This window comes from Pleurodeles waltl, chromosome 6 (assembly GCF_031143425.1).
Source record: "Pleurodeles waltl isolate 20211129_DDA chromosome 6, aPleWal1.hap1.20221129, whole genome shotgun sequence".
Taxonomy (NCBI): Eukaryota; Metazoa; Chordata; class Amphibia; order Caudata; family Salamandridae; genus Pleurodeles; species Pleurodeles waltl.
In genome coordinates, this window is record NC_090445.1 from 1,538,179,476 (window position 1) to 1,539,332,908 (window position 1,153,433).

General features: G+C 45.0%; 2 protein-coding genes and 1 long non-coding RNA gene across 22 annotated transcripts; all 3 read right to left on the minus strand.

The window, feature by feature from the left end:
- Nucleotides 1–42,257: 42,257 nt before the first annotated feature.
- Nucleotides 42,258–840,789, minus strand: RERE (arginine-glutamic acid dipeptide repeats). Of its 18 annotated transcripts, XM_069241133.1 has the most exons (25): nucleotides 839,778–840,777; nucleotides 838,358–838,423; nucleotides 676,451–676,905; nucleotides 598,982–599,052; nucleotides 563,045–563,140; nucleotides 502,232–502,337; nucleotides 501,658–501,754; nucleotides 449,689–449,793; nucleotides 369,091–369,142; nucleotides 366,170–366,294; nucleotides 364,504–364,603; nucleotides 352,298–352,396; nucleotides 247,420–247,500; nucleotides 203,916–204,078; nucleotides 203,142–203,234; nucleotides 194,762–194,961; nucleotides 193,705–193,866; nucleotides 172,027–172,143; nucleotides 169,860–171,292; nucleotides 168,431–168,653; nucleotides 138,708–139,431; nucleotides 112,456–112,527; nucleotides 103,284–103,427; nucleotides 102,807–102,987; nucleotides 42,258–44,370 (listed from the first exon to the last, which is right to left on the minus strand). In XM_069241133.1, exons 3-25 carry the CDS (start codon nucleotides 676,758–676,760, stop codon nucleotides 44,337–44,339), a joined length of 4,788 nt encoding a protein of 1,595 aa, XP_069097234.1. In that variant the 5' UTR covers nucleotides 676,761–676,905; nucleotides 838,358–838,423; nucleotides 839,778–840,777; the 3' UTR covers nucleotides 42,258–44,336. The 18 variants fall into 18 exon arrangements, with proteins under 18 accessions (XP_069097234.1, XP_069097238.1, XP_069097235.1 ...); XM_069241137.1 differs by lacking the exon at nucleotides 838,358–838,423 and having other exon boundaries at nucleotides 169,860–171,289; nucleotides 369,094–369,142; nucleotides 839,778–840,789; XM_069241134.1 differs by lacking the exon at nucleotides 838,358–838,423 and having other exon boundaries at nucleotides 369,094–369,142; nucleotides 839,778–840,789.
- Nucleotides 840,790–850,868: 10,079 nt separating this feature from the next.
- Nucleotides 850,869–965,040, minus strand: LOC138302160 (uncharacterized). Its single transcript, XR_011205316.1, has 3 exons — nucleotides 964,727–965,040; nucleotides 860,509–860,787; nucleotides 850,869–851,588 (listed from the first exon to the last, which is right to left on the minus strand). It is a non-coding gene; the product is annotated as an uncharacterized lncRNA (long non-coding RNA).
- Nucleotides 965,041–1,115,325: 150,285 nt separating this feature from the next.
- ENO1 (enolase 1) lies at nucleotides 1,115,326–1,150,704 on the minus strand. 3 transcript variants are annotated; one of them, XM_069241149.1, is made up of 12 exons: nucleotides 1,150,570–1,150,704; nucleotides 1,145,475–1,145,568; nucleotides 1,140,267–1,140,362; nucleotides 1,139,209–1,139,267; nucleotides 1,133,852–1,133,921; nucleotides 1,131,212–1,131,345; nucleotides 1,129,996–1,130,218; nucleotides 1,128,356–1,128,553; nucleotides 1,120,452–1,120,653; nucleotides 1,119,418–1,119,526; nucleotides 1,116,972–1,117,030; nucleotides 1,115,326–1,115,764 (listed from the first exon to the last, which is right to left on the minus strand). In XM_069241149.1, the coding sequence occupies exons 2-12, from the start codon at nucleotides 1,145,557–1,145,559 to the stop codon at nucleotides 1,115,695–1,115,697; spliced, it is 1,305 nt and encodes a 434-aa protein (XP_069097250.1). In that variant the 5' UTR covers nucleotides 1,145,560–1,145,568; nucleotides 1,150,570–1,150,704; the 3' UTR covers nucleotides 1,115,326–1,115,694. The 3 variants fall into 3 exon arrangements, with proteins under 3 accessions (XP_069097250.1, XP_069097253.1, XP_069097252.1); XM_069241152.1 differs by lacking the exon at nucleotides 1,139,209–1,139,267 and adding an exon at nucleotides 1,139,544–1,139,602; XM_069241151.1 differs by lacking the exon at nucleotides 1,150,570–1,150,704 and adding an exon at nucleotides 1,146,871–1,147,155.
- Nucleotides 1,150,705–1,153,433: the final 2,729 nt, after the last annotated feature.

A 1,153,433-nucleotide genomic window follows, 5' to 3' on the forward strand; every position in this document is an offset into this window, starting at 1 on the left:
GTAAGATGAGGAGTTCTCGCAATGTTTAAAGGCCGACTAAATACAGGGATTTTTATGTTCACTGAATACATATTTTACTTTTGTTTAATTTATAAGGGGTAAGACGATGTAGTGTTCTAAATAATATTTATTAGTTCTTTCTCATTGTTTACATACATTTCAGTTATTGTTACCGTGGCACATTCTTTGCCTCACACAATTTTTAGACCTTTGCAAATGTTAAATGAATTGACTCCTGCCCAGTGCTCATTCTCCTGCTCAGTGCTCATTCTCCATGGTACCCAGTTGTAGCTAATACAGTTACAGCTGGGATTACGTGGAGGCAGGACATGCAGGATGTGGGATACTGTGTTTTAAATTAATTAACTCACTTCAACTACAACAAGAGTTTCTTGCTGTGTGATTTTCATCACTAAAATGAGTGCGGGCGAAATACGTTTCTACTCCTTGCCACATTCCTCCTTCTTGGTTAGAGGCAAATGCAGCATCTCCCACTATGTGGACACGTAGCCTATCATGGCCCCATCATAGAGGGCATCAGTAGGAAGTTGGTCGGTCAGGTGCAGAGGTCAAAAGAGGTGCCCAAAACACATAGGCGCCTATGGGGAACAGGGGTGCTCCAGTTCCAGTCTGCCGGCAGGTAAGTACTTGCGTCCTCGGGGGGAAGACCAGGGTTTGTAGGGCACTGAGGGGGGGGTTGTGTGTGAACACACACAAAGTACACCCTCAGCGGTACAGGGGCGGCCGGGTGCAGTGAGCAAAGCAGGCATCGGGTTTTACATTGAAAACAATGGAGGGACCCGGGGGTCACTTCAGCAGTGCAGGCAGGCTCAGGGGGGGGCTCCTTAGGGCAACCACCACCTAGGCTAGGCAGAGGGTCGCCATTGCACTGAAGTTCAGTTCCTTCAGGACCTGGGGGCAGCAGGTGCAGTGTTGGTTCCAGGCATCGGGTGCCTTGTTACAGGTACTCGCGGTCAGGGGGAGCCTCTGGATTCTCTCTGCAGGCGTCGCTGTGGGGATCCAGGGGGGTCGTCTCTGGTTACTCACGGGCTCACAGTCACCGGGGAGTACCCCCTGAGGTGTTGGTTTTTTGCAGGTCGAGCCAGGGGCGTCGGGTGCAGTGTGTGAAGTCTCATGCTTTCGGCAGGAAACGTGAAGTCTTTGGAAATTACTTCTTTGTTGCAAAGAAGTTGCAGGTTTTGAACAGGGCCGCTGTTCATGGGAGTTTCTTGGTCCTGTAGTCCAGGGCAGTCCTCTGAGGCTTAAGAGGTCGCTGGTCCCTGTCGGATGCGTTGCGGGAGCAGGTTTTCAAAGTTGGAGACAGGCCGGTAGGGCTGGGGCCAAATCAGTTGTCGTCTTCCTCCTTCTCTGCAGGCTTGTAGGTCAGCAGTCCTTTCTTCAGGTTGCAGGAATCTGATTTCCTGGGATCTGGGGAGCCCCTAAATACTGAACTTAGAAGTGTGTTTAGGTCTGGGAGGGCAGTAGCCAATGGCTACTGTTCTTTAGGGAGGTTACACCCTCTTTGTGCCTCCTCCCTGTGGGGAGGGGGACACATCCCTAATCCTATTGGGGGAATCCTCTAAACTCAAGATGGAGGATTTCTCAAGGCAGGGGTCACCTCAGCTCAGGACACCTTAGGGGCTGTCCTGACTGGTGGGTGACTCCTCCTTGTTTTTCTCATTATCTCCTCCAGTCTCGCCGCCAAAAGTGGGGGCAGTGGCCAGAGGGGCGGGCATCTCCACTAGCTGGGATGCCCTGGGGCGCTGTAACAAAAGTCATGAGCCTTTGAGGCTCACCGCCAGGTGTTACAGTTCCTGCAGGGGGAGGTGAGAAGCACCTCCACCCAGTACAGGCTTTGTTCCTGGCCACAGAGTGACAAAGGCACTCCCCCCATGTGGCCAGCAACATGTCTGGTGTGTGGCAGGCTGGCAGGGTCTGGTCAGCCTACACTAGAAGTCGGGTATGTTTTCAGGGGACATCTCTAAGATGCCCTCTGGGTGTATTTTACAATAAATTGCACACTGGCATCAGTGTGCATTTATTGTGCTGAGAAGTTTGATACCAAACTTCCCAGTTTTCAGTGTAGCCATAATGGAACTGTGGAGTTTGTGTTTGACAAACTCCCAGACCATATACTCTTATGGCTACCCTGCACTTACAATGTGTAAGGTTTTGCTTAGACACTGTAGGGGCATAGTGCTCATGCACATATGACCTCACATGTGGTATAGTGCACCCTGCCTTAGGGCTGTAAGGCCTGCAAGAGGGGTGACTTACCTATGCCACAGGCAGTGTGAGGTTGGCATGGCACTCTGAGGGGAGTGCCATGTCAACTTAGTCATTTTTCTCCCCACCAGCACACACAAGCTGCGAAGCAGTGTGCATGTGCTGAGTGAGGGGTCCCTAGGGTGGCTAAAGACATGCTGCAGCCCTTAGAGACCTTCCCTGGCATCAGGGCCCTTGGTACCAGAGGTACTAGTTACACGGGACTTACCTGAGTGCCAGGGTTGTGCCAATTGTGGAGACAAAGGTACAGTTTAGGGAAAGAACACTGGTGCTGGGGCCTGGTTAGCAGGGTCCCAGCACACTTTCAAATCATAACTTAGCATCAGCAAAGGCAAACAGTTAGGGGGTAACCATGACAAGGAGACATTTCCTTACATAAACGCCCCCCCCCCCCCCCCCCCCAAACGAAAGAGGATGATACTAACCTTTCCCAAGAGAGTTGTCATTTTTTAAGTGGAAGAACCTGGAAAGGCCATCTGCATTGGCATGGGCAGTCCCAGGTCTGTGATCCACTGTAAAGTCCATTACCTGTAGGGATATGGACCACCTCAACAGTTTAGGGTTTTCTCCTTTGATTTGCAGGATCCATCTGAGAGGTCGGTGGTCAGTTTGAACTATGAAGTGAGCACCAAAAAGGTATGGTCTCAACTTCTTCAGGGACCAGACCACAGCAAAGGCCTCCCTCTCAATGGCACTCCAACGCTGCTCTCTGGGGAGTAACCTCCTGCTAATAAAAGCAACAGGCTGGTCAAGGCCATCATCATTTGTTTGGGACAGGACTACTCCTATCCCATGTTCAGAGGCATCTGTCTGCACTATGAACTGCTTAGAGTAGTCAAAACTGGTGCTGTGCACATTGCTTGCTTCAGGGTGTCAAAGACCTTTTGACAGTCCAAGGTCCAGTTAACTTTCCTGGAGGTAAGTTCTGTGAGGGGGGTCACTATAGATCCATAATCCTTCACAAACCTCCTTTAGTAACCAGTCAAGCCAAGGAATGCCCTGACTTGAGTCTGGGTTTTTGGAGCTACCCAGTCCAGAATATTCTGGATCTTGGGTTGGAGTGGCTGAACTTGGCCTCCACCTACAAGGTGTCCCAAGTAAACCACAATACCCTGCCCTATCTGACATTTAGATGCCTTGATAGAGAGGCCTGCTGTTTGCAGGGCCTGCAAAACCATCTTCAGGTGGACCAGGTGATCCTGCCAGCTGGAGCTAAAGACAGCAATATCATCAAGATAAGCTACACTAAAGGACTCCAAGGCAGCAAGGTCTTGATTCACCAACCTTTGGCAAGGGGCATTCTTTAAGCCAAAGGGCATCACAATAAACTGGTAGTGCCCATCAGGTGTATCAAATTCTGTTTTCTCTTTTGCTCCTGGTGCCATTCTTATTTGCCAGTACCCTGCTGTCAAAGGTATTTGGCAGCACCCAATTTATCAATCAGCTCATCTGCCCTTGGAATGGGGTGAGACTCTGTCTTGGTGACAGAATTAAGCCCTCTGTAGTCCACACAGAACCTCATCTCTCTCTTGCCATCTTTTGTTGGAGGTTTGGGGACCAAGACCACTGGGCTAGACCAGGGACTATCAGAGTGCTCAATCACTCCCAACTCCAGCATCTTGTGGACTTCCACTTTGATGCTTTCCTTAACTTGGTTAGACTGTATAAAATTTTTGTTCATCATGGGTACACAGGTGTGTCTGACCAGGGGATAGGGAAAAGAGCTCAGCAATGTGCTGGAGGACTTGCCTGCAGTCAACTTGCTGTTGGCCAGAGAGGGTGTCTGAGTAGATCGCTCCATCTACTGTGCCATCTTTAGGGTCAGTGGAGAGGAGATCAGGGAGAGGTTCACTCTCTGCTTCCTGGTCCTCATCTGTAACCATTAACATGTTTACATCTGCCCCGTTATGGAAGAGTTTTAGGTGGTTAACATGGATCACCCTCTTGGGGGTCCTGCTAGTGCCTAGGTCCACCAGGTAGGTGACCTTACTCTTTTTCTCTAGCACTGGGTAAGGGCCACTCCATTTGTCCTGACGTGCCCTGGGAGCCACGGGCTCCAGAACCCAGACTTTATGCCCTGGCTGAAACTCAACCATAGCAGCCTTTTGGTCATACCACATCTTCTGGAGTTGTTTTCTGGCCTCAAGGTTTTTACTTGCCTTTTCCATGTACTCTGCCATCCTGGAATGTAGGCCTAGTACATAGTCCACTATATCTTGCTCAGGCTCCTGGAGAGGTCTCTCCCAGCCTTCTTTCACAAGAGCTAGTGGTCCCCTAACAGGATGGCCAAACAGAAGTTCAAAGGGGGAAAACCCTACTCCCTTCTGAGGCACCTCTCTGTAGGCGAAAAGCAGGCATGGCAAGAGAACATTTGAGTTTTTCAGGGAGCCCCATGATCATTCCCTTCAATGTCTTGTTAAATCTCTCAACAAGACCATTGGTTGGTGGATGGTATGGTGTGGTGAATTTGTAAGTCACCCCAAACTCATTCCACGTGTTTTAGGTAAGCTGACATGAAGCTAGTACCAATGTCAGAAACCACCTCCTTAGGAAATCCCACTCTGGTAAAGATACCAATGGGTGCTTTGGCTACTGCAGGGGCAGTAGTGGACCTAAGGGGAACTGCTTCAGGGTACCTAGTAGCATGATCCACTACTACTAGGATATACTGATTCCCTGAGGCTGTGGGAGGTTCAAGTGGACCCACTACTGTATATCCACTCCCACTCTTTCAAAGGGGACCCCACCCCTGGAAGTGGAATGAGGGGGGCATTTGGATGGCCACCTGTCTTACCACTGGCTTGACAGGTGGCACAGGAGGCACAAAACTCCTTCCCTTTCTGGGACATATTGGGCCAATAGAAATGGTTGACTAACCTCTTCCATGTCTTGGTTTGTCCCAAATGCCCAGCAAGGGGAATGCCATGGGCTAAGGTCAGAAGGAACTCCCTAAACTCCTGAGGCACTACCACACTCCTAGTGGCACCAGATTTGGGATCTCTGGCCTCAGTGTAAAGGAGTCCATCTTCCCAATAGACCCTGTGTGTTGCACTGACATTTCCTTTTTCTTGGTCAGCAGCTTGCTGCCTTAGGCCTTCAAGAGAGGGACAAGTTTCTTGCCCCTTGCACAGCTGTTCCCTTGAGGGTTCCCCTGGGCCCAAGAGCTCAACCTGATAAGGTTCTAACTCTATAGCCTCAGTTCCCTCAGGGGATAGAACTTCTTCCTGAGAAGAAAGGTTATTTTTCTTTTTCTGTGCTGAAGCTGGTTCCCCAGTCTTCTTTCCTTTTCTCTTGGAGGGTTGGGCCATTATTCCAGACTCCAACACCTCTTTTTCACCCTGAGCTGTGCACTGTGCCCTAGCCTTGACACACACCAGTTCAGGGATACCCAGCATGGCTGCATGGGTTTTGAGTTCTACCTCAGCCCATGCTGAGGACTCCAGGTCATTTCCAAGCTGACATTCAACTGGTATAGCAGAGGAGACTACCACCTGTTTCAGGCCAGTGACCCCTCCCCATTCTAAAGTTACCATAACCATGGGATGTAAGTCTGATTGTTAGCATTGGTGACTGGATAAGTTTGTCCAGTCAGGTATTGTCTCAGGAAACCAGTTTGTCTGTCATCATAGTGACACTGGCACCTGTATCCCCCAGGGCCTCCAATCTAGTCCCATTAATAAAGAGCTGCTGCCTGTATTGTTGCATGTTAGGCACCTAGTGTGGCTAAGTCCACCCCACCCTCAGAGACTAATGTAGCTTCAGTGTGAACCCTGATTTGCTCTGGGCACACTGTTGATCCCACCTGGAGACTGGCTATTGCAGTGCTAACTGGAGTAGTAGTTGAAGTGGAACCTTTCTTGTTACAGGCCTTGTCTCCAGTTTGGTGTCCATGCTGACTACAGCTGCAACACCAGGCCTTTTTGGGATCAAAGTGTTTACCCTTGTACCCAAATGAGGATTGTGAAGAGGCTTTGGACCTACCCTCCTGTGCAGGTTTTTGAGTCCCTGTAGAAGACTCTTTACTTTTTCCCTTGGATGTCTCAACACTCTTCCACCGGGGAGGCTTTGTGACCCCTTTCTTTTGGTCACCCCCTGTGGAAGTCTTGGTCACCCCTTGTCTTGACCCAGTGGTCTGCCTTCTTTCCCAATTTTTGGGGACAAATTGGACCTAGGTCTACCAGATGCTGATGCAGTTTATCATTGAAACAATTACTTAAAAGATGTTCCTTCATAAACAAATTATACAGCCCTTCATAATCATTTACACCACTGCCATTAATCCAACCATCTAGCGTTTTGACTGAGAAGTCAACAAAATCAACCCAGGTCTGGCTCGAGGATCTTGTACTCCTCAGTGGAGAATCCAAAGCCCTCAATCAGGGTAGCCTTCATGAGGTCATAGGATTCTGCATCTTTTCTAGAGAGTGTGAGGAGTCTATCCCTACACTTTCCAGTGAACATTTCCCAAAGGAGAGCACCCCAGTGAGATCTGTTTACTTTTCTGGTTGCACAAGCCCTCTCAAAAGCTGTGAACCATTTTGTGATGTCATCATCATCTTCATATTTTGTTACAATCCCTTTGGGGATTTTTAGCATGTCAGTATTCGCTCTGACCCCATTTAAGTTGCTGCCACCATTGATGGGAGCTAAAACCCATCTCTTGTCTTTCCCTCTCTATGGCTAGGAGCTGTCTCTCCAAAGCCAATCTTTTGGCCATCCTGGCTAACAGGAGGTCATCTTCATTGAGGCTGCCCTCAATGCTTCCAGAGTTGCTGGACTCCCCTGTGGGAGAAGCAGCATCTCTGACTATCACTTGTGGAGTCAGGGTTTGAGGGCCCCTGGTCACCCTAACTAGGACGGGAGGGAGGGAGTTATCCTCCAGGTCACTAATTTGCCCCTCTGTAAGGTTGTCTTCAGAGGGGTGGTCTCTAGCAAACTCTGCCAGAAACTCCTGGAGATGTACTTTGGTAGGGTTTGATCCAGTTTTTATATTTTTTATTTTACAGAGAGTCCTTAACTCTGACATCCTAAGATGCAGGTAAGGGGTGAGGTTCCACCACCATCTCTTCTGTGCTAGACATTATTTCTCTAACAGTTGGGATACTTTTTAAGAATCTAAAACTATCTCTAAAACTTAATCCAAACTTTTATAAAACTTTTAAACTCTAAAAGAAATGCTAACAGGGACTAACACAAGACCCTAGCAGGACTTTTAAAAATTTAGAAAAACAGCTCAAATTTCACAAATCGGTTTCTAATGACAATTTTTTGGAATTTAATTGTGTGATCAGGTATTGGCTGAGTAGTCCAGCAAATGCAAAGTCTTGGACCCCACCACTGATCCACCAATGTAGGAAGTTGGTTCTGTATATACTACTTCAAAGTAAGAAATAGTGTGCACAGAATACAAGGGTTCCCCTTAGAGGTAAGATAGTGCAAAAGTAGATAATTCTAATGCTCTATTTTGTGGTAGTGTGGTCGAGCAGTAGGCTTATCAGAGGGTAGTGTTAAGCATTTCTTGTACACACACAGGCAATAATTGAGGAGCACACACTCAAAGACTTACTCCAGGCCAACAGGTTTTTATATTGAAAAATATATTTTCTTAGTTTATTTTAAGAACCAAAGGCTCAAGATTTACAGTTAATACTTTAAATGTAAGGTACTTCACTTAGATACTTTAGGAACTTTGAATGAAAACAATATCATGTACAGTATTTGTAAAAATTGCAATAAGCTATTTTCAAAGTGGACACTGCAAAAATCAAAAGTTCCTGGGGGAGATAAGTAAAGGTTAGTTTTGAAGGTAAGTAAAACACTTACAAGTCTCAAGTTTGGGGCATAGGCAGCCAACCGTTGGGGGTTCAAGGCAACCCCAAAGTTACCACACCAGCAGCTCAGGGCCGGCCAGGTGCAGAGGTCAAAAGAGGTGCCCAAAACACATAGGCGTCTAAGGGGATCAGGGGTGCTCTGGTTCCAGTCTGCCGGCAGGTAAGTACTTGTGTCTTCGGGGGGGGGGGGGGGGGGGGACACACGAGAAGGCACACAAAGTACACTCTCAGCGGCACAGGGGCAGCCGGGTGCAGTGAGCAAAGCAGGCGTCGGATTTTAGATTAAAAACAATGGAGGGACCCGGGGGTCACTTCAGCGGTGCAGGCAGGCACGGGGGGGGGGTCCTTGGGGCAGCCACCACCTGGGCTAGGCAGAGGGCCGGCCTTGCACTGAAGTTCAGTTCCTTCAGGACCTGGGGGCTGCGGGTGCAGTGTTGATTCCAGGTGTCGGGTCCCTTGTTACAGGCAGTCGCGGTCAGTGGGAGCCTCTGGATTCTCTCTGCAGGTGTCGCTGTGTTGGTTTTCTGCAGGTCGAGCCGGGGGCGTCGGGTGCAGAGTGTGAAGTCTCACGCTTCCGGCTGGAAACGTGAAGTCTTTGGAAGTTGCTTCTTTGTTGCAAAGAAGTTGCAGGTTTTGAACAGGGTCGCTGTTCACTGGAGTTTCTTGGTCCTGTAGTCCAGGACAGTCCTCTGAGGCTTCAGAGGTCGCTGGGCCCTGTCAGATGCGTTGCTGGAGCAGTGTTTGGTAAACGTGTGCAGAGATGCCCATGTTGCCGCCTGGCAGATATCATGGACTGTAACTCTTCATGATAATGCAGTGGTCTCAGTTTTAGTTCAGGTAGACTGAGTCATGCAAATCCTCAGGGGGCTGCTTCTTGGCCAGTGCGTAACAGATCTTAATACAGAGAATAAACCATCTGGAGACGGTCCTCTTCCGCACTGCCCAACCTTCGTTCACACCCACATAACCCATAGTTGATCATTTATCCAGATCTATTTTCTACGATCAAGGTAGAACACCAATGCTCTTTTTTGTTCCAGACAGTGGAGTCTTTTCTCTTCCTTAGAAGGATGTGGGGGAATATAAAAAGTAGGCAAGTGATGGATTGACCTACATGAAAGGGCGTAACCACTTTTGGTAGAAAGGAGGGCACTTTGTCAGGATAAATGGAAAGGTAGGGCGGCTAGCTTTGAAAGATACTAATACTAGATAACTGTAGTTACAGGTAAGTAACTTGTTTTCTTATCCAGTATTGGATCTTTCATAAATTTACATGCTTGAATCTGAATAGCCAGCAGTACTCTTAATAAACATTTTGCCCGCCGTGGATGGTGGGGTGCGAGCATAGAAATCCTCCAACACATTACCTAATAACAAGCTTATAAATCTTGTATTATGAGCATAAAACATAGCATATATAAATAACTATATATCAAATCATATTGTATAGCAACTATAGACTATTGCATAGAGGATTGTGTCTACATATTAAAGGAAAGATCCCACCTTAGTGAAAGATGACATAAGACACCCCGTCCAATGAGAGAATCAGTTCTTTGTGACGATTCCAAACAGTAGTGCTGCGTAAAGGAGTGTGTAGTCTTCCACGTCGCAGCCTGACATATTTTATCCAGAGTAATGACCTGGAACAGAGCAGCCGATGTGGAGACTGCTCTTGTGGAGTGCGCTCTCGGCGCTTACTCAACGGTTTTCCTGCTTTTGTGTGGCAAAACTGAATTGTAGATGCAATCCACCGGGCTATGGTGGCCTTAGTGACCCCTGCCCCATGCCGTCCATGAGCATAAGATACCAACAGCTGATATGTCTTTCTAAGCTCCTTGGTATTTTGAAGGTAAAATTTCAGCCATCTCTTGATGTCCAAGGAATGCAGTCTCTTTCCTGCGACTGTCGATGGATTTGGGGAAAAAGGTTCTTAGTATTACTGGCTCATTCAGGTGAAATGATGAGGGTACTTTAGGAATGTACCTGGGGTTAGTCCTAAGAAGGTCAAAGTCATCTGAAAAAAACAGAAAAGTTTCCTTAATAGTAAAGGCCTGTATATTGCGGACTCTTCTGGTGGAAGTAAGAGCAAGCAGAGTTGCCACCTTATATGTGATGTATTTGAGTTCCGCTCTGTGAATGGGTTTGAAAGGAGCTTTCATTATCTGGGACAGGACTACATTCAGATGCCACTCTGGCGGAGGTGGACGCACCGAAGGAAAAGTGCAGAAAAGGCCTTTCATGAACTGTTTAATAATGCTGGATGAGCCAAGTGAGGGCATATCAGCTGAGCGTCTATAGGAAGCTATAGCTGCCAAATGGATCTTAACAGATGGGTGACATAGCCGAGCCTTTGACAGGGTGAGGAAATATGATAGAATTTGCTCCGGCTCAATCTTTAACGGATGAAACTTGTTCTGCAAACACCAGACACAAAATCTCTTCCATTTGAGTTTGTACGTCTTATTTGTACTGTCCGCTCATGCCCTAGATAAGATCAGTCTGCATTCTTCCTCAATGTTCATACCCTAGAACTCACGGAACTCAGGAGCCAAGCGTGCAATTGCAGAGATGCTGGATCCGGATGAAGAATTGTCCTTGAGACTTTGTGAGAAAGTCGTGGTTGCAGGGAAGGCGCATGGGATTGGCCACTGACAAGAGTAGAAGCTCTGTGTACCAATACTGCTTGGCCACCTGGGCGCTATGAATATCATCTTGCAGCCCTCCGACTTCATCTTCCTCAAGAGTCTGGGGATCAATGGGATGGGGGAAAGCGTACGCAAAGCTCCCGGACCATCTCATTGAAAGAGCATTTCCCCAAGACCACAGGAGTGGGTATTGACTGGCGTAGAATTGGCATTTGGTGTTCTGATTGGTAGCAAACAAATAGAGGGTCGGTCGTCCCCAGCATTGGAAGACTTCTGGTCGAGTTCCCATTCGTGGCAGTTGTTGTCCGTCCTGCTGAGAGAGTCTGCCAGTACGTTGTTGACACCTGGCAGGTGCTCCACGCTGAGGCAAATGTTGTGCAGCGTGAGCCAGTCCCAAAGAGATTGAGCTTCCATTGAGAAGGATCTTGTTCCTCCCTGTTTGTTGATATAGAACATGCTTGTTGTGTTGTCCATCAAGACCAACACAGATGACCCTGCAATGCGTGGAAGGAACGCTTTTAGCGTGAGACAAATTGCTTTTAATTCCAACAGATTTATGTGCATTCCTCTCTGCAAATCTGACCATCTTCCCTGAATGCATACGTCCTGTAAATGACCTCCCCAACCTTCCAATGAAGCCTCTGTTGTGATGATGAAGTCTGTCATTGGCATGAGAAAGGTGAGCCCTTGAGAGAGATGGTTGACCTGAGACCACCATCGCAAAGCCCCCACTATCCTTGGTGTAACACTTATCAAATCCTCAAAGGATCCTTGTGACTGCGTCCATTGGAGCTGTTAGTCCTCCTGCAAAGGTCTCATTCCCAACCTTGCTAGACAAACCAGGACGATGGATGAGAAAATCATGCCTAGGAGAGACTTGAACAGTCGTACTGAAACGAACCTTCTTCTTGAGATGCTGTGAGCTAAGTTGGCTAGTTTCTGCTGCCGTGCCTGAGTGAGGTAAGCCTTCTTTTCGATGGTGTCGAGTTCTACACCCAAAAACACTATCCTGCGTGTGACTGACTTCTGCAAATTCACTGTTAGACCCAAACTGTGAAATAATTCTAGGCAGGCGTTTGTAGCATTGGACGCTAGTTGTGATGAAGGTGCCTGATAAAAATCATTGTTTGAGGTTGATCCCGGGTTTGGCAACACTGTTTTCTCCTTCCTCCCTGTCTGGCGTATGAGGCGGTGGATGGTTGCCTATACTGTTGCTGATAGGCTGGTCTATATTGAGGCTGTTGATACTGTCTGTGGTAGGAACCTCGAAATGTCGTAAATCCCCTTCCTCTTGCACCCCGAAAGGGCTGCTTCCGGTACTGCAAAGTACCCAGGGACCGAGCAGTGTCTGTGTCGGCCTGCAATGCATCGTCTACGTGCTTGCCGAAGAGAGATTCTCGGTCGTACGGCATGTCGAGAATTCTGGACTGTACCTCTGGACTGAAAGAAGTGGCTTTCAACCAACCCTGGCAGCGTAATACTGCAGCTCCCGCCAACTGGCGAAAGCCGGTGGAGGCTATATCCTGGGCGCAGTCAATTATCTCTTCAGACGTACGCTCTTCTTCTTGAAGGATCTTTCGTGCCTCTGCTTGTTTGCTCTCCGGAATGAGGTCCATGATAGCTTGCATATCCGACCACATTTGTCGATCATATCGACCCAAAATCGCAAGGGAATTTGCTGCCCGAACAGTTATGGCCAACATGAACCTTTTGCCCACATTATCTAATCTCCTTCCTTCTCTATCAGGAGGAGTATATATATAGGCGCTGATAAGGTTCTTAGAATGCCTTTGAGCAGCTTGAGAGATGGCAGTCTGGTTTTGGATGACCAGTCAAACATGCCGGAGAGTCCTCAGTTGCCTTATATTTCTTGTTGAGCTTCTGTGGCACTGGTGGAACTGTTGCCGGGTGCTGCATGATCTTGATCCCCTCACTCCATATGAAGTCAATGATAGGGATGGCCCTCACAGACTTCCTTGCTTGTTCCTTAAAGTCATGGAGGAAGCATTCAGACTGTGAGACCGATGTTGGCAAGTTGAAACGTGTGGCCACCCTATCCATTAGAATGTGAAAACCACCTATATCCTCCGGTGGAGAATCTGGAGGAGGTGGTGGAGAAGGAGTAGGGGCTAGATAATCGTCCCATTCCTCACTAGGATGCTGTGGTGTTGATATTTCACCTTCTTCTTCTTCTTCCCCAGATGTCGAAACCTCATCTCTAGGGGGAGCGGCTAACACAGATTTGGAGTCATCTTAGGAGTAGCTGGAGGTGGAGGTACACTCCTTGGTGTAACAGGAGAAGGTGGAAGAGGCGGTTGTTCCTCCGCTGCAGCTGGGAACCTATAATCCTGCAACATTGACTGCAAGTCCTGAATCAGGAGGCAGGCATCTGGGACAGTGTCTCTTGGTTGAGGCGGAGGTTCATAATAGCGTCCCAGATTAGAGTAATAAGGCTGATATTGATCATACTCATCATCATCATCCTATTCCTGATATTTGATGTGTAACTGGGATGGGCTGTGTGCATCCCCAAATGGAGCCTCATCTGACACCTCCCAGTCCAGCAGATGACTAGGCAGCAAAGATGTAACCTTACTTGGTTATGTATCTCGAGCATGCAGATCTGGACATTGCTGTGATTTTAACTGTGGCGCGAAGATCAGGAGACCCAGAAGAACTAGGAATAAAATCCATTTGACTCTCAGCCACCATTGGCATCGTCAATGGTGTAGACGACGATGGTCCCGTCGACGGCACTGATATCGTGGACGATTTTTCTATCAATGACTGTCTTGTCGATGGTGGTGTCGTCGATGGTGGTCTCATCGACGGTGGTGTGGTAGACGATGGCCTCGTCGACGGTGTCCAAATCAACGGTGATGTAGCCGACGGAGCTCTCGTCGGTGGTGTTGCAGCAGTCGACGGGACTTTCATAGACGATGTCGTCAACGATGATGTTCTCGTCGACGATGGCGTCAACGTTGTCTTGAGCAACAAAGTCTTTTCTCGAGGCTTCGTTGACAGTGGTTTAATGGAAGTAATAGGAGCCTTTACCACGGATGGCAACGTAATCGACGACGGTCTTGTCGACGAGTTGGTGGAGACGGTAGATGTGAACAGTCGTCGTCACTGTCGTGGACGGTGGTGTCATCGTCAACTTGATTTTGATAAATACCTTTCTAGAGGTAGAAGGCTCAGATGAAGGAGAAAGGTGAGATGACTCCTTTCGTCGAGGAGAGGATGGCTCAGATGAAATTGAGCCCTGTACGCCTTTTGCACCTTCCTTATGATGCATTTTTTTACGCTTTCTGGATCTTTCAGCCTAACCCAGATCCTGAGATCTGGACCTTTTATGTGGCCTTTCTGACTCACTCTCCTCACCTGAAGTACAGGATTTTGCCTGTAGTCATGTTAAAAGTCTACCCTCACGGTCCCGGAGGGTTTTTGCAGAGAAAGTGGGCATATCTTGCAGTCTTTCACCTGGTGTTCTGGATACATGCAGTATAAGCAGTTTTTATGTGGATCATCCACATGGAGCCTTTTCTTGCCACAGGTCTTACAAGGGCGGAAAAGGCCTTTTCTAGAAGAATCTGACATCTTTTAGAGGTTTTCTGAGAGAAAATCTTCTGTAGAAGTAGAAAAACTGAGCAGAGCTCAGGGAGACTCCCTTAACACGACGTGCAGTAGAAAATCTGAGGGAAAGAGCCTCTCTGGAGAGTATTCTAGAGGGTGCTGGTGCCTGATTGACCAACAGCCAGGTTTGGGTCCTTTTCACAAAAGGACTGAGATAGGCTATAAGAGTGATTTGGGTTACCATTATAGCCTATGGGAAATTTGTTTGGTGCTTATTGCTTTTCATGTACCGTGGGACTCCCCCTTCGACGATGGGGATGATTCAAGCATGTGAATTTATGAAAGATCAAATACTGGATAACAATAGTACCTCAGAGAAAGGGGCAAACAGGGTGTCAACAGACTTGGTGGAGAGATGCCTGGCTACCAAGATTACGTTACAGACTTCAGGTGGAAGGTCAAAAGCAGTCAACTGTTGCCACTCAATCTCCATGCAAGAAGGCGGAGACTAGACAGGTTTGGTGGAGAACCCTCCCCTACTGCTGTGACGGAAGGTCCTACCGAAGGGACAGTCTGATCTGTAGATTGAGGGCCATGCTCAGTAGCTCATGGTACCAGACTCTTTGTGCCCAATCCAGAGCCACAAGGATTAATTGGGCCTAGTCGTTATTGATCTTCTTCAGAACTCTGGTAGAAGTGGTATGGGCAGAAAGGCATACAGGAAGCCCGAGTTCCACTCCAGACGATAAGCGTCGCCAAGCGATTGCTGCCTTGGAAACTCCAATGCAAAATACTGCTGACATTGCACGTTCTCTGTGGAGGTGAACAGATCTAACACCAAGGCTCTCGCCACTGCTGAAATATACTCCTGAAGCAGATGCCATTGTGATCGACTAAGCATTGTCGGCTGACTTTGCCTGCTCTGGCGTACAGAAAGCCCACCAGATGTTGAACCACCAGGAAAACGCCCTGATATTGCAGCCACATCCAGAGGTGCAGAGCCTCCGGATAAAGGGTCCACAACCCCACCCTGTCCTTGTTGCAATACCACATGGCAGTGGTGTTGTCAGTGAACATCTGTACTACCTGTCCCTTGATAGAGAGAAGAAATGCTTTCAATGCTAGTCTGACCTTCAGCGTTCCAACAGGTTGATGTGGAGACCAAACTCCACTGGAGACCAGATGCCTCAGATCTTCACCTCTCCCAGATGGCCCCCGCTTCCCAAGAGTGATGCATCTGTCACTACTGTCTGATCTGGTTGGGGAAGGGAGATGGATCTACCTGGCTCAATCCCGGTTCGTTAACCACCACTGCAGATCTCACCTCACACAGTTCCCTTCGAGGTTTGGACCATGTCAGAGACATTCCCCTGATGATGTGCTCAATCAGTCAAAAAATTTATTAAGCGCGCTACTCACTTGGAACGGTCTCAAGGTGCTGTGTGGGGCAGAGGAAGAGGGACTGGCGTTTTACTGCTCAAAAAGCCATGTCTTTAGGTGCTTTCTGAAAGTCAGGAGGTCCGGGGTCTTGCGTAGGTTGTTGGGGAGGAAGTTCCAGGTCTTGGGGGCAAGTTAGGAGAATGATCTGCCTCCGGAGGTGGTGCGTTGGATGCGGGGGGGACTCTGGCGAGTGCGAGGTGAGCAGAGCGGAGGAGTCGAGTGGGTGCGTGGAAGTTCACTCGTTCGTTGAGGTAGGCTGGTCCAGTGTTGTGGAGGGATTTGTGGAAGTGGATGAGGATTTTGAACACAATCCTTTTTCTGATGGGCAGCCAGTGAAGGGTTCTGAGGTGAGCGGAGATGTGTTTGTGACGTGGGAGGTTGAGGATGAGGCGTGAGCTGTGTTATGGATACGCTGGAGTTTCTGCTTAAGCTTGGCTGTAGTACCAGCGTAGAGGGCATTTCCGTAGTCTAATCTGCTGCTGATGAGTGCATGGGTGACGGTTTTACTGGTTTCTACGGGAATCCATTTGAAGGTCTTCCGTAGCATGCGCAGGGTGTTGAAACAGGAGGATGATATGGTGTTGATTTGCTGTGCCATGGAGAGAGATGAGTCTAAGATGATGCCGAGGTTGCGTGCGTGCGTGGGTGGAGGGTGTTGGGGGTGGTCCGAGGGCGATGGGCCACCAGGAGTCGTCCCATACTGTCTTGTTGGGGCCGAAGATGATGATTTCTGTTTTGTTGGAGTTGAGTTTGAGGTGGCTTGCAGTCATCCATTTGGTGGTGTTGAGGAGTCCGGCGTGGAGGTTTGTCTTGGCGGTGGAAGAGTTTCTGGTGAGGGAGATGACGAGCTGGGTGTCGTCTGCATACAAGATGATGGTGATTCCGTGGGGGCGGAGGATGTTGGCGAGCGGGTCATGCAAATGTGGAACAGGGTAGGGCTGAGGGAGGACCTTTGGGGGACCCTGCAGGTGATCTTGGTTGCTGGGGACTGGAAGGGAGGGAGGCGGACTTTCTGGGTTCTTTCGGCGAGGAAGGAGGTGAGCCAGTCTAGGGCCTTGTGCCAGATTCCTGCGTCAAAAAGGCGTGCGCGGAGGGTTTGGTGGCAAACAGTGTCGAAGGCTGAGGAGAGGTCAAGGAGGATGAGTGCGACGGTCTCGCCCTTGTCAACTCTGGTCCTGATGTCATCAGTGCAGGCGGTGAGGGCAGTCTCAGCGCCGTGGTTCTTGCGAAATCCAGACTGGGAGGCGTCAAGTGCGTTGTTTTCCTCTAGGAAGTGAGACAGTTGGGCGTTCACTATCTTCTCTGCGACCTTGGCGGGGAAGAGGAGAAGAGAGATTGGGTGGTAGTTGGTGAGGTCTTCCAGGTCTGCTTTGGGTTTTTTGAGGAGTGCAGTGACTTTGTCGTGTTTCCAGGTGTCTGGGAAGGTAGCAGAGTCAAAAGAGCTGTTGATTACGGCGCGGAGCTGGGGAGCGATGATTGGGCTGGCCTTGTTGAAGATGTGGTGGGGGGCAGGGGTCTGTGTGTGAGCCTGAGTGGATGGAGTTCATGTTTTTTTCAGTTTCTTCATCGTTGATAGGGGTCCAGGTGTGAAGTTGGTTGGGGTAGGGGGTGGTGTTGCTCATGTTGGTGGTGTCAGTGGTGGTGGGTGCGGGTGGTGTGAAACTTGTGTATGTCTAAGATTTTGAGGTGGAAGTATTTGGAGATGGAGTTGCAGAAGTTTTGTGTGTGTGGGGGGGGGGGGCGGTCGATGGCGCAGGATTTGGGTTTGGTGAGCTCTTTGATGATGGTGAAGAGTTCCTTGCTGTTATGTGAGTTACTATCTATGCGTTCTTTGTAGTAAGTCAGTTTGGTGGTCCAGATGAGTTGGTGGTGGTTGCATATGGTAGTTTTGAGGGTTGAGAAGTTGGTTATGGAGGGTTCTTGGCGCCATGCTTTCTCAGTTTTGCGGTATTCACGCTTGAAGGCTTGCAGTTCTGTGGTGAACCAGGGGGCAGTCTTGATGTTGCGGGTGTTGTTGTTACTTTTCAGTGGGGCGGTGCAGTCTGCGCAGGTAGTTAGCCAGTGCGTGAGGTTGTGAGCAGCGATGTTGGGGTCTTTGGTGAAGGGGGTGAAGCTTGTGTGAGCTTGGCGTTCAGGTGTACTATGGGGATCTTGTCCCACATTCAGTAGGGTGTGGTGTGTTGTCGGTGGGGGGTTTCGTGAAGGAGAAGTGGACGCAGTGGTGGTCGGTCCAGTGGAGTTCGGTGGTGTGTGTGAATGGGATGTGGTTGCTGGAGGTGAAGATTCCATCCTGCGTGTGTCCTGCTGAGTAAGTGGGTGCGGTGACCAGTTGTTTGAGTCCTAGGTTCGTGAGGTTGTCTAGCAGGGTTGTGGAGTTGTGGTCGTGGGTGTTTTCCAGGTGAAAGTTGAGGTCTCCAAGGAGAATATAGTCTGTGGAGGTGAGGGTGTGGGAGCTGATGGTGTCAGCGATGGCGTCACAGAATGGGGGTGCGGGGGCCTGGTGGGTGGTAAATGAGGGTTCCTCGGAGGGTGGTGTTGGCATTTATGTGACTTAGGAAGTGTAGGTGTTCTGCGTTGTCTAGGGTGTCAAGGGTGCTGGTGGTGATCTTGATGGTGCTTTTGTGTATGATGGCGATGCCTCCTCCTGGTTTGTTTATGAGGTCTCTTCGAGAGATTTTGTAGCCTACTGGGACAGCTATGGCTATGTCGGGTTTGATGAGGGGTTCATCCAAGTTTCCGTGAGGAAGGCGATGTCAGGGGAGTGTGTTGTGATCAAGTCCCAGAGCTCAATGGCGTGTTTGTGGACGGAGCGATTGTTTAGGAGTATGCAGTTAAGGTGGTTGCGGGGGCTGTTTTAGTTGTGGTGTGTGTTGGTGGTGGTGTGGTGTGTGTTAGTGTTGTTGTGGTGCGTGTTAGTGTTGTTGTGGTGCGTGTTAGTGTTGTTGTGGTGCGTGTTGGTGTTGTTGTGGTGCATGTTGGTGTTGTTGTGGTGCATGTTGGTGTTGTTGTGGTGCATGTTGGTGTTGTTGTGGTGCATGTTGGTGTTGTTGTGGTGCGTGTTGGTGCTGTTGGTGTTTGCGTGAGTGCAGGAAAAACAGCATGAGTGGCATGTGAAAGGTCCGTGTGTGTGCTTGGGGTTGGCCTGTGTGCAGGCGGGGTGCTGGCCTGGGTTGAGGGCATGGAGTTCAGTGGAGGAGTAGTGCTGCTTTGGTGGGGTCGGAGAGGTGTGGACCACGGGGACGGGCGCTGAGCGCAGTCCAGGCGCAGACGGGCTCGCCTCTGGTGCGCCTCCGACGCACCCACAGCGCATCCGCTTCGAGGCTGCGCAGCGGCCGCCATTAAGAAGGGGAGGTGGGAGGGAGGAGCAGAAGGGAGGTGGATGCCAATGGGGGCGCAAGAGGGGCGGGGCCACTGCAGAAGGGACAGGGAAAACCGCCAAGAGCCAGAAAGAGAACTGGGCAGCAAACAGCAGCAAAAATGAAGTGGGGCACAAAAAGGGTGCAAATACAGTTAAAAACACAGCAGAGAACGAAATTCAATATGAAAAAAAAACACAAAATACAATACAATTGTAGAACACGCTAGATACTCCTACCACTGGCACCGGGGATGAGGCGGCAAGGGCAGCAAAGGTGGGGTCAGAGACACGAGGGCTGAATGGGGGATCTGCCCGTCGTGAAGAGTCGAGCCTGGCCTAAGGACAGGTCAGGGGTCACTTTTCGAGCCGCGCAGCGGCCGCCATTAAGAAGGGGAGGAGGGATGGAGGAGCCGGGAGGTGGTGGCTGTAATTTCAGGTCCCACAGCAGAGCCTGCATATGCCATCTGCTATGAGCGACCAGAATTCAGGTGGCCATGAGGCTCAGCAGCCTCAGAGTCACTCTTATCGAAATCCAGGATAGAGGCTGAAACATCAATATCATTGCCTGAATATCATGGACTCGTCACTCAGGAGGATAAGGCCGAAACTGCACTGTGTCCAGAACAGCTCCGATGAAAGGGAGTAGCTCAAAGGGAGCCAGGTGTGACTTCGGCACATTTATAGTGTACCCTAGCAAATGCAGGAAGTACATTGTAGTCTGGAGGTGGGAGACAGCCTGTGGTGAGCTGGCCTTCAACAGCTAGACGTCAAGTATAGGGAGCTGGCTTCTGACTGCACTGTCCCCCACATTTTGCCTGGTTTTTAGATGCAACTCCGACCCTTAGCCTTTAGCCCCCTATGAGCCCAAGGGCATGGGTACTGAAAAGGGCCCCTCAGTGCTGCAGCACAACTTGTGCCACTCTGAGGGACCCAACACCAACCTTATGCAGACTGCCATTGCAGGCTGTGTGACAAGGTGCTCCCAAAGTTGAACACAACATGGCACACAGCCTGTGTGCCATATCCCTAACACTGCATGCAATATATTTAAGTCACCCCTCTAGCAGGCCTTACAGCCTTACGGCAGGGTGTATTATATTACATGTGAAGGCATACATGCATGAGAAGATATGCCCCTGCTATGCCTCTGTCGATTCTGAGACATAGTAAGTGCACAGAGAAGCCATTTAAAAATACATGTGCTGAACACTGGTCATTATGAGTTCGGCAGCTTCATGATGGCTTCACTAAAGATAGGGATATTTGGTATCAAACATCTTGTATTAATAAAGCCTCACTGAATCCAGCGATGGATTTATTAGTACATGCACTCAAAAGGCACCTTAGAGGTGCCCCCCTGAAAACCTACCAACTCCTAGGGTGGACAGTGACTGGTCCAAACCAGTGCAGCCACCTTAGACAGATATCTGGGCCCACTGAGGAGAGACCCAATGTTCTCGAGGGCTCAGAACAAAGGCCTGCTCTGGGAAGGTGTGTGACCTCCTCTCCCAGGCAGGATGGACATTCCAGGGCGGGAAGCTTCAAAGGCCTTGCAGCCTTTGTAATGCCACTCAGGTCTCTCCAGATGGTGAAGATGACCAACCGCCCTGTACTGGCTCCAGTTTTGTCAACAGCATAGGTGGAAAAATTTGTTAAATTAGGAGGAGTACCCACTTCATGCCAGTCTCACCCCTAAGGTGGATGAACTGCAGTTCACACTACTTTTTAAATTCCTCCATCTTGTTTGGAAGGAATTAGGCAACTATGGTTATGGCCACTTCCCAACGGGTGTGGTCAGAAAGAGGGTGTAGTCACCCTAAAGGTGAGTAGCCATTGGCTATTATCTGGTAACATCCCTAAACTCAGTATTTAGGTGGCACACCCCTGAACCCGAGAACTCAGAATCCTGGTGATCTAAGAGCTGGACGTTACAGAGTTGCACCACCAGAGAAGACTACAGACACCAACTGACTTGGCCCAAACACTATTGGCCTGTCTGCAGCCCTTGACGATCCTGCACCAAAAGAAGATCTGTCCTGCAGTCCAGCGACCTCCAAAGCTTTGGAGGACTGCTTGCTGTAAAGCCTGCAAACCTGGATATGCTCCAGTAAAGAACTCTTAAGCCAATCATGCACCTTTGCAGGGACCAATGTTTGGGGTAACCCCATAAGAATGTTTTACAGATACCAATGCTTGTTCACAAAGACCAATGCTTGTTGGAACCAATGCTTGTTTAGGACATGTGTTGCTCAAGCCTCCAGCATCCCTATGACTCAGACTGGCTGTGGCTGGATGCAGCAGGTATTTAAACCACACCTGGCCTGAGTGAATTGCTTGCTGTACAGTTCACTGGCTGCAGAGAAGGATTCTCTGCATCTCCAGGTTTGATCTTCGTGTTCAATCCAGTATCCTGGATGCCGCTTCTGGGGAAAGTCGGATGTTTCAGAGTTAGATGTGCCTAAGGTGGCACATCATTGGCGTTTAAGTTCACTGGGATGCTTGTCGCTAGTCGCGTAATAATACTTATCGTTGTTGATTGTTATGTATCGCAGAAAGGAAATTGCTTCATGCAATTATTATAAAAATGATGCAATGTGAATAAGTTTGTTATCGCCAAGTTTAATATGACATTTGCATAACTGGTGCAGGTTACTGAACATTCTGTGAATGGCCTGAAAGTTTCATTGCTATGTTCAACTTACGCTGATATGTAACAATGATAAAAACTAAGTGATAAAACCGATTGCTTGTGTTATTGATATTAACCCTATGTTCCCAGAGCGTTACCAACATTGTACTGTGATCTTGTGATATTAACCCTCTGTTCCCAGAGTGGTGCAAATATTGCACTGTGATCTTTTGATATTAACCCTATGTTTCTAGATTGATGCAAACTTTGCACCGTAATCTTTCAATAGTAACACTATTTTTTCAGTGTCATCAAAAGACACCAAATATGTGTTCCTTGGAATTCTAAGTGCAGTGCGTAAATTAACCCATGAATGTCTGCAAACCCTATTACCTGAGAATTTGTTGTCATTATTTGTTACCTATTTAAATGTCTATGGAGTCGAGTTGAATCAGCATGTTAGGAAATCTCAGGAAGGTGATCAAACAAGATATCCATGGAACTTCAAGTACATTAAGGTATGCATTGACTAAGGTGACTTGGGATCAATCTGGGGGTCACAGTGGGAGTAGCCATAGATATTATAAGAGGTTCAAGGTTCTTATTTAAGAACCGTTAATCCACATCGCTTCCCAAAAATTCCTAGAGAGAGGGAGAGCCATCTAAAGCGGGAAAGGGTAACCTAATAGGTACACCTAGCTTGCACACATTAGTCAGAGAGTAGTATGTACATGATTACGAGTTAAGAGCTGCCCTGGGGAACCGTGAACACAAACCCGCTTCCAGACCAACCTCTGCACTTGACACCCATGGCCTTAGCCCAAGGGGCCCACTGGTCCTGTGAAGGTTCGCCAGTGATTCAGGGTCCGAGTCCACCATGGGCCTACCCCTGCCAGACTCTGGCTCAAAGCCTGCAGCCTCAAACTGAAGACTCCACCTAACTGCGACCGGCCTGGTAAGCGGTTCCAGATGCCAAAGGACACCTATGCACCTAGAACCCATTGCCCTTGGGAGGTGGACCATCAGTGTCCCTACCTCCCCCCTAGCATCAGATCGTACCGGTGGAGGTGTGGGTTTTCTTCCTTCAGCCTCCTGTCCTGAGCCTGCAGCCTTTTTCCAAAATTATCTCCCTCATTGACTTGCACTGGGCACCCAACACTGTGTTGGCATTCTGCATCCAGCAGCCCCTTTGCCACTGAGGGAGTAAGTTTGGTGTTGCCTTGTGGCCCCCCCCTGTGCTTACCTCAACCCCAGGAGATTGACTCCTGACACCGCTTTACCTACCTGTGAGCAGCACATTTTTGGTTAGCCCCAGTCTCCATTGGTTGGATTGGGCCCCAACCGATGTGCCGGCCCTCTGCATCCAGCTGCCACTGTGCCACTGAGGGTGCATGTTTAGAGCTGCCATGTGGCCCCACTTGTGCTTACCGCAACCCCAGGAGATCCAGACATAGCTTCACTCACCTGTCAGCAGCGCATGTTTGGTTACCCCCAGTCACCTCTGGTTAACATTTGGTGCTCAACGCTGTGTTGGCACTCTACACTCGGGCGCACCTGTGCCACTGAGGATGTACGTTTGGTGCTGCCTTGTGCCCCCCCCCTGTACTTACCTCAATCCCAGGAGATCGACTCCTGACACCGCTTTACTCACCTGTGAGCCACACATCTTTGTTCACCCCCAGACTCCATTGGTTAACATTGGGCACCAGACTCTGAATTTGACCTCTGAACCCGGCCGCCTCTGTACAGCTGTGGGTGCAGTCTTGGTAACGATCTGAACCTTACCTGGCGATGACCTAAAACCCCGTAGACTGAATTTATAAGTCAAATACTTACCTGCAAAACTGCATTCTTATTTTCCTCCCATAGGTTTACATTGCTGAACTGAAAAATTTAATTGTGTTGATTTTTAAAATTGCAAAGTATATAGGATTGAAAATCTACTGACCTGATTACGAAGTTCTTGGGTTTGAAACATATATAAAAAGAAATGCTACTTTTTAAATTGATCTAGGTTTCATTTTTCGAGTGAATGTCTAATTTATTGCCTCTGTGATTACAACAAATGCTTAGCACTACAGTCTTATATGCCTAACTGCTCACTCACACTACCACAAACAGAGCATTAGTCCTATGTACTTTTGCCTCTGCCATACCAATTGGGGATCCACTGGACTCTCTGCACAGTGTACTTCATTTTTTGTGCACTACATAGAGCAGTGCTCCCCAACCTTTTGGCATCTGTGGACCCCCACTTTATTATTACTGGAGCTCGGGGACCCCCCACTGAATCATTATTGGAATCTGGGGACCCCCTACTGAGTCGTTACTGAAAGCTGGGGACCTAATCTGTTAATATTATTTAATTTTCCAAGCAGTCGAGGACCCCCTGAGAAGGCTTCACTGACCCCCAGGGGTCCCCAGACCACAGGTTGGTAACCACTGATATAGAGCCAGCTTTCTACATCAAGATAGGGAAGGTTGAAACCTTCTCTGCAGATGAGCTGCAACCACCGCGATCACACCTTGGTGAAAACCAGAGGGGCGCTGGTAAGGCCAAAAGGAAGCATGGTGAGCTGAAAGTGCTCATGGGTTACCTTGAACCGCAAGTAACATCTGTGGGCAGGCAGGCAGGACAGGAATATGGAAATAAGCATCCTGCAAATACAACACTACTATCCAGTCTCCTGGGTCTAGTGCAGAAAGAATCTGAGCTAGAGTGAGCATTTTTAACTTTTCCTTCTTGAAGGAGGGACCTAAGATTTAGGATAAGGAGGAGGCGGGAATAGCAACCAAGACCTACTTCTGGCACAGGAACACTCTTCTATGGCTCCCTTGGTCAAGAGAGCCGTAACTTCCTTTTGGAGAAGTGCCAAGTGATCCTCAGTCCTTCGATCGTAGGATGTTGACATGGATGGAGAGGCAGTCTCGAAGGGGAGTAAGAGCCCCTTCGGATTATCTGCAAAACACACCTGTCTGATGTGATGGATTGCCAGCGGAGCAGGTGATGGCTGATCTGGCGTCTGACTGGCCCCTGCTGGGGAGAGTCAGACTGGAAAGGTTTGGAGGCAGCTGTAGGGGCTGGGGGCGGTGGACTGGCCCGTCCGATGGCTCCCTGAGCCACCAGGACAGTGGATCCCAGAAGCTGGGCAACATGCGCGGCACTGTGGCTGGTCAGAAACGGACGTGGATGGACACCTCTTCAGTAGCCATGAAAGGGGCAAAAAGTGGGATGAGGGGCTGCTGCGAGGCCAAATGACCTGGCCGTAGCATGAGAATCCTTGAAGTGCTCAAGCGCAGTGTTTTTTCTCTGAAAAGAAGGTTGCTATCAAAGGGCATGTCCATAAGGTTGGCTTGGACATCACCTGAAAATCCAGACGTCCTCAAATGTGCGTGGCTCCAGTGTCAATGCAACCCCTATGCCCAGGGAGTCGGTTGTGTCAAAGATTGTGAGCTTTGCTTTCTCTCCCAACAGCAACTGCTTGGGAAAGTACAGCCCAGGTCACCTCCAGGATATGTGGCAGCACTTGTGCAACTGTATCCCACAGCTTATGAGAATAACAGTCCGTAAGACATGCAGTGTTCACAGACCACAATGCCAGGTGGTGGAAGAAAACGTCTTCTTCCCAAGTGTGTCCAGCATCTTGGATTCTCTATCTGGGGATGCAGAAGAGAAGGTGCCATGGGAGGTAGAGGCTCAGAATACCTCTAATAAGCTCTAAGGGGTGGGGTGTTGTGTAAGGAAACTTGGGTTACCCAGAGTAGGGTGATGGCAGCGGGTAATTGTTCTGTTCACAGGAACCCCTGTGCTGGGTTTGGCCAAGGTGCCCAGTAGGACATCTGCAAGGACTTCATTGACTGGGAGCAGGGATTTGGAGGATGGAGCGCCAGGTTGAAGCACCTCTGTGAGGAGGTTAGTCCTGACTGCCACCGAAGGCAACTCAAAGTCCAGGACCTTGGCCACTCTTCTCACCACCACAGAATATGATGCTCCCTCGTCCACAGCCACAGTACAGGGAGAAAGCATGCCAGTATCTGGGGAGGAATCCAGACCACTGGCTTCACCCAAGTCCTTAGGCCAGTCCATAGATTCTTGGAGCTGGTATTCCAAAGGGTCCAGCGACACCTCCTATTCCTTACCGTAACCCAGCCCATAGAAAGGCTCAGGATCCGACAAGGGGGCAAAGCCCCTGTCGGCGTCAGTCAGCATTGCACAACACCCATCCGGCTCCATGTTGGAGTCTGCAATAAAGATGAGGACGGTGCTGGGAGCGTCTGCATCGGGACTGTTGGTCAGTAAGGTTGAAGTGGTACAACCGATGCCTTTCTTGATCGAAGCATGGACCCATGAGTGCCCCTCGGAGCTGAGGCCGAAGCCATTGGCATGGAATCCGAAGGGGGCCCTTCTGACTCGGTGGGGCTCAAAGATGTACCAGCGGTGTCGTACTGCCCAAAGATAATGCACATAGCCTCCTAGAACTCTAAGTTTCGCAGGGGTCACTCCGGCTTCCAGAAACTTGGGAAGGCACAAAGTTGGCCCAGACGCAGGCTCCGCAGAGGGAGGTCAAAATCGACGATGTGCCTGCCCCTTTGTCTGTTGACGGACGAGATGAGGTTGAAGGTTTCGCCTTCTTCTTATGCCTAGACTTACCCAATCGTCACATAAGGTGCAGATCCATCACAGACATCACCCAATGGTAGGACCAGCAGGGCTTGAAACTGGTCTTCTTCTAAAACATCCCTCTAAGCAACAGGACTTAAACAACTCAAAAAAACGACAGCGGGTAGCTTTCTTCGGGTCAGCACTGGCTGGGGCTGCAATTAAAGAACTTACGTCAGCACGCCTGGGTAGCACCAATATAGGAACCACAACATTATATCCAGTGACGATGATGCAGAAAATGGACCCGCAGCCGATCGACGCCACCTAACGGCACACATGGGTACTGCTTAAGAAAAAACCTCCAGATCCAGATTGATGCCTGGGGAAAGTTCTAAGGTAAGGAATCTGCAGCTAGATGTCTCTTATCAGATAGTTGCCTTACAGATGTAATTGGGTTATTACCCAGAAAGGCCAATGAGGCTGCTTTTTTATGGGTAGAACCTAGCCTTAGGGGAGCATGGAGAAGCCTTTTGGCCTGGACAAAGCTGGTTTGAATACACTTGGCTAGCCAGCAAGCTATCCTTGCCTTGGAAATGGCAGTGCCTTTATGTGGTTTAGTATAGTCCCATAAAAGTTGTTGAGTATTACGAAAAACGTTTGTCCTATCCATATAGTGCTTAAGGTCTCTCTTTACGTTTGGTGTGTGTAGGGCCCTCCGCTACTGCAAGCTGAGGTGCACCCTGCCTTCCTGAGCTAGAGTGGTGGGAAGAGCTGACACTTACATCTGAATAGGACTGTTTAAAAAAAAAACAAAAGCAGTCTCCAACCCCTTGGAGTGAATCTTGGTCCAGGGAAGGGTCTTGTGCACTACAGATACAGCTCTTTGAAGTCTGCCTACTTCAGATAAAGAAATGGGTGTTCGTACTGGACCTCTGACCCCAAAAAGTTAGAATCCTTCTGGGCTGAGAACATTCTGCCTGAATACTGAAGGAGGGGCTGCCACTCTGCCTGCTGCTTTGTTATGTTGGCCTGCTGCTTGTTGCTTCTGTCCTGGGAGTGAAAAGGCTGGATCTTGCTTTCTACATCCTGCTTGCAAAGGTTCTCCAAGGGGTTGGTTGGACTGAGCTTGCCTCCTGTTAAGAAGTCTCAGGGACATCAGGGTCACCTGCCAGAGCCTGGGCTCTCTTGCTGACAGTACTGTCTTGCAAAGTGGTGCCAAAACCAGTTCCTGGGCCTTTGGGAGTGAGTTCTGGGGCAACCAAGAAGAAAACAAGCACATCGACTCCAGAACCGGTGCAGCTGTCCAACTCCACGTTGCTAGGAGCACCAGAGCATTGTAGTCCCTGCCAAGTGCAATAACCGCAACTGACGCCGCAGTCCTGAGACTGCCACAGCTCCTATGAAGTCTGGAAACAGCGTGAGTCTTGAGGGCAGTGTCATTAACGCCCGTGGCACCAGGTTCCGACCCAGCACCTTTGGCCCCGTGGTATGATAGTGGCACCACCAAGTCGACACCTCTCATCTTGACCCGCTCGATTCATCGACCCTGCCGGTAATACAGGACAGATGCCACATCACCTCCCTGGCAAACGAAAGGACAGACACCTCACGTCCCGTCTAGCAGTAAGGAACCAACACCGCACCGGGTATAGAGACGCCTCACCTCCCCAACTCCATGCAACATCCTTGTTCCTTATTGCTTTCCAAAGTACTGTATCTGGGGTCTGTGCGACTCTGTGACAGGGGCGCACTCCCTTGTGAGTGGCATTGGACTGTTGGGAATTACTCCGTAAAGGTGCCGGAGTTGGGCTTTTTTAGGAGCTTCACTAACATTTAATCTTTTCTAATGTGTATCTTTACTTGTGTATGTTGGATTTTTGTTATTTTGGTCTTGTTATATTCAGATAAATATTGGTGATTATTCAAACTAGTACGGGGTCCTTTTGTAGTGTTTTCACTGTGTTACTGTGTGTGTGTACAAATACCTTACACATTGCCTCTGAGATAAGCCTGAGTGCTCATGCCAAGCTACCAAGGGAATAAGCAGGGGTTATCTTAGCTGTGTGACTCTCTTACCCTGACTAGAGTGAGGGTCCCTACTTGGGCAGGGTGCAATGCACTGCCAACTAGAGACCTCATTTCTAACACCCGTTAATGGGTGGTGTGTGCAACCAATGAGTTTGGTGGGAGACCCCTGATGTAGGGCTTTTTTTTTTATGTTAACCCTTGAGGACTTTATCCTACCCTTGACTGGGTATTTGAATGCATCCGACATAGGCTTAAGCATCCCTTTGAACGTGGGCAAAAACTTGTGTAGAATACTGGGTATATGAGAGTTACTATAAGGAAGTCATGCTCCTCTGCAATTGTGTGCTGCCCTGTGAATGACACTGTGGTAACAGGTGGTAGTGTCTGGAAGGGAAGGCTAGGCAGGGATAAGGTCTGGGTTGTCACCAAACAGAACAACCCCATAACCATCCCAGGCATCATCCCACGGCTGTAGGTCATATGGGGGAAATCAGAAGGGTCAATGTGTTGAGGAATCTGTCCCAAGGATGAATGAGTTGAGCCCTTCATGGAAGGAGGCGGGGGAGGCCCATGTGGTGGTGGTAGAGGAGGAGGAGGGAGTAAAGCATGTTGAGGGTGCAACAGATTGGTGCCCCTATCTTGATGCCTCTTCAGCTTGGGTGGTGCAGGAGCGCAAATGTCAGCTGCTCCTTAAACTTAAGCTCCTGCTTGCAAGGAAGGGTCTCCAGCACCTTCGCTGGTCTTTTAATTAGTGTCCAACTCCTCTTGGAGAAGTTGTAGAATTTGCATTTCTGATCGTTGGAGTCTGCCGTGGATGGTTGACTGGGCACAATTGGCTTCAAGACTTGGGGCGATGGCAGCCATAGTTGGGCTGCAGTGGAAGATCAGAAGGCTTTGTCGCTGAATGCGGATTGACGCCAGCCCCCTGTAGGGGTGATGAGTGACCTAGTGATGGGAGCTACTACTCACTGTTGCCGTTTTCTGACACTGGTCTGGAGTAGGCTATGGGTCTGATACCTCGTGGTCTAAAGGTGAAAACTGGTTCCGGAATCCAGGCTGTGGCCAGGTTCGACCTCCGCCTCATCTTCAACGCCCTCCCCGAAAATGTTGGGAGTATCCCCATCCTGTTGTTTAATGGCACGTCAAGAAAGCTGGTGATCTCGACTGTTCCGTATGGTCTTTTCAGACCAGAGGCTCATTATGGTCTGGAGATAACCAGAGATTGCAAAATGCGTGTCGATTTGCTCACAAGTACTTAGAGTGGCTCTGCGGACAGTTGCGGAAATGTGTCTCATCTTGGTGTTCATACAGCCCCAGAACCAGACAGAACAGGCCTGAGGCCACAACAGGGCACTGATGAACCGCAAGACGCAGATGCGAGTGAAGGACCATGACAGAGACAAAAAGAAAACGCAATGCTGAAACAATTGTCTGAAGCTACCAGGAGCGGAGCATTCGAGAGGCCTCATCAAAGAGTGCTATGTGGCGTTGACTCAAGCCCCATTGATCCATGTCTGACCATGACGGAGGAAGAAAAAAACAATGGAGCCGATGTCCAAGAGCATTACCAGTCACAGGAGGAGTCACCGTACTTGTTGACACGAAAGACTTCTTTGAAGATAACCAAGTTGTACACGTCTGAGCCCAACACTAAATGGCAAGAGTATGCAGAGCAAGTGTATCTACAGCTACACATGCCACGCACTGAAGATTTTCAAGAACAAATCACCTATCTGCACATCTAACATAAAATCACAATTAAACACCAACAGGGCAATTAATGTGCAATAGTCCTGCATTTAGACTGATCATCATTCATTTCAGAAACACTTTCTAAAATATTTATAAGCTAGATATTTGAGGCTGGGTGTAGGAGAGTTATTTTGAGGTACAAGATGATCTTTTACAGGGGTGTCGTCAGTTTTAAGGTTTTTTTAATGCTTCCCTTTAAATGGGAAGTGAAGAGAGAAGCTGGGCTAATATCTTGTCTAATATTTCCTAAGTTAGGAATCTGAAGGACATCTAACAATAAGGAGCAACTTTCAAATGAAAGCCAGAGCGGCTTTGGATAGTCCGTTCTGATAATTTTGCTCTTGTCCAAGGGATTGCCTTTAAGCAAAGGATTTCTCTCAATAATGGGTCCATAATCTTGGAAAAGAGGAGGAAACTACACTAAAGGTGTCACAATGTCACTTTTCCGGGGGATGGGTTTAGTGAAGGTGTTTAGAGAACAGGTATAAATGAGGTTCCACATATTAGTATGATCAAAGTCAGACAACTGGGGCAGCTCCTTAACGTAAAACAGCAGCAAACATAAAAGGCTTAATACATGAGCTTCGGCGAAATATAGAATCTAGGCCACTTTGTCCTTCCTTTTAGAACCCAGTATGTGAAAACAGCATTATAGGCTCAACGTGGCTGGTGAACTTTGAAGATGTTTCTTTTGTTATTCGATTCAGAGAACAGTTTTCTAGCATAGAAAAATAAGTTACTTACCTTCTGTGATGCTTTTGCTGGTATAGGATAGCTAGCCACAGATCCCTCACCTTAGAATATTCCACAGGAGTCAGACTGGATCTTTAAGCTGGTAGGTGGAGTAGTCCAGCTCCACATTGGAAGCATCTGTGTTGGAAGTGATGATGCAATGCCTATACTGGTGCCACTGGCAGTTTTTTTCATGACTAGTTCTGGGTCAAAAACATGGTGCTACGTAAAAACTAATTTTACTTTTTGACCAGAGTGCAGTGCCTAATGGCATTTTTTGGGTAAAGAGCCCAGTTCCCAGATCAGGGAGGGTCAGTGAAGAATCTCTGATTAGATAGTCTACCAGAATGAAAATGTCACTTACCCAGTGTACATCTGTTCGTGGCATCAGTCGCAGTAGATTCGCATGTTCTGCAATAGCTCGCCATCTGGTGTTGGGCCGGAGTGTTACAAGTTGTTTTTCTTCGAAGAAGTCTTTCGAGTCACGGGACCGAGTGACTCCTCCTTTTGTCTCCATTGCGCATGGGCGTCGACTCCATCCTCGATTGTTTTTCCCCGCAGAGGGTGAGGTAGGAGTTGAATTGTAGTAATAGTGCCCATGCAATGGAGTGACTAAGTATGCACTTATTTAAGGTGGAGATGATACATATATAAATAATTGAAGGTAACTTCCAAACTGCTACAGGCTCCCGGGGAGGCGGGTGGGCACATGCGAATCTACTGCGACTGATGCCACGAACAGATGTACACTGGGTAAGTGACATTTTCAGTTCGATGGCATCTGTCGCTGTAGATACGCATGTTCTGCAATAGACTAGTAAGCAGTTATTTCCCCAAAAGCGGTGGATCAGCCTGTAGGAGTGGAAGTAGTCTGAAATAATGTCCTTAATACAGCTTGACCTACTGTGGCTTGTTGTGCGGATAACACGTCTACACAGTAGTGCTTGGTGAATGTGTGAGGCGTAGACCATGTGGCTGCCTTACATATTTCTTGCATTGGGATGTTTCCTAGAAAGGCCATGGTAGCACCTTTCTTTCTGGTTGAGTGTGCCCTTGGTGTAATGGGCAGCTGTCGTTTAGCTTTAAGGTAGCAGATTTGGATGCATTTAACTATCCATCTGGCTATACCTTGTTTTGAAATTGGGTTTCCTGCATGAGGTTTTTGAAATGCAATAAAGAGTTGTTTAGTCTTTCTGATGTTCTTTGTTCTGTCGATGTAATACATTAATGCTCTTTTGACATCTAATGTATGTAGTGCCCTTTCAGCTACGGTATCTGGCTGTGGAAAGAACACCGGAAGTTCCACTGTTTGATTTAGATGGAACGGTGAAATAACCTTTGGCAAAAATTTAGGATTGGTCCTTAGGACGACTTTATTTTTGTGTAGTTGTATAAAAGGTTCCTGTATAGTAAACGCCTGAATCTCGCTTACTCTTCTCAGGGAAGTAATGGCGATGAGAAATGCCACCTTCCAGGTTAGGAACTGTATGTCGCAGGAGTGCATGGGTTCAAAAGGTGGACCCATAAGTCTAGTTAGGACAACATTTAGGTTCCATGAAGGAACAGGTAGTGTTCTTGGTGGTATAATTCTCCTAAGGCCCTCCATGAATGCTTTAATGACTGGTATTTTATATAGGGAAGTTGAATAGGTAGTCTGCAGGTATGCAGATATTGCTGCAAGGTGAATCTTAATGGAAGAGAAAGCTAGGTTAGATTTTTGTAAGTGAAGCAAGTAACCCACTACATGTTCTGGAGTTGTGTGTAATGGTTGTATTTGATTAATATGGCAGTAGCAAACAAACCTCTTCCATTTACTTGCATAGCAGTGCCTGGTGGATGGCCTTCTTGCTTGTTTTATGACTTCCATACATTCTTGGGTAAGTTGTAAGTGCCCGAATTCTAGGATTTCAGGAGCCAGATTGCTAGATTCAGCGATGCTGGATCTGGGTGTCTGATCTTTTGGTTGTGCTGTGTCAACAGATCTGGCCTGTTGGGCAATTTGATGCAGGGTACCACTGATAGGTCTAGCAGCGTTGTGTACCAGGGTTGCCTTGCCCAAGTTGGTGCTATCAATATGAGTTTGAGTTTGCTTTGACTGAGTTTGTTTACCAGGTAAGGAAGGAGAGGGAGAGGAGGAAAAGCGTAAGCAAATATCCCTGACCAGTTCATCCATAGGGCATTGCCTTGGGATTGCTTGTGTGGGTATCTGGATGCGAAGTTTTGGCATTTTGCGTTCTCCCTTGTCGCAAACAAGTCTATCTGAGGTGTTCCCCAGAGTTTGAAATAAGTGTTCAGTATTTGGGGGTGAATTTCCCATTCGTGGACCTGTTGGTGATCTCGAGAGAGATTGTCTGCGAGTTGATTTTGTATCCCTGGTATAAACTGTGCAATTAGGCGAATTTGGTTGTGAATTGCCCAATGCCAAATTTTTTGTGCTAACAGGCTTAACTGCGTGGAGTGCGTCCCTCCCTGCTTGTTTAGATAATACATTGTTGTCATGTTGTCTGTTTTGACGAGAATGTATTTGTGAACTATTATTGGTTGGAAAGCTTTTAGTGCTTGAAAAACTGCAAGAAGTTCTAGGTGATTGATATGCAGTTTTGTTTGATGTACGTTCCATTGTCCTTGTATGCTGTGTTGATCGAGGTGTGCTCCCCACCCTGTCATGGAAGCATCTGTTGTTATTACGTATTGTGGCACTGGGTCTTGGAAAGGCCGCCCCTTGTTTAAATTTATGTTGTTCCACCACAGAAGCGAGAGGTAAGTTTGGCGGTCTATTAACACCAGATCTAGAAGGTGACCCTGTGCTTGAGACCACTGTGATGCTAGGCATTGTTGTAAGGGCCTCATGTGCAGTCTTGCGTTTGGGACAATGGCTATGCATGATGACATCATGCCTAGGAGTTGTAATACCATCTTTGCTTGTATCTTTTGTGTTGGATACATGCGTTGTATGATGGTGTTGAAATTTTGAATTCTTTGTGGACTTGGAGTGGCTACTCCTTTTGATGTGTCTATTATGGCTCCCAGGTATTGTTGTACCTTGCGTGGCCGAATTTTGGATTTTGTGAAATTGACGGTGAACCCTAGTTTGAAGAGGGTTTGTATGATATGATTTGTGTGATTTGAGCACTCTATTAACGAATGGGCCTTGATTAGCCAGTCGTCTAGATATGGGAACACATGTATTTGCTGCCTTCTGATGTGTGCAGCGACTACCGCTAGACATTTGGTAAAGACTCTTGGTGCGGTTGTTAATCCGAAAGGCAGTACCTTGAATTGGTAATGTATTCCTTTGAATACAAACCTTAGGTATTTCCTGTGCGATGGGTGAATTGGTATATGGAAATAAGCATCCTTGAGGTCTAAAGTTGCCATGTAGTCGTGCAGCTTTAGCAATGGCAATACTTCTTGTAGTGTGACCATGTGGAAGTGGTCTGATTTGATGAAAGTGTTGACTACTCTGAGGTCTAGGATTGGTCTCAGTGTTTTGTCCTTCTTTGGTATCAGAAAGTACAGTGAGTAAACTCCTGTGTTTATTTGTGTGTTTGGCACTAATTCGATTGCATTCTTTTGCAATAGTGCCTGCACTTCTATCTCTAGGAGATTGGAATGGTGTGTTGTTAAATTTTGTGCTTTTGGTGGTATGTTTGGAGGGAACTGTAGAAATTCTATGCAGTAACCATGTTGGATAATTGCTAGAACCCAAGTGTCTGTAGTGATTTTCTCCCATGCTCTGTAATAATGACCTATTCGTCCCCCCACTGGTGTTGTGTGGAGGGGGTGAGTGACATGTGAGTCACTGTTTAGTAGTAGGGGTTTTGGGGCTTTGGAATCTTCCTCTATTTCTAGGGAATTGCCCTCCTCTATATTGTCCCCGAAAACCTCCTCTATACTGTCCTTGGTAACTGGACGGTGTGGCTTGTGAGGTGCTGGCTTGTGTGCTTTGACCCCGAAACCCCCCTCGAAAGGGCGTTTTACGGAATGAGCTGTAATTCCCTCTGCTCTGCGGGGAGTAGAGTGCGCCCATGGCTTTGGCAGTGTCCGTATCTTTTTTGAGTTTCTCAATCGCTGTGTCCACTTCTGGACCGAACAGTTCTTTTTCATTAAAAGGCATATTGAGAACTGCTTGTTGAATCTCTGGTTTAAATCCAGACGTTCGGAGCCATGCATGCCTTCTGATAGTTACAGATGTATTAATTGTCCGTGCAGCTGTATCTGCAGCGTCCATGGAGGAGCGGATCTGGTTGTTGGAGATGGCTTGTCCCTCCTCAACCACTTGTTTTGCCCTATTTTGGAAGTCTTTGGGCAGATGTTCGATGAGATGTTGCATCTCGTCCCAGTGGGCTCTGTCATAGCGCGCAAGTAGTGCCTGGGAGTTCGCGATGCGCCACTGGTTTGCAGCTTGTGCTGCGACTCTCTTACCAGCTGCATCAAACTTGCGGCTTTCTTTATCTGGGGGTGGTGCATCTCCAGATGTGTGAGAGTTGGCCCTTTTCCTAGCTGCTCCTACAACAACAGAGTCTGGTGGCAGCTGTGTTGTGATGAAAGCTGGGTCCGTAGGAGGCGCCTTGTACTTTTTTTCCACCCTTGGTGTGATTGCCCTACTTTTGACCGGGTCCTTAAATATGTCTTTTGCGTGCCGGAGCATACCAGGGAGCATAGGCAGGCTTTGGTAGGAGCTGTGGGTGGAGGAGAGTGTGTTGAACAAGAAATCATCCTCGACCTGTTCTGAGTGGAGGCTTACGTTGTGAAATTGTGCTGCTCTAGCCACCACCTGAGAGTACGCGGTGCTGTCTTCTGGTGGAGATGGTTTTGTAGGGTATGCCTCTGGGCTGTTATCTGACACTGGGGCGTCGTATAGGTCCCATGCGTCCTGGTCTTGGTCACCCTGGCTCATGGTGGTGTGAGCTGGGGAGTGTGATGGCGTTTGTGCTGGTGAAACGTTAATCACGGGCGGAGGAGAGGGTGGTGGTGTAACTCTTTTCACCACTTTTGGTTGTGGTGCTTGTTCCGTCTGGAACTCCAACCTTCTCTTTCTCCTAATGGGGGGAAGGGTGCTTATTTTTCCTGTCCCCTGCTGAATGAAAATACGTTTTTGCGTATGGTCCGCATCAGTTGCTTGTAGCTCTTCCTCAAACCTATGCTTCTGCATTTGGGAGGTTAGCGAGTGCTCTTCTGTATAAGAGCCTGAAGCTGGGTCGCTTGCAGTTTGTTTCGGCATCGAAACTTTGTCTGCGTGTTTTTTCGGCTCCGAGGTGACTTTTTTCCTTTTCGGGGCCGAAACCTCTCGGCGTCGATCTGTTTCGGTGCCGCTGTCTCGGCGTCGAGCCGTGTCCACACCGGCATCTCGGTGTCGAGGCTTGTCTCCAGCACTTTCTCGGTCCCGAGAAGGCTGCGTGCCGGTGTCTCGACCGGAGTCGGACGATCTCGGCACTGTTTGGGCCTTTTTCGGTGCCGACGGTCGGTCACCGATTTTATGGGTTGAGCCATGGCCTGGTGGCAGTGGCGTCCCCTGGGCCTTGTAAATGTTTCTTTGTGTGGTTTTCGACGTCTTACTCACGGTTTGTGTATCGTCGAATCCTTCGGAGTCTGAGTCTTGGATCGAGAAGGTACCTTCCTCTTCCTGTTCCTCGAACTCCCGTCGGGCTGTCGGTGCGGACGCCATTTGAAGTCTTCTGGCTCGACGGTCTCGGAGTGTTTTTCGGGACCGGAACGCACGACAGGCCTCGCAGGTGTCTTCGCTGTGCTCAGGTGACAGGCACAGGTTGCAGACCAAGTGTTGGTCTGTGTAGGGGTATTTATTGTGGCATTTGGGGCAGAAACGGAACGGGGTCCGTTCCATCGGCGTTCTTCAGCACGCGGTCGGGCCGACCAGGCCCCGACGGAGGATCGAAAAACTACCCCGAAGGGCACCGGAGCTCTTCGATCTTCGATGCGGTGTTGAATCTAAGTATGCCGATCCCGAACGCAACAATACCGACGAAAATCTTCCGAAATTAACTATTTTTTCTGTTCCGAAACTCGGAGCGACAGGAACACGTCCGAACCCGATGGCGGAAAAAAAACAATCGAGGATGGAGTCGACGCCCATGCGCAATGGAGACAAAAGGAGGAGTCACTCGGTCCCGTGACTCGAAAGACTTCTTCGAAGAAAAACAACTTGTAACACTCCGGCCCAACACCAGATGGCGAGCTATTGCAGAACATGCGTATCTACAGCGACAGATGCCATCGAACAAAGCGTTACTGAAGGTAAGTAACTTCTTTTTTCTGACAAGAAACTTCTAACCACAGACTCCCTGGAGGAGAGCCAGCGAAATGACTTAGTCTAAGAAGTCCCTGAGGACCGAATGGGCAAAATGCACATCACAACAAACCTGTTTGTCTGAGCAGTAGTACCTTGTGAATGTATAAAGGGATGGCCACGTTGCAGCTTGGCAGATAGCTAGGACAGGTACCCTGCGAGTTAATGCAGTAGTAGTGTCTTTGGCACTGGTGGAGTGAACCAGCAGACCCCCAGTGGAATGCTTTTTCACCAGTCTGTAGTAGATGTTTATGCAGTTACTATCCACCTGGAGATGGCTTGTTTCTGCACAGCCTTGCCCTCATTCGCCCCAGTCAACCCAATGAAGAGCTGATCATCCACCCAATGAACTTTGGAGCAATCAATATAGAATCACAGAGCTCTTTAGGGTCCAAGCGCTGGAGCCCCTCCTCCCCTTCCGATGGATGAGGTGGCATATAGCACAGTAATGCTCTGGCCAGTGTGAAAAGAGGGGCACCACCTTCAGGATTCAAGAGGCAAGTGTCTGAGGGATCAGTCTGTCAAGGAAGAAGTTGGTTTATGGAGGTTAGACCGACAGAGCCTGAAGCGCACTGACCCTCCTAGCCAATGTAATGGCCACCAGGAACACTGCTTTCAAAGTCAAGAGCTGCAAGGAGCAGTTAAGCAGGGGCTCAAGGAGAAGACACATGAAAGGTAAGTACTAAATTGAGGTCCCACTAAGGCATAAACTGGGTACCTGGGAACAAAAGTTGTTAATATTTTAAGAACTGAGTCACAATGGGTGACTTAAAAGGGAGAGTTTGTCTGGCAGCTGCAAGATAGCTGCAATGGCTGACAACCTTTAACAGTGCCCACGGCAGGAAATTACTAGGCTAAAGAAAGAGCTTACAGAACCTCTGCAGGAGATGCAGAAATGGGGTTCACATACAGTGATGAACACCAAGCCACAAAGATATCCCAATGAAGGCATAGACAGACGCCTGGCTACCAAGATGACATCACAAACATTGGGCGAGAGATCCAAAAACCCTCAAATATCGCTGCTCAATCTCCATGCATGAAGGTGGAGTGCACTGGTTCGGGTGCGGACACTCCTGAAGGGGCAGCCTGACCGCAGGACAGAGACTCATGCTGGGGTGTTTTGGCTGTCGTACTCTCCATGCCCAATCTGTAGGCCCTCAGATGACTTGGGCCAGGTCTGTCCTGATCTTCATGAGAACTTGCAGCAACTGTGGTATCGGTGCAAAGGTGTACAAGAGCCCTGAATTCCACGTAAGCCAAAATGCATCCCTGAGCGAGAACCGCTTTGGAAATGTCAGGGTACAAAAATGCCGACATTGTGTGTTTTCGGTAGAGGGGAACAAATCTAACCAAGGTTCTCCCCTGACGCAGAAAATACCTTGTGACTCCTCCCAATGTAGTTGCCATTGGTGATCTGCAAGGCATTGACAGATACGTTTGATTGTCTTGGCATCTAGTGAGCCTGCCAGGTGCTGCATAACCAGGAAGATGTCCTGACACTCCAGCCAAGTCCAGAGGCAAAGAGCATTTTGGCACAGGGTCCACTCCACCTTGTTTGTTGCAATACCACATGGCAGTGGTGTTGTCCGTTAATACCTTAACCAGCCTTCCTTTGATGGATGGAAGGAAGGGTTTCAATGCCAAACATATGTCTTAACTCCAACAAGTTGATGCGGGGCTGAGACTCTGCCAGAGACAAAAGTCCTGTGATCTTCACCTCTCACAGATGGCCTCCCCAACACATGGGATGATGCCATGGGATGACACATTTGTCACCACTATGAGCTTTGCATGGGGAAGTGAGAGGGGCTTGCCACTGACACAATTGTGGTTTATAAGTCACCACTACACATCTTGTGGAGTTCCCTCTGATATCTAGAGCAGGTCAGAAATAATGCCATGACGTTGTGCCCACTGGCACTTCAGATCGTACTGCACAGCCTGCATATGCCAAAGGGTGCGATGTACCAGGAGGATGCAGAAGACTCTGAGAACCAATCGCCTCAGTGCCACCCTCACCGAAAACCAGGATAGATGCTGAAACATAAATATAGCCTGAATATTCCAGACTTGCCACTCCAGATGATTTTCGCAGAACTGTGCTGTGTCCATAACGGCTCATATGAAAGGCAGCACCTGAGAGGGAGTTGTGTGTGACATCGTTATGCTAGTAGTGAACACCAGCAAATGCAGATGGTTCAAAGTAGTCTGGGCGATAGATGCCCGGGGCGAGCCAGCCTTCAGCAGCCACTCATCTAGGTGGGAGAAAAATGGAACCCCTAACCTCCGCAGATGTGCTGCAATCATTGCCAACACTTTTGTGAACCCTAGAGTGGCACTGGTGAGGTCAAAGGAGAGCACACTGGAAATCCTTGTGAACTGCAGGTAACGCCAGTGTGTTGGCAGGATGGGGATGTGGTAATACACATCCGGCACGTCCAGCACTACAATCCAGTCTCCAGGGTAGACAGCACTTGAACCAATTTGAGCATCTTGAATTTCTCTTTTTTCAGGAAGGCAGATCTAGTACAGGTTGGAGCTCAGTCCTTTTCTGACCCCAGAAAGTAGCAAGATCAGCCACCATGCCCTACTTCTGGTGCAGGCACCTTCTCGGTGTCTCTTCTGGTCAAGAGTCCGCATTTCCTGATGGAACAAGGAGAGGTGGTCCTCCGTCAACCATTCTGGAGATGGTAGGAGAGGCTGAGGAGTTTCAACAAATGGTAGGGCATATCCCGTCTACACTATCTGAAGAACCCATTTTCTGATCCAATCGTCGACCATTGGGAAAGGTTGTGCCTGATCTTGCCACCAACAAGATGCCTGTGCTAGACAGAGGCCATGCTAAAAGGGTTACAGGCTGCAGCAGCTGGAGTAGCAGGGGCCTGGGTAGCACACTGCATCCTTTTTGAGCTCCACTGCCACCTCCTCAAAAGGGATGAACAGGCTGCTGTGCTGGGTATGGCTGATATGGTGGACATCAAAAGATGCCCCTTGCACATCCGTGGTAGGGGTGAAAGTACTGCTGTTATGGTCGGGTCAAAAGGAAAAGGCCATTGGATCTGGTAGGCCATGTCGCCAAATAGGTGGGAGCCATCGAAGGGCAGGACAATCAGTGAAGGCCGAACATTCCCAAGAAGCGTAGGAGCCATGGCTCTACCCAGGGAGTCTGTGCTGTCCAGTCCACACTGATGCCAAACTTCGCTGCATTCCTGCCAGCCGCCAAAACCTGGTTGATAATGGCACGGCCTTCCTCAGGCATCATGGGAAGCAACCATGCAACCGAGTCTCACAATGCAAGGGAATATGAGCACAAGAGGCATTTGGTGTTTACTGACCGCAGGGAAATGCTGGTAGAAGAAAAGATGTGCTTTCCAAACGTGTCCAAGAGTCTTGGGTTCCATGTCCGGTGATATTGTAAGAAATATGGTTTGGGTAATCTTCGCTGTTAAGGCCTGACCACAAGAGGAAGGCTGGGTCCCAGGGGTGGGATGGTCCTGATGGACAGTCAGTGCACCTTCAATGCCTTCTGGTCTTGGCAGTAGCATCAGGGCCAGTCCCCCAAGGAGGACGTGAATGAGGGCTTTGTTAAAAGGAATTATGGGTTCACAGGAGCCTGCCCCAGGTTGAAACACTTTTGTCAAAACATTGGTCTTAACCTCAATGGTTGGCCCTGGATATGAAGTACCTCTACCACCCTGTGCATCATGGTGGCAAAAGATGTGCCTCTCCCAAACCTGGCTAGGAGGGGAAATCATGCAGGAGTCTAGGGAGGTATTCAGGCCACTGGTGTCACCTAGCTCCTCATACAAGTTATCATCTGGGTCCTCCAGGGGACCCTACACCTCCTCCTCATCTGGCCCTTCAAGAGGGTAGGGCCTAGCAAGGGGTGGAAAGTCCAGGGAATGTGGAGGTCTGGACGCCGCCAGCACCAACGCCAGTGTCAGGAATGATAATAGGCTCAGATGCAGGGTTGGCGCTGGAAGGGACGAAGCCAAGATGGGAGGAGGAACTCATGGCAGCATTGGTCTGGATCCGGATGTGGATCTAGAGGGCCCATCTGGCATTGATGTTGAACCTGCCAATGGTAACCCAGCAGGGGCATCTTTTGGCTCTGTGGGCCCGAATGTGCTCCAGGGGGAGATGGAGGCCCAAAGATGACATGTATTGTGTTATAAAATTATTTTCAATTGGGTGAGCGTCGCTCTGGAGCCAGAAAACTCAAGGTAGCGCGGACTGGACCTTGATGTCTGCTCAGCAGTCGGAGCGGAGAGCAGGGCCTGGAAGTACAGTGCATAGAAGAAAGCCAAAGAAGACTTCAATTTGTTGTGTTTCCTGGACTTACCTGGCTGACAAGAATGTCTTAAAGCGTGAAGATGAGCGAACGAGACTGGGACAGGGAGCAGTGCAGAGCCACCTTACCCTGTGCCACAAGAAGCTTCATCGCTCGCTAGAACTGCCTACAGGTGCACTGACTTACACTTGATGCCGGCGTTGGGGTCTTGCCTGACCTCCCAAGCACCAGAGAGAAACCAATTGGCGATCTGACAGACGTCTGCCAGTGGAGGTCCCTGCAAGACTTGACTCCGAGGGTTATGCAGGGACGTGATGTCCTAGCACACTGGGAGCAAGCTCAAAAAGGTCAACAAAAAGTTAAAAAAAAAAAAAAAAAAAAAAGAAGTTGATCAAACATGACGAGGTATGTCTCCGGATCCACGCTGCTGGAGCAGGTTGAAAGGAACTTATGTCAGCACACTAAGGTGGCACCTACATCACATACAACGCTGATGCGGAGCTGATCAACCTCGACTACTTGTGCCCAGAGATACTGCTCAAGATTTTCCAGATCCAGTCTGATGCCCAAGGAATATTCTAAGGTGAGAATCTGCTGTTATAAGTCTCTAGCAGAAACACTGCATTACACCTTAAGCAACTATGCCTTACAATGGTGGTTGAAAGCATTTACTAAAATTAAAATGAATGAAAACGCAGTAGCATCCTCTTGCATATTCGCAAAATAGCAATGTTGGAATTAAGACAACACACAAATGAGAGATACTGGAAGAAAAGTCTTAAATAATGACATTTAATAATACAAGAAAACAAAAAGAAAATCCAGACGCTGTACACAGACTGGGATTGGAACTTCCTGATACAGGTTTTACCCCAAATATCAAAGCCTTGCCAATATCCGCCCTCAAGAAACGACGGCGTTCACCAGCAGTCACTTCGTTTTTGGCCCAGATCGGCACACAGGAGGCTCACATGCGCAAATAGCGGCGCCACCTCCCGGAATGATTAACTACAATCTTTATCCATATTGTGAACCAGAACAGTCGCAAGACATGGACCACCATGTATAACAGTCTAGAACAGTGGGGCATGTGCATCCCATGAACTGGGTCGGGAGGGTGGTAATGATGGATTAGCAGGAAACCTGCTCGTAGATCTCAACTGAACGTATCTCTTTCCTTTGTAAATACAATGTTTCTGGTGAAGACCATCTGCAGTATGAGATCCAATCTAGATGTAAGGGGTGGTGGGTGAGGGGCTGAGGCTAGGACCCTTACTTTGTAGTACAGTGTGGAGACGAGAAGGTTACATGAAAGAACCAGCAATTCTGAATTTGCTTAAGTGCTGCCATTGACAGACGAGTGCTGCCCTACTATGAGCTCTTTGAGCATTGGAGAACCAATGGATGCTCGTCAGCTCACTAGAGATATGTATTAAAGGGGATTACATCTCACCCAATATAAGGGCACTTGAGCTTCAACACAGCAACGGTCACAATGATGTTGTGGCTCTTGGCTGGACCTGTTCTGTGCTCAAATACACTGCAGACATGGTCAAGGCAGCACTCTCCTTCAATAAAAGAGGCTATGGAGAGATGAAAATAGATCTCTGCCAAAACCCAGGCCATGCTTCTAAGCCAACTTTAAATAAAATCTGTATAAAATCTTCAGTAGTACAAATCGTTAGTATCCCTTTACATTACAAAACTAACACAGATTGTTTTTTAACTTAAATAAAATATACAAGTTCTATATCCTGCCCAAAACCATGCCATTCTAACAGGATGTTCATTGGCAGTTTATAACTTGAAACCTATAGAGTTTATCTTTTAAATATAAAATATACTCTTGAAATTTCATAGGTACCAATCACAAATGGAAAAATGGTTTGACAATAGGTTAAAAGCACAGCTTTTTTGGGAAGGTGCTATGGGGAAGAGAAAGAGTGAACAACACAACATAAAACATAATACGTTAAAGAGGGCTGACATTAAAGGACCTGGACAGAAGAGATAGGCAGAAATTGGCAGATCAGCCCAGGGAGGTACACAGGAGATGATCACTGGTAGGAAATGATAGGGGTAATCTATGGTAAGGCCGGCAATGAACAGGATGGAGGAAGGAATCAGTCTGTCAAGTAGATGGTCAGTAATCGGATTATAAGAGGTCCATTAGAGATCAGTATTGCAAGACAGCTTAATTTAGGAGTCTGGAAAATGCCAGAAAAATAAAAAAGTGACCTTTGCCACAATACAGGTAACTGGAACGCTTTAAAATCAGGCTTCAATAGATTCCCACAGACACAATACCACTCTCCCGACATCTTATGTAACCGTTATGTAAAAAAACAATTATATGTGTTCAGCAGTTCAACTGGAGTTGTCCGTACCAGGAAAATGGATGAATTAGGAGTTGGGAGCACATTTTTGTGTCTTTTCCAGATTCTGATAGAACTGTTACCAAGAGCGCTTGTTACAGTATCTTCATTCACCAGCACGGTTTATCATCGCTGCTCATGGTACAGCCTTGGGGTTCAGGTTTGTTTCAAACTGACTTCCTCTTCACTGGCCTCCGCCTGTTGCCCAGTCTGGATTCTTGCACCCACAAAAGGTGGTAAGTGCAGGGAGGTGTGGATCCACCAGACCTTGCAGGAGGCTTCATGCAGGGGGGGGGGTTACCAGTCCTTATGGAACCTTCTCTAACTAAGGAAATGTTTTTGTGGTTTTCTTTGCGCGTGAAAGTACAAAGAGGCAGATGGTCTGTGAGAGTTTCCTTGTCCATGCCACACAGGGTAATTCAGCAAAACTGTCCACGCCTCCCCAGGATAAGATTCTGTCTTCAGTGCTTCCCATCAAAACTACAACTGCTTATCTCCTTCTTTCTTTAGCCGACTGAAAGAGTAAAGTAGAGATTATGAAGACACTCGTAAAACTAAGGAACGTCACACAGCAAACACTTTACAACAGACAGGGTGCCCTCGCTTAGGAGTTGTATTTCTAATGTCTATTTAGGGCAATTAAGTGACATTTCACAAGAAATTGCACTTTTTCAAAAAATGAATGAACACTGAGAGTTAAACAATATCAAATGCAAACTTTTTACACAGTTAAAGTAGTATTACATAGAGCATACAAAGCTGCAGATTACATAAAAAAGCGACATCTCTCGAAATTGCCTCTATCGATTGAAAGTTATATTTTAATTCAAACAGTTGCTAAATGTGTCCACATTATAGAAGGGCACAAAGGCAAAACACACGAATGGTTCTTATGTGTAACAACTGTCCAGAATTAGATTAGCAAGTGTCATGGCCTCAAAGGCTCAAATATTTCCCCTCACTGGGTAGCAAAACCACTGTACATTATTAACACCGTGGTATATAAATGGCATCACCATAGTAGCCTCTCAACATCACTATAGCTCAGTTACTCATTCTATTAGAGGACTGCTCTTATGCTCTGCCACTGGCAGTCACATTACATTCTTATATAAGGAGTAGGTTTCATACTGAAAAAGCTCACCTGAGATAGTTGCAGTGTTTAACAGAATACACTTCTCTTGATCACCTGTTCTACTTGCTTCACTGAGTTGGTATTATTTCTAAGCAAATAGGCTCTACAAACCTCACAGTGTTCCCTTCGATAGGGGTTTGCAGATTTATTGAAGTGTGGTATTGCCATGCAAAACTAAAGTGTTCTCTGCTTCTTGTGCAGCCTGCTGCAATTCAGTCTGGCAGCAGTGTCTTGTCTCTAAAGTAACACAACCTTATGCAGATAATTAGCCATCTAGCATAGCTTTGTTTTTAATAATGCTTGATTTTAGCTGAACAATTGTATGGGAAAGATGACTGGATAAAAGCATTATATTAATTGATTCTCACCAAGAAATACTGAAGAGCCAATTTGACATCCACGATATGAAAGAATATCTAACCTGCGGTTGACAACCTCTTAAGGAACACAAGTAATGAAACAGCAGTAAGTAACTCCAAAGGATCTTTAGTGACAAACCTAAGATCAGTTCAGACCAAAATTCCATCACTTAACATGGGAGGCCCTTTGTGTGCTATGGGACCCCAAAGTCATTGTTTGATATACTTGATGAAAAGTAATGGCTCTGCTAGTAGTTTTTAACAGTGTGTAAACAATGACAAAGGGTCTGAACAATAACGGCTCCAAACTGTTTGCAAGTTCTAACAAGTAAGTAAGTAAGTATCTGATGTGGCACAACGTACAGAGAATATAACTCACTAGACAAGGACTAATTACCACCTCTTGGCAGAAGAGGTATTTGCAGGAAAAGCTGCGGCCTGCTGGAGGACTTTCATGTAATTCAAGGGGATATCCAGATAGCCATAGTTTGGAAAACAATAAGTCAAATTACTAACGTCTGACAGCATGGGCACTTATTAATATTCTTAGTGTAGGCCCATCAACAACAATTGTCTGGCTCTCTTGGGGACTGTTTGATTAATCTTTGAAAGATAAGACTTAGCAAACTCTGCTGAGTACCGAGTTATTCGAATTGGAGGCGCCATCTAGCGGACCAGGGAATCGAACATGTTTCCCTTACAGACTGATTACGGTAATGCCTGGGAGAAACATTTTGGCATTTTTATTGATCATTCATCACAACCAGTCCATTTCTACCATTCTCCTTAGGAAGAAGCACGATAGGAAAGCTAACAAGAAGAGCATTATTCCCTTTGTCTTGAGGTCCAGTGAAGCTGGGTGCACAGAATATTTAGATGCATTTTCTTCAGTGGCAAGTAGGGTAACACCTGGAGGTCCCCATGTTGTAAAAATGTTATATATCACCTCACTGATTCGTAAACAATTATGCTCTATTAGCAGATGGCGTTCAAGCTCTTAGATTTAAAGTTTCTAGCCTAGGAAGGCGCACCACCGTGGTGTGAATGCCTCTTCTGAGAGGATATTGCGGGGCTGCCTACATTTACAAGGTTGAGATAGGGAGAACTGTTGAACCAGGCATGCCGTGTTACTACAGTGGTTTTGTCAATGTGTTACAGTGCAGAGGACATCAAAGTAAGGTTATCGGGGCACATGAAGTGCAATCAGTTGCATCATGTTTCACAGAGAGAAGTCTTACAGCAAAAGTCATATGCAGGCAAGCCTTTAACATGTCTAGAGCACTACTTATATGTTCCATACTAACTGCTCTGAAATCATCCTTATTTTGAGGAGAGGCTCCTCATAAATTGCTGCATTCACTCCCAACATATGCAGCTGTAGAAGCGTAGGACAGTAGATGGACCAGCAACACGATGAGAGTGGCAGACATTTTGCAAACTTAATGTTTCAATGGGAGGCCATCTCATTACCTGCTTGATCACAATGGGTCGGAAGATGTGGAACCCAAAACTTCACACCTCTTTTTGATCCTGTGACCATTAAAGGAATCGAAACAGAGATGTCACCCATGAATATGAAATCATATTCAGGTGCTTTATATCTTACTATTTCTTATCAGTGTTGTAGAAAAATGAGGTAAGGAACTAATCTAAGTTTTCAGAAGCCCTCTGACCAAACCAACGAGTCTTGCCAGGAGTTTCAGTGATCATTAAAAACACACAAATTAAGCAAGGATCGTTATAACTTCAATACTGACTATTTTCCTTCACCATATGTAACCTGGTGAAATCCAGAAGGGTACAGCATAGAGTCAGTGGGTCAAATCTGCTTCTCTTCACACCCAGCAACAAACATGGACCGGTGGCCTGGATAAACTGATTTGGTAGAAGGGTGATGAGCTGCCAAAATGACAAGGACTAGGATTGATCCTGGACCACTGACTCTGGAACTTCTTCCTCAGAACTAAAAAAGGAGATATTCAAAATGATGATGCTCGCTGAACAAGTTACTTACAGTTAGTAGCACCTTATCTGGTAAAGCCTACGTAGCTGGAGATTCCGTACATTTGAATTCTCCTCAGGCATCAGACTGGATCTGGATTATTTTTTGTGAGCAGTACCCCTGTGCTCTGGAAGGTGGCGCCGATCAGCTTCGCATCCATCAACGTACGCTCAACGTCCGCTCAGGTGCGCCTACATCAGTCTCTTTTCAAAACATTTCACGCTATAAGCCCAGAGCCATGAATAACATTAATCACTGATGTGTGAAACTAGGGCTCTGAAAGAGGTATCCCTGTCCCTAGAAATCATGTGTGTAGAGAAGTAGATCGGTAGAGAGCCTGCAGCTAGATTAGTCTCTACCAGATAAGGTGTAATTGAAGTTAAGTAACTTGTTCATTTGACGGAGACTTCTAGCTGCAGATTTCTGATCTTTGAATAGATACCCAAGCAATACCATCCCCAGAGGTGGGTCAGCGAACCAATTTCAAACGAGGAAGGCCTGCAGGACCGAATGGGCAAAGTGCCCTTCCCTACTGACCTGACTGTCCAGGCAGTAATGTTTAGTAAATATGTGCAGAGAGACCGACGCTGCTGCCTGGCGGATGTCCAGGACCAGAACTCCGCATGTTAACACAGTGATTTCTGCTTTAGCTCTAGAAGAATGAGCTTGCAAGCCTTCAGGAGTTTGTGTTTTAGCCAGTGCAACAGAGTACGACCCAACAAGAGATTGTTCGCTTCTGCACCACTTGACTTTTCTTATGACCCACATACCCCACAAAGTGCTGGTTGTTTACCCGGAACGCAGAGGTACGATCAAGATAGAACGTCAAAGCTCCTTATGGGTCCAGTTGGTGGAGCCTCTCTCCTTAGCAGGATCTGGCTGTGTGCAAAAAGTTGGCCGCTCGATGGCTTCTTTGTGGAAGAGATCCATAATTTCCTCGTGAAGAACGGACAAGTGGTTGTCTGTTAAGTGAATGTAGGATGGTGGCATGGATAGAGGGGTAGTCTCAAAGGGGAGGGAGTAGCCCCTTCAGACTATCAGCAAAACCCACCTGTCTAACATGATGGATTGCCAGCGGAGCAGGTGATGGCGAATCTTGTCATCAACTGGCCCATTGTGGGGGATAGTCACACTAGGAAGGTTTAAAGACTGCTGCAGAAGACTGACCACTTGATCCACGAGGTTGGTGGATTCCCATGGGCACAGTAGCTGGCCAGGAACAAATGTGGTTGGTAGCCCTTTTTGAGCCACAAAAGAGGCGAAAAGCGGAGTGGGGGAGATGGAGGCCACAGCCCAAGAATCCTTTAAGCGCTTGAGTGCCCAGAGTCTACCTTGTCTCCAAAGAGATGAGTGCCATCAAATGGCAAGTCCCTCAGGGAAGCTTGGACATTCCCTGAAAAGCCAGATGTCCTCAGCCAGGTGTGGCGCCTCAGGGACACTGTTGATGAAACTGCTCTGCCCATAGAGTTGCTTGTGTCCAGTCTGTAACGGATTGTGAACTTCACTGCGTCTGGCTGGGTGGCGCAGGTTGGCTGGGTAGCGCTCTGCTCTAGCTGCGGGGCGGTGGGCACCACAGCCTCTACTGTGAAACTGCAGAGTTCCCTGTGGCGGTTGACAATAGGATGCCTTGGCCAAAGCGCTGAAAGGAACAGTGGAACAAGCTGTAGCCCATCGCTCCTTAAAGGACTGGTCATCACTAGAGAACCCAGTCGATCACAGTCAAGCATGGTAACCAAATAGCAATGCCCCTATCCATGGTCTGTCTGATGTAATCAGTGGTGTACAAGCCACAAATTGTGAACTTGGCCACATCACAACCATCTTGGATTACCTGATATAGTACAGGACTAGAGTCACCGAATCTTAAAGGGCATGTGATGGCAACAGATCGGAGGGGCAAGCTGGAAGAAGAAAATAAGTTTGCCAAATGTTTCTACCTGCTTAGATTACCTACTGGGGGAGTTGTGAAAGGTGTTGGAATAAGAGTGGCAAGTACTTCAGTTGCCCTATGCATCACCAGGATGTAGGTTGCAAATTATTCCATTGATGGTCTTGCTGGAGAAAGAAAGAAAGGAAAAAAAAAAAAAAAAAAGACAGTCTCTGGGGAGATATTGAGGCCACTAGATTCTTGTAAGTTCTAGTACCAGTAAACATCTTGGTTTCGGATGAGCGAACTCATCTCCAGGGTCACAGCCATTATCCAAATCAGTCTCAAAAAGGGAATACAAAGAGTGTTTTTGAGCCTGTGGTAATTCAAGTGGAGGAAGTGGCGTCTCAGTGATTTAGGACATGACACTGATCAAGGTCTAACCTGCATCTGAGAAAACAATTAGGGCCACTTCTTCAGATGCTGAGGTCTGCATTGGCGTCCCTAGGGCCTGTGTGGGTCATGGTGCCAGCAGTGTAGTCTGAGGCAAAACATGTGGAGGGTCTAGCTGGCACAAAGGGGGACCCTGTCAGCGTTATCCCAGACAGAAGGACTCTTGGCTCCTTGGGGTCTAAAGACACAACAGATGGAGTCGACAGGGATCCAAAGAGCAGGAGCAGGTTGTCTAACTCTTCGATCTTATGGGGCATGGCTGAAGGCCACGGAAACCACTTGAACCAGCTGAGGGATCGGCTCCAGAGTCAGCCAACTTCATGTGAGGGACTAAGAAGGGTGGCGACACAAGGGTTGCTCCCGTGAATGTAAAGGGGGGGTACGGGAGCAGAATCCCATTTTGATTTCTTGTATTTTTTATGCTTGCCTGAGGACTTCGAGTGTGACAAAGACTGACCTTTAAGCAGTTCAGTCAACACTGGGAAAGATACTGAAAGTGGGTCTTGGATACGGATTGGGACTTGGAATGGTTCCTGTGCGGAGTCTTCTTATGCTTGGTGATGTAGTTTCGCCTCAGGTTCATCAACACACAGTCGTCACAGGGCTTGATGTAGTGGATCAACCCTAAGCACCTTAGGCACACCTAATGGGGGATCTGTCTCAGACATTTGTTTGTGACAGTGCCTATAGCATTTGAAATATGTAGTTTTATGGGGTTACATCCCTTGTACACCAAGAAATTTCATGAAACTAGAGTTAGGTGCCTCAGAGACAAGAGAGGGCTCCAGATCCACACCTGGTGGCATGGAAAGGAAGAAACTGGCATCAACACATGGGAGTTGGGCCTATATGAGCCCCACAGGTCATTTCCGGAGCGGAACATCAGTGCGCAGTCACAAGATGTCACCTTCCGGCATGCAGATACACTGCTGAAAGACTTCCGGATCCAGTTTGACGCCTGGTAAATATTCAAAAGGCGAGGAATCTCCTGCTAAAAGTCTGTATCAGAACTTAGGGCCTCTTCTGAGCACTACTATGTCCTTGTGAACTTGGATGAAGGGCTCTTGCGTTGTGGGGGCTTGCAGCTCACTAATGTCCTGCAAAGACATTATTGTGAATAGGAAGGGTACCTTTCCAGATAAATACTGGAGGGGGCAAGAGAGTATCCTTAAGTCAGTTAAAGAAAATATTAAGAGGGAGGAATGTTTCGTTTTGCATGTTTGCAGCAATGGCTGCTAGATGGAGCTGTATGTAGGTATAGGCTAGGCCTGCCTTTTGAAGATGGAGCACGTAGCCAATAATATCTTGGACTGAAAGCTTTAGGGGAGTCTATCCTGTTAGCAATGCAGTAGTGGACAATCCTCCACTTTTCTCAAAAGCATGCACATGTGGTAGGTCTGAAGGACTTTAGTAGGATGTTTATTAATTCCTGAGGGAGACCTAGGTAACCGAATTCTAAGATCTGAGGTGTTATATCACTCGATAGAGTTGTTTGGAATCTGGGTGGTTAAGGAAATGCCTCTTTTTGTATGGTCACCCTCATGTTTTTGGACTGATGCTGCCAGTTTTTTGACTCAAAAGTACTCTAAGGCCTGCTAACCAGACCTCAGTGCCAGTGTCCTAACCCCAAAACATGTGATCAATTGGCTATACCCAATTAGCATTGACTAACTTACATGTAAGTCCCTAGTATGTGGTACTCAGGTCCTATATGTTAGAGGGTAACCCCAGCGATTGCAGCATTGGTTATGCCACCCTGGGCATGACAAAGGTGAACACAAGTCTTCTAGTCCGCTACTACAGAGTGAAAGAGCAGTTTTGAACTGCTAGCCTGACTTTGGCATTTAAAGCCAATCAATCAATCAAAAAAGTTATAGAGTGCGCTACTCACCCGTAAGGGTCTCAAGGCGCTTGGGGGGAGGGGGGGTGGTTGGGGGGTGATTTACTGTTCGAAAAGCCATGTCTTGAGCTATTTTCTGAAGAGCAGGAGGTTCTGAGTCTTGCAGAGGTTGGTGGGGAAGGAATTACAGGTTTTGGAGGCGAGGTAGGAGAAGGATCTGCCTCTGGTGGTGGCTTGTTGGATTCGGGGGACTGTGGCGAGTGCGAGGTCGGCAGAGCAGAGGAGGCGAGTGGGAGTGTGGAAGTTCACTCATTCGTTGAGGTAGGTTGGTCCAGTGTTGTGGAGGGATTTGTGTGCGTGGATGAGGATTTTGAAGGTGATCCTCTTGTCGATCGGAAGCCAGTGAAGGGATCTGAGGTGTGAGATGTGTTCATGGCGTGGAAGGTCCAGGATGAGGCGGCGGCTGCGTTCTGCATCCGCTTGAGTTTTCGCTTGAGCTTGACTGTGGTGCCGGCGTAGAGGGCGTTTCCGTAGTCTAGCCTGCTGCTGATGAGTGCATGGGTGACAGTCTTTCTGGTCTCTGTGGGAATCCTTTCGAAGGTTTTTTGCAGCATGCGGAGAGTGTTGAAGCAGGAGGAGGTGATGGTGTTGATTTGCTGGGTCATGGAGAGGGAAGAGTCCAAGATGATGCCGAGGTTGCGTGCGTGCTTTGCGGGCATTGGTGGGGATCCTAGGTCGGTGGGCCACCAGGAGTCGTCCCATATAGTTTTGTTGGGGCCGAAGATAATGATTTCGGTTTTGTTGGACTTTAGCTTGAGGTGGTTTGCTGTCATCCATTTGGAGGTTGGTTTTGGTGGTGGTAGGGTTTCGGGTGAGGGAGATGACGAGCCATGGCAAAGTCAAATGTCCATCTGAAACATGTGTAAGTGTAAGTTACTCCTATTGCAGGCTTACTAAGCCCTCAGGCATGCTGCAGCATATTTCATGGGAAGAACATGTATTTTATGTGTTTTGGCAGTATAAAACTGAAGAACAAGTTACTTACCTTCGGTAACGCCTTATCGGGTACAGATATCATCTAGCTACAGATTCCTTACCTTTGAACTTCCCAGGAATCAGACTGGATCCATAAGGTTTTCGTGAGCAGTATCCCTGCATGCCACCAGGTGGCGTCGATCAGCTCTACATACATCGTCAGTGTAGTTGGCGCCGGAAGTGACGCTTCGGTACCTACCCAGGTGCCTCCCAGGCGTGCCGACTTCAGTTACTTATCAGGACTTTCCATGCCAGAAGTGCAGAGCCATGAAGTGCACAGACAACTAGTGTGAAACACTAGGGGGCTCTAAAAGGGAGAGGATTGGTGGGTCGGTAAGGAATCAGCAGCTGGATTTAGTCTCTACCAGATAAGGTGTTACAGAAGGTAACTTGTTCTTCTGATGGAGACTTTCTTACATTTGAATAGATACCCAAACAATATCTCACCAGATACCCAAACCAGTAAGTCCTGCAGGTCTTGTCTAGGTAGTAGTGGTGTGTAAGGAAGGGCAAGGATGTCCCCCACATTGCTGCCTGGCAGATGTCCAGCGCAGGAACTCTGCATGCTAACACAGTGGTCGCAACATTAGTGCTGGTGAAATGAGCTTGCAAGCCATCAGTAGGTTGCTTCTTGGCCAATGCGCAATGGATTTTAATGCAAAGCATGACCCACCTAGAGATATTCTGCACCACTTGACCTTTCTTCGCACCAACATACCCCACAAAGAGTTGATCGTCCACCTGGAACTCTTGTGCTGTCAAAGTAGAACATCACTCTTCTTGGGTCCAGACAATAGTCGCTCCTCTTCTTTACAGGGATGTGAAGGAGTGAAAAAGGTAGGCAGTGAGATTGTGACTGATTGACCTACATCAAACTTACACTTAATGACGAAAAATCGGAAGTAATGATAGTTGGAAACCATGCTGTCCTTAAGTCTCCAGCCTTGGCATCGGAAGATCTTAAAAAATCTCCCTACTCCCAAAGAAAATATAAATAGCTTAGGCTTCTGGTTAGATTCCCGTCCCATGATGGACTACCCAGCTAAAAAGCTGGCTGCATCCCGTTTCGGCTTACTAAATCATGAGGAAAATGTTCAAAATCTTACCTTTTTCGGCCAGAAGACTCATCATTCAGGCCCTGATACTGTCCCGCTTAGACTATGGCAACTCTCTTTTTTCTTAGCTCTCCGGGCTGTCATAAAGAGATTGCTTGTTGTGAAAAACGCTGCCGCACATTTGCTTATGAACACACCCAGACATTTGCCTGCTAAACCTGCATTGGCCTCACTTCATTGGCTTCTTAAAAAACAACAGATCTACTTCAAAACCATTTGCATGGCACATAAAGCCCTCCATAATAAGGGTCCGCAGTTTCTCAGGCAATGTATTTCCTCTTATGTCCATCAGAGGACACTTAGGTCCTCCATTGCCTCGTTAGTCAACATACCCAGTTTCAGGAAAGCAACATGGGGAGGCCGCTCTTTTTCAGTTAAAGCTGCATACCTCTGAAACTCGCTTCCATTGGAACTTCGACAAGAACAGGTGGAATCCCACTTTTGTAAGAAATTGAAGACATTTTTATTCTCAGCATAGGCCCCGCTGAATTTATGATCTACCTTCAGCGCTGGGAAGCCCCTGGGTAGCCATACGCTCTAAAAATTCATTAAACTAAACTAAATATCAAATGGGTTGACAACTTTCAGCAGAAAGGAGACCCTTGCGTGAAGTACCACTTTATCGTATAAGTTACTTCAGCAACAATATATTTGGTAGACACATTCTAGTTGCAGATTCCTTACCTTTGAATTTCCCCAGGCGTCGGACTTGATCCAGAGCCACCCCGGCACACTGACATCAGTTTATTTTCATGGCTTTCCACGCCAGTAGCGCAGAGCCATGAAGAACACTGAGAATGATGCGCCAAAACTAGGACCCTTAGAGGGAAGTACTTGTCCATAGGAATCAGTTAGCAGTGCTGGGAGGACAGGCGGGTCGGTAAGGAATCTGCAACTAGAATATGTCTCTACCAGATATATTTTTACCAAAGGTAAGTTAACTTGTACATCTGATAGAGACTCCTAGCTGCAGATTCCTTACCTCTGAATAGATATCCGAGCAAAACCATCCCTGTTGGTGGGCTGCGAACTAAGATCACACAAAAAAATCCTGCAGGACTGAACGGCCAAAATAACCGTCCCTGCAGCCCTGACTGTCTAGGCAATAGTGCTTGGTGAACGTATGTAAGGACGCCCACGTTGTGACCTGACAGATATCCAGGACTGGAACTCCGGGTGCTAACTCTGTGGTAGCAGCAGTTTTTCTGGTAGAATGAGCGCGCAAACCCTCAGGTGGTTGCTTTTTCACCAAAGCGTAACACATCTTGATGCAGAGGACTATCTATCGTGAGATGGTCCTCTTCTGCACCGCCTTCCCTTTCTTCAGACTCACATCTCCCACAAAGAGTGGATTGTCCACCTGGAAATCTTTGGTACGATCTAGATAGAACGCCAATGCACTTTTTGGATCCAGAGAGTGGAGTCTCTCCTCCTCATGTGAGGGATGTGGGGGTGCATAAAAAGTAGGCAAAGTGATAGATTGGCCTACGTGAAAAGGCGTGATCACTTTTGGGACAAAAGGAAGCCCTGGTACAAAGCACCACTTTGTCAGGATGCAATGCTAGGAATGGTGGCTTCGAAGAAAGAGCGTGAAGCTCACTTACTCTGCGAGCAGAGGTAATGGCAATCAAGAAAGCTGTTTTAAGTGTTAAGAGCCGTAAAGGACAATTGTGGAGCGTCTCGAAAGGGCGCACATGAGGTATGTAAGGACAAAGTTTAAATCCCACTCGGGCACGATGAATGGAGCGGGAGGGAACATATGAGTGAGGCCTTTAAGAAACCTCCCAACAGTGGGAGATTTGAAAAGAGAAGGTTGGTCTGGTAGCCTTAAGAAGGCAGAGATGGCAGACAAATATCCCTTGGGGTGCCCAGAGTAGAGCCCTGCTGGACAAGAGAGAAAACAAAGCGGAGGACCTCTGAGAGAGGTGCAGAGAGGGGGGATCAACAGATTTGTTGATACACCATGCCACAAATTTCTTCCAACGACAGGCTTATACCGTTTTGGTGGAGGGATGCCTGGCTGCCAAGATGACATTACAGACTTGAGGTGGAAGGTCAAAAGACGTCAACTGTCGCTGCTCAATCTCCACGCAAGGAGGCAGAGACTGGGCAGGTTTGGGTGGATAATCGTCCCCTGCTGCTGCAACAGAAGATCCCCAGAAGGGGCAGTCTGGTCAGAGGATCGATGGCCATGCTCAAGAGCTCGGGATACCATACTCTCCGTACCCAGTTCTGAGCTACCAAGATTACTTGGGCCTGGTCTTGCCTGATCTTCTTCAGAACTCTGGGCAGAAGTGGTATTGGCGGGAAGACGTACAGGAGGCCTGAGTTCCACTCGTGATGAAAAGCATCACAGAGTGAGTGCTGCCTTGGAAACTCCAACACGCAAAACAGCTGACATTGCGCGTTCTCTGCGTAAGTGAACAGATTTAACCAGGGCTCTCCCCAATGCTGAGAGACTGTGTGCCACCTTGGGATGGAGACGCCATTTGTGATCGACTATGCATCGACGGCTGAGTTCATCTGCTCTGGCATTCAGAGAGCCTGCCAGATGTTGAACCACCAGGGAAATACCCTGGCATTCCAGAAGCGAAGAGCATCTTGATAAAGGGTCCACAATCCCACTGCGCCCTGTCTGTTGCAATACCACATGGCGGTAGTGTTGTCGGTGAACACCTGCACCACTTTCTCTTCGAGACAGGGAAGGAATGCTTTCAATGCAAGTCGGATCACGCAGAGCTCCAAAAGGTTGATGTGGAGCCCGGACTCCGCCGGAGACCAGAGGCCTCAGATCCCCCATGTGGCCGTCCCATCCCAGGGGTTATGCATCTGCCACTACTCCGAGATCTGGTTGGGGAAGGGAAAGTGATCTGCCCTTGACCCAATCTGAATTTGACAAACACCAGTGCAGGTCTTTCACAGTTCCCTCAGAGATCTGAACCATGTCAGAGAGATTCGCCTTATGCCGCGCCTACTGGAACTTCATTTCCCACTGCAGAGCCCGCATATACCTACTGGCATGTTGGACAAGCAGGAGGCCAAGAGGCCCAGCAGCCTCAGAGTCATTCTCACGGAAATCCAGGCTAGTGGCTGAAACATCTGTATCATAGCCCGAATATCATGGACTTGCTTTTCAGGAGGATAAGCCCAAAACTACACTGTGTCCATAACCGCTCCGATGAAAGAGAGCATCTGAGAGGGAATCGGGTGTGACTTCAGCACGTTGATAGTGAACCCCAGCGAACGCAGGAGGTTCGCCATAGTCTGGAGCTGGGAGACTACTTTCTGGGGCTTGTCCACCTTCAACAGCCAGTCGTCGAGGTAGGGAAAGACTGGGACCCCTAACCTGCGCAGATGAGCTGCAACCACTATCATCACTTTCGTGAACACCTGAGGGGCACTAGTAAGGCCAATGGGAAGAATGGTGAACTCAAAGTGCTCGTGACCTACCACAAATCGTAGGTAACGTCTGTGGGCCAGCAGGACAGGAATATGGAAATAGGCATCCTTTAAGTCCAACGCAACAATCCAGTCTCCCGGGTCCCGGGCAGAAAGGATCCAAGCCAGGGTTAACGTCTTGAACTTCTTCTTGAGGAAGAGATTGAGGAACTGGAGGTCTAGTATAGAGCGAAGACCCTTGTCCTTTTTGGGGCACCAGAAAGTAGTGGTGATAACAACCGTGACCTACTGCTGACCCTCTCTATGGCTCCCTTGGCCAGGAGAGCCTTGACTTCCTCGAGGAGAAGTGCCAAATGATCCTCCGACAGGTGATCAATTGATGGTTGCATGGCTGGAGAAGTCTCGGAGGGGAGGGAGTAGCCCCTTCGGATGAACTGTAGAACCCACTTGTACGTGGTAATGGATTCCCAGTGGAGCAGATGATGGTGAATTCTGGTCCCAGATGTCCGAACGGACTAGGAAGGTTTTGAGGCAGAGGAGGTGGCGGGGGTGGACTGGGCGACCGGCTGATTCCCTGATCCAGGAGGTCGGTGGATCCCGCGTCCGCGCAGGGGCTGTACAGCATGTGCGGGTCGGTGGCTCAGTCGAAATGGACTGTGTTAGGTGCCCCTTCCGTTGCGACGAAAGGAGGTAAAGGTGGACTGAGGGGGGGCAAGGAGCAGCTGCGAGGCCAAGGCACTGAGCCACAGCCAGGGAATCCTTAAAGTTCTCAAGCTTTGAGTCCGCCTTGTCTCTGAAGAGACGAGTGCTATCAAAGGGCATGTCCAGCAAAGATTACTGGATATGCCCCAAAAAGCCAGATGTCCTCAACCAGGCGCGGCGTCTCAGTGTCATTGCTGAGGCAACCGATCTGCCTAGTGAGTCGGTCATATCCAGTCCAAAACGATTCATGAACTTGGCTGCGTCTCTCCCATCTGTCATGGCTTGGGAGAAAACATACCGGGCCTCTTCTGGAACTTGGGGCAGCACTTGTGCAACCGTATCCCAGAGAATATGGGAATAGCGGCCCAAATGGCATGCTGTGTTCATAGACAGCAGCGCTACTCTGTCAGAAGAAAACATCTTCTTCCCTAAGTTGTCCAGTCTTTTTGATTCCCTGTCCGGGGAGCAGTAGGGAATGCGCCAGAGGATGAAGAAGCCTGGATGACAAGGCTCTCAGGCGTAGGGTGTTGGGTGAGGAAATTTAGGTCATTTGGCACAGGCCAATGGCGGTGGGCAATCGTCCTATTCACAGGAGCCACTGTGCTGGGTTTGGACCAGGTCCCCAGTAGGACATCTAAGTGCTTTGTTGAAGGGAAGAAGGGGTTTATAGTTGGAAGCCCCAGGTTGATTCACTTTAGTCAGGAGGTCAGGCCTGACCTCCACAGAAGGAAGCTCGATGTTCAAAACCTCAGCCGCCCTTCTCACCACCATAGAATAAGACACTCCCTCCTCCATATCCATGGTACAAGGAGAGAACATGCCAGTGTCAGGGGAGGTATCCAACACACTGGCATCACCCAAATCCTGTACCCAGTCGAGTTCAGGTTCAAACTGGTCTTCTAAAGTGTCCAGTGACGCCTCTACCCTATCACCATATCCATACCCAAAGTAATAGGGTTCAGGATCAACCCTGGGCACAGCAGAGCCCATGGAAAACTGTATCAGCGTTGAGCGATGACGTTCGAGCTCTCGGTCATTGGGAACGAGTATGGGATAGTCGTCGATTGTGGGCCCAATTGGTGCCAGGAGCGTCAACGTCTGACCTGAAGCCGGGGAAGGTCGCGTTGGCACGACTGGCGTCGGGACAGATCCAGAAGCGGATCCTGAGGTTCCCTCTGGAGTCGGGACCGAAGTCGCAGAGGATGGGTGGGGCTTACCAAATATGAGGTGCATGGCCTCATAGAACTCCTTTAGTTGGGCAGGGATAACACTGGCTCTCTGAATTTCGGGGAGGCGCGGAGTGGACCCAGGTGAGGGTCTGACGATAGAGGCATAGAGAGTTGACACTTCCCGCGTCGCGTTGTGCGAGCAATGTGGTGAAGTCGAAGAAGGTTTTGCCTTCTTCGACTTCTTCTTACCCGAACGTCCAGATGACTTGAACAAAGAAGAATGGTGGTGACTCTGTGACCGGTCTCCTGACCTTCCTCTCGAACGGGACTGGGAATGACAGGCCGGACATGAGCTTCAGGGACCACTCCCTCAAAGCTTTCGGGTTCATGGCCCTACATTCGGAGCAAGACTTCGGGTCGTGGTTGTGCTCAAAACATCAGAGGCACATGAGGAGCGGATCCGTCACCGACATCATGCAGTGACAGTGGTTGCAGGGCTTGAATCCGGTCTTACGGGACATCCCTCGACGCATCAAAACTCGTCAAAAATGAATTCGACAAAATGCCGCAGTTAGTCAAAAAATTACTGCGGTAGCTCCTTTCCAGATCTGTGCGTAGGTTGGTATGGAAAGAAAAGGACCGACGTAAACATGCCACCTATATACGACCGCAACGCCATCACCACGGTCGCGGAGTCGACCCACACCACCTAGCAGCGCGCAGGGCTACTGCTCAAAGAAAAAAATCTCTGGATCCAGTTTGACACCTGGGGAAATTCAAAGGTCAGTAATCTACAACTTGAATTGTCTATCAGAGAGTAGCCAGAGAAGTAAGGCTGCTTAGATGATGAGGCCTACAGCTCGCTCACTCACTCACTCTAGAGGCAGATGTAACTGCTGCAAGGAATTCTGTTTTCAGTTTAAGAAGCTTGAGAGGACAATTGTGGAGGGGCTCATAGAGAGCACACATTGAGAATGTTAAGACCAAATTGAGATCCACTGAGACATTATTAACAACGAAGGAGGGAGAAGCTCACCAACTTGAACAAGCAGAGTTAGTCAGGCAGCTGCACAAAGGCAGAAAGGGTAGGGAGATAGCCCTTCACAGTGCCCAGAGCACAGCCCTATTGGTCAAGGGAAAGAATAGAGAAAGACTTCAGAAGGAGGGCAGAAAGAGGATCCACATGGGTCTCTGCACCCCACGCCACAAATTTCCTTCAACAGCAGGCGTATACAGTCTTGGTGGAGGGACACCTGGCTGCCAGAATAACTTGACAAACTCTGGTAAAGGACCCTCCCCTGCAGCTGTGACAGAAATCCTCCCGAAAGGGCAGCCTGGTCGTTGGATCGATGGTCATGCTCAGTCGCTTGGGAATACCAGACTGTGCCTAGTCTGGAGCCACAAGAATGACTTGGGCCCGGTCATATCTGATCTTCTTGAGAAATCTGGGAAGGAGTGGTATGGGCAGAGAGGTGTACTCAGGAGGTCTGAACTCCACTTGAGACGAAAAGCGCCTCAGACCGTAAGCTGCTGTGGAAAACTCCAGTGCGCATAACCTCTGACATTGCGCATTTTCAGCAGTGGCGAACAGAACTAACCAAGGCTCTCTCCACTGCTTGAAGAGACCTTGTGCCACCTCTGGATGCAGATGTCATTCATGATCCGCTAGGCATCTACAGCTGAGTTAGTCTGCCCTGGTGTTCAGAGAACCTGCCAGGTGTTGAACCAACAGGGAAATGCCCTGTTATTCCAGCCAAGTCCAGAGACTGGGCCTCTTGACAAAGAGTCCACAACCTCACCCCGTCCTGTTTGTTGCAGTACCAGATGGCGGTGATGTTGTCCATGAACACCTGCACTAGCCTTCCCTTGAAGGAGGGGAGAAAGGCTTTCAATGCTAATTGGCTCACTCAGAGCTCCAGCATGCTGATATGGAGTCCTGCTTCCTCCGGAGACCAGAGTCCTCTGATTTCTACCTTGCCCCAATGGCAGACGCATCACAGGAGTGATCCATTTGTCACTACTGTGGGATGTGGTTGGGGAGGGCAGAGGGGTCTGCCTCTTACCCAATCGTGGTTCATTAGCCACCACTGCAGGTCGTATACAGTTCCCTACGAGATTCCCCTGATCCTGTGCCCACTGGAACTTCAGATCCCATATGCCAGCGGGCATGCGTCACTAGCAGGATGCCATGAGGCCCAGCAGCCTCAGTCAGTCTCACTGAAATCCAGAATAGAGGCTAAAACTTTGGTATCATAGCCTGAATATCCTGGACCTGCCCTTCGGGAGGATATGCCAGAAACTGCACCTTGTCCAGAACAGCTCCAATGAAAGGGAATGTCTGAGAAGAAATCAGGTGTGACTTTGGCATGTTGATAGTTAAGGTCCGCCGTAGGCTGAAGTGGGATACATCAACCTGGGGCAAGCTCGCCTTCAACAACCAGTTGTCAAGATAAGTTAAGGCTGGAATCCCTGATCTCTGCAGATGAGTAGCAACCACCACCATCACCTAGGTGAACACCCAAGGGGCACTGGTAAAGCCAAAGGAAAGCATAGTGAACTGTAAGTGCTCATGGCCTACCCTAAACCGCAGGTAATGTCTGTAGGGAGGCAGGGCAGTAAAGTGGAAACATGCATCCTGCAAGTCCAAAGCTACCATCCAGTCTCTTGAATCCAGGGCAGACAAGACCTGAGCCAACTCAGCTGCGGGGGTGAACTGACCAGACTGCTGCCTACCTGACCCACAAGGCTTGAGGGACTAAGCCTGCTCTTTACTACTGGAGTCATCGTCTCTGTAGCCCAGCTGAAGCAAAGTGACTTCAAGGGACAGGTGGCTGACCTTTTGTTCACGGCATAGGGCCAGAACAACTGAAGTCTACTGGGGTAAGTTGATAGCCCAGAATTTTCAGACTGCCGCCAACTGCTAGCGTGCAGCACCAGAGACCAGAACCTGAAGCGCAAAGTTGCACCTGAGGTCATTGAGCCTGGGAGAGTCACCACAGTGCAGCTTTGCCATTCAGAAGCAGTGCTATAAGCACAGGGAAGGATCCACTGTGACCGCAATACCGGGTGACTGGTAGCCCAGTGGTGACTGGACTTCTACCAGAACTGAGAGGACTTTGACCCTGTGACCAGGAGGGGATCAAAGAATAGCTGCAAGAAGACCCCCACTGTGTGTATCGCACCCAGAGGATCTTTGCGCATCTTCAGCATTCTTCATTCCTTGCATCAGGACCACTTCCACAGGAATCCATTGAAAAGGGGATAAAAGTGGCAGGAACACCGGGAGACTGCTTCATCTGTAGAGATAACGGATTTTGAGGACCTTGCTGGTCTCCCTGACAGGATCCCTACTGGAGCTGATCGCCTAAATTGACTAAATACAATTAGCCCAACATTTTGGTGACTTTTTAAGTCTCAATTTTGTTTAATTAGTCAATGCTTGTTTGTGGTTGAGTGAAATGCTTTAATTAACCTGCAAATTAAAGCATTTAATTTACTAGTTCACTAGTAAATTGCATATCTCTGGAACCCTACAGTGGATCTTTTTCGTTTTAGTGTCTAAAAATACAAATACAGTCCAATTTGATAAACTGGTGTCAGATTTATTTGTCTTGTTGATTTCTTCTTCAATTGTTGTGGTGCAGTTTAAATGCTTTACATTTGTTCCTTTGCGTAATCCTTGCTTCTCAGAGCCATAGCTACCCAGGGATGAGTTGAAGGTATGATAAAAAAAACCTACTGGTCCTAAAGGGGTTAGTGAGGTCGTACAACCACAGCTTTCTGTGTAAGCTGACTGACATCTCAAACAGCACAGAATACAAAATTTGCCTGGCCGAATTGAGGGCTGCTAAAATGGGGGTCTGTGATGTTTACAGCATTTTCTGCACCACAAATGGGAAGGAACAAGAGAAGCAGAAAAATGAAAGCAAAGATTTGTGCCTAGCTGATCCATAGTGCATTGCTATTGGACTGCGGATGTTATCGGAGGCAAAGTTTGGGTATTTTGAAATTTCGGTGTGGTGAGAGATCTACATCTGGAGTGCCCCAACACCAGATGTACTGATGCAGGACCTGTGAGTGGAATCCCCACTCCAGGGTTTGTTGATGTGTCATGCTTAGTAGGTCCGCTAGATTGTTTTACACCCCCAAGAGGTACTCTGCAATCGGGTGCATGTGATGGTGGAGTGCCCAGTGCCAGATTGCCTAAGCTAGCAGGGAAAGGGAGTGTGAATGCCCAATCCCTGCTTCTGTTAGTAGGGCATAGCAGACATTTAGGGCCAGAGGTAGCAAAGGTTTTTGCCCATTCTGTGTCTATGGGAAAAAGTGTTCGTACATATGGCCCAATGTCTGGCTTACAAGAACTATTATGCCTTGGATAAGTGGTAAGAAAATCTTCACGTAGAGATGTCCTGTCAGAAGCTTCAGGTAGTTGATGTGGTCACTTTGTTGCTAAGGGGGCCATGACCCTGAAACTTGATTTGAATGAGATGAGTTCTCCATCCACTTAAGAGGCATCCATGATGATGTTGACTTGTGAAATGGGGCCTAGGAAAAGCCAGCCTGCAACAAGTTGTTGCTGTTCCATCCCTGCAGAGCGCGATGGACACTGGCCTTAACAAATATTAGACCCTTCATCTAACCTTCAGCTTGTGATCATACTGCTGAAATGTATTGCTGGAACAGATGCATGTGTAGGCAGACTCTGGGTATGATTGCAGTGTATAAGACCATCATGAGCAGCAAGTACATTACAGTTCTGACTGAGAGGCACTGCTGTGGCTGAAAAGAGATACAAGCTGACCGAAGGCCTCAACTCTTTGGGAGCTTGGGTAGACTTTTTACCAGTAATACATTTCAATTCTGCCCCGAGGAAGGGTTGGATCTGGAGGGACTGTAGATGGAGTTTGGCCAAATTTATGGTAAACCTAAGGCTCTTAGTCAGCACTCTTAATCAGCCAGTGGTTGAGATTGCTGAAGAATGTATTCATAAATCCTCGTGTCCCCTCTACAGTGACATTGTGCTGCTCGGTGTCAGAACCATCCCACCGTGGATCAGATGTTACATAGCCACTGACTCTGCATGCTGATATTAGTTTCTTTCAGATTCATGTCTGCTCCGTCAAGCACAGAGCCTTTAAAATCAGACTGAGTCAGAAAGCAGATCTCCAGACTGGAATTATATTATTATGGACTAGGTGAGTCCAGTCAACAGAATGGGGAGAAAGGTAGGTCGGTGTGGAATCTGTGGTTAGGTATCAACCAGATAAAGTGCTACCCAAGGTATGTAACCTTTTCTTCTGATAAATACTACTAACCTCAGACTCCTCACCTTGTGAACAGATACCAAAGCAGAGCCCCTTCAGGGGCTTTGGAATGGCTCTCAGACCAGAAACTCCTGCAAGACAGAGATGGCAGAATGCCCCTCACACTGTACTCGATTAATCATGCAGCAGTTGTAGGAAAATGGCTCCTTGGTGCAGATACCCCCCCCAATTTTTGCCTGATATTGATGCTGACTTGACTGAAGTGTGCTGGGATCCTGCTAACCAGGCCCCAGCACCTGTGTTCTTTCACTTAAAAATGTAGCATTGTTTCCACAATTGGCACACAGATAAGTCCCTTGTAAAAGGTAACAGTGGTATCAAAGGCCCTGTGACCAGGGGAGGTTCCTAAGGGCTGCAGCATGTGTTGTGCCACCCTAAGGGACCCCTCACGTAACACATGCACACCGCCATTGCAGATTGTGTGTGTTGGTAGGGAGAAAAAGGCAAAGTCAACATGGCATACCCCTCAGGATGCCATGCACTCAAAATATTGCCTGTAGCATGGGTAAGTCACCCCTCTAGCAGGCCTTAAAGCCCTAAGGCAGGGTGCACTATACCACAGGTGAGGGCATAGCTGCATGAGCAATATGCCCCAACAGTGTCTAAGTTCATTCTTACATTGTAAGTAAAGTGTGGCCATATTAAGTATATGGTCTGGGAGTTTGTCAAAACAAACTCCACAGTTCCATAATGGCTACACTGAATACTGGGAAGTTTGGGAATTCAACTTCTCAGAATAATAAACCCACAGTTATGCCAGTGTTGGATTTATTTAGAAAATGCACACAGAGGGCATCTTAGAGATGCTCCCTGTATTTTACCCAATCCTTCAGTGCAGGACTGACTAGTTTCTGCCAGCCTGACACTGATGCTTCACACCACCCCCATGCAGGAACTGTAACCCCTAGCAGTGAGCCTCAAAAGCTCAGGCTTCGTGTTACAATGCCCCAGGGCACTCCAGCTAATGGAGAGGCCTGCCCCCGGACACAGCTCCCATTTTTGGCGTCAAGTCTAGAGAGATAATGGGAAAAACAAGAAGGAGTCACCCCCTCATCCAAGTCCACCCCTAAGGTGACCAGAGCTGAGATAACCCCCTCCTTGGAAAATCCTCCATCTTGTTTTGGAGGATTTATGCCAATAGGAATAGGGACGTGCCCCCCTCCCCAAAGTGAGGAGGTACAAGGAGGGTGTAGCCACCCTCAGGGACAGTAGCCATTGGCTACTGCCCTCCAGCCCTAACACACCCCTAAATTTAGTATTTAGGGGCGACCCTGAACCCAGGAAATCAGATTTCCTGACGACCTAAAGAAGGAGGACTGCTGACGTGAAAGCCCTGCAGAGATGACTGAGACAACAACTGACGTGGCCCCAGCCCTACCGGTATATGTCTCCAGACTCAAAGAACCTGCAAAAGCGACGCATCCAGCGGGACCAGAGACCTCTGCTGACTCAGAGGACTGCCCTGCAACCCAAAGGTCCAAGAAACTCCAGTGGACAGCGGCTCTGTCCAAGCAACAAAGAAGAAACCAACTTTAAAGGGACTCCAGCCTCAGTCGGGTGCAGAGTGTTGGGGACTCACGCTTCCGGACGCCCCTGGCTCGTGTCTAGAGAAACCAACACTGCAGCGAGGACCCCCAGGCAACTCCCATGACGTGGACACTCAGACAACCTCCCTGCACCCCCACGGCGACACCTGCAGAATGAATCCAGAGGCACCCCCTGACTGCGACGGCCCGGAAACAAAGAACCCAACGCCAGGAAGAAGCAATGCACCCGCAGCCGGCCCTCATCGTTGCCCAGTCGGTGGATGGCCGGAGAAGACCTCGTGCCCTGCATGCATCGCCAGAGTGACCCGCCGGGTCCCTCCATTGATTTCAATACTAAACCTGACACCTACTTTGCACACTGCACCCGGCCGCCCTTGTGCCGCTGAGGGTGTGTTTTGAGTGCTTGTTTGTGACCCCCCCCACCTCCCCAATGCTCTTCAAAATCCCCCTGGTCTGCTCCCCGAGAACGCAGGTACTTAACTGCTAGCAGACTGGGACCGGAGCACCCCTTGTCTCCATAAGTGCCTATGTTATTTGGGCCCTGCTTTGACCTCTGCACCTGACCAGCTGTGTTGCTGGTGCAGGGTGTTTGGGGTTGACTTGAACGCCTAACGGTGGGCTGCCTATGCCCCGGAGACTGAACTTGTAAGTGTTTTACTTATCTGCTAATCTAACTTGTACTTACCTCCCACAGGAACTGTTGATTTTTGCACTGTGTACAATTTTAGAATAGTTTGCCATTTTTGACAAAACTGTGTACCTTATTGTTTTACTTCGAAGTTCCATACTTACCTATGTCAAGTACCTTAAAATGTATGTATTTACTTGAATTCTGAATCTTGTGGTTCTAAAGTAAATTAGGCAAATAATATTTTTCTATATAAAAACCTATTAGCCCGGAGTTAAGTCTTTGAGTGTGTGTTCTCATTTATTGCCTGTGTGTGTACATCAAATGCTTAACACTATCCTCTGATAAGCCTACTGCTCGACCACACTACCATAAATAGAGCATTAGTATTATCTTTTTATTGCCACTATCAACCTTTAAGGGGAACCTTTGGACTCTATGCACACTATCTCTCACTTTGAGATAGCATATACAGAGCCAGATTCCTACAGTAGTGTTTCGTGAATGTGTGGGACTGATGTCCATGTTTCGGGCTTACAGATGACCAACATTGACACTGCGCACCAGCAGCACATTCTTGTAGATGTGTGTGTAGTCACTCCAGAGGCTGTTTCTCAGTCAGCTCAAAACAGATCTTGATGCACGAAACAATCTGTAAGGAGTTTTTTCTTTTCTATAGTGCATTCTCATTTTTCATCCCAGAGAAACCCACAAAGAGCTGATGTCTGGTGAGAATCCATGCAGCGTCTCCGGGCTCTCTTGGGATCAAGATGATAGAGCCTTTCTTCCTCTTTGGATGAAAGAGAAGGGGAGAATAAAACGGGCAGACTGACAGATTGTCTTGGTGGACGGGCATGACAACCTTCCAGAAGGAAAGCATCTTTTGTTTAAGTGCTAGCTTGACCAGAAACATGTATATGGCTGCTTGAAAGACAGAGCTTACAATTAGTTCAGGCAAGCTTAGGAAGGAGAGGTGGGAAGGTCCCAAAATCAAATCAAATTGAGAGGTAGCTCTGACTGGAAGAACTCTGACATGCAACAACTTGACACTGCAGATTCTCTACGATAGCAAACAGATCAAGCCAGGGTTCTTCCCATTGCTGGAAGACACCCTATGCCACCTCTAAGCATAATCTCCATTTGTGATCCACTAGGAAACTTTGAGTTTGTTCACCATTGTTTTTAAAGATTCTGCCAGATGCTGTGCGGTCAGAAAGATGCCCTCATGATTTAACCACTTCCAGAGAAGAGCTTCTTGGTATAGGACTCACACTGCACTCTGTCCCATTTGTTGCAGTACCATATGGTGGTGGTGTTTGTTGAATGCCTGCACCTGTTTCCCCTTGATGGATGGAAGAAATGCTTTTTTAGTGGGCAAGTGAATTGCCCACAACTCCAACAAGTTGATGTGGAGACAAGCGTCTGCCGGAGACTAAAGTCCTCTGATCGCCAACTTCTGCCAGGTGACCCACCTAACCCAGTAACGATGCATTCATCTCAACCATTAACTCTAGGTGGGATAGGGAGAAGGATCTGCCACCGATCCAATTGTAGTCTAGCAGTCATCACTGCAGACCTTTTGCAGTCTCCTCAGACACCTGGATGGAACCCAACAGATTCCCTTGATGCTGAGCCCAATGAGACCCCAGATCCCACTGCAGAGCCTGCATGTGTACATGGTGTGGTCCACTAGCAGGATGCCTGAGGCCAAGAGCCCTCAGAGCCCTTCTCACAGATCCATGTCAAGGGTTAAAACATCAGACACTTTTAGGCGAAAGGAAGGCACAGAAGAGCACTGTTTCCATGGCGGTTCCAATGAAGGAGTCAGGTGTGACTTTAGCATGTTCATGGATAAACACAACAATGTCAACAGTCTGGCAGCTTTCTGGAGGTGGTTTACAACTGTTTGAGGCGAGTCTCCCTTCAACAACCAGTCATCGCAATATGGAAAGACTGATATACCACCCTCCACAAGTGGGCCCGACCACCACCACCATTACTTTCGTGAACACCCTAAGTGCACTGGTAGGGCTGACTAGAAGCAATGAGAACTGATAGTGCTCGTGGTCTACCTGAGACCGTAGATAGCACCATGGGAAAGAGGAAATAGGTGCCTGCAGATCCAACACCACCATCCAATCTCGAGGGCAGACAAAACTTGGGCCTGGGAGAGCATTTTGAACACGTACTTCCAGAGGAAAGTGTTCAGAGTGTGAAAATAGGGCAGAGGCATCCATTCTCTATTGGCACCACAAAATAATGGGTATAGCAACCAGTTCCAGATGCTAAGTCAGGCACCCTTTTTCTATGAATCTTGGCCAAGAGAGCCTGAATTGAAGGGGCAAGAGTAACCATCCTGAACAATTTGAAGCAACCATCAATCCGATATGATGATCCGCCAGCTGGTAAGGTAAAACTTGATATGAGCTCCCAGTGGGCAATCACGCATCACTGACGGTAACTTAAAGTCTCTATGGAGGCTGGTAATAGAATTGAAAATGTTACTTACAAGGTAAGCATCTGTTCATGGCATGCAGTGCTGTAGATTCACATGCTCTGCATGCTCCTGCCATCTAGTGCTGGGTTCGAAGTGCTGCAAGTTGTTTTTCTTGTAAGAAGCATTATCAAGCCACAGGATCGAGTGACTCCTCTGTGATACTGGCCAGGGCATCAACTCCTTTGTTAGATTGTTTTCCCGCACAAGGGTGAGAAAAGGAGTGTAGAGGAAGCATGAAGAAAGATGTCCATACATTTGCACAACTATATATAAATAAAAAGCAACTGAAACGGCAACAGGCATCTGGGGAGGAGGAAGGGCGCACGTGAATCTACAGCACTACATGCCACGAACAGATGGTTACTGGGTAAGTAAAATTTTCCGTCCGATGGCATGTGCAGCTGTAGATACACTTGGTCTGCACAGACTGTAAAGCAGTCCCTTCATGAAAATGTCAGCTAACCTGTGGGAGTTGCAGTTGATTGAAAAAGTGTTCTCAGTACTGCTTGGCCTACACTAGCTTGTTGATGTGCAAATACATTTACACAATAATGCTTTATAAATGTATGTGGTGTAGACCATGTAGCTGCTTTACAAATGTCAGCTATGGGTATGTGTAAGAAGCTGGCTATGTATATACTATATCAACATGAGATATAGCGTGCACAGAGTCCAGGGGTTCCCCAGAGGCTTAAAAATAGATAATCCTAATGCTCTGTTTTGTGGTAGCGTAGTTGAGCAGTTAGACTCATCAGAGGGTAGTGGAAAGCATTTGTGGTGCACACACACACACACACAATCAATAAATGAGACACACTGAATGACTAACTCCAGGCCAACCTATTTGTATTGGAAAAATATAATTTTGTTACTTTACTTCTAGAACAAAAAGGATCTTGTTGCAGTAAGTACATTTGCAAGTATCAAGCATATGTATCAAGGACACTTTGTTTAGATTTTGCAAATAAAACGGTTTACAAGTAAGTAACACTTTTCACTTTTAAAGGTTGACAGTGCAATTTTCACAACAGTCCTGGGGAGGAAAATGTTAGTGCAGTTTTGAGGTAAGTACACAACTTACAGGTCCAGTCTCCGGGGTTTTAGGGGAGGTTTGATAAAATACAGAGGGCATCTATAAGATGCCCTCTGGGTGCAATCTACAATAAATCCAACACTGGCATCAGTGTGGGTTTATTGTGCTGAGGAGTTTGGTACCAAACGTGCCTGTCTTCAGTGAAGCCACCATGGAGCTGTGGAATTTGTAGTGACAAACACCCAGCCCGTGTACTTAATATAGTCCCACTGCACTTACAATGTCTAAGAATTGACTTAGACAATGTAGGGACATATTGCTCATGCAGCTATGCCCTCACCTGTGGTTTAGTTCACCCTGCCTTTGGGCTGTAAGGACTGCTAGAGGGGTGACTTAACTATGTCACAGGCCAGTAGTTGGTGGGCATGACACCTTGAGAGGGATGCCATGACAATTTTAAAATGTTCTCCCCACCAGCACACACAACCTGAAATAGCAGTGTGCATGTGCTTGGTGAGCAGTCCCTTAGGGTGGCCCAGGACACGCTGCAGCCTTTAGGGACCTTCCTGGTCACAGAGCTCTTGGTACCACTGGTACATTTTACAAGGGACTTAGTTGTGTGACAACTGTGTGAACAATGGTACAGTTTTGGGGAAAGAACACTGGTGCTGGGGTCTGGTTAGCAGTGTCCCAGCACACTCAGTCAAGTCAGCATCAATTTCAGGCATAAAGTGGAAGGGGGAGGAACCATGCCAAAAGAGGAACTTTCCTACAATACGTTTCCAAGAAAAGCCATAGTGGCTCCCTTCGTGCTGGTAGAGTTGCCCTGAGAGTGACAGGAAGTTGTCGTTTTGCTTTAGCATAACAAGTCTGAATATATTTAACTATCCACCTAGCTAAGCTAAGCTGCCTTTCGATACTGGATTGTCTGTATGAGGTAATGAAAAGCTATAAATAGTTTGGTGTTTCTGAACTCTTTGTTCTATTAATGTAGAACGTTAATGCAGGTTTAACGTCTAAAGTGTGAAGAGCTCTTTCAGCAACTGCAGAAGGAAGACTGGTAACTCAATGGATTGATTAATATGGAATTGAGAGAACACCTTAGTAAGGAACTTCAGATTGGTGTGAAGAAACACCTAGTCTTAATGAATCTGAAAGAATGGTTCTTCTAAGGTTAGCGCCTGGAGCTTATTAACATGCCTGAGAGATGTGATGGCAACTAAAAAGGGCCCCTTTCTATGAGATGTACGCATGAGTGAAGTGGCTCGAAAAGGATGACCTATGAGCCTAGTGAGGACAATATTAAGGTTCCATGATGGTGCAGGCGTTTTTGTTGGAACAACCCGTTTACAACCTTCCATGAACGCTTTAATTACTGGAATCCTAAAGAGGGATTTGTGTTGTCTGTTTTGTAAGTATGCATTACAGCTGTGAAGTGTAAGGGAATGGAGGTGTAAGCTAAATTAGCTTTTTGTAAATGAAGCAAGTAACAGACAATGTCTTGGACGTAGCTTTGATGGGATTAATATGTTTGGGTTGACAGTAGCAAACAAAGCGTTTCCACTTTGCAGCATAACATGCTCTGCTAGTGGGTTTACGAGCTTTCTAATAATGTCCATGCACTCTGCAAACAGATTTAAATAACCAAACTCTATGACCTCAGGAGCCACATCACAAGGTTGAGAGATTTGGGGCCCGAGTGTCTGACCAGACCTTGGTTTTGAGTGAGAAGGTCTAGCCTGTTGGGAATCTTCTTGTGGGATACTGCTGAGCGATCCATGAGTGCGGTGAACCAGGACTGGTGTGCCCACGTTGGAGCTACAAGAATCATCTTGAGAGATATTTGCCTGATCCGTCTAACTAGAATGGAATGAGAGAGAGGAGGAAAAGTGTAGGCAAATTTCCCTGACCACTTCATCCATAGAGCATTGCCTTTGGATTGAGTGTTTGGGTACATGGAGGTGAAGTTTAGGCATTTTGTGTATTGTGCTGTGGTGGCAAGATCTACCTGAGGTGTTCCCCACTTTCAAAAGTAGTTTTGAAGGACTTGTGGGTGGAGTTTCCATATGTGGACTTGTTGCTGCATTCTATTGAGCAGGTCTACTAAAGTGCTGTCCATTCCTGGGAGGCACTCCGCCACAATATGAATGTGATGGCGGAGAGCCCATTTCCATATTGTCTGAGAGCGTTGTAGGTAATGGAGCAACCCTGTCCCCCTCCCTTCCTGGGGGGGAGGGGGGCGAGTGCGATGATGTGCCATGTACCCTCCTGATGTGGAGGCAGCGCTAATGTGCGTCCATAACCTCTAAAATGGATTAGACTGGAGATGTAGTGGCCTAAGACGGACTACAGTCTATTGGTTCTGACGAAATTGAGTCCGTTGTTTTCAGCACCGAAGTTTTTGATCTGTGCCCTTTCGTGGGTACTGAAGCGGAGGTGGTGGTTGTTCGGTTCAGTGCTGAAGCAATCGGTGGTGAGGTTCGAGGGGGAAGGGGTCCTCTGTCTTGGACCGAAGATGTCAATACTGACGCTGAAGACCTAGTCTTGGCGATTTTCGGTGCTGAGCCAGAAAGTGGGGCATCCAAGCCATTTTTTCAGATCCGGCCATGGCCTAAAGGCAGAGCCAGTCCGGAGACCTCTGTAAAGGGTCTTTTGGAAGTCTTAGAGGTGACGGGAGGGGCAACGGTACTCACAGGTTGTGCTGGCATAACTCTTTGACTTGCGATGTCTGACAGGACATCAGAGTCCTGTATGGAGAAGGTATGCTCCTCCCGGAAGATGTCCTAAGTGTCTTCCGGAGTCTTGTGCGCCATCTCTAGTCATCAAGCCCTCCGGCCCTGAAATCTTTTTTTTTTTCGACCAGAGGGAACTGCAGACACTGCATCTTGATGATCAGGGGAGGGGCACAGGTGACACACCAGATGTTGGTCAGTGTGAGACAAGTACGATAATAGAGAAGTGTGATCAAAGACTATACCATCGATTTAAGGAACGAAGGAAGAAAGATTCTGAAACCAGAGCTAAGGAGAACAGAGCGAAGTGACACGTCCGAACCAAACGGCAGAGAGAAAACAATATAACAAATGAGTCAATGCCCAAGCGCAGTATCACTTAGAAGGAGGAGTCACTTGATCCTGTGACTTAAAAATGCTTCTTCGAAGAAAAACAACTTGCAACACTTCAAACCCAACACTGGCAGGAGCATGCAGAGCATGTATATCTACTGTCCCATATGCCATCAAACACATTTTTACTGTGGCACACTATCAAAATAACTGTGGCGGAATGGATTCTCACACACTTAAATTCTGGCATCTCAATGTATTAAACTTACACTTAGGCCTAATAGATAGCAGTTGGCACTATACAGCTAAACATACAAGTTACTTACCTTCGGTAACGAAATATCTGGTAGAGACATATTCTAGTTGCAGATTTCCTTACCTCAGAATTTTTCCCCAGGCGTCAGACTGGATCCGGAGATTTTTTCTTCGAGCAATACCCTTGCCCGTCGGTAGGTGGCGTCGGTCGACTCCGCAGGCGTCGTGGTCGCCGTCGGGAGTGGTACATAGACGCCGCCCTCGCGCAGTGACGTCAGTTTCTTTTAACGACTTTCCACGCCAGAGCGCAGAGCCGCTAAGAATATTGATATTTGTGCGCCAGAGCTAAGGATCTGAAAGGGGGAATCCCTGTCCCTAGAGATCAGTTCGCAAGCGGGGAGGATGGGTGGGCGGTAAGGAATCTGCAACTGGACACATAATGCACACAAGTGTGAGCCTGGGTAGCTGGTCACGTTTTGTACAAATCTGCCTTCAGCAGTAAAGGAAAAGCTTTGCCTTGGGATTTGACAGCATAAATCTTTCGGAAAAAAATATCAAGTACATATGATAAGCTGCGCTCAAACATATGTGAAGTAACCTGCATTTTGGAAAGCAAAATGATAAACAGCCCCTAACAGATAAAAACAAGCAGCCTGCGGGTCATCAATTAAGTTACTGTGTTAAAGGAGTTGACAAGTGCAGAAGTGAGAGACATTTTTACTCCCGACATTATAAGTTCGGAAACTACAAAATAACTTTTAATTCCCCCTAAAATTATGCCCAAGACTGCTATCTGTATTTATAAGGCACATCAAGGTACGTTCACAAGATGAGCAACAGTGTCCGAAAGCATGCCTTCTCTAAAACACTGGTGGCCTAAATCAGTGTTTCCCAACCTTTTGACTCCTGAGGACCCCCACTGAATCACTACCGGAAGCCGGGGAACCCCCAAGCAATTTGTACGATTTAACTTTCAAACATTAAAACAGTAATTCCCCAAAAATACACAAACAAGTGATCAAATTACTAAAGATAAACTTATTTTATATTGAAAACATATGCAAAAATCTAAATATTTTACGGAAGTTTGGTGCATCTCACTACCCACTAGTGCTATCTTGACAAACAAGGAGCACCAATGGCAGCTTTTCACAGTACGCCTAATAACGCCAGCTGCTGCACATCAGTGGCAATTTCTGAAATTTTTTGCAAACACACGCTTCTCACACTACACCAGTGTACAAAAAAACTGAACCAGTGCTGCTAATGCATTTTAAGTTCCACTATCAATTACTTCTTGGCAACCAGGGGTTAACTGATTTGCTTTCTTTTAACAAAAGCTTATCCATATTTCTCTCTGAATCTAGCACTCCCCCCATTTTCTTAAACATCTTTCTCTCTCCCAAAGCCACCTTCTCTTATTATCCATTGCGTCCACCCATGTACTGTAATAGTCATTGGCACTATTTTCCATCATCTTCCTGTCCCCCCCCCCTCTGTCTTTCCATCATGTGCATTCTTGTTTTCCTCCTTTTCCCCCCATCGTCTCTACTGCTCTTTAACCAGACCCCCACCTTCTTCATCTTCTGTTGATTTAGTAGTTGATTTAGTAGAATCTCCCGGTTTTGATTCCTATTGTGGTCTTGCTCATACCTGTGGCAGGGCTATCTGTGCTGCTTTTTACCATTTGAAGCAACAGCCAGTACAAGGGGTATGGTGACTTGGCATCAGAAGACCCTGGCACAGTCTCCTGTACCCCTAGCCCCTATAACTGACAAAGTCAATCTTAGGAGGAACAACAGGCAATCTATGTGTGTGTCATTCGACGGGAATGCACTCCGGAGGGTAGGTCCCCTGCAGAGGACCGCGCTCAGACAATATCTATGCAGTCCTTGGGTTTGCGCTTCCTATGGAGACATCTCCCCTAACTGGGGTCGGGCGACCTTTTTAGATGTCACTTGACAAATGATTAAATGTAAGTGATTTCTTTTCTAATGCAAATTGGAGAAGCGTTATTCTGAACCTGAAGAAGTGTCAGCGGACCCATCCGGACCAACAGACGCGAAACATATCGACCTTTTGGTAGAGGCACCACACTTTTTGGGATCCTCTATGTCTGTTTTGAAAGCCGTTGAGCATTATACTTAATTTTTGCTTTCCTCTTGCATTTTTAATCTTGGTCGTCACTTCTCGGTTCCGATTAAAATTATGATGGCGGTTGGAAGTGATTAACTAATTTTAACCTATTCCTTTTTTTGCTCTCCTGTTTTTTAGTCTGGTGGTTAGCTCCTTCCACTAGTCTTCACACTAACAAATTACGGCTGACAGCTCTCGTCTCGGGAGTGCGTCAGGCATTGCAGTGCCGGCCTGACGTGGAGCAATTCCCGATGATGCCTGTCATCCAATGTGATGCATGAGGGCTTTGCTCCTGAACATCCAGGTTCCCTAGACCTTCTTTGGTCTTTAGGAACAGTGTACTCTGTATGTGTTTGTATGGTGACTTGGGATCAGAAGACCCTGGCACAGTCTCCTGTACCCCTAGCCCATATAACAGACAAAGTCAATCTTAGGAGGAACAACAGGCAATCCCTCTGTGCGCAATCCCCCCGATGATCCTCTTTCAGCATCTAGCCTTAATTGTGTAACAATGTATTTGTTCATCTAGCAAGATAGATGCATTCTAATATAATGTTTGAGCTGTACTAACAATGATCTCACAACTGTCACAGATTGAAGCTAAAGACCGTAATTACTTTAGTTTTTGTAAAAACTCCATCGGCCCAGTCAACCCAGAGCAATAACTAATACTTTTCACTACACGAAAAACCAAAAGGAATGTCTTGATCAATCTCTATGTTTTGGTATTTAGACAGACCTATGTTTTTTAATCATCATACAGTTTCACAAAGTAAAGAAAATTAAACGGTGTGGAAAATGTATTTCAATTAAAAATGTTTTTAAAGAAAAACAAAATCCTAAAAGTAATGAGGTGTCAAAAACAGTAAAAGGAGAAACAATCTACAACTCTGAAATGTATTGAGGCTTGAGGGGTGAGCTTCTGTGACTAGATCATTCTGACACAAGAGAAAAATCATAGAAAAGGGAAATTGCCTCCGGAAGGTAACTGAAAAACAGCTTACAGGATTCAGGTGGTGTAGACCTTTGAAGGGAGATTTCAGATGTGTACAAAGAAAATTAGTTACTTACCTGTAACTGCATGTAAGGAAATGGCTCCTTGGCATGGTTGCCCCCTGACTTTTTGCCTTTGCTGATGCTATGTTTACAATTGAAAGTGTGCTGAGGCCTGCTAACCAGGCCCCAGCACCAGTGTTCTTTCCCTAACCTGTACTTTTGTATCCACAATTGGCAGACCCTGGCATCCAGATAAGTCCCTTGTAACTGGTACTTCTAGTACCAAGGGCCCTGATGCCAAGGAAGGTCTCTAAGGGCTGCAGCATGTCTTATGCCACCCTGGAGACCTCTCACTCAGCACAGACACCCTGCTTGCCAGCTTGTGTGTGCTAGTGAGGACAAAACGAGTAAGTCGACATGGCACTCCCCTCAGGGTGCCATGCCAGCCTCTCACTGCCTATGCAGTATAGGTAAGACACCCCTCTAGCAGGCCTTACAGCCCTAAGGCAGGGTGCACTATACCATAGGTGAGGGTACCAGTGCATGAGCATGGTACCCCTACAGTGTCTAAACAAAACCTTAGACATTGTAAGTGCAGGGTAGCCATAAGAGTATATGGTCTGGGAGTTTGTCAAACACGAACTCCACAGCACCATAATGGCTACACTGAAAACTGGGAAGTTTGGTATCAAACTTCTCAGCACAATAAATGCACACTGATGCCAGTGTACATTTTATTGTCAAATACACCCCAGAGGGCACCTTAGAGGTGCCCCCTGAAACTTAACCGACTATCTGTGTAGGCTGACTAGTTTTAGCAGCCTGCCACAAACCGAGACATGTTGCTGGCCCCATGGGGAGAGTGCCTTTGTCACTCTGAGGCCAGTAACAAAGCCTGCACTGGGTGGAGATGCTAACACCTCCCCCAGGCAGGAATTGTCACACCTGGCGGTGAGCCTCAAAGGCTCACCTCCTTTGTGCCAACCCAGCAGGACACTCCAGCTAGTGGAGTTGCCCGCCCCCTCCGGCCAGGCCCCACTTTTGGCGGCAAGGCCGGAGAAAATAATGAGAAAAACAAGGAGGAGTCACTGGCCAGTCAGGACAGCCCCTAAGGTGTCCTGAGCTGAAGTGACTCTAACTTTTAGAAATCCTCCATCTTGCAGATGGAGGATTCCCCCAATAGGGTTAGGATCGTGACCCCCTCCCCTTGGGAGGAGGCACAAAGAGGGTGTACCCACCCTCAGGGCTAGTAGCCATTGGCTACTAACCCCCCAGACCTAAACACGCCCTTAAATTTAGTATTTAAGGGCTACCCTGAACCCTAGAAAATCAGATTCCTGCAACTACAAGAAGAAGGACTGCCTAGCTGAAAACCCCTGCAGAGGAAGACCAGAAGACGACAACTGCCTTGGCTCCAGAAACTCACCGGCCTGTCTCCTGCCTTCCAAAGATCCTGCTCCAGCGACGCCTTCCGAAGGGACCAGCGACCTCGACATCCTCGGAGGACTGCCCCTGCTTCGAAAAGACAAGAAACTCCCGAGGACAGCGGACCTGCTCCAAGAAAAGCTGCAACTTTGTTTCCAGCAGCTTTAAAGAACCCTGCAAGCTCCCTGCAAGAAGCGTGAGACTTGCAACACTGCACCCGGCGACCCCGACTCGGCTGGTGGCGATCCAACACCTCAGGACTACTCTGATACTGTGAGTACCAAAACCTGTCCCCCCTGAGTTCCCACAGCGCCGCCTGCAGAGGGAATCCCGAGGCTTCCCCTGACCGCGACTCTTTGAATCCAAAGTCCCGACGCCTGGGAGAGACCCTGCACCCGCAGCCCCCAGGACCTGAAGGACCGGACTTTCACTGGAGAAGTGACCCCCAGGAGTCCCTCTCCCTTGCCCAAGTGGAGGTTTCCCCGAGGAACCCCCCCCTTGCCTGCCTGCAGCGCTGCAGAGATCCCGAGATCTCCCATTAACTTCCATTACGAACCCGACGCTGGTTTCTACACTGCACCCGGCCGCCCCCGCGCTGCTGAGGGTGAAATTTCTGTGTGGGCTTGTGTCCCCCCCGGTGCCCTACAAAACCCCCCTGGTCTGCCCTCCGAAGACGCGGGTACTTACCTGCAAGCAGACCGGAACCGGGGCACCCCCTTCTCTCCATTCTAGCCTATGTGTTTTGGGCACCACTTTGAACTCTGCACCTGACCGGCCCTGAGCTGCTGGTGTGGTGACTTTGGGGTTGCTCTGAACCCCCAACGGTGGGCTACCTTGGACCAAGAACTAAGCCCTGTAAGTGTCTTACTTACCTGGTTAACCTAACAAATACTTACCTCCCCTAGGAACTGTGAAAATTGCACTAAGTGTCCACTTTTAAAACAGCTAATTGTGAATAACTTGAAAAGTATACATGCAATTTTGATGATTTGAAGTTCCTAAAGTACTTACCTGCAATACCTTTCGAATGAGATATTACATGTAGAATTTGAACCTGTGGTTCTTAAAATAAACTAAGAAAAGATATTTTTCTATAACAAAACCTATTGGCTGGATTTGTCTCTGAGTGTGTGTACCTCATTTATTGCCTATGTGTATGTACAACAAATGCTTAACACTACTCCTTGGATAAGCCTACTGCTCGACCACACTACCACAAAATAGAGCATTAGTATTATCTCTTTTTGCCACTATCTTACCTCTAAGGGGAACCCTTGGACTCTGTGCATGCTATTCCTTACTTTGAAATAGCACATACAGAGCCAACGTCCTACATTGGTGGATCAGCGGTGGGGTACAAGACTTTGCATTTGCTGGACTACTCAGCCAATACCTGATCACACGACAAATTCCAAAATTGTCATTAGAAATTCATTTTTGCAATTTGAAATTTTTCAAAACTCTTAAAAGTCCTGCTAGGGCCTTGTGTGTTAAGTCCCTGTTTAGCATTGTCTTTTAGAGTTTAAAAGTTTGTTAAAAGTTTGAAATTAGATTCTAGAAACAGTTTTAGATTCTTTAAAAAGTATTTCAACTCTTAGCAGAATAATGTCTGATACAGAGATGCAGGTGGTGGAACTCGACACCACACCTTACCTCCATCTTAAGATGAGGGAGCTAAGGTCTCTCTGTAATATCAAAAAAATAACCATTGGCTCCAGACCTACCAAAATTCAGCTCCAGGAGCTGTTGGCAGAGTTTGAAAAAGCCAACCCCTCTGATGATGACCTCACAGAGGAAGAAATTAGTGACTTGGAGGCCAATGTCCCTCCTCCAGTCCTAAATAGGGAGAACAGGACCCCTCAAGTCCTGTCTCCAACTGTGTTAGTCAGAAATAGTGAGTCCCTCACAGGAGGGTCCCACATTTCTGAAATCACTGAGGATGCTCTCAGTGAAGATGACCTCCTGTTAGCCAGGATGGCCAAAAGATTGGCTTTAGAGAGACAGCTCCTAGCCATAGAAAGGGAAAGACAAGAGATGGGCCTAGGACCCATCAATGGTGGCAGCAATATAAATAGGGTCAGAGATTCTCCTGACATGTTAAAAATCCCCAAAGGGATTGTGACAAAATATGAAGATGGTGATGACATCACCAAATGGTTCACAGCTTTTGAGAGGGCTTGTGTAACCAGAAAAGTGAACAGATCTCACTGGGGTGCTCTCCTTTGGGAAATGTTCACTGGAAAGTGTAGGGATAGACTCCTCACACTCTCTGGAAAAGATGCAGAATCTTATGACCTCATGAAGGGTACCCTGATTGAGGGCTTTGGATTCTCCACTGAGGAGTACAGGATTAGGTTCAGGGGGGCTCAAAAATCCTCGAGCCAGACCTGGGTTGACTTTGTTGACTACTCAGTGAAAACACTAGATGGTTGGATTCAAGGCAGTGGTGTAAGTAATTATGATGGGCTGTACAATTTATTTGTGAAAGAACACCTGTTAAGTAATTGTTTCAATGATAAACTGCATCAGCATCTGGTAGACCTAGGACCAATTTCTCCCCAAGAATTGGGAAAGAAGGCGGACCATTGGGTCAAGACAAGGGTGTCCAAGACTTCAACAGGGGGTGACCAAAAGAAAGGGGTCACAAAGACTCCCCAGGGGAAGGGTGATGAGACAACCAAAACTAAAAATAGTAAAGAGTCTTCTACAGGCCCCCAAAAACCTGCACAGGAGGGTGGGCCCAGAGCCTCTTCACAAAACAATGGGTACAAGGGTAAAAACTTTGATCCCAAAAAGGCCTGGTGTCATAGCTGTAAACAGCATGGACACCAAACTGGAGACAAGGCCTGTCCCAAGAAAGGTTCCACTCCAAACTCCCATCCAGGTAACACTGGTATGGCTAGTCTCCAAGTGGGATCAACAGTGTGCCCAGAGCAAATCAGGGTCCACACTGAAGCTACTCTAGTTTCTGAGGGTGGGGTGGATTTAGCCACACTAGCTGTCTGGCCGCCTAACATGCAAAAATACAGACAGCAACTCTTAATTAATGGGACTAGAATAGAGGGCCTGAGGGATACAGGTGCCAGTGTCACCATGGTGACAGAGAAACTGGTTTCCCCTGGCCAATACCTGACTGGAAAAACTTACACAGTCACCAACGCTGACAATCAGAGAAAAGTACATCCCATGGCAATGGTTACTTTAGAATGGGGAGGGGTCAATGGCCTGAAACAGGTGGTGGTCTCCTCAAATATCCCAGTGGACTGTCTGCTTGGAAATGACCTGGAGTCCTCAGCATGGGCTGAGGTAGAACTAAAAACCCATGCAGCAATGCTGGGTATCCCTGAACTGGTGTGTGTGAAAACAAGAGCACAGTGCAAGGCACAGGGTGAACAAGTAGAGCTGGAGTCTGGAAGAATGGCCCAGCCTACCAAGAGAACAGGAAAGTCAGCTGGGAAACCAACTGCAACACAGCAAAAGAAAGGGAACCTCTCTTCTCAGGAAGAAGTTCTGCCCTCTGAGGGAACTGAGCCTTTGGAGCTTGAACCTTATCAGGTTGAGCTCTTAGGCCCAGGGGGACCCTCAAGGGAGGAGCTGTGTAAGGGACAAGAAACCTGTCCCTCTCTTGAAGGCCTTAGGCAGCAAGCTGCTGAAGAGTCCAAAGGCAAGAAAAATGGAACGCATAGGGTCTATTGGGAAGATGGACTCCTGTACACTGAGGCCAGAGACCCCAAACCTGGTGCCACTAGGAGAGTGGTAGTGCCTCAGCTGTTCAGGAAGTTCATCCTAACATTGGCCCATGACATTCCCCTTGCTGGACATTTGGGACAAACCAAGACGTGGGAGAGGTTAGTCAACCACTTCTACTGGCCCAATATGTCCAACATGGTTAAGGAGTTTTGCCTCTCCTGCCCCACCTGTCAAGCCAGTGGTAAAACAGGTGGGCATCCAAAGGCCCCCCTCATTCCACTTCCAGTGGTGGGGGTTCCCTTTGAAAGAGTGGGTGTGGACATAGTTGGTCCACTAGAACCTCCCACAGCCTCAGGAAATATGTATATCCTGGTAGTAGTGGATCATGCTACCAGGTATCCTGAAGCTATTCCCCTTAGGTCGACTACTGCCCCTGCAGTAGCCAAGGCCCTCATTGGTATCTTTACCAGAGTGGGTTTCCCTAAGGAGGTGGTGTCTGACAGAGGTACCAACTTCATGTCAGCATACCTAAAGCACATGTGGAATGAGTGTGGAGTGACTTATAAATTCACTACACCATACCATCCACAAACTAATGGCTTGGTTGAGAGATTCAACAAGACATTAAAAGGCATGATCATGGGGCTCCCAGAAAAGCTCAAAAGGAGATGGGATGTCCTCTTGCCATGTCTGCTTTTCGCTTACAGAGAGGTGCCACAGAAGGGAGTAGGATTCTCACCCTTTGAACTTCTGTTTGGTCATCCTGTAAGGGGACCACTTGCCCTTGTTAAAGAAGGCTGGGAGAGACCTCTCCATGAGCCTAAACAGGACATAGTGGACTATGTACTTGGCCTTCGCTCTAGAATGGCAGAGTACATGGAAAAGGCAACCAAAAACCTTGAGGCCAGCCAACAGCTCCAGAAGTTTTGGTATGACCAAAAGGCTGCACTGGTTGAGTTCCAACCAGGGCAGAAAGTCTGGGTTCTGGAGCCTGTGGCTCCCAGGGCACTCCAGGACAAATGGAGTGGCCCTTACCCAGTACTAGAAAGGAAGAGTCAGGTCACCTACCTGGTGGACCTGGGCACAAGCAGGAGCCCCAAGAGGGTGATCCATGTAAACCGCCTTAAGCTCTTCCACGACAGGGCTGATGTCAATCTGTTGATGGTAACAGATGAGGATCAGGAGGCAGAGAGTGAACCTCTCCCTGATCTTCTGTCATCAGACCCAAAAGATGGCACAGTAGATGGAGTGATCTACTCAGACACCCTCTCTGGCCAACAGCAAGCTGATTGTAGGAGAGTCCTACAACAGTTTCCTGAACTCTTCTCCTTAACCCCTGGTCAGACACACCTGTGTACCCATGATGTGGACACAGGAGACAGCATGCCTGTCAAAAACAAAATCTTTAGACAATCTGACCATGTTAAGGAAAGCATCAAGGTGGAAGTCCACAAGATGCTGGAATTGGGAGTAATTGAGCGCTCTGACAGCCCCTGGGCTAGCCCAGTGGTCTTAGTCCCCAAACCTCACACCAAAGATGGAAAGAAAGAGATGAGGTTTTGTGTGGACTACAGAGGGCTCAATTCTGTCACCAAGACAGATGCTCATCCAATTCCAAGAGCTGATGAGCTCATAGACAAATTAGGTGCTGCCAAATTCTTAAGTACCTTTGACTTGACAGCAGGGTACTGGCAAATAAAAATGGCACCTGGAGCAAAAGAGAAAACAGCATTCTCCACACCTGATGGGCATCATCAGTTTACTGTTATGCCCTTTGGTTTAAAGAATGCCCCTGCCACCTTCCAAAGGTTGGTGAATCAAGTCCTTGCTGGCTTGGAGTCCTTTAGCACAGCTTATCTTGATGATATTGCTGTCTTTAGCTCCACCTGGCAGGATCACCTGGTCCACCTGAAGAAGGTTTTGAAGGCTCTGCAATCTGCAGGCCTCTCTATCAAGGCATCCAAATGCCAGATAGGGCAGGGAACTGTGGTTTACTTGGGACACCTTGTAGGTGGAGGCCAAGTTCAGCCACTCCAACCCAAGATCCAGACTATTCTGGACTGGGTAGCTCCAAAAACCCAGACTCAGGTCAGGGCATTCCTTGGCTTGACTGGGTATTACAGGAGGTTTGTGAAGGGATATGGATCCATTGTGACAGCCCTCACTGAACTCACCTCCAAGAAAATGCCCAAGAAAGTGAACTGGACTGTAGAATGCCAACAGGCCTTTGACACCCTGAAACAAGCAATGTGCTCAGCACCAGTTCTAAAAGCTCCGGATTATTCTAAGCAGTTCATTGTGCAGACTGATGCCTCTGAACATGGGATAGGGGCAGTTTTGTCCCAAACAAATGATGATGGCCTTGACCAGCCTGTTGCTTTCATTAGCAGGAGGTTACTCCCCAGGGAGCAGCGTTGGAGTGCCATTGAGAGGGAGGCCTTTGCTGTGGTTTGGTCCCTGAAGAAGCTGAGACCATACCTCTTTGGGACTCACTTCCTAGTACAAACTGACCACAGACCTCTCAAATGGCTGATGCAAATGAAAGGTGAAAATCCTAAACTGTTGAGGTGGTCCATCTCCCTACAGGGAATGGACTTTATAGTGGAACACAGACCTGGGACTGCCCATGCCAATGCAGATGGCCTTTCCAGGTTCTTCCACTTAGAAAATGAAGACTCTCTTGGGAAAGGTTAGTCTCATCCTCTTTCGTTTGGGGGGGGGGGTTGTGTAAGGAAATGCCTCCTTGGCATGGTTGCCCCCTGACTTTTTGCCTTTGCTGATGCTATGTTTACAATTGAAAGTGTGCTGAGGCCTGCTAACCAGGCCCCAGCACCAGTGTTCTTTCCCTAACCTGTACTTTTGTATCCACAATTGGCAGACCCTGGCATCCAGATAAGTCCCTTGTAACTGGTACTTCTAGTACCAAGGGCCCTGATGCCAAGGAAGGTCTCTAAGGGCTGCAGCATGTCTTATGCCACCCTGGAGACCTCTCACTCAGCACAGACACCCTGCTTGCCAGCTTGTGTGTGCTAGTGAGGACAAAACGAGTAAGTCGACATGGCACTCCCCTCAGGGTGCCATGCCAGCCTCTCACTGCCTATGCAGTATAGGTAAGACACCCCTCTAGCAGGCCTTACAGCCCTAAGGCAGGGTGCACTATACCATAGGTGAGGGTACCAGTGCATGAGCATGGTACCCCTACAGTGTCTAAACAAAACCTTAGACATTGTAAGTGCAGGGTAGCCATAAGAGTATATGGTCTGGGAGTTTGTCAAACACGAACTCCACAGCACCATAATGGCTACACTGAAAACTGGGAAGTTTGGTATCAAACTTCTCAGCACAATAAATGCACACTGATGCCAGTGTACATTTTATTGTCAAATACACCCCAGAGGGCACCTTAGAGGTGCCCCCTGAAACTTAACCGACTATCTGTGTAGGCTGACTAGTTTTAGCAGCCTGCCACAAACCGAGACATGTTGCTGGCCCCATGGGGAGAGTGCCTTTGTCACTCTGAGGCCAGTAACAAAGCCTGCACTGGGTGGAGATGCTAACACCTCCCCCAGGCAGGAATTGTCACACCTGGCGGTGAGCCTCAAAGGCTCACCTCCTTTGTGCCAACCCAGCAGGACACTCCAGCTAGTGGAGTTGCCCGCCCCCTCCGGCCAGGCCCCACTTTTGGCGGCAAGGCCGGAGAAAATAATGAGAAAAACAAGGAGGAGTCACTGGCCAGTCAGGACAGCCCCTAAGGTGTCCTGAGCTGAAGTGACTAACTTTTAGAAATCCTCCATCTTGCAGATGGAGGATTCCCCCAATAGGGTTAGGATCGTGACCCCCACCCCTTGGGAGGAGGCACAAAGAGGGTGTACCCACCCTCAGGGCTAGTAGCCATTGGCTACTAACCCCCCAGACCTAAACACGCCCTTAAATTTAGTATTTAAGGGCTACCCTGAACCCTAGAAAATCAGATTCCTGCAACTACAAGAAGAAGGACTGCCTAGCTGAAAACCCCTGCAGAGGAAGACCAGAAGACGACAACTGCCTTGGCTCCAGAAACTCACCGGCCTGTCTCCTGCCTTCCAAAGATCCTGCTCCAGCGACGCCTTCCGAAGGGACCAGCGACCTCGACATCCTCTGAGGACTGCCCCTGCTTCGAAAAGACAAGAAACTCCCGAGGACAGCGGACCTGCTCCAAGAAAAGCTGCAACTTTGTTTCCAGCAGCTTTAAAGAACCCTGCAAGCTCCCCGCAAGAAGCGTGAGACTTGCAACACTGCACCCGGCGACCCCGACTCGGCTGGTGGCGATCCAACACCTCAGGAGGGACCCCAGGACTACTCTGATACTGTGAGTACCAAAACCTGTCCCCCCTGAGTTCCCACAGCGCCGCCTGCAGAGGGAATCCCGAGGCTTCCCCTGACCGCGACTCTTTGAATCCAAAGTCCCGACGCCTGGGAGAGACCCTGCACCCGCAGCCCCCAGGACCTGAAGGACCGGACTTTCACTGGAGAAGTGACCCCCAGGAGTCCCTCTCCCTTGCCCAAGTGGAGGTTTCCCCGAGGAACCCCCCCCTTGCCTGCCTGCAGCGCTGAAGAGATCCCGAGATCTCCCATTAACTTCCATTACGAACCCGACGCTTGTTTCTACACTGCACCCGGCCGCCCCCGCGCTGCTGAGGGTGAAATTTCTGTGTGGGCTTGTGTCCCCCCCGGTGCCCTACAAAACCCCCCTGGTCTGCCCTCCGAAGACGCGGGTACTTACCTGCAAGCAGACCGGAACCGGGGCACCCCCTTCTCTCCATTCTAGCCTATGTGTTTTGGGCACCACTTTGAACTCTGCACCTGACCGGCCCTGAGCTGCTGGTGTGGTGACTTTGGGGTTGCTCTGAACCCCCAACGGTGGGCTACCTTGGACCAAGAACTAAGCCCTGTAAGTGTCTTACTTACCTGGTTAACCTAACAAATACTTACCTCCCCTAGGAACTGTGAAAATTGCACTAAGTGTCCACTTTTAAAACAGCTAATTGTGAATAACTTGAAAAGTATACATGCAATTTTGATGATTTGAAGTTCCTAAAGTACTTACCTGCAATACCTTTCGAATGAGATATTACATGTAGAATTTGAACCTGTGGTTCTTAAAATAAACTAAGAAAATATATTTTTCTATAACAAAACCTATTGGCTGGATTTGTCTCTGAGTGTGTGTACCTCATTTATTGCCTATGTGTATGTACAACAAATGCTTAACACTACTCCTTGGATAAGCCTACTGCTCGACCACACTACCACAAAATAGAGCATTAGTATTATCTCTTTTTGCCACTATCTTACCTCTAAGGGGAACCCTTGGACTCTGTGCATGCTATTCCTTACTTTGAAATAGCACATACAGAGCCAACGTCCTACACTGCAGTTCTCCAGTATTGGTATCTTTCATAGATTCACATGCTTGAATCATCCCCGTCGTCGAGGTGGGAGCCTCACGGTAAACTTAAATACATAAAGCAGTAAGTCAGTAAAAGTAAAACCAGTAGGCCCTAGTAGGCCTCATAGGGTATTTTACAGTCTATCCACTTTGTTTTGTGAAAAAGACCCAAACTTCAGTATCAACCAATCAGGATTCAGCCCCTCCCAAACACTCCCAACAGAGGCTGAATTCCCTCAGATTCTCTAGTAGGAGTGTGAAGTTTAATATCTGTATAATAGGGGAGCCTCTGAGGGGAGGAGGGTAGGTCGCATGTGAATCTATGAACGATACCAATACTGGAGAACTGCAGTTACAGGTAAGTAACTAATTTTCTTCTCCAGTATTGGATCTTTCATAGATTCACATGCTTGAATCAGAATAACAAGCAGATCCCGCCATCTGGTGTTGGGCTCGGAGTGTTACAAGTTGTTTTTCTTCGAAGAAGTCTTTTTTCGAGTCACGAGACCGAGGGACTCCTCCCATTTCGACTCCATTGCGCATGGGCGTCGACTCCATCTTAGATTGTTTTCCCCACAGAGGGTGAGGTAGGAGTTGTGTATGCTAGTAATAGTGCCCATGCAATGGAGTGAATAAGTATGTACATAATGAAGTTTAAAGTAATATATTTACAAATTTACAAATGTTCAAGATCAACTTCTAAACGGCTACAGGCTCCCGGGGAGGCGGGTGGGCGCATGTGAATCTGCAGCGACTAATGCCACAAACAGATGTACACTGGGTAAGTGACATTTTCCGTTCGATGGCATGTGTAGCAGCAGATACACATGCTGTGCATAGACTAGTAAGCAGTTATCTTGCCAAAAGCAGTGGTTCAGCCTGTAGGAGTTGAAGTTGTTTGAAATAATGTTTGTAGTACAGCTTGACCTACTGTGGCTTGTTGTGCCGTTAACACACCCACACAGTAGTGTTTGGTAAATGTATGAGGTGTAGACCATGTTGCTGCCTTACATATTTCGTTCATTGGAATATTTCCTAGAAAGGCCATGGTAGCACCTTTTTTTCTGGTTGAGTGTGCCTTTGGTGTAATAGGCAGCTCTCTCTTTGCTTTAAGATAGCAGGTTTGAATACACTAAACTATCCATCTAGCAATGCCTTGTTTAGAAATTGGATTCCCTGTATGAGGTTTTTGGAAAGCAATAAATAGTTGTTTTGTTTTTCGAATTAGTTTTGTTCTGTCAATGTAGTACATTAGTGCTCTTTTGATGTCTAATGTATGCAGTGCTCTTTCAGCTACAGAATCTGGCTGCGGGAAGAACACTGGTAATTCTACCGTTTGATTCAAGTGGAACGGTGAGATCACTTTTGGTAAAAAATTTGGGTTTGTCCGTAGAACTACTTTATGCTTGTGTATTTGAATAAATGGTTCTTGTATGGTAAATGCTTGAATTTCACTCACTCTTCTTAGAGATGTGATGGCAATCAAAAAAATGCAACTTTCCATGTCAAATATTGCATTTCACAAGAGTGCATGGGCTCAAAAGGTGGACCCATGTGTCGTGTTAAGACAATGTTGAGGTTCCATGAAGGAACTGGTGGTGTTCGTGGTGGTATAATTCTCTCTAGGCCTTCCATAAATGCTTTTATGACTGGTATCCTAAATAATGAAGTTGAGTGCGTAATTTGCAGGTAGGCTGAAATTGCGGTCAGATGTATCTTTATTGAAGAGAAAGCTGGCTTTGACTTTTGCAATTGTAGTAAGTATCCTACTATATCTTTGGCAGATGCGTGTAAGGGTTGAATTTGATTATTATGGCAGTAATAAACATATCTTTTCCACTTATTTGCATAGCAGTGTCTAGTGGTAGGTTTCCTAGCTTGTCTTATGACCTCCATACATTCTTGTGTGAGGTCTAAGTGTCCGAATTCTAGGATTTCAGGAGCCAAATTGCTAGATTCAGCGATGCTGGATTTGGATGTCTGATCTGTTGTTTGTGTTGTGTTAACAGATCTGGTCTGTTTGGTAGTTTGACATGAGGTACTACTGAGAGGTCTAGTAGTGTTGTGTACCAAGGTTGTCTTGCCCATGTCGGTGCTATTAGTATGAGTTTGAGTTTGTTTTGACTCAATTTGTTTACTAGATATGGAAGGAGTGGGAGAGGGGGAAAAGCGTAAGCAAAAATCCCTGACCAGCTCATCCATAACGCATTGCCCTGAGACTGATCTTGTGGGTACCTGGATGCGAAGTTTTGGCATTTTGAGTTTTCTTTTGTTGCAAATAGATCTATTTGTGGTGTTCCCCACATTTGGAAGTAAGTGTTTAGTATTTGGGGGTGAATCTCCCATTCGTGGATCTGTTGGTGATCCCGAGAGAGATTGTCTGCTAACTGGTTCTGAATTCCTGGAATAAATTGTGCTATTAGGCGAATGTGGTTGTGAATCGCCCAATGCCATATTTTCTGTGTTAGGAGACACAACTGTGTCGAGTGTGTGCCTCCCTGTTTGTTTAGGTAATACATTGTTGTCATGTTGTCTGTTTTGACAAGAATGTGTTTGTGTCATATTATGGGTTGAAAAGCTTTGAGCGCTAGAAATACCGCTAACAGTTCTAAGTGATTTATGTGAAACTGTTTTTGCTGTATGTCCCATTGTCCTTGGATGCTGTGTTGATTGAGGTGTGCTCCCCACCCTATCATGGAAGCATCTGTTGTTATTGTGTATTGAGGCACTGGGTCTTGGAAAGGCCGCCCTTGGTTTAAATTTATACTGTTCCACCATTAAAGCGAGATGTATGTTTGGCGGTCTATCAACACCAGATCTAGAAGCTGACCCTGTGCTTGTGACCATTGTGACGCTAGGCACTGTTGTAAGGGCCGCATGTGCAACCTTGCGTTTGGGACAATGGCTATGCATGAAGACATCATGCCTAGTAGTTTCATCACCAGTTTGACTTGTATCTTTTGATTTGGATACATGGTCTGTATCACATTGTGAAATGTGTGAACTCTTTGTGGACTTGGAGTGGCAATCCCTTTTGCTGTGTTGATTGTTGCTCCTAAGTATTGCTGTGTTTGACACGGCAGAAGGTGTGACTTTGTGTAATTGATTGAGAAACCTAGTTTGTGGAGGATTTCTATAACATTTTGTGTGTTGTGAACACCGTCTTAGCGTGTTGGTTTTGATTAACCAATCGTCTAGGTACGGGAACACATGTATTTGCTGCCTTCTGATATGTGCAGCTACTACTGCTAGGCATTTTGTAAAAACTCTTGGTGCAGTTGTTATTCCGAATGGTAACACTTTGAATTGGTAATGTATCCCTTGGAATACAAACCTTAGGTACTTTCTGTGTGAAGGATGTATTGGTATATGGAAATATGCATCCTTTAGGTCTAGTGTTGTCATGTAGTCTTGTTGTTTGAGCAGTGGGATTACGTCTTGTAATGTAACCATGTGAAAGTGATCTGATTTGATGTAGGTATTTAATGTTCTGAGATCTAGTATAGGTCTCAGACTCTTGTCTTTCTTGGGTATCAGAAAGTACAGGGAGTAAACTCCTGTGTTTATTTGTTGTTTTGGTACTAACTCTATTGCTTCTTTTTGTAGCAATGCCTGAACTTCTAGTCCTAGAAGATCTATATGTTGTTTTGACATATTGTGTGTTTTCGGTGGGATGTTTGGAGGGAATTTGAGAAATTCTATGCAATAACCATGCTGGATAATTGCTAAGACCCAAGTGTCTGTTGTTATTTCCTCCCAATGTTTGTAAAACTTGGTTAGTCTCCCCCCCCACAGGTGTTATGTGTTGGGGATTTATGACATTGAAGTCACTGCTTGTTTGGAGGAGTTTTGGGACTTTGGAACTTTCCTCTATTCCTTTGAAATTGTCCCCCTCTATATTGTCCCCGAAAACCTCCCCGCTGATACTGGCTCTGGTAAGTGGGCTTTGTTTGTGAGGTTGTGGCTTCTGTGGTTTGCCCTCGAAACCCCCCTCGAAATTGTGTCTTTCGAAATGTACCTCTGATCTGTGGGGAGTAGAGTGCGCCCATGGCTTTGGCCGTGTCAGTGTCTTTCTTAAGTTTTTCGATCGCAGTGTCCACCTCCGGCCCAAACAACTGCTGTCCGTTGAATGGCATATTCAGCACAGCTTGCTGTATCTCTGGTTTAAATCCTGATGTACGCAGCCATGCATGTCTCCTTATTGTTACAGCTGTGTCTGCAGCATCCACTGCTGACCGTATCTGATTATTAGAGATACCCTGTCCTTCTTCTACTACTTGCTGCGCTCTTTTTTGGAACTCCTTGGGTAAATGTTCAATAAGGTGTTGCATCTCATCCCAATGGGCCCTATCATATCTGGCTAGCAAAGCTTGCGAATTTGCAATACGCCACTGGTTTTACTGCCTGTGCCGCCACCCTTTTGCCTGCAGCATCAAATTTTCAACTTTCTTTATCTGGAGGTGGTGCATCTCCTGAAGTATGAGAGTAGGCTCTTTTGCGCGCTGCTCCCACTACAACAGAGTCTGGTGTTAGCTGTTGTGTAATGTACACTGGGTCTGTTGGTGGCGGTTTACATTTTTTATCTACTCTTGGAGTAATGGCTCTCCCTTTAACAAGCTCCTCAAACACTTGTTTGGAGTGTTTTAGCATTCCGGGTAGCATAGGAAGACTCTGATATTGGCTGTGTGTGGACGACAGTGTATTAAAAAGAAAGTCGTCTTCAATGGGCTCTGAATGAAGGCTGACATTATGAAATGCAGCTGCTCTTGACACCACCTGTGCGTAGCCTGTACTATCCTCTGGTGGCGATGGTTTAGCTGGATAGCATTCTGGACTATTATCTGACACTGGTGCGTCATAAAGGTCCCATGCGTCAGGGTCATCTTGACTCATTCCTGTATGAGTTGGGGATTGCATCATTGGTGGAGTGGCTACCGGTGATGGTTGCGGAGAGTGATGTGGGGATGGTGGCGGTGTTACTTGTTTAGCCACCTTTGCGTGTGGCTGTTTGTCTTTGTCTTGGAAGGCAAGCTTGCGTTTCATTTTGACTGGAGGAAGAATGCTGATCTTCCCTGTATCTTTTTGAATAAAGAGCCGTCTTTGTGTGTGATCTGGCTCTATTGCCTGTAATTCCTGTCCAAATCTATGTGTCTTCATTTGTGTGGACAGTCCTTGTTCCTCAGTGTAGGAACTTGTTTTCGGTTCCGAGGCCGGATATTTCGGTACCGAAACCTTTTTGGCGGCTTTTTTCGGCTCCGACGAAACCTTTTTTACTTTCGGCGTCGTGCTCTCTCGGTGCCGACCCGTTTCGGTGCCGCTGTCTCGGTGCCGAATCTTCTCTGAGCCACTATCTCGGGCCCGAGATTGCTGTGTGCCGGTATCTCGACCGGAGTCGGATGACTTCGACACCAGCTCGCCCTTTTTCGGTGCCGATGAACGGTCACCTACTTTTCGGGTTAAGCCATGGCCTGTTGGCGGCCCCTGGGCTTTAGCGCTTTTCTCGTGAGTTCTTGGTTTCGACGTCTTACTCACGGTTTTCGGCGTTTCCTCTGGATCGATCTCCTCAGAGTCCGACTCCTGGGTGGAGAATGTTTCTTCCTCCTCCTCGAAACGCTCTTGTCCTGTCGGCGCCGATGCCATTTGCAGTCTTCTTGCTCTTCGGTCCCTGAGTGTCTTCCTGGACCGAAACGCTCGACAGGCCTCACAAGTATCCTCCTTGTGTTCTGGTGACAAACACAAGTTACAGACCAGATTTTGATCTGTATATGGATACTTGTTATGGCATTTTGGACAGAAGCGGAATGGGGTCCGTTCCATCAGCCTTGAAGAGACACGTGGCCGGGCCGACCAGGCCCCGACGGGGATGGAAGAAAACCCCGAAGGGCCACTGGAGCTCTTCTTAATTCGGTGTCGATCTGTTGTAACTAACCCGATACCGAACGCAAACAATACTGACGATTTTTCCGAGATTCTAACTAACTTTTCGACCCGAAACACGGAGCGAAAAGGAACACGTCCGAACCCGATGGCGGAAAAAAAACAATCTAAGATGGAGTCGACGCCCATGCGCAATGGAGTCGAAATGGGAGGAGTCCCTCGGTCTCGTGTCTCTAAAAAAGACTTCTTCGAAGAAAAACAACTTGTAACACTCCGAGCCCAACACCAGATGGCGGGATGTGCACAGCATGTGTATCTGCAGCTACACATGCCATCGAACATATATATCCATAGACATCCGAATAGAAGAGCAATAAAAGCTGTGTGGCAGAAATTCCTGACACAATTGGTTTTATTATTATGAAGTCTACTACAAGTTAACGCAGTATAACAAAGTGAACAATCCGAAGCACAAAATTAGAGTAAAACACACCGTAGCTACTAATGAGACTAAGAACCAATAACGAACATACCTCGATTGTGGTGGTGGGATGTGTAAGAGGCTCACCTTAACGAAATAGATGCCTCAGCACTGCCTGTCCCACTGCTGTATCAACGTTGTTAGTTTCCTCGAGACAGTAATGCCTCGTAAATGTGTGCTGGCTGGACCATGTTGCTGCTCTACAGATGCTATGTAGTGGTACACCTGCAAAGAGTGTAGCTGAAGTGGCTACCGATCTTGTAGAGTGGGCTCTCACCTTGGTGTGGAGCGGTTTTCCTGCTTTTGAATGGCAGAATTGAATTGCCAGGACAATCCATCTTGCTACAAATAATTGATCAGATTGGCGGATGGCTTGAGTTTTCTGTAGATAAAACTTTAAACATCTTTTAATATCAAGAGAATGTAACGTCTTCTCTGCTATTGTTTGCGGATTTGGAAAGGTTTTTAAGATGACTGGTTCATTCAAGTGAAACGTTGAAGGAACTTTCGGGATGAATTTAGGATTTGTTCGCAGGATGACACCTGAATTTGTGAATTGGAGGAAAGGCTGTTTGACAGTGAAAGCCTGAATGTCGCTGACTCTTTTTGCTGAAGTAAGAGCTAGCAGTAATGCTGTTTTCCATGAAATGAATTTTAGATCAGCCTTGTGGATCGGCTCAAAAGGAGCTTTCATGAGCTGCATCAAGACAACATTTAGGGACCATAATGGTGGAGGCTTCCTAACTGGCGGGAAGGCTCGAAAAAGGCCCTTCATGAATTGTTTGACAATTCTTGTAGAACACAATGAGACTGTCTGGAGATCTGCGGTATCTGGAGATTGCAGCCAGATGTACCCAAATGGAAGAATATGCAAGTCCTGATTTTGCCAGGAGCAGGAGATATGGAAGTATCTGTTCCGGAGTAGAGGACAAAGGATGTATATCTTCTGCTGCGCACCATATACAAAAACGCTTCCATTTCAGTTTATAGGTTTTGTTGGTGGTGTCAGCTCTAGCTTTTGCCAAGATGTCTCTACACTCCTGGGAAATGTTGAGATTCAAGTATTCATTGTATTCAGGAGCCAAGCCGACAAATGAAGAGACAACAGATCCGGGTGTCTGACTTGTCCCTGGTGCATTGTTAAGAGTCGGACTCCGTCTGAGTCGTAGATGTGGTCATTCGGAGAGCATGAGGAGCTCTGTATACCAGACTTGTCTGGGCTATCTGGGAGCTATGAGGAGAAGGCGACACCCCTCCACCTTCAGTTTGTTGATGACTCTCGGAATGAGTGGGATCGGAGGAAAAGCGTAGGCATAAACTCCGGACCATCTCATCGAAAACGCATTCCCCCACTAATCTTTTTGGGGAAGCCAACTTGCGTAGAACTGGCATTTCTTGTTCTCGAGAGTGGCAAATAGGTCTAGGTTTGGTTTGCCCCATAATAGAAAAAGACTGTTGAGAGTTTTTTGGTCTAGTTCCCACTCGTGATAAGGAATCACTGTCCTGCTCAGGGTGTCTGCTAGAACATTGGTTTGTCCTGGCACATGCTCCGCTTTGAGTGAAATATTGTGCTTGATGGCCCATGTCCAAATTTGCTGTGCTAGCTGCGAGAGTTGTAGGGATCTCGTGCCTCCTTGCTTGTTTAGATAAAACATGCTGGTTGTGTTGTCTGTCCTGATTAAGACGCTTGAATTTTGTATTTTTGGCAAGAAAGCTTTTAGAGCTAAGTGTATTGCCTTGAGTTCTAGATAATTGATGTGGAGCTGAGTGTCTTTCACATTCCAGATTCCGCTGATTTGCAGGTCCTGGCAGTGTGCCCCCCATCCTTCGAGAGAGGAATCCGTTGTTACTATGTAACTTGGTGTTTGAAGAAGAAATGAGAGTCCGTTTGACAAATTGGTTAGAGTCGCCCACCACCTCATGGTGTTCTTCATTAGAGGCGTTATGCGGATCTTGTCTTCGAAGGAACCGTTGACCTGGGTCCATTGTATGTCTAATTGCTCTTGCAGGGGTTGCATAAGGAGCCTGCATTCTGGGACTAGCGGAATGCATGATGATATCATCCCGAGCAATGACTTGTAGATGCGGACTGAAACGAACCTTTTTCTGGAGAGGCTGTCTGCCAAGGAGGTTAATTTTTGTTTCCTCTCGTGAGATGGGTACGCTTTGTTGCGGACTGTGTCTAGAATTGCTCCCAAGAAACTTAATACCTGTTTGGGGTGGAGCTGAGATTTCTGGTAGTTGATTACAAACCCCAGGCTGTGTAACAATTGAAGGCAATAGGAGATATGACTTGTCACTTGCGATTTTGAGGGTGCCTTTATAAGCCAGTCGTCCAGGTAAGGGAAGACCTGGATACCTGACTGACGGAGATGTGCTGCTACCGGAGCCAACATTTTAGTGAAGATTCTGGGGGCTGATTTGAGACCGAATGGGAGAACCCGGAATTGGAGGTGCATACTTCCCACTCTGAACCTTAGGAATTTGCGATGGTTGCGATATATGGGGATATGAAAATAAGCATCCTGGAGGTCTAGGGATGCCATCCGATCCCCGGTATTTAACAGATGCAGGACATCCTGCAGTGTTACCATCCTGAACGACTGTTTCTTTAGAAACTTGTTTAGTGCTCTCAAGTCGAGGATGGGACGCGAGTCTCCAGAGGGTTTCTTTACAAGGAAAAAACAGGAGTAGAATCCTCTGTTCTTTTGAGATAAAGGGACTGGTTCTACTGCTCCTTTTCTCAACATTACTCTTACTTCCCTGAGGAGTTGGTTCAACCTCGGAGGCGGTGGACCCGATGGAGGAACAATTGGTGGTGTTTGTGTGAATTCCAGAGTATGACCTCTGGCCACTACATCGAGTACCCATCTGTCCGATGTTATAGTCTTCCACATGGGGAAATAGGAAGTGATGCCACCTCCGACCCTCGATGTTGGTTGGTGGGGAAGCGCTGGGATGATAGGCGGGTCATTGCTTTCTGCCTGTATCTCTTCCTCAGGCAGCTCCTCTTCCTCTAGCTGGATGTTTGTAAGCTGCGGCCGGTGGTAATCTATAATGCTGCTGTTGCTGATGGTACTGATGTCGTGATCCTGTGGAGGAAGACTGATATTGTGATCTGTATTGTTGGTATCCACCTCGAAAGGAGTAATTACCTCTACCCCTTGCTCCACGAAAGGGTTGTTTTTTATATTGCAGGGTACCAAGGGATTTTGCCGTATCAGTATCCGTCTTGATAGCCTGCAACATGTCGTCGACATGTTTACCAAACAGACTCTCTCCATCGAAAGGCATGTCGAGAACACGACTCTGGACTTCTGGTCTGAATGAAGTAGCTTTAAGCCATCCTTGTCTGCGCAGGACTGCTGCGCCAGCTAATTGCCTAAAGCCAGTGAGAGAAATGTCTATTGCGCTGTCTATAATCTCCGCGGAGACCCTTTCTCCCTCCTGCAAGACCTTTTTTGCTTCCACCTTGACGTCTTCTGGCAGTAAATCTAAAAAGGCAGACATGTCTGCCCACATCTGGCGATCGTACCTTCCCAGGATGGCGAGGGAGTTAGCCGCCTTAACTGTGACTGCAGCAACAGAGGAGAATTTTTTGCCGATATTGTCTAATCTCCTTCCTTCCTTGTCTGGGGGAGACGCAATAGGTGTGGAGGGGTTTTTGGAATGCTGCTGAGCCGCCTGTGATATAACAGAGTCAGGTTTCGGCTGTGAGACTAGACAGGCCGGAGAATCATCTGGGGCCTTGTACTTCTTCTCTAGTCTTGGCATTTGAGAAGGCACTGTTGCCGGGTTTTTCATTGCCTTCAAACCCTCCTGCCGTAAGAAATCTACAATGGGTATGGCTCTTACAGATCTCTTTGATAGTTCTTTAAAGTCGTACAAAAAACATTCGGTTTCATGAGAAACAATTGCAAGTCCAAAACGTTTCGCCGCCCTCTCTATTAAATTATGGAAACCTCCTATGTCCTCTGGAGGAGAATCTACTGGACCTGCTGGCGGTGGAGATGGTGTGGGGACGAGATAATCATCCCATTTACTAGCCCCCGAATCTCTTAACTCACCCTCTTCCCTTTCGTCGTCTGACGAGGGGCAAGCTTCCCGAGTTTGGCTAGTTATCGGTATACTAGCCTGTGGCGTTTCCGAAAAATTAGAAGTGGGAGTCTGACGAGGTGTCTGGTAGCTCTCAGGTCTAGGTGGCGTGGACTGAGTTGATGGTGGAAACCTTTTATAGTAGTCCTTCAACATATACTGTAGATCTGCTACCAGTGTGCTAGGTATAGCGAGGGGCGATGGTTGTTCTGCCTGTGGATAAGATGTTGAGGCGTAACTAGGCTGGTAATGCTGATCCTCCTCATCATCAAACTCTTGGCATTTGACATTGAGTTGGGACGGGCTACTAGCTGCCCCAAACATTCCATCGTCTTGAGAGTATGCATCATCGTCCTCATCCTCAAAAAGATGTTGTGATGGATATGGCAACACTTTACTTGGCGAGGTATGCATTGGCAGAATATTGGATGCCTTGTCACCCATATCAATAAGTGAAAGGGGTAAGAATCTGGTAGAGTCGTCCTGATGGTATGAGGAATGGTGTGGCGAAGTATCCAGGTAGGTGGATGGCTTGTACACTGTTAGTTGTGTTGACGATATAATCGTCGACGCTTCCTCCGTCGACGGTCCCCTCGTCGACGGTTCCCTCGTCGACGGTTCAGACATTGACGGCGTCTTTGCCAACAGGTCTTTTGTCGACGGATCCTTCATCGATCCTTTTTCGCTTCAGTAGAGACTTGTTTTGTCTTTTTGGGCACCTTCCTAGGTGGTTCATCAGACCCTCTACTTCTCTCACCTGTTCTTTTATGAGGGCGAGAAGTATGTGATGACGGTTCGCTGTCATCTGAGGAAGGATGTTCCATGGCTTTTTGCTTTTGCAGCCATAAGAGAAGTCTACCCTCACGGTCTTTAAGGGTTTTTTGACTAAAGGTGAGACAGATTTTGCAGTCTCTCACCTTGTGGTCTGGATGGAGGCAGTAGATACACTTCTTGTGGGTGTCATCAACATGCAGTCTCTTCTTCCCACAATTGTCACAGTCTCTGAACAGACCCTTCTTTGTCTTTTCAGACATAGTGAAGCTGTGGCTAGTTTCCTGAGAGAAAAAACAATCTTCAGTCAGAAATAAGGAAAAAACTGAGCAGAGCTCAGGGAGACTCCCTTCACACGACGTGCGGTAGAAAATCTGTGGGAATTCAGCCTCTGTTGGGAGTGTTTGGGAGGGGCTGAATCCTGATTGGTTGATACTGAAGTTTGGGTCTTTTTCACAAAACAAAGTGGATAGACTGTAAAATACCCTATGAGGCCTACTAGGGCCTACTGGTTTTACTTTTACTGACTTACTGCTTTATGTATTTAAGTTTACCGTGAGGCTCCCACCTCGACGACGGGGATGATTCAAGCATGTGAATCTATGAAAGATCCAATACTGGAGAATCCTCTCTCCCCCATTTCACCATCACCCAGACAAACATTTTCCTTATCTGTTTCCTCATCATACGCCTTAATACGCTGGAATGGATCCTACACATCGAGTCTTTACATGTCTACACAGTTTATGTTCTACGTCAGTGTCCCTCTTAAAAAATTCCTACACTGAAGGCTGCCACATGAAGAAATATGCACTTGCCTTTAAATGTAGTTCTCTGCCATTGATTTAATCCAGTGGCTAATTTTCAATATGATATAAGATCAGGCTGAGAATCTTTCGAAAATGTGTTCGCTCTGTTTGCCACTGGCATTTACCTGCATCATCATTACAACTGTATTCATGCAGCCAACCTCATGAATTTCAGGTCTACTAGCCAGTTAATAAGAACCCATCTACTCCATCTCAACACCTATACGCAAATTTAGATTTTAACATATGAGCATTTAACAATGAAAACTGGTCAGTTCAGGGTTGATTTAAGAGCAGAATGAGAGTATACGAAAAAGACTAAAATCAGAATACATAGGCCTGTAGGCAAGTAATTATTTCTACAATTGATCTTTCATAGAAGCACAAGCGCATCTGCATACATTATGAAACAGTATATAGTATTTAAAATAGTTGGGAATGTGGGGCTGAATCAGTCTTCATATTCTACAGGTTTCAAGAACTGATGGCCAATTGTGCATTATTGAGTATATCCTGAAGGTGTGGACGTTCCTCAACATTGCCCTTCTCAAGATTTGATGTTGTTATACGTGCCAGCACGGTTACCGTGGGTGTCTTCACTATGGTGACCTTTAGGTCAATATGTAACAAAGCTTTTTTCCCCTGTTCACATCCCTCTGGGAACCCATCGTTACAATACTGGGTGGCTTTTGCTGTTGTTTCCACAAGTACAAAAAGCTGGTTTGTAAGACGAGATCCATTTGGTATTTTCAAGAATTGGTTAAGAACTCTTTTCGTGTCTGTGTGAATAAGTATATTGTTAATGTTTGGGAAAATGTTGGTTGACTATAAGGTGTGGCAGAACCTGTCAGAGGAGCTCAAAATAACAATCTGTTTTGCCCATTTTGTCAATGGACTTAGCACCACAAATGCCATCTTCCCAGAGAGGAGCTTTCATATCACTGGAATGTAATGGCTTCATACACAAGCTCAGTATGTTTCTTCAGCACCACAAGGTGATGTTGAATATATATCAAAATGAGATATAGTATGCATAGAGTCCAGGAGTTCCCAACAGGCTTGACAGCGGCAATAATAGATAATAGTAATGCTCTACATATGGTAGTGTGGTCAAGCAGTCAGGCTTATCAGAGGGTAGTGTTAAGCATTTGTTGGACACACACAAGCAATAGAAGAAACAGACTCAATGACTTAACTCCAGACCAATAGGATTTTATATATAAAAAAATATATTTGTTATTTATTACTACAACCACAAGATTCGGTTCAGAAGTAAATACTGTTGCAGGTAAGTACTTAGTATAGACATCAATGTAACTTTGTTTCACTTTAGTCAAGTAAACAGTTTTTAAGAAAACAAAGAATATCTATTTTAAAAGTGGGAACAGTGCATTTTCTGAACAGTTCTGGGGGAAGAAAATAAAGTACAGTTTTAGTAAGTACACGACTTACAGTTCCAGTCTCTGGGTTTTAGGTAGTCTGTTGTTGGGGGTTCAAGTTAACCCCAGACACCCACCACCAGCAACACTGGGCCAGTCAGGCGCAGAGGTCAAAGTTGAGCAATTTTAACTTGGGCTCCTATGGAGACAGGGTGTACTAAGAATTCGGTCTACCAGCAGGTAAGTACCCGCGACTCAGAGGGCAGACCAGGGGGGTTCAAGAGAGCACGGGAGGGGCCCCAAGTAGGCACCAATCCCACGCCCTCAGCGGCACTGGGGCAGCCGGGTCAGGGTGCAAAGAGGGCATCGGGTTTCCAATGAAACTATGAGGGGACCCCGGGGTCACTCAGGCGCTGCAGGCGCGGTCCAGTGGGGTGTCTCGGGCACACCACCGTTCAGACAGGGAAGAGGGCCACCTGTTGATCGTTGTTGCACTGGGTGTCGATTTCTCCAAGGCCTGGGGGCTGTGGGTACAGTGGGTCTTTTGCCGTTGGTTATCTTTGTCCAGGGCAGTTGCGGTCAGGGGTGTCCTCGGAAATTCCCTCTACAGGCGTCGTCGTGAAGGGGTGGAGAGGTCAACCCAGTGTGGGCACTTGGTCACTGTCGTCTGGGGGTCCCCTCTGGTCTATTGGGCCACCTGGACTCGGGCCATGGGCTTCGGATGCAGAGTGGTTAGGACTCTCGCTTCTGGAGTGAGGTGGGAGTCCTTTAGAAGCAGTTTCTTCTTCTTTTCTTTTAGACAGGGCCGCTTGCCCACAAGAGTTTCTTGATCCTCGGTGATGCAGGCTATCCTCTGGAGGTTCTTCAGGGGTCGCTGGACCTGCAGGACACGTCGCTTTTCTCTTGCAGGTTCTTTGAAGCAGAGACGGGCCGGTAGGGCTGGGGCAGAGTCAGTTGTTGTCTCCTTTCCTTCTCTGCAGGTTTTTCAGCTCAGCAGTCCTTCTTGTGAGGTCATCAGGAATCTGGTGAGTTGGTATCAGGGAATCCCTTAAATACAAGATTAAGGGGTGTGTGTTAGAGTCAGGGGGCAGTTGCCAATGGCTACTGTCCCTGAGAGTGGCTACACTCTCCTTGTGTCCACTCCCTTTGGAGAGGGGGGCACATTCCTATCCTTAATGGTCCCTGTCCTCCAAACCAAGATGGACGATTTTGCAGGGAGGTGGTCACTTCAGCTCTGGACACCTTAGGGGTGGTCGCAGCTGAAGTGGTCACTGCGCCTTGTTTTTCACAAGTTTCCCGCTGAACTGGCAGCCCAAAATGGGGGCTTGTATGGGGGTAGACATCTTCACTAGCTGGAGTGCCCTGGGGCACTGTAACACGAGGCTCACCGCAAAGTGTTACAGTTTCTGCATGGGGGAAGTGTGATGCACCTCCACCCAGAGCAGGCTTTGTTTCTGGCCTTAGAGGGCACAAAGGCAGTCACCCCAGGGGGGTCAGAAACTCGTCTGCTAGTGGCAGGATGGCTCAGACCAGTCAGTCCTACACTACAGGACGGGGTAAAATACAGGGGACTTCTCTAAGATGTCCTCTGTGTCATTTTTAAATAAATCCCACACTTGCATCCGTGGGGGTTTATTGTGCTGAGAAGTTCGATACCAAACTTCCCAGTATTCAGTGTAGCCATTATGGAACTGTGGAGTTTGTTTTGACAAACTCCCAGACCATATACGTAATATGGCCACACTGCACTTACAAGGTCTAAGAATGGACTTAGACACTGTAGGGGAATAGTGCTCATGAAGCTATGCCCTCACCTGTGCTATAGTGCACTCTGCCTTAGGGCGGTAAGGCCTGCTGGAGGGGTGACTTACCTATACCACAGGCCGTGTGATGTGGGCATGGCACCCTGAGGGGGATGCCATGTTGACTGCCTTCCCCCCCCCCATCAACACACACAATCAGTACTGGCAGTGTGCATGTGTCAGGTGACAGGTGGCACAACACATGCTGCAGCCCTTAGGGATCCACCTCTGGTATCTTTTACAAGGGACTTATCTGTGTGCCAGAGATGTGGCAATTGTGGAAACAATTGGACATTTTTAGGGCAAAAACACTGGTGCTGGGGCCTAGTTAGCTGGATCCCACCACACTCTCAGTCAAGTCAGCATCAATATCAGGCAAAAAGTGGGGGCTGGGGGTAACTGCAACAAGTGCCAGTTTCCTACACTGCTGATATGCAATGGCCAGAAGAGCCTAACACAGGGGTATATTAAACCTATGAGAGAGCCAATGGTTAAGTACTCTGACATTTGCTTACCATATACAGTGCATCTATTCATACTTTCCACATCTGCCCTTTCTCTGAAAGATCTGGTTGCACGGTAACCATTAGACAGTGGCCTGCTTTGTCGATGCTGAAGTATGCAGAGTATACTAACCTGTAATAATCTTCCTGACTTGGTAGATGACCCCCATGCATCTGGTGGTGACCATGCAACCACTGCTGTTCCATGGCTAGCCTTTGCAGTTCTGCAGACTGGGCATGCATCGCCTGCAGCTGGTGTGCTGCAGACATGGGGGGTGGGAGTCCTCCCTGAAGGTCTCTGGGATATGGGGTACCTACACACACAAAGAAAAAGAGAGAACATTCAAATCAATTCAGGAAGAAAGGACATCATAGTGGTACCATTTACAAATCCCATGCCTTTATTCTAATTCATGTAAATGATTACCCACCACATACTGATCAAGGCCAGGATAGGCTCATCTGTGACTGATAACCAAATATCTAAGTGACCGGTAATGTGTTACCTAGTGGCACAAGGAAATCAGTAGATTTCTCTCCTTCCCTATCATTGCTACTATTCTTCACGGTGCATGCATCCAGGCCGCAAAATACTTCACAGTTAACTCACCAAACACAGGGTGTCTCAGCATTTCGTGCTCGTGAGGTGGCTGACTTAGCAATGGGTTGGGAATGGCACCAGGGGGGTAAGGAAATCGTGCCAGATGTGGACCAGCTGCTAGTGAATCCAAAGGATGCATGGGTCCAGCTGAACCTAGGAAGAAAAACAATTATTTAACAATGACCTGCGGAAAGCCTATACAATGTCCATCTGACAGGAATAAGTAATGCTAAAAATGTTGCCGGTCAGAAAGCAACAAATACAAGCGCAAATGTTCTAAAGCGGAAAAAAAACTTTCCCATATGCAAACTTAGACTAGGGACTTAGTTTCTGCAGGTATAGTCTGAACAGAAATACAGCAGAGCTTGAAAAATCATGCTGTGATACGCTCACAGCTTGAAAAATCAGGCTGAGCAAGTGTTCAAATCAAACCCAAGACACACATTTACTCTAACCCGCTTTATCACCTCGGAGTTGGAGCAGTTATGTGACTGCTGTTGACAGCAAACATTTGGCCTTGTTATTGTTTGGGCCAGTCAGAGTGCACGCCATCTTTTGAGCTCTCATCCTTGATTCATGAAATGAACAGTGAATGTAGAACCATTCAGTTAAAAGAAGACTGGCTTGCTAGACTACGAATACCTGCAAAGGTTTGTCTTGTTGGATTGAGATGCCCTTACTTTTATCTCCTTGTGGCAGCTAACTTTAGACCTCTACAAAGCAGTATTTATGTCTACTTCAAATTGGATCCATACAAATTGTGGGTGAACCACAAAATACTAGAAAGGTAAGCTCAAGTGCATGTTCCAATTTAACACACAGAGTAATTAAATGCCCAGGTGCTTGGACTAAGACTGTAAAACATGTGGCAGATCAGTACCTAAAAGAACATTTCCTTCCTCAAAAGAAAGCATTCAATTCACAAGGGATTCAGAATAATCACCAATTATTCAAGGTTTACACTTGTACTGTGCTGCCACTTCTTGAAATTTAATTAAAAACAACTTCCAACTACCCTGCAATGCCATTACACCTTAGTCTTGAAAAACTGAACGATTCAAGTTACCCCGATGCAAGAGCAGTTATAACTTTTTTTTTGTTGTTGTTTAACTTCTCACTCGTTCTAGGTAGCCTCGTAGTCTGGGGCAGTGCTCAGACTGTGATAGCCTAAAGAGAACACAGACAGGAAACACAGTGATCTGTCATATTGAATGAGAAACTACTTACAAGGTGCAATGACACTTGCTTCTTCTCATATCGACAGCATCTTCGATTTTATGCAGCATCAAACCACAGCACCTAAGTGCAGGTTAACAGGCAAGCCCCAGTGTCATTTTAATGACTGGCACCATAGCATGCACACTCATCATTTAAAAGCGATGCCACCTGTCTTCAGAAACAGTGGTTAAGACTTGATTCTATGCAAACGAAAACCAAGATGTTGTAAAAATGACAAGAGCAGTCAAGACGCTTTCGACTTGCGGTTCACAACAGAAGCCAAGAAAATGAGATTGAAAACTTAGGACAGTAGACCAATTTTTGCAGTCTTCCACATATACTGTTTTAGTCCTGTAGATTTGATCATGTCCTCCCAGGGTCACTTATATATCTTTTCATAAGACCAGCACTCCGGACTCAAACCTTAACACACGAAGAAAACGAAGGGATTTACTACACTTTACTTGAGTTTCAATATTCCTTAGTATTTGTGCACAGAGCAGGATGCTCCAACGACTATACCTCAGCACCTTTGGCATGATGTTACTGTGGTTAGGTGGATGCATCCTATGAATACCATGCACTTAGCTTTCCGGAGTGGCTCAATCATTCACGTGTCAGGACAATCCCCTATTTAAATAAGTGTAGCTTTTAAGAGCGGTCTTAAGTACTCTGTCTTGCTCTAGACCCAAGCTTCAATGTACAATTTCATATCCAAACTTGCCTAAGCAAGAGGAAAAAATGCCTTCTTTACCAGTCTCATTTTCAGAGCTGCATAGTTTTTGTTTCAAACTCTGCCTGCAGCTGTGGGCACATGGTCTGTTTTTGCCAGGCTGCAAAGTTGCTCTGATGACTTTGTGCTTTCTCCATTAATGTAGAGAAAGAGTAAGAGTCTCTCTCAAAGGCATCAAAAGCAACTATATAGCTCTGAAGCTATCACCTAAAGGTCATGGAGAGTAGGCTTCACTTGAACGCCACCCAAGACGTTATAGAGATATAACTCCAACATAATACCGAGATTTGAGGCAGTTGTGGGGGGTGAAATGTTAAAAAGGGAGGCTAGTTGCAAGAAGGTGGCTAGAAGTCAGAAAGAAGCAAATTCTCATTTTCACCTCTACTCTAGGGGAGTAAGCCTACAGGGGAGTGAACATAGTGTGACTGTTGTCCAACTTCTAGAAATAGTAGGCAAACCCTTCATGCAGTATCAGAGGAAGGGAAAGAGAGAATCTCACAATCTCCCTTTTTGGAGACAGGGTCTTTGCTACAGTGCCCAACCGGTGACAAGATGCCAGTAAAAGCAGCACAAAGAAATAACTGGAAATATTCAGACCAGGGAGACCACAGCACCAAAAAAAGGGTAACGCTGGAGACGCTGGCATAGACATCTTTGGGGTCGAAAGACAAGGCAACAGTTCTTTCCTTCTACTTAGCCTAAAAGATATCTGACAAAACTAATTACATGACCTCAAGTAACAGTTACCAAGAGCTTGGGAACTCAAATGGGCCAGCTCCTATGCAGACACTGGTAGGGCTCCTCAGAAAGGCAAAAGGGTGAAAAAGAGTGTCCACTAAGGATGGGTGAGACGAGTGTCCGACATCTCAGAGCACTTCAGGAGGAAGCACATTTTCCTCCAATTCAGAAGAGTTTGTGCAGAGGTAAAGAGGCCACAGTAAAGGCTATGAACAAAACCAGTTGGTCGTGAACCATCAATTGGTGAAATTCAAGAGATGTGCACCTATATGCTAGTCGTGAAAGAAGTCAATAGAGGGGCAAACATAGCACGCACAGGACTGCGCCTCCGCAGTTGGCGCAAGCAAGCACGTAAAGACTAACGGACATAGGGCGATCATGGTCTGGCTAAAGCAGGCACCTCCTGCCAAAGACCGATACATCAGACGGAGTGACAGACAAGACAATTTTGGGCAAATAACCCGTGGTACAATTTATAAAAGGCACTTTAAGAAGCACCTAATTCCTCTGGACGCTGATACAGGACAGGAGGTGAGCAAATATTCCTTGCTTGGAAAGCAGCAGAAAGAAGAAGCTGGACTCCTAAAACAATCAGAGGAAATCACTTACAGACCTGGCTGGTATAAGAATCTCTTAATCAAAAAATAATAATGATTAAAAAAAAAAAGAGGCCCACCGGTTTTTGGGAAGCTGTTTTATACCAGATTTCTCAGTCACCTAACTTAGTTAAGCTCCAATGACCTTAGTAAAACAAGTCACAACTCTTTGGGTTCACTGTGCCCTGCAAAAAAAAAAAGAATAACATTAAAAATAAAAATTCCAAAGAACCTCTAGGGAAACACCACTGTAAGACCCCAGCTCAAAGGCAATGAAGGAAACTGTGTCAAAACCCTTGGGTCCAGGGACCCTTGTAGAACGGCCTGAATACTCCTGGAGAAAATGATAGTTGGCCCTATCAGCACCTCAGAGCCAAAGGTGTGGTGAAAGAAGGTGCAGAGTGCCAACTCACTTACCTGCACCACAGAAAATCTAATGTCATAGAAGGAATCGATATAAGTGATAAACACATAGCAATGCAAGAAATCAATAAGGAAGACCAAAGAAACTAAGCACAGTAAGGGCTATTTTTAACCAATACTTCAGTTGGCACAAATGATCTTGTATTCTGTAGTGAGGGGGGCTGGATGACTCAGCAGTGCAGATTTAAGTGGGCCCTTGTACACTTTAAATCCGGCTTGTCTGGGTCTGTATGAAGTTCAGAGTCTGCTAAAGAATTAACAGAAGCTTCCACTAATATGTCCAGAAATGCAACCACAGACTAAAAACAGTTTAGTTACTAGGGAAATTCTGAGGAAGCAAATTCTCTACCAAAGACAACCTGTGCTCTTTAGCTTTTCCTTCAGCACTTAAATCAGAATGGGGTGCTCTGGGACTCACTGGTGAGAAATAACCCAGACCTTGGATGATAGTCTTCCTGTTCACCCTTCTCACTTTTACACACTTAGCAAATGTGCAAGCACGATTTTGCTTTGCAATGCACACAAATTTGCCAGACTACCTTGACGGTGATGGCTCATTTCAGCAGAAAGGAGTAGATTTACTAGTAAACTGCATGATCTAAGCAGGTTCACAACTTCAATGAATACCAAAATGTGATTATGTTCCTCTAGAACTAGCAAATCATTTCAAGAATAAATGAACAGAAGACAAGTTACTTACCTTTGGTAACGCTTTTCTGGTATCCACAAATTCCTTACCTTTAGAATTGCCCCCAGGCATCAGACTAGAGCCCAAAACTCTTCAGCAGTACCTCTGCATGTCGGAAGACAGCACACTGACACCTTTTCGCTCCAGAAATGACGTACAGGTCCTATATAGGTGCCACTCCAGCATGTTGTCAGTTGCTTTTGAGACTGTCTGCGCCCCCAGACACAGAGGTCTAAAAGCAAACTGTTGGACAGTGTGCTGATTCCTAGACTTGGGATGGTATTAATAGAGTAAAAGGGGAAGATTTATTTTGGGAGGGGGTGGAGGGAGTTTGGATAAGGACGGTGAGGAACCTGCTGCTAGATAAAATCTCTACCAGTAGGAGTGTTACCAAAGGCAATTAACTACTACAGACTTCTAGCTGCATACTCCTCACCTATATAGATACAAAGCAAAACTTCTTTGGAGGCAGGTCTGTGGATGGGGTGTTGGACTGAGCAGGCAGAATGCTGGTCTTGGCAAACCTGACTGTCCAGCCAATAATGCTTTGTAAAGGTATGGAGGGATGCCTCTGTAGCGGCCTGATAAATGTTTAGGACAGGGACTCTGCATGCCAGTGATAGCAGCTTTGACCTGGGAAGAATGAGCACACAATTATTCTGAAGGCGGCTTCTCTGCCAATGTGTAGTAGATTTTAATGTAAAGCACGACCTAGGGGGATATTGTTCCCTACTGCACTGCCTTGCCTATTTTCATGCCAGCGAATCCCATAAAGATCTAATCGTTCACCTGGTCTTTTGTATGATTTATTTAGAAGGTGAGTGCTCTCTTTGGGTCCACGTGAAAAAGTCTCTCCTCCTCCTTAGAGAACCTGCCCTGTTTCGGTGACAAAAGGACCTCCCAGAGGGGCAGCTTTATTAGAGAACACATCATCAAGCCAAGGTGTTCTGGATACCTTACTCTCCATGCACAATCTGGAAGAACTGGGATAACTTGGGCCGAGTCTGTCCTGGTCCTCTTAAGAACTCGGGCAGCAGTGGTATTGAAGGAAAAGAATACAGAAGTCCAGAGTTCCACTTTAGGCATTGTGTGTCTCTGAGCAAGATGCCTTGGAAACTCCCACATTCATAAGAGCTGATGCTTCACATTTTTGGAGGTGGGGAACAGACTGATCCAAGGTTCTCCGCATTCGCAGAAGAGGCCTTATGCCACCTCCAGGTGTAGCTGACATATGTGATCCGTCAGGGGTCGATGGCTCAGCTTGTCTGCCCTGGTTGTCTACAATCCGGTCAGGTGGTTCAACACCAGGAAAATTCCTTCACGATCCAGCCATTTCCAAAGACACAGGACCTCCTGGTGACCTCAAACTCGCCAACGTTTTTTGCAGTACCACATGGAGGTAACCATTAGCACCTGGACCAGCCTCCCCTTGATGGACGTCAGGTAGACTTTCAATGCCTAGCAGGTGGCCCGCAGTTCCAGAAGGTCGAAGTGGAGCCTGGACTCCACTAGAGACCACAGACCTCTGATCTCCAACTCTCCTAGGTGACCACACCAACTCAGAAGCGATACATTGGTCACCAAAGGGAGAGGGGGTCCTCCAATGACCCATATGAAGTCAAGTAACCACCACTGGAGATCTTTCACAGTCTCCTCTGAAATCTTAACATGGTCGAAGAGGTCCTCTTGATGTTGGACCAACTTGGACTTCAGATCCACTCTAAGGCTCGCATATGCCACCTGACGTGCTTGACCAGCAGGATGTAGGAGGCCATCATTCCCAGCAGTCTCACAGTCAACCTCACTGAAATGAAGGACCGAGGCTGAAAGATCAGGATCGTAGCCTGAATGTCCTGGACTCTTTCCCAGGGGGAGGGGAGGGGAAGGATGGGGGAGGCATGAAGCCAAAACATGTCCAGAATGGCTCTAAAGAAGGGGAATCTTTTGAGAAGCACGCTTTGGCCCAAGCCCCAATAAGTTATCCGTCGGTTTAGTGTCCTGTTAAAAGGAAGACGCAGCTCTAAAAATGTTTGCCCCAGTTGGAGGTCTTTTATTAAAACATTAGTTTTCACTTCCAAGGTGAGGAGCTGGAGGTCAACTGCTTCTGCCACCTTAGCATTACCATGGCGTAGGAGGTGGAATCCTGCGTTTGGACCAGAACCGAATCCTGAAAAGTATCATGGCCACTGGCCTACTGTCAGTCGTCGTACCAACTGTCATCTTGGTAGGGCTGAGCGAACTCCTCACTGGGTTCATAATCATTATCAGAGTCTGTATCAAAGAGAGAATGGAGAGGATGTCATCTAGGCTGTACATCAAGTGGGGAAAGCAGCACTACAGGCGGATTCCGGTACAATGTCAGCTGAGGTCAGACCAGCTTCTGAAAGGACAATCAGGGCGACATGTTCACACAGCAAAGTTGACATCAACATGCCCAGTGCGGGTTGTGGCGCCTCTAGCAGAATTGGAATAAGAGCCCAAGAGGAAAGGAAGAGCAGAAGGTCCAGCTGGTGCTGAGAGCTAAGGTGCTAGCAGCATCCCAGGTTGAAGGCCTCTCGGCTACCTGGGGCCCAAAGGCATGCCACAGGGAGTCAGCAGAGATATAAAGAGTCGAACCGTGGCTCTGTGGAACTCTTCAATCTGACACAGGATGGCTTAAGGGGCACGGAAACTCAAGTTTTGCCGGAACCAGCTGAAGAATCAGCTCCAAAGTCGTCTGACTTTGGGAGCGAGATCAAGAAGGGTGCTGCTGCTCCTGCGCCTGTTCAGACAAATGCAAATGGTGCGAGGGAGAAGATTCCTGGTTTGACTTCTTGTGTTTATGAATAGCAGAGTACGTGAAGCGTGCCAAAGACTAACTTGTGGCAAGGGATCCAGAGTGAAGATTGGATGCAGAGAGGAACCTCGAATGGCCCACTCGCTGAGTCTTCATATGCTTGGTGACAGTTTTGTCTTGCATCCATGATGGCCTTCAGGTCATCGATATGCTGTCTCTGCAGGATTTGGAGTTGTGGCTCAACCCCAGGCACACCAGTTGGGGTCAGTCACATATGTGTGCACAAGTCCCTAGAGAGCTTAAAACCTGTTGCTTTAGGGGGGTGCCATCAGTTGCACACTGTAGATTATTTTTTGGGAGGTTAATTTCCTTATATGATCTAGTTAGGATCATGTGGTCTTGACTAATGGTATCTGCATATTTTACTCTGCAGTCTTTAATGTTTTTTCATGTCTGTTCCTTTAAAAAAAAAAAAAATCGAAGTAAATGTTTCTGAAATGGGAAAGAGCTCCAGATCAGTGTCTTGGGGCCAAGAAAGAAAGGGAAGGACGTCAGAGCACAGGAGTGGCAACTATATAGGCCCACATGTCATTTCTGGAGAGAAGGGGCATCAGTCCAGAACAGCAAGGCACTACCTTCTGGCTCGCAGAGGTACTACTGAAAGGTTTCTGGATCTATTCTGATGCCAGGAGAAAATTCAAAATGTGAGCAATCTGCAGCTAGAAGTGTCTATCAGAAGATAACAGATGCACTTTATGTAGTCAGCCGAGAATGTATTACACTGCACTAGGCTAGATTATCTGTGCTTCAGCAGCTTCCATATGTTCTTGTGTCTAAATTGCTTGGTGGATGAGCAATTTCCACGATGCCCTTCCTTAGCCATCTATGCCAAAACGTTAGCAGAAGAAAAATCCTGTCTCAGAAATATTCCCTTCAAACACAAACTTGGCTTCTTTATTTCTGTTTAGCAGTACAAACTATGGCAAGTCTCTGTGGCTGAGAAGCAGAATTTATGTCCCCTCAAGGACGTGAAGTGCTATACTCCAAATGCCATCAGGTGTCATGCCGTTCTTCTTGATGTGGGGGCATATTTCCCCATGGCCTCTGTAAGTGCTGTAATGAAATTAGATGCAAAATGACACTGTTGCACATGCTGGATGATTCCAAACAATTATAATGGAAAATGAAGCATAAAAGCCACCAACTTTATGCCTACATTGAATCTGTTGCCTACATAGACTGCACATTAACCACTGTCATAAACCCACAGATGTATTTAAGGGTTTTAAGAAAAAAAATATATTGACTGAACAGCTCTTTCATCAATGCAAGTATCGAAACACACTCAGTAGGGTAGATTCTGAAAAAGAAGATGTATCTGCCTCTGAAGTGCATCTCGGTGTGGAAGCTACCTTTTAATCCTTGGAATCAACTATTGGGTGAACCTCAAAGATAGTCACTGGCTTCGATAAGTAAGCAGTCAAGGGAGAGTTTTCTATCTTGATAAACATAAGATTATTTTACCCTGGCAAATTTGTTAAGGATTTTCTCCATCGATGATTTTGCTTTTCTTTCAAGGAAGAAAACAATTTAGAGGGAGCACTTAAGATTAAATCTTCGGTGGGAATGTACTCTTATTCTCAGATTTAATCTATGACACAACATTTCAATTCCTTAAGAATGGCCAATACAATTGTCAAGGCGTGCACAAGCCCTGGCTTTTTGTACAACCCACATCATGTGTGGAGGGCTTAGTACAAATGAACATTCAGTGCAGCTGATCAAGGGCACTGCCGCTAAGTAAAAAGGAGCAGACAGCACACTGACCAGGTGACCCGATGTAACACAACAATAACTGCTCGATCCACCTTATTGTTTGCTGGCAACAGACTACTGGGTTTATGGAGCTGATGCAACTGAACCGGCAAACACTGCCTACGGTCTGCTTTGCCCCAGCCAAAACCCTGCTTCCCCCCGTCCCTTCATAGCATGTAAATTCATTTATTTACCAGGAAAGTGGACTGGAACACATGTCCCGTTTTCAGCCACGCCCGGCCAGGACTTAGAGTTACAGCAACAGTCTATTGAAAACACACAGTATCAGAAAACGTCTCCAACGTTGACAACTGTACACAGATGTATTAACAGACAATGTTTGAAATTCCCTTCTCAAAACTTGCTTCATACATTATCTAATCTGCCTCTACAAAATTAAACAGGTGACCAACTACCGAAAGACCTGTGTTTCCTACCGAAAGGCAGGCACACGGGTACTGCAGACATTCGATTCCAAGGCACAAACAAGTGACAGAGCCCTCTCCTTCCTGTGTACATATGTACATTTAGACATGTAATGGACGATGTTCTCAAGTGCTCTTTATACGAGTAGAAAGGTGACAAATTCCTAAAGCTTCCTGTGTACCTCCAAGACATGTACAGGATCTATTCTGTAATTTGTATCAATAGGCAAGCTATTGAAGACCTTTGGATATCTGCTTCTGTCTGGTGCAGGTGACCGGAACTCTGGTCCCCTAATCCTTAAATTAGTTTAGAACGGCGACCATTTCATTGGCTATGTGCAATACCAGGCAGAAACGTGACAAGTTATTGAGAAGTTTTGTTTAGTCATGTACAGCATACATCTAATGAGTAGTTCGGTGACAGCCTACTAGGCCATATGTTTCCTGCAGTGAGACAGAGGACGGGATAAAGGGCCATGTGTTTCCTATGTAAATCAAATGTGAATTCATATACTACTCTGTACTTGTGTAGTCATGCAGGTGACAGTATGTACGGCGCAGAACTGGATGTGCAGAAAGGTCTATGGTCCAAGGCTACTTGTGTATTAGAACAGCAAGTTCAATAACAGCATAATACTCTCTCCATTTGATGATGCTGCCATAGTGTTGCAGGACTAGACAGAAAGGCAGTGGCGCACATCCCTCAGCTGTGCAAATTGGTGAATTATCTTAAGTGGCTGTCTAACAAAAGCCAGAAAAGGAGCCACAATTGGAGGAATCGGGAGGGAACAAATGGTAAATGTACGATCATCAGAAAAGGTGTAGATAACAAAATGACTATTAGTAAATATGTAACTACTACTCACACTTATATCAGACTCTCCCCTACAGCTAACCATGGGAAACAGAATACAGCAGACTGAAGTTGTGGAGACGGAAGATCATGTTAGTCAAACTGCCATCACCAGAACAGGTCAAGTGGTTAAATTCCTGCAGCAGAACAGTACATTTCTTCAAACTGGTCATGTTTTTTTGGAGAGGAACAGCTGGAATGAAGCAGAGGGGCATCTGAATGCTACAACACTACATACTCGAAGTATTCCAAGAAAGCAATGAGGAAGCTGGATTTTTTAACAAGTAATTTGTATCGGAGGTGACAGCCTAAGAAAAAGCTCATATGCATTGTCCTCTTGAGGTGGAGGTCAAGGGCTCAATTACTCTAGAAACCGAGGAGACCTCCGCTGCATAGGGGTAACATTTAAGAAATAACAGTAAGAATGATCGGGGTTTAGGTGAACTTTTCAGGAAATTAATCAACTGTTAGTGCACAGAGCAAGCCTGCCAATAAATAAATATATACAGTTTAGAACCAAAAGGGATTTAGTACTAACAGATGCTTCTAGCATATGTAAATGGCAGCCGAGAATGACTTGTGCAAGAAAAAGATAGGCCTGCATTGTGTATTAACAATAATGACGAGACAATAAGTTGAAACTTTAAGGATCTGGGATTGTTTTTTTAATGAGATCAGCCGTATGGAAAAATATCCTCTTATTGCAACAACTGTGCATAATCCAAAAGATGCAGTCTCAATCTGCACTTCTGACAAATATATAGCACATCACATTCTCCCGTTCAGCAACAAATCAGGGCTGTGTCGAGTCCAGATTCTCTTTCGGGGCAAGAAATCTTGCTTCAGAACATGGTTTATGATCCTGGTCTTTGCCCCTGAATCAATGAGATGTTACTTTGTCAAATTACTGCAGGAGTTTTCACAACTGTGCTTCTGGGAGTTGATATAACATGAATACAAACTTACCAACTAGTTTGTAATAAAGCTATCACCAGGGAGCCTAAGCCATGCTCGCTAGAGGAGAAAAGTGAGGACACCTGAGCAGTAGTTGGAGAGAAAAAGAAAATCTCTTTCAGGAATGCGGGACTAGAGTTGGAAAAAAAAAAAAAAGGGGAAGAGGGGAAACAAGTTCCCGTTCCTAGATACCTCTATTCCGAACATAGTGGTGGCCTAAATGAATTACAAATTGTGACAAGGCTACTGGATCAACTTACCTCTGCTTAGTCAATCTCACACTGCAGAAGATGCTCAGGCCTGAGTGAAAGCTAAGTAGGGTCTGACCAATTGTGGGGGTCGGATCAGCTATACCCCGAAATATTACAGGTGAATACTAATGAAATGCAGTTGGGTAGTTACTACAAGGATTATGGCAAACAGACTCCGAGTTGCATGCGGACCCAAAAGGTGATTGTATACTAGTTGAACAGGCCCTATCATAACAAACAAGCTATTGCCATCACAGACCCCTCACAACAAATAGGATGCTTGTTTAGGTCATCCAGTAGATTCAGCCTTCCAGGCCAATCCTAGTCAAACAATATTAACTAATAAGACTCCTATACTTCATTAATGACAGCATATGCAAATTACTAGAGACCAAACTAAAGAGCCTGAAACAGAGGTACTAACACTGAGAAAAACACCAACTGTGTGTATCATCATTTATAATATATGGCTGAAGAAATTGAATTACAAAACAAAATCATTATCAACTCAAAAATCAAAACGTTTCATCACTGGGTAGTAAAATTGATCTATTTCAGGCCTCTTCTTATAGGCAATAACCCTCCTGAATCACATTGGCTGGAAAAGTATTAATTTGCTGTTCATCGTAAAAGTGTGAGGAGAGTGTTAAGAGTTTGTCCCAAAGTAAACTTTCTGTAATCTGTCTAATGCAGAAGAGTACGTTCCACCAGATGACTTAAAAGCGTTATCATACTACTCTAGATGTTCCAGACCTTGTAAGGGTAGTAAGGGTATCGTGAACTGGACTGCCAAGTGATATATCATCTTACCATTGGTGGCCTTACTGTGTGCATCTTTTTGGATGTACGAGGACATAGTATTCTTTCCTCTTGTAATGCATCTTTTCAATACAGGGACAGTGTATGCTTCTCAGATGGAGGCCTCTTTATGGGAATTATGTAGAAAAGCACATTTTTAAAAATCTGCATTGGTGAATGCTCAGCCAAACTTGATACCTAGTGAAATGATCATACCAGAAAAGCACTAACTTGAATTTCTAGATGAACTGCTTCAGACATCAGTGCCAGGAAATGCCACAAACCGAGCTTATTTGAGTTATTTTCCAATGGAGACTTTATGCGATCTGACGGCGCGGACGCAGAGTCCGTTTTGCGCTTGGCTTTTCTTTTATCACTGATCAATCAACAGCAGACATGTTGGTGGCCCCAAGACATTATCTACCTCGCAGGCAAATTCCATCTTAATCTTTTAAAATCCTGCTGGATATTTCTCACAAATATAACATTTCATCACTGTGAACATTTGGAGAGATGCATAGTACATAACAATCCTTCATTCATCTCTTATTGCCATAGTTCACGAAAAAATAAAAACAGCAGAATGCCTCAACACTTAATTCCACTGGCCTAACTCGAATGTCCTTATGTTTTTTTTTTTAAAGACTAATGTGTAAAGGGATCTTCTCTAAGGAAAGCAGAAAAATAAATTGCCAGTAACCTGCCAGTGTGGTGATGTTTAAATCTGGGTATTTTGATGCTAGGAGGACTACGGGTTTGGCATCCCCCAACACAGCACAATACTATCAAGCAGCCCAGTTGCGAATCCTGTTAGAATAGTCCCTTAGAGACGCATTAGATTCATACTGACAAACACTGGTTTCATATGGCGGGTGCCCCTTTTGGGTAGAGCCCCATGGGATGTTATGTGGCTCCCCAGAGGGAATAGGACACAGTTGGGATACATCTCAGACATCGTCAATTCAACGTTAATGACCTGATGCAAGTCACGAAAATCTATGAGCTCACTTATTTTTCTTCAACGTTTATAAACCCCGATTTCGCCCTAGGACAAAAACGGGTCAAGTTCACTCAACAGCACAGGGAGTTCCACTTAGACTAATATGAACTCATGCGTTATTTCCAACTAAGACACTAGTTCCTTTCCCTACGAGATAAAAGAGCTGGTACATTGGAGCTTAACTCTCATTTCAACCGCTAGCAAAAGTTGCTAACCACTTACACTGACACAAATGGCTTGAAATCTAAAATCTACTTGGCCATCTTTGAAATCAACCCCAATACCTAATGGTCTTAAATGAGAAATTGCAATGGCTTTTTCTGAGGGGTTAGCCTAGGTAATGATCATGGAAATGTGGCCCTTTCCAAACCCACAGGTTTCAGGTTGTTTAAAATCTATTGTAACAAACTGACATACAAGTTACTTACCTCCAGTAACACATTATCTGGTAGAGACAATATCTTGCTGCAGATTCCTTACCTTTGAATTTCCCAGGCTGGATCCAGAAACCTTTGTCTGAGCAGCACCCTTGCGCGCCATCACGTGGCTTTGTTCGGTTCTGCACGTCGTCATCGTTGCCACTAAAAGTGACACTGCAGTCATCTATATAGGCACCACCAAGGCGCCCTGACGTGAGTTACTCTTCACACCTTTCCACGCCAGAAGCGCAGAGCCAAGAAGTGAACTGACTGATGTGTGTCAAAGCTAGAGCCCTGAAAGGGGAACAACCATAGCCCTAGAAATCTGTCCACAGAGCGGGGAGGCATGGGTGGGCCTGTAAAGAATCTGCAGCTAGATATTGTCTCTACCAGATCATGTGTTACTGAAGGTAAGTAACTTGTTCATCTGACAGACCTCTAGCTGCAGATTCCTTACTTTTGAATAGATACCCAAGCAATATCCTCCTAGAGGTGGACTTCAGACACATTTTCTAAACTAGGAAGTCTTGCAGGACGATAGGGCAAAATGTCCATCCTTACAGAGGAACTCCATGAGCTAACACGGTGGTTGCAGCTTTTCCTCTGGTGGAATGGGTCCAAAAGCCCTCAGGAGGCTGCTTTTTTAGCCAGGGTGTAACAGATCTTGATACAGAGAACGATCCAGTGCACAATTATTCTGTTCTGTACCGCCTGACCTTTTTTCACTCCAACATACCCCACAAAGAGTTGGTTGTCCACCTGGAACTTGTTTGTGCAGTCAAGGCAGAATGACAATGCTCTTTTTGGATCCAGACGGTTTAGTCTTTCCTCTTCCTTAGAGGGATGAAGAGGAGCATAAAAGATGGGCAGGGTGACAGATTGCCCAAATGGAATGGGGTCTTCACCTTAGGTAGGAAAGGGGCATGTGGGCGAAGCCCTACCTCGTCCAGGAAAATCGTAAGATAGGGAGGTTTGGATGACAAAGCCTGCAGCTCACTCACCCACTGGGCAGATATTATTGCCACTAGAAGGGCTGTCTTGATGGTAAGCAGCAGAGGAGGACAATTGTGTAGTGGCTCAAAAGGGACCACATGAGGTACATGAGAACCAGGTTCAGGTCCCACTGAGGCACAATGAAGGGGGAAACATATGTACAAGCCCTTTCATAAACCTATGCATAATAGGGGACTTACATAAAGAGGGCAGCCACAGGTAGGCGGACAGAGTAGAGATAACCCTTGAGAGTAACCAGAGCAGAGCCCTGCTGGGCAAGGTAAGAATGATGAGAAGACTATCAGAAAGAGAGGCAGAAAGAGTGCCAATAGACTTTTCTGTACAATATTTTACACATTTTTGACATTCAGGCATACACCATTTTGTTGGAGGGCACCCTGCCCACTAAGATCGTTTTACAGACTTAAGAAGGAAGGTCAAAAGCTATCAACTGTCCCCACTCAATCTCCAATCAAGGAGGCAGAGAATAGGTTCGGGTGGAGGACCCTGCCCTGCTGCTGTGACAAAAGATCCTCCCGAAGCGGCAGCCTGATCGTAGGATAGATGCTAATTTTTAAGATCTCAGGATACCAGACTCTCCATGCCCAGTCTGGTGCCACAAGAATGACTTTGGGCAGAAGTGGTATGGACAGAAAGCAGTACAGGAGGCCTGAGCTCCACTTGAGACAAAAAGTGTTTCCGAGCGAAAGCCACCTTGGAAATGCCAACATGCGATCCTGATGATATTGCACATTCTCTTCGGAGGCGAACAGATCTAACCAAGGTTCTCCCCACTGCTGAAAGAGTCCTTGTGCCACCTCCGAATGGAAACGCCACTAGTGATCCACTAGCCATCGGGAGGTGAGTTTGTCCGCCCTGGCGTTCACAGAATCAGCCAGTTGTTGACCCACAAGGGTAATGCACTGCTGTTCAAGCCATGTCCAGAGACGCATGGCCTTTTGACAAAGAGTGCATGACCCCACTCCGCCCCCTTTTTGCAGTACGGCATTGCGGTGAACACCTGCATTAACTTCCCCTTTACAGAGGGAAGAAATGCTTTCAAGCTAGCCTGATTGCACAGAGCTCCAGCTTGTTGATGTGGAGTTTGGATTTACGCCAGAGACCTCCACCTTTCCCAGATGGACGTCCCATCCTAGGAGTGACGCATCTGTCACTACGGTCAGATCTGGGATGGGTAAGGGAGAGGTTCTGCCTTCGACCCAATCACAATTCGTAAGTCACCACGGCAGGTTCTTTGCATTCCCCTCCAAGATCTGGACCATGTCAGAGAGAGTCCCTTGATGCTGCACCCACTGGAACTTCAGGTCCCACTGCAGAGCCTGCATATGCCATCTGGCATGATTCACTAGCAGGATGCAGGAGGCCATGAGGCTCAGCATCCGCAGAGTCATTCTCACTGAAATCTAAGACAGAGGCTGAAACATTGCTATCATCACCTGAAAATCCTGGACTCGCTGCTTAGGAGGATAAGCCTGAAATTGCCCAGATCAGCTTTGATAAAAGGGAGCATCTGAGACGGAGTCAGGTGTGACTTCTGCACATTTATAGTGAACCCCAGCGAATGCAGCAGTTTTGCCGTAGTCTGAAGGTGGGGGGATGACAGCCTGGGGCAAGCCCGCCTTCAGCAGCCAGTCATCGAGGTAGGGGAAGATTGAAACTCCATAACCTGCGCAGATGAACTGCAATCACCGCCATCACCTAGGTAAACACCCGAGAGGCACTGAGCACTGTGAACTGAAAGTGGTTGTGACCTACCTTGAACTGCAGGCAATGCCTGTGGGCAGGCAAGATAGGGATGTGAAAATATATGCACACCGCAAGTCCAAAGCTGCAAGCCAGTCTCCTTGGTCTAGGGCAGACGAGATCTGAGCCAAAGTGAGCATTTTGAATTTCTCCTTTAAGAGGAAGAGATTTACGGTTTGCAGATTTAGCATTGGACAAAACCTTTGTTCATTATAGGTATCAGAAAGTAGTGGTAATAACAACCACTGCCTACTTCTGATGTCTGAACCCTTTCTATAGCCCCATTGGCCAGGAGAGCTGTAACTTACTCTTGAGGCAAGGTCATATGATCCTCCACCAGCTGTTCTCGCGTTGGCGGTATAGAGGGAGGAAAAGATTGAAAAAGGGAGGTAGCAGCCATTCGGAATGATCTGCAAGACCCATTTGTCCGATGTCATGGACTGTCAGTGGAGGAGTTGATGTTGGATTCTCCCTCCAACTGGCACCCATGGTCTTCCAGAACCAGACGAGAAGGGCTTAAAGGCTGCAGCTGCTAGGGGAGTGGTGGCAGATGACTTCTGGCTACCAGACCATTGGGGTCGGAATGCACTGAGTCCACTTCCTAGCAAAGCTTGGGGAGCTTGTGCAGGACAGTGGCTGGCATAGCTCTGGGACATCCTTCAGTAGCCACAAAAGTGGCGAAGGACAGACTGGGGGTAAGGTGTCTGAGAGGCCCAAGTACTTGGCTGTAGCCTGCGAGTCCTTGAAGCGCTCCAGCGCCAAGCCTGCCTTCTTTCCGAAGAGACAAGTCCCATCGAAGGGCATGTCCATGAGGTTGGTCTGGACATCCCCCAAAAAGCCAGAGGTTTTCAGCCAGATGTGGCGCTGTAAGCTCACCACTGACAAAACTGCTCCACCCATCGAGTCAGTCGTGTCCACAACACCTAATAGTGAACTTTGCTGCACCTCTCTGGTCCTTCACTGCTTGGGAGAGGATGGCCCGGGCCTCCTACAAGACCTGTGGCAGCACTTGCACAATCGTATCCCACAAGGTATGGGAATAACGGCCCAACAGGTACGCAGTGTTCACTGACTGCAATGCTAGGCTGGTGGAAAAAAACATTTTCTTGCGTAAGCTATCCAGCCTCTTGGATTCCCTGTCCGGGGGAGCAGCAAGGAACATGCCAGGTGAAGCTGAGGCTTGGACTACCAAGCTCTCTGGGGTGGTGAGTTGAGTGAGGAAACTAGGATAACCTGGGGCAGTGTAATGTCGGGGGGCAATTGTCCTTTTCACAGGAGTACCTGTCCTGGGCTTGGACCAACTTCCCAGCAGGACATCAGTCAGCACTTCATTATAGGGCAATAGGGATTCAGATGAGGAAGCCCCAAGCTGAAGCACTTCCGTAAAGAGGCTAGTCTTGACCGCCACTGAGTAAATGCTTAAGTTCAAGGACCCCTGGCACCCTCTTTATCACCATTGCGTAAGATGATCCCGCCTCCATAGCCACAGTAGGTGGAGAGGGCAAGCCAGTATCTGGTGAGGCATACAATCCACTGTCATCTCCTAGTTCCTCATACCGATCCAATGAAGTTGGGGTCTCTGTTATTTTAAAGGGTCCAGTGATCCTTCCCATTCTTCCCCCATGCTTGGATGTTCCAAAAAACGTTCAGACAATGATCTAGTACCACTTGGCCCTGTCGGCTCCGGAATCGGAGCCGATCAATGCCGTTCCAACTCAGAGTCGTCGGGAATGAGAATGAGGCTGGTGCTACTGAGAGCATTGTCATTGAGACTGGGGCCAGATACCGACGCCAATTCGGATCTGAAATAGGATTCGTGAGACCCCCATCTCAGCAGTGGCCGAAGCTGCAGCACAGAACTTGATGAGGCTTCCTCCAATCCCGCAGGGGCTGAAGGGGCTCCGAAGGGTTCAGTCAACTCAAAAATGAGGTGCACGGCCTCATATAAGTCTTTCAACTGAGCGGGGTTGCTTCGGCTTCCAGAAATTGGGGGAACTACCAAGTCGGACTTGACAACGGCTCCGCAGAACCGTGCCAATGTTCCTCACTTGTGGTGTTGGCTGACGGATGAGGCTAAGTCAAAGTCCATTTGGACTACTACTACTTCTTGTGCCTCTTCCCCAAGTTTCCCAAGGACCTTGAGTGCAATGAAGAGGACTTTGGGCTCCTGTAGCAGTTCGGCGCCCTTCTCCTAGATCAGGACCAAGACCTCCTAGAAGTCATGCTTGCTTGCATTGACCACCAGGCTGCAAGCAGCTTTAAGGAGCGCTCCCTCAAAGTTTTCGGCGCCATGGCCCGGCAGTTGTCACACTTGAGACACCATAAACAGACCAGATGGGGGTCCATAACCGACATGGTGCTGTGACATGGGCCACATGGCTTAAAACCTGTCTTCCTCGAAGACATCCTCAACACTTCAAAAAATATTTGACAAAAAGTCGATGAAACCTGTCAAAGAGAGACAGGGGGTAGCTCTTCTCCGGATAAGCGCTGTTGTGGAAAAAAACATAACTGACGTCCTCTCACCCGGGTGGCGCCTATATAGGAGACCGCGACTTCACTTCCGGCGCCAAAGATGCCACGCAGAACTGAACAAAGCCACCCGATGGTGCGCTTGAGTACTGCTAGTACTGTTTCCGGATCCAATCTGAGGCCAGCGAAATTCAATGGTAATGAATGTGCAGCGTGAAGTCTCAATTAGATTTACTTGATTAGCAGCTGCTCTACAAGTTAACTAAATGGGCAGAAGCATAAGGCTTTATTGAGCAGAGCACAAATGCAGTAGAAAACAATTTGGTGAAATCTCTAGAGGCCAAGGCCTAGACTCTACCTAAAACTACTTGACCTGCAAGAGAAATCAAAGAAAGGGTGCATAACTATTTCTAAGGAAAGGAACTGGCCATAGCTTCTAAGCAGAGCACAGACAGCTTTAAGTGATACAGCACTCATGGTACATAACTTCCACGTCTTCAAACCCATGTTATGTGCTGTCATGCTCTCGTTTTTGAGGCACAGGAATTATAGAAGAGCTCAATGGAGTTATCTAAGGGCCTTGACATACAAGCCATTTACTTTCAGTAAGACACTTTCCGGTGGATACTCTTACTGCAGATTCTGCACTTAGTAAATTTCCCTCGGTGCCAGACTAGATCTGGAAAACTCAAAAACAATGCTTGTGCGAGCTGGTAGGTGGTGATGTGCAACTCTGCATCAATAACATTCTGCTATGGAAACGGCAAACTGAGCAGCATACAAGTACCAACCTTGTGCTGTTTTTACTGAACTCTTCTCCACCCCCTAAGACACGAAGCCCATCAGCAGATTCAACAAACAAGTGTATAGATTCCTAGATTAGGATCTCTTTTAGATAAAAGCGCTCATACCACAGAAAGGGAATGTGGGAGTGCGGTAACAAATCTGCAGTTTGAGAAGAGTATCCACCAGAAAGAGCATTATCAGAGGTAACAGACTTGTTCCTCTGTTGGATACTTCTAACTACAGATTCCTCACCTAGTGGATAGATAACAAAACAGTACTTTCCAGCGGGGTGGGTCAATGGAAAGGCAAAATAAATAGTCCTGAAGGAAAGCGGGCAAAAAAATGCCCATCTCGATGGATCTGACAGTTGAGGCAGAAGTGCTTTGTGATCATGTGCACTGATGCCCATATAGCTGCCTGACAAATATTCAGGACAGGTACTCCATGCAGCAATAACGTGGTAACAGCCTTGGTGAAGTGGGGCATTAGGCCAGCAGACCTTAACTATCCATTAACAGATGGCCCGTTTTTGCACCGCTTTGCCCGCAAAAGTTCCCTACAAAGAGCTGATAACCCACTCTATGTTCTCTGGTGCAATCGAACAAAAAAACAGAGTAATCTTGTGTGATCTCTTTTCCTCTGTAGAGGGATGAGGTGGAGAAAAAAAAAGTTAAGAGAGCGATGGCTTGTCCAACAAGAAAAAGAACCACAATATTTGGTAGGAACGTAGCTCAAGACCTTTACACAAGTATGTCTGCAGAAAATAGTGGCATAGCGAGGCAGGACCGAAAGGGCCCGTACTTCACTCATCCATCATGCAACCAGGAAGACTGTTTTAAGGGTGAATAGGCACAATGGGCAACTGTGCATTGGTGTTAAAAGGGGTACACATTAGTTATCGGAGAACTAGATTTAAGTACTAACGTGGAACCACAAAGTGGTTAGGTGGAAACATGTTGTAAACTTTATAGAAAAAGCATCACAACCAGTGATTTGAATAAGGACAGTTGGTCGAGAAAATGTAAAAAAACAAAAAAACAAAAAAAAGCAGATAGATAACCTTAACCTGTGCCTAGAGAAAGTCCTTGACGGCCTAAATACAGAGTAAACAATAATCCAACAGTTTTGCCTGCAATGGGTCTAACTGACTGGCACCGCCACAAGACATGAACTCGTCTCAGCATCCATCATACATAGATTTTTTTTTTTACAGGAAGTCTGGCTGCCAAGAGGACATTAACATTAACTCGGGATGAACATTAATAGCGATAAACTGTTGCTGGTCCATCTCCATGCATGGAGGTCGAGATTGCACACACGTGGGTGCAGGACCCTGCCCTGCTGTCACAATAGTGGGTCCTACAGAAGTGACAGCCTGATCAGAGGATGGTTGTTCACCCTCAGAAATTCTGGGTGCACACTCTCCTGGCCCAATTCGCAGTCATTCTTGATCTTCTCTGCATGAGAGGCAGTGGTGGGAAGGCATACAGGAGTCCAGTTCTCAAAGCTAGTCAGAATGCATTACAGAGATAGAGCCTTCTCAGGAACTCAAGTGTACAAAAAATGCTGATGTTTCGCTTTCTCAGCAGTGGCAAAGAGATTTGGCCAGGGCTCTCCCTACTGCAGGAATTACTGCTGCACCACTTTCAAGTGCAACTGTCATTCATGAACTGCTAGCTGTCACAGGCTGAGCTCATATGCCTTGGGGTGCCAGTTTCTGGGGTCGTGCGCTCTTCACTGCCTGTACACGAAGAGTTAAAAGGGGGAAACTGCTGGGGTTGCTGCATAGCAGGCATTGAGAGACCGCATAGTGGCTCTGCCTTCTTAAAAGTGCACAAGGGTGGAACTGGCTTTCCTGACAAAAGAGTAAAATTGGTAAAAAAGGATACCCATGAGGGACGACTGAATGTCACTGAGGACCTATGTACCTCACCTATGTATGGTGCCGGAGAAGTAAGAGACTCCTGACTGCTCTGACTAAACTGTCAGCCGTGACTAGTCCTTTTGACATTTTAGCCCGTATCCTGGCAGTTCTGAATAGTTTTTTCCAGGTTGGCACAAAATTACACCAGGACAGGTGGCAAGAGCTCTACAACCATATTCCATTGAGCAACACAGTACCTCCCCAGCAAGCAGTTGGTGGTTGACTGATCGAACGGCGGGGCTAACAGAGAAGAACATCCTTTTCCCAAATGTCTCAATTCTTGGTGGGTAATAGGGAATGAGTTGAGATTAATCCTAAAAGGTTAAGCTTAAATGAGCAGGTTCTGAGAACAAGGGTGTTCAAGAAAGCAATACCTCCCAGAGCAGGTCTGTGCAATCATTCTACCAGGCTATTCACAAGTGGACAGAAGCAAGGTTTATCCGAGGTGCCCATGAGGGTGTCAGTAAGGGCTTCATTAAATCACAGTAAGGGGTCAGCAAGGTCTGCCCAGACTTCAATGAGGGCATTATTATTTATCTCAACAGATGAAAACTGTAAGTCCAGGACTACAGCTGCTGGTCTGATGACTAAAGCAAACAAGGCTGTCTCTTCTGTTGGAGGACTGGGGGAGAACCTAGCCCTCTGTCAGGGGAAGTTTCCAATTAACTGACATCTTGTAGGCCAAACTAGAAATTATCATATTGTGGGGGTATAATTCATCTTGATCAGCTACATCAACACCAAATGCGTTTTTTTTTTTTTTTGTCAGAGTCCAATCCAAAAGTTGCTGTGAGCACTGGCGGGCAGCTCCTAGGCAAAGGTGCTATTTTTTCTGAATCAGAGTCAACTGGTGCCTTTGGGGTTGGAACTGCTACAGAATGCAACCTTGGTCAAGGTCACAACTTGGTTCAGAGAAAAGTAATGACAATAGGATATGTGTTGTTCTCAGTTGGTCGGACGAGCATCGAAGTGACGGGAAAATACATGGATTATGGTGCTGGCCTTGGTGTAGGGTTCAGGAGGCATAGATGGCACAGAGGATGTACCCTCTAGTGGTAATCCTGACTGGAGGCCTCCATGGAACCGTGGTGCTTGAAGTCACAACAGTGAGAGCTGTAGCAAGGTGCCAAAGATTCACAAGATGGCTTTTTTGAAAGGTTCAATCTGTTGCAACATTGCAGAGCGCCCTTGAAATTCAGGATGCATCAGGTTCACAAGTGGGTTTGGCAACTTGGAGTGGGCCTGCAAGCGAATCACAGGCACCTTGATGCAATCTTGACTTCTCAGAGGGAAAGCGGAGAGAACGTGAGGAGTCCCTCATGGCCTTCTTACACTTCTTCTTGGAAGTCAACTTACCAGAACACTTGGACTGTGAGAGCCCTTGAGTGACGTCCTGTTGTGCTATGTGACATTACTTGGTTTTGTTATCTAGGATCACCCTATGATACATAAGGCCACATTCCTCGCAAGACAAGAAGTTTTAGCCCAAACTCAAACACCAGAGACATAGCTCATGGGGATCTGTGTCAGACCTCTGCTTGCAACAGTCTTTAAAGGTTTAAACTCTGTAGTTTTAGGAGAAAACATGTTGACTTGAATGCTGGAAAAATAACCTGTCCACTGAATAGCAGGGAGCTAGCTCTGGGTCTGCGTACAAAGGAGGGAAAGAAAAGAACTGATGTCAATGAACCTAGGTTGGGTTTATATATGCGGCTCCTGCCATCCCTTCCGTGTGACTACCTACTGGAGTGGAGCAGCTACAGAGATAACTCTTCCGATCTTGTCTGGCACCCAGGGAAATTCTAAAGCTGAGAAATCTGTGGATATAAGTATCCACCAGAACTATGGTTCTGTGGTTCTCATGACCAACCAGGGAAGTGACACAATCTATGGACCTGTGTTTCCTGTGAGCAACCAAGGTGTAATAGACAGTTATTTTTTCCTGTATCAAGTAGACATGTGGGTGTGCTGTGCCCCTGAGCTTTGAGTTCAGGCAAGCATGTATTTATGAACAATTATTTGTGGCACAATGCTCCCTGTTCACAAAAGAGGAGTGTGTTTTAATTATCAAATTACAGAGTGACGTTTAACAATATTGCAGTTGTGCTTTCTACCTTGAGGCAGAACGATTATGTTACTAACCCTGCAAGCATCTGTTCATGAAATGTAGTACTGAAGATTCGCATCCTACCCTTAGCCTGTAGGAGTTGCAGTTGACTGAAAAAGTGTTTGTAGCACAGCCTGGACTACGTTGGCTTATTGGCGTCCTAGTGCATCCACACAGTAGTATTTTGGGATTGTGTGTAGTGTGGACATGTAGCTGCTTTACAAATGTCAACTATAGTGATGTTTCCAAGTAAGACAATAGTAACACCTTTTCCCTGGTCAAATGTGCTCTAGGGGTAAAGGGTAATGGTCTCTTGGCTTTTGCGTAACAAGTTTGTATACATTCAACTATCCATCTGGCTATGCCAGATTTGGATACTGGATGGCCTTTATGAGGTGGTGAAAAAGCCACAAAGAGCTGTTTAGTTTTCCAAAACTCTTTTGTTCTCTCAATGTAAAACACGAGTGCTCTTCTAACACCAAGAGCGTCATGGGCTCTTTCTGCAACAGAATCAGGTTGCAGAAAAATAGTTCAATGGACTAGTTTAAGTGAAACTCGGAAACCACTTTAGGTAGGAACTTAACGTTAGTACGAAGGACTACCTTATCCCTGTGAATCTGCAAGAAAGGTTCTTCCAAGGTAAGTGCCGGGAGCTCACTGACATACCTGAGTGATGTGATGGCAATTAACAGAAAGGTATTGAAGTGGACATGAATGGAGTGGTTCAATGAGTCTTGTGAGCACAATGTTCAGGTTCCACAATGATGCAGGTGGAACCCTAGGTGGAAGGACGCGTTTAAGGCCTTCCACGAAACCCTTAATGACTGGAAATTGCGAACAAGGAAATATGTTGCCTGCTCTGTAGATATGCAGCTATAGCTGAAAGATGTAGGCAAATGGGAGTGTAGGCTAGGTTTGCTTTTTGTAAATGGAGCAACTAAACGATCTCTTGAACAGTAGCTTTCATGGGGTCAATACATTTGGGTTGACAGTAGCAAACAAAACATTTCCATTTTGAAGCATAACAGGCTCTAGTTGTGGGTCTCAGGCTTCCCTGAGAATGTCCATACATTCCATAGGCAAACCTAAATAACCAAACTCTATGACTTTAGGAGCCATATAGCAAGGTTGCGCTATTTGCGATCTGGATGTCTGATTTGCCATTGGTTTTGAGTGAGAAGGTCCACCTCTGTTTTGATAAGTAATGAAAATGTCACTTACCCAGTGTACATCTGTTCGTGGCATCAGTCGCAGTAGATTCGCATGTTCTGCAATAGCTCGCCATCTGGTGTTGGGCCGGAGTGTTACAAGTTGTTTTTCTTCGAAGAAGTCTTTCGAGTCACGGGACCGAGTGACTCCTCCTTTTGTCTCCATTGCGCATGGGCGTCGACTCCATCTTCGATTGTTTTTCCCCGCAGAGGGTGAGGTAGGAGTTGAATTGTAGTAATAGTGCCCATGCAATGGAGTGACTAAGTATGCACCTATTTAAGGTTGAGATGATACATATATAAATAATTGAAGGTAACTTCCAAACTGCTACAGGCTCCCGGGGAGGCGGGTGGGCACATGCGAATCTACTGCGACTGATGCCACGAACAGATGTACACTGGGTAAGTGACATTTTCAGTTCGATGGCATCTGTCGCTGTAGATACGCATGTTCTGCATAGACTAGTAAGCAGTTATTTCCCCAAAAAGCGGTGGATCAGCCTGTAGGAGTGGAAGTAGTCTGAAATAATGTTGTTAATACGGCTTGACCTACTGTGGCTTGTTGTGCGGATAACACGTCTACACAGTAGTGCTTGGTGAATGTGTGAGGCGTAGACCATGTGGCTGCCTTACATATTTCTTGCATTGGGATGTTTCCTAGAAAGGCCATGGTAGCACCTTTCTTTCTGGTTGAGTGTGCCCTTGGTGTAATGGGCAGCTGTCGTTTAGCTTTAAGGTAGCAGATTTGGATGCATTTAACTATCCATCTGGCTATACCTTGTTTTGAAATTGGGTTTCCTGCATGAGGTTTTTGAAATGCAATAAAGAGTTGTTTAGTCTTTCTGATGTTTTTTGTTCTGTCAATGTAATACATCAATGCTCTTTTGACATCTAATGTATGTAGTGCCCTTTCAGCTACGGTATCTGGCTGTGGAAAGAACACTGGAAGTTCCACTGTTTGATTTAGATGGAACGGTGAAATAACCTTTGGCAAAAATTTAGGATTGGTCCTTAGGACGACTTTATTTTTGTGTAGTTGTATAAAAGGTTCCTGTATTGTAAACGCCTGAATCTCGCTTACTCTTCTTAGGGAAGTAATGGCGATGAGAAATGCCACCTTCCAGGTTAGGAACTGTATGTCGCAGGAGTGCATGGGTTCGAAAGGTGGACCCATAAGTCTAGTTAGGACAACATTTAGGTTCCATGAAGGAACAGGTGGTGTTCTTGGTGGTATAATTCTCCTAAGGCCCTCCATGAATGCTTTAATGACTGGTATCTTATATAGGGAAGTTGAATAGGTAGTCTGCAGGTATGCAGATATTGCTGCAAGGTGTATTTTAATGGAAGAGAAAGCTAGGTTAGATTTTTGTAAGTGAAGCAAGTAACCCACTACATGTTCTGGAGTTGTGTGTAATGGTTGTATTTGATTAATATGGCAGTAGCAAACAAACCTCTTCCATTTACTTGCATAGCAGTGCCTGGTGGATGGCCTTCTGGCTTGTTTTATGACTTCCATACATTCTTGGGTAAGTTGTAAGTGCCCGAATTCTAGGATTTCAGGAGCCAGATTGCTAGATTCAGCGATGCTGGATCTGGGTGTCTGATCTTTTGGTTGTGCTGTGTCAACAGATCTGGCCTGTTGGGCAATTTGATGCAGGGTACCACTGATAGGTCTAGCAGCGTTGTGTACCAGGGTTGCCTTGCCCAAGTTGGTGCTATCAATATGAGTTTGAGTTTGCTTTGACTGAGTTTGTTTACCAGGTAAGGAAGGAGAGGGAGAGGAGGAAAAGCGTAAGCAAATATCCCTGACCAGTTCATCCATAGGGCATTGCCTTGGGATTGTTCGTGTGGGTATCTGGATGCGAAGTTTTGGCATTTTGCGTTCTCCCTTGTGGCAAACAAGTCTATCTGAGGTGTTCCCCAGAGTTTGAAATAAGTGTTCAGAATTTGGGGGTGAATTTCCCATTCGTGGACCTGTTGGTGATCTCGAGAGAGATTGTCTGCGAGTTGATTTTGGATCCCTGGTATAAATTGTGCTATTAGGCGAATTTGGTTGTGAATTGCCCAATGCCAAATCTTTTGTGCTAGCAGGCTTAACTGCGTGGAGTGCGTCCCCCCCTGCTTGTTTAGATAATACATTGTTGTCATGTTGTCTGTTTTGACGAGAATGTATTTGTGAACTATTATTGGTTGGAAAGCTTTTAGTGCTTGAAAAACTGCTAGAAGTTCTAGGTGATTGATATGCAGTTTTGTTTGATATACGTTCCATTGTCCTTGTATGCTGTGTTGATCGAGGTGTGCTCCCCACCCTGTCATGGAAGCATCTGTTGTTATTACGTATTGTGGCACTGGGTCTTGGAAAGGCCGCCCCTTGTTTAAATTTATGTTGTTCCACCACAGAAGCGAGAGGTAAGTTTGGCGGTCTATTAACACCAGATCTAGAAGGTGACCCTGTGCTTGAGACCACTGTGATGCTAGGCATTGTTGTAAGGGCCTCATGTGCAGTCTTGCGTTTGGGACAATGGCAATGCATGAAGACATCATGCCTAGGAGTTGTAATACCATCTTTGCCTGTATCTTTTGTGTTGGATACATGCGTTGTATGATGGTGTTGAAATTTAGAATTCTTTGTGGACTTGGAGTGGCTACTCCCTTTGATGTGTGTATTATGGCTCCTAGGTATTGTTGTACCTTGCGCGGCAGAATGTTGGATTTTGTAAAGTTGACGGTGAACCCGAGTTTGAAGAGGGTTTGTATGATCTGATTTGTGCGATTTGAGCACTCTATTAACGAATGGGCCTTGATTAGCCAGTCGTCCAAATATGGGAACACATGTATTTGCTGCCTTCTTATGTGTGCAGCGACTACCGCTAGACATTTGGTAAAGACTCTTGGTGCGGTTGTTAATCCGAAAGGCAGTACCTTGAATTGGTAATGTATTCCTTTGAATACAAACCTTAGGTATTTCCTGTGCGATGGGTGTATTGGTATATGGAAATAAGCATCCTTGAGGTCTAAAGTTGCCATGTAGTCGTGTAGTTTTAGCAATGGCAATACTTCTTGTAGTGTGACCATGTGGAAGTGGTCTGATTTGATGAAAGTGTTCACTACTCTGAGGTCTAGGATTGGTCTCAGCGTTTTGTCCTTCTTTGGTATCAGAAAGTACAGTGAGTAAACTCCTGTGTTTATTTGTGTGTTTGGCACTAATTCGATTGCATTCTTTTGCAATAGTGCCTGCACTTCTATCTCCAGGAGATTGGAATGGTGTGTTGTTAAATTTTGTGCTTTTGGTGGTATGTTTGGAGGGAATTGTAGAAATTCTATGCAATAACCATGTTGGATAATTGCTAGAACCCAAGTGTCTGTAGTGATTTCCTCCCATGCTTTGTAATAATGACCTATTCTTCCCCCCACTGGTGTTGTGTGGAGGGGGTGAGTGACATGTGAGTCACTGTTTAGTAGTAGGGGTTTTGGGGCTTTGAAATCTTCCTCTATTTCTAGGGAATTGCCCTCCTCTATATTGTCCCCGAAAACCTCCTCTATACTGTCCCTGGTAACTGGACGGTGTGGCTTGTGTGCTTTGACCCCGAAACCCCCCTCGAAAGGGCGTTTTACGGAATGTGCTGTAATTCCCTCTGCTCTGCGGGGAGTAGAGTGCGCCCATGGCTTTGGCAGTGTCCGTATCTTTTTTGAGTTTCTCAATCGCTGTGTCCACTTCTGGACCGAACAGTTCTTTTTCATTAAAAGGCATATTGAGAACTGCTTGTTGAATCTCTGGTTTAAATCCAGACGTTCGGAGCCATGCATGCCTTCTGATAGTTACAGATGTATTAATTGTCCGTGCAGCTGTATCTGCAGCGTCCATGGAGGAGCGGATCTGGTTGTTGGAAATGGTCTGTCCCTCCTCAACCACTTGTTTTGCCCTATTTTGTAAGTCCTTGGGCAGATGTTCAATGAGATGTTGCATCTCGTCCCAGTGGGCTCTGTCATAGCGCGCAAGTAGTGCCTGGGAGTTCGCAATGCGCCACTGGTTTGCAGTTTGTGCTGCGACTCTTTTACCAGCTGCATCGAACTTGCGGCTTTCTTTATCTGGGGGTGGTGCATCTCCAGATGTGTGAGAGTTGGCCCTTTTCCTAGCTGCTCCTACAACGACAGAGTCTGGTGGCAGCTGTGTAGTGATGAAAACCGGGTCTGTAGGAGGCGCCTTATACTTTTTTTCCACCCTTGGTGTGATTGCCCTACTTTTGACCGGCTCCTTAAAGATGTCTTTTGCGTGCCGGAGCATACCAGGGAGCATAGGCAGGCTTTGGTATGAGCTGTGGGTGGAGGAGAGTGTGTTGAATAAAAAATCATCCTCGACCTGTTCTGAGTGGAGGCTTACGTTGTGAAATTGTGCTGCTCTAGCCACCACTTGAGAATACGCGGTGCTGTCTTCTGGTGGAGATGGCTTCGTAGGGTATGCCTCCGGACTGTTATCTGACACTGGGGCGTCGTATAGGTCCCATGCGTCCTGATCTTGGTCACCCTGGCTCATGGTGGTGTGAGCTGGGGAGTGTGATGGAGTTTGTGCTGGTGAGACGTTAATCACGGGCGGAGGAGAGGGTGGTGGGGTAACTCTTTTCACCACTTTTGGTTGTGGTGTCTGTTCAGTCTGGAACTCCAACCTTCTCTTTCTCCTAATGGGGGGAAGGGTGCTTATTTTTCCTGTCCCCTGCTGTATGAAGATACGCTTTTGCGTATGGTCCACATCAGTTGCTTGTAGCTCTTCCTCAAACCTATGCTTCTGCATTTGGGAGGTTAGCGAGTGCTCTTCTGTATAAGAGCCTGAAGCTGGGTCGCTTGCAGTTTGTTTCGGCATCGAAACCCTGTCTGCGTGTTTTTTCGGCTCCGAGGTGACTTTTTTCTTTTTCGGGGCCGAAACCTCTCGGCGTCGATCCGTGTCCACACCGGCATCTCGGTGTCGAGGCTTGTCTCCAGCACTTTCTCGGTCCCGAGAAGGCTGCGTGCCGGTGTCTCGACCGGAGTCGGACGATCTCGGCACTGTTTGGGCCTTTTTCGGTGCAGACGGTCGGTCACCGAATTTATGGGTGGAGCCATGGCCGGATGGCAGTGGCGTCCCCTGGGCCTTGTAAATGTTTCTCTGTGTGGTTTTCGACGTCTTACTCACGGTTTGTGTATCGTCGAATCCTTCGGAGTCTGAGTCTTGGATCGAGAAGGTACCTTCCTCTTCCTGTTCCTCGAACTCCCGTTGGGCTGTCGGTGCGGACGCCATCTGAAGTCTTCTGGCTCGACGGTCTCGGAGTGTTTTTCGGGACCGGAACGCGCGACAGGCCTCGCAGGTGTCTTCGCTGTGCTCAGGTGACAGGCACAGGTTGCAGACCAAGTGTTGGTCTGTGTAGGGGTATTTATTGTGGCATTTGGGGCAGAAACGGAACGGGGTCCGTTCCATCGGCGTTCTTCAGCACGCGGTCGGGCCGACCAGGCCCCGACGGAGGATCGAAAAACTACCCCGAAGGGCACCGGAGCTCTTCGATCTTCGATGCGGTGTGGAATCTAAGTACGCCGATCCCGAACGCAACAATACCGACGAAAATCTTCCGAAATTAGCTAATTTTCCGTTCCGAAACTCGGAGCGACAGGAACACGTCCGAACCCGATGGCGGAAAAAAAACAATCGAAGATGGAGTCGACGCCCATGCGCAATGGAGACAAAAGGAGGAGTCACTCGGTCCCGTGACTCGAAAGACTTCTTCGAAGAAAAACAACTTGTAACACTCCGGCCCAACACCAGATGGCGAGCTATTGCAGAACATGCGTATCTACAGCGACAGATGCCATCGAACTATATGGTTTTCATGTTGTCTGTGCTGACTAAGACAATCTTGTGAGACAAGTGAGGAAGAAATGCTTTCAGGTTTAGAAACTCTGCTTGAAGCTCGAGATAATGTGTAGGGACCAGAGATTGTGATTCCCAGAGGCCCTGTACTGTGAGGTTTTAAAGGGGAGCACCCCAACCTGTGAGTAATGAATCTGTTGTTAATATGACCTGAGGCACAGGGTCTAGAAATGGCTGCCCTTTCAGGAGGTTGATGGTATTCCACCATTGCAGAGAGTGGCGAGACATTGCTGCAAGGGAAGCATGTGAAATCTGGCATGGGGATACAAGACCCCATCATTCCCAACAGACATATAATGTTCCTGACTGCGTAAGTAGAGTTCTCCTTTAAATTGAGGGAGTAGAGTCTGAAAGTTCTGGACACAAGTCGGGTTAAGGTATGCTAACCCTAGCTCCGCATTCAAGATGGCCCCTAAATAAGGTTGTACCTGAAGAGGCTGAAGATGAGATCTGACAATGTTAAAAGTGAAACCTAGGTTGTGAACGTCTACTGTCAACTACGTGCGCTGTGGACACTGGTGTAACGTGCTGGCTTTGATGAGTCAGTCGTCGAGGTAGGGGAACACATGAATGTTTTGTCTTCTCTAGTGTGCGGCAACTACTGATAAGCACTTTTGAAGACTCAGAGTGGCAGTGATTCCGAGTGGAAGGACCTTGAGCTGGTAGTGTTTGATTGCAATGACAAATCAAAGTATTTTCAATGTGCAGGGTGAATTGGAATATGAAAGTAGGCATCCTTTAGATCTAGCACTGTCAAAGTCGCCTTGCTGTAGAAGAGGAATAACATCCTAAAAGAAGACCATGTGGAAGTGTTCTGACAGAATTTATTTGTTTAATGGTCCGAGAGAGACGTCCTTTTTGGGAATGAGAAAGTATAGGGAGTACACTCATGTCCCTTGTTCTTGTAGTGGAACCGGCTCTACAGCCCCTTTGAGAAGGATATTTGACTTCTTGTGTGAGAAGGGTCAGGTGCTCCTGAGACAGCCTGTGAGTAAGAAGGGGAATATTGGGAGAAGTGGTAGAAAGCACCAGCTTATAACCATGTTGGATAATGGAAAGGACCCATTGGTCTGTGGTAATTTTGTCCCACTGAAAGTAAAAATGTTGGGAGTCTTCGCCTGACAGGGGTAGGGTCAGGAGGTGGAAGTTGGAGGGAGCCACTGCTTGGAAGTGGAGGAGGAACTGCATGAGGTGGTGCTCTTTCCTCTTCTCTTATTTCCGATACCTCTATAACAACCTCTGTAAAAACCTCTCGAAAAGGCGGATTGAGACTTCCTAGGATGGGAGATGGACACCTCAGAGGTGGAGGGTTAGTAGGAACTTTTGAACCCAGGGTGACGAAAAGTACCTCTTTGTGTAGGGGACTGAAGGGCACTCATAGCCTTAGCAGTGTCTGTATCTTTTTTAAGTTTCTCAAGTTTGGTGTCTACCTGAGGCCCAAATAGATGCTACTATCAAAAGGGCAAATTAAGGACTGCCTGGTGGACCTCAGGTTTGAAACCGGGGCAATACAGCCAAGCATGCCTCCAGAGAAGGACACAGGTATTAATGCTGCAACCTACTGGGTCTGCGGCATCCAGGGCACCTCAAATTGAGTTGGGAGAAATCAACTACCCTTCTGCAAATATCTGCTGCCCCCCTTTTACGCTGCTCATTTGGTAACAAAGTGGAGGTGCTCCTCCATTTAATCCAAGTGAGCACGGTGGTACCGGACTAACAAGGCTTGGGAGTTGGCGATATGCCAATGATTTTCTGAGTGTGGTGCGACTCTCGCCAGCAGCATTGATCTTTTTACTGTCCTGCTCAGAGGGAAGAGAGTCCCTAGTGGCCTGAATACTGGCTAGCTTACAATCTGTGGTAGCTACAACAGAGTCAGGTGGAACCTGAGACCTAATGTAGAGAGGGTCAGAAGGAGCTGACATATTTCTTATCCATCTTTGGCATGATAACTACAGAGCAGACAGCCTCTTAAAAGATCTCAGCTGCCTAGCAAACTATGCCAGGGAGCATAATGTATGTCCCTGTGAGTGGTGGTCAGTGTATCGAACAGGAAAGCGTGCTTGATGGGGTCCTTATGCAGCTCCATGTTCTGGAACACGGCTGCCTTAGCTACCACCTGCTGGCATGAGGTAGTGTCTTTCAGGTGGTGAGGGGCATGTGCGGTAGAGGTCGCGGTCATTAGAGGGAATAGAGTCAGGATCATAAGCATCCCAAAGGGTGTCATCTTGGGGCTTTCCTAAACCCCCACTGGAAAACTAAGGGGAACCCTGAGGTGTGCATCTCCGGGTGAGGGTGGAGTGGGAGAATGGGGAGGGGATGGGGGGGTGAGGTGAAGGAGAAGAGGGAGGTGGTGGAGGAATGGTAGCCTTGTCCTTGGGTCCTCTTTTTGGCTGGTAGAGTAACATCCAAAGCCTCCTGGAAAGAGTTTATGCTTGAGGAGAACAGGGGAGGAAGGCATGGCAATGGTCCGGCTTGTACCCTACTGTATTTGGAGGGGCGTGCGGTCTGGTCGGCCCCAAAGTGGAGGCTGATGATTGTAGGCTCGGTGCAGATGCTAGAACAGAAATAGACAATCTTTTGGTCCGAGGAGAATGAAGTTAATGCCAAGGATGGAGCCTTGGACTTCACAGGGGGTTTTGGTGCCGAGCCAGAGGGCGGGGTATCCAAAGTAGCCTTTTGGTATCGCCCAGGGCCTCGTGGAAGTGGTAGACCAATGACCTTAATAGGGAGTTGAAGAGTATTGTTTACAGCCTTATGCTGGGTGGGAGGGGCCACAGTACTCATGCGCAGGGCTGTGGTGATTTTGTGGCTTTCAATGTCCAACTGGAAGTCTGAGCTGTGCTGAATGCTCCTCCTGCACAGGCTCCTTCTGTGTGTGTGCTCCTCTCCAAAGATGTCCAGGGAGTCGCCAGGTTGTCTTGGAGGCCATTCCCAACCGATGTGTTCTTCGGTCCCAAAGAGCCTTCCTAAAGCAGAAGGACTTATTGGTGTCACAGTCAGCCTCTCAATGATGCAGGAAGAGGCGGATGTTGCATATAAGATGCTGGTCAGTGTGCAGAACTTTGACATGGCACCAAGAACAGAAGCGGAATGGAGTCTGTTCCTCAGGGAAGCATTTCCCTCTGTGCAGCTTTAAGGAAGGCCCGAAGTGGGCGTTGGGCCCCGAAGGGCGAGTGGTCGGTGCCCAACCCGATGAACCGAGTGAGCAATAAGATGAGAAAAGTACTGTCAAAATAGGTAAAGGCTGAAGGAAAATTGAAGGAAGTGAGTCGAAAGACTGAGCCAAGACACACACATCTGAACCCTATGGCAGAAAGAAAACAATCTAAAAAACAGAAGTCGATGCCCATGCGCAATATCGGCAAGAGGAGGAGTCACTTGATCTTGTGACTCAGAACACTTCATAGAAGAAAAATAACTTTCACCACTCTGGACCCAACACTAGATGGCAGAAGTATGCAGAGCATGTGAATCTACAGCCACACATGCCATCAAACAGAACATTTACGGTCCTTCTCCCTTCTGGAAATATTTCAACAGGGAGGTTGAACAGGTATTTGGGTGAGAAGGAATACATGCTGCTACTTTGGTAAAATGAATATCCGATCGCAATTGGCTTGAAATCCAAGTCACTGCAAAGACAGGTCTCAAGACACATTTCATCCCACACTAATTCCATCAAAGCTCCTTCTCAGACAGTTCAACAGAGGACATATGCAATTAATGCTGTGCTCAGACTGGCTTTTCTAAAGAAGGAATCAAATGGTTCTAAAAATGTCTTCACCTGGGCTACAACACAGCAGTTTCTCCACGATCATACTCTACTTCCATGCTGCTGTCAATTCTTCCATCATACTACAGGACCAACCTCGAGAGCTACAAATGTCAGAAGATCAATCATGTTACTTTGAAATTATTTCAGAAGTGCACTGCGAGAGAAGAGTGAAGGACACAAGATACATAGGAATTCACTCCCAAGTTTGGCATAAACATAGGGAGCAGAAGAAACATTTTCAAGTCACTTGAATGGACATGTGCTCAAGCAGTTGTCCTCACTGCAGAGAAATCGGCTTTGTTCCGACAGAATCTTAAAGCAACCTCACATATTAACCAGTTATAAAACCACTTTCATGCCCCCCCAGGACATTAAGAATATGCATTAAAACAACTTCCTGTCACCAGGCAGCCCTTATTGAGCGTACATGCTCACCTGTATCAGAGGAGTAAAACATCATAATCAAACATGCCACATTGCCCAACGATCCCCATAAATGCATTATTTTATGAAACATTATATACAATGTGCAGGTGAAACCCATTACCAAGCATGTGGCTTAGGTGGGATATTTTGAGGGCCAAAGTCACCAACTGAATCTCAAAGGCACTAACAGACGGACATTTGGTTGAGCGGACCATACATGAAGAGTGATGCGAGCCCTCAAATCAAGCCTCCTGCCATGCAAATGGCACTGCCAAGCCTGGGCAGTGCAGGCACCATACCACAAAGGTGCTGCCCATGGCCTGAACAATGGCTGACTTGACCACCCCTTCCAACCGCCCTCCGCAAACAGCTGAGATGAGCGGTTGAGAGCTCACCTTGGTGTAGTGGGTCCTGCTGATGCAGGTGTAGGTGTGAGTGTATGTGCGAGTGCTGGTGATGATGAGGAGTGACGTTGAACATCTGTAGCCGCGCCAACGGATCGTTGGACAGCGACGCCATCCGCTCGGCATGGATCCGCTCAGCCGCCAGTCTCTCGGGATAGCTCATGTCAGGCCGCAGCTGAGGGCCTGCTAGTGTGAGTCTCTCCCGTTCCAAGTGGTTCAGACCCGGATGGAAGGAAGCAAAGGGATGATGACCTGGAGATGGGGCCATGGCGAGCGCTCCATGTCGGGCGAAGTGTTCCATGGGGTTGGCAGCAGGATGGAGCTGGTCCAACTCTGGGGGTTTCACCTCGAAGCCGGGCTTCATCCTCTCTCGTAACTCTCTTTCCCGAAGCTCTCGTTCTCTCAGCTCACGTTCCCTCAGCTCCCTCTCGCGCATATTGGGGTCCATGTTGTAGAGACCTGGCATGTGATAAGCCAGAAGCGGATCATTGGGGTTCAGAGAAACGAAAAAAGGGTGGTTGCGGTTAGTAGGCGACATGACGTGGGGGCGGGCATACTCGCTCAGCGTCCGTAGGGCAGGGGTATCTGGTCCAATATAGGGTGGGACAGCGGCAATGGTCGTCGGTGGTGGCTCAAAGGAAGGCCTGATATGAGCTGGTGTGCCATGCTGCCCTTCACCAAGGCGTCCTTCATGAGAAGAGCTGGACGCTTTCTGCTGTGAAGAAAATAAAGGTGCATGAGTGCGGAAGGTTGATGCAAGTTTAACTGATGTCAGAAGGAAAAAGTACACAAACATATGCACATGGAAATATAAATTTAGATTAAGGCATTGCATAGTGCTCTTTGTGAAAAGGCATAGTGACCAGTGAACCCAGAAATATCAATGCAACTTCTTCCAAGTAACCAATTTATCTGTGTATAAAGGATACTTAAAAAAACAATGACTGAACAACCGGTTGCTAACATATCCAGGACAACATGATCCAAACCATATTATCAAAATATCTAGATAAACTAACTCTGTGTACAATTAACCTGAACTGGTCTACCCATTTAAATAATAATAACAGTAATCCTTAAAGCCTGGTTGAACAACTCTCATTAAAACAAGGGTTTAAAGCATCTCCACAATACTTCACCAAATGGCTAATTAGTGTCAGACTACATATCACTGAAGCGTGATGAGCAATAGAATGTCTTGTTAAATACACTCATTGAAAATTACACATAGGTATGCAAGCTATAAAGAGCAGACGGAAGATGTATATTAACAGGAAAGCAGCCCGCGCCGAAGATGGTGTCTGAGTGAGGAGCAAAGCTCCAAGGGCAGCGTGAGGACTTCTGTATTGGCAAGAATCCTGTCTGCACAAGCGTGGATAAACTCCTTCATGTGCAGATAAAAGCACACCAATTTGGTGGTCTGCAAGTAGGCTGACCAATTCGAACCCAATACCTGTGGGTGCCTCTAGCCATGGGAGCCTGCCAGCAGTAAAGTCTGCTTGATCAACCTGGGCTCCTGCAAGCGGCATTATCTGGTACTGAGGGCATAGAGGAAGAGTGGCACTTCAAAAGGAGACAGATGCACAGAGGGATAAATCAACCCCTACCTCGGGTCATGCTCGCTCCTTGAAGCTCCCAGGCGGCTGTTGGTGCTGGAGCCAGCCCAAGAGGACAAGAGTTTGGAAGGGAAGGCCAGATGCCAGGGCAAACCATGCGAAAAAACCATGTTGAGCTGTCAATATTCAAAATGGGAAAGTATATCTGCTATCCCAAGTACGGTGGTGTTGTTGACCATTCCTTCCAAACAGAGCAAGGAGCATGTTAAAGCGGGCAGAGCTTAAAGAATCAGAGGGGAAAATCCTTACATGTGGCATTAGGATAGAGGTATGTTGAACAGACATAAATGGAGGGGGCCGGCGGGGTGGGTGGGCTGGGTCTGCATTGAAACATTTTACAGATATTGTTGAGTGGCAAGGATAGGCTGCAGGAGGCCTTGACACCGAAGGCTGCTCACTTATTAGTCCCAGTTACTGCTAATAAAGTAACTGATTTACATTGTGGAGCTGGAGGGTGTACGTACACTGAGTGGCGCGAAGGCTTTACTCTGCAGCTGACTGCCCTCAAAGGTCAAAGGGTTGTTATGAGGCCTAACGGCACACTGCTTTCGCACGAGGGGCATGTATTTTAATTGTATACATAACGCTGTGTTGAACAGATCAAGTCCTCCACTTCCTGGCACTGTGCTGATAAGAATGACAACTTCCAAAAATGAACTGAAAATAGACACCTAAATGATGTATGCGGGTCATGCAACCAGACACTACCATAAGCCTCTTAAAATGGTGATAAAGAAGGGTAGGAGCAGGGCCTGGACCCAATCCAGAGGCACTGTACGGAAGCATTGTATTGTGCCCTGTTCAAAGGGATCATTGGTGACTTATTATGCACTACTTCACAGAGAATGAGGAGTTAGCCACAGACATATCCACAGAATGCAGTGTCTAAAGCGGTCATTTGTTGCCATTGTATTTAAACATCCTGGTGCATTAAGACTAAGCTACACAAGGAAATTTTGGTTGTAGAACTTGACATTTATGAAGCAGAAACTCTAGTGGTTACACAATCCACTGCAGTACAACTTCACACCTGAGGTGGAAAAATTTACTGGGCAAATTGGGGATAGTAGACTACAGGGGATATGTAGCGAAATAGCAGAAAAAGGGCGGCGCAGCAGGCAGACTCCTGGCTTGTTAGATGAATACCGCTATTTCTAGGCCCCTGCTTGGTGCTATCAGGGATTCACAAAAAGGTATTAATTAGGCCTTCACTTAGTACTATAGGTCTTTTATGATGTTCCTCAAGGAGTAAAGCGATCTTCTCTATGCACCTACGTAGACAAAATTCCTGTTCCTCAGATCGACCCAATGCAGCACCACACACTGGAAGAACTATTACAAATAAAGTACGTACAACCTGTTATGGCACAAACAAGATGGCAGTAGTAGGTAGATGAAGATGAGTTTTAAGACCCATATAAAGCCAAACTTGCTCCAAAATTACAGTATTCCAGACAGACTGGAATACTGATGAGTCTATGAGAAAGACAGTAACTGTGGGTCCTCCCTGAGCACAATCCCTTGGATGTGTGACCCCCTACAGACCACCGCCCTTACTGAATCTGGACTACGAGGTTCTAAGTCGTATATTGACTAATACAATTTCAAGACAATAGTGCAGTCAGACCAAACATGGTTCTTCCCTGGAAGAAATAATTTGTGTAACCTTGGATACCGGTTATCTCTGATTAATGGGGCCTCCGGAAAAGGAGAGTTGCAACTATGGGTCTTTGCCTATACAGAAAGCTTTCGACACAGTGGTTTGGCCTTATTTTATGTTAATCCTTAAAAATACGGGAATTGGCCAAGAATTTCTGTGGTGGTCCAACTGTAATAAATGAATCAGACAGCAAGAGCAAGTACTGGCTTGACCAGACTGGAACAGACAGAAGTTTACAGAGGCACCAGGCAAGGGTGTTCTTGTCACTGTAGGAAGTTGGCTCTGTGTATACTATTTCAAAATGAGAGATAGTGTGCACAGAGTCCAAGGGTTCCCCTTAGAGGTTAATATTGGCAAAATTAGATAATACTAATGCTCTATTTTGTGGTAGTGTGGTTGAGCAGTAGGCTTATCAGAGGGTAGTGTTAAGCATTTGATGTACACACAAAGGCAATAAATGAGAACACACACTCAATGACTTAACTCCAGGCCAATAGGTTTCTATATAGAAAAATATTTTCTAAATTTATTTTAGAACCACAAGATTCAGAATTTAGGTAAGTACATAAATTGTAAGCTACTTCACACAGGTAAGTATGGAGCTTTGAATTAAAACAGTAATGTACACCGTTTTGGCAAAAAAAGGCAATAAGCTATTTTAAAGGTGGACACTGCAAAAAATCAACAGTTCCTGGGGGAGGTAAGTATTGGTTAGTTTCTCAGGTAAGTAAAGCACTTACAAGTTCAGTCTCCTGGGCATAGGCAGCCCACCGTTTGGGGTTATTGTCAACCCCAAACACCCAGCAGCACATGGCCGGTCAGGTGCAGAGGTCAAAGTAGGGTCCAAATAACCTAGGCGCCTATGGAGAACAGGGGTGCTCCGGTTCCAGTCTTCTAGCAGGTAAGTACCTGCGTTCTCAGGGAGCAGACCAGGGGTGTTTTGTAGAGCACTGGGTGGGAGGGGGGGTCCCAAGCAGGCACACAAAATACATCTTCAGCGGCCCAGGGGCGGCCGGGTGCAGTGTGTGAACAAAGCGTCGGGTTTTGTGTTGATATCAATGGAGGGATCCGGGGGGTCACTCTAGCGAAGCAGGCAGGGCACAGGGGGGCTTCTCCGGCCAGCCGCCAACTGGGCTAGGATGAGGGCCGCCTGCTGGTCACTCCTGCATCAGTGGTTGGTTCCTCTCGGTCCTGGGGGCTGCGGGTGCAGTGCTTCTTCCAGGCATCGGGTTCCTTTGTTACCGGGCAGTCGCGGTCAGGGGGAGCCTCTGGATCCTCTCTGCAGTTGTCGCTGTGGGGGTGCAGGGAGGTCGACTCAGTGTGTCCATGTCGTTGGAATCACCTGGGGTCCTCTATGCGGTGTTAGCTCTTCTAGAGTGAGGCTGGAGTCGTCTTTAAAGATGGTTTCTTTTTTGCAGTTTTGGACAGAGCCGCTTTCCTTGGGAGTTTCTAGGTCCTTTAGGTGCAGGTCAGTCCTCGGAGTCCTCAGAGGTCGCTGGTCCAGCTGGATGCATCGCTGTGCAGGTTCTCGGGGTCTGGAGACAGGCCGGTAGGGATAGGGCCAAATCAGCTGTCGTCTCAGTCGTCTCTGCGGGGATTTCAGGTCAGCAGTCCTCCTTGTTTCAGGTTGTAGGAATCCGATTTCCTGGGTTCAGGGTCAACCCTAAATACTCAATTTAGGGGGGTGTTTAGGTCTGGGGGGCAGTAGCCAATGGCTGCTGCCTGAAGGGTGGCTACGCCCTCGTTGTGTCTCCTCCCTTTTGGGAGGGGGGGCACATCCCTAATCCTATTGGGGGAATCCTCCAAAACAAGATGGAGGATTTCTTAAGGCAAGGGTTCACCTCAGCTCAGGACACCTTAGGGGCTGTCCTGACTGGTGGGTGACTCCTTGACTTACCGCCAAAAGTCGGGGCTGTGTCCGGGTGGGCGGGCATCTCCACTAGCTAGAGTGCCCTGGGGCGGTGTACCACCAGGATTGAACCTTTGAGGCTCACCAAGTGTTACAGTTCCTGCAGAGAGAGGTGAAAAGCACCTCCACCCTGTGCAGGCTTTTTTTTGGGCCAGAGTGACAAAGGCACTCACCCCCATGTGGCCAGAAACCCGTCTGGATGTGTCAGGCTGGCAGAAACTGGTCAGCCCAACACTAGTAGTTGGACTGGTATACAGGGGGCATCTCTAAGATGCCCTGTGTGTGCATTTTTCAATAAATTCCATACTGGCACAGTGTGGATTTATTGTGCAGAGAAGTTTGATACCAAACTTCGCAGAATTCAGTGTAGCCATTATGGAACTGTGGAGTTCATATTTGACAGACTCCAAGACCATATACTCTTTATGGCTACCCTGCACTTAAAATGTCTACGGTTTGGCTTAGACACTGTTGGGGCATAGTGCGGTATAGTGCACCCTGCCTTAGGGCTGTAAGGCCTGCTAGAGATATAGACTTACCTATGCCACAGGGAGAGGTTGTGGGCATGGCACTCTGAGGGGAGTGCCATGTTGACTTAGTAATTTTCTCCCCACCAGCACACACAAGCTGTGAGGCAGTGTGCATGGGCTGAGTGAGGGGTCCCCAGGGTGGCTTAATACATGCTGCAGCCCTTAGAGATCTTCACTGGCCACAGGGCACTTGGTACCAGGGGTACCATTTACAAGGGTCTTATCTGTGTGCCAGGGCTGTGCCAATTGTGGAGACAAAGGTACAGTTTAGGGAAAGAACACTGGTGTTGGAGCATGGTTAGCAGGGTCCCAGCACACTTTCAATCATATCTAGCATCAAAAAAAGGCAAAATGTTAGGGAGTAACCATGCCATGAGAGGCATTTTCCTACAGTCACCCACTATCTTTGCTTTGGCCATAGAACCACTAGAGTGATTGAGACAACGAGGCTCTGAATATGGAATTAAATTAGTGGACAGGTGAAAGATTGTATCGCTGTACGTTGATGACACAGGCTTTGAGAAACTTTGCCAGCTTTAACGGCTGTACTGGATGAATCCAAGAGCATGTCCAGCCCTTAAACTAAACAGGGCTAAATCATGTTTGTTTCTACTTAGGGTTCTAATAACCACAGTGAACTATTCCCATCCACATATTTGGAGTGGAGGCCAAATATGTTTAAATACTTGGGGGTAAACACATCATCATACACATGATCTCATCAGTGGTAATTTAGGGCAGGGCCTTGTGGCCATGCATCAATCTTTACTCTTTTGGATGCTTCTTCAGCTTCCGTCTCTTGGCCAAGAGGCAATTCCTAAGTACTGCAGAGGCTGTTAACCTTGCTCTCACCTCTTGCCAGTGGTCCTCAAAAAGCCATTTTTAATGGAACTGCAGAGTGTTTTGCCTGATTTGATTTGGTAGGAAAAGAGTGATGTTACCCAATATACAACTCCCATTAGTGGAAGGTGGGCAGGGAGTCCCAAATTATGAGCTGTACTATGCAGAGGCTCAATAGCAGTGGTCGATGTGGAGGTCAGAAAATATGGACATGCCAGAAAGGCCTAACTTTCTTAGTGCCTTACAAAGGGGGGCTATTCTAGATTGGGTAATGTTCCCTTTGCATTTATCTCCTACATTAAATAAGCTTGCAAAAGTGGGAAAGGCCTATTAGCACAACTATGTAATAACTAAGAGTCTGCCCCCATCATACACACCACAGATACCATTGTAATCACTGCCGAAATCTAAGATGGTTGCCGAAAATCATGATAAATGGCAATGGACAGAAGCAGGAGTGACTTCGTGAGCTGACATATGTGAACATGACCGGCTACATACAGTTCAAAATATTGTGGAAATACATGGGGTGAGTACAGGCCAATTCCTAACGCAAAATACTCTGGAACACAAACTCATTCTGATATGGGGTCAGGATTGAGCTGAACCTGAAGATTCAACGAAATTGCTTAGTTTACTTTGTCAGAGGGCGGTAGAAGGGATGTAGTTACAACTCTATATCCTATATCTCACAGAAATACTATATATACAACAAACACCAGGGGTACATGGAGAAACTACATGGGATTGCTATATCAGACAAGCAACGGGTAGCCACACTGGAATTAGTAAAGAAGGTTTTGAGAAATCCTAAACCAAAGTATGCCCATATCAATTTTCTACATCATACTTATCTTACACAACAACATATGATTACAGGACAGTCTTATAAGTCCCCCAAATGTGGACAGGTAGATGCACATTGTTATCACATGGTTTGGCACTGTCAAGTGATATTTAAAGGTTGGTCAAGCGGTTTCAGAACTTGTCGGAAGAGACTTAAATCCCAAACCCTAGTTGTGAAACTGATGCCCACAACAAAAAAGAATGAGACGGCAGGTTCATAGATCTGGTGTTTGTGTTGTTTAAGTGGTGAATTAACATGGCTGAGAAGTCGTCCGAGGCCCCAGATATAAAGTACTGACTTCTGGATTTGAAGCCACGCAAGGGCAGAAGCTCTTGATATGCAAGAAACGGGGAAAGGTTTAGCTGTTGCAGTCAGTTTGGAATACTAACCTAGCAAAGATGGAAGACAGATTTGATGGTAGACCAATCTGAGGATTCTGAACATTTATGCTGTATAGGTATGTCGTAATGAGTGATAGCATCTGTTATTACTGATGCAGTGCCAATACGCCAATGGTGTGGGTGTTCCTGGCAGGGATGGTTGGAAGTGATACATTGTTTATGTATCAATCCTGTTTATTAAATACACCACAAGTCTTAATCGTACACAGCTGGTTGCCTACAACCCAGGAGGTCAGCAACGTCATATGAAAGTCACATTGCTAGTTGAACACAGCTGTTAGCCTCAACCCTGGGGCCGGCAGCCTTGTCAGGGGAACCGGATTAACTGTTCGATTAACTGTAAACATAACAGCGACATAAGCAAACCAACAGCGCCTCCATGAAGCATAAATAGTTTGGGGATTTTGATAAGCTCAATAGGCTCCAGGCCCGCCGAAGAAGTGGGTGGTTAGGCGCTACATGTAAGTGTGGGTGTTGGTCAGATGGGAGTGGGGGGAGGGGAGAAAAAGATCAAGTGAAATATTTTGAGATATACAGGTTAGTTCTCTGAACTTGGACAACAAAACGAATATGAAGGGGGCTCCAATCTGAGGAGTATCTATCTGGTTGTTGGTCCAGGGCCATCGATAGCCATTCCATGGCCAATATCTGCCACAGTTTGTGCAGCCAAGAGTTATGCTGGAAAGGTTCTAACGGTGCCCCAGAGGGCAAGTGTCACCTGGTGTGCAGCTCTCAGGGCTAGGGCCATTTGCTTGCTCCTACGGGTGCGTAGAGGGAACATCAGAGGGTTGGGTAACCCCAAGACTGTGTAGGCCAGGAACCAAGGAATGGAGGTGTCAAAGGCAGTGTCAATGTCGTCCAGCATGTGAATCCAAAAGCGTGTTAGTTTGGGGCAGTGCAAAAGCAAGTGAAGTGACCGTAGCACCACAACCTCGCCAGCACTCTGTGGGGCATTCAGAATTCCAGGCACCCAGTCGGGCCGGGGTTAAGTACCAATACAATAGTATCTTATACGCAGTCTCAGAGCTGGAGGTGTGTGGCTGATTGCCAGTGCTCGATGACAGACATCGGACCAGTCTGAGTCGGATAATGCCCAGCCTAGTTCTGTCTCCCAATGTTTCTGTCAAGGGGTGCAGGAGTGAACTTTGGTGTTTGACAGGAGAGTGAATAGCTCCGAGATGAAGCATCTGTCTGACCTCTTCTGGATTAGCCATTTCTCAAAGGGTGTTAGTGCTCTCTCCGCGAGGGGTCTCATGGAAGGGTGGAGCACCCAGTGGCGAACCTGGATGAACTGAATTAGTTCAGTTTCTCCCAAGCCATAGTCTTTCTTGAATTACTCAAAGGGAAATATTCCAGGGAGGTCGAACAGGCAACTGATGCACTTGCAACCTCCCTCCCACCACTTTGCAAATCTATCCACCTCAAGTCACAGAGTAAAGTCTGAGTTAACGAGGATTGGAGTTACTGGGTAGGGGAAGGTCATTAGACCCGCCTTCCCGACATTGCGTCCCACACCTGGAAGATATCACTTGTGACTGGGGAGGAGTAAAGTCCCCATGCTCTAAGCTTTTTGGGAAGCCAAGGCTCCTTCCAAATATGTGAGCCGGCCACTGCCTGGTCCATGAAGCACCAGTGTTTCTCTGTGAAGGGCCTGTTCCATTCAACTAGGAACCGAAGTTGAGAGGCCGGATAGTACTGATGTAAGAAAGTTACAGCTAGACCTCCCTGACACGTGGAGCAGTAGAAAACAGACTGTTGCAGGCGTGGCTTATCACCCCAAATAAATCAGCTGATAACAGCTTGCTGGGATTGAAGAGCCCTCCTGGGTGGGTACACTGGTATGGCTTGGAAGAGGTAGAGAATACGCAGCAGCGTGGTCATCTTGAGGGCCACGATCTGGCCAAACCAGGAGAACCTGAGATGCTCTCAGGAGTCTACGTCTACCTTGACTTGCTGAGCCAGGGCTCTGTAGTTGAGAGAAACGGTGGCGAGGAGAGAGCTGGCCAACTGAATCCCCAGGCAGGGTATGTGTGATGGGGCCCAATCGAACAGGAAGACAGACTGTATGGCTGCCTTGGTCTGGGTGGGCACGGAGAGGTTAAAAATAAGCAATTTTCACAAATTGACCTTAAAGCCTGAATATGTGCCAAATGTTATCAGTTCAGAGTCCACAGCAGGGAGATAGGTTAGTGGGTTTGAAGGAGCTAAAAGAACATCACTGGTAAAAAGGCTAATTGTTTGCTGTTCGCCTCCAAACAGAATACCCGTGATGAGATGGTGCGAGTGGATGCGCTGGACCATGTGTTCACTATAAAGGGCGAAAAGAAGATAGGAAAAGGGGCACTGCCAATGGGGAGGGGCAGAGAAGTGAACCAGTTTATCCTCACGGTGGCTCTAGGGGAGCTGTACATGCTACATATCCAGCCACAGAACCCGGAGCCAAAGCTGAAGAGCTCGAGGGTCTGGTGCAAGCAGGGCCAGTGGACCCTAATGAAGGCCTTCTCCCTCTAAGTCTATAGAAAGGAGAAGGGCCTCTTTCGGGGACTGTGATATGTTACCCATCAGGTGGAGGATCCATCTAGTGTTGTCCCCACATTGGCTTCCGTGTATGAAGCCAGCCTGGTCGTCAACATTGGATATTGGTCTATAGCAGTGGTTCCCAACCTGTTGTCCGCAGACCTCCAGGCGTCAGTGACATTCCCAGGGGGTCCACAGGCTTGGGGAGGAAGGCACTTCTCCAGCTGTGGCCTCTGACAAACGTGCATGTTTTCATATTTATTACTTCCTTTGTGCAGCAATTTTAAAAACACTTAAATGTTCCTTGTACATCCAGCAGCTTTAAAAAAAGCGTCAAGATAACTGGTGATTTATGTACCTGCTGGAGAGACGTGGGAGTTTTGTATAGTGGCAGGTTTGACTCGAAGGGAGCGCAGATGGTTAACGTCTGCTGCAAAGAATGTGCATAATGCAAACAGTATTTTATGTACATAGCATGGGTTACTGCTTTTGTCACGGAGATTAATTTGTTACTTTGCAGTTCATAAGTTCCAATCGTAATCTAGCACAGTGAGCTATGAACTGCCATAAAAGAGCTGCATGAAAATTGTATGGTCCAGGTGAGAAAGTTCAGTTTTTTTCTCCAGTCTTTCATTTTCCTTATGCTGCTAAATAAGTTTTGATTGCCTAGAAGTACATTCTTAGTAAAGTCAACGCTAACCAATGTCTTTTGTTCTGAATCCAGAGTTTGTGCTTCTCCAGACCAAGCACTCTTAGAAAATGCCTAACAGTGTGGATGACATGTGAATCCTATGCCTTGTAGTCCCATGTAAAGTGATCCAACACCCTACACTGGTATGAGAGGTGCTATAAAACAAAATAAATTACATTTGAGAGAGACTAGGGCAAGATGAGAGGCCCTTATGGTTTTACTTCCTTTCCCCACTACATATTTATGTGGAAAATCTTTCTCAGATCTTAGGTACCTAAAAAAGGAAAACAGAAATCACTTGGGAAATGTAGAATTTGACCTGAGAATTCAACTTTCCTAAATAAAACTAAATATTGAAACGTTATGTGCCGAGATGCAACGCCAACCTTCCAAATACAATCTTTTTATTTTTCCATATTTTTTCAATACAATAATTAAATCTATAGTAATTTGAGTATTTGTTTGGTGTGTACTTGTTTGTGTATTGTTTGCAAATTACTGTTTTAATGTTTGAAATTTAAACTGTACAAATTGCTTGGGGGTCCCAGGCTTCCAGTAGTGATTCAATGGGAGTCCACAGGAGTCAAAAGGTTGGGAACCATTGGTCTATAGGATCCACAGAATTTCGGACCCTTGGCAAGCTTATGGATGATCGAAATTGAAGCATCGAGCATGGAGTCTGTGAGGGTTCTGCATGTCGCAAAAGAGTTGAAGAGGCTAATTTGTGGCAGAATGTCTTACCGAATGAGGGGGAGCACCCATTAGGGCCTGAGAATTTCAAGGGCTTGAGACGGGCAATTGCAGAAATGACTACTTCGATGCGGATGGGGGAGTCAAGGGAATCTGCACAATGTGGTAGAAGGGGGGTAATGTAGTCCGACAAATCGGCCGTTGCTCCAGAAGTCTCGGAGTAGAGAGATCTATAGAACTTTTGAAAAGCTTCGGCTATGTGCGCGTCGGAGTGTACCTCCGTGTGGGGAGTGGGCCGTACAGGACGGATGGTCAGCAAATGAATGTTGGTCTGCAGGCAGTGAGCTAGCAATTTACCGCTGCGATTACTTCTCAGATAGTACTTGTGTTTACGGCACACAAGGGCATATACTGCCCTAAATGCTTAAGGAGGGCTCAGGTACATTCAAGCTCTCTCCATATGCAGGGGGCCCAGGTGCATTTGTGAATCACCTTGAGCAACTTTCTGTTTGAGCTCCATTTCCTTTCCCTTCCGGAGTTGGTTCTCGTGAGCTGAGAGTGAGATGAAAGCTCCTCTGACCACCAGTTACATAGCCTCCCAAAAGGATGTCAAGGTAACCTGCCCAGAATCATTGATTTCCAGGAAGTCAGTTTTCCAAATGGTGGCTGCTGTTGCGGGGTGCTGAAGCAGAAAGTCTGAGTCGCCAGGTGGAAGGTGTGGTGTGTGCGAATTTTAACTGTAGGGTAAGACTAAGGGGGGCATGGTCCGAGAGTGATCTAGGCTCGATGGTGGAATCACTAGTGAGTTGGTGGAATGCAAGGGTTGAGCAGAAATAATCAATGTGGGCGTATGTTTTATGGGCCGCCGAGTAGTGTGTGAAATCCCTTGTGGTGGGTACGCCAGACATCCGCAAGGCCACAGTCAGAAAGCCAGCGTAACCCTTGAGGGGATAGAACACCTATTTGATCTGAGCACTGGGAGAAACGGTCAAGATTGTTATCCATCACTAAGTTTAGGTCCCTAACTATTAGAATGGCCGCATCTGGTGTCTGGGGGAGATGCACAAGCACCCTAAGGATGATGGGCTCTTGTTTTTGGTTTGGAGGGCAGATGCTTGCCGTTGTGAAGTGGAAAGGTCCTATTTAAAGGCGGTAGGCTTGGAGTCATCCTTTGAAGTCAGCATGTTTAGAAATTATGTTGCCCCTGAAGCAAGAAGAGAGTAGAATGCCAACCCCCACTTTCTTAGAGGGACCTGAAGACCACAGCTGCCTGGGGAACCAGGAGGAGTGCATGTGAGGAGTGTCCCTAGCAAATAGACACGTCTCCTGAAGAAGGCAGATGTCACTTTCGGAGCCCTCTAGCAGGGATAGCATGGCCCAGGGTTTCACTGGGCTGTTAAGGCCTCTAACGTTGAGGCTTAGGATTTTAAGATGTGTGGTCATGTCTCACTAGCAGTGATGAAAGCTTACCGCGGTCTACCCTAGGAAAGTTTATGCCTAGAATGTCGGGCCTTTGGGGGCTGCCTTTTCTTCTGTGGACTCTGCCTTGCTGAGGGCCCCCTTTGGACTCCTCCGGTGGTCCCCGACAGCCCCACTTTTGCTTCACCGCAACTTCTACCTTTGCCAAGGGTTGTGGGTGGCTTTTCCATGCCACTGAGACTCCAATCATCCATCCGGCATAGGACGGCAACTGCATCCTCCGGTAACTCTTCACCGACTCCAGGGCTGCATTGTTGCCGGCGTCCTACTGTTGACCAACTTCTGCAACCACAGCTGGGTGGGTAGTAGCTCCTGCCCCCACTGGACTCGTCTTTGACTTCTGGACTTGGTCCCCTTCTTCCGCAGGTCTTCCTCTTCAGGAATCCACCAATGGGTTCTTGCAGTCTTGTCTGGGTGTTGGATTATCCTCTTTTTCTTCCCTTTGGGAGGTTTGGAGGAAAATCCAGTAACTTACTCCTTTCTTCCTAATTGCTGGGGGTCACTGTGGTACTTACCTTTGGGCTTTCATAGTTTCCCCAGCTCCCTTCTAAACATTCTACTTACCTAGGTGGGGGTCCTGCATTTGCATTCCATTTCTTTTAGTATATGGTTTGGACTCCCCCAAAGGACACTATTGCCTACTTGCTAATGCACTGTTTTCTATCACTTTTTATGCCTATTACTGATTACTAGTGAACATATTTGGTATGGTGATTTACCTCCTATTGAAGTATTGCCTATCTAGTGTTTTAACAGTGCTACTGTAATAAAGTGCTTTATTTTCGTAACACGGAGTGCTTTCTTTCATGTGTCTACGTGCTGTGTGACTATAGTGGTACTGCATGAGCTTTGCATGTCTCCTAGATAAGCCTTGGCTGCGCATCCACAGCTACCTCTAGAGCGCCTGGCTTCTAGACACTGCCTACACTACACTAAGGGAGGATACCTGGACCTGGTATAAGGTATAAGTACCTCAGGTACCCACCACACACCAGGCCAGCTTCCTACAGACCGGGAAAGGGATCCTCCTCTAGTGAAGCTCCCCATCAGTCAGTGTCTGCTGCCAGGGTTTGGAGCAGTGATTGGCATTCCTTAGCTATTGTTGCAGGATCTGGATTGTTACTGGCTCAGGTCCCCTCAACCTTGTGTCAGCGCATGGGCTTATGTTTCTTCTGGGCTGTTGACCTCCTGCTCAGTGTCTGTTTCCCTCCCCTGAGCAGCTCCACCTGTTGCTGCTGCCTCTCCCGAACTGAGAACCTGCTTGACTCAGTTTGATGCCCACATCCACCTTATCCCTGGTGGCCTAGTGGCCATCTGCAAGTATCTTCTGTCTCTCTCTACTCCTACCTTTTACTTCTGTTTTTATTTCCTGTCTTTTATTCCCTTTTCCTCCCCTTGTGTCTTTTCTCTCCCTTTTATGTCCTTCGTCTCTCCCTCTCCCCTAACCCGGCACGGCTGCTGCCACGCTGCCCTCTGCGAAGCGCATTTCCTGCCCTCCCAGCTGACCAGACACCCCCACGCCTTTACTCTTGGACTGCGCCCATCACCACCAACCCTGGTTCTCACCCCATCCGCCACTTCGATGCCAGCACTCAACGCACCCTCAACCCGGGAAGATCCTCAGCCTGCCACCAAGCTGAACACAGGAACACTCATGGACCTTTTTCTTGCCACACCTGCTCCAGCACCCTCCAAGGACCACCTCACCATCCCGCACCAAGCAAGGATGGCTACCTCAAGTGCATACTCCCCAACACAAGCTCCCTCATCAAGCATGCAGTAGAAGTCTGGGACCTCCGCGACTCAACAGCCCCAGACGTCGCCTTCTTTATGGAGACATGGATCACTCCCACCACCATCCCAGACATTGCCACGGCCAACCCGGACAACTACAGAATCATCCATAAGGATGGAGCCAACCAGCCTGGAAGAGGCATTGCCATAGTCTACAAGAACAAACTTCGCCTGACAACCAGCAACTAGTTTCAGTCTCAGTCAACCCACGAGCACCTACACTTCGAGATTCAGGCCAACCCAAACACCTCCCTCCGGGGCACCCTCATCTACAGGCCACCCAAACCCGAACCCCAGTTCTGCAAAGACATCACAGACCTCATTGCCCCCTAAGTGCTCACCTCCTCCGACAACATCTTACTCGGCGACCTCACATTGATACCCACAGTGACCTCAACACCACAAACCTCCTGGACAACCTCACAACTTTCAGCATCAAACAACTTGTCAACGTCCCCACCTACAGAGCCGGACACATTCTCGACCCCGTTTTCTCAGCAGGGGACAACATCACCATCTCTCACACCTCCAAACATCAATGGACCGTCGCCTTTGTTTGTAAGAGAAGTTTTGTGAGAAGGTCGTGGTTGCAGGGAAGGCGCATAGGATTGTCCACGGACCGGAGAAGAAGCTCCGTGTAGCAGTACGGCCTGGGCCATCTGGGCGCTATGAGAATGATCCTGCAGCACTCCGAGTATCTTCCTGAGGAGCCTGGGGATCAACGGGATGGGGGGAAAAGCGTAGGCAAAGATCCTGGACCATCTTATCGAAAGTGCATTTCCCCACGACCCCGGGAGTGGGTATCAAATGGCATAGAATTGCCATTCACTAAACGCCCGGCTAAATGGAACACCCTCCTCACTACCCACCTCCACCCCTCCAAGACTACTAATATCCCTCACGGTTGCAAACTCTCTATCTCCAGATCCCCGGCTTTCCAGGGAAATGTCATCATCTCCATCTTCAGAAATGGAACCATCATGATTCAAGCTAACAACTCCAACCTCCGTGCCTTTGAATCCTTATTCCCCTCCCTTAAGTCTGCACTCCCTCCCCCCCATCCACCCTCAGCCCATTGACACCCCACCCCCATTATCCCCCCATCACCACCCCTGACCCCCCCCCCCCCCCAGTTCCCAGTGTCGACAACCCCACCCTGGCTGACCCACTAATCCCCATTTTCCCCTCTCACCCTAACCATGCCCCTTACTTCCTTAACCTCAATACCCCCGTCACTACTCCTACTCCTCTTACCAAACTCCCTTGATCTTCCCCCATAACACCTCTCCTTTCTCCGAACCCCCCTTCGACTCCCCCTCCTCCATCGCCCCTCACACCCCCCTCCTCCCCCGGCTCTCCTATAGACCTAACTTGTTGACCTGTAGAGATACTCATATCAAGCCTGCCCCCCCTTTCACCCCTAACCCTTACTCGGACTCTAACCCCTCCCACCCCTCGACAGCCTCCTTTAACCTTTTGCCCAGTGATCCTATATCCCATCTGAATCAATCACCACAGCCCCAACCTAAGAAGAACTTTATCTCCCACTCCTTCACCCCTAATTCCTCTCCCTTCACAAATATCAATGAACGGCTCTCCAACCTTGAATCCCAACTAGAACTCATCATTCAAGGCATAAACAATTTAGTGAGAAGCCTCGACTCACTGTTTCTCCCAGTGCCGACCCAGACACTCACGCTTCCGTCGGTCAACAACTCTTCACAGAGTATCCACTGGCCCTCTAGACCCTTTCTTCGTAACACCTCGAGACCAAGAAGAACAATCCCTCCTTTATCCCACAAGGAAGCCACCATACTCGCTCTCTCCTATAACCCGTCCCTCCCCACCCCGACTCCCCCTTCGAACATACAAGTCATCACTGGCTTCAGGAGACAACATATACAACCTCCCTCTCTCAGACCCCCTGCCCACCTCGTTAATATCCCCCCTCTCCCTTCCAAACCTGAACCTAAGATCCATCCTCGCACCAACTGCATGCTCTTAAACTGTAGATCAGCAGTCAAACACGCTACGGATCTTGCTGACGCTATCCTCAACCATAACACTGACATTGCCTTCATCACAGAGACCTGGCTAACCGAACTCTCGCAACCAATCTTGGACACCCTTGTCCCTCCCGGCTACTCTATCTACAACAAAGAGAGAAAGAACCGACCGGGGGGAGGTATTGCCATCATCCACAAAAATACAATAGAAATAGATTTCAAAGAAGCTCTCATTTTCAATTCCTGTGAACACTTGAACGCCTCCTTTCAGACCAGCGACAACTCTAAGGTGACCTTCTACCTTCTCTACCACCCCCTTGGTAATACCCAACCTTTTGCGGATCACCTAGCTGACCTCATAACTCACTGCTCCCTCTCTGACCCCAACTTTATCATCTTGGGCTATCTCAACCTTCGCTGGAATGATGAGAACAATGCACTCATCCAATCCCTAAATGACCTCCTTCACAGCAACAACCTTTCCCAACACTGCAAGTGCCAAACCCACAGCAAAGGCGCTACACTAGATGCGATTATAGCACATAAAGATTCCCTCAAGGTCGACGATATCCTTCCTGTCGACTGGTCAGATCATCATATCATTCTCTTCCATCTCAACTATATCCCCCAACTCACTCCCCATCCCCAAAAATCCTTTAGTTGGAAAAGAAATGTCAGCCAAATCCCCCTATCTACCCTTGAAGAAAAAATCACCTCTCTTCTTCCCCTCCCCCCCCCCCCTCTTCGACCATCCTCTCCACGACGGATTTAACCACCCACTACAACTCGACTATAACTACCATACTTGATCAGCTTGCCCCTCTAAAACTGAAAAGACTGCGAAACATCCCATCTAGAGCTTGGTTCAACAATGACCTCAACTCAGAGAGAAGATAACTCAGAGCCACTGAAAGACTTTGGAGATCTGACCCCTCCTCTACCCACTTAGATCAGCTCAGAAGTGCACGGAGAAGTTACAAAAAACACATATATAATGAAAAAAGATCCTTCTTCCAGAATACCCTTGACAGAGCCATAAACCGCCCAAAAGAGCTCTTTAACATCATTAAACAACAAAGGACCAAACCTGCTCCCAACCCCTTACCCACTACCGAGGCCACCTGCGTTAACTTTGCCAATTTCTTCAATGATAAAATCACGGAGATTGAACGTTCCTTAGCAAGGGACTCCCACCCCCCCCCCCCCAACATTGTGCCCCGCCTCCCATCCACTATCAATCTTATCCCTGCTCTATACCTCTCCAACAACCCGTCCCCCTTAACTGAAATCACTTTCCCCATCCGGACGCAGCTGCCGGCCCCCGCTAACTGGAGTTCTTTCCAACCCCTCCTGGTATCGGACATCTCCAAACTCATGCCCTCCTCCAAAACCTCCTCCCACCTAGCTGACCTCCTCCCTTCCTCCTTGGCAAAAAAACTCCACCAGTCCCTCTCCCCTACTTGGACAATGATCATCAATAGCTCCCTCCAGACGGGCGTATTCCCAGACTGCCTAAAACTAGGCCAAATCACGCCAATTTTAGAGAAACCAGGAGCAGACCCGAACAACCTCCACAACTACAGACCTGTCTCCAACCTTCCCTTCCTGGCCAAAGTTCTTGAAAAATGTGCTCTCCAACAATTAACCCAACATATTGATTCCAACAGCCTCCTAAACCCTCTTCAATCTGGCTTCTGGAAAGGCTGCAGCACTGAATCAGCCATCCTTAACATTGTAGATGATCTCCTCATCTTTCTTGACTCTGACAGACCCTGCCTACTCATTCTCCTTGATCTTACAGCAGCTTTTGACACTGTCGACCACAAACTCCTTCTCGACTCCCTCCAAAAGAGAGTAGGCATTGAAGGTACTGTCCTCCGCTGGTTTTCCTCCTTCTTACAAAACCGAACACAACTAGTAAAACTTCTTAACTCGACCTCACCCACCTCCCTTATCACCAGAGGGGTCCCCCAGGGTTCTGTCCTCTCTCCAACTCTCTTCAACATCTACATGGACCCTCTTACCACTATCCTCACTCAAGCCAATATCCCCTTCCACCTCTATGCTGATGACACGCAACTCTATATTGAACTATCTACCTTAGACGACATCCACCGTCTGAACAATACCCTTAAAGAAGCCCTATGCTGGCTCTCACATAACCACCTCAAACTCAATCACAACAAGACAGAAATACTCCTCCTCTCGAAATCTAACCAGCTTCCTCAACTGCAAGAATGGCTAAAATCTATTGACGCCCTCAAATGCACTCTCTCCCCATCTACCACAGTCAAATCCCTGGGAATCTCTCTGGACTCCAACCTGACCATGCAGGACCACATCAAGTCAAACGCTAATAATGCCTTCCTCAGCCTTAAACTTCTTCACAAAATCAAATCCTTCATTCCCCAAGATGACCTCAAACAGGCCACTCAAGCACTGGCACTCTCAAGACTAGACTATGGGATTCTCTATCCTCGCTGGCACGGCCAAATCCCGATTCGCCCCTATGAGGTCCACTCTTCATGCAGCTGCTAGACTAGTGACGGGAACTAAAAAATTTGACCACATCTCCCCAGCCTTGAAGAGTCTGAAATGGCTCTCGATTGAGGCCCGTTGCCTGTTCCGCACTGCCTGCCTGACACACAAAGCCCTTCACACTGGGAAACCTGAATACCTCGCTAACAAGCTAGTGAAAGCTGGTCAAACCAGATCTTTGAGAAGCACAAACTCTCTTCTCCTCCTCCTCCTCCCGAAACCTAACAAGCAAAAAACTCGATCTTGCTCCTTCTCAAACAACGCTCCGAGAATATGGAACTCCTTATCCATCCACATCAGATCTAACCCCTCCCACATGACCTTCAAGAAACTACTGAAAGAATGCCTCCTAAACCAACCCTCACATCAATAAGGGTCTCTCTCTCACCACCCCTCCTTCCTCGAATTGCCACCCTTCTATTCATGAGCACCCCTATGTATCCTCATTCTACAAAGTGACTCTTGACTCGTGTGTTTCTTATGTTTATTTCCTGTTCTGTTGTAAAGCGCTCTGTTACCCTCTCGGTCTTGCTAGCGCTATAAAAAACTCTTAAAATAAAATAAAATAAATAAAAATATCCGACAACTTGATCATCTGAAAGGATTGTTTCCAAAGGAACTTGTTGAGCTTCCTGCGATCTAGTATCGGTCTCAATTCCCCTGACTACTTCTTTATCAAAAAGAACCGGGAATAGAACCCAAGACCTTTTTGCTGAACCGGAACCTTTTCTATCGCTCCCTTGGCAAGCATCAGGAATACTTCCTGCTGAAGCAGGTGAAGATGGAACGATCTGGATGTTCCTGGTGGGTGATGCTGTGGTTTTTGTATGAATTCCAAGGTATGACCTCTTGTCACTATATCTAGCACCCATTTTCTAAAGTTATGTTTTTCCACTCCTGGATGTAATTGGAGATGTTCGCTCCTACTTGTTGAGTCTGTAAATATTGGGGAAAAATAGCCGGTGACTGGTGATGATCATTGTTTTCTGGGTTGATCCCGGTTTTGGGAACCCTGTCTTCTCTTTCCTCCCTGTCTGGCGTATGAGGCAGTGGATGGTTGTCTATACTGCTGCTAACAGGATGGTCTATATTGGGGCTGCTGATACTGCCTGTGAAAGGAACCTTGAAATGAGGTAAATCGTCTTCCTCTTGCACCCCGAAAGGGCTGTTTCCGGTACTGCAAGGTACCTAGGGACTTAGCAGTATCTGTGTCGGTCTTGATGACCTGCAGTGCGTCGTCTACATGCTTGCCGAAGAGAGATTCTCTGTCGTAAGGCATGCCAAGAATTCTGGACTGCACTTCCGGTCTGAAAGATGTGGCCTTCAGCCAACCCTGTCGGCCTAATACTGCAGCACCAGCCAGCTGACGAAAACCGGGGGAGGCTATATCTAGAGTGCAGTCAATTATCTCTTCAGACATACACTCACCTTCTTGGAGGATCTTCCGTGCCTCTGCTTGTTTGCTTTCAGGGAGGAGGTCCATAAAAGCCTGCATATCAGACCACATTTGTCGATCATAACGACCCAAAATCGCTAAGGAATTTGCTGCTCTAACAGTAATTGCTGGCATGGAGGAAAACCTTTTGCCTACGTTATCTAATCTCCTTCCTTCTCTATCTGGAGGAGTAGAGATAGGCCCCGACGGGTTCTTAGGCGCCTTTGAGCCGCTTGAGAAATAACAGAGTCTGGCTTTGGGTGACCAGTTAGACATGCCGGAGAGTCATGAGTTGCCTTGTATTTTTTGTCAGGCTTTTGTAGCACTGGTGGAACTGTTGCCGGGCTGCGCATGATCTTGATACCCTCGCTCCATATAAAGTCAATAATAGGAATGGCCCTTACAGACTTCCTTGCTTGTTCTTTAAAATCATGGAGGAAGCATTCAGACTGCGAGACAGATGTTGGCAGGTGGAAGCGTGCAGCCACCCTATCCATTAAATTGTGAAAGCCACCTATATCCTCCGGTGGAGAATCTGAAGAGCGAGGAGGCAGTGGAGAAGGAGTGGGGGCTAAGTAGTTATCCCATTCCTCAGTAGGATGTTGTGGCATCGATATCTCCCCTTCTTCCTCTTCTTCCCCTGATGTTGAAACTTCATCTCCAGGGGAAGGAGCTAACACGGAATGAGGAGTCATCCTGTGAGTAGCGTGAGGTGGAGGTACGCTCCTTGGTGTAACAGGAGAAGGTGGTGGCGGTGGTTGATCTTCTGCTGTAACTGGGAACCTCCTCCTATAATCCTGCAATATTGACTAAGTCCTGGATCAAGGAGGCAGGCATCTGGACAGAGTCTCTTGGTTGAGGCAGTTGATAACAGCACTCTTGATGAGAGTAATAAGGTTGATATTGATCATACTCCTCTTCGTCATCCTCTTCCTGGTATTTAACATGCAATTGGGATGGGCTGTGTGCATCTCCAAATGGACCCTCATCCGATTCCTCCCAGTCCAGCAAATGACTAGGTAATAGGGTTGACACCTTACTTGGTGAAGTGTCTGTAGGATAGATCGCCGATCTGGGAAAAGCTGTGATCTTAACCATGGCTCAAAGATCAGGAGACCTGGAAGAGGTAGGAATGGCCTCTTAACTGGCTCACCGGCACCATTGGCATTGTCGATGGTGTCAACGACGATGGTCCCGTCGATGGCACTGTTATAACAGATGATCCTTCCATCAACAACGGTCTTGTTGGTGATGGTGTCGACGACAGTGGTCTCATCGACGGTGTCCTCGTCAATGGTGATACAGCAGACGAAGCTCTCGTCGGTGGTGTTGTAGTCGACAGGGCTTTCATCGACGATGGCATCAATGACGATATTGTCGTCGACGAAGGCGTCGACGTTGTCAGCAATGCAATTTTTTCTGGAATCTTCGCCGATGGAGGTTTAATAGAAGAAATAGGAGCCTTTACCGCCGACGTCAAGGTAGTCGTCGCCGACAATGCTCTCGTCGACGAGGTGGTGGAGACGGTAGATGTGAACACCGTCGTCGTCACGGTCGTCGACGGTGGTGTCGTCGACTTAATTTTTATGGATACCTTTCTAGAGGTAGAAGGCTCAGAGGAAGGAGAACAGCGGGACGACTCCTTTTGACGAGGAGAGGATGGCTCAGAAGAAGTTGAGCCTTGTAAGCCTCTGGCACCTTCTCTATGATGTAATTTCTGCTGATTGCTGGATCTTTCCGCCTGGCCAAGGTCCTCAGATTTGGACCTTTTGTGTGGCCTTTCTGACCCACTCTCCTGAAGTACAGGATTTTGCCTGTAACCATGTCAGAAGTCTACCCTCACAGTCTCTGAGGATCTTTGTGGAGAAAGTACGGCATATCTTGCAGTCCTTCACCTGGTGTTGTGGGTAGAGGCAGTATAAGCAGTCTTTATGTGGATCATCCACAAGGAGCCTTTTCTTGCCACAGGTCTTGCAAGGGCGGAAAATGCCTTTTCTAGAAGAATCTGACATCCTTAGTGTTTTCTGGAGTAGAAAAATACTTCTGAAGAAGCAGAAAACTGAGCAGAGCTCAGGGAGACTCCCTTCACACGATGTGTGGTAGAAAATCTGAGGGCAGGAGCTTCTCTGGAGAGTGTTCTAGAGGGTGCTGGTACCCGATTGGCCGGCAGCCAGGTTTGGGTCCTTTTCACAAAAGGACTTAGACAGGCTATCTGAGTGACTGGTGTTGCCATTATAGCCTATAGAAAAATATATATATTTAATAATTAGTGCTTTTTATGTACCGTGGGACTCCCACTTCGACGACGGGGATGATTCAAGCATGTGAATTTATGAAAGATCCAATACTGGATAACCTAGATGTTGCCTGAGGTGGGGGCATGGATCTTGGTGTAGCCGGAGAAGGAGGTGGTTGTTGTGGTCGATCCGGAGCTGAATCTGGAAACCTCTTCCTGTAGACCTGGAGCATGGACTGCAGGTTCTGAATGACAGAAACAGGCATTTGTAACGTACTACGTGACTGCTGAGGTTGCAGTGGTTCACAATAATGCCTATGTTGTGTATAACAGGGTTCATATTACTGCTGTTTGTAATTGTCATCATCCTGAGCATTATTGAAATGGACATGGTGTGTCACCAAATGGTCCCTCGTCGTTAGACTCTTCCCCGTCCAGAAGATGACTAGGTAATAAGGTCAATACCTTGCTAGGGGATGTATCTACAGGGTGCAAGGAAGGCCTAAAAAGTGTAGCAATCCTGACTGTTGAATGGAGTTCAGGCAAAACAGCAGAGGTGGAAACCACAGTTCGTAGTGGCACCTTAACCTTTAGGGGTGGCAAATGTTAGTGCCATAGTTGTCGGTGGAGTTGTCAATGACAGTACTGTTGTTGATGGTGTCGACGATAATGGTCTAATCGCCAGGGTTACAGTCGACGGTGTCTTCGTCGTCGATGTTGTTGTCACCTCTGCCGATGACTTTGTTGGTGAGGGTCTCTCTGACGATGGCTTCAGTGACAAGTGGATTGCCAATGATGCAGGAGACTTCATAGACGAGTCCGAAGTTGCAGATAGTGGAAGTTTCTTTTTGACTGAAGTCAAGTTCACCATCTCACTCACCCTTACCGAGGGAACTGACGTTTTTAAAACCGTAGTCGACGATGTCAATGTCAACGAGACAGTCGCAATGGTGGCTGTTGTGGTCGACAGGATCGCAAGGGTAGCGAAGTCGTTGATTTAAGCTTAAGTGGTGTCTCCCTAGATGTTGACGGCTCTGAAGAAGAACGTTAATGAGTTTCCTTTTTGCGATGTGGAGAGGATGTCTGGGAGGAGGCTAACACTGTTACAGGATTTTGCTTGTAATCAGATTAAACGTCTTCCTTCCCTGTACCTCAAAGTTTTAGCGGGAACAGGTGCAACAAATCTTGCAGTCCTTCACCTGATGCTTGGGATACAGGCAGTACAAGCAGTCCGTGTGTGGATCATCCACTTGCAGCCTTTTCTTGCCACAGCTTTTACAAAGGCAAAAAAAACGCCTTTTTTTTAGGTATCAGATATTTTCTCAAGTATAAATTGTTCTGAGAGGAAAAAACTGAGCAGAGCTCAGGGAGTCTCCCTTCACACGGTGTGTAGTACAAAATCTGAGGGAAGGAGCCTCGCGGGGAGTGTTCTAGAAGGTGCTGGCATTTGATTGGTCATAGACTAAGTTTCGTTCTTTTTTCAAAAGGACATGGATAGGTTAGATGTTTAATTTTACTAGCATTGTTGCCTATGGTTATTCTGACTTACTGCTTTTTCTAATGTATTGTGGGTGATTCAAGCATGTGAATCTATACTGGATAAAATACAATTTTATTTTATTCACACTTGCTATGGGGATATTTTTTCAAGTTTCTGCCTCCTTAAGTTTATACAGGGGTGTGCTGCAGGACCTGTGAGCGGCCATGTGTGGTGTGGTGCTGGACTTACTTCAAGGCTGATTTACTTTTTTTGGGGACTTTTTGGCTGCAGTAACTTTACAAGCGTAGTTTGTGAATCAGCTTACTGTAGTGGGTGGGCCGTTTCTCCCTCCCTAATCCCCTCTTTATCTCTCCCTGAAAAAGTCCTTTGTAGGACACTCTACGCACTATTAAGTGCACTTGGTGCATAAGCTCCATTGTCTTGATCCAAGACTTATGTGTCTCCTGAATAATTATCCTCAATATATATGCAAGGAATTCTAATAAGCTTTAAATTACAAGTGGCTGGAAAGATGGCAGTGAAAGAGATGTTTCTTGCCTCTCATATTTGAGTTTGGAATTTCTGAATGGTCTTACTACTCTTCAGCAAACAATCATGCAAATAATGATATACGTGAATTCATTGATGGTGTAGATGTGCTGCCCCAACTGCTAGCCCTGCAATCAGTCATTGAAATAATGATATACGTGAATTCATTGATGGTGTAGATGTGCTCCCACAGCTGCTACCCCTTTGGTAAATACTCACTGCAGACTTAATGCTTAAAGGAAGGACTTTAATGTGGCAACGCCTGTTACTTATCACAAAATATAGCTGATGGCAAAGTGCTAAATGCTTTGTGATGTGAAATATAAATGTTTCAAGTCTGATGTCATGCAGTCTTTTCATAAAAGCCAGATAGCTCCATGTAATCTTGGCATCTTGGAAAGTATGATCAGCTCATATCTGTTCAATCAACTCTGATCTAGTATCACTCAGTCACACTCTTGATGTCAGAATATAGAGTAGCCTAGTTTAAAGGAGGTACTTCCATGATTGCCCCCATGACCTGTAAAGATTCCACCTCTTTTAGAGAGTGAGATAATCCTTGCTAATTCTGTCTCTGATCAGTGATGAAATGTAACAGTTCAAATTCAAAACAGATACCATTGAAGCTTGTTAAGAGTACTAATCGATCCAAGGTTATTCCGCCCCCTCCAGCGTGCAAAACAACCTCAGGCATTATCAAATGGGTGTTTGTGGACAAGAAGGGAAAGCTAATTTAAGTCATCTCTTGGAGGCAGAGGAGATTCTACCCTTTTGAACTCTGAATCTGGTTCTGCCTCAAAATGTAACAATGGATATATATTTGAGATTGTTGAACTTGCTGTGTTTGCCTATTGCCTTTAAGTATTGAGAGACTGATACTGTTATTGCTGGCAGGAAGCTAGCTAGCATGTATAAGTAGTTTTATAGTGAGCTTGATGTTATAATGAGCCCACTGACTTTCCAGATTGTGGTTTTCTTTATTTTATCCAGCATCTCATCCTTGTAGGCCGAAACAAAGTTTCCTATTGCTGGGGTATGCCTCCAGTGCAGCCTTGAATTGTCTCAACTCCCAGAGTAACTCATTTAATTTTGAAAGAATTTGTGAAATAATCTCTGTAGGTGATTTTGATACTGTTTTCATCAGAGGAAGATGCTGATTAGTGTTTTCTGGCACAGATGTAATTAACAGGAAATGCACTTCTACCTCCATGGGGACACTAATGGAAGGTTGCCCTCAGACAAACTGCATGGTTGGAAGCTGTTTTGTCTTGAGGAGATAAATTAATGAGACATGTACTGCACTACACGACTTATTTGTGATTTCACTAGATATTTACTTCTAGCTTCATCTTTTCATTTTCAGTTCAATCCTTTTGCTCAACTTCGTTCTTTACTCCTGAATCTGTATGATAATGATGGCATATGAGGCATTTAAATTACAGGTGGCTGCTCTGTCACTAATTTCCTCGGTCTCTCAAACTGGATAATGGGCAAGCTCATTTCAAAAGGTATCCTCAAAACTAATTTAATTCCTTTTCTGCTCACCTTGATTGGAGATTTTGTCAATATCGACCCAAGGATCTAGGGAAATTCTCTGTCTCACATCTTGTCTTTCTGCATCTTCAAGTATTTTATGACTCAGACGCTTTCCACTACCTTGTTTTCGGTTTCAAACCTCTTTTTGGAGTCAATCAGAATAAGGACTCTTTGTATTTTTCTGTAGTTATTCTCTGTCTTGAGGATTGTCTAAAACTCCTATTAGTTTTCAAAGTCCAAGATGCTCTACAAGCTGCAACACTTTTCAAGTTTAAACTTTGGCATGGAGTAAATATTCTTTTTGAGGCTGATAACTGACGTTTCCTTCTTTTCAAGGTCAGCTTTGACATGGAGTCAGTATTCATTTTAAGGCAGATCAGCACCAAAGCATTTAAGGCTAATCATCTTCATTAGGATTGTCATTGTCTGATGCATGTGTTGAAGACTTGAAAATAGCCTAACTTGAATATAACTTTGGTGTGGTCTCTTACCCATGCTCATCTGTGCTTCCATGTTGGAAGTAAACTTTTCCCCCTCCCCGAGTGCCTGACTGTATGGGTATCTGGTATCCGGCCTTTTTTGGGGGGGCATGCTGTCACGCTACTCTATCCTCTACGTAGGGCCAAGCCCAAGGTTTGACTACAAGAGCTTCAGGACCTGTTTTGTGATCTGGAGGGGCACATTGTGTGTACCTTCAGTAATAGACAGTGGACTAGTGTCCCCATCCACGGCACATCACACAAAAGCTTTGGTAGCAGCATACCATGATTTGAGATCAATGGTGCATGGGACGAGACCTTTCAGTCTTTGAGTGTGAGGTCCAGTGGCCCTCTCTTGTAATTTTCTGCTAAGTGAATGGCTAGAAACCTGTACTGACACCCAACGTGCGTGTACGTGTGTTACACAGCACTTGCCATTAGACCAAGACAAATGATGCTCTAAGCTTAGATACTCTCATAGCAAATATGTCAAATAGTTTTACATAATCAATAAACAAAATACTGTAGAGCATATCACAGGCCAGTTGGTTTAGATTAGTGAACTTTTACAAATCCTCTTGCATTGTGTAATGGTAGCCACTACAAAAAGCTAATCAGTCTGATCACAAGGATCTGTAGATTTGATTGAGCAGACAGGAAAAATTGCTTGATTGACCTGTCAGATGAACTCAGTTTAAAAATGTCACCCTTCGATCATCAAAACAACAAATTAGCTCTTGTAATGTTGTTTCTGAGGCTATGAGAGTCTCTGCAGGTTCCCAGGATGGGACTCTCTGTGGCACCAGACTGAAAAATATTTCAGTTACATCCGGTCACCGGTGCCAGGAGGTGCACAAAAGAGTTGCAGAGCAGTCTTACACAACTCTTATAGAAGTGACAAACAGGTGGAAAAAATAGTACTTGAGTGCTGGCAACAGCAATTTCATTCAAGATTTTCTGAATTCCCCATAGAGGCTAAGGCCAAAGATGACACAGCTAAAGAAAATAATTCAACAGAAAATAAACAAAATACCTTTAAGCGGTAGTAGGAAGGGCTATAAGCAATACCGAAAAAGAAAACAGCAGTCACCTGAATATGAGCAGTAGAAGGCTACAACTTATACAATCAGAAACAATGCTTCGAAGAATGGATAAACAGACTAATTTAGTAACGCCACTGAATAAGAAAAAAAGCAAATAAGGAGGACAAGAAACCCCACCAAACAAGTGCGATGGCGGGACGCACAGCCACTTCTAAACACTAGAATAAGACACAATAGGTCTTAAAAAGCAAACCTCCCCGCTCCCACCCCCCCCCCCCAAAAAAAAAACCTAGCCACTTGTAGAAATATCTCTAAATTTCTTACAGGATGTGCAAAGAAAAACACTACTTTTTGTGCCTAGTTACCCCTTTCACTTTGCCGTTATGACGAACTACAGGAAACCTAGCATAAGTAATGATTGTGTACTGAATTCCATGGACATATATGAACCTGCATCCAAATTTTTGCAAATCAAAGAAAGCCCTTTAACGTTAACTGCAAATATATATTAGAGTCAGAACTGTCCATTTGTGGCGGAGTGGTGAGAAAGGAAGAAGGCAGGAGAGAAAGATAGCAGGAGAATGCAAAAAGATGCCTGCTGTAGGCTTTCAGTTCAAAATGAATTCCACAATCAAATATCTAAAAAGCAAAAATGTGGATAACACACGGGCGTAGATACTCAACTACTAATAATTAATGATATCACATCTTAGGTTAGTGTAATTGTTTGTTATTTTTAATTTAATTTTGGACTTATCTAGATCACTGGTGCACAGCATTATATCTAAACGTTTCCAAGATAGTGCAAGCTAAGCAAAACATTGCCAACAGCCAAATGAAGAGAAAAAGCACAACTACAAGAGAATCTGTGCATCGGATTAACTGGCCTGTGTTTGCTTGCAATGAGTATTCAACGTTTAGAATAACAAATGTCTGGGAAATTCGTCACTATCGATTTTGAGCATGTATTTTGGTTTTCAAGAATACATGTTCTGTCATAAGGAACAGCTGCTCTTATTTTAAAGAGATACTAGTCACTGTCTTCAGACCAGGGTAAATGTCTGTTATAAGTGAAGATCTACTCATAACAACAGATGTGCTTGCCTCATTTAGGACAATGTAAGTAGGCACAAATAAAGGATTCACAGACTACATTGCCTGGGATGTAATTCTGGATTGATACCTCATTGGGGAATCCATTATGAAGAAATGAGGCTCAAGTGACAGGACTACTCTTATCACCAATGCAATGCCCCTGACCCCTATACTAAACTGAGTAGTTTACAGCTTCACAAGACTTGTGGCGTCTGAGAAATATGCATCTGAATGAGCGAGGCAGCAGGAGGTACTATTGCCACTACACTTTTTCTACATGCTTGCCCATATCAGGTATACACACAAAGTAAATGCTTATCTTGACTCTTGCAATGGCTCGTACCGATGCTCGCTCCACTTCTTTCTCTCTTTCCCGCTCCCTCTCTTTTTCCTTCTCCTTTTCCTTCTCTCGCTCCCGGTCATCACGGGCCTTCTGCTCTGCTTCCCTCTTGGCTTTCTCAATAGCTTCCTCCCTCTTCTTTGCCAACTTTGATCCAGCTAGTGGCATGAAGTACAGATCAGTCCTGGCACATGAGTTGTAGCCGCGATCCAGATGCTTGTAGAACCTGCAACAGAAACCAAAATGCAAAACAGTTTACCTGGGGGAAAAAGGTGTCTAAAAACTGAAGGACGACAAACACTCAAGAAACTTGCTATTTACTTTTCAATACCTACACACTATGCGCTTCCATAAAATTTAACTGCCACAATGTACCCCTGAAATTCACTTGAGGGCAAGAGATGACAGCGCGGGCACAATTGCCGATTTCAACATTTCCACCATCATTCCAAGAAGCCAAAGAGAGCTGCAAACGTAAGTATTTATATTTGACTACAAATAAAAAAAACAACTGATTCTACCACTGTCAGTGAAAATAAATGACCCATGTCTACACTGGGGGCCCTTGCTGCAAAACAGTGGACTCAGTACTGTGCTTAATGACTGATAAAAACGGAATAAGATAATTTCAGTATTGTATGTGACTATCTCCAATAAGGCATTCACACCAGCTTAATGTTGTCCTGTTGTGAATGGAAAACATCTTACATTAGCATAGGATTCTAGTACTAATTTCTCTGATTTATCAGACATTAATAACTTTTGTCAGAGTAAATACTCTCACACTGAACGCCTTTGAGGTACTTCCAAAACACTGACAATTTTGCACCAACAATTAAATGATTTTGTGGAGTTGCCTTTAAATAGGAAACTCCCACTACCTAAAACATGCCAAGGCTGACATGCAGGCTTGAAAATGAAAATGTCACTTACCCAGTGTACATCTGTTCGTGGCATCAGTCGCTGAGATTCACATGGTATGCATGAGCTGGCGAGCTCATGCATACCATGTGTATCTACAGCGACAGATGCCATCGAACTGAAAATGTCACTTACCCAGTGTACATCTGTTCGTGGCATCAGTCGCTGAGATTCACATGGTATGCATGAGCTCGCGAGCTCATGCATACCATGTGTATCTACAGCGACAGATGCCATCGAACTGTTTAAATAAAAAAAAAACCTGAGTTGGTCAATCAACATAACATAAGTCTGTTTTTCCATCATGTTGCCTCTGCTTTCAAAACTCTTTTGAATCCATTCGGTCAACTTTTCCAAGGCCTTTTTGAACTTTACCAACCTTCAGTGGTTTATATTCTGTACTGGATATGCATATTGAAAACAAATCCTAATTTTCCAGCTTAAAAAGAACCAGCCCAAAACACATCCTGACTAACATCAACTCAGATTGGTCTGGAGTAGTACTTCTTACCTGGCTGACTGACTGGCGTGACTTGGAGTGTCCACCACAGTGGGCTCTGGAGATGGACCTCGAGGTGAATGTGGGGGGCTCTCTGGTTCCTCCATTTCATCTGGTGCCTCCTCTTTGATTGTGATGGGGGGCAGTGTGCAGGGAATAGAAGCGGAGCCAGGGGAAGTTACAATTGGAAGAGTCCCACTGGGGGCAGATGCTACCACCGACAAGTGCACAGGCGAAGGAGCTGAAACAGGAGTCATGGAAGAAGGAGCTGAGGCAGAGGAGCAGGATGGAGGAGTGACGCATGTTGGTCCTCCGGGAATGAAGGGATGCTGAGGCATGGGGTTCTGTGGTGGGAATGGATGGTGACCAGTGTGAGAGTGGTTTGTGGTGGGTGGCAGGCTTTGGCTCTGAGTAAGAACAGGAGGCTGAACTGGTGATGGTTGGAGCTGTTGACTTTGTGGCATGAGCTGAAGTGGAGGTGGGTGGGCAGAAGGAGGGTGATGAGCAGGAAGGGAGCTCAAGGGTTTCAATGCTGGTGGTGGGGGAAGGTTGGAATTAATGGAAAATGGAGATGGCCCTGAGAGATGTGGAGGATGTTTGTGTGACTGTGGAGTGGGCATCTGTGGTATTGGTGTCGTGGGAGGTGGTTTAATATGAGGCATGGCCATGGGAGCAGGAGGCAGAGGCTGTTCCCGAGGGGGCTGGGTTGACTGTTGTAAAGACTGCATCTGTAGAGCTGGCTGCTGAACTACTTGCTGTGCTGGAGGTGTACAGTGTGCCTGAGACTGGAGCTGTGGGGAGATCGGAGGTAGGCATGACTGAGAGGTAACAGGGAATGGCTGTGGGGGCCCAGGGTGCTGCAGGTGTGGCTGAGTCTGTACATTATGTGGAAGAGGGGGAAGCTGGCCATGCAGAGGTTGCTGCCCATGGAGAGCTGGCTGTGATTGGGATGGAGGAGAAGCCTGTGACTGAGACCCTGACAAAGGCTGAATGGCAGGATAAGGTGATGGCAGCCTTTGTGGGTGAAGAATTGGGGTGTGCTGGATATGGGAGTGTGTGGACGTTGCAGCAGAGGGCTGAACCACTGATGAAACCTGCGAGGGTATAGCTGGAATGCTCTGTGCCGAAGAAACAGCTGGCAGCACCTGCACAGATACTGGTGACACAGCTGGTGTAGGCTGCAAGCATGCCATACTCTGAACTGGCAGTGTTTCAGTTGGGAGCTGTGATTGCAGAACCTGCTGCTGAGCAGAGGAGTCAGAGTCACTTTCATTGTCCTGGGGACTGGGGATGCTTGGTGAGCTACTCCGATTATCCTGGTCAATGTCTTTGGGATCACTGCTTCCCTCATCGTTGACGCTGTGGCTGTCTGAACTCTCCCCTTCACCCTCGCCTTCTACATCACCTTCTCCCTCAGATGGTGAATTTGGACGACTAATGTCCTGCTGAACAGAAAAACAAGTACAAAACAAGACATTAGAACTGTCAAGCACAGATAACCGGTGAACAAAGTGCACTTCTACAAAGGGAAGGTGGGAAGAAGCAAAGCAGTGGACCCAGATCATGCTACAGGGAAATCACAAACTTGAGCGGACTGAGGTAACGTTTTGAGGAAAGTCAATGTCAGGGCTCAGCAACTGTAAGCTCACAGCAGAGCACAGCTAGATTTTCAGATACAATAACCATTTGGTGATGTTTTGGGTACACTAAAAAGTCCTGTGGAGCACAATCTTCAATTAAATTATTTTCATGATAACGAAAGCTCACAAGCAGGCAAATCAAAGACAATTTGACCCTTGTCCCACCAACCTCGAGTAGCTGAGCCAAAGACAATTCTGTATGCAAATCAGTTGTTTGTAAAATCGGTGGGAAATAAGAAACATGTCCACGTGTCTACCTGGCAAACTCACTCAATACGTAATAAATCAGTATATGTGGTATGCAGTAGATAAGTGAACACCCACACTAAAGGTAGAGTGAGGATTGTGATCCCATACATGAACACAGACTGCAACAACTATTAATGTCCCTAAAGGGATGTAAGTGGTTTGCTGCTCCTATAATCGGGCCTACTGTCAGTCAGATACACTCTTGAAGCTTCCAGAAAATAATTCAAGTCAAAGGTGCAGTTTCACTCAGGACTGATGACCAGTCCAGCCAGGTCCCTCACTGAACTCACTTCCTGGGGTTTCAATTTCTTCACGCCTGTCCTGTCTGGTTCCTCTGTGTCCGACAACCCAGGTTTTTCTCGCTGCCGTTTAATGCTCTTTAGCGGTGAAGACATCTCCTCCATCTTCTGAAAAACAAATATATATAATCTATGTATATATATATATATATATATATATATCTATGAGTGAAACTGGGTGCAACTACTTCGATCCCCATTCACTCATTTAATTGATCACTCACCATCTAAAACATATTTCCTCATAGCATACACACTTAAGAAAAACATGTCACTCCCGTTCAACTTTTTCCCCAGACCTGCAAAGTAGTAGGGACCAACTAGAAGATATCAAAAGTGAGATTGCATATTCTTTCTATTGCACTGAAGGCAGGATACTAGGTCCAAGACTGCTGGCTTCTAAACTCCCTCTGAGAGATGTTGAAAAATGTCTTCCATTTCATCCCAGTGTGTCCTATCATATCCTGAAAGCAGTGCCTCTGCATCAAGCTTTTTGCTTTCTTTCTCTGGAGGAGGGGAATCTCCGGTAGCTTGGCTATGTGCATGCTTTCTAGCTGTGGTAGTGACAACTGAATCCGGTAGAACTTTTGTTCACATATAAGGGGGGGGGGGGGGGGCTTGGGGGTCAGAAGGTGCTGCCTTATACATCTTGTCTACCCATAGCTTCATTATGCTTGATCTCACAGGTTCCTTGAAAATGTCCTTAACATGTCTTACCACACCTGGCTACATGGGTAAATATATGTCCCTATGTGTTGCAGTGGGAGTATCAAATGGGTAATCCTATTCTATTGGATACTTGTGCGATTGCACATTATGGTAGGTTGCCCCTGTAGAGTCCTCTGGAGGGGAGGGGAGGGCCGAGCAGGGTAAAGATCTGTGTTTGTACCAATAATTGGATCCATCTCATATGAATCTCAGGGGTCTGCTTTTTTTGTGGCGTTTCCCCTAGGTCCACCTCCCCATATACAGGTGAATCCTGTGTAGTGTAATCACCTCTAGTATGAAGAGTAGGTGACTGAGGAGGGAATGGAGGAGGTGCTGATGAACACGGTGGTGGTGGAAGAGAAGGTGCTGCATCAGACATAGAAGCTTTTTCTTTATGTGGCTTCTTATGAGGAAGTGAAGTATTTAAAGTTTCCTAAAACGTGAGCTTGTTTTTTTGCTGGAATTGTTGGAGAAGCCACAACTCTTCCTGTGCCAGACTCAAAATGAATTTTGCATTGTTTAGCGTCAAACGTTTCCATAATTGGTTCAATCGGAGAAACTGAGCTCGAAGACTGGGCAGAGTCTATTCTAGCTTTCAATGACTTTGCTTGAACCGAAGCCATGGAGGTCGAATGGGAAGACGTAGCCACAGTCTTTCCAACTTTCGATGCCAAGCTGATAGGCGGGGAAGCCGAATCGTGCTTCAGTGATCGACCATAGTTCAAGTGCATTAGTGAACTGGTGACCCTTTTTTATTGGTCTTTTGACAGTCTTTGTAGGAGGAGGATGAGGGGTAACTTTTCTCACAGGTTGCGCTGCAGGTATGTCCTGTTACTCGAGGTCAGTCAGGTCTGATTCCGATTCTGCGATAGAAAATACCTCCTCTTTTTCTGGTTACTCCTGCTCCTCCTCAAAATGTCCGGAGTATGGTTCCAGTGTAGTGTGTGCCATTTCGAACATTTGAGCTCGTCAGTCTCCAAGTGTTTTCTTTGGGCAAAACGCTCGACACGCGTTGCATGTGGCCTCGTTAGGGTCCAACGAAAGACAAAGATTACACAACTGATTGTGATCTGTGTGTGGAAATTTGGCGTAGCACCAAGGGCAGAATCTAAATGGCATCAGTTCCATTAGGAAATGATGGTCTTCCATGCAATGTGGAGATAAGTCCACGGCCGGGCAGTGCCTGTCCTGAAGTTTAAAACATTCGAAACTCGACCTGAGTTGATCGAGGAGATTGAGACTGAGGTTCGAAAATGCGATAGAATCACAATACCGTCGCTCTGAAGAAAAGAAGGAAAGAGTCTTGACCTGAAACAAGTGAGTACAGAGCGAGCAGAAACTCGTCCGAACCCGATGGCAGAGAAAAAAAACAATTTAACAATGCGCAGTATCACCGAGAAGGAAGAGCCCCTCGATCCTGTGATTCGAAGGACTTCTCGAAGAAAATCAACTTACAACACTCCAAGCCCAACAGTAGATGGCAGGATAATGCAAAGCATGTGTATCTACAGCCGCACATGCCATCGAACATTGTTTTTTTTCTAGCCTACAGTGACAACCAGTCTAGCTATCTCAGCACTGGGGTTAGTCAATGTAATTTGTTCATCTAAGTCTAGTGGGCTAATGAAGGATGACTTTCACAGGTACCAGAGGTATTTGTTTGTAGCCCTGTCACACCTGTGCTTCCATAATCAATTTGAGATACAACTACTGCGTGAACCACTAGTCAAAGTCCAGAATTCGAAGCAGAGGTTTTACTTTTATCAAAGAGAAAAGAAGAAATATGTTTCATTTTACAGTTTACCCAGTGTGGGCATTGATTCACTGCAGTATAGAATCCTGAAGGGCACTCTTCTGATCTATGATGAGGGAGATGATTTGAAACTCTGGGTGCTTTATAGTTTCTGGGGGGAGTCCGCACACAAGAAAGGTCAGCGTCAGGGACGGTCTGCAGAGCCTCAGGAGGGCATTAGGCACAGGAATCAATGAAGCTCTGAGCCTCAAAGCTTACTAAAGAGCTAATATCTACACAAAGCTTACAGGTAAACAGCGAACATTATCTGCTTCTCAGAGACAATGATGAAACTGCAAAACTGAAGCTCTTCCATTCCCTGATTCCCTGCCTGTGAGGCCCTGCTCTTCTCTCTTTCACTCACATCTAAGTTTGCCTTGTTCTGGGCCTTGATCTATAGGGTGCCTGGCTATGCTGGGGATTGGTGTGCCACGCTTTCTGACCAGTTAGCCCATTATGTTTTTAAATTTTATGATGCTGGGTGATCTTACTATCCATTTAGCTGACCCCAAATGCTGTTTGGGGTGTTGCCTTATTGAAGTCTCGGGTGTATTAAATTTGGCCCTTTGCAATTCAGCTCCTACCCATTAAGCTGGACACCTCTTGGACCCCATGTTTGGTAATAGGAAGGACCTGTCCACAGATCCACTCATTCCCCTACTCTGGTCAGACCATCAAGCAGCTCCCTTTTATTTTCAACATTTCAACGGTTCCGTCCTTAGGGCGGTCTAAACCTGTAACTAAGAACAGGAATAGGTCAAAACTGGATGCTGTAGCTCTGAACCAACAACTTCTGATCACTAAACTGAGTACAGAATGCTATGAATGCGTCTTTACCGACTGCTTCTAGACACTCGGCTAGAACTGTCCAGCCAGTTCCCTGGTTTAATGATACATTGTGGCTTGAGAAAAACATTGTAAGGTCTTAGAAAGGCTTTGGAGAAGGTCTTATGACAAGGCATCCAAAGCCTCCCAACAGGAAAGCTATAAAAACTATCATGGGCTCTTTATTTTACTCTGACAAAATTAACGGAGCCCAAAACTGTCATAAGACGCTTTTCAATGTGGCGAAAAAAACTTTCAGATCCTAGTCAAATGTCTTCAGCACCTTTGCAGATTCAGGAGTCGGCCCTGTTTATAACTAAGAAGGTAGTTAATATTCACTTGTAGTTGGCTAAGGACCTGAACGATGAAGTAACTGTGTCGGATCCGGACGCTCACGACTGTGGCTTCAATTCTACTTACAATGATCTTAACAGTAGCATGCTCTTGTTAAATCTCTATTCTAAACTGAAGTTGTGGCCCCCGTTGGATATCTCCACCTTCTCGTCATTTTAAAGTCCATTAAATCTGGCTCGCGGCTAGATTCCTTACCACTTCTAAGCTTGGTGCTATGGACCTGAACTACTTCAGGTAGTGGTGAATCTTAATTCCTCTGTGAGGGTTTTGTTGAAACGAGTTGGAAGCACACTATGGGGTCTGCCACTCGTAAAGAAACTGAACCTGGAACGAACATCTGGTCGAATTTCTGTCCTATTTCTTTTTTGCCCTGTCTCACACCAAGGTTTTGAAGAAACATGTGCATGTGTTGCTTACATCTATTGTGGAGACTCAAAACTATGTACTTCACAGTCGGGTTTCATGGCTGGGCATAGTGCAGAGTCCACTCTCTTAGGAGTTACTAACCACCTTAAAAGGCTCCTCGATGGAGGTGGAACAGCTCCTCTTATTCCACTTGATCTTAGTGTGGCGCTCAATACCGTCTCCTATTCTATCCTGACTGAGAGATTGGTAGCGTTGGGACTTAAAAGAACAGTGTTGGCCTAGCTAAATTCATTGTTAAACCATTCGACATTTCATGTTTTTTCGGCCAATGCAGTGTCAGAAATACAACTCTTAATATCTGGAGTCCCGCAGGGCTCAGTGCTTAGTCCAACGTTGTTTAGCATCTATGTCCACCCATTAGCAGAAGTATCAGTAAATTAAATTCTTTATTTTGGAGAAATAATTTCTTATGGATATATCAAATTAAACAGAAGTTGACACAAATACCATAAGATAATACATAACACTTAATTACATCTAAACACCAACACTTTATCAACCTGAAGTAAATACAACAGTATAAAATTGAATTTCTTCACATTAAAACTCAGTCAAAAATCGTGGCACATTATTACATACCTATTAAAAACATTTATTTAAGATATAATTAACTACTCAAGACATACAACTCAACTGGCCACACAGAACATTATAAAGTGCAATGTGCAAGGCTGTGCTATCTCAATTCTCAAGGTCTTGTTACGTAAAATTCCAGGCAAGCACAAACCTATCACATAAGAACAAACCTTAGTTAAGTTTCACAGCACAATGTCATACAATGTCAGACCTATTATTAGCTTTTAGAGAGATGTTAAATTCCCATGACATACAACTCGTTTTGCCAGATAAGAATATTAAAGTGCAAAGAACAGGTCAAACTATTTTAAGTCTGGGGGTTCCATAGTCTACTTCCCACACTGGTCAATACCCGCCCATTTAGAAGATACAAGGCTCAGTAGACTGTTACAGCCCATTGTCACATACCTAGTAGAGCCAGTTTGGGGGGAGGTTTACAGGGGGGGAAGGGGGCAATAACATACCCAAGGCAAGCAGCTCATTTAGCCTACTAAGGGAAAATAAAGTGCAGCGTGTCAACCACCCCATTATAACATATACCTAACTGGAGGAGAGTAGATTATTTGGGGCAAAGATCTCACTTTACCAACCAACGATATATAGTGCAGTGTGCAGGACAGCCATCGCACCACCGGTATCCCATTCAATCAACGGCCTGACATGGTCAGGATCGGTCTATTTGTTAAAAATAAATCACTGACAACCTTGGAGGACAAATCTTATCCCCTATCTAGATCACTTAACAAGAGAGTGCCTGGCAATAGAAGTTGCAATTCTCTGCAAGAGTTGAGCAGTGGCATTGGCTACACCTTGGAACCTGAGACCACAACAGATTCAGGCCCTCATCTTGTGACCAAATCCTGGCATCCACTATCTAGGGTCAATGCCAATCCTCAACTGCAGGATTTCATATCTCAGAAACATATCAGGGATTATACATAAGAACTGGAAAAAATCCACACACTCCTGTGAAAGGAGGAAGGCGGTACAGAGCTCTTATTCTTAAGGTAATGTATATCTTCCCTTTGGCTAGTTTCAACAGCAAATTGTCTAGGGTTGCACTTTGACTGATTTGTGGTACTTCAACTTCCTCCACCAGCACCCCCCCCTTGCATTTGCTCCAACATTACTGACACTGGTTCCTCTGGAGGGAGAAGGTTGACATTGCCTTAGGTGGTTAGAGCCCATAGCTTTACAATGGGAACTTCGCTTTTAATCGCAAATATATAAGCGCAGGGCTCTTGCATCTGCTAAGGTACCCTAGGAAAGTGTCCTTAGCTCCTTCCTTACAGCTTGAATGATTGCTCCTTGACCTACCCAAAAGTGAAATTTCAGGATGCACCCTTCTAGGCTTTCCCAAGAGACTCGCCTATCCATTGCTAATACCTCAGCCCCATAAATAGCCTGGGAATGAGTTTGCCCTGGATCACCTTACGTAATAGCTCAAAGGTATAACTGCCAAATCTATGATCAAACCTTTTCAGGGCCTTCACTTCAGCTGATATTACAAGTTTCCTAGAGGCAATATGTTTATCCCAGTGCAGATCACCTGCAAAAGTCATGCCTAAATACTTGTATTTTTGGACCTGCTCCAACTGAACATTCCCTAGGAACCAAGGAAAGGTCCCTTTTTTTTAAAGCAAAGAACAATGTCTTTGTTTTATCAACATTAATAGTTATTATATTTTCTAGATAAGAGGAGTTGCGAGCATTGGGTTTTCTTTGAAGCCCAATAGGTGTAAGATCACCACAAGATCATCAGCATCCAAGAGGCAGCTAGTATGCCTGCCCCTGATCTTCGGTGAAAAACTACAAGTAGCACTTAACGTCTTGGGAAGGTCCGCTATGAACAGACTAAATAGCAAGGGGGCTAATACGCACCCCTGGCACAGACCATTCTCTACTGGGATTTTCCTTGACAAACTGCCTAACTCATCAAGGTCGACCTGAACCCAGTTATCACTGTGGAGCTTCATCAGCATACCTAACAAAACCACAGAGATTTTCCACTGAAGGAGTTTGCGCCAAAGCGAAATTCGGTCCACTCTGTCGAAGGTCGCTTGGAAGTCAACAAAGCAGGGGCACATGCCACCTGCCAGCTCCACTGACCTTCCTGCAACTCTGGACATGATGAAATAGTCATCCATTGTGGAGTATTTTGGTCTATAACGCCCTTGCTCTACAGAGATCAGCCCAGAGTCAAAAGGCAAAGCAGCTAAATGATTCAACAAGTTTTGAGCAAACAATTTAGAAGTAATATCTAACAGGCTAATCAAGCGATAATTAGCAGGCTGCGCCAATCTGCCTTTTCTATGAATGAAATTCACTATGGCTCATTTCCACGAATCTGGGAGGCAGCCTGAATATGTTACTCACTTAAAAAACACACTCAGAATTAGATCCCCATTTCCTAGGAACTTTCTTAAAAATTAGGGATGACAAGCCATTAAGGCCACATGCCCTAGAGGCCTTCATATTGCTAATAATTTCAGACAGAATTACTGGCGTCTGGGCATTTGTAATTGTCTCTGTGTCAGCTTGGGAACAAGTCAGGATCGTCACCCAGTTCTCAGAGTCTCCGCCACTATTAAGTGAGTGAATAAAGTGTACCAGTTTGCCTCACTATTCTGTGCCTCAAGAGAAGAAGGTGATGACAGGGTTATAGAATTTACCAGCTTCCAAAACTTCCTACAATTTTTGTCCACAGTAGCAACCATCATAAATTCCAAATTCAACTTCTAAAACTCCCTCTTTTTGAGGGCACAGATTTCGATAAGACGGTTATAGAGGCTACAACAGCTTCTCTTAGGCTGATATTGTTTGGGTCTAAATTCAAACACTGATGATTCCTATTCACCACTCTTCTACCCTCCCGACAGTCATTTTCAAATCAGCTATTCCCCTTCTCTCTGGTCCCATTACATTTATGAGGACCCCCGTTGCCAGCTTGAAAAGGGATAGCAGTTGCTTTGTTAATCTACAGTACCAACCCATCAAATACTTTTTTCCAAATCTAAGGGCTCGAAATCCATACATACACAAGAAGTTTGAAGCTTGGTTACTTTCCTCCCAAAATGGACGGAGGCCAATAATACCAACTCGCCCTTACTGAGGTCTTAGCATTATGAACTACCACAGCAAACCCTCAACTGCTGGGCACTCCCAACAGTCACGTCTCCTGGAGTAACAACACTGGGTAATTGGTCAAGACCTCTCTGTAATTATCTGCTTCCGCAAATGATTTAAAACCGTGTACATGCTATACCAAGACACGGCCTGTACGTGGAAGCGCTGCCTCCTATCAATTGCTCCAGGCCCAGAAATGGCAACCTTGCACATCTTTAAGGAGGTGCCACTCCCCTCCTTTGGGACTATATTCCTGCCGCACATAACCATCATGGCTCCTAAACGCATCAAACTCTACTGGGTGTGATGACTTTCAATTTCTCACTTTTTGCGCTATCATTTTGGAACATGAGTAACTATTTTTTCTTGTGACCCATCCCATTCCCACCAGCCCATGTTCTCTGACCTCCACCCCGGAACCTGGAATAGGTCGTATGATTATGTTTTAATCCTCCACGTTCACAGAGAAAATTAGTTATCTGATGAGAACTACTCTCCCCTGGTTTTCCCAAGAACTCCCAGCTTACCTCAATTCATTTACAAAGGCAGATTCCACTTGCTGCCAAAGAAGGTACAGAGTTTTCCACTAGGTTCTTTATCTCCTCAGAGGCAAACAGTGCCCTGGTTAGTTCTTCGCCTGCTTTGGTTTTAAAGCCAACCAGTGCTAAATCGTTTGCGGTAGTACCCCTTAATTTTTTGCATGTTAGCAAATAAGCTTAACAACCGAGAGCTATTCAGGGGTCGACAAACTGAGAGCTGTGTTTTTCTTTTAGATTCTAACTTTAGGAATAACCCCAACAGCACACTTGAGTCAGGTTTGTCTCTATATTGGACAAGACTGAGCTTTTTCAGGCTAACTTGGGCTACCTTTTGGTTGGGCAACAACTATGTGCTGCAAACTTACTAGGAGGACTATCTTTTGTACTCTTAGGCCCAGTGGGCTCTTTTACCACCATTGAGCAATTCTTGGATTTCCCTGTCCCTAGTGATTCCCTCAGCCGCCTCATCTCTCTTACCAGACCTCCCTCTGGCGGGAGACTACTTCTTCACCATGATCGCCGCTGGGGTTAGAAACTGACCAAGTGCCTGTGCTTCATGCAGTTTTAATGAACGGACACCTTTTCTGCTTCCCTTCCTTCCATGGGCCCTTTTGCCCACTCTGGTTTTCGGTAGCAGAGTAAGACTAAATTTAGATAAAACTCTTTTTTCCACAAAAAATATTCCCCCTTTTCATAACTGGGTAAGGATATCTTGAGATGTACGTCCCACCATTTACTTAAAAAAGTAGGAGATAACCCATCATTAGCAGAAGCAGTGGGAAGCTGCAGTTTGACCTTTTTTTCTAAGCAGATGACACTCAAATCATCTTCTCTTTGCCATCTGCTCAGGGAGATCATTCCGATCTTAACCAGAGCTTGAGGCGCACTGCCACTTGGATGAGCAACAACTCTCTCAAGCTTAAGTGATAAGAAGATTATGACTGGGGGTAAGAATCCCTTGGGTCTCTTCCTGCCTTGTCCTCCAAGGTCAAGAATTTGGGCTTAGTACTGGATGAAAATCTCTGAATGCTGGTAACCTCCACATGTTCCTCGGAGCTTAAGGGCCTGAAAAAGAACATCTGGATGATTCCCTGTCAGCCCAAAAGACAGTGATTCAAGCCCTAATCTTGTCCAGATTGGATTACAGTAACATCCTCTATTTAGGAGTAGATCAAGTGCCTATTCACCGCCTCCAGACAGTTCAGAACATGGCAACAAGACTTCTGTTCCAACTCCTGAAGCAGGTTTCAGTTTAACATCTCTTTAAAGATCTTCTTGTTTTACAGTCATAAAGCGCATTTAGTTTAAAGTATTTTGCTATGTATTCAAAGCTAGAGATGAAACTGGTTCCCGCTACATACAGGAGTTGGTACTGCCCCATCAGCCTGCACATTCACTGAGAGCACACAATCTGGCTATGTACCATGCCTATGTTTTGCTTAGCTCAAATGGGCCGACGCTCCTTTTCAGTCCTGGGTCCGAAACTCTGGAACTCTCTCCCAGTTACCATAAGAAATTGCTTGACTCTACTTGTGTTTCATAAAAACCTAAAGACCTGCCTATTTTAGATTGGTAAGCTGTTTTTTTTGCTTCTCTTGCTCTGTAGGTGTCCAAAGACACCTTTGAAACTAAGGTCCTGTTACTTGACATGGCTAGCAAGAAAACCTACACCACTTCAGTTAGAAATTTGAGGAACACCACTCAAGCTCACAAAGGTCCCACAAAAAAGCATAAAGAGCAATAGCTGTCTCTTTTCCTACTGGAAGTGCCCAGATGTTTTAATTCCCTTTGACATCAAGGCTGTTCGCAGAGGAAACATCATAACTTCTGTTCTTTATGCATATTCTGTACAACCTCAGAAGAAAGTAGCCTGATGCAGTAGTCTGAGAGGCACAATTAGAGCGCAAAGGTGGGCCAGGAGGCTGATGCTCCCAAGGGCTTCTCTGTAAGAACAATGGTTCAAGAATGGTCTTCCTTACTCAAGAATGGCCTTCCCCACTTCAGAGGCATTTAATGTAATCTTCAATATTCTGGGACATTTCGGGAAATCCTCATTGGTGTAGCTGATAGTGATTTAGAGGCTGTGTGGTTTTTTCTTACCACAGGTGGGCACTTCACAACAGAGGGAAGAATGTTGGAGTTTGGAGGAATAGAAAAAATATCCAAAAAGAACTTCAAGAAAAAATTCACTCTGTGAGGTGAAGCACATCTAAAGATGTGGAACAATACTGAAAGTTGGAGAAAATAAAGGGGAAAAAAATAAAAGCACACATGCTCTATCAGAAGGAAGAATCACAGTGCCAGAGCCTTAAGTGTGCTGTGACAGATACTCTAGTACATACTTGACCCATATCAAGTCCAATATAATTTAGCAGTCGGAAGGATCGGAACACCCCACTTCGAAGAAACAAAAGGCTACTAGTCAGCAAACTCCAGACCACCTTTTTTTATTTTTATTTTTTTTAAGATAGTTTTCTTCCTTTTAAAGCAGCAGAAACAAGAGTTGTTGTACACTGATCTATTAATAGAACCTTGGATTGGAAGCCTATCAGGGGTCTTTTTTTTAATGTGCTCATAAGCTGTAAAGTAGTGGTTCTTGACCTGTAGTACTGGGACCTTTGAGGGTTTACAAAGCCTGACGGGGCCTGTGAATGCTTAGAATTTAAAAGTAAATAGAGTAATAAAGTATATACAAACGAGGAAGCAAAAATGTAAACTGGAACATTTCAAAATGTTCTGCAAATGTGAAGGAATTTAATATTGAAGGCTTAAATTTAGGTTTATATAGTCATTGATTTGTGGGAGCAGTGTAAGAGCATCAAACAGAATATAGTATGGACGATGAGTGGTCTCAACTAAATTCAGAAATGCTCCAACCTTCCCAATAAAATTAAAAAGTGTATATTTTTTATATTTGTGAATTAAATCATTTAATTATTTGTATAATCACCTGATGAATGATTGTTTCTGTTTTTTTGTGTATTGTTTTGCAGTTAAAATCATCAAAGATGCTTAGGTGGAGGTCCCCGGCTTACAGTAGTGACTCATGTGGGTTCCTGGAATTCAATAATGAGTCAAAAAGAAATAAGAATAAAAGAGGAAACCATTTAAAAAGATTCCTCCAAGTGATTCTTGATCAGCCTGGCTTCTGACTATCTGAATCTAGACAGTGTCTGGTGAAGGTGTGAACAGATTTACAGGTAAACAAGTTTACAGATTTCAATGACTGGAACATTTCTAATCCGAACCGTTGTGGCTGATTTTCCTCTAGTTGAATGGGCCTCAGGACTACCAGCTAGAGGCCTGTTCACTAGCATAGTAAGATGCACACTACTATCTATATAGCAGGATATTGTTTGGAAGTAGCTAAACCTTGTTTAATGTGACCATAGTTAATGAGTAACTGTCCAGTTCTTCTGATACGGTTAGTCCTGTCCAGATAGAACTTTAAGACACTATTCATCAGGAATAGATAGTGAAATTTTCTGATTCTTTGACGATAACAGGGGTGCCTTTGTGACGTCAATGGCGGGGGATGTGTTGCTGAAATAGTTTGCTTCGAAGTATGTGAATGCGGTGCCGTAGACAGCGATATCCCTGTAAACTTTGCCATTGACGGCAAACAGCGATGCCACAACGTCAAATTGTTTTTGGGATTTACCTAGGGACTCTCAACGAAGAATGTTGGTGCCACTGACTTTGTGAAGTAACGTCCCTTGACAACAAATATAGGTGCTGAGGCCCTTAACATTATTTATTTTTTGCTATGACGTTGAGAATGACGACATTTCCTTTTTTCAGATTTTCCCTCCCTCATTGTCGCTCTTTTGGTTTTTTTTCTTCTCTTCTGTAAGACAATGCCTCCTTGGCATGGTTACCCCCTGACTTTTTGCCTTTGCTGATGCAAAGTTATGATTTGAAAGTGTGCTGAGGCCTGCTAACCAGGCCCCAGCACCGGTGTTCTTTCCCTAAATCTATACCTTTGTCTCCACAATTGGCACACCCTGGCATCCAGGGCCCTGATGCCAGGGAAGGTCTCTAAGGGCTGAAGCATGTTTTAAGCCACCCTGGGGACCCCTCACTCAGCACAGACACACTGCTTGCCAGCTTGTGTGTGCTGGTGGGGAGAAAAAGACTAAGTCGACATGGCACTCCCCTCAGGGTGCCATGCCAACCTCACACTGCCCATGGCATAGATAAGTCACCCCTCTAGCAGGCCTTACAGCCCTAAGGCAGGGTGCACTATACCATAGGTGAGGGCATAAGTGCATGAGCACCATGCCCCTACAGTGTCTAAGCAAAACCTTAGACATTGTAAGTGCAGGGTAGCCATAAGAGTATATGGTCTGGGAGTCTATCATACACGAACTCCACAGCACCATAATGGCTACACTGGAAACTGGGAGGTTTGGTATCAAACTTCTCAGCACAATAAATGCACACTGATGCCAGTGTACATTTTATTGTGAAATACACCCCAGAGGGCATCTTAGAGATGCCCCCTGAAAACATACCCGACTTCCAGTGTGGGCTGACTAGTTTTACCAGCCTGCCACACACCAGACATGTTGCTGGCCACATGGGGAGAGTGCCTTTGTCACTCTGTGGCCAGGAACAAAGCCTGTACTGGGTGGAGGTGCTTCTCACCTCCCTCTGCAGGAACTGTAACACCTGGCGGTGAGCCTCAAAGGCTCACCCCCTTTGTTACAGCGCCACAGGGCATTCCAGCTAGTGGAGATGCCCGCCCCCTTTTGGCGGCAAGGCCGGAGGAGATAATGAGAAAAACAAGGAGGAGTCACTGGCCAGTCAGGACAACCCCTATGGTGTCCTGAGCTGAGGTGACTCTGACTTTTAGAAATCCTCCATCTTGCAGATGGGGGATTCCCCAACAGGATTAGGGATGTGCACAAAGGCACCCTCAGGGCTAGTAGCCGTTGGCTACTAACCTCCCAGACCTAAACACACCCCTAAATTGAGTATTTAGGGGCCCCCAGAACCTATGACGAGAGATTCCTGCAACCTAAGACGAAGAAGGACTGCTGACCTGAAGCCCTGCAGAGAAGACAGAGACACCAACTGCTTTGGCCCCAGCCCTACCGGCCTGTCTCCCCACTTCAAGAGAAACTGCAACAGCGACGCGCTCCCCAGGGTCCAGCGACCTCTGAAACCTCAGAGGGCTACCCTGCATCTAAAAGGACCCAGAACTCCAGAGGACAGCAGCCCTGTTCCAAAGAAACCAAAACTTGCAACAAAGAAACAACTCTAAAAGGACTCCACGTTTCCCGCCGGAAGCGTGAGACTTTCCACTCTGCACCAGACACCCCCTGCCCGACATGCAGAGAAACAAAACTACAGGGAGAACTCCCCATCGACTGCGAGACTGTGAGTAGCCAGAGTTGACACCCCTGAGCCCCCCAGCAACGCCTGCAGAGGGAATCCAGAGCCTCCCCCTGACCGCAACTGCCTGCTTCAAAGAACCTGACGCCTAGTAAAGACACTGCACCCGCAACCCCCAGGACCTGAAGGATCCGACCTCCCGCGCAGAAGCGACCCCCAGGTGGCCCTGTCCCTTGCTCAGGTGGTGGCTACCCCGAGGAGCCCCCCCCCCTTGCCTGCCTGCTTCGCTGAAGAGACCCCTGGGTCTCCCATTGAAACCTATTGCGAACCCGACGTCTGTTTGCACACTGCACCCAGCCGCCCCCCGTGCCGCTGAGGGTGTACTTTCTGTGCTGACTTGTGTCTCCCCGGTGCCCTACAAAACCCCCCTGGTCTGCCCTCCGAAGTCGCGGGTACTTACCTGCTGGCAGACTGGAACCGTGGCACCCCCTTCTCCATTGAAGCCTATGTATTTTGGGCACCACTTTGACCTCTGCACCTGACCGGCCCTGAGCTGCTGGTGTGGTAACTTTGGGGTTGCCCTGAACCCCCAACAGTGGGCTACCTTGGACCCAACTTTGAACCCCGTAGGTGGTTTACTTACCTGCAAAACTAACAAACACTTAACTCCCCCAGGAACTGTTGAAATTTGCACTGTCTAGTTTTAAAATAGCTTATTGCCATTTTTGCCAAAACTGTACATGCTATTTTGCTGATTCAAAGTTCCTATGATACCTGGGTGAAATACCTTTCATTTAAAGTATTGATTGTAAATCTTGAACCTGTGGTTCTTAAAATAAACTAAGAAAATATATTTTTCTATATTAAAAACCTACTGGCCTGGAATTGTCTTTGAGTGTGTGTTCCTCATTTATTGCCTGTGCGTGTACAACAAATGCTTAACACTACCCTCTGATAAGCCTACTGCTCGACCACACTACCACAAAATAGAGCATTAGAATTATCTCTTTTTGCCACTATCTTACCTCTAAGGGGAACCCTTGGACTATGCATGCTATTTCTTACTTTGAAATAGTACATACAGAGCCAACTTCCTACATCTTCTACTGTCCATTACTCCCGGTTAGTCCAAAAACCTCTCTGCCTTTCAGGGATATTTTTTGACATTTATGAAACATCTCACAATTTGTCGTCGTGTGTGGAACTCCAACTACACACATCTTATGAGCATCTGAAACTGCCTATTGTCTCACACTGGGAGGGACACTGAAAAAAAGTAAAGCATTCTGACAAAAAATCTTGTCCGCAATAAGATTTTAAATCATACACTCAAAAGAACGTGTTTAAAAAACATTGAGTGAAACAAAAAGGTTGACTGGTAAGAAAGTGATTTTAGAGATTTTAATTCCTCAGAGGTGTTCATAATTCCTTCTCTCATAAGTCAGAGTAAACTGTCTCTGGTAGGCAAACTGCCAGTACAAGGCAATGCTGAAACTTGTGCCACATAGGTCCTGAAAGACAGGCCTACATCACAGCCTAAGGTAAAAAACATAAGACTATCTGACTACTTTACCTTCATGTGCATTTTGATAGTAAATGGCCTTTCATTTTAGATGCTGCTATACAGGTCGGTTTCTAATACTCTACAGCCCTATGAGTACATTGGGAAAAAAATAGGTCTCTGATAGGAGTCCACTGTATATTACATCTATAGACCGTCTCTGCTGCTTGCCATGGGAGAAAACGATGTCAAAAAGTGTTCCAGCGTACGCAAAAAGCAGAAGAGAATTTTCTAGCATTTAGGGCTATAAATAGAGATCTTATGATGCAGAAAAGGCTTTAACTTAGTTTTCCAACTTAAAAAATTGAGATGGGATTTGTAAGTGACCGTGTAATGTTTTGCACATCTCCAGTCTGGGATAAAAAATGTTTAAAAAGTGATAACCTAGTAGAATATTGAAATGCACTACAATGAAGACTGCACTATACAATTAGTAATTTACAATAATAATAGTAAGGACATTCCATAGAAAGGAAGGGAGGATGTCAACTACATAACAGAAGCAAAGTTGGAAAATCGGTTCTCGAGTAGTATCTGCTGACAAGTTGCCAGCAAGATGAAGGGTTCCTCGTCTGGGTTCTAACCTTAAGCAAGAATTTTCAATGCAACGGGTCTCGCATTTGTTTGAGTTAGAGTTATTAGCGTGGTAAAGCAAAAATCCAAAAAAAAAAAAAACCTGCAGCGCGGTCACGCTATTTAAAATGCAGTGCGATCGCGCTGCGTGGAAAATGAACAGTTAAAGTAGTCCGGACTCCAGGCTGAAAACATCGAGCCTCGTATGTTATCGGTACTTTACCGGTGCTGTGTAGGTGTGCTAAATACCGGAAAAGGCATGACATATGCATGCCTTCCACAAATGAAAGCAAGCGGATTTTAGAAGGCAAGCCCACGAACCAATGTAAGTGACAGACGTGGCATGGGTATGGTTTCAAGCCCAAAGAGATTACAGAATGGACGGAGCACTTTGTGCTCGCCCATAAAAATGTGGACTCAAACACATCGAAAGAAACCATCTGTCCTCACAGTCGCTACTTCAACAACAGCCTTTGCAAAGTATAAAATATGGTCTGATCATGTACATAAGAGGCTAAATGCCACAGTGGTGTGTGTCTACAACCTTCCATGGGATAGAGCATGAACTGATAGTCTCAAATGGGCATAACAATTTCTTTGGATGTCGTATTGTAACTTGAGATAATCTGGGTGAGTAGATAACAAGCAAGCAACTGATGGGATTTATTAAAACAGGCAAATTGAGTACTGTGTAAAATGTATTTACAAGTCATGAAAGCAAAATATAAACAAAAGGTTGCCATAAACATCGACCCTAAAACTCTGAGCTAAATGAGTTTATTCTTCAAACAAACAGTGCCAATAGATCTGTTTTTTACTTGAAAATGCCTCTTCTGTCACTGATGAGTTTAGGCACTCCATAAGTTAGAAAAAACATACTCCATCACTCATACAGGAGATAAATTAAAAGAACATAGAAAAAAGAAAAGTATCTTGGCGGGCACATTCTTGCGGTACAAAATATAAAACAAAACAAAGCAGTGGGCGCACATCTTGCAGTGATATTGTACATTGTCATTTTAAAGTTCCAACAAAGCTGCCATATGTAGAAGTAAGGTTTCTGGTCAACTTGGAGCTAAAAAAAAAAAAAAACTAAAAAAAAACAAAGGGATACATTAAGCACAATACCTTCACAAGATGGCTAATTAGTAAACATGGCACTGGGCAGCTACTTTTGATTGCTGAAGTTACCAGCATTTAAGTTACTGTTCAAGGCAGCCATTATGATGCTTTTAAACATGCTTGCCATCTTGAAACCGTAATGAATAAGCTACTTACTTTTGGTACCGCTTTTTCTGGTGGAGAGTATATAAGCACAGATTATTCACTTTAGAACATGGGTACTCATAACATTTTCTTGGTGGCCACAAGTTTGGTCTGTGATGTGACCGAGAGCTGCATTGTTGCCCGCAGTATGGGACATACGAGGACCTTGAAATGCATGACTTTAGGATGCGTTCCGTACAAAACCTTCATTTAATAAACTATAATGTTATCTGTGTATAATAGAAACCAAGGCCAGCCAAAGACTGCACATACCTGACTTGCCTCCTAGTTCAGGACTGGCATTGTTGGGGTGGGGGTGATTGTTGGGGGATGCAGGATGTCTTTAAAAATGCAGGACAGACTTGTTAATTTTTTTTTTTTTTTTAAACAATCAGTTAACCTTTAATAAATGTTTGCCTATTTAACATCTTTTGCATCTCAGTGCTGATTCAAGTAAACAGCAGCCTTGTGTTGCTGTTGACCAGGGAGCCGTATGTAAAGGTCAGGAGGGGTGAATGCGGCCCTCAGCCATACTTTTCGAGTAACAGTGCCTTAGAATATTTTCCAGATGTCAGACTGGACCTGGAAAATCTTGAGAAGTGCCTCCGCATACTGGTAGGTGGCGTTGATCGGCTTTATCTTCTCTACAGTGGAAGTGCTGTTGAGGTGCCCATATGAGCACAACACAGGCTTGCTGACATAAGTTTCTTTCATAATTATTTCCATGCCATTAGCACAAAGCCACATAAAAAACAATGTTTGACCAATCAGCAGTGTCTAATGGGATCCTAAAGATGAGGGGCCCAGCTCAAAACAGTAGAGCTTGGAGGAGCAAATAGGCAAAATGCCTGTCTTGACAACCAGACTTTCTGAGCAGTAGTGCTTTGTGAACGTGCGACATAAATCCAAGATATGTAAAGCGCAGCAACTCACCCATGAGGATCTCAAGGCGCTGAAGTAGGGGCACAGGGAGATTATGTGAACTGCCTAGAATCATAGGACATTGAGCAGTCGACGCCAAGACTCAAACCCTTTGCTCCGAAGTCGGCAGCTCAGGTCGTTAAGCCACATCTTCTCCCTGATGCCCCCGTAGTGGCTTGGTAGATGTCCAGGAGAAGTACCCTGCATGCCAACGCAGTAGTAGCAGCCTTGGCCCCAGCAGGAATGGGCCCTCAGGAGGCTGCTTCTTAGCTAATGGTAGCAGAATGCAAAGGACAATCCATCTGGAGATGATCCGCTTCCAAACAACCTTGCCCTTTTTCACTCAAGTGAACCTGATGAAGAGCTGACAGAGGGTTTGGGAAAGGACTTGCCTTTCCCATGTTTCTTATGCTTCCTTCACTTTCGACCAGAAGAGTGGGATGATGGTGACCAGGAACAAGGTCTTGAGCGTCTGTCTCTCATTCCCATCATTAGCTATGAAAAGCTTGGCCTCCCTTTCCATGATTGCTTCAGAAAGCATGCTCAGACAAGATGAGCAGGAGCGCATGTTGTGGTCTGACTGAAGGCACCAGAGACAAATGCAGATGAGATGAGGTCAGTAATAGATATCCGTCCCTTAGAGTACCTGCAAGGCTTAAAACACAAAAGCTTGGGAGGTGACGTACTGCCCAAGATAACTTTGTTCTGTGAGGAAGAATCACCACTCCAGTGAACTCAGAGTTCACATTGAAATTGCAGAAAAGGGGAAATTGTTGTTAAGCTGGGATGGTCGCAATATGGCTTTGGTGACGTCACTTTCAGCCTTGATTCAAAGCCATTTCCATATTCAGTCTGTAGCCTTGGGGTTATTTTCCAGGGAATGAATCTGCAGGCTGAAGTATCCATCAGAATGTATATTACTTTAGCAAGACATCAAGCCATTGTCCATGTTGTAAAATTCTATCAAATGAAGCTCCAGGAAAATTATAGAATGAAAAACTATTCCGTCATATAATTGTTTTTAAATAAAAGTATAGCTAATATATTTACATTTAAAATTAAAGGAAAATTAACGTAATACTAATTTATTGAAATAAGTACTTTATATGGAATTTGTTAAATATAAACAATTATATCTAATCAACGATTAGTGTAAAACACGTTGAGTAATGAATTTTAAATTTAAATTTATAACTGAATTAAAGCAATATAACATTTATTAACAAGTGCTTTTTAGGCATCTGTTGTGGGTCGTGTCATGGCTGTTAAGGGATTTTTTTTTTTTTTAGGGCCAGGGGTGGCCAATATGGGCTAAGGGTTTTTTTATGGTTCAGAGATGGGAAGTGGTTTAGGGTATGGCATTTTTTATGGTTCAAGGGGGAGTTGTAATTTTGGGTGTGGTATTTTTCGGGGTTCAGTGGTGGGTAGTGATTTAGAGTCTGAAGTGTTCTTTAGAGCACAGAGGCAGTTAGTGTTTTATTGGGGAAAAGTTTTTTGTTTTTGGGGTGGGTATTGATGTGACAAAAGGGCTTTGGGGGTCAGTATGGGTAGAGTTACGGTAGCAGACACTGATTTGGAGGCAAAAAGATTTTTTAGGTTTCGGGGTGAGTAGTAAACTGGGGAAAGGGTTTTAAAATAAGACAAAAATGTTTATAAAACAATGTTAATTTATAGTAAATGGTCGATAATTAGAATTATTAAACGCTATTCACTAAATTACAATAAAATTGATGACTTTAGTCTACAATTATTTTAAGACAGAATCAATTACATTAAATAAATCAGCAATATAACACTTGTGTAATTAATTTTGAGAATAAAAACATACATACGAATTTAAAGTATTTAATTATCATATAAAAATTAGACAATTACATTATTAGTTATATATTCATCTTATGTAGTACTATCTCATATTCTGCTCTTCGATTTTCACCTCTCTGGTTAGTGTCTCCCTCACCGGAGTTCAACAATTCTCCACTCCCCTCAATGAATTGGTGTTCTTCTTTTAGATCTAGTCAACTCCTTCAAGCTTACGTGCTACACCTCTGCTAAAAATGTCAATACCATGATAAAAGTGAACCTTAATAACTTTGCACTCGTATAATGCCTCTTGGCAGTTCAACAGAGGGCGCTAAGTAATAATACTAGCTCCTCAAACAAAAATACTCTTGCACAGATTATGGAAAAATTATGGTCCTATATTCACTTGACTCTTGGAGTTAGTATCACCAAAAAGCACACTGACTGATGGGAATAATATTGGCTTGATCCTGGATTCCTAACATATTTCAAAACAACGTCTAAGTGAATAGAGATGCATTCTGCAAGATGAGAACACTATGGATCTGATGCATCTTCTCTTCATTAGGACTTCACATGATTAAAGGCATCTAGAATGGAGACACTAGGTGTTTAACCACCAAGCAACATTGACAAGCAACAATGCTCCCAGAAAAAATCCTAAAGACAAGCAGACACCATTATCTCTACCTGCAAGGGAGTATATAGCATTGCTCACTGATAGGGCCATGGGACAGGACCAACCTTCTTAAAATCTAAATTAAAACTGTAAACTCATAGGATAAATCTCAGCACCAGAAATGCTCTGCTCCTATGTTCCTCGCAAAAAAAAAAAAAAAAAGGTAACAATGGGAGCTTTTCCTTTATACAGACAGGCAAGCTCTGGAACATGGTCCAAAATAAAGTAAAGCTTTAAAACATAACCCGAAACAGAGCAAAAAATAATAGCCATCTAGAATTGAAAACAATAATTATAACAAAGGCACGTGGTTTCTTAAAATCGTAACTCAAGTGACTCAGAACATAAGAAACATTGGTTTGTATTTGCAAATAGCAAAATTTAATGTCACACTCTCTCTGCATGTTACTCTGCGGCAAGCCTAGAACACATTTCCAAGCCATCGTGACACCAAAAACATTCCACTCAGTGCGGTTACTTTAAATAGCACATTTTTCAAATATGCACAACAAAGAGAAACTACTAACACGATCAACTGGAAAGCGATTGGGGGCTATGTCAACAATTAGGAAGGCATTATATAAATGCTACAATACTGTTTCCAAAGAACACGTCAATAGTGAAGTTGATTTAATGCCAATCCAGAAGAGACTGCAAGCTGTTATACCTGCCTTCTATAACGTAATGACAATCAACTCCTGAATCTCTAGATGCTGTATTCAAGAGGCCTACACTATCAGCATGCAGACAGTTGTCTGCCAAAAATGAGGTTTTTGGCAATAGCCTGTTCTCCGAAAGGGGGTAATCTAATGTAATCTTTTACTAAGTTGGGTTGGTATTTTCACACTTTAGCATGTAGACTGCTTAGCGTGGGTTTTTCATAAGGCATGGGCTCTGTGTGGGCATGAAGTCTTGTTATTCCACTGTGCCTCACTCCGTTTCTAATCTGAATATGTCCAAAGTCTTAATATTGCCATTGCTTTGACACAATGACAATAAGAAAAGAAGGGAGCCAGACAAAATACTAAACTCAATTAGACAACGATCTATGTGATGCCTAGCGCAGGGGTAAAGAGCATTTTGTTGTTTCAGACACTACAAAATGGAGAGTTTCTAAGTGTATACCAACAGGGATAACAACAGCCCAAGCTCCATGAAGCAGGCAGTGTGCCCATGGGCTCACCTTGGCAGATTTCTTCACGGAGTCAGCCTTGCTGTCATTGCTGGAGGTGCTGGCAGCACTAGGGGAGTTGCGCCCACTGCAGCGGATGTCTTCACTGATGGGTGATGTTCTACCATCCGGACTGGTTGCCTGCGTTTTACGACCGCTACGAAGGGTGGTCATCTAATCAAAGGTAATTTGGGAAAATTAGAAATGGAGGGGTTGAGAAAAGGGACATTTGGAAGGGCTGCGCGGTTTCAATTTAGGAGCACGATACTTGAGCTGGCAAGTCTTTTCTGGACTGATGTACATCAGTAAAGGTTTCTGTTCAACTCCTCGGGTATGGTACACTACTTTCACGATATCAGCAGTGCGCTAGAGTGCTCACATACAAACATTAACACAGACACATGCACGGCAATGTTTAAAGACACGGATATTACTTTGTCTCTCAAACTTGGCAACGGGGAAATCAATGTGTCTATTTAAATAAATGTGGAAAACGTAGTCTGCTTGCTAACACGGAGATAACTTCACACACAAAAACGTGAAAGGGGACTTCCAGCAATGCTTCCTGCACATCTCCATATTACAGATCGTAGAATCTTGTGGACTTAAATGACCCCGGAATGGGCAGATATAATTTCTCTGCGCATGTGAAAAATATTTAACTCCAGAAGACTGCCAATGATAGGCAACCTATTAGTTAAGTTCAAACACTGTGCTAGTAACACAACTGCATTACTGAGCATATCTTTGGGGCCCAAAGCATTTAGTACTGATGCCATGTACACTGACACACCCTTTGCAAAATCCTACGAAAATTGCAGACTATTTCTTTACAGGGAATCGCTTAAATTAGAAGCCAATGTTCACACGAAAGGGCATAGCACCTCATTTCTGAGGTATCTAGAAGTGCAAGCAAATTTCATTATTATATTTTTAGAGAAACCAAACACAATCTCTTGCATTTGTCTTCTGTTGTGAGAAAAAATGGAAAAAGAATACATTTTAAGCAGAGGGTCAGTGTCGCTTGGGGTGCGACCGGAAAGTGGCATACAGAAATGTGCATACATACCGAAACTCTACTCCGCCGAGTCCTCATGCTATGCTTCCCATTAAGGCCATCCTCTTCCTCTATTACAGGTTTGAACATGAAAGGTGGTGGATCCACTGGTTTCTCAATTGGGGGAAGCTCACCATACTTTTTGAAGTGCACCCGGCAATCTGTGCAGAGCAAGATATTCTCCCGGCCGCCATGATGCCAGTCTTTAGAAGCTTCGGAAAATAAAATTATACACTTTAAATCTATGTCAGCAGATTATTGAAGAGGGGTCAGTGCTTCACCTGGGCTGCATGTGAAAATGTCTAAAAAAGGTTACAATCTTGGAAGAGGCATGTATCTATTCAGTATAAAACCAAACAGTGACTGGGGTAAACAATGGAAATGGTCCTTCAAAAGACAGCAGTCCTCACCTGCAACACAAAAATATGCCTTGTACTTATCTAACAGAAGGGAACTATTTGAAATTCGTATGCAATAAAGGCAGCCACCTCACACTGCCCCAGGGCCCATACAAGTGACAAGGTTTACTCCACAACAAAGTCTCAATTAAGTTTAAAGAAATGTATTGTAACTATTTATATAGACCTTACTGCACCTGAGGAGGCGTTGAAACACAATGCCAGGCAGCACACCGCTGCTATAAGCAAGGTTAGTGTTTAGTCCAGTGGGTTTTGGTTTTCAGGAGTCTTGTGCCGTCAAGCACACCATTACATGGATTTCTTCCAGTTTCTTTGTGGTAGATTGAATTAATTAGATTTAGGTGAGATCATTAATTTGGGAGTATAGTAGGAAAATTCAGGCAGACGGCTGATGGGATCAATAGATGAGCTAGATGAACAAGTTACTTACCTTCGATAACGCTTTTTCTGGTGGATACAATAGCTACCAGTGGATTCCTCACCTTATGAATTCACCCTTGCTCCAGCATCCGACAGAAAATCATCTTCCCAGCTCTGCAAGTCAACGAGGACGTCACAAGTGCACGGCTCCACGTGACTCCGTCTGACATCACCATGCCAATAAGAGGTCCTGGGCGTGCTGACGTCAGTTTCACGGGCGAACAGGTGAAAACAGACTCCAAAATAACTCCAATAAATACATATCTACACAAAACCTTCATGATGCAACATAATCAAAACCATAATTTATATATACAGTAAAAATATCAATTTATACATACATCTATGCAATCACATATCCTAGTGCAATCAGACAGGCAACGGGGAGGCTGGTGGGACTGGGAGGAATCCACAGGTAGCTCTTGTATCCACCAGAAAAAGCGTTACCAAAGGTAAGTAACTTGTTCTTCTGATGGATACAACTACCTGTGGATTCCTCACCTTATGAATAGAGTCCCAAAGGAGTACCACACTCGGAGGTGGGTGCCTGTCTGATCACACCAAGAAATCCTGCAACACAGATCGTGCAAAATGGTCGTCCCTCCGAACCTCAGAGTCCAAGCAATAATGCTTTGCGAAGGTGTGGAGGGACGTCCAAGTTGCTGCCTTGCAAATAGCCACCACCGGAACCCCCCCTTGCCAGGGCCGAAGTAGCAGACTTAGCCCTGGTGGAGTGGGCTCAGATACCCTCAAGGGGAACCTTTTTCGCCAACGAGTAGCAGATCTTGCTACAAAGGTTAACCCACCTGGAGATTGTTCTTTTATGGAATGCTCTGCCCTTCCTCTGTCCAATATACCCCACGAACAGCTGATCTTCCAGGTGAAAGTCCTTCGTCCTTTCAATGTAAAAACTAAGCACCCTTTTAGGGTCCAAGCGGTGAAGCTTTCTTCCTCCGAGGGGTTGAGGAGGAGGGTACAAAGATGGAAGGGTAATAGTCTGCCCTGTATGAAAAGGAGTGACACATTTCTAGCAGGAAAGCCGCCCTGGTTTTCAACACCACTTTATCTGGGAAAAACAAGGTAAAGGGGGGTTTAACAGAAAGAGCTTGAAGCTCACTAACCCACTTAGCCGAGGTTATGGCAACAAGAAAAACTGTTTTAAGCACTAAAAACCTTAAAAGGCTAGAGTGCATGGGCTCAAAAGGTGACCCGTTTAAAAAGGTTAAAACAAGATTTAGGTCCAACTGAGGCACATGAAAAGGAGTGGGAGGAAACTTATTAAGTAAACCCTTAAGAAACCTAATCACAATAGGTGATTTAAACAATGAGGGCTGATCCGGGAGACAAAGAAAGACTGACAGAGCAGCTAAATAACCTTTAATCGTAGTCACTGCACAACCCTTCTTTGCTAAGTCCAAAGCAAATAATAACATTTCAAAAAGGTGGGCCTTCAAAGGATCAATTTGTTTTTCTCAAAACCAAGCCACAAATTCTGCCCACCTGCCGGCATAAACTGACTTAGTGGAGTGTCGCCTGGCCGATAAAATAACATCCACTACATCTGGTGGGAGAGAAAAGGAACTCCGGTTGCCCCATTCAATCTCCAGGAATGAAGGTGCACGCTCTGGAGGTGGGGGTGTAGAACCTGCCTCTGCGACTGCGAGAGGAGGTCTGCCCTGAGAGGGAGACGGAGTGGAGGGCACACTGAGATTTGGAGAAGGTCCGTGTACCACACTGTTCATGGGCAATCCGGGCTAGTAAAATGACTTGAGCCCGATCTTGGCGAATCTTCCTCAGAACTCAAGGAATCAAGGGTATGGGGTGAAACGTGTAAAGCAACTGGTTGCACCGGATACGGGAGGTTGCAGAATGACGGGCAGTGCGCGTTCTCCCGAGTGGCAAAGAGATCTATCACCGGAGAACCCCACATATGAAAGACGTGCAGGACCAGATCCGGATGAAGACGCCACTCGTGATCGTCCACAAGATGCCGACAGAGTCAGCACGCACGTTGAGCACCCCGGCCAGATGATTTGTTACCAAGCAAATCCGATGGTCCTGAATCCAGGACCAGAGACGCAGAGCTTCTCTGCAGAGAAGGATACAACCCTACTCCTCCCTGCTTGTTTATATACCACATCGTGATAGTGTTGTCCGTCAGGACCTGAACAGACTAACCGCAAAGGGACGGGAGGAAGCCTTGAGAGCCAAACGTATCGCCTGCAATTCCAACAGATTGATATGTAAAGTCTGTTCCACTGGAGACCAACGACCCTTGACCTCCAGGTCCCCCAGATGAGCTCCCCACCCTAGAGTGGAAGCATCCGTCATGACCGCGGCCACAGGAGGCGGCAGTGAAAACGGCCTTCCTTGAGAAAGGTTGCCATCCACAGCCCTCCTTCGTAAATCCGCTGCAGCATCTCTGAAGATCATTATCGACTCCTCGAGATCCCCTTTGTGTTGAAACCACTGCCTGCGGAGGCACCATTGGAGAGCCCTCATGTGCCAACATACATGAGTGACCAACAGAATGCAAGAAGCAAACAGACTGAGCAGGCTTAAGACCTTGAGGACTGAAAAACCGCTCCATTTTGAAACATTGGAATCAACTCCTGAATATCCTGGATCCGCTGAGGCTCAGGATAGGCCCGATTCAATGTTGTATTCAGTACTGCCCATGAACAGGAGGCGTTGAGAGGGCTCCAGGTGAGATTTGGGTACATTTATCGAAAAACCCAGCCTGAACAACAATTGAGTTGTCATCTGCAAGTGACGCAACACAAGCTCTGGAAACTTGGCTTTGACCAACCAATCATCCAGGTAAGAAAAACCGATATCCCCTTCCTTCTGAGACTTGCTGCCACCACTGCCATCACCTTCGTGAAAACTTGAGGTACTGAAGTAAGACCAAACAGGAGGACCGCAAACTGGTAGTGTTGCGACCCCACCACAAACCGGAGATACTTCCTGTGTGACTTGAGTATAGGGATATGAAAGTACGCATCCTACAAGTCGACAGACACCATCCAGTCTTCTTTGTTCAATGCCAGAAGTACCTGAGCTAGAGTTAGCATCTTGAATTTCTCCTGTTTGAGGAACCAATTCAAAATCCCCAGGTATAGGATTGGTCTCAAACGACCGTCCTTCTTAAGGGTCCAGGAAGTATCTTGAATAACAACCCTGACCTCTTTCCTGCTCTGGAACCAACTCCACCGCACCTTTTGACAATAGGGTCTTAACCTCCTGCTGTAACAACACGAGATTGTCTTCTGAACAAAAGGAGGGACGGGGAGGGATGGAAGGAGGTAACTCCTGAAAAGGGAGAGCATTTCCTTTTCTCACAATATTTAGAACCCATGAGTCTGATGTAACTAACTCCCACTTGTGGAGAAAAAGACGTAATCTTCCCCCTACATGAGAAGTATGGTCTATAAAGGGGAGAAAACTAGGGCTGCTTCTCTTGCTGTTGTCCTCCTGAGGAAGAGGATGACGTAGGGTACTGTTGGGTGGCCCCTCTTGTCCTAACCCTCCCCTCTAAAGGACCGATATGGGAGGCTGGTACACTGCTGGACCAAGGACCGGGGTCTGCCTCGATAAGCTGCTCCACACCCAAACCCCCTGAACTTCCGAAAGGACCTAAAAGGGGTAGCAGAGGAGGCTTGCAATCCCCAAGAATGTGCTGTGGCCCGGCTATCTTTAAAGCGCTCTATGGCAGAGTCTGCTTTATTTCCAAACAGTTTTTCCCCCATCAAAAGGTAAAGCCAACAAAGTGGTCTGTACATCTGAAGAAAACCCAGAGGACCTCAACCAAGCGTGCCTCCTGGTAGCAACTGATGTACCCACTGCCCTGGCCACCGAGTCCGTAGAGTACAGGCCAGACCGGATTATTTGTTTCGACGCAGCCTGCGCATCAGACAGGAGTTCTTCAAATGGTCTTTGTACATCCAGCGGCAGGTCAGGGCCCATGGCCTTCGCAGAGTCCATGAGGGCGTAGACATATCTACCCAGCACACAGGTAGCGTTTGCAGCCTTGAAAGCCATGCTGCAGGACGAGAAAGTCTTCTTTGCGGATTGCTCCATCCGCTTGGATTCCCTGTCTGATGGAATCACAGGGAAGGAACCTGAAGCAGACCGTGTAGAACAAGAGGCCTGAACCACCAAACTCTTCGGGGTAGGATGTTGTGATAAAAACCCCAGATCACCAGGCTCCACTCTATCTCCTTGCCACAGCTCTATTCACAGCAGGCGATGATACAGGCTTCCTCCTAAGTTTCAATATGGGCTCCGTAAGAGCTTCGTTGAATGGAAGCAAAGGGTCTGCTGAAGCCGAAGAAGGATGCAGAACCTCAGTTAAAATGTTCGTCTTAACTTCCACAGCAGGCAATGGAAGTTCTAAAAAGCAGTGGTGGCCGGCAGCTTTGGGAGGGGGCGGGCGGGGCACACACACACACACACACACACACACACACACTCATTCTTTCACACACAGACACGCATGCACGCTCATCCATTAACAACACTCATTCCATTCAAACATGCACGCATGCACCAAACATTCATTTTACAAGATCACACACATTCATTCTTTCACACACACACGCACGCACTCACATCCATTAACACTCATAACACTCAAACATGCACGCGCGCACCAAACATTCAATGTAAAACATAACACACATACATACACACACACACACACACACCCACACACTTACCTTTAGCCTCCAGGTCCCAGGAGGGTTGGGACTGCTGCCTTCCCTCATTGGCTGACCTTAGGTCAGTCAATAAGGGAAGGCAGCAGTCCCAGCCTTGTCACAGAGTGGGATGGGGTCAGTGAGACTGCTGACCCCACCCCACCCCACTCTGTGACGAAGTGTCACTGATTGACACTCGCCCTGGGCGCTTTAGGGCTTAAACCTGAAGCGCCCAGGGAGAGTGTCAATGGGTGACGCTTTCCTCGTCACCCAAGAGAGGGCCTCGAGGCACCTTTGCTGGGCCGAGGAGGTCACGCCCATAGGGGTTGTGATCTCCTCAGCCCAGCAAAGTTCAGCTCAGGCAGCCAGGAGTCTGCGCAAATCGCGCATGGCTCACTCCTGGCTGTCTGACCTGAACATGAAGAGTGTCTGTCAGGCTGACCTTTGTTCAGCCTGACAGACACTCTTCATGGGGTGGGGGGGCGTGGCCCCTCCGCCCTAAAGGACGGGCCGCCACTGCTAAAAAGTCTGCTGCCTTCCTGAGAACTGTGTGAAACGAAGCTGCCTCCTCTGTAAATTCCCCCGGTGAAGGCAAGTCCCATTCCGGGGAAGTATCCAGTCCACTGGCCGACTCCAGGCCTTGATACTCTCCCAAGGGCCCGACAATCTCTCCTTCCTCCAACAACTGCCTTTGATACTCTTCCTCCTTTAAGAGCCGCAAGGCCTTCCGGCGTGACTTCAATCGAGCCTCCAACCTCGGCGTCAACATGGAATTTGCCGACGTGGAAGACACCAGCTTCAACACCTGACCTGGAACAGAAGAGGAAGGTTGACTTCGTTCTAATCCATCACTTGGATCTGGCACGGCACGGATCCTAATGGCGCCATGGACGCTTGCAGCTCTACCATCGGCGCTGGCTGACGGGGAGATGAAATCGGCACCATAGATCTAGGAGGCGACATCATGGGATCCACAGGGGCTCGAGGCGATGTCATCGGCGCCGGTCCGGTACGCTCAGCCAGATAGAATGGCCTTGTACGGAGCAGGGGTGCCCAACGAAAATGCCATTGGACCCGTGGGACCAGCCGGTGCACCAGCAGGGGCCATCGCATTGAACATAGAGAACATGGCATTCAAAAATGCCGCTGTATCCGCTCCCAGAGCCGGGAAGGCAGGATACTGCTGGTCTCTCTGATGCACCTGTGCTTGCTGAAAATTGGACTCCTGAGCAGCAGGTGAAAATTGAGGACTGCCCGGAGGCGCCACAACCTCAAAGACAGACAGTGCCGGAGAAGCCTCAGGGCTCTGGGTTAGAGGACTCCCGTCTGACTCACCTCCCACGTCGCATGGCGCCGACGAGATGGAGATCTCGATTGGCTCTGAGCCAGACAACGCAGGGAGTCATGACTGCACCGTTTCCTATGCTTCTTCGAAGAAGCATGGGAAGAGGATCTACGATGGCTCCTATGACCCTTTTCTTTGCCTTACTCAAAAAGAGTTTGGCCTCCCTTTCCTTTAACGCCTTTGGATTAATGCTCTGGCAAGACGCACTCCGACGTCATGCTCAGAGCTAAGGCACCAAAGACAATCTTCATGAGGTTCAGTGATCGACATGCAACCCCTGCACTCTCTGCATGGCTTGAAATCGGACTTCCTAGGGGAGACATTGTAACTAACAATTCTGATAGCAACAAAATGAAACCTCCAACAGAAGCGAGAGCTAGGAGAAAACAGTTAGCGGCGAAGGCACAGATAAAAGGGAACTGACATCAGCACGCTGGTGAGGACCTCTTATTGGCACGGTGACGTCAGCCTGAGTCGCCTGGAGCCGTGCAATTGTGACGTCCTCGTGGAGAGCTGGGAAGAAGATTTTCAGTTGGATGCTGGCGCAAGGATGAATTCATAAGGTGAGGAATCCACAGGTAGTTGTAGCCATCAGAAGAGATCAGATAGTTAGGCTGCAGAGGTGGGACTTTCTAAGAAGGAGATGAAGTGATCTATCAAATGAGGCATGCAATTTGCAGTAAAACAATTATACAGATATGTGGCATAGAGTAGGCTTTGTTTCAAGATAGGAGGAGGTGGGAAGACGAGTCACTCGAATTGAAAAAGGGGAAGCAACAAATTGAAGTCAAGGTCATTTTTTTATGGTGTGTTTTAGGAATACAGAAGAGACTTTGAGATAGCATGCAATAGGAGAATGCACAACTGTAAAAAAACATTATTTTCACGTGAGTGTGCAACATCAGGTACTTTTGATAGGCACTAGAATCAGGGTGAACAGTTGGTCTACCGCTAGACCACCAATTCAACATGGACAGCTGATCAGCTCAAGGGCTGAAAGCTTACATTACTGGCTAGACACAAGTAGGGACATTTCAAGAGCCGTAGACTGGGATTGAAGGAAGTAGTAACCTCACTAACAGTGGTAGATGAGAGAATATATGGGGTAAATAATGTCAGCATTGAAACGGAGGTTTCTGCCAACACTGTATGGTTTCTGGTATTCAACCTTAAAGGCTGGCTCAAAGAAATAAATTAGTACTGAGAGAGTCATTTTAAGTGCCCTTTATTTAGCAAGTCACTAGATGGGGGGCATTACAGCTTCCCAGACAATGGAAGCATACTGTCTCTGGATTACTTTGTCTGAAGGGAGAAAACCTAGACACTGAAGCGAGGGGAATGGAGACAGGGCCCCTTTTGTGGGAGCCAGCTGTTGTCATATTCCTGACACGTGCAACGCTGTTGGAATCATAATTCACGGCAAACACACTAAATAGGAGCGAAAAATATTTTGACAACACAGAGAACAGCAAACAACTCAGACAAGGAAAACAGACACATTGAGTACGTACTTGTGGAGAAACAATGGCGGCAGGCATATCCCTTTAACTCCTGTTCACTGTCCTCACTATCAAAATCATCTTCACTGGCAGAGCTGAGGTCCACTGAATAGAGAAAGGGTAGAGGAGATCATTAAATGAAACTCCCAGAAATGAAAAAGACAGTCACTTAATATTAATATTCAAGGACAAGCCTGATCCACGCTAAGCAATCGAGACTAATAATCATTGCAGAGTGAAACAGTGAAGTACATCCAGCCTAGTGTCTGGTTTATATGCAATTATCCAATAGCAGAGGGTGGGATCACTCACTTCAGGACCCTATTTTTTATAACAATCTGGCCGTACATCTGTGCTACACGTTCGTTTCGGGGTTATGAAAATCACAGATCAGAGTCAAAGCTCAGCCTTAAACACACATCAATAAATATACATGACAAGGCAGTGTCCATCTGTGGTACCAACAATTATCTGCTATTATTCAAAACTAGCAAATTAACAAAATAAAGAGAACCGTTCTGAAATGTTTAATAAGCAATATTAGAAAAACACTCTACTCAATGCAGGTAGCTAGCATAATACCAGAGGGCCGCATAAAAATACGTAGCAAGCAACCCACCATTCAGTACATACATGTTTAGCCAGAAGCCTTGAAATGCTGGCGAAATCATGCAAATAATTTGTCCCCCATAGCTCTACTCTGGTTCGTACTGTATGCCAAGGATACTTTGCAGCCTATCATATAGTCTAGTCCAAAGTCCACGGGGATATCCAAACTGTACTCACAAAATTCACTGGAAGGTGGCCTTGAGGGCGTGGCAACGGGGGTGGACGCAGTGCGTGTTTTAATTCTCCTGAAAACAGCCTGTCGGCGGTGTCTGCGATGCGCCCTGGAACTGGCAGCTTCTGGTGTCTTTTTCCAGTAGTAATAGAAAGTGATTAATTCTCCCTGGAAGCACAACAGGCAATGCAGGATTCAGCCACAGATGACAGGGCATCAACAGGGGCTATGCAAGAGGCTATTTTGTTAAAAGGGAAACAACTAAAGATAGACAAATTATAAAATGTAACCTCGGTAGGAACAGAAGATGGTCAATCGAACGGTTAGAGTGGGAAATGGAAGGTAAATCTGAACTTTACCAATCACATGATTCACGTAAGGATAAGACTACAAGGTTTCAAGGTGTTCGGCTCTGTCGCAGTACAAGTTAACAGGAAGGTCGCAGGTGAATGCATTGAAGAAATGCTGTCATTTAAATCAATGACACAATTAACATTTCTCCAGTTTGTGGTTTTTCATTCACAAACCATCATATTTTCGGGTATAGTTGTCCAGAGGGTTAAATTGAACTAAACCAACATTACGAGACCCAGAACAAAGATATTGATGTGGTAAACGAAATCTTATTGTTAGGGGCCCTTTGTTACGCCACTAAGACAATAGGATGTTGACAAGATAGTCTATGTGAGGAAGATGGCAGACAGCGGACACAATGAGCATATCTGATAGCAGCACCTTCTGAAGTTTGAGGATGCATGAGGAAAACACAAACAACAATTACTAACAAAACCAATACATTTCACCCTCTGGGGCTCACTGGCTTTGCCAATGAGTTTTAAGGATACTGTAAACCATGGGGCCAAAAAGTATAGTCTGTAGTGCAGCTGAGAGCTGTATTGATGCCTGCAGGGTGTGGGTGTAAGAGTAAAGAATGCACATGGTGTGGACACTGTGTTTTGGAGTTATGTGAGGGTTTCATTCCATAATGTCCTCTAAATTATGCTTCTATTCTCCAGAAGAGACACACATATGACAATACTGTGTAATGCTGTATCTCAATTGCTACCCATTTGGTAAGCCATGCTTGCTTTCTATCACTACCTGTAGCGAGTCATTTCTGTAAAGAAAGTAACTTGGTTACTGAACTGGAATGAATGAAATAAAGTCTTAGGCCTCACAATCTCCTTATTCCTTTAGCCTTTTATCTGTAAGCAATAGCAATGCTTTAGAAACAGGCACAGTTGGTGAAGAAAGTGCTATTAAAGAAACCCTGCTTTGTAGAGACTTGCCCATTTTGTATTGCTGGTAAAAGGTACATACTGCATGGCTCGTCTAACAGTTTGTAATATCTGTGCACCACTCCCTCAATTTCTTTTGATTATATTGCTGTGTAGTTTTAGATTCTTGTGATAAGTCTTCTGAATATATCCTGGACTGCTTTCAGCAAATCCAACTAAAATTGGTTATGTTTTGCTGAGAAGTGAATTACAAATAATACAGTAATCTGCATATATGCTTCACTGATGAACACGAGTCTTTCTGAGCACAGTAATTAAATCACAATATGCTGCTTCCTCTGAGAACTGCACAGAAACAGGATAGTTGAAAAGAAGTGTACCAACAAGAGTTTATGCATGAATGACATTTTGGAATTGACATGCACCAGTGGGCTGGAACAATTTTCAGAATGGTAGTGCTCTCATTAATGTTACAAAAAGAAAGTCCGAGGGATTGTGAAAAATCTGTCACACACAAAAAACACACCTAGCAAACGTATTCAGCAGGTAAGTGATAAGGATGTAAACATGTAGCTGGCGGTATATTTTGGAGTACACTGTTGCAAGTGTGGTGTGGTAGTGTCCTGTCATTTACAGACAACAGGTTTTCCATTGAAAGGGCCATTACATTTGCACAGACATGCAGTTTTACTGATAAAACTAAAGAAACAGTAATGGCTGGAAATCAACATCATCTAATGTATTGATTTGTTTTGATTGTATTACAATTATTGATTCAACCACACTTAAAAAAAATGAATTATTTCTGCTTTCTTAACTGCTGGTGTACAGAATTTATTGGGGGTGGGGTTGGTTGGCTTCATGGTGACTCAATTGTTTATTAACTCTAACTTGTCTGCCAATGTGTTGTGCAAATTGCACTGGGATATTTCTTGATTTTTTTGTAACACAATGTCTTACCTTTAAAATAAAAACAATTAGGCAACTTTCTCGAAAATATCCAAATGGTCTTTGAGAAAGTCAACTTGTTTGTAACTGGCTCTCCACGTTATCACAATCGTGCATTTGAGCACTGCAAACATTTTAATCGGCCACTTACAAGCCAAATGCAACCGAGCACACAATGGAAAATAGAAATGCTAACACTGGAAAACTACTACTGCCATCTGATTACAGAGTATGGCTTGCAGTATCACGGAAAGGGAACTGCGCTGCTACACAACAACTTTTTTTTCCCCAGAAGCCTTTTATGAATGAGTGAGACATTGTGGGTTATAACTGTCCTACAAACGGGGATACTGGAAATTTGTGATTTTATTGCTGCATTTTTTTCTGAATAATTAAGGACTTAACACCTAACTCACCATCTGCTCCATAACTGCTGGAATTTAAAGTAAAAATCTAGCTCAAAGTTATCAGAACTTACAAAGAAGAAAAAAACGTTGCACCGCACTTAGATAGACCATTTAAAAAGATAAACTGTTCACCTTTCAGGTGAAGACTGGTTTACTCTGTAGAATAAGGTGAATTGCACAGTATTAATGTATTTTAAAACGGCAATATTGGGAAACACCAGCACAATAGAAAGTATTGCCTATTTTGCCTTTATCTGCCACATAATAGAGTCAACAGTGGGACATATTCAGAGTCTCAATTCTTAGGTCTCGCATACCAGACAGTTCAAGTGGTCTGGTTGCAAAAGGCCTGCCGTGGGCTTAGCAAGAACTTGCAAGGGCTTACACTCTTAGCAACTGCATACCACTGTTTGGCTTAGTTGCAACTCTTATTCAATGGGTTCCCTTGTCCCAGCTTGCCCATTTTGTGTTTGACCTTGCCCTTCAAAGCCACATTACTATCTCTGACTCGTTGCCTTCTACCAGTCCGATACCCGATGTTGAGGAACTACTTTCATCTCTTGTTTCAGCACTCGATATGAGTGCATACATTTTCCAGCTCCCTTCACTGTGTGCTTTTCTCACTTCCCCAACAATTATCCCACCCAGTCCGCTCCGAGTTGCAAGCTCTCGAGTGTTTCCCCCACCAATATTACTCCATCCGTTTCCATCTTACTTTTTAGTTCAAGAGCTTCTGACTCCTCAACACCAAGTTGCTCTCTCTCATGTGCTTCTATTCCCCGATGCTCCCCCAATTTTCCATTGCCCCACCACGCCGACACGATTTTATTTTAAAATGTATTATTTATTCGTTTTGCAGACTGAGGGCAATAGGACAGAAATTAGGCAGCAAATGCGGCCCATAGCATTCACCTCAACAGTTTTTAAAAAAAATAAAAAACTAAAGAACTCTTTTGTTGTAGATTTTTTTTTTTTTTTACTGATCCATCTATATGGCATTGCAAAGCCAACAGATCGCAAGGGTGAGACCTATTAGCTTTGCCAATGTTTGTTACATAATTCCAGTGACCCAGCCCACAGACATGCTAATGGCTTGTAAAACGCTTTTTTTTTTTCATTAACTGCAGGACCAGAATGTCACTCTTTATATATATATATATATATATATACACATATACACACACACACACATTTTCCTTAGACAACAAGGTGACCCTTCCAGAAAAGGGCCTATGTTCTGTTGCCTTCTACTCGACAACTGTCCGACATCGATTCATCTAATTAATGATACTTCAAATGATATCGCCGTAAAGTGGTTGCTTCAACCAAGTGTGTGGGTGCTCCGTTGTGGGCACGTCACTCCACTACTCATATACAAACACCTCTGGAAACAAAACAACCAAAGAAGACGGGCACTCCAGGGCAGCATGCTATCCTTTAATGCCAGCAGGAAGATTTCATTCACAACGGATTTCGTCCCTTTAACCGAGCTATTGTCAGGGTAACAAGCCCCACCACCATTAAAAATTAAGGGAAAAAAACTAAAGAAACGGAGGAAACTGAGGAAAACCTACATTAGCTATCAGATCAGTCTGTCCTCATTATACACGATTACGTATGACAATCACTGTTTCAAATTCACTACTGCACATTATGACATTCCAAAGTGGTCAAAGAAACTACAAAATAAATTTCAGTTTCATACAAATGGAAGAAACATTTATAATCTAATATTGACCAAAATTATGCGTCAAACTCCCCATGCATCAACTCTCTAAACAAGATAGAGCACGCCCATACAACATTATGAACAGTCACCTATCAGATCTCATAATGCGAATTCAACCCCAGTGGGCAAATCATCATATTTCTCAGCATCACACGATGTGTCATATCCAACATTAATGATACAAGTGTAAATAATTTTTTTTTTTTAAATCACATGAATGCAAGTATACAAATAAGGTAAAACAGAGTATTACAGAAACGAGGATAAATATCCAAAGATTCATTCCTACTCCTTAAATCAATAATCAAGCCCCAGTGGGCAACCTATTGCATAAATTCTCACATCCCAATTATGGATAAGTAGCACCACAATATGCATTATGTTTCAGAACCAATATGTGAACAGCCAAAAAAAGGGAAAGGGAAAGGGAGAGGGAACAGGAGAGAGAGAGATATTTTGTTTGTTTGTCCATCCACTGAAAAGACCCAAACGATACGAGGACATTATAGTTAGGAAACAGAATTGAAGAAACAAATTCACTTAAAAAAAAAATATATATATATAAAATAAACAAGGGTTACAGGGACGTAATAGTTAGGCTCACATTTTAAACATACAAAACCATAAAAATTCACTTGGTATAGTTAGAGTTATCTCAAGTAACTATAACTCATGCACTAAGGTAAAGATAACTTGTGCCCGGCCATTAACATTTTTTTCGTCAAAAACTTTACTGCAAATATTTCATTGATATTATCAATGATGTTATCAAAGATGTCATGAGTGCCGTAATTTGTGGGGTAACTAGCAGTACATGGCGAGGGCATGAGCCAACAGGGATGCTATGAATGGTGATGTATTCGTGAATATCGCAAGCCGTGGAAAAAAATATTTGTACGGTCATAATTTGACCTACAGAGACTGGCATATGACAGCCCTGGAGTCAGGGGAACTTCAGCCTGACCCCTTATGCCACTTTTTATGTCAGTTATCGGCCCCAGGGACCATGCACTGTTTCTTAAAATGGCGGGAGCAACTTTCTAGTTAGGTTGCGGCCAGCCAATTACAGCATTCCTGTTGGCACGCGCGAATACGTCACTATCGTCGCGACAAATTCATGACCAGAAATATCGAAATTTATTTTCCCTTTAATGTTTCAAAAACTACTGAACGGATTTGCACCAAATAAGTGAAGGCACAATCTGCACACCCGAAAGCTAGCTTTCTGCCAAATTTGGTGTAACTCCGTCCAGTAGTTGACGCTGCATCTGTGCTCAAAGGTCCTAAGGGAATTAAAATGGGAAACATTTTTTTTTTTTTTTGTAAACAGCTTCCCCCTCCCCACCCCACCCTTTTTTCCCCCCTCAGCCCCTGCCTGACGGGTCACCTCAAAACTTTCCGTGTGCAACAATAATTACCAGGGTACTTTTTTGGAAAATTTCATAAAGATTCATCTAAAGGTATAAGCAAGTCAAAAAACGCGTGTCCTATAGAAACATGGTCCTAACTATAACTACCTACTGTCGACCACTAGCAGGTAATATATACTGACTGAAAAAATTAAATGTTACTGAGGCGTTATAGTTAGGAAATAGAATTAAAAAAATCAGAAAAATTAACTCAGGAAAACAAAAGGTTACAGGGACGCCATAGTTCGGTTCTGAATTTACTTGCACAAAACCATGGAAAATCAGCAGTTACAGAGTTATTTCAAGTAACTATAACTAGCGCCCTAAGGTAACTATAACTTGTGCCCCCACCATGTAGTTTTTCCTCTTCAATAATTTAACTAATGTCTCCCGGATATTTTTAATGATGTTATAATAGTGGTCATGAGTGCTGTAATATCTGGGGTAATAAGCAGTGTGTGGCGAGGGTCTGAGTTACAGTTACATTAGGGTGCAGGTTTCTATAGGAGGTGGGGAGCCGGCTGGGGCAGCGGGGGCCTTCAGGCTCCCCCCGCGGTCCCCAAAATGGTGACTTGGTGCCCTAGGGGCACCCAGGTCACATGGCTGGGCCCGAAGTCACAGGGGCCGAGATAGTCCTTGGGAAGGGAGCCACGCAGCCCACCCCCCCCAAAAAAGCAAAATAAATAATTAGGCCTGGGATGGGGTCCCTGGGACCTAGATCAGCCTGGAGAAGGGGGCTACGCGGCTCCCCTCCCACAAAAAAATGAATTTTATAAGGCCAGGCCCCAGGGGATGTGGTCCCTGGGACTGAAATCGGCCAGGGGAGCAGGGCATGTGGGCCTGCAGCCAACTATTGCGGTGCCTGGCCAAAGGCTGTGCGTAGCATGGAGTTGAGTGTCTAGCGATGTTGGCTGCCGGAACTGTCCGGAATATAGGCCCTGCGGCCAACCCCCACTACACAGGCCTGAGGGCTGCACACTGCGTGGGGTTGGCCACAGGCCGAGCCCTGTGTCCAACCACCGCCGCACGTGGCCAAAGGCAATTCGCAGTGGTGGTTGGATTAACACATAGTAATGAAAATTACTTTGTTAAAAAATACAAAGAAATTCACTGAAAATAACCAAAGGTTACAGGGACGTAATAGTAAAGCTCACATTTTAAAAATACAATACCACCAAAATTCACCTGCTATAGTTAGTTAGTGTTATCTCAAGTAACTATAACTTTGTGCCCTAAGGTAACTATAACTTGCAGCCTCGCCATGTACTGCTCATTACCCCACAAATTACAGAACTCATGAAATCTTTGGTAACATCATTGATAATGTAATATGTGCAGTAAAAGTTTTGACGAAAATACTATGCATGACGGGGGTGCAAGTTATAGCTTCCTCAGGGCATGAGTTGTAGTCTTAGTGGAAAAATAGTACTCCCCACGTATGAGATTACATGGTCATTTAAGTACATAAATTAAGAAATCTGATGAACATGTGAGGAATTGATTGATATATCTTTTAAGACCATTAGATAATATACTCACAATTGTTGGAGATTTGTTTACAAGACTTGCATTGGCACCATTTAAAAACATCCTTAGATTTTGACATCCAGGTTTCTCCCTTTGGGGTTCTAGCATAATAACTGCATGTTAAGAGATCTTCTAATGCCGTCCCTCTCCTATAAGTGATAGAGGAACGCAAGGGCAATTCTTGACCAATAATCATGTCACTCTTCAAGATAGACCAATGCTTGTTTATGATTCGCTTAATGTCCTGTGATGATTTATTATAGGTAGTAATAAGATGCGTACATGTATGTTTGGAAGTTGTAGCCATATTAGGGAAGAGTAGCTGCTCCCTAGTTACAGTTTCAGATTTCCTATCAGCTATGCTAAGAATCTTATTGTTAAAGCCTCTCTCCTAAGCTCTTTACATCATATAGGCTTTCTGCTAATGTAATTCAGTATATTTATCACATACCCTTTAAACCTTAACATTTCCCCACAGGGGATACTATCAACAGGACCTCTTGGATGGTAACTGTGGAAACTCAACACGCTGTTCCCTGCCATGTCATTAATAAACATGGTTAAATGGATTTTCCTTTCTTCTACCTACAATTTGACATCCCTGCAATCCCTCTCCACCTGGCACATCTTGATAGTAAATTCCAAATTGTATATATTAATGTTCAATTTTTTCCAGAAACTTTGGGCTAAATCAGAAAAATGTATGATCTAGCCTCTTGTTCAGAGTAACAGATGAAATTGGACAGGTATACCATACCTTGCATTTTACATTGGCCATGGATTAAATCACTATAAAATATAGTTATGACATCCTCAGCTATTCTATGGCTGTCCAAGACCTAACACCCTCAGACTTGTTGAACATACATGCAAGATTCCGATAAGCCACATATGCAAAACTGTTGGTCATCAAATAATCCACAGATCCAGTGTCACAAGCAGCTTATAACCCACTTATATAGTATTTTCAGAAACTGGGGGTATTGCCTAACTGTTAACAATTCCAAAGGTCAGCTGGTCTTGAATCATCACATAAACTAGTTAACCGGTATTGCTCTGGAAACCAAATCTGAACTTTGAACATAAAAATAATTAGGGTTAACCAAACATTCCTCAAGTCTTGGCTCTAAGACAACTATATCTGACTGAGGTTCTTGGAATGGTACAGCATTTCATTCTTTTGGGAAGGAAAGTACATGTATTTTATCAATAGTAAGTCTCTGGACAAAACTAAACAAGCAATATTAAAAATAACTGCTTAAGTGTCACCGTTAAAAGGGAGTAGAGGAGGGTAATACTTTCAAAAAATACAGCCTCTTTGTTCTGCTGATTAGGACACTGTTTAGTACCTCTAAAATGGAGCCCGGTACAAACATTGTTCAAAATAATTGCACTAGCCAGTGTTCACAAGAAAAAGCTTGGGCACCACCGAGAGCACCAATAATCTACCTAGCCAGTATAGCACTCTTCAAACAAGCAGACTGGTAATAATTATGCAGCTGCTCCCTACTCCCCAGTAAATGAACACATTACATTCTCTTAACAGTGATCAAATTTGGACAAAAGAGGCGTACATAAAAAAATGATTCAACGTAACAGGAAATGTTTAAATTACCACAATACAAGTCATAGTATGAAGACTTAAGACCCTTATTTCTGTCTCAGTGCCACACACCCCTCCCCCGGAACAGTGAAGCCTGGCACTTGAGTAATCCATATTGCTGCTCTTTATTTGCCAGAACTTTATGAGTATATTTACTGCTTGTCTTCATCAGCGCTGCAAGGTTGTTTCATGTATTCACTACTTTCCCTATGAAAACCTACTTCTGCTCAAGTGAGCCTGTACCAGTCCAGAGAATGCAAGAGCTAAATTTGTCAGCTGCCCTCAGAATTTCCCATGGTAACAACTGCTTCTGAGAAAACTATTGTAACAGAGAGCATTTTGTTTCTCAGTAGGAGGGAACAATGGTACATGGAAGGCTACAGAGCAGGCACTGGCATCGTAAACACCCCACCCTTTCCCCGCTCTAGCACATTAGGTGGGGGCAACTACTAAAAGCTGATAAGTTTTACACTGGACTCTTCAGTCTCCAGTTTCATAGAAAGCTCATAAAACACACTAAGGAATAACAAGAAAAGGCTAACAGGTAGAGATCAAGTGTTATGCGAGCCAATTGCAGTAAAGGAGAGAGAGAGAAAGAAATGAAACGAAAAGAAAGGACAGAGAGAGACCTGAAAATTGTGGACGTGAGAGAGAGAGAAAGGCAAGAAGGAAAAATATGAGAATAGAAAGATTTGAGATAGTTAGAAACTGGAAAGGGGAGCAAAAAGAAAAGGTGAAAGAAATAAAAGGTGCAAGGAAGGAAATATTAAAGGAGGAAAGGCAAAGTGAAAGAAAGGGTGGGTGAATTGAAAAATTACGGTAAGATGAAGAACAAATGGCTGAAGGGATGAAAGGTAGATAACAGTGTGAAACGGTCACTTAGTGAAAGGAAGTGGTGAATGACTGATGAAGGGACAGAGAGGCAGATTGAATGATGGAAGCAAGAGTGAAAGGATAAACGGCAGGAAAAGTGAAAGGTGGATAAATCTGTGTGTGAAGGAAACGATCATTGAATGAATGGATGGAAATATGGATTGGTGGAAGGGTCGATGAATGTGAGAACAGAAAACAGGCAGCCTCACCCAGCCTGGACATAGAAAGGACTGACAAACAGATAGCTCTTTCTCAATTTTGTGAGGTGAGTAGTGGGTGCATGGCCGTTTTAAGTGGGTGGTGCAAATTAAGGTTAGTTGCAATAAAGACCGAGACTCCTTCATGCTAACTGGTTAGCGCTCAACCAGCCAACATTAGGCTGGCAACTTCTTGCAGAGGCAACCTTGAAGAGTAACGCTCACATCACCTGCAGAAGAATAGAAATGTTAGGTTTTGAAATTCTCTCTGATGTGGGGGGATTGTTTGGTCAGGCAAGAAGAAAAGGCAATGCCATGTTCAAACATTTGTTTGGGAGGTGAGAGGGGGTCGGCGTAGCCAAGATGGCGACCGCAGCAGACGCATAGACGTGAGCTCTGTGTAGGCCCACGATTTATCCTGAGATTTTCCTGCAGGATCGGAGCCTTAACTTTTTGCATCATCCTACGCTGGGGTCACAAGAACTGCAGGGTGAGAGGGCCAGATTGCCTCCAGGGTCCTGACATCGCGGGGAGCCGGTGGGGCGGCTGGAGAATGGCTGCGCAGCCTGCGGCATGGACGGCCCTCAAACCTGAGGTGGTGTGCTGAGCTCAGATGCCGCCACCACCGCAGACAGATATTGGAGCCGCATAGGACCCATGTCGCAGTGCTCACCCCCTTTGGCGGCTCGTTCCTGATGGAGCCGGGACCATGTGGAGGAGGCTGCGTGGGGGAGAGTGCGCGGCCACCACCTGGGATAGACAGACTCACTGTCCGCGCGGACTGTGGAGGAACTGATCCGAAGCTGCTGGCCTTGGCCTGGGACGCCCGCCCTCCGCCACTGGCGTGCCTTCCTCAAGCAGCGCACTCCTGCCAGTGCACCGTGGATCTTGGCACCTCACAGGAGCGGGCCTGTGCCCCGACCCGGTCATCATCTACAACACTGCCAGGCCCCCCTATGGTGGAGGGGGCTCTGGGGTTCCGGGCCTCTCTGAGCTGCCCACGAGAGCCGCATCCCTGAGGCACTGGCTGCAGACGCACCCCAAGTGGGCACGAGCGCAGCCCCTCTGGACATCCTGTGCGGACCTTTCTTACGTTGTAGCCTACTTGCAGGGGTCCGACTTGTCGATGATGTCGGACCTCCTGCAGGGCCCATTTGGAGATGCCAGGGGGGGCAGATGAAGGCTGTCCACCCCCTGCACCGGGACATCTTTTACCCTACGACCATCTCTACCTCCCGGGACTGCGCCCCCGAGGTGCCGCGTCTGGGGTAACAACAGCACCACGCCACTTCTGTGGGCGATAATCCCATACATGACTGTGGTCCTACCGGGACCTGGCTAGTTCTGGCCACCCATTGGCTTCTCCTTCCCACTGGATCACTGGAGACGGCGTACAGAAGTGCTTGGCGAGGGGTTGACTTTCCTTCGGTTGCACTGGGGCACTGTTTTTGAGTTCTATTCATCTTGCAATGCTGTCTCGCTACGCCAGTTGCGAGTGATGTACCTTCCCAATTCACACACCAAATCTTTGTGGAATAGTGTACTCCAAATGACACCTCCTTGAACCCTGCGCCATCTGTGTCTGATGTGACCTTTCTGCATTCAAGAGCAGAAGATTCCGAATGGAGATCCAGACGCAATTATGTCAGGTTTTAGGGATTCCCTGAACGTGGAAGGCCCCAGTGTGGAACCTTTTAATTGAAAATTGTCTGATAGAAACAGGGTTGTCCGGCAAGCTAAGTTCTTCCCCGTAGAGCGTGCACAGATTTTCTAAGAGACCACGCAAACCGGGTGCCCCACCACGTCCCATTGTTGTCAGACTTCTTCATTTCCGAGACCGCGACCGCGACCATAGATCACGGCTTATCCAGACTTCACTGCTGAAGTGCAGAAGCAACGCAGCGGTCAAGCAGCATCTTAGAGATTTGAACTATAAATATGTGGTTTTATTCCTGGCAAAATTTCAGGTCATAGATGGTGAGGTGACCCAGGTGCTTGCCACTCTAGGAGACTTATGGACTTGTTTGCACGCAAAAGGTTTACTGCAATCTTCACAGGAAAATACAACAGATGAAGCCTGGTTAACTCCCTGCACATGGTGATGTGCAAGTAGGCCGCCTGGGGACCAGACCCTTCTGCGCTCATGCAGCTGTGGAACAAGCTAAAGCAGTGCTCGAGACATCACAACTGACTCTGAGCCCCTTCTCTCTACAAGAGACTCAGCACTCAGACACGGAGACCTCAGCCTCTTCCCAGGCCTCGCCATTGGCAGCTCTGGTGCTCACTGCACACTTGGCTGATGACCTTTGATCACGTGGGTGACTGCCCTGGGTTTGTTTTCCCCGCAACCTCTCTTGTGCACAGGAAGTTCAAACAAATGGATGTTCACCCCAGGAACTCATATACGTTCACCATATGCTCCGGATCACTTCATCGATTCCTGTAGTTGGGCCCACATTATGAAATTTTTTAAAAAAAGAATTGTTCACATCCGCCAACCTCCTGATGGAAAATGTCACTTACCCAGTGTACATCTGTTCGTGGCATTAGTCGCTGCAGATTCACATGCTGTGCACATCCCGCCATCTGGTGTTGGGCTCGGAGTGTTACAAGTTGTTTTTCTTCGAAGAAGTCTTTTCGAGTCACGCGATCGAGGGACTCCTCCCATTTCGGCTCCATTGCGCATGAGCGTCGACTCCATCTTAGATTGTTTTCCCCCCCAGAGGGTGAGGTAGGAGTTGTATATGCTAGTAATAGTGCCCATGCAATGAAGTGAATACGTATGTGCATAACGTACGGCGCATGTGAATCTGCAGCGTCTCATGCCACGAACAGATGTACACTGGGTAAGTGACATTTTCCGTTCGGTGGCATGTGAAGCTGCAGATACACATGCTGTGCATAGACTAGTAAGCAGTTATCTCCCCAAAAGCGGTGGTTCAGCCTGTAGGAGTTGAAGTTGTCTGAAACAATGTTCGTAGTACTGCTTGGCCTATTGTGGCTTGCTGTGTTGTTAGCACGTCTACACAGTAGTGTTTGGTAAATGTATGAGGCGTAGACCATGTAGCTGCCTTACATATTTCTGTCATTGGAATATTTCCTAGAAAGGCCATGGTAGCACCTTTCTTTCTAGTTGAGTGTGCCTTTGGTGTAATAGGCAGTTCTCTTTTTGCTTTAAGATAACAGGTTTGAATGCACTTAACTATCCATCTAGCAATGCCTTGCTTAGAAATTGGATTTCCTGTATTAGGTTTTTGGAAAGCAATAAATAATTGTTTTGTTTTGCGAATTAGTTTTGTTCTGTCAATGTAGTACATTAACGCTCTTTTGATGTCTAATGTATGTAGTGCTCTTTCAGCTACAGAGTCTGGCTGTGGGAAGAACACTGGTAATTCTACTGTTTGATTTAAGTGGAACGGTGATATGACTTTTGGTAAAAATTTAGGATTTGTTCGTAGAACTACTTTATGCTTGTGTATCTGAATAAATGGTTCTTGTATGGTAAATGCTTGAATCTCACTTACTCTTCTTAAAGATGTGATGGCAATTAAGAATGCAACTTTCCATGTTAAGTATTGCATTTCACAAGAGTGCATGGGCTCAAAAGGTGGACCCATGAGTCGTGTTAAGACAATGTTGAGGTTCCATGAAGGAACTGGTGGTGTTCTTGGTGGTATAATTCTCTTTAGACCTTCCATAAATGCTTTTATGACTGGTATTCTAAATAGAGAAGTTGAGTGCGTAATTTGCAGGTAAGCTGAAATTGCTGTAAGATGTATTTTAATGGAAGAAAAAGCTAGCTTTGATTTTTGCAAATGTAGTAAGTATCCTACGATGTCTTTGGCAGATGCGTGTAACGGTTGAATTTGATTATTGTGGCAGTAATAAACAAATCTTTTCCACTTATTTGCATAGCAATGTCTAGTGGTAGGTTTCCTAGCTTGTTTTATGACCTCCATACATTCCTGTGTAAGGTCTAAATGTCCGAACTCTAGGACTTCAGGAGGCAGATTGCTAGATTCAGCGATGCTGGATTTGGGTGTCTGATCTGTTGTTTGTGTTGCGTTAACAGATCTGGTATGTTTGGAAGTTTGGCATGAGGCACTACTGAGAAGTCTAGTAGTGTTGTGTACCAAGGTTGCCTTGCCCAGGTTGGTGCTATTAGTATGAGTTTGAGTTTGTTTTGACTCAGCTTGTTTACTAGATATAGAAGGAGTGGGAGAGGGGGAAAAGCGTAAGCAAATATCCCTGACCAACTCATCCATAACGCATTGCCCTGAGACTGATCTTGTGGGTACCTGGATGCGAAGTTTTGGCATTTTGCGTTTTCCTTTGTTGCAAATAGATCTATTTGTGGTGTTCCCCAACTCTGGAAGTAAGTATTGAGTATTTGAGGGTGAATCTCCCATTCGTGGATCTGTTGGTGATCCCGAGAAAGATTGTCCGCTAGCTGGTTCTGAATTCCTGGAATAAATTGTGCTTTTAGGCGAATGTGGTTGTGAATCGCCCAATGCCATATTTTCTGTGCCAGGAGACACAAATGTGTTGAGTGTGTGCCTCCCTGTTTGTTTAGGTAATACATCATTGTCATGTTGTCTGTTTTGACAAGAATGTGTTTGTAGCTTATTATGGGTTGAAATGCTTTCAGCGCTAGAAATACTGCCAATAGTTCTAAGTGATTTATGTGAAACTGTTTTTGGTGAGTGTCCCATTGTCCTTGGATGCTGTATTGATTGAGGTGTGCTCCCCACCCTATCATGGAGGCATCTGTTGTTATTACATACAGTATTGTGGCACTGGGTCTTGGAAAGGCCGCCCTTGGTTTAAATTTATATTGTTCCACCATTGAAGCGAGGTGTATGTTTGGCGGTCTACCAACGCCAGATCTAGAATTTGACCCTGTGCCTGTAACCACTGTGATGCTAGGCACTGTTGTAAGGGCCGCATGTGCAACCTTGCGTTTGGGACAATGGCTATGCATGAGGACATCATGCCTAGGAGTTTCATCTCCTTTTTGACTTGTATTTTTTGATTTGGATACATGGCCTGTATTACATTGTGAAATGCCTGAACCCTTTGTGGACTTGGAGTGGCAATCCCCTTTGCTGTGTTGATTGTCGCCCCTAAGTATGGCTGTGTCTGACACGGCAGAAGGTGTGACTTTGTGTAGTTGATTTAGAAACCTAGATTGTGGAGGGTTTCTATGACATACTTTGTGTGTTGTGAACACCGTTTTAGCGTGTTGGTTTTGATTAACCAATCGTCTAGGTACGGGAACACATGTATTTGTTGCCTTCTGATATGTGCAGCTACGACTGCTAGGCACTTTGTAAAAACTCTTGGCGCAGTTGTTATTCCGAATGGCAACACCTTGAATTGGTAATGTCTTCCTTGGAATACAAACCTTAAGTACTTTCTGTGTGAAGGATGTATCGGTATATGGAAATATGCATCCTTTAGGTCTAGTGTTGTCATGTAGTCTTGCTATTTGAGTAGTGGGATTACGTCTTGTAATGTCACCATGTGAAAGTGATCTGATTTGATGTAGGTATTTAATGTTCGGAGATCTAATATAGGTCTCAGACTCTTGTCTTTTTTGGGTATGAGAAAGTACAGAGAGTAAACTCCTGTTCCTTTCTGGTGTTCTGGTACTAATTCTATTGCTTCTTTTAGTAGTAATGCCTGAACTTCTAGTCCTAGAAGATCTATATGTTGTTTTGACATATTGTGTGTTTTCGGTGGTACGTTTGGAGGGAATTTGAGAAATTCTATGCAATAACCATGCTGGATAATTGCCAGTACCCAAGTGTCTGTTATCTCCTCCCAATGTTTGTAAAATTGTCTTAGTCTCCCCCCCACAGGTGTTATGTGTTGGGGATGTGTGACTTGGAAGTCACTGTTTGTTTTGAGGGGTTTTGGGGCTTTGGAACTTCCCTCTATTTTTTTGGAATTGTGCCCCTCTATATTGCCCCCAAAAACTTCCCGCTAGTATTGGCTTTGATAAGTGGGCCTTGCTTGTGAGGTTGTGGCCTCTGTAGGTTGACCTCGAAACCCTCCCCTAAATGGTGTTTTGCGAAATGTGCCTCTGCTTTGTGGGGAGTAGAGTGTGCCCATGGCTTTCGCGGTATCAGTATCTTTTTTGAGTTTTTCAATAGCAGTGTCGACTTCCGGCCCAAACAACTGCTGTTCATTAAAGGGCATATTCAGCACGGCTTGTTGTATTTCCGGCTTGAATCCTGACGTACGCAACCATGCATGTCTCCTTATTGTTATTGCAGTATTTACTGTCTGTGACAGACCGAACAAGATGAGGACAACTGAAACAAGAAGTTGTGGTGCTCAGGTAAGTGTTTTATTGTTCTCTAAACAAAAGGATAAATCAAGTGTGAGTTCGTTCTGCTGTTACTCTTAGTCTCTCGTGAAGTTCTTCTTGGAAATGATGTGTCTTTCCCCTTTCTTCTCTTTAGGTGGAAGCACTGTCAGTCTCTCGGACGTCCCATGTGGATATCGGAAAAGGAAATAAGGAAAACGAGGGTAAGTGGGACGTTAAGAGATACGTCTTTCTTATTAAATTTATCAGACTGGGGTAGACAACAAAGGGGAGGGGGTGGTGTCTGTGTGGAACAGAGGGAAAGTGCTTATTACTAATTTACTAGCGTGTTATTGTGTCCCTAGTGCTTCTTTGTGCCCTCCCACCTCTTTTCCCCATTCACCCTCTACCCCTTCCCCAGTCCCCTTCCCTGCCGTGCACCCTTTATTGGCCCAGAAGGACCGTACCTTCGTAAGCCACGACCCTCCGGGCCGTGGCGGGCGTTGAGGTGGTCCTCCCTGAGGTAGGTTTCAACACGGCTTCCTGGCTCCAGTTCTCCGTCCTCCAGGTGGTGTTCCCTCTCTTGGTCTCTCGTCGCGCTTGCCGTCGGATCCCTTGCCTCGGTCTCCCTCCGTTCTTCGTCGTCTCCGTCTTCTTCCTCCTTGTCTCCGTTTCCTTCCTCCTCCTCCTTCCTCTCTCTTCTTGCCGGCTCCACCGGCTTTTCATGGGCGACGACGTCTTTCCCTGGCCAATCCGTGGCCGGGAAACCTATCCAGGTTTCCCTGGCAACGTCCTGACGCCGGCCTCCATCGGGACGCGTCTCCCCGGTAACAGGGAGACGCGGAGATGACGTGTTAGAGGAGTCCGATACGTCATCTCCGGCCTCCCGTCTCGCGGTGATCGGGTTTACCCCGTCACATACCCCTTCCCAAGACAGGTCCTGCTCCAGGACCGAATCGGAAACCGGGAAGCGAGAGAGATAATCAGCAGGGACTTGCAAACTCCCAGGAACATGTCGGACCTGAAAGGAGAATGGTTGAAGTTCAAGGAACCATCTGAGAATCCTGGCATTCGTATCTTTATGAGCGGCAAGCCAAGTGAGGGGGGCGTGATCCGTAAAAAGTACAAAAGGCCGGCCCAACAGGTAATACTGTAGACAATCCACGGCCCATTTAATGGCCAAACACTCCCTTTCTATTATGGGGAAACGACGTTCCCGGAGGCCCAGTTTGCGGCTGATATACACCACGGGATGATCGAGTCCCTCTGCTCCAGGCTGCGTCAGAACCCCCCCGAGCCCCACATCGGAGGCATCAGTGTAAAGGTGAAAGGGTTTCGAAAAATCCGGGCATAACAATATGGGTTCTTTGGTTAAAGAGTTCCTCAGGCGTTCAAAACTAGAAGTTTGAATAGCAGAGAAAGGTAATAGCTGATTTGGATGTGATTTGGACAGGAGGTCCGTAAGGGGAGCGGCTAGAGTGGAATAGTGAGGTATGAAACGCCGATAATATCCTACTAGGCCCAAGAAAGAGCGCAAGTCTTTTTTAGTTTTCGGGAGAGGGGCATGTAAGATCGCGTCCACCTTCTGAGCTTGGGGTTGAAGTGTTCCCTGACTGATTCTGTATCCCAGATATGAAATGTCGGTTTTCCCGATAACGCATTTCTTGGGATTGGCTGTCAAACCAGCCTCGGTGAGTGCATTAAAAACTTGGCTTAGATGGTCTAAATGGTTTACCCAGGTATCGCTAAAAACAACTACATCATCTAAGTATGCTGCTGAAAAAGCAGGGTATGGTTTTAATATACTATCCATTAACCTTTGGAAAGTGGCTGGTGCACCATGTAGTCCAAAAGGTAATACAGTAAAATGATACAGCCCGGACTGGGTAGAAAATGCAGTTTTTTCTTTATCTTCGGGGGCTAAGGGTATCTGCCAATATCCTTTGGTTAAATCTATTGTGGACATATATTTCGCCTTTCCTAGTTTCTCTAGGACATCGTCCACCCTAGGGATTGGATACGTGTCAAATAACGAATTCTCATTAAGTTTTCGGAAGTCTATGCAAAACCTGACCGTACCGTCAGGTTTTGGTACAAGAACTACGGGCGAACACCAGGGACTGGTAGAGGGCTCTATTACTCCTAGGGTCAACATTTTCTGTATTTCATCTTCTATAACCTGCTTCCTTGCTGCTGGGATGCGATAGGGTCTGACCCGGACTACTGTGTCGGGTTTTGTTCGTATTTTATGACGGATTAGTGTGGTTCTACCGGGGTCTTCTGAAAACAATTGGTGGTATTGCTGCAATAAGCGGTATACCTGCCTCTTTTCCGCTTCCGTTAATGCTTCGTCTATAGTGGGTAGGGTTGTCCCCTTGGCTAGTGTGGTAGGGCAAAATTCAATTTTCAATTCCTTACTCGGGCACAGAAGGCTAACCATTCTTGGGGCAGTGTCGGGTGTCTCGGGTGCCTCCCACTTCTTTAAAAGATTTACATGATATATTTGGGTTTTCCTGGGGTTGGTCGTTATTTCCACTAGGTAAGTTACAGGGGAGACGGCTCGGATGATTCTATGGGGGCCTTGCCATTTCGCAAGCAATTTATGTTCGGACGTGGGTCGCATGATTAAGACCTGTTCATCGGGTTGGAAAACTCTTAACTTACTCCCCTTATCATAATAATGCTTTTGGGTTCTTTGAGCCTGTTCCATATTGTCTCGTACTTCGTCCCATAATCCCTGTAAATGCGTTCTCAAGTTATGAGCATACTCCAACAATGGAGTCCCTCCCTCCATGGCTTCTTCCTCCCAGGCCTCCACCGCCATGTCCAGAAGGGAACGCGGTTGTCGCCCGAACACTAGCTCGAATGGACTATGCCCCGTGGAAGCCTGTTCGTGCGTTCGGATCGCGTATAACACCAATGGTAATTTCTGATCCCAGTCTCTCCCTGTGTCGTGCACAATTTTTCGAAGTAACGTTTTGATAGTACGATTATATCGTTCGACCAACCCATCCGTTTGAGGATGGTAAACGGATGTTTTGATCTGAGATATGCCTAAAGTTTTACACACTTGTTTCATCAAGGTGGACGTAAAGGGAGTGCCCTGATCGGTGAGTATTTCCTGAGGGAATCCCAGACGCGAAAACACCGTTATCATCGCCTGGGCTACGGTCTTTGTTGTCATACTGGTCAGGGGAATAGCCTCGGGGTATCGGGTAGCATAATCAACTATGACCAGTATGTAAGTGTGTCCTTTTGAAGAAGGAACCAAGGGTCCAACCAAATCCATCCCTATCCGTCTAAACGGAATATCTATAATGGGGAGGGGTATGAGTGGTGCTTTTTTTGGTTTACCTGGTTCAGTCAGTTGACACCTGGGACATTGGGCACAATATTTTCTTATGTTGGCAAAAACACCGGGCCAATAAAATCGCCTGAGGAGATATTCTTCAGTTTTGTCCCTCCCAAAGTGTCCCCCTCCCGGATGATTATGAGCGAGCGTAAGGATGTGATCCCTATAGTATTCAGGTACTATGAGTTGTTTTCTTTTTTCCCCTGTACGTGTGGTGTTTACCCGATATAGGAGATTATTTTTGATTAGGAAGTAGGGACCCACCTCATCCATTTCTTCTGACACTGCAGCTCTCCAGGCGTGAGACAGGGAGGGATCTTCTCTCTGTTGTTGAGCAAAACTGACAGGTGCTTCGTGGATTTCTGCTACCAATCCTCTTATGGTGTTCTGACTAGTACTATTTCGGAACTGTTCTCTTTCTATTCTTTTGTCCCTTCGGGTCAGTTTTCTACGGGTTATTGGACATTCAATTGGACTTCCTGAAAACGGGGCTTCACCCCACCAGTCCTGTGAGATTTTAGAGTCTCTAACCTGATCCAATAGTTCTTGAAAATTAAGGTAATCTGTTCCCACGATACAATCTTCGATCAATTTTGGCATTATCCCCATCGGGAGACTATCCCGGTAGGGCCCCCATTCTATCTGTAGTATTTTTAACGGGTATTGCTCCTTGTCCCCGTGAATACAACAAATATGTACCCACTGTCTTGTCTCTGAACCCAAAGTGGTTATCAGGTCTTCCCTTATCACGGACTGGCTGCACCCGGAGTCGACGAGGGCACACACATAACGTCCATTGATTTTTACAGTCTGCTTGAACTTGTGGTTACCTTTCCCTGTACATAGGACCCTACGCCTTGTAACCCCTATTTCCATCGGCTCACCTCCTTCGTGTTTCTGAGGACACATACGGGCGATATGTCCCCATTCCCCGCAGTGGTAACATTGGGGTCCCTGTACAGGGGGGCCTTCCGGTATTCTACGGGAAACGGTATTGTCCAGTGGATTCTTTGGGAGGGGTTTTACAGGTGGCAAGACAGGTTTTATGTTGGGCCGTGGTGGTATATTTCTTATGTCGGTGGAGCGATGATACGCGCAGGCCAAATCAATTGCTGTGTTAGTGTCTACTTTTGGATGCTGTCGTATCCAGTGTTTTGTGGCTAAGGGTAGAGCATCCAAGTATTGTTCCAGTATAATTATTTGTATCACTTCTTCACGGCTATCGCCAATAGGCCCCAACCATTTTAAGGCCAAATCTTTTACCCGGAAATAAAATGTCCGGGGGTCCTCATTTGGTCCCCACTTGACCTTGCGGAATTTCATCCGGTAGTATTCAGTATCATGCCCGACACGTTCCAAAATACTGGATTTTATATCCTTGTAGGGTGTGAGACCTCCGGGATTAGCAGCCTGATAGGCTGCTTGTAAGAGGCCAGTTAGTAACGGAGCAACATATTGTCCCCAGCGTTCTTCAGGCCATTGAGCTGACGACGCCACCCTTTCAAAGTTAGTAAAGAAAGTTCTCCCTCTTGATATTTCTGCAATACTGAGCTGGGAACGTTCGGGTGGACTTTACTAGCGGCAATGGTCTCGGTTAATTTTGTCATGGCCGTTTCGTGTACCAGCTGGTTATTTGCAAGAATGGTGGCCTGGCTTTTCAAGGCCGATTGTAAAGCCTCTCTGTCCTCTTTTGCTTCCCGTTGGTGAGCCTCCCATACCAGCTGCAAATGTCTTTGTCCTTCTGCTAGCTGTTTGATCATATCCTCGAGGGAAGGGTTGTCACTCATTGTGTACCCTGTTCGGTTGTCGTAGGGCCCCTAAGGATCCCCCTTCTGACACCACTGTGACAGACCGAACAAGATGAGGACAACTGAAACAAGAAGTTGTGGTGCTCAGGTAAGTGTTTTATTGTTCTCTAAACAAAAGGATAAATCAAGTGTGAGTTCGTTCTGCTGTTACTCTTAGTCTCTCGTGAAGTTCTTCTTGGAAATGATGTGTCTTTCCCCTTTCTTCTCTTTAGGTGGAAGCACTGTCAGTCTCTCGGACGTCCCATGTGGATATCGGAAAAGGAAATAAGGAAAACGAGGGTAAGTGGGACGTTAAGAGATACGTCTTTCTTATTAAATTTATCAGACTGGGGTAGACAACAAAGGGGAGGGGGTGGTGTCTGTGTGGAACAGAGGGAAAGTGCTTATTACTAATTTACTAGCGTGTTATTGTGTCCCTAGTGCTTCTTTGTGCCCTCCCACCTCTTTTCCCCATTCACCCTCTACCCCTTCCCTAGTTTCCTTCCCCAGTCCCCTTCCCTGCCGTGCACCCTTTATTGGCCCAGAAGGACCGTACCTTCGTAAGCCACGACCCTCCGGGGCCGTGGCGGGCGTTGAGGTGGTCCTCCCTGAGGTAGGTTTCAACACGGCTTCCTGGCTCCAGTTCTCCGTCCTCCAGGTGGTGTTCCCTCTCTTGGTCTCTCGTCACGCTTGCCGTCGGATCCCTTGCCTCGGTCTCCCTCCGTTCTTCGTCGTCTCCGTCTTCTTCCTCCTTGTCTCCGTTTCCTTCCTCCTCCTCCTTCCTCTCTCTTCTTGCCGGCTCCACCGGCTTTTCATGGGCGACGACGTCTTTCCCTGGCCAATCCGTGGCCGGGAAACCTATCCAGGTTTCCCTGGCAACGTCCTGACGCCGGCCTCCATCGGGACGCGTCTCCCCGGTAACAGGGAGACGCGGAGATGACGTGTTAGAGGAGTCCGATACGTCATCTCCGACCTCCCGTCTCGCGGTGATCGGGGTTACCCCGTCACACTGTCCTTGCAGCTGTATCTGCTGCGTCCATTGATGACCGTATCTGATTATTGGAGATACTTTGTCCTTCTTCTACCACTTGTTGTGCCCTTTTTTGAAACTCTTTGGGTAAGTGTTCTATGAAATGCTGCATTTCGTCCCAATGAGCTCTATCGTATCTTGCCAAAAGTGCTTGTGAATTGGCAATACGCCATTGGTTTGCTGCTTGTGCTGCAACTCTTTTACCCGCAGCATCAAATTTGCGACTCTCCTTGTCTGGAGGTGGTGCATCTCCCGAGGTATGAGAGTTTGCTCTCTTGCGAGCTGCCCCAAAAACCACAGAATCTGGTGTTAATTGCTGCTTAATATAAACAGGGTCTGTTGGTGGTGGCTTGTACTTTTTTTCCACCCTTGGAGTTATGGCTCTGCCTTTAACAGGCTCCTGAAATATTTGTTTTGAATGTTTTAGCATTCCTGGGAGCATAGGTAAGCTTTGGTATTGGCTATGAGTGGAGGAGAGTGTATTAAATAAAAAATCATCCTCAATTGGTTCTGAATGCAAGGTGACGTTCTGAAACGCAGCTGCCCTCGAGACCACCTGCGTGTAGGATGTACTGTCTTCAGGTGGCGACGGCCTTGTAGGGTAACAGTCTGGGCTGTTATCTGATACAGGAGCATCATAAAAGTCCCATGCATCAGGATCATCTTGACTCATTGCAGTATGAGTCGGAGATTGCATCAGTGGTGGAGTGGCTACCGGTGATGTGTGCATTGATGGTGGTGGAGATGGTGGTGGAGTTGTTTGTCTTGCCACCTTTGCCTGTGGCTGCTTGTCCTTTTCTTGAAAGGCAAGTCTTCTTTTCAACTTAATTGGGGGAAGAGTGCTTATTTTCCCTGTGTCTTTTTGAATGTGGAGCCTTCTTTGAGTGTAGTCTGGCTCAACAGATTGAAGTTCCTCTCCGAACTTATGTCCTTGCATCTGGGAGGACAATCCCTGTTCCTCTGTGTAGGAACCTGTTTTCAGTTCCGAGGCTGGATGTTTCGGAATCGAAATCTTTTTGGTCGCCTTTTTGGGCTCCGAGGCAACCTTCTTTATTTTCGGCGTCGCGGTTTCTCGGTGCCGAACCATTTCGGTGCCACTGTCTCGGTGCCGAATCTGTTCGGAGCCGCTGTCTCGGGCCCGAGATTGCTGTGTGGCGGTATCTCGACCGGAGTCGGATGACTTCGCCACATGCATGCTCTTTTTCGGTGCCGATGATCGGTCACCTATTTTTCGGGTTAAGCCATGGTGTAGGAAGTTGGCTCTGTATGTGCTATTTCAAAGTAAGGAATAGCATGCACAGAGTCCAAGGGTTCCCCTTAGAGGTAAAATAGTGGTAAAAATAGATAATACTAATGCTCTATTTTGTGGTAGTGAGGTCGAGCAGTAGGCTTATCCAAGGAGTAGTGTTAAGCATTTGTTGTACATACACATAGACAATAAATGAGGTACACACACTGTAGGAAGTTGGCTCTGTATGTGCTATTTCAAAGTAAGGAATAGCATGCACAGAGTCCAAGGGTTCCCCTTAGAGGTAAAATAGTGGTAAAAAGAGATAATACTAATGCTCTATTTTGTGGTAGTGTGGTCGAGCAGTAGGCTTATCCAAGGAGTAGTGTTAAGCATTTGTTGTACATACACATAGACAATAAATGAGGTACACACACTCAGAGACAAATCCAGCCAATAGGTTTTGTTATAGAAAAATATATTTTCTTAGTTTATTTTAAGAACCACAGGTTCAAATTTAACATGTAATATCTTGTTTGAAAGGTATTGCAGGTAAGTACATTAGGAACTTTGAATCATTTCAATTGCATGCATACTTTTCAAGTTATTCACAAATCGCTACTTTAAAAGTGGACACTTAGTGCTATTTTCACAGTTCCTGGGGGAGGTAAGTTTTTGTTAGTTTTACCAGGTAAGTAAGACACTTAAAGGGTTCAGTTCTTGGTCCAAGGTAGCCCACCGTTGGGGGTTCAGAGCAACCCCAAAGTTACCACACCAGCAGCTCAGGGCCGGTCAGGTGCAGAGTTCAAAGTGGTGCCCAAAACGCATAGGCTTCAATGGAGAGAAGGGGGTGCCCCGGTTCCGGTCTGCTTGCAGGTAAGTACCCGCGTCTTCGGAGGGCAGACCAGGGGGGTTTTGTAGGGCACCGGGGGGGACACAAGCCCACACAGAAATTTCACCCTCAGCGGCGCGGGAGCGGCCGGGTGCAGTGTTAGAACAAGCGTTGGGTTCGCAATGGAAGTCAATGAGAGATCAAGGGATCTCTTCAGCGCTGCAGGCAGGCAAGGGGGGGCTTCCTCGGGGAAACCTCCACTTGGGCAAGGGAGAGGGACTCCTGGGGGTCACTTCTGCAGTGAAAGTCCGGTCCTTCAGGTCCTGGGGGCTGCGGGTGCAGGGTCTTTTCCAGGCGTCGGGACTTAGGTTTCAGAGAGTCGCGGTCAGGGGAAGCCTCGGGATTCCCTCTGCAGGCGGCGCTGTGGGGGCTCAGGGGGGACAGGTTTTGGTACTCACAGTCGTAGAGTAGTCCGGGGGTCCTCCCTGAGGTGTTGGTTCTCCACCAGCCGAGTTGGGGTCGCCGGGTGCAGTGTTGCAAGTCTCACGCTTCTTGCGGGGAGATTGCAGGGTTCTTTAAAGCTGCTTCTTTGGCTAAAGTTGCAGTCTTTTTGGAGCAGGTCCGCTGTCCTCGGGAGTTTCTTGTCGTCGTCGAAGCAGGGCAGTCCTCAGAGGATTCAGAGGTCGCTGGTCCCTTTGGAAGGCGTCGCTGGAGCAGAGTTCTTTGGAAGGCAGGAGACAGGCCGGTGAGTTTCTGGAGCCAAGGCAGTTGTTGTCTTCTGGTCTTCCTCTGCAGGGGTTTTCAGCTAGGCAGTCCTTCTTCTTCTTGTTGCAGGAATCTAATTTTCTAGGGTTCAGGGTAGCCCTTAAATACTAAATTTAAGGGCGTGTTTAGGTCTGGGGGGTTAGTAGCCAATGGCTACTAGCCCTGAGGGTGGGTACACCCTCTTTGTGTCTCCTCCCAAGGGGAGGGGGTCACAATCCTAACCCTATTGGGGGAATCCTCCATCTGCAAGATGGAGGATTTCTAAAAGTTAGAGTCACCTCAGCTCAGGACACCTTAGGGGCTGTCCTGACTGGCCAGTGACTCCTCCTTGTTATTCTCATTATTTTCTCCGGCCTTGCCGCCAAAAGTGGGGGCCGGGGCCGGGGCCGGAGGGGGCGGGCAACTCCACTAGCTGGAGTGTCCTGCGGTGCTGTGACAAAGGGGTGAGCCTTTGAGGCTCACCGCCAGGTGTTACAGCTCCTGCCTGGGGGAGGTGTTAGCATCTCCACCCAGTGCAGGCTTTGTTACTGGCCTCAGAGTGACAAAGGCACTCTCCCCATGGGGCCAGCAACATGTCTCTAGTGTGGCAGGCTGCTGGAACTAGTCAGCCTACACAGATAGTCGGTTAAGTTTCAGGGGGCACCTCTAAGGTGCCCTCTGGGGTGTATTTTGCAATAAAATGTACACTGGCATCAGTGTGCATTTATTGTGCTGAGAAGTTTGATACCAAACTTCCCAGTTTTCAGTGTAGCCATTATGGTGCTGTGGAGTTCGTGTAAAACAGACTCCCAGACCATATACTCTTATGGCTACCCTGCACTTACAATGTCTAAGGTTTTGCTTAGACACTGTAGGGGCACAGTGCTCATGCACTGGTACCCTCGCCTATGGTATAGTGCACCCTGCCTTAGGGCTGTAAGGCCTGCTAGAGGGGTGTCTTACCTATACTGCATAGGCAGTGAGAGGCTGGCATGGCACCCTGAGGGGAGTGCCATGTCGACTTACTCATTTTGTTCTCACTAGCACACACAAGCTGGTAAGCAGTGGGTCTGGGCTGAGTGAGGGGTCTCTAGGGTGGCATAATACATGCTGCAGCCCTTAGAGACCTTCCCTGGCATCAGGGCCCTTGGTACCAGAGGTACCAGTTACAAGGGACTTAGCTGGATGCCAGGGTGTGCCAATTGTGGGATCAATGGTACATTTTAGGTGAAAGAACACTGGTGCTGGGGCCTGGTTAGCAGGGTCCCAGTACACTTCTCAGTCAAGTCAGCATCAGTATCAGGCAAAAAGTGGGGGGTAACTGCAACAGGGAGCCATTTCTTTACACACACTCAGAGACAAATCCAGCCAATAGGTTTTGTTATAGAAAAATATCTTTTCTTAGTTTATTTTAAGAACCACAGGTTCAAATTTAACATGTAATATCTTGTTTGAAAGGTATTGCAGGTAAGTACATTAGGAACTTTGAATCATTTCAATTGCATGTATACTTTTCAAGTTATTCACAAATTGCTACTTTAAAAGTGGACACTTAGTGCAATTTTCACAGTTCCTGGGGTAGGTAAGTTTTTGTTAGTTTTACCAGGTAAGTAAGAATCTTACAGGGTTCAGTTCTTGGTCCAAGGTAGCCCACCGTTGGGGGTTCAGAGCAACCCCAAAGTTACCACACCAGCAGCTCAGGGCCGGTCAGGTGCAGAGTTCAAAGTGGTACCCAAAACGCATAGGCTTCAATGGAGAGAAGGGGGTGCCCCGGTTCCGGTCGGCTTGCAGGTAAGTACCCGCGTCTTCGGAGGGCAGACCAGGGGGGTTTTGTAGGGCACCGGGGGGGGGACACAAGCCCACACAGAAATTTCACCCTCAGCGGCGCGGGGGCGGCCGGGTGCAGTGTTAGAACAAGCGTCGGGTTCGCAATGTAAGTCAATGAGAGATCAAGGGATCTCTTCAGCGCTGCAGGCAGGCAAGGGGGGGCTTCCTCGGAGAAACCTCCACTTGGGCAAGGGAGAGGGACTCCTGGGGGTCACTTCTGCAGTGAAAGTCCGGTCCTTCAGGTCCTGGGGGCTGCGGGTGCAGGGTCTTTTCCAGGCGTCGGGACTTAGGTTTCAAAGAGTCGCGGTCAGGAGAAGCCTCGGGATTCCCTCTGCAGGCGGCGCTGTGGGGGCTCAGGGGGGACAGGTTTTGGTACTCACAGTCGTAGAGTAGTCCGGGGGTCCTCCCTGAGGTGTTGGTTCTCCACCAGCCGAGTCGGGGTCGCCGGGTGCAGTGTTGCAAGTCTCACGCTTCTTGCGGGGAGTTGCAGGGGTCTTTAAATCTGCTCCTTTGGATAAAGTTGCAGTCTTTTTGGAGCAGGTCCGCTGTCCTCGGGAGTTTCTTGTCGTCGTCGAAGCAGGGCAGTCCTCAGAAGATTCAGAGGTCGCTGGTCCCTTTGGAAGGCGTCGCTGGAGCAGAGTTCTTTGGAAGGCAGGAGACAGGCCGGTGAGTTTCTGGAGCCAAGGCAGTTGTTGTCTTCTGGTCTTCCTCTGCAGGGGTTTTCAGCTAGGCAGTCCTTCTTCTTGTAGTTGCAGGAATCTAATTTTCTAGGGTTCAGGGTAGCCCTTAAATACTAAATTTAAGGGCGTGTTTAGGTCTGGGGGGTTAGTAGCCAATGGCTACTAGCCCTGAGGGTGGGTACACCCTCTTTGTGCCTCCTCCCAAGGGGAGGGGGTCACAATCCTAACCCTATTGGGGGAATCCTCCATCTGCAAGATGGAGGATTTCTAAAAGTTAGAGTCACCTCAGCTCAGGACACCTTAGGGGCTGTCCTGACTGGCCAGTGACTCCTCCTTGTTATTCTCATTATTTTCTCCGGCCTTGCCGCCAAAAGTGGGGGCCGGGGCCGGAGGGGGCGGGCAACTCCACTAGCTGGAGTGTCCTGCGGTGCTGTGACAAAGGGGTGAGCCTTTGAGGCTCACCGCCAGGTGTTACAGCTCCTGCCTGGGGGAGGTGTTAGCATCTCCACCCAGTGCAGGCTTTGTTACTGGCCTCAGAGTGACAAAGGCACTCTCCCCATGGGGCCAGCAACATGTCTCTAGTGTGGCAGGCTGCTGGAACTAGTCAGCCTACACAGATAGTCGGTTAAGTTTCAGGGGGCACCTCTAAGGTGCCCTCTGGGGTGTATTTTGCAATAAAATGTACACTGGCATCAGTGTGCATTTATTGTGCTGAGAAGTTTGATACCAAACTTCCCAGTTTTCAGTGTAGCCATTATGGTGCTGTGGAGTTCGTGTAAAACAGACTCCCAGACCATATACTCTTATGGCTACCCTGCACTTACAATGTCTAAGGTTTTGCTTAGACACTGTAGGGGTACAGTGCTCATGCACTGGTACCCTCACCTATGGTATAGTGCACCCTGCCTTAGGGCTGTAAGGCCTGCTAGAGGGGTGTCTTACCTATACTGCATAGGCAGTGAGAGGCTGGCATGGCACCCTGAGGGGAGTGCCATGTCGACTTACTCGTTTTGTCCTCACTAGCACACACAAGCTGGCAAGCAGTGTGTCTGTGCTGAGTGAGAGGTCTCCAGGGTGGCATAAGACATGCTGCAGCCCTTAGAGACCTTCCTTGGCATCAGGGCCCTTGGTACTAGAAGTACCAGTTACAAGGGACTTATCTGGATGCCAGGGTCTGCCAATTGTGGATACAAAAGTACAGGTTAGGGAAAGAACACTGGTGCTGGGGCCTGGTTAGCAGGCCTCAGCACACTTTCAATTGTAAACATAGCATCAGCAAAGGCAAAAAGTCAGGGGGCAACCATGCCAAGGAGGCATTTCCTTACACAACCCCCCCCCCCCAAACGAAAGAGGATGAGACTAACCTTTCCCAACAGAGTCTTCATTTTCTAAGTGGAAGAACCTGGAAAGGCCATCTGCATTGGCATGGGCAGTCCCAGGTCTGTGTTCCACTATAAAGTCCATTCCCTGTAGGGAGATGGACCACCTCAACAGTTTTGGATTTTCACCTTTCATTTGCATCAGCCATTTGAGAGGTCTGTGGTCAGTTTGAACTAGGAAGTGAGTCCCAAAGAGGTATGGTCTCAGCTTCTTCAGGGACCAAACCACAGCAAAGGCCTCCCTCTCAATGGCACTCCAACGCTGCTCCCTGGGGAGTAACCTCCTGCTAATGAAAGCAACAGGCTGGTCAAGGCCATCATCATTTGTTTGGAACAAAACTGCCCCTATCCCATGTTCAGAGGCATCTGTCTGCACAATGAACTGCTTAGAATAATCTGGAGCTTTTAGAACTGGTGCTGAGCACATTGCTTGTTTCAGGGTGTCAAAGGCCTGTTGGCATTCCACAGTCCAGTTCACTTTCTTGGGCATTTTCTTGGAGGTGAGTTCAGTGAGGGCTGTCACAATGGATCCATATCCCTTCACAAACCTCCTGTAATACCCAGTCAAGCCAAGGAATGCCCTGACTTGAGTCTGGGTTTTTGGAGCTACCCAGTCCAGAATAGTCTGGATCTTGGGTTGGAGTGGCTGAACTTGGCCTCCACCTACAAGGTGGCCCAAGTAAACCACAGTTCCCTGCCCTATCTGGCATTTGGATGCCTTGATAGAGAGGCCTGCAGATTGCAGAGCCTTCAAAACCTTCTTCAGGTGGACCAGGTGATCCTGCCAGGTGGAGCTAAAGACAGCAATATCATCAAGATAAGCTGTGCTAAAGGACTCCAAGCCAGCAAGGACTTGATTCACCAACCTTTGGAAGGTGGCAGGGGCATTCTTTAAACCAAAGGGCATAACAGTAAACTGATAATGCCCATCAGGTGTGGAGAATGCTGTTTTCTCTTTTGCTCCAGGTGCCATTTTTATTTGCCAGTACCCTGCTGTCAAGTCAAAGGTACTTAAGAATTTGGCAGCACCTAATTTGTCTATGAGCTCATCAGCTCTAGGAATTGGATGGGCGTCTGTCTTGGTGACAGAGTTGAGCCCTCTGTAGTCCACACAAAACCTCATCTCTTTCTTTCCATCTTTGGTGTGAGGTTTGGGGACTAAGACCACTGGGCTAGCCCAGGGGCTGTCAGAGCGCTCAATTACTCCCAATTCCAGCATCTTGTGGACTTCCACCTTGATGCTTTCCTTAACATGGTCAGACTGTCTAAAGATTTTGTTTTTGACAGGCATGCTGTCTCCTGTGTCCACATCATGGGTACACAGGTGTGTCTGACCAGGGGTTAGGGAGAAGAGTTCAGGAAACTGTTGTAGGACTCTCCTACAATCAGCTTGCTGTTGGCAAGAGAGGGTGTCTGAGTAGATCACTCCATCTACTGAGCCATCTTTTGGGTCTGATGACAGAAGATCAGGGAGAGGTTCACTCTCTGCCTCCTGATCCTCATCTGTTACCATCAACAGATTTACATCAGCCCTGTCATGGAAGAGCTTAAGGCGGTTCACATGGATCACCCTCTTGGGGCTCCTGCTTGTGCCCAGGTCCACCAGGTAGGTGACCTGACTCTTCCTTTCTAGCACTGGGTAAGGGCCACTCCATTTGTCCTGAAGTGCCCTGGGAGCCACAGGCTCCAGAACCCAGACTTTCTGCCCTGGTTGGAACTCAACCATTGCAGCCTTTTGGTCATACCAAAACTTCTGGAGCTGTTGGCTGGCCTCAAGGTTTTTGCTTGCCTTTTCCATGTACTCTGCCATTCTAGAGCGAAGGCCAAGTACATAGTCCACTATGTCCTGTTTAGGCTCATGAAGAGGTCTCTCCCAGCCTTCTTTAACAAGAGCAAGTGGTCCCCTTACAGGGTGGCCAAACAGAAGTTCAAAGGGTGAGAAACCTACTCCCTTCTGTGGCACCTCTCTGTAAGCGAAAAGCAGACATGGCAAGAGGACATCCCATCTCCTTTTGAGCTTTTCTGGGAGCCCCATGATCATGCCTTTTAATGTCTTGTTGAATCTCTCAACTAAGCCATTAGTTTGTGGATGGTATGGTGTAGTGAATTTGTAAGTCACCCCACACTCATTCCACATGTGTTTTAGGTATGCTGACATGAAGTTGGTACCTCTGTCAGACACCACCTCCTTAGGGAAACCCACTCTGGTAAAGATACCAATGAGGGCCTTGGCTACTGCAGGGGCAGTAGTCGACCTAAGGGGAATAGCTTCAGGATACCTAGTAGCATGATCCACTACTACTAGGATGTACATATTTCCTGAGGCTGTGGGAGGTTCTAGTGGACCAACTATGTCCACACCCACTCTTTCAAAGGGGACCCCCACCACTGGAAGTGGAATGAGGGGGGCCTTTGGGTGCCCACCTGTCTTACCACTGGATTGACAGGTGGGGCAGGAGAGGCAAAACTCCTTAACCTTCTGGGACATATTGGGCCAGTAGAAGTGGTTGACTAACCTCTCCCACGTCTTGGTTTGTCCCAAATGCCCAGCAAGGGGAATATCATGGGCTAAGGTCAGAATAAACTCTCTGAACGACTGAGGCACTACCACTCTCCTAGTGGCACCAGGTTTGGGGTCTCTGGCCTCAGTGTACAGGAGTCCATCTTCCCAATAGACCCTATGTGTTCCATTTTTCTTGCCCTTGGACTCTTCAGCAGCTTGCTGCCTAAGGCCTTCAAGAGAGGGACAGGTTTCTTGTCCCTTACACAGCTCCTCCCTTGAGGGTCCCCCTGGGCCTAAGAGCTCAACCTGATAAGGTTCAAGCTCCAAAGGCTCAGTTCCCTCAGAGGGCAGAACTTCTTCCTGAGAAGAGAGGTTCTCTTTTTCTGACTGTGTTGCAGTTGGTTTCCCAACTGACTTTCCTTTTCTCTTGGTAGGCTGGGCCATTTTTCCAGACTCCAGCTCTACTTTTTCACCCTGTGCCTTGCATTGTGCTCTTGTTTTTACACACACCAGTTCAGGGATACCCAGCATGGCTGCATGGGTTTTTAGTTCTACCTCAGCACATGCTGAGGACTCCAGGTCATTTCCAAGCAGACAGTCTACTGGGATGTTTGAGGAGACCACCACCTGTTTCAGGCCATTGACCCCTCCCCATTCTAAAGTTACCATTGCCATGGGATGTGCTTTAGTCTGATTGTCAGCGTTGGTGACTGTATAAGTTTTTCCAGTCAGGTATTGGCCAGGGGAAACCAGTTTCTCTGTCACCATGGTGACACTGGCACCTGTATCCCTCAGGCCCTCTACACTTGTCCCATTAATAAAGAGCTGCTGCCTGTATTTTTGCATGTTAGGCGGCCAGGCAGCTAGTGTGGCTAAATCCACCCCACCCTCAGAGTCTAGAGTAGCTTCAGTGTGGACCCTGATTTGCTCTGGGCACACTGTTGATCCCACTTGGAGACTAGCCATTCCAGTGTTACCTGGATTGGAGTTTGGAGTGGAACTTTTCTTGGGACAGGCCTTGTCTCCAGTTTGGTGTCCAGACTGACTACAGTTTCGACACCAGGCCTTTTTGGGATCAAAGTTTTTACCCTTGTACCCAGGATTGTTTTGTGAAGAGGTTCTGGGCCCACCCTCCTGTGCAGGTTTTTGGGGGCCTATAGAAGACTCTTTACTATTTTTATTTTTGGTTGTCTCACCACCTTTCCCCTGGGGAGGTTTTGTGACCCCTTTCTTTTGGTCACCCCCTGTGGAAGTTTTGGACACCCTAGTCTTGACCCAATGGTCCGCCTTCTTTCCCAATTCTTGGGGAGAAATTGGTCCTAGGTCTACCAGATGCTGATGCAGTTTATCATTGAAACAATTACTTAACAGGTGTTCTTTCACAAATAAATTGTACAGCCCATCATAATTACTTACACCACTGCCTTGAATCCAACCATCTAGTGTTTTTACTGAGTAGTCTACAAAGTCAACCCAGGTCTGGCTCGAGGTTTTTTGAGCCCCCCTGAATCTAATCCTATACTCCTCAGGGTACCCTTCATGAGGTCATAAGATTCTGCATCTTTTCCAGAGAGTGTGAGGAGTCTATCCCTACACTTTCCTGTGAACATTTCCCAAAGGAGAGCACCCCAGTGAGATCTGTTCACTTTTCTGGTTACACAAGCCCTCTCAAAAGCTGTGAACCATTTGGTGATGTCATCACCATCTTCATATTTAGTTACAATCCCTTTGGGGATTTTCAACATGTCAGGAGAATCTCTGACCCTATTTATGTTGCTGCCACCATTGATGGGTCCTAGGCCCATCTCTTGTCTTTCCCTTTCTATGGCTAGGATCTGTCTTTCCAAAGCCAATCTTTTGGCCATCCTGGCTAACTGGATGTCCTCTTCACTGGAGTTATCCTCAGTGATTTCAGAGTTGTTGGTCCCTCCTATGAGGGAACCTGCATCTCTGACTATTATTTGTGGAGTCAGGGCTTGAGAAGCCCTGCTCTCCCTAAGTAGGACTGGAGGGGGGGAATTTCCCTCCAAGTCACTATCTTCATCCTCTGAGTTGCCATCCTCAGAGGGGTTGGCTTTTTCAACCTCTGCCAAAAGCTCCTGGAGCTGTACTTTGGTAGGTTTCGAGCCCATTGTTATTTTCTTTAGTTTACAGAGTGACCTTAGCTCTCTCATCTGTAGATGGAGGTAAGGTGTGGTGTCGAGTTCCACCACATTCACATCTGTGCTAGACATTATGCTTCTAAAAGTTGGAATACTTTTTAAGAAACTAAAACTGGTTCTAGAATCTAATTCAAACTTTTAACAAACTTTTAAACTCTAAAAGAAATGCTAACAGGGACTAACACAAGGCCCTAGCAGGACTTTAAAGAATTTAGAAAACTTTTCAAATTGCAAAAATCAATTTCTAATGACAATTTTGGAATTTGTCGTGTGATCAGGTATTGGCCGAGTAGTCCAGCAAATGCAAAGTCTTGTACCCCACCGCTGATCCACCAATGTAGGAAGTTGGCTCTGTATGTGATATTTCAAAGTAAGGAATAGCATGCACAGAGTCCAAGGGTTCCCCTTAGAGGTAAAATAGTGGTAAAAATAGATAATACTAATGCTCTATTTTGTGGTAGTGTGGTCGAGCAGTAGGCTTATCCAAGGAGTAGTGTTAAGCATTTGTTGTACATACACATAGACAATAAATGAGGTACACACACTCAGAGACAAATCCAGCCAATAGGTTTTGTTATAGAAAAATATCTTTTCTTAGTTTATTTTAAGAACCACAGGTTCAAATTTAACATGTAATATCTTGTTTGAAAGGTATTGCAGGTAAGTACATTAGGAACTTTGAATCATTTCAATTGCATGTATACTTTTCAAGTTATTCACAAATAGCTACTTTAAAAGTGGACACTTAGTGCAATTTTCACAGTTCCTGGGGGAGGTAAGTTTTTGTTAGTTTTACCAGGTAAGTAAGACACTTACAGGGTTCAGTTCTTGGTCCAAGGTAGCCCACCGTTGGGGGTTCAGAGCAACCCCAAAGTTACCACACCAGCAGCTCAGGGCCGGTCAGGTGCAGAGTTCAAAGTGGTGCCCAAAACGCATAGGCTTCAATGGAGAGAAGGGGGTGCCCCGGTTCCGGTCGGCTTACAGGTAAGTACCCGCGTCTTCGGAGGGCAGACCAGGGGGGTTTTGTAGGGCACCGGGGGGGACACAAGCCCACACAGAAATTTCACCCTCAGCGGCGCGGGGGCGGCCGGGTGCAGTGTTAGAACAAGCGTCGGGTTCGCAATGTAAGTCAATGAGAGATCAAGGGATCTCTTCAGCGCTGCAGGCAGGCAAGGGGGGGCTTCCTCGGGGAAACCTCCACTTGGGCAAGGGAGAGGGACTCCTGGGGGTCACTTCTGCAGTGAAAGTCCGGTCCTTCAGGTCCTGGGGGCTGCGGGTGCAGGGTCTTTTCCAGGCGTCGGGACTTAGGTTTCAAAGAGTCGCGGTCAGGGGAAGCCTCGGGATTCCCTCTGCAGGCGGCGCTGTGGGGGCTCAAGGGGGACAGGTTTTGGTACTCACAGTCGTAGAGTAGTCCGGGGGTCCTCCCTGAGGTGTTGGTTCTCCACCAGCCGAGTCGGGGTCGCCGGGTGCAGTGTTGCAAGTCTCACGCTTCTTGCGGGGAGTTGCAGGGGTCTTTAAATCTGCTCCTTTGGATAAAGTTGCAGTCTTTTTGGAGCAGGTCCGCTGTCCTCGGGAGTTTCTTGTCGTCGTCGAAGCAGGGCAGTCCTCAGAAGATTCAGAGGTCGCTGGTCCCTTTGGAAGGCGTCGCTGGAGCAGAGTTCTTTGGAAGGCAGGAGACAGGCCGGTGAGTTTCTGGAGCCAAGGCAGTTGTTGTCTTCTGGTCTTCCTCTGCAGGGGTTTTCAGCTAGGCAGTCCTTCTTGTAGTTGCAGGAATCTAATTTTCTAGGGTTCAGGGTAGCCCTTAAATACTAAATTTAAGGGCGTGTTTAGGTCTGGGGGGTTAGTAGCCAATGGCTACTAGCCCTGAGGGTGGGTACACCCTCTTTGTGCCTCCTCCCAAGGGGAGGGGGTCACAATCCTAACCCTATTGGGGGAATCCTCCATCTGCAAGATGGAGGATTTCTAAAAGTTAGAGTCACCTCAGCTCAGGACACCTTAGGGGCTGTCCTGACTGGCCAGTGACTCCTCCTTGTTATTCTCATTATTTTCTCCGGCCTTGCCGCCAAAAGTGGGGGCCGGGGCCGGAGGGGGCGGGCAACTCCACTAGCTGGAGTGTCCTGCGGTGCTGTGACAAAGGGGTGAGCCTTTGAGGCTCACCGCCAGGTGTTACAGCTCCTGCCTGGGGGAGGTGTTAGCATCTCCACCCAGTGCAGGCTTTGTTACTGGCCTCAGAGTGACAAAGGCACTCTCCCCATGGGGCCAGCAACATGTCTCTAGTGTGGCAGGCTGCTGGAACTAGTCAGCCTACACAGATAGTCGGTTAAGTTTCAGGGGGCACCTCTAAGGTGCCCTCTGGGGTGTATTTTGCAATAAAATGTACACTGGCATCAGTGTGCATTTATTGTGCTGAGAAGTTTGATACCAAACTTCCCAGTTTTCAGTGTAGCCATTATGGTGCTGTGGAGTTTGTGTAAAACAGACTCCCAGACCATATACTCTTATGGCTACCCTGCACTTACAATGTCTAAGGTTTTGCTTAGACACTGTAGGGGTACAGTGCTCATGCACTGGTACCCTCACCTATGGTATAGTGCACCCTGCCTTAGGGCTGTAAGGCCTGCTAGAGGGGTGTCTTACCTATACTGCATAGGCAGTGAGAGGCTGGCATGGCACCCTGAGGGGAGTGCCATGTCGACTTACTCGTTTTGTCCTCACTAGCACACACAAGCTGGCAAGCAGTGTGTCTGTGCTGAGTGAGAGGTCTCCAGGGTGGCATAAGACATGCTGCAGCCCTTAGAGACCTTCCTTGGCATCAGGGCCCTTGGTACTAGAAGTACCAGTTACAAGGGACTTATCTGGATGCCAGGGTCTGCCAATTGTGGATACAAAAGTACAGGTTAGGGAAAGAACACTGGTGCTGGGGCCTGGTTAGCAGGCCTCAGCACACTTTCAATTGTAAACATAGCATCAGCAAAGGCAAAAAGTCAGGGGGCAACCATGCCAAGGAGGCATTTCCTTACACATGGCCTGTTGGCGGTGGCGTCCCCTGGGCTTTTGTTGTCTTTCTTCAGGATCGAGCTCGTCCTGGAGTCGACGCCCATGCGCAAAAGAGCCGAAATGGGAGGAGTTCCTCGATCTCGTGACTCGAAAAGACTTCTTCGAAGAAAAACAACTTGTAACACTCCGAGCCCAACACCAGATGGCGGGATGTGCACAGCACGTGTATCTGCAGCTACACATGCCACCGAACATATATATATATATATGGAAAATGTCACTTACCCAGTGTACATCTGTTCGTGGCATGAGACGCTGCAGATTCACATGCTGTGCATATCCTGCCATCTAGTGTTGGGCTCGGAGTGTTACAAGTTGTTTTTCTTCGAAGAAGTCTTTTCGAGTCACGAGATCGAGGGACTCCTCCCCTTTCGGCTCCATTGCGCATGGGCGTCGACTCCATCTTAGATTGTTTTCCCCGCAGAAGGTGAGGTAGGAGTTGTGTATATAGTAATAGTGCCCATGCAATGGAGTAAGTATGTATGTACATAATGTGACAAAAGTGATGAATTTACAAATTTACAAATGTACAAGTTTAATTTCAGTCAACTTATAACGGCTACAGGCTCCCGGGGAGGTGGGAGGGCGCATGTAAATCTGCAGCGTCTCATGCCACGAACAGATGTACACTGGGTAAGTGACATTTTCCGTTCAATGGCATGTGTAGCTGCAGATACACATGCTGTGCATAGACTAGTAAGCAGTTATCTCCCCAAAAGCGGTGGTTTAGCCTGTAGGAGTTGAAGTTGTTTGAAATAATGTTCTTAATACTGCTTGTCCTACTGTGGCTTGTTTGTTGTTAACACATCCACGCTGTAATGTTTAGTAAATGTATGAGGCGTAGACCATGTGGCTGCCTTACAGATTTCTGTCATTGGTATATTTCCTAGAAAGACCATGGTGGCACCTTTATTTCTAGTGGAGTGTGCTTTTGGTGTAATAGGCAGTTCTCTCTTTGCCTTCATATAACAGGTTTGAATACATTTAACTATCCATCTGGCAATGCCTTGTTTGGATATTGGATTCCCTGCATGAGGTTTTTGGAAAGCTACAAACAATTGTTTTGTTTTGCGAATTTGTTTGGTTCTATCAATGTAGTACATTAGTGCTCTTTTTATGTCTAATGTATGTAATGCTCTTTCAGCTACAGAATCTGGTTCTGGAAAGAACACTGGGAGTTCCACTGTTTGATTTAAGTGGAACGGTGATATGACTTTTGGCATAAATTTGGGATTTGTGCGTAGAACTACTTTAGGTTTGTGTATTTGTATAAAGGATTCTTGTATGGTAAAGGCTTGTATTTTACTCACTCTTCTGAGGGATGTGATAGCTATTAGAAAGGCTACTTTCCAGGTTAAGTATTTCATTTCACAAGAGTGCATGGGTTCGAATGGTGGACCCATGAGTTCCGTTAATACAAAATTGAGGTTCCACGAATGAACTGGTGGTGTTCTTGGTGGAATGATCCTTTTTAGACCCTCCATAAATGCTTTTATGACTGGGATTCTAAATAGTGAAGTTGAATGTGTAATTTGCAGATATGCTGAAATTGCTGTGAGATGTATTTTAATGGACGAAAAAGCTAAGTTAGATTTTTGTAAGTGTAGTAAGTAGCTTACAATGTCTCTTGCGGACGCGTGTAATGGTTGAATTGGATTATTTTGACAGTAATAAACAAATCGTTTCCATGTGTATCTACAGCGACAGATGCCATCGAACGATCTAGGTATCCGAATTCTAAGACTTCAGGTCTATTTGCGGTGTTCCCCACTTTTGGAAGTAGGTTTGCAGTATCTGTGGATGAATCTCCCATTCGTGGATCTGTTGGTGATCTCGACTGAGATTGTCTGCCAATTGGTTTTGAATTCCTGGGATGTATTGCGCTATTAGGCGAATGTGATTGTGAATCGCCCAATGCCAAATCTTCTGTGCTAAGAGACACAGTTGTGATGAGTGTGTGCCTCCCTGCTTGTTTAAGTAATAAATTGTTGTCATGTTGTATGTTTTGACAAGAATGGGTTTGTGGGTTATTAGCGGTTGAAATGCTTTCAACGTTAGAAACACTGCTAGTAGTTCTAGCTGATTTATGTGAAGTTGGTTCTGCTGAGTGTCCCATTGTCCCTGGATGCTGTGTTGGTTGAGATGTGCTCCCCACCCGACCATGGAAGCATCTGTTGTGATTACGTATTGAGACACTGGGTCTTGGAAACTCCACCCTTGGTTTAAATTGACAGGATTCCACCGTTGAAGCGAGGTGTGTTCGGCAGTCTATCAACACTAGATCTTGAAGTTGACCCTGTGCTTGTGTCCATTGTGTTGCTAGGCACTGTTGTAAGGGCCGCATGTGTAATCTTGCGTTTGGGATAATGGCTATGCATGAGGACATCATGCCTAGTAGTTTCATCACTAATTTTACCTGATACTTTTGGTTTGGGTGAATGCTTTGTATAACGTTTTTGGAATGCTTGTACCCTTTGTGGACTTGGAGTGGCAATCCCTTTTTTTATGTGGATTGTTGCTCCTAAGTATTGTTGTAGAACCCTAGTTTGTGAAGGGTTTCTATGACGTATTTTGTGTGGTGAAGACACTGTTTCTGGGTGTTGTTTTGATTAACCAATCGTCTAGGTACAGGAATACGTGTATGTGCTGTCTTCTGATATGTGCCGCTACTACTGCAAGGCATTTTGTAAATACCCTTGGTGCTGTTGTTATTCCGAATGGTAACACTTTGAACTTGTAATGTACTCCTTGGAATACAAACCTTAAGTATTTCCTGTGTGAAGGATGTATGGGTATATGGAAGTACGCATCTTTGAGATCTAATGTTGTCATGTAGTCTTGTTGTTTAAGCAAGGGGATTACGTCTTGAAGTGTTACCATGTGAAAGTGATCTGATTTGATGTAAAGGTTTAGTGTTCTGAGATCTAATATCGGTCTTAGAGTTTTGTCCTTTTTGGGTATGAGAAAGTACAGGGAGTAAACCCCTGTCCCTTTTTGATGACTGGGTACTAGTTCTATTGCCTCTTTTTGTAACAACGCTTGGACTTCTATCTGTAATAGATCCATGTGTTGTTTGGACATGTTGTGTGTTTTTGGCGGCACATTTGGTGGTAATTGTAGGAATTCTATGCAATAGCCATGTTGGATGATGGCTAGGACCCACGAGTCCGTTGTTATTTCCTCCCAATTTTGGTAAAAATCTGTAAGTCTCCCCCCCCCCCCCACTGGTGTTACGTGTTGGGGATTTGTGACACTGAAGTCACTGTTTGTTTTGAGGGGTCTTGGGACTTTGGAACTTCCCTCTAGTCTTAGGGAACTGTCCCCCTCTGTATTTTCCCCGAAAACCTCCTCTCTGATAATGGCTATGGTATGTGGGCCTGGTTTGTGAAGTTGAGGGTTCTGTTGTTTGAGCCCGAAACCCCCCTCTAAATTGTGTCTTCCTAATAGTGCCTCTGCTCTGTGGGGAGTAGAGCGTGCCCATGGCCTTGGCCGCATCTGTATCTTTTTTCAACTTCGATAGCAGTGTCCACTTCCGGCCCTAACAACTGCTGTCCATTAAAAGGCATATTAAGCACAGCCTGTTGGATTTCGGGCTTGAATCCTGAGGTGCGCAGACATGCATGTCTCCGAATTGTCACAGCTGTATTTACAGTTCTTGCAGCTGTGTCTGCTGCGTCCATTGCTGAACGTATCTGGTTATTTGAGATACTTTGGCCTTCTTCTACCACCTGTTGTGCACGTTTTTGGAATTCTTTGGGCAGATGTTCAATAAAGTGTTGCTTTTCGTCCCAGTGGGCTCTGTCATATCTTGACAGCAAAGCCTGTGAATTCGCAATGCGCCAATGATTGGCTGCTTGTGCGGCCACTCTTTTTTCCGCTGCGTCGAACTTGCGACTTTCTTTGTCGGGTGGTGGTGCATCTCCGGAGGTGTGTGAATTCGCCCTTTTATGTGCTGCGCCAACTACTACGGAGTCCAGTGTCAGTTGCTGCGTAATGTACATAGTGTCTGTTGGTGGAGGCTTGTACTTTTTCTCCACCCTAGGAGTAATAGCCCTGCCTTTCACGGGTTCTTGAAATATTTCCTTTGCGGGTTTCAACATTCCCGGTAGCATTGGAAGACTCTGCATGCTGAACCTATCGAAGATGACTTTTTATTTAATACTCTGTCATCCACACATAGTCAGTACCAGTGTGACGTTGTGAAAAGCAGCTGCTCTGGACACCACCTGCGTGTAAGCAGTACTGTCTTCAGGTGGTGATGGTCTTGCTGGGTAACAGTCAGGACTGTTATCTGACACAGGCGCATCATAAAGATCCCATGCATCTGGGTCATCTTGGGTCATGCTTGTGTGTGTTGGAGACTGCACCCTCGGTGGGCTAGCGATTGGTGATGATTGCGGTGAACGTTGAGGTGATGGTGGCGGAGTTACTTGTTTTGCCACCTTTGCTTGTGGTGGTTTATCCTTCTCTTGGAAAGCCAGTTTCCTTTTCATCCTTATAGGAGGGAGAGTTCTTATCTTCCCTGTCTCCTTTTGGATATGGAGCCTTCTCTGTGTATAATCTGGCTCCCCTGCCTCTAGTTCCTGTCCGAATTTATGGATTTGCATTTGTGTGGAAAAGCCTTGCTCCTCGGTGTAGGAACTTGTTTTCGGCTCTGAAGCCGGATGTTTTGGGATCAAAACCTTTTCCACCATCTTTTTCGGCTCCGAAGCCACTTTTTTGTGTTTCGGTGTTCCGATCTCTCAGTGCCGAGTTGTTTTGGTGCCGGTATCTCAATGTCGAGATTGTTCTGACCCGGTGTCTCTGGGTCGAGTCTTTTCTGTGCCGGTATTTTGACCGGAGTCGGATGACTTTGACACATGCGTGCCTTTTTTCGGTGCCGATGGACGGTCACCGATTTTTTGGGTTAAGCCATGGCCTGCCGGCGGTGGCGTCCCCTGGGCTTTGATGAATTTACCGTGAGTTTTGGCTGGGACGGTTTTCGGCGTCTGTTCTGTTTCGGCCTCGTCCGAGTCAGCAATGGAGAAGGTTTCTTCTTCCTCCAAGTGTTGGTGTCCTGACGGCACCGACGCCATTTGAAGTCTTCTCGCTCTCCGGTCCCTCAGCGTTTTCCTCAATCGAAATGCTCGTCAGGCCTCACAGGTATCCTCTTTGTGTTCGGGAGACAAACACAAATTACAGACCAAATGTTGATCTGTGTAAGGATACTTGTTGTGGCATTCGGGGCAGAAGCAGAATGGGGTCCATTCCATTAGTCTTGTCGACGCACGTGGTAGGGCCGACCAGGCCCCACCGGGGAACCGAAACCCCGAAGGGCCACCGGAGCTCTTCAAAATTCGGTGTCGATCTGTGTTAACTAACCCGATACCGAACGCAAACAATACAGTCAAATTTTTCCGATATCTAACTAATTTTCCGAACCGAAACACGGAGCATAGAGGAACACGTCCGAACCCGATGGCGGAAAGAAAACAATCTAAGATGGAGTCGACGCCCATGCGCAATGGAGCCGAAAGGGGAGGAGTCCCTCGATCTTGTGGCTCGAAAAGACTTCTTCGAAGAAAAACAACTTGTAACACTCCGAGCCCAACACTAGATTGCGGGATATGCACAGCATGTGTATCTGCAGCTACACATGCCATCAAACATATATATATACACACACATTTATATCCTACTGACATATAGGGACACTGATCCTTCGCGGAACCCAAAATCAAGGCACTGATTGGCTGTCCACAACCTGAAAGGAAAGTTGCAGCCACCATTTTGTCTCTCAGCTTGGCCCCGGGGAGAAATTATAAATGAACACAAATCACATACGGTGTCAGGATAGTGGTCTCGGGACCCCATAGGAAACATGGCGGGGGTCTCTGAGGGACCCCTTATGGGCAAAAAATTGACAAATTATTTTTGGGGGGCTGATTTGCAGATCTACCGTGCCACTCAGTCTGACCCCCAGGTGTAAAATCGCAAAGCATCCGCAAGTCTGTAGGCCAGTAAATACATTTTATTTTGTTTGAATGCACCCACTCACATAGCAAACCCCTGGTGATGGCTGTATTAACGTATGGCAATTATATATTACTTTACATTAAAAAAACAAAGGATTGATGGACGTTATCATTAGTTTCACATTTTACCTACACAAAAACAAATTCAGCAGTTAGTTATACTTATAGTCATACTTATCTGAAGAAGCTATAAATCGTCCAGTTAATTAACATTAGGCCACGAGTTATAGCTTAACTATAAATGTAACTTAACTGCTGAATTTCTATGTTTTTTTGAGGGTGAAACGTGAACCTAACAATAACTCTCTCTCTTCCTATATACACATATATATATCTATACATACACACACCCACATATATATATATATATATACATACATACACACACCTAATATATATACTATGTAAATTACACTGTGGTGAGGCATTTTCTTGTTTTTGTAATGTATGTGGTTGGAGGGCACTAAGTGAAAGATCACCTGCTCTGCAAATTTTGCGAATTAGACTTTAATGTAAATGTAACTGACTATTTTGAGGAATTACAGTCACTTGTGGAGAAACGTATATTGTGCTTCTATTAAACAGCGACTTGACTGGGTTCCTTCTGGGGACTGTGAAGCTCAACCGGAAGGATATCTATTTGGCTGCCCAAGCAAATACCCGCAGATCTTACCGTTTCCTTGGTGGGCAGAAGCTCCTTCCTGATGCGAAAAAAGTTCTTGCCATATTGTCGCAGGCCTTTGATGAAGCGTTTCTGTAGAAAGAACCAAAGAGTTAGAAAGCAGAAGAGCAGTTATATACATACTAGGATCCTGAAAGAGAGTGGCAGACAATTTACCTCATCAAATGGGACTATGGGGAGGACTCAGTTAAAAAACAAGCGCTGGCAAGGCTAGTAGGTCATGCCTATACATTGTGTTAAACAATTTTTGAACGGGTTGGCAAATTTCGTATACAGTGAATTTGTGTACTTGTAAAATAGGACAATCGCCCGCTTAACTTCTTCAGGGCGGGCGATCGAGGGCCAGGAAACACCCACTAGACACCAGGGATTTCACTTTAGTTTTTTTGGGGGGGGTGGGGCCCTCTCAGGGGCAATTCTTTTTAATGAAAAGTAGGTTTACCCCTGGGAGGGCACAAATCCCTCCATACCACTGGGTGGAAAAAAAAAATACTACAAAAAATAAATAAAAAAATTACTGACAGGGGGCAATTCTTTTTTTTTAACATCTGTATGGTTTCCCTTGGGGCCACTATGGCCCCCAAGGAAACCTAAGAGCTGGGGAAAAAAAAAAAAAAAAAAATATATATATATATATATATATATATATATATATATATATATATATATGTATGTATGTATATATATTCACCACCAGTTCTCTTGCAGTTGCAGCTTGCGTCTTCAAAGCAATGCACATACTTCAACTGACGCGTTTCAACTGCAGCTTTTAGGCAGCAATAAAAAAAGTAAAGTAACTCTTTGATTAGGTTTCTGCTACAAAAGGATCTGACTTGTCTAGTGGCAGTTTTGATGCCATAATGCAGCGCAGAAGGTTTATATGCCTACTGCAAGGATCAAAACTGTATTATATGTGAATAGCTGAGAGGATTAGTAAAGCCAGCCATTACCTGCACTATAATACAAATGAAATGTATGTGTGAAAGGGGCTATGGAGAGATGAAATGCATTTTTGCTGGGTGGTAGTGAGGGAATCGGAGGAGGTAATGGGAGTGGGAGAACCAATAATGATTGTTCGACTGGGCACTAGAGGTGCTAAAGACTGTGACTATTGGTATGTGACAAGGTGAAGTAATAGTGTGTCTTTTTTGTTTTGAGTGTCTTGAGAGAACATACTGGTTGAGGGAGGAAGCGAAGGTAAGGTGACATCTACTATTGCATTTATCTCACACACACCCACCAGCAATTTTGGGACTGTCTACGTAGGCTAGTGTTTTACAGCAACAGTTTAGCCGGTAGCAAAGATGGCATCTAGTTGGATGACTGCTGCTCATGCCCTAACCCGGGTTATAGAGGACAGCTCGGACGTAGGATCAGGGACTGAGACAGCATCTGGGGGGTAGGACAATGGGGCAGACTCTGGGAGTGATTTTTCAGTCACAGGAGTCCAATTCGATAACTCCTCTTCCAGTGATTGTGAGAGAGGTGATGAGAACAGTCCTGCTGTCCCTTTGCAAGCACAGTCTGTGCAGCGTGACAATAGCGGGTTAGCCCAACCCAGAGAGCAGATGCATGCGGCGGCAAGCACAGAGAGAGTGCTCTCTTGGGAGCTCCCCAATTTATTTCAGCCCCAAATTCCACCTCCCGAATCGTATTGTAGAGACATCAAAATTATCTATCAAAACACAACCTGGTTTTGTAAGGCAGGCACCTTCGTTTTTGGTCCTGGGCTCGGCGGCCATATACGGAAACCTACCAAACCCAGACATTTCTGGAAACTAGACATCCGGGGAGGTCCACAGAGGAGTGACTTGTGTGGATTCCCCAAAGTTTTCTTACCCAGAATAACCTGCAAAGCTCAAATGTTGAATAAAAACTTTTTTCTTGCATTTCTGTCACTCAAACTACAGGAATATGCTGGGATCCACAAAAATTCCTACCACCTAGTGTTTTCCCACCTGTCCTGATAAAAACTCTACCCCACTTGAGTGCCTGTACCTAGTGCCTGTATCAGGAATAGATCACCCCAGAGTCAACAGTTACCCTCATGTAAGGACCAACATTGACGTTGTGTGATTTATTCCTGACGTTAGGCCTACCCACACAAGTGAGGTACCATTTTTATCGGGAGTCTTGGGGGAATGCTGGGTGGAAGGAAGTTTGTGTCTCCCCTCAGATTCCAGAACTTTGCAGCACCTAAATCTGAGGAAAAAAGTGTTTTTTTTTGCCAAATTGTGAGGGTTGCAAAGGATTCTGGGTATCAGAACCTGGTGGGAGCCCCACAAGTCCCCCCATTCTTAATTCCCCTAGATTTCTATTTTCCAAATATGTATAGGTTTGCTAGGTTCTGGCTGAGCTAGAGACCAAAATCCACAGCTAGGCACTTTGCAAAAAAACAGGTCTGCTTTTTTTCGGGAAAATGTGATGAGTTCATGTTGTGTTTTGGGGCATTTCCTGTCGCGGGCACTAGGCCTACCAACACAAGAGCGGTACCATTTTTATTGGGAGACTTGGGGGGAGTGCTGGGTGGAAGGAAATTTGTGGCTTCTCTCAGATTCCAGAACTTTTCATCACCAAAATGTGAGGTAAAAATGCCTGAAAACACAATGTGGACACATCACATTTTGCCAAAGAAAACAGAGCTGTTTTTTGCAAAGTGCCTAGCTGTGGATTTTGGCCTCTAGCTCAGCCGGCACCTAGGGAAACCTACCAAACCTGCGCATTTTTGAAAACTAGACACCAAGGGGAATCCAAGATAGGGTGACCTGTGGGGCTCTCACTAGGTTCTGTTACCCAGAATCCTTTGCAAACCTCAAAATTTGGCAAACAAAAAAAAACAAAAAAAAAAACACTTTTTCCTCGTATTTCGGTGACAAAGTTCTGGAGTCTGATAGGAGCCACAAATGTCCTACCACCCAGCGTTCCCCCAAGTCTCCCAATAAAAATTGTACCTCACTTTTGTGGGTAGGCCAGTTCGAAAAAAAAAATATTTATGCTAACAAGTGCAGCAGAATTTTTATTTGTATAGATAAGACAATGCAGGGTGGTAGGAATTTTGTGGATTCCTGCAGATTCTGGAAGGTTCTGTAGTGTGGTTAGTTTTACGTATACTTTGCGCATTAGCTTCAGGCTTTAGGCCTTTGTGCACTTTGCCCTGAATGTATTTTATTCATTTGCTGACAGCTTAGAGCCTCTGTGCACTTTGCTCTAAATGCTTTTTATTAGGCTTCGTACTGTTATTTTTCAAATAGCCAGTTCTACGGTGTTGTTTTTTATTCATTTTACACTGTTTTGCCTACTTCAGCACTGGAGTTCTTCATAACATATTCATTCTGTGCTTCAGTCAAGGATACAATCTGGTACATTGCCGATAGACGTGGTAGGAGTTTAGATTTGGCATTCCTGCGTAGGGACATTTTGTGATCACGATGACATGTTAGTTATAAAATCACTTCCTTGTCCCAATACATGCAGAGGGAGATTCCGACCAGAGACCCACAGCTAGACGCTAGACGCTGACTGCCTCGTTGCAGATGCTGAACCAGATCACAGGCCTTTGCTCAGGTATGAGGGCTTATGTCTCCCAAGGGGTTCAAAAAGGCAAGCTAGAAGCTTAACATGCTGTGCTCTAAATAGAACAAGCAGAGGGAGAGTAGAAACCGTTAGGCAATATGATAGCTTTGTTCTTATGTTTTACTCTCCTGGTGACTATTTCAATCCTACTATGTTGTATTGTTCTGGTTATTGCGGCTCACGCCTTATTATCTAAAATACAGTCGTTTTATTAAAACATTATATAAAACTTATACTGTCTTTGTCATTTGTATATGAGACCATATTGTATATGAGAGAGTTGGTTTGGATCTGAGTGACCACGACTTCCCTGAGAAGTTCCAAAGATGTCATGCGCTCGGCTGCCTAATCATTTCTTCCCCCTGGGAGAAATGAAGCACTGCTAGTTAGCCGGAGCAAAAACCGGATTTAGGGTGACAGAGTTCTTTACAAGTGGGTCAGACTCAGTCCCCCACACCGTTATCGATCCTGCTGCCTAGAAATCCAGTAGTCTCATTTAGGATAATGAGAGCCCACGCGACATGGCGCCGGCAACGATTGGTCGGGCTCTAATGTTTAGGTCCGACTGACACTCTCTGTCTCATATATATTTTGACTCCTCGGTTCCGTATGCGGAGACGTCCGTGGGGCTGAGGGTTTCCGCCACCACGGGATAGGTACGTCCTATTGCTTAGTGGTTGGTTGTTCAAGCTTGAACTTTGAAAGGAAAAACCCCGATATTGGTGTGCCTTCTCTGACCTAGAGCTATTTTTTTTACAAATGGCGAATCCTAATGTAGCAATCAATATGCGTCACCCGCTCACAGGACATCTGATAGCACATGGACTGACAGTCCAGGGGGGTCCAGTCACACTTGTGGTGGACGCCCATGCAGCCTATAGAACAGAACTATTTTATTCTTGGGTCATATTTCCAGCAGCTGATTAGGGTACAAATACTTTTCACGAATACACTGTTGCGAATGTCACTGGACAATACCGGGCTTACGCTTACTTAGAGATACCTCTATCTTATCAAGAACACCATAATTGGCTTGATGGCGCCCTCCCACATACAGTAGCACAAGTGAGGTTAGGTCTGTTGAGTAATGATGGTCCGACCTGGCCTTTATTGGCTACTTACACACCATATCCTGCGGTTGCAAATTTGTCAGTGGCTGATGTGCGTCGTTTATATATAGACTTAGCAACAACATACAGAAGATTGGTTCAGTTTGTGATGCAGACATTAAATACTAATGCAGCGCGTGCTGCTCCGGCGCACCCACAAGCAGTGGTTGCGGGAATCAATCCGGCCACTGTACACTCAGTTATGGGCAAGGTACCGGCTAAACGTGAGGAGACTCCATTTTGGCTGGCGCAAAAAATGAATACGCTGGAAGCAGTATTTCCCCATACGGGACCTCAGGATAAACATAGAATTTTGACGATGTGTTTGCCGTATGGGATGGTTCCTCCGGTGGACCTTTGTAATACTTGGGGCACGGTGTTTGCTGCGCTCTACACTACAGCACACGGTACACCGACTTTGGCTAATTTACCGGAAGTGCTTAAACAAATTCAAGATGAATATGGAGCTGCCCCTGCCTTAGATTTGGGCATGCAGTTGATGGGCAATTTTGCTGCAGTTTCTTCTATTATTTTGAGTAATCTCAAGGGAGAGGCAGTAGCACTAGCCTTGCGAATGCGTCTTCGGGATGTTCCGCAGATTAATCAAGAGCGGGAACTTCCGAGAATAATAGCTGAGACATATTCAAGTATTGGTCGCGATAGCCTAGGGGCTAGACCGCAGAAACCCCAATTGCAGGGTAAAAATAATAAAGATAATGCTAAGCAACAGCAACCTGAGGGTACAAAAAAGCGCTGGGAAAAGAAACAGCAAACACCTAAAAGAGATGGGGGACAGTCTCCGCAACCGGAGACCCCGCAGAATAGGTATAATCTCAGGAATAGGGATAATTTGAAGACGCCTGATAGATATCAATATACTGATACACGCCAATCTCGTTCCTTTCAGGACTCCTCACAGAAGAGAAGTGAGAGAGGTGGGCGGTCAGAGCGGAGGACGGAGTACGTGAAACCGAGACAGGATTCACAACGCTCAGCGGAGTTTTCTGTTAAACAAGAAGAGAAACCGCTGCAACAAAAACAGCAATTTAAAAAGAAAAAAGTGGCAGCAGTCTCAGTTAGACATGCCGCTCAAGAAGAGAGTTCTCTTGACGAACAAGACATGGGCATTAGCACTGTTAGACAGCGCGGCAGAGGTCACAATAGTTCGCCGGAGTCTTCTAGAGCATCTAGAGGTGAAAGCAACTGATGACTTCATACAAGTCAAAACGGCGGATATGCGAGTCTCTGATCCTGATAGAGTAGATCAGGTGACTCTACGATTAGAAGGGGACATTGACCGCATTGTACACGCAATCTTTTGGGACCATGTGGTAAAATCATATGATGTTCTGTTGGCCGAACAGGATTGGCCACCTGACTTTGTTCGCGACTGTCCGGTTGGGGAGGATGTTATATTACCTTCCTTCTCACCACTTGTTCCGAGAGAGCTAGCGGAGTCCTATGGTAAAACATGGGCTCTAGCACAGGCTCCCGCCCTATATAGAAATAACGTGGGGTGGGATAGACAATCACCTTATCATGTAATTCCAATAAAGGGCACACCTCAGCCACAGCCGCAGTATCCTATTAAATTTGAGGCAAGGGCATCGGTTCGGAAAATTCTTACATAATTGGAGTACCAGGGTGTAATTGAGCCCTGTGTCTCGCCGATGAATAATCCCTTATTTCCGGTTGCTAAACCGGACCATTCATATAGGATAGTGGTGGATTACAGACATTTGAATAGTCACACACGCACATATGCAATACAGAATTCACATAGCGCAGCGCTTATGAACAATATAGTGCGTAAAAAATACAAGACAACGTTGGATATCTCGAATGGATTTTTCTGCCAAAATATAGCGCTCGAAAGTCGGGACTATACCAGTTTCAGTGCGTTTGGCTCTCAGAAAAAATGTTGTCGTTTGCCTCAGGGGTATAAAAATAGCCCAGGACTGTTTTCGGCTCGTGTGACTGAAATGCTGCACGAGTTGGACCCTGAAGCATTATCAAATGTTGATGACATATATTTGACAGACGATGAGATTCTGCAACATCTAAGGCGCGCATTGTTGTGGGATTTGCTGATATTTGCTATAAGTTTAATTTTAAGAAATCAAAGATTGCCTTCCTCAGCGTCATTTTCCTGGGATATGAGTTATCGAGTGAGGGCACATTGGCTATTGACCAATATCAAGTGGTCATGTATACCGATGGCTCTGCGCAACTAGCGGTTGGGACTAAACAACAGTATTCTGCTGCATGTGCGGTGGTGAGTGGCACTATGGAGGGGGAGGTGTTCTGCCCCGACATACTTATACTAAAACCTTGAGAGATTGCACGGCGCAGCTGGCAGAGCTCAAAGCTCTTTTGTTAGCGTTGGAGCACGTGGATCCGGCGATTTTGACCTTGCTGGTCTGTGACTCATACTACTGTGTTCAGTCTTTCAATGAATATCTGCACTATTGGAAGTTGAATGGGTTCAGAGATTCTAAAGGCAACACCATTAAACATAAATTGTTGTGGGGTAAGGTTGCGGATCTGAAAGAAACGCTTCCTAAGGTCCATGTTGTGCATACACTTGGACACCAGCGCGTTGGAATACACGTTGCTGGGAATACTTTGGCTGATGAAGCCGCAAAGTCGGCAGTGGCTGTCGCCACTGTGGCCGCAGTGAGTCGTTCGAGTTCCAAACCAGACACAGAGATTTCGGCTGCCATAAAAGCTACGGCTGATGGCACGCCGTTTCCTAAAGGATTTCCTTCTAAATATAGTTACTGCTTGAGTGGTGCGCTAAATGCTGTTGTTAATATTCCAGGCATTGCTGTACGTGAACTACCCAATAGAATTGAGAGACCTCGATTAATTTCTGCAGCACATGAGGGGGTGGCATCTGCACATGCTGGTGTGGCTGCCACGATTTCACTTTTACAGGCTCGTTACTGGTGGCCTGGTCTCTATAAAGAGACGAAGCAGTATGCCCTTTGTTGTGACGTCTGTCAACAAATTAAAGCTTCGTCGGCTAGACGCCCGCAGCAGACGCCACTTCTGATTTCAAACAAACCGTTACAGTGTGTGTACTTGGATCATTGTGGTCCGCTGACACCAGATAGTGCATACAAATATATATTGGTTGCTGTAGATACGTGCTCCAGATTTGTGTGGGTATGGCCACAACGCTCGGCTGACGCTCGGACTGTTATTAAAGATTTGTGCATCTTCGTCGATACATTTGCAGTTGCGGCTTTTCATTCGGACCAGGGCCCTGCTTTTGCCTCTAAGGCATTCAGGGACACCATGGGTTTGTTGGGGGTCCAACTCCAATTCTCGTCTCCATTTCATCCCGAGGGAAATTCTGTCGTGGAGTGTTTAAATCGTTATTTAAAGCAATCCTTAACGGCCAGAGTTATAGGTACTGGTCGTAGTTGGCTAGCCCACCTATATGGAGTACAGAGAGCACTTAATAACTTGCCTAGACGGTCACTGGGGGTCGTACTTCATATGAGTGCCTGTTTTGAACACGAATGTATGTTCCTGATCTAGATGGTCCTGGTGTGGAGGCGGCAGTTACGCCCTTTGGCATAAATGATCGTGTCACTGTTTTGCAGGATTTACAACAATTCCGTGAAGATAACTCTTCTGCAAGTGCTGCCTCCTCAGGAATTAATGATGAGCCAGTAACACCTACTGATTGGATACCCAGGATTGGGGATCTAGTGCGTGAAAAGGTCGCAGTAAAGAAAGAATTTGGTCCTTCTTATCGAGCACCTGTCCCTGTGTTAGGGGTGAGCGGCACGAGAACTGTGATTTTACCGCTGCTGCAAGGGGCCAAAGGAAATCGCTTTGTTTCCATTGATAATGTCAAGTTACAACATGTGGCCGATTCTGCACAGCAGACCAAGAGGGACACCCAGTAGTTCCGGCATCCCTCTCACTACTGGGGAAGAAGTCCCGCTGCAGGTGATTTACACGGACGCTGTTTCCTCTCCGAGCTTGGGGAGGGTGGAAGATGATCTTGCGATTGTTCCTCAGACGACGATTAATATGGAATCTTTGGATCAAGTTGCTGTACGTTCTACTGATGTTTCTGAACATGTGGTTTATAGCGTGCCTAGGAGAGAGCCTCCATCTGCTTCTTTGTTCACAATTGCACCTTTTGCAAGAACTGCCTCTGGCTGCTTCAACGATGCTGATGTAGCAGTCTACAGCTCTTCGTCCTCGATGTCTTCTGTCCGAGGTCCACGTAAGCTGCTGAGTTGGCTTAAACGTACATATTTTGTTTTTCCTTGGAACTATTTGTGGCTTTTTTTGGCTGTAATGACTATTTTTTTATGGTTGGGATTTGTAGTTACTTTTTTTCTAGTAATACATGGTCATTTTCTTCCTGATCGATCTGACATTGAGCACGTGGAGACTGTGTTGAGACCACATTTTTCGTCTCATATGGTTCGAAGAGACTTGTCTAATGTGAACATTTCTGCAATACCGATTCCGGATGGGATTGTGTGGTATAAAGTAATGTTTGATATATATGCTCCCACTGAATTGATTCAAATACCGTATGTCCTCAAGTTATCAATGAATGATATTGTTATACCAGGCATTGTTTCGGAGGATTGGGATGTGAAGACAGTAGATTCTATGCTAACGGATTTGCAATATTATAATGTCTATGACGATGAAGATGCTTACCAATTTAGAGATAATCATGGTGACATGTTTTGCTACAACTATCATGGACACCACTATATTCATAAAGCTAGTAGCCCTAAGTCCATATTTAATTATGTGCAATGGGAACATTGCTCGACTCCTCCACAAGGGAGTTCGAAAACGTATTATGATAAATTTGCATATTTTTCTGGGCATGATCAGCGGAATGCTAAGTCTTACTATTTTAAAGTTGCACCGTATTCTAATAAGCAAATTTTATTGACCGATACTAAATTACTATATTCAAATTTGTTTGTATCTAAACTTTCGGTCGAGGGGTATGAATACTGGTTAAAGACTGTTGACTTGAAAAGTGTTTGGGGTACGAAAAATTGGCAGATACAAGGCAGGGATACATTATTTAGAGCATGTCTTATCCCTGTGCAGATGATTTTCCTCAATGACACGGTACAACAGACTAGCTGTTTGGGCTTGGCGACGATTAGAGAGTTGAATTTGCCTAGTATACCTGTCCCTTCCAAATTAAACAACTGGCAGCACTATGTGAATGCTACTTTTAGTGAATTTACGCATTGGGTCCAGAATGGTATGCTTAACACTTCATCATTACATCCGGGCGGGTGGTTATTATGGCCCGTAGACACTAATCAGTGTCATCAACGTTTTGTCACCTCTTCAGGGGGGTTCAGGACTAGTAGGGCAGACCCTCGTTACATTTCACCAGAACATGCTGATATTATAACTACGTACAGCGTGGGGAAGCTTTGTCAACAATGGTTGAAGTCATCCACGCTGGATGCAGTTAAGTCACATCTCAAGTTACTGTCTAATGGTACTGATTTACAGGATTTTTTGTCAGGTCCCAAGGTACCACGGAAGAAAAGGTTTTTATACGAAGTTTATAATGAGATTTGGAAACTTTCACAACAGGAGGCTGCAGCCCGGTTGAGGCAGATTGATCAGGAAAATCTGCTGCAGACTTTGTCTGTTGTTGATAATGGCATGCATACCCTTTCTGACCGTGTTTACACGATTGACAGCATTGTTTCCTCTGCTATTGACATTATTAAATCGGACATGTCTTCTTTATATCATGGGCAGAGTCAGACACGGTCCATCATGCAGCTGGGTTGGACTCTTCAGACCTTGAAGGCGGGTCGCGTTCCATGGCAGCACATTCGTGCCAGAGAGATCTTTATCTCCTTTAATTTGACTCGTCAACAACAGTTGATGGCTAAAAAGGAAGCAACATATGTTATGTTGAATATTGAGAAATTGGAGAAACTGCCTTTCACGGTGGCTGAGATTCCGTCAGCTGAGTGGTTGATTCATGGGGTTATTAATTTGCCTATCTCCACTCTGCAATATACTTCTTGTTTGAAGCACATTCCGGTGGGTAGATATGAACTATTGGGAGACAGTTACATACACGAGGTGTGGGAGCTTCCCTTTCAATACAGATGTGTTAATGGTTTGAGGGAGGTTTTTCTTAGCGGGAGCGAATGCGAAGCTTCTGTCAGCCATTCCATGGTTTGTAAACAGCTGTCCTTGCACGGAGCGTGTAACGCTTCGATTGCTAACTTAGCTTGTTATTTAAAGGGTGTTCCAGTCCCGGTTATTAAAAACACTTTCCAGGTGCTTTCTAACGGCAGTTACATTGTTCTTAACAGCGAACGCTGCTGTGGCATGCGTGCCGGAATAGTTTACGTTGTCAACAAGGCCGTTACGTGCTGCGGGAATGTGTTGTTTCCCCCCACTCAAATTAGGGAGGTAGCGGACATCTGGCCTTATACTGCTACTTCCAAGGTTGATTTCGACAAGTTAAGTCGGCTGAAAGCTTTATTGTTTCAAAAGCATGTGGCCCTTACATCTGCTAGCGAGACCTACGCACTTCAGGTGGCAAGGTCGTCGGCGGAGATACAGTCCCTTTTGAATACTAACTTTCCAAGTCACTTCGGTGAACTTGTGGGACGTATATTTAATGCATCCAGCACTGCTGGTATTGCTCATTTTTTCAAAGGTGTTGGTGTTGGTTTCGCTCACACCTTCTCTTCCATATTCGGTTTGATACCTTCGGTTATACACTCTATTTTTGGAAGCATTTTTGGGGGTTTCACGATTACTTTGGCTTTGTTGGCTGGAGTCTTGCTATTGTTGCTATTTTTTCGCAATGGCTGTCCCGCCACGACAAGATCTTATATTGCTGCTCCCGTCAGCGCAGCTGTGTCGTGAAAGCATGATGCAGCATTTTGGAGCTACACTCCTGGGCCATTTGGAGTGTGACTGGTCTCTGTCATTCAGACCGGTTTTGGATTGTGTGCAACCCGTGTTTCGGTGCCTTTGGTGCTCGTTTGAACATGCACTGGCTTTCTGTCTCTCACTGCAGCGCCCTCCAGTGGTCGATCCTGATCTGTTGATGTTCCAGATTAGGGCTCATTCCCAGACTTGTGCACTACGGTTGCGTTTGCTTCGTGAGGCGGTTTATGAGATTCCCTTCCTGGAGGAAGATGGTATTGTCTCTTTCATTGGCCCTGCACGGGGTGCCACCCTGAATGGTTTTGGGGCTTTGGAACACACCTGCTCCATGGTACTTTGTGGCGTGGATCTTCCGATATTAACATATATCGAAGTGGAGGAGCTTCTACGTTATATTGCTTCTGTCTGACAATTGGATTTTTTTCTTCGGCAAAATTGACACTATATTGAATTTGGCTTTATCGTCACATGTTTCCTAAATTTATGACTTTGTCTTCTTACCTTGTCGAAATATATTGTTTATGTTTGGGGCATGTTTTTATGTTATTGGAACCACTTGCTACCGACAAGGGGAGGGTGTAGTGTGGTTAGTTTTACGTATACTTTGCGCATTAGCTTCAGGCTTTAGGCCTTTGTGCACTTTGCCCTGAATGTATTTTATTCATTTGCTGACCGCTTAGAGCCTCTGTGCACTTTGCTCTAAATGCTTTTTATTAGGCTTCGTACTGTTATTTTTCAAATAGCCAGTTCTACGGTGTTGTTTTTTATTCATTTCACAATGTTTTGCCTACTTCAGCACTGGAGTTCTTCATAACATATTCACTCTGTGCTTCAGTCAAGGATACAGTCTGGTACATTGCCGATAGACGTGGTAGGAGTTTAGATTTGGCATTCCTGCGTAGGGACATTTTGTGATCACAATGACATGTTAGTTATAAAATCACTTCCTTGTCCCAATACATGCAGAGGGAGATTCCGACCAGAGACCCACAGCTAGACGCTGACTGCCTCGTTGCAGATGCTGAACCAGATCACAGGCATTTGCTCAGGTATGAGGGCTTATGTCTCCCCAGTGATTCAGAAAGGCAAGCTAGAAGCTTAACATGCTGTGCTCTAAATAGAACAAGCAGAGGGAGAGTAGAAACTGTTAGGCAATATGATAGCTTTGTTCTTATGTTTTACTCTCCTGGTAACTATTTCAATCCTACTATGTTGTATTGTTCTGGTTATTGCGGCTCACGCCTTATTATCTAAAATACAGTCGTTTTATTAAAACATTATATAAAACTTATACTGTCTTTGTCATTTGTATATGAGACCATATTGTAAATGAGAGAGTTGGTTTGGATCTGAGTGACCACGACTTCCCTGAGAAGTTCCAAAGATGTCATGCGCTCGGCTGCCTAATCATTTCTTCCCCCTGGGAGAAATGAAGCACTGCTAGTTAGCCGGAGCAAAAACCGGATATAGGGTGACAGAGTTCTTTACAAGTGGGTCTGACTCAGTCGCCCACACCGTAATCGATCCTGCTGCCTAGAAATCCAGTAGTCTCATTTAGGATAATGAGAGCCCACGCAACAGTTCCATCACAAAAATGTGTGAAAAATGTGTGTTTTCCTGCAAAGTTGGAAGTTTGCAGGGCATTGCGGGTAAGAAAATGGTACGTGTGCATGTGAAGCACACCACTCTGGAATCACCCAGATGTTTAGTTTTCAGATGTGTCTAGGTCTTGTGGATTTTTCTACATGGCAGTGTCCCAAAGTCCAAAAAGTGCAGTCCTCACCATTCCAAGTGGGACGATTTTGAGAGTTAGTCAAGCTCTCATAGCCCAAATGTAAAACCAAAACCCAAAATAATCAAATGCCCTCTTGCTTGCCGTGGGATAAGATGTTTTAGTTTGCGGGGGGAGAGCTGAAAGACTGCTACCCCCTTCAGTTGGGATGGGGGCATAACCAGACCCATACTGGTTGATAGCCACCACCCCACTATTTGTTTGTTTTGTTAATGCCCTGGCATCTAGTAGACTTTCTGCCCCCCCCCCCCCCCCCAGAATAGAGTGGGGTAAAGTGGCATGGAGTAGCATACAGGGAGCTACAAGAGAGTTGTGGAGTGACATAGACTGGAGTGTGGTTTAATGGAGTAGAGCATCATAGAGAGGAGAATCGTAGAGTGTAGTTTGGTAGAGTGGCCTAGAGTGAAGTAGCATAAAGATCAGTGAAGAGTAGATTGGCATAGAGTGCAGTGGCTTAAAGTGCACTGTTTTGAGTAAAGTGGTGTAGAGTGCAGTGGCGCAGAGAGGAGTGGTGCAGCGAAGACTGAAGTGATGCAGAGTTCAATGGCCTCGAGTGGAGTAGAGTAGATTGTTTCAGGGTAAAGTGGAGTGGTGCAGGGTAAAAGGTGTAGAGTGCAGAGGCATGGAGTGTTGTAGAGTACAATGGGTAGAGTGCAGTGGTTTAGAGAAGATTGGTGTAGCATAGTACAGACTGTAATGGCATAGGTTAGATTTTTTCACAGAAGAGTGAAGTGGCATAAAGTGGAGTGGTGCAGGACAGAGTGGAGTGGTAAAGGGGGAGTGGAGTGCCATAGAATAGTAGCATAGAGTGGTGTAGAGTGGAGTGGCCTAGACTGGAGTAGTGTAGAATGCAGGGGAGAAATGCGCAGCAGTGCATAGTAAATGAGAGTGCACAGGCATACAGTAGATTGTGCAGAGAGGTGAAGAGTGCAGTGGTGTAGAATGCTGCAAAACAGAGTGTTACAGAGTTCAGTATGATACTGCAGTGTTGCAGAGCAGTGTCAGAGTGCAGTGGTGTAGACTAGAGTGGTGTAGAATGCAGTGGCAGAGACTGGTGCAGACTAAAGGGGCGCACAGAGCATTGGTGCAGAGTACAGTGGTGCCAAGAAGAATAAAGTGGCGTAGAGTTCAGAGACAGATGTTGTAGTGTAGAGTGCAGTGGCACAAAGTCTTGCTATGTTGAGTGCACTGGCACGGAGTGTGGTTGTAGAGTAGAGTGGTGTAGGGTGCAGTGGCCTAAAGTAGAGTGGCAGAATGTAGATTGTCTTAGAGTGCAGTGATGTATAGTATAGTGGCTTAGAGTACATTTGCGCAAAGTGCAGCGGTACAGAGTAGAATGGCACAGAGTACAGTGTTGCAGAGAAAAACAGTGGCGTAGAGTGCACTGACAGAGTACTATGATGTAGATTGCAGTGGCATAGTGTTAGTGCAGAGTAGATGGGCAGAGTGCAGTGGCACAGAGTGCATTGTTTTTGAGTACAGTGGTGTAAAGTTCATTGACGGAATGCAATGGCGCACAGGAGAGTGCTACAGAGTGGCAGAGAGTTGAGAGCTGCAGCACAGATTGTATTGGCGTAGAGTAGAATGGAGTGGCACACAGTAGATTGTTTCAGAGTAGAGTGAAGTGGTGTAGAGTGGAATGGTGCAGAGTGGAGTGGTGAAGAGTAGATTAGAGTGGCATAGAGTGGTTGGCAGAGTGCACTGGCGTAGAATGGAGTTGTACAGAGTGGAGTGCATTGGCATAAAGTGCAGGGTTGAACAGTAGAGTGGCATTAGTGTAGACTGGAGAGGTTTAGAATGCAGTGGTGCATAGTAGTGTGCATCAGCATAGAGTACAGTGATGGAGAACAGAGGCGCTGAGTGAAATAGTGCAGAGTGGAATAGTGAAGATTAGAGTGCAGTGGCGTGGAGTGGTGTAGAGTACAATCGAGTGGGGTAAAGTGGAGTATGCGTGGTGTGGTAGCGCACTGCCATTACAGACAACACATCTTCAATTGAAATGACCATTACATTTGCACAGACAAATTGTTACTTATAAATGCATACAGCGCACAAACTATAAAGTGTGGAAATTGAATAGCTAAGTCTATTAATTTGTTTTGATGGTATTAAAATCTTTGTTTACACCACACTTCAGAATTACCCCTAGTTGCCAGCACGAATGTCACATAACTCCTCTCCCTTTGAAGAAAGAGAAAGAAATCTCAATGCCAAGCTGCCCTCAGAAGACGGAGCCTAACATATGACCTCTGCCTTTGAATGCACAGCAAATGTGAAAAGATAAGAACAAGATTTAAAGCCCTGTTTATGGAAAGGAAGCACTCAGAAAGATACTGTAAATAGGGGGATAAAGGAAGAGGCATATTCAAGCTGGACAGCCTAAAATAAATAAAGCCAGCAAATCGAAAGCAAGAAAATTTTACTTGCAGTCAGAATGCATTCCCAGGGAAGTTTTCCGCGAGCCCCAAAGATGTTGTTAGCAAACAAGACAGCTGCGCTTACTGGTAGGCTTCGATCTAAAAGATCTTAGGCACATACCATGCTTGAGCATCAACAGTGCATTGGTAGCATAATGAACATGGGCATTAACATATCCAATGTTCAGAAATGATTCACATGCCACATTTGATAGTTTTACCACAGCAGTCAAACCTCAACCCAGTTGCTCCTTTACCGCCAAACCCCAATTGCTCATTTCATCTTCGACAGCATCATTCTAAGCATATGAATTATAACAGCATCGTCCTAAAAATATGTGGACAGAAAAAAACTGTTCCAAAAGCACACAAAATTAACCATATTTTCAGGCATAAGTGGATGGTGTAGCCAGGCTGTAGACCGTGGTGCTCATTATTGCATGAACGAACTGTGCAGCTACAAAGAGAACCACATCAGACAACTGAAAGACAGAGGAGATGAGGGAAATGAAAAAAAAGATTAAGAAACTCTGGATGAAGTGATCTGACATTACATTACTGCAAAGGTCAAGAGAGGTAAAAAAAAAAACTCGTAACTATGTCAAGTAAAAAAGGGGGTAGAGAAAGGACAAATTTAAAGAATAAAAACACAGGAAGGGACGAGTGAACTCTGCACAAAAAACATGTATAAAGAAGATTAGAGAACATTACTTAGGACTGAGAGGAAAACAAAACACCACGGAGCAGGTGTAAAGAACCGACAATTAAACACTGAAGGAATGAACAGCATCTCTGGGAAAGATCTGGTGGCAGAACAACAGATAACATCACAGACAAAGAGCAAACTGGGAGAAAAATTGAGAACAGCACCTGAGTCTATTTCCCTAGCAGGGAACTCGTAAACAAATGTGTCTTTACTGCAGTATTAACCGGACTCTGGGTTTTAGGCCTAACCAAGTGCCTCATTCCTCAGTATGCACTTGCTGATCTGGTATCCTTCTGGGCACATTGTACTGTAGTAGGAATGAGCACTACTCTTATCACGCAGTGTACATAAACTATATGGAACTACATTTGGTTTCTTACAAAAGTGTGCAACTTTTTAAAGCATGCACTGCAGAGAAGGAAAATTAAACGGGCCTCCGACCATGCTTTGCAGTTTATTTCTATTGCAGAACCACATCCTCGAGATACATCTTCCACTTGGGTCAGAAAAACTGCAGGCTGTTTTTCTTCTTTCAAACCATTTATCAGGCTTCACGTATCCATATATTAAAGTGAAGCCCCACTGGTTGCACTTACATCACTGCATGGTACAAAAAAGATGCCATTTCTGGCAAATTGTCTTGTGTTGCCGGTTTTCGGTAGGATCTCTGACTGAACACCCACTTGAGAGAAGCTTTGCTTGGAGGATTGGTATTGAATTTTGGAAATCTTTAGTCTTAAATCCAAATTTCTTTAAGATCAGGACTCTTTTTTTGTTTTGTTTAGCATTTCTGAAAAATACATAACTAGTCACACCACAAAGACTGGTACCAGCCAAGGTTACAAGCATAGGATTATAGACCCCAGAACATAGAATGCACTGCAATGTGACAGGCAAAGACGCCCGCACAGCAGACGCCTCAGATATTCAACAGAAAACAGTACTTGTCATTTAAGCAACGAACAAGCCTATAAACCAATGGAAAACATAAAAGAAACAAACTTCTCTATTCCCAACCTCTCCAGTCCCCCCACCTATGCTCCAGCAGATAATCCACCAGTATCACTCAATGACTCCCTACAAGGATCCGTTGTGCTCTCTTGGGCAGTCCTGTACGACCCTTACTCTTCTTCCCCACAGGTGCTGTTCCTTGCCTGAATATACACCCCCCAAAACCGTCGGGGGGGGGGGTGTCAATCAGGGCTTGTATCATGGCTCCTCATAAGATCACGTCATCTACCAATTTATCATCTCGTCGCACTGTTCTCATATGGACTTACTCTGCTCCTGTCCATTCTAACAGATCTCGTAGCCAGTCCACTTTAAGGAGAGGTTTCGGGCTCAACCACCTAATGCCAATTCGCCTCAGCCAGGGTCAGACTGACTGTGAGAGGACAGTTCTGTTTTTCTGGTAGTCCATACTTTTTTGTTTTTGGATCGTCTGTTTTTTTTTACCTTTAACTGTCAGGAAGCCTCACAGCTTGGAACTCACACACAGTAGACTCATGATAAGATGGACTGCGCATGTGTACTGCCGGTGCTGCCTTATTAAGCAAAGGCTGCTGTTACGCAGCAAGGGTCGGAGGCCAAGGGCTGGTAACATCTGATAACGTGAACACACGTGTGTGCACCCCTGTGAGGCCTGAGTGGGGAGAATTCCTGTTGTGTGCAGCCCAAGAACAAGCATTTAGGTAGCCTGGCGGAGAAGGCACCAGCAGAGTGAGTGGTGACCTGGAGTAGGCCTTATGAGATAGGTGTACACATGTGAGGGATAGTCAGTGTGCTTACTTTCTTGACTGTTGCCTAGGACGCAACACCAGTTTTTCTAGGGTCCACAGAATCCAGAGTTGCACCAATGTACATTGTAACTTGTATTAAAATAATACTGCAGTAGATTACAAAAGCATTTTATTTTTATTTTGACAGCTTATGGGTCAACCAGAAATGTCATCTTTCTCTGACTCCGCTAAGGATTAGGGCAAATTAATGCTCTGTCCAGCTTCAGGAGCAGGACTTTGCATCAATCAGCCAGCTGTCTTTCCGTGCCACGAATGGGGCCTGAGAGGCCCTGGAAGGAATGTCAGGGAGGAGGGGATGAATCACTCAGAGCACATGTGGGAACTGACTCCTGGACGACACCGTTTTGAACTATCTCCGAAGAATAGAAGACTGTGCAGAAAGCTTGGGATGGGTGGAGAAGTGATGTGGCACATCAGTATAGATCAGAGGTACAGGCCTGCTGGACACTTCCACTCCACTTAAAAGGTCTTGCACGTGGGACGGCTCGCCCTCTTGGAATGTGCTTTTACTATAGAACTCTGGGACTGGAGGCTGGCGCCATGGACAATTGGAAGGTGGAGCCCCCTGACTGTCCCCAGGACAAGGACTCAAACTCTGATTGACCCAAGGACCAGTGTGGAAAGACTGGGCCCTGGCGCAAGGTTAGCGTGCTGCCCAGTAGAAAGGAAGGCCCCCAGAGGGAAGTCTGGCACAGGGAGTCAGTGGGATGGGCTCCCTACCAATTTGAGAACCTTCTAGGCCAGGTTCCTGAACAAAGTGCTATTGGTGGCAAAGGCTCGCCACCAGGAGCAAAAAGACACAAAAATCATCACAATCAGCCCACGGGGGCCCAAGATATCCCTGGGGGAAGATATGCGACCTTTGAGCCCCAAGGAGGACTATTGGCAAAGCATGTGGAGCTCCGCTGCCAATTCCACTGTTGCCCCCGGGGTGTGCCAGGAGCTGCCCTCGAAGAAGAGTGGAGCCAGGAAGCGCAATCACGCATCCCCAGCAAAAAATGCAGTAACGAGGGAGCACCACTACGCTCCCACGATGGTGAGAGAGGGGCCCAGTACCCTATCCCAGGGCCCCACAGCGAGCCAAATTGTGGGGGATGCTGTTGCACCCCCTCAGACGAAGCAGGGGGTCTGGGGCACTGACCCCATCCCAGGGCCCCACAAAGAACCAAGCCTGGGTATGCCGTTGCACTCCCCCTTAAGTTTGAGAAAATAGATCCAGACCCCAGCAAACAGTAATTCCATCAACTTGTGTTTATTTGTAAATTGTTGCATAGTATTGAGTAGTATGTGTGTAATAAATGTACTTTTACTTTATCAAAAGAAAAAGCACAGACTGGACATTCATTTATTGAGTGTTATTCTTGTGAATGGTAATTACTAGCCCACACCACCTCCCTTGAGAAAGCCTTGGACTGCTCTGCAATTCTACCCTACGAGAAACAAGTGCTACAATAGGGTGTTTGGTTCCCAGGGGTGGTCGAGTGGTAACCAATTACTGGTGCAGGTCACACAACTAATGGCCCACCCTTCAACACTGATTCTTTTTCTTTGTAGGTAACAATCAGAGAGGCACTGCTTAATCTCAAGGGGAACCACCCCACCTATGGCCCTATTAAGCTGACCCAACACCTCTGACCAGAATCGCACAATAAGGTGCCAGCCCCCACCACATAGAAAAAGTCAGCTGGTACACCTCTACAGTGCACGTAGCCTGGGCCCCTAGTCAGATAAATAGGTGTAGCTGCTTGGGGGAATAGGCAGGCGATGTGGACAATATTGAATTGTATGAGCCTAAATCATGTATTGATCGACACCAATCGCACTCCCCCGTCCATTCTGGCTCACTTTTTGGCTGTAATAGAGTCATCGCTAAACTGTTGCCAAGCCTCCCCCACCTTCAGGGGCGCCACTGGCCTACCAGCCCTCAGTGCTCAATAGATTTGTGTAATAAGCCTCGGCCATGGATAGCAAAGTGATACATTTTTTTTTCTCATATATCTGTTTATTGAGAGTAGCGTAGTCAAGAAATAACCACATACAGCAATAGATAAAAAGGCGGAAAAACATCAAAGGCCAAACAATAGCAGATACAACTTATAGCCGTGCCATGTATCAAATTAATAGACCTGCAGATGACAAGTAAATGACAAATCGGGAGGGGGGGGGGGCAACAACCCAATCACCAGAGTCTAATGTGTTATAGTGAGACAGCGTAAGGACTTGACCCCAGAGAGGAGTCTAAACATTCCTGGGGAATCGTACCCGTGGTGGACAAAGCAGCTAACAGCATGCGTAAACGGGCCATTGTGTAAGACCGGGTATCGGTCCATGTGGGGAGGACGTGCTTGTCGCCAGGAGGCGCACTCAGGGAGTGCTAGCGTGGGCACCCAGGTCGGCAGTGGTAGACCAGAGTGCACGGGGGCCCCATATGACCCCACGCCTCTGTAAGGCGCAGGCAGTCCCAGACCATGTGGTAAAAGTCTGCTAATGGTTTCGCACATCGGGGCATGAGGGCTCTGAAGCGGGGAACATGCTTTTGATGTGAGAGGGAGACATAAGTGTGGTGTAGATAATTAAACTGGGTATAGCGAAGTCTGGAATTGTGCGAGACATGCCTAACGGAAGCACGTGCAGCGTTCCACGCTGCTTCCGACAAGGGAGAAAGGAGCACTGCATCCCAGCGGGCACGCGCACCCTCCAAGCTCGAACAGGCCTCCAGCAGTAGCCTGTTGTATATCTGTGTGATCACTTTTTTGGTGCCCTTGAAGGAAAGAATCACCGTGAGGATTTGTGACTACCGCGGTTCGTCATCCCCTGAGTCCTGAGTGAGGCGCAGAAAGTGACGTATCGAACAGTATGTCAGAAAGGCTCCCGCAGGTATCCCTGTGGTTTCAACCAGTTCATTGAACGTCAACAGTGTAGCCTCCGAATAGAAGTCGCCCACGTTCATGAGCACCGCCTCCCGCCAAGGGGCAATGATGTGGTGCATCAGTAGGTTGCGGGCTCTAGGCTATTGCAGCAGTGGTATCAACGGTGAGTATGGAATGTGAAGGCCCTTACAGTGTACATATCGTAGCCAGCATATTTTAGCAGCTTCTAATATGATATGACTCCGAGGTGCAGGACATGTTCTATCCAATAACCAAGCCAACAGCGGAGTTGGGGTAAGCAAGTCCATCAGCACCTCCCTGTCAGCTAAGCAGTGGCCCCCCAGCCAGCAAGTTGGCCACTGCAATTGAGCAGCAGCATAATATAGTTCGAGGTTAGGCATACCCAGACCCCCATTACCCTGTGTGTTTGGTGTTGTGGTTAACGCTACACAACGTCTGTTCGTCCCCCACAGCAGGTTGGTTAGAATGCTCTGCAGGGACTTAAAAAGTGAGTGGGGCAAAACTACCGGCAGTGCCGCCAACTGATATAGTAGCCAAGGGAGGATGAGCATTTTGGCTATGGCCACTCTGACCATGGGCGACAAAGGGAGAGAACCCCAGAAGGAAAAAGAGCACCTTATTGAACGAATTACTTTGTCTATGTTGGCCTCCCTGATGTCCTCCATGGTGTGATACACCTGAATTCCCAGATACTTGAAGGTGGTGTGGCAAAAAGACAATTGGTACACCAGTAAGTCTGGTTGAAGATCCTGGGGGACAGGTATTAAAGGGAATATGCAGGATTTAGACCAGTTGACTTAGAGTCCAGATATTACAGCAAATTAGTCAAGTACCTCCATGACCCAGGGCATGGAGACCCTATGGTCTTGTAGGTAGATCAGGGCAGCATCTGCGTATAAAGATATATTATGGAATGTATGTAATTCCGGGATGCCCCATTGGTGTGCATGTTCACGAAGCTTAGCGGCAAGGGGTTCTATGGCAACAGAAAACATAAGTGGAGAAAACGGGCAACCCTGTCTAGTGCCCCTGTGTATGGGGAAGAGGAGAGAAATAATCTGTCGTTTTAACCCGAGCCAGAGGATTAGAATATAAGGTACTGATCAATGTTACGAACCCCTCAAAGAATCTCATGGCGCTCAGGGTTTTAATGAGGAAATCCCAAGAAAGAGTATCAAACACCTTCTCGATATCCAATGATACAGTTACTGCCCAATGATAGGTCTCAGAGTTATTATGCAATATTCCAAGCAATCGCCTGATGTTCTGGAAGGCGTTCCTGCCCAGGACAAATCCGGACTGATCTTCATGGATCAGCTGAGGAATAAAAGTGATCAATGTTTTAGTGGGTTCTGAGGTTACCAGGAATGATCCCAACTTTGGTCTTCATTTACTGATTTTCATTGTTAGCATTCAAGAGTGAGTTTGGTGTGAAGAAGAGGACTATTTTTATCTGCCCCTGTACAGCTGCCTGGGACGCATAACAATAAAGAATGTGTCAAAGTTAGCCCTTTAGCAGTACCTACATACAGACACATTTACAATGGCCTTTACTGCAATGATGACCTTGTAAAGTCAGCAGAGTTTTAGGATTTTTTTTTAAACTTCTTTGCAGACGTTTGGCAGCATGAACTGAAATTGTCCCACTGTATTTAAATTGCAGAACTGCTCATGGGAGCTCTACAAGTCCACTGCTCTCCAAATAGTGCCAGATGTTTGACCCCCCTTTCATCCCCCAAAAAATCCTTGGGCCTGTTCCTATTTTTGAACAACTGAAAAATAGGAGCTTATCTCTTGAACAATACAGAGACCACATCTGATTCAGCCAGGCAATTCCCTTGCAGGAACACACACCTAAAAATCCTGTTCTAGTCTTCCTTGAATAGTCCGACAGAGGTAGGTGTAATGAAAATCCCCCATTTTAAGTGCCAGAATTTCAAGAATCAATGGAAGCCTAGTTTGCCTGGAAGGTGTGGCTGTACAGTTTTCAATTAATTGTAGGTGTGTTTTGGTTAATTTACACCTTTTGAAACATGAAAGAATACGAGGATAGTGTGCATTGGCCTCAATCTTGTAAGGAAGGACTGAATAAACTAAGGTATGCTCCTCAGTGTGAGCTGTGAGATGGCATGAATCTAGTTATTGGTGTGCTGTTATTAGGGGTCTGAAATCAGTAATGCTAGATCTTAAACATTTTCTGCGTGTTTTCTGATGTGAGGAACACTCTAGGAAACTGAGATCTGTCACAGTGCCAACACTCATCAGGAAATACCCCTGGGGTACAGGAGGTTCGAGCTGCTCTCTCTCTGTAGTGGAGAAGTGTACTCCAGACACTCAGTAAGCCTTGCTCAGTCTTCTGTATACTTATTTGGGGATTGCAGTGTGACTTTCCACTGTAAGGAATGTTGGACGGCCCACCCTTCATCTTCTGACTGAGAAATATAGTATCCTCAAAGAAAGATTCAGGTGATCTACAAATCTAAAAAGAGCCGCTAGATGCTCTAGTCTCAGATAACAACATTAAGATACCTAAATATGCTGATGATGGACAACTGCTTGAATGTCTCCTCCACTTCAGCTATACAATGCCTCAAACACTGTCTGCATTTAGACCCAGATGTCCAGCGGCTACCTAAAATTCAACCCAACCAAACAGAAGTCATTAAGTTAAACCATCCAGAAAGTGACTTCAAACCTGCTGTTCAAGCCCATGTACTTTTGCATTTGGACACTGCTAATGCTCTGGTCCATGCCCCTCCCCCCCCCTTCCGACTCCATACTGGTATCCCTAATGGGCATCCTCTACTCCACAGCACATCTCATCCAGGGCATGAAGAAATATTACCACATTACGTCCATGTTGATGGAATGCCACTAATTGTCCTTGTTGTTCTGCACTATCTTCAAAACCAGGTGCATCATTTACAAAGCCATCATTACCAGCATCCCCAATTATCTTGCTTACCATCTCTGCTGGTTCTCAGCACACCTGTTGCCAGAACACAATCAGAATGCAGGCTAAGAAACAAGACAAAAATAGGGCAGCAGGCCTTTCCTGTCTATACATTCAGGATCTGGAAACAACATCCTCCAATCCATCAGGAGTGCTCCAATGCTTCTCCAATTTAGAAAACGTAGAAGATGCATTTGTTTAAAGAAGAGTACATCAAAATGTATTAACAGTCCACAAACCATTTAACGTTATGCTTGTCTTTGACCCTGTACAGTGCTCTGCTCTCCTTTGGCTAGGTTTGCGCTAAAGAAATGCCACAGACATACATACAGAGACTTAAGGCAGCACCAAAGGACTTTATTTTTCAGGTAGTGTGTGGTTAACGGACACAAGTGAATGAATGTCTTTTCTTGCTTCAGCTGTCTAGACTGTGCGGCTAGATCTGAATGACGAACAGGGTTTAATGTACTAGAATAACCATCAAGATCAGAATGGTGAATGGGAATTATGACATCCTTGAGAACACCTCAGCTAGAGGGACCACAATAGGTTGCAAAATGGGTCTAAACAAGTTAAGTGGCAGGGTATCACCAGAAAAGGCTCTGGTTTGGAACTCCCTCACCAAGGACTTGTTCCCATCTTCCATGAATTCTCAGCTTATGTGATAGATGAGCCTCTTCCTTTCCAACTAACCCAATTTCATTCTCCTAAATCACATCTCCTGATATATGTTGCACCTCTCAATTGAGTGGGTGTCCAAAAGGCAAAACACACTCAGTTATTTTTTTCATGAGGTTCTGCGACCCCAATAAAGACCATTACCAAAACAATGTTCGATAGTTGTGCATTAAAGCACAAGCAAATTAAAAAATCTTCTTAAAAGACACGGTCAGCAAAAAGGAAAAAGAGGGACAGGTTCCATTTAAGAATTCTCCCTCCAAAAAAGCTAACTGCCACTAAATGACACTACACAGCACTGTGGGGCAGTAAAGCTCTTCTTTAAAATGAAGGTCTAAATAGCCTCTTGTATAAGGTAGAGACTTTTTATACCATGTTCAGCTGTTTTTGCTTTTTTTGTATTTGTTTTAAAACAAGTAATGATTCCTTTATTTAAACTATTTTATCAAATCAGAGAAATTTTAATGTTTAAAAATATCAAATAATTGAAACAGCAATAAGGAAGGAGACAGGAAAACGAATGACAACACTCCGGAAGGGAGGTGGGTAGGAGGTCAGAACAGTAATAGGTGGTGGAGTGGAAAGTAGCACTAAGGAGGCAGCAGAAAAAGTTAGGAAAAAGAAGAACCAGCTAGTAGGCAGGAAACCACACAGAATAGTGACGAGGTATGATTATAGAAGAAACATTACATGTTGTCCCTTTCCAACACCCTGGAACCCACAAGGCTTGCAATAAAACTGAACTGTAGCCAGGAGGTCACTCCAGCTGGGAGAAAGATGGTAACAGGCAGTGGATGAAGGTGAAGTCTTCTATTTTACTACTTTTTATTTTTTATTTTTTAGCTACCTTTCTACCCCAGAAAACGTGTCAACTTATTCTTCTAGAAAATGGGACACCTTATGGTAAGATAGGTAGACTTTGTAGTGGGTTTTCAGTCAAAATTGGTTTTCCTCGTCTATTATGCATCAAGCATAATTTCACTTGGGATTGAAATTAGTATGCAAGTAAAAGAGCAGTCTAACATGTTGTTGCCTCATGAACACAATGCATCTCAGATTTGATAAAAGTTTATGATTAAATTGGATCATCAGTGTGCTGAACTGGTAAATTGTGCTTTTTTCAAGGTATAGATATATTTAATTATATATATATATTTATATATTTATTTTTAACCTACTGGTGAGAGCCAGTAGGTAGTTATAGTTAGGACCAACTTTTCCCACAGGAGCAGCGTTTTTTTTTGGTTCTGCCAATACCTTTAGCGTTATTTGATGATTCTTCACGAAACTTTCAAAACTAGTACGCAAATCAGTTTAGCTATTGTCTTAAAAAGTTTCAGTGTGTATTATCAAGCGGGGGTCGAGAAAAAAGGGGGGCCCCAAAACACTTTTCCCCCATTCTGTGTCTATGGGGATTTTGCGTTCTTCAGACATGGCTACAGCCAGTACCACTGAATGGAATTACACCAAATTTGGCAGGAAGGTGGATTTTGGTCCACAGATCATGTTTTTTGTGATTTGGTGTATATCTGTACAGTAGTTCCAGAGTTAGCAAAGGTAAAATAATATGTATATATAGGGACGCATATCCTTCGAGGATCCACTGGCAGAGGATTCGCTGATTCCATGGAAAAGCAAGACCCTGATTGGCTGGCCACAACTAAACAGAAAAGTTGCAACTGCCATTTTTATTTTCGCATTAGCCTGGGGGAGGTCAAAATATGGTGGAAAAACACATAAGGGGTCAGTATACATGTATACTGACCCCCCCCTGGAAAGATGGGCAAAAAAAGTCCAATTATTTTGCCGATCTGCAGATCCACTCTATCGCTTTGTGTGGCCCCCCTGTGTAAACTCGCAAAGGATCCACCGTAAGGTAATTTTATGGTACGAGTTATAGTTTAACACAAGTATAACTCTAAACTGCAACTGCTGAATTTTTATTGTTTTGTATCAGTAAAAATGTCAGCCTAACTGTAATAGCTCTATAACCTTGGGCTTTTTTCAGTATGTACAATGTAGCAAATAAAGTGGGATGCTCACTCAGGCTTCGGTGGTAAGAGGTGTACTCCAACATGAAGCATTGTGGCATTTGTAGCGGCCTTGTTCACATGTGAAGTCAAAAATGCACTTTGGTGAATATACAAACACATAAATGAAAGTGAAGACAGACACCAACATTGTAATACCCACAATACAAGCATAACATAGGCGCCATCAAGGCAGGGCACACACAGCTATAGAAAATGCATAACAGTAAAGTCTAGTATTGTATAGTCAATAAGGACATTATTGGGCTTATAATTCACTCCTAACAACATACATTATTGCCCTGAATATGCGAGACAAGAAACTGATTAAATAGAAACAGATTAAATAATGAATGCTTTCAACAACACATTTCCTCCGTCAGGGAGGGGCGCTCAGAAAAGAATTGTAAAGCAGACCCGAGCATCCGGGATAGGCACATCATATACGGATAAGGGTAAAAATATATAGCACTTGTAGTCACACCCCCAAGTACAAATACAAAAAAAAAAAAAAAGACAGAAAGCCCCTCAAAGGGTAACCAAATAAGAGGACAGATAGTGCAGGGTGCAGCGCCCGGTACACATCCAGCTGCAACTTCAAACGAGTTACACCCACTCAAAAGGGGTAGATGAAACAAACTTTAAGGTGCTCCCAGTCCCTGTAATGTGTTTCGGTCACCCAGCAAGGCCGTGGGCCACAACACATTGCTGGGGCTGTGAGCACCGTAATAAAGTTAGTTTCAGCTACTCCTTCTCAGTGAGTGTGACTCGTTTGAAGATAGAAAAAAATAATGTCACTTACCCAGTAGATATCTGTTCGTTGCATGTAGTGCTGCAGACTCACAACCTTTGCATAAGTACCTCATCTAGTGTTGGGCTCGGAGTGTTACAAGTTGTTTTCTTCGAAGAAGCTTTTTTGAGTCACGCGATTGATTGACTCCTCTCAGTGATAGCGCGCATGGGCATCGAGTCCCTTGTTAGATTGTTTTCCTGCAGGACGGGGAAGTAGGGACTGAAGAAGTGTGTGTGTGTGTGTATATATATATATATATTATATATATTATATATATTTATAAAAAAGATGTCCATGCAATGTATGGAAAATATCACTTACCCAGTGTACATCTGTTCGTGGCATGTGTAGATGCAGATTCACATGCTATGCACAGGCCCTGCCATCTAGCGTTGGGCTCGGAGTGTTACAAGTTGTTTGTCTTCGAAGAAGTCTTTTCGAGTCACGGGACCGAGTGTCTCCTCCTTTTCGGCTCCATTGCGCATGGGCATAGACTCCATCTTAGATTGTTTTCCCGCAGAGGGTAAGGTAGGAGTGATAGAGTGTAAAGAAAGAGATGTCCATGCAATGTAATAGAGATATATGTACATATGTACAAATTTAAATTAACTTAAACGGCTACAGGCTCCCGGGGAGGAGGGAGGGCGCATGTGAATCTGCAGTGGAACATGCCACGAACAGATGTACACTGGGTACGTGACATTTTCTGTTCAATGGCATGTGTAGCTGCAGATACACATGCTATGCATAGACTACAAAGCAGTTCTCCTCCCATAAGCGGTGGTCAGCCTGTAGGAGTTGAAGTTGTTTGAAATAGTGTTCTTAGTACAGTCTGTCCTACTGTGGCTTGTTGTGTTGCTAACACATCTACACAGTAACACTTGGTAAATGTATGGGGTGTTGACCAAGTGGCTGCTTTACAGATTTCTGTCATTGGTATATTTCCTAGAAATACCATTGTTGCTCCTTTTTTCCTAGTGGAATGTGCCTTTGGTGTTATTAACAGCTGTCTTTTAGCTACTAGGTAACAAGTTTGGATACATTTCACTATCCATCTGGCTATGCCTTGCTTTGATATAGGATTACCAGTATAGGGTTTTTGGAATGCGACAAACAGCTGTTTAGTTTTTCTGAATGGTTTTGTTCTGTCAATGTAATACATTACAGCTCTTTTAATCTCTAATGTATGTAGTGCTCTCTAGGTAGGAATTTAAGGTTTGTGTGAAGTACTACCTTAAGTTTGTGTACTTGTATAAAAGGTTGTTCAATAGTGAATGCTTGTATTTCACTAACTCTTCGTAATGAAGTGATAACCACTAAAAATGCTACTTTCCATGTTAGGAATTGAATCTGACAGGAGTGCATGGGTTCCAAGGGTGGACCCATGAGTCGCGTGAGTACAATATTAAGATTCCATGAAGGTACTGGTGGCGTTCTTGGAGGTATGATAAGTTTTAGACCCTCCATGAAAGCTTTGATGACAGGCACTCTAAATAGAGATTTGTTTGGTATATTTTGCAAATAAGCCGAAATTGCTGTAAGATGTATTTTAATGGACGAAAAAGCTAAATTTGCTTTTTGTAGATGGAGTAAATAACCTAAAATGTCTTGTATGGTTGCGTCTAGGGGTGTTGTGTTTGGCTTGGCAGTAGAAAACAAATCTTTTCCATTTGTTTGCATAACACTGCCTGGTGGTAGGTTTTCTTGCTTGTTTAATCACTTCCATACATTCTGGTGGAAGATGTAGATATCTAAACTCTAAGATTACAGGAGCCAGATTGCTAGATTGAGCACTGCTGGATTGGAGTGTCTGATCTGTTGTTTGTTTTATGTCAACAGGTCCGGCCTGTTTGGAAGTTTGATGTGTGGTACTATTGATAGGTCTAGCAATGTGGTGTACCATGGTTGACATGTCCACGTTGGTGCTATAAGTATGAGTTTGAGTTTGTTTTGACGCAGTTGGTTGACCAGAAATTAAATGAGCGGGAGAGGGGGAAAAGCGTAAGCAAATATCCACAGAGCATTGCCCTTGGATCGAGGGTGTGGGTACCTGGACGCGAAGTTTTGGCATTTTGCGTTGTGGTTGGTGGCGAACAGATCTATGTCTGGTGTTCCCCACTGGCGAAAGTATTTGTGAAGCACTTGGGGGTGAATTTCCCACTTGTGCGTTTGTTGATGATCTCAACTGAGGCCGACTGCTAATTGATTGTGAATCCCTGGAATGTATTGAGCTACCAGGTGTATGTTGTTGTGAATTGCCCAATGCCAAATTTTTTGTGCTAGAAGGCAAAGTTGTGATGAGTGGGTTCCTCCTTGTTTGTTTAAGTAGTACATTGTTGTCATATTGTCTGTTCTGACAAGAATGTGTTTGTGAACAAGAAGAGGTTGAAAAGCTCTTAGTGCTAGGGATACTGCTAGCAGTTCTAAGTGATTTATGTGAAGTTGTTTTGGCTTGTTGTCCCATTGTCCCTGAATGTTGTGATTGTTGAGATGTCCTCCCCATCCAATCATTGATGCATCTGTTGTAAGAATGGCGTAAGGCACAGGGTCTTGAAATGGGCACCCTTTGTTTAAATTTGTGGGATTCCACCACTGAAGCGATGTATGTTTGGCGGTCTATCAACACTAGATCTTGAAGTTGACCATGTGCCTGCGACCATTGTTTTGCAAGGCACTGTTGTAAGGGCCACATGTTTAATCTTGCGTTTGGGACAATGGCGATGCAAGATGCCATCATGCCCAACAGTTTCATGACAAATTTGACAGTGTACTGTTGGTTTGGCTGAATCTTTGGCAATATGCTGTGAAACGATTGCATCCTTTGTGGACTTGGGCTTGCAAGTGCTTTTTGGGTGTTTAATGTGGCTCCTAAATACTGCTGAATTTGTGCCGGTTGAAGGTGCGATTTTTGGTAATTTATTGAGAACCCTAGTGTGTGTAGGGTGTTTATTACATAGCGTGTATGGTGTTGGCACTGTTTTTGAGTGTTGGTTTTTATTAGCCAGTCGTCGAGATACGGAAAGACACGTATATGTTGTCTCCTTATGAATGCTGCGACTACGGCAAGGCATTTTGTAAATACTCTAGGAGCTGTTGTTATCTCGAAAGTAACACTTTGAACTGGTAATGTTTTCCTTGTATTACAAATCTGAGATATTTTCTGTGAGGTGGATGGATGGGTATGTGAAAATACGCTTCTTTTAGATCCAGTGTTGCCATAAAATCTTGCTCTTGTAGCAGTGGGACTACATCTTGTAGTGTGACCATGTGAAAGTGTTCTGATCGGATGTAGAGATTGAGAGTCCCGAGATCTAATATTGGTCTCAATGTTTTGTCCTTTTTGGGAAAGAGGAAATACAGGGAGTAAACCCCTGTTCCTTTCTGATGATGTGGCACAAGTTCTATGGCTTGTTTGAGTAATAGTGCCTGTACTTCTGTTTGCAACATTGAAATGTGTTGAGATGGAAGTCTGTGTGTTTTTGGGGGAATGTCTGGAGGAGTTTGTGTGAACTCTATGTAGTAACCATGTTGGATAATGGATAACACCCAATTGTCTGTTGTGATGGGTAACCAGTGGGTCTGGAACTTTTGCGGTCTTCCTCCCACAGGGGAAGTGTGGTGAGGGAAGGTGGTGGTAAAGTCACTGTTTGGTATGACTGGGTTGCTTTGAGGGCTGGTATTTTCCTCTAGATCTGGGGAATTGTCCTCTGTAGGCTCCCCGAAACCCCCCTCTCAGGTACTACATCTGGTAAGAGGGTTTGGCTTGTGAGGTAGATGGCTCAGATGGTTGGGGTCTAACGTCTCCTCTGTATTGAGGCTTTCGAAATGAGCCTCTGTATTAGGATGAATAAAGCGCCCCCATAGCTTTGGCAGTGTCAGCGTCTTTTTTCATTTTGTCAATGGCTGCATCAACTTGTGTGCCGAATATCTGTTGCTGGTAAGAAGGCATGTTGAGAGACAACCTGCTGGATTTCAGGTTTAAATCCTGATTACCTAAGCCATGCGTGTCACCTAATGGTGACAGCCGTATTAATAGTTCTTGCGGCTGTATCTGAGGGGACTAACGCTGACCTGATTAGGTTGTTTGTGATTGCTTGTCCCTCTTCGACTATATGCTGGGCTCTCTTCTGTTGGTCCTTGGGGAGATACTGAATAATGTCTTTCATCTCATCCCAGTGAGCCCTGTCATATCTGGCCATTAGGGCCTGCGAATTGGCTATACGCCATTGACTGGCTGCCTGTGACACCACCCTTTTCCCTGCAGCATCGAATTTCTTACTTTCCTTATCTGGAGGGGGTGCGTCTCCAGAGGACTGGGAGTTAGCCCTTTTCCTTGCTGCGCTTAACACTACGGAATCTAGGGGTAGCTGTTGTGTAATAAAAATTGGGACTAAGGGTGGTGGCTTTTATTTCTTTTCTACCCTTGGAGCTAAGGCTCTTCCCTTAACTGGTTCCTGGAAGGTTTGTTGTGCATGTTTTAACATGCCAGGAAGCATAGGTAGACTTTGGTATGTGGTGTGAGTTGAGGACAATGTGTTAAATAAGAAGTCATCCTCAAGAGGCTCTGTGTGCATGGCCACGTTGTGAAATGCTGCTGCCCTGGCTAGAACCTGGGTATATGAGGTGCTATCCTCAGGGGGTGATGGCTTTGATGGATAGCACTCCGGACTATTATATGAAACTGGATTATCATAGAGATCCCATGGATCTGTGTCATCTTGTTGTGATTGCATAGTGTGTGATGGACTGTGCAGTGGGTGTAGCAGGAGGGGAGACAGTTAGATCAGGAGAATGAGGAGGGGACTGGTGAGGTGAAAACTGAGGAGGCAGAGATTTTTCTCTTGGTTTTGGCACTTTAGCCGGTGGCTGATCAGTCCAAATGTCCATGGAAGGCCAGTTTCCTCTTTGTTCTTAGAGGAGGTGCCGTGAAGATTGCCAGTGTCTTTATGGATTTGCATTCTGGCCTGTTTCTCATCTAAATCCTCCATTTGTGTCAATTCCTCAGCAAGTTTATGGCTTTCTTTTAATTGCTTTGAAAGTCCATGCTCCTCAGTGTTTGTAGGCTTTTTCGGCTCCTAAGCCGTTTTTTTCGGTACCAAAGGGCCTTGGGTACTTGTTGGTCTAGGCTCAGAGAGTGATTTTCGGGGCTTGGACTTGATGGGTCGGTGCTTTATAATTTAAGAGCCTGTGCCTCGGCTCGAGTCCGAAGGCTTTGTTGTTGGCGTGGCCTTTATCTGTGCCAAAGATGTTGCTTGGTCACCGGTTGCTTTCTTACGGGTGGAGCCATGGCCTTCTGGCAGTGGCGCCCCCGAGGCCTTGTATTTGGGCTTGGATTGGGTCGGGGCAAGCGTACTCACGTGCTAGCCTGCACTGGCCGGTCGATGACGGACTCTTGTTCGGAATCGGACCGCCGAACGGAGACGGCGGTGTGGATCATCTCCTCTTCTGCGTCAAGGCGTTCAGTGCTTCTGGACGCCATCTCTAACCTTCGTGCTCTTCGGTCTCTTAAAGTCTTTTTCGAGCGGAAGGATCTACAGGCCTCGCAGGTATCCTCTTGATGATCCGGAGATAAACACAGGTTACAAACCAGATGTTGGTCCGTGTAGGGATAATTGGCGTGGCACCAAGGGCAGAATCTAAACGGGGTCCAGTCCATGAGGCTTCGACTATACTTTTGGTCGGGCCGACCAGGCCCAAGTTGGGTGCGGGTGCCCCGAAGGGCAAGTAGAGATCTGTATCCGCCGGTACCGAGGTGTCTATGATGGATGATACTCGATCGAAAGTAATACCGACAAATTTAGCGAATTTGTAATATTTTTCCAGCTCGAACAACCGGAGTGAAAAGAAACGCGCCTGAACCCGATGGCGGAAAGAAAACAATCTAAGATGGAGTTGATGCCCATGCGCAATGGAGCCGAAAAGGAGGAGTCACTCGGTCCCGTGACTCGAAAAGAGTTCTTCGAAGAAAAACAACTTGTAACACTCCGAGCCTCACACTAGATGGCAGGACCTGTGCATAGCATGTGTATCTGCAGCTATACATGCCATCGAACATACATATTTATATAAAGAAAGTACTACAACGAATACAATCTTCAGGGGAAGAGGGAGGACACATGTGAATCTGCAGCACTACTGCCACAAGCAGATGTCTACTCGGTAAGTAACATTTCCCGGTCAATGGCATGTGTAGCTGCAGATACACATGCTCTGCATAGACTGAAAAGCAGTCCCCTCCTAAAGTAAGCGGTGGTTAGCCTGTAGGAGTTGGAGTAGCTTGAAATAGTGTCTCAAGCACTGCTTAACCAACATTTGCTTCGTGCGAGATAACACATCCACACAGTAGTGTTTAGTAAATGTGTGTGGTGTGGACGATGTGGCTACTTTGCATATGTCTGCCATTGGTTTAGTTTCTAAGAATGCCATTGAAGCTCTTTTCTTTCTAGTAGAATGTGCTTTAGGAGTTACTGATAGCTGTCTTTTAGCTTTAAGATAGCAAGTTTGAATACACTTCAATATCAATCTAGCTAATCCCCATTTTGAAATATGATTAACCTTATGAGGTTGCTGAAAAGCCCCAAAAAGTTGTATAGATTTTCTGAAATATTTTGTTCTATGTAATACCTGAGAGCTCCTTTGAGATCAACAGTGTGAGGAGCTCTTTCAGCAACTGAATCTGGCTGTGGAAAGAAGACTGGCAAATCCGCTGATTGATGTGAAATGGTCAAACCACTCAGGGTAGGAATTTTGGGTTTTCCCCAAGTACTATTTTATTTTGGTGAATTTGGAAGAAAGGGTCTTCTAAAGTGAATGCTTGAATTTCACCAACTCTCCTCGAGGAAATAATTCCTACTAGGAAAGCAACCTTCCATGAGAGAAACTGAAGAGCACAAGAATGCATGGGTTCAAATGGTGGACCCGTAAGCCTTTTGAGCACGATGTTAACATTCCAGGCAAAAGCTGGTGGAACGCTAGGCCTTCCATAAAAGCTTTTGACAGGAATTCTAAATGAAGAGGTATACATTGTCTGTTTTGGAGGTAAGCTGACATAGCTGTTAAATTAATTTTAATAGATGAATATGTAAGATTTGCTTTTTGTAAGTAAAGCAAATAACAGACAATATCCTGTACTGATGCTTTAAATGGATCAATGTTTTTGGGTTGACAGTAATATACAAAACGTTTTCATTTAGCTGCGTAGCACTGTCTGGTTGCAGGTTTAAGTGCTTCCCTTAGAATGTCCATACATTCTGATGGAAGCTGTAGATATCCAAACTTTATGACCTCAGGAGCCAAATCGCCAGGTTGAGGATACTGGGAATGGGATGCCTGATTTGACCTTTGTTTTGAGTCAATAGGTCTGGTCTGTTTGGGAGCTTGTGATGTGGTACTACAGATGGATCCAATAGTGTTGTGTACCAGGGTTGATGTGCCCACATGGGAGCTACGAGTATCCTAGTCCGTGAGGTGTGATTGATCTTATTGACCAGACACAGGAATTAGTGGGAGAGGGGGGAAAAGCGTAAGCAAACCTCCCTGACCAATTGATCCATAGTGCATTTCCCTTGGATCGAGGGTGTAAGTACCTGGATGCGAAGTCTGGGCATTTTGCGTTTTCGCTTGTTACGAGGAAGTCTATGTCTGGTGTTCCCCACATGCAAAAGTACTATTGAATCACTTGTGGGTGAAACTCCCATTCGTGTACTTGTTGCTGTGTCCTGCTTAAGAGGTCTGCTAGTTGGTTGTTTATCCTTTGGATATATTCCGTTAGTAGTTGAATAGGATTGTGAATTTCCCATTTCCAAATTGTGCTAGAAGGGACAATTGAGATGAGGGTATCCCCCGTTTTTGCAGATAATACATTGTTGTCATGTTGTCTTTCCTTATCAACACTGTTTTGTGTGTGATCTGTGGTTGGAATGCTTTGAGTGCTAGAAACATTGCTAGCAATTCCAAGTGATTTCTGTGGTAAGTTTGCTTAATTAAGTCCCATTCTCCTTGTATAGTAAGATTGTTGAGATGGGCTACTCAACCTGTCATTGATGCATTGGTGGTGATTATGCTCTGTGGCACAGGGTCCTGAAATGGCTACCCTTTTAATAAGTTGGTGTGAGTCCACCATTGTAGAGAGTTTTAAGTTTGGCGGTCCAACAACATAAGATTTTGAAGTTGGCCCTGTGCCTAAGACCATTGTTGCGAAAGAGACACTGTTGTAGGGGCCTCATGTTTAGATGTGCATTGGGTACTATTGCTATGCACAATGCCATAATTCCCAACAGTTTCATGATAAACTTTATTGTGTAAGTTTGATGTATTGTATCTGAGATATGGGATTGTGGAAAACTTGAATTCTCTGTGGGTTTGGTGCGCTAATGCTGACAGTGTTCAGAATTACTTCCAGACACGGTTGTATTTGCGCTGGTTGCAGATGAGATGTTTGGTAATTGATTGAGAACCCTAGACTGAGTGGGGTATCGATTGCGTATTGTATGTGCTGTTGACAGGTTTGCTGGGTTTTATGAGCCAGTCGTCCACTTAGGAAAAGACATGTATATGTTGCCTTCTGAAGTATGCTGCAACTACTGCTAGTCATTTGGTGAATACCCTTGGTGTTGTTGTTACCCCCAAAGGGTAGCACTTTGAACTGGTAGTGCTTGCCTGCTATCATAAATCTTAGGTATTTGCGATGTGCTGGATGTATGGGAATGTGGAAGTAAGCCTCTTAAATATAATGCTGCTGTGTAGTCCTGTTTTTGTACTAGGGAAATGACATCCTGAAGAATAACCATGTGAAAATGCTCTGAGAGAATGTACTGATTGAGTGGACTGACATCTAGGATTTGTCTAAGAGTACCATCCTTTTTTGGTATAACGAAGTATAAAGAATATACTCCTGTCCTTTGTTGAGGTAAAGGTACTATATCTATTGGACCTTTGAGTTTTGTACTTCATGTTTTAATAAACTGAGGTGTTCTAGAAAAAGCTTGTGTGAGCGAGGGGGAAATGTTTGGTGAAGTAGAGATGAGTTCTAGGCAATAACCATTCTGGATAATTGACAGCACCCATTGATCTGATGTACTGTTGTGCCACTGTTGGTCAAAATGTTCCAGTCTTCCTCCCACAGGAGATGTATACTGTGTGGGGATGTGTAGAGAGTCGTTGTTTGGAGGAGGTGGGGGCACCTCTTGTGGCAGTGGATTTACCTCTACCTCTAAAGTTGTTTCCTTTGTAGAATCCTCTGAAAGACCCTCTGGTGTAATATTGTTGTCCATGCTTTTGTTGGGATGCAGAGGGCACTGATATTGATGGTTTAAAACCACCTCTGAACTGGGGCTTACAAAAAGAACCCTGAGCAGGTGTAATATAAAGGGCACCTTAGCCCTTAGCTGTCAGTCTTTTTTTCTATTTTTCCAGCCTTAGCTGTCAGTCTTTTTTTCTATTTTTCCATCGCGGGATCCACCTCTGGGCCAAATAAATGCTGCTTGTCGAAAGTCATATTGAGTACTGCCTGTTCTATCTCTGGTTTGAACCCTGAAGTTCGCAACCATAAATGCCTTCTGATGACCACGAAATTGTGTTAATACCACTTGCCGTGGTGTCTGCTGAATCTAGTGTGGATATAATCTGGTTGTTGGAGATAGCCTGGCCCTCTGTAACTATTTGCGGTGCTCTTTTTCGGGGTTCTGGTGGGAGATATTGTAAGAACTCCTCCATCTTGTCCCAATGAGCTCGATCATATCTGGCTAAAAGAGGAGTTGGCAATTCTCCAGTGATTAGCAGCTTGAGTTGCCACTCTCTTCCTTGCTGCATCACATTTGAGGCTTTCTTTATCAGGGGAGGAGCATCCTTGGTGGGCTGACAATTTGCCCTTTTTCTTGCTGCACTAACAATAGGGTCCGGTGGCAATTGTTGTCAGACAGAGTGGATCTGAAGGTGCAGCCTTGTATTTTTTGTCCACCCTTGGTGTAATTACCCAAGCCTTCATGGTTCCTTAAAAATGTCACCTGCAGGCTTAAGCATGGGAGCCTGGGAGCATTGGTAGGCATTGATGCTCCTTGTGTGTGGAGTATAGTGTGTTAAATAGAAAATCATCCTCTATGGGATCGGAGTGCAACTGCACACTTTGATATGCAGCTGCCCTAGCAATGACCTGATTATAGGCAGTGGTGTCTTCAGGAGGAGATAGCCTAGTGGGGTATAAATCTGGATCATTAGATGGAATAGATGGAATAGGGTATGAGTCATACAAATTCCATGGTCTACATTGTAAGGAGTATCACCCAACTGATCCCCATGTGAAGAAACAGGGGATTGCGGAGAAAATATTGTAGGTGAAGGAGGAGGAGTATCAGGCGGTGGAGAAACAGGAAGCAAAGGAAAATGTGGCGGTGAAGGCTGATGTACTGCCTTTGGTTTCTCCTTGTGCTAGAATACTTTTGCAGGTGAAGGCCCAGCTTCTTGGAAAGTTTATTTCTTCTCCTTCTACAACTAAAAGAAAATTATCTTCCAGTATCTTTATGGATTTGGATTTTGAGCTGTTTATCATCCATCACTTCAATTATGGGCCTTATGTCTGAAGATTCCTCTGCAATTGGAGCACATTTCTTTCTCACAGGTTTTAGCTTAGAAAGCTTGGAGACGGAATGTGTTAATCGAGCCGAGAATGTTGGCAGCGAAATAGATGGTGGCTTTTTTTGCTTTGAAATGGATGTTAGGTGTTTCGGCTCTGGGGTGGAAGAACGATGTTTTGGCTCCGAAGTGGAAGTTTCCACTCTGAGTCGATCGCGAAACAGGTGTCGAACGCTGTTCGGTTGACGCGAATGCACTTTGATCTTTTTTAGTGCCAAACCTGAGGGTTGGTCATTGGGATGTATCTTTTGGGTACGACCATGGGGGGCAAGCAGTGGTGGACCCAAGACCAGTGCTGATGTCTTTTTAGATGTTTTTTGGTGATGGGAAGAGGCTGATGTACTCACATACTGCACCGCTGGAATCTTGGCTGTCCCCATCAGAGTCTCGGTTGGAATCAGAATCTATGATTGAAATTGCAGTCTGAGCTTGTTTCTCTCCAAAAATGCCAGGTGCTTGCACTGACGGCTTGGATGCCATCTCTAACCGATGTGCTCTTCGATCACGCAGAGTTTTCTTGGAACGGAAGGATTGACACGTCACAGGTTTAATCCTTGTAATCGGGAGAGAGGCAGAGGTTGCACACAGAGTGTTGGTCGGTATACGGAACTTGGCGTGACATCGAGGGCAAAAGCGAAACGGTGTCCGATCCATCAGCCTGTGTCGAAGTAGGCCCGAGAAGGGCGCGGTTGCCCAAAAGGGCATTTAATCTACCACAACGATACAATCGGATCAAATACAGTCTGAGAATGCGTTCGAAAAACAATACTGACGTTTAGAGAAATAATAGAAAAGTTCAAATAGTTCCATACTGATCTACTGGAGCAAGAGAAAACCCGTCCGAACCCGACGGCAGAAAGAAAACAATCTAACAAGCGACTCTATGCCCAAGCACACTATCACCGAGAGGAGTCACTCGATGGAGATTTGAAAAAGCTTCTTTGAAGAAAAACAACTTGTAACACTCCAAGCCCAACACTAGATGGCAGACTGATGCAAAGCATGTGTATCTCCAGCTACACATGAAAACGAACATATATATACTGCTGAATCCCTTACTAACTACTGTATGTACCCGAGGTACTTCAGTGTATGGCATCTTCTTAGTGTCTAATGTATCCTTTTATAGCAGACTATCTCTGGATTGTTTGGCAGGTGTAGGTTCAGTGCATTTTGTGTTGTCATGAGTGTTATACTGTTATGGGAAGAGCATTTGTGCGGTTGGTGGGGACAAATCATAAGGTGCCACTGAGCACTGTTGTGTGTGTGTGCGTTCTGACTAATGTATTCTGCTGATTGTTGAGATTGCTTATTTATTATTGTGGTTGGTAGGGTTGTGATCTTAGAGATACCCATAGTGATACCAGACTGTTTAATATCGCAAATATTTTGGATGCATGTTCATTGTCCAAACTAATGTCTCTTGCTGGATGTTATTTAGTGAAAGTGCTGAAGGCACAGCAGTATACACCTCTGTTCTCTGTGCCCCCAACATCGTAAAACACTGCACTTACCAACACTAAGGGCTGATCATTAGAGGGGTGAGATGAAATAAGGCACGAACGCATGTTGCAGTAAAGGGACTCATTATTAATTGTGAAAAGGAGGGAAGAACCGGTCGCAAGAGTGGACTCGCCTCCAGAGCTTCTGATGAGAAAGGATTCGCCACCCCTTGAGTAAGGGAAGCACTGGGACACTCAGGAGGGAAAAAAAAAAAAACAACAGCCGCCCACAGTGCTAAGTTAATGATTTCTCCTCCTCCAATCTACTTCATAACTGCTAGGGCTACTGAAGTGCAATGTTCTCCATCAGGTAGCTAAGCAATCATACGTGCGAAGAGATGAACTGCTGAAAGGCCACCAAAAGCCTCAAAGAACAGACCTGTCTGTGCGTGGACTGGTTTCCTAAAACTGCATCCCACTCGCACCAACCTATTAATCAAGCGACCGCATGCCCCAAGCACGCCAACAGAAGATATTAAAATACTTTTGTGGCTACAAACAGCTCACAGGCAGGCGACAGCAAGTATGCGATCACACAAGAAGCAGAGGCCTGATGTGGACATACAGATGGCACCGATGCGCACGTTTAACAAGCTGTTAGGCAGCAGTACAGCGCACTCAGACACAACGCTGCAGAAAGCAGCTCCTAGTTCCTTCTCCACGCGTCAGGTGGCTGGAGTGCACACGCAGGGATCCCCTCCCAGATGCTCAAAAGCACAAACCCAGTACTAGGTGCACGCAGTCTGTTTTTGGGTTTGCACCAGTGCAATGCTTTATTTTCCCATGCCTGTCATCGATACAGATGATAAAATACATCATGTAGGGCATTTGATATTATGATACGTTAGTGCAAACAAGCCCAAGAGCCACAAAACCTCACAAACATTTCAAGCGTTTTGGAACAAATAAATTACCATGTTTTGGGAGCTACACAATCGTTATGGCACACACCACGATAGTTGTATAAAACAGAGTTAGTGTAACAAAGTAGAACACAACATCTGGCAGGAATAAACTCCTCCCGTTGCCACACTACAGCATGATGCAAATTAACTGCACTGGGGCTGCGAACAGTGTCACTTCAGCATAACTAACCGGATAACTTCCAGAAATATCCGCCTAGCCACACTTTGATAAAATAGTGCTGATATGGATGCCAGGGTGGTTGGGAAACCATATTGTCAAATACCTCAGTAATTTACAGGACAACAGCAATGGCAGACTGCCAATTTCATTTTATTAACAGAGTAGCCATCCTGTAAGTAAGGGAACTTGACTCAGCTGTTGCACTGATCCTCAAGGCAATCTGAGAAGGATATGGAAGCCGGAGAAGACAAAATTACTTTAAAAAAAAAATTCGTTGGGTGCTTTCCTTTTTGAGACTTAGTCATTCCAGATGAGAGGCAATACTCAAAGCTAAGTTAAGTAATTAAAATGTTACTTACCAAATAAGCATCTGTTCTTAGTATGTAGTTCTGTAGATTCACATGCTTGCATACCCCTGCCATCTAGTGTTGGGTTTGGAATGTTGCAAGTTGTTTTTCTTCAAAGAAGCATTTTCAAGTCACATGATCGACTTGCTCTTCCTTCTCAGTGATACAGCACCTGGGCATCGATTCTTTTGTTAGATTGCTTTTCCACAGGCAAGTGAGAAAAAAAGGAGTAGAGGAAGTATAGAAAAAAAGATGTCCACGCAAATGTAAATATATATGTACGATTATTTACAAGTATAAAGTAACTGAAATGGCCACATGCGTCCAGAGAGGAGGGAGGGCACATGCAAATCTATAGCACTACATGCCATGAACAGATGCTTACTGTAGGAAAAGTTGGCTCTGTATATATACTATTTAAAAGTAAGAAATAGTGGGCACAGAGTCCAAGGGTTCCCCTTAGAGGTAAGATAGTGGCAAAAGTAGATAATTCTAATGCTCTAATTTGTGGTAGTGTGGTCGAGCAGTAGGCTTATCAGAGGGTAGTGTTAAGCATTTGTTGTACACACACAGGCAATAAATGAGGAACACACTCAAAGACTTACTCCAGGCCAATAGGTTTTTATATTGAAAAATATATTTTCTTAGTTTATTTTAAGAACCACAGGTTCAAGATTTACAGTTAATACTTTAAATGTAAGGTACTTCACTTAGATAATTTAGGAACTTTGAATGAAAACAATATCATGTACAGTCTTTGTAAAAATGGCAATAAGCTATTTTCAAAGTGGACACTGAAAAAATCAACAGTTCCTGGGGGAGATAAGTAAAGGTTAGGAGGTAAGTAAAACACTTACAAGTCTCAGTTCTGGGGCATAGGCAGCCCACCGTTGGGGGTTCAAGGCAACCCCAAAGTGACCACACCAGCAGCTCAGGAGTGGTCAGGTGCAGAGGTCAAAGAGGTGCCCAAAACACATAGGCGCCTATGGAGAACAGAGGTGCTCCAGTTCCAGTCTGCCAGCAGGTAAGTACCAGCATCCTCGGGGGGCAGACCAGGGGGGGATTTGTAGAGCACTGGGGGGAGTGCAGGGGGGGAGAGAGCTTGAGGGGGACAAGTAGGCACACAAAACATACCCTCAGCGGCACAGGGGCGGGCGGGTGCAGTGTGCAAAGCAGGCATCGGGTTTCAGGTAGGAAACAATGGAGGGACCCAGGGGTCACTCTAGCGGTGCAGGCAGGCACGGGGGGCTTCTCGGGACAGCCACCACCTGGGCAAGGCGGAGGGTCGCCTGGGGGTCACTCCTGCGTCGAAGTTCGGTTCCTTCAGGTCCTGGGGGCTGCGGGTGCAGTGCTGGTTCCAGGCGTCGGGTCCCTTGTTACAGGCAGTCACGGTCAGGGGGAGCCTCTGGATTCTCTCTGCAGGCGTCGCTGTGGGGGCTCAGGGGGGTCGTCTCTGGTTATCCATGGGCTCGCAATCGCCAGGGAGTCCTCCCTGAGCTGGTGTTCTCTGGATCTCGAGCTGGGGGCATCAGGTGCAGAGTGGGAAGTCTCACGCTTCCGGCGGGAAAAGTGAAGTCTTTGGAAGTTGCTTCTTTGTTGCAAAGAAGTAGCTGGTTTTGAACAGGACCGCTATTCACAAGCGTTTCTTGGTCCTTTAGTCCAGGGCAGTCCTCTGAAGCTTCAGAGGTCACTGGTCCCTGTCGGATGCATCGCTGGTGCAGGTTTTCGAAGTTGGAGACAGGCCGGTAGGGCTGGGGCCAAAGCAGTTGTCTTCTTCCTCCTTCTCTGCAGGTTTGTAGGTCAGCAGTCCTCCTTGTTTCTTCAGGTTGCAGGAATCAGATTTCCTGGGATCCGGGGAGCCCCTAAATACTGAATTTAGGGGTGTGTTTAGGTGTGGGAAGGCAGTAGCCAATGGCTACTGCCCTTGAGGGTGGCTACACCCTCTTTGTGCCTCCTCCCAATGGGGAAGGGGGCACATCCCTAATCCTATTGGGGGAATCCTCCAAACTCAAGAAGGAGGATTTCTCAAGGCAGGGGTCACCTCGTGTCAGGACACCTTAGGGGCTGTCCTGACTGGAGGGTGACTCCTCCTTGTTTTTCGCATTATCTCCTCCAGCCTTGCCGCCGAAAGTGGGGGTAGTGGCCGGAGGGGCAGGCATCTCCACTAGCTGGGATGCCCTGGGGCGCTGTAACAAAAGGGGTGAGCCTCTGAGGCTCACCGCCAGGTGTTACAGTTCCTGCAGTGGGAGGTGAGCAGCACCTCCACTAAGTACAGGCTTTGCTCCTGGCCACAGAGTGACAAAGGCACTCCCCCCATGTAGCCAGCAACATGTCTGGTGTGTGGCAGGCTGGCAGAAACTGGTCAGCCTACACTAGAAATCGGGTAGGTATTCAGGGGTCATCTCTGGGTGTATGTTACAATAAATTGTACACTGGCATCAGTGTGCATTTGTTGTGCTGAGAAGTTTGATACCAAACTTCCCAGTTTTCAGTGTGGCCATTATGGAACTGTGGAGTTCGTGTTTGACAAACTCCCAGACCATATACTCTTATGGCTACCCTGCACTTAAAATGTCTAAGGTTTTGCTTAGGCACTGTAGGGGCATAGTGCTCATGCACATATGCCCTCACCTGTGGTATAGTGCACCCTGCCTTGGGGCTGTAAGGCCTGCTAGAGGGGTGACTTACCTATGCCACAGGCAGTGTGAGGTTGGCATGGCACTCTGAGGGGAGTGCCATGTCAACTTGGTAATTTTCTCCCCACCAGCACACACACACACGCTGTGAGGCAGTGTGCATGTGCTGAGTGAGGGATCCCCAGGGTGGCACAAGACATGCTGCAGCCCTTAGAGACCTTCCCTGGCATCAGGGCCCTTGGTACCAGGGGTACCAGATACAAGGGACTTACCTGAGTGCCAGGGTTGTGCCAATTGTGGAGACAAAGGTACAGTTTAGGGAAAGAACACTGGTGCTGGGGCCTGGTTACCAGGGTCCCAGCACACTTAAATCATAACTTAGCATCAGCAAAGGCAAAACATTAGGGGGTAACCATGCCAAGGAGGCATTTCCTCACACTTACTAGTTAACTAACATTTTTCGTTCAATGGCATATGTGGCTGCAAATAAATAAAGCAGTCCCATGAAAACGGTCGCTAGTATGTAGAACTTCCAGTTGACTGGAAAAGTGTTCTTAGTACTGCTTGACCTACATTGGCTTCCTGGTGTGGAAGTATATCTACACAATAATGGTTTGTAAATGTATGTGGTGAAGACCATTTATCTGTCTTATAAATGTCAGCTATGTGTATATTTCCAAGGGAAGCCATAGTGGCTCTTTTCTTCCTGGCAGTGTGGACTCTGGGAGTGACAGAAGTTGTCTTTTTGTTTTAGCGTAACAAGTTCAAATAAATGTTACTATACACCGAAGGTACGCTGCTTTTGGATACTGGATAACCTTTATGGGGTAGAGAGAAAGCTACAAAGAGCTGTTTAGTCTTTCTAAATTCTTTGGTCCTATCAATGTATAATATAAGGCATGTTTAAGGTCTGAAGTGTGAAGGGCTCTTTCGACAACTAAGTCAGGCACCGGAAAAAAGACTGGTAACTCAATGGATTGATTAATGTGGAATTGAGAGACCACTTTAGGGAGGAACTTCGGATTAATGGGAAGAATCACTTAGTTCCTATGAAATTGGAAGAATGGTTCTTCCAAGGTTAGGGTTTGGAGCTCACTAACACTTCAGAGATGTGATGACCACTAAAAAAAAAAAGCCATTTTCCAGGTGAGGTACTGAAAAGGACCGGAGTGAAATGGCTCAAAAGGAGGTCCCATGAGCCTGGTAAGGAAAATATTGAGGTTCCATGATGGTGCAGGAGGCACTCTTGGTGGAAAGGCATGTTTAAGGCCTTCCATGAATGCTTTGATTACTGGAATTCTTAAAAGGGAAGTCTGTTATCCATTTTGTCATTAAGCAGCTAAAGCGGCAAAATGTAAGCGACTGGAGGTGTACATATGCTTTTTTTAGATGAAGCAAATAGCAGACAATGTCTGATAGTAGTTTTAATGGGATTAATGTGTTTGGGTTGAAAGCAAACAAAGCGTTTCTACTTTGCAGCATAAGTAGTGGGTTTACAAGCTCCTCTGAGAATATCCATACATTCAGCAGACAAATCTAAGTAACCAAACTCTATGACCTCAGGAGCCATATCGCAAAGATGAGAGATTTGGGGTGTGGGTGTCTGACCTACCTTGGTTTTGAGTGAGAGGTCCAGCCTGTTGGGAAGCTCTCATGGGGGACTTCTGAGAGATCCAGTAGTGTGGTGAACCAGGGCTGTTGCGCCCATGTGGGAGCTACAAGGATCATGCTCAGAGATGTCTGCCTGATCCATGAAACTAGAAATGGAATGAGAGGGCGAGGCGGAAAAGCGCAGGCAAATATCCCTGACCAGTTCATTCAAAAAGCACTGTTCTTGGATAGAGGATTGAGGATGTGGTATCAGGAGGGGAAGTCTTGGCATTTTTCTGCTGTAGCGAAAATAACTATTTATTTGAGGGGTTCCCCATTTCTGGAAGTAGTTTTGAAGGTCTTGCCTTGTGAGTATGAACTAGGAGGCTGTATGTCTTTAGAGGTGAAGGCCTCTGTACTTGTCGGTTTGTAACGGCCTCTGAATATGGGGTGCCGAAAAGTACCTATTTGGGAGGGGATCTGTAAAGCACTAATGACTTTTGCATTGTCCTTGTCTTTTTTCCGCTTCTCAAGGGTGGAGTCCACTTAAGGGCCAAAAAGATGCCCACTGTCGAAGGGCATATTGAGTACCGCTTGTTGTACCCCTGGTTTAAAACCTGAGCATAAAGCCAGGCATGTCTCCTTACTAGGATGCTAGTTTTGATACCGCATGCAACTGTGTCCGTGGCATCTAGGGCACATCTGATGGCACTATTACGGATTGTCACAGAGGGTCAGACAATCTGTTGTCCCCTTTTTCGGTGCTCATCTGGGAAATACTGGAATAGCGCCTCCATCTCATCCCAGTGAGTCTGATCATATCTCAAAAGTAAAGCCTGTGAGTTGGCGAGGCACCTATGACTGCCTGCTTCCACAGCCACTTTTTTACCTGGCTGTCAATCTTTCTGCTCTCCTTGTCTTGGGAAAGTCACTCCTGTGGCCTGACTATTGGCCCATTTGTGTGTTATGGTAGCTATATAAAATCGGATGATACCTTCAATCTTATGTAGAGTTAGCAGCTTTGTATTTTTGTCTACTCTGGGGTGATAACCCTAGAGCAGACTGCTCCCTTAAGAATTTCGTCTCCATAACTAAGCATGCCAGGGAGAATGGGGACGAACTGGAGATCCATGTGTGTAGAAGTTAGCGTAACAATGTCTTGATCAATGGGGTCTGTCTGTTCGAGCTATTACCTGCTGGTAGGATGTGGCATCCTCTGGTGTTGAGGGTCGTTCGGGGCATAAATCTGGATCCGTGGAAATCATGGGACCAAGAGCATGCGTGTCAGATGGATCTGGGTCCTGCTGTGTCTCACTCAAATCTCCCCCAGTAAATAAAGGGGAACCCTGTGGCAGTAGACCTCCTCCAGAGGCAGGTGAATGAGGAGGTGAAGGGGGTGGAGGAGAAGCAGGAGGTGGAGGTGGTAAAGAAGGTGTTTGAGGAGGAGGAGGAGTATGAGGAAAAGGCTTGTGAATAGTGTTGGTGGCCTGACCTAACTCTTCTTTAAAGGTAGTTAAGTATCCAGAGCCTCATGAAAGGATAGTTTCCTCTTGAAGGTGACAGAGGGTGGAAGCAATAATGCGCCCTGTACCCTCCTGGATGTGCAGGCAGCGCTAACGAGCGTCCATGGTTTCCAAAATGGGTTCAACATGGCAGAAGAATGTATCAAGTCTTCTGGCTCCAAAGATGCAGAATCCCTGGTTTTCGACACTGTGGTACTCGGTCAGTGTCCTTTTGTTGAAGTGGAGCTTGTTCAGCTCAGTGCCGAAGGTCGGATACAAGTAGCAACGATATCTGGGACTAAAGATGTTGAGGTCAATGCCAAAGACTGTCTTGGCCTCGGCAATTTTCAGTGCTGAGCCAGAGAGTGGGGCATCCGAGCCGGTTTTATAGAACCAGCTTTGGTCTGGTGGCACCTCAGTAAGGGGCTTTTTGGAAGTCATAGAGGGGGTGGGAGGGAACATGGTACTCACAGGTTGTGCTGTCACCTCGTGGCTTTCAATATCCGACTGTACACCAGAGTCGGAATCCTGGATGGAGAAGGCTTCCTCCTGCTCTTGCCCAAAGATGTCCGGAGTGTCTTCCAGAGTCTTATGCACAATCTCCAGTCGAGGGGCTCTTCAGTCCCAAAGGGTCTTTTTCAATCTTACGTATCTGCAAGTGTCGCAGGTGGCTTCGTGATGTTCAGGGGACAGGCACAGGTTACACACCAGATGTTGGTTGTGTGCCGGAATTTTGCTTGGCATCGAGGACAGAATCGAAACGGCATCCATTCCATCAGCGCAACATACTGGTCGGTGACAAGTGCTGAGGTAGGACCAAATGGGTGAGGGCGTCCTGGAGGGCATAAGGTCAGTTCTTGGACAGACAGAGTGAGACAAGCACAAGAATTTAAGAAAAAGTGATAAAAAACAATACCGTAGATGGAGCAAAATCTCAGAAAGAAAGGTTTGGCAGACGGAGCGAAGAGACACGTCAGAACCAGATTGGGGTGGGAAAACAATCTAACAAAGTCGATGCCCAAGCACAGTATCACCGAGAAGAAGAGTCATTCGATCCTGTGACTCGAAAATGCTTCTTCGAAGAAAAACAACTTGCAACACTCTGAACCCAACACAAGATGGCAGGAGAATGCGAAGCATGTGTATCTACAGCCACACATGCCGTCGAATATTTACTTATTTTGAGTGCAATCTAATCAAAAATAATTGAAGCGCTGAACAAGTAGAAGTAATGCTGTGAGTTACTAAGCATGTCAATCGTTGAACTGGAGACCGTGAATAAATTCACCTGCAGCAATGCTTCTCGATCATGGGCATCATTTTCAGGTTTTGAATATTTCAAAATATTCCATTCTGTTGAAGTTGAGGTTTCCATATTGCGACTCAGGAATGATTTGAAAAGAAGAACAAGTTACTTACCTACAATGACGTCTTTTCTGGTAGAGACTAACCATATATTCTTTACCTCAGAGTACCCCCCATGCATTAGACTAGAACATCTTGAGCAGCACCTCTGCATGCCGATAGATGGCACCAACAGCACGGCCTCAACATGATCAATGTTGGGTGTGATGTGTGCAGCTCCTATATAGGCGCCACCCTGGCATGCTGACATGTGACAATTTCTTTCACAACACATTCCATACTAAGAGATGCCGAACCATGTCAAAATATTTACCATCAGTGTGCTGGATCTAAAAGGACCTCCTGTATCAGGAAGCACAGTTCGCAGAGGGGAGGAAGGGTGGGTTGGCAAGGAATATAAGTTTAGAGGCAGTCTCTACCAGAAAAAGCATTGCCAAAGAGGCTTCTAACCACAGATTCCTAACCTTAGAACAGATACCATAGCAATAACCTCCATGGTGGAAGGGCTTTTGACTGACTTGAAACTAGGTACATGACTGAGTGGGTAAAGGGCTCCTCTCGACCGACAGGACTTCCCAGGCAGTAGTGCTCTGTGAAGGTATGAAGCAATGCTCTGATAGCTGCCTGAAAATTCTGAGGACAGGGACTCAAGGTGCTAACAGTAGTCGCAACCTTGGCCCCAGTTGTGTGAGTCCTCAAGCATTCTGGAGGCTGCCTTTCCATCAGTATGTGGTACACTTGGATGTACAGAATGATCCATCGAGAGATGGTCCTCTTCAGCACAGCTTTACGCTTTTATGTTCCAGTGAATTCAACAAAAAGTTGTTCATCCAGTTGGTGGTCCTTGGTATGACTGATATATAAACTAGGAGCCCTCTTTGGATGGAACCCCCATCTCCTTTTTAGAGGGATGTGAAGGAGTAAAGAGCTGGAAGGGTGAACGTTTGACCGACATGGAAGAGAGTCAACCATCTTGGTTAGGAAGGAGGCACACATTCGTAGAACCATTTTGTTTATGAGGGTATGTATAGTATATGTATGTTGAACCGAGCGAGGCTGAAGCTTGCTCACCCTTCGAGGCAGATGTGATGGCCACCAAGGAGACGTCTAGAAGGTCAGAAGCCTGAGAGGACTACTATGCATGGGCTCAAAAGGGGAGACTATCAGAAAGGTGAAGACCAAATTCAAGTCCCACTCGGACATATTGGAATGAGAAGACAGAAAGGTGTGCTGTTAACCATTCAGAAACAGAGTAAATGGGAAGCCTGTTTCGGCAACCTCAAAAAAGCCAAGCTAGCGGTCATATAACCTTTAACAGTGCCCACCCGGGCAAAAGGACAACACAAACAGCAACACCTAAGACAGATGGGCATAATGTGATTAATACCCTGGTCTTAACACCAAGCCGTTGGCAGGGGCCAGGTGGGTGGGGTGAATCGCATGTTTTTAAGGGCTCACTATTTTCACAATTAAGGATGAATCTTTGGGGTAAAACTGGTAAAAGTAATCAGGTCAGTTCATTAACATCAGATTTTGTCTCATCTTATTTTAGAGAGGGTTTATCAAGGTAGAACGATTCATGTGGTTTCTTGTCTCGTTTTGTTTGGAAGGGGGGGGTCTTTCTAAGATAGATTTCTTTAGTTTAAAATGTATGTGTTGGAACGTATCCAGGCTAAATTATTTTAAGAAACAAAAGATAGTTCAGGAAGAGATTACATTTTATGCCCCACATCTTATATCTCTAACGGAAACACACCTTGCTTATGAAGATCATCATTTGTTTTAGCAGCTGGGATGTGAGCTGATTGTTAGCACCTCTCATAAAGCCCCTATAAGAGGTTCGATGAAAGCATATGTCAGGAGTATTACCCTGCAATTTATGCATACACAGAATGGAAAATCACATAGGCATTATTCTTGAACCAATATATTTGCTCAGAGGGACTGGGTACATTCAGATCAAGATATGTCCTAAGATATCGTCCGACCATAACCAGTTACTTTTGCTGATTAAACTACCTGAAGTTATCAGACGAGGACGTCAGTTTTCCTTTCCATGGCTTTGTTTACTGATTCCGATTACCGTGCGTTTATTACTAATGCCCTATCTCAATTTCTAAGGGTAAATATGGGCACAGCCTCCCCCTTTGTGGTATGAGATTTGATGAAAGCATATGTCAGGAGTATTACCCTGCAATTTATGCGTACACAGAATAGAAAATCACTTCAAGCTGATGAGCAATTAGGTCAGGCACTCTCTCATCTTGAAACCTTTCATGTGACAGCTGTCAAGAAGGAAAGTACAAGTTACTTACCTTCGGTACTGATATATCTGGTAGAGACATGTTCTAGTTGCAGACTCTTTACCTTAGAATTTTCCCTCAAGCGTCAGACTGGATCCGGAGATTTGTTCTTTGAGCAATACCCTTGCGTGTCAGTAGGTGGCGACTGTCGACTCCGCGGGGGTCGTTGGCATTGTAGTTGCGGTGATGACGTCAGGAGTAACACACAGACGCTGCCTCAGCACAGTGACGTCAGTTTCTTTTCACGACTTTCCAAACCAAAGCGCAGAGCCGTGAATAACACAGATTGGTGCGCCAGAGATAAGGCCCTGAATGGGGATGCCCTGTCCCTAGAAATCAGTTTGCACGCTGGGAGGATGGGTGGGTCGGTAAGGAATCTGCAACTAGAATATGTCTCTACCAAATACATCATTACCGAAGGTAAGTAACTTGTACATCTGATAGAGACTTCTAGTTGCAGATTCCTTACCTTAGAATAATACCCAAGCAATGCCATTACTCGGGAGTGGGCTGCAAACCAAGATCATACTAGAAAGTCCTGCAGGACTGAACGACCAAAGTAGCCATCCCGATGGACCCGACTGTCCAGTAATGTTTACTGAATGTTTGCAAGGATGCCCACGCGGCAACCTGGCAGATATCCAGGACAGGAACACCGCATGGTATGATAAATGGAGTGGGAGGAAACAAATGGGTGAGATCCTTAAGGAATCAACTAACAATGGAAGACTTAAAGAGTGAAGGCTGATCAGGCAACCTAAGAAAAGCCAAAATAGCCAATAAATAACCTTTAAGGGTGCTCAAAGCAGAGCCCTGCTGGGCTGAAGAAAGAATGAACAAAAGAACCTCAAAGTGGAGCAGAGAGGGGGTCAACAGATTTGCTGGAACACCATGCCACAAATTTATGCCAATGACAGGTGTATAACGTTTTGGTGGAGGGACGCCTGGCTGCCAAGATAACGTCTCAGACTTCGGCAGGAAGGTCAAAAGCAGTCAACTGCTGCCGCTCACTCTCCACGCATGAAGGCAGAGACTGGACAGGTTCGGGTGGAGAACCATCCCTTGCTGCTGTGACAGAAGATCCTCCCGAAGAGGCAGCCTGAGTGGAGGATCGATGGCCATGCTCAATAGCTCTGGATGCCATACTCTCTGTGCCCAGTCCGGAGTTCGAAGATAACATGGGCCCAGTCATTCCGAATCTTCTTGTAACTCTGGGCAGAAGAGGTACAGGCGGAAAGGAGGCCAGAGTTCCATTGGAGACTAAAAGAGTCCACGAGCGAGTGCCGTCTTGGAAAATTCAACGCACAAAACAGCTTCTCTACGGAGGCAAACAGATCTAACCAAGGCTCTCCCCACTGCTGAAAGAGACCTTGCGCCACCTCCAGATGGAGACGCCATTCATGATTGTCTATGCATCAACGGCTGAGTTCGTCTGCTCTGGCGTTCAGAGAGCCTGCCAGATGTTGAACCACCAGGGTAATGTCCTGATGTGCCAGCCATGTCCAGCGGTGCAGTGCCTCCTGACAAAGGGTCCTGTACCCTACTCTGCCATGTTTTTGCAGTACCACATGGCAGTAGTGTTGTCTGTGAACACCTGCACTACTTTCCCTTTGAGAGAGGGAAAAAACGCTTTCAACGCAAGCCTGATCGCCCAGAGCTCCAGAAGACTGATATGGAGCCCAGACTCCACCAGAGACCAGAGGCCTCTGATCTTCGCCTCTCCCATGTGGCCGCCCCATCCCAGAAGTAACGCATCTATCACTATGTATAGATCTGGCTGGGGAAGTGAAAGGGATCTGCTGTTGACCCAATGCAGATTCAAAAGCCACCACTGCAGGTCTTTCGCAGTCCCCTCTGAGATCTGGACCATGTTGAAGAGATTTCCCTGATGCTGCGCCCACTGGAACTTCAAGTCCCACTGCAGAGCCCGCATTTGCCATCTGGCATGTGTCACTAGCAGGATGCAGGAGGCCTTGGGGCCCAGCAGCCTCAGAGTGAGTCTCAATGAAACCCAAGACAGAGGCTGAAAGATCAGAATCAGAGCCTGAATATCTTTGACTCACTTATCGGGAAGATAGGCCCGAAACTGCACTGTGTCCAGAACGGGTTCCGATGAAAGGGTGCATCTGAGAGGGAGTCAGGTGTGCCTTCGGCACGTTTATAGAAAATCCCAGCATGTGCAGGAGGTTCGCCGTAGTCTGAAGGTGGGAGACAACTTTTTGGGGCGAGTCTGCCCTCAACAGCCAGTCGTTGAGGTAGGGGAAGACTGAAGCCCCAACATGAGCAGATGAGCTGCAACCACTGCCATCACTTTGGTGAACACCCGAGGGGGCGCTGGAAAGGCCGAAGGGGCGCACAGTAAATTGAAAGTGCTCGTGACCTAACACGAATCGTAGGTAACGTCTGTGGGCAGAAGGGATGGGAATATAAAAATAGGCGTCCTGCAAGTCCATCGCTACCATTCAGTCTCCTGGGTCCAAGGCAGACAGGACCTGAGCCAGGGTGAGCATTTTGAATTTCTCCTTCTTGAGGAAGAGATTGAGGTCCTGAAGGTCTAGGCTAGGACGCTAGCCCTTGTCTTTTTTTGGGCACCAGAAAGTAGTGGGAATAACAACTGTAAGGAAATGCCTCCTTGGCATGGTTGCCCCCTGACTTTTTGCCTTTGCTGATGCTATGTTTACAATTGAAAGTGTGCTGAGGCCTGCTAACCAGGCCCCAGCACCAGTGTTCTTTCCCTAACCTATACTTTTGTATCCACAATTGGCAGACCCTGGCATCCAGATAAGTCCCTTGTAACTGGTACTTCTTGTACCAAGGGCCCTGATGCCAAGGAAGGTCTCTAAGGGCTGCAGCATGTCTTATGCCACCCTGGAGACCTCTCACTCAGCACAGACACACTGCTTGCCAGCTTGTGTGTGCTAGTGAGGACAAAACGAGTAAGTCGACATGGCACTCCCCTCAGGGTGCCATGCCAGCCTCTCACTGCCTATGCAGTATAGGTAAGACACCCCTCTAGCAGGCCTTACAGCCCTAAGGCAGGGTGCACTATACCATAGGTGAGGGTACCAGTGCATGAGCATGGTACCCCTACAGTGTCTAAACAAAACCTTAGACATTGTAAGTGCAGGATAGCCATAAGAGTATATGGTCTGGGAGTCTGTCAAACACGAACTCCACAGCACCATAATGGCTACACTGAAAACTGGGAAGTTTGGTATCAAACTTCTCAGCACAATAAATGCACACTGATGCCAGTGTACATTTTATTGTAAAATACACCACAGAGGGCACCTTAGAGGTGCCCCCTGAAACTTAACCGACTGTCTGTGTAGGCTGACTAGTTCCAGCAGCCTGCCACACCAGAGACATGTTGCTGGCCCCATGGGGAGAGTGCCTTTGTCACTCTGAGGCCAGTAACAAAGCCTGCACTGGGTGGAGATGCTAACACCTCCCCCAGGCAGGAGCTGTGACACCTGGCGGTGAGCCTCAAAGGCTCACCCCTTTGTCACAGCCCAGCAGGGCACTCCAGCTTAGTGGAGTTGCCCACCCCCTCCGGCCACGGCCCCCACTTTTGGCGGCAAGGCTGGAGGGAACAAAGAAAGCAACAAGGAGGAGTCACTGGCCAGTCAGGACAGCCCCTAAGGTGTCCTGAGCTGAGGTGACTCTGACTTTTAGAAATCCTCCATCTTGCAGATGGAGGATTCCCCCAATAGGGTTAGGATTGTGACCCCCTCCCCTTGGGAGGAGGCACAAAGAGGGTGTACCCACCCTCAGGGCTAGTAGCCATTGGCTACTAACCCCCCAGACCTAAACACGCCCTTAAATTTAGTATTTAAGGGCTACCCTGAACCCTAGAAAATTAGATTCCTGCAAACTACAAGAAGAAGGACTGCCTAGCTGAAAACCCCTGCAGAGGAAGACCAGAAGACGACAACTGCCTTGGCTCCAGAAACTCACCGGCCTGTCTCCTGCCTTCCAAAGATCCTGCTCCAGCGACGCCTTCCAAAGGGACCAGCGACCTAGACATCCTCTGAGGACTGCCCCTGCTTCGAAAAGACAAGAAACTCCCGAGGACAGCGGACCTGCTCCAAGAAAGGCTGCAACTTTGTTTCCAGCAGCCTTGAAAGAACCCTGCAAGCTCCCCGCAAGAAGCATGAGACTTGCAACACTGCACCCGGCGACCCCGACTCGGCTGGTGGAGATCCAACACCTCAGGAGGGACCCCAGGACTACTCTGATACTGTGAGTACCAAAACCTGTCCCCCCTGAGCCCCCACAGCGCCGCCTGCAGAGGGAATCCTGAGGCTTCCCCTGACCGCGACTCTTTGAATCCAAAGTCCCGACGCCTGGGAGAGACCCTGCACCCGCAGCCCCCAGGACCTGAAGGACCGGACTTTCACTGGAGAAGTGACCCCCAGGAGTCCCTCTCCCTTGCCCAAGTGGAGGTTTCCCCGAGGAATCCCCCCCTTGCCTGCCTGCAGCGCTGAAGAGATCCCGAGATCTCTCATAGACTAACATTGCAAACCCGACGCTTGTTTCTACACTGCACCCGGCCGCCCCCGCGCTGCTGAGGGTGAAATTTCTGTGTGGGCTTGTGTCCCCCCCGGTGCCCTGCAAAACCCCCCTGGTCTGCCCTCCGAAGACGCGGGTACTTACCTGCAAGCAGACCGGAACCGGGGCACCCCCTTCTCTCCATTCTAGCCTATGTGTTTTGGGCACCACTTTGAACTCTGCACCTGACCGGCCCTGAGCTGCTGGTGTGGTGACTTTGGGGTTGCTCTGAACCCCCAACGGTGGGCTACCTTGGACCAAGAACTGAACCCTGTAAGTGTCTTACTTACCTGGTAAAACTAACAAAAACTTACCTCCCCCAGGAACTGTGAAAATTGCACTAAGTGTCCACTTTTAAAACAGCTATTTGTCAATAACTTGTAAAGTATACATGCAATTTTTATGATTTAAAGTTCCTAAAGTACTTACCTGCAATACCTTTCGAATGAGATATTACATGTAGAAATTGAACCTGTGGTTCTTAAAATAAACTAAGAAAAGATATCTTTCTATACAAAAACCTATTGGCTGGATTTGTCTCTGAGTGTGTGTACCTCATTTATTGTCTATGTGTATGTACAACAAATGCTTAACACTACTCCTTGGATAAGCCTACTGCTCGACCACACTACCACAAAATAGAGCATTAGTATTATCTATTTTTACCACTATTTTACCTCTAAGGGGAACCCTTGGACTCTGTGCATGCTATTCCTTACTTTGAAATAGCACATACAGAGCCAACTTCCTACATTGGTGGATCAGCGGTGGGGTACAAGACTTTGCATTTGCTGGACTACTCAGCCAATACCTGATCACACGACAAATTCCAAAATTGTCATTAGAAATTGATTTTTGCAATTTAAAAAGTTTTCTAAATTCTTAAAAGACCTGCTAGGGCCTTGTGTTAGATCCTGTTTAGCATTTCTTTTAGAGTTTAAAAGTTTGTAAAAGTTTGAATTAGATTCTAGAACCAGTTGTAGATTCTTAAAAAGTATTCCAACTTTTAGAAGCAAAATGTCTAGCACAGATGTGACTGTGGTGGAACTCGACACCACACCTTACCTCCATCTTAAGATGAGGGAGCTAAGGTCACTCTGTAAAATAAAGAAAATAACAATGGGCCCCAAACCTACCAAAATACAGCTCCAGGAGCTTTTGGCAGAGTTTGAAAAGGCCAACCCCTCTGAGGGTGGCAACTCAGAGGAAGAGGATAGTGACTTGGAGGAAAATTCCCCCCTACCAGTCCTATCTAGGGAGAACAGGGTCTCTCAAACCCTGACTCCAAAAATAATAGTCAGAGATGCTGGTTCCCTCACAGGAGAGACCAACACCTCTGAAATCACTGAGGATAACTCCAGTGAAGAGGACATCCAGTTAGCCAGGATGGCCAAAAGATTGGCTTTGGAAAGACAGATCCTAGCCATAGAGAGGGAAAGACAAGAGATGGGCCTAGGACCCATCAATGGTGGCAGCAACATAAATAGGGTCAGAGATTCTCCTGACATGTTGAAAATCCCTAAAGGGATTGTAACTAAATATGAAGATGGTGATGACATCACCAAATGGTTCACAGCTTTTGAGAGGGCTTGTGTAACCAGAAAAGTGAACAAATCTCACTGGGGTTCTCTCCTTTGGGAAATGTTCACAGGAAAGTGTAGGGATAGACTCCACACACTCTCTGGACAAGATGCAGAATCTTATGACCTCATGAAGGGTACCCTGATTGAGGGCTTTGGATTCTCCACTGAGGAGTATAGGATTAGATTCAGGGGGGCTCAAAAATCCTCGAGCCAGACCTGGGTTGACTTTGTAGACTACTCAGTGAAAACACTAGATGGTTGGATTCAAGGCAGTGGTGTAAGTAATTATGATGGGCTGTACAATTTATTTGTGAAAGAACACCTATTGAGTAATTGTTTCAATGATAAACTGCATCAGCATCTGGTAGACCTAGGACCAATTTCTCCCCAAGAATTGGGAAAGAAGGCGGACCATTGGGTCAAGACAAGGGTGTCCAAGACTTCAACAGGGGGTGACCAAAAGAAAGGGGTCACAAAGACTCCCCAGGGGAAGGGTGATGAGACAACCAAAACTAAAAATAGTAAAGAGTCTTCTACAGGCCCCCAAAAACCTGCACAGGAGGGTGGGCCCAGAGCCTCTTCACAAAACAATGGGTACAAGGGTAAAAACTTTGATCCCAAAAAGGCCTGGTGTCATAGCTGTAAACAGCATGGACACCAAACTGGAGACAAGGCCTGTCCCAAGAAAGGTTCCACTCCAAACTCCCATCCAGGTAACACTGGTATGGCTAGTCTCCAAGTGGGATCAACAGTGTGCCCAGAGCAAATCAGGGTCCACACTGAAGCTACTCTAGTTTCTGAGGGTGGGGTGGATTTAGCCACACTAGCTGTCTGGCCGCCTAACATGCAAAAATACAGACAGCAACTCTTAATTAATGGGACTAGAATAGAGGGCCTGAGGGATACAGGTGCCAGTGTCACCATGGTGACAGAGAAACTGGTTTCCCCTGGCCAATACCTGACTGGAAAAACTTACACAGTCACCAACGCTGACAATCAGAGAAAAGTACATCCCATGGCAATGGTTACTTTAGAATGGGGAGGGGTCAATGGCCTGAAACAGGTGGTGGTCTCCTCAAATATCCCAGTGGACTGTCTGCTTGGAAATGACCTGGAGTCCTCAGCATGGGCTGAGGTAGAACTAAAAACCCATGCAGCAATGCTGGGTATCCCTGAACTGGTGTGTGTGAAAACAAGAGCACAGTGCAAGGCACAGGGTGAACAAGTAGAGCTGGAGTCTGGAAGAATGGCCCAGCCTACCAAGAGAACAGGAAAGTCAGTTGGGAAACCAACTGCAACACAGCAAAAGAAAGGGAACCTCTCTTCTCAGGAAGAAGTTCTGCCCTCTGAGGGAACTGAGCCTTTGGAGCTTGAACCTTATCAGGTTGAGCTCTTAGGCCCAGGGGGACCCTCAAGGGAGGAGCTGTGTAAGGGACAAGAAACCTGTCCCTCTCTTGAAGGCCTTAGGCAGCAAGCTGCTGAAGAGTCCAAGGGCAAGAAAAATGGAACACATAAGGTCTATTGGGAAGATGGACTCCTGTACACTGAGGCCAGAGACCCCAAACCTGGTGCCACTAGGAGAGTGGTAGTGCCTCAGCTGTTCAGAGAGTTCATCCTAACATTGGCCCATGACATTCCCCTTGCTGGACATTTGGGACAAACCAAGACGTGGGAGAGGCTAGTCAACCACTTCTACTGGCCCAATATGTCCAACATGGTTAAGGAGTTTTGCCTCTCCTGCCCCACCTGTCAAGCCAGTGGTAAGACAGGTGGGCACCCAAAGGCCCCCCTCATTCCACTTCCAGTGGTGGGGGTCCCCTTTGAAAGAGTGGGTGTGGACATAGTTGGTCCACTGGAACCTCCCACAGCCTCAGGAAATATGTATATCCTGGTAGTAGTGGATCATGCTACCAGGTATCCTGAAGCTATTCCCCTTAGGTCGACTACTGCCCCTGCAGTAGCCAAGGCCCTCATTGGGATCTTTACCAGAGTGGGTTTCCCTAAGGAGGTGGTGTCTGACAGAGGTACCAACTTCATGTCAGCATACCTGAAACATATGTGGAATGAGTGTGGAGTGACTTATAAATTCACTACACCTTACCATCAACAAACTAATGGCTTAGTTGAGAGATTCAACAAGACATTAAAGGGCATGATCATGGGGCTCCCAGAAAAACTCAAAAGGAGATGGGATGTCCTCCTGCCATGTCTGCTTTTCGCTTACAGAGAGGTGCCACAGAAGGGAGTAGGATTCTCACCCTTTGAACTTCTGTTTGGTCATCCTGTAAGGGGACCACTTGCTCTTGTTAAAGAAGGCTGGGAGAGACCCCTTCATGAGCCTAAACAAGACATAGTGGACTATGTACTTGGCCTTCGCTCTAGAATGGCAGAGTACATGGAAAAGGCAACCAAAAACCTTGAGGCCAGCCAACAGCTCCAGAAGTTTTGGTATGACCAAAAGGCTGCACTGGTTGAGTTCCAACCAGGGCAGAAAGTCTGGGTTCTGGAGCCTGTGGCTCCCAGGGCACTCCAGGACAAATGGAGTGGCCCTTACCCAGTGCTAGAAAGGAAGAGTCAGGTCACCTACCTGGTGGCCCTGGGCACAAGCAGGAGCCCCAAGAGGGTGATCCATGTGAACCGCCTTAAGCTCTTCCATGACAGGGCTGATGTGAATCTGTTGATGGTAACAGATGAGGATCAGGAGGCAGAGAGTGAACCTCTCCCTGATCTTCTGTCATCAGACCCAAAAGATGGCACAGTAGATGGAGTGATCTACTCAGACACCCTCTCTGGCCAACAACAAGCTGATTGTAGGAGAGTCCTACAACAGTTTCCTGAACTCTTCTCCTTAACCCCTGGTCAGACACACCTGTGTACCCATGATGTGGACACAGGAGACAGCATGCCTGTCAAAAACAAAATCTTTAGACAGTCTGACCATGTTAAGGAAAGCATCAAGGTGGAAGTCCACAAGATGCTGGAATTGGGAGTAATTGAGCGCTCTGACAGCCCCTGGGCTAGCCCAGTGGTCTTAGTCCCCAAACCTCACACCAAAGATGGAAAGAAAGAGATGAGGTTTTGTGTGGACTACAGAGGGCTCAATTCTGTCACCAAGACAGATGCTCATCCAATTCCTAGAGCTGATGAGCTCATAGACAAATTAGGTGCTGCCAAATTCTTAAGTACCTTTGACTTGACAGCAGGGTACTGGCAAATAAAAATGGCACCTGGAGCAAAAGAGAAAACAGCATTCTCCACACCTGATGGGCATTATCAGTTTACTGTTATGCCCTTTGGTTTAAAGAATGCCCCTGCCACCTTCCAAAGGTTGGTGAATCAAGTCCTTGCTGGCTTGGAGTCCTTTAGCACAGCTTATCTTGATGATATTGCTGTCTTTAGCTCCACCTGGCAGGATCACCTGGTCCACCTGAAGAAGGTTTTGAAGGCTCTGCAATCTGCAGGCCTCACTATCAAGGCATCCAAATGCCAGATAGGGCAGGGAACTGTGGTTTACTTGGGCCACCTTGTAGGTGGAGGCCAAGTTCAGCCACTCCAACCCAAGATCCAGACTATTCTGGACTGGGTAGCTCCAAAAACCCAGACTCAAGTCAGGGCATTCCTTGGCTTGACTGGGTATTACAGGAGGTTTGTGAAGGGATATGGATCCATTGTGACAGCCCTCACTGAACTCACCTCCAAGAAAATGCCCAAGAAAGTGAACTGGACTGTGGAATGCCAACAGGCCTTTGACACCCTGAAACAAGCGATGTGCTCAGCACCAGTTCTAAAAGCTCCAGATTATTCTAAGCAGTTCATTGTGCAGACTGATGCCTCTGAACATGGGATAGGGGCAGTTTTGTCCCAAACAAATGATGATGGCCTTGACCAGCCTGTTGCTTTCATTAGCAGGAGGTTACTCCCCAGGGAGCAGCGTTGGAGTGCCATTGAGAGGGAGGCCTTTGCTGTGGTTTGGTCCCTGAAGAAGCTGAGACCATACCTCTTTGGGACTCACTTCCTAGTTCAAACTGACCACTGACCTCTCAAATGGCTGATGCAAATGAAAGGTGAAAATCCTAAACTGTTGAGGTGGTCCATCTCCCTACAGGGAATGGACTTTATAGTGGAACACAGACCTGGGACTGCCCATGCCAATGCAGATGGCCTTTCCAGGTTCTTCCACTTAGAAAATGAAGACTCTCTTGGGAAAGGTTAGTCTCATCCTCTTTCGTTCGGGGGGGGGGGTTGTGTAAGGAAATGCCTCCTTGGCATGGTTGCCCCCTGACTTTTTGCCTTTGCTGATGCTATGTTTACAATTGAAAGTGTGCTGAGGCCTGCTAACCAGGCCCCAGCACCAGTGTTCTTTCCCTAACCTATACTTTTGTATCCACAATTGGCAGACCCTGGCATCCAGATAAGTCCCTTGTAACTGGTACTTCTTGTACCAAGGGCCCTGATGCCAAGGAAGGTCTCTAAGGGCTGCAGCATGTCTTATGCCACCCTGGAGACCTCTCACTCAGCACAGACACACTGCTTGCCAGCTTGTGTGTGCTAGTGAGGACAAAACGAGTAAGTCGACATGGCACTCCCCTCAGGGTGCCATGCCAGCCTCTCACTGCCTATGCAGTATAGGTAAGACACCCCTCTAGCAGGCCTTACAGCCCTAAGGCAGGGTGCACTATACCATAGGTGAGGGTACCAGTGCATGAGCATGGTACCCCTACAGTGTCTAAACAAAACCTTAGACATTGTAAGTGCAGGGTAGCCATAAGAGTATATGGTCTGGGAGTCTGTCAAACACGAACTCCACAGCACCATAATGGCTACACTGAAAACTGGGAAGTTTGGTATCAAACTTCTCAGCACAATAAATGCACACTGATGCCAGTGTACATTTTATTGTAAAATACACCACAGAGGGCACCTTAGAGGTGCCCCCTGAAACTTAACCGACTGTCTGTGTAGGCTGACTAGTTCCAGCAGCCTGCCACACCAGAGACATGTTGCTGGCCCCATGGGGAGAGTGCCTTTGTCACTCTGAGGCCAGTAACAAAGCCTGCACTGGGTGGAGATGCTAACACCTCCCCCAGGCAGGAGCTGTGACACCTGGCGGTGAGCCTCAAAGGCTCACCCCTTTGTCACAGCCCAGCAGGGCACTCCAGCTTAGTGGAGTTGCCCACCCCCTCCGGCCACGGCCCCCACTTTTGGCGGCAAGGCTGGAGGGAACAAAGAAAGCAACAAGGAGGAGTCACTGGCCAGTCAGGACAGCCCCTAAGGTGTCCTGAGCTGAGGTGACTCTGACTTTTAGAAATCCTCCATCTTGCAGATGGAGGATTCCCCCAATAGGGTTAGGATTGTGACCCCCTCCCCTTGGGAGGAGGCACAAAGAGGGTGTACCCACCCTCAGGGCTAGTAGCCATTGGCTACTAACCCCCCAGACCTAAACACGCCCTTAAATTTAGTATTTAAGGGCTACCCTGAACCCTAGAAAATTAGATTCCTGCAAACTACAAGAAGAAGGACTGCCTAGCTGAAAACCCCTGCAGAGGAAGACCAGAAGACGACAACTGCCTTGGCTCCAGAAACTCACCGGCCTGTCTCCTGCCTTCCAAAGATCCTGCTCCAGCGACGCCTTCCAAAGGGACCAGCGACCTAGACATCCTCTGAGGACTGCCCCTGCTTCGAAAAGACAAGAAACTCCCGAGGACAGCGGACCTGCTCCAAGAAAGGCTGCAACTTTGTTTCCAGCAGCCTTGAAAGAACCCTGCAAGCTCCCCGCAAGAAGCGTGAGACTTGCAACACTGCACCCGGCGACCCCGACTCGGCTGGTGGAGATCCAACACCTCAGAAGGGACCCCAGGACTACTCTGATACTGTGAGTACCAAAACCTGTCCCCCCTGAGCCCCCACAGCGCCGCCTGCAGAGGGAATCCCGAGGCTTCCCCTGACCGCGACTCTTTGAATCCAAAGTCCCGACGCCTGGGAGAGACCCTGCACCCGCAGCCCCCAGGACCTGAAGGACCGGACTTTCACTGGAGAAGTGACCCCCAGGAGTCCCTCTCCCTTGCCCAAGTGGAGGTTTCCCCGAGGAATCCCCCCCTTGCCTGCCTGCAGCGCTGAAGAGATCCCGAGATCTCTCATAGACTAACATTGCGAACCCGACGCTTGTTTCTACACTGCACCCGGCCGCCCCCGCGCTGCTGAGGGTGAAATTTCTGTGTGGGCTTGTGTCCCCCCCGGTGCCCTGCAAAACCCCCCTGGTCTGCCCTCCGAAGACGCGGGTACTTACCTGCAAGCAGACCGGAACCGGGGCACCCCCTTCTCTCCATTCTAGCCTATGTGTTTTGGGCACCACTTTGAACTCTGCACCTGACCGGCCCTGAGCTGCTGGTGTGGTGACTTTGGGGTTGCTCTGAACCCCCAACGGTGGGCTACCTTGGACCAAGAACTGAACCCTGTAAGTGTCTTACTTACCTGGTAAAACTAACAAAAACTTACCTCCCCCAGGAACTGTGAAAATTGCACTAAGTGTCCACTTTTAAAACAGCTATTTGTCAATAACTTGTAAAGTATACATGCAATTTTTATGATTTAAAGTTCCTAAAGTACTTACCTGCAATACCTTTCGAATGAGATATTACATGTAGAAATTGAACCTGTGGTTCTTAAAATAAACTAAGAAAAGATATCTTTCTATACAAAAACCTATTGGCTGGATTTGTCTCTGAGTGTGTGTACCTCATTTATTGTCTATGTGTATGTACAACAAATGCTTAACACTACTCCTTGGATAAGCCTACTGCTCGACCACACTACCACAAAATAGAGCATTAGTATTATCTATTTTTACCACTATTTTACCTCTAAGGGGAACCCTTGGACTCTGTGCATGCTATTCCTTACTTTGAAATAGCACATACAGAGCCAACTTCCTACAACAACCCACAACCTACTTCTGGCGCAGGGACCCTCTCTATGGCGCCCTTGGCCAAGAGAGACGCAACTTGGCTGACTGATGGAGGCATGGCTGGTGGGGCAGATTCGAAGGGGAAGGAGTAGACCCTTCGAACGATCTGCAAAACCCACCTGCCCGTAGTAATGGATTCCCAGTGGGGCAGGTGATGGCGAAATCTGCTGCCAACTGGACCAGAATGAGGTGACCGACTCTGAGGGTTTGGAGGCTGCAGCAGGGGCGGACTAGGCAGACCTCTGGTTCCCTGTCCCACGCTGGAATCCGCACCCCAGCCATGCAGCAGCTGAACAGCATGGGTAGCACTGTGGCCAGGATTGGGATGCAACAGGGAGCCAACTTCCTTGGCCATGAAAGGGACGGAAGATGGACTGTTGGGGGCAAGGGGCGGTGGAAAGGCTGAGGTATGGAGCTGTAGTCCGGGAGTCGATGAACCTCTCCAAAGCAGAGTCCACCTTGCCTCCAAAGAGTCTGTTGGACATCCCCCGAAAAAACTTTGTCGCAACCGATATACCTAGCGAGTCGGTTGTGGCCAGCCCACATTTGATTGTGAACTGTGACGCATCAGGGACAGCTTGGGAGACAATAGCATGGGCCTCCACCAGTATCTGCAGCAGAACTTGCGCAACCGTATCCCACAGAGTGGGTATAGCAGCCTAAAACGCATGCGGTGTTCACTGACCGCAGCGCGAGACTGGAGGAAGAAACCATCTTCTTCCCGAATTGTTCCAGCCTTTTGATTCCCTATCAAGGGGCGCGGAAGGGAATGCATCAGAGGATGAGAATGCCTGGATGAAGAGGCTCTTAGGTGTGGGGTATTGGGACAGGAATTTAGGGTCGTTTAGGGTGGGCCGATGGGGGCGTGCAATAGTCCTGTTCACAGGTGCCCCTGTGTTGGGTCTGGACCAAGTACCCAAACAGACTTGGTGATGGGCTTCATTGAATGGAAGAAAAGGCTCCGATGTGGAAGCCCTGGCTAAAGCACCTCCATCTGGAGATTAGACCTGACCTGAACAGTAGGCAGCTCAAGGCAAAAGGACCTCAGCACCCTACTGACCACCATGGAATAAGTCGCTCGCTCCGCCGTAGCCACAGTAGGAGGAGACTGTATGCCAGCGTCTGGAGAGGTATCCAGACCACTGGCCACACCTAACTCCTGTGCCCAATCCAAGTTAGGGTCATCCTGGTACTCATAAGGGTCCAGGGACCCCTCCAATCCTTCCCCGAATTCGTACCCATATGAAAAAGAGTCAAAATCCAACCTGGGGTTAATAGGCCCCATCGAAGGAGGCGGAGGCGGGCGACGCCGGTCCGACTCAGAGTCGTCAGGGATGAGAATCTGGTCGACGGTGATGGTGGGACAATCGAACCAGCGCCAGGGAAGGATTGGAGAGCAGATTCGGATGGGAACGCGGTGGCCGGAGCCAAGCCGCAGGCGTAGAAACTGCAGGTCCACCGACCGAACACCTTGGGCCTGAAGGCACCGTATCGGGTCGGCCTGCCTAAAAATGAGGCGCATGGCCTCATAAAACTCCTTTAGTTGGGCAAAAGTCGCTCCAGCTCCCGGAAACTCAAGGAAGCACGGAGCGGGCCAGAAGCAGACTACAAAGACAGAGGCCTTGAGCTTCGGAGCTTCTCCTGCGTCGCACCAGCCGAGCGACGGGGTGAAGTCGAAGGATGACGGGATCTCTTCAACGTCGTCTTCTTACCTTGACCTCAAGACTTCGAAGAAGAGTGTTGGTTGCTCCGTGACCAGTCTCGAGACCTGCCGCTTGAGCGAGACCAGGACATACGCGGAGTCAAGCGCCGGTCCCCCATAAGCTTGAGGGACCCCAACCTCAAGGCCTTCGTGTGCATGGCCCGGCACTCGGAGCACGACTTCAGGTCGTGGTCGCACTCCAAGCACCACAAACCGACCCAATGCGGTCCGTCACCACGCAGTGACAGTCCTCACACGGTTTGACACCGGTCTTCGGGGACATCCCCCGAAGCAACAAAAAACGCAACAAAAACTCAACAAATGAGTTGAAGTCAGTAAAAAAATTACTAGGGTAGCTCTCTCCGGATTAGCGTGTCACGGAAAGAAAAGAACTGACATCACTACACTGAGGCGGCGTCTTGTACTACTCCCGACATCATCACAGCGACTACGATACCAACGACGCCCACGGAGTCGACCAACGTCACCTACCAAAGTGCAAGGTTATTGCTCGAAGAAAAAATCTCCAGATCCAGTCGGACTCCTGGGGGAAAATTTTAAGGTAAGGAATCTGCAACTAGAAGTCTTCATCGGATACGTTACTTACTCAGTAGACATCAGTTTGTGGCATTTAGTGTTTTAGAGTCGCATGCTTTGCATAAGTCCATCATCTAGGTGTTGGGTTCAGAGTGTTGCAAGTTGTTTTGGTTTGAAGAATCTTTTCGAGTCACAAGATTGAGTGACTTCTTCTCGGTGATACAGTGCATGGGCCTCAAGTCCTTTGTTAGATTGTTTTCCAACAGGCGGGTGAGGTAAGAAGGGTAATGAGAGTAAAGAAAAAAATGCACATGCAAACATGTGTATCTGCAGCAACATATGCCATCGAACTTAAATATATAAATATTTATATAAGAATGCAACTACAACGGACGCAGGTGTATGGGGAGGAGGGAGGGCGCATGTGAATCTACAGCACTACATGCCATGAACAGATGTCTACTGGCTGAGTAACATTTTCTGTTCGATGTCATGTGTGGCTGTAGATTCACATACTTTGCATAGACTGTAAAGCAGTCCCTCCAAGTAAGCTGTGGCTAGTCTGTAGGAGTTGGAGTTGCATGGAAAATGTTCTGAGCACTGCTTCGCCAACATTGGCTTGTTGACGTGTTAAAACATCTACACAATAGTGTTTAATAAATGTATGCGGTGTAGACCAAGTTGCAGCTTTACATAAATCTGCTATTGAGGTTGATACCTGAAAGGCCATAGAAGCACCCTTTATCTCAGGGGGTAATAGGTAGGCCTTTTGGTTTCGGCATAACAAGTTTGAATACACTATCCCTCTGGCTATAAGAATTTTTAATATATTGGGTTACATTTATGAGGTGTTGAAAATGCTACAAAAAGTTGATTGGATTTCCTAAACTGTTTGGGTCTGTCAATATAATACATAAGATACCTTTCAATATCTAGTGTGTGGAGACCTCTCTCTGCAACAGAGTCTGGTTGTGGGAAGAAGATTGGTAACTCAATTGACTGGTTGATGTGGAGTTGTAAAACTATTTTTGGAAGGAATTTGGGGTTTGTTCGAAAAACTACTCTTACCCTGTGTAACTAGAAGAATGGTTCTTCTAAAGTTAGAGCCTAGAGTTCACTTACACGTTTTAGGGAAGTGATAGCTACTAAAAAGGCTATCTTCTGTGAAAGGAATTGTACAGAGCATGCTCAAAAGGTCGACCCATGAGCCTAGTAAGTACCACATTATGGTTCCAGGATGGTGCTGGGGGAAACCTGGGTGGAATGACTCTTAAGACCTTCCATGCAGGCTTTGACAACCGGAATTCTAAATAAAGAGAACTGTTAGATGTTTTGGAAGTAATGAGCTATAGCTGCTAAATGATGAGGACTGGATGAATATGCTAAATTTGCGTTTTGCAAATGCAGCAGATAGCAAACAATGTCTGGGATGAGCCTCTGAGTGGATCATTGTGATTAGGTTGACAGTAGCATACAAAACATTTCCATTTTGCAGCATAAAACTGTCTAGTTGTAGGTTTACGTACCTCTTAAGAATGTCCATGCATTCTAACGGAAGATTTAAATAACCAAACTATAATTTCAGCAGCCATATTTGCAAGGTTGAGCGTTTTAGGATCTGGGTGTCTGCTCTGACCTTGACTGAGTAAAAAGGTCCGGCCTGTTGGGGAGTTTCTCATGAGGAACTACAGACAGATCCAGAAGTGTTGTGAACCAAGGTTAATGTGCCAATGTCGGAGCTACAAGGATAATTGTGAGCAAAGTTTGTCTCAGTTTGCGAACTAGAGACGGAATGAGTGGGAGAGGTGGAAAAGCGTAAGCTGACCAATCCATCCATGGAGCATTGCCCTTGGACTGAGGGTATCTGGACACGAAGTTTTGGTATTTGACTTTTCTACTGCGGCAAAGATCTATTTGTGAAACTCCCTGCCTTTGAAAGTACTGTTGAAGGACTTGTTGCTGCATTCATGGTCTTGTTGCTGCATTCTGCTCAGGAGATCCTGCTGGTTGTCCATTGATGGGAGATATTGTGCCACTAGTTGAATGTGGTGGTGAAATGCCCATTTCCTTATTGTCTGAGCAAGATGGGACAATTGAGAAGAACTCCCCCTGTGTTTCTGCAGATAATACATGGCTGTCATGTTGTTTGTACGGACTAGAACCACTTTGAGGGAGAGTTGGGGTAGAAAGGCTTTGGTAAACTGCCTGCAACTCCAAGTAACTGATGTGGGAAGCTTGTTGAATGGAATCCTATATACCGTGTATTGCAAGGTTGTTGAGGTGAGCTCCCCAACCTGTTTGTGATGCATCTGTAGTGAGTGAGTTGAGGCACTGGGTCCTGAAAGAGCTGCCCTTTGACGAAGTTGGTGGAATTCCACCATTGCAGAGAGCGGTTAGTCTGGCAGTTCAGCAACACTAGATCTTGAAGATGACCCTGTGACTGAGACGATTGATGAGATAGTCTGGCATGGAGAACAATGGCAATACAGGAGGCCATCATCTCTAGTAGTTGCATCACTGTTCTCACTGACTGTGTAAGTGTGGTTTCCCTGCAGTCAGGAAATGAGAGTTTGAAAAGTTTGAATTCGAGCTGGAGGTGGATATGCTAGCCCTGAGTGAGCATTGATAATTGCCCCTAGGTTAGGCTGTATCTGTAAAGGTTGGAGATGGGATATGAGAAAGTTGATCGTGAATCCCAGAGTATGAAGGCAGTGTATTGTGATTTCAGTGTGCCGCTGACATTGTTGGTTTGTACTGGTTTTGATGAGCCAGTCATCCAAGTAGGGGAAGACATGGATGTGTTGTCGTCTAATGTATGCTGCAACTACTGCTAGACATTTTGTGAAGACCCTGGGGCTGTAACCCCAAATGGTAAAACCTTGAATTGATAGTGTTTCCCTGCAATGAGAAACTTGAGGTAGTTGCGGTGCTGAATGAATGGGAATATGAAAGTATCCGTCGTTCAGATCTAAAGCTGTCATGAAGTTGCCTAGTTGCTGCAATGGAATGACATCTTGGAGAGTGGCCATATGGAAATACTGTTACTGAATGCAGAGGTTAAGTGGTCTGAGATCTAGAATAGGTATGAGGATGTGTAGCGAGTATTCTCCTAACTTGCTGTGAGAAGGGCACTGGTTCTATAGCCCCTTTGTGAAGAAGAGACTGTGCCTCTTCCTTCAGAAGAGAAAGATGGTCTTGAGTGCACGAGGGCGAATGTTTGGTGGAGAGGAAATGAGCTCCAGACAGTAAACATATTGGATAATTGAGAGAACCCACTGATTTGTGGTGCTATTGGACCATTGAGGGTAGACATCTTTTAGTCTTCCCCTACTGGAGAGGTGTGAGCCGGTGGAAGGTGTAGTTAGTCACTGACATGCAGTGGAGCCAGATCTTCTAGAGGTGGACGCCTTTCTTCTGCCTCTGTTTGCTCCTCTGTATGAACCTCTGAAGGTACCTCTAGTATAGAAAGGAGTGCCTTGCTTGGTTTGAGAGTGGAAGTCTCAGAGGATGGTTTGAAGCCTCCCGTCAATTGTGGGCAATTAAAATTACCTGGTTGCGGTGTGGTGAGTAATGCCCCCATAGCCTTTTCTGTGTCAGAGTCTTTTTTGAGCTTCTCTATGGTGTTGTCAACCTTTTGACCAAACAAGTGTTCCCTGTCGAAGGTCATGTTGAGAACTGCCTGCTGAATTTCTGGCCTGGATATCTAAGCCAAGCATGCCTCTAGATAATAATGATGGTATTAATACCAAGTGCTGCGCTGTCTTCGGCACTGACTGCACCCCTGATGGAGTGGTTTGAGATGGTCTGGCTCTCAGAAACTCGTGTCCTTTTTCGATGTTCCTCTGGGAGGAACTGAATAAGATCCTCCATTTCGTCCCAGTGGGCCCTGTCATACCATGCTAAGAGGACCTACGAGTTGGTGATACGCCAATGATTGACAGCTTGTGTAGCCACACTTTTCCCTGCTGCATCTAGTTTTTTGCACTCCTTATCAGGGGGGAGGTGTATCTCCTGCTGATTGGCGGTTAGCATGTTTTTGTGCTGTGTTCACTAATACTGAGTCAGGAGGGATTTGTGAACGCCTAAATATAGGGTCTGTAGGTGCTGCCTTACATTTTTTATTACCCTTGGGGTGATAACTCTAAACCTAACAGGCTCTTTAAAAATATCAGCGGCATGTCTAAGCATGCCAGGTAGTGTAGTTAAAAACTGACTTTCTATAGGGTGGTAGTCAGTGTATCAAAGAGATATCTTCTTCAATAACTCCAGTGTGCAGCTGCCCGGGCTATGACCTGCAGATATGAAGTTGAGTCTTCAGGAGGTGATGGGTGTGCTGGATATAGATCAGGGTCATTTGGTAAAATGGGATCTGGATTGTATGAATCCATGTGTCAATGGCCTGTGGCATGTCCGCTAAATCATCTCCATGAGGTGGTGGTGAACCTTGTGGAGAAAATTGTGGCTCAGTAATTGGTGTAGGTGATTGGGGATTGGGTGGAGGGGTAGAAGGAAGCAAAAGAGTGTGGTGGAAAAGGCCGTGGTCGAAGTGGAGCCTTATCGACCTTTTTAGGAGGAACACTGTCTAAGGTCTCTTGAAATGCAAGCTTTCTCTTGAATAGAATGGGGAACGCAATTATTCTTACCGTTCCTTATTGAATATGGCACTGATGAGCATCCATTATCTCTAAGATGGGCTCCACTGGTGAGGCTGCTTCAAAACCTTGTGTCGAGCCGAAGCTGTCTACTCTGAAGCCGATGTATTCGTTTTTTTGCTCTGAGCGAAACACTCGGATCGATGGGTCTGATCGATCTTGGGATAATACGGAGCCAGAGGTTGATGCCAAAGATGTTTTGGTGTTGGCTATTTTCAGTGCTGAGCCGGAAGGCAGGGCATCCAAAGGTATCTTTCGAATCCAACCATGGCCCGAAGGCAGTGGCGGTCCGGCGACCTGCTTTAGGGGCTTTTTTAAAGTCTTTGTATAGGGAGTATGGGAGAAGGTCTCCTCCTCTTCGTGTTCATCCCCGAAAAGATCAGGAGTGTCATCTGTTGTCTTCGACTCCATCTTCAATCGAGGTGCGCTTCGGTCCTGGAGTGTGTTCCTGGATTGAAAGGACCGGCAGGCGTTGCAGCTTTCTTTTTTATGGTCCAGGAAGAGACACAAGTTACACACCAGGTGCTGATCAGTGTGTGGCAATTTCGAATGGAAGAGGGCAAAACTGAAATGGAGTCCATGCCATCAGTCCTGCATCACTTAATAGCAAGTGGAAGAGTAGGCCTGAGATGAGCACTGGTGCTCTGAAGGGCGATGAGCCTTCTGGTGCAGAAATTCAGATCAACTACGTTAGGTAGAAAAAATGCGATCAAATTACAATACCATTGTTAGAGGAAAGACAGAAAAGAACAGTTCGGAATAGATCGAGCCGAGGAACACCGGAGCAAGAGGAACAGATGTCCGAATCCACCAGCAGACAGAAAATCTAACAAAGGGCTAGATGCCCATGTGCAGTATCACTGAGAGGAGTCACCACTCGATCTCGTGACTCGAAAAGATTCTTCGACAAAAACAACCTGTAACACTTCAGACCCACCACTAGATGGCGGACTTATGTAAAGCATGTGTATCTACAGCAACACAAGCCAAACTAAGTTCTGATGAGTATACTCTACATGTTCAGCTTATTAATATTAGATCGCAGCTTGGTCAAACGTTCAGGGAAAGTATGGCTGTTACCTATGCTAAGAATAGGGCCATTCAATACAGGTATGAATATCAGGCCTAGCTCATCAGATCTCTGATAAAAAAGGGGCATTGGCTCAGTAGAGCACATAAGAGGTTGTGATGGGATAACGTATATTCTTCCTCAGGATATAGCTGATCAGTTAACCAGATATTATCAGGAACTATATTGTCAGTCCTCTACAGCATCAGTTTACAAATCTTTGGCTTCTAAATTAATTTCAGGCAGATTTTTCAGTCGCGGGACTCAAAGCTGCTCTCTCTGCTTTCCCATTGGGTAAAGCTGCTGGGGAGGATGCTGTACCCCTAGTGTGTTCTAAGACATTTAAAGATATTATAATACCTCCATTCTTTCAGGTCCTGCAATACATCAACGAAGTTGGACGTTTTCCAGATACTTGGAACAAGACAAAGATTGCAATATTTGTAAAGAAGAGCAAGCCCCCAAAGAAATGGGTTCTTATAGACCTCTCACTTATCAATGCGGATGCCAAAATGTATGTAAAGATATGAGCTATCCAGTTGGCCCTAGTTTTGTCATATTTAGTCTCCAAACAGCAACGCAGCTTTATCCCAGGTAGAGATACTAGGGCTCATACTAATACAGTAGTAGCTGCTTTTGACATCGCAGAAAAAAAAAAACAGGATCTAAACTGGCTATATTATTGGATGCCGAAAAGTATTTTGATCAGGTAACCTGGGATTACCTATGGTCAACATATGGGGGCATTCAGGATTGATGACCGTTATTGTAGATGGGTACGGTCTTTATGCATAAAGACCGTACCCATCTGCTAGACTAGCAATTAGAGGGGTGCTTTCTTCATCTTTTCAGATTCAGCTGGGCACTCATCTGGGGTGTCACCTCTCTCCTCTTCTGCTTACTTTGTATTTGGAGCCATACTTGGTCTCATTGATTAGAAATGTTGGGATAAAGCCTTTCATGGTCGTAGAATGGTCTTTGAAACTCAGTGCATTTGCCAACGACGTTGCTATCTATTGTTCTGACCCACTGTCAGTTGTTGAAGAGGTAATTAAGGAAGCTGGTAAGTTTGGTTTGATTTCTGGGTATAAATTAAATATTGCCAAAACTCAGGTCTTACTTAATCATGACCCAGACACGATAATAATGGGGACGGTATCTAGAGCTTCTTATTTAGGCATCCAACTAACTGCCCAGGTTAATCGGATGTGCAAGCTAAACTATGAGCCGCTGCTCCAGTCTGTTGTTTCAAAACTAGTGTCTTGGCATAAGCTAACGATCAGATTCATCTATAGGTGTAATATGATTAAAATAATGTCCTCCCTAAATTTTCATATCCGTTTCAAGCAATCCGTCTGAGAGTCCCAAATTCTTTTTCCAAAAACTTATCAGGAGCTATCAGTTGCTTAATTTGGGGGCTACCAGCAGACTAGACGTACTCTTCGCTTTCTAAAACTGCCTTTTCAGTAAGGGACGTTGCAGCTCCCCGACTGCAAGCTTTACTTTTGGGCAGCCCTTGCTGATTGTCTATGTGGTTTGTTAACCCCATCAGACCCCGCGATCTCATGTATGGCTATTATATGGCTCTTGCCCCCGATTATTGGTATTTTCTTTATAGATCCACTGACCCAAACTTCTACAAAAGGGTAAGATTCAAGTTTGTTAGGGACACCGTTGCCATCTGGCGAGATCTAACTAATTTGTAAGCAAACTCCACTTTGGAACAATGCACATTCCCTGGAGTGTTTCAGGATCATGTGTGTAGGGCATGATTTAGGATGAGAGACGGTTGGACAGCTCTTCGATGTAAACAGCTATTGCTCCTTTGTAGAGTTGTAGGCTGCTTTCAATCTGTCTCATCATCAATTTTTTAAAGTTCTTACAGTTGAGGGATTACTTTCTGTCTCGAGATAAGGATAGTACAGATCTCATTGGGGCTGAGATCCTATTAAATATTGTGAAACCTAGTAAGAGGTCGCAAATCTCTATGGTCTATTAGGGTCTGGCTCAGTATGAGTGTGACGATTGCATGCGGTTGGCAGCTAAATGGAGCAGACTACTTGCGGTCGATGTGACTCCTGCAGAAATGTAGATTGCCTTTGAGAAAATGGATAGTGCTGTTCACTCTGTCAATTTAAAATACATGAGCTAATAACTGAATGCATGCTTTACCGCACGCCACACAGATTTGTTCAATGAGGAGGACGAGATCTCATGCAGCTATAGTTAAGTGTCCTACATATGGATGTTATGCGGAAGATCTTCACATGTTCTGCTCCTGCCTCACTCTTCAGGCGTTTTGGTCGAGCGTGATTTGTCTGATTGTTGCTGGGGTGGACTAGTCTATATCTTTCACCTCCCCTACCCACATAATGGTGGGATACAAAATGGTGCCAGATGTTGGCCCTTTTTATAACTTCTGCTAGGTTGTGTATAGCACGGACATGGGCTTCAGCTGCCCCTCTGCAAGCTATGACCTGGTGGGCTACAATTCAGCAAGTTCATGGCTGGAACTGCCTTCGGCTCGAAGGAGGGTAATCTGTTCTCTCAGGAAGATTGACAAAACTTGGGGGTTGGGGGGTTTAACTGGGAAAACGAGAACCCCTACTCCTTCCCTCCTTTATTTATTTTTATATCATCCCATACAAAATAAATTTTTTTGTTCTATCTTTATTTAATTTGAACCATGTGGTTCTTTCCACTTAATTGCCTGCTGTATTTGATCTGTTGAATTTTGATCTAATTAAAAAAAAAGAAAAAGAACCTTAAAGAATTTTCTGGATTCTCATGCTATGCTTTATTCAGCCATCAAGTGGTTGGGTCTAGAACTATTTGTTTGTAGTCTCTTTTTTTAGGCATGGGCATCGACCATTTGGCGTTATGCTTCCCCTTCTGCAACAATAGATGTGTGCCCTGGAAGCTCATTGACATAATGGTCATCTTCAAATCCTTTTATTCCCCTTTACTGGCAACTTGAAGTTTAATTTACCCGCTCTTTGTTGATTTTCCCACCACAAAAACACCCATTATTGGTGGATGTGGATTGGTCGCATGTGTATCTAGAAAAATTCTTCAAGCTGTGAAACTACTCCTATCCGTAAGTAAGCATTTTGTTCTGCAGTGTGAATCTTTTCTGGACTCACATGCTATGCACTAATTATATAGTGGCATTTTTTCCTGTTTGTTCCTTTAGTGTGTGGGTTTACAAACAAATGCTTTAGTACACTTTGTCAGACTTATGCCTCCTTGTTGACTGATGTCTACCCAGTAATGCTTAGTGATAGTATGCATTTACAACCATATGACTGCTGCACAGATATCATCTAGAGCCACGCTTCCTAGGAAAGAGTGTGTTGCTCCCTTCTTCTTGTTGTGTGTCTGTGGGCCTTTCCTTGAGAGCTGACCCTCCTGTCTTCTGGTAGTATTGTCCGAACTATTCATCTTGCATTAGTTCTCTTAGTGACTCAAGAGCTCTTCCTTGTGTGTGCGTGAAGGATATGAAGAAATGTTAACCTTTTCTGACGGACTTTGTCCTTTCTAGGTAATATATTATTGCTTGTCACACATCCAGTATGTGAAGGGCCTTCTCTGCCTGTCTTTGGATGATGGAAAAAGTCAGTAAGTGGATGGCTTGATTAACCTGGAATGCTGTTACCACCTTTGATATGAACCTTTGACTCATTCTCATTACCACCTTGTCCTTGTGTATCAGAAGATATGGTTCTTGTGGTTTAAGTCCTTGGATTTCCTACCCCTTCTCAGTGAAGGGACTGCAAATGGAGAGAAAGTTTTTACAGTTAGGCACTTGAGTTATGCCTTTTCCACTGGTTCAAAAGGGGAAGTAATTAGTTAAGTAAGTACCATATTGAGATTCAAAGAGGGCGGAGGTGTACTCCTTGCAAAGATTCTTTCTTCTAAAAAACATTTTATCACTGGTGTGAAGAAACGTCTCACTATTTACCCCTGGTGTATGTCACAATAGCTGCTATGTGTACCTTTAGTGATGTGTGCGAGAAGCGCTTGTCCACAGGTGGCTAAGGTATCTGATCACAGAGGCATCCTGTGATCATTCCCTGTAGTTTAACACCTTATTGCACCAGTTTTTAAGAATCTTACAATTTTGCTGGAACATCTAGATAAAGTGAGACTACACAGAGAGAGTTCTAAACCCAGCCACAAGATGGCAGAATAATGCACAGAATGTCTCCAGAAAAAGATGCACAAAATAAAACTAAAGAATACTAAGAGGAAAAACAGGCCAAAACCAGAAGCGAAGCATTCTGGGGGGTGGATCTCCCACGCTGTCAAAGCGATAATGTAAAATTTTTATTCAACTATGGAAGGTTTCCAGTCCTATGAAAACAGTTTAAATTGTCTCTTTTAGAAGGGACAAAATTATTTATAATACATACATATATGTACATACCTAAAGAGGCTTTAACTAATACCTCTTCATTCGCAGTTCTGCTTTAGTGTCATTCATGTTTTGCTTCCACCCACCAAAGCATCCAGCATGGGGCACAGGGTCACACAACGTCAGTCCAGTAGCTATCTAGCTTTATAAGCAATGTTATTTTGCCTGACTGGATGTTCACAGATGCATGAACAACAACTAACTTAGCTTCTTCCTGGTGGATACTCTATCTTACTGTGTATTCCTTACCTTCAGAATATCTGCAGGTGCCAAACTACATCCGAATAATTTTACAACTATGCTCCTGCATGCCGGCAGGTGATGCAGTGTGTCTCCACAGTCACTCTGAAATGCCTGGAAATGACAGCAGAGATGCATACAAGCACCACCCCTGAAAGCAGACATTTTTTCTTCATTATTTTTCCTTCTGCGCCTTCAGACAAGAAGCAGTACAAATATATTGCAGGTGACTGTAAGCCAAACTCTGACTAGGCATCTTCTTATAATATTCAGGAGTTCATTCCAGAGAACTGAGAGGGCAGTGTGGAATCTGCATTTCAATAGAGTAGCCTCTCCTCTTTAAAGGTGTGTTGGATCAAAACGTTTGGGTAAAAAGGCTGTCCAGGTAGCTGCAGTGGGCAGCTGTGCATCAGCTCTAAAGCACAGCACATCAGAATATGTTAACACTAGGTTCAAATCCCACTGTGGGATGGTGAAAGGCTTTGGGGGTAAAAGGCAAGATAAAAGTTCAATAAAATACATCACAACCCGGGATTTAAACAGAGGGGCTTAATCAGGTAAACACAAAGATGCCAAAAGGGTAGACAGATAGCCCTTAACTGTGCCCACTGTAAGGCCTAGCTATTCTAGCAGAAGAAATAATATCTCCAAAATATATCCAAATGTCTGACCTGCACACTGTTAGTATGACGTTCGTCACAGCAGTAAACAATTTTTCCCAGAGTTTATGAACTTTTAAAAACATTTAAGTGTTGCTGCTCAGTCTCCATGCACAGAGGTCTAGATGGCATACTCGTGTACAAGGATGCGCCTCAGTTGCTCAGGCAGAAAGCCCTCCCTAAATGGTAGCTAGATCAGAGGACACATTTTATTACTCAGGAGCTTTTCTTTGCACTATACTCTCATGACCTAGTCCAGGGCTATTAGATGACGTGGGCCCCGTCTATCATGACTTTACTGAGAACTTGAGGCAGGAGAGGCAATGTTGTGGGAATGCATACAAGACACCCATGTCCCATCTCAGTTGGATTGGGTCTCCTAGTGACTTTTCTGAAGCAAACACCAGTGAGTAGTTTTCACTCTGCAACTTTGACAGCAGCAAACAGATGTAACCAGGGCATCCCCCACTTACTGAAGATGCCCCTTGATATCTCAGTGTGAAGAGGCCAAACGTGATATGTCAGCTGATGTCTGCTCAGCTCATCAACTCTGGTAATCAGTGATCCTGTCAGATGATTGGCGATCAGAAAGATGTTCTGCTGGTTCAGCCACTTCGAGAGACTTGGGGTCTGCTAGCACAGGATCCAGGACTGCACTTCAGCTTGCTTGTTGAAGTATCATCTGGCAATTGTGTTGTCTGTGAGGACCAGTACCAGCCTCGCAATGATGGACTAGAAGGTTTTGATGGCCTGAGTGATCGTCTGAAAATTCAAAGGGTTCATAACTGGCTTTTCCCCAGAGACCAGAGGCCCATGACCACCGCCTCCTGAAGATGACCCTGATGCTCAAACCCACTAGTACTGCATCTGTCACAACCGGGAGAAAACTGGGTGAGAAATGAAGAGTGGCCCCTGCTGCAAGGTAGGTAGGTGTTTGTGTGACACCACAGAAGATTATGAGCACTGTCTGACGAGTTCTGGATGGAGTTGTCTTCTCAGACATTTGGATGGCATTGTCTCTTCGGAAATCTGGATGGAACAGTCTCCTCCGAGATCTGGGATGGAACAGTCTCCTCCGAGATCTGGGATGGAACAGTCTCCTCCGAGATCTGGGATGGAACAGTCTCCTCCGAGATCTGGGATGGAACAGTCTCCTCCGAGATCTGGGATGGAACAGTCTCCTCCGAGATCTGGGATGGAACAGTCTCCTCCGAGATCTGGGATGGAACAGTCTTGTACGAAGTTGGCTCTGTAAATACTATCTCAAAGTGAGAGATAGTGTGCACAGAGGCCAAGGGTTCCTCTTAGAGGTTGATAGTGGCAAAATTAGATAATACTAATGCTCTATTTTGAGGTAGTGTGGTCAAGCAGTAGGCTTATCATAGGGTAGTGTTAAGCATTTGCTGTACACTCACAGGCAATAAATGAGGAACACACACGCAAAGACTTAACTCCAGGACAATAGTTTTATATAGAAAAATATATTTTCTTAATTTATTCTAGAACCACAAGATTCATGATTTGAGGTAAGCACATCAAACCAAGGTACTTCACATAGGTAAGTATAGATCTTTGATTCAAAGCAGTAGTACACATAGTTTTAGTAAAAATGGCAGCAAGCTATTTTAAAAGTGGACACAGTGCAAAAATCAACAGTTCCTGGGGGAGGTAAGTTTGGTTAGGTTTCTCAGGTAAGTAAAGCACTTGCACTGTCAGTCTCCTGGGCATAGACAGCCCAACGTTGGGGGTTCAAGGCAACCCCAAATTCACTTCACCAGCAACACAGGGCCGGTCAGGTGCAGAGGTCAATGGAGGGCCAGTGTGCAAAGTAGGCATCTGGTTTGCTATAGAAAGCAGTGGAGGGACCCGGGGGTCACTAAGGCGATGCAAGCAGGGCACAGGGGGGCTTCTCGGGTCAGCCACCCTGGGCTAGGAAGAGGGCTCCTCTCGGTCCTGGGGGCTGCAGGTGCAGTGCTCGGTCCAGGCGTCAGGTTCCTTGTTACCAGGCAGTCGCGGTCAGGGGAAGCCTCTGGATCCTCTCTGCAGACGTCGTTGTGGGGGTCGACTCAGGTTACTCACGTCGTCATAGTCGCCTGGGAGTTCTCTCTGCAGTGTTAGTTCTCCTGAACTCAAGCTGGGGGCGTTGGGTGCAGAGTGAGAAGTCTCACGCTTCCGGCGGGAAGAGAGAGTTCTTTAAAAGTTACTTCAAAGTAGCAAAGTTGTTGCAGTTTTTGAACAGTGCCACCGCTCTCTGGAGTTTCTTGGTCCTTCGGGTTCAGGGCAGTCCTCTGAGTCCTGTGTCACTGTGCAGGTTCTTTGAGTCTGGAGACAGGCCAGTAGGGTTGGGGCCAAGTCAGCTGTCGTCTCCGTGGTCTCTGTTGGGCTTTCAGGTCAGCAGTCCTCTTTCTTGTAGGTTGCAGGAATCTGATTTCCTGGGTTCAGGGTCGCCCCTAAATACTAAATTTAGGGGTGTGTTTAGGTCTGGGGGCAGTAGCCAATGGCGACTGTCCTGGAGGCTGGCTACACCCTCTTTGTGCCTTGTCCCTGAGGGGGGGGGGGCACATCCCTATTCCTATTGGGGGAATCCTCCAATCTCAAGATGGAGGATTTCTAAATGCAGGGGTCACCTCCGCTCAGGGCACCTTAGGGGGTGTCCTGACTGGTGGGTGGCTCCTCCTTGTTTTCCTCATTATCTCCTCCAGCCTTGCCACCAAAAGTGGAGGCAGTGGCCGGAGGGGCGGGCATCTCCACTAGCTGGGATGCCCTGGGGTGCTGTAACAATAGGCATGAGCCTTTGAGGCTCACCGCCAGGTGTTACAGTTCCTGCAGGGGGAGGTGAGAAGCACCTCCACCCAGTACAGGCTTTGTTCCTGGCCACAGTGTGACAAAGGCACTCACCCCATGTGGCCAGAAACTCGTCTGGTTGTGGCAGGCTGGCAATAACTGGTCAGCCTAGCATTAGGAGTCGGACTGATATTCAGGGGTCATCTCTAAGATGCCCTCTGGGTGTATTTTACAATAAATCCCACACTGGCATCAGTGTGCATTTATTGTTCTGAGGAGTTCCATATGAAATGTCCCAGATTTCAGTGTAGCCATTATGGAACTGTGGAGTTCGGATTTGACAAACTCCCAGACCATATACTCTTTATGGCTACCCTGCACTTACAATGTCTAAGGTTCTGCTTAGACACTGCAGGGCCATAGTGCTCATGCACTTATGCCCTCACCTGTGGTATAGTGCACCCTGCCTTAGGGCTGTAAGGCCTGCTAGAGGGGTGACTTACCTATGCCACAGGCAGTGAGAAGTGGGCATGGCACTCTGAGGGGAGTGCCATGTCGACTTATTCATTTTCTCCCCACCAGCACACACAAGCTGTAAGGCAGTGTGCATGTGCTGTGCGAGGGGTCTCCAGGGTGGCATAAGACATGCTGCAGCCCTTAGAAACCTTCCCTGGCAACAGGGCCCTTGCTACCAAGGGTACCATTTACAAGGGACTTATCTGTGTGCCAGGGCTGTGCCAATTGTGGGAACAAAGGTACAGTTTAGGGAAAGAACACTGGTGCTGGGGCCTGGTTACCAGGGTCCAGCACACTTTCAATCATAACTGGCATCAAAAAAAGGCAAAAAGTCAGAGGGTAACCATACCAAGCAAGGCATTCCCTTACAAATCTCCGCCGAGATCCGGGATGGAACAGTCTCTGCCGAGATCCGGGATGGAACAGTGTCTGCCGAGATCCGGGATGGAACAGTCTCTGCCGAGATCCGGGATGGAACAGTCTCTGCCGAGATCCGGGATGGAACAGTCTCTGCCGAGATCCGGGATGGAACAGTCTCTGCCGAGATCCGGGATGGAACAGTCTCTGCCGAGATCCGGGATGGAACAGTAGTCTCCTCCGAGATCCGGGATGGAACAGTAGTCTCCTCCGAGATCTGGGATGGAACAGTAGTCTCCTCCGAGATCTGGGATGGAACAGCAGTCTCCTCCGAGATCTGGGATGGAACAGCAGTCTCCTCCGAGATCTGGGATGGAACAGCAGTCTCCTCCGAGATCTGGGATGGAACAGCAGTCTCCTCCGAGATCTGGGATGGAACAGCAGTCTCCTCCGAGATCTGGGATGGAACAGCAGTCTCCTCCGAGATCTGGGATGGAACAGCAGTCTCCTCCGAGATCTGGGATGGAACAGCAGTCTCCTCCGAGATCTGGGATGGAACAGCAGTCTCCTCCGAGATCTGGGATGGAACAGCAGTCTCCTCCGAGATCTGGGATGGAACAGCAGTCTCCTCCGAGATCTGGGATGGAGCAGTCTCCTCCGAGATCTGGGATGGAGCCGTCTCCTCCGAGATCTGGATGGAGCCGTCTCCTCCGAGATCTGGATGGAGCTGTCTCCTCCGAGATCTGGATGGAGTTGGAGAGGCAGTGAAAGAAAGATAAAAGTCAAAGTTTAGTCCCTTTAAATAATTTGCAAGATTAACTTGTCCAAGTGATGGATCTCCATCAAGGGAGGAAATGTTGTATTCTGCTTCCTACAGACTGAGTACAGGCCTGTGAAGGAAAGTTCAAGTGGCTTAATAGCTGGTGTGTAGGCAATAAAGTGTTAGAGGAGAGCCGTACCTGCTCGTGTGGTCGGCCTCGGATGCCACCATGACCTCTGTCCCTAATGGACCGGGCCGGCAGGTGCTACATTGGCGAGGCCTGAAAGGTAGTCAGTCCAGACCAGCACACTTTGAAACAAAATTAGTTGCAGGAGAAGTGGGTGTGGCCTTGGAGGGGCAGGGGTTGACAGTGAGAACTGCCTGAAGAAGCACTTCTCCCTTGCACAGCCCCCCCACAATCATTCTCCCCCTTCACAAAAAGTAAAAAACAAACGGTTGCTGAGGCTGGTGAAGTCCTGGGTCGTTTTCACACTTTTATGGACATCAGCAGCTTACAGCCTCCAACTACGAGCTTGAAACCCAATGAGTGCAGGGGTTCCCAGCTTGCCACGCCTGTCACAGTGATATTAGCTCTTCAACGTGTGACCGTGTGAAGGGAGCCGATATCGTGTACCATAGCCGCACCATGGGTGTTGGCAGGACTGATGGTCTTTAAGGAATGGCCACAGGTCAACAGAGCTAAAGCTGGGGGTTCATGAATCAGTAACATCCCTGCTGAAAGGCAATAGTGGCTCCGAAGAGGCTGAACCTGCTTGATGAATCTCAGTTAATACATTTGTCTTCATTTAACAGTAGACAGCTGTAAATTCAGCACTTCTGCTGTCCTTTGCACCACTACTTAGGTTGTTAGCCTAGGTGGTGAGTCTAACTCAGTCTCTGGAGATAAGCCTAGCCCAGTGGCATTCTAGAAATCGAGGTAAATATCATTAAGGAGGGTGCGGGGAGCACGTTGTCTGCCTAATCATCAGTGCCATGGGGAAAATTATGCATATTTACACACAGAAAAGGAGGAAAGTGCTAATTATTTGCTATGGACTAACAGGGAAGAAACCTTAATTGGTAGCGATACCAGCAGAGAGGATATCAGGGAATTGGTTTCCCGGGTACAAACCAGTTGTGATTATTTTGATCCTGCCAGGAGATGCCCATAATAAAATTGTGAGGGTACCCTCTTAGGCAGATTTAACATGTTTCTGCAGTGTGAATCCCTCCTTAAATGAAAGAAAGAAATCAGCGCTCCAACTGTGGTCTGCACCAGAGTGAGTCAGTGGCCCTATGATGAAGCATGCCATTATCTAGTGGGTGAGGGCATTTTTTAAAACCCTATGAGCTTCCCACTGAGGGTTTCTTCCCAGTTAGTCTATATCAAATAATGTGTACTTTCCCCTTTTCTGTGTGTAAAGGTGAACTATTTTGGGAGGACTAGGGAAAGTTTACACCTCTCGCTCCATCTATTATGGGTATGCAAAATGATGCATACCCTGAATTATGTCAGCATCTGATCCAAACAAGGGCTCAAGCCTCCGACTCTATTGGTGTCAAAGTAGAGGTTGAGGATTAAAGTCTGGTTGCATAATGAATAGGTGCAATTTTGAAATCTCGTACCGCAACATAGGCCAACAACAGCTCGGAGTAGGAGACTGGCATGGGATTGTGGTTCGGGGCTGGTGGAGTCGACACTGGCATGGAAGACAATTGCATGGACTCAGGGGCCAGTATGGAAATGTAAACAAGCATTGTAAAGAGTCCAGGAACAGGTCCCACGGGGTCAGCTGGCACCAAGGGGGAACTAACGGCTGATATTCAAGTGGAGTTCCTTGTGACTTTGTTGGTGCAGCACAGCCTTCTTAAAGATCACTTTTTACTGCACGGTCCACGACAGCAGCCCAGGCAATGCTGGGTGTGCTTAGGCTAGATATTACCAAGCCCCAGTCAAAGCTGCTTGGGTGACACTTTAAAAATCTTCTTGCCTGACTGAGTAGTTGAACTAGGTTGAGTCTTTCTAGGTTTCTTACATTTATGCTGCATCTTTGCATTACTGTAAGACTTCTGAGCTGGAACAGGACTTCACATGTGACCAGTTCAATGTAGAGGCTTGCTAGAGGCCTAAAGACTTGGAGAGGGACTTAGGTTTCATCCACAACCTATTAATGTTCTGCAACATTTTCACCTCCTGCTCTCAGATTGCTTTTGGGAATACTTATGGCACAACTTAGAGTTACGGCCAGAGTAACAACGCAAAGCATTTATGGGGGAAGGATGGGGTCTTTGAAAGACATCTGCTTCCTGCAGTCCCAGTACAGCTTGAATCGTGACGTTTCCAGGGGTGTTATATTCTCTATTATACAGTTGAGATGAATTTGAAGTCTTCAGAAGATTGACTAAGTTGGGATTGAATCTCACAATCCACATCAAAGGGCATGCAAAAAAAGGAACTGACTCAGCATGTAGAGGTGGTTACTCAGTCAGCAAATTCCAGAGCAATTCAGAGTGACTGCAGAGCCATATAGAACCACCTTATTGGTGTACAGGAGTTTTACTGTAAAATTTCATGAATCCAGTCTGGCACCTGGGAACCTTCTAGAGGTTAGGCAGTATCAATCAAAACTAGTGCCCGTCAGTGCCATGATTGGTGTGGCTGGATGCTGCACTACTTTTTTTTGCATACAATAGGTCTAAAAAAATTGCACACTTGCCAAACCTAGACCTAATGGTTCTGGCAATGCTTGCTGAATGCTCACTATCTCTATAGGAATATGTTACTTACCTTGTAAGCATCTACTCGTAGTGTGTAGTGCCGTAGATTCATATGCTCAGCATACTCCTGCCAACTAGAGTTGGGCTTGGACGTCTGCCTTCGAAGAAGGCTTTCGAGTAACGAGATATAATGACTCCTCCTATAGTCTGTGTTGCGCATGATCATCAGCTCGTTTGTTAGGTTATTTTTTTTTGTGCTTATTGGGTGAGCTTTGGATAGGAGCACTTTAGTGAGAGAAAAGATGAGCATGCAAGCAAAGATTAGGATAATCTCCCGCTTTTGGGGTGGAGGGTAAGTACATATGAATCTACAGCGCTACAAATAGATACTTGCAGGGTAACATATTCCATCCTTGGTATGTGTTGGCTGTAGATACATACGCTTAGCATTGACTGTAAAGCAGTGTTCCCAAAAAGCGGTGGTTAGCTAGTGTTTTACGTAGAAGCTTGCAAAAGTGTTTGCCATAAAGCTTGAAACACTCTAGCCTGTTGATTAACTAAAACATCAACACAATAGTGTTTTGTGAATGTATGTGAGTTATTCCATGTAGCTGCTTTACAAATATTTGCTAGATCACAAGAATGAAGAGGCTCAAATGAAGGTCACAGGATTCTAGTGAGAAAGATGTTACGATTCTAAACTGGTGGTGGTGGTGGTGTGGAAGGTGGAATGAGTCTTTTTAGACCTTCCATAAATGCTTTAAAAAGTGACATATGTTGTCTGTTTTGCATGTAAGCAGCTAGAGCTGTTAAATGTAATCTAATTGATGTCTATGCAAGGTCTGCATGTTGTAAAAGAAAGAGAAAACCAATAAGGACTTGTACCGTTGGCAATAGTGGTTGGATTTGTCTGTCTATACAATAATGTACACAATTTTTCACTTGGCTGCATAACATGTTTGGGTAGTTCGTCTATGTGCCTGTTATAGAATGTCCATACATTTCTTTGGGAGGTTAAGGTGTCCAGATTCTAAGACCTCAGGAGTCAATTTGCCAGAATGAGATGCAAGGGATTTGGACGTATTACTCCCCTGTATTCCTGATTGAGAAGCTGTGGCCAAAGAGGTAACGTCTGTGGTACTGTAGGAAGCTGGCCCCATGTGTGGTGGGTACCTAAGGTACTTACAACTTATACCACGTCCAGGTATCCCCTATTAGTGTAGTGTAGGCAGTGTCTAGAAGCCAGGCTCTCTAGGGGCAGCTGTGGATGAGCAGCCAAGACTTATCTAGGAGACATGCAAAGCTCATGCAATACCACTGTAGTCACACAGCACTTACGCACATGAAAGAAAACACTAAGTGTTACAAAAATAAAGGTACTTTATTTTAGTGATAATACCAAAAAGTACTAGAGAGGCAACCCTCCAATAGGAGTTAAGTAACACACTAGTAATCAGCAATATGCATTGAAAATGATAGAAAACCATGCAAATGCAGTTAGACAATAGTGAGCCCAGGGGGAGCCCAAACTATATACTAAAAAGATTAAATGCGAACACAGGACCCCCACCTAGGTAAGTGGAATGTGTAGAAGGCAGCTGGGGGTACTAGGGAACCCAAAAGGTAAGTACCACAGTGCCCCCTAGCGACTAGGAGGTAAGAAGTAAATTACTAGATTTTCCCCAAACCACCCAGAAGGAAGAAAATGAAGAAAATACAACACCCAGACAAGAATGCAAGAATTCAGCGGTGGATTCCTGAAGGGGAAGACCTGTGGAAGAAGGCGACTAAGTCCAGCAGTCACAGAAGAGTCCAGGAGGAATAGGAGATACTACCCCACCCAGCTGTGGATGCACAAGTTGGTCGACGGTGAGATGCAGACTGTCAGGAATGCAGCCCTGGAGCAGGTGAAGAGTTCCAGGAGAATACAGTCCACGTCCCACACCGGATGGAAGATTGCAGTCAGTCTGTGGTGTAGAAAAGCCACCAACGAGCCTTGGCAAAGGCAGAAGTCGCGCTGAAGAAAAAGTGGAGCTGCCAGGGAACAGCAAGGTCCAGGAGGACAGGGGGAGTACAAAAGGACCCTCAGCAAGACAGTCTACAGAAGAAGAGGCAGCCCCCACAGGAGATCAACTGGAAGAGGAACCAGGAGTCACAGAGGAGCCCACACAGCACTATTGGAGAAGTGTCCCATGCCGCAGTAGAACCACACAGAGGGCTGTACATCGCAGGAATGAGTGCTTGGGCCTTGGGTTACACAGAGCCTGAAGATCCCTTGGAGGAGATGCAAAAAACCTTGGCAGCTGAAAGACGCAATGCACGCGAGTACTGTTCTGCATGGGAAGGCAAGGGCTTACCTCCACCAACGTTGGACAGTTGGCAGAGAGGACCAATAGGACTACTCTGGACCACCCCCTGAGATGCACGACCCACGCAGCTGAGAATGAGAGGAGATCCATGCAGCTGGTCGTCATTGTAGTTGGTACCTGCAGATGCAGGGGAGTAACTTTTTTACTCTAACGGGGATTCCTTCTCTACAAACTAAAGACTTGCCGCCCTCCGAGGATGCACATCCAGGGAATTGTTGCAGAAGCTGGAAGGAGGCATGTAAACAATGTTGCAAGCAGAGTCTTCTTCGTGGATACAGATCGTCGGTTCCTGGAATGGCTAGAAGGCGAAGTACCGGTTGCAGAGGAGTCCTGCTGGAATTGTGCAAGCCGAATCTGAGGACCCACCCAAGGGAGAGACCCTAAATAGCACTGAAAGGGTGATTGGCCACCTAGCCAGGTGACCACCTATCAGGAGGGGGCTCTGACGTCACCTGCCTGACCTGGCCACTCAGATGCTCCCAGAGGTCCCTGCCAACCTTGGAATGATGTTGGCAGAACCCAGGGACTCACTGGAGAAGCTTCAGGCACCAACCCTGGGGTGGTGATGGGCAGGAGAGTGGTCACTCCCATTTCCATTGTCATGTTTCGCACCAGAGCAGGGGCTGGGGGTCCCTGATCTAGTGTAGACTGGTTTATGCATCAAACGTGCCCTTCAAAGCATACCAGTGGTTTGGGGGGCTATTCCTCCCAAGCCATGTAACACCTATTTCCAAGGGCATTAACCCCCCTCTCTTTCACCCCAAAGGAAATCCTTTGTTCTGCCTTCCTGAGCTTGAGCTATTCAAGCAGCAGGAGGGCCGAAACCTGCCTGTGGGGTGGTAGCAGCTTGGACTGCCTGGAGAACCCCAAAAGGCTGGTAGGAGCAATGCAGGGGGTCCTCTAAGGAGCACCCAGAGTGCAAGGAATCATACTTCCAATACTGGTAACAGTATTAGGGTATAATTCAACATGTTTGATTCCAAACATGCCAAGGTTCAGAGTTACTATTATGCAGCTGGACATAGGTAATGACCTATGCCCAGAACGCGCATAAAATGGCCTCCCCGTTTGTGGGTCACCTCTACTAGTGCAGGGGTGACCTCACACACAGGTACTTGCAGCCTGTAATGAAAAAGGGTGCATGCACCTTTTTCATGCGGGCTGCAATGACAGTCCTACAGAACAGTTTGCAAGGTCTCCCAATGGGTGGCACAATACATGCTACAGCCCAAGGGGATCCCCTGGTACCCCAATGCCCTGGGTACATTATACTAGGGACTTACATGGGGCACTAGTATGTCAAATGTGGGGTGAAAATGGTACATGTAACCAAGTTAGAAGGAAGAGAGCATAATCACTGGGGTCCTGGTTAGCAGGATCCTAGTGAACAGAGTCAAACACACTGACAACAGGCAGAAAATAGGAGTACCAATGCCTAGAAAGAGGGTTCTTTCTTACAGGTACTACGGATAGTTGTAGTAGGGCCGTGAACCAATGTTAGCACGCCCATGTTGGGGCTAATTGGATTAGTGTGAGGGATGTTTGTTTGAGCTCTGAACCACGTGCTTAATGAGTGGGAGAGGTGAGAAACATACGCAAATATTCTTGACCAGTTGATCCATAGGGCACTGTCCTGGGTGGGGGGGCGGGGGGGGGGGGGGGGAGGTGAAGGTTTGGCATTTTGGATTTGAGTGTGTTGCAAAGAGGGCTATCTTTGGAGTGGCCCACCGTTTAAAGTATGGGTGAAGAAGTGTGTTGATTTCCCACTCATGTACCCGTTGATGCGTTCTGCTGAGCATATCTGCTAAGTTGTTGTCCACCCCCAGCAACTGATTGTTGCTGTTCCCTCACTGCAGAGAGTGATGGGTCGAGGAACCTACCAACACTAGATCCTGTAGATGCCCCTCCGCTTGAGACCACTGATTGGAGAGTGCGTTGAAGGGGGCATATATAGACAGGTGTTAGGTACTATGGATATACACGTGTGGGAAAGAGCCCCTTTAGGCATAGTTAACTCTCTCCTTCCCCCACACACACACACACTTTTTGCCTGATGTTAACTTGACTTGAGTGTGTGCTGGGATCCTGCTAACCAGACCCAAGCACAAGAGTCATTTCCCTAAACTGCAACATTGTTTCCACAACTGGCACACCCCTGTCACACAGCTAAGTCCCTTGTAAAAGGTACCAAGGGCTTTGTGGCCAGGCAGAGCATGCATTATGCCACCCTAAGGCACCCGTCACCAAACACATGCACAATGCAATAGCAGCTTGTGTGTGCTTGTGGGGAGAAAAAGGTAAAGTCGACATGGCATTCCTCCGGGTAACAGGCCTGCCAACGCCTGCCTGTGGCACAGGTAAGTCATCCCTCTAGCAGGTCTCACAGCCATAAGGCAGGGTGCACTACATTACAGGTGAGGGCATAGATGCATATGCCCCTACAGTGTCTAAGTCCATTCTTAGACAATACAAGTGCAGTGTGGCCATATTAAGTACATGGGCTGTGAGTTTGTCATTACGAACTCCACAGCTCCATTATGGCTTCACTGAAGACTGAGAAGAAGGCGGGAAAATTAGGAAAAACAAGGAGGAATGATCACTGCAGCTGGGGCCACCCCTAAGGTGCCATGAGCAGAAGTGTCCCCCTCCTTGCAGGATCCTACATCTTACTTTGGAGGAAAGTAGCCAATAGAGATAGGAATGTGCCCCCTACTGAAAGGGAGTGGGCACAGGAAAGGTGTAGCCACCCTCAGGGACAGTAGCCATTGGCGACTGCCGTCTGACCCCTGTAACGCCCCTAAATCTAGTATTTAGGGGTCCAGTGGATCCCAAGAGGGTAAACAGAGGATAAAGTAGGTCATACTAGTGCTCTCTTTTGGGGTAGACAGGTGTTTAGTACTATGGATATGCATGACACTATAATTCTGAGCATGACTGTCTTCATTGTGACATGGTGATGTGGTAGTAACAGGGGCAACACTATCTGGAATTTTTGTACCCTGTCCAGACTGGGATAGGCTTGACTGTAACTGAGATTAATGTTGCAACTAAGAAAGGCTGCACTTGCAAAGGTTGGAAGGGAGATTTTGGTATTTATCTAGTGTGAAGCCTAATTGTGTAGAAGGTTGATTAACTTCTGTGTGTCCTGTAGACATTGCTGACTGGAGGGACTTATGATGAGCTAGTAATCATGATATTGGAACACGTTTGCTCCCTCCCCTTCTATGATGAGCTGCTACCACTGCAAGACATTTGGTGAATACTCGTGGAACTGTAGGTATCCCGAATAGTAATACCTTGAAATGGTAGTGCTGTCCGTTAACTTGAAAACGCATATAGCGACAGTTTGCAGGATGTATTGGACTGTGGAAACAGGCATCTTCAAGGTCTATGGCTTTCATGAAATCTCCTTGCTGTAGCAATGGTATCACGTCCTGTATGTGAAAGTGTTTTGAGGAGATTTATCTGTTGAGTGGCCTGAAGTCTAGAATAGGCCTTAATGTCCTGTCTTTTTTGGGAATAAGGAAGTACAGGGAGGAGACCCATTGTCCTTCATATTATTTTGGGACTAACTCTATAGCCCCTTTTTGAAGCAGAGGTTGTACCTCCTCCTGGAGGGGTGCGAGATGGTCAGGTGCCATTTTATGCTTGCGGTGGTATTGTGGGCGGGGTAGTTGTAAGTTCTAAGCAGAACCCGTCCTTGATGATGAAAAGCACTTCCTGATCGGTGGTAATTTGTGTCCAGTGTTGGTGGGTACTGTTGTAGCCTTCCCCCTACTAGTGCTATATGTTGCGGGGGAAGGCTTAGTTTGTCACTGCTTAGTAGAAGTAATGGTCTTGGAGGCAGAACGAAGACCTCTGCCTCTATTGTTTTTGTATTGTGGTTTGCAGTAGGTCCTCCTGGGAATACTGGGACTGGCATGAGCCTTGCTGATTTGTGCAATGCCTGATTCTTTAGATGTGGCAGGTCTTGATGGACCTCTATACTGTCCTCTTTAAGAGGAGCCTCTAGGCTTTAAAGTTTGTAGGGCACCCACGGCTTTGGCTGTGTCTGTTTCGTTTTTAATTTTCTCTAACATCTCATTCACCTGTAGTCCAAATAAAAGTTGACCATCAAAAGGTAGACTGAGCTTAAAGCCTGATACCCTAAGCCACGCATGGTGCTGAATGATAATACTTGTACTGACTTCCCTAGCACTAGTATTGGTGGAATTTAGTGTGCACGGAATGGTGGCAATGGAAATCAATCTGCCTTCCTCAATCAATTAAGTCCCTCTTTGGCGATATTGCTCAGGAAGATGCTGCACTAGCTCTTGTATCTTATCCCATTGGGCTCTAATGTAACATGAAAGTAGACCCACTGAATTAGTTACGGGGGACACGATTTTCTGCTGCATCATACTCTTTGCCTGTTGGCGGGGCATCACCAGTGTCCTTGGAATTAGCCCTTTTTCTAGCAGTGTGAACTACCAAAGAATCTGAGGGAACTAGGCCCTTGATGTATGGATGGTCCGATGGACATGGCTTGTATTTTTTGCCCACCTTTGGTGCTATTACCCTGGATCTGCATGGCTCATTGAAAATCTTCTCTGTGGATTTAAGCATTCCCTTCAAAATAGATTAAAATGGTACCATCTGATGTGATCTAGTTAGTGTCCCTACTAGGAAGTCATCCTCGTCAGGTAAAGTGTGGAGATCCACTTCATGATATTGTGCGGCCCTACTAATGACATTAAGGTAGGTAGTGGTATAGTGGTGAGGGTTTAGAGGGGCACAGGTCTGGATCAGTGTCATCGACAGGGTCTACATCAAATTGATCTATGAGTCTAGAAAATATGGCATATTATGGTGCTATATCCTCTCCTATATCAATGTCACCCATGGAGGATGGTGTGGGTGATGTGTGTGGCTGCTCCATAGGATGGTGCTCAGGTGACTGTATGGACTGGTAATACTGAAGGTGGTGTTAACATAGGACGCAGAAGTGGAGGAGGAAGAGGTATATGTGTAGAAACCGATGGAAGAGGTGTAGTTGGTGGAAAAAGAATAGGGCTGGTGTCCCTATCTTTGGCACCTTAGGTGGGTTTGGCCCCAGGATCTCCTCTTCAAATGCCTTCTTCCTTTTTTGGAAGTGTGACCGTTATGGGTGAAAGGCAGTTTTTCTACTACCTTGCCAGTCTCTGGATGAATAAAAGTATTTTGCCTTCTGTCCAATTCCTCTTTAAGCTTTTCAAGAATTGGCTCAACTGACATTTTTTTGGGCTTCAATGCAGTCTTTGGCAGTTTCGGCATTGAGGGCAGTTTTGGTGCAGACCGGATTTTGAGCACCAACGGCTGTTTCAGCACCTGATGGAGTTTCAACGCCAAAGATGTCTTCGGGTCCGCAGGAGGCAGTTTCAGTTCTACCACCTTATGGTGCTCTGAAGGCGCCAAATGTAATTTTTGGGGTATCAGCACAGAGGCAACTTTTAAAGTCTTAGACTTTTCAATGCTTGACGAGCATTTTGGAGGTGGAGGAACCTGCGTCTGCTAGTTTGCCTTTTTTATGGAGACCACCATGGCCAAAGTATGGTGGGGTTCCACAAGCCACCTTAGCTGGTTTTACAGGGGGCTGGGAGGGTTTCAACAGTGTGCTCACTTCCCCTTGTGACGTGGAGGGATCAGGGTCAGAGTCCAAGCCTTCACCACTGCTTGTCAGCAACACAGGGATGTCCATGGGCACAACCTGTGCCTCAGTGTCCTCATCTGGCTCTTCTAGCTGGTTTCCAAAAAATATCAGGTCCATCATCAAGTTGCTGTGACTGCATGATGGAGAGCGGTGAATGACTTTCTCTTTGTTGCAGAAGTGTTTTCTTGGAACTGAAGGCCAGGCACACCTCGCACAACACTCCGTCATGATCCAGGGAGAAGAAACAATTACAAAAGGAGTGCAAGTCCTTCCCGTAGTATTTGGCATGGCATTTCAGACAGAAACTAAAAGGTCCCTCGCTGTCAGAGTAAAAGATGGCATCTGAAAAAAAGAAATCCAATATAGGCCCAAGTCTGGGTGCGCAGTTTGAAAAAATGGAAGGAACACCCTCGGAAGATGATGAAAAACATGGCACTGAACCGGCCTGGCAACAGGAATCAAGCTTCAGTCACTGACATCCTAGATCAACATTAAAACCCAGTGAGAGAAAAAACAATCTAACAAAGGAGACAAATATTATGGACAACACAGACTACAGGAGGAGTCATTATATCTTGTGACTTGAAAGACTTTTTTTGCAGACGTCAGAACCCAAAACTAGATGGCAGGAGTATGCAAAGCATGGAAAATGTTACTTATCCAGTAGACATCTGTTCAGGCATCTCGTGCTGTAGATTCACATGCCTTGCATAAGTCCGCCATCTAGTGTTGGGCTCAAAGTGTAACAAGTTGTTTTTCCTCAAAGAAGGTTTTTGCGTCACCGGATCTAGTGACTCCTCCTCTCGGTGATACTGCGCATGGGCATCAAGTCCTTTGTTAGATTGTTTTCCCCGCAGAAGGGTGAAGTAAAGAGTGTATAAGTGTATACATACATATACAGAAAAGAAATTGGATGTCTATGCGATGTATATACAATTTACAATATATAGTGCTACAATGGCTACAGGCTTCCAGGGAGGAGGGAGAGCGCACGTGAATCTACAGCACTACATGCCACAAACAATGTCTACTGGGTAAGTAACATTTTCTGTTTGATGGCATGTGTAGCTGTAGATACACATGCTTTGAATAGACTGTAAAGCAGTCTCCTCCCAAGATAAGCGGTGGCTAGCCTGCTGGAGAAGTTTGAAATAGTATTCTTAGCACTACCTGTCCAACGTTTGCTTGTTGGCGAGAACACATCCACACAGTAGTGTTTAGTAAATGTGTGGTGTAGACCATGTGGCTGCTTTACATATGTCTGCCATTGGTATATTCCCCAAGAATGCTGTTGAAGCTCCTTTTTTCCTAGTGGAATGTGCTTTGGGAGTTACTGGTAACTGTCTTTTAGCTTTAAGATAGCAAGTCTGAATACACCTTACTATCCATCTGGCTAATCCATGTTTTGAAATAGATAGAATCAATAGATAGCGGAGCACACCATATATAACTTAGAGCACATACAACTCATGCAATCAGAGAGTGGTGACCTTTATCATTCATGTTAAACTGTCCCAACATATAGGGGATTTATCAGTTTTTCCATATAGATTTGATCATCTATGATTACATGAGTTGTATGTGCTCTAAGTTATATATGGTGTGCTCCGCTATCTCTTGTTTCTATGGATTTACTGTTTTTTCTGTGGAGATTCCAGTATGTACACTTTGGCAACAGTGTACTTTAGTGTATGAGCACCAGGATTGTTTACTATATGAATGAAAAATTAGAGGAATGTGCATTCATCTGTTGGTCAGTGTTGCTTTTTTTGTTGTTCTATGTTTTGAAATTAGATTACATGTGTGAGGCGGTTGAAAAGCCACAAAGAGCTGCTTGTTTTTTCTGAAATCTTTTGTTCTGTGTATATAGCACATGAGAGCTCTTAACATCAAGGGTGTGAAGAGCTCTTTCAGCAACTAAATCTAGCTGGGGAAAGAAGACTGCCAATTCCACTGACTGATATGAAAAGGTGAAACCACTTTTGGTACGAATTTTGGATTTGTCTTAAGAACCATTTTGTTTTAGTAAATTTGAAAGAAAGCTTCTAAAGTGAATGCTTGAATTTCACAAACTTCTTAAAAGAAGAGATTGCTACTAAGAAGGCAACCTTCATGATAAAAAAACTAAAGAGGGCAAAAATGCTTGGGTTCAAACGGTGAGTACGATGTACAATGTTAAGATTCCACATAGGGGCTGGTGGAGCTCAAAGTAGAATAACTTTTTTTAAGACCCTCCATAAAAGCTTTTATAACAGGAATCTTAAACAGGGAAGTATGTTGTCTGTTTTGGAGGTAAGCAGCTATTGTTGGTAATATCCTAATACAGGAGTATGCAAGGTTTGCATTTTGTAAGTGCAGCAAATAGCAAACAATATCCTGTATTGAAGCTTTAAGTGGGTCAATGTTTTTAGGCTGACAATAGCAGACAAAACGCTTCCATGTCTACTTGTGGGTTTGCGTGCTTCTTTCAGGATATCCATACATCCAGTTGTAAGTAGCCAAACTCTCAAGACTTCAGGAGTCAAATTGCCAGGTTGAGTATGCTTGGACTCTGGATGTCTGATTTGACCTCTCCTTTGAGTCAATAGATCTGGTCTGTTTTGTAGTTTGTGATGTGGTACTACAGACAGATCCAACAGTGGTGTGAGCCAATGTTGACGTGCCCACGTGGGAGCTACGAGTATGATGGTGAGCGAGGTTTGTTTCATCTTTTTGATCAGAAATGGAATTAGTGGGAGAGGTGGAAAAGAGTAAGCAAATATTCCTGACCAGTTGATCCATAGAGCATTGCCCTTGGATTGAGGGTGTGGGTACCTGGATGCGATGTTTTGGCATTTTCTCTTGTGGCGAAAAGGACTATGTCTGGGGTTCCCCACATTTGGAAATATTGTTGAATCGCTTGTGGGTGAATCTCCCATTTGTGTACTTGTTGCTGCATCCTGCTTAAGAGGTCCGCTAACTGATTGTGTATCCCTGGAATATATTCTGCCATTAACTGAATCAGATTGTGAACTGCCCATTTCTACATTATCTGTGCTGAAAGGGACAATTGAGATGAGTGCCCCCCCCCCCCCCCCCCCTGTTTTTGCAGATAATACATTGTGGTCATTTTGTCGGTCTTCATTATTACTATCTTGAGTGTGATTTGAGTCTGAATGGCTTTGAGCGCTAGGATACCGCTAGTAATTCCAAGTGTTTTATATGGTAAGTCTGTTGAATTGAGTCCCATTAACCCTGTATAGTGAGGTTGTTGAGATGAGCTCACTAACCTATCATTGATGCATCTGTTGTGAATATGGTCTGAGGCACAGGGTCCTGAAAGGGCCGCCCTTTTGATAGGTTGGTGGAATTCCACCATTACAGAGAGTGGTAAGTTTGGCTGTCCAACAACACTAGATCCTGAATTTGACTGTGTGCCTGAGACCATTATTGAGAGAGACACTGCTGTAATGGTCACATGTGGAGTCTCGCATTAGGCACTATTGCTATACATCAAGCCATCACCCCTAATAGCTTTATCAACAACTTTACTGTATGAGTGTGGTTGTATTGTAGTTGTGATATGAGATTGTGAAATGCTCGAATCCTGACTGGGTTTCGGTATGCCAATGCTGATTGAGTGTTCAGAATTGCCCCTAGATAAGACTGTATCTGTGATGGTTGCAGGTGATTTCTGGTAATTGACAGTGAATCCTAGATTGTGTAGGGTGTTTTTGGCATACTGAGTGCGTTGACAGATTTGAAGTGTACTGGCTTTTATGAGCCAGTGGTCGAGATATGGGAAGACATGTATGTGTTGTCTTCAGAGGAATGCTGCAACCACAGCTAAGCATTTGGTAAATACCCTTGTTGCTGTTGTTACCCTGAACTGTAAAACCTTTAATTGGTAGTGTTTTCCTGCTGCAACGAATCTTAGATACTGTTGATGTGCTGGATGTATGGGAATGTGGAAATAAGCATCCTTGAGGTCAAATGCGGTCTTGTAACCCTGGTTTTCTAGTAGGGGAATGACGTCTTGTAGAGTGACCATATGAAAGTGTTCTGAATGTATGTATAGATTGAGGGGTCTGTGATGTAAGATAGCTCTATGGCTCCTTTGAGTAGTAGTGCTCCTGTTTTAATAGAGTCAGATGTTCCTGATGGAGTCTGTGTGACGAGGAGGTATGTTTGGTGGAATGGAAATGAGTTCTAGACAACATCCATGTTGGATAATTGACAGAATCCATTGATTCGTAGTGATGATGTTCCACTGTGGGTAAAAGTCTTCCTCCGACAGGAGACGTATGCTCTGTGGGGATTTGTAAAAAGTCACTGCTTTGTTGAGGCAGATGAACCTCTGGGTGCAGGTGATTTACCTTTTCCTCTATAACTAGATCCTTTAGAAGAGTCTCTGAATGAACCTCTTGTTATAAAATTGTGGCCCTCGTTTTTGTTGTGAGGTGATGGTTTGAAACCACCTCTAAAATGGATCCTATGAAAAGTGCATCTAGTGGGTGTTTCTGACACCTTTTTAAGTTTATCTATTGTGTTATCAACGTTAGGCCCAAATAAATGTTGTCCATCGAAAAGCATGTTTAATATGGCTTGCTGTATTTCCGGCTTAAGTCCTGAAGCTCTTAGCCATGCATGTCTCCGGATAATTATGCTGGTGTTGACTCCCCTTGCAGTTGTATCAGCTAAACAAGCAGCTCATCTGATTGCGTTATTAGATATAGCCTGCCCTTCTGCGACTATTTGTTGCACCCTTTTTTGATGTTCCGTGGAAGATATTGTAATAAGGTCTCCATCTGGTCCCAATCAGCCTTATCATATATTGCTAGGACTGCTTGTGAATTTGCAATCCTCCAGTGTTTGGAGCTTGAGTAGCCACTTTGTTGCCTGCTGCAACACATTTTCAACTTTGGAGGAGGAGCATCTCCTGTAGACTGGCTATTGGCTTGTTTTCTTGCTGCATTTATGACTATAGAGTCAGGTGGTAATTGTGCCCTAATAAAAACTGGATCGAAGGGTGCAGGCTTGTATTTTTTTTTAATCCACCCTGGGTGTAATGATCCTTGCTTTTACAGGCTCTTTAAAAATGCCTTCAGCGTGTCTAAGCATGCCTGGAAGCATATGGAGAAACTGGTACTCTTTGTGAGTGGATGTTAAAGTATTAAACAAAAAAATCATCCTCAATAGGATCTATATATAACTGTACGTTATGATACGCAGCTGCCCTAGCTATAACCTGATTGTAAGCAGTGGTATCTTTAGGGGGAGATGGCCTTGCTAGGTATAAACCTGGGCATAAGAGAGAATGGGATCTGTGTCCTATATATCCCATGGGTCTACCTCTTCCTGAAGATCAGTTAAATCATCCCTATGTGGTGATGTAGATGAGGCTTGTAGAGAGAACTCAGTTGAATGTGTAGGTGAAGGTGGTGGGGTAGAAGGAAGGAAAGGAGAATGTGATGGTGAAGGCTGAGGATGTTGCATAGCCTTTTGTTTCTCCTTCTTTGAAAGGAGGAGGCCCAGCGTCCAAATTCTCTTGAAAAGTCAGTTTTCTTTTAATTGTTGGGGAGGCTATGACCCTTCCTGCTTCGTGTATATTAATTTGCGCTGCTCAGTGTCAATAACCTCTAAAATAGGTTGTATTTCTGATGACTCCTTAGTAACTGGAGAGTATTTACTACTGGCAGATTTTGATTCCTAAGGTTTGGATACGGAATGCTTCTCGTGAACCGAAAATGTCAGCTCGGAAAGTGTTGGTAATTTGTTCAGCTCTAAGGGAGAAAAGTCAGATTTTCGTATTAATACCGAAATAGATGTGGCTAACTGTTTGGTATATGCCGAAAGCATCTTGGTCTTTTGTTTCAGTGCCGAACACGAGGGTTGGTCATACGAAGGTAATTTTCAGGTCTGACCATGGCCCGAAAGCAATGGAGGACGAAGACCGAAGCAGGTGTCTTTTTAATACTCTTTGTTTGGTGTGACGGGGCTGGTGTACTCACGTACTGCGCTGGTGGTATGGATTGGCTGTCGCAATCGGAGTCTCGATCCGAATCGGCAATGGAAACGGCTACGCACTGTCCTACTTCTTCTTGCAGAGATTACACACCAGATGCTGATCGGTGTAGGGAAATTTAGCGTGACACAGAGGACCAAACCTAAACTGAGTCCGTTCCATCAGCCTACCATTATTCGACTACAAAGTGTTGACGTAAGCCCCGAAAGGGCACTGTAGCCCTTAAGGGCGTGCAACCGACCCCGACTACTGAAATCAGATCGACTATAAGAGTCGAAAAAACACGATCAAAACTATGCAGACGTTTCTAGAAATTTAGAGGAAAGTTCTGAAGATACCGAACCGAGCTGTACCAGAGAAAGAGAGAATACATTTGAACCGGACAGCGGAAAGAAAATCTAACAAAGGACTCAATGCCCATGCGCAGTATCACCGAGAGGAGTCACTTGATCCTGTGACTCGAAAACCTTCTTTGAAGAAAAACAACTTGTAACACTCCGAGCCCAGCACTAGATGGCTGACTTATGCAAACTGCATCTGCAACCAAAACATACTACTAATGAGCAAGTTACTTAACCTACAGTAACGCATTATCTGGTAGAGATTATAGCTAGTTCCAGACCCCTTACCTTAGAATTTACTGGCGTCAGCTTGAAATCTGGAATTTTGTGCTGTGCAGTACTCTGCGCGTGCCGTCGGGTGGCATTGTTCGGATCCGCATTGCGTCAGCTGCATCGTTGGAGCTATGTGTGAAGTCACGGCCACCTATAAAGGCACCACCCCGGCGCATACGTCAGTTCTTTTACCCCCCACCTGCACGCCAGAAGCGCAGAGTCATGGATAGATCAAACAATTCATCTGTGTAAAACTAAGCCCCTGAAAGGGATACATCCTAACCTTATTGGACAAATCTGAAGAGCAGGGAGGCATGGGTGGTGTAAGGAATCTGTAGCTAGAGTCTATACCAGATAATGCGTTATCGAAGGTAAGTAACTTGTTCATCTGATAGAGACTTCTAGCTGCAGGTTCCTTATCTTAGAATAGATACCCAAGCCATAACTTCCTGGCAGTGGGCTGTGGATAGGTCTCCCTTACACTAAAGTCCTGCAGGACTGAATGGGCAAAGTGTCCGGACCAGATTACTCAGGCAGTAGTTTTTTGCAAATGTGTGCAAGGATGCCCACGTTGCAGCCTGTCAGATATCCAGGACTGGAACACCTCGAGCTAGTGCAGTGGTAGCAGCCTTGCCCCTGGTGGAATGGGACCTGAAGTGTTCATCCACCCAAACCTCTTTTGTGCAGTCAAGCTGGAACAACAATGCTAGTTTTGGGTCCAGTCTGTGGAGTCGCTCCTCTTCCTTAGAGGGATGCAGTGGAGCAAATAAGGTGGGCAGGTTGATATTCTGACCCAGATGAAATGAAGTCACCACCTTGGGAAGAAAAGAGGCATGTGTTGTGAGAACCGCCTTGTCTGGATAGACTTCGATGACAGAGCTTGCATCTCACTTACCCTCCTGGCAGATGTTATTGCCAATTTGGTGGTTTAGTAGTGATTGATGGTGAGCAGCCGGCGGGAACAGTTATGTAAAGGCTCAAAGGGAGCACACATAAGAAATGTGAGGACAAGATTTAAGTCCCATTGAGGCACAACAAAGGGTTTAGGGGGAAACCTATGTACAAGCCCTTTGAGGCATCTATGTACAATAGGAGATTTGAACTGAGAAGGTTGATCAGCCAGCCAAAGGAATGCCGATAAGGCAGAAAGATAGCCCTTGAGAGTACTGAAGGCAGAACTTTTCTGGGCAAGGTATAGTATAAAGAGAAGGATATCAGAAAGAGAAGCAGAATGAGGATCAATAGCTCTCTCTGCACAATAATTTACAAAACGTTTCCAATGGCAGGTGTATACCGTTTTAGTTGGGTGAATGCCTGGATGCAAAAAAAAAAAAAAAAAAAACTTTACAGACTTCAGAAAGAAGGTTAAAAGCCATCAACTGCCGCCGCTCAATCTCCACGCATGAAGGCGCAGAGTTGACAGGTTCGGGTGGAGAACCTTCACCCAGATTCAGCAACAGAAGATCCTCCCAAAAGGGCAGCCTGATCGGAGGATCGATGCTCATTTTCAGAAGCTTGGGATACCAGACTCTCCGTGTTCAGCCCAGAGCCACTAGGATTTCTTGGGCCCAGTCGTTCTTATTCTTCTTGAGTACTCTGGGCAGAAGTGGTATGGGTGGAAGGGTGTACAGGAGGCCTGAATTCTTCTCGCGATGAAAAGCGCCACTGAGTGATTGTTGCCTTGGAAACTCCCAACGCACGATACTGATGACATTGTGCATTCTCTACAGAGGCAAACTGATCTAACCAAGGCCCTCTCCACTGCTGAAAGAGTTCTTGCACCACCTCCGGATGGAGACACCATTCGTGATCCACTAGGCATTGACGGCTGAGTTCGTCCAGACATGTCCAAAGACACAGGGCCTCTTGATAAAGGGTGCACGACCCCACATCGCCCCACTTGTTGCAGTACCACACTGCGGTAGTGTTGTCTGTGAATATCTGCACCATCTTCTCCTTCACAACAGGAAAAAATGCTTTCAAAGCCAGCCGGATCGCCTGCAGCTCCAGTACGATGATATGGAGTCCAGATTCTGTCAGAGACCAGAGGTCTTGGATCTCCACCTCTCCCAGATGGCCACGGCATCCCAGAAGTGACACATCTGTCACTATACTGAGATCTTGTTGGGGAAGGGAGAGGAGACTGACTGACCTAATCGCAGTTCATTAACCACCACTGCAGGTCTTTTCCAGGTCCCTCCAATATCTCAACCATGTCTACGAGATTTCCCTGATGCTGTGCCCACTGGAACTTCAGTTCCCACTGCAGAGCCCTCATATGCCATCTGCAATGTTTGACTAACAGAATGGAGGCAGCCATGAGGCACAGCTGCCTCAGTCTGTCTCTCGAAATCTAGGATAGAGGCTGAAACATCAGTATCATAACCTGAATATCATGGACTTGCTGCTCGGGAGGATAAGCCCAAAACGACACTGTGCCCAGGACAGCTCAGATGAAACGGAGTCAGGTGTGACTTTGCATGTTTATAGTGTACCCCAGCGAATGCTGGACGTTCACTGTAGTCTGAAGATGGCTGACGAGAGCTTGGGGTGTAGGAGCCTTCAACAGCCAGTCGTCGAGGTAAGGGAAGACTGAAATCCCTAACCTGCGCAGATGAGATGCTACTACTGCCATCACTTTTGTGAACAGCCGAGAGGCACTGGTGAGACCGAAGGGGAGCACGGTAATCTGTAAGTGCTTGTGGTGCACCTTGAACCACAAGCAACATCTGTGGCCAGGCAGAATGGGGATGTGAACATACACATCCTGCAAGTCCAGCACTACCATCATGTCTCCATGGTCTAGGGTAGACAAGACCTGAGCAAGAATGAGCATTTGAATTTCTCCTTTTTGAGGAAGTGATTGTCGTCCCGTAAATACAGAATAGGGCGAAGAACCATGTTCTTTGTGGGAGTAAAAGTAGCGGGAATAACAACCACTGCCTACTTCTGACTTTTGGGACCCTTTCTATGGCTCCCTTGGCCAAGAGAGCCGAAACTTCCTCGTGGAGCAAGACTAAATGATCAGCCGTTCTTTTAATGGAGGCATAGAGAGAGGGAAAGACTGGAAGGGGAGCAAATTGCCCTTTTGTATGATCTGCAAGACCCACTTGTCTGACGTTATGGACCGCAAGTGAGGGAGATGAAATTGAATCCTCCCTTCAACTGGACGCGAGTGATCTTGCAGAATCATACTAGGAGGACTTTGGGCGCTGTGGAGGAGGGGGGCTAGGTGGTGGCCGACTTCTAGCTAGGCCCCCTGGGTCTGAAGGCACCACGACCTCGTACTGGATGTTGAGCTGACGAAGGACGGTGGCTGATTGGTGGTTGGAGTGGTACCACACCCCTTGCAAAGCCTCGAAAGGGGCAAAATGCAGACTGCTGGTGAGCAGGCACAGAGAGGCCCAAGGATCCGGCCGTAGCCCGAGAGTCCTTGAACCGCTCAAGCACCAAGTCTGTCTTTTGTCCAAACAGGCAGGAGCCATCGAAGGGCATGTCTATAAGGTTCGCTTAGACATCTCCTGAAAAGCCAGAAGGATTAAACCAGTTGTGGCTTCAAAGGGCCACCGTAGATAAAATCGCTCTGCCCAGCCAGTCGGTCGTGTCCAAACCAAACCTAACAGTAAACTTGGCTGCATCTCTCCCATCTTTAACAGTTTGTGAGAGAGTGTCCAGTACAACCTCCGGGACCTTGAGGCAGCACCTGTGCCACTGTATCCCATAAATTATGGGGAAAACAGCCCAATAGGCATGAGGTGTTTACGGACCTCAATGCCAGGCTGGAAGAAGAAAACAACTTCTTCCCAAGTTGGTCCAGCCTCTTGGATTCCCTATCCGGGGGAGTGGAAGGGAAGGAACCATGGGAAGTGGAGGCCTGGACCACCAAGCTCTCCGGCATGGGTTTGGGTGAGGAAACTAGGATAATTTGGAGCTGGTCTATGGCGGCAGCAGACTGTCCTATTTACAGGAGCCTCTGTGCTGGGTTTGGACCATGTCCCCAGCAGGACATCAGGGAGGGCTTTGTTAAAGGGTAACATTGGTTCCGATGTGGACACCTAAAGCTAAAGCACCTGTCAGGAGGTTAGTCCTGACTGGCACCGTAGTCAAGTCTAGGTCCAAGACCTCAGCTGCCCTACGTACCACCATAGCTTATGAAGCTCCCTCCTCCGTAGCCACAATAGGAGGTGAGAACAAGTCAGTATCTGGAGAAGTATCCAGTTCACTGGCTTCCCCTAGTTCATTGTACCAGTCCATATGCTCCAAACCATATTCTGAAGGGTCATGGGAACCCTCCCAGTCCTCTCCTGTGCCTGGCTGATCAAAATAAGCTTCAGGCACTGATCTGGCCCCAGTCGGTGCCGTCAGTCGGAATCAGCATTGTTCAGGCTCCCAATCATCTGGGATGAGGATGGGGCTTGACCGCCGATGGGTGCAGGCTGAGCGGGGAGTGTCGCCATCGGGAACGATGCCGGAGCAGGCCGACTAAGCACTCTGCATCGTTCTGGAAGCCGCCGACATGGAATCCGATGAGGCCCCTACCGACCCGGCGGGGCCCGATGGCACACCGGCGGGGGAAGCCCGCTCAAATACGAGGCGCATGGTGTTGAGCAGGGGTAGCTCTCACTTCTTGGGGGGGACGACGAAGTCAGCCCTGGCATCGGTTCTGCAGAACTGAGCCTGAAACATTGAAGTTCCTGGGCTGCCTCGTTGGCCGACTGGCATGACAAATTCAAAGTCCGCTTGGACTACTAGTTTTTGTGCCCGATGGACCGCGAGTGCAACTAAGGGGACTTAGGACTGGAGCAGTCCTGCAACCTCCTCCTCAATCAGGACTGTTATCTCCTAGGAGTTGCTACAACCGAAGTCGACAGCCAGGTTGCCATGCGCTTCAGAGGCCGCTCACTCAAAGCTTTCAGGGCCATGGCCCAGCAGTCGGAACACAACTTCGAGTCATGGTCTCGGTCAAGGCACGAGAGATACCTGATGGGGGTCCGTCATTGAAATGTGGTGATGACATGCACCACACAGCCTGAACCCGCCTTCCTCGATGGCATCCTTACACAGACTCAAAAAAGCGTTGACAAAAAGGTCAGAAAAAGGCCTGACAAAAAAAGGCAGAATGTAGCTCGAATCAAGATCTGCGCTTAACCGGCGCATAGGGAAAAGAACTGACGTACACGCAGCAGGGTGATGCCTTTATAGGCGACCGTGACATCACAGACAGCCCAAACGACTACGCCACATGGATCTGAATGATGCCACCTGACGGCGCGCGCAGACTACTGCTCAGCAAAAAATTCCGGATTCCAAGTTGAGGCTAGGAAATTTTAAGGTGAGGAATCTGCAGCTAGCAGTTGATCAGATACCTATTTACATACAATACATCTCACTAAGGGATAAAGTGGTTTGTGTCTGCCAAAAGAGGAACCACATAGAGGTAGTTAGCTATTCACTTTTCCTAAGTACTGAGGATAGTCCAATGACAGCAAATATTAAACTAAGCAGGTGATCCCTTCCTCTGACAAAAGGATGTATTTGAAAACTACCAATCTACAGAAGATCCAGGTTATGACGATCCCTTCATGCCTCATGATGGTGAAGAAGTGTAGTACTAAAAGGCAGTAAAAGACATGTACCCATTTCTGGAAACTAGAAAGGTACTGAGGGGACACACAAGACCTTGTGCGCTTGGTGGTACAGAAACTAGAGGCACTGGGAAGATGTTGACTCGGTTCTGAAGCTGGATGGTAGAGCATGGATAGCTAAAGACTGACATGGCTTCATTGATGAACAGGAGGTAATGGTGAAGCAAGGCTTGCTTCATGCCAGTGCTTCAAAGCCAGGCGGCACACTGTTATGGTGCCTACTACACTTGCTGCAGCCAAGTAATGAACTGACAAAGTCACAATGGCGATATGCACAGAAGTAAATAGAAATTAATCGGTAAGACAGTGGCAGCATTCCTGGATTTCAGTACATGGTACTATGTCTTTTCAATTATATCATCATTTTTGCAAAATTCCCTAAAATTTTCCCAACCTCACTATACTGTGCCTAAAACGTTATCTTCTTACCACTTCATCTTCTGTCCAGCATTTCTCTATTAGCTTGGGCACAGGTTTCTTCACAAGGCGTTGCAAAGCTTTCCCTGCGTCATAGTTACATTCATGAAGCTAGAAAAAAAAAAAAAAAAGATTTAGGTGCATTTTCATTGTTTTTATTTTTTTTTATTTTGTTAAGTGAGTGGGTTATACACTAATCACTAACAAGCATCAAACAGTTCGCATCGGCAAAATGCCTCATCTTTCTGAAGGACAAAGGCAATAAATATGCCCCCCTTTGGTATGAAGTACTATTTCCCCTCTCACAGAGGATAAACACTTCAACCTTCTCTACCTGAAGGTTGAAGTATTGCCACATAGTGCTCAAAAGTACAAAGAGATTGCCATGCATTCAGCAAGGAGCATGAAAGAGCTGCTGACAAAATTTGGAAGGGGGAGTCGGTGAAAAAAGTCAAACACTAGGAGTCATTTTATGGGTATTTTAATGAAGAGAGAGAAAAGGCCTCTCTGAAGGTGGCTCAAATGAACAGTGTGCCGAAAGACTAATACACTGGGCGTTTGGATAGGCTAAACAAAGTATGTGAATAGGAATGCATGTAGCAAATGTTTATGAAAGCACATTTGGTTGAAGTCTATTATAGCTTTGAATGCTAAAATTACAAGTTTGTTAAAAGCACAAAGCTTCATCGACAGTCAAACAGCTTTGTGGGTGAAGTGTAATGCCTGGAGAATCTGAAAATGGATCATGTGATGAATGCAAGGTCCTTGTTCCATGGGTTGAGCGCAAATACTGTGACATACCTACCAACAAAAGTCAATTATGAGCTCTGCCGTCAGGAAATTATTACATTAGTGAAATTACTGGATGTTCAGTACTTGATAACTTATCACAATAACATAAATGTGAATGATTTTAGCCTTATGGTCAGAGCTTTATCCCCTACAGCCCAGTGATCCCTTGCGACTTGAGATTAGACGGACTTGTTACATAGTTAAAAAAAAAAAAAAAAGAAGCTTGGAGACCGTTTGTAACTCCATCACCTTTAGTGTTTTATTGCCTCCTAAGAAACCACATATGATAGCACCCCCATATGAATGGTGGCAACTTAGTGTTTCAAACGCTACCTATCCTGATGACACTGGCTTATTATTGACTGAAGGGTTGAAACAGAGTAATCTATACTCTCAGATTGTAATTTCAGTATTTAACAAGCGGTCCGGCATGTTAACTTTGGGCTTTCTTCATTATTCACAATTCACACTGTTTGCTCACCACCCATTGTTACACTGACTCCTGTGCAGGTCTTACTTTCTTCTGGGTGCTACCAGCAATATTTGTTATTTATCTTATACCTTGAAGGATCCCGTAAGCCTCTACATTAAATCAAGCTCACATTGGACATACATAGGTGCCCCTCAAATAATCTTTTAGTACAATCCTTGACAGTTATTGAAATGGACATAAAGCACACAACTTATACTTGCCTTGAAAGAATATAAAAGCTGTTGCTCAAGCACACATAACTATTACGTTCATGGAGGTCAAGACTACGCCAGGGTATGGCTGGAGGGAGCTACTTGGCGTAACACACCCAGATTGCATATATTTTGGCAAAGTTTAACACAAGGTGAACAAGCTGTTCAGTTACGGGTTGCCAAGCGACAAATGGGAAATTTAGACAATGTAAAAGTGCAGATAGGAAAATTTGAAAATCACCGGAACACAAGTGGCATGAAAGCCCAAATGTGGAGATACGGCCAAGAGATCTAGCGTGCACAAGACAACTCTCTTCATGGGCCCTAATGAAAGGTATTTCCACAGCTAATGCTTGGAATAAGTCACCAGTACAAGGAAGTGATTGCTATCAGAAATGCAGTTTTTCAAGTTAACAACTGAAGTGAGCATGTGTGGACCGGATCAATAGAAATAAACTTATATCTTGCTTGGACAATTATGAGATCCCAAGGGCCACATAGGGTGCCCTCTGGCGCAACTTGTCTTAATCCTTTTATGTAGGCTTTAATGACAGGGATTTCCAAACAGAAATTTGATCTCTGTTTTGTAAGTAACCCACTTCTGCTGACAAAAGTGCTCAAATAAAACTGCATGCTATGCTTCCTTCTTTTACGGAATACAGATATCACACTATGCTTAAAACAGCTGCTGCGAGTGGATGCAGAAGCATCCACTGTTAACACAGTGTTTCTACATTGCCGCGTAGCACACTTGTAGTAAATGGAGGTGTGCTTCCTTAAGTGTCATATACTCCTAATTTGAAGACTTCAAGGCTAGACTGAAGTTGTACATTTGGTTATGTTGCATTGCCAACATGGTTGGGCAAACTCATGCGCAAATAACTAACAAGTTTATCAAGAAAGCATTCTCTAAGGGTTGGGAGTGAGGAAACCTGGACACGACGCATGGGAACTTTGTTTTTGACTGTAGCAAACCGATGTATATGTGGTATGTCTCACCTTTGGAAGTACAATCAGAGATTCAAGGTGTTTAGTAACCATGAGTATGTGTCTTGATTGGGCCTGTGCAGCAGGTCTTCAAATTTGTTGTCCTTGAAAGGTGTTCAGGAGGTTGTTGCAGAGTTTGGAAGTACAGTGCTACATCTTTTGTGCAGTTAGAGAAAGAAGTTGACGTTTCTAAATGTAATACACAGTAGCTGTTTAATCTGTGCTGCTTAGTACGACTGTCCCACAAGTGAGTTTGGAAAGCTTTTTCTGCTATTAACATGGCTTTTTATTATAGGACATTTTAGTTCTACCTTGGTTTTTTATCGCAAAACTGTGAAAATGTACTCCTCACCTCGAGAAAAATCATTGACATGAGGGCTCCAAGTGGCAGGGAATATACAGTATTACTCTACGACAAGATTGAATGTATTGCGCCATGGTAGACTGTGCCTGAAATGAACAGGCAGCACTAAATCTTCTAACTCTCCAGGTGCCTCCGCCTATAGGGCTCTAAAGCACACCTGAAATACACACATTAGCATCACAATTCACCTAGTCCGTGATTGTGATGACTAAAAGATTAAAATCAGCATTTGAAATATCTGTATTCTCTCCAGTGCTGGAAAAGCTTGGCTAAATGGCTATTCTACACTGCTTCCAGATAATTCTGGGGTTGCAGACGTATGTTTTTCGCACTGATGGACATCCTAACTGATGAAGTTGGGAATCTGTTCTGAGGGTGATACAAGCATTGCTCAGCTATTTTCTCATTTATCAGTCAATCGTCAGGTAAGTGTATACATCAATTCAAGGACAGTAGTGATTAGACAGCCACAGCAAGACATTTAATGAACAGTCTTCTTGTAGGGTTAATGTCAAAGTAACACTAAACAAATAAACCTTTGCACCTAAAGTAGACTTGGATGTCCAGTGTCTGCCTGAAGCTCAAGCCAACCAACATAGAATTCCTGTTTTTGCTAAGAACAACCACCAGAACAAATTACGTACTTCGGTAATGCCTTCTGTGGAAGATACTCTAACCACAGATTCCTCACCTTTTGAATTTCCCCTGGCGCTACACAGAATCCAGAAACTGTTGGAGCAGTTCCTTTCTGATCTGTTTGCACTGTCAGACATGGAGCCCTTGAAATCTGAGTATGGCAGTTTGCAGACCTTCAGATTTAGGACCTTATTAATGAACAGTACAAGACCGTTCTGCAGAATGGAGAGGAGGGTGAGTCACTGAGGAATCTGAAATTAAAGCCTCTACCAGAAAAGGCATTACAGAAGATAAGTAACTTATTCTTCAGATAAAGACTTCTGAGAGAGACTAACTGCAGATTCCCCACATTGTGAGTAGATACTAGATTATTACCTCCCCTGGTGGTGGATATATGTAACGGCTCAAGCTAGGAAATCTTGCAGGACATACTGGGTGAGGTGCCCATCCCGCTGAGCCTGGCTGCTAAGACAGCAGTGCTTTTTGACTGTGTGGCGGGACTGGTACACCAGCACAGTGGTAACATCCTTTGCTCTGGTGGGATGAGTTTGCAAGCCTTCTGGGGGGTACCTTTTCAGTAGACCCCAGCAGATAATAAATACAAAAAAATCCGTTGGGAGATGGTTCTCTCTTGCGACAGAAAAAACAACAAAAAGTTGATCATCCTGTCGGTGGTCTCTGGTTCTATCTGCATAGAAGCTAAAAGCCCTTTGAGGGTTGAGACAGTCATGCCAGTTATTCTGCATAGAGTAATAAGCTGGAGTGTAAAAAGTCAGCAAAGTGATGGGTTGCTCTATGTGGAAGGGCATCACCACTTTCAGCAGGAATTGCACTTTTGTCTTAAGCTGCAATTTGTCCAGGGTGTGGGATGTGTATGGTTGTTGTATGGACAAGGCCGGGAGTTCATTAACTTGCAGAGGGGATGTTACAGTGATGAGAAACTCTGTTCTGCTGGTCAGTAAACACAGAGAACAGCTGTGTATTGGTTCAACTGGTGTGCACAACAGATGGGTAAGAACCAAATTAAGGTTCAACTGTGGTATGATGAAAGGTATTGATGGTAACATATGGATCAGCCCCTTAAACAAAACAAAATAAACACAATAGGTGACTTCAAGAGGGATAGCTGATATGGCAACAGAAAGAAGGCCAAAACAACCTTAAATGTAGTCACTGCCAGGCCTAGCTGGGCCAGGAAAGGCAAAACAGTAAAATGTCACAACTTCATATTTAAGGGTTGGATGTTGCGATATTAACACTAGACAACAAACAACTCCCACTGTCCAGGATACACAGTGGATGGATTCCTGGCTGGTGTCATCTTGAGAATCACTTCAGGAGGGAAATCTAAAGCTACAACTGTCATTCAATCTTCATGCATGGAGGTGTAGGTTGTGCAGGCTCAGGTGTAGGACCGGTCCCTGCTGCTGCAACAGGAGGCTCTCCCCAAGATGCAGCTGGATTGCAGGAAATCTGCTTATGACCAGACTTACCAGGTACCACACTCTTGGGCCATTAGGATGACTTGAATCCGGTTTTGCTTGATCTTTTACACCACTCTGGCAGAAGAGAGGCATTCAGGAGTCTAGACTCCTAATTCAGGAGACAATAAGTTCTCTGCAGTGGCGAACAGATGGAGCCAGGGTTATCCCTACTGACGGAAGATGCTCTGCACAAACTACCAGGGTGGACACTGGGGCAGTGGAAATCATGGCTGAACATGTGAAACTAGCCCAGAGAGCAGTGGTTTTGCGCACCTTCAATCTCTTCAAGGCAGAGTCTGCCTTCGCTCCAAGCAGCCAAGAGCAGTTGAAGGACACATTAAGTAGACATTGCTGGACATCTTAGGAAAAGCCTGGGAAGAGAATCTTTTGTGGTAGTGTGGTTGAGCACTTAGGCTTATCAGAGGGTAGTGCAAAGTCCTGTGTACACATACAGTCAAGAAATGAGGCACGCGCGCACACACACACACTGACTGACTGACTCCAGGCCAATGTATTTATACTGGAAAAATATACTTTGTAATTTTATTTAAAGAATCAAAAGGATCTTGTTGCAGGAAAGTACATTTGCTAGTAAGTATCAAGCATATGTATCAAAGACACTGTTTATATTTGGCAAATAAAATGGTTTACAAGCAAGTAATACTTTTCACTTTCAAACGTGCAATTTTCAGAATGGTCCTGGGAGGAAAACTGCTGGCGCAGTTTTTAGGTAAGTACGTGACTTACAGTTCCAGCCTCTGGGGGTTAGGATGTCTGCTGGTCGGGGTTCAGGATGACCCAAAACTTACACCACTACGGGGCCGGCTGGGTGCAGAGGTCAAACCTGAAGTTAGATTTAGAATGGGATCCTATAGAGACTGGGGGCACTCGAAAACAGATCTGCTGATAGGTGAGTGGTCAGATCCCCCAAGGCCAGGGGGGTGCGGGTGAAAGGGTACCTTTAGGCATCAGGAATCTTTCTCCGGTTCTCTTGCAGTCAAGGTGGCGGGGGGCCTCCAGATTTAGGCTGCAGGTGTTGTGTTGACCAGGATGGGTTAGCTCAGGGTGGACACAAGGTCAGAATCGCCTGAGGACCTGCTCTGGCCCGTTGGGCCACCTGGACTCAGGCCGTGGGTACAGAGTGGGCAGGACTCGCAGATCTGGGCGGTTCTGAAGTTCTTTTTGGAGTTTTCTTGTGGAAAGGGCCACTGTCCTCGGAAGTTCTTTGTCCTCTGGTGGGCAGGCAGTCATCTGGGGGTTTGGAAAGGTTGCTGTTCGTGTAGGATGCGTCGCCTTTTTGTATCTGGGCTTCAGAAGCTGCAGAGATGCCAGTAGGACTGGGACGAAGTCAGTTGGTGTCTTGAGTCATCTCTGCTGGGGTCAGTTTAGCATTCCTCCTTGTTACTTTCTTCTTTTCCTCTTGAGGTCGCCAGGAATATGGTGAGCTAGGTTCAAGGGTGCCCCAAAATACAACATTTAGGGGCGTTACAGGTATCTCTGAGAGTGGCTACACCATTCCTGTGCCCACTCCCTTCGGGGAGGGGGCACATTCATAATACAATTGGTCCCTGTCCTCCAAACCAAGATGGAGGATTCTGCAGGGAGGGAGTTACTTTAGCTCTGGACACCTTAGGGGTGGTCCTAGCTGGAGTGGTCACTCCATGTTTTTCCTAATTTTCCCACCGGACGTGTCGCAAAGTGGGGCTTCATCTGGGGAGCGGGCATCTTTACTAGCTACAGTGCCCTGGGGCTCCGAAACAGGAAGCCTGAGCCTTTGAGGATCACCACCAAGTGTTACAGTACCTGCAGGGGAGGTGTGAAGCACCTCCACCCAGAGCAGGCTTTGTTTCTGACTTGAGAGGGCACAAAGGCCCTCACCCTATGGAATCAGAAACTCATCTTTTAATGGCAGGCTGGCACAGACTGGTCAGCCTTACCCGAAAGGGTTGGTTAAAATACATGGGGCATCTCTAAGATGCCCTCTCTGTACATTGTACAACAAATCCAACACACTGGGGGGGGGGTCTTGGGAGCATGTGCTGCCCAGCACCAATGCTGGCACCCTTGCACGATGGTGTCCGTGTTGCAGGCATGATATTCTTTACAATCTTCAGAGGTTTTTACCTCTTCCTAAGTGTGCTGCAGAATTTCATCCATGTAGCACCTTCCTGGTGCAGAGAACGCAAGGCAGCGACTAGCGCTGCCTCGCATTATTCCAGATTTACCAAACCATGCAGGACCACGCAAGGTGGCCTTGCATGGCTTGGTAAAACTGTCTTAAGAATTGTGCTGCCCTTGCGTCAACTTGTGTGATAAATCTGGGCCATTGTCTTTACTGGATTTTTTCTCAATATATTTTCACCATATGTTTTATTTTTAATACACATAGGTTAATGTTAGGCTGTTCCTCCTGTTCTAAGGCTATCCTGACCCCATGCTGAAATGTAGTTAACTGATTTATTGCTTGCTAGGCTAAGGTTTCATCTGGTAGCAACACATTAAAGAGATACTCATCTAAGTATGCTCATCTTTTGCTACTGAATGTGAGAGAAGGTCTTTACATGTTTGGGTCTGGTCCTCCTCTTCCTCTGTGTTAGTGAATTGCACAAATGATCAATCTAGTATGGGTCTTCTCATCTAAGGGGACGCCGGACTGGATAGGAGATGAGTTAAGTCAGGTTAGGAAGTTTTGTGAATGTACTAACTGGGTTACGCAATCTCTTCAAAAGTAATTGTTTGCTTGGTACCAAACTTCCCAGAAGCTGGTAGACTGACAGTTTAGTTGACTGTGCCTGTGAGTCTAAACACATCATTCTCAGGTCTTGACAGAAAGTGTCCAGTTCTGGGGTAGATATAAAGACGTTTTTGTATGTTCCTCACTATTTGCGGAACTATCATGTAATTATATTGAGAAAACATGATATTTACACTGAGAGTCTTTCCAGAATCCTGGATGTTTATTTCTTCCAAAGCGGCACCCGAAGAAGGCTTGCCATCAGAAATGGGCGAATCCTCCTTTGGCATATAAGATACTTTTTGAGGCTGAAACTACTACTTATTTAAGACAACCTTTTGGGCACCCTCAGTCAAAACTGTGTCTGAGACTTATTTGAATATTGGTTAAGGATCAGAAAGATTTTTATGTGCAAAAGACACTTGCTTTTTTTTTTATCCTGAGGTGGACTGTAAGTACTTCTGGGGTTATGTTTTGGTGCTTTAAGACTTTTTTGAAGGGTCCTGTCATTGTCAGAAAGCTGTGCCTTTTCCTTCGGGTGTGTTACCTCGGAAGGACTATAGGAATATTCTTCAGCATCAATTTCCTCAAACACAAGACACCAAAGCACCACATCAAGCCCATCTATGTTCACAACTGTTACGAATAGTCTGTCCACAACTGAAATGTTGACGAGATAAACTGCGTTCTCATCTCTACCCTTCTCTACAGAGAACACCTTTTTCTGATGCAGAGTGTACTGCGCCAACTTTTTAGGACATAGAGACTAGAGCAGAACATGCGTATTTCCATTCTCCAGCCCAAAGAGGCCATTGCCACTCAAACTGGAAGCAGAGCATTAGGTCTTCAGTAGTCTGTTATAGATGCACCAATTTGATGCTTTTTTCATCATAGCTGAGCCCTACATGCCGGCATGGCTTTGAATTTTCTCTGGCACTGTCTCCTCTCTGTTGATGCCCATGAAATCTGTGTTTTTGGTAGCAAGGCAATTTCAAAGACTGAGCACCACACTAAGTCTGAACCTGATGGTTGGAAAAAAATGCAATGGTGAGTGTGTGCTGAAGCACTGTAGATTTTGGCTACATGATCATAATCCATTTTCAAACCCAAAACTGACATTCTGAAAGATACAATGTTTAATCTTTCTTCCCAGCACTAGAAGGCAGATAGTGCACCGCATGCGGTCTGCAACAGTCGGAAATTAACATAATTGCCAAACTGAGCAAGAGAGGACTGGGATGCAATATCTTCACTTCTTGCATCAGAGAATATTTTGGCAAGGAGGTGACTTCTACTGACAGATATATGGACTATGACAGTGGTTCCTGACGTTTTGACGCCTGTGGACCCCGACTTTATCATTACTGGAAACCGGGAACCTCCACTGAATCATTATTGGTATCTGGGCACCCCCCACTAAATCATTACTGGAAGCCTGGGACCCCGGCCTAAACATTGTTGATGATTTGAAATGCAAAACAATACACAAAAAATTCAGAAAACGATTCAAGGAAATACACAATGATACTATTTTATTTCATTTGCAAACAAATGTAAATAAAAAGGAAAAAATAATTTTAATAGAAAGGTTGGAGCTTTTCTAAATTCAATTGAAGCCACACATTGTCCATACTATATATATTCTGTTTGATGCACATGCACTGCTCCCACAAATCAATCGGAGGATACTAATTTATTGTTTAGCCTCTAATTTCAAGTTCCTTGAAAGTTACAGTACTTTTTAAAATGTTCAATTGTATATTTAGAGGCCTTATATATGTACACTTAATCTGTTAATATTATTTCATTTTCTAAGCAGTTGCAGATGCCCCTTTGGAGGCTTTGAGGACCCTAACGGGTCCCCGGATCACAGGTTGGGAACCACTGGACTACGAGAATCCTAGCTGCCAGGCTTAGGTGGGTGCCACAAGAATCAGTCACTGGCACATTTCCCTACCTATGTACAAAAAGTTTGGGCAATGAGGAAAAAGTGTGAGAATATATGTCTGTCACATCTATAGATAAAGCATTCCACTACAAATTGTTTTGTGGCTAACTAAAGACAAAGGTTGGTAATTTTTGTTCCTTCTTGTCAAAAACTTGATCAATGTTTGGAGCATGCTCATTCTCTGAAATAAGTATGTACATTGATAAACCTTCTCTCCCATCCTTTTATTTCTCAGTGATCCCTGCTGTGTCTGTCTGCTGCTCATTCTTGATACCGCAAACACGTTTCTATAGGAAATGGATGGTTCTTTGCTGGGCCCAATGCTATATCACCTAAACCATTCTTCATAACTGGTGTGTGCCTGTCCTGGATTCTTTAATTTACGTAAGACATTCTTGTCATATTGTGTGTCCAAATCAGAACAGCCTGCTCTGTAAAATGTGTTAGGAAAGCAGCTAATTCCTCTCATTTCAGTTCAAGTACACAGTACACATTAAGAGGTGTGCCTCATTCATGCTCCTGTAGAAAATGATTACTCACATACCAAATCTTGCCTTTCAGGACAGAACACCTATTTCACATATGCAATTTGTTCCAAAGCTTGTGTGTTATTAGTGCATCCTACCCAGTCACCTGCTACCACTACAATGAATGCAACACCAGGAGATGTGCACTGAGTCTGGCACTAAGAATCAAAGCAATGCACAAGGCCATCATATGCTCGAGAGTCAAGTGACCTTTCTCATTCTAAGACAATGTGACATCTGGTAAAAGTGAATCATTTTCTGAAATAACTGTACCAGTCCCTGGGTGGACTACACTTTTGATGCCTGTTTAATTCAGACTGAATTCTCAGAAATGCTTCATCTGTTGTGAGCAGAGCAAATATCCAAGCACAGGTACGCTGAAAGAAGTTAAACCACAAAAGGTTATGTTCTACAAGCTCAACCAACTGGATAAGTGGGTTGAAAGCTGTTACCATCTAGAGAGCTTGAGCACAATTGGTGGCTCGCATAGGTTGGTCTCTGGTTCTCAGATGTGGCAGCAGCCCAACTGGATCGCATCATACAGAATAATGTTTCTGTATGTAAGAGTCATCTTGAAGTGCACTTCAAGATCTTATGATAAACTAAGGAATCAAACAATTGCAATCAAAATTACAGGCCCGTTATCTAGCACTGGGTCAAACAGCTCTTTCGCTGCACCTAAGCCAAGTACAGATCCGGTACCAACACTTAGTTACTCAATAACAAAGCTTTGTATCATATCTAAATATAATATACATTATGAACATGAAAGTTACATTTCTCTTCTTGAGCACATCCCATTTCACAAACATTACAAATCACTTCAGAAATACATATAATGTTAGTAGAACTCCTGCTCGTTCACTCACTATATAGGTCAATCCTAAGTGCCAGGAGACAGGGATATAAGCAAGCTCCTCATAGGCATACATAACAGATCTACACGAGTTTAGACAGTCATATTCTGGTTCCTTGTTGTATGAGCCTTCCACTAAGAACAAGATTTAAACTTCTTGGCACTCCCTTACTGCAACCTACTTGTTAACCTATTAGTGGCCTTCGAAATACTTGGTTCTCTTCACACTGCAGGTTCATTTTTTCCATCAGTGTCGGTGACCATGGACAAAGTTCCAAATGCAGTCATAACTCAATTCACATGTGGGGTTGGCTGCAGGCTGAGCCTTCCTGCATTCCCCGAGTTTGTTGGGTGCATATGACTGGTTTAAATGTCCTTCATTGTTGTATTCTGTGGCAGCATTTTGTAGTTTTAATGTTTCCTCAATTCAAGTGTTGCTGACTACATGGTTGAATTTCCAACCTATTATCAAATTGAAGACGCATTTTGCAGCCTTCAGCTTTCCCTTTGAGTAACTATAAAGTTTCTTCAGACTAAGTCGGTTAGTTCAAGGTGTTTCCATCTCTGCTTTTAACGATTGGCTGAACTAGAACGTACATCAGTATCTGATCAGTGTTCAGGCCTTGCAGCAATGGCAGCTGCAAGTTAATGACTTTTGTTAATGTACCTTCACTGCAGCAATTGTTGCTTCACCTTTCTCAAAACAAGGCCATAACATCAAAACCTGGAGCAGGCAAATTTAGCTTTTTGGCCTTCTAGGGTGTTGAGAATCTGACCACAATTCAATTGTGTAAAGGTACCACCACAACTTAGTGCTTATAAATTAAAACATCTGATACATAACAGTACAACAAAAACGTGTTACTTTAAAACAGGCTCCTTTACATTTTCAATTCCTTAGTTAAACCTCCAGCACACAGAGCATTAAAAGTACTTAAAACTGGGTTCATACGGAGCATTCGGACTTTCAACAATTTCCAACCAAATAAGAGAACACTACAATAGTGACTTGTCATCTGTTTTTAAGCTTGGAAGAAGAAAATGTGGGTCAAGTCAATTAACTCAGTTCAATTAACACAAAACCAGATACCTGTTAGACTTATAGAGAACATCTGAGGTTTTTATTTGTCTGTCCTCTGCTGTTTATCAGATACACATGGCATGATCTATTAAAATAACACAAAGTGAACTGGAACTAAAACTTACTGTATTAAGAGCATTTAGGGTGGTGTCATCCCGTGACGCTGCCACACAGCCATCCTCCGTTGAGCCTCCATCACACATTCCAGCAAAAGCTGCCATACTCCTGCAGGGCCATAAGAAAGAGACTTCAGCAGTAGAGAAACTGCAAAGTTCCTTTTACACTTTTAGGGTGAACATTACTAAATTTTAACGTTCAATCAACGTCATTTCCTGTGCAGCTTTTTGCTCCTAATCCTGGGTTTCTTGTAAAATATGCTGTCTCAGGATGCTTATATGGAAAGTAACTTTCTAAGGGTCATACTTTCGCAAATGTGTTCATAAACGGTCATATGCAAAAAAAAAAAAAATAGTAAGTGAAGTGGCAATAATTTAAGTAGAGTATTTTGCACTAGATTTCCTACTCATTTTGTATAGCGCAATAACCTTCTGTCGAAGAGAGAAAAAAGCTTCCTCTTAGGCACAGGGATCTTATCAGTGTATTACATCATGTATTAGGAGAGAAATGTGAATACTGAGACAAGGTAGATTACGCACCCCACGCACGAGGATACTTTAGTTCATTTACAGAGATCGTTATTATAGTAGTTCTACACAATATCCATAAATGAAACAAATGTATTTGAAACATCATTTTCTTTTGTAACTTAACAAGCTACTGCCCTTTTCTGTGGTTTATACTTCTGTATTGTTGTGTAGCCATTTTAGTGCTCCATGCATGTTATTTTAGCACACTAGGCCTGCTGCTGTGCACTTTAACCTAGATATATTTTATTCAGCTTTATTATTTTAGCAATAGCCACATCTGCGGTCTTGTTTCATTTCTCTCTATCTAGCTGCTCTTTGCCTAGGCCAGCACTGCGTTCTTAAACAAGACATTTATTTCACTCTGTGCTTTTCTCAAGGCTGAAGTAAGTTAGGTTGCCGGTAAACGTTTGTCTCTAGTGCTTGTAGAAACATACACATCCTTACGTAGGGGCATTTTCACAGACCATCAGTTGTTTATTATAAAAACACTTCTCTGTCTTATACACGTTAGAGGGAGATTCAAGCCAGATGACCACGACTTTATGCAGATTGCTGAACGCTTTACTACAGCTGCTTGTGCAGACTTCAGGCCTCTTGCTCAGGTATGGGGGATTATGTCTTCCCAGGGGAACCTGAAGGGCAGAACTAGAGCTTAACACGCTGTGTTCTAATAAAGCCTAGGTAGGAATTAGTTTAATGATTCTAGTGACAATATGGTAGCGTTTTTTTTATGCTTTACTCTCCTAGTCACTATTTTAATCCTGTCATGCTTCAGCGTCCTGGTTATTGCATTACATGCTCTATTATCTAAGATGCAGTTCCCTCATTAAAACCTTATTGAAACATATAATGCCTCTGCTTGTCCTTGTATCAGTGAGACTATTGTAACCCTGAGAAATGGATGCGCTCTGAGTGACCACGATTTCCCTGAGGAGTCAATTGTGACGTGCTCAGCTGCCCAATCATCCCTGCTCTTAAGCAGAGATGAGGCACTGCTAGTTAGCCGGAGCACAACCCGGATTAGGCCGACAGGTGTCTCCTGTAGTGAATTAGACTCAGTCCCCTCCACAACGCAAGTGATTCTGCCACTCAAATCCATTAGCCTCATTAGAATAATGAGAGCCTATGCGACAGTATAACTCACCTGGCTGCTCGCAGGTACATAAGGAGGTCACAGTCGTTGACCCCTGGCATCCACACCAGCTCCTCATGCTGTGTGATAGTTTCAGGATCCGGAGAGGGGAAAGACTGCAACTCTGGAAGCTTGGCCTGGAAGTAAACATCAACAAATAAAGCAAGCAACTTGTGCCATAGCATTAATTCTGAACATGGCATACCACACACACTCAACTTACAGTCGATACTGGTGACAACCAGCAAATATGAAAGGCGAAAGGCTATCCCTTATATAAACATTCTAAAGCCTGATTTAGCAAGCACTATGCACATCATCATGAGATGTCCAAAATGTATTTGATGTTTTAAACAGGGTAAGAGAAGTCTCACTATTTGTCTCCCACGTGTACTGCCATCCAACCTACCCAGGCTCCACACCTCTCTAGTTTACCACACAAATCATCTAATGTACCTCGTATATTTTGCAACTGTAGGCTAAAAACTTCCCAGAGACATTAGAATATGTAACACAAAGTAACATTTAAAATAGTGAGAGAATTGCAGGATTCAAAGATATGCATGTGATGCAACGCTGATGGGAAGAAGGAAGCTCCAAGGAGGTTGGCGGACTGGCTTGGCTGCTACCGGGAGAATGGTGAAGATTGGGGATGTTCACAGGCAGATGCAGAAGAATGGTCCCTTGAGGTCCTCCATGTAGCTTCTACATACAGCACAGGCCACATGACCATTTGGTGAGGCCCTGAAACACAGCGTGGAATATCAAAAAGGTAAACCTTTGGTTTCCTAGCATGTATGGCTGCTCACCTGGCTGGAATCAAGGCTACAAACTCAAGCTACTACACCATCGAATGGGACAGTGAGCAGACTAAAGTGGGGCAAAAACTTCAGATGCTCTTCCTTGCCTGCTTATATTGAGTTATCCACCTACACTGACCTGGATAACTCTGAGAAACAACTGAGGGAACATTCCGAACCTAGAAAAGTGAACCGGTAATATGGCTGCCTCGTGACCTTGTTTCTCTGTGAAATATCCAGAATGAGGACTTGCCGTTAAAGGAATCCATGTGCTTTCTCACCCCCCAAAGCCTGTAATCCCAAACTTGAGGTCAGGTCGGTTCCCCTAGGACTTGCTACTATAGCTACAGGGAACAGAGATACTGACATGCAAAGAAATATGACAGGGCCACCTGTTACATCTCAGTTTGGTGTATTAACTATATGACAAGTATGAAACGGGTTAACGTTATGGCATGTTCTCAGAAATATCTTGCATTGAAGGGTAGGCAGACATCTGACAGTACGGCAAAGGACCAGTCTCCTTGAACACTATCTCACAGAACATTGTAAGATGGAAGGAAGAATTGCAGCTGCAATTACTATCCCACTGTTTACTTGCCACCACATGTGAGTTAGCACTTATTAATCAAGCTTAAATTCGAAGATTAGCACTTACTCAAGTCAATAACACAGCACTAGTGCAATCTGCATGGCAATCAATAGACTCATGTAAGCTACGGGCATATGTCTCCACAATTCAGGTCCACTCTGAGCTCTCTTTTGCACCATCACTTCACCATCTCCCTCCATCTTCTTCCCACAACTGACGAACCACTCCCTCTCAATACCACAGTCTTGTTCCAGAGTGAACCAACGCTTTTCACCTCATATAACTAGAAACAGCTACATTGCCCCACACACTACCCCTTCAACAGCATTTGAACAAATCCCTAAGTCCTACGCACAAGGCAAACTCCACACTGTCCTAGCTCTCCACCGCCAATGAAGGAGTCCTCTCAAACACTATTCCAGATTTCTACCTCATTTTACAAGCTTTTTCAACTGTCCTCCCAATCTACCAAAACCCTCCTTCACACACTTGCTCCAGTTTAAACACAGGTAAGTGAGTAATATAAAGCACTCTTTTGCAGTAGCTTCTGAGACAGCACTCATTAAGGCTACTGAGGAGATCATACCTACCCTAGATGGAGGAGAGGTGGCTGCTCTTATTCTGCTCAATCTATCGGCAGCCTTCAATACAGTCAACCACAGGCTGCTGCTGGAATGTCTTGCTGATACTGGGATGACCCGAGTAACGCAGGACTTGTTGAAGTCCTTCCTCTCGGCCGAGAGCAGGATGTTTGCCTTGGCAAATTTGTCTCATCAGCTTTCTCTCTTCCTTATGGGATCCCTCAGGACTCCTCGGTCAGTCTAATCCTTTTTAACATGTACGTCACCTCCTTTGCTAGCTTAATTAGATCTTACAGCTTTTGCCTTATTACCTTTGCAGACGATACACAAATAGACGTCTCCTTTGCTGCAATGATAAAGAAGTTGGGGCTAGATTCTTCAACTGCATGTGTGCAGTCAGAACTTCAATGAACAATAATTGCCTGAAACTAAATTCAAGTGAGATAAGTATTATTGTTCAGATCACAGACATCTTTCTGGACTGATTACTGATGTCTGCAAGATTTGGGCTCACTCCCACCCCATTTAGAGGGATAGGGGGATTGGTAGATGGGAGACTAAAGGGGAGGCTAGATGGTGTGGGGGCTTTCAGAGGTTATGACAAGCCAAGAGGTAACACTGTACTGAAGGAAAGCAGGCTGTCCAACTGCAGGGATTAAATACACTCCAGAGGTCCCTAGCCAGCAGAAGGGAAGCCACGCTTCATTACTGCAGATCAAGCAGGAACAGACCAACACAGTAGGGGCTTTACGTTACATCGAGAGAACTCTTGTTCTGTGCCTTAATGAGTCCACATCGCAGGAACTTTTATACCACAGTACAATAGACTGAAGTGATCAAATGAACCATATAAAGCCATACCAGTCAGAACACTAGTCTTTTTACACACAAATCCACTTTTAAGACAAACAGGGTATAAAATGAAAGAGTAATACATGCAGTGGTCGCAGTGAAGTACACTACCTGGTGGCTGGGTCCAACACGGATTTCACCCTGTGTGCTATTCAGACGCCTAAAACGAAAAAAGTTTACATCAGTCAGGTACGAAAAAGGGGAAGGCTAGGAGGAGAGCATATTTTTCCCCTATAAGAATGCACCATTATGTAGAGTAAGAGGCTGAGAAAGGGAGAGCAAATGGAGTGGTTGAGATTGCATGCAGAAAGCAACCATAAAGTTATATACTTAGATGGCATACAAAATTTCCTTCAAAACCATCTTTATGCATTACGCCTTCCTAACACTTACGTTACACTTAGTTTCTTACAGACTCTGTTATACTTACCTTTCAGCAAGGAATTAATTGGGCAAATGACCCAATTTGCTTTTAGCAATGCAACACTGATAAGACTTTTACAGACATTTTCTAATGTATATCTAAGCACATGGGCACATGCAGCAAGTTGAGAAACAAACAGGTTAATTCTCAACAAACTAATGAAACGAAATGTCACCAACTGGCTCTCACTTTCGTGGCACTAACAAAAAGTGAGGTAAGTTAATAATTTGCTGGATTTTTAACAGTGTTCTCTTTATAGAGGGGATACATTATTGCCCCCTGCCAGGAGTCTGGAATTTGTTGATTTACTACACAGAGGTAGTGTAAGGAAATGCCTCCTTGGCATGGTTACCCCCTGACTTTTTGCCTTTGCTGATGCTATGTTTTGAATTGAAAGTGTGCTGGGGCCTGCTAACCAGGCCCCAGCACCAGTGTTCTTTCCCTAACCTGTACTTTTGTATCCACAATTGGCACACCCTGGCAACCAGGTAAGTCCCTTGTAACTGGTACCTCTGGTACCAAGGGCCCTGATGCCAGGGAAGGTCTCTAAGGGCTGCAGCATGTCTTATGCCACCCTGGAGACCCCTCACTCAGCACAGACACACTGCTTACCAGCTTGTGTGTGCTAGTGAGAACAAAATGAGTAAGTCGACATGGCACTCCCCTCAGGGTGCCATGCCAGCCTCTCTCTGCCTATGCAGTATAGGTAAGACACCCCTCTAGCAGGCCTTACAGCCCTAAGGCAGGGTGCACTATACCATAGGTGAGGGCACCAGTGCATGAGCACTGTGCCCCTACAGTGTCTAAGCAAAACCTTAGACATTGTAAGTGCAGGGTAGCCATAAGAGTATATGGTCTGGGAGTCTGTCAAACACGAACTCCACAGCACCATAATGGCTACACTGAAAACTGGGAAGTTTGGTATCAAACTTCTCAGCACAATAAATGCACACTGATGCCAGTGTACATTTTATTGTGAAACACACCCCAGAGGGCACCTTAGAGGTGCCCCCTGAAACTGTATCCAACTATCTGTGTAGGCTGACTGGTTCCAGCAGCCTGCCACACTAGAGACATGTTGCTGGCCCCATGGAGAGAGTGCCTTTGTCACTCTGAGGCCAGTAACAAAGCCTGCACTGGGTGGAGATGCTAACACCTCCCCCAGGCAGGAGCTGTAACACCTGGCGGTGAGCCTCAAAGGCTCACCCCTTTGTTCCAGCACCGCAGGACACTCCAGCTAGTGGAGTTGCCCGCCCCCTCCGGCCACGGCCCCCACTTTTGGCGGCAAGGCCGGAGAAAATAATGAGAACAACAAGGAGGAGTCACTGGCCAGTCAGGACAGCCCCTAAGGTGTCCTGAGCTGAAGTGACTCTAACTTTTAGAAATCCTCCATCTTGCAGATGGAGGATTCCCCCAATAGGATTAGGGGTGTGCCCCCCTCCCCTTGGGAGGAGGCATAAAGAGGGTGTACTCACCCTCAGGGCTAGTAGCCATTGGCTACTAACCCCCCAGACCTAAACACACCCTTTAATTTAGTATTTAAGGGCTTCCCTGAACCTAGGAAAACAGATTCCTGAAACTACAAGAAGAAGAGGACTGCTGAGCTGAAAAACCCCTGCAGAGGAAGAACAGAAGACACCAACTGCTTTGGCCCCAGACTTACCGGCCTGTCTCCTGCCTTCCAAAAGAAACCTGCTCCAGCGACGCTTTCCAAGGGACCAGCGACCTCTGAATCCTCTGAGGACTGCCCTGCTTCGAGAAAGACAAGAAACTCCCGAGGACAGCGGCCCTGCTCCAAAAGAACTGCAACTTTGTTTCAAGGAGCAGATTTAAAGACCCCTGCAACTCCCCGCAAGAAGCGTGAGACTTGCAACACTGCACCCGGCGACCCCGACTCGACTGGTGGAGAACCAACACCTCAGGGAGGACCCTCCGGCGACTCCAAGACTGTGAGTAACCAAAGTTGTCCCCCTTGAGCCCCCACAGTGACGCCTGCAGAGGGAATCCCGAGGCTCCCCCTGACCGCGACTGCCTGAACTCCATTTCCTGACGGCTGGAAAAGGCCCTGCACCCGCAGCCCCCAGCACCTAAAGGAACGGAACTCCTGTGCAGGAGTGACCCCCAGGAGGCCCTCTCCCTTGCCCAGGTGGTGGCTACCCCGAGGAGCCCCCCCCTTGCCTGCCTGCAACGCTGAAGAGATCCCTTGATCTCTCATTGAAAACAATTGTAAACCCGACGCGTGTTTGCACACTGCACCCGGCCGCCCCAGTGCTGCTGAGGGTGTACTTTTTGTGCTGACTTGTGTCCCCCCCGGTGCCCTACAAAACCCCCCTGGTCTGCCCTCCAAAGACGCGGGTACTTACCTGCTGGCAGACTGGAACCGGGGCACCCCCTTCTCTCCATTGAAGCCTATGTGTTTTGGGCACCTCTTTGACCTCTGCACCTGACTGGCCCTGAGCTGCTGGTGTGGTGACTTTGGGGTGGCTCTGAACCCCCAACGGTGGGCTACCTTGGACCAAAAACTGAAACCTGTAAGTGACTTACTTACCTGTTAAAACTAACAATACTTTACCTCCCCCAGGAACTGTGAAAATTGCACTGTGTCCACTTTTAAAACAGCTATTTGTGTTTTATGTAAAAAGTATACATGCTAATGTAATGATTCAAAGTTCCTAAAGTACTTACCTGCAATACCTTTCAAATGAGATATTACATGTAGAATTTGAACCTGTGGTTCTTAAAATAAACTAAGAAAATATATTTTTCTATAACAAAAACTATTGGCTGGATTTGTCTCTGAGTGTGTGTTCCTCATTTATTGCCTGTGTGTATGTACAACAAATGCTTAACACTACTCCTTTGATAAGCCTACTGCTCGACCACACTCCCACAAAATAGAGCATTAGTATTCTCTTTTTGCCACTATCTTACCTCTAAGGGGAACCCTTGGACTCTGTGCATACTATTCCTTACTTTGAAATAGTGCATACAGAGCCAACTTCCTACAGGTAGCATAGAGGTTTAATACACCCCCCAGAATTCTGGATTAGGTCTGAAAAAAGTATTGCGGCAACCCATTAGTAAACTGTGAACCATGACACTAGAAAATGAAAAGCATATTCAGTTATTCTGTCCGTCCAAGAATTGTTGATCTGCAAGAAAAATTTGATTTTTCCTACAATTGTAATTAAATTTATACAGCACTTACTACCCCTGATGAGGCGTCAAAGTGCTTTTTGGCAAGTAGCACGCTACTTCGGGACCCAAAAAGATTTGTGATGGATCAGCATAGGGGAAATATGAGCATAGTATGAGTTGATTTGAGCAGAGGATATGTGAGTTTGTCAGTAGGTTTGAACAGAATAATGGAGGGTTAGGAGGAACAATCCAGAAGTGTTAAATGGGAGTGTATAGTAATAGGATGAGGCTTGAGATGAGTAAAGGAGGGATGGAGGAGGGAAGAGTCAGTAGAAGGGGGTTAGGGAGATCATAGTAGTAGAAGGGGTTTTGGATGAGTGAAATGTGAGAAACGTGACCGAGAATTTAGTAAGGTTGTTTGGGAGATCATCGTAGTAAACTGAAGTTCAGGTGAGCCAGGAGTGGTAAAGGAGGGAATAGCTAAGGCAGATTTATTTTGGAGATTAAAATAGGGTAATGGGATTGGGATGAATCAGAGTGGGGATGGAGGACAGATTGATAAGAGATATATGGTGATGGGGAAACAGAGTAAAGCTTACAAGAGAGAATCTTTTTTTAAATTTATTTTTCCCTCTTGTACAGTAGGACTAAAGTAATAAATTAATAGGGGCATAAATACATAGTAAGGGAATATATGTGTAAAGAATATAATAATAGGTATATTTTTTGAGATATAAAGTTGTGTTGTATAAACACAGACTTTCAAAATAAGCAATATTTGAGGTTAATTTATTTGTGTACTTATCTAACATTATCTTTCTTCAATTTTCAATAGCGAAACGTTGCGGATAAATAGTTAAAGTAACATTTACTGATTGTGATAGATAAAATGAAAGCAGGGATTCATAAGCATCTACTCTAACAACTTATCTAGGAACTATGCAATGACCTACGAACATGTTAAGCATAGAATAATATACACACATGTACATACACTGTATACCTAACTGTATATACATATATATGCGCAGATATATATACAAACATATATACATCTAACTGTGAGTAAATATACATTTGTTACACAGGCTTAGAGTATGTACATAATTTATTATTAAGAAATAGTAACTATACATATTTCTAAAACAAATACACATCTAGAAATATACACATTCAGAATATAAATGTTTACCAACACTGGCATATGCAGTCTATTGCTGTTTGGATATTATGGTTATGAAGGAAAGAGCCAACTGTTGAGTAGTCTTCTGAAGACAAGATAGTTCTCAATTAATCATTTTGCCTTGAATTAAATTAATTACTTTTACATTCTGAAACTGGCAATGGTTGTACAGACCTTAAACAGAGTTACATTTTAAAGACTGAAAATGTCAATAATACACTAGCACTAATACCATGTTTGTCTGAGTATTTGTTGATGGATGCCTGGCTACTAGTGGATCAAACAATGTAGATATTCCAACCAAGCACTTTCGGCATAAATATATATATATAATTTCCCATATGAATTATAGCAATGCAATATGGATTTCTGACTAAATCTATGACAACCTTGGAGGGAAAAACTAAACATGAAGTGTTTGTTTGAGGTATGGTTAATATTTAAAACGAAATATCATAATTGCTGTTGTCTGTTCCCTGAAACAGTACTATGCATTGTAATGATAAGGAATTCCAGAATATTGGATAATCTAAATAGGACTTATTCTAACTCTTAACGGAAAGATGTTTACTGAATTAGATATATGGTGCTAACACTTTATGTGGTGGTATAGTCATTAGCATATTACGGTTTTATAAGAAACTATGAATAAAATAATTTGATACTGTATAAAATAAGGATTCCTTGGAGTCTTTGTGAATGTTTGTGAGACAATATAGACATATATCCCAAAGGCAAATCAATCATATAGTGCAGGTTCTTAATGTTTCTCTCCAGTCAAAATATTTTAGAATGTAACAGCTCACCTATGTGCTAACACAAAGGCCATGCTTTCCTAACTGGGATCTCAGAGGTTAATTCAAAAGTATACTTTAACAAGGCACTCAAGATGTTCAGTCAGTCCTACAGTAATGTGGAAACACCCCTACTGCAGAACTATACTATGCAATGCAATAAGCCTCAAGCACAGCCTGGGTGTGAAGTTTGCTGGACCAGATGGGGTACCCATGGATCTTATTAAATGTAATGTTGAAGTCTGGGGGCCCCCTGCTCGTTAACACCTTTAACAACTCTTTCTGCCACGAGATCTCAAACTCCTGTCTACCAAAGTCCCCATCTTCAAGAAAAGGGATGGGAATTTGTCAGAGTGCTATTGTCCAATCTCCTTATAAGACAGCACTGTCAAGATCATAGAAAGGGTGGTCTTCAATCGAGTTACAGCCTGGGCCACTGTGAACAGGGTGTGGTGTCCTTTCCAGTTTTGAAACCGTACAGACTTGGGTACAGTGCCTAAATTTTCACTTGATAATTGCCCTTTATGGATCTATCCACAGCATTTGATAACGTTAACTAAATCAAATTATGGCTAATGCTATTGGATTTGGGGGGAATCCCACTCTGCTGAGCTTCCTATTCGCTCTGCACAAGGGATCTTGCTGCCATGGTCCCTGATATACTTCAAGCGAAATGTCGGACTGTTTTTCACTGGTGACAAGGGTTCGCAAGGATACATCTTGGCCACTTTATTATTTGTCCTCTATATTATGAAACTGAGTTTTCATCTGCCCAGTGTAACCACAGATGTGCCGAAGGTTAAGATTTATTCCATGCCGTCATTACTTTATGCAGATGACGCACTTCTTTAGCCCGGACACCTGGAGCCCTGTGCATCCTGAATGAGGCATTTGTGGTCTTTATGGGCAATCTAGATTTAACCACCAATTTTGGGAAGTCCCACACATTATGGCCCAGGCAAGAATGGGTCCCCTCCTCAGCCAGTCAACAGGCAAACCTTGACTAGTGCAAATAGTTTATCTTGGTGTTTTCGATTCCTTGGTTGCCTGGCACTTACAGGTGTCTGCAGCATCTCAAATTGAGTAGGTCAGCTGAGGCCCTTTTTAACTTGCCTAAAGTGACATGGGTGGGCTCTGACACCCCCATTTTAACAACTGACAATGCCGAATGTCTATCTGCAGCTATTTATGGGGTTGGAGGCTGGGGCTTTTCCAATTCCTCTGTCACATAAGTAGAGGAAAACGATCTGTAGGTTGCTGGCTTCATCTGCCTCTCACCAGCTCACACTTTATTATTCATGTGGATTTAAACCTAGATTTTATTTCCAACAAAATTAGGCTGGTTCCTTTATTTCTTTGGGTTAATTTATGGACCAATGATGAGGCAAGCCTTTTTGGGAAAACTGTCTCAGCCTCGATAAATGCTATTCTATTCCATGGCGGAGAAGTTTCAAGTTTGTTTGACAAACTTGGTTTGTCCTACAAGTTTCATGCACCTAGTACCTTCTTAAAGACTGACAAGAAAAGGGTCAATTCGAGATTTAATTAAATCAATGACTGAAAGATTGGGCTCAGAGTCGGCCGAAAGCTCAAATATATATATTTATATATATATATATATATATTTTTTTTTTTTTAGCACTTTCTACACCTGAGATACCAGGTATTTCCTTATTTTTACCTTTATCCAGGTGGGAAAGGTCGCTTTCGTTCCATTTCAGGGCGGGGTCAGTTTGGCACCTCCTGTGTTTAAGGAAAAGCCTACGTGAGATGGAAACGTGTGAAGGCCTGCGCAATCTGACACTGTTTTTTTTGCAAATTTTATAGATTCCTTTTGTTATTTATCTTAAACCTATTTTTAAGTTTTTTCAACTTTAAGAAATGTTGTGATGCCTTATTTTATTTACAGCTTTTAGGTATTTTTGATGCATCACTAAGGGATTCTTACTATCTCAATGTGGTAGTCAGGTGTAGAAAATCTATTGCAGAGTGATCTAGGGTATATTATTTTCTGTCTGTTCAATATGGAAGCAACTGGAAGGTTAATAAGAATTTTATTGTGCTTTTGGGGGATGGTGTAAGTCTTTGTTTAAAATGCGTCGTATGTGTTGCGATTTTAACAGTATTATCTTTTATGGTTATCGAAAAGATTTTTCTGATTCTAAACGCAAAGGACACCTGCCGTTTAGCAAGAGCAAAAGCCAATAAAAGCATGTGAAATACATTGGGGTCAAAGACAAACCTAACACAAGTAGCTAAGAAAAGAGGTAAATGTTCTAACAGCCAAAGGAGAAACACCCACAGAAAATATGTTTAGTTAAAAGGGTTTTCATCAGAATAAAATGTCACAGGGGTTTAGCAGGTACAATAATGCATCACCTTCTCTTTTGAGCACTCTGAGAAAGTCAACAAACTGATAGCTGGCTAGTCGCAGTTGAAGGAAGGAACAAAACCAGGACAGGAAAACACAGGATGAATGTAGGTCTATAAAGATTCTGTAAATTACTGACAAATTCCTGAACTTGTTGCAAGGACTGAGAGGTAGGTTGATGGCACACATCTACTCGGAGTAAGTGAGTCAAGCAAAACGGTGAGAATTACCACCTTTTTGATCAAGACCAACGTTGTGCCAATTTGTTAGCAATTTAACAGTATTTTAGATAATGAAGGAAAACTGTTGTGGAAAACTTTGTAGCAGTCAGTCAAATTCTATTCGCTTGTTAAATAAAAATCTTAAAATTAGAAAATGTACACAAAAGAAATATTTAGATGTCCACTAGGCAGTTATCCTAATTACATAGCGACAAGGCAAATATCTTACATTATCTAAAATTATTTTAAAAGATGTCTAACATATCCAATAAAATAAAGTTCATGTTACATTATATCATTCAAAACATTAGGTTCTTGTGATGCCAAAAGGCAGATTTTAAAGAGAGACTGACTATAACACAGCCTATTAAAGGAAAGTGACTGTAAATACAAAATGAAATCAGGTATATATTCGCTGAAGCCCATTTTCCTTAAAATTGTAATTAAAAAAACATACGTGAATAAATACCATAACGTTTACTAAGGAATATAAAATGAAAAAGGGTCTGTGGTGAGATTCCATCATGAAAGAAGTTACATATAGTCGCCATGCCATATTGACCCAAAGTAAAAACAAAGTTGCCGGCTTATACTTCCAAATTTGAACCGACTGCTGAGATTATGTACCAAGGATTGTACAATTAGTTCTAAATATGGTTCCAATTCTGATGAGATGTGAATCATAATAAAGTTTATTGGATTGCTTTTTAAGTTCCACCTCATTTCAACTGTTGTTCATCACTTTCAAGAAAGACTGAAAGCGTGTTTTGTACGCCAAGATGCCTTCTATTATAGTTTCATTTAAAGGGGTATGGTTGTTGCACCAAATAGAGCTCCAAAATATCAAGGTTGCTAATTTGTTTTGGTCCTCCACATAACCAAGGCCAATCTCTTCATGCACTGCATAATGTGAGCTGCTAGGGTGTACACCCAAAAGCCGCCCTCACACTATATTCTTCAGCTTGTTAACCTCTTGCATTTTTGTAACCTCATTTTACTATACCATATGTCAGCGCAGGATCGCATGTTCTGTCCTATATTTTCTCAAGTGGTGCACAATTGGTTTATTTCCATTATTTGCATCCAAATTAAACAAAGACCCACTGATTGTGCAAACTGTTGTTTCTGTGAAGATAAAAAAGGAGCTCACAAGATAGTTGAATCAAAAGTTACCCTCAGAGAGGAAAACTGCTAAACCCTCTCTAAGGAGTTTCCTTTAATTAAAAACCTCTTTGTCCTCTTTAGGACCGTACGCCACATTAAAAGTTTCAGAGCAGTTATTTCCAAGATTCAATTAATCCATAAGATACAAAGCCCTCAACATGTTTTTTTTTTTTGTGCATTTGGGTGTTCAAGATAAAAGTACTGCGTCAACGGCATATATTAAGAAACAGGAATTGAATGTTTTTTAACAAGAAGCATATTCTGACCTTTCTCATGAGCCTGACATCAAGCTGGTTGATTTAGAACAAAAACAGAACTGCAGGGATGTGGAATTCCTGTCGCCCGACGCCCGGGGCATCTTGTTTGGGGTCAAGGGCAACAAGTTTTTATGTTTACTTTGTCCTTGGGACAAGTAGGCCCAACCCTCTGCAGCACAAACCCTTTGGCTGCCTGTTTACAGACAGTGGAACTCTCTGCAGTTGAGGTAATGTGTTTCCAAAAGATAATGCTGTTCGAACTTGTATTTATGGTTCATTATATGAAAGCCTTCATTATTAGGGTGAGTGCTGTAAATAAATGTGTTAAGGTCACACTTCACTACTGACGTTGGTTCCAGTACAAAAAAAAAAACGTTTATACACATGTTTGAAAAGTTTAGGCTATGAGGCTAAGTATAATGCTCCCAGAATGCTCTATGATTAGATGCAAATGAAGTGTCATTTTGTAAAATGTGTTGATGCATGCTAGCATTTCCCAAAAATATTTCTAATGGAAAATCAGTGTAACCATTTTCAACACGATTATGGGAAGCATGAAAATAAACAAACACTGACAAAGCCAACTGATCTGACATTTATATAAGTCTTTTAGTTTCTTCAATGCGTGTCTTGTTTGACATGGCTTTTGTAACACTTTATTGTTGTGGGAGCTACCAGGCCCTCAACATTGTAACAAACACTGGCAAAAAAAAAAAAAAAGTTTTTGAACTCTAAAAGCACACGTTGCCACCAGTGGCATAACAAAGCCCCCGCAGCCGCCCTCCAGGGGGCCCCTTCAGCACAGCACCTGCCCTGAGAGTGAGTCTGGAGAGGGGGCTCCTCCATGTTCTTTGCTAAGAGGCACCCTCCAGTTTCGTTACGTCACTGATTGCCACTGTAGTTCCTGACACCGAACAAAATTACTTTGTGTGCAATATGCTCCTTGTGGAAGAGCAGAATGCGATCACTCACAGTAAAGCCAGCCGAAAGAGAGAGAAATAGAAGTTTAATAAAAACAAAATGTCTTTGTTAACACCAGACCTAATTAGGGACCAAGACCCACATGTAGGTAGCTTTTCGCATGTCACAAACAGTGACTTTCGCTGTTTGCGACGTGCAAAAAGCACATTGCGATGCACAAACCCAGTTTTGCGACTCGCAATTAGGAAGGGGTGTTCCCTTCATAATTGCGATTCGCAGTGCAATGTAGGATTGTTTTGTGACCGCGGGCGCAAACCAATTGCAGTTTGCACCCATTTCAAATGGGTGCTAACACTTTGTGAATGTCACTGTAAACATTTTTTCAGAGCAGGCAGTGGTCCTGAGGACCACTGCCTGCTCTGAAAAAATGAAACGAAAACGTTTCATTTTTCGTTTTTGTAATGCATCTCGTTTTCCTTTAAGGAAAACGGGCTGCATTACAAAAAAAAAAAAAAAAACTGCTTTATTGAAAAGCAGTCACAGACATGGTGGTCTGCTGTCTCCAGCAGGCCACCATCCCTGTGAGGGCCGCCATTCGCAAGGGGGTCGCAAATTGCGACCCACCTCATGATTATTCATGAGGTGGGCATTTGCGAAGCCCTTGCGAATCACAGATGGTGTCAGGGACACCATCCTACATTCGGATTTGCGACTCGCAAATTGTGAGTCACTCTGACTCGCAATTTGCAGGTCACAAATCTGAACCTACCTACATGTGGCCCCAAATTCTTAAAGAAAGTCACAAAAGTGCACCCATGGTATATGTCGTACCCCTATAAAATATTTGTGAACTGTATTTTAGCATGGGTAAATACGATGTGTAGATTTGCTCATGTGAAAATCTATTGAGCATTTGCAAGTTCATTTTCCCTCCAGCCACTTTCTTCCCAACCCTGGAAGAAGTTCTAATTCTGCCATTGTCAGGAGTAAATGTCCAACCTTTCTTATTATGGGAAAATATTCGAGAGAAGCTGGTGAAAATCTTTAAAACATGCAGGTTAGTAGGTTTGCAGACTCAAAGGCATTCCAGCCCTGGAACTATTGCTTACTGCTTCCTCCAGCCCCAGTATGCAGATCTGCAGAAAGGTGGCAAAATAAGGAAATTGCTACAGTAGGGATTGAAACTGCAAGTATTCAAGCTCTACTATGGTAGTAGCCCTGGCATAATCAGAGAGGCTATTATCAGAGCTCTTACATAATGAGATGGCTGCCATAATTTGTCGCCACCTTACATGGCACCAAAGGGACAAGTAGATCTTTTTACAGGACAAGTAGATTTGAGATGCAACCTGTCCCCTGGACAAGTAGATATTTTAATAAATTCCACACCCCTGAGAACTGTTTCTAAGACACACCCTTCTGCACTCCATGCACAAGATTGAAGGAACTGCTGCATTCGTCATGCCCCAAAATCTGATCTTAGCTCTCTTTTGTGTATGAATACCTATTTAGGATGAGTTGATATAATTGCAATTGAAACAAATTTCATATGATTAGAAATGTGTCTATTAATGTGTTTAAGTCATGCCACATTTTCCGATAAAACACCATTTTAGACAATATGGATTCCACTCTGCTCCCATCCCACTACAAAGACTCTCTGCACAGGTTACGCAGAGCACAGTCAAGCTGACGTGTGGCAGTCTATTTCCACTATTATGATTATATTGCTTTTGATGAATTTTCCCTGTTTTTTATGACTTGTAATGTTGTCATGGTCTCTTTCACTATGATTATTAGTCTATTCATTAGCTGAACGTTCAATTGTTCAAATGTTCCATCTTTTTTTAGAACATCTCCAGATTAAATTAGCACAGAAGGTGTTTAATATGTTCTTCAGGGATGGTGCTTATGCGTTAATGTAATTGTGTGTATTTTTCTCGTGTTTTGGTTTGCCAAAGAAATTATACGTTTGTTTGCACAACAATGATCTTGCAGTTTTTCTAATTTCTTATGCAAGAAGCGTGTATAAGAACCCCTTGATTTTTGGGGTGGGACAGAATTTGATACATTTTCCTCATCTTTCTTATGATGCCCTATTTTCTTATGATTTTACTGCTAATTATCTTTGCATTTGAGAGCCTTCATAGCAGTGCCAATCGCTTATTTTGAATTTTGTAACAAAACACTAACTTTTATTGATCTAAAACTCAATATCTGAGTAAGCCCCATTACCTAACAGAGCTGTTTTATTCTTCTAATTGATATCGGGGGGGAATGACTCAATTCAACCTGTGGGCGAACTGGATGAGTTAACATTTTTGGGGTGTCTAAATCAGTTAACAACAGTTAACAAGAGAGCTACCAGTAGGGTGCCATCTGCCAAAGGTAGCTCTTCAACTTGGAGTCTACCCCAGGGGTGTGGGATTTCTATAGTCCGACGCCCATGACACATTGCTTGGGGTCATGGACAACAAGATTTATTGTTTATTTTGTCCTTGGGACAAGTGGGCCCCAACACCCTGCAGCACAAACCCTTTGGCTGCCAGTTTACTGTAACACATTATGGAGCAAGGAAGGTTAATATTTGTGTCCAAATGTTAATGTTCTTCGAACTTGTATTTCTGGGTAATTAACGCAAAATCTTTATTATTAGGGTGAGCACTTCAAGGAAATGTTATAAGCTCAGACTGCATTACTGACAGGGGGTCCAGTATAAAAATGTGTACACGTTTCCAAAGTTTAACAAGCATTTGCAATCCAATGGGTCTCGCATTTGTTCGAGTTAGAGCTATAAGCGCTGTAAACTCCTAACCGGACTTTTCTTGCCACATAAACTGAAAATGGAAAGTAAAACAGTTTCACGTAAGCGAGCCGATGGTCACCATGAGCATGAATGAGACACCCAAAAAGAAAAAAAAGTTCGCTCGCAGTCAAACATATCAGCAAAAGTACAATTATCCACGTAAAGGGTCGATGTCATGCAAAGCGCTTGACTACTGCCCAGTGAGACTGCGCTGAGGAGGAAACAAAAAGAAGTAGTCCCGAAGCCACGCAGAAAACACGGAGTCTTGTATGTTTTCAGTAGTTCACCAGTGCTCCCGAGGCAGGCTAAACACCGGAAAAAGCATGACCTATGCATGCCTTTCACTAATGAAATCAAGCACATTTTTAAAAGGCAAGCCCACAAACTAAACAAGCTCATGGGACCGCAGAGAGATCACAACAGGGGCCAGAGCGCTTGTGCGCTCGACCCTAAAAATATGAGGCTATACATCTTGCTCCCAGAATGCTCTCTGATTAAATACAAACATTTGCAGATGCTGAAAGCAAGATTAATGATTCTTTCCTTTCAAATAAAATGTTCCCAAAAAAAAAAAATGCAGCTCAGAAAAAAATTGTTTTGCTAAATTACTGTGAAATTTTAGGCACCGTTTCTTTGAAGCAACATTTAGTAAAATGTGTTTATAAAATGTGTTCATACATGCTAGCATTTAAAAACTAATGTTCGTAATGGAAAATCAGTGTAACCAGTTTTAACAAGATATGGAGCATATTAAAATAAACAAGCTTTGGCAAGCCTTTTGGTTTTGTCACTGTCTTGTTTTGACATGACATTTGCCTCAAACCACTTTTTTTTCCCCCCAACTGTGGAAGACGTTTAATGTCCATCGTTGTCAAGGAGTATATTTCCAACTTTTTCCAACATCCAAAAAGATTAGAGAAGAGCTGGTTAAAACCACTAAAACATACAAGTTGTTAGGTTTGCAATATACTCAAAAGGGCACTCCAACTCCGGAACTATTGCTTACTGCTTCCTCCAGTACCAGTAGGCAAATCTGCAGAAAGGTGGCAAAATAAGGTATTGCTATTGTTAAATCCCTACTATTGTATGAGCCCTGGCATTATAAGAGAGGCTATTATCAATGCTCTTACATAATGAGATTGCTGCCATAATTTGTATCCGCACTAAATGGGGACAAGTAGATTTATGAAGCAACCTGTCCCGTGGACAAGCAGATATTTAATGAAATTCCATGCCCCTGCTACTCTATATAAAATACAAAGGATCTGAGTCTTAACAGTGCTGCTTTGGTCACCTCTAACTTGTAGACCCTTCATGTAGAGGAGAGACTAACCAATAGTAATGTTCAATGCTCAAACACTACATAATGAAACTAACAGCACAAAGCCTGCAATATAACAAATCACCATGCAGCAAGGCCACCTGCTATAGAGGGCTTTGGAACTGTCACATTGCCTGTGTGTGCAAGCTCTGTCTGGGAAGTGAGAGAACAGTATCCCAAGTCTGGGGCAGCGTGAGATGGAATCAATATATGCAAACAGAAATAGTCTGATGACCATGTCCGATATGATATCTACTGAAAAAATGTTATGTTTGTTAGTAGCTAAAGATGATTTTCATTTATCCAAAGCAGTTTAGCCTGTAGAAGAGGTTGGAGACCCTTGGTCTATATTCTGAGGAACAGTTTTTCTCCAACACTGTGGTGTCTGTGTAACGCATGGAGCTTTGACGTAGTCAGCTGGAATCTGCATTGGTAGCATTAATGGAAAGTTCAAACGCACACACACAATACTACTGTTACAATTTACATCTTTCTTAAGATGTAGCTAGGCTTCTCAGTGTAAATCTTCCAACCCCAGGGTTCGTCAGAGGGGGCAACCAACATTAAAATCTTTGACTAGTAGTACAATAATCTGGGATTCTTTGTGACAAAATACTTGTTAATAGACTTTAAAACAGTGTAATAATAACCCATCATAGTGGTCTGTTGGATTTATGAGATGCATTTCAATAAATCAGTAAGTCAGGCCTATTGCCTTTGTTGTAACAGTTCTCAATACACTGCGCATTCGATCAATGGACTGTCACCACCACCAATTCAAGACGTCTGCATTAAGAAATAGCCTTTTGCACAAAGAAAAAACTGAACTACATGCACTCTTTCAGTGGAACAGAAAAAAAGTTATTTATGGGGGTGGAGCCCAAGCCCTCTCTCATAATTGTTTCTTATAGCTATTTTCAGGTCAATATATGGTTTCACAGAGGTCCTGTCAAGCCAGACCTCAAAGAGAAGAGATTTGGGAGAGGGACATGGAGGGTTAAATAAGCCAGAGTGCCATTTTCAAGATACTACGAGATTTAAGAATCTCACTGATGGCATTTATAGTTTAAGAAGTGTTCATATGGTCAGAAAAGACTGAATGTAACGCTGAACAATCATCTCCTTTGGGATATAAACTACCAACTTGAGTGTACATTTTTTCAAAGTTAAGAGGTAGGTGGTGATCTACAGTGTATTTGGATCCGTAACCTTGCGACCCATCACAAGGTTGTAAGTGTTGATTATACCTGGTCACAAAATCGTCAGATTTGGCACTTTGAGCAAGACATCAAAGAGCTAGTGATAACACCAAAGGGTGAACACCGTTTTAGTCGAGGCCAATAGCTTTACAGTGCAAATAGAAAACGGCAGCACGTAACACATTACCTTTAGAGGCTCCATCGACCTCTTCTATAGATGATATTCAAAATAAGCATTGAAACCAATAGATGCAGAGAATACAAAATGAACAGATCAGCTTGAGACAGTAATTCTTCTGCGGAACTAGTTCAGAACTCATATGTTTACGCAAAGCCTCGAAAGTAAAACTGCATCTAGATACAAACATGAAGGCACTTAAGTCCCAAGTCAATGTGATTTTTAACGTTACAAAGTTGCAGCACTGACAAAATGAGGCTGAACGTGTCATTAACATATACAAAGAGACGATGCCTTGTAATTTTTGTTTCTCTAGCCCATGTCTGTGGCATGTCAAATCCTTGGTATCAAGGTGCGCCTTCAGAAGTAGACTACAAACCAAAGATTAGCAGTTTTCCTAAATAAACGTCTGTGTACTATTTCGGTTACAGAAAGAAGAATGAAAATGGCTAAATGCGAGTGTACGTGTACTTTGTATACTTACTGTGTGAACTTTTTTCGGCAGCATATCTAACACAACCACAACAAACACACCCAAACCTTTGACATTCCTAGACTTGGCACACGTCAAATCAAGTGTTGCAGAAATCTTTTAGTTGTTGTCCAAGAATTGCATTTGTACAACGGACCTAGTATCATTTATTTATACCAATAAACACACTGAGCACAATATAGAAGCCCTGGGGGAATATATGACTAACAGCTGAACGGTATTGGATGTATCCTCATCAGGGTTTCAGGGCAAAACGGTGAAAATCGCCCAGTTACTCTTCCGACGATATAGTTAATGCATTGAAGGAGCGTTAAATTTATAAAAGACAAAAAAGGATCCAATTGGGGGAGCGGCAGCATCCTGCGAATATTGGTGGATGGATGAAGTTTATTGGCAGCTGCAGTGATGTGGATGTTATGGTCACTCAGTTTCCTCTTTTTTTGTCAATATGGAGATCATGTTGCCAGATTTAAAGCTCACCATAATAGAACATGAATCCAAAATTTTAATTTTAATTGTTTTTGGTCCCGCACTTACAAGAAAGGGAGCTCCTAGGTTCTAGCGTGTGAGCGTGTTTGCAAATCCCTAACAGAAATATCATTATGTCTTTCTTGCGCGAGAATGTGGCTATTGGTGTTTGAATTTTGCTGTTGCAAATGTTAAATCTGTTTTGGTTTACTCTATGCAGCTTTTTATAAGCCTCACTGGCATAATTGATGCTTCTTACACTGAAAGATGTACATAACTGTAGTTGATTTAGACCTGCATGGCATCTGAATATGTAGTGTTAAATTCTGTAGGAATGTATTAGAATGTGTAGATACATATGTTTTACATCCGCTCAGATTTCGCTTGAGTTGTAATTTGCACCTGCACAAATGGAAGTTTGCTTTAGAATGCACCAGATTTTGATGGCAGGGCAATTTCCTTTACTGCGATTGACTGAGGGCATCTTTCTAAAACCAAAATACCCTTTCATTGTGAACACAGGTCAGAACAGCAGGATTGCAGTGTAGGTTTATTTCCGTAAAAACGGTAAGTGTTTTAGATTCCTTCAAAAGACTTTGTACAGCTTCAACGTCCCACGATTTCCTGCAACTCAGACTTCTCATTTTAAGTGTTGGAAAGGTCCGAGAGAAATTTCATTGCCTAAAAGCATGCTATACTGTGTACAGGTGAAACGAATGTGTTGTTGTCTTGTACGTGGGAAGCCGGGAAAATTGAACTACTATCCACTCCTTAAACGCCCTGGTAGCAGGCAATACGCGTCAGTGTTTTGAACTAGCAGATATGGTAAGGAAAGAAACCACCACTGCTAACCACCCCCAATTTTTAAGTCAAGTTCCGGTCGACAAGTGACTTAAAAGTAGGTGCTGTTTGGAGAGCAGTATATATTTTCAGAAAATAGTCCATATGAGACTAACCCCGTACTCGAAAAGCACTGGGTGCTAAATGGAAATGTAGAGCAATGCAGAGCAACATGTGGGTGGCACGATTTGTACTGATTTTGCTCCATGTTCGTGCCTTTTCGTGGTGATGACGGGCTCTGGTGAATCTGTGCGTGGATTTCAATACCCTGAAAACAGGGGGTAAGTCAAGTACAATTATAGTTATGTGTATGGGGCTCTGCTGGGGGGCTACGTCATGTCGAGGAGCAGTCACACGGCTTCTGTGGGTCACGGTACAGAGCCGTGTGACATATGTAAAGATTGAAACACACTGGCAGATGTGAGTGGGTCAAAACACTGGGAACTCAAATTCAGAACGAAGATGCATTGGCAAAAAGCTGTACGAATCACAAAACAAAAACAGCCAAGGGATGCTGCATATTATGACAGAATCACCACCGCAGCAACGTGGTGTGGCTTTCTTTACTTGGGAAATCCAGACAATCTAATCTTTGGATCGTCCATGACAAGATTCCGTGGGTAGATACATGACAAGATTCCGTGGGCAGGCAGCGTGCAAGTGAGAAAGACTAGGAAGCGTCACAGAGACGGGGGCAACAGGCAGATCCAAAGGGGATGAAACAATGTAGTATCCATGGCAACATCAACTTCATATTTCAGTCCACCTCAGCTGCAGCGCATTAAATGGCAAAATCGTCCCTGTGAAAGGGGGCCTGCTGCCATGGAAACGCGGCATTCTGTGAAGTAAATGGGTGTCTACTCAAAAGGGTAGAAGGGCGCAAGTAAACAAGGTGCATTTCCAATGGGAATGGACTGGAAAACCAGGGACTTTGCTGGCCAAACCTCATCCCAGGGTGCAAGGCCGGCCTTTAGCATGGGCGAGCTGGGACCAGGGGGCAATATTTTGAGGGGCGCACGGAGCTTTGTACATTGAGGTTATGCCAATAGCCGCACCCTTCTCATCTTGTCCTGGCCTGCTCGTTACTGTGCGATTTGTCAGTTTAAAACGGTTTTAGTCCTCCGTTTTTATGTAGCAGGCGAGGTTTAACCCCCCTTTCGATCGCTTCCTTCACCATCTGACCCCTGCTGACATACTGAGTGAGCGAGGCAGCTAATATCGGTGACTCAGGTGAGCTTGGGGCGATACAGGGATGTTAGTGTTCAAGGGGCAGTCGCTGCCTATCCAGGTACTGACCAAGTGCACACAAAGGAACGCCCTGCTACCTCACTCAATTCACTACCATGAACGAGGGCGGCAAAGGCCGGCACTGTCTGGGTGAACGCTGGTCTACAGACCCAGCGGGGCTCAAGAGAAGCTCAGGCCACGGGACTAGCCCATCGCGCACTGAGCAGGCCAGGCGCTCTTAGCACCGTCCACAGAGACACAACGTAACATTTGATGACATACTGAAGCCACCAGGCCCACCCACACACACTTTTCCCACCTCCCAATGCTATCACCAAGTGTCCAAGCTTTGACTTGTATCCCTTATATCTGTTAAGGGGCCTTAGGAACACACGTAGAATTAGGGTAATTAAAGTGCATCCTATAGAACTTAAATATCACCTACAGTTCACTTCAACGCACTTGCGGAGTAATAAATGCGCAGGGAGCCATTTCAGATAGCGGAATAAAGAGGTGGGGATATGGTGTGGGTGGAGGGTAGATTTTACAATCTGCAATGAAACATACTATGCCATCAAACGACAGCTATTACCCACATTTGTTTATTAATTTATACTATGCACAAAGCCATTTGAGTCGTCGACGGCATCAGAGCTTGAAAGAAATCAGGATAGGAAAGAAACGATAAACATAAAAACAACAGATCGACAAAAAATACATCTTTTCAATGCCATAATGACCCTATCTTTCAACCCCATAATTGTTTATTCCTGCCTTATCGTTACACGAAGCCAATTCCACAGTCTAGGACCCAAAATAAAGACCATTCCAATGCTCATCATTAAATGAAAAAAATCAGTTATCAGAAAAGCGCAGGAATAGTACAAGAGGAAGGTGCTTGTACTAACAGACTGTCCCACACACTGATTATTCCATGACCATATTTTCAAACTGTACCCATCCCGTTTCTTTTCAGGAGCCCCAGTGTTAAGTCCTTTGCACTGCCTCTCTGTTTTGGTGTAAACACGATTGTCGTTGCGCCAGTGCGTTTGCTGCTGTCATTTCTGTCCTCCAAGGCCGCCTGTCAAGGTGTCTGAAACCACAGAGTTGCAGATTGCCTTTGAAAACAGGACATGGCAGGGACTGAGCGCAACCAATGGCACACTGGGGACACTTGAATGAGAACAGCTTGTGGTTCCTGGTGGGTGCGCCTTTTCCGAAATAAGAGTACGATCATGTCAGTATGGAACTCGTGGCCAGGGCCACCGTTCTTTATTTTCGCCAGAGGGGGAGGAACCGCTGTGCTCTCCCTTGTTGCACAAATGGGTTCTAGGCCAATAGCATGCAATACTTGTTTACTTTTTTGGATTATTGATTTTTTTTAAACACTTAAGCCGAAATATATACAAATACTTTAGAGTACAGCTTTCTCGTTAAGTCCTTTAGCCCCTTCTTCACCTCCTGTGCCATAAGCGACCCATAAATAACAAGCATTTGCAATGCAATGGGTCTCGTGTTTGAGCTGATAGCGCTGTAAACTCCTAACCCGACTTTTCATCTATCGGCGAAAGTGCATTTATGTACGTAACCCAAAAAAGTGCAATTAACTGTGTAAAGCGCTCGACTTCTGCCAAGCGAAATCGCGCTAGGAAAATAGAGAAAAAGTAGTCCACGAGCCGGACAGAAAACAGCGAGCCTCGCATGTTTTCTGTACTTGGTCGATGCGCTCGAGGAGGGCTAGCCACCGGAAAAGGCATGACGTGTTCATGCCTTCGACTAATGAAAGCAAGCAGATTTTAATTGGCAAGCCCACGAACCAATGAAAAACACTGACGTGACGTCGACAGGACTCCAAGCCCTTTTCTAATACCTAAAGAGTCTAGCGAGCGATACGTATGCGCGAGCGAATGCGACGCAGGCTCGACCCTAAGAAGGTAGCAAAACCAGGTGCAGTTTTTCCATTCTCATGTGCTCCTTTATTTTTTTCACATCAAACGCACAAGTGATACCAGACAAGAAATATGGCAACGCGTTTCGGCCTGAGCCTTCACCTGGCCAACTGGTACATACATATATACAGATTATACATACAGATATAAATATTTATACACGTACATCCACATGAATACATACATACATTTATGTATGTAAATAAATATATATATACACACACACACACCATATACAAAACTCCCACAGAAAAAATAAAAACAATTATGAGAAGACGTACAAAAGACACTGTTCTAGGGTTCAAAAGTAAGATCTTCTTCAAGCTTAGCACTTATATTGCAGACACTTTCAAAAGGGGCTGGGAGTGGCCAAAGTGACCAGTAATCATGTGTCTGTAGGTCGTCACCAAAAAGAAGCGGCCGAGGTTTCTAAAATTAAGCTTAAGAAAACTGTGCTGCGTGCATTGCTTTAATGTTTAATTTGATGGCGACAACTGCCAACCAACATGCAAAAAAAACTAATTATCAACAGCACACGTGAAAAATTGTAGCACAAAGCTTACAATACGTTGGGCTCATGTGTAATGAAAAACAGTCCCTTCACTAAGGAAAACAAAAAAGGGAAGGATGGACTGCTTGAATTGATCTTAAACTCTAGGCTGCAATCCAGTTTATTTTTTGCCCACATGCCATGTCCGACAAAATCAGCTATATGCAAATAAGCTTTGGTCTTGCTCCAACTGGAACAGTCGATCCTGAACAGACAGATGAGGTTTACCCCGGAAGGGAATACAATCAACCCCCAGACCGGTTTCAGCCTACTTGAACCTCTTACGCAGGGTGCAGCTCGAGTCATATGGCAGTCAGCATTAGAGACATCTGGTTTGTGGGTTATCTACAGCAGTGCTGCAGCGTTTTACCCCATTGTACTTTAGCAAATCGTTCCTCTCACCTGAGGGCAGTTGGGTCTCATTATTTATAGTGGGATACATAGGCACACTCGTTAAGTCTTTCATTGTACTGCAAGTTATTTGTTAGATAAATTCCATCTACAGCCACCCTCTATGCACACCAATAATAACTGCAAAAAGTCTGACCTGGCTGGTTTACATGCATGCACTGAAGTCTTTCACACTGTAGCCAAGAGGCTGCCTCTCCCAAATCTGCAGCAGCATGTGCTAAGTGTCATTATAAAATGGCGGTTGATTACAACCACATGGGAATCAAGACTTGTCTAAATAAATAATATAAAAAAATAAAAGACTGCAAATTATGTTTATGGGTTAAGGAGACGAGAGCTTGAAAGCGATACAATGGTATAATCTTTTCTTAGTGGATGATGTCAGTGCTTCTACCCGCTCCTGTTGCACAGCAAAGTATGAAGTGATGACCGCAGGTCTCCAAAATGAAACAAAGAAAAGCTTTAAGGTAGATGACAATGTAGGTGGTGTACCACAGGCCAGGTCACTGTTAATTTACCTCTCAGAACTCTCACCCTGAAATTCCAGATGCCACAATGGAGACCCTAGTAGGGGTGGCGCCCTTGTTAAAGTTACAAATAAGTATGCCGGATTTCGAATTTTGCAAGCAGCATGGAAACAATTACCATACAGAGACCTGTTGTCTATTATCTAAGTTTTTGACAGACACAGGATATCTAGACTCAATGCAACAAGCTTTGCCATAGATCGCACTTTAACAACTACATACCGCAAGGTTGAGGTCTTGCTTCAAATGATCATGATTAGGTGCCTATGAAAAGGTAAAGGCAGCTGGATGCACCATCATTTCTTAGAGTACATATACATAGTGAAATAAATGTTACTGGTTGAAATGACTTTGCCAAAGGACCCTGTATGTGGAGGACTGACCTAGAGATAAGCCAGCATACGAGTGATGCTATGTATGCATCTTCCAGTCAGAAATCAAACGCACCTCAGGGAAGCTCACCGGGATAGGCTTATACTAAATCTACTACTTTAAGGTCTTAGCTTGGAAATTGGCAAAATCTGCCTGTAGCTCAAGATGACTTGCACAATTCATTTAAATGTCGTGTGTTCAAGAAAAAAAAAAACTATTTTCTACCCCCAGTATCCAGCAAGATTGTCACATTATCTCACTATGAGGTTAGAGAAAGAAATGTAAATAAGCACCCTTAGAAGACTGCTCCAGACACCTGACCCCAGTCTTTGAGAGAACAGCAATTGTGATGAGATAACAAGATTTACATGCCTGTTTACAGAAAAGGAGCACTCTGGAGGATACTGTAAATAAGGTCAGGGCAAGGAAAGGCCCAAACACAAGCTTGACTGCCAAAAACAAAGTCATAAGTGCAAAGTAAGAAAAAATGAGTAATAAACCACAAAGTCAATGGTAATCAACGAGCAGAATGCACTCCAAGGTCAACTTTCTGAAAGTCCCCAAGATGTCTTTAGCAAATTAGACAGCTGCGCTGTCTGTAGACAACGACCTAAAAATGGACAACTACAATTTTTCTCTCTTTCTCCCAAAGCAGCAAAGGAGCAATGCACCCTTTGAGTAATCACATGCAGTATACATGCCTTGACTAACTAAAAAACTACATACATAAGTTAAAAAAAAAAGCCATTCAATAGAGCTATGAAGGGCATGACCCTGACGTTGACATTAATATGCCAAACATCCACATTTAACAACTTTCTGTGTGTGATCCGTGGAGGCTCCAAGGCTAAGGGCAGGTGGCTTAATGTAAAGAGCATGGGATTTAAAAGGAATTGTATAGCCATTCCAGGAAAAATCTTCGAGGAATGTCAACTGGTGCACATGTTGCATTTGGTTCAGCTAATTGGCTCCAAGCTTCTCTTCAAGCTAAAGGCGATAAAGTGGGTACTATGATGTTCAAGTTAAAGTTTATGATGAAAAGGAATAATGTATGCAGGTAAAAGTCCTTTAAGGAACGGATTTTAATTATTTTCATGTTTCAAAAGTAAACAGAATAAGAATAGTTGTGAAGGGTAATATTAACAGTGCCTGTACAGCATAAGTAACAGCAAAATCTGGCAGAGCTGTACAGAACTTTAACAGCACCATAAACGGAGTATTGTGGCCTTTCTTAGAAGTGTAGCTGGAAACAAATATGGCTTTTCTACATTCGATGGACCCAGCGTACTTGATAAATGCAACAAGACATTGATTACTGTTCTGCTAATCACGTGCAGTAATACAGGTCCAGTTCAGGTCACCTCAAAATGCTAGAGGTATGCAATACTTGTAATAACCCACATCTAATATTACTGAATTTGTCCCTATTGAAGTTTATATCATTCCACCTGTTTTTCATCACTTTCAATGAATATTTCACTGTGTTGGCAGCAGACATAAACCACACGTATGTCTCTGTAACCCATGTTGTGTCTAGAGATTGCCTAAAGCAGGAAGAGAAAAAGACAGCAGGTATGAGATGGCACGATACTGCTGGCCAGTCATGGACACTTCAGAATACAACCACACCATTGTGATGAGCATATCGATTTCCTCTATTGAATAGACATTAAGACTGATAACTTAACCTGGCCTCTCCACCTGCCAATAAAGAAGGGTGGTGCACCTCTACAGAATTTGTATTAAGACTGACAACTCAACCTGGCCCCAGCAGTTGGCAATAATGTACTTCAAGATGTAGTTAATAAAAAGTATACACACCAATTTCAAAACAACACTGTCAATGAAACATCCAATCAAAGGCCTACCTTATATAACACTAATTGCAAACCTTAATTCTGAACAGCATGTGGTCGGTTTATACATTCTATGTCTCCAAATGGATGATGGTGGTGGTTTGGGAGTTCCAGACTTTTATTATTATTAGCTGGCCACCCAGCTCCAAAGTGTGGTGGGGTGGCTAACCCAGCGCAAGTCCTTTGAACACATCTACTTGAAAGATAGGGGAATACGTACTGACAAAGGAGTGTGGTGGTAGATCTGTGTCCATCTTATTAGAGGCAGCACTATAAAAACTGGCATCGTTACCTGCACTGTATTTCATGCTCGACCCCATATGCCCTCGAGTATAGCTGTGGTCATTCCCGTTTGCAAGGCTGGAAAAATAAGGGAACAGATGCTTTGAGACCTGAACGGGAATAACCACATTTGGGGCCCTATATGATACTGGCCACCTCATGCCATTTGAAAATCACAGCAAACATATATTCTCCCCATCAGGGCAGTTCCAAACACATGTGGCCCTGACCAAAGCCGTGGCACTCACATGGGGGAAAGGATTGTTTGGAGCTGCCAACAGATGCATTTATTCAGACCTTGTAATGGTAGACACTTCACTATATTAGCATATATAGCATTAAGAGCCACAAGACTCAAAACATTGACTTCCATGAGATCTAAATGGGACAAAGATATGGGTATTACACTCACAGACACCGAATTGAAACGGGGTCTACAAAATGTACACCATATCTAAAAAAAATACCCGCCTTAAGTTCATTCAGTGTAATTACATCCGCAGCCAATTAGTTTTTGAGTTGTGTGTTCTAAGATGCCTATGGATAAGTCCTCGGTGTAGCCAAGACGGAGTCATATTTGGGTATATGGTCTGGTTCTGAAGGGCACTGATAGAATGACCTTACAACTATCAGGGTAAGTAGGTAGTTTGAGTTTTGCTTATGTTTGCTCTCTGTCGGTGGTTGGTCGGACACATAATGCACATCATTAAAATACGGTCAACAGCCGCAACCTACAGACAGGACTCGCCTATGGCCAAGCCTTTCCTATCTGCCCTGTAATATTTACTCATGTTTAGAAAAAGTTACTTTATCATGATTAATGTGAATCACTTAGTAGTTGCACATTCACATTATTCAGCCACAGGGTCTTCATCTGATATTCAGATTAGGATAGCAAGACCCAGTTCAATATTTTTATTTTATTGTTGCCAAATTATATTTCACCTAAAAGTGTAGAGTAAATAGCTCTTTTATTTACTCTATAAATCCACTATCCTAAGGCACACTTCCAAGGACATCATATAACTTTCTTGTACAGGGGTGTGGACTCCTATAGCCCGATGCCCAGGACATACTGTTTGGGATCAAGGACAAGTTTTCATGTTTTTGTGACAAGTAGATTCAACCCCCTGCATCACAAACCCTTTGGCTGCCAGTTTACAGGGAAGGGAACTGTCTGAAGGGGAGGTCCTTTTTGTGCCAATATATCAATGCTGTTCGGACTTCTATTTATGGTTCAATAATGCAAAGCCTTTATTATTAGGGTGAGTAATCTAAAACGCTGTAAGGTCACAGTACACTACTGACTATGGGTTCCAGTAAAAAATTAAATTAAAAAAAAATGTGTGTAAACACGTTTGAAAAGCTTGATAAAATGAGGCAACGTAAATGCTACCAGAATGTTCTCTAATTAGATGCAAATGTTCGCAGAACCTTGTAAGAAAGTTTGATGTTTCTTTGCTTTCAAAATAAAATGTTCAGAAAAAACAATGTATTTAGGAAAAAACGTTTAGATAAATTACTGTGAAATTGTAGGTACTATTTCTTTGAAGCATCATTTAGTAAAATTTATTGATGCATGCTATTTCCAAAAACATACATAATGGGAAAATCAGTGTAACGATTTTCAACAAGATTATGGGTAACATGAAAATAAACAAGCACTGGCAAAGTCAGTTATATTAAGGCATAACTCACCGCCTTCAGTATAAAGGGTGTGCAGGTCCAAAGCTCCAACTTGTCCATAAAGGTGGTGTATATAGTGGTTGTACAGAAAGCGCCTTCAGTTCACTGACACTGCACACACTGAAGCCATGACTAAGAACATCATAGGAATCATATGTCTCAAAGAACAGCTGTGCTTAGGCTCAAAAGCCATGCACATTAGGAAAGTTAGAACCAGGTTAAAGCCCCCATTGTAACGTAAAATATGCATGAGAACATATGTATCCCCTTCCAAACAAACGCATCTTAGAAGGTGACTTAAACAGGCGGGACTTGTCAGGCAAATGTAGAAAGGCAGAGAAGGCTGACAACCTTCAACAGTGTCCACAGCAAAGGTTTTCTAGGACAAAGAAAGGATAAAAAGCAGTATACCAGATAACTTAGCCTTCAACATATTGACCTGACCGTCCTCACCGGAGAGCTCAAATGTCGGCCAATGCCCACTGTATATAGACTTCATGAACCGGCAGTGCACCTCCAAAATGACATTCATAACCTCCAGTAGTAGATAAAAGCTGGTAACCTCCATCTCTATGCATTGAGATGTAGGGTGTGGAGATTCGAAAGGCAAACCGGATGGCATGCATTTCCAGATGATAGCTGTGATGCTGCTTCTTCAACCGAGACCAGAGGCCTCTGATCCCCACCTTGTGCAAGTGGCCTCTCTGGTCCATAGTCGATGCATCCGTTACCGGCGTAAGCCTAGGCGGAGCATGGAAAATGGCATGCCATAAGTTACGCTAGTTTTCAACCACCACTGAAGGTCCCTTGCTGCCTTTTCGGACATGTGGATACTGGTTTTGAGGCACCAGCAGAACACAGAGGAAAATAATCCAAGAATTAAACGGGCCGGATCTCAAGACTGCATCTGGTATGTATCATATTCTGAATGTCCCAGCAACACTGAGGGCAGAAAGGCTTGGAACACCACTGTGGCCTGAACTGCCCATACAAAGATAATCCTCAGCCCTGGCAGGAGCTGGGATTTTGGCTCGATGATGGAGCATCTCAGGGGCAATAGCAAGGAGATGGCCATTTATAGGTTTGCCTGCCACTGGCTGTAAAGAGCGCACCTTATGCATGCAGTGGTCCAGGTATGCAAAGACGTGCTCTCAACCAGCAAAGATGGGACATGAACACCACCATATCTGCAGTGGGGTGGAAACGAGGGGGGTTGATGTGAGGGTAAAAGGCAGACAGCAAACTGAAAGTCTTCTACCCCCACTATAAATTGAAGCAAATACCTGTAGGGCAGCAGACAGGCACCTAAAAGTCCACAACCAAGGATACCATCCAGTCCCCGAGGTCCAGAGAAGGTTTAACCTGGGCTAAAGTAAGCATTTTTAATTTGTCCTTCCAAAGGAAGTGTTCAGGAAACAAAGTTAAAAGTGGCCTGAGTCCCCCCTCCCCCCAATCCTTTCGGGGCACTCATAAATGTTGGGTGTAACACCCGCAATCTCTCTCCTCAGGCATCTTCAATATTGCCTGTTTGGTAAGTAAAAACTGACCCTCTGACACGTTCAGTGGCATGTTCTGCCAAATTCTAGGCAAAAAAAATAGGAACTTGGAAATGGCGTTTTTGGCAAAAAGGGAATGACACAACCTTGACAGATAACTTCCAGAACCAACTGATCCAAGATAACAGCATGACAGGTGGGCGGATTTTGCCCTGCACCTGACCGCAAGTGACTCTCTAGGACAGCCCATGCTCCTGTTGGTCCCATTATAAATGGTCACCAAGTCCCTTTATTCCCAGAAATGGCTGAGTAGGCTGCTGGACGGGCTGAGGTGGTGGCCTCTGATGATATGCTAGGCCTGGGAGTAACTCTGAACTCTCCGAATGCTTGTGGAACTGCCACTCTGAAGCTATCAAGCCTAAGGATTAAGCCACAGCACATCTATTTTGAACTGCTCCCAAACTGAATCAGCCTCAACTTCAAACAGTCTGTTGTCATTAGAGGGCACAACCATGAGGGATGACTGCAAGTCGCTGGAGAATTCTGTGGCACACATCCAAGCATGACAACAAATTACCAGATGAGAACCCACAGCAGGCCTACACAGTCTGAAAAGTGCAGACCGGCCAGCAAGATATATTCTGCTGTATCCTACCCATGGTGGGCAGTCCAAGTGAAAGTGCTATGAACCTCCTCAGAGAGCTGGATCAATCTTTCATGTGATATCCCAAACGCTGTAGATTTATCTGACTTGTAGACAAACCACATTCAAGGAGTGTAAGGAAATCTGACAGAAGAAAAAGACCCTCTTGCCAATGCATCAATGCGCTTAGGTTCTCTGTCAGTTGGTGCACTAAGAAAAGCATTCAGGTTTACCTTGCTGGTCGAAGTCTGCACCACAAAAACTTCCTGTGAGAGATGCTACCTGGATTAGTTCTGTCACACCTTGGTATGGGGCGACTTAATGATGGCAAAGAGCAGGGCTTTGTCCATGTCTCAGCAGGACATCTGCCAGGTCTTCAATGATAGAAATTAAAGGTTCTGAAGATGAAGGGCCAGGTTACAAAAATGCAGTCAATACATTAACCTTAGTTTCAATAGTAAACAGCTGTAGCTCTAGAGCTTCTGATGCCCTGCACACAACCACAGCAAAGGAAGGACTTCTTCCAGTTAAGGTGCCCAATGGGCAATCCCATTCAGTTTTAGGAGAGGTTTCTTGGAGGACTTGATTAAGCCCATCATCAGCAGAGCATGAGGGAAAGTTGCCAGCCCTTTCCTTGTCATCCCCAAGAGTTTTGTGAATCTCTTGTATTTTGGATTCAGAGATGAATAAGGCCTCATGGTGATGAGGATACCAGCATGAAGACAGGTCCTGACGGAGGATATACAAGCACCAGTGATTGAGCCTTGGGGGTTTCATAGCAAGACAATAGTTTGAATCACTGCAGATCTAGCACTGGTGTCGAATTTAGAAACTGACTCTGAAGCCGGGGTTGGCCAGATCAATGTTGCTTCAGCAAGGGGGGTAGGAGCACAGCCTGGCAACCATCCAAGGCCACAACTTCAAAGACAAGGCCCCCACTCATTACTGACTTATATCGTGATAAAGAGATCCAATAATCACTAATAACGACTCTGTAACATAACAGTATAACCACAGCAAATAAATCAAAGTTGTATTTGCTGTGGTTATATTATGTTAGAGGCATTATTAGTGATTATTGGATCTCTTTATCCATGACTATGCTATTGCATGGCTATATAAGTCAGTAATGAGTGTCAGTATGACTTAGTCAATATTCTATCAAATACTGATGATGTTCCGATTATTCAATTTGTTTAGATCATCCGTTTCGTATATTTATATTCCTGTAATCTTGGTTTAAATTGGAGTGAGCTTATGTGTGAGAGATGTGTGACTGTGCAAGTGAAAGGTGTATGGATGTATTGTACATATAGAATATAAGTGGTATTGGTTTTAATTGCACGAGTTTTGCATGTGTGTTTAATTAAATGTTTTTAATGGAATAACAAATGGTATTGTTTTATTAATAGACGGTTGTTGAGCACTTGTTTTCCCCGGTTTTAAAAAAAATAATTATGTTATGCAGTTTGATATATCATGTAGTATCCTCCATTTCCTTTTTTTTTTTTTTACAATATACCATGCCAGGCCAAACCGGGGGCCAAGTGAGATCAGTCTGCACTGGGGAAGTATCCATCAGTGGGAATTCGACTTGGGCTCCAAGTGGATCTCTACAGCCCAAAAGAAACTTCAGCTAAACACTTTGTCTGGACGATTTATAGTATTGCCTTCTTAAAGCCCTCTACCTGCCGCCTGGTCAAGGATGGCACAGAAAACTCAAGGCACACTGTTCCAGTATGGAATAAGGTCGAAATCAGATGGTTTACACCGTAAGGTCTTTAAAATATCGGCTGCATCACCCATCCCTGGAGTTAAACGGACAGGGATGGGAACATGGGAGAGAGTTTCATCCTATCTGGACTTTTTCTGCTTCCATGGGAACCTATTGTTGGATTTCCCATTCGACTTACTCAAGGATAAAGACATGAATCAGTGCTTGGATAGGGTAAGCCAAAATCTAATGCCTGCGGCTCAGAGACACCTTGGGGCCTGAAGTTTTCAGGAAAGGCACCTGGAGCACATCACTTTCTGGGACAACTTCAGTTTAGAGGTCAGTAAAGCACCAACAAAGTTCAGGAGTGGAGCTCCAGATCCATGTTGAAGGGCATGGAAAAAAAAGTGACATCAGAGCAGAGGTGGCATCTATTTGCGGTTCCACGTTGCCCCAACCGAAGGTGGAAAGAGGCCAATTTGGAGTCTGATGGCACCATCTCTTGGCACGCAAGAGTACTGGCTGAAAAAAAATATATACTTTCAGATTTAGTCAGGAGCCTGACAGAATGCAAATGACGAGAAACCTGGAGTTAAAAGTATCCATCTGAAACATCTTATGAGGTCGTAGATATCCTGCATTTGCAGACTCTGTTTTAAGTGCTTACAGTTTGTGCCTCTGTATTTATTCCTTTATTTTTCAAGAATGAGGTTTGGTTACTTAGTCACAGACATAAGCAAAAATGTATCTGAAATTCCCCGCAATTACTGTGCAGCACTGCAGAATATAGTTCTGAACAACAGACTACGATTGAGTCAAGAAACAAAATGCAACCATTCCTGTAATTGTACATTTTCTATAAGATAGAAAGGTTTTTCATTTTCTGGAAGAAAAAGAATTCAACAGTACACTACAATTAAAGACCAAACACTGTCAGGGAATCAGATTAATGGGAGTCCCTCTGGAATAAAAGGTAGTCTGCTGGTTACTGCAATAAGGTAATAAATATGTCCAATTACTTTAAGGAGAGGTGTACTAAGACATTATAATCAACCCAATGAAGGTGGATCAAAGCGACCTTTTGTGCCCTGAGGAATACACAATTTGTGTTTTTTTGTCACTAAAGCGGTCGGCCCTGTATTTAATGATGTTGCATAAATTGCTTCCCATAAAACCAAAGTCTGCCTGCACCCAAAAGGCCAATTCTTAACGACAGGAGGGTAAGTAACTAGAAGGAGCGGACAGCTAGCTCCCAACGTCAGCTATTTTCCCTTTTAAACGTGGGAGGCTCTAGCATGGATACGTACAAACATTTTCTCAACGACCACAAACTATGTTGCCTGTAAGATGCACGTGTGCACCCTACACTTCACAACAGGCACCGCAATACAGGCGCCGAGAAAAAACTTCCGCAGCTGCTCACTTAACAAGCACTGGCAAAGCCACTAGGACTCGCTTTTCAGGAATGCTGGCTTTATACTATGCTTTTTAGCTGATGCTACTCAGTATTAGTAAAAAGCAAAATGTTTTGCGGTGACGTAATCCAAGATGGCAAACACCATTTGGCTCGGTGAATGGTATTTAAAAAGTGTAATTTTGGTAGCTCGAAAGTGTTTTTTTTTTCTGTGCGACGAAGTGAAAAAACAGCAAATAGCAGCTGCAAGGCACTCCAAAAAAATGAGTAAAAAATGTTATGGACTGTAAGGTGACTGGGGAGCAACAGAGGAGCGAACGGAAGGGAGGAACTGAGGTGCTTGACAACAGACAAGGAGAGACTACCCACAAAAATACTGACAATATATATGTGGTGGGAATCAATGGACAAGCTTTGGGGGAAGAGCTGAGGGAGCAACACGATTGCATGGGTGTGGGGGAGATAAGCAGCACACGAGAGGTAGAAACACACACCTTTACATAAACCAATCAAATCTATCCCATTTTGTGAAGCATTTCCAGGAGAAAAGGCGTCGAAAATGGTAAACGAGTATACAGGCACATAGAGATTAACAAACTGATCCTGGATTGAGATTGGAAACTCACAAATTTAGTCCAGTAAGTTTTTCTGATAGACTGACGAGTACGAACTAGCTTACACCAGAATCTGTAGCAATAAGCAAAATTCCCCTGACTGTTTGCTGTGCACACTTTGCATGCCAGGCTGAGGGGGCAATGTGAACCAACTCTGCTCGTTCTGCAACTGCGATGTTAAATACAAATCACAGTAGGGGTTCCGTTATAAATGCTAAATAAAATAAACAGTGACAGTAATAAGCTGTCTCAATGCATGTCATCCTCTGAGAGCAGTAAAACTCACTGAGAAATGCAGCGACTGCACCAGTGTAAATGACAACATCTTTCTCCAAGCACCATGAGCCACTGGGTCCTCAGGAAGGACATGACTGCACCTTTCAGGGGTGCTCACGTTTAAAGAGTCGTCCAAAAACAACATACAAACGTTTATAAGCAAAATTAAAGTCGTCGCCCCTTAAAGTGCTAACGTGATGCCAAATAAAAAAAAACGAATTATTAGTAATATATGTATCTGCATTCTTTGATTCATTATGTTATGTGATCCTTAGCGCACATGGATTCTAGTAATACAACGGCACTACAAAGAAATGTTCCTCTTGGTGTCATAACCATAGCCACATATGTACCATTACCATACTGCACAACGCCGTGGATTGTTTTACACATTTTGTGCACCATCATATCATTAAAGTTGTTTGATAACTAGACGTGGAATATTTACCGCTGTGCAAGGCATAACCTTTTCCTTTTTAACATTAAGCCCTACAACATGAGTTACTTAACTTCCCGTGAACAGGGCCTACTGCTTAATACGCAAATTATATCAAATCACTATAAACTGAGTTAGATGTTACACCTTCTCAAAATAGTATACTGGACTGCTTAAACTTACCAACACAATGTAGTAGTAATACTGTATGTGTCAGACTATAGATTAATTGTTCACAATCTGGACTAGAAAATACATGTATACTGTGGATCATTAAGTACCTATTCTGAGTATAAAATATTCGTTGCTATAGGTACACATATATTTTTATTAGCAACACATAGAAAAGAAGGAACATTATTTAGTGATTGAATATGGTATCTGCTCAGAGTGTCCGGCTTTTACATGGCGGATTGAGAGGCTCCAGGTTTCTGGAGCCATGAGAAAATTGTCACCTGGTGAAGTACAGGAGGACAGGGGGTGCTGTGCTAGCAGAGATGAAAAGGGTACTACGATGGTGTAGCAAAGAAGGGACACGGTGGTAGGGTGCACTGCGGGGAGTGTAAAACAATCTAAAACAATGGAGTCAGGCGGCACTATGGTGGCGTATAGAAAGACGAGGCAGTGCGATACCATGTGGTGCTTTGAGGCATAGCGCAGAGGTGTTGGGTGCAACTGGGCATATAAAAATAATGAGTTACTGTTTTCACTGTCACTTGTTGGAAAGATGATCCATGTACGAAACCTATCTGGGGACAGGAGCACAGAGCTGTCACAGACCAAGACAGAAGGAATGGGGCTATGCTAATCTAGGAAAGATATACCATGTTCCTGGATAATGCTACCCACTAACAGACCTCTGAGGCAGAATAATGCACAGAGGAAGGAGGCAGAATAATGCACAGAGGAAGGAGCCGTAGGATCGAAAGTAGTATTGGAAAGAAAAACTGCGTGTGCGTGGTATGCAGAGAACATGCCAATGTACTGGTGTAGCTCTCGTTTTGACATGGAGCAAAACCCATGGGAGCGTAAATTGCTACATTGAGAATATGTCATTGTATTAGTATGAAGGTTGGCGGGGATGTAGGCGATGCTAATAATGTGTTTGTCTGAAAAAAAGTTTGCCCGGATATCTCGGTTGATATAAGTGTCAGAAGACCCCTTAATTCCAGAAACAGCCATCGCTGCAGTACTACAGCCAGACTGCCTTCATCCTGGACGCTTCTTGCTCCTGGAGGAAGAGCTCGCTGTCTAGACAGCCTCGCCAATACAAGCTTCATTATGCTCACAGTCAGACACAGAAGACACACTGGCCTCTCTGATAGCATATCTTGCACTTTCAAACAGGGGAAAGGATGTCGCATAAAGGCCAGAGCTGCCAACTCCGGAAAAGGGTTCGAGTTTCAGCGTCAGATCAGCATGCCTATGATTCTGGGCAAATCACAATCTGCCTGTGCCTAAAAAATGAAAAAGTGTCCTTGAGTGATGGAAGTGGTGCTCGTATGAAGCGCTCCAATACCTTTGAGTCGAGTTTATGCTACATAACAGATTTTTTTAAATAAATGTTTAAAAAGTTATAAACCAAAAGAGAGGTAGCGCCTGTATGGCTCCACTATTATTCCCAAGCACAAGAGCTATGAAGGGAGCAGGGGGAGTGAGTGAGTGAGGCTGGGGGAATAGTACCTTAATCACTGCAGGAGCAGTGGACGGGCACTAATTTACTTGAATTAATATGTCCTTGGTTCCTGCTCCTCAAAAATGACCAGAAATTAAGTTTTCTTGCACTGGCCAACTAAGGCGGCTGTAAAGATGACCGACTTGAGGCCAACAAGTGGTAAGCAATAGGTGGGCTCCAAGACCTTTTAGATTACAATACAGTCTCACAAGCAAGACGCATGTGCTAGCACATGCTCTCGCAGGCTCGACACTAAATAGCATGCAGCATCAAAGGAAGTTTTTTCTTCATGCCTGCGGTGCAGAAGGAAAGCCTGATGACTACAGGGCATTCCGGCTGGTCTTACAGGTAGTTTTCTGGCTGTTTCTGGCCTGCCTTATGGGCTGGTTGATAGGTTTTTACTGTTGTTTTCCTGATATCATCACAAACACTGCCTGCAGTAAACACAAATACATGCAGTCTTCCATACCTCAGGGCTGTGGAATTCCTATAGCCTGATGTCTAAGACATATTGTTTGGGTTCGAGGACAACAACATTTATTGTTTATTTTGTCCTTGGGACAAGAAGGCCTTAATCCCATGCAGCACAAACCCTTTGGCTGCCAGTTTACTGTAACACATTATGGAGCAGGGAATGGCATTGTGTTTAGTTATGGTAATATTTGTGTCAACATGTTAATGCTGTTCGAACTTTTATTTCTGGTTAATGCAACGCCTTTATTATTAGGGTGAGTACTTAAAAGAAATGCTATAAGCTCAGACTGCATTATTGACAATGGATCTAGTATAAAAATGTGTACAAGTTTCCAAAGTTTAAAAATATACGGTTACATATAATGCTCCCAGATTACATGCAAACATCTGCAGATGCTGACAGCAAGATTAATGATTCTTTGCTTTCAAAATAAAGTGTTCTTTCCCTCCAACCACTTTTTTCCCAACCCTGGAAGACGTTTAACTTCTTCCCATGTTAAGGAGTAAATTTCCAACCTTTTCCAACATTGAACAAGGTTAGAGAAGAGCTGGTGAAAACCACTAAAACATACAAGTTGTTAGGTTTGCAATATACTCAAAAGGGCACTCCAACCCTGGAACTATTACTGGCTGCTACCTCTAGTCCCAGTATACAGCTCTGCAGAAAGGTGGCAAAATATGGGAATTTCTAGTGTTAAAGCCCTAAAACAGTATGGCTTTGGCATAATCAGAGAGGCTATTACCAAAGCTCTTGCATAATGAGATTGCTACCATAATTTGTCACCGCACTAAATGGCACCGAAGGGATAAGTGGATTTTGTTACAAGACAAGTAGATTTATGAGGTAATCTGTCCCAATGGACAAGTAGATAGTTTATGAAATTCCACACCCCTGATATCTTGTGAAACTCTTATACAGCTTTCCTTTACAAGTTCAAAACTGCCCGAATTCGAAAATGCGGGGCACTTTTTTTTGGTTCTCTTCGTGAATGGGGGCCACTTGCTGCCAGTCCAAACATGAAAACGCATGCATGGTTACAGTAACAAGCATCGACAAAGCCAATAGCTTTCGTCTATGTGAGATCTATTGGCTTTGTCAATGTTTGTTTAGACATGTTACACAACAGCACAAGCTTAAAGTACAGAAAACAAAAGTGCAATGATGCAGCCAGCTATGACCACTACAGAGTTTTTTCTCCTTAAGCCATGTTGCACAGCAACCCGTGCCCATGTTTAAAAAAAAAATATATATATATATATATATATATATATATATATATATATATATATATATATATATATATATATATATATATTTTTTTTTTTAAAACACTGACAAAGTAAAAAAAGCTCTCAGGTATGCATGCAAGTGCTATTTGTCTTTGTTTAATGTTTTCATGGTGGACAGGTGGGGGGGGGGGGGGAGGTATTGGGTGGGTTGGGGGAGCTTCAACATAACAGAGCGAAATAGCCTTTACCACACAAGGTAGGTGTACTTAAGGTAAATATATATACACAAGCACACTATATATGTGGAAAATGTCACTTACCCAGTGTACATCTGTTCGTGGCATGTTCAGCTGCAGATTTACATGCTATGCATACGTCTACCATCTAGTGTTGGGCTCAGAGTGTTATAAGTTGTTTTTCTTCCAAGAAGTGTTTGAGTCATGGGATCGAGTGACTCTTCCTATTCGGCTCCATTGCACATGGGCATCGACTCCATGTAAGATTGTTTTCCCGCAGAGGGTAAGGTAGGAGTGATAGAGTATAAAGAAAAGAGATGTCCATGCTAATGGAATATATATATTAAACGGCTAAAGGCTCCCGGGGAGGAGGGAGGGTGCATGTGAATCTACAGCGGAACATGCCACGAACAGATGTACACTGGGTAAGTGACATTTTCCATTTGATGGCATGTGTAGCTGGAGATACACATGCTATGCATAGACTATAAAGCAGTTATTTCTCCCATAAAAGCGGTGGTTAGCCTGTAGGAGTTGAAGTTGTTTGAAATAATGTTCTTAGTACAGCTAGACATACTGTGGCTTGCTGTGCCGCTAAAACATCTACACAATAATGTTTAGTATATGTATGTGGTGTTTACCAAGTAGCTGCTTTACATATTTCAGCCATTGGTATATTTCCTAAGAAGGCCATTGTAGCACCTTTCTTCCTTGTGGAATGTGCTTTAGGAGCAACTAAGAGTTGTCTTTTAGCTTTAAGGTAACATGTTTGGATGCATTTTACTATCCATCTTGCTAAACCTTGTTTTGAAATGGGGTTACCAGTATGAGGTTTTTGAAAAGCTACAAATAGCTGTTTAGTTTTCCTGAATGATTTTGTTCTATCTATGTAGTACATTAAAGCTCTTTTAATTTCTAATGTATGTAGAGCTCTTTCTGCCACAGAATCTGGCTGTGGGAAGAAGACTGGTAGTTCCACTGTTTGATTGATATGAAAGGGTGATAATACTTTAGGAAGAAATTTAGGGTTAGTTTGTAGTACGGCTATGTTTATGTACTTGTATGAATGGTTCTTTAACAGCAAAAGCTTGAATTTCACTAACTCTTCGCAATGATGTAATTGCGACTAGGAAGGCAACCTTCCATGTTAAGAACTGCATTTGACATGAGTGCATAGGTTCAAATGGCGGGCCCATAAGTGGCGTAAGCACTATGTTTAAATTCCATGAAGGGACTGAAGGTGTTCTGGGTGGAATGATCCGTTTCAAGCCTTCCATGAAGGCTTTGATAACAGGTACTCTAAATAAAGAGCTGTGCTGTATATTTTGCAAATATGCAGAAATTGCAGTGAGGTGTATTTTTATGGAAGAGAATGCTAAATTAGATTTTTGTAAATTAAGTAAATACCATACAATATCTTGTATTGATGCTGAAAGAGGGGCAATTTGTTTAGATTGACAGAAATATACAAATCTTTTACATATGTTGGCATAGCACTGTCTGGTAGTGGGTTTTCTTGCTTGCTTAATTACTTCCATACATTCAGTTGGTAGTTGTAAGTACACAAATTCTATGACCTCAGGAGCCAAATCGCTAGATTGAGTGTGTTGGTATTTGGGTGCCTGAACTGCCCTTTGTTTTGTGTCAACAGATCTTGTCTGTTTGGGAGTTTGGAGTGTGGTACTACTGACAGGTCTAGTAGTGTGTACCACGGCTGACGTGCCCACGTTGGCGCTATGAGTATCAGATTGAGCTTGTTTTGACACAATTTGTTGACTAGAAATGGAATGAGTGGGAGAGGGGGGAAAAGCGTAAGCAAATATCCCTGACCAATTGATCCATAGAGCATTGCCCTTGGATGGGGGATGTGGGTATCTGGATGCAAAGTTTTGGCATTTTGCGCTTTCGCTGGTGGCAAACAGATCTATGTCTGGTGTTCCCCATTGTTGAAAGTATTTTTGAAGTACTTGAGGGTGAATCTCCCACTCGTGTCTGTTGGTGATTTCTGCTGAGAACATCTGCTAATTGGTTGTGTATCGCTGGAATGTATTGTGCTACCAGGTGGATTTGGTTGTGTATTGCCCATTTCCACATTTTTTGAGTTAGGAGGTAGAGTTGGGACAAATGTGTCCCTCCTTGTTTGTTTAGGTAATACATGGTGGTCATGTTGTCTGTTTTGATCAGGACATTCTTGTGAATAAGGAGAGGCTGAAAAGCTTTGAGCGCTGGGAAGACAGCTAACCACTCTAAGTGATTTTTGTGTAGCTCTCTGTGTTGGGCATCCCATTGTCCTTGAATGTTGTGATTGTTGAGGTGAGCTCCCCAGCCAATCATTGATGCATCTGTTGTAATTATGGTGTGAGGCACAGGGTCTTGAAATGGCTGCCCTTTAGTTTAGATTTGTGGAATTCCACCGCTGAAGGGACATGTATGTTTGGCGGTCTATCAACACTAGATCTTGAAGTTGACCCTGTGCTTGTGATCATTGTTGTGCAAGGCACTGTTGCAAGGGCCGCATGTTTAGTCTTGCATGTGGAACAATTGCAATACATGATGCCATCTTACCTAATACTTTCATGACAAATCTGACAGTGTACTATTGACCTGTCTGTATTTGTGCCAATATATTGTGGAATGCTTGTATTCTCTGCGTATGTGGACTTGCAAGCACTTTTTGAGTATTTAGTATTGCTCCTAAATACTGTTGTATTTGCGCAGGCTGTAGTTGTGACTTTTGATAGTTTGAGAACCCTAGTGTGAGCAGGGTTTGTATTACATAATGCGCATGGTTTTGACACTGCATATGACTGTTTGATTTTATTAGCCAACCGTCTAGATATGGAAAGACATGTATGTGTTGTCTTCTTAGGTAGGCTGTGACTACTGCTAGGAACTTTGTGAATACCCTTGGAGCTGTTGTTATTCCAAAGGGTAACACTCTGAACTGATAGTGCTTTCATTGAATGACAAACCGGAGATATTTTCTGTGCGCAGGATGGATGGGTATGTGAAAATACGCATCTTTGAGGTCTAATGTTGCCATGAAATCGTGTTGCTGAAGTAGTGGATGTTCCTGTAGGGTTACCATATTAAAGTGTTCTGACAGGATGTAAATATTGAGGGTTCTGAGATCTAATATTGGCCTTAAGGTGCCATCCTTTTTGGGAATGAGGAAATACAGTGAGTAAACTCCCGTCCCTACTTGATTATGTGGCCCGGCTTCTATTGCTTGTTTGAGTAATAGGGGTTTGACTTCTTCCTGTATCAGAGTGATATGGTCTGTGGATAGCCTCTTTAGTTTTGGTGGAATGTTTGTTGGAGTTTATATCAATTCTAGGCAATAGCTATTGTGGATAATTGATAATACCCAGTTGTCTGTGGTAATGTTTAGCAAATTGTTGTGGAACTTTTGCAGTCTTTCCCCCCCACAGGGGAGGTGTGGATTGGAAAGGAATAGCACAAGTCACTGTTTACTTTGTTGTGAGGCTTGTTTTGGTGTTTGATATTTTCCCCTGCTTCTGGGGTATTGGCCTCTATAAGGGCTTTTGAAACCACCTCGTTGGTATTAAGGATGGTAGGCCGGCTTTGGCTGTGATGTGAATGCCTCCACAGTCTGGGCTCTAAATCCACCTCTAAACTGGGGTTTACGAAAGGATCACCTGTATTGTGTGGTGTATAGTGCACCCATGGCTTTTGCGGTGTCTGAATCCTTCTGCATTTTTTCTACAGCAGTGTCGCACTCTGGGCCGAAAAGCTGTTTTTGGTTGAATGGCATATTCAACACTGCCTGTTGGATTTCAGGTTTGAATCCTGAGGACCTATGCCATGCATGTCTCCTTATGGTTACAGCAGTGTTGATGGTTCTGGCTGCTGTATCTGCAGAGTCTAGGGCCGACCTAATTTGATTGTTAGTGATGGCTTGCCCTTCCTCCACTACCTGCTGTGCCCTCTTTTGCTGTTCTTTGGGGAGATGCTGGATTATATCTTTCATCTCGTCCCAGTGGGCCCTGTTATATCTAGCCAACAACGCCTGTGAATTGGCTATTCTTCATTGATTGGCTGCCTGAGATGCCACCCTCTTCCCTGCAGCATCAAACTTTCTACTCTCTTTGTCTGGTGGGGGTGCATCACCTGACAACTGTGAGTTTGCCCTCTTAAGGCAGAGCTTACCACTACTGAGTCTAGAGGTAGTTGTTGGGTAATATAGACAGGATCGGAAGGAGGTGGCTTATATTTCTTCTCCACCTTAGGAGTAATTATTCTTGCCTTTATAGCCTCGCTAAATATTTGGTCAGCATGTTTTAGCATGCCGGGGAGCATAGCAAGCGACTGATATGTTGCATGCGTTGAGGAGAGTGTATTAAATAAGAAATCATCTTCTAATGGCTCAGTATGCATGGTGACATTATGATATGTTGCTGCCCTAGCTATTACTTGAGTGTAGCCTGGCCTGTACTCTCCTCTGATGGTGAAGGCTTAGAGGGATAGCAATCTGGGTTATTGTCTGGAATGGGGTCTGGATCATAATGATCCCATGGATCCACATTGTCCTGCTGCAAATCAAATGAGTGTGATGGTGACTGCATAGGTATAGGACTAATAGGAGGAGAGATATGTAGATGTGGAGAGTGAGGAGGAGACTGAGAAGGGGAAAATTGAGGAGGTGGCGGTCTCTCCTTTGTTTTTGGCACTTTAGCTGGAGGCTATGTAGTGTCCAATTCCTCCTGAAAGGCTAATTTCCTCTTTGGTTTTGGAGGAGGTGCAGTTACAATTCTGCCAGTTTCTTTATGAATATGAATCCTGGCTTGCCTTTCATCCATTGCTTCCATGATTGGTTGCATCTGTGAGTCCTCCTCAGTAGATTTTTGGCTTTCTCTAAGTGCTTTTGAAAGTCCATGCTCCTCAGATTAACTAGGCTTTTTCGGCTCCGAAGCTGGCTTTTTCGGTATCGAAAAAGTCGGGGTTGAGGATGGTCTTGGCTCCGAAAATATGCGCAATGAAGCCGAAGAGGAGTCGCCTCTCGATCGACTCGAAAACACTTCTTCGAAGAAAAACAACTTGTAACACTCCGAGCCCAACACTAGATGGCAGACGTATGGATAGCATGGGTATCTGCAGCTACACATGCCATCAAACAATATATATATATGTATACACATGCGTATATACACACATCTAAATATACAATAAATATACAATTTAGGGTTTGGGTGGGTAGGGGTATAGGATGGGAAGGGTATTTTTAGGGTTTAAGGGTGGGTAGGGGGATTTTTATGGCTTAGCCTGGGTAAGGGAACAGGATGGTAAAGGTAAATAAAAATAGGGGTCTTAGGGACGGGTCTCTCCCAATCAAGTTTCAAACATGAATATTTAAAAAAAAAAAGGAGGATGGGAATCTCTCCCCAAAACATTTTTTAAACAATTTAAAAATGATGGCTGGATATATAAATAAGATAGATAATATAAGGTTTTAACTTACCTTACCTGTGTTTACCTTGCATGGTTAAGGCACATGCATGCGCTGTAAGTAAAGTTATCCATTTTATAATAGAGGGATGTGAAAGCAACATGAAGGAGGTGCAGGCTTGCTTGTAGTGATTTGTAATGTCTTTAATGCTCATTGCCTTGGCTGTAGTGAACAGATGACCTTCATTGCCGCTCAAAGGGAAAAAACAAAGGGAATATTGGCCACAAAGTACAATCTGGTGAGTCCCCGCGGACCGAATGGATACTGTAGCATTTCCCTGGGAGACTGGGTAGGGTAAGGGACAAAAATCACCTTAAAATATAATTAGAAAATGCTTTGTTTAATTTTTTTTTGCACATCTTGCTGCAATCTATATTATGCTGTGTGTAGCCTATACTTTTTTGAGTAGCCTATATGTTACACTTTGTGTGGTACTTTTTAAATTGATGCCTTGCATGTTCACAGCGCATACAGACTCAGAGTGGGACTTAATATTACAAGTACACATCTTGTGTCCACCTAGTGCACCAACCAGGATTAGACCCAGTGACCCTACAATTACAAACAAGGACATCTGAGTTTGGTAGTGTTTGCATTAACCAACTGAGCTTTCCTAGGAGGACAAAGCATTTCCACAGATTAGTTCAACTTGCAATCATTTTACATTTAAAGTGTGTCCATGATATCAAGCTATCCGTAGCTTTAAGGCCAACACAATAGATGCATAATATTTTATTCTGTTTAGCTAACTGTCTTACTTTCCACTCCTCACGCTCACTGGCCCTGCCCTACTGCACACACTGTCACAGTTCCCATACGTTTTCTATATACTTCCAGGGTCAACTCAGGAAAGCTTTCTCCGCTGGGTTGCCTTGTTGAAAGTACAAGCTGAACTGGCTGTAGAAACAAAGCCCATAAACAGAAAAGCACAAAAACTCAGGACCTTGTTTCAAAAGTAATTTCAGCTTCTTCTACGATAAGAGCAGCCCCGCTCATTAAAGAAGCTGAAACGACTAGAGAAAAAAAAACCAGAATCACAAAATGATTCTGGCTAGCAGAATTCGCAAAATAAGAGGAACTCGAGCAGCTTCCTATGCTGCAGCTCTCGGCTTACCAGGAGCTCAAGCAGCTTTCTAAGCTGCAGCACTCGGTTTACCGGGAGCCCCAGGGGAGTATCTAGGGGTCACAAAGAGAGGTCTGCCAGGCCACACTCTCAGTATCACTGTACTTGAGAAATCAGTCTACCAAGTCCCAGAGGGAATTTCAAAGTGTATGATTTCTCTTTCAGTTCATGTCTAATGAAATTTCAAAATTTAATTAAAGTCGTTGGTGAAGCAGGACTTCAAAACCTCACAACATGCCAAAAGCATTAGATCTGGTGCCTTTATTTATTGCCTCTCTTCAGTGGATTACCAAATACTCGATAGACCAAGATGTGCACAGGAATGGAGCTCATCTGAATGGCAGGTTAATCGATAGATTCAAAACAATGCTCCACCAGCTGCACTGATTAATAACACAATCATTATCAGCTGTATGATTATAGTGCTGAGAACAGGACATGGTTACGTGTGCCTCTTATGAGTATCTTGAGCATGAACAGAAAAATCTAGGCAAAGGCTGCTGATGTTGTCTATGCAGTGGTACCACATATTGTACTCTGCCCATGAATGCACTATTCAGTTTGAAGACTGCAAGACCCTTAGATGTTCTCAGTCTCTATCTGTACTCCACCAATATTGGACAGTGTTTTTAGTGACGCAATAAGACAATTCCAACATCTGGTCTCCAGACAGAATAATGGTGACGCAAGTCCCACCACCACAAATATGAGTGTATGAATCAACTTAATTTTTTTCTAAACAACTCTTATAAATTGCTCCATCATACAAAAGCGTAAATCAGTAAGCTAGATCAGACAACAGAGACTGCACTGTAGATTAATCAAGAACTAAATTACTCTGAAAGACCAGTTATGAGCTTTCATTGTGCTCCTAGCCAACATCCCAATCATAGATGGTGAAATTAAATTCTTTAACACCAACGCATCAACCACAATATGAAATTAATACATCCTGTCATGCTTTATAAATTAGACTTCACCCTTGCCTTCAACTGACCCAGTAAAGTTACTGAATCATTTATTTTCTGGAAACGGATCCCCGATACATCTTCAATGTGCACAATTTCAATTTTCATTCCACTACTCTCTCCTGATTATGCTACAAGTTCTCCACCCTGTGAGAGCTGCTCATCGGATCCCACTCTTTCCAACCCTAGAACCAACATTGACAGGATTAGTAGAGGACTGCTGGTCCAATGCTACCAGTTTTATCAATGATACACATTCGCTACTGCCCTGTTCCCGGAGTAACCTTACAGCCAGGAATTTTCGAATCCACTTCCAAGGAGTCCTTCCAGGCACTACTGAACAAGGTGACAGATCTCCAAGAAAGTACAAACTTAGTGTAAAAACACATGACTTTGAAGTTTACCTCTGTTGTGCTAATGTGCATGTAAATGGCTCAGAACCATCCTGGTTGCACAGTAAGTGTCAGTCTTGAATGTCACTGATGGCGTTTCCGCCTTAATTGCAATTATTGTCTCATTTCGTATGGATGAAGCAAATACATCTAAATGTTAAAGTCCACTCAGCAAATAATCTGATACATTCTTTGTTGATATAGATTTGTGTGCCTCCTATGAGCTTTCGAATTCAGTTGACAAACCATTTGCTAATCTACCATATTTCCAAAAAATCCTTCTGGTGCAATAATTTCAAAATTTAAATTAAAAATGTAATTTAAAACAAGTTGTTCAGAATGTGAGGTTAGACCTTCCCTCTCGTCCTCAACTTTTTTTGTCTCTGAAGAGTCAGAGTGAAAAAAGAAGTGCAAGCAGTCAGCACCAATAACCATTGAGAGCATTCTCTTTCATCAGCGATTGAGGGTATAACTCCGCCACCCCCACCTCCCACTGCAAAATACTGATCAGTGCAGGAGAGCTACTGCTGCAAAAAAGGACAATGCTCCCATACTGGTGGCACCTCACCCTCCTGGATCCCTGCAGGACTGCAATCCCAAGCAGAGATCCTCCCTTAACACAACAGGGAGGGAGATGAACTCTCAGGCATGATCTATTGCAGGCGATAGGCCCAGCCACTAAAGTGAGAATACTATTTTTTATGAAGAAAAGTATTGAAAGAGAGAACAGTACATTTTTAATTATCCACTGAATTTCTCTCCTTGTTTGAATTTTAAATGTATGCCAGTATGCAATAAAATACACATCTTGCAAAACGCCTTCTGAATCACGACAGTACAGGAAACCGCAAATTCAGAGCTGTACAAATAACCACTACTCCTGAACTCATTCTCTTGAGCATGTACAACAAACATTAATAGATGTTTTCATAAACCATTAATTCATTAGATTTCTCCCATATGAACTGCTGCACGATAAGCACACACGAGATTTTATAAGCTGCAGCTCAGATGTTTGTTCTGGCTGGCACAAGTTTTTAGACAACCAATAAAACCATCTATACCCCTGTGACCAGAAGGGTGTGACTGACATAATGCTGTATTAAACTACTCAATATTGTACTATAAAATTTTAGAATTCGCCTATGACCCGGTCATTAAAATAGACCTTAATCCTTTACCTGTAGCAACTGTATATACACATTATTCAGACCGAAGAACGTGTTTTTAACTCAAAAGCGCCCAATCTCAAAATTCCACCTCAAAGGCCTCCCACACAACTAAAAATCCTTTCGTCTCGATCACAAAAATGCAGTGAACCTCAACCGATCTGATACTGACTGAATCACTCAGAATGACTACTACTTAAGCCTATACACCATAGCGCATCAACCTTCATAGGCAAAATGAACTTTCACAATAAGAATCAAAGACATACAACCTAAAGAGGGCTCTTTTCTGACTCGCCCCAATTATTACACCACATACCCATCATACTGCATCTCCTACGGTTTGAACATTACCCTCCTTGAAAGAAAGCACAATACAAAATGTGTCTTTGACCATCCTCTGTTTTACAACTACAAAATGGTTACCCCTAAACATACTTCAGCTGCTCACTCAAAACAAATTCAGGCAGAGCTGGTAAAGCAAAGAAATTAATTCCTCAAAGGTAAGTTCAGGGAAAACTGAATTTTAATTAACAACTACTTAATACTAAAAGGGTTTAGGTTTGCCAACCTGTAAATAAATGTCACCATGTGGCTAGGGGGAGGAGCCTTTGTGGGAAGGGGCCTCGAGTCGATAGCTACCCAAGAAGCACTCCGTCCTCCACCAAGCCCACCATCCCCTCCCTTTCCAAAAACAAAACAAGATCACTGATGCTGTCACTGATGTCCTGGGGGTGTTTTCACACCCCAAAGTACTTCAGCTGCTTAGAACCGCAAAAAAAGATTATAAGCCATGGTTTCCAGCTCGTCTGGGCTGCCAGTGTGATTTCAGCTCCACACCTGGTGACTGTATGAAGTTAGCCCAAAACGCGAGACACACGGTGGCATCGTGAGAGTTGGCTGGTGTGGGGGTTGTCTGTTCAAACCTTCATGATCGCCGCAGCACAGGTGAAAAAAGCTTGGAAAGTTAATGCCCAGCATCTCTAAGTCAGCACCTTTGGGGACCCGCAGACCACTGCTCCAAATAACTGTTTTTGACAGAGGCATCTCTTCCTGTGCCGGACCTTTAGGAGTATTGGAGCGTTTGATCTCAGGAGCTGAACTGGTTCATACTAGCAGAATTCTAAAGGATCACTTAGGGTTAGAAAATAAACTTCACTCGCGAGTCCTACTGCATCTTCTCAGGATGCATGGCCCAGGAGGTACCCAATGTTTTATTTATTTACAATTGGCCATTACGTATGTGTTAAAAGCCCCTAAAGATAAGTCAGTGCAGTCATAACCTCCAACCACCTGGCAAGTCTTCTTCCACTGCTTCCCTATACCACCCTTTCCAATAACACCCCACACCCCATCCTCCAAAGCACTGGGAAATAAATGGAACGAGTGACCCAAAAATGGGGTGTACTGCTAACGACCTAAATAACACATAGTGATCAAGTCTATGTAAACAGACAAAAAGGAATCAAGGTAGTGGTTTGTCTCATGACACCTTAATGGGGTGTACTGCTAACGACCTAAATAACACATAGTGATCAAGTCTATGTAAACAGACAAAAAGGAATCAAGGTAGTGGTTTGTCTCATGACACCTTCTCGTCCAATAAGCAATCAGGTTGCCTAACTACTGTTTGAAGGCAAGCATAACACACAGGTAAGCTGAACCCTGATGAAAAGGATATGCTGATCCATGCACAACTGCCACAAAAACATATGGTTATGCACGAACTGATCATGCGCCTGGCAATATCATACGATCAGGACATTGCACTTTGATCGTGTCCAGCGCCTTGCATATGAAGAGATCTCTCCATAGACAGGGAACACTATGTACAGCTGACCCAATTGCACCCAGATGTGTGAACCTAACTTACTCTAGTCCAGAGAAGGGACCAAATCACTTAAACCATAGACACAATAAAACTTATCTTTGCCCAGTCTCCCATCCACTATCATCACAATGTTGCCCCTGGGATCAACCCAAGTCACTTCAGACTTTAGAATTAACCTACTCTCTCTCTCTAATGCTTAACAATTTGAAACCAAAAAAGAACTTACCCAACACTAGAGAACTGCCACCTGATATTCTGCCACTCCTAGCTGACAAAACTCCAGCAACATATTGATGGGCCCTGTTGCCTACAACACCATAGTTTAGAAGACAAGTCTGATCTTTCCAGCAATGTTGATAATCCTCGTGGATGCATGTGAAACATTCAAAACTCGACCAGAAGAAGATTTGACTGGTATTCTCAAGGATCATAGTGGATTGTTTGCATCATTCTTCATCAGCAAAGAGCACAGAATGTTAGAAGCCCTGAAACAAATACTGCTGCAATGACCAATTAAGACTATTAAAGGAGCGTAAAATTACAGTGCTGCTCTTCAAGATTTACAAATTGGTTCAAGACTTTGTGCAAGAAATGCAGATTCTCCTTACATGCAAAATGAGAGTTGATTACACCTAGTTCTACATTTAAAAAATTAACGCTCTTACCCACTTCTGCAATATTTGGAGACTGCACTGACAAAAGCTCAAAACCTAGGATATTTAAGATCATCAACTCAACCAACAATGCACCACAGTGCTGCTTGCATCACAGCACTAAACAAAAACCTGGTTGCCCAGCAGGGTAGAAGACTTTGCGTGTGAAACTGAATTGCAGCAGAAGAAAGCAAAACCTTTATCCAAATGAATCTGCTAAAAAAAAAGAAAAACAGCAGGGTGGCTCCAAGTCACTCAAGTGCTAGTTGCTGAGATGTGGGATTTTCAGAAAAAGAACTTCAAACCTGGCAAGGTTTCCATCCTTTCAATGTTAGGAAAGTGATCACCATTAAACTGAGTAATAAGACCTGTTATTTTGAATGCTTCGAAAGTGCAGAGGTACAATATGGGATAGAGTGTAAAAATATTTAGTATTCTGCTTGATATTCGTTGCCGGCTAACACATTAGTAGAGGGCATTCCTATCAAGAAACTCCAAGAATAGCAGTTTAAGTGCCTTTCAACATCAAAAATAGTACCCAGATACAAAATAAAGACCCAAATAAGAAAGCTCTACTTTATTACAATGTGAGCCAATACTCAGTTCAAGGTCCTCTGCTACCCCTACAAGTATACTTGTATACAAATGCCCAGCAGGCACAACTAAATCGTGTCACAATATCATCACACATGTAACCTAGGGATCTTACAGCCAGTTGAACCATGGGTCAACTCAGAGACGTTTTAAGGCATGGGTAAAGTTGGCCCTGACCCAGGGCCCCAACCTTTCAGGGGCCCCCCGACAGAACCAACTCTGTTCTGCAGAGAATCTTGCCCTGGTGACATTGAATAATTCTCAGATTGTTTTAAATACTGTAAAGCTTTAATCTAGGTTTACTGTGAGAGCTTATTACAGATATTTTGCATTAAAAAAAATGTATGTTTCATGCAAAATCCGTTAAAAAATGTCTTTTAGGTCAAAATAGGACCTCGCATATAAGAGAGAGGATATCGCAGAGATTATTTGAAGTAATATTCGTGAGCTGCTACTGTGTTACAATATTGAAAACACAGGCCGCTATCACTGGATAGTAGATATAGCAAGTTTGGAATCTGGGCTTTTGTGCTTGTGCACTGTCAGTGAACCGACCAAAGACGGCATTAAAGAGCTGAAATTGGATCATAAATTCAAAGCTGTTCCACACAGGGGAGCCCAAAATACGTTCGGCCCGGGGTAGCCAAAATATTTAAGGTATCCCTAAGTCAACTCAACTAACTTCTAATTCAGAACCATTGAGGCATGGGGGCTGTGATCTCTGGAAGACCGTCCAGCTGAACTTTCTGGATTCTTGCTTCTAAATGAAAATCTTTTTTTTTTTTTTTTTTTTTTTAAGTGTTATTTCACTAAAACCCTTGATCACGGACTTCTGTCTGACTCTAGCAAAAGACCAGGCTACGGACCTGGCTATAGATCACTACATCCATAGTGTATGTGCTGTGAATCACAAATTCTAGTAATGCGGCAATACAAATTCAGATGCATTTATAATGGAGGCAGGGCCATTTTACATAAGTTCAGGTGACTTTGAAATGTCACATACATTTTCAGTTTCAAAAGTGAAATATTAAATGATAAAGCAGAGACTAGCATGGTCACCCACTGTGCGAATGAAATGTTTTGGTCTGTAGTACCCTGGTAGTATTTGCCTACTCGAATTCAGTGACTATGATATGTATGTCTGTTTACACTGATGGAGCACTAGCAACATCTGGAGCAACGAAGACACCGGGGTTAAGATAACTTAACACGAAACCTGGGAATATAAAGGGGCCGAGATGTCCGCTCCGAATAGACATGTTGTTGGGAGTCGGACATGTAGAAAAAAATCTATATTTTTTTAGTGAGAACATTTACATGTTTTAAAATAAAACTCCCGTTACACAGGGTAAATTGATTGCTATTTTACAAGAGAACCATTATAAACACTTCTTTTTACAACAGCTTCGGACTTTTTACGAAACGAGTGAAAAAATGAAATGGCACGGTTAAAAACAGCTGGCAGCATAGGTTGTCAGATCAAGCTGTAAACCCCGCTCATAAACAGCAAAATGAATATTTCAAACCTATCTCCATGGCAACTCAACCCGAACCCGATGAGGCCCAGGCACTTGATCCCAAGACATCAACACAGAAGCCTGGTTTTAAATAGCATCCCTGGCTAGCACTCCACAGTAGCCCAATTCCATACGTACGGTTTTCAAAACATTCCTTTGGGATTCGGCCAACTCGACGGCAGAAGGAATAAGATGGGGGCAGAGGTTTCAACCCAATAACACTAATAATTTTTTTTTAAAAACGTGTGTTGCGTTTGCTTAATTTCCCTTCCGATTCTAGACACTAGAAACCTAAATCAGTGCAACTCCCACGATTAACCCTGAGATCCACGGCCCTCAATCAAGGCAAGATCCACCCACCGCAGAAGCAGCCAATGGCTGCGTTTCTCCAGCCCTCCCGAAAACATTATCTAAACACCGTCCCTGCAGGCCCAAACATTTCCTGCTGGCCACATCGGCATGTACCTCCGCACGCTGGAGGTCTGTGCTGCGGCTCTGCCACGCTCAAGTGCAAGGCTATGAAGCGGCGGGAAGAGGAGACCACTATGGGATAAGAAGGAAGGAATCGGTGGCTCCCTGCCCTGTAGGAACGGAGCACAGGAGCTGTGCTCGTGTTACTGGAGCTCACAGTTTAGACCCCACAAGCGGAATTTTCTCTAACAGCTCAGGCACGGAGCGGTGACAGGCAGAGCTTTCCTGTTGTGGGCAGTACGCACATCGCGAAATGGATGTATGTAGCTGCGCAATAACAGAGCGCGGACTGAGCAGGGTTCTTTCTGCTTGCCACGGAGCTTAAATGCGCACATCAGAACGGAATCACCATGTCTACGGAAGCACGGAAACTACAGCACCATATGAACGACAGTGTCATATGAAACCCTCCCGAAGACGTAAATAGAAACGAAACGCAGAGGCGCTGAGGCGCGGCCAAACAGCCGCCTACCTGCAGGGGCTGAACGGGTCATCCATGGCTCCTGCGGGCTCCGTCGACAGGACACTGTGCCAAAACTCTCCTTTTTCGAGTCCAACAACTCAAAATGGTGGCACATACAGACTGCAAGCCCTCGGAGAGCTCTCCTGAGCCTGTGCTGTGACCTAAGCTTTCACGCTCAGCGCAGAAACTTCCCCCTCAGTCTGACAGCACTGAGCATGTGCTGTGACCCCCCCTCCTCCTCCTCCTCCTCCTCCAGCCTGCCTCATCCACAGCGAGCCCAGCCAGGCAATCAATCTCCAGCCTGCTGTTTCCGTAAATAAAGCCCAGCACAGAGCCTCGCACAGCATACCAAGCTAGTGTGCGGAGGAGACGGGGCCAGGCCAGGGGGACTGTGCCCGGCAACACGGAAGACCGGAGCGCGGCCTGCCAGCCACCTCAAAGCATCATTCAGCACGGCTAGTGTGCAGAGGGGGACTGTGACAGGCAGCACGGTGGACGGGGGCACGATCAGCCAGTGCAGAGGTTCGCACTGCACAGTGAGTCTGACGTGTACTACAGGGGGCAGGCATATGGGGCCACGTAAAGAAGAGCCTCGCACAAGTGGACCGTGCACAACAGACCAACACAGACCGCAGCACACAATTATCCCATGCGCACCACTCTGCTTGGACATCCCAGCCAGCCCGCCGTTATTAACTGCATGCACTCCAAGCAGGCATATAGAAATAACAGTTTGTTTTGCATTTGTTAAAACACTCCTTGCTCTCAGGCGGGCGACATTATTGAAATTTCAGTCACCGTTCTTAAGTAACTGGCGATAATCGACTGCTCCGCAGAACCCATACTCCATTAAAATATTAAATTCATCTAGTGGGGTAAACGCCGCCGAAGGGTTAGCGCTCTACCTTTGCCAACCTTCCAACAGGCCGGCACGAGCTGCAAGTGCAGTGTCAATTACCGATAACTCCATCTATTCACAGGCTAGCTGGCCAAGCCATTTTTAGGCATTCCCAGCTCATGAGATACCGCCGGGCCTTTCTGACACACCGATGTCTGACACGTAGGATGCCATTACCCTGCGGCTGACTGGGGGATAACCCCACAATGCCAATGGGCTAAAAACCTTTGGCGGCTGCTTGATCGACTCGTGTTTTCGAACACACTATAATTCTACAACTCCAGAGATAGTCAATAGAAAAATCTACAGGATTGCCCCGGATAAGTGAACTCCATCCTTGCTTTAGTATTCGGCATTTTCAATCTGATTTAAGAGTGCATGATAAACTCAAGGCCCATTTACACATGGCTACATATAGTCCCAGTCTCTATTTTACGACTGCGCCATGGGAAGAGCCCCAGCACCGAGTATGAGAATTAACTCAGACCAGATTACTGCTACTGACCCATCATACTTACTCACTCAATCACATCGTCTTTAATGTCAGATATTAGGCTTTTCCTCCACAAAGTTTTCAAAACATTGCCCCTTGGTTAATAACCACTATGACAGACGTGACCTATCCATCTTGGCAATCAAAAATGTACTGTAGTGATCTGCTGCCCCAAGGTGCCCGAGATGCCCAGCCACTCTAAATCGGTATTTGGCACCTGGACGCCTTTGAACCGCCGCGTCGTAGCTACTCATTTCGCCGCACTTTCTATGTAGCCAGCGATGAGCCAGGCCTTCCTTTTGTTGCCATTTAATCCTGTTGAGACAGAAAGCAAAAGTTGGCACTGGTGAGAGAAGAGGTAGTGCGTCACATGGAGGTGGTGGGGAGGTCTGGTAAGCTAAGCCGTGCCTCACACAGGTCTAGTAAGTAATGGGCTGCCATGTGCCATTATCCCTCCCTTATGCAGTCCTCGCTGTGCAGCCACTGCGAATATATGCAAAGGGGCAGGGCTGGATCACGCAGACAGCACAACCTGAGCCAGTGACTGGTAAAGGACTGCCATAAAATGAAATCTGCTTAGGTATATGGCATGCTGATGGTCTTCAGCATGCCTGAAAAAAACATGCATTTCAATAGGCTTGATGTTCATGTAGCCTCTCAGCATCTATAATGGCCAGTACTTAGGATTAACCACACATTACAGCTACACAGTCATCTATCTGCCATCCTAGTTAGTTTTTGATTTCTTGGTGTTACCTAAAAGTGTACAGTCACCCATCTGTACATGTGGGACCCAGACAAGAACTTCCTGACATATGTGCTGGAGCCTAACAAAAGAAATAACAGGAGCAACCCGTAGCCCTTAGGTGGCAATTGGTATTTCTATACAAAACAACGCAGTCCATCAAGGTACTGCACAAAAATAATAAAGTGACTTACTGTGATATAATCAATAAGTCACAAAAATATTATATGGTTAGAGATATATTTTCTCCGAAAGACCATGTAGTCAAAAATAAACCACAAGAGGTTTATGATACTGCAGCAAAATACATAGACCAATATTTTGCATAATAGATACTTTCGACAAAAGTGGCACGAAAGGCAAAGGGTGAAGAGAAAGAACCCAAAGCCCACTTTCTTTGTACGTATTGTACTTTTTTTTTTTTTTTTTTTTTAAAGAGCAGTGGGCATGAGGTCGTCCAAACTAATAAAACTGTCTGTAAACACCTTAAAAATTATTAATAATTGATATTCTGCTACCAGTCTTCCTGCTCTTATAACACAGAAAAAGAAGAAATAGAAATACTAGATATGCAGTAGATGTAGTCCTAACATGGGCAACTTTTTTCTTTTGTCTCACCGCGCTTTGAGTGCAAACCATGCAAACTCAATCAGCAATAGTGGAGCACTGGTCACACTGTTCCTTAAGCAGAGTCATTTCAATTTTGCTTTTGTCTCTCCTATGCGTGCTCCATGGGTTTAAAAAAAACAAAAAAAACATTGTATTTGGTAAACACAGGAAAACTCGCCCCATAATGCTTTGAAAGCATTCTTTTTCAAAACATTTTTGCCCATAACTCAGTCTGTGGTGGTCCTAGGGCAGTGGGACCACCAAAACGTTCAACCTCTTTCTGTCTAAATCATCCCTGGTTTCCGGCAATAGGTTAGTGGGAACCCCAAAATAATAACCCCCTCCCACCATTCAGTGTCTTTTTACACTTTCACATGGCTGGAACTTTTGTTTCTCAGCAGAGAGTAGTTTGTGTTTTAAGGGTCCTGTTTTGTAATATTGCAGTAGACCTGCTAGACCAGAAAATGTGTAATGCACTACACCCTCTAGGGGCCAAATATATGGTTGCAATGCATTATTTTCTGCCAGTCTATTTTCATGTGGTTATGCCTTCTAGGGGCTACCTGTACGGTTACATGACCATGTTTCTTACAAATGCTATTTTTATTATGGAGTCCTCTAGGGGCTGTTCTGAGTATTACAGTCAACATACTACAAAATTTGAGGCACTCGGAAACACGCACACCCCATAATTCTTTCCAGGGCATACTTTTTTACAAAACATTTTTGCGCATAGCTCAGCCTGTGGCGGTTCTAGGACAATGGGACCACGTGTTCAGCAAAACAAACTTTGTCTAGGTCATCTCTGTGTCCCCACACTAGGTTAGTGGGGACCCACAAATAATAATCCTTCCCACCATTAAGTGTCTGTTTAAGCTCTATCATGGCTGGAACTTTTGTTATACAGCTAAGAGTAGTTTATGTTTTAAGGGCCTTGTTTGTAGTACCATTGTAGTAGACCTGCTAGCCCTTAAATATGCAATGCAGTACATATATGGTTGCACTGAATTACTTTCATTCTGTTTTCATGTGGTCATGCCCCTTAAGGACTAACTATATGGTTATACAACCATGTTTCTTAGAAATGATATTTTTTTGGTGTCCTCTAGGGGCTGTTCTGAGCGTTACATTCAACATACTACAATATTCACAGAGCTAGGAAACTCCCCCTTTAATGCTTTGCAGGGCATTCTTTTTTACAAAACTTGTTCATTCCTAGCTCAGCCTGTGGTGATCCCAGGATAATGGGACCTCTTTCAAAACGTTCACCGCAACATGTTCTGTCTAAATCATCTTTTCGTCCCCACACTAGGTTAGTGCGGACCCCAAAATAATAACTTATCCCATCATTCAGTGTATTTGTAAGCTCTCTTACGGCTGGAACTTTTGTTTTGCACCTGGGGCTAGTTTGCGTTTTAAGGGTCTTGTTTGAAAAAAACATTCCAGTACGTCTACTGGCCCTTTAATTATATGCAGGGCCACTGGAATTGTGAGTCAGAAAGGACCAAAATATGCGGCATGGTTGACTAATTTATGCTGCAAAAAAGGTACAGTTATGAGTTTACAACACCAAAAGCAGAGCTTCAGCTCAAGCAGATGAAACACCTATTCCATTGCAAATGCTTGTTTAGTGAAGTTATCTGTAGCAGGAACAGCATTCTTCTCTCGTTCTGATTAAGTAGCTGACAAATTATAATACCTGAAAAGGTAATACCACTGCAGATTTCTTTTTACCTGACAAGAACAGACTACAATCCCAAGTTTTTGCAAAGTGGTGCTTTGGCTACACTAGAAGAACAAGCATTTGAAATGGAATCGGTCTCGCATTTGCGAGAGTTAGCGCTATTGGCACTGTAAATGACAATGTCTTTTACCCATGTGTTTTGGTTTGTAGTGGAATTGTGTGTGTTGAATTGTGGCTCTTTGCCTGTCAATGGAGAAAAGAAGCAACAAGTCTTGCAGTCAGGAAAAGGCCTATGAAAGAAGAGCTTATATGTTGGATAAATGTGTGAACTGTTAAAGTGCATAGGTCCCGACCTGACGCCTCATCCTGCCAAGGCTGATATAAAGAAGCTCCCTTTAGGTTGCTATTCAGAGTAGGGAAAACAACGAGAGGGGGAGTTGGGTGGTAAGGATAGTCCCAACTGCAACACAGAATGGGCAAGCAGTAAGAAACACATGGGGAAGTTACGGCAACAGTGGGGGAAAAGGAAACATGACAGTGGCAAGCAGCAGCAAAGACGGAAGCAACGGCCAAAAAAGCACTGTTAAAGTGGTGCATTTTGTTTGCATGAAAGAATTGTGTTTTCTTATTTTTTGTGAAATCCTTTTTTCAGAAACAGTCAACAGTGATCTGCATGTTGGAGAAGTTCACAATATAAAAATACCACGTACTCCATATAATTGTCATAAATATATTACACAAATGCATTAGACAAAGCAATAAGACTCGGACTGGATGGGCTCAGCTGGAACAGCGTATGCCTATACTTGAATTGCATGGGAGAAGAAATTAATACAAGAACAAGATTCAGAGTTTAGGAATTAGTTTGGTTTTTTAATTCATTTCACAAAACAGTGACGAGGAGAGGGGCACAGGTGTACTGGTAAAAACAATGGAATTGAGGTGGCAGCTAGCCCACTTACTGCACATTTCAAACACTGATGAATGGAATGTGATCAGACAAGTTAAGGGAGGGAGAATATTAACTAGGTAGTTATTTTTATGAAAACGTAGCAAACACTTGATTACAGGAAAGGGCAATCTCTGACCGACACTGTGGAGCAATCAGACATATGCCCTGTGTGATGTACGACAGGTGCGGACGATCCTAGCTTTTCAGCTACCAACAGCTTACGTATTAGGGTACAGCCTGCACTTCGAATAGTAAACAGTTAAGACAGGACTGGCCGAACAAGCCAAACTCGGCACACGGTTGCTCGACATCCAAGACTGCAAAACTGTAATGAACAGGGGGCCACAGTGGATGAAGTGTCCGAATATCTGCAGCCCGGAAAACATGTTCTGGCTAATCAATGAAAAGTCGTCATAATGTTCCATACCAAGAATGACTAAACAATACAGTTCTGTTTTTAATGTTTTCAAGTATTTGCAGCCCTATACAGATAGCTGGGAATATAAAACGACTAAGGAAATGAATGGCCATCACTTGTGTGTGGGGTGATGTCGGACGCCTGATCAGTGGTGGGAACAGCAGAGAATAAAGCAAACCCCCACTACCATGTGGATGTGCAGAGGACCTTGGTAGGGTATTGGACAAGCACTCAGTAGCTAAAACCAGACCTCCATCCCAGGCACCTTCAGATACTGAAGCAAAGTCTGCCTACAGTAAGGGCTATTGTACCCCCAACCCCTTCTGCAGTCCCGGAAACTATTCACACTGATGACTATTTCGATGGACATTTTGCACCCTTCAGGGGGGAACAGGCTCAGTAATGGCAGAAATTAACATCCGGTGCATCGACTGACACCTTCCACTCTTTGGCACCTTACTTCTGCTGAAAACATGCGGTCACTCTTTCGTACAAAAACAGTACAGCATACAGGCACGTCTCTATGGTCGCCTGTGCTGCTTAACGTGGACTGCTGATGGAGAGAGCAGCAATTTCACACAGTCCCTTGAAAGCAATGTGTCCAACTTATTGTTTCTATGAAATGTAAGCATGTCTTGTGCGCCCTCACTTTATGACCTCCTTCTGTAATACTGCTTAACACTGCTTTATAGCTAGGTCTGTGCTATCTAGATAACACATATTAGGATTGCTTTTCTAAGGCAGGCAATAGTTCACTTAACAAGCATGCGTCCTACATCCCACCACAAGGGACCACACTCAGGCACACTCTGTACAGAGAGCTCCGATAGCCCGATTTACAGCCTTATTTACAACAAATCAAACCAAAGCTGAGAGTAAGAATGCTCTGCAAATTCTTCACCAAACCAGAGCCGGAAAGAAAGAAAAAAAAATCTCTTAAAGAAGAGATAAATAGGACAAAGCATAATTATACAGTAGCTGGTCCCTTCTCCCAAAGAGAAAAAGGAGGGACTAACAGGCAAGACTGACCACTAGCAAGGAAGAATTTTTAAATGACACAAACTAACAAATGAAATAGCTTGGAAGCCCACAGAAGTATAGTATATGCAAAAGTATACAAGATGTTGTACTCTTGCGCTCGACCTAAAAACAACAGCATTCCTATTACAAGAGGAGTCCAGCTTTGGGCATGACAAACTGCTACCAATTTTATTGCTTTCTAAAAGAGCGCTTTCACTATGATGCAATAGAGATTAGTGAAAGCAATAAATAAAGATATATGTAAATTGATGCACTGCCATGTCACAAAATGACCCACTTGTCCCACCGCAGATGTTAAGGCAATTCCGATTCCATGCCCTTTTCAATTGCAATCATGCAATTGCTTCATTTTTTAAGAATTACAGGAGGTGCTTTAAAAGCAGGCAGCAAAATCCGGTTTAAAAGACAAACCTTCAAACAGAATATTTGGCATGTTCTTGGAAAACAAACGAGGTAACACTTGAGATGAGAAAAATAAACAGCACACAAGCACATATCTTGTCTCCTCTTCTCTGGCACATGCTAGAGTTCAGCGAGTGTTGTAAGGCCAGGGAGTAGTTGGATGTGAGCAACAGGACCATGCTTCAACACCAACTACATGACCCTTTTCCCCCCTTTGTCCTTTCTTGCACTTAGTGCAGGATCCAAATCTTCAGTTTAGTAGAGAGGCGCTGCTCGGTCATGTCTGCAGATAACTGAAGATGCATGTCTAGTGAGAGGGAACTCTGTTAATATATAGCCTGCTGCCTTCACTTGTGAGTCACTCCAGCACAGTGGATTTGACACGTTAAACTGATTCCCCAAGATAAAACCAGCTAGACACATACTAAAAAAATCTAGGAACAATTCAGAAAAGTTTTTCAGGTTTCAGTTTCTCAAACATTATTCAAGGACTATGCTGTGTTAGATGAGAAACAACTTAAGTCTGACCAGACAACATGGTAGGTCTCGTGCACAAAGCTCAGCAAGACAAAAATACTGGGAAGCCACATCCAGTATAAAAAGGTGTCCCCAGCAACTCTGCTCTGGGGTTGGTGAAAGAGGGAGCGGTGCCAAATCTTTGAAACTGGGAACATTTGTATTGTGATTGTAAACCACTGTTCAGGATGAAAGTCTCAAGAGAGCGGAGGGAGACCAAGATGCGCTAAACAGTTCAAACAGTCTTCTTTAGGTTGATTCACCCCATATGTCCTTAAGCACGACTTGAGCTTTTTCAACAATCAATTCATAGAGACACTGGCATTGTGAGCCACTCTCGCATAGATTGGGGGTGTCACACAGCTTTCCTTTATTTGCAATACCAAAAGACATTTCCAGTGATTCCTTAAAGTTTCTGAACACTGTGCCCAAAAAGAGACTCCCATCCAGTAAAATTATTTTCATTTAATTTTAATAAGTTTAATTTAGCAAAGTTTTGGGGTGCAGATTTCAATAATGATTAAGTGGGGGTCCCCAGGTTCCAGAAATGATCAAGTGAGGGGTCCACAGGAGTCAAAAGGTTGGGAACCACTGCTGTAAACCACATTTCCAAAAGTATTTCTGCTTTCACCAATCTCATATCCATGTTCATTCAGTTCTCTAACCCTGAGGCAAGCCATATGGTTGGTTCACCACTATTAGTCTTAGATTTTAGGAGAAACGATGAGGAAATGTGTGAACCTTCCATACCTGTAAATTTAAACTTAACTATTAAAGAGCGATGTTCTAGAGAGTTCAGCATGTGAAGCTCCCTATACGACTTTAAAAAGGTTACAAAGTATCTTCCTTTTTTACCTCTACTATGGTATCACACTTGTTTCTTTCATCTAAAAAAGTATCATGTCCTGTCATAGTTGGGATGGTAATTAACAATACTATCTCCAGTTAACAGTATTTCCACCAAAACTGGAAGCAAATCCATTCATATTCTCGCTACAGAATATGAGGCAGATCACAACACTAGCTTGCAGGCTGGATAAAGTTTCATGCAAATTAAGCGCTAGATATTCATGCTAGGTTCTCTGTAGCATAGTAATACCAAACTTCAAGGACATCCGCCAAGTCTTTCAGCAATTTCAAAGTAAAAAGCTACAATTTTTTTTGGAGAGGCACAATGAATCCATAAGGGATGGAAGGAAAATCAGAGTCTTACTAACCTATAAAACGCAAAACACCTCATGCACTAATTTCATGGAAGTTTAATGAAGCACTCCCCGGGCACTGCCCATCATGCCGCTGGAGTAACTAACAACCAGTAGAGAACAGTCTGCATACCAAAAAAACGTGATCTAGTGTGATTCATGCCTAACTAATTTATAACACTGTAAAACACAAACAAGTTCAAGTTAGATCATAAAACCCAACCGCTCCCCTGATTTCAAAACTCACTGCTGCCTACACCAAACAAACCCACATGGCTTAGAGAAAGGATGAGAAGACCAGCAATGTTGGCTTTTGGATTTTGAAAGTGGTGGAGCATAAAGGCCCACAGTGAATTGCACCAAGTGATACAGTAACTTCCGCCAAGGTGATTCAGAAGTATTCTCTAGCACTGCAAAAATACTCTGAAATAACAAACACACAATTCATTTTCAGAACAAGGTTAATCTCAGTTGGCTAAAACCTTAAAGTTCCGAAAGGCTCCTCATGTAATACTGAACTACTCAAGATGTAAAAAGCAAGCCTGACACTGTTTCAGATACAACTTTGCAAACAAGTATTGGCAAAGTAAGTAGGCCTCACTTTTTTGTTGCAAGTGGCGATCTGTTAGCATTGCCAATGTTTGTAAAGTATTGCTTAAAAAGTAAAAGAAAAAACGTTTCAAATTAATGGAACAAATGAAAACAAATCTTAAGGTGTCACAGAACTCAACACTGAACTCAATGTTTTAAGTCTTTATAACTGCCACAGCCTATTTTTTTTAAAATACATTTCATACAGGAAACTTTACAGCTAATTTAAAAAATAAATGAATAAAGAAGTGTGAGGATGTAAAAGGAAACTATGTCCAAGATCTACGAATCGCCAAATTCAGCTTTTTGGTCATCTGTAGTAGCCAGTCCAGGGAGGTGATGCATTGGGCTTCAGAAATATCATGCTAAGTACACCTTCTGCCTCAGGAACCATCTGAATGAATGAAGCAAATTACGTTCCCCCAGTGCCATAATATTCAATGTGTGGCAAAGCAGGTGCTTTCATGCAATAAACAAAAACAACCCTTAAAGTCTGCCTTTTCAGCCATACCTCGTCAAAAATACCCTTGTTGTTGTGCTTTTACAAACAAGCTGGGAGGGCTGGGGAGCAGAGGAAAGGCTCAAGTCAGCCAATTAAAAAGTATCTTAAATATGGTATGCTCCAGGGAAGGGCCAACCACAAGAACAGGAAGGCATGCCATCAAACAAACATATGAGAGTCTCAAAGCCATCCAGTAGTAAGCAATGGACGGAGTGTAAGCCCACAGAAAGTTACCAGTAAGTATTGTGCTCGCCCTAAGAAATTAGAAAAAAAAGACTGTCCGGTAATCCACAGAGATTATAGGCAGTGCAAAAGTCAAGTATCTAGGTATGCAGTTTCATGTTGCTGATCAATTTTCAAAACTAATTTAGAATCTTTCTTCACTTCTAAATGCCACTTCCTTTAATATTTCCGTCCTTCCAATTCCAAGGAGATTAACAGTCATTTTATAGGCCAAATTATTAGGAAAGGGCAAGGGAAAAAAAAACCAAAGGCTCTCAGATCTCACAATCTTAAAACGAATACAGCACAGTTAGAGATACAGGCTGCTAGAGAACTGTTACTAATCAGGTTGCATAGACCTTATGTGTTCAAGCCATAGACAGGATAAACCAACTTTATGGGTTCAAGTTTCAAACAGCAGTAGTGATACGTCACAAAAGTTTAATCAATACAGATGATGGAATGTTTCCAGGCGAGCCACGAAACAGGTTTAAAAAGAAAATAGCTTCCCACACCTGCTAAACATGTTGCCCAATACATATTCTAAACTCTGCATGAATTCGCACTGGAATATTAGACATAAACCTACATTAGAAATGCAATGATCTTAGCTCTGTAAAATCAACTTGTTAGTTTCATTAAAAAAAACACATGTAGCCATTAAATACAAGCTTCCGATCAAAAGCTAACGATTTAGACAAAAAGCAGCACTTGTGCCACAAGATACAGCCTTTTCTTTTTCAGTACACGTTTGTTAATTGAATATCACCTAGTCGTTTTCCAGTAACCACATGGACTGCAGCCAGTAAAGGACAGATTCTGGATTACATGCCCATATATTATTGGATTTCCCTGCTAGGGATAATCATACTTCCAACCGTGTTGTCAAGAATGGTGGGCACAATATATCTGAAGTATGGGCTAAGATATGACAAGAATTCCTACAATTAATCAGCAACAGGCATCGTCATGTCAGGAAGACTAATATGTCCACTAGAAAGTGTCTGGCCCTGGGCAATTACAGGACAACTTGTGTTTAGAAATTCTCAGATCAAGGATAATACATATGTGATAAGCTCAGGGATTTTTCCTAAAACGCAGAAAGCCATAACCCACCAAGGTGGCATGCCTAATTTTTTAGCCCCTCCACACCACAAACTCTGACTGATGGGTGCAGTGAGCTCCACTAGGAGGTCTTTAAGAGTGGAATGTTTCTAGGGAAGTGGGTTAGTTTCATTGGTGCTCCCCAGTTTCATCAATAAAAGTACGATATAGTCTTGTATAATGCAAATTCTTGGCATGTTATACCATCAGCATGTTTCCGCCCATATCTGTAGGCCAATACAGGCCCTGGGCAATCATAATGGTGGTCTCTTCTAACAAGTCCTCAACTTCTAGATAAAAATGTTGGTTACCTGAGGTAATGATCTTTCTCGTGGATACTTTATCTACCTGCAGATTCCTCACCTGTAGAATAATCTCAAACATTAGACTGGATCCGGAAATGTCAAAGCTCTCGCATATCTGTATAAAAAACCCAACAAACATAGTAAAAAAACAAAAAAAATGCCCATGTCACCAGTAGGGAGCACTGGCTTCGGATCAACGCTTGAGGTGGAGTCAGATGGCGTGCCGGAAGCCACATGTTGCCCACCCCGGGGTCACAAGTTTTCTTCCATTTGTCTCTGCCTTGAAGGCAAATGGAAGGACTGAAATCCAAGAGTAGTACAGTAGCAAAATATTTTTTTTTATAGTGTTACCTTTCCTTGTAACACATTTATCAAACGGGAGGTTCATTGGTCAGTGAGGAATTTGCAGTTAGCATAGCCACCGGAAGGAAAATGTTACCTACCCAGTAGATAACTGTGGCATGTAGTAATGTAGATTCACATGCTTTGCATAAGTATGCCATTTAGTGTTGGGCTCAGTGTGTTACAAGTTGTTTTTGTTCGAAGAATCTTTTCTAGTCACAAAATCAAGTGACTCCTCTCGGTGATACTGCACATGGGCACTGAGTCCTTTCTTAGATTGTTTTCCTGCAGGAGGGTAAACTAAAGAGTGCACAAGTGTATATGTAGATATATAATAAAGAAAAAAGATATCCATGCAATGTATATACATATTTTCAATATATAATATTACAGCTGCTACGGGCTTCCTGGGAGGAAGGAGGGCGCATGTGAATCTACAGTGCTACATGCCACAAACTGATGTCTACTGGGTAAGTAACATTTTCCGTTTGATGGCATTTGTAGCTGTAGATACACATGCTTTGCATAGACTGTAAAGCAGTCTATAACCAAAATAAGCAGTGGCTAGCCTGTAGGAACTGGAGTAGTTTAAAATAGTGTTCTAAGCACCCCCTGTCCAACGTCTGCTTGGTGGAGAGCTAACACATCCACACAGTAATGTTTAGTAAATGTGTGTGGTGTAGACCATGTGGCTGCTTTACATAGGTCTGTGATTGGTATATTCCCTAAGAATGCCATGGGAGCTCCTTTTTTCCTAGTGGAACGTGCTTTAGGAGGTATTGGTAACTGTCTTTTAGCTTTAAGATAGCAGGTTTAAATACATTTTACTATCCATCTAGCTAATTCATGTTTAGAAATAGGATTACCTTTGTGGGGTTGTTGAAAAGCCACAAAGAGTTGCATGGATTTTCTGGCATCTTTTGTTCTGTCTATATAATACATGAGAGCTCTTATCAAGGGTGTGAAGAGCTCTTTGGGCAACTGAATCTGGCTGTGGAAAGAAGACTGCCAATTTCACCGACTGACTGATATCAAAAGGTAAAACCACTTTTGGTAGGGATTTTGGATTTGTCCTAAGAACTATTTTGTTTTTGTGAATTTGGAATAAAGGTTCTTCTAAAGTGAATGCTTGAATTTCACTAACTCTTCTTAAAGAAGTGATTCCTGCTAAAAAGGCAACCTTCCATGATAAAAACTGAAGCGGGCAAGAAAGCATGGGTTCAAATGGCGGTCCCATAATTCTTGTGAGTACAATGTTAAGATTCCACACAGGGGTCGGAGCTCTAGGTGGAATTACCCATTTAAGACCCTTCATAAAAGCCTTTATAACAAGAATTCTAAACAGGGAAGTATGTTGTCTGTTATGGAGATAGGCAGCTACTGCTGTTAAATGTATCTCAATAGAGGAGTATGTGAGGTTTGCTTTTTGTAAGTGTAGGAAATAGCAAACAATATCCTGTATTGAAACTTTAAGTGGGTCAATGTTTTTAGGCTGACAAGAGTATACAAAACACTTCCATTTAGCAGCATAACACTGTCTAGCTGTGGGTTTACGTGCTTCCTTTAGAATATCTATACATTCAGATGGAAGTTGTAAGTAGCCAAACTCTGACTTCAGAAGCCAAATCGCCAGGTTGAGTATGCTGGGATTTGAATGTCTGATTTGACCTCTCTTTTGAGTCAATAGATATGGTCTGTTTGGTAGTTTGTGATGTGGTACTACAGAGATCCAACAGTGTTGTCTAACAATGTTGACATGCCCATGTGGGAGCTATAAGTATTATGATGAGGGAGGTCTGTTTAATCTTTTTGATCAGAAATGGAATTAGTGAGAGAGGTGGAAAAGCGTAAGCAAATATCCCTGACCAATTGATCCATAGAGCATTGCCCTTGGATTGAGGATGTGGATATCTGAATGCAAACATTTGGCATTTTGTGTTTTCTGTTGTGGCGAAAAGGTCCATGTCTGGGGTGCCCCACATTTTGAAGTATTGTTGAATCACCTGTGGGTGAATCGCCCATTCATGTACTTGTTGCTGCGTCCTGCTTAAGTGGTCCGCTAGTTGATTGTGTATCCCTGGAATATACCCTGCCAGTAATTGAATCTGATTGTGAATTGCCCATTTCCAAATTGTCTGTGCTAAAAGGGACACTTGATGTGAGTGTCCTCGCTCCCCCCTGTTTATGCAGATAATACATTTTGGTCATATTGTCTGTCCTTATTAACACTATCTTGTGTGTGATTTGTGTCTGAAAAGTTTTGAGTGGTAGGAATACTGCTAGTAATTCCAAGTGGTTTTTATGTGAAGTCTATTGAATTGAGTCCCATTCCCCCTGTATAGTGAGGTTGTTGACATTATCTCCCCAAACTATCATTGATGCATCTGTTGTGATTGTGGTCTGAGGTACAGGGTCCTGAAAAGGCTGCCCCTTCGTTAAGTTTGTGGAATTCCACCATTGCAGAGAGCGGCGAGTCTGGCGGTCCAGCAACACTAGATCTTGAATCTGACCCTGTGCCTGAGACCACTGTTGAGAAAGACACTGCTGCAGTGGTTTCATGTCCAATCTTGCATCAGGTACTACTGCTATGCTTGTCACCATCATTTCCAATAGTTTTATCACTAACTTCACTGTGTAAGTGTGATTGTGTTGTAGTTGAGATACGAACTGGTGAAATGCTTGAATCCTGACTGGGTTTGAGTATGCTAATCCTGATTGAGTGTTCAGAATTGCTCCCAGATACGGTTGTATTTGTGATGGTTGCAGGTGAGATTTGTGGTAATTGATTGTGAATCCTAGATTGTGTAGGATGTTTATGGTATATTGAGTATGTTGTTGACAAATTTGAACTGTACTGGCCTTTATAAGCCAGACGTCCAGATATGGGAAAACACGTATATGTTGGCTTCGGAGGACTACTGCAACCACTGCTAAGCATTTGGTGAATACTCTTGGTGGTGCTGTTCCACCGAATGGTAGTACCTTGAATTGGTAGTGCTTCCCTACTATAACTAATCTTAGATACTACGATGGATAGATGGGAATGTGGAAATAAGTATACTTGCGGTCTAATGCTGTCATGTAATCCTGTTTTTGGAGTAGGGGAATTATGTCTTGTAGAGTGACCATATGATAGTGTTCTGAAAGGATGTATAGATGGAGGGGTCTGAGATCTAAAATTGGTTTTTAAGAGTATCATCTATCTTTGGTATGAGGACGTATAGTGAATATACTCCGGATACTTGTTGGGATATAGGCACTATCTCTATGGCTTCCTTGAGTAGTAACGATTGCACCTCCTGCTTTAATAAAGTGAGATGTTCTTGAGTAAGTATGTGTGAACGAGGGAAGAACGTTTGGTAGAATAGATGTGAGTTCTAGGCAATAGCCATGTTGGATAATTGATGGAAACCACTGATCTGCGGTAATGTGCCATTGTGGGTAAAAATTTACCAGTCTTCCTCCCACAGGAGATATATGCTCTTTAGGGATTTGTAATGAATCACTCTTTGTAGAGGAACCCTTGGGAGCAGCTGATTTATCTCTTTCTCTATAGTTATTTCCACTGTAAGAGCCTCTAAATGAACCTCTGCTATACAAGTGTGGCCCTTGTTTTTGTTGGGACCTGGATGGGCCTGCGGCTCATGATTTGAAACCACCCCTAAACTGTGGCCTACGAAAAGTTCCCTGAATGGGTATAGTGTGCAATGCACCTATAGATTTAGCAGTCTCAGAGTCCCTTTTTGAGCTTCTCTATTGTAGTATCAACTTCTGGCCCAAATAAATGTTTATCAAAGGGCATATTTAATACTGCCTGTTGCATCTCCAGCTTAAAACCTGAAGTCCTTAGCCATGCACGTCTCCCATCAACGATGCTGGTGTTCACTCCCCTTGCTGCTGTATCAGCTGCATTTATAGCGGATCTGATTTGGTTGTAAGATATAAATAGCCTATCCCTCAGCTATTTATTGTGCCCTTTTTGATGCTCTGGTGGAAGATATTGCACCAAGTCTTCCATCTGATCCCAATGAGCTCTGTCGTACCTTGATAGGAGTGCTTAAGAGTTCGCAATCCTCCAATGGTTAACAGCTGTAGACTGGCTATTGGCTCGGTTTCTTGCTGCACTGACCACTATCATGGGACGACACTGATACTCTTTGTGAGTAAACGTTAAGGTGTTAAATAAAAAAATCATCATTAATGGGATCTGTATGTAATTGGACATTATGAAACACCGCTGCCCTGGCTATAACCTGATTGTAAGCAGTGGTATTCTCAGGGGGAGATGGCCCTGCTGGGTATAAATCATGATGATTGGAAAGAATAGGACCTGTGTCATATATATCCCATGGATCTACATCCTCTTGAGGATCAGATAAATCATCCCTATGTGGTGAAACAGGGGACTCTCGTAGAGAGAATTGTGTAGGTGGTGGAGTAGCAGGAAGGGTAGGAGAATGTGGTGGTGAAGGCTGCTGTGCTGCCTTTTGTTTCTCCTTTTGTCTAAAGATTTTAGTAGGTGGACTCGATGCCCATGTGCACTATCACCAAGAGGAGGAGCCACTAGATCTCGTGACTCAAACTTTCTTAGAAGAGAAACAACTTGTAACACTCCGAGCCCAACACTAGATGGCAGACTTATGCAAAGCATGTGTATCTACAGCTACACATTGCATCAAACATATATATATATATATACAGAGAGAGAGAGAGACCGAGAGAGACAGTAAAGAGAAAGGATGTCCATGCAGTGTATATACATATGTACAATATTTGTAAAATAATGCCACTACAAGTACCACAGGCTTCGGGGTAGGAGGGAGGGCACATGTGAATCTACATCACTACATACTACAAACAGATACTACTGGGCAAGTAACATTTTCCGTTTGATAGCATGTGTAGCTGTAGATACACATGCTTTGCATAGACTGTAAAGCAGTCCCCTCCAAGTAAGCAGTGGCTAGCCTGTAGGAGTTGAAGTACTTTGAAAAAGTGTCCTGAGCATCGCTTGGCCAACATTAGCCTGTTGCCACACTATTAAATCTACACCATAGAGCTTAGTAAATGTATGTGGTGTAGACCAAGTAGCAGCTTTGTCTGCTATTGGAATATTTTCTAAAAAAAAGCCATAGAAGCACCTTTTGTTCTGGTAGATTGTGCTTTGGGGGTTACAGGGAACTGTCTTTTGGCTTTAAGATAGCAAGTTTGAATACACTTTACTATCCATTGGGCTATACCAGTTTTTGAATTTGGATTGCCTTTATGAGGCATAGAAAATGCCACAAAAAGCTGTTTAGATTTTTTAAAGCTTTTACTCCTATCACTGTAATACATTAGAGTCCTTTAAACATCTAATGTGCGAAGAGCTGTTTCAGCGACTCAGTCTAGCTGTGGGGAAAAACCGGGTAACTCGATTGATTACTGTGAAATGGTGAAACTGCTTTTGGAAGGAATTTAGGGTTTCTCCTCAGAACTCCCCTATGCTTGTATAACTGGAAGAATGGTTCTTCTAAAGTTAGAGCTTGTATTTCACCTTCACGTCTTAGGGAAATGATGGCCACTAAAAAGGCAACTTTCCGCTAAAGAAATTGCAATGAACAGGAATGCATAGGCTCAAAAGGTAGACACCACGAGTCTAGCAAGGACAACATTAAGGTTCCATAATGGGGCTGGAGGAACCCTGGGTGCATTGACTCTTTTAATGCCTTCCATAAAGGCTTTGATTAATGGAATTCTGAATAAAGAAATATGTGATCTATTTTGGAGGTAAGCAGCTATAGCCACCAAATGAAGTTAATAGATGAGTATACTAAGTTGGCTGGTTGTATAAGTAGCAGATAAACTATGACTTGAATTGAGGCTTTGAGTGGACCAATTTGTTTAGGTTGACAGTAGCAAACAAAAGGTTTCCATTTTGCAGCTTACCACTGTCTAGTTGTAGGTTTGTGTGCCTCTAAGAATTTCCATACATTCTGAGAGGAGATTCAAATAACCAAGCTCTATGACTTCAGGAGCAATATCACAAGATAGTGTGTTTTGGGTTCTAGATGTCTGATTTGAGCTTACCTTTGAGTCAGAAGGTCTGGTCTATTGGGAAGTTTCTCGTGAGGAACCACTGACCGATCGGTTGCCCTGTTCATGTAGGAGCTACAAGCATGATGGTGAGTGGTGTATGCCTCATTTTGCGAACTAGATATGGAATAAGAGAGAGAGGTGGAAAAACTTTTGCAAACATCTCCAACCAATTAATCCATAAAGCATTTCCCTTGGACTGAGGGTGTGTGTATCTGGACGGAAAGTTTGGTGTTTTCAATTTTCTGCAGTGACTAAGAGGTCCATTTGTGGTGCTCCCCACCATTGAAAGTATTGGTGAAGTATTTGTGGGTGAAGTTCCCATTCATGTGATTGTTGCTGCATCCTGTTGGGGAGGTCTGCAAACCGGTTGTCCATTCCTGGGACATATTCTGCCAATAAGTGAATGTGATGGTGAACTAACCATTTCCAAATTGTCTGAGCAAGAAGGGACAATTGAGACTAATACATCCCCCACCCCACCACCTGTTTCTGTAGATAATACATGGCTGTCACGTTGTCTGTACAAACTAAAACCACTTTGAGTGCTAGAAAGACTGCTTGTAACTTCAAGTAGGTGGTCTGAGAAGTTTGTTGAATGAGATCCCATATGTCTTGTATTGTGAGGTTGTTGAGGTGAACTCCACAACCTATCTGTGACGCACTGGTAGTCAGAGTGACTTGAGGCACAGGGTCTTGAAAGGTTGGTGGAATTCCACCATTGCACAGAGAGGGGAGTCTGACGGTCCAACAACACTAGATCCTGGAGAAGACCCTGTGACTGAGACCACTGAGGAGACACTGCATGTGTAGTCTGACATGAGGAACAACAGCAATGCAGGAAGCCATCATCCATAGTAGCTGCATCACTATTCTCAATGTGTAAGTGTGGTGTTCTTGTAATTGAGACAGAAGAGTTCGGAAAGCTTGAATTCAAGCTGGTCTTGAATATGCCAACCCTGAGTGAGCCTTGAGAACTGCTCCCAGATTGGGTTGTATCTGTGAAGGTTGGAGATGGGATCTGAGAAAGTTGATTGTGAATCCCAAGGTGTGGAGAAGGTCTACCGTGTACTTATGTGTACGTAGTATAATGCTCACATTGTTGGATGGTACTGGCTTTGATGAGCCAGTCATCCAAGTAGGCAGAAGAAATGGATGTGTTGTTTTCAGAGGAATGCAGCAACTACTGCTAGACATTTTGTGAATACTCTGGAAGCGATTGTTACCCGAAATGATAAAACCTTGAATTGATAGCGATTTCACGCAATGACAAATCTGAGGTATTTGCGGTGTGCTGGATGAATGGGAATGTGAAAGTATGCAACTTTGAGATCTAAAGCTGTCAAGAAGTCGCCTTGCTGTAACAGAGGAATAACATATTGGGGAGTGAGCATATGGAAATGCCCTGAGAGAATGTATAGATTGAGAGGTCTGAGATCTACAACTGGTCTTAGGGACCCAACTTTTATTGGTATAAAGAAGTATAGGAAATATACTCCTAACCCTTGCTGTGATAGAGGAACTGGTTCTATAGCCCCTTTGAGAAGAAGGGATTATCTCTCTTCTTTCAAAGAGTTAGATGGGCGTGTGAAAGTTTGTAAGTGCGATGGAGAATATGTGGAGGAGTGGAAATGAGTTCTAGACAGTAACCATGTTGGATAATTGATAGAACCCATCTCTCCGTGGTGATATTGAACCATTGGGAATAGAAAAGCAGTAGTCTTCCTCCTGCTGGAGAGGTTAGGGCTGGTGGAAGGTGCAAGTAGTCACTGGTGTGTATTTGAGACAGAACCTCTGGAGGTGGGTGCCTTACCTCTACTGATGCCCACTCTGTAGGAACCTCTAAAGGAACCTCTATTGTAGAATGTGTGCCTTGCTTGGTTTGGGAGGTAGAAGGCTCAGTAGATGATGTTTTGAAGCCTCCCCTAAATTGTGGCAGGCAACAATTACCCCTATGTGGTATGGTGAGTACAGCTCCCATAGCTTTTGCTGTTTCTGAATCCTTTTTCAGTTTTTCTAAGGTGGTGTCAACCACTGTGCCAAACAAGTGTTCTCTATTGAAAGCCATGTTAAGAACTACCTCCTGAATTACTGGCTTAAAACCCGAGCATCTAAGCGAAGCATGCCTTCTTATAATAACACTGGTATTTATAACACGTGCTGCAGTATCCGCTGCATCAGTGGCACTCCTAATGGAGTTGTTTGAAATAGTTTGCCCATCTGAAACTATTTCTTGTCCCGTTTTCAGATGTTCCTCTGGGCTGTACTGGAGAAGACCCCCCATCTCGTCCCAGTGGACCCTATCATATCAGAAGTGCCTGTGAATTGGCAATACGCCAACAATTAGCCTGTGCAGCCATTTTTTTTCCTGCTGCATCGAGTTTTTTGCTCTCCCCACAGGAGGAGGAGCATGTTTGGTTCATTGGCTATTAGCGCGTTTCCATGCTGTGCGGACAACTATAGAGTCAGGAGGTATCTGTGATCTAATAACTATAAGGTCTGAGGGTGCTGGCTTATAGTTTTTTTGTCGATTCTTGGGGTAATAACTCTTGACCTAACAGATTCTTTAAAAAATACCTGGCACCATGGACAGGAATTGACTTTCTTTATGGGTGGTAGTCAGTGTATCAAAGAGGAAATCCTCTTCATTAGGGTCAGTATGAATGTGTACGAGGTATGGTATGCAGATGCTCGTGCAATGACCTGTTGGTATGATGTTGCATCTTCAGGAGATGAATGGTGTGCAGGGTACAAGTCAAGGCCCTTAGTATGGGCTCAGGATCATAAGGATCCCATGGGTCAAAATCCTGCAGCATTTCACCCAAATCATCTGTGAGGTGGTGGTGAATGTTGTGGAGAAAATTGTGGCTCAATATTAGGTGGAGGAGATTGCAAAGGTGGTGAAGTAGGAGGAAGTACAGAAGAGTGAGGTGGAGAAGGCCGAGGTTGAACTGGGGCCTTGTCCTTGGAGATCTTATTAGGAGGAGGAGCAGTGTCCAAGGTCTCTTGAAATGTAAGTCTCCTCATGATTGGGACAGGGGGAGAAGCAGTCATTTTTCATGTTCCCTTTTGTATGTGTAACTGGCGCTGACAGGCATCCATTAGCTCAAGAATTGGCTCTACTGGTAAAGTTGCCTCTGAGGAATGAGTGGAGGCTTTAGAAGACAGCATCTTCGGGTCTGAAGTTTTCAGAGTGGAAGCCTTGTGTCGAGTGGAAGGTGTCTGCTCTGAGGCTGATATGGAAGGCTTCTTTCTCGGAGCCAAAACACTAAGATTGAAGGATCGACTAGATCCAGAGACTGTGTGGGATGCTGAAGACAGCTTAGTCTTTTCACAACTTTCGACGCCAGAAGCGCAGAGCCATGAATTGTACCGACCACTGGTGTGAACAACTAGGGCTCTAAAAGGGGATCAGCCTTATCCCTAGAAATCCTTTCGCGGAACATGGAGGATGGGTGGGTCGGTAAGGAATCTGTGGCTAGATACAGTCTACCAGATAAGGCTTTACCGAAGGTAAGTAACTTGTTCATCTGACAGAGACTTCTACCTGAAGATTCCTTACCTCTGACTAGATACCCAAGCAATACCTTCCCGGACAAATGTCAGAACAAAAAGTCCAGTAGGACAGAACGGGCAAAGTGCCCATCTCTACGGACCCGAATGTCCAGACAGTAGTGTTTGGTAAAACATGTGCAGAGATGCCCATGTTGCTGCGTGGCACATGTCCAGGACCAGAACTCTGCGTGCTAACACAGGGGTCACAGCTTTAGCGGAATGAGCTTGCAAGCCCTCATGAGGTTGCTTCTTGTCCAGTGCATTGCAGATTTTAATAAACAGCCGGACCCACCTAGAGATGGTCCGTTTCTGCACTGCTCGACCTTTCTTTGCACAAACATACCCAACAAAGAGTTGGTTGTCCACCCAGAACTCTTTTGTTAGACCGAGGTAGAAAGACAACGCTCTTTTTGGGACCAGACGGTGGAGTCGCTCCTCTTCTTTAGAGGGATGCGAAGGAGCGAAAAAGGTAGGTAGTGTGATTGATTGGCCTACATGAAATGTGGTCACAACCATCGGCAGAAAGCAGGCCCTTGTGCAAAGTACTAATTTGTCAGGGTAGGGGGAAAGGTAAGGCAGCTTAGATAAGCCCTGCAGCTCACTTATTCTAAGGACAGATGTAATTTCCACAAGAAAAGCTATTTTCAAAGTCAGAAGCCTGAGGGGACAATATTGGTCTGGCTCGAAAGGAGAACACACTAAAACAACATACGACTGAGATCCCACTATGGCATTTTAAATGGGGAAGGAAATGGGGAAGGAGGGAAAGATGAACAGACCCTTTTGGAACCTTTGTACAATAGGGGACTTGAACACAGATTTTTGGTCTGGCAGCAGCAAGAAGGCAGATAGATAGCCCTTAAGATTGCCCTGAACTGAGCCCTGCTAGGCAAAGGAAAGAATAGAGACTAAAACTTCAGAAAGGGGGCAGAAATAGGATCAACCTGTTTCTCTGCGTACCAGACCACTAATTTCTTCCAACAGCAGGTGTATACCATCCTGGTGGACGGAAACCTGGCTGCCAGAATAACTTGACAGACTTTTGGAGGAAGGTCAAATGCTGCCAACTGTTGCCGATCAATCTCCAGCACGAAAGTGGAGAATGAACAGGTACAGGTGAAGAACCTTCCCCTGCTGCAGCAGAAAATCTTCCCGAAGGGGCAGCCTAATCGTAGGATTGATGGCCATGCTCAGTACCTCGGGATATCAGACTCTCCTTGCCCAGTCTGGAGACACAAGGATGACTTGGGACCAATCACTCCTGATTTTCTTGAGAAACCTGGGCAGGGGTGGTATAGGCAGAAGGGCATATAGGAGTCCTGAATATCATTTGAGACGCAAAGAGTTTCCGAGCGAGAGCTGCCTTGGAAACTTCAGCCCACAAAACAGCTGACGCTGTGCATTCTTAGCAGCAAACAAATCTAACCAAGGCTTTCCCCACTGCTGAAAGAGACCTTGTACCACCTCCAAAGAGAGAAAAATGAGAGGTGAACATGCAAGAAAATAAAGGACAGAAAAAGTAAAGTTTATCTGCAACAACCAAGGCTTCAGGGGAGGCGAATGGGTGCATCTGAATCTATAGCATTACATGCCTCAAGCAGATGCTTATGGGGTGTAGGAAGCTGGCCGTGTGTGATGGACACATATGGTGTTGCACCTTATACTAGGTCCAGGCAAACCCCCAATTAGATAGTGTTACAGTGTCTAGACAGCCAGTGGTCTCTAGGGTAGCTGTGGTGAGCACCTAGGACTTATCTAGAAGGCATGTGAAGTACTTCCAATACCACAGTAGTCACACAGTAACGTATCACACATGGAAGAAACCACAGTGTTGCAAAAATAAAGGTACTTTATTATAGACACAACAAAGTAGACTGCCACTGGAATACCTCTCTTTGGAGGTATGAACACACAAGATATACACAGGTAAGTACTCAGTAAAAGCATAAATTAGCAAGGGCCGTATGGGGGGGCCAAACCATTTAATAAAAAAATGGAATGCGAACGGGTAACCCCTACCAGAATGTATGGAGTAGTTAGACAAGTGCTGGGGGAGAGTGGAACCCCAAAAGGTAAGTACCTAGAAGATCCCCAGTGGCCAGGTGCAAAGAGGTAAGTTACCTGGTTTTCCCATCAGCTAACATAGGGATGTCACAGTTTGAAAATGGCAGGACCGGACCAATGGAACCCAAGGGCAGATTCTGGTTGAAGAGGACCTGCAAAAAAAAAAAAAAAAAAAAAGGGGGGGGGGGGGAAGAGTCCGGTCCACGCACAAGTGTCCAGGTGAGGCAGGAGCCAATGCCCACCCTTCTGTAGCTGAAGATCCAGGTGGACTGTGATGGATGAAGTCCAGCTACAGGGTCCAGGAGCTGCAGAGGAGTATGTGAAGTCACTTATAAGCTGTCCCTCGACAGTCGCCAGATTGCAGATGGGTCAGTGGTCAGGATGGCCACCAACAAGCACAAGCAAATGCAAGAGGAGCTGTTGGACCTTTTGCAGAGCTGTGGAGGACGAGCAAGGTCCTAGGGACTCGACTCTTGAAGGGGAGTCGGACTGACCCTCAGAAGACAGGAGAGCCAGCAGAAGCAGTCTGAGCCCCCACAAGCAACCTACTGGCAGCAGGCACTGTACGTCGCATTTAGGCCCAGTCAGCACACCTGAAGAGGAGTCCCACATCGCTGGAGCAGCAGAGAGGAGACAGTCCTTGCAGATGTAGAGTACTGAGGGCCGGGGCTGCTTAGAGCCTGAAGGTCCTCTGAGCAGCAGTCAACAAGTCTTGGTTGGTACAACACTCATGGTGCATAGGGATTCTGTCCCAGTGGCAGTGCTTACCGTCTCCCACATTGGAAAGAAGGCAGACCGGACCCAGGGGATCCCTCAGAACCATCTTGTGTTGTAGAATCTTCGCAGATCTGGAGGTCAGAAGATACCACCAGCTGGACGTTGGCGCTTGCAGATGCAGGAGAGTCACTCCAAGGGAGATTCCTTCTTCCTCCTTTGGTACAGCTGAGGTCTTGCGACCCCAGAGGATACACAGCCATGGAAATGTTGCAGATTGCTGACAGGAACCACGGAAACAATGTTGCCAGGAGAAGTCTTCTCAGGTGTCGCAGCCCTGTTTGGTACCTATGTTGCCCAGCAGCAGTTCCAGAGGTCAGGCACAAAAGTGGACTTTGCAGAGAGGTACTGGTGGAGTCTTGCATGACAAATCTGGGGACCCACCCTCAAGGTTGTCCCTAAATAACCCAAACTGGGAGTTTGGTCACTGCAATGGCTACCGTTGACCCTTGTGTGATCCATCCCTGTCGCAGGCACTGGGGCCCAGGCACACCAGTGAGGTAGCGTTTTTAGTTGTAGAATCCTGGGTGGCAGAAAGTTTGTGGATCTCTGCACATTCCTGTAGTTTATGTCACAGAAATGAAAGGAAAAATTTTGTTTTTATTCAATGTTTCACCTTTGAAGAGTATTGTGGGTAAGAATACTTTGGGGATCCACACAAGCAATACCTCCCTGGATTCCCTCGAGGTCTACTTTTCAGGAATTCCTGGTTTGATAGGTTTCCCTACGTGGCTGCTGATCCCAGGACTAATTAGTACACTCGCCATTGTTATAATCGTCACAATACGTTTTGGGCCCCTTCCTGGTGGGAAAATGTGATGCGTCCATGTTGCGTTTTGGGACATTTCCTGTCACAGGCACTAGGTCTAACCACACAAGTGAGGTACCATTTTTATTGGGAGACCTGGAGGAATGTCAGGTGGAAGGAAGATTGTGGCTCCTGACAGATTTCAGAACTTTCCATCACAGAAATGTGAGACCAATGTGACTTTAGTCGAAGTTTGAGTTTTGTAAGGGATTCTGTGTAAAAAAAACATGATGTGAGCCATTCAAACCAGCCCACCATGGATGCCCCCAGGTATCTAGCTTAAAAATTTTTTACAGGTTGGTTAGGTTTCCCCAGGTGCCGGCTGAGCTAGGGTCCATAATCTCAAGCTACCTACATTAGAAAAAAAGACTAGTTTCCATTGGAATAACGTGATGCGTCCATGTTGCATTTTGGGCTGTTTCCTGTTGTGGGCACTAGGCCTAGCCCCACAAGTGGGGGATCATTTTTAATCAAGGCTTGTGAGAGCATGGTGTAGTAGAACATTTGTTATAACCTACTGGATTTTGCTACATGTGTCTTTCAAATGTAAGCTGTCTATAAGAAAGATGACATTTTGAAACGTACCCTCTAAATCATACACTAGTATGGGAACCCACAAATTCAGAGATGTTAGAAATTACCACTGCTCCTAAACTCCATATATTGTGCCCATTTCAAAAATACATACGTTTCCTTGATACCCATTTTCCACTCTTCCTATTTTGCCATACGAACTGGTCTATACTTGGTACTCAATTAAAAAACATTATAGGGTGCACCGCAGTTGTTGGTCTGGGTACCTTGGGTTCTTGGAGAACCTACAAACCCTATTTGTCCCTGCAATCATAAGTGACTAGATGACGTAATGGTATACTGCTTTTGTCAATCTGCTATTGTGACAAAAAGCTACAATTGAAAATGTTGCCATAAATGCCCGTTTTTTCGCTACTCATTTTTAAAATTTATGTCAACATTTATGTTCCTTGGCGAAAACCTTGAAGGATCTACACATATGACCACCCCCCTAGCTGAAATCGGCAGCTAAGGGATTAAGATCTAGGGGTTGCAGACAGCAAGGTGTGCCCCAGTAACACTCCACTGGCCATCTGATGACTTGTCTGATAGTAAGTGTAGGGCCCGAAGAATGTCACTCCTGAATAAGTCTAGGACAGAGAACTCTAGAAAGATTGCGCACATTTCCTCTGACAGACAGAAAAATGCTTGGAGCAAGAAGGATAAGTATAATAAATGAAAGCGTTTATGCATCCTTTATTTCGTGTAGCCTTAGTTCAGATGTTCCAGGGGAGCAAGCTGGCGCAGGCACAAACACATGCAGAAGCACTCACGGCTACACTCATTGTATTTCATTCAGTTTTGTGGGAAAAAGGTACTGCACACATATTGCTGTCGAGGCTGAACACCCATATATCTTTCGCAACCAGGCAGCTGTGCTGTTTTATAGGCTCAATCTATAAAGCAAAGTGGAAATAGGTTTAGCTCAAAAAGCACAGAAAAACAAGCAAAATAGTGTTTTATTCTCGTGGGGAAAAATGATCAAAGAAATTCTTACACAAACGTTACTAACATCTTACACAAATCTTTCTAAATGCTTTATCTGGTACACATTAGACAATTATTTCTGCAATTTTTATCCAATGCAGCATAATTAGAACGGTTTTACAATTCACTATTCCAAAAATGCAAGGCTGGCTCCTATCGAAGAGGATGGCCAAGTGTACTGATGAAGTATAGTGAAGTCATTCTCACCGTGGACTATATCATATGGAAAGGGGGGCTCAGAGTGCATGTTTGATTGTGCTTAATACTCAAAAAACAGAGGAAGAGTTGGGACATTACAGAGCAGCATCCTATTCAATACTAGGCAGGAGCATGCTCTACGAAGCACCTATGGAGAAAAAGACCCACGCATCTACTGCCCAATTAGGGTAATTCGGCTTTTCCTACGGCCTGTCCTCATGAAGGCAATACACTACATAGATCGTTTCTGGTCCCTCACACTGCCACCATCAAACCTGGTTCCCAGTGATTGAAGCATTTTTGACCAGGGGGAAGGAAGTGTAAAATTACCCAACCCAAAGCAATTAAAGACCGTTATCGATATTTTTAAAAATCCCACTGTTTAAATGAAAGGCCAAATCCCCTTTGCAGAGTAGTTTCCTAGAAATCCCGATTCAAATAACTTAACATGGGATGGCTGGATGAAAGTTATTCACCTTCAAAAACATCATCCTGCCCCCAAAAGGAAGATATTTCGAATAAGGCAAAGTGGATGCAGGAAGGTGAAGTGACCTCAGACACATCCATTCTGCTAGACACAGAGTCTGTTCTGAGGGGGTGCTCTTCAGGTGGCCAAAGGGGATAGCACTTTCCAAACCAGGTATTGAATGGGTCACAAACATACGCTGAATACACTAATGACTGATGCAATGCGTGTATCAATTCCCTAGTTATATGTTTAAGCTGGTGAGTGTTCACATGTTTTATATTATTATATGAATAGTATATGTATGGTGCATATGATTGGCATCAACTGTAACAATACTTTGTAGAACTGACTATACTGCTGTAGTAGGCATATCAAAGGGGCTCCTCTGGGGTGCTTTCAAAAATGTGATTGCAGGTAACAAGATGTGCTTATTTGTTGCACTGCTTAAAGTGAAGTGGTTTTAACAAGCACTGTGAAGTATCTGTGTCACCTACAAGCTACATTCCTTAGGAGCAGAATTTAAAACCGTTTCTTTTAACAGGTGTACATCCACAAATTCAATTCAAAACATCTAAACCTGCTATATTCCTTAAAATCCTGCATGAAAAATGGGCCTTTAATAAAACTTTACTTCCATCCCTTATGTTTTTTAAAAGCACATCTGCTTCCCTTTTACATGCCTCTCCTATATATAAACTACTCTAAATATCATGTGCATCAGTCTTAAAAAATGTTTGATAACCATAACAATATCTCTTATTTCCAGTAAGCATTTGCTTCTCACATAACCCCCCTTAAATGATCACATCTATGTCAATAGTGTTCCACAGAAAAAACTAGAGTAAATGCATAGAATGAACATGCAAAACTAACTCCAATTATTATTGGACTGACTACTTTGAGATCCCGGGTAGAGTGCTACTCGCCGCGCAGCACTTCAACGACTCATTAGGGGTAGTAAACGGCATATAAATTCAGTTTAAACAACCCCACGACTGGGAGCCTAAAGCCAAGCCCTGCTGACTTAATATGTCACATAATAGCGTTTCGCTTTAAACATATAACTGAACTGCTTTTCATTTACCTTGACAAAAAACAGCATAGTACAAAACGGACCAGCTTGCCTTGTTGATTACATACATTTTTATCTAGCTGACTCCATTAAGTGAAATATCTAAACAAAGGACAAAAGAGAATAAACTCATCGCAGCACTATGGGTCTTTTGTCAATTGTCATTTTAAAGTAGTAAAGAAATATTGTTCTTAAACCTTACTAAAAATATTCCCTTGCAGAATTTACAGATTACATGTGCAAAAGATTTTCCAGTAAAACTAAATTTTAGTATTGCCGTGCGTACACTTAATAATCCTTCTCAGTTTCGCAATATATTAACATACAATGGTCATTACATTTACCTATTTTTTATGAGCCATACGCATCTGTGTAACACTTCAGTTTGAATTGTATAATGCTCTTCACATCAATAGCAATTATTTGCTATCCATACAGGCAGTTATTGATGCTCCTATGCACAGCAGAAAATTCACGCCCACACAAAAAAAATCAGCTACATGCTTGAACATTAGATTCTTAACGAACTGTATCAGACTGCAGGCCAGTGCATTTTCCGACCAGAGTGGGTGCTCATGTAGACCAATATTTGTATCAAGGACACTTACCTGGTTTCTGGATTGTACCCCAAGATGTAGAAAAATGAATCAATTCGTGCTTTGAACTCACGAGCAGCGAAAATATCAGAAAAGTGTGAGATGTTACATTTTCCCCTGGAATCAAATGAGAGAAAAAACTGTCAGTTATGCAATTTGCAAGGAACCAAAGTCAAGACAAACAAGTTAGCTTTGGTGCAGTTATTCTGGTGGATAGTCCTTGTAACCACAGATTTTCCACCTTGTGAATATCCCCAGGTGTCAGAATGGACGCCGAGAATTTTCTCAGCAATTCCTGCACACAATGGTAGGTTGCACTGCGGCTCCACTTAGGGTTCATCCCGCCCGTATGCGACTCTGGGGCCCCTATACAGCTGCCACTTCCGTGCGCTGACATCAGTTTCTTTGTAAAATAAACAGATTCTGCCAGTGTATGGATCTCTGGAATGGAACGTTATTAACATGTATGAGAGAAGTCCATTCCACAGAACATGTAGGCAGGTGGTTGGTGTAAGTGGGGTCACTGCGGTCAGAGTATTCACCAGAGAGCGTTAGCAAAGGTAAGTAACTTGTTCCTCTGATGGATGCTTCTAACCAGGGATTCCTCAACTTGTTAATAGATAACAAGAGCAGTATAACCCCAGGTAGTGGGTTTGTGAAATAGCACAGACTAGGACATCCTACATGGCTGAATGGGCAAAGTGCCTTTCCTGTCAGGCCAAGTTACCCAGGCGGGCCAAGTTACCCAGGCAGTAGTGCTTGTTACCAGGTAGAGTGATGCAGACATAGCACATTGTTCAATGTCTTAGACTGGCAGTGTGGTGGTAGCAGCCTTTGCTCTTGTACAATAAGTACATAGGCTCGGTTTTGGCTGGTTCTTGGGCAGGCCCTAATAGATCTTGATACACAATACAATCCATCTGGAGATGGTTCTTTTCAGAACAGCATTCTCCCTTTTCACCCAAGAGAACCCTACAAAGAGCTGATTATCCAACCAATGTTTTTTTATGCAGTCGATGGAAGAGCTTAGAGCTCTCTCTATTTCAAGGCAATAGGCTTTCTTCCTCTTTAGATGGGTGGGCTGGAGGGAAGACGGCTAGCAGGGTGACCGGCTGCCACAACAGAAAGGCATTACATCATCACGAGAAATGCCACCCTCATTCTGAGGACTATGTTGTACAGAAGGTGGTGGTGGTGTACGGCTGGTGCCTGTAATTCACTCATGCCATGAGCTAAATGTCCCCCAATGTGGAATGTTTTTAGTGTTAGGCAACAACAGCTGTGAATTGGTTCACATGCCGCACACATTAGAAAAGTGAGAAGCAAATGAAAGTCTCACTGCGGCATCACGAACTGTGTTGGTGGGAACAAATAAGTCAGCCTTTTTAAGAAACTCATCACAACAGGTCATTTAAAAAAAGATGTCTGTTCAGGCAGACTTAAAAAGGCCAAAAGGATAAAAAAATAACCATTAACTGTTGCCACAGCAAGCTTTAGCTGGGCTAAAGAATTAAGTTTGTCCGCTAATTGTGCCTGGAGAGTCTTAATGTTGAAGGAAGAACACCATACAACAAACTTCACCCAGCGTCCCACATAAATAGATTTGGTGGAAGTATGCCTGGCTGTCAGTATGACAACAGGAGGTGTCCCCGAAGAGACATCGGGAACAGAGGACAGATGCTCATGACCAGAAGTTCCAGGTGCCACACTCTTCTCGCCCAGTCTAGGGCCTCTAGGATGACTTGGGCCTGGTCTTCCCTGATCTACTTCAGAACTCTAGGCAGGTGAGGCAGTGGCAGGGTGACATACTGGAGTCCCTAGCTCCAATCCAAGCGAAAGGAGTCTCAAAGTGAGAGATGCCTTGGGAAAGCCAAAGCGCAGACGTTTGGACATTGTGCGGACTCTGCAACGTCAAAAAGATCGAGCCAAGTATCTCCCTATTGCTGGAAGACACCCTGCCCATCTCAGAGTGCAGTTGCTATTCATGATATGCTAGGTAACGTCAGCTTAGTTTGTCTGTCACAGCATTTAAAGATACTGCCAGGTGTTGTGTGATGAGGGAGATGCCCCAACACCACTTACAGAGGCGCAAAGCCTCCTGGCACAGGACCCACAACCCAACTCCGTACGGTTTATTGCAGTATGGCATGGCTGTAGTGTCATTTGTGACAACCTGCACTTGTTCTCCCTTGATGGACAGGAGGCACAATTTCAATGCCCACAACTACAAAACTGATGTAGCGTGGGGTTTCTGTCAGAGACCAGAGTCCCCTGATCACCAACTCCCCAAATGACATTCTCATACCAGCTATGAGGTGTCAGTCACGACCATTAGCTCTAGGTGTGGTAGGGAGAAGAATCTTGACACTGGTCCATTTGCGGTCTAGCAGGAACCACTTAAGGTCTTTTGCACTTTCCTCCAACACCTGGATGGAATCTGAAAAGTTTCCACTGAGATTTCAGATCCCACTAAAAAGCCAGCATGTGCTACCTGGCATGGTCCAACAGCAGAATGTGGGAGGCCAGAAAGCCAAGAAGCCTTAGAGCCTCTGTGAGACACAGCAAATCAATGAAACATCAGAATCAAAGCCTGAATGTCATGGACTCATTGAGGAAGAGTAAGTACCCTTCTCTCTGGGAGGGCCCCAATGTAGAGGAATCAGTTGTGGATCTGGCAATTTGATGGTAAAGACCCAACAATGTGAACAAGGCTGGCTGTCCCTGGAGGCAGTTTACAGCACTTGGAGAGTCTGCCTGTAGCAACCAGTTGTCATAGTACAGAAGACTGGTATTCCAAACCTACACAAATGAACACCGACCACTACCATCACTTTTGTGAACAAAAGAGGTGCAGTGGTAAGGCTAAACACAAAGAACTGAAAATGCTTATGGCTTACCTGGAACCATTGGTAGAATCTGTGGGTCTGCAGGATGGGATGTGGAAGTATATGTCCTGCAGATCCAATGCCACTATCCAGTCTCTTGGACACAGGTGAGACAAAACTTGGACCAGGGTGAGGATTTTGCACTTGTTCTTCCGGAGAAAGAATTACAGAAGGCATAGACAGATGATGCGTCTGAGACCTCCATTAATTCTTGGCACCAATTTGTAACAGGAATAGCAATGAATCCTGATCTCTGATGTCTGTGTTCTCTCTATAGCTCCCTTGGACAAGAGAGCTTGAACTTCTCAGCTGAATATGGACTAATAGTCTTTCAGGCGGCATTGTGAAGAAGACCTGGGGGGGCAGGGGGGGATAGGTCATTGGCTGGAAAGTGCAGGTAGTAACCGTTATGAACAATTAGGAACACCTAATGGTCAGATGTGATGCTTCTCCACTCGGGCAGCAGAAGGTGATAATGCACCACTTAGGGGAAATAAAAGCGGTTTTGCAGATGCTGTGGCAGAAGGGGATTTGGGTGGCTTGCAACCTTTAGGTATCATGGACGCGGACAGCCAGATCTGAAGCCTCTGCCTCGAAAAGCGTGAGGCCCGTTACTGTTGAGACAAGGTCTGACACTGCCTCTGTTGAGCCCTCTCCTGAAGCCTCAAAAGGAGGGAACTGTTGGGAAAGCTACAGTACATACAGTACCAAACCAAGAGAATGCGCTGTGACTCTGCTTTCTTTAAACTGCTCTAGGGCTAAGTTTGCCTACTTGCCAAAGAGTCATATGCCATCAAATGGCGTGACCTTGAGGCACGACTAGACGTGCTGTGAAAAACCTGTAAATCAGAATGTGCCAGTGCTAAGTCAACCAGAGGCCACCTTGGATCCTTGGGGCACAAAGGCAATTCAGATGGATCCGGTTGGGTAGCAAATATTCCGTCCATGACCTCATTGAAATCGCAGTTTTCTGCAGCGTCACCGAGGCCAGAGTTGGGACCTATTACAGACAGATGCGTGAGGAAATTTTAATCTAGTTTGGAGTCCAGGCATCAGAGACTGACCTCCTGGGGGGGTCAGTCACCAATGTTTGGGACAGTCTTTGCATAGCTTAAAACCTTTTATTTTCAGACAAAGTGTAGGAAGTTGGCTCTGTATGCACTATTTCAAAGTAAGGAATAGTATGCACAGAGTCCAAGGGTTCCCCTTAGAGGTAAGATAGTGGCAAAAAGAGATAATACTAATGCTCTATTTTGTGGTAGTGTGGTCGAGCAGTAGGCTTATCAAAGGAGTATTGTTAAGCATTTGTTGTACACACACAGGCAATAAATTAGAAACACACACTCAGAGACAATTCCAGGCCAATAGGTTTTTGTATAGAAAAATATATTTTCTTAGTTTATTTTAAGAACCACAGGTTCTAATATTACATGTAATACTTCAAATGAAGGGTATTGCAGGTAGATACTTTAGGAACTTTGAATAATCAAAATAGCATATATACTTTTCACATAAATCACATATAGCTATTTTAAAACTAGACAGTGCAATTTTCACAGTTCCTGGGGGAGTAAGAGTTAGTTAGTTTTTGCAGGTAAGTAAACCACCTACGGGGTTCAAGTTTGGGTCCAAGGTAGCCCACCGTTGGGGGTTCAGAGCAACCCCAAAGTTACCACACCAGCAGCTCAGGGCTGGTCAGGTGCAGAGTTCAAAGTGGGGCCCAAAACGCATAGGCTTCAATGGAGAAGGGGGTGCCCCGGTTCCAGTCTGCCAGCAGGTAAGTACCCGCGTCTTCGGAGGGCAGACCAGGGGGGGTTTTGTAGGGCACCGGGGGGGTCACAAGTTAGCACAGAAAGTACACCCTCAGCAGCACGGGGTCAGCCGGGTGCAGTGTGCAAACACGCGTCGGGTTTCCAATTGAAATCAATGGGAGACTAAGGGGTCTCTTCAGCGATGCAGGCAGGCAAAGGGGGGGGCTCCTCGGGGTAGCCACCACCTGGGCAAGGAAGAGGGCCTCCTGGGGGTCACTCCTGCACTGTAGTTCCGATCTTTCAGGTCCTGGGGGCTGCGGGTGCAGAGTCTTTACCAGGCGTCGGGATCTGGGAGACAGGCAGTCGCGGTCAGGGGGAGCCTCGGGATTCCCTCTGCAGGCGTCGCTGTTGGGGCTCAGGGGGGGCAACTCTGGCTACTCATGGTCTCGCAGTCGCCGGGGAGTCCTCCCTGAAGTGTTTGTTCTCCACAAGTCGAGCCGGGGGCGTCGGGTGCAGAGTAGCAAGTCTCACGCTTCCGGCGGGAAACCCAGTGGTTTTAAAGTTGCTCCTTTGGAAACAAAGTTGCAGTCTTGGGTGAACAGAGCCGCTGTCCTTGGGAGTTCTTGGTCCTTCTGGAGCAGGGCAGTCCTCTGAGGATTCTGGGGAAAGCGTCGCTGGAGCAGTGTCTTTAGAAGGAAGGGAGACAGGCCGGTAGAGCTGGGGCCAAAGCAGTTGGTGTCAGTCTTCTCTGCAGGGTTTTTCAGCTTAGCAGTCCTCTTCTTCTTAGGTTGCAGGAATCTGAGTTCCTAGGTTCTGGGGAGCCCTTAAATACTAAATTTAAGGGTGTGTTTAGGTCTGGGGGGTTAGTAGCCAATGGCTACTAGCCCTGAGGGTGGGTACACCCTCTTTGTGCCTCCTCCCAAGGGGAGGGGGTCACATTCCTATCCCTATTGGGGGAATCCTCCGTCTGCAAGATGGAGGATTTCTAAAAGTCGGAGTCACCTCAGCTCAGGACACCTTAGGGGCTGTCCTGACTGGCCAGTGACGACTCCTTGTTATTCTCATTATCTCCTCCGGCCTTGCCGCCAAAAGTGGGGCTGTGGCCGGAGGGGGGGAGGGGGCAACTCCACTAGCTGGAGTGCCCTGTGGTGCTGTAACAAAGGGGGTGAGCCTTTGAGGCTCACCGCCAGGTGTTACAGTTCCTGCAGGGGGAGGTGTGAAGCACCTACACCCAGTACAGGTTTTGTTACTAGCCACAGAGTGACAAAGGCACTCTCCCCATGTGGCCAGCAACATGTCTCGAGTGTGGCAGGCTGCTAAAACCAGTCAGCCTACACGGGTAGTTGGTTAAGGTTTCAGGGGGCACCTCTAAGGTGCCCTCTGGGGTGCATTTTACAATAAAATGTACACTGGCATCAGTGTGCATTTATTGTGCTGAGAAGTTTGATACCAAACTTCCCAGTTTTCAGTGTAGCCATTATGGTGCTGTGGAGTTCGTGTTTGACAGACTCCCAGACCATATACTCTTATGGCTACCCTGCACTTACAATGTCTAAGGTTTTGCTTAGACACTGTAGGGGCACAGTGCTCATGCACTGGTGCCCTCACCTATGGTATAGTGCACCCTGCCTTAGGGATGTAAGGCCTGCTAGAGGGGTGACTTATCTATACTGCATAGGCAGTGTGAGGTTGGCATGGCACCCTGAGGGGAGTGCCATGTCGACTTACTCGTTTTGTCCTCACCAGCACACACAACCTGGCAAGCAGTGTGTCTGTGCTGAGTGAGGGGTCCCCAGGGTGGCATGAGACATGTTGCATCCCTTAGAGACCTTACTTGGCATCAGGGCCTTTGGTACCAGGGGTACCAGTTACAAGGGACTTACCTGGATGCCAGGGTGTGCCAATTGTGGAAACAAAAGTACAGGTTAGGGAAAGAACACTGGTGCTGGGGCCTGGTTAGCATGCCTCAGCACACTTTCAAATCAAAACTTAGCATCAGCAAAGGCAAAAAGTCAGGGGGTAACCATGCCAAGGAGGCATTTCCTTACACAAAGCATGTCCCTTGCACACTTGGAAAATATTTTAGTGAAAGGTCTGCAAGGCCTGACAAGTTTTGAGGGAACGAGCTCTGGATCCACACAGGAAGATGTGGAACAACAGAAACTGACGTCAGCATGCAGAAGTGGTGACTATTCAAGGCCCCAACTTTACATTCAGGGTGGGACAGGCCCGATTCAGAGCCACAGAACTCCACCTACTGAACTGCTGAATATATTCTCCCTATCTAGTCTGGCACCTGGGGATGTTCAGGTGGTGAAGAATCTGCGGTTAGAAATATCCAACAGATTCTTAAAAATAATAAATCTATGGTCTCATCAATCCTTAGCCCAGGGGTGCCCAGCATAGATTCAGAAGAGCTAGATCTTTGTCAATTTAAAAGAAGTGAATGCATCTCATATTATATGGGGAGCCCCACAATCTGGATGGGCCTCGCCCTCGTACACCTATATGCAAGTCTCTTTCTCTAGTCTCAAAGGAACTCCCAACCTAACGCAGAAGGAATTATCCAGCATGCTCCCCTTCAGAATAAGAAACAAAATAGTATTAGCTTCGGACTCTCAGGACCTTAATGCAATTTCAATGTCATTTTAATGAACAGCCAGTGGTGAAGAGAAAGAAGGGAGCAAGGTGGGTGATAAATGTAACTGCAACTCTACCTAGAATTCCATGCTCGAGGGACACATGCATGTGAAATAGTTGTTCAGAACATATATCCTCTGTAAACGTACATGCTCATAAAAAAATTCTGCTGGATCTGGTTTCAAATCACTTTCGTCATTGAAACTCATTTGGCATTCAAAACTTTATTTTGCCATCAACTAAACTGAAAATGCCCCCAAATGGTAATTACCTCCTCCCAACACTGCCCTCTTACTTTCCTTTTTGAAGCAGATGAGCGAAATGATGGCATGACATTTGGAAGAGAAGACTATCGTATCTAATTTGAAAACACTACCTAATCTGCCACTGAACCTGCTATCTGGAACAGGGTACCAAGCAGTGAGCAACCATAAAGAGGAAAGCACAGAATAATGCATTTCTCTCTCTATGAAGTGTATTTTATGCACATATTAACAAATTTAGCAATATTCTGAAAGTCAGCATCTTGATCATTTTTACAGACGATATTGAGAGACTTTCATATAACTGCTGTAAATTTCGCAGCATGTGGGTTATTATAAAGGGTATATCCTTGACCTTTACAAATTAAACCTTAGTTATTTAACATCGATGAAGGAACCTGACAAGATAAAAACCTGCTTACTAAAAACTATGTTCCCCATCACTGTAGATTGTCTGACTCAGTGGTGCATTGTCACTCTGCAGTCTTTACTCAGAGACAGCCATGCACAAGATAATAGGAGTGGGGGAGCAATTCAATGAACATTAAAAGATCTTGGATAAGTACCGAAAATCCTTTGCCAAATGCAATGGAATGCCAGCATCTACAGAAGCAGCATTCAGGACAATTTTTTATTCATCTATGATCTTCAAACAGGAGACGTCAAGACTCCACAGTCTTTTAGTAATTTTATTCAGTGAACCTGATTTCCCAGTACTTGGGGAAGCATATTTGCTAATATAGATAAAATTACACAAGGCGCACCCTGTATAGTAGTTTTTCCAGATGTCCTGAAAGAGGTACAAGCTGAACAAAGGGCTGCACTGGTGGTTGATTTGGCGATGATAATAATGGGTAAGTTTGGTGCAGTCTCTTCGATTGTCTCTGTGGGTGGACACTGTTGACCATATGCCAGTATGTTTCCCCTCTACCGCTAATTGAGAGGGAATAGGAAATGCCTACAATTATTTCTGAAGTGCATCTCTCTCTACAAGTCGAGACAACTTAGGCATTGGTCCTTCAAAACTGCATGAAAAGCCCACGTTAAGGCTGAGAGGGTACAGAAACAAAAGGTGAAACAAAAACACATATTGGATCTCCATAGAAGTAGAAGTCTGGCGGGGTAATTATTCTTTGAGGGAACTGATAAAAGATGGAGCATTAGGGTGTTGTAACGTATAATATTTCCAAAAATAGTTTATGAAATTACTGATATTCAGTACAATACAAGCAATGGCAGAAAGGTCAGTTTAAACAACTATGTGATGGCTTTTCACATGTGCACACTCCAGTTACAATGCAACGCGACTACCTGCCCTCATCAGAATTGAATATGGTCACTTCAATCACAGCATGCCATGACTTTAGGAAAAGATGGCAGTCCTGCAGGATAAGACTTCTTTGGTCAATGTATAACACACAAAGACACATGAAAAGTGAACGTATTCAAAATAACGGGGACTGTGCAGTTGATCTAGATGCAAAGACATCTGCTCAAAGCTGCAAGGTTCCTGCTGTAACATGGTAGTGATAGAGGCAATATTAAAGTTGCTAAAGTCCCTGAAGGATTTCCTGTTAAACACTCCCACATTTTGGTTGAGGGTAATGTTCCTAAGGTGTTAATACCTGGAATAAGGGATTCACGCCTCCCAAATTAGTCAGCTGAATGAGACCATATGAAAATCTGTACATGAGGGAGTTGAATCTACCCATGAAGGCATCAATGCAACAGCACCGATACTTGGTGTCATATACTCCCAAAGCAATTGAGAACGTGAACAGCAATGTAATATTTGTCAAAAAAATAAATAATATACTGCTGCAGCACCAACTCCCATATCTTTGATGATACACAACAGCAAATCCCAAACATACTGACCAGTAGCTAATAGTCAGCCATTATAAGTATATATTGGATTTGGTTGATTCATGCTCTAGATTTATGTGGGTAAGTACACAAAAGACTGCCCTGCTCACATGGTCATAAAAGACATGCAGTGCCTACTAGCATACATTTCATTCATAAAATGGTGAGACATTTGATGGTAAGGGGCTTACCAAAGCTATTTCTTCTCTAAAAGTATGCAATTCGTTCTCCCACATCCATTATGTCCATTATCGAACAGCATGGTTGAGCGAGCCAATGGTGAGCTTAAACAAGTGTCAACTCAGAGGATATACAACATAATTCTAAGGTATTACAACCAACATCAGGCTCAATGGGCACTCAACTTGCCGATGCCACTATTCGAGGGTTGCACACCATACTAACTTCTCTCTGGCACAAGAATGTATGTATCTGACCTATTACCCCCTGAAAAAACAGAGATGCAAAATGATTCAGATGACCCATGTCAACTTATTTCAAAATCTCCGAGATTTGAGCGGAATTAGAGCGAGCAAGAAAAGTTCCTCCAACTCTATTAGTAGAAGGTAAGGCTACTGACTGTGGCTACCAGTTGTGGGAGTATTGATCCGAGAAATCATCCTTGACAAAATACGCTTTGGACCACACAGACCATCTGTTCCATTTGTTGAAACAGAACACACTTGCACCGTAACCCTGCCACCATTGCTAGGTGCCAAGAACCACACAAAAGTGTTATATAAGCACATCAGGATGCATTATGGACAGATTTGATCTGTGGCCCTCTGCCAAAGGCAAAGTGCCTTCAGTGCAGAAAAATACGGTCTTTCCCTATTCTGGAGTTACCACAAGAAGGGATCAAGTCAGATTAATCTCCCTCATTATAAGGACTGCTGAGGTTCTTGCTTTAAACCTATAAACCGACAAATCCTGATTTGGTTCCAACAAAGACTTCAATAACTGAACAGATTTCAACATCTAGAACCGAAATATTCGATTTCTTTGCAAGAACTTATATTATGAAAAGATTATTTTGATCCAGAAGAAACAAAAATTGTTCTTCTACCTCCCCAAAAAATGCTGACAGCAGGTGGCCTAGCACTTCGAGCTGGACTGTTCCCATGGAGAGTAGGGCCAAGACTGATTTGCATATGGCTGGGTCTAAACTGGGGTGGCATGGTGAGCAACAAAACAATGGATTTAACCCAGATCTCTGTCTGGGGTGAATGTTTGACAATGTTCAGGATTCCTTCCTTTATCTTCTTGTGTTGCTATAATTGCCTTAAGTGGGATCGGTAGCTGTGGGACCCATGCTCACTGTGCCACTGGATTCAAGCTAGCCTAGCTGATGAGGGGTGATACCCCGGAACCAGTCCCGGGATGCTCATTTCTGATCCAGGGAGGACCTGGCACTTCAAGCTGGACTGTTCCCATGGGGATCAGGGTCAAGACTGATTTGCATATGGCTGGGTCACAACTGGGGTGGCATGGTGGGCAAAAAAGAAAACCTGATGGATTTCACCCAGATCTGTGACTGGGGTGAATGTATGATAATGTTCAGCATTACGTCCCTCACTTTTCTGTGGTGCTACAGCAGGTGGCAATCTACATGGATGATCACCTGTGAATGAGAAAGTAATAGGTACAATTCTTCACCTTGCACTATGGTTGGATTTTTGCAGTACGTTCTTCACTCCATTTGTAGGACATAATACTGATTATTTTGAGGATAGTGCATGGTCACTAGATCACATTGTTATGCCAAGTTATTCTACGAGTCACAGGGACATAAAGGTGGTTAAACAGCGAGTAGATGAGTTAAATATCTCTGCTTCATTAGGTAATGAAGATGTCTATCTCAATGTGGGAAACTACAAAAATATTCGTTTTTTTTTTTTTTTTTATCGCTACAGACACTCCTACATTGAATGAATCAATGGGCCAATGTAAACTGTGCAATTTCAATTCATGGAAATACTGTGACAAATGTTCTGCTGACAGCTCAGTGGACAGGAAAACTGTATTTTAACAAAACAAAGCTACACACATTGGGGTCTGAAACGATTACATGGGAAAGATTTTGGGACACTTGAACCTGGCAAATTCAGATATGTCACCCTTTTCCTACGTATTTATCACCAAAAGAAGTAATTTTTCTAAATGAGAATGTACAGATAAGGATAAGTTACTTACCTGTAAATCCTAGTTCTCTTCCAGGGGTATCCTCATCAAAGTCATAAACATTGAATATTCCTGCCCTTGTGTGGGGACCCCGGAGCATACATAAAATACACACATATAAAGTATGAAATATGCACGAAAAATATATATATCATTTTTAGTAGACAAATTTTCATACTAAACTCATATATACATGTGTAAAACAGCAATGCAGGCTATAATCATAAACAGGCTAAAATGCTTTATTTCTATGGAGTTTTTTTTTTTTTTTTTTTTAAATCTTTACAAAATTACAATAAGAGAAAAAATATATCTACCAAAGCCCCAAAACTGGGCCTAGGGAAATAAGCAGTAGTAATCATCAGAGAAAAAGAGAAAAAACTACATTGAAAAACAATGGAGCATTCATTAGCCAATAGGCTGCATGCAGGTTAACACAGGAGAACCATAAAAACTTTGGCACCGTGCCTTTAAGACCCTGAGCTCCTCCAGTATCCCACCATGCCTCAGGGGTGAAGGAGAGGTGACAGTTGGTTCACAGTTAGGTCAGTACTTTTTTACAGTGACAATCTGTGTAGCCGATTCAAAAGATTGTGCGTCCGGGGAGGAGGGTGGGTTGTTTATGACTTTGATGAGGATACCCCTGGAAGAGAACTAGGATTTACAGGTAAGTAACTTATTCTTCTCTTCCAGGGGATCCTCATCAATAGTCATAAACATTGAATAGATTAGCAAGCCCATCCCTTGACTCTGCGGACTGTCCAATAGAAGTGCAGGAATAGATATGTATCATGCGAACAAATTCCTCAGAGAAGCTTGCCCAACTTGGGCGTCTGCTCTTGCATCTGAGTCCAAACAGTAATGTCTAGTAAATGTATGTACAGACTTCCATGTAGCAGCCTTACAAATTTCCGAGATTGGAACATTATTAAGGAGGGCAGCAGTAGCCGCCTTTCCTCTTGTGGAATGCGCTTTGGGTCTAGCAAGTAGTTGTTTGTTAGCCAACTGGTATGCATTCACAATACAAGAAACTATCCATCTAGAAATGGTTCGCTTTGATGCTGCCTCCCCTGTTCTCAAATTACCATAATTTATAAACAAGTGGTTGGAATGTCTGATCAGCTTGGTTTTATCCAAATAAAATGTTAGCACTCTTTTCAGATCTAGGGAGTGCAAAGCTTTCTCTGCCGGAGTCTCCGGATTGGGGAAAAAAGTTGGTAGAGAAATAGTCTGATTGATGTGAAATTCGGACACCACCTTCGGTAGGAATGATGGGTGAGTTCGTAGAACCACTCTATTCTCGTGGAAGACTGTGTACGGTTCTTTGGAGGACAAAGCTTGAATTTCACTGACCCTCCTTGCGGAAGTAATGGCTATCAAAAAAAGCAGTCTTCCACGTAAGGTGTTGCAAAGAGGCTTTGTGTATAGGTTCGAAAGGAGGGCCCATAAGTTTTGATAGTACTATGTTCAGCTCCCATGGAGGGGAGGGTTTCCGAATGGGCGGAAAAACTTTTTTCAAACCTTCTAAGAAATCCTTGACTACTGGTTTCGTAAAGAAGGATTCCTGAGAAGGTGACTTACGATAAGCTGTAATGGCAGATAAATGTACCTTAATAGATGATACCTGTAGACCGGATTTTGCTAAATGGAGTAAGTACGACAGTATGACCTCCTCCTGAGCCCGTATGGGATTCTGACCTTGCGGACAGCACCATATGTAGAACCTCTTCCACTTGAACGCGTAAGAACGCCGCGTGGAAGATCGTCTGGACTCCTTCAAGATGTTCATGCACTCTTGCGAGAGCCCTAAGTGCCCATAATGCAAGAATTCAGGAGCCATGCTATCAAGCTCAGAGAGGGTAGGTTGGGGTGCAGTACCCTGCCCTCCATCCTGCACAGAAGATCTGGTCTGCACGGCAGCCTCCTGTGAGGTTGTTCCGATAGGTTGAGGAGATCTGTGTACCAGAACTGACGGGGCCATTGCGGAGCTATGAGAATCATTCAGGTGCTGGATCTGTAAAGTTTGTTGATCACTGCCAGTATGAGGGGGATCGGTCGAAAAGCATAGAGAAATATCCCTGACCAATCGATCAACAGGGCATTCCCTCGAGATCCCGGACGGTAGAACCTGGACGCAAAGTCTGGGCATTTCCTGTTCACCTCGTCTGCGAAGAGATCCAATTGAGGCCGACCCCATTGAGCGAAGATGTCTTCGACAACTTCGTCGTGCAGGACCCAATCGTGGGCGTCCTCTAGGTGTCTGCTCAGGAAATCTGCTTCCGCGTTTTGTTGACCTGGTAGGTGAACCTCTGTAAGCGACATTCCTCGCGCCAGGAGCCAATGCCAGATTGTTTGAGACTCCCGAGATAGGGGTAGGGATCTCGTTCCCCCTTGTCTGTTCAAGTAATACATTGTGGTCGTATTGTCCGTTTGTATTAGGAGAGATTTCCCCTGAATCGATGGAGCAAAAGACTTGAGAGCCAGATGGACCGCTCTGAGCTGCAGCAGATTGATGTGGTACTTCCTTTCGTTGTCGGACCACAGGCCCTGAGCTTGAAAAGGACCTAGATGAGCCCCCCCATCCCTGAAGAGACGCATCCGTTACCAGAGTGTCGGATGGAATTACCTGGTGAAACGGAGCTCCTACTGACAGGTGAGGTCTGTGCATCCACCATTGTAATATGACTGACGTGCTGCTATCGGCAGCCGCACTCTGTCCTCCCAGCGACCTGTCCTTTGGTTCCAGTTGTTTTCCATCGCCTCTTGGAGGGGCCTCATATGTAGCCTGGCATTCGGGACAATGAAAATGCATGATGCCATGGAGCCCAGTAGAGATGTCACCTGACAGGCCGTAGGTGCGTCGGATTTTAACAGGTCTTGACACTTTTTCTTTATTGATAATAGTCGTTCCTCCGAAGGATACACTCTTTGGAGCTCTGTGTCTAGTATTGCTCCCAGGTAGTGGAGGTTCTGCGTTGGAATCAAGGTGGACTTTTGGTAGTTGACTTGAAGACCTAGAGACTCGAAAACCTTGAGCACAATGTCCCAATGGGTTCTCGTCTGCTCCGGAGAGGAGGCTCAGTGCCAGTCGTCTAGGTATGGGTAAATGAAGATTTTTTTGTTTTCGTAGATGTGCCGCTACCACTGCCACGCATTTCGAGAAAACGCAGGGGCAGATTTCAGACCGAATGGTAGCACCTTGAACTGATAGTGCTGTGAGGCTATCCGGAAGCGCAGGAATTTCCGATGCTTGGGAACTATCGGGATGTGAAAGTATGCATCCTGCAGGTCGATGGAGCACATCCAGTCTCCCCGATGTAGCGGAGGGAAAATCTGGTGAAGAGCCAGCATCCTGAACTTTTGCTTTTTTATGTACTTGTTCAGTTGTCGTAAGTCCAGAATTGGTCTGAAAACACCCTCTCGGCCTTTTTTCGCTACCAGAAAAAACCAGGAATAAGCCCCCTTCCCTCTGTGCGCGATTGGAACTTTTTCTATTGCCTTCTTTCGTAAAAGGGCGTGAGCCTCTTTGCGCAATAGGCTGACATGAGACGGATTGCATTTGGCTGGTGGCAAGTGCGTTGGAGGTTGCCGGAAAAGGAGAGTAGCCATTCTCGACAATGTTGAGCACCCATTTGTCTTTTGTTATAGCACGCCACTCGTGAATAAAGTCTGTGATACTTCCCCCCACCGGAGTGGTGCATAGTGTTAAGGGAAGCGAGTCCTCATTGTTTGGCCGGCGCTTTGGGTGTGGACTGTTGTGGTCTACTTGATCCTCGTTCCCTCGTGGCCTTAAAACTGAAACAGCGGGCGTCCTTGCCTCTGCTGTGGCCTCTGGGACCAATGAGGGGTTTGAACCCTCTGCTGGAAAGGGCGCCTGTCATAAGGCCTATACCTTCGCCTGAAGTCCTTCTTCCTCTCCAGGCCTACTGCCCTCATGGTGTCCACTTCCGTCTTCATGCGCGCCATTTCTTCGTCCGTATGGGTACCAAACAGCGAGTTCCCATTGAACGGAAGATTTAGGATACGCTGTTGTGCTTCCTGTTTTAATCCAGTCAGTCTCAACCAGGAAGACCTTCTTGCACAAATCCCATGTGCGTATCCATGTGCAGCTAAGTCTGCCCCATCTGCCGCTGTGCTGATAACCTGGTTGGAGACCAGACATCCCTCTTGAAGGATCTCTTGGAAGTCCTGCCTGTCCTCTCTAGGTAATTTTTCTGCGAACCTGTTCAGAGAGTCCCACAGTGAACGGTCATATCTGCCTAGGAGTGCAGAAGTGCTGGAGACCTTCATCATAGATGCCGCCGTGCTGCACATTTTTCTCCCCAGCCATGAAGCCTGATCTTTTCCCTGTCCTTCAGAGTCCTCTTTGACATGTTCTTGCAGTGTTTGCAAGTGTCAGGGCAGTGACTCTGAGGCAAGCACACAATGCAGAGAGTGTGTGGATCTGACTGGGCCTTCTTCTTCCCACAGGAAGGGCATTTCACAAAAAGTGAAGGCATTTTTCAGTCAGGAAAAAACTTCCAGACTCAGACAATGATGTTAGATGTCGAGTAAAGTAGGAAAAAACGCTGTTCTAAAGTATTTTTCTGAGAAAAACTCAGAAAAACTGAGAGCTCAATGCTCCATGATCCTCTCAGAAGAAGCCTGAAAAAAGAACTGACCTAACTGTGAACCAACTGTCACCTCTCCTTCACCCCTGAGGCATGGTGGGATACAGGAGGTGCTCAGGGTCTTAAAGGCACGGTGCCAACGTTTTTATGGTTCTCCTGTGTTAACCTGCATGCAGCCTATTGGCTAAGAATGCTCCATTGTTTTTCAATGTAGTTTTTTCTCTTTTTCTCTGATGATTACTACTGCTTATTTCCCTAGGCCCAGTTTTGGGGCTTTGGTAGATATATTTTTTCTCTTCTTGTAATTTTGTAAAGATTAAAAAAAAAAAAAAAACTCCATAGAAATAAAGCATTTTAGCCTGTTTATGATTATAGCCTGTATTGCTGTTTTACACATGTATATATGAGTTTAGTATGAAAATTTGTCTACTAAAAATGCTATATATATTGTTTGGGCATATTTCATACTTTATATGTGTGTATTTTATATATGCTCCGGGGTCCCTGCACAAGGGCGGGAATATTCAATGTTTATGACTATTGATGAGGATCCCCTGGAAGAGAACTATGTGCATCTGGATTGCCTCATTAGAAAATTTGAAAATACCATTAACTCTCAAAGCTAATTTCACAGACTTAACATATTGGAATTAGGGACCAGCATATCCACCAATTATGAAATTAAAAAGTTGATTAAAAATGGTACATTTAATATGTCATCATATGGTTCAGGCTGAGTAGCACCATGGTCAGTCCATGCTAACCGTTAGGTAACAGGCCTGATCCAAGACAGTAATTTGTTACTGCTACTAGTTCTAATAGGACAACAGCGGTTGATAACATTTTATCTTAATTTGGTTAAAAAAACACACTGGAATACAAGATGCTATGAATGTAACTCATTTGAGTCCTGTTTCAATGAGAAACATAGAGAAGCTTTCTTCCTGTTCGGACTCATGGTTTTATCCAAGAGATTTTTTTCTTATTGAGGAAAAGAAGCTGCTATCTAAAATAAAATGAAGATAACGATGAACAGGTACAGGATACCTTTTCTGTCCTAGATAATAGTTTCATAACACTATATGAACCAGTCTGTTCTAGAGCTACCACCACTTCATCACCTCTGAAGCAAATCCGGGGAAGCATACATATACACTGCCAACAAAAAAACATCAGATCCACATAATTTAACCAATAGTGTTGGGCCCAGCAAAGGCTAAAATTACAAAAGGTGCCCTAGTCTGTCCTTATTGGAATAGAATTCCGTGCATTTTATCATCTCAGGTAAGGTCAGCGTTATTTTGTTAAAATGAATGTATTCTACAATCTTCTCTAGGTCCAACCAATAGAAAGGTTATCTTTTTTTCTCCTGCTGACTAATCTAATGTCGTTCATAAATGGGCCTCTTATTCTGCCCATCACCACTTCTCGTTTCTACGGTTGTATACAACAGACGACTATGGAGTGCAACAAATCTTGATCTAAACACAGTACATATCTCCTACATCAGTGGGAACAAATGTTTGTTTCTTTGCTTAAGGAATAAATATTTTGTCTCTATAGAGCCATCTTCATGCATGGACCCCTTAGGACACCTGATGCTAAGTAACATTATCTTTATGTACAGCTGTTGTGACTTTCAGCAGCCTGGCCTTGCTTGCTGTATCTGCATCTATTATTCCCTCTTACTATGCTCTTCTCAATAATGTTAGATACATTTTCACATCTAGTGTTTCAAATTTGTTAATGAGTCCAGTTATTTTAAGTACTTAATATGCACAGTGCTATAAAAGATGGGAGGGTGGCATGGTACTCACCTCCATCAAGGACTTCCAATGTCCCTGTCTGGCACAGGGTCAAGTTAAAGTCTACGCACCCTTATAAAATAATTAAGTAGTTAGCTTGGTTAACTATACTAACACAAAATAAATAGTTTTAACTTCTGCAACTGTGACGTTTAACCTTCCGATAGCACATCCTGCAACTGAACTATACATCAAACACTGTTTCCAAATCATTTTGCCAACCTGGTTGGTGTAGACTTCAATGCTTCTTACCACTACTGGCATTGTAACAATATTCAGGGAAAGAAACTATTAACAGTCTTCACAAAAATACTTGGAGGTATGCCAGCATTTAGGGGCTCACTAGCTCGTGTGTTTGGTGGATCTACAATGGCTTTGTTGCTCCTAGAAGCAGTTAACATAATCATTCTGCTAAGAGAATGAATTTGCTATCCACATGTGAGCGGCACTGTCGTCATGCAATGGGCTTTCTACCTGGAAGTGGAACTGTTTTCAAGCTTGGATGAAGATTGGTCTCTAGGGATTTGATAAGAACCTTCCACCACCTGCAAGACATCTCTACCAGTGCTGCATCTGCTACAATATAAGTTTCTGAAGATTCAGTTAAAACACAATGCTGAGCTTCCTGAAATCAGAGTTGCTTAATCTGCGGAACATTAATCAAATCTGCTTCCTATGGTGCTCCTTTGTTTATATCACACATGCCACCAACTTCTAGTAAGCCTACTACCATAATCCTATTGTATTTAATGATTTCCAGATCTCCAGCTTCTATTGCTTTTGTGGCAACAACGTAAATGATGACGTTCTCCTGCATGTCATTTTATGCCGTTGTTACCTTTTGCATCTTCAGTTGCAAAATTAAGCCATCTCTTATCAACACAGACTGCAAGGTCCACTGTTTTTGCAGCATCGGCTATGATGTTGCTCACATGCATCTCACCATCACCTCGATCAGTGAATTAATGTTTGATGTTTGCATTTGGAGGTTCCAGGTCTTTTGATGAAAGAATTCAGTTTAGAAAAGAGAAAGGTGTTCAGCGACTGCTTCTGTTCCCAATAAAGTGGTTTGTTATTTTCACCAGATTTTTACTGATATTTTGCAACCTGCTGCACAATCAATTTCGACAAAAGGCCATAAGCTAGGTTAAACATTTATCAACATGCATATAGTCTACTGACATACAATCAACTTTACTGTGATAACTTAGGATTCAAACATTGCCCAAAACGTTTACTATCATTCCAGGGGAGGTGTTATATTTTGCCATATGAATAAGTTACTTACCTTCGGTAACGCTTTTTCTGGTGGATACAGTAACTACCTGTGGATTCCTCACCAAAAGAATTCTCCCCTCGCGCCAGCCTCGACGGAAATTTCTTCTAGCTCTGCACGTCGACGATGACGTCACAATCGCCCGACTCCACGCGACGCCGTATGACATCATCCAGGCAATAAGAAGCCCTCGCCGACGTGCAGACGTCAGTTATCACCATTTTGTACATGCCATAGAGGCGAACAGGTTAAACCTAGTGTACACACTCATCCAGAATAGGTGAAAACAAAAATTTTAATATAAAAGTCAATATAAATCACAATTATGAACTTTCAATTTGATACAAAAATAAATGAATATATATATATATATATATATATATATATATATATATGTATGTATGTACAATTCCAGTTCGAAATATCATTTTCACTACCTTAATTTGTAAAGGAAAAGGATAAACCATGAACACAACTATATTCATGAAACAGCTATATACATTTATACACAAGTCCAAGGATGCGCACCCAAAGAAATCCTGGTTTGACAAGTCAGGCAACGGGGAGGTGGGTGAAACCGTGAGGAATCCACAGGTAGTTACTGTATCCACCAGAAAAAGCGTTACAGAAGGTAAGTAACTTATTCTTCTGATGGATACACCTACCTGTGGATTCCTCACCAAAAGAATAGAGTCCCCAAGCAGTATAACCTCCGGTGGTAGGTGCCCAAATGGTCAAACCAAGAAATCTTGCAGCACTGAGCGAGCAAAATGGCCATCCCTCCTGACCTCAGAGTCCAAACAGTAATGTTTGGCAAAAGTATGGAGGGATGTCCAGATCGCTGCCCTGCAGATGTCAGCCACAGGAAAACCTCTAGCCAAAGCCGACGAAGCTGCTTTGGCCCTGGTGGAATGGGCACGAAGCCCCACAGGTGGATCTCTCTTCACCAAAGAATAGCAGATCTTAATACATAGAATGACCCACCTGGATAGCGTTCTCTTGTGGACCGCTCTACCTTTCCTCTTCCCCACGTATCCAACGAAGAGCTGTTCATCCTGTCTGAACTCTTTCGTCCTGGCGACGTAGAAGCTCAGTGCTCTTCGCGGATCCAGCCGGTGGAGCCTCTCTTCCTCCTTGGATGGGTGAGGTGGAGGGTAAAAGGAAGAGAGAGTAATCGACTGCCCCAGGTGAAAGGGTTTAACAACCTTCGGTAGGAAAGGCGCCTTGGTCCTCAACACCACTTTGTCCTTAAAGAAAGAAAGGTATGGGGTTTCCACAGTAAGAGCCTGAAGCTCGCTAACCCTTCTGGAAGATGTTATGGCCACCAGGAAAACAGTTTTAAATACTAGGAACCGTAAAGAACAAGAGTGCATAGGTTCAAACGAGGCCCCCATAAGAAAAGTTAAAACTAAGTAAAGGTCCCACTGAGGCATAACGAATGGCATCGGCGGATAATTATTAGCGAGTCCTTTTAGAAACTTTAAAACAATTGGTGATTTAAAGAAGGATGGTTGATCAGGAAGGCACAGAAAAGCAGATAGTGCAGACAGATAACCCTTAACAGTGGCAATTGAAAAACATTTCTGTGCTAGATAGAGCGCAAATGACAAAATGTCAGATAAACCAGCTTTTAAAGGATCTAAACTATTCTCTCCACACCAGCTTGTAAACTTAGCCCAACGATTTGCATAGATTGACTTGGTGGAGTGTCGCCTGGCCGCTAAAATAACTTCCACCACATCTGGATGGAGAGAAAAGGAACTCAGATTACCCCGTTCAATCTCCAGGCATGAAGATGTAGGCTCTGGAGGTGGGGGTGTAGAATCTGCCCCTGCGAGAGGAGGTCCACCCTGCAAGGGAGACGGAGCGGAGGGCACTGAGAGAGTTGGAGTAGGTCCGAATACCACACCCTTCTCGGCCAATCCGGAGCTATTAGGATGACTTGGGCTCGGTCTTGGCGGATCTTCTTGAGAACTCGAGGAATCAAGGGTATGGGGGGAAACGCGTAAAGCAACTGACCCTTCCAGGTCATCAGAAACGCATCCCCCAAAGCTCCTTGCACTGGATACTGGAGGCTGCAAAATAGCGGGCACTGCGCATTCTCTTGATTGGCAAACAAATCTATTTGCGGATATCCCCACATCCTGAAGATACCCAGAACTAGATCTGGATGAAGACGCCACTCGTGATCGACCGAGCTGCGTCGACTGAGAATGTCTGCACGCACATTCAGGAGTCCGGCCAAGTGATGTACAATCAAGCAGATCTTGTGGTCTTGAAGCCAAGACCAGAAACGAAGATCTTCTCTGCAGAGAAGATACAACCCCACTCCTCCCTGTTTGTTTATATACCACATTCGGTGGTATTGTCTGTTAGAACTTGGACTGATTGATCGTGAATGAAAGGGAGGAAGGCCTTGAGTGCCAGATGTACTGCCTGCAACTCTAACAGATTGATATGCAACTTCTGTTCCCCTGGAGACCAAAGGCCTTTGATCTCCAGGTCCTCCAGATGAGCTCCCCACCCTAGAGTGGAAGCATCCGTTACCTTCGTGGCCACTGGAGGAGGCAGCGAGAACGGCCTTCCTTGAGACAGGTTGTCGACCGCTGCCCACCATCGAAGATCCTCCGCAGTGTCTCTGGAGATCTTTATCGAATCTTCGAGATCCCCTTTGTGTTGAAACCACTGCCTGCGGATGCACCACTGGAGAGCCCTCCTGAGCCAGCCTGCATGAGTGACCAACAGTATGCAAGAAGCAAACAGACCGAGCAGACGAAGGACCTTGAGGATTGGAACTACCGCTCCATTTCGAAGCATTGGAATCAAAGCCTCTATGTCCTGAACCCGCTGGGGCGGAGGAAAGGCCCGATTCAATGTTGTGTCCAATACTGCCCCTATGAACAGGAGGCGTTGAGAGCGCTCCAGGTGAGATTTGGGTACATTGACTGAAAAACCCAGGTCGTACAACAATTGAATCGTCGACTGGAGATGGCACCGCACGAGCTCCGGAGTTTTGGCCTTGATTAACCAATCGTCCAGATAGGGAAACACAGCTATCCCCCTCTTTCTGAGCTCTGCTGCTACCACCGCCATCACCTTTGTGAAAACTCGAGGTGCTGAAGTAAGACCAAAGGGAAGGACCGCAAACTGATAATGCTGCGATCCCACTACAAACCGGAGATACTTCCTGTGCGATTTGAGGATCGGAATATGAAAATACGCGTCCTGCAAATCGACAGACACCATCCAGTCTCCTTCGTTCAAACGCCAAAAGAACCTGTGAGAGGGTCAGCATTTTGAACTTTTCCTGTTTGAGGAACCAATTCAAAATCCTCAAGTCCAAAATCGGTCTCAGCCGACCATCCTTTTTGGGAATCAGAAAGTATCTTGAATAGCACCCCTGACCCCTCTCTTGCTTGGGAACCAACTCTATTGCACCTTTTTGTAATAGGGATAATACCTCCTGCTGTAACAGGAGAAGATGGTCTTCCGAACAGAAGGAAGGGCGGGGAGGGAAGGTCGGAGGGAATTCCCGAAAGGGAAGAGCGTACCCCCTCTTCACAATGTCGATGACCCAGGAGTCCGATGTTATGACCTCCCACATTGGAGGAAAAAAAGGCAAGTCTCCCCCCTACCGGAGACGAATGGACAGGGAATGGTGGAGGACTACGGCTGCTTTCCTTGCTGCACCCCTCCCGAGGAAGAGGCAGAGTGCTGCAAGGTGGCTCCTCTCGTACGGACTCTGCCCCTGCCCCTGAAGGATCTGTAAGGCAGGGTAGAAGCAGATTGTTGTGGTCCTTGCAATCTTCCTCAAAAGGAACCACGTCCAAATCCCTTAAATCTCTGAAAGCCTCTAAAGGTGGATGAGGCCGACGACTGGAGTCCCAAAGACCTAGCTGTCGCTCTGCTCTCTTTAAAATGTTCCAATGCTGAGTCAGCCTTAGAGCCGAAGAGCTTTTCCCCATCAAACGGAAGATCAAGGAGTGTGGCCTGCACGTCCGTCGAGAAGCCTGATGATCGAAGCCAAGACTGCCTCCTAGAGACTATGGTCGTGCCCATAGCCCTAGCCACTGAATCCGAAGTGTCCAATCCAGACTGGATCACCTGCGTCGCAGCCGCCTGAGCATCCGCTAATAGTTGAGGCATCTCCTGGGACAAATTAGAATGGCCCTTCGCCTCTTCCATAAGGGCATGGATGTAACGCCCCAGTATGCATGTGGCATTGGATGATTTTAGGGCCATACTGCAAGATGAAAAGGTCTTTTTAGCAGTATGGTCCATCTTTTTTGACTCAGGGGCCCCAGGAAACGAGCCAGGATAGGATCTGGAGGAACATGAAGCTTGGAGCACCAGGCTCTCCGGAGTTGGTTGCCTGGAAAGAAATGCCAGATCCCCAGGCGCCGTCCTGTACCGCCGAGCCACCGCTCTGTTGACTGCAGCGGTGTATACAGGTTTCAGCCAGATGTCCTTAATAGGGTCCAGCAGAGCCTCATTGAATGGTAGAAGAGGCTCAGCAGACGTCGGATGGAGGACTTCTGTCAATAAATTTCTCTTGACCTCCGCGGTAGGAAGGGGAATATCCAAAAAGTCTGCAGCCTTATGGATGACTTTATGGAAAGAAGCTGCTTCCTCCGTGACCTCTCCAGGGGAAGCCAGATCCCATTCCGGGGTAGTGTCAAGGCCACTAGCTGAGTCCAGTCCCTGGAAGTCACCTGAGGGCTCTACAACTTCTCCTTCCTCCAGGTGCTGCCTCGCGTACTCCTCTTCCTCCAGGAGACGAAGGGCCAGACGTCTTGACCTAAGTCTTGACTCCAAGCCTGGAGTCGACAAAGCATCGGCAGACGCCGAAGATCTTAGTCGGCGCCGAACCTCGGATTTGTCCGAAGCCAGAGGCTCCGGCTCCAAAGTGTTCTTGGACGTCGATCGAATCCGACGGCGCCATAACAGGTGTAGCCATCCTGAGCGACGTCGTAGTCATCGGCGCCGCTTCAGATCCAGCAGACAAACGGGGTGAACGGCGCCGACCTGTAAGACGCCGGAACACCCAAATCATAGGCCAAAGGGCCAGACTGACCTGCATGACTTCCGCCCGGCGTCATGGAAGCAAAGATGTTATACATAGCGTTCAAAAACGCTGCAAGATCCGACCCCGGAGTCGGGAAAACCGGGTACTGTTGCTGCTGCACCGGCAAAGCTGCCGAAGAGGGTCCAGGTAACTCCTGGCCAGGAGAACCTTCAGGCCTCTGGGAAAGCTCAACCTCAAAGACCGACCCGGGTGACGTCGGGGTCGCCGGAGGCGGAGGGGTGACGGTCGGGCTTAACTACCATGTCGGACAACGCCGAGCCGACGGAGAAGCCGATCTAGATCTGGACCGTCCCTTGCTCGATCGGCACCGAGATCCATGACGGCGCCGAGAGCCACTATGATGGTGGCGAGACCTGGAGGATCTAGACGAAGACTCCCTCCTATGACGCCTCTCCTTCTTCTTCTTCTTGGACCGGGCCAAGAACAATTTCGCCTCCCTTTCTTTTAATGCCTTCGGGTTCATGCGTTGACACGAACCGCATGCCTCGACCTCATGGTTGGAACTAAGGCACCAGAGGCAGTTTTCGTGGGGGTCGGTAACAGACATTCAACCCCCGCACTGGCTACAAGGTTTAAAGCCGGATTTTCTAGGCTGTGACATCGTAACCGTCCGTTGGAAACAGTAGCTCCCTGTGAGCCTCGAAGAATTAACCGTTATTCGGGCACGGAAAAAAGGGAACTGATGTCTGCACGTCGGCGAGGGCTTCTTATTGCCTGGATGACGTCATACGGCATCGCGTGGAGTCGGGCGATTGCGACGTCATCGTCGACGTGCAGAGCTAGAAGAAATTTCTGTTGAGGCTGGCGCGAGGGGAGAATTCTTTTGGTGAGGAATCCACAGGTAGGTGTATCCATCAGAAAAGTCTTTTAGGAACCACCATATTATGCTTCTACTTAGTTGATTATAGAGGCTGTAGGCCATATAAGTTGGTTTTTCTCTTGCAATAGTTAATGAATTCATTTTCATTATTTTGAAAGAACATCCACAACATTTAATGCATGTTTTGACAGCATGCCTCTAAAGCACATATCCATGTACTCATTTCATCAGCTGGTGCTTAGTAAAAACATGAGATACAAGTGTGAAAGAATTCTCATGTTATTTGTCTGACCTGACAATCATAAGATTTATTTTTCACTAACTAAACATTTTTTTAAATGTATACATGAGCTATGTATAGCCTGTAATGGTGAAAGGCTAGAACTTCAAAGACATTCCAGGACAACAACTAACAGAGAGCCTCCTAGCATACTGCGGCACAGATCACACCATTTTGAAAAGCTTCTTTGGAAAAGTTACTTTCCTTCAGTAACACTTTTTTGGTGGATACTATGTAACCATAGATTCTGCACACCTGAATATCACCTAGCGCCAGACTGAATCCAGAATTTGTCATGGCAATTCCTCTAACACTTTAGCAGGTGCTACAATCAATCAGACTCCACGACCTCACACTGCTTACAGAAGTGAAGATGTCAGCATGCTGAGGTGCTGCCCCTGTATGCTGATATCAGTTAATAATGAACTCTTCCGTGCCCTCAGACACAAATCAGTCATGACAGATAGGAGACAGTGTGTCAAATACCATTTGGGACCTTTTTAGAATGACCTGAGTCAACTCCACAGAACTAGGAAGAGAGGGCAATAAGGAATTTGTGACTTGATAAATCATCTGCCAGAATGAGCATTGTATGGTTGCGGGAATAATGCAGGCAGCTTAATAGTTTGAATAATGTGAAAATGTGACACTACCTACAGCAAGAACTTAGGACTACTTGGTCCCTGTGAACCTGAATGAAAGGTTCCTCTGATTAAAGCCTGAACTCCACTAAAAAACAATTAGTACAGGAGGAGATTAAAATGTATGGCGCACATAATATCCTTATCAGAAACACACCTTGCTTATAAAGACCGTCATTTGTTTAAGCAGCTGGGATATGAGCTGGTTGTTAGTACTTCTCAGATAGCCCGTTTAAGAGGGATGGCTGTCTTAGCGGCAAAATGTCTAGTATATATACAGGTATGAAGACTGCCTCCGATGGTAGGGGCAGATGGGCGACTGCCCAGATTAGGGTGCATGGTCAGAAATTAGTAGTCTACGATGTTTATGGTCCCAATTCAGATAACCCTGAGATTTTGAACACACACAGTCTGGAACTATTGATTGGTCTTGTGATGTGCTACTAATGGGAGACTTTTTTTATTGTGCAATGGACTACACTATAGATTCAACAAATCTTTCTGCCCTACCACGCATGACCAGGACTAAGGCATCTATTCAGGAGCCCGCCCGGCTGCATGGGCTTGTTGATGTGTGGAGGAGTTTATATCCTGCCCTTAAGGGATACACATTTTATTAAAATCCACACAGGCGCTACCCTAGAATCGATATGATAGTTGCTAAAAAGGAACCTCAGAGAATTAGAGATGAAGACTTGCCCTTAGGTATTGTCTGATCATAATCCAATACTTTTACTGATTAATCTATCAAGGTCAATCAGGCAACAGCACCACGTTTCATTTCCACAACACTTAGATGCCAATTCTGATTACCATAAGGTTATGGCAAACACTCTTTCGTAATTCTTAAGCGTAATTAGGGGAGAGCTTCCTGACTGGTGGTATGAGACACAATGAAAGCTTACGTCATGGGCACTACCATGCAGTTTCTCTATGCACAAAAAAGGGAAGTGCGTAGCGCAGCTGATCAGCTCCATCAGGCACTTTTGCAACTAAAAGTCCTGCATGCATCAGCTGTTAAAGCCAAGAGCCCCTAGGAGCATTCTCTTCACATCCAACTAATCAACAGAAGCTTTCAATTAGGTCAAACATTCAGAGAAAGGATGGCCGCTACCAATAAGGCCCTTGAATAAGAGTATGGGGACTAGGATGGCTGGGTCCTAGCGCATCAATCTCAGACATAAAGGCCTCTAGTTTAATAGAGCATATTAGAGGCTGCAAAAGGTTGATACATACTCTCCCCAGGATACTGCAGAACAGTTTACTATATTCTATCGAGAACTATATAGTCAATCTTATACTTTACCTATGTCAGGGTCTAAAACTTATTTTCTGTGTAGCCAGTTGCCAAAACTTAAAGAATTACAAGCGTCCCAAGTGCAGATTGATTTTTCTGCTAGGGAACTTGAAGCTGTTCTCTCAACCTTTTCCTCTGGTAAAGATGCTGGGGAGGACACTATATGTCTTGAAATCTACAAAACATTTTGGGATATTATAATACTTCCACTTTTGTGAATACTGCAGTGTATCGATGAAGTCGATAAAGTCCAGACACGTGGAACATGACAAAGATTGGGGTATTCATCAAGAAGGGTAAGCATCCTGAAGAAATGGGGTCACATCAACCAATTTCACAAATCAACGCTGATTCAAAGATTTATGCTAGGGTGTTAGCTACTCGGCGCACCCAGGTCCTACCCTGCTTAATCTCGATACAGCAGCATGGTTTTATTCCAGGTAGAGACACTACCACCTATGCCACTACGGCAATAGCCACTTTCAACATAACAGAGAAAACTAGACCTAAGTTTCCTACGATTTTATTGGATGCCAAAAAGGAATTTGATCGGGTGACCTGGGACTACTTATGGGCAACGATGGAGGCTTTCGGGATTGGTGGCCGATTCTGTAGATCGCTAAAGTCTCTTTATATTTATCCGTTTGCAAGACTAGTATACAGTGGTGCTCCCACCTCATCTTTCAAGATTTAGCAGGGCACCTGGCAGGGATGCCCCTTTCACCTTCTTTGCAGTATATTTAGAGCCATATTTGTTGTCATTATAGAGGAACACATGGATACAGCCTTTTACAATCAGAGATCGGATTTTAAAGATTTGTGCCTATGTTGATGATGTCCCCATATATTCTTCTAACCTTCACCACCTGTGAAATGCGTAGTTGAGGAGGCTGGAAAGTTTGGTTTGGTCTCGGACTACAAACTGAACATTGCTAAAAAGCAGAGATTACTGCATTATGGGCTGGCCACCCCAATCATGGGGGTAGAACCCAGAGCTTCTTAGGTATTTAATTAACTATGCGGGTCAATCAGATTTCGAAATTAAACTATGAGCCTTTGCTTCAGTCCGTTACCTCTAAATTATGATCCTGGCATAAGCATCCGATAAGTATTATTTGCTGGTGCAACATTATTAAAATTAGTGTTCTTCCCAAATTTGTATATTTGTGTTGAGCAATTCCTTTGAGTCCCAAATTAATTTTGGAAAGATTAGAGTGGGTCAACAGTAGCTTCATCTGGGTCTAAAAGCATGTGAGACGTGCTTTATGTCTTAATAACTATCCTATAAGCAAGGGTGCAGTGGCTCCCCGACTTCAAACTATCTTTGGGCAGTTTTTGCCAGCCACTTGCGCAGTTTGCTAATGCAATCAGATTCTGGTTCTTTAGCCTTGGGGTGTCACTTGGCTTTAGGCCCCAAACGCTGGCACTTCCTCTACAGAGTCACAGACCCCAACTATTACAAGCAGGTAAGATTTAAGTTTATCACAGACACGCGCAGACACTATCTGGCCCGAGATCTCTGCTAAGTATTCTATAAAGTTAATGCATGGGAAAACTCTGCTCTAGAACAACTTGGCATTTCCGGCAGTGTTCCAGGATTCTATGTGCAGGGTTTGGGCGGGTTTAGGAGTGGAGACACTTGGACAGCTTTTTTATGCAAATAGTTTCTGTTCCTTTTGTGGACTTACAAGCTGTTTTTAATCTTTTCGCCCTCATCATTTTTTCAAATACCTTCAGTTGAGGAATAATTTTCTGACATATTGGTATGTACCTAGGCTTTTAACCAAGCCCATGGCACGCCCATCACTATCATTCGTTCATGGGCCTGCCTTTCAAAAAACCTTTGTTTTCATTTTTAACTGGTCTACGTTTGTCCCTCCTTAGGACGGTTTTGTTAAGGCCTTGGCTGTCGACCCTGTTACATGGATAATTGCACTTTTGGCAATAAATGATTGCGATCAAACTTTTTTCCTTTTGTCTCTCTTGCGCTCACGGCGGCGCTTTGAATTGGCTTGCTTTTGTCAACTGTTTAATATTTTATTTTCAGTTTGGGTGGCAAAAAAGAAAAATCCAGTTAGGAATTCACAACACCAATAGCTCTAATGCGAGACCCACTGCATTGCAAATGCTTGTATTTGCTTGAGACATTTCCCCCTGGTACTAGCAATGGGCAGGTTTTATTAGTAACATGTGAGAAGTCACTGGAGGTCGTAAAAGGCGAACTTTTGAACTTGGGGGAAGGGCCTTGGAGCAATTTTCTGAAGCAACATCATCGAGAGAGCTGCATCACAAAGGGGTTTAGGGAAAGCGAGGAGAGAAAACAGTGCGCCGAGCCCTCACAGTGTGCACCTCTAAACACACCGGAGCTGTGCCAGAACTCTAGCCACATCTGTGCGTTCAGAGTGACATGTTACATCTGTGCGTTGCAAGCGAGCACAAAATTCCGACTGTATCACAATTATTATACTTACATCTGCGTTTTAGAAGTATATTTACATCTGTGCATTCGTTGTGAGTGTGACATGTAGAGCTGTGTGTTGTGAGTGTGACATGTAGAGCTGTGTGTTGTGAGTGTGACATGTAGAGCTGTGTGTTGTGAGTGTGACATGTAGAGCTGTGTGTTGTGAGTGTGACATGTAGAGCTTTGTTGTGAGTGTGACATGTAGAGCTTTGTTGTGAGTTTGATACCTACATCTGTGCGTTGTGAGTGTGATACCTACATCTGTGCGCTGTGAGTGTGATACCTACATCTGTGCGCTGAGTGTGATACCTACATCTGTGCGTTGAGTGTGATACCTACATCTGTGCGTTGAGTGTGATACCTACATCTGTGCGTTGTGAGTGTGATACCTACATCTGTGCGTTGTGAGTGTGATGCCTACATTGCGTTGTGAGTGCGATGCCTTCGTCTGTGCGTTGTGAGTGCGATGCCTTCGTCTGTGCGTTGTGAGTGCGATGCCTTCGTCTGTGCGTTGTGAGTGCGATGCCTTCGTCTGTGCGTTGTGAGTGCGATGCCTTCGTCTGTGCGTTGTGAGTGCGATGCCTTTGTCTGTGCGTTGTGAGAGCGATGCCTTCGTCTGTGCGTTGTGAGTGCGATGCCTTCATCTGTGAGTGTGATACCTTCATCTGTGAGTGTGATACCTTCATCTGTGAGTGTGATACCTTCATCTGTGAGTGTGATACCTTCATCTGTGAGTGTGATACCTTCATCTGTGCACTGAGTGTGATACATCGGTGCTCTACTTTGTGAGTGTGATATACATATCTGTGTTGTTAGTGTGATACTTGCATCTGTGCTTTGTGAGTATTATATGTAGATCTGTGCTTTGTGAGTGTGATACCTACATCTGTGCTTTGTGAGCGTGATACCTACATCTGTGCTTTGTGAGCGTGATACCTACATCTGTGCTTTGTGAGCGTGATACCTACATCTGTGTGTTGTGAGTGTGACACCTACATCTGTGTGTTGTGAGTGAGACACCTAAATCTTTGTGTTGTGAGTGTGATATATAGATCTGTGCATTGTGAGTGTGACACCTACATCTGTGCTTTGTGAGCGTGATACCTACACCTGGGCGTTGCGAGTGTTACACCTACATCTGTGCGTTGTTAGTGTGATTTATTGATCATGTGTCGAGTGATATATAGATCTGTGAGTGTGATACTTACATCTGTGCTTTATATCTGTGATATACAGATCTGTGCATTGTGAGTGTGACACCTGCATCTGTGTGTTGTGTCACATCTGTGCGTTGTGAGGGCGATACCTTCATCTGTGCGTTGTGAGCATGCCATGTACATATGTGCGGTGTGAGTGTGATATATAGACCGGTGCATTGCGAGTATGACACCTTCATCTGTGCACTGCGAGTGTGCATCTTAGGCCCCAGTGGGACTATATCAGAGACATGCCTGTGTGTGTGTCTCAGACCTCACGGACGCTGTTAGCCTTATTTCTAAGGGTGCGCGTGCCAGTCTCAACCTTCACTCAACATGCTGCAGAATGGAATGTGTGTTATAATTGTGCTCCTGAGTTTTCGAATTATGATGGGCTCCCGGAGGACACCTGTGTGCGTGCTTAAGGTGGCACTGACCTATGGAAAGCCACTGAGGATGTATGGGAAAGAAATCTGTACAGCTGATATTGTAATACTTGGTGAAAACATGTGATAGTGAGAGTATTGACTGACAGTTTGGACCATTACATGGTCTTATTCAATTACATCGGATTAAGAAAATCTTTTAGCAGCCAGTAAGTTAAACAATTACGAAGCCATCCCCTAAACAAGGAAGTCCCAGTAAATTACATAGCTGTACTTTGCTTTGAACTAACATTTCAAGGACACCGGGAAATATGGATACTTTGTTTTATTTTACAGAGCTCACGTCAGCAGTGCAGTCCTTTCAGGGAGCATTGTGACTGTAGCAGGAGAATGAGAAGTTGAGCGTGCGGTGTGTGTGGCCTGCAAACAGCCTGGCTACAGGGGCTGCGGATGCCGCCTTTACAACTTTACATGGCACATCTTCAGGGAGAGGCAAGTTTGTACTGACTAACACGGTTTGTTGTGCTAAAGTCAAAAAGACAGGATTGGAGCTCTATCGCCGGGCTCCAAAGTTCCTTGGGACGTCAGGCGTGTTACTTTGTTAAACTTGGTGAAGCAAACGGCCCGCAGTTAAATTACCTGCTGTTAGGTATACTGATGTTTGTCCCTCCTTGGGGCGGTTTGTTACCGCCTTGCAGACTGTCCCCGTTACATGGATAATTGCACGATTGTCGATATGTTTGACTGAGAGCGAAGTTATTTTTCCTTTTTTGGCCCTCCTTTGCACTCATGTTCATGGCAGCCGTGGCACTTTGAATTGGTTTGCTTAAGTTAACTAATGTTTTACTTTTCATTTTCAATTTATGTGGCAGGAAAAATCCAGTTAGGAATTTACACCACCAATAGCTGTAACTGAAGCAAATGCGATACCCAATGCATTGCAAATGCTTGTTTATCTAGATGTAAGGGCTGCACTGATCTTGAAGGGTCTGACGTCTTGTTAAATATAAAAAAAAAACAGCCTGAGGTCACAAATTAGTATCCTCTATCAGGGGCTCCTTTCAGTATAGCGAGGATAGTCTCAGTCTAGCTGTCAAAGGCAGGCGAACGCTCTCTGGCAACATGACGTTGTAGGAAATATATGGGGCATTAGAGACAGTTGATGGGGCTGTGTATTCTGTCAACCTGAAAATGCATCCATTCAGAACTGAATGTATGCTTTACCACACACCAGAGAAATTTGTTAAGGGAGTGGGGGAAGGGGACAGTAAAAGTCAGCTGTCTGAAGTGTGGACACCAAGCTGCAGATATTCTCCATAAGTATGTTTTATGACTCCCCTGTCCTTCTTCAGGAGTTTTGTAAAGGGGTGACCCTACTGAAGACTGTCAGCCTAGGTTGTGAAATACAGCTTACCTCCACTGAGATGATGTTAGCCTATAGAATGAAGTAGGATATTGGGTTAAGAAGATTGTTGTCTATTCTCATATAATCTCCACCAGGCTCTGTATTGCCAGATCCTGGGTCTCATCTGTCCCTCCGAAAGCAATGGAATGGTCGGGAAACATTCAGCAATTTTCTTGCTGGGAAGAGGTTCTGGTTAGGATAAGGGAAGCCCGGTGCCATAAGAAGTTTGAAAAGACTTGGGGGAGCTTTAATTGGGAATTCTAGAGTTCTATTCTGTTAGCATTGCAACTTCTGCATTGTCTGGGGATTGTTTGTTACTCTATCATCCAAGATAGAATCCCCTTTGTGTATAGCCCTTTCTCATTTATGATTGAATATGGTGTACCTCTCTGTATGAGCGATTTAGGAAGGGGGGAGGGAATCCTTCCCTCAGAACTGTTTTCTTCCTTTTTCTGTATGCAATCTGATAAACTCCAACTAAAAAAAAAAAAAAAAAAAAAAATGGGTAACGTTAGTGGGCCTGTAGGACAGGCATGTTGTCCTACAAATCTAACACCACTATCCAGTCTCCAGAGTCAGGGCACCAAGACCTGCACCAGTGTGAGCATTTTGAATTTCTCCTTCCAGATGAAGGTGTTGAGACTAACAGCCACATATTCTGTATCTTAGAATAGATACCACAGCAATACCACCCCTAAGTGGGATCGCGACGCAGATTAGACTAGGTCTTGTAGGAGCAAATAGGCAGACCTAGCTGTCCGGGCAGTAGTCCTTCAGATACAGGTGCAGGTATACAATGTTGCCCGACAGATGTCCAGGACAAGTACTCCGTGAGCTAACACATTGGTTGCATCCTTGGCTCTGGTGGAATGAGTTTGCAAACCTTTAGGAGGTTGCTTTTTGGCCGGTGCGTACAGATCTTGATGCAGAGCACTATCCATCGTGAGATGTTTTTAAGTTCCAAGGTAAACCACAGAGTTCATCATCCACCCAGAATTCTCTTGTGTGGTCAAACTTGAAGATCAATGCTCTTTTTGGGTCCAGTCAATTAGAATTTCTCTCTTCTTTAGAGGGGTGAGGCGGACCATAAAAGGTAGTTAGGGTAATGGACTGGACAAAATGAAAGGGAGTTACTGCCTAAAGTAGGAAGGATGCTCTAGTCCAAAGGACCAGTTTGTCTAGGTAGATAGTAAGGTACGGAGGCTGAGATCACAGCCTGTAGCTCACTGACCCTCTGTGCAGAAGTTGCCACCACTAGGCAGGCAGCTTTTATGGTAAGAAGCCAAAGATGGCAGTTGTTTAACGTGATTTAACGAAAGGAGCTGGTGGAAACATCTGCAGAAGACATTTGAAAAACCTATTTACAAAAGGGGATTTGAAAAGGGGTGGCTGATCTGGCAGCTGCACACATGCCAAAGGGCAGACAGATAACCTTTCAATGTGCCCAAAGGACAGCTCTGCTGGGCTAGGGTAAGACTCAACCAAAGAACCTGGGAAAGGGGTTAAGACCAAGAGTAAGGAATGGTTTCTTACCTGTAACTCCAGTTCTCTCGTAGGGGTATTTCCATGATAGTCATAAGCACTGAATAGTTCCGCGCGCCTGCGGGGACCCCGGAGCACTGATGTGAAGTATATTCTTAAGTGCAAATACCAGCCCTTTGAAAAGGTCTGTCAAAAAACCCACTTAAGAATAACATTGTGCGGCCTATGTGAACAGCTACACAGGCCAAATTGTTGAAAAGAAAAACAGCTGTAGTGTAAATTTACGTTCAAATACCTATTTATTTTAGAAATGTAATAACAAATATATTCTCATACTTTATTTACACCTCTCATGAGAATAAAACAATGCAGGGCAGTGTAGCCCGTAGGCTGCCATTATACAGAATGTAAATAGAGCTGTGCCTTTAAGAAAGTAAAGTCTTCCTGTATCCCATCATGCACAGCAAAAGGCAGTTGCCTCAGTTCTTTTTGAAGGCTTGTAACCTGACATGAAGGAACAAAACATTCGTTGGAGTACCAACATCGATACTATAAAGACAACCTTTTCTATGTCAATTCCACCGGGGAGGAGGGAGGGTTGCTTATGACTATCATGGAAATACCCCTACGAGAGAACTGGAGTTACAGGTAAGAAACCATTCCTTCTCTCGTAGGGGATTTCCATGTATAGTCATAAGCACTGAATAGACTAGCAAGCCCATCCCCATAACCGCGGTGGAGTAGACCGAATAATACTGACAAAAACAGGAGTTATGCAAATAAATTCTTAAGCAAGGCCTGTCCAACCTGCGCATCTGCCCTAATGTCTGTATCAAGGCAGTAATGCTGAGTAAAGGTATGGACCGACTTCCAAGTGGCAGCCTTGCATATTTCTGCCAAAGGGATATTTCTCATCAAGGCCGCAGTAGCTGCCTTCCCTCTAGTAGAGTGGGCTTTTGGCCTACCACCAAGGGATTTGTTCGCTAACTGATAACATAACATTATACATGAAACAATCCACCTGGATAATGATTGCTTAGACGTGCCCAACCCTGTTCTAACTGGGCCATAGTTAACAAAGAGCTGCTGTGATTTACGTAAGCATTTTGTCCTGTCCAAGTAAAATTTCAAAACCCTCTTTACATCCAGAGAGTGCAGAGTTCTCTCAGCAGGAGTAGTTGGATTTTGAAAGAAAGTTGGTAATGAAATGGTTTGGTTCACATGAAAGTCGGAAACAACTTTTGGTAAAAATTTTGGATGAGTCCTCATTACCACTTTCGCAGAATGAAAAACCGTGTAGGGTTCTAGAGCGCAAAGGGCCTGGATTTCACTGACCCTACGCGCTGAAGTGATTGCAAACAGAAAAGCAGTTTTCCATGTGAGATGCTGAAGTGATGCCTTATGTATTGGCTCGAATGGAGGTAGCATCAGCCGCGATAGGACAACATTCAGTTCCCATGGAGGAGATGGCCTCCTAATGGGAGGAAAGACCTTTTTTAAACCTTCCAGGAAGTCCTTAATAATTGGAATCCGAAAAAAGGAGGTTTGTGAGGGGCTCTTTCTGTATGCCGTTAGAGCCACCAAGTGTACCTTTATTGAAGACAATTGTAAGCCCGATTTTGCCAAACTTAGTAAGTATGGCAGGATAGATTCCTCTCCACAGGATACCGGGTCAATGTTGTTGTCCAAACACCACACACAAATTCTTTTCCACTTGCTTGCATAAGCCGATCGTGTGGAAGGGCGCTTTGCTTCTTTTAGGATTTCCATACAGTCCTGAGGTAGGTTCAAGTGTCCATATTGCACTAGCTCAGGAGCCATACTGCCAAACTCAACGATGAGAGGTTGGGATGAGATATCTGCCCTCTGAACTTCGTAAGCAGGTCCGGACGATGAGGGTGCCTGATGTGTGGCTTGAGTGACCGGTGAAGAAGGTCTGGAAACCACCATTGGCGTGGCCATTCTGGAGCAATTAGGATCATTTTGGACTGAGCATTGGATAACTTCTGGAGGACTGCCGGAATCAGGGGAAGCGGTGGAAAGGCGTAAAGAAATGCTCCTGACCAGCTTATCCACAGGGCATTCCCCAGTGTCCCTGGATGGTAATATCCGGAGGCGAAGTTTTGGCATTTTTTGTTTTCTGGGGTTGCGAATAGGTCTATAGAGGGGGTACCCCATAGTGCGAAAATGGAACGAACGACGTCGTCGTGTAACACCCATTCGTGGTTCTCGTCCATTACGCGGCTGAGAGCATCCGCTTGAACATTCTGGCTGCCAGGCAGGTGAGTTGCCACTAGCGACAGATTCCTGGCTAGAAGCCAATGCCAGATTGTCTGAGCCTCTCTGGATAATATCCTGGACCTGGTGCCTCCTTGTTTGTTTACGTAATACATAGTGGCCACGCTGTCCGTCTGGAGGAGGAGAGTTTCCGTTTTCAGAGAGGGTAGGAAGGCTTTGAGCGCAAGGTGGACTGCGCGAAGCTCCAGCAGGTTGATATGATAGAGACACTCTCTCTGTGACCACTTGCCTTGGACTCGAAGATGATCCATGTGCGCTCCCCATCCGAGCAGTGATGCGCCTGTTACGATGGTTTGAGCTGGAGGCTGTTGTTGGAAAGGAATCCCCACCAAGAGATTGTTGGGTGAACACCATCACTTGAGGGACTGTAGGGCGTGGGGAGAAAGGAGGACTTTGCTCTCCCAATCGTCCATCAGTTGACACCATTGATCCTCCAGGTCTTCTTGTAAGGGTCTCATATGGAGGCGAGCATTGGGAACGAGATGGATACAAGACGCCATCGAGCCCAGTAGAGAGGCTATTACTCTTGCAGTGGTCTGTGGAGTTCTCTCTAGTTGTTTGCACTTTTGGAGAATCGATAATCGTCGTTCCTCTGAAGGAAACACCTTTCCTAGATTGGTATCTATAATGGCCCCTAAGTAATGCAACCTCTGAACAGGCGTTGCTGTGGACTTCAGGAGATTGACTTGAAGACCGAGATTCTGTAACGCTGTAGAGCCCATTTGAAATGTTGTTGGGCCTCTAGATAACTTGAGGCCTTTATGAGCCAATCGTCTAGATAGGGGTAGACAAATATTCGATGTTTCCTCAAGTGGGCGGCTACCACCGCCATGCATTTGGAAAAAGTTCTCGGCGCTGATTTGAGGCCGAAGGGTAGAACCGCAAATTGGTAATGACGTTTGCCGACGGTGAACCTTAGGAATTTTCGATGTTTCTTGCTCACCGGAATATGAAAATAAGCGTCGCAAAAGGTCTATCGCACAGAGCCAGTCGCCCTGATGAAGATGTGGGTAAATTTGGCGCAAGGATAGCATCCTGAATTTCTCTTTGCGAATCCACTTGTTTGCTGTCCTTAGATCTAGAATGGGACGAAACTCTTGTTTGTCCTTTTTTGGCACTAGAAAATACCTCAAATAAATCCCTTTCCCTTGTTGGCTGATCGGGATGGGTTCTATAGCTCTTTTTTTGTAATAGAATAGTGACTTCTAACTGAAGAGCTTCGAGGTGGCTGTTGGTTTGGGTGGAACAGATGGCGGAGGACTGGTGAATCTGAGAGCGTAACCATGTTGCACAATATTCAAAACCCAGGCGTCTGATGTGATGCGTAGCCACTCGTCCAGATGATTTGAGATACTTCCCCCTACCGGAGTGGATAACGGAGGAGGGGGAAGCGAAGATTCAGGGCTTAGACGCGGGAGCCTGGCGAGTTGCCTGAGTTTGTGGCGTTCAACGACCCCTTGTCGACTTTCGTTGTGTCGAGAAGGCCTTTTGATGCTGCTGTTGCTGCTGGGGGCGTGAAGACATCCAGTGTGGTGTCTGATACCTGTGGGTGAAAAGTCTTCGTTGATAGGGACGGAATACTTTTCGTTGTTCTTTCGGGCGTTCTATGCCTACCGCTTTTAGAGTGTCTAGCTCAGACTTCATCCTGGCCATCTCGTCATCGGCGTGAGAGCCGAACAAAGTGGAGCCTGAGAATGGTAAATTCACTATTCTCTGCTGTGCTTCTGGTTTGAGAGATGTCAATCGCAACCATGCGTGTCGTCTTAACGCTACTCCGTGAGCGTAGTTATGTGCAGACAGCACCGAAGAATCAGCAGCAGCGCTTATTACCTGGTTGGAAACCATGGCTCCCTCACCCACGACCTCCAAGAAATCTTCCCTTTTATCCTTAGGAAGATGCTCCGCAAACGGCAGCATAGAGTCCCAGAGGGCGCGATCGTATCTCCCTAATAAAGCAGTGGCACTGGCTGCTTTCATTGTGATGGCTGCGGTAGAGCATACTTTTCGGCCTGCAGCATCGATCTTTCTGCTCTCTTTATCCGAAGGTGAAGAGGAAGATGGTGATGTAGAGTGCAACTTCTTTGCCGCTACTATAATCACCGAGTCCGGCACTGGGTCCGACCTCAAGAATAGAGTATCTTGTTCCGGTGGACGACACTTCTTAATAAGTCTGGAAGGAGCAGATTTCGTTGCGGCCGGTGTCAGAAAAATATCCATTGCCGGTTCAATAAGACCCGGAACCAGTGGAAGCAAAGGTCTTGAAGATGTCCTCTGGTGTAAAGTCTCGATGATTACTGAGGTCGATGGAGCAGGTACCACCAGCGGGATATTTAGTTTGGTCGCCCCACGCACTAAGACCTCTTGGAATGTATTCACGTCGTGTATGGGGGACACTCTCGGGGACGGTGAGTCCGATAGAGTTGGAGAGTAGTCCCGTGTAGACGAAGAAGAATGTCTATGACGTGAATGTGGAGATCTCTGCCGTGACTCATGACGATGGTGCCGAGAGGAAGACGAACGTCTAGAGGAATGTCTAGAATGCCTTATGGATTGCGTTGGAGTCCTCGGAGCAGACTCTGAAGTGGGAGCCGGAAGAGGAGCCGTAGGTGTTACTGGTGTCTGCGGCAACGGTGACTGTTGAGGAGAAAGCTGTGGCGACGCTGGAAGCAGGATGAGTGAGGCCGAGGATTCTGAAGTGGTATAAACCCTTCTAGGTCTCTGATTGTCGCCTCGACGTCGACACACTCCTCGACGTCGAAGTACGGTGACGGCGAGTGCCTCTTGACGTCGATTTCTCTCGCCGCTGAGATCCTCTCGACGACGACCCTCGACGTCGATGTGGTGACGGCGAGCACTCTCTCTCGACGCCGATCGCCCTCGCCGTGTCGACGGCGAACCAGACCCAGATCTTCTCGACGTCGATCGTCCTCGCCGCGTCGGCGGTGACCCAGACCCTCTCGACGGCGAGCGTCCACGCCGTCTTGACGGCGAAATGGCTGCCGACGTCGAACGAGGTTTCTTCCTCGCCGGTGAACTGGTCCTCAACGGCGAGCATGTTGACGCCGTTCCTGGTCTCGATGTCGACGCCCTCGACGTCGGAGACCTATGCCGTTTCTGAGCAGGTCTGGTAGGAGTTGCAGAGGAAACAGGGTGAGCCCTGGTAGAAGACTGACCTTCTCCTCGCTCTGTGGCAGAATGACCACTTTTTCTCCTGTCCTCTCTTGCCTGAAGTCGAATTTTCTCTCTATCACGAAGAGTTCTTCTGGAGAAAGTTCTACAGATGTCACATGATTCAGGTTTGAGGCTGGATGGAAGGCAAATTATACAGACTGGATGTGGGTCTGTTTTAGCCTTTTTTCTGCCACAAGAAGGGCATTTATCAAAAAGTGAAGGCATTTTTAAACTAGAAAAACCTCAAATTTGTCAGAATTTGACAGAAAAGATGAGCAAATGTTCACTCAATATTAAAAATGTCGAGTGAAATTGAAATTCAAAAGATTTTAAATGAATTTCTGTCAAAAAAGGCTTTGTGAGGTAGAGCTCAATGCTTCAGAGTCCTGTCAGAAAGGAGCCGGAAAAAAGAACTGAGGCAGCTGCCTTTTGCTGTGCATGATGGGATACAGGAAGACTTTACTTTCTTAAAGGCACAGCTCTATTTACATTCTGTATAATGGCAGCCTATGGGCTACACTGCCCTGCATTGTTTTATTCTCATGAGAGGTGTAAATAAAGTATGAGAATATATTTGTTATTACATTTCTAAAATAAATAGGTATTTGAACGTAAATTTACACTACAGCTGTTTTTCTTTTCAACAATTTGGCCTGTGTAGCTGTTCACATAGGCTGCACAATGTTATTCTTAAGTGGTTTTTTTGACAGACCTTTTCAAAGGGCTGGTATTTGCACTTAAGAATATACTTCACATCAGTGCTCCGGGGTCCCCGCAGGCGCGCGGAACCATTCAGTGCTTATGACTATACATGGAAATCCCCTACGAGAGAAACTGGTTTATATTTACACCATGCCACAAACTTGCTCCCATGACAGGCATATTCAGTCTTGGTGGTGGAGGGACGGCTTGCTGCCAAAATAACATTGCAGACTTCGGCCAAAAGGTTTAAAGTTGTCACTGTCACCACAATCTAGGGCCACAAAAATGACTGGGCCCTGTTGGTCCTGATCTTTTGAAGAACTCTGGAGTGGTATTGGCACAAAGGCATACAGAAAGCCTGAGCTCCACTCAATACTTGAAGTGTCAGAGTGAGAGTCACTTTGGAAATTCCAGCGCTCAAAACTGCTGACACAGTGTTTGACGGAGGCGAACTGATCCCACCAAGGCTCTCTTCATTCTTGAAAAAGACCTTGTGCCACTTTCAGACAGAGACAGCATTCACAACCTGCTAGGTATCAACGGCTGAGTTTGTCTGCCCTGGCATTCAAAGGGCCCGAAAGGTATTGAACCACCAGGGGTACACCCTGACTTACCAGCCATGTCCAGAGCGTGCACTGCCTCTTGACAAAGGGTCCACGATCACACCCTGCTCTGTTTGTTGCAATACCACATGATGGTGGCATTGTCCATGAACACTTCAACCAGCCTTCTTCTATTGAAGTAAGAAAGGTCCTTCCATACTAGTCGATTCAGTCAGAGTGCCAACAGGTTGATGTGCAGTCCAGATTCTGCCTGGGGTGGCCACCTCTTGAAGATGGCCACCCCAGGACTGATGCATCTGTCACCACAGTCAGTTCTGGGAAAGGCGTCTGCCACTGACCAAATCATGTTTCGTTAAGGTACTACTGACAGTCTTTTGAAGTTCCCACTAGGATCTGGGCCATGTCGGAGAGACTCCCCTAATGGTTTGCTCACTGGAACTTCCATTAACAATGCAGAGCCTTCATATGCCAACGGGCATGTGTCACAAGAAGGGTGTAGGAGGCCATGAGGACAAACAAGCTCAGAGTGAATCTTCCCGAACTCTAGGATAGAGGCCAAAACATTTGTGTTATAGCCTGAATATCCTGGACTTGCACCTCAGGCGGATAGGCTTGAAACTGCACTGTGTCCAGAACAGCTCAAATGAAAGGGAGCATCTGAGAGGGAGTCAGGTGTGACTTTGGCATGTTGCTCGTAAGCCCCAGCAAGTGCAGAATGTTCACCGTAATCTGAATGTGGGATGCGCCTGCCTGTGGGGAGGAGCCTGAGCCGAGGCTGCCTTCATCACCCAATTGTTGAGTTTGAGAAAGACGAGATTCCCTGACCTCTGGCAGATTGGCTGCATCTAACGCCATCCATTTTGTGAACATCCAAGGGGCTGTGAGGGAAGGGGAGCACAGGAAACAAAGTGTTCTAGGCCAACTGTGAAAAGCAGTTAATGTCTTTCGACATGAAGGGGATGTGGAATTAAGCCGCCTGTACTTCCAGTGACACCACAGAGTCCCCTGGGTCCAGGACACAGGATGTGTGCAAGCATTTTGCATTTATCCTTTTTCAGAAAGGGTGGAATTTCATGGGTGGGAGGGTCACAAAGGAGAGGGTCTAGGTCCTTTCAACTAGATGTAAAACCCAATGATCGGGTGTTATTGACCCTTAGTGGTGGAGATGATGTCATATCCTGACACCCACTGAATGCCACTGGTGGTTGGAGGGCATAATAAAGGGGTTTGGAAGCTGTAGCTGCTGAAGGGTGGTAGACAGGTTTGACCCATGGCTGCCTGTGCTATGTGGTCTATAGGAACCGCGTCCTCTGCCACAAAAACATTGTGCTGTTTGCTGGCTGTGGTGGTTGGGCATGTAAAGACATGGTTGGAAGCACCATCCATGGTCATGAAAGGAGCAGAAGGCGGACTGATGTTGGTGAGGGGCCATGGAAAGGCCCAAGGACCTGGCTGTAGCTCTGCTGTCCTTAAAGCGATTGAGCGCTGAATTCGCCTTCTCTCCAAACAACTGAGAACCATCAAAGGGCATATCAATAAGCGAGGTCAGATCATCCCGCAAGAAAACAGTGGTTCTCAGCCAGAAGTGGCACCTAAGTGCCACCGATGATGAAATCACTCTGCCCAGCGTGTTGGTCGTATCCAGCCTCACCTGGCTGTGTCTCTCCCATCAGCAATAGCTTGAGAGAGTATGGCTCTTTCTTTCTCCAAGACATTGGACAACTCTTGCGCAACAGAGTTCCAGATGGTATGGGAGTATCAGCCCAAGAGACATGTGGTGTTCACCAGTGGCAGTGCCAGGCTGGTGGAAGTGAACATCTTTCCGAATGTATCCAGCCTTTTGCATTACCATTCCGGTGAAGTGGAAGGGATTGTGCCAGGGTTAACTTGGGAGGTGGAACCCTGGGCCACTAAGTTTTCTGGACTAGGATGCTGGGTGAGAAAACGTGGGTGGCGGGCAATTGTTTTATGCAGATGAGCCCCTGTGCAGGGTGCGGACCAGGTCCTGAGTAGGTCATCAGTAAGTGCTTCAATAAATGGATGTAATGGTTTTGTTGGAGGCAACTCCCGGCTGAAGTACCTCTGTAAAGACGTTCTTCTTGACTGCCTCTGAGGGTAGCGTAATGTCCAGTACCTCGGCCGCCCTCTGCACCACTATTGTTAAAGAGGCACCCATCTTTTTAGCTGCAGCAGGGGGGAGAGACCAGGCCAGTGTCTGGGGAGGTGTCCAAGTCCACTGACATCCACCAGATCCTTACACCAGTTGCCCTCTGGATATTCTAAATGATATCCTCAAGGGTCTGCAGATCCCTCCCATTGATTTCCCAATCTAGACCAGTGATGAATAAAGCACTAGCTCAGTCATGAGGAGTCTGCTCTTCATTGGCGTAGGAGCCATGTCAGAGTCAGGATGACAAAGCAAATGGTGCAGCCATGGGGAGTCAGTGGTGCCAGGGGCATCAGCACTGGAGTCGTCAACAGGGAAGGTGGCTCGACAGCCATTACTCTGGATCCATTAATAGAACCAATGGGCCTGACTGGCACCAGGGGTTAACCCACCGGCAGAAGATCTGGAGGGGGCCCTCCTAAACCTTCGGGCCAGAGGTACTCCGGCAGGGACTGGCCGCCCAAATATGGGGTGCATGGCCTCATAAAATTTACAAACATGGGCAGGGTTCGCTCTGGCTTCCAGAAACTCCGGTAGTTGTGTAAACAGCCCAGGCCCCACCACAGAGCTAGGCCTCTAATTCAGACGCTCCCTCGCCAGAGGACTTCACAGGGTGTGGCAAAGTCAAAGATCTCTTATGACCTCAACTGCGACAAACGCTTGGAGTGGCTCGGCAAACGATCTCTGGACTTTCCTTTAGACTGGGAACCTGAGCGCCACAACGTTGCACATAAGGGAGCTTGTGGGATCGCTCCCTCTATGCCTTGGGGTGCATGGCGTGGCAGTCAATGCTGGTATGGCGATGTGGTCACGCTCCAAGCACCAGAGACACAGCAAATGTGGGTCTGTCACCAACATCTGTCGATAACATGTGCCACACGGCTTAAAACCACCTTTTCCAGCATCCTGTGCATCCGGGGATACTCTTGAAAAAATCTCAACATAAAGTCATTAAAAAAAAAAGAAAAGAAAAAAAAAAGGGTTACTTGTTAAAGACTGAGGGTAGCTTTTTCTCCGGATCTGTGCTGACTGGCATGGAAAGAAAAGAAATGTCAGCATACTGGGGTGGTGCCTATGCAGGCACTGCACACGCCACTTCCAGCATGGATGACGCCACACGGAGCCGAATGCACCATGTAGGAAAATAGCCTCTTTTTTGCATGGTTACCCTCAAATTTGCCTGTTAGTCAGTGTGTTTGACTTTGTTAACTGGGGTCCTGCTAACCAGGACCCCAGTGACTATGCTCTCTCCCTTTAAACTTGGTTACTTAAACCACATACACCCCACATTTGGCGTACTAGTGACCCCCATGTAAATCCCTAACATGCACCCTTTTCACTACAGGTTAATGACGCAGGTCACTGTAAGTCAACCCAATGGTAGGCCCTCCTAGCCCAGAGGTGCATAGTGCAAGTACCTGTGTGTGTGAGGGCACCCCTGCACTATAAGAGGTGCCCCCACAAACAACAGTTCCAATTACCTGGACTTCGTGAGAGCGGGGACACCACTGTGTGTGTGTACTGGACATAGGTCACTACCTATGTCCCGCTACATAATAGTAACTTCAAACCTAGGCATGTTTGGTATCAAACATGTCTGAATCATACCCCAATACTTTTGCCAGTATTGGAAGTATGATTCCTTGGAGGACCCCCAGCATTGCTCCTACCAGCCTTCTGGGGTTTTCTGGGCAGACCAAACTGCTGCCACCCTTCAGACAGGTTTCTGCCCTCCTGCTGCTTGAACAGCTCAAGCCAAGGAAGGCAAAACAAAGTATTTTCTTTGGGAGAGGGGGTAACACTCTCTACCTTTGGAAATAGGTGTTACAAGGCTTGGGAGGGGTAGCCTCCCCAATCCACTGGTATGGTTTGAAGGGCACATTTGGTGCCCTCTCTGCCTAAACCAGTCTAAACCAGTTCTGGGAACTCCAGTCCCTGCTCTGGCACAAAACTGAACAATGGAAAGGGGAGTGACCACTCCCCTGTCCATCACCACCCCAGGGGTGGTGCCCAGAGTTCCTCCAGAGGGTCCCTGGTTTCTGCCACCTTCAATCCAAGGTTGGCAGGGACCTCTGGGAGCCGGTCAGGCAGCTGATGTCAGAACCCCCCATGCTCCCCCCCCCCCCCCCAATAGGTGGCCACCTAGCTAGGTGACCAACCCTCCTTTCAGCGCTACTTAGGGTCTCTCTCTTGAGTGGTTCCTCAGATTCGGTTTGCAGGATTCCAGCAGGATTCCTCTGCAACCTATACTTCGACTTCTAGCCACTGGAACGGCAACTGGACCCTTCAAGAACCTACAATCTCCATTCATGACGAAGAAACTGCTTGCAACAATGTTTGCACAGCTCCTTCCAGCTTCTGCAACATTTCCCCGCCTGGGCATCCTCTGAGGGCAGCAAGACTTCAGTCTGCATGAGAAGGAAGAAGGAATTTCCCTTTGAGTGAAAGTCACTCCCCTGCATCTGCAGGCACCAACGACCGGCTACATGGAACTACTCTCATCCTGAGCTGCGTGGATCCAGCATCACAGGTGGTGGTCCGGAGTAGCCCTCGTTGTCCTCTCTGCCAGCCGTCCAACTTTGGTGGAGGTAAGCATTTGCCTTCCCACGCAGAACAGTACCCCCGGGCACCACATCTCTTGCAGCTACCAAGGCTTGTTGGCATCTCCTCCATGGGATCTTCAGGCTCCGTGAAGCCCCAGCACTCCTTCCTGCAACGCACAGCCCTCTGCATGCTTCTCCTGCGGCATGGGACCCTTTTCCAGTTGTGTTGTGTTGCGTGGGCTCCTCTGTGACTCCTGGTTCCTCAACTAGTGGGTCTCCTGTTGGGGTTGCCTCTTCTTCTGTAGACTCTTAGCCATGCTGAGGGTCCCCCCCCTAGGACTTCTCCCATGGGTTGAGTCCTCCTGGACCTTGCTGTTCCCCGGCAGCTTCACTTTGTACATATCGAGTGTGTTACTTATCTCCTATTGCATGGTTGCCTCTCTAGTACTTTTTTGGTAATTGTGTTGCTAAAATAAAGTACCTTTGTTTTTATAACCCTGAATGTTCTTTTTCATATGTGTAAGTGCTGAGTGACTACAGTGGTATTGCATGAGCTTTGCATGTCACCTAGATAAGCCTTGCCTTCTCATCCACAGCTACCTCTAGAGAGCCTGGCTTCTAGGCACTGCCCCCACTACACTAATGGGGGATACCTGGGCTGGTATAAGGTGCAAGTACCTTAGGTACCCACCACACACCAGGCCAGCTTCCTACACACCACTTACTGGAGCGCAAGGGGTCAAGCTCGCAAAGAATTTCCGTAAGTAGTATGGGTATGATTCTAACGTAAGGAATCAGAGACCTGTCTATCTTTTTTTTTTTTTTTTTTTCAAATGAGATCATGAGCTTGCATTTATTTACTTAATACAATCGAAGTAGGAGGAAAATTAATTTAAGCACTCAATCCTCATTTAGATTTTTGGCTCGAAGATATTTAACTTTTCAACCTTTAGTAAACAAGAACTCCAGTTATCGGTGGATTAAGTTACCCATCCAACAGATAAAGTAGTATAATTATGGGCTGCTCTATGGGTGGACAGCAACAACATGATCTACACTGAAATTGCTCACAACTGAATTCACTGATATCCTGCATGTCGTGGTATTTCTACTTTTAAATATTGGGTCTTTTTGAGTCCAAAAAATACCTTGAATCTGGATTTTAGTATGTGCATGAAAGGCTACTATTTAAAGGATGGTTTAGTCTGCAAGCTATGAACTTGGAAAATGTTGGAATGCTGCAAGGCCTTGATGTTTCTGCCCTTTTCATATCTAGCGTCTCCCCAATGCAAAGAAAACTTTTTGTTGAAAACAGTAACCAACTGGCCACCATAATTTGCCAAACTGTCTTTGTCCGATCCGATCCAAAGGTTACCAGTTCAAATCAGTGCTCTTGCTCACATTCTTCTAAACTAGACAGGAGTAGTATCATGAAGTTGGGTAATAACCCCGTTAACCAGCAGCTACAGAATAATTGCTTCAGACAGAGTGCTACATAAATGCACTAATAATCTGATAAATAAAACTGGGTAAATCCATGAATATTAAAACAACTGTCAAAACTTGTCTCAATAATAGCAGGAAGCTGCAATGCATAAATGACTGTTTGGGGGGAGGGGAGAGCACAGGAAGTGAACACAAGATACAAATCTTCTACTTACTGTGGATCAATGTCAAAAGGAGGCTCGCTTTGGAGACCTCTGCATTGAATTCATCACAGATTACAAAATAATTTACATCTTTCTAACAACTGAGGACAACAGCAAAATGCTTAGAACGATTCTAAAATGAATCTTAACCATGTTTCTTAGAAAGTAGGAAATGCTTTCAATAGTGGACTTCAGACATAAAATAAATGTTGAGTCCAATTTTCGCTTTAACGGAATGAACCGTCACAAATAAGCAAACGCATTCAACCATGTCTCTCAGTTTGTCTACAGAAAAAAACTGAAATTGATGGGTTGCACGCTTTGTGGAATCTAAAAAGTGCTGGCCACTGGTGTAAACATCTTAAAATGAGAGAGGAAATAAAAAGTCGATTGTTGGTGTGCCCCAGATTTTGAAAATTCTGTCAAGGCTCCTTTGCTTTATCTCCCATTTGTGTGTGTTGCTGTTTTGCCTGCCTAGTTTGTCTGCTTCTACACTGTCCTTTGCCAGTAGGTGTATCGTTTGTAGGTGGATCCCTTTTCCATATTTTTTTGGCCAATCTGCTTAGGGTGAACGATTTTGTACTCCCTCGCTTGTTCAGATAGAACATTGTTGTTGTGTAGTCTGTCCTTATTACTACTGATTTCCTGCTATTTGTGATTGGAATGCCTTCAGGGAAAGGGAAACCGTCTTCAGGTCCAGAAAATTGATGTGTGTGTCATCTCTGTTCGAATGACCTTGTATCTGTGTCTGTGTGTGCTCCCCACCCCTTGTGGGATGCATCCGTGGTGATGGTCACTGAGGAAGTTGTTGTGTTGAAGGGCCTTCCTTTGTTTACTTGCTTGGATGCCCACCACTGTAAATCTTTTTGTATTGTGTCTGTTACAACCACTAGATCCTCCCAACTCCCTGTGGTTTATGACCAGTTATTGGTTAGCCATTCTTGGAATGGTCTCATATGTAGCCTTGCATGTGGTGTATATGGGGAATGCAGGATGCCATCATGCCCATAGGCTTAATGACTGTCCTCACTGCCACATACTGCCCCTTCTGGTAAAAGTGACATTGCTCTCTGATTGCCTGCATTCTCTTTTGTGCCGGGTAGGCCTGTGCCTTCCTGGTATTGAGTCTGGCCCCTAGGAAAATCTTTTCCTGTTGAGGTAATGGCAACTATTTTCGGTGGTTTATGTTGAAACCCAGCTTTTGCAGGGTTGAGATGACTGTTTTGGTGTCCTCTTGACATTTCTCCTTTGTATGCGCTCTTATGAGCCAGTCGTTCAAGTAGGGGTACACAAGGACTTTTTTCCTTCTCAGAAATGATGCGACTACAGCTAGGCATTCTGTGAAAACCCTTGGTGCCGATTTTATTCTAAATGGTAAGACCTTCAATTGATAGTGCACTCCTAATGCGAATCTGAGATATTTTTGGTCTGCTTGATGTATAGATCGGCATCCTGAAGGTCTATGATTGCAATGTAATCTCCTTTTTGCAGGAGTGGTATGACCTCTTGAAGCGTTGTCATCCTGAAATGCTGTGTGCAGATGAATTTGTTTGTGAACCTGAGATCTAGGATCAGTCTTAGTAAAGGGTCCTGCTTTGGCACCATGAAGTAGGGTGAGTAATTCTCTTTAACTCGTTCATGGAACTTTTTCTATTGCCTGTTTCAGCATGAGTTGTTTTACTTCCTTTTATAGTAGAGTCAGCTCTGCTGAGTGATACCACACCTTCTTCCTTGGTGGATTTATTGGTGGTGTCTTTGTTAGTTCTATACAGTAGCTGTGGCGTATCACGTCTAGTATCCAAGTGTCTGTGGTAATTTTTCCCCACTGTTGTGGGTACCACGCTATTCCCCCCCCCCCCTCCCTACTGCTGTGGTGTGGGGGCTTATGTGCAATTTGGTTGTTACCCCTCCTCTGGGGTTTACCCCCTTGCACTTCCTCTACCCCGAAAGGACGGTCTAGATGGGTGTTGCCACTGTTGGTATCCGATCAATTGGTTACCCTGTGATGTATTACCCTGGGTTGTCTGTTGTTGTTCAGAGGTAAAGGTTGCCCTTCCCGTGAGCCTTCTGATGTTGCTTCCTCTTCTGAACTGTAATGCCCCCCATTGCCTAGGCTGTTTCATTGTCCTTTTTGATCTGCTTTAAGAACTCGTCCACATCTTGTCCGAACAAGCTCTCTGCATTTCAGCCTATAGATGATGTTTTTCTTCTCCACCTCCAAGGCCCTATCGGAGTCTCGTTCAGTCGAAGGTTTTCTTTTTGGCATGTGTCCTCCCGATACCCTTGGGGTCTCTTTCCCACATGTCTTTGGCACCTTCTTCCCTGCTGGTTTTGTGGTGTCCTTCACCAACAGTGGTTTCGACGGTCGGTCCTCTTTGGTATCCCTGGTGTGGGATCCATGGGGCTCTTTTGTTAATAGAAGACCCTAGATCGTCCTTTTTTTAAATGTCTGGCTGCCTTGAGGTACTGCCTTGAGGTACAACCACTAGATGGCAGAATGATACACAGCATGTGCATTCAGAAAAGGATTCATGCTGCAAAACAATTCTGGACCCAACCACTAGATGGCAGAATGATGCACAGCATGTGAATTCAGAAAAGGATTCATGCTGCAAAACTGAGTCTTCTTCTTACTGACAAGAAGTGAATCTTTCACAACTACATTAACCAGCAGGAACAAAGATGTCCCAATATCTGCTAAGAGAATCCACACACATTTCTTGTGTGTAGGATTCTGCTTAATTTAATTTGCCTAACTTTCACTATTCAAACGTTCAGCCATCATGTTCCTACAGACTGACGCCCAGGATGTATTGTTTGGGGATTGAAGATAACAGGTTCCCATATTTATTTTGTCCAATGCACAAGAAGGTCCACTCTCATGCAGCACAAACCCTCTGGCTGCCAATTTACAGTATACCAGCACGGTTGTGGGAAAGAGGATTGTCTGCTATTAAGGCAAGATTTTGTATTCAAGAGTGTAAGCTCTTCAAAACTGTATATATGAATAATTAATGTAAAGTCTTTACTGTTTGGGTGAAAGCTCTAAGGGAATCTATTAAGTTCAACTTACACTACAGACGATGGTTTCACTATAAACAAAACACGCAGTGGCAAAACGAAATGTGTTTTTTTTTTTTTTATTAAAAAAGGGGGAGAAAACATACAATGAAGCTGCCGCTAACAGCAACTTAGTCGTTCTGTTTATGTGTTGACCTCAGGGGCTGGTGGACGAACAGAGGAGCGGGTGAAGGTGCAGCAATAGTGGGTGGGGTATTGAGTGGGGGAAGCAACAAACAAGAGAGCAAGAAAGCATGTACTCCAAGCAGAGCGAACGAAAAACTTAAAGACATTCACTAAATGAGAACAGTGAGAGGATGTAAGTCAGTCAATCAAAATAACTGCAAAGCTGCTATGCTTCCAGAAGGGACAAACACAGAAAAGGAAATCAAGCTATCAATAAGAAGCAATCGAATGAGAGTGACAATGAAGTCAATAATAAATAATAGGTGGACTCTAAGCATACTCTTTTTGGTATGGTCTACAAGAAGCTTTCAGTTATACTGATGTAGGTGAAAAACATGTATACAAGTTTCCAAAATTTCAGAGTCCAGGACTATTTATAATTCTCGGAGATTGCTCCATAATTATACTTAAATACATGCGGAAGCATGAAAGTAAGAATGGTGACTGTTTTCTTTCAAAATACATTGTGCACAAAAAGCTGCAATTTGAAAATATGTTTTAATAAACTATTATGCAACTTTAAGTAGCATTTCTCTGAGGCATACTTTAATATAACATGTTTGAAGCATTGCAAGATTGATTTTAAAGATTAATAATGAAAAATCTGTGAAAGGCATTAGGGATATATTAAAGGCAACATGAAAATAAATCAGTGGGCTCAATTCAGCCAACATAAATTAATGCATATATACCTAAGTGGTTTATGATGTGGCAGTATCAGCCAATGTGATGAATATGGACAATATGAGGCACCACTCACTGAGGCAAAGGAAGAAATGAAGAAGCTTCCTTTTGTCATTAGGGCAGAGGTTTCTGGGCCCTCAGTCATGCTGATTCTGTGCAATTGCCAGTCTCTGACGCAGCAATCGTTAAATCAGAACGAAGATAGTACACAAATTAATTTTGGCAGAAGCAAGAAAGATCCAGTCACAGTAAGCATCAGGCAGTAAATATGTTCATGTGTAGTAGTCCTTTGCGGCAGAAATCAGCTTGGACTATTGAGAAAAGGTTAGCACAGATAAGAGCAACATCATTAAATGGGGCTATTCTTCCTTGAGAAAGTTAATTGTAAAATGGCAAGTCTGGAAGGCAGAACTGAGAAAAAAGGATGGATTCTGATGATGTCTTTACGCATATTTAAAATAAAAACTATGAAAATACATCTGTATCTCAAATAAATCAAATGTAAAAAAAAAAGGCCTTTGCCACGAAAAGGTTCACAAGCATATAGTAGAATGTTCATTACTGTAAATTGCCACAGCACTCCCTCCGTGACACCAATTATATCACGTGCATGGACACTAGACTCACCTGAGGGCGGCAGCATGATAGGTGTCGACATAATCCGAGATGAAGAGCTCTCGGTTCCTGATGACAGGGTCTGTTATCACAAGCTCACGGCCAGAATCTGAGAAACAGGAGAGCAATAATTAGGGCTGCTGAATTCTGCACATGCTTAAATTGTCTGTGTAAATAATGGGCAAATCCTATTACTGCACATGTGCACTGCTGGCTACCCGGTTTTTGAAGAATGTACACATCACTTGTTTGAATGCGAAGTGAATACAATTTATCAAGTAAGAGGAAGAAATATTCTACAACTCCATGCTGCTGTAAGCAGAGTAGCACATTCCGAGTAGTTAGTCTTCATATGCTACATTTACATAAGCGCAGTTATCTTTATTTAAACCAGTGGCCATTTTAAATTAATATGGATGCGAAAAAACTATCAAGTTTCAAAGCACACGGACAAATGTTACAATTGCTTGCCTATGCATCCATAAAACTGTTACATTGTACACAGCACTTGCGTACATGGCAGCAAATAACTTCAGCATGCAATGTGACATTTAAGAGTATGACAGCTTTTTAACAGGAAACCTACCATTCTCATTATGTCGGTCTTGAACCAGATGCTGGTACACAGAGTCGGGGACTTCTGACTGACGGTAGTACCATTTCACATTCATTAAAAGATGGTCCCGTTTGCTCTGAAAGACAAGAAAGAAATCAAGTGAAAACTGTGTTCCAACACTCAAAGAATTTAAAGATGAACAACAAGCAAAGGTCTCACAAGAATCACACCATAGTGTATACAGGATCTGAAAACAGAGAGCACAATGGATTTATTCAAGTGAAAAACCGAAATGCATAGCTCTGGGTGCACATAGCGCATTACAAAGTTGTGGAAGCTCACCTGGTATAGAGTGGTGTGAGTGATTACGTGAAGACTGTTTCAAACAGTCAAAGTAATAAATCAGACAACATTCAGGAGCTCTTGCCAGTGTTTGTCTCCCAATAGGAACACAAATAAAATGCCTACCGAGTCTAAGAAACAGACTACACTAGTGCAACTAAAGTAGAAAACCAAAAACTTTGAAATAAATGTCCAGAATTGAAACCACTGTAAAGACACATAGAAAGAGTTTTGGTGGCTATGTCTTAAGTGCCGCACATCCGTTATGTTACCAACATGAAGGGGTCTCTATAGTTGACCAGATGCACGTAATACTGGTGCTCACATGGTTAATACACCCTACAAGCCAAGGTTGTAATAATAAGTCCTAGAAAAAATCCTAGGAACAGAACAATAGAAATAATTTTACCAAAGCACTCAAAACAGCGCATGCTAAAGTAGTGCAAATAAAGTCCATGAATACACAGTGTAGATGGCGTGTTCAAAAATCCATTTAAAATGGTGCATGCTATTGACTGACAGTAGCGTACTGAAAGGAGGTGTAGAGTCTTCCAACAAGGTCCGATAGATAGTCGCATTTGTAGGTATCGTAAATCTTTGAGCCCAACGCGCCTGCGGTATGTAAATAACCACCGTACATCCAATGTATTTTCAACAGGAGAGCAGTGATAAGCCCTTTGTCAAGCGTTCTCCCTGTCCGGTGAAAGTGTAACGACCTTGTCCATCTATAGAACTTAACATTTTAGGTTTATTACAGAACGAGTTTAGCACAGTTTTATCTCCTTTTTACATACATCGTGATACCAGCCTTGGAAAAGTCAATTTGACAAAACATGTGCCAGCTGCCTCTGATCCTCTCCAGTTTATGTAACAGGCAGCTTGCATTTCCATAACTGTATGGATTTTGTGAAAACTACACCAGGAAATGGATTTTGGAAAATGCCATGTATATAGTATAATCATGGACCTTAATTGCACTACTTGAGTATACACGGTTTTCATTGCTACGGTAAAATGAATGCTACTCTAAAGACACAGAAGGAATAGTTTCTTACCTGTAACTCCAATTCTCTCGTAGGGGAATCTCCATTGAAGTCATAAGCACTGAATAGTCCCGCCCGCGTTTGGGGACCCTGCCGCACTTTTTCACAATATATCTTGAGTACAGATGTTCGCCTTTCTTCAGGAAGGCCTGCAGAGTCACGTAAGCAAGAAAAATATTATGCAGTGTATAGGAATAGGCTACAGTGGTCACCTTCTTCAATGTGTAGTTAAAAAAGGGACCATATAAATTCATGATGATTTATAAAACTGCATTTATCTCTTTGACAAATGCTTTTTTAACAGAGTATAGAAATGACAGAGAGCAGGACAGTGTAGTCCCATAGGCTGTCAAAATTAGGGCTGTGCTTTTAGAGACCCAGGGGCCATCAGTATCTCCTCATGCTCAGTAGATGACCGTTGCTTCAGTTCTTTCTGGGGCCATATGTGATTGATAGATAGGTCCCATTGCTCCCTCTGTCCAGTCCACCGGGGAGGAGGGTTGCTTATGACTTCAATGGAGATTCCCATACGAGAGGACTGGAGTTACAGGTAAACTAGTCAGAAGCACTAAATATAATAGCAAGCCATCTCCACTAAGAGCGGTGAAAAAGACAGAAGAAGGGAACATCTAGTCATAGATTTCTGAGGTAGGCCTGAACTACTTGAGCATTCGCCCTAGCATCAGAGCCCACGCAGAAATACTTGGTGAAAGTGTGAACAGACATCCATGTGGCTGCTTTGCAAATATCCACAATGGGGATATTCCTCATTAAAGCAGCAATAGCTGCTTTACTCTTAGTGGAGTGTGCTTTAGGTCTGGCCGAGAGTGTCTTGTTAGTTTTCTAATAGCATAATAGCATAACAGGATGCAAGACACAATCCATCTTGAAATGGACTGTTTGGATGAGGCTAACCCCGCAAAGACCAGGCCATAATTAATATATAATTGGTCTGAACTACAGATGTCTTGTGTTGTAACAAAATAAAACATTAAAGCCCTCTTTACACCTAGAAAATGAAGTGTTCTCTCGGCTGGAGTAGAGGGACTCTGAAAGAATGTGGGTAGTGAAATAGTTTGGTTAACATGGAAATCATAAAATAAACTTAGGTAGGAATGTTAATGGAGTCCTCATGGCCACTTTGTTAAGAGTGGAATACTGTGTATGGTTCATGAGAACTTAATGCTTGGATCTCACTAACCCTGCGAGCTGATGTTAATGCTACAAGGAAAGCAGTTTTCCGAGAGAGATGCTGCAGGGATGCCTTATGAATGGGCTAGAACAGGTCTTGCATAAGTTGCAAAAGAACCACATTGAGCTCCCAAAGGGGTGAAGGACGCCTAACTGGAGGGAAATCCTTCTAAAAGAAAAAAAAAATCCCTGATTACAGGGAGTTTGAAAGAAGAGGTTTGTGAAGGAAATTTGCTGTGGGCAGTAAGAGCCGCCAAATTAACTTTTATTGAAGAGAATTGCAAGCCAGATTTTGCCAGATGTAATACGCATGGAGGAATGACATCTTCTTGGCAAGTTGTAGGTTCCACGTTCTTGGAGGAACACCAGATGCAAAATCTCTTCCACTTTACCACTTTAAGGCATATGCTGACCAGGTGGATGGCTGCTTAGCCTCCTTGAGGATCTCCATGCAGTCTTGTGGCATGTTCAAATATCTATACTGGACTACTTCAGGAGCTATGCCACCAAATTCAAGGAGGAGAGGAGAGGGTCGGGTGTACCATCTGGCCTCCGAATTTCGTTAGCAGGTCTGGTCTACATGGCAGCTTGAGACGTGGATGCTCCGAAGGGGAAGTAGGTCTGTAAACCAGCATTTACGTGGCCACTCCAGAGCTAGGAGGATCATTCTGGTTCTGAAGTGGGACAGCTTGAGGAGATTGATGTGATAGGTCATCTCTCTGAGACCACATGCCTTCAATCTGGAGGTGATCCATATGAGCTCCCCATCCCTGTAGTGATGCATTCATCACTATAGTGTGAGAGGGACCTGTTGGTGGAACAGCATCCATTGCAGGAGATTGGCAGGAGAGCACCATCATTTCAAGGACTGCTTGGCGTGAAAGGACAGCTTGGTCTTGTCCTCCCAGTTGCCCGTTAGTTCGTCCCACTGGTCCTCCCAGCATTCTTGGAGAGGCTGCATGTGGAGTCAAGCGTTTGGAGTAAGGAAAATGCAGGAGGCCATCAAACCAAGGAAAGAGGACACTGCCATCACTGTTGGATGAAATATCTTCACAAGAGAGTGACACTTCTGACGGATCGATAGAAGTCTCTCCTGAAGGACACACTTACCTGCATGGTGTCGATGGAGGCTCCCAAGTAATGCAAAGTCTGAACCAGAGTGGGAATGGACTTGTTCTGGTTTACATGAAGCACCGGTCATTGAAGGAGATCACAGGTCCAGTTGAAAGGATGCTGGGCTTCTTGACAAGCTGACACTTGTATCAATCCGTCTAGTAATGGGTAGACAAAAATTCAGTGCTTTCTGAGATGGGTTGCTACAACTGCCATGCACTTCGAGAATTTCTAGGTGCTTACTTTGGCCAAATAGAAGTACTGTATACTGGTAATGGTCCCACGACGAACATTGAAAAAGCTTTCTGGAGTTTGGAAAATGAAAGTATGCATCTTGAAAGTCGATGAAGCAGAGCCAATATCCCTGATGTAGTTGGGGGTAGATTTGATGTAATGCCAGCATCCGGAACTTTACCTGTTGAATCCATTTGTTGGCCACCTGGAGGTCGAGTATGGGTTTGAACTCATTCTTGTCTTTCTTTTTCACCAGAAAGTACTTTATGTAAACACGAGTACTTTGTTGTCGTTGAAGGCACGTTTCCACCGCTTTCTTCTGTAAGAAGATGTTGACCTACAAGCATAGAAAAGGGAGTTGAAAATTGACAGTTTCAGAGGTATAGACGAAGGTGGGCTGTTGAACCTAGGACAAAATCCGTTTTGCACTACACACAAGATGCTTGGGTTCTGAATAATTTGTTTCCACTCTGCAATATAACCTGAAATGCTTACCCCTACCAAAGTGGGTAACAGAAGAGGGGGGAAAAGAGGAGTCAAGGTGCTGAAGCAGCTGAATCTTTGGCCCCTTGAGCAGGCTGTTCTGCGAATCTTCCCCTAACCTGTTTTCGCGGATATTGCTGATAAGCTTGGTGTGGTTGTGACTCCTGGAAACCTTGAGATCACTGAGGGGTTTGAACCCCGAGTGCAAAAACGACCTTGGAAGGGTCTTAATCCACTGCCTTCAGGGTCTAAATCCTACTTCATGCAGGCCATCTTATCGTCAGCATGGGTTCCAAAGAGAGTGGAACCTAAAAACAGGAGGTGGGAGGATTCTCTGCTGCTACTCCGGTTAGAGGGATGTAAATCAGAGGCAAAAATACCTCCACAAAGCAACTCTGTTGCAATATTCATGTGCTGCTAATGAGGAATAGTCTGCTGCTGCATTAATGACTTGATTTAAGACCATCAACCCTTCATTAACGATCTCCATGAAGAGTTACCATTTGTCTCTGGGAAGATGTCCTCTGAATTGCTGCAGGATTCCCATAGTACCCCGTCATATCTGCTGAGAAGGCCAGTTCTACTGGCAGCTTTCATGGTGATGGCTGCTGTACTGCAGACTTTGCAACCTACAGTCAAGGTTTCTGCTCTCCATGTCAGAAGGCACAGATGAAGTATGAGTAGTAGCATGGTGCTTTTTGGCTGCTGCTACTACTACCACCAAATCTGGAGAAGGATTAGTACAGAGGAAGACCGGGCCTTGCTCTGAAGGGCGATATGTTTTAGTCTAGCTACAGCCGCTGTAACTACGGATGGAGGCAGAAAAAGAGCCATAGTAGCTCTAGGAGACCAGTTACCAGTGGCAAAGGCGGTCTTGATGTTGATCGCTGTTTAAGTGTCTCAAAAATTACAGACGATGTTGGGGTAGGAACAGATATCTGAATACAGAGCTTTGCTACTCCCATTACCAGAAAGTCCTGGAAATGGTACTATCATCCACTGGAGAAACACGAGGAGGTGGTGAATCCGACAGTGTCAATGAGTATCATCCTGCAGATCTAGAGGAGGTATAAGTGGAATGGTGATGAGAGCTTGTGTAAGACCTCATCCTTGAGCGAGACTTCCACTAATGATGACAATAGTGCAATTGTGAGTGTCTGGAGCTGTGATGATGAGAACAATGGCGCCTCTTGGGCTGTGATATGGACCTAGATATAGGAGCGTCCACTGGATGCGGAACTGGGGCTAGTGGAAGTAGCGCTGTAGGTGGAGGAGTCAGTGGTGGAGGAGGTGGTGAGAATAGTGGAATGACAATAGGTGAAGGGGGGGGGGATACTCTTGAATACTCAAAGTCGGGAGATGAATAAACTTGTTTCCTCTTCTTTCTTGCCTTCAGTTGTGTGCTTGACGTTGACAAGCTCCTTGACATCGACCTCCTTTGTCATCTCAATGTCAATCTGCTCTTTGTGAGAGACCTTCGATGGTGGCTCAACATCAACCCGCCCCTTGGAGTGGATCTTCAACAGCGCCTTGACATGGACATACTCCTGGATAGCAACCTTCCTCGTCGTGTCGATATCGAGCCACTTCTAGCTGATGCCGATACACTTCAACGTCGACCTGGGTCTGTTCATCAGCAGTGTTTCGGTCTTTGACATCGACCCACCTTGAGCCTTGATGATGATGATCTTTGTCACTTCCTTGACGTTGACCCAGCTGTTGACAGTAAACCTATACTCAACGTTTATCTTCTTGACCGGGACCAATATTTTAGCGCTGTCATCTTCTTTCTGGATGTCTGAGAGACAACAAACAGAGCCGTGATAGAGAACTAACCCTCTTGTCACACTGAGGTCCCACCTTCAGATTGTGCTTGTTGTCTTCACCGCTCCTTTGTGCGAAGGAGGCAGATTTTCTCCCTGTCTCAGGATGCCCCTGGAAAAGGTCTCTGCAGTGGTGGCAATACTCAGGAACATGACTTGATGAAGGAAGATAATTAAGACTTCATGGGAGGTCCGTTCTGGCTTTCTTTTCCCCACTAGTCCGGCATCTGTCAAACAAAGATGACAATCTGTTTGGCTAAATACTTCACTTTTTTATCAGAAGAATGAAGAAAAGGTTAGAGAAGAATAAAGAAAAGGTTAAGGAGGAATGACAATCGTGGAATGAAACAGTTGTCAACAAAATCTATGTGAATTTCATCAGAAAAAAGCCCATAAAAGCCCGAGCTCGAGTCTCCAGAATCCTGTCAGTTGCTTCAGTTCTTTTTTCCTGCTCCTACTGTCAGCTGCTGCGCATGATGGGATACTGGGGGTCCCTTATTTCTTAAAGAGACAACCTCTATTTTTAAATGACAGCCTTTGGGGCTACACAGTCCTCCACTCCATATCAATACTCTATTAAAAAAGGATTTGTGAAAGAGACTTATGCTGTTTTATTAGAACATTATAAATGTATTTTCAGTTCTCCTGGACCCCCCCCCCCTTTTTTTTTTTTAACTAAAAGACGAAGAATTGGGTCACTGCTGACTATTCCTATACATTGCATAATATTTTTCTTAAGTGACTCTGCAGGCCTTGCAGAAGAAAGGCAAACATGTACACAAGAGGATATAATGTGAAAAAGTGCTGCATGTTTCCCACACGTGGGTGGACCACTTATTGCTTAGGACTTCAATGGAGATCTCCTAAAAGAGAACTGTGCCTGAGCTGACAATTGATGGAGTTGGAGACTGATTTGTTTTTACATCAAGGTCATAAAGGACACCAGGGAAGTTTTTTTTTTTTTTTTTTTTATTCAGTCCTGTGAACTGCAGCACAGACACTCTTTACAGGTTGCTTCCTTTTCCCTCGCAAATGTTTCCGAATCCCCCATCACAGCATTCTACCTGGTACATTACCCTTCTGATTGTCATTAAGAAAAGAATTCCCTAAAGGGCAACACTACATGTCTTCTCCCCAGTAAAAATGAAAATACCAACTATGAAACAAACTTATAAAACTAAAAAACTTAAATTAACATTAATTAAGATACATAATCCTAGAAATAAGTTGGACATTTAAAATTGTGTCCTGATTTGCTTCTATGGATGAGGTCATTGTAGGAATCTACCCTATTACTGTTTTCATCACAATGCCATCATCACTCCAAACATGTCTTATTTTCTAAATCTTCACACAACTAAGAAAAATGACTGTTCATTTCATCCACATGCTCTTCCACTCTAACTCTTCTTCAAGTTTTACACCTTGCAATTCTACCTGCATGCCAAATCTTACCATAATTTAATTTCACTGAGTTTAGAAACATTCAAAACGTCTAAAGGGTTAGAAAATACACTCACATTTTTCAACTTTTTTTGTGGTCCTCATACACCCCTAATGAGTAAAAGATCTCACTTACTTATAAATCCATGACGCCAAGAAGGGGGGGGGATAGGGGGGGGTCTCTGTATCAGACCACTCGAGAGGTCAATTACCCTAGCCTTTAATCATCGGACAAGACTTACATTTATGAAGATACCTATTAAGCAGTGTTGTCCTGTACAGCAGTGACCTATAAACGTGACCATACCTCCATCTTCCCGTCCCTATTCGCATCCTTAGTTGTTACCTCCCTCCTAGAATCCCCCTTAAGTGCCCCAAACCAGTCCGTATATGACGGAGGGGAAGAGGAAGTCCACTTACAACATATTTCCCGCCTAGCCAAAATTATGGCAAAACAAATTACTCTCTTCTTCAACCTACTCTTCACCTTCGTTCGGGACACTAAAAATCACTAAAGGGAGACTTGGCAAAATCAGTTGTTGCACAACCTTCGTAATAAGCTTACAAACTTTTACCCAAAAGCTTTGTACCAATGGGCAATCCCAAAACATTTGGATGTCTGATGCTCTCAATAAACCACATTTTGCACAGTTGACTGGGTCTCCTCCTCTCATCTTTGATAGCTTCGCTGGTGTACAAAAGACCCTATGCAAGGTAAAAAGGTGGTTCCTCAATAGTGATGCTAACTTAACTTCTTTATATACATTTTTCAACCTTACCACAATTTTTAACCTGAACAAATTCATCTTTTTGTAAAGGAACAATTTTGGTATGTGACTTTCCATCAAAATGTTTCTATACCCTCTTTATGCCCATTCAATATTTTGTCTGACAATTTCAGCTAACCACTTGACCTGTTTATATTAATTCATCAAAATCTTGAGTATCATTGGAGAAGGGAACCCTTGCTCTCATAATAGTAAAAGGGCTAAAACTAGCGAGTGTAGGTGTTGCACAATACATCCAAATCATCCCTTTCAATTCCCATTTCCTTTTCTTACTTTTGCAGAGTACCTTTATTAATCACACTTTAAACCTTTATTCTTCCTCATTACCTTCAGGATGACAAACAGATGTGTATTTGTGTTCTACTCCATCATGCAACAAAAATGTTTCAACTTCTTGAGCTTTAAATTGTGCTCCAAAAAAAAAGTTTATCATCTTCTTAGGTAAACCTTCCTTCAAGCATTATCCGGAAATTTCACAACACAACTAGCAATTTCCACAACAATCTCCTCCGGCCTCTTGAAAAAATAGCTCCTGCCTATCAAATTGTAACTTTTCTCTCCACCCATACCGACTGTCGAGGACACCCATGCAATCATTACTGGAACTTGGGGACCCCAGTGAACCATCATTGGAATTAGGGCACCCGCACTGAGTCATTACTGAAAGGTGGGGATCCCGACCTGAGCATTATCGATTATTTGAAAGGAAAAACAATACCCAAAACGCAGCATCGATCAAACAAATACACAAATGATTAAATAATGTATTTAATTCAGTAACAAATATTTTAAACACATTAAATTCTGATGGGAAGGTTGGAGAACTTCTAAAATAAACTGAGGTCCACTCATTGTCCATACTATATTCTGATTGATGCACTACTCCTGTAAATTAATCGGAGGATGGTCATTTTTACCTTCTAACTTCCGATGCTTTCACATTTAACAAACGTATTAAATTTTCAGCTGCACATTTTGCTTCTGAGTTATATACACTTAGTTATAATTATACACTTTAATAATCTGTTATTATTTAATTTTCTCAGCAGCAGACTCCCGGAGGAGGCTCCGAGGACCACCAGGGGTCCCTAGTGTTAAATAAAAAACACTGTGGTACATGTGTACTCTGCCACAGGGAGGTTTTTAATCTCCACTGGCTGAGGAAGGCCTAGTATTGAGTTATCTTTGAATCTCTTTTTCTGAGAGTTAGCAGAACTTCACACCATTAACCTTTCTATCGCATAATGAACTGCAAGTTGTGTAGCTATTTTGAGCTTTGGAACACATACCTTAACATGAAGTTTGGCTGTTTGAATAAATATTCCCTGTACATTTTGCTTACTCTGAATAAATAAATAAACATCTACTAGTAAGATCGACACATCAATGCCCATTTCGGAGCGCATACGCGCGTTGAAATTATAGAATCACACGTGATTTACAAAAGTAACCCAAAAAAAATATTATTTTTACTTTTCTGAATTACAGATTGTGATTTACATTTTCTAATTAGATCTTCCCCCAAATTTCTTAGAAATTGTGCCCCTGAACATGTTCATTTTTACTTATGTGTTTGTGATGGCAGCAGAGACCGATCATTTTCGAAGACAAGCACTTTCGCAAGTGCAACATGAGGTGGCAGTATTGAATCAAATACTCCTTTGGATGCATGCAGTTAGGTAGATACAGATTTGACATCAAAAATAAATCCAACGTGGAGTGGGACTGCTTAAGGGGAGGGTGAAGTGATGCATGCACCGGCTTATTTTAGAGGGGGAGGGATAACAGCTCCACACAAAAATAAAGAACTTCGCCTAAAATAACTCCCAAGGAGTCCTATCATATGCAGGTAATTAAATGTACACTACCTTTTCAAAAATACATCCGCTTTTGAAAGTTAGTCTAGCACATCAGTGGTCCTTGCCTGGCAGGTAAAGAACGAGTGAGTAGCTTTCTGACAAGAGGCCAATAGGTTAAACACAAACAGAATCCCTGTAATTTGAGAGTCCCGGGATTGGTTCGAGGACGACTGTCTTCCTTCGATGGCATACGAAACGAGCCAATTTCGAGCAGTTCATAGTATAAAACGTATTTAAAATTACTGACTAAAGTACATGACTCCGCGATCTATCGACTCCTCAAACAAAAAATAGCACATAGAGGTGTTACAGGTCCCAGAACCCTTCAAGGAAATACAACCAGCATACAAATAAAACTAAACCTCATGCACCTCATATCTGCATACCCCAACACTAACATGACAAAGCATTAGGAGACGCCCCCCCCCCCCCCCAAAACATGAGCTACCAGCATTTTAAAAGTCGTCAAACAAATCAAATACTTTGCAAACTCATAATAATTTACAAACCACCAGTGGTGAAGCGTTTTTATCAGGGCAAGTGGGGTAATGCTGGGTGTTAGGAATTTTGTGGACCACTACAGATTCCAGAAGCTTCTATCACAGAAATGTAAGGAAAATGTGTGACTTCCAGGAAAGTTTGAGGTCTGGAAGGGATTCGGAGTAAAACAACTTGGCAAGAGCCACACAAGTTACCTTAACCATGGATTCCCCATGTGTCTAGTTTTTTTTTAATGTGCAGGTTTGCTAGGTTTCCCTAGGTAGCCTCTGGGTTAGGGCCCAAAACTCAACGGTTACCTACTTTGCAAAAAATAGGTGAGTATTGGATTGAAAAATGTGATGTATCCATGTTATGTTCTGGGCCATTCTTATCCCAGGCACTAGGCCTACCCACACAAGAGAGGTGCCATTTTTTAATGGAAGATTTAGGGGATTGCAGTGTGAAGGAAGTTTGTGGCTCCCCACAGATTCCAGAACTTTCCACCACAGAAATGCAAAGAAAATGTGCTTTTGTATTAATCAAAGTTTGAGGTTTGCAAGGGATCATCAGTAAAACAACCTGGTTAGAGTCATGCAAGTCACTCCAATCTGGATTCCCCTAGGTGTCTACTTTTAAAAAATGTACAGGCTTGCTAGGTTTGCCTAGGTGCCTGTTGAGCAAGGACCCAAAATCCACAGCTACCCACTTTGCAAATGTGTCAGTTCTGAGTGGAAAAATGTGATGTACCCATGTTGCGTTTTGGGTCGTTTCCTGTTGCAGGCACTAGGTCTACCTACACAAGTGAGGTATCATTTTGGTCAGAAGACATGTGGGGGCATAGAATAATAGGATACTGTTTATTACTAATTGGATTTCACTGCATTTGGGCTTTCCAAATGTCAGTATGTAAGAAAGAAGAGATTTTGAAAAATACCCTCCAAATCAGGGGTTCCCAACCCTTTGACTTCTGTGGACCCTCACTTTTTCATTATCGGAATCCAGGGACCCCGCCACCCCCCACTGAGTCATTACCGAAAGCTCAGGACCTAATCTGTTAATATTATTTAATTTTCTACGCAGTAGCAGACCCCCAGGGGCCCCTGGACCACAGGTTGGGACCCACTGCTCTAAATTATATGTTGGCATAGGTACCCACAAATTCAGAGATCTGCAAACTAACCACTGCTTCTAGAATATATTGAGTGCCCATTTTGAGAAATACATTGGTTACACCTTGATACCTATTTTTCACACTACGTATTTGACCACCATAAGAATTGGTCTATACTTGGTACCATGAAAGGCTATTGTACAGTACAGCTCTGTTGTTGGTCCTGAGTACCTTAGGTTCTTGCAAAACCTACAAACCTTATATTCCCACACAACAAAAAGGGTCTAGCGAACATAATGGTATATGGCTTTTGTAAATCTGTCATCATGACAAATGTTGCAGCTCAAAACAATGTAACAAACAGCTGTTTTTGCCTACTCGTTTTCAATAGTTCTTCATTTTAACAGTTAGTTTCTTTGGGAACACCTTGAGGGATCTACACATGTATGATCCCTTGCTGAAATATATGTCTTTCCTTGATCACCCATGAGTTTCCCACTGGTTTACACCACAAATAGGAAGTACACAAAGCACACAAAAAAGAAAAATGGGCTACCACTTTGATGTAAATGCCAAAACTATGGTAAAAAAATAAGTTTTTTGATTCAGCTTTGCATGTTACTGAAAGCTGGGAAGATGGTGGCTTTAGCAGAGCAAATCATTTGGTGATGCAGTTTTTATGAAAAAATAGACACTTATCTAGAGCACTTTCTGCTATATTTTCCCAACATTCACAAACAAACTATAGTTTGGCCATTTTCCAAGTCCCCTCTAGGGGAATCCATACACCCTGGGTACTTTTCAAGTCCCCAGGATGTTGGAAAATACAGGATGCAAATTTGTCATGGATCCCTTATATGGACAAAAAGTTATACGGGCATAATCAAGAACTACCCCCAAAAAGGGCTCAGCACTAGGGTTGGGGAAAGGCATGGCAGCTAAGAGGTTAAAGGGTGAAAAATATTTCTTAAGATTAATCTTAAACTGGCCTGACAACTCAATAAAAGAGATAGGTGTCTTGTCAACAAGTATGTACAAAAGGCAATAGACCTTGCCCAGCCTGTCTGGCATCAATAGGGCATAGCTGAACGTAACTTTTACATCAGAAATCCACCCTTTAAAACTAGTATCTCATTAAAACGTTTTTGTTTACTTTGTCTTTACCAGCAACAGCAGATGCACTACGGAACACTTTCTATATCAGCTCAGACTGAACAAAGAAATGCTTTACACACTTTTCAAACAGAGCTGGCGAAAGAATGATACAGTACAGCATGGACCTACACAGGCTTTCAAGTCCAAAGTCAGAAGCCTTGTAATAACAGGCCATCCTTTAATGTGGATTATATGCCAAAACTCAATGTTTTACACAACATTTCTGCCTCATATAACTCAATGCCTCGTCCATTAAAAGGGATCATCTGAGAACACCAATTTTGAAGGGACTTTATTTTTTCTTAGCTGATCGGTATTTTTGTTAACTGCACATTGTCAAGTAACATAATTTTCACACTCTCAACCCTCAGAGGAAGAAATCTTTCATCTTTGATTATAAGGCTACCTGGTATCAGGCATGAGAATAGAACAGAAAACAGCAGCTAAGGCCTCCAGTGTAAAAGGTGGTCTCTCAGACTACAGAAGCTTCAGCGCTACCATCGGTATTAAAAAGAAAATACATTTTATTAAACACTGGAGGAACAGTCATTGCCTCAGCCACCCATTTGTCCCAAAAGCACATCAACTATATTCACAAATAGCTTTGGATTGTCTCAGACTGCGTCCTCACACATAGATCACTTTTCTCAAGGTGGGATAAACGCAAACGGTGCAGATAAAATCAAGAGACAGTCAGACTCAGGTCAGTGTCAATTTCAGGAAATTCACCCTTGAATGCCTGCATAATGAGTGCTCTTGTTTATAAGCAACATCATAGGGCTATAAAAAAAGATAGCTGTAACCTATACAAATCATTATAAAAAATAAGTGCAGGTTTGAAAAGGGTTTGGTGTGAAACGTCATTCCCGTCCCTCTAATAAACCCATCTAGGTACTCCCTTCCTGTGCCTCTAATTAGCCTATCTAGGTACCTCCTCAGTATAAGACCCTTATTTGAAACTGGGAGAGATTAAAAACAAGTTCAATACACACAGCTTGGTTCTGTTTTATATGGAGTAGTAAGCGGAAATTCTGGATTCAGAGGAAATCATACGCCAGCTCCTTCACACCAGTTACCAGCACTACAATGAAGAAAAGCTCTCATATCGTTCCTTTCTCCAAGGTTATATCTTACACTGCACATGTAGTCACCGGTGGCTAGCAGATTCTCATAACTTTGCCCTATTCGATGTATGGGAATGACGAGGAGAGGAGAGTAATGTAGCCTCCACCAGACGTACAGAAAATTCAAGGAAAGACTTTCATAGCTAAGTACTTTAGCTACAGAATCAGTTATGACGAGGTACTCGAGAAAGGTGTATATACCAAGTGGAAGATCGTCTTCGAACAGCAAAATCTTCTGGCACTGGCTAACTGAGCCACAAGTAAGAGGAGACATTCGGATCGGTTAAGGATTTAGCAGCAGTTACTGGCGACAATTACCCGAGAATGACCTCGCAGATAAGTATCACATTTGAAGTCTAGAGTGTCTGCAAATAACAATGGGAATGAAGAACATGTAACCAGCTCCCAAATTCAAAAAAGACATAGAGAGGGGGAGAGAGAGGAAGAGACGAAAGCATGGACACACGGAGGTAGACAGAGAGGTAAGGAGGAGGAATTTAGGGATGTTACAAGAAAGACGTGGAGGTGGAAGAGGGAGTCAAGCGAAGTATAATTAGGGCAAGGAACTGATGGAGGTAATTTACATAGCATATCCCTATAAGCCTTTTGTCCCTGCTGCTCACAAGGGTATACGATGGGGCTACCTGGATCACTTGCTAATTATATTGTAGGATTAGATTCTGACAGTTTCGTAATAACAAAACAAGCACAAAAATATTAAAGAGTGAGTCAGCTACTACCATTTGGAACAAATAGTTAGACCCAGAAAAGCAAAACACACTCACAAAGTAAAGGTAGAATCTTAAAGTCCATGAAGCTATCCGGTCTGCATAGACTAATGGTACATGAGCCTTAAGGTCTGATGCCAGACATGATGCATGTCTTTCTGAAGCGAACAATGGTCTTTCTAGTCAGTGTGCATGGATTTATAGATTGCAATCCTAGCAATGTAACAGAACTCTAAAACAACAAAAAAGTGGAGGCGAGGATACAAAGCTGTAACGAAAAAGGGGTGCGAGGGAGTTCTAGAAGGCTTCAGAGAGAAGGCAGCCTGTCGTCAATAAGATAATGGGGTGACATGACGCTGTGTAAAGGGAATGGTCTTCTATTGCCAGGGGAAGAGGACGATAGGGGTGCTTGTTGAATCTAGTCACCTAGAGTCTCTAGGTTTCAAATCTTTTGATGTTGCTTTACCGCGAGCTATCGGAGCCGTCAGAGATTTTAGAATCCTTTCTGTGGAAAGCCTTATAAATGAATGATGCAGCATGGCTTGAAGGTAATGCAGACTGACAAGGAGAAGCCTATAGTAGCGCTAGGACAGCAGGTGTGATCCTATCATACATCAGGAGACAGACAGCTACATTATGGAGGATGATTTTTACAGCAAGTTAGGTAGGATTGAAGTATTCTTGTCAGCAGCACACCGCTTCCATCAAAGCGCAAAAGGACCAGAACTTTTACGGGAGTTTTGAAGTTTACTTTCAAAAGCAGACATTCTCTCTGCTATGCAATTTTTGTCTTCTTCACACCATGAGTCTTGAAGCTAAAGGGTGGTTATTGTACCATATTATTTCTATACTGCTTCCTACGCCTGAGAAGGCCAAGAAGATCTCAGATTATCAGCAGTTCCTGGGCAACGTCTCACAGGTTTGATGTTTCAAGGATGTTGGATGGGGTACTTCCTATTCAGGTGATGTTTCTTGAAAGGTGTAAGGTTCAAAGATATGCTCCAAACATGGTGAAGTGAGCAATGCAGACCACATCCTTAAGATGTTGCGGCGAGTGGGAGTTTGCTCAGCCAAGCATATCAATTTATGAATTCTGTATTCATCATAGTCTGCATCTAATGTTTACAATGATGGTACGAGTCATGTTTTTAATGCTTTCCTGTATTGTGTTAATGTCCAAATTCCCTATTAAAGCAGGTATTGGATTTCAGAATTTGGCTGTTTAGACTGAAAATAAGTTTCACCAGGTAAACTCTTTCATTAGAGGCACAGTCAATAATGAGGAAAGCATTGTGCACAGATATCTTGTTTGGCGATAGGTCTAGAATACTTTGTTTTAAGGAATAAAGTTCCAGAGACTGCTGGGTGAGCTATGCACTTTTGTTTAAAGATACTCTCTTTCTGGCTACTGTAAACCAATAAAGGAAAACAAGACCAAGTGATGTGTGCATGAGCAGGTTGAACTACAGTCTAATGGAAGCAATTTGAATTATTTATAGCTTCCGCAATATTAACACCGCTGCTCAAAGCTTGAGTCCACTGCAGTAGTACAGTTAGGAAAGAATGTATGTGTCTGGTATGTGTATAGCACAAATTTAGCAAAGAGGTGGCATAATGGTGTACAAGGTCAAAAGGAAGCATACAGTCAATATGTATTAGGAGCGGTAACTGGTTTGAGGACCTGTAGTGCGTGTGTCAGTCAATGGCCGACACACAAACTCCCTCCCTACACGTATGTCAGTCATTGGCTCAGTCCCCATTTTTTTATTATTATTTACCTGGGGGAGACACTGAATCGCTTCCACATCTCTCCACACACCACCCTCCACCCATAATGGAGGGCAGTACTCTATGAGATGCACTGACATCAGTTTTCCTCAACGGAGCTGAGGAAGGAGCAGGTAAGCCAGCCCTCCACTCTGCTGGGGGAAAGAAGGCCCAAAAAGACCTCCCCACGTTTCAGGGAGGCCTTGTCTGAAAAGGGAGAGTTTCCCCTTTCAAACAACGCCTTCCTGAAATGATGTCTTTGCTGTGGATCACGGTGCAGCAATCCACAGCAAGGAAACCCCACTAGGCATCAGGGGTATGCAGTGGGGAGTTGTCCCTTGTTCCGTCAGCCGGCCTCAAGCCCGGAGACATACATTTTTTAAATTAAAAAGTGTTCACCCCCCCCCCCCCCCGGTTTTGGAGGGGGGGCTATTGAGAGCACCAGTAGCACGTTAGACCAATCCATAGAGCATGCACGGGCCGCGGTAAGTTCAGACAGAGTGCTATCTTGGCAGGCCCCCAAATTCTGCCTTTCACTGGCCAAGCTGGACATAAAGTCAATAGGACTAACTTTTTGTCAATTGACTATCACTTTTTGGATTTTGATTTCCTTCCCCAACTTGTGCAGCAAACAAGTTTGCGTGCCGAACAATTTCTGAGGGAGCATGGAGGTACTCTAAGGCCACGTTCTAGGGCACAACAGTTGACTCCCACTTTGCTTGAGAAGTTGAAGACACTTTGGGGCCTTATGCTAAGAATGGGGTTAGTGCAAAAAAAAAAAAAAAAGACTACTTTGGAGTCCTACTGCGGTCTTCTCACATGGTTTGGGTAACCCCCATTTTAGCACGGTACCTGAGCAGAGTTTGTTCCTGACCACGACAGGGTGTTCAAAATTTAGTCTGTCGAAGAACACTCGACTGAGCAAGGGGTGCAGGTCCTGCCATTGCTAATGTTAACATGGGGGGGTTGGGTGAGGTTGGTGTACACATACGTACTTGTAAATCTGTGTGTATATATGCACACATTTACAAGATTCACAACCTTATAATGCGCACACACACACACACCTAATTTAACAAGGCTACTCAAAAAACAGGACAGGTTAGATAAAGAAGTATGGCTAAAGACTTTAGTCCTACTTTGTCTGACCTGTTCCGGGTTTTGCTTCTCAAAGTCTGGTCACCCTTGTTGCATGGATTTAGAAACCCATTATACACGAGCATCGCGTTACGAGGGGACAGTCGGGTCTGAATCCAACGTGGCCACGCAGCCCCCACCCAAAGATATCCCACAGAGCACTCTAGCCAAAATCATACTGCTTTGGCAATGTGCCAATATTACAGGTGTATGAATATTTGTTTATTCAATGTTTCTTCCTCGACATTTTTAACACAAATGATAGCAGGTCATAAAAAGTGCTAAAAGTTCAATCTCAGAGTGAACATGAACGTGTGAGGGCAACCGTGGCCTGTATTCAGATGCAGTCAATCCCTTGCACCCCACTGCAATTCGTGATGTTCTGCGTTCAGACAGCGAGGCCAGGCAAATGCACCCAGGAATGACGGCAAAAAAGTTCAGGATAGAAACTGAAGTGAGACAAAGCGAAGCCAGTGTAAGTCAATACTGTCAAAAGTAAATAGCAAATGTGCCACCTGGATGGTCCAGATGAGCCTATGGCAGACAGAAGTTTGGACTTGCTAGGAGAAATGGTGGGGACACGGTACACAGCGACATATACACAGAGGCAGGGCGAGTAAAACCTCACCAGTGACAACCCGTGCAAAGATTCATAAGCCATGGCACCACCGGTCACACACCCAACACATTAAATGTTAACAAGCAGTGCATTCCCGACAGGAAGACAGGTTAAGACTGTATTATAGCCTGCAGTTACAGTAACTTCTAGTTTACTGCTTTGCTAGAAATAGATTCCAAGCATTACCATGAAGCAGCGCTTGAATGAATGTATGAAAGTGCTGCGACTGCTATCACAATGCACAACAAGGATGTCTCTGACCAGGGCATGACAGACACCCAGGTGCCTACATAGTCGCCTGACAAACTAACCAGATGGCCCGTAGATGGTCTGTAATCCGTACCTCTCTGAGAGACACATCGGGGCTGTAAACTGTATCTGTGTGGCACACACCCAGGCTCTGAACTGTCTGTGAGGACACAGATGGTGGGGAAGGTTCCCCAGCCTGCATTATAACACGGCCTCACGGGCACAGTGTGCTATGATCTTGAGCGCATTCCTACTCAAGCTCGGCTAATACAGACTGATGGTCAATAAATCCGCTCGTCACAGTCACAACATCCACAACAAAAGATGCCCCAAGATGTGCTAGAATGTACCGAAATGGTGGAGCCCTTTCACAAACATGACTATCAGCTCTGGGAAAAGACAGCTTACTTCCAAATACCAAAAACACCTCCATAGGCGGTGCTGCTATAGCAGGCGTAAGGATAATCCATTGCGTTCTGTGCTTCATGGCCAAAGGACAATTCACTCAGTAGTAGCACAGACTGCTGTAGCATTTTTATGTGTGTTGTCACTAGGTACATTGATGGTGAACATGCTAAATGTATTCATTCTGGATGCTTCACGGCCCTGAAGCATGCCTTTTAATGGTCAACACCTGTTTTGTAATTTGTCCAGTGTCCTGCAAACCCTCCTAGTTATTTTTTCATTCTTGCACGGATCAAGTATTTAGTTGCAGATACGTGAATAGCCAGGCATTCAGGTGGTAAGGGTAGGATGTCTGGTGGATGCACTCGTAGAGCTTTGCTTCTAGTGCCTTAGTACGAGAGGCATTGTGGAGAGTGACTTGCAAGTAGGGCTAATAGCCAGACAGTAGCATGTTGCTGCCTGGGTCATTTAGAGAAGTCCCTGGAGATTGATATAGTGACCTTCAGGTGATCTTGGGAGGCTGAATTTATATGTTACTATAGCCTGTCCAATTTCTTCCCAGCATATTCTGTCGGGACAGTGACTCACCTACCAAATGAACACTAGAAAAGATAGATCACCCGAAAGCCAAACTCCACATGAACCAAACCCAGGAGTTGACACTGAAATATGTGTTGTTTTAAGACAACATTTAGGGTATTATCAGCAGTAATAGTAAGCTCCCCCTGATCCTATAAACCTCTGAAATGGTCGGATGCATTTTCCAACTCCATGAAAATAAGGTGAAGTTTCTGAACTTCATTTGACTGCAAGTCACTCACAGAAAGGTCACCACTATACCCTTCATACGCATATCTGAACACCCATTCCCTTAAGCAGCAAGGGCTGTATTCCAAAATGAAGCAATGATCTCACCAGAGAACCATTAGGAGGCAGGGCCAAGTTAAACAAGCAGCCCGGAGACATACATGTCTCCGGGCTGCTTGTAGCAGTAGCAAAGCCAACATGTTTCACCTTAGGGACCCATTGGCTTTGTCAATACCGTTTAACCATGCTTTGACGTGGCAAAAGAAAGGAATAAAAAGGAGAAGCAATGCAGCCCATACCAGCCCCATCATTTATTAAGTAAGCAAATGCGAGATGACTTATGTGCGTTTTATCACACAAACACAAAAATAAAGCGCATGCTTTTTCTTTATCGATTAGAGAAGACCTTTACATTAAAAAAAAATAAAGTACCACGAAAACCCATTTCTATTTATGGCGGGGTAGCTGTCCAAAAGAAAAAGTATTAGGGGGAAAAAAGGATTGCAGGAGGTGGAAAGGGGTAAGTAGGAGAGAAAGAACAACAGTAAAAATAGTCATGAAGTCAAGGGAAAAAAACTGCTGAGAGATGAAGGAACACTGAGGGTGCAGGGGGGGAGAAACAGAAGGGAACAACACAGACGGTGGGGGAGAAGCATACGAGGGAGAAAGGTAGAAGATCAAACTAATTACCTTCAGGAACGCCCTATTTGGTAGAGACTATCTAGCCACAGATTCCTTAGTTTAGAAAAAAAACAGGAGTCAGACTGGATCTGGAAAATTATCGAGCAGTACCACTGTGCGACAGGAAGTGCCGTCCGCATCACCCGTGCTGAGAAGTGACATGCACGGTACCGATATAGGCGCCACCTCAGCGCGCTGATATCCAATACTTTTCCCGACTTTCCACAACAGAAGCGCAGAGTCACAATGAGAACCGATCACTGGTGTGTCAAACTAAGGCCATGAAAAGGGTGTTCCCTACACCGTAATCGGTTTGCAGAGCAGGGAGGATAGGAAGGTCAGAGTCACTACCAGAAAGGAGTTACTGAAGGTAAGTAAGTTGTTCATCTGATCGAGATTTCTAACCGCAGATTCCTTACCTTACACTAGATACCCAAGCAATACTTCTGGACATGGGACTCCAAATCTAATTAGATTAGAAACTCCTGAAGGATCGAACAGCAAAGTGCCCATCAGAACAGCCCTGACTCTCCAAGCAATAGTGCTTGGTGAACGTGTGCAGTGAGACCCACGTTGCTGCCTGACATATGTCCAGGACCGAAGCAATGCACTCTAACGGAGTAGTCGTAGCCTTGGCTCTGGTGTAATGAGCCTACAAGACCTCAGGGGGCTAACTTCTTGACCAATGCATAGCAGATCTTAATACACTGAAAGATCCATCACGAGATGGTCCTTTTTTTTACACTGCCTTCTGTGCTTTTTTTGCCCCTGCGTAGCCCACCAAAAGTTGATTGCCCACTTGGAATTCTCTTGTGCTTCAAGACAGAACAACTTCGCTCTTTTGGGACCAGATGGTGGAGCCTTTCTTTCTCTTTAGAGCAATGAGGTGGAGCAAAGGGTGATGGTCTGGTCTACGTGGAATGAAGTTAACCTTCGGCAGGAAGAAGGCACATGGCTGGAGAACTAACTTGCCCAGAAAAAAGGTGGTCTAAGGATGGTGCACACAGAAGTATTGCAGTTTTCTGACCCTTCTGGCCGATGTTATGGCACCAGAAATGCAAACTTGATAGTCAAGAGCCTAAGGGGACAATTGTAGAGAGGCTCGGATGGCACATACAGAAGAAAGGTAAGGAAAGGTAAGGACCAGGTGAGGCCCCACTGAGACAGGACAAAGGACATAGGTGGAAATATATGTTGCAGGCCTTTACAAGTGACTTAAAAAAAAAAAAGAAGGTTAATCCAGCTACCACATGAATGCAGAGATGGCAGAAAGGTAACCCCTAATTGTGCCCAGAGCAGAGTTTTGCTGGACCAAAAACAAAGTGAACATGAGAACGTCTAATAAAGCTGCAGAGATGAGGTCAACTTTGTGGGGGAAACACCAAGATACAAATTTGTCACAGCAGCAGGCATGTACCGACTTGGTAGAGGGACGCATGGCTGCCAGTATAACATTACAGACTTCGGAAAGAAAGTCCAGAGCTGTCAACTGTCGCCGCTCAGGCTCCATGCATGAAGGTGGAGGGGGCACCAGTCGGATGCAGAATCCTTCCCTCTTGCTGCAACAGAAGAGTCTCAAATAGGAAGCCTGACTGGAGGACCGATGGTCATGCTCACCAGCTCATGATGCCAGACTCGCCTTGCCCGATCAGGAGCCACAAGAATGATTTGGGCCCAGTTGCTCCTGATCTTCACGAGGACTCGGGGCAGGAGTGGTACGGCGGAAAGGTGCAGAAGGAGGCCGAAGATCCACTTGAGACTAAAATCGTCTCACCGCGAGAGTCGCCTTGGAAACTCCAGCATGCAAAATTGCTCACATTGTGTATTCTCAACGGTGGTGAACAGATCTAACCAAGGCGCACCCCATTGCTGTGATGCTGCACAATTACCCAATGGAGGCATCTGTGGCTGATTTCATCCACTTTTGCATTCAGAAAGCCTGCCAAGTGTTGAACCACCAGGGAAATGCCCTGACGTTCCAGCCATGTCCAGAGATGCAGGGCCTCTTGACAAAGGGTCCTGCCCTGTTTGTTGGAATACCACATGGCAGTGGTGTTGTCCGTAAACACCTGCACCAGGCTTCTTTGATCGCAGAAAGAAAAGTTTTCAGTGCAAGTGAATTGCCCGGAGCTCCATCAGGTTGAGGAGAAACATGGGCGACACTGGAGACCAGAGGCCTCTGATCGTCACCTCTCCCAGTTGGCCATCTTAGCCCAGAAATGACACATCTGTCACTACCATTAGCTCCGGCCAGGGAAGGGAGATGTGTCTGCTACTGACCCCATCACGGTTCAAAGGTCACCACTGCATATCTTTTGCATTTTCCTCAGCAGTCAAGACCATGTCAGAGAGATTCCCCTGATGCTGTGCCTACTAGGACCACAGGTCCCACTGCAGAGCATGTGCATGTCATGGGCATGAGTTACCAGCAGAATGCCGGAAGCCATGTGTAGGAAAGTACCATCTTGCCTGGCATGTTACCCCCATTTTTCACTGTATATATGTTGTTTTAGTTGTATGTGTCACTGGGACCCTGGTAACCCAGGGCCCCAGTGCTCATAAGTGTGCCTGAATGTGTTACCTGTGTAGTGACTAACTGTCTCACTGAGGCTCTGCTAATCAGAACCTCAGTGGTTATGCTCCCTCATTTCTTTCCAAATTGTCACTAACAGGCTAGTGACCATTTTTACCAATTTACATTGGCTTACTGGAACACCCTTATAATTCCCTAGTATATGGTACTGAGGTACCCAGGGTATTGGGGTTCCAGGAGATCCCTATGGGCTGCAGCATTTCTTTTGCCACCCATAGGGAGCTCTGACAATTCTTACACAGGCCTGCCACTGCAGCCTGAGTGAAATAACGTCCACGTTATTTCACAGCCATTTTTCACTGCACTTAAGTAACTTATAAGTCACCTATATGTCTAACCTTTACCTGGTAAAGGTTAGGTGCAAAGTTACTTAGTGTGAGGGCACCCTGGCACTAGCCAAGGTGCCCCCACATTGTTCAGAGCCAATTCCCTGAACTTTGTGAGTGCGGGGACACCATTACACGCGTGCACTACATATAGGTCACTACCTATATGTAGCTTCACAATGGTAACTCCGAATATGGCCATGTAACATGTCTATGATCATGGAATTGCCCCCTCTATGCCATCCTGGCATAGTTGGCACAATCCCATGATCCCAGTGGTCTGTAGCACAGACCCTGGTACTGCCAAACTGCCCTTCCTGGGGTTTCACTGCAGCTGCTGCTGCTGCCAACCCCTCAGACAGGCAGCTGCCCTCCTGGGGTCCAGCCAGGCCTGGCCCAGGATGGCAGAACAAAGAACTTCCTCTGAGAGAGGGTGTGACACCCTCTCCCTTTGGAAAATGGTGTGAAGGCAGGGGAGGAGTAGCCTCCCCCAGCCTCTGGAAATGCTTTGTTGGGCACAGATGTGCCCAATTCTGCATAAGCCAGTCTACACCGGTTCAGGGACCCCTTAGCCCCTGCTCTGGCGTGAAACTGGACAAAGGAAAGGGGAGTGACCACTCCCCTGACCTGCACCTCCCCTGGGAGGTGTCCAGAGCTCCTCCAGTGTGCTCCAGACCTCTGCCATCTTGGAAACAGAGGTGCTGCTGGCACACTGGACTGCTCTGAGTGGCCAGTGCCACCAGGTGACGTCAGAGACTCCTTGTGATAGGCTCCTTCAGGTGTTGCTAGCCTATTCTCTCTCCTAGGTAGCCAAACCCTCTTTTCTGGCTATTTAGGGTCTCCGTCTCTGGGGAAACTTTAGATAATGAATGCATGAGCTCAGCCGAGTTCCTCTGCATCTCTCTCTTCACCTTCTGATAAGGAATCGACCGCTGACCGCGCTGGAAGCCTGCAAACCTGCAACATAGTAGCAAAGACGACTACTGCAACTCTGTAACGCTGATCCTGCCGCCTTCTCGACTGTTTTCCTGCTTGTGCATGCTGTGGGGGTAGTCTGCCTCCTCTCTGCACCAGAAGCTCCGAAGAAATCTCCCGTGGGTCGACGGAATCTTCCCCCTGCAACCGCAGGCACCAAAAAGCTGCATTACCGGTCCCTTGGGTCTCCTCTCAGCACGACGAGCGAGGTCCCTCGAATCCAGCGACTCTGTCCAAGTGACCCCCACAGTCCAGTGACTCTTCAGCCCAAGTTTGGTGGAGGTAAGTCCTTGCCTCACCTCGCTGGGCTGCATTGCTGGGAACCGCGACTTTGCAGCTACTCCGGCCCCTGTGCACTTCCGGCGGAAATCCTTTGTGCACAGCCAAGCCTGGGTCCACGGCACTCTAACCTGCATTGCACGACTTTCTTAGTTGGTCTCCGGCGACGTGGGACTCCTTTGTGCAACTTCGGCGAGCACCGTTTCACGCATCCTCGTAGTGCCTGTTTCTGGCACTTCTCCGGGTGCTACCTGCTTCAGTGAGGGCTCCTTGTCTTGCTCGACGTCCCCTCTCTCTTCAGGTCCAATTTGCGACCTCCTGGTCCCTCCTGGGCCCCAGCAGCGTCCAAAAACGCCAAACGCACGATTTGCGTCTAGCAAGGCTTGTTGGCGTCCTTCCGGCGGGAAAACACTTCTGCACGACTCTCCAAGGCGAGAGGGATCCGTCCACCAAAGGGGAAGTCTCTAGCCCTTTTCGTTCCTGCAGAAACCTCAGCTTCTTCTGTCCAGTAGAAGCTTCTTTGCACCCGCAGCTGGCATTTCCTGGGCATCTGCCCATCTCCGACTTGCTTGTGACTTTTGGACTTGGTCCCCTTGTTCCACAGGTACCCTAGATTGGAAATCCAGAGTGTTGCATTGCTGGTTTGTGTCTTTCCTGCATTATTCCTCTAACACGACTCTTTTGTCCTTAGGGGAACTTTAGTGCACTTTGCACTCACTTTTCAGGGTCTTGGGGAGGGTTATTTTTCTAACTCTCACTATTTTCTAATAGTCCCAGCGACCCTCTACAAGGTCACATAGGTTTGGGGTCCATTCGTGGTTTGCATTCCACTTTTGGAGTATATGGTTTGTGTTGCCCCTATCCCTATGTTTCCCCATTGCATCCTATTGTAACTATACATTGTTTGCACTGTTTTCTAAGACTATACTGCATATTTTTGCTATTGTGTATATATATCTTGTGTATATTTCCTATCCTCTCACTGAGGGTACACTCTAAGATACTTTGGCATATTGTCATAAAAATAAAGTACCTTTATTTTTAGAATAACTGTGTATTGTGTTTTCTTATGATATTGTGCATATGACACTAGGTGGTACTGTAGTAGCTTCACACGTCTCCTAGTTCAGCCTAAGATGCTCTGCTAAGCTACCATTATCTATCAGCCTAAGCTGCTAGACACCCTATACACTAATAAGGGATAACTGGGCCTGGTGCAAGGTGCAAGTACCCCTTGGTACTCACTACAAGCCAGTCCAGCCTCCTACACCATGCTGCCCACCAGCCTCAGAGTCAAGCTTCCCAAAATCTAGGACAGAAGTGGAAATATTAGAATCACAGCCTGAGAATCCTGGACTCGCCACTCCAGAGGATAATCCCGAAACTGCAGTGTCCTGAACCGCTCCAAAGAAAAGGAGCTTCTGAGAGGGAGGCAGGTGCGACATTGGCATCTTGATAATGAAACTCAGCAAATGCAGGAGGTTCACCATAGTCTGGAAGTGGGAGACCTACTGCCTTGGGCAAGCCTGCCTTCAACAGCAAATAGTGAAGTGGGGTGGGGAACTGGGACTCCCGACCTCCTCAGATGAGCTGCAACCACCACCATTACTTTTGTGAACACCTGAGGGGCGCTGATAAGGCCGAACAGGAGCACAGCAAACTGAAAGTGCTCTTGGCCCACTTTGAACCGCAGGTAACATTTGTGGGCAGGCAGGACAGGGATGTGGAAATATGCATTCTGCAAGTCCAACACTACCATCCAGTCTCCATGGTCGAGGGTAGACAGAACTTGGAAGAGCAGGAGCATTATGAATTTCTCTTTCTTCAAGAAGAGGTTGAGAAGGCGCAGATCGAGGAGAGGAAAAAATCATCCATTTCTCTTTGGCAACAGAAAGTAGCAGGAATAACAACTACGACCTACTTCTGATGCAGGCTCTTTCTCTATGACACCTCTGGTCAAGAGAGCCTGCGCTACTTGACAGAGCATGTCGTGGTCCTCTGTCAGCTGATCGTAAGCGGGTGGCATGGGTGGTGGGGTAGTCAAAGATGGGAGAGAGTAGTCCCTTTAGACGACCTGAAGAGCCTAATGATACACTATCACATGCTAGAAGAGCATGTGATGGTGTATCCTGCCTCCCGCAGGATGCTCATGATGGTCGGAGGGCAAACTAAAGAGGCTTTGAGGTAGCAGCTGTAGGGGGAGTGGTGGGCTGACTCGACTGCTGATCGCCTGCCCCACGCTGTCTATGGGACCTGCACCCTAGGCCATGAAAAGGCTGGGAAGCCTGCTGGCTGTGGTGGGTGTTAGACCATTTACATGGACATGAAAGAGGCATATGGCAGACTGGTTTTGACGAGGGACATGGGCCAGACTGGTTTTGACGAGGGGCTGTAGACAAGCCCAAGAACCTGGCTGTAGCCCTGCTGTCCTTGAAGTGCTCCAGCGCCGACTCCCGCTTCTCACCAAAGATGTGAGAGCCATTGAAGGGCATGTCCATGAAGGAAGACTGGACATGCCCTAATAAAAGCAGCTGTTCCCAGCCGGGTAAGGTGCTGCAAGGCTACTGACAACAAAATCGCTCTGCCCAGCAGTTTGGTTGAGTCAAACCCACACTATATGGTGAACTTTGCTGCATCGCGCCCATCAGCAATAGCCTGGGTTAGTACGGGTCAAGCCTCCTCCGAGACCATAGGTAGAAATTGCGCAACAGCGATCCATATGGTATAGGAGTAACGGCCAAAAAGCTATGCAATTTTCACCTATCGCAGTGCTAGGCTAGCAGAAAAAGAACATTCTTTTGCTAAAGTTTTCCAGCCTCTTGAATTTCCTATACGGTGGAGTGATAGGGAATGTGCCTGGCTTAATCCTGGATTTCGAGGCTTAGGCCACCAAGCTCTCCAGGGTGCAGTGCTGGTTGAGAAAACTGGGATCCTCAGCAGTGGGGCAATTTCGGCGGACAAGCGTCCAACGCACAGGAGAACCTGTGCAGCGCTTGCACCAGGCCCCAAGTAAGACATCCATAAGGGCTTCATCGAATGTAAGAAGGGGTTCAGATGGGGAAACTCTTGTCTAATCGCCACTGTGGACAACTGAAGGTCCAAAACCTCAGCCACCCTATGCACCACCATCGCAAAAAAGGCTCCCTCCACTGTACCCGTGTAGGAGGTGAGTCGTCTAATTACTTGTTTCTGCTGGTTCCTCATACAAGTTGTATTGTTCTTGTTCTTCTTCAGGTAGCTAGTAACTATAAAAGGTCCATAAACCACTCCCCTTTCGTTCCCCTCTTCAGACCCGTCAAACAAATATGGTGTTGGCTCTCCTTCAGAAAGCATATACCCAGTCGGCGCCAGAAATGCGCTCCAGCTCCGTGTCTGAGTCAGGCATAACGATGGGGGTAGCACCTGGGGTGTCAGCACTGGAATGGGCATTTATAAAGGTCTCTGTCTTGCCAACAGTCTCTGGTCCAGATCCAGCAAGCAATCCTAGGAGACTGAATGGTGCAGACTGCGAATCCAGCGGCATGGATCCAGAAGGGCCCCAGCCGTCACCCAAAAGGCATTCCAGAGGGGCCGAGTCACCCTAATATGAAGCACATGTCCTCAAAACTCCTTCAGCTAGGCAGGTATCGCTCCGACTCTTGGGGGGGGGGGAGACCCGGGTTATCAAGGAAGCGTAGCGTGGATCAGACCTCACAACTTCCAGACACAGGGAATGCCGAAATCCTCTCATCTCTTTAGAAGTCTTCAGTGAATGTGCGCAATTTGGATTTCTTGTGTCTGTGGGACTTCTGACGTTCCCAATGACTGAATCTGTCGACAAACATCAGAAAGGGCTCCATGAATGGTCCCAGGACCTTATGCATTGCGAAGACGACTGACGTCTGGCAGCGAGAAGCTTGAAGGATCACTTCCTCAGCACCTTAGGAAGCACTGCGCAAGACCCTAGCAGGTCTTGGAGTTGTGGTACCGCTTCAAAAACCACAAATGCACCAAGTTGGGATCTGTCCCCAACATCTGCCTGTGGCAGGCCACACATGGTTTGAAACCAGCTGGTTTCTTGGGTTACAACCTTCCCACCAGGAAACCTCAAAAAAGGTTGAAAAAACTTCAAAAAAAGCCAGTCCAAAAGTGACTGAGGGGTAACGCAAGACAGCATCAGTGCTATCTAGCATCGAAAGGACAGAACTAACATCAGCAACCTGAGATGGGGCCTGTATAGGTCCCGCGCAAATCCCTTCTGGCGCAGACAAGGCTATGCAGAGCCAAACAATGCCACTTTCCGGAGCACAGGGGTACGGCTTGAAAATCTTCCAGATCCAGACTGACAGTAGATTTTACTAAGGTAATCTGTAACTAGAAGTCTCTATCAGATAACAAAGGCACTATCACAGACTGCTTATCCGAAAAGAAAAGCTCCGTAAAACTGAGCAGTGGAAGAATAGTCAGACAATCAAAAGGTTCATAAAGAGACTATGCTTCATGGGAGGGACAAACAAAAAGAGGATGGCATGTCGACAAATAAGCAGCAAACAAATGAATGACAAAGTTAACCAATGGCAAGCAAGGGGCAGGCTCTAATCCCACAATAACTTTGCGATAGGTTTTTCAGTCAGACTATTTTTATCGTCTGGTAAAGCCTAAAAATGTTTCCTCTTCCAGTGCCTAACCTGTGCAGTCTTCACTGATATAGTACCTAAGACGGCTTTTGAGGTTGACCTCATAGTAAGAAGGTTAGAAGCAGCATTAAGTTATAAAATACAATAAGATTTATTTATTGTGAGCAAAGCAATCCTGTGTCAGAAACACAAACAATTCGTTAGAATGTCAATTTTCATCACAAGAGATTGTACAAGGCAATGAAATATCTGATAACAGCCCAAGTTTCAGAATCTTCTGAAATCGTTTTTAGAAGGATGTACAAAGAGGGACAGAAAATGTCCTTCTGGAGGGAACAATACTTTGATGCCAGAAGTTAAAACAGTAGCACTGCCTGCTGATAGAGACATGAAAGGCAAGCCCCACTGAAGTGACTAAAAATGTGTTCCATAAGCTCAGGTGGCATTTTTCGGCAGGAAGGCTGAACATGTTAAGGTTAATAGTTTATTAGAACCACACTGATTCAGCCACAGAAAACAGATGGTAGGTGGCAGAATGTCTCACAAAACAAATATATATATTAAGGAGAATTTGTGACCGTCTTATAAAGAGATTTAATACATTAAATTCAAACAAACTCTCCGTTACACTAACTTCCACACTGCATAATCTATCAAGCACTAAACAATATATCACACATACAGGACTATACAGTACCTCAAACAAAACGCCACAAAAATACACCAACTGGAAGCAAAAAGAAAGCTAAGAACTAACTATTAAAGTCTTTACATATCCCTAGAGGCCTTCTCAGCCAGAACCTGTATCTCATCGTCCTTATATCGATTACACAACCACTTCTCCCGTCAAAAAAATAAAGAAAAATAATAAGAGCTGCTCAGGGCAAGACTATATGCATCCTCAAACTGATGACCAAAGAGCGCCTATTTAAAAAAATATGCTACTGCACATAAAAAAATATGCTAATGTTGTCCTTCTACGAAACTGGTGTATTACAGAAAGACTCTACTAAGGCCCTAAACCAACCCATCTACCCCTCTTACAACGTCCCAGAAAGCTACCATAATAAAATGCCAAACCAATCCACCTTATGACTTCTTAATTCTAAAACAATCTTTACAAGCGCAGACCAAAAGTGGACTTCTTTCAAACAATCCTTGTTTCAAAGGCTGATTGACAAGACTTTAATGTCCTTAATGAAGTGATCAACCTTGCCGCCAGCATCGGGAGAACACACTGCAAACCACTAATGTTGAATATCCCACACCCACTCAAAAATCAATTAATCTTCACACTCACAAATTGTGGGCTATTAGCCATAACCAATTACTCAGGTAAGGCTTCTTGGCAGAAAACATCACTCGAAAATGAAGTCAGCATGCTGCTACTTTAGCATTAGTCTCTTTCCAAGGCCAAATATAAACTACTGTAACATATTAGAACGACTACTCCTACCTTCTGCCCGGAACCTTCTGGTAAACACACAGGACATAGAACACAACAAGCTTTGCCAGATTTATGATTAGCTTTGAAGGATTTACAATCTCAGACCCACTTGTCGTTCACCTCATCCACACCTGGCCCCCAGTAATATTCCCTGATCCTCCACTTAGACCTGGCCATTTTAAGATGTCCTTCACAACTGTTTCACAGTACAGCTTCTCAGACCAGAAAGAACCATTTCATTACCGCTTTTCAGAATCTCTCCCTTCTACAGTTAACTCTCCTTGAAGTTTACAGTATATGACTGCAAATCTCACTGAGCTACACTGCTAATCTCAGACTGACCTTCCTTTAACTACTGGATTACTAAACTAGCTACAACATCCAATTTCATTTCCCACTCTTCCACAGATATTACCTTCTCCAAACATTACTCTATTCTTATTTCTACATCCTTAAAGTTATAGGCTGCTTTGCATTCTTACTGAATGTTGCATATTCTTGGAGAGGTACACTAAACAAGACATCAACTTGTACATTGATCTCTCCCAGTAAGTACTTGAATCTGAACTGAAATTCCTGGCACTTAGTTTTAATTCCAACTAGTCTACCAGTAAGGCATCGCCCAAATCCAGGTGATAATAACCTCACTACTGGCTTATTATCAGTTCATAAAGCAAAGCTTAGCCACAACAAAAACATTCAGTAATACTTAACAGCACAGGAACAAGTCTACAGCTCTGCTCACTTACACAACAGTGAGTCACTGGTCCTCTGCAATGTTCTTGCACCATACGATTCAATCCATTCACGCCATGACACTGAAACACCACCACATAAACCTCTGTATTACTAGCATTACAGCACAATACAGTCTGTACCCAACATAAACTAAGTAATGGAAGGAGCATGGACAATCTTGCACCCAAGGCTCTTAAACACCCCTCCAGAGAAACACCAGAGCAAATTACAATTTTGTTTTTTTAAAAGAACCTTCAATGGACCAGAACCACCCCGTAATTAGTCAAAGTCTGAATACAATTTCCTGAACCCAATGAATGAGGTTATCTGTTAACTAAATTCCCCGAGTAGAAGCCTCTAAAATGTCTTTGCTGTGACTCTGCTTTGGTTTGATACCAGAACCTGAAATACAATGTCCAATGAACTTCAATTCAGAACAGCTGAAATTGAATTTCCCCACTTCTAAGCTAAGTCTTTCTTATCAAAAGCTAGTAGAACCTTCTTCAAATATGCACCATGCTCTTGTTGCCTCCCACTCTCCCCAGCCCCACCCAGATAACCAGGATGTCTTGAACTGCTATAGTATCAGAAACTTCCAATAAACCATCCTGCATTAATTTTTAAAAATACAGATGGCCTTGATAGACACACCAACAAATATTATTTTACATTATAATCTGTCCACAGGAGTTACCCCATTTCATATCATTATTTCTCATCTACGACTACCTGATCGTCTAGTGTTGGGAAAGGCCTCTTTCAGTATAATGCAGTGTCGGAATCCTTCATAGTCTTCCAACTTCCCACTAAAACAGAAAATAACTTAACCTTTAATTTATCAATATCATTCTTACCATTCTTAAATTGACACTTGGAAGCTGGCTTAGAATACATCTCATCTTGACTAACATTGTTGTCAATGACGTGAGAAGGTTGGCACTACGGTGTAGCTTGATCTAAATCTTTTCCTGGTGAGGTCACTAATAACTGATGATCTCTGCCTTCAGCATAGATTTTCCCCCTGGTTCTTCTGTCCTCAAAATTCATCACCCCACAGAAATATCAGGCAAGGTTGATTTTATGTCCCAAATAATCTCAGAGATGCATATCACTTGGCAAATGTTTCCTCTCACTCATACAACAGTGAGTCTCTGATCTAGGCACAAGCTCTTTCCACAGAATCATGCACCATGCGTGGAAAACAATGACGGACTCCTTTCCATCCCATAATACACTTGGGTAACCTTTCCATTTTTCCCCATACATAGTACTACTTTGGGATTTTGCCAAACTGTCAATTTCCTCTTCATCCATCGGAACCTACTTTGGCATTCAAGTATGTTTCCCAAAATTACCCATTTTATTGCACCTCTTGCGAAGTAGTTGACCACTACGTTTTCCTGGCATATGAATCTCAATTTCACTTCATCCATCTGAAAGCAAAGCTTGCTTCAGAACCCTACGTCAAGCACAGGAATTAAAGGGCAAGTTACTTCCCTTCAGTAATGCCTTATCTGGCAGAGGCTGTTAACTAGCTGCAGATTCCTTACCTGTGAATTCTCACTAGGCGACAGACTGGATCCAGAAGATTTTTTGTGAGCAGTACCCCTGCACACCAGTGGGTGGCGTCGATTGACTTGACTCCGCATCCATCGGTGGCATCCATGAACAGATTCTCACTGCTTAAGTAACATAATCCGTTCAATGGCATATGTGGCTGCAGCTACACAAGCTCTGCATAGACTGTAAAGAAGTCCCACCAAAAAGTGGGTGTTAGCTTGTAGGAGTTGCAGTTGACTGAAAAACTGTTTGTAGCGCATCCTGACATGTATTGGCTTGTTGGCATGCTGGTACATCCACACAGTAGTACTTTGTGAATCTATGTGGTGTTGGAGGGTGAAGCTGCCTTACAGATGTCAACTATAGGGATATTTCCAAGAAAAGCCATAGTAGCACCTTTTTTCCTAGTGGAATGTGCTCTAGGGATAACAGGTAATGGTATTTTAGCTTTAGCATAACAAGTATGAATGCATTTAACAATCCATCTAGCTATGCCAGATTAAAATATTGGACTATCCCCATAAGGAGGTAAAAAAGCTACAGAGTTGTTTAGTTTTCCTAAAGACTTTGGTTTAATCCATGTGAAACATGAGTGCTCTTTTAACATCTGGAGTGTGGAGAGCTTTCTGCAATAGAATCACGCTGCGGAAAGACGACGGGTAGTTCAATGGACTGATTCATATGAAATTGTGAAACCACTTTAGGGAGCAACAGAGGGCTAGTGCGAAAGACTAACTTTTCCCTATGAATTTGGAAGAAAGGTTCTTCCAAGTTTAATGCCTGGAGCTCACCTAAGAGCCTAAGAGGTGTAATGGCAATTATGAAAGCTTCCTTCCAAGAAAGGTACTGAAGACGACATGAACAAAGTGGCTCAAAATGAGGACCCTTAAGCCTGGTGAGAACAATGTTGAGGTTCCACAATGGTGGAGGGGGAACCCTAGATGGAATGACGCGCTCAAGGCCTTCTATGAAAGCGTTAATGACTGGAATTATGAGCAAAAATATGTTTTTTGTTCTGTAGATATGCAAGATGTAGTCGAATGGAAGTGTAGGCTACATTTGCTTTTTGTAAATGAAGCAAATAAACAATCCCTTGAACAGTAGCATCCATTGAGTGAATACGTTTGGGTTGATAGTAGCAAACAAATAGTTTCCATTTTGCATCATAACAGGCTCTAGTTGTGGGTCTCAGGCAAGTCTAAGCAACCAAACTCCATAAACTTAGGAGCCATATTGCAAGGTTGAGGGAGTTGGAATCTGGATGTCTGATTTGCTCTTGATTTTGAGTGAGAAGGTTGTTGGGGAGCTTCTCGTGGAGGACTACTGGGAGGTCCAGAAATGTGGTGAACCATGGTTGAGGTGCCTAAGTGAGATCTACAATAATCATGGTGAGACACGTTTGCCTGATCTCCCGAACCAGAAATGGAATAAGAGGGAGAGATGGAAAAGCGTAAGCAAATATCCCTGACCAGTTCATCTATACAGCGTTGCCCTTGGATAGAGGATGTGGGTACCTGGAGGTAAAGCCTGGGCATTTTGTGTTTTCTGTTGTGGCGAAAAGGTCTATCTGAGGAGTTCCCCACTTGGACTTGTTGCTGCATCCTGCTGAGCATGTCTGCAAAGTGGGTGAATCCCATGGTGGAGAGCCCACTTCCTTACAGTTTGAGAGAGCTGTGTCAATTGGGACGACCTTGTCCCGTTTCTGCAAATAGTACATGGCTGTGATGTTGTCCGTGCGAACCAAGACAACCTTGTGAGATAGGTGTTGAAAAAAAGCTTTCAGGGCTAAAAACACTGCTTGAAGTTTGAGTTAACTGATGTGCAGGGACTGGTGACTAGGCTCCCAGAGGCCCTGTACTGTGTGGTACCAGCCCGTCAGTGATGCGTCTGTGGTCAGTAAGACCTGAGGCACACGGTTTAAACAAAATGCCACCCCTTCAACAGGTTGGTGGTGTTTCACCATTGCAGAGAACGGGCAGTGCGGCGGTCGAAACACTAGATCTTCCAACTGACCCTGTGACTGAAACCACTGATGAGACAAACAATGCTCTAGGGAACACAAGTGAAGCCTGGCATGAGGAATGATGGTGATGCAAGAAGCCATCATCCCCAACAGTCTCATAATTTTCCTGACTGTGTAAGAATGATATTCTTGAAATTGAGAGAGTAGAGTCTGAAAATTCTGGACACGAGGCAGGTTGAGATATGCTAACCCTAGCTCTAATTCAGGATGGTCCCTAGATAAGGCAGTACCTGAAGAGGTTGAAGATGGGACTTGGAGAAGTACAGTGTGAAACCCAGTGTGTGAAGGAGGTCCACTGTCACTGTGTTGTTGGCACTCTTGTAAGGTGCTGGCTTTGATGAGCCATTTTCGAGTTAGGGAAACACTTGAATGTTTTGCCTTCTAAGGTGTGCAGGAACTACTGCTAAGCACTTTGTGAAGACTTTGGGAGTGGTAGTGATTCCAAATGGAAGGACCTTGAACTGGTAGTGTGTGCTTGCAATAAAGAATCTTAGGTATTTTCAATGTGCAGGGAGAATGGGAATATGAAAGAAGGCTTCCCTTAGATGAAAGGCTGGCAAAGTCGTCTGGCCGAAGAAGTGGAATAAGGTCCTGAAGGGTAACCATGTGAAAATGTTCTGACAGGATGTATTTTGTTTAGTGGTCTGAGGGCGAGAATAGACCTGAGAGAACCATTCTTTCTGGGAATGAGGAAGTATAGGGAGTATACTCCTGTCCCTTGGAGTTGTAGTGGGAACACCTCTATGGCCCCTTTGCGAACAAGAGATTGGAACTATTAAGGATTAGGTGTTCCTGAGATAGGCTGTGATTGGGAGGGGGAATATTGGGAGGAGTGGTGGTATGCACCAGACAATAACCATGTTGGAAAATGGAGAGAACGCATTGATTTGTTGTAATGTTGTCCCAGTGCGGGTAAGAGTTGTAGTCTTCCCTTGACAGGTGTTGGATAGGCAGGGGAAAGCTGGAGGTAGTCACTGCTTGGCAGTGGAGGAGGAGCCGGTGAGGTGGAGCGCTTTCCTCGCCCTCTGTTAGCGGTATCGCTATTGGAGACTCTGTAGAAGCTGCTAGAATAGGCGTACTGAGGCTGCCTAGGGTGGGATGTGGATGCTCCAGATGTAGAGGGTTTGTAACAGCCTCTGAACCCGGGGTGACGAAATGTGCCTCACTGTGTTGGGGATGGAAGGGTGCCCCATAGCTTTTGCTGTGTCTGTGTCCATTATGAGCTTCTCAAGGGTGATGTCCACTTGAGGCCCCAAAAGATCTTCTTTGTCGAAGGGCATATTAAGGACCACTTGCTGGACCTCTAGTGTAAACCCAGAGCAGCGTAGCCCGCGTGCCTTCCTAGAAGAATGCCCGTGTTGATGCAACGTGCAGCTGTGTCAGTGGTATCCAGGGCACAGCAAATAAAATTATTGGAGAATACCTGCCCCTCAACAACTATTTGTTGTCCTCTTTTACAGTGCTCATAGGGTAAGAACTGGAGGAACTCCTCCATTTCATCCCAGTGAGCCCAGTCATACCTAGCCAACAATGCCTGTGAATTGTCGATACACCAATGATTTGGGGCCTTTGTGGCGAACCACTTGCCAGCAGCATCAATTTTCTTACTGTCCTTCTCAGGGCGAGGAGAGGCTATAAGCTCCTATTCGAACTGTGGTGGCTAGAATTGAGTCGGCAGTACCTAAGACCCAATGTATATAGGGTCAGAAGGAGCAGATTTCTACTTGTTGTCAACTCTAGGCATAATAATCCTAGAGCGGACCATCTCCTTAAAGGTCTCTTCTGTGGGACGAAGCATACGTGGGGAGCATTGAGAGAGAGAGAGAGAGAGAGAGAGAGAGTGTATATCCCTAAGTGTGGAAGTAAGGGTATCAAAGAGGAAGTTCTGCTCAATAGTATCTCTATGCAGCTCCACACTGTGAAAAGCAGCTGCTCATGCAACTACTTGTTGATAGGATGTAGTGTCTTCTGGTGGTGAGGGGCATGCAGGGTAGAGATCAGTGTCATTGGGGGAATAGGGTCGAGACCATAAGCATCTCAAATGTATGGGTCATGTTGTGGCCCAGCTAAATCCCCAGCAGCAAACAAAGGGGAACCCTGAGGAGTTTAATCTTCCAGTGTAGGTGCAGTGGGCGAATGAGGAGAGGGAGATGGAGGTAAGAGGTAGGAGAAAGCGGAGTTGAAGAAGTAGGAGAAGGCGGAGGAGGAGGTGCAGGAAGAGGTGGGGAAGAAGGCCTTTGTGGTGGACTAGTGGCCTTGTCCTCCTGGAAGGAAAACTACCCTTTAAAATGTACAGGAGAGGATGGCTTAGCAGTAATATGTCCTGTACCCACTTAAATTTGGAGGAGATCCTGACGAGCATCCATAGTTTCTGGGATCAGATCAACAGGAGAAGGGGTAGCAGAAGACCGGCCCCAGTCTCTGTTCAGACGAATTTTGCTCCATTTGTTTCAGCACCAAAGCTTTTAGTTGGTGTGATTTGGTCAGCACTGAAGTGGAGGCTGGAGATGGTCAACTCAGTGCTGAGGCTCGAATCAAGACAGATGATTGCTCGGTCCGATGAAAAAGAGGACAAAGCCAAGGATGGTGCCTTGGTCTTGGTAGATGGTTTAGGTGCAGAGCCACCAAAGTACTTTCAGTACCGACCGTGGCTTGGTGGCAGTGGCAGATTGCACCGAAGTGACCTTGTGGCTTTCGATGTCAGACTAGGCTTCAGAGTTGAAGAGTTTTATATGGAGAGGGCCTCTTCTTCAGCATGATCCTCCCCCAAAGATATCTGAGGTGTTGTTCGGAGTCTCCTGTGCTATTTCCAACCAATGTGCTCTCTGGTCCCAAAGGTCTTCTTCTATCAGAAGAATTTGCAGGCATCACAGTTGGCCTCTCTGTGATCAGGCAGACATTGCACACAAGATGTTGGTCGGAGTGCGTGAATTTTGTGTGGCACCAAGCAGAATACAGTCCGTTCCATCAAGTTAGCATTTCAGTCGCTGCCGCACAGAAGGGTGGCCCGAGTTGGTCATAGGTGTCCCAAAGGGCGGGTGGTCAGTGCCCAACCCATCAAGGTGAGCACTAAGGTGGAAGAAGCGTGAACGAGAACAATACCGTTGAGCGAGGGTAATATGAGAGAGAGATTTTGAACCAGAGAGAGTCAAAAGATAGAGCGAAGACAAACACGTCCGAACCCGATAGCGGAGAGAAAGCAATTTAACTAAGGCATTGATGCCCATGCACAATATCACTGAGAGGAGGTGTCACTAGATACGAGACACTGAACACTTCTTCAAAGAAAAACAACTTTCACCACTCTGGCCCTAACACTAGTGGCAGGAGTGTGCAGAGCATGTGTATCTACAGTCACACATGCCATCAAACATACATTTCTTTTGTTATGGTGTCTTTTATATTTTCACATACTTTTGATTTAAAATAATGTCACTAAGGGGCAGGAAACTTTAAACTTATGATCAGAAATGTTGCCATCAAATGTGCAATGCTCTGCCCCTAACTCTGCTTACTGAAATATTCCAAGCGAGATTTGATCAAGTTTGAAGAATATATTACATTTAGTTCATTCCATTATAAATCCTGAAGAAAAGGGAATACATCATCCAGAGTTGCTCATTTTAACATTAGTATCCATTTTAGAACTTTTGCAGCAAGACTGGTATCAACTTGCTATCCTGGGGAAAGACCTAGTCTATGTACAATGTCACTTGTGTTTTAAGCAGCAATTCTAAATGTTTCATCAATCCTTAGGAAATATTTCTCCACTCAAAGGTGTTTTTTTCAATTTATTCAAAGCAATAACTAGATCTATTTTTTAAATCACCATTCATCCTATTCTTCAATTTTTTTTTATTTTATATGTTCAAATTTCTAGGCCTTTCCTCTAAATTTAGTTCATAGCAGAACTTTAGCTTAATCTGTACCATAGCCATACATGCCACATACCTTCTATATTTTCAAATGAATCATGATAATCAGGCTAGGAATGCCCTGTACATATTTTTATAGCTATATAGATAGTAGTATAACAAGATGTATTTAACGTATTAGTCTCTGTAGTCTATCCATCTCATTGTGTTTCAAAGGCGCATGCTTGGAGAAGAGCAGGCATGAACAACCACCCATGGCCCTTCACCCAACTGATGTTTAAGTAGTTGGCAAATGTGTTGTGCTATAATAAGCAGGAAACAAAGCCCCGCCATTTCCTTTAGTACAGCTAACAGGTTGAAAAGGGGTGTGTGACATGAGTTTGTTGTAAGAGATTAGGAAGAGTAGCGTCGCCAGGGGAGTTTGTGACTTTGGTGCAGATTCCCTAACTGATAGAGTAAAAAGTTATCACAGGAGGGCAGAATCAGTCTGTAACAGGACGGTCAACAGATGCACAATGCTATGTCCCAAAGTTCAGCAACGCACAGCAGCTAATGAACAATGACCAACCCTATTCCCATAACCTAGGAAATACAATTCTTCATGGAAACCAAACAGTGCAAGAATACCTAAATACAGAGTTATTGTACACACATTGCCCCAGGAGTGTAATCCTTCAGGATACATATAGGCTTGTCTATCTTAACATGCATTAACAACCATTTAACAAAAAAAGAGGCAGACTATTTAGAAATGTCTACCTGGTAAGATAAAAGATACAAGAGATACAGCTGATCAATAGACACAAGTATGCCTAAACGATCAATACAGACACAAAATTGTTTTTGACCCAATGTTACATTACTTGGGCCACACCTTGTGTCACGCTTCCTTTGATGATTACAGCAGGCAAAGTTGTAGTTAGCTGCTATCTCACAGGTGAGCTTGGAAGTTGAACAGGCTAAAAAGGCTGACAGTAGCAGGGGATTCATTATCCTAACATTCACCTGTGCAAGCGGTTCATCCATCAAATCGGGCTGAAACCACAATTAGCTTTAAGAGCTCTGTCTTAAGTCACCAGAAAAAGTAAAATTACCTTTTTATTTGATTGAAAGAAGAAGATTGCCACTATGTTCGGTGCACAGGTGTACAAATGTGCATTAAACGACAAAATCTGAACGTTTGACTTCCTATTGTTTAATGATGGAGGAGAATAGAGAAATCTTCATGAAATCTTCTGTTTCAGGCACTGAAGAGAAACAGAAAGCCTGACACCATACTTTCAGCTTCTTCTCAATCTTGATTTGTGATCTCAGGACAGAGGATATTGCCAAATCTCGACAGGTCCTCTTATCCTCCACCTTTCATTTGCCTGCGCACTAGAGAATCAAATGTTGCAAAGTCTGAACACTGTGGACCAAGGATAAATGGTGCAACAAAGTTCAACTTTAGCATTCTGACAAGGAAACCTGCTTCACTGCTGAAATTAGGTACATTACCTCATCGCCTACACCAGTGTCAAATGGATGAATTATTAATAACCAGCCCCTTTGACATTTCTATGTAATGGTCTGTCTGAAGTCTGGTATGCATTGAGTCTTCCATTAAATCATGCCCATTGCTGACTTTCTGGTAAACTATCCCATAATCAGGGCCCTTCTAAATTTGTAATTCAAAAGTGAGAAGACAGCACAGTGCAAGTATTACCACTATCAACAAAATGGATGCAATTCTATTCCTCATCCCACCGCCCAAATTATAGGGGCAGGAGACTGAGTTCACTGTTCTCCATTGCATCTGCCAAAGTCCAGGGGGCCTGTCCATGACCAAGAAACCACATCAGTTGAATATGCTGGGACTGTCTGAAGCATATGACAGATGAGGAAAAGCAACCCTATTAAACTTGTTACTTCACTGGAAGCCATCCTCACCAAGAAGTATAGCTTCAAAGGGGTAGAAGGTGGTCCCCTAATGTCCCTGTGAAATATATGAATAGTAAGTTCAGACAAGTACTCTTATCTAGCATGGTTGAGTCTCCGATTTGTGACTAAATAACAAGCAGAATACACATCCAAGGAGAGGCTAATGAAGGCCACAGCAACCAATTCTTATACTACTATTTTTTTCTAAATGGGTTAAAGTATGCCACATTTACCACATGATTTGTTGGCAGGTTCTTGGGACACTCAAGTGCAGCATTCACTATCATTCAAAATAAAGGTAGCTTTTCTGAGCGTCAAGTGTGTGAAGACTGTGCTCCCTGAAATGGAAGTTTTCAAAGAAAAATTGGTGAGAAAGTGGGATAATTTACACAAACCTTTGCGGGAACGTGAGGCATACACAAAAAATAGGTTTCTGAAAAAAAAGATATACTTCCTATACAATCAACAGACAATTTTAGCAAACACTGAGTTAACTTACATATGGCCTTGAAAAGCTTGCCTATCAACTCAGATAAAAGTGTGAATAATACCCACAGGGGTTCTTATTTACGAACAGGCAGAATCTTTGGTGGGTGGGAGTGTTGCTTTGATTGAACCAGCAAACTGAGAAGGTCAATTGGAAAGGCAGAACATGAGGTAAGAAGCACTTGGTGGATGCTGGAGATGTCAAGGGTGGCAAGATTGGCAGGCATTATCAAGTGTGTGCAACATCGTAAGATGTTTGAATAGAATAAGGTGCTTGTAAGTTGCAGTGGGTCAAACTGATATATTATAACAAATGCGTGTATGATTTCTGAGAGTCAAGTTATCAAAAGTTTTATCGAATAGGTTTAAGCAAGTAAGAACGAGAGAGACAGAAAGAAAAAGCCAGTAAACAGTAAGACGATGAACAGGAAAATCAACAAGCGAGAACTTGAGGAAAGGACAAAGTACTTGACAATCAAGAGGAGTCACTCGGTCCCATGACTCGAAAAGACTTCTTCTAAGAAAAACAACTTGTATCACTCTGAGCTCAACACTAGATGGCAGGAACAGTGCACAGCATGTGTATCTGCAGCTACACATGCCATCGAACATTATATATATATATATATATATACACATATATATATATATATATATATATACACACACACACACACAAACACATACTGTGTATATTTACAGCCACATTGTTATCAAGGGAAGACATTTGCAATGGATGCTAAATTTATCTAATAAAATGACTGCTAAAAAGACAAAATAAACAAGAAATGATGGGATGGGGCTGATCCTTTGTGGACTGCACGTTGAGGTGAGGAACATTTGCAGGTGCAGTCAAACAGTTCATTATTAACATACAAAAAATGTAACTAAATCCACAGTTTTAGTCAGAAGAGTTGTAAATACATTTCTGATTGGATAAAGCACCAGGGTTAATAATTGTCTGCAGCACTGCTCCTTGATGGATGCTTTTGAGACCAGAAGGACAGAGCATTCATCATCTATGGAAATGAACAAGAAATCTTCAGTAGATCAGCCTGCTCAGGCTTTTCCATGTGTTCCATCTGTCTTGCCCAGTCTTTTGCGAAGAAAAACGTGGAGCTTCCATGTTATTAACACAATATTGACAGGTTTTATTCTTTCTAGTAAAGCAAGCTCTCCACCTTCCACAGAACAGTTACTTTTCTAAAACCAACCCCACTTTATTCAGGCTCCTCATGAAATGACACGCAGCATATCCTCCTCTACAAGCCATTTACATTGCTGTTCCACTGACTACATTATATGAATACTGCAATAATTTCCTTTATTCCCAGCTCTATCATTATACTGTATTCAAGCTGTGTGTGAGCAGAGTTTACGAAATCTCAGACACTAGGCGGCTCGGAGTCAACGGAATCGTGCTAGGATCAGGCCTAAATAAACCTTTTGCAGCACTTGGCGATATTAAGGATCAATCTGCTTTGATCGCACAGTCTTAATGGACAGCACTCGGCAGCAGAAAGAATAGGTTCCTAAACAAACTCAGACTTGTGCACAATCTCAAATAATTAATCATCTTCCCACTTTAGTCAAACATCTTGAGACCACAGTTTTGCAGCAGCAACAAAAACCTTGCTAATTAACTCCAGTGCACCAGAAACAAGCGAGAAGCAACGTGGAAAGTTTAAATCAAATCAATCTGGAAAATACAGGGAATGCTTGGCAATCATTCAGCAGACATGCAGAAGCACCAGGGGTGGCTCTTCCGCTAAGGCAGAGGAGCGTCGCCCCATTGGATTGTAGAAAAAGGAAAAATAAATTGATAACCCTGTTGTCATTTAATTTTTCCTGGGAATAAGGGGTGGGTCTGCCTGGGCTGCAGCGACCTGAAGGAGGGGTATGTGCACCACAAAGTGTGCATGTCTGTTTCGCTGGGCACTTTGCATGTTCTCAATCCGGCTGTATTGCACAACCGAGTGGAGAACATGCCCAGGCTCCCACTACCAGTTTGAGGGGTGAAGCAGGCCACTCAGACCAATCACGACACTGCGGTCATAATAGAAGAGGACGAGGAAGGAGGGGAGACGTCTCCCCAAGAAGGTACTTTTTTTTTTGTTGTTTTTTTTTTTTTTTTTTTTTTTTTTTTTTTTAACTTTCTCGTCCCCTTCCTGTTATGCCAACCCGTTCTGGGGAAGCCACCACTGACTAAAAGCATCATGTACAAAATACATCATCATTATAAGAAGTATGGGTATGCATATTGAACTGTGTTCCCTTCTTTACATCAACCAGGCCATGGACACACAATTATTGTGTATTTAAAAGTCCGCAGCCAGTAAACATTCACTGCTGCACCAAAGGCTTTCCCTTTGCTAAACAAGTCTATCAATGTCTCAAGTTTAGGCACGAGGTATCATAGATGCTGCGGCCTTTCAGAAAAAAAGGCTTTTGGATCTCAGTTTAATCTAATGATTTCAGGACTTTTGCTCTATTTGTTGTTCTCTGTTACCATGTGCAGAATCTTACGTGCTGAAGACAAAATCAAAGCCTCTTGTTGCCACATGTTAGCTCTTCACAACCCATATCAGTCAACACAAATGAATTTATACTTAGTAATGGGGTACCACACACGAACTCCAATCCGTGTGCAGTCACACATCCAAACACTCCCAGATTTTTGCTAGTTCCATGAGGATACATTTGAAAGTATTTGTAAGATTTGCTGACTCAACCTCACTACTGCAAGTGAAACAAGCATAGGCAATGCCAATAGGTTTCGCCTATGGGTGAGCTTTGTCTTTAGCAATGTTTACACAGGCAGTCTTACACATATATCCCCATCTGCAGTAAAAGACACAGCAAAAAATAAAAGAAAGGAGTTGTGAAGTGCCATCCTGTCCAGGCACCGGTGGCAGCCGCAGACCTTGCAGCAGCAGACGCCCACCCCGGCGGTCTCTCTGGGGAGGAAGCAGGCTGCATCCAGTGTCCAGGTGCACTTCCCTTGCAGCATTTTCTTTTTCCAAGACAAAAGATTTGAGTGTGTAACTTAACTGCCCTTACTAGAGTGGTGGGTTCTGTCTGGTTTAGGTGTATACACTAACCAACCAGATATCCAATTTCTAACAGTAACACTTTGCCACAACCTCCAAGCTATTAATAGCTCAGAAATTCTCAGAATTTAATGAAGAACAAACTGTTGAAGGGAAGCATTTTCCTTGTTGGTCGTATGAGGTACTTCGTTTAATGTGTTCCGGTTCAGAAAGGACCTGGCTTGGTAGTTCAGGAGGTAGTTCTTATTGGAGCAGGGTCAAGACTGATTTGCATATGGCTTCATATAATCTGAGGCAGCATGGTGGCCAAAAGAACAATGGTTTGGGATGCTTCCTGGAGTGACTGCCATAGGTCAGAAATATTGCAAACATCTTCCTACTGACTTGTGTGTTTGGTAGTATCAGGTATAAAATCCAGGGGTATGGCTTGGTAAGTAAAATTGGAGGTGTGTGAGTTTCAGATTTCCCAACAATCATGCCGACATATTGTTAAAATCTATTAGATGGCAAGCAAGGGGCGCAAGAATGTTATAAGGAGCACTAAGGGGTACTAAGTGAAATAAAGCATATTTTGTGAAATAACCAACATCTTTGAAGTCTTTCCAACCAGAGAAGGGAGTGCATTTTTCCCCTGTGTGTGTAAAAATTCCTGATGAAATTCGACAGTCCCTGCACTATACCCGACTGAAGACACCTGTACTCAACTATTTATCACAAAATACAATTATGAGAGGGGGTAGCACCTAGCTATTCCCCTGACACCATCCAAGATGGGAAAAGATATAAGACGAACACAACAGTCACAAAACAGTTATTAAGCAACCAAACCTCTGTCATTTAGGGCTGAAGTAACCTCCTCCCCCCAAGACAAAGTGAAAATATGCTCCCTACAAACCAGCCCCTCAACACTTCTGAGCATCCAAATTGGTCATCTCTGGTCTGCCCTAACGCAGCTTTGGGCCTATTTGCTATGTAAGTCAGCTGACATCCCAGGCACCATAGCCATGTGCTGCTTTAAAGTATGCAAACAAAGCAGGCCAGCATCACCCTCATAACAGTTTGGCCTACCCCTGAAATTAATGGAGGAGAAACAGAGTTCCACCCGTTGAGGTTTCATGGCCCTTTACTAATGAATTAGGACTTGACGGAGCCCCAAGGTGAAACAGACAATTACATAGATCCAGACTAAGGTTGAATTATATCAATGCCTATTTGGCAAATTATGGGATACATGGTTAGGATGTTTCAGGAGGCAGGGAGACTGGGACTGCCACATGATCAATGCCTGAATACAGTAGTACTAATCAACAAGGGGGGTAAAAGCTAAGGTGTGAACACACCTCTTCTAGGATGATAGCACTGTGGAAGGTCCAGTCAAGGCTCTATACAACAGGGAACTTCCAGAAAGAACTTTAGAAGACTATTTGCCTGTATGGAATACACACAAACCGTGAAAGAGCTACTAAGGCCAACACGCTTGATTCTATCAAATGGGTGCACATGCTTGAGGGCCTAGGCAAACATATGATTGGGTCCAACCATCCTATCTTACAAACACAGATGCTGTATACTTACCCAGTAGCTAACTGAGGGTCAATGGGACGCTGTCAGACACCTTCAATATTGGTAGATGTGAGGATTTGGGTGTACTATACGATATGGCTAAGGGCCTTATTGTAGAGCATACTCACAAATACCATCTTGGGAATAGTCAGGCACGTTTTCTTAACCTTAAGCTCAACCCTGGGTAGCTGTGGCTGCGAGCAATAAGGCTTAGCAAAGGAACAATGAGTGAAGCGTTTAACAGCACGAAACAATGAGATAAGAAAGCAACGACACACAGAAAGAAAGAAGACAACAAGTTATAAAAATAGATATTTGGGCGATTTTTAGAGTCCTGATGAACAATATGCACCGGAGGGGTTCCCAAGATACAGATTTTTGAAGATATTACTTTTAAACTAAACCGCAAACAAGCATTGGTCAACAAAACCTTTGGAAACTTTTGAAAAGTTTGAAAAAAATTAGTTCAACAACTCCAGCCCATGTTGGGCAACCAGTTCTGCAAGACAGAAGTCTAGGGAGGCAGAGTTGACACTCTGGACAGTTATTTGCTCACCCCCTGTGCCAAGCAGTAGTGGTGGATCAAAAGGACTGACTCCAGAGGAGCTGGAGGACAGGAGAGAGGCCAGGAGGCACCAGATTGAGTTGCAGAGATTAAAAACAGAGGCTCAGAGGGAGCAGCGAGCCATGGAGGAAAGAAAGATGCTTTTGGACCATGAGCTTAAAGTAAAAGAGCTGGAGGTGAGGAGCAGGTCCAGCCAGGATGGTGGCAGCAATTCCTCAGTGCAGTAAGACAAAATTGTGCACATTCCTAAAAACGTAGGGACAAAGTACAAGAAGGGAGATGACATACAGAGGTGGTTTCAGGGATATGAACACATGAATGGGGTCCCTGAGAAGAATCGGGGAGCAGGATTGTGGAACCACTTCACAGAGGAGGGGAGGGACACTTTGCTAGCTTTGGGTAAGGGGTACAACCTCACCTATGCTGACATGAAGCAGGCCCTTCTCACTCGGTATGGTCTCACTCCTCACAAGTACAGGGATCAATTTAGGCAGAGTAAAAAAAACTGAGTCCCAGACCTGGTTAGAGTGTGTAGATTCGTTTTGCAGAGCACTGGATGGTTGGGTGAAGGGCAGTAAAGTGACAGATTTTCAGGGGCTTTATAACTTAATTGCGTGGGAGCACTTGTCTAGTCTGTGTTTTGCAGAGCTGTGCCAGCACTTGACTGATAGTAAGATGACTGACCCCAGGAAGCTTGCTATGGAGGTGGACCGGGGGGGGTGAGTACCAGGGTCCACAAGAAGGTTTATGGGGGCGATTCCGCCAAAGGTGGGCAGGGTTCCCAGAAGGAGGAGAGGGAAGTCAAGGGAGAAGCAGACAGGTCCCAGGATAAGGAGGGAGAAAAAGAGTCCCAGGCCCCTTCTGACAGGAAGGAGGGAGGGAGGTTCTGGTAGGCGGTGGCCCAGGGCACCCCATTTTGAACCCCGGTGAGTTGAGCATTCCCAGTTAGGACACATGAAAGGGGACTCTGTCTGTCCTAAGACAACCCACATTGGTGGCCCCTCTACCGAGGTGGCTAATGTGGCCTTAGGGGGGGAGGTAGCCCCCAAAGGCAGGTCATAGACCATCACATGATATCCCTAAGTCGGGAGGTTGACTCAAAGGGTGAGTTGGTGATCCCTGAGGGTGGGAGTCGTCTCTTCCACCATGTAACAGTGAATGGGGTCCCAGTCACTGCTCTGAGGAACAGTGGGGCTAGCCATACAATTATGGTGGAAAGGCTTGTCTCCCCAGAACAGTACACCGGCCAGGTGTGTAGGGTGACACCAGCCCATGGGCAGGACTTATTCCATCCTATGGCCCTGGTATCCCTAGAGTGGGGTGGGGAGGGGACCCAGAGGCGGGTCATAGTCAGTCCCCAGATGCCCATAGACTGCCTTCTGGGAAATGAGTTGCCCCAGGTGTCGGGGGGGGGGCCCAGAGGCACCCTCACAGTTCAGTTGTCTGGGGGTACCACTCCAAGGCGGAGGGTATTGGATCCCAACACGGGGGACAGGAGGAGGCAGAGCCCACCCCTGGTCAGCCTGAGGGTACAGACCCAAGGGTGATTGACCAGTCTCAGGACAACTCCTGAACTGGTGGGAAGGGAAGTGGAAAAAGGGTGCAAGTCACCTGGTGTTACTGCCCCCCACTTTTTAAAACCACAGAGGCTAGAGACCCTAGCATGGCCTGGGCCCTGGCTCTTGACACTGACAGCTGTCAGTGGCCTCTGTTGGTTGTTATCCTTGTGGTCAGAGTTTTCCCTGGGAGGGGACCTGAAGTCAGACCCCAGGGGTGGAATGGGCCACATCACACTGTTGGACCTGGTGGTACTGTCTGCCTACTGGGATGCATCTGTAAGCAAGGTAAGGTTAGGTGCTGCACAGATGGAGTTCTCAGATGAGAAGAGGTTCCCCAAGGTTAGTTCAGTGGGCTCTGAGTGTTGACTGAGGGATCAACCTGAGTTCAGAGAGGCATAGAACTGGCAAGAGCTCCTGCAGTAGTGGGCCATTGTCCAGGTTCTATCGCCCTGAGCTGGGAAGTCCAGCAAGGTATCGATTGGCCTACCCTGGCTTTAGGCTGGGAGGTGGTTGTGTTGGAAATGGCCTTTTTTTGCATGGTTATCCCCAAACTTTTTGCCTTCTTCCTCCTATTTTTTTAGGTCTGTTTTTGCTGGTTTATTGTCACCGCTCACTTTACCACTGCTAATCAGTGCTAAAGTGCAAGATCTCCCCATATAAATGGTACTGTGGATTGGTTTATCCTTAATTGGCATATTTGATTTACTAATAAGTCCCTAGTACCGTGCCCTAGAGGTGCCCAGGGCCTGTGAATCAAATGCTACTAGTGAGCCTGCAGCACTGGTTGTGCCACCCACATTAGTAGCCCTGCAAACATGACTCAGACCTACCATTGCAGTGTCTGTGTGCAGTTTTAAACTGTCAATTCGACTTGGCAAGTGTACCCACTTGCCAGGCCTCAACCTTCCCTTTTACGACATGTAAGGCACCCCTAAGTTAGGCCCTAGGTAGCCCCAGGGCAGGGTGCAGTGAATGTTTAAGGTAGGACATATACTAGTGTGTTTTATATGTCCTAACAGTGAAATACTGCCAAATTCGGGTTTCACTGTGCAAGACCTATCTCTCATAGGTTAACATAGGTGCTGCCTTTAAATATCCTTAAAGCGCAGATTCTCTTTGAGAGCAGATAAAAACCGGGAGTTTAGGGCCTCTGAGCTCACAATTTAAAAATACATCTTTTAATGAAGTTGGTTTTCAAATTGTTAGTTTGAAAATGCCACTTTTAGAAAGTAGGCATTTTCTTGCTTAATCCATTCTGTGACTCTGCCTGTTTGTGAATTCCCTGTCTGGGTCAGTTTGACAGTTGGGCTGTTCACACCTCTCCTCTAGACAGTGACACAAAGGGGGCTGGGGTGTAGCCTGCTTATCTTGATTAGCCATCTGTGCTGAGGGGAGGAGTGGTCACTCACACCTGAAAGGACTGTGTCTGCCCTCACACAATGCTGTCTCCGACCCCCTGGTGAGTGTCTGGGGCCTGGCCTGGCCAAGGAAGGATCTTGCAAACACTTGAGACTTTGCTTTGAAGTTTGCCAACTTCAAAGGCAGAACTGGGTATAAGAAGAAGACCCAAAACCCCAGACTTTTAGAATCTTTCAGGAATCAAGAGGAACCTTTGCAAGGAGAAGAGCTGGAGGAGGAGTACTACCCCTTTGCTATGTTGCTTTGCTTGACTGTCCTGCAGTTGCTGCTTCTGCCTGAAAAGAGCGCAAAGGGTGAACTTTGCTGTGTGTCCTGCTTGAGAAAGTTCTCCAAGGGCTTGGATTAGAGCTTGCCTCCTGTTGGAAATCTCAGGGACACCAAAGACTTCCGTTTCCTCGACCTGCAGCACTGGGAACTGTGTGTTTTGTGCTGCTCAAGAGGAGAAACCACTGCGACGCCGCTGGCCTGCACCGTGACCTGCTGACGCCACACGGAGCCGCAATGCCCCGCTTCGCACTGCGATCCTGGTCTCACCAAAGCAGTCATCGAACGACTTCACCGAGCCGCTGCTTGCACCGTGACCTGTGGACCCCGCACTCTGGCATCGCCTGCTCACACCGCAGCCTGGGCATCCACGACGATGACGCTCCTGCTGACACCGGCGCCACTGCCTGCACCGTGGCCACCACTCGTGAGGTTCACGAAGCACCATCCCGTCCCGCACTGCAGCCCCAGTCCACCGACGCCAGCATGATCGACTCCGGTGTCGCCACCAGGCATCCTGTCTGCACCGTGACCTGTGGACACCACACGTTGCACCGCCCACTTCACACCGCAGCCCTGGTCTCACCGACGCCGCTGGACGCCACCACCGAGCCGCTGCCTGCACCGTGACCTGTGGGCACCGCACATTGCATTGTCCCGCTTCGCACCGCAGCCCCGACACTGGCGCACCTGACTTCATCAGCCCGGAGTTCGATCCGCAACGTGTGTGACTTCAAGGGTCCGACGACTCCCTGCGCAGACTCCGGAACCGACGCCACTCTCCGGAGCTCAACGCAGGGATCACAACACCCTGCAAATCCAAGGTACTGTTTGCGGGTCTTCCCAACACTGTAGCTGGCCCGCGACGCCGCAGCCAGCCTGAACTGTTGGTTTTGTTGATCACGGCGCTGTGATAGCCCCAGGTGGAGCTATGGACTTCAAGGAACTGTATTTTTGAGTAAATCTTGCAGAATTCATATCTTTATTATTGAATGTTGGATTTTTATCGTATTTGGTCTTGTTTTATATAGATAAGTATTGGCTATTTTTCTAAAACTTGTGTGGTGTGCTTTTATAGTGTTTTCACTTATTACTGTGTGTTATGTGCAAATGCTTTACACATTGCTTCTGAGATAAGCCTGACTGCTCGTGCCAAGCTACCAAGGGGGTGAGCAGGGGTTATCTGAGCAGGTATCTCCCGTATCCTGACTAGAGTGAGGGTCACTACTTGGACAGGGTGCCAACTAGAGACCCAATTTCTAACACTTACACTATCAAATTAATCGTGACATTACACCAAACATAATGCCCAATTTGAATTTAGTGTCACTTTTCAGAAAAGGCAACTTTTAGAAAGTCGCCACTCTCTGGCTCAATCGGTCCAATGACCTTGCAAAATTGCTGTCCACCAGTGTGTGTGTGTAAGTAGCCTCTTTCTAGCTTTGTTACCCCCACTTTTTGCCTGTTTGCCAGTGTGTTTGACTGTGTTCACTGGGATCCTGCTAACCAGGACCCCAGTGATTATGCTCTCTTCTTTTAAACTTAGTTGCTGGAACCTTTTTCACCCCCCACATTTGGCATACTGGTGCCCCCATGTTAGTCCCTAGCATATGGTACCTAGGAACCCAGGGCATTGGGGTACCAGGGGATCACTATGGGCTGCAACATGTATTATGCCCCCATGCAAAGTGTTCTGCGCGCCTGCCTTTGCAGCCTGGTGAAAGGGTGCATGCACCCTTTCACTACCAGATCATTGTAAGTCACCCCTATGGCAGGCCTTCCTAGCCTGCAGGGCAGGGCGCAAGTACCTGTGTATGAGGGCACATCTGCACTAGCAGTGATGCCCCCACAAACTCCAGCTCCATTTTCCTGGACTTCGTGAGTGTAGTGTCGCCATTTTATGCGCGTACTGGACACCTCACTACCTATGTCCAGCTACATAATGGTAACCCCGAACCTAGGCATGTTTGGGATCAAACATGTTGGAAGCATACCCCCATACTGTTTCAAGTATTGGAAGTATGGTTTCATGCACTCTGGGGGCTTCTTAGGGGGCCCTCAGTATTGCTACCACCAGGCTTACAGGGTTTTCCAGACAGCCCAGGCTGCTGCCACCTCACAGACAGGTTTCTGCGCCCTCCTACTGCTTGATCTAATCAAGCTCAGGAAGGCAGAACAAAGGATTTCCTTTGGGAGAGGGGGATACACCCTCTCCCTTTGGAAATAGGTGTGACTGGCTTGGGAAAGGTAGCCTGCCCAAGCCACTGGTATGCTTTGAAGGGCACATTTGGCGCCCTCCATACATAAACCAGTCCACACCTGTTTTTGACCCCCAGTCCCTGCTCTGGCATAAAACTGGACAATCAACACCCCAGGGATGGTGCTCAGAGCTACTCTAGAGGGTCCCTGGCTTCTGCCATTTTGTTTCCAAGGTTGGCAGGGAACTCTGGGTGCATATGAGGGGCCAGGCAGGTGATGTCAGAGCGCCCTCCTGATAGATGCTTACCTGGCTAGGTGACCAACCTCCATTTCAGAACAATTCAGGGTCTCGCTCGAGTGGGTCCTCAGATCCGGCTTGCAAGATTCCAGCAGGGCTTCTGTACAACCTCTACTTTGACTTCTGGCCCCCGGAACTGCGACTGGAACCTCCAGGACCTGACAAGCTGCTTCCAAGAAGAAAAACTCTTCTGCCAGCAACTGCAACATTTCCACCGGCTGCGCATCAACAGAGGATGGCGTGTCTTCAGGGGTCACTAGAAGAAAGAAGGAATCTCCCTTGGAGTGAAGGAGTCACGCCCCTGCATCCGCAGTCCCCTGCTGCAACGACAACCGGCTGCGTAGGTCTCCTCTTATCCTGAGCTGCGTGGATTCTGCATCACTGGTGTAGGGTCCGGAGTTGTCCTCTTGGTCCTCTCTGCCAGCTGTCCAACTTTAGTGGGAGTAAACCCTTGCCTTCCCATTAAGGACAGTACCCTCGTGATCAGTGTCACTTACAGCTGCCAAGGCTGGTTTACATCTCCTCTAAGGGATCTTTAGACGATGTGTAGCTCCAGTCCCCAGCTCTCCTTCCTGCGATGCACAGCCCTCTGCATGCTTCTCCTGCGGCGTGGGATCCCTTCCTGTAGTGCGGCGCGGGATCCCTTCCTGTAGTGCTGCCTCTGCTCCTGTGGACTCACTGTGTCGCTAAGGGTCTCCTGTGACTTCCCCTCCTGGGCTGAGTCCTCCTGGGCTTTGCGGGTCCCCAGCAGCACCACTTTTCCACTAACCGCAAGTATGCCTTTCCCAAAGCTTGTTGGCTGAATTCCTGCACCGACACATGTCTGCAATCTTCACTCCAGTGTGGGACATCTTCTGCATCTATTAGGAACTCTTCTACAGTTCCAGGGCTACAGTGCTGACCTGTTCTTTCTCACCATCGGCCAACTCTTGGAAGTACAGATTGGCGGGTAGTAGCTCCTACTTCTCCTGGACTCCCACTGTGACTTTTGGTCTGGGCTCCCCCTCTCCACAGGTTGTCTTCTCCCGGAATCCACTGCTGGTTTCTTGCAGTCTTGTCTGGGTGTCTTCTTTTCCTTCCGTTTGGGGAAATTCCAGTGATTTGCTCCTGCATTCCTGGTTTGGGGGGGGGGGGGGGGGGGGGGGAGGTGTTGTGTTACTTACCACTGTGGTTTTCTAGTACTTCCAGCTCCCCTCTACACAGTCCACATACCTAGGTGGGGATCTTGTGTATGCATTCCATTTTTTTTGTATATGGTTTGGGCTCCCCTTAGGATCACTATCGGTTATTCCTATTTGCACCGTTTTCTAACCTTTTCACCAACCCCAAGTCCTGCTCTGCCGACCCACCCCACTCGCAAGACCTCTGCGACTCCCTCACAACATTCTTTCACAGCAAGATCACGGACATCCATGGAAGCTTCGCACCGCCGTCCTCCACCACCACCATTGCCAAGGTCGACCCCAACGTCCTGACACCTTGACCCCCAACGATGAGGAAACCACCAAGACTATGAGCACCATCCACTCTGGCTTTCCCGCTGACCCCTGCCCTCACCACGTCTTCAATAAAGCCAGCCAAATAATCACTCCCCAGCTCCGGACCATCATCAACAGCTCCTTCGAGACCGCCGTCTTCCCAGAGAGTTGGAAACACGCTGAAGTCAACGCCCTGCTCAAAAAGCCCAAAGCTGACCCCGAAGATCTAAAAAACTACCGACCTATCTCCCTTCTCCCTACTCCCAATCCCTGCGAAGGTTATCGAGAAGATAGTCAACAACCAAGTATCCCGCTTCTTGGAGGACAACAGCCTACTCGACGTCTCTCAGTCTGGATTCCGCAAGAAACACGGCACCGAGACCGCCCTTATCGCCTGCACCGACGACATCAGGAGCAGGCTCGACAAAAGGGAAACTGTTGCCCTCATCCTCCTTGAGCTTTCCGCAGCCTTCGACACAGTCTGTCCCCAAACCCTTCGCACACGCCTCTGATGCCGGAATTCGCCACAGAGCCCTGGACTGGTTCACTTCCTTCCTCTCTGGAAGAACCCAGAGTCCGCCTCCCCCTGTTGCTGTCCAAGGCCACCAAGACATTCTGTGGAGTTCCCCAGGGATCCTCACTCAGCCCCACCCTCTTCAATGTCTACATGGCTCCGCTCATCAACATCGTCTGATCCCACAGCCTCAACATCATCTCCTGCACAGACGACAGTCAGCTCATCCTCTCTCTCACGAAGGACCCCGCAACCGCTAAGAACAACCTCCACACCGGACTTCACGCCATCGCCAACTGGATGAAAGAAAGACGCCTCAAGCTGAACTCTGAGAAGACTTCGGCCCCAAAAGATCAGCATGGGACGACTCCTGGTGGCCTGCCACCCTGGGGTCGGCTCCAAAGCGCACCACCCACGCACACAACCTCGGCTTCATACTGGACTCTACGCTCTCCATGACCTAGCAAGTCAACGCCATCTCATCCTCATGCTACAACACCCTTTGCATGCTCCGCAAGACCTTCAGATGGATCCCCGTGGAAAACAGAAGAACGGTCACTCATGCCCTCATCAGTAGCAGACTGGACTATGGCAACGCCCTCTACGCAGGAACAACGGCCAAGCTCCAGAAGAAACTCCAGCGCATCCAGAACACCTCAGCACGACTCATCCTCAACCTCAGTCAGCCCACCTCAGAGACCTCCACTGGCTCCCATCAACAAAAGGATCGTCTTCAATGATTCCCGCATTCACCGTACCACATCCTGCGGCAGATCCTTCTCCCATCTTGCTGCCAAAACGTGGAACTCCCTCCCCGTCAACCTACGTCTGACCCAGGACCTCCTGACCTTCAGGAAGCACCTCAAGACCTGGCTCTTCGAGCAGTAGCACACTTCCACCCCCGTCTCTCCCACACCACCACATTGAGACCCTTCCAGGTGAGTAGCGCACTTAACAAATCACTGACTGATTGATTGATTGATGCATATTGCTGTTTACTAGTGCATATATTTAGTGTATTACTTATCTCCTACTGGAGGGTTGGCCTTGTAGTATTTTGTAGTATTGTGTCCCAAAAGTAAAGTACCTTTAATTTTATACAATTGTTTTCTTTCATGTGTGTAAGTGATATTTGACTACAGTGGTATTGCATGAGCTTTGCATGTCTCCTAGATAAGCCTTGGATACTCATCCACAGCTACCTCTTGAGAGTCTGGCTTCTAGACACTGCATACACTTCACTAATAGGGGAAACCTGGTATAAGGTGTAAGTACCTTAGGTACCCAACACACACCAAGCCAGCTTCCTACAGTGTGAATGACTCAATCCAGAGCAATAGTAGCCTGCTATACAGAGAGGTGTCACCATCCCCTGGCAGGAAGCCATTCACTGAGTTGGCCCCAAAGGCAAGCTTCACATGTGAAGCTGCCTTCGGTGGGTAAACGGCGGTCACACTCCTTAAGGACAGTCCCTTTGCTCAGGCAGACAGGCTGGTGGCGGGAACAAAGAGGGGAGACCACTGACCAAACCAGTTTTCCGGTGGGCCTGTTGCCCACTGGCAGCCACACTTCTAGGGTGAGCTACCAAGCTCCAAACATTCAAGTAAGGTTCAGACATCTTGAGAGTGAGCACAATAGTGCACTCTAGAACTGCTAGATGCAACATACAGCAGGAAGTTGTTACAGGGCCGGATGAATCCTGGAAGCCCATTGGCTAGTGACCCCATCATCTCTTCAGGGCACTTTCTCTGAATTAAAATGAAACCTCTGGCACCCTGAACCTCAGATCACAACCGAACTGGAGAAAGGAACCCTGCAAGAGAGGATGCACCGTCTGCTGGACTGCACCTGCTGCACCTTGGGCTAACAAACAGTACTGTGCCTGTGGCTCCTGACTTGTAGCAAAGCCACTCCCTAGCCCCAGATCAAATAAGTGACTCCAAGGGTCAGTCGCTGACCCACTGGAACCAGCACCATTGCCATCAAATCTGAAGAAGCTCACTCTGGTGAGTCAGTAGCCACATTCTTGGAATCACAGCTGACCTCTGCTGGACGCCCCAAGAGACCGATCCTCAGCGGCCAAAAGTTGCTCGGAGTCTGCTGGACCCAGGAGTGTTGTCTGAGTCCAGATTTGTCACCAAAGATGACACCAGCCTTCACCAAAGGATACCGCTGGACGGAGAACTGTACTCCAATCGCAGCTGGCTTTCTATTGGCTCACAGAGAACTTTGAGGGACACTGACCCCTGTGGACAAAGTTGCTGCACCTCACCTGTGGACCAGGGAATAACCGCAACAACAACCCCATTGACTGCACAACACCCAGTGCGCATCTTTACAATCCTCAGCATCTTCAGCATCTTCAGCATCCCCAGCACCAGGAACACTTTACTGGACTTGAGACTCATTTGATGACCAGGTCCAAATACTCATTTTTGACCATCTTGTCCTTCTTGCTATTGGATTTACTCACCCCACTCTGTGAGAGTAGCCAAACCCAACATTTACAAGGCTATCATCAAGGAGTTTCATGTTTTTTTCACTGAAAAGCAGAGCAGCTGTAGACAGTGTCTTGCTCTTTTGTCAGTTTGCTAGTCGTCAACAGTTTCGTCAATGAGGTCTTCGTCTGTGTGATCATCAGCAATGGTGACAGGAAGAGAAACTTTATTTATTGCAGGCGTAAATTAACACTTTTCTTACCGTCAGTAACATTCTTTCTGGTTGATACTCTGACTACTGATTCCTCCCCTAGTGACTATTTCCCCAGACCACAGACTGGATACAGAAACTCAAAAGCAGTACAGCTGCAAGCCAATAAGTGGTGTTGTTCATCTTCTGTAGTGACATGCAAGGTCACATATAAGTACATGTAAGTACATGCTGACATCAGTTGCTTTCGAAAGCTTGTCCATGCAAATTGGCTTGACCAGTGTGCATGGGTCTATTTTGGGACCTTTTTAGATGGAAAAAGTACATTTCACAGAAAGTGGAAGAGGGAGGACAATCAGGAATCTGCAGTTAGAGTATCCATTAGAAAGAGCGCTATCAAAGGTAAGTAACATGTTATTCATATAGAAACTCCTAACCAAACATTTCTCACTTTGTGAACAGATGCCACATTAGTACCTCCCAAGGTCATGGGTCTGTGAAATGGCTCAGGACCTGCAGAATCGAACTGGCAAAAAGTCCATCACATCAGACCTGTCAATGCAGTAGTGCTCTGTGTACGTGTGCACTGACACCCACATAGCAACCTGACAAGCAGGGCGCATGACAGCGCAGTAGTAGCAGCCTTGACTCGAGTGGAAGGAGCCCTTAATCCTTCAGGTGGCTTGATTTTTAGCTAGAGCATACCAGATTTTAATGTGGCTGGCTATCCATATAGAGATGGCTCTTTTCTGTATTGCCTTGCCTTTCTTTACTGCCACTAAGAGTTGATCATCCTCCTGATAGCCTCTAGTACGATCAATATAGAAACTGAGGGCTCTCTTACGATCCAAACAATGGAGCTTTTCTTTTCGAGTGATGAGGTAGGACAAAGAATGCTGAAAGGAGGATAACACGTCAAGCATGGCAATATTTTAGTACTTTTGGCAGAAATGCAGCTCAAGTTCTTAACGCCAGTTTTTGTAGGAAAACTGCTGTGTAAGGCAGCTGGGGCTGATTGTTTGCAGCTCACTCACACAATGAGTTCAAAGCAATGGCAAAAAGAAAAAAACCTGAGCCAGGGTTCTCCCTACTGCTGGAAAATACCCTACGCAGCCTCAGAGTGTAACGTCCGTGCATGATTCACTAGGTATCAGAGTTTGTTCATCCTGGGGTTGAGAGATCCCACCATGTGATTCACAACCAGAGAAATGTCCTGGCAGACAGCCACTTTTAGAGGCGAAGAACATCCTGGTACAGGAACTAAGATCTCCAGCCACCATGCTTACTGCAGTACCACAAGGACTCTCCGCTCTGGGGGAAGGAACAAAACTGCATGGTACCCAGGATGGCTCAGACAAAGGAAACACCTGCAAAACAATGAGGTGTGAACCCCAACAACATTACACAGTTCACCATCACCTGGAGGAGATCTACAACTAAGTCGACATCCATCGATGTAGGGGAAGACTGACAAACCCAACCTGTGAATAAGTGCTGTGAACCCCCACCATCACTTTTTTCTCCACTTTTTTGAACACCTGAGCCAAAAAGGAGCACTGCAAACTGGAAATGTTTCTGGTCCACTGTGAACCACAGAGAAAACCTGTGGAGCCTGCATAGCAGTAACATGGAAATACATGTCTTTCATGTCCAACACAGTGATCCAGTCTCTAGCCTGCCTCATACATGGTGGATTTATGACGAAAAGGATACACTAAAGAAGTTAGTAGTTATGCGGTCATGGTTGCCTGGTGGAGGAGGGGGTTGGAGTCGATGCTATCATTGAGAGATGCGGCCACTGCCATGAAATGGCTAAAATGTTTTATGTGCCAGCTGCAGGGTCTAGCGCTGGTGATACTGAAAACCCCTGGCATATCCCCAAAAGGGGCGAAACTGTTGGGAAAAATGGCCGGTAGGGATAGAACACCCCAAGGAACGTGAAGTGGAGTGACTTTCTTTAAAGCATTTTTAGAGTTGTGTTTTCTTTCTCACTGAAGAGGCGAGAGTCATCAAATTACATGTCCATTAAAGATGGCTGGATATCCCCCGAGAAGCCTGTAGAGATCATGTAGGCATGGTGTTGAAGCACTACACTTGTGCACAATGCACAACCCACTCAATCGGTTGTGTCTAGCCAATTTTTCAGCACCCTGGCTATCCTGGGTGGTTTGAGCGAAAGACACCCTTAAAGTCCCCTGGAACTGCCAGAAAGATTTGACTTGCCATGTCCTACAAAACATCTGTATAGCACCCTAGGAAGCAGCTGCCACTGAATGATCATAAGCAAAGATAATAAAGAGAACATGCATTTGCCAAAGGTCTCCATGTATTTGGATTGGCGGTCAGAAGGCATTATAGGGTAGGTGTTAGGGTTAAGTCTGCTGGTGGACACCTGTACCACTAAACTCTCCAGTGTTGGGTACAATAAATGAGTATAATAATTAGTGAGGCTATGACAATGATATTTCAATATTCAGAGTAACAGAGAGCACTTACACATCATATATATTTTTGATCACCAGGCTGTGATATTCAAGTCCAGTTTCCACTTTACTATTATTGAAAATGTAAAAGAATGGCACAAAATCTGCATTTCAGATATAGCAAGCCTTATTGATAGTACATTTCATTTTTATGGGGGTCATGCGTGCCCATGTCAAACCTATGGTATGGTAAGCAATCTCTGTAACTATGAAGTGTGTGCAGCTTATCCAAAAGGAACATGCATTAATGGGAGTCCAATTCAATGAAGGGTTAAGAGTCAATTCCCCATTCCTAAGTGCAAAAGGGACAAGGACACTTTTTGATAGGGTAGTCGCCCATGATCAATTTTCACCTCAAGGTTTGCCATAACTTTTGGCATTATAACCTGCAGTTTGTGAGTATTTACAGCAGTTCTATTTAAAGGCCTCTGGCTCCCCTTTTCTTGTGGTAATTTCCATCGCACTGCCTTAACCCTCCTGTTTCTGAAAACATTTACAAGCTGCTGTCATACTGAAAGAGTTGGACTACAATTTGTTTGCCTTGTAAACATATGGTGACAGCAACTCATCTAAAGATCGTTTACTGTAATTACAGCAGATGTGACTAACTTACAGTAGTGCTGCATGGGCTTAAAAAGGAAGTAGCCATCTTCTCAGGAGAGAAAGATACGAAGAGAAGGGACAGGCACTGTCACTGCGAATACCCAACAAGTAGTTTCAAGTGTCTACTGCTTTTAACATTGAGGATCCTAGAAAAGGGTACAGAAGACTACTATCATGACAATCTTTAACAATCACCACCGATAAAACTGAAACTAAATCAATGTAAGGCCCAAAATTAGATACATTCATTCCTCACTGGTGTTCTAATGTGTTTGCACTAAACCCCCTGAAACAGAGAAATAAATCAGATTTCAGCCATGTAAGGGCATAATAATCTAAAGCTTTCAAAAGCGGGCTAATTATTGTGAAACAAATTAGCTGAGACCAACACATGACTGAGATTCAAATTTGTATTTCGGTTACTGGAACCTCTTTTTCTATTAGTCTATATGTAGGAATGAAAAAAACGGTATCTGTTACAAATAAATGGTGAGTTGAAAAATGATTCATCACTGCATTTGAAAGAAAAGGTAAAAGTTTTGGGGGAATATTGGAACACATATTATAAAACATATTGGATCATTCACAATTTTAAGTAGATAAGATCATTCATAATTTGTTCTTTATAATATTTTCTTTAGTGTCCCAAACTTACATTTAAATCAATCTTCAAATATTTACTATTGAATAACTAATGGAGACTTAATGATCATAGTAAAGTTGGATAAGTGTTTTATAACCTACCAACAAAAACCTTAAATAAAAAAAACATTGCTCACTGAATCAAGAGGGCTGTTATCATTTCCAGGAACTGCAGGTGCAGCATCGTTGAGGGGTTTGCAGCCAGACGTTGCCCCTGGTTTATTGTGTGGTATCTGTAAAATACATAATTTTATAAGTTAACCTTATAGGTAACAAACACCTATCTGTCTGTGAAAGGCGTACACAAAGACAAAACAAGTAAGAGCATTTTTTTTCATAAGCGACTTTCCCTGGATGAAATGAAAACACCAACCCATGAAAGCATCTGTTTTTGAGAACTGGTTTTACACATTAAGTGTAGAGTGCACAGATATGGACAAGAAATGTTCCAGTGTATCGCAGAGGTATGATGAACCATGGAAATAATTTCTTCATTCAGTGATTGGGTCTGTAAAACATATACATTGTTACCCCAGGAAAATCTCACATAGAACTACATTAGTATGCATTCCAAAATATGAATACAAAACAGAATCAATTTATCTTTGATTCTAACAACCTCAATTGGGTGCACTAATCGCAGGTTTAGTTTGAAGTAGTATATAGGACCAAATTATGTGCAGATCTCAAACATTCAAATACCGATCAAAAATCATATGCATGAAAATCCTTGGCCACTGTATTCAACGAAGCAGCTTGAAAATAAAATTAAGAATGGTACAAAAGCCAAGTGAACTAGTCAATCAACGAATTTTCTATCATAGGGACAATTGCAAGGTTGTGTTAGAGACGACTCATTCTCTACGCCTGCAGTAATGTGATCTCAACATGGATTATACAGTTGCTCTCCAGTGGTATAGATAGGATACAGTACATATACACCGATTCGCTTTTGCCTTTATAACCTGTATGGCCACCATGGTAAAGCTTGTTTTCTGGCTCTGATCTTGGTTGACTGAGTTTAATAAAAATATTTTTAAACAGTGTGCTAGCCACATATATTACAAGCAGTTACAGTGTCTTCTCCATAAATAAACCACGATTTCAGCTTATATGGCATTTCCACTTTAATGCTTTTTTTTTTATACTTATTTCTATTTTGAACCTAATCAGTAAATTTGGTTCATCCACAGCTCTTCAGTGGAACAAACCTATCTTTCAGATTAGAAAATTATTCATGAAACAAAGCTGAATTATTCCTGATCCTTTGCTGAAGGTAATAAATACTAACTTGATCTAAAGAGGACCTGTAATTCTTGATGCATGGGGGTAGTGTGTGTTTGTTTTATTTTTTATTTTTATTTTTTAATGTAGACTTAATAAGGTCTGCTCTTTGATTAGATACATAAGTATTAACACTGATCCAGAAACTGATACAACATGCCTTTCATGAGTCTTTGTCTTCATTTTGTTACTTATTAAAGTTCACTAAGTGAACATTCTGCCTAAATTGGATCTAGATTGACTCTCAATCCATTGAACTGACTAAAAGGTTGATTCACTGTATTATGTTTTCTTGGCTAAACCTACTAGGATACCTAGTGATCTGAATGCACATTCCACGGCAGACATCTTCTGCAAGTCTTTCCCAGACAGGTGTTCATTTTGAGGGCTTGTATCAGCCAGCCCTTCCTTTCATTTTAATGCACTCAAACTAGTTCCTGCTGTTTGATAGTGTTCTACTCCATCCCTCTGTGTTAAGATTTAAGACCTCTTCTCAGTTGGCCCACTCTTTGCAAACTTGGTTGAAACAGTTTTTTCCAGATAGCCAAATGTATATTGCTTCACGATGTTGTACGATTCTGTTTAAAACAACCATGGGTCAATTTGGTTCTTCCTATTGGGGCTGTATCACCAGGAACATGTCTACATCCTTGTATTTCCTATTCGCTGAAGACTCAGAGCAGCTTTGCCCAAAACTTTAGATCTTAAATGATCTACAACAGTAGCCCCTGTCCAACACTCTGCCTCTGTAAAACAAGTCTAAAGCATATGTTTTGTGATCAGTAAAACCAGGTGCCTATTATTTTAAGTTACCTTTGTACCCAGAAATCAGATTAACAAGCTATCGTCAAAAACACTCTTTCTGGAGGGTACTCCATCTAACCGCAAATTCCACAACTACTGAATACACCCCTGGAGCCAGAGTAGAATCAGAATTTTTCCAAATGCTCCTGTGTGACGAACTCCGAGGTGGATGTGTCCTTTCTAAAGGAGTGATGAGGAAGAGTCACATATTGGCGCCACCTCGGGGCACAGATGTCTGATTCATTCAAAATAACTTCTGCACGCTGACACAGACAATAGACAAATCAGTAACCAGACAAAGTGCTGAATTTAAATGAGACATTTCTGACTCATCAGAAGTCAACGCCATCGACTGGGGAGGGTTAGTCAGTAAAGAATCTGAGGTTAGATAGAGGTGCCAGCAGAAAGAGCACTACTGAAGGTAAGTTATGCTTCTGGAGGATACTTCCATCTGTAAATTTCTCACTTTAACACATACCCAAGGAGTACCCTTCAAAAAAGGTGGTAGGTCTGAGTAGTGGGCTTTTCAACAGGAAGGCTTGCAAGAGCCAATAGACAGAATGGCCCTTCCTGTGGAGCTGATAATCAGGGTTCCTGTTAAAATTGAGAACTGACTGTCATGTATCAGACTGGCAGATGTTTAGCACCATAACATCGCTACTCAAAGCCATGTGGCAGTCTGGGCTTTGAGGAATGAGCCACAAGGCCCTCACAAGGATCCTTCTTGGCCAAAGCATAGAGAGGATGACCCATCTCAATAAGAACATTCACAACTGCCCCTTTGGCTAGAAAAGTCTGCACTTTCTTGGCAAGAATGGTGGCATGAGCCGGAAGAGTCTGTACAAAAACAAGAGAAGCATCAGGAGAAGCTAGTGGGGAAACTAGTCAATGGTGTTCTGGGTCATAATTCTGAACCTCCTCCAAGACCCATTGGTCTGAGGTTATTGTAGGCCTGCCGGACAGGCTAAATGTAACCTTTCCCTCTACTCACCACAGATGACCAGGAAGAAGCCATAGCATGGATAACTTTGAAACGCACCCAGGTCAATTCAGCTGTAACCCAGACCCTGAGGAACCAAGTCTCAGGAAAGGTGTCAATGGTGAGTCTAACCCAGTCTCAAGAAAGGTTTCAAGGCCACTATCATTCATTAGGCCTACATACAGACCAGCAATCATGTTACAAGGGTAAGCAAATTGTTATCTTTGCCATGTGTAAAATGTTGAATGGCCCCTGCTCAGTGCCCGACTCAGATACAAAAATAGCCTGCAGTGGTATGTAATGCTAGTGTAGAGGCTAGGTATCATATGAAAGTTTTCCCAAAATGGGGACTCTGCTTTGGTAATTTCTTTGAGTGAAAATGGCATGTGGGTAAGAGTCAGAACTAGCACCTTGGAACCAGTGACCAGTACTAAACACATCAGAACCGACGTGGTCTTGGACAAAGGAGAAGTTAGTGCAGCAAGTAGTCGGGCGAGGACCTACCGGGCTCAGTCGTGCTGGAAAACCACCAGACAGCAAAAGTCAAACTGGAGGCCCCAGCAGCTTGATGGACATGAAGGCAGCAAGGGGCTATGGAATTATGTGTTTTTAAGAAGTTTCAGCATTAACTCCTTGAAGGCCATAATCTGCTACAGAGTCGATCATGGCCTGGCAAATTCGGGATCATCAACTTCAGATTGTCTTGTCAATTTGTGATCTTTGCCAACAAGGGTTAAAAGGCTTTCTTAAAACATTCTTGCCAAGTGGAAAATTTTAGTAAGATCATCTCTTAGCCAGTTGAACATCTCTTTCACTAATTATGCATGTATCTAGGCACTACATGGGGAAAATGACATGAAACTGATGGAGAAAGTGAAGTCATCAAATGGTAACGGGCACTTTTTAGTTTGTACTCCACCCTGAAAACCCACATAAAACACATTCACCAGTGAGGCAAGAATGAAGTTAATAGAGCTCTCCCTAGAGACAAACTCGAAAGTCAAAGACGCAGGAAAGTCCTTGGCAAAAATCAAGTTTATATTCTGAAAACCCCAAACTAGTAACAGGCCATTAATATAGCTCTGCTATCATTAAGTTCTTACTAGGGAAATATAATTAAAAGAATAGTGAGTATGGATGGGTTTTAACTATAAGCAATGCTTCAAGAACGCAGTTATTAAAACAGGCACATATGCTGCGACGGCTTTCTTGATTTAATTGGTTACATGAAATGCCTTTGTAGATAAAAGTGATCTCTAAACTGCTCAATGTTTGGGGATTACTGTTTAACAACTATTGTACAATGTCAACAAAGGAAATAAAGTACTGTACCATCTGCATAGCCTGGGAAGGTTTCACTGACGATTACCCTTTAATTCGAATTTTAGAGAGCAAAACAAGAGATCTATCTTTTGATAAGAACCCTAATTAGACATTTCTACTGGCACAGAAAACACACTATACATTTTTTCAATAGTTAGTTAAGTGATGGCGCTGTCACTGGGGATATGCGAGAAATCTGAAAGCACTTCTTCTGCTGCTTCAGGGTTATCTCTTGAGAAACCACACTTCGAAGGGCAAATACATAACATCTTTAAAATGATACAATTTTAGAGTTCTGATATTGAAGAGAAGGAACTGTGAAGTTTTTATACTATAAGCTCCAACACTGTGGTGCTGGTTGATTTTGTATGTACGAGAACAGTCGTTTAACTGAAAAGATGTCAACACTCTAGTAGCAATACTATTACACAATTCACTTACAAGGGGAAAAAAAACACGGACACCAGACTAAAAGCAATTTTGTTGTAAGTATATCTGTTTTAGAAAACATTCAACTAAGGGATTCTAAAAGAGCAGCATATTTTATTGTTGTGTCCTTTGCACCATGCTTTCCTAACTCTAGAAGGGCCTGAAAGAGCTTTTTGGGTTGTCAATAAAAAGCTATTGGGCACGCTGTCAATGGGCTAGTGGAGCGTGCGTTTTCCAGAGTGGTCTTTATGGGACATTGCATGTTAGAGAAAAAGGCAACAAGAAACCCCATTATCTTCCAAGTATCTCTATGTACAGTTATAGGGTCCCAAATTGAAATTACATTGTTTGCTGATCTCTCTACCCCACAAGGAACTCTTCTCTGCAAAAAATAAAAATAAAAATAAAAAAAAATGAAGGAAGAAGCAGATTTCTAACCTCAGAAACAAAACACCAGTCACCTTGGAAACTCCAGCACGCAAAACTGCTGACGTGTGTTCTCATCAGTGTTGAATAGATCCAACTAAGGCTCTCCCCATTCTTGGAAGAGACCTTGCACCCCCTCTGGATGGAGATGCCATTCGCAATCGGCTAGGCATCCACTGCTGAGTTTGTCTGCCCTGGCATTCAAAGAGTGCACCAGGTGTTCAACTACCAGGGATATGCCCTGATGTTCCACCCATGCCCCTTTCACATCCTACATGTATTAATTGATCGGTCCACATGTTTCGGCCATTTAGCATGTAGACCGCTTTATTACTGCACCCAGGATGTGAAAGATTAGTGGTTTGTCCCTCACACAACCACCTTTGTTTTTAATCTTCCCACTACTCCAACATATATTAAAGAGCAGCACCTGGAATTGGAGGTCATTTTAATTTCATCATATTTCATACAGATCCCACCCAGCTTCATATTTTGAGGTTTTTCCTCCTGGTAAAGGTGTTACCTACCTGTAACATGTCTGCATTGAAGTGGGGGACCATCTACTAAAATAAGTCAGTGGAAATTATATAAACCATTGGCGAGTACTAGTGGGTGAGGGTCCTCAAAAATTGTTTGGTGCAACCTAACAATTGCTAATGTTCGGTTTCACTCTCCTTGGATTTTTTCTTTATTTCCATTGGGAAGCAGAGTGAATTATTGAATCTTCTCTCGCTCACCTATTTGAAATTGTGGTAGGATATGCACCAATGTTAATTTTGGAGGTGGACGCCTTGACCACCAAGCTCTCATGGGTGGGGTGCTGGGTGAGGAAACTGGGGTCCACTGGGGCAGGGTTAAGGTGGCAGGCAATTGTTCTATGCACATAAGCCCCTGTGCCCGACTTGGATCAGACCCAGAGTAGGACATCAGTAAGGGTTTCACTGCAAGGGAGTAACAATTTGGAGGCAGTAACTCACAGCTCAAGAACCTCCATCAAGACATTTGTCTTGACTGCCACTGAGGACCTCACCCACCCTCCACACCACCACTGCAAAAGAGGTGCCCTCCTCCGTAGCCACTGTAGGGGGGAGAGACCAGGCCAGTGTTGATGCTCCCTCACCTCGTCAGATGAATTCGACAGATATGAGGAAGTGGAAGATCTCCTTGACTTTTTGCACCTGTGGGACTTATTTGACTTTCCAGATAAACTCGACTACTATGAGTGCTTGGAGTGGCTCCAAGCCCGAACCCTGGCATTACTCTCGACTGAGATCGTGCCACAGTGTCAAGCGGCGAGGGGCTTGAGGGACTGCTCTCGCAAGGCCTCGGGGTGCATGGCGCAGCAATCGATGCAGGTCTTGGCATCATGGTCACGCTCCAAGCACCAGAGGCACACGAAATGAGGGTCGGTCACCAACATCTGCCAGTGCCAGGCGCCACACGGCTAGAAACCAACTTTCCTGGCTAACATCATTGACACACCAGGAGACAACTCTTGGAAAAAAGGTCGACCAACAGTCAAAAAAAGGTTGAAAAAAGGTCAGTCACTAAGGATAGCTCTTGCTGGATCTGCTTGGAGTGGCACGGGGAAAAGAAAAAAAAAAAGACGTCGGGGCAGTGGCATGGCGCTTATATAGACACCTTACATGTCACTTCCGGTACCGACGCCATTGCAAAGCTGAACAATGGCACCTACCAGCATGCAGAGATACTGCTCACAAAAAGGTTCTGGTTCCAGTCTGACACCTGGGGATTATTCTAAGGTAAGGAATCTGTGGCTAAAAGTCTGTATCATATTAAGTGGTTTGTGGTTCTCAGTAAAGCACAGAGGTGGGAAATATTCATACTTGGGCATTGAGGAAGCTAATGCATTAAGGCATTAACCACTTCTGTGGTGCTAATCAATTGATTAAAGTGTTAAGAACTGTCAAACACAAACTGGAGGAAAGTAAACGTTACATATGTAAACAACGACATTCAGAAATGCCTATCCCTTACGAGCAAACATAAAATCGAACACATCATCTTTAAGGAAAGGAAAAGTTAAGACCAAAAGAAGAGGTGTGTGAGAAAGACTAGAGGACATTAAAAAAAACTGGTGCCCTTCTGCACAGCAGCATTTATTTCCCCACTTCTACGTACTTGACAATTTGCCACTTGTTCGATGCTCATCTCTGAACCTCGCACACCTAAATCAACACTCCCCTCATAGTGTAAACTATCTATAATACATTACATACTTCTAACAAAGCACCCCAAAAGGGTGCCATGTACAAGATATGCACAGACTACTTTATATTTTCCTCTAGGGTAGAAACAACATAATATTTAAACAAATCCGTCCCGCTTCAGCCGTGAGTGGTTGCTTCCATGCTGCCAGCCCTTCCTCCTCTCTGCAAGCTGCTGGCTTTCTTCCATGGCTCCCACAGAGCACCTCCTTTTGGTCAAGGAGAAGTGCAACAGAGAAATGCTGCACTTGCTTGAAAAGATGCGCTTCTCTATGTCTTGTGGATTCTGGCTGCTTTCATGACTGCTGCCAAGCCACTTCAAGGGTATTAGTAAGGAATAGAGACTGAGATGTCTTTTGGCTATACGCCCTTCATCTGCACGTGTACAGAACACCGAAGGGATGCACCACTTTCAATAACACTTATATACGAAAGTAGCATCACCCTCGTCCTGCGAGCTTTAGCCAATTTACACAGCTTAGTCGGTTGTGAGTTTTATGCAGCATTCTGTGAGAAAATTGTTACAATAGGTAGAATAGCGTTCTCCCTCCTCCCGGAAGTAAGATAAAGATAGTATTATAGTGCTTTGGTTACTGCAAAATCTATTAGGTTTGTGAGCAGCTACAGTCAATTTAGTTTCAAAGCTCATGGCAAATATATGATTGACATTCTGGATTTAGCCCAAATAATAATCTTTAGAAAAAATACACTTGATAACACAAATAATGGTGCCCTTTCCAACAAGCGCTTTAAAAGCTCAACAATGCTTCTCTTCGATAAAATAAAACGCACAATGGAAACAGGGATGTAATTCAATACACAAAATATCGCAGTCACCAGAAGAAAGTGAATTAGCAATGTCAATGCAACACGTGAGGCGTGAGGATGCACTCAAACACTGCAAGCTGCCTCCAGAAACCAATTTCGGCAGCTGTAACACGCCGTGCTCGACCAACATAACAGAAAAAGCTTCTGTTTTATTGCTGTTGATACTGTGAGCAATTACTGTATCTCAGCAGGAAGCTGTGCCCGGAGCGTCAACCATCTTAGAGCAGCCTCAGCGCGCCCGCTCTCAGGTAGCTGCTAATGCGCGCGCCGGGGCCATTCGCAGCCAGGGTGTGATTAGGAGCCAGGAGATAAAAGCCAGCGCTGCACCCTTCTGCAGCGGGCCAGGGCTCTTATTATCAGCATCAGATATCACACTTGCCCTGAAGGCACCTGGCGGGTGTAGAGATTGAGCACCGGCTGTTAAAAGTGTAATGAGGAGCGCACATCCGGACTGGCCATAGTCCGCATGCCTTCAAGCGTCGACTGCCAGAAGGATCCATGGCATAAACGGGAAGACGTGTCGGGGCAAAACGGACAATGCTAAGCAATCTATAGGGAGTAACTCCGACTTCCCAGTACCCAAGCTGCCTGCTCAACGTGTTACTCCCCCCCTCCATCTCTAAGGTCACGTCGGTGCTCCCCATTCACCCCGTCCAATCAGTTGGCAGGTGTCTGGGTTTACGATGTAACCTTTGCAGCCGGCCACCCAAACACTTTATCCTATACATGAAGATACACGACTCTTACGTGGGGTAATATGGCTGCTGTCCAATCAACCACACTGATTAACCACTGCACGCAGGCGGGAAATCGAATCCACGTAACAGAACATGATACCATCTTGGTCATAATTCCTTCCTTGTCTACATTTGGCCTTCCTTGCTGTCCTGTCTGGATATGCGTGGGTGAGGGGTTGTGGCGCTTGTATTCTCCTGCTGGCCCTCAGGTCATTTGGGTTTGCAAGTGCCAAGTCTGGCTCCGCTGGGAAACCTCTCACCTAGTTTCCTGTTGGCCACGATATTTGGCATCCAAGAGCTCAGGGAACTGAGTCCACCCACCTCATGTCGTTTGCAGGCCGAGCACCTTTAGATTTCACTGCCTCTGACCTCTTTGCGTCTGTCCCCTGCAAAAGTCAGCTGGTACCATTCCTTTTGTATGAGGGGGAAAGCGACCACCATACGCGTACCAGGTAGGCCCGTAATGCCTGATGGCTGGTACCCCTTCCACCTTTACTGTCCAACTGCAAGCGCCTTATTGGAAACTAATTTCGCAATTGTGCAGCCACAGCGTCTTTTGCATAATTAAAGATTTTCAACATTTGCCACATGACCCGCCTGCTTCATTATATGCAGATTTTAACAAAAATAGTTTGTAGCTCAAAGGGTTGAAAAGTTATGAAAAACGCAGCAACACGTGTTACTGCGCAGTGGAAGGCCTTTTGCAAAGCTCGACTGGTTACCCTTCTGTGCTTATTGCTATATGTGGGTGATGAACCAGTACTAGTGAGGTGCAACCAATGACCAGGCAGTGTTAAAGAGTAATAAAGATGACAAAATAATGAAGCAATGCGGTCATAAAATATGTTGCACTACGCCGCATAATTTGCCTCGTCTTTCTGAATATACTCAACCTTGCAGCACAACCTGTCCCCCCCAGTGCTGCATAAATTCAAGTGGCCCTGCCTAATGGTTACTTTGAAGGTAGCCACTAGCCTTGTCCAATCAATCTGCTGCTGTCGCTGACCAGAGGTGTGTTGCTCCTTCATACTCTCCTGCGGGGGGGGGGGATTTTATGGGACGTCCCCCCTCACCCCCATCCCTTTTGTACGCTACAAAAGGCCACGTCCGTCATTTGCCCACCAGCTGCCCCTCTGCCCGGTTACAGCTTTGTCCCACAGAAAATCATGCTTTGCGCGCCGGGCCTCCGCACTGATCCATTTGACAAACCAATCTAGCCACCCATTTTCAAAACCGTCGATGAAGGGTATGCCGAAATAAGAAGATTTGGACAGTGCAGAGAACAAGTTATTTTAACCCCTTCGATGCGGATGATGACATGGAGCTGTCCTCAGCACCAGTGGGCGTGTGCAGAGGATGTCTCAAAGCTGTCCTAGCACACCCATAGGGAAAGGGCTGGCGCTTACCCCGTGCGCCGCCCTGCAACATGCTCTCACCAGGGATGGCATTACTGCCACCCTGCCCCCTCCCCTGGCAATCTGTTGACATCAGGGATTACTCGCAATGAAATTGTGGGGATGGAGCCCTTGGGCAAGGGTAGCTCCCCTGAGGGAAAAAAATATTTTCTATCGGTGTTTCAGAACCCCCAGCGTTCCATTTGGTGCTTTTTGCAGCCGACAAACCCACCCACACTTTTCCCCTCTGAAGGAGGGGGGGGGGTTTGGAGGGGCATTCAAAACCCATTAAATGCCAGGGATTTTACGTAATGAAATTGCAGGGAAGGACCCCTCGGGCAAGGGTTGCTCTCCTTGGGGGATAACTTATTTTCTTTTTAAATCTTTGTGGATTTTTTTTCCTTTCAAGTGGGGGAACTTCTTTGGTGCTTGCTGTGTCTGTGCAGAGTAGGTGCAGTTCATCTTCTGTCTTGCTGTGTCTGGCAAGTGAGTGGTATTGGATTTTTTTGTTTTTAGTATACATGTCTGTGTGCTTTGCACAGACTGACTTTTCCTTCCAGATTACTATATGGCAGTAGTTTTACTTTGGTTAAGCCACAGTTTTGTTTAATACTTATATACTTACATAATGTTGATTATTATTGACTTATTTGTTGTGCTACTTTTATTAGTAAGGATTATGGCAAGCCGCAGGATTACCGTTTTTAATCGCTAGGGACCGAGGAGATATCGGCCACAGCCAGTTCCAAGTTGGGGGTAGTAGTAAAATATAGCACTATTCGGTGTTCAGTGAGTTTTCTAGACCCTTTGACCCCTGTGCCACTGCACCTGCTGCACCATTCAAATCATGGCCATAGTGCCTGCAAGCTAACTGCACTTGTGACAGCTTCCGTACTAGTAAAATATAGCAATCAGTGTATAGTGCGTGTCCTAGAGCTATTTGCCCCTGTGCTGCTGTACAATTCAAATCATGGCCCTAATGTCTGCTAGGTAACTGCAATTGTGACAGTTTGTTTAGTAGTAAAATATAGGAATATTGGCTGTCCAGTGGGTTTCCTAAAGCTTTTGGATCCTATGCCACTGCACCATTCAAATTAAGGCCTTAGTGCTTGCAAGAAAAATACTTGTTTACTAGAAAAATATAGCAATACTCAGTGTTCAGTGGGTTTTCTAGAGCTTTTGGCCCCTATGCCACTGCACCTTTAAAATCATGGCCCTAGTGTCTGCGAGGTAACTCCACTTGTGACTCCTTGTTTACTAGAAAAATATAGCAATAATATGTGTTCATTAGGTTTCCTAGAGCTTTTGGCCCCTGTGTCATTGCACCTGCTGCCTCATTCAAATCATGAACTTAAGTGCCTTTCAAGTTAACTGCACCTTTGGCTCTGCTTCTTTAGTAGTATAATATAGGCACAGTTGCAGACGGAATACATAATTATTGTGTAGCTAAACAAACACAAAAACGTTCTTAATAGTTGGCTTTAACCCCTCCGCTGCTAAGCCTTTGCCCCCTCCTGTGCTAAGCGTTTTTTTGGCTATTTAGGGTAGTTCATGTTTAGGCCTCCATAACATTTTGTCCACATAAGCTATCCACGCCAATTTTGCATCCTTTTTTACAACATCCTGAGGTTTCTAAAGGTACCCAGAGTTTGTGGGTTCCCCTGATAGGGACTGAGAAACTAGCCAAAATACAGCTACAATTTGGGGTTTTCAGGAAAAATGGGGAAAAAAGGTGCTGCAGAAAAAAGCATCTGTTTTTTTCCTGCAAATTGCGTCGACAAGGGTTTGAGGTGCTAAAATCACCATTTCCCAGCTTTCAGGAACAGACAGACTAGAATAAGAAAACTGCATTTTTCAACAAAGTTTTGGCATTTCACTGGGACATACCCCATTATTACTATTTTTTGTGCTTACCCACCTCCTTCCAGTTAGTGAGAGAAACAGGTGTGAAACCAATGGTGGATCCCAGAAAGCATACATTTATGAAAGTAGACAAAATGTAGAATTCATCAAGGAGTCATCCGTGAAGATCCTTCAAGGTTTTCGTACAGAAAGTAACAGTTGAAATAAAAAAAATATTGAAATTGAAATAAAAATGACAGCAATTTCTGTCCATGTTTCCTTCGGTATTTTTTCCTCTTTGGCAGACTTTCAAATGCAATATACCATTATGTCCTCTGGACCCTTCTGGTTGCGGGGATAAGTAGGGCTTGTAGGTTTGCCAAGAACCCAAGGTACCCAGAGCCAATAAATGAGCTTCACCTTGCAATGGTTTTTCATTGTGTACCAGGTATCCAGCAATTCATTTGGTAAAATATAAAGAGGGAAAATATCACGGAAACCTATGTATTTGCAAAATGGGCACAAGATATGAAGTTTAGAAGCAGTGGTTATTTGCACATCTCTGAATTTGGGTGTACCCCTACTACCATGTGAATAACAGGTCATTTATCAAAATTACTTCTTTCTTACACACTGTTATGGAAGGCACAAATGTAGAGAAAGACAATTGCCAATAACACTTGTTCTGCTATTCTGTGTTCCACCAAGTCTCCCGATAAAAATGGTACCGGATTTGTGTAGGTAGGCCTAGTGCCCACGACAGGAAACGCCCCAAAACACAACATGGACACATTACATTTTTCCACTAAAAACTGATGTGTTTTTGTAAAGTGTCTAAATGTGGATTTTGGGCTCTAGATCAGGTGACACTTAGAGAAACCTAGCAAACCTGTAAATTTTTTAAAACTAGACATCCAGGGGAATCCAAATGGGGTGACTTGTGTAGTTCTCACCAGGTTTTGTTACACAGAATCCCTTGCAAAATTTGTCTTAAAAACACATTTGAGGGGAGCCACAATCTTCCTTCCACCCAGCATTCCCCAGGTCTCCTGATAAAAATGGCACCTCACTTGTGTGGGTAGGCCTAGTTCCTGCAACAGGAAACAAAGCATATTGTGGAGACATCAAAATTATCCATCACAAAACGACCTAGTTTTGCAAGTGGGTAACGTGCATTTTTGGTCCCTGGCATGGCGACCATCTAAGGAAGCCTACCAAACCGAGATATTTTTGAAAACTAGACACCCTGTGGAGTCCAGGGAGGTGTGGCTCGTGTAGATCCCCTAAAGCATGGGTACTCGCAAACATTTTCCAGAGGGCCACAAAACACTGTCTGTGGCATGCCCGAGGGTTGCATTGATGCCAGTAGGCAGAGACCCTCTGGGTCTGAAGGCACCACAACCTAGTCTTTGCACAAGATGTTGGCCTGGCGGAGGACAGTGGCTGCTCTGTGGACAGAAACCTCTAAAGAGGCGATATACAGACTGTTGTGGAGGGGTCGCCGAGAGGCCCAAGGACGTGGCCATAGCCCAGGAGTCCTTAAAGCACTCCAGCGCCAAATCTGCTTTTTCGGCAAATAGGTGAGACTCATCGAAGGGCATGTCCATGAGGCTTGTCTGGACATCCCCAGAAAAGTTCGATGTACGAAGCCAGACGTGGCGTCGCAGGGCCACCATCCACAAAATCACTCTACACAGCGAGTCGGTCATGTCCAAACCACACCTGATGGTAAACTTTACCGCATCTATCCCGTCCTTAACCACTTGGTAAAAAAACCAGCCTGTGAGTCCTCTGGGACCTGAGGCAGCACCGAATCCCACAAAGTGTGGGAGAATCAGCCCAATAGGCATGAGTTGTTTACCGATCTCAATGCCAAGCTGTTGGAAGAAAACAAATATTCTTCCCAAGCTGATCCAGCCTCTTTGATTCCCTATCCAGGCTGCAGAAGGAAAGGCACCATTGGATGTAGATACTTATACTACCAAGCTCTCTGGGGTAGGGTGTTGGGTAAGGAAACTAGGGGCAGCCAAGCTGGGTGATGGCAGCAGCCGATTGTCACGTCCCCAGCAGGACATCAGTGAGGACTTTATTAAAGGGCAACATCTGTTCGGATGTGGAAGTCCCCGGCTAAGCACCTTTGTCAGGATGTTAGTCTTGACCGGCACTGTAGGCAAATGTAGGTCCAGGTCCTCAGCTACCCTACGCACCACCACTGGGTATGAAGCAACCTCCTCCATAGCCACCATAGGAGGAGAGAGCATGCCACCATCTGGTGAGGTATCAGTCCACTGGCCTCTCCTAGTTCCTCAGACCAGTCCAATGGATCCATGGGGATCTCTGGAGGGTTCAAAGACCCCTCCCCTTCTTTACCAGTGCCTGGCTGTTCAAGAAAATGCTCAGAATGGATCCGGCACCTGTGGGTGCCCTTGGCGCCTAAATTGGCGTTGTGTGATGTAATTCCAGATCGTCAGTGACTAAAATGAGGCTTGCACCGCCAGTGGTGCCGGAGAAGGCCGGCTGTGAGAGGCCGGCGACGTTCCAGATCCAGAATCTGATCCACAAGGCCCCACCAAATTAGGGTCTTAAGCCGCAGGCGTGGAACAGAGTGGAACCTGATGGGGCTTCTACTGATCCAGCGGGGTCCAAGGGCGCTCCAGTGAAGACGGCCCGCTCAAACACGAGACACGAGGCCCGTGTCTCATTCAGAGAGAGGGTCGCCCCGGCTTCCGAAAAGGGAGGGAGGAAGGCACGGAGTCGGCCCTGGCATTGGTTCTGTGGAAGCGTGCCTGGAACGTCAATGTTCCAGAGTTGCCTTGTCGGCCACTTGGACTTCTTGTGCCTCCTTCCCGAGTGCAGGAAGACCTAGAGTGTCACGAAGAGGACTTCGGTCTCCTGGAGCTGTCCTGCGACCTTCTCCTCGACCGGACTGTGACCTCTGAGAAGTCACACCGGCAGATGTCGACTTCCGGTCCGCCATGAACTTCAGGGACCGCTCCCTCAAAGCTTTCAAAGCCATGGCCTGGCAGTCCGAGCACAACTTCGAATGGTGGTCTCATTACAGACACCATAAACATACCTGGTGTGGATCAGTCACTGACATGGCACCTTGGCAGGCACCACACGGTTTGAATCCGGTCTTTCTCAAGGTCATCCTCTAACAGACAAAATATCTCAACAAAAAGGTTGAAAGCCCTGTAAAAAAAGACAGAGGGTAGCTCTGTTCTGGATCTGCCCTTAACCGGTACAGAAGGAAATGAACTGACGTACGCGCACTGGGTGGTGTTGTGATGTCAGACGGCTCCGACGACGCCACGCAGATCAGAATGATGCCACCTGACAGCACGTGCAAGGGTATTGGCTCAGCAAAAGTTGGGATTCCAAGCTGATGCCTAGAAATTTTAAAGGTAATGAATATGCAGCTAGAAATCTCTATCAGATAAGCATCCTACACAATGCAGATCACCTTATCAAGAGCCAGAAGAAATTTGACTACATTACTAGGCACTAAAAGAACTTCCCTGACTGCAGTTGTCATGTCCACATAGACTTCAAGACCAGCTGTATCACCTCCCAAAGTCATCAGAAACACCCCTACATATCTGGCAGACAAATTACCTGTCTTAGACAAATAATGTTAGGCAGGGAGCATAGCCAATGTAGTAAAAGACCACCACATGGCAGACCTATACATTAGAACTACCCCTATCCTCTTGCCAATTCGAAAAAATCTGAAGAAATCTCTTCAGGGGAACACTAGCATCTCACTCCTTTAGCACCTGTCAAACTCCTTCCTCACATTAAATACTTTAGAATACCTTGAACTACAGCCCATATGCCCATTGCTACCCAAGTATACAACAAATGTGGTATGTGACATCTTGAATGTTATCCAGGTTCTTTCACAAAGAAACTTCAGAACAGCTGTTAGCTCTCGTACTCACATCAGGATGGTGGTAACTCCCTCCTTCATGGTCATCCAGACTACACAATGGCACCCCTTAAAGGCATTATTCTTGTCACAGCTCCTCTTGTCAAGGGCCTGAAAAAATAGGCTCATACGTCACTCCCATCATGGTGGAACACCATTTACTCCCCTTGCCAGCCGGGACCATCTTCAATACCAGTTGCACTATTAACAAACCCATCACAAACACCCATGCTTATCTTGTAGAAAAGCTCACACCTCTGGTGGTTTTAGGCATACTCGCTACAAGGACACCAGACTGCAGACTAGGAAGTGTTATGATTTTTTTTTTTTTTTTTAAAGCAAGGCGTGCCTTTTCCATCTATGTACTTAGGGCCTGGAACAACATCCCCATATTCATCAGGACCACCCCAATAATGCTTGAATTTCGGAGAGTTAAAGATCACTACATTACCATGCATTAACATTCCACAACTCACCTAGCTCTATCACTTGCTGACATTATGCTCGTCTTTGATCCTGTACAGTGTTCTGCTGCCTTTTGGATAGGTTTGATAGAAATACCGTACTCCTAAATCCATATTCACTGCTTTGCAACTGGACCATCTAAATGCATTCTACGACCTCTTGATGTTTTTTACATATATTTTATGAAAATTATTTGAACAAAACCAAAACAATTGAAAACAATGAGTATTCAAAGTACCTGTTCATGACCTATACTAGCCAAACCAAACCACATTGTGGCTTCCAGGGAAGGGCATCAAATAGTTTGAATAAAAGGCCTTATTACAGAACTGAATAGAACTTAAATTTCATGAGGAGCTCCCTAGCAGTTCTCAGCCAGAGACACGACAACAAAGCATCAGGCTTAATAAAGGAGGGATGCCGCAGAAAAGTCTGATACATACACGTAAGATTTCTAGCCTCCCTTGCAAGAGCTTCCACATATTTTACATGCATGAGGGGCTGACTTCGCTTCCTAAGCAGGCCCCTTTCATTAACCAGGCCCCACGCTGTTACCTACACCAGCACTATGAATGGGGGCTGGGAGAGGGCGAGATGAGGTGACATGCAGGCGGAGATATGAATGCCCTGTGGAACCCCCTGCTCAGGCAGAGTCGGAAAAAGGTCATGTGGGCATCATGGACCTGAAGACCCCAAGCAGACCAGACACTGGGCTACCACTGATGCCTTGCTACGTCTGGGAGCAACCTCTCCTCGCCGCCTCCTTGCTTGGACCACTCCACGGCAGCGAGTCTTAGTGCTCGGCCATGCCTGCTGACTACTGCCACATTATTTACAGACTCTGCATTGTGGTGCTCCTCGAGTGCACGCCGAGGGGTGGGGTGGGCCTGCATCTACGAGGTGGGCGATTTGCCCCTGGACTGTACTCTGTTGGTTGTTGGAGAAACTGACTCACGAGAGAGTTGATTCCCCTACCCTCAGCCAGTGCAGACGCATCGTCCTGCGGTATAGCGAGGCCTGGAGGTCGAGGACTCACAAAGTGCCCCGATAAGGGCCCCCCTCCCACTGACGGACCTTCCTTGGGAGCCATGATAGAGCCTTATCTGGCAGCCTGATGTGGTCTTGTGGGAGACCCTCAGCCCTTGAGAGAACCATTGCAATTTTGGGGAAACTCCTGCTGCCACCTTAGGCGGTCTCATCAGCTGGAAGCACCACAGAAAGGCCTGGACAGAGAACTGGGCACCCTAGGCTGCCAGGCTTTAACTCTCGAGCGTGCTCACTCTTAAGCAAGGAAGCAGCACTAGTGTGACTATTCTAAATTGGATCTCCAGGACGCTGCCTGTGACAGGCTGCCCTGCTCTTCTGTCCCCTGGGTGCTGGAGGGGGCAGAAACGAGTAGCTTAAGATGCTCCCTTGGGGTGAGAGAGGCCCTGTGCTGAGATACCTGGAGATCCCCCCCACTGCTCTGTCGCAACAGGCAAGGTGACATGAAAGCGAGACTTGGATGTGAAGGGACCGACCCTGATAGGTGCTTCTGCAGACACACCGCTGTTGCCCCTCCTCCCCATGACATAATGTAGGGCATCATTGCCTCTAGGGAAGCGTTAAAAAACAAAATCGACACATTGGTGTCAGTATTGGGTATAGAGGACCATAGAAGTCTTGCTGAGAAGGTCACCACTGTAGAGCGAACAAAGGCAGAGATACACCTGGATATCTCAACTATACAAGAGAGTCTCACTCTCATTGAGAACAAAGTGCAGACACTTGAAATCATAGCAGAAGACAGCAAAAACGGTCTCCCCAATCGTATTAAAGGATAGAACACCCTGTCCTTCTTGGAATGCTGACTTCAGAAGGAAGTGGTTACTGAGGGCCTGCCTATGCCCAGGAAACAGCTCTCAGGGTCCCAGCCCACTCACCTACTCCCGCCCCCCAGCCCCCAAACGTGTGCCACCATGCCCAGTGGCAGCTAGACTCCTTTACTACAGAGACTGATCATATCCTAGCCCAGGCCAGAGCCAAGAGGCACACTCGAGTAGACAACCACAAGGTCAGGATCGTCCCAGACTTTATAGAGGAAGCCCAAAAGCAAAGGTCTCCGTTCACTGACACTAATCAGCAGCTCCACCAAACTGGCCTGCAATACCCTATGATGTTCCCTGCCTGCCTACTAGTGGTGACCCGCGGTAATGCAATTCTGAACCCCACAGGTGGTGTGGAATTGGGTGGAGAAGAGCCAGAAGGGAAGAAGAAAAAGCAGCGAAGGGAAGAATCGCAGGGGAGAGCCCAACTGATTAGGCGCAGAGAGAACACTGGGCAGTGAAGGTGGTGGCGGCGACTAGGAGTAGAGCAGGACCTGGTTTGACCTTCTCGCTGGAAGGGGGAAAGCTCAGATCTATCCAGCAGCGTCAGGACCGCTGGAATCTCAGATGAAGAACTGCCTGAAGACACACCTCACGTGGGGGATGAACTTATCAGAGCCAGGTGGTGAACTGTGAGATTTTTTAATTAAGTTGAAGTGATAGTTCCTGCCTCCTTTGCTTTGTGGTTTCTGTGGGTACACTCACAAATGCATGTTAGTTGTTTGTGTGTTTGTATGAGAAGACCAGCCTGCCCTGAGGTGGGGGAGTTTGTGGGTTGGCTATCGGTTGATTGAGTTTAGGGGATAGGTCTGTGTCCTGAATGGCTACTTCTTTTTATGCCATGGGAGACTCCCCTTGATGGGGGCCCTACTGAAATCTCCAGGAGTTATTGGATTTATCTTCATAACACGCAATGACGACCTCCATAACAAAATCCTGACTTGAAAATTGGGACTGCCATTACACAATATTTCGATGAACTACTGGGACCGCTGCGTCTCAGAGGAAATGGGTGTGTATAAGGTGGTGCTTGAGGGTCAGTGTATATCAGAGTCAGTGAGAGTCAGGAAGACCCTGCTGCAGGAAGTCCTGACATCCGAGGACATGTTGCACCCATATGAACAACGCTTGGCTAGGCGCCCAGAAGTGCAGTCTGACCTTCTTGATGCTAAGGAGACGGTTGCTGAAAATGTTGAGAGACTGCGCTGTTGGGTTATCGGAACTATATGTTGTGATTTGATGTAGAGAGGGGCCACACTTGGTCGCTGCCTGCACAGCTAGCAAACCGGGTCAAACATGGATCGGTTATAGTGGAACTAGACACAGTTAGTGTACCCAGGGTGTAACGCCAGGAGGATATCAAACGTGAATTTTCTGAATATTATGCCACTCTACAGCAGTGCTGTGGAGAATTCACTTGCTGACGGAGGCCTTTCTGGCACCCGACTCTCCCTACCATTCTGCCAGAGAGGACAGAGGACTTGGGCGGGGACATTACCCTCCAGGAGATCTGAGTGGTCATCAAATCTATGGCCCGAAACAAAACACCTAGGACAGACAGATTCCCAGTGGAGTTCTAATCCGCCTATGGGGAGGACCAGGCCCCCAGACTGGACCTGTACAAGACTGCCAGAGATACTGGCACGCTTCCACAATCAACCCAGGAAGCCCTGATCATACCTCTATTAAAACTGGGGAAAGCAGCCCATGACAAAAGAGCCTATCAGCCATTATCAATGCTGAACAATTATTGTAAAATCTTAAGTGGAAATCTAGCAACCTGCCTCCTTCTTTATATGCCCACTCTTATCCATCAGGGTCAGGCGGGATTTATCCCAGGCCGAGACATGACTCATAATATTAGTAGATTCTTCATAGTATTAGAAGCCAATACTTATGACAGAGCAGAGGTCTGTAGACTTCGCTGTTGATATAGAGCAGGCTATTGATAGCTTGGAGTGGCCTTTCCTTTATAGCGATATGACCCATTTTGCCTGGGTCATGGGTTTATAGCTTGGACCAGGTTATTCTAATTGGACCCCTTAGTCAAAGTCTGGCTAATACGCTGGATCTCAGACAGCTATAGACAGGGCTGCCCAATGTCGCCTCTGTTTGCCCTGGCCATGGAACCATTGGTTTGCTATGTCAGAATTGGGGACGTATGTCAGGGACTCTAGGTGGGCATTCAGACCCACCACACTACATTATAAGCAGATGATATTTTGCTTATTTGACATGACACAGAGTTGGATCTGGTAGGCGCCCGGGACCAACTAGGGCGCTTTTGTTCCATCACGTTAACTGATGAAAATCCTGCTTATTCCGTACGCAAGCTTCCAGAGCTTCTCTGGAAGGCCTAGGGGCACTGCAATGGGAGTCTCGCTGCCTACCTTATCTGGGGGTTCAAATTTACCATGACCCCATGGATTCAATACATAGTTTTAAAGGCATGGCCATCCGTGCCCTCCAGGCCAGTGAATATCTTTGGGGGACACTTCCACTGTTCGTAGGACAGGGTTCCATTGATGTAGCCAGGGCATGGCAGACACTAGTGAATATATTACAGCACCCTAAATCCTCGACAACTGAAGAGCTGCAACGCTTCCTCCACAACTCGATAGCAGTTCCAAGTGGTAACCCCTGACAAGAGCCTCATACATAGGAACGTCCTGGAGACAGGAATATTTAGGAGGCTGCACTGTCATCAGCCACTGGGTAGACTTTCCTCCGCAGCAGCACTGATACACACAACCCCACAGAAGCGGGGAAATGATAGGACACACAGCAGGAAGGGAAATTGAAGGGAGTTATGGCTCTTAGTTCAAGGAGAGCTGCAGGTGTTTGCATGAACGAATGGGGCACATCTTGTTTATGGATCATTAACTCCTTCCTGGGGGACTGTTCGGTACTTGAGTTGACATCTGTTCTGATGCCTCCTTGCTTCTTCTAGATAAATAGATCACTGCTGAACGTGGTTATCAATGTAACATGGAGATGTGCCAAAAGGTCATGTATTTTCTTGTCAAAAACTGCAATAAAGTCGGTTTACAAAAAAAAATGTTTAATGACAGTTTTTACAAAAATACTTCTCTGCAAATTCTAAACAAATCTTCTATACGATAGAACCTTGGCTCAGACTTTATAAAAGTTCTTTATTCTCTACACTGTGGAGTTATTAGGAGGTGGGCTGTAAAATACCAAAGCACAATGCACTTCAATAATTTCCTTCACTAAGAAGATCCGGGGATGCCACTAGCCCTGAAGATTTCGAAATAAAGTTAAAAAAGAAAAACGTTGAGAATCTAGAACAACCAATGGAATAAGGTAATGAAATAGGGGGAAGTGTCTCATCAAGGGCATGTCCATGGAACTGTAGGACAGAAACAAACTTTGGACCTACACGACGGCCGCTATGAGCATAGTCAACTGGTAACTAACGGTACAGCTACAATGTTGAAACAAAAATGACAAACAACATCACTTTCAATACTTGTGGAGTGAAAGAATCACTGAAACAGCCTAGCTCTGTCAATGGAGATATATATGTGTGTATATTTATCTATCCCTCTCGCTCTCTATACATACATATTTTTATATATATATATATATATATATATATATATATATATATATATATACATACATATATACATATATACATATACACATATATATATATACACACACACACACACTTGCCACTGGACTGGTGTGATCTTCAGGTCACAAATTTGCCATCAAGGCAGTAAACTGAACCAAGTAGCAACAAGTTACTGATATGGAAAAGGCATGAATGAATCGCTATACAAACTGAAAAGAAACCACAGCATAAAAAATATTGCTTTCAGACAACAGCATTTAAAGTGAGAACATTAAGAAAATTATCACAGGAGAGGTTTCATAGAAGATGTAACAAAACCGAAAGCTCGGCAAAAAACCTTAGATTAACTCTTCTATGTAACAAATGCAGAAAACTTAAAAACATTACAATGTAGCAAAGCACTAGCATTTGTTCTATGCCAAAACATAAAAGCACAAAAGAGATTATCAAGGGAACATTTACAATCTTATTGTAATGTAAACTCAAAGACAGATCAAGCAAAACATCAGTGGTAGGAAACTATGAATGAGACAGCAATGCCAACCAGCAAATGGGGAATAAAATGGAAATAAGAGAATCGCCTAAATGAATACTTTCCCTCTAAGACAACTGGAGCTTCCTTTAAGGGGTCATGGAGGATGGTGTTTTCATCCTGAAATAAAAGGAGGGACCTGCACATGACAAAGAGAAAACACTTCAACCGTTTCACAAGGCCAGCTAAGAACAAAACTTTCTCTCACGGTCTTCCAAGAAAAGGCCTTTTCCTCAAAGGGTCGAAGAAAGTGGGGACTTTTCCTCCCGGGATGATCTAAGAGAAAGATGTCTCACAATACTTCCACACTGCTTTTAAAACCTTTATCTTTCATTTTAACAAGTAAAATGGCAGTCATTTTATTAGCATAAGTGACAATACAAGTACGATAACACACGGGAGAGTCCACAGTGAAACATTCAACATTCTCATGTTTAATCTGCCACCCACCATGAACCAACTAAACCTGATACATTCTACCCATCCAGAGCCGCGTGTGTGGATAAGGATGAGAGGGTACACCAGTTCCCACACCTGCAGTATCTGCATTCTCAGAGTCATCAGGGCTAACACTATGTTCAGTGTCTGTCTTTGATGTTGCAGCATTGGGGTCTAAGAATCTGTCGCAAAGGGCTCGCCAACTACAGGGTGTCTCTTCGACTTTATCATCTTGTCTGCTTGTACACATACCACCTCTACCAAGGAACATTCGGCCACATCTCTATGCCATTGATCTATCCTTGGGGCTCGCTGAGACATCCATGTAATAGCTACTCCAAGCTACACTAGTATTATGGTTAAGTGGGTGAACTTGTATGCAATTTTACGGTCCTTTTGCCTTTTGACATTACCAGCAAACAACACTGAGGTATAAGAACTACAGGCAGGTGGTTGACCTGCACCATGTCGTCCACCACTCGTTCCCAGAAAGTCTGCACTGCGCTACAGTTCCACGCCAAGTGCAGGAAAACAGCCTTCTCCGCACAGCAGCGGGGACGGGGACAGGCGCATGGCTGGGTCCATGCCATGCGTTGCAGATCTCTTGAAGTAAAGTAGATTCTTTGTAGGAAATTGTAATGTATCGGTCGGAAGCAAGCATTACTACAAAATGTCTGTGTTCGCAAATTTATGTCCAGTCCCCATTGTCAAGGGGCGTGTCTTAAGTCGGCACCCCATGCAGCACGAGCCCACAGTTGCGCCCCGCCACGTCGGCACTCATGGATTTGTAGAGAAGCATAATCAGATGCCTACCCAACCCAAAGGTCAGTAATATCCTCATTGTGTGGGTAGTCTTTAGTGCTGCAGACCTGAACGTGCTACCCTGCACAATTCACAAAACACACTCTGGTTAGCCACTGAGGTGTACGTAGCCTTTTTACTTAAAAAGGAGGGGGGGGGGGGGGTGCTTTATGCAGTCTTTTGCCACAAACTAGGAGGGGAATTTCAAACAGCCACTGCTAAAAAACACTTTAAAAGGCCAAGCTGCCTGAAACAGAGTCTACAATAAACAGGCACGGGTAGCAGTAGAAAACACTTTTACACAAATAATAAAATTTCCCAGGAAAGTCTGGGGCTCCTTACCTAGGTCTCCTGGGAATCCTTGATCACTGGGCTGTATTAGGGCGCAGTGAAAAAGCTGGGCTCACCAAATGGAGGTGTCTGTCTTGGGGTTCCCTCCACAAACGTAAGGGGGCAGGGAAGGTGTGGGAGGAGGGCTCAGGTTGCCTGGGACTCAGAGAGCCAATCAGTAAGGCCCAGTCCCCGTGGGAAGGGAGGAAGGAGCCGCTGCTCTACTTAGAATCTCCTTGGGTACAGACAGGCTAAATCCACACTTCCAAGCTAGCAGAGTATGTATGTAGAATTGTGATGTATGGTCGGGAGTGAAAGCAAGATTAAGACCTTTTGGAGCAAGAATGGAATTATTTCTACTGCAGTTTCTCCGGTGTCTTTTATGAAGTCCCTAGCCTAAAATTTAAGCATCCATGCGACGACTAAAGGACCTGTGTGAAAATGCAACAAGACACTTGTGGTAGTTGAGAGCCATTTCTGGCAGGGTAGGAGGCCTGCCAGAAGGAAGATGTCCCTAGGACCACGGAGGACTACTTTGGGTCCAACCACCCTCAAATCCGCTGGTAATTGGTGTCAGTTGCAGCTGTCAAGCAGGAGGCGAGTGGTATTGTCTGGCAAGGAGGAGGAGCTATCAGAGGGGAAATATAAACTGAGAAGATGTTTTCAGATGAATTGTCTTAAGTTTATGGATAGTGCAATGGTGATTGTAAGTGTAAGGACAGTGCTGTAGAGAGTGGAATAAGGCCAGAAGTCTACTTCACAATAAGTATAATGCTGAAATGAGACATGGAGCTTCCGGCAGAAATACAGTCAACGGTGAGTCACAAATTCTAAATTAAGTTGACTGTGGCACAGGATAGACCCTTTCCAGGGTCTTGTGTGCTTTCTGCGTATCTGCATATTTTATGGCTCACCCCACAGTGTGGACTGAAGAGGTGAAGTGAAGCTACTCTTTCTAGCACTGTAGTCAAGGTGTCTTGTGACAGTCAGCAGCACTAAGTAGATAGGGACTTTCCACTTGTGCACATGTGGAAGAACAGAATATGGGGTTTGGGACCATAGCAGTGCAGCTTGCTTGTGACAAAGCCTCCCCAATGTCCTGGATTCCAAACCTGGTTTTTGGAGTGGAGGTGCTAATAATGTAGACTTGGACTTCATTAAGGAAGGTAGAAAGATGTTGTTTGATTGGGGCAGGTCTAGAGATGTTAAAGAGACTACCCAAGGCCTCCTGGTTAATTTAGAAAGAGAGATAGAGCACACGCCAAGGACATTGGAGATAGTCTCACAAAACAGTCTCGTTGCTATTTTGTTAAAGTATATGCGGTGTCCTGAAATAAGACCATCACCTGCCTGGCATTTGTCCAATTGCAATGTTAAAATATGACCCAGTTAATTATTCACCACTGTTATTTGGAATTCATGGAGTTCCTACTATTTTGTGTGACTTAAGAAAAAATCCTTGCTTCAAATCAATTTGATTGTTGTTTCTTGTTACTGACATGTCACATACATATTATTGGTAATGTATGTGCCTTCTTAGTAGGTTTCGGTGTAAATTAACTTCTGTTCTGGAATTTCTGGTTAACGGTTGTGGTGTGTTGAATACTTAGTAATGCCAAGGCAGGTGAGGGAAGTTTAAATTATTCAGCTGTAGGTTGTTTTGAGAGCGTACTGTGAGCCTTTACTTTTGCTCTCTGTATGTTTTGATATGAAACAATCTAGTTAGCAGTGGGGGGAACAGTGTCAAGTACCCATCTTTGTGCTGTTGTGTTTATATGTGCCTGTTGTACATGTCATAGTACTTCAGATGTGGGAAAGAGTAGTACCCTGTAGCAAAAGACACAAGCGTAGTTCATTTGTGTATCTCTGTGCGGGTGTAAGCTTGAAAAGGAGCACTGCTAGAGGTAGCTTGCAGGGAGTACTGTGTGGTGTGCATGGTTGGGTGAAAGGTAGTACTCTTGTGAGAAGTTGCACAGGGAGTACCCCATAGCTTTTTCAGTTGTGGAAGAGTGGTACCCTATTGTGAGGTTGCACAGAGAAGTCTCCTGTAGAGTGAAAGTGTGGGGACTTGTAGTAGTTAGTGTCTGTTGTGCGTAGTTTGTTGATGGAGTACCTCTTGTTGTGCAATATGAAAGAGAAGTACTGTGTTGGGAGAGTTTGCAAGGGGAAGTACTTGTAGAGTTATAATGTGGGGAAGTGTGGTACCCGTGTTGTGGGTGAAAGCCACATGTTTCGCCGGAGGGCGTTTTGCAACAAGTCGCTCTGTGCAAATGGGAAAACTTGGTAGGTGTGTGGTACAGGAGACAGCGGACGCTTGTGATTGTAGTGTGTTTTATTTACTTTGCATATCATAGAGATGGTCAGTGTTGTGTTTAAATGGTAGTGTGTGGTCTAGCTCTATTGTGTTGCATTTAAGCAGTTATTTACCTGTTGATGTGGTGTGTCTCACTTATGTTAACAACTGCTCTAGAGTTTGTTTTGTTGTCCATTTTTCAAAATCTGCCTACTGAAGGCAGTCATCATTATGTTAAAAGGACTTAACAACTTTTACTGGTGTGCTGCTCGTTGCAGATTAAGGCACATATTTGCTAAGATTTTGTGTCTTTATTGTGTCACGTTTGTGATGCAGCCCCGATGTAAAGTGTTTTTTTAGGTCGAGCCTAGGCAGGCGTTGTCTCTAGGCAGGTTGTAATTTACTTCTGAGGGCTTTAACAACGCCCATCACTTTTATTCGTTCCTTGGCCTGTCTTTCAAAACTCCTGTGGTTTGTTAGGTAAATGCTTTAGGTCTGTCCTGCCTTGAGGCTGTTTTGTTACCGCCTTGGAGACTGACCCTCCTACATGGATTAATGCATGATCGGCCATATATCTTAGTGTTGGTGCACTACTTTTTTCTTTTGCCTCTCTGCTTCACCCTCATGGTGGTACGTTGTCTCTTCCTCTGGCATCTCTGTTTCTTTGTGGTATCTGCACCCGACAAAGGGTACAAGCCTTCATTTTCACTAATTTATATAGGGGGAACTCGACCTGAAGGTAGGAGCGCTTTACCTGAGCATCGGTTATATCTGCAGCCCCTTTCCTAAATTCTTCTCAAATTTAGTACAAACTGGCACCTTTTAAGTAGGACAAAAACAAGGGAAACCTCTGCCCCGCTCTTCCAGGCACAGCGGGAGAGCAGATGCTACAATATTCACTGCACTCAGGGAAAGTCGCCCCATAATGCTTTGCAGGGCCTTCCTTTTTCAAAACATTTTTGCCCATAACTCAGCCAGTTGTGGTCCTAGGACAATGGGACCACCACCAAAACAAAGTGCAGCGTGCGCTTTCTGTCCAGCTCATCTTCTGGGCCCCCATACTAGGTTGGGGGACACCAAAATCATAACCTCTCCCACGATTCAATGTCTTTTCAACCGCTCTCATGGTTGCAGCTTTTGCTTTACGGCTGGGAGAAGTTTGTGTTTTAAGGACCTTGTTTGTAATAATATACGAGCAGGCCTGCTAGGCCTGAAAATGTGTAATGCACTATGCCTTCAAGGGGCTGAATATATGGTTATATTACAATGCTCTGTGTCCTTCTCTTTTTACGGGGTTATGCACTCCAAGGGCCAACTATATGGTTACATGACAGAGTTTCTTTCAAATGCTATTCTTACTGTGGTGAACTCTAGAGAATGTTCTAACCATGACAGCAGGTCTGAAAATGTGTAATGCACTCATCCCTCTAGGGGCTCAATATAGGGTTACATTGCAATGCTCTCTGCCCTTCTCTTTTCATGTGGGTATGCCCTCTAGGGCCCAACTATATGGTTACATGACCATGCTTCTTCCAAAAGCAATTTTTATTGTGGAGCCCTCTAGGGGATGTTCTGACCATTGCAGTTGAATGCCAAATGTATGAAGGATTGCACAAACAGTTTATTTCTGATAAAGGGTTAATGTGCTGCATGCCCAAAGGCAATAACTATTGGTTATGCCAATGGTTGTTGGAATTTGCTTAGCCACACAGTCGATTTGCATGGCTTTGTGTGGTTTAGAAAATACAAAGTAACACACATCAACACATACTGCTGCCTTGCCTTACTTTGCATTAGGTAGTTGTTACCTGGGTGGAGCATGGGAGTTATATACATCCACCCATGTATTTTGATACAAATCCAGATATGCAACGTCTCGTAATCTTCTGTTTGCGCCAAAATGTTGTACCTACCCGACAGACATGTAAGAAGGAGAAAGAAAATGTCACTTACCCAGTGTACATCTGTTTGTGGCATGTAGTGCTGCATATTCATGTGCTATGGATGGCGTCCGCCATCTAGTGTTCGGCTCGGAGTGTTACAAGTTGTTTTTCTTCGAAGAAGTCTTTTCGGAGTCACAGGATCGAGTGACTCCTCCTCTCAGTCTTACTGCGCATGGGCATCAACTCCTTTGTTAGATTGTTTTCTCGCAAAAGGGTGTAGGAAGGAGTGAGAGTGTAAGAATGTAAATGTACTATAAAAGTAGTAAGTAAAATAGATGTCCATGCAGATGTAAATGTATATACATATGTACAAATAATAAACTGCAACAACTACAGGCTTCCAGGGAGGGCGGGTGAATATGAATCTGCAGCACCACATGCCACAAACAGATGTACACTGGGTAAGTGACATTTTCCGTTCTATGGCATGTGGAGCTGGAGATACACATGCTATGCATAGACTAACAAGCAGTTTGCTCCCCAAAATAATGTGGTGGCTACCCTGTAGGAGTTGGCGTTGTTTGAAATAATGTTTTTAGGACAGCTTGATATATCTCATCTGCATGTTTGATCATGCCAGTTAGGATTGGGAGGCACTGGTAACGTGAGTGGTGGAGGATAAGCTATTAAAAAGGAAATCCTCTCCAAAGGCTCACTGTACATAAGTACCCCGTGGAACGCTGCCGCCCTAGAAATGACCTGCGTGTATGCAGTAATGTCTTCTGTTGGGGAAGCTTTGGAAGGATATAAGTCTGGGTCATAAGCAGGTATGGGATCTGGATCATACAGATCCCAAGGATCAACCGTATCACCATGAGAATAAGTCTGTGAGTGAGTTGGTGAAGGCAAAGGTGGTGGACTAGTGGGTGGTGGTGAAAAAGAAAGTTGTGGTGAATGAGGGGGAGAAGTATGCAGAGGTAATGGCTTCTCCTTCCGTTTAAAAATCTTTGCTGGTGGAGCAGTATCTAGATGTTCCTGAAAAGCCAACTTTCTTTTAGTCTGTGGAGAAGGTGCAGTAATTATTCTGCCAGTCTGTTTATCGTATGGATCCTTGATTGTCTCTTATCCATGATTTCGAGATTGGGTTGAATTTCAGTGTCCTAAGAAATATAATCTGATGGCTTCGATGAGTTTGAGGACCGTTCATCATATGGCTTGGGGCTCTACTTAAGATGGCTCACAAGTCCTTGCTCCTCTGTGTAGGAATACTTTTTCGGCTCCGAAGTTTGCACTTTTTTCGGGCCCAAAAGTACAGCCTGTTTCGGCTCAGAGGCAGGACGTTGAGGTTTCAACTCCGAAGAGTGCGGACGCTGACTCGGTTCAGAAGTTGAGATTTTGATGGTTTTGCTCGACTCCGGTATCAAGGTAGACGTGGCCTTTTTCTGCGCCCAACCCATAGTTGGTCAACGTGTATTTTCTTACAGGTCGAACCATGGCTCTCTGGCAGTGGTGCACCCAAGGCCTTCGAGGACTTTTTTGGAGTGGGTGTAGGGGCCAACAGTGATGATTTGGCTCGCCTGTTCTTCCTCAAATGTGTCGATATACTCAGTACTTTGACGCCATCTCTAATCTCCTGGCTCTCCATTCACGTAGTGTCTTCTTGGATCGAAACAATCGACAGGCTTCACAATGCTCTTCTCGGTGATCGTGAGAGAGAGACAGATTACATACCAGGTTTGTTGATCTGCATATGGAAATTACGCGTGGCAATGAGGACAGAACCAGAATGGAGTCCGATCCATCAGGCTTCGACTGAGTAGGCCCGAACAGGCCCGAGATAGGCACTTGCGCCCAGAAGGGCGAAAACTGGTTTTCGACTGTACCATCGGCTAGACTATAGATTAAACGCGCAATCAAAACATTACTGACAGTGAAAGAAAGTTATCTAGAGTTTCTGATTTGAAATCTCGGTGCAAAAGGAAACCTGTCCGAACCAGACAACAGAAAGAAAACAATCTACCAAAGGAGACGACGCCCATGCGGAGTATGACCTAGAGGAGAAGTCACTCGATCCTGTGGCTCCAAAGAGACTTTTTCAAAGAAAAACAACTTGTAACACTCCGAGCCCAACATTTTGCACTGACACAATGTGAGCAATTGTGATAAATAAATCTCCAGTTTTACTGTTTGCTACAGTCAGATGACTTTGCCATACATAATTCCTTTGAGTGAAAAATGGCCCACAAAAGGTTTGGACAAACCCGAGTTGTATTTGTGGCTTACAAGTTTTCTTCAAACTTTTGGGTCAGTTAGAATCTCCTACGAGATGACTATATACAAGGAAACCCTTCCTGAGACACCCGGGTCAATGAGAATTTCCTACAAGATGGATCTATGCAAGAAACACTTTCTTGAGACACCCAGGCCACAAAGTGTCTTCTTAAATAAGCATGGACTGGATAGATTTTTTCCTCTTGTAATAATTTGGAATGACAGCCCCTTGCTCCGAAGCTTGGAATGAAGAGACCATTCATTAGATACAACCATGGAAGCAGAAAGATACCATTGGCTAGGAATCCGGTTAGTGTTTCTGTCCTTGTCAAGCTCTTGGAGAAGACACTTTTCTTGTAGCACCTAGGTGGGCAACAGTTTCTTCCGGCAATCCATATTTGAATCCTTCAACATGAAATTAGCTTGTGTAGGGAGTCCCTGTGATCTGACTGTAGAGCAAAGCACCTTCCTCAGATGACTTTAATTATCCATGACTTTGCAATACCAGTGGTACATCTACCGACTCTGGACTATGCTGCGAGCTGGAAGAGGAACACTATATAGAAAAACAGGACTATTCTGACCCCCACACAGTTATCACAACTAACAACACACGTGCGACAAGTTCAAAATATACTGCTCACCCTTCTCCTAAACAAAACAACACCGCCACTAACACACTTTTTCTAAACTGCCAGTTCATAAATGCTCGATCACTAAAAAAACAAGCACCACATCTACGACCTGCTCACGGACACACAACCTGACTTACTATTGATAACACTCGCGGTTGGGAGATTACATGGCCCCAGTGTTGCACGAAGCCGTTTCTCTGGGCTATCAAACCACCACACAAAACCATATAGGCAAGAGAGGAGGTGAACTAGCTATTTTATTCAAACAAGCAATAAATCTCAGCAAAACAGACAACATTTCCATACAAGGCTGTGAAGCCCTATTCACCAGATGCCACCCTACTCCAATTTCCTCCTGTAACTTTCTCCTCCTTAACAGACCTCCACCTAACAACTCAACATTCTCAGATGCTTTTCTAGCTACAGTCTCAAACCTTATAACATTATACTTAAACCTATGCATTCTTAGGGAGTAATATTTGGTTTGACAAACCCAGTATGCCCCATTCAAAAGCTATCACCACTGGCCTAGTCGCATTGAACCTACATCAGATTGTACACAATCCCACACACATCGCTGGACACATCATAGATGTAATTTTTGCTAAGCCTGAATTTGTTACCATTCATAGCATCACGCAAATCACATGGGGCCATATGTACGAACACATTTTCCCATAGACACAGAATGGGCAAAACTGTTTGGTACATCTGGCCCATGGTCAGATCACCATTTGATAACTTTCCAACATAAACCACCACAAATCAACACACCCCACAACTACTTACATACATGCACCTATCGACCATGGAGCAAACTCAATTTTGATGACTTAGAAACACAACTAACAGCCAACACAGATCTAGATACAATTCATTCTGTTCCAAAACTGAGTAGCTAAGGAAGCTTTTGATATCTAATACCACTCAGACAACTAAGCAGGACAAAAGAAAACCAACACCTTGGAGAAACCGAACATAAAAAGATAAAGCAACAAATCAGGTTACAGCGGACCTGGCTTATTACCAACAACTTTCAAGACAAACTGCAGCTACACAAACTTAACAGAATATACAAATCATCAATCAAAAAAGCTAAAAAATAAAAATAAAACAAATAAAATAAAAAGGTACTAAGACCGATTTTAAAATGTTAAATCTGCAAACAGAATTTTATAAAATTCTCAATGAATTTCGAAAACCCAAATGCATGGAGGAAGTCATCCCTCTAGAGATTTCACAAACAAACTGGCAACTCATTACATAACTAAGGCAGACGCACTGGACTCCTATTTTAAACAGAAGAAAACTATCAGCACCAACCCCCTTTCCTAAAATCCCCTCTAAGAATAAACCAACCCAGCCTCTAAAGTCCTTCAAACAAATATCACAAGGTGAATTTATGGATTTTGTCAAAGTAAGCAGGCTTTCCGGTTGCTCTTCTGTCCCTTGTCCTCCACATCTTCAGGAACATTCTTTTATCTACTTCTGCTGCCAAACCTATAAGAAGAAGAATCAACAGCTCTTCAACTATAGGAACCTTTCCTGAAGACCTGAAAAAGGCATACATACGTAAATTTTTAAAGAAAACAAACCTAGACCTGCAGGACCCCAACAACTACAGACCAATCACAAATCGATCTTTCCTGGGCCAACTGATAGAAAGTGCAGCAATCGCCCAGATGTCACAATTCATTGAAGACAATTCCATACTTTGAGCCTACCAAATTGGATTCTGCCCAGGAAGAGGCACTCATAGCAATCCGGGATGATCTTAAAAACAAAGTTGACCGCAATGGAGTTGCTGCACTACTTCTCTTGGACTTCTCAGCTGCCTTTGATACGGTTGACCATGACACTCTAATTCAAAGACTCCACGAAGCCAGCATAGAAGGGACTGCTCTCGACTGGATTACATTCTACCTTCAAAACAGAACTAATATTATCTATTCTCCCCCTTTCTCATCCAAACTGTACCTCATAAAAGCAGGGCTACCCCTAGGATCAATTATCTCACCTTTGCTTTTCAACATCTACATGACCTCATTATCAGAATTGATCAATGATTTTAACTCACATGCTACAACTATGCAGATGACACACAAATACTACTTAAATTGGAATGCTCCAAAGACACTGAAAACTCACAAATCTTCACTTGCCTCAGAGCCACTGATCAGTGGATGTCTTGGAGATATCTCAAACTAAATGCCTCCAAAACTGAAAAAGTCATGAGTGGTGACTGGAAAAATGATGACCCACTGTGCGCCCGGCCTGACTATCTCGGACAACCTCCTTATCTGAGGAAGTTAAAAACCTTGGAATTACCATGGACTCCAAGTTAATAATGAATGCCCAAAGGGGACAAATTAGCACGAACAAACTTCATCGCCTTGAAGACTCTGCAACGCATCTTCCCCCACTTTGGATTTCCACACAAGGTGCAGGCTACTATCTCTCTTGCACTACCCAAACTGGATTATGCCAATGGCCTCTACCATGGACAATCTCTAACTATTATGAAAAAACTACGACGTATTCAGAACTCTCCTGCCAGGCTACTATTACATATAAAGCCACTAGCCCACATCTCCCCGTCTTGAGAGCACTACACTGGTTACCCATTGCCAGAAGATCCACCTTCAAGCTGCTTTGTATCACCCACAAAGCTATACACGGAACAGGACTGCTTTTTATCAGAAACAAAATAACCAAATACATTCAACAAAAAAACCTCCGCTCAAGATTGGCACCCTGCCTTAGAACACCACCATACAAGAAAACGACTATAGGTGGTACATAATTCTCTGTTCAAGCAGCCAAACTATGGAATTCATTACCCCCAAATATAAGATCCACGGATAACTATCTTGTCTTCAAAAGCCTAATCAAGAGGTGTATCTTTCCTTCATAACCACCATATTCAAACAGCAATGAACTGCATATGCCTGTGTTGATAAATATTTTATCGGATTATGTGTATTTTCTAGACATGTATAGTTCTTTAGGAAATATGTATCGCTACTATGTCATAACAATAAATTACACACATACTCTTTACACCTGTTTAACAAATCTATATTTACTCATGATTAAATATGTATGTATGTGGATATATATGTACATGCGTATGTGGATTTGTGTGTGTATATGTGTGGATGCATATGTATGTGTGTATATACATATATGTGTATGTTGATCTATGCTTTAGATGTACATAGGTCATTGCATAGCTCCTAAATAAGTTGTTAAATTAGATACTTATGAATCCCTGCTCTCGTTTTTATACCACACTGATCAAATGTTTTATTATCATAAGCATTTCACTATTCAAAAATTGAGGAAAGAAATAAATGTTAGAAAAGTACACTTATTAATTAACTTCAAATATTACAAATCTTGAAAGTCTGTTTATAAAATACTACTTTTCTTCTCATATTATACCCATTATATTCCTTGAACATATATTCCCTTACCATGTATTTACATACCTATTTCTCTAGTCCTTCTGTACTAGAGAAAATTTAAATAAAAATAAATAAAATAAAATCTATAGATAAAATTCAAATTATAAGTACATTATTTTTTTAAAATAAATTAATGAATAAATAAATTAAATAAAAATAAAAATAATGATTACAAATTATATATATATACATATATATATATATATATATATATATATATAATTATAAATTAATAAAAATAATATAGACGTACACTTGTAAACTTTACTTTGTCTACCTAGCACCATGTCATGCCTCTAGCAATCTATCCTATATCCCCACTCTGACTCATCCCAAACCCATTCTTCTACTTTCATCTCCAAAATAACCCTGCCTAAGCTCTTCCCTTCTCTTCCACATCTAGCTCACCCAAACCTCAGTTTACTACCATGATCTCTTAAACAACCCTACTAAATTCTCCCTCATTTATCTCACCTTTGACTCATCAAAAACCCCACCTGCTACTATGAGCTCCCTAACCCTTTCCACAGACTTTTCCCTCCTCTATCTCTCCTTTACTCATCTAAAGCTTCATCCTATTACTATAAACTCCCAATTAACACTTCTGAATTCTTCCCTCCTCTATCCCTCCATCACTCTAGTCATTCCAACTAACAAACTCACATATCATCTGCTCAAATTAACTCATAAAAACACTAAAACAGTGCTCATATTTCCCTATACTAATCCACCACTAACTCCTCTTGGGTTCCGGAGTAGCGTGCTACTTGCCAAAAAGCACTTAGATGCCTCGTCAGGGGTAGTAAGCGCTATATAAATACTATTACAATACAATTACATCATTAACTCATCATTCCAGATACCAGCTGAGACATACATGGAATGGGGACGCAGTATACTATTCACTTGGAATTTCTGAATTATAGTTACAGAAAGAGTTGGCCCTTATGCAATGCTCTCAGAATATTTAGACAATACTCTGCGATGAAGGAAAGAATGTTTATTTTCCAGCATCACAGATCAGAAGCTCACGAACGGACGAGGTACTGTAACAAGGAATAAACGAGGTTTTGTATTAAGACCCGGAATTCTAAATGACGGAGGTCAGAAAAAACACTATGCAAGTCAGGGTCATAAAACATTCTAAAAGCCTTTCAAGGGAAGCAATTGAATTACATTAAAATGTCACACACTTTATAAAAGTGATATGGAGCTTGTGAGATCATGCATACACAGAAAAATGAAGCTAGACAATCAGTCATCAAATAAGAACCTGGACTAAGGCACTTACCAGTTTAAAGTCTTGGATGCTACATATGAAGTATGGCATATTGGGCCTTCGACTCTCAATATAAACACAGTCTGAAAAAAAACAAGTGGATGGTGTTCAAGAGTTAATTAAATTTTATGATGGAAAGAACTGAACTTTCATATTAAACACTGTTGCACACTAGGTAGCATGAAACAAATGAAACTATGCAGATAAAATAAAACAAAGGGACTTTACTTAATATATAAAGTACCCACAAACAAGGCTGTGTTTTAGAAAAACGCAGAGTTATAATCAATATTGTAAGCAAAGTATCACATGAACATAGAGATGTATGCATCCCACCATAGTTTCGCCAAAACAGATTGATGTAGTTGTGTTTTGAAGCGGTTATTTTAGAAGTACACACTTCACAAATACCAGAGGGTAGCCCAAGGGCTTGAGGTCAAGATGAAATCGGTACAGTGTGTTTTGAGAAACATACGGGAACATGTTATTCTTGGTCTACTCCAATAATCAAATCCTGAATAAACAGAAATTGCTCTGCATAAAACCTAAAAGCATATATATACCCTGTCCACAAAACAGTCAACGTTGGTTAACTGTGTACCACACTTTGGGATGACCCTTTTCCATACCTGATTAAAAACTCAAATTAGTGCCCAAGGGGGCAAGAAAATACATCAGTTGTTCAACTCTTTTGTATCACATAGTGCTCACCACTCATCTGCCCTTTGCCACCTCCACTTGGCTAGTTCACGCAAAATAGAATTGTTGGCATTACTGTAAACCTACCCTCACACATCTTTTCATCCTGCTACAGTGCGCCTCCCTTGGGCTTTCACACGCATTTTTATTTTGGTGCCACAGCAAAAGTCTATAAACTTTGGCAGCTATCCTCCATTAGCCGTTTGGTTTCAGCAACAAATCCAAACCCTGCAAATTCTGGTTTTCCCATTATGGCACACATCATACTGCTTTCGGCCATTACAATATTAAATTAACCTTTTTGTTGCAGAGAGATGTCGCTATTTTTAAAGCTTTTTATATGCATTTGTTCAAATTATATCAAAATAAGTTGTTTTAAAAACATTAGACTAACATTTTAGCATTCATAATGTTAATGGACAACTGCTACTGTTGAACGTTGATCGTCACTGGGATGGTGGGCTATTTCTCCCTCTTGTACTTCCTTAGTGTTCTTTTCTTGCAGCAAGACATCCTTATTTTTCTCAGGTACATGTTGCTACCGTTTTCTGTATATATTTGACATCTATTATCTGCCGTTCGTTTTACTCTCCGAGGGGTCGAGGGAATTTCTCTGTCAAGCGACTATTTAACTCTCCAATAAACATACTGCTTTTGCCAATAAATACCTTTATTTTCTACAGAGGAGAAAATGCTAGCATTTGCTCATTTTCATTTAAAGCGTTACCACCCTTCGACAAGCCTTTCCTCTCATCTTGGTCTCTGACTGAACACTAGGAAAAAAGATGAGGCAATCCGTACGTCCTTTTTTAGGTCACGCACGCAAGCGCTCTGACGTGGTGTAATGCATCTGTGGGCTTTCAACCACACCCACCGTACACCCATCACTATCACTGGTTCATGGGCTTGCCTTTCAAAAATCCTTTGGTTTTCATTAGTAAATGCTTTAAGTTTGTCCCTCCGAGGGGCAGTTTAGTTACCGCCATGGCCACCGGCCCTGTTCCATGGATAATTGCATTTTAGCCGATACGTTTGACTGCGAGAAAACCTTTTTCCTAGGCGTTTTGAATTTACTTGCTTGTCAACTGTTTTACTGTTCATTTTCAATTCATGTGGCAAGAAAAGACCAGTTACGAATTTACAACTCTAATAGCTCTAACTCGAGCAAACTAATGCTTATTTGGGTAGTTTATAATATTAACCATTGTGGTAGAGCACTCTCAAATAAACAAGGAGTCGAGTTTCAGGATACGTGCCAGTTAGTTTATTCACACAAAGGGACCCACGCACATAGCTGCTTCTCCCTCCTGGGGTAACGGCCAACTCCGGTCACAGCCGCCTGCACTCCAGAACCCGGAGGAACAACCAATGGAATAAAGATTCCATTGAAGTAGCGTGCGTGGAACACATACAAGTAACGAAAGCAAAAAAGTAAAATATAAACAGTACAATACTATATGAAAAGTAAAGTAAATTACATATTACAACATCTCCCTCCTTTATAATAAACTAAGCAATGAAACACTAAGACAGGATAAAATCTCGAAATTTAACAGGTATGTTAACTTGTCTCGAACTTCGAGTTGTAACATATTTAGAATCAGCCTCATTAATGTTATTATCAGGATTTGGACCATTATCAACTGACTGATGATCAGGAACAAAACCCGGAACCTCAGAATCATTCATGTGATCGGAATCGAAATCACAAGATATCAAAGACCCATCACATGCAAATTCTTGCAAATCTGTCAACAACATTGAATCCTCATCATGCTTTAAATGAGACATGCACCTGAAAATCTTGAGTTGCTCAAAATTAATAGGAATTACACAACTCCTGCTCCACCAACCTCGTCCATCTAATAATACAGCAGCTCTGGTAACTTTGAGAACTTTAGATGGAAAATAAAATTTAGATTCTCTTTGCCTTACCCTAAAAGGTTTTTTAAGTAGAACCCAATCGTTGACCTTTAATTTAACTGTTTTAATAGGAAACCTGTGATCAAAATTACATTTCTGCTTAAGTTGTTTATCAAAAACAGTACTTCTCATGGTGTTCTTAACCGACAACTGAGATTTTTTGTCAACATCACTCAGGACGTGAAACATCCACCTTGGCACCAGTTTGGTTCTGGGATCCCTTCCCCTTAGTAACTTAAATGGAGAACAACCTGTAGTTGAATGTGGAGTAGATATAGGTATGCCCAGATTTTCTCTTGCAGAAATTCTGCAACATCAACATTTGATGCTAAAGCGGTTTGAATTCCTTCCTTAAGAATCCGGTTGACCCTTTCTACTAATCCATTTGCCGATGGATTGTGTAGTGCCACTCTGAGATGTTTGATATCATGTAGAGTCAAGAAATCTGAAAAAAAAATTGACAAAAAATGTGAACCATTATCAGTAACAATTGTGTTAACAGGCCCTTCTGATCTAAATAATTTGCTCAAAAACTGATAACCACATCCGAATAGGTTTCAGAAGTGAAAGAATAATAAACCCATTTTGAAAAATAATCCACCGCCACCACAAGATATTTCATGTGCCTTGGTAACAAATGAAATGGCCCAGAGAAATCAAATGCAACCTTATCCCAAGGTTTCTCCGGCAAAGGAACAGGATATAAAGGACAGTCCTCCAATGTTTATCTGAAACAATACATTTGGGGCACCTGTTAATAAAATAAGCTACTTGTTTATCTAAACTAGGCCACCAATATGACATTTTAAGTTTTCCGGACGTAGCTGAAATACCCAAATGACCCTCGTGGGCTAGTTTAATTATCTTGTCCCTGATGTTGGTAGGAGGAACAATGAGATCACCTCTCAGGAAAATACCATTCTCACACGTGAGCTCACTTGACACATGATAAAAGGCTCTAAGCTCCCATGACAAACTTCTCTCAGCAGGCCATTTGGTCTTCAAAAATTCTACTACTTTAGACAACGTAGCATCTGAGGTCATAGCAGACACCCATTCTTGCTCAGAAACATGATTGTTAGATACAGCCAAAATGCCCAACAGGGCTACCACACACTCCTGTTCAGCGTCAATCTCCACTGAGGCCTCATAGGGTAAAGGCAAACAAGACAATCTGCACGAAAGTTCATGCCTCCTTGCACATACTTCAGCACCAGATTGTATTCTTGCAACTTGGATAGAATGCGAACGAACCGTGGCAATGCTTTACCCAGACCATTTCCATTCAACAAATAAACAAAGGGTTTATGATCAGTGAACACCTCACACTTGTTGCCCCAAACATAGGTTCTAAACTTCTGAACTGCCCACACACAAGCTAAGGCCTCTTTCGATGGTACTATAATGTTTCTCTGCCTCCGATAACATCCTAGACGCGAAAGCAACAGTGTTTTCGCAACCATTCGCCCACTGACCAAAAACAGCACCAATTCCAATTAAGCTGGCGTCTACCATGACAAATGGAATACCTGCAGGATCAAAGGGTTGTAACGCAGACGCATTGATAACTAAGGGCCATATGTACAAACACATTTTCCCATTGACACAGAATGGGAAAAACCCTTTGCTACATCTAGCTCTAAATCTTTAACTCTATCAAATGTAGAGTTCAAATCATTTGTCCATTCAAATTTAGTTCCTTTTTTAAGTAGTGATCTAAGAGGTTGCACTTCCATGGCATACCCCGGGACAAATCTAGCATAATATTCACAAAGTCCTGGGAAGGATTTTAACGCCTCTTTATCAGACGGTGGACATGCCTTACTAACAGCATCCACATTGCTAAATTTAGGTCTGATTCTCTCACCAGAAATGACATGACCAAGATATTCCACCTCATTGACGAACAATTTGCACTTACCAGGTTTTACTGTCATACCCTTCTCCCTTAGGATGCCTAAAACTTTTTTTTAAACTTCTATATGTTCTTTCTCTGATACTGTGTGTATCAAAATGTCATCTTGGAAAGCTAACACCTGAGGTAAGTAAGAGAATAAATCATCCATCAATTTTTGAAAAAACGCTTGCTGCTGAAGCAAGGCCAAAAGGTAAGCGTAGATACTTGAATACTGCCAATGGAGTTACAAAAGTGGTTACATCTTGAGAAGATTCGCTCAATGGAATTTGGTGGTATGCAGAGTGAAGTTCTATGGTCGAAAACACCTTGGAATTACCCAGACTCGTAATCATTTCTTGTATACGTGGAAGAGGATGGCAATCTATGACAATATTTTGGTTAACAGACCTCAAGTCCACACAGTCTCAACTCGCCATTTTGTTTCTTGGTAATTACAATGGGTGATACCCATTCTGAGGCATCTGCAGGAGCGATTATCCCTTGAGATTGAAGTTTATGCAATAAGGACTTCTTACACTCTGCTCTTACACTCAGGGGAATAGCTCTTACTTTATGTACAACAGGAGTTGCACCTTTCTTGAGTTTTATGCAATGCTCATAGCCCTGAACTTTCCCAATTTGGTCCTTGAAGACTTCTGGAAACAAATCAATTATGCTTTGCGTGGTGTTTTTAGATATGCACACATTGGATACCAAATCTGATAGAAATAAATTAGGTAATTCACCTAGAATTACTGGAACATCATGGCCAGGACGCAGTATTTTTCCCCAAACGTGCTAGATCCTTCCAACCCACAATATTACGCCCTTTGACAGCTACATAAATTTTTGTCACAATAGTTCTGCCAAGACATTGGAGATCTGACACAAAATAACCCAAGAGGTTAATGTCTTGTTCCCCAAACGCCTTGGGAGCAACATCAGGATAATGTAAGTTGATAGAGCCCTTCCACAACTTAAAGAATATGTGATCTGCTAAAATAGTGATGGGGGCTCCTGAATCAGCTAGAACAGGAATGGTTTGAGAACGAATAACTACGTCACACACAGCCCCTTTAATAACTTTCTCAGTTTTCCCACCCTGACCATCCGGAAAGTCAATGGTTAATAACCTATTCGAGAACTGGTTAGAAGTTTATGAGATTTCTTCATCAACGTCAACACTGTTAATCTTGACTTTACTATAAAAGCCTCTGTTTGAAGGTTGTGACTGGTACACTGCTTGAAAATGCCCCAATTTTTGACAATTGTTAAATTTTTGTGCCATGTGCTGGACAGGAAGTGTCATTACCAATATGGAATTTTGAGCCACAACGGAAACACTGTTTTGAATATTTAACCCCTTTTATCTTTGGCTGTTTGCTCAGTTTGTTATGAATGGCACAAACAGCTTCATCCTCACTAATAAGATCAACAGTGCTGTTCTGATTGGCTAAAACTTTGGAAGTGTTTATGGACCTTTCAATCCCTTTAGCTAAAACCATAACGTCTTCCAAAGTTGGATTACAACATGACAGAAGTCTTTCTTGAATCTTTTTGTGAAAGAAATGAAACACAAATTGATCCCGAATGTAAACATCAGTATTAGAAGCAAATTCACATTTAGCTGCTAATACTCAAGTTAGCGATATTCTCCTCAGTTGACTCACTCATTTGTTTGCGCATAGCAAAATTAAATCTTTCAAGTAATACATACGAGTCCCCAGAGTAATGCTTTGCCATACGTTACTTCGCTTCAATATAGCGGTTCCATAGTACGTCGCCTCCACCAGGAGATGAAATAGCTGGTAAGTTATCAAATATTCTTTGAGCTGCAATACCTAGATGGTTAAATAATAAAGCTTTCTTCCTATTAGGGGGAAATTCCATAGCATCAATGGCTGCCAGATAGTTTTCGAAAATGCGGATCCATTCAGCCCATTTAATGTCAGGTTTACCTGCTTTCTGTAGAAAAACTGGTGGTTGTACAATATTTTGATTGGATGCCATAGTTAAATTGGGAAAATACACAAATGTGTATTTTTTTTATTAAAGCAGGAAGTGACAAAACAGTACAGGTAAGTTTCAATGTTTTAATAAGCACGTTGGAATGAAGCGGCACAGCACGATGAAGAAAAGTAAACAGCAACCAGGGAAACATCTGGAGAGCCACGTAGAAAGAGCACGAAGAATCCGTCTTCAATTTGATGCTAGCAGCCCTAGCGTAACCAAGGCAACGTCATAAAATAAACCCGTAAAGAGCACAAGGAATCAGTTACTAAGGCAACCTTAGAAGCCAAACTGCTGCGTAGCGCGTGAGGAGCGCGAGGAATCCATCACAAAGGCAACTATAGGCCTAACGGTAGCGTAGCGCATAAGGCCTGTACAATTAAGGAAAACAGGAAATGTGCCCCTCCTACTCACGCCTTCCAGCGCAGCAGCAATCGCATTACGAATCACTTCTTTCCGGAAAGCGAAACAGCGCCGGAACTCAGCACACCAAAAGGCAGCAGCTCACTGATGGGTCCCTTCTTTGAGAGGAAGCTCCTTAACCCCACTCCTGGTACCAAATATGTGGTAGAGCACTCTCAAATAAACAAGGAGTCGTGTTTCAGGATACGTGGCTGTGAGTTTATTCACACAAAGGGACCCACGCACGTAGCTGCTTCTCCGTCCTGGGGTAACGGCCAACTCCAGTCAGAGCCGCCCACACTCCAGAACCCGGAGGAACAACCAATGGAATAAAGATTCCATTGAAGTAGCGTGCGTGGAACACATACAAGTAACGAAAGCAAACAAGTAAAATATAAACAGTACAATATATAAACAGTACAATACTATATGAAAAGTAGATTACATATTACAACCATGCAGTCTCATTTTTCACAATGACAAAACACGGAGTGGCCTCAATTTGATTATGTGTTTGTAGGGACACTTTCAACTTGGTGATGATGAATCTCGAGCAGACAGCTCCCAGGATTCAGCTGTAGCCTTTCCGGGGTCCAACCAATCAGTAATCCAGGCAGGGTTTCTTCCATTACTTGTGGATAGTCATATAATGCAAATAGTGACAGTAATCAGTTATAGCATCAATCCAAATAAAGTTATTAGTGGAAAAGTAGAGTTCTCCACTTTCACATTTTTGTGGAAGCCTGCTTATGCTTACTCGGGATGCATGAGACCTAACCCTCTGAGCAATGGTGCTCCCCAATGTCTAAATGCGCCGAAGTTAGGAGCGGGCCGGAGGGCCATCAGTAAGGTGCCTACCTTAACTAATTGAGTGAGGGTGTTGTTGAAGACGCTGGGAATTGGGGGGCGGGGGGAATGCGCATCACTTCCCAGCATATTTTTGCCTTGCCGGGCATCTGTCAGAATACAATGGGCTGGCCCTGCAACGTTTAAACAGTCAGGGAAAAGGGTAAATTGTGTTTTCCCCTATCATCCCCGCTCCGATGACACATTCTGCCAGAAGAATCAGCCGCCCTCTCTGTAGCCCGCACTAGACAGGCATAGTGCCCTAGTGCCCACTAACGTTTTAGCTTCGCCCACCTATCCTTTCTCGGATACGTCATTTACTGGTGTTAAGCTTCGGTTGGTTAGAAGACGCCAGTGCAGTATTATTTTATTGTCAGAAGAGTTAAACTGCCATATTTTAGGCTGAGTGGGATCATGATGGACAAGAATACGGTCTTCACGATGGAACAAAATTTGGCACGGTCAGCCAGTTACGGGGGGTGGTGGGGGGGGGAGGGGGGTAGGCGAAGCCTATTAACCTTTTTTTTTTTTCTTTTTTTTTCTGGCCTTCTCCTAATTGGGTCCTGCTCCTAATTCTTAGGAGTCGAGAAAACTGTAGGACTCTGGAGGCAGATACGATCCCAAGTTCAAGAACTGGGATGGAGAATTATAGCTACTAAGTCTGTTGTCTAGCAGACTCTCTATGGGGATCAAATTCGTAATTATTTATAAACAATTTTTGGTTTTCATCATGTTAAATTGTATGATAATTTTTTATATTGTCTATTCCTTAAAAAAATACGTGATTTTAAGCCTAGTTAATAAATGTGGCATGAGAGGTTTCTCTAAAACCACAAACTGACCTATGGTCTCTGGCGGAACGGTTGGTTTTCAATTTGCTTATTGTCATTTCACATGCTATGTGAATATTGTCACTATGCTCGTTTCACTCTAATTCTCAACTTGTTATGATCTCATTCCACTCGTCACTGTTTTGTACAGCAGTGCCATCTGCTTGTTCTGATAAAAGACCATCTTGTGCCCATGGGAACTGCAAGTAAAGCAGACCTCTTCATTACTCTTTGTCAATCTTCTTTCCTCAAGAAGTCATCACCATTTTCTCTTTATACCCATTTTGCTACCATTTTTTGGTTATCATTGCGGAACCTCCTATTTTTGGTATCTTAAATCTTCAACATGTTGCCCAGTTTGTCAGCTTTGATTTCTATCCTTGAGGGCTTCACTTAGTATGGAATCCCCTTTCTTGCTTAAATATGTGACTGCAGGCTATGGCTCCACACATACATTTTCAATGCCTTTCTTCCCACTCTCAACTTTTCCAGCTGCATCCATGTTTGCAAAGGCAATAGAGCTCCTATTCACAGGTTTCTCTATTTCTAAACACTCTTTTGCTTCAGTACTAGACCTCCTCAGTGCTTCAGCTTACCCTTCCTCATTTACACACTCCCTAATGAATTGGTCCTTTAAAGCCCCCAGTGCACACAGCCCAACCCCACCACTTTTGCAGTTGTGATGGCAAGACAGACTCCTTCCTTACAGGCTCGTGACTGCACAGTCTCTACAGAGATCCACCAGAAAGTTCCATATGAGACCACCTTTCGTCTAGTGCCCTTTTCCTTGGTCTACATACGAGTACCTTCTTGGGAAACCCACTGCACATAAACATGTACTCAATTTAAATTGTAGTGAGAGAGGATCAGCATCCTCTCCTACGTAGAAAACACAGAACTTAAACTCTCCCTCTCAGACAAAACTTCCAACACAATGTTCACTGCCTGCATGTCTGCAGTCGAACTGGATAACAGCCAACGGTCTCAAACTCAACACAGACAAGACAGGAGTAGTGATCTTCAGCAAAACCACCTCACAATGGGACTACAACTGCTGTCCGGCCAAACTCAGACCCACACCCAGAACCAACCCAGGAAGCTTGAAATAATCATCAACAGCTAACCAGACATGACAGCACAAGTCAACAGTCACTACATCCTGCTTGCACAACCTGAAGATGCTTCTTCAAATGCCTCTCAAGCAACACAAGAAAAACTATCACTCATGCCCTAGTCACCAGCAAGTTAAATTATGGTAACACCCTCTATGCTGGGGCCACCAAGCAACTCATTAGAAGACTACAGACCTACCGGGAACTCAGCAGCAAGAGTCATCCTGAACTTCCCACACAGAAGTCACATTACACTACACCTCTGAGATCTACACTGGCTTCCAATATTCAAACTCTTCACACACATTCAATGCACTTCACAACTTAGGCCCCACCGCCCTGAACAGCCACTTCTCCTTCCGCCAACCATTGACATTTCCGCTCCACAGGACTTCTAACGCCAAAATCTCTCACACACACACACACACACACACAGAACCAGATCAGGAGGACGAGCTTTCTCTTACTTTTCTTCTAAAGGGTGGACAACCTCCCTCTCCATATCGGAGCCTCCCCCTCTCTTGAATTTCACAAGAAGTTGAAGACCTGGCTTTTTAATTAACCAACCTACCATAGGAAGGGCTAGGCCCACATGCCTACTTTGCATCCTAATACCCTCACGGGTGATAGTGCAATTTAAAAAAACATTAACACGTGGAACAGAAACGTACAAACTGACATTAACAGTAGAAAGCACATTAGGCAGATAGGATGGTTAAGAAATCAAAGCTGTAGTTGTACAGCAGATAAACAACCACAGGGCTGCGATACCATTATCTGATGATTGGGCATATGCCTGACCTCAGAAGCTCACAACTAGTGATCTCTCTTTAAGCGTTATACATAACATTTGACGTGAGCCGTTTCAGTAGCGGCACACAGAATTCCTTTTTATTTTCCTACCCACTGGAGTGATGCCAGTGGCATTGGATAAAAAAAAAAAAAAAAAAAAACACACTACAGTTCATAAACTAAACCACTGCAGATGCCCTTTAACTGGGAAGTTGGAGAAAGGCTTACAATAGAATACGCTGGTAATCTAGGACCAAGGCCAATATTGCAGCAGGGTGCCATGGGTACAACCTTGTGCCTGCAGATCACAAGAGTCCAAGCAGTAGCGAGCCCCTTGTGGCGCGCCTGCTATGTAATCCCAACACACTGTTTTCTTTTCTAGTTGTAAGAAAACCACGGCAACCAATCCCAAGAGCTTCACCGTAAACCAAATTAACGCTTCCACTGGGAAAAGCTGAGCTCTCTCAAATTACATTGGACATGGCAGAGGGCAGGTAATTATTTTTCTTTGCTTTGGCCCACTGGACTGGAAGGTGGGAACTGCAAATGACCCCTCACTAGTGAGCAGGCAGCACTTCGGTTGCAGTAATCACAACTAGGCCATGGCTCTGACAAGAGCATAAGGCAGTTACAGATTGAAAACAAACCTAAGACAGTCAATATAAAACCTGTTAACCTTAAACAACCTTGAAACCATTCTGGGATTCCTAGGTGAAAGCAGATGAATTGCACTTCACAAAAAGTAAAGCACTGGCCATGGTGTAGCTCCAGGAGACTAATCGTCACCAAGATGATAGCTAGTTCTTGGTGCAGACATACAAGCTCCAGGTTCACCTCGCTAACAGGGATAGAGGAGCAACCATCACCAAAAAGTCAGAAGAGAAACTAGGACATTAGTTTCTCAAATACTGAACCTGTGTCTAGGCAGATGACTGTATATGCTGCTTACAATCCCAACCTCACACTCCCCTGCTTTAACCCACAAGTATAAGTGATAAACACAGTATTGCACAAAGTATGGAACATGCTCACCAAGCCTCAACCAAGACATCGAAATTCTGGACACTAACAGATGTGACTGCTACCTTGACTCGTACAAGCTATCGGGAACCTTTACTTCGAATTCTATTTGTTTAATAATTATAACAACTTGTAAACATGTCCACTACAGTACATAACCTGAAACAGTGTTGCAAGAGAAGAGATCTCCGGTGGCAAAGTGGGGACTTTTGTAAACTACTGAATGCAAACCTTAAACCAAAATTAACTTCTGCAGTACTCCCCAGCCCATGGCTGTGATGACCAAAGGTAAACCAGGTTTACAAATCTGAAGGCAAATGACTGATATAGTATTGACCTGTGACAATTTATCTTCCTATTGCTATGAAATCTGGCAGAAGTAGCAAACATCGATGTCTTCGACTTCAAAACAAAAGTAATGTTACATTCCGGCCTCCTTTGTGATCTCTACAAAGAAAAGTTAACCGTCCCATAGGCAGATACCAAGATCTTTCCCTTAAATACATTTACCAGTCTCTACCCTCTCTTAAGAATGACAGATATAGGAAACCTGTCATACATAACATTTTACAATAGTGGCTCTTAACCTTTTGACTTTTATGGACCTCCACGCAATCGTTACTGGAACACACAATGAATAATTATTGGATCCGGTCACCCCATTGAGTCTTAATAGGAATCTGGAAACCCCAGCTTTCGATGAGTTGAAACGCAAAATAATACGTATAACTAAAAAAATAAGCATTTATTAAACAAAAGAGATTAAATATTTCAATTAATAAACAAATAAAAGATACCAAAATTAAAATTTTAGTGGGAAGGTTGGAGTTTTTCTAAATTCAACAGAGGCCACCCATCATCCACACTATAGTCTATCTGATACACATGCACTGCTCCCACAAATCAATCTAACAGCAACTTACTTTTTAGCCTACAATTTCAAATTCCTGCACATTTACAGACCATTTTTAAATATTCAACGTCACACTGTGCTTCCTTAATTATATACAGTTAATTAATTTGCTAATATTTTATTTTCTAAGCAGTCACTGACCCCCTTAGTCAGTGTTGTAGTTCCCCCGGGGTATCTGGACCACAGGTTTAGAACTAATGATTTACAGGACCTCAAGACAGGGATGTGGAATTCATCTCGCCCTATGCCCGGGACATTTTGTTTGGGGTCAAGGGCAACAAGTTTTCATGTTTATTTTGTCCTTGGGACAAGTAGGCCCAACCCCCTGCAGCACAAACCCTTTGGCTGCCAATTTACACAGAAGGGAACTATCTGCAGTTGAGGTAATGTGTGCCCATATGTTAATGCTGTTTGAACTTGTATTTATGGTTCATTAATGAAAATCCTTCACTATTAGGGTGAACACTGTAAATAAATGTTTTAAGGTCACAGTGCACAGACAGTGGTTCCAGTTGGGAAAAAAAAAAGTGTACACGTTTGAAAAGTTTGGCAATATTACGTTAAGTATAATGCCCCCATAATGCTCTCTGATTAGATGCAAACATTTGCAGAAGCTTGTACACAAGAGTCATGATTCTTTGTTTTCAAAATAAAATGTTCCGAAAAAAATGAAAGTAGGAAAAAAATGTTTCGCTACAATTACATTTTAGGTGCTATTTATCTGAAGCACTATTTAATAAAATGTGTTGACGCATGCTACAACTTCCCAAAAATATTCCTAATGGAAAATCAGTGTAACCATTTTCGACAACATTATATGAAGCATGAAAATAAGCGTTGGCAAAGCCAAGCGATCCAACATATTTGTAAGTCTTTTGGTTTCGTTAATGCATGTCTTGTTTTGACATGGCTTTTGTAACACTTTGTTGTGGGATCCGTCAGCCCTCACCACTGTTACAAACACTGGTAAAAAGAAAAAAGTTTTGGTTCTCAAAAAGCAGACATTAACACCAGTGGCATAACAAAGGCCCTGCAGCCCCCCTAAAGGGGGCTCCCTCAGCAAAGCACCTACGCTGAGTGAGTTAGGAGGGGGCCCCTTCCCTATTCTTTGCAGGGGAGGGGGGGGGGCCTCCTCCAGTTTCGTTACGCCAGTGATTGCAACAGTAGTTCCTGGCACTGAACAAAACTACTTTGTGTGCCAGTATGCTCCTGTGGAAGAGCAGAATGCAATCATTCACAGTAAAGCCAGCTGATAGATAGAGAAATAGAAGTTTAATAAAAACAAAGGTCTTTGTTAAGGTCAGACCTAATTAGGGACCCATTTCTTTAAAAAAGTGACAAACGCCCACCCATGGTATATCTCTTTGAATTTGTGGGGTTCCTGAATGCACAAGAACTTACAGAAGTAGACCAGGAAATCGTGCTCCTAGAAAATTTTTGTTAACTGTATTTTAGCATGAGCAAATATGCATGTGTAGATTTGCTCTTGTGGAAACATGTTGAGAATTTACAAGTTTACTTTCCTTCCAACCACTTTTTTCCCCAACCCTGGGAGAACCTCTACTTCTTTCATTGTCAGAAATAAACTTCCAACTTTTCTCATTATGGGACAAGATCAGAGCAGAGCTGGTGAAAATCCTTAAAACATGCAATTTAGTAGGTTTGCAGACTCAAAGGCATTCCAGCCCTGGAACTACTGCTGCTTTTTCCAGCCCCAGTATGTAGATCTGCAGAAAGGTGGCAAAATAAGGAAATTGATACAGAAGGGATTGAAACTGCAAGTTTTCAAGCCCTACTAGAGTAGCAGCCCTGGCATAGAGAGGCTATTTAATGGGATTGCTGCCTAATTTGTCGCCGCACTACATGGCACCAAAGGGACAAGCAGATTCATTTGTTTTTTTACAGAACAAGTAGATTTAAGAAGCAACCTATCCCATGGACAAGTAGATATTTTATTAAATGCCACACCCCTGCAAGACATATACCACCATCCTGAAATGCAGTTGATTGACTCTTAGAGACGCTACTCTTATTGCTTTGATCTCCAAAAGACAGAGTACATGGAGAAAACTTCCTCAATTCTCAGATAGCTGATCAGGAATCAAGCCTCATTAATCAAGTACTTCATAGCAATTAATCTCTCTCTTCTCACTAATATCCAAAATCGCTTAATCACCAACACAAAATGCAATGTCGCCGATTCATAGGTGGAAAGAAATTTAGCTTAGCAATGTAAAAAACAGAAGGGTATAGGTTTAGACAAAGGAATCAAATCCTCCAACATGAGAGAATCATGCAGAAAGTGGGCAGTGGCTGTCCTCATGCAATACAGTAATGGTAGGGAAAAAATGAAATTTTCACACCTTCAAGAAGAATGAGCAGCTTTCTAAAGCCAGCTGCAGCCAACGGTAATAGGTGTTTAAGGCAAGAACAGCATCTTCTGGGCTTCCCAAGATGAGGAATCGTGGACGTGCGCCAAGGGTATATTAGAGGCAAAAGGGAAAGCATCAACAATCATTTTCTTACATCTCCTTCTGACTACAGTGAGGCTTCTCAAACACAAAGTAATATCAAGTGTCTTCCGGTGAGAAGAGGCAGGGGAGGGGTGGCTAACAAAGCCCAGAGCCTCAAGTGCTTAGGCGCATCAATGTGCCAACACATGAAGGTGTGAGAGCATAGGCCTTAGGCTGGTTCACACATAGCAGGGGGTAGAGAGGCGATGGATGAAAAAAACTGGCATACAGACAGACAAATAAAAAAAGAGAAAAATATAGGGTGCACACAAAGCACTAGATTTAGAAAATAAAGAAAAGCTATTTGTCAATTAGATCTTTCAGTAATGCACTTTTTACCTAATTTAATAAAATTTACCCTAAAGGTTATTGCCCAAGTCCTTTAGGTCGCTGGGAGTGCTTAGCATTTAGCACCGCAAGCTGACACTGCACAGTCTGTTAGAGGCCCAGAAATCTGAATACTTGCAATGCAGTGGTTAGATAAGACTGTGCGACTTGCTTGACTCTCTGGTAGTAACTGCACACAATGCGCCAAGGCCTACCTAGCTCATGGGAGGTGCTTTCAAGGTAGCGGCCAGAAAAAAATCAATACAATTTCACCAACTTAAAGATCATTGTTAGTGTTAATGACTTTCAAACGTGTTACAGTTATAGTAAACAAGGGCTCGATTTTAACATACGTGCATTGGTCCGGGACAACTGGTCTTTCAAACTATTGTGAAACACGCAATACCCTGGTCTGGATGAGTGCGAAGGTAATGCAGATAGGCTGCTCTGATTTAAAAGACTCAAAAAAGGGGGGCCAAGGTAGGGGAGATGATTCGTAGAAAGCCACTGCATAAGATGAGAGAAGACAAATAAGAGCGAAAGGCTCATAAATCTGTTTTTCTCAGAAATTACCATTTTGTCTAGGGCACCGAAGTCCTTGTTTGATGGGTGTTAGATTCGTCCTCCTTCAATGAGGAATGGGTGCAAATCTGTATACAAATTGCTAAACCATGTGCCACCATTTCACTATTTACAGACTTTGCAACCAGAAATGTGCTTCTAATTGTAGCTTCCTCTTTTCATCAAACCAGTCTGATCCTTTAAGATTGCAATTAAGATTGAATTTGATAAGCGAAATCAGCAATAAAATGATTACTTAAGGATCACACAATTTTGGTCAAATGGGTACGCTAGGATTAGAACTAGATTTTCAGGAACCAAGAACAGTACTGTATCTGCGCCACACCTCTAGCTTCCCTTCCACGCTTTGGTCACTGCGTTATCAGGTGAGACTGGAGCTCCTTCCTCAAGCTAGGCCTCATGGAAGCGGTCACTGCACTTGTGCCTTTCATGCGCGCACTCCCCTTTACTGCATTAGCCCATCACATCTCAATAAGTTTTTGTCAGCGTTCCAATGTCTTTGCCCCAGGATTAATGGTCGAAATTAATAAAATGTATTTCCCTCTTCTGTAATGTACATTGGCCCACTCTTTTCCACAGTTATTTCTTTCACATTTGGGCTGGCAGTCTTCACCAGAAGCATTCAATCCTGAATGCTTCACACCCAATATCTTGTATAGTGGGCACACCACAAATTGAGCATAAGCGTCACCGACGCTACACAGGTAGCGAGGACATCAAGAACATAGTACTGATTTCAAAACAAACTGCTAAAAACACACTGATCAACAAATCGTGCTCAGAGATTACATATAATAACCTTCAAAAGTCTATAAATTGGAGAAAATCTCAAACATTACCCTGTAATTTCGGCATGCTAAAAAGAAATTGGCAGTGGTGTGGCTCACGGCAACAGAGTAGATTTTCAATTAATACACACTGTCACTTTATATGAGAACAGATTACTATCATGTTGATTGCTAGCGTGACTGTTTCTATGTACCGTCACCTGATGATTAGCCTCTGAATCACAGAAAAACTTGCGTTTTTCTTTTGCGCACCTTCATTTAATATGTATGTCATCTATCTTGCCTAAGCGGATTCTAGGGCAAATGACCATCACTAATGTACAGACTCATAAACCTCCCTTACAAAGAGTACGAAAGAGCCTAAGACACCTACCTCCAAAAATGCAAGCTTTACCAATCATGCAGAGTGAGTGTTTTTTTTTCCTGAAACTCCGAGGCTCATAGGGTTTTTGAAACAAAAGGTTCTCTAAAATTGGTCCAGAATAAAATTCAGTTAAATACCTCCCCTCAGAGGTGGTCTCTAGCTCATGGACTGCACTTTTTACACCTAAAAACGTAGTCCCTCCCCACACCCTAAAACAAGCATTGGCAAACCCAATAGGTCTCAACTGTGAGAGCTATTGGATTTAGCAATGTTTTGTAGCCCTGATGCATGGATGCACGGATGCTTTGCAGTGTGGCTAAAATCATTTTTTTAAAGTGCTGCAACACAGACTGTGCTAACACACTATTTTATAGTGCATTAAAGCTGGATGCATCATAATACTTTACATTATTATTATATTTAGCCGTGTTGCACAGCAGCCGTGCTGTTATACAGCATGGCTAATAATCACTGCCGAAATCAGCAATGCACACGCTGTACATAATGTGGAAAATGCAGTGGCAGAGCCTACAGTATCAAAGGCGAGATCTGTTGGGCTTGGCAATATGTATTTGGTCTCGGCACACCATCCATCTTACTCTGAACAAATCAGTTAATCTCCCCCACGCATGAAAAACAAGGAAAATATATTTGGTTAAAAACAAAATCCTATCACATAAAGGAAGCAATTGTGACCCTGTCCGCATCTTAGTGAAAGAACATTTGGAAACATCTGTTTTCACCAAAAAAGTTAACATCTGCTGTGAAAACAAGCATCCATTTGAAAGCAGGAAAGGGGATCTTTGAAGTGTGTGGAATAGTCAAACATAGCTACAAATGGCAAGAGGTCCAACAAAGACAACAGGGAAGAACCCCCAAAAAATAAAAGTAGTACGTTAACCATAACAGAATTAGCGGAAGAACAGCAATCAAGCTGAAGCAATTAGTACTTTGTCTAGGCTCCAGCCAAAAGAAGACAAAGTGAACCCAGCATCCTCTGGCACATAAGAAACAAGCAAATACGATTGACAATGAAGCCAACGAATGCTCAGTAATGGACAAGAAGCAAGTCCCTTCATGTATCCAGTATCACTTGCAAGCAAAGGTGCATGCAGCACATGCACTGTCATAGGCAAGACCATCCTTAATTGTGAAGAATGTATTCAAATTTAAAGACCCAAATACTCAAATCTCAAAACTAGAGGAAGTCTACTATCCACCCATATGTCTGGTGTACAGAAATACTAATCTCAATTTTACAGTTACTAGAAAAACTGGTAGGAATCCAAGGATAAAAATACAAGACTAGAAATCTTTATCAGACATTCATTCGCAAAGGCATCTTATTTGGAAGAAAAAGAAGAGACCCCTCAGAAAGCATGTCCCAAACTGACACTTCCAAATGAAGAGTGGGGCACATTGAAGGCATCGAAAAATCATAAAAATTTAACTAGACCTGCAAGCAGAGTAGCTTTAATAATCTACTCGGCTTAATTGTAATGTACTTGACCCGGAAACAGGTCTCAAATTGTGTGATCCTAGGCAAGTATTGCATTTTACCGTCGCCTTTTCCTTACTCATTTTACTAACGCATGATGTGGTAGCGCACTGTCGTTTAGACAGTAAATTTCCAAGAAATATCCAAAAACCTTCCCACTAACTTGCGGCTTTCCTGATAAAACTATATAGTGTATTAACAATAATCTGTGAAAATTGGGTTTCAGAAAGCGATATAAATGTGGTGTTAGGAAAAACCTGATACCAACAGCCTATTATTTCACCTAGGTCAGACAGTTCACCCAACAAAATCCTGGAACTCTGCAGTCACAAGGAAAAGTACTTGCATTGCAAGAGGACAAACTGAATTTTGACCTCTGTCTCTGAACACTGAGCAAATGTGACAAGAATAATATTTGAAAGTCATCCTATTTGCTAATTCAGTTTCTGACTGAACAGAACACCTTTTCTTTGTGCACTCGTCAGAAGGGGCGAGTAGGATCTAAAAATAGCCAGAACTCATTAAATAAAACTTGCCATAGGGAGGGGTCGAGTAGAGTTTTCGAGCCCTGCACTGTTTTGGATTGGGGCAGATTGGAAAGGGGCAGTTTTTTTTTTTGGGGGGGCATTGGGGTCAGATTGTTTTGAATTGGAGTGAGGCAGATTGGAATGGGGCAGATTGTTTTGGAGTAGGGCAGATTGTTTTATAATGGAGTGGGGCAGTGCAACAAACTGGAGTTGTACTGGACTGGGGCAGAATGGAGTGGGGCAGACTGGAGTGAGGTGGATTGGAATAGATTGCACTGGGTTAATTGGCTTGAAGTGAAGAGGGGTGGACTGGATTTGGGTGAGGGGTGGACTGGATTTGGGTGAGTGGTACGGACTGGAGAGGGGTGGACCGGATTTGGGTGAGTGGTATGGACTGGAGAAGAGAGGACTGGATTGGTCGGGGTGGATTGCATTGAGGTAGGGTGGACTGGAGTGGAATGAAATGAAATGGACTGAGTGCAGTGGATTGGAATGAGGAAGAACAGAGATGGAGTGGTGTGGGTGAATTGAATCAGGGTGGGGTGAACTGGATTGGGTTGGGGTGGATTAGATTGAGGGGGTTAGATTTGGGTGGGGAGGATTGGAGTGGGGCAGATTGGATTTGGCTGGATTGGGTTGAATTGGTCTGGTGTGGGAAGATTGGAGTGGGTGGATTGGAATGGAGTTGGGAGGTTTGGACTAGAGTGGGGTGGATTGGAAAATGGTGAGGTGGATTAGACGAATGGTTTAGACTGTAGTGTGTGGACTGGGGTGGATCAGATTGTTTTGGATTGGATGGGGCAGAATGGAGAGGGGGGGATGGCTTTGGATTTGAGTGGGGCAGATGGCTTTGGATTGGAGCAGTGCAGATTGTCTTGCGCACTGGAGTGGGGCAGACTGGAGGGGAGCACATTGTTTTGAATTGGAGTGGGGCAGACTGAAGTTGGGAGGATTTGAATGGACAGACTGTTTTAAAAATTGGAGCAGGTTGAGGGGAGCAGATTGTTTTGGACTGGGGTGGGGCAGATTGTTTTAGTTTGGAGTGGGACAGATGAAGTGTGGTGGATTGGAAGAATTGGAGTTTGGTGAACTGGTGTAGATTGGACTGGGGTGAGTGGTTTGGACTGCAGTTAACAAGCATTCGCAATGCAATGTGTCTCGCATTTGCTCGAGTTAGAGCTATTAGCGTTGTAAACTCCTTACAGGACTTTTCTTGCCACATAAATTGAAAATGAAACGTAAAACAGTTTCACATAAGTGAGCCGATTCAAAGCACCTGAGCCATCATCAGCATCAGCATGAAGGAAACAAGGAAAAAGAAGTTTGCTTGCAGTCAAACATATCGGCAAAAGTGCAAGTAGCCATGTAACAGGGTTGATGTCCAAGGCGGTAACCAATCCGCCTAAAGGAGGGACGAACATAAAGCATTTACCTAAGATAACAAAGGATTTTTGAAGGATAAGTCCGTGAACTATCGATAGTGATGGACGTGAGGTGGGCATTGTTAAAAGCCCAAATAGATAACACATCGGAAAAGCAGCGCTTGTGCATTGCTATGCTTGACCTAAAAAAGCCAAAACAGTTCTTCAATCAAATAGGGAGCAGCAGATGGGCACTGATTAAGGTGAATCAGTCTTTGGACCAGGTTCACAGAGAGGTACGAAAATTATGCTTAGCTTGCAGTGACAAATTACGAGGTTGTAAAGAAGAGTGCCAGGCAAGGCAACAAATGGTAGACAACAGGCAGGCTCCAAGCCCTTCCTGATAAGTGTCTCGCAAGCAAGACACATGCACTAGTGCATGCTCTTGCAGGCTCAACCCTAAATAGGGCCTTTGACAAGGCTGACTACTGGCTCCAACATCCTCAATTTACATATCTGATCTACTGATAAGATGAAATATCTATCACCTGTTTTCCTCCATATTAGGAGCTGCAAATTTAACTTTATTAATGTTTGCACACAACACAACAGACTGCAAATTCCAGTAGGCCCTTAATTAAGCCTAAATTATCTTTATAAGTACTCACTCTTAAATTGTATGACAAAATATAACTGATTTAAACTATGGTACTTGTGTTTAGGCATAAACCCCTTCTGCTTACTTAGTATTTAGACAATACACAAATGCTGTCTTGCCTGAAGCTACATATCAGGAGTGGTCTTTACAATTAAATAGCACAACCAGTACAAACACAAGATCAGAGGCATGAGTATGTGGAAATAGACTAAATCAATTATTTTTAAAAACAAGGAAGAGACTGGTGCAACTATGATAGCAGTCATGAAGGCACCTTCAATTCTTTTATATAGTATTGATGAAAAAATGTATTTTAAGAAATAATTTAGAAAAATGTTGTCTCTGTTAGAATGAGTGCCCCAACACAGTTTACTGGACTTTTGTCCAATGTCATTTTAGTGTATGCTTTTGTGGGCTTTTATGTTCCATTTTTTCTTTGTTCTTTCTTTTCCAACTTGCCTTGTTTGCCACACCTTTATTACAATCACATTTACCCCTTTATGTTCTCCTCATATTTTTTACTTCATACCAATATTCTTGTCATCATGTCTTTCCCCTCATTCATTTACCCCTCCATTACTTATTTTGATTGTAACACCTCCTTTGATCCTGCCTTTTTCTACCCCCTCTTCTTTTTTTAACAGCATAGGAACCTCTGCATTTTCACATCCCTTCTCTTCGTTCATATTTGAATGCATGCTCTTCTTTCTTACTTGCTTTGCTTTTTCATTGTCGCTTCATTACCTAATTTTTCTTTAGTTTTCTTTCCTTCCTCATACGTTTATCTAGATTTTCTTTATCAAGTCCTCCTTTTACATTACCTTTCACAATCCTACTTTCAGTCACTTCCGGTCTCTCCTTTCTGTATCCCTCAAGTTTAATTCCAGCCTTCTATCGGTGCCTTTTACTAGTCCCAGATACAAACACAGAGGGGCATATTCACAAAGCACAGGACATAACGTGGTGATTATCTTTTAAACAAGTTTAGTACAATTGCTGCTAATGTACCTACTACAGAAGGCAGTCTCAGGATTTTAACTTTGGTTAGACTAACTCTGTTCAGGTAAAACTTCCTCACTTGGAGAAATGGAGCCAAGTATTCCACAAGTGTCATAGGGGTTGAAATCGACAAAAAATGCTATCATCACTACATAAGAATCACCATTTACACTTGTACTTGAAAGAAGAAGCACATGTAAAATCATAAACCAGACCGCTTAAATTACCTAACAGTCCTAAAAAAAAAAAATCTACTCGTCCACTCGCTATGCAGAGCCATATTCAGGTCGAGCTATTTTTAGGACTTCCTCTTCTGGCAACTTAACAAAGAACAGGTGTTGTGTTCAGTCAATAAGTGCAGGAGCAATAAATACACCTTTAACTCTTGTTCTTATCTTTCCATATTTGCTCTGTGTTCAGAGACAGAGGTCAAAAGTCAGTTTGTCTTCTCACAACAAATTTTCCTATTGACTTCAGAGTTCCAGGATTTTGTAAGGTGGACTGCCCGACCTGCTGTACAAACAGTGAGAAATGAATGGCTGTAGGGAGTCAGGATTTTCCTAACACACAAAATTCAAATAACTAAGTCAACTGTACAAACATTTTAAAATATATCTCAGTAGTTGTGAAATCCCTTTTTGTGTACTTGTGTGATTAAAAAAATATTTCAGTAGGATGAAAACAAATCAGAACACTTTACTTGGTGATGTGCAAAAGATAAATATGTCTTCTGAAACCCAATATCTAGATTACTGTTAATACACTAAATAGCTTTTTCTATAAAGCTGCAAGTTAGTGGGAAGGTTTTTGGGCATTTCTTGGATATGTATTGTTTGTAAATGACAGTGTGCTACCACACATGCTTCAGTCGTATATTTATTAAAAGAGAATGTTTAAAAAAACTGATAAACACGCCTGCCCTGATGGCAGTGCTATTAGTAAACCAAGAGGCAAGTCACGGATCATGTGTCCCCTGTATGTGACTAGATTCTTACTATACATGGAGCAAACGCTTGGTCTATTTATTCAAACAAGAGGTTTTTTTTGTACAGCAAACATATTTGAAGATGCACTCGTGATAATGAAAATAAGGTGACTCTGTAAACTCAAATCGGTTGGATCACACACTGTGTTGTCCTTGTCAGGATGCTTGTGAAAGATGGAGATGGTGTGAGAGTTTGCTGTTTAGTAAAGAGAGGTGGATGGCTGGGGTCAATGTTTCCGAGTGTCGCTGTGAGGACCGGTTTTGTGTTGGAGTATGGTCAAGGGAATTTGAAGCTGGTGTATGGTTAAACTTACCCTTTGTAAATTTGCATACATAAGAATGATGACAAAGAAACCCTTTTTCAAAGGATGCCAGTGCAACTGGCTGTTGCATAACCCTGCATCCATGACCTCATGCACTATGTACATAAATGCTGTAAGGCATCATTACAAGTGTGCAGATGAGGTAGTTGACCCTCATGTTTGACACAGGTCGTAAGACTTGTACATTTTGGACTGTTGTGCAATGGTAGGTACAACCTAGATGTTCTCTCGTTTCTTTGTTTGAAGTGAGGTGTAGGGTGTGGGGTGGCAAGTGTCTTGACCGGTTACATAATTTGTGACTACTATTTGTTGCCTTTGTGTGTCTGCATCTGCACTGGAGAGTTTAACAGGTTGGTGTTTGGTGACTGGGTAAGCTAGACATGTTAGGGTGTGAGTTACTGTGAATGACTATCTGTGTATTTTATTTGCTAAGGGATGCCGGTTGTTTGTTTTGATGTTCATTAGGAAGGAAGGTGGTCAATAACTTGTGTCCTCATTTCCTGTATGTCTAAGCTTATGTGCAGAATGCAGAGTACATGATGCAGTAGAATGTTGTTGTATGGTGTGAAATGGAAGCAGGGTGGTAGGGACTGATGAAAGGAGGACAGATCCCTGACAAGGACCTACCACCAGTTGCTATAACCTAATGACCTAACATGAAATAAAGAACTTAACTCTTACTTAAATAGCTCCATTCTCTTGTATGGACTCTTGCCCTCTTACCTCAATCACTACAGATATTTTTTTAAAGGGTAATGGGTTACTTGAAAGATGTTAGACCACAAGTCTAAGAGAGCACTACTTGTTTGAATTTCTCTTCTATGATGGATAGCAAAAGCTTACAACAAATGTTACAGTTAAGTATTTGTTTCTCCGTGATTGGATCTTTCTCATGATTAAATCTTCTGTGAGCAAGCTAGAACTAGAAGCCCTCTGCCCAGAATGGTTGCCTCAGAGTCAATTTGCATTTTCTGACACTCTTCGTTGGAGTGCATCAACTTTTTTTAAAGGGAAGGCTGAGCAGGAGTTGTGAAAGATTGTGAGCAAGGGCAAAGAGTGATGAAATCATATTGAATGTCGTTTTAATTACTTTGTAGACCAGCTCTCCTTTCATCCAACTGGTGAGGATTCTGAATCTACAGGCAAAAAATGTCACATATGTCTTTGATGGATATATGTCCCAAAAAAGCCACCACAACTCTGGTGAAATGAGCATGAAGCCATAATTGAAGCTGAACCCCTTTCAACTTTTAGAATTGGGATATTTAAGAGACTATCCAACTAGTGACTGGAACGTTCACTCTTTTGCGGACTGTACCAAGTTCACCAAATGCAATGATTAAATGGTCCACAATTCTGGAAAACTTTGTTACAGGTAAAATGTCAGACCTCTGGATAGATACATGAATATTCTGAAGCATTTGCCCAGCCAAGGAAAATTGAACTAGGTAAGAAAACCAAAAGAACAATCCCTTGACTCATACTTTCTCATACTTCCTCAAAACCACTCAAATAAAATAACATACTAGTCCAAGGACAGCTTTTTATCCAAAAGAATACAATGGTATGTCCATGGAACATAGAGCCTGCAGTTCCTAGTTTTATATAGGCATGCATGGAACTTGAAAGGCTTCTTCCAAGTTACCAAATCAAAGTCACACAAAGTTATAGATTCGTACTGTCTGTGCATAAAAAGCGAAGACCTTGTTAAAACAAATCCTTGAGAAACTGGATCTTTTTCATTTGTACGAAGGCAAAAGCAGCATTCCTTCAAGAGGCCTGTTACCAGCCTTATTCTTCAAAGGCTATTTAACTTGTGGCCAACTGAGAGTGGCTATGGTAATTATGTACTGTACTAAAGGGGTGTGTCACATAAGATAGATCATTTGGAATGCATGTAACAAGTTTGTCTGTCAAGAGCTCTGAAACAGAATCTGCAGCATACTTATTTTTGCAGCACAAAGTTAGTATTAGGAACTGAAAAATCCAGGAATGTGCAAGCTAGTTTTTCACAAGTCTAGTCTCCACATTTAACAGCTTATGGGAGGGATAAGAATGGGTCCCCATTATTGAATTAGGCCACCTGAGACCCAAAGAAGCTGCAGAAACATCCCAGATGAATGAGGACCCAAACACCTAAACTATTAAAGCCCAATGGTCTATATCAGATTAATTTCTGAATTCCAGTATTTTCTGAACTTCTGGAGTTAAATAGACCAAGAGTGTGGGGTGGAAGCATAGAGGAAATTCTCAGCTGAGTCTGCTCCTTCCCTCATGGGTCTTTGGCAAGCTGAAGAAGAAATAAGTTAATTACCTGTAACTGTAGTTTTCCAGTATTGGAAACTGTCAGATTCACATACTTGAAGCCTTCCCCACTGTGGAGATGGGAGTCCCCTGTGTTATACAAAAGCAATGCTCTAATATACATTTACAATACAGGCCTTAGACCTTTAACTTAGTAACATATCAGTCATTTTGTAAAAAAGACCAAACTCTAAAGTCCACCAAACAGGTTACACCACCCTCTAGAACCCTCCTGAGAGGAGCTGCATCCCCTCAGAGTTTCCAAGCATTAGTGCTGTTAGGAGGATAACACTGTGAAAACTAAGGTGAGCTCCTCAGGGCAGGCGGGTGGGTTGCATGTGAATCTATGAACGTTTCGAATACTGAAGAACTACAGTTACAGGTAAGTAACTTATTTCTTACTCCAGTACTGGAACTTTCATAGATTCACAGATTTGAATCAGAATAGTAAGCAGTAATTATCACATTTCCTTTGGTTACAAATACAAACATTCTGCTATTAATAAGACCGTTTTACTACTTTTTACAGGTTTTGCTTAGGCCTTTAAAATATAATAAAAGCATACTTGGAAACCTATTCAAAATGTGCATCAAACACTAAAAGTGGATGGTGGGGACACCAAATGGAACAGATGTCTCAGTACTGCCTGACCAACCGCTGCATTCCTGAGCGTTTCTGTATCTAGGCAGTAGTGCCTTGTGAAGGTATGTGCAGTTTTCCACACTCAGCAGATATCTGACACTGATACTCCTGCAAACAATGCACAGGATGTGGAAATGGCTCTGGTTGAATGTGCGTGCACCTTAGAACCCTAACGTCGATCGTCTTTCTGATGGCAATGAACAATTGCATTTGTATTCCATCGAGAAATAGTCTTTAGTTACTGGGCACCCCCCTTTTTTGGGGCACTAAAAGCTACGAAAAGCTGGTTTGTCTTTCTAAAAGCTTTCGTCCTGTCCAAATAAAACTTGAGGCATCTCCTCAGACCTAGCGAGTGGAGGGATCTCTCTGCCGCTGTATGGGGTTTTGAAAAGAATGTCCAAACACCACAGGTTTGCCAAGGTGAAAGTCTGATGGGACCTGGAGGATGAATTTAGAATTGGTGCGTAAAATAACTCTGTCCTCTCTGAATTGCAAAAAGGGTTCCTGTATTGTAAATGTCTGGATTTCACTGTCCCTATGTGCAGACTTAAGCACAAGGAGTGCCACCTTCCATGTAAGGAATTTGTTGTTCGAGTATGGGCTCCTTCATCAACTGGCCAAGAACCGTGTTAAGTTGCCATGCTGGAGAAGGGGCTTTGACTGGAGGAAAGGATCTAAAAAGCTCTTTTAAGAATTGTTTAGGATTCTCTGAAACCAAAGAGATGGTTTACCTGATATTCTCTCAACTGAGAAATGGCTGCCAAACAAACTTTTATGGATGCATGTGCCAATCCTGAATATCTTAGTTGTAACAAATAAGGTAAGATCTCTTCAGGTGTGAAGGAGAGAGGATGCATATTAGCAGAACTGCATCACAAAGAGAATCACTTCCACTTTAAGCAGTATGTCTTATTTGTGCTTTCCTCCTGGGCCTTGGCAAAGATTTCTTTGCAATCCTTACAGATGTTTAGGTGGCCAAATTCATGGAACTCAGGAGCCATGCCAATAAGCTCAGAGATTTGGGAGCCGGATGTCTCACTTGGCACTGGTTCATGGTCAGCAATGATTGAACTGGCTTCATTTTGATGGGAGGACCTAGAGATAGCAGTAGTAGCTCCGTGTACCAGTGCTGACGTGGCCACGCAGGAGCTATTAATATTATCTGGCAGGGTTCTTATTTGTTCTTGCAGATCACTCTTGGGGGGAGAGGAATTGAAGGAAAGGCGTAAGTATAGATTCCTGACCATACCATCAAAAAGGCATACCCCCACAACCACTGTTGTTGCCAACTCGCGTAAAACTGGCATTTGGCATTCTGGGAGGTTGCAAAGAGATCCAGGTTCGGTTTGCCCCACTGGAAAAAAATTCTTCCAGTGACTTCTGATCCAATTCCCATTTGTGAGGAGATGTCGTCAGCCTGCTTAAAAAACCCGCAATGGCATTCGGATGCCCTGGAACGTGTTCTGCCTTTCTGTGCACCAAATGTCGAATGCACCAACTCCAAATGGTTTGTGCTTCCTGGGTTAATACATGTGAGTGAGTTGCTCCCTGTTTGTTAAAGTAGTGCATTGTCATCATATTGTCTGTTCTGAAAGCACTGATTATCCACAAATTCTTGGAAGGAAGGCTTGTAACGTCAAATGCATTGCTCTCAGTGCGAGGAGGGTGATGTGAAGAGTCTGGTGAGAGGGAGGCCATTTGCCGCTTACTTGAAGATCCTGTAATTATTTGCCCCAACCATCAATTGACGCATCCATTGTTATGCGTAACTGGGGAATTTGAGCTAAGAAGTGTTGGCCTCCCAAGAAATTTACACGGACCGTCCACCAATATAGAGAGGTCATCATGAGTTGAGTTACCTGGATTTTATCCTAGAAAAACCCTTGCGCCTGTTTCCATTGTTTGTGTAGCTTCTCTTGGAGCAGTCGCAAATGAAGGCAACAGTACGTAATCAGATTGATACAAGATTACATCATTCCTATCAAAGATTTGTAACATCGAGCTGAGACTTTTTTCTTTGTATTCACTTTGCTAGGGCAGTTAGCCTTTTGTCTGTCTAGCGCTGGGTATAATTTGGTTTGTTCCGTATCTAATATATCCCCCAGGAAGGTTATCCTTCTCTATGGATGGAGCACCGATTTCTCTTGATTGAGAGAGAGGTCCAAGTCCTTGAAAAGACGTAAGGTCACTCTGATGGATCAGTGTGTTGACTGGCTATTGAGAACAAACACATATGGTGGACGGAATGCGGAACCAATGAAACATTCACTCCCAGTCACAGATCTGTTCACCATGCCACCCCAGTTTGGACCCAGCCACATGCAAATCACTCTTGACCCTGTTCCCCCCATGGGAAAAGTCCAGCCCGAACAGCCAGGCCAGGTCCTCCCATGGACTGGAAACCAGCATCCTGGGACCGGTTTCAGGGTATCACCCTGTATCAGCCAGGCTAGCTTGAATACTGTGGCACAGTGAGCCCGGGACCAACGTCTGGGCATACCCTGTGCACTTAGGGCTACAAAAGCAAACAAACACAAATGATGGACGGAATACAGAACCAATCAAACATTCACCACCAGTCACAGATCTGGGTTTAATACTTCAATTATTTTGCTCACCATGCCACCCCAGTGTGGACACAGCCATAAGCAAATCCGTCTTGACCCTATTCCCCTATGGGAACTGCCCAGCCCAAACCACTGGCCCGATCCTCCCTGGACCAGAAGCAAGCATCCTGAGACCAGTTTTAGGGTATCTCCTTTCATCAGCCAGGCTAGCTTGAATCCAGTGGCACAGTGAGTCCATCCATCTCTCTTGGTCTTTTTGCAAATGACTTTATATTAGGAGCCTTTACTAACCAGTTGTCTAAGTAGTGGAAAACTTGGTGTCATTTTGGCCAAGATAAGCTATGATTGAAGCTAGGCATTTGGTAAAGATCCGGGACACGGACTTGAGCCTTAAGGGAAGGACCTTGAATTGAAAATGCCTGCCTGCAACTGTGAATCTCAAGAACCTCTGTGACTTGGGTGAACGGGTATATGAAAGTAGGTGTCTTGAAGGTCCAGGAAGGCTATGTAGTACGTTCTGTTAAGAAGCTGCAAGATGTCCTGCAATGTGACCATGTGTAATGTTTGCTTCTTAAGGTATTTGTTGAGCTCTCGTAAGTTCAGGATCGGTCTCCATAGATGACTTTTTTCGAATCAAGAAAAAGCGTGAGTAAAAGCCTTTCCCCCTTTGAGAATAGGGTATGACTTCTATTGCTCCTTTCCATGACATGATCCCCACTTCTAAGTTGAACAAACTCAGGTGTTTTTGTTGCACTAGAGAAGGTGTTGTCAATGGGGATATTCTTTCAAACTCTAGAAGGTGACCAAATTGAATTATGTCTAGTACACATTGGTCCTTGGTCATTTGATGCCAACGATAGAGGTGGTCCTTCAGTGTTCCTTGATGTCTTAATGGGGAAGAATGAGAGGTAGCGGCACTTGAACACAGTCATTGCCTAAAGGAGGCTTCCTTGCTCTGCTTTCCGGGCTTTCCTCTTTGAGGAGGTCTACTGTATCCCATCAAAGGTGGTTGCCTTTGCTGATATTGGGGCCTGGCGCTGTGAATACTGGAGGAGTATGTTGGATACCTGTACTGTTGGTATCCTCCACAAAATGAAGGCTTCCTCTGGCCCCACAAAAAGGTATTTTTCTACACTGTAGAGTGTCCAACAATCTGGCAGTATCCGTGTCTGATTTTATAGCTTGAAGCGCATCATCAACGTGCTTTCCCAACAGTGCTTCCAAATCATAGGGAAGATCCAAAATTTTTGTCTGAATCTCATGTCGGAAATTAGAGGCCTGAAGCCACACTTGACACCTTAATACTGTTGCCCCAGCTAATTGTTTAAAACCTATGGCTGCGATGTTGAGTGTGCAATCAATAATTTTGGCCAGAAGAATGTTGTCCTTCCAACAGTACTTTTTTGGCTTCTCCCCTGATGTTCTCCAAGAGCTTTTCCAAATATTGAGCAAACTCCAACCATAGCTGCCTATCATTAACTTCCAAGGAGCTCCAGGGAATTTGCAGATCGTACCGCAATAACAGACACCGAGGAAAAGGGCATGCCGTTGTTATTGAGGCACCTTCCTTCTTTATCTTGCGGTGTGGTTAAAGGTGGAGAGGGTTCCTAGACTTGTTGCGCAACCTGTGAAATAACAGAGTCTTGCTCTGGGTGACCCGTTAGGCAGGCAGGAGCATCATCTGGGGCCTTGTATTATTATTTTTTTCAAAATCAAGCTTAGTTAACCCCACCAGTGCTGTTGCATGGTGACGCATAATGTTTAATCCTTGGCTCCAAACATAGTCAATGATAGGAATAGCTCTGACAGTTTTCCTGTGGCACTCTTTGAAATAATCCTGCTGTGTTGCCGGCATTGGTAAGTCTAAGCATGTGGCTGGCCTTTCCAGTAGGTTGTGAAAATCTACTATATCCACCGGAGGAGATTCTACTAGAGGCAGTACGGGAGAAGCAGGCGCTGGTATGATATATTCATCCAATTCATCTTGATGGGTGCGGACCTCATCCCTTCTTCCTCCGCAGAAGTTCGGTTCTGCGTAGGTAAAGCCTAGGGGAACCTTGTGGTTGCAGCGGAGGAAACATCTGTGGTTGTGGAAGTTGCTGAGGGGTTGCTGGGACTGTGGAAATTATTAGCTGCTGTAGAGATGTAGACACTGCCAGGACGCGTTCCCTGTAATTCGTCATGATAGCCTGCAGACCCGACTCGTAGCCGGAAGGTAGACATACCATCCCCTGCTGTTTTTGAGATGGTTGGTCATAATACGAGTCATCATCTGAATATTCCTGACACTTGACATGCAGCTGTGAAGGGCTTCTAGCCACCCAATATAGCCCATCTTCTTCCGAATCATTCTCATCCAAAAGGTGGGATGGTAAAAGTCTAGTAACTTTGCTCAGAGATGTGAGAGATGGGGGACACATGTCCTATCTGTTCCATCGACGAGCAAAGAGGCAATGCTAATGGTCTGCCTTCTTGCCAGTGTTTCCATGGTCATCGACAAGAGCACAATCTTGGTAGTCGACGGTGGTGGCGTTGATAAGATCTTTGTCGACAGAAGCAATGGCAGGAGCGTATTCAGCAGAGTCGACAGGTGCTCTGTCGACAGGTGTCAATGGCCAGAGAATCGTCGACGAGGCGCACAGCATTGACGGTGACTGCATGAATGGTGATGAAATAGGACGTACCGACCAAGATGAATAAACCGTCAACGAGGACTCCGTGATAGTGATGATGGCCGATGTTATCGCTGACCCTTGAGCCGTCAACGGGGATATCGACAACAATGCTTCCGTCGACGGTGCAGAGGCTGGTTTTTATAAAGTGTGCTTAATTTGGGGGTTCAGAATGAGATTCCCTTTTTTATTTTGACAAGGAATCTGACTTTTTTGTTTTATTCGACTGCAAAAAATGTTTCTTTGAAGGGCTACAAAGTTTTGAGGTGCTCTCAAATGACTTCTTCAGTGCCCTTTTCAGAGGTTCCTTAGTGGCAGGCGATGTATCTCTAGCACTATGTCTCTTTACTGGTGTATTAGTGATTGACACAGAAGAGGAAGCACTCATCGTCAGAAATGGTTGTCCCTAGATTTTAACTCCTGCAGCCACAGGAAGAAATAACCCCTCTCAATCTTTTAATGTCTTTGTAGAAAGTTTTCGACATACCTTGCAGTCTCTGGTCTGATGGTTCGGGTAGAGACAGTAAATGCAGTCCTCATGTGGGTCATCAATCTGGAGCCTCTTCTTCATGCAGGTAGCACAAGATCTGAAAAGCCTCTTTTAGGTGTCTGACAAGGTGGACATCAGTTTGAAACACCAACTTGAAGAGAATTCAGCTTCTGTGAATAAGGTCAGAAGTTCAATCCAAAACACTAAAGAATAACTTTGAGAAAAAGCTGAGCAGAGCTCAAAGGACGTGGGGTGGAAAATCTGAGGGAATGCAGCTACTCACAGGTGGGTTCTAGAGGGTGGTGCAACCAAGAGACAGACTCTGGGGTTTGGTCCTTTTTACAAATTGACTGTGATATCTTACTAAGATAAAGGCCTATGGCCTGTAATGTATATGTATATTAGAGCACTGCTTTTGAATAACACCAGGGACTCCCATCTCGACAACATGGAAGGATTCAAGCATGTGAATCTATGAAAGTTCCAATACTGGAGTAAATTAGGTTTTGCTCACTTTGGCTAGGCTATCCTTAGGCTCTGAACACTTGGGATACTGTCCGAATGCTTCACTGGAAGCATAATCAAGTCTGTTCAAGTGCACACCTCCAGATTTTAAGATTTTTCACTTTCAGTAAAATGCATTGAAATAAAGCTTGTTTTTTAATCTGGTGAGCCCTGCCTCAGAGGACTATAAGCAATAAAGTGAGGGAGTGAATCCTTGCCAGGTGGAAACTCGAAACCAGGCTAGACAGTTCTACCCCCAACAATTTTGCATTAGAGGAGAGTGAGAGAAATGGTTTGAGCCCTGTGAAGACTGCATTATTTTCCAAATATACAATGCATAAAGTTATATTTTGAACAGACTTGTGCTTTCAGATTGTAGGTGAGCTTCCCAACTGCTCTGTGAGGGGTCCATTGTCATTATGACTTGAATAAAGAGGCCCTGAAAGGTAATTACCCATAATAGGATGGTTGTAAGCACATAAAGAGTCAAGAACAGAACTGTTGCAGAGATCAATTTTCTTAAAGCAAGACTATCAGGGTTGGGCCAAAAGCAGGACCAGAGGATACACACAAAAGATCCTAAATCAGAACTTGTTAGAACAGGGGTCTCCACCCTTTTCAATAATAAGAGCTACTTATGTTCAATGAAAATCATAACGAGCTACTGATGTTACTAGTATGATAGTGACCATAGCAGACAAGATGGCCACCCATCCAAGATTACCAGCAGTGAATCACATCAATTAAACAGACAATATTGCTAGCATTATTGTGAAAAACGTTTTATCACTTTGAAAGTCCTCAACATTCAATATATACGACTGCCATAACTGCAGTGCCCCTGGCAGCAAATGAATAATCATGGAAATAAGTTCAAGAGTTCTGGTTGCGAAAGACCTATTGAGAACTTCTTTTAGAAGCCCAAAAATCTTTCCTGGGCTACCACAGAAGAGCAGATGGCTGAACCATAAGCAAATTAGGCCTTATCTAGCATTTATCTTCATATTGTGAAAGTTTTTATTCTTTTTAAATGCTGGTCAGTTTCCCGATTGAAAATTATTTTTAAACGTTTTCTTTTCTAAGTACTTTACAAACATTGGCAATATCAACAGCTTGGCACCTGCATTATAAAGGCAAGACCTACTGGCTTTGCCAAAGATTTTTCTCTTTGGCCAGGGATTAACTTTGACTGCTGGGTTATTTAGAGCACTAAGGCTGCGTGAATTTGAAAATAAAAAGCGTTGCTTTAGGACCCATCTCCCAAAAACGCTTAGAGACATTTTAAGTGTGTGTCCAGTCAGCTGTGTTAAATTCAGACCAATTAGAGAACTTGCTGCTTGTGCCCTAATGAGCATTACAACAACATCAAATTGTGAATAAAGGTGATAAAGGCATCGTGAAATGACATTTATGATGCGATCCCTACAGTTGGTGTTTCCACGGCTGGTGAAACAAATAAACCAAAATTGTCTTTACAGAACGGAAGCAGCCTCTTTGCGAAGAAAAATAATACAACATACTGGCATCGTTGCCTTAAATTATACTCAGAGTGACACAGAGAGGGTTCCTTCGATCATAAGGTGTCAATATGCAGGTTTGAAACTGAGATGCTGAATTCTCATCACAAACAAGAGGGTTTGCTTTTCGTAATGAAGAGTTCACACATTTTTAATATTTCCTCAGAAACCTACAGGCAGACAGCAAATTACTTCATTATAAATTGGTATCTAAAAGATTGCGTTTTCAAGAGCTTGTTTCTGGCTGCGGCTGAGGTTTAAACGCCTGTCAGCGAAATTCACATTCAATCTGTTTAGAATCACTGACATTATGCTTCGGGTGGTACAGTAAACAGAACACAGTCGTTAGAAGGAAACCATGATTAAAACCTGCAAATTCCACTGGTCATTCTGCTGGCATTAGGGATCCAAAACTTAACTTAAAGCAGCAGGCTTAAGACAGTAGCCGAGACAGTTGATTGTTAATGCACACTACACCTGGCATACTGAAGCTTTACCCATCTAACTAAAGTGCCATTTTGTAAACTCCATTCCAGAGGACCGCTGCACTATCAAAAGTAACATCAGGCTTCACCCCTTCCAACGTACTGAAATACTCATCTTCTCAGCTGTCGAATGTGGAAGACAAAATACTCTACAAGTTTCATATGGTCTTCTACATAAATGACGCAGGGTGACAGTTTCCCATCTCCAAATTCCAAAATACTATCCTTCAGCAACTTCCAGGCAGCACCAATATAGCGGAAATCGAAGGGCCAGATTTTCCAGCACAGAAACAAAGGCGACAGAAGATCAGCTGACACATTCAGAGAAACAGTATGGTCTGCTCGTCCTTCACGCACACCTTATTTTTTTGCCTGCGTGTCGCTGATCGCAGGCACATTCTCTTGGGTGGGGAATGGCAGTGCACCATGAAGGGAGATCAGCCAGCTGCCAGAGAACACAAGTCTCTGTGTTCACTGTGCAGAGCACGGCAAGGTGCCAGGCAAGTACCCAGCCTATTATATGAAAGGACCTTCTACTCAATTTCAAATTTCACTCATGAAGTTTAATTGCAAATTATAGTCTCGTCATTCTGCAGACCGAGAAATTAAAACGGTTTATACTTTCACAATATTGCAAACGAGTGAACATTGTAAATCTGCCAGTGTTGTTCGATTGGTTAATTTATACTGCTATGACCAGTCCAGAGCACAATAATATAATAAGTAAAACTGAAAGGGTGGTAGCACGGACATTATCTGAGTACTAAGAACTTCAAGTTGCTAAAGTAAAACGTATACTGCACATGTGTTACAAGGCAGAATCCACCTGAAAGGCAGTCATTAGGGAGAGTCTACTAGAGAGCACAAAACCATGTGTTACAAGGCAGACTGTGGACTGCACAAAGATGGGTGTGGAGCCACTGACTTTCCTTATCACTCATTTGGCTGCTTCTTCTTCGCATCCCAAATTGACAAACTTGTGCTAATCCCTCACTTGAAGCATGGCCTCTTTACTGCTTGTTTCTGCCGGGTGTCTGCACTCGAGGTTAGGCAACTACTTTTTTAGGTCAGCCACGGCAGCGCGCATGCGCCGTCTGCAAGACATGTAGTAAATACAATATGTGCTTTAACGAAGCCCATCGATTGCCGTTAGTTCTTTCTTGTGCCAATTAGGAAATGCTGCCTTTTCATTGGTGAATTTCACTCCTTTAGGTGCTTGCTTACCTCTCCCAGGTGATTTCACTCATTGTTTGGCTGACTATCCTCTCACGTGCAAAGCCCCCACCCCCTCACTCACACTCAACCCTCTCCTGCCTCGCCTCTGTATGTTGGCTGTCCATCTGCAAAGCATGTCCATTCTCGCCCGTGGCCCCACTCCCTCACCCCTCCCCCCTCCCACAACCCTCTATTGCAGTGGTCTTCAAACTTTTTAATGCCGCGCCCCCCCAGTTGAAAAATAAAAATCATTGGGCCCCCCCTCAGAATTTTTCACTATTATTGTAGAAAGATGGCAATGTTTAAATAGGTTTAAACCTATTTAAACATTGCAGTTAAGTACTGTTACCTTTTTAAAACTGCAATAACATGCTTCTGCTTAAAACAAAGGCATGTTATCTGTATAATATTTCTTTTGGCCAGAGTTTGGCGCCCCCCCTGAGATCACTTGGGGCCCCCCAGTTTGAAGACCTCTGCTCTATTGTCTCACCTCTCCTTCGGTCAGCGGCCTTCACAGCGGCTTCCGCAGCTCCTTTATATGGGCCGCGAGAATGCTGGATCCCCAGCTTCCGTCAATTACTCCCCCATACCGAGCCCCCAACCCCTCCCACAGCACACTCCTGACTGACCTCTGCCTCTACTCCGATCAGCCCCCTTCCCAGCGGCTCCCGCAGCTCCTATAATGACTGCAAGAGAATGCTGACTCCGCAAATGTTGTTTCCTGGTTGGCTCACTTTTCTACATAAACCTGTGTGCACGCTACAGCAACTGCACTGCATGCAATACAAGCTGCTTGGCCATTTAAGGCCAAGAGTACGTTAAATGGGACAAATAGTCAAGGGTTATTCTGAGGAATGAAATGTGTGCCATGGTGAACAGGACCTTTATGAGCTGGTCCTGAAACGGCGGCCAACAAAATCTACATTGGCCTAGCATGGCTTAGCATTAGCTTCTCTTCAAAGCTCTTTGAAAGCCTGCACTGTCTGTCACTATTAAGGAGCAGAATCCCCAACTCTTTGTTGTGGAATTGCAAGAAAGCTGTATTCCCTACAAATCCCTAGAAATGTTTGCTGGGAGAGTGGCTGAAGGAATTGTTGCCTGAATGTAGTAGAGGACCGCTCAGTATAATGGACTGTATCTAATTGTAGAATTTATTTTTTGTTCCTCTGTTAATTTGTCATTATTGCTCAGTTAATTTTTTATTATTGCTCTACGCCGTAGAGTTTGAAACTCCATGTTGAAAAGATCACTGATATTCTACCAGTCTGATAGCTCCACTGCTTCAGGAGAGGAGAGGAGAGCTCGAGCTTGTTGCACTTCCCTTCATTCACTCCTGAAAAATACAGCTGCCAGAGTGTCAGAGTTATTCCCACATATGCCCTGTTCTTCATTCGATCTTTAGGTCCAACTGTCATTGCTTCAGTTGGTGCCTATGTTTACAGCAAACCACACTTGTTAACCCTCCTCGTTCAGCTTAAAAACTGTTGACATAGTTGTATTACTTAGAAAAGGTTTTGACAAAAAAAGTTGCAAGCTTTGTGGAGTTCTATAGCTTGTGCTGCAGATAGAGGAAGAAGGTAAATGGAAGTGCTTTAGTTATATGCAGGGCAACTGGAATTGTGTGGCAGAGAGGACCACATTATGCAGCAGGGTTGACCAATTTACGTGGCAAGAAAAGTTCAGTTATTCATGTAAAATGCAAATAGCTCTAACTCAAGCAAATGTGAGACCTACAGTATTGCAAATTATAGTTATATTTTTTTAACTAAGCACCCACAGAAACTATATCTGTTTGAGCCGTCTCCCTCATGTATTTCTCTACCTTCCTGTGAGGGTGCATGTCCCCATGTGCTTCTCCCTGCAATGAGCCGTGAGTGCCTACAAAATGACACAAGCAGCCTTGTCAGATGTTTTTTTTATTTTGTTTTACTTTAGTTATGATGCACAGCATTGGCAATGCTTGCAGCAGGGCTAACAGCCATTGGCAAAGCCAATCGATCTTAAAGGTGAAACCCACTTGCTTTGCCAATGATCGTTTTTCAACAGCTTGTAAGGAGCAAACACATTGGAAAGCTGATGAAATATTTTACAATAGACTTTGACCGATCTAAAGGGTTCTCCTGAAGAAGAAACAAGCATATTTCTAAATGCAGGGAGGTTAAAAACTGAGCTTTTTAGGTCTGACTTGAGAACTCAGTTGTCACCACACCTTATGAGATCAATCGAAAAATGCACTCATGAGGGAAGGCAAATCTTAAGTAGGTCATTTGATTGGGCAGATGTTGTACACTTCCATTAAAGAATAGTGCTTGTATTGCACTTCATTACATGTAGAAATGTTTATGCTCAATGCAGTCATATGCTATGATCTGCTTTTTATGATAGGGCTTGGCAAAATCAGTAGGCCTATATTTTTTCATTGAAAGGCATATGGTAAAGCCAACATGCTGTAACTGCTGACCGTTATCACACTGTGGCTAAGTCTCTGATACTGATATGAAGGTAACACTGCATGCTACCCAACCACAGACTACAGAAGGTGAAGGCCAGTCTTCATGCCAGCCAAGAAGCCCAACGGATCGCCTGTAGACTCAGGTGAATTCAATGTAATGGCCCCGATATTCCATTGATGTCAGTTCCACATAGGCCACACATAACTGGGGCTGTCGGTATTATGGTATTTCATTTTTTTAAACATTTCCATCTGTATTTATCCATATTTTTTGGCCCTCTTATTGGTATTTATCCATATTTATTTTATGTTTTTGGAGTAAATGTTATCGCAAAATGATATATTTTCACATATATTCAACTGATAAACATGCATTCATACTTTGATGACTGCGGCATTTTAGCAAATTAAGAAGCCAAAATATCACAAAACACTGTCACAGCCAAAATATCACAAAACATTAAATATTACCATCATATTTCACATATATATTAACAGAGGTCTGTGTTTAAGAAATCTTAGTCTGTTTTTTTTTTAATTACCCATGCCCTCTATTCATAATTCATAAAAGGCAGCATGGAAAGTCGCTCACTAGAAGCTCAATTTTCAGTATTTTTCTGCTTTTAAAAATAAGTACAGACAAGAAACATTATTTTCTGTCTATATCTATCTGTAAAAATGTAAAACTGGGAGCATTAATTATAACCAGGGCCACTGGAATTACATGGCCGGCAGGACACAATTATGCAGCACAGCTGTTTAAATTATGCAGCAAATGAAGGTAAATTATGGAGAGTAATGCAACATTTTGTGATATAATTACGTCATTATTTTGTAATTTTTAGGTCGAGCGCACAAGCACTTTGACCTTTTGTAAGTATTGTGGGCTTTTAAACAAACCTATGTCACACCCATCACTCACTTATTTGTGGGCTTGCCTTTCAAAAATCCCTTCATGTCACTGGTAAATGCTTTATGTTTGTCTCACCTTGGGGCGGTTTGTTACCGCCTTGCAGACTCACCCTGTTACATGGATTATTGCACGATTGGCGATAGGTTTCACTGTGAGTGAACTACTTTTTTCTTTTGTCACTCTTTCTCGAACATGCTCATGGCAGCCATGGCACTTTGGATCAGACTGCCAGCCCCCAGCACCTCCTGCCCGTCCCTCAGTTTTCTGTTTGTGTCTGCTCGTCCCCACCATCCCTCCCACATCGTTGCTTATTTACAGTTTTTCCGTCTTCCCGGCAAAGAATGTCTCCTTGCAGGTATCTTCAGTTGGAGCGGTAGGGAAACCTTCATGGTGTGTCCTAAAATTCTTTGTTAGTCAGTCTCAATATCTGGAAAAGCAGTTGGACCTAGGCCGCCTTAAATTTGCTAATTTTCCATGTATTCTCACTTATGAAAATTGAAAAGTTTATTAACGTGGCTCAGGTTTTGATCGTTTCTGGAGGTGGGAGTACAAGCAGGGGCTGTGCAGTGACAGCAATGCATCTCCCGTGCCTTCCTTCTTCCTTAGGGGACCTGCCACTGTAATGCAGCATCATGTGGCAAATCGGTGATCACTGAGGGAGGTACAGACAACAGATCTTCACCGGCAGTTAGGACCGCACTGCCGCAAACACCAGATGTGAACAGGTAAGGAAGCATAATTTGCAAAGAAGAGAAATGGCAAAATTGTATTTCCCTTTGGTATATAACGCATCAGTTATGCACGTTTCACTGCTGGTTGATGGCAGATGCCTTTCATGTATCATCTTAATAGCAAGTAAGGATTCATGAAAACCGAAAAAATTAAAAATAGGGAAGCATGGTAATAAAATCACTAAAGAGGCACTGAAAGTAGCATTTAGACAGAGTAGTACCTCAGTGTCTCAGGTACTGGTTTTTAGACATTAGCACACTGCTTTCTTTAGCGTGTAGTTTTGTTTTTAATAGTTGTACAAGTGGTCTCAAAAATCATATGTGCAAAGGAGATGTTGAATTATTAGCGAGGGATAGCTGAGGGTGTCCAGTCTGAGAGGTGACATTCGGCAGCTAGAAAAGCAGACAGGCGGTCTTCGGGATGCAAGCAGAGTTGCAAGTCGTGGGGGTCGCCAGAGGTAGAATGGGTATATCTTCAAGACATTTTTTGATTCTGTTTTTTGAGGACTACTGTTTTCGAGCGACCCTTCTACTGATGAATGGTTTAGTAAGTTAAGGTAAGGTAAGGTAAGGTAGCCTAAAGTACCCTCATGGCACTTTATTTCAGTTCAGATTTTCCTTCTGTTGCAGAGACCTCTTTGCTTCCTTTCTCAAAGCGACAGTAATTCACCAGTCTAAGGTAACCCTCACCTTTTGGGACATTTAGTTCTGTGTGTCCAATTATAACATCAGGATTATAAGGCCCAGAATGCAAAATCAAAAACTTGGACCGGATGAGTTAATTGGGAAACTTACCATTCTTTTAGAGAATGCTGTGATTTGGAGCCTTAGGCACCCAGTACTGCAACTCTCAGAGTGCTTTGTGTTGTGAAGGACAGGAACAGACAAAAGTGCCATCGATATCCTAGAGCATGGGTACTCGCAAACATTTTCCCAGGGGCCAAAAAGTTTGGTCTGTGACGTGCCTGGGGGCCGCATTGATGCCGGGGTGGTGGCAGTCAGGTGGGGTGACTAGGGGGATTGGTGGCAAGGTAGATTTAGGGGAAGCAAAGGATATACATCTAGTGGGTGAATAAAACAATGGGAAACCAGAAAACCTGGAATGAATCCCGGCTTACTCACTTTTCCAAATGTTGTGATCCTAGGCAATTGTTTATTGTCACTTTCCCTCCTTTTTCTGCATTATCACATTTAAGATGACCTCGAAGAACGAGTTACCTTCGGTAACGCCTTTTCTGGTGGATACACTAGCTACCTGTGGATTCCTCACTCATTGAATTTTCCCCCTGCGCCAGCTTTCGACGGAAATTTTCTTCCTAGCTTCTGCACGTCGACGAGGACGTCACAATTGCCCACACAATGTCGTCTGACATCATACAGGCAATAAGAGGTCCTCGCCGACGTGCCGACGTCAGTACCAACATTTTTTACGTGCCTCTGAGACGAACAGGAAATTGAAACAAATACTTATACAACAATATTTAATTAAATCAAATAGATAAAACATCAGCTCAAAAATGTCAATACGCAAAAATATATACATACTATGTATAGCAACCTCACAAATTCCTTTCTCTTTTTTTTTTTTTTTTTAAAACATGTACTTATATACATAAATATATACACTACATATGAAAGTAATAAACTACCAAGAGGAGCTCACCCAAGGATAACTTGGTAAGACCAAACAGGCAACGGGGAGGCGGGAGGGACCGTGAGGAATCCACAGGTAGCTAGTGTATCCACCAGAAAAGGCGTTACCGAAGGTAAGTAACTCGTTCTTCTGATGGATACAACTACCTGTGGATTCCTCACTCATTGAATAGAGTCCCAAAGCAGTACCGCACTCGGTGGAGGATGCCTGAATGGTCAAACCAAGAAATCCTGCAGCACCGACCGTGCCTCCTAACCTCCGAATCCAAGCGGTAATGCTTTGCTAAAGTGTGGAGGGATGGCCTTGCAGATGTCAACCACAGGAACACCCCTAGCCAAGGCCGAAGAGGTCGACTTAGCTCTGGTGGAATGAGCTCTTATTCCATCAGGGGGTTCTTTCTTTGCCAGAGAATAACACAGCTTAATGCAAAGAATGACCCACCTGGAGAGTGTTCTCTTGTGGACTGCCCTTCCTCTCCTCTTTCCCAGGTACCCGATGAAGAGTTGATCCTCCAATCTAAACTCCTTCGTTCTGTCCACGTAGAAGCTTAGCGCTCTTCTCGGGTCTAAACGATGCAACCTTTCTTCCTCTTTCGAAGGATGAGGCGGAGGATAAAAAGAGGAGAGAGTAATAGTCTGACCCAAATGGAAGGGTGAAACAACCTTCGGCAAGAAAGCAGCCTTGGTCCTCAACACCGCCTTATCTATATATAAGGATGTATATGGGGGTTTAACAGAAAGAGCCTGAAGCTCACTCACTCTTCTAGCTGAAGTAATTGCAACAAGGAAAACAGTCTTCAAAACCAATAACCTTATGGGGCAAGAATGCATTGGCTCAAACGGTGAGCCCATAAGAAACATTAAGACTAGATTTACATCCCACTGAGGCATAATGAAAGGAGTGGGAGGAAACTTATTAATGAGGCCTTTTAAAAATCTCAATACTAAAGGAGATTTAAATAAAGAAGGTTGGTCTGGAAGACACAGAAAGGCTGACAGGGGCGACAAATAGCCCTTGACTGTAGCCACTGCACAACCCCTCTGTGCCAAAGACAACGCAAAAGACAAGGTATTTGGTAAGTGGGCACATAAGGGATCAATTTGCTTCTCTCCACACCAACACACAAATTTAGCCCACCTGCTAGCGTAGATAGATTTAGTGGAGTGTCGCCTGGCCGATAAAATAACATCCACTACCTCAGGTCGGAAAGAAAAGGAACTCAGGTTGCCCCGTTAAATCTCCAGGCATGAAGGTGCAGGCTCAGGAGGTGGGCGTGTAAAACCTGCCCCTGCGAGAGGAGGTCTGCCCTGTGAGGGAGACGGAGCGGGGGGCACAGAGCGAGTTGGAGAAGATCTGAATACCATACCCTCCTTGGCCAATCCGGAGCTATTAAGATGACTTGAGTCCGGTCTTGGCAAATTTTCCTCAGAACCCGAGGAATCAAAGGTATTGGGGGGGAGTAGGGGGAACGCGTAAAGCAACTGGTCGCACCAGGATATCTGAAACGCGTCCCCCAACACCCCTTGCACCGGATACTGGAGGCTGCAGACCAACGGGCAGTGCGCATTCTCCAGAGTGGCAAAAAGATCTACCCGAGGGATTCTTCACATCTGGAAGAGTTGCCGGACTAGAGCTGGATGAAGACGCCACTCGTGATCGGTCGAGAAGTGCCGACTGAGACCGTCTGCACGCACAAGACTCCGGCCAGATGATTCGCTACCAAGCAAATCCGATGGTCCCCTGCCCAGGACCATAGTCGCAGAGCTTCTCTGCAGAGAAGGTACGACCCTACTCCTCGCTGTTTGTTTATATACCACATCACGGTAGTGTTGTCCGTCAGGACCTGAACCGACTGACCGCGAAGGGAAGGGAGGAAGGCCTTGAGAGCCAGACGTATTGCCCGCAATTCCAACAGATTTATGTGAAACATCTGTTCCACTGGAGACCAATGACCTTTGACCTCCAGGTGAGCTCCCCACCCTAGAGTGGAAGCATCCGTTATTACTCTGGTCACTGGCGGAGGCTGCAAGAACGGCCTTCCTTGGGAAAGATTGCCGTCCGCAACCCACCATCTTAGATCCACTGCAGCGTCCCTGGAGATCTTTACCGATCCCTCGAGATCTCCTTTGTGCTGGGACCACTGCTTTCGGAGGCACCACTGAAGAGCCTTCATGTGCCAGCGAGCATGCATGACCAACAGAATGCAAGAAGCGAACAGACGAGCAGACGTGGGACCTTGAGGACTGGAATGACCGCTCCACTTTGAAACATTGGAACTAACGCCTGAATGTCCTGAATCCGCTGAGGCGGAGGAAAGGCGCAATGCAATGTTTTATCCAGTACTGCCCCTATGAACAGGAGGCGCTGAGAGGGCTCCAGGTGAGATTTGGGCACGTTCACCGAAAAACCCAGGTCGTACAACAACTGGGTTGTCGACTGCAGGTGACGTGGCACAAGCTCCAGAGACTTGGCTTTGATCAACCAATCGTCTGGGTAAGGAAATACCGCTATCCCCTTCCTTCTGAGCTCTGCTGCAACCACCGCCATCACCTTTGTGAAGACTCGAGGTGCTGAAGTAAGACCAAACGGAAGGACCGCAAACTGATAGTGCCGCAATCCCACCACAAACCGGAGATACTTCCTGTGCGACTTGAGTATCGGGATATGAAAGTATGCATCCTGCAAGTCGACAGACACCATCCAATCTCCTTTGTTCAACGCCAAAAGCACCTGAGCCAAGGTCAGCATCTTGAACTTTTCCTGCTTGAGGAACCGATTCAAAATCCTCAGGTCCAGGATTGGCCTCAACCAACCATCCTTCTTGGGGATCAGGAAGTATCTCGAGTAACAACCCTGACCCCTCTCCTGCTCTGGAACCAACTCCACTGCACCCTTTGAAAGGAGGACTAGAACCTCCTGTTCTAGTAACAGGAGATGCTCTTCTGAACAGTAGGATGGGCGGGGCGGGATGGGGGTTGGAAACTCCCAAAAGGGAAGGGCACAGCCTTGCCCCACAATACTGGTGACCCAGTAGTCTGATGTTATTTCCTCTCACTTGTGGAGAAAGTTCAATAACCTCCCACCTACAGGAGTGGCATGTAAAGGAATTGGTGGAAGACTGAGGCTGCTTCCCATGGTGCACCCCTCCAGAGTAAGAGGAAGAGGCAGAGGCAGAGTGCTGCTGGGCGGCTCCTCTGGTTCGGACCCTACCCCTCCCCCTGTATGATCTATAGGGGAGAGCAGTGGTGGGCTGCTGCTGAAATCTGCCCCGAAAGGAGGAGGATGAGCCACGACCAAACCCCCTAAATCTTCTGAACAGTCTCGAAGAAGGAGAAGAGGAGGCCTGTAAGCTTAATGACTTCGCTGTGGCCCTACTCTCCTTAAATCTCTCAAGGGCTGAGTCCGCCTTGGATCCAAAAAGTTTATCCCCATCAAAGGGAAGATCCAGCAGGGCTGACTGGACAGCAGATGAAAATCCAGAAGAACGAAGCCAGGCCTGTCTCCTCGTAGCAACAGCAGTGCCCATAGCTCTGGCCACAGAATCAGTAGTGTCCAGCCCCGACTGGATTACTTGGGTTGCAGCAGCTTGAGCATCCGAAACCAGACTCAACACCTCCTGAGACACTTCCGTATGGGACGACTTTATCTTTTCCATAAGGGCGTAGATGTATCTGCTGAAAATGCATGTGGCATTAGTAGACTTAAGAGCCATACTGCATGATGAAAACACTTTCTTGGAAGATTGGTCCATCTTCTTTGAGTCCCTGTCCGAAGGCACTCCCGGAAAAGAGCCTGGGGCAGTCCGAGATGAACATGAAGCCTGAACCACCAGGCTCTCTGGGGTCGGGTGCCTAGACAAAAAGCCTGGATCCGCAGGAGCCACACGATATCTGCGTGCCACTGTTCTATTAACGGCCAAAGAGGACACCGGCTTTTTCCAGATCTCTAAAAATTGGGTCTAACAGAGCCTCATTAAATGGCAGAAGTGGCTCTGAAACTGTCGAAGCAGAATGTAACACCTCCGTCAATATATTGGGTTTAGATTCAGATACCGGCAAGGGAAGGTCCAAAAAGTCATTTGCTTTCCTTATTACAGAGTGGAATGAAGCAGCCTCCTCTGTATATTCTCCAGGAGATGTTAAGTCCCACTCTGGAGAGGTGTCTAAGCCACTTGCCGCATCCAAACCCTGGAGATCTCCCAGAGGTTCTTCAATCTCCCCTTCCTCCAGGGACTGCTTCCGATACTCCTGCTCCTCAAGGAGGCGAAGAGCAAGCCTTCTTGAATGTAGCCTGGCTTCAATCCTTGGCGTCGACAGGGCGTCAGCCGACGTCGATGCCCGACGCCGATCTTCGGATCCATCTGACACAGGATCCATCGGCGCCGTGGACTTCTTTGGCGCCGAATGAGGCAAAGGATGAACAGGAGAACTCTCCCATTGGAAGGAAGGGCATGAAAGGTGCCGGTCGTAAAGGAGCCAGAACACCCATAGTAAAGGCCAATGGCCCCGAAGGACCAGCCGGTCCACCCCCTGGAGCCATTTGTTGGAAAATGGCAAACATCGCATTTAAAAATGCGGAACTATCAGCACCTGAGGCTGGGAAAGCCTGATACTGCGGAGCCTGGGCTCGAGGTGACATCGGCGCCGGTGAGAACTCCTGACATTGAGGAACCTCAAATACAGATGGTGGAGTCCTAGGCGAAGTTGGCAAAGCCGGTGAAGTCGGTGATGCAGGAGGCGTCTGCGGAGTGATGGTGGGACTAACCTCCCATGTCTTTCGGCAGCGAACAGAAGGCGACCTCGAGCGTGACCGCTCCCTACTCGACCGGCGCAGAGATTCACGACGACGCCGGGAGTCACGATGACGCCGATGGGACTTAGGTGAAGATGACTTGCGCCAATGCCGCTTCCCCTTCTTGGATTTCGCTAAAAAGAGTTTCGCCTCACGCTCCTTCAACGCCTTCGGGTTCATTAATTGACAGGAGTCCCATTTCTCCACGTCGTGGTCGGAGCCGAGACATCACAAACAGTCTACATGTGGGTCTGTCACCGACATTTTGCCTCCGCACTCCCTGCAGGGCTTAAAAGCCGACTTTCGCTGAGACATGCTTTCTTTTCGAAGAAAGAAACAGTAACTGTAACTACGCAGAGTAGAAACAGTAGCTCCCTCGAAGAATAACCGTCGTTAGAAGGCACAGAAAACAGGGAACTGACGTCGGCGAGGACCTCTTATTGCCTGTATGATGTCAGACGGAGTTGCGTGGGCAATAGTGACGTCCTCGTCGACGTGCAGAAGCTAGGAAGAAAATTTCTGTTGAAAGCTGGCGCAGGGGGAAAATTAAATGAGTGAGGAATCCACAGGTAGTTGTATCCATCAGAAATACATGATTCATGGTGTGCACTGCACAAAACCTGCTTCTATGTTTGATTTAATAAACTATAATGTTGTTTATGTATGATAGGAACCCAGACCACCCATAAAGTGCCAATACCAAGTGACTTGTCTCTTTAATTTATTATTGGTGGTGTTCTCAGAGTAAGGGAAATAATTAATGTTTCCAAATTTATGTTTGAAAACTATCACTTTAAAATGAATACATCTCAATGCACTGATAAAATAAATTGTACTAAGGCGAAAAGGTTCTGCATGTTAACTAAATACACTTAATTTTGAAGAGACTGTCTTAGTTTTACACTTATGCTGCAAGATGTCTTTAAAAATGAAGGAGTTTCTAAAGTTGAGTGCAGGAGTACCTAGTTACTTCCTCTCTTTAACACGAGTTAAGTTTGAAATAAATGATTGTATGTGTATTTAATATTTTTGTTAATGCGGAGTCGAGCAAACGGCTGCCAGTGCTCCTGTTGACCCAGGGGCTGCATGTAAACGTCAGAGGGTCCGCATGAGGCCCGCGGGCCGTACTTTGAGTATCCCTGTCCTAGAGTAATCTTGCAATAACCTTCAATAAATTCACTAACTGTGTTTAAATGAGGGCCTCCGTAACATTACTACCCCCCACAACCCTCAAGGGGGGAGTTATGTTAGAAGGGTGTCTCAGCACAGTAACCTTGCCTGAGAGCTCCTGACTGATGACAGAGGTGGGGAGGGGCAATCAACTGTCACTACCCCACTGGGTTCTCTGTTGTAACACACAGGAAGCTGAAATAGAACTGCAGACGAGTTCTTGCTTGGATTGGGATGTGCCTTCTCACAGGCTGTGGCCTTTCAGTCAGCCGCTCCTTGAAGAGGGCTTCATGGGGAGACCCGCTGGCCTTCATAGTGCAGAAACCAATCTGGAGAGTTCTGGACTGACTGATGAACCTTCAGAAAGAGCTTTACGTTTTTGTCACTTTGATGCAAATACACCCATGCGCCATAGGGTTTCTTATGTATTAATATTTGCAGATTGCTTTTACAGCTAGCTCCTTTGTCATATCTCCTCACATGAGTGAATCCGAACACAGCTGCGCTTGCTTTCCTGCTTACATCCATGTTTTGTCGATTTCAGCATATTTTCTGTTCACAAAAATTTACTTTACACAAAGGACAGCAAGGAACCAATTATGTTGTGTGTGGCAGTAAGGTAAATGGACATGCAAGAGAACAGCCAAATAAAGCATACCTTTCAACATGAGATTTGCCCTCTCTCTTAGAAATTTGGACAGGAAAAGAGAAAGGCCTGGGAATGCTTTCAGATTATCCATATCTGTTTTTGTAAATGTAACCGCCTATTGCTTCTTACAAATGCTGTTTTCACTGTGGTGTCCTCTAGGGGCTGTTCTGAGCATTACAGTCTAATGCCAAACGTTTAATTCTGGTAAAGGTTTTTATTGGGTTTACATGATAATTGTATGTGTTTTATTAATTTCTTCTTATTGCAATTATGACCATGATTCAGGCCAACTTCACATTCGTATTACACTAGGACTGTTTGAACACTCTTGATATGTTTATATGACTCTCCTAGTTTATTTCTCTTGTTACTCCTCCGTGGCTGTCCTGTGTCTTTTTACTGGGAATTGTGTTAGCCAGCCAGCAACTCTGATGGTGGGTTGGTGAAAGTGGTATTCTGTTGGAGTAAGCCTGGCAGATTTAAATCAGGATGCTAAATGGCAACATTTTCATTTTTGGCTGCGGATAGAGGAAGAAGGTGAATGGAAGTGCTTTAGTTATATGCAGGGTCACTGGAATTGTGAGGCAGGAGAAGACCAAATTATGAGGCAGGGTTGACCGACTTGTGTCAAAAAGTCTATTTATGAATTTACAACGCCAATAGCACCAACTCGAGCAAATGCAAGACCAATTGCATTTCAAATGCTTGCTACACATGGTAACTGTCTGGGCAAGTATTTCACTTTATTAGCACCAGTTTAACACCCACACACAGCACCAAGTTTCTGGATGTTGCACAGTCACCTTTTGAGAAGGGCTTTCCACTGAGCTGGGACACATTATAACATGCTTAGTAACTTTTGATCCATTTAGACCTGAAACTACTGTTAATATTAGCCGATGACAATGTGGCAAATGCAGAAAATCCATAATTCAAACAATGTTTATTTCCAGTCTGTTTTAAAAGTATCCTCGTTTCGTCAGACGTAAGTTGTGAGCTGTTGTTTATAACCAACATTAAGTATGCCTTTTCCTGCAAAAACATTTCCTCAACACCCTAATGCAGTGTTTCTAAACCTGGGAGCGGTTGATGCCTAGTGTGGGGGTCTGCAAATGTTTAGAAAGTTAAGTATTAGTTGAAAAATTAAGTATTTGCACATCCAAAATGTAAAATGAAAAAACAATATAAATGTGAAGAAATTTGAAACTAGAGGCTAAAAATTAAGTTGTTATCCAAGCTTGGTTCGTGGGAGCAGCACTAGTATAGCAAACAGAACTATGGAAGGTATGGATGATTGGTGGCCTCAACTGAAGCAGTGCTATACACTGAAAAATAAAGAGAATGCATTAGGAGCAAAAACGAGGAAGTGAAATGCTTAACTAGCATACAGTTTTGTATTTAAGAAATAAAAACAATTTTAAAAGGTCCATTTTGCCATAAAAATTTCGCTTTTTGTTTCTTTTTTGTGCGAATTAAATGAAATATTCTATAATTTGTGTATTTGTTTGAAGTATACTTATTTCTGTAGTTCTGTGCTTCAAGTTCACGTCACTTAAGTTGTTAAGGTCGGGTACCTGTCTTCCCATAATTCAGTGGGGATTCACAGAAGTGAAGAGCCAACACCCTAATGGTGCTAGTAGTACTTATTTCATTTACAATCTCCATCACACTCCACCTAGTGTGGGCATCCACAAATACTGTAACAAATCTCATATTACCTTGTAAGTAATTTATGGGTACGAAAAAAATCAAGTCATACTTTACACTAAGGCATCCCCAGGTCCTCTATATACTGCAGAGTGCCTCCACCCCCTTTTAGTCTTCTCTTTCCATCTTTACATACTGTAGAGTCACATGTCCACTAGACTTATATGTCTAAAGCCCACCGAAAATTCTCTGTGATTCTTTTAATAGTTAATGATTGACCCAAATGGCCTTAATGTGCCAATTTTCTCACACTCCTCAAGGTACAAGGAGGAATAAAACGCCCCTCACATAAATAGTCACCATCAACTTATAGTGCATTTACAGTCTTGAAGTACGAGCTGGCCTCTTGCACTCAACTCTGGCACCCCCCAATCCGCGCAGTTCTTAACCCACTATAATAGCTTGTCTTCCTTTTGTGCATTTAACCACTCCTTGTTTGAAATGGCTCCTTTACATACAGACACTGCATTAGAAGCACACACGAATCTCTTCTGCATCAAAGCCCTCTTCTACAGAAAAATTGGGCAAAGGTAAATGTGAAAGACAGTTATGCTTATAATTCCAACCTGACATATGTTCTATCTTGTACTTTTAACTCTGTAATTTAGCAGCTAACCCAGCCAATCATGTTGATATTACTTAAACAGTTGCAAAATATAATGCAACCGGGGGGTTTGAGATCCATTCTTAAAATCACTTTTAGACCCCACACAAATGTTTTCAAATATACCATGACCCACACAGCAGCCAAAGCCTCGCTCTATAAGGAGTAATTTCTTTCAGAGTCTGTCAAAGAACAAGCAGTAAAGGCGACCATTTTTTTTAAAAGCAACTTTGGTCTTGGGCCAACAATGAACCGATTACTAATGAACTTCCATCCACCACAATACAAGTTTTATATTTAGCATCACATATTGTCAATATGTGAACACTGACAATATTTTCTTAAGCTACTTCAAATGCTCTTTGTTGTGCTTCTGACTATGCCAAAGTTACCCTTTATCTTAAGAAAGAGCTCAACATTTCTGTCATATCTGCAAAATTCAAAACAAATGTGAAGTAATATTCCACCACCTCCAACTCTGTTCCTTTATGCCACTGACCAGATCATTTTTTGTCTTGACTCCCTGGTACACATTGTGTATTCCAAATATTCCACTGCTTCATTTTTTCCCCAGTTTATCTTAGTCCTGCTTCAATGGCAGGTTGCGTTCATCCACAGTTTTACGGAACACTAGGATGCCATCCAGAAGGAACACAACCTGGCCTAGATCCTTATATATGGCCGACACCATCTGTTGAAAGATGTTTGCGGCAGAAGTAAGGCTGAAGAGAAGCCCTTTAGACTGAAACACATCTTAAGGAATAATGAAAAGAGTTATTGTTTTCAATTCACAATGAAACCTAGTTTTATGATGCATATTTCGGCGGTTCAGTCAGAGAAACATTTTGGTTCCTTTAACAATACTACCTGCCCTATACTTGGAAGAGGAAATATATCATCAACAATGTTCTGATTTAGACTTTGATGGTGTAGACAAAACATCAACTTGTCATCGGCCGTGCTTGTGGTTATCACAGGAGAAACACAATGCATTGACTGTAAAGGCTCTATTATACCTGTAGGAGGCTGGCCTGGCTTGTAGTGGGCACCAATAGTACTTACACCTTATGCCAGGTCCAGTTATCCCTTATTAGCAGAGTGTAGTAGTGTTCTAGCAGCTTAGGCTGATAGAGGTAGCTATAGCAGAGCAGCCAAGGCTGAACTAGGAGACATGCAAAGCTCATTGAATACCACTTATATCATATAGGTACTATATCATAGCAAAGACAATACTCAGTTACTAATAATAAAGGTACTTAATTTTAGTGACAATGTGCCAAAAATATCTCAGAGGATATACTCCCTTAGGAGGTGAGTAACATACACAAAATATACACAACTAACCAAATCAGGTAAGTAAAACAGTCATAAAGTAGTGCAAACACTGTAAAACACAATAGGATGCAATAGTCCTAGGGGCAACACAAACCATATACTAAGAAAGTGGAATGTGAACCACAAATGCACCCCTAGGCAATTGTAGTGTGTAGAGGGTCGCTGGGAGTGTGAGAAAACACTAAGGGGGGTAAAGGAGACCCCACCCCAAGACACTGGAAAGTAGGAATAAGGTACTACTATTTCCCCCAAAACACACTAAAGTCGTGATAAAGGATTTTGCAAGGACCACAACAGACTGCAAAGCACTGATGACGGATGCCTGGACCTGAAGACCTGCAAAGGAAGGGGACCAAGTCCAAGAGTCGCTTAAGTGTCCAGGGGGACAGGAGCCCACTAAACCCCGGATGAAGGTGCAAAATGGCTGCCTCCAGTTGGAAGAAGCTGCAGGATTTGCAACAATGAAAGGAGGTAGGAAGTTCTTCTTCGTGCAGAAGATGTCCCACGGCGTGCTGGAGGATGCAGAGCGGTTTCCTTGGTAAAATACAGCAAACAAGCCTTGCTACCAGCAAGTCGTGGTTGGAGAAAAAGGGTGCTGCCCGGGCACAGAAAGGACCAGGATGTCGCCACTTGGGAGAGAAGACAGAGGGGGCCCTCAGCAATGTAGAGAGCCCACGGACAAGTAGGAACCACCCACAGAAGTCCTTGAACACGGGGTCAAGAAGTCTGAGCACATCGGTCGTCTCAACACTGCAAAGAGAGGTCCCACAACACCGGAGATCAACTCAGGGAGCGGAGCATCGCAGGCCAGAGTGCTGGTGACCTAGGCTCGGCTGTGCATGCAGGATTTCTTGGAATTGTGCAGAGAAGCCCTTGTAGCTGCAGATCACACGGTGCACAGGATTACTGTCTGGGGAGAAGAGGCAAGGACTTACCTTCTCCAAATTTCGACAGTTGGACCACTGGACAGTCTGGGTCACTTGGGTCCAGCACCTGTGTTCCAGGGGCCACGCTCGTCAGGATGAGAGGGGACACAGTACAGGTGAAGCTGAAGTTTGGTGCCTGCTGGAGCAGTGGGAAGATTCCATCGACCCACTGGAGATTTCTTGGTGGCTTCCAGTGCAGGGTGAAGGCAGGCAGCCCCCAGAGCATGCACCACCAGGAAACAGTCGAGAAAGCCGTCAGGATTAGGCGCTACAATGTCACTGGTAGTCTTCTGGCTACTTTGTTGCAGTTTTGTAGGCATCCCGGAGCAGTCAGCGGTCGATTCCTTGGCAGAAGTCGAAGAGAGAATTGCAGAGGAACCCTGATGAATTCTTGCAAGTCGTAATCTGAGGAAAAGTCCGCTGGAGAGACCCTAAATAGACCTCAGAGGAGGATTGGCCACCAAATCAGGTATGCACCTATCAGGAGGGGGTCTCTGACGTCACCTGCTGGCACTGGCCACTCAGAGGCCTCCAGAGTGCCCCCACACCTCTGAAAACAAGATGGCAGAGGTCTGAGACACACTGGAGGAGCTCTAGGCACCCTCCCCAGGGCGGTGATGGACAGGGGAGTGGTTACTCCCCTATCCTTTTTCCAGTTTCGTGCCAGAGCAGGTACCGGGGATTCCCTAAACCGGTGTAGACTGGCTTATGCAAGGAGGGCACCATCTGTGCCCTTCAAAGCATTTCCAGAGGCTGGGAAAGGCTATCCCTCCTCAGCCTTTGACACCTATTTCCAAAGCGAGAGGGTGTAACACCCTGCTCTCAGAGGAAATGCTTTATTCTGTCTTTCTGGGACTGGGCTGTCCAGACCCCAGGAGGGCAGAACCCTGTCTGTGGGGTGGCAGCAACTGTAGCTGCAGAGAAAACCCCAGAGCGCTGGTTTGGCAGTATTGGGGGTCCATAGTGAAGCCCCCAGGATGCATGGAATTGGATCCCTAATACCAGATTTGGAATGGGGGGGACAATTTCATGATCTTAGACCTGTTACATGGCCATATTCGGAGTTACCATTGTGAAGCTACATATAGGTATTGATCTATACGCAATACACGCATGTAATGGTGTCCCCGCACTCACAAAGTCCGGGGAAATGGCCCTGAACTATGTGGGGGCACCTTTGCTAGTGCAAGGGTGCCCTCACACTTAGTAACTTTGCACCTAACCTTCAGCAAGTGAAGGTTAGACATATAGGTGACTTACAAGTTACTTAAGTTCAGTGAAAATGGCTGTGAAATAACGTGGGCGTTTTTTCACTCAGGCTGCAATGGCAGTCCTGTGTAAAGGTTTGTCGGAGCTCCCTATGGGTGGCAACAGAAATGCTGCAGCCCATATGGATCTCCTGGAACCCCAATAGCCTGGGTACCTAGGTATTATATACTAGGGAATTATAAGGGTGTTCCAGTATGCCAACTGAAATTGGTAAATGTAGTCACTAGCCTAGACTAAAGGGAGAGAGAGCATGAGCACTGGGGTTCTGATTAGCAGAGCCTCAGTGACACAGTTAGACACTGCCCAGGCATACACATTTAGGCCACAAACTATGAGCAGTGGGGTCCTGGCTAGCACGATCCCAGTGAGACAGGCAAAAACATACTAACATACATGTAAAATTGGGGGTAACATGCCAAGAAAGATGGTACTTTCCTACAATACCCTCTTGGACTCTCTCTTAAAACCTGATTAACTTCCTCTCTGATCACAATGGGAATCCTTCTGACTGGTCGAGCACCATGTTTGAGTACTATGCAATGTGCCTAAGTTTACCTTCAAAACCTTGGATGACATTGCCAACAATTTCCTTTAATTCAGTATCCTCCACCATCATAACCAGATCTCTGGACCTCAAGTTAATTATTATGGGAAGATAACATTGGTGTCCCAAACTATAAGAAATTGGGTTAATAGTTGAGGGAATTAAGCACCCACCGCTAGTAAAAATCACAATCCATGTTAAGATGAACCCTTAAAGTCACTAAATTATCCTCAACTTTCTGGTACCTATGGTACAGAGCAGAGGCAATGTGTAAAGTACTTATGCAGTGACAAAACAGTGATAATGTCCAGAAGTAAATAATTAAAGTTATAAAAAGTAGCGTAAAATGTAAAGCAAAATAGCACCAAAATAAGAATTTTTGAAGTTTTAATTAGAAATAGCCCAAAGAAGACCAACGTGCCAATGATTGTCAATGGGTGCAGAAGAACAGGACTTAGGCGTAATTTGATGCTGACCGAGATTGAGTGCCAGTTGCCAGGTCTGTTCTGGTCAAAGATTTTATCTTCTGAGATTATCACTTCAAGTCCCAACCCAGCACAGGAGTACACCTATACAACCCCAGGACCTAAAGGTCCAGTTCAGACACAGTTGCCACTGATCAGCTATAAGAAAAGGCTTCTTGTAGCTTGTGTCCCTGTAACTTTAACTGGAGGCCACCCTTATGACCCTTTGAGTCAACCTCTTTGTCCTAGATACAAGAAAGAACCGGTCCGGTCCTCCAGGACTCATCTCAGGTCGCAAACAGCAGGTTCAGTCCTCTCCTGAAACAGTAGTGTTTGGAGGTGCCACTTTTAAGCCTGGTATGGGCTGGTGAGTGGGGTGACCGCTAGGGAAGCATAACCAATGGGTTACAGGTCCCACGGCTAAACCTACCCCCTTTGAGTAATTTCAAGAAGGATGATGTTTTCTTTCACAAGGGGGATTTGGGGGGGGATGCCAAGCATACTATGGAAATGTTGGTGTCCTCTGACATCCAACACTAAAAACCAGTTTTAGGCAGTCCCTGTACCCCCAAGAATTTCAGACAGATGTTTGGTAAAAATCAAAGCTGAGCTTTCAGCAACCAGACAGGTGATGCGCAAAGTGTTTTGGCATTCCATTTCCCTCATTTGAAGTACACCCTAATAGTTACATGAAAACCCCTGTGACCTGTCCTGCAGGATGTTCTATTCAAGCAGGACTTGATATTCTAATGTCAAAGAGGATGCTTACAGCCCCTCCTTGGTGGTCACTCTAAACCAGTCCTCGGGCAGCTCTAGCTCCCAATGGAGCTGGTGTCTGGCTGACTCGGAATACAAAGGGAGAGCCAGGCCCAGGTGTAAGCTACATCTTCATGAGACAGGTGATGCCCCTTTGAAGTGCACCAAAGGTCTGAGAACAATCCGCAGGCCAACCTGGCAAGGGAAGGAGACACCTCTTTGCACTCAAGGTCCATTCACCCTGTCCTGCACGAAGTTCATTCCTCACCACTGGGGAGCCATAAAGCTGCCAGATGACTACTTAGACAAGGCATCCAGAGGCTTTATTGGATAGCAAAAGGCAACTTTTCTAAATTATACTTCTTGTAATAGACAAAGGATGACTACAATTATACAGCGCTTACTACCCCTGACAAGGCGTTGAAGCGCTTTTCGGTGAGTACCACGCAACTCTGGAACCCAAAAGGATTAGTGGTGTATTAGTATTTGGAAATACGAGTACAGTATTAGTATAGGGAGGTATGAGTTAATTTAAGTGGAGGACGAGTGTTAGTTGGATTGAATAGAATAATGGAGAGCTAGAGGAGGGAAGAATCCAGAAACTGTTAATTGGGAGATCATAATAGTAAGATGAGGTTTGGGTTGAGTAAAGGGGAGATGGAGGGAAGAGTCTGTAGAAAGGGATTAGGAAGATCATAGTAGTAAAATGGGTTTTGGGGTGAGTCAAAGGAGAGATAAATGAGGGAGAATTTAGTAGGGTTGTTTGGGAGATCATAGTAGTAAACTGAGGTTTGGATTGAGCCAGGAGGGGTAGAGGAGGGAAGAGCCTAAAGAGTCTACAAGGGGTTATTTTGGAGGTGTTAGTAGTAGAATGGGTTTGGGATGAGTCAGAGTGGAGATAGAGGATATATTGAAAGAGATAAAGGGTGATGTGTGAGACAGTTTAAGATAGTAATTTTTTCCCTCTTGTACAGTAGGACTAAAATAATAAATATATAGATACATGATTACATAGTAAGGGAATATATGTGTAAGGAAATATACGTGTAAGGAATATAAATATTGAGATTTAAGCTGAATGTATAAACACAGAATTTCAAGAGCTGCTGTATTTTCAGTTCATTTATTTGTGTACTTAATATTTTTTTTTAATCTTTCCTCAATACTTCAATAGTGAAATGCTTATAGTTAATTGTTAGCTGTTGTGATAGATAAAATAAAAACTCATAAGCATCTAATCTAACAACTTATATAGAAAATGTGCAATGACCTATACACATGTTAAGCGTAGAATAAAACACACACACACATATATACATATATATATATATACACATATATACACATATATATATATATATATATATACACACATACACACACATATATATATATATATATATATATATATATATGCTCAAATTCAGAGTCATCTCAGGCATTTAATCAAAGTACGGCCTGCACATCCAGTTTCCACCGTACATCTCTAATTAGAAGTACCCCTTATGGTGAATTTATCCGTATAAGAAGGAACTGTTCAGATGAACAGGATATGAACGATAAATTCAGTGAAACCCGACAAAGGTTTATCAATAGGGGATACACTTTAAAATCTATCAAGCAAGGAGAATTGAAGGCAAGGGAAAAAACCTGCAATCAGGTGTTGGCCAAAAAAAGTAATGTGTTAGAACATCCAGAACAGAATAAGGATGAGATTAGACTAATTTTGGATTATAGTAAAGAAAACCATCAAATTGTAAAAGTACTGAGAAGACATTGGCATCTAATCCAAAAAGACACGGACATTGGACATCAGGCTGGAACTTGTCCTTCCATTACATATCGAAAAGTACCATCTTTGCAGGACATGCTAGTAAAAAGTCATTTTGAGTCGCCCAGAGCTTTTGATTGGTTAATAGGGGGCAATAAGGGTTTTTTCTCTTGTAGGAAATGTAAAGCATGTAAAATTGGTTGTGATAAAAAGTTTGTCACAGATTTTAGAGGACAAAATGTAATGATCAAGGAAAAAATTACATGTGAGACCTCCTTTGTGGTGTATGTGTTAGAATGTCGATGTGGCCTGAAATATGTGGGCAGTACCATATGCCCTTTAAGAAAGCGCATCCTAGAACACATAAGGGCAGTGCAACATGAGGATATGTCTTATGCTATAACGAAACATCTTAAAACTCACCCTAACCTGGATTGGATGACCATTAAATACTATGGCATTGCAACTGTACACAAACATGAACGAGGGGGTGACAGGGTTCAGAAACTAAGACGTTTGGAGTCAAAATATATCATCAAATTAAAAACTAAGATGCCTTATGGAATCAATTACGATGAGGAGTTGCATTGTCACTTATGAGTGTGCAATAAGAATGATATATTACTGTCTTTGTAGTAAGTCAAGAAAAGTTGATTATGATTTTGATGTGAGAAAAAATAGTGATAAAATAAGGGGGGCGAGTATCCCTGTAGTGATTCGAAAAATATAAGATGGTTGTTGATTATTAGGTATTCATAATTAGTAGGAAAAACTATGACAGTAGTATCTTATGTATAATGCAATATGTATGGAGTAGTAGCAATTATAGGAGTTTTTTACTTTTTATTTTTGTTTGCACTTTATTATCACCCGTTTGTTTGAATATTCTGGGTGCATATGAATTCACTTGTTTCCTTTTGTTATATTAGTAACACTTTTGGGACAAGCTTATGTGTATTGGTGATGTGTTGCAGCACTAGACATGTTATATATATAACTACATATCCCAGAATGCCACATAAAGGCATAGCTTAGTGGAAAAGTATAAATACAACATGGTTTGGAAGAATCAAGTTACCGTGATCAAGACCGAGAAGGTCGAAACGCGTTGGTGTTAGGTGGTGGGGTTGTTTATTTACTGAATAAAAGAGGATTAATCACAATTCTGTGAGTGCGGCATCCTTAACTTGAATATTAAGCTGGCTAAATGATATATATATATATATATATATATATATATATACACACACATACACACACCCCTACATACATATATACATTTAACTGTAAGTAAAATATACATTTGTTGAAACAGGGCTAAAAGTATGTATATATTTTAAGATACAATAGTTATTATACATATTTGAATTAAAAAAAACACATATAACTAGATTTATTGCCTTTTCTTGTATGGTGAGAAGGGGTGCCAATCTTGAGATGAGGTTTCTTTGATTAATTTATTTGGTGATTTTATTCCTGATGAAAAGCAGTCCTGTTCCATATATTGCTTTGTGGGTGATACAAAGCAGTCTGAAGGTAGATCTTCTGGCAACCAGTAACCAAGGTAGGGCATTCAAGGCAGGGGAGATGTGGGCTTGTGTCTTTACATGTAGGAATAGTCTGGCAGCCGAGTTCAGAATGTGTTGTAGTTTTTTCATAGTAGATAGAGATGATCCACAGTAGAGGCCATTGATGTAATACAGTTTAGATAGTACAAGAGATAGATTGTGTGGAAATCCGAGAAAGGGGAATATGCGTCGCAGTGTTTTCAAGGTGATGAAGTCTGAACTCGCTAATTTGTCCACTTGATCATTCATTGTTAACTTGGAGTCCATGGTAATTCCATGGTTTCTTACATCCTTAGATACTTTAAGAGGTGGTCCCAGATCATCAAGCCAGGTGCATAGTGGGTCATAATTTTTCCTGTCACCACATGTGAGTATTTTAATTTTTGAAGCATTCGGTTTGAGATGGCTCCTTGTCATCCACTGATCAACGGCTCTAAGGCAACAGACTAATTGTGAGTTTCCGATGTCTTAGAGGCATTCCAGTTTAAGGAATATTTGGGTCTCAAGTATGGATGACATATTTTCTGTTTTGAAAGTAGGATGTGATCCAGTCGAGAACAATCCCCTCTATGTCAACTTCATCGAGTCTTTGGATTAGGGTATCATGGTGAACTGTGTCAAAGGCAGCTGAGAGGTCCAGAAGAAGTAGTCTAGCAACTCCATTGCAGACTATTGTGTTTTTAAGATCATTCCAGATTACAATGTGGGCAGATTCAGTGCTTCTTCCTGGGTGGAATCCAATTTGGTAGTAGTTTGAAAGTATGTAGTTTTCTTTGATGAACTGTGACATCTGGGCGAAAGCTGCTCTATCAGTTTGCCCAGGAAAGGTCAATTTGTAATTGGTCTGTGTTTGTTGGAGTCATGTAGGACCAGGTTTGTTTTCTTTGATAATGGGTGTGTGTATTCCCTTTTAAGGTCTTCAGGAAAGATTCCAATCAAGAATTAATGATTTTTCTTCTTATTGGTGTGATGCAGAGGTAGATAAAATAATGTTCTTGAAGATGTGTGGTTGACAAAGGTCAGAAGGGAGGTCCATAAAATCACTTTGTGTTATTTGCTTTATGGAGTGCATAAGCTGGGTTTGCTTAATCTTCAAGGGGATTTTTGGAAACTGGTTGGTGTTTTTCTTTTTTTGCTTTAAATAGGAGTCCAATGTGTTTTCCTTGGTTGTGTAATGATTTGCCAGTTTGTGAATTCTTCTGTAATAGGATGAGTTCCTTCGATGCATTTCACGGAGAATTTAATAAATTCTTAATTTGCAGATATAGCATTTTGAATTGTGTTAGTAGGTTTTATTTTTTGAACTTTTTTGATTGATGATTCGCATATTTTAAGTTTGCGTAGGTGAATTTTGTACTGAATGTTGCTGGTGTTGAGCCAGGTTTGTTGCAGCCTTCTGATTTCTTGTTTTATCTTTATTTAGTTCTGTATTTCTCCAAGGTGCTTGCTTTATTTTGTCCCGTTTTGTTTTTCTGAGTGATATTAGGATATCGAAAGCTGTAGAAAACTAGATTTTCTTTATCAAAGAGTCCTAAGCACGATTAACATTAAATTTTACACATCCCTTTTTAAATATCATGCACCCTGCCTTAATAGACAGTGGGGCTTATTAAGGGGTGACTTAGAAATATTTAAAAGGGGGGTTTTAGCCTGTCCAAGAAGTCCTGGAGGACTGAACGAGCAAAGTGCCCGTCACGGTGGGTCAGACTGTCCCGACTGGAATGCTTGATGAATGTGTGCACAGATGCCCACATTGCAGCCTGAGAGATGTCCAGGACAGGGACTTCACGGGCTAATGCACCAGTTGAAGCTTAGTCTCTGGTGGAATGAGCACGCAAACCATCAGGAGCATTGCTTCATGGCCTTGGATTTTCATGCAGAGTACAATCCAATGTGAGATGGTCCTTTTCTGCACAGCCTTTCCTTTCTTTGCTCTGGCAAACCTAATGAAGAGTTGATCGTCCACTTGACGTTCCTTAATACGATCAGTCTAAAATGTTAATTCTCTTTTTTGGGTCACTGACAGAGTCTTCTTTGAAGAATGAAGCAGAGCAAAGAAATTAAGTATGGCGTGATGGTCTGACCGACACAGAAACCGGTCATCACTTTTGACAGGAAAGAGGCGGGTGTTCTCAGAACCAGTTTGTCTGGCGAGATTGTGGTGTGTATGGTGGGTACCCTATTACTGCCTGCAGTTCACTAACAATCTTGGCCAATGTAATAGCCACAAAAAATACAGTTTTAATGGTCAGAAGGTAGAAAGGGTAGTTGTGCCGAAGCTCGAAGGGCAAGCACATCAAGGATGTTAATACTAGATTCAAATCCCATTGGGACATTATGAAGGATTTTGGTGGGAACAGGTGTTGTAGTCCTTTGTGACTAACAAGGAGGGCTGATCGGATGCCCTAGAAAGGTTCCCAAAGCAAAGCCTTGCCGGGCTTATGAAAGCACAAATAACAAAACCTCGGACAGAGGTGTAGAAGGGAGATCAACCTTTTTGGTAGTGCACCAAGCCCACAGGTAATAGTAAACTGTTGTGGATGAGGGATGCCTGGATGCCAGATTTATATCACCTGACTTCATCCGGGAAGTCAAAAACAGACAATAGTCGCAACTCAATCTCCATGCATGAAGGTGGAGCATGTGCAGGTTTGCATGCAAGACTCTGCCCTGTTGCTCTGACAGTAGATCCTCCTAAAAAGGCAGCCTGATCAGAGGACCAATGCTCATGCTCAGAACTTCAGTGTACCATACTGATTGTGCCCAGTACGGGGCCATAATGACTCGTTTCTGGTCGTTCCTGATCTTCTTGAACTCTGAGCAGGAGTGGCATCAGCAGAAAGATGTACAGGAGGCCTGAGCCCCACTCAAAATTAAAACTGTCTCCGAGTGAGTCTCCGCTTGGGTACTCTAGCTTGCAGAAGTAATGACATTGCACATTCTCGGTGATGGCAAAGAGATCTAAAAGGTTCTCCCCAATTTCTGAAGAGATCACGCACCACCTCCAGATGGAGCTGCCATACGTGATCTGCAAGGCATCAACCACTGAGTTAGTCAGCTCTGGCGTTCACAGACCCCAATGGATGTTAAATCAACAAGGAAATTCCATGACATTCCAGCCATATCCAGCAACAGATACAAGGCCCACAGCCCCACCCCACCCTGCTTGTTGCAATACCACATGGTGGTGGTGTTGTCCGTGAACACTTGAACACCCTTGATAGAAGAACAAAAGGCTTTCAATGTCAGGCAAATCACTCCCAGCTCCAGCAAGTTTATTTGGTGCGGAAACACTGCTGGCGACAACAGTCCTCTAATCTCCACCTCTCCCAGATGATTGCCTTGTGCCAGGAAGTGATGCATCTATCACTATAGTCCGCTCTAGGTGGGTAAGGGAGAGAGGTGCCAATTGCAATTCATCAGCCACAACTGCAGGTCTTTTGCAGTTCTCTCCAATATCTGTACCAGGTCGGAGAGATTCCCCTGATGCTGCATCATATGGGACTTCAGGTCCCACTGCAGAGCCCACATATGCCAGCAGGCATGAGACACCAGCAGGATGCAGGATGCCATGAGGCCCAGCTGCTTCAGAGTCAGTCTCACTGAAATCCAGGATAGAGGCTGAAACATCCAAATCAGAGCCTGAATATGCTGGATGTGACGTTCGAGGATAGGCCCATAATTAAACTACATCCAGAACAGCTCTGATGAAAGTGAGCTTCTGAGAAGAAATCAAGCGTTTATAGTTAACTCTTGTGAATGAGGAAGGTCTGCTCTCTTCTGCACATGGGAGTCGACTACCTGAGGTAAGCCCCCCTTCAACAACCAGTCAGTCATCGAGACAAAGGAAGCCTGGCTCCCCTGATCTCTGCAGATGAGCTGCAACCACCACCAATTCCTTGGTGAACACCTGAGGGGCACTGGCAAGGCCAAAGGGCAGCAGGGTGAACTGAATGTACTTGTGGTCTACCGTAAACTGCAGGTATCAACTGTGGGCAGGCCAGGAATGTGGAAGCAAGTGCCCTACAAGTCCAATACTAACCCCCAGGTCTCCAGGTTCTAGGGCAGATAGAAACCCGAGCTAACGTGAGAATCTTGAATTTCCTCTTCAGAAAGAAATTAGGAGGGAGCAGCTCTAAAATAGGGCATCATATATAAGCAGGAATAGCCTGTGTCTGATGCCATCACCATCTTGATGACTCCTTTGGTCAAAAAGAGTCTGAACTTCCTTATAGAGTAGGGAGAGATAGCCCTCCATTAGCCAGTCTGAGGATGGTGGCAGGGGTTTCTAACAATGGTATGGAGTAACTCCGCTGAACAATTTGTAGTAGGAGATGATGGATCCTTCATCAACTGGGTATCTGTGTCCATAAGGGACGCCTAGACATTCTCCGAAAAGCCAGTAGACTTCAGACAGGCGTGGCGTCTGAGTGTTAGTGATGACACAATCACTCTACCTTAGGAGTCAGTCATATCCAGCTGCAGCAAATGGTGATCTTTGCTTCATCTTTGCCATCTGCAACAGCCTGTTTCAGTATGGCTCAGGCCTCCCCCGAAACCATGAGCAGTTGACTCAACCGAATCCCAAATTATGTGGCTGTATCAGCCCAAAAGGAACACAGTGTTCACCAATCACAAGGCTGGCAAATAAGATGATCCTCTTGGATTACCTAACCGGTGGTGTGGTAGGGAATGCACTACGGTTGACCTTGGAGTTGTAATCCTAGACAATCAGACTCTCTGGAAGGAGTGCTGTACGGAGGAAAGCTGGGTCCACAGGAGAATGGAGGCAGGCAATTGTTCTGTGCACATGAGCTCTTGTGCAGCCCTTGGCCCAGGACATCAATGAGCGTTTTGTTAAAAGGGAGTAGAGGTTCCAAGGGGGTAGCTCCCAGTTGAAGCATCTCGGTCAAGACATTAGTCTTGACTGCCTCTGAGGGCCGCATAAGGTGCAGGTCCTTAGCTTAGGGGTGGTGGGGAGGGTTATCCATACCACTGCATCCACCAGTTCCTTCTACCAATTATTTTCGGTCTCATCAAGGAGGTTGGTGTAATCATAAGGATCCCATAAGGATCTTCAACTCCAACCCAATCACATTCCTCTCCAGGCCTGTCAAAAAAAATTAAAAACTGACTCACAGTGTTGGGTTCCAGCCGGTGTCTGAGTCAACTTTAAGCTCTATAGGGTAGCCGGGTGTGATTATGAGGACAACATCCACGGTGCCTGGAACAACGTCACTAGAAAGGGCTCTGGGGAAGGTTACAGACTTGCAATCAGTGTCTTTCTGGACCCATAACCAGATCGAAGGGCAGGCCCATGGGGCTAAAGGATCTTAAGTAGGGTTTAAACCACCACCCCCCCCCCTTTAAAATGAGGTGCATGGGCTCAAAACTGAGCTGGGCCGGGTCACTCCGGCTCCAAGGAAATCAGGGCGAACCCACAAGCAGGCTCCGCATTGGAGCAGGGCTAACCGCGACATTCCCATGTTAGTCTGAAGACTCGGACCGCCATAGAGAAGTCTAAGAGTGCTTCAACTTCTTTAATTTTTAGGACTTTTTGGGGTTTACTTGACAATTTAGAATGTAATGACGAGTGCTTCGAACGACTCTACAAACGGGCTAGGGACCTTCCTTGCCACGGGGCCCTGGATTGTAGTGACAAGGTGCTTTGAGGCGTGCTCCTTCAGCATATTGGGGTTCATGGTGTGGCAGTCCTCAAGTCTTGAAGCAAAGGCCCAGCTAGAAGCACTAAAGGCAAACCAGATGGGGGTCGGTCACAGACAATTGTGACAGGAACCACAGGACTTAAGCCTCGTCATTTTTTGGGGACATCCTACCACACTGGGAGACAGTCTCAAAAAAGGCTCAACGTTAACAAAATTAACTAAAGGTAGCTCTCTCTGAATCCGCAATGGCTAGAGCAGAAGGAAAAGAACTGATGTCAGTGCCCTGGGGTAGTGCCTAAGTAGGTGTCGAGCACATCACTTCTGGCACAGACTATGGCAATACCACACACCGGCATGCAGAGATACTCCCCGAAAAATGTACAGGTCCAATCTGATGCCTGGGGATTATTCTACAATATGGAATCTGCGTCTAGAAGTCTATCAGTTACATGTGTTTAAGGACATACGACAGATTTATGTTTGCAGGGTGTCCTATGTAAATGATGGCACAGATAAGACTGACGTCATCCTGATGACAAACCCTATGCTCACACAGAAAATTAGCAATGTTTTTTTTCCACAGAAAATATATACAGTTCACAATTATACCCATGTTATCAACACCAGACCATATTTTTAAAAATAACTAAAAGAAACAAAGTCAAGATAAATTTGGTGACCACTATACACCTAATAGGAGATTGCTGATATTAAGGATTACTTAAAAAAAATAACACTGCAACATTTATGTACAAAAAAAAAAAATAAGTGCCAATTCCTTATATGCCCCACCATAAACATTTTTTTATAAGTTTAAACTTTTATGTGTATGGCATCCAGTTGTATATCTCCACGATTTAGATTGTAAAGGATGTTTTCTAAATTAATTTCCTAAAATATCTGTTGCTCAGTACATCTCTTTTTAAAATCATCAAACGTTAACAATTCCTAATAGTAATGGGGGAGTGGGGGTCCTAGAACACTTAGTTTTAAACAACGTATATGTACATCATAGTTTTAGTCCTACCTGAAGTGCAGAAATATAGTAAGAAACGTGTAATCTTCCATTTGAAGACAAAACCCAAAACGTCAGAATGGAAAGAGCTATCTGCCAATGTATAGGATGACCATTACCTCTATCAAGCAGATTTGTGGTCTTCAGTCTTCTACTGATTAATTTAATTTGAACAGAAATCAAGCAGTGAGAACTACAGGGAAAGTTCAACAAATGGTAACCAGTACAATTTACTGAAGTGGTGAGAAGTCTCATGGTGCCTTTACATATCTCAAATAGGCAATCAGAGCAAAGGGAGGTGCTCTTTGCCTTACCCAATATGGAGCTAAATCTGTGGCAACATTTGACATTCTGGACCGAATTATGCAACAGACAATCTAACTAGAGACACTAACTAGAGACAGCCCCTTCCTTAACTTCAGCAGTTCCATAAGACATTTTATAGCTTCAGGAAATCTGAAGACCCTCATTCCACACAAATAGTAGGTTTCAGGCCTTTCCCAGATACCAATATTCTAGGGGCATCCTTTCCTGTCTCAAAAGTAAGATGCAGTCAAGTAGGTTCTTCACTGACCAGTATGCTGGGTGCTTGGCTGAAGATGTACAGTTGGGCCAACAAAACCTTCGATTCTCCAGGTAACTTGGACAAATGGGAAAGTTCTGGGGCATGGGAGACAAGTTCTAAATACAAATAATCATTTGCAATGCAATAGGTCTCGCATCTGCGAGAGTTAGAGCTACTAGCTTTGTAAATGCCTAATTTGACTTTTCTTGCCACGTAAACTGGTTAACCCTACCTCATAACTTGGTCACTTCTTGCCATACAAGTCCAGTGCCTTGCATATAAATAAAGCACTTCCATTTACATTCTTCCTCTATCTGCAGCAAAAAATTTATATGTTGCCATTTAGCATCCTGATTTAAATCTACCATGCTAATTCCAATAGAACATCGCTTTCACCACCCACTATCAGAGCTGCTGGCTGGCTAACACAATTGCCCTAAAGAAAATACACCAGACAGCCAGGGAGGAGTAACGAGAGAAGTAAACTAGAAGGCTCATCCAAACATATCAAGCATGTTCAAACAGTCAGTTTAATAAGGATGTTAGTTGGCCTGAATCATGGTCATAATTGCAATAAGGAGAGATTAATTTAAAAAAAAACATATACAATCATCATGTAAACCCAATAAAAATTAAGGTTTGGTTGAGTGAGACATAAAACATAACAATTAAAAACCATAGAGTTCTCTGCCTTCTGATATCTGTCAATCTGTGACAAAGCAACACGAGTCCAAATACAGAAACTCTGATGTGGGTGTTACAACCAGACCAATAGATCTCGATGTAAATAGAATTTCGAGCACAACTTAACCATTTTCTTTCCATGTACAAAACACACCAAAATAAACGGTCTTATTCAAGATCAAGGCTACTATTAGGCAGAATACAGAGATTTTTTCTTAACTAAATATTTCTGAGCATATTCTTTTTGCAGCAAAGGAATTATTTACATATACCTCGGTAAAATGTATTCATAATGATGGAATGCATAATATGGTGTTTAAGACTACTATGTGATCTAACATCCCTTGCCATGCTTAATAGAGATACATTTCCGGACGCCCAATACAAGTTGATCACTAGTTTAAATTACAGTCCCAGGGCAAAAAAAAAAAAAATATATATATATATATACACACACACACACACACACACACACACACACACTTATATTTTGCAATGTTACCTGCTACTGGTAGTCTCATCTTGAAGGTCTAACACGATTGTGAAGCAAAAACCTAGGTACAACATGTACAACTATTAACTCGGCAATAATAAAGTCTGCTTAGCATATGTTTAACGAATGCACATTGCATATGCAAATACATCCGTTCTGGTTTAGAAGCAGCATTTTTAGGTATACCAGGGATGCTGGCAGGTTACATAGACACTAGGTCGCGGTCAGATCTGCTCCTTAAGTACAAGTCTCTCCGTCAAAAATGAATGAAGAGGGAATAATAAAGAAACAAGCATTTGTAACAGGATGGGACTGCCAGAGAAAGCAACATATGGCTTCTGCAGAACATGAAATCACGGAGAGTCAGTCACTTTGAGGGCGTTTCCCCAAGGTGCCTGTGGTGGGACGAGAGGTCGAAAGACATACCTGTGCTCTTACGGAACAAGGGGGCTCTGGTACTGGTAGACACTACTAGAGAAAAGAGCTGTCAAAAACATCAGGCACTCACCAACCCGGAAGCTTCCAATACAGGTAATCTGCGCATGTGGGGACACAATGCGCATGTGCGGAAAAGTAATTTCACGCTCAGTGCACATGTGCGTTAAATAATCATATCATGTTGTCTACCAAATGATGGCTGCAGGGTAAGAACTTGCGCATGTGCCCAAATTTTTCACAATTGCAGTTGGAAAGAAACATCAGATCTCATCCCACAGAGATCGGCACATGCACTGCCCCTTGCTCTATGGTCTTGCGCTTCAAATGTCCTAATTTTACTAGCAGAGGCAGCTGCCATATTAAACTAGCAGTGGTGCAGGAAGGACGGCAGCAATGACAGGAGGGGGTGAGAGCGAGGAGGCAACAGATGGCCATAGATGACTAGCAAAAAGGAGCATTTACAACAAGCAACGATGAAGGCACATGTTTTATGGTCTTGGTGTTTGTATGCTTAGCAGATGCGACCACGTTTACAGAAAGCAAGAGTAAACTCTGAATCAACCAGACTCTCAAGACTACAAGATCAACTTCACTGTATCAACTTAGATCTGCTTCACAGTAGCAAGAATGTCTTCTCTTCACACAGTTGTCCAGTACAAGAAGGTCATGCAGTCTTGCAGCACTCCTTCCTGAGGGTCACCAGGCTGATAAAATAGTGAATAAGGGATTTCTTTAATTCCAGTTATTTTATTAAATGAAAGATCGCAGATATGAAGTGTACATGTTGCCGCCCCCTGTTCTATGCGGATTGTGAAAAGTCTGCGGTGAAGTACATTCAAAGTGTCTTAACAACTGGGAGCATACGCGAGCTCTCACTACGTTGCCTCCTTCTGTGCCTTCTATTTCTGATGCTACCTCAACCCGGTGTAAATATCCATTTATGGGTGTGGAAGGATACCATCTAGTCGGAAGCGAGAATTAAGCCAATACACGCCAACACTTTACCCTACACTTCAGCCACCCACTGGACGATTTGTTTCTCAGATTCCCTCATAGCGGAATGGAGCCTGAGAATGTTCCAAAGTTATGGATAAGAGAATGTGCGTGGGCCACAAGTCACTGGGCACAAGTAGTCACTGCAGCCATCTTGAAAATGGCGATTGTTCTGGTTACTTGAAAATAATTATCTGTAGAAAACACAACAGAATTAAATCAATTTGTTTCTGAAGTCTTAGGGAATACTACTTGCATTTAATACATGGTAAATAATTATTTACCATGTATTGAATACTTTTACCACCTTTCGTCCCAACAGGTTCATCTGAGTGCCAACAATACCGCTTTCAAACAACTCGGGAAAGGCCGTAACTGGAAATACCCTCTATGTTAAAATTCAGATTTGTTTGGGCCAGGCTAGGAATTGGCATTCACAAACCACCATGTATCAGGGGGTTGTTTACCACAGCATAAAGTAAAATAAAGCAAGTTCCAATAAAAAGAGTGGGACTGCGCCTGTTTTTGTGTGCCTGTTTTCACTGTTTTGTCTGAATTTGGGCCAGACTTACTGCTTTACCCAGAACTTCAAGATGGCTGCCACAGTTCCGAAGAATCCGGTCCAGGCAACGGGTATTCAGTTATTCATGTCCAAGAAGATGATAAAAGGGCAACCGTGGTGCAATATTTACTTTACAGAAAGCAAACTTTAGGCAGAATAGGAACACTTCTCCTGGCTGTTTTTCTTGTTTGTATTTTTTTTAATTAGGGAAGCCCACAACGCGTCTTAGACTAGTGCAAAACACGAGCAGGAAATAAAGGGAAAAAAAAAAGCCCCACAAAGAACAAATAAACACGACAAAGCGTAATTACACAGAAGTTGGTCCCTGCTCCCAAAGAGAAAAAGGCGGGACAAAGAGGCATGATTGACCACTGGCAAGCAGGGATTTTTAAATGACACTGAAACAAACAAATGAAATGGCTTTATGCCCACAGAAGAACAACACTTGGAAGTATACAGGAGGTCTTACGCTCAACCTAAAAATGCCCTATCAGAATTACTCATTTTAAAAATTGACAGCTCTTTAATAACACATTAGAATTAAAGTTTAGCAAAAATAGATGAGGAAAATAGAATTAAGGCTGTGTTATGGATGTCTGCGCCTGAATCATTTCAGTTTGACTAACCCCACTGCACATTGCTATACTATGTATATTGGTTGAGAATCATCCTTAACTTTAACATGGAAATTTCTGGTGGTTTTCACCAGCTATAGCTAAACCGCAAGGAATGAAGAGTTGGATGACACAATAAGGTCCATGCTTTTTACCGTTGGTTTTAGGTTTCTTTTTGGGTGGTAAATTGAATTAAGTATAATTAACCAAGGATAAGGTACTAGGTTACCACAGAAGACTTTGCAGCGTGGAGGCTAGTGGTTGCAGGGAATGCTAAAGTGGGGAATCAAACTGTAAACAAAAGAAGGCTGCTGAAGAAAAACACTCACTTAAAACAGATGCTCAGGGTGTCCGTCCTACTCCACTTGGTTACCTTTGGCATATCCTACATTTTGGCGAGATGGCCTCAGCATGGCTGCAAGAAAGGCAGCAAAGCTTCTCTGGGTGTTCTTTCACTAAATAAGGGTTCCATACAGATACCCAGAGCAGTGGTGCCACAAACATCTCTTCAAGTTAAGTTTCAACCTTGTGAAGACATGCCACTCAATACGAAGGAAGAACCGCGAGTAAGGTTGGATGGCTCATCAAGTTACTGGCTCCAAGATGCTAAGTTTTATCAGAACTCAGCCAGGTTCCAGCGCCACTATCAAAGCTTCTGGAACAACTAACTTTGGGAAAGTGCAAATTCTAAGACACTCTTCCTAGGCACAGCAAAAGTCACTGGTAGTTATATTTCAGCAAATGGCAGACAGACATTCGCCCAAGTTTACAAAACTGTGTGAGAAATTAAGTTGACTGCCTTGAGAAAGGGAGAAAGATAAGACCAGGGTTGCAATAATGGGAGCATGCAAAGTCCCTCACACAGGTGGCAGTCACAGACCCCATCCATACATTCACCCCTACACTTTTCATTTTTTGGGAGATGTTAACAGAGAAGCACTTGTCCAGGATGAAGATGATATATTGGTGCTTGGATGGTATTACAAAACTGGACACACTAACCTGCAAAAACTGCAGAGAACAATGTGGATGATGGGGACAACAGGTACAAAAAGCTATGGACGTTCATCCTTACATCTGCAAACCATATTTTTAAAACAAAAAAGTATTGAACAACATTGTTGCTGGTGTATTAAGAATGTGCTCCTCTCTTGAGCTAAGAGTCTGTGGTGAGCATTTGGTCCGACTATGACGACATACGTGTCATCCAATAAGGGGTTAGGAGTAACGGCCAAATACTCTAGGGTCAGAACCATGGATAGATGGGATGAACACTGTATGATCAGACAGCAGTTGGTCTTAAATTTCACCAACTGGATTTGCAAGGAATACATGGTGCTTGTCATGGGGTGCTAATCCTATGTTGGATACCTACGGTTCCACAAGTCTCTGGAACTACCAGACAGTCTTGCTGGACGAGATGTTAGCCACTGCCTGGAAGACTGTCATTATCAATTCTGGATAAGGTACGCAAATGCCATACAGGAGTCTTGGAAATGTCCCTAATAACTTAACCCTTTAGTAGGGAATCAAACAGGCTCAGGGGGAGTTTAAAGAATGCTTATGTTTAAGTTTTTAGTGACCAGTATTATCTGGAGTCTGGCTACACAATTTACACACTGTTCTGATGAGATATTAGCAACAGTGAACTTTATGCTGTCACAAAAAAAGAGTTAAGTAAAGACATGTACAAGGAAGTAGGCATTCTGAAGGACCACTGAGAAGTCGGTCGCCTTTGACAGATACAAGCAGTGGGGCCAAAATAAACATCTTCAACTTCTGCAAGAGGAGGAGGAACACTTTAGTAAAGTGAAAATGGAATGAACCCCTCTTCCATGGTCCCTTTAAAATAACTGGGGTAATAGCCTTAGCTCCCTTCTCAGGGTCTCACTGGCTGAGTGGCTCCCAAAAGGAGGACCTTCACTTGCTCCTGCAGAACTTCTTTGGATGTTGAAGGGACAGTGGTTGCCTGCGTGACATCTTCTCTTCTGCAGTCTCTTTGCTTAGGTTCAGAGTGCACTTGCACTCATTCAGAGAATACTTTTAGAGAACAACTGTGAACTGACAAACATGTGCCAGGGATTGAGCCTGTAACTGGGCATTTTGCTGTTACTGTTCACTTACCTATGAAAATATTCTTCAGTCAGATACATTTTTCTTCCCCCAAGTCAGTAAGCACTTGGCCTTTTCCAAGTGAGAAAACAAGCATCACTTTACCTTTAAGAAAAGTAGAATCACCACCACAGGCTTAGTAGGGGGTTTCACAACACAAAAACTGGATTGCCCTTTAGGGTCTACTATTTGTTTTCTACTCATTGAAACAACCAGTGGTCAAAGAGCTTCTTCCACTGAGCCCAACAGAGGCACTACAGTCAGGTAGGGTTTCAGGAATATGATTTTTTTTTGTTTTTTTTGCGGGGGTGGGGGTTATGGTAGAAGACCTCAAACTTCCAAAAGAGGTCCATAGTCTCAATGGACAATGTTTTGAAAACATTTTTTCTTGGCAGTGTGTTAACGCCTGGTTACACGCAGGTCACTATTCTTATCAGTGCCAGTCTCTAGATGGATGTGTACCTGTATTGGGGTCTAGTCTCCCAGAACAACCCTGTTGTGAGAAGAGGACATGTCAGTAGGATTCAGTTAATAATTGGTCGACCCTAGTGGCTCATCTGGAGCCGAGGTCAAGAGGTGGACCATCAGGACAGGGTCCGAGAGCTAACTTTGGATTCTCCCGGAAGTGGCACAGAAGAGGAGGCCGCTTGACCATGTACCCATTGTTGAGTGGGACTTCTGTGTCGAGGACACTTCCCTTTAGGATTGGACTAGTTAGGAACCAGAGAGCTAAGCATGGTGGAGAAGGATCAGTGAATCACCATACTTACACTTTTCTTGTCACCTGTGTCCCCCAAACTCAGGGTCTGCCTACAGTGCCTTTTGTTGCTTTGAGTCTCCTAGTTTGCTGACTAGGTGGTACTCTCTCCACAGTCGCCCATAGAAGGCAAGAAATTAGAACACAACTCAGAAAAAGTCATAATAGCATTAATGGTGCCTTAGGAAATCGTATAAAATCACACGGCTAAGTCTTGTTGATCGTTTTATAAATTACAATGATTTAAATGTTATATTTACAAGTTTCAGGAAAAACATCAAAGCATTTATTAAGGTCTTTTCTATTCATTTTAAGCTGAAGGGAGTCTCGCTGCAATCTATCCGGACATCTGTAGTTCGTGTCTCATGACAGAGCAACGCAGATCAGTTGTAAAAACACAATTCAAAAGAATTAGCTTATAACGTTTTAAAAATGGCCGAATAGACAAACATCTAGACAAACGAAAGTTCCGGCAAAGAGAGAATAAAAAAAAAATACGATACTGAGAAAAACACAAATTAAAAATAGTGTACACTGCAGTGGCGGCCGGCAGCTTTAGGAGGGAGGGGAGCTGGTGTGAAGCACACATACACACACTAATTCTTTCACGCACAGACACGCACGCACATCCATTAACACTAATAACATTCAAACATGCACGCCCAAAACATTCATTTTAAAAGTTCACACACACTCATTCTTTTACACACACGCATGCACATCCATTAACACTAATAACATTCAAACATGCACGCACCAAACATTCATTTTAAAAGTTCACACACACACTCATTCTTTTACACACACACACATCCATTAACAACTCCTAACATTCCAACATGCATGCACACACCAAACATCCATTTTAAAACATCACAAACACACTTACCTTCAGCCTCGAGGTCCCAGGAGGGTTGGGGCTGCTGCCTTCCCTCATTGGCTGACCTTAAGTCAGCCAATGAGGGAGGGCAGCAGTCCCAGCCTCTTCAGAGAGTGGGATGAGGTCAATGAGACTGCTGACCCCACCCTGTGACGAAGTGTCACTGATTGACACTCGCCCTGGGCGCTTCAGGGCTTAAACCTGAAGCGCCTAGGTCGAAGTCATTGGGTGACGCTTTCCTCGTCACCCAGGGAAGGGCCTCGGAGCACTGTTGCTGAGCCGAGGAGGTCACACCCATAGGATCTGTGACCTACTCAGCCCAGCAGAGTTCAGCTCAGGCAGCCAGGAGTCGCACAAATCACACATGTCTCACTCTTGGCTGTCTGACCTGAAAATGAAGTGTGTCTGTCAGGCTGACCTTTGTTCAGCCTGACAGACACTCTTCGTGAGGGGCAAAAGGTGGGGGGGGAGGGGGGGGGGTGTGGCCCCTCCGCCCTAAAGAACGGTCTGCACCGGTCTCCATAACCGCATCCAATAAGGAGGCCCGTCCAAGATAATACTTGCTCTCAAGAAGAGGTAGCCAAGGTATGTGCTACACAAGGACATCTAACCTTTTGCCCTTTCCAGATCCATCTGGTGGCAAAAGATGCAGGAGGGGAGCTGAAATTCTCCAATATATCCTCCGTCCTGAGCAAGCCGACTTCCCCAATCAATAGCGAACAGGGGACCAGCGGGAAACGGAGAAGGCTGCACACATAACTTGCAATAAATCTATTTGTTGCCATAGCAAAAACACTACTATGGCTGTAGTAAAGGGAGGCTGCAAGCAGACATAACACGCAATGCAGGACCAACAAAAAGCAGATTTGAGAACACAAGTGAAGCAGGGAGAGGTTCAATGATCACCTGGTGGCACAGAAGGCTCAAAAGGCTCAAAAGGCTGTGAGCACCAGCCGGGCCGGTTTGTGATTAGCTTATTATGGGATCAGTTCTTGGACTGAAGAGATGGTGCCAGCGCCGAAAGACTAGGAAATATCTCGCACTTTGAAAGCGCATTTATAACAAACGCTGATTTTGTAATTGAGAGCCACTTCCACGCGAAAAGAATAAAGCACAGCTTGCAGAAATTACCAGGAAATTGGGATTATTATGCCCCATTGTGAAATCAGGGCACACAAATTATTAGGCCCACGTTTTTCAGCAAGAGATAGGTCATACATGGATGAAAACAGTCACTGTAACAATGCATGATTATGCAGCAACAACAGTAGCCATAAAAAGGACAAATTAAAATCGGATGATTTAACAATCTAGCATAGGTAATACACCCACAAACGTACATACCTGGGCAGCTGCACCACAGCCTCAGTCCTTCCTTCAGACGCTGTTCTTTGTTCAGTTATGGTTCTAATGTGAAGGTGCAAGACCACCTCCAGAATCCATTACCTACTTAGCATGAATACCACCTACATAGATACCATCGGGACTATTTCCCCTCCTGTTCAAGTATGTAAAAGACTCTCAAAGCCCAAAGCAGTCGGAGTGCCCCCCTCCAAAATGCAGCATTATTACCACAATATAGTAATTATACTGGTCAATTTTCCATATTCGTGTTTTTTGTTTAGCAGTTCAGGAATCAGCACTAAAGGGGAAGGCTACTAGAAAACAGGCTACAGTCTGCCTATGATATAGGGGCCACAGCAAGCCAAACAGGAGCACATGCATGTTCCTCAAAGAAGGTAATCCGACTACCTTGGAATGGACAGAGCAATGAAGCACTACCATTCACATTACACTCAAGTCCTAGCCACCCCTCCACTCACATTTTAAGGCAGAATACCACCGGCAAATCTCAACACTCACTTGTTCAACAATAGGCTGAGGTCTCAATATTGACACCACTGAGGTTCTCTTCGGAGGCAGAAAGTGCTGATCTTGTCTCCAGAGATGCAGACTGGGCCTCACCTCTATCACAATGTGCACCATGTTACCACATTTACAAGCTGAGCAAGTCCATCAATTGCAGACTCAGCACAAATTGTGTTTAAGCAATAACTACAAAGAAGCTAATAACCCACAAGCAATGATTAAAAAAAATCCGAGCTTGTGCTTTAATTCTCAGAAGTGTTTTATCTCTTACACTAGGGATTCTCAGTATCTGAAAAAATGTCAGTATAGCAGCAAAATGAATTACATGAGTATCCGCCGCCTACACACTAATGCAAAGCTGTGATAGCACATTTAGCATTATACATTTCTTCACTGCAGATGGCCAAGAATAATTTTCCAAACCAATGTTTGTAAATTAGCTTAGGTATACCTCCACTCATTTCCTACACCATCATGCATAACGCCCAAAAATATCTTCGCCATAACGTCCTACTCTTCCCTATCCACCCTTAAAGCGGTTACAACCATCCATGATCCATCTCACTCCACCCAAAAAAAGGCTAATCTATTTCTGTAATCTCAGGTTCACCTTTTAGATAAAGGACATACAAGTGCCACTTACTGCAAATAAGGAATGACAAATGGATGTTCAGGAAAGGAGACAATGTTTGAAAAGGAAACATGTTAACAGACTGCAGCCTCTGGAGATGTGAACAAGACATACAAAATACAACATTGATCCTTATCCCCACAAAAATATCGAAAGGGACACACAAATGTGCAAAAAGTACCCAACTGCTCCACCATGGATATACAACAGAGGGGACACTGATGTGTGAAAAAGCAACCTAATCAAAGGCAACATATGAAGCGCAGTGCAGAAGAATATATAACAACCAACTTCAAAGGCTACCAAGTCATTTGGCTAATTTCCGTAGCTATGATTTTTTATTCACACCTTGGTCAATGGGGATATGCTCCGATGTTTGCGGTGTTTATTAGTTTCCAATACGTTTGTTTACCGGGAAAGCATTGCCCTTACCTACCTATGACGCACAATGCTATCGGTCAGTAAATATAAGTAAATTAGTAATAGATGAACATGCATGTAGTTATGTAGGTCCATAGAATACTGAAACCACAAGTTACTGTTATTAGTATTGCACTGTTAACCGAACCAAAAAATTAGGATGATGCAATCACTCTTCTCCAAATAACACCTGAAACTGATAAGCTAAATGACTGATGCAATGTACCGTATTATTCTTTTAATCCAAAAAACATTTGGGGAAAAAAAAACAATCTGACAACGGAAAGGATACAAAAATGCACTACGTATCAAGGAGACTCAAAGGAGAGAGGGAACATGCCTAATAACAAAAGGTAAAAGAACGACACTGCATATTTAAAACGAAGCTATACTAACAAAGATGCAAAATGCTCACACTTCACATGGGGTGCCTTAGAGATGGTACCGAAAAAAGTAACACACTCTTGCTCTTTGATCTCTGCGATCCTCTAAAACATATGGCACAATGCATTTGACCTGAATGAGTCCTGTCTGTCTGTGAGCCAAGAACAAACACACACACCAGAAATGAAGCAGCTTACTATCTGCAAAGATTCACACAGTAAATGAGGTCACTTCAAGCTGCCTGGAGCCAGTGAAATGAGAATCTCCAGCCTAAGTGGCTTAAAGACAACTCTATGTGTTTTCTTTGGAACGCTTATGGTGGTCTTACCTCCAGGCCTGTAGATGACATCATCCTCCGTGACGTAGGAGGTTATCTCGCCATTGTTCGCACGTTCATAGCGAGACTTCTTTTTGGGTGGCTTCTTCTTGTTCTTTTTGGCTGCCTCATCGGCAGTACTGCCGTTCTCATTGTCTTCGTCCTCGCTGTGGTCACTCTCGGCATAGTTCTTGGCTCCACCCTCCAGAGTGCAGCTGCGGCGTGGCCGTGAGCTCTCGCTCTCACGGGTTTTGTCCCTCTTGTCCCTCTCCCGGTCCCGATCCCGGTCCTTGTCTTTGTCCTTTTCTTTGTCGGCTGTCATGATTCGCCACGTGCCTTCTTCTGTCCTCTCACGGCTGGGCCTCCGTGAAAGGTAGACAGTGAGCCTGGGCTTCAGTCTTCTGAATGTTTGGGGCAATTCCAGGAAAAATCCCACCTCTCCAACAGCCCCAGCGTCTCAGAAAGCTCTAAAGGAAAAAAAGATCATGTAAACAAATGGCACAGCCGGTGCAATTCCACGCACTAAAAAAAAAACATTCGGTTAAGAGATCCCATTTTCAACGAACACACAACATCAAACATAAGCATTCAGTTGCTGGCTGAAAACAGTGCAACATTTACATACAAACCAAAATAGAACGGCTGCCAGTGTAAACATGCATTTCCTTTAACCAAAGCTGTTCCTGTTTGTCAGGAAAGACAGGCCCTTTTGTCCTTCCTCCGTTACAATAATGGATATCGTGTGGGCAGCAGACACACTGCAAAACATCGATCACATGTATCACCTTGTCCCTATGACTGGCAGCGCTCTCTAGTCACAGAGCACAGCTTTTAATCGGATTCCAGAGCAAGCCTCAAAGGCACATTAGGCTAGGTGTACTAAGCTGCAAGGCTAGACTTGCCGAAGGTATTTCATTTGCCACGGTCAAGAAGGTGGTTAAGAAGGAAGTAACAAAAATAACTACATTCATGTATTTTAGCAGCACTTGGGGAGAATGCGGCTTATTCACCAGAGCTAGAAACCAGTGAAACGTTCAGAGCTGAGCAAACTTGGAGTTCAAATAATTGTTGCCGTTTCCAAAGATTTCAAAATTATATCTAACTAGCACTGGCAGGGCCAATAATTCTCGGTTGCACGAGATATTAGCTTTTCTGTGTATTTAGCTATATGGTACAGCAGCATGCATTAAACCTTCTATAAAATGGATCACAACCAATCTCTTAAACATAAGACACCAAGCGACAATTTGTCTGAGCCCCCATGGTAGATAGACTTGGGGGAAGGACGTCTGGCTGCAAGGATGACATCAACCTTCGGGTCAGCAAGCCAAGCGCATTCGGTGCTACCATGCTTCGAGGTTGTAATAAATTGATTATTTGGGGGGGTAGAGTGACTAACCACCTCAAGGAATAATCACAACCCTTGTCCGTATGAGCCCACAAAGTCACCAAAACTAAACTAGCTCAAACCCCTGGTAGATATGGCACAAAGTTGACAACCTTTATTTATTCATTTATCAATCAATTATCGAGACAGGCCAATACCTACAAGACAAATGGACTTGAGCAGTAAAACAGTGCAGCAAATACAGGGGATGCAGCAGGCAATCAAATATACATCAGCTCTACAGAGCCAAAATGGTAAAATCAACAATAGTTATGCCTCAACCATACTTGAGTAACATTTCTTTTGGTAGGAACAAGTGAAAGAAAAAAGAGCATCAACTCAGTACAGTTGCTTCCCCGACCCCTTCAAGTGGGGAGAGCAGTGTATATCACTCAGTTAGCACTCAGAGTGTGCAGCTAAGTCCGGAGTGGTTCACAGAAGTCTCTAGGTCTTGAAGCACCAGGAATAGTAAAAGAGTAAGTGTCAGACATTCATCAGTCCTATCCTTAAACCGATCCTGAAATTTGGAAGATCACCTCCCCCCCTCCCCCAACCACCATCATCATCAAACCCCCCACCAATATGCTATGGCCACTATACTTTTCCCCAATGCATTTGCAATGGAGATAAGCTTGCGAAAGTCTCTAGGAATATTTTGAACATGCCCTAATTAAACAGTGACAACGGAGAGTTAAGTTTCAAGTTGAGCCACTGCTTCCACAGCCTGCAAAACCGGATCTGAAAATCTAGCTAAACCTGGACAGTTCCATGCGAAGTGAAGGAAGTCTGTGTCCCATGCCCCACATCTTATACAATTAGCATGTGCATATTTAGCTATAATCTTGGGGTTAAGATATGATCGCTGCAGAAATTTATAATGGATTAGCCTGTATCTACCATTGGGGGAGATCTATCCAGTCTATTGACAGCAATATCTAAGACCTCAACCCATTCTTGTGCTTTTGTTGATTCTTCATCTATCAGGGACATAACCAAAGAGTCGGACCTAGAAAACCCATACAAATGTTACTAGACCTTCATACTGAGTAACTTGAATAATCTACTCGACCTAATTGTAATATACTTGACCCGTTAAACTAGTCTCAAATTGTGTGATCATTGGCAAATATTTTAATCTTACAGAGTCGCCTTTTTCTTCCTTCTCAAATATGTGAGTTAAGCATTTCTGCTGTACAAAACAAAACTTTTGTTTGATTAAATGACTAAATGTTTGCAGTAACAGTCTAGTCCACATATAGGGTACACATGACACCGGACTTGTCTCTCAGTTTACTAAAGGACACTGCCATCAGGACGGGGCAGGAGTGTTTCTCAGTTCATGTTTAAACACTCACTTTTAATAAATATATCACTAAAGCATGTTGTGGTACAGCAATGTAATTCACAGGCAGTACATTTCCAATAAATGAGCAAAAACCTTCCCACTACATTTCAGCTTTACTGATAAACCTATGTAGTGTATTAACAATCTGTGAAAATTGTGTTTCAGAAAACATTTATCAAGTACACATCACCAAGCAAAGTCTAGTTTGTTTTTCGTCCTATTAAAATGTTTTTCATCACACAAGTACAAAAATGGGTTTTCAAAACTACTGCAATATATTTTAAAATATTTGTGCAGTAGACTTAATAGCTATTTAAATGTGTGCTAGGAAAAAACAGATACCATACAGCCTTTCATTTCACACTCTGTACAGCAGGTAGGAAAGTTCACTTTACAAAATCCTGGAACTCTGCAGCCAGAGAAGGAAAAGTAGTTGTAAACTGACCTCTGACCTCTATCTCTGAACACAGAGCAAATGTGACAAGATAAAAACAAGATTTAAAGGCATCTTTGTTGCTCCTTCAGTTTCAGACTAAACAGAACACCTGTTCTTTGTCAACTCGCCAGAACAGGCGAGTAGGTCCAAAATACAGCTTGACCTGATAAAATCTGACTCGCCTTATCAAGTGGGTGAGTAGATTTCTAAAGACCTTAGAGTACCCAGACAATACAAGTTTAATTGGGCAAGGAGATGACACGAGGCAACACAAAAACGGTCAGTCCGACCGTTCTTTGGAAAACGTGGGTTAGAGCTGGCGGATGGCATGGCTAATTGTGCCATATGCATTGGTGTCCATTAGAGTGTTCTGAGTTCCCCAAGTAATCCCTTTACTGTTTGAATTCATGGTTATGAAATAGTTCAGCCAGTGTTGTGATATGTTTGTGGTGGTGATGAGTCATAAGAGCCAAGCTGCTGACTTTTCGAAGAGGGCCATAGTGTTTGAAAGGTATGAATAGGGAGCAAATCACAGTGACACCACACAGTGCTGCCATCCTAGACAATGCCCAGGCAGTGCATACCACTGTGTGAAGCTCTTGACCCAGTGTAGCAAATCTGAGGTAAGGACCTTTCTATTTTGGAATCAGGTGCATTTGGGCCTTCTCCAGTGCAAGATGTGGGGCCTGTATCCAGTTATGAATCCAAAGGTGCGTACACTGAGCCTGGGCTACCAAGTAATATACCTGAAAGTGCAGTGCGGCAAAGCCCCCTCATATGGCAAGCACAATTTACACTAACTCAAGCAAGGCTGCTTGCCTGCCAAACCAATCTGATCATGAGCGAGTTCAGCTGACTAAAAAGAGGCCTTGTTCAATGGACTAAGTACGTTCTGAAATATATAGAGTAACTTTGGCAGTATTATCTTTTTCATCAGTGCTATTCTGCCAGCCAAGGCCAGAGGGAACGATATCCAGTGCTCGAATAGTGTACACAGCCCATCCAGATATGTGTCGTAGTTCTCTACAATAATCTGTAGGATATAGGACTCCTCAGTAGCAGACTGATCCCATCTGCCACCGCAATGGGTATGACCGTGAGGGTCGCCAAGTATCACTCACAAGTGGGACTAGGATGGACTTTGACCAGTTGATCTGGAAGTCAACCTGATGGCCAAATTGTATGATCTCATCTATAATAGGGACTAGATTAATGTCTAGGTCTCCCAGCACTAGCAAAGCTTCATCTGCATACATGAACAATAACATATACAGATCGCACAAGTTAATCCCGTTCCTGCAATGAAACTCACAGAGGAGAAATCCCAGGAGCTCCACTGTCAGGACAAAAAGAGGGGTGGCTGCAGCCATGATAGGTGCCCATAATGACCATAAAAGCGGAGGATAGTCCTCCATTGGCCTGAACATGAGCCATTGGGCGGGAGGGGGGGCTTGGGGCGGTCAGTATAAAGGAGTTGAATCCAACGCATCACAATCTCACCCACTCCCATCCTATTCAGCAGCCTAAGGAATAAGGGTCACTCCACAGCATCAAATATCTTTTCCGCATCGAGGAATACGACAGCAACCTTGCGACCAGGGCCCAGTTGATGTGTGAGAGTAAACAGTGATCTGATGCTATCAGCTGTGGACCGTCCCAGTATAAAACCAGATTTGTTCAGTTGCTCCAGGTGCAGCATAAGAGGAAGCAGTCCACTAGCGAAAGCTTTAGCCAGGATCTTACTGTCCAAATGTATATGGGATAAAGGACTATAAGAGTCACATCAATCCAGGGCTTATCGGGCTTAAGTAGCATAAGTGCGCCTCTCATGGAATGCAGAAGAGTTTCCGTCTCATACGCCTTCTCATATAAAGCCAGAAGTAAAGGGGCAATTTCTTCCTCATATTCTTTGTAAAATTCAGCAGAGAGACTATCTGCCCCTGGGGCACTCCCATTCTTAAGCTGTGGAATCACAGATTTAATCTCTTCCACCATGATCAGTTGATTTAGTTTACTGTGCTCCTCTAAAACCCAGCTGGGGCAAAGTAGCCCTCTGTAGGTAAGGGTGTATAGCAGGAGCAATGATCTGCAACTTGGTGTAAACTCTCTATAAAATGCTGCAAACATGTCTGCAGCAGGTGCATGTACGTTGCAGCCTTCAGTTGTCAGTATGTGAGTGATATGACAAGCAACCCAGTTAGGGTGGAGCAGTGATACAAGGGTGTACCCTAATCTATCTCCCTCCCTGTATCCCTGAGCTAATAAATATTTGCCCAGGAATTTTAACTCCCTGTCTGCCTCCTCCTCAAAATCCGCCAAGTTGGACTGTAACGGGCCAAAAGCGACTGATCCTGAAGGGCATCGGATTGTTTATCTAGAGTGTGTAGTTCTTTTGCCAGGCCGCTAAGGTGGAGAGCAGACAACCTTAACATAGGGCAACGAGTAAAGTATTTATGCAGTACCAAAACAGTAAAAATGCAAAACAATAAAAATTCCAAACCGAATTAGAAAAAAGAGTAAAAATTAATAAGAACAGTACAATTTTTCCAAATATTAATAGTGAGAGTATTTTCTTTTTACTGACAGTCCAGAACCAAGAACGGCTCCTTATGCCCACCATCTACTATGCCTCCAGAAATTATAACCTTTGAGGCGGCAGTCAAAAAAGAGAAATACATGTTAATATGACAATGCTACAACCTTAAAAGGAAGGAATAAAATTCACTGGCAAAGCCCATAGGTCTCACAAATGCAAGTTATTGGCTTTGCCAATGTGTTTTAGATGTTGTGTACACCAGTGTGGCTGCTGTTCAGCATGGCTAAAAGTTAGCGGAGTGTGGCGGAGTAGAAAGGAGGGACGCGGAGCAGAGGCAGTGCCACAGAACAGAGTGGAGTGTCACGGAGTAGAGGGAATAAGAGTGGAGTAGAGGGAATAAGAGTGGAGTAGAGGGAATAAGAGTGGAGTAGAGGGAAGAGTAGAGTGTTGTGGAGTAAAGTGTCAGAGCGCAGAGTAGCAAAGAGGAGAGTAGAGTGCATAGAATGGCACAGAGGGGAGTAATAGAATGGCAACAAGGCGTATAACAGAGGGATTCAGAGCGGTGCAGAGGGGTGTAGAGTGGCATACAGGGGAGCAGACAGGAGGTGAGGTGAGGTGCATAGAGTGGATTAGAGGGTATGGAGTAGAAGGACATGTCGAGTAGAGGGGCATAGATTGGAGTATGCATGGTGTGGTAGCACACTGCCATTAGAGAACTTTTCAACTGAAAAGACCATTACATCTGCACAGACACGCAGTTTTACTGATAAAACTGTACAGTGCACAATGTGTGGAAATCAGCATCACCTAGCGTATTGATTTGTTTTGATCGTATTAAAATATTTGTTTCCACCACACTTCAGAATGACAAAAAAGTGCTTCATTTGTGCTTTCTTAACTGATATATTCTGAAATATTTGGACTGTTCGTTTACAGACATTTAATCTTTGTTGCGTGCTAGAAAAATAAGCCTTTCCTTTCGCACCCCCATACTGTCAGGTAAATCCTCTCACTCAGAGAAAGAAAAGTAAACACCAAGCTCCCTCAGAAGACAGAACCTGACAACTGACCCATATCTTTGAATGCATACAAATGTGACAAGATATGAACAAAATGTAAAGGCCTGTTTACAGAAAGCAAGCACTTGTGGAACATTATATTAGAAAGGCTATGCTTAAAAGGAGGGACAAAGACATGCTGGACAGCCTAACACAAATAAAACCAGCAAATAGAAAGCAAGCAAATGTGAGTTGCACAGCCAATGGTAAGCAACAGGTGGAATGCATTCCTAGGTCAGCTTTTAGAATGTCCAAGAAGTCTTCAACAACCAGACATCTGCACCGTCTGGTAGGCTTCATACTAAACAGGGCTCAATGCTTTTCAAGACAGGAAGGATCCTGTGACCAAACAGGCAGACAATGGCAGAGCAACTTTGATCCAAACAGTGGAGGATTATAGAAAGGCATTCACAATCCTCTTCAGAAATGAAAGGAGCTTTATAAAATGACAGTGACCCAACTGAAAGTTTACAGAAAGAAACCAAATATCTAGTAAAAAAAAAAAGTCAGCATAAACAAATGGATCACAGAGAAAGAGGCAGAGTTCCTGTTAGTGGAAAAACCGAAAATCCCTTTTTGTTTTGTTGTTTTTTTTATTTTATTTTTTACACACTACACAACATAGACACATTTAGGAACCCCACTCAACCAGGGTGTCCCATAGTCTCTGGGACCGGATTAGTCTTAGAACCACTATCAACTTTTGTGGATTGGTTCCTAGGATCCCTGGTGACTAAAAATTAAATCATACACAAAACATCTATTGAATCCATTGAAAGATATAATTTATGATCCAAGACATGACATATGTCTAGGTGCATAAGCCCTCTCCACAGGCATACCCCAAGAGGACAGCATTTGATAGACAAACCCTCCATTAAGAAAAAGAATGTGCATACAACGACTCAATCAAACTGATCAGGAAATTCGACAGACAAGTCTTGACTAAGAATTATTTGAATTTGAAGGTACTACCTGTCTCCAACAACATGGGAAGATGATCGGTAGTACGTTTGCCCCCCAGCATAGCTTGTCTGTATGTACATTTTGAGAACTGAAATATATGGTTCAACAACCCATATTATTATAATATAAAGGATTTGACACTGCTATACAAATGACATTTGGATCACATGGAATGGGAATACAGAATTAACATCTGAATTTCTAAGCTAGATAAACACTCTCAATCATTACTTAAATGCTACATTGACAATGAACACAGATTTCTCTCCTTAACGTCCCCATCAGACCAGAAAATGGGACACTGCAAACTAAAGAATACACCAAATCTACCAGAAAAAAACAGTCTTCTACATTTTGACAGCGCACATTCCCAGGTATTAAGGGAGAAGGTGTGGGTTTGACAATTCCTCAGCATCAGAAGGAATTGCTCGGATCTAGGAAAACAAAAAAAAATAAGACCTAAAAGTTAATCAGGAAATTAATCGAACTGTACTACCCTAAACACCTTGATGAGAGGGCAAATAAGAGAGCTAAACACAATCACAAGATTGCATTACAAGGAGACCGGATTAGAGAAGGCTACAAAAAATGATCTGTGTCACCATGTAAATAAGTGCCTCAAATGAGATTAAGAAAATGGTTAACAGTGCCAGATCTTGAACTTTAACAAAATTAACTTTGATAGACCATTATTCTCCTCCAGGCGCTATACCAGTCTGTTGGCATTTCAGTGCATATCAGACCCAAGAAATTCTGTGGAATGCCCCTCGTTTAACAGTCAGTATCAATGCGAAGAATGCTCTGAATGTCTTTACCACCGGACCAAAAGGATAATTTTGAGCATGGGAACAATGACAGCATACCAACTGTAATATTATCAGTCATCAACCTCATTGAATGCCCATGTAAATTAAAATACATAGGAAGACCTCGAGGAAGGTGAAGACTCTGATCTGTCAACACAAGAGCCATATCAAGAGTGAGGCCAACACCACCTGGATGGCTGCCTACTTCAATAAAAACCACACTGAGAACGACCTACATTAGACAGATATTGAAAAACTATTCACAAGCATAAATAAATATCACAAAAACCTTACTGGAACGCAAACAGCAATGACTGTACAGACTGAAAACCCACATAAAAGGGCTAAGGGATGACATGCTTCAGAATCAAAGCATGAAATGAAATGAAATGAGAGATTTTACCCCAGTGGGTCTAAGTGTTTAACAGTAGTCTCTAGAGCAGGGATACTCAAAGTACGGCCCGCGGGCCTCATGCGGCCCCTCTGCCCTTTACATGCGGCCCCTGGGGCAACAGGAGCACTGGGCAGCTGTTTGCTGGACTCCGCACTAACAAAAATATTAAATACACACACAATCTTTCATTTCAAACTTAATTGGTGCTAAAGAAAGGAAGAAGGGACTCCTGCACTTAACTTAAGAAACGCCTTCATTTTTAAAGACATCTTGCAGCATAAGTGTAAAACTAAGACAGTCTCTTCAAAATTAAGTGTATTTAGTTAACATGCAGAACCTTTTCGCCTTAGTACAATTTATTTCATCAGTGCATTGAGATGTATTCCTTTTAAAGTGATAGTTTTCAAACATAAATGTGGAAACATGAATTTTTTCCCTTACCCTGAGAACACCACCAATAGTAAATTAAAGAGGCAAGTCACTTGGTATGTGCACTTTATGGGTGGCCTGGGTTCCTATTATACATAAACAACATTATAGTTTATTAAATCAAACATAGAAGCAGGTTATGTGCAGCGCACACCATGAATCATGTATTTCGAGGTCATCTTAAATGTGATAATGCAGAAAAAGGAGGGAAAGTGACACTAAATTGCCTAGGATCACACAATTTGGAAAAGTGGGTAAGCTGGGATTAATTCCAGGTTTTCTGGTTTCCCATTGTTTATTTCAGCCACTAGATGTATATCCTTTGTTTCCCCTACACCTACCTTGCCACCAATCCCCCTAGTCACCCCACCTGACCGCCACCGCCCTGGCATCAGTGCGGCCCCCAGGTATGTCACAGACCAAACTTTTTGGCCCCTGGGAAAATGTTTGCGAGTACCCATGCTCTAGAGGGTAGAGTAAGACTAACCCTCCAAACGGATCCCTTAGTGAACACATCATGCCAGGGGAAAGACATGAACCTCCAGAACGCCATTATTCATGGTTGATTTGGGTGATAAAACAATGGTATTGCAATTATTTGATAACAGCTCCAAGAAAAGTGAGTAGGCATTATATAGAACATGTCTGAGTCTACATGTTTGATGGCAGCCCACTAAAGAATAAAGGGACATGAATTATTGAATTGCCAAAGCTGTTAAGTCTCGCCCAATAAAGGGGTTCTGGCACACACTCGAGTGAATCGCGGGCTGTTTCCCGGCCGAGAACTATATTTTCCATGTAACTTTGCGGTCAGTATATGATGTCATGTTGGATGTGGTCAGCAGGAAGCCATGCAGAAGGAGTGAAACACCCCTCGGATACCTCAATTTATCACAGATCAAGAAGAGTGTGGGGGCAGGTTTAGGTGTTAGAGGTGACGTTGGACCCTGAACAATGTGGATATGAAGGGGGACATTTCGGATGAGAATTATTTTGCATACGACCATGGGCCTATCCAATTGTAATTAAGGACGGAACTGAGCTGAAATGTGTCCAAACATCTGGTGGCAACTTTCCCACCATTTCGGTTCTTTACACCCTCGTATGTAACTACAGGGGCAAGCCCCAGCCCCTCCTTTTGTCACATAGAGTACTTCCACAATAGGGTGAGATACTCTGAATGTATGTACGTGTTCTCAACCACTAATTGCACACTTGCAGTGCAGTGATTCACTAAAGTTTCCCACAAATTGTTATGCTGGTTCAAGGCACATATTTCATCACATATGGAATGATTTTATATGCCGAGTGGGCTTTTGGCTGCATTTATTCTTGTTAGTGAGCTGGGTTGTGTAATGGCATCAATGAGAGCGATGTGTCTTTATGTCAAGCAACATGATCATATCCACTTGTGCTACTGCTTTCAGGAACAAAAACTCTAAAGAATTGGGCTATAAGTCAATATATGTTGGGTGTGGTGTGCCTTATGACCGGACTGAATGAGGAAAGGCCTTTCAGGCTACATATGACCTAGTTTAGGTAAAGCAGACATAATACATGGCATTTGCCTTTGTCCTGAGGAAAGCCTGGAACCTAAGAGGTCAAGTAAATAAGGCTGAAACATGTGGACACAAATGATGGTGCAAAGACATTACATTCTAACACCTGACATAATATTTATACCTATACGAGAGGCACCCGCTATTAAAGGCACCTGGTGCCCTCTAGATATATTTTTTTTTGCTGAGCTCTTGTTCTAAAGTAAAAATATCAGTGCTCCCCGGAATATGGTTGAGCTCATATCCTGGCCTTTGGAAATCAAGAGGAGACCAAATAATGAGACGAGCCACTAATATATTGGCTGAGGGTCTTTTAAAACAACTTGGAGGGTTGTTTAGGGTCTCTTATCCCTGGTACTCGCAGGTTGTAAGATACCCTTTTATGATATAAATGATTTTGCTGGAGACCCTATATTCCTAAAGCTTCTCTCTCCTAATTTAGTGATGCCCTCAGTGGAATTAGTACCCGAGTTTTTGTTGATTGTGTACAGCAGCATGCATGAAACCTTTCATAAAATATATCAGATTCCAGGACTTAAAGACGAGGCACCAAGTGACTTGGAGGGAGCACTTCTGGCAACACTAATGACACCAACCACCTTGATCAGAAAGTCATACGCATTCATTGTCAAATGCTCACTCTCAATGCACAGAATCTGTAGAAAACTGGATTACTTCTTAGGGTGGGTGGCCACCCACCTCAAAGAATAAATCGACCCTTGTCAAGGTGAACCCTTAAAGACACTAAATTAACCTGCAATCAACTCCCTGGTAACTATGGCACAGAGTACACAGTCTTAACTTACGAAGATGTGTTAAGTATTTCTCCAGAATCAAAACAGCAATAAAGTCCAAAAGCAAAACAAAAATACCAAACCAAATTAAGAAAAATCAAGTAAAATTGAATAAACGAAGGAACACCTAAAATTACCAAAAAAACATAGGGGGAACTGGAGATATGCACTTTTCAGGATTTAAGTAGAAGTAGCCTCAAAAAGTGCCAAAGGCAGTCAATGGTCATGGTAGACAGGGACTTGGGTGCAATTTGAGGCTGACCGGGAAGGAGTGGGGGCCGGATACACCAGCCAGGTTTGTCATGAAAAAAAACCTTCTGACTTAGTCTTTTGTAGGCAAGCACTTCTAAGGTCCACTGGATCTCAGAGACTCACAGGGTGTCAAGGCAGTGGCAAACAGCGGAGCCCACGTTAGGTCCAGTTGATACTGATCAGTTCAGTACATCCAGGAAAAGCCTCTTGCAGCTTGTCTGCTTGCTGCAGCCACAAAGATGGCCAGCCTTATGACCCTTGAAGTTCACATTTTTGCCCTGGGTACCAGCAGAAGCAGGTCTAGTCCTTCATGGCTCCTCACATCACATACAATGGGTCCAGTCCTCTACCATTCATCCTCAGGTCCAGCAGTGTTCTCAAGTGAGTGTCTGGAGTTGCCAGATTTATGCCTTGCACAATCTAGTGGGTGGAAGGTGATCCCTAGCTATGAGTTAAAAGGTCCTAAGCCCAGTCAAACCTACTTTTTGCAGTAGTTTCCATCTGTCCTACTGCAAGCAGGCCCAAAATGCAATGTGTCAAAACAACTCAAAGATGTCGCGTAGAATTTGATACTAAGCTGTCACACCCTACATATTCAGTGGAGATCAGAGGACTCGTAAATGCGCATTCAGGACAGACTATTGTTTGCTCCTCTGAGGCATTTCACACTTATTCAAGACTCAGCACAGTCTGAGACAGGCAGAGGACTATACTAATTAGTCCTCTGACAGTTCAGGCACATAAAGGGTAACTTTCTAAAAGTTTATTTTCTTTGTAAATTTCTAAAAGTTTATTTTCCTTAATATTTATTGACAATCTGACTGCACCACTGAATATTATTTTTAATAACTGTTCAAGTAGTGGCATAATTTTTCTAGTTGGTTCCTTTCCCGAGATACAGTATTCATGTTTAATATTGCTTCCCAGGGCAAATTTAAATAAAAACATTACATCCAGCCATTTGCATTCAGCTGTGCGATTAAGTTTGTAGTACATTTTTTAAGTGAATGGCGTGTAAATAGTAGAAGTGAGTGGCATAATGGAGTGCTTTCCGGAATTTTGCGCTAACCAGCACAATGCAAAATTCCAGAAATTAAGCGATTTACACTTAAAATACGCCCAGGCCTAGTTTTTACCTGTCAGGCGGGGTTTACTTTAGGAAGGTCGCAGTATGTTTTGACCCCCCCCTCCCCCCCTCCCCTCTCCCTCTCAATTTGATTAATGGTAGGAAGGCTTTCAGAGCCAGGCAGCTTTCTTAAAGTTATAAAAATCTGGTATAGAGCAGGCACAGCCACCAGAAGCCTCTGATCTCCAGTTCTCCCAGATGCTACCCAAAACTAGCAGAAAAGTGTTTCTCACCACTGTGAACTCCGAGTGAGAAAGGGAAAGCAGCCTGTCACAGGTCAAGATGGTGTCTACCAGACACTGTTGTAGATCCTGTGCCATCTCCTTTGAGATTTGAAGAGATTCAGCGAGAAAGCCCTGATGCTGGGCCCACTGGAGGGCCACATCATGTTTGGAATTAGGATATACAAGGCCATGAGATCAAGATGCTTCAGAGCAATAATCACAGACCCCAGGGCAGATTCTGAAACATTTGGATCATATCCTGACTTCCCAAGAGACTCTGCTGTTGAGGAAAGGCTTAACGACCACCAGCCACAGAATTGACCTGACTCCTCTGTGTGGAAATTAGGCAGGATGGTAAACCCAAAGATTTCATGAGGTCGAACATCATCTAGAGGCTGTCTATGGCGACTATGGTGAAGCATCTTTAGTAACCAGACACTGAGGTATTGTATACACTTACTTGAGACCTCAAAGAAGGGCAGAAACCACTGCCATCACTTTCATGAACATATGAGGGGCTGAGATAAGGCCGAATGGGGGCATGGTAAACAAAGTATTCCTGGCCTACCCTAAACCGCAGATAATGTGTGGGAGACTGCATTATGAGTTTTTAGAAACAAGGGTTCTGCTAGTCCAATAATGCCATCCAGTCCCCATGCTGCTTTGTAACAATCTGCAAGTTCCTACCTCTCCAACATGATGGATCTTTAGACAGGAAGGAAATGCAGTATTCTGCCTTCTGCCAGCCAGGCATGAACCTGGGAAAGCAAACTAAAGTGGCTTGGCTGCCTCTGGAGATGGGTAAGAAGAAACTGAGGACTACTGCCCCTGCTGATTACAGCAGTGTTTACCAGTATCCTGACCGAAGCCCTAGCAGGACAAGGTGGGTTCTTGCAGTACAGGTTGGGAAGGCTGGCAATGACTGTCAAAAAGCCCCTGGAATAGCCTCTGATTTTCTGTGTCAGTTGAGATATCGATTAGCTGTGTCAATAGCCCCGAAGATCGTGCTGAAGCGCTGCTGCCCTTAAGTCAATCCAGTGTCAAATCAGTTTTTGCCCCCAAAGACACTAAAGCCACTAAAGGGAATGTCCATTAGTGACACCTGTACATCCACAGAAAATGGAGATGTTTTCACCTCGGAGTACTTTATGAGCACGACACTAGTGCCAATGAGCATGACAAAAGTGTCAACAGCTCTACAGTTCACTCTGTAGTGCCCAGGTCAATGCAGAGCACATACCTGACTGTGCCATGGCAAATCTAGCATCAGGGAAAAAAAGATGACTTGGTCCTCCGGGACAGCCGGCAAGAAGTTGCTGGTCAAATTCCATGCTGCATATGTGTACCTATCCAAAAGACAAACAGCACAGATAGATCTAATAGCTAAACTAACCAAAGAAATCATTCTCCTTCAACAAGCTTCAGTCTTTTTGAATCTCTCTCAGAGTATTGGTCGGGAATGAATGCGCATTCACCTTGTTTATTAAAGCTTCAACAATTAGGGTCTTTGGGTTAGGGTGCTTGGTCAGGAAGTCTTGGTCACCTGAAGCAGGTCTGGGTAGCCTAACACTGGTCAACTGACTGGTGAGCATGAGAATCGCTTTGCCAACGTAGCTATTAGGCATCAGTAAGGATTATATTAGACAGCAAGAATAGCTCTGATGAAAACAGCCATGGATGAAGGATCTTAGATAACACATTTGCCTTGGTCTCAATAGTGGGTAACTACAATTCTAGTGCTCTGAACCACCACTACAAGCAAAGCGCAAATCCTCTGCTGATACATACGACAAAGCAGAGGTCTTGGATTGGAATCTGACTTTATAACCAATGGTTGTGTTTTGTGATTTCATAGCACAACAGGCCTGGAGAGGGCCAAAGTCAGCACTAGTATGGAGGGAACAAGCATGGATCTTGCTTGGTATCCAAGTAAAAGTCAGAACTATGGTCTGTGAGGACCTCGTAGAGGATCCAAAAGGGCAAAACGCATGAAAGGCTACCCACCAATTGCAGACCCCCTGGAAACTCCCAGTAGTGCCAGAAGATACACCAGACAGCACCAGAATCAAACCAAAAATGTGCGGCATGGCCTCTATGAAGGCCACTATTTGCTGCAAGGTCACAGGCCCATGAAACTCTGGACACACTAGGAACAATGGCAGGATCGGACTCCGGAGGCAATGGGAGACTGCAATCTTTATGACCCTATTGCACCTACTTGTTAAATCTCAGGGGTGAAATGGGGTTGAGTCCCTTTTGACCTTGTTATGTTTGTGCCTAGACTTTCATTTACCAGAAGACTTCAAGTGAGGCGTGGACTTCAGAGGAGCAGACTTGTGACTGGAAATCCATTTTTTCAAAGAATCCCTTGTCAAAGGGAAACTACCAGAGCACAAATCACCTTTTAAACGTTTCTTCTCCTACCCATAGTACCCCTACTCCGTTCATTTCCCAAACTTCTCTGCAAGGCAAACCCCCAACATACTACCCCCTCACAACAGTAAAAGCCACCCAGGCCACCCTTTCACCCCTGCTTCTTCATTCATCTTAGCAACTATAAACTCAAAACATGTACAGCCCTCCATGGGTTTGTACCTTGATTAACACTACATGAATACAAAGGCCTCTCTTACCAAAGGACTTCAAAAGGGAATGGAAATTATTTCCAAAATGTTGGGAGATGTATACATAGGACACAGACAGCCAGAATGCATAGATATCATGCCCCTCGCTAGTTTTTCCACAGATGTTCTAGTGCAGTGCTTGAACCGCGTGGGTAGCTGTCTTCTGACCAATATGCAAAACATTTTTATTATATTTAATTATATTTTTATTATAGAAATCTTTCATGCCAGAAATAAATGTTTTGTAAAGGTTTTTTGTTCTCCTTAAGTTGCTTCTTTCATGACAAAAGAGTGAAACGTAGTGAATGCGCTACACCATTCATGATGGCCTAAACGGCTCGAGTATCAATAAGGACGCAAAAAATGATATCAGCTAATGCAAGATGTACACGAACCATCTGAGGATATGCTTCTAGGATTCGTGGAAATGTACACTGAACATACACAAATCCTCATCCACACTATTCCGACTGTCAAGTGTTTTTTTATTTGATAGTCCATTTCTCTTTGAAATACATTTTTCAGCAAACCATTTACAGAAAAAGCATGCGTCTGTTACGTGTATATCTGTTTTGAGTATAACATTAGCTGGCTACCATTTCCACCGCTTATACAATTCGACAAATGTACCATTTTCATATTGAGATTTATAGAAATCTGTACATCATTGAATTGAATAAATCCTCTTCAATGTCACTATGGTAGCTATGGCGAGAGGCCACCGTGATATGGATAGAGGGGAACCCCCTTTAGAAACATTATTATGTTTAGTGTTTGTCGTTATTATGAGGATATTTAAGTAGGCCCAATATGTACAGAAGTTTGGAAAAGACCTGAAAAAAATCCCGGGTATTGTTCATCCAAATTTTCTTTAATGAGGAACAGCCTTCGTGGCTTTGGAGGCCAAAAAGTTAATTAATAGACGTATTTGTTTCTAGGTGGATAAAAACACACTTTTCAGAATTAAGAACGGGCAGCCACGAACACAACTGCAGGACACGTGCATTAGGAATCAATCAGAATTTTCAGCAACTGTTGACAAGCCAGTAAGAGGTCTAAGAAGCATTTCCTCTACTTGCTTGAGCAGCGGAAATACTCCATAATTTTTTTAAAAATAGCTGTTTACGTGTGCACTCGCACCAGTAACCTGAATTCTGTATACGTACCACAATGAAGGTTTATACTGCAACAGTGACTGCCGTTTGAAAAATTTAACATATTTAACTTTCCTTTGACGTGAACGACAGAATTTTTGTTCACAAAAACTGCAACTAAACGTGCAGTCTAACGGATGTTAAAATGGCAGTGAGAGAGCACACTGACATAGGTGAGGTTAGCACAGTGATTAATTACGAGGACCTTAAACTGGCAGCAGAAAGCTAAGCCCGGGGAAGGGGCGGAGGGGTCTCCGTGTAGCTGTCTCGCTGGAGCTTGTCTGAATGACATCCGGCTCCGAAGCCTCTACCATTTTTGCACAGGCTGCTCACAAAGTCATTCGGACAGCAAGGATCAATGTTCGGGCCATAAATTATTCACAGGAAATTCATAGCGTTTTGCTCACCATCCCTGAACAGATGTTTTAAGAATTATCTGAATAGTGTGAAACTAATTACCATCTATGCACACATGGTGCGGGCAGATGCCATCAGACCTCCCGCCCGGTTCATCATATCACCGCTTTACTTTGTAAACATTTCACTTGGCCCCTGCAAGCGGTAACGGCAAATATCCCGCGACGGCCTTAATACCAACTCTGCTTTTCTTCACACACACGAGGGTGTTTTTGATTCACCCGCTGAGCGCTCCATCAAAGTTGGTGGCATCCCGGTTTCCGCCTTTCGATGTTCTTTTTGAAAACTGATGTGGAATTATAAACGCAAAACATACGTGTATAAAAGGCAGCTGTGTAATATACAATGATTAACGTTTACAAGCTATATTCTGCAAGAAGACTGAGTACGTTAATCTAGGAAAAGATAGGTTACATGCCTGTAACTGCTCTCTAGATATGTAATCTCTACGCAAGATAAACGGCATTTTCAAACAACCGCCAGAGCCCAAAGAAAGAAAAGGTCTAAAACCTACAAAAACAGCCATATTCAGCAAAGCAGACACGAGAGCAAAATATAGCCCAGACAATAGGCAAACAAATGGCCAATATAAAGAGAAGGCCGAAAGACGTACTTGGGTAGTGTGTGCACTGTTCAATTAAGATTATTTTTTTTTTTGTGCATGATCCGAATAACCTTGGAAAGTATCAGGGTTAATATTTTTTATGTATACTTGTGGCATTAAATCCCCAATCTAAATCTCCTTTTGAGGAACTGCAAAATCTAAAAAAATAAAAAAATAAAAAAAAAGACATTTGTGTTTGCCAACCCAACTAGTAACACGTTCAAAATAGGAAGGCGAAGGTAGACAATTCTTAAACTCAAGTCAAAATTATCGAAGTTAAAATAAATGACACGTTGTAAAACAACGATGAGCACTGGATGTTCTGTGGGCAAAGACTGACTGCAAAGGGGTGATACGGTCAGCAAATGATTATCTGCAAATCCCGAGAGGAATTTCAACAGACCTATTTATTATCTTACACAGGTACTCTAACTTTCGATGGGGCTTGCATAGTCCACACCTAATCAATATATTCACGCTCGTGAAGCACATTGAAGCAGCTCTCCCTTACTCTAAAAAAAGAATTACCAAGGGCAAAAAAGACCACTGACTTCCCGGCGCCATTGTCGCCCAGAAGGCGACCTAGAAGGGACTATTACCTCTGCCAGATCTGATGGGCAGTGTGCGTCAAAAGACCTCCATAGACACAGAGAGCTTCCCCTCGGTTTATTGCCCCCACAGGAGTGGAAGAGGTCAGGCTACATAGCTCTTACGAGGAGAGGTCACTGGGTAGTGCTGGGCCTTTATTGTGACCAGACAAAAGGGAATTCCTCAGGTTACTAACAGTCATAGCAGCAGGGCCCGAGATGGTGTAACTGCGCTCTTTAATCCCTCAAGGGACAGCTGAAATCCACTGTCTTGCTCGGACTTGCCAGGAGTATGACAGAAAATGATAGGGTGGCAAACCAGGTTAAGTGAATGAGTTAAGAATGTAAGTACATTGGCCTCGATACCACCAATAGGAAAGCTTTAGCATTCTTTGGCTGGGTGTCAGCTGTTCGGTGAACTCACTGCTGACACCTTGATCGTCCACAAGGCAACGCAACTTCTGTAATCAATAAGCTTGTGCAGCGATTTTATACACAAAGAGTGGTCAGTGTCATTATGCAGCATGTATGTTATTATAAGAGCAATTAGTCATCACACCCTCCAAAGGCTGTGTTGTGGGTAGCATCGATATGGATGGAGTCTGGAAGTTTTTAAACCAGAGAATTAAATATCTGATTTCTGCACGACTGAACTGTGCTATAGCCGCTAAAATGGAAACACATCAAAGATCAATTGGATGTAAAAGCCTATTTTTTGGTCAGAGTATCAAGTAGCTTTAAAAGAGACACATTCACTGTTTCTGACCAATTTAAAGGGACGGACTATGAATATTTTACTCTATCTCTACAGGTTTAAACTAACTGGTCACATGACAGCATCGTAAATACTAATAAAAAGCCTTTTGGAACGAACGGTTTGAAATCCTGACGAGGAGCTCCATGGCTGCAACGTGCCCTGTAACATCACAGACAGCACCACAGAGAAAAACATCAAGAACTCAACGTCTGAAGCAGCTTTTCGTGTGGTAATCCAAAAGGAGTCCTGGTAATGCCGGCAGTACCTTAATTTGCCATTTACATATTAAGGAAAACAGCATGTGACGTACACTTTTGAAACAGCTCACTACCCTGCCCCTTTCAAACATCGTCCAGTTTCCTAACTCCCTCTTAAACTCGAAAACTAGTGCTCGCTGTTCTGCCCAGCATGCAAATACCGTTTTCAACCAATGCCCATCTATTACATCAACACTATTCAGTGGATTGGGCTTTGAACGTTTCGTATATGATTGCCAACCACTACATTTCTCAGTCAGCATTAAATAAACAATACTGCAAAGCTGTAATGGTGTTGACGATGCTGCAATCACATAATTTCCCCATGAATAACTGGTTTGTACTGCACAGTGTCTCCGATATCCAAGTGGGACTATCCCTGTGAAAGAAACTAAGTTACACCGCAGTGATGTTAACCTATGCGGCAGCCATATACCTGGGTTTGGTTTCAGTTACATAAATAACTGGCATGTAAACTGAGCCAAACCTGATAACAGATGTATTCTATTCTGGACAGATCAGGTGTGGAGTAGCTTTGGGATTCTGAAAAAAGAGGTTCAGGTAGAGACAACAGGGTATTGAAGAGATTTCATAAATGCACAAGGAGGCATCCAATTCCTTTGGGGGAAAATTCAAAAGGTTTAATATGCCCTGAGAGTGCAGTAATGTGTTGTATCAGTAAACCATGATTATCTAACTTTCTTTTCAATGTGAGTGAGAAGTTTTAAATTGTATGGAAACCATATGGGATAAGAGACTGACAGTCTGGCAAAATCTACAGAGTTAATAATCTTAACTGCGAGCAGGAGAAATGTCGAATGGAGCTTGTGTACTGATTTGTGCAGTCTGAATAACACCCTATAGGTGGATGTAATTTTCCTATCGCACATTGAAGATTTGAATGTCAAAGCGTGAAGAATACAAAACTTTTCAAATTAGACTCGCCTCTTACCAAGTATAAACGATAATGGTGCTGTTCTCTTAAATAGGAAGCTGCATTCCCATTTTGTAAAATTTATATTTAACTTGCATCAGAGACTTTTCCGCAAGACCTTTCTCAGCTTATTACTTTAAGGTCACTTCTTCTTACTTTACTCATTCAACATGGCACTCTGAACTCCTTGTCCTGACTCTTCCCTATCGCCCCCACTTACTCAGGTGCTCTCTAACACTCATCTTCTGGTTTTTGACACAGGACTCTTATTCCAACCGGGCATGCCTCTGCTACCAAACTACCTTCAATTGTTCATAACCTTTCTACATCATCTCCCATCTTGGGTTAACATCCTCTGCCTCAAAGCTGGTACTCAGGTTTTCCTACTAATGGGCTGTGCCAAGTTTTTGCTTTACAGTCTACTTTACACTTAACTACACTATTATGCTCCGCTCAGGGATTTTGTGCATTTCTTGCTCTGTTTTTTCACCTTGGTTGCTTTATTTTCTCGTTATTTGTTGACTGCGCTCCCATCTTTAGTTTGGCTTTTCTGTTTTCATGTAATTGAATAAATCAGTCGTAACTTTTCTCTGCCAATGTAATGTACATGTAATTTATCTTTTATCATATTCTACTTAACACTTATATGAAATACTCCAATGCTCTCGAGCAATGTCCACACTATATACAATTGCATCAATAAAACTGCTTCCTCATCTCATATTCCATACATTTAAAGGAGTAGCAACATTTCAAGATAACATCATGGTGGAGTGCGTGCTTCGATGTGAACAGATCGATATTCTGGACAACATGTTGGATGTGTGCGAGTTAAGACTGACAGTAAAAGTATGTTTGGTCCATAGAAGGTACAGTATTTGGAAAATGCTAGTCTGTTTTAAGGCTGCCAAGCTTGACACTATATCAAACAGTATTGTTTTAGACGGAGAAATAAAGAAAGCTATTTGTTGTGTGAATTTTATACAAAATTCAGATCTGTTCAAGTAAAGCTGACTGACTGAAAATTCATGAAAATGGTGCTAAATGAACAAATTACTTACCTTTGGTAACACTTTTTCTGTTGAATATAGTATCTACCTATGGATTCAACACCTTTTGAATACTCCCAATGTGTCAGCATTAGACAGAAATCTTTCCTTTCTAGCTCTCCACGTCGACAAGGACGTCACAATGGCACGGCTCCACATGCAACTCCGTCTGACATCACTGGAGCCATAAGAAGTCCTCACCTGTGTGCTGATGTCACTTTGAACCCACTTTTTTTTTTTTTTACTGTGCCTTCGAGGCAAATAGGTGAACACCAATATCACAAGCACATGTGCAAACTCAATACAATAATTTTTACATAAATGCACATTCTGTATATGCCACATACCATAATATATATATATATATATATATATATATATATATATATATATATATATATATAAAATGTCACTTACCCGGTGTACATCTGTTCGTGGCATTAGTTGCTGCAGATTCACATGCTGTGCACATCCCGCCATCTGGTGTTGGGCTCGGAGTGTTACAAGTTGTTTTTCTTCGAAGAAGTCTTTTCGAGTCACGTGACCGAGGGACTCCTCCCATTTCGGCTCCATTGCGCATGGGCGTCGACTCCATCTTAGATTGTTTTCCCCCGCAGAGGGTGAGGTAGGAGTTGTGTATGCTAGTAATAGTGCCCATGCAATGGAGTAATGTACATAATGTAGTTTAAAGTAATCTATTTTCAAATTTACAAATGTTCAAGATCAACTTCTTAACGGCTACAAGCTTCCGGGGAGGCGGGTGGGCGCATGTGAATCTGCAGTAACTAATGCCACGAACAGATGTACACTGGGTAAGTGACATTTTCCGTTCGATGGCATGTGTAGCTGCAGATACACACGCTGTGCATAGACTAGTAAGCAGATATCTCCCCAAAAGCAGTGGTTCAGCCTGTAGGAGTTGAAGTTGTTTGAAACAATGTTCGTAGTACTGCTTGACCTACTGTGGCTTGTTGTGCCGTTAACACATCTACACAGTAGTGTTTGGTAAATGTATGAGGCGTAGACCATGTAGCTGCTTTACATATTTCGGTCATTGGAATGTTTCCTAGAAAGGCCATGGTAGCACCTTTCTTTCTGGTTGTGTGCCTTTGGTGTAATAGGCAGTTCTCTCTTTGCTTTAAGATAGCAGGTTTTAATACACTTAACTATCCATCTAGCAATGCCTTGTTTAGAAATTGGATTACCTGTATGAGGTTTTTGGAAAGCAACAAATAATTGTTTTGTTTTTCGAATTAGTTTTGTTCTGTCAATGTAGTACATTAACGCTCTTTTGATGTCTAATGTATGTAGTGCTCTTTGAGCTACAGAGTCTGGCTGTGGGAAGAACACTGGTAATTCTACTGTTTGATTCAAGTGGAACGGTGATATAACTTTTGGTAAAAATGTTGGATTTGTCCGTAGAACTACTTTATGCTTGTGTATTTGAATAAACGGTTCTTGTATGGTAAATGCTTGAATTTCACTCACTCTTCTTAGAGATGTGATGGCAATTAAAAATGCAACTTTCCATGTTAAGTATTGCATTTCACAAGAGTGCATGGGCTCAAAAGGTGGACCCATGAGTCGTGTTAAGACAATGTTGAGGTTCCATGAAGGAACTGGTGGTGTTCTTGGTGGTATAATTCTCTTTAGTCCTTCCATAAACGCCTTTATGACTGGTATCCTAAATAGTGAGGTTGAGTGCGTAATTTACAGGTAAGCTGAAATTGCGGTAAGATGTATCTTTATGGAAGAGAAAGCTAGCTTTGACTTTTGCAAATGTAGTAAGTAACTTACGATGTCTTTGGCAGATGCGTGTAAGGGTTGAATTTGATTATTATGGCAGTGATAAACAAATCTTTTCCACTTATTTGCATAGCAATGTCTAGTGGTCGGTTTTCTAGCTTGTTTTATGACCTCCATACATTCCTGTGTAAGGTCTAAGTGTCCGAAATCTAGGACTTCAGGAGCCAAATTGCTAGATTCAGTGATGCTGGATTTGGATGTCTGATCTGTTGTTTGTGTTAACAGATCTGGTCTGTTTGGTAGTTTGACATGAGGCACTACAGAGAGGTCTAGTAGTGTTGTGTACCAAGGTTGTCTTGCCCATGTTGGCGCTATCAGTATGAGTTTGAGTTTGTTTTGACTCAATTTGTTTACTAGATATGGAAGGAGTGGGAGAGGGGGAAAAGCGTAAGCAAATATCCCTGACCAGCTCATCCATAACGCATTGCCCGGAGACTGATCTTGTGGGCACCTGGATGCGAAGTTTTGGCATTTTGCGTTTTCCTTTGTTGCAAATAGATCTATTTGTGGTGTTCCCCAATTCTGGAAGTATTTGTTTAGTATTTGGGGGTGAATCTCCCATTCGTGGATCTGTTGGTGATCCCGAGAGAGATTGTCTGCTAACTGGTTCTGAATTCCTGGAATAAATTGTGCTATTAGGTGAATGTGGTTGTGAATCGCCCAATGCCATATTGTTTGTGCCAGGAGACACAACTGTGTTGAGTGTGTCCCTCCCTGTTTGTTTAGGTAATACATTGTTGTCATGTTGTCTGTTTTGACAAGAATGTGTTTGTGGGTTATTATGGGTTGAAACGCTTTTAGCGCTAGAAATACTGCCAATAGTTCTAAGTGATTTATGTGAAACTGTTTTTGCTGAGTGTTCCATTGTCCTTGGATGCTGTGTTGATTGAGGTGTGCTCCCCACCCTATCATGGAGGCATCTGTTGTTATTACATATTGTGGCACTGGGTCTTGGAAAGGCCGCCCTTGGTTTAAATTTATACTGTTCCACCATTGAAGCGAGGTGTATGTTTGGCGGTCTATCAACACCAGATCTAGAAGTTGACCCTGTGCTTGTGACCATTGTGATGCTAGGCACTGTTGTAAGGGCCGCATGTGCAACCTTGCGTTCGGGACAATGGCTATGCATGAGGACATCATGCCTAGGAGTTTCATCACCATTTTGACTTGTATCTTTTGTTTTGGATACATGGTCTTTATTACATTGTGAAATGCTTGAACCCTTTGTGGGCTTGAAGTGGCAATCCCTTTTGCTGTGTTGATTGTCGCCCCTAAGTATTGCTGTGTTTGACACGGCAGAAGGTGTGACTGTGTAGTTGATTGAGAAACCTAGATTGTGGAGGATTTCTATGACGTACCTCGTGTGTTGTGAACACCGTTTTAGCGTGTTGGTTTTGATTAACCAATCGTCTAGGTACGGGAACACATGTATTTGCTGCCTTCTGATATGTGCAGCTACTACTGCTAGGCATTTTGTAAAAACTCTTGGCGCAGTTGTTATTCCGAATGGCAACACCTTGAACTGGTAATGTACCCCTTGGAATACAAACCTTAGGTACTTTCTGTGTGAAGGATGTATCGGTATATGGAAATATACATCCTTTAGGTCGAGTGTTGTCATGTAGTCTTGTTTTTTGAGCAGTGGGATTATGTCCTGTAATGTCACCATGTGAAAGTGATCTGATTTGATGTATGTATTTAATGTTCTGAGATCTAGTATAGGTCTCAGACTCTTGTCTATTTTGGGTATGAGAAAGTACAGAGAGTAAACTCCTGTCCCTTTCTGTTGGTTTGGTACTAATTCGATTGTTCTTTTTGTAGCAATGCCTGAACTTCTAGTCCTAGAAGATCTATATGTTGTTTTGACATATTGTGTGTTTTCGGTGGGACGTTTGGAGGGAATTTGAGAAATTCTATGCAATAGCCATGCTGGATAATTGCTAGGACCCAAGTGTCTGTTGTTATTGCCTCCCAATGTTTGTAAAACTTGGTTAGTCTCCCCCCCACAGATGTTATGTGTTGGGGATGTGTGACTTGGAAGTCACTGCTTGTTTTGAGGAGTTTTTGGACTTTGGAACTTTCCTCTATTTTTTTGGAATTGTCCCCCTTTATATTGTCCCCGAAAACTTCCCCGCTGATACTGGCTCTGGTAAGTGGGTCTTGTTTGTGAGGTTGTGGGTTCTGTGCTTTGTCCTCGAAACCCCCCTCTAAACTGTGTTTTTCGAAATGTGCCTCTGCTCTGTGGGGAGTAGTGTGCGCCCATGGCTTTGGCCGTGTCAGTGTCTTTTTTAAGTTTTTTGATCGCAGTGTCCACCTCCGGCCCAAACAACTGCTGTCCGTTGAATGGCATATTCAGCACAGCTTGCTGTATTTCTGGTTTAAATCCTGATGTACGCAGCCATGCATGTCTCCTTATTGTTACTGCTGTGTTGACAGTTCTAGCAGCTGTGTCTGCAGCATCCATTGCTGACCGTATCTGATTGTTTGAGATACTCTGTCCTTCTTCTACTACCTGCTGCGCTCTCTTTTGGAACTCCTTGGGAAAATGTTCTATAAAGTGTTACATTTCGTCCCAATGGGCCCTATCGTATCTGGCCAACAAAGCCTGGGAATTGGCAATACGCCACTGGTTTGCTGCCTGTGCCGCCACCCTCTTGCCTGCTGCGTCAAATTTTCTACTTTCTTTATCTGGAGGTGGTGCATCTCCTGAAGTATGTGAGTTCGCTCTTTTGCGCGCTGCCCCTACTACAACTGAGTCCGGTGTTAGCTGTTGTGTGATGTACACGGGGTCTGTTGGTGGCGGTTTATATTTTTTCTCCACTCTTGGAGTAATGGCCCTTCCTTTTACAGGCTCTTCAAACACTTGTTTGGAGTGTTTTAGCATTCCGGGTAGCACAGGAAGACTTTGATACTGGCTGTGTGTGGACGACAGTGTGTTAAAAAGAAAGTCGTCTTCAATGGGCTCAGCATGCAGGCTGACATTATGAAATGCCGCTGCTCTCGACACCACCTGTGCGTAGGCTGTACTATCCTCTGGTGGCGACGGTCTAGCTGGAAAACATTCAGGACTATTATCTGACACTGGTGCGTCATAAAGGTCCCATGCGTCAGGGTCATCTTGACTCATTCCTGTATGAGTTGGGGATTGCATCATTGGTGGAGTGGCTACCGGTGATGGTTGCGGAGAGCATTGTGCAGATAGTGGCGGGGTTACTTGTTTAGCCACCTTTGCCTGTGGCTGCTTGTCTTTTTCCTGAAAGGCAAGTTTGCGTTTCATTTTAATCGGAGGGAGAGTACTGATCTTCCCTGTTTCTTTTTGGATATGGAGCCTTCTTTGTGTATAGTCTGGCTCTATTGTTTCCAATTCCTGTCCAAATCTATGTGTCTTCATTTGTGTGGACAGTCCTTGTTCTTCAGTGTAGGAACTTGTTTTCGGTTCCGAGGCCGGATGTTTCGGTATCGAAACCTTTTCGGCTGCTTTTTTCGGTTCCGACGAAACCTTCTTTACTTTCGGCGTTGTGGTCTCTCGGTACCGACCCATTTAGGTGCCGCTATCTCGGTGCCGAACCTGCTCGGAGCCACTGTCTCGAGCCCGAGATTGCTGTGTGGCGGTATGTCGACCGGAGTCGGATGACTTTGCCACCAGCGTGCCCTTTTTCGGTGCCGATGATCGGTCACCTATTTTTCGGGTTAAGCCATGGCCTGTTGGCGGTGGCGTCCCCTGGGCTTTAGTGGTTTTTTCGTGAGTTTTGTGTTTCGACGTCTTACTCACGGTTTTCGGCGTTTCTTCGGGATCGATCTCATCCGAGTCAGATTCCTGGATGGAGAATGTTTCTTCCTCCTCCTCGAAACGCTCTTGTCCTGTCGGCGCCGACGCCATTTGCAGTCTCCTTGCTCTTCGGTCTCTTAGTGTCTTCCCGGACCGAAACGCTAGACAGGCTTCACAAGTATCTTCCTTGTGTTCCGGCGACAAACACAAGTTACAGACCAGATGCTGATCTGTATATGGATACTTGTTATGGCATTTTGGGCAGAAGCGGAATGGGGTCCGTTCCATCAGCCTTGAAGAGACACGTGGCCGGGCCGACCAGGCCCCGACGGGGGATCGAAAAAACCCAAAGGGCCACCGGAGCTCTTCAAAAGTCAGTGTCGATCTGTTGTAACTATCCCGATACCGAACGCAAACAATACCAACGGTTTTTCCGAGATTCTAACTAACTTTCCGACCCGAAACACGGAGCGAAAAGGAACACGTCTAAACCCGATGGCGGAAAAAAAAACAATCTAAGATGGAGTCGACACCCATGCGCAATGGAGCCGAAATGGGAGGAGTCCCTCGGTCTCGTGACTCGAAAAGACTTCTTCGAAGAAAAACAACTTGTAACACTCCGAGCCCAACACCAGATGGCAGGATGTGCACAGCATGTGTATCTGCAGCTACACATGCCATCGAATATATATATATACACACATATATATATCTATATATATATACACACACACACAAATAATTTAGTTCTTGGCATAACAAAGCAGGCAACGGGGAGGTGGGTGGGACAGTGAGGAGTCCACAGGTAGAAACTGTATCCACCAGGAAAAAGGTTACTGAAGGTAAGCAACTTGTTCTTCTGATGGATACATCTACCCGTGGATTCCTCACCTTTTGAATAGAATCCCAAAGCAGTCACACACTCGAAGCTGGGCACCTGTCTGGCTATAATAAGAAATCCTGCAGTGCAGAACGGGCAAAATGTCCGTCCCTCCTCACTTCCGAGTCCAAGCAGTAATGTTTTGCAAAAGTGTAGAGGGAAGCCCAAGTTGCTGCCTTACAGATATTAACAGCAGGTACACCTCTAGCCAAAGCAGAAGTGATACTTCGCTCTGGCCAAATGAGATCTAATAACCTTGGGAGGATCATTCTTTGCCACTGCATAACAAATTTTAATGCAAAGAATGACCCACCTTGATCGTGTTCTTTTGTGGACGGTTTTTCTCCTTCAACTTGCCCACTTATCCAACAAGAGCTGATCACCCTTCCAAGACACTCTTGTTCTGTCCATGTAGAAGCGCAACGCTCTCCTTGGATTCAGACTGTACAGCCTTTCCTCCTCCTTAGAGGGATGGGGAGGAGGGTAAAGGGATGGAGGGTGATGGACTGCCCTAAATGAAAAGGAGTCACCCCCTTTGGCAGGGAAGCCGCCCTGGTTCTCAAAACCACGTTGTTAGCATGGAAAGCAGTAAACAGGGGAGTTTAACACTTTGAGCTGCAAGCTGACTAACATGCCTAGCCAACGTAATGAATATGAGAAAAATAGTTTTAAACTTAAGGTTCCTTAACGGGAAACTATACAATGATTCAAATGGTGTACCCATCAGGTACGTTAAAACTAAATTTAAATCCCACTGAGGCATTATAAACGGATTGGGAGAAATCCTATTAAGCAAACCCTTAAGAAAACGGAGAAATTGAAATCCCACTTAAGCATTATAAACAGAGTGGGAGAAATCCTATTAGGCAAACCCTTAAGAAAACTTAGAACTATTGGGGACTTGAAGACAGTTTTGCTCGAGTGCCGCCTGGCCGATAATATAACTTCCACCATTTCGGGGGGGGAGAGAAAATTAATTCAGATTGCCCTGTTCAATCTCTAGGCATATAGGTGCAGGCTTGAGGTGTATAACCTGCCCCTGCGACTAAAAGAGGAGAGCTGCCCTGTGAAGGAGACGGAATAGAGGGCACAGCGAGAGGTGAAGGAGGCCTGTGTACCACACCCTTCTTGGCCAACCCAGGCTATTAATACGGCTTGGGCCCGGTCTTGGTGAATCTTCCTCACAACCAAGGTATGGGAGCAAACACGTAAAGCAGTCGGTTGCTCCAGCTCAAGTGAAATGCATCCCCCAATGCACCCTGCATCGAAAACTGGATGGTGCAGAAAGACGGCCAGTGCACATTCTTGCGAGTAGCAAACAGGTCTATCTGAGGCGTCCTCCATAACAGGAAGACTTGAACCACCTCCGGATGGAGACTCCACTCATGGTAAGTTGAAAAGTGCCGCCTGAGACTGTCCACACGTACGTTGAGAACTCCGGCCAAATTGTTTGCTACTATGCAAATCCGATGGTCCTAAGTTCAGGACCAGAGTCGTAGAGTCTCTCTGCAGAAAAGATACAACCCTACTCCTCCCTGCTTGTTGATGTACCACATCACAGTAGTGTTCTTTCTCAAGACTTGTACCGAATGAGTGCGAACAGAAGGGAGGAAGGCCATGAGGGCAGGATGTATTGCCCGCAATTCTAACACATTTATATGAAACATCTGTTCTGCCAGAGACCAAAGACCCTTGATCTCCAGATCCCCCAGATGCGCTCCCACCCTAGAGAGAAAGCATCAGTTATGACTGTTGTCACCAGAGGTGGAAGACAAAACGGCCTTCCTTGTGATAGTTTATCGTCCACACTCCATCGAAGATCCACTGCAGTGTCTCTGGAGACTGTTATCGACTCTTTGAAACCTCTGTTGTGTTGAAACCTCTGCTTGCAGAGGCACCACTGGAGAGCCTTCATGTGCCAATGTGCGTGAGTGACCAGAGTACAGGAAGTGAACAGACCGAGAAGGAATATGAGCTTTAGGACTGGAAGAACCGCTCCATTTTGAAACAATGGAATCACTGTGACTGTCCGAATCCTCTGATGAGTAGGAAAGGCATAATTCAATGTTGTATCCGGTACCGCCCCTATAAACAGGAGTCAATGAGAGGGTTTCAGGTGAGATTTGGGCACGTTTAAAAAAAAAAAAAATCCAGGTTGAAAACAACTGGGTTGTTTCCTGCAAATGATATAGCACCAACTTCGGAGACTTGGCTTTGATCAACCAATCATCCGGGTAAGGAAATACCAATATTCCCCTCCTTCTGAGATGCGCTGCGACCACTGCCATCACCTTTGTGAACACTCTGGGTGCGGAAGTAAGACCAAAAGGCAGGACCACAAACTGGCAGTGCTGCGTCCTTACCATGAACCGGAGGATATTTCCTGTATGACTGCAGAATGGGGACATGAAAATACGCATCCTGCAAGTCGAGAGAAACCATCCAGTCTTCCTTGTCCAGAGCAAGAAGCACTTGAGCTAGGGTCAGCATTTTTAATTTTTCCTGTTTGAGGAAACAATTCAAAATCCTCAAGTCCAGAAAGGGCCTCAAACAACCATCTTTCTTGGGGATCAGGAAATATCCTGAGTAACGTCCCTGGCTCTTTTCCTGCTCCGGAACCAACTCGCCTGCACCCTTTATAAGCAGATCTTGTACCTCCTGCTGAAACAACAGCAGATGATCTTCTGAACAAAGAGTATGCTGGGGAGGAGGAGGAAACTCCTGAAGGGGAAGGGCATAGCCATTTCCTAAAATTCTTAACACCCAAAAGTCAGATGTTATTGACTCCCATTCATGAAGGAAATGCATTAACCTTCCTCCCACAGGTAACACATGGTGCTGAAAGGTGAGAGAACTAAGGCTGCTTTCCTGAAAGGTTCCCAGCAGAGGAGGAAGAAGAGGAGGAGAAAGGCTGCTGGACATCACCATATTGCCCAAGTCTCCCCAACCTCTGTATGACCTTTAAAGGGGGTTGGAAGAACTGGAACTGCTACCTCCACGAAAGGAGGAGCTTAGGGAAACCCCCCCCTAAACCCACGGAAAGGTCTACAGGTTGAGGAGACTGAAAGAAGACCTAAAGACTTAGCCATGGCTTTGCTCTCCTTAAACCTTTCAAGTGCTGAGTCAGCATTCTCTCCAGACAGTCTGGACACGTCAAACAGGAGATCCATCAAGGTGGGTTGTACATCAGGGAAGAAACCCGACCCTCTGAGCCTGCATGTCTCCTTCTAGCCACCAATGTACCCATTGCTCTGGAAAGAGTCCGCTGTTTCCGGGCCCGACTGGATGACCTGTTTAGCAGCTGCCCGACTGCCCTGCAGCAGCTCCTTAAACTTTTTCTGCACATCCAGCGGCAGCTTGGGAACCACCTCCTTTGCTGAATCCATCAGTGCATAGATATATATGCCCAACACAAATGAAGCATTAACAGATTTCAAAACCAGGCTACATGCCAAAAAGACGTCCTTAGCAGACTGTTCCATGCATTTCGACTCCCTATCTGCAGGCGTTGTAGGGATGGAACCAGGAACCGTTTTAGAAGAACAAGAAGCCTGTACTACCAGACTCGCAGGCGTCGGATGCCGACTAAGGAATTGAGGGTCACCCGGCGCAGCCCTATACCTTCTGGCAATTACTTTGGAAACAGCTGGTATAGACACAGGCTTCTGCCACAGATCCAGAACCCGCTCCGCCAAAGCCTCGTTAAACAGCAGCAAAGGTTCAGATGTAGCAGAGGCAGAGTGGAGAACCTCAGTTAGTGTGTTGGACTGCAGCACCGAAGTGGGTAATGGCAATTCCAGAAGGTCATCAGCCTTCCTGATCACACCATAAGTGGTACCTTCTAGAGGTGGAATACCACCAGATGACAAAAACTCCCACTCAGAGCAAGTGTCCAGTCCGCTTGCCACTTCAATACCCTCAAATCCACGAGCATGTAAAGGACCTGTCCTCCTTTTAAATCCTGTTGCTCCTCCAAATACTGCTGCTTCTCCAATTGCCTCAATGTCTACCTTCTAGATCTCAGTCTAGGCTCCAAATGCGGCATTGATAAAGAGTTCACTGACGTCAAAGATGTTAGCTGCAGAACCGGTGAAGCCGGTATCAAGATTTTACTCTGGGAAGGAGTTGAGTGACTCAATGTCGGGTGAATAGTATCAGACTTCAGTATAAAGGTGCCGTCATCCCTGAAGGTGATGTAGTAGTGGGCAAAAAAGGCATAAAAAAGGAGCCTGTTTACACAGAGCCGGGAAGCCCAGATAAGGCTACAGGACCCATGGGGTCCTCAGGCACACCAACCGGGGTCATCACCGTGTTAAAAATGCTAAACATAGCATTTAAGAAGGCAGATGGATCCGCCCCAGGAGTCAGGAAGACCAGAGTCTCGCTCCTCTATCGCCTATGGAGTCACAGGAGAGAACTGTGCCGCAGGACTTGAAGGCAAAGCGAAGATTCAAACCAAAGACATCACAGTGACACCTCTGGCGACTTCGGTTGCAGAGCAGACGGGGTGGGGTTCACTTCCAAAGTCGAACTACTTAGAGACCCAGAAGCCAGTAACAAGAACCTAGGGTTAGTATCTCAGGAAGAGCAATGCAGAGAGCTGTGGCGACACTGATTCTTAAGTGATTTCTAAGACTTTTGGGATGACAACCCCTCTCAATGCCTGGATCTTTAAGGGTCATGCTTCTCCTCTTTGGCCTTTGCCATAAACAGCTTCACCTCTTTCCTTCAATACCTTCAGGCTTATAATCTGGCAAGAAGAGCAGCCCCCGATGTCGTGATCCGAACTCGGGCACAAGACGCAATTTTCGTGCAGGTTAGTGACTGACCTATGATCTCCAGGTTCCCTGCAAGGCATAAAGCCAGACTTCTTTGCCGGAGACATTGTAGCATGAAGTAAACTCGACAAAGAAGCTCCCTCGATACAGTGTAACACCTGGAGAGATAGGGAAGTGACATCAGCACGCCGACGAGGACTTCTTACGCTCCGATGAAGACAAACAGAGTCGCATGCGGAGCCCTTCCATTGTGACATTCTGGTTGGCGTGGAGAGCTAGTTTCCGTCGAATGCTGGCACATTGGGAGTATTCAAAAGGTGAGGAATCCACACGTAGATGTATCCATTAGAAATAGTTGTTCTGAAACCATCAATGTAGACTTTGTGAATCTCTTGTACTATGGTAATCTGTTTCAGAATATGAGTGCTCTATCGTGGCTGATGCCAGGGCTTACAAGTCTGGTGCCACTTTGACCTAATTAAGTGGAAGCATGCAAGTTTATCCTGGGATTGGTATTGCAAGTAACTCAGATTGACAAGCATCAACATTTAATTATAAAGAAGGAGACTGAGGCTTGTACATGGACAACTGAAAATTTTGAATTGTACCACTGCAGAACATAATCCTGACTCTTCAGCAGCCATAAATAAGCTGTGTTTATTTTCAAGAAAAATGGGATGCCCTTTTTATCTGCCTTGCTTTTTTACTTTTTGGACTACCTGCTATATGGACTTCTGCCTAGAATGAATCTCATTACCTGAGTCAAAGAACAATACTGCCACAGCTAGGTCTAGAGAGGAGCATGTGTACCAATCTTATAGTAAATAAGGACACTAAATGAAAATCTGTCATTTCTGTACACCTATCTGCATTCTTCGTGGCACCTGAAGATTTCTTATTTTTGAGTCTGAAAGGCCAGAATATCGTTAGAAGCAATCACCCTGATGGGCCACGTCAAGTACTCCGATGTTCAGCTGGGAAATCAAATGCTCCTCAACACAACAGAGCCATCTGCCAGTAAACAGGCCTGCTCCAGGGAGAAGAAATGATGAGGAGGGAAGCTGCATGTGGTAATCACTTTTCACCCACCACCTGGACTAGGAAAACCTGACCCCACAAAAAGGGCGGACGGCAGACCACTGTAATCAGTTACAGGCAGAGCTAGCCTTAGAAGTTTTAGAGAGAAAGGATAAGGAAGCTGTGGCAGTTAGGGGCAGGACTTCTGGTCTCGGAGAAGATCTTTCAAAAACTATTTGATGGCGGCATCTTCACAATTTTAATAATTTGTGCAGGAAGATTCTGGTAGGGGGAGAGTGATCATATGCTAATTTAGGATTGGGCAGATGTGCCTATCAACTGGAACTTTCCACCCCTAGTTAAAAAAAACCTGCACTAGAGAGCCTTGAAGAAACAGTCTAGAGGTGGGGGAAAACAATGCCAAGGGAACGTCCAGCTCGGAGAGAAAAGACAACTAACTACTACTGTAGGATGGATTCAAGGACTTCCGATGCCAATTGGTGCCCAGGGATTGGGATTTCTTTCTCCAGGGCCAGATGCCCTGGTCCCACTACAACCTCTAGGGGACAGTAGTGGCATATACCTTTTGGGTGGGGAAGACCCTGGAGGTTCCCCTGTATCTTCTGGCGACTGGTCCTTCAGGAGTGTGTACTACAGAAGGAGGGGGCTCCTGTCTAGTTATGTTAAGCAGATGTGCAAAGCACACTATCGCCTGGGATGATAAACTAGCGTCAAGCAGGTATACATCTAGCCACACCTAAGGCCTAGTGGGACTACTCTAAAAACCTGGTATTCATATTTTTGTTTAACTCAAGAAATGAGGAGGCGGCTTTCATGGGCAGCGGCAGGTCATTCCACGTGAGCAATGTAGGAGGAGGCTCGACTGTCAGATCTGATTTTCTGTATGTGTGTCGTTTGTGCAGGGCGGCGTCTGGATGAGCAGAAGTGTCTGGAAGGTTTGTGAAAGCAAATACAATTCTGCATGCTGAGCCAGTGATAGTGTAGTACTTTGAAAGTGTAGGTGAGAAGTTTGTATTGTGCTCATTTGTGAGTGGGGAGCCAGTGAAGCTCCTTCAGGTGTGGTGTGATTGGAATGCGGCATAGGAGGTTGAGATGGATTCTGGCCGCTGAGTTCTGAAAGGTCTGCAGCATTTTTGTGAGTCTTCTTTTCTCAGGATAGAGTTCAGCTTGATCAGGGTGTGCATGACTGTTTTCCAGGTGCTGACTGGGAGCCATTAGAAAGCCTCTCAAAATCTTCAGGGTATGAATGCATGAGGCGGTGATGGCACTGACTTGGGTGGTTACATCGAGTTTGCTGTAGATGATCTAAATGTTCTTGCCATGCATGGTGGTTGTCAGTCCTAACTTTGTTGGCCACCAAGTGGAGTTTCACAGTGACGTGCTTTCCCCAAAGATCACAAATTTGTTCTTGTCGATGTGCAGCTTTATACAGTTGGTCTTCATCCAGTGGGCGACTTCAGTTATGCCTGCATTGTACTAGATCTGGGTGCTGGGTGTCTTTGCCACAAGGGAGAGAACGAGTTGCATGTTATCAGAGAGGACTTTGATGTTGTCCGAGCAGAGGATGACGGCTAGAGGGAATAGGTATGCACTGGAGAGAGGATCCAAAGATAAGGTTGCAGGTGTCCTAGATGTACGGTGCAAGGCTTACTGGGTCCTTCCAGTCAGGAAGGAAGGAAGTCCATTAGTGTGTGTGCCCCTTGGATTCCAATGTCATGTGAGCACTGGATGAGGTGGGAGGCTGTACCAAACACTGTGGAGGTCCAGGAGAGTGAGGTCGGCAGTGTCTCCTCTGTCCAACGTCATGTGGATGTTATTCATAGAACAGAGGTGGGCAGTTTCAGTGCTGTGGTTGGGCCAAACTACTTAGTGTCAAGGAGTTGGTGGTTGCTGATGTATTCAGTGAGGTGTCTGTTGATTTTCTGTAAGACCTTGTCTGCTTCCCTAGGTGCTCTGCAAGTGGCCAAATAAGGCAGTGGGTCCTGGAGAGTGGGCCTAGAGCAGGCAGGAACTCTGCCTTGGTGTCCTAAGGGTGCCTCAGAAGAAGGTCTAGGACCCAAAAGAAGTGCCAAACATTCAGAACAGCGGTCAGTCCTGTGTGAGGCGGGAGAACAGTAAACATTAGGTACCCTAAGAATTGAAAAAATTAGAAGCTTAGAGGCTTGAAGAAACCGCTCCTAGTGACTGGAGCACTCCACCTGGAGAAAAACACAGTTTTCCCATACAATGAGCCATTAAGGGTATCAATGAATGCAACTGTAAAACACTACCATTCTTAGTGATTTCAATGCAGTTGCATTGGTTTATTATGACATGTCTGCCTTTTGTAACTACTTCTTTTACACTGTGTCCCATGTGTGTGGAACGATCTTTGTCTTAGGGCTCTCACTAGGGCAGTCACCTGTTAGGGTGTCATCATCGGTATGTCCACTCCAGTCATGCGTAGCTTAGTAAAACACGGTTTGAAATTCCTATAGCCCGACACCCATGACATATTGTTTGAAGTTAAGGACAACAAGATTTCATGTTTACTTTGTCCTGGGAACAAGTAGGCCCAACCGCCTGCAGTACAAACCGTTTGGCTGCCACTTTACAGTACCACATTATGGAACACTGAAGGGCTGTGTGTGCAGTTGAGGTAATGTGTGTCCATATGTTTAAGCTGTTCAAACTTTTATTTATGGATTTATCAATGCAAAGGATTAGGATGGGCACTGTAAATAAATGTAGTAAGCTTGGACAGCATTACTGATTCCAGCTTAGAAAAAAAGAAAAGAAAAGAAAAGAAGAAAAGAAATAATGTACGCACATTTGCAAAGTTTAACAATAAGAGGATATGTATAAAATTCCCATAATGCTCTGATTAAATGCAAATATTTGCAGAAGCTTGAACGCAAGATTGAGGAACCTTTGTTTTCAAAGTAAAACGTTCACAAAAATTCAACTAGAAAAAACGTTTTGCTAAACTACTGTCAGCATTTAGTAAAAATGTATTGATGCATGCTAGTATTTTCAAAAAATGTTCATAATGGAAAATCAGTGTACTCAGTTTCAACAAGATTATGGGAAACATGAAGATAAACAACCATTGACAAAGTCAATAGGTCCGGCATTGGTGGTCAGTTTTTTGGTGTTAATGCGTCTCTTGTTTTGACAAGGCTTTTGTAAAACGTTATTGTAGTGGGAGATACCAAGCCCTCACCTGTAACAAACATTGGCAAAAAGCTAAAATGTTTTTGGTCTAAAAAAAAACATAATAGTAGTAGTTCTGGCACTGAACAAAATTACTTTGTGTGCAGATATGCTCCTTGTGAATGAGCATATTTCTTCACTCCCGGTAAAACCAGCCGACAGATGGATAGAGAAAGAGAGAATTTTAATAAAACAAAAAGGTCTTGGTTAACTTCTAATTAAGCCTGGAGCCTGATGCTTAAACAAAGTCACAAAAGTGCATCCAAGGTAAATGTCCTTTCATTAGTGCAGATTAACATATTTAATTAATTCACAGGAATTTACAGAAGTAGACCAGAAAATCGTACTACTAGAAATACAAGTTCTTTCCCTCCAACAACTTTAACCCCTAATCATGGAAGAAGCTTTACTTCTTCCTTGACAGGAGTACATTTACAAACATGCAATTTAGTAGGTTTGCACAGACTCAAAAGGGCATTCCAAACTTTGAACTACTGCTTACCACTACCTCCAGCCCAAGTATGTAGATATGCAGAAAGGAAACAAAATAAGGAATTTGCTAGTAATAAAACCTTGCTATAGTATTAGCCCCAGCTATTTTCAGATCTCTTACATAATGAGATTGCTGCCATAGTTTGTTGTCGCGTTACATGGCACCAAAAGGACAAGCAGATATATATATATATATATTTTTTTTTAACAGGACAAGATTTATGAAAGCAACATGTCCCATAGATAAATAGATGTTCTATTAAATTCCACACTCCTGGTTAACGAATGTGTAGTACTGAGCAACATGTGCATAATAAATTATTTTTCCTTCTTAGCAACATGTATTCCATCGCACTGGTGTCCAAGTGTATGTACAACATTGATGATTGGAAGCGTTTCCTTCAGATCCGCTACTTTCCCCTACAGAAGTCTGTTTGATGGTGGTGCCTTTAGAATCTCTGAATCCATTCTGGCTCCAGTAATGCAGGTATTCATTGACGGACTGGACACAGTTCTAAGAATCACAGAATCCGTGTTAGCTGTGCAGGATCCGTGTGTCCCAGTGCCATCACCAGAGCCTTTAGCTCGGCTAGTTGTGCTGTGCAATCCCCTGGGGTTTGCGTGTATGTAAGTTGGGGACAAAATTTATTATCCTCAATGTAGCCACTTACAACTGCGCAAGCAGTGGAGTATTGATGTTTTGTGCCAATTGCAGGTTGTGACGAGCCATCGGTGTACATGACTCTGATATTGACCAACAGGCAATGTATTCTCTGGAAGTAGGTATTCTACTATTGTGACCTCTGCCGCACTGTCTAATGGCACTAATGCCCACTTCTTGTTCTACAATAGAGCCCTCTTCTTGAGAGGCATGACGAACTGCAACTGCTGCGACTTTTTTTTGTTTTTAAATTGGGGTTTTTGTTGGTGAAGTTTCTCTTCTTTTTCAACAGAGATTTCTGTTGAGTGTTGTGATTCCGGTCTCAGTTTCACGTACTCACTTCTTCGCTCTGACCGCCCAGCTCTCTCACTGTGTTTTTCCAGTGAGTCCTGAAAGGAATGAAATTGGCGTGTATCAGTATATTGATATCTGTCAGACATTTTTATATTATCTCTATTTCTGAGATTATATCTATTCTGTGGGGTCTCCGTATGCGGAGATTCTCTCCTTTCTTTTTTAGGTGTTTGTTGTTTTTCATACCAGCGTTTCTTAGTACCCTCAGGAGCTTGCAAGGTAGAATCTTTATTATATTTACCCTGGAATTGTGGTTTTGTAGGTCTGGCCCCCAAACGATCTCGACCAATGCTACAGTAGGTCTCCGCGATCATCTTTAGCAGTTCACGTCCTTGATCCTGTGAAGGAACATCCCTAAGCTGCATGTGCACTGCTAGTGCAATTGCTCCCCCTTTAAGGTTACTTAATATTACTGAAGATACAGTGGCAAAATTGCCCATAAGTTGCATACCATGCCCCAAGTATTGCAGTTATTTATAGTGGAAACCATCCTAAATGGCAAGCACATAGTTATTATTCTATGCTTATCGTGAGGTCCCGTATGGGGAAATACTGCTTCCAGTGTGTTTATTTTTTTAGCTAACCAAAACGGAATTTCTTCTCGTTTGGTGGGTACTTTACCCATAATCTAATGTACAGTCGCTGGATTAATGCCTGGTGTTACTGCATGCGGTTGCACCAGAGCAGCTCGTGCTGGGTTTTAATTCAATGTTTGCACTACAAATTGTACTAATCGCCTGTATATTGCTGTCAGCACAGCATATAAGAGACGGACTTCAGCTGCGGTTAAGTTCGCTGCAGCAGGGTGAGGTGTATAAGTAGCCAATAAAGGTCAGGTAGGACCATCATTACTTAAAGGACCTAACCTAACGTGTACAATTGTGTGGAGTGGGGCACCTTCAAGCCAATTATTATGTTCTTGATAGGATAGAGGTATTTCTAGATATGCATACGTTCTTTATTGTGCAGGTATATTTGCAGGTGTATAGTGATGAAATGTATTTGTGTTCCAATCAGCTGCTGGAAATGTGACCGAAGAATACAAACTTCAGTTTTTTAGGCTGGATGAGCCTCAACAACAAATGTAACTGAACCCCCCTGGGCCGTTAGGCCATGTGCCAGTAAATGTGCACTAAGGGGTGGTCGTATATTGACTGCAATTGCTACCTGTTGCGGATTTGCCTTCATGAATAGTTAATTTGGTTCTGAGATAAGCACACCAAAGGGGGATTATCCTTTTAATGGTTCAAGCTTGAACAACCTACAGCATTAGTTAGGTATTCCCTACTTAGCTGAGAAAGAAAATCCTCATTACCACAGAAGTCTCCGTATATAGTACTGAGGTATCTTTGTATGTAGTGAGAGAGATACTCAGGAGCTCCCGAAAATTGGAGCCTGACCAAACGTTGGCGGCTCCATGTCACGTAAGCTCTCATTATTCTAATAAGACTACTGGATTTGGGTGTCAGAAGCACTTGCGCTGTGGGAGACAGAGTTTGAACCCACAACAGGTGACACCTGTCAGCCAAATCTGGGTTTTGCTCCGGTTAACTAGCAGTGCCTCATCTCTACCCAAGAGCAGGGATGATTGGGCAGCCCAGCGCATGACCCAATCGACTCCTCCGGGAAATCGTGGTCACTCGGATCGCATCCGTTTCTCTCATTTACATTAGTCTCACATATACAAGGACAATCAGAGGCAGTATATGTTTCAAAAAGATTTTAATGAAGCAACTGCATCTTAGATAATAAAGCTGTTACTGCAATAACCAGGATGATAAAACATGACAGGATTCAATTTTGACGAGGAGGGTAAAGTATAAAAATAATGCTACCATATTGTCACTAAGATCGTTAAATTAATTCCTAGTCTTGATCTTTGGGAAAAAATCCTTCCATGTGGGACCAAAGATGTTGGCCAGCCGAACTCTGACCCAATCCCATGCCTACCAACCATGCTCACAACCTTGGCATCATCCTCAACAGTAAGCTGACCATGAAGCGGCAGATCAATGCAGTCACCTCTTCCTGCTTACACACCCTCTGCATGCTCCGTAGAATCTTAAGATGGATCCTAGCCAACACCAGGAAAACCGTCACCCAGGCCCTCTTCACCAGCCACCTTGACTACAGCAACACTCACTACGCCAGCATGTCCTCTCTGCTCTTAAAGAGACTCCACACAGTACAGAACACCTCCACCAGACTCATCTTGGATCTTCCCAGGTGCACCCACATCAACCCCCACCTCAGAAACCGCCACTGGCTTCCCGCCCAGAAGAGATGTCATTTCAAGCTCCTCACGCACTCCTACCAAGCCCTAGATGACCGAAGAGTGGTCTACATCAACCACCATCTACACTTCCACCAACCTACCAGACACCTACACTCTTCCTCTCTGGCCCTCGCGCACACATAGAATCTGCCACAGCTGCTGCCACCCTCTTTCCTACACTGCAACCAAGACCTGGAATTACCTACCTGCCCAACCCCCAAACAACACCCCCCCCCCCCCACACCCTCCCGAACCCAACCCAAAAGTCCCCCTTCTGAATTGCACAATCACCAACTCAAGACCTGGCTCTTCGACAGACATCACACCCCAGCACCCAGATACCTCCAGGGATGACAGCGACACGCTCTACAAATGACTTATTGATTGAACAAGGACAGCAAAAAGACATGGGTCCCGATTCAATGAATAAGCGAGTGTCTAAACCATGCCCAAGTGGCGAGAACCTTTCTAACCAACGTCCACCAATATTAGCAATAAAAGTACGTACAACAATTTAAACCACAGCAGACATGTAATTGATTCCTGTGAGGAGCTCACAGTCATGCCTGTACCAATCTAGGAACACCAAAAGAATGACTGCCGGTCTGTATATTACTTTAAAAGCATTCTATGTCAGCGGTTCGCAACATGGGGTCCGCCACATTCCCAGAGGGGCCGCAGGCACTTCCCAGGCGGGGGGCTTCGACAAAAACAGGTGTGTTTTTATATGTATTACTTCCTTTGTGCACAGTTTTAAAAGCACTACAGAGTTCCTTGTGTATCCAGCATCCTTGAGGCAAACATAAAAGTATCAAGTTATCTCTGATAATTAATGTACCTGCTCGAGAGAGATGGGAGTTTTGTCTATTGGCAGTTTTGACTCATCTTAGGTAGCGCAGATGGTTAATATGCCTGCTGCAAAGTACAGTTATTTTATGTGCATAGCACAGTGGATTACAGCTTTTGTTAGAGGTTCTTTTGCTACTGTGCAGTTCATAAGTAATAATCGTAATCTAGCACAGTGGACTATAAACTGCCAAAGAGCTGCATGCAAACTGCATGGCACAAATTATTAAGTTTTGTTTTATTCTCCCGTCTTTCATTTTCCGTATGTTGCCAAAAAAGGTTTGCTTGCGTAGGGATACATTTTTATTAAAGTAAACGCTAACCACTATGTTCTGTTCTGAATCCTGAGCACAGACTGTGCTTCTTCAGACCAAGCACTCCTAGAAAATGCCTACCAGTGTGGGTGACATCTTGTAGTACAGTTTGCCTTATGGTACATTTTTTATACACCGATTTATACATGTATGATTCATTGTCTCTATGCGTGTGATGTAAAGTGATCCGACACCCTACATTGGTAAGAGAGGTGCTAAGAAGCAAATGAAATACAAGTGACAGAAGGGGTATAGAGAGAGGAGACACCCTAGGTTTTACTTTCTTTCCCCACCACATAGTTATATGAAAAAGCTTTCTCAGATCTTGAGCACCTAAAAAAAAAAAAACAGAGATCATGTGGAAAATGTAGAATTTGACCTGAGGGTTCAGCTTTCCTAAATAAAACCAAACATTGAAAAGTTAGCCGCCGAGATGCAGCGGCAACTTTCACATTAAAATGTTTTGATTTTTGCATATTTTTCATTATAAAATAATTACATCTTTAGTAATTCAAGTATTTGTTTGGTGTGTACTTTCTTGTCTATTTTTTGCAAATTACTGTTTAAATGTTTGAAATATAAATTGTAGAAATTGTTTGGGGGTCCCTGGCTTCCAGTTATGATTCAGTGGGGCTCCTCAGGAGTCAAAAAGTTGGGAACCACTGTTCCATGTGAATGGGTGATAAAATTTCCCCCATGAAAGCTGCATAAAACGCTGATGAAATATGCTAATTTGTCGTATTAATACTTCCTCCACTTAAAAACTTTCCCTAGAGGCATTGAACTGTCCGGTGCATGACCAGGGTGGTTAACTGCAGACTGCCTGACCAATCAAAATGTCCATAACTTTTGTTAACACGGTACTACAGAATCCCTGCACATCTGCAAAGGCCAATACTATGCAGTGTGTCAGAACGGATATCCTTCCTAGAGTTCCTTGCTTCTCAGCAAAAGGGCCTGACCTTCCTAAATGCTCAGAGTCCATAGCACTGCATACTTCTATGTCTTGTGCCGGGTATACTTGCTGCACTGTACAGTGCGATGGCCCATCCATGCCTATGATGTACAGCACTGCAGTGAATCAATCCATACCGTACCGCTTCGATTTGCTTATCGTGTAGTTACTGCACCCTGTCTCGGAGGGGGGTAACAGTGTAAAAGCTGACGACTCTCCCATCCGAGGGAACATTAACGAAATCAAATGATTTAAAATGAGCTTTAAAAGAACCAGTTTCTATTTAATCGAACCACCCCTATTCCTTCTCCATTTTTGGGCTCATTGTTGGTTTTGTAAAGGCAACCGTGGAACCTGAGCACCAACAACAATTCCGTTTATGATCGGCTGGCGTTAAGTGTGCGACATAACGCCACACTATAGGAGGTGAATAGGAGGATTTTAGTTTAGTGACATTCCTCAAAGAGGATAACCTGACCCACAATCGGATCGCCTAGCCCAATGAGCGTGTGGCACCCAGTAAAGATTTTGCAGAAGCGAGGCGTGAAAGCTTTTAAGGTGATTGAATCCGAAGCTCTCTGCACTATGCAAAAAATAGATCAGCTACTCTGCAATAAGAATGGGCACTTCATAAAATATAAAGGTCACGTGGAACAGGGATTTTAAAGGACAAGATTCCCGCTATTGGCCGTTAGCAGGATCACACCCCGAAAAGGATTTTCGATGACCATCGAACTATTCTTGCAGCACCAGTGGTGGCGTCCTGGGAAGGTGGGTGGAAACGTGTCTGATCTGTCACTATACTCTGCCTTAACAAGATGTGCAAATACAAACGGACATACAATTAGTTACTTTTTATGAACCACCTGAATCCATAAGCAAACATGCTGGAAATCAAACGAATACTGAATGTTCAATAGAAGCCGAAATCAACTTTCAATATTATTCAGTAATAAAAATTTCCTAAACTAATACATTCTTTAAAAATATTTATTAAGAGAATTTGCATTTACTTGGACCAGCAAACACGCAGTCTACTGCTGGAACCATCAGTCCAGGACATGGCTAAACATTTGAATAGCAGTCAGAAGACCAAAACATGGACACAACAATTAAAAGCACAACATAAAAGGAAACACATAACAAGCGTTTGAAAAAACAATTTCGGCTTGCTTTTCTTAGTTAAGAGCCAGACCTATTGCCTTTGTAAATGTTGTACTGTGACATATTGATTTTACAGTGCATAATATTTTGTTAAGAAATGTCATAAGGTAATGCGCCTGCAAGTACTCCGACCTAAAAGCCACAGCTTGCAGGACCAAAATCTTTCTCTATCGTCTAATCCATCAGTGCAGTCCTATCTCTTATTTCCTCTTCCCCAGAACACCGATCTTCACAAACCTTCAGAAAATGTAATCAATCCTTTCTCTTCATGCCGCAATAAATACCCGATCGCCTTCCTGAGGCATGATCACACTTTCTCTGAAAATGAACAAGCATGGATGACTAACATGGGGGGTCCTCAGTAATTGCTCTCTCAAGCTCTTGGCTTCCAACATCATAACACCTAAGTTGAGTCTACGCTAGACAGCAATCATTATGCAGCGGTCATATGGTCTGGCCAACATGAAGATCGGAAGTCAGGCAATGGTGACGTAAACCTTGAAAGTATTGCAATGCTGAGAAATCTGCAGAGCAAACTAACCAGCTAACAGAATGGGCAGCATACAATTCATGACACACTGAAGGGATAGTTAAAAAAAACACTTGCAACTAAGGTATGTGCGCAAGTCAACATGCTTAACTACAAAATAAGCTGTTTGATTTCAGACCAATGGAAGGACTCCTGTGAGTGGATGTGGCAGGAAAGACCCTCTTATAATAAGCGAGTCAAAATTAATGTAACATCTATCTAAAGTGAGGGAATTTTCTCACCATGTTCAGAACTCTAGTTTAATCACTTGTCTACTGGTCTGATCCTGCTGTTGAGAGGGGCCTGAAAAGAGCAGCAGAATCATGAATATCGTAGTGTCTTTTTCATAGATAAATGTATAAGTGCCTACATTTCCTAGTGCGAACTGAGGACAGCGTGGGTGTGATCACAGGGAGAAACTGTTGCGTCCTTTGTTACCTAAGGAAAACTATGTGCAAACCTGAACTATCCACGAAAAAGCAGTGGGTTGATATCTAATCCAACCGTCAGTGCAGTCCTCTTCCTCTTTTATAGAGAGGTAACCAGCTAAAGTCACTCTCGATATATCTTGTAAGATGTGTGTTATGTAGACTTAAGTTAATGAAGACAGCTGTTTAAGCCAGAGCTAAAACAAAAAGGAGAGAACTACAGAATTTATATTTAACTTTTCTTATAATTTTTATGAACAGCAATTTCTGAACTTTGAAATACCAAGATACAGTGGAAAAAATAAAACCCTACATGAGTAACTGAATTAAACGGCCCTATTTAAAGCATGACCTATCTTGAGTTGCAACTTCTTACAATAAAACCAAGCATTAAGGCTGTAGCACGTCATGCTCACCTAGAAAACAATCGAAATAGGTTTTTTAATGCTAGCTGGAATATGCAAAGTACTGATTAAGAGGTCGGCATAGATATTCTGGTCATCAGATATCTATTTTAAATCCTACACCACTGGAAAGGGATCAGTTAGATCGGCTGCAAATAAACTGAGTTGCTGTGCAACCCGCGCCTCCACTGTCCTTTTGTTCCCAAATACCGCAGGTTGACAAAAGGACTACAAATTGTAATGGATGGAACTAAAGTATAAATTAATCATCTATTGTTGAGACATACTCTAGATGAGTACTCATCTAACAAAAACGTTTTTAATCCCACGGTTCAAACAAAAAGATAGGTTTTCAATGCACATGGTGTTCCACTTCTTAATGTTCAATTCTCACAGACAGAACTGCTTCACAACGCTTCATGCAGTGGGTACGTGTAATATATTCCCTGAACTGCTCATGATAAAGCAATAATTCCTTCCTAACACTCAGTTAAGGTATATGTGAAACTTTCTAGTCTAAAAGGCAATACTGGCAAGAGGTGGAAGATGATGATCAAAGAAATCTACTTGAAAGCAGAATCTATGGCTTGCAATACTTTATGACTAAAAGAATGACATGTGGGTCATTATACAATGCTATAAATGATTTAACCAAAATTCTTTATTACAAATGAAATATTAATAGTCAACAATTTGACCAATGCCAGGCTGCAAAAGCATACTATCCTGCTTCGAAGTGAACATTGCGCCAAACGTTTGAGCAGATCATGCCTTCAAACATTAAACAAGCATTTGCAATGCAATAGGTCTCACGTTTGCGCAAATTAGAACTATTACCATTGTAAACTGCTAACCAAACTTTTCTTACCACATAAACTGAGAATGAAAATGAAAAGTAAAACGGTTCCACATAAACGAGTCGACGGCCGCTATGAGCGCAAAGCTGACACACAAAAGGAAACAGAAGTTCACTTGCAGTCAAACACATTGGCAAAAGTGCAATTATCCATGTTACCGGCAAAAGTGCAATTATACATGTAACTGGCAAAAGTGCAATTATACATGTAACAGGGTCGATTTCATGCAAAGCGCACGACTACTGCCCAGCGAGATCACGCTGCTGGTGAAATAAAAAGAAAAAGTAGTCCAGAAACCATATGGAAAACATGGAGCCTCGTATTTTTTCAGTAGTTGGCCGGTGCGTTCGAGGAGGGATAAACATCGGAAAAGGCATGACGTATGCATGCCTTTCACTAACGAAATTAAGCGATTTTTAAAAGGTGAGCCCACGAACCAACCAAACTGATGGGCATGACACGGGCCTTGTTAAAAGCCCACAGAGAGATTACAGCAGAGACAGAGCACTTTGCGCGCTGAACCCTAAAAAGTTAATTTTGCAGTTAGTTTCTCTGCTGCTAACCCAAATCTTTTTTATAAATCTAAAATTGTTAAGTTAATTAAAAAAAAAAAAAACTTTTTAATAGGTTACCTCCAAATCACTCTTCTGTGGAGAGTGCAGCAGCGTTCCTCCGTGCCACAAAGGATGCCATGGCCTCACTTTCATGCAACATGTGAAAAGCAGGAGATAAAAGATAACCATCATAAGTGGGCTCTTATGCTAAAAGTGGAGAGCCAGGGGGCAGGTTGAGGGGTGAAAGAGCACAATGGGAAGAACAAGAAAACATGCACTCCCATTGAGTGCTAAAAGTAGTTCTCTGATGGGAACCATGGAAGGATACAAGTCACCCTATCAAAAGGACAGAAAAGAAGTTATGCGCTAGGCGAGAGACAAAGACAATAAGAGGAAGAAAAGCCATCTAAGCAAGAATGAAGCAAATACGACAAACAAGAAAGTCTACAATTATTATCAGTGAGCCCAGCCAAAGCCCACTCCAGGAGTTGGTACTTTATACAATAGATCTGTGACAACTAAAATCTGTATTTAGGTGAGACTTAAACAAGAGTGTAAGGCAATAAAAATGCTCCAAGCACATTTAGATAAGTGATAGGAAAGAAAACTAATATAAATTACTGTAAAACTGAATATAAATCATATTCTAGGTTGGCACTGTTAAGGTATACATTTATTTATGTGTGTATGCATATATTACTTCTACAGTATAAACCTAGCCAAAGGCATCAGAGAGCTGCACATGGTCAACACCAGCTTAAAGTCAATGATTACTAGGAGAGGTAGCTGGGTTGGGGACCGTTAATGGAATGGAAAGTAGTCTTCTTTAAAGAGAAGAGTCTTCAACATCTTCTATTTACTTTGTGGAAGGAGCTTTCAATATGTATTCAAGTGTGATGACTAGTAGTAAAGAAGTGTGTGGATTGTTTGTAGGAGGACTATTCTGCAAACATCACACATTGATAGGGCTTTTTCCCCCACTGTGCTTAAGATGTGTGCCTATTTTACTTGTATACATTTACCCACTCCACACAATTTGTGAAATTCCCAGTTGAGGGTGGTTTATTACCTGTTGCTCAGACAGCAAACACAGAGCTCTACCCATTTTCAGGCTCATCGTCTCACCTCCATCCTTAAACAAATCTAAGATTACCAAAATTATCTTCACTAAGCCAAGCACACTGACGAAATATCAGGACGCGAGACCTACAACCAAAGTACATAATATGTTTGAAAAGAAGGCGAAATGCCGGCTATCCTAAATTGGACAATTGGCCATCTAAACTAAGTAGCTAGATCAGTCAGACCCCCTATATTTAATAGGGGGTTGTGAGTAAATAGGACAAAAAAATAGCCCAAATAAATCTATTTTGTTTAAACTTCAATTAAATGTAATCTTCAAAATTTTCAACACGATTTCTACTTCACCACGTTGATAATGCTAAAAGCATGTTTCCCCAAGCCCATTTCTTAAAGAATATTTACACAAGGGTGTGGAAAGGAAGGCCGTGTTGAATGGAGGTAGGATCGACTTTCCACTATGTTTTCTCCCCATGATCTTCCACTATTATTACACTGTCTTCTCGGACCATACCCCCATTCAATTTGTATTCTTTATTCCTTCCTGTTCAGGTTGTGAAGGAAATGCAGAACAAACTGACTTTTTAGTTAAGTATTTCTCAAAAACATAGTTCTATTTTTAACATCACCCTAAAATCTTTAATTATTTAGGAATGGTTTAAAAATGTAGTAGAGTGTTTCTCCAGATTTTTTTTTTTTTTTAATAAGGTAATTTTAATTGCAATTTATAAAGTTCGTACATGTACCTACAGCTTTCTAGTTCCCGGTTCAAGAGAAGATAATGTGAAATTATCTACAAACTGGAATGGGTAAAAGGCAGACACAAACAATGCCAGTCCCTATGCGTGTGGTTCTTAACCTGTGATCTATGGACACCTGAGGGTCCGTGAGGCCTAATCAGAGTGATCACGACTGTGCTTCAAAATCAAATAGTGTTAAAATTAATAATTACAATTAATAAAGTGTATTCAAATAAAGAAGCAAATTTGAAAAGGTGAGAACGTTTTCTACATTTGATTCGGAATTAAAACATTTCAAAATTTGAGCATTTGTTTAGTATTTACTTATTTTTGTTTATTGTTTTGAAGTTTAAAATCAGATATTGCTTAGGCCAGGCGAAGTTCCCTTACCCTACCCAGCCTGAAGGGACAAGAAACATCTGACTATGTCAATAAATTATTTATCGAACTTGGGAACTTTTTACTTCATTGGGTTGGAAATACCAAGTGAACTGGCCACTCTCACTGTTATAGTAGAAAAAATAAGAAAAGCTTAGAAATTACAAATGGTTTCTGCTTTAATACTGGCATGTTTCTATATAATACCATACAACTGGCTAGACGTACCTAAAAAGTAAGCTGCACACCATCTTAGTAAAGTGTCTCAGACGCCCAAGGAGAATAAGCAAATGTTAATTTGGAAAAAGGAGTTCACCAGAGGAATACAAATGCGCAGACAAAAGCATGTCTGCATTCTTTTGGACCAAGGACTTCAGAAAGCTCCAAAGCCCATAATGCATGCACATAGGACCGCATACTTCAATAACAATATATGTATGTATAATAAAAAAGGATTTACATCACATATGTACAAACAAACAAACTTCGGGCACTCAACACAAATAGAGAAGACAACATCTTCTCACACAGCACAGAATATAATCTATAAATACATAAAAAACGACCACATTAAGTCCCAAGAGACAGATTCAAATTAACCACAGTGGAAAAGGCAGCAGACACCACCCACATGAATCTCATGCAGCGTAAGCAATAAAAAGCCGACGCTTCTCACCCATCACCACATTCAGTACCAGATACAGTTTGCATTGACTGCATTACGCACACAAGAGCATATCAAACAGACGGCAATAGCCACACAACTAGTAGCCTAAAGTTATAGGGCTGACGTTACCAGAATTCATCAACGTATTAGAAATGGAAAACATGCTGCAACATTTGAAATAGATAGAGAGAACTAGTGGCTACTGTCCTACCAGAAGCAAAGCTCAACACACATGTGAACAATCTTTCTGACCACTTGTGCTGGAAGTGACCGGTGGGAATGGGAAGGGGTTTGGGGGTTGTACAAAGCCCACTCGATACATGGATCAACGTATCCTCACATATCGAAAGGAAAGGTTCAGACACCTTTAGTGAATTGCAAACATTCTTTACTATCCACAAGATTTTTCCTCCCAATACGTTTCAGCCGTAGCCGTGATCAAGTCGTTGGGAAGAAGAATCTTGTGGATAGTAAAGGGTGTTTGCAATTCACTAAAGGTGTCCGAGCTTTTCCTTTTGATATGTGCGGATAGGTTGATGCATATACACACACACCTGAGTCCCTATAGTCCTTCTGTCTACCAGAGACAAAAAGCCCTTTTAGGCACCAGGAACAATAAGGGACGTTCGAGGACCAAACCTGGAACCATGCGAAGATCATATTGACTTCACATGGTCAGTCTATATCTGTTCCCTTCATGGGTGATAGGCCCAGCCACACAAGTGTAATACTGTTTTTAATGGAAGAAATGTGGGAACACTGGGTGGTAGGAATTTTGTGGATCCCTGCAGAGTCTAGAAATCTCCCTTGCAGAAATATGAGGAAAGTGTGTGATTGTAACCAAAGTTTGAGATTTGCAGGGCCATTTTGAGGAAAATAAACAAAGGGTAGTGGGTTCCATGCATGTCATGCCACCCTGGATTCCCCAGAGTCTCTAGTTTTCAGAAATGTCTAGGTTTGGTAGGTTTCCCTGAGATGTGGACGGGCTCAGGCCCAAATCCCTCAGCTAACTAAATCACTAAAATGGATAATTTTCACTGAGAAAATGTGATGTCTTGACGTTGCAATAGACCCACCAACACCAATGAAGTACTCTTTTTATCAGAAGTATGGGAACACAGAATAGCTTAAAATGTATCATCAATCTAATTTCACTCCATATTTTACTTCCAAATGTAAGCCAGTAAGCAAGAAATAGCACATTTTAAAAATTATGCTCTGAATTATAGAATATGGATAGCCTCAAATTCAAAGCTACACAAATAACACTATTGCTAAACTCTAGAGCTCATTTAAAAAATGGATAGGTTTCCTTCTGATCTATCCTTCATTCATTAGCTTATACAATATTAACAACTGCATGGAAGGTACACCATGATATCCATAACTTACAGCTCATTGTTGGCTCTGGGCATTGCATGTTGCTGGACAACCAACAAACGCAACGAATGTGTGTGACCAGAAGAGTTTGACAGACACAATGTTATATTACTTTTGTAAATCTGCCATGGAGTCAAAACATTACAGATACAAAAATCAGCTATTTCTATGTGCTTATATTATTTTTGGAGACAACTATTAGTGTCTCTAGTTAAATCATAAGCGATCAACCCAAATGGTTCATTAATGAATGTAGAACTTTGCTTTCAAGAAAAGTAGAGCTTTCAAGGTTCACCCACCTGTTTCACAGTTGGTTCCACCACAAAGTGCAAGTAGGGTTAAATGACAAAAAGAGGAACAATGTGCCCCCAACTTAAGAGAAGAAATATATGAATTTTAAAAACCCCTTCACAACGGCTGATCATAGTAAAACAAGAATAATACCTTTTATCCCTTGCTAATACCTACATGAACATCTCAAACTGCTTTTGCAATGAGATGACTGCACAGTACCTGAAAAGTATACTATTCACATGTGATGCTTTAAACCTTTAAGGGAACATCCCGCTTGAGAAAGAAAAAGAGGTAGTGGAAAGTTAGAGCTTGAAACATCGAGAGTGCAAGGAATAAATAACTCTTCCTTTTACAAATGTTCCACATGATCCCTTATCATTCCTATTTTAAATTGGAGGGCAAATTCTATCTACCAACAGTCGGAGTTTTGATAGGGAGTAATTTGGCCCCAACATATGCCAAAACTTTCATGCATTATACTGAACAGAATGTGATACTGGCAACTCAACCATGGAAGAGTTACCAGTTACAATGGTGGCAATATATTAAAGATGTACAAGGGCAATGAAATAGCAAAGAGGATGAACTGAAACATTTTTATAACTGTTTGAAAACCTGTCATGGCGCTATTAAATTCACATTGGATACTGGACAACCAGCGGTAACCTTCTAAGATCAACATCTGGCAGAAAAATGTAGTCACAGACTTGCATGTGTAAGCAATAGTTAAAAACAGTCTACCGGAAACTAGTTTCTATCTAAGATGTTGATTGAGAATGCAACTTTTAGTCAATTTCTCATATTACAGAGATTTAAAACAGACCAAGAACCATGTCAAATAAGGGAAGTGTAAATGTGCAACAACTTTTACAAATATATACGCACTAACTATAACTAAGGAAGTTAGACAGAAAAACATGGCAATAGACAGATCAGACTCTTAGCAAACAACCCGCAACAAATGATCAAGGTTATGGTACCATGATATTACTGCATGCAGACATAATAAAAAAAAAAAAAAAAAAGAAAAAAAAAAAAAAGAAAAAAAAAAAAAAAGAAATCACACAGAATATGAGCAACATTGGAAATTGTTGCTGCATTAAATAAAGGTGTAATCTGAAACTTATGTTTGAGTACTATGAAAATAAACATACAGCAGGGCTGTACTCAACCACTCACTATGGAGAGTTTTATGAGGTCGAGCTATATATATTTAGATCCTACTCATCCCTTCTGGGGGGTGGACAAAGAACAGGTGTTCTGTTCAGTCAGAAATTGAATTTGCAATTAAGATGCCTTTAAATCTTATTCTTGTCACACTTGCTCTGTGTTCAAAGACAGAGGTCAAAAGTCAGTTTGTCTTCCTGCAATGCAAATACTTTTCCTTGTGACTGCAGAGTTCCAGGATTTTGTAAGGTGAAATGTCTGACCTATGTGAAATGAAAGGCAGTTGGTATCAGGTTTTTCCTAACACACAACATTTTTATAACTAAGTCAACTTTACAAATATTTCAAAATATATTTCAGTAGCTGTGAAAGACCATTTTTTGTACTTCCCTGTGATTAAACAAATATTTTAATAGGATGAAAAAAAAAGTCAGAACACTTTATTAGGTGATGTGCAAATGATTAATGTTTTCTGAAACCCAGTTTTCTCAGATTATTGTTATTACACTATATAGTTTTATCAGTAAAGCTACAAGTTAGTAGGAAGGTTTTTGGACATTTCTTGGAAATTTACTGTCTGTTAATGACAGTGCGCTACCACATCATGCGTTAGTGATATATTTATTAAAAGTGACTGTTTAAACAAAATGAGAAACACTTCTGCACAGATGGCAAAGCTATTAGTAAACTAAGAGGCAAGTCATGCATGGATCATGTGTACCTTATATGTGGACTAGATTTATTATACATGGAGCAAACCTTTAGTGTATTTAATTAAACAAAAGAGGATTTAAAAAAATATATTTTTTTTTTTACAGCATAAATGCTGAACTCACATTTGAAGGTGCACTCATATGTGAGAGTGAAGAAAAAGGCGATTTCAGAATACAATATTTGCCTAGGATCACACAATTTGAGACCCGTTTCCAGGTCAAGTACATTACAGTTAGGTCGAGTAGGTTATTCAAGCTACTCGACCTGCAGGTCTAGTAACCTTTTTATGATTTTTTGAGGCTTGATATGGTAGTAAGAGCAGACATACCAAAAGCCTTTATTCCAACCTATTATAAATCAATAGGCATGTTCCCATGCTTATGCTGAATGCCATATAACAATGTTATAAATAATGCTATAAGTGGTGAGGAAATAAAATGTTATGAACATAAATCTCATATTAGCACCAGAAATAAGAGTCTTCAGCTAGACACAGTTCATTTGGCTTATTTCATGTCTCTTAAACATGAAGTATCAGGTTGTGAAATAATGCCACAGTTTAAAAAAAAAAAAAAAAAAAGTGATAACATACAAGAAAAGCTGTCCCAACATGAGATGTAATGGAATAAAATTTTAAACAAAAAAATGGGGTCTGTAATAGATTAGTCTTTACTTACAAGAACACGGACATTCAGGTGACAGTTGCGCACACTTTACGATACATATGCATGGCAGCCATCTTGGCTGCATGCTTCTTACACTGGCCACTACGTGAAATACAGTGTGAAGGCCAGTATGATGGTAAGGATTCATCTGATGAACTGCACAAGCATGGATATCAACAGGTTATTCATATATTATTATTGTCTAGGACCAAATTTACCTTTGCCGATGATTGGGCCAACCCCACAAAATATATTGGGAAACAGACGCTAAGCAATGCCTGTATTTATGACTTTCCGTGATGGACAAAAAAATGGATTGTAATGAAATTATAACAATTGACTAAATATGTGTTTAAAAGATGAAGAATCACAGCCTCCATAAAACGACTAAGAGAAGGAGCTCCTGCATCAAGGAAAAAAAGTCTAGCATCTTCCTGTATGTACTTCTAGGCTGGCCACCCATAAAGAAAATAATCACACTAAGGCGCTCATCATGGTCCACAGGAACTTCTATGGTCATTCCAAAACTTCAGATTCTGTAGAACTTCCGTCAAGCACCCAATGTCTGCGTTTCGGCCACTGTCCCCCCCCAGGCCATCCAACCTCATATTTAGACCACATGCACATCATCACTGTGAACTGAACTCCAGAACTTGCTCCCCAATGCACTCTAAAAGACTGCTCATAATTCTTTAAAATTTGGAACACCCAGAATTTTACTAACAGAAAATCAATACCCCCATTTTAGCGTCTATCTATTACTTCTTACAGAGGAGGTATTTGGCAGTACTGTTTTCAAAACTGGTAAAAACGTTTTACCGAGATTGAATAATCAGGGTACACATGCCAATGTATTACAATCCAAAAGAACATCTGTCCAGTACAAAAGGTGCAAGTATGGCGTCAAGTTGCAAGGACATTTGTCTCTGAATACCTTCCATAACTGGTGAAAAAAGCTAACGTTAGGAAGCAGACTAGAAGACAAAAAGGGGTCACAAGAAATGCTACCAAAGATGATTATGTATTTGCCGGTCTTCCCCTGAAAGGCTCTGAATGCTAATATGAAAGACGACTCGCTAATATGCGTGACGTCTACTGCATGTGCAGGAAGAACAAACAGCACTTAAATGATCAGCTGCCAGACGCCCAAGAACTGGAGACGCATCGGTTTTCTTCGGGGCTGGTAGGAATATCTCAAGCACCCCCCCTTACAGCAGAGCACTACTACACCTCTCCCTTCGCATACATCCAGGAAGTGTCTGCTTAGCATCGGAGATATCTGTTTAGATATGTTTACTTAGGAAAACGCTCTTGCCTGCAGAGAAAAATGTGATTACATTTTGGTTCTTAGCGTCTGGAATTAATGCGAACAGGGCTCAGAAGGTTACAGAGGATTATTGTTTCAGTCTGTATGCTCTTAAATCCTGTTAAAGTTAAAATGTGAGCTCACACCAGAAACACACGGTTTACATTCACTGCACATCTGGTTAATCCTTCTCTCCTACACCCTCTGCCCCAGTAGTAGGTTTAAATACTTGACAATATATGGGTTTTCGCTCATTTTTTTCATCCTAAGGGGAAATAACCAACCGCAAATGAAACACTTCACTCCATGGCAACCACGACCTTCAACAAGAAGCCACCACTCAAATTGTATTGGGTTAAACTTCACCCCGATTCTCAATGCCCAAGAGTGAAAAACCACATGTGCTGCAGGAGGGACCTGAAAACCACAGGAGAAACAAAAGCAAGGTTGCTTTTTTTTTTCCTCCGCACATGGAAGTTTGTCAGGGGGCTTCAGCGTCCTCTTATCCAAGAAGAACGTCCTAGTAAACAGTACAAACCTACACTAAACACTGTTTTAATTCTACTGAAAATACAACACAAGGGACATTTTTCCCCGGCACTCCCACAGGCACCATTTTAAGGTGCATGAGTGGTTACATTTTAATCCCTAAAATGCACATTTGTTTTGCAACAAACAATGACGACAAATGGTGCAACCTGAGTTATAACACAACATTTACCATAGTCATATAAAAATGATCCATTAGGAAAATATGCTTGGCAAACCCACCACAGGCAGGTAGGACTCAAAAAGATGCAGTTCAATTTACACCATTTTGCTCGAGTCAGATATCACTTCACCAATCCCGACCCATGGTCTTCCACAGCTGTACTTGGGGACCACAACCCTAGCACTCCATTCCCTATGTTTTTGTATCTCCCAGCTTCCAAGCTCCTACTCTTGTTTCATGCGGGTGTGTACACAACTAGTATCAGAATTATTTCCACTTACTTCAGCTCCTTATAAGGCTTCATGCCACAGCACTGCCACTCTTTTCAGCCACTTTCCTTCTGCACAGTCTACATAAGTAGTCCAACTAGAAAAGTACCTACCAAGGTGCAACTTCCATCCTTGCCTGGGATCATTTAAATTAAAGTAATCTAGCAGCTCTTTGCATACTTTTGACTTCTGTGAATTCTACCTGATTTTCTCCAGTGTCGTAGAAAAGTAAGAATAGAACTGGCCACGGGCATGAACTAATAGCAACTTTGTGCCTTGTTCTCCACAACTGCTCCATATCATTTGACACTGTGGACCACAAAACTGTTTGTCATTAAAAATGTTTGAGTAGAAGGTGGAATTGCCAACTAGTGAGGCAAGTCCTTTTTCTTGCATAGCACCCACAAATGAGAAATCTTGGCCTTTTCTTCTAGCACCATCCACCATCAGCTATAGGGAGTTCTAGATCCCTGTAACCCCACCACAAATGCTAACTTTTATAAGAACCCTCTCAGTCTAGACACAGGATAGACAGACAGACACACTAATTTCACACCTACAATGAGAATCTGAAAATCAGAGGGTATGCACCATCTCTGGCATGTGCAACAAATGAGTAAGAGACACTGATTATATTTAATCAACTTAAAAACAGTTAATGGTCCAAGGACCCCTCCATGCGCACATATACTGCTGACATCCAATAGTCCTTCCATCACGGACACATCCCTCTGCCACTCATCGCCTTTACAAGATTTGTAAACTGGAGTTTCCATCAATAACGAATCAATTGTCAGATAAACAACAATTCGGCATTCTTTCATCCTCATAACCTCTGTGGAACCATACACTTGCTGATATGTGTACCCTGGTTCCGGCATCTGCCACTTGCAATATTTAACAGTGGAACTACATCTTCAGTCAACTTGAAAAATGTTAAGCAAGCAGCTAAAGAGTGTTATTTTAAATGAAATGGGACAACTGCAGCTTGTGCGTGATGTGGCCGCTCTGCTACCTCGCCGGGTAATAGAGTTGACTTAAAAAGAAATAACATTACAGAAGAGCCACACAAGGTGATGCTCCACCGAAAGTCTTCTGCTAGTTGCCTAGAATAGACTATCTTTCACGTTGAGCACTGTGCACTGGTAAGGGAAAGGCCACTCCACTTACGACACTCGCACTGTCCCTTCATCTCAAAGTGGACAGAAAATGTAATAAACCCTCTTCAACTACGCTTCTAGAAGCCCTTGCAACTGCTGCTATCATCTCATCTAGCGTACTTTCTCCACTGTCACTGGCCGTCTGCATTAGTGCTCTGAAACTATGGAAAAGTTGAATGGATGCGGTAGTAAGCCTACATTCACCCTCATGACCAAGTACCAATCACATCACCTCCCGTTTCTACTCCCTCCGTTCACACCGAAAAAAATCCTTTTCTTTGAGATCTCCCATTACAAACATCTATGCTAATAAAATTTCCAGCTGCGCTATTTATGAGCAACGTTTCAGTTTCAAACCCCGAGGAGGTTGTGGATGAATTACTGCGGTGTGAGAAACCCTTGTGCTCTGAAGGAACCAGATCGCAGAAAATGAGGACTTACGAGAAGAACAAATACAGGGTGCCGATGGGCAATTGCAGAAAACGGAGTTAGTTGCAACAATGCGGTACACGCAGATACGATTATAAATAGGATAGTGGAATACAGGGCTGGCAGTCTGTCTATGGGGATGGGTGGTCAGCGCCAAAAAGTTGGAGTGCAAGAGCGGTAAAATACCGGAGATCTGGCTCCATGGGTGGTCGAGAACATGGAGGTGTGGCCAAAAACAACGGTATTCAGTGCCTGGACGTGAGGCTACGGGAGTAGACAGTTGGAGAGGAGCGGTTAAATCCCACGGGGGTTTAAGTGTGGTAGTCTAGCACAGTGCGGAATGCAGGGTTTCGTGCAGGGATTAGGGAACAGTGTTGGAGCATGAGGGTAATATATTTTACACTGACATGCATGGGTGGGGCTAAGGACGGCTACAATCATGAACGAGGTGGTAGGCGGGGCTATGCACAAAGGGCTGGACTAAGAACAGAGTGGCAGGGCTTAGTACAAGGGCTAGCGCATACAAGGAGAGTGAATAAAGGGAATGTGATGAACTAGGGGCTATACACGCGGTGGTGCTATGTGCAGGGAGCGGGGCTACATAATGAAGATCGGGACAAATTCACGGCCGTGTTCCGTACACTGTGATGTGGGGCTGTTGATGTGCATCGTCCACTTCCACCTCCCAAACCGTACAACACACCTCCATCATCTTAACATGAACGTGTTTAATCGGGGGTCAGGCCTCCGACATGACGACAGCTCCCATCAATGCACCCCTCCCCGTCTGCTCCCATTCCCGCCCACAACACATGCCTGCGATCTTTCGACCTGGTGCAAGAAGATCCCGGCGGAGCTTCCCCTCCTTGGCATTTCCTCTCCGGGGTTCGACCGCTACCCATGTGGGGCGGATGATCGAGCCAAATCAAAAGCAGTGCGGTCCCTAGGTCCGAGGGCTGCTGTGGTGGTCAGTAAAGGGGGTGGAGGTCCCACCGCTCCACACTCATCGGCTGCTCCTCGCCCGGCTCCTCCCCGGCAGACACTGGCACATGTCCGCCCAGACAGCAGGAGACACCGCCCTCCCAGGGCAGAGGGAAAGTCCGGAGCAGAGTCCAAAGACCAGAGCGGAGCCGGTCCGGGCACTGGGGAGGGAGGAGAATGAAACGTCGGCGTGCAGCTGCAGGAAGAATACGATACTGGTGACTTGAAGCGGTTCCACAAAACCCGGAGAGGATACCAGTGCCACACCAGCGCAGGGAAACCGAAGCCACATCGGCGCAACTACTGGGCGTGGTGGAGAATAAAACCCGGAGCGGAATCCTGGAGGACTGATCAGCACCGGATTCAAAAAACACAAGCTGAGATGGAGCAGGCGGGAACTCCTTCCTACCCATGCAACCACTAGTCCTTCTATCTGCACTGCAAACACCTGTTGAGTACTGTAGCCTAGCGCCTCCTTCAACGTAAATATAGGACCACGCCCAGCGAGGGTGAGCAGGGCCAGCTTTAGGGTAGAGCAGAGGTCTTCAAACTGGGGGGCAGGCCCCCCTAGGGGGGCCTGTAGTGATCCCAGGGGGGGCCCCAGACTCTGGCCAAAATAAATATTATACAGATAACAGGCCTTTGTTTTAAGCAGAAGCATGTTTTTGCAGTTTTTTAAAAGGTAACAGTACTTAACTGCAATACTGCAATGTTTAAATAGGTTTAGACATATTTAAACATTGCCATGTTTATAAAATAATTGTGAAAAATTCTGAGGGGGGCCGACTGATGTTTATTTTTCAACTGGGGGGGGTGCAGCATTAAAAAGTTTGGAGACCTCTGGGGTAGAGTGACTGGTGCGGCCGCAGTGGGCGCTGACCCGAGGAAGGGGGGGCGCTGACTTTAGGGGGACTGCTGTGTTCGGCAATAACTTACGATTTAAAAACACCTGCTGCAGAGTTCCTTGTGCAGACAATTTTCAGGCAGCCGATAAAAAAATGTCAAGATAACACTTGTGATGAATGAGAGCGAGAGATAGTTTTGTCTAGTGCTAGTTTTGACTCTCCATAAAGTAAGGCAGAGGGTGAATATGCCTGCTGCAAAGACATACCTGCTGATCACAGATGTGTATTTTATGTGGATTGCCTCTTTTGTCACTTCACAAGAGACAACCCTAATATAGAACAGTGACTGTTAAGAACTGTCAAAGAGCTGCATGCACACTGCATAAAATAGGCTAGGAAGTTGTGTTTTTCCCCCTCAGTCTTTCATCTATTCCTATTGTTGCTAAAAAAATGTTTGTTTGGGTAGACATATATTCGTATTAGTAAAGCCAGAAAGCCTTTACCACTGCTTTGAAACAAGTGAAATGTATGCGATAGAGGGGCTATGGAGACATGCCTGGTGTTAGTAAGGAAATCCAAGGAGGTGGTCATGGGTAGAGGGCTCTGAAACTGATTGTTGCACAGGGTGCCACCAGCACTAAAGCCACCCTGAAAGTAATGCATTACGGGCAATGTCTACATTCCTGAACCTTTCACCTACAAATCACTTCGCGTTTTTGGTAAAATTAGTTCCACGGAAGCAAAACAAGACTACACCAGACTATCCTCATAAAGTCCTGAACAGGAAAGGGTGTCCATAATGACCTAGATGGAAGTGTTCTGTCTATATCCACCCAGTCCTAAAAGTAGGCATTCACTGTAAACCTCACTGCAGGCAAAACTTGCAACTACAGACTCGACATTTGAATGCCGGTATAAGCCCTACATCCTCCAATGCTGATGATAGCTTGCAATCTAAACTGCAAAAAAGGCAGCACAGCAGTCCTCACCACACACACCTGCCAGCCACACCTCACCCCACCCCACACACATGCTACATAAGTGCCCACTTGAGTGGCCATCTCATCCGTGTGCACCTTAAACAAATATTAAGACAGTGAGCACCATCCAATGCTGGATTTATATCTGCCTAGGTCAAGCAGGGCACCAAGCAGATAAGCTCATTGCTCTCCGTGGACCTAAACAATGCAGATTCTTTCCATCAATTTTTGTGCTGAGTCTTGCCAAGTAGGAGTATGAACCGATCCAATCCAGTGTTCGCTGTGCAACAGGACTCGAGCTGCACCTCATATTTAAGCTCCAACAAGCCAAAACTGGTCTGAGGTTGACTGTGCTCCTATTCAAAGAGGTGTGTTTTAGCAGTTCAGGCTGGACTGACACTTCTGGGACCAAACCTACACTGACTTGTTTATCAGAGGTCTCTCTCATTAATGGCATAGATGATGAAAACACAAAAGAGCCAAATTCAGTCCTGCATAATTACCAGTAGCTGAGATTAAAGTATTTGAGTCATCTGTTCTTGTGCTAGCTGAACGGAAAAGAGGTGCGAGGTAACAGATTAGAACTGTGACCTTCACAAGTCATATGGGACACCTATGCAAGCCAGAGGCCACCAGTGCCAATCAGCGACAGCAGAGATTTGGGACAGGGCTGCCATTCTATTAGCAAGCTTTGGAGTGTGTTCTTGTGGTAACCAAGACTCTCCCTGGATTACAAAGGGACACAACATAACGGTTGCAGTGCCTCCACATTGCACCGAATGGGTCACGGGTAGTTTAGGAATAAATAAACCCTGCACAGGGAAAGTATGCGTTGAAAAGTTATAATTGTACCACAGATTATCTCCTTGAGTGGACTAAGAGTGCAGCAGCACCATTCAATATACTTCGTGTAGTTAATAAGAATGACTGTGCAAGAAGCCAAGCAGCTTTATGGAGAGTGTGCATTTTGGCTCAAAACTCCAGAACAACTGCATTTCAACTGCTCTGTAAACAGGACTAACACTACCACAAAGCCGCCAAAAAATTAACATCTGATCACCACATCTGCACGGAATACACTTGGTTTGGTTACCTTTTAGGTAGCACAATTTCATATTAAATGATACAATAAAACAGGAATTAAAAGGCAGAAGACTAACACTTTTCAGTTAGTGATAACCAGGCCCACTGAAATTATATGATTGTGGGACTGCAGCGTTTTCTAAATAATTATGGATTGACAGTTACCAAAAGGGTGGCAACATATGTTGCCACACAATGGAAGGCCATTTGCAAAGATTGACTCATCACCTTCCTGTTGCCTATTGTTGCAGTTCAGTGTTAAACTGGTACTGACATGTAACTTTTGCCAAGATAGCGTTAATCGGTAAAAAAATAACTAAAAAGACAACATAATTAAGTAATACTATTACAAAACGTGCTACATTATGCTACACAATTTGCCTTTTCTTGCAGCATAATTTAGTCAACCGTATTGCGTAAGGTGAACCATACCTGCCGCATAATTCCAGTGCCCTAGGTAATAAATTATAAATAGAGATTCCGCAACCTCGCAAATGACAAAGGTTTAAAACGCATCATTTGCTAGTGTCCTTAATCATGCAATGGACCTCCATCTTTCTCCACTCATCTCTCCATGTCAACTGTCCGGTGCACTTGGGCCATAAAAAAACCTAGACTGAAATCAAACTACCTGCAGCATTTTGAAAGTGCCTTATGTACAGACAAGAGCATTAAAGACACCAATTTAGAGGGCGGAACAAAAGCCAACAAATTGTTGGTAAAGGTCTTCTGGTCTATTCCAAAGTTTGTCTTTGTTACTAATTGAGGATTCTGATGTTACGCCATTATACAGAAGAGCTTTGTACTTGGATCACGAGGACAGCCTGAATAACTTCGAATCCCATCCTGCATTTGGGGGGGTCCCCAGGAGGCGGCCCCTCATTACCAGCCAGCAGCACCAGCACACTATCAAGCACATTCTGCACCCCTCCCTCCACCACCCCCATCACCCTGCCCCTCACCCCCACCCCATGATCACCACAAGGACAGCCTGAGGGAGTCAAAGTCTCAACCTGCACTGGTGGGTCACAGGAGGCGGCCCCTCATTGCCAGCAAGCAGAAGCACCTGAGCACTATAAAGGGCATGCTGTCCTCCCACAGCACGGGCAAAGCCCGGGACAAGGGCAGGCCCATCCTGCGCCCGTCAGCAACAGGAAGGGGCAGGGCCAACCCCCTTGACTCTAACCTTTTGGAGCCCTTTGAATCTTTGGCATTGATGGAATATTACTATTACTTGTGCAGTGGCAGCTGGAAGTTGGTGGCCCGCTTTTCCACAGAGGTTGCCTCGACACAGAATTACCCAGTATTGGTAAGTGCAAAGCAGTGGATCAGCAACTTGGGAAACTGAGGAAAAGTTCAAAGACTGCTCCTTTTGGGAGTGCTTTGAAGCCTACATCTAGCATAATGCTGGAAGACATTTACATTCTTATTGAAGAGGTCGAGGCTCTGTTAGGGGAGGCCAAAAGGGGAGAAGGTGGGAATCAATGTAAGGTTGATAGGAAGTTAGCCCAGATTGTTGTGTCTATGCTGGGGATTCGTCACCAGTGCGCCACTCTAAACCGAGACAGGGCTAACAACATACAGCCAAGTCTATCGAAGGTGACTCAGAGACTTCACAAATGGCACTTCCAATCACGGCCACATTCTTTTAGAGCAGGTTATTGTCTGCTCTAACAGATTCGCTGTAATGACTGACATGCAACAGAGTTCTGCAGATGAAGAGGTAGCCCAGGGGGGTGAAAGGGAGGGGTGCTCAGTTGATACCTATGGCGACTCCATAGTCCTAGGTGCAGAAGCAGGCCCTAATGAGGGGGGGTGGACCTGTTTCGAGTTATAGCCCTAGTTAAGCAGTTACAGGACGAGGGAATGGAGCTAAGAGCCTAAATGGCGTCTGTGGTGGGGGAGGTTGAGAACTTGAAACAAGCTAAAGTGTTTGTGAGTGGACAGCAGACCCTTCCCCTAATGAATAGCTCATACTCAAGACTGATAGCTGACCAAACAAAATGAGGGGCTATCCTGTAGCATCTAATCTCCCACCTACCCCGAGACCCCACATGATGCAAACCCACCTTAACCTACGCTTCCTGCAATTCTCCTCTAGCCAACCCTCTCCTGGTCCTAACACGGCTCATGTCCAATCTGAGGGAAGCAAGAATCATGGTAAAAGCAAAGGGGAGTGGGGTCTAGTGATGGGCATCTGCTTTCACATGGAGGCCAACAGGGGTCGGGTGCAGGCGATATGTTCAGGGACGGTACTGGTTTGAATAGCATCCTTCTGATAAATGTCCCAAAGATGGCTCAAGGGGTAAAGGGAGACAAGGCGTCCTTATCCAATAAGTGCATCAACTACATAAGGCATATTAGGAACTGCTTTTCAATAGTAAGAGTAGATACTATTTATGCCAAAAGATTTCCTGACCCATCTTGCTTAGGGAGACCAAACTGATTGTACTGAGCTTAGCTTGTAAAGCCTCACATTAGTGGAAGGGCTGGTGGAATTTGAGTTGCAGAAAACCCTCCAGAAAGTACTCAGTTTAAGTTTAAATTCAACCCAGCACAAGCACCCCGGCCACTATGTGATCCTGATGCTGGCATTGGTGCAATGTGGATCAGAAGAGATTCTGGGCTGTCACAGGTTGATTGACTTAGGGCTAGTAACCATTTTTTACCTACGAACTGTATGGCCCTCCTTCTAGATGAAGGCACCAGGCAACGTATACGTGATAGAGGTCCTGACCTATGTCACACACCACCATCCACATGTACAGAGAGGGCCCAGGCATGAATCCTAATTAATATTAGTATGTTATCCTGGAACGTAGCAGGGATGAACTCTAAAACAGGTGACAGAGTGGGAATCTTATGTGGACCAATTTGACATCTGTTTGTTATAAAAGGCATGGAGAATGGACTCCATTCACAGACCTGGCTATGCTAGCTTTTTCGAGCCAGCAACTACTGCGGGGAAGGGGCACTCTTTGGGTGGTTTGGTGGTATGGACTCATACTTCCCTTAATGGAGTAGCGAGTCCTTTACATGTTACTTCTACAGATATTTAGTGGATCAAAGTGACTGGGGCAAACAACACAGATCTTACTGTACAATGTTTATAATTTGGGGGATCAGTGGTGGTACAGAGACCATTCCCGTCAAACAACTGAGGGTGCACAGAGACCAATATGCCTCTTATGATAAAGGCTTCATTGCAGGGGATTTTAATACCACCTTCTAACCCATGGTACCTGATGGTCGTGTACTTACTGAGGAGGAGAGGGTCCCTCTCTCAACCTTCCATCAGTGAAAAGATTGACCAATAGTGATCACGATGCTGTTGTATGTAAACTGATAAATTTGTTGGGGCACCAAGATCAAGTTTTTGTTTTAAATCTCTTTCCGATGGGGGGCCCGCAGGAGAACCAACAGGACGCATACCAACCACAAAGGGGTGCGGCATGGTTGTATCCTCGCCTCCACTTTGTTCTCTCTATACCTAAATTATGTGGTGACCATTCTTCAAAATTGTGACAGCAATGCCCCAAAAATTGCAGGTTAATTCCCCTACTGTTTGCGGATTACACTTTATTGGTGTCCAAAACACCCATGGTTCTGCAAAAACTGGTTAACCGGTTCAAGACCTTTTGTAGGGAGAGGAATGATGATAAACCATTCTAAAATCAAGTTTATGGCCCTCAATCCGCATGTCTTTCAGAGGAACCGCAAAATTGGTGGGGAATGCACTCAAAAGAATTGGTAAATTTGACTATGGCCTTCTTTGATTTAAAACGTCAATGCAGTTATGAATCCTTTGTTGATTACATAACAGTTCCATTAGCTAGGTCACGTTATGTAAAAAACTTAGGCACAGAGCACTTCCACTCAACTACTTCTGTGCAAACTGGAAACCCGGTCAGAACATGGATTGCCCAAGCATGCCAGCACAGTAAGGAGAACTTATTGCACTTTTTATTCTTTTGTCTGGGATACACCAAACCGAGGTCACAATGGATCTTGCCAATTTGTAGGCAGCTGGGTGTTAGGCAATGTATGGTGACCCTGAGAATTTTGAGAGCCGAGACCAAGGAGCACAGTTTGTTCAGTTGTCAAATTCCTTAATAGGTGCGGCGTTATCAGATCTGATGCGTTAGGACACTCAATCAGTACCATTTAATGGTTAAGAGCAGCCCTAGTTGTAGCTGCCCATAATCTTATGATATACTGTTAGAAGGGGGTCGATGGCTTTATAAGGAGTGTAAGCCACTGCATAAAGTATAATTAAGTTTTATCAGCAGCTGGGCAAGATCCTGCTTTCATTCTTGTAACTTTTTAATGGAATGCTCTTAACTTGTGCATGTATCATATACATTTTAAACATGTATGACGTTTTATCAATGCTTGTTTGAGAACGTCTTATGTAATTTTACTGTGTTTATGTTTGTGTGTATTTTGATAGCATATACGCTGAATAAAGTATTCACACCTTCTGTTTCTTCATTTTTTATTTAGAACTTTCTATCCCCAGTGGGTGCAATGTTGCACTAGCCTTATATCACTTCTGACTCAGGCTATACTGGTTGTTAAAGTCCCTCTCCTGCGGCTCTGGCATTTAACTTGGGCTTAGGGCCTTTAACAACCATTATAGCCCTCAGCAGTAGGCTATAAGACTATAATAAAAAATAAATAAAAAAAAGATCGACCATGTAGGGAATAGTGATAAAAACAGAATCTCAAAGGAGGAATCAAGCCCAAAGACGCAGACAGACAGCCTGCCAGCAGAGACTGAGGTTTACGGTAACTCCTTCCAATCACAGCGACCATGTTGTTTTTGGGTGACCACATCCAGTCCAGTCCAGTCAAATCAGGTTCTATGATTCAGTCCAGTTGCCATTTAACACAATGAGTAGCTATAACATATCATGAAAGGAGACCACAAGTGTGGGTACGCATAAAACACTGCCTTCTTCCAGACCATAGAATGCAGAAGAGTGACTGACTCCTGACTTTACTTTAGTAGGCAACCCAGCACTTGTATATCAGGGCTGGGCGAGGGCACTACAGTTGGAAATGGATCTTAAGGTTAACCGTTGACCCCTCTGCTTACAAAACCATAGTTCATCAATATCGCACATCTTAAAGTAGAATTACAACAATAAAGATTTTTTTTTTTTTTTTTAAACATCCACTCCTCCTCAGCTTACTGAGAGGGTAAGCTGAGAAACAGCAAGCCAATATACATCTTTGAAATTCCTCCACTTCTAAGTCTGGCTCAGATTTCCAGTCTATTATTCAAAGAGCAACACACTTGTTAATTAGAAACCTCCATGTGGCCAAACTCTATATGAAGGCCATTTAGTGTGACTTGTATCAATGGATGTCCTTCCTTCAACGCCAGGAATTTAGAGTTAAAATGGAGGTTCGTTGCTAGAACTAAGCTCACATGCCTTTTGTCACATTGCAAAGTAGATTATCTTTGTCCCTTGTTCATGAAATGCAATTATAAAAAAATGTATAACATTCATACTGTGAAACACGGCTCTAGCTAATTGTCATTTTTCACCAACAGTGCCCTAGATAGCTTTAAAAAAACTGGTCTAAAATATGAATTCTCTGATGCAATGTATAAAGGCAAGCATGAGAATGAAAATGGTTCTCAGATGCAAATCAACACAATGGAAGTCATCTTTGATAGACTCATCACTGGAAACTCATAAGCTGCCATTGGTAATCTACGGACGTTCAACCAGGCTTAGAGGCAAATAACCACCTCTGGTCTACAACACACAAAGGACTTCTAGCCTGGAATATGCAGACTCTACATTACAAAAGGTACAACGACATGGTTTCAGAGGTAAGACTCACTTCATGCTACTCAACAAACTTAGCCTGCCATGCCCAGGATAATCGCTCAAGGTTTTCAGGCATATTTTTATGCATGTTAGTGTCAATTGGCTACTGGTCAGTCTGCACCAACTTCTGTTAAAAAAGAAAGCAAATTTGTATTTTCCCTGCAAGTCAGGCCACTGCACAAAACAGACTAGCAATATTCTTCACTCCCAGGCAGCCTGTCTCTTCATAATAACTGTCTCACCCTAGAACCATCTTTAGTCCTCATATGTTCGAAATCTCTGTAAATGTGCCCTGGACTCAGGTTCTCTATTGCCAGCCATGATTAATTCCGATGTGTGCAAAAATAAACCACATTAGTCGAGAAGAGACTATACAATTCCCAGACATTCCAGAGAACATATCTTCATCAGCAATTCTTTGAGAGAAAATAGTGAAAATAATTAACACAAGGCGAGACTTTCTTGGGTCCAAATCGGATGCTGTATTTCTACCGTTAAAAGACCATTAAATCTACTGAATTTATTCTTTTCACATCAGGTGTAATTTCACCTGCCAAAGTTACTAAAATTAAGATGCCAAAATGTGTTTCTAAATTGAATATATATATATTTACGTATTTTAAACAGAAATAGGTACAGTATTGCCCCCTTTCGCATTAATCACCCCTTGATAATCTTTTCGGGATGTATTCATTCTTCGGTCACCAGTACAGTGGCACAAGTTCTAGTTCGGCTTAACACACTGGTTTATGTGACAATGAATAAGTACCCTTTAAGAGTGTGCATTTAATTCTAGCTAGGCAGTCGTGGCATGACGATTTTAACAAAATAAAACTCTTCAAAGAGAGGCTTAAGCTGCAAAGCGGTGGATACACGTTTGTCATCCAAGTATGCACAGCTGACTAAATTCTAACCATGCCAGAAGACAAGCCAATCCACAGCTAGCCTGCCAAAGCTATATTAAACAAACAAGGCCGAATGACACGGTGTACGTGTCTGCTGGGGTTTAAAAGTGCTTTATAAGCTTTAAACAAATAAATACGCGAACATGCAAATCACTTTCCTGCGTCCAAGATCTGAGAAGCCCTGCGCTCAGTGAACTCGAAGCATGAAATATTTTTTTTCTTTCATTTCAACTGCTTAACGTCCAAATCATTCAAACGCCACATACTACCAATCAGGCACACAAAACCAAGAATGTAGGGTACTGCAAAGTGTTTATAATACTTAGGATGTTTTTACATTGGTTTCTAATACTATGCCGTTGACTAAAAAGATGAAAGTTTTATCTAAATTCTGAGCAGTGCATTTCTTTGTGTGGAATTCAAATTTTCTCGGGTCGTCGGAGGAAAGCTGCGGTGAGCTCTGTAACTAGAATTGCTTCTGTACCTCAACGCGTTTTCTAAATAAAGTGGGACCTCTGAAGTAAAAAGGCACTTATAACTGAGTCCATTTTAAGGATGCTAATAAACCCATAAAGAGCCGCGGAAGAGCGTAGTTGAGATCTCCACATCTATGATGCATACCAAGAAAACTGGCAAGCACGGGAGAACTAGCAGTCCATGGAGGCATAGGGTATAAGCATGGTTGTTTAGTATACAGATAGCCTCAAATTGTGGAAAACTGAAAATAAGATGCTGCAGATATAAAAACGCCTGAAGTGCGTGCAAGGTTAAGAGCAAACAGCATGTTTCCTTAATGGAAGCAGAGGGGAAGGTATTCCCACTAGACTTGACCTCGCTGTGTGGATGATACCATTCAAGGGATAGGAGGGCCCTAGGCCTAAGACTGGGTGAGGAAGAAAGAGTGCTTCCTAGAACCAGCCAACCCCTATATGAAATTAGGACAGGCTGTAGGCATCTGGACTGTGCTAAGAACAAGTGAAATAAAGGGGGCTAAGTGTTGCTATCACAACGGCCCTCACAGTGCTTGGATGCCTGGCTTCACCCTGGGGCTGTCTAGGAGTGGGCGACTCACAGGGAAAAGCCAGGAGGGGTTCCACAGCGGTATGCGTACAGCGCCTTGAGACCCTAACGGGTGAGTAGTGCGCTATACAAGGGTGAAGTTTACAGTTGTTATCACAGTCCACTGGGCACCAGCTCTACAAAGCCAGCACTCAGTATATTTTTTTTGGGGGGGAGGAGTGTCCTAGAATGAGGGCCATCAAGCTGAAGGTCAGAAAGAAAGTGGAAGGTCATCAGTGGCAATTGTCAAATACAGTGTTTAGCCTACCTGCCCTCCTAAATTAAGCATTGAGAAGTTAGAGGGTGCAATGGGTGCCCTGAAACCAATACACATGAATGTGTTGGAGAGAACATGAAGCACGTTTCTAGCCTCAGGCAGAAATGAGGTATCAATTAAAGGAAACATGGAACATACTCTGATGAGATTCTAATAAAACACTGGGCTACTGAAATAGAGAATGAGTGTATGATATAAAAGAACTGTGTTTATGTTGAAGACTAAGGTGACCACATTCGAAATCATAAACTGGAGCAGGTTATAATTCCCCAAAACTCAATAAGATAAACGATATTAACAAAGCCTAAACTTTTGACATTTATTCAGTGTGCAGCTCCGACATGTGCAAATCGTACAAATGTCAAACCTGCTGTACTAACGCGCAGACTAAAGTATGTGAAAAACGGAACATTACAAGAATACGCACTGGAAAAGTCAATAAACAAAATAGCTTACACTGTGCAGTACAGGGGAAAAGAAGCAAAGATGCAGCTGCGTCATTCCATAGGCGTGTGTATGCGTTATGTATTTGCATACGCGTCCTAACAAATAATACGGGAGCCATTTTATTTTATTTTTGATTTACTGATCCAAGACAGAGGACACTTTTTGGAGGGGGTAAATAAAACAAATGCATTTTACTTGTCTTCTAACGTGGAGTGGCCCAGCCGCAAGTGGCAGGTATCAGGAAGTCTAAAAAACTTTTTTAAAAGGCCCTTAAGGTATAGAATACAATATACATACCTGTCAAACCCAAAAAAGAGGCAAGCTTCACAGTGTATCTTAGAGTGATAGACTAACCAACAAAACGCAGTTGATCTGGGCCCCACCAAAAAGAGACATACCAAATAGTACTTCAGAGAAGTAAGGAGATTACAAAAAAGAGGAACAAGGTAAGTGGATCACAAAGAGTTTGTCAACATTTTCTTTCGGACTGAGCTTAGTATAGAAGGCAACTTGTAAGGATACATAGGTTTCTAAAGACATCAGCAATGAGAACAAGTACTTGCAAATACACTTTGTCTAGCGTTGACAAGTCTGTCATTTGTCTTTTGCAAACATGTGCAATAGACATCAAAAGTTTGAAAATAATTTATTGAGGTCTCTATATACATGTGGTGTAAATATGCTTAAAAAAAAGACTCGGTGGAAATATAAAAAATATAAAAGTAAAACAGAAATGAGGGCAGATATTGGCGTACAGCCCAGACAATGAAGTGCATTTCTTTACAGAAGGATGTGCAAGAGGAATATGCTGGCACTTGAAATAAAGAAAGCCAGTGTTTTAAGTGGGCTGCCCCAAGATTGGGGCGAGCAGAAGCAAATTAGGATTGATAACAGAAAAGATCAAGAAGTGTAGATGGCCGTTAGAAAGCCTCTCTATGTATATAAACTTGTATCTGTGTTGAATGGGTACCTCATAGACAAATGTATGGCAGGCACTAAACCCAAGTCTGATCTTACTGTGATATTTTCGAAAGCTCATAGTATTTCCAAGAGGGCTAGCTGGTATATTGTAGATGACATTCTATAACACAGAGGAATGCCTATATGTAATTTCAATAAGGAACTAAACTCTGTTTCTACGGTGCAGTATTTGTGTGCTTGTTTTTTAAATGTCGTTTTAAACGCACATTGATTATGTTGGCTGAACCATACAGGTATGCTGGATGAACTATACAGGGGATATTTACAGTACAGAAAAAGTTCAAGGAAGGGTACACTTTGTATTGAAATTATACTACACATGCATACCACATGGTCCTCAGGAAATGGACAATGTATTACACCACGGGTAAACAGTAGAAAGGTGTTCCACAAAATAAAAACCTGTGCAGTAGCACAGTGCTCCTAAGGAGTGTGAGGTAAGCAAACATTAAGAGAAAACGATAATTATGCCTAGTGAGACTTCAATAGTATACTGGGCAAACAAACATTTCCATAGTTTTGCCAAATTACAAATAAAACACCTAGGCGTGAATACAAGTATGCGTCCATGTTGCAACCCATAAACTTTCTATTGGATTAAAATCGGGTCTTCATCAGGACAAATCTGTATTGTAGACACCCTGTGTAATAGAGAACCTTAAGTTTGAGGCATGTGAGAACCGAGTACAATATGAATCTTGTAGACTTAGCATGTTACTCAAAGATAGAGGCAGAAAGGCGAAGGAAAATACTGTCCTGCAGGGGATTTAAAGATGCCCTGGGGAAAGTGAACCACAATGTATGTAGCGTGATTGAATGTCACCATTTATATATGTATAATAATTGGTAAAGTTGAGTGCTACTCACCAACATACACCACACAGGTGGGTCCCTGCATGCAAAAGAAAATCAATCAATCAAGGGTCCCAAACACTGCTGCATAGTTACAAAGAATTCAACCACTGATTCATAAGATGCCTACATACAAGTTAGTAGTTTGGTATGACATCCATATCAACTCACCAGATGTAGGTGCAATCAGGGTTGAAAAACTCCAAGAGTACAAAAAACAAAGCAAAAATGGCACGAGACCAAAGAAACCAAAACGGGTAAAAATGGGCTGAAAAGGCACATACCCCCTTCATGTACTTGTCTAAAGATGCATTTTTACCGTTCGCACACTCGCACTCATTCTCGGCCCCGGACACACGCTGTGGTGGCCGCATATACGCCTTTTCGTGTTACCTACATCGAGAAAGTGGCATACCGGTTCATCCTGCTAAATGAAGGGTTCTCTATAAATGTTGGTGAATGGATAGCACATAAATGTTGGTGAATGGATGGCACATAAATGTGGGTGAATGGATGGCACATAAATGTTTTTGCCCGGTAGATGATGGCAGAGTGAGGTGAGTGTGTCTCTCTGTCCAGCTATGATTGCAGAGATAACAATCAATTTTGGATTTTGGAGTGATTCACAAAATGAAGTATTGGGACTGCAAGAAAGAGAATATAATTAGAGGTAGCCGCTAAAACACTTCTTAAGGCCTCTGAAATGAACTTGTATCCTGTTAAAGGAAGGAGACAGACGCGCCGCCCGCTCTCCCCCCTTCAAGGAAATTAAGGACAGTCCCAGCTTCCCTCCTGACCCATTCTTATTCGGAGGTGGGCACAAATGCTTTTAGTTCACCAGCCAGGGAAGCGCAGTTTCTTAAATGCCATGTGTGTCACAAGCTCATGGAACACAGGCTTTCACACTCCGCCCTGCAAACTTTACATAACAAAGACACGTGGCTCAGCAGCTAAGCGTGAAGTGAAACCAGCTCACCTGCTCCAGAAATGTTCCCATTTAAGCTTGAGGAATACATATGTTTTTGTCCAAAGCTTTTGTAAAACTATGGGATAGCAACCCCAGATGTGTTCCATGAATTTGTTCCAGATCAGGACTAGGGAAAAGTTGAGCTCCAGGAATCAAGCTTTAAGGCGCCAGGCTGGGACCATAGATGTGGTAAAAACACAAAGCTATGAGGGGTGAGAATATGCTAAGAACTGAAAATAAAAAAAACAACTAAAAAGAGACATAGTTGGAAGGGTATGAGGGTCGCATAATCTCAGAATACAGTGGCTAAGTAAGAGGTCTAGTCACCAGAAGGAGTTTTTTCTCAGATTATGAGTCACAAAGAGTATTGGAGTAGCTATTGGCAAGCTGGAAGAGACTGCAGATACAGTTTGCACAACAGCAGGGGAATTACTCTGGGTTGTGACATCCTAGCGAATGGCAGCCATAGTCTTCTGAACGCCCCACAGCAAATATGTAGATATTATGGTGTAGTATCTTGCAGATGGTAAAATAAAATATTTTTGTTGGATAAAGATAGATCACTTATTGGACATGAATGTGTTTTCTGCTACTAATGATCTGATAAAGTTTGAGTCTGAAACACCACCAGGGTATGCCTTGTTTAGCTACCCTGAGGATTAAGTTCTGAAAGTTCCCAGTGTCAAGTCCTTGGTACTCAGTTGGCGGTCCAATAGTAGGACAGGTCCAGGGACATCATTATTAAGAGGCCCCAATAGACAGAATTGGTGTCTAGTAATACATGTGTTGCCTCAGACCCCGAATCAGTTCCAACAAAGATCAACATTATAGACTGACCTACAAAGTCTCTTAGTACCTTTATTAGCTACTGTTCTTGTAATGAACCTTCAATTTCCTTTCTTGGGTTGTGGGACAGTCATGGGTCCCACAACCCAACACTGTACAAAAAGAATCAATGCTAGAAAATGTAGATGTGAAATAGCACAAGTCTAAAACAGGAGCTCTAGAAAATGAATCAGACATTTATCCAAGCACAATAAGGTGATGCTATGTGATATTGTGATTTGGGAATTAAGATGGATTAAATAGTTGTGAAAAAACAATCTGATATCGTACATCATGTCATGAAGCTGCAACAGCTTGCACACTACACAGAACTCTCAGGCTCGTTTAACTGGTATGGTGTTAGTATGGTGTTACCCTCCTTAGAATCCACAGATCTAGAAATAATTTTTGCAGTGTATGTGCTTTGAAATTTGCATTCATCACTTAACCTAAAAGGTAAAACAAACCCTAAATCTCCATAACAGTTTTTTTTTTTTAAAGATATGTTTAGGTAAGTGATACGTCTACTATATTCAGAAAGTTGGAGAAAATTATACCAAGGGGAACAAGGATGGGCAAAGCCAATAAGTCTCAGTTACACAAGAGCTATTGGCTTTGGCAATGTGGCTTGCCATGTTGCACAAAGTAAGAGACGTGGAGTGTCGTTCAGTGGAGTGGGGGAGTAGAGTGGATTTGTTTGAATGTCAGAGTGGAATAGGAGGAGTAGAGTGTTGCAGAGTTGAGTAGAAGGGCGTAGACTTCAGTGGTTCAGTGGCAGGAGGTGTAGTGGGATGGAATAGGGTAGAGTGAATCGAGGGAGTTGGGTGGATTGGAGGTAGAGTGGGGTGGATTGGAGGTAGAGTGGGGCGGATTGAGTGGGGTGGATTGGAGGTAGAGTGGGGCGGATTGAGTGGGGTGGATTGAAATGAGGTGGGGTGGATGAGATTGGAGAGGATTGATTGGGGTGGGTGGTTCAGATTGGAGTGATAGGGGTGGGATGGATTGGAGTGGGGTCGGGTTGATTAGAGTGGACTGGAATAGGGTGGACGGGAGAAGATTGGGGCGGGATGGAATAGATTGAGGGGGAGACTGAACTGAGGAGGGGTGGACTGAATTGGAGTAGAGAGGGGTGGACTGAATTGGAGTAGAGAGGGGAGGATTGGAGTAGAGTGGGGTGGGGTGAATTGGAGTGGAGTGGGGTGGATTGGAGTGGGGTGGATTGGAGTGGGGTGGAGTGGGGTGGATTGGAGTGGGGTGGATTGGAGTGGGGTGGATTGGAGTGGGGTGGATTGGAGTGGGGTGGAGTGGGGTGGATTGGAGTGGGGTGGATTGGAGTAGAGTGGATTGGAGTAGAGTGGGGTGGATTGGAGTAGAGTGGGGTGGATTGGAGTAGAGTGGGGTGGATTGGAGTAGAGTGGGGTGAACTGAACTGGGCTGAGGAGAAGTAGATTGGGCTGGGAAAGGGTGGAGAGGATGGAGTAGGGTGCGGTAAGCTGGATTGGAGTGGAGTGTGGTGTACTGAACTGGGGGCGGAGTGGAGTGGGGTGGATGGGAGTGGGGTTAAGTGGATTGGAGTGGAGCGAGGTGGACTGGGGTGGATTGGATTTGGGTCGGATAGATTGGATTGTACTGGGGTGGATTGCGGTGAGGTGGATTGGATTGGTGTGTGGTGAATTGGACTGCAGTGGGGTGGGCTGGAGAGGGATGGATCGGATTGGGGTGGGGTGGGGTAGAGTGGATTGGAGTTAGGTGGATTAGGGTGTTATGGGGTGTACTGGATTGATTGGGGTGGACTGGACTGGGGTGGAGTGGAGTAGATTGTGGTGGATTGGAGTGGGTCGGATTGACTGGACAGGTGTTCTGGACTGAAGTGGGGTGGATTAAGGTGGACTGAGTGGGGTTCACTAGACTGGAGAATTAATGTAGACTGGAGGGGGTGGATTAAAGTGAGCTGAATTGGGGTGGATTGGGGTGAGGTGACCTGGACTGGTAGTGGCTGACTTGTTTGAAGTAAGGTGGGCTGAACTGGAGAGGAGTGGAGTGTGGTGGATTGGTTTGGAGTGGAGTGCATGCATGAACTTGGCTGCATTGGGCTGAATTGGATTGGTATGAGGTGGTCTGGATTGGTGTGGGGTGTATTGGAGTAGGGTGAATTGGGATAAGTAGGGTGAATTGGATTGGTGTGAGGTGGATTGGAGTGGGTTGTTTGGAATTGGATTGAGGCAGGCTGGCATGGGGCAAATTGTTTTGGCTTAATGTGGGGCAGACAAATGGATTGGAGTAGGACAGGTAGTTTTGGATTAAAGTAGGACAGATTGTTTTGGATCAGAGTGGGGCAGACTGTTTTGGAGTGGGGAAGATTGTTTTCGATTGGAATGGAGCAGACTGGAGCGGGGTGGGTTGGAGTAGGGTGAATTAGATGGGAGTGGGGTGGACTTGGAATGAATGGGTGTATTGGATTGGGGTGCGGTGGACTGGATTGGAGTGGGTCGTACTGTTTTAGATTGCGGTGCGGCAGATTGCAATGGTGTGTATTGGAGTGGACTGGAGTGGGGTAGACTGGATTTGGGGAGATTGTTTTGGCTTGAAGTGTGGTGGATTCGAGTGAGACATTGTTTTGGATTCGAGTGGGGGCAGATTTTTTGTTTTGGAGTGGAGTGGGGCAGATGGTTCTGAATTGCAGTGGAGAAGATGGCTTTGGATTAGAGGGGGGCAAATTGTTTTCAATTGGATTGGGGCAGATTGTTTTGAACTGAATTGGGGCAGATTGTTTTTGATTAGTGGGGCAACATTAGGTTGTGGGTGAGTTGACAGGATTGGAGTGTGCTGGGTTGGATTGGACTTGATGAGTGGATTGGAGTGAGGCGGGGTGGATTGGTGTAGGATAAAGAGGGATGGGGATTGGAGTGGGGTGGATTGGGAGGTACTGCACAATTATGTGTTCAGAAATTACACATAAAGAAACAATGTTGCTTTGCAATATTTTTAACACGTTAATCATCCTCTTTTGAGAAGGGCACCCACAAGCAAAAATATTTAAAAACTTGAGTAGAAAGGGAGAAAGAAAGACTTGGCAAAACAAAGAAAGTTAGTTAAAAAAAATAAAACTTTGCAAATTTGTGTGGCCTGCTGGGCACGTTTTTGCCAGTCACAAGCCTTCTGTTTACAGGGCACTAGAAGTTATAAAGAACAAAATAGCACCTGGATTACATCAGGAGCAGCGTACGAGCAATAATTAAGTTGAATCAATCAGTGCATGGCCCCCACGCTCCACACAGTGGAACGGAAATGATGTCAGGCCTGCCTTGACTAAATATGAGGCTGTAAAGAAGAGTGCCAAGCAAACCAACAAATGGTGAAATACAGGCAGGCTCCAAGCTATTTAACTGTGCCCAACAGAGTCTTGCAAGCGAGACGCTTGCACTAGCAGATGCACTCACAGGCTTGACCCTAAAAATGAAGATCTACAAGGGAACTGCGTGGAAGCAATGACAAAATGCATTCAGGGGAATGACAAATGATTCACCTTGAATTATGGATAAACTAATGTAAAATTCCCACAAAATTAGTAGGAGTGCCAACAAAAATCTCATTAAAGGCAATTTGATTTTGCAGTTGAAAGTCCAATAAGGAGGTACACTGATTCCACTCAGTCACTTTTAAAATGCCAATAACATAGCTAAGAATAAATGGTAAAATGGGCGAAAATCGTTATTTTGTTCAACAAATTTACACTTTAAATAATTCATCACGCATGCATGTGCATATATATAAAAATACAGGACTGCCAGCGACTGGAGCTGCTCCTTATTCTGTCCTCAAAAACTAGGTCTATATCAAAATTAGCATTCGGGCCACATAAGAAAAAAATAATTGTTTGATCCACTGCTTGCACGTTCCCAGGTAACTAACACAACTGGCCTCCACATATGTGGGCCCGCCCCACCGCCTTACTCTCTCAATGAGAGGTGGTCTAAACCGGCAGTTACAACTTTACTGGGGTTCACGTCCTCTCATGAGATATCTTGCCCCTACTGTGGGACTCAAGTCCAACCCTGCAAGGAGTGGTGGTGGAGGTTCCACAGGCTGGACACACACCAAATCTAGATGTCTGCTAAGGCAAACAAATGATACCAGTTGCCACGTGGTTTGAAAGGGGGCTCTGTGGCATAGGAAGCCCACACTGGAGAAGAGAATATCATTTAGAAAAAAATCAAATGCTTTCCGGGGGCACTAAGGCAAGAAATTGTTAAGCACGAGGAAGACCACACTGCAGAGACCTCGGAACTGAAGGGCTTTTAGAAGCAATTTCCAGCTCTGCCAACTACTAATTTGAAATCAAAAATACGTAGAAGTCCCTTTTCTCAAACACCGTGTTCATCATCGACCTCAGAGCAACAACATAGTAGCAGCCTCATTAAAGAACACGTCTGCACAGAGGAGCACATTTTAAAATAAAAAAAATCCCTCAACGGCCCTTTATTCGCTGCGAGAAGAAACGGAATGTACAACAAATATAAAATAATGCATTGAGAGGAAAATTGTTTTTAATCAAAGCATTCTTCACAACTTTTCTATGTTTGACTCCACTGTCCTTGATTTATATTCTTACCAGTGTGACTTACCTCTAGCGCAAGATGAAAATAGACCTTTTTTGTCTGCATCGACGAGATGAGAGGTCGAGTCCTTTAAGGAAAATTCAAACGCAGCGTGGGATTCGTTAGAGTGGCCCAGACAACGGTGTTTTATCTTACAGAGAGTGTCTTGGGCTGTTTGTGTCATACTACACTCCCCGTCCCACCTCCAGGGGCATAAAAGGCTAATATAAACTGTAAAGAATCGGCAAGGAGGAGGAAGATAGCCATCAGGCTGATAAGGCAGACGCACGTTCCAGGCAAGTTCTTCCTACACTAACACAATTCAAATGTTAGTTCCTTAATTCATTCTGGCAGTTTCCCCTTAATTAAATATAGTAAACTATGCATACTACATAAGCCGTACAACATAGTGAACTGGAATTATTGTCACAAGTGGTGGCTCACAGAAAGGTCCTTGGCAACAGTATGCTTGTCTTTCAAGTTACACGCTTTTGCGAAAGGGAATATTAACTCGATTGCTTTTGTAGCAAGTGTAAACATAACACTTTCACCGTACATGTGGACAAATAACCACCATTTTCAACGTATTATCAGCTGCAAAGCACACACCTATGGAAGCAATTTTAGTAGGCGAAATTCAAAAATTCTGAGTACCCAGGAAGAAAATCCATTCATTAGGTCGAGCTTAGCAGGGCTCATGCGTTGCTCTTGGACATGTTGCAATCTACTCTGTGGGCTTGAACCACGCCCATCTCACACCCATCACTTAAATTCGTTCCTGGGCCTGCCTTTCAAAATTCCCTTGATTTCCTAGGTATATGCTTTACTTTTGTCCCATCTTGAGGCTGCTTTGTTATGCCTTGCAGAATGAGCCTCTTACATGGATTACTGCACGATCGGCCAGGTACCTTAGTGTGGTGCACTATTTTTTTCTTTTGTCTCACTGCTTTATGCTGCGAAGCCGTATGTGGTTTCTTCCTCTTCCTTGTGTTGGGCAGGCTGCTGTTTCTTTGTGGTGTCTACGCACAAATGGCGCAAGCTGAAGAGGGTTTTTTTTTTTTTTTTTTTTAAGGTTCATATAGCACAACCTTTATCAGCAGAGCGCTGACGTTTCATACAGCACAAACTCGATCTGAGGTGCGCTTTCATGACTGAAGTTTCATATAGCAGACCTAGTTCAGAGGAACACTTTACAAGTTTAGCAGTTGAAAGCTATACAAACTGGAGCTTTTACAAAAGAAATAAACACAGAAATCCTCAAAGCAGCTTTCTCACCATAGCGGGAGAGCCAAGACTACGATATTAACTGCACTCTGGAAACTCACCCCTTAATGCTTTGTGGGGCACTTCTTTTTCAAAACATTTTTGCCCATAAGTCAGTCTATGGTGGGGACCACCATCAAATGCGCTCTATCTAAGTCATCTCTGGTTCCCCACCCTAGGTTGGGGGGCTAAGGGGGTGGGGGAGGACTGCAAAATAGAAACCTCTCTCACCATTAAGAGTATTTTGAAGCTCTCTCATGGCTGGAACATTTGTTTTACAGATGGGAGTTGTTTGTGTTTTAAGAGCCTTGTTTGTAATAGTATTACAGCAGGCCTAAAAATGTGTAAGGCACTATGCCCTGTAGGGTCTACATATATGGTTACACTGCATTATCTCCTGCCATTCTGCTTTCAAGTTTGTTTGCCCTCTAGGGACTAACTGTATGGTTACATGACCCTGTTTCTTACAAATGTTTTTTATAGTAGCGCCCTCTAGGGGCTGTTCTGAGCATTACAGTCAAGATACTACAATATTCGAGGCACTCGGTTTGCAGGGCGTTCCTTTTACCAAACATTTTTGCCCATAACTCAACACACAACCTACTCTTTCTGTGTAGGTCATCTCCGAGTCCCCACACTAGGTTGGAGGATAGGGAGAGGCGCAAAATAATAATATAAAAAAATATAAGAAATAGTGGCAAGAGTTTCATTTTTTGCTGCAGACAGAGGAAGAAGGTAAATGGAAAGACTAACTATATGCAGGGTCACTGGAACTATGTGTCAGAGAGGACCACATTATGCAGCAGGGTGACCAATTTATGTCACAAGAAAAGTCCAGTTATGCATTTACAACGCCAATATCTCTAACAAAAGAAAATGCGATCTATTGCATTGCAAATGCTTGTTTTTAAATTCTCTTCACATATTTCACAGTGTTACATGAATACAACGCCTAAGAGTCTGATAAAGATACTGACAAACTAGAATTTTAATGTCAGTGTTTTGTCAATAAAAGTATTCCTGCGTGATCGCGGCTTCATTAATAATCCATTAGAAGGAGTGAAATGAGCACTTGGTAAGCGCCTTCCTTGTGAAACTAAAGCTGCTGCTTCTAGTCTGTGGGAGAAAGATGTGCCAAAGGTGGCATATTGAGATGTGGAAACACATTTGAAAGTCTTCCGCGCCTGGAATAAAAGTATCATTAGGCAGTGCTGGAACAAACACTGAGATAACTGTTACTTTCTATTTTGTGTTTTCAAACTTGCAAGTTGCTGAGTTATAGGAAGCCAGTTTGACCATTTTAAGAGAATTCTCCATGCTACTGCTTCTGTGGTACTTTGCACTAGCAGCACATAAAATCAATATACCAGAAGGCAAATTTTGTCTATCAGGTATAGTGGGGGGAAAACCAGTCCATGAATACTGCCAGGTCACCACATCACAGGACAGTATGCAAAGTAATGACTATACGCAAAGTATCAGGGTATACAGAAAGTGTAGGCAACAGATCCAAAAGCACAGTATCATGGCTCAGCTAAGACTAGCTTTCGAACTAGAGTGGAAACTAAATCTAACCTATTCAGACCTACTTATGGCTAAGAACCAAAAACGCAGCACAGCAATCAGTAACTGTGGATCGCGGATCTCTGCTGCCGGTGATCGCTACAAACCATTTCGCAAGTTGTCCTTTCAATTGTATTCTAAATAAAGATGAAGACATTTACCATACAATACAGCACAGCATAAAATGAAAACTACAGTCTACAAAATAAATGGTTACAAAACTTCACAATTTTTACAGCATTGATTAAGTCTCTCCTTGTTAAAATCCCTCGTAATAATTTAAACTCGACTATTCCAAAACATCACACTGTAATCTGAAACATAGCATATACAAATTACCAAACAAATTTTACCCCCGACCCCTTTACTATACAATTGACTATGTAATAAAAACACAAGCTGGTTTCTATTCTGTGGATTACCCGCCTACAGGATCTCTTTCTGTTCAATTTGTAATACCACCCAGCATTGCTTTTAATCTAACGTCAGTGGTTATCACCATTGTAAGATGGTTGAGGTATCAAAGGACTATTTAATGTTATCAAATAAAGTGTTTGTGATTGACATTGTGGTGAACCACAAGGTTATGCTTCACACACTAGGAGGGATATAAACATTTATGGCCTCATTGATTTGTGTACCAATACTGGAGTCTACAAAAACAGCTGCAGAAAAACATGTGATTAGCCCTCCTTCTAATGGTGGTATTAACCTAACAGTTGAAAGGCAAGTCTTTGAAACTCACAAGCTCTGGGGACCTAGTATTCCAACTTTCTGGAGAGGACAAAACTTTACTTCAGACAAAAATGAACGCCCAATGCACAATATATCTATACAGGACCGTTTTGTTAGAGGTTAGATTTAATGAGTTCTATGGCCGGAAGTCCGTGTTCTCAAAAAGATGCTAAGGGACTAAGTAGGCATCTCATTCAAGTCACGATATCCTAAATTGAAATCTACCAAGACAGAAACGTCTTTTGAAGCAAAGCTCAAAACACATTCACCACAGCACAATACAAATAAGCTTGCCCCCCATTATAAGACAACCCTGAAGTTGGGGATGGCACTGGCTTCTTAGCTGACCAGACTGTGACAAACTGCCTCCCACCTTGATACCATACTTATAGTTAGTATTTATTTTATTTTACAAAGATCTTGCATTGAGATTGCATGCAAATAATCGACCTCTATGCCTAAACCCTTTTCACAAAGTGACCTCTATTTTGCCAGAATTACCCATTAGGGGCATCTTACCCAAAAAGCTATCATCGCTACTTGATTTTAATGATGTGTTTGCACATAGTATCCCGAAGATTCTCCTACATCCCCTAGACTAACTAGAACCAGGTAATAGTTTAACCTCGTTATTTGCTAAAAGTTGCAATATACTTATGCATAATTCCTGAAATTATACCATAACACCACACTGTGGCAACATTTTAGCACAGGAGAACAGTGAATGGCTGTTTGGATCACTTGTGTTTTCTGAATTTTTTTTTTCTTTAGAGTGACATTCATCCTCAAACCCAAAATGGGCGAGAGAATTTATTTTGAGCTACAATATAGGAATTAAAACACGATTTTCAGGTTTACAAAATTTGAGACATTTTACATAATTACACAAAAGAAAATTACGTGAATTCCACACAATACTACTACTGATTCCATCTATTTAATATTAAGAGAGGTTCAGTTATACTGTCTAATCTTGATTTTTAACCCAATAGCAACTAAAACCATATTAAGCTCACACATACAGCACAGCCACCCAACTATATCTATGGTCACTTTGCTTGACGGTGTGAGTAGCACTCGAAAGTGGCCAAAAGATAGCAGTGCACAAATCTGATACAAACATAACTAGTCTTTTAGTGTTCCCTCAGGTTCACCCTGGGGTGAACACAAAGCATCAAACTAGACTTTTCACCAAAGCATCATGCAATACAATAACCGAATTGCATGTGACAGAAAAGGCAATTGAATAAAGACACCAATACGGGAATAAGTACAACAGAGGGTGAAGAGGCATGTGAGTGCAACAAAAACTGTAAATGAACACAGATGAAATCCATCTTCCCATGAACCCCTGTATTATTGATAATAAGGGTCCAAGGAGCATTTGGAAGTTGGGAAACTGTACCACAAATGTTAGTTCGAGAGGTAGGGCATTTACGGTGCCCGGAGACTAAACCGTTCTTGGTGATGGATGCACGTCGCAACGGCATTAGAAAAGCACATCAATGACAGGTTGGAACAGAGAACTAGGCCATTTTTGGTTGTGCACTGTCCTACCCAGATGCTGAATTACTTACGCTCCCAAGTACCAGAAAACCACTATCATTGCACTTACTCAAAAACATAAGATTATTCCACAGCTTTTTCAACAAATCAAGGAGTTAGAACTAGTGCTACATTTGAAAGTACTTAGCTTAATTTTTTTGTAGTGTTATCTGCGAACACCCAGAGCAATGAGCTTCACAAGCAGGAGAAAGCAGTAAATTCTGCTCTGCTAGCAGAATTGTGGCAACTCTGCATTAAGAGTTCTGGCCAAATTCCAGCAACCACTGCCCGGCCATGTTTTTTGCTCTCACACGCACATACATCCCCAACAGTAAGTTGGTGAGCAAGAATTGGCCCTAGCACGAATTTCAGGTGCAAGCAGAGCACTCATGAGAGTTTCTCAGCACAAATGGTTGCGGGCGGTCGTGACTGATCACATTGAGAAAGCTGCTGCTTGAGTAGAAAATCTACTCGAGCAGCAAAATCAACTCGAACAGCAGCGCCCTCTGGGATGCTGCATGGTGCCATACAGGTTGATTTTTCAGCATAGAACAAGATCGTCACTAAAAATCAATGCAACGCGACTATTTCTGCCTCTCCGCAGAACTAACCAGAATCTCACTGAGTTTTCATGTGACTCCGCAGAGTGAAACCCTGCGAGTTCTGCCCATCCCTATTAACAAGTCTGCCCTAAGTTAAATATAGCCTGCAACCACTTAACAGTTAGGAGCTGGTACCTCTGTTGTGGTAAACTGTCCGGGTGAAATCGGTTGGCTCTGAATACAATCCATGTGTTCCACAGAATTCTCGTTTTCGCTAGAGGTGATAATTGTAAATGTGTCAATCAAAATGCATAATAAATACATTTCGTTTTAAAAGTAAAATATAGGACTGCCACTCACCTTTCGTCTAAGTGAAAGTTTTGTGTTAAATTGTGTTAAACAACAACCTTCACACACCACTCTTCATGACAAACTTCGACTGCTCCACCAGAGCAACCACTAAGAGTCAAGGAAAATATATATTCTAACTAGCTATACAGGCCATGCACTTAGAAGCCAAAGCCTGTAGGAAGTACGTGTATCAAACTGATGGGTGCCGTCTACAAGAAAAATGATCTGGAGAAAAAGCCCTGTTCGCGAGAAAAAGCCTGACATGCTCCCTTGGGATCACCACGGGGAAGAAGCAAAATAAAAGACTGAAAAAAACTAAAAATTGAGACAGGTGTTAAGTTGTATGAATTCAAATATACCTTTAACAACTTTTCCCATCACATTAATAATACAACAACAGGGTCGACGTGATCATTCTAGCTTCTTGAAGTTTTTTGTATGTTCAGTCAAACAGGAGGTATACAGAGATGAAAAGCCAGCTGTGCCTAAGTTATCTATCCCTCTGCTTGCTGGTAAAATCAGTTTCTTTCTTGTATAAGAACGTCAGGCACTTTTGAAACACGTGTGGCCAAAGCCCTATTTACAGAAATGGCAACAACAGAATACTGGAGTTGCCCAAAAGTCTTACGAAAGAATTTCCTTCATATTTTTGCGCTTTATCCTTCATATTTTTGCCCGACACTCAATCACACTGCACTTACACAACGTACAAACATGGCTGTCCGCAGCAGGCCATTTAGAATTGCTTCCGACACGTACACATTACTGGCTCCCATTCACAGCAGATTATGCAGAGGAAGGCAGGCTGCCAGGCCTGGGGGAGGACTGCGGGGCTGCTCATCAGCCACAGCTTAGCGAGCACAGCTGCTGCCATTGAAGATTTAACAGGCGGCACGGGAGGCTTCCCATTCCTGGCCTCCGATCACCTTTTCCTCATCCACCCAACTCAACTGTCAGGCATGCCGGATCTAGAGCCGAACACCCACGGGGAAAGGGAGAGCATGCCACCACTGGCGCCAAATGACAGTGGCAGGAGATGGAGCCGACAACAAATGACTGAACGCTAACTGAATCAATTTTGTTGTGTGAAAGGATCTGAAAGAATACGTTTATTATTGTAGGACTGAGTGCTGTGATAGAAATAAAGGCCGGTGGCTTTAATATGCAAGAAGATACGCTCATTAAAACCAGCACCGAGAAGGACCTTAACGAAGTCAGGACCAGAGGACTCCTGGCAGTTCTCGGAGTGCCTCATCTATGTTCGAGCTTTAAAATTAATGGCTCTGTCCAAGAAGTTTCGATATGGCAAAAGCAGCACTAAATCTTAGTATCGATTTATTTACCCATCTCAGAAGCCTAATCATGTCCTAGCCATTTTTTATTTACCTAAAGGCCTCAGTGTGTCTACCACTGCCCTCATCACCATCTCTGCTGTTCTACCATGTTGATGCGCTTGCACACCTATTCCTGCAGGGACCAACAGGAATACAAAGGGGAGCAAGAAAGTAGGGCGCGGGGGGGGGTAAGGGGAGGAAGAGTAGCGATAGATATATAGAGAAAATATATTATATATACATACACACATACACACACACACATATACAGTGCTAAAGAGCCAGCAGTGGTAGGAAGACCAGTACATTGCTCAGTACAAAAACTTGGAAGTGCGAACAGAAGCAGCAGAGTGATCCTCCTCATGCCTAATTAAGGTCCTCAGACAAATCTGTCCACAGCCTACTCTTCTCCAAGCCAATGGCGAACCTCTTCCACAGACCATAAAAGAGCTGGCTCCATATCCCTTAAAAACGTCCTAATTACAACATTACTTAAAAAACCTGGGTTTGATCCTTCTGATCTGAAGAGCTACCATCACATTTCACAATTATCTGTAGGGATTAAAATTGTGGATACACATCTCACAAAGCACCTGGCTAGAAACCTAGAGACTTCTGCTGCCTGATCAAGATCAAGCAGGGTTCCAGGTAGTTGTAGGGTTTCGGCATAAAAGCAAAATTGGCATCCATTCCCACTGGCCTCTGCTGCTGCCAAGTTGACAGAGAGATGGTAAGCCCTAAGTTGTTGGATCTCAACCGCATTGGAAACAGGCAATTATTCCATTCATTCAGATCATCTCAGTGCTGCTGGTCTGAAAGGATGAGCCAGGTTATGGCTTTCCTCCTTTTTATCAAACAGATTACAATCTGTTTACTTCCTTTCTTTTCGGTCAACTTAAGTCACTGTACCCTATGGATTTTGGCAGGGGGCTGCTTTGTTGCCAGTGTTCTTTAACCCACATTCTGCCGCTATGAGGCCTTACACACTCACTTGAACGTAACACCTTATCCTAAGTGCATGATACTCAGTTGCTGCTAAAATACAACCTGGTTAAACTATCAGTCAGTTGCAGGAATGGTTACTGAGTGTGCAAGTGTATGTCCTGAAACGGTTTGAAACTCAAAGGGGGCAAAACAGAAATCCTGCAATAGATGAGGCTGGGAGTTGGACACAAGGAGTTGACAACTCAGCTGGACCTTCTCCCAGTCTCAGCAACCAAAGTTGAAAACGTGGGTAATTTTTCAGTGAGACTTATTTTTCAGACAATAAACCCAAAAGGTCTAGTTGATAGGTGTCATGCACCTAAATTATTATTTTTTTTTTTTTTTTTTTTTTTTAAATACGACCTTTCTGCCTTCGGACCAGCATGAACAGTGGGTCAGGCCTGCGTACTGGCCTACAGAGACTACTGCAGTGCTTTTTACCAAGGGCTCTCCTAGCAAGACGTCCATAGGCTGCGGCAATTTCAGACCTTGGCAGGCAGACCAGTAAGTGGCCTCTGAAAATTTGACCAAGTGTCTCTCCTTTGAGCGAGTTTCAAATACCTGACAGTTAAACATCCTTTTTCTGATACATAGAGTCTTTAACAATACAGGACCAGCTATTGCCTCCCGTAAAGTGTCTCCCTACATACCAGCGAGAACCCTACAGTCTAACTCCTCACTGCCTCTTGAAGTTCCCCCACTTCAAACCTATGAAAAGCTTGAGTGCACAGCCCTAAGCTCTAGTATGAGCTTCTGTTGAAACTTCAGTCTACAGTTCATTTAACTCCTCCAAATATTCACTTAAATACTATCTGTTCTTTTAACTGCTTCGGTTTGTTTTTTCTCTATTATTCCTAGTGTCGAGATGCTAAAGTGTGCTCAATAAAGCATGGTAATAAAGAGGGTCAACAGCAGAAGTACTGCGGCAGCAAGCATACGTCATTGCACAAGAGGGCAAAGGGTTTCACAGAGACCAAGCCAGACATCAAAGCCAGGCCCTACTGGTGGTAATGTGGAGGTAAAATAGATTAGCACCAGGAGACCCCTCCCCCATTCCACCCCAGGGGCAAAAAGAAACAATGTATGTACCATCCCTCAGGGTTCATAACCAGAGTCAGGTGAAGAGGTATGAAAGACAGTGCAAGCCTCCAAGGTAGGAGAGTAGAGGAGTAGCAGAATAACTTTGAAAGATTGCCAGTAAAAGCATGCAGAGTGTTCACCGGTGAAAAAGAAGCCTGACAGTCTAAGGTAGCATCAACAACACTTCATAGGAAGCCAGAAGTGAAGAGAACGACGGAGTACGTTGAGCATAAGAAGCCCTTTTCGTAAAGGAGCTGTGCAGCAGAGACTAGCAGTGGTGGCCCGTCCTTTAGGGCGGAGGGGCTACGCCCCCCACCTTTTGCCCCTCATGAAGAGTGTCAGTCAGGCTGAACAAAGGCCAGCCTGACAGACACTCTTCATTTTCACCTCAGACAGCCAGGAGTAAGCCATGCGCGATTTGCGCAGACTCCTGGCTGCCTGAGCTGAACTTTGCTGGGCTGAGGAGGTCACAGCTCCTATGGGCGTGACCTCCTCGGCTCAGCAAAGGTGCCTCGAGGCCCTCCCCTGGGTGACGAGGAAAGCGTCACCCATTGACACTCACCCTGGGCGCTTCAGGTTTAAGCCCTGAAGCGCCCAGGTCGAGTGTCAATCGGTGACACTTCGTCAAAGAGTGGGGTGGGGTCAGCAGTCTCACTGACTGTTTGGTGCACGCGTGCATGTTTGAGTGTTATGAGTGTTAATGGATGTGTATGCGTGTTTGAAAGAATGAGTGTGTGTGATCTTTTAAAATGAATGTTTGGTGCATGCGTGCATGTTTGAATGGTATGAGTGTTGTTAATGGATGTGCGTGCGTGTCTGTGTGTGAAAGAATGAATGAGTGTGTGTGTGGTGTGCTTCCTGTCCGCCCCTCTCCCTCTTAAAGCTGCCAGCCGCCACTGGAGACTAGCAGAAACCCTAGACCGAAGGAGCTAAGCAGTGTAGAGCAAGTAGTACAAGACCTGCAGAAAGAGACACTGGTCACTTAGGAACAGCAGCATTGTGGAAGGTATGCTGTACAGTACAGACCTCCATGGGTTATCCATAGTTCTCTTGGGACCATAAAAAGAACAGTGCAAGTTCCATGGGCAGTACCAGAATCTGCCATGAGGAAAATTCGAACACGTTTCTAGGCCATCACTACATACCTTGCAAAGGGTTACTGAATCAAGCAGTGGGACATCTAACAGTTAACTGAAGGATGAGGAGTAGAGAAAGACTCGGTCAACACAAGAGCTGAAGAGTAGCGGGAAAGGTGGTGCAATTCTCAGGCATTGGTCCCTACAGATTAAGGAGGGAAAGCTGTGCATCACTTAAAATAAAGTCCTAAAAAGGAGGCCAGGAGAAGGAGTCAAGGTCATCATAAAAAAAAAAAAAGCTTCCAGAGGGTAAGCGCCACATAAGCCTCATGGTCGCACTCAGAGAGCTGCTGAGGAAGTAAATAAGGGGAGGCATGACTTAGGACCAGGGCTTTATTTAGATAAAAGCAGTGCTTGAAATGGAAAAATAGAAATGCAGGTACTCTGTTGGTGGGGATGAGGGAGGAGGAGCGGCAGGACTACCACCTGAAACCCTGTGAAGGGCGAACAGGTCAATGCATACAGCTTCATGGACTGATAAGTCCTTGCTGAAGGATACGGAGGAACGTTTTAGATGCCTCGGGCAAACACCAGGAACCCTTCAAAAGCAGGGCAAAACAAGGTCTGCACAAGGGGGCCTACTGCAAGGGTGACTGACACTCTATAAAGCAGCTTCCCCACTGTATATATTTTTTGCCTTGCGCACAAATTTATTACCAGTTCAATATTTGATCTGTGTTCTAAGAACTCCCCCAAAAAAATTATAGTGCCAACAGCAGTCTCACTTGTCACAGTGAGTGAAGCAACTTTAGTGCCTCTAACTTTCTGCACAAGACAACATTCTCGCTGTTTGGTGATAGCCTTGAAAGCACTGGGGTGCACTTTTTTGACTCATGCTGTGGAATGAGGTCTAAAGACCGTCACTATTTAAAACCTTTGAAGACTCCTATTACTGGAGTGTTCCTTACAGCACCCCTAACCTCTGGTAACAATTCCTCAATTTATATTTGAATATTCTCCTAGAGCGATACATACCTACAGTACGGTGCTTCCACACTAAAGGAACCAGCATATGGCCCTTCCCTAGGTTGACAATCCTATGTCATTAGAAGGAGTTTTCAGGTGTCAGATCTTGGCTTGAAATTCACATTCCTTCATGCATGTATTCATCTCAATTTCCCCAATGAAGCACCCATCAAATGGATCTCTTTTCCGAGTTGCTGACCAATTCTCAGCGCCTGTAAACAAAAGTGTTGGGATACTGCACCAATGGCAATACATTGAAAGGAACAGTGTGGGCGGAGTTTCCGGTTTCCCACAAGCTGTGATTAAGATTTATGCTCCGAATCTGACCTAATTGCCATTTGAGCACCGGACACACCCAGTTACCCCTAGAATATGGAGACCGTCATCCCAAAAGTAGTCTTCCATGCCTCAAAGTCCCTGCAGCTGACTAAGAACTAGAAATGCCAGTCATGATAGAGCACTGATCAGAATTGCATGTGAGCAGTCCTAAAACAGGACCCCACCTGGTAGGTGTACTCAGCTTACACAGAGGTCAAAGGTCTGTCTAGCACATCTCCCAAACACCCAACATGTGCTGGAGCAGTGGACAGTGTAATCTACTCCCGTCTAATTCCACTTTTTGCCAATCCTTCAGCAACTGTCGGGCAACTGCAACTGGCACAAGCCAGAGGCAATATTCTCGCACAATTGCCTTTAAACTTCATATAAGTACAACTAACACAACGATCATTTAAAGGACACAGAGGGACTCAGGATCAATAGAATCAATAGAATTTGCTGGTCACTGGATCATCTCTAAGGGCCTAAGGAGTGCAGTTGTAAGCTTTACAAAGAAAGGTACAGATTAACACAGGTGTTCAATTACAAGGTTGTAGGATAATTTGAGTTATTACCCTTTATGATAAAATTAATTTCAGTAACATTGATAACTTGTCTAGAGATCAACATGCTGTAGCTGGCATTTGTTTATTGATCATTCTCTCGGCCCACATCTTTACTCCTCTCGTATAACACAGCTATGCTCTATATTTCTTCAGCAACCCCAAATATGAGCGTACAGACAAATATATTTTTCACGCCATAACTATAGAATACCAAAAAAGCAACAAGGCACATACATGTATTTTTATTTTAAAACATAAAATGTGTAATACCAAACATAGTGCCTCCTAGCAGCTCTGAATTGCATTTCAACAAACCTGCATTAAACCTGGACAGTTACATATTTACATTTGTTTTGGGTGAACTGTGACCGATCGTCTTCCAGGGCTAAAAAGGAAGCTTTTTGAAGCATAGATTTATAAAAACAATTTTCAAGCATGCAGTCCCATTTGAATAGTAGAATAAAATGGGGCTGATTTCAATATGCATGAGCACTGCTGCAGATTGTACTGGTTCTGGATTTAAGTGAGAGCATTGGCTGCATTTACCAGTTAGCCTTTCACAATGAACCCTCATCTAATAAGGGAACCTAAGGGCTGGGGCAACCTAGCCTACCCATCAAATATAGGTAAACCTCATTACCCTCTTAAGGAAATAGCTACATTTTGGAAGAATGTACAGCATGTGTCTGGCCAGTCTTATTGATAGCATACAAAAGGTGCATTCTGAAAAGGCTCAGTTACAGAAACACTAATGGTTTGAAATAATTTACGTTTAAGAATACATTTCTAGAATTTTAACTTGATGGGGCATTCTCTCGTAATGTCTGTGTTGGAACTCTACATGGAAACCGCAATGTATGTATACACAGGAAGGGTGACTAAAGGGCATGCTCTACTCTGCCCTTCTCAATATTTCCCTTTAAAAAATAACTTGAAAAAAGATAAGCCAGAAAGTCAAAAGCTTTCTTGGAATACAGCAAGTTTAGAGTAAGTCTACTAGCTCTGGACACTCTAAGTATGTTTTTTAAAAGAACAACAAACACATGCCCTAGAACGAGGATTTTTTGTTTTTTTTTAACACAAATGTTCAGCCTTATTTGTGCAAAGCAAAATTATTTACAAAGTCCATTAAAAGTAAAAGTGTTGTTGCTGCATTCTTAACCCTGATTTAAAGGCACAGACTATAACATACTGGCTGCACTGCATGAAATTACCATACATAAGAATGTTGCAGTATCCTTGGAATTTATCAAATGCATACTTTGGCAAACATTTTTCCTTGCAATTATATTTATAAGTCTGAGTACCATTAAATGATATTCTAGCTGGGAGACTGTAAATGCAATACATACCTGTGAGCTTCCACAAAAAAATATGTTTCCTCAACACAGCTGTGATCATTTTGTTTATTTATTCAGCTGCCTAAGCTTGAGCTTTCAGGGACACACACACACACACACGGCAGTATAATGCTATTACAGCAGCTTAGATAACTAGATAATTTATGTTGGGTTTCTTTTGCAGCACCACAGATGGGAGGAGGGCAGTCATTAACCTACATGGACTTGTAGATCTGGTTTGACATTGCAACTGTCACCTGACCTTTTAAACCACACCAATGTTATTCTACAATTCTTTGCTTCCACACAAATACATATATATTCTAATGTTATTTACTTGTAATATTTTACATTACCATACTACATTCCTTTAAAGCCAGACCTAGCGGCATTGCAAAATGCTTGTTTATATTGTGCAGTGTATGCTTTTCAACAAGAATAACCCTGCAAGCCGCAATCAGTACATCACTTTATCAAGGGCATGTAAAAAAAAAAAAAAAAAGTGTCTATAAACAGTTAAACATGCTACAGAGGCATATTTTAGGGCTTTTTCAGGTTTATGTTCCCTGGACCATAACTGGTCTCTTGTGTTTTGTTTTTATTTTTTTGGTAGGTTTGTGTCACTTGAGCCATTTCAGATTCATTTATGTGACTTTAATGTGCACTGTTCCAACAATCCATTTCTACTACTGTATACTGACCACTAGGGTCTTGATCAATGGATAATTATACAAGAAAATTAAATAATGCAAAAGCAGAGATTGCAATCAATATATAGACAATGGTATATTAATTATGCTGATTGGGCCATCAGAACAGTTTTTTAATTTTTTTTTTAATAACTGCTCTAGAGAATAACGGGGCACCTATATATGTGATTTAATAACAGCCAACCAGTGGGGAACTTTATGTCACTATCCCTTGCCAACATCAAACTATGTAGATACACACTTTCACCTATTACTGCTATCATGTGTTGGTCATTATTTTGACGAACTCTGAAATGATTATGTTTACTGTACAAACAATGTGGGTTGACTGTGAGGGTGTCCTCTAGGTCAATGAAATACACATGTACCATCACATGCATAGAGAACTACACTTTGCAGTCTGTCTTCCAGGTCTATGAAACAAACTGATGACTGCCACTTCACAGAACAGATGAAGTATCTGAATAATTTTGTGAAATAATCATTATGTTTGTTAGGAAACTAGAATGCATTGTTTTGATGAAATATCGAAACTAAATAGGATATAATCCGTGACTTATTGAACACAATGTGTGAAATTAGTTTTCTAACTTCCCTATGTAATTTTACACTTCTTTTGGGTGTTATCGCAGACACAATGGTAATCTGTTGTGCACGGTGTTTTTTGCACTTAAATCACATTTGAACCGAAGGGCTGTCATATGATCAACACCCAGCAGGGTTATAAGGTGCCAGGGTCTCTAGTTGGCATGAAAAATAAAAGGCATTGATTTTGTAGTCCTGGAATGGCTTGTAGTAAGGTGACTGTTGCCACTGTATAGTTATAAATGAGGCAGAATTTCTAAAGGAAGAGCATTTTTGGCTCTGTTTGAGGAATCTGCACTAAACTTTCCAAAATTAAAAGGAATACTCATCCACCTTGGCTCTTTCAGGGAATGTTTTGCACTGATCTGTCAAGCTAAACACAGGGGGAGAGCCCCAGAAGTGTGATTTCCCAAGTTAATTTCTACAGAAAACAATGGTCTCTGATGAAGAAAATACAGATGAACAAATTTACATAGTTTGGAAAAAAGTTAGACCTTTAACCAGAAAGCATGCTTTTTGTGATTTGGTGTAAATCTTTTCAGTCATTTTCAAGAAATTATCATTTAAAGAGGGGCTCGGTTCAGGATAAAATAGTTAACAATCAGAAAAGGTAAGGTACATCTTAACCATTGGTTCTTTAAGACTCCCTCTATAAAAAATAAATTAAAAAGTAGGCCAGTCTCAATCACATGTTGGTCATTTCGGTACTGATAGCCGACTGTAGCACTAAAAAAAAAAAAAATAATTGAGGGCACAATTACAAAACTCAAGGGCATGCCCTGGAAAATAAAATGAAAAGAAATGTAAGACAGTAGTCTGGGTACGGGTCCCAGGTTATTAAAAATAAAAATGGTGTTGGGTCACCTAATAGTAATTTTAAATACCATTAAAAAACTAATAGTCTGGTAACAGAATAAACCAAAACCCGCAGCCAACTGCCACTGCACAAATCGTAGGCTGTGTTCAGGGCCAACCTACCACTGCAAACGGGGCAGAGGTGACAGGGGAGGAGGGTTGGCACCTGCAGTGGAGTGGGTGCAGAGCCTGTAAAAAAACACCATCACACACCCCCTCTGTTTCTTTCAAGTTAATATAGCTCTGAAACCTTCTCAGCCACTCTTCCTGAGTCAACAGAAATGATGTGCCCCACTCCCAGTCTCGCGTGTCACCAGGCCGAAGCCACTGTCCTGCTCAGAGCAGTCTTCACACCCAATTGAAGTTAAGCACAGGCATCTTTTGGCAGGCAAATACAAATTAACTTATAAAAGCTTCAGGCAGGGAACATATAACTTTCTACATGTTACTTTAGAGCCTTTCACAGTGAAAATAGCTTTTGGGAGTGTGTCACTGTACAGATAAAGCAACATCAAATGTCTACATGTCCCACTTTTATATACTATGCACCCTACTCTGTGCACTACAAGGCTTCATGGGGCAACTTTGATGATTAAAGGAAAGGGTTTTTACCATGTCAAAAAGACTATTTTGACAAGACAGGCTGCAGGTTTAACTGCAGCAGACTACAATGGTAGGCCAGAAGAGGTTTTCCTTTGTCATAGCACTGGATGCCACAGTAAGTACTGCTTTCTACAAGTGATATTTCATGTCTATGGAATGAGTGTAGTTTTCTCGCCATTACCCATGGCATTACACACTGCCATTCAGAGACTAGCTAAATTGTACATGTTTTGGGAGTCTGAGCACATACAGTAGAAACTGGGCAACAGTGCCTCAGTGAGCAGTCTAAAAAAAAAAAAAACGCAATATAAGTTCAGCATAAATTGTTCAGACCACGCAAAAAGGGACATTTTCTCACAAACCCCTCTCGTAGATATGTCAAAGGGTACCCATCACCAGAAACACAATTACATCACCTAAAATAGGTCTGTCCTTTTGCATAGGTTTCACAAGAATAAGTACTAAGTCAAGTTTGCCATCTTCTTTGTCACTTTTCATAATAAATACATTAGACTTGTGACCTTTTATTACCTCTGTTCAATCAAAAGCGTGTCCTGGGGAAGGTCAATATGTTAAAGGAGGCTGTACTCAGGAATGAAGCAAAATCAGCAGTACTTACTAATAATGCAGCATAGTTGAAGTTTAAAAATAAAGTACAGCGAAGAAAAACCGTGTGTACATTAGACACGAAGTGGCAGAGCTGCCATATTGATATTACTTTTCACAGTGAAATGACATCATAGATAGAACAGGAGGGTGCAAGTGGAAGTGGTGGCCAAGTCAAACTTACTAACAAGAGAAGACATTGCAAAATGGGTGGAGAAATGGGTTTAATTGTTTCAAATCAAGTTTGAAAACAGGAAAAGGGGACTTGTGCGAATAGGTGGAGGAATGAAATTGTAACTTAAGCAGATATAGTAAATGTAGTTAACAAATAGTTAACAAATAGGAGGGCTGATAAATGGGTAAATGTAAATAATTACAGAAACCAGAGACCCTTCACATAGTTTGCAAAGCACTACGAAAACAGGCGCTCGGCAATTCAATGTCAGTCACCGCAGCAGAAAACGTTAACTTCGGTGACAATATGAATCTAAGACAGCCTTGCAGCCCTTTAACGTGAGATATTTACGATAATATTACAGATCCCCAGCAAAAGTTTTAAAAAATCCATGCTTTAAACACCTGTCAGTCAAAGGAAGAAACATCCCTTTGAAATATCAACAGACACCCAGCTTTCACAACAATGCTTGGCACTTGATTTGGGGTATCTTTTTAAACAGAGATGCAATAGGTTCGTGGTGAATTCACATGTTTTATTGTCCAACACAGTGGATTATTAATATCCTAATGTGCAAGGCTGTATCATTTCCCCAGTCAGAAAAACTAACTCCGGTCAAGAACTGCATCTCGCCATCACCCCCATAAGTACACCACGTCAGTGCTTAATTTGTGCTTGCTGTTTCCGGTGCTGAGCACCGGCACTTATTTTTGAGGGCCGGGGCTTATTCTTCTGCCTCAAGCATATGAGAAAGATGGAGGAAGAGAAAAACGAAAAAGCGTCACAATGGAAGAAAGTAGAAAGCTGCTAGAGTGAGCTGAAGGGGCAGGGAGTGGTTTTATATGGATTGAAGAGGCCCAAGATGGCTTCCGGTTTACGCCACCTCAGTATTCCGTGTTCCCACATTTAATTACAGCAGTCGAGTGTTTAAAATGAGGGCTTTGAGCACCAGCACGTTTTTATTTACATATCAAGCACTGGATTAAGTCAACCGTTAGCTTTAAAACACGTTTCAGTTAGACGTAAAATGTCATTGGCAAACCTATATATATATATATATATTTTTTTTTTTTTTTTTTTTTTTTTTTTTTTTTTTTAAGGACTGCATCATTCAAAGAGATTCTATGCAGAGCGAATATCCATGTTATGGGCCTCTTCCGATACTAATTTACTGGGCGTTTGTCCTAGGCAACTTCGATTTCATAAGAACTGGAAAGGGGTTTTTCTCCCGCTCTGGGGGCGGATCCGAATGTAGTGTATACTTTGTGATACCAAGAGCTACAGTACTACATCACAGACTGATAAATACTGCCCTCTAGGGTTTCCACCCGAGGTTCCGTTACAAAAGCCAAAATATTTATAGTTGCCAGGTGCTCCCACTTTCTGTCCTTTAGAATTATAAACTGCTACCGAGCTGCTTCCCCTGGTAACATTATCCCCTGCACGGCTTAAATCAATAGATTATATTCACCTCGGTGATTAAAGCGGAATAAATTCCCCGTGGTAAAGCAACACGGAATAAAAAGCTGCTAACACATGCAATTCACTTCCTCGATTGCTCCGGTGTGCATTAAAAACCACGAACCGCAACCTAAAACATCTTACACAACAGCAGTCAAATTTAGTTTTCACAGTGCTCTCAAAAACTTGTAATCATCTAAACATTCTTCAATCCTGAACAGCTCAGTTCATAAGGCCCCCTGACATTCCCAGTGATTACTATTGCCGGACTTTTCTCTTCCTGTACTGACTCAAACTAAAAGTGGCCTAAAGTAGGCAATGCTTCAAAAATACGTTTCAATAGCTCCTTCGCAAGTGCAATCAATAACATGAGAACACATCACATTTAATTGGTAACCTGTAGTAAGGAATCCTAGAATCTGCTAACATACCCTCCATTTTAGCTTGTAACCACGCTTAAGACTATCCCCGGAGCTACGTCAGTCAGAAAACTGAGCGAGTTATGGACTTTAATTATACCTATAACCTTCATATAAAAAAACAGAAAATTATTTTACATAAGTTAGCCAGTCTGCTCCTATTCACTTATTTGGGCCCAACCTTATTTATACTTTACAAAGGCTGCATTGTACTAGGAAAGTCGGTTAAGGCCGAAATCGCTGCTTTCTTCAATGCCTTTATATAAGGAATATGGGGGCAAGGCAAGGTCACAGGAAAAGTGTTAACAATACTTACTAATCTACGCTGAGATGTTGACTGCATCCCAGATGGATAACCCAAAATATGTTGACATTAGAAGAGTGCAAACTGAATTCAATACAGCAAAAAGCTCTTCCTCAGCAGTTTTAAATGTGTTAACTTTGAGATTCGTGAAGCCGCTGGGTGTCTTGTCGTGCCATTGTCAGGAATCGGGTAGGTCATGACAGAGGGATAAAGTCAGCTCTAGTAGGATGCTCATTTATTTAAATCAAGTTTTATGCGTGTACACTTTATTCAAAACACCCTCATCCCCAAGCTTCTCAAAGCGAGAACTCCTTCGGGCCGGGGATAAATAGATCTGACTAGGTTTGATGGATGAGCAAGTTGCACTTGCCTACTAAGCTTTAAGGAGCTATCTAAGCACCTATATTTTCTAAACTCACCTTCTTGCTGAAAGGAAAACTGCTGCCTGGTCTCTCAGACCCTTGAACTAGATGTCATAAAACAGGCAATGACAAAGCCAGCCTTTCCTACCAGCATTTCGACTTCCTTTTTCGGTGGTATTTATCAGTGGTTTAAATTACTAAAGTCAGAAGTATTTGCATGTTGAGCATGAAAATGTGAATTTGCATTATTTTGGTAGAATGCGTGCAGGCTTGCCAACAATTTGATATCCGTTACAAAACAAATGCAGTTAATTTGCTGAGTGGAATGCTTTCTAAAGTATCTATCTTTAGTAAAGTTAAACAGTCCCTTCAAAGAACTTTGAGGAAGCACTTTTCTTCAACTATAAACCTATTCTAAGTACTCGTAAATTAGTGCGTAAGCATAAACAGTGCTTATTCTTATTCTAAGATTATAGAACATGTGTTAATTAGAAGATCATAATTTGCATTAGATGGATAAAAAGACTGTAAAGAAAGAGGGGCATCAGAATGATCGACGAGAACAAGCCTGCAATTAGAACAGCTGGCATGCGGTTTAATTTAAAGACCAAGCTCTTACTGATCCAGTAAGTCAATGTGTGAGACCTGTAGGCATGCTTTAGCCAGAATGGAACTCTGAAGCAAAGGAGTACTGAGGATGACGGTGGAATAAGTAGTGAATAAACAGGAGAACGGAGCCTTCAACTGAACCAGAGACTCCTGTGCACATATTGGCGACTCCAGGCTTTTTCTGTTGGAGTGAGGAGGGCAAGTGCTGCATATCTATGAATGAACAGGGCAACCACTTGGTCCTTGCTGGTACCTTTCAGTGGCTATACTGCTTCTTATGTATTCTTTGTCGGGGAAACTGTGTGTGATCTTGCCGGAGGCGCTATGGAATGCAATGCATGTACATGCTAGCTCCCCCTGTTGGTTTCAGTGGAGGGACAGAGTCGGGCATTCACTAACTCCTCAGGCTGAGACAAAGTGTACCAGAGAAAAAGCAAGGCTTTACACCCTGAATTGGATTGAGCTACAGTCCATCAACTTATGCCCTGGAGGAAGGCGTGTTTAACCGGACTGCAATCAGTCAGCAACACCTGTACAGAAGGAGCAACTGTCTTAACCACAAACTGGACATCTCTATGCAGGCAATCTGTCAGACTCGAGTAAATAGCGGCATGGGACACAACAATATTAGCTGAAACTAGGTCAGGTACTAGGCAGGAAGGTGTTGTGTTAGCCCGCCACTTTCACCCCCTTGGAACATACTTGCCAAGGCCAGTGTTATTTACCTACAGATGACAGCTTGCCATCACGAGGCCCGGACGCTTCACTGCCTCGCGGACAGAAATGGTACTCAGTACCCTATATACCCAACTCGACTTCTCTCTGAAAACAATTAACCCCAAAGACATCTGCGGGATAAGGTTTAATAATAGTCATATTAGTAACACTTCAAAAATCATTCCAAGGGCCCCCATTTTTTAAAAGTACATTTAATATCACACTTTGGCTGGTAGGTACATGCAAGGTGTATTCATATTTTAAGAGGTAACATGGGGTTTAGTATCGGACTGGTCCCTTAATCTTTAAGCAAGATAACGTTGAACTATGTAATACTAAGGAGATTAGCAAGCTTCACTGGTTTCTTTACAGTGGGAAAAGCGATATGAGGACAAATTTGGATTTGGTCTTTAAGTAGCATAATTTTTTCTTATTTGCAGATAAACCACGGTTTGGCTTCTAAGCCTCAATAAATACTATGACTGCTGTGGTCATGAAATCCACTTCTCAGTGTCTGTATCTAATGACATACCTTTCACATTACATCAGCAATGGCGCCTTCTACCGAAAGCTGCTATTATGAATACTCCAGGCACAGGCCAGCCATAACATAACAAGTATTTGCAATGTAAGGGGTCTCACATTTGCTCTAGTTAGAGGTATTAGTATTCTAAACTCCTAATCTGACTTTTCTCGCCACATAAATTGAAAATTAAAAGTAAAACAGTTTCACATAAGAGAGCCAATTCACAGCGCCACGGCTGCCATTAGCATCAGCGTGAAGAGAGCCACAAAAGGAAAAAAGTTCGCTCACAGTCAAACATACTGGGAAAAGTGCAATTAGCCATGTAATGAGGTGATGGCCAAGGCGATAAATAATAAAACCTCCCCAAGGAGGGACAAAAGTTAATCATTTAACAAGGTCATCAAAAGATTTTTGGAGGGTAAGCCCACTAACTCATGGTAGTGCTTGGCGTGAGGTGGGTGTGGTTAAAAGCCAAGATACATTCCAACAAGTCAGAAAAGCAGCGCTATGCTCAACCTAAAAATGTGGCATACAACTCTGGCATTTCTCATCGAGGTAGTGCTCTTCTGAACTGGAAGAGTCATGAAAACTTCTCCCAGACGACATGTTAGTCCTTGAAAGAACTGCTGGGACGCAAAAGGCTAGTAAAATAAAATACAGAAGTGTTTTACAAAATACCGTACACCAACCCCCTATGATAAACATTTTGCTCACATAGGTGCAGTAGAAATAAAGAACAAGCATCTGCAATGCAATGGGTCTCGCGTTCGCTCGAGTTAGAGTTATTAGCATTGTAAATTCCTAACTGGACTCTTCGTGCCACATAAATTGAAAATGAAAAGTATAAGCGGACATAAGCAAGTCAATACAAAGCGCCACGGCCGGCATAAGCGCGAAGGAGAGACGCAAGAAAGTTTGCTCGCAGTAAAACATATCGGCAATTGTGCAATTATCCAAGTAACAGGGTCAGTCCCCAAGGCGGTAACAAAGGCTTGACAAATGTAAAGCATTTACCAATGTCAAAGGACTTTTGAAAGGCAAGCCCATGAATGAGTGAAAGTGATGGGCATTGGGTGGGTGGGTTAAAAGCCCACATAGATACCAACACGTCAGAAAACCAGTGCTTGCATGCAGCTATGCTCGACCTAAAAAATAAAATAAAAAAGTCTAAAAATGTTGATTTCAGTTCTTAATTTTGCTCTCCTCTTTCATAATTGATTGGAAAAAGCTTGGAAATCACACAGGTTCTGTCTATAGTACAGGTAGTTCCAAACAGTCGGAAAAGAGAGAGCACAAGAACGAGGGTAACACTGGTGATGGGCTACTTTAAACGTATCGAAGGCAATGCTCTGTGATCTCCAATAAAAAATAGCATTCATTTAGGCTTGAAATAGCTTCCTGCTCCTCGGTGCGATTGATATTCTGAAAGCTTTCTTGGGTCTGCAGGCAGGAGTTCTGAAGCCCACACAGCTAAATAAAGCAGCAGTCGGAACAATACCTTCTGGAATCCGGTTGCATGCAATGCAGTATGGCCGTTCTGCCCTGGAGCTCATAGGGTGCAGCTAGAGTAATACTTGTTACAGACACACCTTACAAATCACCAGAGAGGAGACGGACTCATTCACTTGACGAGAAAGAGCAACGTGCAGACGTAAATCTCTCACATCTCAAAAAGCTCAAAGCTCGAGTCAAACTATATTTCCAGGCACAAGCGGGCACCCTTTCATCCCTTCACTTGACGTCGTGGACACAAGCAACTCACTTTTTATTAACTTTTCCCTTAGTAGGCAAGCCACTCAAGGCCACCCAACAGGAGAAACTATGTGTTAAGCGTACAGGTTCTCACGTGTGGAAATAATTAATCTCCATACAACTCCATATGAAGAAAAAAAAAAAAAAAAAAATGACACTGGCACCTTCGTGTTAAGAACAACAGTCCTGGGGAGGAGCCAAGATGGCGACCGGGAGGGACGCTTGATTAGGCGCCCCTCTCGGGCTCGCCACGAAAACATCTGCGGGGCGCTCCTGGGGCGCCGCTGTTATATTCCTGTGGCGAGATCCGCTTCTGGGGCCGCTCTCCCCTCGCTGACGGCTTTAGGTGCGATCGGGCGGCCGGGCTGCCGCGGAGCAGATCGGAGCAGGGAGCTGCGGCCGCCATTTTGCCGGCCGTCTCAGACGGGACGCTGCCCTGAAGACTGAGAGAGAGGTGGGTGTGCGGATGCGGAAGCGGCCCACCTCGCGAGGGCGATAAGCCCATACTTTGCCTCAGCACCGCCCTGGTGAATTCGTTTCACGAGCGGGTCGGGACCCGCTCCCTGGACCCCCCCCAGCTGCTTCACACAGTTATGAGGCCTGTCAGGCGGCTGTGAGCTCAGCCACAGCAGACGCGCCGTCTCCCCCTGAGGTGGGGTTTTGCACCAAACTTGGAGGCCCGGACGGTGAAGCGGGCGCACGGCGTCTGCGGGGACCGCCGCGAAGGGAACTGGGAGCCATTGCCTTCGCCTCGCACCGACTACCCCGCCCGCCCACGAGGGGGGATGAAGGACAGGAGAAGAATCCTGATGTGGGCCACTGGTGGTGCCTCCCTATCTCATGACTGATGGCGTGGAGCGCCCACCCCGGGAGTCGTCTCTGGACCTGCAGCTAGATATCGAAGCCACCACAGACGTGGTACGCATAGGGTCGGTCCGGATCAAGCTAAGCCATATCCTCGGTTAAATGGCACCGACCTGCACCACTGGGTGGAACAGTGCTTAAAGAACTGTGCGAGCCCGTAACACACTAAGCGAATACACTTGGGAACGTCACTCCTCTACTCCATACCGAAAGAGGACCTAGAGCCTGGAGCTGGCTGCCGACCGGGGGCTCGAAGCACGCGTGCGGACCTAGCGACGGGAGGTACCAGACCGCCTGAATAAGATCTCACTTAGAGGACCACCAGCAGGGCCGAAACCTCAAAACTGAAGTGTGCACTGGTGTAGCCCCGCGGGGATATATATGTCCTCCTCGCTTACAGAGCCCAGAGAACGTAGGTGAGCACGTGATTGTAGGAGGAATCAGGCCGCAACAGATAAGTCAAAATGGCCGGAAGGCCCAAATCAGCTAAAAACCAGGATCGGAACACGCATGGCCAGGCACCAGGAGATCAGCAGCATACGCCCTCTCTGCAGTCGTTGGAGTCCACACTCATGTCCCATTCCTCGCAATTCGAGAAAGTACTACAAGCAATCATGGACACTAAAACCTCGCTGGAGACCAGGATAGACATGGTATCGCAAGATCTGAACATCCTCAGAGTAGACCATGGCAAACTATCTGATAAAGTGAAGACTACGGAGGCGGCGCTAAGTGAACTGGCCCCCACAGTAGCGGATAACCAAAAATAAATTCTCCGCCTAGATGCAGAAGTAAAGTCACTGCTGAGAAGAGCAGAGGAGGCGGAGGGCAGATCCCGCCGCAACAACATACGGTTTCTTGGTTTTCCTGAAAAATCACTGGATCAAAGCTCAGAGCTTCTGCTGGAACACTGGTTAATTAAAGAGGTCCTGAATGGAACCCCATCCAAATTCTTCTCAGTGGAAAGAGCATACAGAATCCCCGGATGCCCCCCGGCACCGGGTCAACCTCCGAGACCGCTGATAGCTAGGTTTCTAAACTTCAGGGACCAGGATACGATACTCCAACAGTTCCGCAGCAAAGGCCCATACAGGTATGAGGACTCGACTGTTCACGCTTATCCAGACTTCACTCAGGAAGTGCAAAGGCAACGTAACTCTTTCACCCAAGTTAAACAACGCCTCCGGGAATATGACATAAAATACGCATTAATGTTCCCCGCTAAATTGCGTGTAATAGCAGATGAACGCACCCATGTGTTCACCTCACCGGAAGATGCCTGGACGTGGATGCATGCCAAAGGCATCGCCCACCCCGCGAGGCAGCCGGCACCGACGAGAACTGGTCAACGACAAAACCTAGGAAACGATCCAAGAGGCACACCAGGGTTCAACCCACGGTGGAACAGGCTGCAGTGGAGAGAGCCAGGGCCCTTAAAGAAACCCCCCTACTAACGCAGAATTCCTTTGAGACTCTCAGGACCCATCTAGTGGAAGGCTCGGAGTCTGACTCGATCAGTTCGGACTCTACATTGACGGAGGCATTGAGGGGCCCGGAGTTCACCCCCAGGTCCGCAGACACACACTGAACAAACACTACTGAACTATCCCCCCAAGGGGGACCAACCGCCACAGCCGGAGTACAGAACTGAACTTTGCGACTTCCTCCTGAAGTGGGTGGTCACATCACCTGAACTTATGTATCCTTGCACGTTTGCTCCTGGAGATATCTCCTTTATTCATATTGTGCGCAGCTGGCGGCGTAGAGCGGGGGGGGGCGGATGGCCGTGCCCTGGGAGTGCCCCAAGCCACTTGCGGACCGTGTCCCTAAAATGAGCCGCATCCGGATAGTATTATTGCTCCCCGCAGACATCCATACGGATACACCTTAGCTCGCACCTAAAATGGGTGTGTAGCCTGTTGCAAGTTCACAGTTGGGGTCCAGTTGGGGAGGGAAAGAGGGTAACTATTAGTTTGTGCACTACTGGTCTGCTCACAACACAGGACAAGCGCCCGGAGATGAGGGGCCCGCCCGCGGGGGCGACGGGGGCACCTTCCCGGGTACCGGGGAGCAAGACACACACTCACAAATTGAACATGGCCCAATCTACAACCCACAGCACACACAAATATGACAGTCACCTGGAACGTCAGGGGACTGGGGACTCCGGGCAAAAGGTCCAGTGTGCACACACGACTCAAACGCCATGGCACACATATTGCAATCCTACAAGAGACTCACCTGCGGGACCCAGACCTGCAGGATCTACGTAGTAAATGGGGAGGTCAGATTGTGGGCACATCCTATTCAACCTTTGCGAGGGGGGTACTCATATGGATAGCAGGGAATGTCCCCTTTATCCAAACATCAAACAAGATAGATCACGAGGGCAGGTGTGTGGTAGTGGAGGGTAAGCTGGACGGCAAACAATTGTCAATTGTAGGGATATATGCTCCCAATAGCGCACTGCCTGAGTTTCTGAGTACACTCACTCCAGCCTTATTAACAAACCCCGAAACACCCGCCATATGGGGAGGAGACTTCAACTGCACGACGGACCCAGCTTTGGACAGGTCAAATCCCCCCCACATATTTAACAGTCATTAGACACCTTAGCCGCCCATTATCGACATGGGCTAGTAACATGATCCTCCATGACATATGGCGCATGAAACACCCACGACATAGGAAATATTCATTTTATTCAGCACCACATAAGGTACACACCAGGATAGACTTGATGTGGGGCACCCAGGAGATCTGTACAGTGACCAGTGGAATAGAATACCTAGCCAAGACACTATCAGATCACTCACCGCTTAAAATAGTTTTGGACTGGGGCAGGAAGCGCCAGGCTATCCCAACGTGGAGGCTACAAGCGGAAGCCTTACACGACCCCGCATTCACAGACTCACTGAGAACAGCGCTAAAACAGTATTGGGAATTAAACACAGGCACCACAAAACTAAGAGCAATGGAGTGGGACGCACACAAAGTGATGATCCGTGGACATTGTATTTCCACTACATGGGGGGTGAGGCGCACACTCCATGCAGAGGTTAGCAATCTGGAGAAGAAACTAAGCACTAGAAAACGCAGTTGCCCGCAATGAAATGCCATACACGGCTCTGAAGGAAACGCGCGCGGAACATGCAAAGGCTGATGCTACATTACGCCTTCACGATCACAAACACCATTTGGCTAGGCTACAGTCGGAAGGCGACAGATCTGGTAGGCTGCTCGCATGGCTGCTGCGGGAGGACCGGCGGTGCCCTCCAATTGGGGCGATAGGAACAGGCGCAGGCGCAATAGCTACCACGCAGGTAAAAATAAATGATGCGTTTAGGGATTATACTACACAATTATACACCAAAAGCACATCATGTTCCATCCAACAGCTTGAGTCCTTTCTAGCAGATTCTCCCCTGCCCCAACTAATGCACGTCGACAGAGAGACACTAGAAGCCCCCATCACATTAGGGGAACTTAAGGCCGTCGAACAACTACCTAGGAATAAAGCCCCAGGGACAGACGGCCTGCCATCAGAATACTACTCCACTTTTGCGACACACCTTAACTCACATCTCCAAAAAACGTTTGAAGAAGCAGGGACCAATGGTATCCTGCCCCCCTCAATGAGAGAGGCAATGATAGTGGTCCTTCCAAAGCAAGGGCGCGATCCCACTGACGTCAGGTCTTACAGACCTCTCTCACTGTTGAACCTAGACTGTAAGATACTTGGCAAAATCCTGGCTAACAGACTAGCTCCCTACATGCATATCCTGGTACACGATGACCAGAATGGATTTATCCCGAAACGTAACACCTTCCTAAATATTTGGAGGCTGCTCAGTGTGATGGGTGACACCCCCCCAACCGCACTTGAGGAAGCGGTGATATCGCTCGACATAGAAAAAGTGTTTGATACATTAGAATGGGACTTCCTGTTTGCCACTATGCAGTTACTGGGTATCGGTCCAAAATTCACAAACTGGGTACGCATTCTGTACACTGCCCCACAGGCTAGGGTGAAGACGGGAGGAGTAATATCCGAAAGCTTTCCGATTAGCAGGGGAACAAGACAGGGTTGCCCCCTTTCCCCCCTCCTATTTGCCTTAGCGATGGAACCATTAGCTGCACGCATCTGTGCCAAAAAAGAAGAATGGGGGGTGTCAAGGAACGGTACTCTCCACTCCATATCACTATACGCAGATGATGCCTTGATATACATACGCAGAGTAGAGGAGTCGCTGCCCCCAGTGATGTCGCTGCTGTCTGGGTTCAGAAGGGTATCTGGTCTAATAGTTAACTGGGGGAAATCCTGTATATTCCCACTAACCAGCTGGCCCCCTGCGAGGCAAGAAAGTGCCCCACCAGGCCACCTAAAATGGTGTTTCGACACATTTAAATACCTAGGGATCAACGTCTACCACAGGGCGGAGGACCTAAGGGATGGAAACCTGGGGAAAGCGGTGTCCTCTGTTAAGAGCTCAATACGCTTTTGGAATAAATTACCACTCTCACCACTGGGTAAAGTAGCTATAGCAAACATGCTGATATTACCTAGACTGTTGTATTATTTTGCAGCCTTACCAATCATTATCCCCAAAAGCTTTTTCGTCGGCTTGAACTCCATCCTACTACAACTGGTGTGAGGCGAGGGCAGGAGACGGGTTGCACTCACCACGCTGCATCATTCGGTAGCAATGGGTGGTCTGGGCGCCCCAAACTTTGAGCTCTATGCTGCGGCCGCACAGCTGCAGTGGATCTTAAATTGGCTCCATAGACCTAGCTCAGCAGAAACTATATGGCTGCAATCCCGACTCCAAGGCGCTCCCATACTAGTTTGGCTGTTGGATAAGCAAACTAAAAGCACATGCACAAACCCATTGATGACAGTGGCACACACATATTGGAAGAAGTATATCCAAAAGGGAGTTAAAAAACTACCCTACTCACCGCTTCTCCCATTGGATCGGCTCCCCGGGTGGGTGGAAGCCGACTCATATTCACCTACAACTTGGTCAGACGCGGGTATAAGTACAGTAAGAGACTGTTTTGAGGAAGGGAAATTAATGACCTTCGAAGCTATACAGGCCCTCACAGAGATCAATCCGGGGCAATTCCTGGCATATCACGCGATATGCCATGCAATCAGGAAAACGTGGGCATCTGGCGACGTAGAGCCTGATATCTCAGTCACCCTGCACCACATGCTGAACGGGGACCCCCAAGGAAAAGTAGTCTTAAACCTTTATAAACTTCTGAACAGACCCCCGGAAGACAATCTGCAGAAAGCTAGGGAGAGGTGGAACATCGTATTGCCCACCCCGATCTCAGGGACAGAATGTCCAAAAGCTCTGTGCTACACACGTGAGGTCTCAAGAAACCCCAGATTCCGATATACACAGTTCAATTATCTACATCAGACATACCTGGCGCCGGCCAGGATTAAACGCATGTTCCCCGGGTCGGACCCAGCCTGCCCCAGATGCAAAACACCAGCAGCACAGTTCTATCACATGGTCTGGGAGTGCCCGCGGTTATGGGGGGAATGGGAAGGGGTGGTCAGAGCCTCAGCGGAAATCACGGGGCTCAACCTGGACACGAATCCCAAATCCTGTCTACTCGGAATAAGGACAAGGACGAAAAGAAATAAACACTTGCACAGGTTTGTAGATCTAGTGTATGTAATGTACAAAAGATTGATAGCAATGAACTGGAAGGCTCGTAACACGCCTGACTTAAAAGGCTGGCTTGCCCTCACGCTACGCTGGGCTCGCGCTGAGCATCAGGTATTAACAAATTTAGCACGCAGGGGACTGCGACAAGCGGGCTGCGAGGCCTGGGGCATCTTAGTGTCCAGGCTAGAAGCCAAAAATGATGAAAGACCCACCTGAACCAGACAACTGCACCCACCTGGAAGGCCGTGGGCCCCGCCCCGGCAGAAAGGCAATACTACACTTGGGGATGCATACATATCCATCATCAATGCCTCGCCAACACTGATAAGCACAGCAGCCCCCCCCCCCCATGCATGCATGCCACAGCGCCAAAAGGCCTGCACACTCAACCAATAGATACCAGCGCTATGATCCACTGTGCTATATCCCTCCACCTTGCCCCCCTCCTACCCCCCCCTGTTTCCTCTGCCCCCCCCCCCCACCCCACCCTCACCCGTGTGGCGGTGAGGGCCCCTGTTACCAGTGGCAATAGAACCACATTGCAGCTGAACGCTTTGTCTTACGTGGCGACAACTTCGGAAGCGCTGGGCAGAATTAGCGGACCGGGAAGTGCACACAAGTTCTTAGTAGTTTGTTATATATATTGACCTTAATATGGGAGAGCCAGACGACAGACTGTAACCAATGACAAATTGCTATTAATGACTTTTGCATGCAAGAAATGTATGGCTTTTTTTCTTGAAAAACCAATAAAAACATGTTTAAAAAAAAAAAAAAAAAAAAGAACAACAGTCCTAAGCAATCGTTATCAATGCCAATATATCTGGATTCAAACGAACGCTGTATGATAATGTGAAGCACTAAAAAGTAGATAGCAAGGAGATCGATACGTATTTGTGTGGAAGCAAACAACTGTAGAATAATATTCTTCTAGATGAAAAGGAAAGGTGACAGTTGTACTATCAAGCCAGACCTAAAAATCGAGTTAGGTTAATGACTGTCCTGTTCATCGGTGATGCTGCCAGAGACATAAGTTATCTAAGACACTTTAATAGCATTACAATGTTGAGGGACCCCCGAAAGTTCAACCTGAGGCAGCTGGATAAACAAACTGATGAGAGCTGTGTAGCAGACAAGCACTTTTTTTGTGAAAGCACACAACTTCTGACCAATCAAAACATGTACAAAAGGCTACCAAATTTAGGGTGCAACCAAAACCCCTCTTTTGGCGATTCTCACATATTAGTCTGGCGACAGCTGCATTCTCAAGCCAGACCAAAACAGAAATCAAATGAGCCAAAAGGTAACTGCTTAGCTAAAGGCAGAGGATAGTTGTATGAGCAGGCAACTGGTGTTTGATCAAAGGTCTGAAAAATCAGCCACCATAAGAAATGTTTATATTGGATAGTCAGACAGAAAACACAAATGTTTTTCACATCTACTGGTCAACAAGCAAAAGCAGATAGAAGTTACCATAGTCTAGAGCCTTTATACTAAACACCAAAAGAATGAAGCTAAACAGACTTGGAAAATAAACACAAAAGGCTGACAAGAAATTGTGCACCGAGCAGGCTTTGATCTGCATAAAATCCACATAGACTAACGCACATGATGCATGTTATTTCACAACTAGCACTGGGAAAGCCAAACGATCTACCATTGGCTGCCAGCTTTGGCTTTGTCAATTTTTTGCCATGATTTTTATAAAATGTTGTAGTAGCTAGTCAATATTAAACACGAAATGGATAAAGCATAATGATTTTTTAAGTCTAAAAAAGCAGACTGTCATACCCTCACAGAGAGGTTAGTCATTGGCTTGTGCCAGATGCTGGACAAATATATATATATATATATATATATATATATATATATATATATATACATATACACACACACACACACACACACACACACACACACACACACACACACACACACACACACACACACACACACACACACACACACACACACACATATATACACACACACACTTATTTTCTTCACTAAAATTAAAAGGTCTTCACCAATGTCACCAGACATAAAAATGACCTGCAAACCACCCTAGTGTAACTTACAAGAACAGCATACAGCAATAAATATTTTTAAGTGAGAACTTGCACGACGGAGGTTGTAGCAGGGAGTCCAGAAATGTGTAGTTGCCACTATATTGCTTAATCTGTAAGCATGCCCAAGCACACAGAAAAGCCCAGGCCTCATGCTTGTTAGTAGACCTGGCGGCCTCGTTCTCAGAGGTCTCTGCCCGCCTACCAGGCCAACCCCACTCTCCTTTACAGACTGCAGTATCGCTGACAACCTTACTCTTTTCACAGGGTGTATGCGAGGTGAAAGTTAGTCTAAATGTAACAAGAACAAAGCATATGTACAGTTCAAAAATAGACAAAGCCGAACTCAAGAGCTGAAATATGGTGGTCCTCGCTTCTGCTAAGTAAATGGTGTTAATCCAGTCAACATCTGGTTGGGTGGCAAGTGCAGTGGTACTGCTGCCCTGTACAGAGGTCACTTTACAAGAAAAGCCAGAGTAACACACATCATTACTCACAATGAGAAATACATCAACCGGTCATACCCACACATGTTCATTTGCGTAAACTTTCCTCTATTATGGCAGTATTTCAACTCCATTTGCCAGAATTGTGACCTGGAGTACCTGTTGCAAGTCAATAGCAACCTAGCAGCACCATGGTTCCATACGGAGCAGGCTATCGGGGAAACAAAGATATCTGACGTGTTTAGCTTCTCAGGTGGACCAAGAGACCTTGAAACGAAAGCCACACAACTTTCAAGTTAAATACTTGGGAAATGTTTCCATTCGAAAAATACACATGCAGCTAGTTAAATGTGTACAACTCTACTAACTGACAGTGTAAATTGCATACAATACCAAAAATTGCTTTTAGAAATAACTATCAAATTGCGATATTACAAATAATATTACTATCATACTATTTTACCAGCAGATATAGCCAGCATGCCCAGAAGGTTATTTATTTCTACTATTATAGAGGGCAGTTTAAGGTGAAGGTGTCAGGTTCGACTCTAGTGACCAACTAATTTACGTTTCCAGGGTGGAGAAATTGAGATTCAGTGATCTGGTAAATTTAAAAAACCTATAGTTATTATTCCTATTGTTACCACTAAACTGAAAGATTATGTTAATTAGTGATTTGTCACAACAGAACTGTCTGCACATCTACAGAATGTAGTTTTAATCACTGGTTCAAAATGCTAACAAGTACAACAAGAGACGATTGGAGTAGTTTCATCTGGCCACATACACAAAGCAAAAGAGCACACAAGCATCTATTTCTGTAATAAAGCAACAGGGGGAATAAACACCATAAGGGAGCTTCCAGCAGAATACACCCTTGAGGCAGACCTGTAGCCCACTAAAGCACCTCCAAACCCTAGTATTAATCAAGCACGCAAATGCACACCGTGGACAGGCGTGCACAAACCTCAACCGCATTCCGAGTGCCTAAAGGCCTTATACACTGGCGAGGGAATAGAGGTTTTGTCAGTCAATTATTGGGACGTTTTCCTCAACGTCATACCGGTGTCCATGGATCAATCACATTTCTAAATGCATTAATGGCCATACGAGGAATAATAACTGCCCATGCATTTCTTAAAGCATCAAATTATTTTCCAGGTGCGCCCAGAGAAGAGTGGTAGCAATAAATTACTGCCCTACCTACCCATCGTACAACCGGTGACGTGTTCGGTGTAACTCTTAATTCAGAATGTGTCATATTACAGTGTTATACAGTGCCTTCTTATAAAAAAAAACACAGATGGTTCTTTACAGCTAAGTTTGAAAAAACACAGTGGAAACCTCTGAAATCTAATTTTAACAGTCCAAACATTGTAATCCTCTGCCAAGTACCTTCTCAAAATTAAGATTCAACTACAAACTTTGCAGCCAAAATTTTGCGATGACATCACTTTTATCGTATTTCCAAGAATGATCCAATTCCACTCAAATCCTACCCACCTCAATGTTATTGTTTTTGTATCATAGGAAATGGTTAACCCTCTTAACGCATAATTTCTGCTCTCGAAATGTACAGTTTCCATTTCAATATATATCTGCATCTCTTGTTCCACCGTGAAATTAATCTTTGCTATTCATCATCAAGGGAGAGGGGCTCCCGGGTTCATAAGATTTAGATGTTTTCTAGAAGCAACAGTCTTCTACAATTCACGTTCACACGCATCAAATGCTAGTAACTAGAATACAGACTCCACCCTACACAAGGCTGCAAAAGTGCTCCAGGGAGGGCAAAGCAAAGTCGGTCTTGTTCTCTATAGCTACATGGCATTTTGTCCTGTTACACTACCAAAACCTGGGGTTCAGTCTTTTAGTTTTTTTGCTCAAATTCACAAAAGTTAGATAGTAGGGGAAAATGCAAATTTTAACCTCAAAAAATGAAACTGTAAGTCTATCATTGAACCTGTAATTTAATTACATACTATTAATTCATTACCTTTCACTCAAAGATAAGAATAACCTCTAAATTAAATAAGACAAAAAAATACACATAAATCAAGTTAAAAAAATAAACAAATCATGAATTCCATGAAATTTATAGTCCTTCACTCCTCTCCTCATTTCAAATAGTGTGGTTGAACCCAATATTTTTATCACCAATCCACAGCAGAGATGTGGTTGCATCATCTAGCACATGTTTATGTCCTCTTTACTTTCATCCCTATTTAAACAAAGATGTGTTCAAAAGAATCCTCAGGGGGTATTTGTCATTTCCTCGCAACCTACAAGGTCGACACGTTTCAGTCCCCTTAACTACGGGCCTAGTCAGGACTAATTGTTTCACATGGTGGTTTTTAATGGTTTGAAGTTGTTCGTTAGGTAATTTAATTTTTATTTGCATTTATTAGGTACTTCTCTCTGCGTTAGGCCTGATGAGGCCCGTAGTTAAAGGGGCTGAAATGCATCAACAATACATCATTGTGTATGTTGAAGAGCAGTTGCGAGGAAATGACATATACCCCAAGAGGATTCTTTTGAACACATCTACTTTAAATAGGGAAGAAAGTTAAGAGAACATAAAGATGTGCCATATGATGCAACCACATCTCTGCTGTGGATTGATGATACAAATATTGGGGTCAACCACACTGTCTGAAATGAGGAGAGGAGTGAAGAACTGTAAGTTTCATGGAAATCATGATTTGTTCGTTTGTAACTTGATTTATGTGTATATTTTTTGGCTTATTTAATTTAGAGGTTATTCTGATCTTTGAGTGAAACGTAATGAATTAGTAGTATGTAAATAAATTACAGGTTGAATGATTGATTTACAGTTTCATTTTTTTAGATTAAGATTTGTATTTTTCCCTACTATCTCACTTTTGTAATTTTGAGTCTTATTTCTACCCAGATTAAGTGGGTTTAATTGGGTAGGCCCCTTCTTTTTGGTTATTGATCGGAAGGTTGAAGAGAAAAGCACAGAGAGGCTCACTACAGAAGAGACTATTGCCACCACAAGCCATCAGAACAGTATGGCAGGTATGACAATCTATGAACTGCTTTCAAACGCCTCAAAATAACCTACTCTGGTGTAAAAAGGTTGACAAAGGTCTTCCTTGACAAGTACACAGAGCTGCCAAGCACGTGCATGTTCCTCTTTCCGGATCTTCAATTTGGAACAAACCTCAAACTCGTTTGTCTCTTAACCAAACCCATTCACCCGGCACTTAGTGTTCAGTAGTCTTACCAATCAAAATACTTAAAACTGAAACCAGAGGAGGCTTATCATCATCTGTGCCCCACCAACCACCCAAGGCCAGTCATAATCATTTGGGCTCCCTTCAAAGGCTAACGGAGGGCTCTACCCTGTCTAATGTAACAGAGACAGGACTTCAATCCAGTTATTTTGTGAAGTTTGTGATATCGTACAAGACAAAGTGCAGAGGTAGATCATCACCTCAAAGGCTGGATACTTGCTGAAAAGAAGCTGCCTCAAATTCTGGCAACACTGAAATGGTAATATTACTCTTGATATCCCATAGTTGCAGCCCCAGGCAGAGAGAACAACATCTCCTGGAAAGCAGATGTCTACATGAACTGCTGAAAGAAGACCAGGAAAAAGTCTAACCCTGCAGAGCAGGTATCATGACTGGTTTTCACAGAGGAGGATGACACCGCATGGAATTGTAGCTCAACAGCACAATATCAACGTTCTGACAATCCGCCTGCAATCAAACCACCGTAAGTTGTTTGTACAATGATTTGTCCTGTGTCAGTGGGAACCTAGCAATTCAACATGGTTGGGGGTAGGGGACAGTGATTCACCTTACTCTTTTCGGGTTCTTGTTGAGAATACTCTTGACTTTGCAGTAATCTGCTATTTGCGTTCAAAGAATCGTTCCTACAAGTGTCCAGCTTTGTTTGCTCAAAATTCTCTCCGGTATCGCTTGACAGTTATATTTTGTTAAAAACTGGACCATGAAACAGGTATAGATATGTTTTAATCCATAACAGATCAGATTATGACTACTCAGTACGATGCCCTCATGGCAGTTCTAGTCCCTCACTGAGCTTACTCTACTTCCCACTTGTACACACAAAGCTATATGATGGTCGCTGGGGGAACATCCGGAGACATGAACAAGCACCTTGATGTGCTGGATATTACTCATCCATTTTTAGAATAGACCACAGAAAATAAAATATATTTTAAAATAGCTCTCTAGGCCGGCACACTTCCAGATTAAAGAAATGGTATTTTAAATTAAGGAGCCTGGTATGGAGGTTGATTAAGTCCAACTCCGAAACAACATACTAGATGTAAGAAAGTGGGACACACTTTACATTTTATACTTTCGAACAGCACTGCATAACAAGAGTCATTTTTAACAAAAAAAATAAATGTAACTGAACTTCGATATAAAAAAAAAGGCCAAACTCACCAACTAGAATTTGGACATTCAATTAGAATAGATGGCAGAGGAACACCAATTGAGTCATAACTACATAGTTCCTACCAGCTATTCAACCAGCCCTCGCCCAAATGTGTAATATTCTGTACATTCTATCACAAAATAATTTTACATGAAGTATAATTTAGGCACGGTCTCACCATTCGCACACTATGATAATCTCCCTATTTAGCCACTACTTGTCCCACAATGTAAGGTCTTTTACGATTTATAGAGCTTCTTGTCGAAACAATTCTTCTGTCATAAACTAGAAATAAAATACTAACAAATGACAAAAGAGAAGAGCATTTAAATATTTTCTAGGTTCTTCACAATTTAGGTCTTTGGTTAACCACAGCATGGCTTTAACATCCACGGACTGCACCTCTTGTCCTTCTATATTTAATTTTATATACTTTTGTCAATAGCCTCTCCTGCTGTCATTAAAAAGAGGTAGCATATGTTGAGCTAAACGAAAAAGTGATCAATATTATTTGAATTTTTAAAGGTCTGTTTATGAAATTCAATCATCCTTCATTAAAAATTCAAGCTGTGATTCAGCAAGAGGTTAGTGTAAATGATTCATGGCCCGCTATCGCTCAGTACGATTTCGGTCTCCTGAGAAGCCCCCCTGGATGCCAGCACACCACTCAATCTGCTGCTAGTAAAACGGCCCGCATTATGGAAACAAAGAAAAATGAACCACAAGCTTTAGATGTCATAAGGAAAGGCGACTCATCGTTTAGGACATACTGTAATGTAGCGTCCACAAAAGGGGACATTACCTCAAGAACTAGGAACATTGTGTACCAACGTAAAGACAGTTAATTATACGATACTTTTCAAACGCTGTACAGAGGAAGTGTTTTTTTTGTGGGGGGGGGGGGGCTTTTTTTTTTTGCTTTTTTTTTTTACTCGGAAAAGAAAAATATGGAGGGAATGGCTTTCACATTACACCGAGTTATCAGTGAATAGGTTCCACAACAAGTTAACAAGTAAAGGAGACGAGGGACAAGGCAACACCAGCAGACATCAGAAAATAGGTTTCTTTAAAACCGCTTTTCCGAAGGGTGTATCACAAAGATGAGGCATTAGATAGGCTTTGCTTGCAAACAATGTGTGGAGGACTATAAAGAGGCTCAGTATTTTTCTGGAGGAGGAGGCCTGAAGTATGAGATAATCAAGGTCTGTCAACGGAGGCTTTATTGGGTGGGAGGTACCAAGAAAGAGGGGCAAAGTGTGTGGGAGGGTACAAGCAGGAGGGGCAACACTACAAGCAAGATCGTCAACATGTGGAAGGGAACAAGCAAGAGGGGCAACATTACAAGCAAGAGGGACAACAGGTGGGGAGGAGGGCACAAGCAAGAGGGACAATTTTGAAGCAAGAGGGACTGCAGGTGGATGGGAGGGTAGAGGCAAGAGGGACAACAGGTGGGCTGGAGGGAACAAGCAAGACGGGCAACTAACAAGCAAGACGGGCAACGGGTGGGCACAAGCAAGAGGCACAACATTACAAGCAAGAGGGACAACGGGTTGGTAGGAGGGCACAAGCAAGAGGGACAATTTTGAAGCAAGAGGGACAGTGGGTGAGTGGGGGACATAGAGGCAAGAGGGACACCTTTGAAGCAAGAGGGACAATTTTCAGAAGCAAGAGGGACAATTTTCAGAAGCAAACAGGGCACTTTACCAAGCAAGAAGGACAATAAATGGATGAGAGGGAAGAAGCAAGAGGGACAAAAAGAAGCAAGGGAGACAACGGGTGGGAGATAAGAAGCAAGAGGTTGCAACTTCAGAAGCAAACGGGGCAATTTACCAAGAAGGACAATGGGTGGGTGGGAGAGAAGTAAGAGGGACAAAAGGTGGGTGTGAGTTTTCAGAAGCAAGAGAGACAAATTCAGAAGCAATATGGACAACGAGTGGGTGAGAGGGACAGGAGCAAGAGGGATGATTTCAGAAGCAAGAGGGACAACATTCTGAAGCAAGAGGGACATTTCAGAAGCAAGAGTCAATAGGTGGGTGAGAGAGTTCGTAGCAAGAGAGACAACTTCATAAGCAAGACGGACAATGGGTGGGTGCGAGGGAAGGTCAGAAGCAAGAAAGACAATGGGTGGGTGGGAGGTAAGAATCAAGGGGGGGGCGTGGCTTAGCTGTCAAAAAAGGCAGACAAATAATCACATCGCTCCGCTCCGGCCTGCTGACCGCCTGAAAATCGATCACCCCGGGGGGGCTGGAAGACAAATACTGCAGCTCAATTCCTTCCCTAAGGGCGCGCACAGCCTGGATCGAGGAGCCAGAGCATGACCTGGCACCCTGATAATTGAGTAAACAAGGGTGGGGCTCCCCGTAGGGACCGCACAGAACGGGAAAGATGACAGCAGGCCTGAGGGCCCTGATCTCGGTGAGAGGCTGAGAGCTGGTAGGCAGTGGAAGCATATGTGGCAGTCTTGGAAACATGGTTCTCCACAGTAGTAGCACCAGAACGCTTGACATACCTTTTTGCTATTGAGCGAGCTCATTGAGACCCTGCTAAGCCTCCACCACCGGGCAGACCACCATGTCCGATCAGTGCCAGACTTATACACTATTGAGATCAGGGCCCTCTGTTGCAGAGAGCCAGAGAAAGGACCATACACCATGGGAAACGGGAAAACAATTATATTTCCCTGATTATAGGCTTGCAGCCCAAACTAAACGAGCTTCATTTTTTGTCAGTTAAGAAGGCACTTAGAGAAGCAGAGGTTAAATATTCCCTGATGTTCAGAGCTAGACTAAAGATAATGATGGACGGCAAGACCCATTTCTATGATTAGCCTACAGCAGCATGGGAATGGCTTGATTCCTACAAAGCAGGAATAGCCCCTCCTGCAAACAGACCACGATCGGATGGTGACTGGTTGAACCAGAGAAAGAAAGAGACACTGGAGAACACGCAGCAGGGGGACCCCAAGGAAACTGAGCAAAAAGGAAAACAGACAGAGGCCGGGCAGCAGCCCTGCAGGCAGCAACAGCCATGATGCGCAAAACAGACTCGGACACAGACCAGGACAGAATGTCGGACAAGTTTACGGTGGACTTTGAGTAGGACATGACTCGAGAGGTCCTGCCTGGTGTGACGCCACAATCAGCAGACGATCTACTTTGACTAGCATCATGACCCAAAGCTTGGGAGACCCGAGATATAGATGTGTGTCGCCCTTTTGGTTGAGGGGCCTACCCGCTATGCTGCTGGGACTCTACTGTGAGACGCAGCCACAGGCGGAAGACACACACTGCACAAGGCCGGGAAGATGTGGCACACAGATTGGTTGTTGGCAGACTCCGCAAACAACGGCTCACATGGTGAAAACAGGGATTACTCATGTTACTCCCCCATTTACGCCCTGCACACACGGTTGGACGCATTTCTTTGTTCCAACCCTCTGAGTAGCTGCGTCACCTTCACAGAGTATCTCGGGAGAATGCTGTGGGACCACAGCCCTATACTTCTGGCGCTCCAACTTTCAGGGGATGGACCAGCAATCCCCACATGGCGCCTGAGACGCTGGAAGACTCAACCTATAGGCAAGCATTACAAACAGCAATCACCGATTACTTCACTACAAATCAGGGAACAGCGTCCTCCCCTTTGCTGGAATGGGAAGCATTTAAGGTGATCATCCAGGGGCACTGTCTGGGACAATCAGTGGGCATTAGTAAGGAACTCACTGCAGAGCTGCATACCCTAGATACAGCTTTACACACTCTGGAGACTTCCAGGACCCTAGATGCCACCACAAACCAACAGCTGTTAGACACAAAGAAAGAATATGGGGTTGTTTTGGAAAAGTGGAGATGCCATGAACACAACACCTACATGACTAAAGTACACGCAGAGGAGGGAAAATGAGGGAGATTACTAGCATGGCTGATTAAACCTGAGTCCCGGGGTTCCCCAATCACAGACTTGATGACTGAGATAGGGACTCTGGTCTATCTACCAGGGTACATTAATAAAGAGCTCCGAAAATACTATGAATATTTATACTGTATGCCAACAACACCGCTGGTCGACACAAATAAGCGCTTTCCTAGATTAGCTTCTGCTCCCCTGCTTACCTCTGACTAACAATAAGGAAATAGGAGGGCCGATAGCCCTTTTAGAAATTAAGCAGGCTATCAAAGACATAGCCAGGGGTAAGACTCCAGGCCAAGACGGACTCCCGATAGAGTTCAACGCGACGTACATTAACCTATTAGCACCAAGACTATAACAAGTGTAAGCTGAGGCTTTATGGTGTGGCTGTCTTCCAGGCTCTACTTGATGTGCCACGGTTATACTCCTCCCCAAGACAACGACACAGGGAGCTCCAGTCACAACCTATTGTCCCCTATCCATGCACATCGACTTTAAAATATTAAGCAAGATCCTAGTGTGCAGGTTGCTTCCCCACATGCCAGCTCTTGTACATGAAGATCAAAAGTGGTTTATCCCACAAAGGAGCACGTCTGTTAACCTACGGAGGCTCTATCATGTGCTCCACCACACGGAGACCTTTGACCAACAGGCAGCATATATTATGTACGTAGACCTCGAGAAGGCTTTTGACTCGGCACGCTGGGACTACCTGTTGGAAGTCAAGTGCAGGAGGGGACTGGGTGTGGACTGGATTAAATCGTTTACTGTATTGTACAAGAAACCAACAGCAAGGGTGAAAACAGGAACCACCATTTATGAGGAGTATACCATCTACCACGGCATGAGACAGGGTTGCCCACTGTCTCCCCTCCTATTCACTCTGGCCATAGAACCTCTGGCTGTGTTTTTTGGCCAACACGGGAGAGGTGAGGGAATTACGATAGAGGGTTTAGAACACATCTCCCATTATGCTGATGACATTTTACTATATTTATCCAAGGGTACGACAGGAGCACGGGGAGCACTCCAACACCTCAATGAATTTGGCAGACTCTCAGGTGTAAGGATCAACAAATCCAAGACTTACCAGTTCCCGTGTCGACAGGATGCTCCTTTACCACAGGATTTACCCAAGAGAATCCAGTAGGCACCACTGGCCTTCAAGTATTTAGGAATACAAATTTACCACCAACTGTCAGACATCAAGGAAGGGAATCTGGACAGGGCGTTTTGTGCTCCTTGCGCACGATTGTAGCCTTCTGGAGAAAGTTGCACCTGCCACTTATGGCCAAGGGTAGCACTCTCAAAGACGGTGATGTTGCCCAGGTTGCTTTATTCTTTTACTAACACACCAGTGAAATTATCAGGGTCTTGGTTCAAACAACTCGCCACATTGCTTAGAGAGCTCACCTGGAACGGGGAGAGGCAGAGAGTCGCACTTCACATACTATAAAGACCATTAGCACAGGAAGGTCGGGGGTACCATACTTCGAGTTGTATTATTTGACAGCCCAACTGCAAGGAGTGGCAAAGTGGCTAGATGACGCCAATGACCGGGTCTTTGACAGTATAGGGATGATGCCGTACCGTCACAATCTCCTAGCCAAACTATTGTGCCCTAGAACACTGATAAGCCGGTAAGGGGTACCATTACAAGTGGCGTTGTATGGGTGGCACGGGGGCATGAGAAGGTCACAAAATGCTCCACTGTACGCACAGCAGCTGCCCTTGGTGGGTTTGCCACATGGGACACCAGCTAGCTGCTTTACTAAAGCTCAATTATGAACTTGAACTGTGGCTGGGGTAAGGACTGGCAATTGTTTTGAAATGGGAACCCTAGTCCCAACAGCAGACCTAACAGAGAAATTTCACCTACCCACGGGCCAATTCCTGATATATGAGGCACTAACACAAACATTTAGAGACTTATGGGGAAAAGGGAGGGTAGAACCCCTACAAAATCCAGTATTGAGTGCCTTACTAACGTTGGGGTCTACTAAACGACAAGTGACATGGTTATATAAAGCGCTGTCTGCCACGGTGCACTTGCACGCACGCAAGACTAGGTGGGAGACGATGTTGGGCCACCCACTACCACTCAAGGAGTGGGAAAAGATACTTGCGTACCCTCAGACGATATCCTGCAATGCTAGGTTAAAGTATACACAGTTTACTTACCTTCATATGACATACCATACTCCACATTGGCTGCAGGTGATATATGGAGGGAACACACTACATTGCCCAAAGTGTCTCACATTAGATGCCACATTTAAACACATGGTATGGGACTGCCCAGTTATCCAAACCTCCTGGAAGCGGTGCTGCAGCGAACTGAGGACTGGGAGGGTAATCCCACTGACTATGGATGGGTGCCTACTAGGGAATTTCCCACAACCCACAAAATGTAAGTTAGGCACAAGGTTTATAGACCCAGCCCTTGCATTAGCTCAACGTACGATTGCAATGAACTGGAAGTCCAAGTCAGGGATCCCAACGGAGACATGGGTCCAAGATGTCTCCATGTGGGGAAGAGCCGAAGGGCGTATTCAGCGTTGGGAAGACACACGAGGCATACGAAGACAACCAATGGCTGAACTGTGGCTAGACGTTTAGGAGAACTGGGATGCCCCTCTAGAATTGGAATCAGAAGATGAACCAGATATTGCAGGCCAAAGTGAATAGGGGTGAGGACAGACACCCGATAGTCGCTTGCGTCAAACCCTTAACGCCCTGAATACAGTGTCCATGGAAATCCCTCCTACCCCCTCCCCAAAAAACAATAACAAAAAAATATATATATATATGCGCACTATCTACATCACTTCAAATGAGTAGTACCCGGGACAGATACAACCTACATAGCTATTAACAATAAATCCAAAAGATCCCCTGACCCTACCGTTTCTAGACACAAACACACAGGTCGAACACCTTCCTTACTAATCACAATAACCCAGGACATGAGATTGACACAGAGATGATCAAGTTAGTTATATAGTTTATATTTAAACATTAAAGAGATAGTCATTAATAACACAGTATTCTCAGCATTCCCCCCCCCCCATACTCAACATATGCTGAAGGGGACCAAAAACCGGCCATATTGAAACCACATGTGCCAAACAGAGATGGCCACACACACACACATCTGGGCACATCGGGGCTAGTCTAAGGAATTAGAATGACACCATTTGATCACACTACCTTTGCATTACCATCTTGGTACTGAGACTATATAAGAACCAACGCCTATACTTAAGGTACGAATAGCACAGACAAAGTGTTGATGGATAACTGGTCTGATGTGTCTGGAGTTTAATAATGTAAGTAACATTTGGTACAAGTGGTAAACTTAAAGAGAAATTGTAAATTTTAGTATGTATGCAAAACAACAATATAAATATCTTTAAAAAAAAAAAAAATCAACAGGGACAGCGGGTGGGTGGGAGGTTCCAAAGCAAAAGGGACAACATAGGGTCAGCAGCAAGAGGGACAGTGGTGGATGGGAAGGTCAAAAGCAAGAGGGACAATCGCAGAAGCAAGAGGAACAACAAGTGGGTAGGATGGTCAGAAACAAGAGGGTCAACGGGTGGGAGGGAAGGACAGAAGCAAAGGGGCAATTTCATAAACAAGAGGGACAGCGGGTGGGAGGATCAAAAAAAAGAGGGACAACGGGTGGGTGGAAGGGTCAGAACAAAGAGACAACGGCAAAGAAGCAACGGGAACAATGGGAAGTGGGAGGGAAGAAATAAAAAGGACAATGAGGAAGTGAGGAAAATAGGTCCTGCATTAGAGTGGAAGCAGAGTAAGGATACTAATCAAAATGAAGCAGTAAGTACTTGGTCCATGCTTTACAAGAAAGAGGATGTGAAACTGACACCTGCGGCTAATTACAAGGCATCAAGTAAGAGTGGCAGTGAAATCAACAAATGGTAAGCAACGAGAAGGCTCCAAGACCCTTATAGTAAACAATATCTTTTGAAAGCAACGGTGCATGCAAGACCTAACACCGGTTCCCTACAGAAAAAGCTGTACAAGAAGAATCAACAACACTGCCCATACTAGAGGAATCGCCAAAGACGCAAAGTCCAGATCCTGGCCAACAGGCTGGAATTAAAACAAGCATTTGCAATGCAATGGGTCTCGCATTTGCTCGAGTTAGGACTATTAACGTTGTAAACTCCCAACCGGACTTTTGCTGCCACATAAATTGAAAGAAAAAAAAACGATTGTGCTGTGTGGAAAATAAAAAGATCAAGATCAAGTAGTGCAGAAACCAGGCTGAAAATATGGAGCTTCGTATGTTTTCAGTAGTTTACCGGTGCTGTGTAGGTGGGCTGAACACCAGAAAAGGCATGACATATGCATGCCTTTCACTAATGAAAGCAAGCGGATTCTAAAAAGGCAAGCCCACGAAACAATGAAAGTGACAGGTGTGATATTGGTGGGGGGGGGTTTAAAAGTCCAAAGAGAGATTACAACAGGGACGGCGAGCTTGTGCGCTTGACCCTAAAAAAATATAAGACCTGGGTGGGGACAGTTGGTGACACACTGGTATGGGCATATCTCACATGCACAGAGGATCAATCGTGAACAGAAGCACTGCAACAAAAAAAAAGAAAGTGCATTCCAGTGGCAGCATTCATTTATAGACCTTTTTACAGAGTAACTTTTATTGTGTAATGCTGTTCTACAACAATTGTTTGGAGTGAACAAAATGGTAGGATAAAATTAAAAATTCTCTAGAGAGTTGAAAGGTGAAAAGTAAAATTAGAAATTATGGTTTTCGTACTTTCTGTATCCCAAAAAAGTATATACTAGTTATGTGGTTGACAATCTTTGGAACTCTCACTAACAAATATCTTTACCACAGTTGAAATGTTTGCCTTTATATACTTTGCCAGTTACTACCGAAGATACAGTACCACTTTAAATGCTCATAGACTTCCAAAGTCACGCTCTGTGCACTTGATACACAAAATGCAGTCAGGTAACACAAAAGTTGCAACTGTGAAGTAATTAAATGATGTCTCAAAGTATAGGTCTGCTTTAACATAAAACAAATCAGTAATGTTAAGATTAACTCCAAACAAAGGTTTACTCGGCTGGTGAAAAAATTATTACTCACTGTGGTACACTACATTCCAAAACATTTTGAATACTTGATTGGCTTTTACGAGATGCTGTTGCAGGAAGTTCGAGATGGCTGAACTAGCAACCTTAAACAACACTTGAATCTACCACAAGCAGAAGGGGATATACTTGATGAGACTTTAGCGATCCGTATCACTAATCTAGAGTCCTTTAGAACAATGTCCATGGATGATTTCTGGGCAGTTGTAATGTCAATTTTGTCAGGTTCTTCACTAGCTCTGCAACCGCCGAAAGTCTGGAAATGTTAGCAGATCTATTTCCTTCACTTCCAACTGTTTGCAATAAGTCGCTGGAAATGGGCCAGGTCCCATGTACTTAGGAAAGGGCACGGTAATTACTTTTCTAAAGAACGTTACAATGAAATGTCATTTTGTTTTAGGCAAGGCGCAATCTCGCTTTTGGCCAGCTCATGCCATGGACTCTGCATTTGTGCAAGCTCTAGATAAATTGCGGATGATGGTGGATCGTGGTCAAACGGCAGCTTTGGTTTTTCTTGATTTGTCAGCTGCCCCCGACATAGTTAATCTCAAATTTTGACCGCAAGGCTTAGTGCGATGAGGATGAGAAGTCAAGCACTTGACTGGATACATTCCTATCTAGATGGTACATCACAAGCCATTTTTCTCTTCCCTTTTTAATCTGTTTAAAGCAGTGGAACATTGGGCACCACAGGATTCAGAGCTAAGCCCACCCCTTTTTAATATCTATCTGCACTCTCTTGAGGCTCCTATAGGATCATATGGCGTCAATTTCATCAACTATACGGATGGCACACAGCTGATTCTCACCTTGGACAGCTCTCAGCTAGAGCTACTGGACACATTACACAGCTGTCTAAAGGAAGTCTTGCACTGCCTAAGCAGCTACTCAAAAATTAATAGAGATAAAACAGAAATTCTTTGCTGCCCCAGAGGTAAGCCATTGGTCGGGCTTCCCCATAATTTCTGCCCTTGGACGAAGAGAACTATGTCAGAAGGGTCATACGCAGTACGCAATGTAGGGCTTTTCTGGACAACCTATTCCATCTTTCTGCAAAGGAAATTGAAGCGCTACACACCTCTGAAAGAACTGCACTCTTCAAAGTCAAATCTGCTTTGTATCCCTAAATTTCATAAAGTGATAATGAGCAGATGGGCGTTTTCAATGAGGATACAACTCTGGAACAGTCTTCCACCTTCTGTTAGATTATTTTAAGATTTGCTCCAGCACTGAAAGCTTGGCTTTTGCCTGCATGATTTGTTTAGACGCTTTATAGTTTTGTTTTTTTATTTCCCAGGAGTATACGTTTGAGGATATTAAGGACATAAATGTATGTTCCTTCATTCAACTGATTTGCAGTAAGCATGCACATCTAGGAAGTGCTTCTATTACAGAACAAACACGTTTTTACAATAGGTACAGTTTAAAGGTTTTCAACACACTCTTACAGCCTGCACTATTAATTGATGGTAACCAAATTTAGTCAGCAGGAAACAGAAAAAATGAAAACGAGGTCGTCTGACTATGGATGCTATGTACATGGCAAGTGATTTTCCACGCTTTCCTTTTCCTGTCCTAAACCAAGAAGGCCTTTCCATAATATTCCTCACTGCACTGGAACTGCGGCAGTATTCTTTATATGGCCAAATGATCTATAAAGATCCTTTATCTGCTCCATCTGACTTCGCTGCCAACAAGTTGTTTTTAACTCTAAATCCACCTTGATAAGATTCTTCAACAACCTGTCCAGTTTTATTGATGCAAGAATAGGAAAAGGCAGCAAACAAGATAAATCTGCAGACCACAATGTCTACTAGTGCCCCGCACCCCTCAGAAGATTTGTTTGGTTTTATGCTGTAATATATGCCACGCTTTTTCCCCTTTAATCAGCAGCATCAACGGCACTGACAGAATATTTTACAATAAGCCACGGAGACCGTGTTCCATCACTTGCCTTCCCAGAAGATTCATTACAGGCACATTAGAAAGTCAAATCAGGCAAATGTGCAGCCTGCTGCAAGCTAGTATGTGAAAGACGGGGAATACAAAAGATCTTCATTTTGAATGGAGGGCATTTAGAACTTCCAAAAGCTACAATATTACGATGCAATGCATTCCAGTTTAGTTTGTTCTGGCTCGAGTTCATGCTTTTCAAATCAATGACGTCAATGTACCATTATAGCAAAGGAGATGTTTTGATCACTGCCACTCTTTCCTGTAATAATTATCCCACTCCTTTAGCAGGCAGACATATTCAAGCATCCAATCGCATTCACCAGGATGGTGCTTTTTCCAGAACTACATAAGAGTGTGTGGGGGATAAGGCCGTACAGTAGCTACATTTTCAAATACAACTCTATCAATATACCAAAACACGTTTTTGAAAAGCAATCGAAATCGAATTTTGCACCCTACAAAGATTTTTCCCTGCTTCTCCAACTAAGCAGAGAATTGCAGTGCCAATGTCATACATGCATCAACAAACCGAGAAACGTATCCCCTGCACATGTTAACATGACTAGAGCATTAAAATATGCAACTACCATACCTCTTCTTAAGAAACAGATAGGACACATATCATGGCCAACTACCAGCCCATTGGCTTTGACTGACTTAAAGGTATACAATAGACTCTATCAAGGCATTGTATCAATCACCCCAAAAGTCATACTTCAAGCCAGGGAACGCCCACACCCTGACACACACGCCCAAATGGCATGTTCCTAGATTGGGACAGGCATCAGACTACATCCACCAACAAATAAAACCTGCCTACAACCAAACATACACATAAAAAAGTATAGAAACCATACCCACAAAACTGTGCTGATCCTACTTAACCAGACAATAGACTCCAGTCTGTGACAGAAAGTTTGGGACCGGAGCATGATGGTCCCCAACTCAAAAGACTGTGGTGAGGCCATACCAACGGCAACAGAGTACCACACAAGTCTTTTAAACACAAGAATGTGTCATCAATAAAACAAAAAAGCATATCTGAGAACAACCACTAAACGTTTACTGTTAGCTTATTTGGCAGGGTGCAATATAAAATCCTAGTATTTATAGATCGCTAATATTGACCATTTTCTAAGTGGGCAGAATTTTTGACAACAGGGAAACAGGTGATCAGGAGCTAGAGGAACTTCCTCTGGATCACAATGTAGTAAGGTTGAAAAATTAGGAATTATCACTCTCCTGCCGATTCCATACCCAAAGGATAACCACTAAAACACGACACTAGTCTCCTCTCACATTCAGCAAATGTGTGCCCAACAACTCAGTACAATATTTATTACTAAAACTCGGACCAATTTCGGTTAAAGGCAAAATTCAGTAATTTGAACATACCAAAGGAGACCGAAAAAACTAGAAATTAATAAAGCAGGAATGTCTTTTAAATGGATGCACAGGAACTCAAGAGAAAGAAACCGAGTTCACATGTAGCCAACCACGCACCGAATCTTCAACAAGCCCCACTGATTCTTCAAAAATTACCCACAACTACCAGTTTCTCTTTATTACCCAACCACCTTTAGCTAGAAATGTTTTTGCACAGGTACGATAATTATTTAATCCAGCGGTGAAATCTGTGCACTTATTAATAAGGAAAGCTACGTGTTTCCCTTACTACCAATATCCTGCCCAAAGAGTTATTAAAAGAAAAAAAAAAGCATTCCCACATTAATGCATCAAAATCCCATTATTCAGTTGTTATCACCGGTAAATACCCTTATCGAATATTAGCCTTTGTGAATGTTTCGCAGATGACCTAATGTTCAGTCAGCTGTACCTTTCTGGGACTGACCACTTTTGAAGATTTATAGCATGAAGATGTATATCAAATTCTGAAATAGTGTCCGTTTATTTTCACAAGGTACAGTTATCGAAGGGAGTGGATGGGAAACTACCTGCCCGTTTATTTTTGTGTGAAGCTAGTTTGATTCCTTTTTGAAACGTGAAAAATAAAGGTTTTAGTTCCAGATTACTAGGGCGCATAAGACATACATATTTCTCACAGAGCCCCAGAAACTGAAGAAACTACACTCCTAGTGAGATTTCTATCCATATATTAGGTTCCCTTCAGAGATTCGCTCAAGATTAAAAAGGGAGCGGGGAATTACATTATTAAAACGAAGGCAGCACAGGTTTATAATTGTCTATATGACCGGCAATCTTCTTTCTAAAACATCAGTCTTCCAACTGGCTGTTCCCTGAAAGTTAATTCACAGAAACCTTGAACAAGCGTAATACTAAAAAACCTTTGAGTGGCTTGGTTATAAATTGCGTAGTATGTGCACGAAACACATAAGGCTACAAAAGCGACGAAGGACAAAGGCGGTAATAGAGCCAACCAGATCATAAAAACACTTGCACTCGTTTTGAAGACACTGGTCTCTACTTCAGTCGGTAGGTTTTCATTAAAATGGCATCCGAAAGTCTGGTAACGAATAAGCCAACTTCAGGACTCATAAGTCACTATTAGAAGCGGGGACAGAATGCATTTAAATACATAGAAAGCACACCGTCAGGAGGATGTAAGCCTCTGAGTCCCAACAGTCATACAGCAACCTCTCACCACCAGACGCCATCAGAATAGAATTGGTGAGATCAACGACACTGCCTCGAGTCGGGCCCTGACCATATAAAAGTGGGAGTGGTACAGCAGCCAATGCACTAGGAAACTTAAGCCCAAGGGAGGCTTTATTATTATTATTATTTTTTTTTAGATGAATCCGTAGGCAAAGAAATTAAGGGAACGAAGAATTCAGCAAAAGGAAATAGGTATGGGACATTGTATTACAAGGTATTTTAGGAAAGCACACAAAACAAGTGCGGCACTATAAACAGAAAAATCAGAAGAAAGCAAAACGATTGCTACTTTTAGACAGACCCTAGGAAACCAAAGGGCTCCTATTATCTGTGCACTTTCTAGGCGTTATGCTACTTCGATCTGTTTAGGCTACTAGAGAGAAGTGGCAAATATACAGGACATCCAGGAAGCCTTCAGAGCACAGGAAGAAAATAGAAATACAACAATCTCTCTGCCGTCAGTCTCCTATGCACTCAGGAAAATAGGGGATCAGGACCAATTCTAGAGTGGCCTTTCCCAGGTTTCAGAACAGAAATGTGACACCACCCAGCTAACCTGGGGTTATGAGTAAGGGTGGGCGGTGAACTCCGCTTGCGGAGTTTGCAGAGTTTTTCCCACTCCACCCTCCCAGTGATATTTCTCATAGCGGACGGTCACATTAAGAACCCTTCCGTTGCATTGAGAAAGCTGCTGCTCGAGTAGAAAATCTACTTTAGCTACAGAAAAGAAGCACCCTCTTTCGCTGATCATAGTGCAGTTCACGCTGATTTTTCAGAGCTGGACAAATACTCTGCACTAAAAATCTGTGCGAACGGAGTGACCTAACTCACACTGCAGTTTGTAGAACTCCCCGTAGTGCAGCAGAGTTTTTGGTCACTCCGTGAACTCCGCCCTGGCCTAGTTATGAGCTCACAATGACCGTTCTCCTGAGCAGGCCTATAAAACAAGTTACCTACGTTTGTGAGCAACCACTGTGCACAGCACATCCTGCAGCTCACACGTGCTGTTCCTGCTGAATCTACTGTGATACAGGAGACAACTGATCTGGCAGTAAAAAGCGGCACTAGGCCCTGGATTACATCCTTTGTAACATTTCAAGTGATGAAAAAATGTTGTCTTGTACAGGCAGCTCAGCGGTACTATGTATACATGTTGCCTTAGTCCATCTTCTGTTGAAAACAATTTCCTCAGTTAACGGTTTTATGTGAACATCACTCAGCTTTATAAATGCGCCACTCACAAGCAACCACACTACAGGCTGGAAGCATGCTCATCTGATTTACCAGCCAGTGGCCTTAGCAACGAGTACAACGTAAACTGTATAAAATATGTAGAATAGGTATGACAGAAAAGCTTAAGAGCACAATCATCTCAAATGGATTGTAGTAGCGAGGAAGTTTTTCAAGCAATGAAAAAGCTAGGCACAGGTAATAGGTTCTTGGTTATAAACAACAGGTTTATAAAATAAAGACCCACGGCGGTAGCACGTGTGTAGTTGCAGCCAATGACAGTCGGTAACACAAAGTAAAACAGCGTTCTAAATAAAGAACACTCTAAATTCCTATAAGACAGTCCAACAATATATAGATCCAACAATATACAGAAAGAAACAGACAGTGTATGTATACAAATGTAACTAAAGCAGCAGCATCTTTCCCACTTAAAAGAAATTAAGATCATAATCTAACAAATTTGATAATTTAACTTATCTCATACTACTTCATTTTCTATGAATTACAAATCTTAGATACGTCAGATGAAACACTGTAGTCTCCAACCACAGAATCAGGTAGTGACCCAGAAAAGTAATTCCTTGAAAGTTAACAACCAAGGCATTGGAGATAGAGCTATGCATATGAGGTGAATGAGGTAAAACATCAAGCGAAGACTTGTTAACATCATTTAAAGGCTGAGTCTTCAGGAACACCCTGCACGTAACTGAAAATCTCAGCTTGGCCATATGAAATAAGTACAAGACTATTTCTATTCCATCTCTTTTCGTGCAATAAAAGTGAACTTTTAGTAACCTTTTACATTTTGACTGGTGGAGTAAACCTAGATTTACCCTTTTTCTTTTTGAACTTTCTAGGGTTTCCTAATAAGGACTCAACAACCTACTATAAAAACTTGCTCTTTGGTAGTTTTTCCTGCTGCCAAAATACTGTTTCTGTTTACTTTGTTACTTTTCCACAATACAAGAGGCATACTTTTGCTTTGCAATACCAGAAGAGCCACTCAGAGTCCAACCAACATGGTAACACTCTAGACTTGGGTTTCTTTCCCCTTAGTAATTCGAAAGAAGGCACTACTGTAGTGGAATGTGGTGCAGAATGACAGGCTCTAATGTTGTCCTTGAGAAAACATTTGCCATCAACACAAGAAGAAAAGGCTGTCTGAATATCCTCTTTAAGATAACGGTTTTGCTCTCTCAACAGGACCATTTGCAGAAGGATTGTGAAAAGCAACATGAAGACCTTCAATATCAGGCAAGGATACATATTTATTTATCTCACTATAAAATTACAAAAAAAGAAGAAGAGGAAGTAATTTACACTTTCTGCTACTATTGTGCTCTTTTCTGTTGTGTTAGCAACGTAACTTGCTGATTACTTGAATGTAAAGAAAGAGAACCCAGCAATATATGATCAACTGCAGGCTTCCATCTTCTCAGTCTCTTCCAAAGACTCCCTACGTATCTTCACGTTTTAACTACTACCGCTCTCTAAACTGCACATCTCTAAATTGTAAATTATTTTAGTCTGGGGTAGCAGATTATGCCAAGTCATCAGGACGTATGGTAACAAGACCAGTACTTATAACTAATAGATTAGTGAATTCGGACAGGTGTTCTATGACGAGCTCCTCTGAAGACAATCACTTACAAAACAAAAGTAACAAACAAAAAAAAGCCATCTCTCAGTGATATAGTGTCATCTACTGAGCATAATGTTACAAGCACCCCCTCGTCTAGGGAAAGCATAACAGACTGAGCTGCCAACTGTGAACCCGGTTCGAGTCTGGGCGTTGGCTCAGCATCATGTGATTCTAGGCGAATGATTTAATTTCCGTGTGCCTAACAGACAAAAATTAATGTGTTCCTGTCTAATGTAAATTGTGCTCACGTAAAGCACTCCAATACCTTTGGATCGAGTTTGCACTTTATACATCTGCAAGTAAAATTGAGTGGGTTAAAAATATAAATAAGTTGGATTTAATATAGATCTTTATATCCAGTTGTTTTAGATCTCACTGCAAGAGTTGCCAGTGATAAGCTTTTTTTTTTTTTTAATACATTTCATTGTTCACAAAAGTCTATCTCGGTTTCCAGAAATGTGTGCGCTCCTTTTGACTATTACAAATTGTAAACCCAAGATACTTTTAAGGGACTTTAAAAATAAAACGGGATGATGGATTTTGGATTCAAAGATTTCCAGCTCTGTTTCTGAGCCTTTTACTGAAAAAAATAGGCTGGGGCAAAAGACTGTAAACCAATGAAAGCACGCTTTCCTTTGATATACAGGCAAAAAGGGCCAGTTAAAAGCGTTCAACAGGAGAAAGAAAGATGATTACAAGAGGACTCAAAGGTGATAAGGTTCAAATAATGTGATATTTTAATAAAGCACGTGCCTCACCACAAATTGCATACACATACACAATTCAGCATACTGAGCTAGAGGTATACACCGACCTCACAACACACAGACACATCCACACAAACAGTAGCAGAAACAAAGATGTACACTGAAAGATACATGTAAAAAGATGTGTTAAGCCAAGCATGCACACAGACACAGTGACAGACAAGCATGCACGGAAAGACTGAGGGACAGATTTAAGTGAGCACACAGATAAAAACGCAAACACACGAAAGTGTACCTGCAGTAAAGGGGCACTGGCCACCAGAAGTAGTACTTAGTCAAGGCTCCACAGGAGGATGAAGACTAAAGGCCCAGGAGGAAGATGGAGGTGAGGTGGATGTGCTGACCAATAGGAAGCAAGGAAACAAGTGAGGCGGGAGCCACATGGCAGCCAGCCAATGGTAAGTTTTTTTAAATCCAAGAGATTTTTCAAACACTGGGCAGGGAAACCTAAAACAAGCATTGGAGAAGAAATCGGTCTTCGAAATCCAAGAGCTATTGCCAATGCTACAGTCTTTTAGCCATGTTCAATAGCAGCACGGCCGCTGTTCAGCATGGCTGAAAGTCATGTTAAAATCCTAAGCATATGGAGGCCACTTCCTTATTTGTGAGTGAGGTAATGCACAAGCAAGCACTAGAGCCGCTGTCTCTGGAAATGAGAGCGGTAAGGCAGCTGGAGCTTCAAAAACTCCTCACCTAACAGGATGGACTGTAACTTCTTTCAGACACTGGTGGAAGGAGTGCTTGCACCGCTTGAGTCCAACACACAGGCACACACGCTCTCTCTGTCCCCCTCTGCCACACTGGCAGATATGGTCCAGGTGGGACCTTATGAAGCATTTCTTCTAGGTAAAGCTTTAGACAGTCGAACTGAGATTGGTATTAACCTCCCTCCTCACCCCCCAATAGACCACTGGCCTTGTGCAGCTGGCTGTGGATGATCTACTGCAAGTCCAACACTTTCTCTGGGTGCCGCGCCATTCTTCCAGAGTTAATCCCAGCTTCAAAAACTCCCCAGCTAATGGAATGGACTGTAACTACTTTTAAACACTGGCGGAAAGAGCAGAGCGCTGTTGCCCCTTGCACTGGCAAAAGTTGGGCATCACCACAGTCAATTAGCAAATGGTCAGAGTTGTGTCCACAGACCAGGATATCAAAAATAGTACACAAGAAATGACGTCAATGTGCGCCACAGTAGAGGGAAGGACCTCTCCATTTTTTTCTGGTAACTACAGGAAGCATAAACAGTGGACAAATAGCAGTTAGGGGGTGCTCACATCTTAAATAGAGGCAGCATCAGAACAGCAGGCTACTTAGCCAATTCGATTGTTTTGTTAAACTGTGTGTGGCAGAGCAAAGCAAACAGACAAGAAGGATTGAACTATACCAACATAGGCGATGGCCGTTCATCAGCGTGGTCCGTAATTGGGTCTGAAGTTAAACACAAGTGATAGACTGAACACCATAGCCGATTTATATATTGGGAGTCCTGAGCTATTATCAGTTTTGATGATGAGGCCCGGCAACTTTGGAATTTATATGGTGCGTTTTATAGAATTGCTTCTTTAGTACATTGCTGCTGAATAGTAAAATTAATAAAAGTAACTATATGATCCACTATAAGTTACTAAGTACCTGAAGTCGAGCTACATATATAAAATAAAGTGGGGGTTGATGGTTTGTAGAGTGGCGTAAGCTCATCACAGAGTGCATATGTCATTGGGGGTGAGGGCGGGCATTGGGAGGAGACTGAGCTGGTAAAAACACAAGCACTGTTGTAGAGTGCTGAAAAGCTAAGAAAAAAGTCCTAAAACAGATCTTAAAACGGGAGCTGAGGCGGTATACTAGTGCTTGATCCATGCTCTCGGGGAGGGATACACAAAAGGTAAAGGCTTGACACATGCATGCCATGGACAAATGATGAGAAAGAATAGGAGTACGATGATGAAGCCAGTAAATGGGAAGCCCATCGGTAGGCTGAAACCCACAAAGTAGATATAGCAAGTCTGAGTCAGCATTTGCGCTGTTCATAGCAGAGTCTAAAAATAGGTGCTCAAAGAGCTTATATAATCAGGCCTAACTTTGCGGTTCACCGAGGGGGCTCTTGGAAGAAAGCTGCAAATGGAGCACAAGGGATAAATAGAAGTTTGCTCCACAAAACCAAGCTTTACTTTGCTTAACAGCCGAATTTGGGCCTCAGATCTGGCCAGTTCACCCAGTGCCAGAGCTATCCTGAAGGCTGGTAGCAGCAAATATGTGCTGCCAGGACACTAAATTAGTGTATCCAATTTGCAGAAGCTGGTACCATGCAGATTGACCCTTTCACGATGCGTATTCACATCCACGAACCCACCCAACACGACCAACCCCACAGCTACTCCTGCACACAAAAAAGGGAGGAAATTGCAATAACGGAGCATAGACCACTGTAAGATTGCCATTTTCAAGCCTTAAATTCACAGCCTGCACGTACAGCTGTCTCAGAGTAATTTTCATTGGTTAAAGGACAGCTAATAAGAATTAGCAAAATAGCCTCTGTATCACTCAATAAGACTGGCTGCACAGTTAGAAGGGATGGTGTGCAGCATGCATACTTTCCACGCACTTCTGCATCCATAGAAGTGTGGGTAGCCCAAACATGCCTCTCACAATTGAGTCAAGACCATTATTTTGGACCTTTCAGCAGCAGATCTTTTGCAGTAATCCATAACAATCTGCACTCCAGGTAGATGTGAAAAAAACAACCGACACAGCCTGCCCCACTGATTTGCAGATTTTTTTTGCTATCTGTATATGAAGATAACCTAGCATTAGAGCCCCGCGTTCAAGGGATTTTGGGGCCATCACAGACAGATCATCGCCCTTCGTTGATAGTATGCTCAACCGTGTACTGTGGCTCCTAAGATCGCATGTTAGCACTATAACATGCCAAAACAAACAACATTATAATCACAACCGAACAATGGCATTTTAATATACTTATAATGTGCTTGAAAATAATGGTTAGGGAGCAAATCCATGGACGATAGGATGGCGATTTCAGCTAGTAATTGAAAGACTACATAAAGTTTAAAAAAAGATGTATTAACTCACTGCTCACAAATCGATACAAATCCATGAGCTTAACCAAGAATAATAATTCAAAGGGTAGGAGTCATTCCACCACTCCGGAATGATTATGATCATTAGGCCTTTTATAGCACATTAACTTGGCAATTAGGTCGTTAGCAGAGTACCTACAGGTTGAGAATGAGAGCCAAGGCAGAGGAATAATTATTTGGAGGCACCAAAACCTATATACAAATATTATATTAGTCCATGGGTTATAACAAACTTGTGATTTTAGTGTCTTAAAGTTCATGGTACAAAGAAATCAGTGCATCACTGTTACATAACATGATAATTTTGTGTACCACTTGCAGATGTTCTGCAGAGCTGGGCTGCTTTCTCTAGTCACAAGGATACATGGCCTGGTATCACCAGAGCCTGTAGCCCAGACTCCACCATTTAAACACAAGAGTCCCAACACCCCAATTCACCCAACATGACATTACTTCAGCTTGGATGACAACAATTCTTGGTGTGGGAGCTGTGAACTCCTGGCCGTATTTTTAATTTTCAAGAAACAATCAATCAAAATTCAATCAACAAGTTTTTTTACGCAGTAATGCCTCCCCCATCCTTCAATAGTATTTACATAGTATTTACAATTTTCAGATGCCTAGCCTTAACAGAGTCCTCTAATACAATCAATTTCCTATCACCAACTGAATCAGTTCCTGCGTATCCAGATATCAGTTATGGCAGACAACATCATGACTAACTGCTAAGTCACCTGGTCCCTGCACCTCCTCCCAAAGCCATTGCGCATGCAAGGATGGTTGGTCCAAAGGATCAGATGCCAGTAACTGCTTCCAACTCCCTTGCTTCCTTGAATGTCATCCTCACTTCCCAGCCAGTAACCCTTGGAGGGTCCAATTACCTCGCCAGCCTGCTGAGATAAAGAAAAGGCCCCTAGTTGTACCCCCCCCAGTCATGATCTCACACTTCCACAGGCCAGCATAGCACACAGAACGTCTTGCCTCCCCACTGCTGCAGTCACTCCCCTACTGTCATTTTTTTTTTTTTTACCAGCAACATGTTGTTCCCCACCGAGAAAGATGCACCAAATCCTGGAAGAAGAAACACCCCCCCCCCCCCCCCTGTATCACCCATGCGTGATGACGGTTAACCGTGGTGGTCTGAACAACTTGGCAAGCTTGTTATTAATTCTCCTAACAGAGTCATTGAAAGCCGTAACTGACATGCTGCCTCTCCACTGCAACCAGGGGATAATGTTCGACCAGGCACGCACCGCCTGTGGGAATTTATTGGCAAGCCAACCAAATTTAGAGACCACAAGCTCAAATAGCTGCAGCCGACCCAGGGGAACCAAGTCATTACCCCATTGATGCATTACGATGACATCTGGTTCGGGGGGGGGGACTCTTGTGGAAGCACCGAGTCCAAGACCAGGCACAGCTGACTGAGGCGCAACCCTTCTCAACCAAAGAAAAACAGAATCCAGCCTGCGTGTGACACAATGCCACTCCTCACATACAAATCAGCTGCCGATCGAACATAAGAGTGGCCCATGACCCACACTTCTGTGAACCTTACAGCTCCTACGTGAACTGGAACCCTCAGGACCTCCAAATGAGCGCCTCAGCCACCTAGGAAAACACAGGACAGAAGGTAGGTGTAAGAAGATGGTATTCACAGCATAAGCAGTCTCGCATACCTCTTAAAGCAGAAGACAGGGATATTGATCACCAAAGACCCCGCCCACCAATGGGTGTCACCCAACACTAACTCCTACCCCCAACCCAGGCCCCTCTCCCCCCTTTGTAATCTTTCTTGTTGCTGGTCACAAAATCGCTCAGCCTGAAAGCCCCATAAAAGGCTAGAGTAAAAGCTGCTTTAAATAGCAAGGGGATGTACAGATCTGCCCCGCTGCCAACCCTCGATGGCCTTCATTTAGTTTTGTCACCCCCTGTAATTAGTCAAAGAAGGAAATGGCAGCCGCGTGGGGCCTAGCACATGCAACAGACCTCCCTCTCTCAGGACTTCCAGAAAAGCCAAAAACCGATGATGCATCTGCCCAGGCAGACCCCCCTGCATGACCAAGGAATTTGACGTAGGCCATGAAAGCCCCCTCATAAGCCTTCTTCGTCTTTGGTGCTAAGCTGGCTGTCATAAGGCCTGATAGTCTTTGGCAGCAATCTGCCACAGATGTTCCAGGAAAGGCATTGGAAATTCCTCCACTTGTGGATGGTGGGTCCTGAAGACCTGCATCTTAAAATGGGATAGGGTGTCAGCGGCATTATTCGAGACACCGGGCACATGTTTTGCTCTAAAAAAAAAAATCACATTTAACCTGATACACAGTAACATAATTACTTTCAAGACTCTTAAAATCATTTTACATCTGGAAGCCAGCTGATTTATGCATTCAACCACTATTGTCGGACCAGAAAATCACATACTGGTTAGAGTCTATCAGGCCAGACTGAAAATGACACCAGAATCGAGAACAACTCTAGGAAACCAATGTTAGTCACTAGCCGAGACTGAACCCTCTGAGCACACCATGCCGTATCAAATATGGCACCCAAACCTTCACTGCCTGCTGCACCTGTAATGAGACTAAGCTCCTCACTAGACCTGGATAGACTTGGCCACATGACCGTCCCATTGAAGTTACGCAGGAAAGATTCCCAAATTCTCATATCCTGTTTCACCTCGCTGGAGTGTCTCGTGTGGTGATGTTTGACCTTCAACCCAAACATGGATTGAGCAAAAGACAGAGAGAAAAGAGCACCCCCATAGGAATGATCTGTAGTGAGAGATGTATCTGCCCAACCAAGCATTGCAACTGATGGAGTGACTTCGGGAGCATGGACAGCACTGCCAAAGAATCTAATCCAATCCCCAAAATGTCCATCACGGTGTGTGGACCCACAGTTTTGCCATCCACAAGCGGAACCCCAAGCTCTCCCATAAGACTTTTAAAAACTTCCAATGCAACCGCACACTGATCCAAACCCAGGGGGACCAAGAATGAGTAAATCATCCAAGTAATGCAGTACCCACTGGTGCTGTGTCTTGCATCTGAAAACCCACTTCAAGAATGTGCTAATTTTTTCAAAATGGGAACAAGACACCACGCAGCCCATTGGCATACACCTATCAAAGTAGTACTTCCCCTCAACCTGGAAACTCAAAAGATGGAAATTATCCAGCTTGAACAGTAGCAGCCTAAAGGCAGATTCAATCTCTGATTTTGTCATCAAAGCCTCGGGCCCCAGCTCCCGCAGCATCTGATTTGCCAGATCCAAAGAAGCATACTTGACTGAAAAGAGAGCCCCATCCACAGCTCCGTTCACGGATTGGGCCTTGGGTACTGGCAGGTTATGTATTAGTCTGAACTCCTCTGGTTCCTTTTTAGGGACCAATACAAGGGGGGAACAAACAAAATCCTGCATGGGGACTCCATCAAAGGGACCTTCTCACCACTCAAAGCTTAGCTCCTTGCAAATCTTAGCTCTAGCCACCTCTGGGTTGGACCTCAGTGACAGCTGGTTCCTACAATGTGGTGAGCCTACATAGCCTTGTGCTGGTATCTTGAAACCATACCTAAAGTCCTCATACAAGACCTGGGCAGCGGCAAGGTTAGTGTATGAATTAGGCCAAGAGACCATAACCAAAAAATTAACAGGAGATTAGGCCTTGCTGAAAACAGAGTCAAAATTCACAGTTCCTGCCAAATCATTACTCTTGTTTCTTGTTGATACCCTTATTTTGCGATTTCTAGAAGCACTTAAATTTAGGGCGGGATGCCTGTTCACAGAAAGTGCAGGGCTGTGAAACAGGTTGCATAATGTAGCCCTGTCTAAGTGCCCTTTTATTTCAACATTGTGTGGTGGCTGTGGCACTGTCAAGACTAGTCCAAGTTCAGTTTTACTTTTCAGCTTCTGTTGAATTTCTTCGGAATAGGATGCCTGTTTATGGACCGAATTCCTCAGCCGTTCACAAGCTACAACAGGTTTTCCATTTAGTAAAAGCCAGACCATCGTTTGTGGCCAACCTTTAGGTTATGTGACAGATATATGGTCACCAACTATTTTAAATACACAGTGTAGGATTGGCTGCAACCACAGTATTACTCTCTCACCTCAAGCTTTGGATGTTTGGTGCATCACTCTGCTTTCCAGGACGTGGTTCCATTCTAGAATCCAGTGGCTGAACGAGGCTGATCCAAAGCCTCTTAAAAGGTTATCAAGTGTACAAAAGAAAACGTCTCTGTCCAGTCTTGCAGCTCTAACAATTTCAATATTGTGAATGACCCTTTAAGGTAAGAAGAGTACAATGTGTGTGCCATTTAGTGCCCTAAATGTCAATATAAAAAAGGACTGCCTTGCATAGTAAGGCATACTTACTATCTGTGTCCATCTCAATTAATATAGGCGCCAGTCAGTGATGTCTGCAATCACCACTGCTCTCCGCTCTAACCAAAATAGCTCTGGCAAAATACTGACAGTTTTCACTGGGCTTGAAGACAAGGTTTTTTTTTTTTATATTAACGAGTTACTGATATTATATGCCAGAATATGGGTTAAGTGGGACAAAACATGTGAATTCCAGATACACACCCCCAGAAGACAGAGAAGTGCACCACACAATCTCAGCTCACAGTAGACAGTCACTCTTTGAATACATGTAACTTCAGAAATACTAGTGGCCTTGGTGGAAAACAGAACACCAACGAGGGACAATCTGGAAACAGACCGTAGGTGTTGGAACATATTTCAACGCTCTCCAATTTGCAGATTCCCACCCACCAAATAGTGGCGTTACCCAGAATTTTACATACTTTTCGGACTTATACTTTCACCCTTCTGAACTTGCTATTCTATAAACTTGCGTTCTATTCTAACATCCATTCTCTGGCACAACAAAACTCCTCACAAATCTATGCAAAAGAACAACAAATCAACATTTGATGGCAGGCTGACATTGGTGGACTTCCTCTCCTATTACATTACAGCACGCTTATGATAAACAAGTGCTATACAGCCTCAGAATAGATGGCTTACAGAACAGAGCTATAGGCACTATGTTAAGTCTGCCTACTACACTTTATTTACGTAAGAACCTTCTCTTGCAATAACCGTCCCTCACCAGCAACTAAAACCACTCTGAAAATATGGGCAAGCACATTCAAACAGATGCACTGGCAGTATCAGCTGACCAGGCGGATCTCACTGTGGGTTAGCATACTGTTCCAACAAGTTTTTAACCTGTGGTTCAGGACCAATGGGGGTCCACAAAACCTTCTCAGGGTGTCTACAACTGCTTAGAAATTTTAAATTCTATTAACAGATTAATTAAGTGTATAAAATAAAAAGAAGCAAAAATGCAAGTTGACAAATTTAAAGTGTTCTGTGAATGAATTTGAAATTGGAGGTTAAAAATTAAGTTTGTATCCTCAGACTGATTCACAGAAGCAGTGGACGTGCATCAATCAGAATTTAGTATGGATGATAAGCGGCCTAAATTTAAAATAGAAAAACTCCAACCTTCTCATTTAAATTAAACTTGTTTTAGATTTGTTTGTGAATTAAATTAAATAATCAATCATTTATGTATTTTTTTGATGAATGCTTGTTTGTGTATGTGTGTACTGTTTTGAGGTTCAAATCATAGAAATTGCTTGCCCTGGTGTCACCAGCTTCTAGTAACGTTTAAGTGGGAATCCAATATTCTAATGATTATTCATGGCAGGTGGGGGGGTTACCCAAATTCCAGCATTAAGTAGGGAGACCACAGAAGTCAAAAGGTTAAGAACCACTGGGCTAGGTATTTCCACGTTCGGAGCAGTATGCGGTTCATGGAGCTCCAAAACAACTCTTGTGTGAAAAACAGTTCTACAATTTAGGCTCGCTAAACCCCTATATAAATCATTTGGACACAATATCAGGCGTCAGTCCTCTCAAACCTAAACTCACCATGGAACCAATGGGGAAAAGGAAAAAGGTCTCTAGGAAATACAAATCATTAGTAATAATCACACCCAACATTTCATATACTCAGGGAAACATAAAAAAACAACACAGGCGCAAATGAGGATACAGAGGGGCAAAAAGCTCTGGCAGCATCCAGAGAAATTGCAACAGCAGCAAAGTATCACCTCAACAATTCAAATATTTTCACTCTGTAGACTACACTGTGGAATCTTAAAAGTGTCTCTTAACATACATCTTTAACTGCTAGGGGGAAGGCAATATGTTATACACTTTAGAGCTCCAGGGTACTACAAGGGTCTGGGGGCAGTGAAAAGATATGCAAAGAGGTCATAGGTGCGCACATTTCTCAATCTCCACAGACGCTTTGTGGAACAGCCTAGTGACTGCAGACCTAACTAGATACCAGAAAACGTTCTTAGGTATAGGTCGAATAGTGGCTAAATGAGGAATTGCTCAGAATTGGCAGAATTCACCTGCCCCAAGTTCTGCAAAGTGAAAGAATTGTCTTGATGAACGCAGGTTAATTAAGGAGCCTATGTATTAAGCTGGGGGATGTTGCAAGAAACACAAGAAAATATGGAACGGGTGGCCCAGTATCAGGGTCTTATGGACTGAAGAGAATGTAGTGAATGCCAAAATACAACAGAAGATGAACAGTGATGAAACGAAAGCATGTATGATAAATGTAAATCACCAGCATCATGGAACATCAGTGGCCCGATTTTGCTGTTTCTTTACATTTGGTAATGTTACACTAGGAAAAACAAAAATATTTTAAAACAATTTAGTTCACCAAAAAATATCTTATGTACGCCCTGAAATTCCTGCACAGCTCTCACACCACTGAATCAAAGGGACACTTCTGCTCTACACACTTCCACCAGAAAGGCAGTGTATCTGCAACATGCTACAGAGTGCGGGTTGAAAAAGCTTGCTCAATGATAAAGAACCACGTTCTTAACCCCGCACATCTAGGCAATATCACTCAGCCTACCATACTGACGCGAACATCAGCCATTTTAAATGCTTGTTAGTTTGAGCCTTTTGACAGGAACATAGATTCAAAATGGTGGGACTTCATGAGATGATGTAAATGAGGAGCGCGGTAGTTTCAAGCGTTTAGTCTCTGGTCGCAAAATCACTTCTTCAAAATCATGGATAAAAGCAACCATAAGTAGATGTTTACTCACAACGTGACAGCTCTTTGCAGATCAGACTGAAAGTGTTGTATCAGCACTGAACGGATGTCGTTCCTTTAAACTGCTCTGGCATGAACCATAAAGCTGAACAATGAAAGCCGTTCAGGCACAACTAAACTAGTTAATGGGTTTTGATAAGCGCAGAAAGCCATCCTTTGCATTTGTTATTCCTGCCGCAACGTATTACACAGTAAACGCTAAGCAGACACAAACGCAACCCAGCACACTCGGATCCGGCAGCAGTGCAATACATTATGTACGTGTGCCCTTGTGGCATACCCCTTAGGGTAAATAACTGACCCCTGGGGCGCATCCTCAATGTGACGCCACAGGTCGAGCCTTTCAACAAGGGGTCGTAGACGGATGTCAGGGAAGCGCCGGGAAAACATGGGTTCATATTTTCACACTGAATACACTGTTCCCTGAAAGGACCATACTTCTCCACACTCAAAGAACATCCTTCACTCCCCGAACCAATCATCTCCTCCAGTTTCACGATTTCCCCACCTTGGCCGCCCTCTCCACATCTTTATCCTCTACTTGTATTCCTTACCTCTTATCCAGACTGTTTTCTTCGTGAAATCTCAGGAAGGACAGTCAACCGATGTTTCACATATTAAAGATATAGAGAAATACAGTATGCCTCCTATATCAATGCCTGGATCCTCGTCCCCAATACCATTATATGCATACGTATCTGCTTGCTCGAAAGTGCTAAAGGCAACTAAATGTTTAGTATCTCTTCATTTTATTAGCTAGATAATATGCAAATTGTGCTACTGGTAAACATGGTCTATAGGATATACGAACTGTATTTGATTGGAACGCTCTGTTTACACTAGGTTCTTGCTATTCAAAAACTAAAACATTTTTTTTTTAATTACCTCAGCACGCACACCACTTTCAGTGTGTGCCAGCTTACGAGTCCAGAAATTTGCCTTTATAAAATCACAGTAAGTCCCTGTCTGACATTTTAAAGTTTATTCTACCACTCCGATACCATGCCCTATGGTTTATTTTTAGGTTTAACTTCTGTGTCCACCAAACCCTAGGGTCTTAGGAGTATGCCCTAGCATGTTTACCACAGTATTCAAACGTGTGTCCAAGGAACTGGCAGCAAATTCATCCTCAGATCCAACTTACTTCCACACAGAGGAAGGAGTTGGATTTAGCGCAGCGCGAAAGGTACATTGAAGGCACTTCTTATGGAGCCTCAGCAGGCTACCACGGGGAGGCGTTAGTGAAAGTTCAGTTGGCACCTGCAGATTATTAGTCAAAACTTAGTTAGGCTTGTTTTTTTGTTAGGGATCTTGTGGAGACAGATGGCTACGAATCACATACAGATGACGGTACCAACCACTACTGTAAATAGCAGGTGACATGCATGTAACAACATGTGTGGCTGACAATATGAGTGGCTGCTGCCTGGTGGGGTAGTTCGTGTTGTAGTCCAGTGGTCGTATAAATGTGATGGGGCCTAGAGTGACTCACTTTGTTGATGTGAGTGTTTTGACATGGCTGGCAGTGTGAATGGCTTTGTGTGCGACATATTAAAGGTGTGTGAATAGACTACAAATGTGTGCCCTGATTTGGCTTTACAGCTCACAAGTAATAAATCAGAAGTTCTTTTCCATGAGACCATTTGTTAATAGAATTTTCACAATGAAACTTTCACTAACTCCTCTGCAAAACCCAACCAGTAAAAGCGGATGGGTGTACATCAATTAGAAATGCTTCATAAAAACCCAGATGTCTAACAATTTATTCAAAGGTTTCTGCTATACTAGTGAATGTCAAGTATCATATACGTGAGATTTAAAAGCTACTTAACATCTTTTCAGCAGTTTCACACATTGATAATGTGCAGGACGCTGCATCTCCGACAGTCTGTCCCTTTGCTGAAAAGAGGACTGCAAATGTCTGCGATGTCTTAGTTTTGTTTTCTAAGCTTCACTGCCAGCGTGCCAGTCATCTCTGATAGGGAAAATCAATTGCAAGAAAATACATTTTAGGGGTCATCCTAAAATAGTCATTCACATCAATCTCATTTTGACTACGAACATTATGCAGCAGGTATTTTAGCAACCTCGGGAGGAGATGGCTCCGGGCTAATGGAAGTTCAGCATATCCTACAATGGCTACAAAATGTTGTATCAAATCGCACTCTGATGGCTACGGTATTATGTTTGACCATGTGTCAGCCTGCTCTGAGGGAGCAATAACAATCCGTGACATTTTTTAACACTAAACATCCAGGGGAGTCCATGATGGTGAAAACTGCATAGGCTCTACTCCGTTTTCTACACGAATGGCATGCAAACCGCAAACTTTGGCAAAAACGTTTACTCTCTTTGTTAGGGAAAGTTCTGGAATCTACGGGGATCCACAAAATCCGCACCACCCAGCATCCTACATTTCTAACACTAAAAATGGTAACCCAATTGTGCGGCTGGTCCTTTCACCCGTGGAAGGACAGGTCTCAAAACGCAATGTGGAGACATCAAATGTTTCGCATTAAAAAGTACCTTTTTTGAGATGTGGGTAGGTGTGGCATTTGATCCTGCCTCAGCATTCATCCAGGGATATCTACCAAACTATTTCCTAAAACTGGACACCATGGGAAGTCCAGGTTGGTGCGACTTGCATGGATCCCACTAGACCCAGCCATGGACGTGGAGCACCATTTTTATACAGCTATGTGGGAACACAGAATAGTAAAATATTTGTTATTACCAATTTCATGTCTCTATTTTTGGCTACCAAATGCAAGCCAGTATGCAAGAATGAACACATTTTGCAAAATGCCATCAAAACCACAACAGTATGGGTAACCCCAAATTCTCAGGTACACAAACACACTATTCCTAAACTCGGTATTCAGTACACATTTAAAAAAAAAAATGCATAGGCTTCCTTCATATCTATTTTCCATTCACTAGATTTTATCATATACATTGCTGCATGGTCTGTAAACAATGACAACTCAAACTGCAGCTCATTTCTTAGCTTTTGGTTCCGTGTGTTTTTGGACCATCAACAAAGCCTACATACATGTATCCCAGAGTCCAGAAGTGTGTAACAGACGTAACATTGTTTTACTTTTGTAAAACAGTCATCGGAGCAAAAATTACAAATAAAAAAACATCATCAATTGCTATTTTTTCAGACTTAAAACTTATTTTTATTTTCAACGAGTAGCTTACTTGGGAAAACAATGTGCAATCTGAACAAATGCCCACTTCCTGAATTTTGTCTAGTTTAAGGAATGTATAGCTTTCCTGCTTTACCTATGGCTATTACACCTGTTTCTCCATAAACCGCACAGAGGTTGAAATTACACAAAAAAACAGGAAAAATGGACTATCAGTTGCACAAAAGCAAAACAGCAGTAAAAAAATAAAAATAAAATACATATATATTTTATCACCCTGCTTGTTTCAGAAAAATGCTAAGATGGTGAACTTACATTAGCAAACAATCTGCTGATGTCATTTTTAGGAGGAAACAAATGATACATTTTCTTGCACAGCCATCCCCAGTCAACCCCGTTTTTCGAAGAGAACATTTTAAAAAAAAGAGAAACTAAATCTTGCTGTATTTTCGCTATTTTCTCTGTTCCCTCAAGGGGAACCCATTAACCCTGCATATCTTTAGCATCCCCGAAATGTGTAGAAAAAAGCTATGAAACCTCAAGCCCAAACCAGCCCAATCCTGGACTGGGGGTGGAGGAGGTCCAGGGTTTACAAGCCAGCCCTCCCAAATTGTGTGTGGGTAACCTTCAATTAAGCCCTTTAGAGACATTTCAAGCACACAATTGTGAATAGTTTCAAGCAATTCTGTACAATAAATGGCACACGCTTTAAACAAAAGAGAAAAAAAACATCCCATAACATGCATTGTTACTCTAAAAACAACGTACACATTTCTAAAGCCAATTAGATAAAACGCTGGGCAGTGGTATCTACCAGCAGTGGTCTGAAAAGTATTTTGTGGGTGCGAGCAGTGCTCTCGGCAATTTCTATTGTTGACAGCTACCATATAATAGGAAACTGTTACCAGCCACAATAATTTAAAAGAGCTCGGATTATAGGCAAGAGGCTGCCCAAGAATAGTAATCATGTGATAAATGTTTCAAACACATGATGTGCGAAGGCTATCAAATATATATAAGGACAGTCACACAAGACTTAGTAGCGCTTGATATTTTTTCCCAGCAGTGAAGCACAGAGTAAAAGGTACATTTATTTTAAGGCATTCCTCATTCTATTCTGGGGGCCTGTACTCTAAGGTCACTGTGCTCCAGGTAAAACAAACACTGGTCTAGTTAACTGCTTACGAAACAGCATTTGCACTAGTAACATTTTGTTTTTTTTATCCCTTTCTGTTACCGGATCGTACATTAACCTAGTTATGAACAACTGTAATTTTCCAATTTAATTGCATTGAGTCTGGAATGAAAATGAGTTTCTAGGGCAAAAACCTACAGCTGAGGCATAATGCACTTAACTCCCTATCATAAAGCAGATTATAGAATCATAAAGGGGGAGGGAGGGGAGTGGAACAAGCCAGCCAAGATGGCCGATGTGAGCTATTAAGGCTCGGTCCGCAAATCGCTGCCTATGCTGGCAGGGGGCCCATAATTTGCAATACATCCCTAGTTGGGAGGGGGCCCGCAGTTGGGGGGGGGGGGGGGGCTGCCTGCCAATCAATGTCCCTTGGGCCCGGCGTTGCACAAACCAGTAACTACAATGTCCCCTGGCCTTGGCGTCACTGTGTGGACGCGCAAGAGGGCAGGGCCTTTAGACAAGGCTTCGCCGGCGGGGCCCGCAACTAAGGGGCATACTGGACATCGGCTCTTCCCTGGGGCCTAGCAGGGCATCTCCAACATCTGTAAGATACCAGGGGTGAACCTCTTCCGCATCGAGGCATGCAGTGGGGCTGCAAATGGCCTGACACTCGAAGAGGCCGCTACGTGAGGATCTGTGGACCTACACTAGCTATTTTCCGCTCCCCAACCTAAGTGGCCTTTTTCTCCACTACTATAGGTAAAACGGCCCCTAACTAGCCATACTGCAGGCTTGATACCTGCGCCCCTACTGGAACTGTGGCAATTGAGCAGACCTACCGAGAGCGCCCAAGCGCTACACAGTGCCTTCTTCTACCTTATTCTGAAAACACTATCCCCTTGTTTTTGCACCAGTTCTGATGTGCGCAAAGTGAAGGGGGGCCCTACCTGCGGGCAGATCTGCACTAGAAGATCACCACAGAACTTCGTTTCCCTACCTCTACTACACCCAACATCACACTCCACACTCAGTCATACAAGAGGCAACTGGAGTTCCTGGGAAGAACCTTACACCTTGTCATCCCCTCACTCCCAAGTCTGCAGTGCACCCCAAGAGATACAGAAGTAATAATCCACTGGGATCACCTTCGAGGGGCTTCTACCCAGCTCCACATCGTACTGTGGCCGTCGCTGCACAGAGCATTAATGTCCTTCCCCTGCTCCCTCTCCGGCACTTTCCTGATGCACCATGGTAAATTAAAGACAAGTCATATCTGTGTTCGAGAGAAAACAGTGGGGACCCCCGACTCACTTCATTTCTGCTGCAGACTGTGCCAGCCTTCATGTTCCCCTCACACATCCCGTCCTACTATCCTTCATGGTGCACAAAATACGGACTTTGACAAGCCACACATCATAGGCAGACTATGCTTTGCCACATCAGCTCCGTCCTCGGCAGCTGTAGTTCTACCCTCCACTATCACAGACACTCCAGCACTGGGACCCACTCCACCATTGTCTAGTTGGACAAGATGGATCGAGTACTGACTGCCATAGAAAACTTTTGGGTCTCTAAGAAGACCATGTTAGGTACCCTGGCCACTGAAATAAGCTTTGTGGGCGACACTCATTGCAAGCTCTCGGACAAAGACTCATATGGGGAGAAAGCCCTGATCACTCTATACCCTGTAACAACTGATGATCAATGTGCCATCCAAGACCTGCAGGAAGGAGTTCACCAACATGACGATATAGCAGAAGACATAGAAGGACCCCATAGTAAACTTGGAAGCCAGGTTCAAATCCTTTACTCGTGCGTTAGAGCTCACTCCCTTCTTAACCTTGGACAGGGCACTCTGCATGTCCACTCCCCGCACCCATCCCTGCCCCGTGACCCCTTCTCACCCCATGCTGGCAAAACATTTGCACTCCGAAGATTAAGACACTCTCTTCCACACATCACGACCAGCTGGGTCCCCCCCAAGTGGAGGACAAGGCGATCATATTGTTTCCCAATTATACTTGAGCAGTCCAGCACCAACATGCCTCCTCTTCCTGGAGGTCAAATGCCTTGTTCACCAGCTGTCCGTTGGAAATGGCCCTTTTCGTAGGTTTATTCCCAAACTTTACGCCTTCTTCCTCCTTTTTTTCCTGATTTGTTTTGGCTGGTTTATTGTCTCTGCGCACTTTACCACTGCTGATCAGTACTAAAGTGCAAGTGCTCCCTATGTAAATTGTATTGGTGATTGGTTTATCCACAATTGGCATATTTGATTTACTAAGAAGTCCCTAGTAAAGTGCACTGTGTGCGCCCAGGGCCTGTAAATCAAATGCTACTAGTGGGCCTGCAGCACTGATTGTGCCACCCACATGAGTAGCCCTGTAAACATGTCTCAACCTGCCACTGCAGCGTCTGTGTGCAGTCTTCCACTGCCAATTCGACAAGGCAACTGTACCCACTTGCCAGGCCCAAACCTTCCCTTTTACTACATGTGAGCCACCCGAAGGTAGGCCCTAGGTAGCCCAATGGTCAGGGTGCAGTGTCTGTTAAAGTTAGGACATGTACTGATGTGTTTTACATGTCCTGAAACACTGCTAAATACGGTTTACACTGTTGCAAGGCCTATCTTTCTCATAGAAAATCACGGGGACTGCCTTTAAGTGTGTGTGTGTGGGGGGGGGGGGGGGGGGGTGAGGCTGACACCTGAAAGGGCTGTGCCTGTCCTCACACAATGCAGTCTCTGGCCCCCTAGAGTGTGTCTGGGGCCAGGCTGGATCTTGAGAATAACAAAGACTACTTCAAAGGCAGAAAGGAGTATAAGCCGTGGACCCAAACCCCTAGATTTTTAGAACAATTCTGGATCAAGAGGAACCTCTGCAAAGGAGAAACGCGGGAGGAGGAGTACTGCCCGTCTGCTGTGTGTACTTTTCTAGGTTGGCCTAGAGTTACTGCTTCTGCCTCAAAGAGGAAAAAGACTGGACTTTGCTGTGTAACCTGCTTGAGAAGTTTCTCCAAGGGCTTGGAGTAGGGCTTGCCTCCTGTCGGAAGTCTCAGGGATATCAAAGACTTCAGCTTTACCTGCCTACAGCACTGGGAAACTGTGTTTTGTGCTAAAACGGAAGAAAAACCATAGCAACGCCGTCAATGACACAGCTGACTGCACCATGACGCAACAACGCCACACAGAGCCGTGCCCAACGTCGCACTGCAACCCTGGTCTCACCAACGCCGCCACCTAGCCGCTGCTTGCATCATGACCTGTGGGCTCGGCACGCTACATTGCTTTGCTCACACCGCAGCCTATGCATCCCCCGATGACGACGCTCCATGCGGACACAGATGCTGCTGACTGCACCGTGGCCTGTGGACACGACTTGTGAGGCACACAAAGCACTGTCCCGTCCCACACCACAGCCCCGGTCCACCGACACGAGCGCCATCGACTCTAGCATTGTCAATAGATTCCCCTGTCTGCACTGCGACCTGTGGGTGCTGCACAGAGCCCGTCTCGCTGCCACGTTCCCCTCAGTTACACACAGTCCACGTGCTTCTGACACTGCGTACCACACTGGTTCCTGCTCAATGCTTGGAGGTGCCACTACACCGACAGTAAGTTATACTTATTTTATTCAGGGCCCCACAGTCTTCTCGTGCACCTTGACCATTTCCTCTGCTCTCCCTCCCTGATACCGCTAGTGCAACATTCAGGCTATTTAGGGCATATTGTCTCTGATCACGATGCCCACACAATTAATCTTCAGTGGGCACCCCCAGAGCCTCCGACCCCCATACAGTGTCTCTAGTGTGACTGTTTGGAAGACCCGGTCTTCCAAGAAAAGCAGGGAAACCACATTCAGCACTACTTTGAGAATCACAATACAGTCTTCAGCAGAACACTGGAATGGACGCGTTCAAGGTAGTGGCGAGGACAGCTGCATTTAACAGATAGTGAGCGCCTGCAGAACCGTGGACAGAGAAATCATGAATGCTGAAAAACATCAGACTGCAACCCTATGTTTGTCACACAAACAACTTTTGCCGCACCCCTTGAGCGTCTTCGACACTTTTACTCCACAGCCCATGCAGCAAAGGTCAACAGAAAGGGAAATAAGTCAGGCCGGCTTCTGGCCTCACAGACTGGGCAAGAACATATGGTAAACACCATCACTGAATTGGTTTCACCCACAGGCTCCACTATTTGAATGCAAGAGGAGATACTGCCATCCTTTTTACACTTATTACTCCTCAGTTTATCGAGCTCCATCTGAAGCTCGAAAGGAGGACTCCAACACATCCTTAACAGGGGTTGAACTGCCTTGCATCCACGCCTCTACCAGACTTTCCCTAGATGCTAAGATAATGACTCCCCAGCCCAGGTGATTAAAGATTTTGCCTGCAACAAAACACCAAGGCCGAACGGCTTGCCGCTGCAGTACTATAGCACCTTTTCCATGCTCCTGACGCCCTGCACAAATGTACAAGGTGGCGCTACTCGCTGAACAGCTTCCGCACTTGCCTTTGGAATCCCTGCTGGTCTCCATTCTCAAACTGGGCAGAGACTTTACACAATTATCATCTTTCCGGCCCATAGCCATATTAGGAGCAGACTCCAAAATAGGCAGGAAGATCCTAACTGACAGATATGCCCGAATGGGAGTTGGACAACGACTCGTAGCCTACACCCAACTACTCTACACCAAGCCAACCTCTCGGATACACCTAGGTCGTCTTGTGTGTGCCTCCTTCCCGGTGAACCGCCAGACCAGGCAAGGGTGCCCACTTGCTCCTTTGCTTTTTTGTGCTTGCGATGGAGGCCATGGCGCCTCACCCGGGGGAAGAGGGTCGGGAGTGGGGAATACCCCTGGAAGACAGGACACACAGTGTCCCTGTACACGGATGACATGTTACTATACTTGAGAGATATCGCATCAGATGTTTCCATATTAGGGGACATAACGGACTGTGTTCACCGCAGCTGCTGAGCTTCATGTAAACTGGGATAAAATCTGCCATATACCTGCTCTGCCATGATAAGCCATCACAAACCTGGGCAAAACCCCTTCCACTGGCATGGAGCTGCTATCCGCTACTTAGGGATTCGCGCCCCTATCATACCCCGTCAGACATGTATGAAGAGAACTTTTGTGCAACTATGACGAGTATCAGAACTCAAATACATTTCTGGCTATCTTTACCCCTCATCCTGATTGGTAAGATAACAATGGCAAAAATGGTTATTCTACTCCGCCACTTGTACTATTTGGTGAACCTCACGGGTGTCCCACCACGTCCTTTTTTAAAGACCTGGATCCCTTATTGGGCACCCTCATCTGGGGTACTAAGCGATGTCGTGTTGCTCTTTGGAAATTACAGCAACCGAACGAAAGGGGAGTGCTAGCCGCCCCATCTTCCGATACTTACTACTTGGCAACCCAGCTACTATAGCTGTTGCAGCGGACCACTGGGCGATATTTGGGCGAGACATGCAGTGAACAGGAAAACCTGCCAATACCAACAGTCTATGGCCTTCTGGTCCTCAACACTGCCTATCACAGAGGGCAGGGCTATACGCCCTTGAACTACTCCTTGCTGGCCTCCCCGATTCCCAGACTTTTACACATGGTGGGACATGGCAGTTTGGACAGCGCACCCACTACACACTTAACAGCCAGCTCATCCTCTTTGACAGTGCACTATGGCCTAACACCAGAGCAATTTCTCCTTCATAGACAGTATACCAACACATGATGCACCGTGTGGAACCTGCAACACACCCAGGATTGCATACCAAATTCACTAAGTGCAACAGCTGTCATCTTAGATGGCTGTACAAGGCCATTTGTGACCCGACAATGGCCCCCCACAATGCACTTCGACAGAAGTGGGAAGATAATTACAGACAAGCACTACATGTTAAGGAATGGACATTGGGTGAGGACCTTGCTCACATGCTCTGGTCCTGTCCCACCCTACACAATTACAGGAAGACTGTACACCACACCCTGTGGGATGTCACAGAACTACCTAACACACACACCTAGGAAGCATGCTTTTAAGGCATCTTCACACGCCACAAGCAGCATAAGGTATGAAGCAGCTTTGCATCCTTGTGCTCCTCCTTGCAAATGTGTGCTCACCCTGCACAGGTGCACCCCAACAACCCAGCCGCTGACAACCTGGCATGTGGCAGTACGCAAGTAAAGGGAAGATGAAGACGACGACCTCCACTATGAGGAAGTCCGCTACCTGCGCAAAGGACCTATCTGCTCCCAATGGGCAGCCTTCCTTTCTCAATTCCTGCAAAGTGTGGGTAACAACGACCTTCCCCCTCACGTGCGCAGTCCTTGTGGCCTACCGCCACTGTGAAGGGGATCTCTGCACCTCGCATCACCCACTGCTTTCACCTCACCACAATGTCCTCAACCACACTTCTCACATATATAAATCTCATCCCTACACAGACAAGACCTGCAGCCTCCCCAGCCCACACCCCCCTACATCCCCATACCCCCTCCCGTTCACTCCACCCTACCCATGCCCCAGTTGACAAGGTAGACCCTAGTTAGTATCATCACAGAAGTACACTCCCATCCTCTATGCAGACTCAATGATCAAATCAGTATGCCCATTGCTGTTTCCAGTGTACTTACTCACAATTTTATGAGTTAATGTGCAACACTTATGATGATCGTTGATATGTTTGATTAACTTTACACACTCTGCCAAATTTAACGGTTGATATTCATATAAACTCAATAAAAATACTACACAAAAAAAGGGTTAAAATAAATAAATAAGGGAGATTGCAGAGTTATGACAAAGGAGCACACCAGAGCATTGTCTATGACAAAGACCCCCGAGGGATGGGCAAATGAATGGAGTTTGACACGTATTTCTGCTTTGATCCAGATCCCTTTTAGATCTGAAGCAACTACCAAGAGTTGGAACTGCCCTTCCCTAAGTGGTAGGCTATGACACAGTCAGTCATCCTGATAATTTACGACTACACGTGTAGGCCACCAGTTACATAGGCTAGGGAGAATTTAATTAGTTAAGGTTGAATTAAGATTGTAATTAAAATGTGTGTCTAGCCAACATAGTCAAGGACAGTCCAATACTTGAACCTCAAATCCATTCGAAGATAGATCAGAGAGAAATGGTCTAGGGCAATAGCTGAATAGACAGAATATGAACTGAGAATAATGACCACAAATAAATACTGCAATATTACTATTGTACCTGAAGGATACAAATTTGCTTACTACAATGGAAATAAGTACAGTGTTCTTTATTTGAAATTTCAAAAAAAAATGTTTTTTTTTTTTTTTTAAAACAGTATTTAAAGGCAGAGGAGGCAAATGTAAAGTTGGACAGAAATTATTATAGCTCTTGAATTTAAACAGCACATGCAGGTTGTATTAATATGTGTACAGGTGCCTTAAATAAAACCTACATCTTAATAATTATTTCACAGCAATCTTGTCTGAAAAGTCATGTTAACCCCTTCCTCAGCCACAGTGCTCGTGTGCAGAGGATGGCTCCAGGGCGTCCTCGCACACGAGTCGGGAAAGCCCTCCGGTGCAGGCTTCAGAGGAACTTCCTTTCTGCAATACAGCCTCAAGATGTTGGTGGGAGGGGTGGGGGGGGAGGGAGGGAGAGGCAGTGGGGAGCTTGGCTAACTCCCAATATCGTCCCACTTGCAATGATGAGGGCTGCACTTTTTGGGCTTGGGTAGGCTGCTACCTAAGAAAAACCTACCAGACCCAGTCACTTCTGAAAAGTAGACATCTGGGGTAGCACATGGTGGTGTGCTTTAAATGCACCCCACACTATTTTCTCTCCCACAATGCCCACCAAACTCCAACTTTTCCTGAAGTCATCCATTTACCCAACATTTAAGTGATGGAAACTTCCAGAACCTGCAGGAATCCACAAAATTCCTACTACCCAGCACTGCCCCACCTGTGCCGATAAAAACTCTGCCCCACTTGTGTGGACAAGTAGCCCAATCCCCTGCAGCATAAACCTTTTGGCAGCCAGTTTACAGGCAAGGGAACTGTCTGCAGTTGAAATAATACTTATGCCTGTATGTAAATGATGTTTGAACTTGTACTTATGGTTCATAAATGCAAAGCCTTTATTTTTAGGGTGAGCGCTCCAAATACATATTGTAAGCTCTGACTGCACTACTTGACAGTGGTTCCAGTAAAAAAGGAGCACACACCTATGCAAAATTTAAGAATATGAGGCTAAGAATGCTGCTCCCAGAATGCTCTCTGATTAGATGCAAATATTTGCATAAATTTGAAATCAAAGTTGCTAATTATTTTCTTTCAGAATAAAATGTAACTGGGAAAAAATATTTTGCTAAACTACTATTCTGTGGCTACCCTCAGATTCCAGAACTTTGCATCACAGACATGTGAGGAAAATACGTTTGTTGTTTTTTTTTTTAGACCAATGTGAGTTTTGCAAAGGATTCTGGGTAACAGAACCTGGTGATAGCCCCACAAGTCACCCCATCCTGGTCTCCCCTAGGTGTCTAGTTTTTTTTTTTTTTTTTTTTTACCGGTTTACCTAGGTGCTGGCTGGGCTAGGGCCCAAAATCCACAACTAGACACTTTGCCAAAAAACAAGTCTGTTTTCACTGGGAAAATGTGGTGTGTCCATGTTGTGTTTTGGGGCGTTTAATGTTGCGGGCACAAGGCCTAACCACACAAGTGAGGTACAGTTTTTAATCAGGAGACTTGGAGGGGGGGGGGGGGGGGGGGGGGGGCGGGGGGGCAAAAATAGCAGAACAAGTGTTATTCCCATATGCCTTCCTCTGCATTTGTGCCTTCCAAATGTAAGACAGTGTGTCAGAAAGAAGCCATTTTGAGAAATGCCCTGTAATTCACATGCTAGTATGGGTACCCCCAAATTCAGAGATGTGCAAATAACCACTGCTTATAAAATCCATATATTTTGCCCATTTCCGAAATAAGTATGTTTCTTCATACCTATTTTTCACTCTTGCTATTTTACCAAATGAAATGGTGTATGCCCAGTATACAATGAAAAACCATTGGAAGGTGTAGCTCAGTATTGGCTTTGGGAACATAGGTGAACCTACAATGCCTATATTACCTCACAACCAGAAGGGTCCAAAGGACACAACGGTATACCGCTTTTGAAAATCTGCCATATTGAAAAGAAGTTACAGATGAAAATGTAGACAAATAGCTGTTTTTTCTCAACTCAATTTCAATATTTTTTTTATTTTATTTTTTTGTTACTTTCTGTAGGAAAATCTTGAGGGATCTACACAAGTAACCCCTTGATGAATTCAGAATTCTGTCTACTTTTCAGAAGTGTAGAGCTTTCCGGAATCACTCATTATGTAAGAGCTCTAATAATAGCGTCTCTGATTATACCAGGGCTGCTACTGTAGTAAGGCTTGAATACTTGCAATGTCAATCCCTGCTATAGCAATTTCCTTATTATGCTACCTCTCTGCAGATCTACATACTGGGGCTGGAGGAAGCAGTAAGCAATAGTGCCAGGGCTAGAATGCCTTTGAGTCTGCAAAACTAATAACGTTCGTGTTTTAAGGATTTTCACCAGCTCTTCTCTAATATGTTCCCTTAATGAGAAAGGTTGGAAACTTACTTTGAAAATGGCAGAAGTAGAAGTTCTTCCAAGGTTGGGAAAAAGTTGTTGGAGGGAAAGTCAACTTGTAAACGCTTAACAGATTTTCACATGAGCAAATATACACATGCATACTTGCTCGTGCTAACAAAAAGCTCACAAATATTTTCTAGGAGTAGGATTTCCTGTTCTACTTCTTCATGAAAGCCACTAATTCAAAGACATATACCATGGGTACACTTTTGTGACTTTCTTTAAGAATGGGGTCCCTAATTAGGTCTGGCATTAGCAAAGACGTTTTGTTTATATTAAACTTCTATTTCTGTCTATATCTATTGGCTGGCCTTACTGAATGATCGCGTTCTGCTCTTCCACAAGGAGCATATTGGCACACAAAAGTTTTTTGCAAGTGTTTGTTACAATGGTAAGGGCCTGGCAACTCCAACAATATAAAAAGTTACAAAAGACATGTCAAAACAAGACACGCGTTGACAAAACCAAAAGACTCACAAATAAGTTGGATCAGTTGGCTTTGCCAGTGCTTGATTATTTTCATACGTCCCATAATCTTGTTGAAAATGGTTACATGTTTTCCATTAGGAATATTTTTGGGAAATACAAGCATGCATCAACACTATCTGTTAAATGACTCTTCAAAGAAATAGCACACACAATTTCATAGTAGAGTTTTTCCTACTTGCATTTTTTTCTGAACATTTTATTTTGAAAGCAAAGAATTATCACTCTTGCATACAAGCTTCTGCAAACATTTGCATTGAATCAGAGATCATTCTGGGACCATTATACTTAGCCTCATATTGTTAAACTTTTCAAAACAGGTGTACACTTTTTTTTTTGCTAGAACCACTGTCAGTGCAGCGTAACCTTAAAACGTTTGTTTACAGCGCTCACCCCAATAATGAAGGCTTTTCATTAATGAACCATAAATACAAGTTTTAACATCATTAACATATGGACACAAACTACCTAACCTGCAGACAGTTCCCTTCTCTTTAAACCGGCAGCCAAAGGGTTTGTGCTGCAGGGGGTTGGGCCTACTTGCTCCAAGGACAAAATAAATATGAAAACTTGTTGCTTTTGAACCCGAACTATATGTCCTGAGCGTGGGGCGATAGGAATCCCACATTGCTGTCCAGTGCATTTGAAACACTTGATAAAAGCAACCTAGATCACCAATTTTGTCACACCACAATACCACCACTTCTCATATATGGTTATTCACAAAGAACATGCTATAATCTAAACACAGCTGACCACAAGAATTAAGTTTTCACGCAGTCCTCATGAAGCACCACTAGCATTGAAATAGCCATGTTCACATCAACCCCTTCTCCCATCTTACTCCTATCCCTCCAACTCCCTGGCAGGAAAATAAATAACATTGCTTGGGTTCCCATATCAGCTTATTGCAACCACCACAACAATTCCATTTTCATACAACATCTTCAGTCCATAAATTTCTAGTTCCCTCACTGTAATGGGCCAACAGATCCTAATCCATAGAAAAATTAAACCAACAAAATGCGCTGTTCTCCATCCTCTACTTTGTCACATGATCTGCCAGAAACCTTGCTGATCACTGGCACCCAGGAAAACAAACTGCTGGTCTTAAAGTAAACAAGCATTTGCAATGCAACGGGTCTCGTGTTTGCTCGTGTTCGAGCTAATAGCGTTGTAAACTCCTAACCGGACTTTTCACTCGTAATGAAACCTATCGGCAAAAGTGCAATTATGTACGTAACCGGAAAAAGTGCAATTAACTGTGTAACAGGGTCGATATTATGCAAAGCGCTCAACTTCTGCCAAGCGAGATCGCGCTGCGAAAATAGAGAAAAAGTAGTCCACGAACCGGACAGAATACAGCAAGCCTCGTATGTTTTCTGTACTTGGCCGATGCGCTCGAGGAGGGCTACCCACCGGAAATGGCATGGCATATGCGTGCCTTCCACTAATGAAATCAAGCAGATTCTAACAGGCAAGCCCGCGAACCAATGAAAGACACCGACGTGATGTGGACGGGGCTCTGAGCCCTTTTTAATTCCTAAAGCATCTCGCTAGCGAAATGCATGCGCAAGCGACGCAGGCCGGCCCTAAAAATGGCAGCAGCCCCCATGTTTGCTTTCAGCAATACTCTCTCACCTGTCTATAAAATACAATTTTGTCATGTATGTGCTTTAACATAAGCTGCCCACAAACACATTACCACCATAAAGTTTGGCCCTGCACAAAAATCAGAGCTTGCACCCTCATATTCACGATAACCAACAACCGTTGTCTCGCCATGTTTACAAAAAGCAACAACAACTAGATTCTCTCCCTTTGCTGCTTCCTCGCCGCCCAGTGGGCTGAATTCTAGGTTTCCCCTTCATCATTCTTCTGTGAGATCTCCCTCATCTATTCTGAGTTGCAAATCTGAAGAACGACCTTGAAGTACACCACGAGATGAGAAGACTCAATCACAAACATAAGTTGCATTACTGGTACTTCCTGCCTATCGCAGGCATGCAACCCCAGGTGTGACCCCGGAGAGAGTTATTTATCTATAATAAAGTATGTAATACTCACTAAGCAATACTCCCTAACCCAATCAATTCATGTACATACCTGCCAAGTCGCCAGCCCATTGTATTTGATTTATGCTGTACAGCGTTTTTCGTCGAGATGCTCTATTACTGTCAAAAAAACACTACCCCTTGATTTACAAATCATTATTTTTCTCTCTAATGTCAAAGTATTAGTGCAATCGTGTTTCTGATTACATTACTTTTGCTGTAAGGTTTAGGGGATGGCCAATTCAAGAAGCAGTATTTTACAGGCCTGCCTTCACAGCGTTACTACCTTAGTTTAGGAAACCAACTGTTGCAACATTCCTTCCGCCCTCAACATACGATTTTGAGACCATATACACGGGGCACGTGATCTAGGTTGTACACCATTTTGACTGCTCTTTTCTAGACCTTGCCTGTCATCTCAATTCACAAATGAAATACAGGCAGAGCAAAGGGGAAACAACTTCCTTCTTCACTCGATATAGTCTCTCTCTGATGTACTCATCTCCCAAACTGCAGTCCTTCAGATATGGACCCGTGTGCTTTCTAAACACTAACACACTTGCTCGCTCTATAAAATGCAATCGTGTTTCTTTATGCTTATTCCTTTAACTGTGTGTCCAACATACATCATCTTACAAAACGCAACAGACACCCATTAAGTACACCAAAATTACCCCAGAAGTCTGATTTCTCAGTTTCCTCTCAAGGTCCAGGTTGGTATTAATAACAGTTGCCAGGGCCGGGCATTAGAACTGCTACCTATTTACAACCGCCCAAACAGAGTTGACAGCTCAACGGCAGCATAAATCTGTAAGGCTGCAAGCCCAGAGGAAACATCAACAGAATCGTGTTTGCGTGCTATCAAATCACAGATTAACCCTCCTCTCCCCCGAGCATTAACATTGAAAGGAGGGCCGGGTAAGGAGGTGCCTCCATGGAAGCCTCACGAAGATTCTGGACAAACCAGCAGAAACAATAAGGCGCAGGCAGGGGAGAATAATGAAGCTAATCAATAAAAACACTGCAAAATGCCCCTCTTCCTGCGGCAGTGTGAGCTTCCTTCAACGTTTTAGCGGCAGCCTTTCGAGCGCAGAAGAGGCCCTACCACCGAACCCATGCACTTCTAGGGTGGAAAGCTTACCCACTCCCCGTAAAATAAGGACAGGCCCGTTCAGCTGTGCGTGAGGCACAGGAAGAACAATGAACTGCTGAGCCCGGTTATTGTGCGCTCCTGAAATCTCTCGACCCCCTCCCCCCCGGCGTGGTGTCCAAGCTGCCCCGGAGGAGGCACTGATCCCAGACCGAGAATGATGGGCAGCCAAGGACATACGGACAAGGTTTAGGAGAAAAGACATGAGAAAGAAACGGCAGCCATTCCCCTCCCCCACCATGCTGCTGCCTGGAGCAGCCCTGTGTACACAAGGCCAGAAACCGCTTCTCTTCACAATTCAAACCAACCCTACATTAAACACATAACAAAAACATTCACGACCGAGCTTGTGGTAGTGGGAAGGGCCAACCCCTAGACCAAGTTTTGCCAAATGGGCGTTTAAGAAGGAGTATATAGATTTTTATGCAATATACGCGTTCATTTTAAAGCATAGGCAAGCGTGACATGGGACTTTTCAGTTAGCAATAGACATACATAAAATAAAAAAAATACATGTCTGAAACCACATTGGCCCTCGAGATGGGGGAAGCGGGTCAACAAAGGGGCGCAGATTCGGCCAGCAGTGACCTTAGATAATAGAATAAATAGGTCGGTGCTCATAGTATCTGGAAGCCTTTGGCCAACAACACCCTAACGACCATACATGGCATGTCAAAATATAAAAGAACTGTGAGATCTGACTGCCCTCAGTACAGGTTTAACAGAGTAGAGCGGCTATTTATTTATTCTCTACAACACCCCGTAGCTGCACCTGAACTGTGCCTGAAAAATAGAAAATCATCAATAAAGAAAACATGCTAATGAATAAAAAAAAAAAAAAGGTTTCTTTCCTAGGTCCCCTGTTCATAGCGGTTAAGGAGTCTTGGCACCACTTCGGTGGCCTGGCTACTGTGAATAGCTTGAAACACAAGACACGCACATTTTTATATATATCCGAATTAACAGCGTGCATGTACCACCGGTGGTGGGACCAGGACATGGCATAGCACCAACAAATGGAAAAAGAAAGGCGGTTTCAAGCTTAAACTGCTGACAGTGGATGTAGGATATCTGCGTTCTAATCCGAGTATTGGCACTTGACCTGCTATACTGTGGGATTCTAGGCATGAGACTAGACAAAATGCGGTAATCTACTCAACTATGTGAGAACATGACTACAGACAAATGTCATCTCTAGCGAACCGGGAATTTTGTACAATGTAAACATAAACGTGCAATATACCATCATTGTATTGTCCGCGTCAACAAACATCACATCCACCAGTGACCTCTGCAACCATTTTGCCACCTATGATACAAAGCAGAGTCTAAATAGCATTTAGATCATTTCTGGGGGAGATATTTAACCAAAATATCTTTTGCAAAATAGTGAACAAAAAAATGAGTAACAATTTACACAGCTGCATGAAAAAAACCTAAACAAAATAGAACAGGACCATTAATTAGAACAATGGCCATTTCTGTAACTCATACTACAAACAGAAGATCCTCTTGGTGCTAGTGATATTAAGCAGCTCACACATTCAAATTGCGGATGGAAATTTCTGGCTTATCCACAATTCCTACAGGGAATTTTCTGCCCAGATATCAGTTGGGTAACAATTTTCTGACCAGATGATGTTTGGAAAAGCGAAAACTAAAATGAACAAACAGGCTTGCCCACGCCAAAAGCATGAGTATAGATGCGAGCATTCGAAACTGCTGACAGGAAGATAGTGATAAGCAGTATCTAGAACACTGCCATGTTTACAGCGGGTATAGGCATTATTACACATACCTGTGGAGTTGTAGCTAGAGATAGGGCACGTTCAGGTGTCTTCCACAAGGGTTTTGAGGACGGCTGAGTTAACACATCTGTATCACTGTTCGCCAACAACCATGTACTAGATTCTGTTCATGGTGATTGGTTGGGTTATCTCCAACTCACTAAAGTATTTCACTTACGGATTTGGGTCTGGTACTATCAATTCCAAGTTTTGAAATAAGGACAAATAAGATGGGTGTGGGTAGCATAACTAACTCAGCTGTGTGAATAGTAGTTAAACTATTATCGGGATGAGTAGCTTCTAAGGAGGAGCCACTTGTAAATATTGTGAGGACAATGGCCCATTGACAACTCAACTTATTTGATATGAGTGAGGTTAATTCTCATATCACAAAGTTTAGTGGTATTTTTTTTAATCTGTTACATTTAAGCCTTTATCACACCTGGCCTTCACAAAAACGTACTTATATTTGCGACCCTTATGCAAACAGGTGGTTGGGATGGATTAACTGACTAAGCCACTCAAATAAAGCCAGCGTTGAGTTGTATACAGCGGAAGTATCTGGAACATCTGTACCTAATACAACCCAAGTATAGACTTACAAGCCTTCCATATAGGAGTCTTAGAAAATGGCTTTGCTGCAGCTATTAAATTAATCTACTACTTTTAACATAAGAGTGCCTGAGGGAAACGTTATCATAGGAATTCTGACGACGGGCAGAAAGTTATTCATCAACAGTGAAATTAGTGACTTTGGATATATAAAGAAGCACTTTTTCAGAAGTGTGACGCCCCGTCCTGACCCTGGGCATTAACACTTCTGTCAGAAGCACAGGGCTGGAGAACTCCAAATATGAAGCAGTGTCAGTGACTTACCTTCCTTGCTGCTCTACACCATTAGGAGTCGTCGCGGGAGCCAAAGGCTGTGAACAGAGAAAGTGAGGGTACACGCGTGTGAGCAGCCTGTCCTACTCGTGAAGAGTCAGGGAAGCAGTGTGTTATAGCAATGAGACAAGAGAACGCTAAGGCAAGCTGGGGCAGATGTCTCAAATAGATCACAATAGGAGAGAACAGTAAGCCTCAGTTGGGAATAACTCACAGTATGCAGAAACAGTAATCCTCAGAGAAGGTTCAGGCTTCAGCATGAGTGGGAGGAAGACCATGCATAAGGTAGGATTTGAAGGCAGATGGGATAGCAACTGGAACCATAGGGGGTAGCAGGTTTCAATAATGTAGCGTTTGCAAATCAACGGGCATACTGCATAAAATAATGGCCCAGGACTATTACTCTCAGTATGGGTGTATTCTTTTGTATGAGGTAGTAAGGTTCGTGAGAAGTCCACAACAGGCCCTAAACATAGGCTGCGAAAAGGGGCAGAAAGGCCTGTTCCCCGGTCTGTGGGAAGGTGGTCCGTCTGCCCCTGCGAAAGGAACACCCCTCTCCTAGGGGCGACCCTTTGTGTCCAAGAGGAATAAACCAGGTGGGGGCGGTATGCCCCTATAAAGGCAATGCAGAAGGGGGCGTCTCTCAACCCTTAGAGACGGATGCAACTGCTCGCATGCGAGAGAAGCGATGCTTTTCAGCAGAGGTAAGCACAAGGAGTAACGTAGACCCTTCTTTTATGTAAATGAAACTCTATGCCGAGGATGTACTGCCCCTGGAGTCTCTGCGGATGGATTTTTACCAATGGAGACCTTGGTCTAGGGAGGGACTAAACGACGCGGACAAACTGCTTCCCCGCTCTCCTCGGGCACCACTGAGGCACGGCGCGCATTGCCAGGGTGCCGCTGCTGCCAGAAAATACTCCAAGTCTCTGTCCGGTTCAGTGTGAATGTGTGAGGAGAACAGAACAACCGCTCCAAGGCCCGGCCCACCTCCCAGCATCCCGATCAACCATTGGGTGCCACACTCACCGGCCTGAACGCGTCGCCCAATCAGAGGGCTCGATGGAAGGTTACGCGTGAAAGATACGCAGGACTGCTGTGGCTCACCTGACGGCACAGAGAGGGGCAGAGCGAAAGACACCAAGAATGGTCAACAGAGCAAGAAAGTGGACATATTCAAAGGCCAGAATAGTACGCGTTATGACGTGAAAGAGACCAGTGTTAGAACATGGTTCAATCGAAACTAAAATATCAGAATCCTTTACATTTAAAATTTGGATAGGAAACGCTCCGCTAATATTTGAATTTTTGACTTAGATGTTAATTATTTAACAGGTTCAAATACAGAAGTGTTAAAAGTCCACGGAGCATATTCGTTTAAATTATACGTAAAACATTCTATGTTTTTCTTTTCTGTATTTTTCTGTTTGGCTAGTCGTACAAGGTACTGCTCTAAGATGGCAGCCATGCGATATCCGAGGAGGCACATTTAACTCTGCCTTTCTTACATTGTATGACGTTGTGCAGCACTGCACTTGCTCCTGTGCTGTACTGAAAAGTAACGTTCTGCTGAAACAAAATCTCTCACCACACGAGTATATAGTGACTGGTATGAGGAACATTTATAATGAAAATAATAAAACGTTGCAAGATGAGGTGAAAAGTTCGTTGTCGCTAAAATGCTTTCAATGATCATTCAGACAGTTCATCAATTGTAAAACTGTTCAGCATTTCTCAACTTATTTTGGGATTTTAAGTCTCCACCAAAACCTCACGGTTCCTCGAAAGGCAGCCTAAAAGACTAAGATCTGCGCACGCGCACCTGGGTATTAATTGACGTTTTATCGTTCAAAAGAAGTACTTACAGCCACCACTGGAGTCAGTTGTTATTGTAAATGTATTTGTATATCTCTTACCGTCCCTGAAGAGGCATTAAAGCGCTATTCCGGCGAGTAGCCTGCTACTCCGGAGCCTGAGATTAGTAGCAGTTTATTGCAATTTTTTTCTTTTTTTTCTTGTGCATTTGTTGTTTAAGGTTTGTTCTCTTGATTTCACGCATATTTATTAGAGTTTGGAGTAGGGATGGAATGCTAGAAATGGATTCAAAAAGGGAAAGTAGTATGTTTTTTGTAAGTAGTGGTCGTGTGTGCTTGTTAAGTGAGTGACATGGCTTAAAAGGAGGTATGAAAGTTTGAGAAGGATCATTGGGAGTTCAAAGTACACAGAAAGGTTTGGGATGACGGGTGGTATGAAGGGAAGGGATAGCAAAATGTAAAATATATTTTTATATAAGATCCCCCCACCCCCAAAGGAATGACCTTGGTTATACCATTTCTGGGCTGGGGGAAACCAGGCTCTGCCAGATGGGCAGAGTGTAAAGACGGAGACCGGCAGTAACAGGTAATATTTTATTCTAAAATATGCGGGGACTTTACAGGAGCAATGTCGGAACCGCTCCGTTCATTCTGATCCTTTCCTTCCTAACCGCCACCTTCCGAACCCCCGTCTCGTAGATCGAATGCGAATGTCAACCTTTCACATTCGATCTACGCACCACACATCTTCCCCTCTTATCAACAACAACAAAACAAATAACATACTTAAAATTTGGAAAATACATATAAGAGAAAATACATAATACATGTACCTCTAAAGGAAATTAATTTTTTACATTGAATTGGAAGCATTCCCATTTAGTTAACTTCCCATCACAAATTCATTGAAATGCCTTGGTAATTTCCTTTCTCTCAAACTTTTACGAATAGGTATCACGTCATCCTCCCGATTCCTAGATTCAAGACCACGGAATTCACCGCCTCCTTCACCTCTGTCTGGCCGCGCATCCTCGTATCCCCACAAATATCCACTCTCTTCATCAAAATCTTCACACCCAAATTCCTGGGGAATGTTACTTGCTTTAAACAAACTCACATGCCGCAAATTACGTACTCTTCCATCCTCAAGCTGAACTGCACCATTCAATACCTTCACCACTTTCATAGGGCGTGACCATCTCGCATTCCCTTTATTTATTAGCCCAAAATTCTTCACACGTACGTACTGTCCAACTGCCAAGTTTGGCATATTTTTTCCACTATTGATTTTGCTTAAAACTTTGTTTTGATACTCTTGCACCCGATTTCTCACAGAGCTAAAGTCTACCCCACCAAAAATTCCTTGCCTTCTGTTCATCAACCACCAAGGGATTAGTTTAGAAGATGGTTTCCGACCCCTCTGTAACTCAAAAGGTGTTTTTCCAGTGACTGAATGTGGCGTAATTCTGTATGATAACAACATATTTTGGATGGCCTCCTTCCAAGACAAATTAGATTCTAAGGCTAATTGTATAGTGTCCTTAATAACCTTGTTGAACCTTTCAACCTGACCATTGCCTTCAGGATGGTATAATGACACCCTCACATGATTTACCCCACAGCTCTTCAAAAAGGAACTCATCTTAACAGAAGTAAGTTGTACACCATTGTCCGAAACAATAGTTTCAGGAATTCCTTCCCTCGCAAATACATCTTTTAAGAATTGGATCACAGTATCAGTAGTTATATTGCCAACCATACGAACCTCTGGCCATTTGGAAAAATAATCAACTAGGACAATCGCATACCCTTCCTTAGCAGGTAAGTTAACAAACGGACCCATAAAATCAATTGCAACTTTGCGCCACGGGCCATCAGGCAACTCAACCAACTGTAATGGTACCACTAATGGTTTCACAGACTTATCACTCAGTACACACTTACCACACTCTCTTACCCAACGATCTACCATACCATCTAACCCCGGCCACCAAAAAACTTCTTTGATCTTCCTCCTGGTACTTGCCATGCCACCATGACCTTCATGTCCCAACTTAACAATGGTATCACGCATACCATAGGGAGGCACAATTTTATCACCTCTTAATATAATATCATTCGACACAGACAATTCCTCTTTAATCTTCCAAAATGTACTGCTCTCACCTCGTAAACTACGTTCTGATGGCCATCCTCTCAAAATAAACTCCTTCACTTTCAACAAAACCTCATCCTTCTGCATTTCTCTCATCCACACGCATTCAGATAAATTGTCATGCACATTCCCATTTTGCAGAAACATAGCATCCCTATAAGTGAACGCAACATCACACTCTCCATCATCAATTTCCTCGGCACTACTATGCGATAGTGGTAACCGAGACAACCCATCTGTTACACAATTACTTTTCCCTGGAAGATGCAAAATCTCAAAGTGATACATTTGTAATTTGGAAGCCAACCTTGCCAACCTAGGAGTGAGGTTCCTTCCCCCTCCCGCGCTCAAAATATTAATCAGAGGTTTGTGATCCGTACAAATTTTAAATTTGCGCCCCCATATGTACATCCTAAATCGTTGCACAGCCCACGTAGCGGCCAATAACTCCTTCTTAATTACAGAATAGTTCCTCTCTGCTTGAGACAGAGTACGAGAAGCATATGCAACCACCCATGTGTCTCCTTTCTTCTTCTGAGACAAAACCGCACCAATACCATATGCGGAAGCATCTACTGCTATAATACATTCAGCAGTTTCATCAAACGATTTGAGACAAGAGGCATTGACAATTTCTTTCTTTATAGTCGAAAACTCCTTGGAATGTATCTCTGTCCAGCAGAACGTCGCATTTTTCCTCAGCAAGGCACGGAGGTTCTCCACCTTGGATGCAAAGTTTTCCACAAAGCGAGAATAAAACTCTGCTAGGCCTAAAAATGATAACAATTGTTCCTTGCACCTTGGTTCTGGAGCCTCACTAATAGCTTTGATGTGACTAACCTTAGGTCGAATACCATCCTTAGAAATAATATGACCTAAATATTCCACGTGGCTCTCTCCAAATTTGCACTTTTGATCCTTAGCAGTTAATCCATAGTCACTCAGTGCTTGCAATACTATTTTTAAGTTCCGGTCATGCTCACTTCTGTCGCGACCATATACTAAAATGTCATCCTGGAATACCTTTGCCCCCTTAACATTCGAAAGTATTTTGGACAATTCCCTCTGAAAAACTGCAGACGCACTAGCCAATCCAAACGGCATCCTTTTGTACTGGAACATCCCCTCCGGTGTAATAAAAGCTGTACAATGTTTAGACTCAGGACTTAAATGTATCTGGTGATACGCACTTGCCAAGTCGATGGTTGAAAATACAGTAGCATCTCCAATAGACGACATCAATTCCTGCAAATTTGGTAAAGGAAATGTATCTATCCAAATTGCATCATTGAGTGCCCGCAGGTCAACACACAACCTGAGGTCCCCACTGGATTTTTACCGAAATTACAATCGGAGAAACCCAATCGGAGCACTCAATGGGTTCAATAATATCATTATCACACAAATCCTTTAACATCTCCTTCAATTTTTCTCTATAATTCAAGGGAACATTCCTCAACTTCTGCCTTATGGGAACAGCATTCTCCTTTAATACAATTGTATGTCTAAAATTTTTCATACTTCCCAAACAACCACTAAACACGGTGGGAAATAGTCCCTTTATATCATGATACAAATCATCCTGTGACGTATCCATACTCACAATGTACACTGGCGGAGTAGCATTAGGGTCCACCCTCAACCCCAATTGACATATATGTGGCCAACCCAGAATAGTTGCCCCTCCTTCTGCCACAAGAACTTCACCTGAACACTTCTTTCCAGCATATTCGATTTCTGCCTGTATTTTTCCTACAATAGCAATTTTATGACCCGAATAACTGCAAGGACTGTTTTTTGTTTTTTGTAAACTCCTTCCAGGCCACAACTGATTAAATAGAGACTTGCCTATTATAGTGTACCACGCACACGAGTCCACCATAACTTCCAGTCGTGCACCGTCAATATTTATATAACACTTCGGAAATTGAAGCTCTTTTCCCTTAATGTTACGCTCTTGAATACTTAGTACCAAATTCTGAATTCCTCCCTCAACCTCATCATCATCCACATTCTCCACAACACAACTCACTTTTTTCTCGAAACTTCTGCAGACGCGTGCAAAATGTCCCTTTTTTTTACATGCACTGCAATTTTTCCCAATCGCCGGACAACCATTAAAATTTGCAAAATGCGAACTGGCGCCGCATCTAAAGCACACTCTAGTATTGTTATTCATGCCAGACTTGTTATCCCCACTACCAGACCAGGAAACCATTTTTTTCTTTTTATCCTTGCAATCCCTGTCTTTGCTTACGGTACAAACGTTGTCACAATCTTTAACTTCCCTCCTCATAGTTTGTATGCAATCTTCGGTAATCTCAATGCTCCTCGCCACTTCAACAGCCGTTTTTAAAGATATTTCCCCAGAAGACCAAAGTTTCTCCTGTATTTTTTTAGATTTAGTCTTCATTAATAATTGGTCCCTTAAAACTTGGTCATATGTCATATTGTCAAAAGCACACGTAACCGCTAAGCCTCTTAACACTGCCATATACTGGTCAATAGACTCATCAACCTTCTGTTCCCTGGAATAAAATGTATATCTTTCCATAACTACATTTATTTTCCGGCCATACCTATCCTGTAACTGTTGTAAAGCACATTTATACACATCTACCCCATGCACATTATCTACAGGTGGTAAATTTTTAAATTCCCTTAACCCTACAGCGCCCAAACGATGTTTAAGCAATGACAGGTGCCTATCAGGTGAACATTCGCCCTCTTCCAACACATCAACATATGCCTCAAATAAATCCAACCACAATTCCCACTGAATGGGCGGATCTCCTGGTTCATTAAAAAAAAATGGTGGAGGTTGAATACTAGACATTCTGTAATTAATAATGTCCTATATCAATAATTACTGAATGCAGTTGTATTTTTTTTTTTTTTTTTTTTAAAAACAGAGTCCAGTCACAATAAATTCCGGCACATCCAACAAGTCAAATGTATAGATAAAGGTTCTTTTTGTAATTATAAGCACAAGGTGTGCCTATCACCGTATTCCAAATTAAACGTACCAAATTCCTTGTAATTGTATTTATAGCACACTAAACGTGCCTAGTTCCTTGTAATTGTAGACAATATTTGCAGGTACGAAGTCTACTCCTTAAAGATGGCTGCCAATTTTCTATTTGTAGGCACACAGGTGTGCCTATCACTATGTTCCTTAATAAAGATTGAAAAGATCTCCAAACCACTTCAAAATGGCTGCTTCAACTGTGTTGTTCACTCTCTAGAGTAATTTGGGCACACTCCAACCCATAATTCCTGGCGTAGTTGCAGATATTTTTCCGAAACAGGAATCTTGCCAATACAGGACATCAAGAAGTACTTAATGCGCCGCCCCTCAAGTTATGGAAACACCAGCAGCCAGAAATTCGCCGAAAATAAAAGCACGATCCTCACCTCCGACATCGCTCCTGCCCGCCTCGTCGCCACTGTAAAGACGGAGACCGGCAGTAACAGGTAATATTTTATTCTAAAATATGCGGGGACTTTACAGGAGCAATGTCGGAACCGCTCCGTTCATTCTGATCCTTTCCTTCCTAACCGCCACCTTCCGAACCCCCGTCTCGTAGATCGAATGCGAATGTCAACCTTTCACATTCGATCTACGCACCACACAGAGGTCAGGGGCCCAGTGCCAGTCAGACTCTCATGTGGCCCTTAGGAAAGGTAGTTCCCTTGGGGGGGAGGGGTTGGTGTGCTCCCCAGGAAGTCCTGGCTTGCCTGGCAGTCGTCCAGCCTGAGGGTGGTGACTCTGGGTTGGATGGTTAGGTTCAGGGGTAAGCTCTGACCTGATGGGGAGTAGGTGTGCTCCCCAAGAGGTCCTGGATCGCCAGGCACCAGTCTAGTCTGAGGGTACAGACCCTTGACTGGAGGCTGGGTGCAGAGGGTAAATTCTGACCTGATGGGGAAAGCGGTTGGCCCAATCACCCACCCCACCGGTGTGACTTCGAAGGGTACCCTCCAGGGTGGAGGGATGCAGGACCCTGGAAGTGTGGGCAGTGAAGGTAGAGATTCACCCCTGACGCCAGTTCAAACTAAGGGTACAGACCCTGGATTGAAGGGCCAGGTTCAGGCCCCCCGACCTGAAGGGCTACTGCTAACAGTACCCCTACCGTGTTTGATTCTGGGAGGACCACTCCTAGAGGGGGGTGCAGGACCCCAGAAGGAAGGGTAAGAGGAGGGAAGCCTCGCCCCAGGCCCTGGTCCAGCCTGAACGTACAGACCCCAGGTTGGAAGGCCAGTTGGAGGTTAACACCCCTGCACTGGTGGGAGAATTGTGCAGGGCCACTCCCTCAAGCACCCTGACAATTCCAGATTCTGGAGGCGTCACTCCTAGTGGGGGGGCGCAGGACCCTAGAAGAAAGGGGGAGCCTCACCCCTGGTTCAACCTGAATTACGGACCCCAGGTTGGAAAACTAGTTGCAGGTTAACATCCCTGCACTTGTGGGTGGATTGTGCAGGACTGATTCCACAAGCAGCCTGACAATTCTAGACTCTGGGGTGCTGCTCCTAGAGGGAGGGTACAGAGCCCCAGAAGAGAGAACTCATGTCAGGCTGTCATCCCTGACCTGGTGGAAGACAGAGTGGTCAAAGGGTGCCAGACACCTGGGGCCACTGCCCGCCCCCCCCACTCTCCACAGTCACAGTGGTGGGAGAGCCTTGAAAGGCCTGGGCCTGGCTTTCATCCCTGCCAGCTGTCAGTGGCCACTGTGGCTTGCTGTCCTGGTAGACAGAGTAGCCCCTGGGGGGGGGGGGGGGCAAGAGTCACACTCTGAGTGTAGGGTGGGCCACACCACTGTGTTGGCCATGGTGGTACTATCTGCCCCCTATGATACATCTGTGAACAAACTAAGGGTGCTGCACAGATGGTATCCGCAGCAGAGGAGAAGCGTTTCCCATTGGTTAGCTTAGAGGGCCCTGAGAACATGGACAGAGGGATCCAACTGGAGTCAGGAAGGCGTAGAACTGGAAGGTGCACTTGCTGTTGTGGACCAGGGTCCCTGTTCTATCGTCCCAATCAGGGAAGTCCATCAAGGTATTGATTGGTCTCCCCTGGCTTTAGGCTGGTGGGGGGTTGTGTTGCACCTGGCCCTTTTTGCAGGATAATCCCCAATCTTTTTGCCTCCTTCCTCCTAATTTTTCTGACCCGTTTTTGTTGGCTTTAGGACTCTGGGCACTTTAGCACTGCTAAACAGTGCTAAAGTGCGTATGCTATCTATATAAATTGTACTGTTGATTGGTTTATTCATGATTGGCATATTTCATTTACTGGTAAGTCCCTTTTAAAGTGAACTAGAGGTGCCCAGTGCCTGTAAATCAAATGCTACTAGTGGGCCTGCAACACTGGTTGTGCCACCCACATTAGTAGCCCTGTAAACATTTCTCAGACCTGCCACTGTTGGAAGTCTCAGGGATATCAAAAGACTTCAGTTTCATCTGCCCACAGCACTGGGAACTGTGTGTTTTGTGCTGCAACAGAAGAAAAACCACTGCAACGCCGCCAGCGGCGCCACAGGCCTGCACCATGACCTGTCGCCGCACGAAGTCGCATTGCCCTGCTTCGCACTGCGACCCTGGTCTCACCGACACCGTCATCGGATGACTTCACTGAGCTGCTGCTCGCACCATGACCTGTGGGCCCCGCACTCCGGCTTCACCTGCTCACACCGCAGACTGGGCATCCACAACGACAATGCTCCTGCTGACATCGGAGCCGCTGCCTGCACTGTGGCCTGTGGACACCGCTCATGAGGAGCACAAAGCACTGTCCTATCCCGCACCACAGCCCCAATCCACCGATGCCAGCACCATCGACTCCAGTGTCCTCACCAGGCATCCCTGCCTGCACCGTGGCCTGTGGACACTGCATGTGAGGGTCACAAAGTACCATCCCGTTCCGCAGGCTTGGACCTACTGACGACAGCGCTTCAGCAACGACGACGACACTGCCTGCACCGTGACCTGTGGACACTGCACGTTGCACCGCCCCACTTCACACTGCAACCCTGGTCTCACCAACGCCACTGGACAACCGTCACCGAGCCGCTGCCTGCACCGTGAACTGTGGGCACCGCATGTCGCACCGTCCGCTTCGCACCACAGCCCTGACACCAATTCTCCTGACTTCATCAGCCCGGGGGTTCGATCTGCAAAGCGTGTGACTTCAAGGGCCCGACGACTCCCGCATTGACTCCGAAACTGTCACCGCAGCGCCAGCGACGCTGCTCTCCGGAGCTCAACGCGAGGATTACGACGCCCTGCAAATCCAAGGTATTGTTTGCAGGTCTTCCTGACACCGTAGATGGCCCGCGATGCAGCATCCGGCACGAACTGTTGGTTTTGTTGATCACAATGCCATGATAGCCCCAGGTGACGCTATCGACTTCAAGGAACTGTATTTTCAAGATAAATCTTGCAAAATTCATATCTTTAGCACTGTGTTGGATTTTTCTCGTTTTGGTCTTGTTTTTACACAGATAAATATTGGCTATTTTTCCAAAACTGGTGTGGTGTCCTTTTGTAGTGTTTTCACTGTATTACTGGGTGTTATGTGCAAATGCTTTACACATTTCTTCTGAGATACACCTGACTGCTCGTGCCAAGCTACCAAGGGGGTGAGCAGGGGTTATCTGAGCGGGTATCTCCCTTATCCTGACTAGAGCGAGGGTCCCTACTTGGACAAGTTTCAAACCGACTGCCAACTAGAGACCCCATTTCTAGCAGACACACATATATATATATATATATATATATATATATATATATATATATATATATATATATGTACATGTGCACACACAATTCTTGTAAAGTTGTGTTTGCTTGATTAAAACCTCTAGATAAATGCCCATATGTGCATTGAAAAAGCAACATTTAAATGGTTTGCTGTCCACATTTATCTTGTGGTACATTAGTTATGGTTCCAAATACCTGTTATTCATTTATCTATATATATAAATATATATTAAACAAAACTTCCCTTTTATTGATCGCGTCGGTCCGCGCCCATACGGCAAACAGAGATGGGATTGCGAACCTCTTGAATATACCTCCTCGTGTTTCCTCCTGTAGAAAAAGCATCTCTGTCACATGATGTCTTCATTCAAAGATCAATTTATTCCGGCAAATCAAAAAAAATCCCAACGCGTTTCGGGAGTCCAACCTCCCTTGATCATGAGCAATTGTAGTCCATCTTTCCATTGCTATAAATTCCTTTCACCATATTCATGAACATAAACGACGGACAAAAGGCCCCACACCAAATACAGCGGCCATCTTTAAACATGTTTTTTCTCCTCACACCTTATACCAAACACAAATAACAGACTACTACTATAGTATCCGATTCTTCAGCCATCTTAACACATGTTATCTATCAACTAATTATCATTCATTTCTTAACATTCATTTTTTAATTTTTGTAAGGCAAATATTCTATGAGTCTACATATCCACATTTATCAATCTACTTAACCACTATCAGAACATACTTATAGTCATTTAAGGTAAATCCATTTAAAAATACAGCAAAGACGTAAAAACGAAAAACTTTTTTCAAAATATTTCCCAATCTTATCGCCTACATTCATAATCAGACTTATTAATACTCCTTAATTATGCCCAAGTGGGCATTATATTTAATATAATCATGTCTTTATTATACTTTCATCCTTGCCTTATCTTAATATTATATCTAGCCTTAATCCATCATTATGTTCACTAGAAGTGGTTAGCCTATTACATCAACATAAAATCTCAATTCGATATAGTAGCTCCATTGCTTTACGATGACCATTTAGATAGTTTTTCTTTATATCTGAAAAAGAAAAGAAAGAAGAGAATATATTTTATATTAAAACCCAAAAGTGAAAAAAAATAAAAACATTAAAAATCTATTTTAATATCAACTACATATATCCATACGGCTAATTTTCACTGCATCGTGCAAATATCCATATGATCCCTTCTTTATAATCAATGTATTGAATGTAGAGCTAGTTCTTCATCTTTATTCAAACCTTCAGGTACCATGGTATTGCACTCAATAATTAAACGAGATTCCAATTTCCTCAATTCCAGTATTCTATTTCCTCCTCTTATATTCATCATAATTCTGTCCAATACCACAAACTCAAGTTTATTCACATTATTTCCATGATATTCCTTAAAATGTCTGGCCACCGGATATGATTTATCTTCCTTTTTAATCGCTCTCATGTGCACTAATACTCTTTTCTTTGCCATGTGTATAGTGCTTCCTATATAAAATTTATCACAGGGGCATGTCAGAGCATATACACAATAGTCTAACAAACATGTTACATGTTTCCTGATTTTAAATGGCCTTATATTTACAACTGTTTGAGAACATACAAGAGGTAGATGTCAATGAAAGTACAGAAATTAATTCTGGAAGGATAAATAAAAGTCAAAGGGTACTATGGGACATGATGTTGAAATATTCTAAAAAAGAACAATCCAAATGGTGGGAAGCAGTTACATTGCAAAATATATTGATTGTGGACGGATCCCTAGGGGCTTAAGAATGTTTACTGTTCCCACCTTTGAGAATCCTGATCCAGAAATGATAGTGGAATGGATGGAGAATACTCATCAATGCAATATGAATATGTTGAAAATACTGGTGAAATATGCATGGAAAGAACAATATAAACTTAATGTGGAAATTGAAAAAATTATTAAGGAATTGAAAGAAAGGAATTCGATTGAAGGATTTGATGTGGAATTGGAGAAAGTAAATGAGAAATTACAGAAAGCTGAGGACATTTTGAGAAGTTTTAAAAGCAACAACAATTTATAAGAGATTTGAAGGATTATGAGAAGGGACCAAATTTTGACATTTGGGAGAAAATATGATGTGGTTAGGAAGAAATCTAGATGTAATTTAGTAGCAGTCAATTTTTCCAAAGAAAATATAATAAGAACAGCAGAGGAGAAGGGAAAGACACAAATAGATGGAAAAACTGATATGAGGGAAAGTGAAGAATTTGAGAGCAACGCATCGACTCAGTCAGAGAGTGAAGGAGTAAAAGACTATTTTAAAGGAATTCGATTTGATAACCCACGGGAGATCAATAAGACAAACTGGAAAAGGAAGAGAATCTCGTAGAGGGCGAGGCAGAGGAAGAGGAACAACAAAAATAGGGCCGGGGGATCCAAAGGAGAATACAACGGGAATACAAACAAGAGGTCAAATGATAACAAAATAATGGAGAAAATGGCAGTAATTAATCTCTCGGATAGGTGTATATCTGATTCAGAGAGAGAAGTATTATCACTTGGATTATCCTTCTGCCCGGTGACACAGTTTAAATATACATAAGGTAGAATTGATTTATTCCAATTCACTAGGAAACGTAAGCTGAAGAAATGGTTTGGAACAAGGGTTAACAGTCCAAATGTAGAAATTAAACATAGACCTTCTAATTTAGAGATTAATGACATAGAAATGTTACACACAATGGGGGTCATTCTGACCCTGGCGGCCGGTGACCGCCAGGGTCACCGCCCACGGGAGCACCGCCAACAGGCTGGCGGTGCTCCCAAGGGCATTCTGACCGCGGCGGTTCAGCCGCGGTCAGAAAGGGTAAACCGGCGGTCTCACGCCGGTTTACCGCTGCCCCATTGAATCCTCTATGGCGGCGGAGCGCGCTCCGCCGCCATGGGGATTCAGACACCCCCTACCGCCATCCTGTTCATGGCGGGAAACCCGCCATGAACAGGATGGCGGTAGGGGGTGCCGCGGGGCCCCTGGGGGCCCCTGCAGTGCCCATGCCAATGGCATGGGCACTGCAGGGGCCCCCGTAAGAGGGCCCCACAAAGTATTTCAGTGTCTGCTTTGCAGACACTGAAATACGCGACGGGTGCAACTGCACCCGTCGCACCCCTGCAACTACGCCGGCTCAATTCTGAGCCGGCGTCCACGTTGCAGGGGCATTTCCGCTGGGCCGGCGGGCGCTCTTTTGGAGAGCGCCCGCCGGCTCAGTGGAAATGTTTGAATGGCCGCCGCGGTCTTTTGACCGCGGTGCGGTCATTTGTCGGCGGTACCTTGGCGGACGGCCTCCGCCGTCCGCCAAGGTCTGAATGACCCCCAATATGTGAATTGGCTGATCAGATTGAAGCAAATCCTGATCCTGTTTTGAATCTGCTGGATTTAGGTATTGAATTTGATGAAAGATGCCCAAGCAATTTCAAACCAAGATCAACATTTCTTCCTCCGGTGAATTGTGATGCAATAAATGTTTTTGAAAAAGGTATAATCAAAGAAATGAAAAAATTGCAATATGCTAAGAGACTTAAATATGATAATTTACAGACAAGACATAGAAAAGTGATTAATTCCTTACGTAATGGTAAGGATATCATAATGAAGAAGTCAGATAAAGGAGGCAATGTAGTATTATTATCAAGACAAAAGTATATTAAGGAAGGTTTGAGACAGTTGCAAGATAAAGAGTATTACTCAATTGTGAGTAGAGATGAATTGAGGAAAGTGAAAAGAATTTTGTTTGAAAAATTAGATGAATGGAAAGATCAGGGACTTATTGAATGGGAGGAGTATCAATTCCTCAAAGTTGAATTTAGTAAAACTGCAGCAATTTATTTCTTACCAAAAGTTCATAAAAATGTTGAGGACCCTCCTGGCAGACCTACAGTGTCATCCATAGGAAGTCTCTTTGAAAATATCTCAAAATATGTAGACTTTTTCTTACGTCCCTTTGTAGAAACACTACCTTCATATATCAAGGATACTAGAGACTTTCTGAGGATAATAGATGGAATTATATAGGAAGAGGATTATCTTCTCATAAATTTAGATGTTACCAGTTTGTATACATGTATACCCCATGAAGATGGTATAAAAGCCTTAAGGTACTTATTGAGAGCAAGATCGCTATCATATCTCCTACATACAGAGATGTTGCTGGAAATGGTTTACATGTGTTTAACAAACAATTTCTTTATTTTTGAGAATACACTATATAGACAGTGCCAAGGGACTGCGATGGGCACCTGTTTTGCCCCCAGCCATGCAGGTTTGTACCTGGGCTGGTGGGAGGAACGGGTGGTCAGAGATATTGCGGGATTTGAAGATCAGGCGGTTCTCTGGGTAAGATACATTGACGATATTTTTTGTATTTGGAAAGGAAATCGAGAATCTGCCATGAACTTTGTATCAACGTTGAATGATAATTCTCTCAATTTGAAATTTAACTGTGAACTACATCATAGTGAGTTGATATTACTTGATGTGAAAGTTAGAGTGATACACAACAAATTGGAATGTGAGTTATTTACAAAGGATACAGCTGGTAATAGTCTCCTTCAAGCCACTAGTAATCATCCTAAGAATCTAATCCAGAGTATTCCGTATGGTGAATTACTCAGGGCTAGAAGAAATTGTAGTTTGGACAGTACTGAAAAAAAAGCTAGTGTAATGATCAAAAGGTTCAGAGACAGAGGATATTCGGAAAGAAGCATTAAAAATGCATTGAAGAAAGTTAAACAAGTGAATAGGGAAGATTTATTAGTAACCAAATTAAAGACTGATAAGCAAGATAAGGACCAAATGATGTTTATTACAACGTATCATAACAAAACAGGAGAAATAAGAATGATGTTTAACAAATTGTCCAGCGTTAAAAACAGATGACAGTTTAGCGAAGGTGATAAATGATTATCCTACATTCACATTTAGAAGGAGTAGGTGCCTAAAAGATACATTAAGTCAATGTTTGATACCAGCAATGGAAAAGACAAACCTATCCAAGTTTTTTTTGTTTGCGGTAAATGTAAAGCTTGCAAACATAGCAGAAATTGTAAAGAAGTAACGTTCTCTGGGAATATAAGGCCATTTAAAATCTGGAAACATGTTTGTCAGACCATTGTGTTTATGCTCTGAAATGCCCCTGTGATAAATTTTATATAAGGAGCACTATACACATGGCAAAGAAAAGAGTATTAGAGCACATTAGAGCGATTAAAAATGAAGATAAATCATATCCCGTGGCCAGACATTTTAAGGAATATCATGGAAATAATGTGAATAAACTTGAGTTCATGGTATTGGACAGAATTATAATGAATATAAGAGGAAGAAATAGAATATTGGAATTGAGGAAATTGGAATCTCGTTTAATTATTGAGTTTAATACCATTGTACCTGAAGGTTTGAATAAATATGAAGAACTAGCTCTACATTCAATACATTGATTATGAAGATTGGATCATATGGCTATTTGCACGATGCAGTGAAAATTAGCAGTATGGATATATGTAGTTGATACTGAAATAGATTTTTAACGTTTTTAGACTTTTTCACTTTTGGGTTTTAATATAAAACATATTCTCTTCTTTCTTTTCTTTTTCAGATATAAAAAAAAATGATGTAAATGGTCATCGTAAAGCAATGGAGCTACTATATCAAATTGAGATTGTATGTTGATGTAATAGGCTAACCACTTCTAGTGAACATAATGATGGATTAAGACTAGATATGATATTAAGATAAGGCAAGGATGAAAGTATATTAAAGGCATGATTAGATTAAATATAATGCCCACTTGGGCATAATTAGGGAGTATTAATAAGTCTGATTATGAATGTAGACGATAAGAATGGGAAATATTTTGAATTTTGTTTTTTGTTTTTTCATTTTTGCTGTGTTTTTAAATGAATTAACCTTAAATGACTTTAATTATGTTCTGATAGTGGTTAAGTGGATTGATAAATGGGGATATGTAGACTCTCATAGAATATTTGCCTTACAAAAATTAAGAAATGACTGATAATTAGTTGATAAATAACATGTGTTATGATGGCTGAAGAATCAGATACTATGGTAGTAGTCCATTATTTGTGTTTGGTATAAAGTGTGAGGAGAAAAAACATATTTAAAGATGGCCACTGTATTTGGTGTGGGGCTTTTTGACCGTCGTTTATGTTCATGAATATGGTGAAGGGAATTTATAGCAATGGAAAGATGGACTACAATTGCTCGTGATCAAGGGAGCTTGGACTCCCGAAACGCGTTGGGTGATTTTTTGATTTGCCAGAATAAATTGATCTTTGAATGAAGACATCGTGTGACAGAGATGCTTTTTCTACAGAAGGAAACACGAGGTATATTTATTAGTAGCAGGCATAACCTTCTATATATGTACTGTTGTGTACACAGAAACAATAATTTGACATGGTCTGATCTATGTATAACATGGTCTGATCTGACATGTATCTTGTGGTGTAATATATAGCTTTCCACTTATATAAATGTATCTACTTATAACAGGAGGGCACAAGACCGATGATGTGTACTTGTACAGCAACAGCTTTTTTGCATACTGTGAGCAGTATGGTTTGTCATGGCTGTGGTATAATCTTGAGTTGTGAGTATAGTCATGTGGGGGAACAGCCATTTCGTGACTAATATTCTGAGGTGGAGATGGTTGTCTATGGATCTTATGTTTGAGGTTAGGAAATTTCATAGTTTGTTTGGATGAACAAAGAAAGAAATTCCACCCTTGTTTTTTTTCTCTTGTATGTAGAAAGTATGAGGCAGGTAGCCATTCTTGATCGTAGGTTTCTTTTTGTATGTATTTTTTTTTATTTCCTTCCTGATGAAGAGTAATACTTTGCCAGGTATTGTTTTGTGTGTGAAACAAAGCAGCTCGAAGGAGGATCTTCTTGCAGCTGATAACCAGTGTAGCACACTTAAAGCAGGGGAGATGTGTACTTGTGGCTTTACGTGTAGGGGGAGTCTAGTACACAAGGGGGCACAAGGAGGGTGGAACTCCAACAGGGTGTGACCAGCGGTGTGACTGAGTCGGGCCAGGGCTTATGCTGTGGAGCTGATCAGGTTTAAGACAGGCTGCAGCACCAGATGAAACAAGTGAGTAGTGCCCCCAGAATCTGGCCACAGGGGTGGCATTTAAGGCCCCAACACAGCCAACTGTAACCCTGCAGTAGGGCTGAGTGGCGGGCTGCGCCATGCCCAGCAGCCGCCAGAGCAGCCGCGCAAGGTTATTTGCAGAGGCCCATCACCCTGGGGAAGCCCGCGCTGGATGGCTGCCTTTTACACACTTCGGCAAGGGGTTGGCCTTGGCAGGACGCAACCCTAGATGTGAGGGCTTGAGACCAAGGCCCTGTGGGCTATACTGTCCTGTTCTGAGAGAGCATCACGACCCCTAGGGTGCAATCTTTCTCCCTTTCTACAGCACACAGAGGTGTTGTACTGGCATCAGTGGATTTGTTCCTTCTGCCCCTTTCCACCCTCTAAGTCTGGTGCCCTTTCCCCCCCCAGACACGCTGGAACTCTACATTCCTGGGGGTGCTGCACAGACCAGTGACCAGCGAGTAGCTGGAACGCAGAGAGGTGGCCCACCTGTGCTTGATCTCACACATTCCCTCCCCTTGGCACATCCATGTAGCCAGGTACTGCTGGAGGATGGTGGTACTTGCTTTACCTAAGTGCTGTTTTGGGAGTGCTTCCTGCCTGTGCCTCTGCAGAGCACTGTGGTAAACCAGTGAGGCTCCTGTGCTCGAGTCTCCCCCCTTGTGTCTGCAATTGGCCCCTCTGCCTGCTGTCTTCATCGTGCTCTCACTGCTTTGGGTTGGAGTGACATTTTAAGGCCTGCATCAGAGCCTACTGTGCATTGTAGCCTAAGCAGGACAGACTCCCCCAGCACCTGGGGACATTGTGGTCCTCCTGGTGCCGCAAGTGCCTACTGCTGGCAGCCTGTTGAGTGCACTAGAAACTACTCTAGCCAGCCACTCCAGACAATTTGAGAAGATCCTGCAAGCAGTCCTTGATACAAGGGCCTCTCTGGAGTCCTAAATCTATGCAATTAACTTTGAGGTGACCTCCAAGCTGATCATAGGAAATTGGCCGGGCAAACAGATGATGCAGAATCATCCCTTATGTTGATGCAGCCAACACTCCAAGAGGTACAATCACAGCTCTGACTTCTGGACATGTAGGTCTGTCTTGCAGTTGCAGTCCCTAGGCAAATATGCGGAAGGCCACTCTTGCTAAACAATATCCGACTTCTGGGTATCCCTGTACAATCAGAGGGTCCGAACAGGGGGTGCTGACTGTTGGATACCATACTGGAGGTCTGCCTTCTCAAATTCTTTGCTATTGAAAGGGCACATCATGGCCAGGGGTATCCTCACCGCCTGGCTTGGGCCCTGGCCAATTGATTACCAGACTGTTGAACTGCAGGGACAGAAATCTTATTTCGCAGCACTTCTGAACCAAGGGTCCATGACATTGTGAGGGGGCTGTCATCACGGCTTACCCTAACTACACAGCAGAGGTCCTGCATCATTGAAACTCCTACATGGCGGTGAAGCACCATCTGCACACATTGGGCATAAAGTATGCCTTCTACCGGTGAGGTTGCATGTAGTAGATGGTAAGCGACACCGCTTCCAGACCCTGGAGGAGGATTGGGCTTGTCTGCAACAGAAGGGGGTTCCCCTGCCAGTGGACCACAGTACTGCGCCCTGAGGGGGTGCAGTATGGGACACACTCAACAATGACGGTGCTCTCAGAAGCCAGGTGGTTGCCCCACGATGCTGCAGGCGGCAGAGGAACAGACTTAGGTGGTGACGAAGTGCTCCAACATAGCCGAAATCCTTTTGCAGTGCTGGACTGGGATTGGGGGTTAAAATAGGAGACTGAAACACACTTGTGGCAACTCTCTGAGGATTGGGCCGACTTGCTGATGATATCCTATGACTGTTGATCCGCTGTGCATTCTGATTTCTGGTGCTCCTTATGCTTGGGTGGGCACAAGGGTCTGCTGTTGTTGCTACCGAGTGGACTTGCTTTGAGTGGGCGGGTGGCCTACTTGGTTATTACTGGGCCCTGCTGGTGAACCAAGACAGTAATACCCCTCACATCCCGAAGGAGCAAGAACTGCCTTTTTCCACGAGATTTACATTTTCAGGTGTTATCGTTAGTTATTTGGCATGGATTGTATACAGAGACAAGCCAACGTGGGAGTTCCATTGGAGTTATGTGTCATACCTTTAATGTTATTTTTAGTGCATCATGCAGAGCATCACTTACAGATACTGTCCTCCCAGTTGATCAGGGGTTGGCGAGCTGCATGTGGGGGCTCAGTTCCAAAATGCCACGTAGCAGTGGGGGCACTGGGTCCCTAAAAGGCGACGGTGTGACCCCGGATGGCTCCTCTGAGGTTTGTTACCAGGTTAATTTGTGGAGCACTCCTGCCTGACAACACACTTTTACACATACCCCGGTATACTTTCTTGACATGGAACATTCGGGCATGGTCACTCCCCATAAGTGTCAGGTGGTGTATGCATACTTCCAGTGCCATCACATGCAGATTGCATGCCTCTGCGAGCCACACATGACTGGCGGAACTGGCAATGCTGCGTAAGAGGTGTGGGGGTCACATATATGCGACCTTTTATCTCGCATACTCCCGGGGTATACTTATATGGTTAGCACTGGTGGTCATCCTACAAGTAATCACCAGCAGAGTGGACCCAGAGGTTTGCTATGTTATCTTTGAAGGGCGGCTGGACGTTAGTCCCTTGAATGTGATCTCTTTTTATGCACCCAATACAGAATTTTCTGGCTTCGTAGAGCGCATGATTCCACTGCTACAACATGATCTCCTGAAAACATGCATATGGGGGGGTCACTTTCAACTGTGTATTGAACATGGGTAAAGACTCCTTACCTCCCTCGATCTGCGGAGCTGCCTGTGTGGTGGCTTGGAGCACGTTCCAGTGCTGGGTTCATGATATACAGGTTCAGGATGTGTGGCAGACGAGGAATCCAACAGGTCGTGGATACTCCTTTTACTCCCTGATGCACCAGTTGATTATGCACTTTGACTTGTTTCTCTGTACTGGTGAGCTGGAGGCAAAGGTAGCTGATATGGAATATCTGGCCCATACTGTCTCATGCTATAATCCCCTCAAGCTGATTCTGCACTGGTGTTTTGCTATACTTTAGCCTGAGAAAAAATAAAATGAAAGGAATGTCAACAATACAGCACTCTTAGTCTGCGTAATACATTTATGAAGGCACTTCTCAAGGTCTGTACAGGGAAAGCGTGATAGTCAAATGTAGCAACACAAGTACACTTCTGAAAATAATCACTGCAGTAGAATAATAATGATCATAGAAACAAACATTGAAAACACACTACTTCTATCATGGATAACATACATATATATATGTAGTGAATATATATTCATGCAAATGCAAAGCTAAAAATAAGAATTGAAAATGCATCACCATGGGGCTTGACATTGACATGATCTCGTTGCCAACTTCAAGTTGAGAACCCAGACTACTGCGGAAAGAGAGAACCATCCTCAATGGGAATCTGGACACAGGCATCTCCTTTCAGAAATGAGTTCTGTCTAACCCCAGTTTTCAAGGTTCCCTCTTGAATACCTTAAACAAGCTGGAGAGGAGAATTCTAGAGACTGTCCCCTCCCATACTGTAAGTTGTTGTTCAAAAGCTGGCCGCACCAGGTCAGTGTTGAAAAGGAGTACGTGTGAGACTGGCCAACTCTCACAGTGTTTTTCCAAGACCGAGCTGTTCTCCGCCTTACCATAAACATTCTCAGCCTGGTACATCTTATCATCAGTGCTCTTCACGCCTCCATGTTATGTACCATCCTTCAGTGAACATGTTGCACAAGCTGTGCGAGGAAAAATACCTGACAGTGTGTGAAGCCAAGCTAAGCACAAAATGGGGTCAATGGTCAAGATGGTGCTGGTGGTTAAATACGAATATCATTACAACTGGGGAAGGAGTAGGGCCAAGATCCCCATATGGAGACTTTGGGGGTCATTCCGACCCTGGCGGTTTCGGGGACCACGGAAGCACCGCCAACAGGCTGGCAGTGCTTCCAGGGCCATTCTGACCGCGGCGGTAAGCCGCGGTCAGAAAAGGGGAACCAGCGGTTTCCCGCCGGTTTTCCCCTGGCCCAGGGAATCCTCCATGGCGGCGCTGCTTGCAGCGCCGCCATGGGGATTCCGACCCCCTTCCCGCCAGCCTGTTCCTGGCGGTTTTTACCGCCAGGAACAGGATGGCGGGAACGGGTGTCGTGGGGCCCCTGGGGGCCCCTGCACTGCCCATGCCACTGGCATGGGCAGTGCAGGGGCCCCCTAACAGGGCCCCACAAAGATTTTCACTGTCTGCTTAGCAGACAGTGAAAATCGCGACGGGTGCCACTGCACCCGTCGCACCCCTGCAACTCCGCCGGCTCCATTCGGAGCCAGCTTCATTGTTGCAGGGGCTTTCCCGCTGGGCCGGCGGGCGCTCTTTTGGAGGGCGCCCGCCGGCCCAGCGGGAAAGTTGGAATGGCCACCGCGGGGCGTTCATTCGGCGGCCAGATATTGGCAGGCGGCGACAGCCGCCCGCCAATATCAGAATGAGGGCCTTTGTCTGGAGGCACTCTACGATGCACACTTCCGGCATACAGCGGGTGCTCAAATTGTGGATTATTTTGCGTATAATGAGGGGTCGACCCAGTCCTGACAGTTAGAATGGGTGGGCTTCAAGGTTGTGACCTGGAGCAAAAATTCATAGCTACTTCTTAGGGGGTGAAACAAACACTACAGTCGGAAATCCTATGCACTGAAACGGATAAGCAGCAACTGGAGATCAGCTTGTCCACTCATCCAGGCAGGGCTACTGAACTGGGCACATTGTGAGGCAGCAAAAACAACAAGTGATGGACGGAATGCTGAACATTGTCAGACACTCACCCCCAGTCACAGATCTGGGTTTAATCCATTGTTTTTTTGCTCACCATGCCACCCCAGTTTGGACCCAGCCATATGCAAATCAGTCTTGACCCTGTTCCTCATGGGAACAGTCCAGCCCGAACTGCCAAGCCAGGTCCTCACTGGACCGGAAACAAGCATCCTGGGACCGGTTTCGGGGTTTCACCCCTCATCAGCCAGGCTAGCTTGAATCCAGTGGCATGGGAAGCACGGGACCCACGTCTGGGTATACCCTTCCCACTTAGGGCGACAAAGCAAAAACAACAAGTGATGGACGGAATGCTGAACATTGTCAGACACTCACCCCCAGTCACAGATCTGGGTTTAATCCATTGTTTTTTTGCTCACCATGCCACCCCAGTTTGGACCCAGCCATATGCAAATCAGTCTTGACCCTGTTCCTCATGGGAACAGTCCAGCCCGAACTGCCAAGCCAGGTCCTCACTGGACCGGAAACAAGCATCCTGGGACCGGTTTCGGGGTTTCACCCCTCATCAGCCAGGCTAGCTTGAATCCAGTGGCATGGGAAGCACGGGACCCACGTCTGGGTATACCCTTCCCACTTAGGGCGACAAAGCAAAAACAACAAGTGATGGACGGAATGCTGAACATTGTCAGACACTCACCCCCAGTCACAGATCTGGGTTTAATCCATTGTTTTTTTGCTCACCATGCCACCCCAGTTTGGACCCAGCCATATGCAAATCAGTCTTGACCCTGTTCCTCATGGGAACAGTCCAGCCCGAACTGCCAAGCCAGGTCCTCACTGGACCGGAAACAAGCATCTTGGGACCGGTTTCGGGGTTTCACCCCTCATCAGCCAGGCTAGCTTGAATCCAGTGGCATGGGAAGCACGGGACCCACGTCTGGGTATACCCTTCCCACTTAGGGCGACAAAGCAAAAACAACAAGTGATGGACGGAATGCTGAACATTGTCAGACACTCACCCCCAGTCACAGATCTGGGTTTAATCCATTGTTTTTTTGCTCACCATGCCACCCCAGTTTGGACCCAGCCATATGCAAATCAGTCTTGACCCTGTTCCTCATGGGAACAGTCCAGCCCGAACTGCCAAGCCAGGTCCTCACTGGACCGGAAACAAGCATCCTGGGACCGTTTCGGGGTTTCACCCCTCATCAGCCAGGCTAGCTTGAATCCAGTGGCATGGGAAGCACGGGACCCACGTCTGGGTATACCCTTCCCACTTAGGGCGACAAAGCAAAAACAACAAGTGATGGACGGAATGCTGAACATTGTCAGACACTCACCCCCAGTCACAGATCTGGGTTTAATCCATTGTTTTTTTGCTCACCATGCCACCCCAGTTTGGACCCAGCCATATGCAAATCAGTCTTGACCCTGTTCCTCATGGGAACAGTCCAGCCCGAACTGCCAAGCCAGGTCCTCACTGGACCGGAAACAAGCATCCTGGGACCGGTTTCGGGGTTTCACCCCTCATCAGCCAGGCTAGCTTGAATCCAGTGGCATGGGAAGCACGGGACCCACGTCTGGGTATACCCTTCCCACTTAGGGCGACAAAGCAAAAACAACAAGTGATGGACGGAATGCTGAACATTGTCAGACACTCACCCCCAGTCACAGATCTGGGTTTAATCCATTGTTTTTTTGCTCACCATGCCACCCCAGTTTGGACCCAGCCATATGCAAATCAGTCTTGACCCTGTTCCTCATGGGAACAGTCCAGCCCGAACTGCCAAGCCAGGTCCTCACTGGACCGGAAACAAGCATCCTGGGACCGGTTTCGGGGTTTCACCCCTCATCAGCCAGGCTAGCTTGAATCCAGTGGCATGGGAAGCACGGGACCCACGTCTGGGTATACCCTTCCCACTTAGGGCGACAAAGCAAAAACAACAAGTGATGGACGGAATGCTGAACATTGTCAGACACTCACCCCCAGTCACAGATCTGGGTTTAATCCATTGTTTTTTTGCTCACCATGCCACCCCAGTTTGGACCCAGCCATATGCAAATCAGTCTTGACCCTGTTCCTCATGGGAACAGTCCAGCCCGAACTGCCAAGCCAGGTCCTCACTGGACCGGAAACAAGCATCCTGGGACCGGTTTCGGGGTTTCACCCCTCATCAGCCAGGCTAGCTTGAATCCAGTGGCATGGGAAGCACGGGACCCACGTCTGGGTATACCCTTCCCACTTAGGGCGACAAAGCAAAAACAACAAGTGATGGACGGAATGCTGAACATTGTCAGACACTCACCCCCAGTCACAGATCTGGGTTTAATCCATTGTTTTTTTTGCTCACCATGCCACCCCAGTTTGGACCCAGCCATATGCAAATCAGTCTTGACCCTGTTCCTCATGGGAACAGTCCAGCCCAAACTGCCAAGCCAGGTCCTCACTGGACCGGAAACAAGCATCCTGGGACCGGTTTCGGGGTTTCACCCCTCATCAGCCAGGCTAGCTTGAATCCAGTGGCATGGGAAGCACGGGACCCACGTCTGGGTATACCCTTCCCACTTAGGGCGACAAAGCAAAAACAACAAGTGATGGACGGAATGCTGAACATTGTCAGACACTCACCCCCAGTCACAGATCTGGGTTTAATCCATTGTTTTTTTGCTCACCATGCCACCCCAGTTTGGACCCAGCCATATGCAAATCAGTCTTGACCCTGTTCCTCATGGGAACAGTCCAGCCCGAACTGCCAAGCCAGGTCCTCACTGGACCGGAAACAAGCATCCTGGGACCGGTTTCGGGGTTTCACCCCTCATCAGCCAGGCTAGCTTGAATCCAGTGGCATGGGAAGCACGGGACCCACGTCTGGGTATACCCTTCCCACTTAGGGCGACAAAGCAAAAACAACAAGTGATGGACGGAATGCTGAACATTGTCAGACACTCACCCCCAGTCACAGATCTGGGTTTAATCCATTGTTTTTTTGCTCACCATGCCACCCCAGTTTGGACCCAGCCATATGCAAATCAGTCTTGACCCTGTTCCTCATGGGAACAGTCCAGCCCGAACTGCCAAGCCAGGTCCTCACTGGACCGGAAACAAGCATCCTGGGACCGGTTTCGGGGTTTCACCCCTCATCAGCCAGGCTAGCTTGAATCCAGTGGCATGGGAAGCACGGGACCCACGTATAATGAGGGGTCGACCCAGTCCTGACAGTTAGAATGGGTGGGCTTCAAGGTTGTGACCTGGAGCAAAAATTCATAGCTACTTCTTAGGGGGTGAAACAAACACTACAGTCGGAAATCCTATGCACTGAAACGGATAAGCAGCAACTGGAGATCAGCTTGTCCACTCATCCAGGCAGGGCTACTGAACTGGGCACATTGTGAGGCAGACACATAGATCTTTAATAATCATCAAAAAAAGGTACACAGTTCCAAGAAGAGATAAGAAATAGTTCCAAAAAAACTTTTCTTTGGAATAGAAGTAAATCAGAAGTAAGAGCCCTCTCAGAACCAAGAGCCCTCAGGTATCATCATCAGGCTTGCTCCACGCCAGACTGGCACTGCAATGTCTGACGGGACCCTCAAAGGGGTCACCAGGCCAACTTCTGAGTTAAATTGAACAGACCAGTGGAGAGAAAAGAAAAAAGTGCAAACTAAACGTGAAATTAAAATTGACTCAACTATCCTCAAGAACTTCTTTTACTTGGTGATAGGGGATGTTTGTCAAGATTAAAAACAACACAGAGAGTTTAAGGGGAATAATGGCCCTTTACTCTTTCAAAAAAGTGATTGGGAGTGCTACTTTTGTCACTACCAAGTAAGTCAACATGTTTCGCGCCTACTTACGTCTTAACAGATCTCTTGGCGCTTCTTCAGGACTGCGCATAATCTTCTCCATTAAAAAAAAAGGGGGGTATCAAAGGTGATATCGTACAGGTATGTTAATGGGGAGATTATACTCACTTATTCATTGAGTCCGGCACGTCTCCGAAGCCACCTGTTGTGGAGGCTAGGTATCTCTTACATAAGGACATCCAGGCGATTTGGCATTCTTCCTCCGAGTGAGTTCCTCAGATATCGTGGATATCTTTCATCCTGCTTAATGCATCCCGATGGAGTGGTAGTCACGTCCTAGGCTGACAATAATGCAACCTTTGCCGATTACTACACGTCACTGGCTCCCGAGCAGCCTGCTGACTGCCTGCTGGCGTATAATCGTGATATACCGCTGCCTTGCATTAACCTGCTGTAGCATGGCGAGCTGGATGATCCTCTGCAGATTGAGTAGATTTGGGGGGCAGTGGGGCAGACGACTCGTAATAAGACACTGGGTACAGATGGTTTGCTGGCTGAATTTTATTCTGCGTACCTTACTCACCTGTGCCCCAAACTGCTGCAGTTATACAATGCTGCACACATATCAGGGACACCTCCAGAGACTCTAAGGGAGGTTCAGATTGTGGTGCTTTCAAAACCTGGTTGTGACACCATACAGTCCTCTCTACATCCTAAACCTGGCTGCAAGATTCTGGGCAAGGTCCTATCATATCGTCTGTGCCCACTGATGGAGGACATGGTGCTTCGAAACAGGGCTGCTATTTGGGGGATACGAGCAATGGGTTGCTGGCACGTGATCCCCTTAAATGCTGACAATGCCATTATGTATCTAGGGGACGCAGTGGCGACCCTGCCCCAGTTTGAGGACTTGCTGGATGCTTTTGGGAGGTTTTCAAGCCTTCGTGTTAATTGTCCCAAGCTGTCTGTTCCCCCTATGGTGGGTGCCGCAGGCCTTCACGCAGAGGTTTCCCCAGCCTTTCTTGACTGGCAGAAAACTCATTTAAGTATTTTGGGGTGCAGATGTACCATGCGGAGACTGCTTTGCTGGAGGGTCACTTGGGCAAGATGTTCAATCAATTTGCATGTCTCTAACCGTTCTGGACCTTCCTTCCTTTCTCCCTGGTGGGGAGGGTTGCAGTCATAAAAATGCTGGTCCTGCCTCAGCTGTTGTATCTCTTCACTGCATTGCCAGTGGTTCCTCTCCAGTTCTTTGTTTAGTTGAACGGGTCACCTGTCAGATCTCATCTGGGGGAGGGGCAGAAGACAGGTGCTGATGCGCAAGAGCAATGTTCGATGTCAGAGGGAACATCAGGGCTTACAATTACGAGTTGTACTGAGAAGTGACTCAGCGGCAGTGGCCCAGCCGGCAAAATAAGGACACACAGGCCCCTCATGAAGGACCCTATTTGTACACGACTAAGTTAATTTTGGAGCATTAGCTTAGGGGTAACTCTCCTCCCTTGATGCTTTATATAGGGCAGCCATTATGGATGGATTGATATCAATTTACTAATTGTGTTTATTGCAATTTCATATATAGTGCCAAGGCTCCCATGTAAGTAAACCTTATAGTTTGCACATGTGGTGGTGAGTACTTGGTTTGTGGCTTCGCCATCTTGATCCCCTGCTTACACACAGATCTGCCTTTGCTATCACTTTACTAGTCAATTGCCCCTTAACTTCTGAATTCTTGTGTTCTTACTGGAAGTGTCTCTCTTATTTGTTAGTCCTGATCAGGCCTCACATCAGTTAGAGAGACGAAATGTTGTCAACTGTGCCAAGCAAACCTAATAATGTAACCCTTTTAAATCAAGCTTTTATGTAAGGACATTTGATTGATTTTGGCTGTTCTGCTCAATCTTTAGAAACCTATCTGTGTGATTGTAAATTGTGTAATTCCTTTTGTTGATTTTGGGTTCCACTTTTCTTGGGACAATTCACAATTCTTATGAATATTTCTGGAAACATAATTATTTAAGGTAAGTTACTTTGTCTGGCATTTTTTCTTGGGCCTACTCCTTGTCTGTCATTTGAAAGTCATTTTTATCCATGTGATTGTGCTATTTTTCCTTGAAACACATGTATCATCAATAAGAACCGCAGTTTTTTTAAAGAGCACCATGAAATGGTTAGGCACGGGTCCCAAGTGATGAACCAGGAGAGTTGGTGGGGTGCTGGGCGATATATCTTTCATGTCTTGGCTACTCCAGCTGGCAGACAGGAGGGTGCCTACCACTATCCTGTTGAAAACATCCCGCTCCATCTAGCAGTGTTATATCCATGCTGGCGGGGGACCTTCCCCGTATGCCCCTCAGCTTAGGTTTTGGCGAGTCGGGTTGACACCCAGGCATGGAGGGAGGCTGGTGTGTTCTGGGTAGGGAACTTTTTTCTAGATGGTAAGCTCAGGGTGTTCCAGGACTCGGTAGAGTTGTACGGGATCCCGCATGGTCAGTTCTTGTTAACGCGTCCCTTTATGATAATTTATTACACATCAGGACTCGTTTTAGGCCAATGAATCTTTTGACCCAATTGAGAGACACCTTAGGACGAGATAGCTAATCAATATGTCAATCAATACGTCAATAATGTCATCAATATTTATCACAACAATACATTTCACTTTAGTCAAAGACATTAATCAATTCAAGACACCACCATGACCTGACAGTCATGAATAACCACACCAGTTTAATAGAATTTTATGAGTTTTATTCCCTATTGGTTACAATTCTAAAAGCAGATGTGTTAATCTCAAAACCAAGAAACACAATAACATAGTCACAATATGGCAACTCTGATAAGATTTCATTAAGGCAAGAATCGCGAACATCAGAACATAACACGGAGTGTACATAAATCAACTTTAACAGAGTGTCATCAACGCATCAGTACAACAAAGCATAGCTTCAGTCGTTTGTCTATTTGCGTCAATTTAGTGAACACCTGTCCTAACCACTGATTAGCATTGGCATGTTGGGCTTCATGCAAAACAATTTAGAACACCAATTTGGAAAACATCTAGCTATGGTCTCTGTCAAAAGTAAGCAGTTGGTACATAGAAAGGAAAAACAAACAGACAAATCACAATTTCATTGTCATAGTTACCCTCCAAGGTTTAGGTCAGCACTCAGGTTCAGTCTTCGTCTTCAGGACATCAGTCGATTCGCCATGAGTCAAAACTCAGCTCCGGGACAAAAGGGGCACTTCCCTCTTAAGGAGGTAAAGTGTGAATGGGCAATCTAAGGAAAAGGATGGTTTTAATAACCAATCAGTCACCAAACAGAGTGACAAAGTTTCTGGATAAAATCAATAGCATTCCCTAATACCTCCCTCAGTCTCCCCGTGTCATGGGTTTTTATCCCTTTTTCGTAGTACATTCCCCTAAAATTTATCCAGTTAGAAAATAGATTATGTCATTAATCTTTCACCCCATATTAGTTTACAGACATTTTATTGGTCCATATGATTGACGTCTTCGTCCGGTATGATTTAATCCTTCTGTAATTCTTTGCACATCTTTTGGTCAGTAGCTCCATTGTCTTCACCAGTTAAAAAGACCTTGTACATTATATTAGTCTACACTGTTGCTTTTCGATTAAACATTTCTACAAGCAGTATGAATTTCATGAGAACTGATCCACGATGGTTACATTCAGCTTCTAGTTTGAAGAAAACAAGAGGTCATGTCCTTTTGTGAGTCAGCACACTGCACGTTCGAGAAACACATTTAATATGAGAGCCAGGCAGCTAAGCTTCGGCTCATGCTAACTTAAGGCCTACAAGATTTATTTAGCATAACTTTAATAACATATTCATTAATAATTAGCGCACATCATTCATTAATTAGAATATTCATAGGCATTAATCAGATTTTATTAGTCCGCGTATACATTGGCGGCCGCTCCCCGTGGTCACATTTCAAGTGCTCGTTTTAGCAAAAACAGGTCAATACATCTTCTATATGGCATTACCACACATTAGTTCATAAACATTTCATGTTAATATAGATTTTCCAAGCTACGCTCTCTCAGTCCCTCCCCTGATGACGTTCGTCATCACAGAAACCTTTCCCTTTTTAACCTTTCACTTTTAATTTTTCACCTTGTGCATAATGCGCATTTCAACACCCTGTCCTTTGTGTGAACTTTCCCAAATTTCATTAAACATTTTCTCCCTTTCACTTTCCTCGTTTCTTCTATTCCTTTTGGTCCAATTTCTTCTAATTTTCTCATTGATTTTGCATGCTCCCCATAGACCCAATAAACAAGCCAGGACAATTAATAGACCCCCTAATATTTTTGCAAGCACCCCATTCCAAATATTGGTAAACCAGCTCCCTACTCTGGCAATTCCTTTTCCAACCTTCTCCCAAACTCCGGGTTCCTTCAAATCTTTCAAATCTGCACTATCTCTTGTTAGGTTACTAAGCATACCTCTAATCTTTTTACTATTATCCGGTATAAATGAGAAAGAATGACGCTCGTTAAGCATCTTACAGACTCCGCCGTTCTTTGCTAAAAGAATGTCTAAAGCAAGCCGATTTTGAAGAGTCATGGCTCTTTCCGCAGCAAGTTCAGTATCCATCAGGAGTATAGCCCCTGTGAAGTATGTCAGCATGTTATCCACAATAGTAGACAACTTTCAAATCTTTATGGAGTTTAGAATAACCCCTACTGAAGGAATTATGGCTCCAAATATGTCACCAACGACAGCAGCCGCTGTCTCTCGTTTTTGTCTAGCATGTTGTAATTCAGACATTTTAGGTATTTGCTTTAAGTCGTCAATCTGGTAAATCTTTGGGAAAACTATCCCCAAATAACATGTTCCATACCATCCCTTAGGGAGATAGTAATAAGCATTGAGTCCACAGATATAATAGATCCCAGGGATCGCTGGATCCTGTCCATTTAACATGAATGTCCACTTACTCTGAAACAAAAACACATGCCTGCATTCACTCGCTCCCACGAATAAAGTGTCATGATCAGATTTTGGCCTATATATGCAAAGCCTACCTACATGCAATGCATCTATAGCTAATTTTCCCTGTGTTTTTATTGCGGTGTAAGCATAATCATTTGCATATGTGTGTTTCTCTAGCCCCTTTTCTAATCTTTCCTTCAGTGCTTTACGTCTATCATCAGTGTGATCTAAGAAGCTTTTCTCTACAGGCGTTAATAAGCAGGTCAGATTGTTGCAGTGTGCATAAGCTGTCCCAAATGTTAGTGTCGGTTCAAAGAAGCCTCTAACTAATTTTATACTGTGTTCTTTAGCAAACTTATTCAGAAACTCAATCACAGGCACAAAAGAAAACACTACGTCTAGATTTGAATAAAAATATTGCACATGTTCTTGGTCATAGAATCTTGTTAGTAGCAAACTACAACTTATCCCGTAAGTTAATGGAAGACTATGATAGGTGACCCCTTCTTGTACTGATGAAGGAATCTTTGTACACACATAACAGTTTCTCGCATCCACGGTATCAACATACTCATTCAGCAAGCGATAGAAGACGTTAGTAGCGAGTTCCCCTTTTGATTAGTTCCCTCATGCAAGTGCTGCGTATCTTGCTCAAATTTTTCCCACTGTGTTAGTGTAGCAGTTTCAGGTTTTGAAGCATTATTAGTCGCTTTCTTCTCCAACCACGGCATTCCCACGATCACACCCACAATTATTTTTGCACATACAATAACTAATATAACACTTAACCAACCACACACTTTACTCCTTTTGCTACTACCTCTAGTGTAAGCCATGATCTGTAAAGAATCAGAGAGAAAATAACTTGAAGCAAACAATCAACTTGAGGACGATTTTAAAAGTTCTCTTTTTCTTTTTTCTTTTCTTTATGCAAAAGTCTCTCTTTCTCTCTTTCTGCGTGTATTTACAGCGTTTCACTCACCCCAGGACCCTTTTGTCAAATCAGGTTAGCAACTTGTCATGATCGGTTTTTCAGAGTCCATTCAGGTTTTATATGTCACATCCGGTAATTTATAAGTCTCTTTTCTCAGCTTCCAGATTTCGATTTAAAATTTAAATTTTAAACACACTCTTTTCTTGTTTGAATTCAGGTACTATAATATTGGCCTGGTACTTCTCGATCAAAGCAAAATGCTAAGAATTCTTGTTGCCATTCAGATGTCGTTGGATACGTCCATTAAGGACCTGCGTACCTTCTGTTTGCAATTCTCTTTCTTTTTAGTCTGCGTTCACTTCGCAACTCTCCTTCACTAAGATCCTCTTTTCTGGTTGTGTCAATTTCTTCCTCTATTGTTTCATCTGGGACGACCTCTTTCCTTGCAGCTAGTTTCTCTGGCCAGTTATCACCTTTATGTGTTTTCTTCCTGCTTGTCTTTTCAGGACGCTGGACAGCACCCTCCTCTTGTACTATGGTGTTTTCTCTTGATGGGCCTGCAATTGGCTCAGGAGGTATCTCTGTGTTCTGATCTCCTTCTACTCTTTCCCCTTCGTCTTCTGGGTCTGTAATGGGTTCAAGCTATAACCCATATCTGTCTACTTCTGGGAGAACCTCTCCTTGTTGCGGTTCTCCTGCTGCATCTACTGAGATAGGCTCACCGTCACCTCTCTCAATCTCATTGCCTGTTTGAGGGACTAGGCCATCCTCAGTGGGCTCTCTTACAGTCTCAGTTTCCCTTTGAATAATCTCCAGCCCTGAGACTTCCCCCTCTGGAGCTGTTGTTTTGGGCACTTCAAGTTCCTCATCAGTTGGACATGTTACCTTCTTGGTGTGACTGGCATGTATCCAGTTTGATACTCCTGCACACTTCACAGCAGTGGTTGTCGTCAGTATTACTTGATATGGCCCCTTCCAGCACGGCTCCAAACACGACTTCCTTACATGCTTCTTGACAACCACCCAGTCACCGGCTTGCAGAGTGTGACCTGGATCACTGATTGGTGGCAACGTATTGGCCTCCACCTGGTGGGAAAAAGAGCAGACCACATCAGCCAAACCTTTGCAGTAGCCCAACACCATATCATCCGTGATATTCACAAGAGCATTTGCAGGTACTGTGGGCAACCTCATAGCTCTGCCCATGATTATCTAATGGGGAGATAATCCTGTCTTCTTGTCGGGTGTGTTTCTCATTGACATCAATACTAAGGGCAATGCATCTGGCCATTTCATGTTGGTAGCTGCGCACATTTTTGCCATTCTCGATTTCAAGGTACCATTCATCTGTTCCACTAGTCCTGATGCTTCAGGGCGATAGCTACAATGCAGTTTCTGCTCAATGTCTAATGCAGCACACAAAAGCTTAATCACCTCATTGTCAAAGTGTCTGCCCCTATCTGATTCTAAAGAGACCGGAAACCCGAACCTTGGTATTAGCTCTCTAAGCAACAGCTTTGATACTGTGAGGCTGTCATTCCTACGTGTAGGGTAAGCTTCAATCCAATGACTGAAAACACACACAATTACCAACACGTACTTCAAGCCTCCGCACACAGGCATTTCAATGAAATCCATTTGTATCTTGCTAAACGGACCTCCAGCTCTCCCTATGTGGCTCAAAGTTACTACAGTTCCTTTTCCCGCATTCATCTGTTGACAGATGATGCACCTGTGACAGGTAACCTCTGCGGCTTCTCTGAATTTTGGATTAAACCAATCAATTTTGAACAATCTGATCATCGCATCTCCCCCAAGATGTGCCTGTCCGTGGTACAGCCTTGCAAATTGTGACAAAAGACTGTTTGGCAAAACCAATTTCCCCTCCTCTGAGACCCACAAGTCATCAGCTCTTTGTACACATTGCATTCTCTGCCAGAAGCGTTTCTCTTCTCTACTAGCACGACCCTGCAGTGATTTCAATTCATCTAATGTGTCAACAACCCTTAATGCAAAGTTTAAGCACGTCTCATTTTCTGTTTGCGGTAACAATTCCCACTGATCCTTAAACGATATACAGTTCAATGCGCAAAACCTTGCGACTTGATCTGAATAGCCGTTTCCCATTGACACAAAGGGCCTGATTACAACTTTGGAGGAGGTGTTAATCCGTCCCAAATGTGACGGATATATCACCAGCCGTATTACGAGTTCCATAGGATATAATGGACTCGTAATACGGCTGGTGGTATAGCCGTCACATTTGGGACGGATTACCACCTTCCTCCAAAGTTGTAATCAGGCCCAAAGTCTTGTGACTTAACATGGGCATTGCATTTCACTACGGCGATTTCATGAGGTAACTGAATCGCATGTAACAAATCCTTAATCTGTTCGCCATTTTTCACTTGTGAACCAGAAGAGGTCATGAAACCCCTCTGTGACCATAATTGACCAAAATCATGTGCAATTCCAAATCCGTATCTGTTGTCAGTATAGATAGTAACTTTCAGATTTTCAGCTGCGTGGCATGCCTTAGTAAGGGCAATGAATTCAGCCACTTATGCGGAATATACTCTTACAAGCCAGGAGGCTTCTACAATACCAGTGAGAGTACACACAGCATATCCGGCTCTCAGAATTCCAACTGAATCTCTCAAGCAGGATCCATCAACAAACATAATGTTTGTAACATTTTCTTCTAACTGCGTATCTTTAATGTCAGGTCTGGGTTTGGTACATAGTTCTGTCACCTCAAGACAATCATGCTCCACTTCCTCCGTGTTATTAATCTCAGTGTTTTCAACAGGAAGTAGAGTTGCCGGGTTCAATACAGTACATCGCTTTAGGGAGACATTAGGTGACCCCAAAATAATTGTCTCATATCGGGTAAGTCGGGCATTTGTCATGTGCTTAGTTTTAGTTCGGGTCAACAGAATTTCAACTGAATGCAGAACCGTTGCTGTTGGGGGATGTCCCATCACTATGCCTTCACACTGTGTGAGGCTCTGACCAACTGCTGCAACTGCGCGCAAACAACCTGGTAAGGCTGCTGCGACTGGGTCCAGAGTAGCTGAAAAATATGCTACAGGGCGGTTTGCACCTCCATGGAACCTGTGTAAAGACAGACCAAGAACAAGCATCACGTTCATGACAAAACAATAGAAAAGGCTTTGTATAATCAGGCATACCTAAAGCTGGTGCCCTACACATGCACTCTTTCCATTCTATGCATGACTCAAGCTCTTCCTCAGATAAAGTTATGGAATACGGTTCATCCTTAGTTTCCTTGCCTGTCAGTTTTATCAATGGTTTAGAGATAATCGAAAAGTTGGGGATCCACTGACGACGGTAACCCACCATACCCAAAAACATTCTGACATCCCTTTTTGTTGTCGGGGGGTTCATTTGCAGTATGGTTGTCACCCTCTCTTTCGATATTCTCCTGGACCCTTGCTCAATCAAATGCCCTAAATATTTTACCTCTCTCTTACAGTACTGCAGCTTCTTCAGGGACACTTTATGTCCATTCTTTCCCAGATGGTTCAGTAAGGCAATTGTGTGATACCTACAGCCATCTTTCATTCTGGACGCAATCATCAAATCATCAATGTACTGCACCAGAGTCGAACTGAAAGGCAGTTCTAGCGACTCCAAGTCCTTCTTCAATATCTGATTGAAGATGGAAGGTGACTCTGAAAACCCTTGAGGAATTCTGCACCAGCTGTACACCTTGTCCAGGAATTTGAAACTGAATAAAAATTGTCTGTCCTCATGAAGAGGTACCGAAAAGAATGCTTGTGACAGGTCTACAACTGTGAACCATTCTGTATCACATGGAACCTGGAACATAATCACTGCTGGATTTGGCACTATGGGGCAACACTTCACCACAATCTCGTTTACTTTTCTCAAATCTTGTACAATTCGAACCTTCCCACAAGGCTTTTTAAGTCCCATTATTGGCGAATTACATGGGCTTCTCAATACCTCTTTCAGGACACCCTGCTTTACAAAGTCCGCAATTATCTGCGACACCTGAATAAGGACATCTTGTGCCATGTGGTACTGCGGAACCTGGGGGAACACTGCATTTGGCTTCACTTGTACTTTAACCGGTTCTACTCCCTTTATCAGTCCCACTTCCTTTCCTGTCAGGTCCCACACTTTCTCTGTCACTGTTCCCTGCAGTTCGGCTGGCAAGTCTGTTACTGTAAGCATCTGAAACAGGGTCATCAGAGGGTATTCTTTATTTACGGTCTCTGTTTCTGATTCTGAAAACTGCCCATCATCTCCCTCATCATCATGGTTGGTATTGACCTTCATTAGAGCAGTTAATCGAACATTTCGTCTTGCACAGTAAGTCTCTTCCCAGTAGGGACACAGGACTCGAATCGCAGACTACAAATTTATGCAGTCCCTGGAAGTTGCCAATCTCAACTTGCACCGGGTCAGTAATCAGATTTGTCAGGCACTGATTTGCTACTCCTACCACTCTTATGGTACACCCTGACAGTAGCAATTTTGGAACTTCTGCACTTCTGACTGTAGAGCGTGTAGCTCCTGTGTCAACCAAAAATGAAACCTTGTGACCCATCACCTTTCCCTCTACATAGGGTCCTCTCTGATCCACTTCTAGGGATGCTGCAAGCCTGCACTACTCGCTATCTGAACTGTCATCCGACCATTCATCATTCATTCCATCTTCACCACGCAATGGGAACTGCTGCACTGTGTTATTTTGGCTCATCACTTGACCTGTGACCTGCTGAGGAAGCATCACCTGTTGCTGTCCCATTGGAGCTAATTGGACAGCATTTGCTGTCTAGGTACCATGGGAACCTGCTGTTGTACTTGCTGCATTTGTGTTGGTTGAACATGCAGCATTTGTATTTGCTGCCTGGGCTGTAACCCCTGCATCTGGACCATGTTATTCTGGAAGTTTTGATTTTGACTTCTCAATTTTGGACCCCTCACATTTTGAAATGTACCAACATTAGTGCTTTGTTGAACGACACCATCATGCACCACATTTGGGCATTCCCGCTTCCAATGCCCCACACCCCGCACGCGTGACATGGTGACATCTTTTTCATCCCCCGTGCATCATTTTGAACCACAACAGTATTCAGGTCTGGACTGCGATTCACAAAACCTCGACCTCGGCCTCTCGGTTGCGCCTGAAACACGCTATTCCCCTGTGGTTGCTGTTGTATTATCTGCTGGATTCCGTTTTCCTGCATACCTGCCTGTGCTGCCTTTATCTGCATCACCATCACTTTCTCCTTCAACTTTCTCTGCTTCAGCTCAATCTCGTCACTACAGTACTTCGCATACTGCAACACCTCATCAATTGGCTTCGCTTGCCAACAGATCAAATGATTCTTAATCATCTGGCTAACCTCTGGTCTTAGCCCTTCAACAAATCTGAACATGAGATGATTCATGTCTTTTGGCTCAATAGTCTCAGTGCCGCTGTAATGTTTGAATTCTTTCAACAACCTTTTATAATAAGCATGGATTGATTCTTTAACCTCCTGTGAGGTCCGGTCAATTTTCTGCCAATCAGTCACTTTCGGCGTCACTTTCTGCTTCAAAAACTCAATCACTTTATGATAGTACTTCATCACTTCCTCAGATGGTGCTCCAGTCACCTTATCCCTAGCCGGTTCCTGCGTCGGCCAGTCCACACCCCTCTTGCACTCAAGCCATAGATCAGGTGGAACAATGATCTCAAACAAGGTATTCAAGTCCTGCCAGAGACACTTCGCAAGCTTAACAAACCTGTCTGTCTGCTGATACCACTCTATCGGTTTCTCCCTCAACCTGGGATAATCATTTGTAAATGACAGAATGTCTCGCCTAGTCCACGGTACATGGATTAAAACCCCACCAGCTGTTTCTCTCATCTGTAACATCTTCACTGAACCTGTATCTGGTGAAGCTTTAGCTTGACATGATCCCGGACTGTCGTTTTTCTCCTTATCTCTTTTCTTTGCCCATCTGCCTTCCCATTTCTCTAAAGCTCCCCAAATCTGCGCACTTTGCATGAGCTTTCATTCCGGCAGACCTCATGTGCTCAAAATCCTTAGAGTCAAAGTCTAATCTGTAGCTCCTTTTCAAATGTTTAGTATTCTCAATATCAATATTATATTTGTCTGCCAGGTTTGCCAACCTCTGATGTATCTTACCTACTTCTTTAGTGATTTTGGGGCACAAATATCTCAATTCTGCTTCTGTGTATGACTCTAATCTGTTCACCCCCATTGTCCCTTCCACTAGTTCCTCAGCTGCACACCCAGTCTTACAAAGTTTAGGTAATCATCTCTCTCTGACCTTTCTGCGATCACTGTAGCAGGTTGTGAAAGTTTGTTATTTCCCAGCCACTCATTGATTTGCTGCACGGAAAAGCCTTGCAATGAGATATTTCCTGCATGCATCGTTGTCGACTGTGAGACGTTAGTACTTATTGTCTGTGGGGTTAGCACACCTAACCCGGCCTGTCTCATTGCCTCCAAAGGTGCTTCAACCGGACTAAGGTCTAAGAAGGACCTGGGTCCGTCAGCTGATTGATCTCCTGGGGCCATTAACTGGGGAGTTCCTAGGGACCCTCCTCTTATTGCATCTTGGGATATTACTCCCTGATCACACATACCGGGCTTACCCTGCACATACAGTGGTACCGGTGGACCAACAGTAATTGGTAACAATATAGCAGCTGGTGTCTGCCCTGATCAAAAACTCAGTGGAGCAGTAACTCCCAAAGAGTGGCACCCAGTGGCTAGTGTAGGCATGAATGAGGATCCTGCCGCTGGACTATAACTTGGAACCAGCTGTTGCTGCGGCCTGGGCAGCAATTGCAGAGTTGGCTCAATCTGCACTAGCCTTGATTTTGTGTATATCGGATCAGGCGGCACTATTAGATTCATAGTAGTCTCTAGTACTGGGATGGCTGGATAGATTCTCTGTATCTGCGGTGGAGGTTGCAACTGTATCGGTATGTCTGGCGCAGTGGGTACACTGACACCATTCTGTATCAAACTCGTATCACCACTCTGTACTGTATCTGTAACTCCCTTCTCCTGCTTCTGGTTCCCAGGACCCGCACTAGTGCTCGGGGCATTGTCATCTACTGCATAAGGTAGCGGGCGATCATGCAACAACTGATTAAGAAACTCTTCGTCATCTGAGTCATCTTCTTCCATCCAAGACCTCTTAGTCTCTTTAGGCTTATTAGAGTCTCTATCTGTCTTGCAGGTGGCTTTCTTTCCCTGTGTCTCGTCTCCCTGTGTTATTGCTGGGAAAAATTTATGTCCGTCAACTATTCCCCTTCTCCACATTTTGCTCTCATTGTCCCATCTAGCCTCGGCTAAGGTCTTTTCTGCTCTTCTCATTCTCCCCTCAAATTTTTGTTGTCTCTGTTTAATGGCCATTAAATCCCAGACTGCTAATGCTTCGGGGATTCCGACCCCCTTCCCTCCAGCCTGGTTCTGGCGGTTTTCACTGCCAGAAGCTGGCTGGTGGGAACGGGTGTCGTGGGGCCCCTGGGGGCATGGGCACTGCAGGGGCCCCCTACAAGGGTCCCACATAGATTTTCAGTGTCTGCGTGGCAGACACTGAAAATCGCGACGGGTGCAACTGCACCCGTCGCACCCCTTCCACTCCGCCAGCTCCATTCGGAGCCGGCATCCTCGTGGAAGGGGGTTTCCCGCTGGGCGGGCGGGTGGCCTTCTGGCGGTCGCCCGCCAGCCCAGCGGGAAACTCAGAATGACCGCCGTGGTCTTTTGACCGCGGTACGGTCTTCTGGCGGTTCCCGCCAGGCCGGCGGCATCCGCCGCCGGCGGGGGTCAGAATGACCCCCAAAGTCTTGATGCTTGTCCGCCCCTTACTGGATTCACACCAAACTAATGCAAAATTCCTGCGAGCACTTTTAACACAACAACACCTCAAATCTGCCGGTTTACTACAGCAAGGGTACACAATCACTTCAGAACTTTACAGAGATTTCACTTGAAGCCTCGGCCACTACTCTCTCTTTGTCAGTTCCCGCATACGCAAGCAGAATTCGACCTGCAAATTCTACTCTCGACTTGTCAATGGTTCGTTCTAGTGCACTATAGAACTTGCCAAATCTCCATCGAAGGTTTCACTCACACATTTAGACTCAAACTTGACTTTTCAACCACGCCCGATCAACCTATTAAACCGCACAAATTACAACATAAACCCAAGTGTCTCCTACACTTCATCAATATACTCCGGAGTCTTAGACCACGATGGGTCCGTACATGAACAACCAACCACGTGGATAATTTTTTAGCACACAGCGCCACACTCATATGAAGTATGCCGACTTCCCTACTCTCATACTGTGGAGTATGCCCACTCCTACTAAAACAACATTTACCTGGCCTAAACACACATAATCTTCACAAAACACCTGCAATATGCATAAGCTGAGCAAGTGCAAATCTATACCACACATGCTAAGACGGCGAGAACATTCCCAACTCACTTAGGCCGGCTCCGAGATCCCGGGAAAGTCATGGGGAATTTAGAAACACATCATATTTCCAATTTGCATTATCTCAGAAAAACAATCTAAACAATGATTCTCCGTCCTAGGGCCCCAAAGGGCCAAACTGTCGCTCTGCTACCAGAATTGTTAACACATCCCTTTATGATAATTTATTACACATCGGGACTTGTTTTAGGCCAATGAATCTTTTGACCCAGTTAAGAGACACCTTAGGACGAGATAGCTAATCAATATGTCAATCAATATGTCAATAATGTCATCAATATTTATCACAACAATACATTTCACTTTAGTATAAGACATTAATCAATTCAAGACACCACCATGACCTGACAGTCATGAATAACCACACCAGTTTAATAGAATTTTATGAGTTTTATTCCCTGTTGGTTACAATTCTAAAAGCAGATGTGTTAATCTCAAAACCAAGAAACAAAATTACATAGTCACAATATGGCAACTCTGATAAGATTTCATTAAGGCATGAATCGCGAACATCAGAACATAACACGGAGTGTACATAAATCAACTTTAGCAGAGTGTCATCAACGCGTCAGTTCAACAAAGCATAGCTTCAGTCGTTTGTCTATTTGCGTCAATTTAGTGAACACCTGTCCTAACCACTGATTAGCATTGGCATGTTGGGCTTCATGCAAAACAATTTAGAACACCAATTTGGAAAACATCTAGCTATGGTCTCTGTCAAAAGTAAGAATTTGTACCTAAAAAGGAAAAGCAAACAGACAGATCACAATTTCATTGTCATAGTTACCCTCCAAGGTTTAGGTCAGCACTCAGGTTCAGTCTTCATCTTCAGGACATCAGTCGATTCGCCATGAGTCAAAACTCAGCTCCGGGACAAAAGGGGCACTTCCCTCTTAAGGAGGTAAAGTGTAAATGGGCAATCTAAGGAAAAGGATGGTTTTAATAACCAATCAGTCACCAAACAGAGTGACAAAGTTTCTGGATAAAATCAATAGCATTCCCTAACACCTCCCTCAGGCTCCCCGTGTCATGGGTTTTTATCCCTTTTTCATAGTACATTCCCCTAAAATTTCATTGGTCCGTGGTTATACCCTACTATCTTTATCCAGTTAGAAAATAGATTATGTCATTAATCTTTCACCCATATTAGTTTACAGACATTTTATTGGTCCATATGATTGACGTCTTCGTCCGGTATGATTTCATCCTTCTGTAATTCTTTGCACATCTTTTGGTCAGTAGCTCCATTGTCTTCACCGGTTAAAACAACCTTGTACATTATATTAGTCTACACTGTTGCTTTTCGATTAAACATTTCTACAAGCAGTATGAATTTCACGGATCCACTACGGTTACATTCAGCTTCTAGTTTGAAGAAAACAATAGGTCATGTCCTTTTGTGAGTCAGCACACTGCACGTTAGAGAAACACATTTAATTTGAGAGTCAGGCAGCTAAGCTTCGACTCATGATAACTTAAGGCCTACAAGATTTATTTAGCATAACTTTAATAACATAATCATTAATAATTAGCGCAAATCATTCATTAATTTGAATATTCATAGGCATTAGTCAGATTTTATTAGTCCGCGTATACATTGGCGGCCACTCCCTGTGGTCACATTTCAAGTGCTCGTTTTAGCAAAAACAGGTCAATACATCTTCTATATAGCATTACCACACATTAGTTCATAAACATTTCATGTTAATATAGATTTTATAAGCTACGCTCTCTCCCTCTCGTATAACGTTCTTGTGCACATTGTCTGTTAACGTTGGGGGGGACACTCCGTTGGAGCCGTCCGCCTCTTCACTGCTGAAGGGGATACTAACTGACAGCACGGGCAGGAGGGCGTTAACAACCGTATTTGGTCTTCTGCTGGCGCAGTCACACATTCTGACCCCCAGACAAAGGGCAAAGTAGGAGAATAATCTCACTATTATGATAAAGCCTAAGCAATCGAGTAATGTAGTGGCCCAAGGGTGGGGATGTCCTGGAACATGAGCTTTCACTTTACACAATTTAACTATTGTGCATCAAGCATACCTCACTCCACGCTGTATACACCACATGTTTAGGGGTGCGCATAGGGATTGTCTGTGGTGTAATGTGGCAAATGTGGGGTTCTACCACATGGTGTGGGACTGCTTACAGCTGCGGCTGGTGTGGGCACAGCTAATATCTGTTATCTCTGAGATAGTGATTCGCCCAGTCCCACGTACATCTGAACTCTGCCTGCTGGATGGAACTAATGGCTCGCATTAAGGCCATCCGACTGAAATGCAGATTGTGGATCTGGCGCTAGTATTATTTAAGAGACTGATTGCCATGGCCTGGAAAATATTGAAGCCCCGACGATCATACTTTGTACGGAACCAGCAACCTACTGAAATGGGCTAGGGCGGGGGCAGATACTTTGGCGTTGCTCATACTGCAGGGTGACTGTGCCCCAGTGGGCCTAATGTGGAATATGTATTTCGAAAAATTGGTGACTAAATATGATGTCAAACCACTGTAAACAGTTGAAATTCTGTGTGCTTTTGACATATAGTTGTAAGCAGCTGGGTGGGGCAGAACATGCGCTAAGCTGCTAAGGGTGACAGGGGCATGAATGTACTGGGATTCCAGTGAGTCAAGCGTATTGTATTGTTGATGTGATTCTGCATGGTGGCACAGTTGTGTTACTGTTTAAAATGCAGGGAAAAATATTTAAAAAAATCTATGCTTTGTTGGATGTATGTAGGAATGTTGTGTCCAAGATGTTCTGTGTGTTCTGTTTGTGGTTACATGGTGGTGAGTGTTTTGTTTTCTCTTTCTGGGTTTACCTATTCAGTGCAAACCAAACCAGAAGGGCTATGTGGCCTTTGTGCAGGTTTGCACTGAAAGAGTACAATCGTATTAGGTCAGGACCATTAATCCAGTTGGCAAACCGATCAGAAAACTATGCAGCCTTTTCAAGGTGAGAATATGGCCTATTGCTCTACATTTATACAACATGAGTGTAAGTAAAGAGGAACATTGATCAGAATTGGTGATACTAGAAGGTGGAGATGTTATGTATCTCCCTAAGCTCAGTGACCAATTTTGAGCATGGGTTAAATCCTAAAGCCCCTATAATGCTCCAGAAGGATTCTAAACTAACCTCGCCCTCGCAACAGTCCCTCACATTCAGCGTACCACAACCGGCGGCAGATCCTTCTCCCACCTCGCTGCCAAAACCTGGAACTCCCTCCCCGCCAACCTAAGTAAGACCCAGGACCTCCTGACCTTCAGGAAGCACCTCAAGACCGGGCTCTTCGAGCAGTAGCACCCCCCACCCCACCCCAGCGCCCTGAGACCCTTCTGGGTGAGTAGCGCGCTCAACAAATTGATTGATTGATTGATTAAATGTGCCACCCTTCAATTGGGTCAGCTTGACTGGGCCCACACTAAAGCAGTAACCAGACATTCACCTTCCGAATCCTATGGAGAGAACCAGAACAAGAGACAGATTACTACAATGGCAGAATAAAATAAGGTCCACCACATATCACCCTCCTGGAAAGTGAAGTCTATTTTAGATAACTGCGGCTGTAGTTGTAGTGATGTGTGTAAAATGGGTGGTATCCTCCGTAACCTTCCGACAAAACATTTTCACTTTCTTGTGTTTTACTAAGCAATTCAATTTTTTCAGAAGAGCAAAAACAGTAAGTGTAGCCGTGGACAAGCAATGTTGTGGTCCTATTCTGAGTCTGAGATGAGGGATGTTTAAGCAAATTTGCATGCACTTCCTGTGTTTCCTCTTCTTTGGTCGGATCACTTAGCTGTGCCTTTTGTGATACCCAACCCTTTGAATATCCATAAAGAAAGATATATACTTTTGCCTCTGTCTAGGAACTGTTTGAAGTTAGATATATATGCACTCAATAATCAGCTGAGAGCCTCTGCTCCTCATTTTGTGGGACTTACCATGGTTGATCAGCCTTTAATGGAGGAATGGCTGTGTAATTCTCTGGATGCTATCCTCCCTCTAACTGTGCGGCGTTCCGTCAGGCTTCGTCCACCAGCACCATGGTATACTGAGGAATTACAGGCTTAAACAAGTAGCTGCAAGAGGTTGGAAAGGCTCTGGTGACACAGCTACATTGATATTGCAAAACACAAATATAAGTTGGCACTAAGGAACTGTCATGACCACTGCAGAGCAATTCGGGCCTCGTTCTTTGCCGATTAGATTATCTTAGCACCTAACTGCTCTAGAACTCTTTTTAAAATAGTTAATGAGCTCTCCATGATGGTCCAGTCTCAGGCCCAGTGCGCAAATCTGGCATCTTTCTTTGTTAGTAAGGTGCAGAATATTCAGGGCTCCATGTTGAAAGATAGTCAAGATTAATCTCAAACAGCCTCCACCTTCCTGCTATCTGCTACAAATACCTTGTGTTCGAGCTCCCCTTCTGTTACCAGACATACTTTGACTTCTTGGGATAGTTTTGATCTATTTATGTTCATGTCCCTGGCTTAAACAATTAAATCAAGGTCTCCAAAAGATCTATTTCCTCCAGCGAAGCTTTGTCTTCTAAATCCAGATATATTGGCATCCTTGGCTAAATTTGTTAAATGTTCACTTCAGTAGAGTTCTATTCCTCTGGAGTGGAAGTATGCTATGGTTCTTCCTTTGTTAAAGAAAGCTAATTTAGATCCTGACATTTGGTCTAACTATAGACCTCATTTTTTGCTTCCCATCACGTTGAAAATTCTGCGCAGACATATTTGTAAACAGCTCTCTTCCATTGTGGTGTCTCAAAAACTCCTACATAATTCTCACTTTGGATTTTGAGCATGACACAGTACCGAGTCCGCTTTCCTTGGTTACTGAGCATCTTAGGCAGCTTTTGGACATCTGCAAGACTACAGCATTGATTCCTCTCGACCTCAGTGCTGCGTTTGAAACTGTGTCTCATGCTATCTTGCTGGATAGGTTAAGGCAATTGGGGATTCACGGGAAAGCTTTATCTTGGCTTTCCTCTTTTCTAAGTGATCACTCCTTTCAAGGTTTTTCTGATGGAGCTTCATCTAAATGGCACGCTGTGACGTCTGTGTCCCACAGGGGTCAGCCTTAAGTCCGGCCCTCTTTAATATTTATGTGTGGCCCCTGTTAGAGCTGGTAAACCAGAATGGTATTACCATTTTTGCTATGCTTAGGATACCCAAATCATCTTCTCTTTATCATTCCCCCAGGATTACAGCTCCAGCTCTTTAAACTCATGTCTAGTCCAGGTGGCTACCTAGATGAATAATAACTTGCTGAAGTTAAATGGTAATAAAACTGAGGTGATGATCCTTGGCAAAAATCCCAGTATCTGGGGCCCACAACATTGGCCATCTGCGCTAGGGGAGACTCCCTAGCCAACAACCACAGTTAAAAACGTAGGTTTCCTGATTTCCTTTCCATGAAGCCTCCGGTAGCAAAGGTGGCTGCAACCTTTGGTTTCATGTAGAAATAGGGTAAATGGTTTCTGAAAATCTGGGGTGGCCAACACAGGTGCATTGCACAAAGCCTTTTTCAATTTACAGGCTTCAGTCAGAATGAATGAATGGTGAAAACTGTAAGGTCCAATAGTAACATCCAAAGGCTTTGATATTAGGGCTTCGTACGGGCATTCCAGCAAATCCAAGTGAAGTGTTAATAGACCCAGAGAGGGGAGCCCCAGGAAGATGGCTGTGGATGGCGGAGGTGCGGGTAGCTCCAGTGTCTAAACAAAAAAGGCTGCTCTTCACCACACACCTGAATGTCTACCTACAGTCCCTGCTGATCTACTGGAATTGCCAATCCCCCTTCACCCTCTCCTGGTCATCCCTAGTCCATATTGTCGACTTTGTCGTCTACCACATATGATCTGTCCATATCCGCTGTGTCAAAATAATTAGTGCGCGTCTGTTGTTGAGAGTCTGCAGCAAAATCTTGTCTAGATGGTCCACCTCTTCCTCCCTGCCTTCTCCTATTTCCCATCCCTCTCTGCATTCCTGGCCAGAATTTTTAGTTATGGACAAGTGTCTTTCCAATGCCCTTCTTGCATGCAACATGCACAAGTATTATATCCTATGACTCTCATTCCCTGTTGCGCAGGAGCATTGGTTTGCCCTCTGCCAACCCACTGTCCACGTCCTCTCGCCATCTGCATCTGTCCTGTACTTTGGGCCTGATTAGGGAAAGCCTGTTGCATTAACGCTTTTGTTTTCAAATCCTTCATGTTTTTTATCACAGACCTCTTTCTTGTTTTTGAGCATTTTTTCATAATATGTGGCCAAAACTAGGACTTCTGACATGCTCTTAGTTGGCCATGTACTTTCAGTATTTTTAATAGAGTCACAAAGGTCCTTTTGCATGTTATTAATTAATTTATCTGCAAACATTTGTTGCCCAGTCTGTGTGTTAATATCTTGCCTGCTATAATCACTGAACACTTCATCAACACTTCTGAAGTAGTCGGACACTTCTTCATCATTTTTCTGCCTACAGGCTATTTTATGCCAGTCTACCTTATTTAGAGGTATCAAAGTTTGGAGATGCTGTATAGAAGGTCGAGCAAGTTGTGAAGACGCAGAGAAGGGAGTTCGTCCGCCGTTCGGGTGGTGTCATCCCCTTCCAACACATTCCAAGTAGCAGTGTACCTTGCCACATCATCTACGTCCCGTATTTGTCTCCATATCGAGAAAGGTAAAAGAGTGGCAAAAAACATTTCAGTATCCTTAAAGGTCATGACACATAATTTTCTAGCAGCTTCAAGTTCCTCGTAGAATTTGAATGGATTTTTCTATAGTTGGGAAGGCCCTTTCATTGACAAGGAGTATGTACATATTGTGAAACAAACGTGTTGGGATTGAGAGGATCAGGTCTACGGTGCATCTCCCTCACGGGTCTCTGGTGTGTTATGTCGTCTAGACTATCATCATCCCCTGGCACATTTAAGAAGTTCATCTAGTAGTCACGCAGTGTCTAACAACTCCTCAACTGCCTTTATTCTGTCCATAGGGGCCATGTTAAGTTTGCCAGCATGATATTGGGTAAGGCCTATGGTAGCTGGTACATCTACACCATGTTCAGAACATTATTTCTTGATCCATTTAGCCATCAAGTCCAAAAGACAATTGTTGCTGAAAATCGTTATAGTTTTTAAATTCATGTAAAGTGATGGCTGAATTTGTATATGGAGCATCCGTCATCCACCTGTTTATAGTGACTGGTAGGGCCGCACCAGTTGTTCGGGATCTACTTAGTCTTTCTCCTTCAAAGAGGAGACCATTTTGCAAACTAATGCGAGAGAACATCACCGTGGGGTCCTTCCGAGCACTACATGGAGTGGTGTCTGAAGTGTGTCCTACAGAGGAGGGCCTGTGTCCCTTCTTGTATTTCTTAGATCTAATATGGTTACTAATGTATGGTGACTGTTGTGGGTATAAGATACAGTTCCTTGTTGCATGTTAGAATGAATCTGTGAAGTCACCATCATACTTTGAGTACTATTCAGTTGAGGTATTCCTCCCATAGTAGTGTTTGGTATAGCAGCATTTTGTGTGGTTTACATGTGGACTGGGTTGGGAAGCATATTTATAGTCTGGGCCGGATTAAATATTTGAGGGCCAAGAACCTGATTGCCAACATTGGGAACACTAGGGGCAGATCCAGGGAGAGGAGGAATAATGACATGAGGAGCGGGATTAGTGATATTAATTTTAAGATTTAGCACTGGAGCATTGGGTTGGACGGGAACATAAGGTGGAGGATTGTCCAAAAGATTTTCCAACAATTTGTCATGTGCAGTCTTTTGTCGTATGTCATACACTGACTGAGAGGGATACATTTTATTTATAGTCATTCTAAATTCCCTGTCTCCCTCTTCAATATTCTGCTCTCTCTTAGCGTCAGTATATTCTTTAAATTTCAAGACTGGCGTTTTTTGTTTTTCTTTTTTATATTCCCTGGCCTCTTTAATGGCCCTTTTTCTACCCTCTTTTTCCCAGGTCTGATAACAGTCCCACATTGCCTGTGTAACATTTTTCTTAAATAATGTCTGTTGTAAAAAATGTAATTTATCATCGTCAAAGGATCCATTTAATGGCCACTGTCTGTCTCCCCCTTTCTTCGTATATTTATGCCAAATTGATCCCCAAAGAGTTGGGCCCGCACCATATTTTTTCATTACTATTCAGGCTGGACTACCTTTGTCTGACACCAGTATAGACTCGTCCAGCCGAGGGATCCAGAAACAACTACAACAACATTTAGAAATGCATTTCTTGAGCTTACTCATGGTTGTCTTAAATGCGGAAATTACCTATGAGAATGTCACAAACAAGTACCAAGATCAATATGATACAAGGATACAAGTTTACAAGTTACAAGTGACATAGAACAATCTCACCAAATCGGTCGGGTCTGGATCCTCGTATTCTGGAGGTAAAATGTCTCCTCAGCCTCCTACCAGGTCTCAGTAGGAGAATTTTTTTACAGGGGATGAAAGTTGGTGACGTTGTATGGCAGCTGCAAGAAACTTGTCTTTTAGCAGGGGCTCCAACGATCCACGGTCTCCTTGCTCTGTCACAGCCTTTTACTCTGTTGAATTTCTCTCCATGAGAACTCTCAGCAGTGCCTCCAAATTTGTGATGTCAGTTCACAAGCCTCTTCTTGTAGGAGGCTGATGTCCACAAGGTAGAATACAAGGATTCAGAGTAAGGGTCAAAATAGAATTTTATTGCGCTGCAGCAGGTCACACCCAAAGAGTGTCCATGACTCTCTCTGGCCAAGTGCAAAAAACCCTTTTTTTCCCCCTGATAAATCCTTATTGCAGTATCCACTCTACCACATCATACACACATCATAAATTCCAAACACGTTCAAACAAGCCTTTCCTGTGACACCATTAAACCACAAGAGCAGGATGTTTAAGCACAAAAATAACATTTCTATGAATGAGAGGGGCGGTTAGACCATCTGCAAAGTTTCGAAAACATTTACGAGAAACAAGCACAAAAAGAAAGAACAGAACAGTCATATTTGTTCAAAATTAACAATTCTGCACATAGCATGTATAAAAAATAGAGTAGAAGCTTAGACAAAATGGAGCCCTCATGCCAAGTTAAGAAATTTGTTTTCTGCAGGGCTATGGGAATATCTTTTATATGGGGGCTGAGAAGGACTCCCTGAGATGGCTTCAGGTGGTACAGAATGCGGTGATAAGGCTGATTTATCGGCTACCAATATTTGCCTCAGTGACCGCACTCCGCAGTGAATTACACTGGGTTAAGGTGGAAAAACGTTTTCAGTTCAAGGCTTTCTGCTTTGTCTTCAAAGCTAGAGCAAGATTTGCCCCTGTCTACATTTCTGACTTGATTAAAAGGTATCAACCTACCCGGGACTTACGTTCCATCAACCTCTCTCTGTGCTGTTTGACCAAATTTAAACTCTCTCTATTGGAGGCTACATATTTTCCAATATAGATCCTATGCTTTGGAATACTGTACCAGCACAAGTTGGATCCTGCACTTCACTCAGTAATTTCCAGAAGAGCTGATGACATGGATTTACTTGTTTTCTGTATTAAGCTCCCCTACCTGTGGTACATAGCACCGGGAAACACTGTTTGGGTGGCTGTTTGCGCATTACAGATTAACTCCTTCACTTCCACACATTTTCCTCCGCCTGTGCCACGCCTTTTTTGGCTATTTGGGGTAGTTTGCGCTTCGGCCCTCATAACATTTTGTCCACATAAGCTATCCATGCCAAATTTGCATCCTTTTTTTACCAACATTTTGGGGATTCTAAAAGTACCCAGAGTTTGTGGGTTCCCCTCGAGGACACCAAGAAATTAGCCAAAATACAGCATTTTAAAATTTTTTTTTAGAACAATGGGAAAAAAGTGCTGCAGAAGAAAGCATCTGTTTTTCCCCCAAAGGGCATCAACAAAGGGTTTGCAGTGGTAAAATCATCATCTTCCCAACTTTCAGGAACAGGGAAACTTGAATCAGAAAACCAAATGTTTCAAAACTGTTTTGGCATTTTACTGGGACATACCCCATTTTTACTATTTTTTGTGCTTTAAGCTTCCTTCAAGTTAGTGACAGAAATGGGCGTGAAACCAATGGTGGATCCCAGACAGCTAATCATTTCCAAAAGTAGACAACATTCTGAATTCAGCAACTGGTCATATGTGTACATCCTTCAAAGCTAGCTTAGAAAGTAAAAGTTGAAATAATAAAATATTGAAATTGAATTAAAAGAAAACAACCATATCTGTCTACATTTTGTTCTGTAACTTTTTCCAGCCGTGGCAGATTTTTGAAAGCAATACACTGTTACGTCTGCTGGACTCTTTGGTTGCAGGGGTATATAGGACTTGTAGGTTCATCAAGAACCCAAGGTACCCAGAGCCAATAAATGAGATACACCTTGCAATGGCTTTTCATTGTATACTGGGTACACAGCAAATCATTTGTGAAAATATAAAGAGAGAACAATAGGTTGCAAGGAAACCTATGTATCTCCAAAATGGGTACAAGATAAGGAGTTCAGAAGCAGTGGTTATTTGCACATCTCTGAATTCGGAGATCCTCATACTAGCTTGTGAATTACAGGGCATTTCTCAAAATGCCTTCTTTCTTACACACTGTCTTACATTTGGAAGGTAACAATGTAGAGAAAGACAATTGGCAATACCACTTCTGCTTCTATTCTGTTTCCCCAAGTCTCCCGATACAAATGGTACCTCACTTGTGCAGGTAGGCCTAGTACTCACGACAGGAAATGCCCCAAAACACAAGTGGACACATCACATTTTTCCAAAGAAAACAGACGTGTTTTTAGCAAAGTGCCTAGCTGTGGATTTTGGCCTCTAGTTCAGCTGACTCCTAGGGAACCCTACCAAACCTGTACATTTTTGGAAAGTAGACACCATGGAAAATCCAGGATGGTGTGACTTGTGGTGCTCTCACTGGATTCTGTCATCCAGAATCCTTTGCAAACCTCAAAATTGGGCTAAAAATACCTTTTCCTCACATTTGGATGCTGCAAAGGTCTGGAATTTGAGGGGAGCCACAAACATCCTTCCATTCAGCATTTCCCCAAGGCTTCTGATAAAAATGGTACCTCACTTGTGTGGGTAGGCCTGAGGCCCACAACAGGAAATGCTCCAAAACCCAACGTGGACACTTCACATTTTCCGAAAGAAAACGGATGTGTTTTTTGCAAAGTGCATAGCTGTGGATTTTGGCCTCTAGCTCAGCTCACACCTAGAAATATTTGGAAAGTAGACACCTAGGGGAATCCAGGAAGGGGTGACTTGTGGGGCTCTCGCTGGGTTATGTCACCCAGTATCCTTTGCAAACCTCAGAATTGGGCTATAAAAACACTGTTTCCTCCCATTTTGTTGCTGCAGAGTTCTGGAATCTGAGGGGAGCCACAAACTTCCTTCCACCCAGCATTTCCCCAAGTCTCCAGATAAAAATGGTACCTCACTTGTGTGTGTAGGCCTAATGTCTGCGACAAGAAATGACCCAAGATGCAATGTAGACACATAAATATTATATATTTTAAAAAATACCTTTTTTTGCAAAGTGTGGGGGGGTACCTGCGTGTTTGGTAACTGGTGCAGCGGTCATCTAGGGAAACCTACCAAACCCAGACATTTTTTAAAACTAGACACCTGGTGGAGTCCAGGGAGGTGGCTTGCATGGAGCTTTTATGTGCTAAATTTGATGTTTGCAGGTGAGTCTAGGTATGTAAATGTTGGGAGATCCACGCAAGCCACACCTCCCTTGACTCCCCGGGGTATCTAGTTTTCAGAAATGTCTGGGTGTGGTAGGTTTCCCAAGATGGCCGCCAAGCCCGGGACTAAAAACACAGGTTACCCCCTCTGAAAAAAACAGGTTGTTCAGTAATAGATAATTTTGATGTGTTCACGTTGTGTTTTGGCCCCTTCCCTATCATGGGCACTTGGCCCACCCACACAAGTGAGTTAGCATTTTTACCAGGAGACTGGGGGAGCGGTGGGTGGTAGGAAGTTTCTGGTTTATTTTTGCTTCTGGAAGAATATGGCACAGAAACGCAAGAAAAGTGTGTGATTTTAGTCATATTTTTACAGCGCATTGTTGCTAAGAAACTTGTTGGGATCCACAAGAGGCACAACACCATGTACTCCACTGGTTGTCTAGTTTTCAAACTTATCTAGAGTTGGTACTTTTTCACTAGAGAAGAAGCGAGCACGCTACCAAGACTTACTTCTGTGATGTTCCAAACACTGACATTGTGAAAAGAAACACCCTTAGGGTTTGTTAAAAAGACCCCTCACCCACCAACCTAGTTGGTGGCATGCTTCATCATTGGTGTCCCACCCGAGACACCTAGCATGTCACAGGTGTGCTTCAATGCCTGATTACAGCAGAGCAGGTTTTTTGTTTTTTTATTTTACCACACATACTGGTTAGATTTGGCACGAGGGTCAGTGATGGTTCACCAGATCAAATTTTATTAACAAGAGATTTCACAAAAATGAAATGCACTGTTAATAACTGAAAGGCCAAAAAACTGAATCAATGACTCACAGCTCGTGAGCTTTAAAGCCACGTCAAGACAGCAACTGCTTTACAGTCCATTCACAGACCTTTCATACATGACATGTACAAGTCCATTCACGCCGCCAGCTGGGGGCCCAGCATATTACAACACTCACATCAGCAGACAGCACCATACAAGGTCCCATTATTTTCTAATGCCCACATTTCTGACACAGCAATAACATCTACTGGTGGAGTCTGTGAACTGGCGTTTGGTTAGCAGTGTGTTGTAGTGACCAACTCCGAGTCACTATTTACACAGCCAGCCAAGCACCAGCTCACACACACCACCAGCCAAGTGCCACTCCATGCACACCACCAACCAAGCGCCACTCCACACATACCATCAGCCAAGCACCACTCCACGCACACCGCCATCACATTTTTTTTTAACAAAAAAGAAAACAGTAACTGATTATAAGTATGTACAAAACTACAAACACAAAAGCTCTAACTAAATACATGACAGTAATGCCGACCGTGAAACTGAATAAAAAACATAAAACAATACAGAACAGGCAGTTCACTTTTACTGTATTTCCCAATAATTCTTCTGGGTGTGGTAACGTCTACAACAGCCGGCCACACACAGCCCAGGCTTAGAAGGACAATCAGGGCAGTAGATACGGGTCTCCCTCCGGATACCACTTCAGCACAGACGTCACATTTCTTAACGGGAAAGTCTTTTTTGGACGTGGGAGGAATGTGATCAGGAAAGTGGCGATCTTTCAGTCTAGCCACAACCTCTACCACTGCTTCTCTAGGAACTCTTGCTGTTCCACTACAACAAGGCTCAATATCACAGACTTCTGAAATTTAACATATGTCATCTTTGACTCAGGAGAACAATCTTTGAACACAACATAAGTGTGGCAGTGGGTATAGCGATAGGGAGTAAAATGACACTCAGGTGGGTGGGTGGGTGAATATACGTGATTTTATTGTGATTCACTGATGTCTTTAGAACAGTCACTATCTGTGGTCTTTATGGTTGTCGATCTCATCTGTTCTCTTCTCCCTCAGGATTCCCGGTGACTGAAGATGGGTGCCCGGCGGTGGTATTGTCAGGAAGACCGGAAAAAGAGGAACAAAAAGCAGGTAAGTAGTGTCTACGAGAGTTAGTTTGTATTCTTTATCGTGTGGGGAGGGTGTGTAGAGTGAGAGAGAGAGAGAGAGATAAAGTGAATGGGGTGAATAGGGTATAAGTTTCCTCTCCCAAGAGAAAAATAAAGGAAGTAGGAATGAATGTTGAGGGGGCTATAGGGTCCCGTTCCTACACCTCTGTGGACTCAGTCTCCTCTTAAGGACCATAGAACCACTCTATTCCTGTGATCAGTGGTTGGTGCTTCTCTTGTTTTGTGGTCTTTCCCTTCCCAAACTCCCCCCCCCTTCCTCCCTCTACTCGTCTCCTCCACCCTCCTCCCTTCCCACCATACACCGCAATTTGTCCCTCAGGCAGGACAGTACCTGCTTTAGCCACGTCCATCCAGGGACGTGGCGGAGTTCGGGCTTCTTGGGACCGTCCTGTCCCTCTGTGGGGTTGTCCCGGGCGTTAAATGGTCCTCCTTCCCCAAGGTATGGGTCGATGGTTCTCTCGTCTTCCCCGCTGTCTTCTTTTTCCGCACTCTCCGCTGCTCTCCTTTCGGCGTCCTTTTCTCTTTCTGTGCATCCAGCTCGCAGTCCTTCTTTACTTTTTAAACTCTCTGGAACCCGGATATCCGGGTTCCCGGCTCCGGCGGCTTCGCCCTCCTCCGCGCTCTGCGCTCTCCGTCCTTCTATAGGTATATTTCGGGGAATCCGGATTCCCGACTTCAGTAGCTTTGTTCTCTGCAGGACCTCCGAGGCGCCGTTCCGATCGGGAACCAGCGCTGAATGTAGCCGGGAAGTCCGCCACCCGGCTACAATAAGTATTAAGAGTTGCTAAACGGAAGAGATGTATAGTCAACTTCTTATACCAAACGTAAGCCTTACAAACAGCAGTGTAAGGTTCCAACCTCTGATTTACACTATCTACACCACCCATGTGCTTATTGTAGTCTAAAATGCATGCAGGTTTGCACACTTCAGCAACCTGACCCCAAACAGTCACACGTGAAGTAGGCTCATCATGGATGGTAGTCAGCATGTAGACATCCCTCCTGTCTGCAAATTTCACAGCTAGCAGCTCATCATTTTGCAAGGCACTGTACTGTCCCCTCTCAAGTTTTTTTTACACACACGCTCTCTTGAACAGCCTTTACGGTTAGAGTGGATTGTGCCACAAGCAACAGTGTCCACTTTGAACAATTCCCTGAACTACTGCACACCAGTTTAGAAGTTATCTAGGTACAAATGGTGACCTTTGTTAAATAATCGTCTGCCAAGTTCCCACACAATTTTCTCACTAACTCCAAAAGTGGGTGGACAACCAGGGCGGTCAATACTGAAATACTAACAAGTGTAGACCCGGAAATTATAGACATATCCTGTACTACTCTCAGACAGCATATACATCTTAATTTCATAACGTGCCCTTTTGCCAGGAATGTACTGCCTAAAAACCAAACGGCCCTTGAACAGGACCAAAGACTTGTCCACAGCTATTTCTTTCCCTGGAAAATAGATCTGTTAAAAATGATCTACAAAGTAATCAAGGGCAGGCCGAATCTTTAAAAGACGGTCAGAATCAGGGTGATCTTGTGGCAACGCTAAAGCATTATCAACAAAATGCAGCATCCGAAGAAGAAACAAATACAGATTACGACTCATGTTTGCAGGAAATATAGCCGTTCCCATCAAGGGACTAGTAGACCAATACGAAGACAGTGATGGCTTTCTTAGAGGCCCCATGAAAAAGTTAAACCCAAGAACATCTTTAACTCTTCCAGATTTGTGGGAATCCACAGGGTAGCTCTAGAGCGTGGCCTAAGTCTAGCACTGTTGTCCCTCAAATACTGTTCTGCATACAAATCAGTCAGCTCAACAATCTTTTCCAAAAATACATCATGCATAAACAACTGAAAGAAATTGATAGGCAAAAAGTTGTCCGTATTCACTTTACACCCTGGGATACCAGTAAAGGCAGGCAACCATAGCTGTCCATGTTTGGGGCAACCCAGACTTCAGGTCTTCTAATTGGAAGCCTTTCAGCCCCAGACTGCTGCACTACTGGAACATCAGTGTCCTCCCCTAAAACAGGCACTTCATCCGCACTGAGAGTGGCATCCTCATGAAATGATCCCTCTCGGACAAATTCACTGCCAGAATCTTGCACTTCCTCCTCTGCCTCAGATGCAGAGTCAGTCTCATAATCATGGCCAGAAGAAGACTCAAATTGCATACCAATAACCTGATAAGTGGAAGTATCCATGATCCTTCCTAATAAAAGTAACTTGACAACTACGACAACAATCAACACTGTGTAAAATAAGTAATAAACAAAGTGTAACTTCATCACAAAGACCTATTTACTCAAAAACAATACCACTCACTTGCCTGAGACAGCTAGGCTCACCAAATCCTCCACTGCACAGACATAGCAAGTACCAATTATATCCCACTAAAAAGGGAAAACAAAATAAAATTACACATAAGACAACACAAATATCATTGTGCATAAATCTTAGGGCAATTTTGCACACAATGGAAAATAAGCTAAATATACTGCATTTAGTACACCATTTACAAAAAAAATCATTCATGCATGGTAACAATACTCATTTGGAATTAAGGCCCTCATTACAACCCTGGCAGTCAGTGGTAAAGCAGCGGTAATACCGCCAACAGGCCGGCAGTAAACAAAATGGAATCACGACCATGGCGGAAACCGCCAACACAGCCAGCCACTTTAACACTCCGACCGCCACGGCGGTAGCAACAAACACCGCAGTGGGAACCGCCAACAGACAGGCGGAAGACAAGGTTCCGCCCACACTATTACAAGAGGCCTATCTGCCACCTTTTCCGGGGCGGTATCAACGCCATCAAAAGCACCGCGGAAACAGTACTTTGAAGGGAAACCACTCACCTCTCGACACTCGAGGAAGAACCAGAATGCCATGGAGCTTGAACTACAGGTGTTACCCATGCTGGTGTATCTTCTCATATACCAGGAGTACTAATGCCGTCGACGACCACCACAGTGAGTACTGCACCTAGTACACAGGGGACGGGGGGAGGAAAAAGAGAGAGTGACACACACACGCAACACGCAACACCCCCACCCTCAACACCATACACACAAACACATGCAACAACATTACACATACACCCCGTAACCCTCAGGAATAACGCAAGGACAAAAAGGAATTGAGTCAAATAATTGTAATATTAGAAATTTAGAGAAATACGTTCAAAATTAAATAAACAGTATGTACAACATATACAATATATAAAAAATGAGGGACAGTGTCCACACAAAAATAGTCCGTGGCCCACTGGGCCATAACACATAGGCCAAGCCCACACTTGACTCCTGCCTCAAAACGGAGAGAACACTGCAGGGGCATCAGGTCGAAAACACACAGGCACCTCAGGGGGACGGGGAATGGGTGGCACCTAAGCCGGAAGATGGTACTATGCCACTGCTCCTGGATGGGGCTACATGCCCACTGCTTGATCCTGGGAAGTGCAAAGCCACAGTCTCTCAAGTGGGTGGTTTGCCCACTGCTTGGTCCTGGGCACTGCAAAGCCACAATCTCTCAAGTGGGTGGTTTGCCCACTGCTTGGTCCTGGGGAGTGCAAGGCCACAGTCTCTCAAGTGGGTGGTTTGCCCACTGCTGGGTCCTGGGGAGTGTAAGGCCACAGTCTCTCAAGTGGGTGGTTTGCCCACTGCTTGGTCCTGGGGAGTGCAAAGCCACATACTCTCAAGTGGGTGGTTTTCCCACTGCTTGGTCCTGGGGAGTGCAAAGCCGCAGTCTCTCAAGTGGGTGGTTTGCCCGCTGCTTGGTCCTAGGGAGTGCAAGGCCACAGTCTCTCAAGTGGATGCCTTCTTCCACTGGTTCTGGAGGGGACTTTGTGCCCATTGTGCTTCATCCTGCCAAGGATAGGGCGAGTGGATGCCTTTCTCCACTGGTTCTGGAGGGGGCTTTGTGCCCAGTGTGCTTCATCCTGCCAAGGATAGGGTGAGTGGTGCCTTTCTCCACTGGTTCTGGAAGGGGCTTTGTGCCCAGTGATGCAGCACTTGGGGGGTGCCAGGTCACAGTCCCTCACCTGGCTTTCAGAGCCACGAGGTTTGCAGTGACCAGGATGCATGATAATCCATGGAGGCAGGGCTACAGTCCATTCGCCGGCGGCTACGGCTGCACAGTGTTGGTAGTGCCGGTGCTGGTGGGAGTGCTGCCAGTGGTGGGGGGAGGCTCCAGACCTTCCCCTGCAGCCGCGGACGGCTGCCCACTGGGGCTGCTGCTACTGGCAGTGGTCCTACTGTCAGCGGTGCAGGTGGCGGTGCTTGCGGCGGTGCAGGTGGCAGAGGCGTCCGCCACCACCAAGGAGCTTCCATTGGAGGAGGAGTCACTGTCTGTGGTGTCCCCTCCTATCTCAGTCATGGTGCTCCCCTCGCCCTCCGTCCCACTAGTGCCCTCACCCTCTGTGGATTCGGCCTTCAGACCCATGTGGGATGCTGTCTTCCTTGCCCAGTGGCGCAGGTCCTCCCACTGTTTGCAGCAGTGGGTGCTCTGCCTGTCAAAAACCCCCACGGTCCGCACCTCCTTGGCGATGGCAAGCCAAGTACCCTTTTTCTGATGGGCGCTGACCTGCAGGGAAATATGCATAGAAAAAAAGGGATTAGTAATATCATCCGAACTGTTACACTCAAGTCCCACAATATCCCTCCCATCTCCTTACGCACAGACATTGACCACCAGACATGCAGCACTCTACCCAGGACCCCTCAGCCCCCCCCCCACACGAGGCATTCACACATAGCACTCCATACATTCATGGCCCACGTATCATGCTCACAGTGTACTCACCTGTTTGTCAAGCTCACAGTGTACTCGCCTGTTTGTCTGAAGGACCATAGAGTGAAGTATACTGTGGTAGGACCCCATCTACCAGTCTCCCTAACTCCTCCGAAGTTAAGGCAGTACCATGAGCCATTGTCGCTTCCAGACACAGGTCACAGCAGCACTTGCAGTGTAGGTCCTCTCCTGTTGAAGGTCAGTTAGCAAGTGAGTGAATAGATAGAAAATGGCGGTCACGTCCGCGGTGGTGTGTACCGTCACCGCCGGCGTACATCGCCATTGGCTCCTGGAACCCATAGGGCCTAATGTTAACCAATGCGAAGTTGCATGGCTGTCATCGACGGCTGACTGTAGCGGCACACAACGCCAGCGGAATTACCTCATTTCCACTTGTCCCTCCTCATAGGTCAGGCAGCCGCCATTTCAGGGAGGCACAGGCCATGGCACCTAACTGCGTCACAGCAGACATTGGCACATCAACTGACTCTCGGATTCACATACTGGTTCTGTAAATTAAGAGATGCATCATTATTTCAATAGATGTGTGATATGACCCTCTTCTCACCGTTTTCCTCCCTAGACTTCAAGCGCTGAGGATGAATATGAGATGGAGACATCCTCCAGTGTACAGACCCCTGGTGGACCTGGCGACAATGGAGAACAGACACATTATCCTAACCTACAGACTTGATTGAGCCACAATCCAAGAACTGTGTGCCCAATCGGAGCCAGGCCTGATTTCTGCTATCCTCAACCCCACAGGTATCCCCCCTCTAGTGCAGGTCCTGTCAGTGCTCCATTTCCTGGCAAGTGGTTCCTTCCAAGCGACAGTGGCCATGGCATCAGGGATGTCACAGCCTATGTTCTCCAACGTGTTGACCAGAGTGTTGTCTGCCCTGCTGAAACACATGCGCAGCTACATCGTACTCCCACAGGTGGAGGATTTGGCAATAGTGAAAGCTGACTTCTATGCCCTGGGACATATCCCCAACATCATTGGTGCCATTGATGGTACACATGTAGCATTTGTCCCCCCCCCTCCCTGGAGAATGGACAAGTGTTCTGGAATAGAAAAAGCTATCACTCTCTGAATGTGCAGATGGTGTGTTTGGCAGACCAGTACATCTCCCATGTGAATGCCAAGTACCCTGGCTCTGTGCATGATGCCTTCATCTTGAGGAATAGCAGCATTCCATATGTGATTTCTCAGCTCCAGAGGCACCGGGTGTGGCTAATAGGTGAGCCCATGGTCTCCACCCAGTTTATGTAGATATATGGTTGTAGGGTCGTCCCTAAGGGTGAGTGTCTGCCTAACAGGTATCCCTTGAATATTTGCAGGTGACTCTGGTTACCCCAACCTCTCATGGCTACTGACCCCAGTGAGGAATCCCAGGACAAGGGCAGAGGAACGTTACAATGAGGCACATGGGCGAACAAGGAGGATCATTGAAAGAACCTTTGGCCTCCTGTAGGCCAGGTTCCGGTGCCTCCATCTGACAGGTGGATCCCTGTACCTCTCACCCAAGAACATGTGCCAGATCATCGTTGCATGTTGCATGTTGCATAACCTGGCCTTGAGACGCCAGGTGCCTTTTCTGCTGGAAGATGAGCCTGGACATGGCCTTGTGGCAGCGGTGGAGCCTGTGGACAGTGAGGAAGAGGAGGCAGAGGAAGAAGATGTGGACAACAGAAGAGCCCTCATATAACAGTACTTCCAGTGACACAGGTAAGACACTGTAACTTCACTTTACATTGCAGTTTTGTGTTTAACATTGAACATGGCAGACTGATTTCCCTATTTCTATGGCCACTTACTGTACCCTTTGGCATCACTATTTTCAGATCTCTGTGCCCCACTCTGGCTTCTGCTGTGTTTACTGCTGCCCACTACAGGTCATACCTATGTATACATGACTGTACATTTGAATTGCAATGTTTACAGCTTGTTAAACAAACACATATTTCAATCAATTGACAGACTCCATACCTGTATTTGTTCCAAGGGTGTTTATTTAAGTGCTAATAAGTGGAGGGGGTATTGCAATGGGCTGGGTTGATGATGGAGGAAGGTCCAGGGTAGAGACCAGTCTATTGGTATTACAGGTGCATTGTCCAATGGGGCATAGGAAGGGGAGCAATAACTGTTCAAGGTGGACAGAGTAACAGACTGGGGCAGAAGGGTGACAATCAGGAGAGCCTTATTTCCTGGCGGGGGTCTTGACAATGTTCTCTGGCTTCTGCCTGGATCACGGGGACCATTTGTGGGGTGGTTCTCCTTCTGCAGGGGGTGGGGTGCTGGTTGCCTGTTGGTCCAGTGGCGGGCCTCCTGTCCACTAGCACCAGCGGAGGTGGAGGGCTGTTCATCATGTGGCTAGTGTCAGCGGCCCGTTGGTGTGCCACTGCCTCCCTCATGGTGTTGGCCATGTCAGCCAGCACCCCTACAATGGTGACCAGGATGGTGTTGATGTGTTTGAGGTCCACCCTGATCCCCCGGTTCTGTCCCTCCTGCAGCCGCTGGGTCTCCTGCAACTTGGCCAGTATCTGGTCCAAGGTCACCTGGGAATGTTGGTATGCTCCCAGGATCCCTGCAAGTGCCTCGTGGAGAGTGGGTTCCCTGGGCTTGTCCTCCCCCTGTCACACAGCAGTCCTCCCAGCTTCCCTGTTGTCCTGTGCCTCTGTCCCCTGAACCGTGTGCCCACTGCCACTGACCCCAGATCCCTGATCGTCCTGTGTTTGTGGGGTTGCCTGGGGTCCCTGAAGTGATGGACACGTGTCCTGGGAACAGAGGTATGGGCCCACTGAGTGGGTGCTGTGCTGGTGTATCCTGAGGGGGGAGGGTCTGTGGTGGTATGGGACTGTGGCAGGGTAACCCACTGTCCAAAGATCCCTGATGGGCCAGGTTGGTCGTCGTGATCCAGGCGTGCAGATCTGCTGTCATCACTGTGGGCCTCTTCTGTGGGCGGATTGGATGTGGCTGGCACCTCCTCTCTGGTGACGTTGAGTGGGGGTCCTGTGGGGATGTAAATGCAGTGTTATTGTATTTGCGTGCACCATCTTGTGCATGGGTGTGTTTCCCTGTATGGTTGTGATTGCCCTGTCAGCTTTGCCTTGTGTGCATGGTGATTTTGTGGGCTAGGTGATTCTCTCTAATGTGCATGCTTTAGTGATGGGTGTCCATGCAGGTCTGTGATGGGTGTCCATGCATTGGTGTGGCATGCAAGGCTTGGTATTGGGATGGGTGGGTTGTGATAGTGGGGTATATGTGAGGTGGTGGAATGATGGGGGTGAGGGTAGGAGTTTGTGATGGCATGCAGGTAGGGTGGGGGAGATGGTAGTAAAGATTTTACTTACTAGAGTCCAGTCTTCCTGCTACTCCTGCGAGGCCCTCAGGATGCATGGTCGCCAAGACTTGCTCCTCCCATGTTGTTAGTTGTGGGGGAGGAGGTGGGAGTCCTCCGCCAGTCCTCTGTACGGCTACCTGGTGTCTTGCAACCACGGAATGCACCTTTCCCCGTAGGTCGTTCCACCTCTTGCTGATGTCATCCCTTGTTCTGGGTTGCAGTCCCACGGCATTGACCCTGTCCATGACTCTCCGCCATAGCTCCATCTTCCTAGCAATGGACGTCTGCTGCACCTGTGATCCGAATAGCTGTGGCTCTACCCGGATGATTTCCTCCACCATGGCCCTTAGCTCCTCCTCTGAAAACCTGGGGTGTCTTTGGGGTGCCATGGATGTGGTGTGAGTGGTATGTGTGAGGATGTGTGGGGTGATGTGTTGTGGTGTGTGCTGTGAGGTGCGTGGATGGTGTATGGGTGATGGTGTTCTGTGGCTCACATTGAGTGGGTGCTCCTGGCTTGTCTCTGTCTCTCTGTTGGCAATCTTTTTTTTTGTTGAAAGGGTTGTGGGTAATGTGGGTATGGGTTTTATAGTGGTCTAAGTGTGTGGGTGTGGTGTGTGTATGTGTGTCAGGTGTGTGTATTTTGCATTGTCCAATGTGGTGCAGTTTTGTATGTGTCTGTGTATTTTGAGTGCAGCGGTGTGTACCGCCAATGGTTTACCGCGGTTGAAAGACCACTGCAGTGATTTGTGGATCCTGATAGTGTGGGCGTATTTCTGTTGGCGTAACGGTGTGGGTTTTGGTACCACCAGTTTATCACTGACCTTTGGGCTGGCGGACTTGTGTGGGTGTCTGTATAGCGGCAGATTTCTGTGTGTGTGTCATAATACTCGTAGCGGTATACCGCCGCGGTCACGGTATGTTGGTGGCCATCAGCATGGTGGTAGGTGGCATTTACCGCCAATGTTGTAATGAGGGCCCAAATGTCTTACCAAACACATGCAACTACACAAACTGCAGGTCTACCACTGCCACAACCGCAAGGAGTCACAGCAAAGGAATCAAAAGCTTTGACCCAGAACAAAAAGGAGAAATAAAACATTATGATCACAAATACAGATACTTTGCCAGTCTCCAACATCCTGCCACCAAACATTTACAAATTTTCCCTGGTTTCCAGTGTTTTCTGGGCCTAACATAAAGAGACCTATCTTCCCCCAAGGGGAGCACAAAAGGCCAAAAGTAGTTTACCCCCATGGGGGAGGGACCCTTGCCCAAGTGGTCGCCCCCAGCCCCCACCAAGAAAAAAACATGCGCTCATGCAAAAATCCCTGGTGCTTAGTGGTTTCTGTCTGGCTTGTGGGCAGATGGGCCTAATATAAATAGGCCGATCTGCCCCAAAGGGGGCAGAAATGGCCAACATTATTACCCCCCAAGTGGAGCGACCCTTGCCCAAGGAGCCAACCCCCCAAACAACAAAAGCACGCACAAAACATAATCCCTGGTGCCTAGTGGTTTCTTCCCCCCTTGGTGGCAGATGGGCCTAACATATACAGATTTGCCCCCAAGGGGGGCAGAAAGGCCAAAAGTAATTTACCCCCATGGAGGAACGACCCTTGCCCAAGGGGCCACACCCCCAAGAAACAAAATGCACCCACCCAACAATCCCTGCTGCCTAGTGGTTTCTGCCCCCTTTGGGGGTTAGACGGGCATAATATAAATAGGCTGATCTGCCCCCAAGTAAGGCAGAAACAGCCAAAATACATGCCCCCTACAAGGAGCGAACGTTGCCCATGGGGTCGCTCCCTGAAAAATGCAAAAATTTCAAAATTCCCTGGCGTCTAGGGGGCAGATCGGCCTAAAAAATAGCGGTATTACCAGCGGTAATACGTTTCTAACAGACACAGAGGGAAAGGAAAAACTCTTTACTTCCCCCCATGCCTCTTTGAAACCCCCCACCCCGCCCAGGAGGGGAAGCTTACCTCCTTATCAATCCAGCACTGGAAGAAATGACTTCCAGCGCCACCGGCACCATAGGATGATGTCAGCGCGTGTGGCACATGCTGACGTCATCCGATCGCCAGGGGAAGGGGTGGTGGGAGAGAGGGTTGGGAGTGGCAGTGTCCCGGTGGGGGCGTCTGGAGGTGTGCCCACGGAGGAGCACCAGCGCTTTCCCCGCGGGTCAATGCCAGGACACAACCATTACGTTCCTTGGCATAAAAGGGGCTAACGGTAAGAGAACATTGGGGTTCAGGAGTAAGAAGGAAGTGAAAAATTGAAGGCTCTATGGGGTGGAGATGACCTTGATATGGTTAGGGATGGAAAGGAGACCAAATGGTGTGAGTTTGGTCAGCGAGAGGTACAGAAGGAATAGAGTAGCGACAGAGGAGAAAAGAGGGTAGAGAAATAAAGGAGAGTGCAGGAGGAAGAAGCAAATTAAGGGGAAAAGTGAAGGAGAGTAATGAGCACCATTGTTTGTTAGGTCTTGTAGGACAAAGCGAGTTCTGATCTGAAGGAAAGTCGTAGGAGGTTGATGCAGTTTCCAGTGCTAATAAGGAGGCAATGGAGCAGGTGCACAAGGAGTGCCTTGGGTGAGGGGAGGCCAACACGATTTGTTATAGAGGGTTGGAGCACGTGTGTTAGGCAACTAGATAGGGAGGATAAGAGGGGGGCAGCTGTTATATGGAAAAGGGATATTATCTGAGAGAGTGGTGTAATAAATGTACATGTTAGGAGTACATGAGGGGATGAGAGACCGGTAGATGGGATGGGAGCGATTAAAGGTGGGAAAGAATTTTGCTACAGTAAAGGAATAGGGAGGATAGTTTGGAGTGGATGGAGAAAGTAGAAAGGAGGCAGCAGTGTGAGGGATCTTACATGACAGGAACTGGTTGTAGGCAAGAAAGATAGTAGGGGCTGGTCAAGGTATGGCAGCTGTGGAGAGCATAGGCGAGCCTGTAGGAGGTGGAGCTGGTAAGAGGAGTACAGGGAGTTTGCAGGTGGGAGTGGAAGACGAGAGTAAGAATGAGACAGACCTGGTACAGGGGAGTGTCAGTTATGTGAGAATTTGAGATAGGGAAGAGGTATGATGGGCTAGAGCGATTAGCCAAAGACCAAGAAGGTGGGGAAGTTAAAAGGAGTAGGGAAGGATAGGAATGGTATGATGAGATATGGTGGGGGTGTCAGATTGTTAAGAGAGGGAGATAGATAACAGGAGTAAGTGGGATAGAGAGCAGGCAGGTAGTAGGTAGACGGAGAGGGTAGCTTTGGAGCAGAGTGGTTCAGGGGAGGATAAAGTTACAAGAAAAGTATAGGCTCATTGGAGTAAGAGGGAACAAGGTACATGTAGGGTAGATTGAGTTGGGAATGTTAAAGGAGAAACTAATTGGGTAGCAGTAGAGAAAGGTTTACAGGAGAGGTCGACGTAGGAAGCAGAAATTAAGTGGGTAGGATTGAGGAGTAACAGAAGGTTAGTCAGGAAGGAAAGATCTTCCTGGGAAATGGGTGAGCAAGCACATTTATTAAGACGATATGCAAATATTTAATTTAGTGTGAGACATTCTTGGGTTTAAGAAGCTGTGGAATACCTGTTGTCTGATGTTCCTGTCAGGAAGTAGAGGAAGCACAACTCACAAGCAAAGGAGGATGGAAAGTGCAGCTTCAAACAGGCACAAGATACTTCAGCAACTAAGGCCCTCAAAATGAATGGCATATAGGGGTCTGAATTTGTCTGATATAGTACATATATCCTCAATAATGGTGAACAACAAGCCTATATTAATGCTTACTGCACCAAAATATCTGGGCATTTTTCCCCTGCTAAACTCAAGCAAATCTGACCAGACAAAATTAACAGGGTATAGAAACATTATCCCACCCAGTAATTACTAGGTGCAATAACATTACATAAGTTGTGATTATAGCTTGCGCAGGGGTTGTAAAACATTGGATCACTCATAACAAGGGCCTGTGAGGTTTACCTAGAGGCTGTAAGGTACAGCTCACAGGAAGACACTGTTTCCAAATTCCACAGGGTCCCTATGACTCTGCGTCCTCAAGGTAATTAAGAGTTTATGTCTACCCACATGTGGCCAACGTGCAATACACAGAAAGATGGTGTTTCTAAATCCACAGGGTACGTCTTTCCATGAGGTTTCCTCAAATACTAGAATGTGCAACCTCACAGCTTGTGTGTGCTGGTGGGAAGAAAATGACTAAGTCAACATGGCACTCCCCTCAGAGTGCCATGCCCAGAACCCACTGCCTGTGGCATAGGTAAGTCACCCCTCTATCGGGCCTTACAGCCCTAAGGCAGGGTGCACTATACCACAGGTGTGCGCACAGTTGCATGAGCACCATGCCCCTACAGTGTCTAAGCCAAATATTAGACATTGTAAGTGCAGGGTAGCCATAATGAGTATATGGTCTGGGAGTTTGATAAAAACAAACTCTACAGTTCCATAATGACTACCCTGAATTCTGGGAAGTTTGGTATCACACTTCTCAGCACAATAAATCCACACTGATGCCAGAGTGGGATTTATTGAAAAATACACACAGAGGGTATCTTAGAGATGACCCCTGTATACCAGCCCAAATGCTGGTGTGAGGATGGCCAGTTCCTGGCAGCTTGCCACATCCAAAGCAAAACACAAATGATGGACTGAATGTGGAACCCAACAAACATTCACCCCCAGTCACAGATCGGGGTTTAATCCATCATTCTTTTGCTCACCATGCCACCCCAGTTTAGGCCCACCCATATGTAAATCAGTCTTGACCCTGTGCCACATGGGAACAGTCCAGCCCGAACTGCCAGGCCAGGTCCTCCCTGAACCGAAAACAAGCATCCTGGGACCGGTTTCAGGGTTTCACCCTTCATCGACCAGGCTAGCTTGAATCCAGTGGCACAGTGAGCCCGGGACCCAGGTCTAGGCATACCTGGCGCACTTATGGCATCAAAAGCAAAGCAAAACACAAATGATGGATGGAATGCGGAACCAATCAAACATTCACCCCCAGTCACAGATCTGGGTTTAATCCATCGTTCTTTTGCTCGCCATGCCACCCCAGTTTAGACCCAGCCATATGAAAATCAGTCTTGACCCTGTTCCTCTTGGGAACAGTCCAGCCCAAACTGCCAGGCCAGGTCCTCCCTGGACCGGAAACAAGCATCCTGGGACAGGTTTCAGGGTTTCACCCTTCATCAGCCAGGCTAGCTTGAATCCAGTGGCATAGTGAGCCCGGGACCCACGTCTGGGCATACCCGGCACACTTATGGCATCAAAAGCAAAGCAAAACACAAATGATGGACGGAATGCGAAACCAATCAAACATTCACCCCCAGTCACAGATCTGGTTTAATCCATCGTTCTTTTTCTCATCATGCCACCATCAACTGTTCTTTTTGCATTAGCTTGCCACATCCAGACGGGTTTCTACCACATGGGGTGAGTGCCTTTGTCACTCTGTGGCCAGGAACAAAGCCTGCACTGGGTGGAGGTGCTTCTCACCTCCCCCTGCAGGAACTGTAACACATGGCGGTGACCCTCAAACGCTCAAGCCTGGTGTTACAGCGCCCCAGGGCATTTCAGCTAGTGGAGATGCCCGCCCTTCCCGACACAGCCCCCACTTTCGGCAGCAAGTCTGGAGGAGATAGTGAGAAAAACAAGGAGGAGTCACCCACCAGTCAGGATAGCTCCTAAGGTGTCCTGAGCTGAGGTGACCCCTGCCTTAAGAAATCCTCCATCTTGTTTTGGAGGATTCCCCCAATAGGCTTAGGGGTGTGCCCCCCTCTCCTCATGGAGGATGTAGCCACCCTTCAGGACAGTAGCCATTGGCTACTGTCCCCCAGACCTAAACACACCTCTAAATTGAGTATTTAGGGGCAACCCTGAACCCAGATAGATTCCTGCAACCTGAAACAAGAAGAAGCACTGCTGACCTGAAAGCCCTGCAGAGATGACGGAGACAACAACTGACGTGGCCCCAGCCCTACCGGCCTGTCTCCAGACTCAGAGAACCTGCACAGCGACGCATCCAGCGGGACCAGCGGCCTCTGAGGACTCAGAGGACTGACCTGCACCTAAAGGACCAAGAAACTCCTGAGGACAGCAGCTCCGAACAAAACTACAACAAAGAAACCATCTTTAAAGAAGACTCCAGCCTCACTCCGGAAGCGTGAGTCTTCACAATCTGCACCAGATGCCCCCGGCTCGTGTTCAGAAGAACCAACACCGCAGAGAGGACCCCCAGGCGACTCAAAACAATGTGGACACCCTGAGTGGACCTCCCTGCACCCCCACAGCAACGCCTGCAGAGAGGATCCAGAGGCTCCCCCTGACCGCAGCTGCCTGGTAACAAAGGAACCCGACGCCTGCACCGCAGCCACTAGGACAGGGAGGAACCCCCTACCAGTGCAGGAGTGACCAGCAGACGGCCCTCATCCTAGCCCAGTCAGTGGCTGGCCTGAGAAGCCCCCCCGTGCCCTGCCTGCATCGCCAAAGTGACCCCTGGGTCCCTCTTTTGCTTTCAATGCAAAACCCGACACCTACTTTGCACATTGCACCCGGTCGCCCCTGTGCCGCTGAGGGTGTATTTTGTGTGCCTGTGTGTGTCCCCCCTGTGCTCCACCAAACTCCCTGGTCTGCTCCCCGAGGATACAGTGACTTACCTTCTAGCAGACTGGAACCAGAGCACCCCTGTTCTCCATAGGCACCTATGTTATTTGGGCCCTCCTTTGACCTCTGCACCTGACCGGCCCTGTGTTGCTGGTGCTGCGGGTTGGGGTTTCCTTGAACCCCCAACGTGGCTGCCTATGCCCAGGAGACTGAACTTGTAAGTGCTTTACTTACCTGAGAAACTAACTATTACTTACCTCCCCCAGGAACTGTTGATTTTTGCAGTGTCCACTTTTAAAATAGCTTATTGCCATCTTTGCCAAAACTGTGTATACTACTGTTTTAATTCAAAGTTCCATACTTACCTGCGTGAAGTACCTTACAATTTATATACTTACCTAAATTCTGAATCTTGTGGTTCTGAAATAAATTAAGAAAATAATATTTTTCTATATAAAAACCTATTGACCTGGAGTTAAGTCTTTGAGTGTGTGTTCCTCATTTATTGCCTGTGCGTGTACAACAAATGCTTAACACTACCCTCTGATAAGTCTATTGCTCGACCACACTACCTCAAAATAGAGCATTAGTATTATCTAATTTTGCCACTATCAACCTCTAAGGGGAACCCTTGGACTCTATGCACACTATCTCTCACTTTGAGATAGTATATACAGAGCCAACTTCCTACACACAGGATGAAGCAGTTTCCAGAAGGCACTGCATACTTAAGAGACTATAGGGATCATTTAATGAAGGGTAAGCAGGTTACCAAACATCTGGATTACAGAAGACCTCACTTCCACCTGCTTCATGGCACTCTGTCATTTATTGGCCTGTCCAACAGTTCGGGGGTCTTTTCTCAACAAAAGTGCTTCTTCCGAATAGCGGGAGAACTTAATGTGAAGAAAGTAAATCTAGGTGGTCTGGCATGTCATGAAGGACCACTCAGTATTTATTATTGTTTAACAGAAACAACACCTCAGATCGCCTACCTCTTTCAAGTAAAACAAAAGGCACACATTGGAAATTTTATCCTAGGGCAATTTCTATTTTTTACCATCCAGATCTGCCTTGTCACATATGCTGAACCCAGCAAGGAGAAATAAGCATCAGAAGGCCTTTCCTGAACAAGGCAGGCATTCTGATAATGAAATGGCTTAAGGCTTCAAACAGCAGATCAACATGAAACCAAACACTTAGGGGTTTCCTCCTCTTCTAAAGAAGCCGGGGAACCAGCAGGTTCAGTGGGACAGGATGAGTAACCATGCTCTGCCAAATCCTAAATGCACTTATATGGACCAACCAGGTGGTTGTAAGTCGTTGGGGTCCAAATAGAGGCCGGTGGCACAACATACAGGAAGCTGCAGGTTCCATGCAGGACCTGGTATTTGGGAACTGTGGGGTCCACATCAAAGAGTAAAATGGGCAACTCACAGGATCACCTTCTAAATACACCCTGTGTGCAAGAGTTTATGGAGGCAACTAGAGCCATGATGGTTGCAATGCCAATGAAAACATGACTTCCAGAAAGCACAAGGTTCTTAGGGCCTATTAGTCCTCTAGATTATTGCAATTCTCAGTGAGTCTTTTGTTTTACTATTTTGAACATTCTGCACAGTAGGGGTGGGATGTTCTAATAGCTTTATAGTATGGGGTAGCTGGGCTATACCGGTCATTAGAACATTGGAATGTTGGGGGCTCCATTGCAGACAATGGAGTGCTCCGGGCTTTTAAACGCTATAAAAGCCTGTAGCGTCAACATTCCCATGTTCTTTGTTCATAGCATAAGCTGTGATCAAAGCCTCATGGAGCCTGAGGGGATTTTAATCCCCTCGGGCTTCGTGAGGAATTTGTTTTATTTGATAGAACATTCTGCCCTCTAGTGGCAGAATGTTCTAATAGCCTTAGAACCCGCCGTATTGGCCTCTACCGGCCATTAAAGGCCCTTTCCCTTGTTAAAGGCCTGCTCCCTCTTTAATGTGGGAGCGGGCCTTTAACGGTCAGTAGAGCCCGCTACAGCAGGTTCTAAGGCTATAGTAAAGACCTGCTCCCTTCTTTAAGGCCCTCATCTTCGGCTAGGGTCTTTGATGCTGCAGTGGGCCTTTAATGGCCGGTATAGCCCGCTATAGCGGGCTGTAAGGCTATATTATGTATTCTGAGCATAAATTAAGCAAGAGATGACATTCTTTAACATCAGAATGAACAGTAGGCCACCAGTATGAATGTAGATCAATAACTAATGTAGTCATCCTCCTATGTTACTTGAAATATCTCAATCAGGGCACATATGCATAATATAAAATTGTAGGTTTTTAGTAGATACAAAACTTTACATTGTGTGAGCGCAGTCTCTAGGTGAAGAGCCTCTTCTCTTCCGGATCCCATGTGCTTCTTTGATTCTTTCTTTGAAAGGTTGAACAATACACAACACATGATGAAAAGGAACAATAGGTTAGTCATAACTAAGGGCCTGATTTAGAGTTTAGTGGAGGGGGTTACTTCGACACAAATGTGATGAATATCCTGTCTGCCATGATAATTCCATTATAGCCTATAGAACTTGTAATATCGCGGATGTGATATTTGTCGCATTTGTGACAAACTAACCCCTCCACCAAAATCGAAATCAGGCCCTAAGGGATGACTCAGGATAATGATGAGATAATGAATCAACCAAAAGATTCTTTGAACCAGTAATATAGGCCAGGTTAATGTGCTGAGAAAAGAAAAATGCCCCATCTGACTAGGTCACTGTTCTTACATTGAAGGTTTCATAAACACTGTAAATTTCTCTGGTCAGACCAACTTTTACAGAGTTTCTTAAAGCCCATCAATGGCTGTCCGCATTCAGTACATGCCACTTTCATTTCTAGCAAGAGTCCTTCTAGAACTGAAGAGGTCTGTTCACTGTTGGCCAAAACATGGGAGAAACAGAAAACAGGGTGCTCTCTTCCATCATTTTCTTGTAACTTTAATAAGGCAGACCCTGCTGCTCTTTCATAGACACCAGTCTCTAAACTTTCTTGAGGTGTCAGGATGGCACAAGATTGGAGCTTGAGTGAGCTCGTTTTTTAGCATATTGAGTTCTTTCAGTGTGGGAATACTATTGAAAACCTATTGTCATATTTCCTTCGTTAAGACATACGTAAAGGGGACAATTCTTGATCACTGTATACTTGGAACAGATAAAGTGAAACCTCATGCCTTAAAATAATTTTACTTACTTACTGCCTGTCCTTCTGACTGGCATGTAGGGCACCGACAAAGGACATCCACTTCTGTCTGTCCTGGGCACGTTTCTGTACCGTGCCCCAACTGTGATTCAGGGTCTTCAATTCTGGTTTCACAGCTTGGTTCCAGGTGTTCTTTGGCCTGCCTCTTTTCCGTTTGCCTTCTGGGGTCCAATGGGGAACTGTTCTTGTGATGGAGTTTTATCTTCCCATGGTGTGTTCTGTCCATCTCCATCTTTTTCACATAATGATAGTGTCCATGCATTCTGCCTCGCTTGAAGCAGAGCGGAGAGCATAATCTCATTTTGCGTCCTCTCATCCCAAGTAGTCTCAGCTAGTAAAAATGAGTCCCATAAATCAGTGCATCTATACTGCCTTGTTGAATATCACAAAATGCTCCCTCAGTGAAGTCTTTAAGATCATGAAGTTCATGCATCTTTGAAAAGGTGAGTAGGAAAGTTGCCTAACTATCCAAGCAAAAATCCTAAATGGTAGTTTAAGAGTAGCTCAAGCTAGGGCAAGTTCAGTAACACAGCCGATTAGACACCTTACCTCAGTCTTGGTACAAACTGCAGGGCAAAAGCAAAATGCCCCATTAGGGCATTAGGGCATTAACATACATAAAACACAGAATTTCAACAAAGGACAGTTTACCTAAATGTCAAAAGTCCAACAGTACCAAATGTGCAGCTTTTTCCTAGGGACTGTAGTCTGCACAATCACTTTTGTAATATTAGCACAGATCACAACGTTGTTTATGGTGTGCTGTTCATTTGATGACACATATCAAACTAATGACTACGTGGAAAGTATAAAAATATATTTTGTATTCTGTAAGATCTATGGAATCTCTTGGTGCAGGCGAAGCCCCCTGACGACCACTTCTGCAGTGAAATGTGCTGGAGTGTCACATTGGAGCCACACTGCTCATACAAAGGGCTTGCTGGCCAGTAGAACGCGCTCAACAAAATGTTTGGTAGATTTTTATCAATAGTTTTTCCAAGATTGTGGAAATTCATCTAACTTGTACCACACTGGAACATGCCCCTGTCGAGGGTTGCCCCTCCCCATCCCCAACTTTGCTCCTCTGATCTCTTGAGCAAAGGGTTACTAGGCACACATGGTTTTGCTATGGGTTCGGGGTGCAGTGAATGTTTGACATTTTGAACGCAAATGGGATGTACTGAAACCTATCCCAGCAATATTTCAATATCTACACATCATAAAGTTTCTGCCGCTGGGTGCCAGACCGCTCTTGCCGTGGTTGGCTGGCCGAGACAGTGTGATGAACGAGACTTTTTTTTTTAGAGTTTCAGCATTTGTTCCCCACACAATTATGGTTCCCTTCAGTCTTCCTCACACATGAACATATCCATGCCATGGCTCGACCCAAAACCTTGTTCCTCTATGATATCTGAGTGCGAGAGCAACAGACATCTGTGGGTTTTTGGTGCGTTTAAGCAGTGATCCCCACACACACTAGACACTAGGGAGTGTTTTCAAAGTGGAGATTCCAGGGGAGATATAGGCCTCGTGTTGGTTGGCACATCGGGGAACCTGTCAACCCCATTCACTGCTGAAAACTAGATGCAACAGAGAATCCTCAGTGCTGTCCCTCGTTGAATCCCAACACATTTTTATGCAGAATCCGCTACAAATTAAGTATGGAAAAAAGACACACTTTTTTTGAAAGAAAACTCCATAACTGAAAGCAGATGGTAAACATTCTACTACCAATGTTCTCACACTACTCCCAATAAAAAAGGTCTCCCAAATATGTGGATAGGCCTATTTCATGGGGCAGGATAGGCAACATTGTGACCCTATGAAGACCACATTGACCCTACATTGTCTTCACATGATCACAGATATGGCCTGTTCATATAGGTTACAATAGGTCTACCTACACATGAGTTTCTGTTTTCATAGAAAAGTAGGACCACTGGGTATTGGGACTTGTGCAGTTCGCCTTAAGTTCCAGACTTTTCAGTGCTTGGCCTGTGCAGCGAAATCTGGTTAAGAATAAAAGATGCATCCATTCAGGTCACCCGACTGAGGCTCCTCCAAGATAAAGGCTCAGGCACCTGAGAGCGAAGCCATGCCTCTGGTTACCCAAAGTGTTCAGGTTCAAGACTTCAACTACAGAACTATCCCTTCAATGAATGAGATTTTACAAGGTCACACACATATCAGCAAATCTGTGTTCAAGGTTACAGAGGTCATATCGGCCTAGGCCTCTGACAGCAGTGCTTTCTCAGGTTTCAGACCCCATTTAGGCTCAGGCAGCAAAACCTTTCTCCGTACTGCAAAGGTTTTACAAATCCAGGTTTGTGACAATGGAGCTAATCCTTATGATTTTGATTAGATTTAACAAACAGAGACATCTAAACTACCATTCTTTTTACAAAGATCTCATGCACAGAATCTTTGCACAACAAATCCGTCTTCTAGTTACAACATTCGCATAGGCTATCTAAGATCTCATACGGAAGGAATAGCAATCACATTACACAATTTTAAAGAAACACACTTTTGACAGCAACACATTTTTATTGTCATGCAATCCTTACTATATTGATATTAATAATGGCTGAAGGGTATAGATCTGGACACCTAGCCTGCCACTTGCCTATGGCTTCCAGTTCCAACCTGTTCCAGACTGATACAGTGACACCGCAGCTGCCTGCGTTTTCCTGACTGAGTTTTCCCGCTCATTGTTCTTCCCACCAATAGAAGCCCCGCCCACCTCAGGTCCTACTTAATGCAGGCTGCAGCGCGACCACACCAGTAAGCACCTGAACAACTAGGCTGCCACTTGTATGTGGCTTCCAGTTCTTGCTTGTTCCAGACTGATCCAGCTCAACCCCACGTATGCCCCAGACATTGCCACAGCAATCCCTCACTGATATAAAATCACGCACCGGGACCACACCAACAAGCCACAAGGAGGAATAGTCATCATCCACAAAGAGACCATATAGTGCACCGCCAACAACAACACCATCACTCCCATGGAGCATCTCAACTTCAAGCTCCAGACGGACAACAAAACAACCATCAGAGGCACCCTCACATCCCAACCCCCAGGCCCATGCTCAAGCTTCTGAAACACCATTGCAGACTTCATTGCACTCCTAGCCCTAGACTCCAAGGACTACATATTCCTCTGTGACCTAAATTTCCACATCGACGACCCAAACAACAATATTGCACACCTCCTAAACAGTATGAGTAGCCTCAGCTTGACCCATATCATCCACGACCCTGCACACACCGCTGGGCACACGCTTCGCCCCAATCTCTCATTCAGTAACCACGTCAAATACAGCCATGTCACAGAACTCACATGGACCAATCACTCCATCGTCCACTTCAGCATTTCTAGCTCCTGCACTCCCACTTCCAAGATGACAAGCGTCCCCCATCGGAGCCGGAACAAAATCTCAGAGACCAGCTGGGTGGATACCCCCCTCAACACCTTCAACCCTGCTACCGCCACCAGCCTCGAACAGGGAGTGAAAAACCTCAACGCCTGGGTCACCAATTGTGCCAACAGCATCGTCCCCATCAAGCGCAACATCCAGAGAAAATCATCCAAAAAGGAAAGCTGGTACACCCAGGAACTCAGAACAGTGAAAAGAGACAGCAAACAGCTGGAGAGGAGATGGCACACGGGCAAGGACACCTGCAACAGAGCAGCCATCAAGACCTCCCTCAACCTCTACCACAACCTCCTGAGGGCAACAAAGAAGACAGCCCTTGCCAAATGCATCGCAACCAACGCCTACAACACCAAGGAACTTGTCAAGATTGGTAATGAATTCGCCAACCCAGCTGTTAGTGAAAACAACATCACACCCTCAAAGAAGCTGTGCAACAGCCTTGCCACCTTCTTCCACAACAACATCACAGCCATATACAGGAATTTCGAACCCCAACCCACACCTACAGACTTCCTTGACGCCACCACTGTAACCAACACAAACACACTGACCATCTAGAACATCCTCTCCACCCAGGACATCACCTCCACCATGAAATCCATCCACTCAGGAACTACCACAGACCCATGCCTGCACCACATCTTCAACCTTGGAAACCAAAGGATCGGCCAGGAACTCACCACCCTTCTCAATACCTCTATCACCACCGCAACCTTTCCCGATGCCTGGAAACATGCCAAAGTCAGACCACTACTCACAAACCCTCCTCCGACCCAAGCAAACCCCAAAACTACCGGCCAATCTCCATGCTTCCATTCCCAGCTAAGGTGCTAGAAAATATCATCAACAAGCAACTCATTACGTACCTGAAACAGAACCAGCTACTTGCTGCCTCCCAGTACAGCTTCTGCAACAGTCACAACACGAAACTTCCCTGATCACCACCACTGACGACATCCAAGCCATTCTTGACGGAGGCGAAACATCAGCTTTGATCCTCTTCAACCTCTCGGCAGCCTCCGACATAGTATCCCACCACATGCTGATAGAAAGACTCCACCACATTGGCATCCAAGGGGACTCACTCAGTTGGATCACTTCCTTCCTCACTGGAAGAACACAAAAGATCCACCTCCCACCTTTCACCTCCGAACCCAAGATCACCTACAGTGTCCCCAAGGGCTCAGCCCACGCTCTTCCACACATATATGTCCCCGCTGGCCAACATAATTTCCTATGCAGACGACACCCAACTCATCCTCTTACTCACCACAACCCCTTCACCCACCTGAACCAACTTCCATAGATGCACGACAAGCATCTCTAACTGGATGAAGAACAACTCTTTGCAGCTGAACACAGACAAGATGGAAGTACTGACCTTTGGCAACAGCAGCAACACATGAAACAACTCCTGGTGGCCATCAGACCTACGACCTTCACCCACTCCCTCATTTCTTTATTGTATGACCTGAAAGCACCAAGGGATTATGTGTGATTTTTACAATTGTGGTTTAGCCACACCTGTCTGTGCTGTGTCATATGATAGGGCATTTAACAGGAGGGTTGGACTGAGCCTTCTCAATTTTAATAACATCTGCCTTATCTCATATAGATCTCCCACCCAAGTTTTCTGAAGACACCTAGCAGAAGACTATTGTAAAAATGGGTGCTAGATGTCGATGTGGGTGCGAGTAAAGCCAGCCACCAGTTGGAGTCCCATGGTGAGGTGTTCTTGCTGAGTGTTGGAAATGGCCCTTGCTGCATGGTTATCCCCCAACCCTTTTGCCTCCTATTTTTCTGACCCTCTTTTTGTCGACTTTAGGACTCTGGGCACTTTACCACTGCTAAACGGTACTAAAGTGCATGTGCTTTCTCCCCTAAAAACTTGGTATAATTGGCTTACAGCTGCTTGGCTTATTTAATTTACCTGTAAGTCCTTTGTAAAGTGGTATACCATATACCCATGGCCTGTACATTAAATGCTACTAGTGGGCGTGCAGTGCAGATTGCTCCACCCACAAAAGTAACCTTTCAAACTTGTCTCAGGTCTGCCACTAGAGTACCTGCATGCGCAGTTTACTGCCACATTGACTTTGCAAGTCAAACTATTTGCCAAAGCCTAAATTTAAGTCACCCCCTAAGGTAGGCTCAAGACAGCCCTATGGGTACGGTGCTGTGTATGTAAATATCTTTTTATGTTACATGTCCTAGCAGTGACAAACAGCGTATTTCATAGTTTACTACTGTGAGTGATGTTCCTCTCACAAGTTTGCATTGGGAATTCCTTCATATATGTCTAGGTGTTAATTTCTAATCTGTAAGGAGTAGCGTGGGCATGTTTGGTTTGTTTGGAATGGTAGTGAGAAATCCTGCTTACTGGTGTAGGTGGATTTTCCCTTACTATTTTAGAAATGCCACTTTTAGAAAGTGGGCGTTTCTCTGTGCTTATAACTCCAATGCTTTCTAGCCTAACTCCAGTCCACATCTGTGGCAGAGTGACAGCTCCACTTTGTGCATACTCTCCAGACAGCCATCAATAAGGGAGGGTTGGTTGTGACAGGGTTACACCTGCATTCATCTTCATACTGAATGTCTTCCTGGGCTGGGAGAGGCAGAGGGCGTTCACATTTTACACTTGTATAGGCTGTGTCATGCCCTCACACAAAGGGCTTGTTTACCTCCTATTGATGTTTGGAGCCATAGTAGGTGAGGAGGGAAACTCCTGGAACTAGTCAGGCCTTGCTGGAAACGTCTCCCACCTTCTAGAAGCAGGGCATAAGGGTATAAATACAGGGGCTCTGATCCCATTATTTTTAGAGCACTTGTGGAACTGGGATTGCATTTCTGTCAGAAGGACTGCTGGACTTCACAAAGGACTCATCTGGACTGCTCTTCTGTTGTTACCCTGCTACCAGGTGGCATAAAGGACTCACTGGATGGCTTTTCTGTTTGTTGCCCTGCTGCCACCTGCTCCCTGACTCTGAGCTACCTAGGCACTGCTGGACGATCAGGAGGAACCACAGCCAAGTGCCTTATAGTGCTGGCCTTCTTGCCCATTACTGCCTGCCTTTCAGTGTTTTCTTCCGGGGGCCAGTGTGGGATTATTGCTATTCGTTTGCTTCCCCTGGTCCTGAAAGTATAGCGCCTGGAGAGTGCTGTGTTTAGTGACTTGAACTTGCCTATAGCGCATGTGGAGTGTGCTCTGTTCCCCTGAGGATGCCAGAGAGTGTGAACCCAGAAATATACGTGACTTCCCCATACTGTGGCCACTGCACAGTGAACGTGTCCTCCGGTTTGCGGTAGAAACAGAGAGGAACGAGTAACGTGATGCACAGTACCGGAGACTGGTATGCCCTCTTCCTGATTCGCACTGCATGGTGCACAAGGTTCTGTTGCCTAAGCAATCAGGCAGTCCTGATGAAGATAATCCTGTCATTTTACTGACTACCCCCAGGGAGTGGAGCCTAATATGGGTGTTGCAGTATCCACTGTACCCCCAGGACAGAGCTGCCTGACCACACCTCCAGTGGGAGTGTGAAGCTGCCAAATTTAGGCAGAGGTGCTGGGCCTCACAACCTGCATGAGCGGCCGGGCAGTACTCTGTGGGCGGGCAGTCGAGTTTTGAAATGGAAGGCTAGGTCCACCCATGCATCTGTCCACAGATGCCCTTTCTTCCTGGGTACCTACCTCAAGGAGTGGGTGCTAAATGGCTCCGCCATTGAGAAGGGGAAAACCTCAGCTAGGGATACCAAGGGCAGTGCAGAGTGCCGTAGGAATCACCTTCACGCATTCAGAATCATACACAGGAATCTGCATGGCCTACGTTTCCTGCCTAATGTCCTCATTCTGCATAGGGTCAGGAGTCTACTGCAATCCTTCTAAAAGGCATGCAGGCACTGTGGTGTTTAGGCAGAATCCTTGTCTCAAATGTGTTTATGATGACGCTTGGGAATGGACATGGCTTACTATTCGCTTCCTGCCCTTATGACCTATTGTAACTTATGTGTATTTTCTGCCCAAGCTATGGCATTTTATGTTCTGATGGCGTAATTAGCAAAGTACCCCTAACGCAGTACTAACTGCGTGATCCATCAGCAAGACCCACAAGACAAGGTTACCTATGCTGCAACATCATGGTGATTGATGTGCTCTAACCTCATGTGCTATACTACGGCTTGAGGAGCCTTCCACTTGCATGACCTGTGGTTGTTAGGTAATCCATACAGTATTGTGATCTAGGCTGCCTCATGGTGATTCATGTACCTAATCTTGGAATCTAACGCCTTCTAGGACCAAGGTACGCACTAAGTGCATGATGCCATTTTGCCCTGCATTATGAGATTAATGAATCTCACTACTGTGTTTGTTTCCAATGCACACTATTTTTTACACTTGAGCCTTATGAATGTGCAATATAGTTTATTTATACATGTAACAGTGTGGAGTCTCTTTTGTGGTGTATTTATTGTGTTACTGGTGTGAGTGTGTTGCGCAAACATTTTATACATTTCCTTTGGAGATAAGCCTGACTGCTGCGTGCCAAGCTACCAGGGGGTGAGCACAGGTTAACTTTGGTGTGTAACTTACCTGCCCTGACTAGAGTGGTGGATTCTGCCTGGTTTAAATGCATACCATAGCCAACCAGAAACCCCATTTCTAACACTGAGGATCGCTACATTTGTCTTGTCGTGTTGAGCTTGATACAGTTGGCTTTCATCTAATTAGCAACTTCAGTCATGCAAGTGGTAAACTTGATTCTTGCGTTGGGGGTGTTGTCTGAGAGGGAGAGTATGAGTTGGGAATTATTAGCGTAGGAGAGGATATTGATGTGTGAACAGGTAACGTTGGACCAAGGGATCATGTATGTGTGTAAAATGATGGGGCTGAGCGATGGCCTTGAGGCACTCAGCAGATGAGTTTGCAGGCTTCTAGGGTGTAAGATGCCAGGCTGACAGCTTGTGTTCTATCCGTTAAGAAGAAGCAAATCCAGCGGAGAGTGGATCCTTGGATACGAATCTCCTGCAGACTCCTGATGAGGATTGTGTGTGAGACCATGTCAGATGATGCAGAGAGGTCCAGGAGCATGAGGACTAGCCTGTCTCCTCTAGAAAGGATTATTCAAATGTCATTTATGGCGATGAGGAGTGCTGTTTCTGTACTCTGATTATGCCTGAATCCAAACTACATGGCATCCAGGAGTTGGTGGTTGCTGAGGTGGACAGTGAGGCATCAGTTATTAGTTTCTCTAAGACCTTTGCTTGGTACAGTAGGAGGGAGGCAGGTCTGCAGGAAAGTGTGGGTCAGTCAGCTGATACGAGGGACCTGACAATTGCATGTTTCCATGTGTTGTGAATGTGGCTGAGTCAATGGAGGTTTTAGTGCTTAGCAGAACAGTAGGAGTCCTTTAGTGAAGCTGTGGTGTGGGCAGTTGGGGCCCGAGTGGATGGTCTTGATGGTAGCAGCAATTTTGATGGTGGTGGCAGTGGGCCACGAAGTCAGGGTTCATTCTTCGACCATGAAGAGAAGTGGAGTTGCGGTAGGGACGATGTCCATTTGAGGGTCAAAACTGCTGTATGTGAAGGTGATTTTGTTACAAGGAATTTCTATAGCTTGATGTGAAGATCTTGTGAGTGACTGAAGTTGCTGGAGACTGCAGGAGGCACAGTGAGGTCTTTGATGGCATAGATTTTCTAGCTGCTGTTGGTGTTTGAAGTGATCTGCAAGAGCTGTGCGATTGGTGTTCCGTATCTGCTTGTGGTAGCGTCTTAGGGCTCATTTGAAAATGCTTTATCTGTGGTGTCTTAACTTGTTCTCCATTTATGCTCCAGTTGCTTGCACTGGCATTTCATCAGCATGAATGTTAATGAGGAAGGTCACAAATTGTGACTCACTGTGTTTGGAGGCCATCACAGGAATAGTGGCCTGTTGAAGTCAGCAGACCACCTTTCCTGTGATTGCCTTTAAATAAAGTAATTTTTTATTTTTTTTAAATGCTACCCATTTTCTGTAAACTGGGCTGCACATAAAAAGATAAAGTACTTTTTTTTAGTTCTCTTAGAGTAGACAGTGGTCCAATAGACAAAAATTATTTAAAATTCACAAAGGGGTCCGTGGCTTTTCAATGATTTGCAATGGCCATTTTATTCTTAAACTATTTCTACTTATAAATAGGAATTGTTATTTGGAAGGGGCCCCTAAAACTCGTCCTTCCAAATGAAAAATTTGAAAAAATGATAAAAAGCTACTGGCTCCTAAAATGCATTTGATTCATTGGTAAAAGTAGGTTTTTGTTTAGAAACTCTGAATTGGAGAGTTTGCATGCGAAAAAACATAAAACTGCTTTGTACATCTGGCTCACAGTCTGTAGTCCAAATGTTTATTATCATAAGTTGGGTTCTGCGTGGTCCTTTTCTCACTTCTCATTTCAAAATTTAGTAAAATGTTTTATAATAAAAAAAAAAATACAAACATTAGCAAAGCCAAAGAATTCGCGGAGTTCAAATGGCATTACTTTGCTTTTTTCTTTGCCAATGTGTTTTTTCACAGCTGCTCCACATTGGCAAGAAGAAAGAAATGCTTTGTGGATGTGAAACCCATTAGCAAAAACAAGCAAACTATCTGACACAGGTTTATGATATGTACATGTGCATGTCTCCTACACACGTGCACATGTGCATCATAATGCATCATCGATTTTCTAAACTTTTAATTTGGCATCCCAAATTGGAGGATTTAAGTCTAGGAATGGTTAATTAAAAAAATATTTGCGAAAGCACATAAAAGAGACAAAAGCAAATTGCAGCTGCAGAGTCCACCCAAAAAACAAAATCAAACTTAACACCAAGATAATGCATTGTGAGGAGCTGGAAATGCATTTGTGACAAGTTAACAAGTCCATAAAACTAGTTAACATGTCCATGAAACATTCCAACCAAAAGAATCATTCTCTTGGAGCATAGCATCACAAGCTATCTCCTCCTCTTCATCTTTCCTTTGAGTGAAATATCTCAAATTCTTCTCTTGTCTTAACGTGTTATTCTTTTACAACACCACCTTCCCACTCTTGCATTCGGCCTTTTCAGCTAATCTATTCATTCTGTCATTTGTGATTCTTCTAAGAAACAACCAATTGACATAGGTGACAAACAGAAAAAAGCTATTTCAACATTGAAAAGTGATGCACATCATTTGACTTGAAATTGTTCACATTCATTTAGTTTCAAAGCTAAATCTTTAAATTGCATTAGTGGGTGAGATCAATCATCTTAACACCCTCCCCTTTTTTCTAGTGAGGGGATTATACTCACCTCCATGTTTTTAAAATAATCTAGATTTTTTTTTACTGTGCCCTTAATTTAATCATTCCCAGAAATGTCACAAAGGCTCTCATTATGCTGATTCCAAGCTTATCCAGCACTCTGAAATGTTCTTCTTTTATAGGATTAAAATACAATTCTCTAAAGACTGAGGTGGACATTACAACCCTGGCGGACGGTGTTAAAGCGGCAGTAAGACCGCCAACAGGCCGGCGGTGAAAAAATTGCAATTACGACCGTGGCGGAAACCGCCAACAAAGACAGACACTTTAACACTCAGACCGCCACGGCGGTACAAACAAACAGCGCGGCGGTCACCGCCAACATACAGGCGGGAGACAATGTACCGCCCACACTATTATGACAGGCCAATCCGCCACCTTTTCCGGGGCGGATTCACCATGGATAAAAACACAGTGGAAACAGGAATTTCGAAGGGAAAACACTCACCTCTACACACCGCACGAGGAACGAGGACACCATGGAACCGGAACTCCAAATTCTACCTGCGATAGTCTTCCTGCTCCTCTACCAGGAGCACGAACGCCAGCGGCGAAGACCGCAGTGAGTACTGCACCTACGACACAGGGGAGGGGGAGGGAAAAAAGAGTGACACACACACACAACACCCCCACCCCCACCCTCACCCACAACACACACACTAATACATGTTGATGCATTACAGTTACACCCCCAAGCCCCCCGGAAGAATGCAAAGACAAAAGGAAATGATTGTAACGATTGTAATCCATTAAAATCCAGTACTCCAAAATATATATACACTATAAACAAATATATACACCAATAATACAAGTCCAGGTATTGCACCATTTATAGTCCGTGGACCACTGGGCCCAAAATGCATGGGCGAGGCCCACACTCGATACCCGATCAAAACAGAGAGAACACTGCAGGGGCATCAGATAGAAATACAACAGGCACCTCAGGGGGAAGGGAAGGGGGTGCACCTCAGCCGGATGAGTGCACGACGCCAGATCCACAAGGGGGCTCAATGCCCACTGTTCAATCCTGGGGAGTGCAAAGCCACAGTCTCTCAAGTCTCTACAGTGGGTGGCTTGCCCACTGTAACATCCTGGGGAGTGCAAAGCCACAGTCACTCAAGTGGATAACAGTCTCCACTGGTTCTGGAGGGGGACTGGTGCCCAGAGTGCTTCATCCTGTGAAGGACAGAGGTAGTGGATGGATGTCTCCACTGGTTCTGGAGGGGGACTGGTGCCCAGAGTGCTTCATCCTGTGAAGGACAGAGGTAGTGGATGGATCTCTCCACTGGTTCTGGAGGGGGACTGGTGCCCAGAGTGCTTCATCCTGTGAAGGACAGAGATAGTGAATGGATGTCTCCACTGGCTCAGGAGGGGGACTGGTGCCCAGAGTGCTTCATCCTGTGAAGGACAGAGGTAGTGGATGGATGTCTCCACTGGTTCTGGAGGGGGACTGGTCCCCAGAGTGCATCACTCACCCCGTGACGGAACCAGTTGCGTCAATGCCCCTGCTGCTCATGGGCTAGCGGTGCTTGAGTTGGCGGTGCCCTGTTCAGCGGTGCTTGAGTTGGTGGTGCCCTGTTCAGCGGTGCTTGAGTTGGTGGTGCCCTGTTCAGCGGTGCTTGTGCTGGCGGTCCTTCATGGCCCAGCGGGGCTTGTGCTGGCGGTCCTTCATGGCCTAGCGGGGCTTGTGCTGGCGGTCCTTCATGGATCAGCAGGGCTGGCGTTGCCCTCCTGGACAGCTGGGCTGGGGCTGGCGGGGCCTTCCTGGGCAGCTGGGCTGGGGCTGGCGGGGCCCTCCTGGACAGCGGGGATGATGGCGGTCTTCTCCGCCGTGCAGCTCTTCCCAGACTTGCCGGTTTTCTTGTGGCCCTTCCCCACCTTGGGAGGTGTCACAGCTGACTCCACACTCCCACCAGGACCCCTGGGAGCGGCTTTGGTGGCTGGAGTCTTCCCCCTCTCCCTCCGGGCACTGGCCAATTTCTGATGCTTCACAGTTGGGGGACTGGCTGTGCTGTGGCTCCGTGCCACACTGGCGGTCCTGGTGGCCGGTGCACTCCACATACCTGTGACTACAGGCACTACTGGTCCCGGAGATGCGGTGGCTGAGGTGCTAGTTCGGGACCTATGAGATGGACGGGGGGGGGGAGGTGTGGGAAAACGGTCAAGGCTGGACATGAAATATTTTTTGGACACACTGGAACGGGTAGCTGGAGGGGGTTTGGGAGTGGAGGAAGAGGTGGTGGTAGTAAGAGGAGTACGTTTGGTGACTTTGGGTGCAGGTGCATGCGCTGGAGGCTGTTGTGATGTGGATGGCTGGTGGGTGGGTTTGTGGCTGCGTTTGTGTATCTTGGGAGGGGGTGTCACAGACACACTGGGAGAGGACACAGGGGACATGTGAATAGTAGTGGGGGTGGTGAGTGTACGTGAGCGGGGTGTGCTGGTGGGTGTGCTGGTGAGGGACATAGTGGCTGTAGAGGTAGTGCATGCAGGTGTGAGTGTAGACGAGACTGGGAGGGAGGAGGGAGACGACGAGGAGGGGGACACAGTGGAGGCAGTGGATGTTGGTGTGTCTGCATGTGTGTTTTGCTTACGTGAGTGCCTGTGGGATGTGTGGTGCTTATGTTTGCCTGAGCTTCCCTTGTGTGTTGACGTGTGTGCATGCTGGTCTGTAGGTGTGCTTGGGATAGGCAGAGGTACAGGGGATTGTGTCTGGGTGGAGGAAGTTGGAGGGGGGAGGCTAGAGATGGGGACATTGGCTGCCATCAGTGCTGAGACCAGAGTTTGAAAAGCTTGGTGAAGGGCCGCCTGACCAGAATGAATGCCCTCCAGGAATGCCTTAGTTTGTTGCAACTGCCTTTCTACACCCTGGATGGCATTAAAAATGGTAGACTGCCCAACAGTGAGGGACCTGAGGAGGTCAATGGCCTCCTCACTGAGGGCAGCAGGGGTGACTGGGGCAGGGCCTGAGGTGCCTGGGGCGAAGGTGATGCCCACCCTCCTGGGTGAGCGGGCACGGGGCGAAGGCAGAGGGGCTGCTGGGAGGGGTGTGCTGGTAGGGGGGGTGGCGGCTGTACGTGTAGATGCGGGGTGCACAGATGTTGCTGTCACCACAAGGGAGCTCCCATGAGAGGACGTGTCCATGTCGCTGGTGTCAGCTCCTGTCCCCGCCGTGAAGCTCCCCTCGCCCTCCGTCCCACTGGTGAATTCCGAGTCCGTAGTCTCGCCCTCCAGGGCCATGTGGGATGCAGCTCCCTCGTGCTCCGGTGCCACTGCTCCTCCGCCTGATGATGCTAATGCACACAAGAACAGGGAGACCACAAAAAGAGGGGGGGGACAGAAGAAAGACATGTTGAGTGCATGGATTACTGCTACCGTTGGCGGACAAGACAGACACAGAAGCCCCCTGGACTACGCTGCGATTTTGGGTTACACTGTTCAATTCCTGGGAAATGGCCTACAAGGCTATGGACGACATCTGCACACATAGATGACACAGGGGCATGAATAGCTGTACTTGGCACTCTACAGAGGTGGGCTAGGGTGCCACATGGCCTGCCTTACGGAGGGGCCTTGCCTACGGAACTCGCCCTGGCCTAGGGAAACCCACAGCCCTCCTCCCGCACCCAGACAACTCCACTGCGCGCAAAGTCATCAGAATGAGAGTGTACTCACCCCCTTGTGTCTGCTGTGATGCCCTCAAGCGCCCATCCAACTACGGGTAGGCCACCGCCAGGATCCTGAACATCAGGGGGGTCATGGTGCGACGGGCACCCCTCATACGTTGGGAGGCCATCCCCAGCTGAGCCTCCGCAGTCTTCTTGCTCTAGCGGCGAATGTCCTCCCATTTTTTCCGGCAGTGGGTGCTCCGTCTGTGGTAGACCCCCAGGGTCCGGACGTCCTTGGCGATGGCACGTCAAATATCTTTCTTCTGGTGGGCGCTGACCTACATGAAATGTACAGGGGAAGAAGAGACGTCATTACCAACTGCACCGTCAAAGTGATTGGCTCCCATCCCTACCCTTGGCATGTGGCACATGCATTCACCGTCTTTCATGCACACAGCACTCTGCCCCCTTCCTTCTTACATCCAGCCCTCTCCACACAGGCATAGCCCATACAACATGCTCCCTGTGTACTTACCTGTTTGTCTGGAGGACCGTAGAGTAGCGCGTACTGGGGGAGGACCCCATCCACGAGCTTCTCCAACTCCTCCGATGTGAAGGCAGGGGCCCTTTCCCCAGACTCTCGAGCCATTGTCTCTTCCAAACCGAGGTCACAGCAGCACTTGCAGTGTAGGTCCTCTCCTGTCGAAGATCAGGTATCGAGTGATTGAACAGATAGAAAATGGCGGTCATGTCTGCGGCGGTCACGTCAGCGGCGGTCAAGTCAGCGGCGGTCACGTCAGCGGCGGTGCGTACCGTCACCGCCGGCGTACATCGTCATTGGCTCCTGGGACCCATAGGGTCCAATGTTAACCAATGCAGCATTGCGCCGCTGTCTTCGACCGCCTACCGCAACGGTGTACAACGCCAGCGCAGTTACCTCACATCCCATTGTCCCACTTTACAGGTCAGGCAGCTGCCATTTCAGGGGCCCACATGGCTTCATTTCCAACTGCGTCACACATACCTAGGCCTAGTCTCAACACACATACAGGCCACCTTTTGTGTGTGATTGGTGTTTTGTGTAAACTGTGGGTACGTACCTCTGAGTTGTTTGACTCTGTGCTTGCTGTTGTCCTTCATAGGCACCGTCCGCTGGGACATGTGAGGAGATGGCGGCATCCTCCGGTGTACCGACCGTTGGTGGACCTGTCGACAATGGAGGAGCGACATTTGATAATCACCTACAGGCTTGGCCGTGCCACAATCCAGGAACTGTGTACCCAGTTGGATCCAGACCTGATGTCAGCAATCCGCCATCCCACAGGAATCCCCCCTCAAGTGCAGATGCTGCCAGTGCTCCATTTCCTTGCAAGTGGCTCTTTTCAAACAACTGTGGCCATGGCATCAGGGATGTCCCAGCCAATGTTTTCCAACGTATTGTCCAGAGTGTTGTCTGCCCTTCTGAAACACATGCAGAGCTACATCGTTTTCCCTCAGGTGGAGGATTTGCCTACAGTGAAAGGTGATTTCTATGCCCAGGGACATATCCCCAACATCATAGGTGCCATTGATGGGACCCATGTGCCTTTGGTCCCCCCCCACAGGAGTGAACAGGTGTACAGAAACCGGAAGAGTTATCATTCTATGAATGTACAGATGGTATGTTTGGCAGACCAGTACATCTCCCATGTGAATGCCATGTTCCCTGGCTCAGTGCATGACGCCTACATCCTGCGGAATAGCAGCATCCCTTATGTGATGGGTCAATTCCAGAGTCACCGTGTGTGGCTATTAGGTGAGCACCTGGAAGCAAGTCAGTGGGAATGGTTGTCTGGGTCTGGGGTTATCCCTCCAGGTTAGTGTGTGTCTAACAGTTGCCCCTCACCATTTGCAGGTGACTCTGGTTACCCCAACCTGTCATGGCTACTGACCCCAGTGAGGAATCCCAGGACCAGGGCAGAGGAACGCTACAATGAGGCCCATGGGCGAACTAGGAGGGTGATCGCGCGGACCTTCGGCCTCCTGAAGGCCAGGTTCAGGTGCCTCCACATGACAGGTGGATCCCTATTCTACTCACCAAAGAAGGTGTGCCAGATCATCGTGGCCTGCTGTATGCTTCACAACTAGGCTTTGCGACGCCAGGTGCCTTTTCTGCAGGAGGATGGTCCAGATGGCGGTATTGTGGCAGCTGTGGAGCCTGTGGACAGTGATGAGGAGGAAGCAGGGGAAGAAGACATGCACAACAGGGACTCAGTGATCCAGAAATATTTCCAGTGAAACACAGGTAAGAATACAATCCTGCCTACTACATGTACTTTTACTCTACTACCTCTCTCCTGTCTGTCGTTTTCACCCAGTGTATGGTCACTGAGTTGTCACGTTTCCTTACGGTTTCACAGATGTGGGTCCCACTGTGTGACATCTGCTTAGATTCCTCATGGACTAGAGCTGTGTGACATAGGTATGTTGACATTACTATTTAAAAAACATTTTGTCATTGTAATTGCTAATACACTATTTCGAAATCACAGACAGACTCCAGATCATTTTGTACTTTAGGTGTCTTTATTTAAATGCAAAATATTGGAGGGGGTAGTGAAATGGTGAGGGGTGATGGCGGAGGAGTGTCCATGGCAGAGTCCAGTCTATTAGTCTCACAGGTGCATTGCCCATATGAGCATAGGAAGTGGAGCTGGGGCAGTTTAATTATGGACAGGGTGACAAAGTGGGACAGTAGGATGACAATCAGGGTGGTCTCATTTCTTGGCGGGGGTCTTGGCATTGTTCTCTGTCTTGTTCCTGGACCTCAGGGACCGTTTGCGGGGTGGTTCTCCCTCTGCAGGCGGTGGGGTGCTGGTGTGGTGGTCCTGTGGCGGGGCTCCTGTCCACTAGCGCCGTGCTAGTGTCAGGGGCCCCTTGTAGTGCCACAGTGTCCCTCCTGGTGTTGAGTACTTCCTTCAGCACCCCTACGATGGTGCTCAGGGTGTAGCTGATGGTTCTGTGTTCCTCCCTGAAGCCCATATACTGTTCCTCCTGCATGCGCTGGGTCTCCTGAAACTTGGCCAGTACCGTTGCCATCGTCTCCTGGGAGTGGTGGTATGCTCCCATGATGGAGGAGATGGCCTCGTGGAGAGTGGGTTCCCTTGGCCTGTCCGCCCCCTGTCGCACGGCAGCCCGCCCAGTTCTCCTGTGTTCCAGTGCCTCCGTCCCCTGGACCGCGTGCCCACTGCCACTGCCCCCAGGTCCCTGTTGTTGTTGGGGTGGTGGCTTATCCTGGGTTCCCTGTAGTGGTGGACACACAGCTGATTGACGTGTCCTGGGGACAGAGGTATGGGCCCGCTGGGTGGGTGCTGTGCTGGTGTTTCCAGAGGGGGGAAGGTCTGTGGTGGCCTATGCCTGTGTGAGGGGAACCGACTGTCCAGAGGTCCCCGATGGTCTGGGCTGGTCATCTAGATCCAGTTGGACAGAGGTGCTGTCATCACTGTGGGCCTCTTCTATTGGTGGTGTGGACATGTGTGGACCCTCCTGTCCGGTGACGTTGGGTAAGGGTGCTGCAGGGGTATAAAAGGATGTTTGTTAAATATGTGTGTGTAATGGTGTGCAATGGGTGGGTGAGTGTGTACCCCAGTGCTAGCATTCATGTGTTGTAGCTTGTGTGATGGTGGTTTAGGGGGGTGTATGGGTATGTGCAGTGGGCATGCTTTAGTGATGGGTGTCCATGCTTTGTTGTTGTATGCAGGGCTTGGTGTTAGGATGTGTGGTTTGTGATGTTGGGACATTTGTGAGGAGTTAGAGTGATGGGGTGAGGGTGAGGGTGGGGGTATGTGCTGGCATGCAGGTAGGGTGGGGGATGTAATAGTTAAGATTTGACTTACCAGAGTCCATTCCTCCACCTACTCCTGCGAGGCCCTCAGGATGCAGAATCGCCAAGACCTGCTCCTCCCATGTTGTTAGTTGTGGGGGAGGAGGTGGGGGTCCGCCGCCAGTCCGCTGAACCGCCAGGTGGTGTCTTGAGACCACAGAACGCACCTTCCCCCGTAGGTCGTTCCACCTTTTCCTGATGTCCTCCCGATTTCTTGGGTGTTGTCCCACTGCGTTGACCCTGTCCACTATTCTTCACCATTGCTCCATCTTCCTTGCAATTTAGGTGTGCTGCACCTGTGATCCGAATAGCTGTGGCTCTACCCGGACGATTTCCTCCACCATGACCCTGAGCTCCTCCTCCGAGAACCTGGGGTGTCTTTGCCGTGCCATGGGGTGGTGTAGGTGATGTGTGGGCTGGAGTGTGTGGTGATATGTAGTGGTGTGTTGTGTGAGGTGCGTGGAAGTTGTGTGGGTGATGGTGTTGTGTGCCTGTGGATGCTGTTGTTCTTGCTGGTGGTGTCTCTCTCTGGCCTTCTTTCTGAATTTTTTGTCGTAAGGGTTTGTGGGTGTGTGTTTTATATTGTAATGGGTGTGTGGGAGTGGTGTGTGTATGTGTATCAGGTATGTGTATTTTGAATTGTCCAATGTGGGGATGTTTTGTAAGAGTGTGTGTATTTTGAGCGCGGCGGTGTGTACCGCCAATGGAATACCGCGGATGAAAGACCGCCGCGTGTATTCGTGTGTCGTGATAGTGTGGGTGTATTTCTGTTGGCGTGACGGTGGAGGATTTGTGTTCGCCAGTTTATCACTGACCTTTGGTGTGGCCGACTTGTGTGGGTGTCTGAATTTTGGCGGATTCAGAGATGTGGGTCATAATAGCTGTGACGGAATTCTGCGGCCGCAGTGGTGTGTTGGCGGTCTTCTGCGCGGTGGTGAGCGGCTTTTACCGCCAATGTTGTAATAAGGGCCTGAGTCACTCCACCATATCCTCATAATTTGTACAAGTGTACCAAACTATAGCGTCTCTAACAAATATACACTAAATTGAGATGTGTTTATTCCTGTTTGCTCCACGAGAGTGGGCCACGAGGAAACAGGAGGAGCAAAGACAGGAGGAAAGTTGTAGAGTGTCCCCACCCAAGGATACCCAGGAGATAGGAGTACCTACACGAGGGACCCAGATGTATGGGGTGAAAGGACGTCAGAAATGCTTACTGAAGTCAATGGAGGCCTCACTTGTCCAGCTGCTGTCGCAACCCGTGGACCAGGCCAGTGGAACCTAAGGGTGGATTCGGGACATAGAATACCTGAAAAGGAAGGTGCCAGAGTCCAGCGCCCTAGGATGTGCCCAGGTAGAGCAGGTGGCAATGCCCACCCTCCTAGAGGTTAAGTTCCTGCAGGTTGGTGAAAGAAGAAGCCCAGCTGCGGGGTCCATTAACTGCAGAACGCTGGATTTCCGGAGGGGCAATGACCAGCGAGGTCACAAACAAGCACTGACAGATGCAATCAGGAGCTGAAGGAGGATTTGCAAGGTATAGGGGGCTAGGAAGGTCCAGGAGACTCTATCCTTCAGGGGGAGTCAGGGCTGGCCCTCAGCACACAGAAAGGCCAGCAGAAGTCATTAGAGCCCCCACAAGTGACCCATAGACAATGGATGCAGGGAGTCACAAGGATGCCTCAGCAGCACAACGAAACAGAAGTCCCAATTTACAGGAGCTGCAGAACGAAGGTTGATCTTCGATTTGCAGAGTGCTGGAGGCTGGGACTTCTCGGTGCTCGAAGATCTCTTGGAGGAAGAGCCAAACCTTGGCAAGAGCAAAAGTCGCGCTGAACAGGGGTTCTGTTCCAGTGGCTGCAGCAAGGACTCACAGTCTCCCAAGTGGATCAGAAGGCAGGAGGGCCCCAATGAGGACCACAGAACCACCACCTGTGAGGAGAGGTTTCACTTTGTCCATGGGACAGCAGGATCCACCAGCCGGTCGTCATTGCCTTGAGGTGCCTGGAGATGCAGAGGAATGACTCCTTCACTCCAACGGAGATTCCTTCGTGCTTCCAGGTGCAAACATAGTCCTTGTCACCCTGGAGGATGCACAGACTTGGATGTAGGAGAATTCTTGCAGGATCCAGAGTAACAATGTTGCAATAGGAGCCTTCCCACCAGAGGCAGACATGAGACCTGTTGGCATTGCCAATACTTGTTTGTTTTGGTAATAACTTTGGGGCTGTTTGATGAATATACACAAAACTCTTGCAAAAAAAGGTTTATTTGATTTGAGTGCGGCATGCCAAGCTTTGTGAATAATTGTTAATGGGTGGAAAAATAGTGTGTATGGAGAAATGTGGAGTTTCCAGTTTTATCTCTAAAGGAATCTTTGCTTTCTACTACAGAAAAATGACTGAGAAGAAATGCATCAAACTTGACAGGACACAATGGGCCCCATTCACAAACTGCATATTGTAGTACTTAAAGTAGTACCACAGTTGGAAAAATTGTTTGCTACAAAAAGCAGTTCACAAACATATGGTCAGAAAACTCCATATTTGCCTCGCCTAACTTTTCTGTGTCAAGATCTCTGCCACAGAGGTGGTGATCTCTACACACGTAGTACGCTACTTTGTAGTAAATGTGTGAGAGACCGAGGGCGTGTTGGAAAAATGGGGAATAATTATACAAAAAGCAGTGCAGCTAAGGAAGGATTTGGAAGGGACATGCTAAAACAAAACATACACCAACAGAATAGTAAGACCATTGTGTTTCATATCAGGACATAGTTACCATAGGAAATTAGTTTTTTGGTTTACTAATAACGTTGGCACTTTTGGAGCAAAACATCACAGAACTTTTAAAAAGAGTTTATCCACCTTAAGCTCCTTCCTGGAAGGCTTCAGAGTGGTCCATCAAGTTATAGCTGAGAAAAAGGGGGGTTCCTAAAACTCAATTTCCCCAAAGTTTTGGAACAGTGCTACAGCTGATCGGAAGAACACTAAATTGTCCAGAAAGTTAGATCTTTACACAGAAAGTTTGCTTTTTGTGATTTGGTGTAAATCTGTTCAGTCATTTTTGAGAAATTAAGGTTCAAATTTTATAGCTATCTTGACTGTTGGGTATGTGGCACTCCTGCAGACATGCAACCTCAAATAATAGAGTGATCTGATATTTTCCCTGCTGGACTCTCAAGGGATAAGAAGCTCCTGTTATTCTGGTGAGACCTCATGCTCTGATTGGTCAGCCTCAACATGAAGAGAAATGTTGTGGCTGCCTTTACACAACAGAGGAACTTGGGGCCAGATGTATCAAACATTCTTGCAATCGTAAACGGCCCAACGAGCCAGACCCACTGAAACCCTCATGCACCCACTCACTGACCGACACAGACACTAATGCTCCAACTTGGACACTGATGCGCCCATTCTCACACCCAGACAGACAGTCTCAGAGCCACTTTCTCCCCCAGGTACTCTTTCACACACCTGTTCTCACACCCAGAGAGACAGGCTGCGGCCAACTCCTGCTGTGCAGGGCCAAAGGGCCTTGTGCAGTGTGAGGTTGGGTGGTTAGGGGAGTTGGCTGCAGAGGCTGGCCACAGATCAGGCCCTGCAGCCAACTACCACCTTGCACGGCTGAAGGCTGTGCGCAGCATTGTTTAGATTAACATATAGTAATGAAAATTACTTTACGTTAGAAAACCCATAGAAATTCACTGAAAAAAACAAAGGTTACAGGGACGTTATAGTTAGGCAACAGAATTTAGAAAAATCATAGAAATTCACTTAAAAAAACAAAGGTTAGAGGGACTGTGGTGGGTTCCTTCACTATGACCAGAAATGAGGCTTTAGGCAATAAGGATATAGTGAGGTTAATTAGATTTAATTCGTTGTAGTTCAACAAATGATTCTTGTTAGTCTGTTATAGGTGTTATTCTTGAGTCCTTTCTTTGTCCTTTTTCTGTCCCTTTGTTAAGTGGCCTTCTTTTTTTTCTCTCTCTCTCTCTCTCTTTCTCTCTCTCTCTCTCTTATTTCTCAGGTATGAAGGTTTTCGCGGAGAAGAGCATTGTTGGTGTCATTCCCCAGAGCGGAAAGAAAAGGAAAAAATATAGTATAGGTAAGGGTCTTTTCTTTCAGACCTCTTAGTTTGTGGGATAGGGGGTGTGGGATATCTCACCAAAAGCAATGAAAGTGTGAGACCAGGGAGATAATTGCCCAAAGGGAGGTATTCAGGCTTTGGGAAAATGCAAGAAAACGAGTTTCTTTAACCCCTTTTGTGCCCCGAACGAGGTGATCTCGTCCTCCTTGCCGGTTCCCCGGTGCTGAGGACGAGACCACCTCGTCCTGCTGTGGGCCCCCGGGGGGAGCGCTAGCCAGGCCCCCCCTCCCCTGGGCAGGGATGGAAGGGGAATCGCTTCCTCTTCCACCCCCGCCCCCCGTGGCTTCTGATGACATCACCGCGCAATCGTGCGTGGCCTCATCAGAGGCCTTCCCCTCTTCCAGCGCCGATCGGAGGAAAAATGCAAAAGCATTTCTCCTCTGATCACGTGGAGGGGGCAGAGAAGCCTGAAAGGAGAGGAAAGGCCTTCTCTGAGCATTCCGCAATGCGATCGGGCAGCAGAAATGCCACTAGACACCAGGGAATTTATTTGCTTGATAAGGAGAGCGGCCCCTTGGGCAAGGGCCGCTCTCCAGGGGGGCAATTTGTTTTTTGGCTGTTTCTGCCCCCTAGACACCAGTTTTTTTTTTTTTTTTTGTGTGTTTTATTTGTGGGTAGCGACCCCTTAGGCAAGGGTCGCTCCCCTGGGGGCACAATTCTTTCTAGGCCATTTCTGCCCCCCTTGGGGGCAGATAGGCCTATTTTTATTAGGCCAATCTGCCCCCAAATGGGGTAGAAACCACTAGACACCAGGGATTTTGTTTTTTTATTACATGTACACATAAGGGGTGGTGGCCCCTTGGGGGCAAATAATTTTACGGCTATAATTAGGCCGATCTGCCCCGGGAGGGCAAAAAAACCCTAGACACCAGGTATTTTTTTTTTTTTTTTAAATATGTGGGGAGCGACCCCTTAGGCAAGGGTCACTCCCCTGGGGGCAAAATTAATTCTAGGCTGTTTCCGACCCCCTTGGGGGCAGATCGGCCTATTTCTATTAGGCCAATCTGCCCCCAAGGGGGGCAGAAACCACTAGACACCAGGGATTTCTTTTGTCAGTTTCACTTGAGGGGAGCGACCCCTTAGGCAAGGGTCGCTCTCCAGGAGGGGGTCAAATTTGTTTTAGGCCATTTCTGCCCCCCTTGGGGGCATATCGGCCTATTGTAATTAGGCTGATCTGCCCGGGGGGGTAGAAACCTCTAGGCACCAGGTATTATTTTTTTGTTGTTTTGTTTTATTTTTTTATATGTGGGGAACGACCCCTGGGGGAAAAAATTATATTTGCCCATTTCTGCCCCCCTTGGGGCAGATCGGCCTATTTTTATTAGGCCAATCTGCCCCCGGGGGGCAGAAACCACTAGACACCAGGGATTGTTTTGCGAAAATTTCATGCAAGGGGAGCGTCCCCTTAGGCAAGGGTCGTTCCCCAACGGGGAAATTTTATTTTCTGTCATTTCTGTCCCCCTTAGGGGCAGAGCTGCCAATTTTTATTAGGCCGATCTGCCTCCAAGGGGGGCAGAACCCACTAGGCACCAGGGATTTTTTTTTGCGCCAATTTCACGCAAGGGGAGCGACCCTTTGGGGGGCAAATTTATTTTAGGTCATTTCTGCTCCCCTTGGGGGCAGATCGGCCCATATCTATTAGGCCGATCTGCCCCCAGGGGGCAGAAACCACTTAGGCACCAGGGATTGGTATGTGTGTTTTGTTTGGGGGGGCAGCCCCTTGGGCAAGGGTCGCTCCCCATGGGGGCACATTACTGTTGGCCATATCTGCCCCCCTTGGAGGCAGATCAGCTTATTTTTGGAAGGCCCATCTGTCCCCAAGGGGGGCAGAAAGCCCACTAGAGACCAGGGAAGATTTTTTTTCAAAATAAGAGGGTGGGGTATGGCCATACCCCCACCCCAAATAAATAGGGCCAAAGTTGTTCTGCCCACCAGTGGGCAGATGGGGCAATCACCCCCGATCCACACCCCGGGGGGCAGGAAGTCTACTAAATGCCAGGGAATAAAAATTAAATAAATAGTGGGGTGGTGGCTACCAACCAGTATGGGCATGGTTATGCCCCCACCCTAACTGAAGGGGGTAACAGTCTTTCAGCTCTCCCCCGCACACTAAAACATCTTATCCCACGGCAAGCAAGTGGACATTTGATTATTTGGGGTTTTGGTGTTACATTTGGGCCATGAGAGCTTGGCTAACTCCCAAAATCGTCCCACTTGGAATGGTAAGGGCTGCACTTTTTAGACATTGTGGAAAAATCCACAAGACCTAGACACATCTGAAAACTAATCATCTGGGTGAGTCCAAGGAGGTGTGCTTCACATGCACCCCGCACCATTTTCTTACCCACAATGCCCTGAAAACCTCCAACTTTGCTGGAAATTACACATTTTTCCCACATTTTTGTGATGGAACCTACCGGAATCTGCAGGAATCCACAAAATTCCTACCACCCAGCATTGTCTCATCTATACTGATAGAAATTCTGCCACACTTGTCAGCCTAAAAATGTTTTTTTCCAAACTGCCCTTTTGGATCCGCTTTGGTTCCCCCTCAATTTTGACATGTTTTTGGCTCTTCCCTGTCACAGGCACTTGGCTCACCTACACAAGTGAGGTATAATGTTTACCGGGAAAATGAGGGGAACGTTGGGTGGTAGGAAATTTGTCCCGGTGTGGTGATCTTACACAGAAATGTGGGAAAAATTTGATTATTTAGTTAAATTTGAGGTTTTTTGAGGATTCTGGGTAAGAAAACACTGGGGTATCCACGCAAGTCACACCTCCCTGGACTCCCTCGGGTGTCTAGTTACAGAAATGTCTGGGTTTTGTAGGTTTCCCTGTATGGCTGCTGAGCCCAGGACCAAAAACGCAGGTGCCCCCCGCAAAAACAGGTAGTTTTGTCTTTGATCATTTTGATGTGTCCAGATAGTGTTTTGGGGCATTTCCTTTTGCGGGCACTTGGCCTACCCACACAAGTGAAGTACCATTCTTATCGGAAGACTTGGGGGAACACTGGGTGGAAGGAAATTTGTGGATCCTCCAGATTCCAGAACTTTCTGTCACCGAAATGTGAGGAAAAAGTGTTTTTTTGGCCAAATGTTGATGTTTGCAAAGGATTCTGGGTAACAGAACCTGGTGAGAGCCCCACAAGTCACCCCATCTTGGATTCCCCTAGGCGTCTAGTTGGAGTTGGTAAAAATGTGCATGTTTGGTAGGTTTCCCTAGGTGCCGGCTGAGCTGGAGGCCAAAATCTACAGCTAGGCACTTTGCAAAAAACACGTCAGGTTTCAATGTAAAAATGTGATGTGTCCATGTTGTGTTTTGGGGCATTTCCTGTTGCGGGCGCTAGGTCTGCCCACACAAATGAGGTACCATTTTTATCGGCAGACTTGTGGGAACGCTGGATGGAAGGAAATTTGTGGCTCCTCTCAGATTTCAGAACTTTCTGTCACCGAAATGTGAAGAAAAAGTGTTTTTTGGGCCAAATTTTGATGTTTGCAAAGGATTCCGGGTAACAGAACCTGGTGAGAGCCCCACAAGTCACCCCATCTTGGATTCCCCTAGGTGTCTAGTTTTAAAAAATGTGCAGGTTTGGTAGGTTTTCCAAGGTGCCAGCTGAGCTGGAGGCCAAAATCTACAGCTAGGCACTTTGCAAAAAACACGTCAGTTTTCAATGTAAAAATGTGATGTGTCCATGTTGTGTTTTGGGATATTCCTGCCGCGGGCGCTAGGCATACCCACACAAATGAGGTACCATTTTTATCGGCAGACTTGGGGGGAAGCTGTGTGGAAGGAAATTTGTGGCTCCTCTCAGATTCCAGAACTTTCTGTCACCGTAATGTGAGGAAAAAGTGTTTTTTTGGCCAAATTTTGAGGTTTGCAAAGGATTCTGGGTAACATAACCTGGTGAGAGCCCCACAAGGCACCCCATCTTGGATTCCCCTAGGTGTCTAGTTTTCAAAAATGTGCAGGTTTGGTAGGTTTCCCTAGGTGCCGGCTGAGCTGGAGGCCAAAATCTACAGCTAGGCACTTTGCAAAAAACACGTCAGGTTTCAATGTAAAAATGTTATGTGTCCATGTTGTGTTTTGGGGCATTTCCTGTTGCGGGCGCTAGGCCTACCCACACAAGTGAGGTACCATTTTTATCGGCAGACTTGGGGGAACGCTGGGTGGAAGGAAATTTGTGGCTCCTTTCAGATTCCAGAACTTTCTGTCACGGAAATGTGAGGAAAAGGTGTTTTTTTGGCCAAATTTTGAGGTTTGCAAAGGATCCTGGGTAACAGAACCTGGTGAGAACCCCACAAGTCACCCCATCTTGGATTCCCCTAGGTGTCTAGTTTAAAAAAATGTGCAGGTTTGGTAGGTTTTCCTAGGTGCCAGCTGAGCTGGAGGCCAAAATCTACTGCTAGGCACTTTGCAAAAAACACGTCAGTTTTCAATGTAAAAATGTGATGTGTCCATGTTGTGTTTTGGGGTATTCCTGTCGCGGGCGCTAGGCCTACCCACACAAGTGAGGTACCATTTTTATCGGCAGACTTGGGGGAAAGCTGTGTGAAAGGAAATTTGTGGCTCCTCTCAGATTCCAGAACTTTCTGTCACCGAAATGTAAGCAAAAAGTGTTTTTTTGGCCACATTTTGAGGTTTGCAAAGGATTCTGGGTAACAGAACCTGGTGAGAGCCCCACAAGGCACCCCATCTTGGATTCCCCTAGGTGTCTAGTTTTAAAAAATGTGCAGGTTTGGTAGGTTTTCCTAGGTGCCGGATGAGCTGGAGGCCAAAATCTACAGCTAGGCACTTTGCAAAAAACACGTCAGGTTTCAATGTAAAAATGTGATGTGCCCATGTTGTGTTTTGGGGCATTTCCTGTTGCGGGCGCTAGGCCTACCCACACAAATGAGGTACCATTTTTATCAGCAGACTTGGGGGAGCGCTGGATGGAAGGAAATTTCTGGCTCCTGTCAGGTTCCAGAACTTTCTGTCACCGAACTGTGAGGAAAAAGTGTTTTTTGGCCAAATTTTGAGGTTTGCAAAGGATTCTGGGTAACAGAACCTGGTGAGAGCCCCACAAGTCACCCCATCTTGGATTCCCCTAGGTGTCTTGTTTTAAAAAATGTGCAGGTTTAGTAGATTTTCCTAGGTGCCGGCTGAGCTGGAGGCCAAAATCTACAGCTAGGCACTTTGCAAAAAACACGTCAGTTTTGAATATAAAAATGTGATGTGTCCATGTTGTGTGTTGGGGCATTTCCTGTCGCAGGCGCTAGGCCTACCCACACAAGTGAGGTATTATTTTTATCGGCAGACTTGGGGGAACGCTGTTTGGAAGGAAATTTGTGGCTCCTCTCAGATTCCAGAACTTTCTGTCACCGAAATGTGAGGAAAAGGTGTTTTTTTGGCCAAATTTTGAGGTTTGCAAAGGATTCTGGGTAACAGAACCTGGTGAGAGCCCCACAAGTCACCCGATCTTGGATTCCCCTAGGTGTCTAGTTTAAAAAAATGTGCAGGTTAGGTAGGTTTTCGTAGGTGCCAGCTGAGCTGGAGGCCAAAATCTACTGCTAGGCACTTTGCAAAAAACACGTCAGTTTTCAATGTAAAAATGTAATGTGTCCATGTTGTGTGTTGGGGCATTTCCTGTCGCAGGCGCTAGGCCTACCCACACAAGTGAGGTATTATTTTTATCGGCAGACTTGGGGTAATGCTGGATGGAAGGAAATCTGTGGCTCCTCTCAGATTCCAGAACCTTCTGTCACCGAAATGTGAGGAATAAGTGTTTTTTTGGCCAAATTTTGAGGTTTGCAAAGGATTCTGGGTAACAGAACCTGGTGAGAGCCCCACAAGGCACCCCATCTTGGATTCCCCTAGGTGTCTAGTTTTCAAAAATGTGCAGGTTTGGTAGGTTTCCCTAGGTGCCGGATGAGTTGAAAGCCAAAATCTACAGCTAGGCACTTTGCAAAAAACACGTCAGTTTTCAATATAAAAATGTGATGTGTCCATGTTGTGTGTTGGGGCATTTCCTGTCGCAGGCGTTAGGCCTACCCACACAAGTGAGGTACCATTTTTATCGGCAGACTTGGGGGAAAGCTGGGTGGAAGGAAATTTGTGGCTCCTCTCAGATTCCAGAACTTTCTGTCACCGAAATGTGAGGAAAAGGTGTTTTTTTGGCAAAATGTTGAGGTTTGCAAAGGATTCTGGGTAACAGAACCTGGTGAGAGCCCCACAAGTCACCCCATCTTGGATTCCCCTAGGTGTCTAGTTTAAAAAAATGTGCAGGTTTGGTAGGTTTTCCTAGGTGCCAGCTGAGCTGGAGGCCAAAATCTACTGCTAGGCACTTTGCAAAAGACACGTCAGTTTTCAATATAAAAATGTGATGTGTCCATGTTGTGTGTTGGGGCATTTCCTGTCGCAGGCGCTAGGCCTACCCACACAAGTGAGGTACCATTTTTATCGGCAGACTTGGGGGAAAGCTGGGTGGAAGGAAATTCGTGGCTCCTCTCAGATTCCAGAACTTTCTGTCACCGAAATGTGAGAAAAAGGTGTTTTTTTGGCAAAATTTTGAGGTTTGCAAAGGATTCTGGGTAACAGAACCTGGTGAGAGCCCCACAAGTCACCCCATCTTGGATTCCCCTAGGTGTCTAGTTTTAAAAAATGTGCAGGTTTGGTAGGTTTTCCTAGGTGCCAGCTGAGCTGGAGGCCAAAATCTACTGCTAGGCACTTTGCAAAAGACACGTCAGTTTTCAATATAAAAATGTGATGTGTCCATGTTGTGTGTTGGGGCATTTCCTGTCGCAGGCGCTAGGCCTACCCACACAAGTGAGGTACCATTTTTATCGGCAGACTTGGGGGCAAGCTGGGTGGAAGGAAATTTGTGGCTCCTCTCAGATTTCAGAACTTTCTGTCACCGAAATGTGAAGAAAAAGTGTTTTTTGGGCCAAATTTTGAGGTTTGCAAAGGATTCTGGGTAACAGAACCTGGTGAGAGCCCCACAAGTCACCCCATCTTGGATTCCCCTAGGTGTCTAGTTTTAAAAAATGTGCAGGTTTGGTAGGTTTTCCAAGGTGCCAGCTGAGCTGGAGGCCAAAATCTACAGCTAGGCACTTTGCAAAAAACACGTCAGTTTTCAATGTAAAAATGTGATGTGTCCATGTTGTGTTTTGGGATATTCCTGCCGCGGGCGCTAGGCATACCCACACAAATGAGGTACAATTTGTATCGGCAGACTTGGGGGAAAGCTGGGTGGAAGGAAATTTGTGGCTCCTCTCAGATTCCAGAACTTTCTGTCACCGAAATCTGAGGAAAAAGTGTTTTTTTGGCCAAATTTTGAGGTTTGCAAAGGATTCTGGGTAACAGAACCTGGTGAGAGCCCCACAAGGCACCCCATCTTGGATTCCCCTAGGTGTCTAGTTTTCAAAAATGTGCAGGTTTGGTAGGTTTCCCTAGGTGCCGGCTGAGCTGGAGGCCAAAATCTACAGCTAGGCACTTTGCAAAAAACACGTCAGGTTTCAATGTAAAAATGTTATGTGTCCATGTTGTGTTTTGGGGCATTTCCTGTTGCGGGCGCTAGGCCTACCCACACAAGTGAGGTACCATTTTTATCGGCAGACTTGGGGGAACGCTGGGTGGAAGGAAATTTGTGGCTCCTTTCAGATTCCAGAACTTTCTGTCACGGAAATGTGAGGAAAAGGTGTTTTTTTGGCCAAATTTTGAGGTTTGCAAAGGATCCTGGGTAACAGAACCTGGTGAGAGCCCCACAAGTCACCCCATCTTGGATTCCCCTAGGTGTCTAGTTTAAAAAAATGTGCAGGTTTGGTAGGTTTTCCTAGGTGCCAGCTGAGCTGGAGGCCAAAATCTACTGCTAGGCACTTTGCAAAAAACACGTCAGTTTTCAATGTAAAAATGTGATGTGTCCATGTTGTGTTTTGGGGTATTCCTGTCGCGGGCGCTAGGCCTACCCACACAAGTGAGGTACCATTTTTATCGGCAGACTTGGGGGAAAGCTGGGTGAAAGGAAATTTGTGGCTCCTCTCAGATTCCAGAACTTTCTGTCACCGAAATGTGAGCAAAAAGTGTTTTTTTGGCCACATTTTGAGGTTTGCAAAGGATTCTGGGTAACAGAACCTGGTGAGAGCCCCACAAGGCACCCCATCTTGGATTCCCCTAGGTGTCTAGTTTTAAAAAATGTGCAGGTTTGGTAGGTTTCCCTAGGTGCCGGATGAGCTGGACGCCAAAATCTACAGCTAGGCACTTTGCAAAAAACACGTCAGGTTTCAATGTAAAAATGTGATGTGCCCATGTTGTGTTTTGGGGCATTTCCTGTTGCGGGCGCTAGGCCTACCCACACAAATGAGGTACCATTTTTATCAGCAGACTTGGGGGAACGCTGGATGGAAGGAAATTTCTGGCTCCTCTCAGGTTCCAGAACTTTCTGTCACCGAAATGTGAGGAAAAAGTGTTTTTTTGGCCAAATTTTGAGGTTTGCAAAGGATTCTGGGTAACAGAACCTGGTGAGAGCCCCACAAGTCACCCCATCTTGGATTCCCCTAGGTGTCTTGTTTTAAAAAATGTGCAGGTTTAGTAGATTTTCCTAGGTGCCGGCTGAGCTGGAGGCCAAAATCTACAGCTAGGCACTTTGCAAAAAACACGTCAGTTTTGAATATAAAAATGTGATGTGTTTATGTTGTGTGTTGGGGCATTTCCTGTCGCAGGCGCTAGGCCTACCCACACAAGTGGGGTATTATTTTTATCGGCAGACTTGGGGGAACGCTGTTTGGAAGGAAATTTGTGGCTCCTCTCAGATTCCAGAACTTTCTGTCACCGAAATGTGAGGAAAAGGTGTTTTTTTGGCCAAATTTTGAGGTTTGCAAAGGATTCTGGGTAACAGAACCTGGTGAGAGCCCCACAAGTCACCCGATCTTGGATTCCCCTAGGTGTCTAGTTTAAAAAAATGTGCAGGTTAGGTAGGTTTTCGTAGGTGCCAGCTGAGCTGGAGGCCAAAATCTACAGCTAGGCACTTTGCAAAAAACACGTCAGTTTTCAATGTAAAAATGTAATGTGTCCATGTTGTGTGTTGGGGCATTTCCTGTCGCAGGCGCTAGGCCTACCCACACAAGTGAGGTATTATTTTTATCGGCAGACTTGGGGTAATGCTGGATGGAAGGAAATCTGTGGCTCCTCTCAGATTCCAGAACCTTCTGTCACCGAAATGTGAGGAATAAGTGTTTTTTTGGCCAAATTTTGAGGTTTGCAAAGGATTCTGGGTAACAGAACCTGGTGAGAGCCCCAAAAGGCACCCCATCTTGGATTCCCCTAGGTGTCTAGTTTTCAAAAATGTGCAGGTTTGGTAGGTTTCCCTAGGTGTCGGATGAGTTGAAAGCCAAAATCTACAGCTAGGCACTTTGCAAAAAACACGTCAGGTTTCAATGTAAAAATGTTATGTGTGCATGTTGTGTTTTGGGGCATTTCCAGATGCGGGCGCTAGGCCTACCCACACAAATGAGGTACCATTTTTATCGGCAGACTTGGGGGAGCGCTGGATGGAAGGAAATTTGTGGCTCCTCTCAGATTCCAGAACTTTCTGTCACCGAAATGTGAGGAAAAGGTGTTTTTTTGGCCAAATTTTGAGGTTTGCAAAGGATTCTGGGTAACAGAACCTGATGAGAGCCCCACAAGTCACCCCATCTTGGATTCCCCTAGGTGTCTAGTTTTAAAAAATGTGCAGGTTTGGTAGGTTTTCCTAGGTGCCAGCTGAGCTGGAGGCCAAAATCTACTGCTAGGCACTTTGCAAAAGACACGTCAGTTTTCAATATAAAAATGTGATGTGTCCATGTTGTGTGTTGGGGCATTTCCTGTCGCAGGCGCTAGGCCTACCCACACAAGTGAGGTACCATTTTTATCGGCAGACTTGGGGGAAAGCTGGGTGGAAGGAAATTCGTGGCTCCTCTCAGATTCCAGAACTTTCTGTCACCGAAATGTGAGGAAAAGGTGTTTTTTTGGCCAAATTTTGAGGTTTGCAAAGGATTCTGGGTAACAGAACCTGGTGAGAGCCCCACAAGTCACCCGATCTTGGATTCCCCTAGGTGTCTAGTTTAAAAAAATGTGCAGGTTAGGTAGGTTTTCGTAGGTGCCAGCTGAGCTGGAGGCCAAAATCTACAGCTAGGCACTTTGCAAAAAACACGTCAGTTTTCAATGTAAAAATGTAATGTGTCCATGTTGTGTGTTGGGGCATTTCCTGTCGCAGGCGCTAGGCCTACCCACACAAGTGAGGTATTATTTTTATCGGCAGACTTGGGGTAATGCTGGATGGAAGGAAATCTGTGGCTCCTCTCAGATTCCAGAACCTTCTGTCACCGAAATGTGAGGAATAAGTGTTTTTTTGGCCAAATTTTGAGGTTTGCAAAGGATTCTGGGTAACAGAACCTGGTGAGAGCCCCAAAAGGCACCCCATCTTGGATTCCCCTAGGTGTCTAGTTTTCAAAAATGTGCAGGTTTGGTAGGTTTCCCTAGGTGTCGGATGAGTTGAAAGCCAAAATCTACAGCTAGGCACTTTGCAAAAAACACGTCAGGTTTCAATGTAAAAATGTTATGTGTGCATGTTGTGTTTTGGGGCATTTCCAGATGCGGGCGCTAGGCCTACCCACACAAATGAGGTACCATTTTTATCGGCAGACTTGGGGGAGCGCTGGATGGAAGGAAATTTGTGGCTCCTCTCAGATTCCAGAACTTTCTGTCACCGAAATGTGAGGAAAAGGTGTTTTTTTGGCCAAATTTTGAGGTTTGCAAAGGATTCTGGGTAACAGAACCTGATGAGAGCCCCACAAGTCACCCCATCTTGGATTCCCCTAGGTGTCTAGTTTTAAAAAATGTGCAGGTTTGGTAGGTTTTCCTAGGTGCCAGCTGAGCTGGAGGCCAAAATCTACTGCTAGGCACTTTGCAAAAGACACGTCAGTTTTCAATATAAAAATGTGATGTGTCCATGTTGTGTGTTGGGGCATTTCCTGTCGCAGGCGCTAGGCCTACCCACACAAGTGAGGTACCATTTTTATCGGCAGACTTGGGGGAAAGCTGGGTGGAAGGAAATTCGTGGCTCCTCTCAGATTCCAGAACTTTCTGTCACCGAAATGTGAGGAAAAGGTGTTTTTTTGGCAAAATTTTGAGGTTTGCAAAGGATTCTGGGTAACAGAACCTGGTGAGAGCCCCACAAGTCACCCCATCTTGGATTCCCCTAGGTGTCTAGTTTTAAAAAATGTGCAGGTTTGGTAGGTTTTCCTAGGTGCCAGCTGAGCTGGAGGCCAAAATCTACTGCTAGGCACTTTGCAAAAGACACGTCAGTTTTCAATATAAAAATGTGATGTGTCCATGTTGTGTGTTGGGGCATTTCCTGTCGCAGGCGCTAGGCCTACCCACACAAGTGAGGTACCATTTGTATCGGCAGACTTGGGGGCAAGCTGGGTGGAAGGAAATTTGTGGCTCCTCTCAGATTTCAGAACTTTCTGTCACCGAAATGTGAAGAAAAAGTGTTTTTTGGGCCAAATTTTGAGGTTTGCAAAGGATTCTGGGTAACAGAACCTGGTGAGAGCCCCACAAGTCACCCCATCTTGGATTCCCCTAGGTGTCTAGTTTTAAAAAATGTGCAGGTTTGGTAGGTTTTCCAAGGTGCCAGCTGAGCTGGAGGCCAAAATCTACAGCTAGGCACTTTGCAAAAAACACGTCAGGTTTCAATGTAAAAATGTTATGTGTCCATGTTGTGTTTTGGGGCATTTCCTGTTGCGGGCGCTAGGCCTACCCACACAAGTGAGGTACCATTTTTATCGGCAGACTTGGGGGAACGCTGGGTGGAAGGAAATTTGTGGCTCCTTTCAGATTCCAGAACTTTCTGTCACGGAAATGTGAGGAAAAGGTGTTTTTTTGGCCAAATTTTGAGGTTTGCAAAGGATCCTGGGTAACAGAACCTGGTGAGAGCCCCACAAGTCACCCCATCTTGGATTCCCCTAGGTGTCTAGTTTAAAAAAATGTGCAGGTTTGGTAGGTTTTCCTAGGTGCCAGCTGAGCTGGAGGCCAAAATCTACTGCTAGGCACTTTGCAAAAAACACGTCAGTTTTCAATGTAAAAATGTGATGTGTCCATGTTGTGTTTTGGGGTATTCCTGTCGCGGGCGCTAGGCCTACCCACACAAGTGAGGTACCATTTTTATCGGCAGACTTGGGGGAAAGCTGGGTGAAAGGAAATTTGTGGCTCCTCTCAGATTCCAGAACTTTCTGTCACCGAAATGTGAGCAAAAAGTGTTTCTTTGGCCACATTTTGAGGTTTGCAAAGGATTCTGGGTAACAGAACCTGATGAGAGCCCCACAAGTCACCCCATCTTGGATTCCCCTAGGTGTCTAGTTTTAAAAAATGTGCAGGTTTGGTAGGTTTTCCTAGGTGCCAGCTGAGCTGGAGGCCAAAATCTACTGCTAGGCACTTTGCAAAAGACACGTCAGTTTTCAATATAAAAATGTGATGTGTCCATGTTGTGTGTTGGGGCATTTCCTGTCGCAGGCGCTAGGCCTACCCACACAAGTGAGGTACCATTTTTATCGGCAGACTTGGGGGAAAGCTGGGTGGAAGGAAATTCGTGGCTCCTCTCAGATTCCAGAACTTTCTGTCACCGAAATGTGAGGAAAAGGTGTTTTTTTGGCAAAATTTTGAGGTTTGCAAAGGATTCTGGGTAACAGAACCTGGTGAGAGCCCCACAAGTCACCCCATCTTGGATTCCCCTAGGTGTCTAGTTTTAAAAAATGTGCAGGTTTGGTAGGTTTCCCTGAGTGCCGGCTGAGCTAGAGACCAAAATCCACAGCTACGCACTTTGCAAAAAACAGCTCTGTTTTCTTTGGGAAAATGTGATGTGTCTACGTTGTGTTTTGTGGCATTTCCTGTTGCGGGCTCTAGGCCTACCCACACAAGTGAGGTACCATTTTTATCGGGAGACTTGGGGGAACATAGAATAGCAAAACAAGTGTTATTGCCCCTTGTCTTTCTCTATTGTTCCATCCAAATATAAGACAGTCTGTAAAAAAGAAGTCTATTTGAGAAATGCCCTGTAATTCACATGCTAGTATGGGCACCCCAGAATTCAGAGATGTGCAAATAACCACTGCTCCTCAACACCTTATCTTGTGCCCATTTCGGTTTTCTTGATACCTATTTTTGACTCTTTATATTTCAGCAAATGAATTGCTGTATACCTGGTATAGAATGAAAACCCACTGCAAGGTGCAGCTCATTTATTGGCTCTGGGTACCTAGGGTTCTTGATAAACCTACAAGCCCTATATATCCCCGCATCCAGAAGAGTCCAGGAGACGTAACGGTATATTGCTTTCAAAAATCTGACATTGCAGAAAAAAGTTTCAGAGTAAAACGTAGAGAAAAATGGTTGTTTTATTCACCTCAATTTCAATATTTTATTATTTCAGTTGTTATTTTCTGTAGCAAACCCTTGTATGATCTACACAAAGTACCCATTGCTGAATTCAGAATTTTGTCTACTTTTTAGAATCGTTTGGGTTTCTGGGATCCAGCATTGGTTTCACACCCATTTCTGTCACTGACTGGAAGGAGGCTGAAAGCACAAAAAATCATAAAAATGGGGTATGTCCCAGTAAAATGCCAAAATTGTGTTGAAAAATGTGTTTTTCTGATTCAAGTCTGCCTGTTCCTGAAAGCTGGGAAGCTGGTAACTTTAGCACTGCAAACCCTTTGTTGATGCCATTTTCAGGGAAAAAAACCACAAGCCTTCTTCTGCAGCCCTTTTTTCCCATTTTTTTGAAAAAAATAATTTTTCACTGTATTTTGACTATTTTTTTGGCCTCCTGCAGGGGAATCCACAAAGTCTGGGTACCTCTGGAATCCCTAGGATGTTGGGAAAAAAAGGACGCAAATTTGGCATGGGTAGCTTATGTGGACAAAATGTTATGAGGGCCTAAGCACGCCCTGCCCCAAATAGCAAAAAAAAAGGCCTGGCACCTAAGGGGGAAAAGGCCTGACAGCAAAGGGGTTAATTGAGGACACTATAGGACCCTCACACTTACAAAACCTGGTCCTGTCCATGAACTCATATTTCTTTTATCCCGACAGCCATAGAAAAAAAAGGAGGATAAAACAACCAAACTATAACAAATAAAGAAGAAGAAAACTTCCCAGTGTCAAAACAATGAGAGAGAAAAGCAAATAAAAGAAATAAAAAAAAAAAAGAACACGGAAGATGAAGGGACGATAAAACCCTTTTTTAACCAGTAATATCCTGAGTTGTTTATCATGCAGGCACGTACCTGCGAAAGCCACGTCCCTCCAAGGATGTGGCTGGCATTGTGGCATTGTAAGGCTCTCTGCGGAGGTTCTTTTCCAAGGGCCGTTTTCCGTCTTGCCATTTCTGCCCCTCTTCCTGACGGTTCGGCATCTTCTCCCGTTTCGGTCAGGCTTTTTCCTCCTTCCGGCCGAGCTGCCTCTTCCCTTTTTTCCCAATCCTTTCGAACATCCGAGTCGTCGTCCTGTGACCTGGCTTCTGGATTTGGGAAGGTGCCCCTGGGGCACTGTCCCATGCCTCCTGGGGGATCGGCCGGTCGCGGAGTTGCGTCAGCGGCTCCTTTACAGGGACGTTATAGTTAGGCTCATATTTTAAACATACAACACCACAGAAATTCACCTGGGCACGAGTTTTAGTTACTTGAGATAACTCTAACCACAACATGTAAATTTCTATGGTTTCGTTGATTTAAAATGTGAGCCTAACTAGAACGTCCCTGTAACCTTTGTTTTTTTAAGTGAATATTTGACAAGCTATTCCGTCAATTAAGTTTTTTGCCGTGTATGATTGTTGTCGTGTATTCAGATGACAATTCACCCCACAAATATTATTTCCAAGGATGGCTCCACACTCCATAGGACAGATGAGTTTAAATATTTACTATATTACAAAATTTTAAAAGTAAATGTATTTCAGTCTTGTGGTCATAGATAGATAGATAGAGAGATAGATAGAGATAGAAGTTACATATAATTATTGACTTTTTATTTATCAACAATTTGCTAAACTTAATGTAAAACAAATCTAATGTTTAAGCTTTATATTTTTAGAAAATTTAAGATGTATTCAAATAATTAGATATAACATTTTTGACCAAGTTTACTGAAAATGATATAAAAATACAAATGTTAGTGATAATGAGTAATTTGTTTTAAATAATTGAATACAGTTTATATAATAAATGAATATATTTATTTACATTATTTTGTTATTTAATATACTTTTAATTTAATGAGTTAATCTGCATAAACATTTTATTTTAAGCTGTAGGCAGGGAGGTTTGAATGCCTTGGAAAGTGGGACTCAGCTCACCCCTGGTGCACATGACCAAAATTCCTGTGCAGCGGGGGACGCACACTGATGGAGGGTGAGTTGTAGGCCATGCGTCCACACACCACTGTTGTGTATGGCAGGGGTCATATGCCCATTGAGGGTGGTGAGCAGGCCTGACAGAAGCCAGTCACCATGGCCCACCCTGTTGCACAAGACAAAAGGCCATGTGAGGCAGATGTCGGATGACTGTGGAGGGTGGTGGTACAGGGCCTGACCTGAGTCCAAGCCCATTAGCCCCCTACTACTGCACATGGATTTTAATGCAGCGTAATGAAGCCTAAGGTCAAAGGCCGTGCTCTTCGGGGGTTAGCTGTCCTCAGGGGGTGGGGAGCAGCCCTGAGCAAAGATCTTGTTGCTTATGGGATTAATGACTGAATAAGTTTATAGAATCTGCAGGTCAAACGTGGAACGATCAAGTGACCTATGGGAAAACCATGCAACAAAATTGGATTTTGCTTCAGCTTTATAGAAATACAAAACTGATTCATAAAGTTAAGGTGGCTAAGAGAAGAACCTTTGTGTTCATGGGTGTTTTGTGCGGACATAGAGACATAATTGAATTCCTTCAAGTTGGTTAGAAAGATCATATTGCCTTCTGATGGCAAATGCACTCCATCTGTTCAGAAAATTTCTGGTGGGTCAAGCCGGATGTTATTGTTGTGGACAATTCCAGTGGTAATGGAAGTATGCAGAAGTCACTTTATTGATATGTTTAGGGATTTTTTACTATTTGCGGACAACAATAATTGAGCCATTTCTGCTTTTGTCATTGACAGATGTTTGAATATACATAGGCCCTCATTACGACCCTGGCGGTCGGTGATAAAGTGGTGGTAATGCCGCCAACAGGCTGGGGTAACTACCTCCAAATTATGAAAATGGTGGTGATATCTCTGAAAGACAGCCAGTGTACCACACCGACCGTCAGGGCAGTAACAACAGGCACCACAGCGGTAGCCGTCTACAGCCAGACGGAAGACAAAGTTCCACCCACCATATTATGACTTAGCAATCCGCCACCTTTTTCAGGACGGTACCAACGCCATCAAAAGCATGGCGGAAACAGAGCTCAGAAGTCAAAGGACTCGCTAATGGAGACACAGGGAAGAACCACGCCGACATGGAACCAGAACTGCAAGACTTTGCTATGATCTTCTACGAACACCAACGCCGGTGAAGACGACGATGGTGAGAACAACCGCCTAGCACACACGGGAGGGGGGTAGGAAAATGACAGTGACACACACACGCACACCACACACCCCATACACACACACATCATACACACAACCAGCTGCACAAGAAAAAATGTATCCCCGAAAATTGGCTGAATAATGCAAGGACTTGACTAAAGTGATTGTAATAAGATCAACATCAAAAATAATAAGTCGATGTGGCAATGCAACAGATATGTACAAAGGTACAAAAAAGGGACAATGCCCAGTCCACAGTTCACAGGGGCCACATGGCTGCAGGGCAAAGTCCAATGCCCCACTCGATCCCTGCACCAATACGGGGAGAACACTGCAGGGGCATCAGTTGGCAAATAGGCAGGCACCTCAGGGGGAGAGGAATACCTCAGCCGGATGCGGAAACAAGACCACTGGTTCTGGAGGGGGCAACACGCCCTGTGCTTGGTCCTGGGAGTGCAAGGCCACAGTCTCTCAATGGGTGCCTTGCCCACTGGTTCTGGGGGGGGAAACATGCCCCGTGCTTGGTCCTGGGGAATGCAAGGCCACAGTCTCTCAGGTGGGTGTCTTACCCACTAGTTCTGGAGGGGGCAACATGCCCTGTGCTTGGTCCTGGGGAGTGCAAGGCCACAGTCTCTCAGGTGGGTGTCTTGCCCACTGGTTCTGGAGGGGGCATACTCGATGTGCTTGGTCCTGGGGAGTGCAAGGCCACAGTCTCTCAGGTGGGTGTCTTGCTCACTGGTTCTGGAGGGGGCAACATGCCCTGTGCTTGATCCTGGGGAGTGCAAGGCCACAATCTCTCAAGTGGGTGTCTTTCCCACTGGTTCTGGTGGTGGCAGGCCGCACAGCAGCCCATGGAGGCTGGATCATATGGCGTCCGCTGGCGGTGACGGCTGCACTGTGGTGATGGTAGTGTGAGGCTCCTGCTCAGCCCCTGCAGCCTCCGATGGCCGCACTGTGGTGGTGGTAGCGGGAGGCTCCTGCTCAGCCCCTGCACCCTCTGATGGCATGGCTGCACTGTGGTGGTGGTAGTGGGAGGCTCCTGCTCAGCCCCTGCACCCTCAGATGGCATGGCTGCACTGTGGTGGTGGTAGTGGGAGGCTCCTGCTCAGCCCCTGCACCCTCAGATGGCTGCACTGTGGTGGTGGTCATGGGAGGCTCCTGCTCAGCCCTTGCACCCTCCGATGGCTGCTCTGTGGTGGTGGTCGTGGGAGGCTCTTGCTCAGCCCCTGCACCCTCTGATGGCTGCAATGTGGTGGTGGTAGTGGGAGTCTCCTGTTCAGCCCCTGCAACCTCCGATGGCTGCACTGTGGTGGTGGTAGTGGGAGGCTCAAGCTCAGCCCCTGCACTCACTGATGGCTGCACAGCCATGGCTGGCGGTGAGGGCTCTGTGACAGCTGCTGGTGTAGGCTCCTTTCCCTTCTTGTTGGCTGGTGCAGGCTCCTTCCCCTTCTTGTTGGCTGGTACAGGCTCCTTCCCTTTCTTGATGGCTGGCGCAGGCTCCTTTCCCTTCTTGCTGGCTGGTGCAGGGTCCTTCCCTTCAGTATTTGGGGCCTGGAATCCTTTCCACCAAGAGTAGGTGCTGATGAAACTGGGCCTGTGGACTGTTTGGCTGAGGTGCTTGGCTGGGTCCTTGATACCCTGGCCATATGTGCAGGACAGGTGGGGAGGGGTAGGGAAAAGGTCAATCTGGGAAAGGAAAAGCTTTTTAGGGACATTGGGGCGGGGAGAGGGAGAAGTAATGGGAGTGGAGGATGAGGGAGTGGTTGTTAGAGGTGTTTGTCTGCTGGATTTGGGTGCAGGTGCATGGGTTGTATGCTGTTGGGAGGTGGATGGCTGTTGGGTGTCTGAGTGCTTGCGTTTGTGTACTTTAGGAGGGGAAGACAGACACGGTGGGAGAGGACACAGGGGACGTGTGCATGGATGTTGTGGAAGTGTCTGCCAGTGAGGTGTGTGTTTTGCTTGGTGTGGTGATGATGCAGGTAGTGGATGGTGATGTAGCACATGCAGGTGTGAGTGTGGACGTAACTGTGTGGAAGGTGGACGAGGAGGAGGAGGGGGAACAGTGGAAATAGTGGATGTTGTAGTGTCTGCAAATGAATGATGTTTGTGTGAGTGCCTGTGTGATGAAGTGTGGTGCTTGTATTTGCCTGTGACAAACTTAGGTGTTGTCCTGTGTGCATGCTTGTCTGGCTGTGTGCTTGGGATGGGTGGGGGTTGAGGAGAATGGGACTGGGAAGTGATAGCTGGAGGGGGGGACGGTTGAAACAGGGACAATGACTGCCATCAGAGAGGAGGCCAGAGCCTGGATCGATCTCTGTTGGGCTGCCAATCCACTGTGAATGCCCTCCAGGAATGCATTAGATTGCTGCATCTGGGCTGCCAGCCCCTGGATGGCATTCACAATGGTTGATTGCCCTTCAGAGATGGCTCTCAGGAGGTCAATAGCCTCCTCACTCAGGGCAGCAGGGCTCAGTGGGGCAGGCCCTGAGGTACCTGGGGCGAAGGAGATGCCCACCCTCCTGGGTGAGCGGGCACGGTCAACTCGCTGAGGGGCTGCTGGGAGGGCAGTGCTGGTACGGCGGTGGCGGCTGTACCAGTAGCTGGGGTGGTCACAGAAGTGTCTGCCACCACCAGGGAGCTCCCATCGGAGGAGGGATCAGAATCTATATTGTCCCCTCCAGTCTCTTCTGTAATTCTCCCCTTGCCCTCTGTCCCACTGGTGCCCTCAGCATCGGTGGACTCTGCCTCCTGGGTCCCGCAGGATGCAGCTACCTCTGTCGCCGGTGTCTCTGCTGCGCCACCAGATGATGCTAGTGCACATAAGGACAGGATGACAAAACAAGAAAGGGGGGAGAGAGACAAAGGATACACTGGGTCAATAACTGCACCAACACCACCGTTGGCGTACACAGGCCTACGCACTATGCATTGCACTACCAGTGATATTGCTAGCCACTAAGGCATGAGGAGGAGCACACAATGTCAATTACAGCACACCTGGGAGCCACGCAGCCTTGACCAGTAGTGGATGCTAACAAGCTAGGTAGGCAGTATTTTCCCTTCAGACCCTTAGCCACCAGAGGACCTACGCTGCTATGCCTGGCCTAGGGGCACCCACTGAAACACACCGACCACCCGGATACCACCCCTCCAGCCATTTCTTTCAATGATTGCCACTGTACTCACCCCCTTGTGGCTGCTGTGATGCCCTCAAGCGCCCATCCTGCTCTGGATAGGCCATTGCCAGTATGCGGGCCATCAGGGGGGTCAGGGTTTGATGGGCACCCCTTCCTTGTTGGGAGGCCATCCCCAGCTGGGCATCCGCAGTCTTCCGTGCCCAGCGTCTCAGGTCCACCCACCGTTTCCGACAGTGGGTGCTCCACCTGCCGTAGACCACCACGGTCCACACCCCCTTGGCCATATACCCTTCTTTTGATGAGCACTGACCTGCAGAGGCAATACAGACAGGAGAACACCATTAGACAAACAGTCCAGCCTGTAACACGAATGACCCACCATACCTGTTTCCATCACTATTAGTACACACATAGCCCAGCACTCAATGTGTACCCAGCCAAGAGGACATCCCTCCCTCTTCACACACACCTTCATACATTCATACCACATGCATCGTGCCCACTTGTGTACTCACCTGTTAGTCCGGCGGCCTATATAGCAGTCCGTACTGGGGTAGGACCCGATCTACCAGTCTGTCCAATTCCTCTGAAGTGAAGGCTGGGGCCCTTTCCCCGGTCACATGGGCCATGGTAGGCTCCAGACACAGGTCACAACAGCACATGCAGTGTAGGTCCTCTCCTATGGAAGGTTTGGAATCAAGTGAGGAATCTGATAGAAAATGTCGGTCACGTCCGCGGCGACTGTACCCTGTAGGGCCCAATATTAACCAATGAGGAATTGCACGGCGGGTCCTGACCGCCTCCCGCCACGGCACACAACGTCAGTGGCATTACCTCACTTCCACCTGTCCCTCCAGCCAGGACAGGTGGATGCAATTTTGGGACGTGGTGGCAGGCCTATGGAATAATGCTGTGTCACAGGATAAATAGGCACATACATGACAAATAACACTGTCCCATAACATGTTTACAGATTGCAGACTACTGTTGTGGCTCCATTGTTCAGTTTGTGACAGCCCCCTCACTCTTTTTTCCCTTAGATACCTACCGCTGTGGATGAATAGGAGATGGAGACATACCCCCATGTACAGACCCCTGGTGACCTTGGCTACACTGGAGGACAGACACATTTTCCTCACCTCACCACAGGGCCACAATCACAGAGCTGTGTGCCAAATTGGAGCCTGGCCTGATATCTGCTATCCGTCATCCCACTGGGATCCCGCCCCTCTTGTGCAAGTGCTATCAGTTCTCCATTTCCTGGCGACGGTTCTTTCCAAGTGACAGGAGGCTTGGCAGCAGGAATGTCACAGCCAGTGTTCTCAATAGTGCTGACAAGAGTGTTGTCCGCCCTGATAAAACACATATGCAGCTACATTGCATTCTCCCAGGTTGAGGATTTGGCCACTGTGAAAGCTGGGTTTTCTGCAATGGGACATATCCCCAATATAATAGGGGCGATTGACAGAACACATACTGCATTTGTCCCCCCGCAAGAATGAACAGGTGTTCAGGAATCGTAAGAGTTTCCACTCTATGAATGTGCAGATGGTGTGCTTGGCGGACCAGTATATCTCCCACGTCAATGCTAAGTATCCTGGCATGATGTCTTTGTCCTAAGGAATAGCAGCATCCCAAATGTGATGGCCCAACTACAGAGGCACATGGTGTGGCTAATAGGTGAGCCCTGGTTCCCACCCAGTATATGTTGTTGTATGCCTATAGTGTGGGCCATATGGGATAGTGTGTGGCTAAATGTCGTCCCTCAATATTTGCAGGTGACTCTGGTTACCCAAACCTATCATGGCTGCTGACCCCTGTGAGGAATGCCAGGACAATGGCTGAAGAACGTTATGATGGAGAACCAGAAGGATCATTGAAAGGACCTTTGGCCTCCTGAACGCCAGGTTCCGGTGCCTCCATCTAAGAGGTAGATCCCTGTGCTACTCACCCAAGAAGGTCTGCCATATAGTGGTGGCATGCTGCATGTTGCACAACCTGGCCCTCAGACGGTATGCCCCTTTTCTGCAGGAGGAGGAGACTAGAGATGCCCCTGTGGCAGCAGTGGACCTTGTGGACAGTGAGGATGAGGACAGAGGATGAGAATGAGGATGTGGACAACAGAACATCTGTGATCTGTCAGTACTTCCAATGACACATAGGTGAGACAGTGCAACTTTACATTTCAACGACTTTGGTTGTATTCTGTGTGGCATTGGCATCTTGGTATTTCCCACTTCTATGCCCACCTACTGTTCCCCCTGGCTATTCATTTTGCAGATGTTGGTGATTTGACAAATACTCCTGGTGTGATCACAACAGCCAGCTACAGGTCATTAATTCTATGCTCATTCTATGTACAGTTAGTTTGGAATGGTTGTAGCTGTTTCAATCAATAAATACTTGAAATACATGACATACTCAAAATCGATTTATATCAAAGGGTGTTTATTGTAGTGCTAAAATATAGAGAGGAATGTGCAATGGGATGGGGTGATGATGGAGGAAAGTCCAGGGTATTGTTCCAGTCTGTTTGTAGCACAGGTGCATTTCCCATGGGGACATAGGAAGGGGAGCAATAGCAGTTCAATCTGAACAGGGTGACTGGGTGGGGCACAATGGGGACAATCAGGAGAGTCTCATTTCCTGGCGGGGTCTTGGCAAGTGTCTCTTGCTTCTGTCTGGATCGCAGGGAACATTTGCGGGGTGGTTCACCTTCTGCAGGAGGAGGGGTGCTGGTGGCCCGTGAGTCCTATGCCCGCGGCAGCGGAAGTGGAAGGCTGTTCAGATGACTGGCTAGTGGCAGGGGCCCGCTGGTGTCACACTGCCTCCCTCATAATGTTGGCCATGTCTGCCAGCCCCCCATCTATGGAGATCAGGGTGTTGTTGATGATCTGCAAGTCCTCCCTGATCCCCTGGTACTGTCCCTCCTGCAGCTGCTTGTTCTCCTGCACATTGTCCAGGATCGTATCCATCGTGTTTTGGGAATTTTGATAGGCTCCCAGGATCTCAGAGAGCACCTCCTGAAGAGTCGGTTCCCTGATCCTGTCCTCCCCCTGGAGCACTGTTGCCTGTGCCTCTGTCCCCTGAAAGGTGTGCCCACTGCCACTGAACCCAGGTCCCTGATTGTCTTGTGTGTGAGGTGTGACCTGGGCTCCCTGTACAAGTGGGCACACTGCTGATTGACGTGGACTGGGGTCAGAGGTTTGGGGACGCTGGGCGGGTGCTGGGCAGGTGTTGGTTCCTGATGGGGGAGGCTCTGTGGTGGTCTGTGACTGGGCTTGGGTAACCGGCTACCCAGTGGTCCCTGATGGGCCAGGTAGATCGTCCAGATCCTGAAGACCAGAGTTACTGTCATCACTGTGGGCCTCTTCTGTTGGGTACCTGATAGTGCTGGCACCTCCTCTCCGGTGACATTGGCTGGGGTACCTGTGGGGATGTAAATGATGTGTTATGGTTAATGTATATGACATATTGTACATCCCTGGCTTCCCCTCTATGGTTGGTGTTGCCCTGCCAGCTTCTACTTGTGTATGTTGGTGTATGGTGGGATTGTTAGTTTCCCAATGCTGTGCATGCTTTAGTGATGACTGCCCATGCAGGGCTGTGAGGGGTGTCCATGCATTGGTACAGCATGCAGGGCTTGGCATTGGGATTTAAGAGATGTGATGGTGGAGTGTGTGGGATGTAGTGGAGTGATGGGTGTGAGGATGAGGGTATGCAATGGCATGAAGGTAGGGGGTGATAATAGTAGAGACCTGACCTACCAGAGTCCAGTCCCCCTGCTACTCCTGTCAGGCCCTAAGGATGCAGTATTGCCAAGACTTGCTCCTCCCATGCAGTGAGTTGTGGGGAAGGAGGTGGGGTTCCACCGCCAGTCCTCTGGATAGCGAGCTGGTGCCTTGGTGCTATGGAATGTACCTTTTCCGTAGGTCGTTCCACCTCTTCCTGATGTTGCTCCTTGTTCTGGGGTGCTGTTCCATGGCGTTGACCCTGTCCCCGATTCTCTGCCATAGCTCCATCTTCCTGGCTATTGATATCTGCTGCACCTGTGCTCTAAATAGCTGTGGCTCTACCATAACAATTTCCTCCACCATGACACTTTTAACTCCTCCTCTGTGAAACGGGGGTACCTTTGTGCTGCCATTGGTGTTATGTGATGTGTGTTGGTGAGGGTGTGTTGGGTAATGTGTTGGGGTGTGTGATGTGGAGTGTGTGAGGGGTGTATGGGTGTATGTGGTGTGTGTATGTAGTTGTGCCAGTGGTCTTGGTGTCAGTCTCATGCCAATGATTTGTATTGTAAAGGGTTGCGAGTACTGTGGGTGTATGTTTTATAGTGGTGTGGGTGTGGTGTGTGTATGGGTGTCAGGTGTGTGTTGTTTAAATTGTCCAATGTGGTGTTGTTTTGTCTGTGGGTGTCCATTCTGAGCGCGGCTGTATGTACCGCCAATTGTTTAGCGCCGTTGAATGTCCGCCGTGGTGATTCGTGGGTCCTAATGTAGTGGGCGTTGTTCTGTTGGCGTAATGGTGTGGGTTTTCATACCACCACTTTGTCACTTACCTTTGGTCTGGTGGATTTGTGTCTGTGGCTGAATTCTGTCGGATTTGTGTGTGTGTGTCATAATATGGTGAACGGATATCCGCTGCTGCGGCGGTAAGTTGGCAGCCGTCAGCGTGGCGGTAAGTGGGATTTACCGCTAGGGTCATAATGAGGGCCATAATGTGAGTGGGGGAAGTGATGCATCACATTTCCAAAGATAAATATAATAAAAGATATAGATGACTACATTTAAAATATATGTGAAAGATAAAACAACACCAGTAGCTGCTTAAATGATTTCCACTGTGATGCACAATCATTACATAAGGTTGCTCAGATGTTAAATGCTTTCCCTCAAAGGTAAATATTAATGACACTTAGGCCCTGATTCTGACCCCGGCGGTCTGAGACCGCCGGGGCCAGGGTCGGCGGGAGCACCGCCGACGGGCCGGCGGTGCCCCGCAGGGCATTCTGACCGCGGCGGTTTGGCCGCGGTCAGATTCGGAAAACCGGCGGTCTCCCGCCGGTTTTCCGCTGCCCTTGAGAATCCTCCATGGCGGCGGAGCGCGCTCTGCTGCCATGGGGATTCTGACACCCCCTACCGCCATCCTGTTCCTGGCGGGTCTCCCGCCAGGAACAGGATGGCGGTAGGGGGTGCCGCGGGGCCCCTGGGGGCCCCTGCAGTGCCCATGCCAATGGCATGGGCACTGCAGGGGCCCCCGTAAGAGGGCCCCACTCTGTATTTCAGTGTCTGCTTTGCAGACACTGAAATACACGACGGGTGCCACTGCACCCGTCGCACCTTCCCACTCCGCCGGCTCAATTCTGAGCCGCCGTCCTCGTGGGAAGGTTGATTTGCCCTGGGCTGGCGGGCGGCCTTTTGGCGGTCGCCCGCCAGCCCAGGGCAAATCCCAAAATACCCTCAGCGGTCTTTCGACCGCGGAGCGGTATTTTGGTGGGGGAAGTCTGGCGGGCGGCCTCCGCCGCCCGCCAGACTTAGAATGACCCCCTTAATTCCACAAATGCCACTCCATGTATTGTCCTCATTAGGCAATCCCATATCCTCACCAACTCCGCAAGACTTAACATAATCACAAGCCTAGTGGACAAAGCAGTGACCAACTATCAGCACATTAACCAGGCAGCGTCCTTATGACCCTCCAGGAATGAGCTGCAGAATGTGAAGTTTGCACCAATGAGCAGAGAGTTGAATAGAAAAAAATTATGCTTTAAGGTAGTTGCATTGGGATTGGTTGTTGTGTGTCCATAAAAAAGAACAAACTACTGGGTTGCAAACAAAGGTAGAGTGACAGATAACCAGTAGACTGGGGCTCTCCTTTCCAGAACAAATGCAACTTGACCTTTTTATCTTCACAAGTGAACACCATGTATTTCAAAGTATAATCTGTTCAGTAATTGGTTGTAACTGCTAGACTGAAAAGAACTACCAGCGATTTTAAAGTTCCAGTCTTCTGAAGAAGCAGTTATGTATGGTGAGTTTTGAACTACTAGAAACAGGGTTGCTCTGATCTGGCAACCTGGGAAACTTGGTGTTCAGAAAAGGACCTTACATTATTGGATTAAGAAATTAAGGTCAAGCCAAGATCAACCAATGTCTTAGTTTGTAACAAATAATTTAAAAAGGCTGACCATAGAGATTCATTCAGGTGTAGCAAACAATATCGAACCTAAGTTCAGTTAAATACTCGACGAGGAGATATCTATGTATCTATGTATATCTATGTATGTGTATTTGCTGGGCCTTTCAAGGTTTTCAGAGGAATATTTTTATTACTGTCTACTAAGGGTTACAGAATCCGTGGTTTGGTTACTGCTTATGTTTGTGCAAAGCGATTCATTTTCTTGCATTACAGTGTGGGTTATTTGTTGTATTCTTAATTATAAAAGTTCCTTAAGTGACACGTTAATGAGATAATAAATGAGGAAAAGTAATTTCTGTGAAACCGAGCGATGTATTTTCATAGTAAAGACTGTAGTGTTACACTATTGAGTGCTGAAGGGAGCATCAGGTGCATTAACACTACAACTCCATATTTTATGTCGATTTTCAAGAAATATTTGGGATGTGCAAGTTTAAGTAGAAGTCTTTTATGGTGCTTTCAGACTAAAAGCTGTGGTGATGATGTTACTTCCACACACAAAGTGTCACACAGTACTAATGCAAGCACTAATTGTAGTTATTGTTTTTTTAAACACATTTTATTGAAGTTTTAATAGTAACATTGAGGCACTTCCAGAGCTCCACAATGTTATGTTTCATTCAACAATAGCCGATTCTTAACAGTAGATTGCAAAATGCACACATTTCAATGTAGCATAGTAGTGACATCAATTTAGCATAATTTCCGTGTCATCAATCAAGTTATATAGACTGGTCTCTAATTTTCTGTGATTTCTTTCTATGAATCATCTCTTATGCATTTGTTCATATGGCAAACACGTTTCAGCTCTGGTGCTTCCCCCTAATCCCTCCCTCCTACCCATGTGTCGACTGCCGCTCTAAGTCCATCGTGTTGTCTTGGGCCAGGTCTCATATACTCCTTTGAGTTCTCCAATGTGCTCTAATCCTACAATCTTGTTTACCCTTGCAGGGTATATTCCTCATGACAACTTCCAGCACTCACTGCTCAACAAAACCCATGTGATATCAGTGGCGGCTGGTGACATTTGAAAGTGGTGGGGCATAATAGTGCGGGCTGAGTGCCCAGTGGTGAGCATGTGTAGTGAGTGAGCCCGACCGTCACAAGGGGGGCTGGGGGTGGGGGGAAGGTTCTCCCCTGGGAAATGTTTGAAAGAAGAGAGGGCAAATGGTACATTTTCAAGCAAATCGCAAAGCAAGAAGGTTAATAAAGCAATTGAGAATGTAGTTATTACATCAATAAAGAGATTCCAAATGATAATGACGTAGGTAGCCGCTTATTCAGTATAACCAGAGACTTTCACTTCACAACCCCCAAACACACCCACTCACTTATAAGCACTATGTATTTATTTACTTTTGCCTTCTCAATATTTTGATAACTGTGCACCTCCTTCGCACACAGTTGCACAGAATCACAATTGCAACTGGAATAAGTGACTATTACTCTGTTTGTTCAGTAGAGAGGCCATGGACCCATTGACAGGTACTGTGAGAAATTTGTAGTGCCTTCAGCCTTTACTTCAGAGCTCTCAATGGTGGCCCATTAAAAATGCCTGAGGGCAACTTAGTTCAAAGTATGCACTGTACATAGAAATAAGCTACACAAAAATACAGAAATACAACATCCTGGAAATACTGAGCACTCTTAAGGAATGCAAGATTAAGTAAAACATGCAAAATATAAACAGGAACAGAGGGCCATATGTATGAACACTTTTTCCCATAGACACCGAATGGGTAAAAACCTTTGCTACATCTGGCCCTAAATCACCGACATGGAATACCTTAACGTTTTATGCATTCATTTGTTCAGAAATTGATCAGTGTTATTTGCCAGTTGTGGATGGATGGATGGATGGATTGGTGGATGCATGCGGGTCTGTATGGATGGATGGATGGATGACTGGTGATGTGGATGGATGGGTGAGGGGATGGTTGTGTTTGAAGAGGATGAATAAGAAAATATGTTGATGGGTTAATGAACGAATGGGTGGGTTATGGATGGATGGAAGGATAGATGAGGTTATGGGGTGAATGGAAAGAAGGGGTGGATGGATGAATTGGATAGAAGAACAGATGGTGTTGTGGAAGGATGGATAACCTGGTGAATTGAAATATGGCATGGATTGATGAGTGAACGGATGGTCAAACAAATAGTTTTGGTGGCAAGATGGATGGAATAGATGCTGGAAGAGGTGAATTCATTCATGGATCCCTAATGGAAGGGAAGGAGGGAGTGCCACACAAGGGTAGGATTGAGACTGGGCGGTCGAGCCCTTTGCCCTGCAGGGTACAGAAAAAGTCAGACCCAGGCAAGGGTACGGGGTTGGGTTTTAATGGCCCCGGTGCAGATGGCATGTCTGTGTCCAGCAGTGCAAGGACATGCAAAGGTCACGTGGCCCCTTATCCCTGAGAGAAGCTGGCTCCCCTCTGCAGTTACAAACTGGGGGGAATTTTAATGTCCCCTGAAGCAGATGGCATGTCAGTGTGTGCAGCAGTGCCAGGACATGCAAAGGCCATTCGTGCCCCTTATCCCAGAGAGGAGCTGGCTCCCCTCTGCACTATTAATACTGGGGAAGTTTTAATGTCCCTGGGAGGAGATGTCACGTCAATGTGTCCAAGAGTGCAAGGACGTGTAAATGCCAGGTGTCGTGTCCGTGAGGCCAGAGAGAAGCTGGCTCCCACGGTGTCCAACTGTGAAGGGATGTGCAGTGCAGAGACCACCTGATTCCCTAGTCCACAGAAAGCAGCTGGCTCCCATCTACACGTATGGGACTGGGGGAGTTGGAACGCTCCGAGGCAGAGATGGCACGTCACTGTGTCCAACAGTTCAAGGAAGTGCACAAGCCACCAGTGCCCCTTGTCCACAGATGACAGCTGGCAGTCTGTGTGTGTGCTGTATGACACAGGAGACTAATGAAAGGACCTGCACAGACCCCTCCTTGGACAGCCATAGACCATCAGCACTACTTTCAGTGCCATAAGCGCCGCCACCAGAAACAGGTCGCCCGGATTACTATGACATAGCTAATGATTTAACTTCCATCTTCCGGATTCTGAAATTTTATACAGGAAGAAAGTTTACGTCCTGAAACGTTCCTTTGCAGGCAGAAACAAGGCTGCTGTTTTACCTAGTTAAAAACACCAAAGGGGGGTTGAAATGAAACCCACAAGTACACCCCAGTGTGAGGGATCGGAAAGAGGTGGGCATTTCAGCACCAGGTGACACCAGACGAGAAATGAGCCAGCCTAGAAGGCAAGAGCGCATCTGTGCTTTAAACATATGCGTCAAGCAGGATGGCCTCTGAGCTTTCAACGGACCAGCTCGGCCTGTTCAGGCCCTGGTAAGAGGCCAAAGAATTGACTGGGTAACCCTGATGACCTCCCAGGCAAACACCGGTCACCAACAACAACAACCCCTTTGACACAGACATACTAACACACACACGCTATCCTAGGCAGCAGCTACACACAGGTATATATGATGTGTGCTGAGACTTGTGACCTTAGGCATGCGCGCACGCAAATACACACAGACACATACTAACCCACACATGCTAACACAAACACACACACACACAGCAACACACGTGGGCATACACAGATTAACACACACGTACGCCATCCTACACAGAAGCCACACACAGAGGTATACGGAATCTGCGCTGAGACTTGTGACCTTAGACAGGCACGCAGGCAAATACACACACATACTAACCTTCAGCTACTACACACAGAGTAACACGTGCGCACACACTCTGATACACACAGACTGTCACTCATTTATTTTTCACTCAGAAGAATATAGATGTGTTTGATATAACAATTGGACACAGTACCACTGACTACAGCACACCAAAACCTAGAACACACACTTATTTCCACGTTCTGTCTTCCACCCATAGACGGGTCAATTCACAAACACAAGTTCAGTTTAGGGGCACAAACATCTCAATTTATACGTTTAAAGCCACATACCATGGTACTTGTACTGGGGTAGCAACATTTCCGAGCTGCAAGCAGGCCCTCCAACGCAGTGCTTGAAATGGAAAAATTAAAGTGCAGGTACTCTGTGCCAGAGTACCTGCATGTTTCCGAGAAGTGCCGGTACTCTCCAATTAAAAGTATTACTTTTTTCTGGAGATGTGCCAGTACTCTCCCTCTCAAAATAAAAAAAGTGCTGGTACTTAGTACCGGAGAGTACAGGCCCATTTAAAGCACTGCTCCAACGATATGTCAAGGAAAGCGGGGCTGGTGCTTAGCCAAGTCTTCATCTGCTGCCTCCATGTCAGCGCGTGAGCCCCAAACGATGCCACAGCTCCTGCTGATCAAGCAGAGAGTCAGTGCACTCGAATGAACTGTGTCATAAAGAAGCGCCATGTTAATATGAAGCCCGCCCTCTGACAACCTTGCTGATTGACACACAGTCTTGGGCAGCACAGGGCGTAAGCCTAATGCGCCCACGCTGTGTTCAATCAGCGAGGCATGCCTTTCATCGCAGAGGGGTGTGGCTTTATGGTCTCGAAGCCCAAAGAGGACCAGGGCTATGAAAATATAAACCCTGTTAAACCTGCGACAAGTGGAACATGCGCACTAAGCACATGTGCCAGTGAAACTTGCCTGACCCTGCCTGGTGAACCTGTACACACGTAATGTATCATGAAAATAATAAAATAAACAAGATCAAAGATAGGAAATATGGCCTGGGCGGAGCCCCTACGCCCTCATGAAAAAACCGCCCCTGTGTGATATATTATAGGAATAATCATTCAATGGGATAGTATAATATCATTTGGGGTATTATCTACTTCTTCCTTCCGACCCACTAATACACTCCAGGCCCGAGCTCTCTCACCCAGCCCCTGTCCCCGTTTGACCTCTCGGTCTCTGACCATCTCCTCGGCTTTTGCCCACTTTATTACCTCCCTCTTCCAGGTCTCATTTTGGGGGCCCTGCGTTTGCTTCTAGTTATCTCCCATTTGGTTATCAAGAGTGCTAGGTCCTGAAATTCGTTAGTCACCTTTTGCTTGGGTGTGTGTGGATGATTGCTGAGTAAGCAATATTTGGGATCAGAAGGAACCTCCTGTTCGATGACCTCTGCCAGTGTAATGACGACTGAATGCCAGAAGTCCCCCAACCCAGAGCAGGTCAATAACATATGAAAAAACTCCACTGCTTCCTCTTCACATCTCGGGAATTTGGCATCTATAATATTAAAATGTCTCCCCAGTCTCCCCAGTGTTAAGTATTCTCTGTGGATTATGTATAAATTAATGAGCTTGAACCGGGCATTCCTAGATGCCTTGGGGACCCATGTCAGTATGTTCTCCCACACCACCTCCGGTATCTTCGTGCCCAAATCCTCTACCCACTTCAATTTAAGGCCTGTAAAAGAGGTGGACAGAGAGCTTCTCTAATTTTCCCATATAATAAAGTCACAGCTTTATATGTACCTGCATTACTAGTCAAATATTGACAAACATCAAATAAGGGAGGTTCTGTTTGTCCTGTATGCCAGTGTTTAGTGATTGCCTCTGTAATCGCTCTATGAAGCAGAAAATGCCCCTGTTGTAAAGTGGTATCGCGTTCTGAACTCTTAAAAGGGTAGTAGTGCGTCTGCCTCAAACAGCGTCCCCATAGATGCCGCTCCCGCCTCCACCCAGGACGCTATTCTGCCCCAGTCCCCACCATGCGGTAAAACTGATAAAAAGGGTATTGGGATCTCTGGGGCGTAAGGCCGAGGCTCATGTGCTCTATGAAGGTAGCGCGACCAGCAGGAGTGTAACACCCTGAGTTCCACTGGTAACGTCATGGCTGGGGGGCCGATCCAGAGAACCACTTGTGCCAAGGTCCATAGGGCTTGGGCAAACGATGTTGCTGTCCTGTTCGGCTGCACCCGATTGGCTATCCACCGGGCCAGCCATTGCAGCTGGCCCGCAAGATAATAGGCCTCAAAGTCAGGCACTGCCATGCCCCCGCCGTTCGCCGGCTTCTAGAGATGCTCATGTGCAAGGGCATCATCTGCCCTCTCCCCACAGGAACCCAAAGATCAGTGAATTCAGGCCCTTGAAAAATGCCAGGGGTAGCCATGAAGGCAGTGTAACAAACAAATATTGCAACCGTGGCAGAACGATCAGTGTCAGTAGTGCCGCTCGTCCTGTCACTGATAGAGGCAATGACCCCCAGAAGTTCATGTTACTACTAAGTCTGTGCAATCCTCGTCCTATATTGCTTTCATACAGGTCAGTTCTGTTATGATAGACATGCACCCCCAGGTAAATCAAACAGTGCAGCACCCACTGTAGGCCCCTTAGATCTTGTGGGGCCTCTCGGTCCGGGGTCATAGGAAATAGACTAGATTACCCCCACTTAACTTGAAGGCCTGATAATGATCTAAACCGATCTAGTAGTTGTCACGCTCTTCTCAATGCATCATCTGTGTCTGCTAGGAATTATAGTAGATCATCTGCGTATAAGGCTGATGTTCCCTATCTCCAACCCTCTATAGGAGTTACCTCCCCTGGTAAGTCTTGCAGGGGGCTCTATGGCCAGGGCAAAGAGGAGTGGGGAGAGTGGACATCCCTGTCTGGTGCCCCGTTCTACATGATAGTCCCCTAATATGGTGTTGCCTGTACGAACTCTCGCTCGCGGCTCAGCATATAATAAGCGTGCCCAGGCTATAAAATTCTCACCCAGGCCATTTGCGTAGTACTTCATATAAATATGGTCATTTGAGACTATCAAATGCCTTCTCGAAGTCTACCGCAAAGACCACTGTGTCTGCTCTATTATAGGAACTATCTTCAAGCAACAAGAAAAGTCAACGGATATTCATGGTCGTACATCGTCCGGGAATAAACCCCGTCTGATCAAAAGATTTCAAACTGCACATATGTGGTAAGAGGCGCATCCCTAGTATTTTACTAAAGATTTTGTAGACCACAGACAACATTGATAGGGGTCGAAAAGAGGTTACCTTAGTGGGTGGCTTCCCAGGTTAAGAAGGGGAACAATGAGGGCCTCTGGCACCGATGAAGGGAAAATCCCAGCCAACCAAGCGTCTTCATACATGCTAACCAGTCAGGGTACCAGGGTAGTCATAAAGTGGACTAAAATTCGACTGGTAGACCGTCCAGGCCCGGCGTTTTATTCCGTGCCATGCTATCCACATCGGTCTTCACTTACGATAATTCTGTTGCCTGTCCAAGGGCCTCAGATTCCTGTTCCGAGACCGTCGGAAGCTTGATGTGTGATAAATACCCTTAGATCTCTGTAGTTGTGGTGTGCGTTTTACTTTTATAAACCTCTAAATAGTACTTATAAAACTTCTGATTGATTGCAGCCTCACTATAGACCTGTTGGCCCAAGGACGTATCCAATTCCACTATGCTCGACCCCCTTTTTGCCGGGTTTGCCAGCCATGCCAGAAGTGAACCTGCGCGGTCACCCTCAGCATGTGTTTTCGCTACGTAGGTTTTGTAGTCATAACAGTGGAGTCTTTCAACTCCGTTTGGACCCTCTCCTGTGCATTTAAATAAGACGCTCGGAGTAAGGCTTATCTTGGGTACTCCCTCTCTCTCAATTCTTGTTCCGCCCCCTCTATGTCTCATTTTAATACATATCTAACCCCTTTTGCAGCTGAAATACATCTTCACTGTATCACGACCTTGAAGGCGTCCCATTCTAGAAGTCTTGTGTCTGTAGTGCCCTCGTTATCATTGAAGTATGCAGTTATGTCCGCAGCAATGTCTGTCCTAAAGACTTGGGGCCAGATGTATCAAGGTTTTTTGCATTCGCAAACGGTGCAAATGCCCGTTTGCGAATGCAGAAAGCCAGTTCAGAATGTACGAAAGATATTCTGAACGCAATTTTAAGGAATCACAAAAATAGCGATTCCTTAAAATTGCGACCCTGTTTAGAGAGTCGCAAGTTGCGAGTCTCTAAATAAGAAATCGCAAATAGGGATTTCTTATTTGCGATTTCTTAGCACATGTATGAAGCCAATCCTAAGTGCGATTTGGGCATTTAGGAATCGCTATTTACCACCAGGTTGAACCTGGTGGTAACCATGTGCAAAATTTAAAAATGCATTTAAAATGCATTTTTAAAATGTACATGTAAAGCACAAATGCCCTTTTGGCATGTGTGCACCTTACATGTCCCCCAAAACATTTTTGTGGTGCAGCGGAGGGGGCCTTAGGCCCCCAGCATCCTGGGGTTTTGCATTTCCAAAATTGCGATTTCTGGTTAAGAAATCGTAATTTTGGAAATTCAAAAAATTTGCAGATCTGGGCCAACAGGCCCATAGGTGCGAATGGGGTCAGATTCTCTATTTGCGATTCGGTGATAGCATTTGCGATTTTTAAGAAATCGCTATTACCGAATCGCAAAAATCATACATACCTTTTTGCATTTCTGAAATAGCGACTTCTTAAAAATCGCTATTTGAGAATCGCAAATGGGTTGTATGATACATCTGGCCCTTGGTCTTCTACAATTCCGGCCTAAGTCGCCACACAGGCACTGGAGGACTGGGGAGTGCCCAAGTCAGCCTCAACAATAAGGGGTTATGGTCTGAGATCGTTCTGCTTAAATACGCAGTCATGCTGGTCGACTAATGGACAGCAGGGGAGCAAAGGAAGGTATCTAATTGCACATGCAGATCATACAATGGAGAATAAAAGGAGTAATCCCTCTCGTCTGAGTGGTGAGTGCGCCAGGAGTCTAACAGTCCCCATTCTTATTGCCATTCCCCGAATGCCTTCATGGTGCACCGAATGGGGGACTCCTGCAGTGAGGAGTGCGATCTATCTAGGGTCGTATCACAAATGCAGTTAAAATCCCCACCTAGTAGAATGGATCCCAGAAGGTGGGAGGCCAGACAGTCGTAAAGCGTCCTCAAGAATCCTGGTTGATCATCATTAGGTCCATAAATACACCCTATCACGATGTCTCGACCATCTAACCTCCCCGCTATCAGGATATATCTCCCCAAGGGATCTATGACAGATTCAATGTGTTGAAAAGATACTCCAGGCTTAATCCAGATAAGGGCCCCTCTTGCATAAGCAGAGTAGGTAGTATAATAAACTTGTCCTCGCCATTTACATTGCAGTGCTCTCTCCTCTTTGGCATCTAAGTGTGTCTCTTGTAATAGGGCTATATGAATCCCTCATTTAGGGCCAGATGTAGGAAGCCTTTTGCACTTCGCAAACTGCGAAAAACGCAGTTTGCGTCATGCAAAAGGCCGTTTGCGATGCACAACCTCAAATTGCGATTCGGTACCGACTCGCAATTTGAGGATGCGACTGGCAAATAGGAAGGGGTGTTCCCTTCCTATTTGCGACCGCATCGCCATGCTGAGTTGCTTTGTGACCGCGAATGCGGTCGCAAACCAACTCGCAGTTACCACCCACTTGAAGTGGGTGGTAACTCATTCGCAAAAGGGAAGGGGTCCCCATGGGACCCCTTCCCCTTTGTTAATGACGAAAAAAACGAAACCAAATGGTTTCGGAAGTTTTTCTTTTTGCAACTCGTTTTCCTTTAAGGAAAACAGGCTGCAAAAAGAAAAAAAAAAAACTGCTTTATTAAAAAAGCAGTCACAGACATTTGGGTCTGCTGTCTCCAGCAGGCCACCATCCCTGTGAGTGCATGGACTCACTATGGGGTCGCAAAATGCGACCCACCTCATTAATATTCATGAAGTGGGTCTTTGCGACCCCATAGCGAGTCGCAGAAGGTGTCTGAGACACCTATCTGCATAATATTTGGCGAGTTGCAAATTGCGAGTCGCTATGACTCGCAATTTGCAAGTCGCAAAATATTTTTTTGATACATCTGGCCCTTAGTGTGGTGATACTATACATTATGCCGCTTGCTCATGGAATGTATCCCGCTGATATTCCATGTGAACACTTTAAGAGTGGAGGCGTAAGCCATTACAGAAGTAAAGGACAGTGTATGGGCACCGCAAGGTGTTCTTCTCTATTGAGTTCCTCCCACAATGTCACTAGCAAGTACAGGCATATGCAGCAGTGGACAACCCCCAACATATTAAACTTGAACCGTACCCAACTCCCACTCCCCAAGGCAAACAGTGTGAGCCATTCGCCCAAACAGTCAACCATAACATATTCAACCATGTTTGTGCCCTCTAACGTTCGGGCCTCGTTCGGTGGGGGGGGTTAGTAGCTCCGTCTGCTCTCAGTCCCCAAGTTGCGTATTTAGAATAAAATGTCATACGCCGTGCCATTAGGGGCTTATTCTGGCTATCCACGGATCGGATTTGCAGACAAGTAGGTATCGTCTGTGCTGCCATGTTCATAGTAGTATTTGTTGCACTGACTGGTCTCAGACTAAATAATCTCATCTGTGGTGCGTGGGGTGACCACCGGTAGACTCTCGCTGGCGGGCATTGAAGTTGCAGAGTCTCTATCTGAATCCGTGCCATTGTCACTCACTTCCCTCAACAGGGATCTGGGGTCAGATGATGATCCCCTCAAGGATGCCATGCAGCTATGGGCGCTTGCCGACCTCTTTGCGCCTCCTGTACCGTTGGTGACCCCGATAGCGTTGTCTGACCTTGTCTTCGTGTGCGAAGTAGGTGCCTCCTTTTCTGCGGGCAAGGTGGTCTGCTCGGGCCCAGGTTGGGCTGTCCTTCTGCCCAGTTCCATGCCTCTTGGGGTATAGTGAAAAATTGTTCTCCTGTGGGTGTTACTACTCTGAGTCAAGCAGGACACTGCATAGAATAGATGATTCCCGCATTCCTCAGTTTCTTTTTCACAGATGTAAAGGCCGCCCTTTGATGTTGCACTTCCCTTATGAAGTCAGGAAATTTGGAGACTTTACTATTGTCCACTCTGAGGTCGCCACCCATCCGAGCACACTGCAGTATGTGGTTCCTGTCTTTAAAATGAAGCAACCAAGCCACCACTGGTGTAGGAAGGGCTCCCAGTGGTCGCCGTTGGGCAGGGACCTTATGTGCACGTTCAAAGGCAAAGAAAGCAGAGAGACCCTCCAGGGCTACCTCCTTCTAGATCCATTCCTCCAGGTATCGCACCATATTAGACCCCTCAATTTTCTCAGGAAGACCCACTACTCTGGTGTTATTGCGGTGCGCTCTGTTTTCTGCATCCTTTGCTCTGTTCTCAAGGGCGTGCAGTCTAGATTCCATAGAGTCCATTCATCCTCCTGTGGCTACCACTGTAGGTAGTGTTTCAGAGATGTCCCTTTCAGTCGCAGTGACTCTCTCCGATAGGCATCTGTGGTCATCACGCAACAATCCTAGGTCTTTGCTAAAGTTTAACTTCCAGAGCTTCATGCGACGCTGCTATAGCATGTAAGACATCCTGAAGTGTGGGGGCAGAGGGTGTCATTTTTGAAGGCTCATCTAAGGTTTTCTCTGGCTGCCTGCCAGTTGTCCTTAGGCTCTGGGATCCTCTCAGTTCCTCGTCTCTCTTTTTCAGCGCTTTTCCCATGGTTTAGGTTGATGCAGCAGTTTTTGAATCCTATTTCTCTTCTGTTCTTGTCAAGTGCTGTGTGGGGACGTACTTCTTTGGGTACTGCAGAAGATCTCTAGTAGCCACACTGTCGCCAGTAAGACTCTTCGGGCTATCTAGGTTCCAGGAGTCTTTTTAGTGACAGGGTCTGAAATTAATTTGCTGCACCCTCTGCTTACCCTGATTGCCTCTGCTCCGCTATGGTATCGCCGTCAGTGTGCCAGGGATCTGCAATCCAAAGATTTGCATTCTTGCCAGCCACTCGTCTCTCCAATGCAGCCGGCACTGCAGGGCCTCCCACCTCACAAGGATAATGTCCGGGGCAGTTCGGGGGTGGATGGGGCTCAGCTCGCCTCTCTGCCACCCTCGCACTTGGGGCCCATTTGCCACCGCTCTCACCACCAGGGCCTCCTCCCAGAATCAGTGGTGCATGGTGCCCGAGTCCCTCAGCTCCTCACCTGTGTCCGATGTGGTGGGACCGCTCCCAGTGTGCCCCAAGACGGTCAATAAAGTTTCCTCCACCCAGGCCATTCTCTCTTCTGTCCGGCGCCATGTGCGCCCGTCTTCAGGCCTACGGTGTAGGCCTTGCCGCCATCTTGCCGCGTCACAGCTCCACAGCAGATTATTTGTTTTTACTCTGCCTACATGGTCTCTGGGGACAGAACTCCTTCCCCGGAGATCTGCCCAGACTCAGGCACTCGAGACCGGTCCGATCCCCTGGTTTCAGCGGCAGAATAAGGGTTGTGTGGGGGCCCGGGATCCCGGAGCTCCAGAATTCACCGCCCTAGTCCATGCGCAGCCAAGCAACGCCCCCGCAAGCACTAATTGTAGTTGGTTATTCAAGAAATTTGCACTAAATAGTGAATTGCGAGGGAACAATAAAACTTATGTAGAGATCAGAGACATCGAAGACACTGAACTTTTACAAAAGGTGTTCACAGTATAATTATTCAGTGAGGGGTAAGTCAAAGGGTATTACTTCATGGTAATGTGCTCTAATAATATGGTTATCTGGTTTCCAAAACTGAACCAAACAAATCTGTTCTTAAGGTGCCTTTACCATGAAACTATAACTTCCACACTGATTGACATATAAAGAACAGTGGAGGAGACATCCACCCGCGCAGCAGAGGATGGCTGATCGTGGAGGGGTACATGCAGCACCTGGTCAGAGATCTTCCTTTGCACATGGCTTTAGGCTATGCATAGTTGGCTTTGTGCTCTGGAGTATTACCCTCCAAGGCCCATCTTTCAGCATGCTGACTCTGTATATTATCAATAGCAGAGGATCAACGTTGCTAAACATGTGGCGGGAATATAGGGACAGTATTGCGGGGAGAAAGACCTGCAACGATAGGTGGTCAAGACATTGTCATGGATACCACTTTTCATATTCTCTAGATTCTAGTGTTATGCCCCTTTATGTTACCTTACCTGAAAATAAGAAAAGACTATGGGCCTGATTACAACTTTGGAGGACGGTGTTAAACCGTCCCAAAAGTGACGGATATACCACCTACCGTATTACGAGTTCCATAGGATATAATGGACTCGTAATACGGTAGGTGGTATATCCGCCACTTTTGGGACGGTTTAACACCGTCCTCCAAAGTTGTAATCAGGCCCTATATCCATTGAAACAATAGTAACACATTAATTAGGTTCCCAGACAATTGTTCTGCTGCAGGCCTGCTCACACTACAAATTATAACAAACATTTACTCTAATACTGAATAACAAGATATTGATACATAGTTAACAACAATTAGGATTTATGTAAAAATCTTACTAGGGAGGTCTTCACCTCCCACTTGTCAAATAACACTTTACTGCATAAGTCTTCATTTCCTCATAAAGGCATGCCGACTGTCACATTCTTCATGCTTGGAAGATAACACACACAGTAATTGATTGTTCATGAAGGTTCCACACATACCCCTTGATCTATTCTTTAGGGAAATGTGTTATTCTTTAATATCCATATAGTACGGGCTAAACAGTTTTTCACCAAAGTCTTTTCAAGGCCCAAAATGTTCTTGAACTCCCAACAGATTTATGCATTACCTGGTCAAACCAATAGTGCTACACATTGGAAGGGAGTCTCTTCTAAACTGTAGCCAGATCCTCTTGATTCCATCTGACTTTCCTACAAAATTCAGTGCAATCGTTTTTAAAATTCATATTACCTTACCATCAATAAGCGCAGAAGAAGCTTTTGAGTCTTCAATCAACTTCTATGCTTGCCGCAATCCTAGTTACTTCTGCTCTTCGATAGAAGGTCTGCAACTCACCACTTAGACTGCACTTCCAGATTAATCTACAATGTGGTTTGGGCAGCTCCCCCATAAATAGCAGAAGCAGGCAAGGTGGCTACTGTGATTTGCCTGAATCCTGAAAGAGTTCCATTAAACTCACAAGACCAGCGGAGAAAGCATTTGTCAGCCACTCAATGTGCTCCAAGAAGTAAAGTCGCCTTGTTCCTTCCTTTGCTGTCATTGCTTTGATTTTGGGAGCCAGTGTGAGGTGGGTAGAATTGGTGGCCTTTCATTTGGACTTTATGGTCAGAAGGTGGGAGCGCACATGGTCTGTCTAGAGGCCCGTGCAGCCCACCCTAGCATATCACAGCAGATGGTGCTGTCTGCCATGTGTTGTTGCAATAGATTGATCTCTACAGGTAATTACAGGGTCTGTAGGCACAAAGTCTGTGCTCAGTGATGTTTAGCAGGAAACTGGTAGTAAGGTCCCCAAAACAGTCCCATGTGGGATATGATAAGAAGCATAAATTCTGTGGAGAAAAAACAAAAGCTTCATTGACATTATGGTTAGGTTTGCCTATTATACCATAAAGTATGTTTTTAAAAACTCTGAAATTCACAGAGAAACTATACCTAAAGTGCAATTGTTGTTCAAATCAAAACCTAAACATCACTGAAATGTGCCAGTTCTTGTTCAGTAAACTAACCATAACTTGTACCCAACATTATTCACTGCTTATGACCTAATATATCACACCCGTCGAGACATGTTAAATTATCTTATTGATAACATCACTGACAACAACCCAGATATCTTATCCTTTCTAAGGGAGTTTCTGAATAAATATGGTCTGCCACACTTACAATGCACAGTATTAATGTAATTTAATCAAGGTAATTTTGAAGGTGTTTTATATTATCCCTATTCAGTTGGGTAGATGGATTAACCTTACTGGCAACCAAAGTAATAGAATGGAGGTTGTGACGGGGTCCTTTATCCCGAGTCGAGGGGATATTGGAAGAAGGTGACAGACGCGGCACTTAAGGGTGTAGTACGTTTATTTATTTCTTCGTTGAGATTGTAGCACTAGCTTTTCCGCCAAAGTGTTATATTCCAAGTCCAAACTAATATATAAATCCCTTTTCTTTTCAGGGTTCCTTGATGTTCCCGGGACAGCCTGGTCCGGTCCGGAGGGAGAGGTCTTGTTCACGCGGCTCTCATGGCCCCAGGATTTCCCAAAACAAAGAAGGAGAAAGGAACAGGTAAGTGGGGAAATGTATCTATATAGGGTTAATTGGGGTTAGTAAGGAGTGAGAGGGGGGGGGTTTGTGTGGAGGTGGAGGAATGTGGGGGGGGTACGTTTCTCTTGTGTCTTCCTTTTGTTGTGCCCTGTTTGTGACCCCCTTACAGTTCTATCCACTGGTCTGGGTACGGTCCTTGTGGGGTTACCCTTCAGTTAACTGTGGTGCTGATTAAATGGGATCCCCTTCCCTACACGACCTCAGCCCTCTCCTCTTAGCCCCTTTAAACCCAGCCAACCACCCAGAATCCCAGTCCCAGCCCCGGTACGCTCGTACCTGACTTGGCCACGCCCCTCCAGGGACGTGGCCGGCTTGTAGGCGATCTCCCGACTTCGTCTCAACAGGGGCGGGAGGCGCCCAAGGGTTTCCGCTCTCTGTCCGCTGTTCCTTCTCTACGGCGGGGTTTTCCTTCTCTCTTGGTGGTCCGCGGCGTTCGTCTCTCCGGCTCTCCCTGACGTCGGCGTCTCTCTCTGGGTTGCGCGACTCTCTCCCTCCGTCGGTCGTCCCTCCTCCTTCTATCTGACGGATGACGTTGGACGTCATCACGTCAGGAATCCCTCGGGTGCCCCCGGGGTATCCTCCGGCGGCCGTTCGCTCCGACCCGGAACCGGCGTCTGGAGGCGCCCGGTTACACATCCCCTCACATGAATGGGGCTGATCGAGCCCCACCAGATCCGGAAACCGGGACAAATAGTCAGCCTGACCCATAAGGTCACCAGGGAGGTGGCAAACCTGGAAGGAGAAAGGTTGGAGTTCCATGAACCATCTCAATATACGATTGTTGGTATTCTTATATCTTGAGAGCCACGTAAGGGGTGCATGGTCCGTATACAGTAGGAAAGGTCTGCCCAAAAGATAGTATTGGAGACTTTCGATAGCCCACTTAATGGCAAGACATTCCCGCTCTATAATGGGGTATCTTTGCTCCCTGGGAAACAGCTTACGGCTAATAAAGACGACGGGATGGCTCACTCTGTCTTCATCCTTTTGAAAAAGAACGGCCCCTACCCCCACGTCGGAGGCATCCGTTTGGAGATGAAAGGGTTTGTCAAACTCAGGACATTTCAATATCGGTTGAGTGGTGAGACACCTTTGCAAGGTATGATAACTATGAAGTTGAGTCGGGTCTAGTCGTGGGATGTTGTTGGGTTGTCCTTTTCTTAAGAGATTGGTTAGGGGGGCAGCCAAACTGGAATAGTGGGGAATGAACCTTCGATAGTACCCCACTAGACCTAAAAAGGAACGAACTCCCTTCTTCGTGGTGGGAGCATTGGTGTGTAGGATGGCTTCGATTTTATTCTTTTGCGGTCGAAGTATACCGTTGCCAATGTGATAACCCAGGTAGGAGATCTCATTAAAAGCCAGTCGGCTCTTGGCGGGGTTGGCTGTCAGTCCAGCCTTCCTTAAAGCCGAGAAGATGTGGTCTATGTGGACCAGATGGTCTTCCCAGGTCTCACTGAAAATAACGATGTCATCCAGATAGGCCGCCGCGTATCGGGTATGAGGTCGTAATATGGTGTCAATGAGACGTTGGAAGGTGGCGGGGGCGCCATGTAACCCAAAAGGGAGAACCTTAAAGTGATACAATCCTGAGGGGGTAGCGAAAGCCGTCTTTTCCTTGTCTTCGGGACCCAACGGGATCTGCCAATATCCCTTGGTCAAGTCAAGGGTAGACATGTATTTCGCTTTCCCCAACCTTTCTAAGAGCTCGTCTATCCTAGGAAGAGGATAGGTGTCAAATTGTGATATGGAATTGACCCGTCTAAAGTCAATACAGAAACGTATAGACCCATCAGGTTTGGGTACCAAGACCACGGGCGAACACCAGGGGCTTTGGGAAGGTTCTATGATGTCTAGATCTAACATCTTCTCGATTTCGTTTTCTACGAGGGTTTTCCTAGCTTCAGGGATACGATAAGGTTTTAGTCGTACGGTCTTCCCAGGTGGTGTGAGGATTTGATGATGTACCAATCGTGTCCTACCGGGTACCGAGGAGAACACCCGACCGTGTTTATCGAAGAGATTCTTCAATTGTCTATTTTGTTGAATCGAGATCTCTGTATTAATGATAGGAACCTCTCTCTCGCCAGGGGGATCAGTGGGGCACCACCCTATCTCTAGTTCCTTAACGGTATTAACTAGGCAGCCGTGCCTTGGGTCGTTCGGAGGTTCTTCCCATCTTTTTAATAAGTTAACATGGAAGATCTGTGACCTAGGGGGAGTGTCGTTAAGCTGAATTTTATAAGTTACGGGGGTTACTAGTCCTGTTACGGTGTAGGGTCCTTGCCACTTGGCCAACAATTTGTTGTCTGAACTGGGGAGAAGAACTAGCACTTTATCTCCTAGGGAAAAGGACCTTAATTGGGTATTCCGATCATAATTCCTTTTCTGTTTGTCTTGGGCCCTCTCCATGTGTTCCCTTACGCTTTCCCATACTGTATGTAGGTGGGTTTTTAACTCACGGGCGTACTTTAGAATGTTTTTTTCCCCGTCTTCTTCTTCCCACATCTCAGCGGCCATATCTAGTAGGGTCCGTGGTTGTCGCCCAAACAACAGCTCAAACGGGCTATGGCCCGTAGAGGCTTGTTCGTGTGTCCTGATTGCGTATAATACTAAAGGGAGTTTCCTATCCCAGTCCTTACCAGTCTCCGAGATAGTTTTCTTTAGTAGTGTTTTGAGGGTACGGTTATATCTCTCCACCAAACCATCGGTTTGTGGATGATAAACCGACGTCCGTAACTGTTTAATCCCCAATAGCTGACATATTTGTGTCATCAGGTTGGACATAAATTGGGTACCTTGGTCCGTTAGGATTTCTCGAGGAAACCCAATTCGGGAAAAGAACCCTATCATGGCGTGAGCAACACTTTTGGTGTTAATACTAGAGAGGGGAATAGCCTCAGGGTATCTCGTGGCGTAATCTACTAATACCAATATATAACGATAGCCTCTCGACGAGGGCAGAAGAGGGCCAACAAGGTCCATCCCTATTCTGGAGAAGGGGACATCAATGATGGGGAGGGGTTGTAAAGGGGCCTTTCTCCGTGAGCCTGGGTCAATCAATTGGCATTTTGGACATTGTTGACAGAATTTCCTAATCTGGGAAAATACCCCCGGCCAGTAAAACTTCCTCAACAAATACTCCTCTGTTTTCTCCCTCCCATAGTGTCCACCCCCGGGCTGGCTGTGTGCTAAGTGTAGAACTTGTTGTCTATAAGGTTCTGGAACTATCAACTGTTTCTTTTCGTCTTGGTCTTTGTAAGTGACTCGGTATAATAGGTCCTTAACTATGGTGAACGAGGGACCCTTATCCTGGGGGTTCCGTGGGCGTGCACTTTTCCATGCATGAATTAAACTGGGGTCTTCTCTTTGCGAAGTCCGGAAGCTGGGAAGAGCAGTGAGGGCGAGGACCTTTGTAATTACCCTGGTCCTGCTGGAGGGGTCTTGGGTATAGGTTTTCTTAATTATTCTTTTCTCCTTCCGGGTGAGTTTAGGTCGTACCCTCGGAGGTGATAGAGGCATATTGGAGAAAGGAGCGTCCTTCCACCAGTTGTTGGTTTCTTCGAGCTGTCTAAGGCTGTCTAGGAGTTGCGGGAACTCCGGAAAGTCAGTTCCTATAATCGCTTCTTCAACCAGTTGCTCTACTAAACCCACTCTTATGGGTATTTCTTTTCCTCCCCAGGTGAGGGTTGTCCAGATTAGGGGATATTCTCTGGTTTCCCCATGGATGCAACAGATTGATACCGTGAATTCCGAAGTGTAGTAATGTGCGTTGAAAAACCCGGCCCTGACCACAGATTGGCTGCACCCTGAATCGATGAGGGCCACTGTGCTTTTCCCATTGATAATCAGTCTCTTTTTATAAGGGGTGTCTCTTCTCCCTGTGTAAAAGACTCTTCCCCTTGTGACCCCTATTTCCATGGGTTCTGGTTTTTCTGTCTTCAGGGGGCAACCTCGAGCTATGTGGCCCCATTCCCCGCAACTAAAACACTGAGGTTGTTGTATATAGGGCCTATCTAGTCCCCGGGATTTCGCTATGTCCTCATTGATTCTTCGTCCCGCTGTCGAGGATGTTCCCGAACCCAGACGCAGGGGACTAGGTGTTGATCGGGGGGGGTTACTTTGAATTCAAGGGAGCGATGAAAGGCACAGGCCAACTCGATGGTAGTATTGGTATCCGGGTTTGGATGTTGTTTGATCCAGTTGCGTGTAGACGGAGGCAGAGCATCCAAGTATTGCTCTAAGAGCACGATCTCAATAATGTCTTCCCGATTTGTCCCTATGGGACCCAACCATTTGAGACCCAGATCTTTGATCCTAAAATATAGGGCCCGGGGATTTTCATTGTTTCCCCACTTCGCTTTTCTAAACCGGATGCGATAATGTTCAGAATCAAAACCCACCCGTTCTAAGATGCTCTTTTTAATATCCTTATAGGGGGTTATTCCACCGGGGTTTACCGCTTGATAGGCGGCTTGAAGAGTCCCCGTCAATAAGGGGGCGATATATTGGCCCCATCGCTCCTGAGGCCAAGTAGCGGAAGTAGCAACTCGTTCAAAATTGGTGAAAAAGGCATCGGGGTCTTCACCTTCTTGATATCGTTGTAAGACCGAACTGGGCACATTCGGGTGTACGCGAGTAGCAGCGATGGTATCTGTGAGATTCTTAATGGCGGTTTCATGAACCAACTGGTTGTTGGCCATTATGGTGGCCTGACTCTTAAGGGCATTTTGTAGTGCCTCTCTTTCCAATTTGGCCTCTTTTTGTTGCTCTTCCCACACTAATTGTAGGTGTCTTTGTCCGGAGGCCAACTGTTGCATCATATCGGATATGGTACACTTCTCCTCCATGGTTGGGAAGTCTCTGTCACCTATTCCAACATCCCACTTCTGACACCACTGTGACGGGGTCCTTTATCCCGAGTCAAGGGGATATTGGAAGAAGGTGACAGACGCGGCACTTAAGGGTGTAGTATGTTTATTTATTTCTTCGTTGAGATTGTAGCACTAGCTTTTCCGCCAAAGTGTTATATTCCAAGTCCAAACTAATATATAAATCCCTTTTCTTTTCAGGGTTCCTTGATGTTCCCGGGACAGCCTGGTCCGGTCCGGAGGGAGAGGTCTTGTTCACGCGGCTCTCATGGCCCCAGGATTTCCCAAAACAAAGAAGGAGAAAGGAACAGGTAAGTGGGGAAATTTATCTATATAGGGTTAATTGGGGTTAGTAAGGAGTGAGAGGGGGGGGGTTTGTGTGGAGGTGGAGGAATGTGGGGGGGGTACGTTTCTCTTGTGTCTTCCTTTTGTTGTGCCCTGTTTGTGACCCCCTTACAGTTCTATCCACTGGTCTGGGTACGGTCCTTGTGGGGTTACCCTTCAGTTAACTGTGGTGCTGATTAAATGGGATCCCCTTCCCTACACGACCTCAGCCCTCTCCTCTTAGCCCCTTTAAACCCAGCCAACCACCCAGAACCCCAGTCCCAGCCCCGGTACGCTCGTACCTGACTTGGCCACGCCCCTCCAGGGACGTGGCCGGCTTGTAGGCGATCTCCCGACTTCGTCTCAACAGGGGCGGGAGGCGCCCAAGGGTTTCCGCTCTCTGTCCGCTGTTCCTTCTCTACGGCGGGGTTTTCCTTCTCTCTTGGTGGTCCGCGGCGTTCGTCTCTCTGGCTCTCCCTGACGTCGGCGTCTCTCTCTGGGTTGCGCGACTCTCTCCCTCCGTCGGTCGTCCCTCCTCCTTCTATCTGACGGATGACGTTGGACGTCATCACGTCAGGAATCCCTCGGGTGCCCCCGGGGTATCCTCCGGCGGCCGTTCGCTCCGACCCGGAACCGGCGTCTGGAGGCGCCCGGTTACAGAGGTGCTTATCATACATTATGAATTTGCATTGAAAATGCCTTTCTAAATTGTGAGCGAAATGTGTTTCTATTCAAGTCGTAACAAAGAATAAAATCTGTTTAAAGAGATCACATTACACATGTGCTAGACCTTTCTTGTTAGAAGGAGATTTACAATTGTGCATATGGTAACTGGTGTTTGTTTTAGGGGGCTGAGGTTATTTGCTTGAGTTGATTTTTTTCGGAAAGTTGTTTTGCATCGTTAAACAAGTAAAGTCAGCTTCTCCCTCTTAAAATGGTTGGTAATGGGTTTTAGCTTGTTTACATATTAAATAGAGATCTTGATTCTGTGTCTGTGTGTGTGTGTGTGTTGCTCAATGTCCTAGAAAAAGCTGAAAAAATGTTTGATGTTTGGAAGGGAGACAAATGACTGAGAATTTGGCCCATCACAGTGATAATTAATCTCTCCACTGGTAAGAAGGTTAGTTACCTCTTGGTTCACGGATGACATTTTTAGCCATGATGCCATTGCCTGGGGTAATTGTATGCTGTCTTAACTTCTGTGCCAAATTATGGACCCCTATAACTCCTCAAGAGATGATAGAGCTCCGAGCTAGAATTGTGCATTCCTGTTACCCTGTAGCAGTAGGCCAGTATCAAAGGCGTTTGCATTACTAACTAAATAACACTGAACCATCTACTGATGCTGAAGTTGTAAATGCAAAGACGTTCCAAAAATATCACATCATGTATTGACCTAAAACTTCTCTACCTGTATTTCTGGGCTCAGTAAGTGATTGCAAATGAGATTTCTGCTACACGGAAGAAGAATCAACTGTAACTGACTGCTTAGGAGACCCATCGCAGGTGTAAAGTCATCTGTGAGGCTTGGAATAAGGTGCACATGACCTTTTGCATGACAGAATACAGTGAGTTTCCTAAATGCTTGGTCAGAGAGCTGGTGTGGGGACAATTTGAAAATAAAAACCAACATTTTGGAAGGGGAAGAAGAGGAGACTTATAAGACTCTCAGGAGACAGAAGAGCTTTGTGTCTTCAGCAGTAGTAATTTTGTCGTATGTAAACTCACTGGGGAAGAACAGCCAGTGAACAAAGAAACCAAGGAAGCAGAGGATGCAGTAGGAGTTGTAGAAATCCATCCAGGAGAAGTGCCAGTCATAGAAACAGCATCGATGAAAGTTCTGATTGCAACTATGAACTTCAAGGAGAAACATACCGCAACAGTAAGTGTGGATTGGACAGAAGCATTCAGTTTACAATCTTTTGTGATTTCCCAAGGGTGTTTGGTCGTAACACACACTGGAGCTATTAGTCCTTCTGGAACCAGTTTTGTGTGATTTACAGCTTCAGTAAGGAGGCCCGTGGACACGGTGTATGTGAAAGCTCTAAACCGGTCATGCAGGCGAGACAAGAGGTGAACATTGAGGAGGTTGTTACATCATCATTGCATGAACCTAATCCCACGGGAGTGGGTCACATGCGGACTGAGGCATGTGGCTCAAAGCTCTGGTGGATCAAAATGTCAAAGCGAACGTCAGAATCTGACCAGATATGACAACAGCTCAGCTGGATGACCACATTGTGACAAAGGGAAGTACAAATGGAGGGTAAACTGTTACATTTGCAAGTACAAAATAGTACATATTACTCAAAGAGGAGTAGTGCAAGAGTATTTTTATTAACCAAAAAGAATGAGAAGCAAGCGCGAGTCGGCCCTTCTAGCAATGTGCCCTACAGTACAAGATGTGCTTTCAGATACAGGTTAACTCATTTATTACAGAGTGTATCTGCTTAACAGAATTCATATCTTGTAAAAAAACTTTTTAAAAATCTAACTATTATTTAAAATGTACCTTGAACCAAAAAATGCATGTGTTGTATTCACGAAGCTAACCTATGTTGCCATATATTGACTAACTAACACAAAATCTCTATTATGCATGCTACAGAGTTCACCAATGTTATGGCAGCAAAATGGTTGCTCACACCGAAGTGTGGATGTAACTTTATTAAACCCCAGTACCTTATTGTGGATACTTTCTCCGGTTACTGCTGGTGACCTTGAAAGTGTTTCATTTTATATAGAAGGAGTGCATTTTATTGTCCATCTATGTTAGCGATAAAGCACAGAACAAAATAAAACGCCGGAGGCCAGGGATCGATTGTGTAAGGTGTTCAACAAAGGAAAAAGTCCATAAATGTCTTCGACATAATAGTGAAGCAAATGAAACTATCCTAAACAATGATGATCTGATTCTACAGGTAAGAGCTACCATATTAGAGGATGGAAATATGTTGCGCTTATCATGTTGATGTAAAGTTACTTAGTTGAGAACTTAAAAAATAAGAAATGTTCCAGCTTGCTGAAAGGTTGTAGGAGGTTCCTCAGACGATATTTGTCAAAAGACAGTATATGTTTATATTACTGAAATAGCCATTTTCACAGAAAACAGAGGTGTTTTTTTTACAAAGTGCCCACCTGTGGATTTTGGCCTCTAGCTCAGCCGGCACCTGGGGAAACCTAGCAAACCAGCGCATTTTTGAAAACTAGACACCTAGGGGAATCCAAGATTGGGTGACTTGTGGGGCTCTGACCAGGTTCTGTTACCCAGAATCCTTTGCGAACCTCAAAATTTTGCCCAAAAAAACTTTTTCCTCTCATTTCAGTGACAGAAAGTTCTTGACTCTAAGAGGAGCCACAAATTTCCTTCCACCCAGCGTTCGCCCAAGTCTCCTGATAAAAATGGTACCTCACTTGTGTGGGTAGGCCTAGCGCCCATGAAAGGAAATGGCCCAAAACACAACGTGGACACATCATATTTTTTCACAGAAAACAGAGGTGTTTTTTACAAAACGCCTACCTGTGGATTTTGGCCTCTAGCTCAGCCGGCACCTGGGGAAACCTAGTAAACTAGCACATTTTTGAAAACTAGACACCTAGGGGAATCCAAGATGGGGTGACTTGTGGAGCTCTGACCAGGTTCTGTTACCCACAATCCTTTGAAAACCTCATAATTTGGCCAAAAAAACACTTTTTCCTCTCATTTCGGTGACAGAAAGTTCTGGAATCTGAGAGGGGCCACGAATTTCCTTCCACCCAGCGTTCCCCCAAGTCTGCCGATAAAAATGGTACCTCACTTGTGTGGGTAGGACTAGCGCCCACGAAAGGGAATGGCCCAAAACACAACGTGGACACATCACATTTTTCCACAGAAAACAGAGGTGTTTTTTACAAAGTGCCTACCTGTGGATTTTGGCCTCTAGCTCAGCCGTCACCTGGGGAAACCTGGCAAACCAGCACATTTTTGAAAACCAGACACCTAGGGGAATCCACGATGGGGTGATTTGTGGGGCTCTGACCAGGTTCTGTTACCCAGAATCCTTTGCAAACCTCATAATTTGGCCAAAAAAACACTTTTCCCTCTCATTTCGGTGACAGAAAGTTCTGTAATCTGAGAGGAGCCACATATTTCCTTCCACCCAGCGTTCCCCCAAGTCTCCCGATAAAAATGGTACTTCACTTGTGTGGGCAGGCCTAGCGCCCACGAAAAGAAATGGCCCAAAACACAACGTGGACACATCACATTTTTTCACAGAAAACAGAGGTGTTTTTTACAAAGTGCCTACGTGTGGATTTTGGCCTCTAGCTCAGCCGGCACCTGGGGAAACCTAGCAAACCAGCACATTTTTGAAAAACAGACACCTAGGGGAATCCAAGATGGGGTGATTTGTGGGGCTCTGACCAGGTTCTGTTACCCAGAATCCTTTGCAAACCTCATAATTTGGCCAAAAAAAACACTTTTCCCTCTCATTTCGGTGACAGAAAGATCTGGAATCTGAGAGGAGCCACAAATTTCCTTCCACCCAGCGTTCCCCCAAGTCTGCCGATAAAAATGGTACCTCACTTGTGTGGGTAGGACTAGCGCCCACGAAAGGAAAAGGCCCAAAACACAACGTGGACACATCACATTTTTCCACAGAAAACAGAGGTGTTTTTTACAAAGTGCCTACTTGTGGATTTTGGCCTCTAGCTCAGCCGGCACATAGGGAAACCTAGGAAACCAGCGCATTTTTGAAAACTAGACACCTAGCGGAATCCAAGATGGGGTGACTTGTGGGGCTCTGACCAGGTTCTGTTACCCAGAATCCTATGCAAACCTAAATATTTGGCCAAAAAAACACTTTTTCCTCTCATTTCGGTGACAGAAAGTTCTGGAATCAGAGAGGAGCCATAAATTTCCTCCCACACAGCATTTCCCCAAGTCTCCCTATAAAAATGGTACCTCACTTGTGTGGGTAGGACTAGCGCCCACGAAAGGAAATGGCCCAAAACACAACGTGGACATATCACATTTTTCCACAGAAAACAGAGGTGTTTTTTTACAAAGTACCTACTAGTGGATTTTGGCCTCTAGCTCAGCCAGCACCTAGGGAAACCTAGCAAACCAGCGCATTTTTGAAAACTAGACACCTAGCGGAATCCAAGATGGGGTGACTTGTGGGGCTCTGACCACGTTCTGTTACCCAGAATCCTCTGCAAACCTCAAAATTTGGCCAAAAAAACACTTTTTCCTCTCATTTCGGTGACAGAAAGTTCTGGAATCAGAGAGGAGCCATAAATTTCCTCCCACCCAGCATTCCCCCAAGTCTCCCGATAAAAATGGTACCTCACTTTTGTGGGTGGGCCTACTGCCTGCAAAAGGAAATGCCCCAAAACACTATCTGGACACATCAAAATTATCAAATACAAAACTACCTGTTTTTGCGGGGGAGCCTGCGTTTTTGGTCCTGGGCTCCGCAGCCTTCTAGGGAAACCTACCGAACCCAGACATTTCTGAAAACTAGACACCCCAGGGAGTCCAGTGAGGTGTGACTTGCGTGGATCCCCCAATGTTTTCTTACCCAGAATTCTCAGCAAACCTCAAATTTTGCTAAAAAAATCAAATTTTTCCCACATTTCTGTGTGGGATCACCGCACTGGGACACATTTCATAGAACCCAATGTTCCCCTCAGTCTCCTGGTAAAAATGATACCTCATTTGTGTAGGTGGGCCAAGTGCTTGTGAAAGGGAAGAGCCAAAAACATGTCGATATTGAGGGGGAACCAAAAGGGGTCCAAAAGGGCAGTTTGCAAAAAAACATTTTTAGGCTGACGAGTGCAGCAGAATTTTTATCGGTATAGATGAGACAATGCTGGGTGGTAGGAATTTTGTGGATTCCTGCAGATTCCGGAAGGTTCCATCACAAAAACGTGGGAAAAATGTGTGATTTCCAGCAAAGTTGGAGGTTGCAGGGGATTGTGGGTATAAAAATAGTGCAGGGTGCATGTGAAACACACCACCCTGGAATCACCCACATGTTTAGTTTTCAGATGTGTCTAGGTCTTGTGTATTTTTCTACATGGCAGCGTCCCAAAGTCCATAAAGTGCAGCCCTCACCATTCCAAGTGGGACGATTTGGAGAGTAAGCCAAGTTCTCATGGCCCAAATGTAAAACTAAAACCCAAAATAATCAAATGTCTTCTTGCTTGCTGTGGGATAAGATGTTTTAGAGTGCGGGGGAGAGCTGAAAGACTGTTACCCCCTTCAGATGAGGTGGGGGCGTAACCAGGCCCATACTGGTTGGTATCCACCACCCCAATATTTTTTGTTTTTTAAAAATTCCCTGGCATCTAACACACTTTCTGCCCCCAAGGGTTTGGATCAGGGGTAATTGCCCCATCTGCCCACTGGTGGGCAGAACAACTTTGGCCCCATTTATTTGGGATGGGGGTATGGCCATACCCCCACCCTCTTATTTTTGAAAAAAAAACTTCCCTGGCCTCTGGTGGGCTTTCTGCCCCCCCCCCCCTTGGGTGCAGATGGGCTTTCCAAAAATAGGCCCATCTGCCCCCAATGGGGGGCAGATATGGACAACAGTAATGTGCCCCCATGGGGAGCAACCCTTACCCAAGGGGCTGCCCCCTAAAGAAAACACACACATACACACACACCAATCCCTGGTGCCTAAGTGGTTTCTGCCCCCATGGGGGCAGATTGGCCTACCAAAAATCGTCCGATCTGCCCCCAAGGGGGGCAGAAATGGTCTAAATACAATTTGCCCCCCAGGGGAGTGACCCTTGACTAAGGGGTCGCTCCCCACCTCTAAAAAACAAAACAATAAAAAAATGTGTTTTTATCCCTGGCGCCTAGAGGTTTCTGCCACACCTGGGGGCAGAACGGCCTAATAGCAATAGGCCGATCTGCCCCCAGGGGGGCAGAAAAGGCCTAAAATAAATTTGCCCCCCCACCCGGGTAGCGACCCTTGCCTAAGGGGTCGCTCCCCACCTCTAAAAAACAAAACAAAACCCAAAAGAAAAATCCCAATTTGTTTTAGCCCTGGCACCTAGAGGCTTCTGACCCCCTTGGGGGCAGATCGGCCTAATAACAGTAGGCCGATCTGCCCTCGGGGGACAGAAATGGCCTAAAATATATTTGCCACCCTGCCCCCCCATCCCCCTTGGGGAGCGACCCTTGCCTACGGGGTCGCTCCTCTTGCGTGACATTGGCGCAAAAAAAAAGATCCCTGGTGCCTAGTGGTTTCTGCCCCCTCTTAGGGGGCAGATTGACCTAAAATCGACCGATCTGTCCTCAAGTGGGGCAGAAATGGTCGAAATACAATTTGCCCCTGAGGGGAGCAACCCTTGCCTAATGGGTCGCTCCCCATCTCTAAAAAAACAAACAAACAAAAAAAAGAACACAATTTTTTTTTTGCCCTGGCGCCTAGAGGTTTCTGCCCCCCCGGGGGCAGATTGGCCTAATAACAATAGGCCGATCTGCCCACAGGGGGGCAGAAATGGGCTAAAATAAATTTGCTCCCCATCCCCCCCACCCAATGGGTAGCGACCCTTGCCTGCGGGGTCGCTCCCCTTGCGTGACATTGGCGCAAAAAAAAGAGATGGGCGCAAAAAAAAGATCCCTGATTGACCTAAAATTGGCCGATCTGCCCCCAAGGGGGACAGAAATGGTCCAAATACAATTTGCCCCCCAAGGGAGTGACCCTTGCCTAATGGGTCGCTCCCCATTTCTAAAAAAACAAACAAAACACAAAAGAAAAATTAGCCCTGGCGCCTCGAGGTTTCTGCCCCCCCTGGGGGCAGATCGGCCTAATAACAATAGGCCGATATGCCCCCGGGGGGGCAGAAATGGCCTAAAATAAATTTGTCCCTCTGCTCTCCCCCCCCGCGGGGAGCGACACTTACCTACGGGGTCGCTCCCTTTGCGTGACATTGACGCAAAAAAAAGATCCCCGGTGTGTAGTGGTTTCTGCTGCCTTGGGGTCAGATTGACCTAAAATCGGCCCATCTGCCCCCAGAGGGGGCAGAAATGGCCTAAATACAATTTGCCCCTCCAGGGGAGCGACCCTTGTCTAAGGGGTCGCTCCCCATCTGTAAAACAACAACAACAACAAAAATCCCCGGTGCCTAGTGGTTTCTGCCCCCCTTGGGGTTAGATCGGCCTAATTAAAATAGGCTGATCTGCCCCCCAGGGGGGCAGAAATGGCCTAAAATAAATTTGCCCCCCAGGGGAGCGACCCTTGCCTAAGGGGTCGCTCCCCTTGCGTGAAATTCACAAAAAAAAAACCTCCCTGGTGTCTAGTGGTTTCTGTCCCCCTTGGGGGCAGACTGGCCTCCTAAAAATAGGCCAATCTGCCCCCAAGGGGGGCAGAAATGGCCTAAATATAATTGCCAAAGGAACCGCTCCCCACACCTCTATAAAAAATAAAAAATAAAGTATCCCTGGTGCCTAGAGGTTTCTGCCCCCCTTGGGGGCAGAACGGCCTAATAAGAGGCCGATCTGCCCCCAGGGGGGTCAGAAAAGGCCTTTTAAAAAAATGCCCCCCTGGGGAGCGACCCTTGCCCAAGGGGTCGCTCCCCTTATGCCAATTCCATTCATAAAAGAAATCCCTGGTGTCTAGTGGGCATTTCAAAAGCCGGATTGCTTTACAATCCGGCTTATGAAATGCTCAGAGAAACTTCAAAGGGAAGGAAATTCCTTTCCTTCCCTTTGAAGCCTCTCAGGCCTCCTCCACGTGATCGGAAGAGAAATGCTGAGCATTTCTCTTCCGATAGCTTCCAGCGCGATGGGCGGAGGCCTCTGTGATAGTCAGCGCGTGATCGCGCGCTGACGTCACGGGGGTTGGGGGGGGTCGGGGGGCTGTCGGGAGTCGAAGGGGAAGGGCTTCCCCTTCCATCCCTGCCTTGGGGGGGTCCCCACAGAGGGAGTGCTAGCGCTCCCTCTGGGCTCTGTGCCCAGGACGTAATGGTTACTTCCTGGGCACACGAGCACTGTGCCGCAGGACGTAACCATTACGTCCGCGGCACAGAAGGGGTTAATATTGTGTCAGGACACCTTTCAAAATAGTGAAAAAAGAAACTTTTCGAAGTAGAAAAACGCTGTTCTGCATGAAGGTCTTTCCTTTTTTCAGTTCAGGCTCACCTACTTTGGAATACATTATCACGTGACATTAAGTGCTCACTACACTTTTGGATTGTCAGGATTTCACTAGAACTGAGCCCAGGGGTACCATTTCTAACCCCACTCCTTCCCCTTTTAGTCAAAATAAATTGCAATGTATTATGTAATAATAGAGAGAAAATAAACAGTCTTTAAGCATCTCAGCTTCATGACCTATGGAGCATGGGTTGGTTGAAGGTGTGTGGCAAGGACCCTTGGTCTGCAGTTGACTGACTGGTAACCCCCATAATCCTACAGAAGAAGGTATCATTTATCTAAATATACTTGTATACAACAGAATACAATGTGCTGATGGTATCAGTAGAATGGCATACCAGGATGTGTAAGTGAGAGGCCATGACTATACCCCAGATGACCAGGATAAAGTCTGGAAACCAGATACAGAGGTACGTTTCCAGTAGTAGAGACCCCGAGAGCCAGGTACACTTGGAACGTTAGAGCAGAAATTACAGAAGGGCAGTAAGAAAAGCTCAGTATCTGTAAAAGGTAGGGTTAACCTAAACTTGTCACGACTTACGTGCTGCTTTACCCTGGAGGTCGCAGAGCGAGTGGCATGGATCCTGTTCTGGAATGTTCGGCCTTGGCCCAAGTAGGGGCAACTCTTTCTGGTAGCCACGGTGCTGCAGGCAATGGGTATGCCAAGAGCAGGCCGTGTCCCTCAGAAGTAGTGCCAGAGGGAAAGAAACCCTGAAAGGGGGAAAAACCTCCAAAAAGATAGAATCCTGCAACAGGAACAAAAAGAATAGGTAACAGCAGGAAGAAAATACAGGAAAACACACTGGAACCGACGAGAACCAGCACAGGAATACAAGGAAGCAGGAGCAAAGACACCATCCAAACAGAAAGTGTTGCAGCGCAAGGAGAGAAAGAAACACAGCCCTTAAATACCAACAAACAGGAAACGACCAACAGGAAGTAAAAGGACACCATCTTAGATAGGGAAAAGCACATAGGACAGAATGGACTAGGAACCATAGAGAGTAGGGAACAAGGAATGCTGGGAAGAGAAGGGTACTATGGGAAAGGGGGAAAAACATAAAAGAAGGCACAACCAGATGTCCAGAAAAACAAAGAAAAGAAAAGAACGGTGTGTGGGGGGTCAGACCTGCCTAGACATTCGGTGTGCTAAAAAAGCACGAGGCCCCATGCCCAATTTGGGGCCTCGTAAGGTACAGAGCAGGCTGGGGGCACGGCGCATCTTATGACCGCGTGCTGCGGCCCAAGACGAATATGCGGCTCGTGCCACATGCAGCGGTGCAACAGTAGGTTCCCCCCCCCCCGAAGGCCCAGATTTGTGCGGAAACAAGCGGTGAAAATAGCGAATCAGAAGAGGCGCGTGAACAGAAGATGCATCTTCCCAAGAGCATTCACTGAGAGGGTAACCCTTCCAATGAATCAAATACTGAAGACGTTTGTGAAAGATACGAGAGTCACGAATCTCTTGTACCTCATACTCAGGTACGTCATCCACTAACACAGGAGGAGGACAGGGAAACTGACGAGAGTAAGGATCAGAGACATAGGGTTTGAGCTGAGAAACATGAAAGAGCGGGTGAATCCTGCAGGTACGAGGCAGGTGAAGATGGACAGTGACAGGATTAATCAGCTGAAGGAGACGGAAAGAACCATAGTAATGAGGTGTGAACTTATTTTGAGAAAGGTGTAAAGGTAAAAATTTTGACAAAAGCCAGACTTTCTCGCGAAGGTGATATTCTGGAGCATCCCTACGCTTCTTGTCTGCTATTCTCTTTATGGATCTCTTGGTGTTCAACAAGTTAGCTCGAATCAATTTATGGATCTGTAAAAGTCGTCTGGAGAATGAAGTAACAGCAGGAAGAGAAGAGGCAGACTGAGGAGTAGTAGGAAAAGAGGTAGGGTGATAGCCATAAGAACAGAAAAAAGGAGTGACCTTGGAGGCATTATGGACAGTGTTATTGTAAGAGAATTCAGCGATAGGAAGGTAAGTGTTCCAGTTGCTCTGGGTAGAATTACAAAAGCAGCGAAGGTATTGCTCCAATCCTTGGTTGAGACGCTCAGTCTGTCCATTGGTTTGAGGATGGAAACCCGATGATAGTGCTATGTTGATATTCAGTGTCCTACAAAAATGTTTCCAAAACCGGGAGATGTACTGAGGTCCCCTGTCAGATACAATGCTGTGTGGAAGTCCATGGAGACGGAAAATATGATGGATAAATATATGACTTAGTTCTTGGGACGTAGGTAGTTTTTTCAGGGCAGTGAAGTGAGCCATCTTAGTAAAGGAATCTATGGTGACCATGATAACCCGGTTTCCTGCTGATGGAGGTAATGAACACATAAAATCAGTAGAAATTGTGTGCCAGGGAGCCGGTGGAACAGGTAATGGTTGCAGTAATCCTGCAGGTCTGGTACGGGGGATCTTTACTTGAGTACATAGGGGACAAGCCTGCACGTATTTTTCGACATCCGATTTCCAGGTAGGCTACCAGAAAGATCGCAAGAGTGGTTCTTGTGTGGCCTTAATGCCTCTATGACCAGCGACCGGCGAATCATGGCACATTTGTAGTGCCTTTTCTCTTACTCCATTAGTAGGGAGAAACAACAAGTTCTTATGATAATAATACCCTTACATTTTACATATGTTCAGTTTCTTTAATTCTTGATCAGTCAGGTTAGAATATTCCAGTTGTACCTCATCCAGGAAAGACTGAGCTACTCCGATGATTTTACTGGGCTCAAGTAGATACTGAGATGGGGTAGAAGTACAATCTGGATAACGGCGAGACAGAGCATCAGCCAGAATGTTTTGGGATCCAGGAATATAGGTGACATAAAAGTCATACTGACTGAAGAAAAAGGCCCAACGAGCCTGACGACTGTTCTGGCATAAAAAATTACGTAACATTGTAGATTACGATGGTCTGTTCTCACCTCGAACGGCTCTTTGGAACCCATAAGAAACTATCTCCACTCTAGGCAGGCTGTTTTCAAAGCTAACAACTCCCTTTCAAGTACTGAGTAATGTTGTTCCGATGCAGAGAGTACATGGGACAAATAGAACACAGGATGTTCAAGACCGTCATCTTCTTCTTGTTGGAGTAATGCAGCTCCGATGGCTCTTTCGGAAGCATCAGTAACAACAATAAATTGTTTGTTAGTATCTGGGTGTCTCAATATCGGTGCTTGAGTGAAGGCCTGTTTTAGACTCTGAAAAGCCTTTTCAGCCGCCATTGTCCAGACAAAGCCTTTCTTTAAATTCTCCTTTCTAACTGTTTGAGTTATGTGGCTGGTTTGTTCTGCAAAGTCTAAGATGAACTGCCGATAAAAGTTAGCCAATCCTAGAAAACATTGCGTTTCCTTAATACAGGAAGGAGATGGCCAGTCTAGGATGGCTTGTACCTTTTCCTGGTCCATTGCTATTCCAGTGGGACTAAGGTGATATCCCAAATATTTGACTTCAGTCTTGTCAAACTCACACTTTTCCGGTTTACAGGACTGTTGATGTTCCCAGAGTCTTTGGAGGACTTGTTTCACGTGAGAGGAATGAAGTTCAGGACTTCTAGAATAAATAAGGATATCGTCTAAATAGATGACGACCGTATGGTTCAAGAGATCAGAGAACACAGAGTCCATAAATCTTTGGAAAATGGAGGGGGCATTAGTGAGACCAAAAGGCATAACTCTGTACTCATAATGACCAAAAGGGGTCCGGAAGGCAGTCTTCCACTCGTCTCCTTCTTTAATACACAAAAGGTGGTAGGCTCCACGAAGATCCAATTTGGTAAATCGTTGAGCCCCGCTGACTGCCTCTAGTATATCCTTGATGAGGGGCAAAGGATAACGGTCTTTTATAGTTATTTTATTTAGACCTTGAAAATCCAGGCAGGGACGAAGATCCTTCGTCTTCTTGGGTACAAAAAAGAGGGGAGCCCCTGCCGGAGAGGACGATGGTACAATAAGACCGCTATGTACGTTTTCTTGCAGATATTCCTTTAGAACTTCCCTTTCAGGTTTCGTGAGTGAATACATCCTCCCAAAGGGAATGATAGCTCCGGGTTCCAAGGGAATAGCACAATCGTAATCTCGAGGTGGAGGTAACACAGGTCTGGTTGGTTTTTGGAACACATCTTGAAATTCTAGATAGTGATCGGGGACACCTTTAACAGTATTGATGGAACATCTGGTAATAATTTCAGTAGGCATCAACCTCTTGGGTGACCAATAAGTGTCTGAAGCAAAGCAGTTCTCATGATAAAACTGTGAGGACAAGGAAATAGTCCGGGTTTCCCAATTTACATAAGGGTTATGTCTTGTAAACCACGGAATTCCCAAAATGATAGTATGATTGGGGGATGATATTAAATCATATGAGATGTGTTCTTGGTGGTTTCCGAATTGTAAACTCAGTCTCGTGGTGGTGGTATCAACTGGACCAGAGGATATTAAGGACCCATCCACTGTGTGAACTTGTTCTGGGGTTTCTTTGGGTCGTGTTGGTATTTGTTGAGTCGTGGCCCAAGTTTTATCCATATATATGCCACTGTCACCACAGTCAAGTAAAGCCATTGTTCTCTCTTGACGGCCGTCCGGTAAATGTAGCGTCACAGGTAACATAAACAAAGTCGTGGCATTGTCCTTGAATGAACTGATGGAAGGTATAGCCAATGATCCCTTCCCCTCCCTTCTTACAGAGGACGGGAAGTGGCGTTTCCCGATGGTCTTTGAGGATGAACGGGGCAGGTACGAAGCAGGTGGCCGGCAGCACCACAATACAGGCACAATCCTTTCCTACATCTGTCTTCCCGCTCGCTAATGGGAAGTGGGCCTCGAGTGGTATCCACTTGCATAGGTTCGCCTTCGGTGTCTCTGGAGGGAGGACAAGGTTGTTCGGGACGATGCATAAAGACACGTGAAGTGCTTGGCTGAGAAGATCCTCTACTCTTTCTCTTCTCCATACGTCGTTCTTGGAGACGGTATTCAATGGAAAGAGCCTGATCCATCAGACCACGAAGATCTTCAACTCGGGTGGAGTGTACTAACTCATTTTTAATCCCCTCTTTCAGTCCTCTACGGAACAAAGTCACTAGAGTTCGTTCCACCCAAGTGGTCTCAGCCGCTAGCTGTCGAAAGCGGGTAATATATTGGAGGACATCTTGTGAGCCTTGTTGGATTTCACATAAGGCTTCTTCCGCAGAGGCCTCCAATCCTGGACGACTGAACATCTGTTTAATCCGTTTCGCGAAAGCTGAATAGTCCGATAATACTGGGCCATTGGAGGATGCCATTGGGGTTGCCAAGGCAGGACCGGATAACGCACTGATAAGGTATCCCACCTTTGTCTTGTCGTGGGAGAAATGGGTAGGTCGAAAGGCAAAATACACCGTCAATGCATTGAGGAACTCTCGCATCTTAGTTGGTTCACCGGAGAAACGAGAAGTAGAGGTGGAGACGGCCGGAACATTCGCACTGCGAAAGGCCAAAGCTTGTCGTAAAGCAGCATTCTCATTGCGTAATTGTTGCAGTTCCTGAGTTTGTTGCTGAATGGTTGCCAGAAGAGATTGGTCAGGATCTGCAGCAGCTGCCACTGTATCATCCATGATGTTAGACAACGTCGGGAGTATTGGCGCTGCAATCTGTCACAACTTACGTGCTGCTTTACCCTGGAGGCCGCAGAGCGAGTGGCGTGGATCCTGTTCTGGAATGTTTGGCCTTGGCCCAAGTAGGGGCGACTCTTCCTGGTAGCCACGGTGCTGCAGGCAATGGGTGTGCCAAGAGCAGGCCGTGTCCCTCAGAAGTAGTGCCAGAGGGGAAAAAAACCTGGAAGGGGGAAAAAACCTCCAAAAAGATAGAATCCTGCAACAGGAACAAAAAGAATAGGTAACAGCAGGAAGAAAATACAGGAAAATACACTGGGACCGACGAGAACCAGCACAGGAATACAAGAAAGCAGGAACGAAGACACCATCCAAACAGAAAGTGTTGCAACGCAAGGAGAGAAAGAAACACAGCCCTTAAATACCAACAAACAGGAAACTAACCAACAGGAAGTAAAAGGACACCATCTTAGATAGGGAAAAGCACATAGAACAGAATGGACTAGGAACCATAGAGAGTGGGGAACAAGGAATGCTGGGAAGAGAAGGGTACTATGGGAAAGGGGGAAAAACATAAAAGAAGGCACAACCAGATGTCCATAAAAAAGAAGAAAAGAAAGGAACAGGTGAGTGTGGGGGTCAGACCTGCCTAGACACGCAGTGCGCCAAAAAAGAACGAGGCCCCATGCCCAATTTGGGGCCTCGTAAGGTACAGAGCAGGCTGGGGGCACGGCACGTCTTATGACCGCGTGCTGTGGCCCGATCCGAATGTGCGGCTCGTGCCACGTGCAGCGGCGCGACAGAACTATGTGATCAGATTAGAGAAATCATTATTCACTGTTGTCAAGCAAAGTGTACGGGTCTGACTGGTGCTTAGATCTTCCTACCTCTCATTGCCCTAGAAGTATCTGGAACCTGCTGGCTTCTTCTAGAATATTCAGACTTTCCCCTAATGTTCTTACTCTTTGAACCTTGCTCATGAAATGCTGATCTCTGTTACTACGTGACTCTACCCCTTCTTCACCTCCCCTGCCACCACTAGGCGGCCATCTGCTGCAGACTGAAAGCAGTGTTTAATTTGTAAATAAAAATGTGCTTGTGCCCAAAGTTCTCCACTGAAACATGCATGCTGAGGCAGTGTAATCCTGAAACCATCTCAGGCCTCTTTAATCCATTTACAGCCAATCCTGCTCCTTCAGCTCCCTCTTGCAGCTTTCTGCTTTCTCCCTTTGTGACACTTTTTCGGTTTTCTCTTCCTCTGTCTTTCCCATATGTGTCTTTTGCTCGCAGGAAATGCTCGAGGCAGAAAAAACTGCTGACCCTCAAAAATAAGTTCCAGTGGCATGCACCGGAAACCACCGGCTCTTAATCACTGACTGAATGGCCGGGCCACAGCAAGCCTGTATCATACAATGTTAGAAACAGTGTAAGCTCACTTCAGAAGAGTTCCACGGTAAAACGTAATAAGAAGTCAATGGTTTGTACGCTGTAGTTTGGAACACGTTATTGCTGTTTGTGGGAGAGGTTGCACTGACATGCTGAACTAATTTGGCTGGAGGTGACAAAACATTTCTAGCTTCCTTCAAAAGTAAGATATGTCAGTAGATTATATGTTCATGTTATACTGTGGGAGTACAGATATTAGTAGAAGAAAGGAAGTCATACTAAATCTGACAAGGAGGTGTTTGTTAATTTCAAGATTATACCGCTGTCTGAGAATAATGCTTTACTATGTTTCATCAGTACCATTAAAGAACGTTCAACAGAATTACCTGGAGTATGAAAACAAAATAAAATAATACTGTTTGTAGACCATTCACAGTTGTATGATTAAATGAACACCCGGGCAGAAAACGGTGTGTTCAGCCATAGTGTCACATATTTGTCTTTTATGAGAAATGTGACTGCAAAAAAAATGTGTCTGTTTCCATGTCATCCTGGTTTTTCTATAAAAGTCCCAGACCGAGGGCAGTATCTACAAGACAAACGAGTCTAGTGTTTGCAGAAGAGTAACTGTCCTAGTAGAGTGAATGTTGGTACACTGCTTAGGTTCTGATTGCATCCGTAGAGTCTTTTTTATGTGCAAACACTCATTTACGTTTGAAGTGGGCTTCCAAGTTAGATGGTATTTGCTCGTTTACTAATTACATGTGTGAAATTTGCCCATGCACAGAGTGTACACCTTGTGCTCTTCGCCTAAATGATCATGGCAGATAAAATCTGGCAAGGCTCTCATATAATTCCGATTTGTGTGCCCTAGAATATGTCCCACAGGGAGACCTTCTGATTTGTCTATTCTGGAATCTCTGGAGAATCTGCACTCATCACCAGTGCTTAATTTGTAAATAAAAACGTGCCGGTGCTCAAAGCCCTCCTCTTAAACACTCGACTGCTGTAATTAAATGTGGGACCACGGAATACTGAGGCGGTGTAAACCTGAAGCCATCTCGGGCCTCTTCAATCCATATAAAACCACTCCCTGCCCCTTCAGCTCACTCTAGCAACTTTCTACTTTCTCCCTTTGTGACGCTTTTTCGTTTTTCTCTTCCTCCGTCTTTCTCATATGTGTCTTTTGCTCGCAGCAAATGCTTGAGGCAGAAGTATAAGCCCCGGCCCTCAAAAATAAGTGCCGGTGCTCAGCACCGGAAACAACAAGCACAAATTAAGCACTGTTCATCACTAACTTTTGGGAGCAAAAGTCAAATTAGAGACAATGATAAGGATCTTGTTGGTTAGTGTGTAGCAAAGATTTTGTTTCTGTCAGTTGCACTGTGTGAAAAATCGTCTACCCAATCTCTCATAACGAATAATCCATGATCTTTGGAACAGCGTACAGAAAACATTACAGTTCCTTCTGGAAACTCAGGATGTTTTAGGATGAAATGGTGTGATATGTATTGAGTTGGCTAAAAACAAGTGCCACTGGCTAACAGTGAGCACTAAAGCAGAGTAGCTAGCTTCACTAAAATAAAACATCTGTATAATTGACTATTTATTCTGTTTAACAAGATACAAAATCACTTTCTTGCTAGTTCATCAGCATTGAGAAAACAGCAGTCTGTGACCTCAGGCTGGTTTCCGTAACCAAGTGAAAACTCAATCATTGAGTTCATTATGTTACATTGCTTAACTCCTTGCAAGTGAAGGCACTGAAATCACCACATTAAATACCAGGGCAGGGCCCCCCTGGATACTGCCTGGTCTCGTCTGTAACAGCCTCCGCTGTGAGTTTAGGCTGGAAGAACTATGACCTCATGAACTGAGATCCTGACCATGTGCTTTGCTGCTCGAGGCATTTGCAGTAAAGTGCTGTGTGGTGGGAGATTGGTGTTGTAATTGTAAATACGTTTTGTAAGCACCTACGTTTCCTCAGGAATCTTTGTGCCAAAACATATACTCTTGGTGAGCAGTGTCTCGCCCCCAAAAGAACTTAAGTTGTACAAAATCTAGCTGTGACATGAAAAATAAACACAAAGAACAATGTTTTGTCACTTAGGAGGCTGATTTAATGGCGGACAGTGATGGTTATGAGTGAAAAAGCCACAGAACCACCCACCCGTGGCGTTGCAAAGTGTACTGCATAGAAGTCATGCAATAGGTGGTCATGCCAATGGTGGAGCTACTGTTGTTTTTCCATGGTAACATTGGCAGAGAGGACACTAGTCTTACAGTCCAATTTAGGCATGCTGGTCTGCTACCATTTTAGGTAGCATCACCTCTGTGCAAGAATGTTATGTACACTATAATGGTGTTGTACAGAAGTCCCTAAACGTGTCCTTGACTTGCTAGAAGTAATGTTCCAGTACACGAAGGACACTTGGAAAGTATGTACTGCAAATGCACCCTCAGTGTGGTGGAACATATCCAGTAACCTTTTACGGTGAAGGTATCTATGCCACTCAGTCAGGGACGGTTGAACATGCAGGCTTAGTCGGGTTCCTCCAAGGCAGCTCATGCCATTGTGACAGATCTAGTTTGAGGAAACAATCCATTGCTGTTTTTTTTTAAAAACTTTAAATGGGGTGGACTTTTTTTTTGTTCATTTTTTTTAATGTTTATTTATTGATTTATCAATGTTATTTGAGAAATTACAGTATATCGTTTCACTGAGCGAATTATTATCATCACAAACAGTATCCAATCGCACATAATTGGACATTGTCTAGTCTACTAAAGAGTGTCTCTTGACATAAGCCTGTAAACATTTTTATAATCATCAAACATAACCACCATATGAAAAACATGACATTACATTTGTGGGACTATGTATGTTGCAATGGGAAGAAATCTCTGCTATTGTTAGTGCAGGAATAAGCATCCATGGGTGAAGAGTCTTGGGGGAAATGTGCAGCGTAATCGTCCTTGGTGCATAGAGGGAGTGTAGTAATACATGTTTCGGTGTGCAACTTTCTTCTCAGGGGGGATGTAAATAATTTTTGGCCTCCACATTGAGTACCAGAGGGTCCTAGCATTCCCCACCTTTACAGGTAATTCTGCATGCTTGGAGCCAATGAATATGATGCACCTCTGCTTTTGCCCAAATTAACAGGTCTTTTAACCATTGGGATATGGCCAGAGGGGCCGGGGTTTCCATGCCATAGCTATCCTACATTTGAATAGTACAAAAGCTAAATCAATAAATCTGTGGCAGTATTTATCACCTTTCTTATGGGGGTGAAAGCCCAAGAGACAAGAGGTAGGTGTGAGGGGAAGGGGATGTGTGGTCAGGTCTGATACTATTTCAGTAACTGTGCGCCCGGTAGTTTGTAAAGCTGGACAATCCCATACCATGTGATAGAATCCTGCCAAGGATAAGGTGCAGCATAGGCAACCTGGGTTGTGTGCAGGAAACATGTGTTGGATGCAATGGGGATCCAGAGAAGCGTGATGTCTATAATTAAATTGTGTGAATCTGAACCTAGCATTTCAGGATATCCCCCTTACAGTCTTTAAGGTCCCATTCGATTCCACATCAGTTAGTGGTTGTGGCAACACTGTGCTCCACTTCTCTTGCTCAGTCTGTGTAAGGTTGGCTTCAGGTGTATGTAGCGTGGTATATAAAGTGGTAATGGCATGGTGTGTGCCCTTGGCCATCAAAATAGTGTGTAGTGCTTGGGACGTGGTTGGCTCTGTCTCCACTGTCCCCCAAAGGCCACGCATGACTTGTAATATAATATAGTAAGTGAGAAATTGCCCAGGGACAATACCGTATCCCAATGATGATGTCTTGAAACAACAGAAGTGTGCCTTCCGAAAATAAATTTCCCAGCTGGGTAATCCCTTTTTCAGTCCATTGACCACGGTCAGTAGCTCGTGTTTTCTTTGTAATCCCAGGTATATCTCAAATGGAAATCTCCAGTGAATATGGGATGCGTGGGCCTTTAGGATGTATGAAGCATTGCCAGCTTGTGTGTGCTACTTCCTCTAGAGTCTGTTAATCAAGTGTACACCGCAACATTCCCCAGTCGGCCTGTATAGTGAGCGATTCTGGGCATGTTAACGAGAATAACCAGGTCATCGGCCATTGCAGTTGGGCCGGGCATAATATAGCTCGAAATTTGGGGCACCCAGCCCACCCTCTGTCATTGGTCTCTGGAGATTGGATAGGGCTACCCTAGTGCGTCCATCTCCCCAGATCAAGTCAAGGAGCAAGCCATCAAGCGTCTTAAAAAAGACAGGTAAATACAGGTAATGCTGAAAATAAATAAAGCAATCTGGTAGGATTAACATCTTGGATATCACCACTCGGCCGATTGGCGATAGTGGCAAAGAACGCCAGAAAGTGAGGGAATTACTGAGATTTGCAACCACTCTGTGTAGATTACCATCAAGAAGATCGCGTGTCGTATGATAAACAATGACTCCTAAATATTTGAAGGAGTGATAATTCTACTGTAAGTGTGAGCCAGCCAAGATCTCTCTGTTGGTGGAAGGGTGTGGGGCCAGCAGGAATACACATGACTTGGGCCAATTAACCCGGAGACCCGAGGCCGCTCCGAACGTCTCCAGAAGCTGTTCAATGCCCTGAAGTATGGTGCGTACGTCCTTGTGATAAATGAGAGCATCATCTTCATAGAGAGAAATGACGTGGCACCATCCCAAGTCCGGTATACCACAGTTATCAGTGCGATCATGCAGGTAACAGGTAAGAGGTTCTATGGCTAAGGCAAAGAGAAGCGGCGAAAGCGGGCAACTCTGTTGTGTCCCCCTCTGTATAACAAAACAATTAGAAATCACCTCACCCGTCTTCACCCTGGCTAGCTGTTCCATTTCAACATGTTGATCCATCTCAGAAGCCGTGAACCGAATCCCATGACTGCGAGACTCGCAAAAAGGAAATCCCATTCCAGGGTATCAAGGCCTTTTTCTATTTCTAAGGAGACTGCCATCCGGTGCATGTCATCAGGTGGGGTATTTAGAAAGATATGTGACAGGTGCCGTATGTTAAGAAAAGTAGTTCGGCCCGGAATGAAGCCTGATTGGTCATAATGGACTAATTTATGCATAACAGGAAGTAATCGGTTTTCCAGGATCTTCCTCAATATATTGCAGTCCATATTTAGTAAAGATAGGGGTTGGTACGACCTAACAGCTAATGGATCTTTCCCCAGTTTAGGTAGCACCACTATTAAGGATTTGCGTAGGGGTTCTGGTAGATGGCCCCGCTCAAATGCCTCTTGAAATACCTCAAAGAGTCATGGTGTAACTGCAATGGAGTAAGCAGCATAATATTCAATTGGTAGGCCATCTGCGTCCGGTGTTTTGTTATGAGCAATTTGTGAAATGGCTTCCTTGATCTCATCTAGCTGAATGGGTTCCTCAATAATATCCCGTTGGGTATTGGAAAGCCTGGGGAGGGACACCCCACCTATAAATTCCTGCACACAGCTCAGAGTTGGGGCAACATGTTTCTCATAGAGCTTTTGATAATAATCCCGGAAAGCATTGTTAATATCCATCTGCAGAGTAACTATCGTGCCATCAGCTTGTTGAATCGCCATAGCCAGGGCACTACGGTGTTCTCCCCGGAGGAGCCAGTCAAGCAATCTGCCCGAACGATCTCCTTGAGCATGTTGTAGAGATATCCGTGTGCAAATGTCATGATATCCCAGGGTGGATTCCGCCTCGCTATGGCAGAGACAATACTGACAAAGCTGTGAAGCCGATACAGTTTGCCCAGCGATCTTTACTTCTGTTTGATGTAGATCTCACTCCACCCCAAAGAGGTCACGCAGCAGCTGCCGCCGAACCCCCCCAGGTGGTCGCCATACTGTGACCCCGGATCACCACATTATGTGCTTCTCACTCCATGGCACAAGAGGAAGCAGAACCAGCATTTGTTTCAAAGAAGTGTTGGATGCACTGTGATAGTGCGTCATGGAATGGGGGGACCAAAAGAGCCTCCGATTGGAGGCACTAGTTGGGGATGACGGGTCGTAGTGTGCCCCATGAAAGAATCGCCACCAAGCGGTTCTGGTCTGAGAGCGTTCGTGCTAGATACCCTGACAGAGTCAAAAGAGGGCCAATGTGGGTGGTGCCGAAAAGGATGTCAATCCTGTTATGCAAGTCATGGACAGGTGAGTAAACGAAGTACTCACGTTCTTGTGGTTGGCCCAGGCGCCATATATCATAAAGATCCATATAGGTGCACCATCTTCTGAAGTGGTGGGAGATGCGGCTGCTTGTGGCTGAGGACAGCGGGGGATGGGAACGATCTAAATGCAGATCCAGGACGCAATTAAAGTCTCTGCCCCATATCGCTGGAGTTAGTGGGTCCCAAAAGAGCACAGGTGTTAGAGAATCTAGAAAGTGTGTTTGAGTAGCGTTAGGTACATGTATTGCTGCTAAATTGAGAGGGATCCCATCCAGTCAACCCTCCAGGATAAATAAAATAACGGCCTTCTGTGTCTATCTTCTGAGTAGTTAGTGCAAAGGGGACTCCTGGAGCCACCCAAATGAGAACCCCCCCTGGCTTAGGCGGAGGTAATAGTCCCATACGTTTGTCCTCGCCACCTAGAATGTAATTGGTCTAGCTCCGTGGCCGTAAGGTGTGTCTCCTGGAGCATTACAATGTAAACCTGCCGCCGTTTAAGATATCAGTACACCCTAAGGTGTTTAGTAAGGGATGCCATGCCCCATACATTCCATGTCAAAATTCTATATTGCGGGGTATGCTTCCATGGCAGAATTCTAGGTATCCTGACCAATGCAGTAAGTGAAAGAGGTACTTATTAGGCTACCAGTTGCACCCGACCCTCGCGATCCCCTGTACAAAAGATACCTCCCATAGTCATCCACAATGTTAGTGTCCCACGTGTAAAGCAACAGCTCTGTATCCAACAATACAGTGCAAAACAAGCATACAGATTAAAAAACACCCCATCGGTAGTAACAATCCCCCCAGGACCGAAACCTCATGGTATACCACCCAATACATATAACCATTTGCAAAATAATGTTTGCAATGATAACTTAGTGAAGAACGTCCAAATAGGCATAGCATGGAGGCGTGACTTGTATTTGGGTTCCAGGCCACAGCGCTGGGGCCCGCGTCCTAGTATGTTCCCAAAAATCATCAGCTGAGAAGCCCTGTCAGCAGTAGAGAGGTACACAGGAGATGCAGTAGCAGTGGTTTAGCAGGTTATGATATATGGGAAGCGCAAAATCAGATAAGGTCATCTACAGAGCCGGGTGTGACGTGGGAGACCCCACCGCTGAAAACCCGAAGAGACCTCCGATTTGCGAGTCTCGGATCCGGATGTACTCATAATATCCGAGCGAACAACAGAGAATGACTTGGTTTGATGCTGTGCCTCTGTCTCAACCCCTCGGGCCTGCTCCGCAGCTGCTTTGTCACGATCAGGACGGGACTGCGGGGGCTTTCTGTGATGTCGCCAAGGTTAAGGGGTCATCCATGTATCTGCTTCCTCCTCCATCCCAAGTGTCACAGCGAGGCCCATGGCATGCAGCCACATCCACACATCCTCTGGTGTTTGAAAAATGTACGTCTTTTCATTGTCCATAACTTTGAGTTTCGCTGGGAAGACGAGAACATATTTGATCTGCAATTCATGCAACCGTTGTTTAACTTTCTTGTAAGATCTACGTTGACGTTGCACTTCCATGGTATAGTCTGGGTAGGCTGAAATCGTGGTATTGTCGAAGTGCCAGGGGCCCTTAGTGCGGAACAAATGAAGGATGAGATCACAGACACAGAAATTCAAAAGGTGGGCGATGAGAGGGCGCCCTTGTGCTCCTTCCTTGGGAGGGCGTTCTGGGATGTGGTGGGCTCTTTCCACGGAAAACAAGGCTGGTGTCTTATCTTTCAGCACAGTGTGCAGGAGCCACTCCTCCAGGAAAAGTTCAGCACAGGGGAGCTCTGAACAATCAGGGAAGCCAATAAAGCGCATGTTATTACGTCGCGAGCGTCCCTCAGCATCTTCCTCTCTGCGGTGTAAAGCAGATATTAATCTTGCAGGGACGCTATTTTTGTTTGCAAGGCCTGAAGAGACAGTGGTAGAGTTTGTGTGACTGATTCTGCTTGGGTGACCCAGTCCGCCAACTTACGATGGTCTGCTCTCAATAAGTGCACCTCAAGGGATACTGAGTCAATTTTGGCTTCCAGCGAGGTTTTGGGGTCTAGTTTAGCGTGTAGGATCGTCTCAAATTTCTCACAGTGGCTATTAAGTGCGGATTGAAGGTGTCGAAAGTGATCCACTTGTAGCGGTAGGTCTGATGTGGAACCGTCCCCTGATTGCAACATGTCCCCTGCCATTTAAGTGGGATGTGTTTTTCCCATGGTGTTTTGGGGGAGGAGGGCAATCATTGATATGCTGTTACCACCAATTTGTCGTCAAGGTGGCTCTCTCCCCCGCTATGGTTAGATTGAAGGAATAGCTCTGCCTCACAGTTCCTCCGAATCATTGAAGGAAGCCCCCTTGGCTCTTGGGGTATGTGAATTGTAAACCCACACAGTAGTGTTAGTTACTGCGTGTCAGGACTATCTTAGCAAGGAAGGACGGTAAACAAATGAGTGCGGGTGCTTTGTGCGCATTTCCTCTGTATTGCCTCAATCACTGCAATGTCTCACTCATCATGAGGGATCTCTGGGTGAGACAATCATCTCTCCTACGGGCACCAGCATATCTCCTTAAGTAGTCATGCACCCTCGCTCAGTACACCAGGCACTCTCAATGTACTTGCCTCTGCTCCGGCGTCCCACTTCTGTCTCTCATCATATTTCCCAACAAGGGCACTAGTCGCTTCTCAGGCAGTACGTTGTTTATATGGTTTCAATGAATCACTGCCACCAAAAGCAGCCTGAGGTGTGCCTCACTCTGGAGCTGTAGCCCTCAAAGGGGGTGCCGATGGGCGTGCCCTAAGCTCCATAGGTGCGCAGCCCGTGCACACCGGCCAACGCAGCACACAGCTCCTCCGATGGTCTGCCCAGAATCTACCGGCAGTCGGGCCCGCGGCACTATGCTTCCATATGAGGCACAGCCACGACCCCTGGGCTCACCTTTAGCATCCGCTGCCCAGCAATGGTCTGGACTGCCCTTACTGAGGCGTCAGCAGCCCCCCACCGTCACTCCTGGTTCTCCACCGATCCGTACACCATTCACGGACTGCGGCGCCGATACTGCTGAGAGAGAAAAAAGAGGGTCCCTGTACAGACTAGATATCAAGGGGTGGATCCAGGGGAATCTAGACCTGAGCATAAACAGTTATTGCATACTCCATATGCTTTCAAACTGCATACATCAACAAATAGATGATTATTTGCAGGATCCAACATATAGTAAAAATATACATAAACAATTTCTTTAATATCCAAGCATTTTTAAATTATTTTTTCAATATATTTTCTTCTGAATTCTCAACAAGCTTATTCTGACCTACAATGATTACATAATCATAATATAATTATTTTGATTTAATGTGTTGGTTTTAATTTGTGTATGGTTGCTGAATTGCTGTTGGTATGTGTGAACGTGTGTTAGGTTTTTATTATTAGAATATGTGGAGAAGGGTGGCGCGTGACCAAGGTGGCGGACGCGCTGTGCTAACGCTCCGTCTCATCGCCCGACAATCGTCACTCATCGCAGACTCTCGCCCACCGGGGATGACATTGGAGATTTCACCTGCGACTCCTTGGCCTGTGGTTCCTGCTCCGGTGAGTGCTGAGGTGTGAGCTCATGGCCTCACCGTCCTCTGCTTCACACCTCACTCTGCTGTCCACTGCTACTGAGCATCCCTGTTTGGCCCCTGGGGCTGATGGCAGTGGTGACTGTCCCCCGAGATCCTCCAGTGCCTAACTGAAGTCCGCCTTCCACATGGTGTCCCCTTCCTCAGCACTTGGATCTGGGCATGTGGGTGGGGGATGGGCTGCTGACTGCAAGGCCTGGTGTGTCTCCAGGTGTCCACCTTGCAAGAAGGTGTGCCAGAGTCCCTGGCTCAATCACTCCAGACCCTGTTGAGGCCTGACTGAGGCAGGTGATGCCAGATCTCTCTGGATAGAGCCTGCCTGTGATTCCGCGTCCTGGGACAGGAGCTATGACGAGCCTCGCCTGGAGTGATCATCAGTCGCCACCGCCCACCTTCTGGGACTGAGAATGACGATGTGGGGTCACACACGTGCTGCGGCCCATCCCACCCCCTGAGGCTTACTGATACCTTGCCAGCAAAACACCCACTGATTTCCCTGCTTGGGTTGAGGTGCGCGGGGAGCACATGCTTAGGATTGCGGGGCCTGACGGGGCACCGTGAGACACCTACACCAGTGGCAGGAGCAGAGGCAAGGGCCCTACAAAACACTGATGATGCTGGTTCTCTCCAGGGTAGAGCAGGTAAGGACTACTACTGGAGCAGACACCCCCAACCCAGTCCCACTTCTTTTCTCCCTCGCCACCTCCATCCTGCCAGACCCTCTGGGGGAACGAGCCAAGGCACATAGGGTGCATCACCAGGGGGTACTGAGTCAACCTACATTACCTGAGGAGGGGGGCCTGCATCAGCGCCACAATCAAGGCACACAGCAGCGGTCACCTCTGACGGAACCCACAGCAGTGCCCGGCACTCCAGGTCCTAACCATCAGGATCTGTCACATTCCTAACTCTTACCTGCTGAGTCCCGCCAACCAGGGCACCTCGCAGCAGCCGTACCCTCGCCTTGCTGGCTTGAGGGAAACCTACGAATGGTTACCTGGTTAATAATCCTTGGGTGCCTCTAATCGCAAGCAGCGTTCCACACCCACCAGACATCTTTACCTGATGTCCTCCCGAGGCGCACCCTGAAGACGTTTACCGCCACACCAGCACAGCTGCACTGCTCCTCTTCTGCAGCCTGAAGCCACACCTCCACTGCCACCCTCCCTAATTCCCCAACAACTGCTCACATCCCATTCCTCACATCAAGACTTATCATCCACCGATAACAATGGGTAGGCTACGCTCCATTTCTGTCTTTCGGCTTCCGCCCGCAATGGGGCAGACATCAAAGACTTCTGACAATCCTCGTTCTGAGAAGGCTCCTATTTTGCCTACCTCTGATAAACTAGACAAGGTATTGGCAGCCATAGAACACTACGGGTCTCTATAGAGACCAGATTTGTCTCACTGGCAGCAGAACTTGGCTTTTTGCAAGATGACCACTACAAACTAGCAAACAAGGTCATAGAAAGAGAAAAGACCCTCACCACTCTGCAGCCCCTGACAGCGGACCACCAGGCTGCAATATGCATTCTACATGACTGGGTAAAACACCCAGAGGACAGGTCAGACAATTTTGAAGGTCGCTCCCGCAGGAGTAACATTCGTATCCTGGGGCTCCTGGAGGGGAGAAAGGGCACAGGTCTGCTCGTCTACTTTGAAAAGTAGTTTAAATCTTGCACCCTAGCTGCAGAACTTCCCCCCTTTTACTCCTTGGAACTGGAACACCGTGTGCCGGCCCAGTGTCCCCCACTGGGGGCTCCCCCTCACCCAATGCTTGCCATACTTCTTCACTTCAAAGACCGAATGCGATTCTTCGAGTGGCTAGATGGGTGGGCCCTCTGAGTTGAGGGTGCAGTTATCATGCTTTTCCCGGACTACACCCATATAGTTCAACGCCAATAATCCTTCTTTTCTGAAGTTATGAAACAATTGCGCTAACTGGGAGTACATTACTCATTGTTGTTCTCAGCCCGACTCAAAATAATAATGGATGGCACCACGACTTTCTTCACAAAGCCCAAGGAAGCATGAGACTGGGTGGACCGTCACCTCAATGCGATGCCACGCGCACCTCCTCAAACACCCTCCGCCCTTTACACCTCTCAGGGGCAATGCCCGGTAAAGTCCAAACTGAAACCCACGACTGATCCTCGGTGACCTCATCACCCAACATTGAACAAATCATCGCTGATGGCAGACGAGCCCTCCAGGCAGCATCAGACTTGGGACTCCCGCCAGAAGACACGGATGATGAGAAGAGACCAAACTTCTCATCTGACAAATACACCATTTAACCTCAAGATTCACAGAGGGCCTCACAATCCCCCCTCTAGTTACACCACTGACAGCAGACACCAGAATCTAATCTTACCTCCCTAAAGGTTATGCACACCTGCTTGCTCTACAACACATTATCAGACAGTGTGTCCCTGTCTTACAGGAAACACAGTGCACTGCCCCATGCATTAAATGTCTAAAATTGAGCAGCACGTGGCTTGGTCCCTCAGAGGTCCCCTTCTCCCGCCGCTCCCCTTCCCCAGCTGCTTCCCTTTGCGCCCCCTTGGCCCTGGGCTCCTGTGGCCACTGGGTTGCTATGGGGAACACTTGGGGAGAACATCTAGCCTTTTTCCCCTCTCCCTGGGAGCCTCAGCTAGCCAGCTTCACACGCAACATGGGCAATACAGCGACAAGCTTGTATTTGTTGTTGGACACCCGCCATAATACACTAGAGTAAAAACTCACCTTCAGTTTGGACGTGCCACCTGCTGTGGCAGATCCCACGTATTGGGTTTGTTTCACCCCCTTCCTGTTACTATTCCCTTCTACAGTATATATGCTTCCATCAATCCATCCATGAAGTCTCACTGAACAGCCCGACATCACCAATCCGGAGAACCCCAGTCATTACGCACAGACGATACCAACCAGCAGCAACCACCTTCCTCTTGCGCGACGGCATGGCCTTCTATGCACACACCACAACTAACTGACAGTAGATTCCTCACATTAAAATCAGAGGAATGCACACAGCCAGGACACGATATGCAGTATACTCTTACATCAAGCGTCAGCAGTCTCAAAGCATCCTACTACAGGAAACTCACATAACACACTCTGAATTGGGCCGCCTGTGCAAGAGATGACAAGGGCCACAACCTACGCCACATACGCCAGAGGCACTATGATACGGATCTGTCCTGGCATCCTGTTTCATGAACTAGGCTCCACCATTGACAAAGAGGTCCATTTTGTCCTACTAGAGGACCGAAATGGCCAACCACTGCTCATAGGCAGCATTTATGCGCCCAACACTGATCAAGGCCACTTCTGGGACTTGCTCTTTATAATACTCACCCAAAACACCGATCTGCCATAGGTGCTGGGGTCGACTACAATTGTGTACTCGACCTCACCATAGACAGATCACAACCCGCATTACCCAATTTTCCCCGCAGGGACAGGTGGGTTGCTTCACTGGGCACTGACAGATCCATGGCGCGCACTGAATCCGGCAGTTCGCCTTTATTCTTTTCACTCTGTGCCGTACAGCCTCTATGTTCGACTGGAAAGATTTCTTTGTTCCCCCAGGCTAGTACTCCTCCTCCAACACTCTGATATCTTAAGTGCATCATCTCCGACCAAGATGCACAGATCATGGACCTTCACTGGACGGCCCCACCCCCACTGGTTCCCATATGGAAGCTACCCAAGGACTGCCTGGAAAACCCAGTCTTTCAGCAGGAACAAAGGAAACATATTAGCCACTACTTTTCTGAGAACTCGGACACGGCCTCCACCAAGGCGCTCAAGTGAGATGTCTTTAAGGCAGTAACTAGAAGGGCCTGTATACAAAAAATTGTAGGAGTCCTCTGCACCCTGGATAAAGATATAGAACAGGCTGAGCAAAAACTGGCCGGCCTCAGTAAGGAGGCGGAAACTCTTCCAGAGCTCATCTCCAGGTTCACAGAGGCGAAGACCACATATGCGGCACTCCTAGAAGATCTGAGACACTACAACTTTTAGTTTTAAGCATCCAGGGTGCACAGAGAAGGTGATAGAACTGGCAGACTCTTAGCCTGGCTGGTTTGGCTGGAATCCACAGCCTCCCGAATCACAGAGATAGTAGACCCCAGGGGAGCCACAGTACGCACCCAAGCAGACATCCTACAGGACTTTACAGATTACTGTTCCACACTATACAAAGTGCCAACTGCCTCCCCAGCCAGAACATTGAAGTCCTTTTTTTCACAAGTCCACCTGCCAACCATTCTGACCTTTAACAGACTTAGCCTTGATGAGGCCATTACCGTCACAGAAGTTAAACAGTCGATTTGAGACTTCGCCCGAAATAAAACACCTGGCTTCGATAGTCTGCCAATGGAATACTACAGCGCCTTCTCTTTCTTGCTTGTGCTTCAACTTATGGACCTATACTATGAGGCACTAAGCAAAGGCAAACCCCCCCACACTATGAGAATTCTTACTGGTTTCCATCCCTAAACCAGATAGGAATCCCACCAGCCTGGCCTCATACAGACCCATAGCTATTAAGGGTGCAGATTATAATGTTCATGGTCAAAACCCTAGTGGGCAGGTATGCCCAGATTCTTCCTGGTCTTGTACACATAGACCAGAATGACGTTGTGCCAGGGTGCAATAAGTCGCAAAGCATCCGCCACTTTTTCCATATATGGGATCAGGTCGAATGACATCACCCAACTCTGCTTGTCTTATGCTAGACCTGGAAAGGCTTTCGACACGCTGATCTGGCATTACGTTTTTGAGGTCCTTCACAATATGGAACTTGGACCCAGGCTTCCAGACTGCTCTACACCAACCCAACCTCTCCCATTCACCTAGGCCACCATATCTCCATTCCCTATGGCCTGAGGCAGAAGACAGGGGTGCCTATTCTTCCCCTTTGTTTTTTGCCTTCACGATGGAACCTCTAGCTCTATGACTCTGCGCAGAGGGCAAGGTGTGGGGCATACCACTTGCAGATGGAATATGCACGGTGCCCCTATATGCTGACGACCTACGCTTATACCTTCGAGATGTCACCGTACACCACACCAACACGCCCTAGCGGACTTTGCCTCTGCCCCTGGGCTCTGAGCTAACTGGTCGAAGTCAGAGGTCTATCTGCTATGTCCAGGACAACTGCCACGCGATTTGACTCTCCGGGAAGATATCCGGGGGTCTACTTGGACCACACCCCGCCAACCGCTTTGACAATAACTACCGTAGAGTTTTAAGTGGGGTCTGGTCCCAAATGCGTTTCTGTCAGACCCTTCCAGGGCCGTCTATCAGCAAGATAGCCCTAGCGAAAATGATTCTACTACCTCAATTACTCTATTATTTTGTAAATCCCCAATTGTACCACTGTGTTCCTTCCTTGTGGAATTGGACACTCTTGTTATCACACTTATCTGGGGTGCTGCCCATCGCCGGGTTGCCCTTGCCAAATTACAATTGTAACAGGAGGCCTCGTCTTTTGAAGCTTACTTCTTGGTGGCACTGCTTTAGTTGATCTCTCGTTGGACTACAGGCCTCAATCCTGGCACTGCAGGGGCTCCTTCTAAAGAAGCCACAACTCTCACATACATGGCTATTACAAGTGGCGTTGGCTCGGCAGTGCATGGCCCTTGTGCACTGGCTATCTCGCACCGCCCGCTATACATCCCGATATTCCCCCTCGTTGGGCTACTCCATCAGCACGGATTCTACACTCCCAGGGGCTTGAGGACATGGACAGACAACTGGGTCCACACAGTAGGTGATCTCTTTCAAGGATGTCACCTCCTCCCTTTGTGCAGCTGGCGGAGGAGAGCGGCCTCCCAGCTAGGCAGTTCCTCTTCCACAGGCCAAACACTCTGGAACATAAAAGCTGGGGAACCCCCTAAACACTCGGTGCTGCATTCCATTCTGCTGATGAGAACTGGTGGCCATCTAATCACATGGATATTCAGAGCACTACACAAGCTCATGCACACCTCTCTGCCGACACTCTGACATCATTGGGAGGATGACTTTGGAAGGGCGCTATGGGACAAGGAGTGGCACTTCAATTCCCAAAGCTTATATCATGCAACTCCCAATTAAAAAATGAAAAGTTCCTTATTCTGCACAGAGCATACCTGACCGCAGCATACTTCCACCGCTTATTCACAGACACCCAGTCAGGCTGCACCTGCTCCTCAGCTCAAAAGGCAGATTTTATCCACATGCTCTGGTCCTGCCCAGCTTTCCAAAGTTCCTGCATTCTGTACATTCTGCCCTACCAGCTGTAGGAACCTCAGTTCGTGGGAGGCCAGCTCCGCAAGTATTTTCAAGCGTACTAAGCAACAGAAAGTACAAGACAGTTTTGCATCCTTAGTGCTCCTTTTCACAGAGCACAGACTGACACTGTTTTGGCCCTCCCCTTGGCCCCTCCGGTGTCTGCCTGGCATGGTGCTGTGCGCAAGTGGGGGGGGGGGAGGGCAGCGAAGGAAGATACCCTTCACTACGAAGAGGTGCGTAACCTGCGTAGTTGCCTGATATCCCCTCAATGTGCCAAACTGGTGGCACACTTCCACCAGGAGGCAACAAAGCCCATCCCTGATTCACAGCCTCAAGGACACACTAACCTGCCTCGCTCCCTCAAAACATTGCACAGCTGGAATGCTTGTTCTGCTTCCTTCCACCACTGGCTCACACAATGACCCTAATGCCCGCTTGCCCTATTTGCAGCTTTATCTCGACGCCCCAACACACACATGACTGCTCACCTCCTACCACCTGTCCACCTTGAGCCACTCTTTCTGTTCTTGTTCTGAATATTACTGGTTTTATTGAGAAGCATGAAGCCACTCCATAATTTCACTTACCGCATGGACCTTATGCAACCCTTTGACAAGATGCTGTAGTTCTCACTCATTGTATTTGCAATTATTCTCAGAGCCAACTTCTGTTATTGAGTCTTGCTGAACACTAATTTTATATTCTCATTGTCTTTGTTTGAACCCTGTAATTGAAAATTCAATAAAAATATATTAGGATGTGGGGAGAAGGGTTTATACAACCTTTTAGGAAGAGTTTTGACGGGATTGGTGTAGACTTGGTCACATTATCATTATTGTATGTAGGCAGTAAGTGTTTTGGATCTGGACAAATTCAAAAGAGATCCTGTCCACCCAGTTGTGTAGCAAGGATGTCATAGGCCCTGGTGAAACAAGGAAAATGGCCCCTTTCACTACATCTCCTGCACCCACCAGTAACTAACCCCCACGAACGCCTTATTACAAGTGTAATAGGATATAAAACATTTGAAATATGGAGGAATGGGTATCCTCCACGTTTGTTATACAGTATCAAACCCTCGATACTCTAAAAAAAAGCCATACATCTCTTTTTTGTAATAAGACGAAATCATTGAAGATGTAGGTTTATTAGGCAGAGTCATCCTGTCACAGTCCAGATGGATATCCATAGTTGAGCAATTTCCGGAACAACCAGCCCTCACCCATGAGCACTCTAAGGGACACAGTTACACTCTCAGTGATGCAGTACTGCACCTGGTGTAACCACACCAGTCTTTTCAAGGCCACCTCTGAATCATTCCACAAACGGTAAGGCACTTAGGGACATATTTACAAGACCCTTGCGCCACCTTGTGTCACCCTAGTGCTGTTTTTATGATAAGACGGCGCTAAGGTGGTCTTTTCCCCGCGCCAGATTTACAAAGTGGCGCAATGCTTGCATTGCACCAATTTGCAACGCCTTGCGCAACATTATGCCTGCACCAGGCATAATGTATGCAGGGGGGGGCGCCCTAAAGCAGGGAGGCCCAAAAAATGGTGCAGTGTTCACTGCACACTTTTTCTGCCATTTTTAATGCCTGACTAAGGCAGGCATTAAAATAATGCATCTTTAGTAACCTGTGGGCCTCCCTGTGCTTTGTTGCACTAGGGTCAATATTTTTATGCTATGCCGCAAAGTGCCACAATAGTGTCAAAACTGTTAATGCTATTGTGCGAACGACCGCCATGGTGTGCTGTATTATAAATATGGAGCAACCTTGGTGTCATTAGGTGGCAGTAGGGGGACGCAATAAAAGTGGCGCATTGGGGCCGATGCACCACTTTTTTGTAAATCTGCCCCTTAGAGTCTAAAGGAACATCCTCGAGACGAGGCTAATTTGGGACCACTGGAAGTCAGTCAGGAGGTGTCAGATGTCCCTGACCTTCAGGAATACAGTCAACATAGCAGCCTGACATCCACCATTAGCCCTGACCCCCAGGTCGAACCTTATCCGCAACATAGGATCAAGTTAAGCTTTTCCGTGGCCCATAATCAATATGCTCGGCACAGATCATTTAAAGGATTATTATGTATTTAGGGTGTTTATTTCTCATGTATTTAGATTTCTTTTCAGGACCTGTAGTTGATTCAGGCACACATCAAACACACTTTTTTGGGAAATCCCTATATGTTAGAGTTGAGTTTCCACCCATTTCTCACATGTAATATAAACTTTAATTTTCCTGTTTATAACTACATTACCTGCATCTTGTTCATAGTTTCCTGGTTGTGTTCAGCCGCTGTGCCTCTCACCCACTCTGGCAAGATGCGACATATCCGGATTATGGATTATTCTCGAGCTTGGCAAGCACAGATCAACCATATATAGGGTAACAGCCTAACTCTGATGTCGCCTTAGGCACTGTTTCAAGGCCTGGCTCTTCATATATCCTTCTGATACAGTTTGGGTGTTGTAGTCTTAGCCCTTTATAAGCTTCTCAGTGCGCAACATGAAAGGAATGGAGCAATTATGCCACTATACTATAATTCAGAACAGGCCCGGCTCCAGGATTCGGGATCTGGGTGGGCAATGAAGAAGCACAGGTGGGCCATGTTTAAGAATGCATTTGCGTAGCATCTCCCGAGTGTCCGAGACCTGGGGTTGGGAATATCGGATGGTCTTTTAGGGGGGAGGGAGGGGGAGCTGCATACTCTGCCTACTGTGGGGGTCGTGCTTACTAGTTTTAACTCTATAGCTAAGGAATTATTTTGCACCTAGGTTTTTATCTCTTTGTCTGTCTCTGTATCGCTCTCCTTCCTCTCTGTTTCACCCTCATCTTGCTCTATCTCAAACTGCTCTTCTCACCCTCTACATCCTTCTGCCGCACCTGACTTTCCTCACCTCACCCTACTCTTCTCTGCCTTGCCCTTCTTTCATCATCTCGATCCCCTGTCTCCTTACAGCGTCCTCCTCTTTATCTCTGTCCACCTCACCCTAATCTCTTTCTCGCCTCATGCTACTCGCTTTCTGCCTCAATCTCCCCTCTCTCTTTACTTCACTGTCCTCTCACTATGATTCCACTTCCACCATATTCTTCTGTCTCAATTATTCTCTCTCACTACACATTTCTTTCTCTGCCACACCTTTTTCTCACTCCCTCACCAGCCTCCTTCTCTTTACCTCACCCCTGATTCTCTTCCTCTCTATTCTTATCTGTCTCACCCTGCTCTCACTCTCACACACTCCTATCTCCCCCTCTTCCTGCTTCAACGTCCCTTATTTGAAACACAACCTTCTCCATCTCAGCATTGACTCCCCCCTCACACTCTTCTCAGCCTTAACTTCACTTTTTGTGTATGTGAAGCAAGTTTGAACTGCTTCCATACAAGCTGTGATGCTCGTGTGGGTGTGCATAAATGGACCTTGCAGTCCTGTTGCACTGTACCTGTTTTTCATTTGCAGCTCTCAATATTTAAAACAGCCATAACACCAAGACCTGGATTATACAGTGTGTATGTGCAGAGGATCTACAGAGACATGGGGAGCATGCATATTTTAGAGAGATTTTAAACAGCTGAGTCACTTTTTGAAGTTGTTGATAGTGTATATTGCTGTCCATTTACTTCAACTAAGTGTAATAATAATTGGAAGAGCAATAAGAGTTGGCAACCAATCAAATGTGATCGTGCTTCTTCCCTTAGCTGCTGACTGTGCCAAGAGCACAGATTCTGAGCATGGTGACTGGAATTGTAATTTGGTGGCTAGTTTTTCAACCAATATTTGCCGGTCAGTCCTTTGAGTAGAATGTATTTTAAGGGGAACAAAGTGTGAGATCCTCAAAACTGAACAGTAGTTTCTAAATTGTGGCTGGCATGTTCCCTCCTCTTCTTCTTTTGTCCATCTAGTCTCTCCTATTCCATCACCGTCCCCACCCATCACTCTTCTGTTCTACCACTCTCCATTTAACACTCCTTCCCTGCAGAACTGAATTTAACATTTGCACATTCTCCACTCTCATTACTTTTGTTTCTCGTCACCCGGTACTCACCACTTGTTCCTTTCTCAGTTCATGTCTATCAACCACATTGTTCATCGTTCTCCTGCTATAGTCTCCTTCATCCACATCTACCACCATTTTCATCTCACATTCTCTACTTTATGACACACATCACTTTCCTACTCTTCTGTAATCAGCTTTTCTTTTGTATTTATTCGCTTCCCTTCTACTCGCTATTTTTCTCTTATTTCATCCACCTCTTTCCTTGCCATGTTTATTCTTATCCTTCCATTTTTCCTTACCTTCATCTCTCCTATCCTCACACTGCCATCTAATTTACCTCCATTTCTCACCTCTGCACCATTCCCATCACCATTCCCTCTTATATATATTCTAGAATTTTTGGTTAAGTTCACTACCATTGTGCCACTGTTGTGGAAGCTGTGGACCTGGGTTTCTCAGGACTTGTAATAAAAGAACACCACCACATCCGCAGCTAAGAGTTAACTAATAATTAATAACATTAGTGGTCTAAATGGATTATGTGATCTGGCTTTCAAGATGTGACAAAACACAATTATTTGAAGCTCAAATAAGTATGTTGTTTATCCAGATCAGGGGTGCATAGAAGCTTAACATTTTTATGTTGATGGCAACACATATATACATTTTTACAGTGCCTGCTGTCCCAATCGTGAGTCGAAAAAGAAAGGCTAAGTGGCAATATATAACTTATGGGGCACAGATTGTAGGAACACCTTGGCAGCAAGTGCATTAGTCCACTATATTATTTTACTGGTTTAGGACCGAGGGGTTAGAGCAGCCCTGTAATCCATTGCAAGGGACAATTTGTGGAGAGAGAATAATTGCAGCATCCGCCTGCACCCAAACGGTGCTGTCTGTGCCATAAGTTCCTTCTAATTGTGTTAGACTCAGCCAGCATGTCTGGAGATTTGGCGAGTGCAGCTGTTGCCAGAGAATAGCTGTGTATAACAGGAACTTACTCTGTTCCTGCCCATGCTGTTCTTGTCATGTGTTAGTGAAACTTTGAAGCTTTTTTTCAATTCGGAAAAATTATAACGTGTGGCATTGGCAGTGTGTTTTTTTCCAATTAAAGTTGCAAGTTAAGAATAACGTCACAACAGGAAGTAAATATAACAAACCACTACTAAGATAATTGATCATAAGCACATTTTCAATTACTTGTCTTGAGATCGCAAAATACTATGATTGTTTCTACCATATGCAGGGCCACTTTAATCATCAAGCGAGGGAGGACCACATTATGTAGCCGGTTGTACTGAATAAAGGGACAAGAAAAGGAAAATAATGCAGCCTATTTTGATGCAGTATTCACACTGTTCTCATTTTACATGTTAAATGGAACTTAGGTGGGCCAGGGGGCTACAGTGGGAGGGTCTGGCCCACCTGTCCCACCCTGCTAGAACCGGGCCTGATTCAGAAGCTCAAACGAAATTGAAATCTTTCATACTATTAAGACAAAGCCTGTGTATGTGTCTGTGGTGATAACGCAGGCATGAGAATAGGCCGACTTCATTACTATGATGAAACATTTATGTTGTGTTTATTGCGAGACACATATGCACACCCGAAAACTTGTACCTGCATTGTTTTATTAATTTCCGTTTCGAAACAGGCGTGCAAAGAAAGCATGAGCGTTTTTCTGGCGCAGCCACAACCCCGTACATCACTAAATCTTACCCGAGTGATAGTAAAATGCATCTGGAACACAGCACACAGAGCCATGGTCATTAACTAAATAAAGGTGACTGGCATTAGATACTTTTTTGCCATTATAATTTGTCTGGTCAGAACAGCGGCAGCGTGGTTGCTGTGCTATTAGATGGCAGATGAACACTGTTATTAAAACATGCTATGCACATCACGGGCAACCAGCCGTGCTATACCCCAATAGGCCACACGAGAGCGCAAGAAGACTGTAAGAAATACCACCCGGAAATATGCTGCACAGAAGCTAATTTGCAATTTCTGCAGTCCTTTACATGTATGCGGTCACAACAAAATGAATTGGTACCCTTTGTCTTCCCCAAGGATTTTCCCCAACGGATTTCTGAGTGAAATGATCACTTTTAGTTCCAGCCCCTGTGAATCAAGCAGAACGTGTCTGTCCATTGCGAGATTTTCTTTCTAATAGCCACGATTTTAGAAGCCATTTTGTTTTGTAATTTTCTTGCAGTTGGATGCCTGTTCTTTTGACTCTTGGTGAGAGACTGTTACTGGCTGCAGCTCAAGACCAGAGGCCTTTGGGGCCTCCCATTACATCATCGCTAGTCCATTACATACCCTCTGGCTCACTATTTGCATATGTCCAGAGTCCTAAGATGACTAAGTTCCGAGTTCTAAGATGGCTGTCTCCACATTTTGTTAATGTTGGGAAGTCAATCAGATCTCAGCAGGAGATTTCTCTGGTCTGCGGAGTCTAACTGTGTGAAATATACAAAGTTTTAAAACGTAATTGTTGAAAAACTACTGAAAGGACTTACACCACCAAAAAAGCACTCGTTCTGGACCAAAATCTACATTTAGTGTAAATCCATTCAGCAGTTTGGGCTGTGGTTGTGTCTAAAGATCCTATGGAAAAATGAATGGAGAAAACATGTTTTGGGGCCCTGTCTTTCTTGGCCCCCACTTGTCGGAATTCTCCCTCCAACCCCCAAAACTTTCTATTTAGGACCTGAGAAGGACATCCTTTTTTTGGGAGGGGGGGGAGGGGGGGGGATTTTGTGAAGAAGATACATCACACAACACCAAACATATAAGTAATGAAAAAAAAACAATTATTATGGAAACACGATCCAAATTATAATTACCCAGGGGCAACCGCTACTGGGTGATATATATATATATATATATATATATATATATATATACATATATATCATATATATCACCAGTAGGTAGTTCTAGTTAGGACGATGTTTCCATAGGAAAATCATTTTTTAATTGCCTATACGTTTGGTGCCGTTTGACAGATCTTCATGAAATTTTTCCAAAAACGTTTGTCTGCAATTCTTGTTGTGCATTGGAAAGTTTCGGGATGATCCGTCAAGCGGGTGCTTTTTGTTATTTGGCATAAATCTGTACTGTAGTTGTTGAGAAATTTAAAGAAATCCAAACTTGTTTATATAAGGCTGTGGTTTATCCGCGACAACTTCGCGAAGAATAACAAGCTCGTGCAGGGAAATGCAGAGCTCTGATTGGCTGCCAACACCTCAACCAGGAAGTGTTGGCAGCCATCTTGGGACTTAGCTCCAACTGAGTCCTCCCCCCCCCCCAAAAAAAAAAACCTGAAAAAAAGAAAAGGGGGAAAGGGTACGAATACCCTGACCCTCTAGCCTTGATCTAGGGATCCCAGAGGGACCCAGCCAGGGCAAAAAAGCATTTTTAAAAACTTTTTGCTGCAAATTCGTGAAAACAATTGAAAAAAAACAAGTGCAGGCTTCCGTGCTTGTTTTTAATCAAGCCCCCGGGTGGGCCATGTCCCAGGGGCATGCAGTGCTTTAAAATAAAATTGAGTGGGGCGCGCACAGGGCACCCCTCCAAGGGCTTATTTATGCCCTGGGGCCCGCCACCTCCCCAGTGCTTTAAAGAAAACAGTATGCGGGGGCTGTGCAGCCCCCCCCTGCACCCCAGGGATGACCACCTCCCCTGGGCAAAATAAGTTAATTATAATAGGGTGCGATCCTGCGGCCCCCGTGCCCAGGAGACTGCCACCTCCCTAGGGCTTAAAGTTAATAGTATGCGAGGGTTGCACAGCCACACGCCCGTGGGACCATCACCTCCCTGAAGCAAAATACTATAATTATAAAATGGGGGGTCCTGAGGCCCGCCACTTCCCTGGGGCTACTAAATAAAATAGGGAGGGGGTTTGTCATGGATCCCTGACCCCAGGGGCCACCACCTCCCTGGGGCAAAATGTAAATGCTGGAGGGAGGCCACCAAGCCCCCCTCTTAAAGCCAATATTGGCCCTGGGGACTGCCACCCTGTGGGCTGGCTCCTGCTATGTCCCGGACCTACTCTGACACTCACACACCCACTGACACACCCACTCAGACACTCTTACATCCACTCACACACCTACTGAGACACATGCACTCACTCACACAGTCACTGTCAAAGGTTAGTGGTTACAGTTAAGAAAATAACATTAAAAAAAACTTAGAAATCCACTTAAAAACTAAGGTTACAGGGACAGTGCAGTTAGGAAACAGCATTAAAAAAAGCCTTAGAAATTCCCTGAAGAAACCAGAGGTTACAGGGATGTTATAGTTAGGAAATAGAACTTAAAAAACCTTGAAAATTCACTGAAAAAACAAAGATTACAGGGAAGTTATAATAAGGCTCACATTTCACCCGTACAAAACAAGTGAAATTCAGCAGTTATAGTTACCTGAGCTACTATAACTTATGTCCCCACAATGCACTGCTTCTGACCTCACATATTACATCACTCATGACATGGTCAGTGACATCACTGATGACATCATCCACTGAAGCAATCCCACCCTTATACAACCTCTCATACACCCACTCATGCACCCACACAACCACTCACATACCCAATCACAGAAACATACAACTACTTACACAGCCACTCACTTACTCCTCCATAGAGCCACTCACACACCCACTTACTCACTCATACAGGCACTCACAAAATCACTCACCCATACAGCTACTCATACAACCAGTCACTCACCCATACAGCCACTCACAGAGCCACCCACTCACCCATACAGCTACTTACACACCCACTTACCTCTACAGCCACTCATACACCCACTCAGCCTTTCAACACAGCCACTCACTCACCTATAAAAGCACTCACCCATCTGCTCACTCACACATATATCCATTCAGACAGACATTTACTCTACAATACAGCCACAGACACAGCCACTAACTCATCAAAATAGTCACTCACACAGCCACCTACTCACCTACATAGCTACTCACATACCTGCTTATGCACCCATACAGGCACTTTACACACATAAACACCCACACAGATACTCAGACACCTTCTCACACACATGGATACACACAGTCACTCACATGATATATGTTAAAAATAGCATCACTTATTAGTAGTACAGAAAGTATACTATTTTAACTTTAGTAGTACCTTGGTATATATGCTTAACACTCATAAACCTTTACAAAACACTGACACTCACTGGATGATATCATCTTTGATGTCATTTGAGATATCATCAGTGATGTCATTAGTAATGTCACTGACCATGTCATGAGTAATGTAATATGTGAGGTCATAAGCAGTGCGAGGACGTAAGTTATAGTTTGCTTAGGTATTTATAACTGCTGAATTTCACTGGTTTTGTACAAGTGAAATGTGAGTCTAACTATAAAGCCCCTGTAACTTTTTGTTTTTTTTCAGTAAAAAAAATAAATATATATGTGTATATACAATATATATATGTAGGAAGTTGGCTCTGTATATACTATTTCAAAGTAAGCAATAGTGTGCACAGAGACCAAGGGTTCTCCTTAGAAGTAAGATAGTGGCAAAAGTAGATAATTCTAATGCTCTATTTTGTGGTAGTGTGGTCGAGCAGTAGGCTTATCAGAGGGTATCATAAGACATGCTGAATCCCTTAGAGACCCTCTCTGGCATCAGGGCCCTTGGTACCAGGGGTACCAGTTACAAGGGACTTACCTGAGTGCCAGGGTTGTGCCAATTGTGGAGACAAGGGTACAGTTTAGGGAAAGAACACTGGTGCTGGGCCTGGTTAGCAGGGTCCCAGCACACTTTCAACTCATAACTTAGCATCAGCAAAGGCAAAAAGTTAGGGGGTAACCATGCAAAGGAGGGTAGTGTTAAGCATTTGTTGTACACACACAGGCAATAAATGAGGAACACACACTCAAAGACTTACTCCAGGCCAATAAGTGTCAATATTGAGAAATACCTTTTCTTAGTTTATTTTAAGAACCACGGGTTAAAGATTTACATTAAACACTTTAAATGTAAGGTACTTCACATAGATACTTTAGGAACTTTGAATGAAAACAATATCATGTACAGTCTTTGTAAAAATGGCAAAAAGCTATTTTCAAAGTGGACACAGTGCAAAAATCAACAGTTCCTGGGGGAGGTAAGTAAAGGTTAGATTAGGAGGTAAGTAAAACACTTACAAGTCTCAGTCCTGGGGCATAGGCAGCCCACCGTTGGGGGTTCAAGGCAACCCCAAAGTTACCACACCAGCAGGTCACGGCCGGTCGGGTGCAGAGGTCAAAGAGGTGCCCAAAACACATAGGCGCCTATGGAGAACAGGGGTGCTCTGGTTCCAGTCTGCCAGCAGGTAAGTACCTGCTTCCTCGGGGGGCAGACCAGGGGGATTTTTTAGAGCACTGGGGGGGACACAAGTAGGCACACAAAACACACCCTCAGCGGCACAGGGGCAGCCGAGTGCAGTGTGTAAAGCAGGCGTCGGGTTTTGTATAGGTTTCAATGGAGGGACCCGGGGGTCACTCTAGCGGTGCAGGCAGGCACATGGGGGGGCTTCTTGGGACAGCCACCACCTGGGCAAGGCAGAGGGTCGCCTGGGGGTCACTCCTGCGTTGACGTTCGGTTCCTTCAGGTCCTGGAGGCTGCGGGTGCAGTGTTGGTTCCAGGCGTCGGGTCCCTTGTTACATGCAGTCGCGGTCAGGGGGAGCTTCTGGATTCTCTCTGCAGGTGTCGCTGTGGGGGCTCAGGGGGGTCGTCTCTGGTTACTCACGGGCTCGCAGTCACCAGGGAGTCCTCCCTGAGGTGTTGGTTTTCTGCAGGTCGAGCCGGGGGCGTCGGGTGCAGGGTGTAGAGTCTCACGGTTCTGGCGGGAAACGTGAAGTCTTTGGAATTTGCTTCTTTGTTGCAAAGAAGTTGCTGGTTTTGAACAGGGCCGCTGTTCACGGGAGTTTCTTGGTCCTTTAGTCCAGGGCAGTCTACTGAGGCTTCAGAGGTCGCTGGTCCCTGTCGGATGCGTTGCTGGAGCAGGTTTTCGAAGTTGGAGACAGGCCGGTAGGGCTGGGGCCAAAGCAGTTGTTGTCTTCCTCCTTCTCTGCAGGCTTGTAGGTCAGCAGTCCTTCTTGTTTCTTCAGGTTGCAGGAATCTGATTTCCTGGGATCTGGGGAACCCCTAAATACTGAATTTAGAGGTGTGTTTAGGTCTGGGAGGGCAGTAGCCCTTGAGGGTGGCTACACCCTCTTTGTGCCTCCTCCCTGTGGGGAGGGAGGCACATCCCTAATCCTCTTGGGGGAATCCTCCAAACCCAAGATGGAGGATTTCTCAAGGCAGGGGTCACCTCAGCTCAGGACACCTTAGGGGCTGCCCTGACTGGTGGGTGACTCCTCCTTGGTTTTCTCATTATCTCCTCCAGCCTTGCCACCAAAAGTGGGGGCAGTGGCCGGAGGGGCGGGCATCTCCACTAGCTGGGATGCCCTTGGGCACTGTAACAAAAGGGGTGAGCCTTTGAGGCTCACCACCAGGTCTTACAGTTCCTGCAGGGGGAGGTGAGAAGCACCTCCACCAAGTACAGGCTTTGTTCCACAGAGTGACAAAGGCCCTCTCCCCATGTGGCCAGCAACATGTCTGGTGTGTGGCAGGCTGGCAGAAACTGGTCAGCCTACACTAGAAGTCGGGTAGGTATTCAGGGGACATCTCTAAGATGCTCTCTGGGTGTATGTTACAATAAATTGTACACTGGCATCAGTGTGCATTTATTGTGCTGAGAAGTTTGATACCAAACTTCCCCGTTTTCAGTGTAGCCATTATGGAACTGTAAAGTTCGTGTCTGACAAACTCCCAGACCATATACTCTTATGGCTACCCTGCACTTACAAAGTCTAAGGTTTTGCTTGGGCACTGTAGGGGCATCGTGCTCATGCACCTATGCCCTCACCTGTGGTATAGTGCACCCTGCCTTAGGGCTGTAAGGCCTGCTAGAGGGGTGACTTACCTATGCCACAGGCAGTGTGAGGTTGGCATGGCACTCTGAGGGGAGTGCCATGTCGACTTTGCTGAGTGAGGGGTCCCTAGGATGGCATAAGACATGCTGCATCCCTTAGAGACCCTCTCTGGCATCAGGGCCCTTGGTACCAGGGGTACCAGTTACAAGGGACTTACCTGAGTGCCAGGGTTGTGCCAATTGTGGAGACAAGGGTACAGTTTAGGGAAAGAACACTGGTGCTGGGCCTGGTTAGCAGGGTCCCAGCACACTTTCAACTCATAACTTAGCATCAGCAAAGGCAAAATGTTAGGGGGTAACCATGCAAAGGAGGCATTTCCTTACAATATATAGCTGAATATTCATTGAAAACGTGGTAGTTTTAGACATTGAAAATAAGATAATATTTAATGTTTAACAGCCAAAAAACCTCTGAATTTTAACTAGCTAATTACAATTTGTGCCTGCACCACACACTGCTTACGACCCCACATAGTGCATCACTCAGGACATGTTAAATTACATCGCTGATCTCTCAAATACATCATTGATAACATCCTACAATCATTAGGACACTGTTACGCACAGCCTTCTTTTGGGTGCGGGCAGGGCCCAATGCCCAATCCACCAGCTGGAAGCCAACCCCCAATTGAATAAGCTTTCACCACCCTACATCTCCACCAGATTCCACTTTTAGACAAACCAAAACAACTCACAGCATGTTCACAGTGCACCACACCACCCCGTTTTCAAACTGCACCATGCCTCACCTAACTAGGGTGAAACCAGTCTTGGGTTGCTTGTGTCCTGGTTTAGGGAGGATCTGGCCTGGAAGTTTGAGTTAGACTGTTCACCGTAGAAGCAGGGTCAAGACTGATTTGTAAATGGCTGGGTCCAAACAGAGGAGCAAAATAAAATGGACTTGGATGCAGACTGAGAAAGTGGCTGAGATTAATTACAAGCATTCCATCCGTCACTTTTTTTTAAACTTTAGTGTGTCACCCAAAAGGGGTTGGTATGCCTAGATGTTGGTCCATGCCCACTTTGTCAAAGGAACCAAGCTATAACTTGCTGATAAATCCTAACTCGAGTGAAACTGGTCCTAGATTGCTTATATTCCAGTTCAGGAAGGACTCGGTCTGGCTGTTCAGGCTGCACTGTTCCCATTGGAGCAGGGTCAAGACTGATTTGCATATGGCTGGGTCCAAACTGAGGTGGCCTTGTGTGCATAATAACGATGCACTGAGATGCTGCCTTCAGAAATGACCAGAGACTTAGATTAATTCAAGCATTCCATCTGTCACTTTTTTTTATACTTTAGGGTGTCGCCCTAAGTGGGATGGGCATGCCCAGCCGTGGGACCCGTGCACACTGTGTTAAGGAACCAATCTGTACCTGGCTGATAAGCCCTAACTAGAGTAAACTTGCCCTGGGTTGTGTGTGTTCTGGTTTAGGGAGGTCCTTGCCTGGCAGTTTGGACTGTAATCTTCACCAGATCAGGGTCAAAACTGATTTGAATGTAGCTGGGCAAACTGAGTCCACTAGAGGTAGCATGGTGTGCAAAATAATGATGGACTGGGATGCTGCCCTGAGTAATTACCAGTGGCCTGGATTAATTCAAGCTCTCCATCCATCCTGTTTTTCTGTACTTTAGAGTATCATCTAATCCAACAGCACCACATCAGCTCACTACCCTCATCTTTCAACTTTATGTAACACAATCTCACATAGGCTAGACAACTACTTACAATGCTGCTACACCATCCAACAGCACACTGCTGTCACTTCTCCATCTCCGTACTAACTCTACATGATAACCACATTTCCACTTCATCTACCATTCTGCAACATAGAAAATTACTGCACCATTACAGCAACGCACCAGCACACTACATCAAATCACACCATGTAAATACAACACATGGAGCAACGCAGTTTGCAAGACAGTGCTCTCTTCCAAATAAATCACCCCGCACCTTATTGCATCACACCTCATCCTCTAACAACACAACACACCTCAAATCAGCATCCCAAACACCCTAATTGCACATGATAAGCAAATATTCTTGTGAGGCAAGAAAAATAGGAAACTGAGACTTACAATGAAAGCCAGCTTTCACCAACATGCAGACATTTGAGGACTACGCAGATGAACACAGAAGTGCTATAGGACCCTACACCACATCATGCCTTTAAAATGGTGCCATTATTTCTGCAGTTTGACAGCTGCTCTGGAGCCTCAAACGATGACATGTTCTGTAGGTAATACTAGATAAACACCACTCTGAAGTACCTATTTATTAAGCTCTCTGACGAATAGTACACAGGCACCAGAGCCCCAAGTCTTCATAACGTCCAGAAGCCACAATGTAAGCAAGCCTGTTTCCCCACTTGCATTGACAACAAATCACTCATGGAGCACAACTCATCAACATGGGCTGCCGAGCGGTTAGCAGGGGCGGCCCCACCACGTGGGCACAGGAGCGTCGCCCTGCCAAAAAAATGACCCCAGAACAGAAAAATAAAATGGTAAGCAACAAAGTTAATTACCATTTTATTTTTCAGCACCCTGTCCTGAACCGAGTGCCAGAACTTGTCAGGACAGTTGCTGCTGAGTACACTAAATACAGGGGACCATACAAAGATCACATTACACATAAAAGTCAAACCACAGCACCAGAGCCCAAAGCAGGCTATCTAAGCTTAGGAGGTATGGGTCTTCTAGTATAACCAACATTGCAGTCCCGACACCAAAGCCTAAAGTAGTACATCTGCACACTCAGAGGCTTCTTGTACTAACATTCTTTTAACAAAAAATGGCTGTAGCTCAGTTTCACCGCATTCCTTTGAATGCCTTACCATCCAAAGCGCATAGGTGCTCTTACCACTAGGAGCTGGCCGCCTGTAGCCTTTACTATATTGCAGAGTACACTCTCAATAGGTTGTTAAGTGGAAGCACCCTAAAACCTTTTTTAGTCCAAAAACCGTGGATTCACGATCAGCCTCTTCATTTTCTTCATGAAGATGATTCAAATTCAAAGAAAGACATAATGGCCACGTGTACTTCATATCTGCTAATTATTTTTTTATTTAATATACAGATAGGATAAAAATCTTAAGTCAGCGCGTTTTCCTCCAGCAGGAAGTTTTTCAAGGCGCTTCTACTCGTAGAAAACTATCCTGGTGTCATCAGGCGTCAGAGTCCCAAAATGTAATCAATATCAATGAATTCTTCACCAAAGTTGCTTTAGCAGGTAACTGTCCTAACCTCTTAGGAGGTCCTCAGTCCAAGCGAGGACCGTTCGTACCCAGCTCCTGCGCCTCGAGTACCCACCTCACTCCTCTCCTAATCTCTCACACTCCTTCTCTCTCGTTCTTTCTTGACCTCTCTCTCTTCTCTCTCTCACCTCTCGTTCTATTTTGTGATTCTTCATTCTGTTGCTCTGTTTCTGTGCCTCTGTTTTTTGCCTTTTCTGCTTCCAGATTTAGGGGGTCATTCCAAGCTTGCGGGAACCGCCAGAAGACCGTACTTGACCGCGGCGGTCATTCTGGGTTTCCCACTGGGCTGGCGGGCGACTGCCAAAAGGCCGCCCGCCACCCCAGTGGGAAACACCCTTCTACGACGAAGCCGGCTCCGAATGGAGCCGGCGGAGTGGAAGGTGTGCGACGGGTGCAGTAGCACCCGTCGCGAATTTCAGTGTCTGCTAAGCAGACACTGAAATTCAAAGTGGGGCCCTCTTACGGGGGCCCCTGCAGTGCCCATGCCATTGGCATGGGCACTGCAGGGGCCCCCAGGGGCCCCATGACACCCCTCACCGCCATCCTGTTCCTGGCGGTCGAAACCGCCAGGAACAGGATGGCGGTGAGGGGGTCGGAATCACCCATGGCGGCGCAGCAAGCTGCGCCGCCATGGGGGATTCCTCAGGGCAGCGGAAAACCGGCGGGACTCCGCCGGTTTTCCGTTTCTGACTGCGGCCATACCGCCGCGGTCAGAATGCCCTTAGGAGCACCGCCAGCCTGTTGGCGGTGCTCCCGCCGACCCCGGCCCTGGCGGTCAAGGACCGCCGGGGTCGGAATCACCCCCTTTGTCTTCTCTGCTCGGTTTCTGTGCCTCTTTAGACCTTTATTCTGTTTTCTGTCTTCGCTTTATTGTGCCTCTGTTTTTTCTCCCATTGTTCTGTCTCTTGCTTGTTTCTGTGCCTCTTTAGACCTTTATTCTGTTTTCTGCCTTCGCTTTATTGTGCCTCTGTTTTTTCCCCCATTGTTCTGTCTCTTGCTTGTTTCTGTGCCTCTTTGTTTGCACTTTACCCAGATTTCTCTTACTGTTTTTGCCTCTTGCTCTTCTTGTGCCTAATTTTTCCTACTCTTTTTCTCCATTCAGCACTCCTTACCTTCTTTCCCGAGCTTTCACTCGCCCCCTCTCCGCCTCCCACACCACTCTCTGCCCCTCCCACCTTTAAGATCTACTTAATGGCGGCGGCAGCAATGACCAGGTGTGAGCAAGCAACTGTCCTAACCCCGAAGACCTCCCCTGCTAGGACCTCCGTCCAAGCAAGGGCTATTCAGTCCCGGCTCCTGCGCCTCAAGGCCCTGCCTTACTCCCCTTCTTGTAGCGCTCTCTCTCTCTCTCGCTCTATCTCGAACCCGCTCTCACTCTCTGTATGTCATCTCGCTCGGTGTTCTGATTCTTGAATCTGTCACTCTGTTTCTGTGCCTCTGTTTTTTGCCTTTACAGGTTGCAACATTTGTCCCTCTGCTCTGTTTCTGTGACTCTTTGCACCACTGCTCTGTTCTCTGCCATGGATCTGATTTTTGTTCCTTTTCCAGGTTTCTACTAATGTATTTGCTCTGCTTGTGACTCCTTTTCCTACTCTTCTTCACCCCCAGCACGTCCTACCTTTGTTCACATCCTCCCAGTGGCCGGCTTCTGGTATCCTTCCCTGAGCGACAGACTCGCCCCCTGCACTCCTCCCACTTCCAGGACCTAATTAATAGTGGCCGGACATGGATGTGCAACTGGCGCGCCAAAGGCAAGCAAGTCTCTGCCCATTGGTGTCTGGATTGCATCCAGCACCAGGAACCCTGGCCATTGCCCAACCTGCTGATACCCCACCATGCTCCTCGTCTTCCTCAACCCAGCCACTTCATGCCACCATCCTGCCCAATTACACCAAGGGAGATTTCTCATGTCTCCTGTAATTTCTCCTGCCCTCTGCCTCACCCCCACACTCCCCCACTGTTGTATATACCTGTGTTAATAAATGGTTAAACGCAGTGTGTGCTTGTAACCGGGCGTCCCCGGCAGCCGCGGCTCGTCATGACGCATCGGATCAGGCCGATGCGTCATGTCCGCGTCTCCCCGTTGCTGGGGCAACGCGATCCGACCGAGGCAGGGGGAAGGCCGTTGCCCGGGAAACCGGATGGGTTTCCCGGCGCGGCATAAACAAAAGGGAGGACGGCACCGGAAGAGGGAGAGAGGAGCAGGAGAGGAGAGCCGAGGAGAAGAGACAGGAGGAGCAGGAGAGGAGAGCCGAGGAGAAGAGACCAGAGGAGGAGGAGAGGAGAGCCCAGGAGAAGGAGCAGGAGAGGAGAGCCCAGGAGAAGGAGCAGGAGAGGAGAGCCCAGGAGAGGAGACCGGAGGAGCAGGAGAGGAGAGCCCAGGAGAAGGAGACCGAGCAAAAGACGGCAGGAGAAGAGACCGCAGCAGAGGAACACCACAACGCCAGCCACGACCCAGGAGGGTCGTGGCTCACCAAGGTACAGTCCTTGTGGACCAAAACAAAGGCCATATCAGACTAAGGGGGGGGGGGAGGGAATATAGAAGTGGAAAGGGAGGGAACAGAAAGGGGCACGATAACGAGCACATATGGGCACCCCACAAAATCTATAATTAGAGAGTGAGAGCACTTATTCCCCAACTCCTCACAGACACCCCCTCCTTATCGTTCCTACCCATACCCAGACAAGACTACAGAGAAAAAGTGAAATAACCTTTTGGTTAAACCCCATACTTACCCGGGTGTTGTTTTCCTTTGTTTTCCGGTATTCGGGAATCCACCTGGGGGGATCCGCCAGACGTCTCCCGGGAAAAGAAACATTGAGACTAAATCAACACTACAGGAACTGAACAACAACACCGAAAACCCTAAGGACACCCCGCCCGCTTGATTATATACTTCAAGTTTTGTCTTTATTCCACCTTAATCTTAGAATAAATTCCACCATAAACTAAAACGCATATCTCGTCGTCATTTGTATGTTGTTCGATCTGTCACAGTGCTTTTAGTTGTTAGGTTATGCATGTGCCATTAGGTTCTATAAGAACTTGTGTTTATACAAGCTGTGTTCTGTGTTCTGAAACTGGCTCTGCGAGCCCTTAAGGATTGTTATGATTTAAGTTCAACCGAGTGCTCGGGCTGGTTCAGCTTGGCTATTACCGCAGTTGACTTATGACCTTCAGAGCATTGGTGTTTATCTTTGTGGGGTCTTGTATGTATGCAGCAATAAATATCTTTATGGCAGCAGACATTTTGTGTCTTTGAACAAGTTATTGGAGAAGAAGCATATAACACCCACCAACAACATCCGGTACCCCACTCACCCACACTCACTTAAATCAACCACTTGCGCACACTCACACAGATGAACCACTACCCATGAAGCACACCACTGCTCCTCAACACCATGATCACTCACCAAGCAGAAATTTGGGAGCTAACCTTTCATCTGGATAACTACTGACCCTAACTGTATAGCACTTCTGAAAAACCTTTGAAACCTTGGCCTCACTCACCACAATCCTGCACCTCCCATGCCGCCGGACCCTTCCAGGGCTAGATTTTTCTCCTCCATCAATAACATCACAACCGACAAGCCAACCCCCATGGCCTCAACAGACCACTGAGCTGCTTCAGCATACCCTTCCCTCTCCACTTTAGGCCTACCACCAGCTAACCTGCCCATGGCAAATGGAAAAACACCACAGAAGAGGACTGGTCCTCAGCTCATTGGCCCAAGCACACCAATAGCTTACCAGAACCATCAAAAACTTCAACAGCTGGATCACTGAATGCGCTAACACCCTTGCTCCCCTCAAACCCAACCCAAGAGCAATAACCTAACCACAAGCTATCTGGTGCAGAAAGGACCTCTGGCTAAGAAGATACCACTACAAGAAACAGAGCATGTACAGAACATGCCAAGACACTACAGATAAAGATGTCTTCAAATCCACCCTAAGCCACTACCACTGGCAGATCTGAAACACCAAGCGTACTCTTGTTGACCATATTGACATCAGCATAACATGAGCAAGAAAATCTTCACCCTCATTAAAGAATTCACCACACCTCTGGCTGCCTCCAGCATCATCACCCCATCTCAAGACCTTTGCAACATGCCATCGGAATTCTTCTATAACAAAATTACCTCGATATGCAGCATCTTCGATCCTCAAGCATGCCCCATCACCCAAGCATCTCCACTTCCCACCACAGCCAAAGAATAAACTCCAATTATTGGCCCACTATCACCACTAGATCTGCTCCTTCTTAACAGATAGAACACAAGTTCTCAGTATAACACCCCACAAACTTAGCTGTGTGTGCCTCAAGGTACATCCCTCAGCCCGGCCTTCTTCAACATATACCAGATTCCTCTGGCCAGTGTTATCCACATGCATGGCATCAACTACCTCTCCTACACCGATGGCACGCATTTAATCCTCTCCCTCAGGGACAAGACCCCTAAGACGAGTTCAACACCTGCATGACCGAAGTTGCTAACTATGAAAGCCAACTGTCTCAAGTTCAACACTGACAATAGAGAATTAGTGTTCTTCATCAAAACATCTCACCAATGGACTTCACCTGGTGGCCAGCTGATCATTGACCCACACCCAGCACCCATGGCAAAAACCTCAGAATCATCGACAGCAAACTGGACATAACTGCTCAAGTCAACGCTGTCATCGCATACTGCTTCCACACCCTGCAGATGCTGAGGAAGATCCTCATATGGCTTTCAAATAGCACCAGAAAAACCGTCACCCATGACCTCGTGATCAGCAAACTAGACTATGGATACATTCTCCACACCAGTATCATCAAAAAACTCACCAGAAGACTACAAACCATCAAGAACGCAACAGCCTTACTCGTTATCAATCTCCCACACAGAACTCACTTCACATCACACCTCAGGGAGCTTCACTGACTCCTGATACATGAATGCACTCCTTTCAAACTGCGCACACACTTTCAAGGCGCTACAGAACATGAGCTCCACTGACCTGAACAACGGCAGCTCCTTAGACCAACCACCCAGGAAGCTATTCTACATAGGACTTCGACTCACATGCATTCCATGCATACACAGAGCCAGAGCAGGAAGACAAACAATATCTTACATTGCACCTAAAGCATGGAACAACTTCCCACTCCACATCAGAGCCTCCTCCTCTCTTTTTGAATTCTGCAAGAAGCTGAAGACCTGGCTTTTCAACTAACCAACCTACCATAGGTAGGGCTAGGCACATACATCTACTCTGCGCCAGGGTACCTCTGCGGGCGATAGTGCGCATGACATAACCTAACATTACATAAGGGCATTCTCTCACTAACAAACAACAGCAGTAGAGCCAAATGAAGGGTGTCTGTGCAGATCAGAGGGATGGAGCTTCTCTCAATGACAAACCATGCCAACATGAGAGCTGAACGAAGTACACCTTTACATGAGAGAGTTGAGGGACTTTTCTCACTAACATCCCTCATCAGCATCATAGCAGAATGAAGAGCTACTACACACCTGTTAAGTAAAGGCTTTCTCTCCCTAACAAAACACTTCAACTCCAGAGTCTAGCACACCTGAGAGGCAGGGAGCTTCTCTCGCTAATGAACCACATCATACCTCAGACAGGAAGCTTCTCTGAGTTACATTGGAAAATACTGGACATTTAAAAGCAGAAAATGAAGCATTGTCAGCATCAGAGTGTAGGAGGCTGGTCCTCTATGTAGTGTGGCACACTGTGCAGGGGGTCCAGGCAACCACAAGTTGGTTTACAGGGGTAAAAACTAGATTACCTAATGCTCTAAGTTTTTAGGGTAGCTTGGTCGAGCAGTTAGGCCAATCTTGGAAAAGTGCAAAGCATTTCTTGTACACACCGCATCAATCTTGCAACTCAAAGGAATAACTCGAGACCAATTTATAAAAATACTTCAAATTTTTATGTAATTTTTAAGACCAAGATTATCAAAATTGGTTAAGTACTTCTCAAGGTATGAACTGTTGAAGTTTTAATAAAAATAGTATTTTCGTGCGTAATTACGCACCATAGGAATCAATGAAAGGTCACCTTTAAAAATACATATAAAATCGTATAGTTGGTTTACCAGATTCTTCTTTTGCAGGTTGGTCGAGGTCATCGGTGGGCACACTGTGCCAGCTGTAGAAGTTCAGACGGCTCCTAGTTCCCGCGGGAGCAGCGATGAAAGGTCTCTGGAGCTGGTGCAGGACCACTGTGGGGGTCCACTTGGAAAAGCACTGTACAGGTAAGTTTAAAGATGGTTCCTTGGGGTCCCCTCAAAGTGTTGAGGTCGCAAGGGGTGGGGAACCCTTAGGGCACAGCAAGTTCTTCGGTGCAGGGCACAGGGCAACCAAGTGCAGAGTGAATCGGTGAGCCAAGAGTAGTGCGCAAAGCTGCCCTCAGAAGCAGGAGGTAAGTTGGTTTAAGGGTCGTTGCAGGACAAGGGGAGGCACTCTGGTGGGAGGTCCACAGTGTTCCTGAAGTCCCTCGACTGGGGTTTCCTCCTGGTTCTTTTTCAACTCTGGGCAGGCTGGTTTTCTTGGTGTCTGACATTGACTGACCAATACCCAGTGTATTGGCATGGTTCGACCACTGGAGGGTGCAGTACCACCAAACTTGGCAGACTATCAGGGTGTGTCTTCACAGTAATTGGTGTTTAGTTTGGTCCAGCTGCGACATCCAGTTCCAGAGTTAGGGGCTGGTAAGTGAAGTGACCCTCACTGGCTTGCTGGTTTCTTGCTGTTGTAGAGTGCCTCAACTCTGAAGGGAGTTCCATAGCGATTTTTGAAGCTTAAAGGTCTGCTGTGGTTCTTTAGAGTTTTTCCTGTTGTCCAGCAGCTCCTCAGTGGCGATTGTCGGTTACTGGGTGCAGCAGGCAGGGTTTGGCGCCTTTCCTTTATAGCAGCAGGTCCACGGTTCTTGTGCCTTGGATCTTCTTGGTGCAGGTCTTCTTTTGTCTGTCAATTCTGAGTTCCTGGTCTAGGGATGCCCACTAAATACTGTATTTGGTGGGCGTTTTCGGGGGAACCTGTAGTGACCAATGGGTCATCTACCTTGGGGTAGCTACACCCACTAAGTGACCACTTCCTGTGGGGCGCTGTCGCTTCCCTATACCTGGTTGGCTATCTTTCCTCCATCCGCGATGGAGGAAAGTGAAATGGAGTGCCCACCTCGCAGGCAACACCTTAGGGGTGGTGCATGCCAGGTGGGGCCACTCCTCCTACCCTCTGTGTATTTTCCCGCTGTTGCTCCCGCCAAAAGCAGGGGCTTGTAAGGGGGGTGACCATCTGCTGCTAGCTGCAGGCCTGGGGGTCGAGTTTCAAAGGCGGTAAGCCCATTGAAGCTTACCGACAGGCCAGTGCACATTCCTGAGGGAGGGGGTGTGAGCACCTCCACCCAGGAAGGGCATTGTTCTACAATCCAGAGAGAAGGATCTGTCCCCCAAGGTTGTAGATTGGACATCTGGCAGTGGCAGGCTGGATAGGACCAGTTAGCAACCATGCCAGGGTAGTTAGCTTTTGCAGGGGGCACCTCTAAGGTGACCCCAGGGTACATTTAAGGATAAATCCAGTACTGATACGAGTTTGGATTTATCATTCTGAGTTGTTTGATACCAAACAACCAGGGGTTCAGAGTGGCCATTATGTACCTGGGAAACTCGTATTGACCAGTGTCCAGCACATGTATTAAGGTGGCTGCCCTGTTCACTCACTATGTCCCAGGTTTGGCAAGGACACGGTGGGGGCATATTGCCCAGACAGCTATGCCCTCACATATAATATGGTGCACCCTGCCTTAGGGCTGGAAGGCCTGACAGAGGGATATCTTATCCATAGTGTATGGTGGACAGGGCTCACAGGCAGTGTGCCATGTCAGATTTGTGTTTTAGGTTTGCCCGAGAGTACCCAGCCTACAATGGTAGGACTGGGTGTGTATAGATGCATGGCCCTAAAAGGTGGCATAATCAGTGCTGCTGCCCTCGGGGACCTACCCTTAGTATCCCATGCCCTGGGTACCTCAGTACATTTTACTAGATACTTATAGTGGCAGCTAAAGGTGTATCCAGGGTTGCCAATACTTCTCAACAGTTTTAGGGAAAGAGCTTTGGCCCTGGGAACTACAATTTCTAAGGTACATCAAGAAACAGGCAAAAAGTGCGGGCTAACCATGTTAAAAAGAGGCCATCTCTCCTGCCAGTCTGCAAACATCAGATAGGGGCGTCCCACTAATTCTTTCTGATTAGTAGACAAAAAGAGTTAGCCCCTTCCCTGCCCCCTGCTCCAAGGGCATTCCTCTCTGTGTGCACTTGGGTGCATTTCAATGGGATGGTAAGACAAGCCTTTCCCGTAGGCAGAGCACGTCTGGTCTAATAACTCTCAGCCTTGGCCAGGATACAGCAGCAGTGCACAGGGCCAGCTCCCAGCGAAGGTGCTGCATACTCTGATGATGGAGAGGACAAGAGGTGGACCAATTTCACGGTCCACGACCACATTAGCGCATCCTACTGTACAGAAGGGCCTCCGCTCATCGCTCTGCCAAGAAATGAGTCAGCAGCGAGCAGACCAGCCGCCATGTGCCACTAACACACAAGTGCTGTCTCTCCAGCGCCCTAGTGCCTTATTCTATTTTGTGAAACAAATGTATATCGTATGGTTTTGTTTAACGCAAACACGGCTTAAGGGGCGTCAGAGTTCTGCACAAAGAAGCAAGAAAAAAGCATACGTGAGCTTAGCAGGATGTAGTACATTGCATGAAAGTGCAACGATTACAACGATGTATACATATACAGATGAATTGTCTTTAGATATTTTAGAACAGAAGAGGGCTTGAAATAAACATACAGGCCCAGTTTCACTATAAAAAGCAAAAGTTATCAAAGCAAACTACCCTATCAAGGATTACAGGAGAGAGTCGAATTGGCTGCTAAATTTGCAAAATCTCACACAGGAAAAAATATCAGTTGAGGAAGGTGTGGAGAGGTCTGCTGAGGGATCGTAAACTGCAGCAGTGGGTGGGTTTCATTCACCAGGAGGACATAAACTAGACTGAAAGGTGACCACCAATCGGTAGTTGCTTCTTGTTCATTTTTAAGCCATGTGGGTCTGAACCTAGACTGATAATCATCCAACAGATTTTTGTCAGCGATTCATATTTTGAGTTGTGGTGCTGCATTGTTCTTGCTCGATGGCTTTGGCTAAGTCGGAAACCCTTTTCTAGGGGACAATATAAAGGACATCAGGATCAGCATTTGCATTCCTCAGGATGAATTTGATTTCCTCAACGTTCAAGCAGTTATGGAATTGCCCCTGAGAGCGCTTCAGCAAGAACTTTAGCAGGTTTGCCTATGAAGGGCTATGAAATGAAGTATCTGACAGAGTCCCATGATAAATCTGTCAGGTACTTCAGGGCATATTTATACTCCATTTGCATCAAATTTGCGTCATTTTGTTTACGCAAATTCGGCGCAAAACGAACTCCATTTCATATTTTGATGTTAGACACGTCTAATGTCAAAATATTGGAGTTTGCACCATTTTTTTAGATGCGTGGACCTTCCTCGTGTTAATGAGATGCAAGGTAGACATTCCTATCTAAAAAATGGTGTTAACACCTAGCCCCATATTTATCCCCCGTGCCAGAATGATGCATGGGTGGGAGGAGGGGCTAAATAATGGTGCAAAGCTTTATACTTCTCCCATACCGCCACCCCCACCCAGCTGCGTTATTTTTTTTTAGGCCAGCCCACCCTCTGCACCGGCTTGCACCATTTCATAAATATAGCGCCTGGCTGGCGCTCAGGAATGGCGCAAGCCAGTGATAAACATTTTGATGCAAAACTGCGTTAGTGCAGTTTTGCATCAAAAAGTATAAATATGCCCCTTCATTTTATGGCCCTTCATAGGCAAACCTGCTAAAGTCCTTACTGACGCACCCGCAGGGGCAATTCCATAACTGCTTGAACATTAATGAACACATACCGAACACTGGCTTCAGGAACTGAATAGTTTACAACATGATATGGTCCGTATGATGTCACTACAAGAAAGTGGATCAAAAGGCAAAAAAACAGACGTCTAGCACACGGGCCTGTCCCCCCGAGAACCCATCCTATTATGAGGGCACACCAGTGCTGAACCCATAGCTCGTTAACATTGCACCAACAACACACCAGCGTGGTACCTCACTCACACTTCAGTGCTGTATGCCGGCACACCCATACTATACCCGGAGCACACCAATAATGAAGACATAACCCACTAATATTGAACCTATAACTCCTCAGTGTTATAAACAGTGTGGAACACGCCAGTGCTGCATGCCTCCCTCAACCATATTATACTTAGACCACACCAATAGACTCATCGAACTCATTGCCCACCAATATTGAACCTATAACGCTTTAGTGAGTCAGTGCTGTATGTCTAGTACCACCATACTACACCGAAAGCACAACAGTACCAAACACATAGCCCACCAATAATGAACCTATAACACACTAGTGAGTCAGTGCTGTAAGCCTAGTACCACAATACTACACTGAAAGCACAACAGTACAGAAAACATAGCCCACCAATATTGAACCTATAACACGCTAGTGAGTCAGTGCTGGATGCCTAGTACCACATACTACACAGAAAGCACAATCCCGAACACATAGCTGGCCAACATTGTACATTTAACACACCAATGTGATATCTCTAGTGCACCAGTGTTGCATGCCTCCCATACTATACCCAGAGCATAGATATACAGAACCCATAGCCCACCAATATTCAATCTATAACACACAGTCAGTGCTGTATGCCTAGTGTCACCATGCTACACTGAAAGCACACAAGTACCAAACACATAGTCCAACAATATTGAACCTATAACACGCTAGTGAGTCAGTGCTCTATGCCTAGTACCACCATACTACACCGAAAACACAACAGTACTAAACACATAGTCCACCAATATTGAACCTATAACACGCTAGTGAGTCAGTGCTGTATGCTTAGTACCACATACTAAACCGAAAGCACAATACCAAACACATAGCCCACCAACATTGTACATTTAACACACCAATGTGATATCTCTAGTGCACCAGTGTTGCATGCCTCCCATACTATACCCAGTGCATACATATACAGAACCCTTAGCCCACCAATATTCAATCTATAACACACACAGTCAGTGCTGTATGCCTAGTACCACCATGCTACACTGAAAGCACACAAGTGCCAAACACATAGTCCAACAATATTGAACCTATAACACGCTAGTGAGTCAGTGCTCTATGTCTAGTACCACCATACTACACCCAAAGCACATCAGTACCACACACATATACCACCACCATTAAACCTATAAAGCACCAATATGGTATCTCTAAAGCACCTGTGCTGTACCTCTAGCACACCCACACTACACTTAGAAAACACCAATACCAGGCCCTTAACCTACAAGCCAGTGCTATGCCTCGCACTTCGATACGATACCCAGAGTACAGCAATATTGATGAAGTAGCCTAATTTTGCACCTTCAACCCACCAGTGTTGTACCTCCAGTGCATCAGTGCTACATTCCTAGCGCACCAGTACTGAATCAGTAGCCCACTGATATTGAACTGATAACACACTAATGTGGTATCGCTAGCACACCAGCGCTAGTATCGCTAGTACCCCAGCGGACACACGCACAATGTTCAGAGCGCACCAGTACCAAATCCATTGTCCACCAGCCAGTGCTTCAAGCCTTAGCATACTCCTACTATACCACAGCACACCAATACTCAACCCATTGCCCACCAGTACTGCACCTGTAACATACAAGTGCTGTACTCCTAGCACGCCTGTGCTGTGCCCATTGCACACCAGTTATGTACCCCCAGAACATCAACACTATACCCTTGGCATATCCTTATTATACGAAGAGCACCCCAGTACTGTACCCATAGCACCCCAGTAATGTACCCATAACATAGCAATGTTAGTATACCAGGGCCAGGTTTTTTTAGTACTCCAGTGCTGTATCATTAGAGCACCTGTAGTGTTCCCATAAGACACTTCCACTGTACCGTAGGGCGCTATTATTGTGCCATAGCAGAACAGTACCAAGCCCATAGTGTACTAGTAATATACCTTCAACACACTAGTTAAATATCCATACTATACCAGTGCCGCATTCCAGCACCAGAGCTGTGTTCCTAGTACACCAGTGTTGTACCCCACCACACCAGTGCAGTGCTCCTGGCACACCAGTGTGTCACACATAGCACATCTAGATTCTATCCTACATTCCAGTACTGAACTCATAGGACCAGTACTGCACCCATAATGTACTAGTACTGCTAGTGAAGCAGCCAATACTACCTGCTCAGTACACCAACACTCAACTCACAGCACTGTACACCATCACTGGGCCCATAAGCTAAGTCCTGCACACAGAAAACACCTGTACAGCACCCAGAGCATAGGGCTGTTCCAGCAGCGCACACAGCCGAACAGCACTGCATCATGCAGACATTATTGTACCCAAACCATGCCAGGACTGAACCCTCAACAAGTCAGCAAGGAATGCCATTAGTATAGCTACAGCATGCTCTTTTCCGCCCAGAAAATACCACCATTGCGCACAGAACACCCACCTTAAACCAGAACCGCAGCTGTGCCAATGGACATAGAAGACGTGAGCTTGAGAACCAGATTCGATACATCGAGTGCTATAGAAAGGAGTTCCAAAGTTTTGCCAATTGAACTGAGAATATTGTTCCACTAATAGAACTATAAGGCGAGGTGGTAGGCTTGAAAACAGTGTGCTTTTCTGGAAGTATTGCTTGTAGGACCCGTGGACCTCTCCTGCGGATAGCTCTGTGAATGATGCGAATGCCGGGCTGCCTCATTGATCTAAAAACCTTGTACCTAAAACAGCCCTTGTTTATCAACATGTAGGAGCCGGTGCTGGCAAGAGATCGTGCCCCTTCCTCCTGCTTGATCTATCCACAGCCTTTGATGCAGTCAGTCACTACATGCAAGTCCGCCTCCTGAAGCATTAATGGTACCTCCCTGTCATTAGACTGGAGTTGGTTATGTGTCACTATAGGCAGGTGACCACCAACTGGTTCCACAGTGACAAGCCTTTAAAGGAACAAAGGAATTGACTTAGTGTCACACCGCATTCGCAAATGGGTAGTGGCCTTGCAAGAGTTTGACTATACAGTAGTTTATATACCAGGTGCACTCAATATACAAGCTGATTGTCTCTCTAGACTTTGTAAGCCCTATTCTTCTGAAGAAACGGACAGTGAGCATGACAGTGTTGATGATGGATGCTTTACAAGTGATGATTTTGACCAGGATATTAAAGTGTGTCTGGTAACGAACGCGGTTATCCAAGAATCGGAATGGAGAGAAGAACTACTGAAAGATGTCACCTTACAAAAAGTAATGGAACAAACTAGAAGCGGATGGGGTGTTAAGGAAAGTTGTGGAGAAAGTTTGGGGCCTTTCTGGCAAGTAAAAGATGAATTGGCGATTATGGATATCTTTTAGTTAGAGGTAGTAAGTTGATTCCTCCCCTTTCTTTGAGGAAAAAATTGGTGGCACATGCTCACTCTAGTCATATGGGTATCTCCAAAACCAAAGAAAGACTAAGGTGTACTTATTGGTGGCCCGCCATGGGCACAATGGTGGAGAGAGAAGTAAGGGATTGTCACTTGTGTGTCCAATCAGATAAAGTCTTAAAATGCAGGATACAGCCCATGGTGATAAGGGAGGACTCCTTAGGACATGGATACTCAAAGTACGGCCTGCGGGCCTCATGCGGCCCCTCTGACCTTTACATGCGGCCCCCTGAGCAACAGGAGCACTGGGCAGCTGTTTGCTCAATTCCGCACTAACAATAAAAATATTAAATACACACACAATCATTTATTTCAAACTTAATTGGTGTTAAAGAAAGGAAGTAACTAGGGATTCAGTTAACATGCAGAACCTTTTTGCCTTAGTAAAAAATATTTTATCAGTGCATTGAGATGTATTCCTTTAAAAGTGATAGTTTTCAAACATACATTTGGAAACATAAATTTTGAAACATTAATTATTTCCCTTACCCTGAGAACACCACTAATAGTAAGTTAAAGAGGCAAGTCACTTGGTATGTGCACTTTATGGGTGGCCTGGGATTTTATCATACATTAACAACATTATAGTTTATTAAATCAAACATATAAGCAGGTTTTGTGCAGCGCCCACCATAAATCATGTATTTCGAGGTCATCTTAAATGTGATAATGCAAAAAAAGGGAGGGAAAGTGATACTAAACAATTGCCTAGGATCACACAATTTGGAAAAGTGGGTAAGCCGGGATTCATTCCAGGTTTTCTGGTTTCCCATTGTTTATTTCAGCCACTAGATGTATATCATTTGCTTCTCCTACACCTTCCGTGCTACCAATCCCCCCAGCCACCCCACTTGACTGCCACTGCCCTGGCATTAATGCGGCCCCCAGGCGCGTCACAGACCAAACTTTTTGGCCCCTGGGAAAATGTTTGCGAGTACCCATGCCTTAGGACCTTGGATGGATGTAGCATTAGATATTCTGGGACCGGTGAGGCTTGGTTCAATAGACAGGTATGTATTAGTTTCTATTGATATGTATTCAAGATGGCCAGAGATAAAGATTGTGAGTTCAGTAGAATCTAGAGACATAATTTCCTTTCTTGAGGAACTTTTTGAGAGGGAAGGGTTTCCTTCTTCTGTTCTTACCGACAATGGTGTCCAATTTACATCGAATGCTACGGAATCCTTTTTGAAAGATAGAGGTATTAAACACAAAAGGGCTGCTTTATATCATCCTGAATCTAATGGAGTGGTAGAACGCTTTGTCAAGGTACTTAAAGAAAGCATACAACTGGCACAAAGACAAGGTAATAAGTGGGAGAGTGAAATAAAAAAGAAAGTGTGTGAGTATCGTTTGACTCCACATTCGTCCACGGGAGTGACACCCTTCCATCTGTTTAAGGGAAGGTTACCCTGCCATGAGGTAGCTCCTGGATGGGTACACGAGAAACGTTTGAGTATTGATCCCCTGTTCGGTGATGTGCATGCATGGAGGAACAAAGGACGGAAAAAAAACATTCAAAGGAAAAAATGGTATGACGCACGCAAAAGTGTAAAAGAAACCAGGATAAGAGTTGGTGATTGGATAAAGATAAAGGGGGTCATTACGAGCCTGGCAGAAGGCGGAGAAGCGGCGGTAAGACCGCCAACAGGCTGGCGATCTTTTTTTTTGTATTATGACCATGGCGGTTACCGCCATGGTCATCCGCCGCTTCTCCGTTCCGCCCGCCGGGCTGGAGACCTGGGTCTCCAGCCCGGCGTGTAGGAGGCTGGACTGGCTTGTAGTGAGTACCAAGGGGTACTTGCACCTTGCACCAGGCCCAGTTATCCCTTATTAGTGTATAGGGTGTCTAGCAGCTTAGGCTGATAGATAATGGTAGCTTAGCAGAGCAGTTTAGGCTGAACTAGGAGACGTGTGAAGCTACTACAGTACAACTTTGTGTCATATGCACAATATCATAAGAAAACACAATACACAGTTATACTAAAAATAAAGGTACTTTATTTTTATGACAATATGCCAAAGTATCTTAGAGTGTACCCTCAGTGAGAGGATAGGAAATATACACAAGATATATATACACAATAGCAAAAATATGCAGTATAGTCTTAGAAAACAGTGCAAACAATGTATAGTTACAATAGGATGCAATGGGGAAACATAGGGATAGGGGCAACACAAACCATATACTCCAAAAGTGGAATGCGAACCACGAATGAACCCCAAACCTATGTGACCTTGTAGAGGGTCGCTGGGACTATTAGAAAATAGTGAGAGTTAGAAAAATAACCCTCCCCAAGACCCTGAAAAGTGAGTGCAAAGTGCACTAAAGTTCCCCTAAGGACAAAGAAGTCGTGTTAGAGGAATAATGCGGGAAAGACACAAACCAACAATGCAACAACTGTGGGTTTCCAATCTAGGGTACCTGTGGAACAAGGGGACCAAGTCCAAATGTCACAAGCAAGTCGGAGATGGGCAAATGCCCAGGAAATGCCAGCTGCGGGTGCAAAGAAGCTTCTACTGGACAGAAGAAGCTGAGGTTTCTGCAGGAACGAAAAGGGCTAGAGACTTCCCCTTTGGTGGACGGATCCCCCTCGCCGTGGAGAGTCGTGCAGAAGTGTTTTCCTGCCGAAAGAACGCCAACAAGCCTTGCTAGCTGCAAATCGTGCGGTTAGCGTTTTTGGACGCTGCTGAGGCCCAGGAGGGACCAGGAGGTCGCAAATTGGACCAGCAGAGAGAGGGGACGTCGAGCAAGACAAGGAGCCCTCTCTGAAGCCGGTAGCACCCAGAGAAGTGCCAGAAACAGGCACTACGAGGATGCGTGAAACAGTGCTTGCCGAAGTTGCACAAAGGAGTCCCACGTCGCCGGAGACCAACTTAGAAAGTCGTGCAATGCAGGTTAGAGTGCCGTGGACCCAGGCTTGGCTGTGCACAAAGGATTTCCGCCGGAAGTGCACAGGGGCCGGAGTAGCTGCAAAAGTTGCGGTTCCCAGCAATGCAGCCCAGCGAGGTGAGGCAAGGACTTACCTCCACCAAACTTGGACTGAAGAGTCACTGGACTGTGGGGATCACTTGGACAGAGTCACTGGATTCGAGGGACCTCGCTCGTCGTGCTGAGAGGAGACCCAAGGGACCGGTAATGCAGCTTTTTGGTGCCTGCGGTTGCATGGGGAAGATTCCGTCGACCCACGGGAGATTTCTTCGGAGCTTCTGGTGCAGAGAGGAGGCAGACTACCCCCACAGCATGCACAAGCAGGAAAACAGTCGAGAAGGCGGCAGGATCAGCGTTACAGAGTTGCAGTAGTCGTCTTTGCTACTATGTTGCAGGTTTGCAGGCTTCCAGCGCGGTCAGCAGTCGATTCCTTGGCAGAAGGTGAAGAGAGAGATGCAGAGGAACTCGGATGAGCTCTTGCATTCGTCTTCGATTTGGATAGACAGACTGTAGAAGTAGAGAAGGAGAGACAGAAACTGGGTTTAGAAACCCATGGTGGCAGCAGCAGTATTCCCCATAGTCATCCTGCAAAAGAGCATGATTCCAGGAATCTGCACAAGATAGTTCCCCCTTATAAGGAGGGGGATGACATTAACAAGTGGTTTGCTGCACTTGAGAGGGCCTGTGTTGTACAGGATGTCCCTCAAAGGCAGTGGGCTGCTATCCTATGGCTATCATTTAGTGGAAAAGGTAGGGATAGGCTCCTTACTGTGAAAGAAAATGATGCTAATAATTTCCAAGTTCTTAAGAATGCACTCCTGGATGGTTATGGCTTAACCACTGAACAATACAGGATAAAGTTCAGAGAGACCAAAAAGGAGTCTTCACAAGACTGGGTTGATTTCATTGACCATTCAGTGAAGGCCTTGGAGGGGTGGTTACATGGCAGTAAAGTTACTGATTATGACAGCCTGTATAACTTGATCCTGAGAGAGCATATTCTTAATAATTGTGTGTCTGATTTGTTGCACCAGTACCTGGTAGACTCTGATCTGACCTCTCCCCAAGAATTGGGAAAGAAGGCAGACAAATGGGTCAGAACAAGGGTTAACAGAAAAGTTCATACAGGGGGGTGACAAAGATGGCAATAAGAAGAAAGATGGTGAAAAATCTCAAGATAAGCATGGGGATAAGGGTAAAACCAAAAAGATCCCACTTCAAATCTTAAACACTCTTCAGAGGGTGGGGATAAAACTAATTCTTCCTCTTCTTCTCAACCCACACACATTAAAAAGCCTTGGTGCTTTGTGTGTAAAAACAGAGGCCATAGGCCAGGGGATAAGTCCTGTCCAGGTAAACCCCCTGAGCCTACCACCACTAATACATCAAGCTCTAGTGCCCCTAGCAGTAGTGGTACTAGTGGTGGGACTGCTGGCAACAGTCAAGAAAAGGGTGTAGTTGGGTTCACTTATGGGTCCATCATAGAAACTGGGGTAGTCAGTCCCAAGACAGTTTCTGTCACACCTAGTGGCATTGGCCTTGCCACACTGGCTGCTTGTCCCCTTACAATGGATAAGTACAGGCAGACAGTTTCAATAAATGGTGTTGAGGCATTGGCCTACAGGGACACAGGTGCCAGTATCACTTTGGTGACTGAAAACCTAGTGCACCCTGAGCAACACATCATTGGACAACAGTATAAGATTATTGATGTCCATAACTCCACTAAGTTTCTTCCCTTAGCTATAATTCAGTTTAGTTGGGGTGGAGTTACTGGCCCTAAGCAGGTGGTGGTATCACCTAGCTTACCTGTAGACTGTCTCTTAGGTAATGACCTAGAGGCCTCAGGTTGGGCTGATGTAGAGTTTTATGCCCATGCAGCCATGCTGGGCATCCCTGAGGAATTGTTCCCTCTCATTTCTACTGAAATGAAAAAGCAAAGGAGAGAAGGCCTGAAAACTCAGGATCCCTCTCCATCAACAGGTAAAAAGGGTATCACAGTATCCCCTAACCACCCTACCATTCAGGATACCATTCCTGTGGTGGGAGAAACCTCTCCTAGGGTGGAACCTGTTCCAAGGGAATCATCAGTTGGCAAAACTGCACTCCCTGAGGTGGAAGTACCTCTCTGTGGGATAACTAATATTGGTGAGAAAAAGAGCACCATTTTAGTTAACATGGAGCATCCCTCCAACCCTCCCAGAGAAACTTTAGTGCAGAAACTCTGCACTGCCTCACAACACTTAGGACAGCATCCCTGCCCTAGTGTGGAGCTCATAGGACAGCATCCCTGCCCTGCTACAACCCAAGAGAAACAGCATCCCTGTTCTCTCTTCCAGCCATATGGACAAAGTTTTTGCCCAGCTATGGCTTTTCTGAGACAGCATCCCTGTCTGGCATTTCCATCACTACAAATAGGTTCAGTGGACAATTCCCACTGCTCTAAACTAAAACTTACTGATAGAAACTCTGAAAATACATCTTCACATTGTTGCTTAGCTAAAAAACTTCAAACAGGGTGGTTTACATCCCCACAGGGAAGTAACCATATAGTGGATGATAAAGGGAGTAACCAGTCTATTGCAGAGCTACTCTCTACTTATCACCACTTAGACAATAAAGTCTCAACTGGCCAAGGTTAGCCTTATTGTCCTTCGTTTGGGGGGGGGTTGTGTGAGAAAGTAGCCTCTTTCTAGCCTTGTTACCCCCACTTTTGGCCTGTTTGTGAGTGTATGTCAGGGTGTTTTCACTGTCTCACTGGGATCCTGCTAGCCAGGGCCCAGTGCACATAGTGAAAACCCTATGTTTTCAGTATGTTTGTTATGTGTCACTGGGACCCTGCTAGTCAGGACCCCAGTGCTCATAAGGTTGTGGCCTATATGTGTGTGTTCCCTGTGTAGTGCCTAACTGTCTCACTGAGGCTCTGCTAACCAGAACCTCAGTGGTTATGCTCTCTCATTTCTTTAAAATTGTCACTAACAAGCTAGTGACCAATTTTACCAATTTACATTGGCTTACTGGAACACCCTTATAATTCCCTAGTATATGGTACTGAGGTACCCAGGGTATTGGGGTTCCAGGAGATCCCTATGGGCTGCAGCATTTCTTTTGCCACCCATAGGGAGCTCTGACAATTCTTACACAGGCCTGCCACTGCAGCCTGAGTGAAATAACGTCCACGTTATTTCACAGCCATTTTACACTGCACTTAAGTAACTTATAAGTCACCTATATGTCTAACCTTTACCTGGTAGAGGTTAGGTGCAAAGTTACTTAGTATGAGGGCACCCTGGCACTAGCCAAGGTGCCCCCACATTGTTCAGAGCCAATTCCCTGAACTTTGTGAGTGCGGAGACACCATTACACGCGTGCACTACATATAGGTCACTACCTATATGTAGCTTCACAATGGTAACTCCGAATATGGCCATGTAACATGTCTATGATCATGGAATTGCCCCCTCTATACCATCCTGGCATAGTTGGCACAATCCCATGATCCCAGTGGTCTGTAGCACAGACCCTGGTACTGCCAAACTGCCCTTCCTGGGGTTTCACTGCAGCTGCTGCTGCTGCCAACCCCTCAGACAGGCATCTGCCCTCCTGGGGTCCAGCCAGGCCTGGCCCAGGATGGCAGAACAAAGAACTTCCTCTGAGAGAGGGTGTGACACCCTCTCCCTTTGGAAAATGGTGTGAAGGCAGGGGAGGAATAGCCTCCCCCAGCCTCTGGAAATGCTTTGTTGGGCACAGAGGTGCCCAATTCTGCATAAGCCAGTCTACACCGGTTCAGGGGACCCCTTAGCCCTGCTCTGGCGCAAAACTGGACAAAGGAAAGGGGAGTGACCACTCCCCTGACCTGCACCTCCCCTGGGAGGTGTCCAGAGCTCCTCCAGTGTGCTCCAGACCTCTGCCATCTTGGAAACAGAGGTGCTGCTGGCACACTGGACTGCTCTGAGTGGCCAGTGCCACCAGGTGACATCAGAGACTCCTTCTGATAGGCTCCTTCAGGTGTTAGTAGCCTATCCTCTCTCCTAGGTAGCCAAACCCTCTTTTCTGGCTATTTAGGGTCTCTGTCTCTGGGGAAACTTTAGATAACGAATGCAAGAGCTCATCCGAGTTCCTCTGCATCTCGCTCTTCACCTTCTGCCAAGGAATCGACTGCTGACCGCGCTGGAAGCCTGCAAACCTGCAACATAGTAGCAAAGACGACTACTGCAACTCTGTAACGCTGATCCTGCCGCCTTCTCGACTGTTTTCCTGCTTGTGCATGCTGTGGGGGTAGTCTGCCTCCTCTCTGCACCAGAAGCTCCGAAGAAATCTCCCGTGGGTCGACGGAATCTTCCCCCTGCAACCGCAGGCACCAAAAAGCTGCATTACAGCTTTCCAGGGACACGTCCTCGGGGTAGGCGAGAAGCTGACCAACACGGTGACTGAATGAACTCACATGGTTTATGAGGCTCACGTGTCCCTATGAAGCCTTGTCCTCACATGGGATGGGCGACTTCCTAAAAGACTGACTGTGACGAATGGTCCGATGACTGTAAGTGACCTTTCAGCATTTACGGCCTCTATATGTCTGTTTTTATTTAATATCAGATAGATGAAGGAGAAGTTACAATTTAATGGTCCTGAAGAAGCGCCAGTGGATCAATTCTTGACCGAATAGGCGCGAAACATGTTGACCTATGGTAATGAGAGATAACTCTTCCCTCACTTCCGTTCTTTAGGAGTAAAAGTGACATTATTCCCTGGATACTCCTATCTGTTTTTAATATTGGCCCGACCCTTTTTTTCAAGGATTAAATTAAATTCGTCCCACCCTCTCTCAGAGGAAGTTCTTTGTTCTGCCATCCTGGGCCAGGCCTGGCTGGACCCCAGGAGGGCAGATGCCTGTCTGAGGGGTTGGCAGCAGCAGCAGCTGCAGTGAAACCCCAGGAAGGGCAGTTTGGCAGTACCAGGGTCTGTGCTACAGACCACTGGGATCATGGGATTGTGCCAACTATGCCAGGATGGTATAGAGGGGGCAATTCCATGATCATAGACATGTTACATGGCCATATTCGGAGTTACCATTGTGAAGCTACATATAGGTAGTGACCTATATGTAGTGCACGTGTGTAATGGTGTCCCCGCACTCACAAAGTTCAGGGAATTGGCTCTGAACAATGTGGGGGCACCTTGGCTAGTGCCAGGGTGCCCTCACACTAAGTAACTTTGCACCTAACCTCTACCAGGTAAAGGTTAGACATATAGGTGACTTATAAGTTACTTAAGTGCAGTGTAAAATGGCTGTGAAATAACGTGGACGTTATTTCACTCAGGCTGCAGTGGCAGACCTGTGTAAGAATTGTCAGAGCTCCCTATGGGTGGCAAAAGAAATGCTGCAGCCCATAGGGATCTCCTGGAACCCCAATACCCTGGGTACCTCAGTACCATATACAGGGAGTGCAGAATTATTAGGCAAATGAATATTTTGACCACATCATCCTCTTTATGCATGTTGTCTTACTCCAAGCTGTATAGGCTCGAAAGCCTACTACCAATTAAGCATATTAGGTGATGTGCATCTCTGTAATGAGAAGGGGTGTGGTCTAATGACATCAACACCCTATATCAGGTGTGCATAATTATTAGGCAACTTCCTTTCCTTTGGCAAAATGGGTCAAAAGAAGGACTTGACAGGCTCAGAAAAGTCAAAAATAGTGAGATATCTTGCAGAGGGATGCAGCACTCTTAAAATTGCAAAGCTTCTGAAGCATGATCATCGAACAATCAAGCGTTTCATTCAAAATAGTCAACAGGGTCGCAAGAAGCGTGTGGAAAAACCAAGGCGCAAAATAACTGCCCATGAACTGAGAAAAGTCAAGCGTGCAGCTGCCACGATGCCACTTGCCACCAGTTTGGCCATATTTCAGAGCTGCAACATCACTGGAGTGCCCAAAAGCACAAGGTGTGCAATACTCAGAGACATGGCCAAGGTAAGAAAGGCTGAAAGACGACCACCACTGAACAAGACACACAAGCTGAAACGTCAAGACTGGGCCAAGAAATATCTCAAGACTGATTTTTCTAAGGTTTTATGGACTGATGAAATGAGAGTGAGTCTTGATGGGCCAGATGGATGGGCCCGTGGCTGGATTGGTAAAGGGCAGAGAGCTCCAGTCCGACTCAGATGCCAGCAAAGTGGAGGTGGAGTACTGGTTTGGGCTGGTATCATCAAAGATGAGCTTGTGGGGCCTTTTCGGGTTGAGGATGGAGTCAAGCTCAACTCCCAGTCCTACTGCCAGTTCCTGGAAGACACCTTCTTCAAGCAGTGGTACAGGAAGAAGTCTGCATCCTTCAAGAAAAACATGATTTTCATGCAGGACAATGCTCCATCACACGCGTCCAAGTACTCCACAGCGTGGCTGGCAAGAAAGGGTATAAAAGAAGGAAATCTAATGACATGGCCTCCTTGTTCACCTGATCTGAACCCCATTGAGAACCTGTGGTCCATCATCAAATGTGAGATTTACAAGGAGGGAAAACAGTACACCTCTCTGAACAGTGTCTGGGAGGCTGTGGTTGCTGCTGCATGCAATGTTGATGGTGAACAGATCAAAACACTGACAGAATCCATGGATGGCAGGCTTTTGAGTGTCCTTGCAAAGAAAGGTGGCTATATTGGTCACTGATTTGTTTTTGTTTTGTTTTTGAATGTCAGAAATGTATATTTGTGAAAGTTGAGATGTTATATTGGTTTCACTGGTAATAATAAATAATTGAAATGGGTATATATTTTTTGTTTGTTAAGTTGCCTAATAATTATGCACAGTAATAGTCACCTGCACACACAGATATCCCCCTAACATAGCTAAAACTAAAAACAAAATAAAAACTACTTCCAAAAATATTCAGCTTTGATATTAATGAGTTTTTTGGGTTCATTGAGAACATGGTTGTTGTTCAATAATAAAATTAATCCTCAAAAATACAACTTGCCTAATAATTCTGCACTCCCTGTACTAGGGAATTATAAGGGTGTTCCAGTAAGCCAATGTAAATTGGTAAAATTGGTCACTAGCCTGTTAGTGACAATTTTAAAGAAATGAGAGAGCATAACCACTGAGGTTCTGGTTAGCAGAGCCTCAGTGAGACAGTTAGGCACTACACAGGGAACACACACATATAGGCCACAACCTTATGAGCACTGGGGTCCTGACTAGCAGGGTCCCAGTGACACATAACAAACATACTGAAAACATAGGGTTTTCACTATGTGTACTGGGCCCTGGCTAGCAGGATCCCAGTGAGACAGTGAAAACACCCTGACATACACTCACAAACAGGCCAAAAGTGGGGGTAACAAGGCTAGAAAGAGGCTACTTTCTCACACGGCGGCCGTCACTATACCGCCGCCGGTATTCAGACCCTGCTTACTGCCGTGGATTTCCTGCGGTAGGAACCGCCATGAAATCCATGGCGGTAAGCACTATGAGTGCCAGGGAATTCCTTCCCTGGCACTGATAGGGGTCTCCCCCACCCCCTACCCCCACCCGACTCCCTCCCCTACACCCCCCACCACCCCTGCCACCCTCCAAAGGTGGCAGGGCCCCCCTCCCCACCCCGACCCCCAACATCACAAAACTCACACACACACGACACGCACGCAGACACCACCAACACACACACGCACACTCACCGACATATATGCCTACATCCACACTCTCAGTCAGACACGCACACCCATATACAAACATACACGCACACATCCATACAGACATACATACAGACATACACGCACTCATTCCCAAAACACGCAACACCCCCGCAGGCATACACGCACTCTCACACCCCCTCTACATACACAGACGCACACCCCCATGCACCCACACAACACACAACACCCCCCTATCCCCCTCCCCTAACAGACGATCGACTTACCTGTTCCGTCGATCCTCCAGGAGGGGACGGGAGCCATGCGGGCTGCTCCGCCGACACCACACCGCCAACAGAACACCGCCGCGCCGAATCACAGGACGTGATTCGCTGGGCGGTGTTCTGTTGGCGTGGCGGTGGAGGTGGAGGTGGAGCAACCTCCACTTCCCCGCCGCCCACCAGTATGGCTGTTGGCGGCTCTCCGTCCGTAAAAGGACGGAGGGCAGCCAACAGTCATAATGCGCCGAGCGGCAAACCGCCACTACTGGCGGTGTTCCGCACAGCGGTCCCTCAGCGGTCTTGTAAAAAGACCGCTGAGGTTGTAATGACCACCAAAGTCTCCTTACAGGTCCGTTTAAAGTTTTGAAACTCTTTAAAAATGCAATAAAGACGAATGATCATAATATATGGAACCTAAACAGGGTAGCAAAATGTGGTATCAGTAGATCAGATGAGATTAGTGAGTCTGTCACTCCGGAGGCAAGTGTATCGGATGCATTTGATAGTGGGTCTCACATTGATTCTGATTCAGCAAAGAAGGTGGGTTCCAGAACCTACAAGATTAACAAGGAAGCCAGAGAGACTACGAGACTATGTGTAATTTATCCATGTTTATTTGTGTTCATTCAATCTATGTAACTATGAATCTTCGGTTGCCTTTTAAGGTTTTTAAGTCTGTAATTTGGTATTTTACACTGACTTTTTTATTAGGTTATCTGTTGCTAAGCACTATGTATGTATTCTGTTGTTATTGTAAACACTCATTCTGGTGAGCAAGACAGTTCTAAGAACATGGAATATGGAATAGTAGGGATCAAGCAAGGTTCCTTGGGGGGCAGTTGGCTTTGAACGTCTTGCTGACAGGATGAGGCTTCTACACACTGGACTTATACTTCAACAAACTTGGTAAAACTGAGAAGAAACTGTGTGCCCTGTTACCTCACATTATCCTCATAGCCATGTAAGCGCCATTTCCGCAAGTTATGTACTTAATATGTGTTTTATGGAACAATGTGTATTGTTATAAATCAACTGTTGATTGCCAAGCGTCTTTGTAATACAATTTGGTCCTCTTTGCTACATAATTCCAGTGGCCCTCCATTTATCTAAAGCACTTCCATTTACCTTCTTCCTCTTTCAGAAGCAAAAAATTAAAACATTGCCATTTAGCATCCTAATTTAAATCTGCCATGCTAATTAGAATAGAATAGCACTATCAAATTTGTTGGCTGACTAACAGAAACGCTGGGAGAAGGCTACAGGCTGTTACTAGGTGTCCCTGTGGAGTTTTAAAGGGACCATATCAGGTACTGCACCCTTACTGCATCCTTCTAAAGGATGTTTTCAAAGGTGTGGCGAGAACTGATCTCACCGTAGCTCTCACTTGCATTTACCGAGCCACTAACTATGTTATGAAAGGAATCCTAGTTTAAAGAACAAATACTGTACACACTGGAGTGCTGGAGTTTAAAGTCCAGTGACTCCACATATCAACCACAAGCACGCTGGAGCAGGGCTCAGCACAAATCTACCTGTGTTTTGGGCAATGATGTATTTTAAACCCTAAGAATATATGGCCAATAAGGAGCATGTCTGAGAATGCCTACAGGATCGGGTGAATGCGACGGCATAACGGAGCAGCTGGGAGCAGCAACGGTGCCGCAGATGACCAAGCACCGACATGCGAGGAGACAGCGGAAAGGAAAAAGTAGTGCACCTGAAACAAAACATAGGGCCTGTAGCGAAAGGAACCATGCAGCAGAGGCAATCTGTGGGGCTGGAACAAAGGCAAGAGGAATGTAAAGCATTTACAAGCATTTACCAAACAAACCAAAGGAAGTTTGAAAAGCAGGCCAAGAATTGAATGGAAGTGATGGGCATGAGATGGGCGTGGTTAAAGCCCACAGGATAGATTACAACATGTCTAAAAGCAGCGCTTGTGTGCTGCTATGCTCAACCTAAAAGATAGTATAATGAAGGACAGTATAACTTTTTGCTGACATGGTTTTGCCCTTACAACATTTATTTTTGCACACAGGGGAGGATTCATTGGTAGATGCTTGCAAGGATGAGCTTGTCAGGTGTCCTTGCAAATGGTCTAAGAGCAGCACTGTTAACGTGAAATCTTCTTTTTACCAGTATCAAATAAATGTAAAAAAATGGTTGTGTTCACTTTTTTTATTTGTTTAGGGAAGCTAAATATCCTGCTACTGAATTCAGCACTGTGAATTATGGGAAATAATTCAGAGTTAGACCTCCTTCTTTTCTCTTAAATAGGAGCATAGAAGCTTTGAAACCATTTTCAAAATTCAAAAATAAAGCTATAATATCTCTCTCTTTCTCTGGCTAGGGGACTGTTTCTAATAACATAGGTTACTACATTAGAAAACTAATTTTGTTTTCAATAAGTAAAAGGTATTTGAAACACCACGAAGTATATTTTGAAGGGAACAATTTTGTGCCAGAAACTACAACACAACTCCTTTAGTACCAATAAAAATGCAATTAAATGAAAATCCTTAAGGTGGTCAGAGTGTCTGCTTTCCCTCGTGCTACCCCTCAGATGAAATGATTGCCCAGAAAAGTCAGACTCAACATTGTGTGTCTCAGCACCATGCGAACTAGAAAGTCTTTCCTGGTTAGCATTATTGTTCTCACAATCTTCCCATATTCTAATGCACAGTGGGCATGAATGCATCAACCAATCTGTCATCAAACAGCCCCTCTGGGCAATCTAACCACTGTAGACATTTAGGGGCATATTTACAAGAAAGTGGTGCATCAGTCCCGATGCACCACTTTTCTTGCGTCACCCCTGCCCCACATAATGACACCATAGTTGCGCAGTACTTACAATATGGTGCACCATGGCGGTCGTTCGAACAATAGCATCAACATTTTTGATGGTATCATGGGATTTTGCTGCACTAGCGTCAAAAGTGATTGAAATGGATGCGTCATTTTAACGCCTGCTCTGAGCAGGCATTAAAAATACCAGAAAAAATGGTGCAGAGAAATTTTGTAAATTTCACTGCGCCATTTTTTTGGGACTCCCTGCGTCAGAACTCCCCACTTGCATACATTATGCCTGGTGCAGGCATAATGTGGCGCAAGGGGTTACAAAGTGGTGCAATGCCAGCTTTGCGCCACTTTGTAAATACGACACTGGAGGAAGTCCTCCTTAATGCCACCTTAGCATTAAAAAAAAAAAAATACGTTGGGCGCCACAAGGTGGTGCTAGGGGGCTTGTAAATATGCTCCTTAGTAACTCCACCAAATTTCCACCAATTTCCATCCTCAAGTTTAAAAGTGGTGCATGGCCTGCAAACTACGTTTTGGAACTGGGAAAGTTTACATACCTTTAATGATGCACTCAGGGTGGTTTACTTTAAGAACATCTCTGACTACGCTACTTTAACTCCCGCTCTGCGGTCATACCATTTTATTTTTTTACTTTTACACACATTTTCAATTGGCATATCATGCACCCTAACACTCACCTACCATTCTTTGATTTTAGAGAACGAAGATGGATTTAATTCAGAACAGGTAGAATGATTGTTTAATAACTCAAAGGGGTAGGAATCCTGTAGAAGAGTGCAGCGTACAATGATTCAACCACAATTTCTCCTTTAACAATCTACTCACATCTAGCTTGTTAGCAATGGTAAATGTAATACTCTCCAAGTGTATCCTATTAATTCTCTCAATTAGATCATTACTTTGTGGTGAGTACAAATGGATACATTTGTGAGATTTCCCATGAGTGCATAACAACCCCTCCATCTTATGCAAAGTAAATTGCACATGGTTATCAGTAGTGATGGAAAAAAGAAAACCCTCTCTGTAGAATTATTATTTTAGGAAGCACAACACTTATAAACCTCCACTCTGCCTACTTAAAATAATAATCCACCAAAGTGAGAACATATTTATTGTCACCTTTCAATAATTGATAACTAATCAATGCAATTGAACTTCGGGAAAAGGTGTGGGAGTTAATGGAGTTCTGCAACAAACTAATGTTTTATAGGATGTAGAACATTATGTACAACTCTTCACATAACTTGTAACATTATAAGACCACCAATAAGTTGCCCTAACAATATTTTTTGTAACACACTCACCCAAGTGTCCTTTATTGACAAGTTCTACAAAGCTACTCCATATGTTCTCAAGAGGGACAAATTTATCATTTCACATCACAATTTCAGTTTCGTAAACAGTTCATCCTTGACTTTCCCAGAAAACTTGCAAACCTATAGTTAAAGATTCTACCCGGCCACTCTCGAACCAAGAACATTTGCACTTGGTTTAAGATTTTGCCTATTCCTTTCATCCAAATTTCCTTGTCCAGCTCTCTTTCTGCACAACCAAATGCATCAAATATAAATGCTACACCATATGCTTCAAGAAAGTAACTATCACACCGGATTGACTCACATAGAAATATTGATAAACAACTGGCCCTGCAATGTTTCTTCCAGACGCAAACTCAATATCATTATTAAATTCAAACAAATTAGTGGGTATAGTAACTAGCCTTTCGGATGGTTTCCAAGTACATTTCTAGAAAAAAGCAGCAGGGGTCTATGATTCATTTCTCAGAAGAAACTTTGCAGCAATTTGCACTGCCTAGCATCACTCCATATCTATGAAGCCATTCAGAGGCTGGCAAAGTGGCTTTGCCTGGCCTCATAGATATGGTTGAATGCTTTGCTCTGCTGTTGCATTACTAAAAGTGATGCAACGGTGGTGCAAGCCTCTCATAAATATACTTCTTTGTATCTAAAGTTTCATTGATAACACATAATATGGGAGTATCAGTTCCTGGTCGTAAGGTCAATCAAAGGTTAACCTGGTGGTGCCATTCTAACTAGTGCTTCAATTTCTTGTCCATCTGCACTTTATATACAACAGAATTATCTTTAAAGTGTATACACTAAATCATAAAAGCAAGCATGTCAATTGAGTTCCCGCAACATGAAAATGTTTTCATATCAGCTCAAAATATTCTATTGTCCCATTTGTCCATGAGGAACAACTTATCAGTCACTGTATATGTAGAACCAGAGTCCACCAACACTTTGACTCCTAAAAGTCCACAAACATGCAGCAATAGGTGGGATATAAGATTCCTCTTCTAAAGGAAGAATTACACTCTATAAAAATGTCACATTTTGTAACATTTTAAATATTCCTTTGCAATGGGTGGGCATGGATTGCCGTTGACTGAAGGGGTATGTGACCGACAAAAAAGCATGTGTGATTAGAGTTATATTAGATTACACTTTTTCCTTGATTTGATTGGCAGATTGTGAACAACAATTCTTTAACTGAGCTCAAAAATATTTCCACGCTTTTAACAATGTCCACAGTTTCCTTCAGAGTAGCATTTCTGTGTGAAAACAGCTGTTCACTTTTTTTTTTGTATTATGCACTCCTTTCAACAAATATCACAAGGTGAATTTATGGATTTAGCCAAAACAAGCAGGCCTTCCAGCTGCCCTTCTGACCCTTGTCCACCACACATCTTGAAGAAAATTCTTTCATCTACTTCTGCTGCCACACCTGTAAGAAGAATTATCAATAACTCTTTAACTACAGAAACTTTTCCTGAAGACCCGAAAAAGGCATACATACATCTGTTATTAAAGAAAACAAACCTAAACCCACATAACCCAAAAAAACTACAGACCAATTACAAATGGACCTTTCCTGGGCAAACTGATAGAAAGAGCAGCATTCGCCCAGATGTCACAATTCATTGAAGACAACTCCATACTTTCAGACTACCAAACTGGATTCCGCCCATGAAGAGGCACTGAATCAGCACTCATAGCAATCTGGGATGATATTAAAAACACAGTTGACTGCAATGGAGTTGGTGCACCACTTCGCTTGGACCTCTCAGCTGCCTTTGATACTGTTGACCATGACACCCTAATGCAAAGACTCCACGAAGCCGGCATAGAAGGGACTGCTCTTGACTGGATTACATCCTACCTTCTAAACAGAACTAATATTATCTATTCTCTTCCCCTTCTCGTCCAAACCCTACCTCACAAAAGCAGGGGTCACTGACAGATCAATCATCTCAAGTATGCTTTTCAACATCTACATGATGTAATTAGCAGAACTGATAAATGATTTTCAACTCACATGCTACAACTATGCAGATGACACACAAATACCACTTAAATTGGAATGCCCCAAAGACATTGAAAACTCGTAACTCTTCAGTTGCCTCAGAGCCGTTGATCAGTGGATGACTTGGAGCCATCTCAAACTGAATGCTTCCAAAACAGAAATACTCACATGTGGCGCCTGGAAAAATGATGACCCACTATGCGCCTGGCCTGACGATCTGGGACCACCTCCTTGAGTATCTAAGGAAGTTAAAAACCTTGGAATTACCATGGACGCCAAGTTAACAATAAATGCCCAAGTGGACACATTAGCATGATCATGTTTCATCACCTTGAAGACTCTGCAACACATCTTCTCCCACCTCGGATTTCCACACAAGGTGCAGGCTACTATCTCTCTTTTACTATCTAAACTGGATTTTGCCAATGGTCTCTACCATAGAGCATCTCTATGTATTATGAAAAAAATACAACGTATTCAGAACTCAGCTGCCAGGCTACTATTACATGTAAAGCTACAAGCCCACATCTCCCCTGCCTTAAGAGCACTACACTGGTTACCGGTTGCCAGAAAATCCACCTTTAAGCTGCTTTGTATAACCCACAAAGCTATACATGGAAAGGACCACTTTTCACCAGAAACAAAATAACCAAATACATTCAACAAAGAAACCTCCACTCAAGATTGGCACCCCTCCTTAAAACACCACAATACAAGAAAAAGACAGTAGGTAGTAGATCCCTCTCTGTTCAAGCAGCCAAACTATGGAATTCATTACCCCCAAATATAAGATCCACGGATAGCTATCTTGTCTTCAGAAGACTATTCAAGAGTTGGTTCTTCCTTCATAACCACCATATGCATATGCCTGTGTTGATAAATATTTATAATCTGGTTATGCGTATATTCTAGATATGTACAGTCTTTAAGAAATATGTATAGTTACTATATTATAATAATAAATTATACACAAACTCGTTAAGCATATTAACAAATGTATATTTACTCACGCTTAAATATATATGTTTATGCTTGTGTGTGCATGTGTGTATATGCAAATGTGTGTATATACATATATATGTGCATATTATTCTATGCTTAACATGTTCATGGGTCATCGCATAGCTCCTGGATAAGTTGGTATATTAGATGCTTGTGAATCCCTTCTTTCTTTTTTATATCACAATGAGCTAATGTTATCTTAACTATTTAACAGCAAGCATTTAGCTATTGAAAAATTTAGGAAAGATAAATGAATATTAGAAAAGTACACTTATTAATTAACATAAAATATTACAAATCTTGAAAGTCTGTGTTTATTCAATACAATTTTACTTCTCATATTATTATACCAATTATTATATTTCTTGCACATATAATCACTTACTATGCATTTACATATCTATTTATTTATTACTCTAGTCCTACTGTCCTAGAGAAAAAGGAAATACAAATAGATACAATTAAATAAATACATGCATTTCAAAATAAATAAATAAAAAATAAAACAAAATGTACTCTCTCGTAAGCGTTATTAAGTCTCCCCATCACCCTATGTCTCTATCAATCTATCCTCCATCCCCACTCTGACTCATCCCAAATCCATTCTGCTACTTTTATTTACAAAATAACCCTGCCTAAGCTCTTACCTCCTCTGCTGCTCCTGGCTCACCCAACACCTCAGTTTACTACTATGATCTCCCAAACAACCCTACTAAATTCAGTCTCGTTTATCTCACCTTTGACTCATCCAGAACCCCTTCTGCTACTATGATCTCCTAACCCCTTTCCACAGACTCCTCCCTCCTCCATCTCTCCTTTACTCATCTCTCAATCCTCATCCTATTACTACAATCTCCCAATTAACACTTCTGGATTCTTCCCTCCTCAATCCCTCCATTTCTTTAGTCAATCTAACCACCAAACTCACATATCCTCCACTCAAATTAACTCATACTAATACTGTACTCATATTTCCGTATACTAATCCACCACTAATTCCTCTTGGGTTCCGGAGTATCGTGCTACTTGCCGAAAAGCGATTTGACGCCTCGTCAGGGGTAATAAGCGCTATATAAATACAATTACAATTAAAACAGTGGACAACGATCTGGTCTCTAATGTACAACTCCAGTGTACCATTAAATTCACATCGCAAAGCTAAACTCTTGATGCCGCCACATAAAGGTCAATAGGTTAACTGGGAAGCTGGACTCTTGAAGGCAATTTGTAATTCTTTCAGTGCTTTATTTATAAAATAATAAGTGCCGGTCCCCAAAGGGCTACCCAGACATCCGCTACTGGTGCTATAAAATGTCAAAGCACGCCTTGCAAGTGTGTGCAGTCCTGAATCCACCTCGAGCCTCGCTAACTCACTGCCAGGCACTCCCTGCCCCTTATGTCACTCTTACAGGATGTGGAGAATTAAGAGCGGGTCTCCAGAAATAAGTGGTGGTGCCACCCACTGGCAGTAACTCGCTCAAATTAAGCAATGGTCTCTATTACTATATGTGGCTTAGCAATAACATTTGTTTTCATTCTATCAGTATCCTCTGTATCTTCCTTATAATAACTAGCAGCTTTTCCAGGAGGGGAGGTGTAGGAGTAATGAAGCAACGGGAAACGAAGCCGCCAAATAGTTACCATGGTCAACATGAAATTAGCAGCAACCAAATTATAAAATGCGTGTGGAGCCACTGCTGCCCCCCCCCAGTTGAAAACTACACTTCCCAACATGCCCCGGGAGGGGCGGGGTTGCGGTTACTCACGGCATCAGAATGTCGGTTGAAATATCAGCAAAGAGGAGAGGCCTCAGCGATTTGGGACTGAGGAAGGCACGTGTTGGAAAATCGGCTTGTCCAAACTAAGAGAGTGATGCGAGGTGGCAGCAGTCAGGTATTGGCACAGCCGCAGGTAAAGGAAGACGTGGACTCTCAGGAGGCGGCAGGGCCGCCAGGAACGGGGTGGCGAGACAGCAGAATCAGGGAACCGAAGGCAGTAGCTGGTGGCAGTCGATCACCGCCAAATATTGAAAAAATAAATATAGCAGAGGCACCTGAATCTTGAAATATTCTTTTTTCCAACCCTTCCTTTCACACAATACTCACAAGGACGTATGGATGAGGAGTAAAAGGGGAATTACCACAAGAAGGGAATGGAGTTTTATAAAGGGGACGACAACTACTAATAACATGAGTTACTGCATTTGAAAATTACACTTGTTTTCTTTAAGAACAATAAATACAAAGTATTTGAAACATTATAAACGACAATTTGAAGGGCACACGTTTGTACCAGAAAGTACACCACTTTCATAAAGGGTCATAACCAGAACCATTGCTGAAGCCGTCCAGGGAGGAAGGGTACCCCAGTACTGTATTGTAGCTTGTCTATAAACCTTTCTCTTCCTCTTCTTACGGTTCAAAGTCGCTTTCCAAAAGAGTGATTGAGTGCATCCTAAAGCTTTATCTTCCTCTTTTTGAGGTCCCAAGTTACTTTCCAAAAGGGTGATTCAGTGCATCCAGTCTCCTAGTGTTGAGCTTTCATGACACGTGACGCCCAGACAGTGTGCTCCAAACTCTTCCCAACAGCGTGAAACTAGGCCTTGTGCACGAAACCCCATGCAAGAGGTAGTGTAAAATACCAGTCTTCAGGCAGAGTATACAAACCAGTGTCATTGAAGATCATCTGTGTCAGATTTCAGGGCACTCAGAGTCTTTGAAAGTGATCCATGATGATACCTTGAATCCTGATTTTGGCTCATTTGACATTCAGCCTATTTTGCCTTCCACCTCTTTGGCTTTGATGGAGCCACGACACAACCACAGTCAGCACTATTTTCTTCAGAGGTCTACAGTGGATCAGGCTCTCACCAGGAAAAACAGAGAAAAATGCATATGGCGGTGAATGAAACAGTCAACATAAAATCACTAGTTGTTTTTCAGGGTTTTGACAGTTTTATGATCTTTATTGTCCTCCCTCTTTAGGCGAGAAAGGTAAGGATGATGGTTCGGACTACTATATCTGCCCTTTACAGGCCCTAGACTACTAGATGTCCTTCAGAAATGTCGGCCGTGTGGACACCTCCCCAGGTGCTTTTCTCAGACATTCATGAATATGCTTATGGTTTCGTTCACCATGCCTTATGCATTACTTTGTGCCAACACGAATTTTCTTAAGACGGGCCCGTAACGTCACCAGAACCCTCTTGTTTATTCCCTTCCTCGCCCAATAATAAAATCTAGTTCAGTCTAACACTCCTTTAATTTTATGAAAAGCTCAAGGCAACTTAGGTGTGTTGCACAAGTCTTAACTGGGGGGATGAAATACTGTTGAAGGATTTGGTAAAAAACAAAAAAAAGATAAAATAAAAGTCACAGTTTGGACTGAATGAACAATATTAACAACTCACACCAACCCTTCCCAAGAGGGGGTACTGGGGACCCTCTATAGAAATACTGATACCAGTGGCAGTTTCAAATAGGTTTATTTAAGTTAAGTACAGAGAAACATCTCATCCACCCACCAGCTCTGGATCCACCACCAACTGTCCATTCATGGAACCCAGAGCGTAGTGGAACCCACTCAGCCGCACATTGCACCTGCAAACGTTCCAAGATACCACAAATCTTCCCTCTTTTATAATGAACTAAAGAAACCAAATTTAAAATAAAAAAACGTAAAGCTTAAAATCCTTAACCTATTCGTTGCGATCTCCCCTACCCCCACTGCTAAGCCTTCTTCAGGCTATTTAGGGTAGTTTGCACTTAGGCATCCATGACGTTTTCTTCACATAAACTCCAAATTTGTGTCCTTTTTTCCAACGTCCTGGGGATTCTAATGGTACCCTGGGTTTCTAGATTCTCCTGGAAGGGTCTGTGACTTTAGGCAAAATATAGTCACATTTTTTTGGGGGGGTGAGGGGATGGGGACCAAAGTGCTGCAGAAGGAAGTATCTGTTTTTTTCCCCCTGCAAATGGCACCAACGAAAGATTTACGAGGCTAAAATCTCTATCTTTCCAGCTTGCAGGAACAGGCATACTTGATTCAGGAAACCAATCTTTTTAACATAGTTTTGGCATTTTACTAGGAGATAGTCCATTTTTCCTATTTGTTGTGCTTTCAACCTCCTTCCACTTTGTGGTGGAAACGGGTGTGAAACTGATGGTGGATCCCGGAACGCTGCACATTTCTAAAAACTAGACAACATTCTCAATTCAGCAAGGGATCATTTGTGTGGATCATTCAAGGTTTTTCCAAAAAACACAGAGGTTATAATGAAAAAATATTGAAAATTAGTAAGACAAAAACGAGCATTTGTAAAAACTTTTTCATTTGTAACTTCTCATTACGATGGCTGATTTATAAAATGGAAATAACCTTTACAGCTGCTAGACCCTTCTGGTTGTGGGGATATATAGGGATTGTGGGTTTCCCAAGGACTGGAAGTACCCAGAGCCAATACCTGAGCTGCACCTTGCAATGATGTTTTTCATCAAGGAAACCTATGTATTTCCAAAATGGGCACAAGATATGGAGTATAGAAGGAGTGGTTATTAGCACATCTCTGAATGTGTGGGTACCCATACTAGCATGTGAATTAGAGCGTATTTCTCAAAATGACTTCTTTCTTACTCATTGTCCTACGTTTGGGAGGTGCAAATGCACAGAAATACAATTGGTAAGAACACTTGTCTACTATTCTGTGTTCCCCCAAGTCTCCCGATAAAAATGGTACCTCACTTATGTGGGTAGGCCTATGGCCACGACAGGAAATGGACCAACACGCAACATGGACACCACATTTTTCCACTGAAAACAGCCTAGTTTTTTGCAATGTGTCTAACTGTGGATTTTAGGCCTAGCTCAGCTGGGAAACCTATACATTTTTGAAAACTAGACACCTAGGGGAATCCAGGATGGGGTTACTTGTACAGCACCCACCATGTTATGTTACCCAGAAGGTATTCCAGGAGTGAAGGTTCACTCTCTTATGGCAACATTTGGCTAACATTTTTATGACTTATCAACATGGTGAAAATGATAATCTTGTCTAAGTGTATTTATGTTTTTGGGGCTCTTCTTATGCACTTTCCAAGTAAAGTCTTGTCCAGTTTGGACGCATCTTTTTCCTTAGTTGTTTGAAACTATTCAAAACCAAGTCAAGCTTTTATATTTCTGCAGCTCTCTCAGTTGTAAAGTGGCTTGGCACTTCTTTGCACGAAACGTAACTTTCGAACCTTTTTTTTTTCAGTGATTGCCAGTGCATAAATCAGGAATGTAAGGGGATTTTGCATATTCACTAGATTGCCAGGAGGACTATGCTAAATTGTGTTACTAATGTTTGGTGACGCGTATTTAAAAAAAATACAGTATAATCAGGGGCATATTTATACTCCGTCTGCGCCGAATGTGCGTAAAAATTTTTGACGCACATTCGGCGCAAACGTTGCCCCGTATTTAAACTTTGACGGCCGAGCCCGCGGACGTCAAAATTCCGTCGTGTGCGTAATTTTTGGGATGCGGCAACCTGCCTTGCGTTAATCATATGCAAGGTAGGCGTTCCTGTCCAAAAAATGACTTAAACGGCCGTGCGTCGTATTTATGCTTTCGGGCAAAAATGACGTACGGCCGGGAGGCGGAGCCAGAAAATGACGCACAGCCCGATTTGCGTCAACATTTAACGCCTGGGTCAGGGCAGGCATTAAAATGGGGCAAACACACCTGTATTTAATCAGAACACACAGAACAAACAGCAGAGCAACAGGGAGACATGGAGGTGATTCTAATCCAGCGTACACGCAGACGCAGAGCCCAGCAGCAACAACAGCAGCTACAACAACACCAGCAGGGACCCCAAAGGCAGCGCAGAAGGCAGGAGAGGATTTTCCGCCCCAGAACCACCCTTCAGGGCCTCAGGGAACACAACATCATCCAGAGGTAGCGGTTGAACTGGCAGGCCATTCAGCAGCTGCTGCGCAACATTGAACCGCAGTTGGCCCCCACTTTGCTGACACCCCGCACCATCCCAACAGAAACCAAGCTGCTTGCCGTACTTCATATGCTGGCAAGTGGCTCTTTTCAAACAACTGGTGCCCTGATTGCCGGAATATTTCAACCATCATTCTCCGCCTTTTTGCCCAAACTACTGGATGCCATCATTGGACTGACACCCCGCCACATCTGCTTCCCTAACACACTGCAGAAGCAGCAGGAAACAAAACAGGGGTTCTACCTCATCAGTGGCTTCCCACACGTCCACGTCGACTACACACATGTACGCTTTGTGCCACCTGCTGCAACTGAACACCTCTACCGCTACAGGAAGCACACACACTCCATCAATGTGCAGGCCATAGTCGATCACCAGGGATTGATCACCAACATCGTGGCTAAATATCCTGGGAGTGTACATGACTCATTCATCTTCCGTCACTGCACCATCAATTAACACTTCCAGGATGGACGGTATGGCAATGGACTACTTGTTGGTAAGTACAAAACCTACTTATATACACACTGCACATCAACCCTCTAGGACACATAACACATACACCAAGAACAGCAACATGTGGACAGGAACACACTGAGGTCGTGACATCGCTAGCCATGTTTCTTAGGTCACCATTGAAGCTGTCACACATCTGAAATTACTGTACAGCCTAATGTTAAGACGTCAAAGATCACAACGTGTGGAGTGGGTTGCCCAAATGTCACATTGCAAAATGTAAGTGTCCCAATGACCTTTACATTAATCCATTGATAAGTCTAAAGGTATGGGATGTCCAGGGTACATTGATATGAACGTGTTAACAACACTGTCAATTTTTACCTGTGTATGGAACTATCATCTCACCCCCAGTGAAGAAACACGGACAGCTGTATCACAAGTCACAATGCTAGGGAGGGCACACTGTACTGCAAATCCCAAAACATACTGCTGACAAACGGTTAGCAGACAAACACTCGTTCAGCCAAGGAAACAACACAATGCAGATGGTACATCCTACAAGCCTAGGATGCTACATTATAACACAAAAGAGTCACAGACAACACAAGACAACTACTGCCATAAAAGGTCATTTCAATAGGGCCAACTACATCAACATGATCCCAATCATTTTCTCTTGCAGCTGATCAGGGGTATGGCATCCAGCCATGGATTATGACACCATTTGGCAACCCAAGTACTGCTGCAGAGCGTGCCTACAACGACGCACATAGGAGGACACGCAGCATTGTCGAGAGGAGCTTCGGCATCCTCAAGTCAAGGTTCCGGTGCCTCAACATCTCTTGTGGTAGCCTCCTATATTCCCCGGAGATGGTCTGTAGGATCATCCTAACGTGCAATATTGCACATTTGCATCAAAAGGAACATTTCCCTCCTGGAACCAGAGACACACATGCCTGAAGAGGAGGAAGAGGAGGATGCTGGCCTGCAACATGAGGGGGAACTACAGAACACGGTCGATGGTATACGCAGGCGGCAACAGATCGTCAACAATTTCTTTTGAATATAATCACCTTCATAACTTTAGTTAACTTATTTAAATAAACACCTATTATAATCACCATATCATGGTCTGGCTATTCATTTTTGCACACCTTCATCTCTACTTATCAGAATAAGAGTGTTGCCTCATGGAGCATTGCTGATATACTGATTAGGACACTGAACATCCCAGAGCTAATGTGATGCCTAACATACAATGGTCACATACACACACACTGTTAATGACATATATCATGTACATTTCTCCTTTGAAGGCCAATAGCAGAGGACCACAACTATTTCACACATACATGTTGAAATCAAGGTCCAACGCAGCATATGGCACACAACTAAGACACCATCACTCAATAAGGGGAAAACAAGCCTCATACATGAGGCAGTCAATGTGCTTTTGCATCAGTAACAGGAATGTCTGACCAGACCCTTGACAGCAGTAAGTCCAACTGCATCCAATATTTGCAAGGACTATCTGTGACCAGAGTTCCATAGAAGCAGAACATAGACAGCGCAAGTGCCACACATATGAGCAGCATTGCACACATGACATTCCATGTACATGTCAGCCCATTTCCTAACTCCTGACACACCCATGCACCTGGTCACAACCCACCTGTCGGAAGAGGTCCCTGGAATACTAAGATGTGTACCCTGATATTCCCTCCTCTACACACACAGACCAACATTAGCAATCCAGTGTGCTACACCCTTTCCTATGGTATGCCATTGTCATAGAACATCTGACTGCATGGACGTCAGGTTAATTTATACACTGTCTTCTAGTTTCAAAGCCCTGTTAGCACCTGTAGATTGCTTCCTGTGTGAAAATGTCTGTTGGCCCTTAGAATGCAAGACTCACCTACAGGACTGGTGAGAAACAGATGCAACCCACACCTGTGATCACCTCCATGTCAAAAAGCACTGCCCCTGCTGATGCCTGGAACAGCATAGGAGTTGCCATTTAATCAATTACACCGTTAAGCATTAATACTAATTAAGCTGTGTAACACAGCCCTTGGGTTAATTTGTCACCTTCAAAAACACAGGATATACACAGTTTGACATGTCACCTCTCTAGTTTGTCCTCCAAACAGTCTGAGTCAGACCACTGATTATGTAACTTGTCAAATTGCTGGATCCTGAATCACCCTGCATTCTGTCAGCCTGACTGGCATCTGTCTGTGCGTCACACTAAAGTATCCCTGTGTCTACAAATGTACCACACTTGCGTTAGCAAACCTCTCATTCATTGGGGGTATTGGGCATGGGCTTCTTCAATGCATACACAAATACATTGTATAGCATCATCTGCCTTTTAACTGTAACATTTGAGTTAAATCCTCTTGGAAAAGCAAAATTCATGGCCCATCCCTTGTCTGGGTCTCATTTATGCATAAATGACAAAGTGTGACAGTGTCACAGGGCCGTAGGCAGGGATTGGGTACGGGGCTTTCAGCACAACCAGCAACCTCTGATAATGTCCATGAAAAATACACACACGTCAGGATCATGACAGTTCACACACAGAATCACAGTGCTCACCACATAGTGATGGGCGGTATGTGGTTAATAGCTGCGAGAATAATCAGCACAGAGGCTATGATGTTCCCAGATGCAGTGGGAATTGCAGAGGCTAACCTGTGTACAAATGTTGTAATGATACCTGCCGGAACATGACACCTGAGACATTATCTCACTCAGCACACCAACGTTGCCCTGTTGACTGTCTCATTACACGTCTTTAGTGACAGGGTGGGACCATCCCCATGCAGGTTCACATGTCCACATCCACTTTACTCACATTGATCAACCAAGGATACTCAGTAGATACAGGAATAGCTGCCACTGACTCATGATGAGTCCTGGACCGAACTGTGACAAATTACACCCCAAACTATATACAGGATCATCATTGGACCACACACATGAACAAGACACCTATGTGCAATTGATCACTGGAAATATGTGGACACGTGCTGTCTTGTAAGCTGGTCCACCACAGCCACTTGATAGTTGGGGCTCACTTCTATGGCCTCAACTGTGGTGTCATCATACATTTGAGATTCACCCTTGTCTGTCTGTGCAAATATGGTACCCACTTCCTCAATGCATGTGTATGACTCACTGTGGATTTCACCAACTAGTGCCTAGGAAGCTGTTACCAATACTCTAGGACATAGGATGTTGAAAATGTGGACCATTGACATGAACAAGCGTCTGCCATCTATCTGGTGCATGCTATGTCACATGTGGTGTCTGCGTGACCCTAAATCTTGGAAGTCCACTTTACGGATGTTGCTACATGTAGGACTAACACATGCCCTCTCTCATTTCCACAATGACTTGCATCTAAGGATTGGACACATGGACGTCACATTCATACAAGCATATGTACAAATATGCTTCATGTGAAACACACACACTTGGTCAACAAATAGATTAGTTGCCAAAGCACACACTTTGAGCCAAAGGCATTTAGGTATTGTACATATGTGCGTCACATTGCTATCCTCTCCTTATGCCAAACATGCACAATTTGTGCAACACATATATGTAGGCCACACTTATGACCAACTATTGCGTCAGCCAACCGTAAAAATACTGTGAAGGGAGTAGCGGATCATGGTCCGCTGCAGTATGATGTCACACATGTGAACATACACCATCAACACCATAGTGTCTTCAATCAGCCTATCTCTTATGTGTCCCAAATGTAACATAACAAAAAAATAAGAAAAAATGCCCAAAACCAGTTAATGCACTGAAATTCCTAGCGTTATGTGTAATTTTTTGTCTACCAAAACTGTATTTGCGTCATTTTTTTTGACGCACAGGAGTGAAAATTAGCCCGCATCCAGATATTTGTACAGGCCATGTACTATTATGTGGATGCGGGCTAATTTTCACTCCTGTGCGTAAAAAAAAATGACGCAAATACAGTTTTGGTAGACAAAAAATGACGCATAACGTAAAAAAGGCGGGACTTTTCATACAGGAAGTGATGTAATAGGATATCCTGTTTACAGATCATGTACTGTGGGTGTACTTTCACTTTCACTTTCACTTTGCAGTCTATGATCCCTCTAGACTGTGTGGCTGTGTAGAGAGTGGTATCCTGAGATTTTGTGTTTTTTTTTGTCCTGTGTGCTATCTGTAAAGTCCATTTGTGAAATAAATATTGTTGCTGTATACTGTACTACTGTGTTTTGTCTACATTTGTCCATTTATCTTGTGTTTTTGTTGTTTGTGGGAGTCTGTTGTGGGTAGTGTTAGTTTGGGGATAGTTGGGCTCTTTTAGTGGTTAAGTTTACTTTTCATCTGTATTTGTACCCCTACTTTCCCCCTTTTCCCCTTTCTATTTCTTTTACCCCTATTCCCTTTCACTTTTCAAGTATGTCTGGTAGGCCACGTCTTGGCAGGATGGGTGAAGAGGAGTTGGGGGGTTTCATCTGGCTTGTGTGCCATTTCTTGCCACTCATAATCCAGGCAGGGGGCAGGATGATACAGGGGTTTCCATAGTGGCGTGCAGAATCCGGTGGGGAAAGGTGCTGCATCACCTGCAGCGTGTGTATGCCAGCCAGAGGACTGACCACCAGCTGAAGCACCGGTGGGCTGACCTCATCACCAGGGAGCAGGATCTCTTGGACCACCTGGGAATCATGATTGGTGGCACTGTTGGTGAGTACTAATCATGTAAATGTGCACGATTAAATGCTCTGTAGTGACATAAGAGGATTTGTACTATGTCTGCCAGCTAACTTGCTGACTGTGTGTAATGCTGGGGAAACATAAAGGGATAATTGATGCACTATGGCAAGGATCACAATTGCTAGCTGTCTGGTAGCATGTGCTCCGCAAACTTACAGGATACTTTTCCATGAAGTAAATTGGTGCAAAGTAAAGTGTGGAAGGAAAGCGTTCACGGAAGTACTATGAATGTTTGGGATTATTGCGTTCCTTTATCTTTTTGGATACATGTCGGATATGGATTTGAAAACATCGTGAAAAGGTGTAAGGTGCCCTCAGCTAACATCTTAGAATGTTTGTTGGAGTTAGTTGTGCCACATTCCAAATATGGATGGCAGTCCAAGTGTATGCACATGGATTCACATCTCCATGGTTGGTGCAAATCAGCATAGCTGGGCCACATCAGTTGAATCAAATGTAACAACAGGGGGGCTTATAAAAGTCCCTGCCCCTCCCTCTGTACATTGTACCTATGTGTCATGGCCAGAAGGCCTGTTTGACTGGTAATACAGTCCTCAAGTAACCAGGCTTTGGATGTCTCTCTTGGATGCACATGATGAGACGATTACACTCCATAAGTTTTTCTGCTCACCAATTACGGGGCATGTTTGCAACCACATGATAGTTAGGGCCAATGTATGTGTGCAGATATGTGTGTAACTGTCACAGAAGACCCATGCTATGTACAAGTTGGCCATGATGTATCAGATGCAGTACCATCATGTCTGAATGGCTGCCATTTCCTTATTCAGCCTACACATTGTATATGTTTATGAAATTGTTGCGCTGTGCACAGATTTTGAGCACATTTCTTCCTTCCATACCTTACAGGTGGACCGGCACCCTACACTGTGGGAGAGGTGGTGACATTTGAGGACCCCGACCACTCCAGTAAGTGTTGATATGTCTGTTATGTGTTTGCTGGTTATGGACTCGTGTGAGTTGAACGCATAGCAAGGTGTGATGCGTTGGGCAAGCTTTTCTCTTGTTCCATGAGTGGGTATTCAGTTTCTCACATGTTTTGAGTTGGCCAGTGCGTATCCAATGGTATTATGTAGGGATTGTAGGCCATTCCTGTAGGCCCTACTGTGAGTACAGGGGTTAGTCATGTGTATGACACTTGTATCACCAAGAGTCGCACTGGAAGTCAGCTCCGATTTAGTCAGCCTGTCAGACCCACATTCTCCAAGATTGGTACAGCAAATTGCTTTCCAATAGACATCTGCTTCCCTATTTACCTACGTAATTATAAAACAGTAGGTAGAACCTCCTAGCAGCATGTACTTCCACATGTAGTGCTACAAGTATGTGGAACTTGAGTGCAATGGCCTAGGTGTGCATGCAGTTCATGATCATGGGTGTTCTAGCAACTATGTGTCTGATGTAAGTCAGGCCTCACTGGAAGTATATGTTGTGTACCAAGTTCTGCATTTCCTGACATGTGTGGCCCTATGATTGCTCTAGGGTTTGCTGACTCCTAATTGTTGATAGACCTTACCTGTGGTGTGTGTGTAGAGCCAAACATGTGTGGAGTTTTCTATACACTCCTCGGTGTACATGTTGTTGGAAAATTATAGTTGTTTATCCACCCCCCCACCCTCAAACACGGGCATGGGTTTGTGAATGGGGTACCTAGTACTGATGCTACCAGTATGTTACACATACATGTGAATAAGTGACGGTTTGGTTGCAACCTAGTATACACACTCAGATTTGGCACTTGGTACTATACTGGCAAGTCCAGTTACAACTTGCAGACCATGTGGCTTTAGTTTTGCTTTCCGTCCACTGACATTTGTAGCCCAGGTCTTGGCGGAGGATATGCAGCATGATTCTTAGCTGATAACTGGCAGAACTCAGATTGCAAGTCAAAGCCAGTTGTTACCCATCTTGTAGGTTATGGATGTGCTATATGTGATGTGACCTTTGTAGGCTGGCCTGCCATGTACTTCCTCAGGGACATTGAATGATCTGTATTGTGATATGAGCTGTTACAAGTACAGTAGATGCATTTTCTGATTAACTTCTTGTGCCATTTCACACAATGCAGTTACTAATGTAGAATATCTGCATTTTTCTTCACAGCTGCAAACATGACTCTAGACCAGGTCCGTGAATTCCAGCGCCGGGTCATGAGATACCAGCACATCCTGCTGGTGGAGTCGGGGTTCCGGAGGATGGCCCGACGATATCGCCATGAACGGGCCTCCGGGACATGGAGAGCCTTCCCACAGGGTGGCCCTACTTTGCCCACCACAGCCACCACCAGCACAACCACCAATCCAAGCCAGGTGGCCCCACCCACAGCTGGGACTGTTGGTCCTACATCTGCTGGACTTCCAGGCCCCAGCATTGCCACCGGTGCAGGACAGCCCACTAGGCCTGGCACCACACCCACACAGACCTCCTCCACCGGTACCCAGACTGCCACAGCTCCATCTGTTGACCCTGCAGACTTCCACAACATGGAAAGAAAGATGGACAGAGTGCTGCGCAAGTTGAGCCACCTGAGCCGGGATGTGCGCCACATTAACCGGCGTGTTAAGTCTATTAAGAGGACCCTCTGGAGGGCCAACCTCTAGACATTTTTTCTTTCCTTGTTCTTATAGTTAGTGGGCTTAGGGGGCTTAGTGTTAGGTTAGTATAGGCTGTTAGTTTAGTTAGTGTTAGTGGGTGGGGGGTCCAGAATCTTTATATTTTTACTTATTAAGTGTGTGGGTGGGGGGCTATGTTGGAGTTCTTGTGTGTTTAAAAAAAAAAAAAAAAAATATATATATATATATATATATATATATTTGTATAGGATAGTATAGTATGTGTTTAGGTTAGTATGTGTTGTCCTCCATGTGTCCCGTCTCATAAGGGGCGTGGGGGGTAGATGTTTAGAACGTTTCGTTACATGTGATAAGTAAGTGTAGCTTAGGTTAGTTAGGGACAGTAGTGGGTAATGAGTAGTCAGGGTAGATTAGGGTAGGTAAGATTTTTCCCTCAGTTTCCTCTTCTGTGATTAGCATTTAATAAATATTTGGTTAACCCTTAATAGTATGTGTTGAATGGGACTTGATCGTGGGTTTGGAATCCGTGTACATACATTTTGTACTATAACATCTGTGTCCTATGCTACAAACAAATCCCAACTGAGCTGTACGATTGGCCGCTAGCCCAGAGCTACCTTGCAAAGTGTCGACCCTTTGTTGCAACCACCAATCACAGTTAATATGGATGACAATGTGTTTCTGTTGATAAGTGTGTTTTGAAAGTCACAAACAGTGCTTCCAGACTTGGTATTGGGGAAACAGTTTTAGGTCTGACTGCAGTGTGATGATCATGGACACCCTTATAAGATGAGTTCTCATTGGCAATCTTGTATTCTTGTCTTCATGACTCTCATACATCATTTGTGACACAGTTCAGCATGATTACCTATTTGTATGTAAACTCGGACACCTTCATTTATGCAGTTTTTGTAGTGTTTGCTTAGATTAGTGTGCCATGTTATTTGTGTTATTTTTGCATGTTGACAACATTTTGCGGCCACTATTTGATGACTTAGTTATCCCCTGAGGAAGCATTCTTCTGTCCAACACAGCATAATGGTGTATGGTTTCTCACTTCATCAGATTTGTCCCTCAGGATGGGCAGAGTATGATGCAATCATGGGCACTGTGCAGATTTCTCTGACTACATATTATCAGGACAGTTGTATTGACAAGCTACGTAATTTGACAGTAGGCACATTTCAGTTATCTACTGCACAGTTGATATGTCACATTACCCAGAGACAGATTTGTTGTGTAAGTGCTATTTATTGAAAAGTGCTGTAGTGCTATCTGTACATTGTCCATGATTGTGAGTCCATTATAGTGACATCTTACATTGTGATCCAACACAAGGGTTTACCAAAATGCTTTTGACATGCTGGGGTTTATGTTTCAGACAGTGCAGAGGGACAGAATTTGCCTATGAGTTGGAGAGAGACAATCACTGGGCTGGGTGACAAGATATACAGTGGTTTGCAGAACAGTGCTTGAGTACAGTTGTTGCAAGACTGGCAAGTTCCAAAGCGCAGGACCTTGGTAAATGTGGGCCATGTGTCAGGGACTAGTGCTTCCGGGTCATTTTCCTTGTGAATGTGATCTGTTCCATGCCTTCTTCTTCTGATGTGTGTGTTGCCTCCTCTGTCCTTGTTGTTGTTGGTTGTGAAGGGGCAACACACACCTCAGTGTTAAAAGACGTGGAGTCAGACATCCCGGTCGCTGCTCCCTGTGAAGGTCTTAAGGGCAGTACTGCAGCAAGGAGGATCTTCTGGTTCTTGAGAATAGCAGCCACGTCACGATGGTAGGCAGCCAGGTCGTCACTCAGGGGGTCATGATTGCATTTGTGCATGCAGTGGATGGTTTGGAGTGCAAGGTGTTGTGGCAACTCCCTTACTGCAGTGGTGAATTCCTTGACAGTTTCTTGTAGTCCTTGCAGGATGGATGTTAGGGCTTGCATAGCTGCTGCCTGATCTGCAGATGACATTATGCACGAACGCACCCCCTCAAGGCTGGCTGCCATATTTTGCATGCCCACCCGCACCTCCTTGGCCAGCTTCCGCTGTACTCCAACTACAGTTCTCTCAAAGCTGGTGCCAGTGTCGTCTGAGTCCTCAGCTGTATTGGAGCTGGCAGGTCTTACAATTGGGGTGGTGGGTGGATCCTCTGCGATGGCTGCTTGTTCTGTGCTCCTCCTTGTGACTGAAGGTGGGGTCTGGAGGGTTTCAAGGACCTTTTGGATAGTCTCCTGGGAATGTTTATTGGCTCGTCATCCATGTCATCAGGGAAATCTGGGACAGGCATATCCGCAGGAGATCCATCTTCCTCTGCAATGAAACAGTGTACAATTAGTGTGTCTGTGTTGTGGCAATTTTGATGTGACGTGCCTGCCTTTCGATGAATTTACTTTGTGATCTTGTTTTGTGTTAATTGCTCTAGTCCTTCAGATGGGCATTCTTCCAGGCCTATGGCCCACCTGCATGTCACATGTATGTTATAGAGTTATTAGACTTGTCAGTCTCATCGCCTCTAGGTGTTGGTTTATGCCAAATAGAGAATTGCCACCTTCTTTTCCTACTCAAGCCTCCGTCTTCATCCGTTCTCACGGTGAGACCTTTCACTGGCTGTGGGTGTTCTGATGGCCCTGGCAGCACACTTAACAATCTGGACCTGCCCCAATCGTTGATCTTTCACATCCACTTAAATGTATTTGACATGTGGCATATCCTATGCATGGCAATGTTATGATCTGATATGGATGTTGACATTGGTAATGTGTACTTCTGATGTTGGGGAATGTGTGTTACATTCGATTGCCCTGATAATCGTATCAGTGTCCTATTTCCTCCTCTGACTCTGCAGGTGTATTTCAGTGACCAGTTACATGTGTCCCCCCCCTCAATGCTGTTTTCTGAGCAGTATGACATTTGGGATGTTGCATTGTTACCCAGGCACAGGATGGACCCTGACATATGCAGCATGGGTGTGTCCTTAGTGTTGTGTAGCTCCTATTGTTGTTTACATTGGCTGATGTTTGCGACAACTATGGGCATTGACATTTGAGAGTACTGGGGCCTTTGTCTTGTTTCTGGGGATTGTTGAAGTTGTCATCCTCACCCCCTAATTTAGGTGTGTATGATCCATGGGGAGGTTACTGCCATTGGCTACTTGAGCTGCACACAGAGCGGAGGTGGTAGTGGCAACTGTTGTCGCAGTTACATTCCAGTTGTCGGTATGGCTAGAGGTTGTTAAGAGGGCCCTAGGTAATGTAGGGGTATGGTGGCTGATGTGTGCCGGGATGTCAGTTTGACGTTGTGGCTTTCCCTCCTGGCGTGGCTTTCCCTTTGCTCCATTGTTGGCATGACAGCATGCCCCCGTGGGACTGTTGTTGGTGTTGTGTAATAGTGTGCCCCAGGTCTTCTCAGAACGGGCCATGCCCCCCTGCCGTGCCCCTTTACCCATGCCACTCCATGTATAAGATGACTTCCATGCATTTTGTGGTCGGTATCCCCCTCCCCCGGTTGTAGATGACATTATTGCATTATAATTCCCCATGCGATTTACCCTGCATGTGCGTTGTCTCCTGGTAGTCTGCGCTGTCCTATCCTTGAATCCCTGTGACGATCTCCTCAGGGATGACGGCTGCGACCATCTCCTCCATGTGGTCCAGGGCCTCCTGGTGTGCTGGACTCCCACCTCCAGTCTGCAGTGCTGCCTTTCTGTTCCTGGCCATCTTTTCCTTGGTCCTGTGCTTGCAGTCATGCCAGTGTTTCTTGCACTCGATGACTGTTCTGCGTACTTCAGCCACACTGTTAATCTTGTCGACAATTTGTTGCCATATAGCCTCTCTCCTACTGATTGGCAACTTTGAGGTGACAAACAGTTGGTGCTGGTGTTCCGTCACCTCTTTAACCAGAATTTCCTGCTCCTCTGCACTAAAGCAACACTTTCTTTTCTTCTTAAAAGTGTTCTGGTTCTTGTGTGGGTCATACCGGCTGGTACCTGGTCTGCTGTCATCTTCCTGGGGTCTGTAGTGGCATCTGGGATCCATTTTGGCTCTCCTCTGGTGAAATGGCAGTGTTTGCGTGTTTTTTTTTACGCTATTGCGTCAAAAAACGGCACATATCCGGTTTGTGGGGTCGTAAATCAACCCACAGTCATTTCCGCCGCATTAACGTCGTTTTGCTTTACGACTTGGCGCTGCAGTGTGCGTCAAAAATAATGACTCCCACCTGTGGTTTGTGCCACCGTGCGTCAAAGTATAAATATGACGCCCGCACAGTGCACCAAAATGGCGTTAGCCGGCGGTAATATTTTTGACGCAAAACTGCGCCGGCGCAGTTTTGCATCAAAAAGTATAAATATGGGCCTCAGTATTTTAAGCATTTGTAAAATCAGCACTGTTTTTACATCCTAAGAGTCCTGTGTTGAAAATTGATGCCCACCATTTGGTTCAAGTACCTGATTTCAACCAGCATATGCAAAAATACCTATATTTTTTTTATGTTACACTACTGAAGACAAGCTCATTTTCTGGTATAACCTCTATAAATCTATGTCAAATAGGGTACTCCCGGACACTTGCATTGGACTGAGGAGGCATAGCAAGCCTTTGTCTGGGTAAAACAAGGACTGACTTCTGTGTCTGCACTGGGGCTTCCTGATTACATGAACGAAGGAGTATTAGTACTTGGAGTATTAGTATAGGATCATGGGTTCCGGAAGAATCGCTTTGTTTGTGGCTCCGCTTTATCAGCAGCTTGTGCACTGTTGTTACTGCTCCTGTTACTGCAGTAAAGATTTCAGAAAACATAGTTTTGGGCTCCACTCTTATTGTTGACTCATCCGTTATGAGATTTTGCTGTTAGCCTGCCATTTTTCCCTGAGTTACTGCCCTGCCCTCAGCACGGCATCTTTGATGCCCATTTCTCAAAAGTGCGAGCCATATGATTGTCTTTTAGTCACCAAACACCTAACTAAACCACACACTAATTCATGATGCATACCTACGAGCAGTGAATTCATTTATTTTGTTTTTGTGGATGGTTCATGTCTCAGAAATAAAGCTGAAAATCTTGTGGCTGGGTATGCTGTGTGTACACTACATGAACTGGGGAAAGTCAATAACTACAAGCTGACTCGGCCCAAGTGTCTGAGCTCGCTGCCATAAATAGTGCTGATATATTGGCCACAAAAAAGATTGTTACTGTGTTCACAGACTCCAAATATGCTTTAGAAATGGCTCATAATTTCAGACTTCCTTGGATGTAGAGAGGATTACTCACTTTTGGTACGACCTCCATCAAAAAGCTTGTGCAGGTCCAAAACCTATTAGACACATCATCATCTACGGTTACTATCGTCAAATGTAATATTCATAAGTCTTTGCAAGATGAAGTGTCTCAGGGAAATTTCTTCACTGATCAAGCTGCTAAGCAAGCTACCCTGCCTTCTGTTGTTGGAATAACAATGTATGTTCTGCAATCCAGTGCACTTCCTGTACCTACTCTCAAGGATTTGTCTATGTTACAGGAACAAGCATCGGAGGCTCATAAACAGACCTGGGCTAAGCAGAATTGTAAAAAGGCTCCAAATGGATAGTGGAGGGAGAGCACCAAGAGAGCAGTAGCTTCACATTTTTGCTCCCCAAACTTGCCCCCCGTATCATGATGCTGCCCATGTCAGAAGGTATGGTATGACTTGTGCTGCAGCGACTCTCTGGGATGCATCTTTAGTTACTTTCAGATGCCTTAATGTTTCCACAACTCCTTTGTGGTTGTGATTGTGGTTATGTTCTCCGGGTCGGTCGAGGCTTACCCCATGTAAGTGTAAGTGCATCTTTAGGAGGAAGCAGAATGAACATCTTGGACATGTCATTTCTGACCAAAGAATATACCGAGATCAACGCCCTCCTCAAGAAACCCAAGGCGGACCCAAAGGACCTAAAGAACTTCCGGCCCATCTCCCTGCTTCCCTTCCCGGCAAAAGTCATAGAGAAGATTGTCAACAGACAACTGACCCGCTTCCTCAAGGAGAACAACACTCTGGACTCGTTCCAGTCCGGATTCCGCAGCAACCACAGCACCGAAACTGCCCTCATCGCCGCCACCGACGACGTCAGGACCCTACTTGACAACGGTGAAAGCGCGGCCCACAACCTCCTGGACCTCTCGGCTGCCTTCGACACCGTCTGCGGTGTCAGATGGTGTCGAAGGTGGTGGTGGTGGTGATACCCTACGCATACACCTCAATGATGCTGGGATCTGCGACAGGGCCCTGGACTGGATTACCTCCTTCCTCACCGGCAGAACCCAGAGAGTCCACCTCCCTCCATTCTGCTCTGAAGCCACCAAGATCATCTGCGGTGTAACCCCAGGGTCATCCCTCAGCCCGACCCTCTTCAACGTTTACTTCGCCCGATCAAATGACCTCAACATCATCTCATACGCCGATGACACTCAGCTGATCCTCTTCGTCACCAAGGACCCACCCAGAACCAACCTCCCGAAAGAATGAAGGCCTTCGCCGAATGGATGAAGAACAGCTGCCTGAAACTGTACTCTGACAAGACTGAGGTCCTCATCCTCTGCTCCATCCCCTCCTCCTGGGACAGCTCCTGGTGGCCTGTCACACTGGGAACCGCACCAACACCCTCCGACCACACACGCAACCTAGGGTTCATCCTGGACTCATCGCTATCAATGACCCAGCAAGTCAACGCTGTCTCTTCCTCCTGTTTCAACACCCTCCTCATGCTTCGGAAGATCTACAGATGGATCCCCACCGGAACCAGAAGGACGGTCACCCAAGCCCTCGTAAGCAGCAGACTGGACTATGGCAACGCCCTCTACGCAGGAACCACGGCCAAACTCCAGAAAAGACTGCAACGCATACAGAACGCCACCACACGCCTCCTCCTGGACATCCCCCACCACAGCCACATCACAGCCCACCTGAGAGACCTGCACTGGCTCCCCCTCAACAGGAAAATCATGTTCAAGCTCCTCACCCAAGCTCACAAAGCACTGCACAACAACGGACCAGAATACCTCAACAGACGACTCACCTTTTACACCCCAACCGCTCTGCTGACGCTGCACTCGCCACCGTTCCACGCATCCATAGAACGACCGCTGGTGGCAGATCGTTCTCCCACCTCGCTCCCAAGACGTAGAACACCGTTCCTATCCACCTGCAACAGACACAGGACCTGCTAACCTTCAGGAGACACTTCAAGACCTGGCTGTTCGAGCAGAAGCAGCACCCTCACCCCCCACCCCTCAGCGCCTTGAGACCCTCACGGGTGAGTAGTGCGCTTTAGAAATGCTATGATTACCCTGAACCAGCCTTGTTGGATACCAAAACCAATACACCTGATTCAGTTAACAGAGAGAACTGATATCCTTATTCAGAATGTATGAGTGCTGACAGAAGTCTTTGATGGCACTGAGACTTCAAAACAGGGGCAAGCTCGTCCAAGCCTTTGGAGACACTTCACAAGTAAGAAAATACCACAAAGTCCAGTCTTTGTCCTCTTTCATGCAGAAGCAGCAACTGCAGGCCAACCCAGCAAAGCACAGTCATAGGCAAAGGTGCAGTACTCCTCCTCCAGCTTTTCAGCTCTCTCCTTGGCAGAGGTTCCTCTTGACTCCAGAAATAATCTAAATATCTGGGGTTTTGGGTCCACTAGTTATACCTCTTTCTGCCTTTGAAGTTGGCAAACTTCAAAGGAAAGTCTCTGTTGTTGACAAGATCCTGCCTTGCCCAGGCCTCACTCCAGACACACACCAGGTGTCTGGCATTGCGTGAGGGCAGGCACAGCCATTTTAGGTGTGTCAGCTCCTCCCTCCCCCACTCTAGCCCATGAGACTCATCAGAATATGCAGGCTACACCTCTGCTCCCTTTGTGTCACTGTCTAGTGGAGATGCACAAACAACCCAACATAGAATACACAAGCAGAAAAATACACAGAATGGTTTAAGCATGAAATTGCCTGCTTTCTAAAAGTGGCATTTTCAAACTGACAATCTAAAAAACAACTTTACCAAAGGATGTATTTTTAAATTGTGAGTTCCGAGACCCCATACTCGACATCCCTGTCTGCTCCTGAAGGGAAACTTCACTTAAATGATATTTAAATGCAGTCCCAATGTTAACATATGGGAGAGATAGGCATTGCAACAGTGAAAATCAAATTTAGCAGTATTTCACTGTCAGGACATGTAAAACACATCAGTACATGTCCTGCCTCTTAAATACACTGCACCCTGCACAGGGGGCTACCTAGGGCCTACTTTAGGGGTGCCTTACATTTAGTAAAAGGGAAGGCTTGGGCCTAGCAAATGGGTACACTTGTCTGGGTAGTGCAAGACTGCACACACAGACACTGCAGTGGCAAGTGAGACATGTTTACAGGGCTCCTCCTGTGGGTCGCACAATCACTACTCCAGGCCCACTAGTAGCTTTTGATTTACAGACCTTGGACACCTCTGGTGCTCTTTACTAGGGACTTACTAGTAAATCATATATGCCAATCATGGATAAACCAATAACTAATACAATTTAGACAGAGAGCATATGCACTTTAGCACTAGTTAGCAGTGGTAAAGTGCCCAGAGTTCTAAAGCCAAAAGAAACGGGTCAGCAAAAATATGAGGAAGGAGGAAAAAAGTTTGGGGGTGACCCTGCAAAAAGGGCCAGGTCCACCAAGCTCCTATAGGGAACTTCTAAGTGACTCCTTCACATTTGATTACACGTGCATACATCACTGTTAGCAGAGAGCTGGGCGGTATAAATGCTGCTCTCTGTCACTCGTAGGTCCAGAGTTCCTGCCTTATAGCCGTTCTGAAGGGCAGTGATATGAAATAATAGTTCTTCATGTAATGTGTGTGTTCATGCAACCAGTTTTCATTGAAACACAGAGTAAGTTATTGTTTGGAAACTGAAAAATGGAGGGTTCTAAGGTGTGTAGATTCAGAATCAAATAGTCAGTTGAACAGTATGTTAGAATATATCTTGATTTTGAAAAAGTTACTCTGCATTATTTTCAAACATAAATTTTTGTTACAAGTCCTAAGTATTTTTTTCTAGTACATTCTACGCAAATATAATACATGCTATCTTTGAAATGGTCCTGTGAATTATCTAAGCAGTGTAAATGTATAAGGTTGATAAGTACTGTCCCTCTACTCCTCACTCCACACTACAGTGGAATTGTACAGGGCAAGGCCCAACTGGATGGAGGTGCATCCTGAGTGTTTATCTGCATCTAGTCCAACAACTGCAGTGTGACAGAAAGCAGGCATTGCAATGGTATGCCTTCCATGTCAGTCCATGGCCACTGTTAGATCTACCTCTGTTAAAATAGGAAAAAATATACTCTCGAGGGCTGGGTTTGAGTTAAATGAGTGCACTGTACATTGGCCAGGCCTGTGAGATTTATTTGGTTAAGTGAATGACGCTTACCTTTCTCCTGCCTCTGCTGTACTTGGCTGAATGTGAGGGAAACATGCACTGCTGCTGTCAGTGGTGTATCTTTTCTGTGCATGAGGGTAGCGTGCATTACTGCTGCCCAACCAATAGCAGCCTTGTCACTTTTCTATACATAAGCAAAGCTTGCACTGGTCCACCTCCCTCCCCCCCCCCCCCCCCCCACTTGATGCTCCTCCCACTTGTCCCTCTTTTTGACACAAAAGCGTTGCAAACTTACAAAATACAATTATATTTTGTAAGTTTGTGCCGCTTTTGCGTCCAAAAATGACACAAATGCAGTGCAAAAAAAGTATAAATATGGGCCTTAGTTTGGAGTGACCTTCCCTGTTTGTTAGCAGTTTGGATTTAAGTTGGTGTCAGACATTGCCCTGCAAAGACTCGAGTGAGCTTGGACGAGTATGCATTCTTAACGCCAGAGACACGAAGAGCATGTCTGCCTGCAGTGATGATGTAATGACCCTTGCAAGGTTCTGCAAGCATGACGTTGACGCATATGGTTGCTATTTTGGATGATTAGGAAGCTCCTTTTGGAGGTATACATGTATCATTTTCTTGGCTGGAAAGACCCTTGCAAGGAGCCGTACGCATGACAGTGCATATGGTGGCCATTTTAGATGACTGGGAAAGTCTATTTTGATGTATACATGCATCCATTTTCTTGGCTTGGTTTACTAGTTGGTAATACTTTCAGGCAAGCGGAAAGAGATTGACTGCTGTAGCTTTTGTTACTTGTGGTCATGGTGGAAATTGACAGAGCATTTACGAAGAAAATTAAGTTTTGGTTAATCAAGAGATGGGAAGAAATTAGAGAGTGTCTGGTTTTTAATACATCTGATTCAAATGAGCCAGTAGGTTGCAATAGTTAAATAAGTCGGTCAGCTTTAGTATAAAAGAAAGATTGTGACATCTACTCTTGCTGTTGGCAAAAGAAGCAGGCTGGTGAGTGTAACATTTTCTCAGTATGATGCAGAAATGGGGAATGTTAGAGCTGGAGGTCTAGAAGGTGTTTGTGCAACAAAAGCAAGGAGCAAGCAGGAAAAAATTATCTTTAATGAAGCATCAAAAGAAGAGGGAATGGTGTTGTGTGCACCTCAGAATTTAACTCAGATGGAGAGATAGTTGATGTAATTTGCAAAAAGCACCTGACAAAATGTTTGATTGATCTTTTGGGTACCATTTCTATTCTATTCCTGAGATGTTGTATAGCGCATGGATACCCAAAGGCCTCCCAGGGCTGCCCAAGACAAGGACAGGGCCTCTGGGTAAGGGGTTAACAATCAAAGAGCCAAGTCTTCGAGGCTTTGCAAAAAGAATATTTGTTCTCTATGAGGTGCACATCAGTGGACATCCATTTGGTCAACCCTTTCTAGATTATGCATTCTTTTTCACCTGAATGAGCCACCTCCCCTCAAGTGGCTTAAAATGTGAGTCATTGGCTCCTCAAAGAGATTCTGAAGGAGGTGAGGACAAGACTTTGGTCATAGTGTCTGTCAGACTTTGATTAATAAGGATGCAGCAACTTCTGAGTTAGATGCTAAATTTTTGGTTTTCATTTGTAAAGGGGAAAAGGATAACTGAGGTTTGGTCAGGATGGGTTGCTTAATGTAGTGGGTCTCCTGATGAAAATGTTTGAAACGGCAAAGGATGCTTATCTGAATGGGAAGACAGTGGATGTGGACACACTGTGCCACTGGGTGCAGTCAGTATGTTTAATATGGAATGTAAATACAGCCTTGTCAATTGAAAGAAGGACAAGAATCCTTCTACAGATAGATCCAAAGTTGTTTGGTCTGGCAAGCAGGGAAAGGGGCTTCTCAATGCAGGAATAACCTTTTGGTGACTACTTCATAAAATACATTGTTAAGTTTGTGGGGGCCTTTACTTCTATCCAGAAGTCACATAAATATATTGTGAAGGTCTTTGGTGACTGGACAGAGATGAGTCGTCTGGAACAAGGAGAAACATTTGGTGGAGAAGAAATTGTTGGAGAAAGGTGTGGTTATGGAAGCATTGGATGGAACATGGGTGTTGGCGAGCAAGATATTTTTGGTAGAGGAGAAAAAAACATGGGAATCCATCCTGGTATTAATCTTAGAGATTTAAACAAATGGATAGTATATCAATTCAAAAGGGAGAGGATATATCTAATAAGGGGCGTGCTATAGAAAAACAAGACAAGATGAGGAGATTATAGTTAAAAGGTACTTATTTGGCAGCCTCCTCAGGATTTTCTTCAGTTGTGCTTGGGAGGAGAGCTGTGGACTTTCACTTGTCTCCTCTTCTGGCTATCTTTGGCCCCTTGGTGTTTTACCAAGGTTTTGAGGCCAGTGGTGGAATGGCTACATGTAAGAAGAGGAGGTTCATTATGTACCTGGACAATATTCTGATGATGGCTCAGAGCGAAGAGATTATGAGACGAGTCTGGCATTGGAGCTCTTGAGCCTCTAGTTTTGTGGAAAACAGGACAAAATGTTGTTTGGTCTCAAGTCAACTGACTCAATGTTTGATGTTCATTATCCATACAGAGCAGGCAGAGTTAAGATTACCCAGTGAGAATTTGAGGAAATTGAGAGGAGAAATTTGCAGGACATTAGGAATGGATAAATTGTCTTTGATGTTGCTGACAGGGGTAACTGATTTATTGTGCGGTGGTTGCTGCGGAATCCGGACTGGAACGAGTCCAGAGTGTTGTTCTTCTTGAGGAAGCGGGTCAGTTGTCTATTGACAATCTTCTCTATGACTTTTGCCGGGAAGGAAAGCAGGGAGATGGGCCGGAAGTTCTTGAGGTCCTTTGGGTCCGCCTTGGGTTTCTTGAGGAGGGCTTTGATCTTGGTATATTCTTTTGTCAGAAATGACATGTCCAAGATGTTCATTCTGCTTCCTCCTAAAGATGCAATACAACTGATTTTAACAGGCTGTTAGAAATGGGGTTTCTGGTTGGTAAGGGTAAGCACCTAAGCCAGGCCGAACCCACCACTTTAGTCAGGGCAACTAAGTTACACACCAATAATAACTTGTGCCCACCCCTTGTAGCTGGCGCACAGCAGTCAGGCTTACACCCAGAGGCAATGTGTAAAGCGTTTCTGCAACACACTCACACCAGTGACATAATAAATACAACAGAGAAACTAGCATCCACACAGGATTATATAAAATAGGTTTCTTATATTATACATATAAATCATAAACAAATTGGCATATGTAATAAACACTGTGCATATGAAGCAGTTTTTGTCGTAGGCCCTAGATTCCCGATAGAGCAGGCATCGCAGTAGTACACACCATAATATCAATGAGGCATGAAATGCATCATTTGGGTTAGGGGTACATACCTGTTACTAGGGATCTCCACCAATACTTAAATCATCACCATGATTCCTGGGAACATAATGTGATGCAGGAAAATCTCTCTCCAGTTGTGTAGGGTCAGGGCACCCACGTGGATATTGCATGAAATAAATACGCCCCCACTGACCTACCCCTCTATCTGGCTCCCGATAGTTAATATCTTTATGGTGGGGTGAAGAGTCGGGTTGATGAGAGGGCCCTTCTGAGGGCTAGAGTGGATGACCTCAGAGTTTCCAAGCGTTCCTACAGTAGCTCCGCTTGTCCACAGTGAAGATTGCACAGCGATACCACAAAAGGTTTCCTTCGGTCTCTCTCATGGAGCGCTTATGAAAGCAGCTGCCCACCAGCCTCCGCACGAGGCTACGTCTGTCCATAGTAGCTCGTTCCTGCGGTAAGGTGTGTGGCAATGGTCTTTGTGCCTGGCCCACCCTGAGCTATTGAAGAATGCACCTGAGGGAGGGGGGCCGTACTAAGGTGGGATCTTCGTGGTGGGGCCTCCAGGCATCACTCTGGTACGGAGAACGGGCCCCTACAAAGGGGCTTTCACAGTATGGTGGTTGCATCGCTACTTTGAACTGGAGGCACTGCAGCACGACCCAGCAATGGCAGAGCAGCTTCTCTCTTGTCCTGGAGATATATAAAGATATATAAGGGAATTCCAAATGCTAACCTATCATAGATGCAGCCTTCACGGTAGTGAAAAACTAAATAAGCTGCTTGTCACTACTAGGAAATGTAAAACATAAAAGTACACGTCCTACCTTTTACATACACAACACCTTGTCCTTCGAGCTACATAGGGCTTACCTTACAGGTGGCTTAGGTGTAGTAAGAGAGTAGGAGTTTAGGCTTTGGCATGTAGTTTGAAATGCCGAGTCAATGTGGCAGTAAACTGCACACGCAGGACCTGCAGTGGGAGGCCTGAGATAGGTTTGAAAGGCTACTTCTGTGGGTGGTACAATCAGTGCTGCAGGCCTACCAGTAGTACATAATTTACAGGCACTGGGTATGTGTTATACTACTTTACAAAGGACTTACTGGTAAATTAAATATGTCAAACAGGTGTAAGCCAATCATACAAAGGTTTAGGGGAGAGATCACATGCGCTTTAGCACTGATTAGCAAGGGTAAAGTGAATAGAGGCCTAAAGCCAACAAAAAGATGGTCAGGAAAATAGGAGGAGGAAAGCAAAAAGTTTGGGGATAACCCTGCTAAAAGTGCCATTTCCAACACAGGCACTCTCCACTATCTGGCTATGCAGAGGTTAAAGATAGATCATCCCAGGAGAGGGATGAAGTATTCAAAACAGATTCAGTTGGTAAAGGAGGGACTACTTTGATGACTGAGAAATGTAGAGGCCTGGATTGGCAGAGCAATTTTTGCTGTGAAACCAGAGATGTTAATAGTCAGACACAAGTTTGGAAGGCTGGGGGAAGGAGAAGTCATCGGATAACAGGAGGCAGACAGTGGATTGCCCAGGTGAAGAAATGACACATCTTTTGTAGAGTTATTAGCAGACTTGTTTGTGATTTGCTATTTCACAGGAGAGGGTGAAATTTTGCCTGATGCTAAGGATGGACAACATATCTGCAGTTTGATACGTGAACAAGCTATCCCCACAATCAAAAGGTTTGTTGGATGCGGCCAAGTTGTTTTTGGAAATATTGTTCAAATAATGCTATTGCTGTGGTGTTGCATATTCCGGCATTGAAGAGTAGAGCCATAGACCGGTTTTCCCAGAATGTTTACCATTCTGGTGATCGGAGACTTCAGAGAGACATCTTAGAGATCCAAAAATAGTGGGGCCTTGCTGCGTTGACATATTTGCAAGCAGTCTCAGTTTTAGGCTGGATCTAGAGCCTTGTGGAGTAGACGCTTTCTTACAAGATTGGGGGGCGAAGCTAAGTTCCTTATACTTTTCTTCTCTTTGCAATGATTGTGAGAGTTCAGATTCATGTGAAGTGTCACCAGAGGACAGTGGTGACTTCTGTCTGGAGGCCAATGCATAGTTTCTGACTAATGGAGATGACAATAGGTGTCACACTTTTTTTACCAGTATTTCCATGGTTGTTAATGGAACCACAGGTGTTAATAGAGTCAGACACAAGTTTGGAAGGCTGGGGAGGGAGATGTCGTCAAGTAACCGGATGCAGACAGTGGATTGCCCAGGAGATGAAATGACACATCTTTTGTATAGAATTATTAGCCGACTTGTTTGCAATTTGCTATTCCACAGAAGAGAGGGTGAACTTTTGCCTGATGCTAAAGATGGACAGCATAACTGCAGTTTGATACGTGAACAAGCTATCCCCACAATCAAAAGGTTTGTTGGATGTGGCCAAGTTGTTTTTGGGAATATTGTTCAAAGGACGTTATTACTGTGGTGTTGCATATTCCTGCATTGAGGAGTAGAGCGATAGACCAGTTTTCTCAGAATGTTTACAAGTCTAGTGATTGGAGACTTTGGAGAGACATCTTCTTAGAGATCCAAAAATGGTGGGGCCTTGCTGCGTTGACCTATTTGCAAGCAGTCTCAGTTTTAGGCCAGATCTAGAGCCTTGTTAAGTAGACACTTTCTAACAAGATTTGGGTGGGGGGCAGCTAAGTTCCTTATACTTTACTTCTCTTTGCAATGATTGTGAGAGTTCAGATTAATGTGAAGTGTTGCTAGAGGACAGTGGTGACTTCTGTCTGGAGGCCAAGGCTTAGTTTTTGACTATATGGAGATGACAATAGGTGTAACACTTTTTTACCAGTAATTCCATGGTTGTTAATGGGTCGCTGAGTAGAGTCCCACAACCTAGTAGTTCAGGGCCACCTAGTTTTAATGACATGCAGGATTAGAACCTGGCCTTTTATCAGGGGGCTTTTAGGCTTAAGAATCACGTGCACCTGGATCTATGAAGACACATAGATTAACATAAAGCAAATGGGCTCGTTGGTGTGTACAATACAATATTGACTCCTTTTTTGATGATGTAGTACAGGTAGTGAAATTTTTGACAGAATTCCTTGATGGTGGATGATTGTATAGAACAATTCATTTTTATAGACCATCTCTTTCACTGACTCCATGTTAGATTGTTTTTTTGCACAGCAGGTGCGAATATGATTGGCGTGTGAATGCAAGTAAGCTGCATTAAGTACAGTAAAATTGAGAAAGCACAGAATCTACAAGTGACTCAGGCCACTGGGAAGGTGGTTGAGTGCAGTTTGCTGACTCTACAAAGTGATGTGGATTGAGGAGGCAGTTTTGTGTGTTAGGTGTTTAAGAGTAGCTTTACAGATTGGTTGAAAGGGGAATTATTACATTTTCAAGAACTCTAATTTCCACATTGGAGTAGGAAGCAAACACTGGTGAACGTTGATTTAATTTCTTGCTTTTCTCATAAACCTTAACTTTGGGCCTTGCAACAAGCTACTGCCAATTTACAGCATAATACTTGCCTGTTGCTGGTTTTGTCCTTTGGAACGTTTCATTATGTGTGCAACATTGTTATGTAGCCCATTTAGGGGCTGTTAAAACTAGCACCATATTCTATATTCTGCACTTGCTGATGACTAAAGGGATATTTGATATCAGAGGAAGTGTGTGCAAATGGCCTTCACCTACTTAGTGGCAAGCACATTCCCCTGAGAGCGGGGATACCTAAATGAGATATTATTTTTGTATTTTGCATTATTTTTTGGGAGTGATGGCCAAAAACCTTGAATAGGCTGCCTATAACCCACTGAATTGGTTCCCACATGATTTGCTGGTTAGACACAGAGCCTCCATGTTCTCCTGGAAAATGGATTGATAGTGCCAATGTGGCTTGGTTTGGGATGGCCCATTTCCACACCTCATATGCTGGTTTAGACAGAATGTAAGATTTTGGGCTTAAGTGTTTGATCCTAAAGAGCATGGCCATAGTCCTGCCTATTTTAATCTGCACTATCATCCACATTGCTTCATAGAGAAAGGTCCTCAGTGCAAGACGCAGTTTTTCCTTTACATATCTATGGGCTTCATATCTTCCTCAGGGTGTCCAGTGACTTGAAGACTGATTTGTAGACCTCACTGTCATTATTTTGGCTTTGAAAAATTCGAGAATGAGTCAGTTTCTGATATTTTGTTGCCTACCTGTGAGTTGAAGTTTGTTCTTTCCATAAAATGGGAGGCTATTTTGAATTGCTTTGGGTCATGCATGTAACCTTGAAATCAGTCTTCACCCCGTGAGGGCGCAGGCGCGGTGGGCTTAGAATAAGTGTGATTCAATATGTTTTTTGGCTCCACCAAGCAGCGGCATGAAGGATTGCTCTGAGCAGAGGATTTGGGAAGTCCCTCTTGGATTGATTTTCCCCCATCAGGAGAACAAGTGCCAGTACTGTGATTCCAAAGTCAATGTGGGATGGATGTTTTCATCTTCCTGTTTAGGTGGATCTGATCGGACGCAACTTTTTAGTTTAGTGATCATTTAGGGTGCGGTTTTGATTTATGAAGCCTCACGGCATCATCATATTATTTCATTTGTGGCAGATTTAAATACATTTCTTTTTAAATAGGACAATTTGTTGAGTGCACAGCTACTCCAGGGAGTGAAAGTAAGGAAGACCAGGCGAAAGTGCTACTAGCTGAGAAGAGATAGGGCCTTACGGAAGTAGTGCATGAGAAATAGAGCTGAGAGAAAGGGGAAGCAGATTTCATTTGCTACCAGCCATAACTATGAAAGACCGGTTTCCACATTTTATACATGAAAACTTTAGGATGGTGCCTAGTAAGGCAGATGCAGAGCGCAAGGGCCTGGAAAGGAGGTAGTGCTTAGTTCTTTTAATCAAATAGTGGTGTCCCCGTTGGTAAAAAAGCGCGGTGTAGAATTGTGACGCTTTAAAAAGAAACCACTTTTTAACTGGTATTCATTGAAGCTCCCGCAGATGAGTGATATGCATCCTCGGCAGGATGTCTAAAATCAGACAGGCAGCTACATTTTGGACCATTTGAAGTTTCTTGGTCAGCTTGTGCAGGAGACCAAGGTAAAGGCTGTTTGTATAGTCTAATCTCGAGGTGATCAGAGAATGGACCGCTGTCTTAAATGTCTTCCGAGGCAGGAGATCCAGGAACTGTCAGAGGGGTCTTGGAAGGGTGAAACAACTGGCGACGACAGAAGTGGTTTGATGAGAGAAAGACAACTTGTCATCTAATTTTACAGGCAGATTCCTGGCTAGTGATGGAGGGGGGACGGATCCCTCTCGCCGCCAGCTAAACAGCCATTCCAATTCCATAGAACAACAAAAAGAGTCTGTTTTTATCCGCATTACATAACAAATGGCCCTCTCTCACCCAATGCACTGTGACAGAGAGGCATGTTTTAAATGCTTCAGCTGGAACGAGGTAGAGGGACCGACTGTCAGAAGTTGAGTATCTCATCAACATAATAGGCAGTCTTAAGGCCAAAACATTCTATTAACTTGGCCACGGGAGATAAATAGACGTTACATAGTTTAGAGCTCAACAAGGAGCACCAAGGCACCTGAAAGGTATGCTTCCTTGCTGAAAAATAAGCAGGGAGCAAGCTAGACTTCTTGTTCGCTCCCCTCAGAGAAGGATTTAAGCCATTCCAATGATACAGACCTCAGGGAGGCATTGTAGAATAGAGTGAGAGACAGTATTGAACTCTGTGATAAATAAAGCAGTATAAGGGTGGCACTTTCCCATTTGTCCAACAAATGTTAATGGCCTTAAAAACCTCCAGCAGAGCTATTGCCATGCTGTGACCCTGAGGAAAACTTGACTGAGTGTAATGCAGAAGGGCATTATAATCCAAGTATGAAGTCAATTGAGTGTTAACTAATTGTTCCAGAATTTTGGATGCCACCAGCAAAAGATATAGGCCAAAAATTTGAAATCCCCTCTGGATTTGTGGACTACTTTTTTTAAACAAAGGGACTACTTCAGTCCTTTTCCAGCTGAGAGGAACTCTAGCTGAGGCCAGAGAGCAGTTATTAGTTGCTGAAACACAGACGTAATAACATTGCAAAGCCATGCTAAGGACAGCTGGAGGACATGGATCACCAGAGGACTCTGACTTGCAGAGCAGGAGGGCCTGCAGAATGTGTTCAAGGGAAAATGGCCCAAATTCAGTCAGATTGCAGGCAGTAGCATTAAGTAGCTGAATCATACTCCAAACAGACGAAACAGAATACTGAAAGTTTTTTGCAGAGGTCAAACAAGGCAGGGATAGCAGGACTGCAAACTTGAGGTTTCAAAAACTACTACTACAATGTAAAAAAAATCTCGAAAAGAGTCGTGGGCTAATTCAATTTGTTCTGCAAAAAAGGCATTCCGAATGTTTTGGTTGCCTTGTGTAGTGTTTTGATGCTGTTTCATAAAATTCCTTGGCCTTTGTGCCGTAGCCCCTTGGCCAGAGACGCTCCATAGCTTTCTTCATGGTCAAACGTTCGTGAGAGAACCTTGGGGCAGATGTACCTCGTATTTTGGTTGATTATGATATTTGGAACTATACTTGTCGCCAGATTCACAGGTAGCACTGTCAAAGTCCCAGCTTGGCTGGTAGCCGTTGAGATCAGAGGATTCTAATTGAAAATTGTATGAGTTTATAGGGTTATTGTCAGCTTTCTGTGTTAAGTGGCAATAACTAGGTTGATTAAGTGGTCCAGGAACCGGGGTGTTTACACTAGCCTGAGGATTTTTAGGTTGTCCTAATTTAGGTTTCTTGAGGAGGGAACTACTTGACCAGTTTTCAGAGCAGACGAGAACATTCCTTCTCCAGGAAGTGCATTAACTATTTTGAGTAGGAGAGATTGGCCTCTGTATGCAAAGAACTGGAAACAAGGCAAAGACTCGGGTAGTTTCTAAGTGGAGAGTTATGATTATTACAGCTCTATGGTGGCTCCCCAAGTGGAATTTTAGAGGAGCTAGATATCTGGCTGTATCGTTCAGGTCAGCCTTCTTAGACATTTGATATCATCTTTATCAAAGTTCTCCCTTGTCAGACCTGGACATCTGATAAAGGCAAATGTTTTCGTGTAATGCCGATACTCTTTTGTATTGGTATAGCTATTGTTGTTTTTGTGTTCAAGTCTGGACCCAAAAACACATTTTGTTGAGTAGGTACCACAGCTGACTATGTTCACTGAGAAGCTCAACGGGTAAAGAAGTAGAATACCCTGGTTTGTTTGGGACAGCATTGTTAGAACAAATTCTTATTGGCCAGGCAGTCGTTCATGTATGGATGAACATGAATGATTGCTTCCTCAGAAAGCTGCCACCACGAACACATTTTGAAACACCCCTTGGTGTTTTTGTTATCCCAAAAAGACAATTTGAATCAATAATGATTCACAAACCATAGGTGGTCACAATGTTGCATGTTTATCAATACATAGAAGCAAGGATCCTTGAGATCCATTGTTACAAAGTAATCTTTTTCCAACAATAAGAAATATTTGTGCATTGGGGTTATTTGAAATTGGTCTTTACAAACTAGTTTATAAAACATAGGTCTAATATTGGCCATTTTTGCCTCTATGGAATACACACTTATACCATACGCCCTCGGTTTATTTACTGGTACTTGTTACTTTGGACTGTAACTCCTGTGCCTCTAGTAATAGGACATTAAGAGCTTCGTGTAGTTTTGGGTTTTTTGGCTGTGGTTGTTGGTGGAATTTAGCCTATTTTGATGCAATAGCCATGCTCAATGACATTCAGTACAGGCTTGGCCGTGGGGATCTTTTCAAAAACAGTTTTCAATTCTGAAATACAATGCAGTCATTTAATAAAGCGGGTACTCTCTGCGTGTGTTTGCCAAATGCATCTAGCCTTTTGCTGTCTTATCAGGACGTGGCCCTAGAGTTGCCTGTTTATTTGCCCTTTTTTCATTCTGTACTACCGATCAGGGAACTGGTCCTCCCTGTGACAGCTGCTACATGCTTTAGTTTAAAAAAAACGTCTAACTTATTGTAAAACACTAGGCAGCATGGTAGGAAGGGACCCCGGTATCTTTGTAATGGATCTCATGTTTCTAACTGAAGCATTAAAGTTCATACTCTTCATTTTCAACACCATAAGGATCACCTTGCCTCTTAAATACTCCCATGATATACTAATAAATCTGATGGCGATGCTCTAGAGGGAGAAGACTGGAAGGGAGGGAGAAGACTGCCCGAGGCATTCCTATGCCAACATGGTTCTGTAGGAAAGTGCCCTTTTTGTATGGTCACCTCCACACTTTTTGCCCTAATGCTGATGTTTATGACTGAACATGCACTGTAGCTTGCTAGCCAGGCCCAGGGCTCTCTACCTGATATATGATGAATGTGAATTGGTACTTTCAGTTGGCAAGGACTTTATAAGTCCCTGGTAAATGGTGCTATTGGTACCCGGGGCATAGGAGTTAAAGGGGTCATCAGGGCCTGAAGCACTGTTTGTGCCACTCCCAGTGACCAGATGATAGCAGGCCTGCTATTGCATACTGCAGGAGCAGTGCAAACTGCTTCAGTTCGACTTTGCCCTCCCCATGTGTGACAAGGTCAAAGCACTATTCTTAATATATGGAAGTCACCCCTAAGGTGGGCCTCCTGCGCCCAGGAGGCTGGGTATGGGCATACAAATGCAAGCTTATATGTCTCTATATTGGCCTTTTCCATTGAAGGCTTCTATAACAGGTCAGCTGGCCATAGGCTAACATGGGTTGGCACCTGGGCATCCCAGGGTCACTAACTTCATGATGGCTTGTTGAAGTATGTCAATTTTGGTATCAATTGTCTTGTCTCATTAAATCTGACTTTACTCTAAGGTCTGATTTTTTTAAAATTATTTTTATTATGATTTTATTATGACAAGAGAAGCATGATTCAATACAGTCACAGTGTTAAAAACAGTTACACAATCCATTGGGACCTCAATCATTTAGAACTACATTTTTACAAATTATACAATGATCATATAAAAAAACAAGAAACTAGTGATAGAATACATATAACAATAGCACAGATCATGGGAGGAACACGGTTCACTAAATTAATTTCAGAGCAGATATAAAATAACTCTCAAGCAATAGTGCAATTGTGCGTCTATTCCAAAGTTGAATTTAATGTGACATGAACCCAGGTGGCTACCATAGAGGCTGCCCACCTGGTTGTTCTAGTCTTTCCTGTTCCCTGGCTGGCAGCCTGAATCTGCTGCCAAGACAGGAATCTGACCCCCTGCCAGAATATGTGAACACTCCCAGGAGCCAGAAACAAAGACCTGACTGGGCGAGAGATGTCACCTTCCTCCCTGACGGGATGGCTATTGAAGTGGCACACCAAGCTTCAAAGCCCACACCACTACCGATATGCAATCAAGCAGCCTCCCAAAAGAGGACAGCGCCACCCCTCTCCCCCCAGGCACATTTGCACCTGGGCAGACAGGAAAATTAGGTAGTCAGGAGGCGTAAACCCCCAGAAGGCTAGCCACATTCCTAGGGTGGGTTACCAGGTCTGTACAGCAGAGGATGGTTTCTGCCATTTTTAAAATTGGCAGAATAGAGGGTTCTTGGTGGAAAAGGTTGCACGCATCCCCAGATGTGGTCACCTCGGGGCTGGATTAGCAGATTGGGCTAGTAGCTCATTGGCTACTTGCACCCACACCGCTATCTCTAGAATTTAAGGGGCACCCGTGGCACCAGAACCTCAGATCTGATTCAACTTGCAATAAAGGGCAAAGAAGAGACCAGATTCTGCGACTTCATGACCTGCACAAAGCAAAGGTGCAATACTCTGTACCTGTGGCAACCACCCTGCAACTGCATGACTGCAGCTTGTCACAGACCAGAGACCGGTTCCAAAAGCAAAAGAAACTTTGTGCACCAAAGACAACTTCTGAACTCGCAGCACTAGTCCCTTGCAACTCACAGGCACTGAACGCTCCCGGAACCAAAGAATCACTGGCCATCAAACCCTCTGAGGGATTGCCCAAAAGAAAATTATCTAGTGCATTGTGGGAAACGTAGTCCTGACATCCAGCAAGTTTCAGGCAGCTACCGTTTCCCCCGGACTCCGAAGTAACCCAAAGTTGTGCTTACCGCTGCCAAGGCTTGTTGATGGCCAATCCTGCTAACACTACCTTTACTCAACGCTTCACATCAATGGAACCACGCAGCACCTTCAGCACGCCAGCTTCATGGTTGTTGAGCTTTTGCATCAGTTTCCTCACCAGCACAGTCTGAATAGTAAAGTCAGAGCTCCTGCTTCAGCACGAAGGACAACTCTGCACCTGGGCCCCGCAAGCCAGGTAAAATTGAACTGACTGTTGAGGCTTGGTCCTGGCACCTGCATCAGCTTAACCCCAGTGGTTTCCACTGTGCTCTACCTGCAAGTGACCGATTGCCGCCAGCTGTTGTCTCCAACGACCGCAACGTTAGTTTGACAGCAGTGTATTGCGCTGATTTATTTTCTTTCTAAAATCCATAACTCCTGGTATACTTATCTGATTGTGGTCACTTTGGTGTCTAAATTTATATAAAAATCTGCTCTGTTTTTATTAATTGGTGTCAGATTTCTTTCGAGTTCTGTCATTTACTTATAGTCCATGTTGGTGCTTTGGAATGCTTAACACATGTTCTTCTAGTAACACGTGACTGCTCTGTGCCACACTACCAGGACTGAGCTAAGGGTTTATTAGTGTGAATTCAAAGGACCCAGTTTGGGGTATTGTGAGAGTATTACATAGTGAGACTTAACCAACTGCATAATACTCCACTTTCCTACAGGTTCTAAATATTGTTGTCTACAATATAGTTATTCTCAGGTAACCCGCGAGTATTATGAAACTTCCTCACCTAAATCTTGTTCCTGGTCCCTCACTACCTCTGTGCAAGGAGGCTGCATCTCTTCATCGCTTTTAACTTCTTTCAGTCTTGTGTACTGTTTGAAAGCTATGTTGAAAAAATGAATGCACTCTTCTTTGAAAGGATTTTCTGTTCATTTTCTTTTGACAGAGCCAAATCAAGGTCAACCAATGGCATGCTTGTTCTTTGAGGGGCAGGGTATCCTTATGCTTTCCTCAGATGCTGATGTTTTTTCAAAGTACCCCGATACATTTACCTATACCAAATTGATATCGGTCTTGCCTGTTGTACTCTTTGCCTTCCTCAACTGCAAAGGATGCAGCTTTTGACCGGAATCCAAAGTCTTTGACCTGAAGATGTATGTTCTCACAGCAGTGTTGACTTGTGCTTTAAGGTGTTGATAGAATTTCTTTCAGAAAGGTTTCAACATAAATGGAGTCATGTCTTAAACAATTGACTGTTGGATCTGGCCCCTTTGTGCCTCCTCTTTACCTTTGCAGCTTTTAAAAACCTCTTGATCAGAGAATTCCCATTCAGCCATGCCGTGGCACTGCTACCGTAACATAATGTGCCCAATGTTGCTTCTAATAATTAGGCTTTTTGTTTTCAACTGTGCACAGCCCTTGGAAAAAGAATATTACTTTGTAATCATCTGTTCTTAGCACATAGTGCATTCCCATGTTCTACATACTTCTGCAGTCTAGTGTTGGGTCCAGGTGTTTGTAGCTTGTTTGTCTTTGAATAAGTGCACATCATTGTTCTAGCTCCTCCCTTAGTCCACAATGCACCAGGACAAAGGCTTCACCTCGATTGTTTTTCACTCAGTATGTGAATCGTACAAGTGGAGTATGTTGTAGACATGCACAAGATGCATTGTGGATGATAAAATGAAATAAATAAGAACACCTTATCATTGTCCACTTCTGGGGAGAAGGGTGGCCGCATGTTAATCCACAGCAAAACATGCTAAGAACAGATGCTAATAGGTTATGTAACAATTCCCGTTTGTAGCATCTGTGGCTGTCAATAAACATGATGTTCATAGATTATAAAGTAGTTCTCCTCAAGAAGTGATTAGCGAGCTGATGATGCAGATATCCGAAACAATGTTCGTAAATTGGTTTGGTCAAATAAAACAGGATGACTTGCTTGAATGTACATGCAGTAGTGTTTACTAAACGTGTGAGTTGTTGGCCTATATGCCTTATAGGTATTTTACCTAAGAAAGCCATAGTGACTGTTTCCTGAAGTGTGTTCCGAAGCAAAGGTTATGTGCATTTGGCCATGGAACAATAAATGTCAATGTATTGAACAGTCCATCTCACAATTCCCGACTAAGCTGAGGTGTCCCATATGGAGTTTAATAAAAGCCACAAATAGTTTTGTAGCAAAACGACTTGGTTCTGTAGCTTTAATTTATGAACACCCTTATGACATCTAGTGTGTGTAAAGTCAGATTCTTGCTTGATGGGCAGCTTAATGGGTTTAAAGGCTTGAGTCCAGCTGAGCCAGTCCACAAAGTCACTGTGCACCCCCAGCAGATGCTCCACTAGGAGCTAAATGTTGTGGTCCAGCCAGTGTCAAATTTCCTGGGTGAGGGCAGAATGCCTTTTGGAGTGCTCCCTCCCCTGTTCTGGATGTAATACAGAAATCATGGCTGTCATGTTGGCTGCCTTTATGACGCTGGTGTTGCCCCGAATGAGCTTGAAGAAAACTTCCAGGGCTGGACCAATATGCAGAAGCTCAGCTTACCTGGTGTGTTGCCCATGCTGCTGAGGGCTTGCAGACAGTGAGGTCATTGATGTCTACTCCGCACCCCTTGATCTAGACATCTGTGGTAACCTGGGGAACTTGGTCAAGGAAAGGCCTGCAGAGTAACAGGTTCTCTCTGTTCAGTCACAGGCAAAAGCTGTGTTTTGCTTTTACCAACACTAGATTCTCATACCAACTCTGCTTGTGACCATTGCCTCGACAAGCACTCTAGAAGAGGGCACAAAACTAGTCTGGCATGTAGCACAACCACAATGCATGAAGCATCATTCATAACCGTTTCATTAGTCTTCAAAGTGAGGGAAACCTGTCTAAAAAAAGGCAGCAGCTTTTGCGATGCTATCTTCCTCAATTAAGTTATGCCCATTCTATTGACAGCATTTAAGGTGGAGCCAGGAATGGCTGATTTTGTTGGGGCTGAACGCTGGACTTTTTGGGGTTGATGGGGAAGCTCTAGTCTGAGCAGTAAGGACACTGCTATTTGAGCGTTTGCTAGGCATTGTTGGTTACTGCTCTTGATCAGCCAGTCATCTAGACTCAAAAAAATGTGACTGGCATTTCTGTGCTGATGCTTGCCAGCATGGCTAAACACTTTGGAAACACCATTTGTGCTGTAGTGAATCTGACGTGCAAAACTTCAAACTGTCCACTTAATCCAAAGCATAGATATTAGTAGCAGACCGTATAGCAGGAGAAGTGCAGAAGTAGGTTTCTTATATCCAATGCTGTCATGAAATCCCCTTGTTGGAGCAGCAGGATAATGTCCTGCTGGGTGAAAGTACTCGGAAAGGATGTAGAGGCTTAGCGACCTCAGGTCTAGGTTCAGCCATAGAGACTTTACTTCTTGGGGATTACAAAGAGTGAGTGTAATCCTTGTCCTCGCTTGTGTGGAGGCATGGGTATTAGTAGTAGACAGTATAGCGGGGGAATGCAGAAGTAGGTGTCTTAGGTCCAATGCGGTCATGAAATCCCCTTGTTGGAGCAGCTGGATAATGTCCGGCTGGGGGAAAGTGCTCTGAAAGAATGTAGAGGCTTAGTGATCTCAGGTCTAGGTTCAGCCATAGAGACCTTTACTTCTTGGGGTTTACAAAGAGTGAGTATAATCTTTGTCCTCGCTCATGTGGAGGGACCAGCTCCATCACACCTTTGGTAAAGAGCACTTGTATGTTGTCTTTGAGTAGGTGGAGATTGCCAAGACTGTGGCACCGAGGTGGGATGTTTTGGGGGCCTGGTGTGGTACTCGTGGCAGTAACCCTGCCTTTCTACAGCATACCCACTGATCTTAGGAGATTTCCTCTTGGTGGGGTAGAAAATACCTGTGGTCGCAATGTGCCTGTAATTAGCAGTCCCAACTGCCATAGTTGCCGGTGGAGTTAATGCACTTACTTTTTTAAACAGGCAGAGGAGAGTCACCTGGGGCTTGCACGGAGATGAATTTATCTGCAGTGTGCACTGTGAGTGGGGTGGAAATTGACCCTGTATGTGAAGTGGGTTTATTAGGGGACGATTTAAACTTCTTCACTTTGGTGTGACAACTGGACACTTTACCAGCTAATTACAGTTGTCAGGGGCATTCTTGAGAATGCCCTTCTAAATCTGGGGATACTGGAGCATCTCCATTTAATAGTGTCTCTCCGAGGAAATCATCCTCATCTTGCACGATATGCATGTCCACATTCTGTTGAGCAGGCCTCTGGATCACTGGAAAATGCTGTTAGAGGATTTGAAGGGGGAAGGATATCAATTTAGGTCATCAGTAGGGTCGACTCTAATCTTCCCAGCACTCTAAGGGCTAGTCATACAAGTCCCAAGGCTATTAAAGACTGTCTGGGTCAGAATAAATGTGGACAGACTCCTGAGTGGATACTGGAGGTGTGCAGAAGATGGAAGTATGGGACGAGAGTGCCTCAGAGTAGAGATTGGAGGTAGACCTGTGCTACTGTCACCAGTTCTTTTAGGGAATGGGAAAGGTTTCCATTTTTGTATGGATTGGCTGGCTCACTCATTTTACAAAAACTTTACAGATGGATGCTTTTTCTAAGCTGACATCTACAATACGTACAACAGTAACCCCAAACACCGCATCCTGTCTCACGCAATTTTTATTGCCACCCTAAAAATGCATATGGAAAATGTTACTTACCAAGTAGACATCTGTTCTTGGAATGTGGTGCTGTAGATTCACATGCTTTGCATAAGTATGTCATCTAGTGTTGGGTCTGGAGTGCTGCAAGTTGTTTTTGGTCGAAGAATGTTTTTGAATCATGAGGTCGAGTGACTCCTCCTCTCTATGATACTGTACATGGGCATTGAGTCCTTTGTTAGATTGTTTTCCCGCAGGCAGGTGAGGTAAGGAGAATATATACAGTAAGAAAAGGGATGTCCATGCAGTGTAGTTATATATGGAAAATGTCACTTACCCAGTGTACATCTGTTAGTGGCATGTTACGCTGCAGATTCACATGCTATGGATAGTCCTGCCATCTTATGTTGGGCTCGGAGTGTTACAAGTTGTTTTTCTTCGAAGAAGTGTTTTTGAGTCACGGGATCGAGTGATTCCTCCCTTTCGGCTCCATTGCGCATGGGCGTCGACTCCATGTTAGATTGTTTTCCCGCAGAGGGTAAGGTAGGAGTGATAGAGTATAAAGAAAAGAGATGTCCATGCAAATGGAATAGAGCTATATGTACAAATGAATGTTTTAACTTAAACGGCTACGGGCTCCCGGGGAGGCAGGAGGGTGCATGTGAATCTGCAGCGGAACATGCCACGAACATATGTACACTGGGTAAGTGACATTTTCCGCTCGATGGCATGTGTAGCTGCAGATACACATGCTATACATAGAATACAAAGCAGTTTTGCCTCCCATAAGTGGTGGTCAGCCTGTAGGAGTTGAAGTTGTTTGAAATAGTGTTCTTAGTACAGCCTGTCCTACTGTGGCCTGTTGTGTTGCTAACACATCTACACAGTAATGCTTGGTAAATGTATGGGGTGTTGACCAAGTGGCTGCTTTAGAGATTTGACACTGGCATATTTCCTAAAAATGCCATTGTTGCTTCTTTCTTCCGGGTGGAATGTGCTTTTGGTGTTACTAATAGCTGCCTTTTAGCTTTTAGGTAACATGTTTGGATGCATTTTACTATCCATCTAGCTATTCCTTGTTTTGAGATAGGATTACCAGTATGTGGTTTCTGGAATGCCACAAATAACTGTTTGGTTTTCCTAAATGATTTAGTTCTATCGATGTAATAGATTATAGCTCTTTTAATGTCTAATGTATGCAGCGCTCTTTCTGCTACAGACTAAGAAGACTGGGAGTTCCACTGTTTGATTGATATGAAACAGTGATATCACCTTTGGTAGACATTTTTGGTTTGTCTGAAGTACCACTTTATGTTTGTGTACTTCTATGAAGGGTTGTTCAATAGTGAAAGCTTGGATTTCCCTAACTCTGCTTAATGAAGTAATTGCAACTAGGAAGGCAACTTTCCATGTTAGATATTGAATCTGACATGAATGCATAGGTTCAAATGGTGGACCCATGAGTCGTGCGAGTACAATATTTAGATTCCACAAAGGCACTGGGGGGTGTTCTTGGTGGTATGATGCGTTTTAGTCCTTCCATGAAGGCTTTGATAACAGGGACTCTAAATAGAGAGGTGTGTTGTATATTTTGCAAATACGCTGAAATAGCAGTGAGATGTATTTTGATGGATGAGAAGGCTAAATTAGCTTTTTGCAGATGAAACAAGTAACCTACAATGTGTTGTATTGATGCTGAAAGAGGGGCAATCTGTTTAGATTGACAGTAAAACACAAACCTTTTCCATTTGTTCGCACAACACTGCCTGGTAGTGGGTTTTCTAGCTTGTTTAATTACTTCCATACACTGTTGGAAGATGTAGATATGCAAACTCTAAGACTTCAGGAGCCAAATCGCTAGATTGAGTATTGCTGGATCTGGGTGCCTGATTAGTTGTCTGTTTTGTGTTAACAGATCTGGTCTGTTGGGGAGTTTGATGTGTGGTACTACTGACAGATCTAACAGTGTCGTGTACCAGGGTTGGCATGCCCACGTTGGTGCTATAAGTATGAGTTTGAGTTTGTTTTGCCGCAGTTTGTTGACTAGAAATGGAATGAGCGGGAGAGGGGGGAAAAGCGTAAGCAAATATCCCTGACCAGTTGATCTATAGAGCATTGCCCTTGGGTAGACGGTGTGGTAACCTGGATGCAAAGTTTCTGCATTTTGCGTTTTCGCTGGTGGCGAATAGGTCTATGTCTGGCGTTCCCCAGTGATGAAAGTAGGTCTGAAGCACTTGGGGATGAATTTCCCACTCGTGTGTTTGTTGATGTTCTCGGCTGAGAACATCTTCCAGTTTGTTGTGTATCCCGGGAATGTATTGTGCTACTAGGTGAATGTTGTTGTGTATTGCCCAATGCCAAATCTTTTGTGCTAGAAGGGACAGTTGTGATGAGTGAGTCCATCCTTGTTTGTTTAGGTAATACATTGTAGTCATATTGTCTGTTTTTATCACAATGTGTTTGTGAACGAGAAGAGGTTGAAAGGCTTTGAGTGCTAGGAATACAGCTAGCAATTCTAGGTGATTTATGTGAAGTTGTTGTTTTTGGTGTCCCATTGTCCTTGAATGTTGTGATTGTTGAGGTGTGCTCCCCATCCAATCATTGATGCATCTGTTGTAAGTGTGGTTTGAGGCACAGGGTCTTGAAATGGCTGCCCTTTGTTTAAATTTGTGGAATTCCACCACTGAAGTGATATGCATGTTTGGCGGTCTATCAACACTAGATCTTGAAGTTGACCATGTGCCTGTGACCATTGTTTTGCAAGGCACTGTTGTAAGGGCCACATGTTTAATCTTGCATTTGGGACAATGGCGATACATGATGCCATCATGCCCAACAGTTTCATTACAAATTTGACTGTGTGCTGTTGGTTTGAGTGAATTTGTGCTAATACATTGTGGAATGCTTGCACTCTTTGTGGACTTGGGCTTGCAAGTGCTGTTTGCGTATTTAGTGTGGCTCCTAAATACTGTTGAATTTGCGCAAGTTGCAAGTGGGATTTTTGGTAGTTTATAGAGAACCCTAGAGTGTGTAGGGTTTGTATTACATAATGTGTATGGTTTTGACACTGTGTATGACTGTTGGATTTTATTAGCCAATCGTTGAGATATGGAGAGACATGGATGTGTTGTCTTCTTAGGTAGGCTGCAACTACCGCAAGGCATTTTGTAAATACTTTGGGAGCTGTTATCCCAAAGGGTAACACTTTGAACTGGTAATGTTTTCCCCGTATTACAAACCAGAGATATTTTCTGTGCGCTGGATGGATGGGTATGTGAAAATACGCATTCTTGAGGTCTAATGTTGCCATGAAATCTTGTTGTTGTAGGGGTGGGACTACTTCCTGTAGTGTTACCATGTGAAAGTGTTCTGATAGGATGTAAAGATTGAGAGTTCTGAGATCTAGTATTGGGTTCAAGGTTCCATATTTTTGGGGAATAAGAAAGTACAAGGAGTAAACCCCTGTACCTATCTGATCGTGTGGTACAAGCTCTATGGCTTGTGCTGATTAATAGTGACTGTACTTCTTTTTGCAACATGGAGATGTGTTGGGAGGAGAGTTTGTGTGGTTTTGGAGGTATATCTGGGGGAATTTGTGCTAATTCTATGCAGTAACCATTGCGGATAATAGACAATACCCAGTTGTCTGTTGTAATGGGTAACCAATTTTTGTGGAACGTTTGCAGTCTTCCTCCCACAGGTGAAGTGTGATGAGGGAAGAGGTGGAGAGAGTCACTGTTTTGGCTGTGAGACTTGTTTTGCTGGCTGATATTTTCCCCTACCTATGGGGAATTGGCCTTTATAAGTTCCTCTAAACCCACCTCGTTGGTATTGAGGCTGGTAAGGTGATTTGGATTGTGAGGCGGATGCCTCAGGTGTTTGTGTTCTAAAACCACGCCTGTATAGAGGTTTCCGAAATGAACCTATTGTGTAGTATACAGAGCACCCATGGCTTTAGCGGTGTCTGAGTTTTTCTTCATCTTTTCAATGGCCGCATCAACTTCAGGGCCAAAAAGCTGTTTCTCATTGAATGGCATATTAAGGACAGCCTGCTGGATTTCAGGCTTAAACCCTGACGACCGTCTCCGAATAGTAACAGCAGTATTGATTGTCCTAGCTGCTGTGTCTGCTGAGTCTAGGGCTTATTTAATCTGGTTGTTAGTAATAGCCTGCCCTTCCTCGACTATTTGCTGTGTCCTCTTTTGTTGGTCTTTGGGGAGATGCTGGATGATATCTTTGATCTCGTCCCAGTGGGCCCTATCATACCTAGCCAGTAGTGCTTGGGAGTTGGCTATTCTCCATTGATTGGCTGCTTGCGATGCTACTCTTTTGCCAGCAGCATTGAATTTCCTGCTCTCCTTGTCTGATGGTGGTGCATCACCAGATGACAGAGTTGGCCCTTTCCCTTGCTGCACTCACAACTACAGAGTCAGGAGGCAGTTGTTGAGTAATGAATGCCGGGTCAGAAAGAGGTGGTTTATATTTTTTCGCCACTCTGGGAGTGATGATCCTGGCTTTGACTGGCTCTTGAAATATTTGATTTGCGTGCTTTAACATGCCTGGAAGCATGGGAAGGGACTGGTAAGTAGTGTGGAAGATAATGTATTAAAGAGAAAATCATCCTCAAAAGGCTCGGTGTGCATGGCGACATTGTGGTATGGTGCCACCCTAGCCAGAACTTGAGTGTATCCAGTGCTATTTTCTGGTGGTGATGGTTTGGAAGGATAGCAGTCTGGGCTGTTATCCGAAATGGGATCTGGATCACAGAGATCCTATGGATCGACATTGTTCTGTTGTGAGTCTACAGAATGTACAGGAGACTGTGCAGGTGTAGGAGTAGTAGGTGGAGAGACAAGCGGGTGAGGAGAATGAGGAGGAGACTGATTAGGTGAAAATTGTGGAGGTGGAGATTTTTGCTTAGGCCTTGGCACTTTAGCTGGCGGCTGATCAGTGTCCAATTGTCCTTGAAAGGCTAGCCTCCTCGTAGTCTTCAGAGGAGGTGCAGTTATAATCTTGCCAGTGTCTTTATGAATATGAATTCTGGCCTGCCTTTCATCAATGTCCTCCATTTGTGTGAGTTCCTCCGAAAATCTATGGCTTTCTTTAAATTGTTTCGAAAGTCCATGCTCCTCTGTGTAGCTGGGTATTGTCGGCTCCAAAGCCGGTTTTCTCGGGATCGAAAGGCCGGGAGTGGATGTTGGCCTCGGCTCAGAAAGTGATTTTTGAGGCTTCGACTCAATGGGTCAGTGTTTGCCTGTTTTGGAGCCAGTGCTTTGGCTCGAATCTGAAGGCTTCGGTGGCGTGGCCTTTTCGGTGCCAAAGTTGTTGCTTGGTCACCGGAGGTCTTTTTGTGGGTTGAGCCATGTCCTTCTGGCGGGGGCGTTCCCGAGGTCTTAAGTTTGGGCTTGGATTGGACAGGGGCAGGCGTAATCACGTGCTGTCCTGCTGTGACCGGTCTGTCCTACTCGGACTCCTACTCGGAATCAGACCCTCGGACGGAGACTGAGGTGTGCATAATCTCCTCCTCACGTCGAGACGTTCGGTGCTTCGAGATGCCATTTCTAACCTTCGCGTTCTTCTGTCTCGTAGAGTCTTCTTCGAGCGGAAGGATCTGCAGCCCTAACAAGTATCCTCTCGATGGTCTGGAGACAGATTACAGACGAGATGTTGGCCTGTTTATGGAAACATGGCATGGCACCGAGGACAGAAGCGAAATGGGGACTGGTCCATGAGGCGCCCTGAAGGGCAAGTAAAGAAGTTGGATTCGACGAAACCGAAGTGTCAATGAGAGATGATACGCGATCAAAACAATACTGACGAATTAGAGAGCTTTTAGAACTTTTCCAATTCAAACTACCGGAGCGAAAAGAAACACGTCCTAACCTGATGGTGGAAAGAAAACAATCTAACATGGAGTCGATGCCCATGCGCAATGGAGCCGAAGAGGAGGAGTCACTCGAAAACACTTCTTCAAAGAAAAACAACTTGTAACACTCTGAGCCCAACACTAGATGGCAGGACTATGCATATCATGTGTATCTGCAGCTACACATGCCATCAAACATATATATATATACAATATTTATATAAGAATGCTACTACAACCACCACAGGCTTCTGGGGAGGAGGGACGGCGCATGTGAATCTACAGCACTACATTCCACAAACAGATTTCTACTGGGTAAGTAACATTTTCCATTCAATGGCATGTGTGGCTGTAGATACATATGCTTTGCATAGACGGTAAAGCAGTCCCCTCCAAGTAAACAGTGGCTAACCTGTAGGAGTTGGAGTTGCTTGAAAAAGTGCCCCGAGCACCTCTTGGCCAACATTGGCTTGTTGCCGTGCTAAAACATCTACATAATAGTGTTTAGTAAATGTATGTGGTGTAGACCAAATAGCTGCTTTACAAATGTCTGCTGTTGGAATGTTACCTAAAAAAAAAAGCCATAGAAGCACCCTTTATTCTAGTGGAATGTGCTCTGGGAGTAATAAGCAACTGCCTTTTGGCAGTAAGATAGCAAGTTTGAATACACCTTACTATCAGTCTGGCTATGCCATTTTTTTTTTTTATTGAATTAACTTTTAGGCATTGAAAATGCTACAGAAAGCTGTTTGGATTTCCTAAACTGTTTAGTTCTATCAATGTGATACACAAGATCCCTTTTAACATCTAGTGTGTGAAGAGCTCTCTATGCAACTGAGTCTGGTTGTGAGGAAAACGACTGGTAACTCAATTGATTAATGTGAAATTATGAAACTACTTTTGGAAGGAACTTAGGGTTTGTTCTAAGAACTACCCTATTTATGTAACTGGAAGAATGGTTCTTCTAATGTTAACCTGTGTTTCACTTACACGTCTTAGAGAAGTGATAGCTACAAAAAAGGCTACCTTCATTGAAAGAAATTACAAAGGACAGGAATACACAGGCTCAAAAGGTGGACCCATAAGTCTAGTGAGTACAATATTAAGGTTCCATGATGGAGCTGGGGGGACCCTGGGTGCCATGACTCTCGAGACCTTCCATGTAGGCTTTGATAATTGGAATCTTGTATAAAGAGCTATGTTGTCTATTTTGGATGTAAGCTGCAATAGCCACCAAATGAAGCCTAATAGATGAGTATGCCAAGTTTGCTTTTTGTAAATGTAGCAGCTAACTAACAAGGGCTTGAACTGAGGCTTTGAGTGGGTCAATGTGTTTAGATTGACAGGAGCAGACAAAAAGTTTCTATTTTGCAGCATAACACCATATAGTTGTAGGTTTAAATGCCTCCTTTAGAATCTCCATACATTCTGAGGGAAGATTAAAATAACCAAACTATGACTTCAGGAGCCATATGGCAAGAGTGAGTGTCTTGGGGTCTGGATGTCTGATTTGACCTCTATTCTGGGTGAGAAGTTCGGGCCTGTTTGGAAGTTTCTCCTGAGGAACTACAGACAAATCCGATAGTATTGTGAACCAAGGTCGAAGGGCCCATGTGGGAGCTAAAGGATCATGGTGAGTCATCTCATTTTGCGAACTAGAAATGGATTGAGTGGGAGAGGAGAAAAAGCGTAAGCAGACATCCCTGACCAATTAATCCATAGAGCATTGCCCTTGGACCGAGGGTGTGGGTACCTGGACACAAAGTTTTGGCATTTTGAATTTTCTGCGGTGGCAAAGAGGTCTATTTATGTGTTCCCCACATTTGAAAGTACAGGTGAAGTACTTGTGGGTGAAGTTCCCATTTGTGGACTTGTTGCTGCATCCTGCTGAGATCTGCAAACTGGTTGTCCATACTTGGGAGATACTCTGCCAGTAAGTGACATTTCCAAATTGTCTGAGCAATATGGCACACCTGAAAAGATCCCCCCCCAACACCATTTCTGCAGATAATACATGGCTGTCATGTTGTCTGTATTGATTAGAACCACTTTGAGGGAGAGTTGAAGTAGAAAGGCATTGAGTGTTAGAAACACTGCCTGTGCAAGTAATTGATGTGAGATGTTTGTTGGATGGGATCATTGTATTGTGAGGTTATTGAGGGGAGCTCCCCCACCTGTCTGTGATGCATCCATAGTCAGAGTAAACTGAAGCACAAGATCATGAAATGGCCACCCCTTGGAAAGGTTGGTGGGATTCCACCATTACAGAGCGCAGCAAGTCTGTTGGTCCAACAACACTAGATCTTGGAGAGGACCTGGTGACTGAGATCACTGAAGAGATACACTGAAGTAAGGGACGCATGTGTAGTCTGGCATGGGGAACGATGGCAATGCATGACACCATCATCCCTAATAACTGCATCACTGTTCTCACTGTGTAAGTGTGGTTTTCTTGTAGTTGGGAAAGAAAAGTTTGAAAAGCTTGAATTTGAGAGAAGCTTGGATATGTCTAGGCTGACTGTGCATTGAGAACTGCCCTCAGATAGGGCTGTGTCTGTAAAGGATGGAGGTGGGCTTTGAGAAAGTGGACTGTGAATCCCAGGGTGCGGAGACGGTCTACTGTAGTTAGTGTGACGGACATATGGTACTGTCTTTGATGAGTCAATCATCCAAGTAGGGAAAGACATGGATGTGTTCTCTTCTGAGGAATGCTGCAGCTACTGCTAGGTACTTTGTGAAGACCCTAGGGGTGGCTGTCACCTCAAATAGTAAAACCCTAAATTGCTAAGGTTTCCCCTACAATTACAAATCTGAGGTATTTGCGGTGTGCTGGATGAATGGGGATGTGAAAGTGTGCATCCTTCAGATCTAAAGCGGTCATGAAGTCGCCTTGCTGTAATAGCGGAACGATATCCTGGAGAGTAACCATATGGAAATGCTGAGTGGTCAGATCTAGAATCTTTCTTAGTAACACATCTTTCTTTGGTACAAGGGAGTATACTCCAACCCTTGCTGTGAGATGGGAACTGGCTCTAAGGCCCCTTTGAGAAGAAGAGATTGTACCTCTTCTTTTAAAAGAGTAAGATGGTCTTGTGAAAGTTTGTGAACCGGAGGTGGAATATTTGGTGGGGTGGAGATGAGCTCTAGACAGTAACCATGTTGGATAATTGATAGAACCCTTTGATCTGTGGTGATACGGGACCATTGTCGATAGAAATGCATTAGTCTTCACCCTACTGGAGAGGTGTGAGCTGGTGGAAGGTGTTAGTAGTCACTGGCATGTATTAGAGGCAGAACCTTCTAGAGGTGGACGCCTTTCCTCTACCTTTATTGTTTACACCTCTGTAGGAAACTATTATAGGAATGGGTGTCTTGCTCGGTTTGGTAGGTGGAAGGCTCAGTAGATATTTTGAAGCCTTTCCTGAATTGTGGGTGATGAAAATGACCCCTTTATGGTATGGTGAGTCGGGCCTCCATAGTCTTTGCGGTTTCAGAATCTTTCTTGAGCTTTTCTATTGTTGGGTAAACCTCCTGACCAAACAAATGTTCCCTGTCGAAAGGTATGTTGAGAACCCCCTACTGAATTTCTGGCCTGAAGCCTGTGCATCAGAGCCAAGCATGGCTTCTATTAATACTTGTATAAATACCACATGTTGCGGTACCAGCTGCATCAGTGGCACACCTACTAGAGTTGCTTGAAATAGTTTGGCCCTCAGATACTATTTCCTGTCCCCTTTTGCGATGTTCCTCTGGGAGGTACTGGAGAAGATCATTTCATCCCAGTGGGCCCTGAGCATGTCAGTAGTTCCTGCGAATTGGTGATACACAAATGACTGGCAGCTTGTGCAGCCCTTCTTACCTGGTGCATGTCATTTTTTGCTCTCCTCATCAGTGGGAGGTGTATCTCCAACTGTAGAGAAGGGAGGGATTTGTGACTGGATAAATATAGTTTATTATTTAAAAAAAAAAAAAAAAAAAAAAAACTTGGGGTAACAACTCTTCCCCTAACAGATTCTTTAAAAATGCATGTGGCATGTCTAAGCATAGCTGGTAGCATGGACAAAAACGGACATTCTTTATGGATGATAGTCAGTGTACTGAAGAAAAAATCCTCTTTAATAGGGTCAATGTGCATTTGTATGTTGTGATATGCAGCTGCCTGAGCTATGACCTGCTGCTATGGAGTTGCATCATCAGGAAGTGAAGGGCATGCAGGGTATAAATCAGGGTCATTTGGTAATATGGGATCCAGATCATATGAATTCCATAGGTCAATATCTTGTGGAATGTTCCACAAGTCATCTGCCTGAGGTGGTGGTGAACCTTGTGGACAAAATTGTGGCTCAATAATAGGTGGAGGAGTAAGGAAGCAGCAGAGAGTGTGGTGGAGAAGGCGGAGGTCGAACTGTAGCCTTGTCCTCATCTTTGGAGACCTTTTTAGGTGGAGGAGCAGGGGCCAAGGTCTCCTGAAAAGTAAGTTCTCTTGATTGGGACAGTGGGAGAAGCAATTATTTTTCCTGTTACCTTTTGGATATGGAGCTGGTGCCGACAAGCATCCATTATTTCGAAGATTGGCTCCACAGGTGAAGCTGCTTCTGAGGAATAACTGGAGTCGCTGGAAGACAGAATCTTCAGTTCCAAAGTTTTCGGAGTAGAAATCTTATGTCTAATCTAAGCTGTCGGCTCTGATGGAGATGTGGAAGGCTTCTTGCTCAGAGCTGAAACACTTGAATCGAAGGGTCGACCAATCGAGAGGCTCTATGAGATGCAGAGCTATTTTCAGTGCTGAGCCAGAAGGTGGAGCATCCAAAACTTTTGGATCAGACCACAGCCTGAAGGCAGTGGTGGTATGTGTATTTATTTTATATTAAAAAATAAAAAAGTGTATTTATATGAGAGGTCAGGGCTGAGAACTTTCAATGTCCGCTTGAGCATCCGACTCCGAATCTTCTATGGAGAAGGCCTCTGTTCAATCTTCTCCTGTGCATGCTCTTGCCTGAAAATATCAGGAGTGTCGTCCAGTGTCTTCGACGCCATCTCCAATCAACACTTTTCAGTCCTGGACAGTCTTGGATCAAAACCACCAACAGGCGTCACAGATTTCTTCCATATGGTCCGGAGACTAGCACAAATTACACACCAGGTGTTGGTCGGTGTGTGGGACTTCCGAATGGCATCGAGGGCAAAACTGAAATGGAGTCAGTTGCATCAGGCCTGCATATCCTGACACAATGTGGAGGAGTAGCCCAGAGACAGGCGCTGGTACCCCTAAGGGCAGTAAGCAGACTCTAGATGTAGAAATTCGGGTGCAATTGAAATACAGTCGCTGAAAGAAAGACAAATGAATTCAGAATAGATCGAGCCGAGGAATACTGTAGCGAGAGGAATACACGTACAAACCAGACAGCAGAGAGAAACAATTTACCTAAGGACTCAATGCCCATGCGCAGTATCAACGAGAGGAGGAGTCACTCGATCTTGTGACTCAAAAATATTCTTTGAACAAACTTGCAACACTGCGGACCCAACACTAGATGGCAAACTTATGCAAATTATGTATTTAAACCCACACATGCCATCGAACATAAGAATCTTTGTAGATTGACAGCTTTTATAGGACCGAAGACAAACATTAGGATCCTTCCTCTAGATTTTGCCTGCACAACACTTGTGTTCTTGCAGTCTATTTTAAAAAAAAAACCAACCACGATGCGAGGGTGAGTTAATGTGAGGTTCACGGGTGGGAACGCGGTTGTAAAATTGGTGCATGAGCACAGCCACCGTGATGTTGCCGTATGTGGCACAACAAGTGTGATATTACCGTATGTGGCACAGCTACTGCTGTGTTACCATATGAATGGCACGCTAATGTCATCTCGCCATGTCAGAGGACAGGATACATAGCGGTCACTGAGGAAGGTAAACGGAAGTGCTTTAGTTGTATGCAGGGCCACTGGAATTATGTGACAGGAAAAAACCAAATTATAAGGCAGGGTTGACCAATTTATGTGCAAAAAAGTCCAGCCAGTAGCTCCAACTCAAGCAAATGCAAGACTATTGCATTGCAAATGCTTGTTATAGAAAAGTAATTTGTATAATTGGGCAATTTTTATTTCGAATTATTCTCAGTGACTTACCAGGCAGACACAAGTGCAGTTATCTTGCAGGCACTAGGGTAATGATTTGAATGGAGCAGCAGGTGCAGTGGCATTGGGGTCAAAAGTTCTCAGAACTCCTCTAAAGACCTGATATTGCTATATGTTACTACTAAACAGGCAGGCACTAGGGTCACAATTTTAGTGGTGCAGCGGCACCAGAGCAAAAATTTGTGATAACTGCTCTAAGCACCAAATATTGCTATATTTTACTACTAAACAGGCAGTCACAATTGTGGTTATCTTGCAGTTAAAAGGCATGATTTGAATGGTGCAGCAGGTGCAGTGACACCAGGGCCAAAAGCTCTAGGCACCCCTCTAAACCCCTAATATTGCTATATTTTACTACTAAACAGGCAGTCACAGTTGCGGTTACCTTGCAGTTGGGGCATGATTTGAATGGGACAGAAAGTGCAGTGGCCGTTACTAACTATATATTACTACACTAATACAATGCCATATTAAATAAGGTACAAATTACAAGTCTGGAACCCTGGGATATTAATTCAAAAGACAACACGACAACTATTAACAGTTTATCTAATTTAAAATAAACATTGTTATAATATTGGTCTAATATTTATAATCCAGCTAGTAAGATAGGATGCAAAACAAAAAAAAACAAAAAGTGAAACCCATGGACTTTGCCAATGCTTGTTTCCAGATATGTCTCTGGAATGAATATCCCAGTAGATGTTTCTTTCTCATCCTGTACATCAAGACAATTGTTGTGGAGACTCCCAACCCCACCTACACACACATCAAGGTGTACTGGATTAATTTAAGACCATCTATAGCAAAATTACTCTGGTGAACCAGCACTGCTTTTCTGGTGGAGGGAACACAATATCACTAAGCGACAAGCATCAAGCAGGCTCACAACCTCATAGGCCTACAGAATTGTTCATGGGTTGGCTGGCCTGGTCTGCTGACGGTTGCGTCGCAAGGTAATAGTTAAGCGTCTTGCAGGCATACAACTTACTCCCTATGGATAGTTTACGGGCAGGCATGCATGGAGGGTTTAAGTGCAGGCATGCATGGAGGGTTTAAGTGCAGGCATGCACTTGCCCTTGTGAACCTCTGACAGTAGCATCTCGTAAGCAAGGGCCAGACCTCCTTATGCAGGATAACTAACTACCACCAAATATGCAAGTGCAGGATGTCCGGACTCGTCCATTTATCTATGAGCAGAGCATGTGCTCTGAGGGTTACAAGGGAACACGTGGAAAATCCACTACACTAAGCCATCCCAACAGAATGCAACTGCAACAGACTCGCCTTCCAAAAATGCATAGGCAAGTCTATCAGGCAGTGTCTGGTCTACAAGCAGCCTTTTCCTTGGGCCATTGTTAAATTTATTGTAAACAGCTCTTAAAGATAATTCACTGCGGTGGGTTCTGCTCGTTATGGATATGCTTCGCCTCATCTCGCACATGTGCCCCCTTCTAAAACAGCCATTGTATTTTAAAGGCCTCTCCTTCCCATTCTTGGCACACTCGTACACCTTATCCCTTCACCTGCTGACCAAGGAATCTCCCCTATGTGCATCTAAAGCGGAGGCCACAAGACATCGAGATACAAGACTGGTATCCGGCGAGTACCAGATTCAAGAGGAGACAAACCTGGGACTATCCTCTGGACAACACATCTGGGAATATTGACCTGCAACAAAAAGTCAGACTCGAGACGCTGCGATACAAACGTATGATGTGACCGCCCCTTCCCACAAGAGGAAGTGGAGAGAAGAATGGGAGGTAATGTGTCCAGTGGTCTTATTATCTTATGTTTAATACAAAAAGAAAAAATGTTCCATTTAAAAAAAAAAACAAAAAAAAACAGACTAGCCATTTTCAAACTGATGGTTCACATAGAGCTCTTTATTAAAGTACAATGCTACATGATCCTTAGGTACAATGTGCAAACTCCACCACATCTGTGCTATCACTCTGTACGCACAATACAAGTACTGGGGGCTACAGCCATAAGACATCACAAGAAAGGATGAAGATAGGCACAAGAATGTAACACAAAACCTGGAGACATCCTAAGAAGCAGCAAAGCAGCTGAGAGCGGCGGTCACAGTGCAGGGGTAACCGGGAGCCCTGCAGTCAGGCGAGCCTGCACGGTTGTGCGATCTGTCCGCTGGTCCTCGAGGTGTGCGTTATCTAGTTGTAGGGTGACTAGTTAAGTGCTCATGTTCCAGAACGGACCGCATCGCCCAGCCACTAGTTCACAAGTGGTCTCCTGAAGTCTCGACCAGCAAAGCGAGCACTGCTCCCTAGCTCCTCTTCAATTCTGTGACAATAGAAAAGAGGGCGACATTATGGTGGGAGAAACCAGCAATTTACCAAAAAATAGTGCGAAGGTAGAGCGTCATTTAGAAATGAACATATTTGCTGAGTCTGCGCCTGAGGGGAAAAGCTGGCTTCTTTAAATAACCACAGATTTACACTTATCTGCCAAAAAACATCAAAAGGGACGGTTCCTGGCTTAAACAGAAGCAGTGAAATGCAATGCACCAATAGGGCACCCAAATATCGGTAGCATTTTTCTATCGAGGCTTTATCTAATGGCATTCACTGCTGCTCTGAATCGTTCAGCCGAGGGGCCCTCCGGAGTCTGCTTTTGCCAAACACGAGCACAGCATGCTGAAATGGGAGGGTTTAAAGTTCACACGCTAGCACTTGACATACTGGGTTGGACTCTAAACTGGAGTACATTTTAGGCATGTCACCTTCCAATGTCTTAGCCATCCAAGCTGGTCCCTTGGCCGGATTAAACAGAATGGACTTAGTAAATAAAAACCTTTCACGTTATATGAAGTGCGATCTTGGACGCTGGTATTTTAGGATTTACTCTTGTGAATGCCCAGGATTTAACGTGCAGCCAGCAATTTATAATTTGTAGGCAGTTTAGCTATAAGAAAAACTAGTGTCAGGCAGCCGGCACAGAACATCTCAGACATGTATAATTTGCGGCAGTAAACACCCCATCAGGTCTACTTGCCCATGACCTCACATACAAAACTCATTCGTATTCATTCATCTGCCTTCACGTGGGCGTCTCTTAAATCTGACACCTAGACAAGCTCTACTTTGCATATCCACGTGCTCATCTCACCCATGGGCGGAACCTCTGCACTAGTCCTTGGTTACCGAAGACCAAGCCACAGCCCTTATTCGGTTTTCCTAGTCACAATTTAGGAACAGATTCTATTAGCGGCGTAGGTTAGCATGTGCCCCCACAAAGGTAACCCCCAAGTCGCAGCGCTGTTTACACGAGCCATGTGGGATCATCCTGGTGAAGACGCGTTCATGCACTACTGCTAGAGAACAAGTACCACCCGGGCGTGCTGCTGACAGGAATAATCTAATCAACGTGTTCTTTCTGGTAATGCAACCTTGACTCCCCTTACATCGGGGACCATATGTCAATCAAGTATCCCTTTCTATGATTCTACAAAAGCTGCACCGCTCTGCACGAGTCATTCAGCTCTACATACCTCAGCAGCTGATTGTACTTTGCGAGACGTTCAGACCGGCACGGGGCTCCAGTTTTGATCTGAAAAAGAGAGATGTGCACTCAGTTGTAGCCCTGCACAAGCATTCCTTCCACCAACCCTCTCATCGAGCCAGCGACGCGACACCCGACCTGCATCACCTCGTGCAACTGGCTGGATAACAGGCCAAGCTCATCTGACTTTCTGCATTTTACCCACATAACCTACGCTCCTGCGTTTGATCAATGTGGAGGTGACAATGAACAGACAGGAGCAGGACCTCGCACCCACACAGTAGCCATACTGCACAGCAGTGTACACATTCTACATGTGTGGCCTGCAGTTAAACTTCCTGGTGCAGTCTGCGGATTATTGTTTGTATAATGCGGATATGGCAGTGCCAGCGACCCACTTGTACAAGAGAAGGGGGGGTGAGGATATTCGAGTGTAGACCGCGCTACTATCCAGCTGATCTGCTGTAAAGGGACCTGGTAGAAGAATGGGGAGCAAGAGGGTGGACACTTCTAGGCCGAGTAAGCTACTTCTACATTTTGAAATCTCCCAGTTCGTGGATTTGTTTCGAGGTACTCCATCAGCACCTTGTGGACTGGTATGGTGGCATCAGGGACAGGTAAACAAGCACTAAGAGACCAGGGGATGAAGCGGTTTGTGCTTCGAAGACAAGCTAGGTCCTTTGACTTGTTGACTTCCATAAATTTTACTGCAGTCAATGCTGAAAATAACCACTGCACCAAAGTCTTTCCAACTTTGAATTCAGTGACAAGTTAGCATCAAAGGGTGACACCCAGGTTATGGACTTAAAAAAGGAAAGAGTGCAGGGCCAATGAAGGTCAGTCGAATAGGAGGAAGGGTGGTGGTTGGTGTGATTGGGGAGGCGGGGGTTGGAGGGAAGAGATTGGGGGGGGGGGGAGGGGGAGGAGTGTTCGGTAAAGCCTAGCAGCCAGAACTCTGGCTGAGGAGGGGTTTAGGCATAACTAGTTATGATGCATCCAGTTTTTGACTGGACAGTCGTCAGGACTTTCTTTGTGAGCCCCGGATGTTACTTTGATATGAATCTTGGGGATCACCTGCATGCACAGAGCAGCCCACTATGAAGCTTCTTAAGAGGGTATCCAAAAGTACAATGTTGCTGTTAGAGCGACAGAACCAGTGCTTGGGGACACCAAAAGGTAATGTTAGTAGAGCTCAATGAGTAAGTTGACAGTTTGATGAGTGCGGCTGCGAGATTACCAACATCTCAGGTAGTTAGTAGTTGTACAGTGAGGTTAACCTCAGCGTGTGTTGACGACATTAGGGATACCAGTTTGCAGGTCTCAAACAAGTCAGTGGTGTGGATGTGTAGATTGTGTCCATGCCTGTAGTACCCAAATGAACGGTACTAATAATGCTGTGTCAAACAGGTATTACGTTTGTGTAGACTACGGCACAGGTGAAAGAGCAGACGGGTTCTGTGGTGTATTTCATATGCAAATATCCACATGATTTCATGTCTGGGCCTCTTTGCAGGTAATGACGCCATGATAGACCCACTCACTTGAGCACACAAATCATGAGTAAGAGGTTGATTAATTACATGCCAGTTTTTAGTGGCGTCAGGGAGGGGAAGAGGCCAGTGATTGTACAATGACCCTGGCCGTGCTGGACTCCTGAATTAGAATTGCAGTGCTCTTGTGACGGTGGCTGCTACTGGAGGCAAAGTAGGGATCGAGATGGCACTGGGGACGACATGTGATTTAAGGTGGCAGGTAGACCTCACTGTTGGTTTCGTTGCTGTCAGAAGTTTAGTCTGAGCAGGTTATAGGCTCATCTAGAGTGATGCAAGTTAAGTGGTCAGCCAATGTGCCAGGCCACTAGATCTGCTGTTACTGATAGGGGCTGTGGGATAGGGGATATGGACACTTGAAAGGGCAGGCACATTGTGTTCCTTGCATCCGCTATTTCCGAGGATCAGATGGAGCTGGTGAGGTTTGGTCAATTGGCAGTGGGAAGCTTCAACAGGCATCTGAAAAGGTAGGATTAGTCAAAAGATGTAAGTTTGCTTTAGTGCCAAACACCCCATTATAGTATCAATGTAAGGCCAGCCTGGGGCAGATGGCATACTCTGTTATAAAGATGCCAATGCCACCAGAGTTGGCTTTTGTATTGTAAAGGAGCAGTTATTAGAACATATGGAAACCTAAACATTAATTATTTGGGAGTCCTCAATAGGAAAACAATGGTAGGGCTCTACTAGGAGCAATACCTGGTTGTGAGCGAGGGTATAGTTCTTGGAATTCTCAATGATGAAACAAGCCACTGCTCTCAGCAGGCTATTTCAGCAAAGCTGCTAGTTCAAAGCCCAGCACAAAACAATGTGTCACTGTTAAGAGCCACCGGAAACTAAAGTTTAGAAGAGCAGCAGAGATACTACGAGTCAGATGTTCCTTACCTGCCCTGTGCACAGACCGACCACCAGGTCTGCAATGAAGGTGTCTTCAGTCTCTCCAGAGCGATGGCTCACCATCACTCCCCAGCCATTAGACTGCGCCAGCTTGCAACTGAGGGGGGAAAATAGGAGGCAATGGATTATTTTTTCAGAAATAATGCCTCATCTGAACCTCAGCTCTCTTGTAAAAGTGTGGTGTAGCATGAAATAAGGTCTCACAGTTTCAGATTTTCCATTTGCAGTGGCGCCTACATTAACTTTATAAGATTTCAACTGTATTACCACTGGGATTATCATGCAAGATTCCTCACAATCTGCCCTACATCTACCACAGCATTTATAAGCTCTGCTAGGGCATTTCATCCTTATGGCTTTTAGGTTAGCTAGTGTGGCTGAATCCCATGCACTCGCAGCCTGGCATTTCTAGGAGATGACTGGCCGATTTAACGTATGATCCCCCGCAATCACCTAATGCCTTGAATGCTGCAATAATCTAAGTGCTAGAACCTCTTGAGACCCTCAGTGTCACATACCCTTGCACGAGCAGGGACGTTCTAGGTAAGCACCTAGTCCCATTTAGTCTACCTATTTCTGCTGGCACTAGATTTCTGAAATTGTTATCCAAGACACCGCTCTCTGTAGGTACAACTAGCTGGTAAAACCATGTAACAAACATGCGCACATTGTGGCACAGGGACAGAGGACAGTTAAAGGTCTACTAAAATCAGCAGGCACCAGAAAACTGGCCAGGTCATAAACAATCTCACCAGGACCTGCACTTAGCTGCTACATGGTGTGTGACCAAATGCATCTACTCTCACATGTATGTATAAAGAAACTAGCCAAATAATCACCATTTGGCCTCCTCAGCCTTTTCAGAGCTTCACTTACACCTAACGGTTGTGCTCGCTAGTAGGTTCACTTTAACCTATTTTCACAAGACTATTGCCCCCTCTTATGATTTACTTACTCCTGCAGATGTAACATGACCACCCGATTCCCAAGCACCTTCAGTGCACTTCCTCAGTCTCACTTACGCTTGGAGGGACTCTGTGACAGAGCCAATCTGGTTCACTTTTAGCAGCAGACAGTTGCACGCCTTTTCTTCTACAGCCTTAGCAATACGTTTGGGATTGGTCACTGTCAGGTCATCGCCAACCACTTGGAATCCTACGCTGCCTGTGAACTTGGACCAGGCTGCCCAATCATCCTGGTCAAAGGGGTCCTCAATGGAGACAACTGAGGGAGGAAAAAAGGTTTTCACCAACCAGAAATAACCAGGCAGGGCAGAAGAAGCATTATTAACATTAGTGTTGGAAGAATTGCAGACATACAACAGAACGTTGTCCAGGGCAGACCAAAACATTCACTGCGCACAAGTTATAAGCAGAATTTTACCACTCTTCCAATCCCCCACTTGCCCCATTAAGTACATCATACATTGTGAGCTTAGACAGCCAGCCGTCCATACTAGCATTAATGGGAAACATCTGAGTGAAATCAGAATTCTGCATGTGGGAACTTTACATAGGTATGCAATATCAGGCAATGGGATGAGATTGCAAAAACCTTACTTTTCTCAAAGGGTAATATACTAAATTTTCATTTGAGATTTTACAGTTACATTCTTTCCCAAATACCTGATTATATATAATTCTAAATGAATGTGGCTCAGTACACAGAATCCAACATGCCAATACTGCGACCTACAGGGATCAGAGCATTTGATGGTAGGTGGTTTTACCTACGTGCTGAGACGAGGAAACAACAAATTAATGGTTAGCAACCATCTGTGCTATTTTGCAGGATTCAGTTGGCACAGGAGAAAGTGCAGTGTCCAAGGCATGTCGGGGAGTGTATTCCAATGAACTTTCATCAGGCCTTAGAAATAATCATGAGCAATTTAAAGGATATCAAACCGAGCTAATTATGAAGCTAAGCCAGTACACGGTCTTAAAGGATGAAGCTAGCTCTTGCTCAGAATAATTGGAGGGCAGATAGTGCTTTGTCTTTACGCGCTTCCCAGACCATTTAAAGCCAAGTGTTACAGTCCTGCCCCGGAACCATCAACATTCAGGTTGCGGTACAAAACGCACTGTTTCCAGGCTCCCAACAATTACTAAATTTTATGTGTTTATACACACACAACACCGTAGCATCATTAAAACCAGTACACTTAAGGTACCATGAGTCCAACACGATACAGTGTGTGGTATCCAAAGTGCCAGGTGGGGTACCATGCAAGTGGAATAAAGAGTAGTCTGAACACTTCCATCAGGATGAAAGTGCCCGTCCGAGTGAAGGACTGGTGCGAGCTGGGGGTAAAAATCCCTTCACTGTTGCAGTCTGGCTCGATGTAAAACTAGTTTAAAGGGCAGTGTGCAGCAAGTACCATTATACTTGAAAAGCAGAGCAGGTTCAAAGAACTACCTTTGTAATGTCAGGGAGCCTGCCGGACCTGTCGCATCCTCATCCCGGCCTTAATACGCCTACTCCCCACTAGTCATAGTGGAGGTCTCATGCTAGGGCTACAGGCCGGTAAATAAAATGCACAGTACAATAACGTCAGGCTAGAAACCTAATAACAGCTGAATCAATAGGGTCTTCTATTAAGTGACGTGAGTTTATAGACTGCTGACTTACACAGTTCCTCTATGAGTGGGAGTCAAGGAACTGGATGGCTCCCATCTGCAGACTTAAAGGGCTTTGGTGCTGGCAGGAGCTTAACCTCCAGGATCACCGCCGGTGAGGCTAGAGGGTTACAACTGGGCTGCTGGCCAGGGGTTAAAGTGCGCAGTGCAGCCACGTCCGGCTTGAGGAGTCCCACAGTAAAGTGTGTGGTGGTGCAGATGACAAAACAGACACCAAAGGAGGCATTTCCAGGCTAGAATGTCCTGGCGGCTTGCGGACCACCACTTTAGCCATCTGAGAGATTCTCGTTTAGTAACATAAGAGCTTCCCTGAGAAATTTCACACGCACACCTTACTGACCTCTGTGTATCAACGTCACTTAAGCATGAAGTGATACGCCTAGTTACAATGATATATGCCCAGATGGCAGAATATTAGCTTTAACCAGTAGCACCGTAAACTTTTTAAACAAGGGTTAAGACAATGTGCAATCAAATTCGAGCACAAAACTGCACAGACGACCGTGATGATCAGTGAGCCTTTCAGCACCCAAATCTGTATGCTTTCAATGGTATTCGTCTGCATCTCAGCCTCATAAGTTCCTTTTTGATGCGGCTGGAAGGCATGAGGCTTTAACAAGATCCTGATAGAGGCACACAGATCCACATGGGCGATTCCTGCTAGTTCATGCCTGTTCTCCTGATATGGTTGCCTAGAACTTGGTTTCATTTTGGTGGAAGATTTTGCTCCTTGATGCTCTGCATGCCCAAAAGTTCTACAGAGGTCCTCACGTAGGATTCCCATCGGTGCATGTGATCTTAAATACCTAGCCAAATCTGTCCTTTAAGGGATCCCTTAGGGGCCCAATAGGAGTTTGACGTAGTAGCCCAGAACCAAGCCCTCAGCATGACTGCATAGGTCAAATTCTAATCGTATTTGGGACAACGGAGTGGCTCCTGGAAGGTGGAACAGGTTCCTACAACATCAGATTTGAGCTTCGTCCAGCCATGTTGCAATATGGTCTTTGAATATTAGTGAGCCATAAGTTATGTTGGCATGGACTTAGCATTGGTTACTTTGAAGAAGCCTGTAAGATTTGGGACATGCATCTTTTCTACCTTTTTGAAGATCATGGTCAGGGACAGGGAGATTTTTCAGCCTGATACGCTGTGTTGAGTGAGCCCTGCTGGTTGAAGTGGATGCCTAAGTACTTTAGGTTTAATACTCGTTCCAAATGTATGTCTTCCATGACAAATTTTATTTATTGAAAGTCTTGGTGGGTCTGGCTCTGCAGACCATAATTATAGGTTGAGTAATTGACTGATAATGTATTTTCCTTGCAGTATCATGTAAGTGCATCCAAGGATCGTTGGAGCCCCACCACAGTGGGGTCCAAAAGTAGTGTAATCTGCATACTTGAGACAATGTATGTGGGTGTCTGCAAATTTGGGGTGGGGAGGATGGACTGCAGCTAGTGAGTCATTTGTATCTGCCAAATAGAGATTAAACAAGAAGGGCTAAGATACATCACTGTTTTATGCCAGTGTTGGTAAAGAGCTAATACATATGAAGCCAGTGCATGTCTTAAAGGATGAAGCTGGCTCTTGATCAGATTAAATTGAAGGCAGTTTAGTAGGTTAATCTATGTCACACTGGTATAAACGATAGGAGCATGACCGGTGTTTGGACAATAACTAAAATTGCCTTGAGAAAAAAAAAAAAAACGGCAGCTGGGCCTTCAGTGGGGAAGATAACTGCTCGAGGGCAGTACCACAGCAGTTCTCTCTGGGCCAAAACAACCCCCTCCAATGGGAGTTCATTGTGGCCCAAGGACACTATAGCATCCTCAGCCAGCACCATCTCGTTTCTCTACGTGCGTCAATCCATCTTTATAAGATTAAAAAAAAAAATCAGGTACCTATGCAGAAGGTTAAAGGATCCTGGCAATAGTGGCCAATAAAGAGTCGATAACCAAAACGAGGACCTCCAAAATAGCAGGGCCTGTCTAGGGCAATTAAGGTCATTGTGCAGTCTATGTAAACCTGTAATGTCCATAGTGACATTTTACAAGCTTCTTTCTGACTTGGCAATAATGGCGTTGAACTATTTATAAAAATAAAATAAAAAAAAACAACAGTTGTCTTGGCATAAATGCACTTTTTAAAGTATTCTTATCCTGTTGGCAGCCTAAACTACTCTGTGCATGTACACCCATGGCAATCCAGACAACACAAGGACACTAATCGGAAAGTTGATCCCGAAGCGTGCCAGCGTCACAAGGATCCATCCCTAACCAGAGCTCGAAAAATCCACTCAACCACTTGCTATAGCAAGTTTTATTTTATGAGGTCAAGCTATTTTTAGATCCAACTCGCCCCTTCTGGCCAGTGGGCAAAGGACAGGTGTTCTGTTCAGTTAGAAACTGAACAATTAAGAGATCTTTAAATCTTATTCTTGTCACATCTGCTCTGTGTTCAGAGACTGAGGTCAAGTCAGTTTGTCTTCTTGCAATGCAAATACTCTTCCTTGTGACTGCAGAGTTCCAGGATTTTGTAAGGTGAACTGTCTGACCTAAGTGAAATGAAAAGCTTTTGGTATCAGGTTTTTCCTAACAACGTTTATATAACGGAGTCAACTTTACAAACATTTCAAAATATATTTCAGTAGCTGTGAAAGACCATTTTTTTGTATCTGTGTGATGAAAAAAATATTTGAATAGGATGAAAAAGGTCAGAACACTTTACTTGGTGATGTGCAAATGATGTTTTCTGAAACCCAATTTTCAGATTATTAATACACTATATAGTTTTATCAGTAAAACTGCAAGTTAGTGGGACGTTTTTTGGATATTTCTTTGAAATTTACGGTCTGTAAATGACCGTGCGCGACCATATCATGTTTTAGTAATATATTTATTGAAAGTGAGTGTTTAAACATGAACTGAGAAACACTCGTGCCCTGACAGCAAAGCTATTAGTAAACTAAGAGTCAAGTCATCGATGGATCATATGTACCTCTATATGTGGGCTAGATTTATTATACATGGAGCAAACATTTAGTGTATTTAAAAAGAGGATATATATATATATATATATATATATATATATATATATTTTTTTTTTTACACAGCAGAAATGCTGAACTCCCATATTTGAAGGTGAACTTACGTGAAAATGAAGAAAAAGACAACTAAAATACAATATTTGCCTAGGATCACACAATTGGAGAGCTGTTTCCAGGTCAAGTGCATTACAGGTCAAGTGCATTACATTTAGGTAGAGTAGATTATTCAAGCTATTCAACCTGAAGGTCTAGTAACTTTTTATGATTTTGAGGCTTTCTAATGCTATGGCCCTTTAGTGCACAAAAGACTTGTTTATACTGTGCATTAGAGAAGAAAGGCCACACAAAGTTTAAGGGGGTTCGAGTAAAACCTTAACCACAGGTGGGTACTCTTATCTTACTCCCTTTCATCAACCTGATTGTCAATTTGTCTGCCATTGAAATAAATTCCTCCACCTAGGACCCCTTTGGGTACTCCTGGACCAGGTGGAGTAACTTACTGGTGAAGTATTAGCGCCGACATGTCGATGGGACCCTGGTTTGGAGACTGTGGGAAAGTGCCTCTTTTTGACATGGTTACCCCCTACTTTTTGCCTGGTATCTGATGTGATTTTGACTGAAAGTGCACTGGGTTCCTGTTAACCAGGTCCCCAGTGCCAGATAGCTTTCCCAAAACTGCACGTTGTTTCCCCAGTTGGCAAAACCTTTAGCACACTATGTCTCTTGTAAATGGTACCCCTGGTATCTAGGGGCTGGGGTACTAAAGAGTCCCTAAGGGCTGCATCACGAATTGTGCCACCTCTCAGGGACACCTCACCAAGCATGACAGGCTGCGTCTCTTCGTACAGACAGTGAAAACATGACATGGCACACAGCCTGTGTGTCATGTCTTTTCACACTGCATGCAATATATGTAAGTCGCCCCTAAGGCAGGGTGCACAATTACAGGTGAGGGCATATATGCACAAGCAGATATGCCCCTGCTAAGCCTTTGTCGATTCTCAGACCTAGTAAGTGGACAGGGAAGCCATTTTAAATACATGTGCTGGACACTGGTCAATAGGAGTTCCCAGGCTACATGATGGCTTCACTCAAGATTGGGATGTTTGGTATCAAACATCTCCCAGTGTTTAACCCACACGGATGCCAGTGTTGGATTTACCAATGCATGCACACAGAGGGCACCTTAGGAGTGCCCCCTAAAAATCCCCATCAGCCTCTGGTGTGCTTGCGGACCAGTTTCTGCCAGCCTGCCACCCGAGACCATTCTGGACCCCTAGAGTGAGAGCCATCTGCTCTCAGGAGGTCCAGAGCAAAAGCCTGCTCAGGAAGAAGGTGTAACACCCCCTGCCACAGGATGCCCTGCTGATCAGCCTTCCTAAGGTGGTAAGCATCAAAGGGCTGCCCCCTTTGAAATACGAATCTGGCTCTCCTCACAGGCGAGGCCACCACCTCCATCCAGAGCCCATTTGACAACGAGACAGGTGGGAAAATTAACTAGTCAGGTAGGTGTGCCACCCCCAGGCTAGTACCACCCCTAAGGTACGCTACTGCAAGGTGGACACAAGACATCTTGGAGATGGCATAGTTAGGAATTCTGGGACAGGGTTATGCCCACTTCCCACAGGAAGAGGTCATATAGGGGACGTAGTGACCCCCAAGGGTCAGTAGCCCATTGGCTACTACCCTACAAACCCTAACGCCCCTGAAAGCAGTATTTAGAGGAGCCCCTGGCACCAGAGAAGCAGATCCTGATGACCTATGACAAAGGATACCAAAGAGCTGCAACACCAGAAGAGGAGAAAAGCAGCTGCTGACCTGGTAACAAATCTACCTGGCCTGTCTGCATCCCTCGAAGAAATCTGCACCAAAGTTGACATGTCCTGCAGCTGTGACTCCAAAAACCCAGGAGGACTTGCCTGCCTTCAATAAAGACTCAAAACCTCTCGTGGACAACTGACCTGTTCTCCAACCCAAGGTGAAGCGGATCACCAGTGCCAACAAGGTTCCCTATCGCCCCAGAGTCAGAGTCCATCGTGGTTTCACCCCTCCTGGACTCCCTGAAGTCGCATGAGGTTGCACACCTTTGGCTTCTGTGGTGAGAAACCAGATGCCGAAAACAACCACTGCACCCTTTGCCAGATCAGAGCTGAAGTGGGCCCCTGGTGTCAACAAAGTCCCCCCGCTCATGTTCACTGTGGTTTCAGCCCTCGTACTCCCAGATGACGCCTGCAGCCTCAGACCACAGGACCCCTTGACCGCGAGTGCTGCCGGACACAGAAATCAAACACCAAAGGACACCTCTGCACCCATCGCGCATGACCTGGTGAGGAGAGGACCAAAGGTGCACCTACATCCCCGAGCACCCAGTGTTTGTAACCTACCTGTTTGTTGTCCACGACTGGCCTCCTAGCCAAAGCCTGCAGCTTTTTTCCACAGAGACTGATTTCCACTGAAATACATACTACACCTCTGCACCCAACTGCCAGGGTCCTAACCCTTACCCAATACTCACCTTAAGTCCGAGATTGGTCCCGAAAGCTGTCAAACACCTGAATGCAGAAATTGTTTTTACTCTCATAAGATAACATTGCAGAACTTGCAGTGTGTCAACTGTGGAAAAGAACGCCTTTAAAAATGTACTTAGCTGATCGATTTTTCTCCAATGTCTAAACATGATACTTGCTGTTTTTACAAATTGGTGTAGATCTCCTTTTTAAGTTGGACATCTCATTTATTCACTATTGTGTATTTGTAGATTCCTTGCACTAATGTGTTAAGCCTAAGGCTGCTTGGAAACACTACCCCTAAATAGAGCACAGATTGCATAGCAAGCCCTGTCCACTCATTAGGGACACCGTGTAACCTTTACACAGTATCCAAATACAGGACCCTCTTCCTACAGAGACAACCAGATTAAATACTACCAAACATACTTAATGCAGGGAAAAAGCAAAACATGACAATAGTACCAATGTGCCAGGGAGCTCCAAACACATTGCAAGTTTAAAGGGAGCAGACTAAACAGGTTTAAAAAGCAAAGAAACTAACAGCCCTGGGTATGGCAATTTGCATTAGTCTTTGGGAGATCCACCGTGATTTAGCGGCAACTAATGAATCATTTACAGATTTTATACACTCCATGAGTCTGCATCTGGATGGAAAAAATTTGTCGCCCAATTTTCCTTTAAACAGTGCAAGCCTCTCAACTGTCCACACTTACTCTGTGTGTGTCAGAATACATTACCTGGGTAGTTCTGGGCAAAGCTCTTGTACAGGTCAGCAAGTTTGTCAGAGGAAATGTAGCGGCTGGGGTTATCTGGTGACTTGAAATCCAGGTCATACTTCCCTTCGCGATAAAACTCTGAAGCAGCAACATCCATTCCAATCACGATCTGGTCAGTGTAGCCAGCCTTGCTAATGGCAGTCTTCAACAACTCCAGAGCTGGAAGAACAATCCATGAAATCACGACATGAACAGCAAGACAAAGGGCTGAATTACATGCAGTTTAGGCACTTTAGCCCTGAAACTAAAGCACACCTCTGTCCCAACATCTCAAAGCGTCTAGTGGTAAAAAAACAAAGGAATCCTCACCACCCCTAGACCCTGCATCACAATATGGTTCTGGTTGGCTGAAGTCACCTCTAGGACCCTTTGAATCTGTGCAGCTTTCTTAGTTTGCAGCCCAGTCTTCAATTTTATCTCCATCTTACTTCTCGTTTCAACCACTCACATGCAAAGTCATTTTGGCCTCAATTCGTCACTGGCTGACACACCAACAACGTTTTTCCAGACTCGAGACAAATTATTTTGCTTTGCATGAGGTTTTACAATAGTGGCCGAGCATGGTGGGAAGCCAGGATGAGCCCTCCATCCCAGTGCTACCAATAATTTAGAGGCACGACTCTGCTGAAGCTCTACCCATGTGCACTCATGCTTGTTCAGGACTTGGCCAATGTAGCTGTAATGAGATTCCAGTCAAATATGCATCTCTTTGCGAAGGCAGTTATTTCTGACTTGAGATACCGAGAGCCACATGTCTGTAAACCGTCTGTGGAATTGCTTTGCTCACTAGGGGTTATAAATAGACCAGTGCGCGCCCAGCTCCTACACAAATGACAGCACAGCACTCAGTCACATTTACAGTAATAGGCTTAGCTCCTGGTAAATTAAGGTGAATTAACTAGTAATTGTAGAGGCACTAGTGTAAAGTGGCAGGAGAGTTATAGCTTGGACTGTGAGCTCACTCCTTGTGCCAAAGACCAGACATAACTCTGGTTTGTTGCCAACAAAACATGACATTTTCCTGCTGCACATATGACTAACACCTTTAATCCGATATCTGCGTGCCCGGTGTGTGGGGAAGAATAAAACCCCAGTTTGGTATTATAAGAATCGAGGTATCCCCCCTTGGAAAACATTTCAGCTCCTGTGCTTTCTGCACACTGTCCTGGTCCACATAACAAAAATATAAGACTCCTGGGGGGTCCTCAAACTAAAGCGTAATCTACATGCCACAAAATTCCCCGAGGCAAACGATTTTGAACCTGGATGGGTGTTCCGTTTCAGTCAGCTGCTGCCCTCATCTTTGTATTTGTTTAATTCTAAATAAAAGGGTAAACACCCCTCTGATCTGTCTGACAATGCCTTCAATGGCATCAGGGAATGATTAATGGCCACTGTAGAGAAACTTTCAATCATTTGCATTTCTAACACGAAGAAATTAAATAATCCCCCCTTTAACTTTAGGCCCTCATCCCCGCAGATATCCCTTTAATCTCTTCCTATGCTCCAGTCCTAGACTTCCATGACAGTACGCGTCTTTACATTTACACTCCTACTCCCAGGTGGTGGCCACCCACTCACCAGCGAGGCAGGATCCTTACCTTCTTTATTTTCCAGGATGTTTGGGGCAAAGCCACCCTCGTCCCCCACATTGGTGGCATCCTGTCCGTACTTGGCTTTGATCACATTCTTCAGATTGTGGTAGACCTCAGCTCCGATGCGCATGGCCTCCTTGAAGCTGCTTGCCCCCACGGGCAGGATCATGAACTCCTGCATAGCCAACTTGTTCCCTGCATGAGATCCGCCATTGATGACGTTGAATGCCTTGAAGGATAAAACAAAACAAATGAATCGATCAACGTCTTTTAAGTTAAGTTGAAACCAACTTTGCCTGGTTTTGCCATGTGGGCGTCCCAGCTCAGCTACTTCAACCACAACTGAAGTTACATGCTATCTTTTGGACAGATTTTGTAATAGTTTCACCACGTACATAAAGGCTTGGTCTGCTCTGCTGCTCACTACCCCACAACTTCCAGAAGCACTCTGGCAAGGACATGTCTTCTCTCCAGCCTCTCAAGAGTCCGAAAAGCACACATGGGCTTAGAAAGGGGGAGGCAGTAGCATTCCGAAGGAGACCGACAAACCAAACACCACAATTTACGCTGAAGCCCACCTAAACTGGATTTCAAGACAGAAACCCCTGGAACCATTATTGCTCGAGTCCTAAGGATGCACAGCCACACAATGAAGCAGATAGTCTACACAGAGGGACATTCAGTTTTGAATCTGTTTTCAGTCGGTAGAACTTTTCCACCTATTTATAAAGCTTTCCACTTTTCCCTCAACCATATCCTGCAGGAAGTAGATATTTTTTTGTACAGGACGTGCCCATTGCAGATTTATTTCTGGGTCTGCACTTGAGGACTGGGTGCACCCTTGCTCCGTCTCCTCCATTGGTCACTACGATTTAAGGGTTTTACTCCTTGCCATCATTGGAAGATGATTCAACGGTATGCCCTGGTTATTGGTTCCTCAGCCCAGACTCTCCTGCAATAACCTTTCAAGTCAAGTGCTCTGCCGCCATCGGTAAAAGTGTCCTGGCTAAAAGTCCCAGGCTGCCAAAAGTAATGGACTACAAACATTTTGTTCCAGACAAGTGCAATTAATTCACTAAATCTGTCCGACTCACAAGCTTTGATTATTTGTGATTGCTTACACAGTATTTCAAAGGGCTCATTCGTTATCAAACACCCCCCCCATCCTCCCACATATGTAGTATGCCCCAAACAAACAATGAGGAGTCCACAACATTCTTACAGGGACTGGCAGGATGACTTCTTTGTTTCCAGCAAGATCTGCAATGTGGCGGTACAGTGGCACCCCCTTTTCAGCTGCACCGGCTTTGCATACTGCCAACGACACCCCCAGAATGGCATTGGCACCAAACTTTGCTGCAAGAGAACAGGAACAAAGGACTTGTCAAACTGGAAACTAGAACCTAAAACTACTTTTCATTCAGGCTTGCAGTCTGAATTGCTATCAGGCAGCTAATTTTCCATGGAGATCTTAAGACCTGGTCAGAGTATAAGTGTTGCACTGTCACCCCAGGAATCTGAACCCAGACAGGTCTACAGGTAATTTTACTTCATAATGGGCACTCCGAGTCTGCGGTTCACATTCAAAAACAAACTGACTCTGTAGAACATGCAGCATTAGGTTTAGTATCAGTTTGCCAGCCTCTCTGTAGCCTATAACCTATGTTAAAGCCTACACATTCCATTTCGATTTTCAGTTTAAAGAACTATTTAAAATGAGTTAGCAAATGTACTTTATGCCCGAAATGGACGATTTTTTATATATATATATATATATATATATATATATATATATATATATATATATATATATATATATATATATATATATATATTTGTTCCATGATCATATCAAGGAATGAGACCAAAGGAAAAGTTTTTGTATAGGGTCGTGTAATTTCCAGGTCAGTAAAAACATGCAATAAATATTTCCTGTATTTATTTTAAACAAGTATGTTGCCATAAAATCGTTGTGCCGACTGTTCCTTTTAGAATAAGAGATCATAAAAATAAAGTCTATACTCATTTTGTGTAAACCGTAGCTACAATGATGCTCTGATCTGCTTTTCACCTTGGCTGCTTGCAGGAGGATTTATTAATTCACAACTCGGCTGTAAAACTATGCCCTTTCCTTATTACAGATAACTAAAGACATCATAAGTTAACTGTTATAAAGGAAATTAGAGAGTTTTTTTTTATATTGATTGTAGGCTTGGCCAACATCAATTTGGGTAGATTCCCACCCCCCACAAAAAACACATCCACCTGCTCCAATAGCAAGCATTGTTCCAAACAAGACTTTTTTTTTTTAATTAACGCCATCTTGAGCCTCTAAAATTTGTCCTTAAGGAAAATAAAAGTACAATTTTAAAAGCATGACTAGGAAAATCCTACATACACCGAAAACTAAGATGTAAAAGGAATTCCAGGCCCTCAGATACATTTAGTGCCTCCCACCTTCCGTGGCACCGGACCCTTAAAGAATGCAAGCCACGCAAGATTAGGTCCCTTCTGACATACTTTCAGTATTAACAGCCAAATTGGAACAAGTGCTTCACGTTCTTGAAGTGCTTCTGCCTATTAACCAAGTGAGTCCAACCACAGAACTTCCACTGAAATCCACGAATGTTGCTCTGATGTCTAAATGTACAAGACCCACAGCCTTACCATGAACTAACGTTTGCAAGCAAAAAACGTTCCCGGACACAGAACTCAACCCAAGAAAAGACTGATTTTTTTCCTGCTAATATGGGAATTATAGTTCTGGCTCAAACGCACAAATAACTTAAATCTGGCACGTATAAACAATGCACACATTACATGCCCTAACTTGCATCGTCCATTGGGTTTTACTCCTTAAAAAAGATGACACCTTTTCCAATGCCATATGCAAATGTTTTGGGGGGATTTCTTTGTAATACACTTTCTCCTAAACCTCTGCTGTAGATGCTTATGCTTTGTGTAGCGGTAATTGGCTCTAGAGCCTGGTCCTGTAGCTGGACCCTGTGCCCAGGCCCCTGTGAATGGCAACCCCCTCCAGTGAGGACTATTGCAGCAGTTGGTCGCCTGGCCTGCAGCCAGGCCCTGGACTCAACCCGCAGAGGATGGCCAACCCTGGCTGCATATGGCCCTTACCCTCCTTACTGTAATTTTTTCTTTAATTTGTTCTGTGCCTCGCACCCCTTTGTCTTTTAACCCTTTGTAGCAGTCACAAACATGATACGACTCATAATTTAATCACAAAATGGCTGACAAATCGACTACTTAAAATGGCACGGCAAGCAATCACATTTTATCTTTTGCTATTTTCTGCATTTTTTTCCATATCCCCCTGCCTGTCCTATTATGCGGTGTATAGGAGCCCGAATTTTAAAATGTCAGAGGCACAGAAAGGTATTAACCATCTGAAACCCACTCAGCTTTTTTTTTTAAAACACATTTACATCTCAAAACCTACTTAACAGATTCACACAAAAACAACAAAAGCCCGCTTTGAGTAAAGCTGTAATTTCATGCCATGTTTGGGGGTAACCTAATTATCCTAAGGGTGATAAAATAGGAATAGTTTACGCCCCAACCACCTGCGCCCGCCCCAAACATCTCCCTTTAACTTGTATTCACTGCACGAGAATTGGCATGCTAATCCTTAGCAAGTAACTGCAGATCAGGCAAATCAAAAAATGACTTTACAAAGGAACGTGGGGCTGATCTATAACTACACAGTAATGATCTCCAATGTGTCATATGGAGTGGAATACAGAATATTTTAATTTCCCACTGCCTCAAATGATTAGCGTGTAGTTTGATAAATAGTGTGCTGTGCAGTATCTACTAACAGATCTAAATAACCTTGCACACTTACATTTATTCTCAGTGCCGTCCATGTCCAACATCAGCTTGTCTATCTTTTCCTGCTCCAAAACATTCACACTCTGCATAGAAAAAAACGGATGTTAAAACACCTAAAATGCTATTACCATCACACCCAACCCCATGGAAGCTTAGCTACATAAGTCCTGTTTCTGCGTTCTAGAAGTCAACGAGGAGGCGGTTCCACCTCGCTGAAAACAATCTGATTTATTCCCTGGAACCAGCACACCCCAGAGGCACAGAAACAGCAAGAGCTTCATAGTACATCAATAGAGTCAGCAAGTAGCGCTGGAGTAGAATACAGCCTGGCTCAGTTGTTCCTCTTCTAATGGTTAGACATATGTGGGACTTGTACCTTTGGTAACAGAGGTCTGCCGTTCGTTTATTAAGATCAGGCCACATTATAGAAGATATTTGAATTGAAATTTCACAAAATTATGGAACCCTCGCAATTTCAGCATCCAGCAAGCTAGATTTTAACCAAAAACATTACTTGGATGTGAACCGACCTTCAAAGGTAACTTATCCTTGTAATTTTCTTGGTGGCTCTGGACTTTGGCTGCCCTTCTTTCAGGCTACTGAAGACACTACATATTTTCCTCCAAAGCTGCAGGATTTCTTATCCAGTGCCCAGAGACGCAGCGTGCTATGTTGACCAGTTCAGCCACAACATCCTTTAAATCTGCCATTAATACATTTCAGTGCTCCAGCGTTTGTTATGTTGATAGCTCAAAATAGAAACTGCTTGTTTATGCGGTGCCGGGGCATTCTTTTTTTAATCAATCTTTTTGTTTAAAATGTTAGTGTAATAGAAGACAAATGCCTAATATCACTGATGTATGTGGATGGGGCGGGAAGCTGACCACCGCCTTTATGTCCTAGGATCTCTTTCCAGAAGATTGTGGTGAGGCTACAAGACCACCATGTGTGGCAGGAGTCACCACGTGCTAGGCCACATCTCCAGCATTGTGGAGCATAGAGGGTCAGAAAGGCATGCTGGGCTATAGTACTAGTGATACATAAGTTTGTATGCGGTTTCCTGCAGGGAGATTCTGCGATAGGTTTTGTGGATGTCACACCACGGAGCTTCCCATTGTTTGTGTGATATCCACCGTAGCAGTGGTTTGTCATGGGTTCTGGAAAGCATGGAGGTGAATCGGTGTAAAGTGCTGGAACGTGTAGTATGTGCTGGAAATAAGACCCTTGCGCCCCAGTAAATCCCCTCACTAATTTTACGAAGGGGGTATAAGGAAGGGTGGCATTTGGGTATATCGCTGGGTGTGAAGTCCAATGTCGCAGTACTGTAGTATCCGGAAGATGTTAGTCCGCTTTGCACTGTTCGGTGTATGGGCATTCTTAAAGGTATTCATACAAGGTTCACCTAGAAAGATCTGCAGTTTCTGCAAGACAAGCCAATTACATTTATGAATGGCTACTTCAGTTTCCAATTTACATAAAGCCAGCTCTGCTACAACATATTCCACTTTAATGTGTTTCAGCTTCGGCCATCTGGCACAAATGCATTTTAAATGTTATTTTGAATCTATTGTTTCATGTATACGTATACCCATAGTTTACAGCAAATACAGTTAGTCATTTAAAATAAATGGCATAGCTATTAAAGTAAATTCCTTCTACAAACGAGACCACAATCTCTTTCAGATACAACACAATTTAATGCAATTCAAGTGCGTGACAATTTGTCATGCATACAGAAGACTTCAGCCATAACCACCCATCATTTGTGGTGAAAGCGAGACCTGGCAGATTGTCCTTTAAAGGAAATGGTAATTACTATAGATGGCACACCACCAGCTGAAAAGGGTCAGCGTTGTAGCCACGTCATGAAAGAAAGCAGCTTTAATTCAAGCTGTCAATAGCAGAACACAATTATCTACGCAAACAGGGCAGGCTTCAATGTGCCAACGCATGACATGGTGAGCAAAAGAACAATGAATTAAACCCAGATCTGTGACTGGGGATGAGTGTTTGAAAGGTTTCATCGCTCCGTCCATCACTCTTTTGTGTTGCTAAAGTTGCCTTAAGTGGGAAGGGTATGCGCAGACCTGGGTCCCATGCTCACTGTGCCATTGGATTCAAGCTAGCCTGGCTGATGAAGGGCGATACTTGAAACCGGTCCCAGGATGCTTGTTTCTGGTCCGGGAAGGACCTAGCCTGGCAGTTTGTGCTGGACTGTCCCATGGGGAACAAGGTCAAGACTGATTTGCATATGGCTTTGTCAAACTGGGGGGGGGGCATGGTAAGCAAAAGAACGCTGGATTAAACTCAGATCTATGACAGCTTGAGTGTTCTAAAGGTTTCAGCACTCTGCCCATCATCCTTCTGTGGTGCTAACGCATGCAAACAAGCACGCACAAATGCTTTTTGCATGCATACAGTTTAGCACATTAAAACTAAATTAACTGGTTTTGCCAGTACTGAGAAAAAACAGCTAAAAACATTATTTTCTGTACAGAATGGCCACACAAACTGTTTGACAAGCAGTGCAGCGATGAAGTCTACATTTTAGATGTTAAAGAAAGTCCCGCCAGCATTCCAACAGAATTACTTTCTAGAAGTTGGATTGATTCAACAAACTTCCAACAGCATGAGAAGATGGTCATCAAGGCTCAACTAAAGCAGTCTATGTATACTTTAATGAATCAGAAACAATAGTCAACATACACACCTCTGTGCAGACCACCAGACCTTAAAAACTAATTGCAACTAGGCTATGCTAGACCAAAAGGAACCTGCCAGGTAAGTGCCTAAAAACAGATCGGAACCATGACCCTGCCAGGGATTGAGCATGACAGGCAACAGGAGCATGAAATGGAAAATTAGAACAAGGACAAAGAAAGGTGCACAGTAAAGGAGTGAACTGATAGAGGTTGAAGACATCCGGGGATTTAAGCAAAATACAATCTCTTCTGGGTAAAAAGGGGCCTGCTCAGAAAGGCTAGTTAACTAGCAGTCCAACAACTACATTTCAGTAGGTGCTAAAACAAGGTCGTGGGAAGGCTTGAGAGAGAAATGGTAAAATGATAGCGTCACTGAAAATGGCGTAGTGAGGAGAGTTGAGGTAGGGGTTTGAGATTTGACTTTTAGTGCACTGTACAGCATTAATGGGAGACTAGAGGTGACTGAATGAGAAGTGAAGGACAAAAAAGAAGGTGAGAAGTTACATTTATGGTGATTCTAGTACTTTCAATCTTTGTTTCCATGCATTCATAACTGGAAAGTTACCGCAGGTAGTTCTGGAAAATTCTTCTGAAAACCAAAACTTGGTCACTTTAAACGAATTTTAAGCCCTTTTAATGAAATCTCAATTTAGGTAGATGATGTCAACATCCCCTTAAATGCTATTTCAATTTACGTGCGTGATCTCAACCCCTTAAATGTGCAGTCCGAACTGGTAGGCTGGAGAGCAAGAGTATGTTACCCCTGCTGCTGGCTTATGTAAAGATTTGCAAGATCAATTAGGGTAAGGATGAATGCCCAGAACAGGGATGACTTCATGCTGAGCATGGTGCTGGAAAACTTGCCTTAAAAGTCCAGCCGAGGGAAGCCATGATTGAAAGACAACTGGACCTGATAGCCTCTGAAACCACCACAGCAACTGGGAAAATGTTATGCTGCCCTTTACAATATTATCCTCTTCTCTGTACAAAATGTTATACCTACAGAAAAGTCAATCAGTTGTGTTACAAACTCAAGTCGCATTGCAGTGAAGGAAACAAGCAAGACCTCAGAGTGATGGATAAGAAGCTTCCTGACAGTTACAAACTAGTAAAATAGTCTCCCTACAAGCCATTTATCCATGTTAGTGTGCAAAGGAACATGAAGATGAAAATGGGCCGCCACTACTAAGAGAATATTTGTGAACATCCAAGAAGGGCGTTCAGACATAAGAGTATACATCTATTTATAATTCCCATGTGCTGATATCAGAAACATCCAATGATCTCTACTCAACAGGGATATGGAAGTATCCATCTTTCAAATCTATCGGTGCCATCCTGTCCTGATTCGCTTGGCCTCAGACTGGAACGCACGCTGGAGTAGCCATAAGGGAAGCCGCCACTAAAAGAAAAGACTAGAGGTTGAAAAAAGTCTGATATCTGCCTTGTTGTGTCCTTGTCAAAGTACTTGTAATATAATTTCAGGTTTTTGTGAAGGCAACTCAACTGTACTCCCAAGAATTGTTTTCTGGAAATTTTGCAGGCTATGAAGGAGGTAGGGACTGATGGTTTAAAGCATACTTCTATTTGATAGAGGGTGCCCAATAGTAACTACCCATTGGTTCTAAAAGTACAACAGCCTTCATCGTACCAGGGATGCGTGATCCAACAATTATCGGATCTTCTAAGTGCATGCCAGGAATTCTGATAAGCGTTTTTACCCCAACTATCTCAAACATTTGCCTCTTTGCCAAGAATGAAAATAGGAAACTTTCCCATCCAAAGCACTACAGGAACATCAGCAAGCTGTACATGAAGATGCCCCATAGCCCAGAATGGGTTTCTATTTGACGTTTTACTTGTTTTAAACTTAAAGGACTTCATAATAGTTCAGAATGGGGTCTAGCCAAGGAATTATCCCCAACTGAAGACTCCATTCAAGGCACAAAACACACATTGGATAAGGAGCCAACCTCAACAATAGACCTGTAAAAACAAACTGTATATGACAGCTTGGGACAGTTTTACAGGAAACACAAGTTGTTATTCATGGTCTCAATAACAAGTCCTTAATCTGGTCTCTAGGTCGGACACACGGATTCCTCTCTACATGGTACATTTTCGGTTTGTAAGAAGCTTTGGTTCGCCATCAGTTAAGAATGGTTCAAAGTCCGACACTGGCATATGAATGTTACCTCTTAAGACACGAAGGATACGATGGTCCACTGCGCCAAGGAGGGATGCCTTGGAAAAGCTAACGCTGTGTCCTACCAGAAGACTTACAAACAAGAACTAGGGTTGGCATCCGTGCATGCAGTGGCAACTGGCAACGCTTAAGCATACTGAAGGTCGCTTATACATGGATGGATGCAAATGTCTTAAGTGGTAGCATGGTTTGAGATTTATATAATGTCCTGACTCCCATCACGGTCGAACACCTGGGAAGGGGTAACAGCAGAAAACGAGGGATGGTGTACAGGATCTAAGACCAGACAACAGAAAGGACAGGGAAACGAGTTTGTGGCAGAAGGCATACATTGCACATTTTTTTTTATCTTTAAAGACTTGCGGAAATCTTTTTTTAACACTCAGTCTGAAAGGTTAAGTGTTAAACACACTGTGCAGGGGCATCATTGGTATTACGTGTTAGCAAGACAAAAGCTCCTACCTTATTAACCAGAGCAGGTGCAATGGTATTATTGATGTGATCAACCGCTTGTAAGACACCTGGAGAGAACAAGCAGATCAGTCACTCAAACAACTCTGCACTCACAGGCACAGCAGGCATTGCTAGATGACTACCCATTTCGAAATATGCACCAAGCACACAGCCACTGTGGGAGATGCTTGATCACAACAGTGGCATCACACAATGTGCACAAGATTAACTAGGAGGCCTGGGGATATTCTCTGTCTAGGAATGCCTGCCTGGAGAGGTTAGTATGTAAAACCCATGCAATGACAGAACAGAACCTGTACAGGTAAATGGACACATTTTGTTACCTGAGTGCACAAAGCTGGTCCCAAGAACTCGTTAACATATTTCACTGCTCTGGAGACACCTGACAGAAGTAAAATGTGTGAGAAATAGAACAAAGAGGTGGAAAAATCTAATAGGAGTAAAAAGCAATGAGTACTAGGCAGCCAGGAGATAATCCCTGTGATCCCCAGGAAAGAAAATGACCAAAGTGTAAGGCTGGTGCAAGGAGTGACAATGTTGGAGACAGGCTTCCAGCATTGAAATGAGACCTATTTACGTAAAGCTGTGCGTTTAGCCTTATGTGCTTGTGTTCAAGCCCTGTCCACAAAGCTCAGTTAAACCATTATTCAGCTCTGCACAGGAGTGAGGAGTGTTTGCACACCAGAACCAATGTTTGCGAACTGGGACATTCGAGCTCTAGTGGAAACAGCTGAACACAATTACAGAACAAAGTTTTATTTGGCTATCCAGTATCATGGTGACCACTGAAAAAAACTGTGGTAAAGAGGCTACTGGCTCAAACTCCTTTCAGTACAAATGCAAGTCACCAGCACAAGCAGCATTCAGAGTGCAAGACCTCACGGATGGGGAGAGCGTCCGTGTAACACTATAAAGCACCCACTTCAGAGTAAAAATATTTATAAAGAAAGCACGATCAGATCGGTGTATATCCATAGTCATAGCTACTTGTTTGCATTCAACCATTAGAGTTGCTCATGGTGAAGGGCAGCAAGCTGACATATTACCTTTCCCCATGTGGCAAGTCTTGTCATTATCACGCAGCTCCAGTGCTTCGTAGATTCCGGTGGAGGCCCCGCTGGGAACAGCAGCTCGAAACATGCCTGTAACAGGATAAAAATCCATATTTTAGTACCACAGAAGAACACCGGCCTGGGATGAATAGGAAAACATTCAGGGAGGACTGCCTCCTGGGGCATAGTTACAACACATTCCAAAGTACGCAGGGAAAGACTGGCTCAGGACAGCAAGTGTAAATGATAGCTGATTGGCAGACTGAATCACTCAGGCAAGCATGGAGAGGACTGCTGTTCAAACTAGGGTGGCATGGTGAGCAAAATAATGATGGATTAAACTCAGATCTGTGACTGGGGTGAGTGGTTGAAAGGTTTCAGCACTCCGCCCATCATCCTTGTGTGTTGCTAAAGTTGCCCTAAGTGGAAAGGGTATGCCCAGACGTGGGTCCCTTGCTCACTGTGCCACTGGATTCAAGCTATCCTGGCTGATGTTGGGTGATACCCTGAAACCGGTCCCAGGATGCTTGTTTCCGGTCCAGGGAGGACCTGGCTTGGCAGTTCGAGCTGGACTGCTCCCACTGGGAACCGGGTCAAGACTGATTTGCATATGGCTAGGTCCAAACTGGGGTGTCATGGTGAGCAAAAGGATGGATTAAACCCAGATCTGTGATTGGGGGCGAGTGGTTGAAAAGTTTCAGCACTCAGTCCATCATCCTTTTGTGTTGCTAAAACTGCTGTTCACCCACTTGCAATTGTGCCTTAGGACTTAAATACCTGAGGGTTGACAAGTTATCACAAGGTGACTGATATGTGATTAGTTCAGGTGTCTTGAGGGTGGGTGGATTTTTCACTCAGATTGCACTTCAGGGCCCCACCCACAGGTGTGCCTAAGGTCTAGCACACAATATGGCAGAGTACTGAAAGACCTTTTTTAAAGCAAGAACGAATGGAGTCCCTCTCTACAACATTCTTTACAAAGGTTTCTGCGAGACCTGCGAAGTCCAAAGGTAAGTGTCATCTTTCGCTACATGGTTCATATTCTTAGCAAGCGGCCAGGGCATCAAGTAAAGCTTCCTAAAGGGACACACTGCTGTGGATCCCAGCGAACGCCAAACTCTTCTGGTCAGCCAGTTCCACCTGAATGCTTGAACGTACAATATCGTATGGTTCGGGGAACCCCAAAAGTACCACTGCAAACAAATTGCTCATTAGATCACCAATTAGTCATGCCCTGTGTGCAGTGGTAGTGTGCCAGTGTTTTCTTCCACATTGTTGCGCTCTTACTGCGGCCTAACAGTAAGCACTACATAAGCACATTCAGAGGCCTCATTAGGCAGCATCAATGCTTTCCGCCGTCGGGGACACTTTCCAATGCAGGCAACCTTTGTGTGGCTCGGACATGGCCACACTGGGCTGCACACAAACAATGGCAATGCCAGACCTCATCAGCTGCGATCGACAAGTATCTGAAGAATGAACCGAGGGGCTGAACATACTGGCACGTCTACTCTATCGGGAGCCTTGGCTGCAGGCCACGTGTGTGCCCTTCGACCGTGGAAGCGCAGCAAACGCTTTCAGGGGGCTGAATATAATCCTCAATGCAAGGGCAGACCGCAATGGTTGGCACAGCAAACTAGGGTCGTAAGTGTTCTAATTTAACCATTCAGAGGGCACACACAGGATAATTACAAGTGACCTATAAGGATGGTGGCTTGTTCAGACTTGCACTGTTCTTCATTACTAGACCCCACTTAGACTAAGATTCTAACCAGTACGAAAGAAATTCACTGTGTATCTCATTTTCCTTCCAGCAGCCAGCCATCCAGCATATGTGCAGCTCATATTACCTACAGTATTCACGACCAGTGGTGCATACAACTGGGACCGAGTAGGCACCGGGAAGCCACGTTAGAGATCATGATTAAAAAAAGTACCTGTTACAAGGGATCATATGATGGGTGAGGAGTGTTAAATTACATTGTTTTGTGCTGCGTGGCACATGTTTACATGGCAGCACAACTGTGTATCAAGGCAATCTGTCACTGTGGAAGGTAGTTTCATTAGGTTGGCAGCCTAGTCACTTGTTCTCCCCAAGCCAATGTGTTAAGAGTCCTTGTTCTTGTAAGTTGCAGTCTAGTTCTTGCATTGCACATCCTTAGAGTTCTTCACCTTGGATGCACAGGGAAGGTCTATATCAGTTGTTGGTGGAGTCTATGTTGAATGTCTGCTTTGAAGTACTGCCAGAAGATATATGTACACACAGAGATATTGCAGCTTTGCCACCATGTGCAGGTCAAATATGCGAGCATGGTCAATGGACTTCTGGGTGGCTAAATTAGAGTTTCAACATGTATGCAAGGTAGAGAGCTGTTTTAACATCGCCTAGGGCAGTGGTTCCCAACCTGTGGTCCGGGGACCCCTGGGGGTCCGCGAAGCCCCCTCAGGGGGTCCGCGACTGCTTAGAAAATTAAAGAATATTAACAGATTAGGTCCCCAGTTTTCAGTCATGACTTAGGAGGGGGTCCCCAAAGTCCAATAATGATTCAGTGGGGGTCCCCGGATTCCAGTAATCATAGCATGGGGGTCCACAGAAGTCAAAAGGTTGGGAAACAATGGCCTAGGATTCAGAATAAAAAACAGTCACTGGCATGTCTGGGTGGCAACTACCAGAAGCAAGGGTGCATTTATCCTTAATGCTTTCTCGATCCTGCATGCTTCCAAGGATAGAGCTGTAACAAGCAACTTACAAGGGAAGAGTAGTACATATTCTTCCGGACTGGAAATTTAAAAGGGCTGTGTATTCTTTGAAATTGAACAGTTTTCTATTATCATGGAGTCCAACAGCCGACTATGGGCCTTTGGTGATGCAGCTCACAACACCCCACTTACAAACCTCTTGCATCTTAGAAGGATTCCCTCTTTTGGGAATTGCTGGAGGTGAATAGATGGATAAGCATCATTATGCATCTGTGGTAAGTAGCATTGATTTCAGCCCACAGGCTTTAGCACAGAGTCTTAAAGTTACTTTAGTGAAAGCCCATGGAAGGGCCGAGGGCCCACCTTCTTTCGCACAGTGTCTTCTTATAAAAGGAGGCAAGCATGCCCTGCATTGCAAGTTTACTGGCAAAACACATACCCAAAGATCCACACCTGCAAAAGGCAAGCAAACGCCGATCAGAAGCTCTGGGGCTAATCAATTGTCCAAATGAGGCCTTTTTAAAATGCATAATTGTGATGACTTCTCAAAAAGACATTCCAATCACAATGGAGAATGAGACAGATGACTGTTTAAAAAGATAAACTAGTTGGCAGTTTTAGAGATGAGTGGTGGACGAATGTGTACCTAGCTGGTGTGAACAGTGGGTGATTGCCCGAGTAACCAGAAGTACCAATAGAAACAAGCATTAGAAAAGTTGGTCTCACCTCTGGGACCCGTTACCTTTGTCAATTGCTTTTTGGTGGCGTTGTACTGTTGTGGCAAATCGAGAAAATAAAAAGTAAAAAATTGTGAGATGGTGGTTGCATCATTCCACTGATGCATGAGTCAAAACACATTCACAGGCCAATGGAATGAGTCGGGCACCATTTGCTTTATTTTTTTCAAGTTACTGATCCAATGCTACTTGGGACGGTGAGCTGTTGGTATGGCACAGTGCAATGAAGCAGAGTGTTAACAATTTGATTCACAGTGTATAACCAATGGTGTGAGAAGCAACGCCAGGGATTGCAGAGAATTTGGACAATCCACACTGAAGTAGACATCCGGGTTACCTCATTGGCTGAATGTTTTAATGGCTGCCAAGAAGAACTTGTATACGGAAGGGCCTCTCAAGTGGGGTACCCATGACCCCAGTCTTATTTATGTGCAGCTTGTATTAAAGCAGTGAAAGCTTAACCTTCTTGCAGTATGCTGGGGTTTTAACCTGATACTAGATCTGAATTGCTCTGAAGCTGTGACCAGGGAACTCCGATGACAAAAAAAGAACTACTTTACATGATGTTTCTGCCCTACTGTAAACATATTGCATTTATGTGACAGACATTTTAACAAGAGGGGCCCATCTGTTTGTCCGCTCAATAGCTGGGGAAACAAATTACATTCTAAGACTTCAGATCTTTAAAATACCTGGAACGATACCCACAATGAGATGTATCTATAGCTTTTCACCTCACATTAGATACTGTAGCCTAACTGGAACATCCAAAGGCACTGAGCATGAGCTAATACTTAAAAATTGTGAAGGGAAGGCAAAATGGCCTTCAGTCTCAGGCTACAAAGGGAAAAAAGAGAATTACTAGAATATTAAAAAGGACAGAAAGATAGTTGTAGGTATCAAAGAACTTGACATGGTGAAGCAGTTGTAATGTCTTTGGAAGTTGACGTTTGAGGCATGCAATAAGGACACCGATATTGACAAGTCACAGCCCTTAAACAAGTGGCAGCTGTTTAAATCATAAAATTGTCTTTTAATCAATATCTGTGCAAGGGATGCTTGTAGGTAAGCAGTGTCCAAGGATATATTTTCCAAAAATGTGTCCGAATTGACACAAGACGACCCAGAATACAAACACTAATTAGAAATCTTCAACACAACTGCGATGCAGCAAAGTAGGAGCTGTTGGAGGGCGAAGGTTGGGAAAGGGTGCAAACCCTAGATGTCAGAGGTCAAATGAGTCCTATCACTTGTGACAGGTTACATTTTTGAGACATTACAATCATGGTTGTAGGCAAGAAGTTCCTGTGGTACTGATGTTTGGCAAACTGGGGCCTGCCTTTTTAAGTTTCCTAATCACTTGTGATAAGTGTTCAAAGCCCTGCTATATTAGGGTGAAGTGTGAATGGCTAGAAATGGGTGTATAAGGGTCATTTGGGGATTTTCTATGTGGTAAGTTGGGGAAAAGGCCTGACCAGCTACGTGGAGGGGAGGGGGGGAAAATATCGCTAAACCCCTCACAGAGGTGGAGATTATTTAATTTCTCTATTGATACAGAGCAGTTGCAAGAAATGTAAAGAATGTTAACTTGGAAAACTGCAGAACTGGATGACAGGAATACAGACTATACTGTTTCCTCCCAAAAAATACATAGCAATGCTCCTTAAACATTCTCCCTCTACCACACCCCCTCACCCCAACACCCACCGCAAGGCATATTCAACTATGAAGGCTCAACAGCAAGAAAAATAGGCTCGAGACTCACCTTTAGCTGTGCTGAGGTCAACCTCCACCGTGGGATTACCACGGGAGTCATAGATTTGACGGGCATGCACTTTGAGGATCGACATCTTGAATTACTGTCAAGAAAAAAAGTGAACGTTTATTTCCAACATACCTTTGCTCAGTATCTTCACACAGTAGGTGCATTTGCAGCCTTGGCCTTTAGTGGGCCATAGGCTAGTCAGCAGGAACAACCACATTTTTACCATCACAAGTTAAACATTTTTTGCACAGTGGCGTGTGAAATGATTCAAAGTAAATGTACGTACATACTTATTGTTACTAGTTCACATTACATATATATTGCTACTAGTTCACACTGCAAACCTTAAAGTTAAAAATGTACAGACTACAACTGAAATGTTTCTTTGAAACGGTGGCTCTTCAAAGCTGTAAACCCTTAAACACTTATGTTTTCCAATAACCTTTTTGTTCATTTCATCAGTGCCAGGTCAGGCACATTTCCGATTTCTAATTGATACCAAAGCTTCAGCTCACACTGACATCTTGAAGTACTTTTATCTTTTCAGCAGAATTAGTACAGATCAGGTTAACTACTGCGTAATTCTATGCTGGACGCTCAATTTTTTTTAAACATTCAGGCCGCCTTTGACGCATTTTTCATACCACTCATTGAATGGTGTCAAAAACATTCCATGGGCTTCTGAAAGCTTGACAAATCATTCCTTACAACAACAAAACAAAAAAAGCCTCCATCATAGCCCAAAATTGTTGGCGCGTTTAACAAATGTTTTCCCAACATGTACCAATCTACTGGAAAATAACAGGCAAGCACATCCTTACAGAGAAAGGCAACTGAGCCTAATCCAATCCAATCCAATCACAGGAACGTGTGAGACTGCTACAGCAGCTTTATTGACAAGTGAGAATTGTGCGTTTCCATTTCTAGCCCACCATACAAGACCCAACACACGTCAAGCATTCCTGAAAGACCTCTACCCTCTTCCAGAATTCTGCTGCATGCACCTGCTTCCCCAGCTATGCATGCCCTCATTGACCCCTGATGTCAATGCTGAAATGTTTTTTTTCTTTTAGTGGCTATTGCGGGATTAGCAAACATCAGCTGAACACAAAATGAAAATAAACGCTAAACATGTTTTACAAAGGTTCTCAGTCTCGTAAATAATGTCACTAACCAATTAAAACTGAACATATAATTTGGGCGCTGGAAAAAAGAATTACTACGATTTTTTTTTCTTTAATTATGTAGTCGTTTTTCTGCAGCAAAGTTTTCATTAGCTCGAAAGGGGTTGTGACTCACAGTAGGGGATATTATTTGCCGACCAACATTACACAAAATTCACATTTCGAGGCAACCGAATGGAATGCTTCTGTGCAGTCACTTATGCTCAAGTTACCTTCAATCTATTGGAAAGGTAACATGGCTATAAATCCGCTGAGTGCGCAGCACGCTCCATCGGCCCAGTCACCCCCGCCTAGGCGCTATGTCTGCCGTGGCTTGCCGGCGGCAGAGGGCGTGCAGCAGAAGCGGCGGACCGTACTTTGGTTGTAGCAGGAAGGCCATGGCCGGCAAGCACTGTGAGATAGCTGCTCGCCGTGTCCTTGGTGAGTGACCTACCCAGCAGTGCTTCCCTCCGCGCTGATGAAACACGTACCGTACGGAGCTGCTGTTGCCAAGCAACGCAAACCACTCCTATGATCGCTTATTTTTTTTTTTTTTTAACCCTTAAGGTTTTTTTTTTCTTCCGTTTACAAGTTACAGCAGCGATCGACTGCAGCATCCCGGAAGGAGGAAGCGGTTGACTCAAGAGGGAGGGCAGGGCACTACAACCGTTTCACGAGTTCCCTTGCAAGAACGTAGCTATGCTTCTCCATCACTGGCACGGCACAAACTCGGGTTTACAGTAACCTACACAAGCATGCTAGACGCCCAACGTCTCAAACGCGGTTAGGCCTTTTCTCAGAACATGGAAGGCGAGTATGTCAAACCCCAATATCGGGGCAAAGGGCTACTGTGAAATCTGAAGACTGGTAATGACCTCCAACCGTACTCTTCCTCATCCACTCAGGGCCACTTACGTCACGTGCCTCGACACTATCCAGTGCTGCTCCGCAATAGCAACTCGAAAAACCACAGCCTAGTCACATCACAAGGGCAGACTCAAAGCGGCCCTTAAACGAGCTTAAGAGAAGGAACGGCTGCCCACAGCAGTAAAGTCTGGATACTGCAACACGAAAGGGCCGCTTGATGTCAGCAATGATGGCACCGAGGGACCACGTTCATAAACCGGATTAAATGTGCGTTGAGACTGCCCCATTTCAAGAATCTGAGCCACCAGGAGACGGAGAGTTCATCGTATCACTCATTTGTAACTTGCTCATCTTTTTCTTCAAACGAATGCACGTGAATCACCAATAGTGGCACACATTTTCACCTTATTGGCCCCCTCTATTGTCTATTTCTACAACCGCCATTTACTGGCTTGTTGGATAAAAAAAAAAAACTACTAACGGGTGCCCCTGGGCATGTTTATTTTTTTGAAGCGCGATCGATTAATTTCAAGGACATCTCTATCTGCATTGCAGTTACACCGGCGGGTTCTCAACATGCCACCCTCTCCACCAGCCATCGGGGGACGTGCGGATGGACCATCCTTCAGACTCGCTCGGTTTGTAACGGTGACTCATTTTCCTGGCATTACGAATAAAACTTGACTAACCTCCTCCGTGACGCAAACTACAAATACCACAAAAAGGTATCCAGCAGTCTGCTTACAGGAACCAAGATTGCAAACACCCTTTCCAGCAAAGTCACCATTCAGCAAACATCACAAGAGTTGGGACTAAATGCCACCGTACTGCATTAGGTGCCCGTATTCAATTAAACGCAGCAACAAGTTACATTGTGGGCCCCGGTGCCCCCAACATCCATAGAACGGGTTCATTGTGGTTATATTCTTAGAACAAGGGAACCACTAAAATGAATACCGATATCAAAATAGAATAATTAGCTTTACAGTACTGCGTGGCTAATGGTCTAACAAAGGCACTATCGATTAACATAAAAACATACTCTAGTTTTCATTCCATCCCCCATCCCGTCCACGGCGAGTAGAGGGAAAAGTTAACGGGTTTGCACTGGGCGCTTTGTAAGCGCTCAGACAGAAACACCGAAGTTCAGTGCGGCTGCACTTCAGACCTTGTCCTCTGGAACAAGACTTTACATCCGAGACAGGCCGATTGGAGAACGAAGCCCGCCCAGGGCACAAGCTGCGTCCTGCAGACTCAAGTTGCCCCTCTGGCGGCCTTATTGCCCATTTGTGGGAAGCACTGCTGCTTCCTTCGGACTAATTTAAGCAGCCGTCCTCTGCGGTCGCTGCACAACTAGAAATCTAAACCCTGCAATGCAGAGCAAGGGAGGGACTCAAGCGACAGTGAGTCCGACAGGCCCGCAGAAACCAGCTGTTCCCAAGAGACAGATATACACACATAGATTTTAAGCTAACGGGGATTGTTCTTGAGCCCCTGGGGATAAACGCTTTATTTCGACACAATAGTGATCCGCAGATGGGAAGACCAAAGAAAAGCCGTCTTCATGCCTGTCAAACTCAACTACCGACCCCTCCCAAAAATATGCACAATTCAGGCCCACCTAATCCCAGCCGTTCCCTGTTCAACTCTCGTCTCCCCATTAACTGCAGTATCCTCTGATAACAGCCAATTCTTGCTCTGCTCCCACCGAGGAATTCCTTTCTGCAGTGCTACAAAGTCCAGCTTCCAAGGACCAATGTGGGATTATTCTAAGGAAAGCTTCCGCCCCTCGTTGGACCGGCTCCAAATAACTTCAAATATGGCCGCAGGTTACCTCAACTACTAAATGCCAGGCTCGCCGCACAGGGAACAAACAAACTCAAACATAGAATGCCAGGCTTTTTTCACATTGCGCAGATAACCCCAAACAGAATACCTGGATCTTCGCAAACTGGGCAGCTCGCCTCAAACATGGAATATCAGGGTACTTGTTCAACATATAAGTGTTTGCCACATTTGGAGAAGGGGGGCATCATCTTTTACTTAACTCAGCACATACAGTGTCTAACACCGTACAAGGTCAATGGGCCAAAACATTTCCATGGCATTTGAGCCATCCTCCTCTGCCTTCCAGCGTTACTCGCCAGCGCCTGTCAGGTCTCGTCTCACTGAATTCGTGAGCTTCTGTTACAGATCTAATGGAGGCCGTGTACGGCCACCAAGTCCTCCAGGGTTTATTAGCTTTAGAAGACAGTAGTGCCCCCACCCCCACCCCCACCGGGTAACCCGCAGAGGTCAACTACCATCCTCATCAGGTTCATTTTGGGGCCCACCTGTCACGTCACTCTCCTTCTGCTCAAGCCTAACCCCTCCTGTCAGGTCTAACCCCAAATCACCTCTAAATCGTAGCAGAGCAAGACATGTCATATGATCACCCCCAATTAAGCAGGCATGATATACCACCGCTTCATCTTACTTGCATCTCAGCGGATGCACCCGGCCCGCCCCAAGGCAACCTCGCATGATAGCCCACCTCCATCTTGTGCCAGCCCGGTGTCCTTATCCCCCACAGCCTGAAAAACCTCAGCATCGCGTCTTAGCAGCTCTTGACCCCACCTGTCCGTGCAGTGTCCTTTTCCCGTACCCACCAAAGAGCCATACAAGTATCTGGCAAGTCTCACGGCCCATCCAGCTCACGTCCCGCCTATCCTTCCCACCTACAGCTTCTGTCCGACGCCCTCAACACCCGTCAGTCCCCGCACGATTTACCACCCAGTAAGGTGCGAAGACCCCCTCCACCAATTGCTGATAGTGTAAGGTCACACCTCGGGCTCGCCCTGTCAAAGTTTGCGCGAGCCCACCTGCTGCCCTCAGGTCCACTGCACCCCCCCCCCCCCCTCCACCCCCGGGAGGTCTCCGGCGCTCCTTCATCTCCTGGCCACTTACTACCAACTGTCTCTTAACCTCCCGCACCCGTATCGGGTCACTTGGCATTACGTCTAGGCGTTTGATAATCCCTTCTGCTTACTGCAGTACTGAAGAAAGAACTGCCAGCTAGTGCTCACCTAACGTCTGTGACAGTTGGCTGCGCTTCGAGCTGCTGCTGCCGATGACTAGGTGGGATCTCGCTGCAGATTCAGTGGGGAAGAAATATGCTCTCGCTCCGCTATTTATCAACTAGCGGGGGCTGAAGTGACAGGCAGGCCCCGCCTCCTATGGGTATGCATGAAGCTGAATTAGAACGGCCTACAGATCCCAAACCATTGGACGAGAAAATCTGCCCACATGATTCTCCCAGGATGGGGCTGAGAGGAGGAGTGTAGGCGGTCCCCTGCGTTCAGGAGACACCATTTCAGAGTCAGGTGAAATGTCGCCCTTTCTGGGACAGATCCTCGAAATCGCACAAAAAAAACTGCCTGGCTCTAAGATGGGCTCTTTCCGGAAACATTGACAGCCTCAGGGACGGACATGCGTAGCTAAGGGTCTACCGTTGCCGCTGTTGTACGTGCTGGGCAGCACTCACCAGGGCGTGGTGGTGATGCCGTCATAAAGAGAGGGTAGGAACGCGAGGAAACACCTCAGCGCATGCGTGGACGTTCTGTGCATTCATTACATTTCATTAAGGAAAAATGTAGGAAAACAAAAAAGTGATGGATATAATGTTTTAATTAATTTTATCCACTTTTATTTACACCAGACAACCTCCATTCCCGTCACTTTCATCCAAGAAAGGAGAGAAGGCTAGAACGGGAATTTAACATGATAAAACACTACTTTCTGTGATCTCAGGTTAGCTTTTGACAAGTGCGAGTATTGTATTGCAAAGCACATTAGCGGGACTGGCAACACAGAGTGTGAGGTTTGAAATGTGTTGCATATACATCAACGTTTAGAAACTGCAAAGAGGAAAATAATGGGGGCAGTTTATCCTCTCCATTAACTTCGAAATTAGGCAAGGGAATGCTAAACAAGGCACGTTTTTGGCCAGACGCACGAATAACTGACAGCAAAATACTGTTTGCAAATTATGACCATTATTTTAGCAATTGGTAAAGATTTTTAAGAACCGAGGTATCCCAGGGGTGTGAAATTTAATAAAAGATCTATTTGTCCATGGAAGGTGTTGCTTCATAAATCTACTTGTCTTGTAAAAAACATCCACTTGTCCCTTTGGTGCCACCTAGTGTGGCGATAAATTATGTCAGCAATCTCATTATATACAAGTTCTAATAGCCCATCTGCTTATGCCAGGGCTCAAAAGTAGGCTTTGCATTCTAACAATCCCCACATTTTGCCACTTTTCCACAGGTCTACATACTGGGGCTGGATGTAGCGTTAAGCAATATTTCCAGGGTTGGAATATGCTTTTGAGTCTCGGGGTTTCACCAGTACAGCATCCATTTTAGGACATCTCCATTTCTTATCCCTATTTCTCATTCCTGCTTCTCATCCATCATCCTTGCTTCTCATCAATCATCCCTACTTCTCATCCATCATACATCACCCCTACTTATCATTCATCATCCCTGCTTCTCTTCTATCATTCCTACTTCTCACAGATTGGACCATAAATCAGCTCTTGGAGAAAGAGTTATACAGTTCATCTGCAGTGCAACTGAAAACATTTCTAGTTTCAGTTTCAAAGAAAATGTTTAAAATCAACTGTAGTGACAATGCAATCCAATTCATCCAAAAAACTTCTGTTTTCATTTTTATTTGTAACACATAAAATGTTTAAATCTGAGGCTGTTCCTATCTCAGAGAGCTGTTTTTTTTATTTTCTGAAACCAGAAGGGTTTTTGTTGAACTGTAGATGAACTGTGTAACCCTTTCTCCAAGAGCTGATATATGGCCCAAGTTGTGGGCTCCCAAACCAGCAGAGTTTTCTGCAGAGGCCTGTGTAAACAGAAAAACACAAATAACTAAAATGAAATGTTGTACAGCCTTGAATTAACTGAAAACAAACATACACTTGTGTAAGGAAATGCATCCTTGGCATGGTTACCCCCTGATCTTTTTGCCTTTGCTGATGCCAAGTTATGATTTGAAAGTGTGCGAGGCCTCAGCACCAGTGTTCTCTCCCTAACCTGTACTTTTGTTTCCACAATTGGCACACCCTGGCATCCAGATAAGTCCCTTGTAACTGGTACCTATGGTACCAAGGGCCCTGATGCCAGGGAAGGTCTCTAAGGGCTGCAGCATGTCTTATGCCACCCTGGGGACCCCTCACTCAGCACAGACACACTTCTTGCCAGCTTGGGTGTGCTAGTGGGGATAAAAAGACTAAGTCGACATGGCACTCGCCTCAGGGTGCCATGCCAACCTCACCCTGCCTACAGGTATAGATAAGTCACCCTTCTAGCAGGCCTTACAGCCCTAAGGCAGGGTGCACTATACCATAAGTGAGGGCATAAGTGCATGAGCACTATGCCCCTACAGTGTCTAAGCAAAACCTTAGACATTGTAAGTGCAGGGTAGCCATAAGAGTATATGGTCTGGGAGTCTGTCATGCACGAACTCCACAGCACCATAGTGGCTGCACTGAAAACTGAAGTTTGGTATCAAACTTCTCAGCACAATAAATGCACACTGATGCCAGTGTACATTTTATTGTAACATACACCCCAGAGGGCACCTTAGAGGTGTCCCCTGAAACCTTAACCGACTACCAGTGTAGGCTGACTAGTTTTAGCAGCCTGCCACACACCAGACATGTTGCTGGCCACATGGGGAGAGTGCCTTTGCCACTCTGTGGCTAGTAACAAAGCCTGTACTGGGTGGAGGTGCTTCTCACCTCCCCCTGCAGAAACGGTAACACCTGGCGGTGAGCCTCAAAGGCTCACCCCCTTTGTTACAGCACCCCAGGGCACTCCAGCTAGTGATGTTGCCCGCCCCCTCCGGCCACGGCCCCACCTTTGGCGACAAGGCC

Coding starts and splice junctions, on each gene's coding strand:
- RERE (XM_069241130.1), bottom strand. CDS start 676,760: ATGACAGCCGACAAAGAAAAGGACAAAGACAAGGACCGGGATCGGGAC. Junction 599,053..676,450: donor TGTCATCTACAGGCCTGGAG/GTAAGACCACCA, acceptor GTTTTTTTTCAG/ACTGTGTTTATATTGAGAGT. Junction 44,371..102,806: donor AGTCAGGAAGATTATTACAG/GTTAGTATACTC, acceptor TTACTCTTTCAG/TCGGCTAAAGAAAGAAGGAG.
- ENO1 (XM_069241149.1), bottom strand. CDS start 1,145,559: ATGTCGATCCTCAAAGTGCATGCCCGTCAAATCTATGACTCCCGTGGT. Junction 1,128,554..1,129,995: donor CATCCTGGAAAATAAAGAAG/GTAAGGATCCTG, acceptor TTGTTCTTCCAG/CTCTGGAGTTGTTGAAGACT. Junction 1,115,765..1,116,971: donor AAGTACAATCAGCTGCTGAG/GTATGTAGAGCT, acceptor CTATTGTCACAG/AATTGAAGAGGAGCTAGGGA.